Source organism: Sphaerodactylus townsendi, linkage group LG08 (assembly GCF_021028975.2).
Source record: "Sphaerodactylus townsendi isolate TG3544 linkage group LG08, MPM_Stown_v2.3, whole genome shotgun sequence".
Lineage (NCBI taxonomy): Eukaryota > Metazoa > Chordata > Lepidosauria > Squamata > Sphaerodactylidae > Sphaerodactylus > Sphaerodactylus townsendi.
In genome coordinates this window covers 90,936,872-91,928,684 of record NC_059432.1, presented here as the reverse complement: position 1 = coordinate 91,928,684, position 991,813 = coordinate 90,936,872, and the positions used below count along the sequence as shown (strand labels likewise).

At 42.5% G+C, this 991,813-nt stretch overlaps 7 protein-coding genes and 1 non-coding gene across 22 annotated transcripts; 5 read left to right on the top strand and 3 right to left on the bottom strand.

Moving 5' to 3' along the window:
* The first annotated feature begins 15,426 nt into the window (after window positions 1-15,426).
* Window positions 15,427-43,522, top strand: KPNA4 (karyopherin subunit alpha 4). Its single transcript, XM_048505386.1, has 17 exons — window positions 15,427-15,801; window positions 25,132-25,176; window positions 26,916-27,005; window positions 27,137-27,166; window positions 27,247-27,299; window positions 28,189-28,284; window positions 28,439-28,524; window positions 31,209-31,295; window positions 32,771-32,940; window positions 33,029-33,073; window positions 34,420-34,551; window positions 34,957-35,085; window positions 37,126-37,230; window positions 38,416-38,487; window positions 40,616-40,778; window positions 41,295-41,389; window positions 41,617-43,522. Exons 1-17 carry the CDS (start codon window positions 15,733-15,735, stop codon window positions 41,713-41,715), a joined length of 1,566 nt encoding a protein of 521 aa, XP_048361343.1. The 5' UTR covers window positions 15,427-15,732; the 3' UTR covers window positions 41,716-43,522.
* On the top strand, window positions 36,165-36,453 carry LOC125438676. The gene has a single exon (XR_007245380.1). It is a non-coding gene; the product is annotated as a small Cajal body-specific RNA 7 (non-coding RNA).
* A 7,319-nt stretch (window positions 43,523-50,841) lies between the features above and the next one.
* Window positions 50,842-59,116, top strand: TRIM59 (tripartite motif containing 59). 2 transcript variants are annotated; one of them, XM_048506119.1, is made up of 4 exons: window positions 50,842-51,666; window positions 53,036-53,526; window positions 54,799-54,869; window positions 56,097-59,116. In XM_048506119.1, exon 4 carries the CDS (start codon window positions 56,100-56,102, stop codon window positions 57,306-57,308), a length of 1,209 nt encoding a protein of 402 aa, XP_048362076.1. In that variant the 5' UTR covers window positions 50,842-51,666; window positions 53,036-53,526; window positions 54,799-54,869; window positions 56,097-56,099; the 3' UTR covers window positions 57,309-59,116. The 2 variants fall into 2 exon arrangements, with proteins under 2 accessions (XP_048362076.1, XP_048362077.1); XM_048506120.1 differs by lacking the exons at window positions 50,842-51,666; window positions 53,036-53,526 and adding an exon at window positions 53,636-53,774.
* A 1,175-nt stretch (window positions 59,117-60,291) lies between these two features.
* SMC4 (structural maintenance of chromosomes 4) lies at window positions 60,292-115,181 on the bottom strand. Of its 4 annotated transcripts, none has more exons than XM_048506017.1 (24): window positions 115,042-115,181; window positions 113,163-113,353; window positions 111,929-112,107; window positions 111,184-111,375; window positions 109,534-109,710; window positions 99,372-99,536; window positions 98,942-99,069; window positions 95,607-95,747; window positions 95,280-95,430; window positions 94,117-94,281; window positions 92,101-92,334; window positions 89,929-90,114; window positions 87,115-87,276; window positions 84,850-85,075; window positions 84,687-84,766; window positions 83,450-83,602; window positions 81,730-81,856; window positions 79,475-79,664; window positions 78,233-78,377; window positions 71,765-71,938; window positions 70,389-70,571; window positions 65,875-66,107; window positions 63,656-63,839; window positions 60,292-60,758 (listed from the first exon to the last, which is right to left on the bottom strand). In XM_048506017.1, the coding sequence occupies exons 2-24, from the start codon at window positions 113,290-113,292 to the stop codon at window positions 60,582-60,584; spliced, it is 3,882 nt and encodes a 1,293-aa protein (XP_048361974.1). In that variant the 5' UTR covers window positions 113,293-113,353; window positions 115,042-115,181; the 3' UTR covers window positions 60,292-60,581. The 4 variants fall into 4 exon arrangements, with proteins under 4 accessions (XP_048361974.1, XP_048361972.1, XP_048361975.1 ...); XM_048506015.1 differs by having other exon boundaries at window positions 113,163-113,350; XM_048506018.1 differs by having other exon boundaries at window positions 113,163-113,350; window positions 114,927-115,180.
* A 281-nt stretch (window positions 115,182-115,462) lies between these two features.
* On the top strand, window positions 115,463-199,288 carry IFT80 (intraflagellar transport 80). Of its 5 annotated transcripts, XR_007245269.1 has the most exons (21): window positions 115,472-115,915; window positions 122,642-122,769; window positions 125,349-125,570; window positions 133,276-133,386; window positions 134,494-134,562; window positions 140,206-140,315; window positions 142,249-142,338; window positions 143,994-144,131; window positions 153,946-154,125; window positions 164,042-164,160; window positions 167,531-167,605; window positions 168,441-168,604; window positions 174,532-174,596; window positions 178,502-178,637; window positions 181,497-181,644; window positions 182,448-182,619; window positions 192,925-193,014; window positions 193,113-193,285; window positions 195,779-195,902; window positions 197,973-198,145; window positions 198,653-199,288. XR_007245269.1 is itself a non-coding variant. In XM_048505863.1 (20 exons), exons 2-20 carry the CDS (start codon window positions 122,733-122,735, stop codon window positions 198,084-198,086), a joined length of 2,337 nt encoding a protein of 778 aa, XP_048361820.1. In that variant the 5' UTR covers window positions 115,472-115,915; window positions 122,642-122,732; the 3' UTR covers window positions 198,087-199,288. The 5 variants fall into 5 exon arrangements, 3 of the variants coding, with proteins under 3 accessions (XP_048361822.1, XP_048361820.1, XP_048361821.1); XM_048505863.1 differs by having other exon boundaries at window positions 197,973-199,288; XR_007245270.1 differs by lacking the exons at window positions 192,925-193,014; window positions 193,113-193,285; window positions 198,653-199,288 and having other exon boundaries at window positions 115,465-115,915; window positions 197,973-198,109.
* A 13,424-nt stretch (window positions 199,289-212,712) lies between these two features.
* On the bottom strand, window positions 212,713-213,891 carry LG08H3orf80 (linkage group 08 C3orf80 homolog). Its single transcript, XM_048506928.1, has one exon. The coding sequence runs from the start codon at window positions 213,889-213,891 to the stop codon at window positions 213,262-213,264; it is 630 nt and encodes a 209-aa protein (XP_048362885.1). The 3' UTR covers window positions 212,713-213,261.
* A 92,356-nt stretch (window positions 213,892-306,247) lies between these two features.
* Window positions 306,248-333,930, top strand: CARD8 (caspase recruitment domain family member 8). 2 transcript variants are annotated; one of them, XM_048506548.1, is made up of 16 exons: window positions 306,248-306,426; window positions 310,884-310,915; window positions 313,091-313,138; window positions 314,086-314,136; window positions 314,616-314,642; window positions 316,977-317,033; window positions 317,133-317,176; window positions 317,286-317,335; window positions 318,402-318,622; window positions 318,712-318,962; window positions 320,304-320,435; window positions 320,926-321,064; window positions 322,273-322,326; window positions 322,881-322,961; window positions 326,041-326,313; window positions 331,260-333,930. In XM_048506548.1, exons 1-16 carry the CDS (start codon window positions 306,386-306,388, stop codon window positions 331,298-331,300), a joined length of 1,542 nt encoding a protein of 513 aa, XP_048362505.1. In that variant the 5' UTR covers window positions 306,248-306,385; the 3' UTR covers window positions 331,301-333,930. The 2 variants fall into 2 exon arrangements, with proteins under 2 accessions (XP_048362505.1, XP_048362506.1); XM_048506549.1 differs by lacking the exons at window positions 306,248-306,426; window positions 317,133-317,176 and having other exon boundaries at window positions 310,900-310,915.
* A 54,723-nt stretch (window positions 333,931-388,653) lies between these two features.
* SCHIP1 (schwannomin interacting protein 1) lies at window positions 388,654-877,745 on the bottom strand. 6 transcript variants are annotated; one of them, XM_048505148.1, is made up of 12 exons: window positions 877,650-877,745; window positions 782,695-782,759; window positions 780,978-781,058; window positions 776,237-776,387; window positions 504,870-505,559; window positions 414,490-414,608; window positions 401,234-401,351; window positions 400,114-400,311; window positions 399,262-399,385; window positions 394,928-395,021; window positions 392,651-392,701; window positions 388,654-389,401 (listed from the first exon to the last, which is right to left on the bottom strand). In XM_048505148.1, the coding sequence occupies exons 1-12, from the start codon at window positions 877,656-877,658 to the stop codon at window positions 389,350-389,352; spliced, it is 1,752 nt and encodes a 583-aa protein (XP_048361105.1). In that variant the 5' UTR covers window positions 877,659-877,745; the 3' UTR covers window positions 388,654-389,349. The 6 variants fall into 6 exon arrangements, with proteins under 6 accessions (XP_048361105.1, XP_048361106.1, XP_048361107.1 ...); XM_048505149.1 differs by lacking the exon at window positions 392,651-392,701 and having other exon boundaries at window positions 877,650-877,741; XM_048505150.1 differs by lacking the exons at window positions 776,237-776,387; window positions 780,978-781,058; window positions 782,695-782,759; window positions 877,650-877,745 and adding an exon at window positions 562,377-562,749.
* Between the last annotated feature and the right edge of the window lie 114,068 nt (window positions 877,746-991,813).

Sequence of the window (991,813 nt, the reverse complement as noted above, 5' to 3'; positions counted from 1 at the left end):
GCAGATGAATTCATAAATCTCCTGTCATCTTTATCCTGAAAAGGGTATATCAAAGACTGACCAACTGTTCACACTCCTTTAAACAACAAGAGGGCATTCCCTTACACTTGGAAGAGGCACACCGAAGGGCAATATTCTTGGAGGCCAATTGATTCTTCCCATTTGATACTTAAAGGATCTTTGGGAGGGGCTGTCACCATGGGTTCAGAGCTGGCATGCTTTCATTCCATTACTCCCCACACAAGGCACCAAGCTTATGTGGTTCAAGCAACAGGCAGATTGTTACCTTTACAGCCTTTACTAGTCTGTGGCTAAGGTCCTATCAAGTAAACATGAGGTGGAAGTTCCCAGCTGAAGTTTAGATATTCAAGCATCTGGGGATTTGCTGAGATTGGAATATGGGTGGTAGCCAACATATGGGACCTAGGGATCCCCCAGATTAAAACTCATTGCCAGAATACAGAGATCAATTTCTCTGGAGAAGACATGTTTTGGAAGATGGACTCTGTGGCTTTATACCCAACTGAGAACTTTGTCCTTCCCAGGCTCCCAAAAATTTCCAGGAGTTTCCCAACCTGGACATGGCAACTCTACCACCCTCCCTACGCTGGTGACCAGGGAGGACCTGACAATCCTGAATTGTCCCCCTCCACCCCTCATCATTTTCCCAACATAAATGCCCCCAGGAACCACTAGAAGTTCAAGTTCCTCTACAGAGCAAACAACAGAGGCTATTTCAGCTCAAGAAAATGGCACAGAAAGGTGTTTAAGCCCGCTTTCCTTGTACACCATGGTCACCTAAGAATGCCTCAAGGACAGATTAGGGCTCCCAAAGAGTTTCTGGCAATTCCTAGAGATACTTCTGTGTATTGCCTGGAAGTGATGTCATTGCAGTGGTGATGCCATCCCCCATTATATCCCTGTCTTCCCCCCGTGCATTGGTTGCTAGGCTTGCCCTGGTAGCCCTAGGACAAATCCAAGAACAGTGTATTATGGGCCAGGCAGCCCATGAATACTGTCTCCCAGAGACCCAAGCTTGAATCCACACTGTACCACAGAAGTTTGCTAGGTGACGTTAGGCCAGTTATACATGCAGCAAAATCTACCTCACAGAGTTGTTCTAAAGATAAAATGGAGGAGAAAAGAACTACATAAATGGCTTCGGGTCCCCAATGGGGGGAAAGGTGGGGTATAAATTAAATAAATACATAAATGAAGTAAACGTTGGCTTCTAACATGCTCGTGCAGCTGCTGTGTCATCTTCTTCCATTCCAAGGTAATATGGAAGCATTCACAGCCCCTGCCCATTTTTAGGTGTTTGGGGGACTTTGGAGGCATTTTTAAACAAAAGACATTCACTTCTGCCCATTTTCTGGGTCTTTTCTGGCATACAAGGCATCCACAGAGAGGAAATATTTTTACAAACAGGAAGAAAGATGCTATTAAACACCTTTGTTTTTAAAAGAAGAAAGATGAATATGCAAGGACTGAAATCCCATGTGAATCCTTTCAGTGCCAACACAAAATCATATTCTGCTCCAATGGTGCAGAAGAATGAATATCTTTGTATGCAAAGGAAGCAGCAAAACATTTTCATTATTTGTGAATTCCTTAGCAGTGGCAATACAGATCAAATCAGACTCTTTAAGTAACTGGAGTGTTCTTTCAACATACATTATTCCAATCAGGCTGAAAGATACAGGAGTTCATTCAAAATTATTCATGCACAAGGCTTACAGCTTGTCTTGCCCTACAAAGGGCTGCTGGTGATCGTGTTACATGGTTAATTCTAACCAGGGTTTGATATTGATCAGGACTTGAAGCCACAGTTTAAGGGACATTGTGATAGAGAGGTTAGAATGTGGCTAGAACTAGGAGGCCAGGATATAAACCCTCATTCAATCACAAGGGTTAGTTGGTGACAGTTGGCTGATCACTGTCTCAACCTAGCCTACATCACAGGGTTGTTGTCAAGATAATGTGGAGGAGAACCATGTATGTTGCTCTAGCCTCCTTCAAGGAAAGGAAGGATAAATAATATCCTAGAGAGAAGCTAATTTCAAAATCCTGGTTAACACGGACTTGAGGTCTCCTTTCGTCCTAACAAGGGCCGACTGCCTAGCTTCTAAGCTCTGATGAGATCAGGCTAGCCTGGACCATCCACACGATCCTTTTATAACAACCGGTTTTGATGCACATTTGTTCCTGTTTGTAATGGTCCCTGCAGATTTGTTGCCCCCCCCCACTTCCTGCCAACACTTCACTGATTGACCATGACTGTGAGACAACCCCTCCCTGTGCTCTGTTTCTCCCACTTCAGTAATAAAGAAATTTTATCCACTATCTCAAATTTTCACCAATTTTTCAAGTATTACCAAACACTACAAAGCACTACCAAATTTTCAAGTATTAACGTTTTCACCACTGGTCTCATAGAGCTATCTTGCTATATAAAGGTACCAGAGTAATCATTGCTCTTTCTGTGTCTTGGTCTTTCTTTGCCTCTGTGCCTGGCTCTCTTCATATGCCCCGACTCCCTCATCCCCCCCAAAGAAAGAGGGATTTTTTTCTTGTATAGACAAGTCTTTCTATTCTGATGGGGACTGTAGCAAAATCAGTCACTGGCCCATTTCATTGCTCTTGGTCCGCTAGAGGCATTAAATATTAAATACTGGCCACTTGAAAGCAACGGACTAGATGGATGAGCAATTAACTCATCTCTCTTTCCTGCTATTTTGTTGACATGAAAAGCTTTAAAAACCAGTTTGCAGCTCCAAAGAAACATGGGAATATTGAGGTAAAACTTCGGGGGGGGGGGGGGGTCATTTCTCCACAGGGACATAATGGTGATTTTCCTTACATGAATAAGTGACAGGAGGACAAGGCCTAGCCCTTATTCTAGTAGTAAGTTGATATATTGATACAGCACATTCACTTTAAAAAAAATTAAAAACGAATGTTGTGCCATAACTGGGCATGGCAGCAACCTTGCTTAGAAAACCCAATAGAAAATAATAAGAATTGCAGCCTGTCTGAAAGAAAATAAACTGATATGTTTGCAGGAAAACTGTGGAGGGAGGGAAGATATGTGGAAGCTCCGTATTCGCTGTGGTTCTGCTATTATTGGATCAACAGCCAGGAAAACACAGAACAAGGGCCTTTGTAGAAAAAAGAACCATTGTTGACATATAAACAAATATAGTGGTCCCTAGAGGGACAACGCAAGCAAAACACAAGTGTGTGTATGAGGCAAGGAAATGAAGCAGGGAACTTATGATTCTGAAGCTCACATTGGCTTAGAACTCAGAAAATTACACACACTTGTCCTGACCGCACAAGGGGCATATCAATTAAGGTTATTAAAATGCCACAAAACAACAACATTGCTAGAATAGTGTAATAGTGTTCTGGTAGTACTGAAGCAGAAATGTCAGTGTGAAAACTTAGGCCCCTTCCGCACGGACCAATAAATGTGGGTTAATGACGGTAAAAAACCCATTTTCGGGGGCAACTTCGCACAGATCCCACCCCTGCAGCAAGTCTGCCCCATGTTACTTCCCCGAAACCGAGTTACCTGAGAATTGCACTATCCACAAGTCTTTTTAAAAATCCCAGGTTGAAGCCAGTTGTGAGCGAATAGCTAGGCAGGGAGGCACTTTATTCAGCTATGCTCCCCTTAAAAAAAAAATTTCCAGGCTTCCATCTGCATAGCCACACAGGTGCAAAGGTTCGGACCATGAGACAGCATGGCTGTGGGGGTTCACTTGTACATGCCTGCGTAGCTACGCATCGGTGGGGGTGGGGGTAAATTAAAAAAAATACGGATCTCTGCGCGAAGGCGCAACAGCAACCCCACATTGGTTCCATGGCCTCCGATCGCTGCCTGTACAGAAGCATGCTAACGTGAAAACAGGAGAGTGGGTTACTTTATCCTGACTGCAACCCGCTGAATATGTGTTGAGCAGAAAGGGCCTTATTCTTGGAGGGTATTCTTTGACTCGGACTCACGCCACCTAAAAGAATGACATAACTCTGTTTAGCTTTATGGAGGGCTTTCAAGCAGGCGGGGGGTGGGAGTTATTTGGGTTTTTTTCTGCCTCCCTGCACCACCTGAAAGCCCTCTAGAGGGGGCACGGCAGCACAACACCAGCTGCCCCTCATATATTCATAAAAACATTCTGTGCATGCAGGTCTGTTGATTTCGCCCTCTGCTGGGTTCTCTCCTGTGGGACCATATGTGCATAAATGTTTTTTTTTTCTTTTTCAAACTGAGGCCTAAATCCCCAAGTGAACAAAGCAATTTAACACAGCTTAATTTAGGTGGTTTTTCTTTCAAAGCTCAATTAGGAGCAATTGAACCCATTCCAAAAATTCAAAAGAGGTGACTTCTGGTGGAAGCAATTTAATGAGATTAAAATTTAGCTCCTGTTTAAAAAGCAACACATTTGTTTTCATTTATCAGTGACTGTTCTTTGAGCACATGTTCATTTAAAAAATGGATTATAACTATTTTGTGCTGCCTGATGATTGCAAATGGGCCTATCATTGCGTACTTTTAATGGCTATGAATGTTTCCTGCATGACCAATTCATCTGCAGAGGTAGAGTCTTAAAGTAGTACCCTGTAGCATGTGAGGTGGGGAGGGGTGTGCGTGTGTGGGAGGGAGGCTCAGAAACAAACAATATGGACCTGTGCATACTATTCAGACATAAGTTCTACTATGTTCAATGGGGTGGCTTAAGCCAAGGTATGGGAGCCTAGGATTGCAAGCAATGAGATGCAGTGAAATGGGTCTAAAAGTGTATCTGGGATGTTGTGCCGTTTCCGGGCTGTATGGCCATGTTCTAGTAGTGTTTTCTCCTGACGTTTCGCCTGCATCTGTGGCTGGCATCTTCAGAGGATCTGATGATAGTAAAGCAAGTGGAGTATATATACCTGTGGAATGTCCAGAGTGGGAGAAACAACCATTTGCCTGTTAACAAGTGTAAAGGGTGCAATTAGCAAGCTTGATTTGAATGTGTTGGGTGGGATCCACCTATTTAGATGGGAGTAACCATGAAGAGCCCTCTGGGGATGGGGCGGTATATCAAGTCGAAATAGATAGATAGATAGATAGATAGATAGATAGATAGATAGATAGATAGATAGATAGATAGATAGATAGATAGATAGATAGATAGATAGATAGATAGATAGATAGATAGATAGATAGATAGCATAATCAATTAGTGAGGGCATCTGCATTGAACTAGCCAGGCTAAATAGATGGATCACACCCAACACGTGCAAATCAAGCTTGCTAATTGCACCCTTTACACTTGTTAACAGGCAAATGGTTCTTTCTCCCACCCTGGACATTTTACAGGTTTAAATCGTAGGTGGTTTAGAATTTATGCTCTATTAAAGATAATCCACATTACGGTCCTATCTGGATTAAAGAAAAGGCTTTCACTTGTGAAGTTTCACATATCTAGTAGTGTTTGAAGTCTCTCACCCTTAGGGTGACAGCTACACAGTTGCTTCTCGAATCATGGAGGGATACCAGAAGACTTGTGGCTTAGTCAGAATATCCTGAGATGTCATTCCAATGAGTTTGCATCCATTATGAAGCCATCTCAATTACTGTGGTAGTTGCAGCTTGAACAAGTGATGCTGTCATCCTAGGACACTGCACTTATACTACCAGCGTACAAGCATTTATACTACCAGTGTACATGTAATCCCAGCCCGGCAATGATCCTGTTTGTCAACTCTGTCTTCTCCTGAGGCTATTGACTGAAGGCTACCACAGATACTATTCAGACACAGGACCCACCAATAGCCAGGAATGGGGCTGCCTGCCATCCCTACTTCCCACCTCATACAGCTGTCTTCTTGGCTTTGGCCGCACCAGCTTTATTGCCTCCCCAAATATCCTGCTAATTCTTACAGAATTCTGATTTGTTTCTGAGTATAATGCAGTGTTGGTTCTCATCTAAATGGTTTGGACAAAGGACTGCCTATTCCCATATGAATCTGTCTGAAATCACTGTTGTTGCATATGGCTGAATTTCTGAAGAGGCATGGCAACTTTACAGGCTGCCAGAGGCGAAGCTCCAAGGGAACGGGGCGGGGGGGGGGACCAGGCACGCACCCCTATGGGGGTGTGGCAAGGGCGTTCCAGGGGCATTCCAGGGGTGTTCCAGGGCAGGGGTGTTCCGGGGTTGGCCGGGGCGGGATAGGGATGAAGGACACACCAGTGCACCGGGCGCTTTCCTCCCTTACTACGCCTCTGCAGGCTGCCTTCTCTGCAGCTGGACTGTGTGATGCCTCGTCTGAACATTCAGGTATCAGATGATTGCTTTTGTATGCCTAGACATTTGGCTGATTGTTTTGTAAATTTTGTCCCCTCGTTTTAATGCATTAAAAGTTTTTATTGACTATGTTGTGTTGAGTTGTCACGTCTTATATGTTGTCCTTTTTGTTCTGCATTTGATTGTATCTACTCTGTTAATTTTTAGGAGGCTAATCAATATATAACAAAACTAATAATATATAACATTATTTCACAAAACTTAGAAGTATTGAAATCTAATCAACTTAGTGAATTGTGGCATATTTTCGTAAGATACAGCTGTTAAGATTCATTTACAATTTGTTTTTAAAACATTTGAAGTCAAATATAGCCAGATAGTCTCACCACTTTCTTAAGTAGGGGGTGGAAGAAAGGCAAACATTATTTTCTTAGTTATGGACATTAGAAAAGTTATGGACATTAGAAAAGTAGAGAAAGTGATCGTATGAATATTCCTACAAAGCACAGGTATGCAATTATTGGCTTTCAGAAGAGAGACAACTAGTGGCTTATTAAAAGTATTGCAATTAAGGGAAAGAGCCAAGTTTTAAATACTGAAAATTATGCAGAATATCTGTTTAGTGATTAGGGAAGTTTAAAGTTTGCAATACAGAAAGTGAAGAAAATTGGGGGTCTACTGATCCAAGCAGAATAGGCATGTGAACGGGGTAGAATTCTTTCAGGATCAACAGACACATTAGTAAAATGTTTTCCTTGAAAGAAAACAACTGTATGGTGTTAATCTGGTACCTTTTTGGTCCTGAAAAACAGAAGGCCCTTGCTTAAATTAATATATGGAATTAGCAGATGAATAACTGCCTCTCTGATGGCAGGGGGAAGAAGGTTCCCTGAGTTAGTGACTGATTTATAATAGAGGCTACGGGTTTGTTGATGTGGTCCCTACGTGATTTTATCAGCCAGAATAGGCAAGAATCCAACAAAAACCTAGGGTACAAGAAGTAGCCTTAACAGGTCACAAGATCATGTCCACATCCATTATGGATGGATTTCTATTTAAAGGTACTTGCCAAGTTGATCACTACCGTTATGTCAAGATATTTTCTCTGCAAAGCTATCTTGCGTACACTTTTTCCAAAGGGGGAAAAAATTACTGATGGAATTTACAGCAGGATTACTGGTACGTGACATATAGAATGTGGGCAGAAATGTACAAAGGAGAATGCCGACGGACTGGGTAGGAGCATGATGAAAAACAGTGCCCCATGCAGAACTGGAATTCACCAGTCATGGAGTTTGCTGTCCAAGGATGAAAAGAAAGAAGCAGTAAGGGTGGGAAGAATAAGCAGGCAAGCAATATCAGCTTATGATTACAGAGTTCTGGGGAAACAATTCACTTACATTCGTCATAAAGCGGAGTACTGTTGTAAGGCTGGAAGACTCCCAGAAAAACATTTTCAATTCATCCCTGAAAGATACAGGTTACTTCACTGAAAGATAAAAGAACACCCATGAATCCACAGTAAGGACTCGTAACTTTGAAAGAGACTTCCAAACTGAGGGCAAACTTGAAAGAAGCACAGCGTTTACAAAAATCATTATTTCACATAAGTTTTGTCTTTTGGTGGTTCTTGTTTCTACTGCAGAAATTACATGTGCTCAACAAACTGATTTGGTACCAATTTTTCTCTGTCTGAACATGCGTAGCCAGAAAAAAGAATAATCTTATCTGTGCTGTAGCAGCCCGTTACCAAAGGAATAACATACTCTGGTTTATGTCACATTCAGAACCACTGGCACAGTCCTCACAAAAGTGGAAACCTCTATTGGCTGCATTTAGAAAAAGCCTTCTACAAGGTACTTAGTTTATTTTACCTGGTGAGTGCTTCCAGTACTAATTAAAGTCAGCAACAAGCCAAATAAAATGAAAAGACTGCACAACAAGACTATAAATGGTAATTTTTATAAAGGCCAGGATATAAAAGTCCCTGAGAATACCAAGAATGAGCTCCAACACTGCTTTGTTTTCTTTCAAGGTGCTGTTACAGGTTCCCAATTCATACTGAGGCTGCAGCACATGAGGAAAAACATTTAAATCTTCACCCAACAGCATTTCTGACCTGAAACAACTCTATTGAGCTACCATTTGCCCCGTTAGGATGAACATACATGTCATCCTAATCAGGACACACATATTTATCTAACTGGGCAAATAGCCAATATGCAAATACATTTTAGGAAATAGCACTGTGTGTGTGTGTGGATTAATTCAGAGGTGTACTGAGGGTGGGACAGCCAGCACATGTGCCTTGAGTGCCACTTGAAGGGGGTGCCCTCAGCTGCGCCCCCAGAACTTTGCTCACCTAGACAGAGTCCACAAAGCTGGACCCAGCTAGATTGAGCTTAGTATCTAGTTATGGACTTAGACTGGTGGGGTCCAGTTTTGTTCTACTGGCTCTGCCCCAAAGCTCTACCTCCAAAGTCAAGTGTACTTCGGAGGCAGAGCTAGCAGTATAAATCTGGACCCAGTCAGGCCAAGCCCACAACTGGACACTGGGCTCAGCCTGACCTGGTGTAGTGTTGAACTGTGGGCTCCACATCTGAAGTAAATGGGGACTTTGGAGGCAGCACATACAGTAACACTGGACCCACCAGGCTGCAGGGGTGACGAGCAGTGACATAGCTATCCCAAACGGAGCCCAGGGCAGACTATGAATTTTCCAACCCCCCCTGCCACACTCCCTCCACACACACCCATGTGCCACGCCCCCCATGCACCCTATTGACCTTATCCGGCGACCAGACACTGGAGGCCAGCTGACGGGCGCAGTGTTTTCAAGAGACTTGGAGCATTCAGCGGGCGCTCTCGACTTCTAGTCCTGGCAATGTCCTAACAAGGTAGGCCAATCTTCTTGCCCTGGATTTGCAGGAGGGAGAGGGTTTTGAGAACATGGCCAAGTGGGTGCCAGACAACATGGTATTTTTTCGAACACAGTATATTTTGGTACTGATTTGAACATGGTATTTTTTAGTTTTCACTTAGATTGCCAGTCTTGGTAAAAAAAATCATTCTGCCGCCGTCTCTCCCCCCCCCCCCTTAAATTCTAATTTGTGAAGAATGAGGGTGATCTCCTATAGATTCTCCATTTTCATGCCCACTCTTTCAGCTTTGGGGCAACTCTATGGAAGATGTGTGTACCTTTTTCACCCTTCCAGAGCTGCTGACCGCCTTCTTTCAGACTCTTGCTTGGTTCTAGCCAATTTTGATCCTCTCCTTGGTTCATATTAAGTGTTGTATGGAGGGGGTGGTATGAGTGGTAGCGATTCTGGACGAGCAACCAGCAGTGGACTTTGGTCTGGTGGGTAAATTTGACAGACCAAGAGACTTTTGTTTGAGCAACCCCCCATGAGACTTTCCAAGTACTTGGAAATGAATGGCCAGAAGGGGTACGACAGGGTAGCCGGCAGGCAAGCGAAGAAGGCGAACAGCCACACCATAGGCATGTAAGCATCACATTTGCTGCCCCTCTGCCTGCCAGTTTGGCTGGTGTCACTCGGTGTTCAGAACTGCAGGTGGAGGCTCTTGATCCTTTTTTCAAGTTTTGTTTTGGTCTGCACTCAGGGCTCTCTCAAACTCTTGCCTGTCTGCAGTTGCCTCAGGTTAGGGACTTGCAAACTTTTTTCCCTGTCCTTTTTTGCCTCATCGGCATTGTTTTGTTAGAGTGGCAGCCTAAACACTAGCTGAAGGTGTGAAGCCTCCAAGCAAGCCACTCGGCGTGCTCAGTATTTCTGGGCACAGTGCGGACTCTGCACCTCATGCTGTTGCCCCATGGCATTCACCCACAGACATGTTCTGAGAGGAACCAAGGGGAAAGCAGAACTACCAATAATAAGGATGGCTGTCAGTTGCTTGGACAGGGGTGCAATTCCAGTACTTGCCCTAAACGTTATTTTCCACAGATACACCCCTGCTAGTTAGACTAGATTAGGAAATATTTACTCTATCCTCTCCAGAGTTCCTACAATAAATCGAGTATATTAATTTGAATAGATAAAAGGCTCCAAGTAATTTTACACCATGCTGGACTAAAATCACCCAGTTCAAATCCCCAACTGCCACAAAGCTCTCTGGGTGATCTTGAGCCAGTCAGTTCCTTTCAGCCTAACTTACATCACAGGTGGTTGTTGTGAGATAAAATGAAGGAGGAAAGAGGTCCACTCGACCTGCCCTGAGATACTTTGCAGAGTAGTGTGGAAAAATGTATTAAATAAGTACATTTAGAAACAAATAGGCTTCAAAATTAGTTAGCATAGAGAAGGATGGAAGGTCATTTTCCCTTTGCTGTGCTGAAGAGAAGGGAAGGAGTGAAAGTAGAATTCCAGGGATGCATGCTTTATATTCTCCGGGATGCTGGGAGCTGCTAGGGCAGTGATGGCGAATCTTTTCAAGACCAAGTGCCCAAACTGCAACCCAAAACCCACTTATTTATTGCAAAGTGCCAACACGGCAATTTAACCTGAATACTGAGGTTTTAGTTTAGAAAAAACTGTTGGCTCCGAGGCGTGTGTTACTCAGGAGTAAGCTTGGTGGTAGTCGATGGCTTTGCTTTGAAGCAACCATGCAACTCTTCCAACGGGTGAATCATTACCCTAGGAGGGTTTACTCAGAAGCAAGCCCCTTGCCAGCAACTGAACTTACTCCCAGGTAAAGGATCACACTTTAGTTCTTCGCATGAAAATCAGTGGGGTTTAACAGCGCTTAACAGGGTTACCTACACTGCTTCCCCAAAACTAGGTCTTAGGTTTAATGCTAATAATTGAGCCCAGCGGTGCAGGCCAGCCTAGATGTGGGGGAGGGGGCACTCTGTGCGTGCCCACAGAGAGGGTTCTGAGTGCTACCTCTGGCACCCGTGCCATAGGTTCGCCACCACTGTGCTAGGGGCTTGAGCAAGCCAATTTCCATTTCTCCTCCAAAATGTCTGCTCTCAGCATTTCATACCTTTAGGACAGTAGAGCATGTTCAGCCTTCACTAGTTCATTAAGGGTGGGCAGGGGGAATATTACAAAGATTTTTAAAACCCAAAGAGTTTCTACAAATCTGGAAAGTTTGTAGAGGTCTTTACCTTCTCCATTTGTGCTTTTGTTCCACATCCTTACTGATCAGGAGAAGGTCGAGTTTACTATCACAATCACACAATCACAATAACCTTTATTGGCATTAGGTATTAGAGAGTGGTTATACACTATAAGAATGAGTGATGTTACAACCGGAGTCTCCATACTTTCTGAGTCTGTGGACACCTTGAGAATTCTGACACTGGGTGGTGGGCACAACCATAAAATGGCAGCTGTTAGAGACAGAGATAGGCCTTTTCTGCACATTGCAGTTGCCCCGTTTGAAGGTGTTTTTGATCCCAGTATTTTCTGTGAATATTGTCTGCACCCCGTGCCTCAGAACACTGTTTCCTGGCTGTCAACATTTTGGGTTTTTGTCCCCCATGCATGCACTGTAGTGATAATTCATAGCATCACTGATTTGATTATTTAAAAAAAAAACAGAGAAAAAAAGGAGAATGCAAGAAATGATTTTTAAAAAATAAGAGGAGAGGGGCAAAGCAATGAGGTGAGGTACAGAGAAAATGGTAGGCCAAGTGCTGAAGAGGAGATTGGGTGACTGCATAGGGGACATGGATAATGGCCAAGCTTTTTGACGGGAAAAAATAATTGGTTCTGGTGGGTTTTCCAGGCTGTGTGGTAGTGGTCTGGTGGATCTTGTTCCTAACGTTTCGCCTGCATCTGTGGCTGGCATCTTCAGAGGTGTATCACAGAGGGAAGTCTGTTACACGCTGTGACAGGAAACCAAAATGCTTGGCCCAAGAGGAGTAATTTTTAAAAACGCACTGGGAGTGAAAGAATAAAACGAACATGATGGTAACAGCTTGTCCTGAAACAATTATTTTAATCTGCACAGCCCATCAGATATCCAGTAGCCAATCAGAAGCCCTGTTGGGTAGTAGCCTCACTTGGCCACACCTACTTTCTAAAAACACCTGGCAAGCACCAGAGAAGGTGTGAGCAGGTACCATAGCACCTGCAGGCATCACTTCGGGGATCCCTGTGTTATAGCATTAAAAATGTATTTACTTTTCAAATCCTGCATTCTATAATCAATGCATTAAATTTAAACAATGCATAAGTTTAAACTAGTAGCTTATGAATACTTCTTCCTAGAATATCAGATACATGGTAGAATTAGAGAATTGAAATCCACTAATCAGACTTCTGTGTTTTTTACAATGCAATGAACTTTCACCTTTTACTTCCCTAGACAAAATTAGATTGCAACTTGAGAGACACTAGTTCAATGATCCGTATCATTGTCCTTAATTTTTTTGTTATGTATTACATTATAAAAATAGTATTTTTTCCATTTAAATTATAAAAATAGTATTTTTCCATTTAATATGCTAAATCCTGCCCTGGGATCACAAACGTATATGAAATGTAATTAGCTTCCCTTTGCTATTTCCCCATATAATACTTCTGAGTCTGTCCTCGAAACCATCTAAGCTCTTCTTCATACTTTAAATTTTTTTGAAATGAAGAGTTCCGGATTATTTCTTAATATAGCTATGTGACTATGATTCTAATCTCCTTTACTGCTTGCAGAGGCACTTCTGTATGCAAAGGGGGGACAGTGATTTCCACTGCAGACTTCATATTTCCCTTCCCTTCTCCTGCTCTCAGATATCTGTCAAACTCTGGGAGCATAATTTTGGAGGATATGGCCTGAGGGGGAAAATTGTGGAGTTCTTTTCTGTGTGCCTGGCTTCACACACCTAACTTAGGATCCAAGTCTATATAGCGTCAATTATTTTATATGAATGAATGAATGAATGAATGAATGAATGAATGAATGAATGAATGAATGAATGAATGAATGAATGAATGAATGTCTATGTGACAAGGACATTTTAAATGAATGCAGGTGTGAAACTTTTGAAAAAGATGAACAAACCCCCTCCCCTGAAACATGACAGATGTGCAAGAACAATGGCTGACTCGGCATAAGTTTTATCAAGCTGAATGTCTATCATTCAAGGTCTGGAGAAAACAGAATTGTTACGAGTGAAGAACCTGTTGTGACCTCTATACATGCCTGTTTTCATTTTTAATGGTCATGTTGTAGTACCCGAACCTCTAATATTGGCAAAAAAATGAGGGGGAGGGGGGGTTTGAGAAGCAATAATGAAGCATGGGTTGTGAGAGATGAGTAAAAATGCTTATACTTGATTTCAGGTTGTTTTCCTTCATTTATGTGTGTCCGGTGATGCTCTCATGCTGTTCTGTATGTATTTGAGTGCTTTGTCACAAACGTGGAGGGTACTGATTGGGCCAGCACATAGGATACAGCACAGTTTGCCCCTGATAACCTGTGGCTTCATTCTGCAGAAATCACAAAATAGCAGAAATGAGTATATTGCAATTAAACCACAGTCTCTTAAATACATATTAACAAACCTTTTAAGAACATTAATATTACAAATATTAATGGGAGCTAGATTTGGCACCAGCCCTCAAATGGCACAACAGAAAGTCTATTTTTGACAGTTCCTTATCTGTGGAGAGGTATGCTGCTCAAACCTGATTAAGCCAACCAGTTCTGAGCTAGAAATGAGGCCATGTGCCCTGAAAAATGCTCTGAAACTGATACAGAATACAATACTGCACGTAACAATAGCCTTCCAGTGTCTCATTGTAGTCCTGATACTTCTGGGAAAATAGCACAGGCAACAACAGAAGGAGGGTGACGCTATCGCTGGTACTTCTGCATTCAGTTCTGCTAATATCAGGAACGAGAATGTTTTCATAATTTGCAGGGAAACATTGTACGAAAGCGCTTTCCTCTAATAAAGCAGAGAGGAAAAGAGTGTATTTACTACCAGATCTTGTCTCCTTTCCATCTCTGCAATAAGGGGTGAGACCCCTCCAAGTTCCAAAATCTGCAGCTCCATCAGAGTCAACAGTAGTTCCATCATACTAGGAGACCTACACTGTCATTTTGAATCTAGCTTGCCCCTGGCTGTACCTGCCAACCCAGCTTGCAGAAAGCAGGGTGATTTACCTGGAAACAGAGTCCTACAGATTTGTTGTTAAACAGTAGCCCTGTACACTTTACGCTACAGTAAACGTGCATGCAGTCCATGTACAGCCCACCCATTTGATTTGCACACTTATATCTTGTAGTCAACACACAACCCCAATTTAAACCCAGTGTTCATCAAGGTATAAGTCCAAAGTTTCATGTTAGGGGCTTTGGTTCCGTAGTAGAGCATCTGCTTTGCGTTTAATCCCTGGAGTTTTCAGCTAAAAGGACCAAGTGATGTGATGTGAACAACCTCATCCTGAAACCTTGGAGAGCAGGTGCTGGACAGAACAGATGACGCTGATCTTGATAGACCGACTCATTAAACACGTGTGGTCTCTTGTGTCCATGCAGAAGTCTGGGTATAGATGCAGGATGCATGTGAATATGAACTTTTTTTTTTTGCAGATGTCTCCACACAGGCCTTCTGCACATGCAGAATAATGCACTTTGCAGCTGGATTTTACTGTGCGGAAAGTGCATTATTCTGCATGTGCGGAAGGAGCCCTACAACCCGCCCCCCCCCCCCCCCCCGCAGTGCATGATTCATTTCTTTTCATATACAGCTTAGCAATTCTGCAAAACACGGCCACCCCACCATTAAAGAGCTAGACTAGATGACCACCTCCAAGAGTTTCAAACAGAACTCAGGAAAAGAACCCTCACGCGACGTTGCAAGCCGGCGCGGAGGACAGGGAAGAAAACTTATAGTCTTATGGTTTATTTATTGCAGTCACAGACAAGCCATCAAACTTAGAATAGGGGAGGAAAACTACGCAACGAATCGGCACAGCTCCCCCTATCGACCGGAACGGGAACACCCCTCTGGGCCGCCGTCGCTCCTTTTCCGCCTCATAATGCCTCCTCTCCCAGGCGTCTCCCGTCTTCTCCCCGCCCATCTCACCCATTCCAGCCAATCGGAAGAGGGCGGCGGCCGGGCGGGCGGGCGTGGCTGTCGCCGTCCGTCTGAGAAGCCCCCGCCCCGATCCCGCCCCTCCTTCCCTCCCCCCCTCCCTCGTCGCCTTCGCTACCGGCACATCCCGCCGCCCCGCCGAGGCCTCAGCCCACGCGAGCCGCTCGGGCAGGCCGCGCCAGCAACCGAGCCAGGCGCCGGGCCCAGGCGGGCGGGCGGAAAGGAAGGAGGGCGGGCGGACGGCGACCCAGGAAGCCTGAGGAGAAGCGGGCGGGCGAGGCCGAGCGGCGCCGGGAAGGGGCCCCGGCTGGGTCCGGCCTGGGTGAGGCAGGAGAAAGAGGAGGAGGAGGAGGAGGAGAGGCCGCGCTCCCGCCTCCCGCCATGGCCGACCACGAGAAGGCGGACAACCAGCGGCTCAAGAACTTCAAGAACAAAGGCCGCGACCTGGAGGTAACGCCGTCCCGGCCGGCCCGCCGCTGGTGCCCCGCTTGGGCACGGGGAGGGGCCCGGTGGGCAGGCTTAGGCGGCCGGAGGACAGGCCCGGGAGGGAGGGAGGGAAGGCAGGCAGGAAGGAAGGAGGCCTCAGCTGTGGCGTCTTCGCTCCTCTCCCGCGGTGGGGGCGGCGGGGCCTGCCCAGTAGAGGCACCGCCGGCTATGGAGGTCGCGGCGGGAACGGACTGTGGGGAGTCCTTTCTCCCTCGGCCCTGAGAGGTGGGAAGAGGAGGGCGCCGCCTCGTGTCCCCCCTTTCCCTCTCCGACGGGAAACGCTACAGAAAGGAGCGGGGTGGGCGAAGGACTCGCTGAAATACTGTTTTAGGGTGAGGATAAAGACGGGCCAACGAGGGGAAAATATATGGGAGGTTTCAGGTTTGTCGAGAGGACGCTCCGATGGAGACTGGAGTTTGTGTTCTCAAGCGTCCCGAGAACCAGAAGACAAATAGGGCGATTGGAGGAAGTCTGACATCCCGGAGGAGACCTGCGCGTTGGAGTTTGGGTTCTTCCTCCCCACTCGCATCATTTCTGCCCTGCGACTTTCTGAATCAGCCTCCTCGGTGGTGGCAATAAGTAGGTGAAGAGGAAGGAAAGAAGAAAACGGGCTGGTGGTGCTGCTGCTGCCGCCGCCTCTGGAGTGGGTGGAGGCGCCCCCTCCTCCCCACCTACTCTGTCCATGAGCTTGTCAGGTGTCACGTGCATTTGTTCCCCACCACCCGCATGCACGTTTATCAAGCGAGGGGGTAAGGCCTCGGCGCTGTGGAGGCTTAGGAAGGTGGCCCTTCTTTTAGCCCGCACGCTGGGAGAAATAAATCTTCAGGGATGCTGTTTAGTTGAAATTGCTTAATCATGCCACGTTAAAAAGAATAAGCCGGTTCTCTGACTTTGCTGCACGGTCGCTGGGAGAAATGTGGAACGCTCTTATGAGAAGCCTGCCTGTCTTTTTGGAGCCCGGGCATTTTTTTTTCAAAATGCTATTAATGGAGAGGCATTGTGTTTGGAAAGGTTAATGCTGCTCAGGCTGCTGTCAACATGGAAATGAAGTAGGGAAGGAACGTTAGTGACATTTCACCAGGTGGTTCACTGTGAGAAATATTTCCAAACCCTGCTTGTTAGGTTGCCTGTTTATGCTCTCCTTTCAAAAACAGTATGGCTTACGAATGTCTTACCACAGCCTCGTTCGGGATATAATCAAGTGTGGAAGGCCACCCTGATATAAGTAGATGCTGCTGTTACCTCTCATTTGAACATAGTTTTAGCAGTGTGTAGAATCACTAGGGAGACTGATAAGACTATTGACCTGATTCTGTCAGTTAGGTTCCCAGATCTCCCTGCTCCTGTCCAGATATACCTGAAAACTTCTGGTTCCGCTTGTGTCACTTCATGACTGGCTTTGTATAGCACATAGTATGTGTGTGAGCAGTATGTAGAAATATTGCTGTCAGCATACTGATGCTGTCTTGTTCCCTACATTATAGTTAATGTTCGCAAGCGATGAGAGAAGGCACGTTTGTATTTCAGATTGCCCCTGGCTTCTCTGTGACTCCCCTACAGATTTCTTTGGGGAGATATGGTTCCAGGTTCTGCTGCATAGTGGATCCATCGTAGCAGAGAGATCCACCCATTTGGAGGATGGTGGACTATAAATGTGAAATAATAAATAAATAATAAATAATAATTTTTATACTGCTTATCTTATTTACAATGTTTATGAAATATTTAAACCATTTTGTAAGATTTGTCATGGTCTTGACATGTATCTTTAGAACGCATTAAAACTGGAGATTTCCTGATACAATGAACACTTTTTTCAAAAAACTATTAAAAGGTCGAGTAAGATTGGTTACCAGCCCTTCTCTTGGTTACTTTCTGTGGTGTGCATTCTCATGCCAAAGTTCTGCATCTCCATTGCGCCTATATTTTAGTTCAGAGATATGCTCCTTATAGTGTTCAGAATTAAATCATGAGGTAGACTGCCTGTCATGCAGAAGAGACAAAGTTTGTAGCATCATAGCATCAAATTGTGGTGCTAGGAACTTGTTTTATCCTCTTTCCGGCCACACTCTACATATGAAATCCTCTATACATTTTTAAAATCTTTTTAGCTACCAAGTCACAGCTGACCTATGGTGACCCTGTAGGGTTATTAAGGTAAGAAGCATTCAAAGGTGGTTTGCCTTCATGTCACAACCCTGGTCTTCCATCCAATTACTAGCCAGGGTCTGTGCTGAGAGTGTATGATTGACCCAAGGTCACCCAGCAAGTTTTTATGGCACAGGTGGAGACTTGAATCTGGATTTCCCAGGTCCTGGTCTGTCACCTTAACCACTATACCAGGCTGGTTCTCCCTCTACCCATAAGTTGGATAATAGTGTAACAAATAGTGTATCAAGATGGATGCTTCATGGTTTCAAGTTCCACTTCCCTGGCGCTTCAGGAAGCAAGTCTGAACCCATTGCTCCTGGAACACAAATGAACTTCCCATTATTGAAAGTATCTGATCATGGAAGGTGAAATGAAAATGATGGGAGAATGGGAATAGATCTTCCAAGCATTTTAAAATTGGTAAATAATTGTTGGCCTTCCTAAATCAGAACAAGACTGTGGCTTTGGGGAGAGGGTAATATTTCTATTTTTCCTACTTCAGATGGCCTTGAGCTATTTGCTTTGTTTGGGGAAACATAAAGGCCTGTATATTACCCAGCAGTGGCGTAGTGGTAAAGAGCAGGTGCACTCTAATCTGTGGAACCGGGTTTGATTCCCCACTCTGGCACTTAAACTGTGGAGCCTTATCTAGGGAACTAGATTAGTCTGTGCACTCCCAACACACGCCAGCTGGGTGACCTTGGGCTAGTCACAAATTCTTCAGAGGTCTCTCAGCCCCACCCACCTCACAGGGTGTTTGTTGAGGGTGGGGGAAGGAAAGGAGATTGTAAACCCCTTTGAGTCTCCTTACAGGAGAGGAAGGAGGGGGTATAAGTCTAAACTATTCGTCGTCTTCTATATGCTCTTTCTTGGCAGTGCAGATAACTTGCAGATGGGGTGGGAGGAATTTGAGGTCAGCGTTAAACATCAAATCAGGAGACTTACAGCTGCTGTTTACTGATTTAAAAATGCTCAGGAGATCAGTTCATGGATTTCACAGTATTTTATTTGATTGACCTTGAGTCACCCAAAATCTAGCTGCCTTTGCAACCACCTCTGCACTTGTGCACTTTTTGAATAGATAGGTTTATTCCAGACATTCATATTAGTAATAGTTTTATTAGAATTTTCAGAGAAGACTTAGGTGGGAGAATATAACTCAAAAAAATTTCATCTGAGATGCTATCAAATTGGTAGACATCTCATGAGTTTTGCAGAGACAAACATTTATTATTTGCTTCATTATTTACCCTGCTTTTGTCCCCAGTGGAGACTGAACCAGCTTTCAATATCATTCGCCACTCTACCATTTTATTTTCTCAGCAGCTCCTCTGCAAGGGAGGTTAGGGTAAGAGACCGACTGGCGCAAGGTCACCCGACAAACTTCTATGGCTGAGTGTGGATTCAGCCCTGGGTCTTCCAGATCCTAGATACAACGCTGCCTCTCAAAGTATTATTTTTGCGGATACGATTCTTGGCAAGCATGTGGCCTCTGTGATGGGATGTAAGAAAAAGCTTGGTAGAAAGCATGATTTGTGCCAGTAAATAGCACCTGATACTTCCTGTTATTTTGAGAATAACTTCTCTGAGATTTTTGCTAGATCATATGAGTTGAATCCTGTGCCGCTTTTCTGCCAGTTCAAGAAGTCTTCCTCTTATAGAGACTTTGCTGATGCTAGACACAGGATTTCAACTTATTCCTTCTACAGTTACCAGTTTTGTGCAACTCAGTCTACATTGTCGTCGCCCCCCCCCCCCCCCCCCCAACCACCAGCAGTACCTATACAGTGCTTACAAGTGACTGCTAGGGGAAAGGAAGAGGCAGGAAAGATCTGTCTCTTGACAGCAGCTTCCTGGGGCACTGCATGGGCCCCAGACCAGCATCTTAATCTATTAACTGTTGCTTGGAAGATCTTATGTGTGTAGTAACCCTTTCTGTCAGTATTAGGGAAGAAAATAATTTGAATAAATCTTTAGAAGAGCATTGTACTTAAAATTGCAGTAAAATATGCTTATGAGAAACCATGTCATAATAGTTATAACATAAGGTCCGTTTGAAAGTGAATGAAAGAATCGGTGTCTTTGAAAAAATGGTTATTTGCCCATTGATCCTGGGACGTTGGTCTGAGGCACAAAGAGACTAGTCCAGTTAAGGTACCCACAAATCCAGCTTTAACTGTATGTTTTGTATATCCTTTGGCTGGTTCTAGAACTAGGACAACTACATTTGGGCGAAGCTGTCCTACACTGCAGGCCTTTCTTCAGTTTGCATGGGAAAGAGGGGCAGTGTTGAAAGCCTGCCCAAGATAAATTGACCAGCCCTTTGTTACTACACATTGTAAGATATACCACAAGATACTTTATAGTATCACTGAAGATACCAGGTCTTGATTATAACTGATTTCATGCAATTGTGTTGAGGAAATCCTGAGAATATATTTTAGATTCTATACTATTTTCATGGAAGTGCCTAAAATTACTTCGATTGGGGCAGCCTTTGGCTTGCTTATGTGCTCAGGTTGGCCTTGGAGAAGATTGAGGATTAAACTTCTGGAATATTGAGGGGTTCCTTCTCTAAACCAGGTTTGTGGTATCCACTGTGCAGTGTATTAATTTTAAAGGGCCTTGGTAGTGTGGGTACCTTTGTATTAGAATGTTAAATTTTAACTACCGGTACATTCTGTGGGGGAAAATAAATAAAAATTAGAGGAAATGTCGACCAATCAAGTAATTTGACAGCCCAGATAGTTGTGCTATAAGATTAGGGGAGTGGGGAGGTATATTTCAGAAGCCCAAGCAATATTATCTAAAACAGTAAACACTGGTGTACTTTAAAATAGTGAAACAATAATAGAGAAAAATACTGTGGAGTTAGGAGTTTGTTTGGCGATCCTGTTGCATGCTGAAAAGGCAACTCTTCAATTTAGATCTTCAGATTTAATTGGAAAGCTGCTTGTGTTTTCCAGAGTGCCAGTGGCTTCAGTGGAAATTTAAATAATTGGGGAAGGAATTTAGATCTGTAATGTTGATGTTGATCATGGCCACAGAGAACAAATGCAGCAATTGAATTCTAATTCAGAATAATTGTGAACACCGTCCCACATTCCAATCAGAAATTTTAAATGTCAGATAATGGTTGGTTCTTAATACATCATAATTTATGAACCACTTCTATGAGGATACACTTTGATTAGGTGTCTTCACTGGTGCACTAAACGTTTTGCTGCTGTGAGGTTTGTTTGGATTCCTTGTGGAGACGAAAGCCTTGTGGGCTGATTTTTATTTATTTGCTGAAACTCAAAGCAAATTATAAAATATAAAAAACAATTTGGAGTGCACAAGTAATTATGTAGTAGGGCTGAAGTTACAGAATTGGGGAAAAATGTGCACACATTTGCCTTGAGTCTCAGCAAATAAATAAAATTAATAAAAATACGGCCCCAAAACTAAAACATAAGATACCATAATCATGCAGAAAATGAATTACAGAAGGACACGGTGCCTATATGTATTTTCTCATGAGGATACTTTTCCTTGAATTGAGTAGGATAGTGCACACATGTCCTGCTCAAAGTAGTCCCATTTGATCTTGAGGCAGTTGAATCCCAGGGTGTTGAAATTCACATGCACTGATGTGGCTGGAGGGGGACTATAAAATTGTCCTTCTGTCTCTTGTCAGTGGGGCTGTGTTAATGGAAGAAGGAGAGGGTGATTTTTGTCCCCATTTTTTCCCTTCAGTGTAACTGCCTAACCTGTGTGGAGAAAGTCCATGTAGGCTGTAGACCTGCATTCTCAAGAAATCAAGTTTCCCAGGGTTCAGTGGGACTGGTGGAAGGTGGCAGGGAGATCCCCAGGAAAGATCCCTGGTCTTTGTACTTGCAGATAATGTTATCCCACCTACTATAAGGTTGTGTAAGAGATTATGCAAGAGATTCAGACAAACTTTCTTGTTTCAGTTCTTGTGTTGTTTTTTTCTGAACCAAGGTGTTTTTTGTGTAAAATTTGAGATTTCTAGGGGTCTGAGTACAGGGAGGCACTGAACAGTAAGTGCATGATATATCTCCGGGATTAAATGAGATGTTACGAAGTTTTTAAACTTTTCAGTGTGTCTCAAAGTCCTCTTGTCATTTTTACAAATTGTATTTTCATTGATGGCTAAGCTATTGTCCCTTTCTCTTTTTTTGCCAATGCCTTAGCCAAATGAGTGGATTGCAGAATCTTTACTTATGCAAAATTAACATTTTAAGAAAAACCTGAATGGATGTGCCTAAAATGCTCAGCTGATATACTGATGTTTTTAAAGCATGCTGGGGCCATATCGTCTTTCAAATGTTTTTAGCCAGAACTGCGAGATTTTTTTCATTTAACTCTGCTTTTGCTGGATTTGAATCCTCTGGTACTTTTCTCAGTTTTAAGGCCTTCTTTTTGAGTTGATATTCCAGTTGAAGAATGGTTGAGTCTTGTATTTTAACCTCCAATTGTGCAGAGTCCATCTCTTGCTTTAAGGATTTTACTTCCTCTTTGGTCTTTTTCACTTTCTCCTCCATCTGTTCTGCTTTCTGGAATTGACCTTTCATCTCTTGAATACCTTTACTAAGCTGTAACATCATTTTTGGTATGTTGTTATTGACAAGAGTCTTTCAGGGAGTCTCATTTTGCTCTAAGCATGCTGGCAGATATTCTCTTAAGACTTGCAGTTATTTCAAGGAATGCAGATCCCTTTCTGGTTTCTGCCATATTCATAAGTTCCACTAGATGTCCATTTCCACATTTTTAGTAGCTAGCTGGTGATGTAATAGTAAAGTGTTTCTTTTCCAGTTTAGTTTTGGCAACCAGCCAACTGAGAGGGAAAAGATCTGGGGGTTTTCTCTTAAAACAGCTTTCTCATTTAAATGCTTTCTCCTCTGAGACTGTCTTTTAATATAGTTTTCTTTAAACTCTTTTTCTACGTTCTACAGTCATTCATCATTTCTTTTAGGAAGGACTCCTTTCTCAGTTTCTTTATATCTTTATTCCATGTGAAAGGGATACATGGTTTGGATGTTTCCTCCCAAAGGGGGTCGATAGCTTAAGTTGGAAAAGATGGCAATTGCCACCACCTTCAGTTTCTTAACTCCAGCAAACTTCTGTAGTGAGTGCTTCCGTGCGATCCTGCTTGAAGAGATCGCTTTAGGAGTACATGTGGCTTCTCTGGCTCTCCCCTTCATCTGGGGAGGCTTTTGCAGCAATTTTCAGAACGACACACTTGAGCTTTGGTGCCTGGCTGAGCCAAGCCAGGCACAACCACTCAGTGTCATGTCTGTAACAGAAGCCCATTTCTTATGGCTTAAATTGATACTTGGAACATAGGATTTTCGAGTGTTCTGATGTTCATGTACCAGGTTCATAGTAACTTGGTACACTAAACCTGCAAGGGAAACTAGTTTTCTTACCCTTGTATTGTAGAGCTGTGGCTTGTCTGGCTGAAGGGCCACTCGAGGAAGGTAGGGGCAGGTGGCAAAGTGACTCCTGGAAGCAGTTTGGGCTGACACTGGGGGATTTGCCCTCTGGGAGCATGGTGGAGATGTTAGTTGCTTTCTACCCCAGATTTGTGGCCAGTTGCGCTGTGACCTGGGCCAGGAACCTATGCCACCCTTTGGGGTGGTGTAAATCCATTAAATCCTATGGAGGGTTTTCTGGCAGCAAGGTGTTTGGTTTTTTTTGGCGGGGGGATTCACCATCTCCCTGCTGCTAGAAAACCGTATAGCAGGTGGAGGGGTGGCACCATCTGCAGCCACCCAGGGCTATGGAGTGGGCTGCCTGACTGAATTGGAAACTTCCCAGTTTATGTTCTCAGTCACTGCACTGTGCCAGACTGACAGCCACTTAAAACCTATTTTATTGAAAGGTGGTCTTCTTTTCTTGTTCCTTTATTTTGCTTTCCTTGATTGGCTTTTAGGTGGTTAGCAGAGAAGAATATATCTGCTGGGATTTAATGTTGAATTGGGGAGGGAAGGATCCTTTCAGGCTTAATCCTCTGCGCTTAAGTTAACAAACTGCGTCAAAGTTGTAGTGACAGAGCTATGCAAGAGGTCTTCCTATATTTAGAATGCTGTGTTCTTATACTAGATAGCTTAATATTGATGTGTAGCAGTGCCTTTAATCTGATTCATTAATTTCCATTGAAGGGCCCTGGACAAACTACTTGGAAGGTAGATGCAGGACGGCTGCATGGTTTTTAACATCAGGGCTGAGAATGTATAAAACAACTCTTGACTGAATTTGTTATATCTATCTTAAAATATAGTTAACTATCTGAAAGCTGGCTTGTTTATAGAAACAAATGTTGCATACATTTAAGATCTTAGTCTGCAAAGTCACTTGTAACTCGTTGGAACACATCTTTTTACCTAATTCTATAACAAGAACCACATGCTTCTTGTTGGCTGGCTGTTCTTTTTAAGACCATTGTGAATGAATGGGTCTTCTTGCTGACAGGCAAAAAGTATTATGCATGAAGTGCATATTGACTTAAAGATGAATGCTTAAAATATTATCTGGTGTATTGTGCAATGTGGTATGGATGTTGTATCATAGGTTGTCTCCTGTACAGAGAGATTGGACTAAATCTTAATTACAGAGTTGGAGCAAGTGTTTAAATCTGTCAGTACTGTATGCCACATCCAGAAATTTTAATTTCGGTCTAATATTTTCAAGTATTAGAAAGATGCAAGTGAATAACATAAGCTGTTCTATTCCAAACTTGGGATCATACTGCAGTAATAATGGGGATTATAGTAAAGGGGGAAAGTTCCTTCCTTTTACTCCTGTACCTGGAGTATGAGGCAAGTGAATATAGATTAATAGTACATCCTTAGTTCATAGGGCAGTATTAAAGTTGGAAATATGTCTCTCATGGAAGTGTGCAGGCTAGTAAACAAAGTTAGTAACTGGAATGGAATAGAAAGAAATGATTTCAAACAAATGATATCTAGTCAGGCACAAGTGAGACATGGTTTCTTTTTTAAACTCCTTGGGAACTGTTTGAAAGAATACAAAGTGAAAATTACACTCTCTTGTAACAATTATTTCAGAAATATTTCTGGACTATGTCTTAATGAATGTTGCGAGCAGGATGTAATTGTCTTGTCTTGACTCTTTCAGACAATGAGAAGACAACGAAATGAAGTAGTTGTGGAATTAAGAAAGGTAAGATTTTGAAAATATTTTCACTACTAATTGTTTGAACTGCCGTGGCCTCCGTGTGCTCAGATCCTGTGTTCAGACATCATAGAGAAAGAGAGGGCTTTTTATGTCTCCTGTATTCTTGTCCCTGTATATGAAAATCCTGTGATGCAGAGTGGTAAGCTGTAATACTGCAGTCCAAGCTCTGCTCATGATCTGAGTTGGATTCCAATGGAAGTCAGTTTCAGAAAACTGACTCCAGGTTGACTTAGCCTTCCAAGGTCAGTAAAACGAGTATCCAACCTGCTTGGGGTAAAAGTGTACATGAGTGGGAAACGTGATGGCAGACCACCCTGTAAAACAAAGTCTGCCTCATAAACGTTGTGATGTGACATCACCGCATGAGTCAGTAATGACCTGGTTCTTGCACAAGGGACTACGTTTATCTTTATACTCCTATACAGGCTTTCTCCTCTTCCTTGTCATGGTGCACTCTGTGGAACGTATTTCATAATTTGACTAAAATTGCCAGCTTCTACTAAAAGGAACGCAATCATCAAGATTAGTTCCATTTTTCAAGCCACTTAATAATATATTTTGACTTTATTTTTTACTGCCTTCAGCTTTTTCTTTACCTTCAAGTTAAAATACAGGTTTGATGGGTTAAACCGCAGGATCAAAATGTTTGGGGATCTCTGATATAGATTTCCTCAAGCTCATGACCGGGACATGACATCTTTTTTCCCCATCAAAATATAGAAGTTTGCTGTTTGAGACCTTGGAGAGATTATATAACTGTCCTGGCTACAATTTGTTGATAGATAAATTAATATGCAATATGACTAATAGCATATCTTTCAGAGAATACAACTATATGTTAACTTGTAACATTAGGAGAAATTTCACTTTGTACAAAGCTAATCATTCTGTTACCCTTTTTCCCTCTAGTTGCCTTTTTCTTAAGCTAAAAATGCCAACTTTTCTCCTATGAAAGATGTTCCAATCCTTTGATCAATAGTTGACTTTCTCTGTACTTTTTGCAGTCATACAATATCCTTTCTGAATACAGTTAATGAGAACTGTACACTGTATTATCAACCTATGTTGCTTGGTGGCATTTTTATTACTAAGCTTTAGAATAAGCCCTGAAGCCTTTCTTTTCCCTTACTATTCAAGACTTTTTCTAGCCCTGGTTGTCATTCAGATAGGTAAACAGCTTTAGCAGGAACCTGCTTTCACTTGATCTGCTTCACCTTTATCCAGCTTCACATAAAGCATTTGAGCTCTACTAAGACTACTGCTTAAAACCGTACCATTGTTTTCCATGCATAATAATGGATTACTTTAAGCTCAGCACGTAAGAGGTGGGCATTTGCTCATATTATTTTCTGGCTCCATAATAAGTATTTTTTATTATGCTTTGGACTCTTAATTTTTGAAAAATCTCTAGGTACAATAGATGTATAAGTTCTTTTTGGATGACTTGTCTGTGGCATATATAACACAAGAAAATGTTTGAGAAATAAATAGGCTGCTGTGAATTCAGTGTATCCAAATAGTATTAGGTCTTCTGAAAAGAATAGCTGGCATGCGCTCTTAGAAACTGTGGGAGGTTTCAAGGGATGGGTAGTTGCTGTTCTGAATGGTGCTCTTCTTCTTCTGTAGCTGCTGTTCCATGATCTTTGTGCATATCCTTCTTTTTCTGTTTAAACTTTGGCAAATATTGTTTGCTGGAATGTAACAATATATTTTCTTATCAAAAGACTAAGAGAGACGAACATCTGCTAAAGAGAAGAAATGTACCGAACGAAGATATCTGTGAAGATTCTGATATAGATGGTGATTTCAGAGTGGTAAGAACTGAAGTAATATAATATGCATAAACAGTTCTTTGTATGCCTTTATTTATTTATTTATTCGATTTTTAAGCTGCCCTCCCCCAAAGGGCTCATTTCTAACATCTGCAATTTCTAATTTGTTGTAGCAAAACACCTCTCTGGAGGCGATAGTGCAGGTAAACATAACCCTTATTTTTCATTCTCCTCCACACTTGATAAATCGTAAAGGTCGTGATCCCTGAACTTTTTGTTGTAGAATGCTTCAAGTGACAACCAAGGTGTCCAGTTAAGTGCAGTCCAGGCTGCAAGGTAAGAGCAAAACGCCCTTGCTTTTCCAGTTTTACCATGGCAGTTTCTACAGTGTACTTTGTAGTAATGAAAATAATTTGAGGCTTTAAGATCTTTAACTCTTTGACCTAAGGGTATTTGCCTGTAGGAGAGATCTTGTCAAGTTTTAAAAAGGGGTTGTGTTGTGTCCTTTTAAAAGGTAGCACATGGATAGTTTTGCTTGCCTTTGTATTTCTGTCAGTTTAATCCAGATTTATTCTATTTAAGGCATGGTAGAGGAATCAGTTTTAGGAGCAGTAGGATAAAAAAACAGTATCTAAGACAGTCAAAATAGGTTAGAATAACTCTTAAAATTATTTAAATTGTAGCAGTTACGAGTGAGGGAGCATTAGGGTAATTCCTGCCGATTTTCTAATAGTTTGAGCAGTGGTCCCTAACCTTTTTGACCTTGTGGGTACATTTTAAATTCTGACACATCATTTGCAGTCGCAAAATACCTGCCGCAAAAGGCTTGCTGATGCTTACCTTTAGTCACATAGTGAAGATCCTTGTGCTGTGGGGGTGCAATTGCTGCCAGAGCAATGTTTTGAAAGGCTGCACAGCTGATCGAATCTCCAGTGGCAGTGAGAATCCTTGTAGGCAAAAGCCCAACCTGGCACTGCCCACTTTCTAAGAACACTTTGTAGGCATCAGGAAAGGGGGAAATGGGCCCCGGGACACTCATGGGCACCACAGTGAGAATTCCTGCATTATAGCATTTAAAGAGAAGAAAGGGGATGTGCTAGAATAAATAATATTTTTGGATACTAATGCTAGTTTTCTTTTTGAAAACTTATGCTAGTTTTGTTGGAACAGTGTGAATGTTGCCTGCAATGTTCTTTTTCTCTTTCTCCAATGTGCTCTGAAACAGAAAACTACTATCAAGTGATCGCAACCCACCAATCGATGACTTAATAAAATCTGGAATATTACCCATATTAGTTCATTGTCTTGAAAGAGACGACAAGTGAGTATTGTTCTGTTTTATTTGGCAAAATTTATATCCCATCTTTCTACCCTCTTAAGACTGTCTTAAAGATATTTATTGGTTGTGAAATGTTCTTTGCTAGATGAGGCACTTGAAAATATTGAAATAAAACTAAACTTTTTTTTCCCAACAGTCCCTCTTTACAGTTTGAAGCAGCATGGGCATTGACAAATATTGCGTCTGGAACCTCTGAACAAACACAGGCTGTAGTTCAATCCAGTAAGTTTATCACTATTTAATAGTAGGGAGTGCATTAATGTGTATAGTAAAACTTACAAACATTCCTTTGAAGATCAAGTAATGGAGTAAAACTGTACACACATTGCATTTCTTGCTCAGCATTGTTCACCAGTGCAAAGCAATAGGTTAAAAGTTATAATTTGAAAGGTGCTGAATATGCTTCCTTTCTGTGATATTTGGAAGTAATTGATTGACTTGGAACATCAGTATTGTAAAAATATTTTTGCTTCTTGATGCTGTTAAGAAACAACACTGCTTTGTTCAAGCTCTCTTAGTGCAAACAGTTTTAGGTTCTTTGCATAAATTGCAGTTGGAAAAATGTCAACTACCTTTTCAAACAGGCACGCATAGTTAAAAATAAAATTTCTCCTACCGCTGCAGAGATGAGTTTCAATATACTGGCTGTAGTTGTCTTTATATACCGTCAATGAAATTTAGAACAAGTAAACGCATTGCATGTTGTATGTGAGTTGTACATTGGTACAAATCCTATTATGTACAATGGGGTTCTTAATTTAACTGGGTTTGAGTAACAGTTGTGGGGGGATCTCCCACAGTTTCCATTTTCCCACCAGAATTGATAGTTACTGGCTCATGTAGGTCTTTGGTTAACATTTGAGTATGTTCATCCCCATTCAAGAGTCAGGCGCCCAGCTGCAGTATCACAGCCACCCCCTACCCCCCTCCAAAAAAGGTGCTTCCCAGTGGTGTGGGGGAAAATGAAAAATCCTCCCCAACGCCTCGAAGCCTCTGTGGGGCTCAATATACTGCCCAAAAGGGACCCATAAGTCTAAATTCCTGGCCACCAGCGTAATGCCGCAAATGGCTGGGAGGGAGCTGACTAAAGTCAGCTCTTCCCCGGCCTGCCTCTGCTCTGTCAGTGACTGGGATGCTGGCACCGTGTCCCAGCACTGGGGGGAGGCAGCTGCACACGGGTAGAATTGCCCCTCCACCAGGGTAAGTGCCCCAGGAAGTGTAATCTGCCGGCATGGCCGCATACTGTTTCCACCTGCAGATTTGCCCACCTTCCAGATGGGGCTCTTTGACAGGAACGTCTGTATTTTTTCAACTGAATTTGGTCAAAATTCATAGTAGTGTTTTTTAACTGCTTTTAGAACACTGCTATGCTGCAGTCTTCTATATCTATTATGTCCCAGAAACCTCAATATAATATGAACCCTCCAGACACCAAGATCTTTATGGCCCTCAGCATGAGGATCAGAACCTCCATACAATTAAAGTAGGTCCAGCTAGGGTAAATCTTAGTACAAATGGGGACACTCCAATTTGCAGGGGGGAAAAATGAAAACTTTAAAAAAGGAAGAGGACGTGGAAGGGACAGGCTTGGAAAAGGAAGAAGGCAGCAGTAGAACAAAGAAGGATATCATGAAGACTTATTATGTAGATGATCACTGAAATTGTCACTTGCGTTGTGGTTTGAGTTTAATCTCAGGCCCTTTCCGCATGATGGAAAGGGCGCCTCTCCACTGGCAGAAATTATGCCGGTGGAGGGGAGGGGGCCTTTCGCATGGGAGCGTGTGAGCGGCCCCCACAGAGGCCGGCGCAGAAGAGACGGCTCTGCATGGACCCGCCTCTTCTGCGTCTCCCCCCCCCCCCACTTCATCCTCCAGCATCGGTCTGAAGGGCTGCAGGGACCGACACTGGAGGACGAGGTGAGTGGGGGAGGGACGGGAAAGCGGCGTCTTCGGCGCGGTGCTGTTTGCACAGCGCCGATGGGGAGGCGGCGCTTTCTAAAAACCTCCCTCGGGAAGGCAGGTGGAAAACGGCGCCTTCACACCGCTCGGTGCCGCACAGGACGGCGTTGCAGCAGCGCTGCCTGTGCGAACAGCTCCCCAAGGGCCGGTGTTTTTGGCCCCGTGTGGAAAGGGCCCTATAATTCCTTCTAATGATCTTGTAAACATGCAATAGTTAAACTGGGTTGAGTTGAGTTTTTGAACCTACACAAAAGGCTGAATTTTTCTCCCGTTTCAGAAGTAATTGTGCATATACACTAGCTGCTTCAGTTCATGTAAGAGAAAAATATAGAAAAACTGTTGCCAATACAATTTTGCCTGGTCAGAATATGCTATAGAAGAAGTGCTCCTTCAGCACAGGAGCAATAATGATGAAAACCACCGGTCCATGTTCTTCTAAAGACTCACTCTTCAGGCATTAGGCCAGTGCAAAGAAAGCAGGAGCCTAAATTCTTCCTGAGCCTTTGCACTGATAAGCTTGAAACAGATTGCATTCATCTCTTTTAGACGGGTCAGTTCGTGCATCATTCCTTAGCTGTGAAAGGTATAGTGGACACTGTGGTGCTGTGAAAGAAGTTAGAAAAGGAAGAAACTCTTCACCCCTGAACAAATTCAGTTCCCTACATTGGATCCCTGAAATCTTGAAGGATAACATGAATGATAACGATACAAATTCTGCACCTCTTCTTGATATGATTTGTAATTCTGATATCTAAGAATGAAGAATGGATTTCCAAAACCACCAGTGTCTGAAGTTTTGGTTAAATATTACAAATCTTTTTCCTAAAAACTTAACAAAAGGAAAAAAATAACTGATGTTCTTATGGCTAAATCTTTGCTTTTCAGAATAAGGGTTTACAGTACCAAAGAAGCAGAGTTGTATTTTAATAATATTATCTTATTTTGCAGATGCTGTCCCTCTTTTTTTGAGGCTTCTGCATTCACCCCATCAAAATGTCTGTGAGCAGGCAGTGTGGGCCCTAGGCAATATCATAGGTTAGTATTACACTGTATGTAAAAACTCCAGTCTACTTTTGAGATGAAGAACTAACAAACCATGTGAAACCCTGCTTTGTCTAGAAAGGCTGTGTTCACAATATTTTATGTATCGTAAGCATCTTTTATGAGGTGCATGAAAGTTCATTCAGATTGGTCACACGGAGAAAAATAACTTCAGTTAGTAATGTATTTTTAATGCCAATAAAGGCTTGTGATTGATACCTTTAGTAATGTATTAGATTCTTCAATATAATCTTTCTAGTGCTTTGATACTTCATCTGTGTAATAATTCACATTTAAACTACTTTAAGGTTGGATCAGAAATAAGAGGCAAAGTACAAGATGCTTCCATTTTACCTTTAGAAGGTTATATCGATGCATATATATCCATATGTATTTATAACTATATGTTGTCCAGTTGCATAGACTTGCTGTTCCTTGTGATTGGTTTAATGGACAAATCAAAAATTGAGTAGGACTGTGTACAAAGTCTGTTACCTTAGGATAGCTAGTTACTGTTGTCAGCCTTACGTAACCCAGTACATAAGATGTTGCTCCTTGCAAAAGGTGCTTACGTTCAAACTGTGCAGATGTGACTGCACTGTGAAAAATCTTGTGAAAATTATGTTGTTGTTTTTAACAAAATGTATATCCTGCCTGTCCTCATAAAGACCACCCAGGTAGCTAACAAGTTAAAATATGCACAATAAAATTACATTATAAAATTCTCCCCCAAACTCCACATCATTAAAATAATTAAAAACAGTGGTAAAATATGTACAAAAGCATAACACAGCAATTAAAGGATACACTCAAGAGAGGTGAGCACCTGGAGAACAGATCTCTGTCTACAGAAATAGGAACTGCCATGGAGTCCGTACCCAGTTTTTTGATTCAGAGTGCATTGATTCTGGAAGTACAATTATCATATTCCACAGCTTACACTCTCAACATTGTCTTCCGTTGACTGATGTCCTACATGTCCATAACAAATAGCCCATGCAAATGTCATCAAGTTACAGGGCACTGATTAGTAACATAGCACAATAATCATACCTACTTCGTACTCTCCTCTATAGGACTGGGCTGTCAGTTTTGCTTTCAGTATGTGGCATAATAATCCATTTCAGTCATTTAATTATTTGACATGATTGCAAGTCCTTACAGTTACCTTCTGGTCGTCTTACGCCATACACGGATATTAAAGGTGACACTTTAATGCTACAGGAATGTTGAGGATTTTTGAATGTGGTTTTATTTATATAAGGATATTCATAGGTTCTGGATGGCTGTCAAGTACTAATCAAGGTGCCAGAATCGCACTGTCCTTTCCAACAAATACTTCTGCATTTAAATGGAAACAGTTCCAATTCACTGTCTCAAACGATGAGCTACTCTGAACATGGACAGTAGTTTGTTAAACTGGTATTTATGGATTTTGTGCCACTGACTGAATTTAATGTTTTGTGCAGGTGATGGACCCCAGTGTAGAGATTATGTAATTAGCCTTGGGGTGGTGAAGCCTCTGCTGTCCTTCATCAGCCCATCTATTCCCATAACTTTCTTAAGGAATGTCACTTGGGTAATGGTCAACTTATGCCGCCACAAAGATCCACCTCCACCAATGGAAACCATCCAGGAGGTAATAATCCCGCTTAACTTCTTGTTGGTATTTTATTATTTTAATGCTGCTTCAGAACTGTGAATGCCTTTTTTCGTTTCTTTCTTAGATCCTGCCAGCACTGTGTGTTTTAATTCACCATACAGATGTAAATGTGAGTATTGAGTATAATGAGTGCATACAAGCAAGTATTTCTTAAGAAAAAAGTGCAGCCACTGAGACAAATTTGAATATAAATTAAAATAAATAAAGGAAGTATGCATGCTCAGTTAACAATCCTGTGATTATTACTTCATCCGTGAAGCCGACTGAGAAATCAAAAGAGTAAAATGTGTCTTAAAAATCATTACCCCTACAACACTAGGAGTCAGTGCAAATGTAATATTCAGTCTCTTGTGGGAGCAAACCTCAAGTTTTCCGTGCTTCTGCTATCCCGATAGCCTTGGCCATGATGGCTGCTTCTGATGTTATTTATGCAACGCCATTGTTGGCCACGGGACTTTGTTCCAAACACAGAAAATAAGTCAATGCCTGAAACGGCCTTACGATACCAAAGAGGCAGTGGGAAAGGATTGCAGAGAGAGGGGTAGATGTGGCCAAATGCAGTTGGTCCCGGCCTAAAAGAAGACCTTGGCAGTAAAAAGATTATCCTGATAGAAGTGAAGGGCGTTTCTAGTTTTATTCTCTGTGGTCGCTGCCCAGTGCCACACGCAGGTTCTGCGTTGTTGCAGATGCAGCGTGGGGGAATTTGTATCACTCCAGCCCAGAAATTTTTTATAAATCAACTAGCTTATTTTGTGTCACAGTAGACATTAAAATAATAAGCAGTCATAGATTATTTAAGGGGGGAGGGTACCTTGTCTATGTAATATCATTTTATTCTTCATAACAACAGTGTAAAAACAGTTAAACAGACAAAAGGTTAGAAACAAAAAATGAAATTTATTACAATTCTGAATATAAAGACAGAGCCAATAGAAGTGTACAAATAGTGTTCTATAAGAGCATGAATTAAGCCACAAAATGCATTTGTAATAAGATTTTTTTAAAAAAAAACACCTGAATTCTTTAAAAAAGAAAGAGGATAATATAAATAACTCTAGTGTACAGTCAGTTTTATTATCTTCTAAATATTTTCTTACAAAACTATGAAACGTGTCAAGTTATAAATTCCTTCTTTGCCTCACTGCAGTTCTCACAATACCAGCACCTACACATTCAAATGATTCTCTCTCTGTTTATGACGTTTCTACTACATACATTTTTTCATTGCTTCTTTTACACTTGAAAATAATATGAGAAGTACATTTTTTTATTTATCTTGAAATTCCTGAGTGGATCGTTAATTGACCAAGCTGTTTACTTTTGCCATTGATCACTATATCTTCTAAACTTGAAATGTGACAATGATCAAAAAAGGTCTCATGCCTTATGAAACTTTTCTCTGCTTGTGTTCCTCTAATGCATTTTATCTTCTCCCCTTCCCTCCTTTTAAATTAGATATTGGTAGATACAGTCTGGGCCCTCTCTTACCTAACAGATTCAGGCAATGAACAAATTCAGATGGTGATAGACTCTGGGATAGTTCCTCATTTGGTTCCTCTTCTCAGCCACCAGGAGGTTAAAGTGCAAGTGAGTATGTGGTAAAGGTTTTCTTCACAGTCAGCAATAAAGTGGAAATTCACCGTTATAAGCATGTTGTGTATTTATTAGTTTTTATATCTTGCAAATCTCTGTTTATATTCCTCAAAACAAAACGGCTGCACCAGTCATTGAGGCTAAAGAAGACAAAGGCAAATATTGATAATACAGTAGGAAGCTAGAAATTTATTTCTGGAATAGTAGCAAGCCCCTTTGTGTTTCAACGTAGAGCCATCGGGGGATCTCTGAATGTGTTTATAACACTTTATACACAGCTGCTAAACTCACTGAAAATGTCCATATGCCTGAAAAATAAACTACCAGAGAGCTGTGGATAGAAACTAGAACTATCTCATCTTCTCTTCACCCTTGAACTTTTGAAATGTTTTGTTTCAGACTGCTGCACTCAGAGCTGTAGGCAATATTGTTACTGGTACTGATGAACAGACACAAGTAGTTCTGAATTGTGAGGCTCTTTCACACTTCCCCGCCCTATTGACACACCCCAAAGAAAAAATTAATAAGGTATGTAAATGTATGTGGTAACCAAGCTCACTCTCTCTAAGTCATAGCCTTCTCCTTGTCTGTGTCCAATAGAATCCCATGTTGATTGTCAGTCTCTGTACCTGGGTGAAGCAACTATTTTTTAAATTGTCTTTTTAACATTGAAGTTACTTTCTGAGGAGATCCTTGGAAACTTCAGAAAAACTCTTGTCAAATACTTTATTAATCTTACCTAATCGGTCATTCTTTTCATACCTTACCAACTGTCAATTCTTCCTATGTTTTCAGGTTTATCTACTGCTAATGGAGGGCTGGTCTGTGCCAGAAATCAAATTTTAGTTTTTGGCTATTTAAAATTTCAAAATATTTATTCCACATGTAAGCTGCCAAATAGGTTTTTGGAAGAACAATATATAAAACCCCAGTTTTCTGGGCCTATGTGTGTGTTTTTGCTATAGTTTCATAGATAAACAATATATTTTATTTAGATTTGAACCCAGTGGCATCTTAAGAGACCAAGAAGGTTTTGGTATTGTAAACTTTCCAGAATAAAAACTCCCTTTGTCAGAGCTTTGACTCCCTTAAGCATGTACCCAACTATCTTATTGGTCTCTACAGTGTCACTGGACTCAAAACGACCTGTTCTGTTGGAGACCAGCATGGCTACACTCTGAAACAATATATTTTAAAATCACAAAACTGGATGGAATTCTCCAGATCCTTTGACAGTTAAGATGTAAGTGATCCATAGAAACTGATAAGGATACATGCCTTGCTGCATTATCTCTAGATTCTTTGCAAGGATAGCAACAGTCAACAGGCTTTAGCCTACTGAAAGCCTACTAGCAACCTCCCAGTGGACCTGCAATTTATTTTGTCTGTTTAAAGCTGTCAAGTCACAGCTGACTTATGGAGATCTTGTAGGGTTTTAAAGGTAAGGGACTAGTGGAGGTAGCTTGCCGTTGCTTTCCTCTGCATAGCAACCCTGGAATTTCTTGGTGGCCTCCCATCCACATACTAGCCAAGTCTGACCCTGCTTAGCTTCCAAGATCTGATGAAATCAGGCTACCTTGGGCCATCCTCTGCATTAAGTTGTCTCTTGGAGATGATGAAATAGAGATAATTGATGTGGGTGTGGGGTGTGAGTGAGAGAGAGAGGATGGAGAATTGTATTCTGATTAAGTGTGTGCATGTGTGTGCATGTTTAGAGGATCATATTATGGTGCTGATTTCGGAGTTCTTCTGAGGCACATTTGCTAACTAATGGGGGTCTTTGCTGCGATGCTGCCAATGATTAGAACCCGAAATTACCTCATAATTTGCACCAAAACATCTTAAATCTCTACCAGGTTCATTTTGTCCTACAAAAGAACTTGTGTTCTGATCTAAAAGTTCAGTTTAATGTTTTTAAGTATGTTTGAAACAGGAAATTTCTTATCTAATGTGTGATGTTGAATAAGCAGAAACTATAGTGGGGAATGTTTTAAAGTGTTGGTTGTTCTGAGAACCAGCATGGTGTAGTGGTTAAGAGCATTGGACGGTAATCTGGGGAACCAGGTTTGATTCCCCACTCCTCCACATTAGCAGCAAACTCTTATCTGATGAGCTGGATTTGTTTCTCTACTCCCTAAGTATGAAGCCTGCTGGGTGACTTTGGGCTAGTCACAGTTCTCTCAGAACTCTCTCAGCCCCACCAACTTCACAAGGTGTCTGTGGTGAGGAGAGGAAGGAAAAGGAGTTTGTAAGCTGTCTCCTTACAGGAGAGAAAGGTGGTGTGAAGAAAGTGTAGAAAAGTACACATTCTTCACAGGTGGGGTATAAATCCAAACTCCTCCTCCTCCTCTTCTTCTTCTATGAACTATAAACTCTTCCTCCTCTTTGTCTTCTTCCTCCTCTTTGTCTTCATCTTGGTCTTCATCTGGTAAAGATGGAATTTAAATGTTAAGTTTGGCTGAGTTGTGCTGGTACTTCACTCCAAATGCATTTAGCCTACAGAGATCAGCTCATGCTTTCATTGTTCGTGGTATGGCCAGTATTTTAAAATGATAATTTTTGTTGCAGGAAGCTGTATGGTTCCTGTCTAACATCACTGCAGGAAATCAGCAGCAAGTCCAAGCGGTGATAGATGCAAACCTTGTTCCAATGATAATTCATCTCTTAGATAAGGTTAGAGCCCCTCCCTCATTACAAAGTATCTTTTACACTGTATAGATTATGTGTTGTCTAGGAAACTGTTGTAGGCTGCCCTATTTTATCTTTAAATACTTGGGCTGACTGTCTTGAACAGATTTATAGACTACTCTAAACATTGTGTTCAGAATGACTTAAAGTGTGGATTGGCATTTCCCCCCCAAATTTCTGCCTTTAAAGGACTCACAGTTGGGGCAGTTTTATAAAGACAAGAAGACAGTTGGGGCAGTTTTATAGAGACAAGAAGCCCAGGAATTTATAATTATATTGTACAGAGAAATATTATAAATGAAGCTGCTTAATCCTGTCTAGATAATGAAACCTTCTAGACTTCAACAGATGGTGATCCTTCGTTCAAAATGTACATTCTACAGTCAAATGCATCTGACTATATCACTTACAATGTCCTATCAGTTACGTTCACCTTTCCACCACATTAAAAACAAAATACCCCAAATTGTACCCCTGGTATGTGAATAGCTGTATAAATTGTGGTACTTTCTACAGGTAAGTAGAACCACCTTCCAGAAACTCTTTTATTAACAAATTTCTGCCTGATGGAGTGAGATAAAACTTATTTTCAGTATGTTGATAGAGTTTTTAGAGGTCTTTACAGCATCTAGAAAGATTAAGCTCCTGGAGTACTCATTTCCTCCCTCGGAATAAACCCAGAATAATTTCTAGGGACAGACAATAAAACACTGACTGTGCCATCTTTTTATTCTGACAGTTATTTATAATGTACAGAAATTATTTGAATTTTAGGTTTTTCTTTGTCCTGATCTAAGAAAATCACTTTCACATATTCCTGTCCTTCCTAGTCCTTTCCTGGCATCATCTCTACAAGTTGGAATAGTTTGTCTATTATTGCTGTAAGGATTAAAAAAGTGGTAGTCTATGTTCTGTTAGGAGACAGGAGTGCTTTGTCAGAGTAGAGTCCTCCTGCCTGATCTTAACAGCCATTTTTCTTCCCCAGTGTGGGCACTTACTGGGTATGTATCTATTGCTTTGAGTTGTGTCCTACTTTTAAAAATCATGCCCCATTATTATACTAACTCTGCATTTTTTGGCCCAGTGTACATAATTTGCATCATCCCTCTCTACATCATCTGCGTGAGAGGGCAAGTAGAGGGGATTTATTTATGTTTTGTTATTTTTTAGGGTGACTTTGGTACACAGAAAGAAGCTGCTTGGGCTATAAGCAACCTGACAATCAGTGGAAGAAAAGATCAGGTGAGTAAAGTTTGGTTGAATTAATCGGACTTGTGTGTATGAGAAGGAGGAAATGTGACTGGGTGGCAGAAGGTAGAGTGTTCTGCCTTCTTACTGAGAAAAAACAGTTGAATTAAAATCATTGCAAACATACTGGGTATACTGGATAAGGCAAATTAAAGCAAACATTATACCTTGTCTCACTGAAAAATGGAAGGTCAGTTGTGACCAAATACCCCTGTTCTTCCTATGGAATGCTCCATTGTGGGTGTGGCTCTTCAGGAACGAACCAACAAGCGGAGCATTCCATAGGAAGTAGAGGGTTATTTGGTCACAATTGATCTTTCTATCTTCTATCCTATATACCTTGAGACAAGGTATATAGGAACATACATGAAGGTACAATTTGCATTTAAAATGATGAAACATATTTGTTAACAGCTTGAAAATCATCCAACTTTTGTCTAAAAATTCATTAGCCTCATTTGTAACATCTGCTATTTAAAACAAGTGGAAGAACTTCAGGTGAGAGGATGTGACTTCCCACTCTTTGCCACCAGCTCTAGCTCCTCCCAGCTGGTTCTTGCTTTCTCTTGATTTACCCATGGATGGGGTAGATGTGGGACCAGTGTATGTGAATACGCGGAATTCTAAGATTCCTGTCTGCAAGTGATTGTAAGAGAGACTTATGGTGCAATCATACACAAAGGTACTCCAGTCTAATCCCAATTAAGCAAATGGATTTAGACTTGAGTAACTTTGCTTAGGATTGCTTTTTGAGTGTTTTGATGGGTTGTCCTTATAACCAAAATTTTGGTTGTCTTAGCAACTGCAACATTTGGAGATTTGTACAGTTTTGAGGTGCAATTTAGAATTTACAGCTGTTCACCTTGCCGTATTCACTATGCACATCAATAAATGTATTGATTGTCGCCTGAAGTTTCATCACTGGGAGCTAACAGTTAGGAAATGGACATCTGGCTTCTTGTACTTTGCAAAGCACCATATGTTTTGAGTGAAGAAAAATAGAGTGATGTGAAACAAGCTGAAAGGGAGGGAAGGACCTGCTGGGACTGGGATCAAAGAGGGGGGCTTTAAAGAGTGAGTGTGGGGCGCTTCCCCATATGTTGCTGTGTGGCCTTCCCAGAATGCACCTCATAGTTGTCCTTTCCATTCACTTGTATGTCATTACTGTGTACACTTAATAAGGACATTACTTATGTTGAGGACAATGTTTGGTGGCTTAATGGCTACCTATAATATCTGCATTCTTGAGCAAACCTTTCATATTCCTCCACTGTGAAATGGAAAGCCGTGGCGAATCTGCCAGAGGGACATGTGTGGTCACGTATATCTGCCAGAGGGACATATGTGGTCACATGTCCCTGGGCACCACTCATGTGATTCACATGGGGGGTGCAGAATTGCCCTCCCCACACCACTTCGCCCACCAGCCTCCTGCTCAGGCCCAGCAGAACTTTCCCTGCTCCTGGGACCAGACTGGTGGCCTCTGCGCCCGTCTCTTCCCACCTTTAGCACTGCTGGTCGCCCAATGCTGTACAGCGCTAGAGGTGGGAAGAGGCAAGCGCGGAGGCCACTGGTCCACTCCCAGGAGCAGGGAAAGTTCACAGGAGGCCAGTGGGGGGCTTAAGCAGCTTGGGGGAAGGGGTGTTACCATACTAGTGTGTTTGTCTGCTTTTTCTGCAATTTTGGGTTTCCTCTGGGTTTGCAGAATCCTAAATGATGATTGTGACTAATTTCTCATTACTATTAGATATGTCAGCATTTTTGCCCTGCTTTTCTTAAGGTCTTAGCTTATAGTTAGGGTCATCATATAGTGTTATAGCCTTGCATACCTCTCATGTTTATTGTGAGGAAAAAATGGAAGACAGGAGAAACTTGTAAGTTGCTCTGGGTCCGCAGAAAAGAGTGTACATAAAATAAACCCCACATATTCAGTCTGAGATGATAAAGAATTCAAATGATTCTTTGGAGAGAATAATTTAATATCTGTCAGTTCTTTAGCAAGATTTTGTTTTGTGCATTGAGAACCACTTTACTGTTCTGTAGGTTTCAAATGCTGTTCTTTCAGCTTTTTCATGCATGCCCTTGTCTTTAACAGTAATTTGATTCATGTTTTTTTTTCTAGGTGGCATACCTAATACAACAAAATGTAATTCCTCCGTTTTGCAACTTGTTAACAGTAAAAGATGCTCAGGTTGTACAAGTGGTGCTGGACGGACTAAGTAATATATTAAAAATGGCTGAAGATGAATCGGAAACCATAGCCAACCTTATTGAAGAATGTGGAGGTATGATTGAATGCTTGGCCAATGACACAAAAGTCTTTGAGATTTGAACTTGTTAATTACATTTCTTTATATCAGTCCAGCATGGTGTAGTGGTTAAGAGCAGGTGGACTTAAATCTGGAGAACTGGGTTTGATTCCGCACTCCTCCACATGAGCGGCAGACTTTTATCTGGTGAACTGGATTTGTTTCTCTGCTCCTACAAATGAAGCCTGCTGGGTGACCTTGGGCTAGTCACAATTCTTTGGAACTCTCTTAGCTCCATCTACCTCACAAGATCTCTGTTGTGGGGAGAGGAAGGGAACGGAGATTGAGTCTTGCAATTGAGAAAGGCAGGGTATAAATCCAGAAACTTCTTCTATTGTAACTGATATGGGGATATTTTCATACTGTTTTTAGGAACATCAACATATTTGTGATGCTTTGAAGAATGGTTCTAATAGAAATTCTGGAAAGGAATTATTTGTTTGCTTTTATAAAGCTAAGTTTAGGAATCTTCATTTTTCTAAACTTTTACAGGGCTGGAGAAAATTGAACAATTACAAAATCATGAAAATGAAGACATCTACAAACTGGCTTATGAGATCATTGATCAGTTCTTCTCTTCAGATGATGTAAGTAATGTGTAATCCAGTCTACTAAGTCATGTTGAATGTTCCTCTTTGTACAGCAGAATTATTTTACTTGGAATCCCCTGAGAATTTCCTACCTTGTCAAGCTTGGTTTTAATGCTTGCATGGGGACCGGTCACTTCATTGTTACTTATAGGGATACAGATATGACATAGGTCTTGGGCTGAAACTGAGAATTCTTATTTCTGGTTTTTGTGGTTTAATTACAGATAGATGAAGATCCAAGCCTTGTTCCAGAGGCAATACAAGGTGGAACATTTGGTTTCAATTCATCTGCCAATGTACCTGCAGAAGGGTTCCAGTTCTAGAGTGGTATTTTGGAAGTTAGGTACAATGCAGCGCTGAATTAAAAAGGTTTGATCCATCAAGCTTGGCTCATGGGATCCGCTGCTGCATTAAATCGGGAAAGAAAACGTGAAGATTTCATTTGGAATCACAGAAAAGCCCGAATGAAGTCAAGATGGCGAGTGGGTGCGAGTGAGAGTGAGTGGCAAAAATGTAATGAAAAACTTCACACTGAATGCTTATATAGGTTGTTCAAAGGAAAAGGGGCTACAGGTCAAAGATCTTCAGTGCTTGAGGAGGAACATTGACTTAATTAGCGCAAATGTGGGGGGAAAATGCAGTACTATACCATCATCAAGCCATGTAAGCATAAAGGAGAATAGGATGCCCATATAAGTCCAAGGAGAATGAGCCCAGGCCTTGCTATGAAGCACCGTGTGAATGGACAACATTGAGTGAATGTCTGGACTCAGTGCTTGTGGGGCCACGTGTGTGTTTCAACTCCGGGGCTCTTTGCTCAAGAAGCAGACTCCTAGTCTTGGAGTGGGGTGTGTACGAAAGTGTGGTTGTGATGCTGTATGTGAACGCATGCAAGCTTGATTTGCCTTCAGGGGGCTGATAATAACCCTAGTCAATCATCAAAAGGAGTGCATAAGTGTTAACACTGGACACGAAAACAGAGACCGGTTTAGCAGCAGAATATGTTTTTACTCCTGCAGCCTGTGTTTTTTTCCCCCTCTTTTTAATTTAGTTATTTTCTTTCCTGTATGGCTTATTACTAGTTGCTTGTAAAGTCAGAAAACTTTGAGGAAGGCTTCCCTGTGCATTTGCACCAGATCTATGTTACAAAAAGAAAATAAAAGCTTTCCATATCATCAGAACTAATTTGTGTAGACTTTTGCATGAAACCCATACACGCATTTCCCTCTTCCAACTATTGTGTTGCAGTACACAAATTGCCATAATTCTAGAAATCTGCACAATACAACCCTTTTCATTTTCAGAGATGACATAAAGCTATTTTTGCATGTGGTAATCTACAGCATAGCTCATTTTTAGATTTCGTTGAGTCTTGTAACCAGCTGTTTTTGTTGTGGTAGGATACTGTGCTGTGTTTCAATGTTATTTGTTTTCAAACTTTGTTTTCTATGAAAATGATATGGAAATCTCAAAATAAAATTTGGTGCATATGTACTGCTGAATAAAGATTGGAGAAGAGATGTGAATAGATGTACAAATCAAGTCATGGTTTGAACGCAGTTAATACCACCTAATCTGTCCAATCGTTCTAGACTTTTTATCTTTAGATGTAGGCAGCCATGAACAATCTATTTTGAGCCACTTTAGAGAGAACTTTGTATTCTTAACTTGCATGTAAAATGCAAGTGTTTTTTATAATTGGAATAATGCCTCAGTTTTGAGGTTCTGCACACTAAATTAAAAGTAACATTACAAATATGTAAAAAAAAAGAACTCTTTATAAGGTGGCTCATTGTAGGAAATGCTGTGCCTTCCCCTTTGAGCACAAGTGTTGCATGAACAACAGTTTGCTATAAGAGAACATACCAGGTTAGCCACCATTAGCATCTATATCTACCTTGTGTTTTTTTAAATCAGCTGGTAATTCTGAAATGCAGTAGAATGGATAAAGATTATTTTGTGATCATAACTCTTTGTTGGACTAGAGTATTTTTGCAGCATTCCTTGTCATCAGAAACATGGTTAAAAGTTTAAAACTAGATGCAGCAGAAAACTAGCTTGTGAAATTTATCCAAGTAGAATGCAGGCTAGGCTGTCTTGGGGAAAAATAAACATTAAAACTTACAATAATGTTATAGTGGTGTGAGTGTCTTTGACTAAACAAGTATTTGTAGATTCTGGGATCACAGCCTTCACTTGATGGGTAATCAAGTAGAACAAAACCACTGTACAATTTTTTTATTCTGTAATTCTTTTCCCCTTTTTTGACACTGCCTTTCAGCAACTATCTGCATATCACCATGTAATCAAGAAGCTTTTTTTCCTGGTTTATTCCATAATTCCTTTTCCCTCAAATTATTTCAACCTTTTATGATCCTAATTTCCAATGACTAATTTTAAACAAAGAAACACACTTGCAGTTAAAGGTCCTCTCTTGTTCAGTTGAACAAATATACAACTGCATGAACAGTGTAAATGTTCTCAAATCATGCATACTGTCATCTTAATCTTCCAACACACCTACCCCTCCCAAACTTTTCTAGCTGTCAAAGTAATAGCAGTATTACAGCATAGCTATTAGATCAGTGGTTCTAAACCTGGGGGTCGGGATCCCTTTGGGGGTCAAATGACCCTTTCACAGGGGTTGCCTAAGACTCTCTGCATTAGTAAAATGGATAAATGTTAGGGTTGGGGGTCACCACAACATGAGGAACTGTATTAAAGGGTCGCTACATTAGGAAGGTTGAGAACCACTGTATTAGATACTACCAAAACAATTAGGTATTTCAAAATACTATTTATGAACTATGAAATACTATTCATGCATGCTAAATGAAACTAAACTAGCAAATCTTTCCATGGATTTCAGTTAACTTTGTTTAAGGTATTTTTATGCAAACTTTCTTTTGCAAAATGCTACCAGACTGACACTGGTGATCTGGATACCCAACTCAAATATAACACACTCAAGATAACACCTTTGTTCTCACTACTACTGCTGCTGCTATTTTAAATATTTTTCTGTGACTTGTGTGGCTGAACATGTCCAGTACTAATATTCACATTATGATACCCATTTACAGACAAGCACAGTGCTGCTTTTGGGTATGAGCACTACTGTTTAGATTCTCATTTACTACTTAAGAGTTCAAGGTATTTGGAATCTCAAAGGGCCTGTATATATAGATGGAAAAATTATTTCTCTATAATGGAATTCTATTGAAGGAGTCACTTTCCTTGCAGTTCTTGGCCAACACAATTTGCACGAAAGCCCAAGAGTGATAAGGTTTCAGATACCTGGAGAAAAACTGAAAAGGTAGAATGTGGCTGAAAAGCTGAGAGTGCTTGTTCCTGCGTAGAATTCAACTGGATTGCAGAGTCCATAGTTTCTTGACATAATTTTATATGGAATCCAGAAGGCATATGATTTCTTCCCAGAACATTTGTAAACTCAGTAACACAGCTTAGTATTAAAACACATGCTTTGCTTGGAAACAGTCCCAGGTTTGATCGCCTGTTGAATGATCTTGATGGTTTCAAACATCCAGGCAAAAATGGAAAAGACAAAGGATCTGAAAGATTTGTAAACACTTGAGGGCAGGTGGGTACAGATGAACATTTTTTTTATTTGCAGGTCCTTGGAAATTTAGTATGGTTTATTAAGCTGAAACTGACTAGCAAATATTTCCCCAAACCCTAGTATCTAATAACTTAACTAGAGGTTTGGGAGCATTTAGGAGCACATACTTTGCCAGTAAGCTATTGCCTACTTAGGACAGATGGGAGCAAGTGAAGAAATATGAATGAGGCTATCCTAACTAGAATAGGAAAAGGGAAGCAGTATGTTAGTTTATGCAAAATTAAAATGGAAATTAGGCCAGGTACTCAAGTGTTGAGCAGTAAGGTTGGAAATCTTGAACCAACAAATGTGGCTGAAAGTACTAGATGAACCTTCTTGTAAGTTATACACACAAAAATTACAATTTGACATAACTTGTATGTGAGTGTGAGATGACCACATCATGGATGCCATTGCTGGGAAAAAAACCCTATTCTGACATGTACATACAGTAATAGCCATCTAAATTATGGTCATAGAACACTTGAAGGACCATCTCCACTCAGTGATGCCATGACAGGCTCAGAAGTCTAGAGTATAGGCATAAAGGTAAGTTAGTTATGATCGAATTACATACATGGCCAACTAAAAAGATTCCAATATGCTCTTTAAGCCAAGTCTAAAATAATTTCACTCCAGACTGCCCCCCTGCCCCCATCCATATAATCTGAACCGCAACATATGCTGTGTTCAGCCAGGACCCAGTTTAAAACGTTTACAAGTTTGGCTGACTGGGAACTGATGGAGGGCCTTTTGAGCTGTTGGTCCATCAGATGTGAGATTGAGAAGTGAGAGTACTTCCCTCTTTGAAGCTCTTTCAGATCAGTTTAGGAGTCTCACTGACTGGTGGTGATTGCTGCAAGGTAATTTTTTAATTTGATTTTAAATAGTGCTACAGATTACTTTTGGAACCATATTTGGTCAAGATGGTTTAAAACACTACACAAACAACACCACAGGTAGGCATGTAATTAACTGATGAGAGCTATCCGAAAGAAAAGATGCAGGGGATATTTCAATTGTCACTATCAAGGAAAATGCAGGCTTTGCACAAGTTGAAGGGACAAACTTCTAAATTTGGCTATGCCAAATGTGATGTAAGCTAATAGAGTAACCCAATTGCCAAAAAATGATAAGCCAACTAACTCTGGCAATGATCTGGATGTGGATGGAAAGGGAGGAGGCTCAAGAGGTATATCTGGGTCATGGGAAACATTTTCAACAAGGACAGAAGGCTGGAAGGATTATGTTCTTCAAGAAATTTTTGTTCCTTCTCAGATCCAAGTACCCTTTTTTTGGAGGGGATGCAAATGCTAGAGAAGCAATCATTTGCACAGAAATTTTGTTTCAGCATTGAAGCATCATTTAGTCACTTCATTTACTGTATAGAATATGTGTCATGGCCATAAATCAACCCCCCCCCCAGTGTATGTGAGTAAGGGTGACTTTTGTACAGCAAGAGATTAATTTGAAAATCTCTAAATACACATTTAGATTTTTATTAAGTGTAAGTAAACTGCAATAAAATTTAAAATACAAACATTTCAAAATATCAAACTTTTTCAACAGTCTATAAAAGTCTCTTAAGTTATCTTCAAAAAGTGCTGCATTTTGTTTTCCATTGTTTTCATATGACATATTTCTTTTAGATGTAATGCAAGCTTCCCTTGGATTTGAACGTGGATGTACTTATGTTCTCGTCTTCCAAGTAGATTCAGCTACTGAAGTGAGCACCAGGCTTGGCTCTATTTCTATTAGAAGTAACATATAATATATAGAATAAATAGCAAGGTGCAGGCAGGGACTTTTATATGGAAGTACTAGGTTTGCATAGGAAACAAGAATACCTTATTCCTGTACAGGATTATTCCTAGATGGAAACACAAGTTCCATTCAGTATTTTCCCAAGGAGGACTTACAAATATTAGTTTACTGAAGGGCATTCCAGTAAAGAGGCCATAACCCCCCACCCCTTAGCTGACCATCAACTTCTGCACTTTTCTTTGAAGCTTAAATGCACAAGCGCCCTACTGGATAGTTTCTGGCTTCCCCCTTCTCCGTGGTCAGGGTTCTTGACTTTTAAAACCTTTCCTTCCTCCTGGGATTAATCTCCTTTACAGCTATGTAGTATGTGTGTGTGTAGGGGGCGGGGGTCCGATTTTTCCCTGTCCTGGCTTTCTACTGAGCCGGCTTCAGCCGTCTGGCTTTCAGAAGTCTCGAATGGCTTCTCTTCACTTTTCATTCTCCGACTGAAGAGAGACCTGAAGTTCAGCGCCGCTTCTGCCTGGATCTTCTCGGCCCCTTTCCTTTTCCCCGAAGCGGGGCAGAAGAAGTCCTCCCAGGATCCCCCTCTGGGGCAAGGGCTGCGGGCCCCGGCTCTTCCCCGCGGCCCCCTCTTCCCCTGAACAGCAGGTCTCTCCCGCTGGGCTAGCCGGCTGCGGCTTCTTCCGTGACGACCATCTCCACAGCGTCTGAGGTAGCTCCCGGCGGACGTAGCCGACCCACTCCGCCGGCCCGGGACGCTCCCCGTCGTCCTGCGAGCTGCTGTCGTTGTCCAGAGAGTCGAGGAACCGGTCGTCCTGCCACGGGTAATACTTCGGAGAGGGGACGGGCGAGTCATCGCTGTCGGTGCGGCTGGAGTCCCGGCGCCTCCCAACCCGCCCCAAGTCCCGCGAGGAACGGGCGGGCGCCACCAGGGCCGGCGACGAGCAACTCAAGCCCGTGGCGGTGGCGGCCAAGGCGCAGGCCAAGAAGGACAAGAAGAGGCTTTGCCCCGGCGTGACCCGAAAGTTCAGAGGCTGCAGCTCCGGCTCGCGGCGGGTCCGGCCCCGCATCAGGCCCAAGAGGCTGGAGCCGAAGGCCGACGCGCAGGTGATCAGCACCGCCGTGAGGCCGTGGAGCAGCGGGGCCAACCGGCGGCCGTGGCGCCGGCCCAGGAAATCCAAGCCGATGGCCGTGGCGCCGGTCAGCACGCTGCAGAGGCAGCAGAAGGCGATGGCCATCATGAGGGGGCCCCCGCTCGGGCCGAGCACCGGGGAGCGCCGAGGAGGGTCGGCTTGAGAGATGGCCCAGGCCGCGCCCAGCACCACCTGCTGCCTCTTGCTGGTCACCAGCACCCAGCTGGGGTAGGCCCCCGCCGTGCTGATCACGGCCAGCGCCATGCTCTGGACCAGGGCCGCCGCCAAGCTGCCCTCTCGCCGGCTTTGGCGGTTCAGTAGAAGCCGCCGAAGTTTCCTGGGCTCCAGGCCGAGGCCGCTCAGCGCAGCCTGAGCCATCAGGAGAGCGGCGCCTTCGCCTCAGAGAAGCTTCGGGGCCCTGAGGGGACTTCGGCTCCGAAGGGGATTGTGGGTAACGGAGGGACGCGGGCGAAGGCGTGAAAAAGGCGGTAGATTCCGCGCAACATATTTATAACGAGGTGCAGTCGGTTGCAACTCGTTATAAATATGCTGTGCGGAACCCACTTAACTCGCTTTCCCCGCTCAGCACTCTTCGCCCCCCGAGAAACTGAAAGGGATTCAGGTTTCCTTGTTTCCACGAAGCACAATAAGAATTTATAGAAGTTTTTTGTTCTTTTTAAAAAATATATGTGGTAAAGAAATATTCCGCCTCCTTTCCTCTTGGCTCGAGTTGGCTTCACATAAATTTAACAGGAACTCGTTCTAAAAACAAAGAACTTTGTGATAAAAAAAAATTATATAGTGCACAAACACAGGCTCCCTTCTGCGCAGCAAATGTATAATGAAGTCGTGATAAAGGAACCTGTTTTCCTGTGTGGGTTTTTCTGATTTTTTGCAAATTAGCTTTCCTCCAATTTTTTGGGAATGATCACAGTAAAGCCTGGATGGCTGTAATATGGTAGGGGGAGATTCAGCCACCTTCTATTACTCCATCCCTGCTGCAGCGGTTCCCTGTCCCATTTCAGTAACAAGGTAATGATCAAGTACTTTCTTCTCCACTCACACCCAGCTTCTTCTCCACTCACACCCAGCTCACACCCAGTCTTATGTCCTGCAATATCCCTCGGGAGTTAAATCTTCAGAGGTGTATCACAGAGAGAAGTCTGTTATACACTGTGTCCAGTATATAACAGACTTCTGGACACAGTGTATAACAGACTTCTCTCTGTGATACACCTCTGAAGATGCCAGCCAGCAGCCACAGATGCAGGTGAAACGTTAGGAACAAGATCTACCAGACCACGGCCCCACAGCCTGGAAAACCCACAACAACCAGTTGAGTCTGGCCATGAAAGCCTTCGACAAAACTTATTGTTGTTCATCTTATCCAACAGTTCAAGACCACAGTTCAAGACCAATAACAATATTGCAGAATTCTATAGATACGTTTTCAGCAGAGACCAGCATTGTGGAACTAGTGTGGAATACTGGATGTTGGACTTAGAAAAGCTGGTTCAAATCCCCAATATATCCTGCTGCGTTCAATGTTCAGTTTAACCCAAGGTCATTGTGAGGATAAAATAGGAAAAGCCCCATGCATGAGTTTCTTGGAAGGATGGCAGAACACAAATAAGGTAAATATGTTTGTTTTAAAATCCTAACACCTCAATCCTAAACAAACTATTTTAAATTCATTGAGTAAGATGGGTGTAAGTCTGCTGTAGGATTGTACTGTACTGGAGGAAATGGCATATGGAACCACACCAAATTGTAAGTGAGCTACTCTGAAAATAAGAAAGTAAGGCTCAAAAATTTTACACTAAATTAAAATTACATTAATGATCAGCTTGTTCTGTAGAAAGCAAACAAAAAACCCCAAATTGAAAATGCAAACTTTTTCTGACATAGTCTATTCAAAGACAAAATTAAGATTACATAGTGTCAGATAACAACACCAGTTAGAGGAAGCATGAGTTTATATTGTTAACATTTTTATACTTAAAGAGACATGAGAGAGGATTTTATCTTTCCAGACATAATTCCAGACATTTCCCAGATGTTTACATGACAGGCTTTAAAATATAAATTTAATTTTATCAGGATAGACAGATGGTTATGTCTTCTGGAAAGATAAGCATATCATTATTTATAGCACAGTGGCAAATTTATATCATTATTTGCTTGTTCAGGATTACTTCAGCAGACAACTCTCAGTATGTTTGAATTTTTTCTTGTGCTTGATTCAATAAATTAAAAATAATCTCGTTGGTACAATATACATGAAAATATACATGAGATCTTTCATTTATGAAGTCTTGAGGATTACTTGGAACAGATGGTAGATCACATTGTCAGTGAATGAAAGCTATATAATTTATCCTTTCTCTGAAATATGCATTTCCCTACAATGTCCAGGAGAGGGAATACTCTGTATTCTTTACTTTCATCTTCTAGTTAGGCGCTGCAAGGCAGATTCTGACCAGGATTGCTGTTACAACTCATCAGATAATTGCTATAGTCATTTGAATAAAAGAGTGAAACCGTGCTAACCATGTGACTTTGTTATTCTGTACTTATCTCCTAAGATTGAGATCCAGCACATGCTTACTTGGAAGCAAATCACATTTTCTCAGGCTTAGCACCAAGTTATTTGTTACATTTTGTATTCCATCTTCTGTCCATTATGGAACTCAGGAGTAGATGGAGTTCCTAAATCTCTCTTCCAATCAGTGATCAGACCCCAGCTAGCATCAGCAAGTTAGCTGTACTGTGTGCTTTTATATCTTATCTTGGTACATAGATAATGTCAGGCTTGTAGATCATCATGTTTTTCTGATTCTATTCAAGCAAATAGGTTTGATTCTTCTCTCCTCCACATGAAGCCTTCTGGATGACCTTGGACAAGTCACAGTTCTCTCAGCTGACACAGAGGCAGGCAATGGCAAACACCTCTGAACATCTCTTGCCTCGAAAACCCTGAAGGTCACCATAAGTTAGCTGTGACTTGCCAGCACTTTCCATTACTGGCAGAAAATAGTGAACACCTGGAATGACTATTGCTTATGGTTACTGCAGAAAGTGTCAAAGCAGGATTACAGCTGTACATCAAAAAAACAACAGTCATGACTGCTGGAGAATTAGACAACTTTAAGGTTGACAGTGAAGAAACTGAAACTGATCAAGATTTTCTATTCCTTGGCTTCACCATAAATCAAAAGGGAATCAAGAAATCAGAAAGGCAACAATCAAAAGGCAATCAAGAAACCAGGAGGTGATTGAGACTGGAAAGGGCAGCCATGAAGGACCTATAGAAGATTCCTAAGTATAAAGATGTGTTGCTGGAGATCAAGATCAGGTTAATGGATATCATGGTATTGTCTGATACTACGTATGGGTGTAAAAGTTGGGCAATGAAGAAAGTAGATTCACTTGAAATTTAGTGGTGGATTAGAATTTTACAGATACCATGGAGTACCAAAAATACAAATAAGAGTAACTGGAAAAGACAATGCTAAGGAAATTTGAAGGCAGGAAAAGAGAAAGATCAACATGAGATGGACTAACTCTCTAAAGGAAGTTACAGCCCTCAGTCTGCAAGACCTCAGCAAGGCTGTTAACAATAGGACATTTGGGAGTACATTGATTCGTTAAGATTGCCATGAAATGACTTGACAGCCTTAACACACATACGCAAGGCAAATTACAAAGAAAAGGATCTGTATTTTTTGTGGTTCATTTTGTGGTCATGTGATTCAGTGGTGAGTTTGGGATGACTTTTGTGTCACAAAGTGGTGGATACTGCCTATAGGCTAAGCCATGTGATGCTGCCTATAGGCTAAGCCATGTTCTATAATATGATGGTGGTTTATTGTATTCATTGTAAAGGTCATATGAATTGATGAGGATTCATGGTTTGGATTCATGTTCTCGCTTTAGTGCCGCAAAGTACTGGATGCGTTTTGGGATTTTGCAAGTGTCTGTCACAACTCAGTTATAAAAGGGTTAACTGTTCGTATGTAAGCAAGTTGCTGAAGTCACTGTTTATAACCTGATCTACTGATTAGCTATTGGTCAGATAGCCATTGCTTACATGTTAGTAACCACTACATCTGAAGTTATAAAGTTAACTCTGTTTCTTTGTTTGAGCAGACATGACACCAGAGAGGATTACCCCGATAGTAACAGAGAGAGGAGGTAGATGACATTGTGTGAGACAACAGATAAGTACCAAGATGTAACCAAACATACAGTAATGTAGATGTGTAACAGGAAAGATAGGATTTCTTATTTTAACCCTCTCTATGGCTGTTTCCACACAGGCGGAATACAGCGTCCCAGGGATGCTAAAAACAGCATCCCTGGGGAGGGGTTCGCATGGGCAGCCTCACAACCCCCGAGCAGCACAAAGCCACTGTTTCCGAACCTCGCTCAGGAGGTTTTCAGAAACAGTGGCTTCCAACCGCTGCCATGCGAACGGCAGCATCTGGAAGGCGCCATTCCCCCCCTTTCCTGAACACCTTATTGTCCCTCCGACCTTCCGGCACGTTGCCCAGGCCAGGGGACACCCCCCCCCTGCGACTCCAGAGCTGTCGCGCAGGGCAGGGGGGCGTGTCTCCTGGCCTGGGCAATACGCCGGAAGGTCGGAGGTACGGTAAGGCGTTTGGGCGATGGTGCAGCCTCCGCGCAAGCTGCGCTGTCTTCCCTGCCCCTACCAGGACCGTTCGTGCAGAAACAGCCTAATAGTTAGTAAACTCATTTATAAAAAGCAGCTGAAAATCTGCCTCTTCTACTCTTATATACACACACACACACATATACATATATATACAGTTTTTTAAAAAAACCAAAAACCCTAGAGATCCAGCTTTTACTCCCCCCAACTTTTTTTGATGTTAACACCAATTAAAATGTGTACCAGTTCAACTGCATCATCCCATCCTCCCCGGATTTTGTTATTCAAAGGTGCAATGAGTCATTATTGCATGTACAGTATGGTATTTTAATTTATTGTATTAATTTAGTGCATTTAGTGCATTTAATTTATAGCATTATGAGCTCTGAGCTATTGTAAACGGTGGGAGGTCGGTCTGATAACCAAATAATTAAAACGCTTGTAATGTTCACCAGGTGCTGCAACTAGAAGGAACAAGCATCACTTCGGGCAAGGCTGTAGTCCGAAAACCTGGGAAGGAAAAATTAAACAGGGCTTCGCAACTCGCTTTGGGCTATAAAAACATTTTGGGAAATAACACTTTGCCTCGCACGAGGACAACTCCTTGGCAATACTCAGCGGGCTGCTCAGTATTCTAGTCCCGTGAAAAACGTTAACGCGAGAGTGAATCCATCCCTCGCCAACCGGGGTGGGGGCTGGGCGTTCGAAGCAGTTGGGCTGAGTCCCTCGCCGTTTACTTTTGAACTGACCGTTCCGTCGCTCCCGATTGGTTCGAGGCCTCGCGGACGACCTAATGCGCATGCGCAACCTGGAGCGCCGTAACCCCTTCCCTTTCTCTTTCACGGCGGCTCTGATTGGAAGAGGTCGGAAGCCGCCGCTACAGCCGCGTTTAGGAGCTGTCGGGATAGGCGGGGCAGGGGTTGCCTCGACGCGACTGTTGTCTGAGGTGAGTCTCTAATTTGGGGAGGGGGATAACTTGACGGGATCGGGTCGGGGGAACGGGGAGGGACTGGGTAGATGTCCGCTGCCTTGTTGCCTCGTATTCTTGTGGGCGGCGGCGGGGGGGGGGGGATAAATAAGGGAGGACTGAGCAGAGGATGGTTAGTAGGGTGTATCGATTTGTACAGCCTTGAATCCTTTGAGGACGGGAAGTGAGACTCCCACCCCCATCCCGAAGCACAACGATCTCGTTTCGTTAGTATCTCCTTCCTCCTGTTCCGTGACTGTTACAAGTCATTCTTTCCTTATGCACCCCCCACCCCCCAATATAGATATCCCTCCTATCATAGTTAGTATTCTGGATCGTGATCTTTCAGCTGTTCAACCTATCAGGGTGGAAGCAACTGACCAAAGTAGTTGAGATATGGTTATTGGACTGATTCTTGTCCTGAACAGGTTTAAACAATTCAGGATAAGGGGTTATTTGTTTAGCTACTTGGTTCATTTATAGATTGCCTTCCTCTGAGAGATTCAGATACAGTGTATTGATGAAAAATCTTAAATGATTAAAACTGGCCTAAAATGGTTACAGTCCTCCGTGTGCATCTTGTAATGTTTCTATAATATATAGCTAATTCTGCTACACTGGATATTTACTTTATGTAAAACATTTATTAGTTGTCGTTCTTCCAGACAGCACAGTTTATTAAAATGCAATTTAAGTAAGTCTGATAAATCTTTGTTGACAAGACTTATTATGCATTATTTCAGCTTTTGGTTGCAGCTCTTAGTGAAATGGAAGAAGTTCCTTGACAAGTGCTTGAGAAGAAAGCTGATTCTTTATGACAATTGGAAAGACAGCCTAGAAATGTAATAAAAGCTTCTAAACATTTTGGTTCTAGGACATTTTCTAATACAATGTCCATGAACTAAAATCTTGTGTGTTTCATTGAAACTGGAATTCATAATCATGTGGATAAAGAACTCTCATTTTAGCTGCAGAGGGAAATCAGTGGTTAACAGTAAAAGTGAAGGTGGAGTCCATTTTTCTTCCTATATAATTACTCTGAAGTTACAAAGTGGTGACAGTTTAGAGGCAAACCTTTCTTCTAGTACCAATTTGTTTCACCTAAGCAGGATCAGCCTGTTTGTGAATAAGTAAGATTCTTAAAAATCTACCATAGTTAAGAAAAAAGGCTTTGCTTCTCATGACTGCAGCTTCAAATACCCTATCGTAGCAAACTGAGATTCATAACTAATTCTTCATTTTTTCTTCCAGATAAACAGAGATCCTTTATTTGTGCAAGATACTTGATCCTTTGGTTGTACCAGTTCACTGTCTTTTCAGTGGTGAGTGTTGGAATTTATTTCATTATCTTTGTCTTATCAGTCATTTAAAGTAGACTTTTGTCCAAGGCTCAGCTGCCGCTTATGTTTAAAATTTTAAATATGCAGGTCTTTTCTTTGTGTCGCTGTATCATTGTAAAATGAAGATACTGTATTATGATAACAATTGTTGAGCATAGTTATCAAAGTATGGTGTTTTCTCAAATCTCAGAAAATAAGCAGACACATTGTTGTAAAACACATTATAAATAATATACATTGTAGACCTCCTTTCAGAATTTTGGCAAAAAAGTGGTATGTTGTTAAAGTCAATTTAAAAAGTTTTGCTTCATGACAATAACTAAAATATTTTGAACGTTTCACACTCTAAAACTAGAATGCGTAAGTTTGGATCTGAAGATCATTTTCTATTGGGTAAATGGGGGACAGATTTTATTTTCCTGTTTCATATTAGATGTAACTTTTAAGTGCAATTTTTTTTACCTTTCAGAGGCATAGCCCCAGTTGTGCATGCCAAAGGTGGAAGAATCATGACTTCTTCTTTAGTTATCTTGTCTGCCATGTCAACATTTAGGAATATTCTTCTGTGAACTGATTTTCAGATTTAAATTCATGCCCACACAGTTCACTGTTCCTTCTCTTGATTTTTCTGTATTTTGTTGAACTGTTTTTCTGTAGTGCCAAGGTTTCTGTGGCAGAGGACAGCCATAAAGTCATAAGTTGTTGGCAGCAGGACCCTATTTGCTTGGTATCAGTACACCCTCTGCCCCATTAACAATTTCAGTCCAGATTTTTGGGTACTAAGGCAACAACTGTTCCCAGTCACCTTCCCTTTGATTTTTCTCTAGAATGAGTTTTGGCTGGCCACTGTGACAGCTGGATAGGTATCAAATCAAGGATGTTTGATTAAGCTAAGGATCCCCACAGGTAACGTGACCACCCTCCCAAATAGAAAACAAACAAAAAATGTCCCCAAGGTGTCATGATACTCATAAGACCAAAGTATTATATTTTTCAGACTTTATACTTCAGTCTCAATAGCTAACATGAGTTTGAGCCCATTTTTAATATACCTCATCACAATTTCCAATGGCTTACTTTAGTTTTTGCTTTAAAAATGGTGCCAAGTGTGCATTGACATAGGCGTAACTAAAACTCTGATTTTCTTTAAGTGAGTTATGATAATGTCTGTCTGTAAATTAATCATTTCTTTCCCCCTCCCCTTTTAAGGAAATGTATCATTTTGAAGAGGAACTTACTTGTTCAATTTGTTACAGTATATATGAAGATCCCCGTGTACTGCCCTGTTCACATACATTTTGTAGAAACTGTTTGGAAAGTGTTCTTCAGTTATCAAGCAATTTTTCCATATGGAGGCCTTTAAGGCTTCCCCTGAAGTGTCCCAACTGTAGGAGCATTGTTGAAATCCCTCCATCTGGTACAGACTCGTTGCCTATAAACTTTGCATTAAAGGCTATCATTGAAAAATACCAGCAAGAAGACCATCCAGATGTGGCAACATGTTGTGAACATTACGGACAGCCACTAAATGTTTACTGCCTTTTAGACAAAAGACTGGTATGTGGCCACTGCCTTACAATAGGAAAACATCATGGCCATCCTATAGATGACCTTCAAAGTGCCTACATGAAAGAAAAGGAAACTCCTAGCAAACTTCTTGAGCAGTTGACTGATAAATACTGGAGTGAAGTTTGTTTGCTTATTGAAAACTTGGAGGAGCAGAAAGCTCATTGTGAAATCATTGTTCAAGAGGACAAGAAAACTGTGCTGCAGTATTTTAAGAGGCTGAATGATGTATTAGATCATAAAAAGCAAGCTTTGCTTGCAACTCTAGATGAAGTAAATACACAGATTGCTGCAGAATACGAGCCGCTCATAGAAAGAATGAAAGGAATACGAGAAGAGCAACTTGAATTAATGTCTTTGAATACATCCATTCAGGAGGAAGAGTCCCCTCTTCTTTTTCTAGAAAAAGTTGAGGATGTTCGTCAGCGAGTCAAGGTTTTGAAGGAAAAGCCGTTACCAAGTATTAAGCCTGTAGAAATCTACCCTCGAATTGGGCAGGTGTTAAAAGACGTGTGGACGAAAACTGAAATTCGTCAAATTGATAAAGTTGTTGCTCCTCAGATAAAGCTGATACCTAAAGGAAAAGTGTGTCATGGCCATGAAAAGAGAAGCAGTAAGCATAAACAACTCCGGACCTTAAAGTTTCTCATAATTTCATTGGTTGTGGCCATTTTTTTCTTTTTTAACACCCGCTTCTTTTCAGCCATACATGAAGTTGCCTTCCCTTATGTTCTGAATGTCTTTCAAAAATTGTATTATGACTCAAATAATAGGTTGCAGACTGCAGTGGAAGTTGTGTGCCACAGCTGTAATCTGTTTGAATACCTGTGTAAAGTAGCTTCTTCTTCCATATGAATATTTCTCATAGTGGGAGCAGCTCTATGAGAAGGCAGGACAAGAAACAGCATAAATTGGGTTAAAACGTTTTGCAGATTTTTTATGGTGTGTGGCTGAAGGTGATACCATAGGAAATAAAGGCCGAGTTTAGATTGCATTGACAGCTGGGTCACAAAGTAACCCAGCATTTCTAAACAGCAACGATCGTTTGTATTGATGTGGATGTTCTACTAAAAATCAAATTGATTCCTCAGACTTTCCGTGTTAGAATACAAATACAAGCTGCTACCTCTCCAGTGAAGCTTGCAAAGAGAAATTCAGGAGACAAGTCAGGGCAGGGTGGGAAGCAGGGAAACGCTATTGAAACTCCTGTTCTTTCCAAACTCTAGTTTTTATAAGCATCACATCTTGAAATGCATCATTCCACCCATAAGAAGCTTGATTGAAAATTCTAGCATTTTAGTGTATATTTCAGATCCTATAACTTTTGTTAAATTTTGTAGATGCTTAGTGTACAAAAGACCAAAGATCGCAAAATGAATTTAAAAAAAAAGAAAAGTCTAAACAACTTTAAAAAATGAATATTGAATCCTAAAACTTCATTTAGGGGTAAGGAAGTATTTTTTTTTGACTTGGTGACTTCTTTTGTTAAATTTAAACATTAGAAATATTGCCAAATGTATTTTAATGATTGCATTAAGCAGATTTGCAGAAGGCTTACCTATCTAGTATTTAAGAATGTCATCTTGATTGTATAGACTGTTGGATTGTTTTGTTTGAAAGTGTTCACATATTCCTGTATATTTTAGTGTAACATTGAAACGAGAGATATTGTTATAGGCAATACTTAAGATATTTACAAGCTGGGTAGCCATTCTCACATACTTTAGAATTCTAACCATCTTTACTATGAAATAAATCACTTAATTGGCATGGATCTTAACTGCATGGATCTTTGCAACAGATCTGTGGGCTCATTTCAGCAGGAATTTGAACCTGTCACTTCTAATATATTTGAAAATATTTTCCCAGTTCTTGTGTTAGAAGCGCCTGCTGTATCTGTTCATTGTGTTCACTAAGGTTTGCACCTTACATTTTTGAGATTAGGGAGTAATAAATAACAATGGAGATGATAGATACATCCCTAGCCAGTCACACTTTTGACTCTTGGCATGATAGCTTACACAAAGTTTATTGTGATAAGCTTCAGGAGGGAAGGTTGTCTTCTTTGAACCCCAGCGTACAAGGATTGTAGTTAGCACTACACTAGAAGTTGTCACTGCCAACTAGGTTCTTCTACTGTAGATGCATCTTAGTTTATCAAATGGCACTCCCTTACAATCTCACTCTGTTCAAGATTGAATGTGCTTTCATTTTACTGTACAAGGGACAGCTACTGCCTAGCTGTTAAATAAAATAGCAGAATGGGTTGTGCTTTTGCACCTTTTGAATAGGAATTGTCACATTTTTTTCAAACTCCTCAGTCTCATTACTATTAGTTTCCACCCAGCTATTGTGAAATCTGAAGTTGGGCAGACAGTTCATGTATGGTGAAACCTGCTAAGTTACAACAGCCTGCATAATAATTGGATCACAGTTGGCCACCATGCAGTTACTTGAGAAGTTAAGGTCCTTTTTCTAAGCTGTCAGGATCTGGGGCTCTTGCCCTTTTCTAGTAGTAAACTTGGCTTCATGGCATTAAATATGAAAAATTTGTAACAAGTTATTTTTGTAAGACTTGAGTTTAAAAAAAATCTTAACCCGTTTCAAGAATTCATGATTTGTAATTTTTATCAAATGTTTTAATAAAATATCATTTTAGGCAACTTTTGGAGGCTAGAGTGTTATTCACCTTTATGCTAGAATTCGTCCTGAAAAAAGTGACACCTTGTTATAGGGGTGGCTCATTTATATATTCTTGAAGGAAACGTTATTGTCTCAAGCTGGGGGCTGTTATTGTGTCACTGAGTTTGAAGAGAACTTAGATGAACTTCAAGAACTGGAAACATGGTAACTTGTATATTGCAGGTTTCTTCAGATTACAAGTTGACAAACGTGGCTAGTATAACTTGTGGAAGAATGAGGTGTAAATGATGTAACCAGTGATAGATACAAACAAGGATCTTCAAATGTATTGCTGTTTTGTTTTTCACAGGTACAGTGAGATTGGCAGAGGTCTTCTCTCTAATATCACATGGGTTGAGAATGGGCTGTTCTGCTTATGTGGATGACACTGAAGCTCAGTGCAAGATCAAAGTTGATACCCTGCTTAACTCTCCCTTAGCATGTATAATGGCTGGGGTAAGCTTGTCCCCAAATGCAAATTTTGTTTGAAGTTACACTGAGCTTTAAACGTTAAGTCTGCTCGCTTTGAAATGCCTCTGAAGCACAGGGTTGGCAGTTGGACACAACAGTGGTAACTCTCTGGACAAACTGCCTGCAGCCATGGTTTGAGGGGTGAGACCACTCACTATGGTGGTCTGTCTTGAACTGAGCTTCAGCAAAGGCATTTTTGCCTAGTTGGAGCAGGTGGCTGTTGCTCTAATAGTCTTCTTGCCTGGGAATAGTGTTATAAACTGGGGAGGGGTGGCAGAGCTATGAGCAGTTCCATATCCTGAACTAATTGGGGTGGGGGGTGGGGGAGAGGTTGAGAAATCCTACATATCCCTGCACAGCTCAGCCCAGACAGTTTCTTAACTACAAGAAAGGCCCTGTTCTGGGAAGAATCATTAGTTTTTAAGCTGGAAAGCCACCTATTCAGTCTGAATCTCAAATGGTTTAGTGTCAACTACAGCACTATCCATACTTTCCCCACCACCCACTAGAATAGATACCTGCATGAGGGAGGCAGTTATATCCCAGTACCTGTAGACAACAAACTGGAGCCATGAGAAGGTACCCTTACATCCCTTTGCTGTAGGAGAAAGGTGGCTGCAATTTGTATTTTTGGGGGGGTGGGGTGGAGAGAAAGAAGAGCTGGGCAAAAGAGCCAGGAAGCCCATGAGGGTAAGAAACTTATCATGAGTTTATTTTTTATTGCACATGTAAATAAAAACACAGTATAAAATGTACAATCCCCAAGTAAATCTATTGCTTATAAAGTGAACTGAAACTGTTAAGCTACAGACTATTTTCATCCAGTTACACATCAAGCAATACTTCAGAGGTGAAGGATGTCTCTACAGAAGAATTAAGATATTACATTTTAAAACGTTTTTTTTAAAAATGGTGTAGTAGTAGAAAATATTTATCAGAAAAATCTACTTGTTAAAATGGAAGTGGGTTCCACTGTCACGAGCAGCCAACAGAGCCGAGTTCAGCAAGTCCTTTCAGTGCAATTACTTTGGGATTTGTTGCAACACTTTTTGTTGTGTTGTAAGTCTTGTAGATGCCTATTAATCGATCAGCAATCTCAAACATATTGTTCCGCAGAGAAATGATGATGAATTGTGCATTTTTTGTTTGTTCCTGAAAATTGAAATATATTTTGTGTTAGTAGAGGTAATCATATACACTGAAAGACAAAAACCTCTTCTGCTGGCTTAGAAGTAAATGACAAAGTCCTCAAGTGGCTTCTCCTTACAGGGAAGGATGGGGAAAAGATAGCCTTTCTGAACTGTCCTCATCTGAGCCCTGCAGATAAAAGCAAAGTAGTGCCTAGGGCAGTGATGGCGAACCTATGGCACGGGTGCCAAAGGTGGCACTCAGAGCCCTCTCTGTGGGCACGCGCAAACAGAATGCCCCCTCCACACATTAGGCTGGCCTGGGCCGCTCGGCTTGATTATTAGCATTAAACCTAAGACCTAGTTTTGGGGAAGTAGTGTAGATAACCCTGTTAAGCGCTGTTAAACTAAAGCGCAATCCTTTATCTGGGAGTAAGCTCGGTTGCTGGCAATGGGGCTTGCTTCTGAGTAAACCCTCCAAGGCTCGTGATTCACCTGTTGGAAGAGTTGCATGGTTGCTTCAAAGCAAAGTCATCGACTACCACCAAGCTTACTCCTGAGTAACGCACGCCTCAGAGCCAACCGGTTTTTCTAAACAAAAACCTCAGTATTCAGGCTAAATTACTGTGTTGGCACTTTGCGATAAATAAGTGGGTTTTGGGTTGCAATTTGGGCACGGTCTCAAAAAGGTTCACCATCGCTGGCCTAGGGGATTTTTAATAGTTGGGGAACACATTGTCCAGTTTAAGTGGAATAATTTCTGACTTATTGAGTTGGTGAAAATGGAACGAAGAATCCTCTTTGACCATCAAAAAAAGAATATCCTGGAGATGATGGGACCTGCACAGACAAAAGCCGTGTTTGGTGGGGTTGTACTATGGAGTGGAATTGGGCAGACCTGAGGAAAAAACTGGCTGGATCTATTAAATGTTTGGGCAATATTACTAATAATAAAATGATTTCTAAAGTACTGTTTGTCCACATATGCCAATTCAGGAAAGGCAGGAAAATAAGGTGACCAGTATGGCAGTGCTTTTATAACTGTATATATAACAGCTTGGTGAATTATATCAGAAAAAGCAAAGAATTCTGCGAGGGGCCCTTTCCTGAGCAAAGAGGGCCCAATAAATGTGCAGAAAGAGAACAAGGTGGGGGGGGGGGCAGAAAGAGAGAGAAGGTACAGCACATCAAAAAGTTAAACAGAGAGCTGAGGTAGTGGGGCAAAAAGAGAAGATTGAGAGAAGGGGTGGAAGCATGGAGAGTGAGATGCAGAGAAAGAAAAATGGGGAGAACAGAAGAAAAAAGGTGGGGATGCCTATGGAAAACTTTTCCCATTTTCACAGGCCCCCTGCTGGCTCCCCTCTCTCCACTTTGTAAAGCTTGGATCCTCGCTTTGCAAATGTGGGAGTGCCTGTGGAGATGGGGAGGACTCTCCTTGTCCTCACAGGCACCCTCCTGCCTCCCACCTTGCAAAGTTGGATCCAACTTTGTACACAAGTTTTCTAAAGCTCATTGTATTTTCTCATAAATGGACTTTATTGCTAATTATCTGTAATGTAGTTGTACGTGGAACAATGTACACAATTTTCATTGTCCTGTTCAAAAGTGATACTGTAAGAGTGGGAAAATGTTTTAAGAGGTTGAAGAATCTTCCCCAAGATAATCTATTAAGGTCCTTTTATAGGGTGGTTGTTTAATAGTAATGGTAAGAGGTTTATCAGGGTACATCCATTTCGTGCAAATTTTTTTTCTCCTTCATATAACCCTAGAACTTGGCATTACCCACTGAAATGGACTGTCGAAAGGTTCAGATTGTCAAAAGAAAATAATTTTCACCTAATGAATTATTAATGTACAGGATAGTACTCATTTTGGACAGTAATAACATTGATTTGATTTGAATTTATATGATTGATTGCTGAAAGAGGAAGCAATGCCTATTCAATGAACTGTCGAACGCTTTCACGGCTGGAATGACTAGAATGCTGTGGGTTTTCTGGATTGTATGGCCATAGTATTTTCTCCTGACGTTTCACCTGCATCTGCATCAGGAGAACATACTAATGGAACACAGCCATACAACCCAGAAAACCCACAACATCCTAACACCTATTCGGTTTAGACAGTTTTAAAGCAGGATTAAAATTTAGTCATCAGAGCTAAATGGAGCCTTGAAGATTCAGAGGGGGTCTCCTTGCCCTACTTACACATGAAGCTGTCTGGTAACTGAATCAGGCCATCAAGGTCAGTACTGTCTACTCAGACTGGCAGCAGATCTTCAGGGTCTTTCACATCACTTACTGCCTGGTCCTTCCAGCTGCAGATGCCAGGGACTCAACTTCTGCATGCAAAGCAGAGGTTCTTCCACTAAGCTGCAGACTCCTCCCCTTACTCCTGGGATGCTGGTCTGTATGGGACCTTTCACCTGATCTAGCAAAGCTGTCTGCTATTTTTTTTCAAGACTGTCCACAATGTAGAGCAGTGGTTCTCAATCTCCTAATGCCATGGCCCTTTAATACAGTTCCTCATGTTGTGGTGACCCCCAACCCTAACATTTATCCATTTTACAGATGGGTTGCGACCCACAGGTTGAGAACCGCTGATCTAGAGGATAACTGACAGGTAAATTAAGAAGTTTTCAGATCTTCAATGGCAGAATGGATGCAACCTCTTCCACAGAACCTTCGTCCAGATTAATTAAAATGATAAAGTAACTCCTCTTCTAACAGAAGAGCCGCTTAACTTGGAGGAGGGCTTTAAAGAGCCAAAAGAAATGGTGGCGTGCAAGTATTTCAATCGTGCACCTTTACTCAGTGGAATGATAAGACTGGATAAGATCCACCCCTTATGCAAAACTAGAACTTGTTTAATATTAATCAACACACTAGTTCAGGTGATCCAGGGTTATTACGCAGTACTTACGTATATGTAAAAAGCTACAATGGACACATTTTTAAAATCGAGGGCTGCATCAATTTCATCCATAAAATACAAAGGAGTTGGCTTGTAATGATGAAGAGCAAAAACCAAAGCCAGTGAGCTAAGTGTCTTTTCTCCACCAGACAAGTTAAATATCTTTTTCCAGCTTTTCTTTGGTGGCCGAACGCTGAAAAATGAAAATAATATTTGTGAGTTTGATGGGTTCACTTTATTAATAGTGACATCAACTACATCTAACATTTACTACACTGTCTCTCTTTACTTCTTTTTATCTCATTCTGCCTGTCAGAAGCTCCAGGCAAGGTACATGGCCCTCACCTGCTGCAACCACCCACAAGAACCCTGCGTAGCAGATTAGCCAGGTTACTGGCCCAACGTCATCTGGTAAAGCTTCATACTGGAGGCAGGACTTGAACCTGGGTCTCCCAGGTTAAAATCTAACATTCTTCATCATCCCACAACACTCCTGTTTTGTGCCAGACTGCACCCCCAAATACCAGTGAGACAAAACAAGGCCTTGAATAGTAAGAAAAGCCACCTCCATTTTTTTGTACGTTTTGGAGGGGACCTTGATTTCTTTGTTTAGTTTGGGGTTTTTTTGGTTGTCTCTTTGAGCATGCCACTACCTCAGCACCACTGTTAAACTTTTGTTCTTCCGTGCAATGTAGGGCTGTGACATTTATGAGGCCAGAAAAGGAGAGGTGGAAAACTCTCGGTTCCCTACAAGGCAAACAATTAAAACATTATCAGTTCTTGCTGATGGGGTTGGAACCTTCCTTACAAGTGCCACTTTGTGCTTCAGAGAGGAGGTGGATCATGACCAGAGGCCTTACTTGAGGATTGCCCTGCTCTATGAAGCTCATCTGGCACGTCTCCTACTCACTTTTAGGCCAAACATTTAATTTTATACAGGATTTTAATTAAGGGGTTGATCTCAAATTGTTTTTACAGTCTTCTTCTAGCATGAGAACTGTTTAACAGGACTAATTTTAGGCTGCCAAATGTTTTCTGTGTGTGGTTTTTATGCTCTGAGTAGGTCTTTCATAAGATTTTTAGGCTATTTTAAGATTTTGTCATATTTGACATGGTAAGCCATTTCAAGAAGGCTCTCTGGAGAAGAAGCATATAAGATTTCTAAATAAATAAAAATTTAAAAAATTGCAGTGCTTTTAGCAGTCACTCACATACTGCAGCTTGAAGAGATGGTTTTTATATCCTGCTTTTCTTTACTGAAAGGGATCTCAAAGCAGCATACAATCGTCTTCTCCCTCACCACCACAGGCACCCAGTAAGATAAGTGGAGCTGAGAGAATTCTGAGAGAACTGTGAATGGCCCAAGATCACCCAGCAGAAATCAAACCCAGTTCTCCAGATTAGAGTCCACTGTTCTTTACCATGCTGTGCTATACTACACAGGGAGCCGAGGCTAACAGAATGACAGCTTGACAGACTTACCTAGCAGGAGCCCAGGAATTCTAGACTTGTTCTTATAGTTCACCACACTGGTTCTCACTTTAAATATAGGGGAGCTTAAGCTGTTGCCTTTGATCTGTCTAGCCCAGCTGTCACCTGTTCTCCATAGTCTCAAGCAGAGCTCTTTCTCAGCATTTCTACCCCCCATCTTAACTGAGAACCTTCTGCACCTTCAGTGCAGAAAGCTTATTGTGCTCTACCACTAAAGTGGTGGATCCCAGTTGATGTGCAATGATGAAAAGTAAATGATCAAAATTCAAGTGTAAGCATTTATAGGATTGCTTTGTAATACTGAATGATGTAAACCTGTCAGCCTGGTACTCTGGGAAGACAGAGCACCCAAATTTCAGACATCAAGAGATCTCTTTGCTAATCAAACCCTGTGAAGATAGACATTAGTATGAGCGTCTTATGGCTTGATTGCGACTGAGAGCGAGGGCTAATAGAAGAAGCCACCAGGCAGGATACCTCGGTACTAACATGAGAAGATGCTATTTTAAATGCCAACTCAGCAAGCACACTCCTAAAAAGGCAGTTCCTCAGTGTGGCACAGTTATGCTAAGACACGGCAAAAAAAATGCCCCTCTTTCATCTTCTGTCATTAATAAAAAATATAGCAGGATTTGTTCTTCTGTTAAACATTTGTTGAATGTACCCTACAGAGGTCATGAACAGCAGTCCTTTAACATGGCTTGTTTAGGCTGATAAAAGTTGCAGGCAACACCAACCTGAACATGATTCCTTCCGAGAAAGGATCCAGACTGTCGACAAGTTCAAGCTCTGCATCTCCTCCCAATGTAAGCATTTGGTAGTTTTCTTTCAGCTTATTTGTTATTACATTAAATCCCGCCATAAACTCATTAAGCCTTTGCTTTCGAAGATCTTCATAAGCTTGTCTAAAATTGTCTCTCTGGTTGGTAATCTCATCCAGCTCAGCAACACGTTTCAAATATAGCTCTTCCTGGAAATGAAAAAAACAAAACAAAACACAAAACCCATGAAACTAAACATTCATCGTTACTGTCTAGGTGTTTAGTTTAAACATTTGTATATCACCTTTTTCACCCAAGGTGAAATCTCCATATTACGATAAAGCCTCAAAATTTCAGTCTAAAGCTAGAACATTAAGAAACATCAATTAGCCCAGTGACAGTTGTCTGAAACCAGCCTATATCATTATCACTACTAATTTTAAAATTCATGCATTTTCTACTGGCCAATAATTTTATATTCATACAGTTTAGTAATCTGATGTCGTATCTAGTTATCAGTGAAATGTTACCATAAATTAAAAACAGACTTCCATTTACCTGTATCTGTTGTTCACCGAGAATCTTCTGTGCAGGCACTCATAGGGACTGCACTGTGCAGGCCAACCTCACAGCAGTTGTAAGCTAAAAGTCGTCTAGCAGGTGCTGAGCACCAGAACAGCAGGAAAACTTTCCTGCTTAACCCTCATGTGCTTCAGCACACACATGGTCCTCTCCCTCAGGCCCCTTCCGCACGGGCGCTGAGCGGGGTGCATTGGCATAAATTATGCCGATGCACACACCCCCTGGACCGTTCGCACAGATGGTCCCGGTAGGGGCGCAGGGGAAGGTGCAGCCTTCGCCTTCCCCAACCAGCTTACCTGCTCCTGCTGGCTTCTGTCGCGTTGTGGAGGCCAGGGGACACGCCAGGATGGCTCTGGAGACGGAGGCCGGGGGCGTGTCTCCTGGCCTCCACAACGTGATGGAAACCAGCAGGAGCAGGTAAGCTGGTTGGGGACGGCGGGAGGGAAACGCCGCCTTCCAGCAGCTGCTGTTTGCATGGCAGCGGGTTGAAGGCGCCACTTTTGAAAAACCTCACTTGTGGAGCGAGGTTCAAAAGTGGTGTTTCTGCACTGCTAGGGCAGCGCAAGCGCAAGCAGCGCAAGCTGTGCAAACGCCTCCCCAGGGCACTGTATTCCGCCTGTGCGGAAACATCCACAGTTTGAGTCACCATTTGGTTTCTAATTTACTTTATTACCTATTTTTTGAGAGCTCACGGCAGGAAGGAGAGAATGTGTGCCTGCACAGAAGATACTCAGTGAACAACAGTTACAGGTAAGTGCAACTGTTTTCATTTTCAGTCTTCTGTGCAGTCTCGTGTAGGGATTCTAGCAAAGTACTCACCAGAATGTGGTGTAATGCCCTCAATGACCCTACTTAAAAAGTAACTGGAGAACTGCCTCCCCCATTCCTTTTCTGGCTTGAAGGTCCACAGTATAGTATTCTATACATGTTTCAGCTGAAGCCCAGCTAGCCATTCTGTAGATGTCCAGCAGTGGCACTCCGTCAAAGAGTGTCCTAATGGAGTGAGCATGAATGCCTAGAAAGCAGGAGGGCTTGGTATTTTCATAATACAAAGTAATTTCATAATACACTATCCATATGGAAATGGAAGTTTTCTCACCCTTCCTAGGATAGAAAAAACAGAAAGGGTTGAAACTCTTCTGCATTCCTTTGTCCTGTATAAATAAAACCACAAAGCTCTCCGAAAATCTAATGTGTAGAGTGCTTTTTCATGTTGGGAGTGGAACACCAGAGAAAGGTGGAACTTGAATACCACTTTGGCCAGGACTGCACACTGGGTGACAGCACCACCCTTTTGTCAAACATATTTTTTAAAAGGGGGGGTCCATCCTTAAGGCAGCTAACTCACTAACCCTTCTAACAGAGGTAATTGCTACTGGTTAGGATAGTCAAGGAACAAGAACCCAGTGGTTCAAAGAGTGTTTGAATTAATTATGCTAACACTACAGACTGACCACTAAGGGACTAAGGTAGGTCTAGGTGGGAAAGTGTTCAGAAGGCCTTTCAAGAGTTGCTTTGATAATTTATGGGAGAACACTGAACATCCCTCTATCTCAGGGAGGTGATAGGAGATCACTGCAAGGTAGATTTGAGTCCTGACACTCTCGGGTGAAGGCTCGCGTGTCCATGCCTTCTTCATTTTCGATTTTGTTTTGCTCTGTGCTTTGACTTGAGCTTAGGCTTCTTAGCAGGAGACTTGTACGCCAACCTAGGAGCCCAGGGAGATTGTGATTGGGCCTGACGGTGAATCAATTCTGAATGCAAGTCTGACAGAATCAATCATTCAGTGACAGAGGATGACGGTTTAGAAGCCCATTCTGGGCCTCTTCATCAGTGCATCCATAGCCTGGAGAGCTTTCTCCCAAAGGACAACCTTCAACTTCAATGCCCCATCACTTTTAGATTTGAGAATGAGTTGCTGACAGGCCTTACACGAGGAGACATTACGTCGTTCCCCCAGACATAATAGACACAGTTTATATTTGTCAGTCCTGATCATTTTAGTTTTGCAGTTTTTACATTTATTAAGTACCTTCTGAACCATTTTCTGTTGGACTTCACAGCCTACTGTCTTATGGAGGGGTGGGAAAAGGAGATCAGGGTAAGGAAGGATTCCCTATCATCTCTCCTAAAAAAAAGAGAACATTGGAGACCATAGAAATTGACTCCTGGTCTCATACTGCAGATGTGATGAGGTGCTAGTAGGCACACTGACTCCTTAGGTGAGGAACCGTCTGTGCCTTGGAGTAGGTGACAGGCAAGAAATCTTGCCATTCTGGTGCGCAGCGCCCCCTAGAGCACTTTAAGCTTACAACTACTCTGAGGTAGGGCTGCACAGAAGATCAAAAATAAAGCACTGTTCCCTTCCAGTAAATTGGCATTTTATATAATTAGTAGGAGCAGCAGTGGTGTAGGAGGTTAAGAGCTCGTGTATCTAATCTGGAGGAACCAGGTTTGATTCCCAGCTCTGCCACCTGAGCTGTGGAGGCTTATCTGGGGAATTCAGATTAGCCTGTACACTCCCACACATGCCAGCTGGGTGACCTTGGGCTAGTCACAGCTCTTCTGAGCTCTCGCAGCCCCACCTACCTCACAGGGTGTTTGTTGTGAGGTGAAAAGGGCAAGGAGATTGTAAGCCCCTTTGAGTCTCCTGCAGGAGAGAAAGGGGGGATATAAATCCAAACTACTCCTCCTCCTCTTCTTCTTCTAGGACTTCCCCCTATCATACAATGAAGCTCATCTGCTTCCTTTCCTGCAGCAGCTCTCTGAATTTGTGTTCCGTGGTTGTCAGTTCTCCCTGAGAAGAGCAGAGAGGGCAAAATGGACTCTGCAAGAAGGGGTGGGGGGTTTGTTGAAAGTACTGTTGCTTCTTCTGAAGATAAAAGCACCTTTCTTGTTTTTAGAAGGGTATGTTGGATACAAGCCACTATATCCATATTCTGTAGGGCTTTCAAATGTTGCCTTTAAGGTTCAGATTGGCCTCTTTGATATTCAAACAAGATTTACTAAGAATGAATGTTCCAATTACAAGTTAACTCACACAAGCAACAGAAGTTCAAAAACAGTTTTGGTGCACGCAAAGATCTGATAGGTCAATGAAGGTTTATTGTATTTGCACTGTTTCCCCAAATACAAATGCAAACACATTTATAAGAAATCTCCATCTTTCATGGCATTCTGCAACTCTCTTAATCCTTTAATATATCTTTGTAAGGCTAGTCTATTACCCCATTTCTAAAGATAACTGTAAAAGGAATGAACTTTCACTGTAATGCAGTACAATGTGACCACGTTAGAAGCAAAAGCGCTAGCTTCGTAGTACAACATTTGCAAATTAAAACGATACTAGTATCACAGACCAATAGTTCACTTTCTTCACCAATGGCTCCAAATTCCAATTACCCCACAAGTTCTTTTTATATGGTCACTAACAAAATTGTCATCTAACGCTACAATGTCACATATCTCTGTGCTTTGCATCTTTTACTTCTTTCTTTTCGTTTGGCAGTGTTGAAACATGGCACCTGACCAAGGATAACCAATTACTCCTTTAACTCTGAACTCCAAGGATTATTTTCGAAGGCTCAAGGCTTCCACGTGTGCTCAAAAACATTTCTGTGTAGTGACATTCCACAGAGAAATTACTAGTCTAAAAGTCATTTGCTGTGTAGTTTGAATATACTTAATCTAATTCACCCCAATTCATATTAGGTTAACAAATAATATGACTTCCTTGAACATTTGCTTTCTCACAGAAACAGTCTGTGAGAAAGGGACTCCACATTAAGAACAAAATGTCAATCATATAAAGCCCTGATAAAGGGGGTGATCTTGGATCCAATCTTGTTACAGATCTGTATTTGATTTTAAATATGTTGTGACAATTGGAATATATAATACATGCTTACCTTTTTATTAAATTCAGCAATAGCACCTAAATTTGGCTTCATTTCATGACACTGAGCTTCCAAAAGAGCTATTTGTCTAGTTATGGTTTCTGGGTCTTTAATTGCCTCAAGTTCTTCTTGACTGAGCACTGGAAGTTCTTCTGCTTGCTCATTCTCCACAGAATGCAGTGAGATTTTTGATACCTAAAATACATTTAAGGAGTGAATACATTGATCTTGTCCCCTCATATGCATAACTATAAAGCTGGGTGGTGAACAGTTCTAGGCTACATGCATACAAAACTAACTGAGAATCTTATGATTGTATGAGGCTGGAAATCAATGGGTTTAGTGAAGAGTAACTCTGCTCATTACTCCCTTCTGTTCCTATTAATCAGCATATTTAAGTTTTTCCCAATTTGATCAAGCACTAGTATGTTATAACCCCTAGAAACAATAAAATCAGAAAATGAGGTCACAAAAAATGTGGAATTTGATTACACTGAATGGACACTGCAATAACCCAACAGACATAGCCCTCACAGGAGACTTTGTAGAGAGACAAGGGAGATCTCTTTGAATATCATCCGACACAGGAAATTGGCAGCAGAAGTATTCTATTCAATGAGCAGAGAACATACGGAACTGAGTAAATCAACTTCGAATCAAATTTCAAAATTCTAATAAACATTCTGCTGGGAGAATCAGAACTTCACAGTGTCAGGAATAACTACAGAAAAAGAACCAATGTGGAGGTTGGGGGGTGTTGGAAAATTTCCTCCCAAAATTGCTGCTGTCTCAGAACTCCACACACTTCTCCAGGTGGAGCTGAGAGGCAGCAGCAATGGTGGATCCAAAGCAGCAGGAATCATGCCAGATTTTTTCCACATTATTTGGGATCTGCTTTTTGGATCCCTTTAATCTGCCACTTTTTGGGGGTACCCCCTCCCCCCAATATCAATGAAGTATTTTGGGTCTTTAAAAATATTTAGCCAAATGCCCATCCCTACTGTGTTACTCTCCTTGAAATTCAGAAAAGAAAAACCACCAAACTCTCACCAGAATGAACTGATTCACTGAGAATTCATCATAAAATAGGAAACATGAGATAGAAAAAAGTATTTTGGAAAAGTAAGCCGGAAAAAAAACTACCCAGATGGCTGAAGAATACTATTTCAGGATTTGTGTAGAATGAACACTCTCAAATGAGATTTTGCTGATAGCTTTTTTAAAAGCAAGCCTTTTTAGAGGACATTGTAGTTTGGTGTATAATCACATGCACAATAACACCTGGTGTAACATTTGAACTGTGATAATACTGGAGAAAACATTTACATAATCAAGCCTTCCTAACACAAAGATTTACCTTATTTACATACAAAACAGGTGTTTATTACCTCTTTGTGCCAATATTTAATCTTTGATTGATGTTCAGCAACATGAGTATCCAGCTGTTCAATTTTAAGTTTAATACTGAGAGCTTCTTTTTGAAGTGAATGTTCTTCTTCTTGGATAGCTTTGATCTCCTGAAGGACAGATCTGTGATTCTGCTGAATCTCTGGTAAGGAGTCCTAAAGAAAGATTGTAAGCCAATGTTGGCCTGAATCCATATGTGACAGGAGCTTGAATTTCTAGTGTTTCCATTAAACATTTAATTCTGAATTAAAACAATTCATGCACAGAACCATAGCTATTGCTTGGAGTTAAATAACTGCAAAAGTTGCAAAAGTCAGTATGAAGCAGAACTATGCCAGTAAAAATATCAAAAGGTCTTTAATGCCAAGATCATGTTCTGTGCAGTAAAAAATGTCACTTATTAATATGTGACATTAAACAGAAGAATTATGCTTAGATTGTATACATCTGATTACTATATTCAAATAATCAATCTAGACTTTGAATAATGTTGGTCACAAATGGGCCATTATGTAATGTATCATAAAGGTTTCAAAAATAATTCATAACCTTTCCAAAACAGCCAGCTGACACCCAATTTTCTATTCCTTCTCCACCAGGACTTCTTGCATTTTCCCCATCTAGTATCCACTGTGGCTTCTTTCCTAGCAGAGAAAACTGTTTTCATCTAGAAGAAGGCAGGCCTAAAGCACTACTCCAACCATGTAAAAGATCAGAGAATCTGCTTACCTACTTGTTTGCCTGAGAGAAGGCTGAGACTGTACAGATAGTTGAAATCTTTCCTCTGTCCGCTAGGGGGCAGGTTCTTCATAAAATAAAGAAGTGGGCAGAACTGGACTAGGACCCCCCCGCCAAAATTCTTCCCCAGAGCAACTACTGTTACCTCAGCAATAAGTACAACTAAACTTCTAGAAAAAAAACCTAAGGATGACCATGGCCCAGTGAATGCTGATTACTGAGTGTTTACTGGATCACCTTTATATGAACAAGAAGAAAAAGAACTCACTGGACAAGCAAGCTCTCCATATCCCCTACTGTCTTTAGTGGTCCAGACAAATGGGCCATTCAGAACAGCTCTGGTTGGGGGGGGCACAAAAAACTAGATTCAATGTAGAACACCTGACTGAAGCACCTTTCTGACAACAGACCCTGTTAATAAACTTGTTTAGCAGCCACAGTGTACAAATCCTGCACAGAACATCCCAAGCTTCTAGTCCAGTCCTTAGTCTTCAGGCACAAAGATGTAAAAACTCCAGTTCAGGGCAGAATGATCCCTGACTGAGGAGACCAGGATGAGCGATAGCTCTGTTGCAGAAGTCTTTGCCCTTTGAAAAAGAACAGGAGGGCCTCTTCTCTTATTGCTGGAGACTGGAAATCGCACTGCTTTTTGTCTGTGGGAATCTCAGACTTGCAGAATTCTGAAAGGAATGTTTTCCTTTCAGGAGTTTCTCAATCTGCAGACAAGCCAGCTGTGTCATCCTTAGTAACAGAAGGGTGATATTGTAGGAATTTTCTTGAGGTAATCACTGTCCCCCAAACATTTAGTCTGGCATCCATAGCCACTTGTGGCTCACATAAGGCAATTCCAACATAAAATCTCACCCAACTAGGTAGAAATGAAGGCTCTTGCTAAGGATAATCAAACAACCCCTCACTCCCCATCCCACTTTGGCTGAGATGAGGTGATGAAGGACTCCTTGAGGAACCATGGCAGACACAAGAGAACCGAACAGAAGGGACAGTATGCTGAAACATATAGGAACTCGGACAACCTGAGATACCAACAGTGGGAGTCTGGATTCTCATACTGCAGTCTGAAAGACTGCCATCTGGGCAGCATCAATAAATATGCCCAGATACTGAATGTAGTGTTATTGGAAGTTATGTGATTTCTTCCTGCTCATTATGAATGTGTGCACAAGAAGAGATAGAGTTGTTGTATTTGCATGTCTTCCTGTACTATAGCCTAACCATCAATTATTTTTAGTGAAGGTCTGCATTCATGACTATCCTTGACTTAGACAAGGTTTTGGACAATGTGACAAACCCAAATGACAGCATGCAGTACTGACAGTGCTTCCTGCAATATGCACAGCTTGGGAAACTGTGGTAATAGAGCCAATGTGGTATAGTGGTTAAGAGCAGGTGCACTCTAATCTGGAGAACCGGGTTTGATTCCCAGCTCTGCCACTTGAGCTGTGGAGGCTTATCTGATGAACTAGATTAGCTTGTGCACTCTTAAGACATGCCAGCTGGGTGACCTTGGGTTAGTCACAGTTCTTTGGAGATCTCTCAGCCCCACCTACCTCACAGGGTGTTTGTTGTGAGGGGGAAGGGAAAGGAGTTTGTACGCTCCTTTGAGTCTCCTTACAGGAGAGAAAGAGGGGTATAAATCCAACTCTTATAACTAGGGGATGTAGATAGGCAGTTTTTGAGATCAATTGAGCTCCTGATCTTCTCAGTGGACAACCATTGTGAGGATGGGCACCATGGTTTCCATCTTAAAATAACTGACATGGAATCTGTTGATCCTCTACAAAGTAAAAATGGCTCTCACCTGGTCATCGTTTTGGAATACAGGTAGGAGTATTTATCCTGCTGCTATTAATCAGAAAGTACATGCTCTATACAGCACCAATTTGGAACACCCTCTGGGTTGTATCGGAAAATTATATGAACTTTGGTGTGATTCTGGCCATCAGAATGAGATCAGAACTCTGTCTATATACTTTCTAGAATTCCAGACATCTTCCCCATCCACTGATCTGGTGCTAACAGGCTCCAGACAGAAGGAAATTTCTGCAACCAGACCCCAGTTCTGATAGGTAACATCTGTTCTAAAGAAGTCAGAAAGATTATTTAGAACTTTCTTTCATCAGAATGAATTGCAATTGCAATGGCTGCCAGAAGTCTGCATCTTTAAATTAAAATGTCTAGAGGCCTTGAAAGGCCAGAAAGGTCTGGAAGCAAATCTATGCAACTGAGATCTTTTGGCTGCCCAGCAAATGAAGAAACAAAAATAATCAGATCCTCCTGCTCTGAAGGATGTGGCTAATTGTTTGTGAAAAGGACCACAGAAAAGGAAGAAATCTGCATTTCAACTTTCCATCAGCCACAACCACCTTATCTAATTATTTCCCAAACAAGGTGTTGCCTTCACATTTCAGAGGTAATGAGAGACTTGGATGGCATGGCTTCCTGCCATAGCCTGAGCCACACAACAGCTACCACTTAAGTAGCTGTGATCTCACGAGTAAGTGAAGAACATCCAGTTTGATTTCTGTCCCCAAAGCTAAGTGTTGAACAATATCACTGAGGATATTGCTACAGGTTCCAACATTTGTTTTTCTTAAAAGGATTGTGACACAGAAAAAAAAGCTCTGGCTAATGAGAGATCATATGGCTATTCTGACTAGAGCTCAGACTTCATTACTTTTTAAATGAAGATGTCCACCTATTGGTACATGTTCCCAGACTCAACAGATGGGTCAAAATCCTCAGCTCAAGGCAGGGATCCCAATCTGATTCTGTTTCCACACATGGCAGAGGTCTGGTAGGTTACTTGCTCAGGGGAATCTCCTTTTACAGCTTTTCTTCTGAAGAGGAAATGCTATATACAAACCAGAGGGGGAAAGATGGGCAAAAGGTAACGTCAAAGACCCCAGACAGAAACAGGAAAAAAGGCCCAGAAGCCTGTAGAAAAGGGGGTGGGATTTGTGTTTCAAAATGCTTGAGGCCCACAGAATGACCCCCTTCCTGCCATGTTAGCAATCATGGGATTTCTGCATTCTCAGGCTAACTTTTGAGAAGACTCATACTTCCCAAGCAGGTGAAATTCAATTATGGTGCAGGGTGACCCTGCGCTCGTGCCTGTCTCAAGTTTCCTGTTTTTTGTTTTAAAAGGAACTTTTCTTCATACTTACTGTGAGGAATGAAAAAAGCATTGAGCAATGAAGAGAATATCACCAGGGAGAAAGAGAGTAATGGGAAAGGCCACAATCTCCCAGTTCTGTGCTTCCAGAAAGGAATTAATTTGTGGAAGCAGAGCTTTCTCTTCTTTTGCTTACCTTCTGAAGTACCAAATTACTCTACAACCCCTTTCGCCCTTATTTAAATAAATAAAAATGGATATTTTTACTGTATTCATTTTATTCTGTAAGCTGCACTGAACTAGTATCTGGAGAGGCAGCATATATTATTATTATTATTATTATTATTATTATTATTATTATTATTATTATTATTATTATTATTTTTATTAATAATAATAATAATAATAATAATAATAATAATAATAATAATAATAATAATAATAATAATAATAATAATAATATGGGTCCATATGGGTCCCTTAACATCATTGGGACCTACTGTTCCCCCCTCCTCCTCCTTTTTGGAAGAGTTAAGTAAGGGTTTTTCGTGGGATGCCGATGTTACGAAATAATCGCTGTTTTAATGGGATTAATTTTTATAGTTCATGGGGCTTGAGTATTAATTATAGGTTTATTTATTGACTAATTATTTATTCGCTCCTCTTTTGATAATGGTGTTTTATGATGATTTTATGTATGATGTTGTACACAGCCCAGAGCCCTTTGGGGATAGGGCGGTATACCAAATCAAATAAATAAAAATAAATAAATAAATTTATTGAACTTGATAAACCGCCCACCCCCAAAGGGTGTCCAGCAACCCCCCCGTAAAACAGCAAAGACTAACTAAAGTAGAACTTTAAATTATTCTCTGCTGCCCTCTTGGGGTCAGTCACAAAGCTGCACAAAAGAGATAAAGAAATAAACGATATTAAATAAAAAAGAAGTCCAAATGCCATTTCTGAGTAGGGTAAAAGGAGAGATTATAAACCCATCTCCTGCCGTGAGAGCTGAGAGAAGGGTGAAGGCTGGAAGGGCCCAAAATAGCTATGCAGTAAGCCTCTTTCAAAACATACAAACAGGAAATTTATTGTCAAAGGCTTTTACAGTTGGAATCACTGGGGTGCTGCGTGATTTCTGGGCTGTATGGCCATGTTCTAGTAGCATTTTCTCCTGACGTTTCGCCTGCATCTGTGGCTGGCATCTTCGGAGGATCCTCTGAAGATGCCAACCATAGATGCAGGCAAAATGTTAGGAGAAAATGCTACTAGAACATGCCCCAACAGGAAATTTGTCCTCATAGCCAGAGAGGGAGCAGAGGGAATGCCTGCCTACAGCATTCACAAGCAGTAGCAACAAATGCCATGCTACTGAACTAACTGCTGACTAGACCCTCATAAATGGGAATGGGGATTGAAAATTAAACGAGAGATTAAGAAGAGATGTCCTGTCTCCCACTGGGATAAAGATGTGCCTGTGGCCCAAACTCCCCTGATGATAGATACCACTGCCATTTCTGTATTCAGAATTTGGGGGAGGGTGTCAGCTGCACAGAATCATGTGGCTGCTTGAAACCCCCTTCCTCATAGCTCCCAGATTAAGAGGAAAAAGGGGGAGTTGAAACACAGACATGAGGCTGGCTCAGTGCCCTTCCAGCCAACTCCAAATGACAAAGAACTTTCGATCTTCTTACCAAAATATTTTTTTCTCCTTTGAAATTCTACCTGGACACAAAGACAGCCCGTGCCAACTTGCTAAACCAGAACATGCCCAAAGGAATCTGAAGTGGTTCACTCTGGAGGGAAGAGAAAGGCTATCTCTGGGAAGAAGCATCCTGGCCAATTATTTCTTCTGTAAAGAACCCGCCAACTAGTGGATGGAGAGGAAAGCACAGTTTGGACCACTGGAACGTGACAAATGCAAAAAAAAAATTATTGTTTTCTGAAAGGGCTTAAGAAAATGCTGGCAAGCTTCCAGCACTCCCACACTCCGCAAAGCCTGGAGAATGAGGGATAAACTAACATATGACCCAGGGGTACTATCTGCTTAACAGTGCCAAGATGTACACAATATGGTTATGACATTTCCCACAGACAAGCTGCATCTGAACCCTTGTGCTTTGGCATGCAATTGCTTGCACAGAGACTGCTGCTACTCATTCTGAGCATGCAGGTAAATTATAAACCTGGGGCAACTGATGAGAAGGGAATGGCCACTGGAACTCCTGCACTAAACAAGAGCTCCTTTAACATGAAATGTGGCAGACTACAGCCGGGATCATGGGGAATGCTGCTTCTCTATATGCCTGAAAGTACTAACATTATGGGCTATGGAGAAATTAATCAGTTTCATTTTTACTGCACAGAAGCACAATTTCAACAGACTATGGTCTATGTGGGCTGCATGGTACCCCATATGCCTTTCACAGAGATTTTTTATACTACTGCTGGAAACTTGCCAGCAAACTCATAAGTGCTTGCAGAAAAGCACTAATTTTATACCTCACGGGCACACTTAGTGTTTATATACTCTTAAGCCACATTCCACTTGAAGAACAGAAACCAGTAGCGTACATACTTCAGCTTTTTTGCTGCTATTCATAACTTCAGCAGCTCTGTCCTCCAGTGTACTCAGCTGTTCCATTAAGTCTTGCATTTCTTTTTTATTCTCTTCAATTTCCTTCTCAATGCAAAGGACAGAATCCTGGGATTTTTTCAGGTTTCTAAACACAGTCAATATAAAGAAGTTGACATTACAGACTTCCACGTAATGGCATTAACACCTTAAGCAGTTGTTATTTTATACCTTGCCTATCTCCATGGGGCCCTGAAACCAGTTACATCCTTCTCCTGTCCTCCATTTTAGCCTCACAACAATCCTGGGAGATAGATTAGGCTGACAGTGTGAGACTGGCAGAAAGTCATCCAGCAAACTTCCAGGGAAGCATGGAGATTCATGCCTAGGTTTCCCATAACCTCGTCTGGCACTCTAGGTTATGGCACTCTAGGAGCAGCAGTGGCGTAGTGGTTAAGAGCAGGTGCACTCTAATCTGGAGGAATCGGGTTTGATTCCCCGCTCTGCCGCTTGAGCTGTGGAGGCTTATCTGGGGAATTCAGATTAGCCTGTGCACTCCAACACATGCCAGCTGGGTGACCTTGGGCTAGTCACAGTTCTTCTGAGCTCTCTCAGCCCCACCTACCTCAAAGGGTGTTTGTGGGGGGGGGGGAAGGGAAAGGAGTTTGTAAGCCCCTTTGAGTCCCCTGCAGGAGAGAAAGGGGGGATATAAATCCAACTCTTCTTCTAACTACTACATCATAGCAATTCTCGGTATAGATTAAAATTTCTGCAGAAAATAATTGGAAAAAAGGCCAGCACTGCATATGGTCACACTCATATTTGATATATCTGATTTATTAATATGGAGCAGTCTTGGGCTCACATTGACTGAGACATAAAGAATTGGAAATACGGGCACTTTCTGGAGGAGGCAGAAGCTACACATCTAGATTCTTTCTTTCTATTACAATATTCTCCATGATTTTCTTCCTCAATGGATTCCCTGTCACCGTATTTCCAGTCCAATGTGTATTTTTTAAAAAGCTCTCCATAATTTTATGCACAGAATTAATTCAACTTGAGTCTTCACTTTAAAAAAAGAAAAAAAAGGAACAACTTCCCTTATCAAGCTATAAGAAAAAATGGTTATAACCATGTTCCAAAGCCATAAATTCTGGTGTCTGTTTTACAGTATGACACAGAATGTCACTTTATGCTCTTATGATGTTGGCACAGTAAAGAATGTAAAACATGTTATCATACCTGTCTGCGGTCTTGATTGCCACCTGAGCTTTAGTAACTGCAGAAGCACACTGATCTAGTTCCTTAGTTATCTTATTGAGATTGTCTTCCTGAGGTTTCAGTTTATTGTTACTGATTTCAATTATGAGATTATGTAGTCTCTTAACTTCCATTTCCAATTTACCAGCCTTTGCAGCAACTTTGTCATAATCTGTCAAAAACAGAAGTGGTAAAATGTTGAAAGCTTTAGTTTTTAACGGTTTATAAAGATAAATTTAGTTATTCAGAAGGAATAATATCACTCAAATTGTTAAAGGTTTTAGGAGCAACTATCCAAGGACAGAACTAACCAAGGCCTTTGCTCCAGCAACTCACAGATACCCTCACATTTACTCTTGTGGCAACTGAGGAATGCCCCTAGTGGGTTGATAAGTGCATTCAGGACGGCCAGCAACCAGTTTTGAGGCTGCAAGGGTGAACACTCTGGAGACTATTGATTCCATGGAGATAGCCTTGATCATCATGACAATGGCTTCGTGCATTTTCCTAGATAGATGGCCCACCCTGTGGTCTAACCTATCCTTAATAGTGCCTTCCCCATCCTCAGACACTAGCCTTGTGGAGTGGAGCACCGCTATGGGAGCATCCATAAGTGACACCTGCATATAGTAGTTAATATAGGCAGGCATGAGTACATCTTTTTCAGAAACCCTGGGACCTGCCTATTAGTAGTAGAATTGGCCCATTTGGCTTTAACCTACATTTCAAAAAACGTTGGAAAGAGGAAGACCTTTTCTTGGGGGTAACCTGGGGAAAGACCTTGTCTCCAGCATGGGTGGACTTGATACCAGGGTTATTCAAGTTCTCTCCTTTCCCCGAGCAGACTAGGATTTACTCAATAGATACTGAAAATCCTCAGGCTTGAAAACCTGAGGAATTGCTCAGTCACTTATATCCTCCTTGGCTTCATCCTGGGACAGGAATTTACCCTCCTCCCTGGAATCCTCCTGGCTTTTGGGAAAGGGGGGTCCCTCAAAGGTGGCTTATCTTACCCCTATTTCTGGTGGCCTCAGTTGGCCTGGGGGCTGTTCCCCCCCCCCAGGTGATACCCAGGAAGGAGGTGGGAAAGTTATGTTTGAAGTCCCAGCCGCTGTAATGAGACGCCTTTCTTCTATCAGAGACAACATTTCCTCACTCATGGAGGCTCTAAAAGCTTAGAACATTCTCATTAGGTTAGAGTTGTTTATCAAGGCACAGGGGTTACCAGGAGCGCCAGAAGTGCCTAGGTTATCTTCCCTGGGAGGCTGGTTCTGATTTTGTGAGGCTCCCAGTTTGACTGTCACACCTGAAGAGGTCACCAGCACCACCTCTGGTAAAGGTGCCCGAAGCAGAGGCCACCATTTTGTCAAGCCACAATTTTTTTGGTGGGCTTTTCCTTGGTGCAAGATGGTGCCTATTTTTCCCAGGATGCGGAGGCTGAGAATGTGCAAGGGATATGGCCACCTGGCCCGATGTGCCCTGCTCCATGGACATGAGGGACACTCCAACCTCATCTTTGGAGAACAACTTAATGTCAGAGCCATGTGCCCCCATAGAAATTAGCCTCCATGCAAGGAAAACCCTGTAAAAAATGCTCCTTCGTTTGACAAACCAAGATAGAACTGCACACGTGCCACCAGGACTTGAATAAAGTGAGGTGAACAAAGTGAAAGGCTCAAGAAAGAAAGTACAAGAAAGTACAAACTGAAAGGCTCAAGAAAGAAAGTACAAGAAAGAAGAAATAATCAAGACGGAAGAAGATTAATAAAAAGGTAAAGTAAAAGGATAAGAACAGATCGGACAGGCAACTGGCTACTGCTTTTCTCTCTGAGGCAAGAAAGAAACCAAGAAAGAGGGGTGATTCCCATGCCCTCCTGCTCAGGGGGGGACAGAAGAACACTTCTTGTAAGTAGAGGATTACTTTGATTGCTTCCACAGGAAAGCTTCAAACAACAAATAGTGAGTTACTTTGTGTCTTCAGCAATACATTTCTCCACAATGGGGTACAATAAAAGTGCCAAAGGATAACATAAGATACTTCTTGAAATTAGAACCCTTTCTCCCAAACTAATAGGAAGCTATGTATGAATTAATTTTCTTACAAGTATTTATTGTTTTAACTATGCAAAGCCTTCTTGACAGTCTTTTAAACAGACCACCTCATCAGACGTTACATCAACATCACTGGTGCATGCATGTTATGAATTTATTGCATTTCATGGATGAAGTTGGCCTACCTTCTCTGTAGCTGTTACATTTTTTCTCCAGTTCTTTCTGCCTCACTTTATCTGGAGCAGCAGCAATTACGTTGGCTTCACATTCTTTAACCTGGACTTTCAAATGAACTTCTTGTTCTGATAAACTCTAAACAATACAAATAAACTTGTAAGGTACCTGAATGAAATATTTTTCAGCCCAACTACCACCCTGGAGCAAAAAAACTTGAGCCAATCTGAAGAGCTGTCACAGCATTCCACTAGCACACAGAAGTTGTCAGCCTCTGTCCCTCCAGCAGCAATCCTCTTAAAAGCTTTCCTCCCCAGGTCAAGGTACCTTCTGAAGTGGTGCCCCATGAAGTGTGAGGACTTCTCTTTTCATTGTACACAAGCTAGATACCAGCCTTAATTTCTGAATCACCTGTCTAATACCTATACAGAACAATGAGCAATATTTTGTTTTTGTATTATGAAGTTAGTTTCCTTGTAATTTACCTCTGAAGTTTATAGTCTTGTAAGAGAAGCGTCGCAGTTGCTTCAGCTGGTACAAAGATGCAGCAGAGCATCTCTACATTGGTACTGGGAGTCAAAAACTTATGCAAAACCTGTAGTAACTGCACTAGCTGTTGATTAGTGTCCAGGCCTCATTAAATGGCTCATGTGACTGATTACGTTACTGTACAAGATGGGCTGGTTGATGGGATTTTGAAGAGCCAACTAATTCCAGCTCTAAAAAAGTACATTTTAGGAAAGGAAACGAGGTGCATATCAAGTACAAACTCAAACATTAATCATGATGTTGTCCATTGCTGAAGCACAATGTAGAACACTTTGCAACACTTATTTTCTGTTTGAAATCACATGGAAGCCATTAAAAATTCTCCCTGAAACCTGCTTTAAAAATGCTATTCAGAAAGGCAGGTACTCAGTGACCACACTATATTAGTGCTCTCAGCCCTGCCTTGATACTGACAGGTTTGATTCTAATTCGGTTGATCATGCACTCAGTAAACCATCAGACTAAAATGGAAATGAGGGTTGATGAATGCTCCCTTCTTTTGGTAGGAGTGGCAACACACCATAGCACAATTTAAAACTTCAGTGGATTTTTAAGTCTTGTAGCATCTGCTGTTCCTTAACAGTCCAGTAGCAAATGCCTTTGCATAAAAGTTACTAGAGTATTATAGTCAAGTCTGGAAAATCTCTGAAATCCCCTCTGCCTGTATCTTTTCTCCAGCATTTCAAAACATACCAAGAATTCCAGTACTGGATGAAAATAAATTGACCAATTGTATCGATTCTACCAAGAAGGAAAAATGTCTCTTACTGTTTGTTCCCTGGATCCTAATATGAAGCTCAGCGGTCTACTTCTAGTCAAAGAAACCTGAGAGGAGTTTCATCCTAGAATACATTTAGGTTTGCCTCCCAAATCTATACGTGAGACGGCTTACTGAAATGACCATTGTTGTTGAAACCAGAACACCTCTCTTTTTACTTTGATTCTAAAAGCTATTGTGGGTGCTCCTAATCTCCACCTTGAGCTCATTCTCTTTTAAAATAACTATCTCAAGTTCTATACCATCATTAACAGGTGTCCCTTACATTTCAAAGCAAACCGAAAGCAGCTGTAGCAGGTTTTTCACCACACATTTTTGCAAACCATTTGGACAATCCAGAGCTCACTTTCTCATTCAACAAGTAGCAAAAAATCTTGAAACCCTTCAGCTTTATATAAAATTACCTGAATACTTGCACTATACTTTTCGAGTGTGTTTCTCATTTCTCTGACGCTCTGGCTTAGCTTTGCTACTGTTTCCTCAAGCTTCACTCTTTGTTCTTGACACTGCATTGCTTTTTGGGAATCCTTGTTCAGTTGAGATTCCATTTTGCAAACCTATGAAAATAAAGTTATAGATGTAAGAGTTATAGACAAATGTGTGTATGCATTATATGTGCACGAGAAAGAGACACACATACAGATATAAACAATCCATTCCAACAAAATATATACACACACTTAGATTTTCAAGATGAAAAACAATAGTTTAGTGGAATAGGGGATATGAAAGACAATTTCCGTTTGGAACGGAAAAAACTAAGTGATGGGAAGAAAGGTTAGGAGGAGAAGCTACCGTGTTAGACAGCTCTATGAATGCAAGAACAGTTTAGGAACAAATAAACTAGGAGGTGAGTTGATAGAGAATATTCTGCACTGCATATTCCCAGCCCCACCCTACAAAAGCATCAGAACTGGCAGCAGTAATTAAACACAATCCAACTGTTTGCAAGTGGATTTTGCTATTCCGCACAGCTTCAAAGAGCACTGAAAGCAGTTTGAAAGTGCGTTATTCTGCATGTGCGGAATGAGTCATAAACTCAATTCAATTTCAAAGCCTTTATCGGCATAATGAGTAATAAACTCCATTCTAGAGCATCTAGGAATCCCAAGACATGCAGATGGAGGCCAAAGTCTAACATGTTAAACCTCCCTGCATTTAATCCCATGTCATTGCGTGACTACCATTTTCTTACAAGTTGGTAATGACAGTATGACACCATGCCTGTACAAGAAGCTCAACTTAACACATTTCTACTTGGTGCAGGAAGACAGGACAGTCATATGTATGCATATTTAAGCCCAACTGAGCCAAACGAGAGATGTTAAGTAATATGTATGCTTAGGGTTGAAGCCCAAACATCATAATTATGCAGTACAATAACTACTTAATTCAATCTCTTCATACAAATCTATACTTTCAATAAATAACCTAGGAAGGAAAATAGTTTTTTCTAGAGTTCTAATTATATTATCATATACCAGGGGTAGGGAACCTGCGGCTCTCCAGATGTTCAGGAATTACAATTCCCATCAGCCTCTGTCAGCATGGCCAATTGGCCATGCTGGTAGGGGCTGATGGGAATTGTAGTTCCTGAACATCTGGAGAGCCGCAGGTTTCCTACCCCTGTCATATACTAACCTCATCTTCTGATGTTTCAACTACAACAGAGGATCCCATTCTACCTTTTAATACTTGTCTTCCTCCTCCAGTCATTGTCCCTGTGGAAAGAGGGAGAAATTAGAATTGCTAACTTCATGTTCAAATTGAGGGTTTTTTAGTACAATTGTACATTTTAAAATACCTGACGGTTCTATGATTTGCCCTTGCAATGTAACTACTCTCCATCTCCTGTCTTTTTGGAATGCAACTCTGGTAGCCTGGTCCAAGTTATTTGCTATTAAAGTATCACCCAAGGCAAAATAGAAGGCTTGACGAATCTTCTCATCTTTAACTTTTATCATGTCAAACAGACGTGGAACATTTTCAGGAGTCTGAATTGTATTCATGCTTTTCCCCGACACTGCCATCTGGATGATGAGCAACAGAAAAGCAATAATATTAATGAAGAAAGTCTGCATAAAAACAATACACCCATGTACCCATATAGTTTAAATTTTATAGTTAATGTTACATTTTAATCTTTGTAACAAATGTTTCAATACTTGGACATCTTTGCCTTCTGCAGGGCTTTCAGATACATTAAAAATTAACATTGTTCCTTCAACTGAAACAGCTCACATAACATAGGACACGATCCCACACCATGATTTACACTAGATGCAGTTTAGAACTTAAAACCACTGTCTGAGCTTTTGAACATGCAGGTAAACCACAGCTGAGAGTTGCTTGCCCATTTTCGTTTTCCACTTGGTCAGCACTCTAGTTTCTATGGTTTGGGACTCTTCAGAGGTGAAGCAACAGCCAACTATACTTCGTCAAATCCCACCAAACCAGTTAGCACAAGTCAGATTACCAATCACAGTTTCTAAATTTTGTGCCCGATAATAGCTGCGATATGAAAATTCAGGCATCAGTTTTATCCTGCCTTCTCTCCATATAGCTCAAGGGAGTGTACAGAGTCCTCTCCTGGCTCACTTCATCCAAGCTCTACGTAGCAGGATGGTTGGCTCAGTATGTGCCTGTCCCAAAGTTACCCAATGAGCTTCACAGCTGTGGAGATTTGATTCTGGGATCTCCCTGGTCTTTGTCAGACAACCCAAGGACTAACTACACTGGTTTAGACCAAATCTTGGCTAATAAATCTTAACTATAGTTTTGTGCAATATACAAAATGAACCTACATAACTAGTCTTTTTATATAAAAACTGAGAATTCTTAATATTTGTAATAAAGATTAAAAGGTTGCTAACACAACTATTTAGATATTTTAAAATAAGGTGCTATTATAAAAGGAAAGGAATTTGTTAAGCTGTAGCTGAGCTGAGAAGGTTTTAGAGCTGTGATCATATTCATAAAACTTCACATGTCTGTTAGTTATGAAAGGCACAATACAGTTAAACATCCAAAATCATAAAAATGAATCAATTAAAGTAATCTGAGTGAACTCAGCATTTAAGAGCTGCTAAAAAGACAATGCTATCTACCAAGTATCTGTAGAAATACTGTGTGGAAACTCTGAAGGCAGAGTCTTTCTACTTGGCAGTGGTACCCTGTAGTCAACTCTTGTCACTTTAAAAAAGTACCTAGAAACAACCATGACTTAGAAATCCAAAAAACAAGCTGTTAGCAGCCATATGGTTCTCAATGTAAAATTCAACAACCAGAATACAATCCACATAATAGCTTTTATTAGGACCAATCAAATAACACATAATAGCATGCGAGCTTTTGAGTTCGCTACAACTCTTTATCAGGCTAAATGTTACTGAAAAAAGAAAAAGAAAAAGTATAAATATCTTTTAAAACTTTTAAAATTGTAACATACAGCCTGGTAAGAGTGCTAATGAACTTGAAAGCTCATATAGTGATGTGTCATTTGGTTGAACCTAATAAAAGATATGTGGATTCTGTTCAATTTTTCAACAATCTAGGACAAAATGATCAAGAAATCAAACAAATGTAGCTCAGAAAAGGGTATAGCTTTTCCAGTATCTACAGTTCTCCCATTAAAGGCCGTGAACTGTTGATGCATGCTACTAGACAAGACAACAACGGAATAACTTTGAACTGCACCATAGCAAAAGTTTAGCAATTCAAAAGCTGTGTATATCATGTGCAATAGTTAACGATAGAAGAGACAAAAACAACCACTGAAGATTTATTTTCCTAGCATTAATACTCTAATTCACTGACTTCAGACCCTAACAGAAAAAAACATGAAATGATCAAGAGAAAAGGATGAGAGCAACTAGGTAGATATTACAACATTGTAATAGGAAGTAGTACTTCATCTATTCAGAAACTTCCTGTATCATGCTAATACTAGGACTCTTTGGAAGAGGGGAAACCCCCAGACATTGCAAGCATATTAATGTTAATATAGCTGTAAGTTTACAATTCTAAGACTTAAAAAAGAATCTACCAAGTCTTCAACTCAGACACAAACCTTGTCAAGTCCAATAAAAGTTGCAACACCAATATTTTGTTTTTTCAAGAAATTAACACATATTTGAGCTGTATCGATAGTATCAACAACAATGTGATCTAAGGCTCCACAGGATGATGAAATTGCAACATCATATTTTTCATCGATAGCTCCCAGGTCACCCTATTGGAAAAAGAGAACGGGGGAAAAAAGAAGGGCCCCTGTTAAAAACACAGAAGAAACTCAAGTAACTAATTAAGTCAATTATCACAATTAGCTTTTATGGGTATCTAAATGTATCAGGATGTATAAATGAGTAAGTGGAGCAATAGTGAACACAACACAAATCACATTTAACTTATTTATTTATTGAGAATGGTACCAAACAAACAGTGATAACATAATCCCCCCAGCAAAAAAAATAAAAACCAACCTTCCTAAATATGACAACAGTTTCTGCAACACAGGTTTCCAAATCCTTCTTAACATGTTCCCATTCTTTAAGTCAGTTCATTTATTGGTGGATAGATCTCTAAGCATTTTTGGGCCCATTCTTGAATTGATGGGGCTGTTTCTTACTTCCAATGTCTGGCAAACACAATTCTATACCCTTTTCTATCAAAAGATCTAAGTGCAGTTAGTTATGGTATGGAAGAAATAGCCATACCAGTTGAAAATAGTCCCAAATGTTGACTTCCAAGTAATCGCAACATGCAGGATCGGCCTTGAGCAAGGAGGACAGCAGTGGCTTTCCAAAGCCTCCCCGTGCTCTTTCTCCAGTGCTCTCCCTGGTGCAGGGGTCTGCAACCTGTGGCTCTCCAGATGTTCATGGACTACAATTCCCATCAGCCCCTGCCAATTGGCCATGCTGGCAGGGGCTGATAGGATTTGTAGTCCATGAACATCTGGAGAGCCGCAGGTTGCAGACCTTTGCCCTAGTGCTTCCCTCCTGCTAAAAATAAGCCCCTGGAGAAACCCTCCTTCACTGGGTGGCCTGGGCAGGGCAGCAGTCAGGGTGGGGCTGGCTTGGCAGAGGGCGGAAGCCTCTAGAGTTGTGTGGCTCAGCACTGCTGTTCCTGCTATTCCACCAGGCTGAGAAACAGCAGGAGAACCCTAGCACATGTGGGCACCAGTGAGTCCCCACGGGGTCTGGACGTTGCAAGAGAGCCCCCAGTGTGGAGCTTCCTCATCCACCCACTGCAGATGGAGCCCCAGGAGCCTAGACTCCTGGGGCAGTAGATCTCATCTGTCTGGGCTGCTGTTCCAGAGGAATGTTGCAAAATGCAGAGAGGAGATGCTACGTTTTATTTCATTTATTTTTGTAGTCAAAAGAAGCGGGGTGGGGGGACAGAACAACGTAGGCACTAGGACCCATGCAGAGCATTCAATCACAAAGAAGGTCCAGGAAAAAGTAGAAGATTAATATAAAATTGTAGTTAGAACTTTCTGTGGAAAAGAGTATAGCCACTATGATACAACACTGACAGAATAAAGCGTTCGGAACGTTCGGAACATGGTTCAGCAAAAAAGCATCAATTGACAAAAAGGAACTTAAACCAAAGCGAGCTATTATTATACCTTGAGCAAGCTTTCCAGTGATTTTTTACTCATGCAGGTCCACAGCATGTGGTGGAAAACTGCTTTTGGTTATTTACAACACTAACATGTCAAATGAATCACCACTGATTCTTGGTAATTTATGCAACGTGAAATACCACTGAGGTAACATTTTCAAGAAATTTTCCTTGAATTGAGAAGCTGCAGTAAAGTTAGAGCCAAATATCATTATGGACTTCTAGACTTAGATGGAACTAGTCTAGCCCAAGTCCCTTTTCCATTTCATCTGAAAATTTTTCTTATTTGCCACATGAAGGACATCAATAATATCTGTCAATAAATGAGAATGATCTCCCCGATAAAGTCATCTAATTTTGAATGCTTTCATAATTTAAAGACATCAAGTAGCTTCTAGCTTGAAGATACCCAATTTTTAAAAACTCTATTAAAGCTAATCATGAGATTCTTCCTAATTAGGTCTCTAGATTACAACTTGCCAGTTTTTTTTACTGACTGAAGATGATCATTATAAACTGTTGTTTGATTTCAGTGAGGCTTGTTTTAACTAGTTAGCTGTTTTGTATAAAGTACATCAGAAAAGCAGAATGATTATAATATTAATAAGATGAACTACACCTTATCCCTCTAGAACTTCAGAGGTTTGAGTGAGTCCCATATTTTTTCAATATCAAGTTAATGCCACTCTTTTTCCTCAGCTGTGAACTGATGTAAGAATAAGGAACCCTGAACCTGTGAGAATTAACTCAAAGGAAAACAGAATTTAAAAAAAACACACATGTAAAAACAGAGAGGGGGCAGAGGACAGGGACTAAGCTTTACATACCTTTCTGGTTAATATATCTACCTAAGTAAGATCTGGACAAAATTATGATATTAGGCTAGAATTTCCAAAGCCTTGTTCAGTTTCACACATGAAACTGCCATTCACTGAAACAGACCACTGTCTACTTAGGCAGAGATCTTTTTTTGTTCTTTTATCTGGGGAGGTCAGTGACAACCTGGAACCTTCCACATGCCAGGCAAAGGCTCGTCCACTAAGTCACAACCCACAATTATATTTCTTATATTTGCTCCCTTTGGTGTCTTTGAGGCTAATCCTGTAAAACCAGAGGAGAATACGTCACTGGTAGATTTTTTTACGCAGCTGGTACCAATGCTCAATTAAACCTTAAGATTTATTTTTATTATTTACTTTGGGGACTACATGTCTGCACAGATTAGTAAAATATAATTTTTATTCCGGCAAAAGTAACTTACTAGTCTTCCATAGATTCCCGAAATTTGTCCAGCTTTCTTCTGCTGAATTAAAGCTTCAAGAAGTTTTCCGCGGCTTTTATTTGTCGCCAGGGAACTTCTTGCTTCTTCCACTTTCTGACGCAACTCTCGAGTATAATTTTTGATTTCAGCTTCTTCTTTAACAAGTTTGTCAAGTTCATTCTCTCTCTTCAAAAAAAATCCATTTATAATTATTCAAAATTGTACAAGCTGTTTAAGGAATTTAAGATTGAGGCTTATTTACAATAGATCATTGAAACATTTTGCTTAGTTGTATGAAATAAAGTCATAATGATTAGTATCTTTAGTCTATCTAAAGGATGGAAAAATTATACTGTTTGAGATTTTTCAGAAGAAAATACGTTATTTCACAGACTTTGTGGGATTAGAATGCAATTTATTTAAATTTGTGGGATTAGAATGCAATTTATTTAAATTTCTACAATCTTAAATTTGCATTTATAATAATAAATGGAACTGTATGTTCCTAGTTTGCAGTGGTATTTTAGTCATCACGCAGTGGGAGCTCAGTCGAAGACAAAACCTGAGGGACCCAATGTGTAATTGGCTCTACCATCCAAACATTATAATTTCCAAAAATAGCAGTGCAGCAGAAAATCAATTGATCCAATTTTCTTCTGGCTTCATGCTAAACGTATTTAGGAACAAGATATTTGGCTGCATGGCAAGTTTCAGTTTAGTTTAATCAACAGGAGACACACATAATATGATATTATGTCAAATGTTCTCTGGTGATAACTACATTTGTTACAGAATTATGGTACACTCAGCAATAAAGTAGTCATCACTGGGAAGAGATGGGAAACGATGCACTATTGTCTTGAAAAAGCAGGAAATAGTATTTTCCTCTACATCTGCACAATAGCTCTGCTGTCAACTAGTTTGGGAAGAAAGCTTTTTGTGGATCTAGTGACCCACCTTCTTCATCATTGTGAATCAATTACTTTTTACTTAAGACAAAAAGTCACCACAATCAAAGAGTGAGTTAGACTTCATCCAAATGTAATACAGACATGTGAAATGAATACATGATTTAACAATGAAGTCTAAGTGGACCATCAAAATATGAAAGTCAGAGCATACAAATAACTTATACATTTTGATACACAATTTATATTTCTAAATTATGAGTGTACACGCATCACATATTGCAGAGCAAAATATCTATTTTCTCGGGGGCACAGGCATAGTCTGTGTGTAACTATTTTTATCTACTGAAGTATAACAAATTTCCTCAGAGTTACTCTGAGATGGTGTTTGATTGAGGATGCCTAAAAAATCTTTCTTAATACAGGTGACGCAGGGGAAAACTGCCTACAACGAACAAATCTGTGTTAATGTACCATTTCTAGCTGACTTATCAATGCTGCTTTGAAATCTGGTGATGACATTCCCTTCAGAGACTGACTTATATATTCTACCTGAAAGTGAATGACTTTCCTTCCTATCTTACCAGACTTCTCGAGTTTAGATTGTATGAAATTTAACCTTTATGTCTGTGTAAAAATAAATTCCACTTAGGGCTATGAGTCTTGGATGCCAAGTAAAGACCACTGCAAATTGAAACCTGGTTAAAGCATAAAAAACACACTTCCAAACTGGTAACACCACAAACAGAAACCAAGTCCTGATCCACTCTCCTCATGTGACTGATGGACATTCTACCTTGAGTGCTCTAATATCCTTAAACACTGAGCAAGCCACAAAGCCACTGAGCCCTTCGGGGGAGGGCAGTTTATAAATACAATAAATCAAATCAAATCAAAGAAGAGGCCTTATCCGGATTCAGCTGCACAGGTTACTATGTTGTGGGAGAGGAGCAGCGGTGAACTGGCCTGTAACTCCTTTTCAGTCAGGTGTCCCACCACCACCAGCACTGTCAGCAAGAACACTAAATTTGTGGGATCAGCATAACTTTCTTTTTTCTGCTGTTCTGAGTCTGTAATTCCTTTTTATGGAGTTGCTGATACAGGGTACTCCTATAGTATGACTAAGGTAGACAGGTGTTTTTAACTCCCCTTTATTGGTTATTTAATGAGGGCCTGCATTTTTCTGTAGAGTCCGTGATTTTGACAGCCTAAAACTAGAATGAAGAGTATGAAATACTCTTAAATAAAATACAGCAAATCTAACCTTCTTTAGATCTTGTTCAGCTTGAGGCAACTTTGATTCTAGCTCTTTGATTGCAACTAACCGTTCCTTGAGAGTTTCTGAAGCAGTCTGAAGAGCTTCTTTTGATTTGTTTAACTGTGACACTGCAGTATTATGACGACTAAGGTAGAGATCAAGTTCTGATTGGGCCACATCCAAGTTTGAACGTGCTTCATTAACAGGTTTGCTGAATTCCATCAGTTCTTTTTCTTTAGCCTATAAAAATATGGCAACAATTTTTTTAAGTAGTGCACAAAGATGTTGATCATAAATAGAAAAGAACACAGCATTGGCTATCAGCTACCTCATCAAAAGATGACATTCTTTTACTGTCTTTATTCTACTTGTCCATACCAACCCTCCTTACTGTTGAAACAACTCCTCCTTTGCTTAGCCAAATGCATCACCAGGCCAACAATGACAACAGTGGCAAATGGGGACAAGACCTCCTTAGAAAAAATATAAATAATGAATAAATGAACTATCAAGTCCTGTCTATTGGACCAAATTGACAGGTTGGACCTTCTGTGAGGCTGTCTTGTCTTAAGTGGGGCAAAGTCATTCAGGTTGCTTCGGTCACACCTCCTACTGTTCAGGCAGCACTGTGCAACACATCTGGATTGTAGGGGGTTGACCCTTCCAGAAATACGATAGCCACTTCCACTCAACAACCTTTCCTTCCTTTTTGCATTATTGTAAACCTAGTCCACCTCTTTATTTTATTACAAGTTTATACCTCGTCCCTTCCCGGCCAGGGTAGCTTACAACAGGTTTAAAATCATCAATATTATATAATATAAAACAAATTAAACATTTAAAACATAATCATCCACCCCCAAATCTGATATAAATCAGCTTCTTATTTATCAGTGGGGGGAAAGGAGAGGAATGCACCCACGAGAAAAACTTTAAGGTGGGGACAACATATTTACTGGCTCACTTTATTTGCCCTGGAGTGCCACTTTTTGCAGGACTCTCCTCCCAAAGGCAGCCTCAGCTGAAGCCTGCTGGTCTGGTCTATAATGGCAGGCGAAGACAGAAAAGGAGGACCACGTTGCCATCTGACAGATTTCTGCCACCAGGGCTCTGGAAGTGAAAGCTGCTGCCATCACTACAGCTCTGGTAAAATATGTTGTTACGTGTCCCGGTACCTGTAGAACTTGAATTTTGTAGGCAACCAGTACAGATTGCTTCACCCATCTCGCTGTTGTGATCTTAAGAAGCCTTTCTTCCTTCATTTTGGCCTCCATATAGTGTTCATTAGTCTGAACAATTGTGTTCTCAATGTAAAATTTGAGGGCCCTTCTTACATCAAGGCTATGCCACCCTTTCTCTTTAGGGTGAACTGGCATTGCACAAAAATATGTCAAAACCACTGGTTGGAAGTCTGAAGTCATCTTGGATACAAATCAGGGATCCATCCTCAGTGTCATGGACTCCTTATCAATTGGGCAGAGTTCCTTCCTTATAGAAAAGGCCCCCAGTTCAGACACCCTCCTAGTCAAAGTAACGACTATAAGGCCACCTTCCATGTCAGCAATGAAATATTTACCTTTCCCAAAGGCTCAATAGATCTTCTAGTAAGAGCCTCTGATACCTTTCTGCTCTAGGAAGTGAATTTATATATAATAGGGGGAAACAAGTGAGTAACTCCCCTCAAAACCCTTTTTATCATGTGGTTGTGGTGGGTTTTCCGGGCTGTGTGGCCATGGTCTGGTGGATCTTGTTCCTAATGTTTCACCTGCATCTGTGGCTGGCATCTTCAGAGGTGCATCGGAGAGAAAAGTCAGTTGCACACTGTGTCCAGTGAGAAGGGAATGTTTTAGTGGGGTATAAATGGTCATGTCCCCAGGTGGGGAACTAATCAGTAAGCGGTGCCTCTCTGAGCAGCCATTAGGAAACACACATTTCAAGATGCCCACCCCTCAGAGCAAGAAGATAGCAAGTGTTCATATGATCCAGAAGGGATACCTAATACATTGTGAGTTTGACACAAACCTCTTTTTCTTTCTGCAATCCTTGTGTTTCCTGCTTAAGACTGTCCATAACTTCTTTTAGCTTTGCCTCTGCCCTTTCCTTTTCTTTTTCTAGAACTTCTTTTTTAGTTGTTGCGTCTTTGATGGTAGCCTCACTATTGGCAGGAACACTTTTCAACTCTTCAACCTATGGAGAAAAGCTAGCATTATTGGACAAATAAAGGAAACACAAGGAACATTTTTGCCAATATGTAAACCTGCCGTTTTATATGAGCTTAAGAATTAGTGTTTAGAAAACCAAAGTGTCCAGTTTCAATAATTAGCTGAAAATGCTACAGCATAAATAGTGTGTTGGAATTATTGGCCTTAAGAAGTGATATTTTAACACTTGCCTTTGAAATATATTGATGAAATGCATTCTCACATGCAATTCATTTCAACGTACTATTCATAGTGCAGTTTTGCATTCTTGGCATCTCGGTTCATGACTGAACTTCCATTTCCTACTGCAATTCTCTGTCCTTAACAGATTTACCATGTAGATCTAATTCAGCTGTTTCAGCCCTACAACCCTGCCTCAAGGTCGAAGAGTAAGACAACTGTGAGTATGGCTCAAAACTAGGAAACTAAAATGCTGGGCCCATTCATGGTTTCTTGCAGGGAATATTTTTCACGGCAGGAGACCAAGCAAATACCTAATAACAAAGAAGGTAAAGATTTATTATTTATTTATTAGTATTTATACCCCGCCTCATACTAGTGTCCTTGGGAAGTTCACATAAGTATTCACTACTTACATTTGTAATCCACTATTTCATTTTTGCCAGCAAAAAAAGAAGAAGCTATGACCATTGAAATCTAATTATTTTTGGAAATCGGTTTTTCTAACTCTTTGTTCCAGAGACATCTTACCCAGATATAAGAAGCTGAAGCCATTGAGATGTAGTTCTAAGTAAATCTGCAGAGGATCAGAATTCATTCTTAGCATGAACTGAACTTTTGCAATCAATGAGGCTTACTACAAGTAAAAATGTTCAGACTCAGATTCCAGGTTTGATAAACCTATTTAAAGGTTCTTAATTTTTAATAGCATATCACATTTAGAATGTCCTTTCAGATATTTATCATGAGTTGTTTTTCCCCTTTAGAAAGACATAATGAATGGTTGGAAATTGACAGGGGTACCTTCTCTTTATCCTTCTGTAGCTGCTTCTCTAGTTTTTTAGACTTGCTTTTTGCATTTTTCAGTTTTTCCCTTACTTGAACATCCTCCAAGTCCAGCTGTGTAAATTTCTTTTTATTTTCTTCGATAAATGCTGAGATTTTACTGAGTTTTCTAAAATGAATGAAAATGCCAATTACCTTTGCAATCAATTAAAACAGCACAAAGTAAGTTAGTTTACTTTTACAGAGGAGGAAAATGTCATGGTCATAACTCAAATCACAAAAGGAGTGTGTATGGCACTTCTTCAAATCCTGTTAATGCCTGCAAAGTAATAGTGTTGTGCTTACTTTTCCACGTCTTTCAGAGCCTTATTTTTATCTTTCATTTCATCTGCTAGTTTGCTGCTTCTTTCGTTAACTTCTTTTGTATCTTCAAGTATTTTTTCTTTTTGAATTTCCAGTTCAGTTATCTGTTTCTGCAGCTCATAACTAAATGCATTTGAAAAGAAATTTTACATCACATAATTGCAGAAAAAACTGTTCTTGTCTTAAATATCAGTAAAAGGTATCCTTTCCACCAGAACAAGACTCACATCACAACACTAGAAACTCTGGAACAAACCCACTAATTCAAACCTATAATTGTAGAAAAATAATGGAGAATACGAATTTATTCTACTGAAACAAAGACTGATTACCCGCAGGCAGCAACAGGTTCATGGAACCCATTTCTGCTGTCTTTGTTTCCACTATGGTTGCAGGGCTAGCCAGGATCACTGGGATCCTGGAGGCAGCATATTTCTCATGGAAACACTGTTTCTGTGCAAACCGCACAGTTGAGAATCCCCCCCTCCCAACCTACCTGCATATCCACTCTAATGGCAGCTGCATGGGGAATCCAGGGAGTAGGGACTGAACACTTGCTGTTTGTCATAGTTCTCACAGGTAAGCAGAAAGCGTTTGCAACCCGGGTTAGAGGGAAAAAGTCACTAAATTAGTGATTTTTATTTAACCTGGGTTCTGGCCACTAAAGCAGGCTAGCAGCGTTTTGGGATTGAGTTCTGTGAGAACTCCCTTTCTCTATGCTTTTAAAAAGGACCTGAATCTGTTTTAGTTGGCCCATGCAGAATCAGCCAGAGCTGGTAAGGATTAATTTCAAAATGGGCCATCACTAATTTTGTGGATTGAGTATTTTTCAATAGTATCACCTAACTACATAGTTATAATTAGTATTAAGGGAAAGCCCAGTGCAACACCTCCCACTCCTTGAAGAGAGACAGAGGCTCAACAGGGGGAAAGATTGTTCTGGGAGTTGGATGCTTGATAGCTGCCTTTAGCCTAGACCAGGGGTAGGGAACCTGCGGCTCTCCAGATGTTCAGGAACTACAATTCCCATCAGCCTCTGTCAGCATGGCCAATTGGCCATGCTGGTAGGGGCTGATGGGAATTGTAGTTCCTGAACATCTGGAGAGCCGCAGGTTCCCTACCCCTGGCCTAGACACTCCCCATTCATGCACACACACGAGCTTTTCAGTCAAAAATCCTGTCAGGAAACTATTATATATGCTGCCACCAATTCTGAGGTAAAAAATATGGAACTTAGAGAGGCTTTTAAAAGATAAAACAAAACTAGATTTTATTTTACAAGCTTTATTCTCAGGTAGCTGTTACAGAGAGGTACTTAAGGGTTTCTCGTTACTTTAGGCACATATTTACATAGATGTTACAGAGCAAATGCAGTTTTTCTTAAATGGCTGTTTCAGTTGCAAGATATAGCTTCACAAATATGGCTGTTTCAGTTTCTAGATAACTTCACACATGCACAACTGTCTCTGTTTAGGGTAAACCTTTTCAGCACAGTCCTGAACACTCTCCCAAAACTCTCACCCTTAACTCCAAAGAGAACTCACACTGGCTTGGGACAGATTAAGCTCTGGGGTTTCATTAACCCACTTAACTCAGCCAGTTAAGCTAAACACACCCTCATGGGCAATCCGTTTCCAGTATCTAGGTGTGGCCTCCTCATGAGACAATAACCAAGACCTCTATATGGTCTTAGGAGTGTCACTGTGAGATAAGCTTCCGTCTTGTTTTCCACCACCACCAGACCTCCTAGTCTCAGGTGAAAACAAGCCTCTTTTTTCTGAGATCTCTTTGAGAACAGTGGTCCCCTAGCCGTTCTCCCTCTGTCTCTCTCTGCCTTTAGACACGATCTCCCTTGACTGAATCTGAGAACTGACATGATTTATGTCACACAAGCTGCTTTCAAAACTCTGCAAAACTCCCCAATTCCCAAAACTGTCAGGCTTTTTGACAGGTTTTTCCTGCTTTTATATCAGCCAGCACCTCCTCCTGACTCCTGCGTTTCAGCCAGCCAATTAGGTGTTGCTCGGATTAACACTTGATGCTCCTGCTCTGGCTGAACTGCACCTTTTCAAATTAACCATTTCAAAGTCAAATCGGTCACACCGAGAATGATTCAGGAGTACAATACTGTCAAGTATCTTCTGGGTAGATAGAAAGGGTTGAGGCAAGACCTGAACTGCTCAGCAGCCTCTGAGACAACATCCCAAGAACCATAGGTAAAGCCCATGTTCTTCTACTGCTGGCCCAAAGGCAATACAACATAGAAATTTAAGAAAAATATAACATTTTAAGACCTCTGTGAGCTTGTTTTGCAGAGCGATATTTTTATTGCTGAGACACAAGTTCAGCAAACTGTTAAAATCCTGCATAGGCTATCTTTTATCAAAATGTTGGAATTAAAAAGATGTTCCTTAAGTAATGCAAGTTCCACAGTAAAAGCTGTAAAACAGAGCAACACAACTTGCTGGACCTCCAAAATAATCTGTTAGTTATGCTGTGGAGAAGGAACAGTGTGGTAAACAGATCCTAGCAGCATCCAAGCACTATAATGTACCTCCTAATTTACTCAGAGAGGTAAGCAGATTTAGCTTAAAGTGGAGGAGATGCAGGGTGACGGCACCTCATTATCCTTTATCCCCCTCCTCCACTATTTATTCTTGTCCTTCCCTGGCAGCCCCTATAACCTCTCTTCGTTTCCTGCCTCCTCCTTTTTTTTGACCCACTGGCCAATCTATCGTTTTGTAGTCCCTTGTCTTTGCTTTCCTTCCTGCCCTCCACCTGAAAGCCACTTCCTGTGAAAAGTCTGCCCAAGTTGTATGGTAGATAATGGGTCAAGTGGTTTTTACCCGGTAAGTCACTGCTAGGTCAGGTCCTGGTGAGTTATCCTCAGCTCCTACCCTAGTGTTGCCTTACAGAAACTAACGCTTGCAAAGCTCAGCAATATAGTTGTGGCTGCCTAGAAGTATCCAAAAGGGCCACCGAAAGGTCAGTGAGCATTCTTTCTTAAAGGCACTGTCTATTAGTCTGAGGAGTTTCAATTCTGATTTTTCATTTTTATTAAGATTTCAGATTTTTCTGCAAGTTTGGAACTTCCTTTGGGTTTGTAGAGAAACCTGCATCTGTCCCTAGCTCCATTTTGCTAATCTATTAATTCAAATATGTGGCCCAATTAGAAATTAGATATACTATCTTCCTTGCATCTTTACCCTACTCAGAACCAGAAACTGAATCACAGGGTACATATGAATAACTATTGATGAGTTATTTGGTTCTATAATAGTTTCACTTACATCCTCTGCAAAGATAATCTTACTCACATGTAATACTGACATATCTTATTCTTTTCCTTGAACTTTTTATTTTCCAAAGAAAGAAATTCCAGTGCTTTGTTCCGCTCTCCTTCCAAGGCATCTTTTTCTTTTTCCACCATTTTAACTCTGTTCAACTGACAGAATATTTACAATTTACCTGGTGTAATATTGGAAAAGCCTTACTTACATACACATTAATAACACTAAGTACAACCAGACAGATACAAGTTACATAGCTGTCACTGTATCTACCATATGAACAAAACACTCCAGATAAGGTAGTGCCCCTAAAAGTACAACCTGCTTCAGTTCAGAAACACTTTAAGAGTCCCCCCAACCCAATATGCATAATAGAATCCAAAATCTAATTGTAAAAGGCAGCATTTAAAATTATAGCCCACATTTATATTCAGTCACGAATAATATGAAGTCTTACCTTTTCACCCCTCTGCTCATTTAACAGCTCAACTCTTCGACATAATATATGAATGGGTTCTTTGAATCGTTCTGATCCTATTATATCTTCTAAATATTCCAGCATGCCTTCATTGTGCTCATTTTGCCCTTTAGGCTTCATCATCGCTATTTGTTCAACTTCCCCCTAAAAAAAATAATTTGATAAAAATTCTGCAAGACAAATAACTTCTTTACGGTACAGGTGTAATTACACAAGGGAAAGTGTGAGATAGACGTCATTAGAAACCTTAAGTCAGCGATGCAGATTTGGTGACTCTTTGACCTGTAGTGGCTGTTTAGAGTATAGCTCAGCATTGCGGCACCTGACCTGTTTTTCAGCAAGGACTGTGAATAGCAAGTGGTTTTCACTTTGAAATAGCTCCTACATGAGGAGTGGCCACACTGATGTGCAGCCTCATGTAAGGGATGGAAGTATATGTGGCTCTTTTGGTTGATGGTGGTGGCTCTCCGCAGAGTAAGTACCACTGTCTCTGGAGGAAACAAACGCACGTGTGAACTTGAGAAATGAAATATTTATGATGGCTTTTGGCTGGTCCAGATCTCAACTAATATTTAAGTGTGTACTCCCACCCAAAGACCATCACGACAGTGTGCAGACAAAAAAACAAAACAAAAATGGACACTGTATAAGAACAATACCTCACTCAAGTCATAATAAAACATGAGAATGCTTTTAGGGTATAGGATGTGGTAAACCCATCATACAACTATTCTACTAAATAAAAAACAATACATTAAAAAAGCTTCAAATAAACATTTTGTCAAAAGGCTTCTAAGATAATTAGTAACTAACAAGAGGCAAGAAACAGAGGCTGGGAAAAAATGGACAATTTTCAAAATAGAGTCAAGTATGAACAAACAAAACAGGAAACAGGACAATTACTACCATATTACAGAGGAACAGACTTACAGCTTCTTTACACATTGGGTTGGATCCAGGGAAAAATTTCTGCTTGTGATACAAGTTCCCATGTAAGCAAAAAGGGGGGAAATGCAGAAATTGCTTGTCAAACTTCTTGTATCCCTACTTGTATTTCCACTTGTACAAGAACTTATGCAACCAATTTCGAGGCACTATAGTATATAGGGAAGAAAGTGCTGCACAAGATCTTACAGATAGAACTGTGCTAAGTTCATTTATGCTTCCAATTGTGTATTGCTGGATCTGCATCACTATATTACTCATGAAGTAATATTTTACACAGTAATATTCTCAATTACATACACAATATCTATATCAGTGTTCTATTCAATTCAAAAAATCCACAAGACAAGACCAAGTGCAGCTGCTATATGGAAGTTATCTCTCCGACACAAAAGTGAGGTTAGGCCCCCTCTACACATCTGCCATATGGAAACTCATAACAGAAGTTTACTGCAGGTTAAGTTGCCAAGGAATTATACAGACAGTCAAATACGGTCTAAACTGAAAAAATAAATGTAAACAAATTCATTCCAAGACTCTGAAGGACAGCGTTCTTGTAGGCTGCCTATAAATTCAGATAGGTGGCACAACATTTGGCTGAGAGGTCTAAAGCTCTTAGACTGGAAGGATGTGGTCAAATCCTATTCATTAAGAAATGCTAAAAATCCAAGCCTGTGAAACAGGCAAGTTATCTGCTTTAAGAACATATTTGAAGCCATGAACTTACAACTGACATACTCGTCAGATACCCACATACCATGGGCTGTGCTTCCCTCTTGTTTTACTGCCAGGCTGCTTTAGCCTTGCCACCAGTCATTGTGCCTTATAAGTAAATATTTAATTCTTTAAGGAAGGCATATGGTATCATTTCTCCCCCCCATTTTGTTCATTCTCTCCTACTTCTATGTCTCTTCTAGAGAGCCAGCATGGTGTAATGGTTAAGAGCAGGTGGACACTAATCTGGAGAACTGGGTTTGATTTCTCCACCTGAGCCGTGCACTCTAATCAGATAAACTAAATTTGTTTCTCTACTCCTATACATGAAGCCTGCTGGGTTACCTTGGGCTAGTCACAGTTCTCTCAGAACTCTCTCAGCCTCACCTACCTCACAAAGTGCCTATTGCGGGGAGAGGAATGGAAAGGAGTTTGTAAGCTGCCTTGAGTCACCTTACAGGAGAGAAAGGCAGGGCATAAATCCAAACTCCTCCTCTTATAAAGTTTTTGTATTGCTGGGTGAATCTTTAACTATCTCTCAGATTAAACTTTCAGCTGACAGCTAGCAGGCCAATCTACTACACCAATCAGGGCTTCAGAGTTGTTTTCCTTCCAGGGGCCACTAGAGGAGGCTTTCAGCAGTGCCCTTGGCTCCCAGACTTCCTTCACCATCTCGTGGTGCAGGCCTTTTTGCATTTATTTCTGGTTGAGCCAGCCGTGCTCCAGTGCAGATGCCCAGCAGTCTTTCAACCAGGAAATGATGAACACACAAGACTTGATGAGTACACGATGCTATACATCACTAGCAAAATGAACTGAAAGGCTTCCCTCCTCACATCCGTCTTCCACATCAGCCACCTGTGATGCCAACAGTTACCAGTCTCACATGGATGAAAAAGGACATTGGACAGATGGCTCAATGAAGTGTCAGTCAAGGGGGAAAATTTTGCCTTCTACCCTGATTTCACTGCAGCTGCCTTCATTGCATAAATTTTTATCACCATGATTCTTCACACCTGGGTATCACCACTCACAAAATAGTGTTAGTGAAAGAACAAGGCCAGAAAAATCTGCAGCCTTCAGCATCTTTCAGTGATACATTATAGAAATCAGCCCAGGCCTTAACTTTTCTCTGACTCTTGAAGCCAGCCCCAAAACTTAGCAGTCAGTCTTTTTCATTCTTCTGTGTTTCTCACTTATCTAACCTCTACTAATTTCTCCCTAATTTTTCATAATTCCACTTTTTAAACGCTCCTAGTATAGAAAATAACTGGTTAAGAAACCAATTAATTGACTATCACTGAATGGTGCAAAGTCAAGTCTATATACAAACAAGCCATGACAAAAAAGTTCATGCACACTCATTTTGACGCCAGACAATAAAACAGTGATGCAAAATGATAAAATAAATATAGAGGTGGGCTCAGCCAACTTTTTTTCTTTGCTCAATCTCAGCCCACTGCCTTCCTTCCTGTAGCTCTCATTCTGCATGACTTTGGTCCATGCAGATCCCAGGATCAGCCTTTTGGTGGTAAAATGAGACCTCTTCCCCAGTAGAAAAACTTGTTGGAACTGGGAGAACTTTGTTCTTCTACTGAGAATTGCTGAGAGATATTACAATCAAATAATTGCTGAAACTGCACCATGGTAACCCAACACTTAGACTGGCATGAGCCTGATCCAGCCCACAGTGGTGAATGCTGCTGACAGTCAATAAAATTTTACACTTAAGTGCATTCCATCTTTCTAAAAGCCATTATGTGATTGTCTATCTTCTTGTTAGACAATAATGAAAAAGTATCACAACTCCATGTAGTCTATCCTTCCAGCGCCTACAAGCAGACATCAAGGGTCATGGTTAATCAGATTTTAACAAGACTGGTCAAACTATGGCTGATTCCGCATGGGCCAAAAACAGCAGTGTGAAAAGGGTGTGAAAAGGGTTTAAAACGGTGTAAAAGGGTTTATACTATTTTCACACCGTTTTCACACTGCTGTTTTTGGCCCATGCGGAATCAGCCTATGTGTCTTGATAACAATGATAACAGGAGTAACTTATTAAATGCCTAAAGGCATAAAAACCTTAATCATGACTGGCTAGGCTACGGATTATGTGTGCACTTTTTACGTATAAGCAACAGCTCATCAATTTTTGAGTAACCATGTTAGTCTTCTGTAGCAAACACAGTAAGGACGCCTTAAAATAATTGTGACAAAGGCTTTCGAAGGATAGAATTCACTGCAACCCATGATGCATGTAGCTGATTTAGGAAAGTTTATGCCATGATAAACCTGTAAGATTAGCAAACTACTTCTAAGTAGCAAACTACTTCATAAAAAGCAAAACTAGAATTTTGATTGAATTTGTATTGCTGCATGTCAGCCTAATGGAAGATTAGAACTGGTTTGTTACATGATGTCTAATTATGTAATTTGAGATCTCAGTTCAACTACATATTGTTCAGATACAGCGTAGGAACTAAAGAGAGTCAATGAAGTGAAGGCTGAGTCAAGATGCAGAATTTTAGCTGGTCTAAAGACTAGTAAAATTTTAAGAGGGGTTTTTTTTTTGCATTTGAATACTGTAGATCAGTCCACCTCCTGTAAAGCTATATTTCAGTCTTTTCAGATAATAATTGCAAAACAACAACAGCAGGTCTCTACACATGAATGAAAACTGGAGACTGTCAATTTCACTCCATACTATATATTTGGATAGGAAAGAGCAATTTTAAAAAGTGAAATGAACTGAGATTTTTAGATTTAAAGAGTACAGCATACCATTATGTTCTTATTAAAAATAGCCTACTTAAAAATAGCTATCCTCAATATAAACATACTAAAAACTATACTTAAAATTTCTCTAAAGTTACCTTTTACCCACTCAATACACTGAGTAAACAAGTTCTTTTCTATGTAAAAAAATGAATCACAGCTAAAAAATTTGCCTTTTAAGAATCAAGCAGGGTACATTAGGTAAATTATTATGGTATTGATAAAATAGACATGATATTCGCATATCACCACAGGCATTGGGGTCCATGAGGTGGTATTCTGTACCTTACCTGGCTTACTGAATCATTATGTCTAAGACATTATTTAAAATTCCCACTGCGTGTGCACTAACTATCCAAGCTCTGCAAATATCTCAACTCTCAATTCAGTTGTTTACAAGCACCTATCAACCCAAATTTATATTCTGTTTTGGGAAGACTTTGACTCAGCTCCACCATTCTTTGCTATCAGAAAATTCCAAGTACTTAAGCTATAAACAGTGATCAGACAGAGGCTAGATCTGAAAATAAAATTTAATGTATGATTTTATTTACTATTCCAACACATCAATTGACTGAACCAAACAAAGTGTAGGCATTTCTGACTACAGATGGAGAATGTTCATTGCTGGTGAATATTCTGTAGGGGTAAAAAACATTGTTTTAGGGTGCAATTAATTTAGATCTGGCATGAGAGAGGATTAAACACCAGTTTCACCAGTGCCCCAATTGAATGTACAGCCTCCCAGCTGCTTTGATTTGTTTAAACTATTTTCTTCTGAGAGTCAAACTAGAATATCTATTACATAAAGCACTGCATTGTGTACCATTTTTTAATCATTGAGACAGTTGCTACAGTGCAGTGGAGGACTCAGTTTAGTTGCAAAACAACATTTGTCATGCCTGTATAAAACCATACAAAGTATAAATGAGGTAACGATTGTAAAATCAACCCCCTTTTGTAGGGAGGTGCAATACAGATTCATCTACTCTGCTTTAGATTCTCCAAATGGGGCATTTTCATTTCAGACTCATTTATAGTTTTTCATTAAGTGTGGCATATCCTTTCTCATTAGCCTTCTGACTGCTTTGTGCCAGTTTCAGCCACCAACCTTTTAAATATTACTATATGTAATAGTTGTACTGCAAAACATCTAAATTTAGTAAAATTAAGAGTTATATTTCTTACAGGTTTTTTATTTTAGCAGGATTTTAATAATTTTATTTGAAAATATTTGTAGATTGTGAATAATTAACCATATTTTTCTATAACTTTTGCATTTGGGTTTGGTATAAATTATGCATAAACAGAATAATTCCTATGGAATTAGACCAACAATTATATTATTTTGGGGAGTATAAGAATTATGCACACCTAGAAAGTCAGACTTATGAAATGCAAGTCATACACTTCCACTAGTCATTTTTATTATACTACTGAAGTTATAGAAACACTGGAGATAAGAAGAAGATCTTTTAAATGCAGGCATACCTTTTCATTGAATTCAAACAATTTACTGGGGCTGGATCCTGTTTAATTTACCAACCCAAAATATTCTGAACAAGTCACATTTCTTATAGTTCTTTAAAGTAATGTTGAAGAGGAGCCAACATCAGTAAAACTATTACAACACGTTAATAGAGTCAGTTAATAGACATAACAAATTATATCTCTAACGTTAAAAACTCATCAGATTAAAAAGAGCACTAACAGTCCACAATAATATATTTTTACTAAATAATATGTAAAATGTCATATTAACTATATCTAACAAATTACTTAAAAATATTTTACTACTGTTTCACTGTAGCAGATTATTACTTTAAAACTTGGGGCTCCTCAGAAAGAAATCTATATATGTGAAAATGTAGATTTATAATTTACAAACAGTACAGATAATCTGTTTGTTTAATTACACTTCAAACATGCAGTCTTTGAACATAAGATCAAGCCATACCCACATCCTTCAGACTTCATCTTTACCATAACAACTCGATTTTGTTCCTAAAAGCCACATCATGTTCTAAGTCATCTTTATTTGTCAATTTTATATTTTAGAAGAAGGTCTTTGAATTTAAAGTGCAATTAACATTATATTTAAACAGAACTATACATCTAGCTCCTATGTACCTTGTTACAATTCCTATAGGTATTGTAGCAAGGATACATATGAGATAAATGTATATGAGATGTATAATTATGTTCAGAAATATTAATATAATGTAAGTACTTCAAATTCTATTTATATGAACAGGAAAAAATTAAATGCATGCTTAGCTATCCTACCTGAAAAATATGGGGATGCAAAATGCTCTGTTTGGAAGGATCATACAACTTCAAAAAATTACATTAAAAGACACTCAAATTAAATGTGTTTTCAAATGATTAAATATAGTATTTTCCAAGAACACAAACTGATTTCAAATAATTTAGAATTATTTGTGACATCAGCTAGAAAGTTCCATTTAATAAGAATTTAAAATTGCTTGTTCGGGTTTTTTCCCCAAGCAGGCATCATAACATTAAATTTGAAAAACATTTAAAATTTCCATTACTGTAAACTGATTTTTTCAAAACTGGCCTAGTAAATGAATTCTAAATGCAAACATATTATAGCAAAACAGGCCATTATAATTTCTCGACGATTAATCCATTGCTAACACACCCAATACAATATATCGCATTAAATGCAGCTATTCTATATAATAAGGGAAGTATGGGAAAAACTAACTAAAAATGCTGTTAATATATTCTAAATATGTTATAAATAATAGCTCCTGTACTTCAACTGGCATTCAGTAACTTGATATAAAGGGAGGACTTTTTTTCTAGCTTATCCTCTCATAATCCCCACCCCACCCCTTAGGAGGCTGCCCCTGAAGTTGGAAGGGGATATTCCAGTATGAGATTCAGCCTGCAGAATGGAAAGTGAAGCTGGCAACCCTTCCATCCACAAGCAGAAGCTTTTTCCATTTGTTCCTCTTTGGATTTCAGTCAAAAGTTATTGGCCTTGCTGTTGGGTACCCAATGACTAACAAGTCATAACGGATTTAAGGAATCACTTGCAGGTTTCCAGAGATGCCATCTTGTATCTCAGCATGACATTCTACAGAACTACCATGTACTCTTTGTAGACCTGACATAATCTAAAATTTCGTGCATCTGGTAGGCCACATCTGAGAAAAAAAATTCTGACTACTTCCCCCAGATAACAGCCTCAAAGGTAAGGGAACCCTCTACAGCAACATTCTAATTAGAAAGAGCACTTGCCATAAAATACCAGAAATTTGGTAATTTAGTCTGAAAGTAAGTGGTCTTGCCCAGCTTTGTTGTATCCGTTTAAAAACAACACAAACAGAAGTCCAAGATTTTTTCAATAAAATATATTCAAAGTAAGTTTGGTTCTGATATTAAGTTCTAGCCATCACATTAACACAACTTGGGCACAGACTGTGAACAAAGAGTAAGCTCTTAAATAAATGTATCCTGTCTCTTTAAAAATACATTTAAAAGAAACTATAACTGTACCTTTCCAAGTAGTATAAAATCGCTACTTAATTATACATCAAGTTATTTTTAACCGTTATGTAAAGCAGTTTGTATGAAACACAGCTTAGAAAGCATCAGAAGAAGCCTGGTTTAAAATGGATTCTCTTTTTCTAGGTCATTTAAATTGCTTGGATTAAATAAATTCACCTGCCTTCCAGTATATTAACAACACTATAAAGCAAGTTTCATAGAGAGTTAATCTTTCATTTAGCTACACTTTTTAAAACTTTGAGCAGCAAAACCTAGCTACCTTAGAACAATAGAGAATAGCAAGTGATATTATCTGAGTTACCAAACCAAATATAAGCAATATTTCAGTTAACCCAAGAAAAATACAATTTCTTCTAAGGATGTGGCTTGCCATGCCCATTATTTGAGTTGCCACAGGTATATGCTAGTTTAGGGGTAGGGCTGGTGCCTTAAAGAGTATATTACAATTCTATATAAACGTTGGCACTATTCCCAAGAGACCTATACATTATTTAACTTGGGGCATTTTCAATAGACTCCTTTACAATGTACTTTATACCTTTTTCAAATTGTGAAAACTGATATTTATCTAATCAGATATGAAGTAGGTCATTACAGTTATTCATCTTTTTAAAATCTGAGTATTGCTATATCCTGTTCACTGTATTTTGAAGATTTTTAGAAATTATCCATGTTACTCTTTCACTTATTACTGGAAATTATATTGCCATCATTACCTTTACTTAAATGAATAAATGACCAATTAAATGAAATGCATTTATTTTTTAAAATGAGTTTTGGATAAGTGTCATGCATCATTTCAAATATTAGTGTCTTGTGTACTAAAGTACTACCCATATTCTTAATACTGTGACTTCCAGAAATCTAATGAAGTTAAAGAAACCTGATACCTTGCTTTCTTTTGGTAAAGAATAGGAAGCATCTCTAACCAAAGAAATCCCAAGTTACTTACAGCTTGTAAATATGTACAAGCCACTCCATTTCAACACATGGTTCTAGATAACAATGTTTATAGGCCAGCACTATATGCCATAATTCAAAGGGCACCCCATTTCTGCACAAGTACTGTGGCACATACAGCAGGATTTCTTGCCCTCTTTGTGCTTTGTCAGAGGGCATTCCCAAAGCCTTCCTGTTTCAGGAACAGCTTTTGGGGTTGATATGTGTTGTTCACAACCTAGCTCTTTGCTATTATCAAATCTTAAGAGTTCCCTTGCGAATGTATATCCTACACATTTTAACATAAATAATTTCCAGCATTACAAGAAAAGTGAATCATTTCAATTGTTTTAAAAGGATTTCAGAAGTACCATCCCTGAATAGTAACCATGCATGGTTTGAAGTAAGGGCTATTTTATAGTTTGACACTACAGATTTCACCGAATGTAATTCCTATTCAGTCTAAAAAAAACATTTCTACCACTTGATTCTTTTGTAGATGTCTTATGTGATGTTTCGGCCATTATCATGAAACAATTAATATAAGTATATATCAGATTACATTAAGTTTTGTTCCAGCAGAATAAATTGTTGCTGTCATCTATGAAACTTTCTTTAATCAGTATGAACTATGAAAATTTGTTGAAAATGTCTTATAATTTTAGATTCTAATCTCTGCAGTCATGAAAATACATTATACAAAGTGTACAGTTTTACCATACAACCCAACCATTTGTTGCTTTAATTGTTGTGGTTAATTCCAAATCTATTCATATTTCTGAAACAAGGTAACATGTCAAAAGAGCAATCATTTATTTAATTCTAAACTTTAGATGTAAACACATTACCACCATATATAACAGAAACAGAAAAGCAAGTGCTGCTTAATCCCTGCCACGCTTAAGCAGCACAATAACATTGGTGTTAAGATTATCTTTACTACACCAATATTTACGTGCTGCTAGGGCGGAACAAGTATAACTGTTCTCCTTACTTGCTTATTCACAATTGAACACTAGTCACCACACTCAAATCTTCAAGTGACTCTCTTCCTTAAAATTCTAAAGCAGCAAATAATGACTTGCATATTTACTATGACATACAATTCATGATGTGCTGCTAGGGCACCTTAAGGCTTCCAAGCACAAGGTTCACCATAATACCTGGGGAAATTTTATAAGAAAAACCAGATTTAGTAACAAAAACAATCAAAATACAAAGGCCTTACCTGTAAAATTAAGAACCTGTTATGGTCTAGATCAATCCCATGACTTCGGAGCACAATTCCAACATCTTTAAATGTTGCTTTCTTCCCACTTATATGGTATGCTGAAGAATTATCTTTGTAGGCTGTTCTGGAGACACAGAAATTGCTGTTGGGAATGACTTCATAATCATCCTCTTCCTGTTTTGAAGGAAAACAAAACCAGAAAAATATTAAGCCACAGAGTTTCCCAGTTTTCAAGTGAACTTGTTTTAGCCTCACAAATGCTATTATATCGTAGTTTGCACTTGCCCTGAAACTTATAGCAAGCTCTATAACATATGCACCTTTTTCGTCAGGCCAATATTTTTATTGTCATATATGGACAACACAGAACCACTCCCCACATTGCCTAGAATTGCCCAATTGCAGCCTCATCATATGTATGTTCACTTGGAAATAACCCATTGGAGTTCAATGGAGTCCCTAGCAAAATATGCACACAATTGTAATCTTAGTCTTTTTCTACGACTGTGTTGTGGGACAGAAAAACCATAACTTGAATGTTTATGTTAAGTATTTTGAAAAGTTGTATGCATAGGACTTATATAGTTACCTGAAAAACTCTTCAGTTTAAACTACTATTTTTGCCAAGCTATACATTTTCTTGTATCTCCTACAAACATAATACTATTTCAACAAAATCTAAACACAAATTAACAAAATTGATTTGATTCAAAGCCTAATTAAAGAGTTTAACTTATTCCAATTATTAATGTCCTACCAAAGTCAATTTTAAACAATTTAATATTTTATTTATTATTTGATTGGGTTCATTTAACAGAATTTTATTTATATTTTACATCTGACATTTAGTAAAATTTGAGTGATAAAAAAAAATAATACTAAACTTTTTTCCCACTTGGAAGACACCCTCTACATTGGTAACTGACTACACATCTAACTACCACCTCAGTTGTGTCCACAGAATTCCTCCTGTTTCTCAAATTATATTGCTGCAAGATTTTTATCCAAACTTTGAACTGTTCATTCCATAATGTACTTATATTATTTTATTTAGCCCAGCAGATATGAGTCTACCCTCAACTCCATTAACACTTCACCAAAGCACAATCTTACTAGAAAAAAAAAGGAAATAGTCCTCAATACAGTTTCAAATAGTATTAACGAGGTCTGTAAATAATTTATTTCTAAATATGCTATACTGGCTACAGGTTTGTTATTTATATTAAGACCATACCAAAATATTTTAAAAATTGATGTATATCATATTTAGAAAGATGATTATTTTAAAGGCCTTGACAGTAGTTTTGTACTTTTACATCCACACATATACCCCTCTAACTAGCCTGAACCATAGAAAACTTATTTATTTCAAAAGTAATCTTTTAATCCTTATTATATCCATATCTTGTTTAAATATGTTTTAACAGAAGCACCCTCCCCCACACGTTTCACAGGAATTCAAGTCAATATATATCTTTCTCCTTCAATATATATCATTCTCCTTTAAGTTGTCAATAATTTGAAATTTTTAAAAACCCTAAAAATGCTCAATAATATCATTTTATATTTAGCTGAAATCAATCAGGTACATAAAACTTAATTCATAGGGCATCAAGGGTGAAGAAGTAACATTTAAAAAAAACATACCTTGTCAATGATCTTTTGAAAATGAACTTCTACAGTGCAACTCTGAATATCTTTATGTTCATCAGAATTGTGAATCAGTACCGAAAGCTTTTTGGATCTTATTTTTTGTGCTCGATAACCAAACACAAAGAGCATGGAATCAATCACATTAGACTTTCCACTGCCATTTGGTCCAATAATGCATGAAAAACGCTACATGACAGGGAAAAAAACCCTCAAGTTTAACAGTTACAAGCAATTATGCTTCACTGCTCTGTACAGTTTAAAATACTGTTACACCTAGTGCAGGAAACTGTGAACTACTGGAAAGCTTAGTTTTTACAGCCAAGAGTAAAAAGTACAAGCTATTCAAAGACACATACAGTTAGCTCAAATTTCTGAAGAGCTATCCTGTGAACTATACAAAATAAAATATAACCAAAAATTTACATGGAAATGTTTATAGTTAGCATCACAAGCATCAAAATGTTTCAAATCATATGAACTTCTTAAATTATATACTGTAGTCATCAATTATTACTGAGCTGATCAAATACGGAACAGAAAAAGATTATTCAAGCTGCATGAACTCCTCAGAAAGCAAGATCTTGAAAAGGAAACTACACACAATAGTACTACTAACTCATTTCATTTTCCCTCCCCCCACCCCCGGTCAGTTAACAGTATGTTGCTTTCACTTACTTTAACCAGCAAAAGTCAGCAGAGCCTTACCTCAACTTAGAAACCACTTAAAATGCAAATATACCTTATGAAATGGTCCTAGAATTTGCTCCCCAGCATAAGATTTGAAGTTCTGGTTTACAATGTGAGTTATCATGAGACGAGGAGCTCCAGCTTCATTGGTCATTGCTGGAGGTGGGGGAGGAGAGATGCTACTCAAAATCTCTTCTAAACTTCGATTGTCAGCTACTTCGTCTGACACTGCTAGAGATATCCAAACACAAACAGAATCACTCACTTAATGACCGCAACAATCTTAAACGTCTGGTTTATGATCAAAAACAAGAGAATCTTTTCCTTAAACAAGCATTACTATACAAGAGCAAATAGATTTCTCCTCATAAGCTGAATTACCCTGAAACAGGTCTAAAATACACATTAGCAGTGGACAGTCTACTATTAATGAGCTGTACTGTAAAATCAGCCCAACGCTTTAAAAAATAATACGCTGCTCAAATAGACTCTACCAGCATAAATCCAAGAAAACAGGCAAACCTTCTTACGACCTTGCTTTCTCAGGCATGCTCAGAACTTACGTACACTGTTAGGAGGTGGTCTGGGGATTGCTGCACAATGGCCTGCAAGCTGTAATGACAGCAGCAGTACTATTCCTCAAAGACAGGAAGTTTGTCACCAAAAAAAGGCTAGCCACTTAAATTTCAACTGGAGTTGGAACAGTTTTTTTTTCTTTTTAACTCCTTGAGACAACATTCTTTGAATGTCTGATATCATTTTCCAGAAATTAATCCTCTCACCAATAAAAATCAACACTGCTTCTTGACAAGTGTATCATGCTTCCTTTTTGCTAACTGTATGCAGGCATTTTTCAGTACAAAATGTACAGCTCAAACATGCTTAAGATATAAGCAGTAATTGCCAAAAACACATAAACCACAAGTAGCTACTCTCACACCACCTCAAAATTATATCTGTTTAAATCATTGGTTGCTGTTCTGGCATAATATAAGACGTATGGACTGAACACCAGAAATAAGTAGCATTGGCCTGGTTTGAAATAAAGACACAGACGCCATTTTCACACAAAACATTTATAACCGACATGTCAATCTTTGCAGAGTAAACAGGTAAAATTGGGCTTATATTGGCCTGAAATGAAGACATTAACTTCAAAATAATTTCCACATAGAACATTTACAGCTAATAATAAAACTTCACAGAGTAAAACTCGGCTGTCTTAAGTTGAGTCCCTTTGCAGCCAAGTTTTTAAGCCTAGTATATCAGGATGATAACAGACTGACCTTGCTGGAGTACTTCTGCGATGTGTACTCTGGCTTCTTTTTCAGCTTCCCCACTATTAGAGGACTCCTCCAAGGACTCATTGCCTCCGTGATGGGCTGCCGTAGATATTTTAGTTCTTTTCCTTGGCATTATTTCTGATGGCTGTTCCAATTCCAAAAAACCAAACTACATAAGGACTGTTCCTTCACTGCTAACACAAACAAGAAAAAAAAAACACCATAACCTAAATACTGGGCTAACTGCTATGTGCCCAGAGTCTAATAGTAAGCCACAATTCACATCAACTTTGTAATCTGGCATACTATCATGACAGGTATGCACCATACTCTATCCCACACAGCTTTGTAGCACAATTTTGCAAGTTAAAACAGATACCTCCGTTTTTCTTGTCCTATCTTATTAAGAATTAACAAAAATAAGTACCTCGACAATTAACTGGTAGAGTCAGGTGCAAACTAAATATAGAACCATTAAAACACAGGTGTAATCTTTAGTGTTTCATTTGAATTTTCAAAAGTAACTTCATTTATGCTGAAGATCCTGAATCAGTCCAAATACTTATTTTTTAAAAAGTTTTTATCATTGTTCTGGTCCACTATTTTACTTTTGTAGGGCAACTGTAACCAACTAAAGGAACATCATTTTTAAATTACCAGAAAATAATTCAGAATGAATTCCTACAGCTTTGCACATGAGAACAGAACTAAACAAAAAATATGAAAAGCACACCATCGATAAAATCTAGAGATCTGAGCAGTTAATGAGCAGATCTCAAAGATGTTAACTAATTTCCAATCAATCGAGATTTTTTTTAAAAAAATCATGTTACGATCATCTTGCCAAATGACTGCCATCAGATTTTCTAAAAGTCTGACACTACACCCTTCAAGCTGAAAGTTTTTTATTAGCCTCTCATACTGAGCACAGAGAAGACTTATTAACAGCACTTCTTTAAAGCCGTTGGTAGTTACAAAGTTGTTGGAACAGCTCTGTTTCATCCATATTTATAGCCTTCAGAGTCCAAAGGAATCCAAAGGAGAGGACCATAATGAGTCCAAGAGAAAGTACCAAAATTTGCTTTAAAAATTGAAAGGAGGTAGGCTTAAATGTTTTGCTTTTGCGAAGGGGAAAAATTAAGTTATCTCATAAATGAAGCAGGTTTTTATTTAAGGACTAGAAATCTACCTTCTCCTCACCCTTCACAGTTGAAGTCCAGCGAAGGGGGTCAAAATAGCGAGGTTTTTGCTAAAACTGCTTGCAGATCTATTGCCAAACATCCCTTTCCAGGTCAGGGTCGCGAAAATCAAGCCTAAGCTGCGAACTAAATCGGCATTTGAATGTATCGGATACCCCTCCCTGCCCCGACTTTGACGTGAGTCTGGCTTTTCGCCTGACTTAACTGCCAGAGCAAAAAAAAAAAAAATCAGCTTTAAAAATAGCAGTTCCCCGCTAAAATGGCTAAAAATGAAGGTCATGGCGCTCATTTTTTATAGGGAAAAAATTAATTCCCCAGTCCTGACAGCCTGCCCCCGAACCAAACTAGTCAAAAATAGTGCAAAGATGAAATCTTGGTGTTTTATTGCTCGCAACGGAAGTTGCCAGCAAATACAGCCTCCCACCCTGCCCAACGCCCTCAACGGAAAGAAGGGAGGAAAAGGACAGGAGGCCGGTTGAAGCAGAAATTAAGGCAGAAATTAAATTAAAATAGAAATTAAATAGTGACGATTTCCCCCTCGACGTCCGAATAAATTTCTCAGCCTCACCACACAGAAGGACTTAATGGGCAAGAAGGAGTCTTGATCCAGCGATCAGGGAGGAAACCTTCTCAAATCTCTCCTCAGGCAAAAGCAGAAATGAGCAGTCCACGGGTCCGCTTACCAGGCGGCTACAAAGTCCACTTTCCCCCAGAGGCGACAGCGCGGGGCCGGGGCGAGTCTCGGAGCCGCGGCGACGAGAGCGCCAGAAAGAAGTTTCCCTGCCTGCAGCCGCGGCCGCTTCTACACTCGAAAATGGCGCCCAAACGCCCAACTCGAAATGAAATTCGTTAGAAACGCGCAGAGCATGCTGGGGGAAGAAAGGGGCCGGCTTCCCGCAGGTTTGAAAGGAGAAAAAAAAATCGCCTACTGTGCCGCCATCTTGTTTGCCGTTACTGAGCGGAAAGGGGGCCGAGATTATTTTCACGTTCAGCGCCCTCAGCGTTTTTGTTTTAAAGTGATATTAACGGTTGCGAGAATAAAATATCTTTTTTTTAAAGGGTCGGGGGGACGTCGGTTGAGAGGGCGGATTGGGAGGGGAGACGCACGCGCGGACTGCGTTGCTTAGCAACGGGCTAAAAACGAACGAGGGGACAAAAACACGAAATTGGTTTTTTTTTTAGAAAAAATGATTATTAAAAATAGAAGACAAATGTTAAAAGTGCATATTTCTGCATGACAACTTTGACAGGACGGCTCTATGACGTCAAAACTGGCGTCACGTGTTTGGGGGGAGTCCGTGAGTTGGAAAGGAGGAATGAAACCTCGCGGAGGAGGAGGAGGAGGAAAAAGAAGGTTGCTTGGGGTTTAGAAATAGGAAATCTCGCGAGAAGTCGCTATAGAGACCGAACGGCTTCCCTCTTACGGTTAACAACACAACCGAGGATGGAGCGCCCGCGAGCAAATTCCTATGAGACGAATTAGGGGGTCACCTGGAATATCTAGAAGTCCTGCCGGAGGATTACCTATTCTCTATCCGGCGCCTCACATTTCACAAGGTAAGACTTATGCTCCTCTGATGAGGTGCCCGCCTTAGAGGGCTAGAAGAAGGTACTTTCTCCACCCACCTGAGAGAAGAGCAGTGGTTGAATGGTGAGGATTGGAGGAAATGCATTTGTGAAATACAACAGAATTTTGTGGGCATTTTGGAAAAGTTGCAGCATCTCATTCCCAGTTCGTTTTTTTAAGGGGCCGCTGGGCTTGTGTTGTGATGCTGCAGGCGGACCCGGCTCCCACTTCTTAGCCAGAGTGACTTTTCTGCAATCGTGTGGATCTCTGCAGGGTTGAATCTCCAGAATCTGAGACTGGGATGGGACTTTAAGAGATCCTTGACTTTCGTGCCTCAGCGAGGAAAATGGGCTGTCAATAAAGTTAAAAAATGGGCACATAGAATCATAGAATTGGAGGAGACCACTAAGGCCATCCAGCCCAACCCCCTGTCATGCAGGAATGCATAATTCGAGCACTCTTAATAGATGGCCATCCAGCCTCTGTTTAAAAACCACCAAAGGAGGACACTCGACCACACTCAGAGGGATCATATTCCAATGTCGAACAGCACTTAGAGTCACGAGGTTCTTCCTAATGTTTAGGAGAAATTTCTTTTCCTGTATCTTAAATCCACTACTTCATGCCTTATGGAGCAGCTTGCTCCATCTTCAAGATGACATCCCTTCAAATATTTAAACATGGCTATCATGTCACCCGTTAACCTTTGCTTCTCCACAGTAAACACACTTAGCTCTCTAAGCAGCTCCTCATAGGTATGGAATCCAGACCTTTACCATTTTGGTCACCCTCCTCTGGGCTCATTCCAGCATGTCAATATCCTTCTTGAATTGTGGTGCCCAGAACTGGACACAATACTACAGGTGGGGTCTGACCAATGCAGAATAGAACCAATGCACATGGATTTCTTTTCACGCTGTGTTTGGAAACATAGCCAACTCTTGCCCTCAACCTCGTGCAATCTGTTTATCAGAGGCAGTAGACAGTGGAGGCTTTATTAAAAATAGAAGACAAATGTTAAAAGGGTGCCTCTGCGATGTAAACATCATTATAACCTTGCAGTTTTGTTTAATGCAATGTGATTTCATGCAGTTATTGTGGACTAATTCCAGTTATTACAATGGATTTAGACTGTAGCAACTGACCATAGGAGTATGTTGTTAGCTGGAAACTGAAACTTGTTCAACTAAGTGGGTTTTATTGCTTGAGTAAACATGTATGCTTTGGAAAAGGAATAGTGTCTTACTTCAGCCTGCAGTGTCACTTGGGTGTGTGTTTTGGAAAGGTTCTTACCATAAACAGCATTTTCAGAGCCTTGGATGACACTGATGGTTTGTGCTATGGTGTTTGTTGAGTTCAGTATTCTGTTAATTCCATGATAAATGTGTAACAGTTTGAGTCTGCAAACATTATACTAATAACAGAAAGTCTGATAAGGGTGTGTGGTAAATATCTATACTATTTGTGCATACCAATGAGACACGGGTATTCCTAACAGTTGTTAGATTGTTGTACATTATAGGTATCAGATTTGCAAGTAGCCACAAGCGAAACAGCAGTATCTTTCTGAACAAACCAAAACTACAATTGGGGAGCTGTGCAGTAGTGGTAAAATGTCTCTTGAAGATGCATTTGAATCAGAAAAGAAATTAGGGACTGTGAATTAGGAGCTGGGAATCATCTGCAACCTTCTGCCTTCATTCAGTTTATATGATTCTTATCCTATCCAAAACGCCCTAAACCAGCGATGGCGAACCTTTTCGAGACCAAGTGCCCAAACTGCAACTGAAAACCCATTTATTTATTGCAAAGTGCCAACACGGCAATTTAACCTGAATACTGAGGTTTTCGTTTAGAAAAAACGGTTGGCTCCAAGGCATGCGTTACTCAGGAGTAAGCTTGGTGGTAGTCAGTGGCTTTGCTTTGAAGCAACCATGCAACTCTTCCAATGGGTGAATCACGACCCTAGGAGGGTTTAACTCAGAAGCAAGCCCCATTGCCAGCAACCGAGCTTACTCCCAGGTAAAGGATCGTGCTTCAGTTCTTTGCATGAAAATCAGTGGGATTTAACAGCGCTTAACCGGGTTACCTACACTGCTTCCCCAAAACTAGGTCTTAGGTTTAATGCTAATAATTGAGCCCAGTGGCCCAGGCCAGCCTAGATGTGTGTGTTGGGGGGGTGACTCTGTTTGTGCATGCCCACAGAGAGAACTCTGAGTGCCACCTCTGGCACCCGTGCCATAGGTTCGCCACCACTGCCCTAAACCATTGTTTTGAGCAGAGAAAGCAGGGCATTTTGTTTCAAAAGGCAGATTCCTACCCTACAACAGATCTTAACATACAATTTAATACCATACTATAAAATGAGATACTGAACTTTATATCAGGGCAGATTCAACAGCCTATAATCACATGTTCCCACAAGCCTGTAATCAAGAATGTCAATAGTGGTTCAGTTAAATTTCATTACACACTAGTAGTCATGGTTTTGTGATCACAGTAGCAGTGACCTGGATCTTGATGAAGCAGACTCCCCTCACCCCTGTTTTTAAGTTTGTATCCATGTTAGTGTTTATTTCTGCTGCTAATATTATTATAATTATTGCTGCGTATTCTTGGTTAATTTGAAATGGCAGGAGGAATGACATAACGTGTGTATGTTCTCCAAGAATACACAAATTGTCTGGATGAACAATCATAGACAGTTGAATACTGGTCAGCTTCTGGTAGATACTTAATGTGAGCTGCCTCCTGGGATTTTTCTTGAAACTGGTACACTAGTTGGCTCTTGTTCTGATTTAACAATGCATAGTTTTTCTCAAGAATGTATATTTAGGATAATGATGCAGATTAATTATGCCTTAACAGTTAAGAGAACCTCAGTGTACACTCTTGTTTTATAAAATTAAAACAAACCAATGAACCTTAAATATTGGTGTGGGGGGGGGGGAGTAGACAGCATAAATCTGAAATTCCTCTGTAACAGATATATGCCACATAATCTAGATTAGTTGGCAGACTATTTAGTGCTTAACAAACTAAAGCCCATTTTTTGTACTTGCAGTAAAGATTTATTTCATATCAGGACGGTTAAATGATGCAGTGCTCTTTCCCTACTTCCAATGTATGTCTATAAAAGCACACTGGATTTCAGTTTACATTGGTGGTTATGATTATGAAACAAAAAGGGTGGTTGTATATGTCAGACAGGGGTGAGAAGCAGCCACTCTGGGCCTGGCAGTCCAGCGGGAATCAGAGGCAGAGATGAGCATGCTTTTTTTTAATTGGGGAGGAATTTAAAGTCCCTGTTTATTTTTATTTTTTAAGTTTTCAGAGTTTTCTGCAAACTTGGAGAGTACCCCAAGTTTGAAGAAACATCCATTTGGGGTAGGTATCCATAAATAGTAGGCACAGTTGGGAATTACCTCTATAGATATAATCTAAGAAGGAAGAAATGGGGTTAAAAACAATGCCTACTATGGCATATCTCTGACTAACCAATTCTTAAAACACTTTTATTTCTCAACAATGGCCTATGTGCAGTTTGTAGTTGTTCCTTAAGACTTCTGGCAAGATGCCACTGACACTAAGCTCTACAGGTGAGTGATATGAGCTTGATGTCAGCAGCTGCATTTCTTTTTAAAGAGGTTTAGAGAACATATTAAAATTAATGTCTGTTGGCAAGTATCACAGAATGATGGATGCTGGCTGCATCCTTTGCAAGAGGAGGAAAAAGGACTTTGTTGCCTGCCAAGGAGAGGAAAATCTCACGACTGTTATCCTAAATCCAACCCTGTGTGTATACACCTACTCAAATATACATATACTACATGAATACGCCTAGAAGGAGAAAGTTTAATCTAGCAATATTTGGAGCTCATTTTATATTCAAGAGAAAGTTATGACTTTTAGGAGGGTAGCCAAGTTGGCCTGCAGTAGAAGAGCTAGATTCTGACAAAGTCAGCTTTGACTCGAATGAGTATCCTGAAACTTGTTGGTGTTTAAGATGCTATTGAACTCTCAGACTCCAGCTCTTCTAAAGACTTTCATTTAGTTTATAGTAAGAAGTAAATGTATGTTTTTTTCTTCATAGGTCCTGACAGAATAAAACAACTATTTTTAGTTGATGTAAAGATTATTTTCCAAGCCAAGGAAATCTCTAAGCTACTTGCAGTCCCTGTTGGAAAGAAAGGCAGGACATAACTTTTAGGGTTAATAATATAATTTGTCTAAATTTAATTGATGTAATGTTTGCATAATTTAATCTGTCTTAATTATCGAATGCATAGATAATAAAGTGTCTAAATATATTAGCCTGCTGGTGAACAAACTGGTGTTTATCCTGTTTTTTGTTAATTTAAATCATTGTGAGGTCCTATATTAGATCTTGTGTTGTGTCATTCAAAAATCAAATGGTTCAGAACAACATCAGATCTTTTTAGAACTTTGGGAGGTGCTCGCATTAACACAGAATGGGATAGAGAATAATTATATGCTTCCCAAACTAAAGATCATTTGAATGTTTAAAGGGAAATCTAGTTTCATTGGCTGAGTCGTGATGGTTCTACATTGGGCTAAGTGGGAAATAGTTCACAGAATACATAATTAGTACCCTGGGGCAAAGTTCTGTGTGTGTAGAGGTTATAACGACTTGAGACCTTGGGTGAACCTCTGCCTAGTAACTCTGTAGTGGGTTTTAGTATCTATGTTGCAGGAATCTCAAAAGGTTAGAGGGCATATGCTGTGAATAACAGTATATTCTCTCATGAATGCACAAGTGTCCATTAATTAACATTAATGGGAGTTATCGCCATTGAAAAAGCTCTCTGATGTTTATTATTTCTGCAAAAATTTTATTTCTTGGAAGATAATTCAAGTCTTGCTTGCGATTTTGCATTTCTTAGCAAGGGGCCAGTCCCAGTGGTGGGATTCAAAAATTTTAACAACAGGTTCCGATGGTGGTGGGATTCAAACAGTCGCGTAGTGCCAAACGGAGCAGGGTGGGGCACAACATGGCGAGGGCATGGTCTGGGCGTTCTGGGTGAACGGATTTCCAGAGCAGGGTGGGCGGTACTGCAGCAGGGGCACTGGGCAAAATCTCCCCACTCCACCCCAATGCCACCTGGGTGGACAGTTTTGCAAAACGGAGCCAAGCACTGAGCAAAAACTCCTCTCCCCATCCCCATGCCACCAGGGTAGAAAGATTTGCCCACAGAAACCAAGCACTGGCCAAATTCTGCACTTTCCATTCCCATGCCACCAGGGTAGAAAGATTTGCCCACAGAAACCAAACTTACTGGCCAAATTCTGCACTCTCCATTCCCCGCATGCCACCAGGGTAGAAAGATTTGCCCACAGAAGAACCAAACACTGGCCAAACTCTGCCCTCCCCATCCCCATGCCACCCAGGGGTAGAAAGATTTGCCCTACAGAAAGCAAACACAGGCCAAATTCTGCCCTCCCCATCCCCATGCACCACCAGGATAGAAAGATTTTGCCCACAGAAACCAAACACTAGCGCCAAATTTCTGCTCCATCGCTTCACTGGCCCAATCTTCTGCTTGCCCCGGACCCATCTTAGCCCGCACGCCCTGCTTAAGGGAAGCAGCGGGCGGGCGACATCCGCCCGTGGCCGGGCCAGGAAGCCAGGTGCCGTGGGCTTTACCTCCTGCCCGGGCCCCACTTGGCCTTGTGTGGGCGGAGCGCATGACCCGGCGGCCGGCCAGGTAATCCCGCATCCACCGCCCAGCGCCCATCTTTGCCCGCCCTGCAGGGAAGCAGAGGCGGGCGCAGCATCTGCCCGCGGCCCGGCCCAGGCCGTGCCGTGGGCTTTACCTCCTGCACCCGCCCCACTGCTTCGCGGGGTGGAGTGCTGTCCCGGCTGGCCTGGCCGAGGCTCGAGCTGCCGGGCTCCCCATCTTCGGGCCCGCCGCTGCAGGAAGCAGGCTGGCGCATCTCTCGCCAGCTGGCCGAGCCGAGGCAGCCGTGCGTGAGCTTACCTCCTGCCCGCCCCGCTGCTTGTAGGGCGAGCGCTTCCCGGCGGCCGGCCAGACCGAGAGCCGAGCCGCCGGGCCCATCTTCGCCAGCCCTGCAGGCAGCAGGGCGGGCGCTATCCGCCAGCGGCCAGGCCGAATAAGGCATGCCGTGGAAGCTTTACCTCCTGCCCACCCGCAGCTGCTTGCGCATGGGCGAGGCGCTCTCCCGGCGGCCCGGCCGAGGTCGAGGCCGCAGCCACCGGGCCCATCTTCACCTGCCCTGCAGGAAGCAAGATTTGCCCACAGAAACCAAACACTGGCCAAATTCTGCACTCCCCATCCCCACGCCACAAGGGTAGAACGTTTAACAAAGCAGGGTGGGCGCATCTCTCGCCATGGAGGGGAGGGGGAGGGCAGGGGGATTAATCATTAACAGACTTGCTGGGTCAGTTGAAGTTGAAGTTAATCATTAACCGGCAGTTTGCAGAACTGAGGAAGATTTATCAAAGGAGTTGAAGTTGATCTTTAACAACCGGTTCCTATCGATCCAGTGCGAACCGGCTGCATCCCACCTCTGGCCAGTCCTAAATTGTCCATCTCTGTTCAGGAATTAATAAGGTCATTTTCTTATCATTTTTTCTCAAGAATTTGTGTCCATATTGTATCACAAATGTGGGTACCAATTAAAATGCAGGTATTGACATTTTCCTTCTAATACAGGTTATTCTTTTAATATTTCAGGTGTAACCTATTCAGCACAAGCAAGATCTCTCTCTGTCATTTTAAATCAGTACATCAAGCTGGATAATCAACACCAGAAAATTCAATCAAAATGAGGTTAAAGACATTTCTATTGAAAGAACCAAAACATATCCTTTGTTTATCTTGTAAGCTGCTTTAAGGTAGCTGTCAATATTCTGATGTTGCTCAGTGTTCACAGTAAAGTGTGAATTTCCCCCCATAAACATATCAAAATATCATCTATCTGTATAAGCAATCCAAATGAAATAGGTAATGTGTTCTTCATACGACCTATTCTTATCGAGATTTTTTGCTCTTTTCTGGGGTAATGTTCAGAATATATTAAGCTTATTATCTTCCTCCAAGCCATTTGATAGGTAGTAACATTGATGCCCTGTACCACTCTTTCATACCATCTCCGGCATTGCCTCTGCATTATATTTTTACCATCTTTGGCATTGCTGGCCCCCTCCCGGCCTTAGGATTGGATGCCAATTAGTTAATTAATTGATCAATCGATTGATTAATTAATTAATGTGGGTTAATGATGATGCTGGTTGTGATTTTAAGGGATTTTAATGTTTAAAGTTTATAATTTGTATTTAATACTTATTGTTGTATTGCTTATTGTTGTATTGCACTTGGATTTGTTATTGTATACCGCCCAGAGCCCCTCAGGGATTGGGCGGTCTATGAAATATAATAAATAATAACATTGGACCATTAGACACACGTATGGATGCTGCTGTGCCACACACCCTGAGATAACGCATTTCTCTGTCCAGGAGCTAACACTACCACAGTGCAGTTAAGGGTATGGTTGAGCCTGACACCTAATTTTTATGCAGCATCCCATCAGGCTAATTCTGTATCTTTGTGTGTTCTGTTGTAATGGAATGTTAAGGTTTTAATGGCAATTTTGGCACCTAGCTCGCAAAGCGAAGGTTATGGTTTGTGTGACTACAGCAAAACAAGTTGTTGGATTGGACTGGTCAATCTAATCGCTTGAGAATGATTTCCATACTTAAAGCATTACATACAAAAGTCCAGTATGAAAAGCACATGAGAGGCAGACCCCTATATGCAGTCTCCCGTGTCAAATGTTGGCTTCAAGCGATCTACTCTGGAGTAATCCCTGAACATTGATAGTGTAATTCTATGTAGAGTTACTCCAGTCTGATCCTAGTCAATTGGTTTAGACAGGACTAACTGTTATTAGGATTGCACCATGAGACCGTGAAGCAGGGACGTAGGTAAGGGGTGGTGGCTCTCGGGTTCAAACCCCTGCCATTACATGTCCGGCTTGCTTGAAACAATGTATGGAATGGAAAGCCCTCAGTCACTGAACCCACCCCATAAAAAAATCCATACCTACGTCGCTGCTGGGAAGGGCAGCCGTGAAGAAGCAAAGAAAGAATCTTCAGTGTAAGGATGTTCTGCATACCATTGTATTCTCCGCTACTGTGTATGGGTGTGAATATTGGATAATAAAGAAAGCTGCCAGGGAGAAAGTTGTTTAATTTGAAACGTGGGGTTGTTGGAGAGCTTTTTGGGTGTTATGGACCACCGAAAGGACAAAGCAGTGGCTTCTTAGTCAAATCAAGCCTGAACTTTCCATAGAAGCTACAGTAGCTAAACTAAGGGTGTCATACTTTGATCAGATTATGAGAAGACACGAGTCACTGGAAATGATAGTGATGCTAGCAAAAGGTGAAAAAAGGAAGACCCAACTTGAGATGGATTGACTCAATCCTAAACAGTGTTTCATCCTGTTAACTCTTAATTACTGCAAAGATAGGATATCTGTTGAATTTGATTTGGCAACTTTGTCCCAAATTATGAACACTATAAATGAACAGTTTGTTTCAAGAGAACCTGTGTGGGATATTAGTTAGAATGTTGAATCAGACTGAGGTATAAATTCCTGCACCGCAGTCAGACTCTTTGGGTGGCTTTGGGTTGGTCATTCTTGGTCTAACCCAACTCAGAGGATTTATTGTGAGGGTAAAATGGAAGGAGAATACAATAACTGTTGCCATGATATCCGTGAAGAAGAATCAGGATAAATATGTATAAACAGCTATTTCTCTGGGGTGGGGAATTGGTTAACAAAATGTCACGCTCAACCTGTGCCCAAAAACAAGCTTTTTGGTGAAGCAGGTAGAGCAGTGGTTCTCAACCTTCCTAATGCCACGACTCTTTAATACAGTTCCTCATGTTGTGGTGACCCCCAACAGATAGAGGAGCGGTGTCTCGGTTCCTAAGACTATCGGAAATATGTGTTTTCCGATGGTCTTAGGCGACCCCTGTGAAAGGGTTGTGACCCACAGGTTGAGAACCGCTGAGGTAGAAGGAGAGGACTGAAGTAGATAAGGCAACATCACTAAGAGTAGTTGAAGTAGAACTGGGAAGCACTAAAGAGGAAAGATCAGGCGGGGGGGGGGGGAAACTTGGGAGGGTGGATGACTGGTAGGGGAAAGGAAGAAAAGAGTGGGGGTGGGAACAAATGGAGCCTTAGGAAAGGGAGGGCCAGTGAGATCAGCAGGTTCAGTGGCTGTGAGTCTGGTTAAGAATGGGATTTCTTTTGTCTCATTAGTTCCCAACTTACTAGTTTATAAAAGCTAATTTTAAAAAAGATGTACATCTTTTTCTGTTTTGTGAGATTCAGATGCTTTGATGTGGTAGACTTCCTTAATTCTGTTAACACATAAGGAATTGGTTAGTTGTGTTGGCTGGACAACAGCAGATGAACTTTATTCATGCAGTGAAGATCACCAGATTATGAAATGGAATTTGTTAACTGGTGAGGCAGTACAAGTAGTGAAGCTCCCCGATGATATCTACCCCATCGATCTTCATTGGTTTCCCAAAAGCGTAGGGGGAAAGAGGCAAACCCAAGCTGAGAACTTTGTGCTCACAAGTTCTGATGGTAAGTCATCTTGGATTGTTAACTTTATAGTACAATATTTGTAATAATATTTCATTTACATTCAGATGATTTTGTGTGTGTGTGTGGTTTTGTATGGCACAATGATATGGTGCCCCAGACTGCTAACGCTGTGGCTGTTTTCCACTTTCTGATTATTGTGAAATTTTATTTTTGCTTACTCATAGTCTGTATATATCCCTTGTACTGCGTCCAAATCCTTGTAATAAAGATATCCTTGGTAAGCTTGTATTTTGGTTTCTCAGTCTAAGCTTCCCTACTTGCAATGTCTTGTCAAAGTGTAGTTGGGAATGGGATAAGGGATTTATTTGCCTGTAATTTCTTCTCCCACAGAACTTTTTTCTCTTTGTTTAATTACAAGAGTAGTTGGCAGAACACATCAAGCTGTTCCAGTACTACACCAAATATAAGAAAGAAAGTGACACTGTCAGTATTGGTGTCTGTCTTAACTCCACTTTGCTGTGGCCACCATATTTTTAGGGACAACATCTTATTCTGTCTGATACAGTGTTTCCCCAAAAATAAGCCCTACCCCGAAAATAAGCCCTATCATGATTTTTCAGGATTTTTGGAGGAGGCTTAAAATATAAGCCCTATTCCAAAAATAAGCCCTGCTGGTAGTTACAGATCAGGATGGTGTGATCCAGCAGGGTGCTCCCTGCCAATGAGGATGCAGCTTGCATCACACGTGACAGGGAAGCAATGGGGTTGCCGAGAAAGCGCCTTAATGAATTGTGAAGGTACCGTATTTCCCCTAAAATAAGCCCTACCCTGAAAATGAGCCCTAATGCATCTTTTGGTGCAAAAATTAATATAAGCCCCTGTTTTATTTTCAGGGAAGCACGGTAACAACAATTGACTTTAGATGAATGTGGTGAAAGAGTAAATCTGGGAGAAAGGGTAAACAGTAATTTGCTCTGTGCTCATTTAAAGTGGCAGTAGTAAGGTTCAGTTGAGTTGATGTGTGTAACTCCGCATGATTAGGATCTACATACAGAGTAGTACCCAGTACAATTCTCACTGCCCTGGTATAGTGTGTTCAGAGATGTCCATTCCTAACTGTCTTTGTTGATTAAAGTATGTATTCTCATAGTCTCTTCTGGGTCACTGGGTCGGTTACCCAATGCGGCCTGTTCCCCACCCTTGCCTTGCTCTGGCGTGAAAAGTCGAGTGTGGGGCGAGAGGAAGCTCGCTGGGACAAGATTTCTTGTCATTGGCCTGGGTATACTTTCCTAAGTTTTACTAAGCATGGAACGCTTTTAACTCTCCACTTTCACCTCAAACTTTGCCCAGCACCATCTAATTTTACTATTAAACCTGCTGAACAGAATGTAGACGATAAACTTTAAGACTGGGCCTTGAAAATCTACATATTCACGTGTGGTGGCAGAGATGAATGATACACACAATATATAGCCTATGGCTGAATCTGCCACTGAACCCTCCCCATCTGTTCCTCCCTCAAATGCTTTTTATGTCTGTTGTTCTTGCAGGGTAAATGGAAGTATGTCCTGCCCAGCACCAATTAGAGGGGAGCACCAGGAGGGCCATTTGGCCTGAGACTTGAAGGGGACCTCTAATTGAGACACTTGTTCATTTTTTTAAGCATTTGATAAATTTCACAGCTTATTTTATTTACATCATTTAAAAATTGTTATTATGGTTTGGGGCCTCGAAAGCTGAAAGTTCCCCAGGCTTCTCTGGACCTCTGAGAGGACTTCCCTTGCCTTCAGGGAAACCAGCTTTCTTAAAAAGCGTTTTCAGGTGGAAGAACACAAGAAGGTTCCATTCCCCCCGCCCCCCCCCCCCAATATTGTAATCCTAGCACTCTTTAAATCAGCCCATCCAATCACTCACTGCTTTATGAGGAGTTGGGTAATATCACGTCTATTTGCCTGTTCAGATTTAAATACACAGAATCACAGTGGTTTCAAAATATGGAAAGGATTATCAAATTTTGTCCTGGTGAAACAGTTGTATAAAAAGTGTTGTCATAATTTGTTTATAATTATTCTTTAAAATATTTTAGTGTTTCAAAATGAGGGCCTGAACTTTATATTCTTCTAATGACTTCAGAGATTGAAGATAAAATCACAATCTAGCAGTGTTTTTATCTTGAATCTCAGCTGCTTAAGGTGTAGAAACGGACATTGCTGGGCCTTGGTGGGTTGTTTTTTTTTAAAGATCCCTGTGTCTACAGCGTGAAGATTGATAACGTTACCTTTTTGCAAACCACTTTGCAGCTCTGAAAATAGAACAATGCAACAGTTATGCATGTACAGGCATTACAAGGCCACTGATACATTTTTCAGGACACTATTGTGCCATCAATCATAATTCTACAAATTGGTTCTTTATATACGTAACCAAGAGAATCCTTCTTGCATGATGGTACACCAATTTTAATCTTATTTATGGTTTTAATATTGCAACCAGAACTCCCCCGAGTACAAGCATATTTTGTGAATACATTTTAGATTTTTTTTAAAGAATGTAAAATGTGGAAAGTGTCCACTGAGACCTTTGCTTTACCAAAATATGCAATAGAGGAACCATTATGTCTTGAAGCATATCGAACTATACAGCTGCTATAATTCATAGATTAACAGCGGTAACACATCTCCTGAAACACAAAGCAGTAGTATAGAATTCTTGGATGTGTTGAGTTAATCATTTGTGATTGTCACATTTAAGACCGACTACGCTGGTAGTCTATACACAATATACGATTTCATAGAAAGGCTTTTATGGTGCTTAGCACCATAATAGCTCAAAATATGAACTAAATTATTCTTGAAATTGCACTGCTATGCAATGGGAAATATTATACTTATGATTTCTCGTATCTTAAAAAAATAGTACAAAACAAGGACTTAGCCTTTGTAGGCTGATGTATCCCCAGGGCACAGTATGATTTCTAAGTCACAACCCTACTATGCATTTTCTTGTCTAATGACAAAGCAACAATTGTGGCAGAAAAGAAACAGGACTCAATCCACAAACAGTATGCAAGTCCTTACATATTCAAGATTGTCCTGAGGAAGGGAAAGAATCCTTCCAAGAAGCCTCATGGAAACTGATAGTCTCTGTTCATAATACCAGACTCTAAAATTACTTGCAGTACACAGTGAAAACTGGCATGGTGTACTGATTAGCATGTTTCACTGGGAATGGGAGTCCTGGGTTTAAGCACTCACCATTCAACTCAGTGGTTGACTATGAGCAAGTCATTCACTCAGGCTAGCCTATCTCAAAGGTCTGTTGTGAGCATAAAATGAAGAGAACTATGTGTTCTTCCTGAGTTCCTAGAGAGAACAGCAGAATAAAAGAAGAATAAATGGGTAACTGCGAAAGCAGAGGTTATATGGGAAACCGGAGTTCTGATTGCTCCTTGATGACTACTGCTTCTTATAACCTTTTGAGATGGCCCAAAGTGGTACACTTCCCATTGAAGTCCAGTTCCCATTACAGTCTTCCCTGAGATCCAGGGAACATCAGGATACAACTACAATTAGGTGAGAAACGCGATGTTAACCATCCATTAAAGTAGGCCATCATAGGTATTTGGCTGAGCCTGCCTACATTCTCTGCTGTTTTCCAAATGAATATGGACAGGGCCCCATTTGGATCATGAGGGTAGTTCTCTGAAACACTCGCATAACATAATACTCTGCAATAGTTATCCAGTATTCTACCAATTCAACCAGTAGATTTATTTCCTGATCTAACCTGTTTCTGGTGGTATTTCAGTGCCCTAACCTTCTACCTTAAAACGGCAAGTGCTGTCTGTCCTGCTTAGTCTGTTGGCTCTCACAAAGCTTGATTCAAAAGTCTATGCTTGCTGCCATAAACGATGAGATCTGATTTTATAAAAGATGCTCAGTCAAATTCAAATCCAGATGCTGAAGTGACAGGATAACCAAGCCAGTGATAGTCCTTTTATTGCCTTGCTAACGCAGGCCCACTTGTAAGAGTCATTTCCATTGGCATCAAGGGAGGCAGAGCACACAGAGAAAAGTTAGAGGTACGTTGGAAAATAACATTCATTATCTATAGACCACCTTTTTGCTAATGTCTGTATAGCTTTCCAAAACTCCATTTAAAGCCAGTGACATGACAGTTTGTCTTTTATGTATAATTTGTTATCTGTCTATATTCTGAAGCCCAACATTTCAGTACATACAGTACTGCAATTTAAGTTGGGCTTCCATTTGCTCTGATATATTAAATATCCTTTCTCCTTTATGTCGGTTTTTTTCTAAGCAGTTTGATATGTACTTTTGGTGATTTGTGTACTGTGTGTAGTGGTCCTTTAAAAGTTACGTTCTTGTTCTACTAGTTTTTGTTACACATATAACTAGTCATTAAAATTACAGCAGAATATTTAAGAGCTCTGTGGTAGCAAATGAATATAACAGACATAGTTCTGTACACATTGTACTTGAATAGGCTGCTAATCTCTTATTTGAATGCTTTCCAGAACTGGAAAACTGCTTCAATTTTGAGAACAGTTTATGGTTTCATTAAATAATAGAAACAGGAAGAAGGGGAGCGGTATTTTATAACACTAAGAATTAATGTAAGGCTGAAACTGAGTCCCTTCACATGAGTCCCTTCACATTCTGTTCCAAACTATATTATGAATAAAGCATATGGTCAAACATTTTACTTTTTTATCTGGCCTAGAGAAGTGAAAGTAAAAAAAGTCTGGAAGATACTAAATTATTTTTTGAGCATTGACCTGTTTGTTTTGAGGGCATCTTCCTGAACGAACTTCAGCAGTCAGGTGGTATATAAGCTGCAAGGTAATGGTCTTTTCGGTCACTGTTTTATCACTGACACTGGGTTTGTGGGAAGTCCAGTTTGCTACCTATCACAGGTTTAACACTCTGGATCAGTGTCTGTTGCCCAGTGTCTTTTCCGTCTGGAACTTTAAGGCACTGTTCCCTAACAGAAATGTTTTCTGGTTTCAGCATTTCAGCATTTCTTGTTCACAGAAATTTCAGCATTTCTAGTTCAGAGAAGAATGACTTCATGGTTATTTATTTATTTAAAACATTTAACAGCCACCTTTCCACCTTGTGGCATTCACAGCAGCTTACAATAGAATGAAAACGATTGTAAAACATAAAAGATGACCGTTAAAAATCTCAATTAGTACTGCCAACAAATAAAAACTACATTAGTAAAATGTAGTCCTAAATAAAACTCTCTTTAGCTGCTTCCTGAAGATCAAAAGTGAGGGGTCCAGGTGCACCTCCCTGAGGAGAGTGTTCCAGAGTTGTGGGGGTGCAGCTGAAAAGGCCTTCGGTCTTGTGCCCACCAAACAAACTTATTTGGTGGGACAGTCAGCCCAGTAGAGGTAAGCCTTACATTCTGTATCTTCATCAGCACCAGTTAACCAATACTTGGGTGGTTATCTTACAATTGTTCTTACTTTGCTGTAATTCAAAACGGCTAGAAAATTTCAAAGTTTGCCTAATTAGTCTTTCTATGCATGTAGGAAATATGTTCAACAAGCATATTCCCCTGACCTCTGATGGGTGATAGGATTGCCAGTTCCAGACTGGGAAGTTCCTGGGGGTGGGGCCTGAGGAGGACAGGGACTTTAGTGAGGTACAATGTCATAGTGTCCAACCTCCAGAGAATCCATTTTCTTCAGGGGAAGAAATGTCTGTTGTCTGGAGATGAGGTTCCAGAAGATCCCCAGCTCCCATCCAGAGGCTGGCATCCCTACCTCCTGCTAATCTTATTGTCCCCTAATGCAGCTGCTCCGTCCTCCCAACCCCTTTAAAGCACCTCAGAACTGGCATGGGGCACTGGCTAAGTACAGTGATACCCAAGAGAAAGAGGAGAAGAGGATAGGAAGGAAACTGAGTGAAAGTTGAACAAGAGACGGTATAAAAGGGAGGGAGGCATACAGAGGCGTAGCTACAAGGGGGTAGGAGTGTGTGCCATGCAGCAGGCACACATCCATGGAAATAAAAAATGGCCCCTGCCCACTTCCCCCCTCACCCCGTATCCCCAGGCCTGCCCCTGCCCCACCAGCCTGGCCTGTTTTCAGCCTGCAGAAAAAGGTAAGTGGGGGGCAGGACTTCAGCGCCTTGGCACTATTCCCCCCCCCCCCCATGTCCCTGGAGGCATATGAATGGCATGAACGGGACAGAAGGGAACTTGAAAAGAGATGTTGAAGGGGTAGGTATGTGGAACAGTAAAGAAGCACCCGGAGACACATCAGTGGTTGCCCTTGTGCTCATCATTGCCACATTAGGGACTATTAGTTCATAGACTACGTCCAGTTTTGCTCACCTCTTGCTGGTAATTACAAGATGTTTCTCACATGTTCCTAGTGAGAACTGAGTGGTTGCAATAACTTGTGAAAAAGCTTCTTTTTTTCATGACAAGAGGGGGTATTTGTCCTCCTTCAGCCAAGTCATTGAAAAGAGGCATGATAATGGCATGGATGGGGGTGGGTGGGGAATGTCAGCAGCTTGACTGGAAGCGTCTGGCACTTCAGAAGGATTCACAACAAAGACCATGCCAAATGCAAGAAATGATGCAATTCTTAAAACAATTTGCGGTAAAAATCAGTTCTTACAGACCTAGATTAAGTTGCAGAATTATTTTGTTGAATAAAACTTGTTTGTTTTTTCAAGATGTTAAATAAGACTGGAAAGCATGCTACCTTTTTGTTTTGTGTTGAGGAATACTCACATTTTAATTGCAGAGTATGTATATTGTAAGCATTCTGTCTCCATCTTTTCCTGTTTTGATTTGTCTTGTCTCATTAGTGAGTCTCAATGCAAAATAAATATTACAATTCATAGTAAATTAATTTTTAAATAATGTAATATTTCATCTTATATTGATGCATTTAAATTTTTATGACATATGTTACTGTGGAAACCTATTGCTGCTTAATGTAATTTTAAATAGCAGTCGTATATCTGTATTTAGTTGCCAGCCCTTTTGTTCATATTTATAATAAATTTTAAATAGTGGATATCAATACTTAACAAATCATAATTATTTGCCATTACCTTTACCAAGCATAACACGTTCTATTTTAGGTTTGTATCTTTAAAAACATGGTGTGTTATGTTCAGAGAATTTCAGTATCAGAATGGTATAGGGAAGGTGGGAAAATATTGATTTCTGATTTCTGAATCATTTCTGAAAAATTGTTGGCTATATTGTTCCAGTATTGTTTACAATTACCATAATGGTGTGAACACAAAATAGTAGAGTAATATAGTGACCTCCCAGGGCATTAATAATATTACAAAAATAATGAAAGAAAAAAGGTAGATACCATCAGCCCAATTCAACTAAAATCCGCTAACTCCTATGGCTCTAAATTAGATAGGTAATATGTCCCATAGATTACAATAAGATTTAAGCATGAATAGCTTCATTTCATGTGATCCCTGTTGTTTTGTAAATCTCGAAAATGTTTCTATTCTGGTTTGCCTGAGATCAATGAGAGCAGCTATGAACTGAGAAACCTGCATAGTGAAAAAGTTACAATTTTGCTATGAATCAGCTTAACCAAGGAATTAGACAGGAAAAAAAATCACACATTCAGTTGTTTTTATTTTGGCTGCGTTTTTAAATTTCTAAGGATATCTATTAACAGCCTTCCAAATGTGGACTGGATTTCTAATATAATAACTTCAAAACTTGATAGGCAAGTTCCATTTGATTTCCAAGTCAGGAAGAGTGGAAAAAAGTGTGGAAGCCCATTGTGGAGCTGTACTAGCAGGAAGATGGAATTACGAAGGAGCGGCTCTTGTTACAGGTAAGAAAATATTTTTCTGTGGTAATGTTGTTTTGTTTTTTGTAAAAAAAATTGTTAACTGAAACAAAGTAACACCATTAACATGATTGAAAATCTGCAAGATGCCCACTGAACGGTGGGAAGGTGTATGGATATGTGGTCTAGGGATGGGTAAGAAGTGTTCAGTTATGGATTCGTCCAGAATTTTGAAGACTATGTTCCTACTTCCCAAAGTCCTCCATGTAGCTAGGTATTGGCTGTAGTGATCATTGCTTGCCTCTGTTTGATTCCCTCCTCATTGCAGCCCACATGGCCATTAGTTCATACAGGTCCTGCTTCCCCAGGAATCAGTTTTCTCAGGCTCACAAATTACTGCTGGGGGAGGGAAAGTGGGGAGGACCTTTGACTGTCAGCATCTTGTGCTGAATCCAGTCCTCCTGTAGCCATTAACGTACTTTCAGCACTGGTCCTCTGTATTGGCGTAAATGGCTGACATATTCACGTTGGCATATTTCTGAGATACACTGGTATAGGGGGTTGTCTGCTTCCTGTGCCCCTTGCTCGCTCCCCCCCCCCACTTAGGATCACACTGATGTAGTACAAAATTGTGATACTAACATTAAAAATGAAAACAAGTATACTTATCTCTATAATTTAGTGCACCCATAAGACAGCTCTGAACAGTTGTCTGATTACTCTTAAATCCTTTGCATATAGTACCACAAAAGACTTTTTATGTCTATAGAAACTTTTCACCTGATACTTTCTCCCCCATATGCAGTGTGTGAATCTAGGCTTCTGAGTCAACTATTATCTCAACTACTATTAACTACTATTATCAATTATTATTATCTATTATGATAATCAATTATTATCAATTATTATTATCTATTATGATAACTACTATTATCAACTACTGGCCAATTATGCACAATGTGTTTTATGCCTGATGGGGCAAATGTCCATTGCAGCAAGATTTCTTGTACAGACCTGTTTCCTCAAGCCTCACTTTCACTTGCCATTCTCTTTGTGGCAAACGAGACCACTTTTAGCACTTGTAGCTGTCAGGACTTCTCTGGCCATCTGCCCATAATTTATGACAGTACTGCTAATGTTCCTTTGTTACAGTTGGTGAAGATGGACAAATAAAAATATGGTCTAAGAGTGGAATGCTGAGATCTACTCTCCTACAGCAAGGTATTTATTTTGTTTCTTTATATGTGACTTCAATACCTTTTGAAATCTGCTTTAACATATTTATTGTGGTATGTTGTAATTTCATGTTTTGCACTAAAAAAATAACTATTCAGTAAAATATATAAAATTACAGCAAATCAGAATGGAAGTTTGTTTCTGGTATTATTTTTTTCAGAACACCAAGGTCTCAATATGATTGTTAACAAAAAGGTTAACAATTTGAGTATTCCATAAATAACAGGAGTTATTTGGCCACGTGTATCTTTGCATTAAAATCTGCATGTGTAATGTCTTTAAATAAAAGTTTTGTTTGTGTCACAAGATAAAAGCCAGACTAAAATAACCCAGTTAGTTGAAACCTAGGTAATGTTTTTGTGAAAGCATCCCAAATGTAAATGATTGTGATCACACAATGCTTTTGTAGTTGTTATATATATACAGAACTCTATTGTCTTTCTCGTGTTTTTCTTTCAGCTTAAGTTTCTATTTCAGTAAGCAAACTAGACAGTTTGCACGATGATATAGTTTTATATATAGTTTTATATTTGGAATGTTTACAGTTTAGTCCTAAGTAGAGTTATACATTTCTATACCTATTGATTTCAGTAGAGAATGTAACTCTGTTTAAGAATGCACAGTAAATATTCCTAATATTTAACCTTCTTCAGAGGGTGCTATCAAGCCTTACAGTTAAGGCAATTTTCTTAAGTAATACTTTTGCAAAATAACTATATTCTAAGTAGTGTATTCATGTTCCATTTTGGAGAATGTACCTAATTCTGCTTTATCTTAGTACACTGAGATCGTGCGACCTTTTGATATTAAGAAGCTGCTTGTAGATGTGTTGGATGAAATGTTAGGTTCTTATCTCTTTCTTTCTCAAACAGATTATCTTAATTCTGTTAGCCTATGGACAGCATTTCCAACCACAGGAGTAAGATATATATTTCAACTGTTTTAAGGAAGTTCCTGTCTTAAATACAATGTTTTTCTCATTCATAGTGTCGAAAGTAAAATACATCAACTAAGGTTTAGTTTTCTATAAACATGCTTTGTTAGTGGCATGTTCTTGCCTAGGTCCTTGTGGACTGGATTTAGATAAGTGTTGTGAAACAATACCAATTAAACTTTTTAGCAGAAGTTATTGAATCCAGAATCACTTTAGTTATCAAAATAGCATTTATTTTTGATGCCTGCGATTACTATTACCATCTTTGTTATGCAATGTTGTTATGTTAATGTGAGGAATTATAGTGCATAATACAATTAAGAAGGCCAAAAGAAGGCATAGGAAAACTATACTGACTGAAAAACAGACCTACCTTATAATCGATATATCTAATTCCCAAGCGTGCCCCTTCATTGTGGATATCTAAATCTGCGATAGGCTGTATACTGATCCCAATAGGTTTTTCTACAGCCTTCTGGAACCCCCCTACACTTGCAGAAAAATCCAAAAAGATTTTTAAAACCACATTGGTGAGGGTTAAATCCCCCAAAGCTAAATAAAGCATTCTTTGAACATGCACAGATAACAAACCTACTGTTGGTGGCTGCCAGTGTCCCTCACCATCTCAGCCAGGCCTAGTGTATCTGCTGGTATTTTCGCTGGTCTGTGGCTCCTGTTACCAATGGTGTTAGATGCCAAGAAAGGCCCAATGCCTGCAGCCACAATGGGAAGGAGGGTGATGGAGGTGGTGGCCTCAGCAGGTGAGCCTAAAGAAACTCTTGGCTTGCCCGCAGAGGTTGGGAGTGGGCAAGGTGGAAACATCAATGGAGAAGCCTGGAACAGTTCTAAGGCTCACTCCATATGAGCCAATAACAACGCCCCTGGAACAGTCAAAACACCATTCCAGGGGGGATATTCACATGGATCGAGGGAGTGCCGGGCTTTTCCCCTGAAACTGTGGGAGAAATGCTGTCAATGAGTGAAGCTTTTGGGAAACAGTTTTTCCCTGCCGGCGTGGTGCAAATCGCACCAGGTTGGAGGCACTGTTTCCATTTTTCCTCTCCCTGCGGAGCTCCACAGGGTCAAGGAGACATGCCCAAACTGCCTTTTGACCCCCCGGGGATCAGAGGGCAGCATGGGTGTGCCTCCCCGTCCCTACGGAGCTCTTCAGGGAGAGAAGGTAAATGTGGGGAAAGGAAACTGAGGTGCCTCCACAGGTCACAGCTGCTCTGGGGCCACTTGCACCTCAGCGTGCGAATGGCCACAGGGCTCCACCAGCATCATATATGCTGGTGGGAGGCTGCTTCCCTGGCCCATGCAGAGTGGGCCTAAGTTCGCCCACCAAGATACTGGCTGTGGGGTGCGGAAGCCTTGACTGGTGAGCCTGGAGCAACTCCCAGTTTGCCCACCAAGATTGAGACTGTAGGGTGGTACCCTTGGCCAGCTCAACAATGAGGGGGCGGAGCCCAGTTTCACAGCCCCCCACAAATTTTACTTTGATTGCAATATTAGTGTGCCTAAGAAAGTGCTCCCCAACATAACATCTGTGGGTGCTTTGGCCTGATGCTTGCCTTCATTATTCATTCCTTATTCCTTTTTAAGTTGTCTCCTTCTTTGGCTTCCTTTGTCATGTTCATAGTCCCTTTTTTCCTACTGTTTCCTGTGTCACTTTTCACAATACTTCCCTTTCTTCCCCTGTTTCCCTTGAGTCTCTCTGTCATTAACACCTACCCTGTGATGCCTTGGGACTTCCCCTCACAGGGATCTCCATTTTGAATTCTGTACAAATGCATTTCTTAGCATAGAACCAGTAGCATAGCAAGGGGGCAAGCAAGGGGTCTGGAGCCCCAGGCACCAGTGGCATAGCACCCAGGGGTGGAGCATCTTGCGCTGGGCGTGTGCTGGTGTAGGTGTGGCAGGGGCGCAGGGCACACACGTGCCCCAGGTGCAGTTTCCCCTCACTACAGCTCTGCCAGGAACTACTTTGGCAGGTCAATGGGGGTGAATTGCAGAGTCACCACCCCTCTTGCACCTTCACCCAACCCAAACTCAACGTGGAGTTCTTAGCAGGATGGACCTGTTTGACACTGGGCTCGGCTGAGTTGAGGATCGAATTGAGTTTTCAGGCTGACTGGCTCCAGCTTTATACTGTTGGCTCCCCCCCCCCTGCCCCCCAAGTTTTATATAATATGCATGCTGCAATCCAGCCAACTGTAGCTGTAGTTTATTCCTGTCACTAAATTAATGTTTAAGCCTTTTGAAGCTCTGACTACTTGTTGTGTATGATTTTGATCTTTTAAAATGGCTTTTTGGTTTGCCATCACTTCTCCCGAAAGTGTTGGTAAATTACAAGTATTGAAGTATGACATTCCATTCCATAGACTCAAGGTAGTCTTATGTCCTAGTTTTGAATTTCTTCCCAAGATAGCCTCTTTGTTCCACATTCCTGCCATTGTTTACTAGTATTTTTCTCCCAACTTGGCAGTGAAAGGGAAAGAATGTTGTTTTCCTGGGATTCTGCAGTCTTTATTGTTCTTTCTACAAAGAAATGCTTAATTGTGGAAAGATCCCCCCAACTTGATGATTTGTTTTGAGGGACAGGAAAAGGGGCAACAAACATCATAGATCATCTCTTGGTAGACGGTTTCCTTAATCAAGCTATTATGACTTGGCTAAAGGGAATTTTCCTTAGGAGCGCAGGCCTGCTCCACCGTGGCATAAGCTTCATCCCCTTCTCTTTTGAAGGAAGTTGCCCTCAACCATGTTTGCAAAGCTGTAACATCGTCATCTTCCTCCAAAGTCATTAAACATTACTGCTTAGAAAAGAAGCAGATGTTGGAAGACAAATATTACAAAACATACTCAGTTAAGAGATTCATACTGATTTTCCTTAACCACCCATGCAAGACTGCAGAGAATACATGAAGATCAAAACAAAGTTGCTCTTACTTGAGTGGTCATCTGTGCAATCATATGTAATTTCCTCGGATGCTGCTGCAAGCTTTTGTTCCTATATTACTGCTCTGGGGAGTTTAGATCAACTGAGGAATTAGTTGCACTTCTTTTTCTCACATGAAAAGGAATAAGGAATGAATAATGAAGGGGTCAAGAAGCAGGCCTGCAAGCAAGCATCAGGCCAAAGCACCCACAGATGTTATGTTGGGGAGCACTTTCTTAGGCACACTAATACTGCAATCAAAGTAAAATTTGTGGGGGGCTGCGAAACTTGCTGGGCTCCCCCCCATTGTTGAGCTGGCCAAGGGTACCACCCTACAGTCTCAATCTTGGTGGGCAAACTGGGAGTTGTTCCAGGCTCACCCGCCAAGGCTTCTGCACCCCACAGCCCCTATCTTGGTGGGCGAACGTAGACGCACTCTGCATGGGCCAGGGAAGCAGCCTCCCACCAGCATATATGATGCTGGTGGAGCCCCGTGGCCATTCGCACGCTGAGGTGCGAGTGGCCCCAGAGCAGCTGCGACCCGTGGAGGCGCCTCAGTTTCCCTCCCCATCCCTATGGAGCTCTTCAGGGAGAGAAGGTAAATGTGAGGATCCCCACATTTACCTTCTCTCCCTGAAGAGCTCCATAGGGATGGGGGAGGCACACCCATGCTGCCCTCCGACCCCCCCAGGGGGGGGTTGAAAGGGCAGTGTGGGCATATCTCCTTGAACCTGTGGAGCTCCGCAGGGAGAGAAGGTAAGTGTGGGGAGACATGGAAGCGGCGCCTCCAACCCGGGGCCATTTGTACCGTGCCAGCAGGGAGAAACTGTTTCTCAAAAGCCTCGCTCATTGACAGCGTTCCCCCCGCCACCAGTTTCAGGGGAAAAGCCCGGCACTCCCTCGATCTAGAGGTAGCAGCCATGTGAACAGCACCCTGGAATGGTGTTTTTACCATTCCAGGGGTGCTGTTATTGACCTGTGCGAAGTGGGCCTTAGAATTGTTCCAGGCTCCTCCATTGATGTTTCTGCCTTGCCCACTCCCAACTTGCCCACTCCCAGTTAGCATACTACTAACTGTCCTCCAAGAGCATGTTCCTTCAGCACAGTGTTTTGGGACCAACTTGTTTCACCATGATGTTGTGCTCCAAGATATTATATACTGCAAGACTAAGAGAGGGAGTTAGCTTCTGTCTTTTCAATCTGGAAACTGTGCCAGCCATGATATAATTAAGTATTTGTTTTAGAAATGAGAGTCTCCATGATTAATAAAGCAGACTACAAGTTAAGTCTTCGAATTATAAGATTGGTAGTGCCTTGGCTGACGTAACTTTCACTGACACTGTTGACAGAATGAAGCATTCTCCAAAGACTACAATTGTAGAAGAGGGGAGCAGATTTTTGTTCTTGTAACATAAAGGGAGTTTATAAACTTGATTTAGCTAAAGCTGTACAAGCAGTGGCTTGCATTACCAGAGCTTCATCAGCACTCCAGCCTCTAGCTGATTTTTAGCCACATGGATAGTCTGTAGACTAGTTTGTAGGCTATCCTTGGCATTGCTTTATATGCCCCTTTGCAGTTAAATATGCAATAATTTAACTTACCCTTGGCTTCTGTTCTCATCCAGTTTATTTAAAACATGGACCAAATGTGTTTGTTACTAAATAGCAGACCTGTCTCTACTTATTAATTGGGGTTTTCTGACGGCAGTGTCCCAGCTTTCCCCCCCTATCTCGATGTCTCTTGTTTTTTCTGCAGGAACCCCAATATATTCAGTAGCATGGGGTCCAGATTCAGCAAAGATTCTTTACACATCAGGAAAACAACTGATTATCAAACCTCTTCAACCAAATGCTAAGGTTTTGCAGGTAACGTTAATGTGAAGTGGTATATTTCATTGCATGCATTTGCTGTCTATCAGGCAATCCTAAATGTGTTAGCCCTGAATTGCAACTGTGCTGCTGGCTTTGATATAGACATAAAGGTTTACATTTTGCAGGAGTGTTTCCATTCATTTTTAACCATAATCTGCATATGAGGAGAAGTGCCAGTTTATGTGGACTTGTATCCTGAGCCTGGCTTCCACCTGCGCAGGACCTTTTTCTGTTGCAGAGGCAGTCCTCCACTGTGGAGAGCCAGCGTGGTGTAGTAGTTAAGAGCAGGTGGATTCTAATCTGGAGAAACGGGTTTGATTCCCCACTCCTCCACCTGAGTGGCAGAGGCTTATCTAGTGAACCAGATGTGTTGCCGCATTCCTACATTCCTGCTGGGTGACCTTGGGCTAGTCACAGTTCTTCAGAACTCTCTCAGCCCCACCTACCTCACAAGAAGTCTGTTGTGGGGAGAGGAAGGGAAAGGAGCTTGTAAGCTACCTTGAGTCTCCTTACAGGAGAGAAAGGTGGGATATAAACCCAAACTCTTCTTCTTCTGTGGCATTAGACATTTCTCGTGTAGGACCAGTGTCTTTCAGGTGGGCCAAGAAGTGCCAAACTCCAGAGGTGTGCCATGGAGGACTATGCTAAGACAACTGAAGAGGACTTAGGATGTGAGCCATAAAATTGCCTCTCCGCTTCTACCGCAGCACCAAATGATCTCTTAAATGTTGCTCATGGGTGACAGATGATCCTCAGTGAAAATTTGTCCAAGTGGACCCAGCACTAACTTAGAAACTATGATTAATGGTGGTACCAATGTAAAGTTTACTCTGGTTATGAAGTCAAAGAAACTGGGATGTTTATGCTCATGTAAGGGAATGTTGGAAGGAGAGTGCTCATTCTTTCAGGCCCCACCTTATTGCTTAACCATGGTTAGGCTGTTGTTAATTATATGAATGCACCTATGCTAAAAATAGAAAATAAACTGATAAAACACCATTGCACCTGTGCTTCAGGATTTAGCTGTTCATTTTACAGGGTAAGATCTATTTCATTTTAATTATCCAAAACTGACAATAGTGTTCAAAGGTTCTGTAATTTCTGACTTTTGATTAACTAACCAGATAGTTAACTCACTGTGATTGCTTCCACACATATGAGTTTTCTGTGCACATTCCTCTATATTTTTTCAGCTTTTCCTTTCCACACATGCTCTGCAGCAGCTTGAGGGGGTGGGGTGACTTCATTGGGGAGGGGAAAATGCTCCCTCCTGCCTCTTCCATAAGCAAACCTCTGGAGGAGAAAGAAGGGAATGACTTCCCCACAACACATGCCTATTACTCTCTACCGGTCCTATGACTTTAGGAATAAATTTTCTCAGGGTCACAACCAACAGGGAAAGCTGAGGAAGTTTGTGGTCCCTGTGCAATTGTTACACTGGATGATCCTGTCATTAGCTGATTTAGATCTCATCAGTACTTACATGGCTTGACTTTAAAAAAAAAATCTTTGTGAACCAACTTATCAGATTTTTAAAATTCTTGCTGTCAAGTTGCAGACAACTTACACAAGCAAGTTTTCAAGGCAAGAGCAGAGGTGTAGCTCCAAGGGGATGTGCGACGCACCGGGCATGCACCCCTGTGGGGTCGTGGTGGGGGCGTTCCGGGGTGGGATGGGGGTGGAGGATGCACTAGTGCACTGGGCGCTTTTCCCCCTTGCTACGCCTCTGGGCAAGAGACATTCAGAGGTGGTTTACCGTAGTCTGTCTCTGCATTGCCACCCTGACCTTCTTTGTACTCTAGTACTAATTAGTGTTTTAAAGCAAGTTTTATGCACAAAGTATACTGTCTTCCAATTGTAGTTCTTCACAATATGCATCTAATAAAAACATCTCCTGGATCGTTTGTTATATCTCCTTTTTTCCCAGTGGAAAGCCCACGATGGAATTATTCTAAAAGTTGACTGGAATTCTGTGAATGATCTTATCTTATCAGGTGGTGAAGACTGTAAATATAAGGTGTGTATTTTTTTATTTATTACCAAATCTTAAATAATGTCAGTACAGTGAAATACACAGTAGGTCACCAAGTATCACAGAAACATACGATTATGTAACAGGAGCAATTATGTAGTACCCATTGAATAAAATGCTATTTGTTTAAGGATATGACAACAGTCTTTATTTTTGGCTACGTTCTTATTCCTTTCCTCGATTTTGCTAAGACTAAAATAGATTGGAACAATCAGACAAGCCGTTCATAAAATTAATTAAATAAATGGAAACATTAAAATCATAAAAATTAAAGCTATAAAGTTGCCTACAACTGCTTGGGTCCAAAGTATTACAAATGGGGTAAATTATATCTTATCTCTTTCTCAAAGGCGGCAGACTATTACCTTTTTGGAGATACAGGGCAATTCTGGGTTGAGAAAAACATGCCTGGTGTCACTTTTTCTTCATTCTATGACACTCGCCTTAGTTATGAATGTGATGTTTTATTTAGTCGCCATGTTTTTTCCTAAAGAGCAAATTAGTTTACATATGCAACATCAAATTGCAGCAGAATAATAAAATTAAACGTAGTGCTCCCAGTATCTCACACGGCTTAGTATAAAGTACATGAGACTCCCCTACCAGCTGTCCACTAAAGATCAACTATCAGCCTCCAACAAAGGTACTATGGAACAGAATATTTGATATTCTGTGCAAAAACAGGGAGTGATAATACCCCCTGCACAACCTAGAATCATAGAGTTGGAAGAAACTGCAAGGGCCGTCCAGTCCAACTTCCTGCCATGCAGGAACACAATCAAAGTATTCATGGCAGATGGCCATCCAGCCTCTGTTTAAAACCTCCAAAGGAGCAGACTCCACCATCCTCTGAGGCAGCACATTCCACTGTGAAACAACTCTTGCTGTCAAAAAGTTCTTCCTAATGTTTAGGTGGAATCTCTTTTCTTATAATTTGAATCCATTACTCTGTGTCCTAGTCTCTGGAGCAGCAGAAAACAAGCTTGCTCCCTCTTCGACATGACATTCCTTCAGATGTTTAAACAAGACTTATGTCACTCCTTAACCTTCTCTTCTCTGGATTAAACATACCTAGCTCCCTCCTAGGGCATGGATTCCAGACCTTTTACCATTTTGGTTACCTTCTTCTGGACACACTCTAGATTGTTAATATCCTTCTTGAATTGTGGTGCCTAGAACTAGAGACAGTATTCCAGGTGAGGTCTGACCAATGCAAAATGTAGTGGCACAATTACCTGCCTTGGTCTGGACTCTATACTCTTGTTGATGCAGCCCAGGTTGCATTGGCTTTCTTAGTGCTACATCACACTTCCTGCAAAAGATTGTGCCAAAATGTTGACTCCTTGCTAAAGGTGATGACAAGTAGGTGATTTACAGGAGGGCACAGCAAGAGGCTGAGGATTGTAATTGGCACCCAAGCATTACCTATGACATAATGTGACTGAAGGATGGTTTTTCTAATTGGATATATTAGCTAAATCTGTGGATAGGACCATTGTTCCACCTTTGGCACAATACTGCAGCATGCTGCTGTGTGTTAAAACTATGATTCATACACATAAACTTGCCACATGACTTTGAAATTAGAGAATATTTCTCAATATATTTAGAAATGATTTTCATTTATGTTTAATTTTTAGGTGTGGGATAGTTATGGTCGGCTGTTGTATAGTTCTCAGTCACATGAGTACCCTATCACTTCTGTTGCTTGGGCTCTGGATGGCGAGTTATTTGCAGTGGGGTCCTTTCATACGTTACGTCTGTGTGATAAAACAGGGGTAAGTAAGAATTTTGACCAGGAGTAAATGTCAAAACAGTTTAATAACATAGTAAATAATTCTGAAAATATATGGGTGTCTGTCCAATTTTGGTGTCTGTCCAATTTATTTCTGTAGGAGTAACGCCTTATAACCAGAGCCATAGTGAGGGGGAACTGCGCCCGGGACAGGTGTGTGCCCTGCACCCCTGCCACGCCCCTGTCCATCCCATCCCACCCCCACCACATTCTCACAGGGGCACGCACCCTGTGCAAGACGCCCATTTGCAGCTGTGAAAAAGGCAAACTCTATACTGGGGATAATTAGGAAAGGAGTTGATAATAAAACTGCAAAGATTGTCATGCCCTTATATAAAGCCGTGTTGCGACCGCACTTGGAGTACTGTGTCCAGTTCTGGTTGCCACATCTCAAAAAGGATATTGAGGAGATAGAAAAAGTGCAGAGAAGGGCAACAAGGATGATTGAGGGACTGGAGCTCCTTCCCTATGAGGTGAGGCTGCAGCGTTTGGGACTCTTTAGTTTGGAGAGGAGACTGCTGAGGGGGGATATGATTGAAGTCTATAAAATTATGCATGGGGTAGAAAATGTTGACAGAGAGACATTTTTCTCTCTTTCTCACAATACTAGAACCAGGGGGCATTCATTGAAAATGCTGGGGGGAAGAATTAGGACTAATAAAAGGAAACACTTCTTCACTGAACTGATGGCCGATTGGTGTTTGGAATATGCTGCCACAGGAGGTGGTGATGGCCACTAACCTGGATAGCTTTAAAAGGGGCTTGGACAGATTTATGGAGGAGAAGTCGATTTATGGCTACCAATCTCTTGATCCTCGTTGATCTGAGATTGCAAATGCCTTAACAGACCAGGTGCTCGGGAGCGACAGCCGCAGAAGGCCATTGCTTTCACATCCTGCATGTGAGCTCCCAAAGGCACCTGGTGGGCCACTGCGAGTAGCAGAGTGCTGGACTAGATGGACTCTGGTCTGATCCAGCTGACTTGTTCTTATGTTCTTATCCCTCCCCCTGGACGCTACGCCACTGCTTACAACTCTCTTGTGCTATATGAACAACTGCTCATGACGGCCAGGGACATTCAGAAACTGCCTGTCTGTAGGGTAAGGCTAAACTCTACAGATATTACTGATATCCCACTTTGCATTCTTCCTGCTCAGATAAGGTCCCATCACATTTTCTCTTAAGATGGTATGTTTGCTGTTAGAATCAAGCATTTTGAAGTTCTGAGTGTTAATGGATCATTCCAGTACCAGTTTTAAATGTTCTGTCATATGGGAAGCTATGTCATTTGACTGATGTTGTAGGTTAAATTACTTGATTAACTCTCCTCCCCAAATCAAACAAGTCTGATCAGATTTTTAACTGTTGTGTTGGAAGTAGTGATGGCGTCAGTCCGTGTTGACCCGGGGTGGGGGTTGTGTTTATGCACACATGTGGTAGGTTGACCAAATTTAATAGGGCCTATTGCATAATCAAACCACATCTTAGAGGCTTTTAGGAAGTTGAAAAGGATTTGGGTTACTGGCATAGAGAATCGCTGCCTAGATTCTTCACCGAAACCACAGCCAACATCTTCTCCGCTCCAGAATTTGACCAGTAATATGAAGATGTTTCTTCCAGTCTGTGGATGGTGCAATGTGAGATGCAGTTTCATTCATGTGCCTCTTGTCTCAGCATGGAAGTCATGAATCAAGCTTTGAGATTTACAGTTCTTTTGTTCCACTCTTGTTTTTTAAGAGTAACTATCTGCATTTTGTACATATTGTCACTCCTGCCACCCCCTGTCCCAAGAACTCAAAATCGACAAATTTAAAATAAAAGTAAAATATATGCTATTCATAAACAAAACTATGTGCAATATGAAACGTTAAGTGCCAGTAATTTTTTTATGTCTGTACCCCGCATTGTTAATTGTCCAGCCTTTCCCCTCCCCATTAGAAAATCACTTATTGTCCATAACTTCGAGACTATTTATCTTTAATGTGTTTTACTGTTACAAATTATCTTTGATTTTAAAAGGTTGGCATGTGTAGTTTTACATGCTTTTATGCTTCAGCTGTGTAGTTTTACATGCTTGTGTAGTTTTACATGCTTAACCTTTTAACATTATTTGCAACCAGAGAAAGGCAAATGGCTGTTTCTAATTGAGAATGTCTGAAACATCTTGGGGAAAGCATCTTCTTTAAGAATATTTAAATCCTGAACTTTTCAGAAAAGAAAGTGTGCATGTAAAGTGCCTTCAAGTCACAGCTGATTTATGATAACCCCTTAGGGTCTTCAAGACAACAGACATTCTTAGGTGGTTTGCCGTTATCCGCATAGCAACCTTGGACTTCCTTAGTGGTCTCCCACCGAAGTACTAACCAAGGCAGACCCTACTTAGCTTTGGGAATCCCAACAAATTAAGCTAGCCTGGATCATCCAGGTCAGGGCTAAAGAAAGTGTCCTCTCTGGAAAACAAAATAGCACTTTCCTACCTGACCAGTGGGTGTTCTAAAAGTGGGGTTTGCAGTTGAAGCATAAAAGCAAATGGGAATATTCAGTATATTTGTAATAAAAGGCCCCATTTTTGTTCCACTGACACACCTGTCACTGTGCATCGTATTTGAACATCCTTTAACCATACTTTACTGTTAACGAGTGAAAAGCAGGGGCTCAAGGGTTATCGCAAAATGGCAATTTCATAAGAATGTCGCTGCTACCCTTTTCTACCGTTGAATGAAACAAATATTTCATTGTATACCCCGGCGTGACATCAGCATTCTGAATGTAGCTGAGGAATGTAAAATGCATAGTAACCTCATAATGTATAGCATAAATAAGATTTTTATGCCCATTAGCTTCTCTCACTCCCTTCTGACCCATTATTTATAGCTTTCTTTTCCATTCTTCTACTCCTTGCTGTGCTTGAATGCTCTCTTGCCTGTCTTCCATTCCCAACCGTCTCTCTCACCTACATCTTGCTGTCTCACACACCCAGCGGTGGGATTCAAATAATTTAACAACTGGTTGTTTCCAAGCACCATTTTAACAACCAGTTCTACTGAAGCAGTGCAAACCTGCTGAATCCCACCACTACTCACACCTCTTTTATGTGTAAAACTGTCCCCCCCCCCGCACATCCCCCGTCTCTCACACCTGCCCCTCTGTCATCCCACTTGTTCCTCGCACATACTATCTCCTTTCCGTACTTCCTTATTACATATTCTTAGCGATGAGACTTTGTCTCCACAAAGACAATGTAATACAGATGCTGGGAATTTCAGCTGTGTGTTTTATGAGCAGTGACCCATCACACGGAATGTAGTATTTGCTGGCCCAAAAGCTGATTTTTTTGGTCAAGGTATTCTGATCTTTCCTCCAGCAACTACTGTAATATTGGCATCTGCGGTGTAGCTGTGACATTTGGAGGGAGAACTTTCTTTCCTGTGATGAAATGCTGTGCCGCTTTCTGTTACCTGAGTCTGGTTCAGATTCTTATGATACTTTCTGATACCCATATCTGACTGATCAGCCATAAATGAAAAACAAGATCACTTGTGGAACACACTCTGGTAGATGTTGCTTTAAGTTTTGCAACTCTGTTCTAAACATAGGTTCTGAAAATAAGTCTGATTGATTTCAGTTAGATTTACTTCCTAGTGAGTATGTTTGGTATTGCTGTACAATTCCCCCCCCCTCCATCAGAATGTTGTTTAAATGTTTAAAAGCTCTCTTTTTTAAAAAAGACATTCCACTGGTTTATGAGAAGTCTCAGGTACAACGCTGTGTAAAGCAACAAAACAGAATTTGTGCCAAATATTAGGAAGAATCCTCTTTCACCAAGTTCTTGTAGGGGTTTTGGACCTGACAGTTACTTTATGTTCTTACACAATGTGGACATGGTTTCTGTACAGCTTCGCTATTATTTTACTGTCGCTTTCCTTCATAGCATTAGCAGTTCCCCCATGTTCGGCCAAGCTCCATAGCACTTGGCTTCTGTTAATTTCTAGCTGTCCTCCATGCCATGTGGCAAGCCATTTTGATAGTGAGGTTGAATTGCAGAAACATATAACAATGAAAGCTTCATTAAAAAAAAACAGTTGACAGTCCTATTGTGTCTGCATACAAATCTTGGATTTGCTTTCAGGGTTTAAAAAAATATTTTATTACTCATCAGCTGCAATAGTATAAGGTCCAAAAGAAATCCTTTTTTTTTTAACTTCTGGAGACTGATGTAAATAAAATCATCTTCAGCTGCAAGCCCAGGCAATATTAGTCTCACATAATCTTCAAGGCCCTGTGGTTTGTTTTGCTTTATTTGGTGGCCTGATTCCCTTTGTTGGCTCATTACAACGATTTGGTTAGTTGTGTGGTTGATCACAGCGGTGACGGCCTTTCAATTTTTATTCACTTTTTAAGTGTGTCCCATTAATTTCAGTGGGCAAATCATAACTGACTGTTACTTTTCAGAATCAGGTGGTGTTGGCAGGCTGGAAGCCCTCCATGGCGGTAGACAGCACCTGCTGAATTTCATCCGTATGGATCAGGCTTTTGTTGTAGGGATAGCTGAATTTGGGTAATTTTACAGTATTCTTCTGGTCCTACTGCATGCTTCTGTGGACAATCTGTATGAAACTCACATAAAGGCTAGTGAACATACACCACAATATAGTGTACTTGGGTCTATTTACAGAGGAATAATTTTAGAAAGTCTTGGAATAAAGAAATTTTAAGAGGCAAAAATGTTAACAGTAGCTAAAGCCAGATATTATCTTCTCTTTTGCAGCCACCAGGGATAATTTATGAGATCTGCTCCATACGTTTTTTGCTGCTTCATGCAATTCCCACCCCCCTCCCCTTCACTTAAATATAAATAGCTGCTCAAGAATTAGCTTTGCTGGTGCTGAGAGAGAAGAGAGAATGAGTCACATAACCAGTGTGATAGTGTTTGAAGAGAACCAGACCTGCCTTTCTGGTCAACACAGACATTTTTATTGTGTCTGATGTAATGGAGCTGAATCAGCGAATTGCTCCCTCGAGAGCCATCATATCATTAACCCTTCTGCAGCATATGCAACTAGTTACGAAGCATAATTTAATTAAATCCACCAACATATATAGTGTTTTGCTTCCAGCACTTTTTGGCTCTCTTTGTTCTGATATCATGTAGGTGTCTTTTAAAAAAAATCAAACAAATAGCTTGCTTATTGCTTCTTTCATAAGAGTAGGGTCTCTTTTTAATGTGCCGTTCATATTTGAAGGAAACAAAATCAATATTAAAATTAGCTTTGGTGGTTGCTTTTAAAATTTGTGCCAGGCTTAAGTAATGTTCCAAGCCAAACATATCAGTACTCTTGAAATTTTTTTTAAAAAATGGTCTCTGTTTAAAGATGCTAAGCTCTTTTTTAAAAGACCAGAGTGTTTGTAGCCTGTGACTATTCATACATACCTTGTGGGTGATTTCCTGTGGGTTTGCATGCTTGCTTTGACACTGTTGGTCATGTTGCAATACTCTTACACAGAAATAGAAATCAGGAAGGACTGAGGCCTTCTAATATTCCCCCACCCCCGCAGTTACACAAAACGAAGCAAGACGCCTTAACACGGTGTGAGAGGAATCCTTTCTCAGTGCCTCAAAGAATAAAAGAAGCTTATACATCAAGCATAAAAAGAAACATTATAAGCCACTTAATCAGTTTACTTACATTATTAATGTCCGCTCGTATAAGTGACATGTGATTTTTAAAAATTTTGATTGTATTAATTTTATCAAACAAATCCTCAGTATAAACGTTGTCTTGCCCATTCTGCTCGTTGCTTTTTTCTGCTGGGCAGTTGTTTGTGAGGTGTTTATTGGAGCTACGATATACTTTTGCTGGTTTTAAGAGTTTGTCTTTTTAACCTGCATAGCACTGCAGAGAAATCTAATGTTGTTTAGTCTAAGTCTTGATACTTTATTCTTTTGTTACTTGCAACTTAAACACATCTTCCTAGTGGTTATATTGTAGAAACCCTGTTCAATTCCACTGTGTATTAACTTTAATTATATTCTTGATCCCCCCCACTTTATGAAATAAGATGACTCCCATATGTTTTATTGTATTAGTCCACAGGAATATTTTGTTACTCTGTTTTGTAATAGCTTTGCGCTTCACCAGAAGAAGCAGCTGAAGACACTTCTTCATGATATTGTTGTGCATTCTTGATTGCTAGTTAAATCTGAAAAAAGGAAAGGCAACTGCTGTGATTATGACTGGCAGGACCTATATGGAAGGAAACATATGCATTTCAGGGCCCAGGTGGGAGGGCATTCAGTGAACTTCCACACCCCCACTGTGATTCCTGTCAGTGTGGCTAACCCATGATTGCTAAATGAAGTGCTGTAGTTTTCCCCATGGAAATGAATGTCAACCACTAACTTCCATGTGAGAAAATACTTCGGTGCAACCCTAGAACGAGGAATAAACATGCTCCCTGTCAGTTTAGCACCAAACTAGATGATGTGGCATTCCTCGGGGCTCCCACTACCAGCCTGGACTTTCCTCAGTTTACAAATGGTATGGGGGCCTGATCATGCTTGGGACCACATCACGAGGGGAGAAAGGGTTGCTGCCATCCCTGTGCATTATTTTCAACATCCCTAATGTTCTGGTAAGAATTTCAGAGGTACTGGCCCTGAAATCTGATGGAGCATGGTTAGTACCACTGTTGCCACATAATGTTTCTTATGCAGCTATTCTGGGGGAGGAGCCAAAAAGTTTCATTTGAGGGATCCAGATGTTGTTCTATTAATATGCACTCCAAAATCTTACACAAATATGCTTTCAGCCTAGCTATAATTGAAGGAGACCATTCACTGCTCAGAAGGGCTCCATTGGACAGTACGTTGTGGACACATGGTGGCAGTGACGTAAACTGTGCTTTGCTGTTGTCATCTCCAAGGAATACGTTCTGACACTGATTCTAGATCATGATTGATTGTAGTCATTTTGAGTTTGCATCGTCTTGTGCTCTCCAGCACTTTCGTTGCCTGGACTGGCCTTGTGGCACTGGAGTTGCTGTTGGGTGAAAGATACAGTGGTTTGGACTGCAGTGAGAGGCAGGAGACACAGCAGGCCTAGTAGCAGATGCTGTGCCAGGTTTGCTGGGAAAAACTGGGCCTGAACTGGGCTCATTGGCACTGGAAGCTGTGGGAAGATGTGCTGGCCTTGTTGGCAGAGACAGGGACCTCCATCAGGTTTCCTAGGGACAAAGCTGTGCCAGGCTTGCTGGCAGGGGGGGCAATGGAGGTAGGTGGTAGAAGCAGCAGTAATGTGGGTAGGAAGCTGTAGCTAAGAGGAAGAAGGGATTCCGCCCTGCACAAGCATCACAAGTTCCTACTTGCCTAAAACCAAGGCTTATTCTAGATTGTGATTTAAACAGGGACCCAAGCTGTGTAAGAATAGTTAACAATGCTGAAAATGTTATAGATGAACAGCTCAGGAGAAATTTGCCCGGAGCAGGTGTTGCCCTGGGCACCATTCCCCCCGCCCCCACACCTCTGACTGGAGATTTGTTGACCCAGATCAAACCTGTAGAATGTAGGTGCCTCGCTGGCTTCAGCTTTTGTGAAGTAGATTTCGTGAAGCAATAATTGAGGACAAAGGTGCTTGTTTGCTTGTTTGCCCTGTGGTCTGCAAGCACATCTGCTCAATATTTACACTAAATTCTTGGTAGGGCAATGTAGTAATTATTTGGCCCCCAATCTCATTTTCCTTCATTATACTGCATATCTTCACTGTTAAATCACAAGAGTTTGCCACGGTTTTTAGAACCCATATTACAAAATCTGATAATTAAACCATAAATAGTCACAGAACAGGAAAATGAAATGCAAGAAAGTATGTCAGGATCATTGTATTCTTCATTCTTCCTTTGAAGGTTATCCATCATTTACCAAAAAAGTCTGTAGCTTAGTAGAGCCACACAGATATTTCCATCTGAGGACATTCGTATGAGAAAAGTCTATTGTGAAAGTTGTATTGTGTTTGGACTGCTCCTGCGTGCTTCTGTGAACAAATGTAACTGGGCAACCACCGATATGGCCAATAACAACTCCTATAATAAAATGAGGATTCAAAAAGTGCAGTCACGCACATTTTTTTTAACTATAAGTCTGTATAGGAAAGGATAGTGTTCCTCCGTTACTTCCATTGTACCTTGTATTCATTCTAACAAGTGTTTCAGTATTTTGTTACAGTAGAATCCACCGGTAGCACTGGAAACAAGTCTCTTTCTCATTTTTTACTTGTCTTTCCTTGTTGCCATAATGCAGTCCATGTACAAAGCAGACTGTTTATCTGGTTTGAATTTGTAATTTTGGACAACAAATTAATGCACACTTCTTGGGAAACTGACAAAGCAAAGTAACCCATTGCATTACTTGGTAGAGCATGGTTCATTTTTTAGTTTTCCAGCAGGTTGTTCATTATTTATACTACTGTTGTGGCAAATGCTCCGATGGTTCATATTACCTCTCATGTATATTCATATTATTGATTTCTCTGGAAATCTGGATGAATTTTCTCCATATATTTTACTCCTTGCCTTAATCACTTGGTTCATCATCCAACTGGGTTAAACCTATGTTTTTGTATACATCCTTATCACCTTCTTTCTGGAAAGTTGTCTCCTGAAATGACAGCAACTACTCACCCATTATACACAGGATAATTAGCATCATGTATTACATGCTCTCCACTGCAAGTGTTGGGAAGTTCCAGAGGTGAAATGACTAGATTTAGATTCCTTTGAATGATAGGTCACTGGACGCTTGGTAATATTTGCTTTATTTTCCAAAGTGCAAGCAATGCATACTGGAAGTAACCAGCATAGACATGCAGGCAGCAAATGCCTAGACAGCTTATGTGTGCCATTCCCAGCCCACCCCAAAGTGCATTCCTAATTTCAGCTGACTCTAGTCAGAAGTCCAGCACCCTCTACTCTATGGTATTCCCCTCTTTGTTGTGGCTGAAATGGAACGTGCATATGTATTCCACAACAATCGTAATGTAGAAAGGCCACATCAAAGTTGATGCCATAATAAATGTCTCAGATTCAAAACATCACAATATGTTAAAATCTCTTGCTATGGTAGACTTAACATGGTTGGCTACCCCTCTGGAATAGTCTAATGCTGACGGATTACAGTTGCTCTCATAGTTGGAGAACCAAAAAATTAACTACAAAAGGGAAAGTACCCTTTCCCTTTGCATGTTTAAAATACGATTCATAAAGATTGCATCTTTTGTACCCACTCAGTGTGGAGGGGGAGAGTAAATGTGTATACGAGAGTGCATATGTATGTCAGTTGTTCGGTAGCTCTGAGAAGGAGACACCTGCAGAGAAACCACAAAGAGAACTCTTCTCTTCCTATGTTCTTCCCCACCTTCTCATGTCTTTCAAAAAGGTTTTGCAAGAATATTATGCTTCTCATAACAAGAGTTACATGTTTTTAAAAAACAGACAAAGGGAATGACATATTAGTTCCTTTTATGTATTTATCTGTACACAAATATGTTGTCAAGGCCTAACATTGAGGAATATGTACATGTATTGGGTTGCACATGTATGTTTATGTGTAGAAATGCTATTTAACATTTATTTACCACTCTTGATCTGGTTACTGAACAAAATGAAGAAATGGAACTGTCTCTTCCAGAGGGTTTTTAATCAAGGCCAAAATTATAATCTCAGACAGAAGAGCTAATTTTATAGTAGACTTCTTAATAGTTATAGTAGACTTATTAATTTTTAATCTAAAAATATTTTTGCAGTGGTCTTATGCTTTAGAGAAGCCAAACACTGGCAGTCTGTTTAACATTGCTTGGTCTATCGATGGCACACAACTAGCTGGAGCTTGTGGAAACGGACATGTAATTTTTGCCCATGTCGTGGAACAGCGCTGGGTGTGGAAAAACTTTGAAATAACTTTAACTAAAAGAAGAACTATGGAGGTATGTGTCGAATGTTTTAAACTTTGTGAGTGGCAGAATATTTCCTATATTTCTAAATATTTATCTGGATCTTATATAAGATCAAAATTACTGCAAAAAGAGCACAGTTCATGGAAAAGATCATTGCTAGTTCATTCTTTCCATTTGTCGTCCCCAGTTTTCTTCATAAAACTGCTTCTGAAGGTAAGAGGATAGTATGAGGTAGCCACAAAAGGTCCTAGTAGGAAGGGGAAACTGTTGGAAAGCTCCATTATCTTGCTCAAAACAAAGTTTGTGCAAGACGTGGGGCCAAGTTTCCACTCCAGCTCAGCCCCCACACCACATCCTAAAACGTTACCATGGTTCCCTTCATCTTCCAGAGCATCTTTTCAAGGGGAACAAGAAACTGCAAAAGGAAAAGAAGATCTATTTAGGTCAATGGTGGCGAACCTATGGCACTCCAAATGTTCATGGACTACAATTCCCATCAGCCCCTGCCAGCATGGCCAACTGATGGGAGTTGTAGTTCATGAACATCTGGAGTGCCATAGGTTTGCCACTGCAGATTTAGGTCATGGATCCAAGCTGTGGCTCACAATTGTGATCTTGTAGAAAACAATTGATAGTCTGAATAACTCTTTTCAATTATAAAAGGAGCTGAATGAATTAGTACTGTCATATCAGGTAAGACATCCAAGAGGAGACCTCTTCAACAATTAGGTAGGTTTAACGGTTTTCAGACTGTTCCTTCCTGTCAGATGAGTATGTGGTCGAATGTATTTATGGACGCCTGCCCCTGTTCCTGATCTGCTGTGATCTTGTTCACGTGAGGAATGTTTCCTTGATATCAGAACTCTGTGAACTGCACCCTAAATTATTGTACGGCTGGAAATTCAAAATCAGAAGTCTTGTTTATGCTAGAGATTATTTTAAAGCAGCTGGCAACGAAGGCACAGCTGCAGAAGCAATGCATAATAGTCTGTGCACAGGTAGCCTGGGTTTCTTGGCTTTTTTCCCCCCAACCTACCTTGTATTCAGCTGTGGTTTACCATCACAGCAGCTGCAGTATTGTTGGTTGTTACCGTAGAACACATTTTTCAGCCAAAAGTAGGGATAACAAGTGTTATCTGTTTTCTCTTTGATCTCAAAATTGGTATAATAGTTGGGCTCGCATGACAAAGTATAACCTAACTGAATTCCTGTGTAGTATATTTCAGTCCCAGGTTAGTTTGTTTCCAGCGAGGTAAATATATCTATTGTGAGTTGCTTTACCACTAGATGCTTCACTTCATCTCTTTTGACCATGAAAATTACAGACTTTTAACTCTTATATGGCTACGATCAGATTCTTTAGAGTTTTGAAATACCTGACATCAAGCCTTAGGCTTTTAAGACTTTCATTATTGAAAGTGAAAAAGATCCCAAAATATGCAGAAATTATAAACGTAGGCTTTTTTTAACATGTCATGGTCTAAATTTACAACCCTAGAGCCCTTTATGAACCCAAATGCATAAATGGGTATTTTTACCTGCTACATATTCTGACCGACCAGACACTGACTCATAACAAGCCACCCAGATGACAGAAAGATAATATACATTTTCTGTTGTTACAAGTTTTCTTAATTATACTGTCAGTTATTAGAGTTCAAATCAGGCTTTTCAGTTTGGGTGCCCAACATTAGGCTCTCAAATCTATAATTAGGCAGCTGAGTATCTTTTGGCCTGAAGTGAAGTCTTCTTCGATGCTGATGAGAAAACTTTCAACAACAGAAATTCTATGTCGGCCATCTGTCCACTGGGTGGGATGTTATGAGTCAGTGTCTGGGAATATAGAAGACAAATTGGCAGGTAAAAATTCATATTTTTTGCATTCATTCCCAGACATCGAATCGTAACTGATGATCCGGTCTGGTAATCCCTAAAGCTTCAGCTATTTTTAGTTTGTGAAGCGTCATGAGATAGGTGTACTGCAAAGTCTTCACCAGCACTGAAAGTGAATGACCCTATGAATCCTGCAAGTGCATACATTTAGATTCTTGGATTGGGGTTGTTTGAAGATATTAAAAGAATCCGCTTATGCTTTTAGTTTGAAAGCAAGAGAGAAGCAAGGTCAGTGTGGCATTTTTCCCCACTGTAAAGTAGCTGTGGCTGATTACGCTAAATACGTTTGCTGCTTGGTGGGGGAGAATGTCCATTGCAGCGAGGTTTCTTGTACAGGCATATTTCTTCACGCCCCACTTTCACTTTTCATGTTCCCTGCGGCAAGCGAGACCACTTCTTACACTATTTTAATTTTGCTCCGCCACCAGAGCACAAAGATCTGCCAGTGAGCACAGCTTTGCTGCAGAGATCTTCCCTCCACCCACTGGCAGCTGCTTTGCCCGTCTTCACCCCCGCCCTGCCTCCATGCTGATGTATTAACAGAGAGGACTTTTGCAGGGAACAGTGCAAGCTTCTCTCTGTCAACTGGCAAAACTTCTGTTCTCCATTGAGCAGGATGACATCTGGGTTATTGTCAGCTACCATTCAGGAAGGCAGGGGTTAAATAAAAACTTCCCAGGCTCCTCTCTGTGCTGCGGCTCCGCCCCGTCTCCTGTGCTCCAGTTTGTTCCCTGCCTTAGGAAGAGCAGGCATGGTGGCTTTTAGAGCCACCATTTTTTCCATTTTTTTGGGACGTTATATCAACTGTTTGATTCTAAATTTCACCGGGAGTTTATTAAGCCTTCCTCTCAAGCGGCTGAGCACTCCCATCGCCACCGTACTGACCGGCAGATTGCCTAACAGCTTGAATCGGTGAGCAATTGATACTTCGATCCCTCCTCCTCTCCTCTTCATGCCTCGGGGAGAAAAGCTTCTGTCCTCTGAGGAGGACAGCGAAGGCAGCCAAAGGTCCCAGGAGAATCTGGGCAGAGCAGCCAGTCACCAGAGGAGTGAGCCTTCGCGCCGAAATGAAAAGGCGCGCAAAATGGTGGACGGCGGTTCTGCCACTCCCTCCAACAGTCCAATGCGCTCTGGTGTACCGAGTCAGGACTGCTTAATGGCTCAAACAGAACAGGAGGAGGCTTCAAATCCTGAAGAGAGTGGTAAGATTTACTTAGGGGATTTAAAGACTGAAATTTTTGCCTTCATTAAGGGCGCCTTTCAGCAGGAAAAGGCAGTAATGAGAGAGGAGATGTTAACCCTCTATAGATCACAGATGAATTTCTGTCCCCCTCAACCTCTAAGGACTCCGTTAGAGAAAATAAAAGGGCTGGCTCTGCCTGGCAAATCAAGGCTGCTCCCAAAAAGCCAAAACTAATCCCTGTACCCACTGTGGACTCCTCAGATTCTGAGACCCAGGGTAAGGAAGAGGGGGAGTTACTCTCTGATCAGGAGGATTTAGAGGAGATGCAGGTCACTGAGCAATCCTCCCGCCTATTTAAGATTGAAGACTACCATTATTTGCTCTCCAAATCTGTTGCTGCCTTGCACCTTGGAGAAGCCAAAAGCAGTGAAGGGTCTTCTAAACGTAAATCCACTTCTCTGCACAAGGGTGACGGCGAATTCTTCCCACCTCACCCTGATTCCAAAAGGGTTTTCCCATTCCCAGAATACTTTGAAACTCAGGTCACTAATCAATGGGACAAGCCCGCAGCCAACAAAAGGTGCCCCAATTATTTGCGTAAACTGTACGATTTACCTGCTTATGCTAACAACATCTTACAAGTTCCCATTATAGATGGTCCAGTGGCAGCCTTACAGTCCTCAGGCATGGTGTCCAAGGATGGCAGAGGCCAGATCAAGGACATGCAGGATAGAAGATCTGATCAATTCTGCAAAAGAACACACGAAGCGACAGCCATGGCCATTAGAGCATCGGCTACAGCCTCCATTGTATCCAGAGCCTCCATAGTATGGGCAAGAAAGGTTCTGGAATTGATACCCCCTACTGAGACCAAAGCCATAGAAGGAGTGAACAGAATGCTCAAAGCAGCCAGCTTTGCGGCCGACGCCACCTTAGATGCAGTCACCTTCTCGGCCCGTTCTTTGGCCTCTTCAGTGGCCACACGTCAGCTACTCTGGTTACGAGCATGGCAGACCGACTGGCGTTCTAAAACCATGGTTTCCGAATGTTCCTTCCACGGACACAAGCTTTTTGGAGAAGAACTCAATGAGTTCCTGGTCGATCCTAAGGAGAAACCTAAACATCTCCCAAAACAGGCTCGTGGCCTTGACAAGAAGCCATCTTCTCAGTCCTTTTTTCGACCCCAGCAGAGCACCAGTCAATTTAAAAGAGACAATTTTCATTGCCCATACTGGAACCAGGGAAGACAACAATTCAAAAAAGGTTTTACTTCCAAGAAGGGGTCGTTCCCTGACCGATACCAGCAGGACAATCGACAACCCAAGGCATGACGCCAACAACAATGCAGTGGGGGGCAGGCTCCAAAAGTTTCACCAAACTTGTCAAGCCTCTCACGCAGACGCCTGGTCCCTGGAAATAGTCTCTTCAGGGTGCGTAATAGAATTCATGTCTCTACCCCCAAGCCGATTTATCATGTCTCCGCTGTCCAGAATTCCGGAAAAAAGAGCCAGAAAACTAGAAGCCATCGCACATCTACTAAATATAGAGGCGGTGGAGCCGGTGCCACAAGAACAGAGGGGACGAGGAGTATACTCCATACTGTTCACGGTTCCCAAGAAAACTGGGGAGTGGCGACCAATCCTAGACCTGAAGTATGTCAACAGCTTCGTAAGGCTGAAACATTTCAGAATGGAAACTCTGAGGTCCATCGCAGACTCGCTTCAACCAGGCGAATTCCTCACCTCCATAGATTTGTCAGAGGCATATCTCCACATTCCCATCTTCGAGAGCCATCGCAGATTCCTGAGGTTTGGAGTGGGGAAAGAACACTTCCAATTCAGAGCACTTCCATTTGGACTATGCACTGCCCCCCCCAAGTTTTTTCAAAGCTCCTCATCAACCTGATCGTACTTCTCAGGGAAAGAGGCATCAGGATTCACCCTTACCTCGACGATATCCTGATTCGTTCGGACTCCTCGACCCAAGCAGAACAACACACTCAGGAAACCATCCGGACTTTAGAAATCCATGGTTTTCTCGTCAATCGGGCCAAGAGTTCCTTAAATCCCTCACGGAGACTGGAACACCTGGGTTTCACCATAGACACCTCCACCTGCAAGATTCTGGTCCCTCCAAAGAAACAACTGATTATGAAAGCCAAAATCAACCAAGTTCTGCACAAACACAAATGCTCGCTGCTTTCTCTAGCAAGCTTGATGGGCCTCATGGTGGCATTATCAAAGGCAATTCAGTGGGGAAGGTTCAGATCCAGACCACTACAGGTTCCTTCGCCCCTTCCAGGATCTCATCGCTCACAAAAGCCACAGAGAAGTAGTGATTCCAAGACCAGTCAAGGTCAGTCTACTATGGTGGATGAAACCATCCAACCTAAATCTGGGACTTGTGTTTTGGATTGCAACCACCAAACAGGTATTCTCAGACGCAAGCCTTCTAGGCTGGAAAGCTACTCTAGAGGGAATTCCCATTCAAGGGACTTGGTCAGCCCAGGAATCAGCACTTCACATCAATGTGCTGGAACTAAGAGCGATCCGGTTGGCTTTGAGCCACTTTCAACACCTCCTGAGGGGGTCACACGTGCCGATCAGGACAGATAACACAACGGCGAAGTCTTACCTGAACAGGCAGGGGGGGTCCAGATCTGCAGAGCTGCAGAAGGAAGCCCTCCTGATCTTTCAGTGGGCAGAGACTCATGTGCTCTCCATCAAATCCGAACATATTCAGGGGAATCTAAATGTTCAAGCAGATTGGCTGAGCAGACAGAGCATTCATCCAGGGGAGCGGAGACTAAAGAAGGAAATTTTCCTGATGATAGCTCATGCCCTGGGAGCTCCAATCTTGGACCTCTTCGCCTCCAATCTGAACAAACAGCTCCCCAGATTCATGTCTCGATTCCATCACCCGGAAGCGGAGAATACGGATGCCTTATCCTCCAGTTGGCCTCAAGGAATCCTGTACGCCTTCCCTCCCTTCCCCATGATCCCCAGACTCCTCCGAAAGATCAGGGAAGAGAGGGCAGATGTCATATTGGTAGCACCGTGGTGGCTCAGACGACCTTGGTTCACCAACATATTACAGATGTCGGCACGCAAACCCTTGAGACTCCCTCTGCACAGGGACCTCCTGCAACAGGGACCCAATTTCCACCCGGAACCAGAACGTCTCAACTTGACCGCCTGGAGATTGAAAGGCGACAGCTAGAGGCTCAGGGATACTCCAAAGCCGTCCTCGACACCATAATGGCCTCCAGGAAATCTTCCACCAAAAGAATTTACAACACTACCTGGAAGGCTTTTGTTAGGTGGTGCTGGAGGAAGAGAGTGACTCCTACAGAACCTAGGATCAGGGACATTTTAAGTTTTCTACAGGACGGCATGGAATCAGGCCCTAGAGCTAATAACTTTCACGTAGGCAAATGGCAGCCCTCACGTCTGTATTACCCAGACTGGAGGGGCATACTCCACTTCACACCCACACATAGTTAAATTCCTTAGGGGTGCTACACTGAAAGATAAACCCGGTCAACCATCATTTTCCCAATACATGGAGACTGCATATGAGTATTTAGCAAGCCCTGACCAAGAAACCATTTGAGCCCATCATGGAGATTTCCCTTAAAGCACGCTTAGCATGAAGGCTGTTTTCTTGGTAGCCATCACTTCAGCTTAGAAGGGTTTCTAGAGCTGAAGCTGCCCTTTCCATGAAACTCCCCATTGTGTGTCTTTCATAAGGACAAGGTGGTGCTACGTATTGACCCTACCTTCATTCCAAAGGTCAACTCCACGCTTTTCAAGCAGGAAAACAGGAAATTTTCCTTCACCCACCTTTTGTCCCAACCCAAAACACCCTAAGGAGGTGTATTGGCACACATTAGATATGAGGCGAACCTTAAAAGCCTTCTCTTAATAATCAGGAACTCAGGGAATTCCAAGGAGATCAGATTCCATGTTCATATCCACTTCCAATCACGACAGAGGTCAGAAATTATCCAGCCCCTTCCAATCCAGTAAGTGGCTTGAGGGAATGCATCAATGCGGGGCTTACAAAAGGAACAAAAGCTGTCGGTTCCAGTAGGGATCCACCGGCACACTCCGTCAACCGGGCAATGCTTCCACCAATGTCTGGCTCTTTAACAATAGCGATACTAGTGGAGGAAATATGCAGAGCAGCAACCTGGTCCTCCTTATCCCACCTTCGTTAGGCACTATATAGGCTGAGCGTTTTCAAGCACACTGCCGATGCTGATTATGGACGATAGAGAGTCCTGCAGCATGTCATTAGGAGAGGATTTTGACCCCACCCTGTAAATCTATCTGATACTGCTAGGGGAGTTCCACTCCAGATGTCATCCTGCTCAATGGAGAAATAACATTGGTCTTACCTGTGAAGGAGACTTCTCCATTGAGCAATGGATGACATCTGCCCTCCCATTGGTCGTCATCCTGCTCCAAGATTAGTTAGTTGATTATACAGTTAATAATTGGTTTCTGTTTTGATTAATGACCCAGGAGGTTTCTTCCCGTCTTAGGCTTATTAGTTCAGAGCCCCTTGTTATTTAGACTCCATAAGGCCTTTGTTAATGACTTCCATGGTTTTTTCTTATTTGCACATTGGAAGCGAGTTGGAACATTATAAGGTCAAGTTTTTTGCAGAGAATCTTTTGAGAGGCGGAATGCTGCTTTGTGGAGAAGCCAGAACTGGAGCACAGGAGACGGGGCGGAGCCGCAGCACAGAGAGGAGCCTGGGAAGTTTTTATTTAACCCCTGCCTTCCTGAATGGTAGCTGACAATAACCCAGATGTCATCCATTGCTCAATGGAGAAGTCTCCTTCACAGGTAAGACCAATGTTATTTCTGGAGGGCATGTTGGTTTGTTTGTTGGTGGGTGTACCAAAAAGGCAATTCCTTAGTGTGCTGGAAGAGGGAGGACAACAAAGTACCATTGAAATAAACACTCCCTGGCTATGCTTTGCCCAGTGGCGACTGGCATTTGAGAAATGAGGCGCTTTCTCAGTCCCGCACCCACTCAACGTGCAAAAAGTTATTCCCAAGCCGAGTTTTGCCACCGCCAGTGCTGAGACCCCCTGCAGCCCCCTGTCCTTCTGTTGCTCAGAGTGCTCTTTTCCAGTTTTCATTCATTCCTTGCAAAGGGAAAGAGTTCCATGCCAGCCCCTCCTCCTAATTTGGGGGTTTCGTCTGCCCTTTTAACGCAAGGCTTCGAGTCCACCCCTCCCACTTCCCCCCTCCCCTTTGCTTCCCAGACACAGATCTGTTCATCCAATGGAGAGGCTGGAACCTGAAACTGGGCAAACTGTGCTGCAGGTTCTGGGCTGCTTCCTTGTGTGTAAACAGAAACGCAAGGAGAGCCCACTGCTCAGAGGAGAGGCCCAAGGAAAGTGTCCCATGCGTAATCAGCCTGTTATCTCATCACTTTTATATGGTTCTGTAAGTAGAACAGCAAAGCTTATTAGATCCCTAGTGGCCCTGTCCTGGTTTACTGCTAATGAATAGTTTAGCAAAGTTCCAACCCATGAATGATCAATTGTACTTCCTTATACAAGACAGAGAAAAACCTTTCCCCTTTGTATGGCTTTCGTTTCCCAGATGTCAACTTTCCATGAAGATTTCTCACAAACAGCTATCTAGTACATTCAGTATGATTCTGTCAGCTCTCCTGGCTGGTGATCCAGGTTCTCTGCTTTTAAATTATGCATCTTGTGCCTGAAAAATTCTCCTGCAAAGCTAGCGTGAACTGTTTCTGTGAAGCTGCGTCTCATTAAATGAATCTTCGTGTTTGTCATTGTGTGGACTGGCAAGGTCCACAGGCCATGTGCATATCACACTGGAGCCAGACAAGGATAGCTATGCACTTTTGCCAAGATCCAGCCATAAAGCTAAGTATAAGAAAAGCACACACATGCACAGAGCCTGGTGTGAACAAACCACACCCATGAACACAGATTGTGCCTTCTCACAGCAGACCATAGCCTGTTGCAGGAGGGGACATGTTAGGGTCTCCCAATTCCAGTTAGCAACAGGGCCAGCATTCATTTATTGCACTCTATGTATCAGTGGAAAGGTATGGGTAATCTGTGGCCTGTAATGTCTCCAGAGAGCGTCTTAGCCTGATTTAATCATCATGGGAACTGGAAAAATACATAGCAGCTAACTTAGCCTGCAGCTTTCATTGCTGATATTTTAATTGTTGATATCAACTGTTTGCATGAATTCTGTATACATTTGGATTTAAGGCCACATGGTAATGATGTGTATTGACGTTTTTATCTGTTCAATCATATTCTGCTTTACTGTTAATTTCATGTTATAGTTATTAACAAAGATAAACATAAAGTTAAAAGCCTTCTAGCTTTTTGGCTGGTGTAAGGAAAACGATCCTGGCCAGTTGTTCTCTCGCTGTAGTTGAATCCAGTTTTTTATTATCCATATGGTTTTCATGGTCCCTGGTGTAGGTTGTTGAAAGTTCAGAATGGGCTCTTCCTCCTTCTTGTGCCAACAGAAGAGCTGGTAGGATCCAACCCAATGCTTTAAACGTATTAAGTTCTGCTAGGTTTATTTTATGTATTTCATTTTATTTATACCCCTCCCCCTGACACAAGCAGGGCTCCTTTAAAATGAATTGATCCAAATGTCTTTAGTCAGTCAATTAGAAAGGCATTAATCACCAACATTATGTCATAGTAATGTGTAAGTTTGATGGATACAAACACCTGATCATTTTTATTTCTTTTTTAGTCATCTGTGTAGACTTTTGAGACCTGAGAACCTAATATTTTGTGCTGTTTCTGTTTTATCAATTATTTATATTTTAACCGTAGTCCTTTGTTTCCATTAGGTTCGTAATGTACTTAATGATGCCGTGGATTTACTGGAATTCCGTGACAGAGTCATTAAAGCCTCTTTGAACTATGGGCATTTAGTAGTTTCAACATCTCTACAGTGTTACATATTCTCGTAAGCAGCTTGAATTAATGAGACATTATTTGAGTCATCTAATCTGTTTGATAAATGGCAGAAATGTTAACTGTATTCCTAATAGCTTCTACATGAGTTGATTTGGGAAGCATCCATTCTTTAATGGGTGTATGTTCCATAAATTTAACGGAACGCCATAAACTTTTCATAATTGCACATGGAATTGGCTGGGTTCATTTGTTTTAGCATGACGGAGAAACCTTCAGAGTAAAGCCATATGCTAGTGCTTAACAAGATCTCTCTTGGTGCAACTGTGCATTATTTTGGTTTCCCTTTAAGCATCCCTGGTGCCAAACCCATGAACTACTTTTTTTAAACTTGAGGATTTTTAAACACTGTTTTTGTGGTGTGAGAGAGCTGCTTCAAGGGAACCTCAACAATTTTTTAGTAGGCATACACATCTTGTGCATATGTGTATACTTCTGAATCATCTCAGTTGTAACTAGCTTTTGTATGATGTTAAGAAATGTGAAATAATGGGTTGGATCCAACCAGTTTTTCAGCTGGTAATATCCCCTTCAACCACCAAAAAAGGCAATTCTAGAGATCATGGTCGGTTCCCCACTGTCAATTAATCATGTGATACTCACGCGAAATACCAAAGTTTGAGCAAGAACTCCCCACTGCTTAACTGCAAAACACAGATTCATCCCGGTTCTGGCATTCCCTCTCCCCCCCTTATCACGTTTTCTAAGAACCTGCATGGAAGCACACCTTTTTAAAAAACACACACCGAAGCCGGATCAGTGGGGAGGATCAGGGGTTGAATGTAGGTTTGTTTTCCCGCCATTGGGAGTGACGTGGTACCTTCCAGCCAATCAGAGCGCAGTGGGCTGTGCGTGAAGCCCTTTTTCTTTTGTTTCACGCCAGCAGAGGCTATGTTGAAACGTGGCTATGTGGAACATGATTTCTGTGCCAATTGTTAACTAAAATTAGACTTTTGTGCCAGCACGGGGTAAAGAATGCCAAAGCCGCGCATAAACATAGCACGAAAAACAGCTACCATTCTATCTATGCATGCGTGTGGTCAGTGACGTAGGTATAGATTTTTAATGGGTGGATTCGGGTGTGTGGCCACCACCCCCACCTACCCCCAGCCTCAGTGCTTATAAAATCAGTTCTCCAAGGCCAGGGATGGCAGACTCCCCTGCCCTGCCCACCCTGCCCTTCCCCACCAGCTGGGCTTGCAGCCGGCAGTCCCTTCTGCCCTCCCCTTCGGGCAGAGGCGTAGCTAGGAAAAATGGAGTCTGGTGCAAAATCTGAGTTTTGTGCGTGCCTCCCATGGGCAGCCACTGTGATGCCTGAATCCACCCCAAACAGCATCACTTTCAATGGTGTTTAAACTAGAAAGCCCAGATTCTCCTTTTAAATCCACCTTAAAGGAATAATCTGGGGTCCCCAGTTAAAATAACATTGAAAGTGATCCTGTTTTGGGGTTGATTCTCCCCCACCCTGAAATAGCATCACTTTCAATGTTCAAACTGAGGACCTCAGATTCTCTCTTTAAATCCATGCTGAAGGGGGGTGGATTTAAAAGGAGAATCTGGGGAAATTTGGGGGGTGCCTGCTGTCAGGGGTGAAATTGTTAAGCTAGCAGCACCAAACTTTCAGGGTATCTTTAGGAGACTCTTTTGATGAGACTACAGAGGTTTCGTGAAGTTTGGTTCAGAGGGTCCAATGTTATGGGCCCTCAAAGGTTTAGCCCCCATTTCCTATTAGCTATCATTGGAAACAATGAGGGCACCCTCTTTGGAAGTCCATAACTTTGGACCCCCTAAACCAAACCTCACCAAACCTGGGTGGCATCATCAGGTGAATCTCCCAACAAATCCCTGCAATTTTGGTGCTTCTAGCCTAAAAACTGCACCCTCTGCAGGCCAACAACACTTAAAAATACCCAAAAAAATCAACCCGAGAAACCCCCCCATACCCACGTCCTTGCTTGTGGTGACATAGCTGTGCAAAAAAAAGTTTTTTAAAAATTCCCGCACCAATACAGTGCAACAGCCAATCAGGACGAGGAATAATTATGGGGATTGCTGCACTTTTTGAAATCGTTGTAGACATCGATGTCCTCATTTCACACACGCTGCAGTGGGGAGGGTGAAACCGTGATGAAAAGGTGCAGTTTCTTTTGAAACCTGGTTGCATCCGGCTTTAACTTCTCAGTAGGGAAATGGCCCATGGGACTTATATGGAACAAAGATGAGGGGCTGGGGCTGTCGTAAGGGGAATTGGACAAGACTGTGTCAAAAAGTCAACTGCATTCAACCCGATGTACAAAGAAGCTTTCTGGAAGATATATGTTTATCTGCTTTCTGTATCTTTTGAAATCATGACATAGGTTTGCTTTAGCCATTTCAGTTACCATATATACTCATGTATAAGTCGAATTTTTCAGCACATTTTTAATGCTGAAAAAGCTCCCCTCGACTTATATGCCGGTCATTAATTTTTTTTGTGTTTTTACTTTGCCAGCCAGCAGGGGGCGCAGTTTTTATGCTAGAGGCACCAAAATTTCAGGGTACCCTCAGAAGACTCTCCTGATGATACCAGCCAAGTTTGGTAAAGTCTGGTTCAGGGGGTCCAATGTTATGGATCCCCAAAGGAGGTGCCCCCATTCCCCATTGTTTTCAATGGGAGCTATTAGTAGATGGGGCTACCCTTTTGAGGGTCCATAACTTTGGACCCTCTGAACCAAACTTCACCAAACCTGGCTGGTCTCATCAGGAGAATCTCTTTATGATACCAGCCAGGTTTGGTGAAGTTTGGGTCTGGGGATCCAAAGTTATTGACCCCCAAAGGGGATGCCCCATCCCCCATTGTTTACAATGGAAGCTAATAGTAGATTTTTCATTTCTGATAATATCCCTCTTAAAATCTAAGTTGGGTTACATTTGGACATACAGATGATGATGAGGAATCCAGTTTTGAAGGATTTTAACTCTTGTGTTTTAGCTTGGTTGCTGGTTGAGCTAAGGGTTTTGTACTTTTAAAGTTATTGTTGATACCATATTGTTCTTGTTGACCCTCTTTTCCATTTACAGAGCCAGTTTACTGTTTTTCTTTGAAATAAATATTCATAAACATTTAACCTACTGATGCCTCAATTGATGCTGCATTTCCCACCCTCGACTTATACGCGAGTCAATAAGTTTTCCCAGTTTTTTGTGGTAAAATTAGGTGCCTCGACTTATATGCGGGTCGACTTATACCTGAGTATATACGGTATTCCCTTCAGTGGGCTCCGAAAGATATAACTACCTAGGATCAAACTATAAAATGTGTATCTGAACTGCATCTTTTATTATTGGTATTTTAATGTGTATTGCTTCTACCCTTTTTTTAGAACTAAGAACTGGAATACTCCATTAATCTTTGACCTCAAAGAAGGAACTGTCAGTTTAATTTTGCAAGCAGAAAGGTAATTTGCTTATTACATTACTTGACATAGCTAGACTTTTATTAATGTTTGGACAAATATGTAATTGTCAGCCCTGACTTCCAATGATGCTTACTGGGAAGTAGTTTCCTAGCTAAGCCTGATTAAGGATGCTGCGGCATTGTCGCCTTTTGCTGTAGCATATTGTTTAAACAGTTAGGAACTAACCAAAATCAGTTGGAACTTCTCATCATCTCCCATTTTGAAACCAAATTTCATCTCATTGAGAGCCAGCATCATGTGGTGATTAAGAGGCAGACTCTAAGCTGGAGAACTGGGTCCGATTCCCCCCTCCTCCACATGAAGCCTGCAGGGTGACCTCGAGCTAGTCACAGTTCTCTCAGAATCGTCTCAGCTCCACCTCCTGCAGAAGATGTGTGCTGTGTGTGGGGAGAAGGTGATTGTAAGCCAATTTAAAACTCCTTATAGCAGGATATAAAAACTTTTTCATCACCGTGGCTTACACAACAGTATTGTGGTGAAAGTTAGACAGGATTTTTGCTTCATTCAAGACTAAATTAAATGGGAACTTTGGGTGAATATGATTAATGGTAATTCAGGTGTAAGGCCCCTTCCACACATGCAAAATAACACACTTTCAATCCACTTCCAATGTACTTTGCAGCTGTGCAGAATAGCCAAATCCACTTGCAGACAATTGAGAAAGTGGGTTGAAAGTGCATTTTTATGTTTTATCTAAATAACGCTTGAAAATAGCATGAGTATTTCATACAAAATGATAGATTAATTTCAACCATTACATAAATAGCATTCTCTGCAAATTGTTAATCAGTTAATTATGTTTGTTTGTTTGTAGGCATTTTCTTCTTGTAGATGGTGGAGGAATCTATCTATATTCCTATGAAGGACGTTTAATTTCCTCTCCTAAGTTTCCAGGAATGGGAACAGATATCCTGAATGCTCAAACGGTTTCTTTGAGCAATGATACCTTAGCAGTAAGAGATAAATCAGATGAGAAAGGTATGTCCGTAGTCATTAAGCATTAACATTTTAAATAAAATTTATTTTTTTCTAAGTAAATACTTGTTGAAAGTAACTTTTTTTCCTATAAAGCTAGGGTAAGATTTTAAAACCAAATTGGAACTAGTACCATTTCACAATAGTGGTTGCTGGGATAGATAGCTTATCCCCAGAGCGAGCGTGGTGTAGTGGTTAAGAGCAGGTGGATTCTAATCTGGAGAACTCGGTTAGATCCCCCCCCCCTCCATCTGAGTGGTGGAGGCTTATCTGGTGAACCAGATGTATTTCTGCCCTCCTACATTCCTGCTGGGTGACCTTGGGGTAGTCGCAGTTCTTCTCTCAGCTCCACCCTACCTTACAAGGTGTCTGTTGTGGGGAGAGGAAGAGAAGGAGCTTGTAAGCCACCTTGAGTCTCCTTACAGGAGAGAAGGGTGGGGTATAAATGCAAACTACTACTACTCTTCTTTCTTTCTTTCTTTCTTTCTTTCTTTCTTTCTTTCTTTCTTTCTTTCTTTCTTTCTTTCTTTCTTTCTTTCTTTCTTTCTTTCTTTCTTTCTTCCTTTCTTCCTTTTTATTTGTCTGTCTGTCTGTCTGTCTGTCTGTTTGTTCGTTTGTTTAATACATTTATCGGCAGCCTTTCTATTAAAAACACTCAAAGAGGCTTACAACAATTAAAATATAGAAAACAAGTGTCATGATTCAGCCCCTGGGAGACTAAAGAATCAGATGCAGAGCCAGACAGCACCATAGACCAGAAACTGGCTCCTTGAGTGGAGTTGCAAGTAACAGAGCTAAGCCCTTCCCTGCCAGCCAAGGCTGAGCCAGATGCAGTCCAGCTTGCAGACTCTTCAGCAGCCCCAGATAAAAGATGAGCCAACTGCACAAAGAAGACAAAGGCAGAGACAACCGCTCAGTAATAAAAGAAGTGCCCACATGGTGGCACGACAGAAAAAATATTCATGTAAAAAAACACACACACTTTAAAAATAAGCAAAACAATAGTGGGAAATTAAATAGAAGAGGCCTTCCTGAACTGTAACTAGTGTCAAAAAGGCAAGCAGCAAGAGAAGGGAAATAAAGTTCCAAAATTTCTGTGGTGGTTGCCAGGAAAGCCTTTATGTGGGATCCTGCTAGACAAACGTCAGCTGTAGTTGTTCCTGCAACAAAATGGAAGCCAGATTAGTTTGCACAGCACAGGGGTAATATGCTCGTCATAGCCAATAGTTATTAACTGCCCCTCTTTTCCCTCCCCTTTTTTCCTGTCCTTTTTTCTTTCACAAAATCTCATCTTTTTCTCTCTCCTTTCCCTCTTCTTCCCTGTTCCATCTGCAGGGGTCCCACCCCCACTAAATGATTTTCTGAGGTAGAAGGAGGGACTTGGGCATTAACTGATCGACAGCTTGTAGTAGTTGTATGGAGTTTATGTTTTAAATTCAAATGTATTTTATAGGATGAGCTTAAAAGTATCATGATTCTGTATTACTTTATCAGAATATGGAAATTGCCCTGAACCTCCCAGAGAAGGGTGGTGAAAAAAATCCAATAAATAAATATTCATTGCATGCTAAGTTAAAGTTGCCAAACTGTCTGGAAAGGCAGCCCTATGGAAAATACATAGTAGTTGAAAATGGATGCTACCAAGTTGTGTGTGATGGTGGTTGTGTGTTTGGTCAGGTTACGTTCTCTGAGGACTGATTTTTCCAGAAGCAGTTTTACTGATCAAACCAGCCAAAGGTAAAAAAAAAAAAAAAAAAAGGCCTTCTGGCCACCTGTGTCACCTGGACATTGCAGGCTGTGTGTTGGGTCAGGTTATGTTCTCTGAGGACTTTGTGCATATGGGGTAGTTGTATCCAGCACTTACAAGGCCTCCCAGTTCCAGAGACATGCTAAGATTACAACTATCAGGGAACCAACTATCAGGGAACCATTCAGCTCCATCTTTATCTAGAAGTGGATCATTGTAACTGGAGGGTAAATATAGAAATTTTCTTCATATTGAGGAAAGGCAATGTTGTATCTCGTCAATTACTGGTTGAACAGACTGTCAGTGGTTCTCCAAAACTCAAGCAGTGACCTACTCTAGCCCAGGGGTCTGCAACCTGCGGCCCTCCAGATGTTCATGAACTACAATTCCCATCAGCCCCTGCCAGCATGGCCAATTGATTAGAAACTTAAATAGAAATACCAGGAATTGAATCCTCAGTCTTCTACATGCATAGTGTATGCCTTAACAGTGAGATATAGCCGTATCAGGGTTATCACCAGCAGTATTTTCCCCAAAATTAGGGGAAAGCAGCTTCAACAGAGGCAGAAGGGCAGACAGGTCCCACATTCTCCAAGGGACCAGTTGAGGGGAAAATTGCTTCCATGACTAGTGCATAGCAGACAGTTCTCCGACAGATTGTCTAAATTTGATAACTTTTAGTCATTCATTCCCAATGATACTTGGGTTCTACATATAAAGTTTGGTTATCAGTTACAGTTCAAAGCCAGACCTCATTGTGTACTTCCACCTCTTCCACATAACACAACTGTACCTCTTTTGGCCACAAAGGTTGCTCTGAAGAGTGCCGTGAGGAAGCTACCCTCACCTATTCCTGTTAAGGGTTTTTACTTCTGGTATTATATTACTGATTAAAAAGGAGTTGGAAAGAGACCTACCATTTGAATTTCAAGCAATTAAATAAACACCTCAAGGTATTTAGATTCAGAATGTTATCTCTCACTGACATCTTTCCTTTGCCATCACAACACTGTTGGTGTGCAGTTCTAGATTTAAAGGAGACATATTTCCATCCATGAGTCAAACAGAAAGTTGTTGAGGTTTGAATGTGAAGGAAAATACCACGAGTATACTGTTATAACTTTTGGTTTAGCAACAGCTCCATGGGTTTTTACCAACTGTGTTTCAGTTGTGGTAGCGCTTTGTGGGTTCCTCCTTCCAAATATTGCAGTCCAACCTGGACTTAGCCATGGACATTTTCAACAGATTGGCATTTGTAATCAACTTTGAAAAGTTCCAGTTGCACCCTACACATCCTGTTGAATTCATTGGGGCAGTTCTAGATTCTACCAAAAACAGATTCTATCCAGAATGCGAGCCATTCAAAAATTGATTCCTCAATTCTCCAGAGATATCAAAAGCAGTCTGAATTTTTCCTTCGATACATCTCCTCTAAATCATGGTCTGCTGTGTGGTATCCATGAGTACCATGGTGCCCACCAACACTCTTCCTAGTCAAATGTTTTAGAAAGAGGACAGCTGAGTTTTTACCCGGCAGGGCTTCTAATTGACTGTGCCTATTTTGAAAAAAAAATTGAGCAGCTACTGCTTTGACAGCACAAGCATTTACACTGTGTGACTGAAGATAAGCTTGTGTGTATGCAAGAAAATATTTTAAAACAATATGTCCATTTTAAAAGGCATCCTGTTAAACACAACAGCTTCTTGAAATGTTGAAGAGTTACTGGTAGAGTTAGGCATACCTTATTCCTTGATGTTGAGTTTTGTGGTTGGCTTCACCTCCTTTGGCAGCCATTTTGCAGTTGAGGCTGCTTTCCGTGGCAACCAGTTTGTGGTTGCATCCAGCACTCTGGTTCAGAATTCCAAAGGTGCCTTCAGACTCAAAAAGGTGGCAGACCCCTTCTTTAATCAATTCCTACATGGGTGATTTATAAGTCTTTCTTTCAAGCCCAGTTCCCAAACAAATATCAAATGAAAAAAGTTTTTTTAGAACCAGAGGCATTCTCTTCTTTTATTAAACATGTTTGTCCAGGGAAACTGTATATCTTTGGACTTTTTTTGCTGGTCCTTCACAGTCCATTAAGGTATGGACTGTCTCTATCAGCTTCTGGCTATTCATTGTGCAGTATGATAAAATTTAGCCTGAACTGAAGAGACACTCAATTTAGTTGGTAAGGTCGTTTATTAAATATTTGCATCAAATGGAAATCTTTTGTGAGTGTTGCATGGGGATTAAAAAGGTTAAAATGTTTTTTTTTCCTTTTTAAAGTTCTTTGCTGCCTTTCTCCATTTTGATAACTACATGAACTGCAAAGGATGACAAGAGAAACCTCTTTTTACCCTGTGATCATATTTGCTCCACCTTGCTATGGTGGTTTATATATGTTCTTGATATTTTGTTTAAAAAATTGTGATAGTAACTGGTTGGTTTTAGTAAAGATATAAGCAACAACAATGACAAGGAAAACCTTACATCAAAAAGAGAGAGCACAGCATTATCTCAAGTCGCAAGTTATTTTCCTGTGTTTATACAGCTGGCTCAAACTAACGCTGGACGTAGCCCTTCTTTTTCCTTTTCATATGCAACCAACAACATCAGAACAGCACCTGTTCTCATAACATCGTTTTTCCTGCCAATATAACCAGTGACCGCAAACCAATATCCTGTATCCTTCTGAAAGAAGCTCATGACATTATACTGAAATGCAAATGGAAGAGTTTTAAATTTAAACGTGTACGCCAAATGGAAGATAAATGACATAAGCTGGATTTTGCATGTCGTGTCAAAAATGTGTTTGGAATTAATCATTATTTTACAATTCCTATAGGTGTTTGCTGAATTTATATAACATTTATGTTTTTCCATGTTGTTATAGCATTGCCTCCAACCCATATATTTGTCCAACTGTTAAAGGTTTAGTGTCAAGAAATCGGGCTGTCTTCCTGTACAGACAGCCGGTTCCACCTCTCTCGTTGTCACAGACTGTCAGCGGTGGTAGTCATGGAGTTCTGAACTGGGATTCCTAGGCATATAGTGGCCTGATTTGGTTTGGGAACTACAGTGTATAGGGAGAAGGGAGCTGCTTGTCCTGTCTATGTTGTTTTCCAGAGTCGAATTTGCCTGGGAATTTGCTGTTTGCTCCATTGAAGAACTTACATGTAGCCACAGTACATGGAAGTTCCTTCAGTGTGGTGAATATCAGTTCCACAAGGCATTTCAGGTTAGGAAAATGGGGGGGGGGCATTAGCCCCCATTCTCTGTGCACTCTAATACTAATCTGAATCAAGACTCTTGGGCCTGGGAACTGAATTTTCAGCGGAGAACCTCATGGATGCATAAATCAACCCCCACTGTGATCAAGGCTGGAAAATAAAGTTCATTTTCGTGAGTTCGCTGTGCAGTCCAGCCATGGTTGAATAGAAAGCTTTTGAGTGCTAACTAGCTGACTAGAAATGCTCTCACTCCCCTTCCCCCATGCTGAAGACAGGAAAGTCACTTGACAAGAGGGAGAAGAGTACAATTTCCCTCCGTCCTGCTTTGGCCACCACAGTGGTTAGAAGGATACTATGTCACTCATGCTGACTACAGAATTTGTTTTTGTTTTTCTTGTTATAATTGGCCTAGGTTTGCTGACTATCACTGTTATGTCCTTTCTGAGAACAGCTTCGAAGAAGGGTTTGGCACTTTTCAAGATATGCTCCTCCTGGTAAGCTGCAAGCAGCCGCAGCCTCCGATAGAAGTTGGGGAGCCGGCAGCAGCCGGGGCCAGGCCAGGAGCCTGCCGCAGGCAAGGCCTTGTTTTTGCGCACCCCCGCCTCTATCGGAGGCCAGGGGCATGGGGGCAAGGACCGCAAAAACAAGATCTTGCCCCCAGGCACTGTTTTATGCCAATACGCCTCTGCATGGCTGGCTGCGCTTATGCGTGGACTCAATGTGTGCCTGCACAGGAATCCACTCAATGAACTACAGTTACAGGTTAAATGCAACCCTGTATTTTCCAGGATAGATGTAACCTTAATGTCATGCACTTTATGAGGTACATGCCCAAGAGTACAGCATTGCTCCGAATTATATTGCTCCGAATTATATTTCCATTTGCTTTTTGCCTCTGTTCAGATTTTGGTGGAAGCTGTGTCAAAACATTCACAGATTTGTTTCTAATCCATTATCTTTTTTCATGTAGTTATTTACCTGTTTGAAACCTTGTCTGGCAAGCCACTAGGAGATGGAAAGGCCCTAAGTCATAAGGTAACATATACAGTGTAATTGTATCATATGCAATACATGTTGGAAGATTTGTTGATTTATGTTACGTTAAAGCTTGTTGAGTATAGATATGAGGTGTTAGGAGGAGTAATAATTTTCTAGATTGAGAGCATGTTGCCAGTTTCTAGTTCCCTAGAGCATTATCCATTAGAAATCACATGAATTTTGGATTGAATAACTTTTATCAATTTTCAGGCATCAATAGAAAGAAGGAAATGTTGTTCTTACATAAAGTTACAATTTGCAGAAGCTGATTAATCTGAAATAAACAGGACTGAAAAAAGCAAATAAATTTGAATCAAATTACGATGAAGGAATTATAATGGCCAAGATTGAGAACAGTTGTAATTTGACAACCACTACAGTTACTGTAGTTTTAACAGAAGTTAGCACATAGTAGTTTAGAAATTATTCTGAGATAAATCAGGTTACTTATATTGTTTTCCCTTCCTCCACTTTAACCTCACAACAACCTTGTGAGGTAAGTTAGGCTAAGAGAGAGAGAGAGACTGGTCCTAATTTACACAGTCATCTGGTTGTGGTTGGTTTTCTGGGCTGTGTGGCCGTGATCTGGTAGATCTTGTTCCTAATGTTTTGCTTGCATCTGAGGCTGGCATCTTCAGAGGTGTATCACAGAGAAAAGTCTGTTTCACAGTGTGTCTAGTGAGAAGGGAAAGTTTAGTGGGGTATATTGTCCATGTCCCAGGGTGGGGAATATACCCCACTAAACTTTCCCTTCTCACTAGACACTGTGTTAAACAGACTTTTCTTTGTGATACACTTCTGAAGATGCCAGCCACAGATGCAAGTGAAATGTTAGGAACAAAATCTACCAGACCACAGCCACACAGCCCGGAAAACCCACCACAACCAGTTGAATCCGGTTATGAAAGCCTTCGACAATACATTACACAGTCATCTTTATAGCAAAATGCAGAGATATGCAAAAGTTGTGTAAATGAAAAAAATGTGTTGATAAAAGTGGAGATTTCTACCTACAAGCCTGCAAAATCTGATCAAAATAACCTAAAAGACTTTAAAAATTACCGAAAGATAGAAGGTTTGAAAGGCTGAGCAGATAAAAAATTGGAAGTTATACATCCACCATTTTTTGATATTGAACGGCTGATGCATGCGAGTTTTGGGGCATAAGGATGTGGAAGCAATTAAAACTGGCACTGAGTTTGTGAACTACTAATTTTTACAGAGACGTGGCCAGAAGTGTATATTGAATAGAACATGGGAACACACCTAGTACTCATTTGTGGCTTGTATAATCCACACCTGTGTGTTATGGTAAAAAGAACCCTTTACAGGCAATATACCAGCTGTTCTTTTGCAGAATGAGGTGGGAGTACTGCCTGGCTTCTCACTGTTCCAGACTGAGCCTGGGGAATTTTGTATACTTAATCCCCCTCCTCCCCCATAGTGATCCTAAGTGTTACTTCCAGCCACACTTGCTAAAAGCAGTCAATGCAGGTGTGCTAGCTAGTTGGGGTGACATTGCATTTCCCTTTCGAATGGGAGCAGTGTTCCTAATAAAGAAGATGAATTGCAGCATTCTGCGTAAGAATCCTCTTATCTCTGACCTCGATCTTGCTTTTTTTGAGCAAAGCTAATCATAACTGTTCTAACGATTAATGCAATGTCAACCCAAGATGGAGCATGTCAACATCTTTTTGAAGCTCCTTGGTCTTCAGTAGTTGTATTTATTCCCATCTGTCAAAAGTACCACAAACTTATTAGGAACTGCTAAATTGCTGGAGAGATTTGTTTCTGGTCTGAAATGTGTTGGTCCCCTGCAACAGCCATCTGATTTAGAGCATTTTATGTTTGTTTTTATTCTCCACTGTCATAATAACAACATAATTTCAACAATAGACTCTAACCTGGAGCCCTATCTATCAGTTAAATTATTACTGTTCTCAGTCAAAATTATTACTGTGAATACCTTTAACTCAGGATGGAGCTGTATGTTGTAAGGCAAGCACACAGTACTTAATCCTGTATTTGTTTGAATAATGCTAGTGTGGAAGAGTAGTGTTTAAAACTTCCTCACTTGTTTCTCTTGCTGGTTTAACCTAGGCTTCCACCTAGAGTTGTCAGCTCAGTGAACTGATTGTTGTCGCTTGGAGTTAGTTGTAATCCCAGGACATTTCCAGCTATCACCTGGAGATTGGCAATCCTGTTCCCACACCACCTTACCAGGATGTAATACTGCAAATCTGTACCCATGGTGGGAAAGTTTATATAAAGGAACTAGATACAGGAAGACGTAAACATCAGCCTGCCTTCTAATATTCCACACACAAAAAGGATTCCACTCCCACATCTGCATTAAGCATAGATATATCTGCTGAGGTGCAGTGTTGTTTCAATTCCACAAAGTAGTGAAAAGTTACAGAAGAGCCAATAAAGTATTTTTTTTTTGGGGGGGGGGTGTTAGCAGAGACAGAGTGAGGGGAAACTACGCCTGGGACGTGCATGTAGCCTGCACCCCTGCTGCGGCATTGCCCGCCCCTGGAACACCCCCGCCCCACCTCCTCAACTGCCCGGCCATGCCTCCACTGCTGCCCCACCCAGGGCGTCATGCCCCCCTTCCCTGTGGGCGCAACACTACTGGGTGTTAGTTATTGATACTGTTTTTATTTGTTTTAGTTATTGATGTTGTTGGCACTGATGTTTACATAAAAGAGATGGCATTTTAATTATGCATAGAATGCACAATATTATTCATTTATGAATTCATCATGATGCATTAAGGCTAGAATTCTGTAGCACTTCATTATACAAGTTGTATTAAAGTGAATTGGACTGTTCTGAAATAAACAATGTGAGGGGGCTGTATTTGTCTCAATCAACACAACTTACATGCCTCTAGTCAGGCAGTCAATCCATATGGTGGCAAGATTTAAGCATTTGTTCTTGCTGTTGGGTTATGGAAACAGAACAAGTTTGCTGCTGGCATATTGTCCACCTTGTTGCCTGGTGGCTTCCGCTGTCTGAGTTGGTCGAGGTGATCTCGGATGTGGTGTTGGAAGCCCATGCTACAGTGGTGCTGAAGGATTTCAACATTCATGCTGAGAATAGCCTCACTGGGCTGGCTCAGTTTTTTTATGGTTTCTATGACAACTGTGAGTTTGGCTCAATTTGTGACTGGCCCAATTCATGTAGCAGGATATACTCTTGATTTAGTCTTTGCCATAGATCGTGGTAGCAAAGGTTCATGGGTATGTTGAAATGATCACCATAACTTGAAAACACAGTCCAAGGCACTGACCTTGGAGATCAGGAACTGTCCCCCTGCCTTTAGCAAGCCCACTCCCTTGGACTATCTTTTCAAGTGCTTTCAAATGCTCACCATAACCTGAAAAGATAGTTCAAGGCAGGATGGGCCTGCTAAAAGAAGGGAGCTGGGACCACGTCCCTGATCTCCAGGCAGACCAAGAGGCGGGGCTGAGGGAGGCCCAACTCTGCATGCTCTACAGGTAGGTGGGGCTGGGGCATCCAGGGCTCCCAGCAGCAGGGACGTGTGGAGGTGGGGCTCTTGGGGGGCGCCCAAAGGAGGCTTTGTCTCCGGGTGCCGTTTGGACCCCACACGCCTCTGATGAGAGTGCTAGTTAAAGACCTGGTTAAAGTAATTTTTAAAAGTTGTACTTAAAATGCAAAGTGTAAAGTGAATAAGATGATTCAGCTCCCTGCTGTTGGACCAAGTCTTCTAGTGTCACCTATATAACAGTGTTGTTATGAGGAATGAATAAATAAAGTAAGGTTATAATGTAACTGGCTCTTGATTCCAGGTGAAAAAAAAACTTATTTTCTTTAACAGAGGGTTGTGTTTTCAAAACACTTTGTTTCTTATGCAAAAATTATGATTTATGTTATAGACAGAAATCCTGGAAATCGCCTTAGACCAGAAAGGACTTACAAATGAAAGGAAAATTGCTTTTGTTGACAAGAACAGAGACCTCTATATCACTTCAGTTAAGAGGTTTGGGAAAGAACAAAAAGTAATCAAAATAGGTAAGAATTTCTTCAGCAACATTAACCAGCTTCCTGCAACAGATTTTTTTGTTTTCTGGTCCATTACTGACAAAAGAAAAAAACAATTGATCATTTCACAACTCCTATAATTGATGCCAGATTTCTCTAAATGGTAAATTTCATTAAAATTATGTTGAAATGATGTCAAGTAACACAGAATACTAAAGTCCGCTTCATTTTTCTTTTAGAGTTGTCTCTTACATTATCTTAGCTGTTACAGCATAAAATCTTTGCTTGTCACTCCACTAATGGACAACCCCTAAAGTCATATGGGAAGAACAGACAAAGTGGCGGCTTCCCACATTAGTCTTATCAAAATGTCTTGACGGAAAATCAAAATGTAATCAAGGATCAGACTGAAGATTCCTCGCTGAAGACTCTATGGTTTTAGCATAGAGTTTTGGTTACTTCTAGATTGGCGTGGTGTCACTTCACAGGTTTTCCTGGAAGTGACATCACACTGTTGTGGACTGTATTTTTTTTAAAAAAAATTACTTTTCTTCCTTACACAACTGTAGTACTAATGGGCAAAGCCTGCTGGGGACTGGGAGATTTCCCCATCCCTAGCAAGCATATGAAAAGTTTAATTCTGTTTCCAAGAGCAGCCACAAACAGACATGAAGGCAAGATCTTTCTCATTGTTTGCGTCCAGCAAGTTCATCTGAGATTTTTTTAAATCTGGCTTGGCTAATAGCTGATACTATTATCAGCTATTAGCCAAGCCAGATTTTTTAAAAAAATCTTTGCTCCATGAATTTATCTAATTCCCTTTTTAAAAGTCATCAACTCATTCTGTGGTTTTTCATGAACAAAGCTGCTGTATCAAGTAGACATGTTGGAGGCCTCTTCCACGTGATGATCTCAGTTCTGCATTAGTAAGATGGAAAAAACGCCATGCTGAAGAGGCTCCCATGTGCAGAGATAGCACTGACAGCAGCCTACAGTGGTTGGTTTATGCAGGTTAGCATCATGCAAAGATAAAATTCCAGTAGTTTGCTTGGCAAACATTTTTTGGAAGCACAGATGTAAGGAGTATGTCAGCACTTCAGCCAATGGCAGATGTAATTTCTAACATCTGTGAATCACTCCGTAGTTGAAAACAATCAGCAATAAAATAGTGTTGACATTTAAACTGATGTGACTATATTTTACAGAGAACAGCCCTAAAATCTGAATGTAGTAATGTCATAACTCTTTGTGTTTCAGTCTGTTTCTTTGTATGCTTGAGAGTGTTTTGTTAGAAAAACAATAACACATGAAGGTTTAATTTTCAAATTGCAAAGAGTTTTCACAAATGTATAACATGACTTTCTGGTTAATACTGCACAAGTAAAGAGCAGATACTCAGAAGTTGTGTATAGTTATAACGAGAACTGGCAGATTAAAAACAGGCAAATTATTTAGCACCATGGCTGGGTGTACATTGGACACATTTATTGCTTTCTAAAGGAAAGAGTTTACATGAGAATTATCTGGATAGTAATAAGGAAATCCCCCTTGTGAACAGATGCCATGTTAGGATACTCTGCAGTATATTTTAGGTCAGTCTTTAAAATACAGATTTGACCAAAAATTCACTGTGTTGTAACTTGTAACTGAAATTTGCACAGCATAGTCAAAAAGCAAGTTAAAGAAGCTGACAAAACTATGGTCAGAATACTGTTCATAGTGAAAAAAACAGTGATGAATATTATTTATTAGGTCATTTCTGTATTGCCTTTTAGCCATAAGGCCCTCAAACTGATGTATAACATAAAAGTACACGATAAACCCTAAGAAATATTTAAACAAATACAACAAAGCCAATCATACTGTAAGAAACAGAGGCCAATTATGCGCCCGTGTCTTATTCTGCCCTTTCTCACAGGTACATTTGCCTCCTTTTCATTCAGGACAAGTAGCATGTATTGCGCACTACCGTTGTTTCTGCCTCTTTTTTTCTGGCTTGGTGCAGGTGTAATGCATTTCCTTGCAAATCACAATCCCCAGATAGAGGTCTTATAGTTGCCATTCACAGATATTTGACATATTTTTTCACATTTTTAAAAGAAAAAATAATAATAAAAGAAAAAAATCCACCAGAATCCACTTGATCAGAGAGCAGAACAAATATGGAGGTTGGAGGAGATGAGGGGAGAGCTGGCCGAAAAATTGGGGGAGAGTGGGATGGTGCAAGTATAGGAGAACACTGTTATAGGAGGGGAAAAGGTGAAGAGGGGAGGGAGGAAAACCCCCGAAGGAGGCATCGCACATACATTTATTTTATCTTCCCTGCAAAGTAAAAAAAAAAGTTGTGTTTTCCTCGTACCTGGAAAACGTGGGGCTTCCCCTTAATAAAGCGCAGTCATTTCAGAACAGTTGCATAATGGAAAATCTAAATTGAATCATATATCAAAGCTGTTGCATGATTAATAATTTGAAAGCAAAAGGCCGCTTGAAGCATCGGTGCGTAATTGGACAGTCTTTCTAGCATCTGAACTCCAAAAGATTGATGTTTTCCTAATCTTTCTGCTGGAGAAACCAGGGTGAGAAGACCCTGATCTTTGTGTCAGCTAGAGTGCACTGCAAATACATAAAGCCCCAGTGGGAGGGCTCTGGGCAGCCCAAATAGAGTGTTAAAACAAAGACCTGCCCATGAAGTCTTTCAGGCATATGTTTGTCAGTTGTATTTCAGTCTTTCAGGGCACCAGTTATAGTTTATGAAAATTCAAACATAAATGTTTTGCGTAGAATACGTAACTGAGTTAATGTTTCCTTAGCAAGGGAGGCTGAAGATCCTAATTCCTGTACTGTATTGCAGTGCACTAAAGCCAGATATTCTGCTTACTTTCTGTTAAGGAACAATGGTGCATACTTTGGCGTGGAACGACACATGCAACATACTTTGTGGACTTCAGGATACACGGTTTACAGTCTGGTATTATCCCAATGTCGTGTATGTAGACAAAGATCTCTTGCCAAAAACCATCTATGAAAAAGATGCAAGGTATTGTTTATTTTTATGGATAGTGCTTATTAATTACTACACTCCATTACCAAAGAAGAAGAGTTTGGATTTATACCCTCACTTTCTCTCCTGAAAGGAGACTCAAAGGGGTTTATAGTCTCCTTTCCCTTCTCCACCCCACCCCACCCCCCACAGCAAACACCCTGTGAGGTGGGTAGGGCTGAGAGAGCTCCAGAAAGCTGTGACAAGTCCAAGGTCACCCAGCTGGCATGTGTTGGAGTGCACAGGCTAACCTAGTACTCCAGATAAGCCTCCACAGCTCACATGGCAGAGCGGGGAATCAAACCTGGTTGTCCAGATTAGAGTGCACCTGCTCTTAACTACTACACCACTGCTGCTCCTAACATTCTCCAGTTCAGCCAGTGGGATTCACATCATGGAATGCATAAGTGCAGTTACAGGACAGTATAACAGAGGGTGGCTTTTCTTTAATTTAAAGTAGGGGCTTCACTTTGTATCTCTTAGGTTCAAGTTATCAGCTACCAGATTTCCCCCCACCTAGCTGCAGATCACTGTTCAAGTAATGTGCGTTTAATGTTGGATTAAGCTGCAATCCTAAATACATTTTTCTGGGAGTAAGTCCTGTTGAATAAAATGGAAGTTTTGAGTACTTAGGATTGCTGTTTAAACTGGCTGCCTATAAGCTAGCTGTTAATATGAAGCTCCACCCTACAGTTATTGGCCAAGCCACTTTGATGTAGTCAAGGCTCAGAAATTCAAATTAGACTATTCCTTCTTCTAAAAACAATTTTATGATCTGTAATAACTATTTTTTTCAACAGTGAATTTAGTAAAAATCCCCAGATCGTGAGTTTTGTTGGAAGTCAAATAACTATCCGAAGAGCTGATGGCTCACTCATTCACATGAACATTTCACCTTATCCAGCCATACTTCATGAATATGTGAGCAGTCCAAAATGGGAAGATGCTATCAGACTGTGTCACTTTGTCAAGGTAAATATAAAACTCTTTAAACAAGCTAGTTTTTGTGATCTATATATCTTATATATATGTGATCTTTGAAACCTAGTGATTTCTCCAGTTTTGAAGCAAGAATTTGTTAGGCTTCTATGTCCTTCTTCCCACACCTCTGCAAACAGCAAAGGCAACCAAGTCACAACAACAGGCTTTTGAAAATCCCCTTTCAAAAACTGCCCTCCCTGGTGCTAAAACAATCCTACTGTTCAGAAACATGACACAGAAGGGTGTTGTAGGTTTTCTGGTTGTATGGCCGTGTTCCAGTAGCATCTTCTGTTCGCCAGCATCTGTGGCTGGCATTCTCCTGATGTTTCGCCTGCATCTTTTGGCTGGCATTCATGTTATCAGACATCATAAAGCAAACAGTAACTAATGCAACAGGTCTGTTACAGAATTTTTTTCGGCTTTAGTTACAAAACAATTAAATTGTAGAAAGCAGAATTACAAAGGTAGGACACTGTCATGCAGACAAGATGCTGATGATGATCCTTTTTTGGTCTCAAAAACTTTACTGTGTATTTTTAAGACATAGAGATTATTAAGAAATAATACAGAGGGAATTTTCATGGGAAAAAAACCCTCCATTTCTAAAGAATTTAACTCCCCTAGAAAACGTATTTTCTGAATCTATCATTTATCTATCTGCCTATCTCCCCCACTTACCTTACTCTTCCTGATGCATCATGCCATTTGTCTGATAACAACTCACCTCTTCTCCATATGAACTCTATCTGGCTGCCCACCTGTTACTCAAGCTGTATCTTAGGTGCTTCTCTTGGCTCTTTAAATCCTAGTTTGGCAGACATCACAATAGTGTACATCCTGGTTTTGTTCGGCCGGTAGCCTTTTAAGAACACAGGAGAGGGGGCTCATGCAATGCCTCGTTGGCTGCTTCTCTTGGCTCCTTTCTGATACAAACACAGCTTCATGAGATCATTAAATTGCTATAGAGTAGTAAAGCAGCCTTGCTGCAGACGGGAACCAGGAATGCAGGGCAAGCAGAGAAAAGGGGACGACGACTGCCATTGGACTGTTTACAAAGCAACCTTATTTAGTTTTTTTTTTCTTTTCAAAACCCTTCTCTTTCACTCCCCTCCCCAATTCATTTCTGATAACATAATCAACAACAGCAAGAGGAGGTGAGTCTCATGATCCCTTCGCATATTTGTTCTAACACAGTTTAAAGGATTCTGACATTACTACATTTTTCAGATCATTCAGAAGGAAAACTATCATTTCAGAATCTTTTGTTGTAAATATGCTGTGCTGCAAGACTGTTGCTTTGGTTTATAATGTGCCTTGGGCATGAAATCATTTGTCTTTTAAAGAAAAGATGGATGCAAAATGTATTATGTTGGGTGAAATGGATTATATAGTTATACCAAGATTACGTCAAGTAATTTTGCTACAGAAGTTCTGTCTAAATATGTCACTTTTAAAGTAAAGGTTATTAACATGTGTTGGAAATTTCAGTATTAATAGCACTGTGATAGTACTTGTTGTGTATCTTTCTCACAGTGCTAATACTAATTTTCTTTCCTTGGTTTGCAGCTGTATGTCTTTAATGAGGTGCTTTAACATTAATTATCTTTCCTGCTTACTTATTAAAGTAGTATGTAGCTGTGCCTAAGTTACTACAATGTTGTACATGTACTGGGAGGCCTGGGTTCAAATCCCTGCTCTGTAATGAAGTTCCATAGATGGCATTGGTCAAATCACTGTCTCTCAGCCCAACTCACCTTGCAGGGTTGTTGTGACGATATAATTTGATAACTTGAATTCCTTCCAGGAAGGGTGGCATACAAATGTGCTAAATAAATACATTGCTTATATTATAAATACCGTAGCTAAAAGGGAATATGTTTAAACAATTCCAAAGCTCCGTTTAATAAATATATGTATTATTATTTTTACCCCTTTTCTCTCTTTTGGTCTCAAGTTTTTCCTGCTTACATTTCAGGTAGAACATAACATTGTAGATGTATTCCCTCTCCCCTCCCTAAATGGTTAAAAGCAGAGCAAAGCACACATTTTGTTAATTTGTTAGATAATGAAACATCTCCAAATCACAACTTGCTACATACTGGAAAAAACTTCCAGAAATAGTTTGGATGAGAACATGGAAAATTATGGTCTGAAGAAGTGCTGAAATAATCCCAAGGTTCAGTGGTGAACTAGTGAAAATAAGCCCCTGTTGTTCTTAATGGTGCCAAAAATTAATTGAAAGTCCACACAATTAGCAGGCAAGGATTTTGGGAAGGGGCTGTCATGTCGTTCAGTTATTTTGACTTGTTATTGGATTTCTGGTCTCACAGATTCATCAGAGTGCTGTGGGGGGCCAAAAATAAGAAATTGAAAACAGGAGAGGCAGGACAGATCTCTTAAAATTGGATCACCTTCTCAAAATGATAGAACATTCCATTTTGTTTTAAAAGAAACGGAAATAAAGATAAATACAGAATCTGTCTTGGGGGGGGCAGGAATGTTATCATTTATATGTTTAAGTTTTGGTTTTCTTTTTCTAAGTTTTTTTTAATTTGCTAAAAGTACAGAAAACTTTAAAACCCAGTTACAAACATTTACTAAACTGGTAACTCTGTACATTAGTGAGAACTCTACTGGCCTTGCAGAGCATATAAATGCATGCTTACAACTAAATGATACTTGATCAGAACCACAGAATTCAGTGGAAGTATTTTAATATATTGAGTTTGTGCTTTTATGATACCCATTCTCAGCTCTTCTTCTATATTTAGAATAAATTATAGCTATTAGATTATTGTAAGGTTGGGGGTTAGTTTCTGCTCCGCTATCCTGGCCTTGGCGCATTCCACGTTCTGGGCTACGTGGATTGTCCGTATAAGCGACACCTTGAGCCCGGGAAAGTGAGAATCCACATTGCGTGTAATGTGATCGTTGAAGTTTATGAAATAAAAGAACTGAACTCAGTTGCTATATTTCGAGTCCTTTGAGGTTCCTTACATTATGCGGATTCTCACAATTCTATCTTCGGTTTGATCGTGGTCAAGTACCATCCTTCATCCTTTTTGTGGATCCCTGATGTCTACCAACATGCAGGGATTGACTGCTGAGAGCGCGTTGCCTTTGGAATGCGAAGAGACTGTGGTAGCCCCCAAAGAGGGTTCCCTCTCTTCCTTCCACACGACGGTCTCTGTGGAGGAACCAGCGGAATCGATCTTCCTGGTGACCCTCTCCAGGCCCCAGCTCAGCCGGAGCTTAGCCTTCCTCCAACTGCAGGAGCAAGTGGAAGAAGCCCCCCTGATGGCTTGGCGCACGGTCTCGGCCGGACGCCTGGAAGTGCGTCAGGAATGTTACGATCCTGGTGGCGGGGTGTCGATGGACCGTGCTCCCCAGGAGCGGCATTTCACCACCCGCCAACATGTGGATTACAAACTGGTGATGCAAACGGTGAGGGAGGAAATCGGGGTATCGACCATCCATGGGGATACCCAGGAATCCCTGGAAAGATTTCTGGACCAATGCCTCGAGGACCCTCCTCCCGAAGACCACTGGCAGAGCACCGGAGCGCGCCCGAAGGGCTCGCATCCTCCACCACCCCGGGACTCCGGGGAGGATGTTTTGGATTTACCTAAAGGTTCCAGAGTCAGACTTACCTTCGCGGAAGATGCCCGCGCCCGCGACCCTCCGGACTTAAGAGAACTCGAGGGGGCGACTGCCCTGCCTATTGACGGTGCCCGCACCCGGGATTCTCCAGACCTGCATGAACTTGAGGGGGCGACTGCCCTGCCTGCCATGGATGTGTGGCGCCCCCCCATTTCGGAGCCGGATCTTTGGGAACAGCTCGAATCCCTTGAGAGGGCCAAACGTGACTGGGAACAGGAACGGGAAGCCCTCGAAAGAGAACGCGAAGCCCTAGAACTGGAACGGGAGCAGGAGCGAGAAGCCCTCAAAAGTGAGCGACTAGCTTTCAAACTGGAACGTGAACAGCAGCGCCGAGCCGTGGAAGCGGAGTTGTCCCGTGAGAAGGGTGTTCTTAGAGACCAATTTCTCAAAGACCTCACTTTCTGTGATCATGTTTTGGAACACTCCAGACTCGAGCTCCAGCGTCAACGCGAGTGCCTAAAAGCACTGGAAAATCAAGGAGAAATCGAGGCCGCAATGCAACGCAGGGAACGTGATAGACTGCAGCGTGACCGGGAAGCTCTCACACGCCGGGAGAGAGAGTTGGCGTCAAGAGAAGCGTTGCTCCGGAGGGAGGTTGAAGAGCCTCGGGCGACCCTACCCAGCACCGGCGGCGCAGCTCGCCCGCGCTCGCCCATTGCCCCTGTTCGCACCGTTCCGCGAATGGAGGCCCCCTTGCAGCAACATAGAGTCCCACTCCTGGTGCAACCTCCGCCGCCTATCCCGCCGCCTATGGCACAACCACCACCGGGACAGGTTCCCGCCCCAGCTCCGCGAGTGGCTCCAATAGCCGGTAGGGGCTATACTCGCCCTCACATCCCCGCACGGTTTGATGGAACTGCTTCCAGGTTGCCATATTTTATCCTACAACTGGACGCACACATGCTCGAATTTGATGATCTCTATCGATCCGAAGCCAAGAAAGTGCGAGACATCGGATCCGTGTTGGATGGGGATGCTGCGGAATGGTTTGTGGAATTACATGAACTGGGATTTAGCCAAAGTCTTTGAAGAACAAGAGTGCGATCAACTCCCCCCCATAGGGACACAGACTGTAAAATCCTCTTGGTCCCAGGGGCGCAACTTCCTAAGGGTAGGATATACCGGATGAGCCCCACCGAGGAGAAGGAGCTTCGTGCCTTTCTCGATAAGAACCTGGCTCGCGGGTTTATTCGCCGGTCCACCAAGAGCACCCACGCAGCCCCCGTTCTGTTTGTGAAAAAGAAGGATGGGACCCTGCGACTTTGTACTGATTATCGTGGTTTAAACGCTGTCTCTCTTTCGAATAAGTACCCCTTGCCCCTGATCAAGGACCTACTCGATGCATTGGGGAAGGGGCGTATCTTCACCAAGCTGGATCTGAGAGAAGCATATTACCGAGAACGATTCGCTGAAGGATTTGAACACTTAACAGCGTTCAATACGAAATTTGGTCAATATGAATACTGTGTAATGCCCTTCTGGTTATCCGGAGCCCCAGGGGCTTTCATGTCGCTTATCAATGAAGTCTTACAGGATTTTCTGTTCAAAGGGGTGGTGGTGTATTTAGACGACGTCCTCATTTATTCCCAAACAGTGGAAGAGCACGAACGACTGGTCAGGGCAGTTTTGCAACGTCTGCTCGACAATTCCCTGTTTGTAAAACTGTCCAAATGTGCCTTCCATCAGACCTCCCTAGACTACTTGGGCTATCGGATCTCTCCAGAGGGCCTGGAAATGGATCCTGCAAAAGTGGCAGCGGTTGTAAATTGGCCTGTCCCCACAACCCGCAAGGAACTCCAATCCTTTTTGAGTTTTGCCAATTTCTATCGAGATTTCATCCCCCAGTTTGCCAAAATTGCCCTACCGCTTACAGATTTGCTGCGCACCAAGGGAAAAGGACCTCAGGCATCTAAGCCCGGGGCTTCCCTCTCCTGGTCCCCAGGTTGTCAAGAATCGTTTCAAGCTTTAAAAACTGCCTTCACTACAGAGCCCATATTGAAACACCCAGATCCCGCCTTGCCCTTCATCGTACATGTCGACGCTTCGGACAAAGCCTTAGGAGCAGCTCTCTTGCAGAAAAATAAAAATAATAAACTTGTGCCGTGTGCTTATTTATCGAAAAAACTATCGGGTCCTGAACTTAACTGGACTGTTGGTGACAAGGAAACAGCTGCCATCAAGGAGGCCCTTAGTACGTGGCGGCATTGGCTGGAAGGTGCTGCCCGTCCCTTCCAAGTTTGGTCGGACCATAAGAACCTAGCTGCCTTGTCTACTCCCCTCAAAATGTCGGCTAAACAGTTGAGATGGGCTGATTTCTTCTCCAGGTTCACCTTCACAGTCCATTTCTTCCCTGGCAATAGCAACAAGTTGGCTGATGCCTTGTCCCGCCTGCCTAAGGGGGCGGATACCTCCTTACGCACAATACCTCGCACCATCCTTTCGCCCGCCCAGTTGGGATTGGCGGTGACCCGATCCCAGACAGCCCCTTCCCCGGCACCCCCCCAACGAATGTTCCGGACGTTGTATCACTATTTCTACGTCACTTGGAGGAGGCAGGGTGACAGGAAGTTCCGAAGGAGGAATCCGACCCCCTCTTGCAATTGACTGTTGGTACGTTCCGCCGATCCTACGTAAGCAGGTTCTCCTGGCGGGCCATGACGCTCACCAAGCGGGACATTTTGGATTTTTAAAAACGCTCCACTTGCTCAGGTGACAGTTTTGGTGGCGCACCATGCGCAAGGACATTAAAGCGTACATTAAGGGGTGCCCGACATGCGCGGAGGCTAAGGGCATCCCCGGTAAGCCCCACGGATTATTACACCCCATTCCCTCGGCTGCCAGACCCTGGCAAGTGATATCCATGGACTTCATCACGGATCTTCCTGAGAGCCACGGGAATACAGTTTTATGGGTGGTGGTGGATCTTTTCTCCAAACAGGCGCACTTTGTTCCGTGCCCCACCATCCCCTCAGCACCCAAATTAGCCAAATTGTTTATCCAACATGTCTACCGTTTGCACTCGGCGCCGGAGAGAGTGATCTCCGACCGCGGCCCCCAGTTCATATCTAAGTTTTGGAAAGCATTCCTGGAGATTCTGGGAACCGCATCGGCTGTCGCTGCTCTGTACCACGTGCAAAGTGACGGCCAGACCGAACGGACCAACAGAACTCTTGAGCAGTACCTACGTTGTTACACCAACTATCATCAAGATAACTGGGTTGACCTTCTCCCCTTCGCTGAGTACGCCTATAACAACGCGGTTCATAGTAGCACCAACAAAACACCATTTGAGGTGGTGTCGGGCCGTTCGTTTCCACCGTTGCCCCAACTCCCCGACCATGCGCTTCAACCCCCCGACTTTGGCGACTGGATCCAGTCTCTGGCTGAAGGCTGGAAAACCGTTTCCTCCTCGCTTTCACAAGCGCAGGAAGCGCAGAAAAATCAGGCGGACAAACGTAGGATTGATTTCCCCCTGCAAGTAGGGGCATGGGTTTATTTGTCCACCAGAAACCTTAGGGATGTGCACAAGTACTCCAAGCTAGGCAAGAAATTCATAGGTCTGTTTCGGATCACCCAGGTGATCAATGGTGTAACTGCTCTTTTAGAATTACCAAATTCGCTCAGTAACATTCATCCTGTATTTCATTCTAGCTTACTCAAGCGGGCTCCAGATTCAGATGCCTGGCATGACCCAACGGAGGTTCCCCCGCCGGTGATCGTTGATGGCCACAAACATTACGAAATTGATGCTATTCTGGACTCTCGTTATGTTCGCAAACGTTTGCAATATTTGGTTTCCTGGGTGGGATATCCCTCTGGCCATAATCAATGGGTGTATGTGGAAAATACTGATGCCCCCCCTTTGATTTCTGCTTTCCATAAAGCTTTCCCTCATAAGCCAGGTGGGGAGGGAGCTTTCGTGGGAGAGGTGGAGTGTAAGGTTGGGGGTTAGTTTCTGCTCCGCTATCCTGGCCTTGGCGCCTTCCACGTTCTGGGCTACGTGCCCGGGATGGTTACTGTCTTTAACCTTGCTGCACTTATCTTATGTGTTTGAAGCTTGTTTTTCGCTCTGCCGTGGGAATTGTGCTTGGGAGTTCGGGGAGGGGCTGGATTGTCCGTATAAGCAACACTTTGAGCCCGGGAAAGTCAGAATCCGCATTGCGTGTAATGTGATCGTTGAAGTTTATGAAATAAAAGAACTGAACTCAGTTGCTATATTTCGAGTCCTTTGAGGTTCCTTACAATTATGACCTTGAGTGCTCTTGAAAGCAGAAAGATGGAACTAAAATGTATCACATAAAATATGTTACCTGTTCATTTAAGGAAACAAACTGTATAGAAAACTTGGAGAGGGTGACAAAAAGCAGGTTCTGTTTCGGTAATTGTGAACGTACAGGTATATAAATCTTTGCATAGCAGTACAGGGTGCTCTTGAACACTGGGCAATTATTTTTAATTAGTCACCCTGGCTCACAGTGCAACATTTTAAAAGAATATTTCTCAGTTACATTTTTGCTGAGTTTGTTTATGGAATGTTTTTGTACTTTGATGCCCACAAGACCGTCACGCTGGGGGCCCCCAGTTTTGTCATGTCTTGTTTCCCCTTTTCTGTACAAGAGAATGTGGGCCTAGAAATGATAGCTGGAACCTGAATTAAAGTTGCATCAGAGGACATTGAGTCATGCCACAGAATACAGAGCAGTTTCCTTTTTCAGTCATGTGTGACAGAGGGTTTCAGTCAAGAGCCATTTCCCCCAAGGACCTCCTCCCAAATAATTTGATCTCTAATAATGACTCAGATTTCCTAAACTATAAGTGATGGGCTGAATCCAACAACTTCTCCAGCTAGCAAAACAGCTGGACAAGAAGGTTCCAGCCATATCGAACTTCCAGATATCTCCATGGGAACACTCCGCGCAAAAGGAAGAACTGCACAGACCAGGGGTCTGCAACCCGCAGCTCCAAAAGCCGCATACGGCTCTTTCATCCTTGTACTGCGGCTCTGCGTGGCTTGAGTCCTCTCAGCTTCCTTTGGAGAGTTGTCCTAGGGGTTAATGGGAAAGAGTCCCCGTTCCTAGAGAGGCACAGCCCGAGACGACTATCCCAAGCCACTTCCGGCTTCCCTGTCTCAGCTTCCTGGTTGGCTGATGCTGGTGATGACGGGGTGGGGGCGGAGCACCGCTGGTGGATCCTCTTGAATAGGTGAGCGGCGAAGGGCGGGAAACGGGAGGGAGTTGCAGGAGCGCAGATTTTCAGCGCAATCTTAACCTCAGTCTTCCCCCCTTGAATGGGGGTCAGGGGTCTTTGGGTGGCCTCATTTCCCCCTCCCCTGGGTCCTTCTTGGGGGGCGGGACCACATGGGGGACCTCAGCAGTGCTGCCTTGGGTTGCAGACCCCCCAGCAGCCCCGCTGAGCTCCAGGGGCTTTCCTGGCAGATGGCAGCCTGGCTGAGTCCAGGTGAGAAAGACAGTGTCAGGTTTTAAAGGAGTTATTACCTGCAACCCTGCAAGGTTGCAGACCCCCCACCAGCCTTAAGGTGACCCTTCATCTGTCCGATCTGAACTCTGTGCTTCATGGACCTGCCACCAGACTACTCTCCCTCCCCTCCCTGAAGCAGCTTCATCACCACCATAGACAGCCCCCCCTCCTTCCCTGTTTATTTTCAGGGCAGGCTCATGTATCTCTTTTTCTTTTATAGGCTTGTTATTTCCCCTTTAAGCAGGCAGCTTTTTGTGTGTTGTTTACTCCATTACTTTTTCCATTCTGCTTTTTCTGTATTGCATAGCTTAATTTGGTCTCATTTGCTCATTTATACAATAGTTTATTTCCCCTCATTTTTTTTCCAGAATGTTAAAAATCCAGATACCTTTTTTGGCGTACATATTTTTTCCAAGTGCTGATTGGAATCTGGACCTTTGTGCACATAGACAAAAGATCCAAGCATAGAGGTGCCCAAAATACACATCTTTATTCCATGCAAGCAGGGGGATGTGTTTGCATGTTATGGCCCTAACCCAGGTATATAAGTTTGGGTAACAACGGTTTACAAAAGGAGTTTTTCATCCAGAATAACCATATGTTGAATATGTTGTTAACATAGTTTCAATCAAGGGACTCTACCCCTGCCAGTCTTAAACACAATGACCACCCTCCAAAAAAGCTAAACTATTTTAAGACCTATTTGCTGGGAGAATTAAGCACATTCTTCATGTTCACCTGTTTAAAACAATGAATTTGTATGTCTTACTTTTGAATCATGTCCATAATGTGGAAGGGAACGATCCCATGAGAAAACCACTTTTGAAACCATGAAATGATATTGGTGGTAGAAAGTACTGTCAAGTCACAGTTGGCTTATGGCAACCCTAAAGGGTTTTCAAGGGAAGAGACATTGGAAGGTGGTTTGCCATTTCTTGCCTCCATGTGGGCTGAGAAAGTTCTGAAAGAATTGTGACTGGCCCAGAGTCAACCAGCAGGCTTCATGTGGAGGAGCGGAGAATCAAACCTAGTTCTCCAGATTTGAGTCTGCTGCTCATTAGCGAAGGTCAACCCAACTTTATTTGACAGGAAATGAATACTTGTATTAATGTAAGAGACTACACTGCCATTATCTTTATATCTTGATTGCATTTTTAGGATCAGACTTTGTGGGCATGTTTAGCTGCTATGGCAGTTGCCAGCAAGGATATAAATACAGCAAAAATAGCCTATGCGTCCATTGGTGAGGTAAGAAAATGGAGATTAACTTTTTTTTTATACCAAAGCAGATTTGTTACTTCAAATACACTCATTTTCTTGCAATATCTGCATATTTTTAAAAACAGATAGACAAAGTTCAATACATCAGTTTCATCACAGATCTTCCATCAAAAGAATCAAAATTGGCTCATATTCTGCTTTTCAGTGGAAACGTACAAGATGCTGAAATGCTGCTTCTTCAAGCTGGCCTTGTTTACCAAGCTATTCAAGTCAATATTAACCTTTACAACTGGGAAAGGTAGAATATTTCTTATAGATTTTACTAAAATCAGAGGTTTATAGTTGTAACTTTATTTTCCATTGCTCTGTTAGGCCAGTAATGCCTACTCTTATTAACTAAAATTCTTAACACTAGCCCAAATATTTGAGAGAAATATTTATGTTGACTCTACTCCGTTCCCCAAAATCAAACATTTTCTTTCAGAATTAACATTAAAACGATGTTTAAGAGAATCTGGTCTTGTGATTTTTTTTTTAAAATTAGAATTAAATAACCAATGTAGGTCACTTTTCATTTTGCTTTTCAGAAGGATCATATTGAGTCTTTCTGATGCTGGTTATATTAATGTATAATGGCTGGGATTCAAACAGCTACTTTAGTTGGGTCCCGGGACTGGCTGGTACCAAATAAAATTATTTTATTGTATTTTGAAGACAAGCTATCTGTGCCCTTCAAAGTGTCTTTGAAGCTTTCCTCAGTTTCAAAAAGGGTTCAGATTTGTGACTCAGACAAATGCCCCAAACCCCACTGGGCACACGGAACTAACATCCTGGCCATTATGTTTGTTAAATAATTTTGTAGTTCTGTTGATCCTGGCCATTGTTTTGGTTGACCTCTCTCCAGTTTCCTGGCCTACACATCTTTCCAAGTTGTCATATTCTGAAGATTTTTGTTATTTGCTATTTATTGATATTTTAAGGACTGGTTAAGTGTCTTCTACGGTCTACTTTCCCTCAAATTGTCACCTCTGTAGGATTTCCAATCCTTTGGTAGCAACTTGCCAGAAGATTGGGGGCCACATTCAGGCAGGAACAGTATTGTGTGATACAGTGATATCATTTCTGGCTGAAAAACTGGAAGTGACATAACTATATTGCACATTGTAGTAATTTCCCTCCCCCCTCCCATTTTCCCACCACTGCCCCATTGAGCACTAGTGTGGGGATGGGGAGTGCCAGTAGGGCTTCCACCAGTGGGCAATTGGTACGCTTCCTCTCCTGGTAGAGAGACAAGGCCTGGAGAACAGAAATGTGACCTAGTTGTACAGTAATACACTAACTATGTAATCTTAAGAACGCTTTCCTGGGAAAAAGTCCAATTGAACAAACTGAATAGAATTTTGAGTAGACTTGCTTAGGATTGCTCTCTAAGAGAATAGTTTAGGAAGTCGTTGTTTAAAAGGTCATTTCCTCCACAAATTTATGTGAGCTGCTCTGCCACCTTTCTCTGTGCATTCCAACACACGCCAGCTGGGTGACCTTGGTCTAGTCACAGTTCTATGGAGCTCTCTCAGCCCCACCCACCTCACAGGGTATTTGTTGTGTGGGTGGGGAAGGGAAAGGAGATTGTAAGCCTCTTTGAGTCTCCTACAGGAGAAAAAGGGAGGTATAAATCCAAACTCTTCATCTTCTCTTCTTCTAAGCTTCAATCCCCTGGTTTTCATGTTGTAGTTGCTTTTTTTTAGAGAGGGCAGAAGCGATTCACTAAATATTTCCAATCCATAATTCATGGTTAGCGGCAGTGGCGAAGCCACCAGGGGATGGGGGGTGCGCAACGCACCGGGTACATCGATTCTGGTGACGTGGGGGTGGAAAATTCCCCCCGCGGAGCCTCTGCCCCCTTCCGCGGTGCCCCCTGCCCCCCGTGGTGTACCCTCCCACACAGCGCACCCCCACTTACTTTTAGGAATCGAACATCCCAGAGAAGAAGCCTGCCGGCGTTGCCTGGGCCTGGTGGGAACTACATTTCCCAGGAGCCCCTGGGAAATGTAGTTCCCACCAGGCCCAGGCAACGCAGGCAGGCTTCTTCAGCCTGCTCCTTTCCTAAAAGTAAGTGGGGGGGGGGTGGGCGAAAAAGCCAGAGTGAGCACCAGGCGCACTCTGGCCTAGCTACGCTTCTGGTTAGCAGGCTCTAGATGAGCAGGCACTCCCCATTCATATCATTGTTGGGAAAAGTCATATTTGTCCCTATTGCACGTACAGAGCCTTCACCAACACTGAAGCAAATGGTTCAGACTCTGCTAATTCAAAGCTCCTTATGTGTATTGAAACTATTGGGTAGACATACGCAGTGGCTCCCAGATGGCACAAGTTTAAATCTAGTCATACTTTCCCATTGAGACCACAGTAGTCCATTGCATGTTATAATAGACTCTGCCCACAGATGCATGAATCTATCTTTAAACTTGATGATAGTAATATTGCTTTAAAATGATGGCACGGTCTTTCTGAGAGTAGTGTAGTCAAAATAGAAACCATAAATGACAGGGGTTTTTTTTTCATAGCACTGTAAGGTCAGTAGAAACATAACTGCTTCTCACGATATACTTCATAAAAAGTGTCTAGCCCATCAGCTTTGCCAGTACTAATGCTAGGTTTCTGGTTGCTTTATGTCAGGAAAACTTTCCACCAGTGCAATCACTCGCACAGCATTTTTTTAAAAAACCCAAGCATTTGTAATAAGGCCAGTTTCAGAGTTCAGCCTGATGAGCTCATTATTATTTTCTTCTAGAGCACTAGAACTTGCTGTGAAACACAAGACACACGTTGACACAGTTCTGGCTTACAGACAGAAGTTCTTGGATGACTTTGGTAAAAAAGAAACGAATCAGCGATTTTTGCAGTATGCAGAAGGGGTAAGTATTCTGCAGCACTTGAATTTCACGATTTATTATCTTCTACTTTCCAGGGCGTTTGGAGGCATAATTCTAATGTTATACAGAGCTGAGCCAAAGTGTGTCAGGATATGTCCCCTGATGGTCTTGACAATCATGCTGTTTACCTATTATACAGTCGAGTAATATTGATGTAGAAAGGAGGGAAGAGAAAGACCTTACAGTGAGGGTTTTTTTAAATTACTGAAGTTTTTGATCTTGTGGCTTCACTCGCACAAGCTGAACCAGTAGAAGGTGCCATCTTAACTGGTCCCAGTGCTAACATCCTGTGAGACCAGCACACCAACAGCACTAGTATCTTTCAGAAAAGAGCAAGCTTTGGTAAGATATAATGAACATTATCTGAAAATCATATGCAGATTTAGGCAACCCACATTGTGAGTTCAATTCTTCCTCTGTATAACAGAGATAGAAACTTCGAAAAGCAGTCTGCGGGACTTGCTTAGCTAGTAGTATCTTGAAAGTTTTGGCAATACTATAACAGATCTCTGAAACAACAAATTGTGGCAAAGGAAGGTTATTGGCTCTGACATCACAGCTGTTATTTGCGCCTTCTTTGATGGAAATGTAGACTCAGCACACAAACAGGGGAAGTTGTAGGCTGGAATCCAAAGAATTCTTTAGGCTTGTGCAAAGGCTTAATATGTATCCTGCTGGCAAATACTTGACTTTTTTACTGGTTTCCATAACATGTCAGATTATGAAGTTTCACCACTATTTGAATCCTGGCTGTTGATTAATTCTAATAAAATAAAGGACCACACCTCAGATTGTGGTGAAGATTGGCCACACTGGTAAATATCTGATATTGTTCAACAGTTAATTGTGGTGGTGACTTGATGCATTAGTTTTTGTTATCTATTATAATAGTGCCTTCTGAAGTTAAACATAAAAATCAAGTCACCCAAAAAAATGGAGATCAAGATAGAAATATATCCTCAAATTAATAAAAATTAATTTAAAAAAACATGGACCATAGAGTTCAGTTGTTGGGGATAGGATTTGTTAATTGGCTGCATTCAGAACCTCACTGTAAAGTAGTTTGCTTAAACTGCAGTTTGTTGCACAAACCCTGGCTAATTTATCAGATAGGTATATAACTGACTTCATTTTTTCCCAAAGTCTTATTTAATCTGTTCTTCTCTTTCCTATCCTTTTTTAAGGAGAATCCCCAGATGTTATCCAAAGCTCCCTTACATTGCCAGGATTCTGACAGAGCCTCACTGCAAGTGCAGTTTGGTTGGTCACCTGCAAAAAAATGGAGGGAGGGGGAGAAGTGGGGATCTAGAGCAGGGCAAACCTTCTTGTCATGTCTATTGAAATGATTATTTTCCCTTCCCCCCCCTTTCTGTCTAACCTATTTACTGCATTCCTGAACTTTTAAACTCTGCATCAAAATAAATCTTTGAAGCCTCCTCCCTCCTTTGCCTTTTCACTGCTTTTAAAAATTTCTCCTCAGAGGAGGCCGATTAGCTGTGTGTGGTGAGGAGATAAAGGGAAGGTAGGGGGTATTTTTAGAAAGCACTACAGAGAGCTGCTTGCAACTGGAGCTGCACATTTCTCAGTTGGTCTTTGTTTTTCTGTGAGTTTACAGGGATTGGGAGAGGCACTGCTGCAGAACAAACTGGGATTTCTGCATTTGGATCCCACAGCTAAAGCCCAAACAACAGCTAAAGCCAGATATATTCCATGTTTCAGAATCCCAGTTTAGCAGAATGGTTTTGACAGTCATTTTCTTGCAATAGTCCTGATATGATTTACTGCCAAGCCCTTCCCTGCCCCAGGCTGGAATACCCTGAAGTAAGTCAGCCCTGGAGGTGTGAGGGGTGCCACCAGATATGAAATTGACTAACCTCTCTTGTTCATGCTAAAAGGTTTGCACATGCACATAAGTTTCTCCAGGTCTCCACCAGAGTGCCAGGATTTAGTTGTTTAACTTCACTATTGTGCTGGAAATTGGCATGAATATACCTTAATTAGGATTAATGGATGCTTTCCTTTCCCCTTCCCTCCCCCACCTCCGTTCTTCAGCTTGAAATCAACTGGGATAAAATCAAAGCCAAAATAGAACTGGAAATTGCAAAAGAGCGAGAACGGACCGCAGCCACTCCAGCAGTTAGAGCTAGCGTAACCGTACAGCGCTAAATGCCATGCTGATTATATTACGAAGTGGATTGAGCACTCTTTGCACCTTCAACATGCTGGTGAGCCTTGTGTAAGCATGCGGTAGAGAACAACAGCTGACTCCTGAAATTCTGTACAAGTCTTTAAAACATTCTTTTTGACAGGAATGAACTCTGAATATCTGGTCCTGATGCTCATGCGAGAAGTTTCAGAATAGTACATGTAGCAGACACCGGAGGATCAACTCTCTGTTACTGTAGGATTTTAATTCTGGACTTCTCAAGTCTTAAAGGAAAATTATCTTGAGTTGGTAGAACAGTTGAAGTATTTTCTTACATAAGTACATGATTGGCTGTTCAGATTTTTGTCCAGCCAAGTTCACAGTTCTTCTTAAAAGCATACCATTTGTTGCCCTAGAATTTGGATGTTTAATATAGAAAATCTTTATTCATATGCAGGCTGCTGTGCAGTCCCTACCTCAACACTACACCAAGTGTACAGACTGAAGTTCTGCAACTGCTTACTAAGAAATGTCATCATGACATTCAGTAGAACTTTTAATTTCTACTATAAATATTTTTTTTCAGATTTAAGTGTTAAATTTAGAATGAGTAGCTTGATGAAACATGTGTAATGATGAAGAATGACAACAAAAGTGAAGCAAGGGAAGGTCCATGATTGGATGAACTTCCATTGACACAACTATGCAAGCTCAAACTTTCCATCTCAAGTGCCTGCAGGCTATTATATACTAGCAGGACCTGACCAGAGATACTAACGTTTTAAACTTCTTTTCTCTGAATTCAGCAAAATCCGCTCAGCATTCAGGATCTGTTTTGCAGTGTAGTGTCGAATAACTGTTGGACTTCCTGAAAATATTTAATATAAGCCTTTTTTTTAAGTTCACAATTTTGTGATGAAAAGTTTGTTCGTTTCTGTTAAATATGTTTGATTTCTTCACTGCTACCAGGACTTTTCGAATGATTCTCAGACATGTTTTCTTGTGTAGCCCCATTTAGTAGACCGAAGTATTCTCACAACTAGTGATACCAGGAATATATTGTTTGTGTGTAGTTGCTGAAATTCAATATTTTCGACCATAGTGGTAAAATGTTTTTACAGTATGTATACTTTGACATACACTACTATTTTGACTATTAACTATTTTGTAAGTGTTGACAATATGCTCTTATAACCTTAATTAATAAATATTGCAGATTCTTTATTGTGTTGTATTTTATAATCATCTTAATAAAACACTTATCTTTAAGAATTTATAGTATTTTGAAAGATTGGAGGCCACTGCCCAGACAGAACAGTACTTTCACTATGACTGTTTGTGTAGGCTTATTTTCAGGGAAAATGCTGGAATATTTACTATAATATAAAAAGTAGAATTCATGAATATCATTATTGTTGAGCATTATGACTGCAGAATTTAAAAGCACAAACATGTCATTTGGAGTTTTCCTTCCTTGTTTGTTCTTATATAACCTAATTTTGATCTTAATTACATATATATAAAACTGCTATCGACTGTAACAATATCATAACTAAAATCAGTACAGCAGCATGATGGTATAAAAATGAACAAAATGGAGTCTGTGCTTAGTAGATAGCCTGTTCCTATGTGATGAATTAAAATACAGTTAAAGCAACTTCATCAAATAACTTGTAGCCTTAATGTCAACAGCACAGTCTAAACAGAAGTATAAATAATTAGAATTCTTTTGTAGCACAGTGAACTTGCACAAATGGGTTTACTGGCAACTCAAGCAAACACTGCAATTTCTCAAAGCACAGAGCTAAAGGAGACAGACAATCTTAGAATGTGTCACTGAATATTGTTGACATATAGAAAGCCCAAGAAATATGTTTTTAAACCAAATGTGCATTCTGGATGCAGCACAGTCTCAAATAGCCATGAAAGCTATTGCATGTATTCAAAGAGCAACTTTGTCTAACTTATTTAATTGCATATAAGTCATATTTAAATGCCAAGGTCTACAGATTAATGAAACATTAATAAACATAATGTATTGGGAGGGCAAATGGCAAAAATTGCCAAATTGCCACAGATCAACAGAATAACGATGCTATATAGTTTGCAGCATTCATTGAAAATATTTGCCAGATCATAGTCTTCAAAAGCTTGTGACTCCTACCCAAGTAAGCAATTCACACCTGTCAAAATGAATTTTTTGTTTTCTTTTCATTGTTAATTGTGTCTTCCCCATGCCTGTCAGAAAATAATTAGTCTCCAATTTTGTGTAAGAGCAACCCATACTGTGCGGCAATTGTTGAAGAGGATTGATTTATCATAATACAGTTAACTTTTAAAGCATTTAAGGGAGTTCAGTCTATTACAAAAAGCATGGGCAGAATTTATCCCAAGTATTTTCCTTCAGAAGGGTTTTTTATCTACATTTCTGAGAGGTCTGTTTTCTGTTCATTTACCGTTCTTTACTACTGTGACCTGTATTGACTTGTTCAGGTTGGAAACTGAAGGTTTTGATTGTTTCCATATTTTGTTATCTTTTGAGACACATCAGCTGTTACATTTATAACATCCAGAGCCATTCATCTTCTGCACTTCAGTGTTCATGGCACATTGTTGAGTGGAGAATTTGGATGCTTGTAAATTTCAGCTTTCGTTTGTTTAAACCCTTTGCAATAATGAAGTACATATTTGAGGATATATGATAAAGTGGCATAGAAAATCTTTGGCAATTGCCAGAATACAGCATATAGAGGGGAGAGAAAGGATCATGCTCCCAAGTTCACCTGTGTCCTGTCACTCACACTACATGGAAAACAGGAGATACAACTGCACCCCTTATCACTTCTCCCTGCATATGTCTAATCCATCCCCAATTTAAGGCCATTTAACTACATGAGACATTTTGTCACAAGTCAGGTCAGAAGAACCATCAGAATCTTCAATGCATGTGGAGGACTTTGGTCTCCTCCCCCTGATGCCATTTTCCCCATCCAAAATGGCAGCATGAGCATTATTTGCTCCCTAGTTAAACAGCATAGGGTATATACAGCCGCTCCCTGGGAAAATATTCCCCCCTTCAGCACTTTTGGGATGGAAAATAGGTTGTATCCCCTCTCCCAATGCTGCAATCCCAATCCAAATTAGGACCATCAGTGCTTCAGGAATAAAATCTCTGCAGCTGTTGTCTGGCTGCCTGGAATGTGAGTCGGATAAGGATAACTCTGATCTAACTTGTGGCAAAATATCTGATGTCATTCAGACTCAAGATACATTTCAGGCATAAACTATATTTTATTTTCAATGACTCAATTACTTCCTTTTGCAGGATGTACTTCCTTTTGTCTACTGCTCATCAATTTCATTAGGAGCCTGACTATTACTACTATGAATGGAGAAGTTCTCTCTACATTTCCACATTGTGCATGAGTTGAAAGCACTCTGTCATTTCTACCTCCCCTCCACCAGTCATCTTAAAAAAAAGAGAGAATACCTATTTTATTTCAGCTATTAGACGTCGCACAACCGAAAATTCCATATATTAGTCTGAAGACAAAATCCCCAGCATCACAGTTCCTTGGAAAAGGCCATTGGTTTCCACAATAACCCCAAGTTTTGTACATCAAAAACTTGTAGATATATTTAAGCTGTTTTGTTTCTGTACCAAGAACTGGCTCTTGCTATCACTTATTCCCCCCCAGCTAAAATGCACTATTGCACAGTAGAACTCCTCTCACATTGCTTCTGAGATTTTTCACCTGACATTCCTGGAGAAAACAGTTTGAGCTAAGGTATAATAAAACTGCAGCGTTTGCATTTTTTTAATTCAAAAGAAACAAAATCTGAACCTAACACTTGTGTCCCCCTGTCAGAGCTTTAGGCATATGCCATTACATACCCCTTCAAGTTTTGTAAAGTACTAAAACACTCCACAGGCCCTGTTTCAAATGGGACTAGTGCCAATTGAAAATGCTTTTTCAAAGCATAAGGCAAATCTGAAAAGTGACGGGATCCTGAGATATTTCCCTTGGCCTTTGTCGCAGTTAAATGATTCTCATAATACAATTTGCAGAATTGAAGTAATTTGGGTATTGTCTCATTTATATTTAATAAATGTACAATTTTTATCAAAATTTGAGATAAGCAGAAACAGTATACTTATTTCTTTCTCCCCCATACATGAATTTTGTGACAGCGAAAGTGCCTTTGGATCTTCATGTTAAAGTGCTCAAAAGGTAAAAACACAGGGATTGCCTTACAGGGTCAGGTCTGAAGTCCATTGTGTGCAACTCTTTGCCTCTGACGAAACCAGCCAGATGCTGTTGGGAAACGTGTAATGGAAATATAGTCCCAGTTGTTTATGCCCAGGGTCTCCTAATCAAGTATATCGAGTTTGAACAGAGGTTCCCTTCACTACTATGGCTCACATAACCCCTGGCAGATGAATCAATCCATTTTAAACCCATCTATGCTAGAGGCCATCGCTTCATCTTAGTTCTGGTAAATTTGATGAATGAATTATGTGAAGTAAAAGAAACCAGAAGGTCCCAGAAAAGATTACTGGATCCTATAGTGAATACTCTGGCTATTTTTAGATGTCTAATTGCCAACACAGTTAAATCTGTAGACTGTAGTGACATCACCTACATCAAATCCTCATTTAATTGGTAAGACAGTGGTGTAATGTGATGGCAAATCTGATCATAATATTTCCCTAGTGTAGCTTAAAAATGGAAGTGAAGCTGAAAGCCTTGTTGCATGAATGTCCCAAATGGTTACTGCAGAGGCCATCAAGTCCAACCATTGTCATTTCAATGTCAGTCTTCTCAAAGTTCAAACTGGGTATGTTTTCCTCCCACGTAGGAAGAATTGATAGGTTCAGAGACAGGCACGCAAGCCCCATAAGAAGGGGTCACTTGCTCCTCCTCGTTCTTCCAATAAATCTTGGCCAGTTATCAGATTCCTCTTCCTCCTTGAACTAGTAAATGTCTTCTTGGTGTCGTCTGCGTGCAAGCTATTAGCCATGAGTGACCGTGATACCAGAGGCTTGCGAAACTAGAATTTCACTGATTAGGGGTAAAATGGCAGGCTCCAACAAGAGTGGTAGAAAATAGGCAACCAAAATGAGTTTAGTGTAGGAAAGAAAATAAAGTAGGAAAGTGAGAAGAAACCAATGGGCTAAGAAAAGAGGGGCTTAAGGGTGAAATAGAAAACTTGGGACTGTGGGATCAGGTGGCTGCAAACTCATTTTTTTCCCAGTGTTCTTTGGTAAGATAGTGTGAGAAACTTGAAGTCTGAGGAATATCAAAGAGTAGCAGCAAGGAACCAGGCGTCAATATCTGCCCTGACCCTGATGAGGAGAAACTCCTCAGACGGAAAGGCCTTTTCAAATAAAGCAGAGCCCTTCAAGGTCCTCAGTATACCCAAGGCAGCACACTCCTATTCAAGATCCCATACAGCAGGCAGTAGCACACACCCATTCAAGATTCCAAACAACTGGCAGACCAGGAATATTGTAAGTGAACCCATGCGCCTCTAGCACTCCTGAGTTTCCCTGGGATGACAGGAACTAATATGACACAGGATCAGAGCTGAAGCTCCAATTAGGTAGAGAAGCACACATCTGGCAGTCAAAGGTCACACAAGGAAGCAAGCATAATTATCTAGTTCTTGTGGGATAAAAGACCAAACTCTGGCTACAGGAAAAGGTGGGGCTACCAGTTTCTTGCGTCATGTTTGAACAGAGCTACAATTTCTGCTGGTTAAACATCTCACCAGCTCATTCCAGCCCTGGATAGTTCTCTGTTGCAACATCTCCAGCTTATCGGGCCACTGCTGCCGTTGCTGGAAACCCCTGGTCTTCTTCTTTGAAGGACAGCTCCAAATTGGCTTCCTGCCTGAGAAACTCCATGCCTCCTCCCTGGGCTGTCCATGCACAGAATGGAACGGAATAAATGTCCATTTAAATATTGGACCTGAATGTTTCTGCAAAACGAGAGCCGAACAGCAAGAAAATCTAAGGGACAAACATATAGCAAGAGAAAGATGGTGTGGAAGGAGGGCTCACATTACCTAGATAGGTCAGGGAGATCAGAGTGCCGTTGGCTGGAAGAGTTTCAGAGACATCAGAGGCTGATAGTAACACAATTTCACTAACCACCAGTCGGATCTTTTATCAGTACTTTGAACCTGAAAACTATCATGTAGGAAAAGATTATAATTAAACAATATTCTGTTTCCCCACCATCCTCAAAGAGCAGTGGCATAGAGGAGGCTAGAATTGTTGTACATCTCATGAACATAAAATGTATTGGTGGGAACAACAGTTCAAAATTCTGAATCAAGATATGGTCAAGTTTTGAAATGCCAGCAGAAATGCAGATGGCTTCACTGTATTGTAGACGTTTAACTTAGTTAAACACTACTGAACAGCTACTACTGTCATTTTCAAAGGGAACAGAGATCATATCAGAGATCATAACAGATCATTTCCCGCCTTTGAACAAGGGTCTTCCCTGGGTGTACCTTCTCTTGGTGGTACGTTGCAGACAGGAAATGAGCTTCTTTTCAAATAGGTACACCTACACAGCAGCTGTTTTCGATGCAGATCAGAGATGATGAATTTGCTCAAGGGACAAAATACTATTTGCTTGTTCCCATCACTATATATTACCCAACCAAGTTATCTCCTGAAAGTTAAATGCTCCTATCCTAAAAGCCATTTTCCTGAGAGTAAGCCCAATTGCATAACATGGGATTTACTGTTGAGTAGACTAGTTCAAGCTTACTTTCCTGGGGACCATACTGGGTGTCATCTTGGCATGCTTAGTTGCCAAAATAACGGAAAATGTAAGGGGGTTACTTATGATAGAGGTGGGTGAAGGGTTTCAAGAAATGGAGGGCTGACTTTATCCCTCTTATGCCTCCTGATTCATCTTAGCTTTCCCAGCATCCTAAGCATAAGCATAAGCATAAGCATTTTATTGTCATTGTGCACGCACAACGAAATTTACAGCAGCATTCCTCGATGCACACAATTTCAGACTCATACATCATCATCCTCCACCCATCCCTACACAGCCCCAAATACATCAATATGAAGCAGCGGAGTTTAGCATAGCCACAGCTCTAGAGTAGAAGCTGTCTCTAAACCTCTTTGTCCTAGTTCTGAGGGCCCTGTATCGTCTGCCAGATGGTAGCAGTTTAAAAAGAGAGTGTGCTGGATGAGACAGGTCCCTCAGAATATTTTGGGCTTGGGGAAAACTGCATTCTGATGTAGGACAACAACAGTGAGATTTTGAGCTTCTAACACCAGAAAGTGTTGTTACGGCTGTAGTCTCATGCATGTTCCCTCTCAATAATCACCTGACCAATAACCCTCTCCCTCAGTTCCTTCTTCACTGTGATGGGGAGAGATTGTAAAGGCATATGCTCCACTCACATCTTAGTATCCCCTGGCAAATGATGGAGAGGGGAGAAATTCTCCCTTATGCTTGACCTGAAACTGTTCCTTCTCCACCCTCCTTTCCTTCTCTCCCCACAATTAAGTTGCACAGCTAGAGCCCATTAAAAGTGCACTGTAAGGTGGACTAAAATTACATTACAAAGAATTGTCAGGTGAGGGAAGCATTGAGGAACGCTCTCCCATGCTCTGATGTTCCCCTACAACCCCCGCCCCTCCAAATCTCTTGAATTGGTATTCTGAGTGAAAAATGGGATTTGGACCCCTGAGACTCCCACTTAACTGCTGGCAGAGTGCTAATTATGCACAGAAGTGGCAGATTAACTGATTAAAGATAAAGTTAAATGTTTATTAGGAAACTATATTTCAGACAGGAGAGCTATCAGACAGAGAGCATCTAGCTGTCTAACAGGCTAAAGATAGGGCATGAGGAGAGACTTCAAAGGAGGAAATTAGACCTGAGATTATTGGCCTAAGGACAAACAAGAGGTGGCACAAAAGAATGGAAGGGTCGCTAACCTTACAGCCCTATCTAATTGAATATTCACCTGGCTCTTTGTAGTTCCTTTGCATGTTAGACATTGTTACTTCCAACAATAACTGTTCATCTTCATGTCTTCAGTGCAGTGCAGTCCATGCGTGCCTCAGAGGTGTATCAGGGAAAATGGCACCCAAGGACAACACTTGCTCTGGGTGCCCCCACCCCACCCCTGTGCCCCAATGTGCTCAGGGGTGGGGCTTGGGGGCAGCTTGGACAGGCACCACAGTGGCAGGCCAGCTCCTGGGCCAGCCTGCTGCCGCGGCGCCCATTCAACCCCCCCTTCCGCTTCCCTGCAGGCTGCCTCCTGTCCTCCCCAAGCCCTGGGAAGGGTACAAGCCAGCCTGCAGGGATGGGGGGGCAGGGCACCATGGCAAATACCTGGCGGGGAGAGGCCTCTAAGCCAAACAGCTTGGAGACCTCTCCCCCGTCGGGGGATTGCGCTGGCATAAGAGGCCTCCCAGCTGCATGGCTGGGCCTAGCCTTGGGTGCCGGCAAGCGATGCCCCAGCATGGGGGTGCCACCGGACGCCAGCTGGGTTGCCACACCATGGGAGAGGCCAGGCGCAGAAACTTGGCCAGCACCTGGTGCCCCCCCACCACGTGACCAAAAGGTGTATGCCCGAGGACATGGGTTACCCCATGTCCATATAGGTAGTATGCCACTGCATGCCTGCACAAAAGACACTCGAAGAACAACAGTTACAGGTAAGTGCAACTCTGTTTTTTTGGACCAAGAAGAATGGACTCTCTTGGCCAGTTATTTTTGACCATTCTGATATTCAAATTTTGTTTAAGCTGTCGGTCTTCAAACTGTAGGAACTGAAACAAGAGTGGTGGGGGTGGTGTTTTTCTGTTTGGCTTCCTTTTGTTTCCAGATATGATTAGGAAAGCATCCTTTTTTCAACAATGAAGTAATTGACTCCACCACTGGTGTATTTTAATTGCATGAAGTAATAATGGGGGCCATTTCAGGTCTCCAGCATGGATTTTTCACCGTCTCAGTACATTATAATTTGTTTTAAATGCTCTACCTCATTGTTTTCAAAGAGCATGGTTCTTCTAAGATGCTTTCATCTAATAAGTGCAATAATTAGCACAAAGAAAGGAAGAGTAATGTTTGAGATACTGCAATGTATTGCTGTAGCTAACCACAAGCCAAAATAGGTGTCTAGAAAGGGTACATTTGGAAAAAAGCGAAGGAAGATGGAATGGCAAATGAAGGCCATTTATAATGTTCAAAACAAATCCTCTCATGAACTATTAAGTAGACTCACAGTCCCAGAAGGTTCTTCACTTGCAGCATGAATCCAACTTTACCATTTGTGTTACAGAAAGATATATATCAGCACACTAAATGCATTATGTACCCATCAGGATGTCCACTTTTAAAACAATAAGTGTCATTTTACTGCCTCCAAAATCGTTTCATTTTACTGACCCTGCACATTTTTCAAAAACATGTCACAAAAAAATTGCAAATATATTCTGGGGAGGCTTATACATAAGCGTTGCTGTGTTTTGGACAATGGCTAACAGGTGCCTGCCTCAGTCAGCTTTAAACCAAACCACGCTGGGAACGGGCAAATTTTCTTTTCACAGCTTCCATTCGTTTAGAAAGCAGTGACAGAACTTCTTAGTTCCTTTGCATGCTAGACATCGTTATTGCCAACAATAACTGTTTATCTTCTTGTCTTCAGTGCAGTGCATTTTTAAAATGTTAAAACCATCTTTGCTTTTTAGCTAGAACAAAAATATTTAAGACACAAAAGGAAGGCTTAATTCTGCGGCCCTCTACTCCTCAATGCTTCTGGGTTCAGAGTCAGGGTGGAGCCTCAAGGGAACTTGCTATAACTAAAAAACCTGATTTTCGACTTGGAGGTCAGCAACGCTAGTTGGTGTTTTCAATACAGTAGCTGCAGTCAAATGCTACACTTAACTGTGGCATGCACAGAACTGCTTTCTTGTGGGTTTGCATGAATGCCCCATTCCTTTTTCTGCTTCACTCCTTTGTGTACAGAGAACAGCTGCTAAAAGCAAAACCTAGCAGCTCGTCAACATCCAAATGGAGGTAAGAGGATTTACTTGAGTTGTCCCCTAAACTAGATATTAAACCAAAGAACCTAGCTGAAGAGGGTCTGTCTTTGGATACCTGGACCTGATTTCTGCTGAAAACATTGGGGAATTCGTTTAAGGTGGCTCTGGTAATTTTTCTTTCTATATCAAGCCTTGACCAATTCTCTTCGGTTTTATGAGCCTCCTCCAAAATTTAAGAGCCAGGCTTGTTTACCACACTTCAAGGTTTTGTATTTTTGTGATTATACTTACTCATTATTGTTACCGTAAAACCGACTCCTAAACTCTTCACCGTTTCTAGACTTTTTCTAACAAAAATGTTGCAGAATATGAATAAATATGAGGTAGTCCTGATTGTCCATGACCTGATTGGCCCAGGTTAGCCCAATCTCATCAGATCTCAGAAACAAAGAAGGATCAGCCCTGGTTAATCACTAGGCAGAAGCAGGCATTCACATTGGCAGACCTCCCAACCATTCATCCCAACTACAAATTTTGGTTGATAACATTCAACTGTGCACCCTCCCCTTCTTTTTCTCGCCTTCTTGTTCTTTCCAACTCTTGGATAATGTTATATATAAAAAACTGTCCAGACAGGGAGATATATTTTATAGGTTACTACAGGAAACTCCTGTTTATTATGCGTCACCATCAGACTGAAGCTCAGTTTTTAGTATTTATTGTAACATTTGATTGTATTATCTTGTTTTGTAAGCTGCTCAGCGCCCAACTATGGTTGGGATTGGGCGGGATATACATTTAATATTTTTTTTATTACTTCATCTGCTTTGAAAACCTCATGGGGCTGCCATAAGTTGACTGTGAATTAAAATCACTTTCCACCACTAACCCTGGTTCTCACGCTGACATCTATCCCTCACCTCAATAAGCTTTGCACTTCTACTGAGAATCACCAGGAAGCATTTACAATTTTAAAAATTCTGAGAACAATTGGCCACAATGAAATTTCTAGCCACTCTTGAACCTAGAGTTTGTCAAGCCTTGTCCTAGACAAATGTGTCACCTGCCATTTGTCTGAATGCCATGGCTGCTGACAATAACACACGTATGTCAAGTTTCAGTCAACACGACCTGCTGCCATGCCAATTTCTCTGTTATTTGCCAAGTGGCATTATAAGCAATTGCAGCACCAAAGCTAGAACATGGAGGAACATTGAAAGAACAGAAGGAGCTGACCTGGAAGCCAATTTTTGCTCTACATGGCCAATTTTTACTTCCAACCCACAGAACTGGTTCCCCCTAAGCTGAGGAAAGAAACAGACACCTCTTATATACTGAAGCAGATTCCTCATGGGCCAAAAACAGTGGTGTAAAAGGGTTTAGACCATTTTTACACCACTGTTTTTGGCCCATGCAGAATCTGCCAATGTGTACTTCTAGAATAAGCAGCCTTTTTAAAGTACCTCTGTGGGCAGAGAGAAAAATAAAGGTTAGACTCAATCTCTGCTGTACCCTGGATGGATCAGGTTAGCCCAACCTTGTTAGATCTCAGAAGCTAAGCCACTGTGATTTAGTAGGAAAGGTGCTGGACTAGGTCCTGGGAAACCCAGGTTCAGATCTCCACACACCCCATGAAAGCTTGCTGGGTGACCTTGGGCCAATCACACATTCTCAGCTTCAGCTCTGGCTAGCATTTGGATGGGAGATCCAAAGAATACCAGGGTTGTTACACCGAGGCAGGCAATGGCAAACCACCTCTGAACACCTCTTGCTATGAAAACCCTATGGGGTCACCATAAGTCAGCTATGACTTGACAGCAAAAGACAAACAAAAACAGTGTCAGTCTTCATTAGTATTTGGATAAGAGACCACTGAGGAATTCAAGAATCTCTGAGCAGAGGAAGGCAATGACTAAACACCTCTGCTCATCTCTTGCTTCTATGGGGTCACAAGTCAGCTGTGACTCGGTGGCACTTTCCACCACGAAGACTCAGTCTCAGGGCTGACTTCACAGAATCTGGATTGATCTTCAGTTGTTCCTTGCAAATTCAAACTTCCTTGCAAATTCAAACTTGCACTGGCACCCAGTGCAAACCAAATGTTCTCTATAATTCGGGTGCTCTAGACACACACTATGTGCAGCACTGACTAACCAGAAGCTCTCATTTTTTCAGTAGGCTAGCGTACACATGCCCGGAATGTGATCCAGAATCCCCTGTGCCTATCTGATCTAACAGCTTTTCATGGCCCAGAGTGGGTGGAGCTGGAGGCCAGACAGCACAATGGAAGCCACACTCCATTGTCAGTGCAATGTTTTTAGGTGCATGCGCCAACAGAAGCAATTCCAAACATCAACCTATAGATGCAAAAGGTTATGTTGGAATTTACAAGAAGAAGAAGAGTTCGCCCCACAACAGACACCTTGTTAGGTGGGGCTGAGAGAGTTCTGAGAGAATAGTGACGAGCCACCCAGTTGGAATGTAGGAGTGGGGAAACAAATCGGGTTCACCAAATAAGACTCTACTGTTCATGTAGAATGGGAATCAAACCTGGTTCTCAAGATTAGAGTCCACCTGCTCTTAACCTCTATGCCACACTGAAATTACAATTTTAAAAACTGAAGGTTCAACCTTCAGAATTGTTAAGAGTGTAATCCACAGTTCACTACTCTGCGTTATTCTATTCTTTTAAAATCTGGATTCTTTCTCTGTTTGAGCTGTCAAGTCCATCCGTGGCTACAGTTTCCAGAGTAGCACATTCGTACAGAACTGCGCAATTGAAAATCTGATTTTTCCATTTCTTGCGCTGCTGTCTTTTCAAACACTCTCCGTCTATGTCCTGCCTTCTCCATTTTACTATGGAACTCCTAATTGCCACTTTGTTCAAAGAGAGGGGGGGAAATCACTTAAAATCCAAGTCCAAACTCACACAACTTTAAACATTCATTCGTGGAACCAAACTGCACATTATATGCATCTGTGCACAACCAAAGCGAAGAAGCAGCGGGCAGAGAAAAAGAAGTACTCCGACCCCAATAGCTTTTCCACATGCTTGGGCTTGGGTTAAATGCATATGCATGTAATATAGTTAGACCCTTGGTAAAGACAATTTCATGCCATATTAGGCATGCTGTAAACCAGTCTAAACAAGCAAACTGATGGGGCTATAATCCTGAATAGTTATATTGCATTAACTTATGTGCAGCTCCAGTTACAGGACTTGAAGACTGTCAGGCTATGCTCCGGAGTCAATTTACTAGAAAGTAAGACCAATAAATTCTGTGGGACATATTCTGAGTAACTGTGCTGTCTATTATTCACTACTGGGAACTGTCTTAGTTGAATCCTCACTCCTGCCTGGAAGGAGAATTTTAGTAGTAGTAATTTTCAGGTATTTTAAACTTTTGATAAAAGGGACTAAAACAATCCATCACATATGTGCAGAGATTGGTTGCTGTGTAGTGGTTAGCACACTGGATTAGGATTTGGGAGATCCTGTTTGAATCCCCACTCTGATACAGCTTACTGGGTGACTTTGCAGCAATCATGCCCTCAACTTAAATTACTTTACAGGATTGTTGTGAGGAAAGAATAGATGAGAGATGGATGATGAGAGTGACTTTGGATACCCACAGGAAGAATATATTTAAATACATTTATTTAAATGTATTAAATAAATGTAATGGGAACTTTGTGTTAACTTCACTCATATGGACTAATTCCAGAACAATAGCTGTATGAAGTGCTCAACATCCTAAATAAATAGGGTTGTTGTAGGAACTTAAAGACTAAAGGCTTCTATTCCAGCAAGCTCAGGTGAGTGCCATGAACGGGCAATCTCATGGATGTTCTGTGGAAAATAAACCAGAGTTTCATGGTTTTTCTAAGTTTTGGGCTACAAAGGAGAACAGCTTCTGGAAGAATGTTCAAAGATTATGCGGGAATAAAACTTTGTTAGTCTTTAATGGGCAATAGAAATCCAAGCTTATTTTTAACTACAGGTAGACCTCGCCAATGGGTTTACACTCAACTGCCAAAAACCAAGGGGAGAAAAACACCCCAAGTTTTGTAGTTTAGCCGTCCACATTTCTTTTTAAAGGAAGTATTCTAAGGACACCCCTCATCAAAAGTGCAGTCTTTGGCCCCTTCCACACATGCAGAATAATGCACTTTCAATCCACTTTCACATTTGTTTACGGCCCCTTCCGCACACGCAAAATAATGCATTTTCAAACCACTTTCACAACTGTTTGCAAGTGGATTTTGCCATGCCGCACAGCTTCAAAGAGCACTGAAAGCAGTTTGAAAGTGCATTATTCTGCATGTGCGGAATGAGCCAATAAGTGGATTTTGCTTAGTAAAATCTAGCTGCAAAGTGCACCGAAAGAGGATTGAAGGTGCATTATTCTGCATGTGTGGAAGGGGCCTGTCTCCTGTCAAACCCGTTCCTTTTCCCGCCTTTGAAAGCAGTAAGTTCAACTTTCTCAAAAGGCTCGCAAGAGAGACAAAAGCTTAAATTCGTTTTATAAGAAAAAGAAGCACTGAGAAATGACTGAGAAAGTCTGAGCTACGCCGGGTCGCAAGTCAAGAATCACATCCGATCTCTTCCATGATTTTAATCTGCGGCAAGAAATGGTTTCACAACACAAACCAACCCAACCCAACCCAACCGGCATCCCCGCAAGACAGTCAAAAGCGGAGGGAAGAGGGTGGGGGTGGGGTGGGGGACACACACTCACAAATCCTCCTCCCGAGTATGACCCCCGGAACAGTCTTCTCACATTCAACTAGGCACTTATGATATAGATACAATCATCACCGTCTCGAAGACGGCCAGGCCGCCGGGGCTGCAGGGCTCCCCTTCTTCCCGCGACAACTTCAGTCTTGCAAGTGTGCAACTTCGTGCAAAGCGCCGCGGCAGAGAAGGTGCGCTGGGTCGCCCCCTTCTCCTCTCCTTCCCTAACTTAAGTCATGCAAGTGTGCAACTTTGCGCAAAATGCCAGGCCAGAGCAGGATCCCCCCCCCCGCCCCCCGTTTCCCCCAACCAGTTCCCTGCAAGAATTTGAGCGGAGAGGGCGCTTTCTCTCCAGCCTGGTGGCCACCAGCAGCTCCTTCTCCCTGGAGGCGAGCCTAGGCCTGGGGCTCCGGCCGGTTCAGCTGCCTCAGGTCCAGCTGCTGGGGGCCGCGGCCAGGCTGGTGACGGGCAGGACGCGGAGTTGCTGCTGCTGCCCCACGGATTCCTCGTAGGTGGGCAAATCCTTCACCTCCTCGTAGTCGGGCAGGTGCAAGAAGACGGGCGAGGCCACGGGGAGCAGCAGCAGAGGCGGCGGGTGGTCGCGGCTGCCCCGGCTGTCGAGCAGGGAGTCCTGCGAGGTGGCGGCCGTCACGTTGAGCGGGGTGCCGCCTCCCCGGACGCCCGGCGAGTCCTGGTCGCCGTCGTCCTCCCCCTCCTCGTCGTCGTCCTCCTCTTCGCCCCTCTGGCCGGGGCGGCGTCGGGGGTGCCTGCGCGGGCTGGGGCAGATGATGCGCTGCAGGAAGTAGCCGATGGCGAAGAGCACCAGCAGGATGAGCAGCCCGGAGAGTTTGCGCACGAACCAGCCCACGTTGTCCAGGAAGGTGTGGAAGGGCAGAGGGCAGCACCTGAAGTCGCCCGAGGTGGAGTTGCCCGACGGGCAGCAGCCCTCCTGCGCGCCGCACTTCAACTCGCCGCAGTGGCCCTGGCACGGCGGCCAAAGCCAGGCGGCCCCCAGCGCCAGCAGCCCCCCGGGCGGGCGGAGACTCGCCCCCGCCATCCCCACCCCCCCACCCCGTCGCCCGGGTCAGCGGAGGAGGTGGGAGCTAGCCCGCGGCTCCCTCCGCCATCCCCTTCGGCGCCCTTCACTTTGCAACCTCACTCCTCCTTGCAAACTCCCATCTTGCTGGCAACTCTCGGCGGGGTTTTGCACCGTTGTGCAAAAGCGGGGGTACTGGCTGGGGATCTTCCAGGCGCTTCCGAACCCCCCGATTTTAGCCAAGAGGTTCGGCTCCGGGTTGCTGCCTCGCCGGGCACCGAGACCTGCTTGCAAAGGCAGCCTGCCCGGCTGGGTCCTGCAAGCGAGAGGCGGGAAAAGCTGGCATGTTGTCTTGCAGGCGGAGGAGGCAGGCGTCTGGCAGGGAACGGGTTAACCGGGTCCGATCGGCTGGCTCTCCTTTTTTTCCTTTTTTTTTGCAGCGCTTTAATCTTTATTAATATAGCTGTCGGTCCTTCCCTTTGTCAAAGGCGAGGAGCATCTTCCCTCCCTTGGTTGAAGTTCCTCTGCTTAAGTGATTGGATTTCCCTATGACCGTTATTTAAATTTACTTGCTGCTGGGATTTGCTTACCATATTTCTGGGTTTATTTCTGATTAAAAATTGATGATCACCATTTGGCTGATGTTAATGGGCTTAATGCAGCTCCTCTTCCATTAGGGAGTTTGGGAGCCTGTAATTCCCCCCCACCTCTCTGGCCAGGTTCCTGCCTGCCTGATCAAGCCAAGGTTGGTTGGAGTCTTTTCTGTTTCTGGAGAAGAAAAGAGACCTGCAAGAAGGGCCTGCATCACTTGTAGCCTGAGCCTGCACCGTCATCTTTATTGTTATCATTATTAATTATGTAATTGGTGAGTGCCAATTTACACAGTAGTAGAAGAAAAATCAAGTTGCTGAGAATGTACTGGAGAAATTTTAGACAAAAGGTGTCCGACTAATGTGGAGAAAACAGGTAATCGCCCAGATAAATTTATGTCCTAAATTTAGACAATGGGGCTGGGGAAGATGAAGGGACCACTAAGGGCAGGGATGAAAATAAGCTGTTACAGGTACCGGTAACCAAGTGGGTGAAGTGATGCTTTGAACCACACACACACCATACAATACCAGTATTCAATTTAAGTGATTTCTGTCACAGCAGAAAAAGGAGGGAATTGCAGAGTTTAAGGACAGCCAAGGGTCAAGCATTGAATTATTCCCACTGAATGGAATTTGGGGTGAAGAGTAAAAGAGTTAGGCCAAAATCTTCCTGAGAGTAAAATACAGTTTGAGGAGAAAGTCCGAGGAAGAGAGAGAATCTTGAAGACATTCCAGGTGCCAGGGTTAAGGGGTCAGCAAAGGAAAGCATGCAGAAATGTTAAATAGAACAGGAGACGTTTGGTTGGCTGAGGGTGATCACTGGAGTACATGAGGTCTGGGCTATGATCACAAAGATGTGAAACTGGGCTGAAACCATGCAGTTAGGGCTTGTAGCCCCCTTTGAGTCTGCAATAGCCTGTCTCATCTTCTTGCTGACTTTCTGTCAACTTGCTGACCTAGGTGGTTTCACGTTCTGAGCACAGCAATGTACAGGATAAAACTTTGAGGTTTGTGCTCTCATTAAAGTTGCATATGCTACATCACTCTTTGGAAGATGTCTGTGGTGTATTAAAAGATGTTTCAGACAAAAATAATAACAGTAACCTTGAAGAAGAAGAATTTGGATTTATACCCCGCCTTTCTCTCCTGTAAGGAGTGTCAGGGCGGTTTACAAACGACTTTTCCCTTCCTCTCCCCAGAACAGACACCTTGTGAGGTAGGTGGGACTGAGAGAGTTATGAGAGAACTGTGACTAGCCCAAGATCACCCAACAGGCTTCATGTGTAGGAATGGGGAAACAAATCCACTTCACCAGAAAAGAGTCTGCCACTCATGTGGAGGAGTGGGGAATCAAACCCGGTTATCCGGATTAGAGTCCACCTGCTCTCAACCACTACACCACTCAAAGGAATATTTGTAAGGAAAATATGAATTTACTTTGCCACTCTGTTCTTGCATCACAAGCACAACAGCAAAATTAAAACAAGCACAAATTTATAGCAGCCCTAGAAAGATCAAATTGAAAGAAAGCCCAGTGTTTTAAAGGGGGAAAAATTCAATTTTAAGCCATACTGAAATTATCTTCCAGGTATTAGTATCTTAGGAAGAAATGGAGGAGAGGAGAAAGATGTAAGCTGATCCCCATTGGAGAGAATGCTGGAGAATAAACTGAAAAAACAAGTAAATGGGGCTAGCTTGATTAAAAATACAATCCTAAAAAGGCCCATTAAGAATCCTGCTTGAGTCTACTCAGACGCATCAGTGGACTGTGCCGCACCAAGTGATGAGACAACAGCAAGTTTCTAGATAACTCTGATCAGGCCAAAGTTCTTCATTTTCAAGGAAGGAAAATCCTTTGATGATGGAATGATTCTTTTGATATCTCTCGTTAACACCAGAAAAGTACTGAAATCTATCCTTTGAAGAAGTCCCGGGGAAGATAAAATTACAATCTTGTTAGCATAATCAGCCATATTGTCTTTCCAGATGTGTCTTGCTCTGGACAGAGTTGAAAGGAAGGCAAAAATTATAATTTCAGAATGTATTCAGGGACAAATAAAACCCTAAAGTGGCCTGTGAAGCAAACACAAGTCACAAGGTTGCAGTCTGAAACTCGTTTGTGATTAATTTTTCTTTCTTTCTCTTTTTACTCAGGATCTACTTGTGTAACCAATTTGGGCATTTGATAAAGTGAGCTGTGCACTATGAAAGCCTAGGCTGCAATAAATGTTTAATCTCTAATGTGTCACACGATCATTGTTGTTTTTGCTACATGACACGAACACCAGCTACCTGTCTGAAATGTTTTACAAAGCACTGAATCCTGTTAAACTAAGTGGGACTTGGCTGAGTGGTAGGGCAGCTGTTTTGCATTCAGTGTGGTGTAATGGTTAAAAGCAGAGGATTCTAATCTGAAGTACTGGGTTTGATTCCCCACTCCTACATTCCGGGGTGAGAAAAGCAGGGTATAAAACCAACTCTTCCTCTTTAGAAGGTCCCAAGTTCAACCCCACCCCCCTCTACATAAAGAAACCAGATATCAAATGATGTGAAAGATCACAGCCTAAAAACGTAGAGAGCTGCTACCAGCCAGTGTAGACAATACTGACTTTGAGAAACCAAGGTCTGAGTCAAAAGTTCTTGCTGCAACATGTAAAGGACCTGTCTGTGAAAACAGTGCTTCTTAGTGTAATGCATTTCAATGCCTTCTTGTGAAGACTTCTGTTTTAGACTCTGAAAACACAATGATAAACACTCAACATGATCTCAGGCCGTTCCTTTTTCTCAGGGCCTGACAGAACAAGGCCTCTTAATCTGGGCTTTTGTTGCCTGGCCCTCAAGTCACACAGAAAAGACGGGAAGGGCTGCTAAAGCTGGTTTCTTCCTGGTTGTTGAGGCCCTCTTGAAGAAGGTGATGGTCATGAGTTCCCTGGCCAAGGTTTCTCCTGTCTTAGTCATGACTAACATATCCTTTTGATCTTGCTGGGATTTAGTTGCAAGAAGCTTTGCCAGATTATGTCTGGATGCCCACAGAATTAATATACAATATGTTCATTTATTTACTTATTTTAGGGATCTAAATCCAACACATAATTAGGAAAGCTTATGCTCATTCATCAATACAGTATGGGGTTAAGAGTGTTGCTGGGGAGATCCAGGTTCAAATCTCCACTCAGCCATGAAGCCCAGTGGGTGATGATGGACTGTTCTTTCACTTTTACCCTAGTTACTAAGATATCTCATGGGGCAGTTTTGAGGATAAAATGTACTCAAAGCCCAATACAATGGTGGCATGAAACCAGAATGGATCAACAGTAAAGGTAGTCCCCTGGGCAAGCACCAGGGCATTATTGACCCATGGGATGATATCACATAATTACATTTACTAGCCAGGCTACATTTATGGGGTAGTTTGCCATTGCCTTATACGCTCCCCCACCAGCAAGCTGGGTATGCATTTTACTGAACTTGGATGGAAGGCTGAGTCAACCTTGAACCAGCTACCTGAAACTGACTTCCGGCAGGATCAAAAGCAGGTCATGAGCAGAGGTTGGATTGCAGTACTACAACTGCCCCATGGGGTTCAAAGACACCACAGGGGGCAATTTCAAGGATAAAGTTTTGAGGAGAAGACCTAACACTTTGGTGACTTGTCACTAGAATGGATAGTAAATAAAAAATATTAAGGTCATGTTATCAACAGAGTCAGACCATTAAAACATATAATTCAACTTCAAATAATAAAATTCTAAACATACCAGTTAAAAACCCCTCTAGGGCTGTCATGCTTTCATCACAGTAACCAACCAGGATCCCCCGTTTTCAAATGACACAGATAACAGCGCTTTCCTGACTTTAATAGAGTTGCCCTTTTTCAGGATCTTTGACTTCTTGCTGCACAACAACAAAAAAAACCCATATATATGCCCAAAACATGAAGAGCTTTCAAGATTATATCTAGGTCCTGTTACAGTGCCAATAATAAATTTCCCTGCGGAGCACATCAGTATAGCTGAAGGTAATGTATAAATGTTGTGCATACTGTAGCTCATCCGATTTTTTTTTAATGGCGATCATTTTACAAGTCCTCCTTCAATAGCCTTGAAGTCAAGCCAAAATTATTATCTAGTGCTGAAATTCATACCAAGCTTACAGGGCAAAATATGCTATAGAAATCCTTCCTAATGCCAGGGGTTGATTTTGGCACAATTCTGTGCAGTTTTGTATACTCCATTGATTTCATCTAATGTCCCACAGATTTTTTTGGAACTGTCTTTGCCCTTGTCTATATAACATTGGAATTGCTACTTTCAGATACAGCCCAGTGACGCTAAGCCTAATGCTATGTTCCTTTGTATATATTGAGATATCAGACACTGTTTTGTTTTGTTTTTTAAACTGGATAAAATGCCTGTGATCTTTATAAAGGAGGAGGAGGAAGAAGAAGAAGAAGAAGAAGAAGAAGAAGAAGAAGAAGAAGAAGAAGAAGAAGAAGAAGAAGAAGAAGAAGAAGAAGAAGAAGAAGAAGAAGAAGAAGAAGAAGAAGAGGAGGAGGAGGAGGAGGAGGAGGAGAGGAGGAGGAGGAGGAGGAGGAGGAGTTTGGATTTATATCCCCCTTTCTCTCCTGCAGGAGACTCAAAGGGGCTTACAATCTCCTTGCCCTTCCCCGCTCACAACAAACACCCTGTGAGGTGGGTGGGGCCGAGAGAGCTCTGAGAAGCTGTGACTAGCCCAAGGTCACCCAGCTGGCGTGTGTGGGAATGTACAGGCTAATCTGAATTCCCCAGATAAGCCTCCACAGCTCAGGCGGCAGAGCTGGGAATCAAACCCGGTCCCTCCAGATTAGATACACGAGCTCTTAACCTCCTACGCCACTGCTGCTCTCCAACTGTGGCTGGTACTTGAAGTTTTCTTTTTTTTCTTTAAAAAAAAGACCCTGGAAGCCAATTAAAATGTGAAAATGTAGCATCGGTTAGCACAGTGTTAAGAGACTGAGTAGTAACCCAGGAAGTCTCTGGTTCAAAAAGTCATGAACTTCCCACCTAGCACTGGTAAACTCTGTATCTCTCAGTCTCTTTTACAATATTGGTATAATAATACTTATCAAGTTTATAGATGGAATGAAAGTTGAAAGTAGGAATTTCATGGCGAACATTGATAGCCAGGCTTGATGCCTAATGACCTGCCTCTGGATTCTGACTCAGCATTCCCTGTGGAGTCTAAGGAGCAAGAGAGATGGCTTGGGGAGAGCAGGAAGCTCTGGAGGACTCTTGCAGGGCAGATGTCCCTGGCCCATCTGCTCTAGAACTTGTCCCCGGGGAGTCTGCAGAAGGAGCTTCTCTAAAGAACTTCCCTGTGTCCCCCCAGGTCTTCTGGGACTTATTCCACAAGCCAATCAGAATCCTCTTCCACCCAGTAGGAGCAGAGGAGACAGAAATCTCATGCTGAGATAGTCCAGTAAAGACACCAATGCTTCACCCCCCTGGCCAGTTTACATAATCAGTGTAATCCTTTGCAAGGTTCTGGTCCCAGGTGAGGTTGGCAAGATGCTGTTTCCAAAGCAGGTGAAGCTTCTGTCCTCTCACAGGATATTTAAGCCTTATGCTGGGAGGAAAAAACCTGCTGGATCAACTGGTCTTCTAGATGTAAATCTATGTTCTTGTTCTAGTCCAGGGGTAGGGAACCTGCGGCTCTCCAGATGTTCAGGAACTACAATTCCCATCAGCCCCTGCCAGCATGGCCAATTGGCCATACTGACAGGGGCTGATGGGAATTGTAGTTCCTGAACATCTGGAGAGCCGCAGGTTCCCTACCCCTGTTCTAGTCCTTTGTCTCCAGCTGCTTGTTTACACTCAAATCTTGCTATCCAAGCCTGAGGGCCTTGAGGAGACCTGACTGTCTCTATCAGCAGAATATATGACATAGCCCTGATAAATGGTGAGCTGGGCCTCAGATCTCTCCACAGCGCTGTGGTCCATCTGGAGCATTTGCTTCAGCCCAGAACATGAAATTGGTTCTCTGCCAAACTCGGGATGGTTGTGCCAAGTAATTAAATGACATGGAGGGGGAGTATCAGCTCCAGTAAGGCTATGCAAAAATGTCAACATGGGCTTGAACATCAAATGGTAAGACTTATTCAAAAACACAGTGTTTATATTGGCTGACTGATTCTCTCCCTGTTTATTTATCAGATTGGCTGCTGAGAAGTGTGTAGTGGCAACAGATCTGTTGGGTAGCAGGGAAGTTGGACTATTTAATAGGCTTTTCTACCAACTGTGCAGACCCACACTGCCTTTATGATTTCAGGGAACCAGGTTTGTTTTGAATAGTAACCCTTCCCCTCAGTTACAAGACATTCTCAGGGTAGCAAGCAGAAAGGCTTTGGGTTCGCTGCTGTGAATATGGAGATCACTGAGGCAGGTGTTATATGAATATAGTAAAACAGATTTATTCGTTTACAGGTTGCTTTTAAAGAACAGATCAACAACACGTGTCCCCAGCTTGTTAAAGGAGAAACCTGGCTGACCGCCCCATCCAAAAAGGCTGGTTGTCCAGATGTGGCACTGTGGCTCTGCAGGACCACCAGTCCTGAGAAGACTTCCCAGCAGTGTGGGGAGGTGACAAACACACAAAAAAGTCTCTTTGCTGCCAGAAGACCCCATTGGACTTAATGTCCAAAGCTCATCCCACCAGTGCCACAGGGGCAATGGCCAGGTGGAAGCCAACTAGCTCCTCCCCCAGCTACACCCTGGGCATCCCTGCAATGCCAGCGATGGCACAGGAACCCTGGCGCAGCATTCTGTGCTGTGTCTCACCACTATGGATGGCTGCCACAGCCGCACGCCGATAGATCTGTCCCTCTGCCGTGGGGCCCCGCACAACTCCTAGAAACAAATTCGCCATCCCCCTTTTGAATAGGGCCGTGGGACACATACGTTTCAGCTAGCATGGCTTCAAAGCGTGATTTGAATTCCCTTTAATGCTTACAAGGCTTTCACTAACTAACTCAGGGGTCTTCAAACTATGGCCCTCCAGATGTTCATGGACTACAATTCCCACCAGCCTCTGCCAGCATGGCTAAGTGGCAGGGCTGATGGGAATTGTAGTTCATGAACATCTGGGGGGCCATAGTTTGAAGACCCCTGAACTAACTGATAGGTTGGATGCTTTCACCCTCACCAGCCTGCCCTTTCCCAAGAGTCAGACTAAATGGTACCAGGTCTGCTTATCACCAGAGGCAGGCCTAACCATCAGGCACTCTATTATCTCCCAGAGGTAAAGTTAAACCACTATCAGTCTACCAGGCAGAGTTACCCTTCAAATGTCTGCTGTTTTGCTGAGGCAGACCTGAATTACAACTGCTATGTCCCTGAGCCAGATCTGAACTCCCTCCTGCCGTGCTTCCCTCCTGTCGGTGCAGCACTCCCATAGGCTCAACTGAGTGGCCGTTTTTCCTTTCAGGGGAAACATAGCCTCCTGTCCCTCACAGACTCCCATCCCGTGGAACGAGCATAAGCACGTGTGAAATACTGACAGTTGCATTTTGCTGTCTGAGTACACCAAAAGAAGCCTGATGCATGTGATACTTGTGAACAATTGCTTGATGAAAAATGAAAAAATAGCTTGTGAACAGTGAGCTGAACATGAGCCAAACCACCAGGTGTTCAAGAACCACTAGATAATACGATGATGTATGTGGACGTTGGCTTCTTCCTATCCCTAACAGTTCGAATCTGAATTGCATGGCTTTCATACATCTTTTTCATATGATGAATGCCTTCCAGAAGATCAAATTACAAAAGCTTGATTAATGCAGAGTCAAGGTGCTCCTTAGCTGAAATGATGCAAACCCAGAAAGACAAAACCACGCCATGTAGCACCTTATGAATTTACTGTAGCTTAAACTTTCAAAGACATCTTCCTTCATCAGATGCATAAAGCATTATGTTCAGTTGGCATAGGCCCGTGGTGGCGAATCTTTGGCACTCCAGATGTTCATGAACTAACACTCCCATCAGCCAATTGACCATGCTGGCAGGGGCTGATGGGAATTGTAGTGCCAAAGGTTTGCCACCACTGGCATAGGCAGAGCCCAGATGTGTAGAAGGTGAGAACATAGTGTTCTATTCACAAAATACCCTGTTTCCCCGAAAAGAAGACATCCCCTGAAAATAAGATATAGTAGAGGTTTTGCTGAAGTGCTAAATATAAAGCATCCCCCAAAGGAAAGAAATAGCAAAGTTTTTGTTTGGAAGCATGTCCGTCGAACAGAACACCAAAGCATGCATCTGTGGAGCAGAAAAATAAGACATATCCTGAAAATAAGACATAGCACATCTTTAGGAGCAAAAATTAGTATAAGACACTGTCTTGTTTTCGGGGAAACATGATAGGCAACATAAAAATGTTCTAAATAAGTGACACAGCAGTAACCAGGATGGGGTGAGTGGGTGCTCTGGCCCACTTGGATTACTGGTTTGCCCCACGTGGAAATGTGGCAGCCCCACCGAATAAGGAAGGCTGACTACAGGAGTAACCATTATTAATTGGGAGGAAGAGCTCTCAGCTGCAACTAAATCGAGGCACAATGGATGGGTGCTTGGTCGCTTTTTTCCGTCTCTTCAATGCATCCATAACCAGTGTGGGATCAGTGACTGTGCTGCCCCAGCGGCAGCACTCTTTTGCACCCCTGGCAACATGGCTGTGCTGAAATAAGAAATGCAATGCTCAGGGCTTGGAAGGAGCAAGGGTGTTTTTTTGGGGGGCGGGGGGGGGGGAGGCTGTCAAGCCACATTTGACTTACGGTAACCCCAGTGGGGTTTTCAAGGCAAAAGGTGTTCAGAGGTGGTTTGCCATTGCCTGCCTCCACATCATGATCCTGATATTCCTCAGAGAGCTCCCATCCAAATACTTGACCAGGTTGAGCCTTCTTAACAGGGGCGTAACAAGGCAGAACTGGGCAAACTGTAGCCCTGGGCAAAACCTGAGTTGGATGCCCCCTCCCCCCCCCCCATGGGCGGCCACTCCACCACGACCAAATTTTGTTTTTGCACCAGGACATTGGTGTTTACAGGGGGTGAAGATTTTAGACATATCAGCACCAAAATTTCAGCATATCATCAGGAGACTGTTCTTATGCTACTCCCCAAGTTTGGTGAGGTTTGGTTCAAGGAGTTCAAAGTTATGGACTCCCAAAGGGGGTGCCCCATCCCCCATTGTTTCCAATGGGAGCTAATAGGAGATGGGGGCTACAGTTTTGAGGGTCCATAACTTTGGCCCCCCTGAACCAAACTTCACCAAACCTGGGGGGTATCATCAGGGAAGTCTCCTGATGAGACCCTGAAAGTTTTGAGACTGTGCCTTCAGAAATGTCCCCCCCCCCAGCCTGCAACCCCCATTGACAGCAATACAGAAAACTCAATGCAGAACAAAGATTCTTGGGCAAATTTCTGGGATGTCCCTGCAGGGGGCACATGTTTTGATGTATCGGCACCAAACTTTCAAGGTATCATCTGGAAGCTGTCCTTATGGTACCCCCAAAGTTTGGTGCAGTTTGGTTTAGGGGGTCCAAAGCTATGGACCCTCAAAGGGGGTACCCCGTCCCACATTCTTTGCTAAGAGGATGGGGGATACCCTTTTGAGGGTCCAATAACTTTGGACCCCCTAAACCAAACTGCACCAAACCTTGGAGGTGCCATCATGACAGTCTCCAGATGATACCCTGAAATTTTGGTGCTGATACGTCCAAGAATGCCCTCCCTGCAAGAACATCCCGAAATTTGCCCAAGAATCTTTGTTCTGCATTGAGTTTTCTGCATTGCTGTCAATGGGGGTTACAGGCTGGGGGGGGCACATTTTTGAAGGCACAGTCTCAAAACTTTCAGGGTCTCATCAGAAGACTTCCCTAATGATTCCCCCCAAGTTTGGTGCAGTTTGGTTCAGGGGGGCCAAAGTTATGGACCCTCACAACTGTAGCCCCCATCTCCTATTAGCTCCCATTGGAAACAATGGGGGATGGGGCACCCCTTTTGGGAGTCCATAACTTTGGACTCCTTGAACCAAACCTCACCAAACATGGGGGGTAGCATAAGGACAGTCTCCTGATGATACGCTGAAATTTTGGTGCTGCTAGCCTACAAACTGCGCCCCCTGCAGGCCACAAATGGAAAACCACTAAAAATACCCAAAAACGAACCCAGCATTTTGATGCCCCCCACAAGGTGATGCCCTGGGCAGCTGCCCACCTTGCCCAATGGGCATTTTTCCAGTGCTTCTTAATGTCTGAGATCTGATGAGATCAGGCGAACCTGGGTAGAATCCCCACTACTGTCTTAGCCAGGTCGAATCCCCACTACCGTCTTAGCCAGGTTTCAGAACACAAACGACTGTTAGTTTGTGTTCTGAAACCAGGCTAAGATGGTAGTGGGGATTCGACCCTGGACTATCCAGGGCATGGCACCAGGAGCCATGCGTGCAGAGAGATGGGTTTTGTGTATATTTACCGGTAGCCCCATCCACAGGGCTGTCCGCAGGGCTGTGCTGCCCTGCCATGTCAAGGTTTTTTTCCAGTGGCATGGGGAGGGAAAAAACACAACAAAGTCTCCCTGCTGCCAGGAAGCCTCCCATTGGGCTTGATGGACTTATGCCTTCAGAATTTCCCCACTATGCCAATGGTGACGGTAGGTGGGAGGGATGCTGGTGTAATGCTATGCACTGCATTTGATCACCATGGATGGCAACAGTGACTGCCCATTAGCGGATCCACTCCTCCACTGGCACAAGTGCCCTGGGAACAGCGCAGCCCCACGCCACTTCCAGCAGCGGATTCTGCCCATCCTTTTGGATGGGGCTGTTAGCCAAATAAGAAAGGGGAAGGCAAAAAGTGAGCTAGCGATCAGTACTGTGCATGCATAGGCCTGTCAAGCTGCAATCAGCTATGTGGGTGTTTTGATCTTCCTTGTCAAGCATCTGACCTGTACAACTGCAGCTTCTTTGACGGAATTTGTGCAGGCAGCCCTGGCCAGTTGAACTCTCTTGCAGCTGGATCAAGGCCAAGAAACTCAGTTATAAGGGATTATGTAAATTTGGAACTATTGATGTTTCTATTGACATAGATAAGGAGATCTGTAGAGATTTAAATGAAGAACACTGCAATGTGGATATGAATGATGGCAAAAATATGGAATATTTTTCTGCATGGGTTCATTGTTCCAGGGTGCCAAATCTGATACCAAGCAACTAAACTGCTTGTGTTTTTTTGACATTTGCATTCTGTTTACTTGGGCTACATTGAAAGGTTTGATGCTGATTTTCTGGAACTGATATGCCTGTTGTTTGGAGGTCCAGGAAGGTAATGCCAAAGTGTGGTGTGCATGTATGCATGTTTATGTGTGCCCTTCTGACCTTGCTCATATTCAGCATCACCCAATAATTAATATACTTGTGGAGTTCTGCTCCACAAATCATAGCGATGGCTACAAACTTAAAGTAAAATCATAGTAACTGAACAAATTCAAAGTGAATAGGAAGAAAAAGACATTATATGACACTGAGGATCTGTGATCGGTTTTCCCATTTTTTTAAAAAAAAATTGCTTCATTTATAGATTGTGTATGACTGCAATAAAATCTTGATTTTGGGGGGTGGTGGGGTGGTGGTTGCTTCTCACTGTCTCACCTGCACTGATGTCCATCAGTTGCTCTTAGCTGGTCAGGTTAAGAACACTCCCAATTAGCCTACATATTCTTGGATAATTTGATTCTATACGTTCTATAGAATCAGAGTGATTTTCCAATGTACACAAGTGTAGAGAGTGATTTTCCAATGTACACAAGAACACTATATCCCTGATGGGGAAATGGACTGCTCACCTGACCTGCAGTAGAATTTTAAAGGCCATCGCTCCAAAGAGCAAACATCTAGAAAAGAAGGTGCCTTCCCACTCACAGGAGACTATGCTGTTATAAAGAGAAACGGAATATTCACCAGTAAAGGCAAAGCTTGACAATTTTTACATGTGGACTGACATACATTGTCATTTTCAGCCAACAACTAAAATGCGCAATGTGAGGTCTCAGACAGTATATAATGGAATAGTGGCAAAATCGCAGAACTCCTGTGTTAAATACCATCTCTGAACGAGGTCGGTATTTTCATGTTGACGGCTCTGAACCAAGTCAAGCTTTTAAGGTTGAGCAGGGAGAGAATTAATGGATCCATTTGAAATCAGAAGTCTCAAAGAGAGGTATGGAGTGCATACCATGAAATTGCTTGCTAATAAGAACCCAATTTATTCTCCATTACTGGCAATACACACACAAAAACATTTATATCAGAAGAGTTTATTGGCAATGGATACATACATACATACATACATACATACATACATACATACATACATACATACATACATACAGACAGACAGACAGACAGACAGACAGACAGACAGACAGACAGACAGACAGACAGACAGACAGACAGACAGACAGACAGACAGACATATTGATAGATGCTCCACATTAACCCTAAGTTTTAAGAACATAAGAACATAAGAACAAGCCAGCTGGATCAGACCAGAGTCCATCTAGTCCAGCTCTCTACTACTTGCAGTGGCCCACCAGGTGCCTTTGGGAGCTCACCTGCAGGATGTGAAAGCAATGGCCTTCTGCGGCTGTTGCTCCCGAGCACCTGGACTGTTAAGGCATTTGCAATCTCAGATCAAAGAGTTTTGATGTCGGTATCATTCATACATATAGACTCCTCACCAAACTAATTCCTAACTATTATCTCTCCTTGATGAAACACTAATTGACCATTCTGGACTATAAGCCTAATAGTCAGGAATAGTCAACGAGCAGTTGTAGCAATATCTAGCTTGCATACAGGGTTTTTTTTGTGTTTAATAGTTTGTCCCATTAAAACATTAGTGTGATTTCACTATTGGGGAGGGGTCAGATGAAAATGCTTTGCACTACTCCTAAAACTCAAATGTTCCTCTTTGGTTGTTTCCCCACTTTTAAAATGATGTCGATACTCACCGGTTTTGTTTGCTCCAGGACCTTTTTAGCACGGGGTCATGTTCCCCACCCCTTCGTCCAGGGGCGTACCTAGGCAAACTGGTGCCCGGGGACAAAACCTGAATTTGGTGCCCCCCCCCCCGCCCGGCGTATGGGCGGCCACCCTCCCCCACCATGACCAAACAATGATTTTTTGTACCAGCTCACAAAACACCTCCCACTCCCAGCAAAACATACATGGCTCTCTCCCCACCAACTCTTTTCCTAATTTCCTAATCACAACAACCCTATGAGGTAGGTTGTTAGCCTGAGAAACAACTCCAAGCCAGTGCAAGTGGGTATTAAGCATGTAAATCTCTCACAAATCACCCCCAGCAAAACATTTACCAAACAAATGTCAGCATCATCTCTCACAAAACACCTCCAGTGGAATCCACCTCCAAACAGCATCACTTTCAATGGTGTTTAAACTAGGGAGCTCATATTCTTCTTTTAAATCTACATTAAAGGGAGAATCTGGGGTCCCCTGTTAAAACAAAATTTAAAATTATGCTGTTTGGGGGCGGATTCTCCCCCACCCTGAAACAGCATCACTTTGAGGGTTGGAGATTCAGATGAAACAAATAGATTCGGCTGGAATCTGGGCAAATTTGGGCAGATTTGGACAAAAATTGTCTGATTATGTCCTGCCCAAATATGAACAAATGCCAATGCAAGGTATTTGGGCTTTTGGGGGGTATTTTTGGTGTTTTTTCGGCCTGCAGGGAGCACATTTTTAAAGCTAGCAGCACCATGATTTCAGGGCATCATCCAGAGACTGCCCTGATGATACCACCCGAGTTTGGCGATGTTTGGTTCAGGGGAAGCAAATTTATGGATGCCCAAATGGAATGCCCCCATCCCCATTGTTTTCAATGGGAGCTAACCTGAGATGGGGCTACCCATTTGAGGGACCATAACTTTGGTCCTCATGAACCTAACTTCATCAAACTTGGGTGGCATCATAAGAATAGTTAACAGATGACACCCTGAAATTTTGGTGTCACTAGCTTTAAAAATACACCCCTTCCAGGCACCCCAAGAAATTTGCCCAAGATTCTTTGTTTTGCAGTGACTTTGCTCCATTGTAGCTAATGAGGAATTTCTGAGGCAGGCTGTACATTTTTGAAGATAGAGGCACCAGACTTTCAAGGTGTAAGGGATTCAATGGTGTTGATGTTCAGGACAGCCGCCTGGCCTTGACTGAATTCCAAAACCCGGGCGATGGGCCAGCATCTGCGGCGGAGACTCTGGTGGAGGCCTTATCTCTTCGAGAGAGATGAGAACTCAGTTCCCATTAGAAACCGGGAGGGGGGATGGGATGGACAGAATTATAACCCGTGCTTCTGGCGGGAGACTTTATTCCTGCCACGTCGTGTACGTGAGCTTTCTAGGATGTCTGAATAAACGGTCTTTTACACCAAAAAGCCTTTTATTTCTGCTTCTATGGAATTCCTTACACAAGGTGGCTCCAGGAAGCCCTCCTGGTGATAGCATCCAGGCTTAGAGACCTTCGCTTCTGAGGGTCCATTTTTATGGGCCCCCAAAAGGCTTATTTTGTTTCCCTGCTCCTGCACATGAAGCCTGCTGGCTGAGTACTCTCAGAATTTCTCAGCGCCCCCACCCCCAAAAGCAAAGCTCACCAAGCTTGGATGCTATTACTCAAGGCCTCTTGGAGCCACCTTGAAAGTCTGGCACCTCTATCTTCAAAAATGTGTGGTCACTGCTTACACACTCAGAAATTCCCCAGAATCTGCCAGGCTTTTCAGCAAGTTCTGTGGTGGGAAAAAATATTTTTCCCACCATAGACTTCAATGGGGCTTTCTGTTATGCCCAGCTCTGTGGTAGAGGTTTCAACAGGAGGCACTGTGGTAGTGGTCTTTCTCTGGGCGGGGGCACTTATTTCCCGCAGGGCTGCTGGTGTGAGTCTCCTGAAAGGAACCAGCCAACTTTGCTGAAGTTTGCCTGTGATGGCCGAATGCTGTGGGCATCAGGTTTACCTTCAACTCGGTGCCCACAGCATTTTCCTCTTCCACACACATTTTAGCAAATTTGGCTGGTTTCTTTCAGGAGACTCACACCAGCAGCTATAGGAAATGCCCCCACCCACAGCAAGATCCCTACCACAGTGCCTCCTGTTGAAACCTCTACCACAGAGCCATCTGAGCATAACAGAAAGCCCCACTGAAGTCTATGGTGGGAAAAATAATTTTTCCCACCACAGAACTTGCTGAAGAGACTGGCAGATTCTGGGGAATGTCTGAGTGTGTGAGCGCTGGCTGCACATTTTTGAAGATAGAGACGCCAGACTTTCAAGGTGGCTCCAAAAGGCCTTGAGTAATAGCATCCAAGCTTGGTGAGATTTGCTTCTGGAGTGAGGGGGGGGGGGGAGTTGAGAGAGTTCTGAGAGAGCTCAGCCCACAGGCTTTCATGTGCAGGAGCGGGGAAACAAAATAAACCTTTTAGGGGCCCATAAAATTGAACCACCAGAACCAAAGGTCTCCAAACCTGGATGCTATTACCAGGAGGCCCTCCTGGAGCCACCTTGAAAGTCTGGTGCCTCTATCTTCAAAAATGTGCAGCCTACCTACACACTCAGAAATTCCTCATTGGCTACAATGGAGCAAAGTCACTGCAAAACAAAGAATCTTGGCAAATTTCTTGGGGTGCCTGGAAGGGGTGTATTTTTAAAGCTAGTGACACCAAAATTTCAGGGTGTCATCTGTTAACTATTCTTAGGATGCCGCCCAAGTTTGGTGAAGTTAGGTTCATGAGGACCAAAGTTATGGTCCCTCAAATGGGTAGCCCCCATCTCAGGTTAGCTCCCATTGAAAACAATGGGGATGGGGCACCCCCTTTGGGGGTCCATAACTTTGCTTCCCCTGCACCAAACATCACCAAATTTGGGAGGTATCATCAGGACAGTCTCTGGATGATACCCTGAAATTTTGGTGCTGCTAGCCTTAACAATGCACCCCCTGCAGGCCAGAACGTGAAAAAACACTTTAAAAACTTTAAAAACACACAAACGACCCTGAAATGTTGGCGCCCCCCATGTGACCAAACGGGGGGCGCCCGGGGACAGAGGGTACCACCTGTCCCTAGGCAGGAACGCCACTGCCTTCGTCCAATGAGCACGGCAGCCGCACAGCAGCCAGGCAGGACTCCCCACGATCCACTCATTGATTGGCTGCTGCATGGTGCTGCGGCGGGATTTTTTAAAATTTTCAACTGGACAAATCAACGTCCCGACGAATCCACGACTATTTGTGGATACATCTATGCTTACGTGCACTAAAAATGGCGTGCAGACGTGGATCCCTTGTGTTCAAAATTAAAAAAATCTAAACCAGCTGCGCGCGCATTGCGCACGCCCCGCCATGCCCTGATTGGACAGGAGGGTCCACGTCACCAAGCGGCGGGAGAATGGAAACCCAGGGTAACCACCTGGGATTCCCCACTGCCCCGCGCTCTGTGTGGGGTCATCCAAAAGGCAAGTCTGGGCCTTGTGGGGGGCTGTGCAGGTGTCCTGATCAGACAGCTGCATGGGGGTGGGCTGTGGCATTCCTGGGTAGAGCCGATGTTTAGGGCTGTGAGCGCGCGCTGTGACTTCAGATGTATGTCCACATTTTAGTGGTGTAAGCCCTGTAAATTCTATGGAAGGCATCCCGGAAACAGGGGTGGGGGGAGTTGCAATTTTTACTCCTCACACTGTTGTAAAGCCCTCTTGGAGGTGAACTGCAGCAGCAGCGTGTCCTGCTGCCAAGGACTTTGAACGGGGCTGCGGCTGCCCCACAGTGAATGTGGCTGTTAGCTTTAAATCACCATGGACAGTAACCAACAACAAACTTATCCTCAATTAATCTGTCTAATTCCCTTTTAAAGCCATCTGTGCTTGTGACCATCACAACTTAATTGATCATTTAGTGAAGAGGACCTTTTTTTGGTCTGCCCCCCTTCCCCAAGTTCTAGAATCACAGGACAGAAAATTTTGGTGAGGGAGGGAAGGTATGGATCTTCGTTTAAACTGTTGGCAATGTTCAGGAATAACCTGCAATAACATCAATATTTTTAAAACAGAGCTTGTGTGAATGTGTTTTAAATATTCCCCATAACTACAGTGAAGCTATCAGCCTCGGATAAGAATGCTATTCTTTTTTTATTTGGAAAAGGCAGTTTACACCAGTATAAAGCCATGCAATCCCAGAATAGCCCTGACTGCTCTGATCTCACCAGAGCTTAGAAATTAACCAGTTTTCGCCCTGGTTAATTCTTGAATGGGGAAGTACCAAGGAAGACAGGGCTTGTTATGCAGAGGAAAGCAATGGCAAATGACCTCTGCTCTCTGTCTTCCTTGTTTATTTTTGCAGCATTTATAGCCCTCCTTTCTCAAAAGATGGCCCCTTCCGCACATGCAGAATAATGCACTTTCAGTCCACTTTCACAATTGTTGGCAAGTGGATTTTGCTTGCCCAGTAAAATCCAGCTGCAAAGTACATTGAAAGTGGATTGAAAGTGCACTATTCTGTCAAATGCACTTTCAGGAGGGGGCTGATGTCAGAAAGATCACAAAGCACTGAAAGCCTGCAATATACAATAAACAAAAATACCTAAAACCAATAAATATGACCTGAATGTTTAAAATAAACAAATAACCACAAAATACCTACAGAACAATCTCAGAAATAACAAACCAATTTACAGAAAAAGGTCCTTCTCTGAGGATACATATGTGAAGTGTTTTCTTAAAATGTGATTGATACAGGTATGGGTTTTTTTTTAAAAAAAAAACTTGCTGCATCATTTAAAGGATGTTAGAATAGATCACATTCTAAATTCTCTCAGACAATATTGTGTAAGGTGCAGAAAGTATGGGGTATTATTGGTTTTCTGGGCTGTGTGGCCGTGGTCTGATAGTTTTTACTCCTAACATTTCACCCACATTAGTAGCTGGCATCTTCAGAGGCATTTCACCGTGACATACCTCTGAAAATGCCATCCATAAATGTGGGTGAAATGTTACGAGCAAAAACTACCAGACCACGTCCGCACAGCCCAGAAAACCCACAACAGTCAATTGATTCCAGCCAAGAAAGCCTTCAACAATACAGAAAGTATTCATTAAAGCTGTAAATTAATTACAGTTTTTTTACAGTACCATTCTAAGCAGTTACACTATTCTAAGTCTGTTGGCTTCATGTTTCCTTCAATATGTATCAAAGAGACAGCTGCTTGCAGGTGAGGATTTGAAAATCTACCCACAGCAGTTCTTGGAGTTTGGTACACACATATGTTGTTGTCTCTCCCCTAGTTCTGTGCTTTGGGGGTGTTGAGAGAAGACATGATTATAAGACAGACATCATTGACTGGCTGGCATCACTGTGTGTTGATTAACTCCTTCAATGTCTGCAATGTTTATCTTTGGTTTATCTTTATAAACGTTTATCTTTATCTTTGGTATGGCACTCCATGGCTGTCAGTGGAGTTGCTATGGATTTCACCCTTGGGGTTAGGTCTTTTGCCCTGTTGTTTCTCTGCTGGGGGAGCCTAGGAGGCTGACCAGCCTCATGCCAGAAATGATGGTATGCAATTATGACAAATGTTTATTGGGCTGCCTGTCTCTTAAAATAGCTGGATAGTTTATAGTGCCCCTTAAAATGAGGAGACTGGTACTTCTAAGTCCTTTGGGAACAATGTTCTGAACCATTTTCTTGGGAAACAAAATACACAATGTTGTGATTTTTTTTTTACTGAGTCGGTGTTCTATGTATCGTATTACTCCATTTGTGTTTATTGGAGGTGTCAGCGGCTCCCTCAGAGGGGCAGTGTTAAAGTGGAGGCTGAATGAAATTGAACATAAAACCAAACTGATACCACACAAAATGCCATTAAAGTATGTTGGAAATGAGGTTTGTAATTGCAAATGTCTGAAAGCAAAAATGTTTTTGAAGTGTAGTTGATTGTATTTTTGAAGCTAGTATGTACACTGTAACCTGTTGCCTAAATAGTATTCTATGACATCCAAGAAAATTTTATTTCCTATCCTTAAATGTTTGTTTTTCCCTGTGTCCAAAGGGGGATAACCTACCTACGCTATAGACAAGAGTCAATTTCATACCAGTTTATGCCAGTTGTGGCTTCCCACCTAGAATCCTGGTAACTGAATTTTGTAATAATGTTGACTGTAGTCTTGCCCACGAGGCCCCAAGGAAGAGACGAGACGCGGAGATTTCATCTGGTGGAGAGAGCCAGTAGCAGGAAGCGCGGGATCCCGTGATCCTGGCAACTCTGCCGTGTGCTCGCCCCTCGCACCTTTTATTAGGGTTTCACTGGGGGCGTGTAAAGGGGTCGGGCAGGCGGGAGAGCGGGAGGTCGGGAGAGCGGGAGAACGGGAGATCATCATGTGATGCATGATCTCATCGGGCTGCTACGTGCAGGAGGAAGCATCCGCGTCTGGGTCTAATCCTCACCTGAGGGCAAGAGCCCTTTTGTCCCTTTGTATGGGACACCTGGTGACCGCGAGTCAGGCAGTTCATGACCCGTGACTCACGGGGGAGCGGGGGTTGGGGGAGCGTGTGCGCCCAGAAGGCCGTAGCCGGCACCGGCATTCCAAGCGCTCCTTCTACGGTTCTGCTGGGTTCGCGGGCTCACCCCTACAGTTGACTAATTCTATCTCTCCTCACAGAAGCACTATAATTCATATGATTCCCTGAGATGAGGGAATAACTATCAAATCAGTTCATGTCTATAATATAGACATGATGAGCATGCCTTGTGTCCATGCAAGCGTGCTCATGTTACACCACTATCAGCAACTATAATGTTGCAAGGTTTTATATCCACAATGCTCGATACCCCTTCAAGGAATCATTGAACTGGGGCATTTGAATTTATGGACAATTGTCTATGGCCACCAAGCTAAGAAGTTGTATGGTCTGGATATATATGTACCTTGATACTATAAAGCCACACCCTGGGGTTCCTTGATGTGACACAGAGTTGTATTAGGACTTCATATTAGGGAGGAAGAATAACATTGTTGGTGATTTTTACTCAGGTCTACTGGCCATCTAATTATTTACTTCATGTTGCCCTGATCACCACATTCCCCTACACCTCTTTGCAGCATGGTTTCCAGAACACATCTTATTTGGTTGTTGTGGGTTTTCTGGGCTGCGTGGTTGTGGTCTGGTAGATCTTGTTCCTAACATTCGCCTGCATCTGTGGCTGACATCTTCAGAGATGTATCACAGAGGGAAGTAACAGATTGTGTAACAGGCTTCTCTCCTACTGATACCAGGTTTTGTGAAGTTTGGTCAAGGGGGTCCAAAGCTATGGACTCCCAAAACGGGTGCCCCCATCCCCCATTGTTTCCAATGGGAGCTAATAGGAGATGGGGCTACACATTTTAGGGTCCATAACTTTGGCCCCCGTGAACCAAACTTCACCAAACTTGGGTGGTATCATCAAGAGACCCTCCTAAAGATACCCTGAAAGTTTGGTGCTGCTAGCTTAACAATTGCACCCCTGACAGCAGGCATACCCCCCAAATTTCCCCAGATTCTCCTTTTAAATCCACCCCCTTTGGCATGGGGAGGCGTGGCCATGCCCCCAGGGGTGGGTGGGAGCATGGCCCCACCCCAGAACCCCCCATAAAAAATCTATACCTACGTCCCTGCAAGCATGTCTGCCACCATCTATCTGACCTCCAAGCGGAGATTCAAGACAGATTTTCCTGCCCAGACATTTCCTATTTCTGTTTTGCCCCTTCTTTGTCTTTCATTTCTCTAGGGCTCTTCTTGGAATCCTGCTTTTCTTTATAATTTGTGGCTAAGGAACTATTTATGTTTAATTTTTGTTGTCCCTGCTTAATTTTTTTAAATTGCTAAGTGCATTGTGGATAGTCAAATCCTTGCAATGGGCCCAAGTAGCACTATCACTTAGGGTTCTGCAAATCTAAAAGAATTCTCAGTTTCACCAAAAAAAGTCACATTTTCTTTATGGGGAGGGGTAACTGAACAGAAAGTGAATAGCAGCATTTGTACTCATTCTGACATTTCAATGATCAAACTGCTGGAGTTCAGATGTCATGCTAGAGTTCAGGTGTCAATTTGGGCTGACGTGACCCTAGCAAAATGAAAAGCAGCCTGGACAGGAGGCAATTTTGCTCTTGAACCCAGAAAGATGTCAAAGGGTCTTTCCCCACTTACCTTAAGCCCTGCGCTATTTGAGGAGAGTAGCGCGGGGACCCCCGGCACTCCCCACGAGAGGGGCGGCGACAGCGCAGCAGCCCCGACGCTGACGCTGTCGCACCCCCTCAGCGCGAGGCATTCCTGGCGCTCTTGCAAAGGGTGCCTTTTGATGACCCTGCACAGAGTGCGGGGTCGTGGGGGCACCCGGCGCGCGCCAGGGATGCCGCGCGCTGGGAATTGTGCGCAGAGACGGCGGCCGAGGGAAAAGTGGGGAAAGGCCCAAAGAGTTACCTCCTCCTTCGACTAATCCTCTAAAAAAAACCCCATCCCACCGCCCCTTCCAGCTACATCTTAGTTCTGTTTTGCTTTTAAATCCAGAGAGAAAATCATGGATCTCCTTGCCTGATTAACACCAGTTAATTACAGCTACATTAAAGTCCAAATTGAATCCAGCCATTTCTATTTTCATAAATGACCGTCAATAATTTTGAAAGCTTTCTGTACATCGACCACAGAGGCTAATTGAGTCTGGCAGGCAGGAATATCAATATTACACTCCATGAAAACGCTACCTGCATTTTGTTCTCCAGATAACCCCTGATGTCCTTTTCAACTTTTTGTTTTAAATAGGAAATCATAATTGTGTATGTACTGGACTAGTTTTGCTTGGACAACTCCACGTTTTTCAGTACAGGCAATGTATGGTTTTATTTTCCCCACTTTCCCCCCACCTACCCCTCAAACTCCAGATTTTAGCTTCTCCCTCATTTAGCTTCCACATTCTCCCCCACCCCCATTTCCAGGATGATCTGTCTTATTGCTAGCTGGTTTTCTCCACAATCATTTTGAATTGGGCATTAGCTGATGACAATTTTAGCAACAGTTAGTACTGTCTTGTACTGGGGTACTGTGTGGTTTCTGGGCTGTATGGCCGTGTTCTAGCAGCATCCTCTCCTGACGTTTTGCCTGCATCTGTGGCTGGCATCTTCAGATGATCTAATAGTAGGAAAGCAAGTGGAGTATATATACATGTTGGAGTATCCAGGGTGGGGGAAAGAATCATTGTCTGCTAACAAGTAACAATGCACTGTCTTGTACTGTTTTCCAGCTTCTTAGTTCTGTGTCTAGATTAAGGCAATTAAGTTACTTGTTGGTTGCGTGTTTGTACTTTGAGTCTCAGTGAGGAAGATGGATTATAAATAATGTGAATAAATAAATGTTTTAATTGCAGGGTATGATTTGGGGAAAAATATATTTTTGGCCGTCTTGTCACAGCTGACTTATGGAGACCCTGTATGGTTTCCAAGGCAAGATACATTTGGAAGTAGTTTGCTATTGTCTGCCTCTGTGTCATACTTCCGGTATTCATTGGAGGTTTCCATTCAGATGCTAGCGAGGGTCAGGGCTGAAAGTGTGTGACTTGCCTAAGGTCGCTAAGCAAGCTTTCACAGCATGAACTGGGATTTGAACTTGGGTTTCCCAGGTCCTAGTCTGACATTTTAACCACTGCACCACACTGGCTCTGTTTGGGGAAATACCTGTTTTTTATTAGAAACTGAAGGCATGTCTGAGATTTCTATGCAGAGGGGCAGGTCGTAGAGCCAACAGATGTGGCCAATGGGAGACATTTCTTCCATTGCATTCAAGGTTTAACTATAGAGTTTTGCGTGAATCCCAGAGTGTCATCCCAATGCAATGACATTGGTTCTGGTTTCATGCTGGAAGTTGATGTCTCGCTTCAATGTAACACCAAACAACATTGTACCTACCCCACAAATTCTCCCGCCAAGCTGGATATAGAACAAGGACTTCTGAAATTTCTAATAGCCCCATTCCCCAAACAGTCATTTCTGACCCTAGGAAATTGGATTCACAAGATCTGCATGAAGCAATAGGCATGTGTGTTGGAAGGCCTCAGTGTGTGCAGGGTGAAATTGTTCTCTTTTCTGATTTTTCCCTCTTCCCTGTCCCCACTGCAGCCCCCAGATCCTTATGGGGATTATTCCACATGGATCTCAAAACCTTGGAAATTGTTTCCCATAACTGGAAATGGCTGCTGAGGGGAAGGGGAAAGGAATGGGGAGAGCGAGGGTAAACTATGGCCATCAACACGTTCTGCTGATAGATCATAATGGGCTGACATGACAACTTGCAATTTGTTCAGAAAAGTACAGTAGCAAGGACATCTTTCACAGAAAGCAACTGTAAACTGATGTGCCAAAGATTTTTCAGACAGTAACTCAGCCTGAATAAATTACTCTTAGTCACTGCCCCTTTCATCTCCTACACTACAGAATCTACTATTTTTGGAATGTTTGGAAAGTCATCTTTGTGGCTGCTGAAAAGTTTCACTTATAAACTCTGAGGCCTTGGGGAATGCTTTACTGGAACATTCTTTAGAAGTTTCGGACTTCTATCAGCAATCCACAATAATCAATACTGAAAGCAAACACTTAAGAAATACATTGATTCTTTGGAACCAAGAAAATCATTAAATACTTGACTTTAAGACTCTTTAGCATGATTTCATTTAGCAGAAAATGGTCTGCATATTTTACATTGCTTTGAATGTTACTAGCCATCCTTAGAAGTTCTACAAAATTCAGAAGTTGTTCTTAAAAAACTGGCTGGAAGTTAGAGCCCCTCACTGGGGATGTGCATTTGGGTAAATCTGAGCTAAAAATATACCTGGAAAATGCCATATTGGTGTTTTGTTTTTGTTTTTTTAAAAATATATATAGCTGGCATTAGGGATGGGCCTTTGAATAATCGGATAAGAAAAATGCTCCCCAAATACCTTGTTATTTTGTTTTGGTTTTTTCCCTTCTGATAAAAAGGCAGCAATAAAAGGAAGGTGAATAAGCAGATCCTGGAAAATGCTGACACCCCCCCCCCCTCCCCAGCATTTTCTGGGCCACTTTGGCTATCTGTCTTTCAAAAAAACTGTCTCCACCCTATGTCCCACCATCAGTTGCATTCTGGAGTGGACCAGGGCTTAGTCTGATCAGGTTCAGCATTTAACTGCTGCCCTGAACTCCACCTAGAGTGTGGGAGGAGGCACCGTTCAATGCTGGGCTCGCCCTGGCCAGGTGTGGAGCTGTGGGCTTGACCTTGCTGGGTCCAACTTTATACTGCTGGCTCCACCTCCACCTCTGCAGCTCCACCTCTGAGGTCAGATAGAGCTTTGGGACAGAACCAGTAATATAAAGGTGGACCCAGCCAGGCCAAGCCTGAAGTTGAAAGTTAGGCTTGGCTCAGGCTGTGGGCCCAGCATTCAATTCTGCTTTCCTCTGAACACCAGGTGGGTCTAGGAGGCGGCAGCAGTGTGGCACCACCTGCTGCGTCCATGTGGAGCTCAGAGGCAGGTGTATTTTGGGAGTTCAGGTTTAATAATGGTTCTGCTGAGGCATCCATCAGAGCCTAGACAAGGTGACCCACTCCAGGTTAGAGGAAGGAAGGAGCAGCTGTGTGTGCTATGAAGAAGCATCATGTTTAAGTTTTGAGACAGAGAAAAAGCATACAGAGGTGGCTGTGGGTGAGCTGAACATAGAGTTACTAACCTCCAGGTGGGAACTAGAGACCTCCTGGAATTACAACTGATCTAATGACAGCAAAAATCAGTTCCTCAGATTGGTGGCTTTGGAGGATGGACTCCATGACATTATACCTTACTGAGGGCTGTACCTAGGCTTCACCCCTAAATCTCCAGGAATTTTCCAACCCAGAGTTGGATGAAGGTAGAGTGCTTTGAGATGCAAGATCCCTGTAGTAATCTGATGTGGAGCAACTGCACATCAAGCAAGTATTACAGGTGCCATTTAGAGAAAGAGGGAATGAATAACCATATTATCCATACTGTAAACCAGGGATGTCCAACTCTGCCCCTCCAGACGTTCATGGACTATGATTCCCACCAGCTCCTGCCAGCATTATGCTCATTATGCTGGCAGGGGCTGATGGGAATCGTGGTCCATGAACATCTGAAGGGGCAGAGTTGGACACCCCTGTCCTAAACAATAAGCCACCTTGTATATACATTATAACTAATATATCAGGACTGTACAACTTAGGACCTATTATAGTGAACACAGTCCAGCAACTATGATCTCACAAGGGACGCAACAGCCTCCACATTTGTTGCTTGTCTGTGAAACTGGGGAGGCCTTATCAAGAACCTGGTAGGTTGCCAAGCATGTCTGGTAGAATTTGCTTGGCTTTGGTACAGAAGTAATACAAGTCTGAATTATATTTTTTAAAGGCATGTCCCTTTGGTCAACACTTAATAAATGACTTCATTTGCAATGACTAGGCCAAGGTTTGTCCCACTGATTTTAGAGGGGATTTTATGCTGAATTCTGCCTGAACAAATCTGTTGGGCTTCTGTTTTCTAATTCTGAAATAAGAGATCTTCTTTAATATTTTTTTTAAATTAATTTAACTATATTCCAATAGATGTGTCCGTTTTCATGCCAATAGAGAAAACCATTTATCAACTGAAATCTGTTGCAGGACACCAGCACTTAACTTTTTAGTGCAATAATATGAATTACGAGCCATCTAAATTACATGGTGTTGTCAGATTTCATGAAAAAAAAAAATCAACCCTAATGGATATATGGTTTCTTAGTGGGAGTTTTGGAAAATACATCTGCATGATTTGACTTGTAAAACTTAATGTGCTTCCCATATGTTGAGCATACATTACAACTTTTAAATACTATTGAATCACGTTTACAGTCTTGTCAAAAACAGCTGGCCCAGATGAGCTGCCTCACCATTTTAACTTCAGCTGCAAATACACAAAAGTCTTCCATAATATCTAGACAGCTTACCTTGCTCTGACGTCACCGATCGTTGTTGCTGGGGACGAGGGAAAACAAATCTCCATTTGGATAGGAAAGCCAATCCACGTAAAGGCAGCTGCTGTCAGAATGAGGTGTGTCTCTGCTGAAGGGGGTTAGGTTTGCAGTGGCACATTATGGAAGATGTACCTCCAGGAAGGGATATATGGAATGGTATGTATAGGCCAACCTTGCCAGATCTCGGAAGCTAAGCAGGGTCAGTACTTGAGTGGAGCACCACCAAAGAAGATTCTGTAGAGGAAGGCAGTAGCTAACCACCTTTGCTTCTCACTTGTATTGGAAGCAGTGGTGGGATCCAAAAATTTTAGTAACAGGTTCCCTCGCCAGCCCCCTCTCAGCAAAGGGGGCAGAGGCGTACCTAGGCAAACCTGAGCCCTGGGCAAAACCTGAGTTGGATGCCCCCCCCCCCCCATGGGCAGCCACCCCACCACGACCCCCAAATTTTTTTCCCCTCAGGTCATTTCTAAATCATCATCACATTATAGAAAATGCCCCAACTCACAAATCTGAACACAGCAATGGTGAAACACACAGGTTCTTTGATAGAGACTGGTGAGATAAAAGATACGAAAAGCTGAGAATCAATGAATTGCAGTACCTGAAAGGGATTAACCCAGTTCAGGGAGTTAGATTATTAGTCGCAATTGCTATATGGCACCTTCACGTTCAAAGGCAGTATGCCTCTCGGGGAGGCAAGGGCGTGGAGATGGAAAAGCGGACCCAATTAGTAACCCCCTCTCGGCACACACAAATAATTAGTAACTCACTCTCTGGAACTGGTGAGAACCTGCTGGATCCCACCTCTGATTGGAAGCCCCTTGCTGGGATCACCACAAGTAGATTGTGACTTGATAGCACATATGTATGTACCTCTAGATTTGTTTGCTTGTGCTGGCTGTATAATTTTGCATTCTTACACTGATAACACACTTCTAGCTAGATTTTGTTTTTTAAAAAATGCAACAATGAGCAAATAGCAGCATGGCCATTGCTTACCAAAACTCCCCTATTTTCTATGCAATAAAATCATTCTTCCATTTAACGTTCAGACAGAATATTACATTACTGTATCCTAAAAAGGCCTTTAAAAAGTATAGGATGAACAGCAAAATACAATGGGGGGCATGATTTGTTTGTTCAGAAATATGCTTTACAAATAGCCAGTTTGAAAAGTGTGTGATGTGTTTTAGTGCAAGGTGTTATTCTGTGTTTGGAACTGCCATGAAACTATCTCTCACTTGGCCTTTGAGTAGGGGTGCTTTTGAAATGAAGGCATTCAATGGCCATTTCTTTATGCTCTTCAAGAGTCATCAGTCATTTTAAAAAAAAGAATGAGGTAGAAAAAGAATGAGGACACCCTTTGCATCATATTGTAAAAATCTTCATTTCCAGCAAATTACACTGATGAAGGCAACTGTAATATGGGAAATTTGAAATATTCATGCATGGCTGTGATTCCTTCCTAGAGTAGGTCATCCTTTTTGCTTAACATATTTGGGTGCTGTCCAGAAACGAAATGCTTCTTCTTCAAATAAAGTAAAAATGGACATAATTCTACAAATATTTGTTGGGGTCAGGCACATTGTCTTAGTTCTCCACATTCCACACAGCTGCCAGAATCGGCCCAAATCAGTCTGCTCTCTCATAATTAAATTTCCCCTTTGCTATAATTATATTTTGGATGAGCCAGACAGTCTGGGGGTACCATTTGCATTTCTCAGGTGGGGCAGAGATCAAATAGAAGTTTCCCCTCTTTCTGACTTCATCAGAAGGGGCACTTCTCTGATTTCCCTCAGTTCCTGAAATTAGATAGAAGAGTGCTCAAAGCACCATGTTATTTTGATCCCAGTTATGGAATTCCTTCCTTGGGGAAAATTTTTGCATAGACTTCAATAATGCTTTTAGGAAATGAGGCAAAGACAATGGGTCTAAATGTCCCCAAATACATTTCAAAGGGCATTTTGAACCTCAGCAGAAGGTGTGCTCTGCAGGTGGAAATCCTTCTGCCAACAGAAAAGCTCCTCTGGATCCAAGTCTATTAATATCAATATAAATATTACATCACATTGAGCGATGGAGCTGGATGAGGAATTGGACGCATCCACCTAGCAGTTTTTAAGTGTTCCAAGTCTAGTAAGCTATCTTCCATTCTTCCATCAGCAGGTACTTAATAAATAAATGCTAAATAAATAATGCTTTATGTATATACACATAAAGCTCTATATACATGTCGATCTGGACACCATGGCATGTTGTTAGTTTTGAAGTGGTCTGTAGGATCACAATAAAAATAACCAAGCAGTGATAGGGTCTTTTCCACAGCAAACAGTAATTACAACTGAATTAAAACTCAGGTACTTCTCCTTATTGGAATAGTTGTACTAGTGGAGCAAAGGAAATGGGGAAGCACTGTTAGGTTTTTACATACTCAATGTAACTAACATGTTTATCAGCCAAAGCTCTGATATGGAGACCATGTACATTATGTAGATAATCAAAAGGGTGATTCTTATCACTGTATTTAAGAAAAAGATTGATTTTCTTATCTATTTTTCTTACTGTTTTTCTTAATACCTTCCTAGCTGGCAGCACACTTCCTGTTATTAATGATTTTTTTAAAAAAATTATTTTAAAAATGGTGGTTTGTAAACATTATGTCAGAGATGAGGCACAGCCACTGTGTGGAAGTCTGGCAGAGCTGGAACAGACCCGGGTTGAACTCAGCAGATGTGGGGAGTTCCTAGGTCAATCCTAGGTCGATCCTAAGACAATTCCACAAGTGGGGAATCAACCAATGTGTGTAAAGTGTCATTCAAGTCACAGCTTTTTACAGATTTTCAAGGCAACAGATTAACTGGTGGTTTGCCATTGCTGTCCATTATATTCCTTGGTGGTCTTGGTGGTCTCCCATCTAAGTACTAGCTAGGGCTGACCCTGATTAGCTTCTGAGACAAGAACAGGCTAACCTGGGCCATTCAAGCCCTCTGGAGTGCGAAAACAGTTGTTAAAAATGCCCCCAGGAGAGTCTTCTATTAACCCTTGGAATTCATGAAGGTTCTTATGAATGATTTGAAAATAGTTTTCAAAGGTCGATTTGCCACTTGCGAAATCTACTCAGGTTCGACCAGGTCCATGAAAGTACTGACCTAGGTCAATTCCACAGTCACTCACCACTACAGGCAAGGTCGTCATGCTGGAGCCATGCTCAGAGGGTGGGATCACCTCGGTGCCTCTTCTCCTCTTCGTTCCTGATTGGCTGTTGTCTGTTCTACTCAGCTATCAGATCAAAATGGCATCTATCCTTCAGAATGACAAACATTTTTAACATGCCACCAGAAAGAAGGAGGGAGTGTAATTGATTGGCCATTACATCACTAGGCGGCAAAAATGTTGCAACTTCGTTGCTATCAGCAGTGTGTAAACGTATATGTATGACTGTATGTTTATATGTATGACTGTCGCTTTGTATACAAGGATGTTTTTTTAAAAAGACCTGCTTTTCCCCACTATGAGTCTCCTGTTCTGCGCATGGCCAAAACACTTATCTGTGATTGGCTGAATGGGAGAATCACAGCAAGGAAGATTCCCCACTTTACCAGCTTCAACCTGAGTTCGACCTAGGTTGGCAGAAAAAACTGTACCTCCCTGGTGGAGTCAGAAATTTAATGATAAGAAGGGGCAGAGCTGGAACAGATCCAGGTTGAACTCAGCGGATGTGGGGAGTTCCTAGGATCGACCTAGGAATTCCGCAAGTGGGGAATCGACCAAAGATGGAATCATGTACCTTATTGTAATGTTAATTGTGCAACAAGTTCAGGATCACTTAAGTCATGTTCGTTGTAAAAGGAAATGTTTTGTTTGTTATAATGAAAATATTATTTTTTAAAGACTGGCTTACCTAATGGCCCTGATACACACATTCCACTAAGGATGACCCTAAAAGAATGTGCTAAAGGGGTTGTATAAGCTCCCCCCCCCAGTGGTGTAACTAGGCAAACTGGAGCCCTGGGCAAAACCTGAGTTTGATGCCCCCCCAAGCGCGTGCCCAATGCAACACCCCCCCTTGTAGCTACGCCCAGTGGCGTATCTAGGCAAACTGGAGTTTGGCACCCCCCATGGGTCACCATCACATTATAGAACATATAGAAGTCACCATCACATTATAGGACATGTCCCAACTCACAAATCTGAACACAGCAATGGGCCATGCCACACAGCAGAAATAAATTTTTGAAAACATTTTCAAAATGCTTTCAAAATTTTTTATTACTGCTATGAAAACATTTTATGGTGTTGTATCCAGTCCCCCCAATTGGGGGAAACAGCATCACTTCCATTGTTTCAAAGGAGAATCTGGGCTCCCTAGTTTAAACAAGTGATGCTGGAATCCACCCCCAAACAGCATCATTTTCAATGGTGTTTAAACTAGGGAGCTCAGATTCTCCTTTTAAATCCACCTTAAAGGGAAAATCTGGGGTTCCCAGTTTAAACAACATTGAAAGTGATGCTATTTTGGGGTTGATTCTCCCCCACCCTGAAACAGCATCACTTTCAATGTTTAAACTGGAGTCCTCAGATTCTCCCTTTAAATCCATGTCAAAGGCAGGGGGATTTAAAAGGAAAATCTGGGGAAATTTGGGAGGTGCCTGCTGTTAGGGGTGCAATTGTTAAGCTAGCAGCACCAAACTTTCAGGGTATCTTTAGGAGACTCTCTTAATGATACCACCCAGGTTTGGTGAAGTTTGGTTCAGGGGGTCCAAAGTTATGGACCCTAAAAGGTGTAGCCCCATTTTCTGTTAGCTCCCATTGGAAACAATGGATGATGGAGCACCCACTTTGGGAGTTCATAGCTTTGGACCCCCTGGACCAAACTTCACAAAACCTGGGTGGTATCAGTAAAAGATTCTCCTGATGATACCTCCCAGGTTTGGTGAAGTTTGGTTCAGGGGGTCCAAAGTTATCGACCCTCAAAGGTGTAGCCTTATCTCCTATTAGCTCCCATTGGAAACAATGGGGGATGGGGCACCCCCTTTTGGGAGTCCATAACTTTGGACTCCCAGAACCAAACCTCACCAAACCTGGGTGATAGCATCAGGAGAGTCTCCCGAAACATCCCTGAAATTTTGGTGCTGCTAGCCTAAAAACTGCGCCCTCTGCAGGCCAAAGAAAAACACTGAAAATACAAAAAATCCCACAAACAACCTGCAGTTTTTGCGCCCCCCACAGGGCTGCGCCCAGGGCAACTACCCACTTTGCCCAATGGGAGGAACGCCTCTGCTCCCCCCCCTTCCATTTTACAAATGACTTGCTTTGAATTGTGCCTACACAAAGCTATCTGATTATATAGAAGCTTGGTTTGGATAATTTTGCCTGGGATTTTTTTTTTTTTGGTGGTGGTGGGGGGGGGGGGGCGGGAATGTGAACTGGAAGCCAAACTAGACATTTTTTTTAATTGTTGAAGAGACACTACGAGGTTCCTTCTGAATAATAGTTTTTTGCTCACATAAAAAAAACCAAACCCATACATAGGCACCAACAACGACAGTGACAAAAAAAGTTAAAACATAAAATACAACTCATTACACACCCTACAATGACTTCCAGCTATCGCATCTTTGATTGAAAATTAACCCTAGATTCATGTGTGTAATAAAAACAAATTCAGCTATTTTTCTTTTACTGATATGCTAATGCATTCTGTTGTTTTCTTTTAGATTTCAAATCCCGCTATTGTTTCTCTGAATCGGTTTTCCAAAGGTATTCCAAAAAAGGTTTCTAGTTTTCTGAAAAGTTGCCTATACTATTGTCCCTTATTAGAGACATCAGCTTTGCCATTTCTGAATATTTTGTGACTTTCAAAATCCAATCCTCTGTTTTACTGTCTCCCCAATTTTGTGCATATAGAGTCCTTGCTCCAGTCATTACATACATAAACATCACTAAGAGCCGCTATAACTATCCTTGAGTTGTAATTGGGCCAAGGAAGGAGGGGAAAAAAGTTCCTTGTCAAATGTTTTTCCAACCTTAAATAATCCCCTAGGCTGGCTATTTATCCTGCTAGACAAAGTGCAAGCTCACCAATATTTTCTCTTCACGTTTCCATAGCTGGGGGAAAGGCATACAAAAAACAAGCCATTGATCTATCCTACCTTTTCCCCTCATTTAGCTGGACATGATACAGGTTTATATCCATCAGGCTGTTAGTCTGTCCTGGTTGGTAGTGCTTGGATTGTGACTCAGTGGCATAGAGTTGCCAACTTATTTTGCATTTTTCAAGAAAACAGCACAGCTGCATCAGAAGACAGAAGTAAGTAAGTGCAGAACCCTTCCAAAGCAAGTTTGGAAAATGAGATTTGAGAAGCGAAGGCAAAGATCTGTAGTTAATATACTACAGAATGTGAGAATGCTGCTACTGAGAATAAAAAAAGGCTACATATACACCAAAAGGGAGAACCAATAATACAATCTGTAGTAATTTAGAAGCGATGCAGCTTTTTCGTTCCTTTTTTTTTTTTACTAGCGGGAGGAGGGGGGCTTGTCGGATTTTGTTTTTCCAAACCACAATCTTGGTTACTCATGGACTTTCTCAGCAAGCAGTAATGATAGAGTCACGGATTTCTAAAGGGTGATTTCATTTCGCTGTTATTTACAACTTAACTTAATAGTTGAACCTCTTCCTATTATTTGTGGTTAAATATAGCAACAGATTCTTCCCATTCCCTTTTTTTTCAGCCACCCACGCAAAGCACATGAGTCAGAAGCTGTAAGAATGAGTGGTTCCCATCTGTCCAAGCTTCTCCTCGGCTGCTTTGTTGACTTAACTGATTGTATTCACACTACTCAAGGTCACCTCAAACATACGGAGGTGAAATAATGTCTGTCTGCAAAAAATTGCTTTTGTGCCAGAATCTCAGTAACTAATATATACATTTTTTTTCTTACTGCCACATCCGTCTGTACAGTAAGGTGATCTCGGGCACATATTATATCCCTGCCCCTCCCCCAACCGACCGGCATACATAAGTTCTCTTCCAAACTGTACGTGCATTCACTTAGAACTGATACAGACATAACATTTTTAGTGTAAGCCTCCTGATTTGTATTTTAGTAATGTGTAGAGTATGAGTCACTGAAATACAGTCTCATCTGTGATCAAATCTATATGCTCCAAGGGTTTGTATCAGAAGCTGGATCTGATTCCGAGGGAATTCACCATGCCTGGGATTTATTTGAACAGTAGGTAAGAGGGAATGTTATATTTCAGCCCCGGTCCTTATGTTCTGTGGCCTCTATGGGATCATCTGTAGGAGGTAGGGTTTCAATACTCCAGATGCTGACTGGAGATCTCCTGCTGTTAGATCCAATCTTCAGGTGACAGCACTGGTGTAATGCCCATTGGGCAAGGTGGGCAGCTGCCCAGGGCATCACCTTGTGGGGGGCATCAAAATGCTAGGTTCGTTTTTGGGTATTTTTAGTGGTTTTCCATTTTTGGTCTGCAGGGGGCGCAGTTTTCAGGCTAGTGGCACCAAAATGTCAGCATATCATCAGGAGACTGACCTTATGCTACCCCCCAAGTTTAGTGAGGTTTGGTTCAGGGAGTCCAAAGTTATGGACTCCCAAAGGGGGTGCCCCATCCCCCATTGTTTCCAATGGGAGCTAATAGGAGATGAGGGCTACAGTTGTGAGGGTCCATAACTTTGGCCCCCCTGAACCAAACTGCACCAAACTTGGGAAGTATCATTAGGGAAGTCTCCTGATGAGACCCTGAAAGTTTTGAGACTGTGCATTCAGAAATGTGCCCCCCCAGCCTGCAACCCCCATTGACAGCAATACAGAAAACTCAATGCAGAACAAAGATTCTTGGGCAAATTTCGGTATGTTCTTGCAGGGAGGGCATTCTTGGATGTAATCACCAAAATTTCAGGGTATCATCTGGAGACTGTCATGATGGCACCCCCAAGGTTTGGTGCAGTTTGGTTCAGGGGGTCCAAAGTTATTGGACCCTCAAAAGGGTATCCCCCTTCTCCTTAGCAAAGAATGTGGGATGGGAATTTTAGCCTTTGAGGGTCTCATAACTTTGGACCCCCTAAACCAAACTGTACCCAAACATGGGGGGGTCCCCATCATGACAGTTTCAGATGATACCCTGAAATTTTGAAAAGTTATCATTATTCAAAAAAATGGGCCCCTTCAGGAACATCCCAGAAATTTGCCCAAGAATCTTTGTTCTGCATTGAGTTTTCTGTATTGCTGTCAATGGGGGTTGCAAGCTGAGGGGGGCACATTTCTGAAGGCACAGTCTCAAAGCTCTCAGGGTCTCATCAGGAGACTGCTCTGATGATATCCCCCAGGTTTGGTGAAGTTTGGTTCAGGGGGGCCAAAGTTATGGACCCTCAAAACTGTAGCCCCCATCTCATATTAGCTCCCATTGGAAACAATGGGGGATGGGGCACCCCCTTTGGGAGTCCATAACTTTGGACTCCTTGAACCAAACCTCACCAAACTATGGGAGTAGCATAATGGCAGTCACCTGATGATATGCTGAAATTTTGGTGATGATATGTCTAAAATCTTCACCTCCTGTAAACACCAATGTCCTGGTGCAAAAAATTTTTTGGTCGTGGTGGAGTGGCCGCCCATGGGAGGGGCATCCAACTCAGGTTTTGCCCAGGGCTACAGTTCCCCCAGGGCTGCCTCGTTAACGCCCTGGGTGACAGCCATTAGTCCACCAGTAGAAAATGGCCCCTTTGGAAGGTGGACAGTATGGCATTATACCCTATTGAAGTTTTTCTCCTCGTACAACCCTGTCCACCTCAGGATCCACCCCTAAAATCTCCAGGTATTTCCCAATCAGGAGCTGGTAACCCTAATGGGAGGGCATGTTCTCTAGCACAGATCGGATGAAGAGCCTGAGTTTGGGGTCTGAGTTAGGGGCCTATGTACATGGCCACTGCAATTTGTGGGCACATAGGGAGTCTTTAGAGCAACCACAATGGGACCAAGTGGCCATGATTTGCACAATAAATGCTTCCATTTGGTTCCTGCTTAGCGTTGCCAATCTCCAGGTGGTGTTTGAAGAGCCTCCAAAATTACAACTGATTCCCTGCGGAAAATGGATGTTTTTGGAGGGTGTCACAGTAAACCCTGCTGAGGTTCTGCCCTCCCCCAAACCCCACACTCCCGAGGTTTCACTACCAAATCTCCAGGAATTCCCCATCCCTCAGTTGCAATCCTATTGGTTAGTGAGCCTGTTGGCAGCCCTGTGATCCACCACAGGTAATCGCAGAAGTAAAAAGAAGAGGAAGAAGAGGAGGAGCAGTTTGGATTTATAGCCTGCTTTTCTCAACAATAAGGAGTCTCAAAGTGGCTTTAAAACTCCTTCCCTTCCTCTTTCCACAACAGTCACCTTGTGAGGTAGGTGGGGCTGAGAGAGTTCTGAGAGAACTGTGATTGGCCTAAGGTCACCCAGCAGGCATCATATGGAGGCGTGGGGAATCAAAACAGTCCTCGAGATTAGAGTCCACTGCTCTTAACCACTATACCCTGCTGGCTCTTTAAACATGCACAGGGTCCCAGTGATAATTGGTTGTGTTGTTACACAAGTAGTATTTATTGTCAGAAATAAATTGGCCTTCACACTTTAATCATAAACATAGACACTTGGAATGAAGTTTTGCTTACTACATTTATGTCATGAGCAGGACTCAAAATTCACCTTTTATGGCAGGAAGGACACATTTGTTCATGAAAGGGAAATCTCTAGCTTTTGTCTGTTCCTCTTACAGATCCTCATGTTACACATCACAACTGCGGTGTTCTTAGATACAGTAGTATAGAGTCAGAACACTGCCTGCTGGGAGATAAAGTATGATAGGACAGGAAACAAAGCTAATCTATACTGACACTGAATGATGCAACTGTTGTTGAGCATGTATACATAAGATCTATAATAAACACAGTTTGGGAGTTAAATTGTACTCCGTTGTGTAATGCAACACTGTGGCAATGAAGATGTCTCTTTTGCCTCTGAATCTAGCTAGACCCTTTTTCCCCAAAACCTAGATGAGCCTGCAATGACCGTCACTGCTTGGATTCTTGGACTGGCCAGTTGCATGTTATGGCAGTGGTTTTCATGATAAATGCTGTCATGTGGTTCTTACTGGTTTGGGGTCATACCAGCAGCTCTCCTGCCCCTTCAGGCTACCATTTGCCATGCATTGCCTTCCACTCTCACTTGACAGAGCCCTGGGAGGGAAATATGAGGGCAGATCTGTAGGATGACTACCATGACATCACTTCTGGGTGAACAGCCAGAAGTCACATCACCATGTCTACAACACTCTCTAGGAATTTCCCAAATCTCTATGGTATTTACTATGGAGATTTGGGAAATTCCTAGAGCATTGCAGACATGGCAACAATATGAGGGTTCTCCTTCACTCCCTGACTCCATTTGCAGAAAGTTCCCTGGGTTTGAGAGTGGAGGATTGGCAGATTTTGGATTTGAATGTTTGATAATTACTTGTAGTCAGTGATATGTTCTGAAGGTATCCCCAGTCCTCAGGAGCTGCTTTTCAAGCAGTCCTGTGAGTTGCAGTGAGGTGCAAAAGGGTTATTCCACAAATGAAACTTTACAAATAATCTCTTGGATCCCACCCTATTGTTCTCCAGTTATTGAGTTTATGAGTGATACTTCTGCTATAGGGGTGTGTGTGTGTGTGTGTGTGTGTGTGTGTGGGGGGGGGGGACGGGGACTACAGTTCTGTCCAAGCACCAGCATTAAGTGTTTTTCACTGAAATCAGTTAACTGAGATAAGCTTGATTTTGCCTGGTTTGTGTTGTTTGGGTTTTATAACTATGTTGTCCCAGTTTCCATCCATAGTCCATGCTTCCATTTTTGCTGACCCCTTGACTTAGCCAAGAAATACAGGCTTCAACTTTCAGCTACGGAAATATGATGAAATTCTGTGTGTGAACTCATGAGGCACGAGAAATTAAGGAAGAGGAAATTAGATATTTATTCAAAACCCACATCGGAAATGTAGTCTAGGTGAATGTGACAAAGGATGTTCAGCGAGCCAGCGCTGACTTATAGGACCATGAGCTATAATTTATTTGCATGTCAACTTTAACCCCTGTGTTTAATACCACATTTCAGGTGGAACCTGTGCAGCGACCCTATGAATCAGTGGAAGATTCATTTTCAAAATTTCAATACATTTACCAAAGCATGTGTTCAAATTAGTCACAGTGATTAAAAAAAACCTGAATACAAAACATGTTTAAAGCCATAAGCCATTGGTAATTCAAAGCAACACCATGTGCACATTCAAGAATGGGAATAATGAACAAGGCAATCTAAGCTTCCCAGTTGAATCCAAGTTGGGAAACTCCTGGATATTTGGAGATGGAGCCTGGGAAAGACAGGGACCTCAGGCTTCCTTCAAAGAATTTGGATCATCATCATCGTCATCGTTGTCGTCATCGTTGTTGTTGTTGTTGTTGTTATTATTATTATTATCTTGCCAAGTGAAAAGATAGTGAGTGACAAGGGCATGGTAGAGATTTGAACAAAGGCATCACTGGTGCCACCACCAGGACATCATAGGGTTGCCATGCTATTCTTGCAACTGCTCAGAGGCTTGGGGATGGGGACAGGAGATGACCATGACCACCTGTGTGCTGCTATATCCCTTCTTGGGAAAGACAGGAAGTGATGCAGGGGAGCTCTAGGAATAAATGGAAACTCTGTGATAACGCCATATTGTTTCTAGTGAGTCTTAGAGCTACCTTGTGTCACTTGTGGTTTTCCTTGAAAGTGACATAGAGGCTTTAATTTTTTTTCTCCTGCCACCTGCCTGAGTAACTGTGGACAAAGAGAGCTACCGATGGGAGGTTTTCCACCACAGCAGGAAGCTTGGCACCCATTCCTCCAACCACCCACACAGTGGTCTTTTATTTTAATGGGATTTAGGAGAGGGCAAAACTTGGTGACAGGATGTAGTCCTTCAGTGAATATTGACACCAGTTCCTAGTTCTGGCCTCTGGAGGTAATTACTGGGACACCAGTCAAGGAAGCCTGCTGGCACGCATTAGCACAAATGGGTCAAGCAATCCTCCCTAACTCTTTAAAAAGGGTTTTATGCAATGGTGGGATCCAAAAATTTTAATAACAGATTCCGATGGTGGTGGAATTCAAACAGTGGTGCCGCCGCACACAGGCACCTCCAGTCCCTATTGGGCAGAGAGGTTGCTTTAGTAACCCCTTCTCGGCACTCAGAAAAAATTAGTAACCACTTCTAGAGAAGTGGTGAGAACTGGTTGGATCCCACCTCTGTTTTTATGTTTTGGTTAGATCAGTGAAGGAGGCTGCCTTTGCTGGCTACAAACTGCCTTTGTATAGGAGATGAAAGGTAGCCTTAGATGGAAAATTAATGGGACATCTGAATATATTAAGTGGCTTTAAGCATTGTTTATATAATACTTAGTTCTGTCCGTACAGTTCTTTAAGGTTCTTAGAGTGACCTTATGTCACTTGTGGGTTTTCCCTGAAAGTGACGTAAAGGCACAGTCTGTACAATTCTTTAAGGTTGTACCATGGTTACACAATAACATGGTTCTATTTCCCAGTGATGTTTAGGCATCCTAATTTTAATGAGGGCTTTAAAGTATTTATGCCTTTTAAATGCAAGACACATTTCCCTGTTTGAAGCTGTGGTGTGGTTTGAAACGCCCAAACTTCTTTCTGTATTACTACATGGTTGATTCAGGTCTAAAATAAGGTTTGCTAATTGCATTTTCCAAGGTTCTGAAAAGTCGTGACTAGCAGCAATGAGATACAGACGACATGTAAGGGTGTTAATCTGGATTTGCTAATCCAACAAAGCCATTTTAAATAGTCACAGCCTTCCAAACTCATTGACTTCACTAGACTTAGTAGGGTTTAACTGTTTCGGGTTGCACTGTGAGATAGTTACAGCTTCCTAATTCAGTATTTACTCTGCTACATCCTTAAAACTTTGAAAGAGTCAGTATGGACCTGGGTCCCTCATGAAATCCCTCCCACTAGTGATCTTCAACCAATGGGTTGAGACCCTCAGAAGGGTTTGCAGAGCCCACTGACCATTTTTGCTGGGATTTTTTTTGAGAGATCTGCTGATAATGCACCTGTGCAGACAGCATATATGCCACATTTCCTGCCTGTCTTTGCAAACATACTGATAGAAGTAGAATAACAACAGAGAGATAGTTCAGTGGTGAAGAGCCCCCTTTTCTTTTCTTTTTAAGCAAAGGCAGGTTAAAAGAAACCTCTTGCTACGAAAGTTCTCCCTTGCTTTCCTCTAACCATCCACCACAGCACCTTTTAGTCCTCCAATCTTTCATGCCGGCTTTCACTGCATAGTCCTCCCTCTGTACCAGCCAAATCATAATTTTGGCTTTTCCTGTTGCATGACTTTGGTGAATCCTACACAGCAAATGTATAAAGGGTTGCAGTTATTATAAAGGAACCTGCTTCTCTTTTTCCCATTGACATGCACGCCATGCAGGTAGCAATTGGTGCCTATGGAAACAATCAGGGTTGCTTTCGCGCCTTCGCATGGAGAGCTTTTCTTTTTTTTTCATTTCCTGCATCACATGCATAGCTGTGCACAGAGGTGGGATCCAGCAGGTTCTCACAGGTTCCCGAGAGTAGATTACTAATTATTTGTGTGTGCCGAGAGGGGGTTACTAATTGGTGATTTTGCCACGTGATTTTTGCCTTAGTTACGCCCCTTCTCTCAGCAGCAGCGCGCAGAACTTGAAGCAGTCTAGCAGGAGGTGCACCGGCATGCGTGGCAGCCTCCGCCTGCGTGCATTCGTTTCCTGCCCAAGGACCGGCGCAGCGGCTGCGTCCTTGCCACAGCCCCGCCCAGGAATTCCCCGCCCCCGGAATGCCGGGCCACGCCCACGTCGTGCCCCGCCCAGCCCCATTGGCACTACGCCACAGCTTGAATCCCACCACCATGGGAACCTGTTGCTAAAATTTTTGGATCCCACCACTGGCCGTGCAGGCATACAGAAATGTATCCCCACAGCCATGACGATCATCTCACAATACGATCGGCTGTACTTGCATAGCTGTGCATGTGCAACATGCAAAAGAAAAAGGGACCTCCCTGCAACGGTAGGGCAATAATGAACATGTTGCTGTGGATCGGTCATACTCTTGCTGCCCCAGTGGGGAAAATATGCTTGGGGGACATTGCAGCCAGAGAGTCTGCCCACAACCTGCTGGACGACCTGCACAGAATGGCAGGCAGGTGGAATTCTCCCTCACAGGAGACAGAGGGAAGGGAGGGAGAGCGCCTACTGCCCTGCCATTCATGCGGCAGTGGCTCCAACCCGGGATTTTGCAAAAAGGTAGCTAGTTTAACATTTTTTAAAAAATCCTACATTGCGGGGGGAGGGGGGGAGGGGGCAAACCCATTTTGGAAATGGGACCTGTGCAAAGTGTTCCCCCAGCAAAGGCTTCTACGGCACCCTACGCCCATTATATTTGCCCTGTGTGGGATCAGCCATAGTTCCCTGTCAACTGGGTTGAAAGGTGGGTCTGGGAAGAGTGAAGACCTTAACTTCAGGCTATGGCTTCATATCACAGTGCAGTATACAACAACATCTGGAAAGCAACACAGTTACAGGCTACAAAATAGGGACAAGAGGTTTACAATGTGGGCTAGGGTTATGGGGTAAAATAAGCATGAACTGGCTGACTGATTGCTCTGCTACTGTATCCTTCCTCTGTGGTTCCCTCCATTTCCAGTTGTCTTTTTGCTAGATTAGAATGCTCTGAGCCTAACATTTAAATTGTTGTTCAGTTGACTATACTGACAGTGCAAGCCTAAATAAAGTTACATGCTTTGAAGTCAATCGATTTAGAAAGACGAAACTTTTCTTAGAATTGCACTGCAATTAATCTAAACATGTGTCATATTTAAACCTGCTTTTTCCATGCTTTATCCCTGAAATCAGGCTCCATCCCTGAAGACTGGAAGATGGCCAATGTCACACCAATCTTTAAGAAAGGATCTAGGGGGGCCCCGGGAAATTACAGACCAGTCAGTTTGACATCTGTTCCTGGTAAATTAGTAGAATCTATCATTAAAGATAAAATTATAAAGCATGTAGAAAAGCAAGACCTGCTGAGAAAGAGTCAGCATGGCTTTTGCAGAGGCAAATCCTGTCTTACAAACTTACTAGAGTTCTTTGAGGGTGTAAACAGGCATGTGGACAGGGGTGAACCGGTGGACATTGTCTACTTGGATTTCCAAAAGGCTTTTGACAAAGTTCCTCACCAGAGACTGTTGAGAAAACTCAGCAATGAAGGAATAAGAGGGGAAGTCCTCCTATGGATTAAAAAACTGGTTGGTAGAAACAGGAAACAAAGAGTGGGTGTAAATGGGAAGTTCTCACAATGGAGAGATGTCGGGAGTGGTGTCCCCCAAGGATCCGCTTTGGGACCTCAGTGCTCTTTAACCTATTCCATAAAATGACCTGGAAGTAGGGGTGGGTAAGCGTGGTGGCCAAGTTTGCAGATGATACCAAATTATGTAGGGTGGTGAGAACCACAAAGGATTGCGAAGAGCTCCAAAGCGGACCTTGATAAATTAGGTGAGTGGGCTAAGAAATGGCAAATGCAGTTCAATGTAGCAAAATGTAAAGTGATGCACATAGGGGCAAAAAAATCCAAACTTCACATACACGCTACAGGGGTAAGTGCTATCAGTCACAGACCAGGAAAGGGATTTAGGCGTCTTAGTTGATAGTTCCATGGGATGTCAACTCAATGCATGGCAGCTGTAAAAAAGGCAAACTCTATGCTGGGGATAATTAGGAAAGGAATTGAGAATAAAACTGCAAAGATTGTCATGCCCTTATATATAGCAGTGGTGCGGGACCAAGCACTTGGAGTACTGTGTCCAGTTCTGGTCACGCGCATCTCAAAAAAGATATTGAGGAGACAGAAAAAGTGCAGAGAAGGGCAACAAGGATGATTGAGGGACTGGAGCACTTTCCCTATGAGGAGAGGAGGCAGCTGAGGGGGGATATGATTGAAGTCTACAAAATTATGCATGGGGTAGAAAATGTTGACAGAGAGAAATTTTTCTCTCTTTCTCACAATACTAGAACCAGGGGGCATTCATTGAAAATGCTGGGGGGAAGAATTAGGACTAATAAAAGGAAACACTTCTTCACGCAACGTGTGATTGGTGTTTGGAATATGCTGCCACAGGAGGTGGTGATGGCCACTAACCTGGATAGCTTTAAAAGGGGCTTGGACAGATTTATGGAGGAGAAGTCGATTTATGGCTACCAATCTTGATCCTCCTTGATCTGAGATTGCAAATGCCTTAACAGACCAGGTGATCGGGAGCAACAGCCGCAGAAGGCCATTGCGTTCACCTCCTGCATGTGAGCTCCCAAAGGCACCTGGTGGGCCACTGCGAGTAGCAGAATGCTGGACTAGATGGACTTTGGTCTGATCCAGCTGGCTTGTTCTTATGTTCTTATGTTCATGTTGTTACATACAGCAAGTGGCCTTGCCACCTCCAGGTTGGGAAATTCCTGGAGATTTGGGGTTGTGGAGGGGGTTGTGGAGGGACCTCATTGGGCTATAATGCCATAGAGCCCGCCCTCCAAAGCAGCCACGTTCTCCAGAGAGGCTGATCTCTGTAGTTTGGAGATCAGCTATAATTCTAGGAGATCTCCAGGGCCCACCTGGAGGATGGCAACCCAAATAGACAGTTAAGGGCATCTGTGTTAACTGTGGAGATAGTGTGTTATTAAGATGCTGTGTTCTTTTCTTATAAAAACAATTTGCGTTGTAACCCCTTGTGAACTTTCTTGAGAGTAAATCTTATTGAACTCAGTGGGGTTTACATCTGAGTAAACATGTGTATCTCTCACTGTAAATTAAAACTGCCTGTGAGCACTGAGGCTAAGCCTCAAGTAAATCTATTTTCTCAGGCCCATGCAATTTCAAAAGCAGCTCCCAGCAGCTACATTTCTGTCATTTCTGGTGTAGGAGGGTAGAAGCCCTTTTAGAGGCGCCTGTGAAACGAAATATGGGGAAGAGAATTTTTTAGGGCAAAAAAGAAATCGAGAAGACAGGAAGAGAAAAGGAGTTTCAAAGGTTCTATTTTAATCCTGGAGTCTTATTTGCTCGAAATAGCCTCAGCCCCCGGCCTCAAGAGTTTATTCCGCAACCCCCCACGACACGGTTGTAACCTCGTAAACAGGAAGTGCTCTCCAGCTATTCTTGCAATAACAAGGTTCTCGCTTGTCTTATTGCTTAATCTGCTCGACCGGTCAAAACAAATTGTTCAACACTGTCTGGGTTCCATTAACTATTCCCAGGATGAGTCACACCTGTACAAATACGAGCACCTAGGCCAAACAAGAGTGATGTCACGCCAGCAGCCTCTTTCCTTTCCTCAGACCCGTGCCAGGACTTACTAGAAGAAAACATTGTTGTGGTTTGGCAGCGGCAGATACCTTTCCACAAAGACCCCCACAAAAAAAGCCATGCGAGGGGGCTTCCGTCTGGCGTATTTGAAGCACCTTCTGTAGCAGGGAGAGCACTTAATTTCTTTAACAAAAGAAGACGGGGGTGCCAAGGTTCAGTTATGTCTAGAAATACCAACCTGTCTGATTTCATTCTCTTTGTGCATGGAAATCTTTAAAACAAACCCTGCAGTTGTGTAGTCCCTTTATTAGGATGGATGTCACCAAGTCATGAACCAGCTTTTGAGTTTACAAGTTCTTTGTTTAGGCTGGAGGTTAAACAAAACAAAAAAAGGTGGGAGAACAGACGGGTCATTGTAGGATGTACTAGAATACCCCCTCAACTCTGCAGATTGCTATCCTCTTCAGAGGGAGCACTGGAAGTATCACACTGGTCTCTTGAAACTTGTTTGCTGTTTTGAATTTGGAGCGTCGCCTGAAGGTATAGCATGATGACCTCTCTCTGAAAACAATCATACATGTATCACTTGTAAAGGAAATTCATTTATAGTTATATGTGAGAGAGAAGGGTAGGGTCTGTTCAACGGAACAGAGCTGTATATGAAATAGACTCCTGCAGTAAGGCAAGACTTGGACAAAATAGTCGCTTAATTCAAACACTGTTAATAAAACTTTACCATGTTCATTGACAAGCTTCCATGGTACAGCGGGGATTCAAACCTTTTACCACTATGCCACACAGCCTGATATTTACAAATACTACTATTTGTTTTAACGACTGTATTAGAAAAGAGGTTAATCGGTGCATAATGAAGCTAAGTTAATGGTCACAGATTACATGATTTGTTCAACTCTTTTGACCCCTCAAAATGGACAGGATGCTTGGAATTTTGTCCTCTGTTCCTGTCCCCTGAACAGCCCTGAATATGAGAGGTTATGGGTTCCAAACAGTACATTTGACATTAGTTAGGACACAGGTGTAGAACTCAACTTGTAATTGCATGTAGGACTGGAGTAACTCCCATTCAAAACCACGCAGAACATTACAGTACTTTAAAGTTAAGTTAGTCTGATTCTGTAAGTCAGTTTAGGTACCCCTGTTTCAATGTTTTCTAAGGCTCATTCCGCACATGCAGAATAATGCACTTTCAAACTGCTTTCAGTGCTCTTTGAAGCTGTGTGGAATGGCAAAATCCACTTTCAAACAGTTGTGAAAGTGGTTTGAAAACGCATTATTTTGCATGTGCGGAAGGGGTCTAACCCAATCATTTCTTTTGGCCCCCAGGTATCATTGTATACTATAAAAAAAATCACCCAGCACCTGCACCAGCACCAGAATACCTGAAAAGAAGAAGAATGAAGAGTAGTAGTAGTAGTAGTAGTAGTAGTAGTAGTAGTAGTAGTAGTAGTAGTAGTAGTAGTAGTAGTAGTTTGGATTTATACCCCACCTTTCTCTCCTGTCAGAGACTCAAGGTGGCTCACAAGCTCCTTTCCCTTCCTCTCCCCACAACAGACACTTTGTGAGGTAGGTGGGGGCTGAGAGAGTTCTGAAGAACTGTGACTAGCCCAATGTCACCCAGGTGAAGTGAGGTATTGGCTAAAAATAAAACACCTTGGGGTCTGGGGTTCAGCATGGGTGTTTTATTGCCAAGCTGATTGCTTTTAGGAATCTGGTTGCATCTATCCCAAATATATCTTGCTTGTATATTTATTAATAAAATAAGTACTAAAGTGGGGTTGTCAGGTGCTCCCAACCCCTATTGCCATTGCTTGCCAGAACTCAGGAAGGAATTCCCTGGCAGGAAGAAATTCCCTACCTAGTGAAATGGGTAGTTAAGAGTGGTGTATTCTAATCTGGGCAACCAAGTTCAATTCCGCACTTCTCCACATGAAGCCTGTCAGGTAACATTGGGCTAGTCACAGTTCTCTCACAACTCTCTCAGTCCCGCCTACCTCACAAGGTGCCTGTTGCAGGGTATAAAAACCAATTGTTTTTCATCAGTGTCTCTGGTGTGATGACATTGCTTTCAGAGCAACCTAGAAGTGACATCATTACATTGGTGATATTGTACTATTCAACCAAAACTCCTTGATTAAACAGAATTAGGGGAAAATACTAGAGCATCACCTCTGGCATGAAGATAACACTTCCAGGTTGCTCTTTGCTAACTCGAAGACTTCGGACTCTCTGCCTGTGAGAGTTAGGCATGAGCTCTCCTTCCTTATTGGCAGAAATGCACAAATTACTTAGAGCTATCTTTTCCCCCCAAGAACTTTGGTGATGGGTGGGAAATAAATGTACAGTAAGTAAGTAAGTAAGTAAGTAAGTAAGTAAGTAAGTAAGTAAGTAAGTAAGTAAGTAAGTAAGTAAGTAAGAAAGTAAGTAAGTAAGTAAGTAAGTAAGTAAGTAGTCTTTTTTTGGCAAACATATTATTTGTTTAGAATGTTCTTCATATGATGCATCACATACACCGGTCTGGTTCATGTGTCATGGCTAAACCTGTTGCAAATGGGTTTGATACATGTTTTCTCTTTCTTGCACATGCTTTGGTTCCTTATTCCTTTCCTGGTTAGTCATAGCTATCATTTACTGTGATGTCCTAAAGGGTGATCTATAGTTGCTGCAAAAGAAAATTTGTCTCCCAATCAGAACTAGAAACTCATGTTAAGTAGTGATTTTTAGTTCTGGTTTGGAGACAAACTACTGTTCCTGGAAGAGGTGATTTATTTGATCACTCTTTCAGTTGCCTTAAATGCCAAAGGAAAGATGTGGGGGAAATTCTCACGAGTACTTTACAACAGGATAAAGCTTCATAATCTAGCTTCATAATCTGCCGTTTGTGACAGAGATTTGTTTAGAAAATTCCTGTAATTGTTTTACTGTTGTCCGATTAAGCATTTCACCATGATCTTAAGGTGTCACGTATACCTCGCTGAATATTTTTATTAGCTGTAAAGTTATAGTGCTGGACTAGAAAAGGAAGCAGCAGATTTGCATCGTCATGTTCTACAGTATGATAGCTATTAATAGATTTTGACCGTCATCAGTGCAATCAATCTTTTAAAATTCAGTCGCACCTAATGGCTTATGTATAGTGCTCATCCTACTATTCCATTCATTGCATAATTAACTCATTGCATTTTAAATCTGTTCTTTAGTTGCTGTACCATTCACAAGGCATTAACTGCTGTACCATTCACAGGCATGCTGCTTTGATGTTGGAACTCATGGATCCATTTTCTCATTTCTTTCTTTTATTATATGTATCTATCAAACCAACAGCCAAGTGAAGGGTCCATTTGCGGATAGCAAATCTGTGGACTGGGGCCACACCGACAGAAACTAGATTTGCCTGCAAACTTGAGGGACCACCCAGGTTTGCAGAAAAATCTGAAATAAATAAAAATTACATTTTGGGTGGGGGTTAAAAATCCCCCCATAAACTGAAAGCGTTGTCTGTGCGTGGGCAGACAATGCACCTACCTCCTATTCCAATGGGTGAACAGCCGTGGAAGCCTGTTAGCATCATCCCTGGGGAGGGATATGATCAGGAGTCATGGCTGGCATGTCAGTATTGCCTTTAGTGTGGGGCAATGACTGGGAGATGTGGCAGGCCAGGCTGCATTGCTGTTGGTTGAATAGTGGTGACTGGGAGCCATAGTGGATCTGGCTGCATTGCTGTTGATGGCAGTGATGCAGCGCCAAGGGGGCAGGGGTGCATGATGCATCAGGTGCGCGCTGGTGCAGGGCCGTGGCGGGGGCATTCCAGGGCACATGTGTGCCCCAGGCGCAGTTCCCCCTCACTACGGATCTGGTTGATGGTGGTGGCCAGAAGCCATGGTGGATCTGGCTGCATTGCTGTTGGGGGATGGGGGTGGCTGGGAGCCACATCAAACCCGTAGTGTACTTTGGGTTGGCCAGGAGCCACTGTGAACCTGCAGTGTGATCAATGGGAGAGGAAGTGGCAGTGGGCAGTGAAGGGGGGAGAAATTTTCCCACAAGAACCATGGGTCCCCACTTATACAAACATACAACATGCAGCGCCTAACTGCAAAATGCCATTATTTTCTAATCCAAGCAGTTGCATTAAAATTCCTGCAAGGTTTCAACTTTTTAAAAAAATGCTACTCTGAAAACAGACTCTCTGGAGCCAGTGGTTAAGATGCTATAATCCAGCGGTTTAAATCCCATAGCCCACACATGTAGGTTCCCATCTTCTGAATATCACTGGTGGCAACTTGGATTAATTTTGACACAGACTTGCACATCCTGAGAACCTAACATAACACTTTCCAGGTCAATTACATCCTCATATTCCCAGTAACCAGGTAGAATAAAACAGTGTACATGCATGTGTATGAGCATGCTTGAAAATTTAATGTGGGCATAATTTGCCACACTGTGGGTTCCCAGTTTGGGTCATCAAGGGTGGTCTGGAAAGTTGAAATGGCTCAGAAGTAAGTCTTAGTGGCTTCAGTCAGTGGCACCACCAACTAGATATTTCTGCAGTAGTAGAGCTTTTAAGGCTTAGCTGTGCTGGTCCAGTGATGATGCCCACCAGAAGCATTCCCTGTAAGTTAAATGGGCAATTCCCTGGTCATCACAGCAAAACAGACTCTTTCATGATGTTTATGCAAGACAATGTGTAACCCCCATGCTCAGAATGGGTTGACCCAGAAAGGGGTGGAGCAGGAGGCTGCAGAGCTCATGTAGTTTGGAGGAGACAAACCTACCAGACTTGGACCTTGGTTTGTATAAGCCCTTAACACCTTGTTAAGGGTTTTTTTATGTTTGTAATGGGTGAGAGTTCTCCTGGAAACCTTCATCATGTTGAATCCTGTTCACCAAGCCCTTGGAGTCTTCAGGAGCCAACCTACTTGCAAAGAAGAATTGGACTTAGCAATATCAGAAGACTGTAACTAGAAGGACTTGAAATGAAACCTGAACAGGACCTTGAAGTGTGATGTTAAATGTTGATGTTTGATGTTATATGTTAAGAAAGTAAACCATTTTGTTTTTAAAATTTGTTGTTGCAAACTCATTCCAAGTTCTGCCCCACAGAACCCACAGTTAGAGGTTACAAATGCACACTTTTCTATCTCTTCCCTACTTCCTCCCCTCTTTTCTCTAGCATCTTGTTCTTTTGGCATTCCAATGCGTTAGATTTTGTGATTTGTGGGCATTGGGTTTGGGTGCCCTGCCCCTGAACTCCAGGAAGAGTTCAGGAGCTGGACTAGCCAGGCTCACCCCATCCTTGAACTCCACATGAGGTCCATTTGATGCTGGCCTCAGCTTGCCTGGGTCCAACTTTAAACAGCAGACTTTGAGTTCGGAGTCTAAAGGTCAACCCAGGCCTCGGTCAGGCCAGGATCAAACTGAGCAGCCGGCTGATGGGCTCTAGCTTTATACTGTTGACTCCACAACCGCCCGCCCCCCCGAATCTCCACCTCTGATTAGAGGGAGATTTGGACAGTGGAGCTAACAGTATAAAGATGGATCTGGTCAGCCTAGCTGCCCAGTTTGATCCTGGCCTCAACAAGTCTTGGGTTGAGCTTTAAACTGCAGGCTTGAAGCCTGCCGGTTAGAGCTGGACCTGGGTGAGCTGAGGTCAGCATCAAATGGGCCTGTGCTGCTCCCGAACTCCACCTGGAGTTTGGGGGCGGGGCGAGCTGGCTGTCCCCGCTCCTGTGCTTCATGTGAAGTAAGGGTAAGGTGAGCTCTTACTCCTGTGCTCCGCAGGGAGATCAGGAGTGCGATGAGCCCTGCTGGTTGGCGTTCAACTGCACCCTTGCCCTGAACTCCACAGGACGTTTGGGGGGCGTGCAGTTGCAAAGGAGGCAGCCCTGCAATGCACCCCCATGTGACCTTGGGAAGTGGTGCTTGGGGGCAGGGTCTAGCTCCCCAATGCCCCCCTCACTATGCCACTGCAGGGAGTGGAAAAGCAGTTTGTATTACTAACTGGTCTGGAGAAAAATGGCCCTTCCAATTAAGAGAGACTTTCACTCCAAACCTAAGGGGGGGTTACTTCAGTCTGAGCACATTCATTTCAGTGAGCTTAGTTGGGAGTAGCTTTGCATAGGATTGCACTGTTAGTCTTATGTATCTTGCCCCAATTCTGCAAACTGAACCTCTATTAAAGGGAGAGTACATTTTTCTCCAGATCCCTTGGCAATCCTAGGCACCCAGCAAACTCCAAGGCAGGAGGGAAATTTGAATCCAAGTCTCCCTGATTGTAGTTCTAACCACCCTCTAGTTCAGTGGTGGCGAACCTATGGCACGGGTGCCAGAGGTGGCACTCAGAGCTCTCTCTGTGGGCACACGCGCACAGAGTTCATCATATGGGGGGGGGAAATCGCCCCCCACGCACACACATCTAGGCTGGCCTGGGCCGCTGGGGACGATCTGTAGGTAACCCTGTTAAGTGCTGTTAAACTCCACAGATTTTCATGGGCAGAACTAAAGCGCAATCCTTTTCTTGGGAGTAAGTTCAGTTGCTGGCAATGGGGCTTGCTTCTAAACCCTCCTAGGTTGTGATTCACCCATTCGAAGAGTTGCACGGTTGCTTCAAAGCAAAGCCACCGACTACCACCAAACTTACTCCCGAGTAATGCGCTCCTTGGAGTCAACCATTTTTTCTAAACTAAAACCTCAGTATTCAGGTTAAATTGCCGTGTTGGCACTTTGCGATAAATAAGTGGGTTTTGGGTTGCAGTTTGGGCACTAGGTCTCGAAAAGGTTCGCCATCACTGCTCTAGTTAGTACTTGGTTTGCATCAAGACTAGTTTATTTTGATTTGAATAAACAGTGATCCTTAGTTTCCTTCAGCATCCAATATGTTGAGCACTAGAAAAATAAATGAGCACAACATAAGTTGTAAGAAAACCGGGAGAAAAAGAATAGCAATTTTGTCAACAAATAATATTTTAAAATAACACAGATATCCCTGATATTCAGACAAGAGTGCAGTGAAGGGTATTCCTGCAAATATCCATGAAGCAGGGAGATGAGAAACTGGAGGAGCCTGACAGTAGAACTCCATGTAAAGTCTTGGCACAAAACCCAGGTGATACTTTGTGTAGGGAAAAAAAACATCTTTTTTGTGAGGGGGTCATTTGGATGGGCAGGGGAAAGGGAGTGCTCAAATATTCCCAAACTGCAGCACTTTCCTGCTGGAAATACATCCACAACCACTTTCCCACAGTAGGGGTCCAAACATATGTTTTACTTTTGCAAACATGCATGCAGAACCTCACAAGGGAAATGATAACAAATGTGTCATTTTCAGTAGAAAAGATGTGGGCAAGTGAAAGAGAGGGTAAGTACTTCTTGCCCCCTGCCCTTTCTCCAAATCACCCCTTGTCTAGCTGTTCCTCCAATCACCCTGGGTCCTCTCATTCATGAAATGTAGGGTTATTGTCAACCAAAAAGGGGAGGCTGCAACCAAGAAATCAGAAGGCAGCTGACAGTGCAATTCTATGCCAAATTACTCCAGTCTAAGTCTATTGATGTCAGTGGGTTTGGACTGGAGTAACTCTCCAAAGGATTGCACTTTGAGACTGGGAAGGGCAGCCATGAAAGATTGGCAAGGATCTTGCTTGGCGACCAAGATCAAGATTACTCATATCGTGATATTTCTCATTACTATGTATGGATGTGAAAGTTTGCCAATGAAGAAAGCTGCCAGGAAGAAATTTGATTCATTTGAAATATGATTTTGAAGGTGAGTTTTAGAGGTTCTGTGGAATGCTGTACAGATAAATAAGGCCCCTTCCGCACACGCAAAATAATGCGTTTTCAAACCACTTTCACAACTGTTTGCAAGTGGATTTTGCTATTCCGCACAGCTTCAAAGAGCACTGAAAGCATAAGAACATAAGAACATAAGAACTAGCCTGCTGGATCAGACCAGAGTCCATCTAGTCCAGCATTCTGCTACTCGCAGTGGCCCACCAGGTGCCTTTGGGAGCTCACATGCAGGATGTGAAAGCAATGGCCTTCTGCTGCTGCTGCTGCTGCTCCTGAGCACCTGGTCTGCTAAGGCATTTGCAATCTGAGATCAAGGAGGATCAAGATTGGTAGCCAAAGATCGACTTCTCCTCCATAAATCTGTCCAAGCCCTTTTTAAAGCTATCCAGGTGAGTGGCCATCACCACCTCCTGTGGCAGCATATTCCAAACACCAATCACACGTTGCGTGAAGAAGTGTTTCCTTTTATTAGTCCTAATTCTTCCCCCCAGCATTTTCAATGAATGCCCCCTGGTTCTAGTATTGTGAGAAAGAGAGAAAAATTTCTCTCTGTCAACATTTTCTACCCCATGCATAATTTTATAGACTTCAATCATATCCCCCCTCAGACGTCTCCTCTCCAAACTAAAGAGTCCCAAACGCTGCAGCCTCTCCTCATAAGGAAGGCTGTTTGAAAGTGCATTATTTCAAAGCAGTTTGAAAGTGCATTATTCTGCATGCGCGGAATGAGCCGGGGGCCCATTCCCCACTTACCTTAAGCCCCGCGCCACTCTCCTAAAGTAGCGCGGGGTCCAGCTGCACTCCCCACTTCAGGGGCGACGAGAATGCAGCCACCCCGACGCTGCCTCTCTCGCGCCCCCTCAGCGCGTGTAATTCCTGGCGCCTTTTCAAATGGCGCCTTTTGATGACCCGTCGTGGGGAAGCCAGGGCGCACGCCAGGAATTGCGCGCGCTGGGAATTGCGCACAGCAACCCTCTGACAAGGGTAAGTGAGGAAAGGGCCTAAGTTAGGTTCTAGATCAGATCAAGCTTGAGCTGTCCCTAGAAGCTAACATGACTAAACTGAGGCTTTTGTATTTTGGCCACGTTATGGCTCATTCCGCACAAGCAGAATAATGCACTTTCAAACTGCTTTCAGTGCTCTTTGAAGCTGTGCAGAATAGCAAAATCCACTTGCAAACAGTTGTGAAAGTGGTTTGAAAACGCATTATTTTGCGTGTGCAGAAGGGGCCTATGAGATGACAAGCATCACTGGAAATACTGGGCAAAACTGAACATAGCAGGAAAGAGGAAGACCCAACATGAGATGGACTGACCCAATGAAGGAAGCTACAGCCCTCAGTTTGCAAAACCTGAGGAACGATTTTAATGATAGGATGTTTTGGAGGTCATTAATTCAGAAAGTTGCCAAGTCAGCTCAGCCTCACCCACCTCACAAGGTGCCTGTTGGGGTGGGAAGACAATTATTAGCTGCTTTGAGACTCCTTTTGGTAGGCCCCATTCACAACTGTTTGCAAGTGGATTTTGCCATTCTGCACAGCTTCAAAGAGCACTTAAAGCAGTTTGAAAGTGCATTATTCTGCATGTGCGGAATGAGCCGTAGAGAAAAGCAAAATATAGAAACCAACTCTTCTTTTTCTTCTTCTAGAATTCTGAAGAGTTTAGATGTTTCAGTTTGTTTGCTTGCCTCTTAAAGTGTATGTAGGAAGGAATGAGGGTGCACACACCTGTTTGCATAATGTTGAATGGCTGAATTGGCATGAGGCATGGAATGTTCGTAAACATTCCAACTGCTCACAAAACAAAATTTTGGAATTTTTCCAGTCCAGAGGGGGAAAATGTTGTCAGTTTAACCAGGATTAAAAAGTGATGGCACAACAATGGTCATGAAATGGGGAACTGCTGGAAGTGTGGGCAGCAAAGCTGAATTTCACATGCTGATTCCTTTAGTGAAGAACAGTTCTGGTGAAGGAAATGCATACATATGGAAAACCAGCGCTCTTATATCAGACATATAATGCAGTCAAAGATGCTCAGAATCAGATGTTTTCATTTAAAAAGCAGATAAACTCATTTTGATTAGTTGTAATATTGAACACTGAAGTCTTTGGGGTTTCCTCCATGAAAAGAAAATAGAGGTGGGGGACGGCGACTATTTTTAGATATTCCAGTGCACAGCTGCTTAAAGATGGGATACATGCATACACAAGTAATATAAACCAATAGATTCTGTAGGAGGGATGAGTAATGCTAAACATATCTAGACCTCTTGGAAATCCTTGGCTGATATTTTTATATGTGGGAGTTTTCTGGAAGTAATTATGACAAAAATACTGAACTCACCACCTTCTAATAAGAGTTTTGTCTGTTAAAGACATCACGCATTTTTACATGTTTTTTCCATGGGAAATTGTAAAACAAAGTCACTTTTTCTGCCCCATGGATTATTGATGACTTTACTATCATAATTATATTCAAATGAGCTGAAACAATGGAGAAGTTATCACTGGAGAACCATCTGAGCCTAAACCAGCCACAATCATTTGTTGTAATATTCTAGCTAATATATCCAGGTCAACTTCAACCCCCTTGCCCTGTTGATAGGCAGCGAATACCAGACTGTAGGGACAAGCAGGAAGGGACAGCGTCTGCTTTCATACCCTTGGTTTTGTGACCTTCCCAGAAGCATCTGGCCAGCTACTGTGGGAAACCGGATGCTGGACTAGATGGACCTTTGGTCTGATCCAGCAGAGCTCTTATGTTCTTGTGGAGAGACAACAGAAAAGGAGCAGCCAAGTTGGCTAGGCACTGACCAGCTTGCCTGTTTTCTTTTCATGGATTCTGGGTGGGGAAAGAAAAAACAAATACCCTGGCCTTTCATTCATATCTCTTCTTACACAGCCAACAGTGCTGGTGGGTTCCTTGTCAACGATCTACCGTCATTCTGTAGCCAACAAAAAAAGGCTTGCTGAGCAGCAACTGTGTATGATTATTGCTTCCAACTCAAAGGGAAAAGAATAACGGTGCAGTCCTTTTATGACACCCTTCTAAACCCATTGACTTCAATGATTTTTAGGAGAGCGCAGCTTTATGACGGCATCCTACATGCCTTATTTACTGGTCCTTTGAACCAATGCCAGTTCTATCATTATAAACGGAAGTGCTTTATGCAAGATATATGTTCAGAGCAGTGAGTGCAGACATAAGTTTATATACACTCATTTGTTCTGCTGGTGAATTAGGAAATGTCTAATGCCATTCAATTAACACTTAAGATGGAGTCAGTGTACGAGTTGGAGCTAAATATACAGAGCCAGAGAAGGCTGCAGTGCATCTGATTGAGAGCTTGGCAGTAGGTGGCAGACAAGCCTGTAACTACTTACAACATTTTCAGGATGATAATAAAATGTTTCCTTTAAAGAGTTCCACACAAGTCTTTTCCAGTTTGGTTCTGAAAACATTTTCAAGCAGCTTTTTCTCAGTGGTTTCCAAAAACACTTTTACAACAGTGTATTCAGATAAAACCAGAGGTGGGATCCAGCAGGTTTTCACAGGTTCCCGAGAGTAGGTTACTAATTATTTGTGTGTGCCGAGAGGGGGTTACTAATTGGTGATTTTGCCACGTGATTTTTGCCTTAGTTACGCCCCTTCTCTCAGCAGTAGTGCGCAGAACTTGAAGCAGTCTAGCAGGAGGTGCACCGGCATGCATGGCAGCCTCCGCCTGCGTGCATTCGTTTCCTGCCCAAGGACCGGCGCAGCGGCTGCGTCCTTGCCACAGCCCCGCCCAGGAATTCCCCGCCCCTGGAGTGCCTGGCCACACCCTTGTTGTGCCCCGCCCAGCCCCATTGGCGCTACGCCACAGTTTGAATCCCACCATCATGGGAACCTGTTACTAAAATTTTTGGATCCCACCACTGGATAAAACGTTTCTGAGCTGGCTTCCCTCACAGTGCAGCCATATTTAAAACATGTTATCTTGTCTGCTGCCATTTTCTATGCCTCTGTGCAACTGCCCAGCTTCTCCCTGGATGCCATTTTTTCACATTCCTGATCTCACTCATCCCCCCCCCCCCCGCCTCTTTATTTTCATCATTTCGTGTTTTTGTTGTTTGGTTGATTCAGGTGATTAAACAGAGCTACTGATTAAACAGAGCTACAGGGTATTGAAGCAATGCATCAATAAAGCTTCATTTCAACAAATAAGTAAAAAATAAAAAACCTCATGGTGACCATGAAATGTTTGAAGGAGGGCAGTGTGGACAAACATTATGGTAAAGGGGAGGAGGTCAAAAACATTCTGGAAACTTTCCTGGTGACTTGCATGGGATATGCCTATGTTAAATCTCAAAAGCTAAGCAGGCTTGGCCCTGGTTAGTATTTTGATGGATAACCAAGGGTGTATCACTCAGGGGGACATATGAGGTCAAAGGTCTGCGGCCATTTAGTCACGGGGGGCAGAAAATCACCCCACACCCCTCCTCCTTACCCCCGGTCCATATACTGACTTCAAGATCTGGTGCAAAAAAAGTTGTTTCGTCGTGGTGGGGGAGGGTGGCCACCCATATGGGGGGCGGGCGCACGAAAACTCAGATTTTGCACTAGGCTACATTTTTCCTAGATACGCCTCTGTGGACAACCTCCAAATAATACCAGGATTGTATGGCTGAATCAAGCAATGGAAAACCATTTCTCAGCGTCCCTTGCCTTGAAAACCCTATGGGGTTGCCACAGGTTAGCTGTGACCTGACAGCATATTTCGACACATTTTAAATTGTGCAGATAGGGTTTCCAACACTGGGTTGGAAAATTCCTTGAGATTTGGGGGTGGAGCCTGGAAGAGCAAGGTTTGGGGAGAGGAGGGACTTCAGCAGGAGGATATAATGCTATAGAGTTCACTTTCCAAAACAGCCATTTTCTCCAGAGGAGAACATGTAGTCTGGAGGTCAGTTGTAATTCTGGGAGACCCTCCATCTGGAGATTTGCAACCCAGTGCAGAAACTTGTTTCCTAACACAGATTATTTTGTCTGGATTGGAACCATACAGGAATTCTGGGTTATAATTTAGTTTGGTAAGAGAAAGCACATGCATGATTTCTCTTTCCCCAGGAACGAGTGATCATTGACGTGCCACCACGACTGGTTTCCCCATTGATTCGATCCCTTCCCGACACACAACATGACTTATTTATTTATTTATTTATTTAAAGTTTGGGTGAGGCCAGATCTAGGGCATGTGAATATTCATCTATTTCAGGTTTTTTTCCATTTGAATGAGAAGCAATCTCAAACATTTATGGCTGGCAGTGGAAAATCTTGAAATCAGATAGCAAAAAGTAAAGAAAAAAGTTTCTAAATCATGGGTTTTTTTCCCCCAAATATATCTTGAGATACAATTATTTACAATAATACAGTCTTTGTTGAATTTAGCCCTCTATCCTCCCTGCCTTTTATTTTCTCTTGAGGTGACTTTAGCCTTGGCAAACATTGGTATTTCCTGGTGCCTGAAGGTATCACTTCCTGTTTGTGGTTGGTTGAAGTTGCTATTCCTGGAAGACATGTTGTGGGAAGGCGGTCTGTTTCTTTTCCTCTGTATCTTTGAAGCACCATTAGTTTTCTTTCCATCTCTTCCCCTATCTTTCACCTCTATTTTCACTTTATTCTCTATCCTTTTCTCAGGATTTTGTAGTGTTGTGATAACATAGTGTTCAGAGCAGGTATCTCTAGAATTTATCTGCTAATTAAAAAAAACACACACCTATGAACACAAAACTTTTAAGTAACCAAACTTAATTTTTATTGAACAGTGATATTTAAATGCTACTAAATTTGCCTGTATAATGTCATACACTGTGTTGTGAATCAGCACATTTTCTGAATTTCCTAACGGAGAATGAAACTATTTGTCTATGAGACCATTATAGCTGGCCTATTTAAACTACATACTCAAAGAAGTAAAGAACATCACAAATGCATAGAGAATCAACTTAAAAACTAACATCTACCAAAAGACTCAAGCAGTGGGAGCGATTTAACTAAAAAAACCCCTTCCGAAATACAAAAATTAAAAATAATCTGTTGTTGAACAGATAATCACCCATAATGCAAGAAAGAGCAAGTTTCTTACGGTAGAACTGGTTGTGGCCAAAGCCCTCAAACCAGTTCTCACCAATCAGATTACTCCAATCTGGAATTCCTGCAACAACCTTCCTTAGGTGATCTCAGAGCATGAACTGGTATGTATTGGGGGAGGTCTGTCAAATACCTTGGACTTGAGCAGTTTAGGGCTTAGTCCAGCCAATCAGAGTGTGGCGGCCAATGCGTGATGCACGCACAGTGTTTTTTTGTTTGGTTCATTCGGCTTCTTATGTTCTTCTGATTCGGTCTCACGCTTAACCACTCTGACGAGGAAACAAAAGAACGGCAATGGGAAAGCTCAGGAACAGGACTTTTGGTTTAGTTTTTAAAAATGTGTTGCTAAAGAAACCCCGCGGAAATCGTGCTCGCGAGAGGATGATAACCAATTAGAAGACTGGGGGTGCTGTATTCTCGTTATGACTTGATGACATGATGACATGATGAAAAGTTCCCGCCCCAACATGACATGACAGCCAGTCAGGAGAGTCCTAGCAAGCCGATTGCGCCGCAGTGGGGATTGTTGCATTGTTGGAATCTGAGGCAGGCCCAGGTGTCTTCAATTGAAACATGGTGCAGTGAGGACGATGAAACTGTGATTAAAAGGTGCGGTTTACTTTGAAACTTGGATTAATCTACATTTAATTTTCAGTGGGAAATCGGCCTTTGATTCAAAAGCAGTTGATTCACTTCTGTTCTGTAATTTCTGCTAGGAACCAGCATTTTGCTATTATCATCAAATGTATACTGTAGCTGCCGTTTACCCTTCAGACATGAAACTTCTTGTGCAGACAGCATCTTGCCCATGAAGCTCTCTCTCCCTCTCTCTCTCTCTCTCTCTCTCTCTCTCTCTCTCTCTCTCTCTCTCTCTCTTTAAAAAAGATTCAATATAAAGCAGATTTTTTTGCAGCAGGAACAGGCTGTTAACCATCTGTTCCCAAATAGAGGACCGCATCAGTGGAAACATTAAAAAACCGCACACCACTTGGGTAGCTGAAATGTAGAAAATGCTATGTGTGGAAGCAGTCCTGGATGTTTCCAGTATGTTGCGTGACTGTTGAGGCTGCAGCTGCTGAGCCAACATCATAAACTGGAAATGCACTCCTACTTATTTCAGTCACCTGGATGTCAGTGAGGTGCATGCCCAGTCTGTAAGCTTGGTCCTTTGGAAAGATCTCAACACTGTCCAGCTCTAGTTGAACATTTGTTCCAATCCTGGGTCAAGTTTATGCTTGACCCACACCTTTTGATTGGAATCGGATTTAACTGTAGTTTGTTTACCCTCATCCAGTCCCTCACAATTGTCATGGTTTGCCCCTGTTCTATTGGGACTCTTCTGATCACAAGGAGTCCCTCTCAGGGCCTGAGATCTCCAAGGCACAGTCCTATCTGAGCACTCCATAGGCAAACCTTGTGTTCTTGCCACAGCAACTAGTCATGGACTCCACCCCCAGTGAGCCAACAGAAAAGGAACCCAGTGGAAAGTCCTGCCCCCTTCCAGCATCTTCAGATGACCTGATGCCACTGAAAGAGACCTGCCAAGGATTGTACTTCCAGAGGTTCCTCCCTCTCTAGAACCTTGGAATCAGAGACTAAGGAGGACCAGGGCAGAACCAGGGACCTGATGAAGGAGAACACAACAAGCAGCCTGAGGGGCCTACCTCTTTCCAGTCTGTCCAGACAGTACAGAGTTGTGGTAGATAAAAGCCAGCTCCTGGCAGCACCCGATAAAATTATTGCAATAATCTCTTGTTTAATGTGGAGATAAGGCAGCCACACCTCTTTCGGCTTTTTCTCACCTGTTGTGCCAAGCAGGACTTCAGGTGTACCATTCGGAAAGCAAGGGAAGGACCAAATGGCAGGACTATGGAGGGATGGCGTGGAAGAATATTGTCTTCTAGGGATGCCAGCCTACAGGTGTGACCTGAGGATCCCCTGGAATAGCAGCTCATCTTCAGGTGACAGACATCAGTTCTTCTGGAGAGAATGGATGCTAAGAAGAGTTTGGATTAATACCCTGCTTTTTTCAATCATAAGGAGTCTCAAAGCGGCTTACAACTTCTTCCCTTCTTCCCTCTACAACAGACACCTTCTGAGGTAGGTGAGGCTGAGAGAGTTCTGAAAGAACTGTGACTGGCCCAAGATCACGCAGCAGGCTTCATGTGTAGGAGTGGGGAAGCAAATCCAGTGCACCAGGTTAGAATCTGCTGCTTGTGTGGAAGAGTGGAGAATCAAACTTGGCTCAGAGTCCACTGCTCTTCACCACTACACCACACTGGCTGTCTTCAGAGGGAAGACTGTATGGCATTGTACCTGACTGAGATCCCTGCCTTCCACAGGCTCTTCTTCTAAATCTCCAGGAGTTTCCCAACCTGGATCTGGCAACCCTATTCCTCCCCACATTCTCCTGAGGGGACCTTGTCATGCCCCCACAGAGCCTTTGTTTATTTCCCCTTTAAGATTTAGTTTCCCCACACTTAGTATGGGTTTAGCTATGTTTTGTATAGTATTCTGGAGAGAATGGATGCTAAGAAGAGCAGCAGTGGTGTAAGAGGTTAAGAGCTCATGTATCTAATCTGAAGGAACCGGGTTTGATTCCCAGCTCTGCCGCCTGAGCTGTGGAGGCTTATCTGGGGAATTCAGATTAGCCTGTACACTCCCACACACGCCAGCTGGGTGACCTTGGGCTAGTCACAGCTTCTCAGAGCTCTCCCAGCCCCACCTACCTCACAGGGTGTTTGTTGTGAGGGGGGAAGGACAAGGAGATTGTAAGCCCCTTTGAGTCTCCTGCAGGAGAGAAAGGGGGGATATAAATCCAAACTCCTCCTCCTCCTCCTCCTCCTCCTCTTCTTCTTCTTCTTCTTCTTCTTCTTCTTCTTCTTCTTCTTCTTCTTCTTCTTCTTCTATTCAATGGGAGGGAACCTAATTCTTAAAAGGGAAATAAACAACGGCTCTGTGGGGCAACCCTACAGTATCTTCTCTGTTAGTTTGATAGGAGATTTATGCACGGCCCAGCTTTCTAAATTCATGGAATTTAAGGCAACATAGGTTGACTTCCAAGGTCTCCTGTGCTGGCATTTACCCGATATTGCGTCATTATCCTTACAACCATATTTGGGCCTGGCTTACAGGGTGGCAACTCTGGATTTTGGTGGAGGACAGTAACAGAAAGGAGAACAGTCACTTGCGTTTAGGAGAAAACTTGCTGGAGTTAAAGGCTAGTGCAGGGCTCTATGGGGTTGGAATGAATCAGCTTTTTCAGGTCCTGCATGGTTTTGTCCATCATGGACTTTCTGGTGTTCCATGAGGACCTCATCCTCCCCTTTTCTCAAGCAGAAAAGATAGTGGGATAAAAGTCACTGACTATTAAGCAGGGGAAGGTTCTTCTGACAAGAGCTTCAATTCTAGATTATTTTAAACGCTAAGCAGTAGGCCCAGGGGGAAAAGCCAAAAGTCAAATGCTACTTGCACAAGAGGACACATTTTCTCTGGCAAAGTCCAGTGCATCTGTCGCTATTATAAGGTCTTGATTAAAACATTGCTCCTAGGATGTTAATTTGCAATAGAAAAGAAAACATTGATTTCGATATTAAAATGGGCTGAGGCAATACTCTTCTGTGGTTTTTTTTTTTTTGTTAAAAGGAAATTTTAAAAGCCACCCTCCTCAAAGTAAAGTCTCTGTTTCCTCACAGACGAACAGAACATATCCATAATTAATGATGCACCAACAAAATGAGGTACTTCTCTTCCAGTTTTTCTCTTTCTTAATGTTGCTCAGCACTGGCCAAGTGATACAAATATTAGAGGACAGCTCTGTAAATGTTTTTGAGAGTCACTTAAGTAGATGATGGCTTGTTCTACTGGAGTATAATGTCCTCATATCCTGATGGAGAGTTGTGCATATAATAGAAACAGTGACCCTATTGCCAGTTCTGTTTGGAGTGAAATTGTGAGCTGATTAATGAGAGCCACTGCTCACAAGACATCCTTTTCTTTTAGCAATGCGTGCTAACTTAAGAACTGAACATGGAAAAGCAAGCTTATGGTGAAGTTGTTGTTGAGAGACAGTGTGGTAGAGTGGGTAAACTTTGGGAACCAACTGAGGCTCAGATTTGCCACCAGAAGCTCGCTTGGGCCAGTCATTCTCAGCAGAATCTACCTCACGTGGTTGTTGTAAGGAGACCATGGAGGAAGGGAGAATGATCTTGAAAGATGCCTCAGGGAACCAATCAGGAGAAAATGGGGGTTAAATGTTTAAATTATCATTTCTGTACACTTTTTAAATAATTCAAACTGGTGTCCATAATGAGAGCTTGATAATATTATGTGTACCATTTTTATAGTGCATTTGGTGTTCAATGTATTTCACATACATTATCTTTTTGTAATCGCCTCATCAGAGTATAAAGCCGTAAAGGCCACCCTCAAAAGAAACCATTTTCTCCAGGGAAACTGATCTCTATTGTCTGGAGATCCATCGAATTCTGGGAAACCTCCAAGCCCTACATGAAGGGTGGCAACTTTAGGAATTATCCTAGTCATAAGTAAAATCTGGTCTGGAGCTGCTCCAGCTTCTGGTACCTTGGAACTATAGTAAAAAATGAAATGGTCTTCTGAATATTACTGTCTTAAGTGGACACCTTGAATGAATAGCCCTTAAATTGCAGCTTCACATGAGCAGATAGCACAATGCTTAATAAAGTGGTGGCGAACTTTTGGCACTCCAGATGTTATGGACTACAATTCCCACCAGCCCCTGCAAGCATGGCCAATTGGCTGATGCTGGCAGGGACTGATGGGAATTGTAGTCCATAACATCTGGAGTGCCAAAGGTTCGCCACCACGGGCTTACTACATAAAGAAGCTGGGTAAAATTACCTTCATAGTCCGACTGGGTTGGTTGTTTACCCTCAGTGTTTGGGGGGAGGTCTTTAGCCAAGGAGGATTCCCACCACCACCAATAGAGGGGGAGAGTACAGGAAGAGCCAGCTGCCACCGTCACATAAGCCAACGCCCTTTGGGGCTTGGTTGCAGTGCATGGCTACCTCCTCAACACCTGGCTAAAGGACCACCTCCAATGCTTGGTCCTAAGGTGGTGCTGGAGGGGCCCCTGGGGAGGGGACAGTGGATAGTGTTGCAATGTTGGGACCCCAATCTGAACTTTTATCCAGGGCTCCCAAGCCATTAAGACTGGTTCTCTCTGGGTCAGTCAAACCTGGGCCTCTACAAAGGCATCTATTGCATAATTTGTGCAAACAATGTCCACTGTATGGGGTCTAGACAACACTTGCATGGCATGGAAAATGTACTATCAAAACTCACCATGTGAGAAGGAGTTCTGCATGACCAGAATCAGTACAGGATCAGAGCCATATCGGGGGGGGGGGGGGGCCATTTGCCTTGGTCACATGGGGGGACACATCTGGCTGCTTGCCCATCTCTGCTGGCTACTCACCCACCAACACCACCCACCCACCTTTTAGAGTCCCTTTCATGCTGCCCAAACACTCACTGCCCCCACCATAGACCAGAACCCACAGAGCCTCCACTGCAGCCATGCCCACACCTCTGCCTGACTGATCAGTGCTGCTTGTTTCTGGCCAGGCTTGGAGCAACCACCAGACAGGCAGTGCCCTGGACTCAGAGCCGCCTCTCACTGGATGGCCAGAAGGAAAGGGGAGGCTGGGCTGTGTGCAGGGCCTGTGGCTGGGGGCCAGGTGTGGTCCTCTTTTCCTTGCAAGCTTTTCCTTGCAAGCGCCCTTCATACGCATTGAGGATGGCAATCTAGTAATATGCAAGGCCAGGCCTTGTAACTCTGAGGGTTGCATTTATATGGAATACATTGAACCAAATCTTGGTAGTATTTTTGGAGCACGCCTCCGTCCTCCAGAGTCCCTTTACTGCTGCTCTCTCACCCGCCATACTCACCAGTAATTGCTTTAGAGAGGTAGGGGTGCAATTTTTTAGGGAGGGTGCAATGGGGGGGGGTGCAATTCCAGTACATGTCCCAGCTGCCATTATCTGCTGGTATGCCACTGTACAGGATTAATCAAAATCAAGACTGGCCAGGATGACAACTTCTTCCCCTTATGGGCTTCAGAAAGACTTTCTGTTCAGGGAATGTACTGGTTAGAGCTCATCAGAGGAATCAACTATAGTATAAATCTGTTATCACTGAACATTATGGTTGTTGGGGATGCCCAGTATGTAAAATGGTGTGGGAATGCAAAACTATTGAAGCTGAGGAAAAAGCCTGGTCTAGACAACAAAAGAGCTTCTCTAATTTTACTTTTTCAAATCTCGTGTATATTATTAAACGACCATGTGGGCTTTTGTACATTGGTCAAACTTTACACAAGATCAGGATTTTAGAACTCACATCAATGATTCGTAACAAGGGGTTGGAGGCACCACTTGTGGAACACTTTATTAAGGAGAATCACATGCCTGAATCTTTAAGATTAGCAGTCCTTGCAACAGCGGATCGCTGTTATTCTACTGCAGACATTCAAAGACTGGAAACGAGGTTTGTCTTCGAGTTGAGAACCACATACCCTGGAGGACTTAATCAGGCTTTGGACCTTACATCATTCCTGTAATTATAACAGATGCTGACTATTAAGCTTGTGACTCTTTAAATTACATTACAAGGAAGTTTCCTTGATGCTGATTGAAGACCCATATAAAGCAGGATACCAGCTTGGAGTCTGGGTAGGATCATATCATTTCATATTGCTATGATTGTAACTTTTACTATTAACGATAATATTACTGACTTCTTAGGGGAGCGTGGTACCTTGTGAAAACTTGGAGAGGCGTACACACAGAGGTAGGATCCAGCAGGTTCTCACAGGTTCCCGAGAGCAAGTTACTAATTATTTGTGTGTGCCGAGAGGGGGTTACTAATTGGTGATTTTGCCATGTGATTTTTGCCTTAGTTATGCCCCTCCTCTCAGCAGTAGCGCACAGAACTTGAAGCAGTCTAGCAGGAGGTGCACCGGCGTGCGTGGCAGTCTGCGCCTGCGTGCATTCGTTTCCCGCCCAAGGACCGGCGCAGTGGCTGCATCCTTGCCACAGCCCCGCCCAGGAATGCCCTGCCCCTGGAATGCCTGGCCACGCCCCCATCATGCCCCGCCCAGCCCCATTAGCGCTATGCCACAGTTTGAATCCCACCACCATGGGAACCTGTTACTAAAAATTTTGGATCCCACACCTACCCTTCTTTATTGAGCTACACTGTAAATCTCCCCAAGTAATAATTTGTGGCACAATATAGCGCTCTAATGGCTTGCTTATAGATTAAATTTGTTTATTGTTATTTCAGAAAAATTGGGATCTCCAGGCAACAGAGTTCAGATCTACTGGATGATATGGCCACTTTGGAAGGTGGACTCTATGACATTATACCCCACTAACCCACCCCACCCTTTGATCTCTACCTTCCTCAGGCTTCTTCACCTATAAAGTCTCCAGGTATTTCCCAACCTGGAGCTGGCAGTCTTGTCTCAGATGAGTCTCAGTGATGCAATTGTGTATTGGTCTTGCCAGTTCAAATTGTTCATATCCTTTAATTCTTTGTCGCATGTTTCTGACCCAGGATGGTAGCTTTAGCCTCAGCAGGAGATTTTTCAAAAGAGAGCCATCTTTTAAATCAAATACACTTTCTGTATAGGTTATGACCCTATTGTTTGAGAAATGCATGTCTTCAAATTAGCATCACCAGTGAAAATGGCCTATGTGTTGGAATACCGGTATGTATGTACACACACACACACACACACACACACACACACACACACACACACACATATAGGTGCAGCTGGGTATTCATGTCTGTATTTGTGGGTGTTTGTGCTTCCTATGAACAGCAGGTGTTGGCTAAAGAAATGAGTAAGTAGGTTGTTTGGAGAAGGCCCAGAAATAATAAGAGGAGCAAAAATCCCACCATCCTTTCATCTGGTTAACTCTTTTGCTTTTCCGCACTAACTGCAAGAGTGAGCAATCTGTACTCTAAGATGCTATGAATGAGCGCCATCTGCTGGGCATTGTTCAAACTTAGATCCTAGTCACCGAGTTCAAGAAGCATTTCCATTGTTTGTCTTGTAGTAGCTCTGGTGAGTCATGGAAGCAGAGTTGGAAGGGACCTAGTTCATCATTCGTTTCAGCCTCTGCAATATGGTATATGCTGCCAAACACATTGTTCAGCACAGGGGCTTTCCAACCTCCCCACTGACTCTCTGGACAAATAGTATCTCTGTAGCATCCAACCAAATAGTTTAAGACTTATGTTGCTATAGGCTAGAACAGCCATTCTCAACCAGGGTTCCCTGGTACCCTGGGGTGCTGTGAGCATGTCCCAGGGGTACCGCAGCAACACTACCGCCCCCCCCTCATTTTTGTGGTGTCTCCCACCGGCGCCAGCAAGGACATGGAGCTGGCCCATGGGGCAGGGCCTGCCACAAGGTCAGCAGCCATCACCACCCCCAGTGCTACCCTTCACCCTGGGAGGGGAAGGTGGGGTGTGTGGCAAGCAGGGGCAATGGGAGGGGAAGGTGGAGGGTGGCGGCAGGGGTACCGTAAGATATGAAGAGTGAGGTCAAGGGTACCCTGACCTCGAAAAGGTTGGGAAACACTGGGCTAGAAGTTCTGAATTCCAAAGGGCACAACTTCAGGAATGCTCTCAAACAAAGAAAATCCATGACTGCATTGTGATTAAAGGCCCTGGACTTTTACTTGTTTTGGCCTACTGGTATGGTGATTAACCAGTCTGCTCTGATGAGGAGGAAGGAAAGCTAAAATTGCCATTTGGCCTGGAAATAAATATCCTGTCCAGTGTGGTGTAGTGGTTAGGCATGGAGTACTCTAATCTGGAGAATTAGGTTTGATTCCCTGCTCCTCCGCATGAGCGGCGCACTCTTATCTGGTGAACTGGGTTTGTTTCCACTTGTCCTCATGTAGCCTGCTGGGTGACCTTGGGCTAGTCACAGTTCTCTCAGAACTCGCACAGCCTCACCTCCCTCACAAGGTGTCTGATATGGGAAGAGGAAAGGAAGGAGTTTGCAAGCTGTTTTAAGACTCGGTTGAGAAAAATGGGGTATAAATCCAAACTTTTCTTCTAACAGTGGCTTAATAAGATGTTATTTACCCCCATGTCATGAAAAGCTTCAGCTACCCGTTCTCAAACAAAAAGTATTTTTTTCAAAAGATAAGGCATTGTCTCCAGGCTTTTTGGCAAACCAGTACTGCTCTCAGATCTATTGATTGATTGGTTGATCTTTATATGCTGTCCTTCCTTTGTGGGCTCAGGGTGGCTTCAAACATTAAAAAATACAATCAAAACATAATAACAATTGAAACTCAGATGGTGAATAAAATCAGTTTCCATTAAAATAACCACGCCAATATCAACAATAGAGGGGAGGAGAAGAGGGAGGTCATTGGGGTGGTAGAACAGTAGCTGCCTCAACCATAAGCCTGGTGAAAAAGCTCTGGCTTATAGCCCTGTGGAATTTCATCTCGTCCTGGAGGGCCCACGTCTTGCTAAACAGTGTTTCACCAAGTAGGGGCCAGGGGCAAGTATTCCCTCACCCTGTTTGAGGCCAGCTGGAATATTCTGGGCCAGGGACCATCATATTATTGTTGGCTGATGGCAGCATCCATCAGGGGACATAAGAACATAAGCACAAGCCAGCTGGATCAGACCAGAGTCCATCTAGTCCAGCTCTCTGCTACTCGCAGTGGCCCACCAGGTGCCTTTGGGAGCTCACATGCAGGATGTGAAAGCAATGGCCTTCTGCGGCTGTTGCTTCCGAGCACCTGGACTGTTAAGGCATTTGCAATCTCAGACCAAAGAGGATCAAGATTGGTAGCCATAAATCGACTTCTCCTCCATAAATCTGTCCAAGCCCCTTTGGACAGATTTATGGAGGAGAAGAGGGACATACTGGGAGAGGCAGTGCTGCAGATACAATGGCCCCAGACCATTTGGGCATTGAAGGTCAACACCAAACCAATGAGTTCTTGTTTCTTCTTTTCTCTAGGTGATTAGTGCACCCTCCTTCCTAGAGGTAATTGTGCTAGACCTCAGAAGCACTTTTTCCAGGTTGAACTTTAAACAGGTGTCTGCGCCCAGATGTATTTTTTTCTGTTAGGACCAATCCAATGCCATGTGATTGTGGGCAAGCTTTCAAGTTCCCCAGAACACTGCATCAGACCAGATGTTACAAAATAAAAAGAGGGATAATATAAGCACCATCTTAAGATCCTCTCATGCCAAGATATTCTGGCAGGCAAAGAAGATTCAGGTTTCAGCCTGCTACTGGCCAAGGGCTATAAAAAGAAGAGGCCGTAAAACATTTAAATTCCACAATTTCCCCCCCAATGTCCCCCATAACCAGTGAAACTTGGGGCCCTTTCACATCGACATTTTAAACAAATTGTTATCTGTTGCAGGACTAATTGCATGTAAAGTAACATGGGGTTTGAAGTTTCAGACAGCTTAAAGGTGGAGGGAGCCGAAACAAAACACTCTGCCAAAAGGGTGGGAAAATAGAGGCTTGTTCAGAAACACCACTGACTTTTCAAACTCCACACTATAGCAATTCATAAGCGCAAAAGCACCTGAAATGGAAGAAATGAGTTCAAAAAACAAAACAGCACAGTCCCACTTTGCAAACTGGACTCAAATAAAATCCATGTGCGGCTGGGAACTGAAACGGTTGTGTCTGAAATGACACAAAAATCCACTAGTAACCAGGGGCTAAAATAGATTACAAAAGCTATTTGAAAGGGCTTTGGAGTCACGTTTTGGAAGACAGTAGAATTACTCAAAAGCCACTGTATTCTCAGGAGCTAGATTTTGATGCTGAAAGATATATATGGTCAATTGAAACTGCAAAGGGCATTAGTCACTTCTATTTATGCTCTTCTGTTAATATCATGTCACAGATCATGCAAACTTTGGCCCCTTCTGCACACGCAAAATAATGCGTTTTCAAACCACTTTCACAACTGTTTGCAAGTGGATTTTGCTATTCCACACAGCTTCAAAACTGGAAGCAGTTTGAAAGTGCATTATTCTGCATGTGCGGAATGAGTCATTGTTATGGTAGCTCCAGATACCCTATATATATGAGAAGTGTTGGAGACAGGCAAGTTTGTCAACTGGCTACTTCCTTCTTTTCTGCGTAGCATCTCTGTTCACCATAAGGCCACTGGGGCTGAAGGCTCCACTTCTGCTCCATTTCATCCTTTCCTGAGGCATCTCACCCAGCCTGTTTTGAAGACTCCAGCAGGCCACAACAGTATGCCAGAAGATTTTGTGGTTGTTAATGGATGAGGACTAGGGAATGGGCCATAGGACTTGTGCTAACACAGCACTAACAATAAAAAAGCATTTCTATTCTGAGGGCAAAAGGGAGTATCTGGTGACATAGAAGGATGGCCAACTGAGTTCTGAACCTGCCAAACAAGTGGAGAGTGGGAGTATTTGCTAAGAAGAGACAGTAGGCCAGATATGTGGTTTACCCTTTCCTGTCTGTCCCGCTCTCGATATACCTTTAGGTTTGATGGCATTTTCTACCACCACCAAGGTCCCATCCCTCCCCAAACTCCTCCCTCCTAGAATCCACCCCCAAATCTTCAGGAATTTCCCAACTTGGAGTGGCAGCCTGGCACTCCACTTCTGAGGAAATATTTCCTGTCCAAAATGGAAGTGCAGGAAGAAGCCATCGAGAAAAGGAAGTTGTGCAAAGCTTTCTGTGTCAATCACGTACTTTTCTCCACAAGGTCTAGGCTAACCCCATAAATCTACCTTCTTGGATATACTGGTTGCACCTCAGTGTCTGTGGGACTTTTTCACACACCATGATGAGCCGTGCGGCTTGATTCTGATGCCCCAGTGTTTCAGCTTGTGCCCTGTTATACATATAAACAAATCCTGCCCTGGCAGCCCTGTGAGCTCAGCTCTCTTTTGACCTTCCTATTGTCTGCAGCACTTTAACATCTAACACACTCAGCAGTTTTGGCTGTTCGGTGATATTCTCAAAGGGAGAGGAGATTAGAGCTCTCCCAAAAATTTGCATCGCATGGCAAAAATAAAGAGATCGAGAAACTTTGAAGAGAGAGAAGGATGAAGGGATGAAAGCCAAGAAGTAATAAAAGAGGAGTTTAAAAGCCTGAAATAAGTAGTAGAAGAAGAGGACTGGAAAGTTATAAAGATTGGTTTTTTACTCTGAAGTTTCAAAACTCAGCAAAATGTTGAGTGTTTGTAATGGTAAAACAACAAGTAGATAAAAGTATATTTGAAACCAGATTTTATTTTACTACTGCAAAAAAAAGGGCAATTTCAAGGGGAGGGATCCCACTGAAAAGAGTCACCTTGTGTATGTTTGGTTTTCACATGTAGAATATGTGGTTTTACCTGGATAAGAGGAAAACAAGTTCAAATTGCCTCTACCAATAATCACAATAACCAATGACTGGATCATTTTGAGAACAATATTTAGAATTTACAAATGGGAACCCACAAGGACTTATGGGAGGAATCTCATTTTCCCCTCCCCCACTATTTTCTCTTTTCTTTCCTGAAAGTCCTGTAGCTTCTGTCCTTTTTCTGCTTCCGTCTCCCTTTCTTACCAAGCAGTCAACCTGTACTTATCTATCCTTTTGTCTTCAGTTTCCTTCTCTCCTCCAGAAGCCCCTACCTGGGAAAACTGTGGCCCAGTTATGTGGCTCTGGCCACTGGGCTAGGCTCACTTTCATATTAGGGAACCCTGAAGGACTTGTGGGGGAGACCTCACATTCTCTATTCATGTCTATCCCATAACTTCTGCCCTTTGCCTGCCCCATTTTCACCTTCTCAGCCATTTACCAACCTACCTTTTATCTGCTGACCATGTTCTGCTATATTTATTATTTACTTCATGTATAACCCACCTTTCTCCACAGAGGTGACCAAATCAGTGTATAATAGTCTTATTTTTCTCCTTTGAGGTAAGCTAGGTTAAAAGTATGTGACTGGCTCTAAATCACCAAGTGAGCTTCCACAGCAAGATGAAGATTCAAACCTGGATCTCCCAGGCTATACTCTGAAGCTCTAGCTGCTCCACCACACTGGCTTTCATGGGTTGGCTTCTACTGAAGAACAGCAAGCAGCCATGTCATGCAAGTCAGGTGGTATCAAGTAACCTAGGGGTTGCTGTCAAGTCTGATGAGTTTTCCTTGAAGGCCAAAATAGCATGATGCCCCTTCCCCCTGCCTTTTATTTATTGTTATTTATTGTTATTTTATTCAATTTGGTATACCGCCCCATCCCCGAAGGGCTCTGGGCGGTGTACAACATCAACATAAAATACAATAACAAGAGGGCGAGTAGATAGCAACTAATAAATAATACCTAACAGTAAGAACTCAGCCCCATAAACTATAAAATATTAATTTAATTTAAAACAGCGATTGCTACATAAAAATTGGCATCCCGCAAACCCTTACTTAAAAATCCTCCTAACGAGGGAAGAGGGGGGCATGGTGGGTCCCAAAGATGTAAAGGGACCCTCACAGGAGAACAGGGAGGCCCCCACAATTCAGTGACTGATCTCTCCAAAGGCCCGGTGGAACAACTCAGTCTTACAGGCCCTGCGGAAATCGCCGAGATCCCGCAGGGCCCAGACAGCTGGAGGCAGAGTGTTCCACCAGGCCGGGGCCAGAGCCGTAAAGGCCCTGACCCGAATGGAGGCCAGTCCACTCACAGAAGCCAAGCCTGTGGTTGCCAAGCAATGGCCACTGAAGGAACCTGCTGCTTAAAGCTACAGGCTCTCCTTTTATAATTCTGTTAATATATATATTTTTTAGATTTCAGATTTTTCTGCAAATTTGGAAAAGGTTTGTAGCAAGGTCTGTCCTGCCTATGCACAGCTCCAGTTACCAGTTTTAAGTATATTTTCAGATCTGGTTAACTTCACAATTAGACTGGCGTGCCAAGGTTCCCCTCCCTCCCACTTTCTTTCCCTGTCTCTCTCAGCGGCTTGCCTGGACTGCTCTGGCCAGGTGCATTGAGGCTTCTGCCTCTCCCTCCTTCTCTCTTTCCCTCTGTCTCTTGGCGGCTTTCCCAGACTGTTCAGGGCAGGCGTGCCAAAGCTCCTGCTCGGAGCGACTGAGGCTGCTGATGAACCTAGCACAGCTTGCAGGCTGTTCTGCCCACCAGCAACCTGAGGTAAGTGCATTCTCTGTACTTGCTCAGATATTTTTTTATTTGTGAAGATTTAAAACCCCAAAGTTTTTTAGTTTTCAGATTTTTTAGGTAAGTTTGCTCCCTATCTGCAGATTTAAATATCTGCAGAAAGAGGGTACATTTGGGATTAGATGTATAGTTTGGGAATTACAGATTTAGATAAATATAGGGGTACAGGAATTGAAAGTCAATTAGATATAAGAGCAATGAAGTGGCTGTGTTCAGAAGGATGTGCATATAGCATTTTTTATTTATTTATGTGTTTATTTATTTAAAAAATGTTTTGGTTCTGCCTTAGGAACCGCATAGGGTTCAGAAGGTGGGGAGCATCAAAATATTAACCTATCTCAACATTAAAACAGCATTTAAAATAAATTATATATAAAACAATTCAATAAAACCATACAAACCTGAAGAAAGAGCCAATAATAGTTATTGGAGGTATTCCAAACAAACAAAAAGGTATTCACCCCTGGGTGGAAGGTAAAAATAAAGGCAGATTTCTCTAGGGAGGGAATTCCAAAGTTTTGGTGCCATGATGGGGTAGCCACTTTCTCAGCTTGCCAGTTGTCTTGCCTCAGATGGCAAAGACATCTGAAGCAGGAGCTCTGAAGAAGACCGGAGTAGATGGGCTAGAGTTCATAAGGAAGAAAGTGGTCCTTAAAGCATGATGGCCTTAACAGTCAATACAAGACCCCAGAACTGGGCCAGGAAGCAAATCAAGAACCAGTGTAAAAGCAACAACACTAGATTGACATGGTCCACTGTGATTCTCTCCAGTAAACATTCGGGCCGCAACATTATGTGCCAACTGTAGCTTCCAATTTTAGACAGTGTTCAAAGGCAGCCCCACACAGAACACATTTCTGTAATCTAATTTATATATTATCAGTGCATTCACCTTAATAGCAAGATCTTTTCCACCCAGAAGGGCCCACATCTGTAATGAAAGACACCCCTGGCTGGCTACCGCTGACACCTGCATATCCTAAAGGAGGCCCAGGTTCAGGAGTACCCACAAGCTACAAACGTTCTCCGTTAGGGGATGTTCAACCCCATCCAGAACAGGAGATCACTGATTTTCCTGGGTCAAATCTTCCTCCTGTCAGTAGCAGCTCTGTTTTATCATGATTGCATTTCAGTTTATATGAAAGGAGAGAAAGCCAAGCATTCGGCTAAGCTAGACTGCTGCTCTGGGAAACGGCCACAAGGAGGAGGAAAACAGCATTGGTAAAGACCAGGGAAAGAGTATTGAGAGGGAGGAAAAAAGTCAAAGAACAACCAAAGAGAAGGAGTTTACCTGTCTGCTGGATTGGGTAGACTATGATATATATTTACCCAAAGAGCGATAGCCCAGAAATCTAGAAGATAGTGCATATGACCAGGGAAAACAGTACAATAGAAGGAAACTTAGGCAGAGTCCCATAAGAAAATCATAAAACACATGGAAGTGGAGAGATAATCATTTTTGGCAAGGAAATATCCTGAAATTCCAGAGAAAAAGAAAAATGGAGTCGGCAGCCATTTGTGGGGGGGAGATGAGACCACTACCACACTTTGACTGGCAAAACAACCATGGTGACAGAAGCCGGAAGAAAGGAATACCAAGAAATGATGATAAAGCCCAGTAATTCATAGTGAGTCCAGGATGAGCCTCTGTAGATTCCCTAGCCCTGACTGAATTCAGGGGAATCTTTCCAGGAAGGCAACAAAAGGTGATTGCATTCGGGCGCAGGAATATCATGGGTGGACATGACAAACTGGCTGGCTGGAGGCTTCACCCTTGCCTGCGGCAGACTGGTAGGAGACATTGCCAGTTAAAGGTAAACATTGTCAGTTAAAGGTAATCAAGGTAATCAAACCACCTGGCAGTTTGAAAGTTATTAGATTTTACAATTAGGAGGACTTGCATTTGCTGATGACATTACATTGATAAGTCTATGGGAGTGCTCTGGTTTGAGAGCCTGTGCGGTGATGGATAAGCATGAAGATGCCCCATCAGTGAATCAGCTTCCTGCTCAAGGTTCAAACCACTTGTCAGCATATCCTGACTAAAGAGAGCCATAATCTCACCTTCTCCAAAGCAAGGCCCAACTTCTAAAATGGATGTCAAAGTGAATTTAACCAAGATGGAGTCACGGCAGTCTAGGAAAGGGGCTCTTGATAACACCTTTGACCAACTTCAATGGCTCTTCCATTGGAAGAATAACCATGTAAGGCAGAGGAAGGGTCATTTGCATGGAGGAAGGCTTCTGGCTTTGCTCAGAGAAGTGGTATGATACAAGCCAATGGGTCTCACTTGCCTCAGCTACTCAGGATCCTATGGGAGCAGAAAGCCACTCTTGCTTCCTCCCTGTGTGCTCTGCAATAGAAGCAAATGGATGAAAAGGAACTTCGTTGTCCCTTCTGCACATGCAGAATAATGCACTTTCAATCCACTTTCAATGCACATTGCAGCTGGATTTTGCTGTGCAGAATGGCAAAATCCACTTGCAAACCATTGTGAAAGTGGATTGAAAGTGCATTATTCTGCATGTGAGGAAGGGACCACATATGCTTCTACTGGTACGACTTGCAGCATCTCCAAGGGTACACATGATGCTGGGGATTCCTGATCAAATAATGTATCCCTCAAAAGCAGATGGACAGAGGCACATGAATAGCATTTATGGCTCAGGCAAAGGTACATTTGCTGTTGCCCTATACCATTTCCATAACAGAAACTGATCTTCTGGACTGCTTTTAGCACTCATATCAGGGAAACTGTAGTTACAATGTGCGTGTCTGTTTTCCCCACTAAGGTTAAAAGAAGTCCTTGATGTGGAATTATTTTTGATTTGGGAAACAGCAGAGCAGGAGAGTTAATGGTTCTCCCCGGCACCACAGTTCCATTCTCTATCAGTCTCCTCCATGACTGCTTTTTCAGGCTGAATTTTCATGTTGCAGAATGCCTAATAAATGCCTAATATTTGTTTCTTTATTTTAAAGCATTTCTATTCTGCCTTACTTCTTTACACGCAAGGTAGTTAACAAAGAAAGAAGTTGCAAACGGATGAAAACAATATACCGGTAGTCATCCACAAAATAAAACCAACACCCAGCACTGCCAGAACTACTGAAAGAATGTATGCGCCACCAAATGCCCTTTGAAACAAACCCATTTTACAAGCTTTGCTGAGGAAAGAAAAAAGGCGCCCTCTGCACCCACTCTGGTCAGCCATTCCAAAGGGCTTGACCTTGAGGAGTCCAAGAGGCATGTGAGAGTATACTGGGGGATGAGGTTTGAAAAATATGAGGGCAAATAAGGGCTTTAAAAGTAATAAGCAAAACTTTTAACTTAGTCCAGAAGCACACAAATAACAAATATAATTGACACAGAACCGGAGCTATCTGTTCCACAGGCTTGTGGGCCACCCCCATCACCCGAAGCTCTCCCTCACCCCACTTTGCCACTTTTCTGAGAAGGAGAAAACTGGGGCGGGTGTGTGTCTCACAGACGCATAAGCATTAGCTTGGGTTGCTGTGTCTGCAATGCTATAGGAATTTCCCTTCTCTATGGTCCTTACCATAAAGATTGGGGGAATTCCTAGAGTGTCCCAGGACACAGCCTTTACCATAGAGATCTGGGGAATTTCTAGTGTTCCTCCCCAGGTAGGGTTGCCAGCTCCTGGTTGGACAATATCTGGAGATGTTGTGGGTAGAGCCTGAGTAGGGAATGGGTTTGGGAGGAGAGGGACTTCAATAGGATATAATGCCATTGACTCCACCTTCCAAAGCAGCCATTTTCTCCAGGTGAGCTGACTTCTGTCACCTGGGGATCAGTTGTAATCTTAGGAAATCTCCAACCACCATGTGGAGGTTTGCAGCTTTATCCTGAAGTCTTGCCCCCAATTGGTCCTGGGATTGGCAGACATATGGCTAACAACCCTAATGGTGTTCCAACAGACTGATCCCAGACAAGAGTTTTGCTACTGCATTTTTGTACCAGTTGAAGCCTCTAAGGCATTTTCAAAGGCAGCCCCACCCTAGCATGCTGCAGTTGTCCAGTCTGGGTAGCATGGATTGGCATGACTAGATCAGATGAACTTTAATAAGGGCCCAGCTTGTGAGTTAAATGTAACTGTATAGTTTTCTCCTAAGTCGGCTGTAGATGTTACTTCCTCCACATTCAGCTTACGAGGTCATGAGCTGAACACAGATGTTTATCTGTATCACAGCCCAAGCTTTTGCAGTAGTCCACGGAGAGGAAATACTTCATTGGCCCAGAACACTGTGCAAAGCCATTGTTCACTGAAGGTAAATATTGCCAGTGACTGTATAAACATAGCTAAGAAAACGGTTGTGGTTAGACAATTGCTGTTGTAAAACTAATCAGTCTTGTTCAGGTACTGAGCATGAATCATGCTGTGTGGATGCTTCAAAATGGTGACCAGTTTGAAAGCTGCGAGTTCTGAGAGAGCCTTTCTGCTCTTTAACAAAGCGACAATCACATGATTAGTGGATGCACCTCTTTCAGTGGAATTGATTTTAAAAGATACGGAGAAGCTTGCCATATGACACAAACAAAAAACTTTTCCCACACTCGCAGTTAAAACACGTCATGTCAAAGAGTCAGGCTTATCTCAGGTAATTCAATTATTTAAAATTTATGTATTTAATTGTTTAAATTTTATGTAATGGCTAATGTGCATCTCCTGGATTGTAATTTATTTTTTGCACCTATCTTTCACAATTATTTCTGGTTATTAGGTTTGTGAATGAATTTTGGGTTGCTTTCCACAGATCACCAGCTTAGACAATGAATTCAACCCAACCTGCTTTTCTGGTGGTGAAAAACGAAGCAGAGGTTCCCCCCGACCACCATGGAAGGATATACTGGGGGTCATGGAGTGGTGGGATCCAAAAATGTTAGTAACAGGTTCCCATTGTGGTGGGATTCAAACAGTGGCGTAGCGCCAATGGGTCTGGGCGGGGCATGGCGGGGGCGTGGCCGGGCATTCCAGGGGCGGGGCATTAATAATTTCTCTGTTACTGTAAAAAACAAGTTCCTAATTTCCTGCTGGTATCTTTCCGTCCATAATTTAAACTCATTATAGCAAGTCCTATCGTCTACTGCCAACAGAAACAACTACTTCTCCTCCAATTGACTGCCTGTCAAATACTTAATACTTTCAAATACTTAATTTTGTATCTAGAAATCAAAAGAAGGATACTTTCCATAAGCAAGGAATTTTACCATATTTCTAAAACATGTTTTTAAACCAGCCCAACAGGGAGAATTATCCCGTTTTCTACCTTCGCTAACCAGCCACATAGGAAACAACAGGACTTCATGATTTTTGGACCTAATGGAATTTCTAACAGAAAAGCAGACCTAATTAGTAACCCCCTCTCGGCACACACAAATAATTCGTAACCCACTCTCGGGAACTGGTGAGAACCTGCTGGATCCCACCTCTGGGTCATGGGCTCCATATAGACATAAAGCCACGGAGGGTGTAGTGAGCTGGAAAATGGGGCAAGATTGAACAATAAAAGCTGACTAGATCCAACCAAATGATATTTTGCCGACTGCTGAGTCAGTCCCAGTCAGTTGCAAGGTTGCCATTTTTTAAAAAGCCTTTGCTATTTTCATATCATTATTGTGAAGGTTCATTATTGTTATTTTTTTGTTTTTAGTTTTTAAAAATCCCAGCTGCCAATCCTCTGGAAATGCCTGCGAAGCAGAGGGAGACCAGAAGGACCAGAAAACCCCAAAGCCAGGGAAAACATTGGGGTTTGCCCACTCTCAGGAACCATGGGGCTTCTAGAATCTGCCGTGCCATAAATCTAAGCAAGTCTGCAATCAAAACTTTGGCCCCTTCCACACACGCAAAATAATGCGCTTTCAAACCACTTTCACAACTGTTTGCAAGTGGATTTTGCTATTCCGCACAGCTTCAAAGAGCATTGAAAGCAGTTTAAAAGTGCATTATTCTGCATGTGCGGAATGAGCCTTTGCCCCAAAGGAGATGTATTATCATTGTGGGGCAGAGCACCAGTGTTTAATCAGCCCCAGACCAGATCTCTCCCATTCAAGTTTCTAGCCACTTTACTATACTCGCTCACATACTGGCACTAGTGGTCACTAGGAGAGACTGTGCACAAAATAATTCCCCCTCTCCAGATTGCTCTTGAGAACCAGAAAGTCTCCTGAGAAACCAGCATTTGGCAACTCCTGATATATGTGTTTAAAATTTGCATCAGGTTTAAAAACGGATTGCGATTGGGTGTGACAGAAAGGATTACTGTTTATGGAATGTACCTTGAAAACCCTCCTTACCTCATCTGTTAAAAACAGAACCAGTTGCACAGTTTTTTTTTTAAATCCTGGCTTTATGTGTATGTGTGAGAGAGCGTTCGCACATTCCTCCAGCTGTATACAAAATAGCTTTTGGATGTTTACCAAGCTGTCTTCTATTTTAAAAACAATAATATATGGGAAATGGGCCAATTGCTGTTACGCAACACGGATTTCAAATACAACATCTAGGAGTATTAGGACAGCTTTGGTGGAATAACATTTTTGCAACAGTAGAAACAAAAAGGTGCAAAATCTTAAAAGCTTGTAAAGACACTAATCGTATTTGTTGTTATGAAATATTACAAGCCACCCTAAGCCCATGAGGGGAAGGGCAGGAAACAAAACCAACAAATAAGAGGGAGCAATGGTTGTCAGACTTTCAGCCTCCTGGGACACTTTCCAAGCAACCTTATCTGCTAAAAAAACCTTTTGCCTCCTGCAGAAAGATCTACCATAGAACTTGGCATGTTGCTGGATATTCTGCCTGAGTTCTGGGATGTAAATTAAGTTTGGGCCATACATTTCTCTTGAATGACTCTGCACCCTCGCACATGAGAACTGTTCTTTTCTGGCTGCACTGCAGAGGAAGATGGGTCACGGCAGCATGATCTGAAACCCCATGGCTTCAGAGAACACAGTCTGGTAAACATTATTTTGAAGCAACAAGAGCAGCTTTTCCATTTGTGCTAGATTAAGAACATAAGAACTAGCCTGCTGGATCAGACCAGAGTCCATCTAGTCCAGCACTCTGCTACTTGCAGTGGCCCACCAGATGCCTTTGGGAGCTCACATGCAGGATGTGAAAGCAATGGCCTTCTGCTGCTGCTGCTGCTCCCGAGCACCTGGTCTGCTAAGGCATTTGCAACCTCAGATCAAAGAGGATCAAGATTGGTAGCCATAGATCGACTTCTCCTCCATAAATCTGTACAAGCCTCTTTCAAAGCTAACCAGGTTAGTGGCCATCACCACCTCCTGTGGCAGCCTATTCCAAACACCAATCATGCATTGTGTGAAGAAATGTTTCCTTTTATTAGTCCTAATTCTTCCCCCCAGCATTTTCAATGTATGCCCCCTGGTTCTAGTATTGTGAGAAAGAGAAAAACATTTCTCTCTGTCAACATTTTCTACCCCAGGCATAATTGTACAGACTTCAATCATATCCCCCCTCAGATGTCTCCTCTCCAAACTAAAGAGTCCCAAATGCTGCAGCCTCTCTTTATAAGGAAGGTGCTCCAATCCTCAATCATCCTCGTTGCCCTTCTCTGCACTTTTTCTATCTTTTCGATATCCTTTTTGAGATGGGGCGACTAGAACTGAACACAGTACTCCAAGACCGTTTCCGCACGGGCGGAATATGGTGGCCTGGGGACGGCAAAAACGCCGTTCCCAGGCTACCATTCGCACAGGGAGCGCAGCTGCATCGCAGCCGCGCCGCCCTCGCGCCGCCCGACCGCTGCGAAGTTGGCGTTTCCCCAGAGCCCTCGAAGCGCTCTTGTTGGAGAAACGGCGCCTCGAAGCTGCTGCCGAGCGAACGGCAGCGGCTTCGAGACGCCCCCCCCCAACTTGCTCCCGGCACTTACCTTGTCCTCGGGCCTCTGGCGCGTCGCCGAGGCCTGGGGACACGCCCCCCTGCCCTGCACCGCTGGGGCAGGCGCGCAGGGCCAGGGGGCGTGTCCCAGGCACCGGCGATGTGCTGAAGAGCCCGGGGAGTTGCTTCACGAGGCCCAGGGACATGCCGGGTCGGCTGGGCGCCGGCGCTCCGCGGCGCCGGCTGCCCGGCTCTTTCTAGGACCGTCCGTGCAGATGGTCCTAGCGTCATCGGGTCGGCGTCAAGTACGCCGACCCGGCCGCTTTTGCATTCGTGCGGAAACGGCCCAAGTGTGGTTGCACCACTGCTTTATATAAGGGCATGACAATCTTTGCAGTTTTATTATCAATTCCTTTCCTAATTATCTCCAGTATAGAATTTGCCTTTTTCATAGCTGCCGTGCATTGAGTTGACATTCCCATGGAACTATCAACTAAAATGCCCAAATCCCTTTCCTGGTCTGTGACTGATAGCACTGACCCTTGTAGCATGTATGTGAAGTTTGGATTTTTTGCCTTTTTGCAGTGGCAGAGCTACAAGGGGACAGGTGTGTGTGCCGTGCACCGGGCACCATTTTAGCGATATTTGCAGCTAAACACTCTCTCTCTTCTGTTGCCTTTTCTATAATTAATAGCATCAGATCCAAGGAACATTTGTTTAAAATATTCACCCATTTGATCTTAAACTCATCTGAGTCAAGGAATAAAATGGGTGCTTTGTGCGTTCTTAGAACCTGGGGGGTGCAGTTGGCTTTGAGGCATTCTGTCAAAAATGTTGCATGGTAATGCATATTTAACTTTCTTTTTTTCAAATATAATAATTGTGTCCAATTTGGCTCTAAAGAATTAATAGTATCATAGACATTCATCGCTTCTCAACCTTTTGGCTAAGATCAAGTGTAGTATCATAGACATTCATGTTAACCTTAGACAGAATGGTTTTTAAAAATCATAACTTGAGAAGAAGAAGAAGAGGAGGAGGAGGAGGAGGAGGAGGAGGAGGAGGAGTTTGGATTTATATCCCCCTTTCTCTCCTGTAAGGAGACTCAAAGGGGCTTACAATCTCCTTGCCCTTCCCCCCTCACAACAAACACCCTGTGAGGTGAGTGGTGCTGAGAGAGCTCCGAGAAGCTGCGACTAGCCCAAAGTCACCTAGCTGGTGTGTGTGGGAGTGCACAGGCTAATCTGAATTCCCCAGTGTGATGGAATAGTACTGTAAAACTAGCAAAGTCACATATGACTGTGAAAAGCATCTTTGCCTTTTGATCTCCTGGAGGGAGGACAGGAAACTATGCAGAGGTGCCAGGATGAAACTTCTAAGGCCTAAGTTACCTCATGGCCTGAACAGAGTTTTCCTGAGAAGGGGAAAACAAAGGTTTTAGAATTCCATCTTGAGACATGGTCAGAGAAGCATCTCTGGGCCATGGGTTCCCGGAATGGGGACAAAGAACCAAAAGGAATGAAATCAGCTGAGCAATCTCTTAACTGCATTTATGTTTTATTTCTTTGATTTCTGTTTTTCAATAAAAATCGTTGAGACCTCAGCTGGTTGGAGTTATTGGAGAAAAGAACCCAGGTTTTACTGAAACAAGCGTGGCTCTCCCAGGCTTGCTTTCATGATACCCAGATAAGCCTCCACAACTCAAGTGGCAGAGCTGGGAATCAAACCTGGTTCCTCCAGATCAGAGTGCACCTGCTCTTAGCCACTACGCCACTGCTGCTCCCTATTGTGCCAAGTAGCCATAATCCTGACTAACCACCACAGCAATATCCAGTAGGTAGAGTGTCAAACGCTCAGCACAATAAAACCACTATGCCCTGGCTACTTAAGGCAACTACTCATTTCAAGCATAACTGTGAATAGTGAAATTTAATAATTAAGAGCAAAATAGTGCAGCATATAATACTATAGAACAGCTTAGAAAATATTCATATGTGTACACAAGGAACAGTTTCCATACAAGATGCTGATGTCAAAGTCTGGGAAAAACTCAGCATCCAAGGTCCCAGATAGGTAATCCAGGGCTGTAGTCCCAAAAATGTTGGGCTACATGAGACTGGTTCAAAGAAGGGAACTTGTTCCCTGGTAGATTCACGTTTTCATTGCTTATGTCATCAGCAAACCATCTCTATAAGCTTGTGACAGTCCTTATCAGGGTACTGTTTGTTCACTCAACTATAAAATTTACAGCCACTAAAAATCGTGTGCAGATCCCTTATTTGGATATTTTGGACACATGGTGATTGAAACTGTATTAAACCAACCACATGCAGATAGCAGGATCAAGGTGGGATGGGGGACAGAACCAGGAAGCTACTAGGACCACGGTGCAGCATTCTAGTACAAAGAAGGCCCAGGAAGAAGTGGCAGGTTGGTACACAAATCTCCTTGCAACTTTCGGTGAGACAGAGTATAGTATCATTGAACTGCTGGCTAAAACAAGGAAATGGGAGTCTTTTTTCTCGCAAGCAAGCCTTTATTAGCATAGACAACAGTACAACAAAGGAATTGGGAGTCACAAAGTCTTCAACCTTTATTATTCTAGATAGCCCCAGGCAAGTTATAGTCTCCTCTTCTTAGTTCCAACACAGCCCATGTGTAACACAGGGAATAATGCCGACCTGCTGTACAGAATTCATATAAAGATTAATGGGGAAATACATGTGGAACAGTTAGGTAAAAGGCTATGTAAAATACTGAGTATTGTTATTCCTTTACTATCTCACTAATCCTTCAGGGCCAGAATAAACTTGGGAATGATTTCTTTACAAGCTTACAATTTCATGTGTAAGATGAATGGTGGGGAGCATTTTTTTTAGAGCAACAACTAGAAAACACAGCACTACACCTCATGGTTCAAAGAATTCTCCCTCCTGGCCCCTTTCCAACATTGGCAGTGATGTAGGCTGTGAAGAGAAATGCCTAAAGAACTGGCATCCCTCCCCATGTTGCCGGGGGTGGGTGGGTGGTGGGGTTCCTTGAAATCCCTAGTACTAGCATTTAAAAAAACCCCTAAGAATAGACATTGCACAAAACAATGAAGTACTTAGCAAACTCAGCCCAATCTCATTCACAGTGTTGTAGCTCTTTTCCACACATGAGCTTTTTATCATAACAGATAGCTGTGGGCTAAAGAACACAGGGGAATCAGGATTCTATTATATTCATTATTCAAATATTAACTTGGAGTTATTTTATAGCGTGCCGACCAGGTACAAATACCATACCAGGAAAAGGAAGGGCAAAATTCCCTTTGCAATTAGAATATTAGAATATTGTTCAAGCACAGCCTGGCACAAAGTAAACATTAGTGGATGTGTATGTAGTCAAATGCTCAAAAAAACCCCACAGCCCTTTGCATAATGCAAAAATTGACTTTTTAAAAACAAAAACAACAAAAAACCCAAGCCATTTCTCCCTACCGTTCAAGCAAACACATATTCCCATAAGATCAAACTTTCTTGTTTCCTATTGGACAAAAAAACCTCCAGTGGGGTTTTACTGTGGCAGATGTTATTTTATTCCTGCAGTGTTCACAGATCAAGTAAGATGGGAAAGTCATCTACTCACATTTCCTCCCTTTCCTCTTCAGCAGTAGGTGCTTTAGCTAATGGGGACAAGTAGAGCTCCTTCCGCACATGCAGAATAATGCACTTTCAAACTGCTTTCAATGCTCTTTGAAGCTGTGCGGAATAGCAAAATTAACTTGCAAAAAGTTGTGAAAGTGGTTTGAAAATGCATTATTCTGCGTGTGCGGAAGGGGCCAGATACAGGCCCAGTTCATGCATTCCTTGGGCTTTCACTCTACTTTATATAGAAGAACAGCTAAACAGGCCTCTTTCAGTCATGCTTACAATGTGACAAGAGAAGTGGATACTCCACAAGGAGGTCTCTGTGCATGATGGCCTGACTCACACAATCTCACATTTTGTCATTTACTGAGAGAGAAATGTATTGAATGAAGCTATTGTGCATATCACTTGGAAGAAGGAAGAATTCTTCTCTTATCCCATAAATTTGGTCTGGAGTGCGTGCCTACCCCACTCCTCCAAGTGACTTGACATATTTGAGGACTAGTTATCCAACCAGAGATACTGTATGAATATTGTTGCTCTGCACACATCTTTCCCTCAGCACACTTGTTGAAACAGATCTGTAGGTTGCCAGGTCTTCTGCTGTGGCTTGTTGCACACTGCTGCTCAAAATGATGGCTGGGGAATTTTAAAACAAACTGGTATTGCATGCAGCATCATGTCATTTCTGGGGAAAACCCAGAAATGATGTCATGTTAATCTAGGAATCAATAGAAACTCAATGGTTTTACCTTAGAGTTTCTGGCAATTCCTACAGCCATGTGACATCATTTCCCGTTTTTCCTGGAAGTGTCATAACAGAGTATGCATGCTGGCACCCACCATTCCCCTACCCTTTCAGCTCCAACCAGTTACCCAGCACAGACTGGCACCTCTTGTAAGCGCTGATTGATGTTCCTGCTGCTACTACACATTTTCTTACACAAATAATGATTCACCTTTGCAGCCCAATGCTTGGCACGTTAACTCAGAAGTAAATTCTATTCACTCTATGGAAAAATCCCTCTGTTATTTTTGACTGGCCCAGTTTATTGCCCTCCTGATAGGCACCTAACTATCAATTTTATTATTAGAAGAAACATTTTGGGGACGTATGGTAAACTTCAGGGGAAGTAAACCAGTACAATAATGTGACACTGTTTGTAACATTGTATATATCTAATTCTGAATGTGGCATTTGAATGTAGAATCAAAAATCCACACAGTGGGACCAGTTATAGAAAATCTCCAAGTTTACAGGAAAATCCCAAAAGTCAAAAGCAGAAAGTTAATCTTCCCCCCAAAATATGTAGACTGAAATGTCATGAAACTACAGTCAGCATTAAGTGATGCTCACTTACTCTCAACTCCTGAAGCTTACTCAATGCTCAATGGACCATTTTTGCTTTACAGACTAATTTGTTTGGCATAACCAGGGAATCCCAACTATGCAGAAACCATTGCCTTTTCTCTAAACTGCCCTGATACTGATAGGTGCAAGACCATACAGTTTTCTCTTAGAATATGATGAATTAACTTTGTTCTGCTTCAGAAAGAATGCAAAGTTTGAAGCATTTTCTTCATTTTATTGTATACAAGTTGAAGTCCACACACTTCTAGATGATGGAGACAGCTAATGTTTAAAAGCTAAGGATCAATTCAAGCAAAAGATAAGCACTTCCAAGTCTTTGTAGTTTCTGAAATCTCTCCCACTAGCAGTTATCGTTCTTTAAAATACTCAGCTTCATCCTGTTTCCTGTAATTAACTTGGATGTTGCAGAAAATAAAGTGATATGGATATTAAACTCTTGGTTGGGGAGGGGGGGATGCTGTTTTTGTCATTGTTTCCCTACAAGAAGACTCTATTTTAAATAGAACAGGAATATGTTTATTCACCTCATTTATAGCTCCCCCCCAATCAGCTTAGGTTCAGCTGGCTCAGAGGCACCCCGGAAACTTCCATGGCAGAGTGGGGATTTGAATCTGGACCTTCTGGACCTACTCTGACTATCCTGCATTGATTCTGTTCTCTGTATGTCTTTTCTTGTCCTTTCTAGATCCAGGCTGACTACATAGTGGCCACTTTCCGCATCTTACCTTTGTCCTGCATAGTGAAGCCCAGAAATATCATTTTAGAAGTCCATCCAACATCTTATCTCACCAAAACATTACTTTTCAGTACACCAAACAAAGCAATTATATGTTGAGTTACTCTAGCCTCAGCTATTTGAAATCAATGATTACTCTGCCTATAATTAAACTGGAACTTGACCATACATTACTACAATTATAAGGTCTAGTTCCCAAGGAATATAAGAGAATAATGTGCTTAAAAAGTTGCACACTGCAGCAGCTAAAAAATTCCTATTTCCGGGTTCATGTGCTTTGGCACTATGGATGTGTGGGAAGCCATATCCCCTGAGACATATGAAATATTGTCGTGTTTTTTCCCCCACCAACCTAGCAGCTTTTCTCATGAGGCTGCACAGCCTACGCACGATTCCCTGTATCTCCTGTGTGAACAGGAAAGGGATGACAGTGGGCCGGGAGGTGGCTCTCTGAAGCTAATCAGATCCAGATGTGCATCCAAGTTCTGAATTACCCTCAGTACAGAGACATGCTTAGTAAGAAAGTCGGTAATATAATTTAATTACATTAGATACTACACATGCAACATGTAAGAGTATAATTGAGCTATAGACCATCAAGCAGGGTTACCAATTTCAAGGGCCCTGGAGTTCTTTCAGAATTACAACTGGTCTCCAGAATGCAGAGATCAGTTCTTCTAGAAGAATTATTATTACTATTACTACTATTATTTGGTTATCGTCAGCCTTTCTTGCTAAGACCCAAGATGGATTACATAGTGTAAATTGAGTACAATCAACAGAATGGGCTATACAATAGGGTTTGTGCAGAAATTTGAAAATGAATAGAAATCTCAAACTGAGGTGAAACAAAACATCAGCTTTTAAACACAATTTGTTAAGTGGCATAGAAATGACCTAGCCTGGAGCATGTTTGCAGAATTATGCAGCAATACAGTGGTGTAGGTGACAGCCCCTATTCCTTTACCAATGCAACTTTCTGATCATTTTATTATAGTACAGTTCTATTTACCTGTGCAAAAGCCCTCGTGAATAATTCTGATTTGCATAGCTTGTGGAAAGCTAGGAGAGAGGGAAGCTTCTTAATTTTGTCAGGGGCCACAGCAGAGGTTGTGAAAGGTGAGGGTCACAACAGAGAATGCATGAATTTGGGCAGTTATCAATTTTGCCCATTTGCAGGAAACTCTGCTAGGATGAGCAAAGTTGGCATGGCAGAGCATAGGGCAGTGATGGCGAACCTTTTAGAGACTGAGTGCCAGGGGCAGAGCGAGGCAAAACTGCCCCTGGGGCCCGTGTGCGCCCTGTGCCCCTTCCATGTCCCTGCTTTGCCCTGGAATGCCCCCGGAATGTCCTGAAACACCCCCGTCCCGCTCCAGAACACCCTTGCCACACCCCTGCAGGGGCGCGCGCCCAGTACATTGCACACCCCTCGTCCCCTTGGTGCTATGCCACTGCCAAGTGCCCAAACTGGGGCGACAGCTCGCGTGCCCACAAAGAGGGCTCTGAGTGCCACCTCTGGCACCCATGGCTGCCATAGGTTCGCTACCACTGGCATAGGGAGAGAGGTAGATAAGAGGGACCAAGGCCATGACTGTTATACTCAATACCGTAAATTGAGCTTGGTAATTGACTGGTAGCCAACAGAGTGACCGTGTGATGTGCATGTCTTGCCTAGCTTGAAGGAACATCTATTCTTGCTTACGCTTTTGTGTGTTCCATTAGCATAGTCCAATGCTGTTCATTAAATGAAAAGTACTGAGCTTATGTTGTGAATTCTGAATCTATATAAATCACTGAAGTAGAGCAGAGTGCTCTCTCACATCTTCTCCCTTTCTTTGTTGTATGTAACTGATATCTTTTGGGTTTCCAACTCCAGGGATGAGTGGTAATTATGGATGTAAGAAGGGAGGGAAGATCTCTGTATGGCTGACTGAATTGTAATCAAAGTTATTGGCTATTTACAAATCTTGATGATGTCACTGTAACTGACCTTGCTCTGGGCTGTTGCCAAGAGATTTCTGTAAAGAGTTTAAGGTACAGTCTATTAATCAATAAATAAATATTTTTCAAATAGTTTTTACTTTATGTACTATCACTGAGTTCACAACTCCCTCCTTTGAAGCCCAATTTTCCCCATCAGGCTCCCAATAATAGCCTAACGGCAATATTTTGAACTCACTAGAGTCTCTAAATTGACTTTGACGGAAAACCTATGTAGAATGCATTAGCCTAGTCTCAATATTATCAAGGCATGGATCCAAGTTGCCAGATTGGCTCCGTCGAGGTAAGTTGTCATCTTATGCAGACATATTAATTTGTTTCTCCAGCAGTAACTCTGGATCCAGCATACCCCCAAGGCTCCGAGTCAGTGAGTTTCAGTTGAACCCCATAAAAATGGGAAGCACTAGGTAGTTCAAGACATTGGCCTTCCCACTTAGCATCACTTCCATCTTATCTGGATTCAGTTTCAATTTATCTGCTTTCAGCCTAAATAGTCAGGAAGCTACTCAAGACCTCTACTGCATCACCAGGGGATTTTCGCAGAGGCATATGAAACTACAGCCATTTGCATATTAATGACACCCAGTTCCAAAACTACGAATGATTACTTCTAAAGGCTCTTAGTAGAGGTGGAAAAACCTGAGGAATAACTCCCCAACTCAAGATAGCTGGTCTCCACAAAAGTCTGAGTCACGAGGAATGATTTAAGAAATGGAAGAATCAAATTCAATGTCCACCCTGACCAACATTCTTTATTCTGAAATCAATAACTGGATGCCGCAGAAGGCCTACAAGCAGATGCACAGAGACCTCAGCCTTCTGCAGTTGTTACCTCCAGCAATAGCTGCCTCGGAACATGGAGGTTCTATCTATTTTATTTCATTTATAGTCTGCCTTTCTCACTGAGACTCAAGAGGTCACAAAATTATAAAACTACGTCATAAAGGCCAGTCTAATACATATAATAAATACATAAAATAAACACTCTTTTCATACAAATAAAGATGAAGAAGAAGAGTTGGATTTATATCCCCCCTTTCTTTCCTGTAAGGAGACTCAAAGGGACTTACAAACTCCTTCCTCTCCCCCCCTCCACAACAAACACTCTGTGAAGTAGGTGGGGTTGAGAGAGCTCTGAAGAACTGTGACTAGCCCAAGGTCACCCAGCTGACATTACAATATATCCAATGAACAATGAGTTATGGGGGAAGCTGTCTAAAAATTTCAAAGACAAATCTGTTCTGTTTATAAAAATTGAACCCTTACAAATTTGTTTCATTCATTTATTAACTTGTTTATGCCTTCTTTATGGTTCAAGGAGGCTATTCCCTTTATAAAAATTGATTGATCTATCCTTTATAATTTTGTTTAATTTTCTTTTCATGCTGTATAGTATCCTAATAGCAATCTCTACACATTGTGGCAGTGAGTTCCACAAATTAATCATGCATTGAGTGAAGAAGTACTTATTTTTTGTAACCTGAATCCATCACCCATCATCATGTTCACTGGTATCCCGCTTCTATAATTTGTATTTTGAGAAAAGGAGGAAAAAAAACCTCTGTATCTACCATGTTTCTCTAAAATGAAAATCTCCAGATGTGTTATTGCCTTCTTGTAGAGAAGTTCCCTTGATCATTTTGCCTTGGCACCTTTTCCACCTCTATAGTAACTTTTTTTAAAAATTACCCAACTAGAACTGTGAACCGTATTCCACATGAAGCTGAACCCTGGATCTATGCAAGGACATTACAACATTGGCAGTTTTATTTTCAGTCTTTTCCTAATAATGTCAAGCATACATTTTGGGGTTTTTTCCCTTACCACTGCTTGCATAATTTTGGGTTTTTGCACTGCTGCATGCAAATGAGATATACTTTTTATTTTATTTGAAAAAATCTTATTCTCCTTTCTCCTAGCAGGGGTCCAAATAACTCACCAAGGATATGGATTTCACAGAACTATGAGAAGGAAAGACGTGGTGGGTACTTGTTTTAATCTGTATAAAAGATAGGTGCTGAGGCTCAAGATCATAAGACCTGTAAAAGGCAGCTTCCAAATCCTTCAGGTGCCTGACAGGAGCAGCAGTGGCATAGGAGGTTAAGAGCTCATGTATCTAATCTGGAGGAACCGGGTTTGATTCCCAGTGCTGCCGCCTGAGCTGTGGAGGCTTATCTGGGGAATTCAGATTAGCCTGTACACTCCCACACACGCCAGCTGGGTGACCTTGGGCTAGTCACAGCTTCTTGGAGCTCTCTCAGCCCCACCTACCTCACAGGGGGTTTGTTGTGAGGGGAGAAGGGCAAGAGATTGTAAGCCCCTTTGAGTCTCCTACAGGAGAGAAAGGGGGGATATAAATCCAACCTCCTCCTCCTCCTCCTCCTCCTCCTCCTCCTCCTCTTCTTCTTCTTCTTCTTCTTCTTCTTCTTCTTCTTCTTCTTCTTCTTCTTCTTCTTCTTCTTCTTCTTCTTCTTTTTAAGAACGTACAAAGAATACTGCTGGATCAGGGTCCATCTAGGGGACTCCCTACATGCCTTCAGCAAGTTCACAGACAAGTCCAGAAGGCCACCCCAGCCACAGGAAGCACACTGTATCTGGATCTGGAGATTCCATGTAGCCATACTAATGGCTGTTGATAAACTATCTGAGCTTTTCTAATCGCCCTTTAAAGCCATTTAAAGCACTCTGGTGATAGGGATAACCACCTTAAAATATTCAACACTGTGCAAATATTTGTCCATTCTGAACTACTGACAACCTGTTTCGTTCCTTATTGGAATGGCTTTCTCCACCTTTTCTCTATCATCTCCCACCTTTTCCTAGGGAGGACTCCCTAAGTTTTCAACAGATGCAGAAATCTAACATATAAAAACTTTTATCACAGCATTTCCAAGTCAGCAGAATGGGCCTTGTTGGCCTCTACTGCTGTTGTGTTAATGGCTGCAGAACTTCTAAGCACAACCGGCTATGGGTTGGTTGTGCTCTTTGAGCCCTTCATGTGTTTGGTAGAACTCAGAGGTGGGATCCAGCAGGTTCTCACAGGTTCCCGAGAGTAGGTTACTAATTATTTGTGTGTGTCGAGAGGGGGTTACTAATTGATGATTTTGCCACGTGATTTTTACCTTAGTTATGCCCCTCTTCTCAGCAGTAGCGCGCAGAACTTGAAGCAGTCTTGCAGGAGGTGCACCAGCGTGTGTGGCAGCCTGCGCCTGCATGCATTCGTTTCCCACCCAAGGACCAGCGCAGTGGCTATGTCCTTGCCACAGCCCCGCCCAGGAATGCCCCACCCCCAGAATGCCCAGCCACGCTCCCATCGTGCCCCGCCCAGCCCCATTGGCGCTACACCACAGTTTGAATCCCACCACCATGGTAACCTGTTACTAAAATTTTTGGATCCCACCACTGGTAGAACTCCAACCTTTAGTGCTTCCCACTCTAATCTAAGGTGGAAGAAGGTGTGTTAAGTGCTGTGAAGTTGCTTCTGACTTATGGCAACCCTATGAATTAATAACCTCCAAAACATCCTATCCTTTAGAGTCTTACTCAGGTCTGGCAAACTGAGGGCCATGGCTTACTAGATTCAGTCAATCCACCTCGTGTTGGCTCTTCCTTTTTTGCTGCTGCCTCCAACTTTTCCTAGTTTAAAGTAGGATAGTTATAGTTGCCAGCTCCAGATTGGGAAATTCCTGGCGATTTGGAGGTGCAGTCTGAGGAGGACACAGACCTCAGTGGCCTACAGCCCACCCTCCAAATCATCCATTTTCTCTGGGGAGCTGATCTCTATAGCCTGGAGGGAGCTGTGGTTCTACAGGCCCCACTGCAGACCAGCAACCCTGACAGCAACCCAGGAGCTAAAATGTAATGTAATGTAAATGTAATGAGGTTTACTTTTTATTTTACTTGGGAAAAAAAATCTTATTCTCCTTTCCCCTAGCAGGGGTCCAAATAAACCACCAAGGAAATGGATTCCATAGAACTACAGGAAGGGAAGAAGTGCTGAGTCCGTGGTCTCTGTAAAAAAGATAGGTGATGGGGATTAAGATCATAAGACTTGTAAAGCCAGCTTCCAAATCCTTCAGGTGCCTGTCACTTTTTAAGAATACAAGCAGGAACAATGCTGGATCAGGGTCCATCTGAGGAGCTTCCTAGATGCCTTCAGCAAGTTCACAAAACAAGTCAGGAAGGAAGGTCACCCCAGCCATTGGAAGCACACTGTATCTGAATCTGGAGGTTCCGTGTAGCTATGGGCAGGACAGAAGGGCTGAACCCCACAGTCATTTTAACTTCTGGGGAGAGTCCAGTCCAGGCTGAAGACCAGCATTCAATAACGTAGGTCTCCGAGGGAGACCGCGCTAGCGCTGCAGGAGGCGGCGCGCATTAGCAGTCTGCAGCGCCTTCTGGAGACCTGTCTCGCGCGCTCTGGTTGCCAACCGACAGCTGAAGCTGCACGCGTTGGGCTGGGCTGGGGCTTGTTGTCTCCCCTCCCCTGCCGCGTTCCCGCTCGCAGCCACGCATCCGCTCAGACCCGGCTTGCAACTTGCACGGGGAGCAGCGGCAGGCGCGTGCCTGGCCTCGTGGCGCCCTTCCCGGGATGACCAGCAACAGCCAGGACTGCGGGAAAGGGGACAGCTGGTAAGCGCGGCTCGCGCCCACAAGCCCCGCGCTCCAGGGCCAAGTCCCAGTGAGGTGCGCGCGGTGGGGCTTGGCGAAGGTGCTGCACCGACTGCAGCGCGCCAGGGGGACTTCTCGCGGCGGTGCTCCGGATCAGCAGGTGGCAGGGGTTTAAAATGCTTAAAAGAAAATATGTGGCCTGCGGGGTGCACCCCCAGCGCGCAATCCTAGATGGGCAACCAACCACAACAAAAGGCGCCATTGCACGGGTGCAGGAAGCTGGCAGAGCGAGCGAGCGGGCGGGCGGGAAGAAACCTGCACGAGCAGCTCCCTCATCCGCACAAAGGATGGCTGCTGGGGATGGAGAGGAGCGGTTGCTGACACAATGGAGAGACAGACGGGCCCTTTCCTTAGTCCGCGTGGAGGGAGGCGGGGAGATGGCCGCTGCTACTAGCCTGGGAAATATTGTTAGTCTGGAAAGTGCTCCTGGGCTCGGTTTTTGATCTGCCGCCTCCCCACCTGGAGCTATCTGTACTCGAGAGGGAGATTTCAGGGGCTGTTTACTCTCCTTGGCACTAACTTAAGGCACCTTTCAGTTCTCTTTCCTGCCACCTCTTTCAGTTCTCTTTTCCTGACACCTCTGCTGGGCTTAATTTTTTTGGCAGCTTGCTGATAGGCAGAAAAGGCATCAGATGAAACGTTCCCCATCATTGGATGTTTGAGTGTGGGGGGAAGCATACGAAGAGGGGAAAGATGCACACACATGCTTTTGAAACTGGGAGGAAACTGTTGAAGTAGCGAAGGGAAAGTATTTGTTTATTTTTTGCTCTTTTTTTGGAGGCTTGAAATACTGGCATTCTCCAAAAGTAAGGATAGGCCACCCCAGAAAAAAAGCCCCCAAGCATGAACGCCCACAGGAAAAATGCCCCCTCGATTTTATGGCAATGATTAAATATTAACAGAGTCTGTTAAAGTCGTCTAGCTAGAATTAGCGTCTCCTTTTATTGCTTGCTGCGAAGTATCGCCTTTTATTGCTTGCTGCAAAGTAGCCCCAATGGCAGTGCAGAGTCAATGCTAGACAAAGATACAATTAATCTCTTAGACTGACATATCAAGTCCTTTTCAGTAACAACCACTGTTGAAATTTATCATTGCCATAAAAATGGCAAATGTATTTCATGTACAGTTATTATAAGCACTGGGGAAAAGTGACTTTTGTAATGAGTGAGTAGAATGACTGAGATCATCTTTCAAGAGAAGGTATATAAACATTTTAAATAAATAAACAGCTGCTGTGATGATTTGCCCAAATCATTTTGCATAAATAATCTGTAAAACAATCAAACATAATACAACATGTGCTCATTTTTTTTAAAAAAAGTAGCCTTTATCAGGGCTTTATTGTCAAAAACCAAATTAACAGTCCAGTCCTGTGGGAGGGGGTTTGGTGAATAGGCTCAGAGAGTCAACCAACCAGTAGCTGTCTCCTGCGTTCCTCAGTGTTGGCTGACTCAGAGTGTTCATATGTCTACACAGGGATTTGTGGCTCCAGTGGACAATATAACAATTTGCTTCTTCTTTCCCCCAAGTCCTTGCCCACGTTCTTGCAGTCAGTCTGTTTGGGTGGCAAGCTGAGGGGAAGCTGGAAGGGGGGTGGTTCCCCATAATCATCCCTGATGATGGTGACAGTTCTCAGTTGTTGTGGTGCAGTGTGGTACTTGGGAATGTATTGGGGGGCAGTGGAGCGTCAGGATGGTGGAGAATCCCAACAAACAGCGGTGCGACTATGAAGCCATGAGGGTTCTGTGTCTGGCAGTTCAGCTGTTGTGTTCCCATACTCTCTCGTGTTCAGTATGCCTCCTGGCGTCGTATCTTGCCACTGCCTCTGACAGAATATCATGCTGACCCCCAAACTGGGGACTCTCCAGCAAGCCCCCTATGAGGGGTGGAAATAATCATTGCTGATTGTTTTGTTGTTGTTGTTGTTGTTATTATCATGGAAGAGTGGGGAAAAGTCTGGAGGAGAAATTTAAAATTTACCAGCTGTATGAATTTAAAGGAAAATTATTATAAAATATTATTTAAATGTTAAATAAATGATATTTATTTCCATCAAAATTGGCTAAGATATATATGGGAATATCAGAAACCTGTTGGAAATGTAATAATGGAAAAGGGACTATCTGGCATATGTGGTGGACACGTGAAAGGGTTGAAATATTTGAAGTGATGAAAAGTATATTGAAAAATGAATTTGAATGTAAGCCAGAAATTTTTCTGTTGAATTTAATAGGTACAGTATTTTAAAAAGAAAATGAAACTTTAGTATTGTGTATGATCACTGCTGCAAGAATGTTATATGCTAAAGAATTGAAATCCCTGAAAATACCAGCAATAAAGGACTGGATATATACATTAACAGAATATATGGTGATGGACAAATTATCAACAGTGATTAAATAATAACAGCATAGAAATATTATTATTTTATAATAATAAAAGCATAGAAAGTTGTACTAAAGTATGGAAACCGCTAATTGTGTTTTTTTGGTAGAAACAAGCGAGGGGATTACAAACATTTTGACGCACTTCGAGGTTTATCATTAAGCCTTGCAATTCTGAAGTTAATGGTTATATTTCTTATAAAAAAGCCTCACTAGGAAATAGGCAAGAGAATAAAGATATAAGAAAACAATTTGAAATTAGTGTTTTAAATACTGAGTGAAGTGTTATGGATAAGATTAGTTTTAAGATTTATATTACATATAAGATTGGAAATACCTACACAAGTAAGTTTTGTAATGACATAAGGTATGATAAAGATTTTCATAGAAATGTTATGTTGTGTTGTTTGGATATAAGTTTTTTAGTTAAAGCAGAATTGGGAACTATACTTAATTTTTGTTTTGTTTTTCCCTAGTAGGAAGTTGTAGATTTTAATGTAATCCATAATGGAACAAATCACTGGTTAAATTATTATTTGAGTGAATAAGATGAGTCTATTATGTATTTCTGAGAGCTTTGTAATTTATGTTGTTGGTTTTTTTGTTTGTAAATTATACTGTTCTTGATTATTGATCTTTTTTTGTATTATATTGTTGATTGTTGAATAATTTAAAAAAGGAAATAACTGTTGCTGGATGGACATGTTGTGGAGCATAGCATAGATGGTAAAGATCTTGCTGCTAGGGGTTGCATTGTCCAGTTCACCCCCCTATGGTGGAAGCAACAGAACTGCATCTTCATCTGGTCAGATACCTTCTCTATGATCATGCACATCTGGCGGTGGGCTTGGTTGTAAGATATGCAGTTTGGCAGATGATTCATGAGATTTGGTGTCAGCAAATAAGGGAAGAGGGGGTATCCGCAGTCACCTAGCGTGTATGGAATGATACCCATCAGGACTGAGGAACCCTGCCTGCTGTTTTGCACCCCCTCCCCAACTACTGAACCAGCAGCTATCCTTTTGTCTCTGGCCATACGGCCAACAAGAGATTGAGGCCAGATGTCACAAAAAAATGTGTATTATGGACAATGCCAGGGCACTTTTGACTACCAGCGATCCTGGTGATCAAAGGATGCCTGAACATTCAGGTTGTAGCAGTGGAGCAGCAATGGCGTAGTCGTTAAGAGCAGGTGCACTCTAATCTGGAGAACTGGGTTTGATACCCGCTCTGCCACTTGAGCTGTAGAGGCTTATCTGGGGAACTAGATTAGTCTGTGCACTCCAACACACGCCAGCTGGGTGACCTTGGGCTAGTCACAACTCTACGGAGCTCTCTCAGCCCCACCCACCTCACAGGATGTTTGTTGTGGGGGACAGGGAAAGGAAATTGTAAACCCCTTTGAGTCTCCTTACAGGAGAGAAAGGGGAGTATAAATCCAAACTCCTCCTCCTCCTTCTAAGTGGTGTTATTTTTTATACACCTGCAGTTCCTCCGGGGGGGGGGGGGCTACGAGGGCAGTGTGGGTGCAATCTTGAATGGAACTGTGTCTTCAACTTCACGATACTTTCCACTTATAAGTGAATACTTGAAATTGCCTTATACTGAATCAGACCATTGGCCCATCATACTCAGTATTGTCCACTGTGACTGGTAGTAGCTGTCCAGAGTCTCAGGCAGGGTTCTTCGCATCACCTACACCCCAGTCCTTTAATTAGAGATGTTGGGGATGCTCTACCACTGAGTTCTGAGCCTGAGTGCTGATCCTTGCCCTGAGGACGCTAGTACTGAGTCTGGATTATGGAGGAGAACCCGAGAATCTACAGATGTTTAAAAGATTCATTCATACAGCTATTTAGTTAAACTGTTCATGGTTGCATGGCTATGTGTGAGAAAGGTAACATAAAAATCATTGAAATTTTGTATTTTGAGAATAATTTTTAATATTTATTTTTAATATCTCTAATGGCTCGACAAGGAAGCTCGTCTTACAGTTCTTCAGTAACAAAAATTGCTCAAAATTTTGTCTTGCAGTGATTCTGGCATTTCATCTTGGGTAGGAAAAGGTAATTTCATTTTCTCAAAGCATACAAAAAGTTGTGGATTTGTTTTTACAGATATAGAAAAGGGATATTCACTGTACTGATTCTATACTAAATTTCAGGGCTGTGATAATTTGATTTTGATTTTCTTAACTTTGCATTGATTTTCTTAACATTGCATTGATTTTCTTAACTTAAGAAATTGAAATTGGATATAAGAGTTGCTGGTTCAGACCTGTGTACAGGAAATGGAAGAGTCTTTATTAGACCCTGTACTTTCTGATTGCTAGAATTTCCATACAACAAATACCTCTGCTTTGACCAAATGGTGCTAGCACATTTTCATAGTCTTCTTAAAGCTGTAAGAAATTTGCTTCTTATGAATAAGGCAAAGAAGAAAGCTTGGAAAACCCCATGCTGGTTTCCACATTTCAACACCCGCACGGCAAACTCACAGATGTGTACAATAGATATATATCCCCAAGAATAAGATTTGCCTATGGCCCTTTCTGCACAGGTCACCAAAAATATTCGCGAAACATTTTTGACCCCTCCCCCTTTGTCTGCACTCACCCCTTTGAAATTCTTCCTGGCCACGGCCCTTTCCGCACGGGCCAAAAACGGCACCCTGGGGACGGCAAAAATGCCGTTCCCAGGGAGCCGTTCGCACAGGCGGCGCTGCTGAAACGCAGCAGCGCCAACCTGGCTCCCCTTCCCTTCCCCCAGGGTGGCGTCAGGCCGCCCTCAAAAACTCCCCTTCGAACTGCAGGTTTTTGAGTAAACAGCGTGTTCCCGGCGGCGCGGTGCGAACGGCACCGCCAGGAACACACTGTTTACCCCGTCCCTCTCCCACTTACCTCATCGCCGTCGTCGCCCTGCTGGCCTCCTAAGACCCTCCCTCGCTGTCCTCCGACCCCTGGAGGTCGGAGGGCAGCGTGGGCGGGGCTTAGGAGGCCAGCAGGGCGGCGACGGCGATGAGGTAAGTGGGAGAGGGACGGGGAAGAGGCGGCTCCGTGCGGAGCCGCCTCTCCTGTGCCGGCTTCTGCGGTGGCCGCTTGCACGCTCGTGTGCGAACAGCCCCCACCCTTCCACCGGCAGAATTCCTGCCGGTGTGAGGGCACCCGGAGGCCCGTGCGGAAAGGGCCCACCATTTTGTGATTCTTCTGAGTTTTTAAAAAATGCTTCATGGATTCGATGCTTCTGTTCTTCATCCTGTGATTCTGTATAGATTTTGTATTTGATGCATTGTAGATTTCATGCCCCCCCCCAATACACCCCCAACTGTAGAAAATAAAAGGTGAGACGGAACAGAGCAAGCTCAGAAAATGGTGCTGAGGAGGGAGTCAAAATGTTTTGAAAATTTTCAGAAAAAGAATTGCTATTCTTGGGGATGCATTGAAAACGTTTTCAGGCTGGAAATAAAACGTTTTGGGATAAAAACTATGCAGAACTCCTCGGAGGAAACGTCTATTTCCTGCCTCAGAATGTCTTAAAGTGTCTGTAGGGAAAGGGCTCTGTCATATTGAAAGTATTAGTTACGCTTTCATTTGTATGCCAACAAAGATTCTCTTTCAACACAAGCATGACACTAAAGCCACGCTTACTACTGTTTGAAAACATGAGCAAGTCAGGTGTCAATTTATGCTTTAGGCAATAGCACATTTGACTCCCTGGGTAAACATTTAAGACTAATGACTCAGGTACAGGTTCTTCCTCTTTTCATTTTGCCTTGAGCAGTACTTTTTTAACATTTTTCTTCAGTCATCATCCTAACCCTGTCAAATTCAACTGCACATGACCCTGGGTAAAATGACAAAGATGTCTAAGTTTATTGTTTAGTTTTATTCCCTCCCACCCCTGTACTTTTCTTTGTATTATATAAACTCCAAAACTGAACTGAATTCTATGCATCAAATGTTGACCCTCCATGAATCTAGGCTGCTCTGGTCTTATGCCACCTGACAGAAACAGGTAAAAATAATTAAATTACAAAACCAACAAAATCAATAAAGAACTCCAGCAACAATGAAATCTTTCTGCAGCACGTAAACATAAAATACAATTAATTAAAAGCAGCAAAAAATCACATTATGCAGTTGGACTGCAACTCTGAATTCTAAGGTTCATTTGTCCTCTTAGTAGAAAAAAATGTTGAATGTTAAAATTCCCAAATGACACACTTTTACCCTCCTCTGACAGAGGATTATGAAGATGAAGATCAAGATTCTTCAGTAGAGAACCCGTCAGGTAAATAAAGTTGTATTTCTTAGATGGATGTTGAAATCTGTTGCAAAGTAATCAGAAGAATTGAATTTTTTTAGCTTATATTAATATTATTATTATTAAAAACTTTATGTCGTGGGCTGCATCTGCACATTAGTGGATGTTGTATAGTAACTATCACTTACAACTGGATTTTGTTGTGTAGACAAGACAATCCATTTGCAAAGCTCAATGATTGTGCTATTTGTAGGTGTGAATGTAGTTCTGGTTATTTCTAAATTGTGCACTGCTAGATTTTTGTTATTTTTTAGTTGAGGGCTTTCTCCAAGGTAGAAAGTAGCATGTTTATAATTTTACTCTATAATACAAATATTATCTTATAACTTATGCTGTTTTAAAATTAGAATTTAGGTAAATTCAAAGGGAAATATGTTACTTGTTCATCCTGGAAGCTTCTGTGGCAATTTGAAATGTGATTTGCATTTATGTAATCTAAATCATGTCATCTAAATCATCTCCTCTTCATTTTAACAAATTTTCAAACTGTAGAGAGATTTTGGGTTTATCCAGTCATAATTTAATTGCATTAATTGTTATCATTTAAATGCAACCAGTGGAAAAATATTAGGCCCAATTTTATACTGTTGAACATATTGAATCAAAATGTTTGACATGAGCAACCTCACTATATTTGAGACTTTCTTTATTCATTTCCTGCTGTCACAGTAAAAAATGAAAAGTGGTATGTGGTGTGTGTGTGTGTAGTCCTCTGCCAGATGGGAAGTATATTATGTTACACCCTAAACATTTTTCTCTCTCCTCCTGCCCAATGCTTGTGTTTTCTCTACTAAACATCTGGTATGTGCACAGCTGATTTGTAATACTTTGATTGGTACTCCTGCAAAAGGTATTGAATTATTCTGGAGTTTTGGGATGTTATTTTAACTTGAATTTGCTTTAATTTTGTAAAGGCAATGACAGTTCCAGCAGTGCCTCTGAAAGCAGTTCTGAGAATGACTCAGGTGAGTTATTATATTTCAGAATATGTATATATATTTTAATAATTTAAGCTGCATCTGAAATTTAAAAAGCGGCTGAAAGAATATTTCTTTCTTGGTGAGTGTGTGTGCAAACTCAGGGTTTGCCTTTACCTGTACATGCCTGTGATCATTTTTATTTGTATAAATTGTTTTGATGATTCCTAAGTGAAAAGAAATAGGGAAAAGACAGTATTTTATTAGACACCAGATGGTATTTTATCTCAGACACAATACTTGTTAAAATTGCCTTTGTTGTGTCAACACGGTAGTCACAGCAACCAGAGACTGTGTAGAAATTGGCACCAGAAGCAGCAAAACAGGATGGACAGGGAAAGAATTGGAGGAAGTCGCTGGTGTCAATTAGGGGCATATAGATTTTGGTATATGCATGTATTTGTATTTTTACAAAATTTACAACATGATTTCTGATTCAGTAATTAGACTTCCTTTTTTATTTATAGACACAGAAGTAGAGGGAGATGAATCAAGTGAGTGGTCTTTGTTTTATCCTTAATTCTACTTTCTTCCACAAAATGTTCAGTTGGGTTACATGCATATGGGTTGTATCCAGCCAGCTTTTTCACTCCATCTCACCCATTTCTCCTACTTTGTATGTCCTCTGCCCTTCTAGGTGTTGTTCATGTAGGTCCTGTGATCCCCCGCATAGTCATTTTGGCGACCAAAAAGGGGGTTCCCTTCTCCCTGTTTCAGCGATGGAAAAGCTGCTTGGATCCCATCTAATGAATTATGTGTAAAATATAACACAGCCTAGTTTAAAATAATTCTTCTAGTCTAAATATCTGTATCTTTGCAGGAGTTATCCCTGCCGCTTGTTAATGTTATATAAACTTTTAAACACATTCTTTAATGAACTATTATATTTATGCAGGGCTTAAGACAGGGCAAAATTACAAATGCATGGTAGTTAGGCTGTTAACACCAAATAGTGATGATGGCTAAATGGAATATTTGTTTGTTTTGAATAATTATATGTCACTCTCCAAAAACTTTCAAAAAAATTCAGTCAAGGCAATCTTAAACACATTCTTTAATGAACTATTATATTTATGCAGGGCTTAAGACAGGGCAAAATTACAAATGCATGGTAGTTAGGCTGTTAACACCAAATAGTGATGATGGCTAAATGGAATATTTGTTTGTTTTGAATAATTATATGTCACTCTCCAAAAACTTTCAAAAAAATTCAGTCAAGGCAATCTTTTAGTGCCCTTGGAATCAACTCGGAAATTTCTGTGGACACAGAATGCCACAGCTTGGTTCCTATAAGGAGCTCAGCCAAATATGCATATTACAGATATTCTGTTGTCACTCTATTGGCTACCTGCCAGCTGCCCAGTCTAATTCAAGGTACAAGTACTCATGTACAAAGACCACAATGGCCTGCCTGAGGAGGTCAGGAATATGGGGCTGTAGTATGATGGAATGCTTAGGGAGGGAGCATTTATAAAGGGAACAGGATTCTAGTCTATTCCACTATTTATTGTATGCCTTATCCTGCATTGTTTTCTACTGTCCAGAAGCGACATCTACTTTTGTAAATCCTCCCATTTTTGTATTGTTTATTTCTGATAATTTTTTACAATACTTTTCTGATTTTGCAATCCTGTTCCAATTACATTGTTTATTGAATGTTTTATGATGTATGATTACATTGTTTTTATATTGTGTAATCAGCCTTGAGCCTCTGAGAAGGACGGGCTGTAAATAAAATAAATAATAAAAAGCAATTTTTTTGCCATCAAATCACAGCTGACATGACAACCCTATAGGGTTTTCAAGGCAAGAGATGTTGAGTGGTTTGCCATTGCCTGCCTCCATGTTATGGCCCTGATATTCCTTGGATATCTCCCATTCAAAAACTAACCAGGGTTGGGGCAGACAGTGTGTGACTGACCAGGATCACTCAGCAAGCTTCCATGGTGCCCGTGGTGATTTGAATCTGGATTTGCCAGGACATCCATTTAGACCTTAACCACTTCACCTCGCTGGCTCTCAATGAAAAAAATATGATGAAAAAAGGAAATCTATATTATTAAAATCCCAAGAAGAAAATCCTTAAAAGGTACTCAGTAAAGTATTTTAATAAAACAGAAAACTGAGCATAAACTATCGTGTATATGAAAAGATAATGGCAGCAAGAGGAAGATAAAGACAAAAGGCGGGATCAAAATCACAAAGTACCTTGAAAAATAAAAAGTTTTAGCTTGGCATTGAAAAGTTGACTCTTTGCATAGCACAACACCACTTAATCATGATTATCACATCTAACATTGAAAAATGATTTCCCTTCTTAGGTTCTGTTTGTACCTTAGGACTAAAACTGTAAATCAGGTATTCCTCAGCAGAAGAAAAAATGTTGTGATGTCCAAAGTGGCCAGTTAAACAAACTGTGGTTGGTTTCTTCCTTTACAAACCGGGTTACTAAACCAGGGATATCCTCCTGTGTGAACAACTGGGTGCCCTCACATTTTCAGGGAGCTTCCACATGACATCCTACTCTTTCTGCACATATCTGTGAACTTTCTCCTTTAGAACTGGATTAAGAAAAAACCTTTGATCCTGCTGAAAAGAGGCAGTGCAGGTGACTCTGGTTGGAACATCAATGTGGATGCTCATCCTTGCAGCCACTTTAGGGAAGAGGCAGAACCAAGCTCCTCACTTTCACAACTCTTCCTTTATTTGCGGTTATAGCTCTTATCATCTGCATATATATGCCAGTCAGTTTACTATAATGATAAAAAGCTATTTGATTCAAGGTGCTTTCTGCTTTTAACAATGCACTGAATTTTTTTTCTTCTCAGCCAAGGAACAAGAAGACAAAGAGGACAAAACACCCGAGTCCAATTGTGTTGAAGCAGGTATAATACCTTTCATTGGATAGATAATATTTTTCTGATAGTTTTTTTAATAACGTTCAGTTTAAAAATATATGATTTTCTCTTCTTGTTTTCGATTAGAGGTTAACACCCAACAACACTGTGAGCATTGCAGGATTCGGCAAGTAGGTTTTAAAAACCTGAACTGAAACTTGTGCTAAGTGGGTTTTTAAATAAAGGAAATGTAATACTAACTGTCTTACTAATTAGTTTTTCAATTTTTGTAACATAAAGGGGCAGCAAGAGCAAGTAACTCCCAGGAGGTTTTCCAGAGGACAATTCTTGTAAGTTTTGTTCAATATAAGTGGCAACTTGTCAACATTCATGGGACAGATTTACTTTGAAAAAGCTTCTAAAATGCTTTGAGAAGCAGTATATCCATACTGTATGTATTGTATATATATATACACACCATACTGTAAATATGTATATTCCCAATATAGTGTAAATAAGTAATTTGGGGAAAATGTTTCATACATATGCCTGCTCGAATATCGGTCCTTGTGCATGTAGACATGCATACACATCAAACTGTCACACACTAGGAGAAACTGAAGGATGAAATGGGAATCCCTTCTTCTCCAGTCCTCTATTCTCATATCTCTCAAATGGCTATGTAGAGAAGTGCTCCTCTTTCTTTGGCTTGCCCCTCAGTAATTATTGGTGGGGAGAAAACAGGAGATGAAAGACAAAGGCCATAAAACAAAGTCTTCTTTTTTTCTTGGCCTTTACAATAATTAAAAAAAAATAGATGGTTATAGCTTCCTTGATAGTGGTAGGATATTGGGAGTGGGATTGAATCACCTAGAAAATGGCAAAGTAGAACCTCATCACAGTGAGATGCGTATTTCAAAGTTGTGGAAGTTAAGTCTGATTTATAGACCACAGAAACAACAATACTACCTTTTGGTGTAGTACAGCAGTTTCTGTGCAGTATTTTAGCATAGCATAGTATTTAACAACCTAAACGAAGATAGTGGAGAGCTAGAACACATAAGTCAGTTTAGGCACTTTTAAAATTACTGTACTAGATCAATCATAAGGGGCAACGTATCTTTTCATTATTAAAATATTTGATGCAAAAGCCAAATTATGCATCATGATGATAATAATGATAATAATATTATTTTTTATTTAAAAACTTGTTCGTCAAAAAGTCCGAACTCATTTCAAATAAGAAAGTTTTCCAAAGGAGTTGGCTTCTTCAGATATGGTACAGCCATGATGATTAGATCAGCATTCTGTTCATATGTTTTTCCTTCATGTCTATGATTGTCAGAAAATGCACAGAAAAGAATGTTGCATATAATTGAAAGTGTGCTGTGTTTGGCACATATATGTTTAATGCAGGTTGAAGCTGGATGCTGAAGGAGTTTACCAGTGCGCTGTCACAGGCTTAATCTTTGAAGTTAGCAAAGCTGCTACCATTAAATACTCCCTTTTGTCCTGGAGCAAGTATTCCGATTACATTAAAGAGCCATGGATTGTTGGAGGCCCTATATTTGATGTCACATGTACACCAACTTCTGTCCTTGCCTCTATTCAGTTTCCACATACCCTTTGTCTGAATGGTAAGGACAGAGCTGTGAACTTAAACACATTATTACATCCACCCTGGTGTATGTTTTGAAAGGGTTAATATTTTGGTGTCTTCCTGCAGACCACCTATCAGACACGACCTTCAAAGTGTTCCATTTCAAAAAGGATGGCCCAGAATTTGAGGGTTCCGCTGATCATTCGGCCACACACGTCAAATGGCAAGTGAGCTCACTGTCTCCTGTGGGACCAGTTCTTCAGAACCGTGATCCAGTGTATTACCACGGGGTGGTTCTTTTATACAAAGTCATCAGTGATCACCCTTCCTTATCATTTCGTGTGTATGTGGCAAGCAATAATGACTCATTTATAAAGGTAAGGTCAGCATGCTTGCTGGCAGTGATCTTAAATATATAAACATGAATCCTTTGTGTTGTTTTTGTTTTGTTTTCAGTGTGGTGTTCTGCTTTATTCCTGATGTTGGTAGGTTGCGAACTCATGAAAAAATGGAGGCAGGGAGAATCCCTTCAGCAGCACACAAAATGTTGGGCGCAAGCTGAGGAGGACACTGACCAGAGAGCTTAACGGTCAGGCAGGAAACTTAAGCTGAGCTCCTAAACTCTTGAGTTCCTAAACTCTGCACAACCAGGCAGGAGATGTCTTGCAGACAACTTGAAGGAAAAAAAGTCCTTCTGGCGTCTTCAAAATAAGATGGCTTGGACTGAAATAAGGCATCCTGAGGACGTCTTGGCAAAAAACCTTTGTGGAGTTCCTCCCCAAGACGCCTGTTTTTGCATCCTCAGGACATCTTATTTGTGCTGTGCAGAATGGACCCTGTAAGGTTTTCAAGGCAACAGATGTTCAGAGGTGGTTTGTCATGGCCTTTACATACCAACCCTGGACTTCTTTGGTTTGTCTCCCAGTACTTATCAGAACCGACCCTGGTTAGCTTATGAGAGTTAATGAGATCAGACTAGCCTAAGCCATCCAGCTTGGAGGAAAAGTATTTTGTCCTTGTGAGGGAGATATAGCAGAGGCAAAATAAAGATTTCTGAGGAGAAAGAAGCTATCTGAGGAGGAATGTCCTATGCAGTTAATTGTGACCCTTTAAGTGTTTGTATAATTGTTTTATTTACATTGTAAGCTGCCTTCTACCACAAGGTAGAAAGGTGGCTAATGAAAGGTTTAATTTAAAAAATAAAATAAAGAACAGCATAGTTTTGTGAGGAGTCAAAGAAATTCTCAGCAGCAGCTCCAGCTGAAGAATAGGAAAGTCTGAAGGAGACTCTCTGAGTGCCAGAGAGAGACAAGTGAAAGACTCTTATCATCTCCTAAAACGGGATTGCTGGGTAAAGAAAGGAAACTGCCTATTGGGAAATGTCTTAAAGGGACAGGGGCTAACTAAAATATCCTCCCTTGCCTCCCTTAGAAGACTTAACAATGAACTAAAACCATGCTAACTATGGGAAAACTGAATCTTAATGGGGAAATAACAAAAGCCTCTGTGGGGGCATGACATCAATCATCCAGTAAACAATATCTAGGAGTCATTTGACTATTGAATATCAGGTTTGTGCATGCATTTGTGTGTGTCTGTAAACCATTTTCTTAATATATTTTCAGAAAGTTTGATATGGAAGTATACTCAAATGTAGCTGTACTTCTTCAGATTCTTTAATTAGAAACTCACAATTCAAACATCTGTTTTACTTTTAGGATGTCTCAAAAGCAGTAAAACTTTCCAGTAAGAAATTTATTAAAATTGATAAACCGCCTTGTCAGAAATTACTCCAGGACGGGAAGAAATACAGATTAATTAGTGAACCAGAAGCTGAAATAACCCCGGAGGTATGTTCTTCATTGTTATTTAATTGCCAAGTCAAAATGTATGTCATTTTGTGAAAGTGGAGATTTTATTCTGTTGTACTTTTAATTTTGTTGCAAATATTATTGTAATTGAGTCTTGGCACATCATTAAATATCTTTAGATAGTACAGTAAATACCCTTATGGAATCATAAATGTTTAGTTAAAAATATCAACTGTTTGCTTTGACATTTGAAACTTGCTTGCTGGTTGAGATTGTCGACACTTTATGCATCTAAGTGGAACAGGACCTTCTTAGTTGTGGTATCGAAGCTGGATTTCCCCCCCAACAGTGGCTTTCTGCCGCTGAAATTACAATATTTTAATTACTTTGCTGATTTTGATCTTGATTTCCTGCTACTGTTCTGGTCTTTTTTGGGGGAGGGGGTTCATTTTGTAAGTCACAGAGGTAGGGTGTAAATATTTAAAATAAATAAATATGAGGTTTTAATACTTTGATATCTGCTTTCTAGGAGATTGTATTTGCCGATGACTCTCTCCTTAAAGTGAAAAGTTATATTGAGGTATATTTAGAACAGCCAATGGATTTTACACTATCTTTGATAGAACTGGATTCTGAGGAAATTGTTTGGAAAGCAAAGCTAAGGGAATGTAAGTATTCATTAGGAAGGATAAGATGTGCAGTTTGTGCATTTATTGTGAATTGGGTTTTTACCATGGCCTTTTCCCAAGGAGCCCAGTTTACATAGCTCTTTCTCTTCTATCCTCACAACAACCCCATGAAGTGGGTTGGCCCGTGAGAGTACCAGTGGTCCCAAATCACCCAACAGTAGGGTTGCCCACTCATAGTTGGGAAATACCTGGACATTTTGAGAGTAGAGCCTGGGGAGTGTGAGGTTTGGGGAAGTCAGGGGTGTCTGCAGAGGCATATCAGGGGAAAATGGCAACATCTTCTCTGGGCGTCCCTCCCTGGTAAGCAAAAGCTGACCTGCACGGAGGCTGGGGGTGGGGCAGGGCTCAGCAGTAGGGGGGTGACCCAAGCCGGCCGGCTCCTGCGCCCCTCCACTTAACTGAAAGGCATGCACCCCGGGATATAGGTGACCTCATGTCCCTATAGGCCGTATGCTTCTGAGTGTCTGGTGTAATGCTGTAGAATCCATTCTCCAACATAGCCATTTTCTGCACAGAAACTGATCTCTGTAATCTCCTGAGATCAAAAAATGATTTGAGGATTTGATGTGGATTCCAGAGATTTGGTAGAAAAAGAGGCAAACGGCTACACTTTCAGTGGAGATAGTTTTTCTTTAATTGCTCCCTCACTACCCTCAGAGGAGTTCAGAGAACAATTCAGGATTTTTTAAGGGGCTGTTCTGGAAAAATTGAGAGGAGTAGTGTAATTGGCAAGCTCATAGCAATATTTGTGTGCCCTGTGGTTCTGAGTGAAGTATGGACAAGGGCTTTTCCATACCTGAAAAATATATTATCTTCCCAAAGTACTACATTATGAGATTAGCTTTTCGTGGCTGTAATGCACCCATTCTTCTATGGGTTGTAGATTCTTGTAGCTTTGGTTTCATACTGTTGTTTGCTTCTTTTTGGTTTAAAAGTTTTGTGATGTACTTTCAACAGTTGGATGGAAAGTCTAGGACCATGCTGTGTTCTTACAGTTAAATTACAATCAGTGAGGTGAAACATCTTTGACAAAAAGAGAAAAGTCCCTTCTATTTGTTTTGTTCATGCTTTGCTTCCAAGAGGAAATTGGCATATTTTTGAATGTGAAAATCCTGGTGTATGTGTTAGCAGTACAGAGCACTATATTGCAGACTTTTATTTTCTTTTGGAAACATTCTATTTTACAGGTGACTGGATCCAACATATGCAGAATGACAATGAAAAAAGAAGGCGCACTGGCTGTAAGTTTCCTAAAGCAATGTTTGGTACAATCCACTGGGTAGAATAACCTTTGATATGAGCGAGAATACTTTGTGTATCAATTCATTTTACTGTGATTTGTGTAAAAGTTCCCAAAGGGACTTTAAAGTATCATTGCTTTACATTCATTAAATTGAATCTGTCGCAAGAATGGAAAACATTTTGCTCCTGATCCTTTGCAATTTGTTTTCTGCAAGCAAAGAATTTGTCCTTTCTTCATACCAGCAGAAGGCATAGTGGGAGATTGGTGCAGGAGGTATGATTCAGTGGTAAAACACTTACCTTTCATGTAGAATATCCTAGGTTCGATCCCTGGCATCTCTTCTCAAAGGCAGCAGGTATAAGGAAAGACCACGAGTTGCTGCCATTCAGAGTAGATATTATTAAGTAAGATGTACTAATGGTGTGACTTGATATGAAGTAGCTTCATGTGTTTAAATCTTCATGTGTTAAGATCCAAGTTCTTGTGGTCATGTTCAAAAGGTGCAATGAATTGCTCATAATGGTACATTGTTTTTGGCCATGTACTCCTTAGGCATCAAAAGACGAAAAACTAGCAGCAGTCTGTCAGAAGATGAGCCTTACAACAAGCAGGTGAAATATAACTATATTACAGGTAAAGGATTTGTTCAGATAAAGAAAATAGCACGTGGAGATGATGTTTGGAATGTTGTATCTTTACCCTACCTTTCCTGAAAGAATTTCAGGGCAGTGTACACCATTCTAGCCTCCTCCATTTTATCCACAAAATGGATAGGTTAGGCAGAAGGAGAATGTCTGGCCCAAGCTCGCTCAGTGAGCTTCATGAACGGCAGGAGTTGGGGGGGGGGGGGGGGCCTACTTGTGCCGTCCAATGCAGAGTTACAGCCGTCTAACTCTTCTGACTTCAGTGAGTTTACACTGGAGTATGATTGAGCTTCAAAACCTGGATAACCCTGACCTCAGTCCAACATTCTGACCTCAACATCACATTAACTACTTTAAATGATGGCTTTACAGGGGATTAGACAGATTCAGGGAAGATAGATCTATCTATGACTACCAGCCTTGGTGAATAAAGAGAATGGCCATATACAAAGGCTAAGAGTCTGCACTAAGAGTCATATGTATCTAAGGCCCTTTCTGCACATGCATGGAAACGAGCCTCCACCGGCATAAATTGTGCCGGTGGAGGCTCGGGGACCATTTGCATGCTAACGTGCGAGCAGCCCCCACTCCCCCCCCAGCCGGAGAGGTGGCTCCGCACGGAGCCGCCTCTCGGTCAGCCTCGGTCCGACCTCCAGGGGTCTGAGGGCAGCGTGGGCGGGTCTCTGCAGCCCTCTAGAGCGACGCTGGACATGATGGTGAATGGAGGCGACGGGGAAAGTGGCGTCTTCCCAGCGGTGCGGTTCGCACCGCTCTGATGGAAAGACGTTGCTTTGCAAAAACCTTGCTCATTGAGCAAGGTTAACAGTAGTGGCTTCATGCCACTTCCGGGCGGCCAGGACACTGCTGCTGCGATGCAGCAGTGCCTTCTGTGCGAACAGCAGCCTAGGGACTGCGTTTTTGCCATCCCTGGGCCGCTGTGTATCGCCCATATGGAAAGGGCCTGAGTCAAATATATATATATATATCTGCGCTAAGGGTCAGCATCAGAATAGAATACTTTATTTACGGTCAATGACCAAATATAGGGTCAGCATCAGGGGAAGGCTTTGGCCTTTCTTCCCTGTTATTGGCTCTCCAGAGGAACCTGTTGGCCACTGTGTGAGTCAGACTAGGTGCCGGGAACTAGGTGGACTAGGTGCCGGGAAGTGTTTTTCTCTGTAGGCTGAACTCTTAACACTTTAGTCACCCACACCTTTTAGAAATCAATACCAATTAAAATAATTAGGTGACTGAACATCTTCCATTCTTGAACAAATTACTCACACCATACTGAACTGTACCTCAAAGATTAGCCTATGCCAGTGTAACATCAGATATGGTTTCAAAGAACGCTTTTAGTTGTGAAATACGTAGCATTGCAGGATTGGAAATTACCTTAACATCTGAGCATTGATAAGTCAGAGACCTGTTAGACCTGCCATCACATGAAATGAGACAACTGTCACACTTCCTGGTGTATCTGGCAAAATTTCTTAAATCTCTATATACAATAGCTACCACGTTGTTCCTTGCTTCTCGTCACAGAATCTTAGGCTCATTCCGCACATGCAGAATAATGCACTTTCAAACTGCTTTCAGTGCTCTTTGAAGCTGTGCGGAATAGCAAAATCCACTTGCAAACAGTTGTGAAAGTGGTTTGAAAATGCATTATTTTGCGTGTGTGGAAGGGGCCTTAGAGTAGAAAGGGGTATACAGGCTACCTAGGCCAGTGCGGGATCAGCTTAAATCATCCCTGACAAGTGTTCTTTCAACTGCAGTTTAAAGACTGCCCATGAGAAGGAGCTCACTATCTTCATAGGCCACCGATTCCTGAACAGCTCTTACTGAACATCTACTGTCCAACAGATGCTTTGCCTCCTATAATTTAAATCCATTATTGCGAGTCCTATTCTCTGCTGCAACAGGAACAGTTCCCTACCCTCCTCAGAGTGACAGCCACTGAAATAGTTAAAGAGATCAACCTCCTTTTTTGCAAACTGAACATTCCCAAGTCCCTCAGCCTTCCCTCATAGGGCGGGCAGCCCCATTGAAGAGGCCAGAACTGAGTCCTGTGGCAGCTGGTTGGTTTCCTTCCCCCAACCAGATGAAAAGCCGTTGACAACTCCTTTTCTCCAACCAGTTTCCTATCCACCTAACTATCATAGGCCCCTTCCGCACATGCAAAATAATGCATTTTGAAACCACTTTCACAACTGTTTGCAAGTGGATTTTGCTATTCCGCACAGCTTCAAAGAGCACTGAAAGCAGTTTGAAAGTGCATTATTCTGCATGTGCGGAATGAGCCCTAGAGTCCAGTCCACAGTCCTCCAGTTTACTCATCAGAGCATCATGGGCAACCCTGTCAAAAACTTTACTGAAATCCAGGGGAAAAAATGTCTCTAGTGTTCCCTTGATCCAGTAAGTTCACCACTCAGTCAAAGAAAGAAATGAGATTGCCTTGGCAAGACCTGTTGGGGACCATCTGTGCTGACTTCTCTGGTTGACCAAATTGTTTTGGCTTCCCTTTGTCATCCCAATACATAGTATCACGTATCCTAACACTGAATCCTTGAAATCTTTGCCATTGCTTCTCTTAAGTGTTTCCTCGACTAACAAGGATAGTTGGTAATTAGAACAGCTTGTGAATGTAAAGAGAGGATTTAAATTTTTGAAAAAGCAAACTTACTGTAAACAATACATGTTAAAAATACAAGCAGACTGGAGATTGAACTGAAATCCAGAATTATCTGTAACGAGGTAGAAGCATGGTAAAAAGACCGTGCTATAACCTCAAGGACGGTGCTATAACCTCAAAGTTGTTGCAGGGTATAGAACATATTGTAAGAAGGAACCTTCGTTGTGCCTTCCAGTATTCACCATTGTAGCACCGCTAATGAATGAAAGAAATGTACAATTTGGGATATTTTTTTCCACAAAAGATGCATAGTTATTAGTTTTGAGGTGTCCTTAGTAAAAAAAAAAAGTGGTTTAGATATTTCACTAACTTGAAGCTTGGTCTAAGCAAAATGCAATAGTCAAAGAACTGATTTGATTCTGCATTCTTCCAGATGAAAATCAAGCTAAAACGGTATTAACTGATAAGCAGCTGATGATCCTTGCGACAAAGATGGGTAAAGACTGGAAGGTCATTGGCATTCAATGTCTTAACTTAACCATTGAAGATATCGAGCAGATTGAAGCAAAAGAAGAAGACATTAATATGTATAAATGCAAGATGCTACGGAAATGGAGGGATTCAGAACAGAATAAAGGAACTGCACAACATTTATATGGTTGTCTTAATGGTTCTGCATCCCATGAAGTAATAGAAATTCTGAAAGGTAAATATATCAACTTTTCTTTCTTTGTTTCCTTTTGATGATTCAGACTCTTAGGAAGAAGATACATAATACAAGTGAGAACCTGCAGGTTTGCTCAAAGAGTACTGTCAACTCTGCACCACACACACACACACACACACACACACACACACCCGGCTGTTTCAATTTAATCTTGGAAAAAACTTGTGAGGCAGTAGGAGGTGAACATTCCAGTTAGAAAAGAACAAAAGCAGTTTTGCATTTATGTTTTAGCTCATGTCTGAACAGAGAATCGCTGACATTATTATACCTTGAGAAACTTTGACAGCTTTTGCATCACTGGAAATCCTTTTACCATTCTGAATCACACTCAGGGGTTTATTTTTAGATACCAACGTGAGTGTAATGTGGTCCCCACCCTATACAGATATACAGATGACATAGTTACCTTGTGGCCTGAAAGAATGAGGTAACACACAGTAGCAAATGTTATTAGCAAGTAGTAGTTTTTATCTGCAAAGAAAACTAGGCTTGGTTTCTGCCTGTTCAAAAAATAACTTAATAGTTGGAAAGGCAGAGCTAAGGATACGGAATTAAAGCTACCTTTAAATAGTCCATTGGTATTAGAAAGGCAGGGGGACCTTTATTTCCCACACTGCCAAGATCTGCTCTTGTTCCCACCCTGCCTTTGTTGCATTTTTACCACACCTTTCTTCTAGGTCAGTGGTGGGATTCTATTAATTTATCTACTGGTTCACCCCCCTGTCTCTCGCCCACCCACCCCATACCTGGCTGCTGTGGAGGAACGTGGCTGGCCCAGCCGGGGCCATTTCCTCCACCTTCCCACCTTTTCTATGTTGGGAAGCGAGGGAAGGCAGCAGCTTGGGGGGAGGCAGCTGGCCTCACCTGGGAGGGTGGGCTTTATCTGGGTTTCCTGCATAGAAGGGTGCAGAGGACTGTGTGCAGCGAGCAGCAGCCCCATCCGCCACTGCACCTCCAAGTCTGGTACTGGGGGTGCTTTGAAGGAGGCCTGCTCATGCCCAGCTGCTCTGGGGCTAGCTCTGGAGCAGCCTGGCGGCAGGATACCCGGCTTCTCCAGGGCTCTGAAAGCCCCCTCGCTCCCTCTCCCTTGGGGTGGTGGGATTCAGCTGGTTCAGCGAACTCAGCAAAAAATTAGCTACCGGTTCTAGAAAACTGGTGCGAAACGGCTGAATCCCACCACTGCTCTAGATCATTCATATTAGTAGAGAGGGGTTCCTCCTTCCTTCCCTTTGTCTCCACAACAGCTATGTGAGGGTGATTAGGCCTGAGAGAGAGCAGGTGGCCCAAGGTCACAGTGTACTTCAAGACAGAGTGAAGATTTGCACCCAAGTCTCCTGAGTCCTATTCTAACTCTCTAACCATTGCACCACTCTGATTATCTTGAATGACAGAAGAGGAACTTCCATTCTGCAGTTCCTCCCCATCTTTGGTACAGTCCTTATCATATTTAGGACTGGTCCTTTGAATTAAGGTCTCATTGATACTCTTCTCCCCTTGTTAGTGCCATCTGATTCCACAGAACTCTTGAATGTAGTTCCTTCCAGTGGACCAAATTGTGGCTTACTTAAAGTATCTTCTTTCAGCCAACGTCTCTTTCTTGTATGAAAGCTAATACATGGCTCCTATTAGTCGGTGTTTGTCCTCTGGTCATATCTGTAAGCCACATTACAACAGCAGGATATACATACTTAAAATACAATCATGTATTTTAAACAGTACTGTTAAGAAGAAAAGAAGCATATCATATTGGCAAGAACCATGCTACCAAAGGTCTGGCTGGTTATTTCAAAGCAGGGCCTCACTACACATTAGTAAGTCTTCATGTTTGTTGAGGAATGACAAGAGGACTTAGTGTACAGGGTGGGTTTTCTTTCTCCCAGATATACCTCGATCCTTTTTTGATTGTGGCTATGGCTCATAAGGAGAAATAGCTACTGTCTTCTTTGCTGTGCCACATGGAGGCGCTGTTCCACAATACAATTGTGACAGCCCCCCCCCCCACCTTTTCAACTTTTTCCAGTAGGGAAATCACTCACTGACCATCTTGTCAGATTTCAATCCCCTTCAGGGATTGAGGTGCTTAAGAAATGGTAACATAAAGTGAAACTCAACACTTTCCCTCAGCCCTCACACTGACTCAGAAGGGGAAGGATGCCCATTGTTTTAAACCTTTCTGGGCAAATCCCTTAATAAGGCACACAAAATAAGTAATGAGGCAGATTTTAAACTTAAACAGAATAGAAAAGTTTAGTAACTGAGAGGAGAGAAAGGGAGATAAATAACTTGGAGAGATGGAATGGATGAGGCAAATAAGGCATGATATATATGTGTGTGTATACTGTACATACATGTATATGTATATACATAAGAGCTTTGCACAGAGATTCAGTATTTTTTCAAGCAGAGACTTAATGCTTATTCAGTTTCAGTTCTCAGTTACAGTTCAGCTTAGATGTTATGTAGTTGTTTCTTAGATGATGCACTTCTTTACACAAGTTTTGGCTAATGGATTGTTCACACACACAGGGTTCTAACAGGCTTGGTACATTTACTCAGTACTCTCACGCAGCCCTCACAGTTAGTAAACCCTCAATTAAAAAATAAACACTACTGAAGAAACACAAAGCATAATCCAATACCTAACTGGTACCCAGGAATTCTTCTCTCATTTTAAGATATTCCTCACTGGTTTATATGTATGGCCCTTCAGCTTGGCCCCTCAATAAACCCCTCCCTCAGTTCTCTCAGTCTGTGTATGTGATTGCTTTCACACAGCTCGCAAGCTGATATTAATAGTCCCAGTCACACACTTTGACTGAACTACTCCCCTCAGAGATGTTTTGTTTTAGTACACAGTTAAGACTGAAAGCTCTTAAATCAGGAACTCTAAAGTCAAAAAGCCTCTCAAATTGTTCTGTCAGGGATTTTGCTTTCTCCTCCTCTGCATTATCTAGTCATTTGGACAATCAGAGTACAGGATGCCACAGCCAATCAGGTGGCTTCTCCTGTTCCTAAGCCTTATACCTCACTCTGAATGTAAACAATGCTTTGCTTCAGACAGATCTGCAGTTTTAACATTAATTTTTATTCTGCCGTTCGCACAATAACCAACAGCCAAATCACAGGAGTTTTAGGATATGGCAGTGATACTGGGGAAAAGACTGCAGTCAGTTTTCACTATGTTCCATGGATACAAACAGGGAAGGGTTGCTGTGTGCCTGGGAGGCACAGGACTGTCCTTACACTTTTGATCCCGCATTTTCAAGTCATCCACCAAGAAATAAAAAGACTGCTATATGCTGTGAAGCCCAGAAGGGTCTCAGCTTGAACTCTCCTCTATAGTTACATGTGCTTTCTGAAACTCTGCTTTCTTTGCTTCTTAAGACTTCGTCTTCTCTCTGTCTTTCTTCATCTGATTTTTCCAGTTCTCCTTAAACCCCCTGCTCACCTTGGACTGATGCTTCTTTTAGTCTCCTTCTCTTGACCCTAATCACTGCAGAAGGCTTCATCACCTTACCACCAAAGAGTATCTTATTCATTACAGTATAGGTAAGAGGAGGGAAATAAAAGATTTAGAAATGGGAAAGAAAAGCATTTGTATTCCACTCTTCTCCTGGCGACATATAAATGGGAATAGGATAATCTTGTTTTGTCCTCATAATAGCCCTAGGATCAGGATGAGCAAAAATATTATCTTATAGTTTTTAGAAATGTCATCCTGAATGTAGAATCCTCTAAGGACCAAACTAGACATTACAACATCCACAGGTCTGGCCCATAGATTCTGATGCCATTTTAAAGCTGAACTCTAATACAGAGCATATAAGCACAGAATCACAAAATTGAAAGAGACCATAAGGGCCATCCAGTCCTACCCCTGCCATGCAGGAACACACAATCAAAGCACTCCCAACAGATGGCCATCCAGTATCTGTTTAGAAACTTCCAATGAAGGAGACTCCACCACCCTTCGAGGCAGCGCTTTTCACTGTCAAACAGTCCTTACTGTCAGGAAGTTCTTCTTAATGTTTAGGTGGAATCTCTTTTCTTGTAGTTTGAATGACATCTCTTCAAATATTTAAACAAGGCTATCATGTCACCCTTGAATCTTCTCCTGACTAAACATACCCAACTCCCTAAGGCCCCTTCTGCACACGCAAAATAATGCGTTTTCAAACCACTTTCACAACTGTTTGCAAGTGGATTTAGCTATTCCACACAGCTTTAAAGAGCACTGAAAGCAGTTTGAAAGTGCATTATTCTGCATGTGCGGAATGAGCCAAAGTCTCTCCTCAAAGAGCATGGATTCCAGACCTTTTACCATTTTGGTCTTCCTTCTTTAGACACACTCCAACTTGTCAATATCCTTCTTGAATTTGGGGTGGCCAGCACTGGACACAGTTTTCCAGGTCAGGTCTGACCAATGCAGAATACTAGTACTTCCCTTGATCTAGACACTACTCCTATTGATGCAGCCGAGAATCACATTGGCTTTCTTAGCTACCAGTCACACTGTTGACTTGAAAAAAGACAAGGCTGCCTGATCCTTCCACACTGCCCTCCTGGCACTTTTAAATGGCTGAGCTAAGCTCTAAAATGGTGTCAGTGTCCACAGTGGACCTGGGCATGTAGTAACATCTAGTGTGGCCCTGAGACCTGTTCAGATCACCCTTCTCCTCTGCAGTTAGTGCAGTTTTAATTGGTAGCTCTAACAGGTCTCTTTATATTCTTCCTGGTGGGAAAGAGTCACTAACACTGGGTATCAAAACTAATACCAGGGCCAAAACCTAAGTGTGGTCCTTCCCATACAGGCTGTGAAGGGGAGACCGAAACTTCAAGGTATACATACATCACAGTGAGGGTCACACATCCAAACCCAACTTCTTTTCTTCTAGGTTCTAACCATAAATCATTTATTTTTTCAGGGTTTTTGGAACGGACACAAGATCATGAAGAAACAACTTGAAAAAGAAGAAACACCGGGGATATTCTTTCTGTGCAGACTTTCCAAATGGATGAAAAAGAATTCTGTTATGAACTGCCAACTGTTTGAAATTCCAGAGGGTTTCTGTGAAATTATAAGATGTCTGGAAAAATGGAACTGTGAACTGATGTAAATAGAAACATTTTCAGAACTATTACCGCCCTCTTGTGCTCAGCTAAGCAGCAGATTTTTATTCGTGGCAATTTTTTACTCACAGCCAAACAAGGCTTTCCCATTCCCCCCCCCCCCCTCCCAATTTTCTATGGAAAAATGTGCTTGGACCTTTTCATTCTATCCATTTGTCTTAAAGCAACTCACTCATTCCAAAAGAAAAAAATATTTTAATACACAACTGTGAATATACTTTTCCGCTTTCCACACACGAAGGCATGAACAGCCTTCTCTTTGCTGTCTCTATGGTAAGATACTTCTTCTTGCCAGGCTTCCCTAGAGACTCCCAACTCTTTGCAAAAGTGGAGGGGAGAGATCCTAAACTTCCACTTAGGAATACTCAGTTGTAACCAACGAATCCCCTCCTAATTCTTCCTTGGATGGAGAAAGACAAAGACCCAAACTGCATCATTCAGCATTTCCATTGTGAGAACAATTTAGAAGCACCTGTGGAACCTGATTTGAATTGGGACCATAGAGCCTGGGGAGGAGGAGCTCCTACCTCTCCTCATGTGTAGTTCCCCTGTCCAAAATGCCATTGGGAGTGTTATGTACCCCAGCGGGGAACTGCATGTATGCTGAATGTTTTGCACATGCAGACTCCTCAGTGCACAAATAATAACCCCAACTCTGTTTTGAGGAAGTTGTGTATTGGGGGGTGAGTTGTGTGTTGGGGGGTGAGTTGTTGGGGGGTGAGTTGGAGCTCTTCTCTGTCCCCTACACACCCTGTGGTCCTGATCCAAATCAAACTGCTGCAGTTCTTCTAAACTTTATTTCCTGGAAAGAACTTGCAGTTCTGTCCTTAGAGGGAGGGAGTTATTGGATCCAACTCAATATTTACAATGCAAAGTACATATTGAGGATACCAGCGATTCCTAGAGCAGACTAGCATCAGCCAACAACATTTTGGCTGATGGTGGTAGGAAATGGGAGCCAGGGGTGGAGGTCCCCAGCCCCTAGTGGGAAGCAAGCAGCCCTAATGCCTGGTGTTTCTTCAGAGCTTACTGTAGGCTCTATAACAATGATAGACTAGTTTCTTGGAAGTTGAGGTGATCTCCGTTGTACGCTTTCACTATTTGTGACTGCAGGGTACTTTTTCAGGGCATTCTTTCAGTTCAGTGATGTCCCAACATTCAGCTAGGCACTATACTGCCAATATGTTTTCAGTCACAGCTGCCGTGATCTCCATCACATTGTGGAGCATGACGAGCCATTGCCTTACCCTGCCTTTTACAGTCGCTGCCACAGCATCTTTGCTTTCTACCTCTCATCTCATCACAAAAGTTTTATTAGAAATATGAGCTAGAAACTGCTTTTAAAAAAATCCTGGGATTCCCAGCAAGCTGAGTTGGGTGCTTAATATGACATGATTGCTCAAGGGACATCACGGTATAGACATAGTCCTAACTGGTATCCATAGCTTTTCCTCCCTGAGTTTTTGCTGTAGCTTTATAACTTAACTGCAAAGTAAATAACCCCACCCTCTGAATGCAATATCATTTGTCCTGTGCATGCATTCCATTCATTACAAATCACTACAGTGCTATTTATGGCTAAACTAGACATGGCAGCGGCCCCGTGGTCGCCATAAGAAATCCTGCTGCTAGATTTAATGCCAAGATCCTGGCTGGGCCTACAGTACAGAGCTCTCATTGTCCCCCTCCCCAGTGCCTTTTCAAGTGCCTAAACCAGGGGTCTTCAAACTATGGCCCTCCAGATGTTCATAGACTACAATTCCCATGAGCCCTACCACTTGGCCATGCTGGCAGGGGTTGATGGGAATTGTAGTCCATGAACATCTGGAGGGCCATAGTTTGAAGACCCCTGGCCTAAACAGCAATGTGTGTGCACATTTCAAGAGCTGATAAAGGGGGGGGGCACTTCAGTCCGCCATTCTGTGCCCTCACAACATTTTTTGTTCACTGTAAACTGGCCGTAGTGTCCTTCTGGCAGCCATGGGGGGGGGGGGGGGCAACACTTCTAGTTCTGCCCTAAATAAAGCACAGACATGAGTGATGCTCTGCAGCACTGTGATCCAGCCACACCTCATGGGTGTGAACTGTCACAATTATCTTATTTATGTCAACAGTTGCCTGTTCAAAGATTACTACACCATTCACAGATTGCCAGTTTGAGCAGACGTTTTGTTTTGTTTAGCCAGGATTCGTTCCAAAATGCTGTGAATCCCTTTTTTAAAAAGTAGAGTTACTTGATCATGAAGACAGCTTCGATCATACTGTGGCTGCCACTCAAAAGCTGGAGCCAACAGATCACAGGCTTTTTGTGAAATTGGCCTTTCTTGTAAAACACATTCCAGTGTCCTACAGATTTCTTTGATGTCATGTTGGTTTAAATATGAATTGTTGTATTTTATATTAATTTTTTTACTTAATTTAAAATAAGCTTTGGGTGTAAATAAAGTTTCAATTTGAAGGGAAAAAGGTGCTATGTGTCAGATTTTTATCTTGCCGTTCCTTCAAAGAGACCAGGCTGCACACATAACTATCTCATTTTCCATAGATCCTCACATGGTGAGGGTGGTTAGACTGAGAGAGAATGATTGACCCAACCCTCCATGTTGGAGATCCGTGGATTGGCAAAAGTGCTCAGAAATCATACATACAATTTAATCTACTTCCTTCTCGCTAGTCTTCATCCATTGACCCTGCTGCCATTTTTTAATCTTAGTGGATGTGATAGATCTGTGGTGGCGAACCTTTGGCACTCCAGATGTTATGGACTACAATTCCCATCAGCCCCTGCCAGCATGGCCAACTGGCCATGCTGGCAGGGGCTGATGGGAATTGTAGTCCATAACATCTGGAGTGCCAAAGGTTCGCCACCACTGTGATAGATACTGTACCAGAATAACTGTTCTCAGTTTTAATCTCCAGTATGTGAGTAGCTTTAGTGGTGATCCAAGCAATGGGTGGGAGAAGGGGTGTGGGGAAAAGAGTTGATTTCTTCAGTTGATTCAGTGCAAAAGGGGCCTGTTGTTATATCCAGCTGCCAACAAGTGACCTATTTTGTATGGAAAATGTAAGGAATTTCATATCAGAATCTGCCTTGTTGCTTACACCAAGAAGATCAATATTTAAAGGTGAATGTCCAAATCCAAATACTATTTATTGGCATTGTAAAAAAACTTATTATGCAAGACAATGCATAATATAATAACAAAACTAATATACAAATTATTTTTAAAAATGAGGCAAAGCAAATATCAAATTTTCAAAATGATCAAATCTGTATAATTGGTAAAGAATTCACCCTCCAAAGCAAGGAACTGATGTCTGTCATCTGGAAAGCAATTTTAGGTGACCTCCAGCCCCCACCTGCAGGTTGGCAACTCTCATTCCCATGGATTCCCATGGCAACTCTCATTCCCCCCCCACACACACATTTTATTGTTGATTTCAGATTTTTAAAAAAAACATGGGTCCCCCGAGTTTGAAGAAAAATCTGTTTTGAATCCCTGTGGTCCCAATCCACAAGTTTAGGTATCCACAGATGAGGGTGCCAGGTAGCTATTAAATTGGAGATGGTAAATCCGAGAAAATGTGATGGCAAGCAGCTGAAAAGTTCATGGCAACATAAGCTATAGCATTTATATTTCCCCAAAATATTGAAAATGAATTTCAATATGTGAAATGGCTTTTTTGGCATTATATAAATAGGGAAAAGAGAAAAGCAATCTTATAAAAGTTCCCTTCTAACAACGGTCACAAATAGATAACCTCACTCAAAGCAAGTATTTTAAACTGCTATAAAATCAAGACACTTTTGGTATGAATTTCTCTGAAATGTGTTGAGCATGCCTCCCCCAACAAGATTCTCATTGCCAAACTTCATTGGACAAATCATCTTGAGTTCATGACGAATATGATGTTTTGCCTTGATAGTGGAAGAATATTTTTAGTTTAAAAAACACAGTTATGAAGTCCATAGTTCATTCCATTCATTTCTAATCACTACAGTTCTATTAATGACAAAAGCAAACTAGACATGACAGCATCCCCTTGGTTGCCATGGGAATCCTACTGCTGGATTTAATGCCATGATCCTGGCTGGGCCTGCAGCACGGAGCTCTCATTCTCCCCCTCCCCAATACCTTTTCAAGTGTCAAAACAGCAATGTGTGTCACATTTCAAGAGCTGTGTGTGTGTCTGTGGGGGGGGGGGGAGAACACCTCAGTCCACTATTCTGTGCCCTCACAACATTTTTTAGTCACTGTAAGCTGGCAGGAGCGTCCTTCTGGCAGCCGTGAGGAGACCATCACTGGTTTGGCCCTAAATAAAGCACAGACGTGAGCGATGCCCTGCAGCACTGTGATTCAGCCTCACCTCATGGGTGCGAACTGTTATAATTGCCTTATGTCAACAGTTACCTGTTTCAATGATTACTACACGCGTTTGGTATGTGCCTGCCAAACAGTCTCTGTAATAGGCACACATGATCAGTTCATAATGCTGCAATCTACTTCAAATTTACCTTAGAATCAACTGATTGCATTAAACAGGACTTAATGTCTGACTAAAACTTTCACAGGAACTAATGCTATGTAATTACATGTAAGAAGCACTGATGGATGTCAAACGCTAATTGTTTTCTCCCAGGCAGTTTAACCATCAAACCTGTTACCTTTCTGACTTCAGAGTGAACCTGGAGGTCAGCAAAAGGGAATGTGGGGTGGGGTTATTTCCCCCATGCTATTTCCTCAATATAAATTGACCCCACCCTTGAGCCAGCCTGGTGTAGTGGTTAACAGCAGGCGGACTGTAATCTGGAGAACCTGATGTGTTTGATTCCTCACTCCAACATATAAGTGGCAGACTCCTATCTGGTGAACTGGATTTGTTTCCCTGCTCCTCCACATGAAGCCTGCTAGATGGCCTTGGGCCAGTCACAGTTCTCTCAGAACTCTCTCAGCCCCACCTACCTCACAAGGTGTCAGTTGTGGGGAGAGGAAGGGAAGGAGTTTATAAGCTGCCTTGAGTCTCCTTACAGGAGAGAAAGGTGGGGTATAAATCCAAACTCTTCTCTGCTTTTTAGATCAGATCAGATTATTGGTCCATCTTGCTCCATTTTGTCTACTGACTTGCAAATACTTTCCAGGGAGTCAGAGAGAAAGAGAGAATGATCTTGCTGTGCATTTACCATAAAGTTTTTTTTTTAAGCTAAAGATGGGATTGAGCTGGCTACCTTACACATGCAAAGCATTTGTTGTGCCACTAGACACACAGGCCACATGCACTAATTACCCTATGGTTGATTCTCAAAAGTTTCCTTCTCAGTGGATTTTTTTCTGTTTGCACCATACTTTCCCAACCCTGTTTTTATTTATTTATTTATTTATTTATTTGTTTGTTTCATTTTTATACCGCCCTCCCCCAAAGGGCTCAGGTTCCCATTGTCATGGTTCCCATCCCCGAAAGTGTTCCTATCTAGGTAGATTCACCATTTTGCACTTTGGGAGATTGCCTGCTGGCTTCTTTTGGGGTGTGTGTGTGTGGAATCTGGTTTATTGATACTTTGCTGACTGTGGAAGTAAAAAACTCAAGGTTCCGATTTTATTGGTACTAGACCAATCTGTGATTTGGGGGGGAGGAGCTGGTGTGTGGGGCAACAGGCTGCACCCCCTCCAAAAGCTGGCACCTCTTCTGCCTCCTGCCATCAATGGAATGTAGAATCTAGTTGAAGCCTCCATCATTGTCTGGAGGCGGGCTTTGGCAGTTGCTTTCCCCGCCCACCTCTCACTGCTTTTTATAATCTTCAAGAATCAGTCAGTTTTATGGGGCATATCACGCCATTGAAAGGTAGCACCCTGTTTTTATGAGAATCCACCAGGCACCCTCCCAAAATAACTGATTGTCTCAAAAATGAAGGAGGCATGGGAGGAAGGTTGGCAGTGGAGAACGGAGAGTTGCTGTGGCATGAATGGGGGAATGGTGGGGAGGAGTGAGAAAACATGAGGAAATCTTTATCATAGAATCATAGAGTTGGAAGAGCCCCCAAGGGCTGTCAAGGCCAACCCCCTGCAATGCAGGAATACATAATCAAAGCACTCCTGACAGATGGCCATCCAGCCTCTCTTTAAAAACCTCCAAAGGAGACTCCACCACACTCTGAGGTAGTGCATTCCACTGTCCAACAGCTCTTACTGTCAGGAAAATTTTCCTGATGCTTATGTGGAATCTCTTTTCTTTCACCTTGAACCCATTATTCCTGTTCCTAGTCTCTATAGCAGCAGTAAAGAAGCTTGCTCCCTCACCAACATGGCATCCCTTCAGATATCTAAACATGGCTATCATGTCACCTCTTAACCTTCTCTTCACCAAGCTAACATACCCAGCTCCCTCCAGACCTTTTGCCATTTTTGTTGACACATTCCAGCTTGTTAATATCCTTCTTGAATTGCGGTGCCCAGAACTTTACACAATATTCCAGGTGAGGTCTAACCAATGCAGAATAGAGAGGTACAATTACATCCCTTGATCTAGACACTATACTCCAATTGATAGAGCCCAGAATCGCATTGGCTTTCTTGGCTGCCGCATCACACTGCTGACTCATGTTCTGTTTGTGGTCTACTAAGACCCCCAGATTCGTTTTGCATGTAGCGTTGTCAAGCCAGCATTTCATTTTTTCTGCCTAAGTGGAGAATCTTACATTTATCTCTATTGAAATTCATTTTGTTTGTTTTGGCCCAGCTCTCTAATCTGTTCAGGTCATTCTGAATTCTGACTCTGGGGTATTAGCTACCCGTCCTATTTTGGTGTCATTTGCAAATTTGATTAGCATACTCTCTATTCCACCATCCAAATTGTTGATAAAAAAATCAAATAGGACAGAACCAGGGGTGGGATCCAACCAGTTCTCACCACTTCTCTAGAAGTGGTTACTAATTTTTTTCTGAGTGCCGAGAAGGGGTTACTAAAGCAACCTCCCTGCCCAATAGGGACTGGAGGTGCGTGTGTGTGGTGGCGCCACTGTTTGAATCCCACCACCATCGGAACTTGTTATTAAAATTTTTAGATCCCACCACTGGACAGAACCCTGTGGCACCTCACACCTCTCTCCAGGATGAAGATGAGCCATTGATGAGTCCTTTGATTGCTCCCCTGTATTTGTTGACTTGGTTGCAGAAGCTAGATGCCAGCGGACAGAAATCAATGGAAGGAAACAGGCACATATTTCAAACTTATATATTTTTAAAAACATTTTTTTAATGTTTCTTTTCATTACCATTTCATATCAACAGTAAAGAGAGAATACAACAATGTAATTTAACTGGTAATTTTTACCTTAGAAATATAGACAACTATTATCAGTACACATGGATTATAAATTACTTATAAATAAATTTTGTACAAATTATTTGTTCCACACCTCAATGGATGTGACAGATTACAGGATTAGGAAATGTCTCTTTCTACAACCAGCACAGGCTATAACAGCTTTTTAAAAAAGACAGTTGAATATTTAGCCCTTGAGTTATTTGAGCTTTCTGCAGCTTATGCAAATAAATAATAGCTTAGTTTAAAAGATGCTTGATTCCTTTGCCTCAAACCATTCCATAAGAAGGTAAAGCAATGGTTCCTTAATTTATTACAATCATATACATGTGCTATATTTTACTGACACCCGACTAGAGCATCTGAAAGCAACATTTAATGGACTTCAAAGACAGTTCTGTCCTGTTCACATAATCAATTGGATTAGATTAGAATTTGGTTCCAAGACACTGGTTTACTGGAGCCCAAAAGAGTTCTCAATTACTCTGAACAGTGCGAAGACTGGATTTGGGGAATGGAGAAAGAAGGGTGGATTTAAGTAAGATGGCAAAGGAACTGTCGCTTCGTTTTGACTTTTAACTTTAGACTCCAACCCAGCAAAAGGATGATTTGTATTTGGAAACAGACTTCATATGCAGACCACCCACTCTCAGATAAAAGTCCTATGTGAGCAACAGTGTGCTCAATTGGTCCAAAATGCAGCAGCAGGATTATTGCAAGGGGCTTGATACAGAGATTGTGTCACCCGTGTGCTGATTGTATCACCACTTCCTAGATAAACCACCTGTTTCCGGGCATGCTTCAAAATTGTGGATTTCTTACTTTTAAGGTTCTAAACAGTTTGGGATTACCGAGTACTTGAAGGACCACATTCTATACTATCCAGCTGACCAGTTAATGGGGGCAAGCAAGCAAAAAATGTATTGTATTGTGAAGGTCTTCACAATCTTCCCATACAGAACAATACAATCCCATAAATATGACAAAACAGGGATAAAATAATAACAAATATATCCTAATAGCTAAATTTCTGTACAAATGTTAACACCCAAATGGGCTAAGGGTACCTAAGGTGAATTTTACGCAATAATAAAACAGACATCTGTAACAGTTAATTTATATAACATGCAGGTCATTTCAACCAGTTAATGGGTTTAAATGCCAGATAGAAAGGTAGCTTCTGGATATTAGGAATTTTTTTCCAGTGGGAATAGTAGTGCATTGAGGCAATCAACTGCCTAGGGAAGTGGGAAGTTCTCCTTTACTGGCAGTCTTTAAGCAGCAGCTGGACAAACTCTTGTCAAGGATGCTCTAGGCTGACCCTGAATTGTGCAAAGGGTTGGACTAGATGGCCTGTATAACCTCTTCCAACTCTATGGCCCCTTCCGCACACGCAAAATAATGCATTTTCAAACCACTTTCACAACTGTTTGCAAGTGGATTTTGCTATTCCGCACAGCTTCAAAGAGCACTGAAAGCAGTTTGAAAGTGCATTATTCTGCATGTGCGGAATGAGCCTATGATTCTATGATCCTTTTCCAAAGTCCTGCTCTCTGCTTCCCCACTTGTAAAAATGAAACAGGTGGCTTCTGGAGCTGGGACTACTTCACTGCTTATATGTACATTAGGACTGCCCCAGAGGCTCATCTGGCATCTGCCTTACTGTCCTTTAGGCACCAGACTTTCATAATTCACTTTTTATAGGTATTGTTTTGTTGAATGCTCCTTTGCAATTGATTTTCTAAAAAAGATTTTCTTGCACTTGCTTTTACTTTGTGGGCCACCTAGAGCACACCTCTGAAGAGGTAGGATGTAATAAATAAGCATTTAAATAAATAATGCACTAAATCAATAAATAAATGCTGGGTCAAGACTAAGAATGTTGACTACTTTGGCAAACTGCCTATCTGTCAGAGAACATGCGATTAAACTTCTGAGTCCAGATACCCATCCTGGACAGCAAGTGACTGACAAACATGTACAAGCAGAATCTTCTGTTTGTGTTATCCATGAGGACTGGTGAATTTGAAAGGATTTATCCTATAAATCAAGTTGTTCGTGATTCTGAAAGGTTCCTTTCCCATTCTCCTGGGGCATAAGCGGCCAAAGGCATTTGTTAGCAGATTTTCAATTTCTTGCAAGCCCTTTTGAATTTTGCTGTCCGGTTGTGGCACACCACACTGTAATCCAGATTATACGGAAGAAGCCATTATGGATGCTGCTAATCATTTTTCCAAGGAGTGGATGAGACGCATGAGGGTGATACTTTTTTCCTTCTCTTAAAAAACTTTTTTTAAAAAAACCTTGAAGAATAACTTTTTAATCTACCATTAAATAGCTTATGGTTCTGTGTATGATTTCCGCGAACTGTTGCAAAATTAGGAGAGATTTGCATCGTTTCAAAACCTTGCTGTAAAATCCAGGAGATTTGTCTGGTGCCTCTTCTACAGTGATGTTGTTGATTTTCAAAACCTGAAAATGATGCATAATAAAAAAATGAATATGCGTATGAATTTAAAACAAGGCTAAAACTTCATTGAGGTCACTCTCACTGTGCAATCCTAAACGGAGGGGTATGGGAGGGGAATTGTCATAGAGGCAGCACAACAGTGCGCCTATGCCAATGCCTAGATGTTGGTGCAAGGCACAAATATGCTGTCTGGAGGGCATTTGTGTCAGTGGCGGGGTGTCACGCAGCTCTGTGGCACCCAAATACAGAAGTTTTCCTTTTGCCAGTGCTCCTTTGCCACAGGAGTCCATGCTGGGATTTGTGCGAGGAGCAATCCAAGGGAGTTTCCAGGGACAGGGCCTCATTGCTACCATAGTCTGGGGGAAAATTCCACTCTGGTTGTACTTTTTTTTATCGAATACAAAGAAAAGTGGTTCTAGAACTTCTCCCTCGAGATATTGCATCCTGCACATTCATAAAAACTATACTCAAAATGCATCCACTTACTATGTAAAGTTTTCTTTTTGTAAACAAAAAAGCACCTGGGTATTAAAAAAATTCCAGAAAACTGATTTTGGCATTGGAGAGGTTTTTTAAAACCTCAGCTCATGTAATATAATATATAAATACAATAAATACAAACCACCTCTCCCCCCCAACCCCCCCTTCCCGATTCTGAGAAGCATTTTGAAAGTACTTTGGAGAGATACAGTTCTTCCTGGTAACTTGATGGCCCCCTGTGATAAATTACAGAATGCTTGCTTTACTGAAGAGAGTTATATTCTTGGGGTAGAAAAGTACCCCAGATACACACAGATTTGGGGGTTAGGATATTTTTTTACCGCAAGATATTTGGCTTGTATTGTAAGCCATTTTGGGTCCTTACTTATAAATAAAACCATTTTCTCTGATGAATTTCTGTTTAAATTATGACATTCCAGCTCTGAAAGAGTAACTGTAAATTGTGGTTTATAAATAATACAGATGTTTTAACAATTTACAATATCAAAAACACTGGCTAAGATATTTGTAATTGATATGAATTATTTGTATTTATTAACAAGACATTTCACCCCCCTAGATAACAGTGAGGTGGATCCTATCACTCATTCCTGCTAATGGAAAGAGGGTCATTTCCCCTGATTGTGCCCTGATGGGGCATACCTCTGATTCTCCACTCAAGCTATTTCTAGAAGTTTCCTGTTCTCCCCAAGAGCAGCATTTCAGAGATCAGTAGGCTGCAGTGGGAGTGGGAAAGCAGGAAGTTTCTATTCCACTAATGGAAATACCTTCCATTAGTAGAAAATGGCAGGTGGGATCCAACCTATTGGTTTTAAATACCTTCCATTATTAGGGATGCCAGCCTCCAGGGGGTAGCTGGAGATCTCCCATTATTACAATTGATCTCCAGGTGATAGAGATAAGTTCACCTGGAGAAAATGGAAGATGGGCTTTATGGCATTATACCCCATCAAAGTCCCTCCCCTCCCCAAACCCTGCCAACCCCCCCCCCCCACCCGCCAAATCTCCAGGTATTTTCCAACCTGAAGCTGGCAACCCTATTAGTGGTGGAAATGATGGGAGGGACCCAACCTGTTGGTTTCAAGTACTCTCCATTAGTAGAGAGCTGGGACCCAGTTTATTATTTTTATTAGCTCTATCATTTAACTTGGCCTGTAGTTAGAAGCCTGTGGGTTGAATTCAACGGATTGGCATTTTCTGCATTTCCTTGTCTGAAAACAATATGAATCTCCCTTGCATATTATTGTAATTAAACCTGAGGTGTGTACTTAAACATAAAACTATCATAAAATGGGCATGATTCAGTCACCTGCTTTTAAAGTGAAGCAGGAAAGATGTTAAATCTTTTTGTTGTTATAACTTATCAATTATTCAAGCTTGTCCTGTCACTAGCAATGGTGGGTTTAACTGGGTTTGTTTTATTTATTTAGATCAATATTTATCTGAAATATACTTGAAGCATTAAAAGTATTCTCCAAGTTGGTTATAAGTTTTGAGCAGATTTTTATACTGCACACCTAAGGCAGGTTTGAAAATTATAAAGTTAAAACTATGCAGTCTAGTTCAGTGCAGCGGTTAGCCTGTTAGAAGATTACTGGAGAAAACTGGGTACAGATACCATTCGTTGGGTTGTTTCAGGGATAATATAGTGGAATAGGCCAACCATGTTTGTCACTCTGAATTCTTTGAAGGAAGGATGATATAAAAATGTGATAGGATTGATAAACAACTCCACTTTCTATATGTGCTAGCAGCAGCTATTCATCATTTGCATTACCAAATAATATATATGAAAACATCTAGATTTTATGAAAATCGTGGCAGAAAGTAGTTTCCATCCAAGGCCTCCAAATTTGTAAAATCGCAAGATTCAAAACTTTAAAAAGCTTACCTGCATCATGTCATTGAGAGCAGCCAAAAGTTTTGGAACACTTTTGAATTTTTCTGCAAAAGGCATCAGAAGTGTGTGGATGGTCTCCCTGCACAATGTCTATATGAGAGAAAAGCAATTCACACACAAAGTTAGTTCTGGGAGATTCTTCAAAACAAGATCTACTAAAAGTACAATTTGCTGTAGACATAGATTAATGGTTCACCTCATTAACAGCATTCTTTTCTCCTGCCCAACAGGATTCAGGCTAAAACCAAACATTAGAGGAAGAAATATTAATTCAACTATGGCCTTCATTTCCATTATTATAAATTGATTTATAGAAACTAGCCGCAATACCTTTTTTTCTGCCATGCAAGCGCTGAATATCTTCTTTTCGTTTTCATTTTCACTAGGTAAAATGTAAGTATTTTCCAATTTACAAATGAAACCTCCCTATAATAATAAAGAAAACATTACTAAAATAAGAGAAAAGAAAGAAAGCATTAACTGAATCAGTGAACACAGTGCAAGCAGAATTGTGCTAAAGTTCCAAGGTTTCTGCTTGGTCACTAGCAAATATCCAAGGATCTGAAGGTATTCTAACAAGTGGAGATCAAGGGGAAGGCACTACAGATAAGATATTCCTCTGTTTCTCCTTCAACTGGTTTAAAAGCCAGCTGGTACAAATCATGCAACATTATACTGGCAGCATGCATCAACCGAGGGAGTGAATCTGCTGCAATAGAATGGGTATTTTTCAACTTTGCCAAAAGTCAACTTTGTCAAAAGTCATTGCCATTTACCAATCCAGCCCTTCAAAGCAAAGAGACAACACAATACAAAATTAAGTAAAGAAATAGCACTGTGGTGATGGGAATGTGTGTGAGAAATAAGAGGAAGCCTTTCGATCACCCCTTGGAGTGGGAATGGAATATCTATAGGATATTCTAAAAGACCACAGACGTGTTCTTCATTTCCTGCTTCACGAGTTTCATTAATCTGTGAGCTATTTCTTTTCTGGGCTGTATTTGCTAGGCAGCAGCAAAGGCTTTGTGTGTGCATGAAGGCAGGCAGGAAGGGAACATAGGAGACTGAGAGAGGCAGAGGGCACAGCTTCCTGTCTCCCTAAGCTCAGATGGGGAGAGATACTGAATCTGATACTACAGCTGGCAATGACAAGGGGTTGCTACGCTAGCCCATCCAGTAGGGGCAGTACTGGTACACCAGTGAGGTTTGGCATGCTGACATCACTTCCATTGCCGCGTAATGGAATATTCTTGGATTTTGCAAGGTTGTGGGTTTTTTTGCAAATTGTAGTGTGTCTCATGACATCACTTCCTGTTTTTGCCAGAAATGACATAATGTATAAATTTATCCCATTTTCTCCCATAGGCTTTTCAAGTACCAGCAGACAAATCTACCTGTAAGGGATGAAGCAAAGTAGCACAAAGAAATATTTTTCCATTGAAGCAACTATTTGATTATTTCATAATGTAGCTAGCTTTAGTTCTTATAGATACAGACCATTCCTAAACAGAGTTACTTCCCATTTAAGGCCACTGATTTCAGTGAACTTAGAAGGGTGTAATTCTGCTTCGGGTTACATGTAAAGAACTCAACATAAATATAGTTTTGAGAACCGTTGAATATCTTGCAACATCATTTCCAGAAAAAACTATTTCGTAAACGTTTTAGCATTGTGCTATTTGGAATAAATTAATTCATTTTGTAAGATTTAACTTACACCTGTCACGCTGAGTGCCAAACCCTTTTTGTGCGTGTGAGTGAACCAGAAAAGATGGGGGGAAAGTAGTAAATTCTCTGACCAAACAAACTTTGAGTACATGGAATCCTTTCAGCACTCTGGACGCAACCATCTCACTGGGTCAGCTAGCAATGACAGCTCAGTCACTACCAGCCTTCATCCAGCACGTCTTCTCCTGCAATATCTAGCATCTAGCCTTTATTCTCTTTCGGTGGTCTAGGTTTAGAAAGGTTTGCTTGTTACACCTTTAAGAAACTTCAGAGAATAAAAATTTCAGTCCATATGTCCACCACAAGGAACATTGCCTTGGAAAAGCAATTTACCACAATAATTTAGTGACCCTTTGCTGAGTCTTTGCTGTGATGCATAGCAATCCCATTACAGCCCATGGGGTATAGTCAGTGGTGGGATTCAAATAATTTAACAACTGGTTTTTACAAGCACCAGTTTAACAACCGGTTCTGCCAAAGTGGTGTGAACCTGCTGAATCCTACAACTGGGTATAGTGGCTTGAGCGTTGAGATCCTGCCTCAAATCTCCATTTAGCCATGTTGGCGGTCTTTCTCATTTAAGAAAGAAATCAGATCTGTAGCCAGGTTGCAGCGTTGTTTGGTGATATTGTAGCTCATCCTTGTAGTCAATATTCTCCTTTGCAGTTCATATCCACACAGCTTTAAAAAAACCACTCTGTTCATTCTCAGAGGCATTGTTTCCTTGGGCCCTGTGTGTACTTTTGAAGGCCAGTCAAAAGCCAGATCTTTGTGTTGCACCAAGGAAGGGAACAAAATCCTACCAGGTAATGAAAACTGAGCGGTAGAAGCTCCTGTTGCTACACTTCCCGTAACCACGGATTTTTTAAAAAGCCCAAACCAAACCAGAGGACGGAAGCCTATCGCTGGGGCTACTGCAAGGTTTCCAAACTGTTTGCTTTTAGTCACCGCTGATTGAAGCGGCGGTTCGCTCGGAGTCCCCAAGAAACCACTCGCTCGCCCTCCAGTCCACGTGGCTGCCCAAAAGTTAACCAAGCGGCAGCGGCGGGGAGTCCCCGGCTAATCCGTCCAGGTTTGCGTCCAGGCACCCTTTCTATTTCTTTCCTGTGACTCTGAGACGTTTGAAGGAGGAAGGGAGCCGAAGTGGAAAGCGGCAGGTGGCGAGGGTGAGACTCCCTCGCCGCCTTGTTGAGCCCGAGATAACCCGCTGCACGGCGGGCGCTTCGTCATCATTGTTTGTTATGATTACTGTTCCCGCGCTTTTCTTGCCTGCAGAGCTTAGCGGCGGAGAGGCGGCACGGGGAGTTCAGAAAGGCAGAGAGGTGTGGTGTGGGGGCGCACGTTCTTGGAAAACAAGCTGTGGAGTCCTCGTCCTCAACCTCCCCCCCCCCAAAAAAAAAAAAAATTCAGGGCGAAAAGGAGGAAAAGATTTAGAGCAGGGTGGGAAAGCCCAGTTCTTCACTTCAAACAGGGTTGCATGCGAAAACGTTTTGAACTACTCAGTTCTTCTGTAAAGGCGAGGCAGATTTTAAAAAGTCTTCCCAGATTGACACAGTCATGGATGCCTAATCAGTTTTGAAAGTGCATCATGGAAGTGCCAAGAAGCCAAAACTGAGCCAGGAAGGGCTCACAGTAGCATATATGAGGGGTCTCCAACCTACAGCCGTCCAGATGTTCATGGACTATGATTCCCATCAGCCCCTACCAGCATGGTCAACTGGCAGAGCTGATGGGAATTATTGTCCCTGAACATCTGGAGGGCCATAGGTTGGAGACCCTGGCATGCATAGTTTTCTTCCCTTCTCCATTTTTATTTTTATTTATTTAATTTATTTTTGCACTTATATCCTGCCAATCCCCCGGAGCTGCCAAGTTAGCTTACAATCAATGATGTCGGTCAGTGACCAAATATAATACAAAACTCCAATTTAGCAAAAATGTCTACCACGAAACAAACAGATCTCTTCCCAGTACTCCAACACTATCCATCTATATATCACTATACAATGTAAACACATCAAACAGCACAAAAATACTAGAAGAAGAAGAAGAAGAAGAAGAAGAAGAAGAAGAAGAAGAAGAAGAAGAAGAAGAAGAAGAGTTTGGATTTATATCCCCCCTTTCTCTCCTGCAGGAGACTCAAAGGGGCTTACAATCTCCTTGCCCTTCCCCCCTCACAACAAACACTCTGTGGGGTAGGTGGGACTAAGAGAGCTCCGAGAAGCTGTGACTAGCCCAAGGTCACCCAGCTGGCATGTGTGGGAGTGTACAGGCTAATCTAGATTCCCCAGAGAAGCCTCCACAGCTCAGGCGGCAGAGCTGGGAATCAAACCCGGTTTCTCCAGATTAGATACATGAGCTCTTGACCTCCTACGCCACTGCTGCTCTTGACAAACTGCTGCTCTACTAGACAAACAAACACTGCTGCTCTACTAGACAAACAAAAGTAACTAAGGGGGGTGCCATATTCAGATCATTTTTTCTTTTTTATTATGAATAGACAGAATTTTGCTACCTGTTTAGTAATATTCTCTTTCTTATCTTGTAATAGTTTTTCACAACAAACGTTATCAGAACACTATGTCATCTTATGTAACAGATGTGACAAACATTTTTCTCTTGCCTCCTCATATAGGGGACAATCAATAATGGAAAAGAAAGCTTCGCTTGATTCCCCACTTGAAATTAATCACATGGTACTTACCTGAAAAAACTCAGGTTTCGTGAATGCCTCCCCACTCCTTGAGCAACAAAGGGGGTTTCTTCCCGTTTCTGACACTCATTCCCCCCACCTTATTCTGCGTTTTGTCTGTACCTGCTTGGAAGTACAACTTTTTCTTTTACCACGGTTCTTTCCAGTCTTGAGGGGAGGAACAGGGGACTATTCTGTACTAATTCTGTACTATTCTGTACTAATTTACCGCTGTGGAGCATGCCGACAGCCAATGAGTGGTAGCCGGGCGCTGAGTGATGCGCACGCATGATTTCCTTGGTCAGAGAGCGCAAGCGCGAGGAGACAAGAACATGTAAGCCGGTAAACCATTTCCATAGGAGATCGAGCAGCTACTGAAACGATTTGCCATTCACCTGTTTATTCAGCTGTAGTTTTATCCTCAGTGTAACCCTGTGATTGGCCCAGGTTACCCACTCTGAGATTTCAGGTAGATTAAGGATGAACTTGGGCCTTCCAACATCTAGTCCAACCACACCAAACTGGATTCAAGTACACAATTCTTCCCCATTTTAGTTTTATGCTGTATATTCAGTTCTTCACTGCCTCATTTTATCTTCAAAACAAACCTGAGATGGAGGCTTGGGTGAGTCAGTGTGATAGAGAGCGATTCTGATGTTCACAGTTGGATGGGGCAGCAAAAAAGAACCTTACATTTTTTAGCTTTCCTTGTGATGGGGGGGGGGGGAAGAGACGAGAAAATGGGGAAGTATCCCCCCTATTGTGGTAAGTGCAAGAGCCTCTCTCTTGTTCCCCTACCTCTTCCTCCAAAGGGTTAGGATTAGGAAGTGTAATATGCCAGCAGAGAAAGAATGCCATACCTGCCAATTTTTTAATTCCTTATTGCACTCCATCATCAGGTGTTCAGAAACGTTCAGGCATTTACTTAAATTGACTGATGTTCCATTCTTGCAAGCCACCAAGGAAGTGGCCAAGCTCAAGCAGAGAAGACTTCCTAGAAGCAGGAATCCTGAAATACAACCATTCATAGCACATGGATTACAAAAAACAGAAGCCCAAGACTCTAAAATAAACAGAATGAATGAATGAATGGAATGAATGGAATTCTTTTTACACCCCAGGCAAGCGGGCTCAGGATGGCTTTCATCATCAAACCCAGAATAGATGAGACTGAAGCAGTCTTGTCAGACAGGTTTAAGCAGGGGCGTAACGAGGCAGCCCTGGGCAAACTGTAGCCCTGGTCAAAACTTGAGTTGGATGTCCCCCCCATGGGCGGCCACTCCACCACTACCAATTTTTTTTGCACCAGGACATTGGTGCCTGCAGGAGGTGCACTTTTAGACATATCAGCACCAGAATTTCAGCATAGCATCAGGAGACTGTCCTTATGCTACTTCCCAAGTTTGGTGAGGTTTGGTTCAAGGAGTCCAAAGTTATGGACTCCCAAAGGGGGTGCCCCATCCCCCATTGTTTTCAATGGGAGCTAATAGGAGATGGGGGCTACAGTTTTGAGGGTCCATAACTTTGCCCCCCCCCTGAACCAAACTGCACCAAACCTGGGGGGGTATCATCAGGGCAGTCTCCTGATGAGACTCTGAAAGTTTTGAGACTGTGCCTTCAGAAATGTGCCCCCCCCCCCCCAGCCTGCAACCCCCATTGACAGCAATACAGAAAACTCAATGCAGAACAAAGATTCTTGGGCAAATGTCTAGGGTGTTCCTGAAGGGGGCGCATTTTTGGATGTATCAGCACCAAAATGTCAGGGTATCATCTGGAAACTTTCCTGATGGGACCCCCCCCCCCCCAAGTTTGGTGCAGTTTGGTTTAGGGGGTCCAAAGTTATGGACCCTCAAATGGGGTACCCCATCCCACATTCTTTGCTAAGGAGATGGGGGCATTACGCCAGTGGGTTTAAGGATTCCCAACATAGGGCATAGGAATCAAGAACGAGAGTGCTCCTGAGCAGGTATTTATTTTGTTAGCCTTAAGATACGATAAGCCTTAAGTATTTCTTTTATTGGTCTTCTTTTATTAGCCTTAAGGACAAGGTGTCATCCGCATGAGGGTTGGAAATCTCAGAAACATCTGAACTTCTGGTGCTGGAGTTAAAAACAGATGACACCAGAGCAAACAGAACAACAAAGAGTCAGAATAGGAAAAGTTGAATTGATACCACAGGTCAACATCAGTGCTGGCAAATAATAATCCAGAGTCTATCAGATCCTCTGAAGATGCCAGCCACAGATGCAGGCAAAACTTCAGGAGAAAATGCTGCTAGAACACGGCCATACAGCCCGGAAACCACACAGCACCCCAATAATCTAGAGTGTTTGCAGGAGCTACCAGCGGCACCCAAGATGATGGCGCGCAGAAGATTTTTTAGAGTATATTTGCAGGCGATTGGCACTTGGACGAGCCATTTGCGCGCTGCTGTAAATTTCCCTTTCTTGAAAGCATGCCTAAGAAGCCCTTTAGTCCAAGAGAAGTCTTTTGCCCTTGACACCTGGCGTTCTAGAATCCCGCTGCTCCAATGGATTGCAAAAGTCTCCTTTCCTTTTTTAAAAAAACAACCTTATTTGATTTCCTCCGCCCCGCCCCCCGCCCCCCGCCCCACACACATTTGGTCCTGGAGGTGCACGTCGTATAGACTGCTGATCTGGCATCTCTAGGAATAAAGTCCCATTGAGCAAAAATATTGATCCTCTGGATTCCCCCCCCCCCCCCCATTAATCTGACCCTACCCTGTTTCCCCCCAGTCTCCCCCCACTCAGGAATGGCTAAGACCCTGGCTTGAACCCTTCAGGTTGTGGCTCCCTTGCGGAGATGCGCTGCACACTCGCCTGGAAAGTTGCTCATAGCGCACGAGAAATGTTGGCGATCCGGCCGGCCGGGTTTCGTACTGCTTCTTCGACGGTGCGTTCCTCCAACTAACTCTTTAGATGCGCAGGCGCATCTTTTATAGGCGAGCGTCGTTGGACCTGCCGGCTGGGCATATCCCGGCAGCTCCGAAGTGACAGTCTCCATCCACTCTCCGCAGTTCCCGTGGGAGTCTCGCTGCCACCTTCGCGACTTGGAGGGACTTTTTCAGTCCGCTGGTTTTCTTTGGATGAGCTGGAGTCCCACCGCCGGAGAGACCTTGCGGTGCACACGCGGCAGTTGCAAGGAAACCCCACCGCTTCAGTGCCGAGCGCGGAGGGGCGCAAGAAAAAGTCACCAGAAAAGTTTCTCCTCTCGCCCGGCAGCGATCGTTCGCTGGGCTTTTTCCATTGGGACTTCACAGAATGGGCTAATAGTAATATACAGAGGCTGAATGGAGCTTCCCGTTCAAAAAAAGTGAACGTTTGGACAGCGGTGCAAATAAGGCTTCCTGGAAATGTTTAAGTGAGGATGAGGGGGTCTTTTCCTTACCAGTTAAAAAGGTCTGGGGTCAGTTAGAAGAAGAAGAAGAGTTTGGATTTATATCCCCCCTTTCTGTCCTGCAAAGACTCAAAGGGGTTTACAATCTCCTTTCCTTCCCCTCCTCTCAACAAATACCCTGTGTGGTGGGTGGGGCTAAGAGAGCTCCAAAGAACTGTGATTTGCCCAAGATCACCCACCTGTATTGGAGTACACAAGCTAATCTGGTTCCCCAGATAAGCCTCCACAGCTCAAGTGACAGAGCGGAGAATCAAACCTGGTTCTCCAGATTAGAGTGCACTTGCTCTTAACCGCTACACCACACTGGCCACTTTGGATGCTATTGGAAAGCATATTTTTTGAAGGGAGGCACCTGTGTGGATGTGACAGTCCAGATCTTCCCATTCCCTCTCCCACTGATGCCATTTTCCCTGATGCCATTTCCAGGTCACCGGCTAGGGGACATAACATAAGGCAGAGGGCATAACATTAAACCTGGCGAGCATCATAGCTCTCCTTTGAGTGGGGTTTATTTAACAATTCAGCTAGTGAGTCATGTGGCCCTGTTTGAATATAATTGAAAAATACGGGGGGGGGGGAGCAAGTTTTCTTGGCTGCAGTGACTAAGGTGGAGAACTCTCTATCCAATAATCGGCTATTTAATTTTTTTTATCAGCATCTAAGTAGGACAAGGAACAGAGTGAATCCACTGACAGTCCTATAGAAGCCATTTTCTTTTTGATTATGGAGAACCAGGAGTTGGCCTGGGTATTGGACAGCAAGCGATGAACCAGGGAATTGCAATCCAAGAGAAAGTGAATCTGCAGCCAGAATCTAAAACCCCTCAGCCAAGTGACTGATTCCAAAGAGCTTTTACCTAGCTCTAGGCAAAGGGCTGCAAAAGGCATGCAATTTGGGAGTCCAGTTATCTTATGGAAGAATTTGGACTGAAGTGAGTTCATGGAGTAATTAACAGCTCGGATCCAAATTGGGACTCCATAAAGCAATTTCGAGGTGACTTTAGCATTAAAAAACTTAAGGGCTGGGGAAATAAAAGAATGTCGCAGCTGTCAAAGAAGCATACTAACACAGAAATGCTATTAGACGTGGCTAGGAGTGCTGCCTTCCTATGAGTTGACCATGAGAGATTATAAGAGAATAAGAGGCCAAGATACTTACAGCACTTAACCTGTTCAATTTGGGTGCTGTTCATTGCCCCACTGAACTTCTTAAAGCACCTAGAGAAGACGAGTGCCTTCTTTTTCCATAGTTAATTGTCAGTCTATTGGATTCGCAGTAGTCCACGCAGTGCTTCATTAAACGTCTACGGCCAACTTGAGATTGGGAGACAAGAACAGCATTGTGTAGAGCAGAACTGATACATGAGATGTACCCAGTTTTGGAGCATGACTATTTACTACTGAGAGAGCAGAGGGGAAATCACTCAAAACAAGACTGAAAAGAATGGGGGCCAGGACACAGCCCTGTTGACCCCTTTGGGGGTGGGGATACTGTCAGACAGAAGGCTCAATTCATCGGAAGCGAGCTTAATTCGCAACTGGTAATTCCTGTGTGCAGTTTGCCTTCTTAAGAGCAGATATGTCTGGGAATCCATGTCAAGGGGCGGCATTGCCTTTGCCTCCATAAGGAAGTTTTGCCCTCGCCATGTCTAATAGCATTTCTGCACTAGTATGCTTCTTTTACAGCTGCAACATTCTTTTATTTCCCCAGCCCTTTTTTAATGTTAAAGTCACCTCAAAATTGCTTTATGGGATCCCAATTTGGATCCAAGCTGTTAATTACTCCATGAACTCGCTTCAATCCAAATTCTTCCATAAGATAACTGGACTCCCAAATTACATACCTTTTGCAGCCCTTTTACCAAAAGCTCTCTGGAATCAGTTGCTTGGCTAGGGGCTTTTAGATTCTGGCTACGAGTTCACTTTCTCTTGGACTGCAATTCCCTGGTCCATCGCTTGCTCTCACAGGGTCAACAGCTGCCTTTAGATCAATAAAGGTGGCATAGAGTTTATCTATCTATCTATCTATCTATCTATCTATCTATCTATCTATCTATCTATCTATCTATCTATCTATCTATCTATCTATCTATCTATCTGTCTGTCTGTCTATCTATCTATCTATCTGTCTGTCTGTCTGTCTGTCTGTCTGTCTGTCTGTCTGTCTGTCTGTCTGTCTGTCTGTCTGTCTGTCTGTCTGTCTGTCTGTCTGTCTGTCTGTCTGTCTGTTTGTTTATTTATTATTAGTCTTGTATACCGCCCTTCCCCCGAAGGGCTCTGGGCAGTGAACAACATGATAAAAACAATAATTACAATAAACCCCCATTAAAACAGATTAATAACAATGCATTGCAGTGGCGTCCAACATAAACACAGACTTCATAAATCCACCCTGGAAAAACAAAACAGAGAAGTGAAGAACCCAGGAAGTAAAGGGGAAAGGGAGAAAGGAAGGGGCGGGGCGATTTGTTATTTGCATTAACTATGTATTTACTGACTAAGCACCAAGGCATGGTTCAGAGGTGATTTCCCTTTACAAAAGCCTATTTGTTCAGCCCCAGTGGTGTAGCTATCATGGGGCCAGGTGGGGCCAGGTGCCCTGGGTGGATGCCATTGGGGTCATGGGGTGTGTGTGGAAAATTGCCCCACACCCCTCCTCCTTCCCTCCTCACCCTGCCCTACCAGGGCTGGCAGAGGCTGCTGCTGGGCGCCCTTGCCCTGCCAGGGCCGGTGGAGGCCACTGCATGTGCCCCTGCCTGGCCCCGCCCCACCCCCCCCACCAGGGCTGGCAGAGGCTGCTGCATGCATCCCTGCCTAGCCCTGCCCTGCCCAGCCCCACTGCCAGCTAAAGTAAGTGGGGCGCAGGGGAAGGGAGGTGCGGGGGAGGGACACGGGTGGTTGTGGTGGGGGTTCATACGGGGGTGGAAAACTCAGAGTCTTCCCCGGGCTCCAAGTTTCTTCAGTAGTAATTTGGCATTGATCTTCCCTATCACTGAAAGAAGACTGATAGGACCGAAGTTGGCAGGCTCTGAGTGACTCCCTTTTTTTATAAATAGGAATCACAGTCACAGACAGCCAAGACTTGGGAAACATACCTGAACTATTTGCTTTGGTAAAAAGAGCAGCCGGGGGGGGGGGGGGGGGGGGGAACCAATCAGTATGAAATTTCAGGATCTTGGAATTATAATATCAGGGTCAGGGCTTTCCTTTGGTTTAAGGTCCTCTAGCAGCTCAACTAGGGGGCCAACTAGGTAAACCTGAGGGGGTAGATTGAGGAAGCCTGTTACGTAAAATATCTTTTAAAAGTTTGTTAACATAATCATGCCAAATATCAGGGGAAATACAGGTAGGTGATTTACTTTGATTAAAATTGTTCAGAACAGCCCGGAGCAGTTTGGAGTTATTAGTGGTTGCTGCTAAATGAAGGTGTTTCCATTGAGCAATGACATATTCCATTTGTTTCTCTCTAATTAACAGACTAAGGTTGTTCCCACATTGTATTAATTGGTTGAGGAGATTCAGGGCTCCAGAATCTCTAAAGCTCCGATATAAGGAGCAAATTTGACTGTTACGCTCCACGCACTCTCTGTCAAAACATGATTCTCTCTTTCTGGTTTTGCTCTGTTCCCCCACTGTGGATGTTGAAAGACCGTCCACAATTTGTTTAAGTAGGTCTTCAAACCTAGTAATTGTCTCTTGGGGGAAAGCTGCAGCGAGGAGCGGGAGTTTGAGACTGGCTAAACTGGGGGAGCTAAGTAAATTTTGAATAGCTGAGGTCAGCTTAGATGACCAAACTAGTCTGGGTAATGGTTCGTTGGGTGGTGATGGGATTTCCATCCTCTTGGTGTGACAAAACATGTCTATTCAGGCATTAAAATCCCCCATTAAAACAATCTCAGGGGAGGGATAACAGAGTTCAAGCTCCTCGATGTAAGAGGATAGATTATCCCATGTTTCACTCAAAGTTACTTTCTGAAGGCCTGGAGGAACATAAACATTAACAAGGACCAGTGAAAAATCCCCCCAGCAAATTTGTACAGCCTGAGCTGTCTGATAGAAGGAGGGAAGGACCTGTGCGTGGATTGTCTGTGAAACTAGAATACAAAGGCCACCAGAAAAGTGGTCAAACCTGGACAGTTTGGTTGCTGGAAGGCAGAAGGACTCTTAAAACAAATGTAGAAGTTGACCCATGTTTGCTGAAAAAGAATCACATTAGCCTCTCTAAGGTATTTACAAAAGAGTGGGTTTCTAAACTTATCTCCCCATCCTGAGATATTCCATGATAGAATGGAAAGGCCAGCTTTCCTGGTGTCATTTGAAAGGATCTAAGTCCACAATTCCAGGAATGTCAGGTAGGATGCAGCTAAAAGATGTGGCTGTACCTGTAATAGGTGGCAGTGGCGAGGGTCTTGACTTCTAAGCAAAGATCTCATCTGAGGTGATCTCTGGAGAACCCGAGTTGATTTGGAGATTGCAGGAATGGTGCTGTGAGTTGATTAGGACACCCAGGGCTAGCTGAGAGAGAGGAACTTATCGGCGCGACAGAGCGCTCAGGCTTAGAGCCGAGCACTGAAGCCTGATCCCCTATTGCTGAGGACGAAGACTGCATTAGCTGAATAAGCTTAGAAGTAGTGGAGTCTAATTGAACAATGATGGCTTTTTGTTCAGAGCTTGGAAGATCCTGAAAACCCTCTTCCAGGGATTAGGAGGTGAGTTGGAGAGAAACATCATGGTTCTCCTCACAAGATGAAGGACCCCCAAGGGGCCTAGAGGAAACTATATGCTGGCTGGGAGCTGTAGGTAAAAATTCTTCAAGTTCCTTGGCCCAGGACTTCCCCGGGGGGTTGGGGGAATTCTTCTCACTGATCACCTTTGTTGAGTGAAAGTCAATGTCCATGTCCAAAAGTGTCAACATCTTATGGGAAGGGGGCACTCGCAGAGTGAGGAATATTTGTGGAGCTAGTAGCACAGGATGAGAGAGTATAGTTAGAAGACAGCAGGGCTAGTAGATCTTTGGAGGGGGGGGGGGAAATCCCCAGCGTTCATTTTAAAACAAATCTCTTGACTTTTCCATTATAGAGATCAGTCTTTCCCTTTCTGTCTCTGCAATGAAAGAGGCTCATGCAAGGATGCTTTCTCAGTGGTTCTGGAGCCATCCGTGGTTCTCCCGAGTATTGTTCCCCAATGTGGCACCTGTCCCACATTCTGAGAAACTGAGCAGGGTCATTTTCCAAAGGGCTTGTGGTTGGCAGGTGGTTCCCACCTTGAAACAGCCACTGGTGCAGGGGCTGGAAGATGGCCTTGCGCCAGGATTGGAGAGCCAGTCTTCTCCTGCAAACCTTCTACAAACCTTCTGCACGACTCTCATTACTCACCAGAGCAGCTGCTGGAAGGAGGACACATTGGCCACAGAGAAAAGAAAGTGAATCCACCAAGAACAAGCTTGGTTCTGGTGGTATTATCATTCTTTCTCCCCAACCAGCTTCTTCTACTCCAGTCGTCTTGGCACTTTCTTGCTTCAGTGCCTGTGTCTCCAGCCTTGGAGAAATTGAGAAGGCAGAGAGAGAAACCCTTCCATTCACTGTAGATACACAAAAGCTGTCTAAGTTTCAGTGGTGATGTGGAAAGGCCATTCAATAACAGTATTCAGTAGCTTGAAATATATCACTTAAAACGTATAAATTAAAAACGTAAATATTTAAAAGTGTGTGTGTGTGTGTGTGTGTGTGTGTGTGTGTGTGTCTGGGGTGGTACACAGGCAGTGGTGGGATCCAAAAAATTTTATAACAGGTTCCGATGGTGGTGGGATTCAAACAGTGACGCCACCGCACACACACACCTCCAGTCCCTATTGGGCAGGGAGGTTGCTTTAGTAACTCCTTCTTGGCACTCAGAAAAAATTAGTAACCACTTCTAGAGAAGTGGTGAGAACTGGTTGGATCCCACCTCTGTACACAGGGTATATTCTAGTCATGCATCTTAACTGTTGCACTTTGTCCTTGATCTGAGATGTACAGTAGATATCACTGCGCTAGAGACAATTTAAAAAAAAAGAATGCTGAGGATTCAGAGGAACCTGAACATATATCTTCATTTATTTGTTTGTTTAATTTTTGGAATTAATACCACACACTATACAGAAGAAGAGACACTGCTCTTGGATTCATCCCAGGGATAAGCCCCCAATATGTAGAGAGACAGTCCAATCCAGATCTCTTGGTGGCAGGATACGGCACTGCTGCTGTTTGATGGTGGGGGAAAGGGCTTCTAAAGTGGGGGGCTCTGGGCTCTCCTCGATCAGTGGCCGGAGCATGAGCCCCGGCTTGTTTCCCCCTGGATGTGTCTTTGCTAAATTACCTCTGCTGAATTACCAATTCAGAGTCTTTGAGGCTGAGGGGCCAGATTCAGCATATATCCAACAAATATATTTAAATATATTTAAAAAATGACAGCTACTTAAAAAGTACAGATATTCTGTAAAGATCAGAAGAAATAATAGCTCCAGAACTTGTCTGATGAAAAAAAAAAGGTCATTGTTGAAACCTGTAACTTTAAATACGCAGGATGGGAGAGAAAGGAATGGAGAGATCAGATTATTTAAAATGTTTTCGTTTTGTTTCCTTTTTGTTTCATTTGCTGTGTTTATGGCTTGCATGGGGCTTTGTTGTCCTTTCAGACAGGGAAATTATGAATCCAAACAAATTCCCGTTGATTAAGTGTGTGGCAGTTATTTCCTTGCTTCACTGGAAAGAGGATCAGGTACTTGTTGGCTCATTTCCACATTGCGTGATTGATACTGGCACTTGTTTCCTATAAGGTTCCTGTGGTAAGTGTCGAGAGTTGTTTGCTTGGAATCAAACAGCCTGATTTTCCAGTTTCCCTGTGTATTTCCCACTCTGCCTGAAGTCACTGAGACTCAAGCTGTAGTGATAAACCGGGTGAGGAGAGTGTTTTCTCTGTAGAAGTGATACTAGTTGTCAAATGTTATGAGTATGCATTCTTGAAAAGACTTTCAATGTTTTTTTTCACTGGAAAATATGAAACCTGTTTTCTGTTATGCTTTGTAGTTTAAAAAAGACAAGAAACCAAAAGGAGTAATTTAAAAATACGTTGGGGATTAGCGAAAGAATGCAACCAATATCAGGTGACACTGATGCAATTTTTAAAAATTTGCGTAGCCAATCAGATTTCCAATGACTTGTCAGAAGCCCTGGCTCCACCCACTTTCTAAAACCACTTGGTAGATGCCAAGAAGGATATCAGCAGGGACCATGGTGTTCATGGGCACCAAGTTGGTGACCTCTGGGTTAGACGGACAGAAAGTGGGTAGCCCAAGGTCATCTGCTATGTTTCATGGCTGAGCAGAGATCTGCACCTGGGTGACCCAAATCCTGGGTCCTTTCCTCACAAACCTGTAAAGTTTTTGACAGAGCTCAGGAAATAAAATGTTTCCTGCATGGAGTTCTGCATTGTTTTTACCCCCAAAATGCTTTATTTCTAGCCTCAAAACGTTTTAAATGAATCCCCCTTTAAAACAATGTTTTTGACTGAAACATTTTGAAAATGTCTCCAGTCCCTGTGCGACTACATTTTCCTGCTTCTCTGCTTCCCTGCTTCCTTGAACTTCCTCTTGGTTGCAATGTTCTGAGCTCACTCAGTCCCCTCTCACTTGTTTATTTACAGCATTTCTCCATTTGTACTTTTATTTTTTTGAGAGGGAGGCAATCTTTGAAGCATTGAGTATATGAGGAGTTCAGATACAGCATGTGGCTATGAAGCATTGTCTCAGTCATCCATGTCTAGTGCTTGTCTGCCATACTGTTGAAGGTTTTCCCTAACATCTTCGTAATGAAAAGGGACAGAGGCTTACTTTCAAAAATGCTGGAAATTCAAAAAAGCTAGTAGGTTGTGGCAACATTTATTTATGTATTTAGAGGACTTCTGTGCTGCCTCATCAAAGTCCTGCTCAAGGTGACTAAAAATTAAAACAATGACTTCTGTCCTGCCTCATCAAAGTCCTGTTCAAGGAGACTTAAAATTAAAACAATATATTGACTATGTGGAAACAAAAAGCCATCAAAATAAGGCATGTGACACAAACAACACAATTATAGTTAAAACCAACCTCAGATCACAGCAGACCAGTAAAAATGCTGGAATGATAAAACCCTAAAAAGCATGGGTAAAAAGATACATTTTGGCTTGGTGTCTAAAAGCAAAAATTCAAAGCTGGCTTTCCTCCAATTCACTGGAGCAAAAAAAAAAAAAAAGCCCAGGAGACATTCTCTTTGAGCTTGCAGGGAACACCCATTTGGAAACAGCAGCTTCCATTTCAGGAGGATGCTCCTAGCATTTTGTGGAACCTCCTAAATGTTTGTGCCTGGCTGATTTGTTCCACCCTATGGCAACCATTTTGATGTAACATTAACAATCTGCTCTCAAAATTTCCAAACGGCTTCACAATCAGTGAGGCTGAGGACCCCTATTCTATAATACTTGTACCATCCTGGAGGCTTCTGTAGCTAGCACAAGACGAGAAAACAGAATGAGGCTGCCTTAGCTTAAAGGTACTTAAATGTCCATAGCCATTGGTTTATCTGCATTTGTATTTTCGACATCTGATTTAAGTCTATCACTCTTTTATACAGATGTTTGCCCTTTGTAAACTATAGAAGGAAAGTGTTATAGCAAGTGACATATGACAGGGACATCCAGTTGTTTGGGGCTAAGGCCACACTGAAATAGAGTAATAACTGTGTGGGGTCTGTCCCATATTACTAGAATCATCACAATATTAAAATCATCACAAGATTTAATTAAGTATGGTGATAGCAAAAATATAACACGAAAACAATAGAAAAGCTCTAGTGGCTCAGATTAATGAGATACTTCTGTTCCTGCATCTTAAATAGGAAACCATTCAAATAATAGGAAATCATACAAACAAAAGTAAAGAAGCATTTTCTTGTTTAACATTTGGTGTGTTGGTTGTTGGTTTATTCCTAACCTCCCTTTTTGGTTGTTTCTCCACTGTGACCTGATTACACATAAAACCCATCAAGTGTGGTTATTTATCGCAGTGGATCTGGAATATACAACTATTACACAATCCTTTCTCTAAAGAAATCTAAGTACATTTTAACTCAAGGTGTTCAAATTGTGTCCGAATATTTATCTATGTTAACATCTGACCACTTGACATGCAGAAGAGAGATAACTGGATTATAATGGATAAATCATTGGATTGGGATTGGGAGAGGAAAAGGAAGAGGTTCAAATCCTAGCTTGGAGAAAAAGTTAACTGAGTGCACCAGTTGCTATTTTTCCGCCTGTAATAGAAAATTAACTTTGTTTGGTTTGTAAATCTGGATCTGTAGCTAACAGTTCGTGTATTTATTGTGGATACATTCTGGTGCCCTTTTTACTGTTTTGGGTAACATGGGAAGTGTTTCTGCACCATAAAACTGCAAATATTAATGCTGACACTCCAGTATAGCCTATGTGGTAAAGAAATTGAAAACTGGGAAACTAAAACATAGGTGGCGTTCTAACCAACATAATGCAGAAAAATCCACTCCAGAAAGTATTTTCATGTCATCTGCATCAATTATTAAATATCTGCCAGTTCAGATATATACCTTCTCTCTGGTACTTTTAATTTACAGTGATGCTTGGGAGTACAGAAACAAGTCTTGCTATATTTCACAAATGGGTATGGTAGAAGAGTTAGAAGAAGATTTTGTGTTTGTACCCTGCCTTTCTCTTTTGTAAGGAGACTCAAGGAGGCTTACAAATTCCTTTTTCTTCTTCTCTGTACAACAGACACCTTGTGAGGTAGATAGAGCTAAGAGAGCTTTGAAGAACTGTGACTAACATTACCAGCAGTAATGTAGGAGTGGGAAAACAAATCTGATTCACCAGATAAGCCTCCACTACTCAGGTAGAGGAGTGGGATATCAAACCTGGTTCTCCAGATTAGAATCCACCTGCTCTTAACCACTACACTAGCTCTCTGGTGACAGTAACAACCTAAATTGGGGGTATTTATGTCTTGAGACAATTCCCCATAACAATTTGAGGTGGGGTAGCAAAGAGTTATTTACCTGTGCTTGTTGACCATTTTCATAAAATGATCAGTTTGCAGAATTTCTTGAGGTGAAAATAAGAATGACCTTGGGCTAGTCACAGCTTCTTGGAGCTCTCTCAGCTCCACCTACCTCACAGGGTGTTTGTTGTGAGGGGGGAAGGGCAAGGAGATTGTAAGCCCCTTTGAGTCTCCTGCAGGAGAGAAAGGGAGGATATAAATCCAAACTCCTCCTCCTCCTCTGAGGTTTATTTCAGGACAGCAAAATGACAAAAACCTGGCAATGATACAGAGATTTTTAGTCCAATTCTAAGCAGAGTTGCCCCTTATAAGCACTGAGTCCTAACCCTACACGTAGATGCACATCATAGACCAGTGGTGGCGAACCTATGGCATGGGTGCCAGAGGTGGCACTCAAAACCCTCTCTGTGGGCACATGCAAACAGAGTCCCCCCCCCCCCCGCCATCTAAGCTGGCCTGGGCTGCTGGGCTCGATTATTAGCATTAGACCTAGTTTTGAAGAAGCAGTGTAGGTAACCCTGTTAAGCGCTGTTAAACCCCACTGATTTTCATGCAAAGAACTAAAGTGCGATCCTTTACCTGGGAGTAAGCTCAGTTGCTGGCAATGGGGCTTGCTTCTGAGTAAACCCTCCTAGGGTCATGATTCACCCGTTGGAAGAGTTGCACGGTTGCTTCAAAGCAAAGCGACCAACTACCACCAAGCTTACTCCTGAGTAAAGCACGCCTCGGAGTCAACCGTTTTTTCTAAACTAAAACCTCAGTATTCAGGTTAAATTGCCATGTTGGCACTTTGCGATAAACAAGTGGGTTTTGGGTTGCAAGTTGGGCACTCGGTCTCGAAAAGGTTCGCCATCGCTGTCAAAGACTGACTGCAGGTTATTCCCCGCCCTCTCCCCACTCTGGCACAAAAGGTTGCACCATAGGTGCTCTTGCTTTCTCTGTGGAAAGCGAGAAGCATGTGCGGGGAAGGAGGAAGCACATCAGGACAAGAAATTATGCCCTGATGTGCCTCCTCTCTCAGCACGCCGCAAAGAGGAAGCGAGTCGGAACAAGATGTCTTGCCCCAAAGCACTTCCAGTCCCACTGTGCACCAGAGCGGTGGTGGGCAATCAGCCATAGTTGTAATCTGATCTGTATTGAGTGCTACAATGGCAGAGAGTTAAGGTACAGTACAGTTCTAAGCAGAATAACCCCCCTTTAAGTTCATGGACTTCAGTGGTCTAAGAAGAGTATAACTCTTGATTACTTTAAAAAGCCTGGCCATGTAAAAGCGTGGTAAAAAGCTGGAGACAGGAGGTCCGTTTATTAAAGTCACTTCTTTCTCCAGACAACTACTGTGGGGTGGCAATAATCTGAAACCCTCATGGACAATCTCTGTAATGAAATTAGCATCTTTCCACAGTAAGGAATGCATGTGTTTATTAAAACATATGTATTCTACTGTCTCCCTTGACTGGGTTAGTGTAAACTAGCCTGATCTCATCCGCACTTGGTAGCTAAAAAGGGTTAGTATTTGGATGGGAAACCAGCAAGGAAGGCCAGGGTTATTACACAGAGGGAAGCAGCAACAGGAAACTACCTCTGTGCATCTCTTGCCTTGGAAGCCCCATGGGCTCGCCATGAATTGGCTGCAACTTGATGTCACTTTCCATTACTATTCTACTCTTCATTCTGCACTGAATTCCCACCATGACACACAATAAACATTAAGTTTTATATAGCATCAAATTCCTTTGTATAAAAGCCGAGGGGGAAAACACACACAAACAAAGCAGATCTAAAACCCCAAATAAATTAAAAGCACCATAAAAATCCATCAAATCCCATCAGCATTACTAATTAGTCACTAATCGTTCATAAGACTTTATTACTTTCAAATTAGCAAAACTGGCCCACCCTAAGAAAAGACAGAGGGAATTCCTCAGATATGCAGAAAAATATAACCCTGTAAATTAACCAGAAAGTGTGTGTGTGTGTGTGTGTGCGCACATGATCTCTGTAATGAAATTAGCATCTTTTCACAGTAAGGAATGCAACTGACCTGGAAAAGAAGGAATATGCCCCAGAAAGAATTAGGCATTAGAGTGAGGAAAAAAGAGTAAAATTTGGATTTAGATCTAGACCTGAAATTTTTCAGGAATCCCAGATATTCTTGAACTCTCAAGTAAAGTAAGGAAGTTAAAGGAATAGTAGAGATATTATACTTCCAAAATATTCTTTTATGTAAGATAAAGGCAATGGAATAAAAAGCGTGGATTTTTTTTTTTACATAAGAAGAAAGCTGATATTGGAAAAGTTAGAATTTTCACACTCTGGACTGTTCCATAACAAATCCTGGTTTTCAGTTGATTTTTTTATTATGAAGCAGCTTCAGGAATAAGCATTTAGATTTCTATTGCCTGCCTGCCGGCCTGCCGGCCTGCCGGCCTTCCTTCCTTCCTTCCTTCCTTCCTTCCTTCCTTCCTTCCTTCCTTCCTTCCTTCCTTCCTCCCTCCCTCCCATGTTATGAAAGAAACAGGGAAGCAGGGAGACTGTTCAGGTAAAGTAGGGAAGCTACAAGAAGGATAGAGATGTTATACTTCCAAAATATTCTTATAGGTAGGATAAAGACAATGGAATAAGAAGCATGAATATTTTTTCCTTTAGGAGGAAACTGATATTGGAAACATTAGCATTTTCAACCATCACTTGGTGTATTTTCCTAGAAGATGAGAAAAATAAATGCCTCCAACAGCAAATGACTTAAGCTGACAGAGAAAGTCTTCCTTTGACGGCACAAAATTTCCTTTGTTGATGGAGGTCTTCTCCTTTGGAAGAAGACTCAAGCTGGCCAGAATCACAAATACTCTTAAAGAATATACATGTATTAATGGTCCAAAACATGGAAGCAGGGAAGATGGGGCAGCCCATCTTTGTCTTCCCAAAACAATGCTTCTGCTACAGTTAATTTGAAGACACAGTGAATTTTCAAATATTCTGTACCGGGGAGGGGCAGTCTCTATGTGTGTTGGGGAATAGCAGGATGGAGTGAAAGCTAGGATAAACTAGCATGTTAATTTGGAATTTGGAGGAAGCTTGTATATGAGCGATCATGTAACTATATCATATCTCTTCCCATCCCTGCAACCTGAAGTTCAAACAATGTTTCTTGATAAATTAGTATAAATTAGTCTTCAGAATCTTTAATGGGACAGAACCAAAGGGAATTTCTGTACTGTTGTGGAAAATAAATAAGGCATTTATTAGCATAATATTCCTCAATTAAAATTGCCCAATAATATAGTATTTGGATTCCCTGATCTTTGCATGTTTTTGTCTTAACACTGCATTTATATCAGTTGAGTTTCTGTACATGTAGAGACCAAGTATTGAGAAATGTTTGTCATCTCTTGCTTCCACTTTGAGGGAAGTGAGAGTTTTCAGCTGCACCACAAATGCATATATGCTCCTGACTCACAATTTCTCCGTCTCACCAGAAAATACTTAACATGCACTCCTTTCTCTTCAGTGAAGGAAAAGGTGAAGCATGGATCAGTTTCATCTTGCCACGAAGCAGAAATCGTTCTCTCAGCAACTGTGCAAGAAATGTGAGCTTTACAGGAGAAGACTAACAACTTTAAACCAATATCAGCAAAACTTTGTCTACCTGTAGCTAGACCACAATGTTTATCAGATGTCTGATACCTGAAACACATTCTTTTTTCTTTTGTTTTCTAAAGAAGGGTGGTGTTAGAATGCAGTTGGCGCACCATTGGATCAATTGTGCTTGTTGTTTGGTGGGAACTTGTCGATGCGACAAATGGAGTTAGAGCTTCAAAGTGCCCTTCATTGAAATGTCCTGTGAAACGAAGCTATATATATAAATGCGAAATACCACTGACTGACTGACTGACTGACTGGCTCATCAAAAGAATTCAAAAACCATAGAAAATACCATGTTGAACGACATGAAACTCGTGGTGTTTAACTGTCACCCTTACAATGTTTGTGCAGATGGCCAGAGTTGAACAGTAAATATCTAATAAGTCGAGTGGAAGTGAATATTTTGGAAAATCCTTTCTTAGCGAACACCTGAAGCACATAACGAACCGGTGTGCCAAATTTCAACTTTGTAGTTTTGGTGGGTTTTGAGTTCTTTTGATCAGTCAGTCAGTCAGTCAGTCAGTCAGTCAGTCAGTCAGTCAGTGGTATTTCGCGTTTATATATATAGATAAATAAGTGCCATCAAACAATTGACAAAAATCAACTTGCTGTTGCAGTTCACAAACAAGTACAGGAGTAGATATAGCTGTAAAAGCATACCTAATTATACTTCAATTACATCTATATTTTTGTCATAATTGCTCCTACAACCTTTACAGACATGTGTTCTGGGCTTTGCGATAACACTTCTATGTCATCTAAACATCCCAGGTAGTGTTCTATTACCATTTCTATGGAAATCTCTGCACCCACATTTGCCAAATGGCCTTTGCTGTCAAGCAAGCGGCCAGAATGATGTTCTGATTTCCCTGGAATTGCTTATTAGGGATTCAAGTTGGTAGCTAAAATTTATTTGTTCTGAAACTGCTGCTGCTTCCCACTTTTTCTTATAATTCTGTTTTTCACATTTATTTTTGAGGCTGCGCTTTCTCCCCTCATATTTTATGATTAAGCTTATAACCCAGGTAGATGAAATATGGAGCCTTGAATTTTGAGTGGCTGGAGGCCTGGAGTTATAGCTGTAGTTATGATTCCAAGAGAATATAACAATAAAATGTGGTTGGATAAAAGGACATTTTAGCTAACAGGTTTGCTAGTGAATGTATATAAATGAAGACAAAGGTCTGCCACCCTCCTCTGTACCCATCTCATACTTTAGCTTTCCTTTCTGTCTCTGTCCTTCTTTTATTGCTGTTTACATTCAGAAAATTGAGGACAATTTCTTTTTTCAAATATATATTTTTATTTTTAAAAATTACAATAACATAACCCCCCCCCCCAATTGGAACTACTCACCCTCAACAACAACATTATAATCATTACAATGTTATAAATACAGAATTTAGAGTTTGCTAGTTTTTTGCTAATAGCAATTTTGCAGTTGAAGTCATGTCAAAAATAATTTTGGTTAATTTTGGACAATAGCATGAACTAGTCCCGGCAATACCATCATGGGATCTACAGGGATTACAAATCTTGCAATATGATAAATATCTGTATGAATATTAGACCAGGGCAATTTCATGTGATCATTTTTTTAAAAGATCAAATTGACATTGTGGCATCATGGGGCCCTGAAGAAAAAAATACACTTGCTTTTTAGTGTTTTTAAACCTGTGAATTTTTGCAAATCCAAATCCAAATCCAAAAAACCTTTATTAGGCATAAAACCAGTGCCAAGAATTTCAAATACAATAAAAAGATCATTATTGCTCAACTTGCAGTACACAGAGCAAAAACTTAGCAACAGCTTCAGATATTTCAACACTAGAGCTATTTAGAAGCTTAGCCATTTTTATTTTATCAGAAAGGAGCATAAATCCTGTTGGTAACACAGTTCTCAAATCGGTTCTGATGTTGTTGTACTTTGAACAATGAAGCAGAATATGAGAAAGTGTATCAGTTGTATCCAGGACAAAATTGACAGCGATCAGCTTCATTTTGTCGGAATAATACCAGAGAAGCTTAACCTTGAAGATGTGCTGACGGAAAAGAGTTACACCTTGCTCTAGTCATGACCCATCTGCAATTGTAATTAATAAGTTGTTGCAGGTATATAGCAGGGCTAGATTTCTGAGGGATAATCCCAAAGAATATTGGAGAGCAAGAGCTTTGCGCTTTGCTCAGGAGAAATTGGTACTCTTGATCAAATAATCTAGTCTTTAAGCGATGGTAATTCTCCGGAGCGGTGAGCATTTGTAGGGCCTCCCAAGAGAAGCCCAAGGAAAAGATCTTTTTTTCAATATGTAGCCACCATTTCGAAAGCTGAAGCTCTCTCATTTCTAACTGGGACAATTTTTGCAATGTAACTGTTTTCCAAGTCTGTTTGACCTTATGAATTTTTAAGGAAGTATCACCATTGTTTCTGCAATCTCAAAGATGTGTGAATCAGCCATTGATGCCTGTTAAAACCAACTTTCTCATCTATTGCAAATGTCTGTCTTATCATTCTAGACTCTAGTTCTTTATTGCTCTCCAGTCCTGTGCTCCTGTCATTCACATGCATCTAGGTAGATTGGTTCACAGTTTTGAATTGTCATTCATTCATTCATTCATTCATTCATTCATTCATTCATTCATTCATTCATTCATTCATTCATTCATTCATTCATTCTTGAGGATTTATACCCTGCATGCTTCAAAATCTCTTTGGGGCAGATTTTACTGTGATCGCCCAATGGAACTTTCACAGATATTGTCTGAGTCTCAGCTGCTAGAGGCAAACAACAGGATCCTATCTCGTTTGTGAATTTACAGATTTCTATTATAAAACAACAATAAATAAACCAAACGTGGCTGGCCAAGAGTAGCTTTTCTAATGAGTGGCTGACAAATGTCAGGTGCCAGCTTTAGTACAAAACCATAAGAACATAAGAACAAGGCAGCTGGATCAGACCATAGTTCACCTAGTCCAGCACTCTGCTACTCGCAGTGGCCCACCAGGTGCCTTTGGGAGCTCACATGCTGGATGTGAAAGCAATGGCCTTCTGCTGCTGCTGCTCCCGAGCACCTGGTCTGCTAAGGCATTAGCAATCTGAGATCAAGGAGGATCAAGATTGGTAGCCATAGATTGATTTATCCTCCATAAATCTGTCCAAGCCCTTTTTAAAGCTATCCAGGTTAGTGGCCATCACCACCTCCTGTGGCAGCATATTCCAAACACCAATCATACGTTGCATGAAAAAATATTTCCTTTTATTAGTCCTAATCCCCCCCCCCGCATTTTCAATGCATGCCCCCTGGTTCTAGTATTGTGAGAAAGAGAAAAAAAGTTCTCTCTTTTCTACCTCATGCATAATTTTATAGACTTCAATCATATCCCCCCTCAGACGTCTCCTCTCCAAACTAAAGAGTCCCAAACGCTGCAGCCTCTCCTCATTTTTCTATCTCTTCGATATCCTTTTTGAGATGTGGCGACCAGAACTGGACACAGTACTCCAAGTGCGGTCGCACCACTGCTTTATATAAGGGCATGACAATCTTTGCAGTTTTATTCTCAATTCCTTTCCTAATTATCCCCAGCATAGAGTTGCCTTTTTCACAGCTGCCATACATTGAGTTGACATTCCCATGGAACTATCAACTAAGATGCCCAAATCCCTTTCCTGGTCTGTGACTGATAGCACTGACCCCTGTAGCGTGTATGTGAAGTTTGGATTTTTTGCCCCTATGTGCATCATTTTACATTTTGCTACATTGAACTGCATTTGCCATTTCTGAGCCCACTCACCTAATTTATCAAGGTCCGCTTGGAGCTCTTTGCAGTCCTTTGTGGTTCTCACCACCCTACCTAATTTGGTATCATCCGCAAATTTAGTATCATCCGCAAACCAGATAAGAGGTTCCTCCAGGAAATGGGACCTTAATCTGGCAGACCAAGGATGGTGTGTGTAACCAATTTATAGATTTTGCTGATTTGGATTATATCAGTTTGCATGGCCAGCACAAGATTTGGCAAAGTCCCCATATTGCTTATCTAGAAGTATTGTTTTGGAATCATAGGTATGGCTGTGGGTTGTTTTCTTTTCAAGTCTAAATTTCAGGGTTTTTTTTGTCATCAAGTCACAACTGATTTATGGCAACCCTGTGTGGTTTTCAAGGCAAGAGATGCTAGGAGGTGGTTTGCCATTGCCTGCCTCTGCATTATAGACAAATATGCCCTTTGCCATGTACTTTAGCTGCTGGGGCTCCCAGTTAGCTCATTACTTTTACATTGTATAATCTTATATGCCAGATCAGGTTTAATGTTGATATTTCTATAGAACGTCATTAGGAAGAGCCGGGGGGGGGGGGGGGCTCAGTTTCAACTAATTTCAGAAACTGGTTTTTTTAAAAAAATTAGAATTGCATTACTATGAAATTAGACTACTTTATTTTTATTAAATTTCTATACTGTCCCTACTTTTTCAGGTATTCTTGTTTCCTGTATGTCTTTCCATGTGGTCCTGGGAATTTCTATTACTTTCTGCCAAAATTGTTAACAGGACAGTATCAATTTACCAGTCTACTATATGTTTCTCTCGTCATGTTAGTAGAATAGAGAATTGGGGGTCTTCCTGTTTAGCACATGGCTCCTGCAATTTTTCTTTTGTGTAAATAGTGTATACTTTGTGTTTGCAATAGTGAAAGTATCCTGCATGCAGTTTTCAATTTGCCTTATAGTAAAGAGGAAGGGAAAATTCCCCAGGCTCAGACTTGGAGAATCAAGGAAGCTGAACTTCCTATCCTTTGTATCTTCCCATTGACATTTTCTTGGGGATGCCCTTTTGCTGATCAGGCTTTCAAAGAAAGTTCAGATTGAAGGCAGGCAATTACTCTTGGGGCTGAGAGTAATTTGTCAATGGAACTAGTCGCCTTAAAGTGATACTTTCGGTTCCCCAGGAAGCTTCAGAATAGGACAATGCCAGGTCAATCGTGCTGTTGCTGTGGTTGGATTAGATCACTCCTGGAGGAGTTTCCAGCACTGAAGGGACTTGGCCTCCTGCCCTATTGGGACTTCTCAGCAAGTGGGACTGTCTGTAAACCATGCTGGAGGACCTGATTCCAAAGGCCAATTTTTGACACGAATGACCAAATTGTGACACAGCTGTGAGTGGGGTGGTGATGAGCAGGGACAGTCCCCACACGGCCCTATCCTTGTGAAGCCCCAATATGTTGACAGTCATCTAGCCTCCCTCCCCAATGCGGCAGTTCACCTTCATAGCTGAACCACAGTTAAAGGGGTGGCGTGGCATAACTGTGGACCGCCCCCCCCCCCAATTAAAAGGCCAAACAAGACAAAATAGTGAAGCTTAGCCCCTCCCTTCCTTGCATTGGCTGAAGGCAGAGCTTCCAAATGGATCCTCTGTTGTGGCTGCTGTGCCATTCTCCCTGTAAATCAAAGCAGAGGATGGTTGTTGTGGGTTTTCCGGGCTGTGTGGCTGTGGTCAGGTAGATCTTGTTCCTAACGTTTCGCCTGCATCTGTGGCTGGCACCTTCAGAGAAGTGTGTTATACACTGTAAAAGCAGAGGATATTTTTCTTCTTGTCATATTGGGAGGGGGGTAGTCCCAGGACCCATACACACATCATGCTCAGAAAGAGAACATTATGTGGAAGATGCACCCAAAAGCTGGGGCATCCTACTGATCACACAGGGCAGAATCCCTGCCCTTTATGCATGCAGTGCTTACCCCACAGCCGTCAGCTTTGCAGTGAGGGTTTCCGTCAGTTTTTGGTTTAAACAGGATTCTCCTGCTGCAAAGTGTCCCTTCCCAAGCCAAGCCACCATTTTGCCCACCCACTGCATCTGTTTATCCAGCTGAAAAGGTGGCCCACCAATTTTTTTGTGCCATCCACAGTCTGGTGTTACTTTGCTAGACCCTTTAAATTTAAATTTTATGTCAATTTCAATGGTCTATTGCCCTAGCAACAGACTGGCAGCATCAAAAATAATAATAACAAAGAAAGATCTTCTGAATGCTCTGAATAAAAGATCTTCTGAATGCTCTGAATAAAAAAGAAAGATCTTCTGAATGCTCCCAAAGGCACCTGGTGCGAGTAGCAGAGAGCTGGACTAGATGGACTCTAGTCTGATCCAGCTGGCTTGTTCTTATGTTCTTATGTTCTTATAATTGCTGGCCCAAAGATTGGGATGAACTACTGTACTGTGGGTGGGGGAAGTTGGGGAGGAGCGAGACAACTCAAAGAAAGTGAAATGCATGTTGATTCCCTTTGCTTTATCTGCAAACGTTTTGGAAACCATGGAGATTCTCTGATCTGAGGCGTGGTGAGTTCAGGAGAGGGTAAAACATGTGCATTACAGGGAATCCAGCCCAAAGAGAATTTACGCTTACTGTGAAAAAGACTACAAGTGCATTAGTGGACCCAGTGTAGAACTCATTGGTGTTGCTCCACCCAGGGGATGTGTAATCCAGCACTTATATTTTATTCGAGACCAGTGTTTTAAGGCTGCTTTCCTACATGCTGGATAATTGTCCTGCAGGAAAATCTAGTTGTAAACAACTGCAGAAGTGTATTGAAAGTGCATTATCCAAGGTGTGTGAAAGGAGAATAAGAATGGGAATTGTAGGTTGCCAGAGACTGGAAAAAAAAATCAGATGGCCAAAAGGCCAGTTCTTTTGTTCATCAGGGTAATTTTTATCTACCACGCAGCTTTTCACTCATCCTCTGTGCAGCTGTCTATAGCCTTAAGGCACTTCTCTCTATATTTTGCCTTGCGCCCCCACTCTCCTATTTTTTAACCATCAGAAGTCATGCAGTTCCATGAGTTATTACAGTTGCCCACATTTTTGAGATGTGGCGACCAGAACTGAACACAGTACTCCAAGTGCGGTCGCACCACGGCTTTATATAAGGGCATGACAATCCTTGCAGTTTTATTATCAACTCCTTTCCTAATTATCCCCAGCATAGAGTTTGCCTTTTTTCATTGCTACCACACCCAAAAGTTCTAGACTTCCATTTGAAGTCAAGTAGTAAAATCGCTTTTTCCAACCCCAATTCTCTTTTCAGCTAGGTCAGAAAACCAGTTCAAAGATTAGGAGGACAATTCATAGCTGATGTGGAAGAGCAACTGGTAAGCGAAGTGCCAACTGTAAAACATTTCACAAGCTTTCAAAGAAACATCAATTCCTTCTCCAATTCATGTAATATGCTCTTTTTTATTTATTTCATACAACTGTATCTTATATTCCTTTACTCAAGATAACAGCACTATAAAAACATCCAGTTATTCATAAAGCTCTCAGTAAAAATGAAAATGAACAAAAATTGTTCCCCATCTTAACAAAATAATAAGCTTAAATTTTTCCTTCTTTCCTTCCTTGCCATATCTTGATCCTTCCCGCTCCTTCCCAAAATTGGTTGCCACAAAATGGTACTTACCCAGTTATCGGAACCTCAGCAAGGGAAACCCCAATCAACATCTCTTGAGGAAGTCATCCTACAAAAACAAGACAGCTAACAGAAACAGTCCATGCCAGAGCCTAACTCATCCCCTGCAGAAAGAATACCTGGAAAAGAGCCCCCACGACATACTGAACTCATTCCAGTGGGTGGAGGAATTTCCATACAGACAACTACTGTCTTTCTGTTTATGAGCCATTAGCCTCAATTATATATGAACTGAATAAGGACAATTATTAAGTTCAACAGCTTTGAATTTGCTAATGAATTCTCCCTTGTGTAAAGAGGCTAGGTGTGCAAATGTGTTCATGTGGGCTGTGTGAAAGTTTTTAAGGTAAAAATAATGTGCAATAGGAGGTTAATTATGATTACCTTGGCTGTCGTGGGTCTTCTGGGCTGTGTGTTTTGTCCACATCTATGGCTGGCCTCTTCAGAAGCACGGCATGGTAAGATGGTGTGCTATGGAGAGAAACACATTTTACTGTGACATGCCTCTGAAGATGCCAGCCATAGATGCAGGTGAAGCACTAGAAGCTAAAATTACCAGACCATGGTCACTCAGCCCAGAAAATCCACAACAGCTAGTTGATTCCAGTTGGGAAAGCCTTCGACAATACATATGAATAAATTTTTCCTATTTACTAGGAATGTGGATTGTGAGGGAGCTAAATGCTAGAGATTTTTTTGTTTCATTTGGCATTCCCTTAATGATCCCTTCTTCCTGACCAACGTTTTTAGGTTTTGTGTGTATTATTTCAACTATTTTGCATGTATTTTAAACTGGTTCTTTAAACCTTTTAAAATGTTTCCATTATAATGGTTTTATCATGAAGTTTTGTATCACAACGATTTTATAATTGATTCTATCTTCTGCTGCCCCTTTCACCTTTTGAGCGTTTTCCCCATTGTATGCACCCTGCCAAGTTCACAGTTGTAATAATTAAAGGCCAGTAAGAATGGTGGCTATAATTAGTCTATTGAATAACAGGCACGGCGTCATTTATTAAAGGCATCCATACATCCAGACGGTGGTGTTCATCTGAAAAAAAAGAAGAAGCAACAGGCACTATGAATGGAATTTGCAGCAACAGCTATGGTTTACAATGTGTGAGTACTAGCGGGGGGAAAAAACCACACACACTCTGTACAACTGGTCCCTGAATATAAAATGCAATGTGTGAAACTGCCTCCAGTGTTTTGGTAAAAGGAAGGGAAATTCTGTCCTTTCTGGGATACCATGCTTACACAGCTCTCTCCAGCTACTGTGACCTTTGGGATGAGATTTCTTGTAACCTGCATGCTTTTGCCATTAGCAAAAGAGGAACTGCTTATAGAGTATTTTTGTCTTACTATGTGGAATGAAAATTGTTAACCGAGAGCTCCTTCAATCAATTTTGGGAAATGTGAACACTGTCAGTATGCAGTCTTTTTGAAACTGTGCAAACACTTTACACCTCACTCCTAAACACACTGACTTGGAAAGCAGTCCCATTCATATTCAAGTGTCCTCCTTTCCAAGTAAATGTATTTAGACAGAGGTACTAGTCATTTAAAAATAAAAAGCCTAATTTTAGTCAATTTGGAAACAACAATATCTGTGGTTAACAGAGCCATTTTATTTTTAAAAAAATGTATGGCCTGCTTTTCCCCACAACAGATCCTCACCCAACACATGGTTCAATAATTCAAAACATTAGAAAGCTACCATGAGATTATGGTAAAATACAATAAACTCTAGCAGCAAACTTCTCAAAGGAGGGAATTCCATAATCATGACACTGCTACTGAGAAAGCACATTTTCCCTTATGGCTACCTGCTGCACTTCAAATGCTGGGTGGCCAGGGGCCCAGCTATCATTACCTGTGCAAACCTATATTATGTCATCTAAGGTTCCAACTAGCAGTTTGAATTGAGCCCAGAAAGTAACTGGCAACTGTAGAATGTTATACCCTGCTGAAGTCCCTCCCAGTGACGGAGGGAGGGGGAACTGCGCCTGAGGCATGAACTGCCTGCGCGCACCCTCCCCGCCCCTGACATATCCCAACATGTCCCGCCCCCAACATGCTCCCGGCCCTGCCTCCCCACGTGACTGCAATGGTGCCGCCTGGGACAAGCTGCCCTGGATGTCCCCATTGCAGCTACATGCCTGGTCCCTCCCCTCCACAAACCCTCCCCTCCTGAAGCTCCACACTCAAAATTTCCAGGTATTTCCCAACCTGAAGCTGGCAACCCTACCTCAAGTCCTCAGAGAGAGAAGTCGGTATGCTTTTTTTTAGGCCTCAAGCCTGAACCATTTTTTCCCCCTGAAAATTCTCTTGACAGTAACCTATGTTATCAAGCTTTCAAACACTGTTTTTAGACCAGCACTTTTCTCATGCTGCAAACATCCCCTGAAGAATTCATCTGCATGGGGATCTCCTGGTATTTTATCCACTAACTTTGCTGTTGACCAAGCTCTAATATGAAATCATTGAAGAATACAATACTCAAATGAACATAATAGCTGGTTACACTTGATTAGTCAATTAGAATCATGCCAACATGAGTTGTTTGGCATAAAGGAAGATTGTTCATTCTGGTTGTTGTGAGTTTTTCGGGCTGTGTGGCCGTGGTCTGGTAGATCTTGTTCCTAATGTTTTGTCTGCATCTGTGGCTGGCATCTTCAGAGGTATATCACAGAGAGAAGTCTGTTACACACAGAGGTGAGATCCAGCAGGTTCTCACAGGTTCCCGAGAGTAGGTTACTAATTATTTGTGTGTGCCGAGAGCGGGTTACTAATTGGTGATTTTGCCACGTGATTTTTGCCTTAGTTATGCCCCTCCTCTCAGCAGTAGCGTGCAGAACTTGAAGCAGTCTAGCAGGAGGTGCACCGGTGTGCGTGGCAGCCTGCGCCTGCGTGCATTCGTTTCCCGCCCAAGGACCAGCACAGTGGCTGTGTCCTTGCCACAGCCCCGCCCAGGAATGCCCTGCCCCCAGAATGCCCAGCCACGCCCCGTCGTGCCCGCCCAGCCCCATTGGCGCTATGCCACAGTTTGAATCCCACCACCATGGGAACCTGTTACTAAAATTTTTGGATCCCACCTCTGGTTACACACTGTGAAACGTTAGGAACAAGATCTACCAGACCACGGCCACACAGCCCAGAAAACACACAGCCAGTTGAATCCGGCCATGAAGTCATTCAACAATACATAATTCATTCTGGTTTGTCATCTTTGTCTGAATTACATCTGCCTTTGAGCTTTTAGACCAAGATGACCTTCCTGGCCACAGTACCAGCCTTGGACTTAAAAGAAGAGTGTGCTTTTTCAACAATCTCAAAGTGGCTTACAAGCTCCTTCCCTTCCCCTTCCCACAACAGTCATCATGTGAAGTAGGTGGGGTTGAGAAAGTGACTAGCCCAAGGGCTGTGATTAGCCCAAGATCACCTAGCAGGCGTCATGTGGAGGTGCGGGGAATCGAACCAGGCTCTTCAGATTAGAGTCCACAGCTCTTAATCATTACACCTCTTAGGACTTCAACACCATTTGGACTCAGTCTAGTCAGGTAACATCTGGACTTAAAAAAACATTGTGTGTAAAAGTGCTTAGACTAGATATTTAGTTTTTATTATTTATCCTTGCTGTTCTCTGCACTTATATTGCATAATTCATTTCATTTCTTATATTTTTAGGCCACCTTTCTCCTTACAGGCTTCCCCTTGCAGGCTTACAGCTTCTAACAATACAAACATATCTTTGCATATTCCTTTAATGAATTCTATTCAATCTATTTTATGGTGCTCTTGGAGTTTGCGGCTTCAGTCTGAAGCCAGAACTTCACCCCTATTGGCTATGGCTACCACAATACTTGCAAGTATGCTAACTTACAGGGTGGACTTCTTGACCTTAGACTCAAGAGGTCTTCTCCGTCCCTTGGTCTCTGGCTGGTGGGTTAGTTGAGGGGACTGGTAATAGCACATTACCTCTGGGATGATGAGCATTCACATGCCTTTGTGATTTTGCTTCGACCAACCTGTCACCCTTAAATAAAAGCATAACTTTTGACAGGTAACATCTAAACTAAGTATCTGATCTGTTAGATTTTTATCCCACCCTTTCTCCAAGGAGCTCATCTGGGTGTCATACGGGGTCTCTTCTCCATTTTATCCTTCAACAACCCTTTGAAATCGGCTAGACTGAAAGAGAAGGTTTCTGGAGAGATGGTCGATAAATGTGTTTTTTTTTTTACATCAATAAATGAAGTGGTGAGTATACTGCCTTTTTATTTTATTGCTCTTGTATTGTTAAATCCAGTGTATTGGATTGTTGTTCTCTAATTGTTCTTATACAATTGTACAATCCACTTCATGGCATGTATTATATCTCTATTATTTAGTTGTTCTTTAATTGGATCAGTATTATAGTGACCTTGCATTTTTATGACTGTCATCTGCCTTGATTGTTTATGAGAAAGGTAGTCGATAAATGTATTAAATAAATGAGACAGGCAAATAATAATCTATCTGGTATGAACACTGTTTGCAGGGCATTTTGGAATCTGCATCTCAAGGGATAGAGAACTGTGGAGGGTATCTGGAGAGCTAATACCTTAGGGCATATGGAGACTCTGGATTAAATGGCAGCTTCAGAGGGCACACATTACAGCAACAGATCCTTCCCCAAACTACATCTTCCCCAAGCAGTGCTCCCAATTTTCCAGGAGTTCTCCAAGGGACTTTCCGCACTGACAGAGTTGTACTGGTTTCTATCTAGGTTCACCTCAGTGTATCCGCACTGCAACTGAGTTCAACGTTGTTGTGTCTCAGTTCCCCTCCCTCAGAACTGCGACATCCCTGTCACAGTTATGAACTGCACCTTTCTGCTGGAACAAGGTCGATACAGCTTCGAAGCTTCGAAGTACAGACGCATCGAAACGACACCTCATCCATTCAACCAATCAGGAGCCGCTTTTGTGGCATGCGCAGAACGGGAGAGTCGTGGCGGGCATGTAACTGTAAACTGTAAAAAAAAAAAGAACGCTCCCGTTTCCCATGGTAACACAAGCTCCAATCACGATCGAGGAGCGAAACAGGCACCAAGATGATCCCGCCCACTTAGCTCGGTTCCAGGGGGCCAAGTAAGTGGATCTTCTGGAAAGAAAAGCACTTATGGAGTGAGGGGGGAACTCAGGTCATAAAAGCACACAAAAATGGAGCTGTCAGAAATGATACTGATAAAATTACCTCCAGCTACGGGAATACCATAAAAAGCTTTTTAAAAGAAAGGTTAAAAAAGCCTGGTTAAAGATAGACGTTTTGGCCTGATACCCAAGGAAGGTAAAATAGATGCAAACTGGTCCTGAAGGATGAGGGAATTTTGAAGGTTAGGCACCAGCAATGAAATAGACCATTTGATTTCCATCCACCTTACCTCAGCAGGTGGCAGAGACTGTGGGAAGAGAATCTTAACTGGTAGTCTGGATAATATGGAAAGAAGTGTTCCTCCAAATATTTCTCATTTAGGAAAAAAACCCTTGAAGACGTATTTCATAAAACAGGCTTTGTTTTGATTACATACATACATACATACATACATACATACATACATACATACATACATACATACATACATACATACACCTTTATTGGCATAGTCAGAAAGAGTCACACAAATCGGGAACAATTGCATGAATACATGATAGATAAAAGGCCCCGCGGGGAGCACAACACATACGTTCTACTGGGAACTCTCAACTATCTCCGCAATGAAATTGGCGATCTCTTCACAAAGACCGGGGTCTGAGTTGTTTAACAATAGAGATAACCTAGTCAGATCAGGCAGCCCAGATTGGAAGAAAAAAAAATATGTAAGTTGGTATATTTAGATCTGATGTTATCAAATCTGGTGCAGTGCAAGAGTTGGTGAGTCAGGGTTTCAACCACATTAAGTTTGAAGTAAGAGACTCTCCTGATGATACCTCCCAGGTTTTGTGAAGTTTGGCATGGGGGGTCCAACGTTATGGACTTTCAAAGGGGGTGCCCCATCCCCCATTGTTTCCAATGGGAGCTAATAGAAGATGGGGGCTACACCTTTGAGGGTCCATAACTTTGGACCTCCTGAACCAAAACTCACTAAACCTGGGTGCTATCTCCTAAAGACCTGATCTCCTAAAGATACCCTGAAAGTTTGGTGCTGCTAGCCTAAAAACTGCGCCCACTGCAGGCCAAAAACCGAAAAAATACTAAAAATACAACCCCACCCCAAACTTCAGACATGTAATAGGGGGGGTTGAACCCGAGAACCCCCCCTTACCTACATCCTTGCTTGCATAGAAAAGGAATAACAGGACATCATAGAGACCAGGCTTCAGGTTTCTGCTTCAAAAATACAGCTACCATGCTAAATATACACACCCCTTTCCAATTAACATTCCACATATGTACATTTCAGTTAGAAGATGATAGAAACACAGAATTTTATACAGCTCCTCAGCAAATGGATTCTCTTCGCTGCCAACCACCAGTCATTGATTTTGACTCAAATGGGCTCAGACAATTAGTTCCTGGGGATTACAATACCACCTCTTGGTTAACATCCCAAATGGTTACTCTACAGGTGAGGAATTGTAAGAACTATACATCCCCAAATAGTCAGGAAATTAATCACAAGGACAGGGGGTTGGAACCAGATGAATTTTTTTCTGCTCACACAAGCATGTTTAATAATGGAAAATAATACCCCCTCCGCACCCAAACTGCAGCCCATAGATTTTTCAAAAATGCTGCTCCAGTGGTCGGGGACTCCAAGGAACAGCATGAGGGACTCAGTGTTTGCAGCAGGAAGAAGGAATTGGTGGAAATTACAGCACTCTTTCAGTTAGTGGAAAATATCCTCTGTGACAACCCAGGATCGCCGAAGCAAGAGTTCCCCCAAAAAGTTGAATACAGCTACCAGCATCTGCTTTTCAAACCTACATGAATGGGAACTGTGGAAAAATATTTTTTTTAAAAAAATACCCTATTCTCTGTGGACACCAGTGTGCACTCAGCGTCACACAATTACAGGCAACTGATGATCTAATGCAATGTTCCAGCTCAACTTTCAGTTTAACTGGTTCATGCTTTGGGCTGACTGCTTTCTCAGTTCTATCCTATAAATTCTTTGAATTGGGAATCCAGGAAATGTATAAAGAACAAGGAAAGGGGGAGGGGAATGTAGCAGGGTAATCTCCATTCCCAGCTATGGTCCAGCTATGAATTTCCTCCCACCTTTACAGAATCACAAACAGAAAGGAAATCTAGCTCTATCTGCCCCTTTTGTCTAGTTCAGGGGTCTGCAACCTGCGGCTCTCCAGATGTTCATGGACTACAATTCCCATCAGCCCCTGCCACCAGGGCCAATTGGCCATACTGGCAGGGGCTGATGGGAATTGTAATCCATGAACATCTGGAGAGCCGCAAATTGCAAACCCCTGGTCTAGTTGAATTATAGCTAATGGGCTTTTAATCCAAGGAATGTCCCACTCTAGTTGGGAATTTTACAGGAATGCTCAAAGACACACGCACACAGCAAAGTGTCATCTGGTTTGTGTGCTGCTATTAAACCCAGCTATGCACAGAGCTTCTTCATCTTTATAATACTAATATGCTTCCTTGAATTGTGAGAAACTCCATTCTAAACAGAATAGGGTAGAGATAGATTTCTAATCTAGTCAGTTAGGATGGAGACGCAGGATCCATGGCCTGTCCTCTCGGTGCTAAGATGGAGAAGAGAGTGGTGTAGAGAGAAATGGAGTGAAAGCAGAAGGAAGAAAGGAAAGGTTTCCTAAAAGTAGCAACCTACACATCAGTGGATAGCATCAAAGAAGCAGAAAAAAGGATGTTCAGTGTTCTGATCTATCCATCTCTCTGACGCTTGTATAGCCCCCCTTCTGAAGTCTGGGGTTAAGACACTATGCAAAGTTCTTTACTTCCAACAGGTATCACTTTCTTGGGTGTCTTAAGAGAAGTTGTTGAGGGAAGGAAAATATGGGGAAGATCTGCTCTACGAACACTTTCATCTTGTCTCGCAACCCACAGAGAGGCATTTTTCTTTAAATATATCTGAAAGATACCTTTTTTTACTAAGAAGCGGGGTGAAATAATGGTCAAAGTGTTAACTGTAAATGATTACTGAATAAGAGATGTAAAAACAATTAATCCACCAAGAAGGCAATAGCTAGCGGTTGTTTTTTTAAAACTTTAAACTGGCAATTCTGTCAGTTGCCACAAGGTGGCACAATCATATAAGACCCAATTGCAAGAGGAGCTGGAGACTGCACTACTGGATCAGAAAAGTTTTTTTTTTTCCTAATGTAATTTGATCTCCTAATTCAGTGGTGGCGAACCTATGGCACTCCAGATGTTCAAGGACTACAATTCCCATCAGCCCCTGCCAGCATGGCCAATTGGAATTGTAGTCCATGAACATCTGGAGTGCCATAGGTTCGCCACCACTGTCCTAATTTAACACCACTGTCATCACACGTAGTCCAAGAGTCATGCAGCTAACCATTTTTTTAAAAAAATGTTGTTGCCAAGATATAGATCAAGAGACCACACTGGCATAACTAAATAGAAGTTAACTTCCTGAAAATTATTAATTTTCTTGATAAAGTTAATGGCACTTAGTAGGTATGATTAGCAAAAAAAAAAAAAAAACCCTACAGAGGCCAGTGGCCCATTAAAAGGTTTATAAGGTTGTCATAAGCATAGTCATAGCCTTGGAAGGGTGCACCTCTGCTGAGAATGAACCCAGTCTTCAGTGAATAGTTGGGCTGCATTTTCATTCATTTTCCTCCCCTGAAAAGCCACATCACATTTTCTTTGGCATTCTTTGGGCAGAATCTACTTCATCAGAGTTGTGAATGGTCCTGACTTACAAAATGTTATGCCACAATCAATTTCTCTCTTTTAAAGGTGTCATGAGTCTCCTAGCCGATTTTTCTGACACAAACACTTAGCTATTCTTCTAGCAACTCTGAGGCTGTTTCTGCACAGCAGCAGGAAATGGCTCTTGGTGGACACACGAGACCGTTTGCAAGGTCTTGTGCGGGCAGCGCCGAGGCTGCTGCGACCCGCAGAGGTGACTCCACATGGAACCGCCCATGGGTTGTCCCATTCACCTACCTCTCTTCCCTGTATAGCCCTGGACGGCTGGAGGGACACACCCACGTTGCCCTCCAACCGCCCTCATAATGCAAGCATATCCCCTGCTTCAAAGGGATGAGTCATCAAAACAGTATGAACCATTTCCAGTTAATGGACAACCCTTATGTAACATTTGGATCCAACCATCATGATCAAAGCAACGGAAATGCTGATCCACCCAGGAAGAGCCATCAAAAGAACAGTCTTATCATTTCACACCCAGTTATTTGTTAATATGCTAAACCCATGTACCAATCGTCCCACCCTGGAATGTCAGCTGTCACCTCCTAATCTTCCTGTCAGATTGGGGAAGCAGTTACCTTCAAACTGCTGAATCGAATTCAAACTTCTGTTCTTGGACTAATCCCATTTCTGGGAAAGTGGGGTCCTATGTCTAATTATGGGGTTTTTCCCCATATTAAGAGCTGCCCAAGTTGATGAAAAATGAGCTGGGTTTTCCCACTACCTGGATACTCCTACAACTGCTTGTTGATATTCTCCCTCTCTCCTTGATACTCTTCCATCTTACTGCAAAAACTCCCCGTGATGCTCAAACCGCCTCTGAATGTCTCTTCCCATAAACCAGCTATGTTCCCACAAACCAGCTATGGCTTGACAGCATGCCCACACACAAGCACAGTAGTTCTAAGGCTTGTTTTTTTTGGTGTATTAACCATTGTGTGACTATCATTACTGAATAAAGACTTCATTTAGTTTGAACCAGTTGATCTCTTTTACATTCTCCCTTGGAATATAGCTCTGGAAAAAACCTCCAATGTATACAGATAAATCTCTTGTTTATCAGTCTGGAAACCTTTTAATGTTAATCCCCCATTTCTTGGGTCCAGTTCAGGTAACATTGTCAGATCTTGGAAGCTAAGTAGGGTTGGCCCTGGTTAGTATTTGGGTGGGAGACCACCAAGGAAGTCCGGGGTTGCTGTACAGAGGAAGGCAATGGCAAACCACCTATGGGCCCCTCCGCACAGCAGAGGCAACTAGGGTTCGACTCGTGTCTTCGGAAATCGTTACCTGAGTTCAACTCCTCCATTTCTCCGCACAGCAGCTGACTCGTGTCTCTGGAGTCGAGTTCAAAGGGCGGGATTACCTCCTCGCGTCTTCTCCGCTCCTCATTCCTGATTGGCTGCCATTCTATGGCGGGAAACGTGAGTGCGCGTCCCTTTTTTCCGTTTAGCGACGTAGGAGCTACATAGGAGGATTTTTTAAAGTCGCACTTCTTGTTGCCATCACGAGTCTCCCGTTCTGCACATGGCCGAAATACTGCACTGTGATTGGCTGGCTGGCAGAGTCGAGGCGAGGGAGATTCCGCACTCCGCCGGCTTCAGCTTGAGTGCAACCCGAGTTCGCCAGGAAGTTGCACCTCCAAGTCGAGCTCAAAAATTTAACGGTGAGAGGGGGGTGAGCCGAGACAGACACGAGTCCAATGCTATGGCTGTGCGGAGTACCCGGGTCGGACCTACGTCGAACTAAGGTCGAATCCTATAGTTCGGAGGGACCCTATGTTTACCCCTGGCCTTGAAAACTCTGAGACTGGCTGTGACTTGATGGCATGTTCCACCACCAGGTGCATCTCACATCTGTATGTGGAGGATATCCCACAATAGCAGTATCAACAGTGAAAGGGTGCACTTTCACCAGACCAGTTACCTCACCTTGGAATATGTGGGAGTCCAAGCGAAGGATCTCTGACACAGAACAAATGGGACAGGTAGATTCATAGTCTAGAACAGGGGTGGGCAAGTATTTTTTCCATGGGGCCGCATAAGAAACAGAAAATATCGTGGAGGGCCAGGCCAAAAGGCAGGGGGCGCTTTTGAAAGCCCTGCAGAAGGCGGCAGCCAAAGCAACCGGCTTCTGCAGGGATTTCAAAGGCGCCTCGCTCCCCAGCAAGGCAGGGGGGCCAGTCAGGGTCATCTGGCGGGCCGGATGTGGCCCGCGGGCCGTATAATGCCCAGGTCTGGTCTAGAAGGAGGTGAAGTAGTCCCAAATAACTCAGGACTTCAATTGTTTAATCTCATCAAGTCTAAATTCAGTGAGCAAGTGGAGAGATTGTCACCGTGACTGGAGGATTGTGCACATGAAATTATTTTTCACCTCACTGTCAAAACACTTTGTAAAAAATGATTGTACAAATCCTTTACCTCTTGTAGCTTGCCCTTGACCTCAATCTCCCATTGATTTGCCGTACAACAATTGAGTCAGTCACAATAATAGCAATTCTGTGGAACGTAAGATACAACCGAGATCAACAAAGTGCTCTGTGTCTGGTAAAAATGCAGTCCCGGAAATCTTTCAAGTACAGAGTGCTTAACTTAGCCAATGCCACAAAACTTCCAAGGTATTTCAATGGAATAGTCACTGCTAATATTACCTCAGTTTTGTGCCACATGGACTGTTGTGGGCTTAACACTATCAATTTCATGGACGTTTTCGCAGATTTATGTCAGGGAAAGTGAAAAGGGAGCAGAGACCTCAAGTGTCTAGGCCACAGCTGTTCCGAAAACGACTACCGATACATCACACTGCCTCAGGCTGAGAACTTCTAGCTTTGCTGAGACAACTCATTACTTCTCATTTGTGGTGATAGGGCTGTCTCTCACCTCTCTTCCAATTATTCCAGTGGCAGCGAACCAAGGCAAATAAAGTGGAGCAAACGACTGCAGGCTTGGCTGTGCTACACTGTAAAGAGCGTAACTGCTGCTCACAAGGCCACAAGCTTAAGTAATCTCCCATAGATTTAAAATGGCTGCTCTGCAACATGGTTGGAGAGCTTGCCACCCTTTTTGGCACTCCAGACGCAGGGCTCAAATGGGAACTATTGCATGGAATGAGTGGCTCTGCTTTGCTTGGAGCCTGAGAACTGGTACCTCAGAAAGATTTCCTTATCAAGGTCTGAACAGAGCCTCAGTTCATGTAGTACTGGGGTCATAGTGGTGGAACAAAATGTCTCCTCCCCTATACCAAGCTGACGATGCAGGACCTCCATGCAAATTCTCAGTCACATGGAAGCTCTGTTTGAATGCTCTTCCACTTTTTCAAATGAGAGAAATTGTATGCCTACGAAGTGGGGCTGAGGACCAATGATAGGACATCTGCTTTGCAGGCCAAAAGGCCCAGGTGCAAACCCCAGTATCTCTATTTAAAAAGATCAGGTGAAAGGTGACATGACCTAATGGCAGACATTAACCTTAATAGATGAACTATGTAAGGCAACTTCATGTGCTCATTTATTTTTTTATTTTTTATTTATTGTTATATTTATAAACCGCCCTCCCCCGAAGGGCTCAGGGCGGTGTACTGGTAAATAGATAGAGCACAGTAAAATCGATAATACCAAATTTAGATAAACATTAAATGATGGCTCTATATTATTAAACCAACCCCATTAAAATGCAGCGTTCTAACAACAAGTATATCAATGGCGTCCATCTACTAGATCCCCTTGGAGGAAGAAGGAGGGGAAAAGGGTGGCATGGTCCATAGATGACGTAGAAAGAGGGGGGACCATCAGCGGCCGGCCTCCCCGAAGGCCCGGTGGAACAGCTCTGTCTTGCAGGCCCTGCGGAAATCATTAAGGGCATGCGTAGCTGGAGGTAGAGCGTTCCACCAGGCAGGGGCCAGAGCTGTAAAGGCTCTGGCCCGGGTGGAGGCCAGCCGCATCATTGAGGGGCCAGGGATCACCAGTAAATTGGCCTCTGCTGTTCAACATGCTCATCACTCCCATTCTGCAGTTACCCCATTGGCTACCCGCCAAATACTGGGCTCAACCATCATATCCAAATCCCTTCATAGCCTTGGTCCCTCTTATCGGTGGGACTGTCTCTGCTGCTATGCTCTGCAAAGCCAACTTCACTCATCCCAGCAGGGTCTTTCTGCCAGTACCATCCTGTAAATGGGCAAAAACAATAACTACACATACTTATGCAGTCCCACTCACACCTAGAGAGAAGAACAGGCTCTTGCTGCTGTTTGTTCCTGCCACACCTGGGTCTTGGTCAGCTGGCTTCCATCAATGGGGTGGCGGTTTCTTTCTACTTCCCATGAGTTCAGAGCTACCCCTTGCTTGGCTCCAGTAGGGGAAGGCTCCGGTAGGGGAAGGAGAGTTCAGAGCTACCCCTTGCTTGGCTCAAGTAGGGGAAGGTGGTTGTTGCAGCGATTCTGGGATTTTATCCTGCACTTTTGGCCACGGCCTCAGAATCAGCAAAACACTGAAGAAGAGACTTCCCCATTTGGAATGGGACTGTGAACTATCCTAATGCGTTTGCTCTTTATAACTCTGCACTCATTCTATTGTCTTATTCTTATGCAATACCATTTTCTGCACTGTGTAATGCATCATGTCTAATATTTATGCATTGTTTTCACAGTTCTGTAATCCCAACCCTATTGCTTTGCTTATTAGATGTCATATCATATTGATTACACAGACTTACTGTTGTATTGCAATGAATTAGCAGAGCAATTAACAGGGCAGAGATGTGAGTGAGTTGTTTTGTAGAACTTTACTAGATAAATGAATTTACACTAAATATAGGAACAGCAAACTCTTATCAATGCAAGTGCTCAGTCTGAGTATCTGTGCCGTCTATATCTTCCATGAGGTTGTGCCAGAACTCACATATACAAATTGGTCTGAATTCAGACATCTCAGCAGCCATTAACGGACAGCAAATTTCATAGGTCCCAAATTTCATATAGTCCCTTACTATACCCATAACAGTGAAGAGGCCAAGTAAATTCTTAAACCCTGCTTTCCATGCTCAGTACAGTAACTTTCCACTCACATTTAATTTTCCCATTTTTGGACAGAAAATTACAATACAAGACATTAAAAGACTAAACAGGAACATGTGAAAATTAAATATCAGAATGATAACCATCAAATCTCTTTTAGTTGAGGAGATAACACAAAGTCAAAATGTTTCTAAAGTATCTCACATTTGCCAGTCCCTCTTTTGTTGCCATCCAAATCATGTTTTTCCAGAGTATTAATCTGTGACCTTTTGCCGTTATCACTTCCAGCACAGTGAAAAATTCCAGAATGCTTTTCTTTTATTAGAGTCAGATGTATACCTGATACCTATTCTAGGTCTATTATTATTATTATTATACACATAACAACACAGCACAAGTGTCTGGAATTCATCTCTGAATATCGAGTCCTTCCCAAGGACCTAGGATATTAGAGGTATTTGTGTAGAATATGTGCAGTTCCTAGAAGTGCTGCTTTCTGCAGCATGTGGACTGATGTTCTGTCCAAGTTTAGGCTTTCCAGATGTTTTTCAAGATTTCTTGGGATTCCTCCTAGAGCACCGACTACTAGTGGGATTACTGTTGTTCTTTTTTGCCACAATCGTTCAACCTCTCAATTTGTGGTGGTCCTTGTATTTTGTGATCTTTTCCAGCTCTTTGTCCTCTACCCTGCTGTCAACTGGCACAGCAACATCTGTGATCCAAACATGTTTTTTCTCTATCACTATTATGTCTGGGGTGTTGTGTGCCAGGTGTCTGTCTGTATTCTAAAGTCCCAGAGTATTTTTGCTTCTTCATTTTCTGTGGTCTTCTCTGGCTTGTGCTCATACCAGGTCTTGCTACACGACAGGCCGTACTTTTTGCAAAGGTTCCAGTGCACCATTGCTTATTATTATTATTATTATTATTATTATTATTATTATTATTATTATTATTATTATTATTGTTGTTGTTGTTGTTGTTGTTGTTGTTGTTGTTGTTATTCACAGGGTGCCCAGTATTCATACCTCACCCCATTTTATTGTTGTTTTGAGGTAGATACATTCATTTTGCATCACTATAAACCAATGATAAAACTCAACACTGCTGCTGCTCTGCAAGGATCTTGAACACTTTACGCACAGTTTGCTCAAAGAATTTTTCAAAGTAAACAAAACTCACCTTGCTTGCTATACATTATAGCTGCTGCTACAGTTTGCAAATGGGATGATTTGTTAGTCTACCTTTTTAAATACTCTGTTGAGCTAATGCACCATAAAGCACCCTGCTCACATAAATAGGCTGCTCCATAGGCTGCTCCATTCATTGCACAAGGAGCACCCAAAATGTTGAACAGTTTCTCTACTAACGTCAAGGTCCTGAGAACTGAATTGCATATAATGGCTAGCTTTTTCCCAGAGGGTTTTTTTTGCTACTTCCAAATGTAAATCGCCTTTTCTTCAATGCTGTTTTTTCTTAATTACAATGTAAATAATTCAGGTACCTACATGACACATGTGGGAAACTACAAGGGGAGAGGAAGGGTTATTCTCCAACAAAATTTAAAGTGGTCTTCTTGGCCTGGTTTAAGGCAAAAATAAAATCACTGGGAGACACAGTTATGGATCTCTATATCATACTGGCCTTTAACTGCTCAGTTCTCAGTAAGGGCACAAAAGTCACAGTCCCAGATATTAAAATGCATGAGGATTGCAAGTGTGATCTCGGCCAAACATGAAAAGTGATCAATCCCTGTATCAAGTTCAGTTTAAATCAAGTTTAGTCACACAATTCTGAGGCAAAATGTTTGAAAGTTTCAGCCCGCACCTCTTAAAAAAGAATATTTAAATGTCTTTTTGGAGCTATCTTTGAACAACTCTCACATTAGCTTATTAATGTTCTTATGAAATGTTACATGTAAATAAAACTAAAAGATATTTTAGTGGTGACAAAAGAAGGAATTTCATCCGTATATATCTCATGTGAATTACCCCAACTGACCAACTAGTCAACAAAAAGACAGATCATATGAAAGAAATTTTTAATTTTTATTTTACATATTTATACATAAAACTTTCAAGGTAACTCTTTCAACCCAACTGCATGTTAATAGCACATCTAAAAATGAATGCCAGGTAGTCAACATTCACAAAATGTTGAAAACTGATTAAAATATACATATTACTGAAAGCTACAACTTCACTACGAGGCAGGCATGTATGTTTTTTCTTTAACTCGTATAGCACCGTCAAATTACAATTTCGTTTGTTTTAAAACTACGGTGAAACAATAAGTAGTAGTCAATGGTAAAATACCGTTTAACTTAAAAAATCTCTAAAATAAAAATAAAAAGTTAAACTACTCTCTCTTCTGCCATGGTTTGCAATGTTTATAAGTACTGTACATTTTGTTCTACAATAAGATTATTGAACTGTCCAATATTTAGTGGCACAAGTAAAAAAAAAAGCAAATAAATTAAAAAGCATGTAGGTCAATCACCGGACATAAAGCTTCAGACATTGGGAGCAATTCACCAATCACTGTCACTGTGCATCCACCATTAGTTTCAAGGGGGGCTCGTGCGGGGTTCCTGGTGCAGAGCAGATTGTGCCTGGAATCAATGACTAACACTGATTTCTTGTGCACCACCCGTGGAGCGTCAGCGTTTGTACAACCACAGAAGCAAAAAAAAGTTCCTGCTCTTTCACTAGTCTGATGGCTTGTTTTATTTGGCCGGCATTTTCTCTGCCATGTGCTTCTGCTGACTCTCAGCGTGTCTGAAGAGAAATGAGGAAAGCTAAGTTATTACAGAAGAAACAAGGAATGATTCTTTTTTTACATGCAATATTGATAGAAAGCAGGAACGAAAAATACCCAGTAAAAAAACGCGGTGTCTCTTTAGGTTAATTTAGTGTTGCAATCCTTTTGCTGCAATTACCTAGCCAACTGAAATGATCCTATTAATCAGACAACTCTGGGCTACAATTCCAGCAGGGCAAAAAAAATTAATCACAATCTTCAGTAGTTTAAATTAAGAGGAACGCTACTGGAATGTTGAAGGAATTGCTTAAGGACATGCAACTGTAGGATGCATTAATATTCAAAATAAATAGTGTTTTCTTGGGTGAGGGGAAACCATTGACAGCCTAACTTTATTTCCTTCCTATGGAAATAGGACTCATTTCTTTCGACTCCATTCAAACACATGGCAAGAACTGCATCCTTTTGTAGCTAAAAAATTTCAGACTGCTCAACCCCAAAACTGCTTTAAATGTTTTAATGCCTTGATGTTTGCCACCTTGGAGACCCTATTTAGGTGGAAAGGCAGACTTGAAATATTTCAGATGAATAAATAAAATAAGTCATTTTGGATCAATGAAATACTTTGTCACAGAAGGTAGTTAGGCTAATTAAATACTGGAACAATTTTATATCATTCGAACTGCAAAATGACCTTCAATGTGAGAACTCTCCCCTGCTTCTCACAAGAGCAAGGAATTGATAGGGCATCATCAGTGGATTAGAAACAGACAATTAAAGGTGCCAACCAGATCCCATGCTTCCTTATTAGTGCAGTTCTCTTCATTTATCAGGACCTCAATTACTACAGGAAGCACCTTTGCTCAGATCGCTCAGACCTGTCATATCTTGCTGGCAAAGGAGAGACGAAACCTAAATACAGTAACCATCAGGATTACCAGTTTAGACAGGCCACTTACCATGTTTATATTCGCTTCTCTGGAAGTTAGTCCCCAATGTGAAAGAACATCCAAGACAACAAATAAACATAGGTTGGTAAATTTAACAAAACCTGCCCAACCTCTGTAGCTACATAGCACATCCAAGACAAGAGAAGGTACATGCCATTTTTGTGCTCTCCAGTATGAACACATTTATGAAAGAGCCTTCCTTCTACTAGGATGACTTCAGCTCAAACAGACATCACAGAAGACTACCTCACTGGACAGAGAGGAAGGGGATGGGATGCCAGACAGAAAGACAGACATGTGATTTCATACACATACAAGAGAGCCATTCCCTAGATTCTCTGAGAAGTTTGTTTGACTTTTGGTCTCTACACTAGGAAGCAGAAGGAAGGCAGCAGGGGTAAAGCCAAGAACTGAGTTGGGTTTGAGTTTGACTGATGTTTGTGCTGGACCTGCAGACACCAACATTTCTTGATGTTGACGTAGATGATGGAATGTGTGCATGATGGAGCTAAATTGTGCCAATGCTGTAATGTGCTAGAATAGTTAGCTGAACTGGCTAAATCTAGCTTGTTTTCTGTTCACTGGCTCCAAAATCTCAATCCCCTTCTTGTGTTCATTTGCTAAGGTCTTCTAAAGCTAGCCATAGGGACCTTGCTTTGTGTTTGTTCCTTGAGGTTCTGGTTGCATGCAGGGGCAATCTGCAGGATTCAGCTTTGTTTGAAGTGGTGAACACAAAGGGAAATCCATAGTGCCTAAGAATATGTAACTGGATCACCAGCATGAATAAACTTCTCAACCCCAGGAAGAATCATCATATAGATGGTAAAACAAAAAAACACCCCTCTAAACAATTTTTAAAAACTAGATCTCCTATGTGTCTTTAGATCCAAACCATGATGATAGCTGCTGATCCACCTTACTGCTGTTGTTCGCTTTGTGTTTACATAGTGAATTCTCTACTGGAGGCAGCATCACGTTTATTTATTTTGCTGCCTATGGACTGTACGCTTGCAGCTTGAGGTATCAACCCTGGTTCTCTGCTGCATTATCAAGCTAAAGATCACATAACTCTACTCAGTGACCTACAGTGAAAATATCCTGTGAACATAAAGTACCTCAAAAGAAAGACTTCTAACTTTCACAACAGATTCAGACTATTGATCAAAAAAGCGCAGAGGGTGGGGGCAGGCCAATGCGTGAAACGCCTTCCAAATCTTTCGACGTGCTCTTTTTAAACCTGAGCATTATGAGGGTTTCACCATTTTGTCAACTCTGAAGTTATCATGGGCCTCAGAAACAAAGAGTGGGGGGAGAGAAGAGGAAAAATGTACATAGCTCATCAAACATTGGCTTAGCCAATGAAGCACTTCCACTCAAAGTGCTTGTCACATCTAAACCCCCTCCGTCCTTTGTGATGGGGCGAAAAATTAGTAATGTTAATTAAGTTGGGGTTTTTGCCATCAAATCACAGCAGATTTCCGGTGACCCCTGATGAGACTGTCAATGCAAGAGATGTTTGGAGATGGTTGCCACTGCTGGCTTCTGTGTCATAACCCTGGTATTCCCTGGAGGGCTCCTATTCAAATAATAGCCAGTGTCGGGGCTTAAGAGTGTGTGGCTGGCCCAAGGCAACTCAGCAAGCTTCAATGGGGCGCGTGAGGATTTGAACCTGGGTTTCCCAGTCCTAGTTTGGCACCTCAGCTGCTACACCACGCCAGTCCTCTATTAATTAAGTTTAATCATCTGCTTAAAAATGGCATTTATAACATGTGAGCAGACAAAACTGGAATTTGAACCTATACCAGCGTTTCCGAAGTTCCACACGCTTGCAATTGTGGAACGTAATCTTCCCTCCTCCCATGATGGTCTGAAAATGCTCCCCAAATTCTTTTCTGGGGGTCCCCCTCTCTCCTGGAAGATGCATTTTAGGAGACATGACAAACTGCTGCTGGAGGGGAAATTATGTTACACAAGCGCAATGATCCGCACCTGCAGAAACCCAAGCCACAGGCCATGTGTTTGGGCTGTTTGCTACTGTTTTCCAGAGAGAAAGGCTCTAGCATGAAAGTTGGAAGGGTGGCAGATGGCCCATGATGGGCTGCTGGAAGAAAGGAGATTTAGCTTTTCTTTTTTGGGGGGGAGGGGTTTGACTTATTACAGAACCTTCCCTAACCAGACAATCCAAGAAATGTGAAAGTTGTCTGGAACAGAGGGTGACAGAGGATTTATAGAAGGGGAGATACATAAGGGATGTACTGAATAAGGAAGGGTCTGGATTAAAGAGATTGGGAGAAGTCAGGTTTTACTGGATTTTACCTTGTCTGCAGCAATGGTGCTAAATTACCATGGTATTGATAGGGGGCCGCACTGAAAAAGAAATATTGCAGAAAAAAATAGTTGGGTATGCTTTTTTGATTCTCTGCCTGCAGCTGAAGAACGCATATCTTCCCCCCTAGGGTTATACATACTAGCACAAGATGAGAAGCATTCAAGTGAGAGGTACAGCAAGAGCAAGAGTAATTAATTTCACGTATCTCTAGACTGTTGGTTAGGCAAGTTTAAACGGAAACGGCCTGTAGCAATCGTTATCTCTCCAAAAGACCAAACCCCTGCTTTCATCATAGAAAATGTAAAAGTTACAAACCTTCTACCTCCCCAGTCCCATTTATTCCCCATCAGATCTTACCCTGCGGAATGAAATCTTACCGATAACAAAGCGCTAAAGGATGGAATGTCCGACGATGAACCCTTCACTAATGAGGGAGCAGGACTCACAAGGAGGGTTCATCGTCGGACATTCCATCCCTGCTCCGTAGCAGCGGCATTTTGCTGCCACTGCTCCGGGGCTTCAAAAGCCCCCTTGCCCTCCCCCGACCCCCAGCAAGCCCTTCCGGCCCCTACCTGCCCTCATCTCCGGCCCTGTCTAGGCCTGCTCTATTTCTTTCTCCACAGCGGGCTTTACTGCTAATACATTATAATCAAGAAACATATGTTGTCATTAGAGATCAGGCTTGTTATTGGCCATTATTGTTTAACCCTTTGATTAACAAAATGTTTTTAAAAGCTTTTCAAGTCCTATTTACATTTAAAACCTGGATTGATTTTGGCCCCTGTGAATCAAAGATCTAAAGGCCTTTTGTTCTACCTGTTGCCAGTCTAATTCAGAGGCCAGACTACATATTTAATGACAGCTTTTAGATGGCGGGGCATGCAGTTAGTAGGTTATGCTGCCAACTTAGAAAAGTAAGGAGCAGGAAAGAGTTGAAGGATCTTGAAGGAAAGATACTTTAGGAAAGGAACAGTTAAGGAAGGTAAGGAAAAAAGATAGCAGTGGTATTATCAAGGTGGCAAGCAAATGATTAGAGCGGAAATGAAAATAGGTAGGATTCTAATTAAGATGATGCCACCAGAGAGGTTCACAACCAAAGAAAGTTCTAATATCAATATTTAGCACAGCTGTCTTTTATTTCCCTTGGCAACGTTGCCAAGTAGTGCGTCCAGTTAACAACAACTTCTCAAAACAAAGGAAAACGCCAGGCTACTACCACAAGAATATCCAGGGGTTGAATTTTTAAACACGAGAGAATCAAATGATCCATAAAACACTGATTAAGCATCTGAAAGGATAATGTAACCTACAAAGGAATTTTCTACTGCCTGAATTTGCAAATGTTTGGAGGGAAAGTAATCAAACAAATGAGTGGGGAAGTACAGAAACTCCAGTAATCATAAATACAATACTGTCCCTTGACTTCAAAGTCAAAACATTGATGATTAAGAATTCAAAAAGCTGAATAGTTTAAGACTAACATCAATGAACTAAGAAAAACAAGACCACTTTCAACAACATACAAAACAGAGAAATCCACTCTACTGAGAAATTAATCATTACCACCCAGGGACAGCGTTACTTCACAAATCAACGGAATCTACCCGCTTGTGTCCTCGGATAGCCCATTGCGCTAACATTCTATATAATTTCTGTGGAAAAAATTGCTGCAGCTGTAGTCACTAATCCCATCAAAATTTACTTATAATTATAATTTCTAGATAGGGTTGGGTTCATATTTCATTGGAACTGTTTGATATTTTAGTTCCATTGGGAGAGCTTTACCCAAGCAGCTTAATTTAAATAAGTAGACATTACACCTAGAGATGCTTTACATAGGCCTTGATTTTGGCAAGCTTTTCTCAGTTCATTGATGTTAGTCTTACGAGTATCCAGCTTTTGATTTCTTAGTCGTCAGTCTTTTGACTGTGAAGTCGAGGTACGGTGCTGTATTTATGATTCCTGATTTTTGGAGGAGGGCAAATGGGGGGTCAAATACATAATCACCAATTAGCTGCAGCAAGAGACAGTCATGGGGATAGAAAATGGCAGCCAAATGCAGTGCCATGCAGGACCCAAGAGTCATTGCCACAACAGTAACTTTACCCAGGCAGGTGTACTTGTGTGATTCAAGTTGGTATTTGCAAGAAATAGAGTGATCCAGCTGCTGGCTGTGGATAGTTTAGCACCACGGATTTGGAGAGCCAGTTTTTCCCCATCAGCCAGTGGCCTTGAGAGAGCTCTAATCAGAAAGCATTACCAACCTGGTCAAGTCTTCAATATCTACCAGCATGGCATCTTGTTCTGTGTGCAATTCGTCTCGAATAAGCAGCAGTTGCACAAGTTCTTCATTCAAGCCTGACAGCGGAAAGGGATAGGGTGATAAAAAAGTTTAATTTTCATTTAATCACAGCTCCTGTACAGTGACTAATCCATACAGAGATCCAGCAACTTGTCCAAAGACAAAGACTGACTCTTAGGCCCCTTCTGCACAAGCAGAGTAATGAACTTTCAATCCACTTTCACAATTGTATGCGAGTGGATTTTGCTATTCTGCACAGTGAAATCCAGCTTCAAAGTGCATTGAAGGAGGATTGAAAGTGCATTATTCAACATGTGAGGAAGGGGCCCCACATTTGCCTTCCATATAACTAGGGAGGCCAAAAAAGTAATGGGTTGAGAACAGTGACTAGTATTGTCAACATGCCTCAGCTAAAATTATCAGTATGACTACTGTATGGCTCATCTTGAGATAATTAATGATATCTCTTCAGAGGCGTAGCTGGGCCAAATTGCGCCCGGTGCGCATTCTATATTTTCCGCCCCCATGGCCCCCCCCGCGATGCTCCCCTTCCCCCTTTTTACACTTACCTTAGTTCCTTTCCTTTTTCAGAACGTTTTCAGGCTGCAAAAGGCCCCAAGGTCTCCTGGGAACTGTAGTTCCTCAGGCCGTTTTTACTGCGAACAGGCCTTTTGCAGCCTGAAAAAGTTCTGGAAAAGGAAAGGAACTAAGGTAAGTGTGGGAAGGGGGGAAGGGGGGGCACTGCGGGGGGGGAAGGGGGAGGGGTCTGGGTGTGATTTTCCGCATCCCCAGGCATGCGCCAGGTGCATGGCGCACCCCCCACTCCCTTGTAGCTCCACCACTGTATCTCTTAAAAGCCACTCATTCTTCAATCCTGACCTGTAGAAGCAAGCCATGTCCCACCAGGCATATCCTAACTTGCTAGAGGCAACAGAAAAATCGACAGATCTGGGTGTGTGATCTACTATCTTTGTCCTTCATATGGGAGGGGAAGACTTCGCTGTCTGAGGTAACCCAGAAGAATGAATGCCACTTTTACTACTACCACAGCAGCTGCCGATTGTGTGATGGCATGCCATTACGTCAAGCCCAATTCATGCCAGGAAAAAACAACAAGATGAGTATCACTTCTCCTCTAGTCAGTAAAAGTCCTCATTGTAACACAGCGACACAATAAAAGACTATCTAAGCTGCTGCAATTGGTGGGCAGATATTTGCAGAAGATTTTTAATTCGCTTTAATCTCAGTGGGGTTAACACATGCATATTATAAACTGGACAGAAAAAGTTTTATCCTTATTCTTCCTGTTTAAGAAGCAATTTGAAAATACATTAAGGTGTTTTTTGGGTTTTAGAACCTCGCAGATAAGTGAAGACAGAACACCTGTGCCATACACATCATTGTTTTCCTATTTTAATTTTGTGCTTGTTCACTGTAGTTTGTTTAAAAAGTATTCCAAAACCATCTGGAAACAGCAGTTTCCATCTTCCTGCATTCAGATAAAATGATCCAATATGGGAGCTTCATATGTCAACAGAAAAGCTTTAACAGCGCATTTGAGTAGTATCAGGTCCGTTCCGCACGGGCCATTTAGACCAGCATGGGGCCGGTAAAAATGCAGTTGTGGGGGAGAAGATTGCACAGCTGCCGCTTCCCCCCCACAATGGCGTTTTCTCAACTTGCTCATTGAGCAAGTCTTTTTGAAAACTCTAGCTTCCATCCGGAGCCAAGTGAACAGCATTGTGAGGAAGTGAGTTTTTTCCCTGTGCCGCTCCCGGTGCCCTTTTATCTCCTGCCAGCTCTGGTCACTCTGTGGAGGCCAGGGAACACACCTCCTGGCTTCTGACCCCGGAGGCATCACAATGGCCATAGGGGCATGTTCCCTGGCATCCACAGAGCGACGGGAGCCGGCAGGAGGTAAAAGAGCACTGGGAGCGGCGCGGCCCATGCAGAGGGAATGCCGCCGGCTGCTGGACCATTCAAGTGAATGGCCCTGGGGGGGCGCACCGGCATAGGCTATGCCGGTGCACCCTGCTTGCGTGGCCCATGCGGAAAGGGCCTCCGTCTCTTTTTTGTGTTTTTGCCTCCCACACCACCTGAAAGTCCCCTTGGGAATGGCAGGGTGAAGTGGCTGTGTGCGGGGACCTGGCCTTTTGGACTTTAGTGTAAAGCTTAAAATGCCCAATTAGGAACTTGGGGAAGAGCTCAGGTTCAAATATTTGCTTAGCCATGAATCTCACCAAGCAAATTGGGGCCAGTCACTATCTCTCATCCACACGTATATTACGGGGTTATTGTGAGGACATGAGGAAGAAGGGGAGAACAATGAAGGAAGGGTGGAATAATTTTTTAAAAGACAAAAACGCTGGAATGTACACTGAAAGGCGCTCATAGGTGAAGAACAAATATACAGCTCCTGTCTTGTCTTGTTTAGCTCCAAAACTGGAGGGAGGGAGGGAGGGAGGGAGAAAGATGAGGATGACACATGATCATAGCCTCATTTGAACAGGAAGAAGTGCTTTGAAGTTTACAGTGTATGACAGCTGTTCCTTCTTATTTGAAAGTGTGTAGAAAGCATGAAATTGGGAGGAAGAAGGAAATTGGACCACACAAACCACCCTGCTGGATCAGATCAATCTAGTCTACTGTTTTGCTTCCCGCAGTGGCTGACAAAGTACCCAGGGTCCGAGAGGCCGAAGCCTCCCCTGTTGCTGCCCCCACAGTAGTTGGCATTCAGAAGCATATTGCCTCCAAACATGGCAGACTCATTCGGCCATCATGGCTAACAGCCATGACTGGAACAATCCTATACATATATTTCTAAATCTCCATTGAAGCCTCCAGGGGTTTTCTAGGCAAGAGGTGATTTGCCATTGCCTTCCTCTGCATAGCAACCCTGGATTTCCCAGGTAGTCTCTCATCCAAGTACAAATCAGGGTTGACTCTGCTTAGATTTTTTAGCTCAGATGAACTCGGGCTAGTCTTGGCTATTTAGGCTGCTATGAACAGATTGTGTGCCAGGGCTTTTACTCGTGCAGTGCTTTCTTCAAAATTAAAAGCTAAGCCGTTCACGGTAGAAGGGATTTCTAACTATTTTGCAGCGGCTTCACTGATTCTCTAACATCCCAGGAGGAACAGCAAAGCAGCAACCAGCACTAACAAACTTCAGGGAAGAATCATTCACATCTGGTCAAACACAGCTCAACCGCTTCAGCAGGCAGCCACAGGGAAGATGCTCCGATTAATTAATAAGTGTTCACTGATATGGACTACAGAGAGATCTGCCAGTATCAGGACCTTTCCCAGACTACAGCTAAATAATCTACAGTACTAATAACAAAGAGGTTTCATTGCGAAAATTCCAGTGGAGTAAACTTCCATGGACAATAATGCCTTGACCATTGCAAGGTTATCTATTCGTGGATTTAAAACAAGGATTTTGGTGACACCTTAAGCACTAAGAACATTTGTTTTAGCATAAGCTTTTCATGCACTCATGCACTTTACCAGATGCACTGAAGTGTACATCTGCAAAATATTTAATTCTTGTAAAACAAGAAGGAAGGGTACATCTTGTCGGGATGTTTGCATATAGGACATTCTATTGCTTCAGAGAACAATCTTGGTGTCCTCTCCCTGAAAGGATTTTTTTCTCCCATATTTGACACCATGAATTGATACCACTTTTCATAGCCACCTTTTCCGCCTTCATTTAAGATGAGGCAGAGAGGCGTAGCTAGGGAAAATAGAGCCCGGTGCAAAATCTGAGTTTTGCTCCCCCCATGTTCGTTTGTGTTTTTGTGTTTTTTCAGTTTTTGGCCTGCAGGTGGCACAGTTTTTAGGCTAGCGGCATCAAAATTTCAGGGTATTTTTAGGAGACTCTCCTAATGACACTAGTCAGGTTTGGTGAAGTTTGGTTCAGGGGGTCCAAAGTTATGGACTCTCAAAGATGTAGCATCCATTGGAAACAATGGGGGACAGCACCCCTTTGGGAGTCCATAACTTTGGACCCCCTAAGCCAAACCTCACCTAACTTGGGTGGTGTCATCAGGAGAGTCCCCTGAAAACTCCCAGAAATGTTGATGCTGCTAGCCTAAAAACTGTGTCCCCTGCAGGCCAAAAACTGAAAAACACTAAAAAAGACAAAAAACAAACCTGAAATTTTTGCTGCTCTCCAGGCGCGCCCCTGGTGCAACGCACCTCCCCCCCAGTTCCCTTGTAGCTCTGCCTCTGATGAGGCATCATAAATAATGAATGGCGACTACAACAGCAACACAAAACTGTTCTCAGACTTACTTTCTATCTGTGAATGTAGATCATTGACTATCACTTGCAGCTGCCCAATTGTCATATCTCTCAGGTCTGTGGGTTTTAGGCTTCGTTTCATCAAGCATTCACTTATATGAGGCATATGTGGCAGCTAAAGACAGAATGCAAAGTTTTTAGGCCAGTGACACACATTTTATAATTAATAACAATTTCCTCCGCACATTTTCTCAGCATTCCTTCTAACAGCAAACTGTGAGGTCATTTATCGAAATACTGAGTATTCTATATAATCTCTGGACTTCCAAACTATGTGAAAAAATTAGCAAGGAAGCCAGTAGTTTCAAACAGGTGCAAATTTGAAGAAGTTTGGAAAATACTGATATAACATAGGTTGGGTAAAGGTAGTTTCCTGTGGCAAGCGCTAGGCCATTCCTGACTCATGGGGGCTACCTTTACCTTTTTAATACAGGTTGGGAGAATCGCCAGATAAGTACCCTCTTGTCCTGGAGGCGGATAAGAGGCCTCTGGCTGTCTGGAGCTCCTTGTTTTGTGATAAGGAGGTTTCAGGAATCTGTTCAACACATTTACTGAAAACAGCACTTATCTGCTGCAACAGCAGTCCTTCGGCACACTATTGAAAAAATCTGGATTTTCAGAACAGCAATGCAAAGCATTTTAGCTCAAGAAACGTTTATTGTGCTCAAATACATTTAATATAAATTTAAGCCTCTTCTGCTTTTAAAACTTATTTCTATATCTCAAGTGGAACCTCAGTGCTTCCCAAAGTTACACAAAAAGAAGGCATTTACAGGAAGCTGGGTGACTGTAAGAATGGAAACTACATGCAGGCAATACATTTTTCTTAAACATCATACTTACAAGATCAGCTACTGGAGATTTTTTCCTATTTTGCTTTTCCACCTCTACTTGCATTTTGGCCATTGGTTTTGCCATTGCCAAGGCCATTTTGGCTTCAGCTTGAAGTTTCTTTTGCCTTGTAAGAAAATCCATGTCATCTAGGGACTCCGACTCCTCTTCAGTAGTGTCTCTGTCAGAATAGGAAGAGCTCTGCTTGCTCTAGGAAAGGACACAATATATATACACTCGTTAGCACTAATGTCTGATACATGGAACAGGCTTAGCTGACTCAGAAGCTACTCTCTCAATTAGCCAGTTAAGAGAAGAAGAGAAGTTGGATTTATATCCTGCTTTTCTCAACTGTATGGAGTCTCAAAGCAGCTTACAAACTCCTTCCCTTGCTCTCCCCACCGCAGAAACTTTGTGAAGTAGGTGAGGGATGAGAGAACTGTGATTAGCCCAGGGCAGTGATGGCAAACCTTTTCGAGACCGAGTGCCCAAATTGCAACTCAAAACCCACTTGTTTATCGCAAAGTGCCGACACAGCAATTTAACCTGAATACTGAGGTTTTAGTTTAGGAAAAAAAAGGGTTGGCTCTGAGGCATGCGTTACTTGGGAAAGTTTAATGAGAACTATGACATTTGGTTCTCACTAGAGACTGTAAGTGAGAATAAAAACCAGTCTTTAATTATCTGACTTGGTAAAGAACAAGTCTGAAACAATGGAACATCAGCTACAGGAGCAGCAGTGGCGTAGGAGGTTAAGAGCTCATGTGTCTAATCTGGAGGAATCGGGTTTGATTCCCAGCTCTGCTGCCTGAGCTGTGGAGGCTTATCTGGGGAATTCAGATTAGCCTGTGCACTCCCGCACATGCCAGCTGGGTGACCTTGGGCTAATCACAGCTTCTCGGAGCTCTCTCAGCTCCACCTACGTCACAGGGTGTTTGTTGTGAGGGGGGAAGGGCAAAGAAATTGTAAACCCCTTTGAGTCTCCTGCAGGAGAGAAAGGGGGGATATAAATCCAAACTCTTCTTCTTCTTCTACATTGTCCACAGTTTGGAAACTGGAAGACTCCCTTACCTCCCAGTTCTGACCCTCCACAGAGCTACAGTCCTTCTGCAAGATTACAACACAAACATACCATGGGGGACAAAGGAGTATCCAGGCTTGTTTCGGTCTTGCTGTCGTCGGCATCGCTGTCTTTATCGCTGCCGCTGTCATTTACAAAACAAATCTGCAAATTCATCCCACTTTGTAACCTTAAAAAGAGAGCGAAAAGGGGCAGATGTAATAAAGGATGACATTGCTAAGTACGGCTTGTTCCTGCACACTCACCCTTGCTTCTTTCTCTCACACTGTGTTCGACTGAGGATTCATGGATTGAATGTACATTTGCAGGTAACTAGATCAAACAGGCTGAGTGCATGCCCATCACAGCAAATGGTGGAATATAGACTTGTACATTATTTTCCCCCCACGTTTGTTCCATAATAGTACAAGATATACAAAATTGCTGTAAAAGCATTGTAGAGCTAACGTTCTCCAGCTAGGATTATTTATAGTTTTCTTAAGATGCATTAATAGCTTGAAGGCAGCCGACCACTTTAAGCTTCTAGTATTATTGCCAATGTAACCTAGAGAAATCACGTAGGAACTCTAAAAGTACAGTATTTTTTTCCCAACTAAAAACCGACAAAAACAATCAAGAATCTTTAAACATTTAGGGGCTGCTCTTACTGCAGAATGTAAGTTAAACAGGGAAAATTACATTTTAAATAATGTCGGAGGAAACTGTATATATTCAGCCACCAAAAGAAAGAAAAATACTATAAAGCACTTCAACAGTATGGCAACATTTTCTTCATTTTTTTTAAAGCTCTCTATGCACAAATGCAGAGGTGGGATCCAGCAGGTTCTCACAGGTTCCCGAGAGTAGGTTACTAATTATTTGTGTGTGCCGAGAGTGGGTTACTAATTGGTGATTTTGCCACATGATTTTTGCCTTAGTGATGCCTCTCCTCTCAGCAGTAGCGTGCAGAACTTGAAGCAGTCTAGCAGGAGGTGCACTGGCGTGCGTGGCAGCCTGCGCCTGCATGCATTCGTTTCCCGTCCAAGGACCGGTGCAGCGGCTGCATCCTTGCCACAGCCCTGCCCAGGAATTCCCCACTCCCGGAATGCCCGGCCACGCCCCCATCGTGCCCCGCCTAGCCCCATTGGTGCTACGCCACAGTTTGAATCCCACCCACCATGGGAACCTGTTACTAAAATTTTTGGATCCCACCACTGCACAAATGGTCTCATATTGAACTGTTTGTTAACCTGCAACTCTTTTTTTGCAAGTCCCACCTTCAGACACCAAATTTTCAGCAATGCTTTTGCTGAGTATCTCTAATGTCATGTTCCCTGAACCTCACCAGTTCTGTTAACCTCTCCCACCATTTTCACTATTGTATTGTCAAAGGCTTTCACAGCCGGAATCATTAGGATGTTGTGGGCTTTCTGGGTTGTATGTGCCGTGTTCCAGCAGTATTTTCTCCTGATGTTTCGGCTGCATCTGTGGCTGGTATCTTCAGAAGAACCCAGAAAGCCCACAACTTCGTATACTCACTATTGCTCTGTCAATTCAATAGTACTCCCATCTGTTTTTGAGCTGCCTATACAAGATGGTAACCCTAAAGACAGGCAAAACTTTGCTACTGTGAAGTACAATAATATTCGTGGTGCAAAACAAAATGGTTGCCAAAGAAGGATGGTAGTTGTACAGCCTGCCTGCCCTTTAATCCAGTCAGTGTGGTGTAGTGGTTAAGAACAGGTGGACTTTAATCTGGAGAACCGGGTTTGATTCCCCGCTCCTCCACATAAGTGGCAGCCTCTTATCCGGTGAACAATATTTGTTTCCCCACCCCTACCTTCCTGCTGGGTGACCTTAAGTTTGCAAGCCCCTTTGAGTCTCCTTAACAGGAGAAAGGAGGCGGGGATACATCCAAACTCTTCTTTTTCTAATCCAAAAGTGACCGTTTAAAATGGCAGAATTTTAAAACAGAATAAAGGGGGAAAAACAGACTACAAACTAAAACATCAATGTGAAACAAATTCACGCCGACTCATCAGCAGCATAAGGAGGCTCCATTTGGCCTCAACCTCTGCTTCACAAAGTTTTCACAAACTCTCTAATACAGCAATGCCTCCTTTAAAGTCATGATTATGTTCCTCAAAACAGCATACCAAGTGAAACAGTATTAAAACAAGGGTACTAACAGGAAATGTGTTCACAGGTTTGTCATTCCTTACATAAGAGTGAATTATGAAGTGGCAACTGGAAGAGGGGGCAATTACCAGTTGACTGCCTGTCAAACTCCTGCCATGATAGATCCTGGGAAGCTCCTATGGGCTGCCTTCCACATGAAGGTTTCTTCCTGGGGCAGCTGTCAGCCCTGCAGATCCTACTGAGGGTCTATTCCTCAGTCATGCAGGTCTCTGAGGTGGATGAGAGGCAGAGGCGTAGCTGGGCCAAACTGTGCCTGGTGCGCAGTGTGTTTTTTCCGCCCCCCATGGCCCCCTGCAGCACACCCCTTTCCCCCACTTACCTTAGTTCTTTTCTTTTTCTAGTTCTTTTTTAGGCTGAAAAAAGCGGCCTCTTCACAGTTCAGGCTAAAAACTGCCAGAGGAACTATACTTCCCAGGAGACCTTATGAGCCCCAAGGTCTCCTGGGAACTGTAGTTCCTCAGGCAGTTTTCAGCCTGAAAAAGTACTAGAAAAAGAAAAGTAACTAAGGTAAATGTGGGAAGGGGGGGTGGGGTGGGTGCAAGAAAAAGGGGGAGGGGCCGGGGGAGATTTCCCACCTCCAGGCGTGTGCCCGGTGCACAACGCACCCCCCGCCCCCTTGCCGTTCCGCCACTGATGAGAGGTGACTCTCTTGCATCCTTTTTGACTTGTTATGCCGATTATGCTGCAGAATGACTGCCTAGCCCTTTCCCACATTTTATGTACCAAAACAACTTTATATGACCAGGTGGAAGCCTACATTTATTTAGGATATTTCTAAACTGCCTTTCGATAAAATTAACCTGAAGCAGTTTTCACAGTTAGTAAAAGCCAGACAATTTATTTGGAAATTCTAGAAATAAGGCAGAACCACTGAGAAAGTCCTGGTTTTTTTTAAAAAAACCTGCTCATCTTACAACAGAGGACTGAAGAAAATAAGGGAGGTAGAAACTGGGATCCTTTCATGGTGGCTTCTTCATGACTCAAGAGGTTGTATTATCAGTAGTTACACTCAGGAGATTTCTGAGGACAGTGTTGGATTATTATAGCAACACAGTCTGAAGAGATACAGTTCTTTCTCCAACAATTGTACAAAGGAGCTGAGATATTCTCTGCATTATATAAAAACAAGCAGGGGACATGTAAGGACTTGAGGGGCATCTAATTTCCCCTTCCCTACTATTTCCTCTTTCATTCCTGGGCAGGCAGCTCCCACAGTTTCTCCCATTTTTCTTCTTCCTTTTCACCTCCTACCCACCACCTAACATAGCTTCATCCGCTTTTACTTCTTCAGTTTTCCCTGCTTCACTGCCTATACTCGCAGCCTCTACCCGGGAAAACTATGGCTTTAGTACTCAGTGAATTGAGAGGTGCACAATTCTAAAGTTCACAGGGCTTTTAAGACAATGAGAGAAGGGGGAAAAAGATGGCTGACCTGATTAGGACAAAATTAGAAGGCAAGCTTAAATACATGAGAAATTGCCTTAAAAGGGGGAAAGATAGGATTCCTGTGTGTCAGAAAACCTGCTGTATCTTTACAATCTATCCTTGTTACCAAGAAAGCTGGATACCATAAAAACATGACATTCCAGTTAATAGTTAGAAAGAGCTCTTGGGAAAACATTTTTTTAAAAGGTCTAGGTTCTAGAGTAAGTTTGCTGGAATTGTACATCAGTTGACAGAAAAGTTATCTTTAAGCATCTTTTAAATTCTTCTTTAAAAGGTGTTTGAAGATACCCCTTTAGAGCCTGCTACTGCAGAGACTGATAACACATGTCTCCCACTGCGCTGCATAAAATGGTCACCAATTTCAAAGGGGCTTTATTTACACCAAGGAGAAATATTTTGTTTTGTGTTCCTAAGTCTATAATAACTATTGATACCATTTCTAAAATATCTTACTTCACAGATGATTGTGGGCTAAGGGTCCCCTGATTTTGAAAAAATGTAGAAGAAAATATTTATCTCAACAGATATTTAATCTGTCCTCGAAAATCAAACCAATCAGGTCCTGACTGTGTCAGAAGAAATGCGGGGTATATAAATGTTCTAACTAAATAAAAATCTGCCACTTAATCTAACAGACATTCCTTTAAAAAAACAGCAACAGTGTTTGGCAATAAGGTAAACGTGTGCCTCATGGCTGGTAGAGAGCAACCTTCAGCTTTGCAGACAGAAACAGCTTGGCAGTCATTCAAGAGCTTGATTTCTTCTCTTATTCAGATTCCCCGGAGACCCCCACCCCCGTGTGTCAGTCAGGAGCCTTAGACAGAATACATGTAATAAATCTGTTCACACACCCTTTCTTCCACCCTTATCCCAGTAATTAGATGCAAATGTTCCTTACCACACAAGCCTTTCCAATTAATGTCACTGTTTTATTGACAACATTCTGCCCCTCCCCGACACTGGCATTTTTTAAAAACTCAAAGTTTTGGGAACAGGAGAACACGTTCTCTTTACCTACAGACACACAGTGTGTCTGTGTTCGGCATTACAGAAACTCCACAACAAAAAACATTGGAATGGTGTCATATCTCAGAAGAATGGGCTGTCAGATTTAGGAGTGCTTCAATTAATGGCAGCCTGCCCACAAAAATGAGCCAGGATCACTGTAATTTAATTCTTCTGAGGCAGGAAGTTGTGTATGTGAAATGTGGACAATGCTTAGTATCAATGTATTGTCGAAGGCTTTCACGGCCGGAATCACTTGGGTGCTGTGTGGTTTCTGGGCTGTATGGCTGTGTTCTAGCAGCATTCTCTCCTGACTTTTCACCTGCATCTGTGGCTGGCATCTTCTGAAGATCCTCTGAAGATGCCAGCCACAGATGCAGGTGAAACGTCAGGAGAGAATGCTGCTAGAACACGGCCATACAGCCCGGAAACCACACAGCACCCAAATGCTTAGTATCATTTTGGCATATCAGTTAAATACTTAAATTTTGCAGGCTCCAGCCATTTTGCCACACTGTTCAACTGGTGCAGGATGAAGCAGAGCAGGTCCTTACTGGAACACTGTGGCATGAACATGTACTGCCTGTGCTAAGCCAGCTGCACTGGCTTTGGGTGGAGTATTGGATGAAGTTCAAGGTTCTGGAACTAACCTTTAAAGTCCTAAATGGTCTGGGCCCACATACCTTCGGAACCGCCCAGGGCCGGAGCGAGGGAGAACTAACCCTAACCCTGTCATGCCCCCACCTGCCTGCCCCGCCCCACCCCACTTGCCTGCCCCTGCCCTGCCCCACGCCACCCCGTGCATCGCGCCTCCATGCCGTCTTGGTGCTACACCACTGGAACCGCCTCTCCTAGTACATTCCCCAAAGACTGCTGTGTTCGGCAAACAAAAATCTACCAGTGATCCCTGGCCCAATTATGTCCGGCTAGCCTCAATCATGGCCAAGATATTTTCTGCCCTGGCCCCAAACTAGTGGAGCGCTTTGTCTAGTGAGAGGGGGGTGGGAACAATAGCATTCAGCTAAGAGGATGCACATCCTCAAAGTCCAATAACTGAAAATTTGCTATGATGAGTGTTTTAAATTCTAACACTTCTGCATAACAAATTGAAACAAGAGCACAAGTGGATGAGTTGGATTGGTTCTGGAAAAGATCTATGTCAAAAGTTTAAAACAAGAGCAATAAAATATCTAGCACTTTGGTGCTCAAAACATTTACTATAAACCATGTTAATAATCATTCTCCCATGCTTTTATTCAACCTTTCTTCCATTCACCTCTTCCATTTTATCCTCACAATGGTCTGGAAAAGGAATGACTGATCCAAGGTCATCCAGTGAGTCTCATAGCTGAGTGGATATTTGAACCCAGGTCTCCAAACTGATACCCTAGCATTCTAACCTCTACACTACAGCTGGCTTTTAAAAACCCACTTAAACAATTTAGTAAGATACATCAGTGTTTCATGGTGCTGATTGAGAGCAGAAGCAGGGAGAAGCCTGGCCTCAGGCCGGGCAGAGTGAATTCATGGTAGAGATTATGCTGGTGGGATTCAAATAATTTAACAACAAGTTCCGAACTTCCAGTGATGGGACTCAGTGGTGGGATTACAACTGGTAGTGTGACTCAGTGGTGGGATTAGCTACCGGTTCTGCCGAAGTGGTGCGAATAGGCTGAATTCCCCCACTGGCTGAATCGTACATATATACATGGAGGGGCCTTACACTGGGACCACTGGTCCATCAAATCAGTGTTGCCTACTCAGACTGGCACCTGCTCTCCAGGATCGCACACAGAGGTATTTCACATCACCTACTGTTAGATTCTTTAACTAGAGATGATGGGACTGAACTAAGGTCCTTCTGCAAGCCAAGCAGATTCCCAACCATTGCACCTTAGCTTCTCCCTGGTCTTCCTAGTTGACAGCTCACCTTCACTGTTGTTAAGCTGAAGGCAAGGTCCCTGAACTTGGATAATTAACAAACACTGCAGTAGAAACATCTCTACTGTCTCATGTGTGTCACTCAATTTCTTTAAATTGCCCTGATCTCAACCACAAGGTTACAGAACTTTTCTCAACTTTAGATATCCATTGATTGTAAGTCAAATTGTATATTATAATGGAAACTGGATAAACACGGCAGAGTTAAAATCTACCTATTGCAGTGGTGGCGAACCCCCCTCACACATCTAGGCTGGCCTGGGCTGCTGGGCTTGATTATTAGCATTAAACCTAAGACCTAGTTTTGGGGAAGCAATGTAGGTAACCCTGTTAAGCACTGTTAAACCGCACTGATTTTCATGCGAAGAACTAAAGCGCGATCCTTTACTTGGGAGTAAGCTCGGTTGCTGACAATGGGGCTTGCTTCTGAGTAAACCCTCCTAGGGTCGTGATTCACCTGTTGGAAGAGTTGCACAGTTGCTTCAAAGCAAAGCCACCGACTACCACCAAGCTTACTCCCAAGTAACGCATGCCTCAGAGCCAACCGTTTTTTTTTAATAAACTAAAACCTCAGTATTCAGGTTAAATTGCCATGTTGGCACTTTGCGATAAATAAGTGGGTTTTGGGTTGCAAGTTGGTCACTCGGTCTCAAAAAGGTTCGCCATCACTGACCTATTGTGTTGCTGTTTGCTCATATGGACAGAACCTGCTAAGATGCCATCAGGTTGCATGCAAGCCAGAATATATTTTTTTTCGTGTTAACTTCTATGACCATTTTCTATTGGTCTCCCTCGTACAAGAACAATTCTTCCATGAAGGTGTTTATTATTATTGCGGTGATGTTATACTTCTAGCCATCTGGACCTGCGCTCAGCCATCTCCCTTGACAAAAGTCCTAAACTGTGTAACGTCAAACCATAAAAATGCTAACTGTGATTTATAGCCAGTGAGACTTGGTAGACATACAGAAGCGTCTGTTTTCCCTCATGCAGATATGGAAAAATCCACATGGTAACAACAATTTACGGGAAAATTGCCCCTAATTTGTTATTTCATTAAGAATTTGAAATATGAAGGCAAACAAAACCTATCATCAGACAGACGAGACATGTGTAACTAATAAACACAGACTTTGATTCATGCAATTCCTTGCTGGATTACCCTTGCCCGCCCCCGCCCCCCCCGCCCCTAAGAGGTTTAATCTTATATGGCTCCTCAGTGGAAATGGACAGTAAAATATTATTTTACATTTACTTTAATGGTTCTTTGGCTGCATTATTAATATGCGATATATAATGAATAATTGCATACTTACATTTTTTTTAATGCCATGTCTTTTTCTGCTGCACAAGGTTTTCAGGGGGTTTTAGGTTTAAAGCATAAATAAAACAGCTGCTCAGAGAAGTGCATGATAGCATTTCATTGTTCTCCTTTGCTGTTTACAAAGGGAAATAACTTTGCTCCTTTCTGTGACTCAAAAGCTCCATTCCTCACTCAGACGCCACAGCTAAAATCAACCAGATTTCAAAGACAGAACAAGAACTTCTAAGTAAACCTAAGTGGCGTAGTGGCTAAGAGCAGGTGCATTCTAATCTGGAGGAACTGGGTTTGATTCCCCGCTCTGCCGCTTGAGCTGTGGAGGCTTATCTGGGGGATTCAGATTAGCCTGTGCACTCCCACACATGCCAGCTGGGTAACCTTGGGCTAGTTAATGAAAATATATGTATGAGATGGAATTGTATCGGGCTGTGAGTATATTGCACATTACCTTGTTGAATTCAGGTTGTAATGTTTAATCATTATTGGCCATTCTGTGATACAATGTGGATCACTGTTGGTGATGTTGTGATCTTGGTATATAATGTGGATCTGTTGGTGAATGTGTGACTGTGCGTTAATATTCTATTGTAATAGAACAAACTGTGCCCAGAGTGATTTGAGTGGCTGAAGAAGACTATCGAGTCGAAAGTATTGGATTCATCACGGGTCAATACTCCCACTTCCATCGCAGATTGACCATCAGACAATGATTTCTTCTCAGAACTGTGAACACTCTAAAGAATATGATGATCCCCTCACAGGATATGATGATCTCACATCACCCCCACCCAGGCACAGCACCCAGGCACAGCACGAAGCAGAGACAGGCTCTGCCCGGACAGGCCTCGTCCGGCTCAGCTGCTCCCGAGGGGCGGGCCAAGGCAAGCCAGAGAGGGCCTCCACTTTTTTCTCCCCACCGCTGGTCAAATAAGTGGGGCATGGGGGGGGGGGGGTCGGCGGTGCAGGGCCCCGGGGGGGAAACTGGGAGTCCACCCCAGGCTCCATTTTCCCTAGCTACACCACTGCCAGGGCTGACCCAGTTTAGCTGGAGATCTGACCAGATCACGCTAGCCTGGGCCATCCAGGTCAGAACATATGTACATATTCAGTTTAGTTTTACAATACAGGCAAGACATAGGATTTCCCAGAAAGACTTTCATGCTACAATACCCTACCATTAGTTACAAATCTTTAAAATGATTTTGAACTCAATTTTCCCTCCACCCTCCCAGTTTCAATTTAAGAAGGAAACATTTGGCCAGCATGGTTGGCTATGTTATATGTTAATATGAAGAGTGTGCTTGAATTTGTATACCCTTGAACGAAGAACGGTTCAGTCCTATCTGGGATGGTTTTCTTCTTCCACTGAGTGCGCAGCTTCGGGAGGGACGCACATGGAGCAGTGAGGGAGGTAGGGGACACCCGCCTAGCCAGCCAGATCAGTCAAATCAACCCAGGCGATCAACGGGGTGATAGACATCGCAGCCAAATCGCCCTCACATCCTGCTTGAATTCAATTTTTTCCTAGAATTGATTTATGATAAGGACATCCCTGACTACCATGTGCAAATCTTTCCAGGGTGTCTGGGTAACAGGTACTCCATTCTGTTCATGTTGCCAAGGCAGGCTGAGGATACAGATGGTCAGACATGAATCGAGGCTGGGAGGGTATGTTTTTTCACCCCCCCCCCCCAAGTTTCCAAGAACAATGACTGGATCTAGCGGCTTGAACTGGAGGGGCAAGATGTGAAATCACATTCCCAAATACAAGGCCAATTGAAACGCTGCAAAGTCATTGAGTTTTCTGGGCTCCGAACCAGACATTCAGTGGGAATTTTGCACCTTCCAGCCTCACCTGTGCTCTTTCCTCCTCACGACTGGGATGTGTGGGTAGGAGGGCTGCAGCCTTCCCTTATGTGCTGTTTCAGCCTCCTTAAACTGCCTTGTGGAACAGCTCTTGGCTCCATTTGCACAACCACGTTACTTATGTTACTACCTCTATGTTTGGCAACAGAAACCTTTGAAGCCTGAGAACAGAGAGTTTCTGCTCACTCATGCATTGGCACAAGCTAGATATGAGTGGCAGACTTACTGTGTCAGAATCAGATTGTTGCCAAGTCTGTTTCAAAAAAATGAGGAACGGGAAATTAAATCAAAGCACAGCATGGATGAGTGGCAAGGGAATGACTTCCTCCTCCCCATATACTCTCACCACCCATTTTCAATCAAGACTAGAAGCAACCTCCCACAGGAGAAGGGGTTAGCATCTCCTCCTGGTGTGGAACTTTAATACTTCTCCCCACAGACCCCTTCTTTTACCAAAATTCTGTGTGAGCTGTGGGCAGTTGTCACATCTATCTTGGCTTTCAGTCACAGGCCACATTGTTCAAGCCTCAAAGTCCCTGACACTATTCAGTGGCTGAAGTATAGAAAAGATTCTGGGAAATATAAAATGCACCAGATTGCTGCAATTTTGACAGAGCCAAATTTATCTTTCATTTTTTCCAACTGAAGAATCCTTTCGCCTTTTATGCCGGAAAACGCCTCCCATACCCGTAAATAGTAGAAGCACCGACTCGTTTGGCTTGTATGTACCTTGCCAGAAAACCAGTAAAAGAAAAGATCCCTGCTAAATAAAAATATGCCCCCTCCTCCACAGTAACAAATCAATGACTGGCACTTTCTTGTTTCAGAGGCACTCCTAAGAAAAGATGAAAAACAAATTCAAACTCTGAGAATATGCTGGATTTATTGGAAGAGCACTGTATCTAATCCAATGCTGGCAGTGAAAGCTACTGCCGTTGTCACTGTACGGCTGTAATTCTTTGCAGGGATTAAGCTCCGCTGATCTCATTGAGGCTTGCTGCCAAGTAAGCATGCCTAGACCAGGTTGTTTAACATCACCGCATGGGACAGGTTCCCTTTAAAAATGGGTGGAGCTACCATGAGTAACATCAATTTCACCAGTAGCAATCTCCAATAGCATGCCATAACAGAATCACAGAATACTGAAAATAGTTCCACCGTGGTGCTGTTTTCTCAGAGGAATTTCACTAAACTTCCTGATTCACAACTCAATCCCATTTATTAGCAGCTGAGGGTTCTATTACCAGAGTTGGGATATGATACCAAAAGTAGCTATCAAAAAGGTTTCCATATGCTGTTAATTCAATTGCTATCCAGACTTTATACCCTGAAACATTTTTTGAATGCTAAAGTAATTATTATCATTTACTGAGTTCAATTTAAGGTTCTAGTTATCACAGATAGAGTGGTTTTGGATCCACACACCTGTAGGACTGCCTCTCCTACACTGTTACGCTATGCCATCCTGCAAATGGGTAAGATCAGTTGCTGCCCCATTCAAGTGCATTCCCAGAGGTGGCTTCCACTTTGTGGAATGGCCCACCCAAATGTGTAAATTGTTCAAGAGGGATTAGAGTTGTAGTAGAATGAACAGCCCAGGAGAGCATCTTAATAGTGGAAAAGTCCATTGGAAAAATTACTGAAAGTATCACCTGTTTTTACTGGATTCACTTTACCTTTGTCATTTCCTTTATGAGTTATTTATAGTTTGCCTACCTTAGATAGTTTAGTTTTTGCATTGTCCCCTAATCTATAATCCTAGTCCTATTGCAAATAAATGGGTTCTGATCAAATGAAGCCTGAATTTTCCCTAAAAGCTAAAATGACCAAGCCAAGGCCGTCATACTTTGGTCCCATCATGAGAAGACAAGAGTCACCAGAAAAGTCAACAATGTTAGGCAAAGTTGAAGGCAGTACGGAAAGGGAAAGATCCAACATGAGATGGATTGATTCAGTAAAGGAAGACATGGCTTTCAGTTCGCAAGGCTGTCAATGAAACGAAGAGCTGGAGGCAATCATAGGATTGCCATCAGTCACAAGAGATTTGACAGCACATCACACACACAGTCTTATTGCGTGCGTCATTGGTTGTCTTATGCTGCCTGACTGCATTGTTTATATCCTGTAATCACCTTGACTTTCCGCACGAAAGGTGGCCTATCATTAAAGTGAATATATACATTTTATTGATTTATTTTTACAATTCATATATCTCCTCTCCTAAATTCAAGCTGGTTTATGGAAAAGGGTAACAATTTTTCCCCCTCCCCAGTACTTACTAAAGAAGTATACAGTTCTGGAAAACATGCAGTAATAAAAGCAAGCATGAAATGCACACAGAACTTTGGAAATGTGCAAAACTGATTCAACAATCTAGGGGAGGAAAAGAGAGAGCAGGTGCATTGCACGCAGAAGGCCCCAAGCTCAACCCCAGTTTATTTATATACAAACAAAACCCAATACCCCACCTCATCCTCGTGTCTCTAGGTGGCTTACCCAGATTAAAACAATAAAAAAACAATAAAACATCATAAAGAAAATATAAAAATTAAAACAATAAAAATAACATTGAAATAACCCCCCACTTCCACTCCCCCCTCCAAGACCAGATTCTGTAGAGGGGGTTTCCAGCCTAATCAAATGCCTGGGTGAAGAATAAGGTCTTCGCCATGTGCCGGAGCCCATAAAGGGTAGGTGCATGGCAGCTCTCCGAAAGAACAGCATTCTGAAACCTGGGGGCATTCACAACCCTAACCCTAACCCCTGCACCTTGTGCCTTGGGAACTCAGGTGGCAGTCACATGAAAAGGCCCTGGAAGCTAGATAGATCTATGAAAAGGCCCAGGAAGCAAGATAATATGGTGATTTCATACTTTTATAGAATGAATAACCATAACAAACAGATATTCGAAGGAGTTTTTTCACTCGCTCGCTTCAATGTTTTCCCTTCTGCCATACTACGAGGTAGATATAACAACCTAGAAATGTGCAAAAGGGTGTGTTCATGTGGTGCAAATCAATTAGAAACATTAACTCACCAATTATTCTGTTGTCCTAAATTGGCAAGTATTAGAGTCAAATACTCTAGGTTGCTTTCTATGATACCTAGCGAGCTGGATGAACTAAGCAGACTATTGTTCTTATTAAATAATTCTGATGCTACATTCTATGAAATGGCTGCGAACTTTCTGCTGGAAATATCCCACAAGCAACAGTATGTATGAATCAACTTAATTTGTTATATGTTGCAAGTTTGTATTTTGATGTGATTTAGATGTGATTTTATACTGTTTATGCCAAATAAAGGCTAAATAATGATGATATTCGAAATTAACAAAAGTGAATGGCTTGTGAAAATCACTATTGGCACAGTGGAACGATCCCCCCCCCCCTTTGTAGTTACTTTATGTATGGTCAGGATGTTCAAGATAAAAGCCACACGCTTGCTAAAGCCTGGATCTCAGATTTATACATGTACTTCAAAATTCTCTGATATTATGCCACGTGTAAGCCATAAAAATGAGAAATGTTCACAGTGGAATTTTACTCACCGAGAAGAAAGGCTTGGCTTGCCACTTTTACTACAGCTGGTATAAATTCCTGGGCCATCATCAAAGAAACTTCCAAGTGCCAGCTTTTGTCTGATAGACTCCCTCTCATTTTTTTGAGCCTAAAAAAAAGCAGGAGAAAACAATCATCATCAGTTCACTGCCAACAAACCACATTCTTGAAAATTCGGTACATCTAAATATTAAAGAGGAGCCGACTCAGGATTATGGCACTTAGCTTGCAATAAAATAACTTATTCCTCTAATCCTGTTCAAATTTCATTAGTACAAGACTCTGAGAATTTTCTTCATTTTTAGAAGCCACCCCAAATATTTAACAGTCAGATTTGTTTTTCACCCTTCAGGGTTTTATATATTAGTGATTATACGTCTTAACTATTGTTTCCACAAAATCTAATCCTAAAATCTTCACTGCTGCTTGCAATTTTTTTTCAAAGCTGTAACTAAACACTGTAGTGTGTACATTAATATGGGGCAGCCTTGTTTGCCTCACAACAAAAAAGTTAACTTTTATCACCCACCTAAAAGAATGTTGTACTTCTACTGAAAATCACCAACGGGCACTTACAATAAATAACTGAGGAAAACTACTAGGTACCACAATGAAATTTCTAGTTGCCATGGCACCCTGGCACCTGGGGTTGAATTCTGCATTAATTAACATTAAATATTTGCCACAGAGAATTCAGCACTTACATTCATCATTGCTGCAATCTGCTTAAGCCATCTTGCTGAACCACAAACTAGCTCATCAAAGGGTCCAATAAATAACTGTCCTTCTCTCCACATCTTTCATCACTCATTTCCTTGCTCCTTCCAGACTCCTTCAATTCCTGCTTATTTCCTTTTCTATGCCATCCCATGAAGATAAAAGCCGATCGCTTGCTAAAGCTTGGACCTCAGATTTATACATGTACTTCAAAATTCTCTGATATTATGCCACATGCAAGCCATAAAAATGAGAAATGTTCACTTTTTCCCTGATGCCTGCATTCCAAGATCATATCTACAAGTACAACCATAATACTCTCTTCCACCAGAGTAACTGTCATGGCTTCCCTCAAAATATCTTGAGAATTGTGACAATTCTCCATTTAAGAAGGCTCCATTAAAAGAAAGTATTACTGCAAAGTCTGTAAATATGGCCTTAAATATGTCCCTCTTTATCACCAAGCTTGTTTTTAAATCTTTGCGTCTATACTATTCATTCACATTGCTATAGAGAAAGTGCCAAAGGTCATACGTTTTGGAAAACGAAGTGCATTTACCATTTTTTAATTGTTTAAAAATGCATATTGCATAAAGACAAAAAGGTATCAGCCTCGGAAGCTGAACAGATAGAGCAAAGTGTTGACATCATATGCTTGGCATACATGAAGGCCTGCTTTAAGCCCAAGAATATTTAACTGTAGGATTGGATACTTGATACTTGGAGAGAGCTTGGCTACAGAAACGTTTCTCTAAATTGTACAAAGGCAGTTCCTTAACTCAATAAGCTTTAATGCTTATACAGTTTTATGACAGTCAGAAATGGAGTCTGATTTGAAGCAATCATAATAAACCCCATCTTAACCTAAATCCCCTTGTCTAACACTGAGCCCCATTTATATTGGCAGGACTCATCAGTGATTGTATCAGCTTACTGCTGCTAACCAACCGCTTTGTCTTCCCCCTCCTAAGAAACATCTTCAGCACTTTATGGAGCATCATAACATCTGGCAGATAGCTTTTCCGCCTCAAAAAGGGCACGGGCAACCAAACTGCGATGCGAGGGAAAAATCAATAACTTTAAAAGCACATTTGCAGAGCTTAATAAGCCGGTGTCTCTGTTTTTGCTTTGTCAGGAGTGCTGCTGTAATGTAAAAAGAAACCTCAAAGGACTCCCCCCCCCCATTAGATTTTTCATCCAATCTATTATGGTGCAATGGAGATGCTTCTCTTTGTAACAGCACATGTTGGAAAATGACAGGTTGAAGAGTTGATAAAGACACTACAGTTGCACCGAAAACAACTATGACAGTGCAATCCTAAACAGAATTAAATAAGTATTCTTAAAATATTATACTGAATACACGACACAATAAAATTTAGTTTAATAAATGATCATTGTTAGCCATGTCTGACCAAATATTTTATTTATTAATTAATCAAAATATTTACATCCCGCCTTTCCTTGTTGCTCCAAGTCAAATACAAATACAAATCACAATCACAACCAAACAGAATAAAATAAAACCCCAAATAACCCCCCACCCCCACACAGATGCCTGCAATCTATGTCCCATTAAAAGTCTTGGCAAGCAAAATTTGCAATGAATAACAAGTCACATTCTCTTTCCTGCTCTCACTCATTTGTTTATTGTAAATATTTCCATCTTTGCCATGCATAACATTCTCATTGCATTTTTACCATATAATCAATTTGAAGTCTCTCCCTAGCATTTTTGAGTAGTTATCTCATAAATGGTGTTAATCATCTGCTACCTCTGGACATTCCAACCACATATTCAGAAAACCTGAATCATTTTTAGCACATTTCCAACAACCAACAGATTTCTTTTGTAAATTCTGCTTCAGAGAAAAGTACCATCTATAAACAGTCTTTAAACAACCTTCTCTTAAATGTATACCAAGCACAAAGTGGTCCAAGATCTGAAATACCACATTACATCCCAGGCCACGTCTCTTTGCTCATGGTCTTTTTAAACTGACCAGTTCTTCTATGTATTAATTCCAATAAGTTTTATTTATAAATCAATCAATCGATCGATCAATCAATCAAACATAGCTGATAATCTTCTCAACAAAGACAAGTTTAGATTCTTCCACTGATCCAGATCTCTCTTTACCTTTCCCACTACTGATATATGATTATACTGGTATAACTCCTTCCAGCATACTTCTAAATATACTACTCTTAAAAAATCAGTTTCAACTAATCTGTTAATTCTTGTATAACATCGTCAGTCATGTTATAGTCAGGCTCCAACCAAAGCTAGCCCAATCTCAGAAGCTAATCAGTGTTAGTCCTGGTTAGTACATAAAGGGAAGACCACCAAGGAAGTCCAGGACTATTATGGAGAGGCAGGCAATGGCAAAACACCTCCATATGTCTCTTGTCCTGAAAATCCTATGTCAGCTGTGACATGACTGCTAGAAAAAAAATTATGGTCTACTAAAAGGAAATAATCCCTATCTAAATATAAAACCTTTGAAGTATAAAAGGCATTAAAGTCCCTGTTCCTTTTTCTTGCTTCCCTTCTTTGAATTATGAACCGCAGCAAACTAAAGTTTCTCAGCCTCACCAATTTTGAATCTCACAAAGTGAGACTCTTCCATTTCTCTAATTATATCTGAAGTGCTGACATAGCCAAGAGTGGCATTTGTTCCTGAAGATGAAAGGAAAATATTAGAAGCATTTGGGGTGAAACACGATTAAAGTAGCCCATGGTAGAAACAAGAAGTTCTTAAAAAATACATAGGTGTGCACTGGACAAACACCGAATGAAGCTTGCCTTTTGCTTGGAGAGTACACATATATACATGTAGGAGGGGCAGCAATTCAACACTGGAATTCCAGGACATTCCAGCAACTTCAGTGTGCATCCAAGTGTGAGTTAAGGGCATTAACACTGGTACCTATGGCCTCAGATAATCTAAAGCAGGGGTGTCCAACTCTGGTGCCCCAGATGTTAATGGATTACAATTCCCACCAGCTGGCAGTGGCTGATGGGAATTGTAGTCCAAAAACATCTGGGGCACCAGAGTTGGACACCCCTGCTCCCAACCATCATTAATTTATCACACTGAGCCCACAATGGGATATTACACAGTCCTGTATCACAAAGAAGAGTTTGGATTTATACCCCACCTTTCTCTCCTGTAAGGAGACTCAAGGTGGCTTACAAACTCCTTTCTCTTCCTCTCTTCACAACAGACACCTTGTGATGTAGGTGGGACTGAGAGAGTGCTGAAGAACTGTGACTAGCCCAAGGTCACCCAGCAGGAATGTGGGAGTGCGGAAACACATCTGGTTCACCAGATAAGCCTCTGCCACTCAGGTGGAGGAGTGGGGAGAAAAACCTGGTTCTCCAGATTAGAATTCACCTGCTCTTAACCACTATGCCACGCTGGGATCTTTACAATTAGTATGTTCATCCGTACAGGGCTGAGATGTTAAGTATGAGGGTCATACTACTGTGTTATGAAACACATGAACACCAAAGAATATTTTAACCCTATTATTTGGAAAAAAAAAGCCTTAATCTGGATGCCCAGGCTAGACATTCTCATCACATCTCAGAAACTAAGCAGGGTTGAGATTAGCATCTGGATGGGAGAAATCCAAAGTCATGACACAAAGGCAGGTAATGGCAAATCACCTTGCTTTGTTTCTTCCCTTGAAAACCTTACAGGGGCACTATAAGTCACCAGTGATTTGATGGCACTTTCCACCAGCACCGTAATCAAAAAGTAGGATACAAATTTCATGTTTCAAAATCTTGTAGAAGGCTGTCATGGGTTTTTCCAGGCCTTTTATGGTTCTGTCTCACTTGACCTTCCACTAACCCGGAACCTGGCTTGAAGGTCCCCTGACAAACCCTCGCCAAAGCAGCTCCAAAACAACTAAGCCGCTCACAAGCAATCAGTCATTTTGCAACTGTAGACCTCCTTCCTTATCAATTAGGCCTTCACACAAACAACAGAGTTTCCGTTTCTGAAGTTATAAATACTACTCAGCACAGCCTTCTACACCATTCTTTTCGTAAGAGTGTCCTCAGTCTTTTCCTTTCATTGTGCACTGTATGAGGAAATACTCTGTGACTAAAAATGTAGTTTCTCTTCTTTTTCTGGGTGACATTCAGGCAAAACAAAACACCCTAGCGCAGGGGTAGGGAACCTGCGGCTCTCCAGATGTTCAGGAACTACAATTCCCATCAGCCCCTACCAGCATGGCCAATTGCCCATGCTGACAGAGGCTGATGGGAATTGTAGTTCCTGAACATCTGGAGAGCCGCAGGTTCCCTACCCCTGCCCTAGCTGGTTCACCTGTAAGCTACCTTGCAGAGCCTGCTATTTCTGGAAGCATTTATATAGGTCAGTTCCTAATATATGCTCCAGTGACAAACACCCAAATTTCATGTATGTCCTTACTGTGGATGAATGTTTTATAGTAAACATTGGCTAAGATGGAGTTACTGGGTTTGAAGCTATCACATTCATTGTGTTAGAATGCACAATTCTGAGCCCTAATTCCATGCTGAGTGTTTGTGTCTCACTGCATTCAGATCTATGCGGTTTGTAGGACAGCCACATTTCCCTAACAATATGAACAAAAGGACGTCACAGCATAAAGGGAGATAACTAACCAAGTGTTTAACAGTGTAAGTGCTATAGCATTGATACATTGATTCACAGAAAGTAATAAGACAGCAGAAATGGTATTGTTAGTGAGATTCTTAAGCAACAAATGTAGCCTTTTGGCTGCGGCAAAAATCACAATAGGGAACCTGGGAATGATCAGAAAATCAATTTTTTGCTTTTTTGGAAGAAAGAACACTACACATACTTGTGGTTTCATTTTTCAGCATGTGGTTGCAGAAGTCACAGGACCTTTCCAGCATATCAGAAACACAAATATTATACCTGTATACTGAATTGGGGTTTATGCTTCTGATTTTGCCATTTAAACAGTAATTAAGGAAGACAGCCAACTTGTCTAAGGGTCCACTAGAGCTAGCCGTTATAACAAGCGTGAAAAGGCACTGGCCAAACATATAAATGTAAGGCTATTGCCTGGACCATTCCTCTACTTTCTAATTACTAATGTTCCCCTGCCCCCTTCTCAGTGTTTGAATAGTCATGAACGTTTGAAAATGCAGTTCTTTGACCAGTAAAAATGGTATGATGCTTTGCTACTTGAACATGAAGACAGCGTGGAAAATAATTAGACTACAGCAGTATTTAGATAAACCATATCCAAATGATTGAGGGCTGGGTTCAAGGTCAACTTCTGCTGGGGGAGGGGGGATTTCTACCTCACATCACAGTTTTCCCATCATGCTGTTCCTGAGGTGCTTCTGTTCCTCAGGAGCAAAGTTCTGGGGAAGCCAGTGGAACACAGCAGGAGGGAGGCAGACAAATTCTGATCTGAAGTCTGAAATGCCTTCCATGAGTAGAAACTGACCTTTGGATCTAGCATTCAGTGTTTGGATATCTATGAAGAGGACCATTATTTAGAATACAGAAGGCAGACAGCTTCAGCGTATACAAGAAACAAATTAAATGTATGAGCCCTCTCTTTCAAACATGAATCCCAGCAATATTATTCCGAGTACATAGACATGTCTGTCTCTTAATTATAGGTCCCAGTATTCTACCGGGTTCCTCAAAAAAAAAGTTGCTGCTAGTCTAACAAATGGTCTAGGATATAAGAAATATATCCTAGAAATAAGGGTTGGATCCCACTGGAAAGATCTGAACATGCAATGGAGGAAGGAGCAATTCCCCCTCCTGCATCAGCCCTCTTATATTGTTGGGGTGGTGGTAGCGGCGTTTCCATTTTCCCCAGGACATATCTCTGAGAATTACCCAGTTCTCTCAAAAAGTTTTGAGAAGCTGTTTCCCCATCCACACAGTTCACTGAACGACTCTGATATATATATATTTTAAAATTAATAGATTTATATACCAGTCTTACTTCAGAGCTCAAAACATTTTTATTGGACATCAATCTTGGATGCAGGTGTACAATGAACTGACAGAATAGGGATTTAAACCTCTGCTTCCCATATCCAAACCCAAACTCTCTAATCAAAACACCACGAGAACTTTAATGATCCTCTCAAACTAATTTTCCTATAAATCCACTGTGACTCCTACAAGCCAATTCAGCCTTCAGTATCAAAAACAAACGTATCAGATGAGTGTATTGTCGAAGGCTTTCACGGCCAGATTCAACTGGTATGAAACAGACTTTTCTCTGTGATACACCTCTGAAGATGCCACAGATGCAGGCGAAACGTTAGGAACAATATCCACCAGACCACGGCCACACAGCCCGGAAAACCCACCAGAACCAGTATCAGATGAGATTTACCCACAGCAATTAAACACCTAGTACTGCAGCCTGCTGGAACTGAGGCAATTACAAGGCCTGGTATTTTATTTCCAAGACTGTTCTTGATCTGGTCCCTCTCAGTGGTGCTTCAGACAAACTTTATTGGATTAGCTTTGCCGCCTCCTCTGTTTTATTGCTACTTTTTATGGCAATTTCAGAAATGCTTCCTGACTTATTCCCACCGTTTTGCTCAAATGGGTAAGGAGCGTCCGAGTCCCACAAAAGCTAGGAGCATCATTAGCTTATTGCTCATCCAGCAGCAATAACACATCAGAAAATAATTTTATTGACCCTTTTAAAGTTCGCTTTATTCTGTATATTACCAATAAATGAGCTTTATGTGTTAACAGAATACATTCACTGTGAGCCATACACTGTATACATGCACATAGAGGCCACTATATCAACATTTATATTGACCTGGCAGATTTCTTATTGGGCAATATGGTCCATTTTTTCCCTTCCTACTTCTTATCTCGGTTAGAAGTATTAAATGGATATTTTCATGGGCACACCCCATAAAACACTTCACTAGTTTGGAATTTACAGCAGTAGAAATACAACCACAAGTGGACCAATGTGATTCAAATACAAACCTCAAAATTTAGAACAAATAAAATTGAACCTCATTTTATGTGATGTAAATTGCAAGTCAATATTTCTGTACACTAATTGACTTGGGGGGGGGGAAGCCCCAATCGCAACATTTATAGTGATATGGATTTAATATGTATTAATATGGATTTCACTGTATGAGATTCCATCATATAGCAGCACTTAAAGTATGGGACGAGGATTACGAGTTTCTAGGCTTCTGAATCAGATTTTAAAGCATCAGCAGCCATTTTTTCGGGACCAGCTCCACAAAGAAACAGAAGGAAATGTTTACATGGGTTTAAAATGGATATGGATTTCTAAGCTCTGCAGAGACATTTCTGTTCAGCAAAATGACATAGAGGAAAGGCTATCTCCTCTGTTTTGTCCATTCCATATTTGGGGTGGGGCACGGTGCTGGAAGCTTCATTCACACCACATCCAGTTTGGTCCATGGATGCCAGCATCAGAATTTGTGCCAACTGAATATTTATTTTACTTTGCCCCCACTATGTAAACTCACAAACATTGGCAGTTATCAGATTATGGAAATATCAATATATGAAGCTGCCTTACAGCAAGTCACAACTATTGTTCAGTCCAGGTGAGATTGGCAATGGCTTTCTAAGGACTCAGGCTGGGCTTTAGCAGCCCTATAACCTGAGATCCTTTAACAGGGTCTACCAGAGGCTAAATCTGCTACCCCCTGACAGCAAAATCACTAGGTTTGCCAACCTTGGGTCAGAAAATTCCTGGAGATTTGGGGTTTGAGGAAGGAAGGAAACTCAGCAGGGTATTATGCCATAGAATCCACTCTCTAAAGCAGCGGTTCTCAACCTGTGGGTCACGAATGACCCATTCACAGGGGTCGCCTAAGACTCTCTGCACCAGTGTTCTGTAAAATGGATAAATGTTAGAGTTGGGGGTCACCACAACATGAAGAACTGTATTAAAGGGTGGTGGCATTAGGAAGGTTGAGAACCACTGTTCAAAGCTGCCATTTTTTCCCCAGAGAAACTGATTTGAGTAGTCTGGAGATCAGCTGTAATTCCAGAAGGACTCCAGGCCCAATCTGGAAATTGGCAACCACTAAAACCACTGAGTTCTGGGCCCAGGATCAGTGACCTACCATTCGTTTCTTGGGGGAACCAAAGCAAACAGAATACGTGTCAAAAAACATGGAAAACTTGTGCAGTCAATAAAACTACGCAAGAAGCTTTTAGCAGATTTTCAGAAAAACAAGCACTGTTCAAAAGAACCATACAAACCTTCTGGGACTGAATGGAAACATACACACTTGTAATTTGATGTTAAGACCTCAGACATGCAACTGAAGTTATTTTTGAGCAGCTCTGTTATTACCAGACATAGACAATTACTATATTTAAAGTTCTGTATCGCAGTTGGCATGCTTTTAAAAGACGTGCCCATACAGCAGTTTATATAAACCCGACACACCCTGGCAAGCGCAGTGTACCATTCCAACTTTCAGTGTTCCCAGAAAGAAAGCAGCCCCTCACCAAAAACTCCAATCTTTATAAAAAACCCGTTAATCATAACTTGCCCACCTGACTGCAAACTGTACATAGATACATCTAACAGAGAATTTTAATCCAGCAGCAGGTGATGCTGGCAGCTAAAATGTTATTTTCCTAACACAGCAAAAGAGACAATACAGAATTCCGAAGTGGGACATAACAAAATGTTAGCAAACAAGACAACAAGTTGCATTAGAAACCTGCTTTCATGAATAGACATTTCTCTCGTTCTTTTTCATTCTTCAAGCAACAGAAGAACATGAATGCTAAGGGGGGTGGGTGGGGCAAATGCAAGCTTTGCATTTGTTTCTCCTCTACAAAGACAGGGTGATAGGGTGATTGTTCCAACACAAAAGAGACACCTCCCCTTTCGTCCCTTACCTTTTTATAATTCCCCTCCATATCCAACGTGGATATTTCAGTGATGATGCCGTCCATCCCATCACTGCTCAAATGCATTCTTCAACTCTCCAAAGGCAAAGGAATCAAACAGGTCGCTGTTCCCTTTTGTCTGCAATTCACTCTCCTGCACGCCAGTCCTCTTGCCTCATGGCTCATTCTTGAAACCACAGCTATCGGGTGGCAAATTAAAAACCGAGCCAGCGCTTACAGTTGTCTTTTTCATTCAGAGAAATGGCCTGGGGCGCTCTCCCCGCGCTCCTTTCCCCACGAAGTGAGAAGACCCTCTTCCCTTCTCTGCATGCAGAAGTTGCCCGTCTGCTGACACGTGGCCCTGTGGGGAGCCTGTGCTTCTTGCTGGCTGCTATCACCTGCCTCCAAAGTATGCTGCTACAATCTGCTCCAAAGCACCCTGCTTTTTTTCCCTAATAAAGTCAAGGCTGCCTTTGAGTCTTAGCCAACTGATTACACTTCTGAGTTCACTGCTTCGCAGGGTGTGTGCGTGCGTGTTGCCCGTTACACATGAAAAGCAGCAATCTTCCTCTGGCCACTGGCAGGGCGAGATAAAAATAGACGGAAGCGGGCCGGGCAGACGACACCACAGTGGCAAAGCACAGCCCTGCTGCCGTGATTTTTTTTAAAAAAGGAAAGAGGCTGTAACCACAGGTGATGGACTGAAAGGTCATGCACCGAACTCTGGCCCTGAAGCCACACATTTTTAAAGAAGCCACCTAGGTAGCCCCAAATCAGGAGAAATTGTGAGGGACCTGCCACACAATGTGAGAAGATACAAAACAGAGGAGGACAACACAAAAATCATCCTCCCAGGCATGTATTTTTGTCCCGTTCATACATTGATAAACATCTTACAAGTGAGATTTTCAGAACTCCGGTTTCTGGCCTCTTTCTAATTGCACAGCAACGCTTCAGCTAATTAAGTTCAGGAAAAGACCAAATCGAGTCAGCAGTTATGAAACTTTGCCTAATGTCGTTCCCATTTAGAGACATTTCTTGTATAGATTACTTACACATGCATTCCCCTTCATCCACTCCCAGGCATTTTCTGCTTCAGTTACTTTGCTCAGAAGCACAGGAATGCTTAAAATCATTACTTCTCCTATGCGATAAAATCAGTTTTAAGGGTAGAAGGGAGAAGCATTCAAATTGCAGCTCAGAATCGTTGCTAGATGTGACAAAAGTTTCCGCAGCAAAGAGAGATCAACCCTTTGCAAGGAAAACACAATTGTTTACGGGGGTCTTGTAGATTGCACATTGACGTTAACAGGTGCGAACCAAAGGCATGCTTGCAATGTCACGACTCCGTGTGACCAGAAGCTTCGCAGACCTGCCCCCTGCAACTCCCTGTAGTCTCTGCTTCAGCTAGAGTTCATATGTTTCTATAAAAACACCCCTCTGAGGTTACATTCAGTTGGGTAGCTGTGTTGGTTTGAAGCAGCAGAAAAAAGTTTGAGCTTACACTATTAATAAAACTTTGTTGGTCTTAATGGTGTCACTAGATTCAAATGTTTTATTCTAGAGTTGTATAATTGATTAATTTTATAGTTGTTGACAACATCTCTCCTTCCTTCACACTCTCAAGGACAATTTTTAACCTGCACTACTTCTGTACTTAGAGCCCAAGATAGAAGACATAGTATGTTTCCCCCAGAGATTCAACTGCACGTTAAATGCCAGAGGGATTTTTTTGAAAAAGAGAGGTGGTGATAGAAGAAATACATCTACGCTATCTGAAGATATATTTTGTTTTGTTAAATTTATATCCTGCCCTTCCCAGCCAAAGTCAGGCTCAGGATGGTAAACATACAAGTTAAAGACATTAAATAGTACAGTTGATACAGTAAAGCTCACCTTCCTCCTGACCCATCCCGAAACACCCATCCCGAAACACGACCCCCAATCCGAAACACAATCATAGAGGGTCTGGGAAAATGTTCCCTTCTCTGACACTGGTGTTGTGTAATGCCAGGTCCACTAACAATAAGATGATGATGCTACAAAATGATTTTGTAGCTCAGAATGTGGACTTGGCATGTGTGACTGAGACCGGGACTAGGGAGGGTGAAACTGTTGCCTTGAAAGAATTCACCCCAGCAGGTTTTACAGTCTTTCACCAGTCCTTTCACCGGGGAGGGTGGTGGTGATGGTAATGTTCATCCAACCCCTGACACAGCTGGTCTGGGCTTTGGGCTAGGTTGCCATCAATATGCTGATGACACCCAGCTATTTCTGTCTGAGGGTCTGCCAGCTGCTGCTCTGGATACTTTGATCCAGTGTTTGGACGCCATGGTGGGATGGCTTTGCCAGAGCAGACTGAAACTAAATCCATCAGAGGTCCTGTGGCTGGGACGAGGGGGGCCAGAACGGGGTTTCCAACTGTCGAATGTTGAGGGTTTAACCCCTGCCTCCACTGTAGAGCCTGGGTGTGATCCTGGAGTTCACTTTGGCTATAGAACCCCAGGTCACGCATATCGCCCAGATGGCTTTTTCCATCCTCGTCAGGTCAGGCAGTTGACTCCCCACCTGTACAGATCTGGCCACAGTGATCCATGCAATGGTCACCTCCAGGCTAGTTTACTGTAACTTGCTCTACTCTGGCCTACACTTGAGACTGCTCTGAAAATTGCTGCTGGTCTACAATGCGGCCGCAAGAGTGCTCACAGGGACGCCAGTGAGAGTGAACATTAGACCTGTTCTCTGACATCTGTATTGGTTACCAGTTGAATTCTGGATCAATGCAAAGTCACTCCTTCTAGACATGGCAGTTGAAAACCCTTCACTAGCACCCCACGACCCAGCCACGAGACCTCAAGGGTTGGTGGATCCAACTTATCCTCCTCTTCCTCAACCATCCAGCCACAGCCTCCAGACATTGTGCCAGAACATCTGGGTTTGTGGCCGGCTGGTCCTCTATCCACAGAAAAAATTGGGTATCATCTGCATACTGATGACAACCCAGCCCCAAACTCCGAACCAGCTGTGACAGGTGTTGCATGGAGATATTAAACAACACTGGGGAGAGGATAGTCCCCTGCGGCATTCCACAGACAAGTGGGTGCCACTGGGACATCTCTCCCCCAAGTGTTACCTACAGTCCCTGGTCCTGGAGAAACAAGGTCAGCGATTTCAGGGCCGTTCCCCGAATCCCAGGAGCAGCGAGGCAATGGGTTAAGAGATTAGAGCACACCAAATGCTGCAGTGAGGTTTAGCTGGGGTGATCTGCCTTGGTCCAGTTGTTGATGGAGGCCATCTGTGATGGCGACCAACACAGTCTAAGGTTGGCTCCTTCCCCAGCCATTCCCCTGGATTGCCCCTGCTGTGCTAGGGACACTGCTGCAGCATCTAGCACCAAGTTCTACTGCTGGGGAGGGCATCAGCAGCTGCATGCCAGTGGTTTCACCCCTCTACCCGGGTAAGTGCCCTGGGGCTTGTTATTATGGGAACCAACCCTTTGTGTGTCTGTGAACAATGTAGGTTCGTACTTTGCTGATGTATGATGGGATGACTGTCGCGCTGACTCAATTATTGCATTCACTATTTGATTTGTATAAAACATCATGGCAACCATAACCTTTTTTAAAAAAATGAGCTCCTAGAGGACATTACTAATGAATTCTGAAAGGAGGATAAGAGAACTAAAGTACCTTAAAGGGGAACCCACCCAACATAACATAAAAGGATGCAGTGTCCTGATGAGTGCACTGGATGGTGCGAGAGCTAACAGACCTTCCCCTTGCCCCGTGAAGAAATGTTAACATTTATCTATGGGGAACATTTTCCTTGTGAACAGTGACTGAGATTTAGCGTGGAACGAGGATTCTCAAGTGACAATATAAGAAGATACACCTGAATCCATTCGAGATCAATGGGTTGTTGTAGGATGCTACAGGAAGGGGGCGGCTTTGATGAAACAAGAGCGACTGGCCACACCTTGGATCAGATTCCAGAGAATACAATGACGCAATGGCATAGGAGGTAAAGGGCTTGTGTATCTAATCTGGAGGAACCGGGTTTGATTCCCAGCTCTGCCGCCTGAGCTGTGGAGGCTTATCTGGGGAATTCAGATTAGCCTGTACACTCCCACACATGCCAGCTGGGTGACCTTGGGCTAGTCACAGCTTCTTGGAGCTCTCTCAGCCCCACCTACCTCACAGGGTGTTTGTTGTGAGGGGGGAAGGGCAAGGAGATTGTAAGCCCCTTTGAGTCTCCAGCAGGAGAGAAAGAGGGGATATAAATCCAAACTCCTCTTCTTCTTCTTGTGGAAGCAGATGTGCTAAAACAGCTCCTCACTGTTTACACTTTGTGGAAAGTAATTGTAACCCCACTATCTTTTCTACTGCACAAGACACAGAGCAAGGTGTTTCTCCTGATACGATTTCAAGCCTACATTAAATGAAATCACTTGATGGGAGCTGTCATTTATATCACTGTTTCATATGCACATGGTTATTTAAAGAGCTGGGTGTTGTCACAGCTGAAGTGTTGCTGCTTTCGCAAGCAGAACTGTGTCAAGAACATTTTCCTTTCTTCCTGTTCACTGCTGGATCCAGACCCTTGTATATCTAGACTGACATTCCACAAAAGTCATTCCATAATTTGACATTGCTGATGTTAATGATTTCATCAGGAATATTTCCAGGTCACTAACAAGGTGAAGCAGCTAAGCAGCCTGGAAATGTTTGGTCAACCTTTGCTATTGCTGGGACCTCATAATAACATCAAGTACTCCTAAGCACTTTGGTAAATGCCTGCTATTAAATTACACTTTCTTTTTGTGAAAGTACTTAAGATGATGAGACTACTGAAACCTATGTGCACTATAATATTGGATTAGTGCCTACATTTCTAAAGGAAGAAGCATTAAGGGAAGATAATTTGAATGACCAACTCCAGTGAAAGGAGGATCGGTATGAAGCTTATAACATATATCCGATTACGGACAGAATTGCTTTAAAAATTGCCCCTTTAAAACTCAGAGTAGATTTGATCCTGCAATACATCTACCAGCAATACCAAGGAAACAAGTGTATTTAAAACATGCTCTAATATGCACTATTCAAAAGTTTAAAAGAAGGCAAGCATTAATATATGGGCCATCTAAATTCAATTATTTTTCTAGTAGGCTTCTATGTAATTACTTTTCTGCACACAGGAATTATGTTAATATGCTTTACTTTTTATGGTTCCCATCCTCCCAGCTGACTCAGTGTGTCATTTCCTAGTGTTACTAAAATTAATTCTTCTTTTTTTTCCTTCAACATAGTTCCTGTTCTCTCCCCGATAATACCGACTTCTACCTATGAGCCAATTATCAGCTGAACAAAAGGAAAATCCATTCATTTACTGTGACACAGATTCACAAGGTACGTTTTAACTTTTAGTAGCAGGGAATTTTAAAGCACCACGCTGTGTCATTTACCCCTTTTCAAAATGTTCATGAACTCCTTTCCCTGCACATAATAAGGGCAATGTTAGTAGGAAGGGAGCATTTTTTATTTTTTGCATCGCTCAGTGGGAGTGAAGAATGAGTCACAACTAAACATAACCGCATTTCAACTGAATTAATCTCTCATGTATGTACAGCTGACAACCCAGTTAGAAACAACACTAAAACAATCATATGCGGCAAGAGAAAAACATACTACTCAGTAAAATTCTCGTGTGCAATTCTGAGACCACAGGAAAAGTAGCAATGGACTTAAAAAGCACATATAAAACAGTGTGGATTATGATCGGGATATAACCTTTAAGGCCCTTCACGGACTGGGGCCCTCGTATCTTCGAGACCGTCTTACCCCATATGTCCCAAGTAGGCCTCTGCGATCAGCAGAGGCTAACTTTCTAACCGTCCCCTGCCCATCAAAGATACTGCTGGCCTCTACCCGTGCCAGGGCTTTTTTGGCCCTGGCCCCTGCCTGGTGGAACACTCTTGCAGCTGCAGTTAGGACCCTGCAGGACCTTGGTGAGTTCCGCAGGGCCTGTAAAACTGTGTTATTCCACCGGGCTTTTGGGGAGGCCAGCCGTGGATTGCCTGCCCCCGTCTGATGCTTGTACCATGCTACGCCATTTCCCCCTCCCAGTTTTAGCTTTAGGTTTGGATGCCATTGATAATAATTAGTATGGGTTTTATGATGCTGCTGCTGTGATGTGTTTTTAAGGGTTTTAATGTTGTTTTAGGATTGGAATTTATTATGTATTGTCTTTTGTTGTTGTTGTACACTGCCAAAGCCCTTCAGGGGTAGGTGGTCTAATAAATTTAATATTATTGTTGTTGTTGTTGTTGTTATTATTAATCTATATATATATATAAAACAGTGACTTTGTTACTCATGGCCTAATGCCGAAACAGTTGGACAGCTTTTGAGATCAGAGAGGGAACAAAGGATAAACATAATTAAAACACACCCTGGCTCTCTCATGCAAGGCATGTTCCAGTCAAGCCTTGGTTAGATCGAAGCCTCAGGTTTCTCATTCCTCCTTTTCTTACTTGCTGCGTTGTTCCTCCACATCTTGTTTGGAAACAAGGTTTCTGCTACATCCAGACCAGCCCATGAGGGCCCTCCAAGTCAAAACTGCAACCACAATCTAATTGTTGTTTGATGGGCAAGCGGAGGCACAGTTGGGGGTTTGGGATGAAATGGCGAACTACGGTTTGCTTGCAAATTGCAAAGGGAAACATTTGCAGCAGGATGGGAAAGGATAGATGCAGCATACAAGTTCTCCATACCACAGCATGGTTTATTAATATACATGACCTGAGAGTTCAAGTGGTGTAATGGTTACAGCGTTGGACTAGGAACGGAGACATCCAGGTTCAAACCCACACTCTGTTGTAAAGCTTACCGAGTGATTTTTGGCCAATCACTCTTTTTTAGCATAACCTCAGACTCAACTATCTCACAAGACTGTTGTGAGGGTAAAACTGATGTATACCTGTTCTCTCCGAAGGAAGGGAAGGCAGGACAAAAATGTACAAACCAACCTCATTGTCTGAGTTACTAGCAGTTGAAATTCTTCATACTTCGCCTCTTTACATGTCATTTTGCACTGTCCAGTTTCTACAGCTGATTGTGTTTATGCACCCCGAATGTGGGTTAATTGGAATTAAATGTACACAGGAGGGGACAAGCAGGAGAGGATGAACAGTCATTTCCATGATCTCAGCTTCACCTCTTGTCAAAAAGGTGGCTGATAGTTTCCTGACACTGCAGCCTCTGCAGATATGCCTTTTCCTTGCACTGACTGTGGCTGACTGAGGGAACCAGCTCCATTTAGCAAAATACTAGCGGGGCCCGGCCACACGTTGCTGTGACAATTGTCCTTCTCATCACAGTCTGCAACCCACACAGATGCCCATGCAGGTCCAATGATCCGCAGAATAGCCTTTTGGGGTGGTCAAATGGAATCCCTCTTTCCCTTTTCAATTCACATCGTTATATGGTGGTGTCTTGTTTTTTTAGTATAAGGTAACCCTTTCCATTCCACAACGGAACTGTCCAGAGTGCGAATCCCACTGTCCATGAGGTTGATTGACATGCACAGTCCTGGCTTGGGTAAGGCAGAACTGGGGCAAGGAGGCTATCCCAGTCAGGTAGCAGAGGCAGGGTGGTGAGGCGCTCAGATTGAGGCCAGCTCCCTGGGTTCTTAAAGGGCCATGTGCAAAAGAAGTGGAGCCAGTAGTGTTGGTTCGCCCCCACCCTGCGGATTTTCTTAGAAGAAAAAGGCAAACTCCAATTTGCTTTTAGTAAAAGAGAGCTGTGGTGAATATGGGTGAGGAAGTGGGTAAGTGGTGGTTGGATGTGAGGGAGGGCAGAGTGAGGTGTGTGAGGATGAGCTGGATGTGTATATGTGTGTTATGTGGTAGCAGTGGGTGAGGCCCAGAGAGTGAAAGTTACCTGCGTCTGAAGGGGGGGGGACCCCACCTGACATCTCACATGGCAGTTAGTTAGTTTTATTATGGCCATTAGGCCAGCACATGGCAAAGGTCTCGCATGGCAAAGGTCTCACATGGCAAAGTGTGTATGTGTTTCACTTCCACTCGTATAACCTAACAGTATTACCTATTTACTGTTTTCACTGCTCATCTCTGCCCATCTGAGCGAACATTCTAAGCCCTCATAGCAAGCCCTCAGGCCACAGACAGACATGCTGCATGAACATTCTAAGGGTGACAGTTAAGCACAACCAGCTTCATGGGCTGGTGTGCCAGGGAGAAGATGTTTTAATCTGGCCTAAAGCATGGATCCTCGGCGCATTTGAAGGTCCGGATTACCCGCCCACACAACAGGGAGGAACGCTACATGAAAAATTTTAGTGATCGGCCCAGCCAAGCTGTAAGTTAGGCCATGAGTAACAAAGTCACTGTTAGCTTTTTATATATATAGATGGCTGACTGAGGGAATATGGCTGACTGTGGGAATCAGCTCCATTTAGCAAATGATGATGTTCCAGGGAATATGAAAGCTCTACCCAGTGTTTGTGAAATCTCTTTCTGAGATGCATGTACACTCCACAGTTTTGAAATTTGTGTAGTGGATAAGAGTGCTGGACTAGCATCTGAGAGACATGGTTTTGAGTCTCCATTTGTGCTATGGATTCTTGCTTGGTAAGCCTAATCTATCTCACAGGGTTACTGTGCAAATAAAATGAAGGAGAGGAGAATCATGTAAGTCGCTTTTGGTCACAACTGTGGAGAAAGGCAGGTTATAAATGAAATAAATCAAATAAATCAAATAAAGTGGCAAATGTCAATATGCTAAGAATGGCAATTACTTTTTTAAAAAAATAGGATCTATGAAACAGAATTGGTGGTAGGGACACCATTCACTTTCACTAGAAGCATTAACAGTAGTTCTATTCTACCTTTTTACTAAATGGCTGCTCTTGCTTGTCCATTCAGGTGTCCCCTTGCCTACAGTAATTACCCTAGACAAAAACAGCTTGTTAAAACTTCTGCTGACTTTCAGTCCATCTCCTAAAAAGGAATTTTCCTTCAGATTAAGCTGCCTGCTCTCCAAAACACCTAAAATCTTGTCCTTTTAAAAACAATCTTCTTCCAGCTCATGCATGCCACGGCATTATGATAACTCAAGTGAACACAAAAGCACTCCTGAAACAGAAATCTGGACTTCCTAATAGCAACTTCAGACTTTTAAAAGAATTAGTCGGAAAGTAAGTCGTCCTTCCTCTGGATTGTGAAATACAGTTTGGAAAACACACACACTCATTGGGAGGAGGGTGGCAGGAAGAGATTCCAGACACAAGAGCACTTGTATAAACTGAAGAATAAGAGTTTGGATTAATACCCCATCTTTCCTTCCCATAAGGCATTTGAATGAGGCTTCCAATGAGGTTTCTCGACCCACAACAGGGTGAGTGAAAACAAAACAATGAGAGTATCTCTCCCTGAAATAATGTTATGTTAATCTGATTAATCATCTTTTCAGTGGCCAATCAGAAGCCTGGGCAAGTAAGAGCCCCACTTGGCACCGCCCACTTTTAAAAACACTTGGTGGGCACCAAGAAAAGTGTTGGCAAGCACCATGGGTACGACGCTGAAACCCAGTCCTAACCCCTCATAATTCATTCTGGATTAAAAACAAGCTTTATAAAACCCAACGTGTGCAAAAATTCAACCTATAACAGTTCAGATTCTTTTTAAAGCAAGAGGAAGGCTCCATGATACCTTCAGAAGTGATACATTAAACCAACAGTCCATTATTAGGAGCCTCAGAACCATGCCCACAGAACCATGACTCACAGAATGAAGCATTTTGTGCAGAAGAACAGATGGCTCCAAAAGCTGTACCAGCTGAGAAGTGGGGGGAAGTTAAAGAGTCAGGGCACAATCTGAAATCTTCTGCCACTGATTAATGTGTGACGATTGCAATTTGTGATTTTAAGCAGAGAGCGATGGAGTCATTCTGTATGAATACAAGATCTAATCCTGTGCATGAGACATTAGAAAGGGAGCTAGATTTGTTTAGAAGAAAATCTTTCCTCAGTTCACACAGTTCTACAATAGTCCGTATAATACTTTTAGATCTCTAAATCAGAGTCGAGTGCAATGCTTTAGAAATTTTACCAATGTACTGCATTTAGAAATCTGCACGTTATTTCTTTTATTTGAAACGTTTACTAGTCCCTTTTCTACCTTGCAAGCACTCAAGGCGGCTCACACTATAAACAAAAGAACTATTAACACATAAAAGGTGACGGTTTATAATCTCAGTTAGGTCAGTCGATAAATAAAAACTAAATTAGTCCAATGTAGTCCTGCCTCCTGAAGCTCAAAAGAAAAGGGCCAGACACACCTCCCTGGGGAGGTTGTTCCATAATTGCAGGCTTGTCACTGAAAGGCGACTCTCCCCTCCTCCCCCCGCCAATCTAGGAATCATTAGCCTCTCTACAATAATTTCTTCCCTTAAAAAGACCAACTGCATAAAAAAGGCTGGCTTTACCTTTCTATGCTACAATTTACTCTCAAGTCTTAATTTTATCACTATTATTATTGCTACATTATTTTACTTTTCTTGTTATCTATCTATATCTGGAGCTTTATATTTTATATATTCGTATTAGAACAAATACTGACAGGCTGAAGAGGATACTGGATGTCCCTAAATAACCAGAAGTACAGATGTGAGGACATGGGAAAAAAACATCTTTGGGAGTGAAAAGTCTTCCCCATCAACTTTTCAATTTTGGGACACTTAAAAAACCCACAATTAAATACTTTTATCTTTCGGTTTGAGTGATAACCTTCTAAAGACCAGGTTTTACTCATTCAATATGAAGGTTGTTATGTAAGGATTTAAGGTATTATATAATGGTAAGTCTTGCGCATACTGAGGACACAACATATTTTTAAGGACATAGTTACTGTTTAAATGTGGCTGATTTTCCCTCCACAGTTAAATGTGTTGTGTATCTAGTCACAGCTGACATATAGAGACTTTCATGTAAGACTTTCAAGGAAAGAGATGTCTGGATGTGATTTGCCATTGCCTGTCTCTGCATGGGTTGAGAGAGTTCTGAGAGAACTGGCAACTGGCCCAAGATCACCCAGCAGACTGTATGGAGGAGTGGGGAATCAAACCTCATTCTCCCTATTAGAGTCAACTGCTCTTAACTACTGTGCCACATTGGCACTCTAAAATGTGTTATACTGTGTATTATAATGCTAGACCACCGAAGAAGTAAATATTACAAAGTTTAACACAACATTCAAACGTACTGCTGGGAACTTCCCACTCCTACACATAAAATCTGCTGGGTGACCTTTGGCTAGTCACAGTTCTCTCAGAACTCTCTCAGCCCCACCTACCTTATAAGGCAGTGGTGGCGAACCTTTGGCACTCCTGGTGTTATGGACTACAATTCCCATCAGCCCCTGCCAGCATGGTCAATTGGCAGAGGCTGATGGGAATTGTAGTCCATAACATCTGGAGTGCCAAAGGTTCGGCACCATGGCTATAAGGTGTCTGCTGCGGGGAGAGGAAGGGAAGTAGTTCGTAAGCTGCTCTGAGACACCTTATGGTTGGGAAAAGCGGGCTATGAATCCAGACTCTTCTTATTCTCTTAACAATGTCATAAATGTGTGCGTTAAAATTAAAACAAATTCAAATTTAATAAGAAAGCATTGCATGTACTTTAATTTCCCCCAACTTTTCTACTATAAAAGCAGGTCCCACCTTAGCCCTGTGGATCCCAAACTTTTCATCTATATCTAGAAGGGCATCTGTTTAGTGTGCTAGAAACTCTTCACACAAATTAACATTAAAGCCCACTCAGCATAAAGCTATGAGAAGTAATCTCCCACTTGGATGTCAATATTTATGGCCAGATGGTCATGTATATTTCAGTGTGGTATAAGAAGGTCAGTTTGACAGCAAAGGGATCATTTCTAGATACAGACAGGTGTCAAACAATGCATGGTTCCCTTCATGTCCTTCTTGGGGTTCATGAAAGCATGAGGTCAGACACCTCTGGCAACGGGATTAGATGAACTACATTAGGGGCCCTCAATATTTCTGAGCTTGTGGGCACCTTTCAAATTTTGACACTGCATGATGAGCGCAACCACAAAATGGCTGTTGCAGGAAGTGGAGTCAAATGGAAAATGGCTGTTGCAGGAGAAGGAGCCAAGCACACAGAGAAAGTCTTAGTGCAGAAAAGAAGAGTAGTAATTTTAAAAACTACACCGGGAAAGTATTGGAAATGGATCTCCAATGTTCAGTCAGAAGCTTCTGCCCTACCTGGGTCCACCCACTTTTGGTGGGCAACAGGAAAGGAGTTGGTAGGGACTGTAACATCCATGGTAACCATTGGGGAACTCCTGAACTTGATGGAACTTTGATCTAATTCACCAGCATTCTTAAGTTTTACTTTTTTTATAGGAGTAAATGGAACCCATTAGTGGTTAGGAGAGGGATTCCCCAAACATTTTGAGCCTGTGGGTATCTTTGGAATTCTGATACAGGGAGGGGGATGCAACCATGAAATGGCTTCCATAGGAGGTAAAGTCCATCACAAAATGTCAGGGAATGAATTTTTCCATAACTCTAACAGTAACTCTTCAACTCAGGAAGAAACTCTGCTTAACAGGAGTTGTTAAAAATTAACACACTTTTTATTTCCTTTCCTGAGTATTGATTAAGTCTTTCTATTTTTGCTTATTCCTTCCTTCCTGACTCCCTCCTATTAGTTAGGGTGCAGAAATATGGTAATGCAATCTATTGTGAAAATAATGATTGATTATATTGTTTTATGTTGAGATTGTTGCGAGTCACCCAGAGTCCACTGATAGGGAAGGGCAGGCTACAAATCAAATAAGCAAATAAATATTGCCTTGCACATCTATCTTCAGTAAGCAGTGAGAATCCTTGTGCTGTGGAAAGTGGTTGATGCCAAAGCAATGTTTCTTTCCTTTAAAAAAGAATCTGCACAGCCAATCGCATTTTTATTTATTAATCAAAAGCCATGCCAGGCCACAGCCTCACTTGGGCCTGAACACTTTCTAAAAACACTTGGCAGGTGCCATGGCATCTCACCATGCTCTGGTTAGAGGATTGGACTTGGATCTGAGGGACCGGGGTTTGCATCTTCTTGGACAACCTTGGGCCAGTCACAGAATCTCAGGCTAGCCTACTTCAAAGGACAGTTATGGGAGTAAAATGGAGAAGTGAAGGATGTAAGCCATATTGTGTCACCATTGGGGAGTAAAGTGGGGTATAAATAAAATATAATTAAAAATAAGTCAATTAAAGGAATTCATTATCGGGCACTATTGGATACATTCTATATTTTGTATTTTGTTTTCCTACAAGTTTGGTCTCAAATTATTACTCATTTATATTACACAGAACCCAAGTGAAGCCAATGAAAATTTATCCAGGTTCTATTTGCATCTCTAGTTCGATTTCTTGGTCAAACTACAATGGCCATTAGAGTGGGGGGATGGGCAGAGTTATAGGACCCAACTTGTATTAATGCAGAAAGATGGGTCATTCTCAATATTTATAGAGTTGTGATACTGCCAGTAATATAGAAATGCTGGATTTGTTTTGTCAATATATCAAGTGGTCATAGCATCAATATTTGCCACCCGAAACAAGAACAACCATTTCTGAAACAGGAAGTGAATCTCTGTGCGTCTCGTGACTGTGCATAAAGAGCCCTCATTCAAAACCAAATTTACATACTGGCTTCTTCTCCAGTTAAATTCTTACCAACACATCACAATTCAAACAGAATCTGTATACCAAATCTTCCCAGTGTTGCTCCATGGCACAAAATTGATTTCGAGTCTCTTTGCAGCCATTGCACATACAAAACAAGGCATGTACAAATCTGTGTCTAATGTAAGGGAAAAAGAGCTACTTTGCTTGGTGAGACAAAGGTCCATTTGGTCCATTACCATTCAAAGACCCAGGGATGCTGCCCAGAGTTCTCTGAATCCTCACAACACATGAACACATAAAGCTGCCTTATATGGAATCATGCCCTTGATCCAACAAGGCCTGTATTGTCTACTCAGATGGACAGCAGCTTTCAAGGCTCACAGAAAGAGGTTTTTCACATCACCCTCTGCCTGCCCCCTTTTTAATTGGAGATGGTGGGGTAAGAACCTAGGATCTTCCGAATGCCAAGCACATGCTCTATTGCATGAGCCGTAGCCCCTCTCCTAAGGGCACAAAGGTGATGGCATTCTCCACTTATTTGATCCCAACAATGATCATGGAGCTTCAATTCAGCTATCACAGTTTAATCTAAGTATGCACAATCATTCTTAACCCCATTAAACCAGCATATTTAACCACACCTTGTGACGGCGAGTTCCCTAAAAGAGTGTGTTCCATAAAATCTTGTGCGTGAACTAGAACTTTCTCTTATGCTGGTCCTGAACCCACTGTCCACAGGTTCTAGTGGGGAACCTCTATATCTGCTGTAAAGACAGAGGAGAAAATATTTGTTCCGTTGACACCTTTTTATCCCTGTATCTCAAAGTCAACTGCTTGTCTCTTTATGCATAGGGAAAGCTACACAGTAGAGGCAGCTATAAATGCAATATAGTATTCTGGAGGAAACCCTCAGTTGCCATAATAATCATTCTAAAAAGGAATTAATTTGGGGGAGGAAGCAAGTGCGTTCAAGCGGAGGAGAGATGTGGAGAAGAAGGCACATCAGAACTTGCACAGTAAGGGGACAAGTGGGGAGCAGTCCAGCCAGATGTTGTGCTAGCATCACAGGGGGAAGGAACCTGGTGTTTGCAGGTGAGCAGAGGAGGAAAATGGGTTTCTCCGTGTAACTTGATAGACCATCACCATGCCCTTTGGGGCCAGTTCCCTCATGGTTTTTAGAAATACACATAAGATTTGAGTGTGCACCTAAACTAAAATGTGTGTGTGAAAGAAAGCACATATCTAGAACACACAAGCATCACATAGGCATACCTGGAGAACAGGACTGGCTGTAGGTTCTCCTTAAGTATGCAAACCTAGGTTGGCACTGACTTACTGTGTGAGAAATCTGGCTGTTGTGGGTTTTCCACGCTATGTGGCATGATCTGGTGGTTTAGTTCCTCATGTTTCACCCACATCTGTGGCTGACATCTTCAGAGGCATGTGAGAAGTCCCTTTTTTGCTGTCTTGCCTCGACTGAAAAGCCAGCTAGGCAGACATTTCTAATAAGTGTAGAGTATTAACCACCCACAATGTAGAGGTGCTCCTCTTCTAAGCTAAATGAAAAAAAGGCTTCAATTGAGCCTGCAGTATGATGCAAAACAAGAGCATGTATTATTTAACCACAGATGGCACCAGCAGCCGCTGAGCTTGACATTTGCCCATCCCCCACTGAGAGAAACCACCCGGCTGCCTGGCCCGCTGCAATCCAATCATTTCTGGCTTCCCAGTTTGATCCTAAAACCCTAGATTCCAAATCATAGAAGGATTACAAATGACCTTAGGGGTTAATGGGCGGGGGGGGGGGGGGGGTGTGTTTTTTTTCTTTGAACGCACTTTAGCTCAGTCAAAAGAGGTTTAAGAACAAGATCTCCCCCAGAAAATAAAAGCAACCAATAACCAATGTTTTACATATTCATATGGAGTGTTCAGGAGCTGTATTTCAGAATGTGCACTGAAAAGAAACCATATACTAGTGCAGCTTTAAAAGGCACTGCATGAAAAATAAAAACACATTCATCTAGACAAGGAAGCTATCTGCTCCAGTATCAGCAAGTGTTTCTGATGGCGTTTGATGCATCTTCACTTAATCACAGTTGCCAAGTAACTGACTTCTATTTCAAAGGCAACAATGGGCGACCTTTAACCTTTCCCAGATTACAAAATGTAGCTGTGGAAGCATTCCATCTGACCCAGTAACTGTGCTATTTATTGAAACGCCAAGAGATGTCAAACCAAACTTGCGATATTTGCTAAGTAGCTCTCAGGCTAAAGTATTCAGAAATCCTAACACTAGAGAAAGCACATTTTCAAAGATACCGAGATCAGGAAAGGGGAGTATCTTAAAACTGCTGCTTGGATGAATGGGAAATTTGCATCGGAGAATTTCCAAAGCAGATCTGTATGTACTCAGCTGTGCCCCATTTCTAAATCTCGTTGCCTTCCTGCATTTTCACTATCTCGATGGATAAAAACACAGACTAAACATACTGGTATGGCAGCCTCTATTGTAAAAAAAACCAAAACATCTTTCCCTCTTGGTTCATGATTTCTCCTCTCCCTAGGGACATTTGTGCTCTTCTTTCCACCACTAGAAACCTGAATATTATTTCTCCTCTAATCAAATCCTGTTCCTGAAATATGCACAAAACCTTCAAATGGAGTCCTAGAAAATAACATCTTGCTTCATGCTGAAACGTACTTTACTGCCAGCAAAGAAAAAACTGTTTTATTTGACACTGTGTATCATTTTCACTGTACAAAATGCTACATCCTCCCCCATCCCAGATTAAAAAGAAAAACCACCAATCCAAGAAGAATTGAGACAGAGAACTGGATCGAGAGACAGTACTGTCAAGGCAGCATTAACATAAAATGGAAGAATGCCAGTTCGCAAAACAGCTTGAAACTCAATTTTGTTTCGTTTCTCAGGGAGTTCATGAGACATCACAAAAAGGGGCAGCCTTTGAAAAAACAGGTCTAAAAGGACAAAGCACCTTTTAGAACAGAAGCTAGGGATCTTTTCAAAAGCTGCAGGGAAAAAAATCTGCTAAAGGACCTGCTATCTTACCACAGTATGTAGATTCTCAGAGGCTGTAAACAAAAATTGGGATACATGCATCACACGTTTCAATCCCTTCATCTTTTCTGCCTATACTTAAAGGGTGCAGGGAATGATAACACCAAGTGTAAAAGCAGCTAGACTTTAATATCCACCTTAAATACACAGCTTCCAATCACAGTTAAAACTTCCCTGTTTTTGGTTGCTTAACACCCCCATCAACTGTTAAATGGTATTACCCAAAATGTACCAGCTTGTTATTTAGTAATAATTTCTTTTTTCTTTCCTTCAAAAATTCTGTTTTGCAGTGGAACTTACTGCATATAATGCAGAATTGCTTTGCCTTGCCACCCCAAACAGAAATACACACAGGGACTCAGCAATCAGGGTGGGATGAGGGGTTTAAAACACCCCCCCCCTGTTTTAAAGCAAAGTCAGGATTGTTTTTCTGTCCCACTGGGGTTGACCAGAGAACAACGACAACAACAAAACATAGCCCAGTATCTTTCATTTAGAAAAGCAGACCCCGATATAACCGGAGTGAAACGGAAGCAACCTGCTGCGTTTGAAAAACGGCAGGCCTCTCCTTTTCCCTTCCCGAAAGGATGATGATGCCGACGATGGGGATTCTTACTCACCTGATATGAGCAGTTTTCTTGGTGTACCATCTCAGAGCATCATATAGAAAGCAGCCACCAGAAGCCAGGAACGTTCACCGAAGCCACGCTGTTAGAAAGCACAGCATCCGAAGGAGGAGAGAACGCCCTTGCGAGGAGAGAGGCTTCCCCCAGATTAAAATGGATGCTGCTTCTGCTGTTTCAACCTGCGCAATGGCACTGCCTTGGCTGGGGAGAACCGTAGCAGAGCTCCTCTCCTCAGGCAACCAGCAGTGAGATTTAATAACGTGAAGCCACGACCGCTCTGGGAAAAGGGGATGGGGAGAGGCTCACTCTTTACCAGCACAACCGGCCAATTATATTATAGACACAAAGAGAAAAAAAAAGCCAGTGAGAGGCTGGTGTGACCTTCTGGTGCTTTATGAAGGCAGTTAACTGATGTGGAAACATTCTAGTCCTCATTAAAAAGAAAGGGGGGAAAGGGAGAAGAAAAATCGATACATTCCCTCGAAATACCAGCGGTCATTTTTCCTGGCCGTGCAGACAATATCATCCGCAAACCTCAGTTTCTAACAACTTCCAAAAAAAAAAAGCAACGAGGTTTGCATGGAAACAGAATTTCACAACTCTGCAGTATTTTGTTTAGGGGAAAAAATCATTTTAATTAGCAGGTAGTTAATGAAAACTTGTTTGATTTGTTCCGAGAAATAATAAATTAGTGGTGTGCATAGGTTGCCAACTCTGGGTTGGGAAATTCCTGGAGACCTGGGAAATGAAGCCTGGAGGAATGGGGTTTGGGGAGGGGAGGGTCCTCGCAGGGGTCTGCAATTGGCCATGCTAGCAGGTGCTGATGGGATTTGTAGTCCATGAACATCTGGAGAGCCACAGGTTGCAGACCTCTGAAACCAGCCTCCAATGCAACCATTTTCTCCAGTGGAATGGAATTCTGTAGGCTGGGGATAAGTTGTAATTTTGGGACATCTTCAGCCCCCACCTGGAGGTTGTCAGTCATAAGTATGCAACCAGATGTTATCAAATTGATTCAAGGTCTGATATTTCCTGTACTCAACAGACTGAAAGACTTCCTTGATATTTTTCAATTCTGATACTTTTCTTCTAATAAATATTGGGAATATCTGAATCAGATATTGGGAATATCTGAATCAGCCTATTCTTCCCACCATCCTAAGCATTTGCGGGATAATCTTCCATATAGCCAATTGGTTAGGGCTAAAAGAAATTCCACAGACCCCTACCATTTTAAAAAAGAGGCTGAGAGAATAGTCAAGCAGTTCTCTGAAAAAGGATACCCCAAAAATGTGATAAATAGATCTTTGGACAGAATAAGACAGGTACCCAGAGAGAGCTTATTACAATATAAGCCCAGGATGGATAATAAAGGAATCACATGGGCATTAGATTACACAACACAGGCTAGCCAGATCAGATCCATCATAAATAAATATTGGTTTATTGTGGCAGACATACCTGGATGCAGACTGCCACCAATAATTGGATATAGACACACGGGCAATCTACGCCAGACATTGATAAGATCGGACATAAGAAAACCTTATCAAATAACACCTATCTTACGTGGCCACTTTAAATGTGGCCATTGTTCCATGTGTGACAGATCACTTAATACTAAAAATATTACAGATCCTAACACTGGAAGAACATGGCCCATCAGACATTTTTCCAACTGTAACACTAACCAATGTGTTTATTTGATAACATGCAGTTGTAATCTCATGTACGTGGGAATGACATTGAGAAATCTCCGGACCAGACTCTTAGAACACGCCAGTAACATCAGATTAAATAAAGAGGGGCTCCTATGGTTAGCCACTTTAAGGAGAAACAACACACATAGAAGGATTTTTCCTTCTTGGTACTTTATCATATTCCTTCAACAAACAAGGACATCAGACGGATTCTTTTGCAGAAAGAGGCAAAGTGGATATACACATTACAATCAGACCACATAGGTCTTAATAGGGAAATAGACTGGACCTGTTTTGTATGAATGAAAGAGGGATCCCTTTAACTTTAGCTCTAGACCTATATGGGGACAGGTGCAGATGATTAATGGGTGATGTATATATCTGAGCTTTTTTCCTGCTTGTATAAGATGATCTCTAGGGGAAAGATGACACTGTAGAAGAATGCTGTAAGTATGTTTAACATTTTGGGTTAAATTTGATTATTAATACGAACATAGGTATGAATAACAACAACCTTGCATTGTAGTACCCCAGGATGAAATCAAGCTATTGAGAATCGGTATACTGAGGAAGATACCTTCGAAAAAGCATTCAGACGCGTGGTGCGATTCTATACAAGATTCTCATTTTTCCACCATGTACCATCTTAAGTGAATGGACTACAAGCGCGGGACAGGAGATATCAGCTCTGTTGTGAAGTTCAATTCTTGGAAACATACAAAAAAAATGGAGATACTAAAATTTCTATGTTGGAATTGGAACAGTGTGTGTGGTCTCATATGGACTTGTGAATGACTGTTTGTCCAATACAGCTGAGTGAATATTTGTGTAGTTCCATTTTGGAAACCCATACAAAATATGGAACATACTAAGAAAATTTTTGGAACTCGTTAGGTTTAGAGTCACATATATGGACCTTGTCATTTATATCTTACTGCGAAAAAAAAATCTGATGAAATTGTATTTTGATATGTGATTTATTTGACACTGGCACTTTATATATAATCATGCACTTTAATTTTTTCTTATTATAGTATATTAGAATGGGTTAACATTGAATTAATAAGAAGTGGATTTACATGTGTGCAATAACAATGAAAAAGAACTTTGAGCAAATGTTGCTTTGAATTTTTTGTAAATGATGTCTACATACAAATCCAGGTCAGTGTGCCAATTTTGAATTTTTGAGTTGTTCGGTTCTATTGCATTGTGCTTGGCACACTGTTTTCTATTTTGTGTAATATCTGAATCAGGTCAGGAGGTCTTGTACTATCCATAGCTGGTTGGTGGCATAACCACCCTTTAAACTTTAAAAGGACATTATTTGCAATGTTCAGATCTGATCTCCAAAGATCCAGATGGAATCAGAAACTGAAACAGAAGAATTACTGGATCTAGCAGTGAAGTTCTGCTAACAAAAGGGGATATTTTGATGTCCCTTCAACTGCAAACCTTTGATTTGGTTCTCATTTTGTTGTAGAGAGAGGTAATCTCCCTTCTCCCAGGAACAGCAGTTCATGCAGCAGGAGGATGAGGGAAGTTAGAAAATCCCATTTCTGTGATGGGATTCCTTCCATTGTCAGAAATCATCATGGAGCACAACCCAGTAATAATTCATCATGTTATTTTCTGTCTTAGTTGGGTTAGGAAATTACTGGAGATTTCGGGTGGAGCCTGGGTGGAGCCTAGAGTTTGGAGAGGGAGCTGAGCCGGGGTCTGGTGTCACTCTAAGACCTCTTTTTCTCCTAGACTTAATGATATATCATAGAATCTACCCTCCAAAGTGGCTATTTCCTCCAGGGGAACTGATCTCTGTAGTGTGGTTACTTGTAATTCTGGGAAATGTCCAAGCCCTGCCTGGAGCTTCGCAATCCAACAAGTTTTTTAAAACAATGAGATATGAACCTAATAATTCAGATCTTCCATCCATCTTGATGTGTGTTTTGGTCATTCAAAGCAGCCCCCCCATAGAGTACTCTATAGTAATGCAAGCTGGACATAATCAGTACAAGCATAACTACCCAAATAGTGCCTTGTGAGGGAGGTCCATGGCTTCTGTACCTACAAAAGCAATCACTGCTAACAGAAGAGGTTTTACATCTCCATCTGTAAACTCTGTCTTAAAAATGCAACGGTGATTCCCTACAGCCTTTTCACTGCGATTAAAGGAAGCTCCATACCTTTATACAGAAATCACATTTGCTCAGGTACATCAGTGTTTCCATTAGCAAACACATCAAGATAGCTTTAAAACACCTCTGGGCATGTATCTGGGAGTCCCAGGCATCAAGAATGGTGATGATGGCCCCGAGAAACTGGCACGATTATTCTCATTTGGGGAGAAGCTGGTGTCTAAAAAACCCCCAGAAACATTACACTGGCTGCTAAAAATTGGACATCTTTCCCTAGACCTGAATGTCTCTTTTGTTTCTTAAGCAGAGAACAACAACTGCATTGTGTGCTGTTTTTTTCCTCCCTGAACAGAAGTCCCTTGATTTCAGAAATCAGCACGCACTCAAATGTCTCTCGCTCACTCCATTACTCCAACACAGGGAACTGGCTGCATCAGCAGCGGAATGCACATGGAATTCTCCTTCCTACGCTGAGATGGACTGAGGTGGCTATCCTGTTTCAGAATGAGCATCTTCATGCAGTCTTACACTTTAGAATCAGGGCTTGTCTGAGACACGTTTGGTACCTGAAAAGGAAAACCCAAGTTAGGGGTCATCCCCTGTGATGTTTACAGAAGACCACTGGAGGCGCATTACTCATCTCTTGTAATATCCCAGGCTTTAACATCCCAGCTGCATTCATGAATAAAGGGATGCATTATAAAACATGGGTCAGATAAGTCCGTTTCACGCTGTATTTCAGGTTCCTGAGAAAGCGTCAAACCACAGCTGCAAGCACAATGCAGACACAAGAGCCAATTCTGTTTTTAAAGGATAGCTTAAGGTGGATAGCCACATTGGTCTGAAGCAGAAGAACAAGATAGAGTCCAGAAGCACCTTCCCTACAAACTCCTTCCCTTTTCCTCCCAACATCAGACACTTTGTGAGGTGTATTCCACACAGCATATGTATAACAGGTTGAAATCATTATAAAGGATCATCTACAACTCTAAATATTCAGTGTTTTCCAAGAAAGCTTCAAGTACCTTACCAACAATATTTACAGTAGCCACTGAAGCCTTCCAGGTCCAGGGTGGCTTTTTAAGGGGACAAAACAACTCTCTTTTTCAGTGAAATATTTACCATAGCCGAGCCCTGCCAAGCAATCTCCTCTGGCTAGATACAATAAACTATGACGGAGTACACTCATGTACTGAAATGATAGGAATGTGCTCCCCCAAGAAGCCTCCCTGCATCCTCAGGCCAAAATAATACAAACTTCATTCTTTCAAGTGATTGGGATAAGACTGCATTCCGGTGTGGTTGGATTGATAAGCTGTAACTTGCTGCCAAGAGGAGCAATTGCATTTCTGAAATGCTCTGCAGAGATGTCACATTAAGCTATTGTCTGATCCTGGGTTAAAAGATCAGAAGCTCAGTGTAACAGAACCTTACAACCCAGAGCGGTACCAACACGTTGGCACACTCTGTTGAACAAAAAGAACTAAGTGCAGTCGTGCGTGCTCCGCAGAAGTCAGAGAAGAATGCGCCTGCATGGTTAAGTAGCCTGATTCTCTGGGAACATTTTAAAATCTTATGTGACGCTTCTGCCAAAACTATTATTATCTGTACCGGGAAACATAGCACTTTGATCAAATAGCATTTATATTGTTCCGAATGCCTGTTATTGAGACTTCACTTTTTGTAAAATTGACCTGCTAATTTCTTTCCTCAATGGGAGGGAAGGAGGGAAAGGCAGGCATTAGGACCTGGTGGAGCATTCCACATAAAGAAGACCCAGGAAGATGTGGCAAATTAATTCACACATCTCCTGAGTTCTTTACGTTGAAAAGGGTACAGCAAAGAAAAAGGCATGTTTCACAGCCAACCTCACCACTAAAAAGGCTCAACAGTATGGCCGTTTCTGCACGGCCCATATACGACGGCCTGGGGAGTAGCATGGCCCCAGGCGCTTCCGTTACAAGCGCCGCTGCTGCAGCAGCGGCGACTAACTTCCCTCCCCAGAATGACCTCGAGGCAGCCCTAAACAACTTCCAAAGGTTGTTGTTGGGAGCGTCTTCCTGCTGGCCAGCGGTCGCGAACAGCGCCCGCGAAGCATATTCCCTCCCACTCCACTTACCGTGTCCTGCACCATTAGGTCTGCGTGCAGCCCATACACTGTCCCCGACCTCCAGGGGGTGGGAGGGGCAGCGATGAAGCGGGGCACTGCGGCACTGGAGGGAGGAGGGGGAACAGGCGGCTCCGTGCGGAGCCGCCTGCCTTCTGCCGGCCTCCCCCTCGCCTGCTCGCACGCTTCCGTGCGAGCAGGCTCCCGCCCCCACGCCGGCGAAACTCTCGCCGGCGTGGGGGCGACCGGAGGCCGTGCAGAAACGGCCTATGTTTTAAAACATACAATTATATTTGCTATTAACCTTCTTCCAAGTACAGAGCAGGTTGAATTAGCTGGATAACTAGTCCTGACTTCTGATTCATGCAAGTGCTCACTTCCATGACATGCTTCTGGGTCTAATTTTTGGATAATGTAAAGGAAAAAGAAGGGGGGCTATAGAACAAGTTGCAGAGTTCACCATCCTTTCACAGTTAGCATCCACAGGCTGTCATGGCATTTATAACACTCAGAGTAGATGAAGAAGAAGAGTCGGATTGATATCCCGCTTTTCTCTACCACTAGGAGTCTCAAAGCAGATCATAATCACCTTCCCTCTCCCTCCCCACAACAGACACCTTGTGAGGTGGGTGAGGGTGAGAGAGTTCTGAAAGAACTGTGACTAGTCCACGGTCACCTAGCAGGTTTCCCTGTGTAGGAGCAGGGAAACAAATCCAGTCCACAAGATTAGATTCTGCTACTCATGCTGAGTAGGGAAACATAGTCCACTGCTCTTAACCACTACAACACACTAACAGCGCCACTCTGAGCAAAATTACACCGTTTTAATAGCCCAATTCAACTCAGTTGGGACACTTACCCTGGCAGAGGAGTAAATCTACTTCTGGGCAGCTGCCTTCCGGGATGGCTGGATGCTGTCCTGCCACTGCCTCCCTCCCCAGCATAGTGGGGACATTCTGGAGGTGTGGCCGGGGGTGGACCTTATATTAGTCGGCTCCACCTCAGTTTTGCCTCCAGATGAGAAGCACTGGGCTCCAACCTACATCACTATTTTGGGTTGTGTAGGCCCATAGAGCACTATAGAGGGCCTTCAGGTGGTGGGGTTGGCTGTGAAATACGCCTATTTCTTTGCTATACCCTTTTCAACATAAAGAACTTTTAAACTTTTATTATTTACTACTGAGGGCTGAAGGGGAAGAGAGAGACTACGGTCAAAACTATGTGTTTATTTTAAAAATTGGCTGGGCTTAAAAAAAATAGAGAGAATCTTGTTCTATATAATGTCCTTATGACAAATAGATATGTCATAAAAATCCTAATGAAATTATTCCTGGCTTCGCATATTATTGCTCTATCAACAGCTGAAGTGACTCATAGCTGTTTCACAACCCACAAATTTCTGATAAGTATAGCTTGAAGCTTTAGCGCAGCAGGTGCAAACAGTGAAATAACAGGCCACGTAACCACTCCCTGCTTTTACCGCTCTGTGTGAGTGAAGGAGAATGTTGCCAAGAAGAAGGTGCTTCTGTTAGGAAATCGGCTGCCTGGAAAATAAGGTTGTACATTTTTAAAAAGTGCATGCAAAACACTGGCTCCATCATTGAGGTCTTTCTCTGACAGATATTTAAGGAGAGTTGGATTTATATCCCCCCTTTCTCTCCTGCAAGGAGACGCAAAGGGGCTTACAAATTCCTTTCCCATCTCCCCTCACATCAAATACCCTTTGAGGTAGGTGGGGCTGAGAGCTCCGAAGAACTGTGACTAGCCCAAGGTCACCCAGCTGGTGTGTGTTGGAGTGCATAGGCTAATCTGAATTCCCCAGATAAGCCTCCGCAGTTCAAGTGGCAGAGTGGGGAATCAAACCCAGTTCCACCAGATTAGAGTACACCTGCTCTTAACCACTACACTACTGCTGCTCCTTAGTTTCAGAGGGTAGTTTTGCTAGTCTGCAGTAGAAGGCTAGATTCGAGTCCAGTAGCACCTTATAGACAAGGTATAAACTTTTGAGAGTCCATGCGCTTGCAGGTCAACCACTGGTAACTGACAAAAGGTAAGACTCTGAAAATTTTGTAGGTCTTTTGAGGGACTTCCATGAGACTCAAGGTTGATTACAAAATTTAGAACAATGGAATAGGACCAGTACAATAAACAGTGTAATAAAATTGGACTGCAAAGTTAGAATGCAATGCAGTGAGAATTAGTCACTGAAATAATGTACTGCTCTATGGGATATTTAGTTATATTCATGAAAACATTTCTATCCATCTTTCCATCCTGAAATGGGGAGATGCAAGGCAGGGTTAGAAAAAGGTTTACTTGATCCTTTATTGTAATAACTGACATGTCTGTGGAGACAAATGCACCAAGCTCACATTGAAGACTGAGCGGTCTATCAATGATCATCTCATGAAGAAGAGAAGAAGAGTTTGGATTTATATCCCCCTTTCTCTCCTGTAGGAGACTCAAAGGGGCTTACAATCTCTTTGCCCTTCCCTGTGAGGTGGGTGGGGCTGAGAGAGCTCCGGAAAGCTGTGACTAGCCCAAGGTCACCCAGCTGGCGTGTGTGGGAGGTCACAGGCTAATCTGAATTCCCCAGATAAGCCTCCACAGCTCAGGCAGCACAGCGGGGAATCAAATCCGGTTCCTCCAGATTAGAATACGCCTGCTCTTAACCACTACGCCACTGCTGCTCCTGAGTTCGCAGCTCAGGTGAAAAATGAACCTCCATCTTGTGTCCTGACTTGAACTTTATGGGAACTGATACCACAGGAGAGATTGTCGTGATGTACTCCTTCCATCTTCTGATTAATTAATATTGCCCCAAACATGTGGGATGATCTGGGGAAGAATGGGGCTGGAACCGTTTTCTGCATTATCTGCACCATCACATGTTTGGATTCTCCCTTATTAGGCACTGTGTGTGTGTGTGAAAGCGCACACAAACCATCAAGTCACAGATGCCTTATGGCAACCCCGGCGGGTTTTCAAGGCAAGAGATGCTGGGAGCTGGCTTACCATTACCTGCCTCTGTGGCATGAACCCCATAATTGCCTATCCAAATTCTAACCAGGGCTGACCCTGCTTAGTTCCTGAGATCTGATAAGAGCAGACTAGCCTGGGACTATCAAGACCAGAATTTACTGGGGGCTAGGGCAGGGAATTTTCCTGCATGGGAAACCCCTTGGGAAAAGTCATCGCAGGTCTGTGTTGAAAGCACCTTTTTCTTTTTCTATGCAAAGTTTTTTTTTCAAGGCACAGCATTAACTTTAGTGATGGGCAAATTCCCTTCCACCTTGATTCAAAATTAAGATTAGCAGACAGGACCAATTTTCAAAAATAATGATCATGATGATGATACTACTACTACTATTACCGCCACCACTAAATAAATGCACTTGTATGGTCCAGGCCACCCCGAACCTGTCAGATCTCAGTACTTAAGCAGGTTTGGCCCTTGTTAGTAGTTGGACTGGAAGGACTCCAAGGAAATTCAAGGCTGCTTGCTATGCAGAAGCATGCAGTGACCAGTGGTGTATTTGCCTAGAGACATGGGGTACCCTATGTCCCCAGGTGCCCCCCAGTGGAGGGCGCAAAAACTTCAGGGGTGCCCCATCCCCCATTGTTTCCAATGAGAGCTAATAGGAGATGGGGGCTACACCTTTGAGGGTCCATAACTTTGGACCCCCTGAACCAAACTTCACCAAACCTGGGTGGTATCATCAGGAGAGTCTCCTAAATACACTCTGAAATTTTGGTGCTGCTAGCTTAACCATTGCACCTCTGACAGCAGGCACCCCCCAAGTTTCCCCAGATTCTCCTTTTAAATCCACCCCCTTCGGCATGGATTTAAAGGGAAAATCTGAGGTCCCCAGTTTAAACAATGAAAGTGATGCTGTTTCAGGGTGGGGGGAGAATTCACCCCAAAACAGCATCACTTTCAATGTTGCTTTAACTGGGGACCCCAGATTCTCCCTTTAAGATGGATTTAAAAGAACAATTTGGGCTCCCTAGTTTAAACACAATTGAAAGTGATGCTATTTGGGGGTGGAGGTGTTTTGTGAGAGATGATGCTGACATTTGTGTGGCAAATGTTTTGCTGGGTGTGATTTGTGAGAGATTTACATGCTTAATACACACTTGCATTGGCTTGGAGCTGTTTCTCAGGCTAACAACCTACCTCACAGGGTTGGCGTGAGGACAACATTAGGAAAAAGAGTTGGTGGGGAGAGAGCTATGTATGTTTTGTTGGGGTTGGGAGGTGTTTTGTGAGCTGGTGAAAAAAATCATTGTTTGGTTGTGGTAGGGGAGGGTGGCCACCCATACGAGGTCGGGGGGCACCAAATTTAGGTTTTGTCCCTGGGCTCCAGTTTGCCTAGATATGCCTCTGGTAGTGACAAACCACCTTTGACATCTCTTGCCTAGAAAAACCTACAGAGTCACTACCATAAACTGTCTATGACATGGTGGCATTCTGTAAACACACCCAGAATAATCACGATTAATAGAAGGTGAGGGAAGGATGCACATTCAAAATATATAAATTACAAAATGATTTGACGGTTCATGTAAGCAGTTTTGGTTGGCAATTATGTATTTTTATATATATACACATGCCCCTACCTCAGAGGGTTTTCAAGGCCACAAACCTTAGGAGGTGATCTGCCATTGCCTGCCTCCACGTCAGGATTCTGGTATTCCTTGGAGGTCTTCCACCCAATTATTAGCCAGGGTCAGGGCTGAGAATATGTGACTAGGCCAAGGTCATCTAGCAAACTTCCACAGCACAAGTGGGGATTTGATTTTCACAGGTCCTAGTCCGATACCACAGCCACCAAACCACACTGGCTCTCTGCAATCCCAATTAGCAGCAAGATGAATAAAAACAACTCATGTTTTTAACAAATGAAAATTTAGATTTTTTAATTTAAATTGGATTTTTAAAATTTAGATTGGATTTTTTTGAGAAAAAATCTACCTAAATATAGTTTTCTGGTTTTCCAAAGGTTATTCATCATTAAACAATTAGTTTTTAATTATGTAGAATGAAGCTGTATATTCATGCAATGGTTATTTTTTTTTGGTTAATGAATTCCTTTAATCCATTCACAGTGTCATGTTCTTCCAGAGGTTTCTCTAATATTATTTTGGGCAATATTTCTATCTAGAAAATATTATCACAAGGTGATAGGTTCTACAGATCTCAAATATGCAAAGTTTTGTCTGCAGAGATTACATGTCTCTTCTTCACAGAAAAAAATTATAAAATAAAATACAAAGTTGAGAAAAAGACCTTAATTTCATTGTTTCTTTGCAAGTCTATTTACACGGAATCAACTCCTTACCTCTTAAGTGCCAAGTTTCAAGAAGTTCAATACATAGACGTGTTTTTGGGTGGTATGCATAAAGAGTTAAATGTGAAGGAGGGGCAAGAAGTAAATGAAAGTGAAATCTTTTGTGCTGAATAAGTATTGGAATCTTTGTGCACACCATATTATTCTCTCCCGGGAGAGGTTTATGAAATTATTCTCTCCCTGGAGGGTGGCATGCAAGGGAGGGGAGGGAGGTGGAGGGAGAGGCATTGTACAATTTACAATGGTAGCAGCCTGAAAAAGAGAGCCAATTTGGAAATATTTTAATGAAGTTCCTCTACCTATGGGTAAGGCAAGCATGCGTGCAAAATGCAAACAATGCGACAAAGAAATGCAAGGCCTGGTGGCCTGAATGAAACTAATTTCATAATTGTCTACCGATTTTAAATAGTATAACCAAATCAGTAATTTTTATGTAACTATAAATTTTTATTAACTATAAAAATTAATATGAAAAGTTATTTTAAAAATGCAGCCTTCATTTGGTTGTCAATATTAAGATTATACCAGTAAGAATGAGTCAATATACAGAAAACTGACTTAAATCTAGTTTTACGGACTAGTAATTTAAATCGTGATTTAAACTGGATTGATTTAAATCAAATCCACCTCATCAGCAGAACTTGGTCTTCCCTGAAGTTCTCAACCAATGCAACAAATGGTAAGAATAGGGGAAAAAAACAGTTCTCTGCTCTTTCAGTGCATGAATTCACACATACTCTGAATTCCTCAGGCCTGCTGAAATGTCTCAAAGTTCCCTTCAGGCTCAACAGTTACACCCTATCATGGTATTTCAGGTATTTCTCTGACTGGGAACTCTTAATCCTTTAAGCAGCTGGGGAAAGGAAGAATACTGCTAAGGTGCAGCATTAACTGCCTTAGGAATAGCTCCACACAAAGAAAAGTGACTGCCTTTCAAAAATTATCCATGTACTAAGGGCATAACATTTGCAAGATAGCGGGACACCTGTTCCATTACTGTGGAATTCAACCCTGGGAGAAACTCACAAAGAAGATATAATCCAGTTACCTCCACATATGCAATTTTCTCCTGTAATTTAATTTCAGTTATTAATACAGACTTCAAAATAACTGGCTCACAAGTCAAAAAGCATGGTGCTTACCAGTGCATTATTATGAATATTTTTGTTTTGTTATTGTTCATATGTTTAGGGTGAAAAGTATTGATAACAATGTTATTAGTGGCATACACACTCCAGATAAAGTGGAGTTCTTCTGCAGGCACAAGGATTCTGCCCATGATTCCTTGCCTCATCTCTCCTTCAATAGCCCCAAATACCCCCCCTCCTATTCCTAGGATACCTGTCCCCAGAAATAAGATATTGTGGGCATTCCAGGGAGCTGAGGGAGGGGAGAAGTGAAGAAATTGCATTTTGTATGTGGGGATGGGGGGTGGGGAATCCTTGTGCTTGCAGAAAAACTTAGGAGGATTTAAGCAGTAGGCAGCTGAATTCAATGGCAGGCGGGGGGGGGAGTGGGGAAGTAAAGCCATGGCAGGGGGTGGCAGCATACCACCTCCTCCAAAGAGGCAGTTGGTGATGTGGGCACTGGGGAAGAAAGAGAAAATCCTCTTCTCTCTCAGGGAAGCCCATTGCTGCAAATGGCTTTTTATTACCCCTTTGGGTGGCATAAGACTGCGCCACAAAAATAAGATGTTAGGCTGGAACTCCTCTGGAAGCTAACTAAAGTTGGCTCTGCCCCCAGAATGCCCTCCTCTACACTGGTGCAGGCCCCAGGGGTGCAGAAGTGACAGCGTGGGTACAGTAGCATAGTGCCCACGGGGTAGGGGGATGATGCCCTGGGGGTGGATTAACAGTGGTGGCATAGCTGGGTTGTCGAGGGTATTTTGTGGCAGGGGCATTTTGGGGCACTCTAGGGCAAGGCGGGGGCGGGTGATGTTGCGGCAGGGGCGCAGGGCGCACGCTCCGGCGGAGTTTCCCCTTGTTCTACCTCTGCGAGGGTGCAAACTTCTGGATTCAGGCACTGTGGAGCTGCACAGCACTCAACCCCGAATGTAAGTGCCTCTGCACAGCTGTGTGGGCCACTTTGCACAATGCTAATGGCACTGGCACAGGGATCACACCACTTTCAATATGGTTTCATCCCCCCCACCCCCCCCCCACCCCGGACTGCTCAGTAAATCTCACATATTCAGTAACAATGGCACTGTTGGACAATTTGACAGAGGTAGCAACAGCTTGTCCTTCTGTAGTGCTATAAATGAGGCTTCTAAACAATGCAGAGAATGTAGATTTGACTGGCTTCAAACATCCAGGTACTAGCAACTGGACAGAATGTGGCTTTAGTGGTCAGGCCAGCAAAATACGGGCTGGTTGGCAACTCCATTCAGTGCCCGGAAAGATCTGGAATTCCTGCCATCTTCCATCAAAAGATGATGATTGAATGAGTTGAAAACCCCCCAAACAGACTGATGTCCTTGTAGAATGATTTCAGGAGCTGTTTTAGTTAGCTGTTTTAGTACAGAATAAAATACAACATCCATTGTTATTATTTTTCTCAAGTCATAACATGTTCGCTGTAGTTATTATGTTAGAATCCTCACAGTGTAGTATTTTAACGTACCTTCCAATCATCTCTGCATGAGCTATACACGTCTAATCTGAAGCATCTTTTTCCTCTGCTCCACGATGGAAAGATATTGAGGTATTAAATAGTGTAGCCTTTGACGCAACAATGAATTCAGTTCTTAGCGTTCAATACAAATGAAAAAAGCTTGGCTTTGGTGTTCTGCTTGAGTAATTATTAAAGCTGACTCAAAGCTAAGTTAAAGAGTGAGGTAACCACACGCATGTGTTGAAGAGGGGCACATCATGGTTTGTTGCAAGCCCCGAAACAGCTTATTGGATTGTAGTGCATGAGAATAAAAGCCAGTGTGGTGCAGTGGTTGGTCTCAGACCAGGATCTAGGAAACCCAGGCTCAGATCCCCACTCTGCCATGGAAACGTGCTGGGTGACCTTGGGCCAGTCAAGCACTCTCTGGCCCTTTCCGCACGGGCCAAATATGACGCCCTGGGGACGGCAAAAACGCCGTCACCAGGGAGCCGTTCGCACAGGGGGCGCAGCTGCTTCGCAGCCGCGCCGCCCTCGCTCCGCCCTCGCGGTGTAAAGCCACCGTTTTCCTACCACGCTTCCCAAGCGAGGTTTATAGAAAACAGCGGCTTGGAGCCGCTGCCGTGCGAATGGCAGCGGCTCCAATGCACCTTCCCTCCCCCCGTGTCTGGTCCACCTACCTGCTCTGCGGCCCTCCGGCACGTCGCCGAGGCCTGGGGACACGCCCCCTCTGCCCTGCAACTCTGGAGCGGTCGCGCAGGGCAGGGGGGTGTGTCCCCTGGCCTCGCCGACGGCGATGCTGGAAGGCACCCGCAGAGCGTAAATCAACTCTAACGACAAGCGGCAACGCTTATACGTTGTCCCGGGAGGTTCTGGGACCATTCATGCGAACGGTCCCAGAGGGGTTGGGTCGGCGTCATGTATGCCGAACCAACCCTTACCGTGGCCGTGTGGAAACGGCCTCAGCCTCGACCCTGGCAAGTATTTGGCTGGGAGTCCTCCAAGAAATACCAGGGGTGTGATGTGAAGGCAGGCAGTGGCAAACCATTTCTGAAGACCTCTGGTTTTGAAAACCCTACAGGGCCACCATAAGTCAGCTGTGACCACCTCGGAAGGTCTCTGGTCTTGAAAACTTTACTGGGTCACCGTAAGTCAGCTGTAACTTGGCAGCAAAAAAGGGGAGGTAGTGGTGATGGTGGAAGTGTGTGAGCTAGAAACATTTAAAAAGTCTATATGTCTATATATTTCTGTGTAATTGTGCATTCCTAGTTGTGCTTTTTTCTTTTGAGACCTTGTGCTTTGTGACATTCCCAATTCGAATGGCTGCTGTTTAGTTTGGACAGGGAAGTTGACTTTACATTTTACAACAGGTATTTTCAAGATGTTGGAGGAGAATTTTATGGATACCATGGACAGCTAAAAAGACAGACCAAATCAAATCTGGACTCTTTCTAAATCAAATTAAGCCTGGACTCTTCTTAGAAGCTCAAATGACTAAATTGAGGTTATCGTAGCATTTATTGATCTATTTATTGAATGTTTATACTGCCTCTTCCCTGACGGGCTCAAGGCAGATCCAAATACAATTACAATTAAATCCAGACTCAAATCCTCTATGCTTTAGAAACATCTACCTCTGTTGTTGTAATGGTCACATTATAAGACAAGAGTTGCTGGGGGAGACAATAATGTTAGGAAAAGTTGAAGGCAGCAGGAAAAGAGGAAGAGGCAACATGATGGATTGACTCAATCAAGAAAGCCATGGCCCTCACTTTGCAAGACCTGTGGGGACTCTTTAACAGTGGGACATTTTGAAGATCATGAATTCATAAGATTGCAGTAAGTTGGAAGCAGCTTGATGGCACTTCACAGACACACATGCTTTCAAGGCCTACTTCACATGGAAGGAACAGCAAATCACTGTATGGGATCTTGTTCTTTGCACAAAGTAATGTTGAGTGTCAGTCCATGTGAGAACCAATCAAACTCAATTACAGTATTGGCATTATACACTTGCAAAAGATAGCTTCTGTTCTGATGTGGACAAACTAGGTTTTTTTAGTGGTGGATTCTGCAGAACACAAATATTTCATCTTTAGGACGTTATATATCAGCGGTTCTCAACCTGTGGGTCGCGACCCCTTTCACAGGGGTCGCCTAAGACTCTCTGCATCAGTGTTCTCCATCTGTAAAATGGATAAATGTTAGGGTTGGGGGTCACCACAACATGAGGAACTGTATTAAAGGGTCGCGGCATTAGGAAGGTTGAGAACCACTGTTACATACAGTGTTTTCGGGAAGAACTTTGTACAGCTCTCTCCGCACAAAATGAGTCATATTTCTCTCAAATGAGTCATATTTCTCTCGGCCGTCATATTTCTCTCAACCTGGGTTTTTCAAAAATCACAATACCAGTGATCTCCCCCCACCTCCAACCCAGGTTGAGGACAATTCCTGCTTGTAGCAAATAGCAGGCAGGAAACACTTTATTTCTCCTGCCCAAACTTCTTACTTGTGCTTCCCGCTGCTCACTCGCACCAGTATGTGGGATATTCTCTGTGGAGAGTCCCTACAGAGGTTTCCTTTGCTTGCAGCTCATCTGTTTGCTATTTTGCTGTCAAAAGTGGATGAATAAAGTTTGCTTAGGCTAGGGATTCCATGCACATCTCATTTTTCCTTTTTTTTTGTGCTTATTGAAGTTTCTCTAGTTGTGTTGTCGTAGCTTCACAGACAGCCCTCTCAAAAAAAGAAGGAAAAATGACATCTGCACAGGATCCCTGAGCTAAACAAACTTTATTCATCTACTTTCGACAGCGAAATAGCAAAAGGATGAGCTTGAAGCAGAGGAAACCTCTGTGGGGACTCTCCATGGAGAATCTCCTGAAGCCCACAGAATGGCCAGAGCCTCTGTGAAATTGACAAGAGCTCCATGCAGCAGACCAGGAAAAAAAATCTGTTTTGGCTGGCAACGCTTGTGTATTCCCATGCTTTGGGAACACAAAACCCCCCAAACGGATTTTTTTATAACGTCCTGATGTTATATTTGTGCTGTGTGAAATGCATAAGAACATAAGAACATAAGAACAAGCCAGCTGGATCAGACCAAAGTCCATCTAGTCCAGCTCTCTGCTACTCGCAGTGGCCCACCAGGTGCCTTTGGGAGCTCACATGTAGGATGTGAACGCAATGGCCTTCTGCTGCTGCTGCTCCCGAGCACCTGGTCTGCTAAGGCATTTGCAATCTCAGATCAAAGAGGAGCAAGATTGGTAGCCATAAATCGACTTCTCCTCCATAAATCTGTCCAAGCCCCTTTTAAAGCTATCCAGGTTAGTGGCCATCACCACCTCCTGTGGCAGCATATTCCAAACACCAATCACCGTTCGTGTGAAGAAGTGTTTCCTTTTATTAGCCCTAATTCTTCCCCCCAGCATTTTCAATGAATGCCCCCTGGTTCTAGTATTGTGAGAAAGAGAGAAAAATTTCTCTCTGTCAACATTTTCTACCCCCCATGCATAATTTTGTAGACTTCAATCGCATATCCCCCCTCAGCCGCCTCCTCTCCAAACTAAAAAAAGAGTCCCAAGCAGCTGCAGCCTCTCCTCACTTAGGGAAGGTGCTCCAGTCCCTCAATCATCCTTGTTGCCCTTCTCTGCACTTTTTTCTATCTCCCTCAATATCCTTTTTTTGAGATCACGGCTGACCAGAGACTGGACCACCCAGTACTCCAAGGATGCGGTTACGCACCACTGCTTTATAATAGGGCATGACAATCTTTGCAGTTTTATTCTCAATTCCTTTTCTAATGATCCCCAGCATAGAGTTTGCACTTGCTTTTTTCACAGCTGCCATGCATTGAGTTGACATTCCCATGGAACTATCAGCTAAAGACACCTAAATCCTTTCCTGGTCTGTGACTGATAGCACTGACACCTGTAGGCGATGTATGTTGAGTTTGGATTTTTTTGCCCTATGTGCATCACTTTACATTTTGCTACGATGAACTGCATTTGCCATTTTCTGGAGCCCACTCACCCTAATTTATCAAAAGGTCCGATTGGAGCTCTTCGCAATCCTTTGTGGACCTCTCACCACCCTACATAATTTGGTGGCATCATCTGCAAGCGATGGCCCACCCAGCTACCCACCCTACTTCCAGGTCATTTATGAATAGGTTTAAGAGCACTGGTCCCCAAAAGCGGATCCTTGGGGGACACCACTCCGACATCTCTCCATTGTGAGAACTTCCCATTTACACCCACTCTTTTGTTTCCTGTTTCTCAACCAGTTTTTTTTTAATCGTCTACATAGGAGGGACTTCCCCCCTCTTATTCCTTCATTGCTGAGTTTTCTCAACAGTCTCTGGTAAGGAACTTTGTCAAAGCCTTTTGGAAATCCAAGTAAGACAATGTCCACGGTTCACCCTGTCCACATGCCTGTTTACACCCTCAAAAGAACTCTAGTAAGTTTGTAAGACAGGATTTGCCTCTACCAAAAGCCATGCTGACTCTTTCTCCGAAAGCAGGTCTTGCTTTTCTACATGTTTTATAATTTTTATCTTTAATGATAGATTCTACTAATTTACCAAGGAACAGATATCCAAATGACTGGCCTGTATAACCAATTTCCCGGGTCCCCCTAAGATCCTTTCTTTAAAGATTGGTGTGACATTGGCCATCTTACAGTCTTCAGGGATGGAGCCTGATTTCAGGGATAAGTTGCATATTAAAGGGTAGAGAAGATCAGCAATTTCATGCTTGAGCTCTTTAAGAACTCTTGGGTGAATGCAATCTGGGCCAGAGGATTTGGTAACATTTGGTTTACATCAATGGCTGCCAGAACACTTCTTCCCTTGTCTACCACTATCTTAGCTAGTTCCTCGGATTAGCCTCCTAAGAAGCTTGGTTCAGGTGCAGGAATGTTCCTCCACCTCCTCTTGGAGTAAAGACAGATGCAAAGAATTTCATTCAGCTTCTCTGCAAATCTCCCTGCCATCCTTTTAGCACACCCTTTGTTTCCTTTGTCATCTAGCGGGACTTCGCTTCCCTTGCTGGCTTCCTGCTTTTTTGATGTACTTGAAGAACTGTTGTTTGTTGCTTCGGTCTTGATGTTTCATAGCCATCGCGATTTCCTCCATAATCCTTTTTGCCTCCCTTACAGCTAACTTGCTTCTCTTTTTGCCACCATTTGTGTTTCCCTCTCGCATATTCTTCATCCAGCCAAACTGGACTTCCATTTTTCTAAAAGACATTTTCTTTTTTTTCTGATAATTTCCTCAACCTCTCTTGTTAACCATGGTGGCTTTCTTTTTTGGACTGGGTTGCTGCCTTTTTTCTAACCTGTGGAACACATTTCCAGCTGAGCACTTTTATTACTGTGTTTTTTAAATAACCTCCAAGCATCCTGGACAGTTTTGACTCTCTTGATTTTCCCTTTCAGCTTCCTGTAGCATACTATCCCCCTCATCTTTGAGAAATTTCCCTTTCTGAAGAAGCGAATGTAACTACATTAGTAGTTGCCACTTGTTAAGCATGGCACAAGAGATACTGAATCTGACAGCATTGTGGTGCAGCTGTTCCCTATGCGGCTCCAACAACACTGACTTCCTGCACCAGGTCCTGGGTCCCACATAGAAATTAGATCTAGGATCACCTCTCCCTGGTTGGTTCCACAACCATCTTTGCTCTAAGCCACAGTCATTTAGCATATCCAGGAATGCTCTCTCCCTTACTATGACCCTGAACATGCATTTTTCAAGTTTTATATGGCGATAGATTAAAATCACCCCATGTACCACTTTACATTTTGTTTTGTTGGACTCTCTAATTTTCTTTTTCCATCTCAAGAATCCTCTTGTGCACTTTGGTCAGGGGGGGGCGATAATATATTCCTAATATTAAACTGTCCTTCACACCTGGTATTGATATCCTGTGGCGACAGTGATTCTGTAGGGGAACCAGCTCCCCTTGCCCATTGTCTATTTTTACATGTGATACTATGCTCTCTTTGATGTAAAGGGCAACGCTCCACCCCCAATGCGCCCTGTCCTATCCTTCCCTATAGAGCCTGTAGCCTGGTATAACTTAGCATCCACTGGTTCTCCTCCCATTTCCACCATGTCTCTGTAATGCCCACTGCATATCAAAGTCCTCCTTCAAAACTCTGTACTCTAGCTCCCCATTTTTTAGGTCGAATGCTTCTACTATTAGCATAGAGACACCTGTATACCCTGTCTCTGTCCTTAACCTGGGATTGATGTGCTTTTACCCTCCAAGTCTTTTTTTGTAGACACTATCCCTTGTCCACATGCACATTGCTATGTTCACCAGCTTGTATGTGGTTGATTTAAGAAAAAACCTCCCTCTCTGTCTGCATCCCCATAGATACTTTGTAGCCTTATTCCGGAGCGAAGTGCACCTCAGCTTTCCTGTCGGCTTTCCCCCAGTGATCCCAGTTTAAAGCTGTTCTGCCTTACACTTTTTTTAATGTTGGTAGCCAGCGTAGCCTGGTTCCTCTTTGGTTAAGATGAAGCCACGTCCCGTTTGTACAGGCCTACCTTGATCCCAAAAGGTTCCCCAGTTCCTGACAAAATCTGAAACCCTCTGCCTTACACCACCTTCTCATCCACGCATTGAGACCCTGTATCTCCGGCTTGCCTTTCTGGCTTCAAAGCCTCTGCTTGGCGATGGAGCGGGTAGCATTTCTGAGAATGCCACCTTGGAGGGTCCTGGACTTCCAACCTGTTTCCTAGCAGCCTAGAATTTAGCTTCCAGAACCTCCGGCTACATTTCCCAATGTCGTTGGTGCCAATGCCCTGGACCACAACTGCTGACTCCACCCCAGCGCGCACTGTCTAAAAGCCTATCTAGGCGGCGTGACATCCGCCAACCTTAGCACCAGGTGAACAGGCAAGTCACCATGCTTGGTCATCAGCCTCTCCACAAACCCAACTCTCTACATTTCTAATGATCCCGAGATCACCCACTACGAAGGAGCCCCACCTCCCTGAGGGGGTATCCCTCAGTCTTGAGAGGATAGCTGATCACCAGTTAAGGAAGGGATCCCATCTAAGGGAGCATCTTCCCCCACCTCAGACTGGCACCCTCCATCCCCAAGGCCTTCATTCTCCATGACATCTGAAGAGATGTCACCTTGGGAGTGGGACCCGGCTGTTAGGTCCCTGAAAGCCTCGTCTGTCAATTATAATTATTGTATTGATTGATTGATTGATTGATTGATTGATTGATTTAGATTTGTAGACCACCCTCCCCCGGAAGTGAACAACATAAAATACAATAAATTAATCATAATATATCACATCAAAACCTATTCACAATTGAAACAATAAAACCAAAATTAATTCTATAAAATGGGAACTATACACCAGCAGATTGCGATAAAACCCCACCCCCCCTACCGAGCCCACAGTAGGCCTACATGTAATGGGGTCACAGTCAACCCGGTTGGCCAAACACCTGGTGGAACAGGTCCATTTTGTAGGCCCTTTGGAAACTTCATAAGTTCTGCAGGGCCCTGGTCTCCCTAGGGAGCCTGTTGCACCAAAAGGGGGCAAGGGTCATAGAGGCCAGCCAGATGTGAACTTCCAATAGGTTCTCTTCCGAGGATCAGAGGAACCTAGCAGGGCAATACGGGGAGACACGGTCCCTCAAATATTTACTTCATTCATACCCAGTTCCCCCCTCCCCCAAAGCAATTTACATCATTCTTATCTCCTATATTTTATCCTCACAACAATCCTGTGTGGTGGATTTGGCTGAGAGTGTGTGATTGGCCCAAGGTCACCTAGCATGCATCCACAGCAGTTTGGGTATTTGAACTGTTTTCTCTTGAATCACTATACCATGCTGGCTCTGATGGTTTTATGTGTTAAACCACTGAAAGTTCTTAGACTCCTGCATCCTTTCTTTCACCTCCTCCTCCTATGTAGCTCAGAACTGTTCCTAATTGCTGATGAACCACAATTTGCTGCAATGAATAAATTAGATGAGGCAACAAACTGTAGTTTGTCTTCTTGCCTAAAAACCCAGGATTCCAAACACAGATTAAATCCAGACTTACAAGCCAAAAAACAAGCAACAGTGACATACTAACAAAAAAATCAAGTACAAATAGCAGTCTTCAACCAGGAAGTCTTCAATGTAAATGGCAGGAGAAAAGACAATACATCAGCTGCAGTGCCAAAGAGAAGTATGCCATTATGGCTTCCTCCGTACCTCAGTGGATATTGTGTCATCATTGTGGCACTGCAGTTACTTGCAAGAGAACTGGTCTATGCACACAGGACAATCCAGCTGTGAATGATTGCTATAACACAATAATGACATTATCCAAAAATATCTGAACACAGCAAGAGGATGCTGGCTAATGGGTAAGTTTTTTTGTAATTCACACCCATCCTTTCAGCTTTGTTTTGAAGAAGGATTTTAAACCTAAATCTTTTAATCTGCACAAATCTTCAAAGCACAGAATAATATTTTTGTTTCCGCTTTTCAGATTTGATTGCATGGTTCCAACCCCAATCATAACCAGGTTTACTCAACAGACCCACTGACAACAGTAGAATTCATGTCCAAATAAGTATGTTTATTGCAGCCTTACACTTGATAAATCATCTTGAAGAACCTTTGAAGAAGCTTACTGTAGAAGTCCAGAGTACTTTTCAAGCTCCTAAGGGATTCTTTTATTACTAATAAAAGTAGATTTTCAGTCAAAACACAAATACTTCAATATCACTTTTTTAAAAAAGAAAAAAGGAAATTAATCTCAAGTCTCATGGATCTATATAAAAGATATAAAGATATTCTCTCACTTTCAGTGTTACTTGTAAGGGAATTTACAACTAAATCATAAGCAGCAGAATAATACATTTCAAATGATTGTTTGTAGGTATAGAATTCCTAGAAAAGGCGGCACCGCCTCTCGTTTAAATAAATAGCTCTCTTCTGCTGTTTGTGGAAACTCTAGCTTCTGGCAAAGACAAAAAAGCGTGACTAAGTATGGGCAAGTATGCATAACAAGATGTAATATGTCATTTGTGGAAGAGTGCTGTAATTATTATGGTCTCAGAAGTGACCAGCCAGTGACTAATGTTTCCTGCATCTAGGAAAGGATAACGTAGGTCTGTGCACTGAGAGTGAGGGAGATAATTCATATTTAATGTTAATTGTCCACATAAAAGGCCCCTGGCCTAATCTGAAGTGACTCCAAGCACAGTGCTGCAGTGTACATTACAAACCAACCCACAAACCAGTCATAACAGAGCCCAACAATTTCGTGGTTATATAATTTCAAAATGACTGTGAGCTGCAAATCGGGGATGCAATTTAGTGGCAGACCAGGTGTCTTGTGTGCAGAATGACTCAAATCCAATCTCAGGAATGCTGGTTTGAAAGATCTCAGGTAGTGGGTGTCAGGAAACACCTTTCTCTGCCCAAGAAGCCCAGGAGGTAACTGCCAGCCAGAGAGGAGAATCTTGAGTTACACTGACCAACACCCTATGTAAGGCAGTTTTGGATGAACAGAGGAACTCAGTGCCATATTAAAGGGTCTGTAGAACCTATGACTCATCTCTGTAGGTTACGTCTCCTGTTATATGGGTCTCACTCAAATGGAACCTACAGTATCCCTATCTTGTAAAGGGGTCACTGTATTTTTATTATTAATGACCCCGTGATGTATGACCAAATGTACCTGATGCAGGTAACAATATTTAAAGCAATAATGCATCAACATTGATTAGTATCAATGGACCACACAGCCAGCAGGACATATAGTAAAACTTCAGTTATTGTTGCAGTTGGTTTTCGTCTGTTTCGGTTTTTGTCGGTTTTTTTCAATGAAAAGTTGCCTCGGTTTTCGTTCATCACCTCAGTTTTCATTGTTTGCCAATGGGAGCCTTGGTTTTCATCGGTTTAGGTTGTCAAGGTTTCCTGGACAAATTGCCAATGAAAATCGAGGTTCCACTGTACTAAAAACCAGGCCTATGAACTTTAAAAGGCTTCCTTTATTGGCTCTTATAAACGACCCACTGTATAGATCTGGTCAGCAAGGAATACCACAAAACACATCCCACTACCAAGAAGGTGCACTCTATAAACACAAAGAATTAATTCTTTCAAGGCAGATGTTGAAGGTTTTAAGGAAATTAGTGTTCTAGATTTCCCCTCCTTAATTCTTCATGCCAAGAAAGCTCAGAGTTATTAAGGGCAGCTGAGCTGTGACCACAATCATTGACTACAAAATTAGTCCTAATTTAAAGCAGAAATGGTACTTCATCCTCTTAGAAATGGGTAAGGTAACATTAATATTTTAGGGTCATGGAAATCATGAGCTGCATTAATAAGGGAATAAGAGAGAAACCACAAACATTATCCAGAAATAACATACAGTTTGTATGTACCTGTGCGTACAGGAAACCAGTTCGGAAAGAAGAACCTATCCAGAGATAACATAGCCTAGGGACATATTGTTAACAGTTTCACGCAAGGAATGCACAATTCAAATCTCTGACAAACACGTGAGATACAGCTTTATTTTTTGGGTTTTCTTTTTGAATCCTGCTCTGTTTGCACCATGGTACACTATTGCATACACTTTCTTCTTTCCATTTACCACTGCAGGCTCTTCATTCCATAGTATTCTCCTCCTTGCTTTCTGACTAGCCCAGAACACAACCCTCCTCTCTGCATACAACATCTCACATCTATTCCTTGCTAAGTTTCTTTTACTGTACATAAAACATTTGTTCTATTTATAGTCTTTTTTTTCACTGAGATGCAGGCATTCAAGAATTTAGGCAGACCTCCCCCCTGCCCCAGCAATGGCTTCTGACAAGACAACAAAGGAGATCAAAAGAGCCCACGTGGAAGATAAAGCCCCAGATTTTTCTCACAGGCCATTTTTTAAGAGCTATGCGCAGCTAACAGGAATGAAACCGAATATTGAAAAGTATCTTATGCATATACCAGAAATATACCTACTATAAATATACCAGAAATATAGCTACTATAACCCCTTTGTTTAGAGTGCTTTCTGGTCCTAACTTTTTACTTGTTATGATCTTGTTTGCCTTCACCCAAGGCTGCCTCCAGGCACAGGCCTTTGCTTTGCTTTGTCTGTTCTGCCCTGGCCTGTTCTTTTCTGTTACAGCTCCAGCGTTGCAAAATGTCCTCCCTGAGGCGGTGAAGAGCTAAGGGCCTTTCACAAGAAACACAAAACAGTTCATTTCAGGTGGACATTTTATAATTAATTCTTTAAGGGTTTTTTTATTATTTTGAGGGGAAAATATACCATGGCCCTTTAAAAGTGTGTACTCGAGCACACACAGGAAGCTGTTTGATCAAACCCTCAGTCCGTGTTGTCTACTCAGAGTGGGAGTAGCTCTCTAGAGTCATAGACAGAGGTTTTTTTAACTGTAGATGGCAGGCATTGAGCGGGCCCCTTTTAAATGTTAAGCAGATGCACTAATACTGAGCCATGTTCCATCTCTTTGGCTCATTCCGCACATGCAGAATAATGCACTTTCAAACTGCTTTCAGTGCTCTTTGAAGCTATGCGGAATAGCAAAATCCACTTGCAAACAGTTGTGAAAGTGGTTTGAAAATGCATTATTTTGCGTGTGCGGAAGGGGCCTTTATTTCTATTATGATTGTCTGTTACCTGCGGACCAGGGTGGTATTTTTGTTTTGTCTTTGACAATGCCACAATCAGTGGAAAAGACATGACATAAACATTGTTAAAATATATATAAATACATAATGGGCTGATTCAATGTACTGGAAAGGAGATAAACAGCGAATTAAAGGTTAAGAACCACTGGATTAGAGATCTGTCATTTTTTAAAAAAACCACTAAACAAAGTTTCTGCAGTTGTATCAGCAGGCTATGTGTTATCAGCCACACTCAGAGACAGGCAACATGCACGGAAATATTTTAATCATAAAGGACCACAAGCACATATCTTGAAGGGATCATCCTGATTCTCCTTACCAGAATTATGTGAGTCACTGAAGTATTAGATACTTATCCAGAGGTTTAGCTTAATCCCCCTAAAGCTGTTTTGAATGTCTTGTCTGCAAAAGGAGAGGGAGGAAAGAGGTTGCTACATCTGTCTGGCAGTAAATATTTCACCTCTGAGTACAACCAGGTTTGTTTGTTTTTTTACTCTCCTTTTCCCAACACATTATGCTTCTAAATATACATAATTGCCTTGAGGGGAAGACTATCTTTGGGACAAAATGCACAGGGTTTTTTTTTAAGTGCATTTTAATATGCATCCTTGTATGGGCTTTTTTTTTATAGCCCCTCTTTTGCTGGAGTAAACATTTATTAAGGATTTTAGGATACCAGAGAGAAGGAACAGTCACTCCCAGGACTTAACAAAGCTGTGAAATAAGATAAAATAAAATAAGATTAAACGAAATAAAATTGCTTCATCTATTTTCCACCTACGTCAAGCCCGGCGGCTGGCCCCCTTCCTCTCCCAAGCAGACCTGGCCACGGTGATCCATGCAATGGTCATCTCCAGACTAGACTATTGTAACTCGCTCTACGCGGGCCTTCCCTTGCGTTTGATCCGGAGATTAAAACTGGTTCAGCATGCAGCGGCGCGCTTGCTGACAGGTAGCGCCACCTGGGAACACGTCCAGCCTGTATTGCGTCAGCTGCACTGGCTCCCAGTAGAGTTCCGGATCATCTTCAAGGTGTTGGTGTTGACCTTTAAGACCTTACGTGGCCTGGGACCATCGTATCTTCGAGACCGCATCACCCCATATGTCCCTGCACGGCCTCTCCGATCAACTGAGGCCAATTTACTAGTGGTCCCTGGCCCTTCGGCGATGTGGCTGGCCTCCACGCAGGCCAGGGCCTTTACAGCTCTGGCCCCGGCCTGGTGGAACGCTCTCCCTCCAACTGTCTGGGCCCTGTGGGACCTTAGTGAGTTACACAGGGCCTGTAAGACGGAGCTGTTCCGTCGGGCCTTTGGAAAAGCCAGCCGCTGACTGTGCCCCCTCCCCTCTGGCCCCGACACCTGGGCTGTTTGTCACCCGAGGAGACCTACCATTCCCTCCCCCTCCTTTCTTGGGGAAGAGGGAACTTAAAGTTGGAATGTCGGACGCCACTTATATTTTATTCTACTGTGATTTGCTGTATAATTGTTAGAATTCATTTTATGGTTTTACCGCTGCCTTAACGTTTTTAAGGTTTAATTGTCTTACAGTGTTTTTACATGTTGTACATCGCCCAGAGCCCTTCGGGGATGGGGCGATACAAAAATCCAATAAATAAATAAATAAATAAATAATAAAATATTTCAGCTGGGAAGTGAAGGATCCTTCTATGTCCCCTCCTGAACACTGGGCAAGAGAGGAGCAAACAGTCCCCACACACCAGTGGTAGAAACAGTCTAATTTCTGACCCAATCATGGGACAACAGCTGCTTGCAAGATTACTGTACCAGCATGATGGAGGGTTAAAATCAGCTGCATCCAAAGAGAGAGGGCAGTAGAATGGTGGCTGGGGATGACACTGTGGCAGTACACCTGCGCTGCCTCCATAGGGGTTTCAGGCATCACAGGAAGGGGGAAAACAGAGAAACCCTCATCGCCTTAAAAATACCATAGGGAAGACTGACTTATGCCATACTTTTTGATGGCATAAGTTGGCTGCCAGCATAGGGACACAGTGGACACAGATGTCTGCATAGGACCCCAGTTGCTTACGATGGGGCTTCAGTCCCCCTGGATTGCACTCTCAATAGCACTGAAGTGGTGAGCAAAGAATTCTGTGAGGTTGAGGAAGGGGCATAACTTGAACTCTTTTTGTGTGCCTCTTAGCATCAGTGTAATGCTGCACTGGTGAACATCAGCAGCATGGATTGTTTCATACATACTCAGAAGGCATCTGAGCCAGCTTGTCCCAGATGAAATGCCTCTCCTGGCACAAGTATCTGCTGGAGTCTGCATAAACTAAGCACATGCGCATGCGCACATACACAGTGATAGTGGCCTTGGGGTGGTATGCTTCCACTTTGGTCTTTTCATCATGCACAGAAGTGATGTAGGCACTCCATTCTTCTTGAATACTTACTGGGGGGAGGGGGTGTAAGAAAAATATCTGCGCAATGAGTACACTGCAATAGGCCTTCTTGTGCTGGTCCAGGAAGGTTCAAGACACAGAGCCTATGCCACATGGCACACGCTGTCACCTGTAAGGCAGATGATCATGCAAAAATAAATAAATAAAATAAACCAAATTCTATAAATACTTATACTAAGAAAGAGGCAGAAACGACTTGAGTTTTCTCATGCAGGTTAGTCAAAGTACAATAATTCTCAGTTGGAAATAAAATTTAAGACCCACAGGAGAATTCTCCTTCAATAGCTAAAAGCAGCTCCTCACCTCTAAGAAAAATGCTGATTGTGTCAAATCCAGATTATTTTCTTTCATTAAAAGGAAGAAAGTAAACAAAATTAATTCAGTAGATGATGGAATCAGCTTGCTAGCATGCAGAAGTGACAAGAACAAGAAAAACAGAAGGAAATTGAGTTTTCTTCATATTATTTAGAGCACCATATTTAGTCTTAAATACTATGCAATAATTTGTTCCCTATTTTCATACCGCTGCAGCAAATAGGCTTTTGATGCCAGATTGTCGGAATGAAGCCAGACACATAAGCATCATCTCCAAGATCAAAGGATGTAATGCAATTTTAATCACTAGAGGTCCCTATGACACAGCGTTAAAAATACAGAGTTTAGAACAGTTGGAAAGACACAAATAGCTGGTAGGTTGCCAGTTTCTTAAGGAAAAACAATTAATCCTTTCACTAATTTATCCTAGCTTGATAATCATGTGAGTTTTAATGAGTGAACAGGTCTTAGGTGCATGTGTTCAGTGGGAACCTTGGCTCTCTTCTCCCATATAATGCTACAAATAACGGCAAAAAAAGCCAGCTCAGCAGACCATTTTGCCAGCATTTAGAACATTGGTAGTCAACAATCCAAGTAAAATTTCTGGTCATGTTTAAAGTTCATCATGTCAACAGTTTTCTACTTCCTATGGAATTCAGATATAAATAAATTGATTGCTGACTAACAGAGAATTGGACTGACCAACAATATTTTTAGAGCATTAACACATAAATACATTGTTAGGATTAGCACACAAATCTGAAATAAGACTCTACTGTGGATAACTGAAAGCCAAGCTCAGTAGCATGGCATACGACTGGCAGGTGCCACAGCCTCAAAAAACAAACAGAATGGGAAACAGACCTGAAGAATAGGTCTGGGATGGGATGAAGAACCTGTTAGGACTTTAAAACCCACACAGCTGGGCAGGGTGACATACTTCATATGGGACCTTCAAGATCTGGGGAATGGACCAGAAGGATCATATGTTCAGCAGGGAAGAAGGAAAAATATTTCAGGCTGACAATAACAATAAATATTTCAGAAAATGTGTGTCATGCTTTTCTGGTATTCAATGCACAAAGCAGTCCACAATAAAAACACATAAATTCCAATAATAATTTCATAAAGTTGTAAAATGGAGTCCCTCAAAACTCCTAAGCAGAACAATTAATAGTATCAACTACTGATAAAGGTATTTTAGGAATAAAGAGCTCTTTAAACTCTTCTAGAAGATTTGCAAGAAAGGAGACAGATGTACTTCTGGGACATCAATCTATTAATTTATTTATATTATCCACATGGTATACTGGTCTATGACCACAATAAACAGACAGATTATCCACAAGGGATACAAAGCACTATATAAAGGAAAATGGCAACAACAGTCATCCAGAAAGCCATGTACAAAGACATCAGAGCAGGCAAGAGCATATCCGCTTGCAAATCTGGAAAACCTGTCAAATGGGCAATGCTTTTTCCTGACACAATCAATTTCTAATACAATCTTGTAATCTTAACTAAGCAAAGTTTTAAATTCTATTGCTCCTGCTAGCTAGTTGATAAACTCCAGAGGCGCAATCATGTTTGCAGCAACAACAACAGAGTCTTAAGTCATATAGGAGACCTGCAGAGGTGGGATCCAGCAGGTTCTCACAGGTTCCCGAGAGTAGGTTACTAATTATTTGTGTGTGCCGAGAGGGGGTTACTAATTGGTGATTTTGCCACATGATTTTTGCCTTAGTTACACTCCTTCTCTCAGCAGTAGCGCATAGAACTTGAAGCAGTCTAGCAGGAGGTGCACCGGCGTGCGTGGCAGTCTGTGCCTGCGTGCATTCGTTTCCCGCCCAAGGACCGGCGCAGCGGCTGCGGCCTTGCCACAGGCCCTCCCAGGAATGCCCCGCCCCCGGAATGCCCGACCACATCCCCATCATGCCCCGCCCAGCCCCATTGGCGCTACGCCACAGTTTGAATCCCACCACCATGGGAGCCTGTTACTAAAATTTTTTGATCCCATCACTGGAGACCTGGCTATCAAATTTATTTCTTTAACACACAGGTCTTGCCTTGATCAGGAGAAAAGAGGTGGGTATGTACTCTTTTGAAAAATAAATAAATAAATTCCAGAATTTAGTGCAACACAGTTTATACAAAACACAGTACTACTAAAATAAAAACAACCACTACAAAATGACATAACAAAATTTGTTTTTCTTTAAAGTAGATGAAGGCTAAAACTGATCAGATCCTATTAAAAAGTTGCCAGACAGAATCAGTATATTTTAACCACCTTCCTAAAAGCCTCCTAGAAGGGTGAAAAATACATTGTGGAATAAATGTCTGTAAACTAAAACACATATCAGGATAATTCCATACATTTATGAAATAAGGAGACACCTATAAATAGATATAACTTCTTAAAAGGCTACCAGTGGAACCAAAAGGCCAGGCAATACAAGGGACAGCAGTGGCTCTGTGATATTTCTGTGTAGCCACAAATATACACAAGATAAGAATAGACTGACCCATTTAAAACCACAGTCACTGTTATCTTTCTAGCTATAGTGCTGATAAGTGGGAGTAAATATTTCTGTGTGCACCTTTATCTCTCTTAAAATAGATAAAACAGTCTCCTCCAAATACCAGGATTTGTTTAACTATTCAGTCTTAAAAAGGACAGCAGATAGTGGCTCTCTTTTAACCAGCTATTTGAACACGCAGTATCTACAGAGGAAAAAAAACTCCCTGCACAGGCTCCTGACTGAGGGTAACGATGTCTGTATACTCTGGTCACCATATTCAAGGCTCAGAAAAGTTAGGTTTCCCAGAGTGTGCTGAAAACCAAATTCTGTTATGTGGGTCTGTTCCGACCCAGCATGGTAAGGGCATTCTACTATATCCTACAGTGTTTAAGGGACTGAACCATCAGTACCTAAGGAAACAAAACCGATATACTAGAACCAGGGGGCATACATTGAAAATGCTGGGGGGAAGAATTAGGACTAATAAAAGGAAACACTTCTTCATGCAACGTGTGATTGGTGTTTGGAATATGCTGCCACAAGAGGTGGTGATGGCCACTAACCTGGATAGCTTTAAAAGGGGCTTGGACAGATTTATGGAGGAGAAGTTGATTTATGGCTACCAATCTTGATCCTCTTTGATCTCAGATTGCAAATGCCTTAACAGACCAGGTGCTCGGGAGCAACAGCCGCAGAAGGCCATTGGTTTCACATCCTGCATGTGAGCTCCCAAAGGCACCTGGTGGGCCACTGCGAGTAGCAGAGAGCCGGACTAGATGGACTCTGGTCTGATCCAGCTGGCTTGTTCTTATGTTCTTATGTTCTTATGATATATTATCGGCTGTAAAAAACATAACTGAATACTACCATTTCAAGAAGCCATGAATATGACAGTCGTGCAGAAAGACAAAAAGAGAGAAAAGTGCATGCACTACTGAACTTCTCTAGAAGAACTCATAAACTTACATTGAACTGAAAGAAGATTTCTGGCATTTTTGAAAGTCAGACTCATTAAGCATTAGTTGAACAACTCTAAAGAGAGCAGAAAGAAGCAATGGTGGGGCTCAGCCCAAATAGGGTACCACACTTGCTTAAGGAACCAACATTAATAATAGTTTTTGTAGGCCTCTTCTGCAAGGGCCAATAGATATGGGTGTAGGATGCTAAATAACTGGGGGGGGGGGGGCCTGCACAGATCCTGGCCCCAAAAATGAGTCTGCCCCATGTTAAATTTTCCCCCAACCCATTTTTTAAAACATCACTAAATAAACGATCCTTAAAAAAAAAATCTCAGGTTGCAGCTGCTCGCAAGTGAACGGCCAGGCAGGAGGCGCTTTACTTGCCTCCCTTTTCCTTTTCTAAACATTTCGTGGCTTGCATCTGCATAGCAGGTGCAGGTCCAACTGGTCATATTGTGGGACATCAGCATGGCTGCGTTATGCATGCCTGCGTAGCTATGCATGTGTGGGAAGTAATTAAAAACAATAAAGGCGTCTCCGTGCGAAGGCACAGCAGCAACCAAGATTGTTTCTGTGGGTCCAATTGCTGCCTGCATGTGAATGTGAAAACAGGAAAACGGGTTCCTTTATCACGACTACAACCCATTATACATTTGCTGTGCAGAAGGGGCCTAAATGATCTCCAGAACAGCCTTCAGCACAGAGCCTAAAACAATTACAACAGTTAAATAGTCAAATTTTGCCCCACAAACAACAACCAGAACATTCGTACATGCAACAGTGACCCACACTGGTAGGGATAGTTATATAACAATATTTAATGATGTAAGAACATAGGAAGAGCTCCACTGGATCATATCCGTGGTCCATTTAGTTCCACACCATGACCAGCCAGTTACTCTAAAAGGCCAACGACTGTGTGAAGTTTCCTGTGTGAAATTTCCACTTTTGCTGAAACTCTTGCACAAGCAGAAACTCAAGGAAAAGATCATGGCAGCCACATGGACTAAGTCAGACATATTGAACTTCCACATGCATTTCAACAAGGCCTTGGATAACCCATATCATTTTCACTTTTATATTTTATTTCTATTTTAAAATTTAAGAATTGTGGGCTAGGGAGCAAAAGGTCACAGAGGAAGGGCAGTTAGTAAAGTTGCTCACATATTTCCAACTGCAAGAACCCCACTCCCTCTTTCAGTCTGGACTGCAGCAAGAGAGAGAATGCCCAAAGATGAACTTCGTGAAAGTGCTGAATTTTTTGCAGGTCCAAGCCAGAGAAATAAAACATGGAGACCAGGAGCATATGGGGAAGAAGCAACCCGGCGCTTCTTTAAAGTAGAAGCATAGAAACTTAGCACTGGAAGGGACTTCAAGGATCATCTAGTCCAGGGGTCTGCCACATGCGGCTCTCTAGGTGTTCAAGGACTACAAATCCCATCAGCCCCTGCCAATTTGCCATGCTGGCAGGGGCTGATGGGAATTGTAGTCCATGAACATCTGAAGAGCCACAGGTTGCAGACCCCTGATCTAGTCTAGGGATTCCCATTGCAGGCACTGCCACCCTCCTGGGGTGGTGGAAGCATCAAAGGGGGAGGTGAGGAACTTTGGGGCTGAAGGACAGTCTCCACCAATTGAAAGGATTTCCATCAGCAGAATAGGGTTCCCTTGCCTCCCTCTTTTCACTGTAGCCCAAAATGAGCCCTAAATGCTGCTTCTGGCAGACAGGGGATCCCCCCCCCCACAAATGGTATAAAGGGGAAGTCACAGGTCTGCTGTGGAAGGAGGAATCAACAAAAATCCCTCCCACCTAGAAGAATTTTACTGAAGAATCCTTGTCAACGTATTTGAAAGAGAAAATAATCTCTCTGTAAGAATCTAAGGAAAAGAAAGTATCAATGCAAGCGTACTGCTGAACATCAGAATACATATACAGACTGCCTTTTCTTCAGTATACAACACAAGGCAGACACCGAGAGCCTACAACCCAAGCAATTTCCCCCTTTTCTTCAGGAATCTCCCCCTCCTTTTTAAAAACTCCAGAAAGAAATCAGAAACACAATGAGCAGCCTTCTCTTATTCTTTCTGAAAGCAAAAATTATCCAGAGAGAGAATTTGAATCTTCAGGCAGGAACAATACTTGGCACCAGATAGCTGAAGGTTTTTAAGTACTAAGGACCAAGCACAGCAAGTACTTTGTCGTGTGCCAGTATTATGCTGGTTTCCTCACTTGCCCACACAAATTCTTCCAAGCCAAATAAAAAAATCTCACAAAATTCAGGCAATATCAGTTTATCTTGGGATGTAAACATTTTGCTGGCATGGTGTGGCTGCAACCAGCATGGTGTAGTAGTTAAGGACAGTGTGCTCTAATCTGGAGAACCAGGTTTTGACGACCCCCCCTCCCCCGCTGCTAAGAGCAGCGGATTCCTATCTGGTGAACCAAGTTTGTTTCCCCACTCTTACACATATAGCCTGTCACAGTTGTCTCAGAACTCTCTTAGCCACACCTACCTCACCAGGTGTCTGTTGTGGGGAGAGAAAGGGAAGAAGTTGTTTTGAAACTCCTTATAGGAAAGAAAGGTGGGGTATAAATCCAAATTTGTCTTCTTCATTTCCAAGTTACTTTCAGGAGAAAGTCAAGCTTCCCAATTTTTAAATGGGGGAAATTAACAAACCCGCAGTGCAAGCAACACAGAGTTATGTTTTTTATAATTGCTGAGGCTTTAAAAAAACATGGCAAACAAACAAAATCTAAAAATAAAACAGGATGGGCTTGCATTAAATCTCAAGCAGGCAGTGCAGGAATTCCCTCAGTCCCCATTTAATAAATTCAATACAGGAGTTACATTAAATAAAAATATGTTTAAACTTAAATTTTTAATAACACACTAAAAGCATTTTTATTCTCGGCAGAGAAGACGGACCGGCAGAAACCCCCCCAAGCCATTTTGTGTGCACAAGCAGCGGGGGAACTTTGACACAGTCTGCCTTAGCCAGTGCTGCTAGCTAACAGACTATTTAAAGCTTTTTCCTCACTTCAGCCTGGCACAAGGCTGCGCCACAGACATCCCCCTCCCTTTAGAAAAACACTAAAGTGTGTGAGCTTTGCATCAATGAAAGCTACTGCTGCTGTCCAGATTATTTGCCAAGATAGGCAAGGCTAAGATGCCCGCGACCCGCTCCAACAAGGTAACGTTCAGGTGTGTGTCACTGCAATCTTCTTCAATCGTGCTCCTTTGTCATTTACTTTCAGGTAATGTGTTAGTGTGAAATTCCAAAGACTGGCCTAGGGAATACTTTGAAGGCACATGAAGCAGTTCTACGACTGAAGCTCAGTAAATCTGCCCTTGTAAGCTGTCTGAATGAAGAGTAGGGTATATGAGGGATATGGAACGTGTGACATATGAAGCTGCCTTATATTGGATCAGGCTGCTGGTCCGCCTGTTTCTGCATCACCTTCTCTGACTGGCAGCTTTTATCTCAAGCCCTATCCAGGAGGCTACGTGAAACCCTCTAACTGGAATACACCTTGTAAATGGAGAATCCTTGAGATAATATGGAGCTAGGCTTGTCTTAACATCCATGTGGACAGACTCAGACTGTTGTTTACTGTGCCAGTTCAGTCTTTTGGTTATCAGCACTGAGCACATCTACTCAGTCTTGCTTAATAATGTGTTCTCTTGACTAGAAGGTTCTAAGCTTGATCCTTCAGGTCATAGACACTGGTGAACTGCTTCCAGTCAGAGTAAACAATACACACATAGGAAACTTCCCTATAATGAGCCACCACACTGACCCATCTAATTAAGCACCATGTATTCTGGGAGTGGCTCTCCATTGTCTCTAGTAAAGAAAGGTATTTTACAATACCTGCTAACTGGAGATGCCACACGCCTTCTGCATGCAAAGCATACACTGTGTTATTGAACCACAACAATGGCCAAACAGGCCTTCTAGTACTAAGCCAAAGATATGGGCTAGAAGCTGACTCAATGCAAACATAACACAATTCAAAAGTCATTATTTGCATGGCAACCCAATTAGTCTGCATCATGATTATATCTCTGCACAGAGGAAAGTAAACAGCAGTGGGTGACTTTGCTGGGGTGTGGAGAGAGAGGCAAGTGGTGTGGGCGACTTAGGGTGGGGGGGTGGAGAGGGAGGCAAACGGCCTGGGCAGGCGACAGGGCGTGTCCTCGGCAGGGGGCTGGGCATGGGGGAGAGGGAGGGGAGTCAAAATATGTCCTCCATGTGACCCAGGCAATGGTGCCTGTGTCGTCTGCCCACTCTCATCGCTCCTAGATATGCCACTGCTGCAGCAGTGGCGTAGGAGGTTAAGAGCTCGTGTATCTAATCTGGAGGAACCGGGTTTGATTCTCAGCTCTGCTGCCTGAGCTGTGGAGGCTTATCTGGGGAATTCAGATTAGCCTGTGCACTCCCACACACGCCAGCTGGGTGACCTTGGGCTAGTCACAGCTTCTCGGAGCTCTTTCAGCCCCATCCACCTCACAGGGTGTTTGTTGTAAGGGGGGAAGGGCAAGGAGATTGTAAGCCCCTTTGAGTCTCCTGCAGGATAAAAATACAAACTCTTCTTCTTTTTCTTCTTGTATCGGCAGGACCTCCTTTCCAAATACACTCCTAGGAGAGCACTTCATGATTACAACTTGCGGGGGATCCCTGGCCCAAAGGATACTTGGCTGTCCTCAACCTTGGCCAGAGTGATTTTGCCTCTGGGCCCTGGCCTTGTGGAATGGTCTGTCAAATGAGACCTGCGCCCTGTGGGATTTTTCTCAGTTCTGCAGGGTCTGTAAGATGGAGCTATTCCATCAGGGCTATGGACAGAAGGGACATTTTCCCGTCAAAACTGGGCTCCCCTGTCTCTGACTCTATCTTTTGTTCATTCTGCCTTTATTAGATCTCATTTTATCTTCTTTCATTCCCCTTTGTTAGTTAGAACATTTTAAGGTGCTATCGAAAATTGAAACTGAAGCTGCGATTTTAAACTTAAGCTGCCCTCAATCCACCATGGGTTCAACTAATAAAATAAAAATAAATAAATTGGCAAAGTAATCAGACTAATTCCAATTTGTCTTTCAGCACTTACTAAAGTAATATACGTATCACCTGAGCCATATGCAATTACTACATGCAGAATGCCTTTACCCTTTGAGATCACGATAAATTTGCAATGGGACATCATCCTAGGTCTGCTTACTGAGGAGAGAAGAGTGGAGGGTACAGTGTTAGTCTACTGATCTAAATGAGACATACATTCCTGCAAAGACTCTTAGGAGGAAAGTAATCTAGGAAGACAGCATGCTATCTCTATCACAAAAAAACATTCATATCAAAAACAGAAACACTCACACATCTGACTGCCGACTGGCAGTTAGCTGTGTCAACCAAGAATACTGAGACAGATATTTTTATTTTTGTAAAACATTGCCCAGAAGGTTATGTTTGATAAAGAATTCATTAAAGCTGACAAAAGACGCTACCAATTTTGAAGAAAATACTCCAAGAGACTGCTACCAGGCCAGACATCTTTATAGCCTGGTACTGACCTATTTTTTTCTTGAAGCTATGGAAGCGACTGAGAGAAAGTCACAGGTTTGACCACCAACTCTCCTTTTCAGAGCAGACACAACCACAAAATGGCGGCTGGAGGAGATGTTCTGTCCTGGTTGGCCCTAACCATGATCCAGTATTTTGGAATCAAAGCTGTCCAAGGTTCAAGCTAAGCAAGGCTCCCATCACAACACAGGTTGGAAGCAATTTTGCAAACCTCGGTTACCCATGGTCAGTGCTGACACAGATATAAGTGCCTGATAGAGGTAGGGAGCTGGTTATACTGGAGAAAGGATAAGGGAAAGCGAGTTCATTCCTTTTTCCTTATTTGTAATCAGAGACTGGCAGCATTCAGATGCAAAAAGCCTACGTTTTTTTCCTCTTCTAGTAATCTGTGCATCTTAAATAACACTGTGTTTACTCAAAAGGAAGAAACTCTGAATGTAAGATGACCACTTTAATACACTCATGAACACACACATTGGACACAACTCTAACTTGTGTGCAAATGTAAGATGATCCCTTCTAGTTTTTTGGTTATACATCTGTGAAAAAAACTAGTGTTGCATTTGAGTAAATAATGTAGATGTGAAATCCAGTAGGATCAGTGTGCCACTGTAGCATCACATCCTGGAGTTATACCTCTGTGCATGGCATGGGTCCCCAACGTGGTGTCTGCATAACTTGAGTGCCTGTCAAATATTTTTAGAAAGGGGGCAGGGCCAGGTAAGGCATTTGTTCAGCAAGGCTTTTGACTGGTTGTACATTTTTTAAAAAATGATGTTTTGGCAGCAGCTGTGTAAGTGAAGGTAAGCTGCAGTAACCACTTTGAGAAAGGGTCTATCTCCTGCATCAGCCATTTTCTGGTTCTGTTTATCATATCGTGTCAGAATTCCTAAAGTGCCCACAGGCTCAAAAATGTTGGGGACCCTGGTCTGGGGTGAAGTCATAGGCTTAGGCAAACTGTCCTTTAATATCTGTACACAATTATCAAAATTTGGTTAACAAAAGTATTTGTAATCAGTTCAAGCAACATATTCAACTTCAGTCCATCATTCGTTACAGCAGAATGTTATACATTATATCTGAGTAAACACACCACAGCGCCTCATTACCTGACGAAATAAGTCAAAGCAAAATATAACGGCGTTCCCAGGGCCTGTCAAGCACTACTTTTGCCATCAAACATTCTGGAATTGCTGATATATCCATAAGTGGAAGGCTACATTGATCTTGGTAGTAAAGAACAGAATTCAGTAACAGGTCTGTAAAATATATTTGAAGTGGGTGCTCTTTTTTTTTAAAGCAGTTATATTGCAAAATGCCATCACATAGATAATAAAAAACAAATTAAATGGACATCAACATTTTAAACAGAATTATTGGAATACTCCAGATTCATACTCAATAAGGTATGATATTGTTAAGTCCTTTACCTTACTCTAGAAAGAATAGCATGTATCCATAGAAACCCAGTGCGGACAGCAACAAATGTCACCAAAAACAAACATATACTTGCAACAGGACAGACTTAAATAACTCAGTTTATTTAAAATCAGACAAATGCATTAAACCTTGTCAGATCATGAAAGCTCACCTAATTCCCTCCCATATGTTTTCATAGCACCAACCTAAGTCCTGTCTCTCAATGGCTCATGACATTGGTGGCGAACCTATGGCACGAATGCCAGAGGTGGCACTCAGAGTCCTCTTTGTGGGCATGCATGCTGTCGCCCCAGATTGGGCACTTGACAGTGGCATAGCCCAAAGGGGGCGAGGGGGGTGCGATGCACTGGGCATGTGCCCCTGCAGGAGTGTGGCAAGGGCCTTCTGGGGGTGTGGCAGCGGTGTTTCGAGGTGTTCCGGTGGCATTCCAGGGAAGGGTGGGGGCATGGGGTGCACACGTCCCCCGGGTGCAGTTTCCCCTTGCTCCACCCCTGGCACTCGGTCTCCCAAAGGTTTGCCATCACTGGCTTGTAGACCAAGCCTTGCCTTGGTATATTGTGAAGATATGCCATCGCAAATGGGAGAAACACAAGTGTATTTGGAGATACAACACTGCAAAGCTCCACTGTTTGTTGGACTATCCCTATTGTACTTCTCATAGGTATGCAGAGATAAATAGCTTGTCCTAGGATTCTGCACTGTCAGCTTCCAAAGGAATGGGAGCCTGGCTGGAACATGAATGGCTGACAGCCTTATTATCAGACTTGCTGTCTTAATGCTCGATACTGTTAATACAAGCATGGATTGTCTTAGCTGCATTTGATTAGGGTTTGCCTGGGAAGGGAACAGCTCCCACCCCCATCTCCTATCTGACCTTAGTCGGGACTCATACTGGGAAGGAGTGGGAGAGGCATCCAATGTTTCTGCAAGTATTTGTTTCCAAGGGGAATAGTCCTTGGGTGACACTCATCTCTCACATCACTGGTGGTATCTTATCAGCCCTGACTGAGGCAAGGATGGGGGAACAGAATGCAACAGTTCCTGCAATAGATGGGTAATGATATCCAAGGACTCAGCAGCGGACTGGTGACTGGGAGGCTGCTGGCAAAAACAACTGCCTACTAGCATGGGATGCTCATCTCTAGTGGCTGCGATTCCCTCTCATACCAGGTATGAATATTTTAAAATTTATTTCATGAGGATGAAACAGATCACCTTGAGCTATCTCTAGTAGGTGGCCCTAAATGGACTCCAATGATGCCCAAAGAAATAAAATTATTAACAGATCAATTAAAAATTGGGAAATATGGTCCCTTCTGACTGGCGGCCGGGGGGCTTTTCTAGCAGCCTTCTTTACTGTGATTGACAAATAAGGTTCTATCCCTGAGGTCTGGAGGAACACAGTTAATAGTACCAATATTTTAAAAATGTTGTCAGTAAATTGTATACTCATAGCATTCTCTCTGTTATTGGGAAATTTTACATCAGTGGCTGTGCCTGATCCTGCAAAACTTCAGCTAAGCATGGAACTCACAGCAGGTCTGACTGGTAGCTAGCTCCGTGTAATGTTTGAAATGCAATACTTGTGCTCGGACTGGATAGACCAAGAAAATATATTAACGGAGGAGCAGGTTGTACACCCAGGGATCAACACCTTTCAATCTTTGAAGAAGAGGAGTTTGAATTTATACCCCCACCCCCTCCTGTAAGGGGTTTACAAACTCCTTTCCCTTCCTCTCCTCATAACAGACATGATGTGGGGTGGGTGGAACTGAGAGAGTTCTGTACAGACTGTGACTAGCCCAAGGTCACCCAGCTGGAATGTAGGAGTGAAGAAACAAATCTGGTTCACCAGATAAGATTCGGCCGCTCAAGTGGAAGAGTACAGAATCAAACCTCATTCTCCAGATTAGAGTCCAGTTGCTCTTCAGCACTTCACCATGCTGGCCCTCTTTGAGATAACCAGTGCTCAAATTGGATAAAACTAATGAAGGGAAATTACAAGAATACAGTTTCTCCCCTTCAGACCTGCTACATCTAAACCAAAAAATACTTAAGTAACAGATTTGGGACGGCCCTTCAGTCTGATGGGGCCCAGATGCAGTGGCATCCTACAGAAATATACCTTTCCAAGTTCCTGCCAGCAGATTACCTCATAGCAGTAGAAGTCTTTCAATACTGAAGAATATTTACTCTAGCACATTTCAACACCCTGCCCTCAGCCTTTCTGGAAGACAGATACCTCTATATTCCCTACTCACAAGTGGTATGCTCCTGCCAAATGGGAAATGTTGAAATTGTACTATTGTACTGCTCCTACTACCATAACATTTGCTCACAATATAGCAAACTCCCCAGGTAGATCAGAGTAGTTTCATACTTCCTTGCTTCCCTCTGATCTTCCTTCAGAAATAATATGTAACATTGCAAAATTTTGTGTGAGGGCACGCAGCATACATAAACAGATGGTTAATTCCATAAACAAGGCTGGATTACCATGACACCTTCAAACCAATTTGCTGTTTCTAGTATTGTATCTGGCAGGGTTTTGTAAGCTGAACTTATCTCAAAATAAACTGAACGAATGAATGTCCCCAGCATTATATTTTCATAATCAAGGTTATAATCAGACAATCTCCACATTTCTAGAAACTATGGCAAACATCTGGTAAATGTATTATTTTATTTACTTCATTTGTACCCTGCATTTCTCCCCAATGTGGACTCGAGGCAGCTTACATCATTCTCCTCTCTCCATTTTATCCTCACAACAACCCTGCAAAGTATGTTAGATTGAGACTGTAACTGGCCCAAGGTCACCCAGTGAACTTCCATGGCGCAAGTTCAGATTTGGAACCCAAGGCTGAATCCCCATGGGTAAAAAAATCCCGGGGTTGTCACCTGAAAAATCTGGGTTTGGGCAAGGTCTCCCCACGGCTTCCGCCCCTAAATCGTCTCTGTTCCAGCTCTGTCCCGGGCTATGCCCCTCATCCTGGGATTTTCAAAAGCTTGCAGGGAGGTGGTTGCTTTTTTATAAACTCTGGTCGAGGCTGGTTTCGTGGGGAGACCAACTGGGTTTATTTTCCCATCCTGCTTGCCTGACTGCTCATTCAAGCTGCCACTCACAACACAACAGCCAATCACAGCGCAATGGACTGGGCATGCCTGGAGTCATGCTTGACTCCGGGAAAGCTGGGACGCTGCTTTTTTTTTCTCCCTGCATGGCTTCGTAGCAATGACCATGCAAAGGGAGAAAAGAGCACTCCTCAAGCAGAGAGGGGGACATTCAAGTCTATGTGGCTGCGAAGCTGTGCAGCTGTAACAGTTTTTAAAAAGATTGCTTCGTCAAGCAGAGGGGAGGGGATGCTCGTTCACACCCCTCCCCAAACAACAGTCAATCCGGAACGAGGAAGAGAAGAGCTGCAGAGCAGTTGATCCCAGCATAACTTGACCCCTCCACAAATGCGGGCTGCGGTGGGGAGGGAGAGAAGAGATAAAAAGGAGCGGGATTTTATGGAACCAGGGCAAAACAGGTATATTTTCAATGTGGGGATTCGCCCCAAGTCTCCCAGATGCTAGTTCAACACTCTTAACTACTATACCACACTGGCTCTCTGCCTCCAATGCCAAAAAAATTCAAGACATTTCATAAACATCATTCACACTTAGTATACTTAAATGTAACGACAATTGACCTTAAGTTTACTGTATATACTCGCGTATAAGTTGACCCGCATATAAGTCAAGGCACCCAATTTTACCTTAAAAAACTGGGAAATTTTATTGACTCGCGTATAAGTCGAGGGTGGGAAAGGTCCATCAGGAGGCAGGGTGCTGAGCCGGCAAAGGAGCCATAGCTGGAGGAAAGGAGCGCCCCATAAGCCTTTGGGAGGCTTTTTAAGGAGGGGTGAGGCGGGCGGGCGAGCACAGATCTGGGGAGAGGGAAACCGGCTGAAGGCAGGAGAAAGCGAAGCAGAGAACGCCTCATCCCCCTCACTAACGCACACTTTCTTTCTTGCAGGCTCTAAGTCTAAGGCTTGGTTTTAGGAAAGCTGCCGCTCGGGGAAGCCTGTCTATGGTTTTCTTAAAAGGGCAATGCTCTTTTAAGAAAACTATAGAGACAGGCTGCCCCGAGTGGCAGCTTCCCTGAAGCCAAGCTTTAGACTTAGAGCCTGCAAGAAAGAAAGTGTGCGTTAGTGAGGGGGACAAGGCTTCACGACTCGCGAGTAAGTGCTGCGGCTCCATGGGGGGGGACCCGCGTATAAGTCAAGGGGGGCATTTTTCAGCCTAAAAAAGGGCTGAAAAACTTGACTTATACGCGAGTATATACGGTAAGTCTGTATTGGGCTGTCTCTCAGTAAATTGAAATTTTCAATATTTCTCTATCACAGATATAATAAAACCCTCACTGAACTTTTTTATTTGTGAGGTTAATCTTCACTGTTGACATAATATTCATAATAACCTATTATCCCTTGACCAAAACGGGTAGTATAACTTCACAATGAGTCACCACATAATGTCATATTGTTTTTTTCTAGCCATGATCCTTTATAAATGTATGACAGCACATAGTGCTGCCACAAAAGATTAAACCATACACGTTGCACTTTGATCCAATTCAATATGTAATACTGAACTGAGAACTGGCTTAGCGTATTCATTTAGCATCTATAACATCACAAGACATTAATTATGAAAGTCACTTTCAATCATGGATACCCCAGAGGTAGCAGCAGTGAAAATGTACTGGAAAGGCTAATGTTTGAATTGTTTCTTAAAATGATCCCATTCAGTGCAAATATCTATGTCCTCAAAGTCATGTATGTTTAAAGTAAACACTCAATAGCACAGAAAAAGGAACAAAAATGTATTTGCACATTTCATGATCAGAATGGTTCTGAGAACCTGTGATATTACAATGCTAACGGAGAACCTAGAGCGCTTGGGGAATTGCAACCAATTTTGGTCTGATGCAAGACCGACAAGCGTTTTTATCAGACATTCCTAAGTTATTTAACTGACTTCCCCGAGAATGAGATTAGCACTCTCTCAACAGGCCTTTTGGAGAATGTGGATGATATTCCTATTCCAAAAAGCCTTTAATGTCAGAATGAACCATGTCTTCTTTTACTGAGTCCTTGGATGGATTTTCAATAATGTTTTCAATAATGTTTTAAAATGTTTTTATGATTGCTGAGAAATGCCTTAGCTCTCTTAAGGAAGCCCAAAATGTGGCCTCAACATTAGCCAAACCACTATTTCCACAAGAAAAATTGCTTTTTCATAATGGAGAACTGGACGTTTGCCAAAAAAATTGGCCCTGTCAAAAGAAGGATGTTGGCACAGAAAAATCAAATAGGGATAATTTTCCTCAATAGCAGTTAACACTGAAGAATAGTTTCATTTTCTATGTCTCAGTAAATGGTTCCCAAATTTCAAAAGAAAAATCTAGTTAACCAGTTCTTCTTTTTTCGTAGATGCAGTAATTTTTTAAAAATCACCTAAATGAAGTCTGAGGAAGCATCTGCTAATACAGAGGCCCTACAGATGTGAGATACCAATGGGATCAATATTCTACTTTATAAGGTTCATATTTACTTGTCACCAAGTAGAAAGGTTCAAATATCCCGCATCACCATGATCTGCTTCCAAGTCTTGGTGTACAAGTTTTAAAATGCACTGATTTTCTTTCTTTTCTCTCCCCCTTCCCCCACTTTTTTTTGGGGGGGGGATGCTTCTCAATTTAATGAGGCAAGATACATGCTATACTTTATTAAAAGTATTTTTTTCATTCTAAGATTTAAAAGGAGAAAAAAAAACACCAAACCAAGAGCACGAGTCTAATGGGGGTGGTTGGGTGAAGAAGAGAGAACAATCCTGACACGACCAATGGCTTTTCAGGTAATAAATATTAAAGGACTCCTCTGTAACAAACTGCTTCTCTAATGAAAAGGTCCAATGAGGGCAGGTAAACTTTTACCTCACTAAGGGGCTTTCCCCACTACAGAAGGGAGCTAAGGTCAACTCGGTTCCCTTCAGTGGAGGGTGATTCCAGGCTGTCCCCACAGCAACTGAGTTGGCCCCCTGGAACCGAGCTAAGTGGGCGGGATCATCTTGGTGCCTATTTCACTCCTCAATCGTGATTGGCGCTTGTGTTACGGCGGGAAACAGGGGTGTGTTTTTTTTACAGTTTACAGTTACATGCACTTTCTGCCCGCCACGACTCTCCCGTTCTGCACATGCCACAAAAGCGGCTCGTGATTGGTTGAACGGATGAGGTGTCGTTTCGATGCTTCCCCACTTCGAAGCTTTGAAGTGGTATCAACCTTGTTCTGGCAGAAAAGTGTAGTTCATTACAGCGACAAGGATGTCGCAGTTCTGAGGGGAGGGGGGGACTGAGACAAAACAATGTTGAGCTTGGTGGCAGTGGGGATTCACTGAGGTGAACCTAGGTAGAACCAGTTCAACTCTGTCAGTGGGGAAAACCCCTAAGGAGATGCGTGAGCTCCATATTTAAGAGCAGGGAATGACTTAATGCATATTTTTGTGACAGGATAGATAGATACAGATATGCAATGAAACATTGGCTGGCAGTCTGATAGAGTCTAATAGTGAAGGAAAGTTAAATAAGGAAAAGTTCTTCCTTGGCTACTCTGAGGTTGTTGATATTAGTTTGTGATTAGTTGAACTGCTTCTGAGCCAGCATGCTGTATATAGCAGACTGCATTGAATCTGGACAGAGGAGATGCAAATTCAGCCTAACATTGCCAAGATTATTATGAGTGTAAAACCTGTGCCAGACTCCATTTATACTACTTGCATCTCTTCAGAGAAAATGTTAATCTAAAGAGACATCAACAAAACCCAACACCATATTTTTATCAAAAACGAGTAACACACTCATTAGAGAAGATACTGTTGACATATATAAATGCAGCCCCTCTCTAACCAAGAAACTGGTGCACTTCACTTTTCCTAACTACACGAGATACTTGTTTTGGGGAATCAAACACTTTAATAACAAAACTACAGATGAAGTAGCACTGTATTTATGTAGGATTGCACAGGTGTGATTTTATGTGGAAGGGATACAAAGAATTCAGGATTACAAACTTCTGAACACTCTAGACTCAAGTAGCAAAAATTCTGTTTTTATAAAAAAAAAAGTCTTGCGCAAAAATAACACACTTAGCAGTTCTCAGAAAAGCTTGAATCAAACACAAATATGTCTGAATATTGCCAGACATAGATAAATGAAATGGGTACATATGATGTACCTGTTTCTATGGAAAGGTACAGGCAAGAGGTCAAGCTACATGTGGTTTTGTGTGTAAATTCTGACTTGCTGGCTGAAAACATACCCCCTGTTAAAGGTGTTGCTCTCAAGTGTTCCCCCACATCTGTTCGGTTATTAACCACCTTGATCAATAAAACAGTTTAAAAAAAATCTGGGTCCTTACGCTTTACAGACAGTTTATCTACAATGGCCACCACAATCACCACAATGGGGTAGAAAATGTTGACAGAGAGAAATTTTTCTCTCTTTCTCACAATACTAGAACCAGGGGGCACTCATTGAAAATGCTGGGGGGAAGAATTAGGACTAATAAAAGGAAACACTTCTTCACGCAACGTGTGATTGGTATTTGGAATATGCTGCCACAGGAGGTGGTGATGGCCACTAACCTGGATAGCTTTAAAAAGGGCTTGGACAGATTTATGGAGGAGAAGTCGATTTATGGCTACCAATCTTGATCCTCTTTGATTTGAGATTGCAAATGCCTTAACAGTCCAGGTGCTCGGGAGCAACAGCCGCAGGAGGCCATTACTTTCACCTCCTGCATGTGAGCTCCCAAAGGCACCTGGTGGGCCACTGCGAGTAGCAGAGAGCTGGACTAGATGGACTCTGGTCTGATCCAGCTGGCTTGCTCTTATGTTCTTATGTTCTTATCTTCATGTACTTCTTGTTCAGAGGAAGAGTCATCTTTCCTCCTTTTCAGCTTGAACCATTCCAAAACCCGCATAACCTATTCCCCCGCCCCGTGGCAAAGTCAGCAGGATGAACACATTCTCTCTCTCTCTCTTTGTGGGTCGCAACAGCAAAATGTCCCCATCTTTCTTAAAATGTCAGGTCTGCCCTCACTCAAAATTTCAAGAAAGGTTTAGCTAGTGTAGCTGCTTTGAAAAACCTTCCCTATCTGTATATGGGCCATGCAGCTTTCCTGTTTGTAATATTTATTTTATCATGTTATGCTAGGTACCCTAAGGATTTTCGCCATGGTGAATCATATTTATTATTTACAGGCTTTGTCAGTAGCAGTTAACCTGTTTGCTCCGGACATGCAATTATTCCCAATACAAGACTGGCCTGGCATTTTCACTGCTGATTGCTACATATGGAAGAGGCTTCATGCTTCACTGAAACTACATTTTCATTAGACTACTCCCAGTTTACAAATGATTGTTAAGAAGGCTGTACTGGATCATTTTATATTATGGCAGGTGCTGTGTATGCTATTATATTGTTGCAACACTAAAAGTAGATTCCATACCAGATGTCTGTTTGTGTTCAACAATAAAAATAATCACTCCGTACTACATATATGCCAGCTGAAAGTATTATAAATCCTGATCATTTTAGCTATGGAAATCACCAATTAAAAAACAACAAAACAAAACACAGAATGCAATGTGCTTAGAACTGCTTCTTAGGACACTTACAGGGTGCAACCGCTGTTCAAATCTCTCAAAATCAATCTGAGAAATGTTTCCTTAATGTCGCCTCCCTCCTGTGTCTCCATCCACAACCATAACAAAGCTTAAGTGCATACAAATTTATTGGCCTCCCACCCCTTCTTTCTATTGCCCCACCATTCTTCCGCTTTCCTTTATTCTTCCCTGCTGTCAAACTCTGAACTGTAAGCTCATTTAGGCCCAGAACATATATTTCGACAATAGTTTTCATACTTCGATACTACATTGCCTCTCTAGCACCATTCAAAGCAGCATGTAAAAATGTTGAAATTTAGGCTGAAAAGGCCCAGGTTCTGGTTGAGGACAGCCGGATATGTTTTGGGTCAGAGTTGGAATTTGTTGAGTGCACTAACAAGTTGGAATTTGATGAGTGCAAAGCTCTCTGAAGGGTATACCGGAAGATGAGGTCCTGAAGTTATAATGATCCCAGGCTGTTTAGGGCTTTAATGCTCAAAATGAACACCTTGAACCTGATCCAGAATTCAATCTGGAACTCCATATGGGGCCTCTATTAGGACCCACGCTGCTGAATTTGGACCAACTGTAGTTTCTGGAGCAGTCTTGGGGTAGCCATGCATAGAGTGAATTACAGTAGTCTTGAGGCAACTGTTGTTTGGATCATTGTGGCTAGGTCAGTATGGGTCAGGTAAAGGATCAACTGTTGTGCCTGTCAGAGACAGAAAAATGCTGACCTGACTGTCTTCATAACCTGGGCCTCTAAAGAGAAAGAAGCCTCCAGAATCACTCCTAAACTCCTGACAGAGAGAGATTAATTCACCTGAACTCCATCCAGAGTGGAAAGCTGAACTCCCCAGTCTGAATCCCCCACCACAGTTCTCTATCTTTGCTGGATTTAGTCTCAGCCAACTCTGATTTAACCACCTCACCTCAGCCTCCAGACATCTAGCCAGATTTTCCAGGATGGTACTTGGCTGGCCCTCTAACAGATATAGCTAAGTGTCCAGAGCAACCAATGCTGCCTGTCTCAAGGCTACCCTGAACCCTAACTAGTATAGGTCCAGAAAAACCATCCCATCCAAGGATTACTGGAACCAACTCACCACTGTCTTGTCAATCATCTTGCCCAAAAAAGGCAAGTTCAAGCCACCCTTTAATGACACACATCAACTATATTCAGTAGTAGCTTTGATGATTCTTTCACTTCTAAACATTACTCCCACTTTCAATGCCTTTCAGAAACAGTCCCTCAGGTAATCTATTTACATGGCTCTCAATCACACATTTAACCTGAGCAAAGATGATTTCACTAATCCAGGTAAATAAGGGAACAATTATATGGGCTTTGACCTCCAAGAATCTCATCAACTTATACAGCAGTTGAAACTCAACTTAGCCATCATGGTGTTTCAAAAAGCTTACACTCCAAACTGAAATGTATTTTTATGGTATAAACACATCACAGCAACACTGTATGCTTTTTTTTGTTTTTGATTCCACAATGTTGTTTTAACAAGAGTTATCTGATCCTTCTCCACTCAAGGCACGCAAGTGTAAAAATCATCTCAGATTACACATAAAATAAAGCTGTTGTCTGCCAGAGACTAGAGAGAACACAGTGAGAAACCATTAAAGCAAGTGGGAGTTTTTACAGTTACTGGCATGGGGTATAAAGGACACCTACAGTCTACTTGCAGAAAACAGACTGCAGATTAATCATATTTTGCTTGCAAAATAGATTCCAGTTTTAATGTAATGCATAGCTACTTTCTCTTCAGTTATTTCAGCGATAAGTGTAGCAGCTTTCTCCATCACAAACTACATTTAGATGACATTATAGATGCAACTCAAATTGTTTTATCAAGCCATCCTTCAAAGCACAATCTTTTTGCTACGAACTATATGAAATTGTCACTTACCCACCGAAGATGAAGTGTAGTCAACTGATTTGCTGCCATACTGCATCATCAATAGACGATTGTCTAAATATGTTTAGGCGGCCATGCTCAGCCATTTATAACAAAAATTTAGTTAATGTACCACAGGATGAACTTGTGATGGTGAAAGCCTGTGTGTGCAAAATTAAATGAGCCAATCACAACCTGCAACACTTCGGCATACAAGCTTCCATGGGTTTCGCAGCAGAAAGTGGCGTTGCTGAACAACAAACTTCTTAAGACAGCCAGCCTCATCCAACCTTTGAACAGGTGAAAAGTGGCCAAAGTACACCTTCGTGCTACAGCTTACCGCAAGAGAAGTAAGCTGTGTATCCTCCATTACGTCACATCAGTCATTACAATCCAATACAAGGCTAATGACTGCATTCCTTTATGGTTGGCAAGCAAGAGTGAAATGAAATCTTAGCTGTAGCTTATGCTGGGAATGGAGTATGAGCTTGTAATTTTAATTTGAAGGGTACTTATAGTAAATTTTTTAAAAAACCAGATAGACCTGCTAATTATTTATTTAGAAAATATGTATGCTGCCTCAATACAAACCTAGTTGAGAGAGTTCAGGAAGTAAAAACAATATAATCATAAAAAGAAAGAAGCCATGAATCCTAAAACTGACCATAAAAACAAGCCAGCCCATAAAAACAACATCAAAATATAAAGCAGCCTAAACTGATATTGAAAAGACAGCCTTCAGGCTAGAGGCAGACCACAAAAGCAGGTTAAAAGAATATGTTATGAGCATCATCTGGTCTGATTCAGTGGGACTCTTCTTGTGTTCTTAACATCAGACATAAAGAGGACCCCCTTCAATACCTATCCTTCTGTACTGCCATGCTGTATGCTTGTCAGTGGGATGTTTTGTCTTGAAGACAAAGTCCTTGTCCTTATGGTGGTTAAATAATACTGGCAGGCACTCCTCCTTTGTACTCCATTCCCTTTGATAATTAAAAAGGGGGAAGAGATCTTATAAATTAATATGAATAGAACAAGAAACCAAGAGAATCGTGATTTGGCTCTGAAGATACCCATTCAATGTGCCGACAAGAAATGTCCCGGTTCGTTATTTTAAACCAGGTCATCATGTTCAGAAGCAGAAGTTGGGTAATATTTTGCTTTTTCAAGATCAAATTTAACAACATATATTTTTATTTTCTCATGTTTTCAGTTGCTGCAATGTCAGCGCCACATTCTTCTAAAGAAAAGTCAGTGGTGTCTTTCAACTGGATTCTTATGCAACCCGTGAAAATTCTGATGGGCCTTGAAGAATAGCTTGGATTTTAACATGCAAGAGGTTTGTTTGTAAATAATGCTTATAAACTTAGGCTCATTCCGCACATGCAGAATAATGCACTTTCAAACTGCTTTCAGTGCTCTTTGAAGCTGTGCGGAATGGCAAAATCCACTTGCAAGCAGTTGTGAAAGTGGTTCGAAAACGCATTATTTTGAGTGTGCGGAAGGGGCCTCAGTTATGTACATACCAAGCAAGCAGATCCCAAGTATAACAGGGGGGACTGGTTGGCTTCAGAAACATTGGGAAACCTCGTCTCAGCACTATGTGGGGGAACTTTAGGGTTGCTCATGAAAACTCTGTTCCTCATGCTTCCTCCCCTGGTTGTGTTATAAATCAGTCAGCATCTGCTTAACTGTGGATAACTTGTAACATCTGAATAAGGAAACCATGGTTTCTTTTTACCATACCAAGCAGGGCTGAACCCACACCTCACTAGATACTGCACTCCCGTCACACTGTAGCAATCATTTTGGATTGTCTTGTCCACAACACAGTTGCAAATGTGTAACAATAAGAAATATATCCAGGGATATGCGGATGTAGCCAAGGATTGTTAACTGAAAACAAGTCACACACTGTAATCCTGGTCTGCTGATAAAGCACAAACCAGAGTTTGCAGCCTGGTCAACAATGGTTTGTGTTAATGTGAAAGCAACTCAACTATCACTTAGCTCTGAAGAAATTAACCAAATCTAACTGCACCAAAGGAAAGAGAAGGGGCAGAGATTCCTCAGACTTCTCAGGATCTATTTGAAGAATCAACCTCACATTGCCAAATCAGGACTTGCTACCACATTTGCACGAAGAGTTAGCAGTTCCCAAATTTTCTTAGGGAAAAAGACTAGCTCCTGATGAGCCAGCAAGAACATCTTTAGCTTAGAGCAGCAGTGGCGTAGTGGTTAAGAGCAGGTGCATTCTAATCTGGAGGAACCGGGTTTGATTCCCAGCTCTGCTGCCTGAGATGTGGAGACTTATCTGGGGAATTCAGATTAGTCTGTGCGCTCCAACACATGCCAGCTGGGTGACCTTGGGCTAATCACAGCTTTCCGGAGCTCTCTCAGCCCCACCTACCTCACAGGGTGTTTATTGTGAGGGGGGAAGGGCAAGGAGATTGTAAGCCCCTTTGAGTCTCCTACAGGAGAGAAAGGGGGATATAAATCCAAACTCTTCTTCTTCTTCTGAATCTCAAGTTTATTATCTATTTAGAGTCTTTTGATGCCACCTCTTCAGAGCTGTGTAAACCTACTCTATACACTATATCATTGCAACGATCATTGTAGCAAAACTTAGATTGAGAAAAAAGCCCTTTTTGCCATGCTAACTCCTTCTTTTTAAATGTCCCTGTACTCAGTAATTCACGCATGTATCAATTTCAAAAAATAACAAGTCTATTGATTATAATTATCAGCCATGGAGAAATGATGAAAAGAATGAGACTAAGCCCATTAAAGGCTAATGTTGATTTTGCAGGAAACATTATTGATACTAAGAGATAAGAGGGTAATTTCCTATTCACATAAGATGATCTTATTACACCCACTCCTAAGTATAATAAATCATGCAATGACACGTTTGCTATTCCTCCTAATGCAAGTTAAAAACTTGAAAGCTGGCTGTAAGAAAGAAATAATGGCAGCAGTTTCCCATCACCTGAATGATATTGCCTCAAATTTGTTTTCATTAAATGTTAGGAATAAAGTTTCTTCTGAACCACCAGAGTTAACAAAAGTTGCAAAAGATCTGCTCTAGAACCAGGGTTACCTCAATATGAAAGTTTCATATTTCAATACCAAATGGACCAGTGATGATGGCAATTTCATGTACAGCACTGAGGCTGCTATGTCGAGGAAGGTAATGATAAACCAACCTCTGCTCATCTCTAGCCTTGAAAATCCCATGAGGTGGAACTTCACAGTATGTTTCACGTTTTATAGGCACCACCAAGGTCTGATGATGACTTTCTCATCTTTAATTTTGTCATGCTGCACAGATACACAAAGAAATATTCAATATGTACTTCCACATAAATATATCAGTATGTTTTTACTGGGTAGGAAGGATCAAATATGGTTTTTGCATGGGCGATACCCACTTCAACAACTTGCGCAGCCTGTCAAATTCTCCAAACAGACTGACCATCTCCCCCCTTTATCTCTGCAGAACTAAAGCCCTCAGGCTATCTTAGCCTTGAAGTTCCTGATTTCCTCCCACATTTTCCATGCCTGGAAGCCTTTTTACAGCCATCTCTGGAACATTTCCAAAGTTCCTTCTCACCTTGTCTCCACTTAAGTCTATGCATATGCTCAGAAACACTGTGGTGATTTAAGCTGCCCTCTCTGCGCCTGTGCAAAATCCCTATTCTCTCAACTCCTGAATATCCAAGATGGTCCAGAAATGAACGCCAGTTTTTATAAAAATGTATCCTGTGATTACAATCCCCACAGCACAGGAGAGCTCAGCAGCATGGGGCAGCCTAGTCTCTCTGCTGTCAATTTAAATCCATCCCTGTTCAGGTAAGTACAGGTATACATTTTGTTTTAATTTATAGGCTCCTCTTACTAAAATTTTGCAATGATGTATTTTTAACGCACTGGTAGCTTTATCAGAGTCTTTAAGAGTCTAAGTAGCAATTACAAGCCTTATAATTTTAAAACAGGGTTTAAGAGCAAAGACAATTTTGATTTGTGGAGGTGAGGTGTTATAGCAGCATTACCTCATGCTGAGTGTGCAATGGTATACATGTCTGCAAGGGAGCTGACGTCTTAATCTGTGCTGGACTTGGAGGCTTAGTGGAAGGCTGGGAGAGCCTTTTCGTACTCCATTACTTCTTGGGGGATTTTCCAGTTATACCAAAGTTGTTGCTGCAATAACATTATCCTGGACTGGGTATGGGAACAAACTAAGGATGCTTAGGATATCACCTAAACCTTGTTCTTCAACCACCACAACCTGGGACCAAATTCTGCATCCATGCAGGGATTACAACCATTCAGGATCTAGGCTAGGTGCTAGTGGTGGTGAACCTTTGGCACTCCAGATGTTATGGACTACAATTCCCATCAGCCCCTGCCAGCATGGCCAATTGGCCATGCTGGCAGGAACTGATGGGGATTGTAGTCCATAACATCTGGAGTGCCAAAGGTTCACCACCACGGTGCTGGTGTCCTAAGCTATTTGGAGGCAGGGTTTAAGAGAACACTGTTTATCGGCCCTTGAAAGAAACATGCTTAACTTTGAGTCTAATGTGATTCTAATTTTGTTAGAATTATAGAATCATAGAGTTGGAAGGGGCCATATGGACCATCTAGTCCAGCCTCCTGCTCAGTCTAGGGCAGGGGTGGCCAACCTATGGCACTCCAGATGTTCATGGACTGCAATTCCCATCAGCCCCTGCCAGCATGGCCAATTGGCTCCTCTACGTGACAGCCTTTCAAATACTTGAGAGGAATCACCCCCCCTCCTTCTCCAGACTAAACATTCCCAAGTCTCCCAGCCTTTCATCCTAGGGTTTGGTCTCCAGATATTTACGCCTTCCGGCATTCCAGCTCACTCTTCCTCTGGTCCTACAATGACCTTAGAATGAGCGGAGATTACACATGTACATCAAGCAAACCTTTTTTTACCTGCTAAGCTGCCACATAATTTAGCATTACTCAAACATCACAATTATAATAACAAAAAACTATGACTAGTGATTTTGATGGTTCAATGTAACACATCTCCAGCTCAATTGAAAAACCGAGCTAGCTGTACTGCTACAAACCACTGCATGCCAATTAGGGATAAAATACAACTCAAGCAGACCAATAATTACCGTTTTTATTTCCTTTATGCAAAGCTGTTTACAAGGCCAGTTTCCCCAAAACATATTTAATGTTAATTTGCAGTTATTTTTCTTTGGGTACAACTTGTGACTGATTGCTTTCAAAAGGGGATGCCTTTTAATTAAACGTACAATTAACTACGTCAGATTTTTTTGCTTCAGGGTTCAAAGAATCTTTGAACTAATTTAACATATTATAATATTTATTAATTGAAGCTTCTAAAAAACCCCAAACTGGGCATCTTCCAGTTCAGTTACAAAATTAGATAATTCCAAAGTATGGCAATGCTACCCGCTTACACCAAATATTTTGGGCATGTACAAGCAGAGGGAAATACAGAAGCCGAAACCGTACTAACAAATCTACCATTCAAAAATTCCTCCTCCAGGTGATTTATATGTTGTAGCTCAACAAAAAGGAATTGCTTGTCTGGAGGCAGCATGCTGCAATTGTAGGAGAAACAGATTAAAGGGCCAAAGGAATCTTGCCAAAGGGACAAGAAGAGCTACAATCTTCTTCTAGCACAGGTGGCAAAGAAGGGTATCCAATTCACTTGTACCATATAAAAGGAAATAACAGGTATAACTGAGGACTGCCCAATTTGCTGCTTTGTGTGCCACCAACCAACATTTGCTTCTTTAGTTCAAGGACTACCATTACAGTACTTCACATTGCTAAGAAATCAAACTTTACATAAAATACCTTACAGGAAGCAGTGCAGTTTCAATACTTCCATTTTTATTGAAGAAGCACATTAGCATTTATACTGCATACTTTTCAACTGGATGGCATCCGTTCTTTCAGCAATTCTTACAATTTCCCTTTACGGATGGCTGCTAGAGTGACCCTCGTGTTCACGCCTGGGGAGCTAATGTGAGATTTCAACCTGACATTTCTCAGATCACAATTCTGGGATGCTGGAAATTCTGTGAATGAGATTCCAAATGAATGAGATTCTGCCTTTGAAAAAGAAGGACATGGGGCACCAATACATAAGGGACTACCATGTGAAAGAAGGTTGGGGGGAGCTTATGTTTTCTATCTTCCAGGCTGTTATTTTAAAAAAAATCTGGAATGGCCCCACGGAAAAGCCGCTTGCAATGGTGGGGCAAGCATAAAGGACAAGAGTGGGACTCATTTACAGCCGTTGTGCTGTACCGGCATAGCAGATGGCTGGAAAAACTGTTAATACTTTCCCTGACTTGAGTTTACAAGTTTCTAGCGTGAAGACAGCCTGAGCCAGCATTACTCAGAGAAGATTCAGGTTATTCATAAATGTATGAGGAACAGTGGGAAGATGCCCACAGACAACATCAACCAACACCTTCTCTTTCATCTCCTCCATAGCATGCACATCAGCAGGAAAAGGAAAACATGACAATGAATTAATGCTTCTACGAAGTTCACAAGTGGAGCAAAAGGCCAAGATAGGAAATACTCTTGTGATGATGACGTCATCTCTCCTCCAGCTATCCATATAGTTACACAGGAGAGATATGCAGGTTGGCAGCAGTAACTTTTCCAGAGCTGGTAAAAACAGCCAAGCAAACGTGTGAGCAGAAGATCCCAGGGAAGCTGTAGAAATTATGAACTGCAGCTAGGGGGCATTTTTGGTTTGCATGAGGGCTAACAAATTGAAACGTAATCCTAATAATACTGGAGGTGATACTGGTGATGGTGGTGCAGACTAACTCAGGAACTCAGCTGTTATAGATGGGGGTCACACTCCCATTCAAGAAGCAGGTTTATAGGGGTACGCCAAGACCTGGGCCTCTTGTTTAGGGGTACGCCAGGACCTGGGCCTCTTGTTGGATAAATAGATGGCACCAGTGCCTTTCAAAAACTTCAGCCCTTCCTGGGTGGGAAAGATCTTGTCACTGTGGTGCATATCCTGGTAAAATCTAGATTAGATTACTTTCATGTGTTTTATGTGAGGCTGCCCTTGAAGACTGACCAGAAGCTACAGTTGGTACAGGATGCTGCCACCAGAATGTTGACAAGATTCAGTCATTGGGATCACATCTCCCCTTGCTCTACTTACAATGGTTTCTAATTTGCTTCTGAGTCCAATTCAAAGTGCTGGTATTGACTTTAAAACCGTTTAGGACCAGCATACCTTATGAACTACCTACTCCTGTAAGTATTTTCTTTTCCATTCTGGATCATTACATGCCCTGCTTTGGGTACCACTGCCATCTGAAGCTAGACGGGTGGCAACCTGAGAGAGAAACTTCTTGGTTGTGGTGCTGAAATTTAGGCACTCCCTCCCCAGAGCGATTCTATCTCCCTCTATTGTTGCCTTCTGCCATTGAGTGAAGACTTCTTGTTTTGTTGTGTGGTTTCCGGACTGTATGGCTGTGTTCTAACAGCATTTTCTCCTGACGTTTTGCCTGCATCTGTGGATGGCATCTTCAGAGGATCTGATAGTTGGAAAGGAAAGGAAGTGGAGTATATATACCTGTGAGTGAAGGTCAGTGGGTGAGGGCATCTGAATAGGAGTGGCCTGGCAACTGAGTAACAATGATGTGTAGCATGTGAGTAACAACTTCATTGTTACTCAGTTGCCAGGCCACTCCTATTCAGATGCCCTCACCCACAGACCTTCACTCACAGGTATATATACTCCACTTCCTTTCCTTTCCAACCATCAGATCCTCTGAAGATGCCAGCCACAGATGCAGGCAAAACGTCAGGAGAAAATGCTACGAGAACACGGCCATATAGCCCAGAAACCACACAACATCCCAGTGATGCTGGCCATGGAAGCGTTCGACAATACTTCTTGTTTTGTTTGCCATCCCCCACTAACTGTTATTAGCCCTCCTGTGTGTGCTGTTAAGTGTGTTTATATGCTTTATTGAATTGTTAAAATATTTTGTGTAGACTTCTAATTTAAAATGTTGTTTTAATATACTGATATTTCCATGTGCATCACGGCCTTGGGCGGAAAGGCAGGATAGAAAGGTTTAAAATAGAATAAGTAAAATAAACTTCCAGAAGCATCCAACTGATTACTGCTGGAAACAAAACAAATGAACTAGGCAAACCTTTGGCATGATCCAGCAAAACAATAGCAGTATTCTCTAAAGAGCTGTTTACACCACTTCTCTAAAAGACCAAAGCGGGAATTCTGAAAAATGAAACACAGAACAAAAAGCAATGTCCTTCACTGGACTCAAAACCTTGTGACACTCTGAAGATCTGCATGTTTTGAAGCATCTTTCCCTTTTGCACTCCACACAGTTTCAATACCCATCAGCTGAAGTGATAAATTTAAATTTACTTCCCAGGTTGCAGTGTAGGAGAAAGGAAACCTGGAATCTCACCAAGGAAGCTGGCATAAAAAGATATGCCAAGGTTGCCTAATTTAATTTTATAATCACAAGAGATTTTACACAGTCATTTGTAGTGTTTAAAGACTGACTAATTAAAATACATCACTAAAGACCTTGTGGGCAGTTAAAATAATAAAACAAGATCTAAATCTTTCAGCTGAAGCCAGAGAGAGTTCGTTCCAAAAATAATATGCACCAGAATATGGTGATGTCTGAATCACACGTGTATGCCACGTACTATCAAAGACTTCAGCATTTAGGGAAATTATATAAAACATTCTCCCCCACATCACAGATTGTGAATGCACAATGAGGCGGAGACTACTTGCAAGGGTAGTCTGAGAATCCAAGGTATCCAAATACTCACACTGAACAAATAACTAAAGTGAGTAAGTCAAGCCAACAGTTCTGGCATCATACGTATGTTAAATATCATTTTAAAAAACCTGAGGAAATGAAACACATACAAGCACACAAACACACCTAAGATAATTTTTCATTTATTCATACAAGACAAGCCCCAGACATGCTTTAACTTTTACTCATACTTTCTTCCACATTCACACCCCAACCAGAAGGAAGCCTCGTTTCTGTTCAAAGTGATGACTAGAAGAGACAAGTTCTTTCCCTTGCAGTTTGAACCCACCTGTCTTGCACCTAACATCAAGTGGTATGGAGCAGCCATGCAGGGATTCAAGAGGACAGGTGAACAGACAGGCTGGGCTAAGTAGAAGCACAGTCTATGTAGATGCGATGGTGAAGTGTCCCTGCATGGGCTGGTCACTTACAGCTTGGCAGCTTTCTGTCAGATATGGAGTCATGTTTAAAAAAGAGAAACCAGTCCTCCCTTCAACTACTCATACATTAATTTATTTTTTTCAGAATTTGGGACCAAAGCCTGCAGCATTTCAGTCTACTATCTCATTCAACACAATGCATCCAATAACTCTTTGAATCATGACTATAGATGAAGAGTTTGGATTTATATTTCCCTTTTCTCTCCTGTAAGGAGACTCAAGGGGACTTAAAATCTCCTTTTCCTCCCCTACTCACAACAAACACCCTGTGAGGTGGGTGGGGCTGAGAGAGCTCTGAAGAACTGTGACTAGCCCACGGTCACCCAGCTGGCATGTGTTGGAGTACACAAACTACTCTGGTGTGTATGTGTATGTGTGGGGGAGGGGAGGGGACAGGAAGAGAATATCAGCTCTAGGACATAGCCCCCTTTTTCAACAGCATATGGTGCAGGGAATTGCTTTGCCCCTTTCATTTCAGGAAGATTATTTTTTGGGAAGGGGCTACAATATTGATATAACTTCTATATCAGCTATATTGATATAACAATAATTTAAAGCCTTTTACAAACCAGCAATCTTCAGACTACCAGGGGTGATGAGATCTGTACCTTTCAGAGTGCACCACAGGGCTACCTTGAGGAAGGAGAGCTAACATTAAAACGGTGACTAAGGACAAACTCTGGCATATACTCCACTGTGACCACAGATTATAAATCAAATAAACATGACACCAATTTCAAAAGAGATGCAAAGTAGATCAGTAGAGAAGATGAGCCAAATGAAGGAATGGAAATTTGACAAAGCCTCTGCCCAGCCCCCTCCCTCACCCACCCTAAATGCATCACAGGAAAACTCATATAATGACATTCTTACTAACACATGAAGAAGCACCCCAGATGTGCCACACCACATCAAATGTGCTCACGTGCACACAGAAAGCAGCAGTATCTCTTGGTACTCATACATGCTGAAGAGATGCACTCTGAAAACATGCAGAAATGCCACAGCACTATCTGTGACCAGCTGTGTGTGCACAAGCAGCAGCACAAAACGTGCAAATGTGACAAAGAGAATGATCAAGCTTTATAATGAAAGAAGGCTGAAAACAGCCACTGCCCATACACAACAGTATAGAAAGACATTGTTGCAGAATATTTCCTATATTCCATTCTGCTCTCCCCATCATACTAAAACACTGCCCTTGAGGACAAGGTCAAACTCAGATGTCCACTTCTGACACCATATCACTTGATTTCTCATTGGCAGTAATTCTACTTTTGTGCTCAATAGTCCCTGCAACACTCATGCTCTCCTTCCACAATGGTCATATAGCTGGTCAAAGACATGCTCAGGTTGGATCTCCAACGTAAGGGGGGGAAAAGGATCATTTTTGCCTCATCGCAAAATCCCAAGAGTTTCTTCATGATTTCACATCACATCAAACCTGCACTCTCAAAACTGCCCCTTCCCCAGGAATTTGTTCTTACCAGGGGCTTCCAGTCACGTAGTAAAAGTGAATTCATATATGAAAGCTTCACCACTCAATAACTGTAAAATCAAGTCAGAACTTGCCTTTCTGAAGCAGCCACTGCTAGCACAGATCAACCACCAGAAGAAACACTATGCAATATCACCTCATCTCACCTCAAGACACAGTATTTTTTTCATGAAGACAAGTTTTCACTGAATGACATCCATGAATACAGGGCATGTGCAAATAACTCTCAGGATATTCACGTGTGGGCTGGATTTCAAGACAATCTCTATGGTTCAGGAACAGAATGCAGTTCAGTTTCCTTGTATGACTTTACTACTTTAGATTTTGGAACTGATGGTTTTGAAAGTGTTTTTTACATTTAAAAAGTTAAATGCACAGCTTAAAACAAACTATGTAATGTCGAAGGCTTTCACGGCCAGAATCACTTGGGTGCTGTGTGGTTTCCGGGCTGTATGGCCGTGTTCTAGCAGCATTCTCTCCTGACGTTTCACCTGCATCTGTGGCTGGCATCTTCTTAAAACAAACCGTTTTGTCTGGTTTGACTTAGTGGTAGCTCAATTTTCACAAGCGTCCCAATCACCATGTGGCTGCACGTGTTTTCAAGCAAGGTATCCTCATGTGCAGTCTGGGGTGGTATAGCCACCTGTGGTGGTGCAGCCATGTGAATGTCTTGCATCATGGTTAGTTTTTGAACAGATTAACTCTCTGGGTGATTTCACACAGGCCAAAGATAACAAGTTCAGGCCCTTTTTAAAAGTGTTATGGGGGAGAAGTTCCCACAGAACTAACCTGTTACATTTGCCCAAACCTGGGTTAAATAAAAGTTGCTAAATTAGCAACTTTTTTTCTTCAGCCCGGGTTTCAGAAGATTCTTGTTGCTTGTGCAAACTACGGCAAGCAGGAAGCATCCTATTCCCACTCCTTAGGCACCCACCATTAGAGTGGATTTTCTAGGTGGCCATGTTGTGCCAGTAAGTGGGTGGAAGGGATTCTTGGGTGTGCAGTTTGCAGGGAGACACACCGTTTCCCACGTGAACCATGCCACCTCCTGTCACTGGGATCCCTGCGTTCCCAAGTGGCCCCTGCACCCACCATGCAAATGACGACACAAGCAACATGGGCTAAGTGAACCCGTTAGTGTTGCCTATGAAGAATCATCCTCAGCAAGGACAGTTAACCTTGGGGTTTGGATTAGGAAAAGAAAGTTTTCTCTAAGTTATATCAGTGAGAAATTAAGGGAGTAGCAGTATAGGGTGTACGCGGAACTTTCATTGTAAATTGTTGAGAACGCCAATAAGCCTCCAAAGTCTATCTTTCAAACACAGACCGGTGATCAGCTATTCACAGAACCACAAGACATTTATGGTTGCTAGAAAGTATCACAGTGCCATTTTACTACCATGGTGAGTTCAATTTCTGAATCAGTATACCAGTGAAAAATTGATGTTTTCATCCCAGTCCATTATCCAACACCTCCTTATCTTATGAACTGGCAGACAATGAATCTATCATCATAGCTGGGCCAAGGCTGCAATGTTTAGCCATTTCATGGGAGCAAGACCCATTATTAAAAATGGGACTTGCTTCTGAGAAGACCTGATTAGAACTTCTCCCTAAGAGACTTCTAAACTGTGAATGGCGACAGTAACAGTTTGGTTGGAAACAGTTGATCCACAAAACTGTACAAGGTATTCTTATTCCAGCAGGAAATAAGGATCAGACATCTCAGTGCATCATTTTGAACTCTACAAATTCTTCTGGGTTCGGTTATTTTGCCTGCAGATAAAATTGACACAAACTCCCAAAGTACAAAATCACCAAAAAATGCAGAGTCATTAGCACCTCCCCATTGCTAAATATAACTTCCATGGCATTTATGAATAACAGGGGCAATATTTAGATGTACAGCTGTACTAATCTGGCTTTACACATGATCTACTAAGGACTAGATTTTGAAACATAAACAGACTTCTGAAATATAGTCTACCTAGTGGGAGATGATTGGGGGGGGGGAATACTGTGGAAGCTGAGGGAAAAGAAAAGCTTCTGTTAAAAGCAGACATAACAATGACACTGAAGAGATGTTTCCCCCCAGCTTTGATCTATTGGAAGGGAAATGAAAACAAATTCCCTCTTCTTGCCCTTCCCTTGCTAGAAGCAACTATGCTAATTGCACAGCAAAATGAAGTTACTTATCCACCTGCCCTAAAGCCAAAGTGCAATGCACCCAATCTCTGGAAGCCAGAGGCTCCGGGATTCGCAAGTCACAGCCCAAGGCAAAGGACCAAATGACAAAGCACATTGTGATGTTAGCACTCACACCAGCTAGACTGAAACTGTGCCTCTCTAATAAGCCAAGGTGGATATTTGGAAAAACAAACACTGCCCTGTCTTTAAAAAAATAACCCAGCGGAAAACAGGCATCCTAGTGGTAAAAACTCTTTTTCCGGAGAGCAGATTCCCCACTGGGGCATGCATGGGCTTGACTTGCATTCCAGCTGACTTTATCTCCTCCCCCTCCTTTGATGCCACCCACTCTGTCTGGCTTCTCTGAATGCATCCAGGTGTTCCCCTGATAAGAAACAGGAAGCGGCTCCACACTTCCTCCCCCCCACCAAGCATTTGCCCCCCCACCCATTCCTCCTTGTTCCCTGACCCTCAAGGCCAAGTCAGGTCCCTTGGCTGAACAAAGAAAGAGACTGCAATTCTCTCAGAAAGCTGGGGGAAAGAGAGAAAGGGAAGCTATATTCTCTGGCAAACATGCAGACAATGCCCTTCTCTGGCAGCATCAACACTGACATCTTTCGGGGAGGGCGAAAGAGATGCCCAACCATCCCAGCCTAAGGCTAACAGCAGCTGCCCATCAGCACATTACCTTCTATGGAAAGGGGAAAAAAATACTCCTCCAAGGAAGGAAGTGACTCACGCTGTGCCCTGCCTAATAATTCCACTGAAAAGAGACACTTCCCTTAGCACATGTGCCCCCCCCCCCCCCGCTTTCAAAAAAAAAAAGGCAGCCCCTGAAAGATTCCCGACGGGGCGAAGGGAATAAAAGAACCAACTTACTGAGGTGTAGTTGCTTTTCTGGCTCTGGTTCCGGATCTCCTGCTCTTGGAACTGCAGCCCTGCCAGGTGTTTCTCCAGCGCCTCCCAGTCCATGGTGGGCACCTGAGGCTCCTGCTCTTTCAAAACAGTCCCTCCAGTGGGATGCTCCCAAGGCTGAAAGGCCACCAGCGGCCCCCCATTGCTTAGCTTGCCCACACCGCTCCCAGGCTGGGCTTTCTGGCGGTGGGGGGCTCTGCTAGAGTCCCTGCCCCCTCTGTGTCCAGTCCTGCGGCCGACGGGCACCACGTTGGCATTGTGCCGGAGATCCAGGGGGTGGTGGTGGTGGTGAGCCGGGGGGTTGCCATTGGGAGCTGGGGGCGGCATGGTGGGGGCGGCGAGGCCGGGGCTCCTCACCTCCTCCAGCTCCTGCGCTAAACTCCTCTTGGCAGGGGGGAGTTGGGCATAGCAGCGGGCATAGTCCCCTTCTGCCTCCCACACATCAATCACCTTCCTCTTGTACACCTGGAAATCCTCCTCTTCTTCTTCCTCCTCCTCCTCCTCCTCCTCTTCTTCCGAGTCCTCCAAGGCAGCCAAGTCTAGGCTGGTCGGCGACGGGGAGGATTTGCATTCCGAGCAAGGGGTGGCTTTGCTGGAACTGGACTCCGAGCTGGAGCGGCTGCTGCAGGGGTCGCTGCCTAAATCCATGCCATCCTAGAGGGGGGAGAAAAGGAAACGAGAGAAAAGAGTCAGTGCAACTGGAGAGACCAACCCCAAGACTAGGGTTCCTCCTCCTCCTCCACGCTGGAATAACATCGCCGCCAGGCACAGAAAGAGCCAGACACGGACTTGCCTCTCCAGATGCTGCCAGACCCTTCAAGGGAGGGGGGAGAGGGAGGGGGAGGGCATGGAGATGGGAGGGGCGCTCTCTTTGGAGGGACTCCCTCTCCGCCACTTGCACAAAGTTTCCTCCCAAGCCTACCCTCCCTTCCCCCCGGCACGGCACTTTTGCAAAGGAGGAGGCGCCCACCTCCGGCGGATCAGGCGCGGCTTCCTGAAGTCTGCCGGGGGTGACAGCGGGGGCTTCAGGCCGGCAGCTGGGGGAAGGGGAGTCCCCCCCCCCCCCACAGCAATAAGTCCTGCCTTGCAATGGCTCCGGAAACTTCCCGGCTCCCTCGCCCAATTGCAAAGACCGAAGGATCAGCCGGCAACGCAGGAGAAGGGGCGGGAATGGGAAAGCCAGCCGAGGAGGACACGCCGGCCTCACACCGCCCCCTGCGGTACAGACGGGGAGATCCCGGCGAAAAGGGGGGTGGGCGGCTGGAGGAAGAAGCTCGGCTGCATCGTGGAGGGTCGCTGTGCCATGAGCGCCACTCGCCTTTCACACGAGGCGACGCCTCAGCCTCTCCCTTCTGGATGCAGGCACGGATGTAGGGGCGCGCGTGCGGAGGCCAGGCTCAGTCCTGGACCTTTTTACAAGGGATGGGGTGGGGAGAGGATAAAATGTGCTTTGGCCCCACGTGCACGGTGTTTCTGCTCTCCCCTCTAAACAGCCGCCATTCGGAGAGGCGAGCTTCTGTTTATTACTTTTTAATGGCTTTTTGCTGCGGACAAAGTGCCCTCTTGGCTCGCAAAAGCCTGTGCTGCAATAAGTGGGTGGGCCTCTTAAGGGGCCGCAGAAGTCTTGTGTTGTTTTTTCTAACGTGCCTTTAACAGGGCAGGAGTTGGCTGAGTTCAAACAGGCTGTATTGTTGAAGACTTTTAGGGATTGAATCCACAGTTCCCAGCTGTGTGGCTGAGCAGGTCTGGTAGTTTTTGCCAGTGGTGGGATCCAAACATTTTGGTAACAGGTTCCCATGGTGGTGGGATTCAAACTGTGGTGTAGCGCCAGTGGGGCTGGTTGGGGCACAACAGGGGCATGGCCGGGCATTCCGGGGCAGGGCATTCCTGGACAGGGCTGTGGTAAGGACGCAGGCGCTGTGCCGGTCCAGGCGGGATACAAATGCACACAGGCGCAGGCTGCCACGCACACCGGTGCACCTCCTGCTAGACTGCTTCAAGTTCTGCGCGGTAGTGCTGAGAGGAGGGGCGTAACTAAGGCAAAAATCACATGGCAAAATCACCAATTAGTAACCCCCTCTTGGCACAGACAAATAATTAGTAACCTACTCTCGGGAACCTGTGAGAACCTGCTGGATCCCACCTCTGGTTTTTGCCCCTAGTGTTTCGCCCACGTCAGCTGCTGGCACAGGCATTTCACTGAAAGATGGGTTTCCCTTCATCAGAGAAATCTCCGATTCCGCACAGGCAAAATGGGTTCATGGAACCTGTGTCTGTTGCCTCTGCTACTGTTTGCAGGGCAAGTGCAGGGGCCTGCTGGGATCCTGGAGGCAAAAGGCAGCATGGAGAATCAGCCCAGTGGGAAAACCACTCCTGGGCTCCTGTGAATGGAATTGGAGTATTTCCTCTCCTTCTTAACTTGACTCCTTCACAGAAAAGGCACCCATACAAAGGGAGAAACCGGGATAAAATAGACCCGGATTTTTAAATACAGAATGTAACCAGGTATAATTATACTGTGCGGAATCGACCTAAATTGGTCATTTTCATTGAACTTGGGTTCTGGCCACTAAAATGGGTTAGCATTTTGGAGGCAAGGTCTGTGGGAACTCCCCCTCCCTGAACACTTTTCAAAAGGGCCTCAATTGGGCGTAGGGGGGAAATGGTGCCCGGCCTTCCCCCCCCCCCACGGAGCTGACCCCCCGCCCACTTACTTTAGTTCAGTCGGCTGAACAAACAGCCTGCTCCAAGCGGAGCCTTGCGGGTGGGGAGGGGTGGGGGAGCAATTTCCACCCCCACGTGACCCAAATGGTGTGCGCCCAAGGCAGGATGCCCCCTGTCCCTTTATTGCTACGCCACTGGCCTCAACCCATTTTACTTGACCTGTGCAGAATCACCCATTGTGTCATGGAAACACATCTTATCATGATATACATCTACAGATGCCAGCCGTCGATGTGGATGAAAAGTTAGGAGCAAAAACTACCAGACCATGACCACATAGCTAGGAAAACCCACAACAAACTGGTTCCAGGCAAATTTCTTTTTTGGTATCCTGGCTGGTGTATTTGCACCAACCTTGTAACACCAGTGGACTATTGAGCAGTCACCTCTAGCTGTTCTGCAGAAGATACTTTTTGCTTTTACTACTTGCTTTACTACTATTTACTACAAAAGAAGTTGCTTTTACTACTGTTCCCTGTGTTCTCTCGTCCCCGTGTTGTGCTGGGACCAACTATCTTTTCTGTAGGGTGATCTTTATTTTGGAGCAAGTATGTAGCTTCCCCTTGGCTACTTATTTGACTTGCTCACTACAATGGTGATTTAACTGTCTAAAGTTACCCAATGCAGGAAAAGAGGGTCACTGTATAGAGAAACCCTTTTAAAAATGACGCTTACACAAACTTAAGCCTCAGTGGCCGTACAGTGCAGTCCTAAACAGTCAGCTCTTTCCCAGTACCTTGCTTGTGTTTAGAAGGGTGTAACTCTGTTCAGGTTTGTACTGATAGAATACTGCAATGGACTACTAGGGATTCATATGTCCTTATGCATGCTTCAGTACTGTACCCCCCCCCCCCCCCCGCAAAACTGGAGCAATCATACTGGCCTTCCAGAGTGGTTGTTAAGGATTACTACAACAGCGCATGTGCTGAAGACTCCAAAAAGTTGCATTAATGCTATGATTAGTCATACAAACATATTCCACAATTGGCTGTTAACCCCATGGATAAAGTCAGAAAATCTGGCTTTTATTTAAATCAAGTAATACATTCCATAAACAGGAATGATGTCATTGTCCTCTTGACTACTTTTATAATTGGTGGTTAAGTTTTCCTGTGTATAAATTACATGTTGATGAGCCTGATTTCTTGGGTGTCTCCAAATTCTCATAGGTGGGCAGATCTGGTGTAGGAATATGCTTGAATTTTGCAGCTGAAGCTCAAAGGGGCTGATGTGGCTGGCAAGAAGCCCTCCTTGGCTTCTATGAGGAAAGAAGGTTTATTAGCTAGAAAACAAAGTGGTCAGAAGAAACTCTGCTTTGTCTGCACCACTATGGAGTTGGGACAGGGGAAACTGGGCTGTAGTTTCCCCTTAAGTGGAAGAACTTTAGTACTTGAGAGCTACTGACTTAGCACAATGGCTTAAAACCATTTATGTCAGCGAGTGGGTTGAGATAGTTAATTTGTGAGTTTTCCTAGATTTATTTACAACATAAAATTATTTCTGCATTTCCTAAAACAAAAATGTTAGCAAAACTGAGAAAGCCCTCTGCACTTTACAAGTACCTCCTCGGTGCAAAGATAAAATGGAGGAGGGGGGAAAGTGGCCTCTGAAGGTTATTTTGATTTATACAAATCAATTTTTAACACACCTATCCAGTGCTCTAGGCATTTTGCCAGAGCTTTTTAAAGTCAATCCTTAGCATGCGAAAAATGCCAGCAAATAACTCGGCACTCATAATAATAAAGTGCTTCTTAAAACTGGTCAATAGTGAGAAACTGTGTCTACGTTTTCCAAAATAACAGTGAAACAGTAAAATAATATAAAATCATATTACAATAAGACCCCCCCTGCAAGTTCTGTTCCCAGAAGCCAACAGTTTCTTCCCCCCTTCCAAACAGCCCAAGGAAATAAACTAGCTTAGTAGCATGCCCAGAAGGTCAACAGATACAAATGTCTTATAAATCAAGAGAAGATGCGCCAACAACATCTTTGTTGATCGCAACAACAGCTGTATAACTCAGAGGCAAATCCCAGCAGGTGAGCAGGCTTTTAAGAGCCAGGATCATACAGCTAAATCTCAGCACTTTGAACTCTGCCAGACACTAGCTGGTAGGGAAAAAAATATCTATGAATATACAAGGTAGTCATGAAAAGATACCATGCATGTAAACACCACAACTTTCATAGGCTGTAATGGCAAGCACTATATCAAACCACTAACTTCAAACTATATTGCATTTGTGTATGTGTGTGTGTGTGTGTGAGAGAGAGAGAGAGAGAGAGAGAGAGAATATGTGGGCATTTACTGCCTACATTTCAATCTCTGTGACGTACAAATCTTGCTTCTTCAATATTACGCTGCTTAGAATACATGCTTTAAAAGAGTCGATATATTTTGTACCAAGCATACAAAACAAAATAAAACCCAAACCGACCAAGTGTGTGCATTTGGAAAAATACATTTCAAAAATAGGTTCAAATTATGTACTCCTTAGCAACTTCTTCATCAGATGAAGGGAAAAGTTGAAAGGTATGGATTAGTATCTCCCAACAGAAACGTATCCACCAGTTTAATCAGAAATGGTTGTCAGATTCTCTCTTCTTGATTATGTATCCCATCAAAATATTGACTATAAATATTTATGGCTAGATGGTGCATCGTATCCTATAAATACAGGTGATACTTCCTGACAGCCCATTAGAGAAGACTTCTGCTTTGTACAGTATTAGGTTTGATTTATAGCGACAGCTTTAACTTTAGCTATATGTTTCAAAATACCTGTGGAGTCTCATGCCTGCCCTGTAATTTGGGGTGAGGGTGTAATTAAATATATACCATGAAGTGGATTGAGACATTAAAAGAGCAGATTGAATTGAGCCCAAGAGCAAGTTGAATTGAGAAGCTTGTCTTAGACTAGCAGTCATCACCGCTAGTTAGATATGAGTCTGTCCCTGTCGGGCTGCCATGCCACTGGGACTGATGGTTTAACTTACCAGGAATGACCCATAGCCTTGGAGGGCTACCAGGAACCAGGAGCAAGCCAAGTTCCAGAGGTCCTGGCAGCTCTGCAGGAGCAAGTCAGTTCTTGCGCAGCAAATAGTGACTGTGGTCATGCTTGTTGCTGGCACTGCTTGCCCAATAGGAGCTAAGCCACCCCTGTGGCTGTTGGCGCCGCTTGGGATCAGCTCGCACCTGCCTCCTGACAACCCTCCAGGACAGTCGTCCAAATTGAACTTGCCCAGTAAGTTAAAGGGCCAGTCTGACTCTGGAAGGTTGCTTGATATTTCTGGCAGATGGACCCTCAGCTCCAGAGTTGTGGGTATCCCCAAACGTTACAGCAGGACTGATTATCACATTAAATCATTCAACTTTTAGAAAACAGGCTTTTTAAAAATAAGCACTGCTGCAGCCACAACGGCAGAATCTCTTTGACGTCGCTGTGGAAAACTGAACTAAAAAAATATTTGGAGATTCCAGTCTCATATTGGAGTTCCCCTGTGAAGTTAATCACAAAGTTTCCATTAACTTTAATGAAGGTCAGTGTTTGAAAAGACAATGGTCGTCTTTACAGCTTGTACACTTTCTGTCATGCATACATGTATAAACTTAATTAGTACATGCACACACAACAAAACAAGAACAAATTAATTTACACAAATTTGTTTTTGTGCAGGTCTTTATACCGTGCTTTTCTACCCAAATCGGCTTTTCAACTTTGTTTCCCCTTCCTCCATCTTTCCGTCACAACAACCATCCTGTGACTGTAGGTTAGGCTGTCAGAGAATAAACAGCCCAGGGTCACCCAGCAAACTTCCATGGCAAAGAAATAGCTGGGTATAAATATCTAAATAAGTAAATAATGGCAGTATACAATGAGTATTAACTCTGCTAAACTCGCTAGTTGTTTGGGCGCAGGAAATGCAAGTTCTTTGACAAAGGCAACTCCCACTCAGCGGGTTAAATATAGGTATGTCTACATAATTATGAGTTTCCCCTAACTTGGTGATTTATCCCATTCCTTTTTAAATTGCAACTAATTACCAATAGCCTATAAATATCTCAGTGAAAAAGCTAATCTGTTTTATTGGATCTTGGTTCATTGAAGCCTGCTTTACAACTCAAATGTGCGGCCTTCATAGAGCTTTTGCAGAACGGAAGCCTTTCTGTAATGTATGCTTAATTCATTCACTTGTAGCCACAGCAACAACACAAAGGTAACATTTACAAAAATAAAAGGATGTATGTTAACTATCCGAACTTGCTAAGTTTACGATGCTGATGTGCACACTTGGCGACATGAGAGTTTATTGCGAGCCAAAGTAAAGAAAGACTTTTACAAGACTACCTTGGACTGCGTATAGATTTATTCTGAATTTGAATCCACATTTTCTCCTTAGTACTTGTAAGTAAATTAATCAGATTTAATTAATTCAGTTCACTGATACCAAATGTTATGATTCCTGGTTCCTTAAATGACACCCCCCCCCCCCCCCATTGCAAAGAATTAGGACATTCCTGAAAGATAGGTTCATCAATTTTTGTCCCTTATTGTTAAATGGCACCTCCATGCCCAGAGACAAAATATCTCTGAATGCTAGTTGCTTTCTTGCTGATACAGTGTTTGGAAATGGGTTACTAGATGTGGACTGATTCATCAGGGATTTTCTTATGTTCCTGTTCCTTAGATGGCCTTTTTATTAAAAAAAAACAGGAACAAAGGATCATCTTTTCTATTGAATATCATGGGGATAGAAAATAGATAACCTAGATCATGGTTCTTTCTGTGAAGTTAAGTCCATTTAAAAACCAACAGTCACATAATTTTGGATTCTAGACCAAGAATGGATAACTAGAACTGGATAATTTTGCTTTTTAATGGTGTCTAAGAGGCTTGTACAAAGCAGGGAGATATGAGGGCAGAAGTGCGTTGTCTAACTTTTCTAATGAACTTTAGAAGAAGAGTTTGGATTTATATCCCCCTTTTCCTCCTGCAAGGAGACTCAAAGGGGTTTGCAATCTCCTTTCCCTTCCCCCCTCACAACAAACACCGTGTGAGGTAGGTGGGACTGAGAGAGCTCGGAAGAGCTGTGACTAGCCCAAGGTCACCCAGTTGGCATGTGTTGGAGTGCACAAGCTAATCTGGTTCCCCAGATAAGCCTCCACAGCTCAAGTGGCAGGGCGAGGAATCAAACCTGGTTCTCCAAATTAGAGTGCACCTGCTCTTAACCACTACACCATGCTGGCTTCTTTAAAGAAGACAGAATTGCCAATACATCCTCTCCTGCCTTCTAGGGCACATGATCCAGCTACTTTGCAGAAGCTGAGAAGGACTGAGTCTGGTCAGTGCCTGAATGGGACACCACTGGAGAGCTTTTTGAAATTATAAGATGACTTGACTTTGGTGATGGAAGAAAGAAGGAATTTATATACCGGTAAGTAAATAAAACATTCCAGTGATGAAGTCTTAACTGAGAAGTAAATCTCATTGAGTTCAGTGGGACTTTTTGTGCATTTCTGAGTTTCTAAACTTTTTTGTATCATCTTCAGTTTCCACAAAACTCTCAAATAATTCCCCTTTAATTTTTTATGTCGACCCACAATATATCAAAACTACGATGGGAAAAGTCATGATGTGGAAGGGATAACTGTACTCCTACCTGGAATGGTTGTCCTCTTCCACTGAGCGCACAGCTTTGGGAGAGATGAACACGGAGTATGTGAGAGGAAGGGATCCCTGCCTAGCCAGCCAGATCAGTCATATCAACCCTGGTGATTTATGAGGTGACAGATATTGCAGCCAGATTGCCCTCCCATCCAATAAGAAAATACCCTGTTGGATCTTCCTTTGGCTTCCTTCCTTTGGTATTCACACACTAACTGGGGAGGGTCAGACCGTGCCAGCACTTAGAGTTCGATACCTGAATGGCATGTTCAGTGGTCTCTAACTGGAACAGCCTAAAGGCCTGTTTGAAAAATTGGCTGACTGAGTTCCTGGCAGTTCTACTGCTATTTCTATTTGTCTTGGTTTTGGCATACAAGGACATCCAATTTAGCCGGGGCGAAGGCCCTCTGAGCTTGTAATGGATGTTCTTTTATGGGCCAATAAAGTCAATTGGTTTAATGAAAATGCAGATTAAAATCATTTTGGGGATATTACACTAATTACATGATCCTCCGTAACTGTTTATAATATACGCAGTAATTAATGGCCATTAGTGTGTTCTGCTGGGCTCCTGAAACCCACTTGGGTGCCATGGTGCCATGTAGTTCAAAAGATGTTGGTTTGCTTCTGAACAGCCATCTCACATGCTTTTAAATAAAAAAGCTGGTTCCTGTGCCTAGTACACAGAGCTAAATTATAATACTGTTAGTATCAAAACAGGCAATAAAGTAAAAAAAAATTAAATAAGATACTAATACCATTGTCTCACCTACTTTCTGGCAGAAATAACAGCAAATATTCACCAATGTCAGTGCATACCTGGGAGGGACGGCGGCGGCGAAACCACTCAGATGCAGTGTGACCCTGTCACTTGTATAAATCCAGTGGTGGGATCCAAAAATTTTAGTAACAAGTTCCCATGGTGGTGGGATTCAAGCAGTGGCGTAGCGCCAATGGGGCTGGGCGGGGCACAACGGGGGCATGGCCAGGCATTCCGGGGGCGGGGCATTGCTGGGCGGGGCTGTGGCAAGGACGCAGCCGCTGCGCCGGTCCTTGGGCGGGAAACGAATGCACGCAGGCGCGGGCTGCCACGCACCCCGGTGCACCTCCTGCTAGACTGCTTCAAGTTCTGCGCGCTACTGCTGAGGAGTGGAGGAGGGGCGTAACTAAGGCAAAAATCATGTGGCAAAATCACCAATTAGTAATCCCCTCTTGGCACACGCAAATAATTAGTAACCTACTCTCGGGAACCTGTGAGAACCCACTTCTGTGTAAATCCATATAAACCATTGCAGAGGCACTTATGTTGGTGTCAGGGAGCCAAATGGCAGCACAATGCCTGGGCACCAGTTCTGGGACACACGCAAATAATTAGTAACCTACTCTCGGGAACCTGTGAGAACCCACTTCTGTGTAAATCCATATAAACCATTGCAGAGGCACTTATGTTGGTGTCAGGGAGCCACATGGCAGCACAATGCCTGGGCACCAGTTCTGGGCACCAGTTCCGTGTCAGTGCCAAGAGGGTGTTTCTGGGGGTGAGGCCAGTTTTAGCCAGCTACCTGACCCCTTCCAGCCTGGGAACACCCCCATTTGCCAGCACAGACGTACACCAGCAAAATCAGTAGTTCAGCCCATTGAGCTGCATGGAACATTTTCACAGGATGGAAGTCAACATCACTTTCGGCTTGACATCCACAGTGGAGCAAGCCTCTTTGGAGGTGGTGCAGTTTTGCCATGGTTATGCTAACCTGGCAGCACGCAACTACCCTCATTGTACCTCTCTATTCTGGGTCCAGAGGAGGGCAACCAAAATGATAAAAGATCTGGAATCCATGCCCTACTAGGACAGACTTAGGGAGCTGGGTATGTTTACCTTGGTGAACAGAGGGTTAAGAGGTGACATGATAGCCATGTTTAGATATCTGAAGGGATGTCATGTTGGTAAGGGAGTGAGCTTGTTTTCTGCCGCTCCAGAGACTAGGACCAGGAGTAATGGGTTCAAGGTGAAGGAAAAGAGATGCCACCTAAACATCAGGAAAAACTTCCTGACAGTAAGGGCTGTTCGACAGTGGAATTCACTACCTTGGTGTTAGGTGGTGTCTCCTTTTTGGAGGTTTTTAAAGAGAGGCTAGATAGCCATCTGTCAGGAGTGCTTTGATTGTGTGTTCCTGCATTGCAGGGGGTTGGACTTGATGGCCTCGGGGTCTCTTCCAACTCTATGATTCTAAGATTGCACTATTCATCTGTAAGATTCTCTCATTGCAATCCCGAGCAGAGTTACGCTAAGGAACATGGGACAGGGAAGTCTATGGACTTAGAAGGGTGTAACCCTATTTAGAATTGCACTGTTTTGTGATTTTAGTGAATCATTCTGTCCTGTGTGTTATCTGCACACACACATGCCCAATAGCAAACTTTCTGACATTTGAAAATTTGGTGATTTATAAATAAGATGTTGTAGAAGATATGAGTCTTTGCACAGTGGGCAATGAGGGGAAATTGAGCAGAGCTTTCATTTCATTACAGTCATGGAATTGCTCATTATTTTGAGATGTTCCTTAATTTTCCAGCCAAGTATTACAAAGGCGTAGTTCGGAAACACAATGCAATTAACCAAACATTCAAACTGCATTTTTCCCAGTAATGCCTGATTGATGAGGCAGTAGAATGTCGAGGTGGCAAAGTAAGTTTTATCATTTCAGACAGAGTTGCAAAAAAAAAATTTCTTTCAGTTCCTCTTTACCCAATTTCTGCCAGAAATTCAACAATCATTTTCTTTTTGTCTTGTTAAGAATTTGTTTCTAATCGATTCCATTTTGATCAAAGAGAACTGTGAAGATAGGTGGGGCTAAAAGGGAGATTCTGTCGATTTTTCAGAACTTCATTCTCCAGATTCTCGGAGGCACGCAGGGTCTTTCAAACCTTCCTATCCTCCAGCTACAGCACCACCATTTGGTGTGTAAAATAAAACGGCTTCTGGGGCTGATGTTACAAAAGGATACATTGATTTCTCCACCAAGAGAAACCCCTCTTGCAAAGAGAAAATAAAAGAAAATAAAGGAATCAATGGGCGTATCTAAAAACTGAACTTTGGAAAATGCCACTGCAGGCTTAAGGTAGAGGTAAACATTTTGGAATCCGCCCCTAGGTTAAAAACACCCTGACAACAGACGTCTCTCCCTGCTGACTCACTTTTATACGCATGGAATTTTCTATGCACAACAACTACCAAAGCTGAAATCCAACCCCTGCTGTCTGAAGGTTTTTTTGTTTTAATTCTCCTTTTTCAAGGCTGTGTCACCTCATTCTTCGGCATATGAGAACTCCACCCTCTCCCATGGCAGGTCCCAATCAAATGCGACATTTGTTTCCAATTACAGAAGGTAGGTATCGACTGCATACTAGGAAAAACATGTACAGTAAAGATTGTTTAGTGGTAGAACTGGCTGTATAGGGAGGTGGTGAGCTCTTATAGGGAGGTGGTGAGCTGTATAGGGAGGTGGTGATGTATTTAAACAACAGCTGGACAAACACTTGCCAGGGATGCTCTAGGGCCGTGGTGGTGAACCTTTGGCACTCCAGATGTTATGGACTACAATTCCCATCAGCCCCTGGAATTGGCCGTGCTGGAAGGGGCTGATGGGAATTGTAGTCCATAACATCTGGAGTGCCAAAGGTTCGCAACCACTGCTCTAGGGCTACGGTGGTGAACCTATGGCACTCCAGATGTTCATGGACATCTGGAGTGCCACAGGTTTCCACCACTGCGTCTAGGCTGATCCTTCATTGAGCAGGGGGTTGTATATTCTCATCCAACTCTATATCAGTGACTTACCATGGGCTGGGGTCTGCTCATGCAATCATTCCTTCATGGATGGGTGAATGGACCCAAAGTTGAACTATTGCTGCTGGTTGTTTTCAAGTCAAATTCAAACAGTAAGTTATAAAAGTGTTTAAAAATGATCTAATAAATGGCCCTTTCTGTTGTTGGCTATGCGGGACACAAGCGATCATGTTTCAGTACAAGCATGAAGTACAATAGCTGGGTGGGTGACTGAGACAGAGTCTTTTTTTAAAAAAGGCTTCAATGATGAAAATAGTTTTGTAACTTAATGTGCTATTCAAAGTGGCACCAGATTGAGAAAAATAATAATAATGGAATACCGTGAATGGATGAATCAATTTCTAGGTAAAAATGTCTTGCCGTTACAGAGATAGTGCTTGATGCCTTTAAATAATTGCAGGTCTGTATCTGTAGAGTTTCCAGCACATCAGCATAATAAAACCAAAGTACCAATACTCAGACACAGATTGCATTTTACAAAATGTTCAGAATCAGTGACTATATTTGAAGTGCAATACTACATAAATGGTGCTCTCCAGAACTTTGGATAATGAGACTGTCTTGAAAAGAGGACTCAAATAATCCCCTCCTCCCAACTCCCCTTAATTTTTTCCAATAGCATTTTTGTTCTGCAAGAGCTGTGAGCAAAATAGTCTTTCTGTTCTCTGGCTGTGTTTAGGATTACTGTTACCACTTGATGGTGACATCATATAGCTTCCACTCCACCATTAAAAGCCTCATGAAAGAATCTCTGTTAACAAAGGCAGGTCCCTCTGTATGTCAGGAGGACTTTTCAGTTCCACAGTTTAGCAGCCAGACAATATATTTTAGAATTACGGTGGCTATCCTTTCCTTTCCACAATCTTAAATAAGTAATTGGTCAATGCGGTAGAATATCTTTGAATTTATGGATAAAAAGTGATATAAACTAAATAGGATAAGAAAGTCATTTCACAGATTTAGGAGAAGAAATGTCTACCTTATAGCTGTTTCTGTTGTTGATTCGGTGCACTCATGGAACTGCCTTTTATTGGTCTGCTCAAGTCAGTACTGTCCACTGTGACTCTCAGTGGCTCTCTGGGGCCTCTGGTACAGGTCTTTTAGATCACCTACTACTTTTAACTGGAGATGTAAGACCTTCTGCATGAAAAGCTGGTGTTCCACCACTGAGCCACAGCCTAGTGGTGGTAATCAAATACAGCAGAAAGCTGGCTAGTACTTAGCTGCTCTGGCAAGCTGCTGTGGTAACGCAGAGAATAAAAAGTTGCCGGTGCCAGAGTTCCCAGTTGGGGACTGGATCCCCCTGCCAGAGTTCCCAGTTGAGGACTAAACCCAGCTATCGCTGACCAGGTCTGAGAAAAACCTGAAGTTGATGCCATCATTCCCTCACCATGGCTGGGAGAAAGTTGAGCTAGGAATGCCAGCCTCCACATGGGACTTAGGAATCCTCCAGAATTACAGGTTCAAACTACAGAAATCAGTTCCCCTGAAAAAAATGGCTGCTTGGCAGGATGGACTCTGGCACTGTACCCACTGAGCTCCCTGTCCTCCTCAGGCTCCACCCGCAAATCTCCAGGAGTTTCCCAACCTGAATCTGGTAACCCTTTCCACCTCTCAGCTGCTGCCAGTGGCTAGGAGTCATGCTCACACATGCAGACTGTACACAGCATCAAAGAGTGATTTGCAGTGCGCCAAGAGAGAAGGTTCATTGGGGCAAGATTTCTTGTCCTGAAGCACTTCCTCTTGCCCTGAGCATGCTTCTCGCTTGTCGTGGGGAAAGCAAGAGCACTTCTGGTACAACTTTTTGCACCAGAGCAGGGTGAGGGCGGGGAACAGCTTGCAGTGGGTAATTCGATTCACCAGATAAGCCTCTGTCACTCAGGTGGAGGAGTGGGGAATCAAACACGGTGCTCCAGATTAGAATCTGCCTGCTCTTAACCACTACACCATGTTGGCTTCTGAGCAGGTCCTTGGTTGTGGCTCAGGGGCTGTACTGATTTCTAATTCCGGCCCTGGGTTTGACCCCATAAGGGTCTGCCTCCTCCTGTGGCTCCATTGCTGCCTGCAGATGGCAGAGCTCCATGCCACCATCTGACTCTTCATCTAAAGAGTCCTCTGAATCCCTAGGGTCAGCTGAGCCTCACTGGGCCATGACACCAAGAAAGACCTAGCATTCTTAAGCTTGAGACCATATTGGGCATTGTCATGTGACTGAGATCAGTGCTCCACAGGGAGAGGAGAGGAAGTTTAAACCCAGTGGTGGGATCCAAAAATTTTAGTAACAGGTTCCCATGGTGGTGGGATTCAAACTGTGGCATAGCGCCAATGGGGCTGGGCAGGGCACGACGGGGGTGTGGCCAGGCATTCCAGGGGCAGGGCATTCCTGGGTGGGGCTGTGGCAAGGATGCAGCCGCTGCACTGGTCCTTGGGCGGGAAACGAATGCACGCAGGCGCAGGCTGCCACGCATGCTGGTGCACCTCCTGCTAGACTGCATCAAGTTCCGCGTGCTACTGCTGAGAGGAGGGGTGTAACTAAGGCAAAAATCACGTGGCAAAATCACCAATTAGTAACCCCCTCTCGGCACACACAAATAATTAGTAACCTACTCTCGGGAACCTGTGAGAACCTGCTGGATCCCACCTCTGTTTAAACCTCTCCACCCCAGTATACATTCAGTAACACCGCCCAGAGCCCCTAGAGGATGGGGCGGTATAAAAGTTTAATAAATAAAAAAATAAATAAATAAAATAATTGAAATTGTAACCTTCCCCACTGTTGTTAGCCCTTTAAAGAAAAAAGCCCTTAAAAGCCCTTTAATGGGCTAAAAGTGCAGGGCAGTGATCCTGTCTATTAGTAATATACAGTGGTAGAAGGACTCCCTCCCATTTTCCCCAAGTGATGATCAGGGCCCTGTGAAGCGTTTTGCTACAAAATGTGCTGTGACAAATTGTGGTCGAAGTAGGGTCATTCACATAAAGTTCTGGGAAATCTGAGGTTGCGCTAGGTAGGAAACAAATGACAAAAAAACACCCCAGAGGCATGTCTAAAAGAACCCCAGCAGTTGAACTAACAATCCAAACTCGATTTGCCAATAAATCTTGGAGTGCCAGAAGCTGTGAAGGTAACATGGCTGTTTAATGTCCTCATTATGAAAAGCAATGTAGATCTGGAATTTCTATTTATGCAATAACAGGACACGAAGATCAGAGACTGTTCCTTCTCAGACTTTTCAAGCTTTGGTGAACAGAGGTTTGGGTTTTTTCCTCCTTTGAGTGGCAGGCTTTATTTAGCACACTTTTCTCAGATCAGTTTGTTATAGGCTGATACTCTGGAGTTTTCTTTACCCTTAAACGAAGGAGAGAGATGTGAACATTTTCTTTAGGGCTTCAGTTTTTACTGGCTTTATGAAGTCCAATTTAAGCCCAAGGAGGCTTACATGGCTACAAACTCATTTTCGGTTTTGTCAGTAACAAATCCTCCCTGTCCCCAAATAAATAAGTAAAAAGGGAGAGGATAAAATGTCATTGGTTTACAGAGCAGAAGTAGCATTTGGAGAGAACTTGTGAGGAGACGCCTCATGTGATTAATATGTTTGGAAGTATCACCACTTTTGTCTTCCACTCGTGTTTTCAAATAAATATCCCTGGGTATCTTTAGACAGATAAATATTTTCTAAAGGAATTGGAGTATGTGAGGAATTCTAATATAGCCTAACTGCTCCCTCCCCAGCGCAACAGATGCCAGGAAACTGTTCATTTTTTGAGTGATTTATGACACCAAAACCACACAACCCCTTCCAAGTAAGAAAAGGATGACCTAGAAAAAAAAATGTAAATGCCTTTCTGCCTTCAATCCATCTGCTTGGCATTTTCCCTTGACTTTCTAAAGATAAATGAAGTCATACATAGGCTGCCAACCTCCAGATGGGGCCTGGAGTTTCCCCAGAATTACGATGAGTCTCCAGATTTTAGAGATCAGCTTCCTTGGAGGACATGGCAAGTTCAGAGGACACGTTCTACAGTATATCACAGGCTGTAAGTTAAATCCCTCCTCAGGTTCTTTCCTCCACAGGCACTACACCTAAATTGCGAGGAATTTCCCAAGCCAGAAATGGCAACCCTATACTATGGTATGTCCATTCTGCCACAGCTGCTACCGATGGCCTGTTTTATTAAAGAATAACAAATTTTAGAAGCATCAGGCCTCCTAGACTGAATTACTGGCCAAGGGAGACTTTTAACTGGCAGGCAACTTGTATAAGGATGCTGATCTTCATTTTGGCATTGCCAAGTGGGAAGAAGCAAATGGTTGGAATGATCATCAGTTCATGAAAACCGACTGAAGGCAGGCTTGACTTAGATGTTCTGTGATGTGGTTTTGGAGCCAGGGAAAGCAAAAGGGCTGGTCTCAGAGAGTTGTTGGAAGCCTGTAAGAAAAGCTGCGAAATAATGATCCAACCACTTCTTAAAATACTACTTTAAGTATAGTGCTGAGGCTCCTTCACGCTACAGGCCAAATTAAAGAAGGGGGCTCATGCTTGTTAAACAGTAACTGTTGCCCATCCTATATTTTCAGAGTTATATACAGTGCACATGTTTATAACGGGCTTGAGTGTGGTGTAGTAGATACAATATCAAACTAGGACCTGGGAAAGCCAGGTTCGAAACCCCACTCTGCCATGGAAGCTAGGTGACCTTGGACTAGTCACAGATCCTCAGCCTAGCCCAAGGGTGGCCAACCTATGGTGCTCCAGATGTTCACAGAAACAATTCCCATCAGCCCTGCCAACATGGCCAATTGGGGCTGATGGGAATTGTAGTCCATGAACATCTGGAGTGCCATAGGTTGGCCACCCCTGGCCTAACCTATTTCACAGGGCTGCTAAGAGTAGAAAGTGACAGAGAGGAGAACACAGTAAGCTAATTTTGGTCCCCACTGAGGAGAAAGACCAAGTATGAATGAAGTAAATATTTATTTTAAATATTTATACATCCACTTTTCTATGGAACATCTCAGTAGGTAAGAAGATATGAATGTAGCCATGAACCTCCAGGTAGTATCAATTCTAGTCATAGTTCACTGAATTCACATAATGTGTTTGTTTTGAAAGGAGTCAGTTGTGGCCTCTCTTGCTATAAAGAAGTTTGTAACGTTATTAGAGTTTCAAGCAGGTAACCATATTAGTCTGTAGTAGCAGAACAAAATTTGAGTCCAGTAGTACTTGAGAGGACATTTCCCACAGGATAAGCTTTTGTGAGTCAAAGCCCATTTTGTATCGGACACAGTGAGCTTTGACTTGCAAAGAGATTATACCCTGGAAGATTTTGTTGATCTCTATGATGCTCCTGGACTCAGCTCTTATTTTGCACTATTATAATTTCTATAGACTTTTTAATGCGAAGTCTCAACCTAACTTATCTGAACATTATGCACTGAAAAGAGTGGACTGGCTCTCCCGCAAAGTGTTTTCATAGCTCTTGAGAATGGCTGGGGATGCTTGAGGGGAAATTCTGTCTGTGGACCAGTTTATACACTCAGCAGAATTAAGCAAGAAAGTGTCTCTTGGATTGTCCCACTTTAGGCTGTAGCAGGGGAGTTGCACTTTTGAATGCTCCTCTATGGGAACCCCTCTGCCCCTAGATATGTGTGTATAAAGTACTATCAAGTTGCAGCCAAGTTATGGCTACCCAGCAAGGGGTATTCAAAGCAAGTGATTAAGCAGAGATGGTTTGTCTGCCGTCTTCTTTGGTGATCTTGCATCCAAGTATCAACTCTGCTTAGCTTCTGAGATCTGACAAGATTGGGCTATGCCATGCTGCCTTTTCCCCCCTAACAAACCAATACTTCACATTAAACAACAACATATTAAGAGAAAACACAGGCTAATTGTGCCTCCCTAGCATTCTAATTTTCTCTGTGTGGAGATTTCTTGTTTGTTTGTTCATGCATTCATTTTGTACTGCGCATATTCAAACAGGCAACCACTACCAAGTGCATATTGAAGTGGTATAATCCATAAATAATTTTACCATTTTATTCCTTTGATTGTATAAATTGTGTGTCTAGAGAAAGCACCCGGGCGCATATAGTGGCTCTGACTCCCAAATTGTTAAACTTCTTCGCTAAGAAAACAATTTAAACTTTAGGCCTGCTAACTTTTGAAGATAATGCAGGATTATTTCTTTTAGACTTCCCTTTAGCAGCACGATGATAAGGGGAACATTGATTTCTGTTGCCTGTGTTTTTAAAATTAATTAATAGGTTGTGGTATTTTGCATGTATTTTGTAAAACTGATGGGGAAGGTGAATTGTATATCACCTTGAGCCATTAGATTGCTGGCATTTAAAAAACTGGGAAAAATTAAGGTTGATTATCAAAATTAGACTTCAAGAAATAAATAGGCTTTAATTAAACAAATAGCAATCAATTACAGCATCCCCTGGGAAGCTCCTCTGCCTCTGGTAACTTAAATATCAGGAGGTCTATTTCTGCTTAGCTGTCTTTTCTTCACTGGTGTCTTTTCCCTTTTCACCAAGGTCAATATTCTCTAGAGCCCAACCGCATGAGGTATGGTGCACCCACATAATTTTCATTTCAGCTCAAGAGTTAAGATCTTGGCCTGAATGAGGTAATACATAACATTGACAGCAGTGCTCCTTCAAGCCATGATACATGTTTGTGCTATAATAACATAAAAGGAGACTTTGCAACAAGACAAAAAATCATGCACACTTGCCTATCAGTACAGTGGGGGAAGAAAGGCGAAGATGGCTGAGAAGAACATGGAGCTGGCTGAAACAGTTCCAGGTTCTTCTGCATACAAAATGGGAGTAGCACTCTTAAGTGGTTATATACCCAATTAGAGAGTCTGTTTGCATACCAGGTAGTATGTCAACCAGGGCTGTCAAATCTGGCTAGGTAATTCTTGGATATTTGATAACAGAGCCATAGGAGGATGGAGTTTGAAGAAAGGAAGGCAGAAGGGATGCTATGCCATAAGACCAGCCTCTGAAGCTGACATTTCCCCCAAATGAGTATCTGCAGTCTGAAGATGTGTTTCATAGTTCTGAGAACTCCAGGCCCACCTAAAGGTTGGCATTCCTAACATTAGCACATACCTTGAAGTATTAATACATGAAGAAGAAGAAGAGGAGGAGGAGTAGTAGTTTGGATTTATATCCTCCTTTTCTCTCCTGCAGGAGACTCAAAGGGGCTTACAATCTCCTTGCCCTTTCCCCCTCACAACAAACACCTTGTAAGGTAGGTGGGGCTGAGAGAGCTCCGGAAAGTTGTGACTAGCCCAAGGTCACCCAGCTGGCGTGTGTGGGAGTGCATAGGCTAATCTGAATTCCCCAGATAAGCCTCCACAACTCAAGCGGCAGAGCTGGGAATCAAACCCTGCTATGAAAACTGGAAGATAACAACCATTTCATTTTCTAGAGGACACTAAAGTCTTTGTATAATTGTCCAGGAGGGCATTTTTAAACAGTGAATGATAATAATGATAATGGTACTACTATTACTACTACTACTACTACTACTAATAATAATAATAAATGGACAAAGTGTTAGTACATAATACACCAGACATCATAGTGATTGAGGACAAGATAGTGACCATCGTTAACACTGCAATTGCTGGTGACAGCAGAGTGATTGAAAAAGAACACGAGAAGGTCACTAAATACCATGATTTGAAAATTGAGATTCAGCAACTATGGCACAAATCAGCTGAGGCTGTCCCAGTGGAAACCGACACTTTGGGTGCCATTCTAGAAAACACTAAAAATACTACCAATACATTATGGTGATGATGATAGTAGTAGTAATTTAGACTTATATCCCACTTTTCTTAACCATGAAGAGTCTCAAAGCAGCTTACAAACTCCTTCCCTTCCTCTCCCCACAACAAATGCCTTGTGAGATAGGTAGGGCTGAGCAGCTGCAACATGACTCTCCTATAGTGGCTGTTATGTAAAAACTGAATACTTGTTCTATCCTCTCCTTTTTCTTAAATCTGCTCAAGAGACCATTATAGATGTCCTAGATATGTTTTGTTATTTCCATCCTGGCAGGGGCTGATGGGAATTGTAGTCCATAACATCTGGAGTGCCAAAGGTTTGCCACCATGGCAGTATCATAACCTTGGAAGCCTTATCAAAATCTTTGTGAAAAATGAAACTGAAAACTGAGGCATCAAAAAGAGTTTTGTCTAAATCAGGATGCCCCTGGAGAAGATCCGCAGATACCACATTGATGATTAGGCTGCCCCCCTCCCTTATCTAGAAGTATTCAGATTTCTTCTTCGGACCCAGAAAGCTTATCTGGTATCAGCTTCAAAGGAATCAGCCTTTTTGATATTCTAAATGTCACAGGATTTCACTCCTAATGAAAGAGCCTTAAGGTTGGCAGGGGAAAATTAGTTCTGGCTCTTGCTGGTCTCCAATATTAGACAGAGATCACTGTACATTGAGCACTCGAGGTTTTCTCAAGAGTAGTGTGGAAATAAAATGAGCCCATGTACTTCCATATAATCTGGAGTCTGGCATACTTTGCCAATGAATTACTGAAAATCTCAACATTCATATTTTCCTACAAGAATAACAATTGATACCCCATTTGATATCCTTCTTTTCTCAGTTGTAAGGAGTCTCAAAGCAGCTTACAAACTCCTTCCCTTTCCCTCCCCACAACAGACACCTTGTGAGGTAGGTGGGGCTGAGAGAATTCTGAGAAAACTGTGACTAGCCCAAGGTCACCAAGAAGGCTTCATGTGTAGGAGTGGGAAACAAACATGGTTCACCAGATTAGACTCTACTGTTCATGTGGAGGAGTGGGGACTCAAATCCCGGTTCTCCAGATTAGAGTCCACTGCTTTTATGCACTGCTTTTACTATACCATGATAGCTCTCAGAAAACATAACTCAGAAAGCACATGTTCACAGTCCAGTTTCAGAAATGTGCTTTAGGAAAGCTAGTGAGGTGCACTGGTCAGAATGTCAGACCAAGAATCCAACCACGTACAAAAATGGAAACTCTATATCTGGAGATACCAAGTATTTATTTTTCCCTTATAATCAGCCTTTGGCAACAACTACTTTTTTGTACTCCCACAGTGTGTCCCTAAACAACAAACTGTTCAAGCTCTCAAAATACATCACACGCTTGTTGTGAGATCAATTTACCAAACAGATCAGACTATTCTTTGCCAAGCAAATTAAGAATAGCTGGGCAATAGAATCCCATCTTGCATACAAATGAGGTGTATGCCTGTAAACTGTGCACAAATTGAGATCGGAGACAGTTTAGAGAGTTGAAGTGGAATGATACTTTTTCCTGTGATATATCCTCTCATTATCTCTGGACGAGCGGGTTCTGAAGGTTTTTGAAGTGCTATATAAACTCGCAAAAACTACGAACGGGGGGCGGGGGGGACTGTTCATACCTCAGGCCATTTCCTCCACTTTGCCACCATCAAATCTGCAGCCCAGCTGATAGGCATCATCCATACTAAACAGATGCAATTGTTCCCAAGGAGCAATTGTTTTAGAAAGGCAATGACATTTAATATTAATTAACTTCTCATCCCGCCTTCTGCCAAGGAACTTAGAGCACAGGTTTCCCTTACATTCACAGCAACTTTGTGAGGTTAGGTTGGATTGAGAGAGGTGGAACCAAAATTACTCACTGATCTTCAAGGCAACATTCCCCAGCTCTTGCCCCACCATGACATGCCCCTGAGACTTTCTGCCATAAATGTAAACATGGGGAAGTTACTAATTCCCCATGTTCAAGTTACTTCTAATCTGGAGGAACAGGGTTTGATTCCCCGCTCTGCCACTTGAGCTGTGGAGGCTTATCTGGGGAATTCAGATTAGCCTGTGCACTCCCACACACGTCAGCTGGGTGACCTTGGGCTAGTCACAGCTCTTCGGAGCTCTGTCAACCCCACCCACCTCACAGGGTGTTTGTTGTGAGGGGGAAAGGGAAAGGAGATTGTCAGCCCCTTTGAGTCTCCTACATGACAGAAAGGGGGATATAAATCCAAACTCTTATTATTATTATTTCTCTGTCATGGGTGTGACTCTTCACCTCAGTCACAAATGACTGCCCAACTCCACTGCACCTTCCGTATGGAATTCTAGCCATTGTTCACATGTAAACCTTCTCCTTGTCATCAAGTCACAACCAACTTATGGCAATTTACAGGTTTTCTAAGTAAGAGACATTCAGAGGTGGTTTGCCACTGCTTGCCTTTGTGTAGTGACCTTGGTATTCCTTGGCCATCTCCCATATAAATATTAATCAGGGTCAATGCTGCTTAGCTTCCAAATTCTGATGAAATTGGGCTGGCCTGGGTTATACAGCTCAGGACTTGCTCTTTTACTTGTATATTAAGGTCCCTAATTGACCACATCTCTAGTGGTGCTGGATTCTGGCATCAAGTGTTCTTGGACTGGTGAAACAGCTGTTGAGAGCTCCTCTTTGTTTATGCTCCTCTCTGCAGTATGAATAATCACTTCTGCCCTATAACTGCAATGGATATGGTTGAAATGCATGCTGGTGTGTGGACTGCTTGCTCAGCTTACTGTACAAGTAGCCACTCCTGGTTTCTTTCAAGAGAACATCTGTTTTGGAAATCATTTATTTTGCTTCTCACTTCTGAATATCCTGATTGCTCACTGCATTCCTTTCCCCTCAGACATGGCCTGTTCATATTCTCTAAGCAGTATTCTCAAAACAAAACAAAAAACAGACAAGCTGCAAGTTGGCATGGTTGCATCCATATCATGCAAATGCCCAAGACTACTTGTTGAATGTAGCATCTTCAGAAAGCAGCTCAGCTATTTATTTACTTTATTTCATTTTATATGCCACCCTTTCCCTCAGAGGCTCAGGACAGTTCCCAACATCACCAGTACATTTAGATAACATTTAAAAACCTCATTTCAAACTCCTCATAAACAGTGGCAACAATTTGATTAACACAGCTAACCAACTGGAGGGGAAAGGGTGGACCAGATTGAAGATGGCAATAAGGCGAGGCCAAAATGAAAAACCATAGCTGCCTCAATCATATGCCTGGTGAAACTGCTCTGTCTTACAGGACCTGAGGAACTACATCATACCCACAGGGCCCAGGTCTCACTCAATAGAACATTGCACCAAGTTGAGGTCAGGGCCAAGAATGCCTTTGAAAGTCCTTCGGGCCAGGGACCACCACTGATCTTTGAGGGGCATACCAGGAGAGGTGGTCCCACAGATGCGCTTCCTAATATAAGATTCTATGCTCTCAAAGAAGGTAAATAGCTTTTATAAAAATGTGTTGGGCATGTACATTACATCTGACAACTGAATGGGTGCGTCAGCATGGTTAAGAGCAGGTGGACAGTAATCTGGAGAATTGGGTTTGATTTTCCTCTCCTCTACATGAGGGGCAGTCTCTTATCTGGTGAACTGGATGTTTTCCCACTTCTACTCATGAAGCCTCCTGGGTGATCTTGGGCTAGCCACAGACCATTCAGAACTCTCTCAGCCCCACCTACCTCACAAGGTGTCTGTTGTGGGGAGAGGAGGGGCAAAGGAGTTTGTAACCAGCCTTGATACTCCTTACAAGAGAGAAAGGGAGGGATATGAATCCAAATTCCTCCTCCTCTTCTTCAGTTTGAGACTCCTCCTCGTTTCTTCAATCCCTGATCCTGGCCCTCCTCTTTGTTCACAACATGAGAAAAAAGGTGGAGTTTTTTTTAATGCACTGCAGCATCCCACAGGAGCAGGACACAGCTGTCTCTTTTGGCAAGGATTCCAACATGTCAGATGAGAGACATTAGCAAAATGTCTTACTTTGAGCTAGTTAGGTATGTGCACTGGATGAGTATTTATTTATTTTAAAAAGTACATGCCACTTCCTGACAAAGCAAATACTGTCTGCACCAACATGTACTATAGCACCTGCAAACTTGTTCACATTTGCAGCCTCAGTTTCAAGCCACAATCACTGAAATCCAACAACTTGTTCCACTGCAATCTAAATCCTTTATCTGCAATTGTTGCTGATTCCTGGGAGTTTTACTCAAGGGCATCTGCGCAGATAGAAATTCATGAGGCTTTGCCTCTGCATCTTTAGGCCCCATTATATTCCTACTTGTATATACTGCTTAGATATTACTTGAGCATGTATTAACGTGGTGCTTTTCTCTAGAGACTTTGAGACTGCTTTATGCAGTTTTCTTTGTGAGGTTACCAATTCTGTCATTTCACTGACTTAAATTGACTATGAATATGTTTTCATTGTTGGTTTTTAAATGACAGAAATGTAAACTCGAACGAGGCTATATGTGCTGAAGCTGTTAGGTATTTGTGTTTTAATTTTAATGTACTGTATATAATCGCCTATAAGTCGACCCGAATATAAGTCGAGGCACCTAATTTTACCACAAAAAACTGGGAAAACTTATTGACTCGAGTATAAGTCTAGGGTGGGAAATGCAGCAGCTACTGGTAAATTTCAAAAATAAAAATAGATACCAATAAAACATGTTTTTGAATATTTATTTCAAAGAAAAACAGTATGGTAACAATAATAACTTCAAAAGTTCTGAAGTGGAATATGTAACTCTCACAGACAGTATCTCTTCAGAGTTTCATAGGGAAGATGCTCAACAAGACCCCCCCTTTTAAAAAGCCCCAACAGGTTCTCCTTCAACACGGATAGCTTATCATTACACAGTGAAGATGCTTGCGTGGTGATGGCAGCCGCTGCCCCAAAGCAAGTCTTTTTTGCAGGTCTGCAAGTTCAGCTGGACAGAAGTCCCACCTGCTTTCCAAAAACACTGGGTGGGGGCCGAGAAAGGTGCTGGCAATGGCTGCACCCCAGGGCACCCTGTGTGTGTAGGGGATTCCTGCCACGATGGGCTCCAATGGTGCGGATTTCCCAATGAGAATGGCTCCTTAGCATTCATTGAGCTTCCTGGCCTGAACAAAAATTCTGTAACATATAAATTTAATATTTAATATTCATACCTATTCACTGAATATTCACTGTGAATAAAGCTACTGGCCACCTGTAGTGCAGTGAAGCAACAGCGCAAGGCTTACCTGGGAGCTGCCTTTGTGTCCACATAGCAGGGAGCAGGTGCAGAAAAACACCCTCAGCTCCCAGCCTTTTTTCGCTCGCCACCCGTTCGCTCGTGTATAAGTCGAGGGAAGCTTTTTTCAGCGCAAAAAATCTGCTGAAAAAGTAGACCTATACACGAGTATATAAGGTAGTTTCTTTAGACAATATCAGGTAATGTCAGCTGCACCATTTTTATATATAGAATCTGAATGAAACAATGCTGACCTGCTCTCCCTGCATCCCTGAAGAACAGGCTGAACTTGGGAAGATCACTGATAAATACAGATGACTGACTTGCTGAGGGGATGTTTGAGGACTTCTTAAATGTGTGCTGTCAGGCAGGAGCTGTAGCTCAGCAGTAAAGTATATCGTTTGCATGCAGAAGTTTGCAGGGTCAGTTCTCAGCCTCTTCAGTTTAGAAAGTACGAAGTAGAAGTTGATATGAAACACCCGTGCCCGGGCTTCTGATGAACAACTGCTAGTCAGAGTAGATAAAGATAATCTTGATAGACTTTTTAGCCCTCAATTTTAAATGGTGTGAAAGTGATTGTCAGAGGTGTAGCAAGGGGGGGAAGCGCCTGGTGCACTTTTCTGCCCCCGCCCCGCTCCCACAGGGGCATGTGCCCGGAGCATCGCCCCCCCCCTTGGAGCTACACCTCTGGTGATTGTCTTATTGATTTTATCACATTATCAGATCCCTCCATGAAATTAATTGCTGAAGTACATTGTCACAGCAGGGGAATTATGTTCGAATGCTCTTTGCGGACTTTAGTTCCGCATTTAATACAATCTCGCCACAAAGACTGGTGACAAAACTTGTGGATCTTGGACTCTCACATTCAATCTGTTTGTGGATTAGGGACTTCTTGTCTGGACGTTCCCAGAGGGTTAGACTGGGAAATCGGGTTTCCTCAGTTCTTACTCTAAATATGGGAACGCCACAGGGCTGTGTGCTGAGACCTTTACTGTTCACCCTTTATACATATGACTGTACTCCTGTCTATCATAGTAACACCATTATCAAATTTGCTGATGACACAACGGTGGTGGGGCTCATCTCTGGAGGGGATGAGTCTGCCTATCGGAATGAAGTGGACCGACTGCTCTCATGGTGCAGGGAAAATAACCTGGTTCTTAACACTAACAAGACAAAGGAGCTCATAGTGGACTATAGAAGGAATAGCTCAGAAATTCAGCCCTTGACTATAAATGGAGATCAAGTGGAGCGGGTGGCTAGTTTTAAATTTCTGGGCGTTATGATTAGAGGACTTGACCTGGGGCGTACAGACTGCCGCGGTGGTTAAGAAAGCCCAGCAAAGACTGTACTTTCTGAGACTTTTAAGGAAGCAACAACTGGATGGAAAACTTCTGGTGTCCTTTTACCGCTGTGCTATAGAGAGTGTCCTAACCTACTGCATCTGTGTATGGTTCTCCAGTTGCACAGTGGCGAATAGGAAGGCGCTCCAAAGGGTGATCACTACTGCACAAAGGATTACCGGCTGCCCTCTTCCCTCCTTGGAAGAAATCTATAATTCCCGAAGCCTAAATAAAGCCCAAAATATTCTGAGGGACCCGTCTAGGGTTGGCGATTCGGCTCGTCCGAATCAGCAATTCGGAACGAGCCTGGCCCAATTCGGACTGTTTTGGACCTAGCAAGGTCCGAAACAGCGGCGTCTGCATCAGGGAGGCCCCGAAACACCGTCATCCGAAACGGCGCCATTTCCGAGCCAGGCCTGAGCCGCCTGACTCGCTGTAAAAAATAACAACAAAGAGACCTTCCTCCCCCCAACAAAAAATAAAAACCTTCCCTCCCGACCCGAGTCCCCCCAACACATGGGAAAACATAGCAGTACCCTTCCTTTTGTTGCTCCAGACGCGGAAAACAGCCTCTTCCGCCCGGTATTGGTGCGGGCAGGCTTCCCTCCATTCAAAACAACTCACTCACTCATTCACACACACAGTCTAAAAGCCGACTGGAGAGAGCTCTTAAAGCTTCCCTCCCCAAACGGCACCGTGCTTGCTTCCTCCTCCTTCAAATAAATCCGGCACCCACCCACCCTCCATCCCACTCGTGCTTCCCAGCTTCCCTCCCCAAACGGCACCCTGCAAACCCTTGTTGCTTCCTCCTCCTTCAAATAAATCCGGCACCCACCCTCCATCCCACTCGTGCTTCCCAGCTTCCCTCCCCAAACGGCACCCTGCAAACCCTTGTTGCTTCCTGCTCCTTCAAATAAATCCAGCACCCACCCTCCATCCCACTCGTGCTTCCCAGCTTCCCTCCCCAAACGGCACCCTGCAAACCCTTGTTGCTTCCTCCTCCTTCAAATAAATCCAGCACCCACCCTCCATCCCACTCGTGCTTCCCAGCTTCCCTCCCCAAACGGCACCCTGCAAACCCTTGTTGCTTCCTCCTCCTTCAAATAAATCCAGCACCCACCCTCCATCCCACTCGTGCTTCCCAGCTTCCCTCCCCAAACGGCACCCTGCAAACCCTTGTTGCTTCCTCCTCCTTCAAATAAATCCAGCACCCACCCTCCATCCCACTCGTGCTTCCCAGCTTCCCTCCCCAAACGGCACCCTGCAAACCCTTGTTGCTTCCTCCTCCTTCAAATAAATCCGGCACCCACCCTCCATCCCACTCGTGCTTCCCAGCTTCCCTCCCCAAACGGCACCCTTGTTGCTTCCTCCTCCTTCAAATAAATCCAGCACCCACCCTCCATCCCACTTCTCACAGAGCTTCCCAGCTTCCCTCCCCAAACGGCACCCTGCAAACCCTTGTTGCTTCCTCCTCCTTCAAATAAATCCGGCACCCACCCTCCATCCCACTCGTGCTTCCCAGCTTCCCTCCCCAAACGGCACCCTGCTTGCTTCCTCCTCCTTCAAATAAATCCAGCACCCACCCTCCATCCCACTTGTGCTTCCTCCCTTCCCTTCTGGCTTGGAAAATGTTCCTTGGCCGCTTAAACCAAGGGTTTCCTATCAAAACTGTAAGCAGGGTAACTGATTCTCAAGGGCCTTTGATTGCAGCAAGATGGTCCCCTGTCATCATGACTGGTCTAGCTTCTCTTTCCAAAATTCAGCATAGGCCGGTTTGGAAAAGCTTGTCAAAAGGAGCTGGCTGCAAGTTGAGTTAGACAGTGCTGTCAGCGGGCCCAATAACCATGGCATTCATTTTGAGAGGAGGGAAGCTTGTGCTGAAAAGGAAGCAAGTGAAAAAGATCAGCCAGGCATGAAAAGCGGTGGGATCAGGAAGACTGCGCTTCTACCCCCACCCACTTTGAGTATACCCAAGTCTTCTCCCCCATCTTCTTCCAAGTACCAAACAGTTTTTCAGTGCCATCTGCACTTGCTGTCATGATGAAGAAATAAAAACCTTTTGTGAGAAGTAGGGCTGGCTCCCAAATCCAAACCACCCTTTTTTCTCCTACACTACCTCCCTAGACAGCCAGGAACTCCTTTGCCAAGTAGCCAACTGAAGTGAGCTAAATACATGTCCTATACTCCACAGGGCAGTGAGACTACCAGGCTACCATTGCAAGGAGCAGAGAGGAGGGAGGATTCCTATCCGATGAGGAGGAAGATATTAAGCTACCTGAGCCTGCCACCAGGTTTTTTTAAGGCTGAGGACTACTACTTATTGTCTAAACCCTAGCTGCCCTAGAACTGTAGGAGATCATGGGAGTGAGGGAAAGATCAGCTGCCACCATCCACTGGTAAAAAAAAAAACAGTCACAAGGGGAATCAGAAAATGTTCCTTATAACAGCCAACATTGACAAAGTCTTTCCCATGCCAGAACACCTTGAGAATCCTCTTAAAGCTGAATGGCTGAAGCCTACGGCTAATAAACAATTTCTGGCATTTGTAAAAAAAATATTCCACCTTACCACCATTCACTAATTGAATTGAATTGACTTACAGTCAACTGGACTTTTATCAGAGGATGCCAGCACAGGAATAAGGAATTAGAGAGCCTGCGTGGTATAGTGGTTAAGAGCAGGTGGATTCTAATCTGGAGAACTGGATTTGATTCCCCACTCCTCCATCTAGTGAACCAGATGTGTTCCTGTACTCCTACATTCCTGCTGGTTGACCTTGGGTTAGTCACAGTTCTTTGGAACTCTCTCAGCCCCACCTACTTCACAAAGTGTCTGCTGTGGGGACAGGAAGGGAAAGGAGCTTGTAAGCCCCTTTGAGTCTCCTTACAGGTGGCCAGGTTTGTGGGTCTCCCACCTGTAGTTTACAGGAGCTGTGTGTGGAGGCAGGGGAGGTCTTGCTCCTATTGTTTCAGATGCATCTGTGGCTGACATCCTCAGAGGTGCTTGAAGGTGGCCTAAGGAGCCACCAGGAGCAAGAGGGCTGTGTGCCCACTTGCAACCAGTTCTTGGAAGTGTTTTGGGAGTTCTGTGCTGTGTGGCCGGGGTCTGGTAGCTGTTGCTCCCCTCGCTTGGCCTGCATGTGTAGGTGGCTGGCATCTTCAGAGGTGCTTGAAGGTGTCTTGGGAAGGGGAAGGTCTGTGTGTGGGTGCTTAGAGACTTTGTTCTATATTCCATTATCCATTGCTGTCAATTGGAATTTTGGGGTGCCTGCAGGGGCGCATTCTAGGTTAAGTAGCACCAACTTTCAGGGGTATCATCTGGAGACTGTCCTGATGATGCCCCCCTCCAGGTTTGCAAGTTTGACCTGTAAAAAAAGTTATGGACTCCCAAAGAGGGTGCCCCTAAACCCTATTGTTTCCAATGGGAGCTAATAGAAAATAATGGCTACCCTTTTGAGAGTCCATAACTTTGGCCCCCATGATCCAAACTTCACCAAACCTGGAGGGCATCATCAGGACAGTCTCCAGATGATAGCCTGAAAGTTTGGTGTTACAGCTTGTAATTTCTTCTGGTTTGTGTTTTTCATCCCTCCTCCCTCCACATGAAGCTCGCTGGGAGAGTGAGCGTGAAAACACAAACCAGAGCTTCTTAGCAGCACCAAACTTTTCAGGGTATCATCTGGGAGACTGTCTCTGATGATGTACCTCTCAAGTTTGGCAGAAGTTTGGATCTGCCAGAACCCCAAAGCGTAGCCACTATTTTCATTAGCTCCCATTGGTGCTCAATAGGGGATAGGGGCACCCACTTTGAGGGTCCATAACTTTGGCCCCCATGATCCAAACTTCACCAAACTTGGGAGGGTGTCATCAGGAAAGTTTCCAGATGATAGCCTGAAAGTTTGGTGCTGCTAGCCTTAAGAATGTGCCCCCTGCAGGCAATTCCCAGAAAATTCCCTCCACTTACAGCAATGGATTGTGTAAATGCAGAACAAAGAATCTTGGACAATTTTTTGAGGGTGGGCTAGCAGGGCGTGACATATTGGCATTCGATATCATCAGAGACTGTCCCCCATGCTACCCCCCCAAGTTTGGTGGAAGTTTGGTTCAGGGGGCTAAAAGCATGGACCCTCAGATGGGTAGCCCCATCTCCTTAGCTCCCATTGGAAACCCTTTGAGGGTCCATAACTTTGACCCCCGAACCAAACGTCACCAAACTTGGTGGGTATCATCAGGACAGTCACCTGATGATATCCTGAACGTTGGGTGCCAATATGTAAAAAATGCACCCCCTGCAGGCCGAAACGTGAAAAACACCCAAAAAAATAAAAATGCACCCAAAATTCCCAGATTTTCCCACAGGTTCGGCCCAGTCCGAACCTGCAAGGTTCGGAATTCGGCCAATCCGAACCCATTGATCCGAATCTGGGCCGAATCCGAATTGGAACGAATCTGGCTGGTATTGACCAACCCTAGACCCGTCTCATCCAGCACACTCTCTTTTTAAACTGTTACCATCTGGCAGACGATACAGGGCCCTCAGAACTAGGACAAAGAGGCTTAGAGACAGCTTCTACTCTAGAGCTGTGGCTATGCTAAACTCCGCTGCTTCATATTGATGTATTTGGGGCTGTGTAGGGATGGGTGGAGGAAGGGGAAAGTGAGGATGATGTATGAGTCTGAATTTGTGTGCATCGAGGAATGCTGCTGTAAATTTCGTTGTGCGTGCACAATGACAATAAAATGCTTATGCTTATGCTTATGCTTATACTATTTCCTAGATCTTTCTTTACAAATGTAGGGGATTGGATGGAAGGTTAAAGCAAGTCATTGGTGGCAAAAAGTGCTGTTAAGTCACAGCTGACCTACAGTGACCCTGGTCAAGAGACTTTCAGAAGAAGAAGAGTTTGGATTTATATCCCCCTTTCTCTCATGTAGGAGACTCAAAGGGGCTTACAATCTCCTTGCCCTTCCCCCCTCACAACAAACACCCTGTGAGGTGGGTGGGCTGGGAGAGCTCCAAGAAGCTGTGACTAGCCCAAGGTCACCCAGCTGGCATGAGTGGGAGTGTACAGGCTAATCTGAATTCCCCAGATAAGCCTCCACAGCTCAGGCGGCAGAGCTGGGAATCAAACCCGGTTCCTCCAGATTAGATACACAAGCCCTTAACCTCCTACGCCTACCTTTGTGTAGCAGTGTGGAGTTCCTTGATGGTCTCCCATTGAAATACTAACAAGAATTGACCCTGGCCCATTAAAAATTTAAGTGACCCTCAACATTCTCCAACTGTGTTCTGAATTCAAGTAGGCTTTGTCTTTCTAAAATGGCGCCTCCATAGGATTGCTGAGAGCTAGTGCAGTGTGGTTGTTAAGAGTGGCAAACTCTGATCTGGAGAGCCAGATTTGATTCCCCATTCCCCCACATAAAGCCAGCTGGGTGATCTTGGGATGGTCACAGTTCTTTCAAAACTCCCTCAGCCATATGGAGGCAGGCAAGAGCAAACCACCGCTGAACATCTCTTGATTGAAAACCCCACAGTGTCACCATAAGTAACTTGACAGCACCTTCTACCACCATTATCGTAGGGTTGCTAACTCTGATTTGGTAAATTCCTGGAGATTTTGGGGACAGAGCTTGAGGATGATAAGACTCGGGGAGACGAGGGAGCTCAGTGAACTATAATGCCACAAAGATCACCCTCCAATGTTGCCATTTTTTTAGGGGAATGGATCTCTACTGCCTGAAGATCAGTTCTAATTCCAGAAGATCTCCAGCCCTCAGCCCACACCCTTAGAGGATGGCAACCTTATAATCCTCCATTATGTGCAAATGCCTCTGTGTGCACTGGGATTCCATTTCCCTTGCTTCTACAGCACTTATTTGGAAAAGGCATTATGGCTTTACAGATGAGGAAGTGTGGCCTTGAACTCAGAGTTTCCCTCTGCCAGCATAAATCATGACATACTGTTCTTTCTCACTTAACAACAACTTTGGGAAAGATGCAGGTGCCTAAACACTAAGAGCTGCCTGGGGATAAATCTTCGCATAAATAGTCTCCCTCATTTCACTTCACCTGTTTGTGTTGCCGAGCACTAAAAAGAAGACAGAGAGATAAAAAGCCCCGAAATGCTCCACTGGAATCGCAAAAGGAAAGCTTTGTTTGGAAAGTTTATGAGATTATTATGGGCAAAGCCCCGTACGATGTTGATTTGCAGCTACCCTTCAGTTTAGGGAACACACCAAGTGAATGCAGAAAATGTGATAACATTTAGAAATAATTACAATGCCTTGGAGAAAAAAAAACATAATTATAACATGCGTACTTGTAGTCGAGTACTGAAGGCCCCATTCCTGATGAAAAATTGTACTTTTATTTGGGAACAGATGCAGTCAGCCATTTTTATTTCACACTTATGCATAAATTACCATATTTGTCTGAAAGCTACCATAGGTGTCACTCTGTTTCTCCGTTTCCTTTTTCTTTTGAACATACATTTAAACAATAAGACAGGAAGTAGAGTCCTTATTTATATATGCCGTCCTTGATCCATGTGTGATCCTACTTTGGCCGTGCTGCTCTTGGGGGATCTGGGAATTTTATGTTCTGCAAAGCCCAAATATACCTCTTGCCCAGTGAATCTCTGTGGTAATCCTCAGGCAAGCCTTGATCCTACACTGCTTCAGACTTGTTTGAAGAAAAGAACTTTGAAACTTGAAGAAAAGATCATGTGGGTACCACTAGCATCAATCAATGGCATAGAGGTTTGCTTTGGGTTGCCATATTCCAATTTCCCCAAATTCAGAGGGTCTAGTTCAGTGGTTCTCAACCTTCCTAATGCCGTGACTCTTTAATACAGTTCCTCATGTTGTGGTGACCCCCAACCCTAACATTTATCGATTTTACAGATGGAGAACACTGATGCAGAGAGTCTTAGGCGACCCCTATGAAAGGGTCATTCGACCCCCAAAGGGGTTGCGACCCATAGGTTGAGAACCGCTGATCTAGTTTATTTATCATAAAAACCGTTTGCTAATTATCTAATCAGGCATATTAATAGTTGCACAGTCTGCCTGCTATATTGTGTCTGATCTTGGCAATTACCTCCAGAATTGGGGAATGATCAGAGAAGGCATATTCTTTTTTGTCAAACAGGGTGTTTTCAGGACAAGAATTATCCCTGCATTATTTTCAGACAACAGCAAACTTATTTATTTAATATTTATACCCCACTTTTCCTCATGGGTCAAGATGTGATTACTGGGAAGTGATAATAGCAAGCATATCGATCATATCTGTGATGTCTTGTCATTGGTTGTAGCAATAGAATGTGGGAGCAGGTTTGCGTCTCACTTAACAGCCTGACAGAATATTGACTGTACATTTTGCCCCCTATTTCTTCATCTACCAAGACGAATCTGAACCAGATGGGTCCTAATGGCTATAATGGACACTAGCTGTTGTGCCTGAAATACGGACAAACCCCAGACAACTACACTATATGGTAACCTAGTCTGGCCTCTCTTTAGACATGAGGAGACACCTCAACTCAGTCAGGCACCGAACATAGGTGTATTAAAGGAAAACAGATTGATTACTTTGTTTTTCATTAGACTTTCTACCAGGGGACTGGGCAGATAACTTCGCTTTTCTGCCTCAAACAGCACATTTCTCAGACTGTCTCTGCCCACATGACTTTATCCTTGAAATATTTTTTCAAATGCCATGAGATCCAGTCACAGGAAAGCCTCACACGTGCCTGGCTTGGCTCCCACCAGTTCCTATGTTTACATTCACACAAAGCTGTTCAGGAAGGCAAACATGTAGACAAATGTGTGAATTTAGACATACTTCTTCTGTCATGCTAAAACGATAGCTTGTATTGTACAGCATTTCTGGTGGCAGAAGAAAATGTTTGCTGCAGACCGTCAACTGGATGGTTGGTCCCCTGAATCCCAGGACAATTATTCAGGACCACAGTGGCCTAAAACAGGAAGAAGAAGTAGTAAAGTTCCATCATGCAAACTCTTCTTTATTCAAGGGCCCTTTCCGTACGGGGCCAAAAACAGCGGCCTAGGGACGGAAAAACACCAGTCCCTGGGGAGCTGTTTGCACAGGCAGCGCTGCTGTGTGGCCCCGAGCGGTGTGAAGGTGCTGCTTTCCACGTTTTTAGAAAGCGCCACCTTCCCATCGGCGTGGTGCAAACATCACCGCGCCAAAGACGCCGCTTTCCCATCCCCCCCACTCATCTCGTCCTCCAGCGTCGGTCTGGAGGGCTGCTGAGACCCGCCCACGCTGCCCTCCAACCCCTGGAGGTGAGTGGGGGGGGGGGGAACACAGAAGAGACAGCTCTCTGGGGGCCGCTCGCACACTCCCGTGTGAACGGCCCCCTCCCCTCCACCGGCATAATTTCTGCAGGTGGAGAGGCGCCCTTTCCGTCATGTGGAAAGGTCCATAGTTTTCATTAGACTCTGTACTTTATGGCCTCCCCTCATGGGGAGGGGCTGTGGCTCAGTGGTGGAACAGCTATTTGGCATGCAGAAGGTTCCAAGTTCAATCCCTGGAATATCCAGTTAAAGAATCTAGCCACAGGTGATGTGAAAGACCTCTGCCTGGAGGCCCTGAAGTGCTGCTGCCAGTTGAAATAGCCAATAATGGCTTTCATGGACCAGTAGTCTGATTCAGTGTAAAGCAACTTCACATGTTCTTGCCTAGAAAACAATTGGTGTGTATAAATTACTCCATTACTATTGCTGCTAATATGTCTCTGGTGGTAGCCATAGTGCACTGCACAGAGCACAGAAATGACCGAGTCTCTACCCGGAAAACTGACAGCTTCAAAAGGAATTCACTCCTGCATGTATGAAAAGCCCCAAAGATCATGCACTACAGTCAGACCCCGAACATCAGTTTGAGCACATTACTTTACAGTGGATGAAATTAACACATTCAGTGACCAGTAAACAAATTATGTAAAGCATGTAAGAACAGACCACATGAAGGGAGTCTCCATATAAAAAGTCTGCAAGCCTCTGAATGCTAGTGCTGGGAAGCTAGTGTGATGAAAAGCTGGCTGGATTCAGCCCCTTTGTTCTTCAGCTTCCATCCATTACCACTCACCAAAATCACTGAGCATCCCCTGACTCCTTAATGTTAGTTTGGATTCCTCTGTGTGCTACTTTTGTAAAGGCACGGGGAAGAAATAGAGGATTTGGGATTTTAGCCTCATGATGGCAAGTACAGTGTAACAGATTTTTCCTCAGCTGGCTGCCAGAAGCCATTCCAAGTGAGGAGAATGGGCAGTCTAAATATCCTGGATGTCCCCAATTTACCCTAAAAATTGTGAATGCCTAGCAAGATCACTAGAAGCTCTCTCTAGGTGGCCATTAAGCATCGCTGGATTCTTAATGGACCTTAGCAGTGGAAAGGAATTACATTCTAGATAGTTTTCATTACACATGCAGGAAAAGCACAAACAACTGTCATGTGTGGAAATGGTCTAAGACAGGGGTGTCCAACTCTGGCATGTGTCCATGGACTATAATTCCCATCAGCCCCCCTGGGTGACATTTTAACCCCCCCTACATCTTTGACTGGACCAAACTACCAGCCAAAGTGACTGCTGACCCTTTAGACATTGTTAAGAGTGTCAGATCAGGGCTTGGGAGATCCAGGTTCAAATCCTCACTCTTCCAAGAAAGCTTTCTGAATGACCCTGCCTCACAGTGTAGTAAGCTGAATGCAGGCCCCCTTCGCACATGCAGACTAATGCACTTTCAATCCACTTTCAATGCACTTTGCAGCTGGATTTGACTGTGCGGAAGAGCAAAATCCACTTGCAAACAATTGTGAAAGTGGATTGAAAGTGCATTATTCTGCATGTGCGGAAGGGGTCGCAGTTCTCGATTTAAGACTGTATCTTACATCACTTGAACCTGATTTTTTAAAAAAACTGAAGTGCCTGAAAACAAACTCAAGTTTGCACGGAACATCTGTTGTGTGTTAGATAAATATCAAAGCATATTAAAGTTTTAATTATTATTATTAATAAACTAAATGTAAAAAAATATGATGGATTCATTTGTAATGTAGTTTAATGCAGTTCCAGATTTAATATTGCATCTTGCATCAGTTGAACCTGATTTTAAAAAAAATACCTTCAGTGTGGTATTGAACATTTCCAAAATAAATACCAAAACATATTAAAGATTTCAAGTGTTAATAAATTAAATGTAAAAAATGTATATGCAATGTTGCTTTTATGTGAACTAAATATTAACTTGGGCTCATTTATTTATTTATTTATTCATTCATTCATTCATTCATTCATTCATTCATTCATTCATTCATTCATTCATTCCACTTTTATACCGCCCTCCCCCAAAGGGCTCAGGGTGGTTTACAACATAATTACAGGCAAGTGGATAAACAGGATAAAATGCTAAAAATTAATACCAGTTAAAATGCAGCGCTCCAAATCCATAAATATTTAAAACAGATGGCATTCAACCATTAACTCCTCTAACTCTGAGAGGGGAACAGCAGATCTCAGTTGTTAATGGGCACCTATCAGCAGCCGGCCTCCCCAAAAGCCCGGTGGAATAACTTGGTCCTACAGGCCCTGCGGAACTCATTTAGGTCCCGCAGGGCCCAGACAGCTGGAGGAAGAGCATTCCACCAGGCAGGGGCCAGGGCCGTTTTTATCTTTTGAGTGTATCTATATATGTGCTGTTTGTTCATCTTATTCCATTGTTTTTAATACCATTATTGGGCCATTGATTTGTAGTTACAACAAATACATTTGAAATATCAGCAACTTTATTAATTACAAATATTTTGCTAATATGGGGGTACAATTTTAGGGAAATGGGTTGCAAAGAGGTACACAAGAGAACAAAGATTGGGAACCACTGTTCTACACAAAAGCCCACCCCAGAGTCAATACCCTGCCCATGATAAAATCCAGCTATCAAGCACCAGACTCTAAACCTCTAATATATCAAGGGGAACATACAATAAAATGATCAAATGATAAAAAAACCCATGTGCTCTTTTGTTTAGGTGGTGGGAAGGGAAATGTTTTGCAACTTTGTGTAAAAGAAAAGAACAGCATAGGTACTGGGTGTAATTATGCTATTAAACTGTGAGAGTTCCTTCAGTTTTTCATAATCTCATTTAGTTCTACTGATGTCAAGCTAAATTATTTTTAATTGCTTTTATGAAAAATATCAGATGCATTAATGGTTTTCTGAACTAGCTCTCCGAGTGCAATTTTGTGTGAGAATTTCTTTATCTTCTCTAAAGAGTTTTAGTTAATGTGCATGTATCGGTAATTGCTGTGACTAAGCTAGTAAGTAATCACAGTGTTATTATCATTAAGGAAAGTGCAGAATGTCACACGATGGCAATATGCATCCCCCACACAGTTTCTTGTTAGGGGCAAGTGGCAGTGTTTAACATTAACGCCCGTTTCCTCCTATTATTCAGCGCTAAAACCTTGAAACTCATTTCTACTTAAAGGAAGTGTGGGCTTGTATATTGTGAAAGCTCCTATATTCCCACAACAAGCGTAAGCAAGGTCATGGGTAACCATGGCTTATCCCATGGGTGGTGGTTGGAAGATTCACACAACAGTTCTAAGACCATCAACTCCAAATTACCCTCTAAACGTCGCTACGTCGCTACAGAGCACTGCACACCAAGACAACTAGACATAAGAACAGTTTTTTCCCGAATGCCATCACTCTGTTAAACAAATAATTCCCTCGATAATGTCAAACTATTTATTATATATTTATTATATAATTACTGCACTACTTTTTTCATCATTCCTATTACCCATCTCCTCCCAATTATGACTGTATGACTATAGCCTGTGCTGACATTTCATTTTATTTTATGATTTTACATTTTATGTTTTTATTACTATTGATTGTTTCCTGATTGCTTACTAGACCTATATGACAATCATTAAGTGCTGTACCTTATGATTCTTGACAAATGTATTTTCTTTTATGTACACTGAGAGCATATGCACCGGAGACAAATTCCTTGTGTGTCCAATCACACTTGGCCAATAAAGATTCTATTCTATTCTATTCTATTCTATTCTATTCTATTCTATTCTATTCTATTCTATTCTATTCTATTCTATTCCAAATCCTACTTGGATTTCCTCAATGGGGCTTACCTTCAGGATTGCAGCCAAGCAGTGCAGTACTTAGCAGATAACTGTAAAAGTAAAGTTAAAGGTATGTCAGCACCAGGTCATTACTGACCCACAGGCTGATGTCACACCACAACAGTTACTAGACAGGCTTTGTTTATGAGGTCTGGAGAAGGACCCATTTTGATCATGTGCTTTCCCAGGGAGTTGTACTAAGCTTCCAGGTAATGAAAACTCTGTAGAAATCTATAACATAGGCCCCTTCCGCACACGCAAAATAATGCGTTTTCAAACCACTTTCACAACTGTTTGCAAGTGGATTTTGCCATTCCGTACAGCTTCAAAGAGCATTGAAAGCAGTTTGAAAGTGAATTATTCTGCATGTGCGGAATGAGCCATACTCAGTCCAAGAGCCTGTTATGTTCCCCTTCCACCCCACATCTCAGAACATGCATTCAATCCAGGATTTTTATGGATCTAATATATATGTGAGATATATATCTGATTTATATTAATGCTAACAGCTATATATGGTGTGGAGCAGGATAAAATAGGCTAAAAGCAAGCCTAGAAACAGCAAACAGTCAGTAGAGAGTTAATCTCATTTGCTCCTTGATGTCCACACCCAAGTCAGAGCTACAGTTAATAGAGTTGTGAATGTGCACTACGCCTTGAATTGAGATGCTGCAACCTTTCTCCCCTTCAGCTGTTCCTAAAGCCTCCTAAGTGCTCCCATCCCTGATTTAATCTTGCTGCCTCTGCAAAATCACAATAGCCAGAGACTCACTCTGCTGGCAACCTATTCAAGGTGCTTCTAATGTAATCAAGAAACAATTGGCTACCAAACCCCGGGGATTAGAACAATAGATGGAGCTGCTAATTAGCTCAGCCCTGCAACCCAGCAGAGAGGCAAGAAACAAAACCTAATGCAAAGGGTCTCTTTTCCCACCAAACCAGCGATCCACCTTATAAAAGTCCTGCTCACCTTAAGCTCAGTGCTCATTTCTAACCTGAACCTCCCTTGGTCAAGTTTGTGTGAGACACGATATCGTCCTGCTACGAGATCTCTGTGCTGGCATAGAGTCCCTGCCTTCTCCTTCGTCTGCTGCATTGGAACCATTAGGTACCGTATCACCCTGCTGCGTCCCACTTCCCATTCTATCATCCAAACCTATTTTCCCACCTTTTTATATCTCTAGGAACTTGTATATATGTGCCTCCATATCTTACTGTATGTTTACTTGAAACCAAATTTATATAAAATTTTTAACTTGATTTGGACTCCTTGTGTTACTCTGTGGAATGCTCCATGCCATTTCCCCCTGTATACATAGTCTCAAAGATCCCAACCTAGCCTCCTCTTGCATTGCCAAGTGAGTTATCTCCCCAAAGCTCTGCCAAGCTAAGTTGCTCTCCCCATTGCTCTGCCAAGTTAAGCTCTTTCCCCAATGTATTTGCCAAACCGAGCTATTCTTCCCCATTGCTAACCCCACAAGAGATCCTTCCCCCTGTTAAGCTAGGTAACAAGCCTATATTCTAACGACTGATGGGACATATATAGAAAGAGGGACTGAGGAATTGTGTTTCCCCCCATTTCTTTCAAATTCCTTGCTCAATCTGGTACAGTGCTAAAAGTATTTTATTTTTAATTTTATTTTAAAAATTTATTTTTAATAAATACTTTTAAACTTTGGATGCTGATAGCAGTTCTCTGGACCACATAGAACTCTACCCTCTTAGACACACTGTTTTTTAAAAGGGGAAGCCATGGGATAAGTCACTTATTTGTAAATGCAATGCACCAGACACATAGCCTGAATAGGACTATACCAGCCCCACCTCTCCCAGGTGCACTTCATTTCCCTGACATTAACAAAGCATAAAAATGTAATTTCCCTGATATTTACAAAGTATAAAAATACAGGAAAGTATTCTATGAAAATTAGGTCATACAAGTGGTATCATTAAAAGTAGGAGTAAATATTGCATGGATTGAGGCCCCTTCCGCACATGCAGAATAATGCGCTTTCAATCCACTTTCAATGCACTTTGCAGCTGGATTTTACTGTGCAGAATAGCAAAATCCACTTGCAAAGAATGAAAGTGGATTGAAAGTGCATTATTCTGCATGTGCGGAAGGGGCCTTAGTGTCTGACATTGGACTGCAGCACGCACATTACATTTACCCAGCATACCAAAGTGCAGAGGGGAACAAGAAAGGCACAACCACAAGTGACGTCAAGAGTCAGTGCAGATGTACATAATCCTGAAGTGCCATCACTATTCATATTCACAAAATTAACATGCGTACATACGCCCAATCTATTGCATGGGAATTCCAATATAATTTGGGTTCATGTTTCGCACTAAATACGTGTCTTCTGTTATTGTTTTCACCCCATATTGTATAGTTAGTTGCATAGTCAGCCATCCCAAACAGTACCAAAGCAGTTCCCTGAAGGAACATAAGCAGAACCTGTCTGCCAGTGCTTCCGCACGGATTTTTTGGGGGGCCACTTTTGCTTCCAAACTGGAATGTGTTTTTTTTTTTTTGAGGGAAGCAGCCACACAATGGCCTCCTCCATATTCTTATTTCCCTCACTGGTAAGTTCTTGTTTCTTCAGAGGTTCCACACAAGTTTTGCCCCCTCTTGTGGTCAATTCAATATCACACAGGTTTATGTCTGCCGTATCTTCCCGCAGATCTGAACTGCAGGTTTTATGCCAGACACTACAGGGTGAAAAACAGGTGTAGGACAAGACGCCAAAGAAACAACAACTTACAAGCAAGGAAAACGGGAATGCAGAAAAGCCCAGGGGCATCCTTTCTCATGCTCTTTCCAATGTTTCCCCATCCTCAGTATGCTCTTTCCTCAGCCTGCTTTACTGTAATTATGTGTGTGCATAGAAAGAATAGTGTGTCCAAGCACATTATCAGGTTGTCTGGATGGGAAGTGCGCATTTACAGTCTTCCTGCCGACATCAGCACCATTTTACTGCACCTCGCAGTCACTGCTTTCCCCACTGCATTACCAGAGGACTTTTAAAAATCTGTAACTGCTATAGCACTACCGTGCTAAGACAATTGTCATTTAAAAACACTCTTAAAGGTCCTCTATAATAGATTACCCCACTGTGCACTGCCTCACAGAGGCACGCATGCACGCACGAGCCTTTCTTCTGCCCACTAGTGCCCTGAGAATTGTCCCTCCAAGTTCTAATGGTCACTGTTGTGGTGACCGAACAGTCCTTATGGAATGCAGTAGCGTGAGAGTGGTTATTTGAAATTTGTGCTTACTCTTGGAGATTTCCCACTTTCATAAATTAAATACACAGAAAGAATGGTATTTAAATGTTCCACTAGGGCAGGGGTAGGGAACCTGCGGCTCTCCAGATGTTCAGGAACTACAATTCCCATCAGCCTCTATCAGCATGGCCAATTGGCCCTGCTGGTAGGGGCTGATGGGAATTGTAGTTCCTGAACATCTGGAGAGCCGCAGGTTCCCTACCCCTGCACTAGGGGACTTTACAGTCAGAAAGATGTCTGAACAATCACCAATCTATTCCGATCTGTCAGAGAAATAACAAATTGGCACCCAAGGCAGGTAGAGTTCCAACAAAGATTTAAATGTTTTTTTTTAATTCACAAGGGAAATAATAGAAATCAGGAAGTGCTTTAGGCAAAGGACATTATTAAATACATACAAGAAGCTGTTTCAGAGAAGTTACTGGTTTAAAAAATGTTTCAGTATCTTTAGATGGTTGTTACAAGATTCTGATAGGTTACTAACTTTAGTGCCTTCAAACTTGTTACAGTCGCTAGAAAATGCCCAAAACCTCAAGAAGTGTCCAGTTGTCTGTTTGGATCTCCTTAATTTAAGTGCTGACAAGACTTAATTTTTAACTTCAGTTAAGTGTAACCAACACAGTTCCTAAACCACTAACTCCTAGACTATCTCCCCCTTTTAAGATGTCTATTTCACATGGTGCTTACCAGAGATGGATTTGTGGCTTTCCTCCAGAAAACCCAATCCTTTCTCTATAAAATTTCCCCACCCTTAGGAGCTTCACTGCCCCATATCTAGGTGGGCTTTCCTCAGAGAAACTAAACAAAGTCACCAGTGTGATTAAGTAGGGTTTCTGTGTAATGAATAACTACAGGACTGTGGCACAGATTTCCTCACATAAATCTGCCTTTACTGGTCCTTACTCAGAGTAGCTTAGCTCTCACAGAACTTGTCCTCAGCCTCCAAAACATGGATCTATAACAGAACAGCCATTCACTTTGGTGTTCCAAACAGTTCTGTCCCTCAACACTAACTGCCCTCAGGTTAAGTAGTTATCTCTGTTGATTCAGGCTGCATTCTCAGTTAACCCTTTATGTTCTTCACACTCTATGGACAGTAAATGTTACATCCTCCAGAGATATGAGAGGGAAAAAGGTGTCTGCAAGGGGCTGATGGCAGGAAAGCACACAGAAAATTCCAACATGGAAGCTCTGTTGCCAGAGCACATTCCTCTGTATTTGCACTGATAATAAGATCAACACTGAGAATCCTCGCCAATGGAAGCGCCCTGCCTAACTCAGATCTTTTAAGTGGCCCTTATGAAAACTGTTCAATTGCACACATGCAAAATAGCAACAATCTATAAATCATCAAGTACTTAATGGTGAAACATGAGAAAGAAAAAAAAACAACCTTGTTTATTTCAGGAGGAAAGGAGATATATGTAGCAAGGGAGATAATAAGTTCCTGGGTCTGGTTTATATTTAAATGTTAAAAACTAACTATGAAATAGCACTTTGCGGTTATACAATATCTTCCTCCTCCTCTTCATTGCAATGGACTGCTTCTCACCAGGGCTTTTTAAAAACACCTTTTATTTTTGCAGTGTGTCTTCTGTATCACAAACACGACTCACAGGGTATTGGCTTTCTAAGTGACTGCAGGCAAATGACTCACGTAAATCTGTATCTAAAAGTGTGACATTTCTAAATCACAGTGAATTTCTAAGCAGAGGGAGAGGGAAGCAGCTGGCCCAAATAAAACTTTTCTGGGCCATGCATCTTGCTGTGACCTCAAAACTGGGGGCATAAGAGGGGGGCAGATCAGAAGTTGTTTATACCCCTGAGCCATTGAAACCAAGTACTGCTGTGTACTCTTATCTTGACTATCTCCTGAAAGGCAGTCCAAGAATCTGTAAGCTTGAAGCAGTGGCATGGAGGGAGGGAGGGAGGGAGGGAGCTGCCTGTCCACTTCAGAGAAAAGAATGAAGAGGCACTTCTGTTTCTTACAAATGAGTGTTAGGTGCGCTAGGCAGCAAATACATAAGCATCATTGTATTTGCCAGAGTTTTAAATGTAATATAATTTCAGATACCTCTTGCAAGGAGTAAGGATTATAAAGGGGTTTTACTTTTTTTACTTGTAAATGCCAGTGTTTTAAATTATGATTTTAAGCTGCTTTGAGCAAGCAGGGAAGGCAGGATATAAATATTTCAACAAACAAGTAATAAATAAATCTAAAAACACAAGATAAGGTCCCCTAGATCAGGCCTAGAGTCCATCTAGCCAGCATGATGTTTTTAAGAGTGACCCACAAGAACATGGGTCCCCTACCTATTTGGGCCTATGGGCCCTTTTGAAATTCTAATATGGCATGATGGGCACAGCAACAAAATGGCTAATATAAAATAACTGCCACAGGAGATGCAGCCAGCCACAAAATGTTTGCCTTAGCTTAACTCTACTAACACAGTGTGGAGCCTTATGTTGTGGTGCACAGCCAATCAAATCTCCAATAGTCAACCAGAAGCCTTGTTGCATAAAAGCCCTACCTGGCCCTGCTCACTTCCTAAAAATACCAGGCAGGTACCTGAAAAGGTGCCAGTGGATCCCATAGAACCCCTGGGCAGCATGTCGAGCAAGGTCAGAACCACAGAATAATGGCATTGTTTCCCCACAGCATCTGTTAGTCAGACTCCCTGTAAACTTGGAGGTAGCCTGCAGGGGCAGTGTTAGATAAGGGGCATTTCTGGCAGCTGCCCTGGGCCCAGGGCTAGATGGGTCCTCACCTTCCCATGGCTCCACACTCAAAGGAAGGGAAAAGAAGAAGAGCTGGTAGCCATGCACCTTGCCCACCCCCTTTCAGGGTTCAAGCAGCAGCTGGATGGCTCAGATGGCTCAAATCTTCTTTGCTACTCCATGGGAGGGGGTTGCAGGGCCATGGGTGGCTACCCATGGCCCTGCAATCCCCTCCCATGGAGTAGCAAAGAAGATTTGGCATCTGCTCAGTCCACCTAGCCTCAGGGGCTCCTCAGGGGCTCTGGCTTCCACCAGCCAGCCTGGCAGCTGCTGTAAATATCTACTTCCCAGGGGCTCAGGTAGCAGCTGGTCATCTTGGCACCTGCTCACCCCTGAGAGGCTTGGGCAGCAGCCAATTCAGGTGCTGCCACATGCACCTACCTTCCTTGAGCAAGGTGAAGGCCATTAGAAGAGGGCTGAGTCCAGGTGTGGGTGTAGGAGTAACTTTGGGGCCTTATCCTGGACTTTTGCCCAGGCCCCCAGAATTACTAATACCACTCTGTTGACATGTAATTATCCTGGCTAAAATCCATTAATAGATCTCTCCACCAAATATTTACTGCCAATATACAGTAACGTGAAAATTTCTTTTCAAAACCTCTCTATCATGTCACATGGTTATTTTTCTTTAAAAAAGAACAGTCACTGCTTTAAAAGAGCACTTTGGATCTTGGCTACTACAACATCGGCCTTTTTCTTTCATACGTGGTGATGGTGTTTATACTTCTGGAATTTATACCTCTTGCAAGGAGAAGAAGACCCACACACCATATCATAAAGCTTAGGGAAGGGGAGAAGTTGCTGCTTTTCAAGAAATATTAACCCAGAAACCCAGTTCTTTCAATCCTGGCCTGAATATGTAATAGCTGCACAATCTTTAGCATGATTATATCCTTCTAGGCCCATTGAGTTGAATTGGCTTAGAAAGGTAGAACAGTGGTTAGGACTGTAAATAAACATATGATTTGCTGCGAAAGCAGGGAGGATTTGTCCAGATGAAATATCAAGATTATTAGTGAAGTCCTGGATGCAAGGTATGCAAGGCATCCTGCTCTAACAGGCGTTCATGGGATAGCATGAATAAACCAGGTCTACCCACTGAAATGCCTTCATAATTCAAAGCGTGGCACTTCAATTATATAAGGATCAGTACAAATTTAATACAGCACTTGATAGCTTTATCTGTTTACTTTACACAGCTGTTGTGAGGCTGAAGCCTCATCTTTCAACAGCTCCTGAACTGCAATGTAGGCGGATTGAATATTTTGGTATGCGTGGCCAGATTGTGTGATTTCAACATTTGCAGTCCTTTGTAGGAAAATTGTTTCCTATAGATGAGCAGAAGTATATGTTTTAATAAATACCGTGAAATATACGGATCCAAGTTTATATTAATGGGTGGGCCAAAGCCATCATTCATACCATGTCAGAGTGGCAGCCTAAGATGTAAACATGAATGTTAAACATGGCTGGAACAGCATGAAGAGGGGAATTCTATGGAAGGGCTATTTCTCCCATTGCTTTTTAAAGCCGGAGAGGCACCCTTTGTGAATCACACCCACAAGATATGCAAAAACACAGGGTGAGAATTGCTATTTGTGCAGTTGTATTTGAAACAAGGCCCATGCATGGCAAAACTCTGGGTTTCATAGCTCTATGCCCAAGGATATAGAAGTATATATTGGTTTTCACATCACCCTTTTTATTATTTTTTTCTGATACAGGTGTCATTCAGGTTCTTGTAAAGTTATCATAAGCAATGTGGGTAACATGATCTTGTAGTGTATTGGGGGCAAATAATATACATAGCTGTAACAATTATCTCCATATATTTATTGTGCGAAAGACTAGTTCCCTTTTCCATCTTTCTCTTTGCTCAAAAGATGTATTCATATGACTTCTCTCTGCATATTCACTAGAATGAAATGCAAAAGGCCTTAAAGGTCAAGCACTGGGTCATTATTGACATATGGGACATCATGATGTTTACTGGGTTATTTGCCATTGCATTCCTCAGTCATCTACAGTTTACCCTCAGAAAGTGAGGTGCTCATTTTACTGATCCAAGAAGGATGGAAGGCTGAGTCAACCTTGAGCTGGTTACCTGAAATTGACTTCCAGATGTTCTACTATATACATTTTTCAACATAAAGATGACACCAGACTTGAGAATTCATCCACTATTTCCTGGACTGTCTTTGTTCTAGAATGCTCCGCATGGGTCCGAGTGCTTTGGGGACAGAATTAGGTAGACACCAGCCCCCAGACACTAGAACCAACACAAAAGTCTGATTTCGGTAGCAGCATAGAACTGTTTATCAGAACAAAAGACAGATTTCAACCACCATCTGAACGGGAGCATGCCATAGAGCCTCTTCTTGTAAACTCATTTATTATCCGGTGTTTACATTTTGCTCAGAGCTGCCTGCGTCTAAAAGGCTGGACTCAATGAACCAATCATCAGTTAAACACAGCACTTTCAGTTACATTACAAGAGCTGTAGAAATCCATGATTAACCACACAACCTGGATAGTTTATACATAAAGCCTGAGCACCTTGACTAATCAAATGCCTACTCAAGGATTTGTTGGGGAATACGAGCATTTAAAACGTGCAGAACAGCAAATATTTTTAGTATGTTTTCTACTCCTTCCTAATAAATAAAACAAACATCCATATATACCTTCTATAGTACAAGCAACATTATAAAAGTCCACTGTCTCTAGTAAGATCCATGGCACAGGCGTTCTGTTTTGCTGAACAATTATAGCCACTTTGCACTGTCAGGTCGGACGTATTTATATCTCCAAAGCAGGATGAAGCTTTAGCAAGACAGCCACTCTTAAATTAACATGGACAGCTGGACCCGAAGAGCTACCACTGTGTTCAGAAGGCTATTGAACTGACATGGGGTATCAGATCTACTCAGATTTACACAGTGTTGCTTTGAAACAGGTTGTAAAACTAGGAATGGACTAGAAATGTAATAGTAGCAAGAGTGCAGTAATTGGTTAATAGGCTTTCTCCCCTTGCTAATCAGAAGCAATTTTTGCAAGATACATTCCTGTGGGAACCAGTCTTTGTTCAGATTAGGTTATGTAACTGGGAAGTGTGAGAGGTCCCCCCCCCTTTTTAGCTGTGGACCCCAGGAATTGTTTCAAATTTTAATCTTCTTGCTAGTTGCCTTGAGGATATGAGTGGAAAGCCACCCTACAAAATCTGAAACAAATAAAGGAAACAAAGTATCAGTACCTCCTGGGATCCTAGATATGAAAAGTTATGAATATAATAAATACAAAATTGCTTGGGCAAATAACACATGGAAACATGGCCTCTGATGTCTGTCATACCAGTTGTGCTGCTGTGGCTGCTCAGAGCCCCAGAAGCTGTTTCTATTGTCACGGCTTACAATATAAAGGGCATAGCTTCCAAGTGTGCTTTAGTCTGACCACCAAGTTCAGGAAAGGCAGAGAGGTGTGGGAAATGTCTTAAAGAGGCAAATGAGGCCATTTTGAAAACATTTCAACTAAAGAACTGTTTTAAAATGGCATTCATTTAAAACGTTTTGAGGCTGCAAGTAAAATGTTTTGGGAATCCAGGGGGTAAAAACAATGCAAAACTCCAGGGAGGAAACATTCTCTTTGCTACCTCAAAATGTTTTAAAAGGTTTGTGTGGAAAAGGCCAATGGCACACAGAAGCACAGACAAGCTCTGATAGGAACTGCAGTTTAATACTCAGTCATTACATTGTCTGAATAATATATCAACACCGCTTACTAGATGCCTGATCAGCAAGATTTGTAGGCATTGAGTATGAATGAAAAAATGGCAACTGTCTCAGGGGTATATTTTATTTCAAAGCAGGGGTATTTATGCACGTAACTGCAGCACATCCCAATGAGGTTACATCTCACAAGCTTTTCTGACAGTACATCAAGGATACAGCAGAAAGTTATAATTCTTGGAGATAATTGCTATCCCAATACCTTATAAATGACCTGGCTGCCTCTCACCAAGCCTCCTCAACTTTCTCCAAATGTTTGAAGCCAGTATACATATTATAAAGCAGTGGTGGTGAACCTATGGCACGGGTGCCAGAGGTGGCACTCAGAGCCCTCTCTGTGGGCACACGCAAACAGAAGCCCCCCCCCCTACACATCTAGGCTGGCCTGGGCCACTGGGCTTGATTATTAGCATTAAACCTAAGACCTAGTTTTGGGGAAGCAGTATAGGTAACCCTGTTAAGCGCTGTTAAACCTCACTGATTTTCATGCAAAGAACTAAAGCGCGACCCTTTACCTGGGAGTAAGCTCGGTTGCTGGCAATGGGGCTTGCTTCTGAGAAACCCTCCTAGGGTCGTGATTCACTCGGAAGAGTTACAAGGTTGCTTCAAAGCCAAGCCACCGACTACCACCAAGCTTACTCCTGAGTAATGAGCACCTCAGAGCCAACTGTTTTTTCTTAACTAAAACCTCAGAATTTAGGTTCAGTTGCTGTGTTGGCACTTTGCAATAAATAAGTGGATTTTGGGTTGCAGTTGGGCAATCGGCCTCGAAAAGGTTTGCCATCACTGTTATAAAGTAAATCAAAATGTGTAATTCTTAATGTGATCTTCAGGAGGCACTGCCAGGCCTTCCTGTTTGACAGGCCATTTGAGGGGGTTTAAACAGCAGGCACCTTTAAAGGGGCGGGGGGGGGGAGGGATTTGGGATTTCTTATTTTATCTTTGGTTTAGGTGGGGATGTTTTGATTATTATTGCAAGCTGTCATGAAATGGAAGAAAGGTGGGATATAAACATACTAAATAAATAATAATTAAGGAACATCTTTTTTTACAGACCTGAAAAATGCTCCAGGTTTGCAGACAAACCGACAATAAAAGGAATGCCTGTGATTTTTAAGAAACAGAAGCCATCAGGGGCTCTTGCTAGGCAACCACAACAGTATTATCAACATTTAAGCCTTTGTTTCTTTCAGTAAAAGACAGGAGGAGATGGCAGAGACCTTTCAAGGACTTTTTTTGGCTTTTGAGCAAGGACTCATTGGGACCAGGTCTGGCAGCCACCACAAGGCAACTTGCTATCATCCGGCTTGCATGGTTCACCTGGGCAACAGCAGCTACCCCATAAAAGCAGTATTGCATAGTGATTAAAGCTTCAAGCTAGAATCTGACAGACCCAGGTTCGAATCACCTCTCTGCTGTGGAAGCTCACTGGATGACCTTGGGTTAGTAGTCAAACAATCTCAACCTTACATACTTCACAGGGTTGTTGTGTGGATCAAATGGAGAAGAGGAGAATGATTATATAATCAACATAGCATTGATGGGGGTAGATAAAAGGTAGGTTGATAAATGGATGAGGAAGAGGCTAGGAAAAGGAAGACAATATGGGGATCCAGAGGATGGGGCAGGAGGAGAAAAAGAGAAGGATACAGAGGAAAGCAAGGCAGTGGCGGAGCAGCAAGGGGATGGGGGGTGAGTTGTGCACTGGGCAAACGCCTGGGGGTGGAAAATTGCCCCCGGCCCCTCCCCCTTTTCCTTGCATCCCCACCCCCTTCCCACATTTACCTTAGTTCCTTTTCTTTTTCTAGTACTTTTTCAGGCTGAAAAAAGTGGCCTTTTTACAGTTCAGGCTAAAAACTGCCTGAGGAACTACAGTTCCCAGGAGACCTTGGGGCTCACAACGTCTCCTGGGAAGTATAGTTTCTCAGGCAGTTTTTCTTCCCTGAACAACTGTAGGCTACATTCAGCCTAATACTAGAAAAAAGAAAAGGAAAGGAACAAGAGCTGAAGTATCAGAAGAAAAGAGGAAGAGGGGAACACCATGGAGGGAGAGTGAGGGAGGCTGTGGGGGGGGGCCATGAAGGGGGAGACAGAAAAAAATACTAGCACTGGAACTTGCAGTTTGGCCCACGGCGCCAGTGAGTTTGGCCACACCTCTGAAGCAAGGTGCACTCCCACCGAAGTCCATGAAGGTTCCCTATGGAACAACTGGGCAGGATGAAAGGACATTAAGGTGTTTGCATACTGGAATAGTTCTCTGGAGCAGCACATGTAATAGAAGCCAATCAAACGGTCTTTCTATCACACCTAAACAATCATTGCCAGTCCTTAAGCTATAAGAGTTCAAGTGAGAGAAATCTGGCAGAAAGCTAGCTTAGTTACTCCTGCGTATAACTTGGCCTAGGAGGGGTACCTGCTGACTCCCCAACCTAGAGAAAACCCCAGCCCACTGAATGAAATAATCAGAAGTGGAGAACATGAAGTTCAAGCGTTGTTTCAAGTGAAAACATTGAATGATGAGGTTGAGAAGGGTAGACAGGCAGTGGGAAACTGGGAGAGAGGCCAAGAACAACAATAGTTGGTTTCAAAATTTGTAGGGACTGGGAATGGCAAAAATAATTTTTGTTGTAGTCCCATAAAATCTGACAGAAACCCCCAGAGGAAACTAGTGTAACAACTAGTTTCTTGAAAAACAAGTGCATTGCTGAGAAAAATCCCACTGCACCAACTTAATAGCCGAGGTAAGGTGCCAAGAGACTAAAGGTCAGGCCTTGGCTAAACAAAACAAACAACTGCAAATAAATAAGTAGCATACTTGCTACCTACAGCAAAATGAACAGCAATAACAGCAATACCCAGTCCACTTCCAATATTTGAGGAAGCAGACAGTTGCTTACAAAATCCATGTTTTTAAAACTCCTGCATGCAAGTAGATGCATGTGCACAGCGGCCCATTAGGGCTGCCAACTCTAGGTTGGAAAATTCCTGGACATTTGGGGTGAAGACAAGGAGGGTGGTGTTTGAGATAGGGAGGGACCTCAGCTTGGTATAAAGCCATTAAGTCCACCCTCCAAAGCAGCCATTTTCTCCAGGCAGAGACAGAGATCTTTGCTTAGCCTGGAAATCACTTGTTATTCAGGAGGAAGGAGCATTTAGTAGAATAATAGAATCATAGAGTTGAAAGAGGCCACACGGGCCATCAAGTCCAACCTCTTGCCATGCAGGAATACACAATCAAGGCATTCCTGACGGATGGCCATCCAGCCTCTGTTTAAAAACTTCTAAAGAAGGAGACTCTGTATCCACTTGGAGGTTGGCAGCCTATATCAAATGTACAAGCAGCTTACTCTTTAGTCGAGCACTAGCACTCTGGGCTTGGAGAGAATTTTTTTTCATGGACCAAGGGGAAACAAATCAATGGAAACCAGCCTGCAGGGTGGGAGGTGAAGCAATAGACATTTAAAAGGATGTAACAGTAATTCCTTATCCTTTTTACCCCCTATCAACAGCTATCAGCCATGATAGTTAAATAGACCCTCCATGTTCAGAAGCAGTGTATCTCTGAATATCAGTTAATTTTCCTACAAGCTCCTGGCTGGCCACTGCTGGAAACAGGATGCTGGGCTACATGATCTAGACACAGGTGTCAAACTCGCGGCCTTCCAGATGTTATGGACTACACTTCCCATCATCCCCTGTCAGCATGACACTTGTGGGGATGATGGGAACTGTAGTCCATAACATCTGGAGGGCCGCGAGTTTGACACCTATGAAGCAAGACTGCTAGTACCTGAATGCTATTGTTTTATGCCTTCCAGAAAGCTACTTGCAATTATTTTCCTTTCACTCCCCTTCCAAAGAATCATGAACAATAGGACATAAGTTATACGCCATATTACAACTATCTTATTTTCTTTTTTAAAAAAAATTACTTTTATTAAAAATGTCTTGTGAGGTTTCACATTATTTTGAACTGTAGTCTGCTGTCGAGTTTTGAATTAACAAAAGAGCACGGAATTGACAAGGAAACACGTTTTTTAAAACTGGCCTTTTCTTACTGACTCTGTAGGCGGCTATCACTGTCACTCTGTGTCTCTGTCCTTGATAATTTGATCTAGGGAAATGAAAAGGAATGTCATGTGTGGAATATGTGATGCACCTGAGTGCTTTTCTGTCTATGAAGTGTAAAAAAAAAGGCGCATGTTTTGCTAGCTGTAAATTTTGCGTCTGGGCTGTCCGAGATTTTCACATAGTCCTCCCTCTGAACATAACTTCCGATCAAAATTCAGCAATCTGGTTATGATCAAGGGCTGAAAATCTATGCAGAAAATCTGTTTATTCTGAAAGGGACCATGTGTGGATTTTTCCATCTCAGACCGTAGATTAATCTGGTACATGTGTTCCAAAGCTTGGCTATGTGCAAATTGCCTAGATTGGGAATTTTTTTGGAGATTCCAGGTTAGGAAATTCCTGGGGATTTTGGGGAAGAGTCTGGAAAGGGAGCTTAGCAGGGGTGTGATGCCACAGAGTCCATGTTCCAATTTTCTCCAGGGGAGCTGATTTGCAGAAGATCTGTTGTTAATTCCATGAGTTCTCTAGGCCTTGGCTGGAAGTTGGCAACCCAAACACTGCCATTTAAAGACAAACTGGTGCTTTGTATTGTCAGATTCAACTGGTTCTAGTGGGTTTTCTGGGCTGCGTGGCCATAGTCTGGTGGATCTTGGTCCTAACGTTTCGCCTGCATCTGTGGCTGGCAACCTTCAGAGGTGTATCACAGAGAGAAGTCTGTTATACGCTGTGTCCAGACTTCCCTCTGTGATACACCTCTGAAGATGCCAGCCACACATGCAGGCGAAACGTTAGGAACATGATCCACCAGACCACGGCCACACAGCCCGGAAAACCCACCAGAACCAAACTGGTGCTTATTGACAGGATCACATGTAGCACATTTATCTTGTGCACATGGCACAGCTTAACAACTGTACAATGTATCAAATAAATCATTGCAATTATTCCAACAGTGTTGTAAAGTAGGCCAGTTATGTTGTTTTGTCTGTTTTATAAGATGGTTTCTTTTTTATTGGTTAATGATAAATTGTTTATGGTTTTAATTATTGTCTTTGATCTGCCCTGGGCCCTTTTAGCAGAACATTTGAGATTTAAATATGTAGCCTGTCTACAGTAGAAAGGTGTATTAATATATCTGTGGAGCCATTATTCTTTTGTCTTTTTGAAGGTAGAAACCAGCTATTAGAAGAATGAAATATAAATAGTCCTTTGTGGGTTTGCTGAACTAACAGCTTAACAGTCTTATGGGGAAAGGGGGTGGGGTGGGGGACCTGCTTATTGAAGACAATAGCAGGAAATAATTTCTGCAAAAATAGTGCTTTTTGAAACTTCCGCTAGAGATGGTGGTGGTGGTGGTGGTGGTGGGGACCTTGTAGGGAGTTCCTGACAGACATAACATTTGGGCAGATATGTATCTAGGGAAAATGTAGCCCAGTACAAAATCTGATTTTCTGCCCCACCCCCCATATGAGCAGCTGCTCTCTCACACCATGACTAAACAATGGGGTTTTTTGCACTGGGTCTTGAAGTCAGTGTATGGACCCAGGGAGAAGGAGGAGGGGTGTGGGGGTGATTTCCCGCCCCCACGTGACTAAATGGCCACAGCCTGGGGACATTTGACCCCATATGTTCCCCTGGGCGCTATGCCCCTGCACTTGAGCCAGGAACACCCCAGATCACAATTTATCCTCCTTAATACTATGCAAAATTCCCAGAGGACTGGAAAATTTATTCAGCCCCACAGCCTTTTCTATCTAGCTTTTGAGGTATGAGTAGGTATCACATAGTCATCACATAATCATAAAAGAATACGGTACAGAGGTGAATGTCAGGTCTTTAAACCATCACTGAGTACCAAATTTGATAACAAAATGTAATTTTGTAGTCTCGTGTTCAAATATTAATTCGACAAACTTATATTTAAGGGAAGTGACCAGTATTTTTTAATACGTTGCCTTGTTTAGTATCAAATCTATAGATTTCTTCTCCTATACGGTGACAGTTGGCATGAAATGCTCTTTGACACTTTGCATTCTCCAAGGGACTGTCAGCAGGCAAGAGAACATATGGGTGCACACATATCCCCTTCATTCTTCCTTCAATGATCAGATTGCCTTCTGATGTTCACAGCTACCTTAGGATCTATAGTAGCAGCCCTTTCACACTAGCTGTGTTTCAAAGAACTCTCTATAGCTGAATCTATGAGAAATTAACCAGTGGATCCTCCAGAATTACAAGCACTGCATTCCAGCTCTCTGAGGAGTGGGAGCCATGCAGGAAACTATAGCGCAAGTCTAGAATAATGTCTGAACAAAACTGCCAGAGCTCAGTCTAGTCCAAGTTAAGCAAAGTCCTTTACATTCCACTGACTCTAATGAAACGTTAAGCACACGCATAAAACTATCCCATTGGAATCAGAAAGAGCTTGGTTTTGCCTAGATTGAGGTTTTGCTTTTTCAACTCAATGTGTGAATTCTACTCTATTGTCCTGTCAGGTTAATGCCAATCCCACTTGCTTCCGATGCAAATGCCCACATACTCAGTACCAAATACAAACCTGTGTACATTTACATCAAACATGCTCATTAGAAGTGTGCTTGATGTAAAGATATGTGGATATGTGGAATAAACTTGCATATATAAGCAAGAGCAAGTCAGGATGCCAGTTTTAGTAGATGGATTTTAAAAGAAGTTTGAAGAGGTTAGTTTTAGGGTTAGAGTTACGATGACTGGTTTGCGGTGAATGATTTCTACCGGAAAATGGTAGGGAAAGGCTTGTATGTGAATCAGAGCTGCCATTTATAGATTTGGGTTCTGAATATAAAATGCCACACTGTTGCAAGAACAGTTTGCAGCAGCTTCTCAGGCTTGAGAACTGCACAACATCAGTCAGGACAAGACAGATGTTGTTTGCACAGGAGTTTTCATGAACAAATGCTGACTGCAGTTGATAACCTGGGAATCAGCACACGGTATGGGCTAAGAGTCTGGCATATCAAATAAATCCTGTGTTCAGATCTCATCTCTGTCCCAAGTTGGCTCAGCAAGATTCAAGTCAAGTGCCATGATTTCCAGAGCATAAGCTTTTGAGAATAAAGCCCTCTTTGTCAGATACAAATATTACTGGAGATCAAAAGGAGGTTTGGGCTCTGGAAAGCTTATACCCTGGAAATTGTGTTGGTCTATCAGGTGCTACTGGACTTGACTTTTACGACTCCATCCAAAGGGGGAAGGGACGAATCCACCCATGGGAGCCGTGTGTTGCCACCCTGGTGGATTTGCCCTCCTCAGGGCATTAGCTCAGTCACTGCCACAATGAACTTGTTCCCTGTAAAATTCAGATAATAAGCTGATCAGCTGTACACAGAAACAACAACATAGTTCAAGTAGGGGGTATTTTCCAGGGCTATCATAAAAACCTGCCTCTAATATTGTATAAGGAAGGAAGGATGAGGGTCAAACACTTCCCCTTGCCTGTCAGAGTCTAAGGAAACTGCAACCCTGGGTATAGAATCCAACATCAACTCAGTAAATATACTTGAAATGACACAGGCTTAGGTAAGGTTATTACATGTAAATAAACCCACAAGTTTCCTCCCAGAAAACTGTGATTATGATGTTGAGCATAAAACAAGGAGAAGTCATTTATACCTGACTTTACATGCACAGTTACAGCCAAGTTGTGTTTATGCAAGCATGCCACTCACTCACACATAAACACAGGCATACAGACCTTTAGGTCCTATAGAGTATGCCAGAAGGAAGCAAGTGCTTACGAGTATTGTTTCCATTGCAAAATAAATCAAGTTCAAAGTGCGTTCTCCAGAATTGTTTCAACCACTGTTTATAGCATCGTGAAAAGTCCCACAGTATGGTTTGAAAACCAAGGCTGTAAAAGTTTGCCTGCGCTCTCAGTAATTCGAAACGGCACAAGTAACAGATCCCATCAATCTTGCAGTGAAAACCACATTTATGAGTGAGGATTGACCCCTCCTTCCATTCTGCATATATTCTGTTTGTTCTAACTGTGCCTAATTTTCAAATCTTCCCAGTCTAACACTATTTTGCTCTACTTAATTAGAAATTGGCCTTCTAAATAAGCATAGCTGCAGGCTTCAAGCTCTGCTGCCTGTCGAAGCCGCCGCGCCTGCATAATTGATTATGAGTAGCACTAAATCATAATTTTGCTATTTACTTCCCAGTTTGGGGGGGAAAAAGCTAATCAGAGTATATTTTTGTACTGGGCCACTTAGACGCTGGAAATGCTAAAAATAAAATCTGCTCTGCTGCAGATCAAGCACCATTGAGAAGCAGTTAAACACTGCTAAATCTGCAATGCATACACGAGAGCCCGTGGTGGGATTCAGCAAGGTTCGCACCACTTTGGCAGAACCGGTTGTTAAAATGGTCAAACCAGTTGTTAAATTATTTGAATCCCACCCCTGCATGAAGCCACAGCTTTTGTTTCTTCCCGGCTTTCGGTTCACTGCAGACCCTCAGCTAGGGCAGCTATGGACATACTTAAAAAACAAAGACAAGAAAAAGTTGCATTCCCAGAGTCGGCAGCAGCCCGTACACTCTTCAAATCGTCTGTCTCTTACAATAGCTGTTGTCAGTTTAAGGGGAAATCAAAGGATTGTTACCAAAGGCAGAAATGATTTGAAAGCGCTTTTTTCACTTTCCCCCTTTGGCAATACTTACATTCATCTTCTACAAACAGACCGTCTCTTTCAAGCCATTTTGTCAGAAATCCCAGTCATTTGAATGGCATAAATAAAGCAGGGTCCTGTTCTCTGCACTGGCTGCCTGGGGTATTGTTCATCGTCTTCCCTTGTCTTTGATAACCATTCCTTCAAGGATGTGGAAGTGGAGTTCAAAAATAGACTCCGATTCACTTGGCATCAAACATTCAGACTTCAACTCTTCCCAGCAGCTGTCAGACTCCCACTGAACTCAACCTGGTGCCATTAGATTTCGATTTAATCTTTTATTGGGAGTGACGAGCGGGTGCTCAGCGTTGCCTGAACTTGCCTTAACCCTCCAGATGGATGGTGATCTCTCAGCCCTGATGAAAGACTATGAGCTGATCTGTCTTAAAGCCCTGCCTTTCACGGACCTTGCAAGGAAAATTCCCGGTCTTCACTGCATTATTCATGATCCCGCCACTCCCAGTATACAGTTTGAATTAATACAGCATGACTCCCCCCCCCATTTCGTCTGTCTTTTCTTTTTTTAAAAAAATACAGCAAACTGTGACTTGTATCTTCAAAGGTAGCCTTCAGTGCTTGTTTTAAATCAGTGATGTTAACTAGAAGCTTCTCTAAGGTCCATTTCTCAGTACAGCAAATTTCAACAGAGCTAATTATTAGGGGGAAAAAAAGAGAGCGCTTGGAAATGTTGATGCTGAGTCTATTTAAGGGAGAGCAGAATGTGTCTGGGAAACCTGAGATCTCACTTTTTTTCCTTTTGCAAAGCTCTCAGATCTCATATATGCACAAAAATAAAAATGGGACAGTTATACGGAAAGTGTACTGCAGACGCTAGGACATCTGGCTAGATTATTCACATGCATCCAATATAAACATATATTATGAAGTCACTTTCATAACATCTGTGCTTCATTGTCATAGGTGTTTAGAGCTGAAAAGCAGATAGTTATATAGGATTAGTGGGGGCAGGCTAGCATATTAAAACAACCCAGGAATGAGCTAAGCCAAGTGGCCTCATATAGCCCTGACGGGGCATCTGGGGCCACTCAATGCTCTGTCCCAGGGGGTGATTTTAGTGACTCTGGGCAAAAGTCCAGCATGGGTCCTAAAATCACTGCCGCCACCACCAGGACCATGGCCACATGCACTCTCTACCATGGGGGTCCAAGACAGTGGTAGTTCTCGCTCCATGTGAGGCGGGCAGGAGCCAAGGCTGCCAGTCGAAGCCAGCTGTCTGAGCTTCAGGTGGAGTGGATGTGATTAGCCGCTGCTGCTGAGCAGAAGCGTACCAGGGGCAAATGGTGCCTGGAGACAAATTGTCTCCAGGATGCCCCCCAGGCTCTGCCCCCCTCCACCCTAGCTCCACCCTGATGCCCCAGGCTCCATCCCCACTGCCCTCAACCCTGCCCATGTCACCATGGACATGGGCAAGGTCTAGGGTGCCCACCTCCCCCCCAGACTCCCCCTGCTGGCTGGGTTCCCAGCCGGCAGCCTGCAGTCTCTTCTGAAGAGAGGGGGGAGTCCAGGGTGGGGTTGAGGGTGCTCGTTGCTTTTTGCGTGCCTCGGATGGGGTTGAGGCATGCAAAAGCAATGAGACAGAAGAACTTCCGGATCACGTGGGGGCCTGATTTTGCGCCCCCCATGTGACCAGAAGAGTGGCGCCCGGGGACAAGGGGTACCCCTTGTCCCTAGGCAGATACGCCACTGCTGCTGAGCTGGCTGCCTCCCTCTGCTAGGTTGGAACGGGATCTGTGAACACTCACCATCCCCAGAGCAGTGCCTGGGGCAGCTACCCCTGTTGCCCACTTTTAAGACTGCCTCTGCCTGTTCCCAGATTGTTTTAACAACCCATTTTACCCCTGCAGCAGGTGACATGGCCACACTGGTGGCAAAATATTTTAGACTGTCTCCCACATTGTGAGATTGTCCCAGGAAGGTAGAGAAGTACTGTATTGTTCCAAAATGCAGTTAAATGGTTTTGTAATGGCTCCAGTTGGAGGCAACTGATGGTTTTTATCAGAATATTGAATGTGCTGGAATCAAAAAAAGCATTGTTTCCCGTGGGGTGTTACACGTGTTCAACCAGCATCTCGGGATGGAATTTTGTAGTGTTTCGTAACCTCATAGAATCCACTTCATAGAAAAGCCAGTGAGGTAGTGGCTCAGCGGTAGAACAGCTCCACAGCATGCAGAAGTTCCCAGGGTCAATTCCTACCATCTACAGTTAAAAGGATCAGGTTGTAGGTAACATGAATGACCCCTGTCTTGGACCCTGGAGAGCCACTGCCAGTTGGGGCAAACAGTGCTGACCTTGATAGACCAACGTTCTGATTCAGGATAAAGCTGCATCAGTGGGTACAAGTGTGTGCAGTCGATGATGACGACGATGACGATTATGATGATTTATTAAATTTATATCCTGCCTTTCCTGACCAAAGCCAGGGTGGCATCCATTCATATTTAAAACATGACACAAATAGTAAATTCACAAACCAGCATTAATATATACTCCAAAAACCCCAGAAAATGGCAAAACAAGAACATAATACTATGGGGAAAAACATCCTCCCTACCTTGACACAGCATGGGGGGGAAATTAAAATATTATATGCATGTTTGATGGATGGCTGGAAGACCGGCAAATGGAATCAGACAGACAGGGGACCTCAACCAAAAGCATGGTGGAACATCTCTGGCCCATTCTGCCTGAACCAATTAAAACGGGTTGAGGCCCCTTCTAAAAGCATTTGGGGGGGAGTTCCCACAGAATGTGGCCCCCCAAATGTTGCTAACCTGTTTTACAGGCCAGAACCCAGGTTTAATGAAACTCGCTAATTTTGAGAGTTTTTTCCCTTAAAACCAGGCTGCAAACGCTTCCTGCTTGCCTGTGTAAACTATGGCAAGCAGGAGCGTTCAATCCCCACCCCCTTCCCTCCACCATTATGATGGATTCCCCAGGCATTATGGTGGATTCTCCATCTCCATCGCTGGATTATGCACCGGGGGTGGGGGGGTGGGGTGGGGTGGGGTAGATGTATGCATACATCTCAAATGTTTTAGACTGAATTCCTTTGACAAAGTTTCTTTTCGGAATGCAGCATAGTATTTGTTCTTTGAAAACCGAAAGAGGCAGACTCACTTTCCTCAGCTGTTTTTGGGGAAAGTCATACAGGTTCAGCATGATGTCGTCAAAAAGGAGTATTGGAATGTTGCCTTGAATCCTTTCCAGTGGCACGCCTCTAACATTTGCAAGTCAAAGTCTCTCCAAAGGCCACTCCATAACCATTCTCACAGCAGCACTGCTGGGTGGGTTAGGCTGAAGAGTGATGGGTCCAAGGTCATCCAGGAAGTCTAGGGATACCTTGGGACTTTGAGCCTCTGTCTCAAGAATCCCAGTATGACATTCTAACCACTATACCACAGTGGAACATACTGAATTTGTCATTTCCCTGCCCTCTTTTTTCATTCTCTTGTCATCGCAGCGAGCAAACGTTATTGATGCTGGATGAAAAAAAATCCCATTGGGAACCCAAGTGGTTGCCCAGCAACAATGTACATGATTCCAAAGGTTTCCATACCCTTTCTTCTCCAAGGCTGACCCTTCATCAGAGAAGCTGGCACTAAGCTCCCATCACCCCGGCCATATCTCCTTGATTGAAGCTGCTAGTGAGAGCAAATGCAGCAGTGCCTATTACATCTCCTGAAAATAGTCCAGGGATGCTTTTAACCAAGGAAGATGGAAGTGAGGGAGGAATGGCTGGTAGCTCATTGCTCAGAGGAGAGGCACACTGGAACACATGAAGTAGCCTTCTACTGAGAAAGATGATTGGTCTATCAAGATAGTCTACTACACTATCAAATAGTCCACACTGATTTGCAATCAATGACTTTCCATGGTGTCAGGGAGATATCTTTGATATTACCTGATCCTTTTCGATTGAGATTTTGAGAACGAAAGTTGGGACTTTTTGCATGCAAAGCATGCTTTATCATGAAGCCGTGGACTTTCCCCTCCTCACTTGCTAAACTAGATGCTCGCTAAAGTTGATTGATGGATTATGGGGAATTAGGTTGCAGACCAAATGGCAGAATTCTAGGCTGTAGATGGATGGTTTCTACCTTTCAGTGCTATCTCATTTTTAAAAATTATTTACATGAAGTAAAATAGCATAGAGAAGGAAAGATTCAGTGTAGCCCTCTTTCTGATATGCCACACACTTATTTTACACAGAAGGTACTGGGACATATGAAACCCCCTCATTTTCACCTGCAGTCCAAAATGATATGGTCCAGAATTCTACCTACCCAGTGTTCTACATCATACTGAGAAATTTATAGATTGAGTCTTAGAGGCTTGCAACATTCTGGGGTTGTGGAACTGGTAATCTGCTTGCATGAAATCAACTTGTGTCAGGCAGACATGATGCAGAATTGAATTTAAAGTTACCTTGGATTTATGCAGAAATCACACATATGCTATAAGGTTGGATTGCTAATTTGGAGATCTGGAACAAAGATGTCTAAAGTGTCTTTTTAAGAGAGCCAGCATGGTGTAGTGCAGTGGTGGTGAACCTATGGCACTCCAGATGTTCATAAACTACAATTCCCATCAACTCCCAATTGGCCATGCTGGCAGGGGCTGATGGGAATTGTAGTCAATGAACATCTGGAGTGCCATAGGTTTGCCACCAAGGGTGTAGTGGTTAAGAGCAGGTGTGTACTCTAATCTGGAGAACTGGGTTTGATTTCCCGCTCTGCCACTTGAGCTGTGGAGGCTCAACCAGATTAGCTTGTGCACTCCAACACATGCCAGCTGGGTGTCCTTGGGCTAGTCACAGTTCTTCAGAGCTCTCTCAGCCCCACCAACCTCTCAGGGTGTTTGTTGGGGGGGGAGGGGAAGGGAAGGGAGATTGTAAGTCCCTTTGAGTCTCCTTATAGGAGAGAAAGGGGGGATATAAATCCAAACTCTTCGCTGCTGCTGCTGCTGCTGCTGCTGCTGCTGCTGCTGCTTCTTCTTCTTCTTCTTCTTCTTCTTCTTCTTCTTCTTCTTCTTCTTCTTCTTCTTCTTCTTCTTCTTCTTCTTCTTCTTCTTCTTCTTCTTCTTCTTCTTCTTCTTCTTCTTCTTCTTCTTCATGTTTCACACCTCACAGACACCTGCTACTTTTACATTTGGAAGTGCCTTTCTGTTTTTCATACATGCCCAATAACAACAACATTTGGAGTTCTTTAAGTACTTTGACTGCCCCGTGTAGATTCAGCTCTAAGATTCACTGATATGTACTGGTGAGGATTCTTTTTTTTTCTTATGACAGATAAAAACAACTCAGAATTGATCAAATTTCATGATGAAAGATAGAGCTGCATCCACATTCAGTGGAACCTGAGTCTTACCTTTTTTTGCTTCAGGTGCAGTTGTCAAGCTTAAACAGAATTACCTTTCCTCATATACATGAGGTATACCCCCAAAACTACCCACGCTGGAATCTTAACCTATATCTCCTGGAGAACAGGAGGAAAAAAAATCACCATAGCAACTGCCTCCTCATTCTAAAGTTTCATTTGTCTCTGAAGGCCTGTAAGTTTCTCCTCATATATGCCTGCCATTTATTAATTTAAAATAGGATCTAACAATTAGTTCATCTACAGGAGGTTAATGCCTCCTTCAGTCCCTGCTGTTTGGCTTATGACTAGACAGTCTGAAATCTTGGCCTTGGTTTCTGAAGAGCTAAACGACATGTTGCCTGCAGGGAATCCCTTTGAATAAAACGACAGCCCAAACTCACACCTTTTTATTACCAATTATATTCCATTTCTATATTTGATGTGGATTTATTGAACTTTTTTTGTTGTTTGGATGGCCGCTTAAGCGACAATTCTGATGTAGTCCTGTCTGCCGTCACTTCCTTATGAAGAGACCGCAAGATGAGCTTGCCTGTCATGTTCCATTTAAGAAGCATTTAAACTACCAAACACATTCATTTAAGACATAAAATAAATGAAGCAGAGACTGTAAATGGAAGATGCTCTCAGGGAGGTGTGCAGGGACAGACTGTGACCCACAGGGGCTAATGCAAAAGCCAAACTTTCACAGGAGTCTTTGCCAGCACAAAGTCTTTGAGCTTAGCCTGCACTGATCAGAGACTATTAATTAGAAATAAAATGAATAACTGGCAGGAATCTAATAGCCCAATGAAAACAAGCAAGACGCACTGAAGAACATTAGAAGTGGTTCTGAACTGCACTGTATATTTAAATGTAAACTAGAGCAAAGAAAAGTTGATTTCCAAACAGATGAAGTTGCAGCTCATACCTACCGTGTTTCCCCGAAAATAAGACAGTGTCTTATATTAATTTTTGCTCCCAAAGATGCGCTATGTCTTATTTTCAGGGGATGTCTTATTTTTCTGTGTTCTGTTCGTCAGACATGCTTCCAAACAAAAACTTTGCTACGTCTTACTTTTGGGGGATGCCTCATATTTCACACTTTAGCAAAACCTCTACTACGTCTTATTTTGCGGGGATGTCTTATATTCGGGGAAACAGGGTAATACTACCACCACCACTAGTAGTAGTATTTATGATTATGATAATTTAATTATTCCATTTATAATCCATTTTTTCTAAAAAGGGCCCAAGGCAGGTAGCAAATCCAGTAAAGCAATTAAAACATTTTTAGTGCAATCCTAAACAGAGTTCCACCCTTATTTGCCTGACTAAGGGTTTAGGAAGATGCAACTCTGTTTGGGACTGCACTGTTAAGCAACTAATACACACACATATATAATCCCAAGCCAGATATGAATTTAATTTAAAACCAAAGTCCACTTGTGACATCATCTTATGAGTATTTCTCTGTTGATAGAAATGAGAGTAAACAAGTGGAGCAGAAGGCAGGGGAAAGGGCAATGTTGATGTGATGACTTCATGTCAACTAGGGTTTTTTTTTTTAGCTAGGTGCCCAGATAGGCGATGCCCACACGTCTCTATGTGATGTTGGAAGAAAAGTTATAGGCTGCATAGGAATACAATGCAAGGAGGTCTTACAACTAAACTTCTCCTTTGTCTCTAATGAAGGCAGAACAAGGATTGTATGGTCCTTTTTGTTCATGTTCTACAGAGAATTAGAAGATTTTTTAGAAAATGTCTATGCTGCCACTTGAGAGTAGCTGTTCTAAACAGCTAATGTGCACCTGGTGAGTTACCTTGCTGGACCCTAATTCAAGAAGAACCTCCTGCTCCTCTTAGCTGGTACAGGGATGTTCAAGATTTACAAAATACAAGACCTTGGGTTGAGACCCAATTGTTCAACCATTTCTACACTGAAAAACAAAAACGATATTTTAAGAGGTTTTATGTGGAGCTCTTGTGTAAGAACTTTCCTTGCAATTGGGTAGCAAAATATGCAACGAGGGCCCATTACTCATTGAATGCTTATCTCGGGGCTATAATTTTCACACTGGGCTTGCAAAGGGCTCTCTTCGCATTTCTTGTTTACGCATGAGGAGGCAGCCCAGTGCCTGCCGTGCATCTGTCTGCTGAAACTGCAAAGGGGCTCTGGTTCTTCCGGTTCTCCTAACTCCACCTATCAACAGCTTTAAAGGCACAGACCTCACCACCATTGGGAGTCTCAAAATTAGAGCTGATAACCCCCCTCCCCCCGTTCCTTCCCCTCTTCTCTCTCTCCCTCTTTTGCTTCAAGAGAGAGGTTTGTTTTTTTCATCAGGTAAGGCAGAAGCAGATTGGGGGAGGTGAGGTGGAGTCAGAAACAGTACCTGCTTATTGCCTTTCTCTCCCTGTTTGTGCTGTTCCTTCACAAAACCCAACTATATCAATGTATTGATTCAAGCTTTTGGCCACCACTTCCCAGGCTCCAGCCCCACCCTGATCTGGTGTGAAAAGTCCCACCAGAATTGTTCTCACTTTCCCCTGCAGAAAGTGAGAAGCACACATGGGGCAAGAGAAAGCACATTGGGACAAGAAGTCTTGTTCCCAATGCACCTCCTCTCATGGCATGCCACAAAGGGGAAACGCATCAGGACAACATTTCGTGCTCCAACACACTCTGGTCCCACTGTGTGCCAGAGCGCTGGTGGGTAATCGGCCCAAATGTATTTCTTCCTGATCCCAGGCAGTCCCAGCAGCCAGGATTTCCTCTCCCATGTAGTCGCTACCCTTTCTCAACTGCCTGCCCATGTAGTTGGTACCTTTTCTCAATTGCTACACATGACAGGCACACTGGGCCAGCTCTGTGTGTGTGATGTACGCATCAAAATACTTCCATTTGTACACCACAGACTTGTTACTTTCGTCTGCTCCTGCATGTTCCTGTTATGCTGCCAGCTTTGCCTGTTTTCTTCTGGGTCTTCCAATCCCACTATCTACTACCCTTTCCACTGATGTCTCAGCTAGTCTCTTCCAGGCATTGATCTGCGCTTGTCTTTCTATTCGGTCTTTCCTCCTCATTTCACCGACTCTGCAAACTAGCCCTCTGTGGAGGGCACTAGATTCTGTCCAGTGCATGGCTGCAGGTCTCATCCCTGTTTGCTTCCTGCAGCATTCTGCCTCTAAACAATAAAAGGGAATCTCAGAACTATTTCCCACACTCACAACGGCTCCTTTTTCAAGCCACACAGCAACATTCTGGACCAACATTCAGGTCGATCGTATGTTTTCCCAAGGAATATACTGAAGTGCTAACCTTAGCAGTTAGGGGGGGAAAACTAGAAGCCCAGTCAGTCTTCATATTAGGAAACTTTATTAACAACTCCCAAAGGATCTGAAGAAACCAAGATTTTTTTTCCTTTCCTCTAATGCTATTCCCAAGTCCTGCCCCACCAGCTTCTTTAAAGCTCCCTCAAGCCCAGCCATAAGCACACAAATCAGATTTTTATCTTCTACAGGAATCCATGATATCAGCTTTTTTCGCAAAGCTATTTCTCCTCTGAGCTACCTTGTCTCCGTCTGTCTCCCACTTTAGAAACAGGCATTTCTCCTGTGCTGTATTAACTCCCTGCTTTCCAACAGTGCACAGCGGAAAGATGCTTAACGAATTCTCAGAAATTGAAAACAGTCCTCACTAGCCTGAATAGTTTTATCTCCTGCAAATTCACAGCCAGGGTTGCATTTATACTAGGAGTTTGCTTTGGGAACCAGTGCAGCACGAGGTTTACAATGCTGACTAGAACTAGAGCAACCAGGTCTGTATTCTCACTGTGCCATGAAGTTCACTGGCACACATGAAACTTCCTTAAGTTTTATGTGTGCAGTGGCATAGTGGTTAAGAGCAGGTGCGTTCTGATCTGGAGGAACCGGGTTTGGTTCCCCGTTCTGCTGCCTGAGCTGTGGATCCACCATAATAATCAAGGCAGGTATACAACAGGTACTGTCACAAATATTACACCAATGCATACTCCAACTCACTAGGTGAGTATCATTTCAACATTAACTTTCTATCACAAATATACAAAAAATTTTTACTGGTAAGTACACCATCAGGTATGGCTATAAAACCTCTAGATTAGGTTTTTATTTCGGCAGTCCTTTGTCAAGCCAATCTGAAATGTACAAATACAGGTGTCAATATATAAAAGTCTATCTAATCCTTCCATATAATTAACAAAAACCCAAAGAATCCTCCCATATGGTACCACAGCTGGGAACAATTAACCAGTATATACTGTGGAAACTTCCTTGTATTGTGCTCTCACATGAGATCCTGATATCCAGAGAGAAGGACTATTTAGTAAGTGTGCTTGTATATTTTGAAAGGCATTTAACTTTTGAAAAAGCTTAGAACAAATATATTTTAAATTTATTCATCTTTCTCTCTCTCTCCCCCCTCCCCTTTTGTTTGCTCTTATAGAAGAAGACCCATTCAAGTGAAATTTGAAATTCAGTTTGGAAACTATGTAGATGAATTTTTACAATGAAAAGTGTTGTATTATTATTTATATGAAAATTTAGGTCCAATATTGAATAATATAAATGTTTTATTTTTTATATTTTTATATAGCGTAAGAAAAAAACAGTTGTGCTCCTAGAGGAGTAAGGAAAAAGAATACTTTGTACAACAATTGTAAGTGCATATGGGAGGGTTCTTTGGGTTTTTGTTAATTATATGAAAATGAAAGGATTAGATAGACTTTTATATATTGACACCTGTATTTGTACATTTCAGATTGGCTTGACAAAGGACTGCCGAAATAGACTGCCGAAATAACAACCTAATCTAGAGGTTTTATAGCCATATCTGACAGTGTACTTACCAGTAAAAAAATTTTGTATATTTGTGATACAAAGATAATGTTGAAATGATACTCACCTAGTGAGTTGGAGTACGCATTGGTGTAATATTTGTGACAGTACCTGAGCTGTGGAGGCTTATCTGGGGAATTCAGATTAGCCTGTGCACTCCCACACACGCCAGCTGGGTGACCTTGGGCTAGTCACAGCTTTTTGGAGCTCTCTCAGCCCCACCCACCTCACAGGGTGTTTGTTGTAAGGAGGGAAGGGCAAGAAGATTGTAAACCCCTTTGAGCCTCCTACAGGAGAGAAAGGGGGATATAAATCCAAAGTACTACTCCTCTCCTCCTCCTCCTCTTCTTCAAAATGAATCAGACCATCAAGATCGGTGTTGTCTACTCAGTCTGGCAGCTGCTCTCCAAGGTCTCTTTCTCATCCCCCTATCACCTGACCCTTTTAAATGAGGGACCAGGAATTGAATCCAGGACTTTTTGCATGGCAAGCGGACGCTCTACCACTGACCTTCATTTGGCTGACCTTGGGCCAGTTGCTCTTCTCCTACTCTATGGAGTTGTTGTGAGAATAAAACAAGTTAAGGGGTTCCCTGTTTCCCTGGAGAGGTGGTATAAAATTTTTCAAAATAAATATATAAGAGGAAAACTGTGCATGTTGCCCCGAACTCTTTATGGGTTGTTCAGGTACCATCCTATGTTGTAGAAACTTCTAACCACATTCATCTGCCTAAAGATTTCTCCTCTGCCTTTCTTCCAGTGTGGGCTCCAAGTAACTTACAACATACAAAAACACAATGGGTGATTCTGCACAGGTCAAGCAAAATGGGTTGAAGCCCTTTTAAAAAGTGTTTTGGGGGAGGGAGTTTGTTTTATTGTTTAGTTTAACCCAGAACCTGGGTTAAATGAAAACTGCTAAATGAACAACTTTCCCCCTTTAACCTGGGTTGCAAACACTTCCTGCTTGCCTGTGCAAACTACGGCAAGCAGGAAGCATTCAATCCCCACCACCTTCCATCCACCATTACGGTGGATTCCCTAAGTGGCCTCCATTTGAGTGGATACTCTAATAGGTGGCTTCCCTGCAGTGCAGGTAGATGGGGAGATTCTCAGGTGGTGGTGCATTCTTGGGGGAATTCTCAGTTGGAGGGGATTCTTGGCTGTGTGGTTAGCATGGAAACACAGTATTTCTGTGTAAACCATGCTGCCTCCTGCCTCCAGGACCCCATGAACCTATGTTGCCTGTGCAGAATCAGCCAATGTGAACAATTCCCAGGCTTAAATAGCAGGGAAAGTATTATATATACCTGGCTGGCACAAGGAGCTCTGAGTAGTAGATGGAGAATGAATGGTTGGAGATTAGCTGCTGCCCTGTCCTACATATTGGTGGAAGAGGAAAGACTGAGGGACTTGGGGATGTTTAGTCTGGAGAAGAAGAAATTGAAGGGGGACATGATTGCCCTCTTTAAGTACTTGAAGGGCTGACACTTAGGCAGGGAGCTGCTCCTGTTGGCAACGGATTAGGATTCACAATAATGGGTTTTAATTAGTTATTATTGAACTTATTATTGGAAGGACCATCTTTTAGAGCTTCTTCCTCATCTTATTTTTTCCAGTTTATTTCCCTTACTTAGAGATCTAAGATCTTTCACTCTAGCCTTAGACTCAACCTGATGGCGAACTTCCTTTATAGATATTCCATTGATCATTAAGCAAAAACCTGGTTGGACTTCGAGTTCCTGGTATTCTATAAATGGGGGAAACTTCCCTAATTTCCCACAAACCTATTCCCTTTCTCATACAATTTATTTAAAAACTCCATAGGTTAGTGGAAATATGCACCCACCCCCCTTCCTTGCATACAACAAAATTTAGCTGATCTCTTAGGCAGCCTGCAGAAAACAGTGCTGTATATTAGAGCAAGCTATCCTGCTGGGTAAAAGTACTTGGAAATGTCATAACATTAGACATAATAGCTTCCTAGGCAAAATTCTAATGACTTTGGAGACACGCGATTAACATTATTATTTTGTGTAAGATGGTTACATCTGGCCAGCAAATGATAGGAACCCAGTACAACCATATTACGATATTTTGATTTTCTTCAGATAGCTATTAACAGTATCCTAATTTAAAATTTCAAAAAATCCCAAGTGGCTTGGTTTATCAGAGCATCTAATGAATATGCTATATCCAAATGCACTCTGAACATAAACCACTAGTGTACCCGCAGTCTGTGGTGGGCTATCGGTGGCATCCAGAAACCATGAATTGATCTGCAGTGCTATCCTAATGTGTAGGGGGGCTCCTGAGGATTCTGGGGGGACGTCGGCCTTCTATCTGCCACTGGCTTTGTGGCTTTGGTGTCACAGAGTGGTTGAGAAGTCGTGGACTGGGCTGTTAAATGAGAAGAGAAGGGCTGGGGAGAACTTAGAATTTCATTAAGCATGTTTAATTAAATTGCCTGCAAATATTGGCCACATGGGCTTTTCAGTAATATCATAGGGAAATATTGGCTGTGCATATTCACAGCCTTTTGATGAAAACACCCAGACAGGAAGAGAAGACTGTGTGTGTGTGTGTGTGTGTGTGTATGTATGTGCGTGTATGTGTCATAGAGAAAAAGAGGGCGGGATGTAACCAGTGGTGGGATTCAAATAATTTAACAACTGGTTCTGGTGGTGGGAATTCAAATAATTTAACAACTGATTGTTTACAAGCACCAAGCAGTGGCAAGTTCCACAACCAGTGGCATAGGAGGTTAAGAGCTCGTGTATCTAATCTGGAGGAACCGGGTTTGATTCCCAGCTCTGCTGCCTGAGCTGTGGAGGCTTATCTGGGGAATTCAGATTAGCCTGTACACTCCCACACACGTCAGCTGGGTGACCTTGGGCTAGTCACAGCTTCTTGGAGCTCTCTCAGCCCCACCTACCTCACAGGGTGTTTGTTGTGAGGGGGGAAGGGCAAGGAGATTGTAAGCCCCTTTGAGTCTCCTGCAGGAGAGAAAGGGGGGATATAAATCCAAACTCTTCTCTCCTCTTCTTTTCTGAATCCCACCACTGGATGTAACTGCTGCAGGACAGAGACGAATTTTACAGAGCAGTAAATTATAATCCTACTAATATCCATTTTGCTTAAGCAGCAGGAGACTTCTGACATGCTGTTCTGTCAGGAAACACATAAGTTTCATTATTGTAAGCTTTGAACACCCACGGCTCTTTTGCACGCTCCAGCACCCATGGCTTAAGAAAATAAAGGCACATGGGTTCATGATTCAAAATGTCAAAAGTGTCTCCCTTCTCCTTGTTTCTCTCACTCAGTTTAGAGAACTGTCCTTTTTGTATCCATTTTAAGTTTGAACCACCTCAACCAGGTCTCTGGAGAGGCAGAATATACAGTTTCTAGACAACTCAGTGAGAACCTTGAACAGATAAGCTGTAAAGGCAGGATATCAGTGAGCTAGATAAATGTTTTAATGAAGATCTGCCCATCACTAGCCATCTCCTGCTGTTTTTGTCATCAACAAGACACAGAGGCTTTAACAGAAAGGGTTGGCACAGGCCTCACATAGCCTTCAGAATGTTACACATGAAGTCTGGATGCTGGTACTTCCTTGATCCCTTTCCACAGCTTAAGAACATAAGAACATAAGAACAAGCCAGCTGGATCAGACCAAAGTCCATCTAGTCCAGCTCTCTGCTACTCGCAGTGGCCCACCAGGTGCCTTTGGGAGCTCACATGTAGGATGTGAACGCAATGGCCTTCTGCGGCTGTTGCTCCCGATCACCTGGTCTGTTAAGGCATTTGCAATCTCAGATCAAAGAGGATCAAGATTGGTAGCCATAAATCGACTTCTCCTCCATAAATCTGTCCAAGCCCCTTTTAAAGCTATCCAGGTTAGTGGCCATCACCACCTCCTGTGGCAGCATATTCCAAACACCAATCACACGCTGCGTGAAGAAGTGTTTCCTTTTATTAGTCCTAATTCTTCCCCCCAGCATTTTCAATGAATGCCCCCTGGTTCTAGTATTGTGAGAAAGAGAGAAAAATTTCTCTCTGTCAACATTTTCTACCCCATGCATAATTTTGTAGACTTCAATCATATCCCCCTCAGCCCTCTCCAAACTAAAGAGTCCCAAACGCTGCAGCCTCTCCTCATAGGGAAGGTGCTCCAGTCCCTCAATCATCCTTGTTGCCCTTCTCTGCACTTTTTTCTATCTCCTCAATATCCTTTTTGAGATGCGGCGACCAGAACTGGACACAGTACTCCAAGTGCGGTCGCACCACTGCTTTATATAAGGGCATGACAATCTTTGCAGTTTTATTATCAATTCCTTTTCTAATTATCCCCAGCATAGAGTTTGCCTTTTTCACAGCTGCCATGCATTGAGTTGACATTCCCATGGAACTATCAACTAAGACGCCTAAATCCCTTTCCTGGTCTGTGACTGATAGCACTGACCCCTGTAGCGTGTATGTGAAGTTTGGATTTTTTGCCCCTATGTGCATCACTTTACATTTTGCTACATTGAACTGCATTTGCCATTTCTGAGCCCACTCACCTAATTTATCAAGGTCCGATTGGAGCTCTTCGCAATCCTTTGTGGTTCTCACCACCCTACATAATTTGGTATCATCTGCAAACTTGGCCACCACGCTACCCACCCCTACTTCCAGGTCATTTATGAATAGGTTAAAGAGCACTGGTCCCAAAACGGATCCTTGGGGGACACCACTCCCTACATCTCTCCATTGTGAGAACTTCCCATTTATACCCACCCTTTGCTTCCTGTTTCTCAACCAGTTTTTAATCCATAGGAGGACTTCCCCTCTTATTCCTTCATTGCTGAGTTTTCTCAACAGTCTCTGGTGAGGAACTTTGTCAAAAGCCTTTTGGAAATCCAAGTAGACAATGTCCACCGGTTCACCCTTGTCCACATGCCTGTTTACACCCTCAAAGAACTCTAGTAAGTTTGTAAGACAGGATTTGCCTCTGCAAAAGCCATGCTGACTCTTTCTCAGCAGGTCTTGCTTTTCTACATGTTTTATAATTTTATCTTTAATGATAGATTCTACTAATTTACCAGGAACAGATGTCAAACTGACTGGCCTGTAATTTCCCTGGTCCCCCCTAGATCCTTTCTTAAAGATTGGTGTGACATTGGCCATCTTCCAGTCTTCAGGGATGGAGCCTGATTTCAGGGATAAGTTGCATATTAAAGTGAGAAGATCAGCCATTTCATGCTTGAGCTCTTTAAGAACTCTTGGGTGAATGCAATCTGGGCCAGGGGATTTGGTAACATTTAGTTTATCAATGGCTGCCAGAACTTCTTCCTTGTCTACCACTATCTTCGCTAGTTCCTCGGATTCGCCTCCTAAGAAGCTTGGTTCAGGTGCAGGAATTTTCCTCACCTCCTCTTGGGTGAAGACAGATGCAAAGAATTCATTCAGCTTCTCTGCAATCTCCCTGCCATCTTTTAGCACACCCTTTGTTCCTTTGTCATCTAACGGGCCTACCGCTTCCCTTGCTGGCTTCCTGCTTTTGATGTACTTGAAGAACTGTTTGTTGCTGGTCTTGATGTTCATAGCCATGCGTTCCTCATAATCCTTTTTTGCCTCCCTTACAGCTAACTTGCTTCTCTTTTGCCACCATTTGTGTTCCCTCTCATATTCTTCATCAGCCAAACTGGACTTCCATTTTCTAAAAGACATTTTTCTTTTTTCTGATAATTTCCTCAACCTCTCTTGTTAACCATGGTGGCTTTCTTTTGGACTGGGTGCTGCCTTTTCTAACCTGTGGAACACATTCCAGCTGAGCTTTTATTACTGTGTTTTTAAATAACCTCCAAGCATCCTGGACAGTTTTGACTCTCTTGATTTTCCCTTTCAGCTTCCTGCGCACTATCCCCCTCATCTTTGAGAAATTTCCCTTTCTGAAGGCGAATGTAACTACATTAGTAGTTGCCACTTGTTCGCATGCTGAGATACTGAATCTGACAGCATTGTGGTCGCTGTTCCCTATCGGCTCAACAACACTGACTTCCTGCACCAGGTCCTGGGTCCCACATAGAATTAGATCTAGGATCACCTCTCCCCTGGTTGGTTCCACAACCATCTGCTCTAAGCCACAGTCATTTAGCATATCCAGGAATGCTCTAAGCCACAGTCATTTAGCATATCCAGGAATTTAGCATATCCAGCTTGCTGTCAGCATTATGAAAGGGATCCATGTTGTTCCTAAACCAGCATGCCTGGCTTTTTCAGTTCAAACCAGGACATCAGAAACTGCTCTTCATCTCTTCTTTGGTGTTTTGAAATATAAGAAGAAGAAGAAACAAGACCATCTCTACTGTCACTGACTGAATCCAGCTTCCCATAAAGTCCCAAGCAAAGAAGGAAAAAGCTGTCAGAGGCTTTCAGCAAAGGATAAGAGGGATCCTCTAGCTACTGCAGGAGTCTACCGCATACCATGCAGCTGTGGACAAGTCTACATAGGAACCACCAAACGCAGCGCGCAGACATGTATCAAAGAACACGAAAGGCACTGCAGACTATTTCAGCCAGAAAAATCAGCAATAGCAGAACACATGATAAACCAACCTGGACATAGAATATTATTTGAAAAAACAGAAATTCTGGACCACTCTGAAAGCCACTACGACAGACTACACAGAGAAGCCATTGAAATCCATAAGCACATGGACAATTTTAACAGAAAGGAAGAAACTATGAAAATGAACAGAACTTGGCTGCCAGTGTTGAAAAATACTAGAGTCAAGACAGTGTCTAACCATCTCCACACAAACACAGGATGACTATAGACAAAGGAAACAAAGGCCAGGATACTTCTATTCAGATGCTCCAACCAGTGACCTTGCTATCTCCATTGTTACTCCCATGCTATAGACTTCATTGTTACTCATACTTCTATTCAGATGCCCGCAACTATTGACCTGGTTGTCTTCTTTGTTACTCACAGACAATGTTTCTTCACCCACTCTGGACACTCCAACAGATATATATACTCCACTTGCTTTCCCAACATCAGATCCTCTGAAGATGCCAGCCACAGATGCAGGCGAAACGTCAGGAGAGAATGCTGCTAGAACACGGCCGTACAGCCCGGAAACCACACAGCACCCAAGGAAAAAGCTGCTTATCAACTCTGTGGTATCCCCTTGCACCTGTCCTTTTCCCTAGGTTTGCCAGGTACTTCTTGAAAACTGACAAGGAGTGGAGAGAATGGAATGGCAGTAAATTTAGCTCAAGGGCTCTGTTGTCTGTGAGGCAACAATGTCATTCCCAGTGTGCTCCAGAAGTTATGTCATCACATAATGTATGACTGCAGGGATGCTCTGGTGTTTAATAGAAATGATGACCATGCATTGCCTCAGAGGTCTCAGCCTAAGTTTACTGTGGTATGGTCCTCTGTTGGCTCCTGAATGGCGCCAGGGCAGGGCACCAAAGTTGGGTATCTGGCAACTCTATTTTTTCCTCAATCACCACCAGACTTTTTACAATGTATGTATGTATGTATGTATGTATGTATGTATGTATGTATGTATGTATGTATGTATGCATGCATGCATGCATGCATGCATGCATGCATGCACACACGCACGCATGCAGTGGTGGGATTCAGCAGGTTCACACCACTTTGACAGAACCGGTTGTTAAAATGGTGCTTGTAAACAATTAGTTGTTAAATTATTTTAATCCCACCACCGGAACCGGTTGTTAAATTATTTAAATACCACCACTCTGTGTGTGTGTGTGTGTGTGTGTGTGTGTGTGTGTGCGTGCGTGCGTGCGTGCGTGCGTGAGTGTGTGTGTGTGTGTGTATTATTAGCCTTCTAGGCTGGCCTTCTTCCGGGGAACTTAGGGTGTCTTACAGTGAAGAATGTATAATATAATAAAACCCATTAAATGGATAAAATTCCAGTGTAAACCCTTTCCTTAGCACCATTTTTGCCAACTTAAAACCAAATCACTAATATATAATAAAACTAATATATAATAAAAATCACTAATATGTATCACTCTCGTACTGTGATGCTGCAGATGATTACAAATTAGGCCAGCCCAAAGCCTGCTGGTGGGGAGGCTGGAATAGTGGGCATGAGATGATTGGAGAAAAATGGGTGGCAGAAACGCACCCTGATTGCAATCTTTCAGGAAACATTGTACCAAATCAGGTTTTAGAGAAAATGCATCAAAGTAGGAGAAGACCCAGAAGACAGCTGCATAAAAATGTTGGGTGCAATTGAATCCCCTCCCCAAATGCTGCACTTTGGAGAGGAGTGCAGAACAAAATCTGTGTGGTAGGAACTGAAACCTGAATGGTTTTTCTGTGGATTTCGGTTTGTGGCGGCTTCTTTGCACATGAAACTCACTGCTTCATGCTTCATTTATTGAGTGATGAACACACTGGTGTGATCCCCTCCTAAGAATGTGTTCCTGCCCTTCCTTAAAGGAGCGACTTACCACAGCTGCCATTGCTGGGGGTGGGGAAGGGACAGCCTCTTGGCATGGCTGCCACCTTCCCATCCTCGCAAGCTCTGTTGGCTCGTGAGGCTTTACCCCGCCTGCTGCGCAGAAGGGCAGGGGACCGCCGATGCCAGGATTCCCCTGACGTCATCAGGAGAGGCCAGGCCGGGCAGCCTTTATAAGGCCAGGCCCGGCCTTTTGCTTGTAGACAGCAGGGAGACACCCGCCATGATGGAACCTCCTTAAGAGGTTTGGGGTAGAACAAGCCAAAGGGGGGACATGCCCAGAAGTGGGCTTCTATGGCTTGTGCCCCTGGAAGCAAGGAGTCTTCAGGAAGTGGCAACCGCCCATCTGGAATCTCAGAAGCTGCTCCAACGTGTGGTAATCTTCCTCAGCAGGCGAGCTAGAGGAAATTTTAGGTGACTGGGGGACAGCACTTGGGCTTGGGCTGCCCAGCACGCAGATCAGACCCCATGCTGCACCTTACACTTCGTTTACCTTGAATCAATAATTGTAATAAAAGGCTATGGCCAGCCTTTTTTACCACCCAAAAAGGATGTTGTTGTGTTGTTTAATTTAGTCATAATAGTCAGGAGGGTTATTAGCTACTTCACTCAAGTAGCCATGACCAGGCAGAAGAGTTTGTTTAACAGATAGGAACAAAGAAACCATGTCGCTAACTTGCAAAATGTAATGAAAATCAGGTCTCAGTTCTATGGTATTTGACTGAATCTTGCTGGATCGTGCTTACCTAAATTGCTGCATTTGCTTGTTTATTGATCTGTTGCAAAAGGAGAGATGCAGGATGGGGTGGGGAGGGAGGAGAAGCTTGTTCTGTTATCTCAAAATGAGTGTAGTGAATAATTTGGGATGAATAATTTATTGCCTGAGTTTAGCATTTTCTGTTGTGGCCAGCTGGAATATCTGGGAGCACCCTGTGATTTCCTTTTATTCATTCATTAGGAAGAATGATTTCCCTGACAGCTTCAGCAATTACATTACTTGGGTTGCATGACCATCAATACTTAAATGATCAGAGGAGCATGGCTTATTTGTGACGGTTTTCAACTTCTGGTATTTTTTTCTTTTGTTGATTGGTTTGATCATGCAAGCATGTCTCATATAGGCGTGAGCACCAATAAAAATTATCAGTAAATGTGGGGTTCAGTTTTTTTCTTAGCCTGGAAATTTTCAGCAAAGTCGAATTTATTCTGCTGTTACTGAAAATATTCAGATTTAAAAACCTGAACAAGAAAATTTTCTGTTCTTCCCCCCGCTGTATCCCAAGCCATGGCAGAGGGTTTCAAAAGCCAAAAAACCTGAATGTTATTTAGCTCATTTGACCCAGGTGTATTTGGCTTTTCAAATATGCCTGTTTTTTAAATGGGTAAAAGAAAAACCTGAAAACAGCTGTTATGGCTTTTTTCAGCCTTTTCTGTGATTCACCAAGCCTAGGCTCATATGACTAGATCAGGCTGACCAGACATCCCACTTTTGGTGGGACAGTCCCACCTTCAAACAATTTGTCCTGCATTCTGTGGGCGCAAGGCAGTGCGGCAGCCTCCCGCGTGTGCGGCCGCAGGAGCACAGTCTTCTGGGGCTTGCCGTTTCCTTCCCGTTTCCATACCCCTCATCCCGGTTCACAAAGGTGACCATCTGGTCACCTTAGACTAGATTCAAAGACATCACTAGACTTTGTGAGACTGTTGTGCTATAGCAATAATTGTCAAGTGTATTTTCCTGTGCAGACAAGGCAATGCAATAGTGAATACGTGCTACAGATGGGTAAAATTTGAAAGATCCTCCACAGCTCGCTAGCATCATTAGAGATTCAACGACCCACCCCCTGCAGATATTTAGCTTGGGTGGGGCCATAGGCATTGCTGGTGAAGAATCTGGCAGCAGGTAAAGTCCATCTAGGCTGACATTTTTACTTCTCTTATTGCAGGTGTTTAGCATGGGTGAGGCACAAGTCCTTGGGTATAAGACAAAGTGATACAGCCAAAGGGAATTTGGCCCTTGATTTTTAGTCCTCAGTTTGCACCCTGGGGCCAACAATAGACAGATTGGTGGACCCGGCCCAACTCAGATTTGTGTTTTCTTTTTTGTTTAATGTAGAACTTTTGGCAAATATGTAAACATAGTCTGTTTAATAAACATTGTGATGTGATGTCATTTCCTGTGTCTGTGATTTGACATCACCCCATGACCTGGTGCTTGCTCAAGGAACTAACTTTACCTTTACTGTAGAACTTTGCCATTATTTGTAAACTCCTTCTGGGAAGGAAAGTGGCCTAAAATACTTAAACAAACAAACAAACAGTGCAACACTAGCACAGTGTTAATGCAATATCCAACAATGGGTTGATGCAGCCTCAGAAACATTTCCTTGGCCTGAATCTGCATCAAAACCAGGAAATGCTTCCTTGACCCCTTTCACATCTTGAAGAATACCTATTGTACTTTATTTCTGTAGCACTATTTCCTGTTTTCATTTAACTTAAAACTCACCACATGAGGTACTCTAGGCTGAGAGAAAGGGCTGACTGCCACTGGCTTAGAACATTTATTACACAAAAATCACGGAGGATAGATCGGTTTAAGGTGTTAAATCAACCCAGGCTCAGAGGCAGTATACCCCTGAATATCAGTTGTTGGGGACAGCAACAGGATCAGGGTTTGGCATGGCCAGTCATCTGCTGAGGCCCAGGGGCCGAGTGAGGAGAACTGTGCTCATGGCATGCGCACACCCTGCGCCCCAGCTGTAGCACCCCTTTTGTGAATGAGCCACCCACTTCAATAGTACGCATACGCAATGTCAAGGCACTTGACAAATATAATACCATGGGCATCATTTTTGTATCAGCCCAAATGCAAAGTTTGCAGACTGATTCCGGTCACACATTTCAGCACATCAAGCTAAAGAAATCAGGTATAGAGCAATGAGGCAACAAATGTGCAAGTGACAGAGCACCAATTTTTCAGTAAGCTACAAAAGAGCAAATGATATCTAAATATGTGAGAAACAGTCCTCGGTTAATTGTTTTCCAGCAACTAGTGACCTTTGTATTATTCTTTGTCCTCCCCGAGGTTAAATAACTGTGTGGTTATGCATCACTGGCTGTATTCACTTGGGAGTCTTGTCAAAAGATGGTGACAAGATCACCTGTACACATTAATCCCTGGCCCTTTTGGTACAGATGCTGTAAAACATTTTGAGACAGGAAATAAAACATTTCCTCTGAGGAGTTCTGCAATGTTTTTTTTTACTTCAAAGCATTTTATTTCCAGCCTGAAAACGTTTTAAATGCATCCCCTTTTCTAGCAATTCTTTTGGTGAAACATTTTCAAAACATTTTTATTTGCTGGGTGATCTCTGTAAGACATTTCCATGCCTCTCTACAGTGCCCTGACTTCCTCCTTGGTGCCACTGTCTGAGCTCACTCCAGTTGTTTCACCTGTTTATTGTCATCAGTTCTGCTTTTTTAAATTTTGGGAGTGAAATCTATGTAGCATTGATTACACGGGCTGTGTAGAACCACCCAGCACGAAGTATTGAAGAATTGAATCCATGAAGCAGTAGTCCCCCTCCTCCCAGAACAATCACCAAATGGTGGCCAGGAATCGTTTTGAGGGGCAGAGTGTAGACAAATTTGGGGGGGAGGGATTGAAAATGTTTCACAAACGTTTTGCAAATGTTTTCAGGGACTTGTGTGGAAATTATTAACCGGGACTGACCCTGCTTAGCTTCCAAGATCTGATGAAATCAGGCTATCCTGAATAATGGGTATGCCAGAGGACTGTTTCACAAAGACCATTTTAGGCTGTTAAATGTTTTGTGCTGCTTTAAATAACTGGAGTTGTTAATTTTAGCAACATTCATGTTCCTTTATGATTGTATCCTGTTTTACTTTGTAAGCTGCCACGACCAGGTTCTCTGGAGAAGTAATGTATACATATTCTAAATCCATAAATCTGAATACAACTTTCTGTCTTATGACTGTCATTGATAACAGTATAAATTTTACTAGGAAAAACAGTAGCAGCAACAGCCACACCAAGTTATATTTGACTTGCATCCCAAACTTTTCATTGTTTAAGAGGATAAATCATACTCCTCTTTTACTGGGAAGCTGTGCTGATTTGGTTAATTAAATATTTCTAAAGCATCTTCAAATCTAGATGAAAATGCTATAAAAGTGCAAAGTATTGGAATTTTTCTTGCACTATCTGCATTATTTCTGCTTGAGGCTGTAAATTACAAAGGTTTGCTGAGCTTCAACTGTAACACATAAATACAAACAACAAGGCAAGTTCTACCAATGTTTTAAACATGACTTGTGAATTGAAATTCAAAGGGAATACCTAATAATTGTGCTGGCATTTGTATCCCCCCACCCCACCTCCAAAGATTATCACTTAGTTCTTTCTGCCTAGCAGTTATCTCTTACAGATGGTTCATGCAATAGCTTTTTTCTTCCATACAAGGAGCCCTGACCTTCCGCAGATATGTATACTCCGAGATAAACATTATGTGCAAATTAGAGGATTGCAGATATGGGTGGTGGCATTTCCCAAGAAAATGGGCCCTGGGAAAAGCACTGGCACATACAGCTATATCTGCAATTGTGTGGTGTGCCTGTGAAATTTATCTTATATACAAGAAAGATTAGTAGGGATCTATCTATCTATCTATCTATCTATCTATCTATCTATCTATCTATCTATCTATCTATCTATCTATCTATCTATCTATCTATCTATCTATCTATCTATCTATCTATCTATCTATCTGTCTGTCTGTCTGTCTGTCTGTCTGTCTGTCTACATTTGTATACTGCCCTCCCCCAAAGGGCTCAGGGCGGTGTCCAACATTAGCCATAAAAACAATTAAAAACAATTAAAACAGTACAGCAACCAAAAACCAATTAAAAGAACCATATATAACTCACAGGTGGCTTCAACTCCCCCCTTCCCCCCTTTCTCGTACCCACAGGAGGTCAGATGTTTATTATATGGCAAGAGATCAATATTACCCTGGCTGGCCAAATGCTTGGTGGAACAGGTCAGTTTTGCAGGCCCTGCGGAAACTCTGTAAGTCCCGCAGGGCCCTGATCTCACCCGGGAGCCTGTTCCACCAAGTAGGGGCCAATTTTATCTTCTTGTAATCCTTAATCCTTAAAACAACCCTGTAAGAAAGGACAGTTTTAGTATCCTATTATGCTATTACTTATTCATTTCTAAATTAGTCACATGGGAAAGCTATCCTATCAGGAACCACACAGCAACTGGGGTGACATCATATTCAGTAGATGTGACTGTGAGTTCACTTTATTGAGACCAAGCAAGGGCAATTTAACTAAATAAGTTTTGCAGAACACTAACTTTGTCAAAAAGAGAGGCATTTTTTTAGTACTGCTGAAAACATCCAAGGGAAAAAAATGAACAATTTCCATTCAGACTAATCCCGAGTTCATTTGTATAAAAGAAAGTGAATGCTTTTAGTGATTTCCTCAGAGGCTGTCTGAAAGAATTCTCAGTGGAGAGCGGGAGTGAAGACCAGGAAATGATGGTTCCTTTGAATGCTAAAGATCCTTAACATAATCCTATAATATATTAAGACGGAGCTGCGGTAAAGCACAAATTATTTTCATGGTCTCACTAATGAAAAACCCATCAAGTAATACCATAGGCTGTGTCATATAGCAGATGAACGAGATTAATTCACTTATATGTGGCTATGCAGGATAAACCAGCCAGAAGTTTATGAAGACGTACAGTGACAGCAGTGACCAGATATTAGTCAATTATAAATCTCTCTCCATCCATACTTTGCTTAGGGGGCTGTGGTGCAATTACCTTTCCTCCCTTTGCATTTGATTAGCTGCAAAGCCAACACGGAAATGCTGGAAAGAACGACATGCTTTGCTTTGGCCCAAGCCCCTGCTTTTAAATCAATTTATTATGATAGGTTTTCACTGCCTTACATTAGCGTTCATAGTCAAAGGGAAATTATTGGTCTAATATACCAGAGAGAAGCCCCCCTCTTTGTGCCGAGAAAGACCAAGGCAGTGTACTTTTAAAAGAAAGGCTTTGGTGCCTGGCTTCCATGTCTGTCTCAGTGTTTGGAAACATTACTCAACTGACAGACAATTCTTGTTTTTATTTGTCACTTATTGTTAAAGTCACAAGCGGATCTCAGAGATCATTACAGCAGGAGGGAGAGACCACCCAAGCACCTTGTGTTTCCACCATAGGCTACGGACTGTCCCATTTCAGAAGACCTTTAATGGTTATGTTGTTATTATCTGGTTGAGGCTCATTTCAAGGTTGGCAGTGTATTCTTAATAACCCTGTTTCTACTGACTGTGGAAAAAGGAGAAAGTGCAGGCTGCTTTATAGACTAGAGGTTGATTTTTTTATTGTATACAAGCAGGGACCCATGAGAGTCAGGAAGCCCATCCTTTCCACTTCTTGACTTCCCCTGCCCCCAAACTTCCTGCCATATTAATGACATCTGTCAAAGCCCCCCTGAGTTTTGAAAGCAAGGTAGGAGGCAATGTAAGGGGATGCAACAGGATCTTTTGATTGGAAAAATCAGAGGACATGGACAAGCCATATGTCTGCCCAGCAATCTTTGCATATCTGCACACAGATCCTACGGAAAGTTCACTGGTTCTTAATCCTTCATAAGTACAGAGACATAGCTCCGGGGGGGGGGGGTGTGTGCGTGACACACCAGGTGTGCACCCCTGTGGGGTGTGTGGCAAGGGCGTTCTGGGGACATGGTAGGGGCATTCCGGGGTGGGGCAGGGGTAGAGGATGCACTGGTGCACTGGGCACTTTCCCCCCTTACTAAGCCTCCACATAAGTGTGTTTAGAACTGCAGTCTGGAAAGGGTCAGGTCAGCTGGGCAGGCTACACATGTTGCAATAGTCCTCGACAGCCCCACCTATCACAACAGGGCGAATTTGGAAGAGGCTGTGGCTCAGTGGTAGAGAATCTGCTTTGCATGCAGACGGTCCATGTTCAATCCCCAGCATGTTTCAATAAAAAGGATTAGGGGTAGGTGATGTGAAAGACTTTTACCTAAGACTCTGAAAAGTCACTGTTGGTTTGAGCAGACAATATTGACTAATGGTTTGATTCAACATAAGGCAGCATCATGTGTCCAAATGCAGACTAAACCATGGGGCTAGATCCACTACTCCTTCAGCATAAAGTGCCAGTGGATGAGGATTTTTGCCTTCTGCCCAGCGGTTCGTTTCAGTCCCAGGAAAGTTGATTCCAAAGGTTGCAGAACCCATCAGCACTAATTCCCCTGTGCCTCAAGGCTGTAGTGAGACAGATGAGAGGGCAAAACCACCCCGCCCTCCCTCTTCTGCCAGCAGAGTTGTGCATGTGGAAGACGAAGGGGGAGATTTCCCCTCTCCTCCTCCTCCTGCTCACTGGAGTCCCTTGATGTAGATGGCTAAATTTCCCCAGAGTCAGAAGGGGCTGCTGGAAGGTGGGGGGAGTCTGTGGCAAGCACACACTTCTGCTGAGTCCTCTGTTGGATCCAATCCATGGTGTGCTCATGCACAGATGAAACAGACCAGCTGTTGTGGGTTTTCTGGGCTATTCTGTCATGGCCTGCTTGTTTTTGCTCCTAATGTTTTGCCTGCATCTGTGGCTGGTAAGATAACAGCCATCGATATGAGCAAACGTCAGGAGCAAAAATGACCAGACCTCATCACACAGCCCAGGAAACCCACAACAACCTGTTGATTCTGGCCATGAAGACCTTTGACAATACAATGAAACAGACCATTTCAGACTCCTAGATAGGACTATGTGTCCATGCCTACAAAGTAGCTAATCTCTAATTTGGAGGACTGTGGTTACAAAGATATCTCTATATACCTTGATGGCACTGACACATCAGTGAAAAGCAATCAGAAAACATTCTTGGCATGATCCAGCCAAAAATCAAGGACTTAAAAGCTGTGATACTACATACACAAATCTGGCAACGGCTATTCCTGATAGTGCTGCCTAAAACCTTCTTGTTAAATCTCATTGATTCCAGTGAGAGACACGACGCACATTCTTTATCATTGCAACCGAAATCAATAGGATTTAAAAGCATTTACTTTTGGCTGGATCGTGTTTCAAATTATTACAAATTCCTTCACAAGAGATGTCTGTTATCAAGACATATCAGGACAGCACCTGCTTCCTCTCTACTTGACTCCTGGGATGTTAAATGATCTCTAGCGCTGAGAAGGAAAGGCCAAGAGAGCACATCAACCAAAGCTCCAGCTCCACCAGAAGAATGAGTAGCTCCCGGCTCTTTGGTGCTCTTGGGAATTTCTTTAATATGTGCATTTGTGTGTAATTATTAGTTCTTGCCCAGGGAGGACAAAAAGTCGGGTGATCACCTCCAGGTGGTGACTGGAGATCTCCTGGGATTACAAAAAATCCCCAAAACAGCTGTGTAAGGACCTCTACTGAGCAGTTGACTCAGGAACAGGACAGCCCTGTGAGGACCCCAAAGTTTTAAGAAGTGTTAACCAGCTTAGTGAGAAAGAGTCTGGGAGTGGTAGTCCCATTAGCCTCTCTGTACATGGGAAATGGTATCCTCTGGACTACATCTCACAGAGTGCATTACTTTTTCTGCTTTGTCATTGGGAATATGCTGCTCAATTATCTAGATAGATTCAGAGGCAGAGCAAGGGGAAACTGAGGCCAGGGCACGCGCGTGCCCTGTGCCCCTGCCACAGAAGCACCTGCCCCAGCCCCGCCTCCTCCCCGCCTCCTCCATGGCCCAGTCATGCCTCCACCATGGCTCCGCCCAGGGTGTCATGCCTCCCATGTCCCATGGGTGTTACGCCACTGGATAGATTACAATATCACATTACCATGTCTTATATTGAACTTTAGGATTGCCAACTTTGGGATGAAAAATTTCTGGAGATTTGGGAGTTGTCCCATAGAGTCTACCCTCCAAAGCTGCCATTTCTTCCGGAGAAACAGATCTTTGTAGTTTATAGATGAGTTGCAATTCCAGGAGCCATCCGTTTGGAGGTTGGCAACCCTAGTGAAAAATAGTTATAGCGGAGGGAGAAATTAAGATTGTATTTTAAAATGCTGTAAAGAGGGGTATAAATTGAATCAATCAATAACACAGATATATAAAGAAAACTGGGCTGTGTGTGGGGGGGGGTACCAATTCACAATCAAAGTGGCATCAAAGTGAGGTGAGGGAAAGCACGACCCTACACATTACAAGCAGTGGAGTACTTTTACAATATCAAAGTTATTAATAGTTCTAAAATGTCAGAAAGTGGAAACTTTCTGCAAGCATGGAGATTTTCCTGCCCCTGGACTTTCTTGATGCATGCCTTGTCCTGTTTTCAGACTCAGTTTGTCGCTATCTGTACAAAACATTGCCACCTGACCCTAATTCAACAACCTCCCAGGCAAGCATGGATAGGCTCAGCAGCTCTCCGCTGGAGTGTTGACTTGCAGTTATCAGATAAGCCCAAAGTAAATGTGACAGGCAATCATATGTATCTTTCCCTTGGCATAAAACAACAAAACCCAAACCCAAAAGCAGCTTTGGGAGGTGGTACATCTGAGCAGAGGAATAATGGGATGGCTGCATAATCCCTTTCCCTCGACCATTTCCCACTCAAAATCATTTTACTGCTTTCCCCACCATATACAAATACCAGGGTTGCCAAATCCCTGCTGGGATAATCTAATTAATATTGTAAAAAGCCATCAGGAATCAGAGTAATATCAATTTTCAGAAAAACCAGGAAGTGACATCGATTTTCTCTAGGAATCTATGGAAAGTCTATGGTTTTACTAGAGAATTTCCAGCACTTCAGTGGCATGAGATCATGTCGAGGTTTTCTCAGAAATGACATCACACTGTTGCCAAGAGTGTTCTCCATGCCCCTGCCCGCAGTCTCCTGTTGGTTGCTGTGTTTAGCAACCATAACAAATACCTGTATTTTCTCTCTCTCACATGAAATACAGCAGTTTGGTTGATGTGTGAACATGTGGAGATTGTGTGCTCAGACTCACTGTGCTGAAACCCCAGTCAACTGAGCCTCAAGCACAGCCAGACACCTCACAGGATGCAGACAGAGCTGGCCCAAGTGAAGAGTTGAAAGCCAGCGTGTTTTCAGAAGCAACTCCAACCAGCCTAGCAGTCCACTCAGCTCACCTGAGTCTGAGGGCCAGCCTAGCAGTCTACTCAGTTCCCCTAAGTCTTCAAGGCAGCTGAGGATTTGTACCCAGAAGGAACTGCACTCTAAAAGGCACAGTGCACACTAGGAAGCCCTAAGGCAGTGCAGAGAATGCCGTGAGTCAGCTCAGGATCAAGACTGAACCACAGCACAGACTTATAAGAGACTGCTTCAGGAAGGGGACGTTGCAGGAGCAACCTTGTTGAAAGTGTGACAGCTTTGTGTTGTACTTGCTTGCAGACTGATTCTCTGGAACTCTGATTCAGACTGGATTGCCTGACCTGACATCTCTTGGACCTTGACTGCCTCTTACCAGACCTGCTTAGACTCTGTTTCTCTGGACTCAGAGTAGGACTGCTCTCTCCCTCTCTTATATCTGTGCTTGCTATTAGTTGGAACCTGACTCTCTGGGAGCCTGGCAGGCCAGGACAATAGGAGTATATCAGCCAAAGGGGAAAAGATTAATGATTCCAAAGTGTTAATACAGGATAGAATGATAAATATATAAGGGAGCCCTTTCATCTAGGGCAGGGGTCTGCAACCTGCGGCTCTCCAGATGTTCATGGACTACAATTCCCATCAGCCCCTGCCAGCATGGCCAATTGGCAATTCAGTGACAATTGGTCATGCTGGCAGGGCTGATGGGATTTGTAGTCCATGAACATCTGGAGAGCTGCAGGTTGCAGACCCCTGATCTAGGGTTGCCAGGTCCCCTCTAAGTAGGGATGCATAGGTGGAACTTACTGTTAGGTGGAGGGCCCTGATGTTTCCAGTGAAACACTGACATAACTTCCTGTGAGCACCAGAAGTGACATCAGCATATCGCTGGTGTTGTCAGGGACACTGATATTTAGGAAAACAAATTATGGTCTGCCCAGTGTCCCTCAGTGACATGCTGACATCACTTCTGGTTGCATGGGGAATGACGTCAACACAGCAAGATACTGCTGATATCACCCCAGATTTCATGCCATTTCCCCTCCCCTCTTTTGGCCAGCTGAGCAGTGGTAGAGAGTGCTTCCTGGGTGTGGGAAACCATCTGAAGGGCCTGGCATTCCTACCTCCACTCTACTGTTTCTCTGCACAGACCTATAGGCTTCTAATAGGCTTCTGTTTAAAAACATCAGGGAAAAGGCACATCTGCCAGAAGAACTCCCTAGTAAGCGATTGGGAGAGTTTTAAAAGCAAGTGGATGATTTGAATTGAAGAGTTGTAGTATGTATAAATGGAGGCTATTCAGCGACCCTTTCAGCCTCTTTCCTCAGTGCTCTCAGACATATTTGTTTCTGCTGCAGCCCCACCCTCTCCACCATTGACTGCAATGAAATATACAGAACCCTGCTCAAAGTGTGACAGATGGGATGCCGTCCCATCCCTCTCATTTGGAACTGGAACTTTAGACTCTGGGTTGGGTATCCTGAAGTGGACTTTGGCATTTGAGGAAGAGAAACGGAAGGAACCACCTTTTGTAGTGAAGTTAACAGCTGTATCCAAACAAGCACAATCAAAAATTTATATTGTTTGTCTTTTGGTAGGAGGAAAGTAACTCCTCCTCTTTCCCTTGTGCCTCTGTTTCATTATTTAAAGCCTCTCGTATGGAGGATTATCAAGGCTGTCTTAGTTTCAGAGGCATAAAAAGCACACAACAAGGACAATGTTTGGGCTTCACACTGAATTTGGCATAACCAACATGACATTTTAAAAAAAACAACCAAATCCTAACCACACCTGTTTAAAAGGAGGATGAGGACACCAGAAAATGGAAGCAGGGTGTGCTTTGTGGGCAGAGATGTGGCCCCTGCTACTCAGGTTAGCTAAATAAAACACCAGACAACATTTTGTGTGGGTAAGAAAACTGGCCATAGCCGAAGAATTTATTGACTGAAGGCACAGGAAAGCAAAAAGACGCAGCATGGGGAGTGATCCTAGCCTCTGGGCAGCCCAAGTGCTGTCCCCCAGAATAAACCAGTTCCTCCAGCCTGCCTGCTGGAGGAATATGTACCTTAGTGAGAAGCTCAAGTGAGGCATTCCAGACTGGTGAAGTGCCCATGACTGGAGCACCCCTGTAACCCTTGCTAGGGGTGCAAGCACCTTAGCCCTCTGTGGGGCATCCCAACTGTCGGCTTGCTCCACCCCGACCTCTTAAGGAGGTGTACTAAGAGGGGAGCTCACCCAGCTCCCGTTTTCAGTGGATCACCCCCCATGCGCAACCTGCAATCGGCTATGACAATGACATTATGCAAAACAACAACCAAAGTAAAGGGAACGGGTGGATAGGTGGGAAACGCTCGCCAGTCAAAGCCAGAGTGGGCTCTGACCACGAGACCCTGCCTGAGCCCATTCTGATGATGTGCTTTTTAGATTAATGGCTAATCTAAAGTGCATGTGGAGTGGTGCGGGTGCTATTTTGAAATGCATGATGGGAAGTCTCAGTATGGGCATAGGCCCAGACCACATGATCCACAAGAAAGGAGGAAGTGAAACATCGTTTAAAACAGGTGTAACATTAAAACGACCATTCTTTGGAGGTTATTTCCTGTTGATAAACCCTGCTCCTCCCCCTCATGTTGGTCTTCTCCCTGTTTACTGTTGTCTGTCTGGGAACTGTCAACAAAGCACCGTAAAGCTTTCTGTCTGAAGCTTGATTCAAATTCTTTGGTGTATAAGCTTTCAAAAGTTAAAACTCCCTTTGTTAGATACCTCCATCCCCCACCCCCAATCCTTTTGGTCTCTCAGATGCTACTGGACATAATCTACCCTCTGAAACTACCATGCAGGTCTGAAGATGTCAGTCATAGATGCAGGTGAAACATTAGGAGCAAAAACTACCAGGCCACATCCACACAGCCCAGAAAACCCACAATAGTTGATTCCAGCTGTGAAAGTCTTCAACAATACATTGAACTACCATGCAGTGTGTCTCTTTCATACACACACCACTGTCATTTGGGGGAATTGTATCTCCCATGATTAGCATTCCTCTAAACAGATTTTTGTCTCCTAAGATCTTGCCATGGTATTAATCAGACTCAAGTTAGGAGTTTAGCAAGCTATTTGCGCCATATCCATGTTCCTTGTCACCGAGGCATCAACTATAAAGTCTGCCAAGCAACAACAAAGCACCCCAGTGTTCTGTAACAGACAGTATTAACAATGAGAAGTTGCTGTCCTCTCACCTTTCAGAGATTAACCTCTATGGAATTACAATGCCGCTTCACAGTTAGCAGCACCCACGCAGCCTCAGGGTTGGCCAGACTGAATTCCCACTACTGTGCTTGAAGCAAAACATGTATGCCTGATCTGTATTAATTTCCAAGTATTCCAGGCTGACCTTTGTTCTCTGAAGGGGCAACCTAGCCAGCCCCAAGCCTATAACACTCTCATTTCTCTGAAGTTTCAATTGCTGTAATGGATATTGTGGGAAATTCATGGCCCTTGAACAGGCACAGTAGGAGGCCCTCAAGGGATTAAGGGTACCCCCTTACTTGCCCTCATTTTTTTTGAAAAAAGTTATTTTCTTTCATCTCCTTTCCCCTCTGCATTACTTTTTCATTCACATTTTCAGATCGGAGGCTGCTTAAGTTACCTGATTATTATGGCTATGCTTCCGTTAGCGACAGATGACAAACGAGGGCTTGCCGTTTGAATCTCAACAAAAAGCCCAGAAACAAAATGGAGATTTGGAAAACAGGTTCCTGTAGCATTTGGTTACAGCCTCAATGAAAAACACTGTCTCAGGTTTCCTTTCGGGCTGTGTCAGCACTAAACTTTAAGGCTATAACTTAGGGCAGAAGCACAATTTCTGTGTAGCTCTGTGATTATTTATTGTCAACATATTTTTCTTTGCTTAATTGAATGCTGCTGCAGATAGCAAGGGCTACATCTATCTGGAGCGGGGGAAGGGAGATGGGCTGATGTTTTTTTGTGCTGAAAACCATCACCCTAAAGCTGTTTTAACCAAAAAATTTGCATCCTTGCTATAATACTTGAAAGATGGACAGGTATTCTCTGTGCTTTGGGCCTTGGAAGCCCCCCAGTTACCACTGTGGACATTCATTGAACTGAGGAGAAAATTCCCTAAAGAAGTATGTATTGCGTGAGGAAGGGGCTGTATTATTTTGTGTTTCAGGAGACTAATCAAAGCCTTTTAAAGGTCACTAGTCCGAGGATCTGTGCAGATACAAAGCAAGCAGAAGACAAATAACAGTTTATATTTAAAAAGAGAGCAGAAACTGGTTAGACAGTGGAACTATCAGCATGTGGTATGCACGTTTCTTCTATCCTACTGTCATCCCTGATCAAAAAGGTTTTGGGAGTTTTAAAAAAACACAGATAAAAAACTGTACATCCATTTTCCAAACTACCTCAAACTTCCAGAAAAAAACCCTGTCTGTAATCTCTCTCAGTATAATCCTTGTTTTGCTACTTTATCTTCTGACAATGGGTTTTACTTATCTACGAAATGGAAAAGGAAAATATGTAATGCCAAAGCCATGAATGAAGAAAAGGTGGGAATTCAATGATGTGTACAATGTTGGAAATGGTAAACTAGACTTAAGCTACAGTCCTGAACTGTAAATCCCAGTGAATTTAGTAGGGCTTATCTCTGAATAGCTGAACATAGGATGCTGTGGGAACATATTTCAGGGAGGATTAACTCTGTTAAGAACCTAATGGTACCAACAATGTTTATGATCAAGCAGAACATTCAGCATCCTTCCACTGAGTTCCAGGTTGGGGAAGAATGCCATCCAATGAGAATCAAGATGGCCACGGCTGATTCTGGGGGGCTCTCAGAAGAGCCTGTTGGGGGCTCTCTTCTGGGTTCAGTGCTGTTGGGAAGTGTTTTTTTCCCTGTTTTCCAACAGCATTGTGGGAATGTGTTCCCCTGGCTTTTCTCTGATCTCTCTCAAACCTTTGTTGCTATGTTATGAGAAAGACTGAAGTAAAGTTGGGATGGCTGTCATGGAGGGGGGAGTAGGGTGGATTAGGATTGCCCTGCTAGGGCTGCCAAGAGATCCCTTTTGCCACTGCTGCAGAAAGCAGGAGAAAAATCATTTTTTAAAAAAGTCATTAGGTGCAAAACCCGGAAGTGACATCAGTTCTCTATGGTTTTACCTAGAAAGATCTTTGGTCACTTCCAGGTTTTTCCAGTGGTGCTCCTGGGTCCCCAATCCTCTGGTCTCCCACTGGTTGTCAGGGCCTGCTTCCTGCTGATATGTCAGCCAGCCATTTTCCCTGACCCTGTGGCCATATCCTCCCCCACTACCAGGGAGCTTTAAAAAAATAAGGGGGAAAGGCATGTTATCTTCTCCAGGAGGGCTAGAGACTTACTTAAAAAAACCAAAAAAGTAGATATTCTCAGAAAATCTCTTTCTGTCTGTCTCTGTCTCTGTCTGTCTGTCTGTCTGTCTGTCTGTCTGTCTCTCTCTCTCTCTCTCTCCCTATCTATCTATCTATCTATCTATCTATCTATCTATCTATCTATCTATCTATCTATCTATCTATCTATCTATCTATCTATCTATCTATCTATCTATCTATCTATCTATCTATCTATCTATCTATCTATCTATCTATCTATCTATCTATCTATCTATCATTAGATTTAGGAACCGCCCACCCCTGAAGGGCTCTGTTATACTTATTAATATAATGGTATAGTCATAAAACAATATGAAACTGATGATTTAAAAAATGGAAAAAGCTACTGGCCCGGGGCCGCTGCATCATGAACGAGGGCAGGCAAACTGTGGACAAATCTGCCATGTGGAAGCCCTGATGCAGGTGTAGTATATCAACAGCTGCACCATCAATGGGAAAAGAACACAAATTTATTCCCATGTGGAAACCATCATAGAGATTTTCTTGTGCAAACCCTTTCCTTATCTTTATGCTTTCTTTCTCTGGATAACATATACAGCTAAAATCCACTTTATGGAGTGAGTGTTTTCTCGAGTGTTTCCTGTTTTCTAGTACAGGAACTTCTGTAACAAACAAAAACCATCAAGAGTGATCTGTAGTCTTTGTTCACCCGAGGTCAAACATTACCCAAACACAAAATTCACTCCAAAAAGAGATGGGTTTCTAGAGGTTAGCGTGAAGGACATTTGGCTGAATGTAAGGAAGCAAGTTGTACAAACTGTCAGCTAAGCAGAGCATTTTGGTCTCTCTAGTGCTGTCAATCCCTCACTTTTCATAAGCAGCGAGAAAAAAAAATGGCAGAGTTCCAATATGCAGCAGAAAGGTTAAGACTGCCAAGCAAGCGTGTGCCACTGCAGTTAAAAAAAAAAAAAGAAACCAGCCAGGAGAAATTGCTGTTGGTTATAAACCTGACAGACAGAAATAGTACTTGATATGTAAACTTCTCACTGTAGCACATACTTTCAACTTACATATAGAAACCGCATCAAGTCACAATCAAAAAGTATTCTGTCACAAGTGTTCCGACACAGATATGTCAGGTTTTTTAATTGAAGGTCTTTGCCAACTTGACCTGTCATAAACCGATAACGCAGACGACTCTCCCTGAAGTAATCTGCATACGTATGTTATCAAGTCACCTTTAAAATTGCTGAAATGGCGATGTTTACAGATATACAGTGTTGTAAACGTTCAGCGTGAAAGGCCTGCCCTGGGAGAGCATTAAACGATGTAAAATTTCATTCAGTTCCATCAACTCCTTGCTGACATTTGCCCAAAAGAAGGGGGGAGGGGAAAGCCCAGGCTGATCCTACAAAGAGCTTTGGGGAGTCCCTGGATAAATTTATTCTTGCGGGATTCTTGTTAATGTCTCTCTATGACTAATGCAGCAGGGTTTCTCCCTGTGTTGAAGGCTTCTAAGCCAGAATCAACTAGCTCCGTGGTGGCGAACCTTTGGCACTCCAGATGTTATGGACTACAATTCCCACCAGTCCCTGCCAGCATGGCCAATTGGGAATTGATGGGAATTGTAGTCTTTAACATTTGGAGTGCCAAAGGTTTGCCACCACGGAGCTGTTGTGGGTTTTCTGGGCTGTGTGGCCATGGTCTGGTAGTTTTTGCTCCTAACATTTATGGCTTGCATGTCAGCAAAAGCTGAGTTTCTCTCCCTGTAACTTTTATTTAGCCACTGCAAATGTGACAGCCAGTATGGTGTAGTGGTCATAGTGTCAATCATGCACTGGAAAAACCTGGGCTCAAACTAAAAACCATACTGAGTGACTTTTGTCCAGTCAATGCCCCTCAGCCTAATGTACCTCAAAGAGTTCCTGTGAGAATAAAATAGGGGAGGGGAGAATAGTGAATACCACCCTGGAGGGATTTTGGGGTATGGACATAATAAACTGATCAATGTGCAGCCCAGACCATTGGTTTTTCAGATCACGTGCAGCCAAAAACATTGGTCTGTACAATTTGCTACTAATAAAGCACTTTCAAAACAAAGTAAAGAGCTGTCCTGCTCACAGCCTTACAGTCCACAGCAGGGGTGTCTAATGTGGTGGGTACCATGACACCTGCCTATATCTTTCCTGGCACCTGCCAAGTGTTTCTTGAAAGTGGGAGGCACCTGATGGGACTTCTGATTGGCCAGTGGATATCTGATTGGCTGTGCAGAATAAAAAAAAATCCAACACCATTGCTTTGGCAGCAGCTACCACTACAGCACAAAGATTTTGATTGTGCAACTGAAGGTAAGCTGGTTGTATGCCATAAAATGTTATTAAACAACATGCTCATTTTGAAAAGCTAAGTAGAGATTCTGCCTGAAGTGTGGAAGAGTTATTATCAGAGTTATGCATGACCTCACGCCCTGGCATTTTGTGGTTGGCCCTATTGCTTTTGGCAGCCATTTTGTAGTGGATTCCATCTCCAGTGACAGCCAAAGGTGGACAATATGCCCTTTAGGAAAAGGTTAGCCCACAGGTATGCTAGTCTTTTTTTAATTTATTCCAATGTTATATTCTGTCTTTCCATCCAACCACAGTGGCTCAAGTTGGCAAAAACCCCTCTAATCAGCGGGCCAAAAACATTTAAAACCACAGCTGATAGAAAACAAGAAACTACAAAATTTTCTTTCAGCACTATACCATTAAGCACCAAAAGCCTACTTGAAAAGGTCAGCCTTGCATTTTATGAATGAAGAACAGTTTGGATTCCTTTGCACATTCTCAAGCAGGGTGTTAGGTAACACTGGGGCTACCACTGATAAACAGCAGGCCCACGTTGTAGCCAAACAGACAGCTCAAAGTGAGGGCTCAGCCTGAAAGAGGCTATGGGACAGTTTGAGGTGCGTGACAGGCTCAAATGAGAGAGATAATCCTTCAAGTCTAGACTGCACAGGGTTCTAGACTGCACAGATGGGTTCTAGACTGCACAGGGGTTTAAAATTTAAAGCAAGAAACTTGATCTGGACCAAAAACAAATTGGTAGCTATACTGCATTGTTACATATTTGCAGTTGTCTCAGCACATGGCTATCTTTATGGTCATCGGGTTAATTTGATAACTTCTGTCATATGTGCACATAGACATGTGACCAATGGCTATTCAAACTAGCCAATAGCTAATCAATAGGTCAGCTCATTAGAATGTGACCTCAATATCCTATTTACACACAGATAATTAACACTTTAATGACTGGTTGTGACAGACACTTGCAAATACCAACATAATGAGAGTTAGCTGAAGGTAAGACCAATTAAGTTTTTGAGTTGCTGCTACCAGACAACTTTATAAGTGGAGTAGGTGGCGAAAAAACAAACTGGCGAAAAAACAAACCAGGATGAAGCTAGCATGTCACATTCCTACATAATGCAAAACACTGTATATAAAACTAACTCTGGTTAACAAATTTTATTTATTTATATTTTTGGAGATTATACCCAGCCCTATATGGAGGTCTCAGGGTGGCTTATGAAATTAAAAACAACAATAAAAACATCATATAAAACAATAATTAAAATACCATAAAGAAAAGTTCTAAAATATTACCCACCCACATACCCGTCCTCACCCCAGATTGGCAGCTTCCATAAGGGGCATCAAGGGGATCAGAAGCCAAAGGCCTGGGTGAAGAGGAAAGTCTTTATATTCTGGCTTGAATCAAAATGAATCATAGTGCAGTTGCAATAGGTTCAGACCAATTTTTAACTGTGGTTAATTTAATTAAACCATAGTTTGATGTTGCATCCGAATCAAGCCCTGTTACATTTCACTAGTATTTTTTTTCTTTTTTAAAAAAAACTTTATTGGTTAAAAATAAAATTTAGAACAGAATGCAAAGATACATCATTCATGAATAACAATAAAAGAATATTAGAGGGGTATAATCAACACCTACAACTTCGTCATGATTAATACGTTGTTGTCATTACATTGTTGTCTTTACATTGTGGCTCTTTACATCTGGGCCCCTCTTTATCTAATGGGACTCAACGTCCCTCCCTCTTGGGGAGGATTTTAAATATGGGGTTTTGTTGGATGCCTCTTACTGTTCTTATCGCTGTTTTTTAAAGGTTTTAGCAATTATATTTAAAACTGTACTGAGATTTTATGCTGTACACCGCCCAGAGCCCCTTGGGAATGGGGCAGTATAAAAATCTAAACAATAAATGAATAAATAAATAATAACAATAAATAAATAAATAAATAACTTTTTATATCAGCTGTTATCTATTACATCTTAATCACCTATTCTCTTTCACAACTTGGGTCCCCTTAACCAAAGAAACTCTTATAACAAGAGGGTTTCTAGTAAATTTACATTAATCCTAGGCCCCCCACTGTTGCTTATGACACAGCACTATACACTGTATAATCCAGCACGCAGAACTTTGAAGAAAGATATCTTAAAAATATGAAAATAAAACCTATTCTGTTAAACGACATTTTCAGGAATATGCCTACCTTAAACAAAGAGAACAGGATCATGCCCGGAAAAAACAGAATGATATAACACCAAAGAATCCTTCAATACATTTAAAATTAATCATTTAAATTCTGTGACCCTGAGGTAATGAAATATTTATGAAATGATGATGATGCTTTTCACCTCTACCTCAAATCACACATAATGCCTCTTACGAGTGCATGCTGCTAAAATTAGATGGAGTTTTTCCCCTAGTAAGAACTGGTGTAGAAGTGGATGCCACATCTCCACCAGTGTACGAAATGCAATGGTATGAGGGTTGGAAGGATGTTTTGCTCCACAATCTTTTCCCTTGTAAAAGAGGGATCATTACAGAGTAGCTTCCAGTTTGGGATGCCAGACTCCAGGTGAGACCTGGGGATCCCCTGGAATTATAGCTCATCTCCAGATTACAGATATCAGTTCCTCTGGAGGAAATGGATGCTTTGGAGGCTGGACTCTATGACGCTGTACCTCACTGAGGTCTCTGTTGCTCCAGTCTGCATCTACAAATCTCCAGGTTTTTAATCTACATCTACAAATATCCAGGAGTTTCCCAAACCTTTGGCAACCGTACCCCCTATCCCTCACCAGTGGCCTAGGGGGACCTGGCAACCCTAATTTTAATTGGGGCATTACCTGTGTATTTTTTTTTTTAAAAAAACAACTACATCTTCCAGCATAATGTAGTGGTTAAGAGCAGGTGCACTCTAATCTGGAGAACCGGGTTTGATTCCCTGTTTTGCCACTTGAGCTGTGGAGGCTTATCTGGTAAACTAAATTAGCTTGCGCACTCCAACTCATGCCAGCTGGGTGACCTTGGGCTAGTCACAGTTCTTTGGAGCTCTCTCAGCCCCACCCACCTCACAGGGTGTTTGTTGTGAGGGGGGAAGGGAAAGGAGTTTGTAAGCCCCTTTGAGTCTCCTTGCAGGAGAGAAAGAGGGGATATACATCCAACTCTTCTTCTTCTTCTTCTTCTTCTTCTTCTTCTTCTTCTTCTTCTTCTTCTTCTTCTTCTTCTTCTTCTTCTTCTTCTTCTTCTTCTTCTTCTTCTTCTTCTTCATTGGGTAGGCTGGGTGAGTGAGATGAAACTTTTTTTTTTGCACCCAGTCTGCTCTGCAGGTTACCCTGTGTAGTTAATGAAATGCCAAAACAGTAGTTATATCAATGGCTTCCTGTAAATTTTTTAAAAAATAATTAGCCACTTGATCTCTGAAGTACTCTCTTCCACTTGCCAGAATGGTAAAAAAGAGGAAAGTTTCAACCTTTCTTCCTAGGGGAAGAAAATTGAGATGCAACAGAATATAAAGTTGGTCAAATTCAAGAGCAATTGGGAAAAGACTCTTTAATCCTATTAAAATTTACCATCCCCAGACACTGCTCCATATCTGACTTACAAGAAAGTATAGGTTAGTGCACCATTTCTTCAATCGAAGCACAAGATCAGCATTAATTTTCATGCACTAATATTGAAGTCATTTATTCTAATAAGAGGGTAGCAGGTTGATGGGCAGTTGTCACCTCTGAAATGGAGTTTTCCTTAACTTTCCAGTAAAGCTTTCATTTCCTAATGGGCAAAGACAGGATCCATCTGCTAGCTCAAGGGTGTCGTATTTTAGGGATTAAGCACAGTAACCTGACATGGCATGGATCAGATTAATCAGCAGCTTGGTTTGAAATGTCTTTTCTAAAAGAGACTGTATCATAACCCAAGGTTATCTGCTTAAAATGGAAGAATGGTGGCCAGGGTAGAGTTTTTAACTACCATCTCTATATACTGTACTCACATTTCACATTTTCTGAAAACCTGGGGCTGTTCTCAGACTTGTACAAAAGTGCTCCTTATCTATACATGACCCTATTGTGCGGATTTTCGATCCATACTTGGAACCAATTCAGAATTCAATATAATGATGATATTTGATAACATGTTGCTTTTAGGCAGGCTTGCACAACTTCTGTCCCACAAAGACAAATGTAGTTTATCTCCTACATCTTGTGGTTAGAGTTGCTAGCTCTAGTTTGGGAAATACCTGGAGATTTTGGGGGTGGAACCTGGAGAGCATGAGCGTTGAAGAGGAGGTTCTCTGCAGGGTATAACACCATCGAGTCCACTTGGTCCTGATGACCAAGATCTGTTCTCTTAGAGAAAATGACTTCTTTGGAATTTTCTCTAAGGTAACACATCTTGGTCATCAGGAGATCAATTGAAATAGTGGGACATCTTCAGGTTCCACCTGGAGGTTGCCCACCTTACTTGTGGTTCAGCAGGGATTGCCTTTTTTTAAGCTTATCTAGGACAAGTCCCAATCATGGCTGGTGGCTGCAATTGGCTTGGATATCAAATCAATTAGGCTGGATGTTGGATGAAATAAAACTGGACTATGAGACAAATTGTAGCAGTGAGACTTTGTGGGCCTGTAGACTGTCACACAAATCCTGATATTTGTTGAGGAAATGGCATACATTGTAATGGATGGTTTTTCTCTAGGATTTTGCACCTGGGAGCTAAGCTGACATAAGGAAAGCCTGTTTCAGAAACAAATAGCATGTGGAGAAGCCTTGAAACATCATGGTGCCAACATGGGAAACAATAATATACTATGAGAATGTACAAATGCCCAGACTATCTAGAGAGAGTTCACTGTTGTCCTGAAATAGGTTGAATTGCATAAATCATGTCAACCAGGAAGGAGAACTCAAATGTGTGGCAAAGTGTGTGAGAATATGAGGTAAAGTGGGTTATTTCTTTGCATGCTTGTGGAAATTAGAAATTCTATTGAGTCCTACAGTTTCTAATTTCCACAAGCATAGTGAAACTTGAGAAAAATGTAGAGCTACCTCACACCAATCTACCCCTGATTTGTGTTTTTGGTTTTTTTCCTGACACACCTTAGGATCTTGCTCTGTATATTCTTTATTGGAAGAGAATCTGTGGTGTGCTTTCTTGCTAACGCTCTGTGCCCTTTGAAGGATAAAGCTAAGGAGCACTAAAAGCCTTTCTATGGGGTATGTAATTGGGTAGACTTATTACTTTAAAAAAACCAAGCAGAATCTATTCATGTCTCTAGAGGGAGAGATTAAAAACCTGGAGAGCCATAAAATATCCTCATCAAAGAGGGTGTATTAAAGGAAGAAATGGAAGAAAAACATTCTTAAGACTTCAGCATAACGTAGACAAATCTTTTGGAGGGGGGAAGGAATGAAACTGTGGCAGTATTTTCTTTTCAGAAGAAAGCATGTATTTATTTTATAGACAAGAGTTTGGAAGTGACAACAATGGAAAGGACCACGTAATTTTATATAATCAATAATGGCTCATAGAAATCAGTTTGAATTATATCTTTGATTTTACAGCACTATGGTTTGAGCCTTTGTGTTTGCATACTATTTGGCAGTACATGCTGACATTTTTCGGCTTCACTGAAGCCAAAAGCAGATGCAAGTAAAAGAGCAAACTTCAAAGGCAAAAAGTCAAGTAAAAAGTCGAATGCGGAATTTTTTTTAGTGAAGTTGGATATATCAATTGGTATAGGGAAGAACAACAAAAGGAATGCAAATGTGACTCATCTCTCTCTCTGTAGATAGATATTCAGTGAGTTAAAGCCCAGATTGCCTATGAGTCTTACAGTGCAATTCTAAACAGAATTACACCCTTCTAAGCTCTTCTCTTAGTTCTACTTAGGACTGCACTGATGCTTTGGTAGGGAGCAGGATGTTCCAGCATATTTGTGTAAGGATATGCTGATTTTTACCAATTCCTCCCTCCCAGGGCATAGGAGAGCACCCCAAAAAGGTGCTGGTAATCACTAATGGTGAGTATAATTACACACACGCACAAAGGGCCCTGTGCACCGATAATGGTATCTCCTGCTAATTGGGTTGAAAACCACCAAGTAGTAGGTGGAGATCTCCCATTATTATAATTGATCACCAGGTGACTGAATTCACCTTGAGAAACTATCCACTTTGGAAGGTGAACTCTATGGCATCATGCCCCATTAAAGTTCCTCTCCTCTCCTCCCCAAACCCTGCCCTCTTCAGGCTGCAGCCCAAATCCTCCAGGTATTTCTCAATCTGGAGCTGGCAACTCTATCTGCTAAAGAGCACACTGGTATTTGCGTGTGCCTCTTACAGTTGCACTGGATTACTGGAGAGGTTATCCATTCAGTATAAAAACTGGACATCAAAGTAGTTATCACAACCAAAGCATAGGCATGGGTTTTCATGCAAGTGATTCATTCAGTCAATTTATATTCTGCCTCTCAGTTGGAGATTTCTCAGAACACTTTACAATCTAGTTAAAAACTGATACAAATATATTAAATTCCACCCCAATTCACATCAAAACTATATAGAATAATGAAACTTATTCAAATTAACTTTAAAAGAGCCTCCCCCAAACTAAAGTGTATCTAGAGTTTAGCTGCATTAAAACATGAGTTGGGCAAATGAAGCTATAGAACCAGCACAGCGGAGATGCTGCAAAATAATTATGAAATCACAGCAAAGCACTACAAATAAAGTGCACGATAAAACATTTTTGTTTTAATTATTGGTACAACCCAGCTTGACTTGCCCAGAATCTGGGATACGTTGGAACAGAATTTTGCTTGTATCCATGCGGCACTAAAAAGGACTTTTTAGACTTCTTCACACTGTTTAGGCCATGTGTGAATGTTGTCAGTAGGGGACAGACTGTGGAAAAGAAATCAAATATCTATTCTTGCCATTCTTGCAGCCTCCTACCATGCCATTCCTTACAGATCCTTCTCCTCAGGAGAAGCATTTCATAGAGATAAGTGGATGCATTGGAAGGGCGGAGACAGAAAAGTTCATTCTGCCATTGGAAAACTTAGTATGTAGGCTTAATCAGGAGTAAGTCCCGTATTATGCAGTGGAGTTTACTCCAAGTTATGTGTTCTTGGAATTGCAGCCATTGTATAATCCACTGGCCATAGTTCCTTGATGTCTTGCTACTGCTGCTCATGTGAAGGACTGGGGAATCAAACCCAGTTCTTCAGATTAGTGTCTACCACTCTTAACCAGTACACCTCGCTTATTTTCAATCTCCTTAGATGAAAAAATAAGGCCAGTTTCCAAGTTGTGTAGGTCATCTTGAAGACAAAGCTCTTTCTTAGAGATCAAATTAATTTGCAACCAATTTATTAAAATGGAAAGGGACTGTGACTCAGTGGCCAAGGTTGTAGTAGTTGGAGTAGTTCTAAAGATCTTAAAGATACAAGTGAAACCAGAGGCTTTCCTCTTGAGTCTTATGGGATAGATCTTTGGGAAGGAAACATGGAACTTTTTATTTATGACAGCAGCAGTTGAAATTCTATCTGCGCTAAAATGGAATACTCCAGCTATACCTACAATTGCAGATTGTGTAATGAAGTTATTGTGAAGTTATTAGAGTTGGCTGAGATGGCCACACTCATTTCTTAAAGAAAAGAATTTCGTTAAATTCTTGGACGATTGGAAACCCTTGATAGATAAAACAAAAAAAATATGATTAGCAGTTTGGAAGGTTAGTGGATTGTTAAAATATCTAATAGAGAAAAGTGTAATGTTTATCACTGGTAACAATTTTATTTATGCTGTTAAAGAGAAGAATAATTTTTTTGTGTTAATACTCAATGTAGTCGAAATTGGGCGTCATTGTGGTGAATGTACCCTCTTTTTCGGTGATTTTGGTCTCTTTTGCATTGTTAAGCTTTTAAAGTGCTAATAAATTTTTTTGAATACATAGGAGGCAGACCCAGTCAAAAACAGTTGCCATAGTTTATCTTCAATCACATTGTAAAAATCCTTGTGCTGTGGAAGCTGCTACCAAGGCAAGTTTTTAAAAATCTTGAATCAAATCTCCAATGGCCAGTAAGAAGCCCTGCCGGACAAAAGCCACACCTAACCCTGCCCACTTTCTAAAAACATTTGGGGGCACCAGGAAAGGGATCCATGGGCATCATGACGCTCAAGGGTACTATGTCAGGAACCCTTGGAGTAGGCAGTACTGACGTGAATAGAGAATGGTCTCATTCAGTGTAAGGCTACTTCATGTGTTCATGAGGATTTACATTACTTTTCCAGAGAGATGCTGTGGTGAGTTCTTCTTGTTTCTACCGTAACATTTATGGGATTGTATATCTGTGTGACCTCATGAAGAGCCGCATCCGGGGGCAGGGAGTGAGGGACCTTGTGCCAGCATGTTTGCTTTCCCCGTTACTTACCCCAGCCCAGCGAAGGAGGCAGATGCACCTGCCCCTCAGCCCTGCTGCCACAAAATCTGAAAGTCTAGGCCTGGGGTCTGCAACCTGTGGTTCTCCAGATGTTCATGGACTACAATTCCCATCAGCCCCTGTCACCATGGCCAATTGGCCATGCTGGCAGGGGCTGATTGGATTTGTAGTCCATGAACATCTGGAGAGCCGCAGGTTGCAGACCCCTGGTCTAGGCCATGGCAGGGCTGCCCTAGTGTCCCAACTGGACATAAGTCAGCTCCCACTTGGGGTTTAGGGCCAGGACTATGGCATCGCAGCCCTTGGACTTAGGCCAACCGAAAGGTGGTGAAGGTCCTGTAAGTTCTATGGAGGGCTTTTTGGCAGTGTATTTTTTTTTGCATGTTTGCTCCCAGTGTCACCAGAAAGCCCTCTTGGAGGGCTTTGGATGGGGCTGCCCCTCTCCCCTCCATCAATTGCAACCTGTGGTTTTGATGGACTAACTGTGTGTAGGAGCCAAGTCAAGGAATAACTTTGTGTGCTGTATACTGCCTTGGGTCTCTTCTGAGAAAGATGGTTTATAAATATCAGAATTGATGGACGAATAAATAAGAAGGCCCTGTAAATGTTACAGTGAGGAGAAAAGGGAGATATGGTATAGAGATGCCATTTACAGCTTACAAGGAGGTCTGAATCTCCCATTGTACAAATTAAATCTTGCAGTTGTGTGTTTATGACAGCATACTCAACATTCAAATATAAGCAAAGAAATACAGTCTTTATAGAGTGCATTTCTGTAGAAATAATGACATTAAAATAGATATAATCCTTTAGCTGAAAAACAACACTATAGCAATCTGATACAAAAAAATGTTGATTGTTGAGTGCATATGTGTGTGGGGAACGCTAGCAGCATGCATACATTGAGAATGCAAATGCTGTTGGGGTTTAACATTTCCAGCCCTTGAGAGACACTTGAATCATAAAGCTGTGTTTTATTTCTCTTAGCTCTTCCCAGGCCTGTTTCAAAATGTACATTTCTTTTTTTGTTTCTGGGCTCTGAGATATCTCCTTCTCCAGCTGAAGTGGAGGCTTACGGTAAGTGATCCATTTAACAGCATTCACTCCAAGAATTAATGCCAAAGATTCGTGGTTAATTTTGTCTTCATCAAAAGGGAACACTGTACAATGACCTTAATAATTTTTATTCCTTTATAGCGGCATTAGCCGGATAAAAATGTATTAAGAAGTAATTACATGTATTTAGTATGTATATTGTTGCAATTTGAATATATGAATAAAAGGAGCTTTATTAAAGCTGAAAGTATAGTCCTTCTTAATTAAGTCAGGCTGCAATCCTATGGCATATTTACCTGGGTGGAAGTCCTGTTGAATAAAGTGAGATTTACTTTTTAGTAGACTTGCTTGGGCTTGCATTCTAGCTGTCTTAAAAGACCTGGAGTCACATTTTTTTAAACAATCTTATCCTAGAGAATTCAAACATTTGAAACATTTAGTTTTCAAAGCACTTCAGACCATTTTAGAATTACAAATCCTAGCTGTTACAGGCTATCATCCAATGAGGTGTTCATTTTCTTGTCAACCACATTTTAACAGATTTTTTTTCTTTAGTAGTATTCTGCACAAAAGTCATAAAATACATGGAGTTTGGAAATTATGCAAGGGGCAACAGCTAAGTGCAAAAACTCTGGTTTCTCTGCAGTTCAGACTTGTGAATTGACGAGTTATAACTTTCTAATGTTCACTCTGTTGTTGGTGGCATTTTGTTGGTGCCATTTCTGTCTAATCAACTGTAGAAGAGAATGAGAGAATCAGTGGAGACAAACTGAAATAATCCAGATGGAGAGTCCTGGGGAAAGCAAGAAGAGTCAGGACATTTAACAAAGTTGGCTGGAAACAGAGATGAGATTGTAGAGCGGGGAAGACAGAGATGGTTGTAAACAATTTGAATTGATTAAAAAAGCCCTTACACCCTGCTGTTCTGTTCTTAAGAGTACAATTAGGTTGTCTTTTTCATACTTTGCATGTTCTATGAACTGAACTGCCATTGCATTTCCAAATCCTTCTTTTGTTGCAGTTCCATGTCGAGAGAAATGTCTGCCAGCTTCCTTTGAAAAACTGTAAGCATCTGTTTGAAATGATGCTACATATGAATTGACAACAACAGCAAAAGAACATCCCGGTTTGTTCTGCTGTATGATTAGCAGGGAGGGAAAAAAACTATTGTGTCTTGGTGCTTTTAATCACAGGGAAACCTTCAGGTGAAAGTTGCCAAAACAAAGGATTGCAGGCCAGTCTGTACAAGAGACAGTGACAGAAGTGGTTTTTTAGAATTGGTTGTGGGAGCATGCTGAGCTTGTGTTCATTTGCAAACATGATCCAAAGAGCAGTTTCTCTCTTTGCAGATAGGGTTGCCAGATCTGGGTTGGGAAATGCCTGGAGATTTTGGGGGGTGGGGGGGTTGAGTCAGAGTGGAATTGGATTTGGAGAGGAAAGGGACTTCAATGGAGTATAAAGTCATCCAGCCCATCTTCCAAATGGGCCATTTTCTCTAGGTGAACTGACTAATCTCTGTTGCCTAGAGATCAGTTGTAATCCCAAGACATCTCCAGATGTTACCTGAAGGTTAGTAATCTTATATGCATCAGCTGCATTTTTTCATTGCTGTAGCAGTATTCTCTGCAATCAATACTTAAAGTATGGAGGGATGTGTACCTGCCCTTCACATGTATGGAAAATGCCAGTGAGGCTACAGCTGTGTAAAGGGTGAAAACAACATTCTGAAGGCAGAGTCCAGGCTTTCAGCTTTCATTTCATGTTTTTAAAAGGTGAGTTTCAAGCCCTTATAGGTCTTGGGATAAGCTTAAACATATGCAGAGGATGCATGGCAAAATCATAGTAGTTCAAAGACAAGTGGAGGATGGCTGCCAGTTGTCAAACAAGGGGGCCTCATTGTTTCGTAAACAATGTCCCTTTCCACTGGCAATGGAAAGTAGGAAAGACATATCTATAAAAATATATTTATTCACATGGTGCAACCCAGCTTGGCTTTGCCCAGAATCTGGGACACCTTGGCACAGAATTCTGCTTGTATTCATGTGGCACTAAAAAGGACCTTTTAGACTTCTTCACACTGTTCAGGCCATGTGTGAATGTTGTCAGTAGGGGACAGACTGTGGAAAAGAAATCAAATATCTATTCTTGCCATTCTTGCAGCCTCCCACCATGGCATTCCTTACAGATCCTACTCCTCAGGAGAAGCATTTCATGGAGATAAGTGGATGCATTGGAAGGGCGGAGACAGAAAAGTTCATTCTGCCATTGGAAAACTTAGTATAGATCCAATTGTAGGTTTAATCAGGAGTAAGTCCCGTATTATGCAGTGTAGCTTACTCCAAGTTATGTGTTCTTAGAATTGCAGCCATTGTATAATCCACTGGCCATGGTTCCTTGATGTCTTGCTCATGTGAAGGAGTGGGGAAATCAAACCCAGTTCTTCAGATTAGTGTCCGCCACTCTTAACCAGTACACCTCACTTATTTTCAGTCTCCTTACATGGAAAAATAAGGCCAATTTCCAAGTTGTGTAGGTCAACCTGAAGACAAAACTCTTTCTCAGAGATCAAATTAATTTGCAACCAATTTATTAAAATGGAAAGGGGTTAAATTAAAATTAAGGGAAGGGGTTAAATTAAAATGACTCAGTGGCCAAGGTTGTCCTGACCTGGATGGCCCAGGCTAGCCTGATTTTGTCTCATCTTAGAAGCTACACAGGGTCAGTCCTGGTTAGTACTTGTATGGGAGACCACTAAAGAATTATAGGGTTACTCCATAGAGGCATGCAGTGTAAAACTATCTTTGGTCATCCCTTGCCTTGAAAACCCTATGAGATCACTGTAAGTTAGCCATGAATTGACAGCATTTTCCACCACTACTGTGGTTCAGTGTGTTAGAATGTCTGCTTGACAAGCAGAATGTTCAGTCCCCGGCATGACCAGTTAACAGGCAGTGGGTGGTGTGAAATATCTCTTCTTGGAAAAGTCATTGCAATAATGAGCTTGATAGACCAATGGTCTGGCTCATTCTGCATGGCACAAAAACAGCAGTGTGAAAATGGTGTGAAAATGGTGTAAAAGGGTTTAAAGCGGTATAAAAGGGTTTATACCGTTTTCACATCATTTTCACACCACTGTTTTTGGCCCATGCGGAATCAGCCTCTGACTCCATATAAGGCGGATGTAGATATTCATGTGAAAAGTAGGAGAAATCAGTAGAGGAATAACTACTCTGTTTCTACTTTGGTTGACATCTACATCTCTCCTTGCTATTTATTCCTGACTGAAAAGAAGTGTTAGAAAATCCTTGTGAGATTTTCGGCACATATTTCCAAGTTACAAATACCATATAACATGTCTCATTTGAGGTATATTAAGTCTTGCCTGAACTGCAAATCAAAAGCAATCTACAAATCACTTAAGCTGAATGGGACTCTGAAACTCAAGACAGTCACAGACTGCAAAAATCTAGCCCCACCAAAGTGGTGCTGTATTTGAAGTTGGTTGAATGGGTCTCTCCTAATGTGCTGTGATTGGATGGCTGAAATTACTTTTGAAGTGAACTGTGCTGAAGCAGTCTCTGGGCTTACCCATCACATCCTTGTTACGAGCCTATTCTCCCTTTCTGTACATTTTTGGATACTGGTTGATGTTATGATGGCAATCATATCTGTTCCTGGTCAAATGGTACTAGCACATTGACCCTAGGTGTGCATGACATCTCAGCAGGGTTTGCATTAATGGCACAATGAATCAGATTGTGATGTTATGTAAGCTCAATGGCCATAGCAAACAGGCATAAACATTTATTACACGCTGGTGCTATGAATCATAGTCTGATCAAAATGCACAGACTTACTATCACCTCATAGGTCTCATCTGCCTCTTAACGCAATTTTTAGACACCTCACTATCCCAGATTGGAAGTCATTAGTCATTTTCAGCAACCATCCCAGACAGGAAGCCACTGGTAATTCTCAGCAACTTTATTTCAGGAGCAGTCTTCCCTAGGCCAAACTTCTCACCAGTCAGGTTCTTCTTCCATAACTACATCAGAGGGATGTTATAGCGCAAGTTTTCTGTGTTGCACAAACATCTGATATAACCTTTCGTGGTACACTGAGAAGCACCTGCCACATTTTTTTCAGCTTGGGGGCAGGCCTACCTAACTATTATGCTAATGACATATCATGGCCAGTGAAGAGTCTAATCTTTGAGCATTGTAGCCAGGATAACAAAGATGGACATTCCTTCGTTGATTATCCAGGAACCAGTTAAATTAAATTTCTTTCCTGCTCCCATTTATCTCCTATCTAACACACACAGCATTCATTTGGGGAGATTCAATTATTATTATTGCTTCTCCCATGTCAGAAACAAATGCTGTGAATTGTATTTCAGATTGGTTTAGGTTTTAAAGACATCATGCTGGTGTAGAGAGAGAAGGATGGGATGTTCTAGGAATATCCCAAGCATGAATAGTAGGCATTTAACTTCCCTTCCCTCTGAAAGTAAGAGCTGAATGAGCAAGTGGAGAAGATGAGCTACAAAGGACAATGATCCTCTTTATACTCATTCATCTCCAGTAATTAGCCATTTAGTAATGTTACATTTACTTGATTCTGAGCCAAATGTTTCTTAAACTTGATGGACTACAAAGGTTCAACATTAAAATAATTACCTGTATAATTCTGTGGTAAGGATTAAATAGTAACTATTCAGAAACAGAATAGCTGTATATAAAATATGGAGGCTAGATGGCAGAGGAGTAAACCCTTTCCTAACATGAATCATTACAAACTGAATCCAAACTCTCACCATAGTTTGGGCCCCTTTTCATAAAAGGTTCAATGCCAACCCGTGGTCCCTCTCTTTCTCAGCCTCTGCCTCCTTAGGAAGGGGAACAGCAGCAGAATGGTTCTCAGTTTTAAAGCCTAGATATCTGCTGACATATTTTTCAGGTTCAAGTTTAATAATTGGAAAACATTCAGAAATTTTCATTCCCCCCCAAAAAAAATTTCGAGTCTTAATAAACTGGAAACCCCCCCCCCTGATTTTTTTTAGTTCACCCCTCACTGCAACTTGACAGCACTTTCCATCACCAAGTATAACAGGAGCATAGAGTTGCCAAGCATCTGCTGATGGCAGGTAATTTCCTGCCAGCATAACCTGTTGGCCATCACCACCAGACATCTGGAAAACCGGAAGTGACATAGTGACATTCTATGAACCCTGAAGATTTCTATGGTTTTGCTGACTCTCACTGCCATCCTAAGCAGTTGTGACCATTCTAAGTCCACTGGCTTCAGGAGGCTTGAAAAGTTTCACATAAGTACAGTGACCACTTATGCTACTGTAACCTCTAACTGTGGGTTCTGTGGGGCAGAACTTGGAAGGAGTTGCAAAGAACTAAATTTTAAAACAAAATGGTTTACTTAACAAATAAAACTTTTAACATTTACATTTAACATTAACAATTTACAGTCCTTCTAAGTTGCATTTCAAGTCCTTATCTTGACAAACTACTGATAAATGCAAAGTCCAATTCTTCCTGCTGGTGGTTGGCTTATGAAGACTTCAGAGGCTTGGTGAATGGGATCCAAGATGATGAAGGTCCCCAAACGAACTCCCATCAATTACATACATAGCAAGCCCTGAAACAATAAATTCTAACATTTACAATTATAGCAAAAATAACCAACTCCCTTCCCACTAGTTCCCAACAACTTTGCAATTACCTTAAACAAGGTGTTAAGAGCTTATAACGGATTAAATCAAGGTCCCAGCCTGGTAGCCTTGCTTCCTCCAACCTCACCAGTTTTTGCAGCCTTCTCCGGCTTAGAGTCTCCACCCCTTTCTGGGTCAACCCATTCTGATCATAGGGGTTACACTACCATTCAGTTTTTGTACTTAATACTGCACTTAAACCTAATGTAAATATGCAGGTCTCCGCAACTTTGTTTGTGGACAATTTTAAGCACACAAGCTGATTTTGATGGGCCAGCCCTTCGTGTGTGTGTTTTTAACTGTTTAACTGATATCTGTAATAAATCAAACATTTCAGCACCACATAATCGAATTTCTGCCAGTTCATTTTCAGTCCAATAGCAAACAAAGCATAACTCCCTCACTTCATGGCACAGAAAACTGCCCCATCAAAAAACACAAAGCTGAACAGGGGCAATCACAATGATCACACTGTGTGTAATTCTGGCTTTGAAACCATCTAATTTTACTTTCATTAACTACCTTCAGTGAACAGGCCCAAAGATGATATTAACACCTAAACCAGCAGAGACCATTAAAACAGCTTTAATAGGTTAGAAAATTTAATTCCATGGACTAAAGGCTGGATGTTAAGAAAATAACAATTCTCTGCCTTTTTGGGGGGGAAGGCAGGATTTTCAAGTTAGCTAACTAGCTTTTAAACACCACAGACCATCAAGCATGAACAGTGGAAAGAACATATGCACATACAGATGTAATGCAATTGTACTGTGATGACAGTTTCTGGAAAAGAACACCTGTCTGTCTGTCTGTCTGTCTGTCTGTCTGTCTGTCTCATCCACCCACCCATACACAAACAGAGGCTCATTCCGCACATGCAGAATAATGCACTTTCAAACTGCTTTCAATACTCTTTGAAGCTGTGCAGAATGGCAAAATCCACTTGCAAACAGTTGTGAAAGTGGTTTGAAAACGCATTATTTTGCGTGTGTGCGGAAGGGACCAGAGAGTTCTATTAACACATATGACTCATATAACCTGCCTTTCCCCCTCACTGGGAGCCCAAAACACCTCATATCATTCTCTTCTCCATTTTGATCTCGCAACAATGCTGTGTCGTAGGTTAGGCTCAGAGTGTGACTGGCTAAGCTTCCACAGCAGAATAGGGATTTGAATCTGGATCCCCCACGTCTATCTGTTAACTACTATACTGCACTGGGTTGCCACAAAATTGATTCTGTTTTAATTAATTATATTCTTCTGTGCGGCCTCTTCAAAGAACCTTCTGGAGATGGCTTACATAATAAAGCACCATAAAACATAATCCTTTGACTGCATTCAGATTCACTTTTCAGCTTCCCTGAAGTGGTTATATGTAGATTAAAAGAAAGAAGAGGGGAAAAACATGAAACTTGATTAGAAAGGACTGTGGAAGTTCGGGCAGCAGGGGACCTCTTCAGGAAAGAGGGGACTCCAGTGGGTGATTGAGAACTCATATCTAGGATACAACATCATTTTAGGGCATAAAAATCAGGAGAAGGGGCACTCCATTCCTCTGCACCTTCAAGGATTATAGATTAAAAACAGCTAAATTTGAGTCCAGTAGCACATTAGAGACCAACAAGATTTTGGGGATATACCTGGAAAATCTTGTTTGCCTCTCATGTACTACTGGATTCTAATCCACCTTTTCTATTGCAGACCAACATCACTATCATCTGAAATTAGATTAGAAAGAACAACGCTGAACCCAGGAGAGAAGGCAATACGTTGCAGGGAAAACTGAAGCAGAACCAAAGACTCTCTAGTAAAGAATGTGCAGCCTACATTGATTTTATTAGATTCCCACATTTTTGACCCTAACATCCTGAAAGCTGCTGGCATTCTAAAAATACAGCATTGTCTTCCTCCCTTCCTGCCATTCCCAATATATATTAACACCCTGCTGCTCTGCTTTATATATTTTTAAGGCTTACTACCGGCAACTGTTATGATTTTATTATTTTTATTGTATTTTTTTTATTTTTCTGAGTCCTTCCAAGCAGATCACTGATGGTGAAGCAGCATATAGCTTTTCAAAATAAATAAATAAAACCAATTAGCAGCTTCGAATGACAGTTGCTGCATGGTGCATAGTCTAGTTCCTTTCTCCCAGGGTTTTAATGTCCTTTGGGACAGGAAGATCAAAAGTAGCCTCTGAAGAAGAGTCTGCCCACAAAGCTGGCCTTTGTGAAGTCAGGGACAGTAACAGCTAGGTATCTGAGCTATAAGTATCAAAAGTCAAGCAAGGGCTTCATCTGTTGAGGCAGTTCAAGAACTAATGTTAGCCAGGGTTTGTCTTTACCATGGCAGCAGAGCCACTGTGGTGTAATGGTTAAGGGTAGGTGGACTCTAATCTGGAGAACCAGGTTTGATTCCCCACTCCTCCACATGAGCGGCGGACTCTAATCTGGTGAACTGGGTTTGTTTCACTGCTGCCCCTAATGAAGTCTGCTGGGCGAGGTGACCTTGGGCCAGTCACAGTTTTCTCAGTTCTCTCAGAACTCTGTCAGCCCTACCTATCTTACAAGGTGTCTGTTGTGGGGAGAGGAAGGAAAGGGGTTTGTAAGCTACTTTGAGACTCCTTATGGTTGAGAAAAGCAGGGTTAAATCCAAACCCCTCCTCTTCTTCCTCTTCTTTTTGTCGCTGTGCCCAAAGAGGTGGGCAAAAGTCACTTAATCCCAAAAGTCACTACCCCCAAAGGTTGTTCCAGTCTCTTTGACTACATCCAGAGCAACCTGGGCTGAGCTGACATGGCACAGTGAACAGTGCCAGGCTGGGATCCCAGGAGACTCAGGTTTGAATCAGCATTTCTACCATGGAAGCTTGCCGGCTGACCTGGGCCCATTGTGAAATCTCAGCCTGACCTACCAGGGTTAGTGTTGTGAGAGAATGGAGAAGGGAAGAACAATATTCTATGGTGCTGTGAGTCCCACCGGGCGAGAAAAGTGAGATATAAATAAATAAATGCACTAATTTTCAGTGGTGATGGATGATAAGACAGTTGCCCCCCAAATTGCCTCAGTCTCTTTGATTTGGAATAATGCTGGTCACTGCTGCAGAAACCCTGCCCATATTTGTAAGGGCCAGGACAGTGTTGTAAGGAGTGGGGTATGAAATTGATTATTGCCTTCATTATTGATTGCATTTTATCAATATTATATGAGCTTCCTGGAATAGTTTTCAAGCAGTATAAACGAATGACAGTTTTGCCATTGACTTTCATAGAAAGGAAAAGCCAAACCATTAAATCACTGTTGCCATTAATATTCATTATACTCCGTCCCACCAAAAGATAAAAATGTGGTATTGTATTGTTCGGGGGAAGTGAAAACAGTGTGCTTCAGCTGTAGGGAAAAAAAGCCCCAATATTAAAATGGCCGCCGTGGATAGAACCACCTGTGTATCTTTGGAATCCCTTGGGCTATCACAGCCGTTTTAACTGCATTCTGCTCAGAAGCCCCTGAGGATTCTTCCCCACAAATTGGTTTTTTATTTGGACCTTCAGTTTTTCCAAAATGTTTGCTGCAGGTAAAAACACCCATATCTCTGGAATCCCTTGGGCTATCACAGCAATGTTAACTGCATTCTGCTTGGGGTCCACTTGGGATTCTTCTCCACCCACCAGTTTTTCAAAACACAAACCTTCCAATTTCAGCATTTTTTCCTGGTCTCGTAAGATGGCTACCACCTCCTTTCAATACAAAGAAGGTCCAGGAAATTGCTGTGGATTAATTCAACATTGAGGTTCTATCTCTCTGTGGCTCATTCCGCACATGCAGAATAATGCACTTTCAAACTGCTTTCAGTGCGCTTTGAAGCTGTGCGGAATAGCAAAATCCACTTGCAAACAGTTGTGAAAGTGGTTTGAAAATGCATTATTTTGTGTGTATGGAAGGGGCCTGTGAGACAAGGTATAGGATTATTTTTTTTAGGGTTCATAGTTCTAGCTTTAGCTAGTACACTGCTATTCAGACTTACCACATTTTTTGTCCTGTCTCTAAAATTACCTGTGTTTTTGAAAATAATTAACCAAAATTGGCACTAGTTCTAAAACTTATTTTTATACCTGACACCTACAGGGGTATCAGTTGGACTTTTAACAATTGCCTGAGTGATATATAGACATAAAGATGTAGCCAGATGGTTATAGCAAAGATTTATCGTACCACATTTAAGAGATATTTTACTCTTCAACAGCAATAAAGGTATGGCTGAAAGCACTGCAAAATAAAAATAAATACAGAGCATGAGAGAGGTTGTCAGGCAATAAAGCATGTAAGGTTTAGGGAAAACATTTCAGTGTGTTAGAATTGTTACAGAAATCATATTGCTTATTTATTTCCACGATCATAGCCTCGAAGACAAAGATACACCAGCAATATTCCCAAAGGGTAAAATCTGGTTTTTTCAAGTTGTACTTCTGTTTTAAAGTGTAACCAACTGTGAATAAGTGCCTGATGGCCAAACTACACATTACACATAGTTGAATGTTTGTTTGTCATGGTGATGTGGTTAGAGTTCTGGAGAGGCACTGGGAAGCCCTGATTCAAATTCCACCATTTGTGAAGATCACTGGGTGATCTTGGGACAATTGTTCCCTCTCAGCCTGACCTACCTCATGGCGTTAGTGTGAGAACAAAAGGGAATGAGGAACAACCCCATCCACTGACCTTAGCTCCCGGGATGAAGGGTAGGATAAAAATGATTTAACAGAAGTTCAGACTGAAAAGAAGTTCAGAGACTGCAGCTGATAGCAGAACAGAGGAGGAAAGGTTGCTGAATCTTTCACCCTTCCTGCTGTTTGTGTGCTGGAAAGCATATATCACAAAGCTAGAAAGGGGACAGAGTTCCTTATTGTGTGAAATGGAATGTGTATGAAATTATTGTTGGTAAGGATATAAGCCAGCCCCCAATTTCCTTCCCATTTTCTATTGTACCATCTGGAGAGGGGCTCGGACTCCATGCCCAAGCATCTGCTTTGCATGCATAAGACCTCAGGTTCAATCCCTGTAATCTCCAGGTAATTTATTTCATGTATCAAGAATTGGGAAAGACTCGACCATGCCTGAGATCCGTTGTCTGTCATAGTGAGCAGTGCCAAGACTGATGGACAATTGATTTGACATGGCTCTAAGGCAGCTTCATATGTTCATCAATGTCTGTTGTTACTATTCCTGGATTTTCTTTGAATTGCTTTTCTGGCCCTTTCCCCACTTACCTTAAGGCCCGCGCTACTCTCCGCAAGTAGCGCGGGGTCCCACTGCACTCCCCACGTCAGGGGCGGCAACAGCGCAGCCGCCCCGACGCTGCCGCTCTTGCATCCGCTCAGCGCGCGGCTTCCCTGGCGCTGGCGAAAACGGCGCCTTTGGAGGACCCCGCACAGAGTGCGGGGTCGTGGGGACGCCCAGACACGCGCTAGGGATGCCGCGCACTCAGAGCAGCGCGCAGCGACGGCAGCAGCAGGAGAAGTGGGGAAAGGCCTTCTGTCCTTCAAAAGGTTCACTTCTAAAGCCTGGAGAGAGGAAAAATGGAGCTAGAAAACTTAAGGTGACCTCAGTGCTGTTGTCTGAACTGTTTGCGTGATGGCACCCTAAGATAACATGGACTTAAAGTGCTTTTTACCAGGACAAAACACACTGTAGGCAGCCTAATTTTATACTTTTGTCTTTTCCCTGTATGCAGACATTTTCTGAATATGCTGTACAAAACATGTACTAATTCCCTACAGACGTGCTGCAAAAATATCTCACTTTTACAATGATGGATTCAATCTTTTGTAATAGAGTTTTTCATGCCAAGGATAATGGAAGCCCATCAGCTCAGCAGCAGCTTCCAGCCAATTTTAATGGCAGCTGGCAAGTTCTCTATAGCCTGATCTACGCCGGGGACCTGTTTGAAAACTTTCCCACTACCGCTGTTGACATGAGTTCTCCCAAATTTGGGTTTGCATTATAAAAAGCTATAAAAAGTAGATCGGGTGCCAGCTGCCACTGGCATTATTTTTAGCATGGTGTCATCCAGCATTGCAGGGAAAAAGTCTAAGTGGCATCATACTTTGTCGAATGTTGGCAGGCAACTCTCTGTTTCTTCTGATAGCATCAGGCAAAAGGATGAGGGATCAACAGCGGGAATGCATTTGCAAGAGGAACCATCACTCACAATTAGGAAATTTGCCATCTATAACTTCTCTGAGTTCTTTGAAAATTAGAATGCTGGGATACAAACAGAACAACTTTAAAAAAACCACATAAGGAACAAATTTGCCAACATGCACAGTGAATCTCGGTAGCATTATCATATTTTCCAGTGACTCTTGTTTTCTCACAATGTCATCAAAGTATAATAACCTCAGTTTGGCCATGTTAGCCTCTTGGGACAGTTAAGGCTTGATTTAATTTAGAACCCACTGATTTGTCTTGGTGGTGGTCCACAGTATCCATAAGGCTCTCTTCCAACACCACATTTCTGATGAGTCGACTTGCTTCCTGTCAGTTTTTTTCATTCTCCAATGATATTTTCATTCTCCAATGATTTTCGTTCTCCAATGATATTTTCTGGCTGTTAGATTGGTTGGAGCAGGTCTTAATGTTTTGCTGAAATGTGGGCTAAAACAGCTTCCACTGTTTCTGCTGGCTAGGAGCAGCAGTGGCGTAAGAGGTTAAGAGCTCGTGTATCTAATCTGGAGGAACCGGGTTTGATTCCCAGCTCTGCTGCCTGAGCTGTGGAGGCTTATCTGGGGAATCCAGATTAGCCTGCACACTCCCACACATGCCAGCTGGGTGACCTTGGGCTAGTCACAGCTTCTCGGAGCTCTCTCAACTCCACCTACCTCACAGGGTGTTTGTTGTGAGGGGGGAAGGGAAAGGAGATTGTAAGCCCCTTTGAGTCTCCTGCAGGAGAGAAAGGGGGGGATAAAAAATCCAAAACTCTTCTTCTCTTCTATAGTGTCTGCTGATGGTTGCTGTTTTCATTTTGATTGCTATATTTATTGATGTGTCATTTAATGGCTGCAGGATTAGGTTTTTTATCCGTTACTTTTATGGACTTTTTAAAAGAACTGCATTTGAAGCTGTATTTGTAGTAAACCACCTTGGAATCCTTTTAATTGAGAAGTGTGGGATATTTTAGTAAAACTGAATGCAGTATAGCTTCTTAATCAGGCAGCACATTGCTCCAATGTGGCTTGGCAAACATATCACAGTTTCATATTTTTGAAATATCTTGTAGCGGAATTGCCCATTTATGGTAACTGTTCCCCTTCCCCTTTTCCAGAACTGTATCAACTGACTACTAATGGCTAATTCATGGGGTGAGCAACAAAGCAAGTTGGAAATTAAGGGGCACAGTACGTTAAAATTACAAAAAAAGAGACCATCCCTCATTCATCATTGCACGAGTACACAAACTAGTTAGTCTCCTGAGAGGCTGTGACATCAGGGTCATTTTTCTTTCCTGTTAAATTTTGTTTCTCCAAGATCTCTTTGCCAGCCTAGATAAATGGGTTTGATCCTCCCTTCCAGCAAGTGAAGATTAGAATCAAACAGAGTTGTGACGCTGTCACTCCCATTGCATAAGAATGCAGGCTGTCTAACAAGCCTCAATTACAGGCATAGCTGGAAACAAATTACAGAAAGGGAGCAAAGCAATCTGGAAATTATGATTCTTTGGAGTAAAGGTTCATGTGAGTGTTGTGGGATAAAATTGCCAGATGCTGGAGATCCTGAAAGGTATGCCTTGAGGATGGAATTCCTCCCTCTTTAAGGGCTGAGCAGGTCTGGGAGAGTGTCAGAGGTAGAGCAAAGGGAAACAGCACCCAGGGCACGCACCCTGCGCCCCTGCCACAGCACCATTCGCCCCTGCCCTGGAATGCCCCACCATACCCTCTCTGCTACCTGGCCACACCCCCTTCACTGCTCCACCCGGGGCATCGCGCCTCACCCGGCCCCGTTGGTGCTACGCTACTGGATAGTGTAGCTCCACTTGAGCATCAGCATAACATCAGCCTTGAATGAGTTCACTTTGCATATCCTTACAACTGTAATTGTTCCGGTAGGTTAGCCAGAACAATAGTAAGTACTCTTGCAAGGACAACATATTAGAAATCAATCACCATCATATGTTGCACAGTGTAAGGACTGTGTGTATTCATTAGCCATATGGTAAACCAATGTTAAACTTTCTGACCAGATGGTGAATGAACACAATTCAAATACTGAGATTCAACATTCTTACCTTTTCATCCTCCATGTGACCTAAATAGTTGGTTCTAGCCAAGTAGAGGGAGCAACAATTGCTGGCTTCCCTCCCCTCACCTATGTACTGTTATTTTCTTACCCATTTCTATTATGGGTTTCTTAGTTGGATTAGGGTTATTTTTTATTGTTGTTCTAGGTTTCTACCTCCTGGGTCAATCAACCAAGAAGTTTGAAGCAGATTGTAAAATAAGATGCCGGCGTTGTTGTTGTTGCTATTTTAATTGACAGGGTTTTAAAAATTGAGATATAAGAAATGACTGTATTTTTGCATGTTTTTAGTATTTTTTATAATGTTAGCCACCCTGAGCCCACCCTCAGACAGGAAATGGTGGGACAGAAATCCAATAAAACAAACAAAACAGAAGTGCCCTAGAGACCGCATCACCCCATATGTCCCTATGCGGCCTCTCCGTTTGGCAGAGGCCAATCTGTTGGTGGTCCCCGGCCCCTCAATGATGCAGCTGGCCTCCACGCGGGGCAGGGCCTTTACGGCTCTGGCCCCGGCCTGGTGGAACACTCTTCCTCCAACTGTCCGGGCCCTGTGGGATCTTGGTGAGTTCCGCAGGGCCTGTAAGACGGAGTTGTTCCGCCGGGCTTTTGGAGGGACCAGCCGCTGATGGCGCCCCCCCCCCCGCTCCAACTAATGGGACTCGCCGTCCCTCCCTCCTAGGGAGGATTTTCAAAAGTGGGGTTGCTGGACGCCTCTTATTATTATCACTGCTTTAAATTGTTTTAACTAGTGTTTTAGCTGTATTTTATGTTGTACACCGCCCAGAGCCCCTTGGGGATGGGGCGGTATAAAAATTCTAAATAAATAAATAAATAAATAAATAAATAAATAAATAAATAAATAAAAATAACACCATAAATGTCTGTTAAGGGCGTGTTGTACATTTCATTCTTTGGAAATAACCAGGTTAATGCAAAGCCTCAGAACCAAAAAGAACCATCTGTTTATAAAGGGATGTTCTGACATACACTATCCAGTGTTGCAGATGACACCAGATTATTCAGGATGGTTAAACCCTAAGTAGACAGTGGAGATGTGTTTTTAAAAAAAGACTCTCTCCAAATTGGATGACTGGGAGACAGAATGACAGATATGATTCAGTGTAAGTGCAAAGTGATGAATACTGGAACAAAATGTCCCTGCTTTCAAGTATATGCTGACAGGGTCTCAACTGGCTATGAATTCCCATCAAAAGGGATCTTGGTACCATGTAGCAAAAAGCTCACTGAAAACTCATCTCAGAAATAAAAATAGAAAAAAGGAAAGTCCAGTGTTTAGGAAACAGGAATTAGTAGGAAACATACGCTACTATATGAAAGGCAAGCCGTGTTCCTAATGACTCACTCCTTAGAGTGAAAGATTTTGGGAAATGTAGTCCAGAGGGCACAGTTTCCCAGCAAAGAGGGGCCAACTGGACTATAGCTCCCACAATCCTTTGCTTTAAAAGCACAATTGTCACTGATATGCCTTCCCTCCTCACCCACCGAGAAATTGCCATTATAAAAATTTGCCAAATATCACTTGTGTAACATTACATTATGTTTTTGCCATTCCAATTCAAAAAATGCTTCCTTATTTATGTGTCAAAGAAAGGGAGGAGGACTAGATATGTGGGTGAACAAGGAGACAGTCATGTTGGATCACATTCCATAGGAAGAGACTTATGTGGTCAGATTTCTTTTAACCTTAGACAAAATGACTAAGAGAAGGTATATAACATTTCTGTGTTCAGATGAAATGGACTCCTAGCTTTCTGCATATAAATCCATGTGGATTCCCTGTCATGACCAGCTTGGCTCCAACTGGCCAATGTTGGAGACAGGGTGCTGGACAAGAGAGGCTGTTGGTCCGGCTTAGAAAGACATTTGTCATGCTGCCAGTGGCGTAGCGCCAAGGGGGTAGGCTGCGCGCCAGTGCTGGGGCATGCAGGCATGTGGCAGGGGCACAGGGCGCATACAAGCCCTGGGCTCAGTTCCCCCCCTCCGCTCCAGCCCTGCATGCTGCTTATGAAGTTCAGCAGCTGAGAATCTGCAGTGAACTACACACAGAATCTGCAGAACTCTAGCCTGCTGCCTGCCATATCCAACATGGATTGCTTCTGCCTCTGAATTTAATCTCCAAGAAAAGAAAAGCAGACTAATTCTACTGCTTTCCATGGATAATAGCATTCATATGTTCCAAAGTAAATGACAGTAGGCCAGTGTAGCAAGTTTATTAAAGATTAACATAAGATAAGAGGGGTTGCAGACAGTCTCTTAAAAAGCAATCCATGAAGTAAGGCAGGCCAGTCTTTGACACTGGCTCACATAGCAAACCTACAGCATCCAGTGTCCGCCAGGCAACAACACACTGTAATAGATGTTTTGGAATGTGGTCACCCTTCGGTGAAGTGTTCCCTTCAGGTTACTTGTTGCTTTTCCCATGTTTCACAAGCGACTGCAAAAACTGGACAATTAGCAATATAAATATGCAGTACAGACTCTTTTTAGCTGAATAACAGAACCCTGAACCAGAGAGACAGTGGAACACTTTGACTTTATCATCTGGTATCCTGGATACAATTCCTTATTTTACACACAGAGAATTCCATGCATGCCCGGTGATAGACAGACAAAACAGATAACAGATGGGACTGTCTAAATTTAATGGAGCGATGAAAAAGGAGGGGTATTGGATCTGTTTCCCAACATGGTTTTGTTTGTTTCATTGGGCTAATAATTTTAAATATAAAATCTTAGATGGGGGTGGGGGGAAGGGAGAGATGCTCCTGAATTCCATATTTTTATCACACTCTAATGTGAACAAGAAATAGGACCCAGGGCAAAGGCTATTTTATTTCATTTCCCATTGCTTTTTTTTCCAGTGGGCACTTGGTGTGGCTTACATCATTCTCCTTTCTCCTATTAAGAGGGGAGCAGTAGGTCCCTCAGATGTTGTGGGGACCCTAAGAAGGAGGGTCACCAAAGAAGATGAAGATAAAAGCAGGAGGGTCACCTCAGGACACATTTGAATCCAAAGACTCTCTTCTCATTTTGAACAGCCATCCCTTAAACTCTGCATTTTTAATGCATGTGTTTCAGCACTCCAGAATGCAATGTCACCAGATTCGTTAAAATATTTTGTTCCTGAAAGCGTTCATCAAAAGGCAGAGTAATTATTTGTGAGTTGGGATTTAGAGACATATATCAACGTAGCCTTTGAAGGCTCTCCACCAGATCCATTTGCAGAATGAGCCTTCTATTGCAAACCCTTCCTGCGACGTTTCCAATGTTTGGAGCCAAGGTCTGGATATTCTGCTTCTTGTACAACTGTTGAACGCTAATGAGTTCCAAGGCAGTATTTTATCAAAGCAATGTGTCAAAAGACTTTCTGTTAATGCCTCTTATTTTCATGCATTAGTGTTAGTTATTGAAGAGGAACATACATTTCTTTCCCTCTTGACAGGGTATGTGGAGGGCAATCAGGAACAGAAAACTAAAATATGAACAGCTGGTGTGCATTTAATGATGCATTGTTGCATTGTTAACATAAAGCTGTTACACGCTTTGGTAAACACATAATGGGCCTCAAGAAATTAAGAGAAAATTAAAATGTAAATGTTTATACAAGCTGGATCACTGTCACACCTGCAACCCAAGTGTAAATAAATAAGTTTTCATGATGCTAGTTCAGTCTACATAACAACTTCAAGACCACCAATTATAACAGCTTATATGGACAGATCTCAAAAAACCATGAATGTGTATTTCATGGCAAACATAAACATAGGAGGCCAATCTCCAGCTGGGGATAGAGTTTTCCCAGAATTATAACTGATTTCCAGACTCCAGAGATAGTTTTATCTTGAGGAAATCAAGGATAGACACTATGGCATCATTTGTTGACCTCCCTCCCCTACCCAGATACCCACCAACCCACAATTCCTGAATCTCCAGGAACTTTCCAAGCCAGAGTTGGAAATGCTATGCAGATATGACCCAAAATCAGGTAAAAAAAAACTATGGATGTGCACAAAGGAAAAAAAACAGTGTTAGGATTTAGATTTCAAGATGGGCACAAATACTGTTACTCCAGATCATTTGGGTCCCCCAATACTCTTTTGGTTATTTGAATTCTTGGTCTTTTGGGTTTTTTTTGTATTGAATGTTGAAATTTTTCAGGTCCATCTTTGCTGTGGGGTGGAGCGGCTGTTTTTCAAGCAAATGACAGCAAAATTGCAGCTAGCCTTGTCATTTCTATTCACTACCCCCCCCCCCACACACACACAGTTTCAAAGAGATTGGATCAGTTCTACAGGCCCTTGAACAAGATGCCCCCAGCCATCGTATTTGTCTCCGTTGTTTCCTATAGAGAAAATTCCATGCTTTCTCCAAGGCAAAGAAGCCAGTAGTCACACCTACAACAGCAACCACTCACCACAAGTCTCCAGACAGAACTAGCAAGCACAATAGAACCAACATTGTACCAGAGGACGCTACTAGAGCTACAAGCCAATATGATAAGCCCAATACAACCAATGTCATACCAGAAAATCTGAGTCAAACCAAATTCAGCAAAAGACACTGTTGAAAACCCAAGAGACCCAACATCATACCAGAAAATCCCAGCAGTCACAGGCCCATTTAGCAAGTCCAAAATAACCATTGTCAACCCATATAATCCAAGACAAACCAACTTAAGCAAAGGAACAAGAAGAGAGTAAAAATGGTGTATACCCCTAATGTGCACAGTTGATGAAAAAGCATTATCTTCCATTTCTATTCAAAGCAGCTTGTTCATTAAACGATTAAATCAGAGACGTTATGGCTGTGTGAGAGAAGAGTCTGTTGCTAAAGGAGCCATTTCTGTCTGATTTTATACTTAAATGCATACGGATTTTAAAATAGAGTGTCCAGGATGGCTGCTACCTTTCCCCCTTCGGTTACATTTTTATAAAAAGGAGGTATAAATAAGTGACTCCCTGGGGCTGACAGCATGACAGTAGACACACGTTTCCTTAATATGGTTACATCATTCATGCACATTCACACAGACAACCAAAGCAGGCACCATTAGCTTAGCAACTGTTTCAGATTTTTTGCTACCCTTTGTTAGACATAACAATTTTTCAAGCTAGCATATGTCTATAGGCAGGATTTGCTACTAAGTGAATTAATTAGCAGTGGAGATTGGTTATTTATTTTCTCTGAACTATTCTAAGCCTTAGGGTAAAATAAGGTATTAGGAACAAAAGTATTTAAGAAAACTCTGATAGGCTCTCCCGCCTCCCTCCCCCTCAAAAGGGCGTAATTGAAAGGGGTGATTGTAAGAGAAAGTGAAGAAAACAAAGAAGAAATGGAAGAAGAAAAAGAAATGGAAGAAGAGTTGGCCGGTATACCCTGCTTAAGAAGTCTTAAAGTGGCTTACAAATTCCTTCCCTTCCTCTCCCCCAAAAAGGTGAGGTAGTGGGACTGAGAGAGTTCCAAGAGAACTGTGACTAGCTCAAGGTCTTCATGTAGAGGACCAGGGAATCAAATCGAGTTTTCCAGATCAGAGTCCACCACTCTTAACCACTACACTTCACTAGCAGGTAAGGCTGAAATCCCTGTTTCCACATTGCAATTTCCCCTTCTTTCAGCTCTTTTTTTTGCACTGCTTTGCAAACACATATTTGGAACCCTGCAGTTGGGAGCTGCAACAGGGAACCAGCAAATGGGAAATGATTAAACATACCCACAGCCAACCCCATTTCACCTGTACAAATTACCATTATGATATCTCACTTTTCAGCAAAGACACAGAGGCCTCCTCTGCACATGCAGAATAATGCACTTCCAATCCACTTTCAATGCACTTTGCAGCTGGATTTTACTGTGCCGAATAGCAAAATCCACTTGCAAACAATTGAGGAAAGTGGATTGAAAGTGCACTATACTGCATGTGTGGAAGGGCCCTGAAAATTCAGGTTTTTCCACATAGTTTTTAAAGATGCAAATTGTTTGTGGCTCTAAGTTTTTACATGATGCTTATGGACCACAACAGAGATACATTAAAGTAGTAAGTTAGTTCTTAATTTCATTTACCTCTCCCTCCCGCTCTTGCTATCAAGTCCCAGCTGACTCACAGTGACCCTGTAGAGTTTTCAAGGCAAGAGAGGTTTACAGTTGGTTCGCCATTGTCTGCCTCTACAGTACAACCCTGGACTTCCTTGGTGGTCTTCCAACTAAGTACTAACCAGGGTTAACCCTGCTTAGCTTTTGAGATTTGATGAGATTGGGCTAGCCTGGGTTATCCAGACCAGGGTTTATATTTCTCTACATTACGCCAATGAAACAGCTCACATTACCTTCCACTTACATCCAGGTCTACTACCACCTGAATGTCTTCTGCAACATCCAAACACATCCCACCCATCCCCATCTTGTCCTCCTCATGTAAATGGTAAGTTTGGGGGAGCTGGACTAAGGTTCCATTTATGTGTTGCATGAGCCATCTTCCAAGCCCTATGGTGGCAATTTGGCGGCATAACGTATGCCTGCAGAAACCTTTCATCTGCTTCTAGCAAGCTGCATAGAGTCTTTACGTGACAGCATTTCACATTCTTGGCAGGGACATGGAGGCTCTTCGAGCAGTTTACAGGAGCCATATGTTACATGACATTATGTTTTCTGACACTTTCTCATTCAAGGTACTTGTACATTCAATTGTGTTCTTTGAGGAAGTTCCATGTGGCTAGTATGACATGTAAAACTACCTCAGGGACCCTTCTGTGTCTAGTACAGCAGCTAGGGATATGCCGACTAGCACATGCTAAATAGCATTAGTAAGCCACAGCAGCCACTGCTTCAGTCTGCCTTTTCCCTCATTAAGCATGAGCACCTCTTAACTATTTGTTGTGAAAAGCTGCCACTTCTGAAATGACATGCTTCTCCTCACCACACACACCACTTGAAATTGAAAAGGGCTTTCACTTGTAATACCGGTAATTACATGTAAATTATGTGCTGTGCTTTCATACAATTTCTCCTTAACAAGAATGCCTAATTCATTTCCAGAGCAACATGGATAATCGCTCTTGATCCACAAAAGCATGTGGATTAGGTCACAAAAATGATAATATTTAATAATTTGTGTCAAGAGGTAAATTAGTTTGCGCCTGTTGGCTTTTCTTCTCTGTCTCTCTTTAATTTAAGGCACTGTGAGTGGCTTTAACATGGTACGCTGATTCGTTTCCATCATTGTGAACTCATTTAAGCTTTGATACTTGAAAACGATAGTCCCTAATTCTTTCATAATCCCTTCAAATGGTTCTGTAACTCCAACAAGAAATTTCATCTTTTAGACTTAAAACTCAGAATACTCTCACAAGAGACATTTAGAATTTCATGTTATAGACTAGACTTGTGACTTTTGGTACAACGGTATGAGATCAGATGACCATTAAAAGTAGAATAAAAATTGTCAGAGGTTTTCACAGCTGGAATCAACTGGCTGTTGTGGGTTTTCCAGGCTGTGTGGTCATGGTTATGATAGTTTTTGCTCCTAACATTATACTTTACCCCCTGTGAGATGGACAAAACATATACCCCACCTTATAATCGCTCCACATTGTGCCATGGAAAGAAACTCATTTTGCTGTGACGTATCTCTGAAGATGCCAGCCATAGATGTGAGGGAAGCATTAGGAGCATAAACTACCAGCCTATGACTACACAGCCCAGAAAATCCACAATAGCCAGAATGAAGATTCCTAGAAAACAGGGCTAATTCTATAGAATGTCTGTGAATAAACATGTTCCTGTGGATAAACATGGGGCACAATTTTTCAAAAAGTTACTGGCAACGAAAGCCCTCTGCAAGCAATATGCAGTGTTCCCTTCAATCAGAGGACACCCACCAGCTGCACATTTCAGTAGCACAATTCATGCTATCAAATAATGTGAACTGTGCAGTATATGGATTTTTCTGCGCTGGTACATTTTCCATTGGCTGTATCCTCAAGGGAAATCCATGCATTGCCTAAGTCACAAGTTATGTGATCATAAGAATTTGTTGCGATGCTAAGACCAGCATCCAGTCCCGCTCCTAATATGTGCAGCTGATGGGTTCCCATTTCATATGAATGGACCACCTGTGTATCATCTGTAGAGAATTGAATTGTCATTGAAAATAATAGAATAGATGTGCATTCCAGTCCCATGCATGCTTACTGTGAAATATCCCATTAATTTCAAAGGACTTACATCTCAGCTAGTATAGAACTGCCAATTTAGTTGGAACTATCACTTGCTAAACTGTAATCATGGTCTTACAGGTGTCTATTTTTATTTTTGAGCAAAATATGTCCCAATTCCAGCTGGCTTAGGCAAGGGACTCTTCTCATATTCAGAGATATCAACTTGCAGCCCAGTTATGGTTGGGACTAAATTAACTCCCATGCATTTTGATGGGATTTAAATGTAATATGCTATACCCTGAATCGGAGCCATAATGTCTGAACCATCGTTGTGTTGTCCAAATACAAAAAAGAAAGCATTTTGTACAGGCAGTTTTTAATATTCTTCTGAATACCAGACACTGGTTCCAAATATCAGACATTGGTCATCTGTATCTTGCTCTGCTTATGACTTTCCAAAATCATATGGTTGGCCACTGGAGATTAAGTGCTGGACTAGATGGACTGTTAGTCTGATCCCACAAGACAATCATCACAGTCTTTTATGTTAGATTCCAAGTATCTGAGAAGTGTAACCAATAGGTGGATCATTATGTTCATTTCCATTGAAAATAAACTAGATCCTTAATATTAGCCTTTGATTAAAACAACCTACTTGGGTTTGCATACCAAAAGCACCAACTTTGGTTTGTATCTTAAAAGCACCAACTTGATAAGACAAAAGGAAATACTTAGTGACTGGCTGTTGTGAGTTTTCTGGGCTGTGTGGCCATGATCTGAATAGCTTTTGCTGCTAATGCTTTGCCTGCATCTATGGCTGGTTATCTTGTGATGCAGGCAAAACATTAGGAGCACAAACCAGACCATGCCTTCAACAATTCATAAATTGTGTAATTGAACTGGAATTCAGTTCGAGTGGGATAAAGATGGCCATGAGCACAGATAGTTTTAAAAGAGGGATTAGAAAGATTTATGGAGAAGAGCTCCACTAATGGCTATTAGCCATGGTGACTGAATGGAGCCTCCATCTACAGAGGCAGCAAATATCTGAATATCAGTGCAAGGAAGCATCTTTGGAAAGAGTCTTGGCCTTTATGCATTGTTTGTCTGTTCTTCCGGAGCAACTGCTTGACTGCCATGCCACACCATATGCTGGACTAGATGGACCACTGGTCTGACGTAGCAAGCAATTCCAATGTTTGTCTATTCCGGCAATCATATTTACTTGGAAGAAAGTCACACTAAGCTCAGTAGGACTCCCTTCCTCATAAGTGTACTTAGATTGCAGCCTCAAGCACAATTTGTCATAATGCTTACTGTACCACAATTCAAATAATGATAATATACCGTATCTATTATTTATAGCAGCAATAGATTATCTTGCATTACTTCAATGCAATCAATATGCTGTTCAGATTTATATTTACTATAAAAAAATCTATTCCAAGTACAAAAAAGTGATAAGGAAGCATTTTGTACAGTAGCATTCAATAACAAGACCTTAGTGCCTTTGATCCCCAAAGTTCCCAGCCACAGTCTCAAATATATCACTATGCCATCAAGTAATGGGATAAAAGATAGCAACTGTTTAACATAGCACAGCAATAAGATAAAAAGTTGCAATGGTGATACATCAGAACGCGGAGCACAAGAGGTAGGAGTTCCTGGAACTCAGAGGGTGATGCTGGGAAGGGAACATTGGCAGGGTTGGAAGGTGAAGAGGTAGGCTTTTAAGGAGCAAAGAGTAAGGAGTAAGCAATAATAATGGCAAAGACAATTATTAGGATTTAATAATACACAAGGTTGGATCGAAAGCAAAATTTCCACTTACGGTCTTATGTGAATAAAAATGTAACAAAAAGACCACAATAGCTACTTGCTATTTTATTTTAATTTTATTAAGATGTTTTTATTGAATCCCCACTAGCAGTTCTGGTTGCCCAGATCTTGTGCAACCCATCTCAAGGTTTCAGGAAGTGAACCTAATGGCCTTTTCACTTTTAAAATGGCTTCCTGAGGCACAATATGGGGGAGGAATGAGACTGTAGCACAAGACGTTGCATGTATATGCTATTGTGTGCAGGGCCAGATTTAGTGTAGGTCCTGTAGAAATGTTGTAAGGGGTCCTATTTCTTTAATGCACATACTTTTTAAAAGATAAACTATTTGCTTGCATAGTAAAGTAATTCAATTTTCTCATTTGCTTAATCCAGTTCTGTATCTGACTGTGTCCAACCCAACCCTTGAGTCACACTTCTCTTGCCTGAGGTGGGACAGGCACACCCTTCAGCAGCATATCAGTGCATGCTGCAGCAGCTTGGGCTCATGGGAGATGGCATAAGGGACACCATGTCTGTGTATAAGGCACAGCAAGAAGCCTGCATATACACAGATCCAACAACATGTATCATGCAGCATGCAGCTCTTTCGGCATGTAAACAACAGTGTTTCCAGATCACGAGAATACACCAAGATGCCGATTTCACCAGTCAGCTTACAAACATTCAGTGTGGGGCCCTAGAAAATGCAAGACCCAGAGCATATGCCCCTTTTTTTACTTGGTTAATCCAGCATTGACTGTGGTTACAAGCAAACCAGGGAGGGGGTGGGAGATACGCAAATTCTTGTGCAATCCTTTCCCCAAGTGGAATTAGAGTGAGTAGGTTGCATTTTCTGTTTGCTCATCACTGGATCCAACCTATGCTTTATACAACAGAGGTAATGAAATGTTAATTCATTCTACAAAACCATACAATACTGTGATGGATGGCTGTCAGAGGAAATAAGGTAGTGGGAAATATTTGTAGGGAATGCCCATGTCTTGGACTCACTGTTGAATGTCCAAACAAAAATGTAGGCCCGATAGGAGCACTATAGCCCAGCCTGGTGGAACCAACAAGATATGCTTGTGAATAGAGTTATGATGAAATCTGGAAAGACAACACTTTTTTTATTTTTCAGACTACTTTCGGCTTCTGTGAGTGGCTGACTGCAATGAAGGATAGTTCAAACCAAGAGAACTCCCAGTTCCAATCCTAGTAACTTGTGCAAACATGGGAGGATACGGCAATGAGATGCAAATCTAAAAGCAATTTATAGAGGCTGAATGTACAATAATTATCCATATTTGAATGCAGGACTAACCCTCAAATTGTACACGGTTGCTAAAATGACAAAAAGATTAATGCAGGCTAAAATAAAGCGGTTGTCATTTTAATTAGCCCAACTCTTCTTCTGCCATTAAGTGCAAATTATATACATTTGAACTTTGTTCCTCGGGATGTTAACCCCCCACCTTTTCTATTGTCAACCAAAAATACATATTTAATTCAGTTGAATAACAATGAACACAGCAAGGAGATAACATCTTAAGGAGCCTCAGAAGATTAATCTTTCTCAAGTTTATATGAACTAACAAACATTTTTCTTGGCCTCTTTTCTGTAATGGATTAAATAAATCAGCCCCTGATTGCCTTTTACACACCTGAGATTACATTAGAAGTAATGCTTTCCTTCTCTTGACATACTTGCTCAAGACACATTCAGACAACAGTACCCTACAGACAATGGGATTTTGGAAGATCCACATTGTGTTCAATGATCAATGCCTAAATGAGAAAAATGGGCATAAAGGGGCATGTTTTCCTCTGAAGGAATGCAATTTTGAAAGGAAAGAAATCAGAATAAGAACGAACCTTCCTATTTATTTACTTCATATATACTCTACCCTTTTTGCCAGTGGGGGCGCAAAGTGGCTTCCATTGTTCTGCCTTTATTTTATCCTCACACTACCTCTGAGAGGTACATCAGACAGAAGGAGAATGACTGACCAAGAATCACCCAAGGAGCATCCATGGGACAGTGAGAATCTGAAACTAGGTTTTCCAGATCCTAGTCTGATATATTGCAGCCCTTCAAGAAATATTTCTTCTCACTTACTGACATACAAAATTAACATAAACTTCAATGTACAGGTCTCATAATACACTGTGGGCTAGTCACAGCTTCTCGGAGCTCTCTCAGCCCCACCCACCTCAGAGGGTGTTTGTTGTGAGGGGGGAAGGGCAAGGAGATTGTAAGCCCCTTTGAGTCTCCTGCAGGAAAGGGGGGGAAATAAATCCAAACTCCTCCTCCTCCTCCTCCTCCTCCTCCTCCTCTTCTTCTTCTTCTTCTTCTTCTTCTTCTTCTTCTTCTTCTTCTTCTTCTTCTTCTTCTTCTTCTTCTTCTTCTTCTTCTTCTTCTTCTTCTTCTTCTTCTTCTTCTTCTTCTTCTTCAATGCACTGTGTCTGGGTGAGGCTACAGAACAACAGGAACATAAGACCAGCCTTGATAAATCAGACCAGTGATGCTTCTAGCTCCGCATCCTGGTTCACAGAGTGGACAACCAGCTGCCCTGCGGGGCCAACCAATGTGGTGCAGAGGCCAAGGCTATCCCCTGAAGTCACCTCCTTATAGAGGGATTAAGAAGTTTACTGCTAGATGTGGAAGTAGGAAGCTAGAGGAATAGCATCCTGGAAGTGTTTACCCCTCCAACAGATGAAAACTGGGAAATGTTTTTGACACTCCTATTCTCCTGTCTGCCACATTCATTTGACACACCATACCTCTGCTACAGCTTTTGGTGTTGTAAAAAACAAGAAGGTGATTTGTCTTTAGGTATAAGACACCTCAGAAAACAGAAAAGTCTTACAATTATCTCAGCAGCTCAAAATGTTCCATTTGGGAATGGAGTAAAGTAGGGAAGAGGAAATGGCTGAAGGGGAGGTTGGGCAACTTTATGGGTCATGGATAAGGGCCAGGTGTTTGCACAAAATGAAAGCAAAAAAGAATTACTAGAGCATAAACACATAGCTCACCCACTGATCCAAAGAACCACATTTTTCCAGCCAAATTATAGCTGCAGTAACAGACAATCATTATTTTGGCAATCTTTTGTCAATTTCCTCCTGCAAAATCAACTTCCCTTGTCAATTTCACTGGCTGCCAACGTTAGACCCAGTGTATCTTCATCTTAATCTAACATCACTAATTCTAGATAAAACTGACAAAACTTGTACAACTGACCTGGTTTGTTCTGTGCCCTAATGTTACATCAGCAATGAAATATGACAAAGATTTTTTTAAATCCTTTTGTAAAAGGAGAATGAGAGGGAGAAAAAAATGCCTGAAGAGGAGGTTGGCTGACTACACAGAGTGAGACGGAGAAATAAACACCATTTCATCATGACTGCATGCTCAAGGGAAGCCAGCTCAGAAATAGATTTCTAAAAAACCCTCACAGGAAAAGAGCCCAGGAAAACAATGGAGGAAAAATGAAGGGAAAATGTTTCCAGAACCAAACAGAAGAATGTGCTGAATGAAAATTTAAAAAAGCATTTGGTGGCAAGATATATTGTAAACAAGTCATGTGGAAAAGGCCAAACTTTAGACTGAATGTTCCATTGCGAAATGCATTAGATAGGAGAGAACTGAATGAGCCAACAGGCTACGTCTGCAACACTCACCATGTTGCTAACTGAAACAGGGATCGGTTTTCAAGCTGTCAGCCAGAAGGGCAGTCCTTAGAACATTTCCTATGACCCAAGACAATTCTATTTTTCTTGTTGACAGCAGGAGCTATAGCAAATGCCACAGACAAAAGTTCAGACCACCTTCAACAAGAACTAACTTAAAAAATGATCTGTGCTACTGTTTTTTGAAAAAAAAAGTCATTAACTATGCTGTTAAAATTCTTTTAAAAGTCCCTATATAATAGAAGTGGAAACTTGGAGCAGATACTTTTCTGGTGATAGAGAATAAGATTTATGCAAGGGTATTGGATCCAGTATAGTATTTTATGGCAACTGAAAAGTAAAAGGCTGACATTGCTACCACAGAGATACCACACTCATTACTTCGTGTGCCAGCTTGAGCTGCCAGACAGAGGTATCAGGTTACAGCAGGAAGCTGAATCCAGTCCGAGAGTCAGAGTTCAGCCTCAGATGTTCAGTCTGAGGGTCAGAATGCATAGAATCCACGAGTCAGAGTAAGCATTGCAGGAGTCACGTGCTTTGTTGCATCCAGGCCAGTATATTCTGTGAACCTGCTTGATATAGGCTGTTTCTGCATGGGCCAAAAACAGTGCCCTAGGGACAGTAAAAAAATTGTCTCTGGTGTGCTGTTCACACAGCTGCCGCTAATGCAGCACAGCAGCGCCGTGCTCACCCCCTCCCAACGGCTGGAAAATGCTGCTCTCAAAACTCACTTAATGAGTGAGTTTTTGGGAAAACAGCATCTTCCCGCCAGTGCCGTGTGAAGTGCACCGGCGTGAGGGCGCTGCTTTTAGGAGTTTCTGGTTTGTTTTGTTTACCTACCTTTGCTCCCTGTGAAGCTCTGGAGGGCAGGAGGGACATGACCCCGCTGCCCTCCAACCCCCAGGGATTGGAGGGCAGTGTGGGCGTGTCCCTTCCTCCATCCAGAACTTCTCAGGGAGAAATGGTAGGTTAAAGAAACAAACTGGAGGCGGCTCCATGCGGAGCTGCCTCTGTGGCCCATAGTGGGTTTGGGACTGCCCGCACGGGACTGTGTGATCGGTCCCAAGGCTCCACCAGCATAAATTATGCCGGTGGCCAGCCGCTTCTGCCACCACGCAGAAATAGCCATAGGGTCTTCCAGCATGTTGGGCTTTATCCTGTGAAGACTCTGCTTTCCTGGCTGCAGAAGGGGCTGTCTCTGAGCTTGCAGGCATACACATCTCCATTCAACATGCAACAACTCCATCTGTCTCTGCCTTCGCTGACATGTGGGCTCAGGTGAACTAGGTGCTTGAACAGTGATGAGGGGAGGGGAAACTGCACTGTCCATTTGTTCCCTCCCTCCCCACCCCCAACATGTGACTGCAATGGTGACACCTGGGGCAAGCCACCCCAGATGTCCCCATTGCAGCTATGCCTCTGTGCTTGAGTCTCTGCAGCTGGAGCAGGGCTGGATGCACGGTCTGCTTCTCCAGGCACTTCTGGCTCTGAGTCTTGACTTGCCTGTTGCTCACCCTGTAAAGCCTGCAGGAGCTCTGGCTGCTCCAAGCTCAGCCCTTGTTGGTTCCCAACCTGGTTTGGGCTTGCTGGGCTCTGCTCATCCCCTGAAGACTCATCACTCTCCAGGGGATGACCTATGACACTTTCTTTTTATTCATGCTTTCTCATGCTAAAAAAATTTACCAGGTCAAGATCTGACAGGTATCTTTGGAAAAGTAATACCTCACATTGACTGTTTACCAAGAAATACAGGATTCTAAGATGCACATTTGAGGGAATTTCAATTTGTTTCTTTCCGGCAGAATAAATGACATTTACTAAAATTCCCCCTTCTAAAAACCACTTGAGAGGCCTTGCCCTGGTCAACCTATACATCCCTGGGACATTTTACATAGGTTTTCTAGGTCTATATAGGTCAAAACTAGCACTATGTGTGTGTAAGGTAACAGGTACAAGTAATTTTGAAATGTTTTCAAGAAGATCATATCTCTGCCTGATGCAGTAGGTGGTGTTTTGCTAAAATCTTCATTGCCCACAATGGTGGCATTCATGAGCACCTGCCTTCTTTCTTTTAAGGATAATTGGGTACTGTCTAGGTTGCCTGGTCCTGCTGGAATGCTCTAGCACTCCCCCCCCCCCTCCCCATAACTTAATGGTTTTCATAGAGTTTTGGGGAAGAGTGCTAGAGTGCCCCCAGCATGTGCCTTCCACATTAACCTGGAAGAGACATCATCACTCCTGGCATTTAGATCACTCCCTCCTTTCACTGACCAGCTGAGGCATGGCAGGAAGCCCAGTGATCACCTGCCAATACTGGGCAATTCGAAACTCTACGTTTGTCCCCAAGTTTAGTTGGAGTTACTGATGATAGATCTTTGGGAGACTGTAGGTCATTTTTCTCTCAATTGGCTTTACACTACTACTACTCCCCCCCACACACACACACATACACTCTGATTTGAAGATAAGGCTAGCATAGATAGCTCTTTATTCTCTCATAGCATTCACAAGTTGTAGAGAAGTTATAAGGTTATTTTCTGGAAAGGCAAGGAAGCAGGGGACAGACTCCGCAAATGGAAGTACTACTTCAGAGAAGGCTGGAGCATTTGCAAAGTTTTAAATCTGTGTTTTTTTTACTTTGTTAAAGGATGTTCTATTTAGGGTACTGTCACAGAATGCAGCAAACAGTCCTCTTTCAACTTGAAAAAAAATTATTCTGCAACAAAATTCACCTCCAGACATCCTAACAGCTTCTCTTCCCCAGCTTGGCAGCCTTCTTCATCTGTATCTTTCCTCAGGAAAAAGAAAAATCTCAAATCACAAGGTACCCCGCTGAGTACCTTCTGCTTGATGCATATGACCGGTTCCCTTCCCATTCACTATAAGAAAATGAAGTTTGTAAGAGTTCCCCTGATGGGGGACCTAGAAAAAGAAGCCTTGCATACTTAATGCAAAAATACAACCAACTCCTTGGTTACTCGTAATGAGGAATTATATGCAGAAGGAAAATGGTCTCCTGGAGAAAATGGAAACAGAATTACCCGGAACTGCCGACTGCTTGCAAATTCTACCCTGAAACTTCTTTCCTCCCCAATTTCAGGTGTTTGCAAGTTGGGTGCATTATCTCACTACTGAAGGAAAGGTAAATCCACAGTCATTTAAACATATATTATTACAATTACACAAGACTCCAGCTTCCTACAGAAAACAGGGTTTGGGCTCAAGCCCATTGTGTCAACATTCAAATTAAATTCAAGTTCAGCATAGTTAAAAGAACAACAGCCAGTAGCCAGGGATCCTTTTCTATTGTGACTGGATCCGGCTTCAGCTTTCAGCTACTAACTGTCATGGATTTAACTAAGGACAAAAGAAGAAGAGGGGCCTTTCCCCACTTACCTTAAGCCCCACACAAGTAGAGTGGGGTCCCCCAGCACTCCCCACGAGAGGGGCGGCAACAGCTCTTGCAAAGGGCGCCTTTTGATGACCCCGCGCAGAGCGCGGGGTCGTGGGGACACCCGGGTGCGCGCCAGGGATGCTGCGTGCTGAGAGCAGCGCGTGGCATAGGGGGGATCATGCTGAGTGGGGAAATGCCCGAGGAGGAGGAGTTTGTAGTTATATCCCACCTTTCTCTTCTGTAAGGAGACTCCAGGTGGCTTACAGACTCCTTTCCCTTCCTCTCCCTACAAAAGACACCTTGTGAGGTATGCGAGGCTGAAAGATCTCTGAATGAACTGTGATTACCCCAAGGTCACCCAGCAGGCTTCATGCGTAGGAGCAGGGAAGCAAATCCAGTTCACCAGGTAAGAGTCCGCCACTCATGTGGAGGAGTGGGGAATCAAACTCAGTTCTCCAGATTAGAGCCCACCTGCTCTTAAGCACTGTACCATGTTTGCTCTCAGCAGTCAGGCATGGAGTTGGACTTTGTTGAGATCCGAATGCCAGAACACCTTTAATTATATTTGTATTGTACTGTAAGTTTCTTCAGAAATACTTTTGTGTTTGCTATATAATAAACAAACTGAAAAATACAGTGAATATACAAAATACTTAAGCACTTCATGCAGTTCATGCCTTTCTTGTATACATGTTGTGCAGGGTGTATCGGTGTTTGAAATTGTTTACATTTACTGTGAGCAGTCTCAGATCTGATGATAATATCGTGCCTGACTGCATGAATGGCTCTTGTATCCAATAAAACTCCCCCTCTGTTTCAGCAATCAGAATCTCAGGGCTTTCATCAAAATTACTTAGGAGCATCCGTTCTTTGCTCAAAAGATCCTTTAAGGATTTCTGTATATGTCATTGACATCTCCTAACCAGGTGTTACAACCTCAGCCTGTGCCACCTTTAGAACAAGAGGGAGAGGTAAGCAGAAGAAAGATCTCTTCCTTGTGCTTGATTTCTACAAAGTGAGTTTGAACCCAGTTGGAAGATGGACCTCATGTACACAGACACACGTCTACTACATGTCTCTCTCTCCAAGCACTCTTGGTTCTTCCTCCTTATGGTGGACTACCAGAGTTGCAAGTCAGAAGGTACCCTTGGGTGTGAAGTGTCCTAATGTTCTAAAATGATCCCAGCCCAGTAGCCAATCAGAGTGTGCAGAGAAGAAGAGCCAGAGGGGGCAGGAAGTAGGCAATTGGCAAGACTAGTTAAGGAACTTCTTCCAGATCTCTCCCTGTTCAGACTTGCAACCTACTTTGTTGCAAAAGAGCACAGAGGAAACAATCACATCCCTTGTAACTTCTAGTTTGATGCTGGGAAGAAGAGAAAGTGGATTCTGAAACAATAGCTGTCTTGGTGTTCAAGCCTGCCTGATGTTGCAGTAAGCATAATGATGGGATGCCTCCCAATACTCCAAAATGCTTCAGGCCATCTCCTCCTAACTGCTAATGAGTTTGCAATACACAGCCTTTACACAGTCCATGGATTATATGCAGATCACCTCTGTGACAGCAGTTAAGCAGTGTCAGCGGGAGAGGGGAAATTCTGATATCTGATAATCAACGCTCCGTCGCACAGCTCGTTGTCACCAAGACACCAGCTGGGGTGATAATCATTTTATATCTTAGCTACTTGCCTAGTTGCTCATGGTAGCAATTAATATGAGTGTCTAATATTTACAGGATTCTTACTGCCACATTGTGTGTTACGGCACTCGCCGCTGTTCGTTTCTGACATAAATTATTTGATAACAGTCTTAGCTTTGCTAACCAGTAAAAAAAGATCTTAATTACACAATACATTGAGCACAAAGCTTGCTTTCCTCGGTAGGCACCAAACAATGGAGATTGGTGATAAAATGCATTAAGCCCTCATTGGTATTGTTTATACATATATAATGGTGGTTGTGGTCTTCTGTGATAGCACAGGCAATAAATAAAAGCCGTTAGGACTGTTCTTTTCATTATTCCTATGATTTTTATAGGCCTTTGTTTTTTAACTGGCCATGCATAAAATTGACTAATATCGTTCTCAATTATGGGAAATAACTATCTTCAGTTCTTTCTGTTGATATTTATGGCATTATAAACTGATTTGCCAGATGAGTATACAATATTTTTGAATGCGTTTGTTAACTAATAGTGGAATGTGCATTTATGCTGTAACTGGATTGGGGGAAAAAAAATAACATCTCCAAAGTTGTGTGGGAAGCATCTAGAAAGTCCCCCAAATGAATGAAGCAGAGTAACAATGCCCAGTGCCTTCTGCTGCAAGAGATATGGCAACAGTATGGTGAATCTGGATCCTTCAGCTTAGACACCAAAATGTCTTGCTCCAACCTTGTTGATTGTTCAGTCCATCTGTGGAAATGGCCCACCAGATATATTAGTAGATAGTCATCAGAAGAGCTCATAACTGTCCCTTATGCAGTAGCGCACTTGGAGAAGTATATGAATGAGACCATAAGAGCTGCTTGCAAATCTCATTAGCATAGACTTCTTGGTGTCATGGGCCATCCCCTGGAGAGTGATGAGTCTTCAGGGGATAAGCCAAGCCCAGTAAGCCCAGACCAGGTTGGGAACCAACAAGGGCCCCTGCAGGCTTTACAGGGTGAACAACAGCCAGGTCAAAACTCAGAGCCAGAAATGCCCGCAGAAGTAGGCTGTGAATCCAGCCCTGCTCCAGCTGCAGAGACTCAAGCACCTAGCTCACCTGAGCTCACATGTCAGCAAAGGCAGAGCCAGAGGGAGTTGTTGTGTGTTAAACAAAGAAGCGTGCTCCTGCTAGCTCAGGTCGTTTCCCCACTTACCTGCTGCTGCGCACTACTCTCCCCAAGTAGTGCGGGGTCCCCCGGCACTCCCCACTACAGGGGCGGTGACAACACAGCCAACCCAATACTGCTGCTGTCACGCCCCCTCAGCGCGCGTCATTCCTGGCGCTCCTCAAAACGGTGCCTCTGCGCGGGGTCGTGGGGAAGCCCAAGAGCGCGCCAGAAATGACGCGCGCTGGGAGTAGCGCGCAGCAAAGGGTGTTCGAGGTAAGTGGGGAAACGACCTCAGAGAAGGCACCTTCTGCAGCAGGGGGAGGCAGAGCCTTCACAGGGTGAAGTCTAATCTGCTGGAAGACCGTATATCAAGCAGGTTCACAGAATATCCTGGACACAACAAAGCACATGACTGCTGCAACGCTTCCTCTGACTTGTGGATTCTGTGCATTCTGATGCTGAAATTTGACTCTTGGACTGGACTGAGCTCCCTGTTTTAACCTGATATCTCTGCCTAGCAGCTCAAGCTGGGCTACTCCGATGAAATATTTCCAGAGGGAGCTGCTGTCAAGTAACTCCAGTTTGAACCCATCCACTTCAATGGGATTAGGCTGAAGTAACTCTGCATCCGATGGCACTAACAGATCTTTTATTTGGATTTTCTTTTCCCAGACCTTGCAGGAACTAAAACCTTCTGTACCTAAGAAGAAGAGAAATGCGCAGCTCCTCACTAATCCATGTAATTAAGATCCCTCTCAGTCAATTAATTCATCCATTTTTATTCTTACCTTCCATTAGTTCAATTTCCTAGCTGCCAAAAGAGTTCTCAAAATGGTTTATGGCAAAACAATAAAATATTGACAATTTAAAATAATGCTATGACAAATCTGAACAATAAAGTATTCTTAAACTAGTTTCATTATCATTTTAAAAGCTTGTCTAACAATGAAATTATTCATCTTCAAGAAAAAAAAGAAAGGAAGAGGTAATATTTTGTGTTTCAAAGCTTTGTGGTGACTATTTTGAAACTTCATTCTCCTGTTCCAGAGCTATACAGAGCTTTTGGATTAGACAAACAAATAACCTTTTTGGAGAGCAATGCTTGCTATGAGGAATTACCTGTGTATCATGTAATCCTATGCAGCATTACACCCAATCTAACCTCATAAATTTGAATAGACTCAGACTTGGGTAACTCTGCATAGGATTTTTTGATAGATTACCTATTTTATGGGGCAGCTCTCAGATTAACTGGATATTCCTCATCATATAGCATTAGCCAAAAAAAATCCTTATCATAGCATTAGCCAAAAAAATCCTCATCATAGAGCATTAGCCATTTTTTTTAAAAGTGCTGCATCAGCCGATTTTGTGATATCATTGACCCCACATTTGCTTGGAGCCTTCAGTTATGTTGAGCCTTTTCAGTTTGCCATTCTGATATTTAATTAATATGAAAAAAATGGTGTTTACCTCATATCACACCCCACGGGCTCAATTTTAGCTAAGTCCCATTGAAAACAGCAAAAAGAGATTTCGCTTTGACTACGTCAAGGTTAATTTTGCTGCATGGTGCATAACTTCACAGAGAGATTCATGACAAGCTATTTTTCCTCATGTTTCAAAAATCCACTATTTCCCTTTTTCTGTGGAACACTGGAGCTGGCTTGCTTCTGGGAATAAAATGAAGGTTAAAACTATAAAAATCACCAGTAAACTTGGTCCCTTTTACTCATGTGCAATTTTTTTTAAAAAAAGTTGAGGAAGAACAGAGAGCACCAGAAAGTCAGATTGTGGCATAATGATGATGGATTAATTTTTAAGTCTGGCCTCACTGAAGTCATGATGGATCTTTAGGAATGTGAAATAGGGTGATGAAGCCTGTAATATTAATAACAGCCCTAACAGTTCAATAATTCTCTCGGCGAGAGCTTTTCAAGAACTGTTTGAAGGCTACTAAATAAAATGTCAGGGGTTCTCAATACAGCGCTTTCATGCTTACAGTTGTGGTTGATCTCTAAACTGACGGCTGAGTCAATAGGTAACCAAGCACTGGTATCATGAGTTGCCACAATCCCTTTATCACTATGCCCTGACATCAGTATCTGAGCACTAACCTCAACCCAGTTGGTATCTTGTGCTCACAAGTTCTTGGTATACACAGGGTCAGTTTTGCTATTCCTCCCCATGGGGTTAATTCCTCACAACTACGAGTGTACCAGCCAGAATGGTGTAGTGGCTGCAGTTACAGGCTGGGCAGAGATGCGTTCAATTCTCCTTATCTGGGAAAGTTCATTGGGTGACCTTGGGTCTGTCAGACAGACTTAGTTTAACTGATCACTCAGGATTGTCATGAGAATGAAGGAGAGAATCTTGCAGACCAACCATTCTGTGGAAGGCAGGTGGGATAAAAATGTGATAGATAACAGATAGCTTCTTCCCAATTCCTTGCCCCAAACAGATGTCTTGTGGGCTGTGCCCCTTGTGGAAGCCATTTTTAAAAAAAATTAAACTGCAAAAATGGTCCAAAGGATCAAAGTAAGGAATCTCTGCTGGTGTAATGCAGGAGGAGAAGTATTGAGAACATTTTGTAAAACAAAGTAACAGAATTCTGGATTGCAGTATTTCAAACGGTAAGTAGAGGGTTTTCTTTTTAAAAAACATTTCCTCACATAAAAAATTCTCTGCAGGTAATAAGCTGGCATACCTAGGAGATGTCTAACTTACCTTATGAAGAGCTTGTTTATTACATTGAAGGAGGTTTTCTTTTTAACATGGATGAGCATTATCAAAAATTCTAACACCACTGCATATTAAAAGATGTGAACATCTTTTTGGGTAAGGATTGAAACTAAACTTGTAGTGGTGATGATATAGCAATCCCAATATTAACACACACACCCCAATTCTTCCAAGCAGCTCAGAGCAACCAGCAGGCAAGGTTCTTCTTCCTTTATTCTTCACATCAACCTGCAGAAGTAGGTTAGGCAGAGAGTGTGATTGGGCCGAAGTCACCCAACCAGCATTGTGGCAAAGTGGGGATTTGAACCTAAGGCCAAATCCCCACTGGGAAATTCAATCTAGATCAAACCAAGTTTGAAAATAAACTGCACCTTTTCATTGAGGTTTCAACCTTCCCACCGCAACATGTTTCCAGTGAAGACATCTAGGCCTATCCTGGATTCAAGAAATGTAACAATCCCCACTCCCACGCGATCGGCTTGGCGGGTCTCTCCTGATTGGCTGTGTTGGGGCAGGACCTTTTTTCCTCTCCCGCAAAAACATGCTCACATGATGTCATCACGTCAGCATGTCTCCCCTGCCCAAGTTTCTGGTTGGTTCTCATTCTCTTGTGCTCTTGTGAGAACAGCACCACGCGCACTGATTGGTTGTAAGGCATTTGCGTCACGCTCCATAGCGGGAAATTTGAACCAGGATTAGACCCCCGATCCTCCCCTCCAAACTGGATCGAAGATGTGTTTTTGAAAAAGTAGTATGTATGTTGTTCGTCGATCAGGCAATGGGGAGTTCTTCCTGAATCCTTGATATTTCGTGTGAGTATGACACAATTAATTGACCTTGGGGAATTGGTCATGGTCTTTCAGGCCAGGTCTGACCTTCTAACCATTATAAAATATTGTGTTTCAATTATACAGAGATATAAAAGAATGCTGAGAAGTTGGGAGGCAGGGAAATGTTAAAGGGCTGCTGGATCCTTGACGATATTGGGATGTACTTGGTGGCATCTATAAATAATAAATTTGCTGCTGGTATGTCCTTTTATGCTTCCCAATGTCAAAGAAAGCAGCCTTTTATTTTTTTATTTTTTTAAAGGGTGACATTTGCCATTTATATTCAGGCTTCAGATGGAGGTGTCTGTCTTTTCTTTTTCTCTCAGTTTGTTCTATATCACAGCCACATAAGGAACCGTTGTCACTTTGCCTGTTTTCCATCACTAATGTTTTGAGACATTCCCGTCTGATATGTTTCCAATTTATGTCATTGCCTCTCATCTCAGCAACTGGCAATCTTTTGACTCCCAGAACACTGTAATCGTAAGTCTGTATCAGAAAAGTTGTTTTATGGGCCAGGAAAAGTGATGAGAGCATGGAGAAGGTAGTGAGTTCTGTTTCAAACCATTGCTACTTTACCCTGGAGGGGCAGCGAAAGAATCAATGTAAGCCTGTATGTATAGAAATGCATGATGAATGTTCTATTCTTACACAGAGCACAATACTGCTGAAGTCACAACTGATATCATACCATAAATAAGGCAGATTTGCTGTGCCATCCTAAGCAGAGTTACACCCTTCAAAGCCAAAGAGATTCTGTCTGTTTCCTCCTCCCTTTTCAAGGACTAATAACTGTGTGAGGTGGCATGAAGTTGGATGTTGCTTCTGTTAAACAAAACCATTCAGAGGAACTATGCCACAGCCCCAGCCTGAATTGTGACAGCTATACATTAAAAAAAATACTAGGAAGATGTGGTTAGGGATCTGTCAGTATCATCTGCTTTGGCCCTCAGCCAATCAAGTTGGCAGGTTCACAATCTAGTTCAGCCTAATGGTTAATGGGGCTACCACTGTACAACAGAAACAAAGAGGTGGTATAAACACATTTATTCATGCACTGTTTTGTTACGCTAGTGCTAGCATATAGAAGTATTTATTCCCTACTTTTTTCCCCAATTGAAACCTGGAGTGGATTACAACATTATTGTCCCTTCTTCCATTTCATGCCCACAACAACAATCCTTATAGAAAATGTCCTAAGTTTAAAAATAGAGAAGATAGCACATTTTATCATGCAACAATAAGTTCAGCAACCAGCTTCAAAGACGGTTTTTCATTTACTTCATTTTTAAAACATGAAAAGCATCAGAATAATATATACAAACTGTCGCAGTATTTTTTTTCCTGCCTCCGTGTGTAAAATGAGGTATAGAGGTAGGTAATTTTTTGGCATCAAAGTGTTGAGGGCATATTTTGGAAAGGACTTCTTGTACATGATCCATCGTTTTCTGGGATGCAGCCACTTTTGTGCCACAAACAGAGCCAGCATCTTCAGCATATGGTACAACGTTTTTACCGTTTTATTGGTTTACTGTTATTGTTTAAATTGTATATGATTGCTGCTGGATTTTAAATGTGTTGATTCATGTTGTTGGAGTTGCTGTCGTAGAACAGCCATGTTGGAAGCCGCCTCGAGCCCCTTGGGGAAGAGGCGGCCTATAAGTTTGAAATATAAATAAATAAAATAAACTCTTTAAAAAACCTGAGGATTCTGGGTGACACAAATAAATAGCTTTCCGATCCAAAGCCCTTTCTCTTTCATAAATAGTCTTCACTTTTCACTTAATAAAGGAGCGCTCTGGCTTGGAACATGATGATTAGGTTGAGTGAGTTTCCTTCCTTTGATCCATTTTTTTCCAACAGGGCCTGATCTGAGAGCACATCACATAGAATAATTGGTTTGCTAGCACACCAGCTATGTCTGCCACTGAACATGCTCAATTCTTTACACTTTCATCCCATGCAATCATTATTACTCTCTCCAAAATATAATGTATGGACAATTTTCAGAAAGGAAAAAAGAGGTGCAGAGTAATAGACCTGAAACCCACACAAATTAAAAAAGCAAAAACACGATTGAGTTAAAATCAGTACAACCGAAGGTTTAAAATGTATCCATTTAAGGGAATGACCTGTCATAGTGCTGTTGATCAGTTCTCATTCATTTAAATGGGACTTATGATGGGGATTCATTTAAATGGATAACATTCAGAGACTTGAATTTGAATTTTCAGAGGAAGAACATATCACAAATATCATCTGATTTTTCAGCAATCATCTGATAATTTGCCAATCTGTTCATGGGTGTTCAGCACGCTGTTTCATTGTATTCCTCTCTAATCCTAACAGTGGCGGAGCTATAAGGGGATGGGGATGCGCTGTGCATTGGGCGCACACCAGTGGGGGCAGGAAAACGTCTTATCCCCCTTCCCCGCCCCCTGTGCCCCCTTTACCTTAGTTCCTCTCTCCTGTCCCTTAGTTCCTTTCTCTTCCCCCCTCAGTTCCTCTCTCCTGCAGCCTGGTGGGAACTGTCATGACAGTTAGATCATGGTGATCATATCCTATCCAGCAGAGGTATGAGTCAGCAAGAAAGGAATGATCTGACAGCTAGAGAACAGCAAGCAGACCGGTTCAATCCAGTTGCTAGTGACTTTTACATTGATTGGTGGAACCATGTATATAAGCAACAGCAATGTACTGTGTGTTTGTTCCTTAGGGAAACAAGTGCCTGGCGGAGCACCTTCGTCCAAATCCCTACCCTGCCGTGGAAGTTTGTTGGATTATCTCATGCCAGTCACTTTTTCTAAACCTAACCTACTACACATGCTTCTTGTGAGGATAAAATGAAGAAGGTGAGAATGATGCTGTAAGCTACTTTGGGTCTTTAATTGGGGAGAAAAGCAGTATATAAATATCTAAATAAACACACTCATGCTCATATATTCTTGGTTATCCCACCGGACAGAAATCACAAATGCATGAGAATGAAATGAGAATTGAAGCTTAAATCTATAAAACAATATGAAATGAGGTTCTCTTCTGCTTCTCATAAAATCACCTCACTGATATCATTATAGACCGAGATGCAATCATTCAGATTTCCCCCCTTCTTTCTTCTTAAAATGGTTTCCCCCCCGCCCCCAGCTAGCAGGTATTTTATGAATAAGTGATGTCTTGCTAGTCAACATGATAAATGTTACGATATGAAGGGAATAGTTAAAGAATTTGTTTTAACTGTTATGCATTTAAATTGTTCTATTAGAGCGGATTCTCTCGCCTTTGCTACCAATAAAAATTATTTTTTGAAGCACAGGATGTCCTCTTAAAGGAGCAACTTTTGTTATCTTGCAATGTCCTGGACTAAATAAGTTTTTAAGAGCATGAAGTAACACCCAGCTTTTCCACACATTTATTCTTTAAACCAGACTCTTATTCCAGGGTTTCTGTACAAAAATCTTGCTATTACAGTGCACACATTAAAGGTCATCTGAAAGACATCAGGATTAACATATTAAAATCACTGACTTGCTCATGCTAAATAAATATTATGGCAGGATTATGAGCTATATATATATAGCTCATTATATATATATTATATATATATATATATATATATATATATATATATATATATATATGTATATATATATATAATATTGTAGTGTGTGTGTGTGTGTGTGTGTGTGTGTGTGTGTGTGTATATATATATATATATATATATATGTATGTATGTATGTATGTATGTATATGTATATATGTATGTATGTATGTATGTATGTATATGTATATGTATATGTATTGTATTGTATACATATATTGTATTGTTGAAGGCTTTCATAGCCATAATCAACTGGCTTCTTATGGGTTTTCCAGGCTGTGTGGCCATGGTATGGTTAAGAAGAAGAAGAAGAAGAAGAAGAAGAAGAAGAAGAAGAAGAAGAAGAAGAAGAAGAAGAAGAAGAAGAAGAAGAAGAAGAAGATGATGATGATGATGATTTGGATTTATATACCCCCTTTCTCTCCTGTAAAGGAGACCCCCTCACAACAAACATCCTGTGAGGTAGGTGAGGCTGAGAGAGCTCCGAAGAAATGTGACTAGCTCAAGGTTACCCAGCTGGCATGTGTTGGAGTGCACAAGCTAATCTAGTTCACCAGATAAGCCTCCACAGCTCAAGTGGCAGAGCGGAGAATCAAACTCGGTTCTCCAGATTAGAGTAAACCTGCTCTTAACCGCTACACCACATTTAGCTCCTAATGTTTCAGCCACATCTGTGGCTGGTATCTTCAGAGGCCTGTCACAGTAAGATCTGTTTCAACTGTGCCATGGAGAGATGTCTATTACATTTTACCTGGCTGGTAGAATGGACACACGTTTCTTGTCTCTTCCATTGTATCATCATAACAATCATGTAAGGTAGGTTAGCCCATGGCAAAGTAAATGGTCTGCAGTAGGTCAGTGAATTTGATGTAGGGTTGCCAGAAGCCTTATTGCACTAGTAAGAGCAAAAATGTGAGGGAACAATATCATGACACCACTTCTGGTTATACCAGGAAGTGATGTCACAATGCCGTAGTAATCTTACAATCACTATGATAAAAACCATAGAGATTTGGGGAATTCCAAGAGCACCGTGACATCATTTCCAGGTACCACCAGTTTCCAGAACTTCCTTTCCTCCACAGTCATGAGCAAACTGAACAATCTAAAATTTATATGAACCACAATGCGTGTGGCCACTCAAGGAACAGCAGTTTGTCCCAGCCCATCAGAGGCATGAAATGATAGGAATCAGAGCAGATATCTATATAAATTCTGCCTTGGATTTGACTTTTCAGTCCCAGTAGCTTGTTCATAGTAAAAGGGCCTGACTCCTGTGTCTCTGAACTTGTCACTGTGGCTGCTTTGGACTCAACCTCTTGCTGAGATACAATCATACTTCCAGTCCCCTGGATCCGTTGTTTTCTGATCATTAATAAGGTCCATTCTTGGCTCAGTTTGCAAGAGCAAAATCCTTTCCTCAAAAACATGTATTCCTCTGCCACCAAGAGTACATATATCTAATAGTGAAATACCACACATGTAATTTTCTGTATGTTGATCACTATGTATGGTGTTTCTTAGGCAACTTAATACTTGAATCTCCTGCTTTACTGAACAAAGGGCTGAGCTAATGGAAGGTAACCATGATTCCTCCCCAGCTTTCTCCTCCAATCTAGAGAAGGAAACTCTTATTTTTGCAGTGGAAGTTAGAGCAAATTGGTAGCAGGGACCAAAGCTTGTTAAGCAATACAAAAAGGGGCTGCCAATACTGTGTTTACTATTGTGTGTATATGTATATATATATTTGCCATAACATTCTGCCTGCAATGATAAAGAGCTGCTGAGATTTACCTTGGCTGCCATTGCTGCCCAGGGGTAGAGCAGGGAGAGGAGGAGGCTCAGTGCCGGCATCCAGCCCAGGGCTGGAGAGAGAAAATGTCCTGTCTCTTTAATAGAGGCTGACTGTGGAAACTACAGGTGAAGTTTTTAATGGCACAGAGCTAAATAACAACATCTAGTAAATAACATCCCACTAAACATCTTGGACACTAATCTCTATTTTGTTCTAAAACAAAGGTCACACTCTTAGGCAAATCTACAAATTAGCAATTCTGTCCCACTGTAAAATGGAATGAAATGCCTCTAAACTGTACACTTTATCTCTTGATTGAAGGTCTGAGAACCCTTCCTCCTGAGACTCGCATAATAATTTTTTATAGCAACGTAGTCAGCAAGAGACACCTTGGCTCAATGGTAGAACACCTGCTTTGCATACAAAAGGTCCTCAATTCATTTCTAGTTAAAAAAGGATCAAGGAACAGGTGAAATGAAAGACCTCTGCTGGAGACACTGGAGACCTGCTGTTGATCAGAGTAGATGATGGTTCCTGGAATGCTAATATTTTAGGTAACGGAGAAGAGGAGGAGTAGTTTTTGCCTGTTCCATTTCCTCTGCCAAGTCAGTAAGTGAACACCTGTGAACAACTTGTCCTACTCAGACTGCCTTGTCCTACTCAGACCATCAGTCATCAAGGTCAGTATTGTCTGCTCAGGCTGACAGCTGCTCTCCAATTAAAGTTACAAACTGCTCTCCAGAGTTTTAGGTAGATGTATCACCTCCATCCTGGTCCTTTTAACTGGAGACACCAGGGACTGGACCCAAGAGCTTCTGCAGGAAAAGCAGAGGCTCTTCTGATGAGTCACAGACCCTCCCCCAAATGAAGGGGGAAGGGTGCAGGGGGCAGTGTTTGGGTGCTTATTTGGCAGTGGCGGCATTCAGAAGCATTGGGATGCTTCTGTATCAGGCTTTTGCAACTTCCAAATTAGCCTTAGTAACCTATCTTCTAGTTGCTGTCAGTGTCAAATCGAGTCCAGAGCAGGTTGTCCTGACTAAATAAAATACAGAAGGCAATCTTTTGCAAAGCCTTTCATGTGCTGTACTTTTGTGATTTCACTCTGGCAATTGAACTGTTTTTTCAGTGCACTAACTGCATTGCTGAAGAATCTAGGGGGCAAGAAAACATCTTAATGGGAAGAAAGCGCTGTGTGATACACATATAAAGCACAATTAAAGTTATAAACTGCAGCTTGAATAATAGCTAGTTTTTGATCAGATGTTTCCTATTGAAGAGGAGAATTGCCAAATCTTAGAACAAAGCTGACAGAAGTACAGGTATTAATGGACTCAGTAAACTGTGTCATGTAACCAAAGGGATCTTTTTTCTAATCCTGCCTGTCTGCTCTGTGATATTAAAGACTGCAAACATGGGGATGAAAAAAAGCAAATGGCTACTGTGCTGTGTCCTTGATTCTTTCCTCATTAAACGCTCTGAGAGAAGCACAGCAAAGACGGCTCTCTCCCCCTCACAAACAGAAGCGGCAGGAGCTCATTATTTAATAATTCTAAGCAACTGCATATTCATTCTGCTTCCTCAGCAGTTTTAATTGATGTGGTTGCTTAAATGTTTAATTTGTTTGCCGTCTGTGGCAGAACATATAATATGCTTTTCAGCATGGAGTTGTATGTTTAATTGTTTTTTTAAAAAATGGACAAATCTCTTTGCAATAAACTGCAACTTCACAACCGCACAATACCAGGAGAGATCCAAGAGATTTTCGTCCAGACTGGCTGATTAAAACATTATGAATGCACTTGCTGAGTCAGGGGCCCCTAGCCCATGTCAGACCTCACAATCACACGTGAGTTGCCAGTTCTCCTCAGTTCCTGCGCATGCTCCTGTGATGCAAACAATATAGAATTGATTTCACACATTCTACTGCACTATTAATTTTAGGGCAATGTCAGGAAACAGCTAATATTGCCTCTAATGTTCCAGCGCTTTGGTCATCTTTGTAATTTCAGTTACCCTAATGACTCAGACAATTTTCTACTTGAGGATAAAGTCCCTAATATTTCATACTCAGTGGCAAAATTCATTTACATTGCAAATAGAATACGATGTTCTACAGTCTCTGATGGAACTGTTCATTAATTATGATTGTTGATTGTTAGTTCCTTTTTATTTGCTCACGTTGGTCAAATGACCAAATAAAGAATCTGTCTGTCTGTCTGTCTGTCTGACTGTCTGTCTGTCTGTCTGTCTGTGCAGTGCCTGATTAGGATCAGGACCATGGTGCATTTGAAGAAAAGGCTTCCACTGCCATTTTGTCAACCTTGAAACCGTGCTGGAGGACATTATTTGGCCTGCTGGGGAAACAAGGAAGCATTCCACGGAACATGTGGGTTACCCCCTTCCCCCTTGTGGATCTGTATGTGAAGTTGTTCCAGATAGCAAACTGTCAACACTTGTTACAATTCCTTTCAGATTCTTCCAGCAGCAAGGCCTGAACAGGGGATCTCTATATTCACATCAGTTTTCAGCTTTGGATGAAATCTGGTGGCAACACATCTGCACTATATCACACAGGACATTTAGACATTTATGACTAATTGTCCTTTGGCTTGTTTCCTCTGTCTCTGGTTGCTGTGAGCGACGAGGGCCTTTCACATATATAATGCTGCTCACTCCCAGATTTGATGAATGAGAAGTATGTCTTTAGGTTTAATTCCCATTGTACAATGCTTCATCTCTTTGACACTGAAGTTCTGTAGCTACATTCTTATCCTCCACAAAATATGGAAGATATTTCTATACATCATAAGTGTTTTTTGTTTGGACTAAAATCAAGAATTGGGGGAATTCTAGAATCAATCAAGAATTGGGATAATTGAAAAAAAAAATAGAGGCAAGTGGGTATGTTAACGCCCCTCCCATGCAGAATTACAAAAACAGACTTATCATAAATTTCCACTGTGATTATATGAAGATGGAACTTCTGGAAGCCTAACAAGAAAGTGTATTATGGTTAAACTATTTTTAGATTCTACCCCTCAGACTAAATTAATCTTGTCAGGTCTCAGAAGCTAAGCAAGGTCAACACTGGTTAGTACTTGGATGGGAGACTACTAAGGAAATCCAACTCAATGGTCACTATAAGTCAGTTGTGACTTGGTAGCTCTTTCTACCACCATCAGGCAGAAAATCTGAGTGGCTATAAAAGCAATTGTGTTGTTCTGGACTACAAACGAAGGTAACAGCTGTAACACACTGTTCCTAATGGCTGGTCTTTACGCTGCCCTCGCCTGTAGGGATCTGATTCTTGGGTTTAGATTTTACCACTTCCCCTCCTAGCCTAGTTGCAACTGACACATTTATGATGTTTATGTTTGCACCCAGACTTTTACAGCACTAACAGATGCCAAGTCTAGGAAAACAGAAATGCAGCATCTCAGAGAATCTGCAGATGCACACCACTCAGAAGTATACACAGACTGAAGAAAACGGAGAATCATCTTGTTTTCTAACTCTTTGCACCCATAACTCCATGTGTACTTAACAAAGTCCCACATAATCTATACTCAGCCTTACTGAACTGACTTTGGTATATGAAGTTTTGGAGGTATATGAAGTTCTGAAGGACTGGAAAACAAGCTTTATCCATTTTTTCCACTTCTAGTAAATTTGACCCCATTACTATCAATGGCCCCTTCCGCACATGCAAAATAATGCGTTTTCAAACCACTTTCACAACTGTTTGCAAGTGGATTTTGCCATTCGGCACAGCTTCAAAGAGCACTGAAAGTTTGAAAGTGCATTATTCTGCATGTGCGGAATGAGCCAATGTTTCCTTATGAAAGTTATTTGAAGAGCTTAAGCACTCTAATCAAATTGCAGGTTACAAAATAAATAAAACCAATGGTTTCCCTGGTTTCCCCATAACACATGAAGAAGATGAACACTAAACAGGAATGCTAAACAGGGAGGAAATGAATTCAGCATTTAGGAATACCTTTCCTCCCAATCATTACCTTTCCTGATCTTTCTCTCATATGCTAGTGTTGCCTCTCTGAATCTACAGACTTGTCTGTACACACTTTAAATCCGAGTTCTTTGAATTTTTTGCCACATTCTGTAGCTTGAATGATAATTTGAGATAACAGGCATAAAATATGACCAGAGCCAGGTACAGTAAATGAGATGAGACAGTGTTCCATTACTCATCACTCCAGACTGCAATATTTATGGAGCTCTGGACAAGCCAAAAGTTATCTGCATGTTCTTCAAAATGCTACTTTGCAGTAAAAAAAAAACAGTGAGTCTTTCAGGCTAAAGCTGTTCCAACATGTACTGTTTGGTAAAGTGAACTTTCATTATTCTTTTAATGATACATTCTTCCTGATACTTTTATCCAAGCCTGATGAACTTTAATTTCTCATGATATCCCTACTGTCTGTTATGCTCTTAGTAATACATCAAGAAGAGGAAGCTTCCATCCTCCCAAATCCAATTCAAGAAAGACGTGCGATATTTATGTTAGGTTGCTGCTTCTACAGTTTTGCAAATGAAGGGGTGAACTTGCAGAAAAATTTAGAGCATTGCCCAGTATGCCTTTATCATCCAAAGGCCTATGAATTCCTGTCTAGTGTTACCTTTATCTATAAGAAGAAAGATCTCTTTGGGAGGAATTTCAGAGATTTTGACAGGTGTCACTGGAAGATGGAGGGAAAGGGTAAAATATTAATTCCAAACCTAATTTAGAGGGTCCTAAACCTTTTCACACCATCTTCTTTCAAAGAAGCCTATCAAGAGTGACTTCTAAACTAATCGACCCACACTGACACTTTCTATCCTTATGAAGAAGTTACCACACTAAATGTGTACTACTGCAGATAGAGCCAGAACTCTGCTCTTGTTGTTCTACATTAAACTTTCTTTGATCTGTAAGGGATCAGGTGTCTCTGCTCCATGTTATTTGAATATCTATCACTGTAGTGTCTTTATTTTCTCTTGCTGTCCCCATCTGCAATATTTATGGAGCTCTGGACAAGCCAAAAGTTATCTGCATGTTCTTCAAAAGGTAAGGAGGATCTAAAGCAAATCTTAGAATCAGTTCATACATCACATGGCTGTTTCTCTCTAACGTTCCCTATCACCACTCTGTTAATTTCAACCAAATGGAAATAACTGATAATTGGTTATTCCTCTTGGAGGAAAGGCATTGTTACCCTTAGCTGAACCACATTGTTCCTTTCTCCCATGTATTCTTCACTTGGGTTTGATGTCACAGGAGCAGAATAGAATGGAACCTTGGGAAAGCAGAGATTACTTTGTAAGAACTGGCCATTAAATTAACAGATGTAGTTTGTACATTGAGACAATGTAAGGGTGAATTGACATGTTACAAAGTTGTTAGGTTTGGTGGGGGGACATTATTTATTTATTTAGATACCTATCACTTGTCTCTTCAGTGGGGACCTAAAGTACTATACAATATCATTTTCCCTTCATCTCTTTTATTCAAACAATCACAACTCCGTGAGGTAGGTTAGGCTGAGCGAGAATGACTGGCCCAAAGTCTCCCAGCAGAGTGGGGAGCAATAGTGCGGAGCAACCATGGTAGGGAACTGTACAGAAGATCTCTGTGAGGAATTGAGCCACCTGCAAGAGCTCCCCCTGCTAGCAGCCACCCAAACTGCATGGCACCAATACGCTTACAGGGAACATGGGTGGGGAATCTAACCAGGATCTTCCAGATCCTAGTCCAACACTTTAAACATCACACCATATTGGATGACTTGAGGACTTTGTATCTGGCAGTCAGTCGGAGTTTTCAACCACTTTCTGCTCATGACCAGAGGGAAAAAAACAGCTTCAGCCTTCCCTCAGATTGTTTTCACATCCTTGGATTGCCCTAATAAACTGATTCTGGCTCCATGGGAAAAATTACATGCACATATATAATAAATGTGATTTCTACACATCAGCAGCTCTATGAAGCAGTTGGAAGATGCAAAAGCAGCTTGGGGAAGGAGGAGGCTGTGACTATGAGCAGAAAAGAGCCTGCATGCATCTGGGAGGCACAAAACACTCATTGCACATTTGATACAAAGACCAGGTATCATCGTCCAACAAACATAAGAATTTTGTACTGTAACTGCCTTACGAAATCAGACCAAAGGCTATGTGGTTCTTAAGTCTATATCCAGTCACAGCTTGCCTGAGGACATCCTAAAAAGCCCATAAAAGACTATATGTCTTTGCTGAATGTTTGGGTGGGTGGGGAAAGCAGATTTCAAACAACAGTTGTTATAACTGTGTTGCCAATTCCTAGATTAGGGTTTTGTTTCAGATAACAAACTCAAGAGCCTTCCATTTTTCTTTGCAGTCTAGAATTCATTAATGGGGTTTCTTTGCTATTGAATAAAATGTAATCATGGCCATATAGTTTGGGAGTGGTGACACCAGAGAAGGGCCGGTCATTAAGGAAAGGGAAACGTGCTAGAGCCAAAGTCTAATTCTACACTCACACATGCTACCCCCATCATTGTGAAAAGGGTCTTTTGTCTGAAATACCACCAGCCTGATTTTCCATTCTTAGCAAGTATCTTTTAGACTTTCATGAGCTTGCCTGTGCTTTTTCCTTAAGACAGGCTTGCTCTTTAAAGGAAACATGGTTGAACCCACCTGCCACTGTTTTACAAGGCTCTGATATTTCCCTGGAGTTTTTATTTCAGGAGTGTGAAGCTTCATCTAAAAAGAACTTGTGCTTAAAGAGCCTGAAAGAAATATATATATATACACACTGAGCAGAAAAAAGGGAAATATACAAGTTCACTCAACCATTCTGCAGGCGAAACACTTGCTTTGTACAGAAGAACTGATGTGTTTCAACCTCCTCAGACAATGTCAACTTTACAGTATTTGTGGATTAACTTATCCAGGGGCATTTTGGATCAATAATACTTTCTTCATAGAAGCCCCACTCCCCAAATCCACGTTGATTCAAAGCCATTCTCTCAGAAGGATATCCACATTGCTTTGTGCCTCTTTTCCTCAATTTTTTTGGGGGAAAATTCTCAGTCCTATATAATACACATATGTGCCTAAGAAGAGAAAGTAAGAAATGACCTGGGATATACTGCATTTATTTGAATACAATAGCAACGTTCTGATGTCATGGTGATTATTTTAAAAAAGGTATATGCCATCTCTCTGAAACATGCCCACATAAAAATAATGCAATCAACACAACACAAACCATTAAATCAAAACCATTAAAATAAGCCAAGGATATAAAAGACAGCAAAGAACAGCACTGAACAACCTAATAGGATATCCATAAATCAGTTCTCAGGCTGAAATTACAACAAAAGTTTAAAAATTATGAGGTCAGCCATGGTTAAAAGTGAGTAAAAATAAATATTCTGGTCTGGTACCTAAAGTACAGTAGAGTGTATCTGGTTAGCCTTAAGGACAGAGGCATTCCAAAAGTGAAAAGCTACCACTGAAAAAGCCCTGCAGAACTAGATTGGGAGGGGGGGAAATCTTCAAATTTATATAGTCGTCCTTCAGACTCAGGTAGTCTCTTTTCCAATTGCACAGTTAATTAGACATTCCTGACTTCTCAGCAAACCATACTGTGCAATCCTAAGAACCCGCTTTGGGGAGTAAAACAGCCCTGAGTGAGATTCTAAGAGCCCCATCCAAAGGTGGGGGGGGGGGGGCAAATTCGTTCGTGGGAGTGGAACACTTGCCCTAGTGGAGGGGTGATTCCACTAGTGTGCAGCTGAAATATGGCATGGGATGCCACACCAGTATGCCTGTGCCCCTGCCTCCACAGCTGGCATGGGGGGTGGTGAAGGAGTGGCTGGGGAGGAGCTGAATTTGTCTGCTTTCTTCTGGATTTTGCTGGCATTATGCCAGTGGCTCATACTGCAGACTTAAGCAACCCTTTTAGGTGGAATAAGTCCATTGTGACACATTGTGACTTCTTGAGCCTCCCCATGTCCCCCAGAAGTCTCTTTGGAGTTGGTAACCAGGTGCAATGTTTGTTTTCACTCACTCCCTTGAAACGATTCATGGCTGCCATGAGGAGTTCCCCCCCCTTTTTTAGAGTAATTCATAAAATCGATGCTTAAATGCTTCCTAGCTGCGATTCTCTATAGCGATGTATAATCAAAGATTTTACTCCCCATTGAACTAAAAAACCCCTAGAAAATGAACAGGCGAGGGGGAACAGAGTGAACTCAGGCTTGTGATAAAATGGCACTGAGGAGTTCATTTAGGAATGGCACAGAGGCATGGAAAATGGCAGCGGGAAAAATAAAATGTAGTAAATGTGATTATAAAGCAAGGGAAGAATCATGAAAATGTTTCAGACTCATTTCATTTTAAAAGAGGATTTATTTAAAATGTTTTGAGGCTGGAAATAAAACATTTTTGGAACCAAGGGGGGAAAAAGCCATGCAGAACTCCATGGCAGAAATGTTTTATTTCCTGCCACAAAATATTTTAAAAGGTTTGTGTAGAGGTGTATCTAGGGAAAATGTAGTCCGGTTTCACCCCCTCACCCCCGTATGGGTGGCTGCCCACCCCCACCATGACCAAACAACTTTTTTTCACCAGGTCTTGAAGTCAGTGTATGGACCCGGGGGGAGGGAGGAGGGGTGGGGGGTGACTAAATGGCCGCAGCCCAGGGACACCTGACCCCTTATGTTCCCCTGGATGGTATACTCCTGGTCTGAAGGAACTGAATCCTCTCATGGAATTTTGAGTAATCAGCTGATATAGTAGTAGCAGTTGTAGGAGGAGGAGTTACTTCTTTTATAGACTGCCTTTCTCAGTGAGACTCAAGGTGGCTCATACAATTATAAACAATGCAATACAATGACATACAAGTGGATGACAGAATCAGACAACAGTGCATTAAGGATGGTATGATGTGTACAATAACTAGTGTAGCATGCAAAAACATTGCAACAAAAGTGGATTGCAAAATTAGAGAAACTGTTTGACAGTGAGGGGACAGGGTTTCTAGTCCACCACTGGCACGCAATGGCTTAGGAATTCCACAAATCTCTATGGTAAAGACCACATAGAGATTGCTGGAATTTCTAGACTAGCATGGTGTCTGTCGTGATTTCTATTGTGTTTTCACTCAGAAACTGATGCTTTAGTGATGCTGTCTCCCCACCTTCCCTCCCATGGGCACTTGGGTGTGGCAGAGGGGCATTTGTCACTTGGCAACCCTAGTGAACAAAGCAATGGACCCAACATTTTATAGATCTTAACTGTGACCCTGTTCTCTTTATAAAATAGTTAAGATTTTCTTGGCAAACTTTGCAAGCAGAAGGACTAGCAACTTGCCAAATTCTGTGTTTCTATAGTATCATGGATAGAGTTCACAAAGTCCTGGTCAAGTGCTGAGCTATTGCTGCAAGACACTCCTTGCTCTTTTCCAGTTTCCATGTTTCCTAAACAAAGCGCTTCTTTAAACGCTCATTTAATTGTAGTCCCTAAAAGGTAGCATTTATGTACTCACAAACTTTACAAAGAAAGCTGATATAATTTTCTCTCTGGGGATGAAAAGTTTACCAGTTAAAGAGAAAATAACTCTGAAAATGAGGCATGCACTTTGCTGCTTTTAAGGTGCTTAATTTGAATTCATGGTGATGTTGGACAGGCAGAAAATAATTTTCAATAATTGAGCTCCATTTTTATAAGAGCTCAGCTTCTTGAAGCATGTTATTCTTGCAGGAAGTGCACAACAAGCTGAGCTAAACAGACATAAAGGAGATTAGGTCTGTTTGCATGATAAGGACCAAGTATGTTCTTTAAGTGATACAATCTGACAGCCAAGGATGAAAGTTTTAGCTGAGGAATAATAGAAAGATGCTGAAAAAAGCAAAGTGGGATACAGTCATTTTTAAAAGTTATCATCCAATGCTTGAGAAAGTGCATCATAGTCCTAACAGTCTGGTATTGCACACTTGGAAAGGGCTATGTATGGAATATTTTTGTTTTTTCACCTCTGCAGGCGAGGATTCTAAGACTGCATTCTGTCCTTTCTGAACAGCCTGCCCCTCAGAACACATATGGAAAACAATCATAGGACCAAGCCAATGCCTTCCTGCCTTCATATCCTTGTTCTCAGCGCCCTACTGCTGCCTACTTCGCAAGCAAAGTTTGCCAGTTTTGAGTCTTAATGACTCAAAATAATAATTCTAATAAAGATAATTAAATAGGCAGTGATTCAGGGTAGTTAATGAACAGTAATTCAAGTTCAAGACAGATGAGAGATACATGATTCAATCTCCCACAGTCATGTGGAATACAGATTTGGATTGGGTCCATATGGGAAGGGGAGGGAAGGTGTACCACTTTCACCTCCACACAGTCTCATATATTGGACCAGAATCCTGAATAGAAAGCTGGTTAAAAAAATATAAGGTAGCCATTTTTTTTGCTGTTGAAAATATAATGTTGCTGTAATTCAGGCCATAATATAAGGATGGAAAGGTTAACCTTCTCCCATCCCATCCAGGCAGAGCTGTGATCAACAGACTTAGATCCATGCAAAGACAGAAAGTCAGAGAGAGACAAAAGGAAAGAGCATCAACCCAGTGGTGGGATCCAAAATTTTTAATAACAGGTTCTGATGGTGGTGGGATTCAAACAGTGGTGCCGCCACACACACACACCTCCAGTCCCTATTGGGCAGGGAGGTTGCTTTAGTAACCCCTTCTCGGCACTCAGAAAAAATTAGTAACCACTTCTAGAGAAGTGGTGAGAACTGGTTGGATCCCATCTCTGTATCAACCAATATAGAAGGGAGGGAGAGAGAAGAACAGAGAGAAAAGGGTGGGAGGAGGGGACACTTGTATTTAAAAAGGCATCTTCTTTTGCAAGTTGTTCAGATCTCAGGACCCAAAATTTAAAATCACTTTTGAGGACTGTGCACATGCCAAATTATGCCTGTGTAACCTCAGCTTGTGGGTTCTGTGGGGCAGTACTTGGAATGAGTTGCAACAACAATTTTTAAACAACAAAATGGTTTACTTTTCTTTACAATTAACACTTGTAAAACATCAACATTTAACGTTACAATTCAAGGTCCTGTTCAGGTTGCATTTCAAGTCCTTCTATTTACAGTCTACTGATATTGCCAAGTCCAAATCTTCTTTGCAAGTTGGCTGGCTCCTGAAGACTCCAAGGGCTTGATGAACAGGTTGCAACATGATGAAGGTCTCCAGGAGAACTCTCACCCATTACAACCACAAAAGAAAACCCTGAAACAATAAACTCCAACATTTACAACATAGCAAAACAACAACTACCTTCCCAGTAGTTCCCAACAATATTGAAATTACCTTAACAAGGTGTTAAGGGCTTATAGAAATCAAGGTCCAAGTCTGGTAGCCTTGCTTCTTCTGCAAAAGAGCTCTGAGTTCTGCAGCATTCTGCTTCCCTTCAGACTCCACCCCTTTCTGGGTCAACCCATTCTGGGCCAACCCATTCTGGGCATGGGGGTTACACCTGCATGCTCTAGAAATGTACCCACAGTACACATTAAACGTTTTAGCATGTTGGATGCAAATGTATTTCAACAAACATAACATATGGATGGTCTGGAGACCATTTTTTATTCTTCCCCTGATTTCTAGGGAGCTGGTATTCCTTATAGGCCCCTGCATATTTAAGGTCTGTGTGTCACTGGTATGAACCTCAAGAAGTAGCCTGTTTTTCATTTGAGTTTATTTATACAAACAGGCAGGAAGAAGCTGTTAATACGGGTCCCCTGCTTTGAAACAGCCTTTCCCCAGCCATGCAGATAATTTCTAATCTCCTCAGAAGTGAAGGTTTTAGTATAGATGTGTTTTACTATTGTGACTATGCTTATGTTCGAGCTAGCCGTTGCAGACGGACGTTAGCGAATTTATTGGCGTTCCATGTTGCAGTGCTTTATCTCAGAGACTGAACACAGCTCTTCCGCACGCTGGGGCACATTTGTATTCACTCTTTACAGAACTCACATAGGCAAGCCTTATGAAATAAGCACACTTAGGAATCATAACTTCAGTCAGAGCTGGAAATCCACAAGGATCAGAGGTGGGATCCAGCAGGTTCTCACAGGTTCCCGAGAGTAGGTTACTAATTATTTGTGTGTGCTGAGAGGGGGTTACTAATTGGTGATTTTGCCATGTGATTTTTGCCTTAGTTACGCTCCTCCTCCTCCTCAGCAGTAGTACGCAGAGCTTGAAGCAGTCTAGCAGGAGGTGCACCGGCGTGCGTGGCAGCCTGCACCTGCGTGCAATTGTTTCCTGCCCAAGGACTGGCGCAGTGGCTGCGTCCTTGCCACAGCCCTGCCCAGGAATGCCCTGCCCCCGGAATGCCCGCCCCCGCCACCGTCGGGCCCAGCCCAGCCCCACTGGCACTACGCTATGCTATCATCCTTCTAGATAAAACATTGCAATATAGCACATTAATAAATAATGATGCGTCCATGAGCAATGGCTGGAGCTGACATCATCACATGCAGAGGTGTAGTCCCAATCAAAGCACACATTTACTACTAGTACTACATGGCTTGGTGAAAAAAAATTGCACACTATAGGGGAGGACAGGATTCAACACATGGATGCCATTTGCTGCGGCTGCCCCATGTTGAAAATAATTTATAACTGGCTGTTTTGGGTTTACTGGGCTGTGTTGCCATGGTCTAGTAGTTTTTGCTCCTAACATTTCACCTGCATATATATCTGTCATCTATGGTTGGCATTTTCAGACATCATGGCTGATTCCAGCCATCAAAACCTTCAACAATACATAATTTATAACTCTGACACTCTTCAAGGACAGGCATATGAAGACTGTATTATAGTAGTCAAACTGACTAAATCAAGATATGGGTCTAGTAGAACTGTAGAGATGAACAAGATTTTCAGGGTATGAGTTTCTGAGAGTCAGAGCTCCCCTTTTCAAGTATCTGATGAAGGACCGTTGACTGTTGAAAGCTCAAATCCTGAAAATCTCACTGATCTCTAAAGTGCTACTAGACCAGTATCTAGCTGCTTTACTGCAAACCAACACGGCTACTAACCAAGATTCTCAAACTGAGATCAAATCAAGAGGTTTACCTTTTATATCAATGTGTATCCATCTGGGAGATGCAGGATTATTAAAAATGAGAGATTAATGCACACATCTTGCTCATATACCTGATGGCCTGTAGTTGATCAGTGGGAATCATTAGCCCTAGTACATTGCTCATTAGATATCTCTTCATATTGATTGACCTTGACTGACCTACAGTGTGCTTAGTTGATATCTATTCCTGTTATTGATTTACACTGTCTAATCCACTTTGAGTCTTAGTAAGAAAGGCGGACTATAGGTATAATAAGGAAAAAATAAATAAACATATGGAAAGCAGTGCTTAGAAAAACTGGGGTCAGAGTCCATCATTCTCCCTACAAGAAAAGACTCAGAGTCTAGTAGATTAGGTTTATCCAAGATTCTGAGAGAGTTTTGCTACTGCTGGAAATACAGCCTCAATTAATTTTTGTGGGTCCAGTCAATGAGCTCTCATGGTATCAGTCTGCCAAGCGGTAAGCTTACCTGCAGCTTATCCCTTACTATCTCCTGTTGGTCAATGCCTGAATGGACAAATATACCGTTTAAATGCACAACTCTTGATTTGTTGCATTGATCCCCAATAGGCTGTTTTATAGTCTGCATCATTTCTCAGCTGGTGGGCTAGAAATCTCCAGCAGCTTTTGGATTTCAGGTTATCCACAAAGAATAGCAATTGCTTTTCAGAAAATATAGGGACCAAGGAGATAATGTATACTCTCTGGTAGCCGTACAAACGCTGTTGACAATTTTTAAATGACCTGTAATTGCAAGTAAAAAAAAAACTTGGCATCCACTTTAAAATAAGGTTCTAACACCCAAGACAAAAAAAAAACAAAACAGAAAATGCATTGATAGTGTTCTTTTAATTGCTCATAAAATTGAGATTTTTAACCTTTAATCTAGTTTTGTGATATTTCTGATAATATCAGTCTGTGAGCAAATTAATGTTCATGAGACGTAACCCTTAAGCGTCCTCTGGCTTGGGATCCAAGAAATACCAAATAATTTACTGATTGAATAATAAGACACTGTGAAATGAATTCCTGTTCTCTCTCTCCCTCTCTCCCCCACTTACCTCCTGTGAATCTGGAGGCTAAATTGAGGAACTATTTAAGTTGACTTTTTCTGCCATTGACGAAATATAAAATAGTAAAACTATTAACTGGACACTAAGCCATATCAAAGTAATGTGACAAAGCTCTCAGACACTTGTAACGTCACCATAGTTGTCCATGTGTGGGGATGTATGGTAAATATGCATTAAACATGAATATGATTGCGTGAATAGATCTTTATAGGGCAGTGTTATGTTATAGGGCAGTGTTATGTTATAGGGCAGTGTTATAGGGCAGTGTTATAGATCTTTATAGGGCAGTGTTTTGTTACTGTAATAATACATGTTGGGCACGATCAAGACAGCCACTTAAAAGCATGTTCAATCACTTCAGTATTTGCCATGAAGTTTTCTTATTATTTTATTTTGATCTTATGCTATGCTTGAGAGTTTTCTGGACTTCCCTCATAGATATTATTGTCCATAAAAAGACTTCTGACAAAGCCTTGGCCATGTCATTTTTGGGAAATATTACCTTTTTTGTTTACCTCTGAACATCTGTTTGCCTGAACAAACAGCCTTCAATTATCGTTTCCAGGCTTGTATTAAATCACCCCAAGGCATTGCTTGGATATGAATGCAGAAGTTACCCCTTCAGGGCTACTGTGTGTAGAAAAAATATTGGACTGTGGAATTAGGTGGACCACTGGTCTGATCCAGCAGGGCTTTTCTTATATTTGTAACCTTTTCTGCCTCAGTTAAGACTTTTCTACAAGAATAATTCTCAGCGTCTGGTTTTGGCAGGTTAGAACTTGGCAGCTGGCCAGCCATGTGCAGAACCTAAAAGAATCTGGATTTGACTGGCTTATTAATACTCTGGTTCTGGCTAGTTCACTAAAGAACAGTTTTACTGGTTACGCCAGAAAAATACCAGCTGGTTCATCCTTACTTTAACTAACCAGACCTATCTCCTAAGGGATGGAAAATCTAATTAAATTTTTATAGGACATATTTTTATGTCCCCCGGTGACAGTAGTTATACAATTTAGCCTAATAGCACAGCCTATTGCATAAAGTCCTTCTTAAATAAGTTGGAAGGTTGTTTTAATGTCGCTGTGCAGAAAACTTCACTGCGCTGCGCATTTAATTGCCATGGCCTATGACCATGTTTTCAATCAACTCATTTAATGGCTTAGCATTATAATGGCAGTAAAGAATTTTTTTCACTGTGAATTTCTAATTAAATCAATTCATGATAATGTGAGATCAACAAACTCTGTACAGGGAACATCAATACCTCGCTGATTGATTTAGAACGATGTCCCCTATTAAAACAATACCTGGAACTGTTTTAGATGCACCATTTTCAACCTGCCTCAAGAATTAAGGTGGAAGTTATAATAGCTTGATGTGTATAGTTGATCTAATTCTAAGCAATTCTAAGCTGTTTCTACTGAGAAGCAGGTCCCATTTTATTCAATAAGTTTACTTCCAAGGAAACGGTCTTAGGACTGCAGCCTCCATCTATGAATGTGTACTGACTAAAACATTGACACAAAGCTTTTTACATTTTGGACCCAGATGTGAACAGCATTTGTAGTTTTTGCTTGTTCTGATGAATGTTGGAGAAAATCCTGCCTTTGTCTTCTTGGCAAAGTCACTGACGGAGCATCAATCACCGAGGTCAACATTGGCAGAGAATTCTGTTTTCACCCCCTAAAGCCTGAAACAGCGATCCATAGCAGCAGGAAAAGGTGCCTCATACATTACGCTTCCATCAAAGTTAGATATGAGAAATCATTTAATGCCTTCTCAATAATGTGAATTGCCAATTGGAAATGTGATAAAGTGTCACAAATGGCCATGAAGATTTGAACGGCATTCATAATAACATCTCAGTCATAGAGCAGTGGAGGAGAGCCCTCTCAAGTGGGCTGTCAGTAGGGCAGAAATTTTCAAATCTATTTTGTGGCTTCGAGTTGAGAAAAATAAGAGGTCTTTTTTTATTAAGACAGAGGACTTGTCCGATAACACCTGGCTTTTTATTTCTTGGCCTGTGGTTATTAAATGCACAGGGTTGTGGCTGGTGTTTTCCACTAAGTAGGTTTGTAACAGTTATGGGTTGGGTCAGTTCAGATGCACAGAAGAGCAGTGACATTATGACTGGGAAAAATCCACTTCCCCCACCCCCGCAAAATAAGGCTGTCTTTATTTTAAGATTTCCATTACCCATTTAAAGTCCCTTATTGATTTGTTTTGGAAATTTATATGCTGCCTTTCTGGTGATCTGCCCACAAAAAGGAAAAACAGTGCAATAAAATCATTAAAAACAACAGTATAAGATCTGTAAATATCTGAACAACCCATTAAAAACAAGACTGGGCCATTAAGATGACATAAAATAACAGTAAACATCCTAAAACAATATTTGTAAATTATCAGCCTTCAAGTGATAAGCAGCCAACAAAACAGACTGAAAACCTTTTAGTTTAAAAACCCAAGACAAAAAAATATATTACCATGCAGTTAAAAGCCAGAGTAAAATAAAATATTTTGGTCTAGCACATAAAGAAAAGTAAGGTTTGGTACCAGGCAGGTCTCAAAGGGAAGGGTGTTCCAAAGAGAAGGTGTTACCACTAAAAAAGCCCTGTCCCACTCACATCTGTGGACAGAAGCAAAGAAAGAGGACACTGCCTACAAGATCTGGACTGTCAGGCCAGGCAATATAGGAAGGGGAGGTTGTCCTCAAATACTTTCGTCTATGACAGAACAAGTTCCCCAAATGTCTAGAATTGTTTCCATTATCGATTGTGGAGGTGGCCTTGACAAAACCACAGGAGAAGTTAATACTAGTCTCCCCTCCCCAGAAATTATTCTTTAAGTGGGAATTGTCATATCATACATTTAAAATCTGTGAGGCTTTTAAAAAGGCTTAAAAGTCTTTGGCTTCACTGGCCCTATCCAAGCATAAGAATTGCAGGAGAGTGTTCCAGTCAGAGCTGAGTAAAATCAACTATTCATCCTTACTGTCTGTGCTTGAGGTACTAAAAGGATTTTTGTTCGATGGACAAAAAGCAAGATACGGGCATTGTAAAATACCTTAAACAAATTCCTTGTAGTAAAATCTCACATGACCCCATAAGGGTTTTGAGTTAACACCAACTAGGAGTATGGTGCCAGTTATGAGGTTCTTTCCATCATACTTTTTACCATTTACCTGGCTGCATGATGAATAGGAAGTTCTCATAAAGTTCCTGAATGCTTACCAGAGTGCTATAGGTTACCGCTGTAATTAAGGAATGAGATCTCTCAAAATAGGAACTTTGGCATCAACACCAGCATGCCTTACTAATTTTACCGGAGAAGAGAACAGCTGAGCTACCAGTAGCTACCAGCTCAGCAGATGTCAGCTCAATGAGCTGAGCTCATTCAAGAGCCAGTCTGGTGTAAGGCAAAGGGCATCGCCTGTTTGGGCAGCTACCCTGGCATCTGGTCTTTTTTAAGAGCTGCTGCCAGAGCAGCTTCTTAGTGGCAGCTTGTGGGGAAGCAGGTCTTGCCTTTGGCAACTGACTGACCAGGTCTTTGCCTTCTTAAGAGGATGGGTGCCAGAGGAAACGCATGGCCTGTCAAGTCACCTTTTAAAGCAGCTGGGAGGGAGCCAATGAGAAGGCACCCAGCTACCCTGCCCAGACTGCAGCTGAGGGAGCCAACGGGAAAGAGAGAAACACCATGCTGGCCTATCAGGGGTCCCCTGCAGATGACATCAGGAGGTGGACCACACACGCACGTATGGACGCACGCATGCACACATTCTATTCAATTCTATTAGGCCCTATAAAGCTTCTAAAATCTGGCCTTCTGACTCCTCAGTCTGAGCAATTCATTGTTAAAGCATAAACTGAGCTGGTTTTAGTAGCAATTAGAGTGTAGAAGAGTGATTGGGGAGCTCTAAGTTCACAGCTCCATTCTGCCATGAAAGTGAAATGAATGACCTTGGGCCAGTTAGGCCTGTATGCAGGAGCCAAAGCAAATCGAAAGCATGTACTGAAATGCATTTTTATGCTCCGTTTCTTAAAGGTCTTTATGAATGTATTACGATAGCAGTCAACATGTTGTTGCTGTTAGAATTTCTTAAGCTTTGTTTGCCTGATTTTATTTATATCATATAATATACATATTTATTTATTTCGACTTACAGTCAGAGACCAGCATATACAAATAAGCACACTGTTTGATATGTTGCACATAGCATATATATAAGAAGAAGAAGAAGAAGAAGAAGAGGAGGAGGAGTTTGGATTTATATCCCCCTTTCTCTCCTGCAGGAGACTCAAAAGGGCTTACAATCTCCTTGCCCTTCTCCCCTCACAACAAACACCCTGTGAGGTAGGTGGGGCTGAGAGAGCTCTGAGAACCTGTGACTAGTCCAAGGTCACCCAGCTGGTGTGTGTGGGAGTGCACAGGCTAATCTGAATTCCCCAGATAAGCCTCCACAGCTCAGGTGGCAGAGCTGGGAATCAAACCCGGTTCCTCCAGATTAGATACACAAGCTCTTAACCTCCTACGCCACTGCTGCATACATTATATACTATATACTATACACCAGTAATGGTGAACCTGTGACACATGTCAAAAGTGATACTTCATGACATTTTGGGTGGCAAGTCAGCATTCACCAACACCCGACAACTATTTGCTCTGTTTGAGTCATTTTTGTAATTATTTGATATTTTGTTATATAATACACAGTACCAAATATGATGTATTTTTAATTAATATGTAATTTTTTTCTCTTCTGTCTGGGCAGGGGTGGGGGCACAGTGGTGACACATCAGCCGAGTCAAGTTGTGCATTTTCTACTAGTAGCTGGGCTTAAACGCTTCCCCATACTGCTCTACACTTTACCATATTATACGATGTGGAGGAAGGCAGTGGCAAACCACTTCTGCTCGTCTCTTGCCCAAATACCTGTTAGAGCTTTGAAATACATAATAGACCTTCCAGGCAAGAAATGGATGAAAGAGTTTTGGTTTCAGCTCATACACCCGTGTACTGCAGTTTCTAATCAGGAAAATTTGAACACAGTGTCACAGGTCACAGGCTGTGGCAAAGGATGAATGAGATTAATGAGGGCAGTTGGGTCTGGTTTTTTCCACCATCACTCTTTTTACAACACAAACATCTGTTCATAGTATGTATGAGGTACAGAGAAGGGAAGCGGATGTCGCATATTTATTCCTAGTGTTGACTGTACGCTCAAAGGAGCTGCAATTTCAAAGACAACAGAGTTACAAGACCAGGGAAAGCAGCGTCGTTGAAAATGACTAATTTGCATCATATACTTATAAATATTTGTCTGCTGTTTACAAGGGTTGTGCTTTCATTAACCGTTTTTCAATATTTAATTTGCTGGTTAAGGCTAAAGTATGTAGTCAGGACAATTAGAAAATGTAACTTTGCATGTTAATTGAACGTTGGTTTATTCTGCTCTGATTATAACAACCTCGAGAAGATTAAATCAATACTGGTTTCTCCCTGGATCATTGGTGTATCGACTTCCTTGGCTCTTTAAACATAATGCAATGCTGTGCTGCTGTATTGTCTGCCATGCTTTCTCCGAGAACAGTTCAGTCCTTCTCAACCCAATCATGACCTGTTTAGCCATGGCTCCTATCTGCTGGAATGGCTATAAGAAGAGGGCAGGAGGGCATCTTTCTTGCTGATGTTCAGAAGATGTTGCAAAGCATCCCTATTTCAGAGGTTGTTCGGTTAATTAGAAATATTTCATCAAAGATTTCTCTTGGGGGCATTTTTTGATGCCTGGTTATCGAGTTTTCATTGCTGTTAAAAGGACTGTTTTGCATGTTTAGGTATACTCTTTGCATATTTTACTACACTGTCTTGGGCCTCTTTTTTATAAGGAGAAAAGGCAGAATAGACATTGTTTATGTAAACGCATAATGGAGGCCTATCAACAGAGTGGCAGAAACTGCTTTGTTATATAGGTATGGTGACCAGATGTCCTGCTTTTGGTGGGACAGTCCCGCCTTCAAACAATTTGTCCCGTGTCCCGCGGGTTTTTTGAACCGTCCCGATTTTTGGAAGGCTGCCGCACTGCCTTCTGGGGCACACCCCAGAAGGCAGTGTGGCAGCCTCCCGTGCACGCAGCTGCAGGAGCACACTGCCTTCTGGGGCGCTCCGTGGTTTCCCGCCCTGTCACAGGGCGGCCCGGGTCCCGGTTTACAAAGGTGACAATCTGGTCACCTTATATATAGGTGATCTTTTCTATGGAGTAACTGAGGAGACCGGGGCCTTTTCTCTTGGCACCAAGGGGACAATAACCCTATTCTGCAATAGTAGAGAGAGAACAGTACAAATATAAGTGGAGACAAAAACTTAGTACTATTGGGCAGACTGCATCTTCCCCCTTAAGAAAAATTCTGTGTGCACAAAAAAGAAAAAGAAACGAAGGATAGTCTCCTGAAGAGGTGCAGGGGACAGAGAATCCTGGCCTTGTGTTTTAAATGTTTACAGAAGTACTTTTATTCCTAGTCAGAGTATTCATGTGCCTAGGTCAGGACTGACTACTCTAGCTGGTAGCAGGTTCCCAAGATATCAGGTAAAGGTCTTTCATATCATCTGCTGCAGTGGTGGGATCCAAAAATTTTAGTAACAGGTTCCCATGGTGGTGGGATTCAAACTGTGGCGTAGCGCCAGTGGGGCTGGGCGGGGCACGGCGGGGGCGTGACCGGGTATTCTGGGGGCGGGGCATTCCTGGGCGGGGCTGTGGCAAGGATGCAACCACTGCGTCGGTCCTTGGGTGGGAAACGAATGCACTCAGGCGCAGGCTGCCACGCACACCGGTGCACCTCCTGCTAGACTGCTTCAAGTCCTGTGCACTACTGCTGAGAAGGAGGGGTGTAACTAAGGCAAAAATCACGTGGCAAAATCACCAATTAGTAACCCCCTCTTGGCACACACAAATAATTAGTAACCTACTCTCGGGAACCTGTGAGAACCTGCTGGATCCCACCTCTGATCTGCTGCCTGATGTTTAACTGGAGATGCTGGGGGCTGGATCTTCTGCATGCAAGCCAGATATTTTACCACTGAGCTATGACTTCCTTGTTGCTGTGCCGCCTCCAAAAGGGTTTCAGGTGGCACAGGAAGGTGTGAAAACTACACCCCTGCCAGCCACCTGAAAAGGGGGCATAGGGAAAAATGGACTTAAGCTACATGGATTGGACTACCAGGTTCTGGGCTGATACCACCCAGTCAGAGCAGAAGAAGTAGCCATGTAGATTCTACAACTCTGAACACAGTTAATATCCTGTACCACACTTCTGTCTCTTACCGTCTGTGATGATCAGACCAAATCTTCAAGAAGCAGATATGTCAATCCAAGTAATGGGACACATCTGCTACTTTGTGATTGCTCCAATTTTTGATATAGAAGAGTTTGGACAGGCCCAACTGAACCATTATTAGATCTGGGAGCATCTTCCTATGTATTCTTATTTCACCAACACCTGAGAAGTTAGAGAAAATGTTCAGGGCTACTGGTTTAAAATATAAGGGCAAAAATGGATTTAGAGTCCATATATCCACTAACAGCAGTTGGGGATTTTACATTTTATTTTACATTTTATATTCCATATTATCTTTTTTCTGTTCTGACGGGAGTTGTGACCTGTTTGACTTTTCACAGCAGAGATACAAACAAATAATAAATTATTTATAATTTAAATATGATTATTGAAGACCTGCTTTTTCCTGGCACTGAGTTGCTGCTTATTTCAACAGAAAACATCTGTCCAACCTCCAAATGCCTGCAAAACCTCCAACAGACGGGGGAAATACTATCATATTATCACAGTTGGGTAGTCCAATGATTTTGCTGTAAATTTTCATATTCATTTATAATTTCCAGTTTCAAATTAAATGAAACAGCTGCAGAACTTACCTTGCAAGAACATCAAAGGGGTTTGGAAATCTTGGCAGAGGAATTTTAACAGCTAAACATATTTTCTTCACTTTTCATTTAATAAGTTAATAATAATAGAAGTTAATAATTATAAGGTCTTGTTAAATAGATCTCTACCTGAAGAAAAACACTGACCCCCCCCCAAAAAAGATGTTTGTGATATAATGTTTGTGATATAATTATTTTATTATGTTTTAAAAACCTCTCATAGTAACAATTGTGATGTTATCAACATGGGTTGATCACTTTTTTTAAACAAGTGAATTTTTTCCTATGCATTTCACAACTAGTATAGTATTGATTTTACTGATTAAAGCAGTAGTCATTTTGTGCAATTAACCAGGGATTTGACCAGAAACCCTCCAGACTGAATGTAGCCAACTTTGCAGCAGGTAAAAAGGGTTGACCACCACCACAAAAAAAGAGACTATATTGGGGATGGTGGGATTCCCCCCCCCCCAAAAAAAAAAACCAGACAAAAAACCATGTGAGATGGAGGCTGTTTGTAAGGATATGAACTGGGCGTGAATGAGTAAAAAATCCTGGCTAGATCCAACCCCATGAACATTCTTTATAAATAATGCATGTGACCTGAAAGATGATTGGGGAGGGGATGAGAAGTAGTAGCAAACTTCTCTACCTAAATGGCATCTCTACTGCCCACAGCCCTGTATTGTCCCACTCAACTGAAAGGCGTTGACTGAGGATCTGCAAATGGAACTCCATCCCAGTGGATTCTCCATTTTATTGCACCAACACAGCAAGACCCTCTTTAATGAGGCATTAATTTGGTTGAATGACCTGAACATGAATTATATTCCAAGGGGGAGCTAGAGAGAGCCGGTATTTAATTCTGAAACATTTCAGAGAGGTTTGCTCCTCTGTTTCCTACCGTCACTCATTTCATATAAATTATGAAACCATAATACAAGGGAGTGTAGCGGTTCTGCTGCATTAGTGGGGAGGGAGAAATGAGTTCGATGAGATGATCCTATTGGTTGCCTTTGCTCAGCAATTTTTAAGGATGATGTCCTAGCAAATTATTGCATTGTGGATTGGGAGGGGAAAACATTTGGAATTTTTGCATAAGTGGAAGCATGCCAGGTCCAGAAAAGGTAATTTTATTTCATATCTGGGGGAAGGAGAAGAGAAGGACATAAATGTTTCCCATCTTAATATAATTGGCAAGCCATCTTAGTACTGAAAGGGGAGTGGTGGCATAGAAATCTAATTAATAATAATAAACATAACAATAATTTAATAATTTATTTCAAATATTTATAGCCCACCTTTCCACAGTGCCCATGGTGGTTTACAAAATGCAAGATTGCACAAATGAAGCATAATTAAACCTATGGATTAAAATACACTGTTAAAAATCACAACATTGACCCTACCAGCTACCCGACACATTCCTGAGTTATTTTAGCTAAAGGCATCTCAAAATAATTCTGCTTTACACCTTTTACATAAAGAGTGAAGAATGGGAGCTTCCCGTATCATACATGACAGCCTGTTCCAAAATGTGGGCACAGCCACTGAGAACGAGCATGCACAGGTTTTGGCAAAATGGATTTCCAAAATTTCCAAAACCGAAAGGTTTTGGCAAAATGGATTTCCAAAATGGAATGGCCTGGTCCCTGACCCATCATTAGTGAGGTACCTGATGACCTCTGTTAGGGCCCAGGATCATATGCGGAAAGGTGGTTCATTAGATACACAGGTCCTAGTCTGTGAAGGGCTTTAAAAGTAACAGCCAGCACTTTCAGTAATGCCTGGAAGCAAATAAGTAATAATGTAGTCCACCAGTTTGTAAGTGACTATGATTAGAGTTACCATAAGCTTGGGATGGGGGAGGGGGGAAATCTCTGGGACTGGGAAATCCCAGTGTGTCTTACAATCTGGCATGATGTCACTTCTGGTTTTTTTCAGGAAGCAACATTATCTCTCTCTAGGAATCACTAGAAACTCTGTGATTCAGGTATATAGCCCTGCTAGAGTATGGCAGCATTGCAGAATATGAACCTTCATTTGTCAGGAAAAAAACAGTTCTATAGCTCTCATTCTTAAAGGATGTACCTGCAATTGTTTTGCCTGTCTATATTTTGCACAGGTATGATTTAAAAGAAACAAATCATCAAGGGTACAATTAGAGTTTCTGTTTTAAAAGCAGTGGTGAAAACAGGCAGAAATTGAAACATATGCTGGCAATCCTAAACAGAGTTGTGCCCTTCTAAACTCATTGACTAAAATGGAAGGGTGGAAGCTTCTTTAGGATTCCACTGCAAATATTGGCAGAAACCTTTTATCCACCTTAATCATTGAGTTTCAGGTGGTATTCAGATGGTCAATAACCACAATTCAATATAAATATACACCCAGCATGTGTCTGGTTCCTTTCTATTAATCCTGCATTTTTAAGTGGAACATGGGGGAGGAAGTAAAACTGATTCTAATTACCTGTAATGTACGAGTGTAGGCATGCCACTTAGCTAAAATTAGTTGTTCTTCCCCAAACCAGGATTTTTAACCAGGGTTTAATCCTTGTTTAGAATTCCAAGTAGTTGAAGACAAACTAACTCAAGTTAAGCCATATTTGTACATCACGAATAACTGGAGTTAACAGTAAATTCCATTCTTTCATCATAAGACTTTATTCCTTCATCACAATAAGAAAGAATAGAGAAAAACCAGGTTCAAGAACCCAGAATACGATGTGTTCACACATGTTTTTTAATTACACAGCGAAACTGGATGTCTAAATGCACCCAGAGAACACTGCGACATAAGTCTAACAATTCTACAAAAATATGGAGATGGCTTTAGTCACTGATTATCATGCAGGGATGGATTGGCCATTTTCAGCACTGAGATGTCTCCCAGTGGGCCAATGGCCTCCACCCTCACCTAAGCTGGGCCAAGCCTCCAGAAGCGTACCTCAGCAAACTGGAGCCCTGGGCAAAACCTGAGTTTGATGCCCTCCCCCCATGGGCGGCCACCCTCCTCCACTGTGACCAAACAATGATTTTTTTTCCATCAGGTTGTTTCAAAGTCACCATCACATTATAGAACATCCCCCAACTCACAAATCTGAACACAGCAATGGGCCATGCCACACAGCAGAAATAATTTTTGGAAAACATTGTCAAAATGCTTTCAAAATGTTTTATTACTGCTATGAAAACATTTTATGGTGTTGTATCCAGTCCCCCCAATTGGGGGAAACAGCATCACTTTCAATGTTATTTAAACTGGGGACCCCAGATTCTCCCTTTAAGGTGGATTTAAAAGGATAATCTGGGCTCCCTAGTTTAAACACGTGATGCTGGAATCCACCTCCGAACAGCATCATTTTCAATGGCGTTTAAACTAGGGAGCCCAGATTCTCATTTTAAATCCACCTTAAAGGGAGAATCTGGGGTCCCCAGTTTAAACAACATTGAAAGTGATGCTATTTTGGTGTGGATTCTCCCCCACCCTGAAACAGCATCCCTTTCAATGTTAAATTGGGGACCTCAGATTCTCCCTTTAAATCCATGCCAAAGTGGGTGGATTTAACAACAACAACAACAACAACAACAACAACCTTTATTAGGCACTGAAAGAATAAAAGAAAGAAAGAAAGAAAACAAGCATTGGCAGGAAGGGAGTGGATTTAAAAAGAGAATCTGGGGAAATTTAGGGGGTGCCTGTTGTCAGGGGTGAAATTATTAAGATAGCAGCACCAAAATTTCAGAGTATCTTCGTGAGACCCTACTGATGATACCACCTAGGCTTGGTGAAGTTTGGTTCAGGGGGTCCAAAGTTATGGACCCTCAAAGGTGTAGCCCCCATCTCCTATTAGTTCCCATTGGAAACAATGGGAAACAATGGGGGATGGGGACATGTCTCCCACAAAATCCCTGAAATTTTGGTGCTGCTAGCCTAAAATCTGCACCCCCTGCAGTCCAAAAATGGAAAAAACACTGAAAATACAAAATCCCCCACAAACGAACCTGCAATTTTGTCGCCCAACACAAGGTGGCGCCTGGGCAGCTGCCCACTTTGCCCAATCAGAGGAACACCTCTGCAAGCCTCACATGAGGCAAGTGAGGTGGTGGCAGCAGAAAGCTCCATGGTGGGTAATGGAGTTAATTAACTAGGCCCAGTCAATTAACTAGGCAGCCTGCCTCTGCCTTTTTTGGCGGGACCTCTTTTGAGGGACAGGGGTGTGTGGGGGGGGGGGGGGGGGGGGCAAGTGGCCACTTTTCCTTCTCTCCCTCCTTCTTTTGTAGGGAGAAATGACCTTTTCCAGGGACATTTCCCCCTCTCAGTCCATCCACTATCAGGTCTAGTTGAGTGAATCCCCCTCTGCAGTCTATCATAGAGATGGTTGAAGATTAGTCTATGAGAAAATCTCCAAATAGGAATAGTATCATTATGTCTTTATTAGAACCAACTGAACACTTCTTGAGTGTAACAACACTCTTCCTTGGGTTTGCTGTCAGCTGATTTTAACAGTGCTCCTGCTCAAATCTTCACCGCCTGAGCTGTGGCGGCTTATCTGGGGAATTCAGATTAGCCTGTGAACTCCCACACACGCCCACTGGGTGACCTTGGGCTAGTCACAGCTTTTCGGAGCTCTCTCAGCCCCACCCACCTCACAGGGAGTTTGTTGTGAGGGGGGAAGGACAAGGAGATTGTAAACCCTTCTTCTTCTTCTTCTTCTTCTTCTTCTTCTTCTTCTTCTTCTTCTTCACCTGCACTATGTTTAGGATTGCAATTTGGGATGTACTTTGCAGTCAAGTTTTGCTAAACTCTGAAGTCAGTTATCATTAATGCTGGAAATCAGACTTCCCCCCATCAAGTTTGAAGCTACTTATTTATTTTTTACATTTGGTAGCTAGTCTCTTTGATAGTCATAATGCAACCAATTAAGGCGGCTTTTTGGTTTTTTGTTGTTCACAGTAGAGCGAGAACATTTGCACAGTTTCCTACAAACAAGCCCCTCAATCATGTTTATTATTTTGTGACATGCTTTACAACATCTTAAAAATTCCAGCTGCATAGGAATGTGGCTGTCCTAGGTGTTTAGTCCCCTGCATGCATCACTGGTTTTATAATGCCCGTATTAGTGCTCAATGATTTAATTATCTTCAACCGAGGCTATGGCTCAGGAACTGCTAATAAAAAATGTTAATGAAATGCATGTTCATTTTTTAAAACCTTTTTATTGTTTGGGACTCTTTGTAATAGACTGTATGTATGACAGGTATTTTTTATTAAATTTACACCCTCAGAAATTAAAAAAAAAGCACTGACTGTGTTTTATGTTGGGTCTCCATCAAAATCACTAATGGATGAGCTGCAGTTAACATCAGAAAATTAAATCTGTGTAATGACTTCATCTTTTCAGACTCTTATCAGAAGGGAGAGATAAGAAGAGCTATTATTTGGCTATAGAAATGACTGCATTCAGAAATGATCTCAGAATATATATTTTCTACTGTTTTTTCCTAGGGACATGCAGGCAATGAATTTATTTTATGTGGATAAATTTATTTTGTGTAAACATATCCACGTAGTTCAGTTTTTTGTCTTTGTATGTAATTAATTTGTTGTTTCCTTTTCAATACTTTGCTTCCCCCTTTTATCTGTTGCGTGTATGGCTACTGCTGACTCATCCAGTCATCTCCCTACATTTAAGGTTCTTCACAACCATGCTCCGTCCTATGAATACTCATCTTGTTGGTCACTGGAACAGGAAATGATATAGTCTAATCCATAGCCTAATGAAATGAGATAGCTGAAATTAGGTATGCTCAAGGGTGACATGGGCGGGGGGGGGGGGGGGAAAAAAGTCCCTTCAGGAAGTCACCCTTCTCTTGGTTGCACCCTATTTATGTTGCACAATGTGCTCATGCCAAAAGTGAACTGTCACCATTATGCCTTGCCTTGTATATAGATAGATAATTTATAAAGTTTAATTAATCAAGTCCAGTGAACTTTTCCCTCATAATTGTACAAACAGAACAGGAAGATTTGTAAGGAATGAGTTTGCAGGGCAAACTCAGATCCACACAGGAACCCCTAAAGAGTGGAGGCACTCTTTGGGACCTTGGATGACTCCAAGGTGGCTGACCGTCAGAGATGTGTGTCTTTGCAACCCAATGTTCTAGCTCTTTCTTGTTGCAACAACTCTCTCTGTAACAGTCTCTCTGTAGTAGTCTGTACAGAACCTGTACAGAACCTCTGTAAGGTTCTCTGTAACAGTCCTGTGGCAGCCTAACTCTAACAAATGAATGGTAGAGGATAGGCACACACATGAAATCCTGCTGAAATAGATGCCAATGCACCCATCACTGAAAGAGGGCTCCACATAGCATATGAATGAGTGCCATCTTAAGCAACGTATTTGATTATCTACCAGAGGTGGATCATTAAATAAAACATTTTTAAAATGGAATCAAGTCTTTTCTGAAAGATTTTTTTCCACACAGTGTCAGTAAGAGGGATGTTGCCATTCTGCACCAGCAAACAATTATGGTCTAGAAACTTATGCACAGCAACAGAGTGAGTCAGCCATGTTGCACATCTATTAAGAGAAAAATTGCTCCAAGGCTACAAGCTGGCATGCAATGGATTTGGATTCAGTGTGTCAAAAACCTGTAGAAACAGCAGCAGCAGTAACTCTTTTCTACCACTGCTTTCAGGCTGACTTCAAAATCACAGGAAATTGTTCACAAGACCATCTAAAAGGAAAACACAGGCGTGCGGAACAATGTTGTAACAGGGACAAAGGCAGGTCTGCTTTACACGGCTTTGTATAGCTGAGGACTGAAAGGGATGGTCTGGATGGAAAGGGAAAGGAATGCCATCTGGACATCTAAAAAAGGACTGCAAAGAAAGTTTGATCATGATTGTTTTCAGGCGAAACAGACGTCTAGTATATATTTCACCATGTACATTTCAAAGCTTGTGGCTAATTCTAGAAAGCGTGCCTAAATGCGGTGTTCAATTTCCTACTCAGAAACTAGCTTTTAAGTTCAGCCAACTGTTCAGAGGCAAAGTGTTTATAATTGCCTGCCCAATTAGGATGGCAATTACCACTTTCAAATCCAAATGTGTGAGATTTTACACTCAAACTCTCTCTTTGAATGCGATAGCAAAGGTTGCCAGCCGATGAAATACAGCAGAGCTGTAGAATTACATAGCTAGAGATTATTCCTAGTTCATTGGTTTCACTTTTAGCCTGAAACAGACACCACTTCACTTTGTTGTCTGGAGGAAATCAGCAGAACCCTTTTCACTGCTGAATAATATTTATGTTACTTATCTGCTTGACAAAATATGCCGCTTATATTCGTGCTTCCCCTTCCCTGCCTTTTTAATTGTTTAATTTCCTGGTTAATTGTGGTGCTGTGATATTATGTGATCCTCATCACATGACAGTATCAGCCATTCAAAAAAAGCGTGTTTTGATTGGCTGTTTTGTTCTGTTTGAGCTTCCTGGTGACTCGCAAAATTGGAAAGCACTTGGAATTTGCCATTCACACTGAAAAAACAGTAATAGCTGTAAATTTTGATATGAACATCTAGTTCAGATGTTAGTTTTTTTCCCCCCAATGAATCATGTGCAACTTAGAGTACCACATTGGTGTGTGCTTACACAGCTTCTGCTTGTGTGCATTCTATGGAACTAATTCAGGCAAAGGAATTGCAAGACAATTTAATTTTTTTTAAAAAAATCTCTTTAACCCATCCAGAGCACTCCAACATACAGCACAATAAATCAACATTCATACTGCTAAACACATAGGTTTTACAGTGAAGAGAAACTTGCCACTGATGGTCTCTTTGCAGTGAGTGGAGTCCAACTTTCCCAGTCTACCAAAGTGCTACATTCTGTTCCATATAAAGATGAGAGTAGATTGTATATTCCTCTGCCATAGAACAAAGCATGCCAGACCTTCTTTGTTGTAGAATGTTATAGAATGCCTGGGTCTAGTGCCTACTTAACCCTGCTCCCATAGGGCTTGAGAATGATAATTCTCCAATTTGTTTTGGGACTATATTCTAATGCTGAAGCATACAACTTTCTCAGCCACTGCCCTCAACTGACCGAACTATCATCTTTATGTGGAACAGAGTATAGCTTCTTCCAATACAAAAAGGAACAAAGTAGACATCACAGAAACCATGGCACAATCTTTAACTTGAAAAATATACCCCTTGTGTAAGGTTGTAAGAGCCCAAAAAGTCTTGCCCAACTTCCAAGCAACAGACTCTTCCTCTCCTGCTATACCTCTATGCACTGAGGCATTGGACTAGCATCTTGGAACTCTAGAGTAGAATTCCCCTCCACTACCATGAAACTCATTGGGTGACTGCTCTCAATCTAATTAGCTTACAGGGTTGCTGTGAGCATAAAATGCAGTAGGGACTGCTCAGCCACACTGCCCTGAGCTGTCTGATAGAAGTGTGGGGCACAAGAATGTACAAAATAAATTTAAATTGTATTTTAGCAATAATATGGCTCCACCAAGTATAGGAATATGAAATTCCTTATAAGAAGATTCTAAGAATACACAGGCTTTAGTGTATTGTATTGATCTAGTTTTAAAGCACGGCTTTGTATAGCTGAGGTATTATATCATACAATGTCAAGTACTAAATGGATAAAATAAGCTATATTAAAATTGGTGATATCAATAGACTGTGGTAGTGATCCTTAAATTATCATTGTGTCCCTTAAATTATCACATTACTTCATTTAGTCCTTAACAATCAATGTCATTCTGAATTGCTCTTGGGTGACTATTAGTTTTTGTAACTGTATTTCCTGTAAATAGAATTTACACTTATGCCATGTTAACACCAGTTCCCCATTTTGTTGCTTCTGTTACCACAGGGCTTCGATCAATTGAATAAGAGATGCTTTTGCTTGGGTATTGATTTTCATTTAGCTAGGCTCATATGTTTGCTTTGTTGCCTGCTCATATTTTCTTCTACTCACATATACAAACACAGACATACATATATATCTGGAAAGTGAAAGGAAGAGATATACTCATCCAAAACATGCCCCAATATTTTTAAACTCTTTCCAGATCACTCAAAGGAGTTGAACCTTGGTAAAGTCATTATCCAAGATCCCAATTACTTAAAAACTTGCCCTAGAAACAAGATGAAGTGGTTCCTCAAACCGATGAAGGTAATTTAGGACCACCGGAGGCTGATTACTAGAATGGTCTGAAAAGCCCGCTTTTTTACTAGAGATTGGTGAATCCTTATTAGATCAGGGCTCCCCCTCCCTGGAACTGCTTGTTACATTGTATCCCATGACCAGTTGGACCAAATGTGGCTTTCCAATTTCACAATTCAGAATTGTGCTCTAAATTAAAATCCTGACAATGCCAGATGACTGTTAAGAGTGTGAGAATCTCCTGTTACAGTACAGTTTTAGACAACAGTTGATTCTGGCACTTCCTGAATCATCCTTGTTTGATAAGAAGATGAATTGGTTTTCATACCCTGCTTTTCTCAACCATGAGCAGTCTCAAAGCAGCTTACAAACTCCTTCTGTTCCTCTCCCCACAACAGGCAACTTTTGAGATAGGTGGGGCTGAGAGAGTTCTGAGAGAATCTTGACTGGCCCAAGTTTCATGGAGGAGTTGGGAATCAAATCTGGTTCTCCAGATTAGAATCCAGTCCACCATTCTTAACCACTACAACACACCTGTACCTGTGTGATCTTATCATTTGGACCTCTTGCCAATTGCATTTTTGTGACTTACCTAAATTCTAGGAAACCTTAGCATAGGCACGAGTGCTCATTTGCCCAAGTAAATTGCATGACAATCCTATGAAGAGTATCTCTGGATAGCCTTGTATGGTGAACTGTGAAATCCTATGGTAGTTTGGAAAAAAATATTCTCCACTATCTATGTTATCTCTGGAGGGGGGTGATTAAAAGGGAGGGAAGGCAAGACTGTCTCCTCTTTTCTCCTGGGTTTCTGCTCCACTGAAGTTCACAAACTTTGACATTTTCAGAGTACCTTCTGAGTGCTGCATGTTCTAAACATTGTGTTCATTAAAATGACTGGCACTGAAGGGTCTATTTTTCATTTTTTTTAAACCAGTGGGTTCTAACAGACTGCATAAAACTGCCTGCACATGCAAGACTCATGGTCAGAGTAATTATTGACATAGTACTAACTTGTCCCTTGAAATGGATAATTGTTAAATGAATGCAAGGTTGGGTTCGGTTTAAACATTTGCCAAGAGATGGCAAATACCCTTTGTTTGCATTGCTGAACAGGGAAAATGTAGCTGACAAACATTCAGTGGTGGTTATCATGTAAATCTTGCTATTCTTGGCTTCTACCGGGTGCTTTTATTGTACCTTGTAATATCAATAGCACTAACTAAGCTGAAAAGGGTGAGTGGCTGAGGTACAATTAGGGGCAGATAAACTTTTCACAGACTTCTTCATTTAGCATGCAGGGCACCTTTCTATCTTCTAATCCCCCAGTCACAGGACATTTGAGGCCTGTAGGTCTGTTGCCAGATTCAGGCCTTTCACTGTGGGCCTGTTCTAAGAATTAACAATTCCCGGGCTGGTTGTTGAACTTGACTTGTGCACACACATGGAGGGTCTAACTCAGAAGTCCCAAATATTTTGAGCCTGTAGGCACATTTAGAATTGCAGCAACAAAATGTCTGCCCCAAAATGGTTGCTGCAGGAGGCGGAGCCAGCCATAAAATAATCAATCAGAAGAATTGCTGGGCAAAAGCCTTCCTGGCCCTGTGCACTTCCTCAAAATATTTGGCAAGCACCAGAAAAGGTGTCAGCAGGTGCACCAAATAGGGGACCCTTGGTCTAACTACTCAATATGCTTTCCCCAAGTTCCCACATCTGGTCAGTAGATGAGATGCTCAGAACTCAACTCCCAGGTTGAATTCAAAGTCTGAATTCAAATCACAGCCACAGTGCCTTTCTTCTGGTCCCATTTTAGCATTTATTGTTTCAGGGCTGTGTTTATCCAGTAGGGAGTTCTTTTGGGACCCTCATCTTCAAAGAGCCCTTTGGGGGAGTGCGACTTATAAATCTGAACTATAAGTAAATAAATGAATGAATGAATGAATGAATGAATGAATGAATGAATGAATGAATGAATGGATGGATGGATGGATGGATGGATGGATGGATGGATGGATGGATGGATGGATGGATGGATGGATGGATGGATGGATGGATGGATGGATGGATGGATGGATGGATATAAAGCCACTGGACAGGGTTCAGCTGGAGACTTCCTGGGCCAACAAGAGAAATGGTCTATAGGGTTGGCAAGCTGTGACAAGGGGGAAAGTTAATTATTAACATTTTAAAGATCATGGTTCTGTTACTAAATTCTGTGATGCTGCATTATATGTTGTTAAATTAAAAGTACAAAGAACAACATTTTATTCCCTTTGAATGACTGCAAGATTCCTTCCAAGCACTGCCCCACAGAAGCAACAAGATGAGGTTGCACGGCACTTAGGAGACTACACTAAGGAATCTGTTTTACTTTTCATGCAATAATGTTAGAAGTCATATGCAGTACTTAAAATTCATGGGACAAAACACTAGCCATGTGGTTATCTTCTAGTACTTTAAATATAGGACTTGTCAGTGATTTATTGAGAAGCCTGTGACTCATAGTATGTGTTACGCTGCAGGAAGCAGAGAATGAAAATGGAGTAAAATAGTAATCCTACAATCACTGTAAGGTATGGGTGTTGATCATAGTGATTTTGTATGACAGGAAAATGTATCCTTTGGGAGGTCTTATTAATACTTCAGAGCAGATTATACAATACTCTTTTGTACACTGACTATATAGCAACTGTTGCCTTTTGACAGCTATACTATGCAGGCTCCCTGCTGAATATTATGAATTTAATGTTAAACCTTGGGAATGATAACTATAGATTACATGGCGAGTAACAGTGCATTATTCAGAAGTAGTGTTCAGCTCTCATGGATCATCTCTTAGATACAGAATTTGTCAGCAGACTTCCTGTTACACATTTTCCATAGTAAATACTAGTTTCAGGCTGTAATAATCTCCCATTGGGCTACAAGCTTTTTTATCCAAAACAGGAAGCAAAAATTACACATTTTGGTTATATATTCGATTTTGAAAATCTGGATGATGAGCCATATCCTGATTGAGCATGATCTATAATTACAAATATTGGTCTCTGAGATAGATTGAACACCCTCAAAGATTCAATTTTATAGATCATGTGTGTTTTTTGCTTTTTAAAAAAAAAACAGTTTTACAATACCCATTTATCAAAGAGTCACAGAGACTCAGGGTCAGATCTGATGACTCCCTTGTACTAAATGAGAGGACTAGCAGAAGGGAGTCAAGGAATCCAACTCATAGTGGTTGTCTACTTGTACATTTTACAACAATGTTAAGCAACCCCACAACACTGACCAAAACCTCCTGAGATCTCACTCAGCCACCACCCCGTTTTTTGGAAGTTGTGATATGTATATCTGTTTATATGCCATTAAAGGTTAAAATGAAATGAAAATGTATATCTGTTTTACACCTGTCCTTTTGGGGGGGGGGGGATTCAAAGAACTTGCCGGGCAGGAGGAGCTTCTGATTTGGCCACACTTGCATTTTTTTTAAATTTCCAGTTCACTTCTGTGTAGCCATGCAGGTGAACAGGGTTGTATTGGGGTCTTGCAGGATTTCAGTGTGGCAGTGGGGGTTCATGTGAGCATTCCTGCGTACCTACAAAAAAACCCCACCACACCTCCGTGCGAAGGCCGCGTGAAGGCTGTGCGAAGGCATGCTGTCCACAGGACGCCTGGCCATGCGAATGCCCTGGGGCAGCTGCATTTCCATTTCACCGACTGCACTCCGCTGTTTTTGTCCCATGCAGAATCTGCCAGAATGACAATGCATTGATATTTGGGAGACCAGCTGATGACATTGAGACATACAAGTGGCCTCAACCAAAGGCCTGGGGGAACATCCAGGAACAACCAGGAGGTTTTTATCAGAGGATCAGATCATCCTCCATGAGCAACATGAGGTAATGTGGTTTTGCAGAGACGATGGTCCCAGACCACTTAGGGCCTTAAAGGTTATTACCAAAACCTTGAACCTGATTCGGAAGTCCACTGGTAACCAGTGCAGCTGCCAAACTCAGAGGTTATATATGCTGTCACACCAATGTCCCGCTGCATTCTGGACGACTGTTAGTTTCCAAGTCAGTCTGAATACAGTGAGTGAAGTATTATATAAAGCCCGAGTTTTATTAATTCCCACTATCTAGAGACACGGCCACCACTGTTAGGAGGGCATGCAAGGGATACATCCACCTCCAGCTTTTCCAGAACTCTTCAATATTCCTTAAACTTGAACAAGACAGTTTGGACCTGGGAAATTAATTAGGTCAGCTACTACCCCATAAGTCTGAAGTCTCTTTATTGTGAACTTTTCCATGTCTTGGCTTCCCTTCAATGTATGACATGAACTTACTCTGGATTTAGGACTGCTAGATATAGCTGAAATCCCAGACAATATGCTGTGACCAAATAAAATTCAAAGGCCCATTCAGCTGATAATTCACTGAACAACAGTAAAACCCTGAAAAACTGGAAATATGGATTTTTTGCCCTTCTTAATACGGCTGCAGTTTTCCATTTTTGGTTGAACCAATGCAGAAAAATGTAATAAATGAACAATTCCTTATAAAGCAGCTTGAGGTGAGAAAATCCTGTATAAAGGATAAATACTTTCCCAGAGCGAAATTTCCACACCCATTTTTAAATTTTAATCTTAAATAAGGCAAGCCTTGTTATGGTAATTAGCCTGACTGTGATAGCTTTGCTGCTGTTCATACAAGTCCCAAGGTAATAAAGCTCATCTAGAATAAAAGGGCAATTTTGGACCTGGCTATGTTTCTCAAGGGTCCTTTTTTTGGTACATGCTTATTGCCCAAATTCATAATTGTTGAGCTAATGCAATGTTTTAATTGCATTCACCGCTCAGTGCGCAGAGCAAGCCATAACACTGATGAGCTTTACACTTTGATTAAGCCATATGAAAATGCACTCTTGTTATTTATGGTCACATAGTTCTTGAGTCCAAAGTACAATGGCTTGGATCCAGACTAGCATTTTCACAGGAGCAAGGATTTCCACCCATGGAGTGCAATTTCATCATTTCCACCTTTCTGAGGCAGCCCAAAATACCCGCCCTTAATTTTTCCTGAAAGTCTTCTTTTCCTGGAAATTTCAGGGTACATTTTGGGTTTCTGCAGAAAGAAGAAAAAAGGAAAGTGGCACTTCACAGATAGAAATCCTGGTGACTGAGAAGAACTAGCCTTCATCCAAGAAAGCATTAGGATATTCAATTAGACATTTATTTACCAATGTGTACATTGGTGGGGATGCACATACTTGTATTTTGTGCCTGTATGCGTTAAAAATATAGGCATTCACCTAAAATTACCTTGTTGAGTTCAGTAAAATAACACTTCAGTTCAGGTTTAATCCTTCACATGGTTCCTTGTGCTGATGTATTAATTAAAATAGTTTAACCTCCCCCTTATGTCCATTTCATGTTTAGCATGTTTAGCACATGTATCAATTTCATGTTTAGCATGTTTAGCACATGTATCAATACAATCCTAAACAGAGTAAGACCCCCTCCTAAACCAGTTGAGGGGAAAAAATGGCCCTGGAAAAGGCCCCAACTCCCTAGCTTTATCCAGCTCCAACCCCTGAAAGAAAAAAGGGAGGGAGAAAGAGCTAACTGCCCCACCTAGCCAGTCCCATTCACCTTTTGTGTGTCACTTAGTCTGGTTGGGCATCACTCTTCTAACCACTGGGTTGCCAAGCTCAATTGTGTGTGGGGACGGGAGAGGTCATCGGTCCACTGGGACAAGTACCAATGGCCATACTAGCCAATCCATCCCTTGTTACAGCATCCATGTTTCCAGCCACATCACATCACCTCAGCAAAGCCTAGCACTGCTCCTAATAGGGGCACTTTCAGAGACCAGCCCACCCAGCAAGCTAAAGTCCACAAAATCTGAAACCAAAGAGATTTTATGCAGTATTTAACTATCCTTACATAATCTGGATCCAAAAAATCCTGAGTGGATTCATAGGACGTATTGTTGCCATCATCACACCCCTTCTCCCCAAATGCTGAGTCATTGGGGTTTTTATGGACAATATAGAAAGAGGTATAGGGGATGATAGTGGAAGAAGAAGAAAAGCTGAAAGTAGGCATGCATAGAACAGCAGACCAAGAGTCAGAATATGCAGAGCATGATCCTGCAACACCTAACCCTAAGAAGGAGCAGAAAAGCACCCACAGAAGGGAACTGGCAATCTGATGTTATATTGATCATTAAAATTAATATGCTTTACTAATAAATAATCCTCAAAGGAAATAAGAAGAGATTGCTGAGGTTCAATTGATGTTCTAAATTAGATCTACATAAACAGATCAAGTAATTAACTTGGCCCACAGCTTCAATTGTGTTGCTGTTTTCTTGCTGGCATCTTAAGATTTTGTTTAATTTTGCCTAATTATGTTAGAACCATGGGGAAAGTAAACCAATTTCTGGCTTTTAGTGAATAATTGTCTTGTTCAAATGATGCTACCCTTGAATCTGAACACATAAAACTGAAGACAGTTTTGTGGAACTCTGTAAGCATGATGGTCCAATATATGTTGTTCTGGTTGTTGTTGTTGTTGTTATTTTATTATTATTTATTAAACTTCATAGACTGCTCAACTTCCAAGGTGTTAGAGAGTGTTAGAGAGCAGAGAAGGGTGTTAGAGAGTAGAGAAGAGGAGGAGGAAGAGGAGAGAGTAGTAGTAGTAGTAGTTTAGATTTATATCCATCTTTTCTCAGCCATAAGCAGCCTCAAAGTGCCCTGCAAACTCCTTCCCTTCCTCTTCCCACAACAGGTACCCTGTGAGATAGGTGGGGCTAAGTAAGTTCTGAGAGAACTGCGACTAGCCCAAGGTCATTCAGCAGGCTTCATGTGTAGGAGTGGGAAAACAAATCCAGTTCACCAGGTCATGTGGAGGAGTGGGGAATTAAACCCGGCTCTCCAAATTAGAGTCCACTGCTCTTAACCACTGCATCACACTGGCTCTCTTCCTCATGTTTGATCAAACATTCTTTTGAAACGGAACCATTGGATGCTCTACCCTTCTGTGGCAATAGAAAACAACTAGCCAGCTTATTGTTTTCTCTGTTGGATGCAGCTCATTATGTCACATGAAAAGGCACCACACTGTGTCATCCATCATCCAGGAGTGAATATTTGAGATATACGAGGGGTTGCAATAGGAAGGGAGGCCTGGAATTCAGCTCTTGGCCCCTTTATTCATCTCCCAAGAAACAACATCCCATGCCCATACGCATATTGCCAGTGTGCAACACTGCAGCATACATTTATTTAAAATAGACATACCTGGACATCATAGTTTGTTACTGCCTGTTTTGCAAAACCTTATCTGAAGTTAGCATGACTGGAGAAACACAAACTGTGACACTAGCATTTCAGACTAAATCCACTGATAGTCTGACATTAAACTTCTGAGACAATTAGAAGTACAATTCAGTATGCAAGGAGCAGTTTATCGTTCAAGCCCAGGGGTAGAAGTTTCAAATGTGTTTCCTTCCTTTTTCTCATAAAACTGTGGTGTTTGGCTTGTATTGTTCATGGAAGGCCGTTCTAGCCATTAAGATCACATCAGCTAAAAGCAAATAGTTCTCCTTAACTTTACCATAAATGAGCTATGGGCGGTAATTCCATTTGAATTCCAAATTGTCTTGGGTCACTGACTTGCAGCATTGGGTTCCACACAAAAAATTCAGCAGGCTGTATGTGACTGTGTTTCTGGAAACTGTGGAAGTGTTTTAACATAAGGGAGAGGAACACTTTTAACACACAACATTTCTCGTGCTGTTCAGTGAAAGGTGAATTATATTTTCAAAAAGAGATGAAAGGATTTAGTCATATAAGGCTAGTCTACATCAATGAAGTCACACAGTCGGGTGCCTCTTAGAAATCAACCTCTTGTCTTTTTCCAACTGTTCTTTAAACCCACCTGTAAAAGTCTATAAAGTACCTTTCTCCTGCAGAGTTGTGTGTTTGTTTGTGTGGCGGTTGCCAGACCGCACACAGTAGGGAAACTCACCAATTCCTCATCTAAATAGCCTGTTGCTGTGCTGAAATGTTTTTTGATGCACTCATTACAGATGCAAGCTTTATATAACCCAACTCTGAGATTTGTTTCTTGTAATATTTTTTCCCCCGAGCCCTACCTATGGTCTTATTAATTCAGTTCATGCTGGAAAAAATTCTAAATGCACCGCAACAAGTACCAGTAGGTCAGCAGGTTTCAATCAAATGTCACCCCAATTAAGTGGATAATGTTTGTAAGAAAAGTTAGCCAAATGCAATGCTGGAAATGTTTCTTGTGTTGGCATGCTGTTAACAAACAAGGGACACAATAATGAAAAAGCCATGTGGAGTAGATTGGGCAACCACCATTCATTATGAGTTGGATTCCCTTTACCATGAAAGGAGAAGCATTCACAGAGAGTTCCTTTGGGCAGAAGAATTTCTGTCTTTAGTGCTTACCCATGCCAGTACAGCCACAAAGTCCTCCCCCAGTTCTGCCCCCTGCCAGTCTCTGCTAGCCTTTAAAGCTGACCCTCTTCTGAGCCTTCCATCTTGTCTCCATCAATGCCCAACAGATGCCTGTAAAGGATTCAACGGTGTTGATGAGAAGGGCAGCCGCCTGGCCTTGAGTACATTCCACAGCCCGGGCGAAGGGCCAGCTTCTCCGGCGGAGACCTTATCTCTGCGAGGGAGATGAGACCTCCGTTCCCATGGGAATCCGGGAGGGGGATGGGGATGGACAGAGTTATAACCTGTGTTTCTGGCGGGAGATCTTATTCCTGCCACTGCGTGTACTTGAGCTTTCTAAGATGTCTGAATAAACGGTCTTTTACACCAAAGAGCCTTTTATTTCTGCTTCTATGGAATTCCTTACATTGTGGCAGGAATCCTAAATCATCTATATTCCTAGTACAGTGGACCTCTGGTGCCTCGGCATGGAGAGGTTGGATGTTTCTGGGGAAGGTGCGGTAGCCCCCAAAGAGGGCTCCGACCAGTCCCTTCTGGATCTGGAGGAACCGGCGGGAGAACGGGTCTCGCTGGTGACTCTTTCCCGTCCTCGTATCAGCACGAGTCTTCCTTTACTTCGGCTGGAACGAGGGGCGTGAAGACGACCATGGGGACTTACATGAGTCGTTTGGGGCGCTGTCTATGGATGGGGCGCCTGTGGATCGGATATCTACCCGTTTTCGTATGGATTACAAACCTCAGATGCAACCTGTCACGGAGGAGGCGGGCCTGACCACCTTTCATGCTGCAACCCAGGAGTCCATTGAGCGATTCCTGGACTCGTATTTTGGTGATGCTCCCAAAGAACCACCGTGGCACAGCACTGGGGCCCGTCCGAAGACCACCGGTGACACTGGGACTATACCAGGGATTGGGAGGGGTATCCGTACCGTCTTCCGATCGGACCCCCCTGATCCCGGACCAGCGGCTGCACCTGAGATGCCCGATGGAGCTACCGGTGGACACGATGCCTCGCGTCCAGGCGGCGAGGAGTCCGGAGAAAGCCTGCCCTCCCAGCGGATCTGTTCCCTCTCCCATCGAAAGAGAGCTGGGATGAGGAAGTGGGCCGACTGCGAGATGCCCAAGAAGCATGGGCCGGTGGGCGCGAGCTATGGTCAGGGGAGCGGGCGCAGCTGCAGCAAGCGCGGGAAAACCTGCAGAGAGACCGGGAGCAGCAGCGCAAAGAAGTCCAACCCGAATTGGACCGTGCCAAGGATGCGCTCCAACGGCAATATGCGCAGAATCTATCAGTCCATGATAAAGTCCTGGAACACTCCAAACTGAACTTACAGCGTCAACGTGAGAGTGTTCCAGGACTTGCGCACTCAAAGTGAACTTACTGCAGCTGTTCAACCGGACGAACTGGCTAAATTGGAACGAGAAGCAGCTTTGCATGCGCACCAGGATGCATTGAGTCGCAAGGAGAGGGAGCTGGCTGCCTTGGAGAGGGAACTGAGGAAGCAGCAGACCAGGGCAACCCAAGTTGGAGTTTCACGCTGTCACGGGTACAGGCGGCCGAGGGGCGGCGCTGCTGGGTCCAACCACCTTCCAAGGACCGGCTCCCACCGGAACACCAGCGGCACTGGCTGATACCTCCACCGATTCCGGCCCCCCCTGCGCAGCCGCTGCCTCCAGCCCGCTCAACCTGCGCAACGCGCCGCCCCTGCGGTAGCCAAGGGCCGTGGAAAGGGGTTACTACAGACCTCAATACCTGCCCGTTTCGATGGGACCGCTTCCAAACTTCCCTACTTCATTTTGCAGCTTCGATGCCCACATGGAGGACTATGATGATTTATATATACGGTCTGGCGCGAAAAAATACGGGACATCGGCCCAGTCCTGGATGGGGCAGCAGCCGCCTGGTTTGTGACTCTTTTGAACCTGCAAAGATGAAGATTCTCGCAGCGGTGCCCGCATTCCTCCAAGCCTTGAGGGCTCGCTTCCAAGATCCAGGTCGCGGAAAATGAAGCTATCCGCACCATCAAAACTATCCAGCAAGGCAACCGCTCGTTTGCAGAATTTGCCTGTGAATTTAGCGGCGGCTGCTCGACTCCCTCCAGAGTGGCCTGAGCGCATGAAATGCGAATACTTCTCAGATGCTGTGGGCAGCAAGCTGCGCGGAAACAGTGTTTTAATTGGTCCCCCGCGACTATTGCTGATTGGATTACATTGGGATCCCAAATTGGCATCTCGCTTGGAGTACGCTTCGTGCGGGAGGCCGCCCACGCCCGAAGCCGCCACTGCGTCCACCAAGCCAAGCCCAGCCGCCCCTACCGAGACCACCTCCGGGCGCCGTCGCCGGCTGGGATTGTGTCTTTACTGCGGAGGTCGGTCACCTAGCCGCCAACTGCCCGAAAAAACAGAAGCCAACCACTCCGGCCGCTACAAGCACCCCATCTGCCAAGCCACCGCGCAAATCTGGGCCGCCCCAGCGGGCTCGTCGCTTAAAGCAAGCAGTCATCGAAGCTGACCCGGAGGAGGGGGACGCAGCAGTTTGCCTTTCTTCAGCCCCAATGGACATGGGTTCGACTCCAGACGCGGTGAGTGAAGGCAGCGCTCCCATTACAATCCAAGCGTTTCTGGCCAACCCCGCTAAGCATACTCGTATTATAGCCTCAGCCCTTGTGGATTCTGGCTGCTCCCATTGTTTAATGCGGCCCCAGGTGGCGGAGGAGCTAGGTCTAGACCAAATCCCTGGCTAAGCTTCCATACCCTTCACCCAAATGGGCGGCAGTCCTCTCGGGAGCGAAGGACCGCCCAGTTCAAAACGCATACCGGTTCTCCTCATGCGCCGACCATTGGGAGAAAAATTAGTTTTATTCTGGCGCCAGTGGCCAAACACTCCATAGTTCTGGGCATGCCATGGTTGTTGTTACATGAACCAAAATTCCTTGGGAAAGAACGGATCTTGGAATTCACTGACCCTCCCTCGCGGGAACACATGAATTGGGGGGAAAACTCGACTTCTCCTGACACACACACACCCCTGGCTTCATCAGCGATTGCTCCCGATTCCACCGGCATCCCACCGGCATACCGAGATCTAGCCAGGGTATTTCAGGAGCAAGAATGCGATCAGTTGCCACCCCATAGAGACACTGACTGCAAAATCGTAATACAGCCAGAGCAACTGCCCAAGGGTAGAATCTACCGTATGAGTCCCAATGAGGAGAAGGAACTTCGTGCCTTCTTAGACAAGAACCTCGCTCGCGGGTTCATACGGCGGGCTACCAAACACACACATGCTGCTCCTGTTTTGTTTGTAAAAAAGAAAGATGGGTCCTTACGGCTCTGCACAGATTACCGAGGTCTCAATGCAGTCTCCCTGTCCAATAAATACCCTTTGCCTTTGATCAAGGACCTTTTAGACGCATTGGGCAAAGGACGCATCTTTACTAAGTTGGACTTGAGAGAAGCTTACTACAGGGTCAGAATTGCTGAAGGCTATGAACACTTGACTGCATTTAACACAAAGTTTGGACAGTTTGAATACTTAATAATGCCATTCGGGGTAAATGGGGCCCCCCGGGCTTTTATGGCCCTTATCAACGAAGTTCTCCATGATTTATTGTACAAGGGGGGTAGTGGTATACTTAGATGACGTTTTAATTTATTCACAAACCATGGAAGAGCATGAAGCATTGGTTCGGGAAGTATTGAAACGCTTGCTCAACAACTCCCTCTTTGCCAAACTTTCCAAGTGCTGTTTCCACCAAACCTCTATTGACTATCTGGGTTATGAATCTCGCAGCCGAGGGCCTACAAATGGATCCTGCTAAGATTGATGCGGTCCTCCAATGGCCGGCCCCACCAACCGAAAAGAACTCCAATCTTTTCTAGGTTTTGCTAATTTCTATCGTGACTTTATACCCCTACCCCGCTGAACTGACTCTCCCTCTCACAGACCTCTTACGCACTAAGGGTAAAGATCCACTGTCCGCCAAGCCCGGGGCCCCCCCTTTCCTGGTCTGAAGAGTGTCAAACAGCCTTTCAACTCTTAAAGTCTGCTTTTACCACCGAACCTATCCTAAAGCACCCTGACCCAGATCTCCCGTTTGTGGTTCACGTGGATGCCTCGGACAAAGCAGCAGGGCAGCCCTGTTGCAGAGAAATAAAGATGATAGGCTGGTTCCGTGTGCTTATTTATCAAAGAAATTCTCGATTGCTGAACTCAACTGGACTGTGGGGATAAAGAGACTGCGGCCATTAAAGTAGCCCTCTCCACTTGGCGCCACTGGCTGGAGGGGGCTAACCACCCCTTTCAAGTTTGGTGGGATCCACAAGAACTTGGCGTCCCTCTCCACTCCCTCAAGATGTCCGCGAAAACAACTTCGTTGGGGCAATTTTTTTTCTCGTTTCTCTTTCACGGTCCATTTTTTCCCCGGAAAAACCAATAAACTGGCTGATGCGCTCTCGCGCCTACCCGGGGAGGGGGGTGGAGCCGGCTTACGGGACATTCCACGCACTGTTCTCTCCCCCTCCCAATTGGGGCTGGCTGTCACCCGATCTCAGACATCCACTCCTCCTTCTCCGCCCATTCCCAGCCTGGTCTCTCCTTTCCTACGGGAACTTGAGGAGGCGGGGCGACGCGAGCCTCCGGCGGAGGAAGGCGACTCCCAGTTGCGTTTGGAGAATGGCGTTTGGCGGCGGGGGGATTGTTGTTTACTCAAGGAGGCTCCCGTTTCCGATGCCTGGCACGACCCGCCGGAGAGACCCCCACCAACTATTATTGATGGCCACAAGCATTACGAAATTGACGCCATCCTGGACTCTCGCTTTAATCGCAAACGCTTGCAATATTTAGTCTCTTGGGTGGGATATTCCTCTGGGTATAATCAATGGGTTTATTCCGAAAATATTGACGCCCCCGCCCTTATTTCTGCTTTCCACCGCCTTTCCGCACAAACCTGGGGGGAGGGGTCTTCTTTAAGGGAGGCAGAGTGTAAAGGATTCAACGGTGTTGATGAGAAGGGCAGCCGCCTGGCCTTGAGTACATTCCACAGCCCGGGCGAAGGGCCAGCTTCTCCGGCGGAGACCTTATCTCTGCGAGGGAGATGAGACCTCCGTTCCCATGGGAATCCGGGAGGGGGATGGGGATGGACAGAGTTATAACCTGTGTTTCTGGCGGGAGATCTTATTCCTGCCACTGCGTGTACTTGAGCTTTCTAAGATGTCTGAATAAACGGTCTTTTACACCAAAGAGCCTTTTATTTCTGCTTCTATGGAATTCCTTACAATGCCTCCAGGAAGCTGTGAGAGTCCAAAGGCTCCCTTACAGTTACAGAATCTTAAGAGTTGGAAAGATTTTATAGGCCATCTGTCCAATTTCCTGTTCAGTATTTCACAACAACTGGTATTCAGAAGTACCTGCAAATTCCATTTGCCTATCATGGCCAATAGCTGTAGATGGACCTATTCCCTATGATGGACCTTTAGACCTTACAGGAATCCAATAAAACTTGTTGCTTTATATCTTCAAAACCCTTCATTTTCTCTATCTTACAGCCGTTGATACCATCTCATTTTACATCATCCTCAGTTATTTTAATCCAGACTTTAATCAAGTTTCAACCAAATTACTGATGCAAAGCTGCTTAACGCCATGTAGGCCATATTAAGCACTCTACAGATCAGCACCTTATTTATCTCCTAAGATTATTTTTGTAAATTACAAATGACAGTCAGACAGCAGCAGCAGCATTTGCATACCACTTTTTTTTGTAAGCTCCACCAACAACTTGTTCTGTGGTTTCATGCATCATAAAATGTTTGGCCCGTGTTCAAGCAGACATAAGAACAAAAATCAGGTAGTGGCATACAAAATGACTGGGAGATCCTGACAAGCTGTCCTTTGCGGTTGACAGGACATTTCCCTTCTTTAACAGCCCCTTCTAAGCAACCAGGATAATTAAGCTTTTGCACTGTCTTGTCATGAAATTTTACAAGAAACCTGAGGCAGAGTTAAACTTACAATGACTATATTGGAGAATGGAAATTTTCACTCCTATTTTTACAACTTGAATTTGATTTAGGGGGCGGGGCCTGACCTTTATATTATTCTAAGTATAGAGGCTGAGAGAAAGATAAATTGGCTGGATATGCCATTTTACCTCATAGCTTCTGCTTTCCCTCAGAAGTAATATGAACCAGAAAATTATACCTACCCAAAAAGGGATGTTAGAACTCAGTTTGAATCCTTACTCGGCCATGGAAGCTTGCTAGGTGACCTTCAGTTAGTCTCAAACTCTTGGACTAACTTACCTCACGTTGTTTTTTGGAAGGATAAAATGGAGAACAGCACAAGCTACTTTGAGTCCCCATTAAGGAAAAGGCAGGATGTACATGAATAAATAAGGATTACCAAGTCATTGTGAGCTTTGAGCACTTTTGAAAAACCTTTATGGCTATTACCAGAAAACATTATTCTTTGGTATTGTGGCATATATTGGCAAAATACAGGATTTGAAGGATTTGAGAGGGTGAGATTCTTTCCTATCTCAAACTCTTCTCCTCAGCAAGAAGGTCAGCAGCTGGAACTAATTACCTGCTTCCAAGACAGATGAGCATAGCTGGCTCCTGTGACAGAAAAGTGGAAAAATGGCTTTTAGTTGGGCAAGCTGGAGCTATGGTAGCCACGAGGGAGCAATCAGGGTTTCCACTTGAGTTCTAATTTAAGTTTCTAAAGCAGTCAAGCAAGGGACAGAAGCAGCAGCAGCATTCTACTCCTGGTGTCTCCCTGTATATTGCTTCAGTGGTTAGTGCAATATGGAGGATGGATCTCTTGTCATGATAATCTGGCCTTGCTTCCCCCTCCCTCCCTTTGCAATAGCAGGAAGATGCAGGATCTGGGACAGGGGAAACAGACTTCACTTCTCTGGCCACCCTATATAGGCCATCTTTTCAGGTAAAGCTATTGCCTTGTTCACATGTTTCTGTGAACATACCGTATATACTTGCGTATAAGTCGACCCGCACCCGATAAAGTAAAAACCCTAAAATATTTTTTTAAATGCACCTGACTCGCATATAAATCGAGAGGGGCTTTTTCAGCACAAAAAATGTGCTGAAAAATTCGACTTATATGCGGTATATACAGTATATAAATAGTGCTCATACGTGCATACATCTGTAAGAAAGAGCCAACATGTGTTCATTTTACAAATGAAACTAGTACCTGGATAAATGTGAGGCTTCAATCACAGGTTTAGCTATACATGAGTTGACTGTAACATGAGAATTACTGAATGCACAAAAATCAAGTGGGAACTGTACATGAATTGCCTATGCATTCACTGTAACGTGCAAACAGGGCTTTAGGCAGTCCTCCTTTTCTGCTACTGGCTTCAGAATATGCAGCCCTATTTCTTTGATACAGAATCTGAGATAGGAAAACTTGGAAAAACAAACTAACAAGAGCCATGGGGATAGCTGCATCAAAGTCTGGACTTTCATGGTATGTTCTCCTGCTTCAGTCCCCTGAAGTTAGCAGATTGAACTGGAAGCAGAAATGAGACAAGCAGGAAATGCTATGCTGTTGACCAAGTGAAGGCAGAAGATCAAGAGTGGTCCCAGTGATTCTGGGGCCATAGGTAGAACTCAAGGAGTGGTCCGAGAACCACTGTGGAAGGCACTGCACCCCAGAGGAACAAGGGAGACAGAAAAAGGCATTCCCTGCAACTAGCCATGCAGGCTTGGTTTGGTGAGGCATTCCCTCCTTGCCCATGTAGCAAGAGACACCCAGTAGTGGGACTCAAACAATTTAACAACTGGTTCCGGTGGTGGGATTCAAATAATGTAATGACTGGTTGTTTACAAGCACTTCTGCTGAAGTGGTGCGAACCTGCTGAATCCCACCACTGGGGACACCTCTTTATTTCCTACACAGTGAAGGGCGTTGCTAGATAATTCTTTCTTTGCTTGGTGATCCCTCAAGTTACTTGCTCCCCTCCCCCCCTCCACACTCACTGTGCAGCTGATAATCCGCCCCGCACACACACACACACTATGCTCCCTGAGTCTCAAGGAAACCAGCTTCCATCTCCCTGAAGCCATCTCCACTGAGATACCAATACCATGGCTGTGGGGGATTCAAGACAAGTCAGTTTGGGCTCTGAATTGTAGCAAATGGGCAGCAAAGGGGAGATCTGGGGCCTTTTTACCCTCTTCCCAGCCCCATTTCAAACACAAAAGTGTTCACAATTGCAAAATTTGATTCGCCCAAGGAAGCACACACTGCAAGGACAAAGGACTTCTACTTTTAATACTGTGTTTCTCCGAAAATAAGACAGTGTAGGGCAGTGTAGGGAATCTGCCCTGTAGGGCAGGGGAAGCTAGGTGCAGGGACCGGGGGGGGGGGGCGGCACCCAGTACAAGGCCTGGGGCAGCAGCCCAGGGTGCTGTGTGCCTAAGAAGACCGCTCCTGCAGACATTAGAGTTGTAATGTTTATACCAGGCCTGGCCAGTCCAGAGTCTTTCCACTGTCTCCCAATAGCAGAGGCTGTTATTGCCCCTGTTCCTTTCTGCGCCTGAAGAAAGTTCTGTGATCTGAGTGCACAAATCTGCAGTGCATCACTTGGCTGGGTTGCAGGCTTGGAGATGGAAGTTCTATTTATCTATATTTTATTTATACGTTATACTCTGCTTTTCTTCCCAGTGAGGAGACTCAAAGCATTCCAACAGTCTCCACTTTTCCTTTTTGCTCTTCACAACAAGCCTGTGAAGTCGATTCGGCTGAGAGTGTGTGACTGGCCCACAGTTATCCAATGAGTGTCCAGGGCAGAGTAAGGATTTGATCCTGGGTTTCCCAGGTCCTAGTCTAACACTCTTAACTACCAAATCATGCTGGGCTGTCAGTTCCTACAGGGAAATTTCTCACCAGGATGACTCAAAAGAGGAGCAGCATCCAAAACTATTTCCCAGTCTTCCTTCAGCTACCCTGCACATCTGATTTTAAAAACAGCATAGCCTCACGCATCACAGCAAATTCATTTTCCAAAGCCACCAGTATCTGAGGTTCAGTGACAAATGGGAAAAGGTGCTGATGGGCGTTAGTGAACACATGCCTGTCTTGCATCTTTCTCTGATCAACCCAGCAAACAGAAATGAACGAAGCTAAGTTAACTAGGAAGAATAAGGATTTTCTGCCAGCAGATCTCCAGCTGAGCTGCCATAGCTACTTGGCTGGAAACGATAACTCTTGTTATTACCCCTTTGCACCCCACAATGAATGATTTTGCAGCCTTCCTCTCCAGCTCATAGATCAGGACCTCCGAATGGGTCATGACCCAACCTAAAGTGGTTAGCAGCAGCCATAGCAGCAGCATTTCTTTAAAAAAGAAAGACCAGCTGTGAAGAAGCTATAAAAAAGGATCTCTCAGCCAGTTCAGATTTTTTTTCACCTCTGCATGGCAAACACACTAGTTAAAATTCCCTGTTCTGGAGTGCACCTATTAAAAAGCAGAAGTCCTTTGTCCTTGCAGTGTGTGCTTCCTTGGGCTAATCAAAATTTGCAATTGTGAACACTTTTGTGTTTGAAAGAGAGCTGGGAAGAGGATAAAAAGGTCCCAGGTCTCCCCTTTGGTGCCTGTTTGCTACAATTCAGAGCCCCAACTGACTGCAGCTTTGGTAATATTCTTTAATGCAAAGGGTTTTCTTGATCTCTAGAAAACAAAACTTGTTTCTTCCTTTGCATGGCTGCCCGTTTTTTTGAAGGAATCCAGTGAAGACCGGGAGGAAATACTCCAATTTCTTTCGCATGAGTCTGGGAATCGTGTATTTACTTTGCAAGCGTATCTGAGCATGCTCAGTGTCCCACGTTCTGATTGGCTGTTGTTGTTGAATGAATGTCAGGAGGGCGGCTGGAGGGGAGGGGAGATCAGGTGACTGGGCGGGGAAAATAAACTGGTTACCCCAGGATTTCTGAAAAGAATCACCAATTTGACGATTTTTGAATACCCTGTATGAGGGAAAGATCGTGGAGCAAACTCACTTGAGGACCGGGAATCGTGAAAACTTCTTGGCTGCACAGGAATATTTGTCTTGCTCAATCCAGGATATTTGGACCATGCAGAAATGACCTCACAAGAAGAGATGGCTCTTTGGCATTTATAATATTTAACTACATCTTAATTGTGAACTATTATTTATTATAGATGCATATGCAAACTTCCTGGCCTGAATTTCTAGCTTATGAATTCATGTAAAAAAGTTGTTTGTGTGTATATTGTTCTGAAGAAGGCCCTTTTTGGGTTAAAATGCTTCAGGTCTTTTTGGGTATTGGATATGTGTAACCATTCCTGAGGTGGATTTATAAGATGGATTGACTCTATAAAGGAAGCCTATAAAGAACCTTTCTCCTGAAGTGCTGCATGTTTGCAGATTGGGGCAAGGCTGTTAACAATAGGACATTGATTCACAAGGTTGCAATGAGACAGAAGCAACTTGATGGAACTTAACACACACAATCTCCTGATTGTTCAATTGATTATTACTTGAAGTACTTATTTAGGCGTATACACTTAACTTGGTTTTTAATGTGATCTGTTTTTAATTTTAGTTCTTTGATACTGTATAATAAAATATGAACTACCCTTCTTTTAAAAAATTCCCTCCCTTTCTCATACTTTTGATTCCTAGTAACTGATACTATTTAATACAGTTGGGTCAACACATATGATGTTTCCTCCATATGGCTATGTTCACAGGGCAGCTTCTCATTAAAGAGTTTGAGAGTATGTGGAACTGTTCTCTGCCATAGTTTATGATCTGTAAAATGGAAATAATGTTATGTACCGTAGGGTTGCTTGGAAAAGGAACAAGAATCATAATTAATTTCTGCATTGAAGTGTGGTATGAAAAGCTTTCAGATTTTCTTTGTCGTTGTGTCTTTTCATTCATTTTGAACTGTGATTTCCCGAACATTAAGTTTGGGGAAATTCCATTCCATTTTCTCCATCTACAACAATCACCAGCTAACATCATGCATGATCTTCATTTATTTATAGAAATGACAGTTTTAATTTCTGGATGCTTTTGTTACATCAGTGAACATACTTTGCTTTCTAATTTAAAGTGAATGTAGCATAATGCATCCCAATTTAACTTGTTTAGAATGCAAATGGAACTTAGAGCACTAAAGAGATCAGGTAATGTCAAAGGTTAATTTAATGCTCACTAATTGCTTTTACACAACTGCAAATTTGTTTCTGGAATATCTACATTTGTTAATTATTGCTTGCTCTTGGAGTCTTGTAGAAAATGTGTTTTTCCTTGTGGTAAGGTATAAAGTTTTTTAAGGATCATAGTGGAATTTGGAAGAAGTTTCAACTCTTACATTTCCTAATTTAAACTTAAATTGGCCATAAAATTCAACTGAAACTTTGCTCCATATATAACCACAATCCAAAACATCTGAATGAGATAACTATCTTCTGTTAGGAGAAACTTGATTATGGCTAGAGGAGACATCAGTAACAGCCTGTAGGTTTGTGTCTTGATAGAATTGCCAACAATTTTGAAGGAAAAAATGTTCTCCTCTTAACAGAGACTTAATGGGCTGTTATTTATCAGGTGTTGGTGTTGTTAGTGGCATATAGCCCTAGGGACAGGACCTGGGTCCCTGGGCACCACTAATCTGGTCACGTGGGGGTGCAAAATCATCGTCTTTGGGTGCCCTTGGCCCCACCCATGTCATTATCGATGTGGGTGGGGCCAAGGAAACCTGAGGACACTCCCCCCCCCAAGCCTCACCCCCACTCCAGGCTCCCTGCCAGCAGTCAGCAGTCCCTCCTCCCCTCCCCTCTGGGGAGAGCAGAAACAACTGAGACTCCATCCTTGTCTCCTTTGCTTTTATAAGCATGGGGCTGGGGCTGGGGCTGGGGCTGGGGCTGGGGCTGGGGCTGGGGCTCCACCTCTGTGCTTATAAAAGCAAAGAAATGAGGATGGAGCCTCAGTTGCTTCTGCTCTCCCCAGAGGGAAGGGCAGAAAGGACTGTCGGCTGGGAGCCGGCAGGGGGGTGGGGCTCAGGGGCCCACTTCCCCTGAGTCCCATTCCCTGTGCATAGCGGGGGAGAGAGGTGCCCAGATAACAGCTGTCTCTGGGCACCATTTTTCCACCATACACCTCTGGGTGATGTTATTTACCTCTGTGCCATGAAAAGTTTCAGCTGCCCATTTCTACACATTAAAAGAGCAAGGAATTTTTCCTTCCCAGGTTGCTGGCAGCCTCTTACCTACAAGTGTCTTTATGTTTAAGATCTTCCCTTAACCTTGAGGATATTTATACAGTTTATTTTCAGTCATTTTCCTCTTCTTCGTAGCAAACAGAGAACCATAAAATGCAATGAATTTCTGAGGGATATGTGCTCAATGCAGGGATCATGGATTCTTTCGCTTCTGCTATTTATTGGATTTACTGAATAGACTAGATACCACCTTTTCCTTTTTGTTTAGGTATTGTTGTCTTCTCAACTGAGTTTTGATTCTATTGTGGTGATATCCTACAAAGTGTACTTATACAGATCTCTTTCTCTCTCTGTCTCTCCATTTCCAATTTTTCCTTTTCATAAAAAAGTCCTTTCTCAGATTTTAATTTCCTCTCTCCAATACAGTTGGAATTAAATAATGTCAAAGAGTCTGCAGTAAGGAGTTTGCAGTCTGACCAAAACTATAATACTGGTCAAAAGCAATGGAGAACATTTTGTTTTGTCCCTTTAAAAAAAATAAAAACCCACCACAACTTCTAGTTATCTTTTTTAAAAAAACAGATAAAATTATAGTCAAGTAAATTGGTCAGGAAACGCTGCTGACTTGGGTGTCTTAACCGCTTTCCGCACACACGCAGAAGCGCACCTCCCCGACTTTCCCCTCAGCCAGAGAGGCGGCTCCATATGGAACTGCCTCTGGTCACCCCCTCCACTCACCGTCCCATCCAGCATCACTCTGGAGGGCTGCAGGGACCTGCCCACACTGCCCTTCGACCTCCAGGGGTCGGAAGGCAGCGTGGGCGGTCTATGTAGCCCTTTAGAGTGACGCTGGATGGGAAGGTGAGTGGAGGGGAGAGGGAAAGCAGCATCTTCCCAGTGGTGCGGTTCGAACTGCAACGATGGGAAGATGCTGCTTTGCAAAAACCTCGCTTGTTTAGTGAGGTTAAAAGCAGCGGCTTCACGCCGCTCTCAAGCGGCCAGGACGGTGTTGCTGTGATGCAGCAGCGCCTCCTGTGCGAACAGCAGCCCAGGGACAGCGTTTTTGCTGTCCCTGGGCCGCTGTATATCGCCCGTGCGGAAAAGGGCCTTAGATTCTAACTGTAGTTTTCTCATTGGAGTGTCAGTTAGAAACGTGGCATGCTAGGGTAGCCACAGGCACAGCCTGGCAACCAAAAGGGGTATGAGGGTGGGGAGTGGAGACATAGGGGTGCTATCAGTAACAGCATGATATTACTTGGAGAGTATACTCTCTCTCTAAGAATAGACAGAAACTTTGTGGTAAAACCATAGTAACTGATGTCACTTCCAAGTTTTCCCCAGAAGTGATGCCATGTCATCAGCTCAAGGGCCCTTCCCCCCCGCCCCCCGCCCCAAGCAGTGGACGCCAACTACTTGAAACCAACTTCCATCAGGAGTGAACTGAAGTCATGAGCAGAGCTTTTGACTGCAGCTTACCATTCTGCACCACAGGGCTCTTACTGGAATTATTCCAGTCCTCACCCATGGAAATCAGTGGTATAAATCTGCCTAGGACAGCATTTAAATATTGTGGAAAGTGATCATAAGCAACAAAGTATGTCCAGACACACACCACAAAAACATAAAAGTGTGTCGTAGCAGCATGTGCTGTGTTTGTGAATCAAAAGCACAATTCTTGATAACTACCTTCACCTTGGCATTTGCCCATCAGATGGGAATCCTAGAGAGAATGCTATTAACCTTTCCCAAAGAAGCTGGCTTCAACCCAAACCTACAAAGAAAAAAAACCCTCCTCTTTCTTGTAAGTCACAAGGATGTTGCTTTACAGAAAACATCACAGACTTCCTATGTCTTTTGGACATCATGGCCTTTGGGACTTAGAAATTAGTCTTTCTTTCTTTCTTTCTTTCTTTCTTTCTTTCTTTCTTTCTTTCTTTCTTTCTTTCTTTCTTTCTTTCTTTCTTGCTGGCTGGCTGGCTGGCTGGCTGGCTGGCTGGCTGGCTGGCTGGCTGGCTGGCTGGCTGGCTGACTGACTGACTGGCTGACTGACTGACTTCCTCTTTCCCTATGTGCAATACATATAGAGCCTGCCATTTGTGGAAAACACTTCATGCATTTAACCAAGTGGGTTTTAATCCATAAAAGAAATTAATAAAAGAAAATAAAAGAAAAAATAAATGTTTAAGGTGCTGCAAGATTCTTTGGTGTCCACTGTGCGAAGAAATGCAGCTCCCTCCTCAGGTTTTGTGGGGGCAGGCGATAAACTGAAGGAGTAACCCTGAACCCACATACTTATGAAGAAATGCCCTTCCCCATTCCCTTCCCTTTGCATCCCTGTACCCTTTTAGGTGCCAGGCTAAAACTTTCCTCATTATCCAAATTAAGTAGGCTTGATTTCTTACATTGTTTTAGCAGTCTCTCCTATGAGACTTTCTCTTTCACCTCTCATATTTTGAGGCTTCCCTTTCCTTGCCACAGTCCAGGCAAGAAGAGACAAGAGTCTACTTTTAGATGCACTGTTTATTTTATTCTTATATTTATATTTTTCTTTCACATACAAGCTACAAGGGTCAGTGCTATCAGTCACAGACCAGGAAAGGGATTTGGGCGTCTTAGTTGATAGTTCCATGGGAATGTCAACTCAATGCATGGCAGCTGTGAAAAAGACAAACTCTATGCTGGGGATCATTAGGAAAGGAATTGAGAATAAAACTGCAAAGATTGTCATGCCCTTATATAAAGCAGTGGTGTGACCGCACTTGGAGTACTGTGTCCAGTTCTGGTCGCCGCATCTCAAAAAGGATATTGAGGAGATAGAAAAAGTGCAGAGAAGGGCAACAAGGATGATTGAGGGACTGGAGCACCTTCCCTATGAGGAGAGGCTGCAGCGTTTGGGACTCTTTAGTTTGGAGAGGGGGGATATGATTGAAGTCTATAAAATTATGCATGGGGTAGAAAATGTTGACAGAGAGAACTTTTTCTCTCTTTCTCACAATACTAGAACCAGGGGGCGTTCATTGAAAATGCTGAGGGGAAGAATTAGGACTAATAAAAGGAAACACTTCTTCACGCAACGTGTGATTGGTGTTTGGAATATGCTGCCACAGGAGGTGGTGATGGCCACTAGCCTGGATAGCTTTAAAAGGGGCTTGGACAGATTTATGGAGGAGAAGTCGATTTATGGCTACCAATCTTGATCCTCTTTGATCTGAGATTGCAAATGCCTTAACAGACCAGGTGCTCGGGAGCAACAGCCTCAGAAGGCCATTGCTTTCACATCCTGCATGTGAGCTCCCAAAGGCACCTGGTGGGCCACTGCGAGTAGCAGAGAGCTGGACTAGATGGACTCTGGTCTGATCCAGCTGGCTTGTTCTTATGTTCTTATGTTCTTATTATCGAAATGCCTTACTTTTAGGCACCCCTGAAAGATTCTGATCCTTTCAGGCTTTACTCTATGTGATTCTATTTATGATACTATAGAAATAACACTGAAGTATTTTGTGTGGCTTTAGCTTCACTACAAACTCTAGACCACCCAGAGAGGATTTTTATACTCAAAGCACGACTACCTCGTTACCCTAAATGGCTTTCTCATCCTAACAAACTGCATACTAGTCTATCCAAGAGAAGGCTGCAAGTGATAGATTTGGGGTTTAATTGTCTATTATTTTCTAAGTATGTACATTGCTTTGCTTGGGTAAATTTTTTTAATTTAATTGAAAACTCACAAATTCTTTTAAGTGGGCTGCAGCGTACAAGATAAGCAGACATATTACAGAAGATTTTAATTCCATTAATAGCCCTGAGCTACACCATAAAGCAAGAGACTGAGGGTTAAATGGGTAGTTATCAGAACTTGGAGATGGAATTCCCCTCAGTTGCTTATATATTACTGTTTGGTGAACTCTCCTTTCTAGTGCACAAAGTTCATTAGCATTCAAAATACTGTAACAACAGAATTGGTTTTGCTTCTGCTTAAAGGAAAGCATGCACAGAGAAAGCATGAGTTAGTAAACGCCGAAGGGCAGATAATAGTTTAAATCCAAATTTGATCCCAGACAACCAATTGAAAGATTGAGGAATGGGAGAGGACAGTCACATACAAATGCCAGGTTTGGAGTGACATCTGCCTTGATTTGCACATATCCAATTATAAACTGACTTCTACACTATATAGATTCCTTTGGTTTTCAGGGATGTGAGGCAAAAAAATCTGTTAGATACACTCTTACGGTATAATGCTGGGACAGTTAAAATGCCCTAGAGGCTAACCGGGCGCAGTGTTTATTTTTCCCCAAACATTTATTTAGTAGATTTTTATCCTTTTTCTTCTCTAAGGAGCTCAGGTGGTGAATATAATTCTCTTATCCACCAATGAATCGCCTGTGGGCTTTTCCCCACTTCAAAAGTGAAAGTGGAGGGGACCCCTGCTCCATGTTTGGTGCGCGGTTTCAAAAAGGTGTACTTCTGACCAAGATCCGAAATGACGCGTGCTGAGGGGTGGGAGGAGCGGCAGAATCGGGGTGACTGCGTTGTCGCTGCGTTGTCACTGCTGGTGTAGTGGGGAGTGCTGCAGGGGTATTTGCTGTGAGGAGTGCGCATCTAATGGTGGGTGGGGAATCGACCTGTGAAGTAGGCTGGAGCTCACTGTGTGTTAAGCTTTCTTTGGGTTTCCCCCCTCCCTTCATGCCTGTCTTCCCCAACCCACACAGCAGCAGTTTCTCCAACTTTTCAGGCCATCATTTCAAAATGACCAGAAGTGCTTTCTTTTTCTTTTTAATTTAAAAACTGAATGTCTATCACTGGAGCCATAGACCCTTGAAATTAACATGAAATTTACATAATCTAGCAAAGCAAAGCTAGAACAAAGATGGTGCACACACACACAAGGTGGCAGGGAACCACCTCAAATGGAGGTTGGATGGAAAGAACAAGGAAGTGGTGGGCAGGCAAAATGGTGGATTGACTCAGCTAGAGATATTTTGCAAGGGAGGATGCCTCCGTAAACAGAAAAGCATGGGGAAAACCCACTGTGAAGCAAATAGCCATGGGGATAAGCAGTTCACACATAAATGGCCACAGATGAAAGAGTCAGACAATCACCTTCAGGTGTATATTTTGTAAGATCACATCTTATCACATCTACAGCTTCCATCAAGGTGTGCCCCCCCCCCGCCCAACTACAGTTTATCACATTGAGATATTAACAGATGAAAAGTTTCCACACCACCTTGGGAGGTTTGTCTCAATACATCTCCACCATCCTTTTGAACCGATGGAATGAAAGAGCACTCTCTGGTCCCTGTCACGACTTTATCGCTATGGCACACAAAGTTAACCTTTCTGAGAGAGAAAATGAGCTGAGCTGAAGAAGGTCAAGTACAGGGAGAAAGGTTTAGATTTCTTCAGCCTAAGACTGAAGAAAATTTACTGAAGCTTCCTTCGTGCTTCTCACCTTTAGGAAATAGCCAGGACAACATTAACTCAGGCACTAAATAATCCCTGTTTCTCAAGGCTACGAGAGTCTCTACTTTTCCATTTGTACACCATGTCCTTTTTGTCCACCTACATTTTGTGGATCTCCCATTGACAGTAGCTGTAATGTGTGAATAAAGAAGAGCCTCTGTTCTGAATTGTGTCTCTGCAACAATCTCACTGGATACCCTTAGGCATGACTCTCACTTTCATTCCGCTTGAGCAATGTGGGGATAACAACACGAATCTACTTTTCAAGACTGTCATCAGGGTGATAGTAAATGAATGCATGTCAAATGCTTTTGAACACTGCAAAAGCAGCCGACGTTACAACATTCTTCAAAACATTTATATGCTGCCTCCTCAGAGATCTTGCTTGAAGTGGCTCACAAAAGAAAACAAACAAAAACACATACACATACAATTTTATTAAAATCCTCAAAATCAACAACCATTAAATGCCAACAAAAGTATATAAAAACATAGCAGGGTCAGATGTAAGAGAGCAGGGGGGAAGGAGCCCTGGGTGGCAAGCAGGGAGGGCACGGGAGCAGTACGTGGTAGAGGATCAATTGCACGGAAGAGATGTCTCATTCTGCAGATCACACACCCATTCTCCTGATTAGGCTGCTATTAGGAGGTAGGGAAAGTTAATCACTAAGCAGAAATGTTTTGTTCTGCAGTGTGTGGGCCCACTTTTCTCAGGGCTCGCTACTGGGGCTGCTGTGCAACTAGATTGGGGGTTTCCAGTTCTCTCCTTTTTCCTGCCATCTCATAGTGTTTGTTCTGAATGTAATGCATGCATTTCATGAGCTCCACATAAATGGCAGATACAAGTTGGTCATGAAACCATGGCCATTTCCACATGGCCAAATAACAGCGCCCTAGGGACGGAAAAAACGCCGTCCCTAGGGTGCTGTTTGCACAGGAGGTGCTGCTGTGATGCAGCAGTGCCGTCCTGGCCATGCTGGAGCGGTTCAAAGGTGCCGCTTTAAACCTTGCTCAACAAGCGAGGTTTTTGCAAAGCAGCGCCTTCGGGCTGGCGTGGTGCGAACCGCACCGGCGTGAGAGCACCGCTTTCAGCCCCTCTGGTGTGTGCAAGGGACTTACCTTGCCATCCTGTTCAGCTCCGGGCGCTTGCAAAGAGACGTCCACGCTGCCCTCTGACCCCCGGGGGTCGGAGGACAGCATGGGCGTGTCTGTGCAGCTGCCTGGAGCTGAACAGGTCGGCAAGGTAAATCCCTTGCACACCTGCGGGCAGCGTCAGCGTTGGGGCTGCTCGCATGAAAATAGCACCCACATCCACAAGTCTCTGGATCCAATCCCCTCAACTTATCCTTATGTTAACATTACTGATATCAATAGTACAAAAAAGTGTTTAGCTTTGGCTGGGATATGCCCATCATATTCTCCTACTCCACCCTGCAATTATTAGATATAGTAGCAGAAAAGCAAGCTATCTGTTGGGCTAAGTGATTTAGCCAAGGCAGCACTTTTGCATTTTCTCATTAGGTTTTTGCCTAAAAGCCCTATACAACACTTTCAGCCACTCACAGTTACCAGTGGAGAGACAAGAGACTCACAGTGCAGACCTAAGCCAAATTGTGCCCTTCTGAGTCCAGTGACATCAATAGACTTCGAAGAGTATAACTCTGCTTAGGATTGTAATGCCAAAGGCATACAGCTTCAGACAGCTACTGCTTCTGCCAGACATGTTCTCAAAAGAGAACACATTGACACAGAAGCTAAACATCAAAATGCAATTCCGCTATTTCATCAGTCCAGGAACAAGCTCTTTAGAAACACCATAAAGGTACTTTCCTATTTCAGCATGCTAGGGTGTGCATACATTAAGGTTGTTACCATAAAGTCAAAGAGTTGTATTACCATATCTTTCACTTGATCCAAGTAACATGTACAACTCTCCTGTGAACACATTCATACTTTTGACGCTGCTTCATGTTATTAAAAAATAAATTGCTTTTTAGGCTAATAAATCTTCAGAGCAGAAGGAAAGATTCTGCAGCCCATTTTTATTCACTGGTATGGCTTTTATAGCGAAAGAAAATGCAGAATCCTTCATGGTGATAGAAGTACACTGTACACCTTCCCTTTCCCCAGGTGCTAGCTGAAGACCCGTCACTTCAGGATGACCTTGTGTTCCCCCGCCACAAGAAGAGTTCTTGCAACAGTGTTGGATAGTAAGCCCCCTGCTCGGCTTAGGATCAACCCCCCAAATAGATGCCAAGCAGAAATGTTGTTGGCAAACATATTGTGGGCTTCCAGAAGCACAGTCTATTTGAATAAATAAATATTGAGAAAGCTCTCTGTACTGAATCAATTTCTGCCCTCTCTGTGATGCATGAGCATCAGCATTTGTGCTAGTCTCTCCTGAAATATGCCTAATATACCGGGAGTGATATATAAATCAGTTACGGGCTTTTGTATCTTGATAAGAAAATTGGTGCCACATATGCAGATGCTTTGAGCCACCCTTTTATACTCTGCTGGCATAAACGCCTTACTTTGCTCATTCGAGAACCATAACAGGAGATTTTGCCTCTTTCTCTCTCTGCTATATGAGTGAAGAATACCAAGGAGATGAGCGTTTTCCATTTCTTCTGCCCTTACTAAAACTCATTCCAGCACATCTCCATAACCGGATGCCCAAAGTACAGTCAAAGCATTGCCATTTCCTTAGTACTTGTTCTGCACATTTTAAATCCTCTCATTTCATTTGTGACTCAATGTTCTTAATTTAAGCTTCTCACATCCTTGGCTAAATTAGCTGTCTCGTTCTAATTAACAGTTTGTACACTTGAGAAATATACCCCCTTGTTTTAAAACTAATGGCTCTTTCCTATTCCAGGTTTCTACTTAATTTGTTCTGTGTCAGAGTGTGCAGAGACGGAAACTTTTAATTACTGGCATAGGTAAGCTGTCAACCTCCACGGCCCACATTTATTAGAAGTTTCCTTGAGCAAAGATACCTTGCCCTAATGAGGTAGTCAAAGATCTTCCCTGCCATTTGCATTAAGGTGTAACAAGTGCTATTGGAAGGTTCAGCACATCTCTGAAATATGTGGGTGAAAATTAACTTAAATGCTAATCATCCCTTAATAAATGGGCCAGGACAATATAGGATGTCCAATGGAAATATCATTAGTTCTCCTACACATCACTGATTTTATATGTCCAGTATGGACTGCTGAGATCAAGACAGTAGTAATTTTCACTTGCTTTGCTTGGGCTACTCTGTACAATGAGAGCTGCAATTAATGGCATGACTTGCGAACGAGGAAACTGCTGGCTAAAATCACAACCAAAGTGACGCTGTGGTCAGAGTGTCATACTGGAATCTGGAGACCCACGTTCAGATCCCCATTCTGCTATGGAAGCTTATTGGACGAAGCAGACACACATTCTCAGGCTCCTCTAACCCAGTGGTGGCGAACCTATGGCACGGGTTCCAGAGGTGGCACTCAGAGCCCTCTCTGTGGGCACATGCAAACAGAGTGCCCCCCATATCTAGGCTGGCCTGGGCCACTGGGCTTGATTATTAGCATTAAACCTAAGACCTAGCTTTGGGGAAGCAGTGTAGGTAACCCTGTTAAGCACTGTTAAACCCCACTGACTTTCATGCAAAGAACTAAAGTGCGATCCTTTACCTGGGAGTAAGCTCGGTTGCTGGCAATGGGCTTGCTTCTGAGTAAATCCTCCTGGGGTCGTGATTCACCCATTGGAAGAGTTGCACAGTTGCTTCAAAGCAAAGCCACTGACTACCACCAAGCTTACTCCCGAGTAACACATGCCTCAGAGCCAACCGTTTTTTCTAAACTAAAACCTCAGTATTCAGGTTAAATTGCCGTGTTGGCACTTTGCAATAAATAAGTGGGTTTTGGGTTGCAATTTGGGCACTCAGTCTCGAAAAGGTTCGCCATTAGTGCCCTAACCCATGGAGTTATTGTGTGGATAAAATGGAGCCGACAAGAATAGTGTAAGTCACTCTGGATCCTCTTTGGAAAGAAAAGCAGGATATAAATGTAAATAAACAAAACAATGTGCATAAAATGATTCAGATAATGTCTCTCAGGCTGCCTTCCCAATCTCATCTGGCTTCTCTTTTTCAATGTTTCTTTATGCCAACATTTTGGGATTCCTCATCCAGCTATGGAGTCAAGGCTTGTTGATGTGCACACGTGGCTTATAAATGTGCTCATTTTAATCACGATGCAAAACCAAGCACAGGTGACCCCCTGGGTTTTGTTCACATCATGTGGGAACCTGCCAATCGGAGGTGTGGGAAGCATAATCAATGTGCTATGGATATCAGGCAATGCATGTGTAACCCCCATGCTCAGAATGGGTTGACCCAGAAAGGGGTGGAGACTCAAAGCAGCAGGAGGCTGCAGAGCTCATGTAGTTTGGAGGTGACAAGGCTACCAGACTCAGACCTTGATTTGTACAAGCCCTTAACACCTTGTTTAGGGTTTTTGTGGTTGTAATGGGTGAGTGTTCTCCTGGAAACCTTCATCATGTTGAATCCTGTTCATCAAGCCCTTGGAGTCTTCAGGAGCCAACCCACTTGCAAAGAAGAATTGGACTTGGCAATATCCGTAGACTGTAAGTATAAGGACTTGAAAATGCAACTTAACAGGACTGTAAAAAATGATAAATGTTAAAAGTGTTATTTGTTAAGAAAGTAAACCATTTTGTTTTAAATTTAGTTTCTTTGCAACTCCTTCCAAGTACTGCCTCACAGAACTCACAAGCTGAGGTTACACATTCATTTTTTTGTGGGTACAGTTTCCATTAATGTAGACTGGAAGCTGAGTCCACATGAAACACCAGCGCATGGCCCAGTTCACAAGATATAGTGATTGCACGTATCAGATATATCGCAGGGGCCCATGCACTCCTGATATGCATGGCTGGTAGACTCCTGTATTGTGCGAATGGAACACTAACATATCATCTGCAGAGAACTTCTCTCTCAAACTAAAAAGGTCATTCTAGTAGCGTGGAAGAGCATTCGTGTAGCTCTAGGAACAACCCAGGATCAGTTAGGCACCCTGTATATGCAGTAACTACATACCTGCAGAGGAACTGAGTGACAAATGTGGTAGACAAGCCAACTGTTATGACTGCAGCAATATTCCACATGTGCTGCATAGAGATAAGCATGAATAACTGTGAGGAGGACTTGCACATGCTTTGTCAAGGTCAAAGGGAACCGCTCAATTTATGCTTGAGGTTGGCACTCTTCAGTGTGGGTATCCCCATACAGGACATGTGTCATAGCAGACCAGCCTAAACAGATGATGCAGCAAGTATTTCTGGAGTGTGGCTGGTGATTTCTCATCTGAGCTGTGAATCAGACTATTTTTGGAGAACGAGGATGATAGCACTGCCCTACCTTGCCATGATTGCATAGTAGGTGCACAGTGTTCTGAAAACGGAGAATGTACTTTATAATAAGCATTTTCTAGTTTATCATATTATATTTTAATGTTTAAAAGACAGCTAGAGTATCCTGCTGGAAGGATGGGTTTACACATTCAGAAAATAACCATTAAAGGGAATTAAGAAGTTAAAACCTTAATTTGACAAATGTTGATTCAATTCTAACTGCCTTTTACCAGCAGCTTCGATTTTGATATCCCATCATGCAACAGAGACCATTTATTATATCTGCGATAAGGTCACATGTTTTACATTAAGAATCTTGCTTAAGAGATATCAAACTGTACAATGTAATTTGTCACAAGTCAAAACTAAACGAGTTCAGTCACAGGGCACAAGCAATCCTGGGCTTGTTTGAAAAAGCCAATGAATTTGACCTGAAGGTTAGGAGGCCGCAGCAGTGTATGCTAGAGGGGATGTCTACTTGGTGTCTGTTCTGGGCTGCCTGCCAAAATTTGGAAAGTGTAGTAACTTTATCAAAAATTGGTGTTCTCTCTTTTGACAGAAAGGAAATCCCCAATTGGCCTGCAGATAACTGCAGCCGGTCTTGTCTCTTCAACACACACATACTCCCACAAATGAAGATGAAGGAATGATGGCTAAGGACAAGGACAAATGTCATAGCAGTTACAAAATCAGAAACATGGGTTCCAATCTTCACTCTGCCATGCAACTGACTGACATAACAAAAGAAAAATCCTGCTGGATCAGACTAGAGGTCCATCTAGCCCAGCAACTGCTTCAAACAACCATTGGCCCATAAGGGCCAGCAAAAGAGTTTAGGTCTCCCGTTTAATGTTGCCTCCAAGCACTTGTATTAATTCATTTGCTGCCTTCAGATATGAAGATCTCCTTTATTTTCCATGGCTGGTAGCCACTGAAGGATTTTCAGCCATAAATATGTCTAGTTCCTGTTTAAAGCCATTCATACTCATAGCCATCATTACATGAATTCCAGTGTACTTAATGATGGTTACTAGCCTAGCTGACTGTGGGCCATTTACTATCTCTCAGTCTGAAGCACCTCACGAAGGGAGAGATGATGGGTTGAGTAGGGTCATGTAGGAATAGGTGGTCCTTAAGGTATACTGGGTCCCAAGCTGCAAAGGGCAATAAAGGCCAATCCCAGCACTTTGAACAAGATTGTAGTGATATGGACCCCAACAACCCACTCCACTCACCATTCTGTCCACAACATTCAATACCAACAGTAACTTCTGGGCATTCTTTGTGGGCAGCCCCACTCAGAGTGCATTGAGATAATCGATCCTAGATGACACCAGTGTATGCCCAACAATAGCAAGGTGTTTTCATGTGCAGGAAAAGTTATAACTGACTCATAAGAGGTCTCTGAGGTGATCTCCCATTTGCTCCTTGGAGCTGTACCTGGAAAAGGGAGAAAAGGCACCCTTTTTTAATGCTCCATTTTGACTTGCCAGAACCAACCATTCTTAAATCAGTGAGAAAAAGATGTGTTGTTCTCCCTCTGTGACACTTCTGTGAAGTGATAAGGGCCTCTGCTGCAGTCTCCCAACTTTTGTGGGAGGGCTGACTGGGGAGGAAGTAGAGTTTCAAGCTTCCTCTAAGCAGAATGGGTTTAAAACAGAGCATAACAGCCATGCTCCACTGCTGCCTCCTGCTTTCCTGAAGGAAATGCAACGGAGGGGAAGAAAGTCCCATCAAACTGCAGCCAACTTAAGGCAATCTCTGTAGAGTTTTCAAGACAAGAGACTAACAGAGTTGGTTTGCTATTGCCTGCCTCTGCATAGCAAGCCTGGTATTCCTTGGAGGTCTCCTATCCAAATACTAACCAGGGCTGACCCTACTTAGCTTTCAATATATGATGGGATTGGGCTATCCTGGGACATCTAGAGATCAGGGCTAGAGGTACTTTGTAAAAAATTTCCAGGTTTTCTTTATGTTTGCATCTAGAATTCAGATAGGTCCATTAAGGGCATGATTCTTTCACATTCTCTTGAACTGTGCTGACCCTGGGCCTTTCCCCACTTACCTTAAGCCCCGCGCTACTCTCCTCAAGTAGCGCGGGGTCCCCCTGCACTCCCCATGACAGGGGCGGTGACAGCACAGCTGCCCCTACGCTGCCGCTGTCACGCCCCCTCAGCGCGCGGCATCCCTGGCACTGGAGAAAACAGTGCCTTTTGATGACCCCGCAGAGTGCGGGGTCGGGGGAACGCCCAGGCGCGTGCCAGGGATGCCATGCGCTGAGAGCAGCGCGTGGCATGGGGGGGGATCCTTGTGAGTGGGGAAATGTCCACTGTTGAGTTTAGAGCACCAAAAAACATCTCTGCATCTTCTTCCAGGAGAGTGTGGAACCTGCATGCATACCAGGGCATAATGAACTCAGGGGGTTAGGCATACTGGGAACATCTTGCTCAGTGCCTCTCCCCCAACTTTGAATCATATACGCACCTTTTACATATGGTGGGGGCACATTTTCTGGAGCTGCATCCATGAATAGGACCAGACTGGAATCTTGGATTCAGTTCTTGGATCCATTCCACAGATGCTATGGTGTCTATAAAATGTTTTTGTGTGTAGATGCTCAAGGGCTGGTGGGTTCCTGTGCCAGTTTAGGAATGAGAAGGAAAATGGTTTCAGAAAAGTCTGAAAATTTTTAATGGCATATATGAATGTCCTCATGGTTGAGAGACATCTGGGCTCATTTCCAAATTCCACAATGACACCAGGAAATATATTTTCCAATTCCATCTCACTTCAGTTTCGCCCATGTTTCTATTATTGCCTTTTCCCAGACAGTCCTTGGATTCTGGAAAGGGCTTTTTGTCCTATTTGATCTTGATCAGAGCAGTTCATTATTCTGTTACATGCATTCATTTGTACACACCCCAAAGGACTGTTACCCACGAGGACTGAATGGTGTAATTTTAAACTACAATCAGTCATGTCCATTAGACCAGTTAGCCCCAATGTACCACAGAGCTCATTTCTGGGTTATTATTTAAGTATTATTTATTCATAGCTAAAATGATCATTTTCAGAACTGAACCAATTCTACCAGAATATATCTGTCAGTTAACTTAGTGTAATCAAAATATGCTATTCTATTACTCACACATTTGGCAGGCAGGAAGTCATAGGTGGCTACCCATTTTTGTCCATTACAGTGTAAAAAGATGGCTATGATTGGTTTTCATCGTGATCATGGCTCGAGGCAAATTAACTTGCAAGTTTGAAATTTGATGAATTATACTGGACCAGTTATAATTCCACTTAAGAAAGCTTTGCTCTATTTTTCATTCTAAATGCTGTTTGAACATCAAATGTGACAGGTTATTAAGATTTCACTATCACTTTGGAAACATTTTCCAAGCTTTTGTTATGCTTGCATTGGGAATTCAGGTAGGTTAATTAAGTTTCTTTCTTCTTCTCTCCATTAGATTAATATATCCAGGTTCTTGCTCTGCTAAAAACATTGACTTTCAAGCTTAAATTTGTATATTTTTCTAGATGAACAATATTAAATTCAACAGGAAGGGATTCTTACTTATATTTTCCTAATATCCATATATTAACAGCTGCAGAAATTATCCTTTAAGATTTTTAGATGTGATCTTAATGGTCATGGTAGATGATGCTGTTAAATCATAAAAACTAAGTTGATATGAGCCACGTTTAGAAACCCCATGCAAGGCTGCCTGGTGGAAACCCCCATAAGATGCTTCCTAATTTCTCAGAGGAAAAGCAGGAAGAACAATCCTTCCTTACTGTTCTTGGCTTTCTGAAGAAAGGTTGATGTGAAATTCTACTTTTTATCTGGGACTGATGAAACTTTGTCTAAAATTTAGGACAGGTTTACCGAAATCTGCATTGTTTTTATTGGACCATTTTGCATTTCCCCAGGAATTGCTCTGATTTAAGATGATGAAATACATGATGTTGTGTAACTGTGAGCTCCTATCAAAAAAGTAGTTATGTACAAAAATGACTAGCTTGTTAAAGGGAGTGAGCAAGCAACCTATACTGAAAAATTTAAAAGCCAGAAGATTATTTTCTATGGAAATTCAGCATTCCAGACAATAAAAATAACCATGACAATTTAGTTTCACATATACCCCCATAAGCCCTCCAGATGGGAATGGTAGCATCCTTTCTATGCAATATTCTGTAGCTCATGACAGTGTGTAACTACACTGTATACTGTTAGTTACACTCTGTCATGTGCTTACAGAATTTGATATAGAAGGGATGTTGCCATGTCTATCTCTATTGTCCAGAATGTTGAATTTCCACAGAAAGATTCATTGGGATTCTGACTATATAGAGCAATGTACTATGCAGGATAATCATAATCACATCTAATGATATTTTTGATTATCACATCTGATTATATTTTCTTTAGCATTGAAAACAGCCAGGACAGGGAGGGGGATCAATTTGGATTGGGATAATAATTCATTCCTCAGATCTGTTATTAACTGGGATAAGGGTAAAAATACAAGCACGGGTCTTAAGAGACAGGTAACATTCTGAAAATGTTCTCAGTAAATGTTAAGCAGCAGAAATGAGCGTGGATGTACATTTGCTCTCCATTTTGATCTTAGTGTTTAATCACAAAGGTCATTTGAACAGAAACTCAGAAAGATGGCTTAGATGTTAGCTACAGCTCTTAACTTTTTGGCAAGACTGTAGTCCAAAAGCATTTTCAGAATATCTTTCTTGCCTCAGCCCTCATTTAGTCACCAGAAGGCATTTTTCAGACTTTATCAACAATGATGATGAAGAAGATGAAGAAGAGTTTGGATTTATATTTCGCTTTTCTCAACCATAAGGAGACACAAAGCAGCTTAGAAACATCTTCCCTTCCTCTCCCCATAACATACACTTTGTTAGGTGGGTGGATCTTAGAGAGTTCTGAGAGAACTGTGACTAGTCCAAGGTCACCCAGTATGCTTCATGTGGAGGAGTGGGATAACAAATCCAGTTGACCAGATTAGAGTCCACTGCTCATGTGAAGGAGTGGGGAAATCAAACCAGTTCTCCAGATCAGAGTCCACCACTCTTAACCACTATACCACGCTGGTGTTTGATCACTATAGCATTCCCAGGTAAGTCTCTAGCTCTTTTCTTTTTGGAGATGCATCTTCTCCCTTATATCTACACAACAAAAAAGCCTAGAAACTTGTTTTTAAGGTCTGGAATACAAATGAACTAGTAGATTGAGGCAATAGATTTTCATTATGCTATAACACAATGGCAATTACTAGAAAGCCTTTTGAACACATAAGAATCTACTTTATACTGAATCAGACCATTGATCTACCAAGGTCAATATTGTCTACTCAGAGTGGAAGGCTCTCCATGGTTTCAGGTGGAGGTCTTTCACATACCCTATTGCCTAGTCCAGATGCACACCTGCCAGAGGGACATGTGTGGTCTCATGTCCCCGGGCACCGGCATTCCTGTCATGTGGGCGGAGGGGGGTGCAGAATTGCCCCCACATGGTAGCAGCAACCATGACCTGTGACACAGTGCCTGGTGATTCCCTTCATGCTGAAGCCATGCTCGCTGGTTTTGGACTTGCCGCGGGCCTGCCGGTGGCTGCAGCTGCTGCTGCCTTCATGGAGCGAGCTACTGGGTGCCAGCCAGGTCTATGTGCCCAGCAGCTCCCTCCATGCAAGGACCTGGCTGGTGCCTGGCAGCTCTCTCCATGAAGGCAGAGGGAGCCGTGGCTAAAATGCCCTCTGCCTGGCCTGGCCCTCTCCTCTCCCTGGGCTGCTCCTGCCTGGAGGAAAACCTCTCCGGGCAGATTGGGGTGAAAAAATCAGGTCTTGCCCATGGGTGCCATTTTCTGCTGATACACCTCTGGTCTAGTCCTTTTAATTGAATGTGCCAGGGATGGAATCTGTATCCAAAGCAGAGGCTCTTCCACTGTGACACAGCCCCTCCCCTTTTGATTTTCTGTGATTATTAAATATTTATTATTTATTTATTAAATATAGAATAGAATCATGGAATCATAGAGTTGGAAGAGACCCCGTGGGCCATCAAGTCCAACCGCCTGCAATGCAGGAACACATAATCAGAGCACAAACGTGTGCCATAAAATCCAGAGAGTTTTGTGATAGGTGTGACACCAGGACACGAGTTGGTTTCAACCTCTGAAAAATAAGGGGGAAACCTTGTCAACCAAACAAACAGCTCAAAAGGGACCACCCTGGTTTTTGGACTCTGTTTTCTGGAGAGTGGGAAACTAGGAAAGTCCAAAGGACAGGAAAGCAAATCTTGAACAGATAGAAGGAGCCACTGCTGAGCTCAGCACCAGAAAGAGTTCCTAAAACTTCTTGTTCTCAGGGCCCAGAAGGCCTCCTTCCCTACTTAGTGGCACAGCAAGGCGGGGTGCAGGGAAAATGGTGGCTGGTGGAGGAAAGTGCACACAAAACCTTCAGGAAGGCACTCAGTTGCCACGCGGTTACAGGAAAACAAAGAATTCATTAGAAGTGATGCAGCCGTTCAACACTCTGAGTTGTTACGCCTGGACACAAACACATTTTTCATCAGCAGCAAAGAATTCACCAGTTCCCATTACTTAGTAAGAAAGCGAGTAAGCACTTCCCTTCTTTCTTTCTGGCACGTAAAGATAAGTGCTTCTCCATGCCCCTTTTCTGTCTGCACAAATTGGTCCTTCAATGCCAGGTTAATGAACTACAATCAATGGCCTAGCGAGAAAGGAAAGGCAGATACACATAGGAGTTGTAGTTGGAATGTCGATCAGGTGCCCTTCTGTTCTCATCTACAAAACTCCATGAAGTTTCCACAACCTGTGTCAGTGGAAATTGAGTTCCAGATTTCGGTGTGGGGAAGGGGAGAAGCGTTATCTAATCGTGTAAAAACTTGCCTGAGTATTAATGACAAGATAGATGGCACAAGGTATTCTGATCTAGCCATTTCCTAGCTTTTGCACAACCAGAGTAATCAGGTTGGCCTGCTCAGCAATAGATATATTGTTCCCTTTGATGTATGATCTCATTGATCCTGTGCCAGGCTTCCAACTTTTATCAAGTAGACTGCTGTCTCTTTTAAAGTACTTTTGCTACCTGGAAGTTTGAGAACCTTTCAAACCTGTGTCCTGATTGGAGGGTGGCGGCAGGTGGATGTTCCTGTGACCTTTTTATGAATTATGCAAACATGAATGTCTTTGAACTGAAATTATCACCTAAATTCAAGAAATGATTAAAAAATTACTTAACATGCACAAGTTGCACAACAGAAAAAAGAACTGTTTTCTTGCCCAATAATAGAGAGAAGGGAAGTGGTAATTAATCTATGTGAATGCAGACTGTGATTTCTTGAGAATAGTTCACAATCCAAACAGGAGCCTTCAGGCATGTTCTCTTTTTCATTAGGAAGCAAGGAGAGGAAAGGAAACCCTGCTTGAATGGGAACACAACCCCCAAAGCATCAGATACATGAACATAAAACCTTGTTTCCTAGCACCAGCATTAGGTACAGTGGTGGGATTCAAATAATTTAACGACCGGTTCCGGTGATGGGATTCAAATAATTTAACAACTGGTTGTTTACAAGCACCATTTTAACAACCGGTTCTGCCAAAGTGGTGTGAACCTGCTGAACCCCACCACTGATATCGGCTTAATCTTCTTTGGTTCTTAATTCAATCTTCTATGGCATCTTCGTATTGTCGAAGGCTTTCACGGCCGGATCCACCAGACCACGGCCACACAGCCCAGAAAACCCACCACAGCCAGTATGGCATTTTCATTTAAAAAGCATCAGGTAATACGCAATGTGAAAGACCTCTTCTTGAGACTCTAGATAGCTGCTATCAGTCTAAATAGCCAGACGAATGCTCTGATTCAGTATAAGACAGTTAGGTAGCAACATCAGAGGAGGCCTTAGTCTCTATGCCTTGGTGTTGGCCATCCATAGCAAACAGACGGCTATTGTGTGAGACAGAAAAGTGGACTAGATGGATTGCTGGTTGATCCAGCAAGGCTCTTCTTATTTTCTCAGATTCTTCATATCTATACTTTACAACTGATGCAAGAGGAGGGTCACCACTATTTAGAGAAGAGCTAGCAACACTAACTAGCTAATTCAAGGCAAAAGACTTTCAGAGGTTGTTTTTTGCTTGTCTCTGTGTCTTGATACTAGTATTCCTAGATGGCCTTTCATCCAAACAGTAACCGGGGCTGACCCTGCTCACCTTCCAAGATCTGGCAAGAACAGGCTAACCTGGACCATCCAGGTTAGGGCAGAAGATGTGTACAGTTGTATATTTGTTCATGAAAAAATTATGTTACCATTCTGTTGTTAAAGCTGTTCCTGATAATAAAAAAGGCATATAAATGTCATAATATCTGGGAGAAATTCGCTGGAGTGGGAACTAACCTGGTTTTCTGCCTCTGGGATCCGAGCCCTGAAAGTGAATTTTGCATATCTATCCCCCAACCACTGGCCTTGTTTGGAACTTGCCCTCCACCTGCACTGGGGGCGGGGGGGGGTGTTGGGAGGGAATGGCTAATTGCTTTAGGAATTTTAGGTATGTTTTTAGGAATTTTCATCTGGTTATGATGCTGTTTTATTGCAATGCTTTATTGTAACGTTGAATGCATTTTTGGACTGTCGTAACTCATTTGCCAAGCTCCAACCTCCACCCGTTTGTTTTCCCATTACAGTAGACTGTGGTAGAATGTTAAAACATACCGTGAATAAGTGCAAGTTCCAACCAATCTTAATGAATTCTTTTAAAGGTAGAAATTAACACGAACTACAGTTCAGGAAATGGCTCCTCAAGGCAGTTGGAAAGCAGAGAAGCTGTTTGTTTTGCAATTGCACAGTTCCTTGGCTTATTAAATTTTGAAGAAGTAATCAATTTGGAATACAATGTAAAGAGTTTATGTTTCATAATTTCTCTTTATTGCTGAAATATTTATGCTAATTCTCAGGCTTGGAAGAAGCTGCCAGATGGAAAGGCAATAGTTGTGGATTTCTTCCTGGCACTTTTGACAGATCATATAATATGGAATAGTTTTATGTTAATGCTTTGCACCGGAATACATATTTTATAGCTACTTTGAAATGCAAATTTAAATAGCTGGAAAATCCTTATCAGTGGGACATTATCTAGTATGCAAAGTTGGAGTTAACAATGTTAGTTACAAGAGTGTTGCTAGTTAGGATAATAACATCTGTTCTCCCTGATGTCCTAACATGCCCCCTGAATATGCTGCTGTACGCTGTATCAGGAACTGTATTAGAATTCATTCATTTTTAAATGAAAAGATGAAAAGCTGCTAGATTTCCCCCACAAATACTGTTGATCGAGCCCATAGCAACTCTACATGGGCCTACCCTTGAAGAGCATTCAGAAATTTTAGCATGTGAGACATTGCAATTATGTTCAGGACCAAGGCAAAATGATCACATTATACAAATTCTGTGATGGTTTCATTCGTTGCTGATTAGTTTCTGAATTCAGTTCAAGGAGGTGGTTATTGCCTGTAAAGTTTGTCATGATCTGAGGTTGCCTCTTCCATTACTGGATTAATGACCCAGCATTGCCAAAAATGCTCGGCAAATGCTGGTACCTTCTGAGAGTGGTGCTTTGGGAAGGTGGAGTGTGGACAGGAATTACCCCTAATCTCTATAGTAAAGACCATAGAGACATGAGAAATTCCTATGGTTTCACAGTGGAGGCCATTTTGGGGCTATTTTTCTCCTGATTCTCAAATTCTGAAGGGTGGGGGATTGGACTAAATGTGGGGTTTTACTCACCACAGGGGAGTAAATGGCAGATCTACACGTGCTGTTGTGTTATCTCTGCTCATCTGAGTAGGGTTTTTGAAGATCCATTCTCACATCATTCCAAACCGTACAAGTCACATGAGAAGTCCAGGTAGGGTTGCCAATCTCCAAGGAGGGCCTGGAGTTCTTCCAGAATTTTCTTTTACTTCTAGTGGAATGGTATTTTACTCTGGTTGAGCCTCTAAGTGCTCTCAGACTACACACTGCTGATAGGGGCTATTTTTGCAGGTTGCAAAATAAGATTTTCTTAGCTTTCACCTCTCCAGATATTGGGGACCTTAAATTGGACAGGTGGACTAAAAGGATCTGGTTTTTAGACCCACTAGCTCTGAGGGAAAAAAATAGAACCAGCAGTGTGAATGAGCTCTTGGAAACAGCCTCCCCCATACCTTTGATTTTCTTCTCATTAATCTTTCTGTCATTTTTTTATATTTTCCCTTTTTATCTCTTATTTTTTAATAATAATAAGAATTCTATCTGATTTTCAGATTACTGAGATCAGTTTCCATGGAGGAAATGTATGCGCCAGAGGGTAAACTCTGCGGCCTCATATTCCTGTGGAGCTCCATGCCCTTCCCAAACTCCTCCCTCTCCAAGCTATACTCCCCAAACTATAATCTCCAGGAATTTCTCAATCTGGGGGGGAAAAGGTGTCAACTTCACTCCTTTACTTCTGGTTTCATTTTTTCCTTCCAGGCCTGGCAGCAAAGAGATGGCACAGTAAAGTTCAGCTGCCTTTAGTTTCACGCGGATATTCAGTGATGACTGCATTCTAGTGACTGGAATGTTGGACTTGGAGACACAATGAAATGCCGTACAGAGTGATCAAATATTCTATCTAATCATGGACAACCTAATAGTTATCTCCTAGTGAGCGCAATCTCTTTAACTGCTTTTTTAAAAGAAAAAAACAGGATTTTTTTTCATCTGTCTTCTTCAGGTGCTTTCATACGTGCTGAATAATCCACTTTCAATCCACTTAGCAATTCTTTGCAAGTGGATTTTGCCGTTTCACTCAGCAAATCCAGATGCAAAGTGCATTGAAACTGGATTGGAAGGGTTTTATTTGGCATCTATGAAAACACCTTCCTCTCGACTCCTTAGAAGAAGTATGAGATATAAAATGTGAGGAAAAGGATTGCCAGGTACCACATGGCAACTGGTGAGAAATTGGAGATGATGGAGGAACTTATGGCCATCATTGTTGCCAGAGACACATCAGCATCACTTCCGGCATGCACCAGACGTGATGTTGTCACTTTCAGCATGCATTAGAAGTGATGTTGTCACATCACCAGCAATGTGGGGGTGCTCTGGTACTTGGCAAAACTCTATGGTAGGACCCAATTGTCCCACAGAGTTTTTGCCCAAGTACCTAAGCATCCATACATCACCAGCGATTTAATGGTGTCATTTCTCTAGAGCATCAGAAGTGATGTCAATGTCAACCATTGGGAATTCCAAGCCATTTCCATAGGTTCTCAGCTATTATTCATTTAAAACATTATTGACGCACTTTTTTCTATAGAAATATTAGTAGACCTATGCAGGCAATTTCCCTTGTAAAAAATATTAAAAGACTGATTCTCCAGAGTGGGTTGGATCCAGTACCAAATTTCCACTTGTGCTAAAGCTCTGGCACAAGCAGCGTTGTAAGAAAAAGACCTCAGTGGCCTCTTGTATTTGATCAAACTTATATCCCCACTTGTATTTCTTATTGTGCAAGATCCAATGCACAATTGTGCACTTTCCAGCCCTGTACTATAGAGGGTACAAAGCACTGTGTGTTGCACAAGATCATGGATAAGAGGAAGTGCACTAAACTCACCCGTGTTCTGCTTGCTCATCACTGGATCCAAGTCAATAAATACAAATACCCATGGGATGAAAAACAAGTATTTTGACATGTTTCAAATTTTAAACAGCAAAATTGTACCTTGTTAATGTTTAATTCAATCTCCAACCTCCCCCACAATCCTTACCAAACCTTATATGCTCCCTTACCACAAAATATTTAGCTATATGCATGCTGTGATGAAAATACAGAAGCCAGAAATGAACAGTCTTGGACTTCCAATGTTCTTAGATCTGACTGTCAAATGTCTTGCATTTCTTGCACCATCTGTGGCTAGCATAAGCAGGATTAATTATGGAAAATAAGAGAATATATGCAAACACCTTTCATCTGCATTATTTAGATAAGAGATTTTCGCTTTCCTCGGTGCCAGCCAATTTTGGAATATTTAATGGCTCATAAGCACATAGTAGATATGTTAGCATGCTTTTAATTTTGCTGCAGTGTTCAGCAAGCAAGAAATTCTAAATGCGTTTGCCTTTTAAGATAAACTGTGAGAGCTGTCATAGCAAAAAAACCCCACAGTTTTTATTGTGATACTTTTTTAAAAAAACTATTTTTAAGCAAGCAATTCTACAAGGAAATGTTGTGTCAGGTGGGTAGCTGTCTTGATCTTCAGTAGATATGTTTGCCAGGCCAAACCTGTTGCTTGTCTGGTGGGAGAGTGCCAAAGCCGAAGATGGCAACTGGAAGGAGAGTGAAAGGACAGGGCCATAGTATGGGGAGTGCATCACCAGCTAGATGATGTCACTTCCAGGAAATACCCAGAAGTGATGGGGATAGTTCTAGGAATCACCAGGACCTCTATGGTTTTACCATAGAGCTTCCAGAAATTCCTAGAGCTACTATCATCGCTTCTGGGTATTCCCTGAAAATAGCATCATCATGCTGGCAGCACTAGTAATAAGTTTTTTATTATTTTTTTATTCATGCCAATTTTGAATTTCCTCTCCCCTCACTTCTGCTCCAATCAGGAGCTTGTCAGCCTTAGCAGTAGAAGGCCAGATTTAACTCCCATAACACCTGAAAGACCAACAAGATTTCCAGCCTTCTGAGAGTCAAACTTCATTATGTATCCTCATCTCAGAATAATGGGCTGTCTCCTACCAGCATCTAGCAAAAGAGGAATTAAAGGCCTTTTTTGTCCTCCAAAAGATTCTAAAATCATGGAACTTGTATAAACAAGGAAAGGGGTTACTTGGGACAGGGCATACAATGAGGAGGGGAATCAGGCAGGATTGAGTAGAAAAGCTGGTACTGTCCAATGTCCTTTGGGCTACTTTTGAAATCATATCTCAAAAAGAGATGCTAGGTCTAGAGATGGTCACAAAAATCAATTGAATTGAATTGGTGCATTTTTCTGACAAAGAATGGCTGAACGATATTGAGCGTTTTTATTAGGAATGTGTTTACCTCTAAAAACAAGACTCCCATACTGAGATACTGCTGCTCTGATTAGCAGACAATCAACACATGACCTCCATGTGCATTTTCTACTGGTAAATGTTTTGGAGACCTCTGGCGAGTTTTTGTTGGAGACACATTTATTTGGCTGATGTGGGTTTTCCGTGCTGTGTGGCCATGGTCTGGTAGCTTTAGCTCCTAAAGTTTTGCCCAGGGTCAAAGACTGGCATCTTCAGAGGCATATCACGGTAAGATGTGGGTGAAACATTAGGAGCTAAAATTACCAGACCACGGTCACACAGCTCAGCAAACCAACAACCGCCAGTTGATTCTGAATGTGAAAGCCTTCAACAATACATTTATTTATTTATATCCCACTTTTCAAAGGCTTCCAAAGCTGTCCTGTAGGTTGTATGGATCTTTGATCCAGGAGGGAAATTCTATGGTCTTATGATTAAACGTTCTTAGAACACTTATTCCACAAAATAACCAAAACCTTTAAGAGCAAAGTAACGAAAAGAAAACAATTTGAACCTTTGGAATATGCTTTGGAGTGACTGTTGCCAAGTGCTGCTTGCAAATACAGTCAAAGTAATAATATGCAAATAGCTTTTATGGTGCATATTAAGCATTTTGATTCTCAAGTGAGCATTTAAAGTGAGGAATGTACTATATTTTATGTGTTTGGAATCTAAGCATATGCAAAATTTCAGACTGCAGCATGAAAGTTAACAGGCAGCAGGTGGAACTAAGTAGGATAGTCATCTGAATTAATTGTTGGCTCCATTTGGTAAAGCCCCTGGTACTGCATTCAAAATCTTCCACGCAGGGTAGGCACATTGTTACAGCCATATAGGAGATCCAGGGTGTCTCTACCAACATCCAACCCTCTGGATGCCCCACTCATACAATGTCTGTCCCATAAAAGTAGTGGGGGAGGATACACATGAGCAAAGCTCCTTAGAGATCACTGGAGTGAATGCTCCAGTTTATTTGATACTTCACAGAGCCGCTCGGCATGGGAGATTTTTAAAAAGTGTGCACTGGAACAATGACAGCATAACTGTGCTTGAAGATTGCTCCATTATATTGGGAAGGGTGATTAATGATAATGCTTTAGGGGCTCTTCACATCATGCACACTCAGTTTAAAACAACACTGGGTAGAAAACAAATGAACACATAATACAAGGACTGATTTGCAATGAGAAGAAAGACAATCCACATCTAAACTGCTAGATTTCAGTCCAGTGGAATGCCTACTTGTAACTGACACTGAGAGCTTTGATTATCAAAAGCTCAATATCCCAAAAATCTTGTTGGTCTGTTAGGTGCTACTAGACTCAAACCTACCTATTCTATCACCCTCTGGAACTACTTCTAAACTGGGCTGCCATCTACACCTACTGGACTAATAAATTTTGCCTGTTATTAGTATTATTTTTTTTAAAAAAAATCTTGGAGTGTGTTTCTGAAGAGCCAGTATGATGTAGCTAATATAAAAGACGAGGGGGTTACGGGATGGGATGTAAATTCAAATCTGTCCTCTGTCATGAGGTTCACTAGGTGAACCTGAGCCAGTCTCTCTCAACATAACTCATATCATGAGGTCAAAATGGGAAGGGATGAATGCTGCTGTGAGCTCTTGAAAGAAAGGGTGAAGAAAAAAATATGATACACAGTAAAAGCCTTACTAACTGGCATTTGATTATCCAGAATGATAACCGAACAAGCGTCACCCATGACATAAGCTCTTTCCCCTCAGCCACCACATTCCTTCATCGTTGTTGGAACATATGCCTTGCTCCTGCTTCTGCAGCTGTCTCTGGCTGTTGCTGGACTTCTAACAACCGATGCTGCAGCTGACATAATCCTCAGGTGTATCCTTCCCTTTTAGTCTGTATCAAGCTGTTGGGAGCCAGCTGTGCTGAAGGTTCCCTGGCAGCTTGTCGGTTTGCATAAGATAGCTCTGTGGTAAGAGTCCACCTAGCTTGGGGCAGCTCCATGATTATCCCAATGAGATAGGGCCATGATGGTCACTGCAGATTCTTTGAGTAGGGGGTAGGGCAAAGAAATACCCTAGAATATCTAGGACATCCAATTAATCAGCAATCTTTCTAATTCTCACAAGTGTGAGATAGAAGAATAAAAAAGAAAGTTTGGATTTATACCCCACCTTTCTCTCCTGTAAGGAGACTCAAGGTGGCTTGCAAACTCTTTCTTTTCTTCTCCCCACAACAGACACTTTGTGAGGTAGGTGGGGTTGAGAGAGTTCTGAGAGAACTGCGACGAGCCCAAGGTCATCCCGCAGGCTTTATGTGGAGGAGTGGAGAATCAAACCTGGTTCACCAGATTAGAGTCCTTCGCTCATGTAGAGGAGTGGGGAATCAAACCCAGTTTTTTCAGAATAGAGTCCACCTGCTCTTAATCACTTTGCCACATTTTCACATAGCAAATAAAAAGCTCAGCTTTTATGGACTTGATAGTGACAGACAGTGGCGTAGCACTAAGGGGACGGGGGAGGGGGAGTGACGTACCAGCCATGCACTGGTGCAGGGGACTGGCGTTCCGGGGCATGGGCATAGGACACACGCATGCCCTGGGTGCAGTTCCTCCTCACTATGGCTCTGGTGACAGAGCAAGATATTTGATTTGGGGAAATGAGGTGGCTCTACTCACTCTGTGTTTTAAGGATCAGGCAGTCAAGGTGGGAGGCAGAAGTATCATCCTGGCAACCTCAGGGGCTATGACATGAAGCTTCACTTACCATGTTCCCAATTAGCTTGTATTTGGTAAAAGAAAACTAAACAGACAGAAATACAGGGAAAGCTTCCTCCATACCCTTGTTTCAAGCAGATATTTTCCAGTTATATGTCACCATTTTAGAGCCTTTCTGTTGTTTCTTGAAATGACAGCCCCTGCTAGACCAGAAGAAGAAATTGTACAAATTGCTTTGAAATTGTAGCAGGGGTATAACATGAGCCTGTTTTAAAATAAGTTAATTTGCGTTTCTCCTCAGAATGTTGACAGCGGTATATGGTTGGAGAATCTGTTACCTGTGATTATTGTCAGAAAAATACCAGTACAGTGACATTCCTTTTTTATTTTTCTTAAAATTAAGAACATACAATGTCACAAACATTTCAAAAATATTAAACACTTTATAACTATATGAGCAACGTTAATTTTGATAGGCACCATTTATGCTGCAATCCTAAAATCACTTTCCTGGGACTGATCCAGGATGGGGCTGTGTACATATGGTATTCTACTATATGGGGAAAAGGAACTTGCTAAGTACATTGGAGCTATCAAGCTCTTGGACAGATGTTGTCTTTCAATCCACTGTATTTCGAATACTGGTTTTGCACTTTTTTCTTCCATTTCTTTTGCTCAAACTAGTTCAAAACAAAATTTTAACTAGATCATCATTAAAATAAAAACTTCAGACCAAATAACAATCAATAAAATGAGGAATAGCCTAAAAATCAACAATCCAACCATAAGGTGCCAAAAGAAACAGATGTAAAACCCAAAAGAAGCAGGAACCTAGGGAGGATACCTAAGGATCCTGGCAACTGATGGGAGATAATGGGAGGGAGACTTCTTGAATGTGGATGAAGGATAGTAGGTGTCTCTGGCACAGTGATGTCAATTCCAGTGCAACCCAGAAGTGATATCATCAACCAGGGCTGTAACACTCTAGTATTTGTCCAAAACTCTACAGGGGGAAATGACAGCGCCAGTTATAGGTTATTAACTGCAACATCAACGCACCTCGCCATCACAGATACTGGAGCTTTACTACCTGTGCAAATTGTGAAGAGAACTGCCCACTGTGACCACTCGTCCATGGTATTTATCTTTACTTTAAACTTCTTGAAGGTGTTTTGAGAAAAGAGGAGAACAATTGTAACATCTGCTTTTAAGATTATGAAACAACTGCCTTTTCTTCATGCAGACAATAAAAGCAAAGTCAGAAATATGCCCTTATATTGTTTGAGGACCAATAAGGGGGGGGGGGCGAATCCTCTAGAGGAGACAGAGTGGGGCTGAACGTTTTCCCCCTCCTCCAGCACAAGGATCACCCACAACGGTGGAGGGGGCAAAGGTGTTGGGGGTCAGCCGCCTCTCACCTCCACAGTGGAAGTCTGGACCTCCACAGAGCTGCACTGGCATCCCAATTGGCTGCTGGCGTGGGGGGCGGGGGTGAGCCAGGGCATTCCTGGGGGTAGAACCTACGTTAGTTGGCTTCCACCCCTGATTTATGGCCAGTTGCTCTGCAGCCAAAGTCCTGGACTTACACGACCCTTTTGGAGGGCTTTCTGGCAGCAGGTCATTTTTCCTTTTCCTTTCTCCCCATGCTGACGGAAAGCCCTCTGGAGGTGGTAGAGCATTGCAGCAGCACTGCCCCTGGCCTCCGGGGACTCTGGATTGGTTGCCCATTTTATATACATATAAAGCTATAAAAATTAAACATTATTAAAAAGTAGCATGCTCCAAGCCTATAAAATAAATTGCACAATACTTACCTCTTTTGATGTCTTCAGAAAAGCAATCTCCATTTCCTCACCCCATGTTCTTTTCATTAAGGTACAAATTGCCAAATTATTTTTGCAGAACAAAAAAAATGTACCCTGTATATCTAATCAATCTCATCTAATCAGAATAGAATCATGTTGCATCCAACACACCAGAGGTAAATTAGAAATCGCCATCTGGCAGAAAGATTTCCTCAAAATTGTTCTCCTGTTTTAATTAAAATATGCTTTAATTAAAAACAGGCATGTGAAGAAGCTCTGGGTATTTTGTTTTTTAACCAACGCCCCCTTCCCCTGATGTTGCTGAAATTTATACATCAATTGGAGAGGAGAGAAGTAGAAGCAAGCCACCCTTGTACCAGGCCTAAATTCCAGAGCCAGCAGAGAACTTCCTTCTCTCCTGCTTCCAACCATCATGAAGAGGTAGAAGAACCAGGCATCCTTCCACCAAACTTAAATCCAACACAGAATTTAAATGTATTTTTTTAAATGTTGATTCTAACAAGCCGCTTTGGGAGTGCATATTTATCTTTAAACAAACAAACAACCTCATTTTCTTTTCAGCAATACTATATCAAATCAAGGCAATTGCAATCATTTAAAAGCCAGCACACTCGTGCCTATCCTGAAAGTAAAACAGAACGCAGAATCAAAAGCTACACTGGAAGATGTATTGTTATGGCTAGTGAAATACTACAGTTTATTTCATCTACGAAACATCTTAGCTGCTTTTTAAGCATTTCAAAAAGTACTACAGGAGGAAAATTGGTTAGATCTCATGGATCGTTTCGGTTGACAGAAATGATTTCTATCAAGATCTAATTTTCCTTGTCTTCCCCTCCTGCTTATGCCTTGCCTACAGGCAGGGCTGTAGCTGGGCAGGAGTGCACCCAGGGCGCATTCCGTGTTTTCCATCCCTGCGGTCCATCCCCTCCCCCATGCCCCCCCACTTACCTTTTCCAGCCGGCAGAAAACAGCTTTCTGCCAGCTGAAAACAGGCCAGGCTGGTGGGGTGGGGCCAGGCCTGATGATTGGGGAAGGGAAGTGGGGGGGGGGCAATTTTCGCACACCCAGTGCAATGCACACACCCAATCCCCTTGTAGCTCCGCCACTGCCTACAGATATTTACCAACCGAGAGTGGGAAACCCTACATCTGAGGGCGAGGAATCTGAGAAAGGCCCTCTAAATTGTGACACCAAGATTATGGAGTTCCTCCCAAAGAACATTCATCTGTCCCCTTCTATCATTGTCTTCCACTAGTGGCTAAAGACTTTACTGTTTTGTCTGGCATTCTTTCTGCAATCCTTATTGACCCTGCTTACTATTAATGTCTCTATGCTTAATTGATTTGTTTATATCCATATCTATATATCTATTAAAATTATTGTCAATTTGCAACATTCTCACAAAAAAGTGCATCATAACTATTCAGGAGATATGGAATTTTATAACATTCTTGCCATTGGGAACACTGCAAAAATGGAGTTCATATATTTCATCCGTATCTTATCATATTTGGGGCATGCAAACAGAGAATGGTCAAAGTGTTTTGACAGTAACCAAATCACAAGAACAAACTTTTTTAGAACGTTCCACATGTTTGTATCTCTTATCCAAAAGGGCTGATGGTAACACATTACATCGTGCGGTAGCCAAGGCTCTCCTCTGGGTGGGGTTAATCCAGATGCGAAGGTATGCTGCCATAACTCCACGCTCACATGGAATGAACAATGTAGTAGGGGAACAAGTTGTCTTAGCTGCAAGGATCGCATTATGCAAGATCCAAGAGTCTGTTCTTGACTAATCTGCAGGCTTCCACGTTCATAAGCATGAGAAGTGATTCCAAAGGCAAGCCAATTGCTTTAATCTTGCTGAGATTCAGAGTATACCACTCTGAAATAAAGTGATCTGATAACAGAGAGGAAATATAGCTATCAGAACCTGCTTGAAAGTGTATACACAGCCAAAATTTTATGGCCCTTGGCTGTGACTCAATGGCTCACTTTACTTTACTCAGAAGGGCTACAGAGGAAGTCCCCAAGCAGGCAGCAATGGAATGCATGCTCATAGGGTTCGGTGGTGCTGCTATGCAAAACAAAATTGTCATGGGGGCTACTATCACGGCAGATGACTCTTGGTATGTTGGCCTCAGGTCACAAAAGATTTAAATGGAAGCACTAGTACATCGAATTTCTGGCAATGTTTTTCTCCAGAAAATAAAAGGAATAAACAGATCCACAGAAATGTTATGAATGGAAACCCCAGCTCCCAAAACTAATACAGCACTGAGGACAAATTATTGTCCTCTGATTAAATTATGAGGGTGATCTTGGCATGGATTTTTTTAAAAAACCTGGAAGACAGCCAAAGAAAACAAGTCACAGATACAACATACATTCAGGTCAGAACAGAGAGTCAACATTTCTTCATATAATTAATGACTGTGTTTTGGAAGACCTGTTCATAAAGCCCGAAGGAAAGTCCTCTTTAACCTTATGGGACAGCTATATATTTCAGATTTTGCATAATAGGAATCAAAAAGTTACCCAGATAATCCAATAAGGTCACATCTGATTTCAAAAGATGAAACTTGACAAAGCTTATGAGATTAATTAAATGAGTTGAAAGGAAGAACTTTGTGACGTTTACACATTGGCAAAAATACGATGAAATTATACAACAGATTAGGGAAAGCGCAAACTGAAGACAATGGCTGAAGGATCATCAAGCAAAGTCCGAGAAACTTTAAATGACAAGAGCAAAAGTCTTGTTTGTATCAGAACAAGTAGGACAAATAAGAAATGACGACTGGCTTTTATGAATCTATATTTTTTATATACCTTAATTCAATCCAGAAGATGTTGAATGCAACTGTGGTGTTCAACACCCTTCTCTATCTGTGGATACAGGTTTCCCTGACTTTATTTAGACTGAGCACTCTTTCAGGTAATATGTGAGGGGTTTGGGGCTTATCTGCACAATCCAAGGAATTCCAGAAAAGTGAAGAGAGCCTTATTACCGGCATCTAAAAACCAACCCCTCCTTTTAAGGCACTAGTGAACTGAAGCAAGCTCAACATACAAAAATCAAATGTATTTACTGAAGGTGGAATTAGGAGTTATTTCAACAGATAAAAACCAGGAAAGAGTTAACTACATACAACCTTTCATTTCTGTCACAGGCATAGGATTTAATCAAGCTTTCTAGGGGCCACTCCCCACTTACCTCATCTGAGTGCAACCCCGCAGCGACCCCTCGTAGAAAAGCCTCCGTGGCTTTTGACAACGGAGACATTTGTTCCCCACTAATTTTCCATTCAGGAAATAGCACGGGGTTCCACATCAAGAGTCAAAGAGGCAATCGAGCGTTCTGATTGGCTGGCTTGCGTGTGCATCATTTACACGTGGGAGTTGCAGCCAGCCGAAGGCGGGGCTCCATTTTGATTGGCTGACCCGAAAAGTTCGTTTGAATAAGCTGAACGCATTGTTTTAAGACGTCTGCACATGCTGACATCACTACCTGTTGCAAATTGCTTGGGCAGAAAAATGAAAGTAAACATCGGTTTCTCGGCTTTACACTGCCGACAACCCTGTGCTTCAGCTGCACTTTGCCAAGCTGCAAAACAGCGGGAGAGCTCTCGAAAGCAAAAAAGAGCAAAAAAGAGCAATGTTGGCACGCCTTACAGTACATCACTTCTCAACTTCCGAACACTTTCTGACGGGGATACTCCTCCCAAAAACAAAATGGCGGTTCCTGTTTCCTGATTAGTGAAGCTGCTGGCCAGAGCTTAATCAGCCGCTGGCCAGAACAGCCGAGGTTCCCCACCCCCCCCCGCACCTGGGCGGGTTTTTTTTTAGAAAATGTTGCTCTTTTCAGAGGACTCCAATTTGCCGCGCCAATAAGCGAGGTGGGAGAGCGGCAAATTAAGGGCAGCTGCGCAGTGGGCGCTGGTGACGTGGGGAACGTCCATCCTCCTCGTGTCTTTTAAAGAGGTGACCCCGCGGCTTATGGTGAGTGGGGAGTGGCCCTAGGTTTCTCAGTTTCTTAGATGCTCTAGTTTGTAAAAAGTTGCAGTTTTGTCTTGTGTTACTCTTAGATGTTACTGGCTTATGGATTCAAAAAGGATTCTGGGTTCAAACAGGCTGGTACCCTTTCTCGCAGCACACGCACAGCCTTTCCACTGTTAAAACATCCAATTTACAGAAATCTCCCTTATGAGGCACCTTAAGCATAGCACTATCATGCCAGACAGGGAATCCTCCTCTGAGCATAAGTCCCTTTCTAACTGGCATAGGGATTCTTCTCCTATCTCCCAGGAGATATCTTCCCTCCACCATTTATTCATGGTCACTGTGGAAAGTCTCTCTTTACTATACTATTTTAGCCAGTGGTGGGATCCAAAAATTTTAGTAACAGGTTCCCTCGCCAGCCCCCCCTCAGCAAAGGAGGCAGAGGCATACCTAGGCAAACCTGAGCCCTGGGCAAAACCTGAGTTTGATGCCCCCCCATGGGCAGCCACCCCACCATGACCCCAACAATTTTTTTTGCACCAGGTCATTTCTAAATCATCATCACATTGTAGAAAATGCCCCAACTCACAAATCTGAACACAGCAATGGTGAAACACACAGGTTCTTTGATAGAGACTGGTGAGATAAAAGGTATGAAAGGCTGAGAATCAATGAATTGCAGTACCTGAAAGGGATTAACCCAGTTCAGGGAGTTACATTATTAGTCACAATTGCTATATGGAACCTTCACGTTCAAAGGCAGTATGCCTCTTGGGGAGGCGAGGGCGTGGAGATGGAAAAGTGGACCCAATTAGTAACCCCCTCTCGGCACACACAAATAATTAGTAACCCACTCTCGGGAACTGGTAAGAACCTGCTGGATCCCACCTCTGATTTTAGCTCTGACCACTAAATAAACTTCCATTTCTCTTTTTGTATATTGTCTGTTCTCAGCATACACTGACACACAATATATTTCAGGTCACAGACACTCCCTGAAATCCCTTTGGAGTAGGTTATCCACACACACAGTTAAGGAATTTGACATCCCCATGCAGGAATCCAAATCCAAAACCCCCCAATCTTTGGTAGCATTGGTAGAATGCTACAATGGCAGCACTATTTCACATTACCGATGGGAAGAGATGTGGCTCAGTGGAAGAGATTTTGGTTTGCACAAGAAGGCCCCAGGTTCAATTCCCAACATCTCCAGTTAAAAAGACCAAGCAACAGGTGATGTGAAAGGCCCGGACAAGGCTGCCATTTTGAATAGTCATTATTGACCTTGATGGACCAGTGGTCTGTTTCAGGATAAGATAGCTGCATGTGGGAAACTGGATTTCAGGTCTGAATGTTTCTTCACAATAAAAATTCTATACACATAGAAAATTGACACAGCAGAAAGAAAACATCTGTTCCTTCCCTTTGCTGCTTGTGCTAACTTTCTACTGGAAGAAATCTTTCCAAATATTAGCCTCCTTAGTTCTTTTTCTATGGTGATGCATTCTATTCTACTTAGCATTCCACCACTTTATCTCCCTCTCCTTCTCCTGCATTTGTAAATTAGTTCTCAGATTGTGCTGAGAAAGAAAGGCTGTCCTAATGAGATGCATGATTGAAGTGGGAATTCAAGCCCAAAAGTCCATCACCCAAGTCTAAATACGGTCCCAAACTGGTTCTGAAAGGATGTCTTCCAACTGGTTGGTTTGGCAACAAAATAGCAAACATTCATTGCAAGAAAGAAGAAGAAGAGTTTGGATTTATACCCCACATTTCTCAACCGCAAGGAGTCTCAAAGCAGCTTACAAACTTCTTCCCTTCCTCTCTCCACAACAGAGGTAGGTGGGGCTGAGAGAGTTCTGAGAGAACAGTCGCTGGCCCAAGGTCACCCAGCAGGCTTTGTGTGGAGGAGTTCTCTTGATTAGAGCCCACTGCTCTTTACCACTACTGGTAGGGCATAAACTCCTAACCTCATACATACACCAATTAGATCCAAATTAGCAATTAGATCCAAATCAAGCATCTGGGACCATTACACATGATGGAAGGGCAGGGCTTTTGGCCATACCTGTGTAATCCACATTACCTACACCTCCAAAGTGCAACAATGACCCAGAAGCACCAAATGCTATAGGCTTCAGTCCATAAGAGAGAGTATGACAGGACTACTCCTAGTCAGGAGGGCCAGGGAAACAGGACTGCCTCACAGGATCAGAAGGTGAAAGGTGGAACTTAAAAGTATGAAGAGGAGATGTTTAAGCTGTCACTTTATAGCATGATGTTGGGACTAGTCCTCTTCCAAGGGTTGAAGCCAGTGAAAAAGAACAGGAAGAAGGAGCAATCTGATCAGAAGAGAAGGACTGGATAAGCCAGTGTCTCAACCGGACATCAGGGATTGATAGAAGAACCCTTCTCCAGCCAAGGAAGGAGAGAAGGAGGACCCAGGTGCTCAACAAAAAAAGAAAGAGGGTATGATGGAGCTTAGACAAGGTGCCCAAAAGAGCAGTGAGAATTATTAAGAAGCTGGAATGCTTTTCCTGCAAGGAAGGGCTACAGAGTCTGGGATTTGTTGGTTTGGAAAACAGTGACATGATTTGGAAAACAGTGACGCCATTTGGCGTGATTACTGTAAGTCATGTCACAACTCACCAGTTTAAGGCCAATTCACCCAATCCAAAGAGACAGAGCTTGCCAGTGGCATTTTAGTTTCTCAGATAGGATCTGGCTGTCCTGTTTCTCACATATATATCTCCCCTACAACCATTTTTCTCTTCACAAATCTATACCATTTCCTTCTTTTCCAGAAATATATCGCTGCTGCCAGCAGTAAATCCTTCTATCTACATTGCCATGGTACCAGGGATAAATATTCCTTTGGTTTTTACCCTGACCGATCTCATTGACAGAGACAAAGGTGCCTCACAGGCAAATATGTTTTAACCTGGTGTTAGTAGACCATTTTAATGCAGGTTAATTTGACGTCAGCCTGTGTGGGTATAAGTGATGTCTGGATGATTACTTGTTAACGATCCATAAAATATTAGTATAGAATATAAGGCTATGAACTGTGAAGTAATGAAAAATCAATAGCACTCTTAAAACATAGCAGTACATCTTGAAAAGTCTTAAAAACATCTTTATTTCCAGGAAGAATTCATTTAACCATGCTGATACCACAGCTGTAAAATTTAATGAAGATATATATTTGTTTGAAAAATCAGCATAAGTGATCTTAAACAGCTCTAATTTTGCACGTAAATGGTCATTTTTGTGTTAAAAAAAGCAGATTTAGTTTGTAAACATCTAGGGAAAATCTGCATATCTGTACAGGCTTGAATATGATTTTTTTTTTAACTTAAGAGGCTGAAATATTTCTTTCTGTAAATGGCGGAAGCAATTATGCTAGCTGAAGAACTGTGACTAGCCCAAGGTCACCCAGCTGGTATGTGTTGGAGTGCACAAGCTAATCTGGTTCACCAGATAAGCTTCCACAGTTCAAGTGGCAGAGCGGGGAATCAAACCTGGTTCTCCAGATTAGAGTGCACCTGCTCTTACCCACTATACCACGCTGGCACCATGCTGGAATAATGTACTTTCAATCCATTTTCACAATTGTTTGCAAGTGGATTTTGCTATTCTGCACAGCTGCAAAATGAACTGAAAGTGGATTGAAAGTGCATTATTCTGCATGTGTGGAAGGAGCTGTAGTATTGCAGTTAGGTAGTGTTAGGCTCTGAACATAAATTTATCAGAGGGCTTTCAGAAGGTAATGAACATCCTTGTAAAGAAAGAAGATAGATAACCCACCGCAGCAGAGAAGAGCTGCAGGTTCTTTCAGCTCCAAGAGACTGGGTTAATTCAGCTAAGAAGAGACTGTGAGACCCCTGGTTTGCTTGGGCACAATAGGCTTGAATTATTGTTCTTTATACCTTGTAGGTACTGTTCTGTATACCTGATAGGGTAGAGATTTGGAGGGGGGGTTAGGTACATCAGTTGCACCTGGAAGTGACAAGGGTAGATCTAGGAATCACCAGAAACTCCAAGTTAAAACTCTATGGCAAGCCTAACACGTCATTTCAGTCTTATGTATAAAAAGAGGGGAAAGATACTTGAAGTACTTGCATTTTGCCTATTGTTATTCTCTTTAATATAAGTATTAAAGGTGACATCAGAGTGTCCAAAGATTTGCCATTAATTTATTAATTGAAAAAAGACTTTTTGTTTGATATTGCTCTTTGAGCTTCAATTTAAGTAGAAGCTACATGACCAGGAGGTAAGACAACTTTGCATTGGTACAAAGAGGACACTACCAGGAGAATACTTTCAGTTTTCAATTCCACCCTATGAAACAAATCCGTCACCCAAACTCAAACGAGCTCACACAAGAGCAGCAAAGGGGGGAAAAAGGCAAATCAATAGGTGGGCAGCGTTAAAAAGCAAAGCTTTATACTGTTATGTGCGTAAGCCCAACACAATCACAGCAATCCTCTTTAGGAGATTACCCATGATCGGCTTATGCCGATCACTCTGGGAGGTTGTCATTTTAAGACTATCTCCCCCAAAGTCTCCTTTTAGAAAGAATGGCTGCAATGTACTGGAAATACCAGTTACAAAAAGAAATATCTGCATTTTTCTTTAAATCTGAATGATGCACCAGCAATACTGTAGGACTAAATCTTCTTGAATTGGCCATTGCCACTGGAGAACAGTTAACCTTTATGAAATATACTCCAGAACTTCATCCCACAGTGAGATACTGCAACAGAGCTTATGTGTTAATTACTTAATTGGTTAAACCAAAGGCCGTTTATTAATGAAATCACCTTTAACAAAATCTCTCATCAATGCAAGGTTTACTAAAATTAAAAAGTGACGATGATATTTCAAGTATCTCTTAATCACGGTCAGGGATTTTAAAAATGCAGGAGCAGCCATTTAAGTGGTCCATGGCGCTTAGCTAAAAATACTGGGAGGGACTGCGTTAAAATGAAAGGGTTGCTATAAAGTCAACTAAGGGGCTTTATAAATTAACATTCTACCAGTCTCGGAAGGAATAAAACTTTCAGTGTTACAGGTCACTGTGCCATTCTTTCCAGTAAGTAAAGAGTTAGCTATTTCTACATCAATTTAGGGACTTTATAACAACTCCGTAACAACCTTTGGGGAAAGCAAAAGTAGTACCTTCCTGCATAACCGCTTTGTTTTACCATTGTTAACATGAAATCTGTATTCTTGCTTGGGCCCACTAATTTTATCCTTTAAATTTAGATTTTTCCATGGACAAAAACAACTGGGCCCATTCCAGCTAAAGTGACAGTGTCCCACTGTAAACAATACGATTTCAGATAATTGTGACTATGTTGTTCTGAAAGGAGTTTATTATGGGAATTAATAATCACAGCTAACTTGAACAGAGTTGAAGAGCTGTGTTAGTTGACTACAGAGCATGTGACCAAGTAGAAGGCTCCAATAATATCCTAAATGGAGCTCAACATTTGCTCAGGATGGCACTGTAAATGTGCTTGATATAAGATGCTACATTATTTCATTTAGATAAAAGGTCACTCTTTCAGAGTCCAGCCAAGCATGTTTTGAATTTCAAAGATTTCAGTCACAGATTTTCAGATGCTTTGTTCTCTCCAATTTAGGGAATTTAAACTTGGCTCTATTACAGCTAGTCACTTTTTCAGCTGCAGAATCGTGAACAAATATTGAACTTCTTAATGAGTGTGATAAATAATGGAAAAGCCACTGGAAAGACATGAGGCCTGCTTTGGCAGCAATACTTTACCTCTGTATTAACACATCACATTCAATGAGGAAAGCAAAAAAAAAAAGGTATTTCGTATACAAATATTTTCATGATAGCATTCTCCTGTAGAAGTAGAGTACTATTTCAGCATATCTCTTGCTTTGAAAACCCCACCAGGGGTTGGAGAGCAAAAAAAATTATAATCATTGGAGTTGTGTATTCTTTCAGCATGAGTATACTTTCAGGAAACCAAAATGATAATGCCGAATGTCTATATTATACCAACAGATATTCAAACAATGTAGAATTAGCCTACAGTGAGCTCAACACTATTTTATATACATTCTCACACAGTCCAGAGAGTAAGCCTAATTTCTCTCCAAATGTATTGCTGAGTGCCACTCTGAAGCCAATTGCTGTGAACAGTGAACAAATTAATCAGCTAGTGATTGTAAATAACACTTTTAAAAGGCTTTACTGTTTGAAGAAGAGTTGGATGTATATGCCTCCTTTCTCTCGTGTAAGAGACTCAAAGGGGCTTACATACTCCTTTCCCTTCCCTCCTCACAACAAACACCCTGTGAGGTAAGCGGGGCTGAGAGAGCTCTGAAGAACTTGACTAGCCCAAGACTAGCCCAAGACAAGACTAGCCCAGCTGGCATGTGTTGGAGTGCACAAGCTAATCTAGTTCACCAGATAAGCTTCCACAGCTCAAGTGGCAGAGCAGGGAATCAAACCCAGTTCTCCAGATTAGAGTGCACCTGCTCTTAACCACTACACCACACTGGCTCTTAGACACCAAATTTGTCTAAGTCTATGTAACTGATGTTATTTTGAGTGTACATATTTTGGAACAGTCTTCTGGGAATCATAGCCACACATCCCCCACAGTCTGCATCATTTAATTACCTGACACAGCCAGAGAAAAATGGCAGCCAGGCAGAAGGAGATGAAACTCTACCATCACAGCAACTTTGCAGTCAAAAAAGTTATTCAGCAGTATTTCCAGCTGGACAGTGGAGAGGAAAGGCAATCCAAGAGTCACAAGTGATTGCCACTGTCAAAAATGGGATGTTTGCCTACTGAGCATATTTGCAGTGAAGTTCACAGCATCTCTCCTAATTACTGATTTTTGTTCCACTAGACATCCATGTCCATGCAGATCCTTACAACCTCCCTAGTTCTCGATGATCGCGCTGACAGGATTTAATTATAGCGTTATCGCCTAAATTAGTCCATTTTTGCTTCTGCCTTCCGTTAATTAAGAACAAATGAGCTTTAACTACCTAATTGGACATCATATGTATGGATTCCTAGTCTGAAGGGAATCGAAGGATTTTATTTCATACTGAGTCAGCAACCAAATGCAAGAATTATTGAGCAAGAGCCAAGCCAAATCACAGTAAGATTCAGGTTTTTTTAAGGGGGGTGCCATTTGTGTCTGACAGGCTAGTTCAGGAACTGTGTAAATTCTCTGAAGCCTTTAAGGTACTCTGAATTAGAAACAGAGGTGTTTTCAAATTAGTTATTAAAATGTTTTTAAATGACAATAAAACTACATATATAAGGCCTATGGTGAACTGAAATGATGTATAAAACAGGGATACTATATGACAGTAACACAACAAACCAAATGCAGTTATTTCTAGCTGGTATGAACAGAGTCTGTCCACATAAGCAGACATCAGTCCAATTATCGACCATTGTTGTTTTCAGCACGTTATTTCCATCGATTATGTACCTTTACCATGTAAAGTGGGCCAGAGGAACTATGTTTCATTTATTTTGAATTCCTTGCTCAATCTGATGCTGTGCTAAAAATAGGCTTGTAAACATTTTCTTTTTAATAAATACTTTTTAATGCTGGATGCTGCTAGCAGTTCTCTGTACCAGTAGACCCCCCCCCCCCCAAATTGTCTTGAACATGCTATTTTAAAGAGGTGATGCCAGGAAAGGGGGAAGGCTAGCCGTTGGCAAGCAGCTATTCCTCCAGAGGCACACCGAGCTACCCCAGGGTGCCCAGGAGTGGGGAAGCAGAAGACACAGAGGCAAGACCTCAGAACTGGAAAGAAAGTTGGGCTGTCCTGTTCCGCCACAGCCTACTTCTAGCCTGAAGCTTGAAATCTGTTTTATAACTCTCACTTTAAGCTGCTCGGTGTTGGATTCCAGCCCCCCTGCCCCGACTACCCGGTTTTAACATCCGTGGCTTGTTTTTAGTACGCATAATGCGTAATTTATTTTATCTGTGTCATTTATACCCCACTTTTCTCCCTAACGGGAATCCAAAGTGGCTTGCAACATTTTCTTCTTCTCCATTTTATCTTCACAAGAACTCTGTGAGGTGGTTTAGGCCGAGATGGCATGACTGGTCCAGGGCACGATGAGAATTCGAACCTGGGTCTCACAGAACCTAGTCTGAAGCTCTATCTACAACACCAGACTGCCCCTTGAGCAGAGGTGGGATCCAACCAGTTCTCACCAGTTCTCTAGAAGTGGTTACTAATTTTTTCTGAGTGTCGAGAAGGGCTTACTAAAGCAACCTCCCTGCCCAACAGGGACTGGGTGTGTGTGTGTGTGGCGGCGCTACTGTTTGAATCCCACCACCATTGGAACCTGTTATTAAAATTTTTGGATCCCACCACTGCCCTTGAGGGTTCTTATAGACGATACTTCAGATTGCTTATTGTTCTTTTTATGCCCTGATAGGCTCTTGGTGTCTTTAAATATTAATAATTTTATGGTTGATTAATCATTTGTTGCATTGATTTGGGAACCACCTTGAGCAAATCTCTGGATAGGCAGCATTAAATATTTAAATTAAATAAGTAAATAAATATTATTTGTGATGTTCGTATTCTGTCTTTCTTCAACAAAGCTCATGGAAGTATCTCCCCCCCCTGCTCCACCCCATAACCCTGAAAGTTGGTTATGGTTGAAATACAGCGTCTCCACAGAGCTATCCTGTTTATTTCATGGATAAGTGGAAATTTGAATCCAGATTTCCACTTCATCTTCAGTCTATCAGTACAAACATATTTAAAAATCTGCTCACTGAAAAGAAACTGAAACAATTCTTGGAAGTTCTTCTCAGATCTCATACCTGGGAACCACCTTGAGCAAATCTCTGGATAGGCAGAATTAAATATTTAAATTAAATAAGTAAATAAATATTATTTGTGATGTTCATATTCTGTCTTTCTTCAACAAAGCTCATGGAAGTATCTCCCCCCCTGCTCCACCCCATAACCCTGAAAGTTGGTTATGGCTGAAATACAGCGTCTCCACAGAGCTATCCTGTTTATTTCATGGATAAGTGGAAATTTGAATCCAGATTTCCACTTCATCTTCAGTCTATCAGTACAAACATATTTAAAAATCTGCTCACTGAAAAGAAACTGAAACAATTCTTGGAAGTTCTTCTCAGATCTCATACCTGCAAGACTATTTGAAACATACACTGTGGTATCGAATTTCTGTCTGAAACAGCTGATTTAAGTAACTGATGGGATATGGCAGGTGCCCCATTCACCATATCATCATTTCATACAGCCTGTCCATAAAACCCCCAGAGAAGAGTATACTATCTCTCCCTGAAAAATATCCTACTGTCTATGGCTTACAGAAACCATGACTGAATTTTAAATATCTTGGAAAATCCACAGCATCTTCATTTATAGTAGTTTAAAATTTCTGGGTTTTTTGAGCTAAGGAATCATACTGGAACAGAAAAAGAAGAAACAGAACTTAAAAATAGGCCCTATAAGGATCAGAAAACAAAGGAGTGTTTTATTAGGTTGAAAGCCTCCTTCAGTAAATTTGAAACAATGGAGAAAGATGGTGGCGACACATGATGAGAAGAATATGTGCTGTTTTTTTAAGGATGAAACAGTAAATGTCAAATATAATATATGGGAGCAATATCTTTTACTTCCGCTATATCTCTTTTATTTCTTTCTCCAGTGTATCACCTGCTGTTAACTGTTCATCTCCCATCAATTTCACCCTCATTGCCAACTATCCTAGGTAGGTATCAAGATAGTTTCAGCCTAATTAAAGCCTTCTTCTAACAGGGCACAGGTCTGTCCCACGCAACCACTATCCTAGATATACAGGTCGTAAAAACTTTGTTCTTGAGGTGGGTAAGAAAGCTCTGTTGCCTTAAAGTGTAACTGATATCAATATTTCTCCTTTTGAGTTGCATTGCACTCTGAATAATAGTGCTTTGATTGCGAGCTCTTTCAAGCCTACACACAAATCCACCCTTTCGTTGTGACAGAGGAAGTGTAAAGCAATCGGTTGACTATCAAGATGAACCAATCCAGAAAAAAATGACATATTCTACGGTATTACCATATTCCTCTGTCAATATTACCTGCTTGTATGAAGCCTGAATTCATTTTTGTACAACAGGTATTTCCTATTAATTTGCAAAAGAGCAGACTACAGAGAAATCCCCCCCCATGAGGAAACCTTTGAAATTGCTTGACTAATTGAGGAAGGAAGCAGGACACAGAGTTGAAACATTTACTTGTGATATGTCACACTGAGCAGTTAAAGTAGCCCATGACATTTGAAAACTACGCAGACATCCTCTTCTGAAGAAAAGAAAAGATTACCAGCCTCCAGGTGGTGGCTGGTGATCTCCTGGGATTACAGCTGATCTCAAAGCAACAGAGATCAATTCACCTAGAGAAAATGGCTGTGTTGGAAGGTGGGCTGTATGGCATTTTATCCCCTTGAAACCCATCCCCTTCCCAAACTCCACCCACAAAATGTCCAGGAATGTCTCAACCAATAGGGAACTGCATGGAAGTTCCCTACCACTGAGTGGCACAGAGCCACCTGCAAGAACTCTGTGAGAGCTTCCCCTGTCGGCAGCCGCCCAATCTGCATGGCACCAATACGGTGTCTATGCTGCCGTGCAGCTTACTGGAAATGTTGGTCTCAACCCAGAGCTGGAAACCCTAGAGCCATGGTGGCAAACCTTTGGCACTCCAGATGTTAAGGACTACAATTCCCATCAGCCCCTGCCAATTGGCCATGCTGGCAGGGGCTGATGGGAATTGTAGTCCTTAACATCTGGAGTGCCAAAGGTTCGCCACCACTGCCCTAGACGGAAAGTCTTCTAACAAGGGCCGTTTCCTCATGGCAGCGGAAACGGTTGGATCGGCGCTTCTCGCGCCGACCCGAAGACAGCTGGGACCGTCCGCACTGCTGGGACGGTCGAGGGCGTGGCAGCCGGCGCCGCTGAGCCTTGCGCTCGCCGCGACCAGGCTTGTTAACCTATGGGCCTCCAGCGTCCTGTCAGCTGGAGGCCTGGGGACATGCCCCCCTGGCCTCTTGGCAGCCGCCTGCTTGAGCTGAGCGCCAGGGCATGTCCCCAGGTTCCTCCGCGACATGGCGCCGGAGGCCCAGGGATGCATGGAAGTGAGTGCCCGGAGTGGGGAGTCGGGGAGAGTGAAGCCGCTGCGTTAAGCTGCGGCAGCGGCTTCACTGCAGCGTTTCCCCAAAAAGAGCGCTAGGAAGCGCTCTGGGGAAATGCCGGCTCCAGGCCGGGCGGGCGGCGCAAGGGCGGCGCGGCTGCGCTGCAGCTGCGCCCCTCGTGCGAATGGCGGCCTGGAGACGGTGTTTTTACCGTCTCCAGGCCGTCATTTTCTGCCCGTGCGGAAACGGCCAAGAATTAACAGCCCAAAATAGACTTCATGGAAAGCATTACCTGTGCTTGCCCCACAGTCAAATCCAGGCTGAGGGCAGTAGTACTCTAGGTGGGAAGAGAATGCCCTCCAGGCCTAGGTCTGTAAATGTCACTATGGTGCTAGGGCCATCTAGAAATTTGTCAAACTAGAAATGGAAGAATTGCATTTAGTCAGTTTAGTGCTATTCACAAGGTGAAGCCAGAAGCCAGATTCTGGGGTTGATAGCAGCCCAGTACGGAAACTTCCTATGTGCCAATAGCCAGGGGCAATGTGGATGAGTTTTCTTTTCACCAGCTGAAATAATTTCCCTTGTTCTGTGCATTCCTTGAGCCAAAGGTTCATTAGGAGCTGCTTTCCTAGTGCCAAAAGTTCATTAGGGGCTGCTTCTCATTCCTCCTCAATTTTGGTTTAACTGGGATAATTTCTAAAACGAATGTCAGAATTAGTGCACGTGCAATTGGCCTGGAATGTCAGTTCATTTGTATGTTTTCTTTTTCTGTAGCAGAAAGGTCCTATACCCTTCTAAGTCTATTGACATCAATGACCTTAGAAGGGCTCACTATAAATTACTGTTGAGGATTGCATTGTATGTTAATGATGCACAGATGCATGCTGCAAACAGTTGTGATCTGACAATAACTGGGACTCCTTTTGTGCATTTTTGTTGATCTTCCTGTCTACCATAAAAAGACAGGTTTTGATACAAATGTGTACGTCGCACATACTAATTAACTGATGGAAGCTGTACGGAAATAAACAGTAATAATTATGGAGCATTGCTGATTCAGTTGTTCCATTTCAAAAACAAGACCGTGTTGGTTGAATCTTCAAATGTTTTAGGGAAGAAACACATGGGAAGGGGAAGTGGGGACCAACTCAGTGACATCCCTTCCATGGGTGATGACTTGGAAAGGATGTCACTGCAGGATTTTCCCCACTCTCTACATTCAAGACCATACAGACTAAGAAATCCATAGAGAATCACTCATTGTATTGCCCTCTCCTCCTGCTCTTTCTTATTTACCAAGGCTCAGCCTCAAACCACTAATGGCCCCATCCAAAGGAGAAGCCAAAAGGACTTAAGAGAACAGCACAGCCTTGCACTGGTGCATTTGCTCTCCTCGGGGCACTTACCCCAGCAGAGGAGGCAGACAATCTGGCAGTTCTACACTAGTGTCCTGCTCAGACAATGGTGTAGGTGGGGGTGGGCTGAGGCATTCCCATGGGTGGAACCAACATCAGTTATCTCCCACCCAAAGTTGTAGCACCCTAGCCCTCAGACTTATGCCATCCTTTTGGTGGCATAAGTCCTGTATGTCCTATGGGACTTTCCGGCAGCAGCAGAGTTTCAATGCTTTTCCCTGCTCCCTGTGCCACCAGAAAGTCTTCTAGAAGGTGGCAGAGTGGTTCCTCGTTGGTGCGTTGACTTGCTACCTCTGGGGATGCCTGTTAGCAAGGCTCCAGAACTCATCCATCTCTGTGACTCCTGATAAACAAATGGAACTCAGCTAAATTTCAGCCCAAATGTGTGACCACTTAAGTTGGACTTCTGCCAGCCACAACTTAATTTTGTTTTCATGAAGACACATGTCTGCATATGGTCTTCGAATAAATCAAAATCCAAACTCCACTCTACATCTTCCAAGCATACCTCCTACTACAATTGGGTTAAACTGGATTTGTCTTCATTGAATATCTGCGAACTGGAAAACTCTTCCCTAGCTGGATTCTTTGTAATGCCTCATTCCAATGGCATCTAGTTAAGAAAAGAATAACAAGATACATCAGCATATTGTGCAGAAAACCTTATGTGAATATATCCTCCCAGTGCGATGCTTATTCCTTGTTTCCTCTATTAAAAATAGAAAAGAAAATGCAAAGTAAATTCTCCCAGGGATAGAGAAAGATAAGATGTACTTGCATGCTTTCTTGAAGAACAGGGTTATATAAATATGCATTCTGTCCTAGAGATCAGGGACATAAATTTAAAACCGGGACAGAAACTTTGTGCTGTATAGAATACAGTACACTGGAATAATAATATTCCTCTATATATTACTAAGCAATTGCACATGGCAAATTTAGGCAACATTATCATATATGAGAATCATTTTTCTATGTATTCTATTTAGGAATCAGAATTGCTGTCGATCCCCCACCATGCATTATGGCGTATGTTAAAATTGCAAGAAGGATCGTAACAGAATGCAATTGTTTATAGGTGTGCATTAAATACCTAGGGAATAATGCAAACAGATATTAGTATTCAAAGATTTTAAAGATATATTGCTACACCTCTGGCCAAAGAGGAGTGTGAATCATAGAATAAAACATGGGTTCATTCTTCCTTCCAGATGCCACTGCTGAGAACATCAGAGGGAGGGGAGGCAGCAGTCATCAAGCATCAGGAATGAGTTAAAATAGAATGGGGAATTTGGATTATTGTTTCCATATTATCCCCATTTGTTCTCCTTTATTGAGTGTTATTAAGCCTACTCTTTCTTCCTTTTTTTTGTTATATTCAACAGTAGAGAATTTTGGTTTCAATGAAGGTTCCTAGTGGCACAGCGTGCTAAGCGGCAGTGAAAATTCTGCTCATGACCTGAGCTCTATTCCAACAGAAGTTGGTTTTAGGTGGCCAGCGCAAGGTTGACTTAACCTACCATCCTTCTGAGGTCAGTAAAATGAATGCCCAGTTTTTCCCCTTATCACTCCTACAGCTGCCTAATATGCACACACAAATGCACACACCCCGTCCCCCAGAAGCAGCATTTGGAGAACCCTCAAGGCTGAAGTGGGTTGGGAAGGAGGTGAGAAATGCTAGAGTCAAAAGCGTACCCAAGTCAAAAGCGTACAGTTGAACCTGGAGCTGGAGAAAGTCCTTATCAGTGACATTACTACCATCACTCTGAAACACAATGGTGGTGAGAGCTATGCAATGCTAGGCCTGGTGTGAAATGCCAAAATACACTTGCAGATGACCACTAAAGTGCAAAATCCAGCTGCAAAGTGCATTGAAAATGGATGGCAAGTACATTATTCAGCATGTGTGAAAGTGCCCTGTGTGTTGGCCATATCTTGCCAATGAACACAGAACCCTTCAGAGAAACCAGTCAACAACCCCTGGCCAACCTGTGATGCAGGGGAGTTACTTTTCAGAAAAAAATGAATATATTCTTTAAGAGAAAAAAAATTGTTTTCTTAATCTCAAACCTGGTCTGTCTTTGATTTATTACATTCTATATGCACAGGAAAACATTCAAACAATAGAAGAAAAGCTATTTATTCTGATATATTTAGAATTGCGCAGGTACCAGAATAGCAAACGCAACTGGTATCTTAAATTCATAACAGCAGGAAGACAAGCTAGGAAATTGCAAGTGGTTATTCTTTGATTTTTCAGAAGTGTTAGTTCTTTCTTAACGTGTTTATAAGGACCAAAATAAGCCAGTCTCCTTTGGGAACAAGTGGGAACAGCAGACTGCATTTGGGGAGATGCACTCCTGTGCTTTTTATAAAAAGATGCTTCTAAAGTGAACCAACCAACTTTCAATGTTGATATGGCAACTGGTATAGTTAGACTGGAGCTTTCCCCCACTAAATATAAATAGCACTGTACTAATAAGCCTTAGCTTTCCAGTATTCAGACTTCAGCGCTATAAATGCTCCCTTCTCTAACAAAAAGAAATACATTCAGTGATCAATAAAATTACATTTCGGTTTCATCAACCTGTTTTTTTTTTCTTTGTTTCAAGTGCCAGAGGATCATCTGTATTGTTGTGGGGGATTAATTAATGCAGGCAAGTTAAAACTTGCAGGTCTCAAATCACCTGGAGTTGAAAAGGATCTATTATGTTCCTTGTGTTCTCCACACCCATTTGGTCTATATTTATTAACAACAAAAGCTTCTAAATGGAGAATTTCTTTCCAAACACATTTCTGTCTGTTATACCCAGATTTTACCAGACCTGATGTCATTCCCTTCCTTCCACGTGGGCAAAAATCATGGCAAAACAATCCTCCAAAATACCAGACTAGTAAACAAAGAAGCTGATGCATCGTAGGGCAATGTTTTAATGAGGACTGTGCTGAACGATCCCCTGGTCCCATTTTCTGACCCCTCCCCCCTTTAAAAGTTCCTAGGAACCCCTAATGTTGAGAATATTCACCTTCGAGGGTCCATCTGGTCATTTTTCTCCTGACATTCTGCAGCTGTGACACCATTTCCCCCTTCAGTTCTTCCTCATTTGTGAACCCAACCAATCTGGGATCATGCACTACATGTATTTTGTATCACAACACAATGCTACAAATGCCCTGGATACTAATTCCTGATATTCAGGTGGTGTAAATGACTTTTTCAAATGGCATGAGGCATTTCTAGCTATTTTGATGCTGATTGGCTTGTCGCTGGTCATAAGCCAGTGATGACGAACCTTTTCGAGACGGAGTGCCCAAATTGCCACGCAAAACCCACTTATTTATCGCAAAGTGCCAACATGGCAATTTAACCTGAATACTGAGGTTTTAGTTTGCTCCGAGGCGCGTGTTACTCGGGAATGAGCTTGGTGAAGCAACTGTGCAACACTTCGAATGGGTGAATCACAACCCTAGGAGGGTTTACTCAGAAGCAAGGCCAGCCTAGATATGTGTGTGTGGGGTGTGTGTGTGTGATTTTCCACTACCCCTACATGACGAACTCTATGCGCGCGTGCCCACAGAGAAGTCTCTGAGTGCCACCTCTGGCACGCGTGCCATAGGTTCGCCACCACTGTCATAAGCTATTCTGTACCTTCTTGCTTGAAACCCATCTTGGTTTGAAGCAAACCAATGGCCCCTGGTTTTCCTATGGGTGCCTTGCCTCAGTGGGCTACTGTGGAGTTGACTGGGTGCCTCCTGTGTTCAAGCACTGATGCTGCCTCTATTTGCCTTGCCCGGCACCAAGACCCCTTGGCCTCCTCCCTCGCCATATATGATCCCCTGAGATGGGAGGTCTTTAGCACTGCCTCTTCCATGTAAATAACAAAAGGAAATGTAGCTTAGGATAGAAGCATACAGTCACATTAGGATTAGAGAAATATTTGGAAAATGAACTTTAAAACACCATCTACTGTCATCATGCACATTGGAGATATATTGTGGACAAAATTACTCATATTTAAACAATGACTGCATCGTTGAAAACATGGATATGCCTACAGAATGCACAAGAATGATTGTCCACTGCAGCAGAATTTCTTTTACATAAAATTTTCATGCTGAATATTTTGATTGCGTAAAATTGATTGTCTTAAAAAGAATTTATTAATTCCAGCAAAGAAATTACAGTTCTAGTCAGAACTTAGAAAAATGCATTTTCCTTATAAAGGAGTCCAAGGGTAAAATTTTGAAACACCGTCTTTTATAATATTAAATATACTTAAAGGCAATAACTTTTCATCATAGAAAGTAAGTCCAGGGCTGCTTCTACACAGCCAATAACACCACTGTGGCATTGGTGTTATTGGCAGCAGTGCTGGAATGGAGTGTTCGCATGGTCAGACACTCCTTTGACAGGCAGCGCATTGGCTGAATCCCGGCGCTTCATATAGCTGCACTTTGCAAACGACATTCTTTTTTCCCCAGAGTAGACGTCACAGGCATTTGGCACCAGGATTGGCCAGTGTGGGCCGCCATTGTGGGGGGCAGGCACTGCAGCACCAATTCCTGCCAGCCACTTTGCACGGCTACGGCTGAGGAGCACTGTTGTTGAAAAACCTCGCCTGTTGAGCAACATTCAATTAAGCCATTTTGGCCCCGCTTGAGTGTTGCCACGACGGCCGTGCAAACTCTCCGCCTATAACGCTGCTTTTAGTGGATTTTTTGGGCCACGCAGAAACAGCCCATGTCACAAATGTCAGCTCAGTCATTACGTATCGCTCCTCTCCCTTACTTTTTTGACAAACATAAGTTGGTACACTGATGTTCAGGGACAGTTTAAGTTGTGTGGGGGTGGCAGGCCCAAGGTCACAGTATGTGCCAGTGTGAAAATCACAACTTGGGTCTCCCAGATCCTAGTCCAACTACTAAATCTTATTGTCTCCACATCCGTCACATATCCTCTGTTTAAAATATATGCCTGAATGACAGGAGCTGAATTTGTATTTGCAAAGCAGATATTTGCATCTCATTCCTGTTTTAAGTTGGATAAACATCTAATTCATTTCCCAGCACTAGCATACATATTTGTAATGAAACCCAGCAATATGGAGGGATTTGTAGTTCACTGAAGTGAGAAGGGAAGCTCTAGTGATCCAGAGTCCTGTTCTGCATGTATGCACACTTGGAGATGTCTTTGCACATACTGAATCTGCATACTGTAATATTGAGACAGCTGGGCAGGGCTAAATCCTACCTAAAGCCACAATCATGAAAAAAACTTTATAAAACAAGCTGTGCACAATGTAACTGGCATTATTTCTGACTAAATATGCCTAGGATTACACTAATTTCCCATTTTGTTTCAGTTACAGGTAAACACATTTCCCCCAGACTCATCTTTTTTTATATTATTCTTCAGTTTCATTAAACCTGTGGGCATTTTTGGAATTTTGAGAAAGGGTGATTGGTATGGTGACAAAATGGCCACCATGGGGATACTTCAATATTTTTGTTTCTGTTGCAGCACCGGGATGTATAATTTGGCTAACATTTGGGGAATAGTGCGTACTGGTTTTACCAGTTCCTTCGTCCATGAATTTTTCAAATAAACTTTTAAGTAGATGTTCATATTGGTAGTCAAGAAAACTTACAGGAGACACTGTATATTCCTCAGTGTACAATTTATAATGTAAACTGTCATGGGTAGCCTATTCAGGATATGTCCCAGTTTGCTTTGTGACATCATGGACTCTACGAGGATAATTCAGTCAAAGCCAAAATTTGCCTATAAGCCTGTGTACAATTTTTCTTGAGGGGTATGTCCGTGTAAGTTTGTAAAGATATTCTAGATGCAGTGGGTGCTGTGCATGAGAGACAAAGGCCCCTTCCACACACGCAAAATAATGCATTTTCAAACTACTTTCACAACTGTTTGCAAGTAGATTTTGCTATTCTGCACAGCTTCAAAGAGCACTGAAAGCAGTTTGAAAGTGCATTATTCTGCATGTGCAGAATGAGCCAAAGTGAAAGCATTTTGCCTTGGGCAGATGCTAAGATGGTAGGGTGGGTTTCCCAAGATGAGGTGGGAGCGGGGAGCATATCCTCACACTACTGAATGTGTTTTTGGTAGTTTCTATTGGATTTGATGGATGCACTTTCACTTCTCATACTGAGGATCACTCTCCCAACTCCACCCCTTTCTTTTTGTTGGTCATGAAGCTATTGTGGTGAAATAGTTTGAAGCAAACCCATGAAGGCAAAAGGAATCAAGGGGAGGACTCAAATGCCCCATTAACTTGATATGAATGCCTGGACTTCTTGAGGAAATAGATCTGGGTTCTTGCTGTGCTCCACCAAACCTGTAATCGCTGCTACGATCTTTCTCTCCTTCCGTCACCTTTAGCACAACTTCAAACTTGCTGGAGAAGTGGTGTGAATGTCAGAGAGAGCAAAAGCAATGCATGCGTGTGCCTCAATAAAAAAGCACACGAAAAGAATCTTGATGCAATCATACATAGGATCACATTCAGATCGCTTTTTCTGCAATATTTTATCCATGCAAACATGTGTATCAGGGATGCAGAGAAACATAAAGGGCAAAAACAACTGAAGAAACGAAAAGCAGTGGCAAATTGCCTCTCACTCTGGGAGCTATTTGGTAATTTCGTGAAGTTGATAACAAGACAAGGTAATTCGACATGCCAGAGCCTTGGGGGAACTTTGGATGAGGCAAATTTCAGAAGCGTCCTTTATTTCAGCCAAAATACAGTGTGATTATACTTCCTGAACTCACATTATACAGCTGAAAACAGCTCATGGGAATATAATGGTGAAGGAAACTGGGAGCAATTTTGCTTGAGCCCCTTTCTGTCTGTGAAGTGCAAGGGAGTTAATTATTCCAATTTTTCACACAAATTTCTAAATACCCCCTCAATAGCCAACAGCTGTCATGTCCGGATCCTCTCTTAGTGAAATGAAACATTCATCTCAAAATCACAGGTGACACAAAACCACGATGAGAGCCCCAGATTATCCAGAGGTTCCATAGCTCTTCTTTTGCAAATGAGGCTCACAAAAAATTGGTTCATCGTGCCTGTCCTGTGTTTTCAGCAAGTTATGCAAGTTGCAGAAGAAGTAATTACACTCTTCTCCACACAAAAAAAGGATAGTAAATCTTGTCTATTAATCTGCCATTTCCTGGACCTTCTTTGTAGCAGAATGCTCTGCGGGGGTCCTAGTGTGTACAGTGCTGATTAGAAGAATTTTTACAAGGCGAATTCCAAACCTACCCCCCTCCAAAACCTCACTCACAATCTTGACCTGTATTTGCTCATTTTAAATTTAACAAGACCTTTAAAATGTGCCTCAGGAGGCAGATGGTTCTATCGATATCCATCAGTTTTATTATGTGTGAAATTGAACACAGTTTCTCTTTATATTTCGATACACACTATGAAGTCAAAAGGGTCTGGGCTGTGAGGGAGTAATTAAGAAGGATTCAGATGACCCTCTCATCCTGCCCAATTTCTCTGGTATTGCCCACCCTTCCTCAGTCCTCTTGTGCCTCTCAAGAGGCATCAAAAATAATGGAGATTCCAAATGTCTGGGTTACCTCTTGGAAGTGTGGCTGCAGGTTGTGACTGGTCCCTTTCACCCTCCTAACTTTTCTGGGGCAGGCTGAACACACTCAGACTGACTGAGTTATAAATCACATCACGCTACCATCCCAAGCAGCTCATTCACTAAGAAAAGGCAGGAAATCTGACCAGCTCAGTCAGAGTGCGTTCAGCCTGCCTCAGAAAGTTAGGACGGTGAAGGGGCCTGTCTGATAAATGCCAGAGAAATTTAGAGCATAGAGTAATAGTCAAAATTAAGAAAACAGTCATCAATATCAGATTGGGCCTCTACCTTGCCTCCCAGTTGCTTTTTCTATTTTCCGCCATGTTCTCTAACTTGAAATTTTCTCAACTCCGTATTATCAATCTGGGCTGGATCCAGACTAAATTTTCCATCAGCAGAATGAAAATGTCCTGCTTCTCCCTGCTCAAAAATCTCCATAAAAAGGTGCTCTGGGGGATAGGGAATGCTGAGATGAAAGGGGGGGGGGCTATTGAAGGGAAGATCAGTAGAAATTGCCAATTGAGTCTGGATGCAATCTTCTTTTTGAATGACTTATGCAGATTCTCACTCACAAGCATGCAAGAGTTCATGACCAAAGGCACTGAACAGTAAAAATTATTTGGGCAAGAGAGCTACTCCCCTTTCCCTTGTCCTTATCACCCTTCTTCACTGCAGTTTCTTGCAGCAGTGCCTGCTGTGTGAACAGCACTCCAAGGATGGTGTTTTTACCATCCCTGGGGTGCTGTTATTGGGCTGTGTGGAAACAGCCTAAGCCTCTCCTCATAGGGCTTGGATTCCAGACCTTTTACCAGCTTCTCAATATCCTTCTTAAATTGTAGTGCCCAGAACTGAACACAGTACTCTAGGTGAGGTCTGACCAATTGTACAGTGGTACAATTACTTCCCTTGAGTGGCAAATTGAACCAGGTTCTCCAGATAAGAGTCCACCAGTCTAAACCACGACAACACGCTGGCTCCCAATGTATCTCTGGGTGTTCTCACTGCAAACCCACAGCACTTAATCACATATCATTTGAAAACAAAGGGGGGAAAACCATTTGGAAACATGCAGTGTTTGATAACATATTGACCTTTCAGTACATTTGGTTAGATGCAAATATTTTCTCCCTTGCAACAGTTGCTATTTTGGTAGTTGTAAGATTTGCATCTCTAAAAATTTACCACAACATGACTAGATTAAAGTTGAGCTGATGTTTTCTCAAGAATCTGCCACCTTGGTGCAGTTGAAGTGAACAGTTTTTAATGGAGTCAAGTTAAAGTGCTATATGGAGATACAGACTCATCACGTTATTAGAAAGGTCTTATTAAGTCCAACGAGGTTATAACAAATGTCAGCATATTGTGCTGAGGCAGAGGAAACTTGCGCAAAAGTGTCTCACCAAGGGGCAGGCAAGATTGGAGAGAAACGATAAGACTCATGCTTAGAGCTGTTCCTTTCCAATTAAATATAAATGCAAATGCAAGGAAAAGTAAATTGGCAGTAAATGTATGCTCATCTACAGATACAAGACGAAGCTGTTTGCAGAGTACAAGGTTACATGGAATTTCTATGATTTGATCAGCTCAGCAGGCTATTTCGAATTTATGCAGCAACTTGTTCACAGTGCAGAGAACTACCCTACTTCCATAAAGGGATCCTAACCATGCAACTTGTAGTGTAGCAAATTAAATTATATCAAGTTCAGAATCAATGAGATATTCAAAAAGGGGTAGATAGAGAGCTACCATTATGGGTTCATGGTTCCAGAAACGCAACTCATTGTGATTTGATCAAATATTGTATATTTGGGGACATGTCTCGGTAGCAGCGCACACGGTCTGTGTGCTCTGGGTTTGATTCCTGGCAGTTCAAGTGAAAGGCTCTTAAGCAACAGGACTGGGAAACATCTCTGAGTGAGCCTCAAGGAGATGCTGGCAGGCTGGCAGTGGGTCAGGGGTCTTCAATATGTTGCCATGAATGCCATGGCACCCTAGTGCCCAACACATGTTTTTTTTAAGGGCCAGATGGTGATTTTGCCCAGCAAGGTTTCTGATGGACCATTGGAGATTTGATTGGCAATGCAGTTTTTTAAACATGTTGTTTTGGCAGCAGCTACCACCACAAGCACAAGGTTCTTTAATGTGTGATTAATGGTAAGCTGGGACAGCCATTGGATGGCTGGCTCTATCTCCTGTTGCAGTCGACTGCATTGTGTCAGATTTCCAAAGGTGCCTCCAGGCTCGAAAAGGTTAGGGCATCTGCAGGAGACAATATTTGGTTGGATGTGGCAATTGTCTGACTCTGTAGAAAGTAACTGCTGGTTAGATCCATCAAGGGATTCCAGCTGCCAAATCTCCCCTCTTGCCACATATTTCAGACTCCCCTCTAATCCATTTGGGAAACATTTTGGGCTGTGTGGGGAGATGTACTCTTTCCACATGATTGATGCTTCTAAGTTTACATTTGGAACATTTCACCATGGGAAACCAAACCGTTGCTCACCATAGGCTTTGCGTGCGTAAAGCCTATGGTTCAGTCCCTGGAATTTCCGGCCAAAGGATCATCAGATATTGTTGAGGATGCAAAATTCTTTTTAAAAACTCAGCAGGGACTTCTAACGTGCTCTTCTAAAGAAGAAGCTTAAACAGAATAAACCTTACACACACACACCCAAAGTATTTGCAAAAGTCACACGCTCAGAGAACACTGCACTGTCCATGGTACTGAAGAGAACATCCATTTGAAAGTAAAAGTTGTTTAATTTGCTTGAATTTGAAAGAAATTCATAAACCTCTGCAAGAAGCCAGACTCCCTCCTCCCACTAAAGGGTACCATTCTGGCATATAAGCAAGACTCTGCTCTGCACAAAATGGATGCCTCTCAGAGAATTTGGGGATCCATCTAGTGTGTCAAGCCTGAGCAGGACAGTGGTTGGCTGCAAAACTTCTGCCATGACCCTAAAATGTGCCTGGCCAGAAAATGGGGCTAGCTAATCTCCATTGTGCCATACTAAGGTGATTTAATAAGCATTCCAAGAAGACCATTAATTATTCTACCTGTACCCAACCCAGCAATCAATCAGTATTCATTAGAATAGTCCAGGCATTTTCTTGGGTCCTGATGACTCATCAGACCTCTCATATCTTATTGTTGGATTGTTGAAAGCAATCAGTTTTTTGCCTATGGCTTTCCTGTAAGCTTACCTTTCCTGTAAGCTTACCTGTAAACTTACCTGCCTCAGGACCCATTTTGGGTTATAAATATTGGCCCTTTGGCCATTCATAGTATGTGCCTTCTGGATCTGCGCACACCCCCCCCCCACCTGTGTGAGGGCTCTTCCTTTAGCAACTGGAAATACCAGTCATTTTCTTCTTCAGCGCTGCTTTCACTGGATGTCCCTTCAGGACTTGTAATTGTCACCCATCCCCAAACCCTATCCAACTTCCACTCTTGTTTTCTTTATCAGACACAGGCTACTGATCCCAGTTATCCCCTCTCACTCTCTGTTTCCACAGTTAATTCCCCCAGTTAATGTGGAGACTGCCTACATAGGCTAAATCCTCCTACTATTAAATATCTGAAATCTTCCTTCTCTCATTCCCCTCTCAGATACATGAGGTGTGTGTGTGTGAAAGAGAGAGAGAGAGAGAGAGAGAGAGAGAGAGAGAGAGAGAGAGAGAGAGAGAGAGAGAGAGAGAGAGAGAGAGAGAGAGAGATATCTTTGTACAAAAACTGGCCACAGAAATCATATTTATGTCTGCCCAGACAAGAGTCACATAAACTCAAGTATGTGATGTGAAAACACTAGCAATATAAAATCATTCACCAAAAAACTTCTCCTGCCTGAAGAGGTAAGTGGATTTTATCCTTCTGATACAAATTTAAAATTAAGTGGAACACAAACAAATCCTAAATTTTACAGTAATGCTGTAAAAACTCCAGAGTCAGCTGTCTCTTCTGCCAGTTTTCCTTCATCTTCTGAAAATTACCACTGTAGAAAGCAAGCTCTCTGTGGCTTTTGGAGATTACACCTGAACCATAAAAAGCCACGTTACTTTGTCTAAATCACATCACCTTAAAATAAATCACAATCACAGCCATATGTAAATACAAGGTCTCTGTGATGTCTTGCATCCTGGCCACCACATAACTGGGAGTGGCTACCTAAAAGCCTTGGTGATGTAACATAGCTCATGATGTCAAATGGTAATTCTATTTACATGCCACCTTGAACAGTACCCCTGTAAGCCATGCTGTTACCCAGAGTGGTGGGAGTCTCTCCCTTTTAAAATGCCTTTCCAGGGAATGTCCTGCCTTTCCAGGGAAGGACAAGAGAATGTCCTGCCTTTCCAGGGAAGGGCAAGAGACAGGCATCAAACTTAATGGCTGGGTTGTTGATCTAATATGTTGAGGCATCAGCTTGATGTTCCATGCTCGGGAGTGCCTCCAAGGGGGAAGGTAGTTGATGAAATTACAGCTATAGAACAATGACAATGGAAATGAGGTAGTCATTAAAGATATTAGTTAGAAGAAGAAGAACTGGTTAGAATAACACTGGGCAGGCAAGCACATTAATACATCCATTGTCTTCACAGGGGTGTATGGTTCAGGGCTGGAGATAGGAACGCTTTCCGGGGCAAGAGCATTGTGTTCACTTAATCCTGTCATAAAGGGTGTGAGAGAAGAATTATCAGGGCTGATTTGGAAGAAGACAAATCCAGCTATAGTTCTTTTTTCTTGTGGGTACACTGAGTCAATGAAAAAAAATAGGCTCCCCATTTTGGCACTACATTGCTAGGCACTCCAAGGGTTGGCTGAGATGGAACCTACTGTCCTCCAAACAGGGTTCCTTTAGCCCACCATAGGCCAAGCAAACACAATATTGGTGCCATGCAGACAAGGGGCTGCTCGACAGCAGGAACTCTCCTAGGTAGCCCAGTTCTACACAGCACTGGTAGGTTACGCACAGCACTGGGGAATTATTAGAGGGACTATTGAGCAGGACTAAAGATCATGCCCAAAGAAACTGAACTTGGCACCCCAGTCCAGAAAGGGGACATGCAGGCACAAAAAGAGGTTTTTGTGTGCATTAATTCTAGGTGGATTAAGAACTGTGCAATGCAAACAGATCCTGTGGATTCAACTCCACCCATATCCTTACCACAGCTGCCAGGACTGTTTGAGCTGAGCTGCTAGAAAATCAATGACAACACCAATCAGGGAGAGTGCTAAAACATCAACAACTTATACCAATGAACTTCACAATTATTTACTAGTCCTTATTGATAGTTTCAGGGGTAGTGTTGGTCTGCAGCAGAAGGGCATGATTCAAGACCAACAGCAGCTCAGAGATGTGCAAGGAATTTGGGGTATGCATTTTCAAAAAGGTCTGAAGGGAATCTGACAAAGGGATCTTTGACTATCAAAAGCACATAGCTAAAATATCATGTCAGACTCTAAGGTGCTAATGGACTCAAAGTTAGCTATTCTTATTGTAAAACCTGCTTGAATAAACTATGGTATATAATTTTAGGATGAAGATCGCACTGAGGCCTTTAATTTTTATATTAAAACAAAAGCTGCTCTTATATGCTTGCCTTTGTTCACTTTACTTCAGTCCTTGGCAAAGCAGACTATAGTTTACCAAAATTAATGTGCTTTAATAAAAATATATAACGCAGCACAGGAGGCAGAAGTTTTCTTTTGACTCCACTGCCACAGACCAGTTTAGCACTGAACTTTTCTACAGAACTTTTATCACTATTCCACTTCTATTCTCTGTTCACCTCACCAGTTTCCCGTATTTTGTATTAGAAACCTTGTGCTTAAAACGACCTCTCTGTGTCCTGTGTCTTGGAAGCCAGATTCACTACAATGGATTGGATACACTGAAAAATTCTGCCAATAGAAGAGACTTTCGTCAACAGAACAGGAATTTCCCATATCTTTCAGCACAATCCAAAATGGCCGCCAACACTGCTATTGGGAGATAGGGAAGCTAAGGCATGAGTCAGATATCTGCAGAAGAAGCGGGAAAATCAGGAAAATTACCTTCCCCTTTGTTATGACAAAACTTCTTTATGAAAACATGATTCCTGCCCAAGCTAGGCCTGGGAGAGAATTTGCCTACTTCACCCCACTGAGAGATTTAAATGCAAATAGAAGTGCACTTGTTTGGGAGGCTTGCAGTCATTAACTGCCTGGCATGAGGCAGCAGTACAGTCTGTCTATATATAGTATTTCCACCGATCTCTGCCTCAAATTTCCCACTCACCCCTTTCCAGGCAGCAGCGTGGAATTCACTGGTTGCTGTGTGACCAAAGCCTTTTTTAAAGGTTTTGCTCAGATTGGCCCTGGTGGTTATCTGTTTTTTTGCCTTCTTCACATGGCTATTTCTGGGAGGGTAGTCTAAATAAGCCCAGTCTGTTAGGGATTGTTAATGCCTCAGTTGGAATTGTCAGGATTAATGCAAGATGACCTCTGTTGTTGTTCAGACTGGCAAGCACTCTGAGACATCGAAGAATGGAGCAGGCATCCAAACCATCCCTATTGGGCTATATGGTACTGTTGGGCTTGGAAAAGTACGTTGGAACTGCACATTATCTCTTGACCCTATACACTGCATGGTGTGGAGTGGTGAATGGACAGAGTCTTTCTGCATGATTTGATGTAAGGAAGGAAAAGCAAGGCATGGCTGTTGGACACACTGAGCTTTTGAGCCAGGGTGATTTGCCCGCTTGTTGGCAAACTCAATTGGGCAGCCTCCCAGGAATCCTATATGAACTGGTTGAGTTTTCAAGAACCGTTCAGAAGTTTTAATAAGCCCTTGTTAAGCCATACATTGGTATTCACTGTCTTTATTTTGAGGTATGCAGATAATAATTTCATCTTTGAAGCCAATTTTTAAATTATTGTCACTGCAACCTTCATTACCATTAGCCCACTTATCACATTATAACTAATAGACTGTCAGTTTAGCAAAAGAATATTAATGTTCCTGAAACACTAGAAATTATATCCCCTGCCTTTGGAAAATGGCAAGCTAGAGGGAGAAACTACAGTGTGAGATACTGAATTTGCATTTAATATTTTGATGTGAAAGAAGAAATATTGAAAATCTTTACAGACTAACAAGGCTCAGCTGGGGTGCTGGGGTTTTTACCTGAGGAAGTAACCTTTCTGGGCATGAAATAGGAAAATAACTGGAACCCCATAGTATATTTGATATGAAGCCTTAATGCAATGTGCATATGGTGGAGATATATTATTTGCTCCGTTATGGACATTAGTTGTATGATTGCTATGCAGGCAAACAAAGGATGTAAAATGATACAAATTACATATATTTGATGCGCAAGTGCATTAGCTATAAAAAGAATTGTGGACGTTGTGTGTAACTGGATTGATGTAAGACATTTATTTCCATAAGAAACTGTAATTAACATACACAGGTTTGGTGCATAATTTTATTAAATACATGGAATATAATAGTTGTCTTGAGAAGTAACTGAGAACATATTTGTAGCATAAAAATCAATTTAGCACTATAATACAGATTTTTGCTGATCTTTGTGGATTTGGCTATAGTTGTTATGATTATACCTTGTACTATTGGGAAAGCTAGAGAGAGAAACATAACTGTGGCTGTTTGAATTGGACAGACAGTAAGTCAGATGGACAGCTTACTGGTTTTGAACTGGATGGGGTACAACCAAGGGCAGAATGCTAGAGTTCCCACTGTTGCTCTGCCTGATGCAAGGTTAGAGGTTTTGCTGACTACTGAAGCAATCTGGTTGCATCGATTGTGCTCTTTCCATACACCTATAACTAAGACAAGTATTACAAAGAGGGCATGTGGCCTACAGCTTTTTCTCATCAAAAGGAAAATCAAGCTTGAACTTATTTCTAGTAATCAAAAGAAGGAAGCTCTTAACAGTGCTTGGCCAGGGGTGGCCAGATTTCCTTTGAGAAATCTCATCCCAATGAGACTATTCTGCATTTCTGGTGTTTACAACATTGTATATAGTGTGACTTGTCTATCCAAGATAACAAATAACATTTAATCCAAGGCCAAAGGCAACTCTAATTCAGTGGATTCTGCACGAGTTCAATAACCCTGCCAATGTTCAGCCTGATCTTAAATATTCCTGTGCCACAATCTGGTACTTGTCCAACTCCAACAGAGAAAAGGTCTGCTTTGCAGCCTTCACCCGGCACAGTGTGTCAGCATGTCACTTGAAGTCAACCTGGTTACACAGAATTACTGTTCTGCATAAGCAGAATCCATGTCTACTAAGCATCATTAGGTTTAAATCAAGGCTGTCTGCCATCTGACCATCCACATACCTCAGTGGATGCCTTCTGCCACTGCCAACAGACTTGAGAAGCTGAAGCATGTTTTTTAAATGCATGTTGATATCAGAGTAGATGCAGGGGAAATCGTACCATTTCCCCCCTATTCTCAGAATTTCAACTTTATGCTTCCATTCATATGTTATACAAATATCCAAAAGCTACTTTTTGTTATAATGATTTGATGGCTGAAAAGGGAAAAATTGAATTTTTAAAATTCTCATAGAGTAGGAGCCATAGTAGACAAGGCCAAGGTTCTGGTTGATGCCAGATGGACCACTCTAAAGGGTGGAATGACCAACAAAGGGCGGCCTGAAGACTATAGTTGGGGCAAAGGGACAGATGGAAAGAGACAATCCTTCAAAAATGCTGCTCTTTTTCCAGCTGCTTTGCTAATTTTTAGGACTATCTTGTCTTATTGGTATTTTGTGAATTTATTACCTGGCTTGAGCTATGGGAAAGGCAGAATGCTTATTTTTTTTAAAAAAAATACATATTCTGGGTGTCACATTAATGGATGCTTGTGGATCTCACCAAAACAAGATCATTCATGATGGCACTCCATGCATGCACAGCTTCTAGAAGGCCAATGCCCACGCACTGAGTTATATGTTTGCACCATCTGTTTGCCTTCCATTGGTACAGAGCTCTGGCCATGGACATATCTGCATGGTGCTATCACATGTATGTGAGCTTGTCCCAGATAAGGGGCTTTTAAATGGTATGCCCTTACGTGGTTAATGACTTAGTGGTGACCTCCATTTGGGGGCAGTAACATTTAAATCAGCTGTTAGTGCTTTGCTTAGGAAATTATAAAAAAAAGCATTCAGTTGGATCTCCTATTGAATATAATTCTCAATTAAACCTTCCCCTGTCTGTAGACCACTAAACACCAGAGCCAAGCCTCCTTTATACAAATTAGCTGGGGAACAGTCCAACTATTCAAATTTGCAGATGTTCAGGAAGAGAGGAATCCCTTTGCATGGAATAATACTGGCGCAGAGAACTGCATTCAGAGAGAGGGAAACAAATTCATTTAGACAAAAAGGGTTTTGTACAAGCGGAAGTTCAGCTATGGGTTAGATAGCTTTACCAGAACTGCTTATTTAAAGGTAAGAAAATGGAATGTTGATATGACCTAGTTAATCTTTGCAGATAAAAGCCACGGGAGCTAAAATCTGGAGTTTATGGCATGACTGCAGTACATGGGTTGCTAGGCAAGACCAACCCATAAATCTTCTGGATCTACGTTGGCTATCAGAACCAAGATGAAGAAGGCTGTAGGGATGAGCCCCACGAACCCGGCAGAGCCTGAGAAAGAGCGCAGGAATGCCTGTGCCATCTGTGTCCTTCTGGGCGCACACGCTCAACTGTCCCCTGGGCCCCCGTGAGTCACAGGTCATGAACTACCTGACTCACGGTCACCAGATGTCCCAGTTTTTTGTGCAACCCGAGAACCTGGTTTCTACGCAGGGGAAAGTCAAAGGGCTTCTTACACACAGAAGGCAGCCTGGATCAAGTAGATCAGAAAAGGCTTTTCCATTTGAAGCTGCAATAACTGGATTATTTTGTTTCTGAAAGACCAAAGTATTTACTTGTCTCTTATGCCTGATATGAGACATGTTCACTCACATGCTCCATGGATGCAGTTCTCAGAGACTGCAGCAGTCTTGCCCATGTTAGTTGGCTTGAGGATTGCTACTATCATAATAATCATCAGTCACTAATAGGAAAAGACAGGAAAGATGGGGAAAGGCAGGAAAGATAGATTAACTTCAAAATCTGAAAGCACACCGGCACAAAACATTGCCATTTAAACCTTGAATAAAGGCTGAGAAAAATGGTCATTTATTTAATTCTGCTCCAGTGGTACCCCCCTAGACTTACATTCCTGGTGATTACTGTTTCTTTAAAAGCCTAGAGCTACCTTTCAGTTTCATTCTAGTGTACCCTGGTGCCAGGAAGGACAAAGATGTCAGGTCTCCAGGAAATAAATGCCTGTCTTTTCTACCATCTGCTACTCTTCAGTCAGCCAAGGAAGGGACAATGGATACCTGCAGGCTAAGAAGCTGAAAAACTGCTGAGAGAAAAAGCTTAAGCCAAGAAAGTACAGAAATAAATAGAACGGAAGAATTAAGAGTGTTGTCTCTCTTTGGGCCCTTCCGTACATGCAGAATAATGCACTTTCAATCCACTTTCCATGCACTTTGCAGCTGTGCGGAGTAGCAAAATCCACTTGCAAACAATTGTGAAAGTGGATTGAAAGTGCATTATTCTGCATGTGCGGAAGGGGCCATCTGCCTTGCCTAACTTTAGAATGCAGATTCCCCAGATTTTAGACCTGTCTTTAACATTTCACCCAGGACTGAGGAACAGGAGCAAGGAGGCTTTACCACTAGATCCTGGATCTTCCATTCAGAAAGAATTGAGAAGTTTCAGGGGCCATGATTTTATTCCCATAAGATGTCAGTGTCTGTTTAATCCTACCTTTCACATCTTCCTCACATCCCAAAGCCACACTTATGCGTACCAGGCAAATGTGACCAAAAATGTGACTTCTAAAAGGTTAAACTAGAACTTGGGGGCCCTGTAAGGATTTGGCTCAGTATGGTGGATCCTACCTGTATCCTATTACTCCACTAAACAAAGTTTATTTATTTATTAAAATATTCACATCCCATCTTTCTTTTTGGCTTGTTCGAAGGCTCCCTCCAATCTAAAGGGACTTCCACCAAATTCTCTGGGAGGAAGAACCACTGGAGGAGGCTAATTAGGCTGGAGGAAGGCTACTTGGAGAAAGGTTGGAGCCACCCCAGCCTTTCCTGACTATATCAGCACAGCACATCATCATTTGCATTGTGTTAACCGAAAAACAGGTTATTTCTGCTGCATGCTTTGTAGTTGAGGATCCAGCATTTTGTTGGAGTTATGAACTAACCAAACACATTAACTCTGCTCGACTCATTAGGAAAGCCACAAGTTTCACAGTAGGCATGTTCAGCAAGCAAGCAAATGGCACTCTATTGCTACAACGATCTGCAGACTTGGGCCGTTTCTGCAAGGCCAAAAAAACAGTGCCCAGGGACAGAAAAAAACTGGTCCCTGGGGTGCTGTTTGCACAGGAGGTGCTGCTGCATTGCAGCAGCACCTTCCTGGATCCCCACCCCCCCCAGTGGCGCGAAGGAGCCACTTTTAAATCTTGCTCGATAAGCAAGGTTTTTTAAAAGTGCCGTCTTCAAGCCGGCGAGGTGTGAACTGCACCGGCGGGAAGATGCCGCTTTCCCCCTCCCCTCTACTCCCCTCTCCTTCCAGCATCGCAATGGAGGGCTGGAGGGACACGCCCACGCTGCCCTCTGACCCCTGGAGGTCAGAGGGTAGCATGGGCATGTCCCTCCAGCTCTCCAGAGCAACACTGAAAGGAGAGGTAAGTGGAGGGAACTGAAGGAGAGGCGGCTCCATGCGGAGCTGCATCTCTGGCTGGGGTGAAAGTTGGGGCTGCTCGTCCCCAAGCCTCCACTGGTGGAGGTTCATTTCCACTGCTGTGCAGAAATAGCCCAAGTTTTGGATCTCCCTGCTTAGTTGTGGCCAGCCTTATGAAGCTACTGTATAGTGAGTTATGGTGGTGGGATCTGCATAGGAGAGGAAGCACACAAGCACAAATGGGATTGGGCTCCATAGGCAACTGAACAGCTCATTGAGGTGTGAGCTTCCTGTTTGCACCCAGCAAGCAGAGTCCAAACCAAGCTGGTGAATGTGGATGTTGAAGCATCCCTACTGTTTGTATAACTTCTGTGGCCTCCCTGTCACATGACAGCAATACTTGTCTTTGCTAACTGCATAAACCCACTACTGGGACGTAGGGAGAAACAAGGCCACCTGCAAACTATAGAAAAGGAAGCTTCCATATGCTCTAGAGCAGTGGTTCTCAACCTGGGGGTCACGACCCCTTTGGAGGTCGAACGACCCTTTCATAGGGGTCGCTTAAGACCATCAGAAAATGGTCTTTTTATATTTTATATATACCAATGTTATGGTTGGGGGTCACCACAACATGAGAAACTGTATTAAAGGGTCGATGCATTAGGAAGGTTGAGAACCACTGCTCTAGAGAACTTCAATCAGCATACACAGTACGCTGATCTATTCCTATTTCTATAACATATACTATCTTTTTTTGTAAAAAAAAAATCTGAGGCATACCTAAGTCACAACAATTCCCTGTTTGTTGTTGTGGGTTTTCCAGGCTGTGTGGCCATGGCCTAGTGGTTTTCACTCCTAACGTTTCACTTGCATCTGTGACTAGCATCTTCAGAGGCATGAACTCCATCTGGACACTTGCAAATGCGCCTCACCCCTTCCCACCAGAGGGGAGGACAAAACAGATACTAAACCACACAAGTCACTCCACGTTGTGCTATGGAGAGAAATACATCTTACCGTGATGTGCCTCTGAAGATGCCAGTCATAGATGCATGTGAAACATTCGAAGCTAAAGCCACCAGACCACGGCTGCACAGCCTGGAAAACCCACATCATCCAGTTGATTCTGGCCATAAAAACCTTTAAGAATACAGTTCCATATTTGATCCTATTGGTCCTTCTTTTGAACCTTATCTCTTCTTTTGTCTTGATAGAACGGGAAACAGCTTTGCTCATCAAAGCAGGGTTTTCTGCAGGTGCCAACCTGCAAATGAGCAAAATCAACAACTGCCCATACATGTGCCTTCTTTGTTGTGGTCCTCACCTTCTGGAATGGCCTGTTGGAGGAAGTCAGAAGGGCTCCCACTCTCCTGGCTTTCCACAAACTATGCAAAACTGAATTGTTCAAGGGAGATTTTCTATGCAGCAATAGAATTTTGCTGCGCTAAATGATTCACAAAGTTACTTAGATAAGTTACTATATGCTATTGTGTTTAGTTTACTGAAACTAGGATCCTACTACGTAGTTTTTGACCATTTAATGGTCATGTCAAGACTCGTGCTTATGCTTTGCTTCAGTTCTGTTTTTAGATTTCTGATTGGTTCAACAATTCATATTCCTATTGCATTGTTCACTGAACTGTATTGATTTGCTCTGTGTAATCTACCTTGAGTCCAAGTGAGATTGGCAGATTATAAGTAACATAAATAAAAAATACAATTCAAGAGTGTAATCCCTCAAAGTTGACATGTATTCTCAAGGCCAAGGTGTATTATAAAGATGGTGTCCATTCTGTCTGAATTTGGATAGTGCTTCCAAAAACATGTTTCTAATTCTGCATATTGGGGCACTTTCAATGGTTTATCAAACAGAAGATCTTAGAAGAAAATCCACACAAGGTTGTTTGCAGCCTTTGTGCCGGAGCAGGGTTATCTTTTTATAAAATACTATAAGATACTAACACCCCCCCTCTCTCTCTCTCTCTCTCTGTGTGTGTGTGTGTGTGTGTGTGTGTGTGTGTGTGTGTGTGTGTGTTGGGAAGATGTATGTGCAGCACATCACCAAAAGGAACATCCCTATCACTCCAGCTAATGCATGAGTGATCAAATGACGGATTACATGTCAGCCACATCGTATTGGCTTTGGGGAAATTCAATTTTAGTAGCTCTCCCCAGCTCATGAAACCCTAATAGCCTTTAAAAACCCTTATAAAACCACTCAAATGAAAGTTGTGATTTGGCTGACTAGCACAGAAGTCAACCCACTGAATTATGACTGGGGCCACTGACTTCGAAGGATTAAGAACACACTGATTGTCATCTACGTGTTCAGCTTCTCCTAATATCCTGGAGATCCTGTCCTGTGTGGCAGTTATGTAACTGGGGCTAGAAGAAAGCATACTGTTAGATCAGACTAGGGATTTAAAATAGACCCTTTAGGACACCGTCTCATATTTTGTACCCAGCTCGGGTTACTCAAGTATTGGAAAGCCACAGCAAAGGTAGGAGAGACTCAGTATGCAAGTGTGTGGCTGCTGACTAGCTAAAAGCCTAGCCAATCAACAACCTTACATTTGTACAATACTGACTGAGCTGACTCTTGCTTCTATTGGCTCCTGACAGCTGCCAGCATGGGATGTGCTTTCTAATATTCTCTGACTCCACAGTGGCAGAGGGCTACTCACCATTTGCTGCTGCTTGGGGCATCCTGAGGAAAAAAGATGGATGACACAGTGGATTTTAGTGAGCTGCAGACCACTTCAACCCCACACCCTCACTTTATCCTAGCTGCAATATGCTATTGATACACAGGGGGCCCTTCCGGACACACGAGTCGACTCAGGTTTGACTCGTGTCGGCGGAGTCTTACCTTGACTCGAGTCCTCCCGTTCCTCCGCACAGCAGCCGACTCGTGTCTCCGGAGTCGAGCTCAGAGGGCGGGACCACCTCCCTGCATTGCTTTCCGATTGGTTGTTGAGCTCGACTCAGCTTACGAGCTGAGCCGAGCTCAGAGGGCGGGACCACCTCCGCACGTTTTCCACTCCTCATTCCGATTGGCTGCCGTTCTATGGCGGGAAACGTGAGTACGCGGGGTTTTTTTTTCGTTTGCCAAGTAGGAGCTACGTTGCTACGGGCGACGGCACAGGCACGGCGTAGGAGCTTCTGCGCATGCGCGAACATACTAATAAGTTGATTGGCTGGATGGCTGCGTCGAGTCGGCGGAGATTCCGCATTCCGCCGGCCTCGGCTCGAGCGCAACCCGAGTCCGCCGGTCGACTCGACCTCCCAGCAGGGTCGAGAAAATCAACGATGAGAGGGAGGTGAGTCGAGTCAGACACGAGTCCGACGCTACGTCTGTGCGGAGGACTCGGGTCGGACTCTAGTCGATCTCAGGTCGACCATGACAATGCGGAAGCACCCAGGGTTACCAGCTCAGGATTGGAAAATTCCTGGCAGGGCATAATGCCATGGAGTCCATCCTCTCAAGCTGCCATTTTCTCCACAGGAAGATCAGTTGCAATTCTGGAAGAACTCCAGGTCCCACAGGAGGTTCACAATTCTATTGGCACTACTAAGCCAGGGGTCTGTAACCTGCGGCTCTCCAGATGTTCATGGACTACGATTCCCATCAGCCCCTGCCATCATGGCCAATTGGCTGATGGGAATCGTAGTCCATGAACATCTGGAGAGCCGCAGGTTGTAGACCCCTGTACCAAACAAATATACGGTGAGATCCAGTAAAGGCAGGATCAGGTGATCTAGTTTCTCAAACTACACAGCATGAATTCTCCTCTTTTGCAAGAACATAGCTCCATGTCCCATCACACACTAGCCCATAAGTTTTTGCAGGCCCATAACAGGATGGGGTGTGGGGAGGCATTTTTCTAAATGCCGTACCAGTCATACCTTGGTATTATAGACACTCCAGACTTGGATGGAGGCCTGTCCTAATTCAGGGGCTTTGCTTCTAAGATGGGCTTTGCCTGACACATTTTCCCCCAAATCAAGTATGCATAGCTGTAGACAATGCCTTCCCTGAAGGCTGAGCAATTCAGGTCTAGATAACAACAGTGAAACCTTGACTAGGCACACCTGTCCTCAACCTCCCAAAGAGCATGTAAATATGTCACACCCTGATTTTAGCTAGCACATCCTGGACCTTCCCTCCCAAGCATCAATTTCATCTTAAACCTCCTGTCCAACTATCAAAGAACCTCAACCTTCTGAAGTTTTTCTAGGATGTTTGCCTATCCAGGGAAGCTCAGAGTTGTCTCTGATTGCTTCTTTCACAAAGAAGTGTGGATTACACTGTACAAGCAAGAACACTGGCATGAAATTATTGTTTAAATCTTCTTTCTGAATATCACAGGATAAATAATTCCATAGAGATAGACAAGTATCTATTGTGAACATGTGTTTTTTAAAAAAAAAAATCCAGACTAGTATATTAGAAACAAAGAGGAGACATATAAATCATGTTTTTGAACTACAAATACAATCTACAACCAACTGAACTGGTAAAATTCCAGCTGAATGTTAATGGTTTTGGACTGAGCACTAGGTTATCACTAATGTAAACAGATTCAGTGGATGGGTAAACTGTTCCAGCATGGTAGAAGAGAGACCTCTTGTGGTGCTTTTAAAAATGACAGTATGGTTTGGTTCAGACATAGTATGAACATGGTTTGCCATAACCAGCATAGTGAATTGATTATCCAAATGTGGACCATTCACTAACTGCAGTTAGGTTCCATAAAAGCAGGATATGAGGTCATGAGCTGAAGCTGATTTATTAACTATTATGACACTAAGCCATGGTTCTGCGTTACATACAAACATGGCATCTGGGGTCACATCTGTCCTGCTTCCTGCCAATGTTCTTTGCCCATCCTGCCTACTGAGACTCCCGACAAGAATAGTTCAGAATTAAAGCCACTTGGTTTTTATTACCTGTTGCAAGCTGTCCTCAAGTTCATATTTGTTTCTTCCTACCCTTGAAGGTTCAGGTAATCTGCCATGATCTACCCTTCAGGCCAAAGAACAGCACATGATACAACGAAGCACGTGACTACCGCAATGCTTCCTCTGATCTGTTGACTCTGTGTATTCTGACCCCCGGACCAGACCTCTGATGCTGAAATTGCTTGACAGATTCTCTGACTAGACTCAACTCCCTGCTGAAACTTAATATCTCTGCCTGGCAGCCTAATTCAGGACATGCTCCTTTTCCCCCTTCCTGTGGCATCTGCACATTCCTAGGGTATGGGGCTCTGGTGAACAGCACCAGAAACTACAAGACAGATTCTTCCTATTTCAAGGTTCCATGAGTACTGAAGACCTCTTTGCCTCTGTTTCTAAAGACCTCATGTCCTGAAAGTGAACATAAGCTTGGTGGCTGAGTCCTTCATTCTACACCAGGGGACCTCTAACTCTTTAGTCAAGCCACATTACATACACAGGTCCAGTTAGAATGAGGGCAATGATTTCCATCTCTCTGTAAGGAAGAACATTTCCCCCCCATTGAGGAAGCCCCCAGCTGCCTTAGAGCCTCCATTTTATGGAATAACTTACCCTGTAAACACATTCACATCCCACTCCTTCAGTTCATGGGATCAGACCCCTTTAAAAACCTCAACTGCAAGGTAGACAGGGTTTACACATACTGCAGAATGAGGTGGAAAAGAAGTTGCAAAACACTGAGAAAGGAATAGACCACTTCAGCTGAAGGTATACATTTTTCCCAAGTTCCTTAGTATTATGGATACAACCGCCCCTGTACAATTCCACTCAGTAGCTTGGTGGCACATGGTGGCACATGAAAATGTTGGCACGTGGATTTTCCTTTGTCCTTCCCTATGCTTTTTTGATCATAAGCCATTGTTTTAAAATGCAAACTGCCTTGAATATATTGGTGCAGAAGCAGCTCCTAGATGCCATAAATAAACAGATTTCTATTAGTTGCAAATCGAACATTCAGCCAACTGCACAGCCTTCCCAGGTTTGGAACACTGAAACATTATCGTGTGTGTGGTTGTCTTAACAGGAAGGGATTTATTGGAAACTCTCCAGTCAAAAGGACTTTTGCCACCAAACCTGGCAAATAGAAATAAGATGTTGAATGAAAACTGAACACATTGAACTCTGTGCCCATTGCTGTAAGAAACCATTTCAGTAGACCAGTGGTGCCCAACCTTTTCCCACTTGCATACCATACCCTGGCAGCCTATTTCCCTAAAATGGTACCCCCATATTAGCAAACCCATTATGTAACTTTTTTCACATACCCCCAAATGGTCTGTGTGTACCCTGTGGGAACAGGAACTATTGCGGTACAGTTTGAAGCCTAACCCTCTGAAAGTATTTAAGCACATGTGCGATTCCTGCTTATACTTGCACAGACTTCATCTAAAGAGTACGCCACCATTACCAGCTTTCATTTCTGCTTTAATGTTTAATCTTTAATATAATAAAGGTGAAGCTCTAATAATAATCCTAGGCACACACACAGGCCAAAAAAATTCATCCCAGAAGCGCTGCTGACAAAGTTATGGTGGCACATAAGGCTTTGAAAACCCTATTTAGTTACTTTATTCTGGTCACCAATTTGTTTCTTCTGGATGTTCAACTCCTCCTTCAACCAACTAGAAACCCGCTGATGTTGCATCTAATCTGTACTTAGAAAGAAAAGCTTGGTGGCTGAGTCCTCTTCTTCATTCTACACCAGGGGACCTCTAACTCTTCAGTCAAGCCACATTGCATACACAAGTCCAGTTGGAATGAGGGCAATGATTACCCTCTCTCTGTAAGGAAGAACATTTCCCCTAATTGAGGAAGCCCCCGGCTGCCTTAGAGCCTCCATTTTATGGAATAACTTACCCAGTAAACACATTCACATCCCACTCCTTCAGTTCATGGGATCAGACCCCTTTAAAAACCTCAGCTGCAAGGTAGACAGGGGATCCTTCTTAACAACAAAACAGCAAACTTGTTTACTCTTATTAGGGGCTTTCCCCACTGACAGAGTTGAACTGGTTTCTACCTAGGTTTGCCTCAGTGAATCCCCACTGCCACCGAGCTCAACATTGTTTTGTCTCAGCCCCACCCACCCCGCCCCGAACTGCGACATCCTTGTCGCAGTTATGAACTACACTTTTCTGCCAGAACAAGGTCGATGCCACTTCAAAGCTTCGAAGTGGGGAAGAATCGAAACGACACCTCATCCGGTCAACCAATCATGAGCCGCTTTTGTGGCATGCGCAGAACGGGAGAGTCGTGGCGGGCAGTAAACTGTAAAAACTGGGGGGGGAAAAGAACATTCCCATTTCCTGCCATAGCACAAGCTCCAATCACGATCGAGGAGCGAAACAGGCACCAAGATGATCCAGGGGACAGCCTGGAATTGCCCTCCACTGAAGGGAACAGAGTCAACCTTAGCTCCCTTCTGTAGTGGGGAAAGCCCCTTAGTCACAGCTAACTTTCACTTGCATGTGCTTAACTAAGCATCTCACCATTTTGTTACTTATGCCTCAATATCTGAATTGTTCTATTGACAATGATTGTTTGAAGAGTCAAAGCACGCTCTGGGCTACAGATCTGCAACAATAGCTTCATACACACAGATCATTTCCTGGTTTTATAGTCCCTATGTCTGTAAACTCAGACTTGCAAACAATAGTTTAAGACACACATGCCAAAAGTTTACGTTTACACATTGTTGTTAATGTAAACATATGCACAATAGTTTCACATAACATGATATAGTCAGTGGCACCACCTGCTTCCACATTTGACCTTCCATTCCCACAAAAAGGCCTTCAATTATTTATTTTAACCAACGTAAGGAGAGATCTGGCTGGTATGGATTAAGACGCTGAAACAAATCATGCTGCTTATGGACATTCTGTGACATAGCTACTTGTAGCTTGGCATTCAATATGGTGGGATCATTTGAGAGTCACAACAACAGACAGGGAGGAAGCTCATCCAAACTGAAACACTGGTAACACAACAAGCAGGCAAGAGCAAGGTGCCCGGTACTCAGGAATAAATGTTCCTAACCTCACGTTATTGCTCACACACCCAAACATATCCCCTCAATGTAGCAAAGAGTTACACAGTTGACTGAGTGAAGAACACATTGTAAGGACTGACCTTGAAACATAGCAAGATTTCTGGGATTGATGTTTGCAACACCAGGTTGTTTTGAAAGGGAAGTCTGACTTACGGGAGTGCTGCCATCCGATATGGTGTTCATGCTGATAGAGCTGCTCATTTTGTCAGACGACAAGGAAGGAGGAGACGGGCTGCGCTTCTCCAGCTGGTCCTGGTTCTGCACATCTTGACGCTGTAGATAATCCCTCCAGGCTCTCTGAATGCTGGGCACAATTGGAAATAGGAGTGAATGGAGGCCCGTCTTACAGGTTTGCACAAAATTAGCAGGCAGATCATCAGAGGGCAGGAAAGGATGAATGGTCTTTTCACCTCCAATGCCCTTTTCTTATACACCCATGATAATGCTAATCACCACTTTGAGCTGAGAAAGACATTTTTCTCCAGGCCAGATTGGCCAGGGATCGGGAGGTGTTTTGCCTTCCTCTGGGCCTACAGCAGAAGTCACTGAGGGAGCAGTGGGGGAGGTAACTGAATTTCCTCCCTTGTGCAGGGGGTTGAAATAAATGGCCCTCAAGGTCTCTTCCAGCTCTACGTTTCTAATATGTCTCTCCAACATGAACTTACCAGGGATGCAGCCTAGAACAGAAATCAGATTGTGCCCATATTTAATGTTGTGCAAAATGGCATCTTTCAAGTTTCAGATAATTTCACATGTCCCTTTTGAACTTTACCTGTAAAACCTATTTAAAAGATACCTGCGTACACAAAATCCAACCACCAGGTTCAGAAATTATATCCTTGGCCTCATCTGTATGCCGCTGTTTTGACACCAGATGGCAGTATAAAACAGTGTAATGTTTTAAGTTGGGCTGAACTTCTGGAAATCACTGTAGTGAATACAAGGAAGTGAATACAAAACATATTGTTGAAATGAATGCATTGTGTTGACAGCCAGCATGGTGTGGTGGTTAAGAAGTGCCCCAGAGCCCTCTGGGGAGAGGGCGGTATATAAAACCAATAAATGATGATGATGATGATGATGATGATGAAGTAGAAGAGGAAGAGGAAGAGGAAGAAGAAGAAGAGGAAGAAGAAGAAGAAGAAGAAGAAGAAGGAGGAGGAGGAGGAGGAGGAGGAGGAGGAGGAGGAGGAGGAGGAGGAGGAGGAGGAGGAGAAGAAGAAGAAGAAGAAGAAGAAGAAGAAGAAGAAGAAGAAGAAGAAGAAGAAGAAGAAGAAGAAGAAGAAGTGTGATGGCCTCTAATCTGGAGAACTAGGTTTTATTCCCCACTCCTCCACATGACTGGTGGACCCTTATCTGGTGAACTGGATCTGTTTTCCCACACATGAAGCCTGCTGGGTGACCTTGGGCCAGTCACAGTTCTTCAGAACTCTCTCAGCTTCACCTTAAAACATAGAGTGAGCCCCGGGGGCACTCCTACCCAGCTTCGGCACTGATCCATGGCAATTACTTTGTCTTTTCCAACATATTGTGAAAGGAGTGGGGAGTAAGGCATGACTTCAGAAGGTAAAAAAAGAAACATTCAGTGACAGCCCACAACATCCTGGCAAGTCATGTGCCCACTACTAGGATGCTGATTGGATTTCCCCCCAGACACTGTATGGGCTGCTTCTCACATGCTGCATATAACACAAGGCTTCTTCCAAAACAACATTGAAAAATAAATCCACAAATTTTGAATATTTTTTTCTAATTAGAATCTACTCATTGATAGAGCATCAACTATATTATACTTTGGAGTCAGAAGTTCTACTGTGTTATTCCATATGTTCTACTGATTTCTCTAGCAATTCTAGACTTTGTTTTCAAACCTGTTCTTGGATTTGTAGTAATGATAAACCTATTACTGATAATTTATCAACATTCACAGAGGAAACAAGAAGGTCTTCCACAGCCCAAACTCATCCCCAAAGGACATCTTAGGCTGTACTTTAACAACTTTCTGTTTCTCACACCAATTTAATAGCACAAAGTAGGCTTGTGAACCTGAAACAAACCACATTCCTCCAAGTCATTTAGTAAATCTTGACACTCTGGGCTGGTAGCAGCAAACAGTCAGTTTTATAAGGCTAGTTAAAGCTTACAAGTGGCATCTTGGATGTTAACTAGGTGCTTTCAGGCTGGGACTGGATACCCAACTGCTACAATCTGTACAATTGCACATGCAGTTCCTACTTGGAGTTTTGCAAACCCACTGAAAGACCCACACTCTCCTGATATGGCCAGTCTTTTACTCTATCCAATAGAGATAACTAGGTGAACTAAGGCTGCCAGCTGGTCTCTTCATTCCAATGGGAGCAAAAACAGTGGGTGGAGCAATGTCATTTCTGGCTGTAGCAGCAAGTAACGTCACAATGCTGTAGGGCAGTGGTGGCGAACCTTTGGCACTCCAGATGTTATGGACTACAATTCCCATCAGCCCCTGCCAGCATGGCCAATTGGCCAAATTGGCCAAATGCCAATTGGCCATGCTGGCAGGGGCTAATGGGAATTGTAGTCCATAACATCTGAAGTGCCAAAGGTTCGCCACCACGGCTGTAGGGATTCCCTGGTCTCTATGGTAAAAAACACATTGATTTCAGGTATTCCTAGAACACTGTGATGTTGTTTCCCAGCCCCTTCACCCCCCTTTGCTCCCACAGGAGTAAAGAGTGGTGGTGGATGCTGGGAGGTGGAGATAAAGGATTCCCTGCCAGAGCAAGTAATCTGGTAAGCCTAAAGTGCATTCTTACTACACAAAATCATCACACCAACCACTAAACCCTCAATATCTGCATATTATTTTTAAAAGCATAGTTAAAAGATGTTCTGATTTATTTGGTGTAGAACCGATTTCCACTCTTACTAGTTAGCAGTAGTAGAAGCAATAAAAAGGATTTGGAATCCCAAACGAATACCACCACCTCCTAGCAAACCCTCAAGAAAAATAGTTCGTCTGCTAATATTTTCCACACTAACAGACACACGCTCAGTCTTAATTAAAACTTACAATGCTTTAAATATTCTATTAATATTTTAATATTCTCTAAAATGCTTTCGCTGCATCTTTCTTTAGCTGGAAGTTGAACTCACTTCAGTAATGAAAAAGTTGGCTAGGCAAATCAAGTCCTCGAAAAGCCACACTGACATTCCAGCTTCACAGTACAACGACCTGCAACTTTTACATTTAGAGATGGTGGAAATGGTAAACTTTCCCTCATCCACAACTCAACCGTATGCCTGCCCCATTTCTCCTTCACTCCCATTGGGCTGTTGGATAGCATCCGATACTGGAACTTGATATGGATAGCAGTTCTCAGCAGGGTAGGAAGAAGCTACAGAAGGAGAAGTGATGGACACAAGAAAGGTTTGACTCCTTTCACCTATGAAGCCCATTTGCTTTAAAAATTGGACTCTCAACTTTATCAGGAACTATGCAATACAAACAAGTTGGCAGACACCATTGATAGGTTTCAAGAAATATGACGACTCTAATTATTCATTTTGTTTTGTGTGTGTGTGTTAAGCGCTGTCAAATCACATCTGATTTATGACAGCCTAGTAGAGGTTTCAAGGCAAGAAACTGACAGAGGTGGTTTGCCATTACCTTCCTCAGCATGACCACCTGGTCTCCCACCCAAGTACTAACCAGACTCGATCCTACTTAGCTTCTGAAATCTGATGAGCTCAGGTTAGAATGGGCCATCCAGGTCAGAACTCATTTTGCTTTAAGTGGTTACAGATAAATGATCCAAAGTCCCCGAATTGTCATTTCTACAGTAATCTCTATGAAGGCAAAGAAGCTTCCAAATATCAAATTATCCTCTTGACAACGAGTAAAGCTATAACAATGACTTGAAGCCAACGCGCAAAAGGAAATTAAGTATAATATTCATTCTGTTCTCGTTCTCCCTCTGGAATTTCATAAGCGGCTTCAAGGCTGGAATATGTGAAATGTGCTCCTCAGATTTTGTATTGCAGTTACCATTCATGGTGATCTTAGTTTATGAAATGTGGATGAGTCAAATATACTGTCATTACAGTGAGTTGGAGAGCAGTTGAATTTTCCTGCCTCTTTCCCATTACAGCCCACTGATCCCCGTAAAATGCTGCTCCTGGGGATAAGAGACCCTGAGGAATTATATGGATGGGTGGTGAGTGGGGGGGGGGGGGAGAGTTGCAATGGGAAGAATGAAATTGGTTGAAACTACCAATTTAGTCTGGATCCAACCCAATGTTCCATTGGATGGTTCTGAACCCTTAAAAAAAAATTATTCTTCAAACTTATAGGCCGCCCTCCCCCGGAGGGCTCAGGGCAGCAAACAACATAGGGTATAAAAATTACATACAATAAAAACATTATTAAAAACCATAACAATCCATATTTAAGTTAGATTTTAAAACCAGATAATTCAGATGGCAACAAACCCTTCCCCCAAACTCAGCCCACCAGAGACCTGGATGATGGAATCACTCTCAACCCGGCTGAACAAATGCCTGGCGGAACAGGTCCATTTTGCAGGCCCTGCGGAAACTCAACAAGTCCCGCAGAGTCCTGGTCTCTTTGGGGAGCCTGTTCTACCAGAGGGGGGCCAGGACCATAAAGGCCCTGGCCCTAGTAGAGCCAACCAGATGTGTTTTGGGCCAGGGACCTCTAATAGGTATTCCTCCAAAGATTGGAGGGTCCTAATGGGGCAATATGGGGAGACGCAGACCCTCAAGTATGCAAGCCCAAGGAAGAAGCATACATGGAAGAAGCATACAGATAACTTAAAAATTCAAGGCCACATCTCTTCAGAACAACATTGCTATATTTCTAAAGCAAACATAAACAAATCTACTTTAGATAACTTACACTTTCACTTTTGATTCCAGGGGCTGTAAATTAATTTGATATTTCTCAATATTATTTTCCACATCCATAGCAAGCTGGTGGCTGTAAAAGAGAGGTTATCCATTAGAATCTATTCTGCAATGACATTTCTATAGTAATCATGAACTATCTTGCCACTTAAAATGGAACAAGTTCCAGCTTCTTGCTCTCAAACGTGCCTCACTCAGACTAGGAATTGCCAGTCCTCTTGTGGACTTCCTCAACGGACCTTCTGATGAAGAAAAATAGGAAGAAGGATTTGGATTTATACCTCGCATTTCTCTCCTGCAAAGAGATTCAAGGTCTAAAAACTCCTTTCCCTTCCTCTCCCCACAACATACACCTTGTGAGGCAGTTGGGGCTGAGAGAATTCCAAAGGGCAGTAACTAGCCCTAACTAGCCCAAGGTTACCCAGCAGTGGGGAACCAAACCCAGTTCTCCAGGTTAGAGCCCATCATTCTTATCCACTACACCATGCTGGCTTTAACTACAAAGTACACCACTGGACCATATTCCTGAAGAATATATCAAATGGATGTGGTCCTTATGCAACTCCCCCCCCCCCTCGTCCTTACATGGACTTGGAGAGGTTTACAACATTAGATTAGATTTATTTGGTTTCTAAACCACTGTCCCTGTCAAACAGGTTCAGCGTGGTGAAGAACAAAATAAATTAAACAGTTAAAACCAACAATAAAAGATTCAGTAACATTAGATTTAAAACCTGATTCTCACAAAAATGCTTCCCGTCGCATACATAGCAATGAGGGTGGGTGTAAAATCACACAAAGTAACATTAAAAAAGTCAGACATGGTACCTTAAAAAAGTTAATCCAGAAGGATGGACTAGTCCAATTTAATTTAAGATATAGCTATGATCTTAAATGTTAGGCTGTTTCCACCCACGTGCGGAAACGCAGCCCCACCTGCATGAATTGTGCTGGTGGAGGCTCGGGGACCGTTCGCATGTTATCGTGCGAGAGGCCTCAACTTTCCCCCCAGCTGGAGGGGCGGCTCTGCATGGAGCCACTCTCATTCGGCCCCCTCCACTGACCTTCCTGTCCAGCATCACTCTGGAGGGCTGCAGGGACCCGCCCACGCTGCCCTCCGACCTCCAGGGGTCAGAGGACAGTGTGGGCGAATCTCTGCAGCCCTCCAGAGCGACGCTGGACAGGAAGGTCAGTGGAGGCAACGGGAACAGCGGACTGTGTTTTTGCCATCCCTAGGGCACTGTATTCCGCCCGTGTGGAAAGGGCCTTAGAGAAAAGGAAAGGAAAGTGAAAAGCAGGTCAGCTACTGATAGATATAACTGTTGCTGTCCTCAGCCATAGGCCTAGCTGAATAGCTCCATCTTACATGCCCTGTTGAACTGTGAAAGATGCCGCAGGGTCCTGGTCCCATTCGACAGAACATTCCACCTAGTCTGGAGCTAGAGCTTTGTCCAAGGGCAGCCAGATAGCTTTCAGGCCAGGGACCACAGCAAGTTGTTATTCACTGAGCTGAGTGCTATTAGGGGGTTATATTGGGAGAGGCAATCTTGCAGTTAGAGCTAGCTGTTTTGCTCCAGGCCAACCTAAGGATTAACCAGCTAAAGTCCTATTAGTTGGTTAATCTACTGGTTAAATGGCCCAAAGCTTACAGCACCTATTAAAATCTCTGCAAGCCATTAGCTTGGCAATCCACAAACTTTAATACTCACTTTTCCAGTAAATATTTCCCATCACTGATCTGCTCCAAGGTACGCTGCAGTCTTTTGAGTTCTTCCTGAAGTGAGACAAAAAGAGAAAAAGTCAACATTTGAGCTCTACTTGCTAATTATTTTTCATTAAACTGTGATATAAGGCATTCAGAAGGATGGGCAAGCCCAGTAGCTATAGAGAGTTGGGGATACTGTTTCCACTATATATACTGAAAAGATTTCATTGTTTGACTGTGGGGAATGAGGTTCTTTGATCTAGTTGCTCTGCCAGCCACAACTAGAAGCCATGGTCTCTGTTTTGTCATGACAGTTGCTATGAAAAAGAGCTGCCAGCCTGCTCTTTCGCTTTGGTTAGGCACAACTGATATGGATATTCAGAGATTGGTTCTGTTGTTTCTGCTGTTCAGATGTTGTTGGGTGACGCAAGTAGGGAAGGGAACTTTTATTTTAGAAAATGCCCCCCTCCATCTTGCTATGGGTCTGCATGCCAATAGGGAACCCTACAGGCAACATAATGATATCATAGGTGACTCATTGACTCACTCCCCATGCACTCAGAAGTGTCACCACATTTTGTCTAAACGAGACATCAACATGGCCTTAAAAATATTTATTTACTAACAGAGGTGGAGCGAGGGGAAACTGCACCCAGAGTGCGCGAGTGCCCCGCGCTCCAGCTGTGGTGCCACCTGTCCCACCCTGGAACGCCCATGCCACACCCCCTCAGTGGCCTGGCCATGCCCCCTCCCCATGGGCACTATGCCGCTGTTTACTAACAGTGAAGCCCATTGTACAAACAAATACAACAGGATCTAGAAAATTGGTGGTGGCTTAACAGAGCTCACTTAGGGGGCCAACCCTTCCTGCCTTTCCTACCCCCTTGGCCATGCATCTACTAGCTCCCTCTTTGTCCTCCTCTTCTTCCCAGATACTTGAATCTGAATGCAAGCATTAATGGAGGCCACCCCTCTTGCCTTTCCTCCCCCCTCAACCCCATGTCACCAGTTTCCTTCTCCTCCTCCTTTTGTTCCTGGACACCTGCTTATCTTCCCAGATACCTTTATTGCCATGCAACAGTTAACAGAGTTGTTGAAGCCACCTGCAGTCATGACCCTCCCAAGGGGAGCGACCAGTGCCTGCACCTCCTCAGACAGCTGCAAGGTGGTACAGTGACTGTAATTATTCAGAAGTTGGGGAGAAAGGTGAGCACAGGAGTAACTAACCACCACATTCAGCTGATTTGTTTGTGTTTTTAAACTATTTTAAACTATCTTTGTTTAAACTTAAATTTGTTTCATTCACTGTTTTAACTGGGTTTTAATGTGATTGTTTGGTTTTATGATGTTCACCGCCCAGAGCCCTTTGGGGGAGGAGCAGTATATAAAATTGATTATAAATAAAATAAATTAATTAAAATCCTTTAACTATTTTAGTCCCGTCCCCAAGCCATGGTGCATGGTGATTGGCTGGTAGTGAGTTGTCGCCACCCTGGAAAACCTTTTATATAATAGGATAAACCTGCTATTGCTTGGAGGAACTCAGGACAGCCTACCATCATCTTCCCCATTATCTTAACAAGATACCTGTGAGATTAAGTAGTAAGAAATATTATGGGTCCAAAGTCACACAGTGAAAGTGCAATCCTGTGCATTTGAGAAGTGAGAACAGGTATAGAGCAGCTAACCATACGCAAAAGCAGTAAAAGTAACGAGCAGGTAACACCTTGCTAATCTGAGTAAAATAAGATGAAAAATAAAAAATGTCCAGTGTTCTTATGATTTCAGCACTCAAGCACGCAAGGGCTGTGAGATTCTAGCCCCAAAGTGCTATCATTTCTACTTTTTAATTTATTTTTACAAAAATGTATACTGCACCTTTCCCCTCGCTAAGGCCACCAAAGCAGCTAACCTTTTTAGGCAAAAACCCCCCCCCCCCCCCCCCAAACTCATACATAATGAAAACAAATATGTACAGAGACATAAACATTACAATTAAAACATTGGTCAAGTAAAAGGCATAACTGAGGGAACAACTCTACAGAATAAAACTCGAATCGTGCAGCCAATTAGTAAGAGTTAGTGGCAGAAAGTTTGCGAAAAAGATTTTCAGTAAGGCAGATCTTTGGGCTCTCCTTTCCCAGCATCCTGCCAATGAATCATACTCAAAGGAGTGGTTGAACATGACAGTCCTACTACCCTCATTAACCAAAAGGAAGGCAAGCCTACGTGGCAAATGATACGAGGGATTGGGATGGTGGTGGTTTTATTTTAAATCCACCTTTAAGAGGATTAAAATGCTCTTGGTAACAGGGGACAAAATTAGTTCTAAAAGATAGCATACAAAAGATAAGCCCTTAAGCCTGGTTTCCATCACTGAATTTTTAGCATCAGCTTAACTCCCTGCATTCTAAATTAGAAGTGGGTGACGATACGAAATTCATTATAAGGTCTAAAAACTGACACTGGGGAGCGAGGAGCAACGGCCCAGGCTGAGTATCTGAGCAGAGTGCAAAACCTTTGGGACTGAGTTGGTGTAAGTGGGTTTGTTTCCCTCAGGTTGGCATGTAGAGTTGCCCACCTCCAGGTTTTCCAATATAACCCAGCCGTGTACCAAATAACACAAATCACCAGTTTGCTAACAGTTTTAAGTGATGGTATTTTATATAATGAAACACTTTCTCATGAGTAACTCTGAATTCTCATATACATTTTGAATCCTAAAGATACCATATGACAAATATTGCCCTAAATGAAAAATTATATATCTTTAATATCTTTTAACGTACATTTCTATCTGTTTAATTTCCAAGATTGAGTCCAAAGAGAGAATCTCTAATCAAGTTAATAATGACAAATTCCAATTTTGTGCAGTATTTTATAGTTAACTTTAACCACTTCCTTTCTGTGGTGTTTTTATAAGGTTTCTGTTGGCAGTTTTAATAGATTCAATCATTTTGGTTTTTTAGAACTTTTTGTCATGCATATAGTTTTCAATCTATGACCCACCTAGGGTCCCAGTTGCTTGGTAAAAAGGCAGACTTCTAAATGTTTAAAATAATTGAATAATAGGACCAGGCTGGCACAGTGAAAGAAAACCAAGGCCCCTTCCACACACGCAAAATAATGTGTTTTCAAACCACTTTCACAACTGTTTGAAAGTGGATTTTGCTATTCCGCACAGCTTCAAAGAGCACTGAAAGCAATTTGAAAATGCATTATTCTGCATGTGGGGAATGAGCCCAAGAGACAAACTGTGAGCAAAGTTGAGGCAGTTCTATGGTAAGGATCTGAAAGAGAAGACCTTCAGAAGTGATTACCTATCCTTGGGGAAACCATATTTCAGAGTCAAGGGACCTTTGTTGGCATACTTATCATTACGCATGTTCTAGTCTCAGATTTAACATAACATAATGTAATTCAAGCCAAAAAAAAATCAAAACAGCAAAAGAGACTAGAAAGCAAACACATCATCTTCAGCTTAATATATCTTCTGGTCCATTTTTGTGCATCAATCATATCTTAATTTAACATGTGGTGGACTTGAAGGCAATTTAAGAAGCTAAGGCATTGCTTTATGTCTTCCTTTAGCTCATTAACTTTAGAGTGTAATGTAAAAACAAAAGCCAATCAGAGCTAAGCAAGACTTCAAGCAAATTAGTTTGCCGGTTTGCACAGTAAAAAAAAAATCATCAAGGTCAGCAAGGTTAAGATAATTAAAAAAGACAAAATGAGGAAATTTGCATTGTACATGGCACCACTGCTGACCTGGAAATCAATCAGAGTTCTTGGTTTGTCGACAGGAATACCACCGCCCTGCCTCCTAAAATAAAGGGTTCATGTAGGATTTATTCACTGGATGCCTTGATCTGTGTTTGAGCCTCTCCAGTAATGGACATAGAGTGCAGCAATGTAAGTGGAATTACTCTAGCATATTCTTTAAATTCCACCTTTATTCTATGAAGTAATCGAGATGCGCTGGAAGTTTTCCCTTTTTCATTTTCACTGTAACAGCTTCTTTAGTGGTTAATTCCCCACTCCTCCACATGAGCATCAGACTCCGGTCTACTGGACTGGTTTCCCCACTCTGCAGGTCACCTTGGGCTAGTCAGAGTTTTCTCAGAATTCTCACAGCCCCACCTACATCACAAGGTGTCTTTTGTGGGAAGGGCAAGGGAAGGAGTTGTAAGCTGCTTTGAGACTCCTCGCGGTAGAGAAAAGCAGAGTATAAATCCAACTCTTCATTTGGATGGCTGTTTGGTTTTTGCATGGTATCACAGTCTTATGAAAATGTCCCCTAATGATAAGAGTTCAAATTACAATATTGTATTCAGTTATAAATTACTCAGGGCAACCAGATGTAATGGCTTCTTTAGTCAACTCTTATCATCTTGTTTGGTGAGAAGGTCTCTAAATTCATGCCACACAATAGCTGAGGGAAGAGTATGGAGGAAAGAGGAGGAGGAGCCATGACTTCCATGTCTTCTGGACATGCTAAAGGCAGCTTCCTTTTGGGAACTTGGGAACTGTGTTTTCTTTTCCTTCTGGTCAAGGAATCTGGATGAATAAAAATTATGCACTTCCAAAAGTTCACATGTGCGATATGGGCCCTGAGCATACTTAATGTCTTCATTGCAGAGAGCAAAGGAGAGCTTAGAAGGAGTCCTTAACCCAACCTGGTAAATGATCTGAAATTTACCAGTTCTAAAAATTCCCCCATTCTATGAAGGTGCAAAGTTAGTCTAAAATATGTGCTGTGAACAAGCAGGATGTTTAGATCCACATCTTAATCCTAAGGATGAATGCATAGCTTTGCATTACTTAATTTTCGGTTTCCATGAACAGTGGAAACATTGATCTGTTATTCAGTGATGTATTACATATAAAGCCAAGATGTGTGAAAAGGATTCCCAGCTTTTTCGCCTTCTGTGGGCAACATCTGAAGTCCACTTTCAGCAAAATGGCTGAAACACTGCAGGATTATTTTAAGCACCGCTATTGAACAATTTAAGAAACGGAGACATCCAGTCATGAAAACTATCTTTTATTGCCAGCTTTCTTCCCAAAAAAGTCTCTCTCTCTGTCTCTTTCTCATACTCAGCCATGTATGAAACTCAGAAAACTCCCTGAAAATTACTTGTTTACAGTGTGCTTGAATCTACAAGACAATTCTTTTCATTCCATTTTTTTTTCATTCCAAAGCATTCTGGCATTCAATTTTGTGTTTGGAATATCCCAAAGCAACATAAGGTAATTTAGAATGTGGAAACAATTTACAATTGACTTTTTATATAGCCAAAGGTAACAAAACCTACATGACTTACATAAATCACTGTGTGTGCATTTGACATCATTTCATATTAACCTAAGGGTAAAGACTTAACCAAAAAATGTCTGTGACTTTTTTTTTCCTCGGCCATTCAATCATTCAATTAAATATTATTGGATGTTCTTTATGGAAGCTATAGCCGGACCACTACAAAAGGGGCTAGTAAAGTTTGCATAATTTGGAAGAGCAGAAGACATAAAATCTATACTAATTTCAGTTTTGCGTCATTAAACATGAAGTATTGATTATTGCTCCTTGCAACAAAATTTATGAAGCTAGCTATGTTTCTGTGTCCACATAAAGTGATTTTGATGTTCTGCCCTCAGACCTCAAGCGCCATAAATGATGTCTCCTTGTGACAGGCGACAGCTCAGATGCGGCTGTTCCAATTCACAGCCTTAGCAGATACATCTCGCAGATTATGCCAGGAGTGACCCAGCTGCAAACTCCAACTTCTGAAAATTGAATTGGAAGTAATCCAAACTTCTGTTAAAACACACAGTGAATTATGATGCCCCTGTAAACTTGTTATAATGTAAATGCACTGTATAATCCAGTGCGGCAGTCCTTCTTTTCATCCCCACGGGCGAGAACGGACATTAATGCTTAAAGAAACGGGGGGGCTCAAAATGCAAGCTTGCTTTTTTGACCCACAGAAGTATTACTTATCTCGTGACAAGTTGTACACAATGTCTCTAGATAAGGAATGTCATTGTGCCGTTGAATTCGAGAGGGGCTTACAAAGCCTGTTAAAGAGATACCGTGCAGAAGACCAGTTCACTCTACCCATGTATTATAGCTATCTACATACACTTTGCCCTCACCTGGATGGCCCAGGCTAGGCTGAGCTCATCAAAATCACTAAACTTAAGGCTATTACCGGTACTTGTACTCTGGATCCTTGCCCATCCTGGCTGATAAAGGACATCAGCAAACCTTTAGTATTTGTTACAAATCAGTCGCTAACTCGGGGTACTGTACTATCCATATGACATATGAACCTGTCCTCATTGTGATGTCCCCCCCCCCCCCCACCAATCCCAGGCTTTAAGTGAAACAGTAAGGGCACTGACAACCTATTTGCCAGCCTGGATCCCTAATGAGACTCCTATGAATTTAATATCTAGCAATGTGATCTTAAGCAGAATTGTTGAAGCCCACTAGCTTCAATGGACTGAGAAGGGTATCATTCTGCTAAGGATTGTAAGATTGTAGCAGCTCCCCAGTTGAGGCTGAAACAGAACTCCTTCTTTTACCAAGGAATAAGATAGCCACCTGAGTAATTGTTCAGCAAAGCAGTCCCTGTAGAAATGATGTAGTTGATAAGCAAGTTCCTTTGACACAGGTAAGAGATGGCAACTCTGGTGGACTTTTAAGTGCTGTTTCAGGAACTATGGTGCAGACAGTGTGAGCATGTAGAAGAAACATTTTAAACAATTACATAAATCCAGGAATTTAAAAAAATCATCTTTACAGCCTAAACAAGTATGCAAAAATCAAGACAAAAAGAAATAAATTTTAAATTGATGCAATTCTGGGCTGCATCAATAGGAATACAGTGTCTAGATCAAGGGATGTAATAGTGTCGTTCTATTCTGCATTGGTCAGATCTCACCTGTGTCCACTTCTGGGTACCATAATTCAATATTGACAAGCTAGAACTGGTCCAGAGGAAGGTGACCAAAATGGTTAAAGGTCTAGATTCTATGTCCTACGAGGAGCAGCTTAGGGAGCTAGATGTGTTTACTCTGGAGAAGAGAAGATTAAGGAGTGACATGATAGCCATGTTTAAATATTTCAAGGGATGTCACTTTGAAGATAGAACAAGTTTGTTTTCTGCTGCTCCAGAAACTAGGACAAGGAGTAATGGATTCAAGATGCAGGAAAAGAGATTCCACACAAACATTAGTAAGAACTTCCTGATGGTAAGGGCTGTTCAATAGTGGAATATGCTGCCTCAAAGTGTGGTGGAGTCTCCTTCTTTGGAGGTTTTCAAACAAAGGCTGGATAGCCATATGACAGGAGTGCTTTGATTGTGTGTTCCTGCATGGCAGGAGGTTGGACTTGATGGCCCTTGGGGGCTCTTCCAACATTATGATTTTATAAAATGTAAATGTCTTTCAAACCCCAATTACAGTTGTTTTTCCCCATGTCTCTATACCTCTGTCCAGGTTGTAGCATGTTGGAAGTTAATTTTCCTTCATATATAAGGAACAGTTGCCATGGTGATGGCCAAGCATCAAAATTGATGAACTCATGAGAACACACAACAGAGTTGCAGTTCCACTCAGTTTGCAAATGACTGCCCCTACTTGGGAAGAAGCATTTTCTCCCCATCCCCCCTTTTCTTTGTGAATATCTATCTCTTTGGTGGACAGTCTCCATCTATAAGCAATCAAGGAGTACATCTTTAGCACAAATTTAAATAACCTAACTCACCAGAGAATCCGCACATGAAGTTGTCCTATACTGATGGACAAACTAGACATGAAGGGATCCCTGGGTTCAAGCTGGAAGGATAAGATGCGCTTGTTTTCCCCACACTTTTACAAGGGACAAAAGAGTCTCCCCCTGCTCATGTTTTGGCACACTGAAAAGTGGGGAGAGCAACAAAGATCGAGGGAACACCTTATCCCACTGTGCAGTAGGCCCAATCCAACCCTTGCAGCATTTCAAAATTGCCTGCATTAGGCTTTGAAACAGTGGTGGTGGTCCACAGATCAGGCCTAAGGTGGGCCATTGGTCCATCTGAGTCACTGCTGTCTACTCTGCTGCCAGCAGCTCTCCCAGATCTCAGAAGGAGATCTTTCACATCACCTCCCATCTGATCTCTTCAGCTGAAGACCCCGGGGACAGAACTTGTGAACCTGTGCTCAAATCAGATATTCTACCCCTGACCCACAGCCCCTCCCCTGTACCGTAGGGAAGAGATTAACAGAGGATGCTCAGTTTTCTAATGGATCTGAACCCTCAGGGTGGTGGAAAGGAGATATGACAGTTTAACTGCTTTAAAAAGAATATGTCTGTATTGTAGATACTCTCAATTTTTCCTCATTGAAAAGTGACTGATGGGGGAAAACACTGCCTATCATTCATCTGCCTGTCACACAACTATCAAAAGCACGGGAATACCTGTAGGCTGAGAACTAGCATCTCTGACTTCTAGTGAGATAATGGACTGTGAATGCACTACTCACATTCCATCTCTTCAGAAGACTGTCTAAAAAAACTCTTTAGAACTGGGTGTGTGTGCGTGCATAGCATTATAACCACAGACATCTACAGAAGAATTACCATAGCAAAAAGTTTTGAATGATAATTATATGGAATCCCAAATTTGGGATATGGACCTAAAGCCTTTTTTCATTTAAGGGGGGGGGGGGGACCACCATGTACCTCAAACAATTCAGAAATGAATGCAATCATTGCACAATACTCATCCATCATCCCAAATAATAAGTAGGCTTTATTGTTTTAGTGCTCCAAGCATGATATTTTGATGTTTTATTTTGAAAGCCACCTCAGGCAAGTTCCCTAGCTAAGCAGCATAAAAGGAGTCCACTTTATCCATTCACAGCTTCAGTTTCAACTATCATCCAGCATTTTTCAGGGTTGGCATATATAATTTATAATAAATTTATTTTCATCATATAGTGTATAATTTCAATTTATTTGACACAGTTCAAATTTAAAATTCAGTCTGAGAGATTTTTCGGGTAATAAAATATGTAAGACATTTTTTGTATTAATTTATTACATTCAATTTGTTAAAAACTCTTTTGCTCTAAAGCCGCTAAAATCAAAGGCATTGATATCCAAACCTGTTGCAAAACATTTGAATTAGCAGAGTACGGGAACAATCCTAAACCAGTCTAGTCAGAGGAAACTCCTATTTAATCAATGGGGTTTACTCCCAGAACACTGTTTTTAGGATTATCGTTCAATGTTATTTATTGATGTTTTATTTATTTCCTAAATTTGTGTCCTGCCATTTTGCTCTATGAGCGCCACCAAAGCATCTAACAATTTAAAGTATACAAGACAAAATCACATTTCAAAACCATCAAAATCCACACATCATTAAAACAATTAAAAATCCAAGTTAAATGTAAACAAAACATAATAATAGTAATTAAAACATTGGTTAGGAAGGAGGGGATCACTGAGAGAAAGAACAGCACAGATTTACCCATTGCTTTCTGGGAGGGTGAGAGGAGGAAGACAGCAACTTGTGTCGGCCACATGTTGCCCCCCAGGCCAAAGCTGGCTGGCATAAAAAACAGCTTCCGCATCAGGCTGGCAGGAGGCTTAAATGTACAGCCAGCACAGTTTTTGCCTTCTTTAGCTCCACTCTCCCCTGGCCCATGCCAAATTAAACACACAAAAAAGGTCTCCACTCACTGGCAAAAGACAGCAACAGAAGGGGACAGACAAATCTCTTGCAGGGTGGGAGAGTTTCAGAGATTTGGTCCATGACCAAGAACGCCCTCTCCAGGGTCAACACCTGCCTAAACTTGGAATATGCTGGCACCTGAAACAAGGTCACTGAGGATGACTGAAGTAATTAGGCAGGTTCATAAGGAAGTAGGTGTTCCTTCAGGTGTGTTGGTCCCAAACCAGATAGAATTATAAAGATCAAGACCAAGAGCTTCTGTGCCTGAAAACAAACTGGGAGCCAGTATAGATGGGCTAAGATTGGAGTGGTATGATGACCTAATCTATGATGACCTATGACCCAATCAACATCATGGTTCCAGCATTCTTTACCGATTGAAGTTTCTGAACACTTCTCAAGGGCAGCCTCACGTAGAACATATTGCAGTAACCTAATCTAGATGTAACCAGGGCTTGTTATGTCTACGAGTAGATCTGAAATAAATTAGGGAAATTTCTTCTTCCCAAATAATTTTCCTTGTTCACAACTGCTTTCTTCCAGGACCAAGACTTCAGAATATTTAGGCAGCGAAACAAGCATAGAAACTGTGCCAAATTACACTCAGCAGCAAGTCTCACCTACTTCGCTGAGCCTTGTTTACAGCAAACGTGCTTAGAATTTCACTGCCACTCACCGCGAATACACATGCAAACTTGCCTTCACTGTGCTTTTCAATTCATGGTGTCAGCCAATACTGTGCAGTAGAATACAACAGAGGAAATAATAGTTTTTTTATTGTGTATATTTACTGGATTTTAATTGTGTGATGCAGTTTAAAAAAAACCTTTAAAAACCCTGGCTTGGATCCAGCAATGCACAAGTGGAAGCATAAATGGACCCAGTGGAGTTTCGCTAGCACAAGATTTTGCGTGACATCTGGCATGCTTCCTTGCTATGTCCAGATAATGAGCCGAAATTGGTTCTATAACACCTTGCAGTAGCAGAAAAATGGCTTGGGATCACCTGAGTGCAAGAGGCGAGTGTAAAGTTTTTCCAAGTTCCATTTGTGCCTGAAGAACTCTTCCAGTGAATTGAAGCCCATGACCTTTAAAATCACTACAGGCAAGCCATTTTTGAAAAGCAAAATTGGGTGGAACTTGAAGGATCAAAACCTCACTCATTTCCCTGTAAGTCCCAAGATAACTCACTACAGCTGCACTGGCTGCCTGTTTATTTCTGAGCACAATTCAAGGTACAGGTTAATATCTTTAGAATTCCTTATGGGCTAGGATCCACTTATCTAAAGTGCGCACACACACACACACACGCGTGCGCGCACACACACGCGCACACACGCACACACGCACACAGGCACAGGCACAAGTCAATGTCCCTGTGAGCTAACTACAGTCCTAGACTGCCACCCACTGGTTGTTTCCCTACTGAAGGTACCTTACCTGGCATTGACCAGAAATCATGCTTTTCTGATCTATACTCTGTCTCACAAAAAGATGTTAATAGACTGTATATTCCTCCACCACAGAGTTCAGCATGCTGGATTTTCTTTGTTGTAGAATGCTCTACTTGGGTTCCAACCCTTCTCCCCCACATCAGTTTGAAAGTTTAGTGATAGTTGTTCAAAGAACTATAAATGCTCTTGTATCAAAGTACCATGTTGAATAATGCACAAAATAATGGTTTTGACTAAAGCAGCAAGTAAAAAAACGAATGATAATTCTCATATTCATTTGGGACTATATTCTAATGTCGAAGTATATGATTTTCTCAACTACTACACCTCAAGTGACTGTACTAACATCTTCATCTGAGACAAAGTATAGTGCTCAGTTTTTGGAATGCATGCCTGAAAGAGATGAGGGGGACATCATTTGTAGAAACTTCTAGGAGTATCTGAAAGTCCATTCTATTTGCCAGGATATGAACTGCAGATTCACTTAGGAGAGAAGGGGGGTTATTTGAGCTTTCATTCAGATGGTTTTAAATTCATTCTGGTAGTTTTAAATCTCCCCTTAGGAACAAAAAGTGTGCCGGACTTATCTCAAAGCACACTACTCCAAGAGGTGACCAACCATTCTTCTCCCATTCCTTTTACCCATCATCTTTGGCAATAACAAGTGCTTTCTCTACTACAGGTGGAATAGGTAAAAGGGAAATGTGCCGATGCAACTGTGATCCCCTTGTCTCTAATTCAGTTGATGCTTTTGAAGCAACTTGGCAACGCCATTTGTTGCGTAATAATAATAATAATTATTATTATTAGTGGTAGGAACCTACAGACAGGTGCTTTGGGGTGCATCTGTCTTTCTGAACAATATACATCAATCAGATGCCAATGAAAGTCAGAACAGAGGAAGGTGTCATGTTGAACAGAAATCAAGCCAGGAGCACGAGCTAGAGGTCAGGAATAATTGGAGTCCTTCATACTGGAAAGATACAACTGCTAATTAGAACACCACTGGGATAAACATTAAAGCTTCGTGGCTGCTTAGTGGAAATGGTTAAGTGATGGCACTGCAAGCAAGATTTCTAAATACCTAACCGGTAAATGGAATGCAGTTACGGCAGCCACTGAGCAATTAGCTCACATTGTTTATTGCTCTTTGTTCCATTGTTCTAGATTCTAGCACATGCTGAAATTCAATATATGCGTCACAATTTTTTTTAAAAAATAGAGCAATAATCAAGAGTCATGCTACCATGTAAAAGCATATATTTAGCACCAATATAAGCTGTGTGAAGAGCCCCGTGGCACAGAGTGGTGAGTGGCAGTACTGCAGTCAAAGCTCTGCTCGTGATCTGAGTTTGATCTCAACAGAAATCAGGTTCAGGCAGGTGGCTCAAGGTTGTAACCTGCAGTCCAAGAGTTCCTAGCTTGTATTAGTGGCATCAATATTTATGATATTGTTTTGTAGCCTGCTTTTCTCACTGTGACTAAAGGTGATTGCATAGGGTAAATCAGTGCAGTCAATAGGATGGAAAAATTCAATAAGCAATCTAATAGGAATAGGTTACTGGATTTAAAAATTAGTAAAAGACCTAAAGCAAAGCTTAAACAAAGCATAAGTATTAACATGGCATATTAAACAATGCAGAAATTATATAATAGGGCAATACATGCAGCAATAGATGCTATGTATTATCCACAGTATACTTCATAGTTTCTTTTCCCTTTATTAAACCATTCTTCCTGAATCAATTATTTTATAATAAAATCCCATTACCTTTGTAAAAATGCTCTCCTCAGCAATTAAGTGTTGCATAGTTTCGAAATGCCAGGAAATGCCAGGGAACCCATTCTATAAGAAGGGCGGGGGGGGGGAGCATAACAGAGACTGCAGGTGTGTAAACAGTTGTTGATCTTGCACACTTGCAGGTGGCCACCTGCAGAGGGTCTTGCTCAGATAAGCCAAACTGTTGTGGTGGAGGACAGAAAAAGGGGCAGTCCCACAGATATGAGGGTCCAAGGGCGTGAAGGAATAGCCAGTACCTTGACTTGAACCTGGAAACTGATGGACAGCCAATCAAGGGACTGCAGAACGGGAGTAATATGCATGCTCCCCCTACTTCCTGGAAGTCTGCAGTTTAAAGCTCAACCCAGCCAGGGTCTGTTCTGCACAGCACAAAAAAAGACGTCTGTGGGACATCTTAGAAAAAGGCAATGGGTCTTCTGAATCTTCTTAAGATTCTCGTATTTGTGTATGCATAGCTATGGAAATAGCTCATTGAAAATTAACAAAAGATAGGAACACTATATATTGCTAGAATCAGCAGGACCACCTGAATACAACTATGTACATTTGGGGCTAAAAAGGTGTCCCGGATTGGAGCCTGCAGGCCAAATGTCCTGGGGCAACCTTCAGCAAATGGCAGCAGGGATAATCCCTTCAGTCCTTCTGCTGAACATGGCAGCAGGGATAATCCCTTCAGTCCTTCTGCTGAAAATGTTGGGTGCAAGCGGCGGTGAAACTGACCAGAGAGCAAAACAGTCTGGTGGGAAACATAAGATGCCTCCTGAGCTCTGCATTCTGCACAACCAGGCAGGAGCCATCTTGCAGGTGGCTTAGGGGAGAAAAGTATACTTTGAAGCACATCCTCTAAAAAAAATGCCTTGCGCTAAAATAAGGCTTCTTGCAGACATCTTGGGAAGAAAGCTGTGTGGAGTGCCTCCCCAGGATGCCTTTTTTTAGTGTACCCAAAATGTCCTATTTAGGCTGCGCAGAAGAGACCCGGCTGAGCTCAGTGTTGAACAGATCTGCCCTGGTCTTGAACTCCCTGTGGAGTTTGGGGGCAGGGGAAGCCACTTAAATGCTGAGCTGAGCTTGGTTTGGTTGAGTTCAACTGTATACCCCACCTCTGAACTCCACATGGAGTTTGAAGCACGGCACAATTCAATGGTGGCTGTTCAGAAGCTGCGAGGCATGGGCTAGTGCCCCCTTCAAGGGGTGGTACCCAGGGCATGTGTTCTGCCTTGTCCCACCATAGATACATGATACATCTCTGAATATTAAAGAAAGTGTTACAAAGGTAGAAGACTCTGAATTGCAGTAAAAAGGGATGAGGGGTATAATAAACATTGCAATATTCTACAATACTTGCCCTTAAATAAACTGTCTCCTGGGCTAATCTGTTCTGTTCCCTTTATAAAAAGATTTATTCTGAACATTTCTGTTTTGCACATTTTGCAGGACAAGAGGCATGGGGCCTTCCTAATAGTGTCAGGCAGGCTGTTCCAAAATGTGGGTGCCACCATAGGCTGTGCTTGAACAATTTTATTTGTTTGTAGGGTGACCTCATCAGAAGAATTTGATGAGCACAGATGAGCACAGATGCTGCCATGACAGAATATAGCGGGGGGGGGGGGGGGGGTTACAGGTACTTGGGTCCAAGGCCATTAATGGAAGAAACGGCATTACAGTGATGGCCATCCTTCATTGAATGTCAGATACTCAGTACTCAAATATATATTTCCTCTGAATATGTGGTTCTGTTAAGCTGCCCTGGTTCATCATAGGCAATGCCATGGTAAAAAACCTTCCTCCATATCATCTGAGATCCAAAGAACTTCCTAAACTTGGCTTTCTCCTTTGAAAACTTGACCTCTTCTTTGTTGTATTGTAACTTACTTTTGAAACTCTTCTCATTTTCAAAAGCAATTTGCTCCATGACATTTGGAACCACTATTTGAGGAACAACAGTAGAAAAGCTCATTTTAGATATCATGGAACCAATTTGGTGAACCTCTGAATCTTGGCTATGATGTTTATGACCTCTGATGAAGAGTCTTTGTTGCTTTCAAGTGCCCCCGCAGTTGATGACAACAATCACATTAACTTAACCCAAATGAAGACATTTCTTACTACAGAAGATCAATAATGACCTTTTATGGTCAGACTACATACTCCTTCACTCTGTGGGATCTCATCTACATCTTTGAATGCTACACCAACCAATAATTAATGGAGGAAGCTATGATGAATAAGGAAAGAGGAGAAGGAAAGAGAGGAAAAATAGTTCACTTAACAAAGGCATGGCAATGGAGAGTTAACAGTTAATGAACGAGCAGAATGGAAAACCAGAGAACATTTCTCTATATAGATCAACCTCCCACTTGTGTCCCGGTGTTATGACACACTGTGCTCTGTCCCATTTCTTTGGTTACTAATCAGTTGTTTTCTTCCATGCCTTTCGCTCCTTCAACAGCATGAATATTCTGTTGTTCTACAGAGCCTATTGTTCGACAGTTGTAATGAGTCATCCCACATCTGTCACAGTTCTAAACATTTACTCCAAAGCCACTCCAGTACAGGAGAAATTCTTTTTCTTTACAAAAGGTCTTCTTTTGAGGTTAGCCTTCATAGACAAGCTTTCCTAAGTAGCCCATCATCTTGTAATATAACAACTTTTACAGTCCAAGTTAAATCTGAGTAAATCTTCCAATTAGTTAGAAAGGCACTAGAGATACCGTTGTGCTATAGATGTTCAACATTTAATTAATTAATTATGTGCATTTCTCTTTAAAATGTTTCCCATACCTCTCTGCAGTCCCTGGACTTCCTCCTTGGTGCCATCTTCTAAACTCATTCCGTCAGCTTGTTTTTTTTTGGGGGGGGGGGGATCGAATCTTTGAACCTTTGGGAACACAACCTATAGGAATTGCAGCATGAGGCTTTGAAGCATCATAGCACTGAATTAATGGGGAATCCAAACCCCCTGGAACAATCACAAAATGGCGGCCAGGAATTGTTTCAAGGGGCAAGTGTAGACTAATGGGGGAGATCAAAAACATTTTGCAAACATTTGGGGGGTTTGTATGAAAAGGGCACTTCTTACATATCCTCATGGTGTGTTTTTAACAGGCAAAAGTCACTTTTTTTGTTATCAATAAAGGACGCTGAGCCATCAAACAAATAGTTTCCCAGCCAGTGATACAGAATATGCTTTTATTATGTGCTGTCATTTTGCATTAATTCAAGATTTTTGCTGATAAACAGAAAAGGATCCTTTAGCCACAGCACATTATTTGAGCACTGAGCATATAGAATAAAAGCTAGCAGTATCATAGGGGTGCACAGGGGATTGCATAGGGGTGCAGATGGTAGGAATACATGATTGAACTACCCAGCTATATGAAGATAAGTCTACCTGATAAGCATCCATTCCAAAATGTATTCACTTGAAAGAAAGTTCTAAAGATGTAAAATAGGGTTGCAGAGTTTAATCCATTTTACAGTGCAATGCTAGTTACACGGTTCTAAATCTAATGACTTCAAAGTATGGGTGTAACTCTGCTAAGAATGGCACTGCCATTTTGCAAATTAAGTTTCATCTGATTAATTTGGAGGGGAGGCTAGAGGAGGCAAAAAATACAACTGTGGTGTTATCCTCTAACAAAAACATTAATGTGATCTTTTAAATAATGAGTGGCAAGGTTTATTTATTGATTTAGTTAATTAACTTGCAAGTTCTACCCCACTTCAATGGCTTCCAGAAGGGCACCAATAAAACAAAAAATTTATAGCTTATTTTAAAAGGAGACATCTGTATTAAAGGTTTTGAAATATGCAAATATATTAAAGTTAATTGATGAATGGATCAATTAAAAGCCAGGAGATTAATCAACTGTGAAATCATTAGGCCACTGACAGCCCTAAATTAAAGAGGATTTACTTCCAAGGAATTGCATTTAGGATCACAGATGAAGTTTTCTTTTGATCATGTGCAACTGTAACAGTGATTAATTTGAGACATGATTTGCTATGGTTTTGTGTTAGAATCCATGGATAGAGTATTGAAGGTAGAGTGGTTTGTTCCACTGCAGGAAAATGCTTTCTAGAACTCTGGCTTGTATCTTTTTCAGAAACTACTATCAACTTTCTACAGCTTGGTTATTTCACAGAGGTGAAATTTTCATCTGGCTCAATGTTTTTCAGTTTTCACAGCCAGAGCCATCAAGAAACAAAAATTTAAGAATAGTTCTGCTGGATCTGACAGCCAATCTGTTCCATGATCCTGTTTCATACATGACCAGCCATTCGCTTCCAGGAAGTCCAGAAGCAGAACAATAGGTTTAACATCTATCCCCTTCCTCCCCAAACTTGTATTCAGACGTCTGAAACTGAAACAGATGACTGAAAGGGATGGGCTTCAACAGTTCTTGGTAGCTTTGAGAACTATTATTTGGATTCAGATAATTTTGAGTATAAACATCAAATAGTGCATTCTGTCTTACTTGGTCTGAACTTGCAAGTTAGGTGGAAGAGAAAATACTTTTCAGTAGTATTAGCATAGTATATCACTGCACACTGGTGAGTAATCTCCAGGTATCTAGGAGTCCTAGCAAGTGAGCACTTGGAATAAGAATATCACAGAATTAATATTACATAGTGACAAACCATTTTTCTTTTGTATTGTCGAAGGCTTTCACAGCTGGAATCACTTGGGTGCTGTGTGGTTTCCGGGCTGTATGGCCCGTCATTCTATGGCATTCTCTCCTGTCGTTTCCCAAAGCTCACGCTAAGGCCCCTGTGGCTGGCATCCAGCCACAGATGCAGGCGAAACGTCAGGAGAGAATGCTGCTAGAACACGGCCATACAGCCCGGAAACCACACAGCACCCATTTTTCTTTTCACACAACATGTCGTTAAGTAGGATATCTATTTAAGATATCTTGGATGCTTGACATGCTCCTTGGTTATTTACCTGGGCTCTAGAGAACACGGCAGAGCAACACTTCCATCCCCTTCACCCATCCCATCACCCACTTCTGGTTGAATATAAAATTCTCAGAGTAGATACCTGAATTTTTGCTCATGTTACTCAAAGTAAAACCTACAGAACAGCTGGATCAATACCAGTGTAGGATTTTTTTTAAAAAAATTGCATTGCATCTTGAATAGTTTTTTAAACTTAATTGCTTATACACCCTTCCATTTTTTTTTCTTGGAACATTACTTTTCCTTAATTCGATATAGTTGTTTTAAATGAACTGCAAAGTATCCTGTAATGAGATAGAAGTAGCTGCTTAACAGTAAAATCACATACACAAACCTAAGATTCAGTGCTTAATCCTCTGCACAGTTTTGCAATGCAGGGAAAATACAATTTCTGACAAACCCTGCAACAATCAAGAACCTCCCTTGAAACATTAAACAATGTAACCATATCTCTGAAAACTCTAACAGAGGAGCCCAGAGGTAACTAAAAATCTTAGGCTCATTCCGCACATGCAGAATAATGCACTTTCAAACTGCTTTCAGTGCTCTTTGAAGCTGTGCAGAATAGCAAAATCCACTTGCAAACAGTTGTGAAAGTGGTTTGAAAATGCATTATTTTGCATGTGCGGAAGGGGCCTTAGAGTGCAATATGGCCACTGAGGGTAACTGAACACACAAAAGTCTCAATGAAATTACTGGCATATTGCGGCACACAAGAATGTATGTTTGGAATTAATAGTGAACTGTATAATTCTGTTGTTATTATCTAAACTAGAATCCAACCTGTTTTATGAAGGCCTTATAATCTTTACATATAGGGTAATTTTCACTAAATGACAACGCCATGAAAGACCATTTCTCCCCATCTGGAAAGTAATGAAGCCATTCAGTCATTTGGATTACTTAAACTAAGAAATGCCTAAAAGAACTGTCCGTCCATTCATTATTGTCAACCAAAACAGTTTGGGATAAAATCAGTACTTCACTTCTCGTTTTTACTCTTCATCCCTTACTGTTTCTATACTTCTCTTGTTCAAATGAATTATACTCTCTATGAATCTACAGAAAACACCCTGAATTTAATGTCTCGCAGCTGCTTAGCTACAGATGCAAAGAGAAGCCAGTCTAAAAATGCTGAAATAAGGAACGCAGTCATAATGAATGGAAAAAGCTTGGAGCAGTATTCTTGTACTGTATCTTTGCTGAGCAATGCCATTCTGAATCCACCTCACAAACAACAGCTGGCAACACTGAGCACACACACCCTAAGTCAAAATTTATTTTTGCCTATGCATCACAAAGAATTTAAAGAATCCTTTAAGAAATAAAGTTTCAAGAGTACAGTGAGATAAAAGTTATTCAACAGCCAGCAGGAGGTAGTTCAGACCACTTCATCTGAGTTGAAAGGAAGGGCTGTGGCTCAGCAGTAGAACATCTCTTTTGTATACGAAAAGCCCCCGGTTCAGTCTTCGGTATCTCCACTTGAAAACCCTCCATCTGAGAGGCTGGAGAGCCACTGCATGTCAGAGAAGACAGTACTGACTCTGGTCTGACTCAATTTAAGCTGCGTCATGCATGTTCAAAAGATAAAATGTAAACAAACTGTCCTGTGTAAGTAAGGATACTACTACTGTGTTGTGTAGTAGTTTGTAGAGTAGTGTAGTATACTGGCTTAGAATTTGGGAAGCACAGGTTTGAATTTCCACTCTGCCATGAAAGTTAGCAGGGTGACCTTGACCCAGTTGAATGATCTCGGCTTAGCCTGCCTTACAGGGCTATAGTGAGGAGAAAATGGAGGAGAAGAAAACGCTTGAAGACACAACTGGGTAAGCAGTAGGACTCAAGTGGAACATTCTAGAACAAAGACGGTCCAGGAAACGGTGGATGAATCCACAAATCTCCTGTCGTCTTTAACCTGAACAGCGTATACCTGAGGGTTTTTCCAGGCAGCTAATTTTTCTTACACCCAAGCTAGCTGAGCGCTACCCTGTTTTCCTGAATATAAGACATCCCCAGAAAATAAGACATAATAGAGGTTTTGCTGAAGTGCGAAATATAAGGCATCCCCCGAAAGTAAGACGTAGCAAAGTTTTTGTTTGGAAGCATGCCCAACAAACAGAACACAGAAAAATAAGACATCCCCTGAAAATAAGACATAGCGCATCTTTGGGAGCAAAAATTAATATAAGACACTGTCTTATTTTCGGGGAAACACAGTAGGATGGTGATATTTTTGGAGGCTTACTTAAAAGAAGGATGCTGCTTGTATTACTGTTGAGTTTTTACAGTATGCTTTTCATAATAGTTTTTAGCCTTTTAAGCCACTCTGAATGCCTTTTGGAAAGAAGGGGGGGGGGGTAGAAGTGTTTGAAATAAACTGCAATCATTAATTAGTAGGTATCAGTGGGAAGAAGTTACAATCAGCCTGGGAATTTCATGCACCAGCCCTTCGTTTGGATGGATCCTGCTACTCCCCAGCTCGCCCTTGGTACCAGCAGGAGCTCAGTCCCCTTGTGGCTTGCAGGCATTAGACCCGCTGAATCCGCATGCCTGATTGACCCTCAACCCTCTTCCTTGCTGCTTCCATCTGGAAAGAAGAATCACAAAGTTATTCCTCCACTTCCCTTGCTACTTTTATTTATCACCACTCATCAAAGCAAAATAGAACATTATAAAAACAGGCTTTGGGAAAATTTAAGGATCCTCAAAAAAGAAGAAGAAGAAGAGAAGAAGGCAATGAAGAAGAAGCTGGCAGCAGAGCAAGAGGCAGAAGATAAAGTAACACGCGAAAGTGGAAGCGGTTTGATAATGACCGTGTCTGTGTTCCAGACTCTTATTTAATTATTGTTTCCATAGTACTTGAGATTGTGAAGTGGGAGCATTTCCAAAGCAAACATTTCATCAGCTGCAGAAGCAGCTTAGTCCAAGCATATATCAGCTCCACCACAAGCCATTATCAAAGAGCACTGTAAAAAAATGAGTTTTGCCAACTCAAGTACCCCCATCAAAGAAGAAATGTTGCTCTAAATATGTATGATACAGATACAGTTTATTGAACTGACTCCTATGAAACAGTATGCAGGCATCCGAGTTACTTCCAAGGCAGAACTGTATCCCCTCCCAGTGAACAATGTCAGCAACACCCCTTGCTTTATTACAGGTATTGGTCGCAGCCATGGGTGTGTATGAAGTGCCATGAAATTGCAACCAAGTAATGGAGACTACCACCCCATAGGGTTTTCAAGGCAAGTGATGAGACAGGTGGTTTGCCATTGACTTCTTCTGCAGTCAGTCCTCCTTGGAAGCCTCTCATCCATGAATGGGTTAGAGTGTATCATTCCACATCCCTATTTGCATTAATATCATTTTACCTAACAGAAGTGTTGTTCATAACTATTCACACAGCAATTCAAGGAAGTATTCTGCAAGGTTGTAGGTAGAAGTCATGAAACCATGATTTCTGTATGGCAATCTAGTAAGCTTATGGTCAAGGTGGCATTTGAACCAGGTCATCCCCGTTTTTACTGTTCACATTCTTGACTGCTTGAATGGGGAAACAGAAGCTGACTTAAGCAGTAGATTACACAACTTTGTTAATGTGAATTGACTTTGGAATCCAAAATACTGTGGCATTTGCAGAAGTGAAATGTTGGATAACACTAATTGATGACATCTAGATATATGTTCCAGGTTATAGGGCAATTTCGATAGCTAGGATTTCCAGATGTCTGGAGTGTCTCTAAGGCCCTTTTTGCACAGCAAAAGTATAGCAGGTTGCAGTCGGAATAAAGTAACCCGGTTTCCTGTTTTCACATTCGCATGCATCCGTGCAGGCAGTGATTGGAGCCCATGGAAACAATCCGGGTTGCTGTCGTGCTTTCGCATATTTTTTTATTTACTTCCTACTGATGTGTAGCTATGCAGGCATGCACAAATGAACCCCCTCAGCCATACTTATGTCTCATGCAGGGGCAGAGCGAGGGGGAGCTGCGCTTGGGGCATGCCTGCGTCCTTCGTCCCCCCCCCACCCCTGATGGTATTGGTACTCTGAAATAGTCCAAATTAAATAAGGTGGAACACAACAGAGTGACAGTTAAATTACTATTAATTATGTTCAACTCCTGCTCATTGGTTGAGTTATGTTGCTTGGCATGGGATAAAATGGGGAGGAAGGAATTTGAATTTGCTTCTTGGCAGCTGGAAGGATAGTAGTAGTAGTAGTAGTAGTAGTAGTAGTAGTAGTAGTAGTAGTAGTAGTAGTAGTAGTAGTAGTAGTAGTAGTAGTTGTAGTTGTAGTTGTAGTTGTAGTTGTAGTTGTAGTTGTAGTTGTTGTAGCCATGGACTAGACTTCCTGACACAAACTCCATTGAAATAAATGAGGCTACTATCCTATTGCTAAGTTCCCATTCATTGGATAAGCTTGCACAGGAGAGGGTCAGTTCCCATAGAATCTCATCCCACCCAGCAATCAGGAATAGCAAAGGTGATTATCTAAAGGGCATGAGAATGCACTGGCACATTCATAACTCCAGCAACACTACTGGGACCTGCTATAATGCACAACTATACTAATTAGCCATACCATAAAGAGACAGTGCATAGCAATCTCACAGGTGAAATAAGCTAATCTTCACTACATTCCAACTTCATAGTTAATCACTTGATAACAGTCATTAGCATCATTGTTCGATTTACTGTGGTCTCTTTACAACCTGTGCTTAATTTACTAAACCATTTTAAAAGATAGCCAGAGATTACACTCAGAGGCAAATTACTGCACAATTCAGTTGCATCTTTGAACATCTCAGCTGCAGCGACATGGATCCAGGAAACCCATTTGAAGTAACTGGCTGACAAGGAAACATACTCATTTCAGTGAGCCAGCCTAATTTTCAGTACAAAAATTGGATTTAATTGTAATTTGGAAGGGCGCACTGTTCTGTGAACGAGAGGCTATTTGCGCGGTTTCCTTTCTCTGAATAGCAACAAATTACTAGCACTAAAATGGTACAAAAGGTATGCAAAGTTATTTGATTTTTTTTAAAGTGCTGGGATGTAGTGACTTAACTGCTTGGGCTAAATTTCTATTGTTGTTAAATAGATCAGTAATTTCCATTATACAAATTGTACCACTCTCTCCAAAAAGCAGAAAGGATAAAAGAAGTGAGTGCTGTAAGTGTGATATGAAGTGGACTCTCTCTCTCACACACACACACGCACACGCACACACACAGGCACACACAGAAAGAAGAGAGAGAAATTGCCAGCACACTTTACTTTTAGCATCATCCACCTTACAGAAACTGATACTAATTCAAATGCCTTCTTGTCTTCTTAATGTTGAAAATTCATGGGGGTTTTGCTCAGAATGTCAGAGTTTAAATCCTCATATAGGGGAATATGCTTTCATTTGTGTGTGTGTGTGTGACCTGTATATGGTTACATCCGACTGTACAAATTATTTAACTATCCCTTGAGTATGGCACCCAACAAATTTAGGATGAACCTATTCCTTGAAGTGTTTAACCAATACTGCAAAGTTCCAAATATTACCAAAGTTATATGCACCCCATAAAGTACCGGAGTTATACAGCTCCTATTGAAATCAATGTGTCTTAAAATAGTTATATATCACATGAGATATAACTAGCTTAAGACCCAATTTCAGACCTGAAGAAATGTCCCTGTACTCACACAAAAGGCCCAGGTTTATACAAATTGTTTCTTAATCAAAAGAACCAGCATGGTGTAGTAGTTAGTATGTTGCACTAGGATCTGGGAGACAGAGATTCAAATCCCCAGACTGCCATGGAAGCTTGTTGGGTAACCCTGGGCCAGTTACTCTGCTCAGCCTAACACATGGCCAATTGGCCATGCTAGCAGGGGATGTTGGGAATTGTAGCCCATAACATCTGGAGTGCCAAAGGTTCGCCACCACTAACACAATTCACAGGATTATTGTTCTGATTATAAAATGGAAGATGAGAAAATAATGATGTGAGCTGTTTTGGATCTCTGGGGGGGGGGGGGGATTGTGTATGAGTATCTAAATAAATAAATAAAGCCTTTCTTAATTTATACTTATGCCCAGAGGGATCTTGAAGGACCAGGATGCCCTTAAAATATCTGAACATCTCTTCCATTTCATGTTACAAACCGCTTTCTTATTCTTCCTACAGCTACTGCTTTTGGTATTTATTTTAACAATAAACAGCAAAAACAGATTACTATCAAAAGTGCTCATTCCCAGTTCTTTTCTTCCTTCTGAATTGAACAATTCCACACTCAGGGCTACTTCACAAGCCGTTCCGATTGTTCATTCAAAATACTGCAATAGTAGCCATTTCAAGAAGTTCAGGGGAAACATTTCATGGCTTTAAAAAAGCCTACATAAAACTTTCATGCTGACTGGGCAAAGCTGCTGCTACACAAGCTTCTTACTGAAGAGTAATCCCATTGGTACATATAAAGCCTGTCCAGAGCCCTTATAGTACGAGAACTGAGTTAGTAGGGAAGTGAGGAAACAGCAAGAGGGATTTGTGTGGCAATTCTTACCTGCCAAATAATCTGTTTTAATTTGATGGTGAAGTTTATGAGACGCCAAGAACAGATCTTTAAGCCTCAAGTAAGAGCCGTTAGGCTTAAGTGACCCGTGTTTGAGTCAAAGACTGTAGCCTGAAGTGCAATTCAATTGAAGTTGAGCTAACAAAGAAGTGACAAGAAATGAGCAGGAGTCGAATAGCCCTGAAAGAAAGATTCTCGGACAGACAAGCGTTTTGATACTTACAGGACAGGAGGGAGCATTTTAATAGCCTCTCAGATTGCTGATGCTATTGGGACAAAAGAGCGAAAATCCTGTCTGATCAAAAAGCTCTGATTCCAGCCTTTCTTGGCCTCAGTGGGAAGCTTCACTTTTATGAAGTATCTGAGCACATTCTTAATTTTTTTAAAAAAAAAATGAAGGTTATATGAAGAACTGTTCTCCCAGGGAAGAACAGATAGAATCTGTGCCAGTGTAGGAAGAACAATGACAAAAGGGATCAAGAATATAACCGGGTTTATAGATTAATCCTAAACTGAATCACACCCTTCTAAATTCATTGAGGTCAACAGGATTGGAGAAGGATGTAACTCCACTTTGGATTGCAGAGTAAAGCTGTGAGCTAGCTCTTCCTAACTTATGTTAGTGTTCTTGCCAAATAATACTATTGTTACCACAGAGAAAAATTAGCTAGAGGTCTGTTACAATACTACCAATATAGTCTGTAGCATCGTCTTATATAAATACATTCATATCTCAGAATTCACCATGAGAGGTGCAGCACAAGTCATGAAATCGTGTTTGAAACCACAAAAATAATTCCCAAAAGCAAACTATTATGCAGGCACTTGTTAAAGCAAACTATTATGCAGGCACTTGTCCAAAAGCTAAACTTCATTTGAAAGTCACAAACTCAACTGACATCTCTCCAATAGAGTTGGTCGATACCAGCCAGATTCGTTCCAATTCGGATTCGGACCAGATTCGGATCAATGGGCTGGAATTGGCCGAATTCCGAACCTTCAGTACAATTGTAACCAAGGCTCTTCAATAAAGACAAGATTTGTAATGTCTTCAATAAAGACAAGATCCAAGTCCTTCAAGGAACATACAGGTTTGACCAATTGCTGCACGCCCTTCGTTGTGAAAGGGTCCAATGAGTGTCACTGTGTTTTCCAATCAACTAGATCATCAAATATCCGTAACCAATCCATATCAAACATGGTCTGGGCATTGCAGGCATGGATGGATCCATACCATATCAAGAAACACACACATTGTTCCAGTTGCTAGAGGCAAGCTTCCCAGTTCAGGGAATCAGGATCCACACGAACTGTTGTGGGTACAAATCTCAGTCTAACAAGAAATCAATTACAGCAGAATCTCAGTACAATGTGGTTCCTTTTTACAAGGAGATACCTTTGACATTTCCTTAAGAATGAAACAGTACTAAAGCAATCAATCATTAACAAAACAAAAAATATACTAACAAAAATGGCAGGAGGTTCAAAATGGCAGGAGGTTCATCCATTCAAAATGGCAGGAGGTTCATCCATATTTCAAGCAGAACTAAAACAGTGCACTTTAGGTCTGTTGGATTGCAAAGAAGACCCAACCGGGGGGAAAAACCAATATATCATGATAGCTGTGGCCCTTTAAATGCCTGATAATTTCAGAGTAGTTCTGGCAACCCTGTCTGTCATGGCCCCGCAGCCTCCCAACAACACCTCCAAGGCACACGCTGGGCATGCTGATATAATTGAGGCCCCTGATAGCCAAAAGAAAATACTTTTCCTGCTGACTGCCCCATATTGAAACTCTACAGGGAGCAGACTAGCAACACTATATATATGCCAGGGTCTCCCATGCTGGCGCATACGTACCTCAGGATTCACCCATGGACTTCTGTACCAGACATGCATCTGAAGATCCCAACCCCTGCACAACATAAAATAGTGGGTGCCGACGACTCCTCTATGTTAATAAGCCTGTTTCAGAAGGTCCCAAAGTCAATCCGCCTCACATGCTGAACAGCCAAAAAAAGTGAGGGAAAGGCTTCTAAGTGCAAGGAAGATCTTCATTCCAGGCTATAGCTCTTGGGCCAAAATAGTTTGACCCTTGCCACAGAGTCATGCCACAGGCTCAGTTCAGACTTTAAAAGGTCACCGCAAGAAAGGGGCACTGGCACTGGTTTAATTACAAAATTTATAGCAGCTGCTTGAATCTAACCATGAATACATTCAAGCATAAGGATTAAGACTTTGTTGAATCCTGCACTCTGATGCTGGAAACAAGGAACCACACCGTTTCCCACTTCCTGTAAATTGAAACTTGCTTCTTGAAGTACTGTTCCTCTACCCACTCTGATAATCCCTTGTTCCTATCAATCTTCTATAATGTTATGTGTCAAAACGCCAAAGACTTGTGTACTTCATCTAATAGTACTCATCTGAAGCTATAAGCTGCGTTTTCCTCAGTGCCAGTAACTCTGAGTCAAAGCAAATAATACATAAACTGTCAAGGTTTATTAGCTCTTCAGCGCCTACAATCTCAGGTTTCAAGGGTTTGCCCTCCCAGAGGCAGTTTGCACACTATGTGAAATTCCCATATTAGCTATAATGCATGCTCTTAATGTTCAGTGTTTGATAGATAGAATCCTCCAGTATCCAGCCATGCAACTGAAGGAGAGGTGTCCTACTAGAAACCTTTACATACCCCCCCACACAAAAAAAAGAGCCGCAAAAGAAGCCATCTGATAGATGCTAGTTGGATGCTTCTTGATGCTAAGAGCATTGGTTTCCATGAATAATTCAAAAAACAACCTTGAACAAATTATACTGAATCTATGTGGAAACAAAGCCAAGTCTCTAGAGTCTGCCAGTCTTATTACAGCCCAGTTCATGCTGAACACTTTTTCCTCTGGGCTTTTATTTTTTTTTTAAAAAAATGTTTTTTTATAATAAATGAGCATTCAGGCTGAATATGCAGATGATAACATTTAAAACTAGACCCTACAAAGGAAAGAGTTTGATCTGAAATTCATTTCTAAGTTGTTAATTATTCACCACACTGTCCGTGCAACTGGGTAAAAATTAAAAATTAGCAAATTAGTTTTCATTTGTCTATGTAAATTATTTAGCACTCTCCCATTTTATTATAAAAACACACAGCGATCGTGCGAGGCATTCCTTGGGTCTGGAGAATTTTCCCTGGTTAGCACTTTGCAGTGCACATTATTGCCTCCAAAAGGCGAGAAAGTTTTTACAAGAAGCAGTAGGAGGCTACAGAGAAAAATGTTTGGCTCACAAATCACCATGAAAGATGAGCACTTGGTCATCTCCTGGCTGAATTGTGAAAAAGAGGTGGCTTTACAAAGGAAGACAGGGAGAGCAACATACTTTTCCTTCACCTGTAAAATACTGCTGTGTTTCTCCAAATGGTATTCTTCCAGGATTTTATAAAAACAGTGGCCTATTTCATACAAGATATCTGCTGTACAATGGGGGGGGGAATGTGTGTTGCCACAAGATTTCTTGTTATGGATGTATTTCCTCAAGCCCTGCTTTCACTTTTTATTCTCACCTCGGCAAGTGAGACCACTTCTAGCGCAAATTTCATTTTGCGTTGCCGTCAGAGTAGGCAGCGTTGCCAGCAAGCACAGCTTTGTCCTGGACCTCTTCCCTCCGCCCAAAGCCAGTCTGCCTAGTCTCAACCCGCCTCCCCCCTCCCTTGTGCTGATTTGTATGCTTCCCCTGCCCTTCTACCCATTGCTGACTCCTTCCTGCCTCTCTAAATGCTTGTATTCATGCATTCAGCAGGTATGCTTGCCAAAATGCAAACATGTTGATAATTCTGGAAACTTGACTGGATATCTCTAGATGAGCAATCATCTGCTAAAATGGTTAATTTCTAAAGGGAATGGTTGATTAACATGTCTTCCATACCACATTATTTTCATACATGGGACATAATCCACTGATAAGGTCTTCTGCACAAATCCTCAAGTGTACACAAGCCTGCAACAGTGTTCCTTCATATTTTTCACTCATTAAAAATAAGTCTTGCACAGTAATACTTCCCAATGATTGAACTCATTAATCTGATGACCATAAGAATGTCCTATAATGGTTACCTAGTCTTGCCTAGTGGATGTGTTTCAATACCTGCTTGGTATTGTGGCATTGATTTGCACAGAAAAACATGAACCAATCTGATAATGTCTGATTCTTAACAAGCTCATGTGAATAGAGTAGCTGATTACCTAGAACCCTCTCCTATTAACCCTAATCATAGGGTTAGAGCAGCAGTGGCATAGTGGCTAAGAGCAGGTGCACTCTGATCTGGAGGAACCGGGTTTGATTCCCTGCTCTGCCACTTGAGTTGTGGAGGCTTATCTGGGGAATTCAGATTAGCCTGTACATTCCCACACATGCCAGCTGGGTGACCTTGGGCTAGTCACCGCTTTTTGGAGCTCTCTCAGCCCCACCCACTTCACAGGGTGTTTGTTGTGAGGGGGGAAGGGCAAGGAGATTGTAAGCCCCTTTGAGTCTTCTACAGGAGAGAAAGGGGGGATATAAATCCAAACTCCTCCTCCTCCTCCTAATATTGCTTCATAGATTATATGAACAAAGTGACAATTTCCATTGAGATGTTGCCTACAGGAAACTCACCGACTCGCTACTTAAGAAACACCACTTCGAGTGGTTACCAATACTGCCATAAAGATTACATTAAAATGTTTGCAAAATAGCTAAATACAACAAAATGCTGTTATCGTGGCTTGATTTTCATCTTTTCCTGTCCAAAATCCTTATTCCTCAAACTTCAATTAAGATTCCTCATTTCAATTAGGATTTCCCATTACTTTTTAAGATTTAACACTTTCCAAAAATATATCACTGTAGGCCTTTGTTCTTGTTTCAACTAGCCATGAATATACAATATACAATATATACAAACAACACAATATATACAAATAACCCAATTAACAAAGGTCTTTAATGGTTGGCTATAGCTGCCTACAAAGCAAAAATTGTTGAAGTCCAGCCAGGAAAAGGTAGAAATAACTTTTTCTTACATTTGTTCTGAAATGCTATTGGAGTGAAAAACATATTTCTCACTTAAAGCATTTGACATTCTCACTACACAGATATATATTTAATCCAATCACTCCATGGTGGGAAAGAACACTTTAAATCATTTTAATGATTTGAACTTCTCATCTTCGGAGTAAATGAGTTAGCCCTAGGACTACAGATTTACAGGTAACCCAAAAAGTTAGTGTTGTATGTTAATTTCATGTTTGCACATATGTTTCATTACAGGATTTTAAGAACAGAGACTAGTGTGCCACAAAATATTGAAGTAAGGTGCTGATTGGGATTTATGGCTATGCAGGGCTCAGGCAAACCCAGTTGTTAGAAGACCTGGGGTCAGAACTCCAAGCTATACTAGTAAAGTTAATGGAAACAGATAGTCAGTTCCATAGTGGAAGACAAAGATGAGACAGGGAGTAGATGATGGACAGTCCACCCAGAGCTAAGCAATGAATGAGAGGTTATTATTTCAGGGTGGTGTGGAAGTACAAAGGATGGTTCAGCAGTCAGCTCCATGTTTTAGCAAAGCTATAACAAATCAATCCCTCACAACAAGCAGTTCAAACAGAACAGGTGAATACACCTGGGAATTTGCACTGAGACAAGAAAACATGCCGTTTGATGCTGTGGATCATGTGAATTCCTGACAGATCCTGGTTATATGTTATTATTCTTTTTTAAAAACTAGCATATGTAAGCCGTATTCTGAGAGTAAAGAATTCTAGAAGTTTCTCCCAGGATTTAGGCAGACAGCTAAACAGGGCTGGAGTGAGGGGAAACTGCGCCCGAGGCACGCATGCACCCTGCGCTCCTGCCACGCCCCTGCCCCACCCTGGAATGCCCCTGCCATGCTCCTGCACTGGTGCGTGCCTGGTGTGTAATGCATCACCCCTCACCCCTTTGGCAAAAGGTGATATGATGCCACAGTGGCTATAATGCCATGGGCTGCTTTTCTTATCCACTGTGTATCTATTTGTGGAAGGAAGACAGCACCGTATAGTCCAACCTTGCATCTTGCCAGATTTCAGAACCTAAGCAGGGTTGGTACTTGGAAGGCAGGCCACCAAGGACAACTTTGCAGAAGAAGTCAATGGCAAACTACCTCTGCTTAATCAGTTGCCTTGAATACCTCTTGCTGCCATAGGTCGGCTGCAGCATGGTGGCAGTTATGTGTGTATCCATTCATATTTTCTTTATGCTTTAGCAGTTAATTGTGCCTCTTAATTGAGATGAATTAGAACAATTAGGCACCAGAGATATGTGAGATAAATATTAGCAATAGTTGAAGAAAGGTGGGCAATAACTTTGCAATCTAGCTGCTTCTGACCAACTCCAATGAGCTGTCAAAAAATTTTAAGTCAGTTTACAGGTGGCCAGTTTATGGGTGGCCACATTTCACATAATGTTTATGGGTGGCCCCATATGTCCCACGCCGGTCCCTGTGTTCAGCAGAGGCCAACTTGCTGGTGATCCCCGCCCCCTCTATGATGCGGCTGGCCTCCACTAGGGCCAGGGCTTTTACGGCCCTGGCCCCTGCCTGGTGGAATGCTCTCCCTCCAGCTGTCCGAGCCCTGCGGGATCTTAACGAGTTCCGCAGGGCCTGTAAGACTGAGCTATTCCACCGGGGCTTTGGGGAGACCAGCTGCTGATGTGGGTGCCCGAAACATTCTAAGAAATATTCTAAGACCCGCTGTCCCCCTCTTAAGAGGAGTTTTAATAGCCGGATGCCATCTATTTTAAATTTACTTGGGTTTGATAATTGTATGCTGCATTTTAATTCTTAATTTTGTTTCTCTTTTGTTTTTATTTGGTTGTCAATGTTGTACACCACCCTGAGCCCTCCGGGGGAGGGCGGTATAAAAATGAAAAAAAATATATATGGTAGTCACCAGAACCATAGTAAGTTTCAGATGGAGTTTCCAGCTAAATTGTATCACTGCAATTTCTTCCTTTGACCAACAATAATGTTGTCAAAGGGCAGGGGTGGAACGAGGGAGAACTGCGCCCGGGACGCGTGCGCACCCTGCGCCCCTGATGTAGTGCTGCCCACCCTGCCCTGGAACACCCCCACCATGCCCCGGCCACATCCCTGCTGTGGCACGCACCCAGGGTGTCACACACCCCTATCCCATTGATGCTACCCCACTGTCAAATGGAGAATGGAACCTCCTTCCTGTAGATTTGAGAACCAAGGTGACTAAAAATCTTGGCAGACATCCACTGTACATGCTTGTATTATAGCAAGAAACCTAGTTTTATTTACTGAGGCATTAAACTAAGCTTCCTTACTTGACCTGTGTCCTATATACAAATACAATGGAATAAAATTACCAACAGAAAAATACACCCAAGTGTAAAGTTAAACTGTTGATTTATGCCTTCCTGCATGCAGGCAAGCACCCTGGTTAAAGTATGCATGCTTAACGCTCATTCAGAGGGTTCCCCCCCCCCCCATCCTGAATAAAAGAATTTAATATTACTTATACATGCTTTCCCTTGAGTGTAGAAATATACCACCGTGAAGCAAATCGGGTGCAAGCTGAACTCAAAGAAACAGGGCAAATCACAGTTCTCTTGCTGAACCTTCAGTGAAGGGGAGCGAGAAGAGCATAATGCAACCTATTATTTCCAAACAAAACTTTTAACATATAGTAGCCACTTAGCATTCATTTGCTTCAGTGGAAATGCTAGTCTTTTCTATAACAGGCCCTATAATTCGTACATCACAAAGATGCCAATGTCACCAAAGAATGGTGATTTAAATGGAAACTAGGCTGGTATAAACAAATTATTTATTTCTCAGATAGCAGATTGGTTTACCGCCTGGTGTTGCAGCATAGATGAGAACTTGGTGCCTTAAAAGGGATATTTATAACCCTTCAGCAGTGAATAATTCATCATTCAATTCCTAGAGGGGGAAAAACAGGCCCATGAGAATGATCACAAACTTGTCACATAAAAGTGGTTGTTTTTCTTACCCTGGAGCCTCTCTCAAATTATTTAAATGCTTAGGTACGCAAACACTTTAAAAGATGAGAAGGTTGCTTAAGTGCCTTTGCACTGGAGTAAATGTTCCTTGTGCACTGTAGGTGGCATTTACACCAGTGCTGGAGTCACACCACATTCTCCATGGTTTTGCATACCCCACCCCACCCTCGATTGCATTGAAAGCCATTCCTGTCATTCATCCCTATCCTAGGGTCTTAAACTGTCCCATCCATAATATAAGATATACAGTTGTTTACATATTTACAAAATATAAGCGCATAGATGCTTTCGTTTTCAATAGCAAACACTTCAAATACATGTTGTAAAAAGAGCTGCAAACTGATGCACCTTATGTTATCAAGTGGTGTAGTGCCAAGGGGGCGGGGGGCGATGCATTGGGTGCACGCCAGTGCAGGGGTGTTCTGGGGCGTGGCGTGGCGGGCAGGGTGCACACATGCCCTGGACGCAGTTCCCCCTCGCTCCGGCCCTAATGTTATCTCAACACATCTTGCTCATTCAAAAAGAAATTAGATGTATTTTGTACATACAGGATGGTTTTTTGGGTGCTTCCCAACATTTCTTAATCTTTTCACCAGAAGACGATCAGAAAAAAAAAGAAAAGTCCTCAAATATTTTTATGGATTATGTTTTGGGTAAAACTTTGACTTAAAAGGCATTCCATTGATTCCTAAGGAAACAATATTTTGTAAGAGTTTTTTCCCGGGCTGTCCAGAACTTGTTAAAAGTTCTGGGGTGGGGTGGGGTAACTTTTTTTTTTAATCTGTTTTCTGGGCCTTCCCATTTCTACATGGGCCTATGCATTAGATATGTACACCAAATATATAAATCATTGTATGACTAAAAAAGTGAGCTAGGCCACAGGTGAATAGGATTTCTAAAGCTTATACAAGGTTAAAAAGTCACCACCAATTTCATCCTCAGTTACAATACTTTTTGCAATTTAATTGGGCTGTAAATTGGACCTAGGAATCTTGCTGCGCATCTCAACACCTCATTCTTTCTCCTCTCTTTTTCTTACACACACTGCAACCTCGTTGCTTCCTCTCTCCTTCTAGACAAAAATGTGAAATGGATGGAGCAGGAAGGTTACAAAAGCAATGGGAGCCTTGTATACAGGTTTCAGAGGGTTGTCATAGAAATCCTACATTTCTGTGGCCTGGAATAAAGCTGGGTCTTTGTTTCAGATGGACACTAACGTTTTTTACAAGGGAGTAGGGACCAGTTTAATTGCTATGTTGAACAGTTTAATTGATATGATCTGTCTCGAAGTCAGAGTGGCCTCCTCATCATTTGTTGACCTTTAGATATGATTCTAAAAACTATTTTCTTCATTGTTACTTAATGCGCACCATACAATATAGTTTCTTCCATGTGCTTTCATAACCTAGTGTCCTATTTTTCTTCCCTAACCCTTTCATTGTATTTTGTACATTCATTGTAGTTGTATCAGTATGGTGTCTCCATAACAACTATCAAAAATAATCAATCCAGCTACTATTTTCTGGATGCTGTTGCTATTTCAGAATTCAAAAGCAAGCTAAACTGAATACCTCCTCTTTGTTCACAGTGCTTCTATTTATTGTACTCTTAACCCAACTGCTCAAAGTGGAAAAAAAATAAGAGAGAGGCAGGGTTTGCATTCTATTATTTAACAGTGGCAGTCTTGTAACATCAATTATCCAGTTTCATGTCTTTTGAGAATTAAAAAACAAGTTTAATTTTGTGGAAAAGTGAAATATACTATTACTTTCCTTGGAATTATGGTTCTGGAAATATTGTTGTTAATAACTGAATGATGGCTCAGATCAGTGAGGGGATGAAATGGATAAGTTTAAACCTGTCTTTCAACCCACACAGCACTGAATCCACAAGTTTTTCTCAGCCGATTTCACTAATAGCACTTTTTTATGTCATGTAGGCTGTGGAATTTACATAGCTGGCCCAAATATCAAGTCATAAGGCCTCAGGGACAAGTTCACCTATCCAGCCTTGTTCAACTTCCCTTCTACAAAAATGAGATAAATCTTGCCCCCTCACACCAGAAATATGCCTGTTCCGACTTTGGAAACAAACTCTTCCATTTTTCTCTCTTTAAAATTCTTTCCCAAATTAAGACCCTGGGCTTTTCCTGGATGTAAATTAAACCTTGGGAATCTCACTTATTACAGTAGTTTAAATGTACTACCTACCTTCTGATTGTGCCTTAGCATGCAAAAACCAAATAGGCTGTTATGGGGATTTAGAATAACTACTACTACTACTACTACTAACAACAACAACAACAACAACAACAACAACAACAACGCCGAGGACAAGAAAGTGCCCATTATCGACATAGCAGTCCCTGGTGACAGAAGGGTCATTGAAAAAGAACACGAGAAGGTCACTAGATTCCACGATTTGAAAATCAAGATTCAGCAACTATGGCACAAACCAGCTGAGCTTGTCCTAGTGGTAATCCACATGCTGGTTGCCATCCCGAAAGCACTAAGGCAGCACTTGAAACATCTTCAAATTGACAAAATTAACATCTGTCAAATTCAGAAGGAAGCCCTGCTGGGATCCGCATGAATACTACGTGCGAATACAACTTCCTAGGCTTCTGGGTGAGGCTCGAATTGTAATGAAGGCCAACAACCAGCTAAAGATCTGGCACCTGTGAAATCTACAATAATAATAATGAAACTGATGAAACTAGATCATGTCCTCAGCTGCTGCAAAAAGATTTTCTTGATGACATTAGAGCAGGTGTCCCCAACTCTATTGATCCTGGGAGCAAGTATGGAATTTTAAGAACAGTATGATGGATACCACCATAAAATGGCTGTAAAATAGATAGGGGCCAACTACAACCAGTTGAGAGGTTCAAACTTAGTATCCTTCTGTGATGGAGGGCCCTATTTCCAAGAGGGTGAACCCTGAAGACATAAAAGGGATGTTTCTTGAATATGCTGAAGCACATCCTTTTTCAGTGAAATGAAGGAAAACCAGTATTGACTCCTTGCTTTGGGAAAGAACAAAGTGGAACCAGGAAGCATATTAATGGGAACCATGACATGCACAAATACCACACGAGGGGTAACTGCACTACAGCGTGATGTTAAGAATGCCATAAAAGAGAAGGAATGTCATAATCAGGGCAATTTTGTACTTTCAAGATAGTTTGGGGATGCAACATTGACTTTAATATCTTCAAGTTCATATATGTGGACATAAAATGTTTTGGTATTCTCCCCTAAAATGTAGAAGAGTAATCAGCTAATTTTTTATAGCCAAGACAGAGGCATCAATCCAAACAGAAAACCAAGGTTTTAATAGAAAATTTAATATTTTATGATCTGGATTACCAGAGGAGCCTTATCTATGCTCCTTTGTTAATATGTGCTAATGCTAAGCAAACCCACACCTTACAAATAATTTAAACTATTTCAGTCCTCAAATTTACAGTTTGGATTGCAGGGTAGTAAAGCTCATTCCAATTATTCTTTCAATGTTCCCAAGACTAATTTTCTTATTTAAATAAATAGTATTATAGAAGCTTGTAAATTTCCACACAGTAAATGAAGGAGAATTATCTCCAGTACAGAAGTTACATGCAGTGATTTTAGAAATTGGTTATTACAGTTTGTTACATTCTAATGAGCTTTCCTGCAGCATTAAAGATGCCTTTAATCAAGGCATGCAGAAATATGTACATAAACTTTATTAAATGTCTTCATGGTGAACATAGGTCAGCTCTGGCATTTTGTTTACTTTAGACATGACTCTGAAACTATGGAATGAACTTTGGTTTGCTATACGACTAAACAGAAGGTTCTCTGTTGTGCAAAGTTTGTTATGTGGTTCTCTGGACAGCCTCAGCAGAGTGATATGGTATCATTCAATCATGCCTGGGCAAAGCAGGCATGCCCAGTTCAGAAAAGGATATGTCATTGTCAAATTTCAAGAAAAAACAGAATGGAACTTTCAAATCAGAATAGCCCAAAAGCCAACTGGAGCCCCCATTAATGAATTAACTGAGGAAAGGCATCAGCAATCTCCTAAAGTAGCCATCTATTTCCCTGGTTGCAGAGTGATTGACAAGAGATCAAGGAGTCAAAGGAAGGGCACTATCAGTCCCTCCCCACCCCACCCTAACCCTGCAACTCAAAGGGAAAGCCAGTCAAGGGAATGACGGTAACACTGGATCCATAGTGATAACAGCATCCAAGGTCCAGCCAGCTGAGCAGTATTTACATTACTGAACTGGGCATTGATGAAGTTATTGAGACCCCTTTAAGACCCAAGATTCATTCAGACTTTGATGAGGAAAAAGAGGTCTAGAGTGCCCAAAATGCTCATCCTCAGGAATGGGGGCTATATCAGGCTCTAAGAACTAATCTCAGAAGAAACCAATCCTAACTATTTTAAGTTATTTTCTGTCTTGCCCTATGTATTATAGGTCTATTTCCCCTCCATATTCTAATGAATTCTACCAATTTACTAATTCAGTCGTTTTCAAACTGTGTTCATGAGAACACAAAGAGACCTATTGGATGAGACCAAAACTCCATCTAATTCAGCATCATCTTGTTCAGATTAATTAACCAGATAAATCCAGAAGTCTACAAGAAAGCTCTTCCCTGGAGGAACAAAATTTCAAGAGTAAATCAGCCCTTAACTACAGAGTTTCCATGTCATCACAGCCGTTAATGGGGGCTTGGATATCTGGACATTTACCAGGGGGTCTTCAATGAGAGGACAAACAATTGACCTTCCATGAACGAAAATTTGATCACTACTACTGTTTTTCCCTTGAAATGTGCAGTTGCGGTGGTAGACTGCTTGATCTTTACAATGTACTGTTACATGTGACAACATGGACTCCCATAAGGTCTATTGAGTATATGGCCCTTTCCACACCGGCCATAAACAGCGCCCTGGGGATGGCAAAAACGCCGTCCCCAGGAGTTGGTTCGCCAAGACAGGGGCAATACAGCTGCTGCACAGCCGCTATCTTCACTCTCTCGCCACATCTTCCTCGAAGCGGCGCCGGCTTTCACCGCTTTCCGACCTTTGTTTCCCCAGCTGCAGGTTTACGGAAACGCAGCTTCCTCGGCGCCATCCCTTCCCCTGCGTAATCCGGTCAATCTTACTTCATCTCTTCGCCCGTTCCGCGTCATCGCCGAGGCCTGGGGACATGCCTTCGTGCTCCTGGCGCATCGCCGGATGTGGCTATTGCGGGCAGGGGGAGTGTATCCCCAGGCCTCGGCGACGCACCGGACGGCCGCAGAGACGGTAGGTTGACCAGGTGACGCTCAACAGCGTCATCTTCCCGGTGGTTTCTGGGACCGCTCGTGCGAATGGTCCCAGGGGGGTTGGGTCGGCGTCGTGTACGCTGACCCAACCCCCATCATGGCCGTGCAGAAACGGCCAGAGAATGCCCTAAACCATGTGGCACTGAAGTCAGTATTAAAAAGGGCTCCTTGAACATATCAAGCCGGAAAGTCACTTTAATGAGCTGTATTTATTAATCTTTTTAATACTAACAGAAATACATATAAAGGCATTCTTCTGTCTTACAAAAGACAAAGGGAAGAAGATTTTAATACAGATATGGGCCTTCAACTCCATTAAAATGGAATTATGTTGGTTTTACTACCACCATTACCATCCCAGAAAATCCATAGAGTATTCCTATAAACCTTGGGAACATTGAGAAACATAAGATAGAAATGCATTATTTACTTGCACATAATACAGACGTCAAGGGTTACAAACTACAAACATCATTTCTTGTTTTGTAGAAAAGCCTCAAAACTCCTTAGGGCTCTGCTTTTCCAGTCAGTGAAAAATAGGCATACCTAATTTATGTATATATAATTTTTTAAAAAAAAAACCTGCATAATTGTACACAGAAGACAGTAAGCATTTCATTGTTCAGAATGAGAGATCTCAAAATGAAAATTATTTTTACACCACAGTAAGACATATTATAATAGACTTTTCATCCATTCCCAGTATAGCATATTATACAGAAGATACAAAAATGAGCTCCCAACCATATAGCATCAGTCAGCACATAAGACAGGCAAACATGCCAGCAGCGGCAGAACTAATTTCAACGCACATTGGAAAATTCCTTTCCTTCTGATGATGGATCTACCTCGAAAGAAATCATTGCTGAGTCTAAAAGAAGCAAGCCGCAAAATGGCAAAGTTTCTCAAGCTGGTACAAAAAGCTGCTGTTAATTTATCTAATACGTGGCTCTTGGTTGGTTTAGTTCTTCAGGATTCCCCCTATCTGTACATTTGAAATCATCTTTTGAAATAGCTGCTCAGGGTTGGCCCATGCCTCATATTTCATAGGAATGGTCTTTCAATATAGAATGATTCCCATGATACATCGAATTACTTCCAAGGTATATCACAAGCTAAGGCCCCTTCCACACATGCAAAATAATGCGTTTTCAAACCACTTTCACAACTGTTTGCAAGTGGATTTTGCTATTCCACACAGCTTTAAAGAGCACTGAAAGCAGTTTGAAAGTGCATGTACGGAATGAGCCTATGTTTCTCTGTTCCACTGCCCATGGCCACGGTGTGGTAATTTTGGAAATCCTTCCCCAGGAGGGTTTATCTATCTCCCTCCACTATCTATCTCCCTCCATTGTTATGTTCCAGCAGTGGGGTAAAGACTTTTGTTCTGCTTGGCATACCCTCAATAACTGTTCGTGGTTTCCTCCCTGGCTATGTTTTATTGAATTATTATATATCTGTATATCTAACAGAGAAGTGGCCCCCATCTGTGGATATCTAAATATGTGGACTGGTGCCACACTGACACTAAATGGATTTTAGTGTCACTGAACATTTATTTATTAATTTATTTACTTAGGGAGTCATACAACATTTGAGTGAAATTAAAATATGATAAAATCCAATAAAATCTAATCAGTGATACAATAGCGCCAATAAATCCTACTAAGGGAGAATAATTAAAATGTGCACCATCCCCACTCAGCCACTTTTATACTGGAAGAAGGAAAAGGGACCAAAAAGGGGAGGAAGAAAAGGGAGGAAGAAGGAGAGGTCAAACAGATAAAATTATGTCGCTGTCCTCAACCATATGCCTCCATCTTACAGGCCCCATCTTATAAACTCTGCAGAACACAAACAAGTTTCCAAAATAATTTTGCATTTTGTTCCATTAAAAAAATAAGTTTCTATTCAGTCCGGTTTTTAAGACAAAATTCAGTCCTGTGTTTAAGATAAAATTATTGTGAAATAGTACAAAATATGAACCTGATTAAAGGAACAATGTACAGGCTAGCCTTAGGATATGTAGGATACATATATAGTCACAGATTGCTTCCCAAGTAATGGCTTGGATCCAGAATTGCCAAGCAGGAACATAAATGGGTCTAGTGCAGTTCTGCTTGAGCAAGATCTTGCGCAACACCAAGCACTCTCCTTCCTGTATCTTATAGTCGCCAAACATTGCTTGCACAGTATCTCAAGCAAGCAGAACAACAGCTTGGGATACTCTATGTTTCAGTTAGCGCAAGGGGTCAGCATGAAGGTTCTTTTCATGTTTCTGGTTAAGCATGGACCCTTGAGCATGTGGAAAGTCAAGACAATGACCCCTAATGAGAATGGCATAGAAACCCTTGGATTTTAGATATTCACATGCATCAAATGTCTTCTAACATCAGAAAGGTAACCATGTTAATCCCCAGTAGAAGAGCAAGATCTGAGTCCAGTAGCACCTTAGAGAGCAGCAAGATTGCCAGGGTATAAGCGTTCAAGAGTCAAACTCTTTTCCCCAAATATGTTGTATCTGACAAAAGGAGTGTTGACTTATAAAAGCTTACACCCTGGAAATCTTGCTGGTTTCTGAGATGTTACTGAACTTGAACCTTGCTCTGAAATCACTAATTGCACCAATATGTGTAGGCCCATGAGAAGTTTCCCAAGTTACAGGTATTTCCTGATCATTAGCTAAAAATATTATTGATGTAAGTTCCTAACAATAATCTACTGCATTAGTGCCAAATGAAACATAATGCCGAATGACTTCAGAAGCTTGCAAATCTTTCGCAAAGTACCATAAAATGGCCTGTTATTACAGCCTCTTTAAATCCTTTGCTATTTATAATGTCATTATATTCAAGATCCTTTCATATTGTGAAGCTCTTGTGCCTCGGTCATGTGCATTACGATCAAGCATTTATATTAATATCCGACGTCTCATCAAGTCATAAAAGTATACAGACTCTTATTGGCATAAAAAACCACATTCAGCTCTAACATTGCAGCAGGCTAGGGACTTATCAAGAGGGATATATGTAGAGACAGACTAAACTTAATGAGGGCAGAAAAGCAAGAGGATTTTCAACGTGGCATGGCAAAGAGAAAGGAATTTTTCCTGGTTGACTTTTGCAGCAGAATTTGGAGTCATTGGAGGGGTATAGAGGAACAGAAAGATGGAAACAGAGGTGTATCTTGGGAAAATGTAGCCCAGTGCAAAATCTGAGTTCTCCAGGGGGGGCACCCCCGTATGGGCAGCCGCCCTTCCCCATCACTCCCAAACAACTTTTTGTACAGGTCTTAAAGTCAGTGTATGGGCCTGGAGGGAAAGAGGAGGGGCATGAGGGGCAATCCCCCCCCCCACACACAGAGACATGACTAAATGGCCACAGCCCAGGGACATTTGACCCCACATGTCCCCCTGGGTGGTACACCCTTGGATGGAGAATGCTTTGGCTGAATCCAGCCAACTTTTTCATTCGATCTTGCCCAACTTATCTTGTGAACAGGATTTGTTTCCCTGCTCCTACACATGAAGACTGCTGGGTGACCTTGAGCTAGTCACTCTCTCAGAACTCTCTCAGCCCACCTACCTTACAAGGTGTCTGTTGTGGGGAGAGGAAGGGGGGGGAAGTTTGTAAGCCACCTTAAGACTCCCTACAGGAGAAAAAGGTAGGGTATAAATCCAAAATTCTCATGTTCATTCCCACTTATACTAACCAGTGAAGATGGATTAAGGGTACTGGGAGCAGAGCTGTCTGCCCTGGCCGTTCCCTGGTCAGCAAGGCTCTGGATATGCTCTGCTGCATCTGTAGCTAGAGTATAGTAGGCAAGTTCTCCTAAAATTGTCCTAAAAAGTAAAATGAGGTAGGGGCCAGAAGAAGAAAAGGAAGAGAAATGCAAGTCTCTGCCTTTAAAAAGATCAAAGGCAAGGTAAGCTGTTGACCTCTATCTCAGTTCTGTCCCTTAGCAAAAGGATGACCTGGGTCCCTCTGGGAGGAGCTGGTTTCAATGTGTCTCTCTCTGCTCCTACTGTATTGGATGGTTCAGTCATGAAAAATCTGAAATAATCCACTGCTGCTACTGGTTATCTGGCTTGGAAACAAACCTCAAATCTGCCATATTTTTTCCCCTATTCCATTTCAGAATTGTTTATTCCTAACCCTTCTCTGACACTTGATCATATTAACAGTGTAAACTGATGGCATGATTTAGATTTATCAAGACAGCAGTTCTAGCCTCCATTCAATCCAGATTACTCCTGAATTGATCACACTTAAGATTCCTTAGAAGTAAACAATTGAAGAATTCCCTTCCATTTCTTTTAGAACATATTGTTTGGTCAGTTCTGACAGCTATATACTTTGTATCAAATATCAGACTGTCAAAATGGGCAAATCTGTGGACGCTTAAATCCAGAAACTGGAGTCATGAACACACAAGACAGATCTTTCTACAAACCTGAAAAATGTCAATGGTATGATACCTGTATCAGAAATTTTACAAATGTTACACTGGAGATGCTGCCTGTGTAGTATTGGGCATCCTGATGGTAATGATATGCCTGTCAAAACATAAAGGCTCAGACTAAAAAGGTTAGAGATGGGTTCACTCATTCTGTGTATTAAGGAATGTCTGCAGGAGGAGGTAAAGGTCATGTCTCTAAGTTGCTTGTGGGGAAAACCCCACCTTACAGATGAGGAAACTTACCAGACAGAAAGGTCAGGACAATAATAGCTATATCCTACAAAAACATGTAAAATTTAAATTTGTAAGGACTGTAGAAGATGCTTTGTGGCTGATGGTGATAGCAGAGAACCCTGAAAGAAAGGCAGTGTGATCTGTAGGCAATTCATTTGGTCAGCACATAGCTCCCAAATGAAACAATCTTGACAGATTCCCCCAACAAGGTGGCTTTTACTATTCCAAGCTAATTTTCATTGTTTTCAAACAAGAGGCACAACCAAACCATAGCTGATCTTTTTAAGCGCCACCTTTTCTGCAGAAAGGTTTTGAGTGAATACTTTCAGGTCCTCTGCAATCTTTGGCCTGTTTTTTACAGGCCCATGCCTGCATCCAAAGAGGTTTGTTGTGCCCTGGTAGGCCACATATATTGCTGGTGAGTTGCATTCGTCATAAAAGGTTACAAGTTGTACACGTTTCTGTTAAAGGGTATTCCCCTTTCCCGTTTTCTCACCTGCTACTTTCTGAGGGAAAAACTGACCTCTGCCACTGTAATGAAGGCTGTCAAACATACACCTTCCTTTTGCTAAGCACAACTTATAACTGCTGTAGCTAGTTCAGCTGGCATTCTGTTTGTGAAATGGTAACATTCTCCTGCATGCCGCTGAGTGAGAATAAAAGTTGGTACACAAGCTCAGGATACAATTCTGTTTATTTGCTCCAATGCGGTTGGGGAAGGAAAATGGAAAGTCTACATTAGCTGCAGTTGGTGTTCCTGTTCAGGATGCCATTCTACATTTACATTTTAAATTCTACATTTTAAGTTTAAATTCCAGCTTGACCTCACACTTCTTTTCAAGAGGGGGGTGGAGAAGCAAGCTATGGCGCCCCCTCCAGAGGTAATCAGTACATGCCAGGGGAAAGGGAGAAAATCCTTTTCTCTCCCAGGAAAGTTCACTGTTGGGAATGATTTGATGCCACAAGTCTGAACCACAAAAAGGGGGCATTTCTGGGCCAAAACTCCACCCATGGGAATGCCCCTAGCAGAGGAGCACTGTCCATTGGTCAACTTCCAGATTTGGCACAGTGGCATTGCGTGGTGCCCTGCTGCCATGGTAAATGCCTCTGCATCCGTTTCTGTTCCTGTTTGTCTGGCGCTGGTGGCAATTGAGCCATGCAGGGATCACATTGCTTTCGTTAAGGCTTCGCCTTCCCCCCTTTGGGGAAGTGACAAAGGAACAAAACACTAATAAAGGCACAAAACACGATGCTGTTTCACCTGAAAACTGAAATATTGCAATGAAGATCAGTGGCTTTCATCCTTTGCTTCAAGTTCAAACCCCTTTTTGTCCCTTTTCCTAAGGTAGGAAAGGTACGAACAGACTGTAAGAGTATAACTGAAAAATAGGGTTCTTTAAAAATATATTTTTAAAAAGGAATACTGCTTTTTGTGTGTTAAGAATTAAGCACCATCAAGTTGCCTCTGACTCATGGTGACCTCCAAAACATCAATGTCCTCCAAAATATTAACAGTCTTGCAAACTGAGGGCTGTTGATTCCTTTATAGAGCCAGTCCATCTCATGTTGGGTCTTCCTCTTCCCCCCTGCTGCCTTCAACCTTTCCTAGCATTATTGTCTTTTCTAGTGACTGTTATCTTCTCATTGTGCGACGAAAGTGTGACAGCATCAGTTTAGTCATTTTAGTTTTAGGAACAGTTCAGTCTTGATCTGATCAAGAACTTCGGGGGGGGGGGGGGGTTGGCAGTCCATGTCCATTACACTTTCTTCCAACACCACATTTCAAAGGAATCTACTTGCCTCCTGCCAGATTCCTTCATTGCCTAGCTTTCACACCCACACACAGTAATAAAGAATTCTGTGGCATGAACTAGCTGCTTTTTACCAGGAAGCAATCCTCACCTAAATTGGAGATAGGGTTAAAATACAGAAAGATATTAAAAGACTGAAGAATAAATGTTATGGTTTTCAGTGTGTAGGGTCTGGGTTCCCCAAAACTGAATTAGATTCAGTTAAACAGAACCAGGGAGCTCTATTTTACCCACTATGGGGGCAAGGGGAGGTTGTTGCCCCTGTACTGATACCATCAAAGTTGTTTTGGGTCAGGAAAATTGGGAGAGGGTAGGTTGAAGCTCCTTCTAACCCCCATGCCTTGGTCCCAATCTGAACTGGTGATCTGAGAGCTTGGCAAATAGGTTCCTAACACCAGACATGTGAGACTATAAATCAGGTCAAGAAGCCCAAGACACTGGGTATTAAAACCATATCAGGCAGTTTGGTCCTCCAGCTTTATTGTTTATTATGTATTGAAGGAAACAGATTGGATTGATCTTGTAATGCCTTCATGACTGTGAGGTTGGACTAAAATAAACACTCTTTGGAGCTATATTAAGGGGTTTCAGCTCCTATCCCCGTTTACCCCCCCCCCCCCAAAAAAAAGGATTGTTACTCAGACCTCACCATTTCACTCACACACTAATCCATCTTCTTCTAGAAGACTGTATGTCGAGTAGGAGATCATAACCCTTTTGTTACAAAACAAAATGCTGCCGGGAAACAGTCAAGCTTTGCAAAATATTGATCATTCAAAATGTTCCAAAAGGAGAAGCAAGTGAATTGTTACCAGCAATGAGAACATAATGACTTCTAAATTTAGAACAAATACAGTAAAAACAACTGGAAAGCAAATGGTTTTCTATTTAAAGCTTATGTTTTCCATTTTATTACTACCAAGTAAATAAAAGGAAAGCAGTGCATCCCAATCAATGCTACCTGTTCATACATTGGCCTCCTTATTAATGGTTATTATTTAGTAATTATTCATTATAAACCAGTACATTAAGATAGTACACATTTTACTTCCTTAACAAAGCAATCCTAAGTAGGTCTACCTAGTATCCTACTTAGGTCTACTCAGTTGGGCTTACTCCCAGAAAATTGTTCTTAAGATTGAACTGTAAATTTTAGTAACCTATTATTGTTGTTGAAGTATAAATACAGTAGGACAGCAAAAAAAGGGAACTGTCATTTGTTCTTTTCAATAAATGCTAGTTTACGTGGATGCAAATTGCTAACTATACCCTTTTCCACAAAAAGATCTCCTGAGATGTGTGAATTAAACTGTCACATCTTCCTGGACCTTTTTTTGGGTGGAGGAATGCTCTGTCTGGGTCCTCTTGCCTGCTTCCCCCCTACCCCGATTCTCTTTTACCATTAAAGAATTTTACTTAACCACCACCCTAATCAAAGCCATTATCCTCTGCACTGTTAAACATAGTACTTTAATAAAAGAGCATTTATTTTGTTCTGGACAGCTATCAGTAACATTTTCCTTTTTCTACAATAGTGCCCACCATTTTGTTTCCTGTTCAGTAGGCTCCATGCCGCCATGAGAAACAAAATGGCGGATGCAACTGTAGAAAAATGAAAGAGCTGCTGATAGCCATCTGGGGCAATTAACAGTGCAAAGGACAATGTTTTTGACCATGGTGGAACTTAAATAATGTTCTTTAATTGGGAAAGAGAATCTGAACTCTTTTCAAATGTGAAAACACACCACTGTGACTTTCACCAAAAAACACATGACCGCACTTAGATCTTTTACTGGAAAAGGGTATATCTAGTGCCTTGTACTAAAGACTACAGATTGGATCCACATGTTTTCTGCTAGCAGTAGATTATTTCTACCAGTGGAGGAGAGGGCCAATTTTAGTCAGTTCACTGCAGACCTCCACAGTGCATATAGTGATCAACTCAAGGTATTTGAATCCTGCCAATTGACACAAAAGCGGTTGAATCCCATGTAGCTACTATGAGTCCTATTCCAGGTGGTTTGAAACTTCATGGCTAATATTGGCCCTTCCTGGTGAACTGGTTGTAGGCAGCTTCCAACATATTGCCAAAATGGCTGAACTGGTTAAATGGGAAATAATGTATGAACTACAAGTGTCTGTGGACACTTGGATACTGGTATGTCCAGCATGAGTAGATTAGAAGTGGGACAATTACCTCAATTGACTATGGGGCAGACTCCCTTAGCACATGTGCTGACAGTGGCACACCAGACCATTTTGCTTGGCACCTAGGGGCAAATCTCCATCCAACCAACTGGCAAAACCTCTGAGGCCAGTGGTGCAGGAGAAGGCAGCAGTTTGCACCACCATCACTTTCCAGGCACAGACGCCAGCTGAGTCCAAGGCAGATCCATAAGATGATGATGGAACAGGATATAGCTTGTTCTAGCCAAGTAAAACCCTCATCTGTCCCCTTTCCATCATTTTGTTTGCCATGATGGCACTAACATCTTCACAGGTAAAAACGGCACTTTGTCAGGGCTAGGACTGAAAAAGTTGCCTACTCCTCCTTTCTCTCCTTGCAGAAAAAGACAATCCCAGAATCATTTTACGTATACTAAGAGATGATTGCACGATCATGGCTTCACATTTCAGGTTGGGGAAGAGACATTTCCTCACCATAGGCAAACCAGGTCAGAGCCATCACGTCTACCTCCCCAGGTGTCATCACCCATGCCATAAATCTATTTATTAATAGGGAAAGATATAGCAGTTAAAGCCAGTTCGTGAGCTGCAGATGCAAGTTAATTGTCTCTTTGACTATCAAGTGATACTATAGTTTTAAAAATAGACTTTAGCGGCTTCTGGTGGGAATACAGTTCATCAACAATGGTTTACTGCAGGAAGTTTTAGTCTGATGAAGCGACGAGGCTAATTGAGATGCATGTGTTTCAATCCTGCATTGCAGCAAAAGCTGATGCATGTTTTTATGGCAGTGTTGGTGCTCAGATGCAATCCCCCATTGCTTTTTTAATTAAAACACCATGCCTACTGAGATAATAAGGAGGTCCAAGGCCTGTAGTCAGACAGTCTATCAGGCCTCAGGGTATAGAGGGAAATCATTAATCAATATGAAACAGCAAAGCCTAAATATGAGTTCTCTGACATGTTTAAAGGTCCCTGGTCTTTTGTTGTTGCTGAGCAAAGAATATTTTAATACATTTCTTTACATTCTTTTCCAAAGGCTTGCCACCTGACCCAGCACCTTTACTGACATTGTCCCCAAATCTGGTAATATGGAACAGTTTTAATTGCACTGAGCAATTAATTAAAAGGCTTATTGCATGATTTTTCTCATAATAAAAGGGATACTGCATTACTTTTTTTAAAAAAAATAAAAGGCTCCCCAAATTCTGAAAATTCAGGAGATAGGGCTGGAATTTCCCTCAGGCAGACAGCCTCTATCTCAGAAATATCAGTGAAGATGATACAAAACTGCAGTGAAATGGTCTCTATGACCCCCCTTTTAACCAGTACTCCCAGCAGGAAGTATATCACCCTGGTGCTGCGCCAGCTACATTGGCTTCTGATTGAGTTTTGGGTTGCATTCAAGGTGTTGGTGTTGACCATTAAGGCCCATCATAATCTGGGACCTGCATACCTTCAGGACCTCATCTTCCCACATTGCCCCAACCGTACTTTACATTCTTCTGATTCTAACTTGCTGGTGGTCCCCACCCTTCTCCTCTTTAGCTAGCCTCAACCAGAGCCAGGGCTTTTCAGTCCCTGACTCCGGCCTGGTGGAACGTTCTGTCTCCATTCACCAGGGCTTTGTGGGACTCGGGACAGTTCTGCAGGGCCTGCAAGGTAGAGCTGTTCCACTGGGCCTTTGGTTGAGACTGGCCAAGATTATAGAATGATCTATCAGCTGGCCCCCTAGATTGCCAGCTGCCCAGTCCCTTTCAAGACGGGGACAGGGAGATTAGGGTTTTTATTCTAATCGCCATCTTGAAGAAGTTTGAATGCTTAATTTTATTTTAATTTTGTGAGCTGCTCTGAGCCTTCAAGAAGAGCGGCAAATAAATTTAAATATAAATAAAATAATACTTTGGCCACCACATTCTGTACCAGTAGCTTCTGGACAGTCTTCAAGCCTTACATAGAAAGCACTGCAATAATCTAATCTGGATGTTCCCAGGGCATGTACTGCAATGATAAGATCTTCTCCACCCAGGAAGAACTACAAGTGGCTCACCATTAAAAGCTGGTGAAAGCCATATCTGGCCATGTCTGTCACCTGTTTATCCAACAGAAGGCTTAGATCCAGAACCATCCCCAAGCTATGCACCCACTCCTTTAGGGGAATGCAACCCCATCCAGAACAGTAGATAACTCATTTCCTGGGTCAGACCTTCCACCCACCACCTCCTTTTTGCCAAGATTGAGTTTCAGCTTGTTAGCCCTCATCCATTTCAAAGCTGCCTCCAGACACCTGTTCACAGTTTCCACAGCTTTCCTGGAATCTGCTGGTAGTGCAAAGTTGAGCTGAGCACCTTCAGCATATTAGTGGCAACTTAGCCTAAATCTCCAGGTGAACTAATCTCTACTGCCTGGAGATCAGTGGTAATAGTGGGAGATCTCTAGTCATCACCTGGAGGTTGGCAGCTCTATTTGAAACCTACCATGGAGGTAGGGCCAGAATCACCACAAAACAGTCCCAGTCCTAGGCCCTCAAGGCAATCCAAAATGATACCTTGATCAGTGGTATCAAAAGCCGCTGAGAGGTCCAGGAGAATTAACTGGGTCCTCCCCCATCCATCTCCTGGTGCACATCATCTACCAAGGCGACCAAGACTGTTTCAATCCCATGACTAGGTCTGAACAAGACAATCTGTTTCGTTTATAAATCCATCATTCAATTACTTTGCACGAGAATGGAACCTTGATACTGGACAGTAGTTATCAATTTTCCTTGATCCAAAGTAGGCTTCTTTAAGAATGGACACACCACACTTCAAGGCAGGAGCAACCGCCCCCTCTGTCAGGGAGATATTTAGTGTCTCCCATACCCAGTTCTCCAGTCCCCGACAGATTTAAGCAGCCAGGAGGGGCAACGGTTGTTCAAGCAGGTGATAGGTTTTAAACCATCAACAATCCTGCTCGTGTTCTCAAATGTCACAAGCTGGAAAGTATCCCACACAACTGGACAAATTGGCACTTGGGGGGCATCTGATTTTGTTGCTGCTAATGGAGAGTCCACATTGATGTACTTGGGATTGCTCCCCTAGGTGTCTGGGTTTAATTACATAATGTAAATTATTCTTAGTTTCTTTTTAAAACAGTGTCACTTAAATCAATGGAGAGACACTCTATTAATCTAAGCAAACAAATTAAACAAATTGCTGGGGAAATTCTGAATGCATACTTAGTAAACAATAACCCAGCAGGGTGTTCATTAAATAATCTTGATCTACATACAGGACAGCTGTTTTACCTTCAGTATACCTGAATGCATGCCCAGATGACAAAGTACTTATCAAATGTGCCATTTTCCTTTATGAAATGTATTTGCATAAAGTTCACCAAGTGTATTCTTGCTGAAGTTTAGTGACATTTCTGAAAATGGTTTCTTTTTTCCCCTTTCTGCTTCAAGAACAAAATTTGTATGCAAATTAATGACTGACACACAGAAGAGGCAGAAAGATGTTCTGAGAATTGTCCATTTAAGTTGTATTAGGAGAGTAACATGGGAGTGTTATTTATTTATTATATTATATTTACTTTACCTATAGCCACTTTTCTTGTTAAGGACCCTTTCAGATTACCGTTCTTAACCACATGTCACCCATTGCTGGTCCGAAACTAAGTAAAACAATACAAGGACAGGCATTTCATACAGCTTGTTTCAATCCATCTATGAGCTACAGTGGAACCTCAGTTATCAACGACATTGGTTTTCATCAATGTTGTTTTTTGTTGATTGGTGCCAGCCGTTTTTTTGCCTCAGTTTTTGTTGGTCGCCTCCAATTTTGTCAGTGTGCCGATGAAATTAGCTGCAACTTTTGCATACATTTGCTGCGTTGTTTGCGTTGTGCCTGCACCGATTGCGTAGCCTCGGTTTTCATCGGTTTCTGTTTTCGTCGGGTGTTTCCAAACGGATTACCAACAAAAAACGAGGTTCCACTGTATCTCAAAGTGCTCTGGCTGTTTTAAGCAGTTCCACTATTTCCCGCCCCCCTTTTTTCATGCTGTGTTCTTTTTCAGCTTTTTCTTTCAACATTCTGAGATTTGCACTGTAGTGCTATAGTAGCACCATTGACATTCCTGTAGCTGTTGAAAAAGAGCCCAGCGCAGGAGACAAACAGCGGTCCTTCCGGAATGACTAGAGAAATTGCGAACAGCACAATGAAGCAATTCAGAAATGTATGGAAGAAATGAAAATGGGAGAGTGCAGTTTTCATTTTAAAAAATAGTTGAGCCCCATTTTGTCTTGTCTTGTGAAAAAAAAAATCTGCTAGAAACCAGGAGCCAAAACAGTTGTGTTTAAAGTGACACAAAAAGGCCATTAGCAACTAGCTGCTCAAACAGATTATACAGGCAGTCTGAAAGAGGCCTAAAACTCAAGGTGGATTACATGGTATAAAGAAAGGTAATTGAATAGAATGGAATATCCTATAAGCAACTCAAAAGACTAGTACTACAAAATTAGAAACAATGATAAAACCAAAGATTGTGCCCACCAGTAAAGACAAGGTGTATATTATTAACCCATCTATATATTTGTACCACGGTGTACATTTGTAATACTTCTGTGTTTCACAAATCATCATTTTATTTGCAAATGCTTCTGTATGTTGTATAGGAGCATAGGTATCCCATGAAGTAGACTGACAGTTCATCAATATACTGTGGTTCTTTCTGAACTTTAAAAACACTGGAGTGATTTATGAAGGTATATATTTTCACTTAATTATTCTAAAATCTGGGTCTTGGAGAAAAGCAGCTCTGAACATGGAGAATTATTTGGAAAGAATAAATGTTCCTAATTTATCTCAGAACTGCTTTCAGACATAACATGCCCTGGTTACACCTAGATTATACCTAGATTAGATAACGGCAATGCACTCTATGTAGGTGTAGAGAAGTGTTTCAAAACAACAATTAGTAGAGAATGCTGCAGCCAAGCTGCTGACTGGTTGTAGGGACCATATCACTCCAGACTTGGTTCATCTACACTGCAATTCAAGGTAGTACTGACCTTTAAAGTCTTATATGGCTTGAGACCAACATAGCTGGAGGACCATTATGAACTTCCCCAAACACTATTATTATCTTCACAGACTCTGTTTGGATGCTCCCACCTTCTAAGATTAAACTGTTCACAACCCAGGAAAGGGCCTTCTTGGCCATGGCACCAAAACTCTGGAACTTTCTCCCTTGGCAACTTGTTTGTTCTCTTCTGTTTCAATTGTTCACCAGTGGGTAAACACCTTTTTATTTTATTTGGAACGCCCTCAGTCATCTCTTCTTCCTGTCCAATGTTTTAATTGTTGTTTTTATGTTTCTGTATGTATTTTATGTCCAGTTCTAATAATGTGTGTCCTGTTGGTTTTAATGGTTTTTAAGATGTGATTTCATTATGCATGTTTTAAGTTGTTAGCCACCTTGTTGGCCCTTATGACAGCAGAAAGGCTGGGTATAATTTTGTAAAGTAAATAAATAAAGTGTCTGGTTGGGCACACTATGCCACCATAAGGGAGGTTGATGTGTGCCTTGAAAATTTAAGCCACAATGCATCTACAATTCTTGAACTGAGGAGCCCCTCTTTCCGCTCATTGCTTTCCAGCAGCAGTTCAGTATCAATTATTGGAAAGGGGGTGGTAGTGGAGGAGGAGGAATCTAGCAAGTAAAAATCTACAATAGTTTATAGTTGTTTGCTATAGGAAATGAGGGTCAAAAGCACATATCCCTGATTTTTCTCCTCCACTTATCCAGGATGTTATAGAAGGATCTGACCAATTTGAAGGGTTTTTTTTTCAAAAGAGTCTTGCTGAGTGTATTAATTAGGATCATATGAAATGCCCCTCTTTTGTTCCTAATTGCCCACTTTACCCACTTTAAAAACTCATGAAATTGCAACCCTGTTGCATCTTGAAATAAAGGGGGAAATTCTTTGTGGACTGCAATTTCCTATGATCTCAAATTCAACATCTCAGGAGTTCACTGTCTCTCCATTTCACCTACTTTGGGAGCAATCTTAAGCAGACTCAAAGAAAGTCTTGAGCAATTCAATTGAGTGCAAGGTAGAGCTAAGTTCCTAGTGCCATTAGGATGTTAAGCATGGCCCACATTCTAAATATGAGACATGCCATGAGTGGATGAAAGCAGACCTCACTCTTTTTAATGGGGCCATTCATCTTCCTATTTTTCAATACCACCTACAAATAATCTGTAACCAATTTTAACAAGACTTGCAGCACAACTAATTTGTAATAGATTTGAAGGCAAAGAAATACCGTAATTCATTTTATTCATGCAATACCGTAATTCATTTTATATAGGAAAATTTTCACTTCCCAGCATTAATGTCTATTTTTATTTCAATTACGGACATCTCTTGCTTTCCCAGAATGCTCTGCTATGCATAACTTTATTCCAGATGGGAGTCTTGGTACAGGCCCTCATTTAAATAATTTAAATCAATTTAGTTGCATAAATTATACAAAACACTCATGGGTTCTAATTCTCGTTCTGTATGCATACATGGAAGTTTACAGGAATTATGAGTGCAACCAAGGACTCAACATGGCCTGGAAAATATATTAGAGAGACCTGAGTTGAACTGCATACTTATTTATTTGGAAGCTATCAGAGATATTAGGTAGCTTACTTCTGTAACAAGGCAATCAGCTAGATTTCCTCCAGAATCATTTTGTATTTGAGCATGTTCCTGAAAGCAAGAACAAATAGCCGAAATAGTGAGCTATTATTTATTACAAACATTTTCATTTGACAGTATTTTGAAAATAGTAAGTTAGGGAGGATGATGATTACCCAGCTATTGATTCATCTGGCATTAAAAAAGAAAGAAAATGGCAAGAGCCCTGACAAGCACGCAGAATGGGTCTCTCTATGGCTAATATTCTCCACCTCCACTCAAACATGACATATATTTCCTTAACACTGAATAGCTTGAATGTTCTTACCTCTGTTTATAGACTCATAAAGAAACTTAGCAGACCACTAAGCAAAAGTTTTGTCATCAAAATCCAGCAAATAGTGTTCTTTATGGATTTATCCTGCTTTGAAATACACATCAGTCAGTCCTTATGAGTATGAAGTTTAAAAAAAACTCCTCAGGTTATATAATTTCAGAATATAAGATAAGGTTGCACTTACCTGTAACTTCTGTTCTTTCAAGGCCTTCTACGCAGGCTTTGGGACTGCATTTGCACAGTCCAGCAATGGACTAATCTCAAACCTTACGCGGCCTGGGACCTTCGTACCTTCGTGACCGTCTTACCCCATATGTCCCTACACGGCCTCTACGTTCGTCAGAGGCCAATTTACTGGTGGTCCCTAGCCCCACGATGATGCGGCTGGCCTCTACCAGGGCCAGGGCCTTTACAGCCCTGGCCCCTGCCCTGGCCCCTGCCTGGTGGAACACCTTACCACCAGCTATCCGGGCCCTGCGGGATCTTGGAGAGTTCCGCAGGGCCTATAAGACCGAATTGTTCCACTGGGCGTTTGGAGGGGCCGGCCGCTGATGCCCTCCCTTCCCCCCTTTTTTCCCCTTTACATTCTGAGTTCTCCGCTCCTCTGTTTTATTTTCCAGGGTGGATCTATGAAGTTTATGTTTACATTGGACGCCAATGTAACATTATTAATTGCTGTTTTAACAGGGTTTTATTGTAATTATTGTTTTATCATGTTGTTCACCGCCCAGAGCCCTTCAGGGGAGGGGCGGTAGATAAAACCAATTATAAATAAATAAATAAATAAATATAAATAAATAAATAAAATTTCCTAAACAGAGGGGAGTCTTGCTGTTAAACACACCTCATGATCTTTTCCCCTCCAACAGTCACACGCCCAACAGCAGTATGGCCTTTCCTCAGTTCCTCCTGAGTCTCTGGAAGCCCTGAAACAAGAACATCTAGCAGGGTAGGTGGGTGGAAATGTCTGCCTGCACAGAAGACCTTGAAGAACAGAAGTTGCAGATACGTGCAACCCTGTCTTCTCCTTTGCTTTTCTGTGCAGTCTATACTCCATACATTAGGATTCTAGTAAGCTATAAACACGCATAGTGGTGGGAAGAGTTCTCAACAAGTTTTTAAAAATAAATAATTCAATACAGTCTTTCTAATTGTAGACTCATTTCATTTTTTGTAAATCCAGTGCATAATGCCAATAACAAGTTGCAGCCCTGCATACTTCATGAATTGACACTCCCTCCCTCCCATAATTCCATAATTATGTTCCATAATTCCCAGAGGACACAATCTTCCTGCTCTGTCATAACAAACCTTAATTGTTGACACAATCAATCTTGAAAAAGTCTGTGCTGAAGCTCTCTTCCCTTTATCTGGACCTGCATATTTCCCTCTTGCTCTACCAAAATAAAACAATTGTGCTTTCTTTACATCTACCATGTGCAATTTTTTCTCACCTAGGGATTTAGGATATGGAAAAAAACACAGGTAAAACCAACTCCAGCAGCAAGTGGAATTTTGATACTATCTTAGGTAAAACAGACAAATTTGTCTTAAACACTATCTTTTTCTCAAAAAAAAAAGCCCTGTAGGAAAGGTGGTCTAATGCATAACGCTGAGAGCTTGCTTATCAATTTATAATTGTAAGACCTCTAGTAGAATCCTTTCTGGACTGTATTAATATCTGAGTCACCTCTCTGGAGAACAGACCTTCTAATGTGAAATCCTCCATGCAATTAAATGGAGATGTTCCACCTTGTGATGATCACCCTGATCCTCCAAAAGATAATGGCTCATTCTGCACATGCAGAATAATGCACTTTCAAACTGCTGTCAGTGCTCTTTGAAGCTGTGCGGAATAGCAAAATCTACTTGCAAACAGTTGTGAAAGTGGTTTGAAAATGCATTATTTTGCATGTGCGGAAGGGGCCAATGAGAAGGACCTCACACAGTTGGAAACCATATTTGATGAGCCCAAATGGTGTTACCAACATTAAATCAGATCTGTCTCCCATGGCTTTTGCTAGCACTCATCTTGTTAATGGCAGAGGAAGGAAAGTCTAACAACATCCCTTCCCAAGATATCTGGAATGCATTGCCTAACGATCCCTATTGTCTCCCCATTAATGAACAGAACTGTGCTGCCTTCACATTTGCTCCTCTGAACACAAGAGCCGAGAGCCAGTGCCTCTTTGCTTGTTGAGCTGGTACATTGCAGCCATATTGTCCATCTGTATCGGCACTGTTTTATCCTTTAAGATGTCTGAGAAACAGATTAGGGTATATTTAACTGCTTGAAGTTCCAGAACATTTATATGCATTTTTCTCCTCCTCTGTCCACATTCCTAGCACAGCATGTTGTAGTCAAAGATCCCCCCAACCTTGTAATGAAGCATCAGATGTAACTACTAAATCATGTGCCCTGACTCCAAACTGGACTCCCTCAAGAAGGAAAGATTCATCAGACTATTTCTGAAGTGACCTAGCCACGTCCCTTGGTATCATAAATTTAATGGAAGGAGAATGTATCATAGGTCTAAATGTATCTATAAACCACAATTGTCAGTGCCTCATAAAGAGTGTTGCCTAAGGAGACATGGCTATTGTTGATGCCGGTAGACCTAACAGCTTCTGAACTTGTTTTGCCTCTTGATACCTATATTGCAAGAAATGTCAGGTCAATGAGGATATTCTCTCTAGCCTATATTTTTGCAAAAATGCCTTTCCCACCAAAGCATCCTATAAACTGTACAGACTGATCTGGTTCCAATTTTGATTTCTTCCAATTAACATACAGACCCAACTCCTTCCAAGTTGGTAACACCATATTGATATTTTCACAAAGTTGTTCTCTGGAAGGGGCAACAATTAACCAGTCATCCAAATAGGATAAATGATACAGCCTGGCAACCTTAAAAAAGCCACCGCAGGGGCCGTACATTTTGTGAACATGCTTGATACTGTTGCTAAACCAAATGGCAAAACAGTATAATGGAATACCTTCCCTGCAAACCTATGTAGTATTAGAGAATCTCGCAAACCTGTCTGCACAGGATGAATGGAATGCCGTTTTCGATTAATCTTCATCAGATAGGATTCTCATAATAGCAGCCATATTCGGGGTAAATTATTTTTGGTGAATCAATCACATCCATGCATATCCCCACAAGAGCTTTCATGAATACCACATGGGAGCAAGCATCCTTTAAGTTCAGGACCGCAAACCGGGAAAGACATGATAAAAGCTGTAAAACCATTTGCAGTGATACCATATGAAATTTTGATACATACAAAAATGTATTCAAATCCCTTAAGTCTAAAATGGGGTGGTTGCCTCCATCCTTTTTTTTACTAAGAAGAAATATGGATGAAGCCCTTGAGGTTGATTCAGATCTAAAACTTCCTGTCGGGCACCTTTGAACAATAATTCATCAACTTATTTTTTCAACTCTGGTAAAACACTGTTAACAGCCAATGAGCAGCATAACCAGACAACCTGAAATGAAACCATAACTTTTGGACCAAAACCCTATCATTTCATCATAAAGTAAACTTATTTGGATCCCTCACTTGTCCTCCTTTTGGACGACCCTTTCCATATTATTGATGCTGTAGCCCTCTGTGCTGTTTGAAATCACAGAGAGGATACTGATAAGGCTTCTGATCTCTCCTGTAAGGCTGCCATCTTTGATAGGAAGACTGCTGCTTGTAACTCGCAGAAGTGGATAGTAACACACCCAAAGATTTCAGTTTGTTTATTCTTTGGATCTTGTTTCTAATGGTAGCACCATGGACAGCAACCAGGCATGCCATTGCAGCACTATTGATATAGCCATTGCTTTTCCTGGCATTTCAGCAACGTGCTTGATGGCATTAATTTACTGTTTCGATAACTGTACTGCATCACACATCTGTGTTGCCCTACTGCATTGTGAGCTCCACATAATTAAACCGTTGTTAATTTGCTATTCTAATTCAATTGCAGGTGACCCTGACTTAGCTCTTACAAGAATTGTATTGGAAGACAGGGTTCCACTGTATATCTTTGCAGGTAGCTAAATTTTATGTGTTAGCATATAATAAGATGGATCAATGTTAAGACAGGAAGCAGTATTAGTTGACAGAGACTGCAATAATGTTGTAAGTTGAGGTTTCTTTTGCCATGGATTGCTGTATATATGTACAATTTGAATTCTTGTTTCTTTTCTTCTTGCTGGCATTGTGGCCATAATAAACTAAACAAGCATACCTGTCTTGTCGCTGCACCACTGCCATCAGGTAATAAGTCCACCCAGACAAACATTTGCTTCCATAAAGACAATTGGGAAGAGGACATGATTGCCAAATAATTAGTGGTCTGTAGAATTAAAGTGTTCTATGTGTACCCTTTACATGTCCTGACATTATAGCCCTCAGCCAGGCAGAGCAAGCATAAGGACTTACAGATTTATCCTGCTTTGAAATACATATCAGCCAGTCCTTATGAATATGAACTGTAAAAAAATGCAGGCTATATAATTTCAGAATATATGCAATGAAATTTCAACGATGGGCACTAGAATTGGCTCAAATGTCATTTAAATGTCCTGCCCTCTGTTACATTAACATCTTCCCAACCATATACACACAAAAATTAGCAACATTATCAAGCCAACCATGATTAAAATAAGATTTGCTCAGGATTTCTTAGGAAGGTCACTATCTTCTTGCAATCACCTCTTGAGGTAGCTCACCACATATCAGATGAGATTCTGTCAGAGATCTCTAATTTCATTTAAAAGCACTGTATGTAACCTCTCCATTCAAATTGAGTGTTCCCATTAGAACAAAAAGCATTAGAACAAAATCATTCAGACATATAAGCAATTAAAGCAACAATTAACAAAACACATACCGGTAGTCAGAGTCAGTCTGTATTTTGTTTATCATGTCCACAGCCTGACCTCTTCAGGATTAGAGTCTATAAGTCACATATCACTAGCTACAATATTAGATGAATCCATGTACCTGATTTTTAATTTGCCCCAATGGTTTCTCACAGTCCTCCAACTTACTTGTAATTCTAAACATTTAAAAATACACTGCCCCTTTAATTCAAATAATATGGCATAAAAGTCAACAGTATTACCCAATGCCTCTTTAGGGGATAGATATATTCAGTGGAAGACTAGAAAACTTGGGACAATAGTGTCTAGATTGATTTACAAAGTACCTCATTAAGGAGGTCCTTCATTCTGATTGGCATTTTATTCATTTCTTCTCTCAATTAGCAAACATGAAATCATTCAGCTTCAGAAGAGCTCTTTATGCCAGCTAAAGCTGGCAAAAATGGTCATTAATTACAGTCTGTGAATTTACAGCCTGATCCAGACAGTGGAGAGATTTCCAGAGAGATCTCCTATCTCCACTATCTCCAAAGGGATTTATCCCACTATCTCCAGAGGGATTTCCAGAGGCACAGGGAGGGAGAAAACATCAAAAACCCTCCCCATCTCTGGAAAGCCCTCAGCTGGGGGCAATGAACTTATGCCACTCAGAAGGGAAGAATGCTAAGAAGGAAATCTAGAGACCTTGAAGATCACTAAGAGAGATACAAAGTAACAAAATAATGATATGGCCTTCTATAGAGTGGAAGCTATCTAACCTATTAGCAGCAGATGTGATTTGTTTAGGGCCAGGTGCAGAAGTAACTGAGAATTGTAAGAATGTCCAACTACACAAAAGTGAAGATAAGGCTCCAGGACGGGAGCATTGGTTCAGGGCTAGAAGATATTCATGTGTATAAGAAACTAAATAGAATAGAAATTTTATTTATACTTTGCACACCCCCAGCAAGCAAGTTCAGGTGGCTTCCAACAATACACTACACAATTTAAAACTACAGTATACAATTAAAATCTTCTATAAATAATTACTTCCATGCAATTGGCCCTGATATGATTTTAAAAAATCTAGGGGAAAGGATGCTTTCATTCGGCAGCTGTCCCATTATCTAACAGGAAAGGCCAACTTCCAGAGGAGGAGAAGGGAGGCAGGTTAGAGCTTTTTCTGTACCTACCCTCAACCATACATATGATGGAACATCTTCATTTTGTGCATAAAAAGAAAGTATAACCAAGAACCTTTGACCCCTGAAGTTTCAAACTGCCATCGTTAACCCCTAAGGACATTATCAGTTCATCCTCACCATGTCATTTGGATTAAATGGGGTCATTAAAACTTTCCAAAGACTTATGGATAAAGTCTTGGATGGACTTCCTTTTGCTTCTGCTTACCAGGATATATCTATCATGTCAGCTACCTAGGAAGAGCAGTTACAGCATCGGCATATTTTGTTGCAAAACTTCTTATTTCAGAGCACAAAAGTGCCAATTTCAGTGCAATGATGTAACCTACTTGGGTCATAAGAGTGGGTAGTAGCAAAATTAAGACCAATGGAGGCCAAAGCAGCGAACATCCAGGAATGTCCTGTGCCTACCAGCAAGAAGCAGGTTCAAAGCTTCCCCAGATTTGTTCCAATTTTGAGTAAAACAGTAACTCCACTCACTGATTTAAGCAAAAGCAAGACACCTGTTAAAGTGGAATAGACTTCAGAGTGTCAAACTTTGATTTGATCAGGAGAAAGCCTCTACAGGTGCCTGTCCTTATTGCTCTGGATTTTTACCAATCATTTTTTCTGAAGACAGATTCAAATGAGTGCAATCTTGGTGCTGTTTTGGCTCAGAGAACCAATGATCAAGCATTGCATTCTATTACTTTCCTTAGCATAAAGTTGTTGCCAAGGGAGACAGTCTATTCTGTTATTGAGAAAGAGTGTCTTGCTATAGTCTGGTCCATCAACAAATTGCATCCTTATCTCATTGGGATCAAGTTTTTTTTCTACTGGCAGATCATAAACCCTCAGCCTTCTTGAATAAGTTGAAGTATAACAACACCCGAGTTCTGAAATGGGCTGTAAGCTTGCAAGATTTTTAGTTTGAGGTTCCCCATTATAAAGAAGGGAGCATGTGGTTGTCGATGCTCGCAACAGCAAATGAATTTTCTGGTAGTTTGCTTCTGTGGTATTTCTGGGTTTTTTTTTCAGGTGCTGCTAATTGTATAACTGCTATCTCATTTGTGTGTACTTGAGTAGTTGTTTAGTTGCTTGGTTAAGATACAATGTTCAACTGCGTACTTATTTTATAGAAAGCTGCAATTTTGACACTGGCCATACATTCTAGCTTTTGGAAGGAGTATTAAGAGAGCGACCATCTTGGAAGAATTTTTCAGGTTCAATGTATTGTCGAAGGCTTTCACAGCCGGAATCACTTGGGTGCTGTGTGGTTTCCGGGCTGTATGGCCGTGTTCTAGCAGCATTCTCTCCTGACGTTTCGCCTGCATCTGTGGCTGGCATCTTCAGAGGATCATAATCATGATCATGATCCTCTGAAGATGCCAGCCACAGATGCAGGTGAAACGTCAGGAGAGAATGCTGCTAGAACACGGCCATACAGCCCGGAAACCACACAGCACCCAAATTTTCAGGTTCAGTTAGTCTGAGTCTCTGCCAGGTGCAGAGTGTGTTTCACCCCACAAATACCACTTATTGAAAGAATGAGTTCCTAGGCTTCTTTAATTAAATTGTTCATTGCAGATGAGAACTTGTAATTGGGAGGGGTAATCTGCTCATTCAGTTGGGAGGGGGCAAATTGCTCAAAACCTGGAAGATTCTATGTGGTCAACCCCAGGCGTTGTAAATGGGAGAAAGAAAATTTCTTGGAAGTAGAAAAAATAGAAATAATTATTGATAGCATGATGAAGATAAAGATTGAAAAATATGTGGAATTAGAAAGAAAGGTGATACTCAAATGGTATAGAACCCCAATACAGCTAGCCCATATGATTAAGGGATTAAGCCCAAAATGTTGACACTGTGGAGAACAGGGAGCATATTATATTCATATGTGGATAGAATGTTAAGTGGTAAAAAAGTTTTGGGAAAACATTTTGAAGTATGTAGAACAGTTAGTAAAAGTAAAAATTGATGTAAACAATGATTTATTAATAGTGGGAATAACAGATGATATAAGAGTAAATAGAACTTTGGAACCAATGTATAAAATAATGATTAGAGCAGCACATGCAGTGTTAGCGCTATTGGAAAGATAACAAGAAAATGGATAGTCTCAAAATGGCTAGAATATATGTGGGAACAGATACAGCTAGAAATTTTTGAGAGACTGGCAAAAAATATACTATGGCAAGAGAAATTAGAAGATATTATGAAATTATGGACATTGTATGAGAAATGGATGGAAGAAGCCGGATTTAACGAAGAGCTATGGAACAAGAGAATAAGAAGAATGAACCTTCTGCTGCTTGCTTGAATAACCAAGGAAAAGAAGGGGGAGGGGGGAGAAAAAGGAAAAATGTATAGTTTGAATAAATACATTGAATGTAACAAATATAACAATATTCTATACAATAAAAATTATATAAAAAAAACCCCAGGCGTTGTGATGGGACATCAGACCGTGGCCAGCATTTTCCATAAGAGGATCCAAAAAACCCAGTTGGTCACTCCCTTTCCCCCTCCTTCCCCCACCTTGCTGACACACAGAAACTTGCCTCAGCTCTAAAACCTTAAGCCTTAAGAAACAACTGTGCTGTGTAGGATTTCAGTAAATATTTAGGGAATTAGCATTGTTATTTTCTGTGTATCCTGTCACTGACAAACTGTATTACTTTCATTGATTTTTAAACATCTTTCTGATTTTTATAAAATAAATCTTTACTTTGCTTTTAAAAAACAGCGTGACCAAACCTAGAAGTGCTTGGTTGAATTACTGACAATGGCAGGCCTGATGCTACAGCCCGCCCCACCCCCCACCATTTTTTCAACTACTGAAACAGCCATGGGCAATAGTCCCACTAACCGTAGTAGAGAACTGCACAGAGCTGCCCAATCTGCATGGCCCCAATACAGTATCTGAGCAGCTGAGTGGCTTACAAGGAACATTAGCCATGGAATAGGGCACCACCTGAGGTTCCCCAAGAGTTACAGCTCAACTCCAGACTACAGAGATCAGTTCCCCTGGAGAAAATGGATGTTTTGGAGGTTGGACTCTATGATATTGTACCCCACTGAGATCCCTGTCCTCCCCAGGTTCCACCCCCAAATTTCCAGGAGTTTCCCTACCTGGTTGCAACCCTTCCCATTCATCTGCTGCTGTGGACCCGGGGACACCTGATAACTTTGCATGGGGGCTTGCTGAGACACCACAGGAGGATCATGATTGCCTAGTTTTGCTGCGCTGAAGACCCAGCTCTTCGGGCCTTCACAGCACCTTTTCAATGGCTAAATTCTTCTCTCAAATGATGTCAACAGTCACAGATTTGACACATGACTGCTGTAATGCCTGGCTTGGTCATATAATGATGTTGAAACCTGCTTTAATAACCTGGTGCAGATGTATCTTCCCTTGCCAAGGGTTTGCATTCTCACCGTTTGATTCACCTTTTGAAACTCCTCCTCTCAAAGCTCCTGGCATGAAGGTGGCAAGAGCATAAGCGTTTACAGTTCAGTTGTAGCAAAGAGATGGACTGGAACTTATGTTTCCAAAAAGAAAAGATGAGACAAAAAAACTCTACAAAAACAAGCTGCTCTGTAGCAGTGTAGAAATATCCATTCAGAAAACACTTTCTCTCATACACAAGGAGAACACACAACTTGTCTTGATTTGCGCAATCTGGAAGCGCAATAAAGTCATTTACACAATTAACATATGTACCGTGTAATGGCTAGCCAGAATGTTAACATTCTTTTGTTAGCCTGGCAGAGAGGATAAACACAATAGACAATTGTGCTACAGTTTTGCAGCCATCTGGGGTAGTGAGTACAGTAATAAACTTGAAAAGTGTGGTTATTATGCACATTAGCGTTCCTAATGAGCCAGTGTTTTCAAATATTTATGCCATTTATGCCTAGGTTAATGCTTCTAAATTTTTGTGGAAGAAAAACAAATGTTTTCCGCTCCTTCCGACTGTTAGCTGGTCATTAATCCTGTCCCCCAGTTCAAACTCCAGAACAGTACAGTTTAGGCAGTCAGAGATGACCAGGTTAGCCACAGTCCCTGATAAAATGGAGAACGTGAGATTACCAGTTAGTGCTTTCATCATATTTCTGCTGAAGCAACCATTCAGACCACTTTATCTTCATACCAAGAATACCTTCATATACTGAATTCAGGGGAACCTATCTATCGTTGATTTCACTGCTCTGCTTATAAAAATGAACATGAAGTTGCTCAAAAGGACAATGAAGACAAGATTTTAATTTAAAATTCATGTAAGGATATTCATATGCTTCTCTGTGACAAGCACTGTCAACCAAGGTCTGTATTTAATTGCTTTCTCCACCCACATCCCATGTGAATATGTTCGCTGTCCCGATGATAAATCTACAGGCTACCCCTTGCCAAAGAAAAATTGCACAGGCTTTTCAGTATGCTGGTGCTGCAGGTCACATCTATCATCCCCAGGCCTCTGTTTTACTTTTAATTACAAAACTTCACTCAACATTGTTACTTCCAGTCCTAAAGTGAAAAAAAAAAGAATGTAGGCTTTAATTTGCAGAGTGGCACTTAAATTCTCAACTCCAATGACATTAATTTGCTGGTACTAAGCAACCACAACAAAAACATGCAATTTAGCTTTCCGCAAAAAAGCCGCATTTAGCTGTATTACAAATCTATATTTCCCAAGCACGGGGCATATTTCCTACAAAAGAATGGCAAATGACATGCAACGCTGGGATTTCATCACTGGAAGAGCTAGTGTGGCATGCTGGTTCTAATGTCACACAAGGATCTGGGAGACCTAGGTTAGAATACCTGCTGACTGGGTGATCTTGGGTTGCAAGCTCTGAATTATTATTGTTGTTGTTGTTGTTGTTGTTGTTGTTGTTGTTGTTGTTGTTGTTGTTGATTGGGTTTATAGACCGCCCTCCCCCGGAGGGCTCAGGGCAGTGAACAACATATAGATAGAGCACAATATCAGATTAAAACACAATAAATATAGGTTAATACGGCTCTAGTAAAAATAAACCCTACCCCATTTAAAATGCAGCATTAATTAATTAACTCAAGATGGCGCCTGCTATCGATTCCCTCGAAGAAACCCCAAAGGGGGAAGGGGTGGTAGGATCCACATGATGTTACAAGAGAAAGGAGAAGAAGGGAGGGAGGGGGCCCCTATCAACAGCTAGTTTCCCCAAAAGCCCGGTGGAACAGCTCAGTCTTGCAGGCCCTGTGGAACTCGGCAAGATCCTGCAGGGCCTGGACAGCTGGTGGGAGAGCGTTCCACCAGGCAGGGGCCAGGGCTGTAAAGGCCCTGGCCCGGGTGGAGGCCAGCCGAGTTGGAAAATTCCTGTAGATATGGGGGTTGAAAGCTGGGATTTGGGGAGGAGAGGGCCATCAGCAGAGCATAATGCAAAGAGTTCAACCCCATCCGCCTGTAAGGAATTCCAAAGAGCAGAAATAAAAGGCTTTTGGATATAAGACCGTTTATTCAGACATCTTAGAAAGCACACACACACGACATGACAGGAATGAGACCTCCCGCCCAAACTACAGGTTATAACGTATCAATCCCTTCCTCTCCTGGGCCATCCAGGCCCATCTCATGGGAACGGAATGCTCATCTTGGACAGCAAGATAAGCCGTCCACCAAGGTTGTTGTCACGATTCTGGCCCGGTTGGCATCTGCCACGTCAGCTGGCTGGGAGAGAACCAGGCAGAACTGCCATCCTTACCCTCTGCTTCCCCAAGAAAACCTCCCCCGGTTTGTCAGGAAAGGCTTTGTGAAAAGCAGAAATGAGGGAGGGGGCATCAATATTTTCTGTATATACCCATTGATTATGGCCAGAGGGATAGCCAACCCATGAAACTAGATACTGTAGACGATTAAGGAGAAGTGGAGTCCAGAATAGCATCTATTTCAAAGTGCTTGGCCATCAATTATAACTGGCGGGGTGGCCCGAGGGTCGCGGCCAGGCATCTGAAACGGGAGCCTCCTTGAGCAAGCTGGAATGAAAGACAGGGTGAATGTTACTTAATGAGTTAGGCAGTTCCAAACGAAAGGTAACATCATTGATCACCTTGTAATCCTAAAAGGGCCCACAAATTTCTTGCCAAGTTTTGAATATTTGTGCACGTCTCTAAGGTTTTTAGTGGACAAATAGACCCACGCCCCAACACGCAGAAAAGGAAGTCTGAGCGACGCTTGTCCGCCTGAACCTTTTGTGATTCTTTGGCCCGCTGTAAGGTAGACTGCACTGTTTTCCAACCCTCGGCTAGCTTAAGAAATCCATTGTTTGAATTCTGGAGGTTGCAGTACCTCTGCAGGCAGCCATAACGGAAAAGACCGACCAGAAACAATCTCGAACGGGTCTTTTGCTGCTACTATGAATGGCATTGTTATATCGATACTCTGCAAAAGGAAGTAAATCGCACTCAATTGTCCTGATGATAGTTAGTATAACAACGCGTAAATACTGTTCTAACGTTCTGTTCGCCCGTCTGGATTGGCCGTCACTTTGAACGTGGTAGGGCGCACGCTGGGTGGTTCCCAACAGCTCCAGGAAAGCCTTCCAAAACTTAGATATGAATTGGGACCGCGGGTCGGATACCACCTTGTCGGAGAGGAGTGTAGGCGATAGATATGTTGGATAAACAACCGGCCAGTTTAGGTGCCGACGGGATGGTGGTGCAAGGAATAAATCGCCTGTTTAGAAAAAAAGATCCACCACCACCCATAAAACAGTGTTCCCGGCTTTTCCGCAAATCGGTTATAAAATCCATGGAAATGACCTGCCAGGGTCGAGATGCAACTGGGAGGGTTTTAATAACCCATGCTTTCCGGTATCGACTTGGCTTCCGCGACAGACGACACCCTTTGATATATGTTTCAATGTCTTTGGCGCATGGAGCTTCACCAGAACTGTCGCGCGGCCAGATGCAACGTTTTCAAAACCCGGCGCTCCAGCCTGGCCGGGCATCATGACATATTTCGAGAACCTGCCTCCGAGAGAGAGTGGACGTACCAACACCTCCTCCCCGCTTCCAAACACCATCCTCTAAACGCGAGTTGTGAATCTCCTTCCTCCGCCGACAGTTCATGAGCCTCCGCCTCTTGAATCCCCTGGAGGAAGGGGAGGCGATATTAGGGATGGTCGGAGGAGGAGCCGAAGTTTGTGATCGGGTGACAGCTAATCCCAGCTGGGGAGAGAGAACTGTGCGCGGGATATCTCAGAAGCGATACCCCGGAGTGAGACAGCGCATCAACCAGTTTGTTGCTTTGCCAGGGAAGAAATGGACTGTGAAAGAGAACCTGGAGAAAATCGCCCAACGCAATTGTTTTGCAGACATTTTGAGTGGTGTGGACAGGGCAGCCAGATTTTGTGACCCGACCAAACCTGGAAGGGTGTTTATTCCTTCTAGCCAATGGCGCCAAACACTCAATGCAGCTTTGATAGCCCGCTGGGTCTCCTTATCCCCACAGTCCAATTTAGTTCAGCCCCAGAAAACTTTTGGACAAGTAAGCTACCGCGGTACCAATTTGTTATCTTTATTTTTCTGCAAGAGGGCAGCCTAGCGCCTTTATCCGGACGATCCACATGCACGATGAAAGGAAGATCTGGGTCTGGGTGCCTTAAAATTGGTTCCGTAGTAAAAGCTGTTTTAGCTGCTGGAATGCTGACTGGCATTCTTGAGACCAGAGTAATGTATTCGGGTTTAGAAGCCTGCGAAGTCTTTGCCTTTGGTAATGAGGGAGATCGGGTGAGCGGGTAAAGGCAATTTCAGCAAATCGGGGAATAAAGTCCACGATAGAAATTGGCAAAGCCTAGGAAGGATTGCAGTTCCTTCCTGTTGGTGGGGGGCAGGCCATTCAATTACTGGCGCTATTTTTTGCCGGGTCCATTTCCAAACCTTCATGAGAGATTCGATAACCCAGATAGTCTATGGAGGAGCCGGGATGGAAACAGCATTTTGACAACTTGACAAAGAGGGAGTTATCTAGTAGGCGTTGTAAGACTTCGTACTAGTTTCTCATGCTCCTCAATGTTTTGTGAGTAAATTAATACATTATCTAAATATACGACCACCCCTTTGTATAACAGATCTTGTAAAACTTAGTTGATAAGGGCCATGAAGGCTCCTAAATTCCAGAAGCAACCCGAATGGCATTATTAAATATTCATATTGTCCAAACTTTGTATTGAAAGCTGTCAAGTGTTCATAGCCTTCCGCAATATGGGCTCTGTAATGAAGCCTCTCTTAAGTCCAATTCTGTAAAGATCCTTTGCCCAATGCATCCAAGAGGTCTTTAATTAAGGGCAAAGGATACTTGTTGGATACGGACACCGCATTCAATCCAAGCGTAATCAGTACAAAGTCTTAACGAACCGCCCTTTTTTTTTCTAACAACAAATAGAACAGGCGCATGGGTATGTTTTGTGGCTCGTCAGATGAATCCACGAGCCAAGTTTTTTTTATCTAAGAAGGCGCTGGAGTTCCTTCTCCTCGGTGGGACTCATGCGATAGATTCTACCTTTAGGTAACTGAGCTCCGGTTGCAGTAAAATTTTGCAGTCAGTATCCCTATGGGGGGTACCACCGTGACTCCTGTTCTTGAAACACTCTGGACAAGTCTTGATAATGCTTCGCGGATTTCCGTGAGGACCAGCAGACAATACATTTAAAGCTTTAGGACCCATGAGCTCGTTCTCAGTGAGAGGTGGGCTTTCCTCCCTGCCTGTGTGATCTCCACAGGGGATCCAGAATTGGAGGATCCGCTCTTTCCATATGATGGTTGGTTAGGTGTAAGAGCAACCAAGGCATGCCTAACACAATAGAGTGTTTATAACGGAGCAAGGATGAAACTTATTTTCTCCCAATGGTCGGGCACACAACGGAGAAATACTGGCTGGGTTTTAAACGCGTGCGGACCTTCACCGCCCAGAGGGGCTAAATACCATCCATTTGGGTGAAGGGAAATGGGTTTCACCAAGGACTTCGGTCTAAACCAAGTTTGTCGACTCTTGTGGTCTCATGAGACAGTGGGAACAGCCCGAGTCCACAAGTCGCGGAGGCCAGAATGCGCCAGAGGTTTACTTGGGTTGGCTAAGCGGTTAAAATGGTAATGGGAGCACTGCCTTCACTCACCGCATCTGGAGTAGGGTTAATGTCCTCGGGTGCTGCTGACAGGCAGAGTGCTACATCTCCGTCCTCGAAATCTTCCTCGATAGCAGCTTTAGATCGATCCCTGAGGCAGCGGACCTGATTTACGTGGAGGCTTGGCCACGGTATGCGCGGTAGTCGGAATTTGGGGTTTTGCTTCTTGAGGCAGTTGGCAGCCAGGCGGCCAGGCCCCGAGTAAAGGCACAATCCCAAAGCGGCGGCAACGTCTCAGCAGTCGGTTTCAGCTAGCGGCGGCAGGAGTTGATTTGCGAGCACTTGGTGCTGGTGTTGTGGCAGGTTTTAAGCGCTGATCGCCATCTGTGGGCGCCAGACGGGTGTTTATTTCAGATCCCAGTTCGATCCATTCGGCTACTTCGTCCGATCCGGATGAGGATAACCGTTTAGCGCAGTTTGATGTCCATGCCCAACCCGAAAAAGTACTCACATTTCATGCGTTCCGCCAATCTGGAGGAAGTTTACTGGCAGCTGCAACGAAATTCCCGGGCATATTCAGCGAAAGAACGGTTACCTTGCTGGATGGTTTTACTGTATGTATAGCAATGTTTTCTGCATCAGGGTCTTGGAAACGTATGCACTTCTGGAGGAACCCCACCAGCGGTAGGTCGTCATTCGTAATTCGTAGAGAGTAACGAACCATTCAGCCGCTATGCCATCCAGTACTGATCCAATGTCTCCGGACTTTCTCACGCTCAGAACGATATAAATCATCATCATACTTCTGCATATGGGCATCGAAAGATGTAGTAGGGAAGTTTCGATGCAGTCCCGTCAAAACGCAGCCATGGGCGGTCTGTAACTCTCAACAGCTCGAGGTGCGTGTTGAGGTTGTTGCTGTAGGTGGTGGCCTGGTTGCTGCAAGGGGTAAAGTGGCGGGGCTGGAGGAACCGGGAGGGCTGAGGCTTCTGCTGGGGCCGCTGGAATCGGGCCTCGGCACCGCAAGCCCGGGCGGGAGGTATGACTGTAGGCGCTCGAGAAGGTGTGGGCTATCTGGAGCCCTTGCCAGTGTAGCCCGCTGTCTTCCGCAAATCCTGTTCTAGGTCGGCCAACTCTCTTTCCTTACGGTTAAAAGGCATCCCTGGTGCGATGCAAGGTCACTTCTTTCACGCATCCAATTTAGCTCGCTCATCTCGTTGTATGGCTGTAGTCGTTCATTCTGTGTTTGGATGGCCCTGATGCCTTGGCAGCTGGCGTTGTAAATCCATTTTTGATTGATCCAGTACTTTGTCATGAACTGTCAGATTCTGCTGGAACTGTCGACGCAACGCTTCTCTTTCGCGCGATCCAACTCATTTGATTTCTGCGTTGCTTCTCACGTCCCGTTGCAGATTTTCGCTCCTCTTCCCAGAGTTCGCGTTTCAAGGCCCCAGGCAAAGTTTGGCTTCACAGCAGGTCACTTCATCGCCCCAACTTTCCTTCGAGGGCATTGGGAACGGGTCAGTCGATTAAGTTCCACCTCAGACGACTTCTTTTCGATTCCTCCGACCGCTCCATCGGAGCTCTTCCATCCGCTCACTTGCTTCCCGGCTCTGGAGCCGCCAGTTTAGTATGGAACCCTCTACCGATCATCGATCCGACTTCCGTCATTGTTCCAGCCTTCAGCCAGTCTTGGACGCTCTCGCACTATGCCACTGCTGCTCCTTGGGGATATCATCAGCATTTGTCTAGGAATCTTTCAATGGATTCCTGGTGTCAGTATGGATGGTTGTCAGTCCCAGTTCCTCAGGGACTGGTTGCATTTCAGTTTGTAATCCACTTTCGTTGTGGAGGGAAATCTAACTGACGATAGCGCCCGATCCATGGATAATGCACCAAACGCTTCATGCATCTCCCCACGCGATCGGACCCACCTTGTTCATCCCAATGAAACAAGGGCAAACTTGTACTGTCTCTCTAGGTCTGGAGAGTCACCAGAGAAATCAGGCCATCTCCATCTCCTAGATCCTCGGGATTTGAAGGGAAGGCTCGAAGCCCCTCTATGGGGCTATCGTGCCTCTCCACATGGTCAGCTGCATCAATCTCTGCATGTCAAACACCAGAGATCCACTTCATGTAACAGGCAGTTAAAAGTGATTCCTGTCATAATGTAAGGAATTCAAAAGAGCAGAAATAAAAGGCTTTTGGATATAAGACCGTTTATTCAGACATCTTGTTACCACAATACCCATATGACAGGAATGAGACCTCCCGCCCAAACTACAGGTTATAACGTACTCAATCCCTTCCCCCTCCCTGGGCCATCCAGGCCCATCTCATGGGAACGGAATGCTCATCTTGGACAGCAAGATAAGCCATCCACCAAGGTTGTTGCCACCGATTCTGGCCCGCCGCCCGGTTGGCATTCCGTCAAGGCCAGCTGGCTGGGAGAGAACCAGGCAGAACTGCCCCCCAAACAGCCATTCTCTTCAGGGAAACTGTCCTCTGTTACGTGGAAATGGAGTTACCAGTTCCAGGTTGGGAAATTCCTGGAGATTTTGGGAATGGAGTCTGAGAAGGGGAAGATTTGGGGAGGGGTGGAATTTCAGTGGGGTATAGTGCCATTGACAGCACCTTCCAAAGCGACCATTTTCTCCCAGGGAACTGATCCCCATGGCATCACCTGAAGATTAGTGGTAATCCCAGGAACACTCCAGCCATCACCTGGAGACAGGCAACCCATAATCTTGGGGCATTCACATAATCACCTACCTCACAAGGATGTTGTTGACAGGATAAAATGGACAGCAATGCCAGCAACTTTGGTCCCCCAAAAAAGGAGAAAAAGAAGGCCTAACTAAATACAAATAAACTCCAGACATGCTATTTGGCCCCCAAAACTTCAATGGGAGGGTCAGATAGACTGGGGTCATGGCAATGGGAAAAGTGAACTTCTTTCTTACAGTTCCCTCTTGCCCTAATCAAAAAAATTCGTCCTCCAAGTTGTTTTAAGATCTGGTAGAGAAAAAGACAGCCACAGTACAGGTTTCCCTACCTAGAGCGTAAAGTAGCCTAAAGGAAAGTCCACATTGGGGAACTATTATTAATCTATGAAACATATAAAGTTGCCTTATATCAAACAAACTACTATCCCATCTAGTTCAGCTCTGCTGTCCGGGATCACTTCAACTAGAAATATTGGGGATTGAACTGGTAATTATATTCATCCAAGTCTATTCTACTTCTGAACTGTGGTTCCCTACCTCAAAGCTCCATATCTCATCCCTACAGTTTTGAAGGGGATGTTATAATATCACAAGGGTTGAAATAGCTCTTATGGTTGCCTCTTGTTACCCAACCCTAACACTTTATAGATTCACCATGCCTTCCTAAGCAGCATTACACCCTTCTAATCCCATTGACTTCAATGGACTTATAAAGGTGTAAGTATGTTTAGGATTGCACTGTCAATCACACTTCAACTCACCCAGCTCCCAAGTTATGAAGATGCATAGCCTAACAGTCCATCTGAATGAGTTTCCACCTGCTATAGTGTTCCAACTTTTCCAATAACCCTCAAAGAGGCCATAAAAACTTAAATGCCAGAAACACTGAGAAAATTTACAAGTAACAAAAGCAGGGCTTGCCAAACCCCTGATGGGGACAAGGGATTGCTACCTCAGTTTTGAGCAGCAGCAGGAGTGGACAGTACATCAGGGCTGAAGAGGATTTCCAGGAGCCCAAAATCAAAATATGGAAGGCTTAAACTGGAGTCTCGAGTGATACGTTGACTACAGGTTAAAGTAATAAAGCTAGGTTGTTCTTCTACTTACACATTACTGTGCCTGCACATTCATACTAGGTTTTAAAAAAAAGTGTAGGAGGAAAACTTAAACACAAGAAGAAGTTACAGACTTGTTCACTCCACATACTCTGTTGAGATAATCCGATTCATATAATTATAAAACAGAGACATTCAACTACTCTGGAAAATGGATTTAATGCTTTTCACTTGTCTGGAGTAATTTTCCAGAGAGCTGTATCAAAAGTTCATGTGTCCCTAGGAAATTGTAGTGTCAACGCAAAAAAAGCTAGACTTTAATGCTCATATTTCTGTCTTCTGTTATATCTATTTCAGGTACAAAACTGCTTCTTTAAGTAAACAATCTTTCTACTGGATTATAAATATTTTGGAACAAACTGTCTATCAGTGGCACAACCAGAAATAGTGTTTGTTTAGGGTCATGGGAAGGCTTGATGAATATTACTCTGGAACAGTTACATCAGTGCACTTCAAAATGTTCAGGCTGTGTACTTTGCAATTAATTCTACTCTTTCCACAAAATTTTGAATCTGTACTTCCATATGCCGAAGTCGCTGCTCCTGCACATGTACCCAATCCTGTTTCTTAATCAAAACTGCATGTTCATGAAGTTCAGTAACAATTCTTTATTTCGGTGGTTCACTGAAGACACCTGGCTACATGTGAAATCATTACTGTAAATCTGTCCAGCAACTGCCCCATTAAGTCAAATGCAACTGAGGAGCAGGGTTGCCAACTCTGAACATAAGAACATAAGAACTAGCCTGCTGGATCAGACCAGAGTCCATCTAGTCCAGCATTCTGCTACTCGCAGTGGCCCACCAGGTGCCTTTGGGAGCTCACATGCAGGATGTGAAAGCAATGGCCTTCTGCTGCTGCTGCTCCTGAGCACCTGGTCTGCTAAGGCATTAGCAATCTGAGATCAAGGAGGATCAAGATTGGTAGCCATAGATTGACTTCTCCTCCATAAATCTGTCCAAGCCCTTTTTAAAGCTATCCAGGTTAGTGGCCATCACCACCTCCTGTGGCAGCATATTCCAAACACCAATCACACGTTGCGTGAAGAAGTGTTTCCTATTAGTCCTAATTCTTCCCCCCAGCATTTTCAATGAATGCCCCCTGGTTCTAGTATTGTGAGAAAGAGAAAAAATTTCTCTCTGTCAACATTTTCTACCCCATGCATAATTTTATAGACTTCAATCATATCCCCCCTCAGACGTCTCCTCTCCAAACTAAAGAGTCCCAAACGCTGCAGCCTCTCCTCATAAGGAAGGTGCTCCAATCCTTCAATCATCCTCGTTGCCCTTCTCTGCACTTTTTCTATCTCTTCGATATCCTTTTTGAGATGTGGCGACCAGAACTGAACACAGTACTCCAAGTGCGGTCGCACCACGGCTTTATATAAGGGCATGACAATCTTTGCAGTTTTATTCTCAATTCCTTTCCTAATTATCCCCAGCATAGAGTTTGCCTTTTTCACCGCTGCCATGCATTGAGTTGACATTCCCATGGAACTATCAACTAAGACGCCCAAATCCCTTTCCTGGTCTGTGACTGATAGCACTGACCCCTGTAGCGTGTATGTGAAGTTTGGATTTTTTGCCAACTCTGGGTTGCACAACTCTGGGTTGTGCAATTTCTGGATTTTGGGTGTGTGTGTGTGTAGAAGTGTGGAGAGACCTCAGCAGGGTTTAATGCCGTAAAGCCCACGCTCCAAAGCACCATTTTCTCTTGGGAAACTAATTTCTGTAAATCAGCTGGTCTAAGACTAAATAAATAAGTCGGCAAGCAACAGTGGCTGCAATTCCAGGTGATCACTAACCTCCAGCGACTGGCAACCTTGCCCAGCAACCAGGAATGAAGGCACACAAAGGGCTCTTCTCTGTTTTTAAGCTTGCTTGAACAGCATTGTGGATAATCAGCTGAATTCATGGGGAGCTGTGTGGTTTCCGGGCTGTATGGCTGTGTTCTAGCAGCATTCTCTCCTGACGTTTCGCCTGCATCTGTGGCTGGCATCTTCAGAGGCGAAACGTCAGGAGAGAATGCTGCTAGAACACGGCCGTACAGCCCAGAAACTTCACAGCACCCCAGTGATTCGGGCCGTGAAAGCCTTCGACAATACAGCTGAATTCATGTTTGTGAGCTACCACGTGTGCTGGCCTCGCTTACTAACTCAGTCACAGTCACCCCAAAACATGAGATAGGCATGACAAAGATGCAGAGATAATTTCTGAAGGGTGGAGGTGATTCAAATTCTTATTGGACCCCCATATCAATTGTCTTCCCTTTCACCCACAAAGCAGAGACATTTCAATTTATTTTCATGTAAATTTGTGAGCGTGTACCAGTAGAGATCCTTTGTATTGTTTGCCTACTTAGAGAAAGGATATTACAAAAAAGAATGCATTTCTTTTCATTAAAAAAGCACACTATATCCAATGACCCTTTCGCAAGTTGAGACATATTTCGCACAGCAATAGACAGTTGCCACTTTGCTCCTTAAAAAAAAGGTTTTATGTGCTATTACTTACATAGATCATAGAGGTAGAGAGCACCTTATAGACCATCTAGTAGTCCAATCTGCTGTTCAGTGCAAGAAACCCAAAGCTAAAGCTTCCCCATCAGGTGGTTGTCTGATCTCTGTTTCAAAAACCTCCAATGAATAAGAGGCCAACATTTTTCTAACAGCTCTCACTGTTAGGAAGCTTCTGCTAATGCTCAGTTGAAATCTACCCTCCTGTAACTTAAGAGTGTAAAGAGTGTGATTGTGTCCCCCTCGGCTTTCCCTTCTCCAGGCTAAATATACTCAGTTGGTTCAACCCTCAAAGGACTTCTTTTCATACCACTGAACTTCTTTGTTGGCTTCCTCTGAACTCATTCCAATTTGTCTACATCCTTCTTAAAGTGCAGTGCCCAGAACTTCAATCAGAGGGAAAGACACTTACACTGAAGGAAAGCCCTTCAGGGGGATGCTTGGATCCACTCGTTTGTACAGATGATCTCTTAGTCTTGGATCCTATTACTTTATTTCAGATATTTGTATCCCATAAACTCCTTTTAGTGCAAGGGTCTATTGAAAACTATTGACCTTGAACAAATGGAAGTTTTAATGGAAAAGGAAGAATGTGTTCCACAGCCCAGACTATATAACATGCAGGAAAGTCATTCATAGAACCCGAGCTTTCATCTAGAGTGAACTAGAGCCAAATAGAGTGAAAATGTTAGTTTTTGTTACTTGGAAACTTTGCTTCTATTAATGTAACCCAAAATCATTTTCGCTATCATGTCAGAACTGATGATTCATGTTCAGCTTCAGATCAACTGCAATTCAGACGTCCTTTTCTTCTATACCTGTGCATTTCATTCTTTGCCAAAATGTAGAGTTTTGCATTTAGCTGCTCGACTACTTTCAGCTACCACAAACACGCTCTGTTGCTCAATTAATATGGAGCAACATATATTCAAGACAAGCTCAATTAATTGCTCTCAGAAGATCTATGCCAGGAACACCTGCATAATATATTCTAGAAGGCTGCTGTAAAACTTTGAGAAAGAAATATGCCCCCAGGCATCACATCATTCACCTCTGATCTTATTTTATTCTTAAAACACAGTATTAACATGAGGGAACAAAAGAACAGCTGGTTGAAAATGTGAGGGCCCACGACATCAATGGGATTATTCATTCTTTTAAAAGATGCTGTGGTTCACTGTTTGAGATAAGGCTGCTTGATCCCCCCATGTATTACCATAATAAATTCAAAACACCATAGAATACCCAACAATACTTAAACCCAAATAATGGATTAATGCATCCTAAACCTTAAATAATTTCAGAGAAACATCAGGAAGGTACAACATACACTTCCAGGGGGTTCTGCAGTTTCATCGGGTATAATACACACATCCCTCAGGGTCATTTCAGACAGCCTGCCAGCTAGGGAACACTACCTGAAACTTTCCAGGTACTCATGCACAACTTCTGCATGTATATGAAATCTATTACAGATTTCATGGGAAACAATGAGAAACTGATGAGCCTTTCCATGTAAGACTGGGATGTAATGGATTTGAGAATATTTACAATGGAGACCATAACTTAGCAAAGAGTTACCGTAGATTTGAGGTGATGGAAAGGACCATCAATTCACAGCCAGCATGGCAATCCCAGAGAGGTTTTCAAAGCAAGAAACATTCAGAGGTGGTTTGTCATCACCTGTCTCAATGTAACAACCCTAGTCTTCATTGGCGGTCTCCCATCCAATCACAAACCAGGGATGATCCTGTTAAGTTCACAGTTCAATCCAGCCAGATTTTCATGAGTTAATAACAGGAAAAAAGAAACAGTCTCTATATCTATTCACCTTTGTTACATATACTGTGAAGAAATTCACAAGCAGCCCAACTGGGAAGTTCTTAATCTTATAGTACTTGTCAAGTGAAGAAAGAAAAGACCCTATCAGTGCCTATGTGGGAGACCACTGGGAGTCTGCTCTGAGCTCTTTGCGGAGAAAGTGATCTATGCCAAGCAAAACAATAAAAGCACTAGTAAAATAGCTTAAGGAAATCAATTTCCTCTCATGGTATATCATACTACATTATTTATCATCATTCCCTTTCATAGCGAACTTCATGACTAAGTGTTTATCTTTAGGGCAGCAAAACACAGCCACCCACGGAGAAGAGAAGAAGTTCTGTATACTCTGGGGAATTCTCACAGCAAAAGACATACAGGGTTGTAAAACTGCTTTAAAAGGAGCAATCCCTTGCTCTAATAGCCCAGTGATATCTAAGCATGATCATCAATTTTCAAAAGTCATGGACGGGAGAGAACCAGGACAGAGGAAACTGGACTGCTATAGCTTCTGGGAGATTATGCCAGGTGCTGCGAGGTGGCTTCCCACCCAATTCTGCCAAGTGTCATAGTGATATGAGGTGAAAGCTCCCTTTCTCTGTGGACTGTACAACTCAGGCTGAAGTTGAGGCAAGCTATCTCTTTTCACGTCACCCCACCCCTCAGCAGGTAATGCTAAGGACAACTGCATGGTAGCCCTGAGCTGCTCAACTTACTACCCATGTAGTAGTGAGCTACAGGTGAGCTACCCATGTACCCCAGGACTCAGCTGTTTACCTCTATTGGTGGTGGGACAATTTCCATTTGCTTATATCACCCCTACCTTGGCCTGATTCCTTGTAGGCCTCTAATTAGTTGTGTTCTTGGTTTCACTGTTAAGTTACTTCATGGATCTGCCCAACAAAAATGCAGGATGTAAATTTAGTTTTAAAAAACAAACACAGTGTGTAACAGACTTCTCTGAAGATGCCAGCCACAGATGCAGGCGAAACTTTAGGAACAAGATCCACCAGACCACGGCCGCACAGCCCGGAAAACCCACCAGAAAAGAACCAAACAAACACTTGCTTCAATTTCTTAACCATTCCAAAAGAAATAAGATATACTAGCATCTTTTTCCTCCTCTGCCATCTTTACTATATGGGTTTTATTCATCTGAATGTGTTTTTCCCCCTTAATGTGTAAGGCTTCCAACAATGCATTCTCCTTCAGGCCAAATCCCCACCCCCCCCCCACACACACACACTATAAAATGACTTCATTCAGTTTTCTCTTCCTAGGTGGAACACTGTGGAATGAGAGTGTGCGCTCAGAGAATAATATCTTTTACTTTATATGCAAAATCTGTTATACTGCATTGCTGCCAGAAACCCAAGCCAACAGGTGCTGTATCTATGAACCGAGTCATGTGTCTGGAATCAAGGGCATCTGGCACATGGTGCAACAAAGCATAAAGTGGGTGACCATAATGTACCAATCACTATTCCATGCACATCTTCTTCCCTTGCAGACATCTCTCTCATCACCTTCCCTTCTTTTAAGGGAGAGGAAACCTGCCCAAGAGGGAATCTTTTGCAATGAAAATGTATATTTATACTTTGTTGCCTCCCTTTCCATATGTCAAAGAATTGTTTGGCTGAAACTTGCTCCAGTGTGCTCATTCCTTGTTTCCCTGTTGAAAACAGAGCTAAGCAGGGCGGGCAAGGAGTCCCAGAGACAGCCGTACTGCAGCAAGCCATAGCGAGGTGATTGTTCCTCTGGACGAGTAAGCACTGGTCACTGCTTTATTACCCCAAATGGGTGGTCCTTAGGTGGAGCCAACTATTCATTTTTAAGTAGCACAAACTTTCAAAACACACAAGTGTAGCTATCATGCAAAGCAAAGATGAAACCACATTTGTTTCACATCTCCATCTACTGACTTCATGATTAGGGATGCTGTGCTAAGTTGCAAAGGGGTAATAACGGGCAACTTGAATTGGGGCACTTTGGGCAGTGGTATAGTTCGAACGGGGCAGGGAGGGTGGGTTGCCCCAGGTGGCACCGTGGCGGGGGCATGACTGGGCTATGGAGGGGACGTCCCAGGATGGGGCATGGGTGACCTGAAGACCTATTAGCCATTGCTGGGTCAATGGAGCACCTGTAAAGCCTTCCTGCCTCCACCTCACCCCAAACAAAGCCCTTCCCCATCACCCCCCAAAGTGGAGCCAGGGCCACAGAGAGCCCAGCAAAGCCCCCCCCTCACACTCCCCAAAGTGGACATGCACCCTCAGGCAGCCCCCATTAGAGGGGGTACTTTAATAGGTGGCCATAATGCCCTGCAGGTAGGTGAGGGATTCTCAGGTGGAAACAACTTCTTGTGCAGGGTAAATTCTTGGGGGGGGGGGTGGATTCTCGAGTGGGGGGACTCTTGGCTGCACAGTTTGTATGGAAACACGCTGTTTCCATGCAAACCATGCTGCCTCTTGCCTCTGGGTTCCCAGCGATCCTGGCTGGCTCCTGCAGCCACCGTGCAAATGGCAGCAGAGGCAGCAGAACCTGTTGCTGCCTGTGCGGAATCAGCCTCTGAGTTAAGGAGGTGAGAGGTCCGTTACAGCCACACTGAGGTCAAAGCTGTAAAACCATCTCAGAATAGTTTTGTCTTTTGTTTTCATACAATTTGGTTACCTTGTGTTGGTTACAGTTACCAACTGACAGGTGGGGCCTGGAAATTTCCTAGAACTATTAATGATTTCCAAACCACAGAGATCATTCCCTCTGGAGAAAATGGCAGCTTTGACAGGTAGAGTCAACAGTATCGTATCCCTGTGCAGTAGTGGGATTTAAATAATTTAACAACTGTTTGTTTACAAACACCATTTTAACAACTGGTTCTGCTGAAGTGGCGCGAACCGGCTGAATCCCACCACTGCTCCTGTGGGGACTCCATCCTTCCCCAAACCCCATCCTTCCCAAGCTCCTCCCCCAAACCTGCAACCAGGGAGCAGCAGTGGCGTAGTGGCTAAGAGCAGTGGCTAAGGGCAGGTGCACTCTGATCTGGAGAAACCAGGTTTGATTCCCAGCTCTGCCGTTAAGTTGTGGAAGCTTATCTGGGGAATTCAGATTAGCCTGTGCACTCCCACACATGCCAGCTGGGTGACCTTGGGCTAGTCACAGCTTTTCAGAGTTCTCTCAGCCCCACCCACCTCACAGGGTGTTTGTTGTGAGGGGGGAAGGGCAAGGAGATTGTAAACCCCTTTGAGTCTCCTACAGGAGAGAAAGGGGGGATATAAATCCAAACTCTTCTTCTTCTTCTATGTTTCTTTGTCTTGTTTTGCTGCAGTTTTGCTATGGAGAATAAGAGCAAGAGACTGGCTCACTTCTGCACCTGTGTTTCAGGGCCCATTTCTGAATGGAAATTCACTGATGTAAATGGTGTGCAGAGTAGTTACAAAATGAAAGAAAAATATCTGTGCATGTCTATGTACACACACATGCATATGCAAATTTCGAAGTCATAACTTCAGATCATAAATGTTCTAATTTATGGAAAAAGAAAAAAATTTGTTCACAGCTAGGGTAATAATATTGCTGAAAATGTCCTTGTCCTAATGCTTTTGACATTACACCCAGAATGGCAAGAGTTAAGACAAGCTTGAAGCTTTTGTTAGCATTCAATATGGCAAAAAAAAAAATCTTTCAAAAGGCATTTCTAAATTTTGACATTCCTGAAATGTTTACTCATTCTACCAACAAAAGGTGATATTGTTTGCATTGTAATTCACAGAGATATACACTGCAGTGAACCTTGAATGTACAAACACTTGAATATTTCATGAAAAACTATATCTTAATCACAACAAAAAAATTCATTGAAATTTTATTTTTAGATCAGTTTTATTTTGCAACCCAGATTTCATGTATGAGAAATAAAGACTTGACCTAAAAGATTTCCACCTTTCTGTGGCATGCAGTTATATTTACTTATGTCTGACTATTGTTCCTCAAACAAAAAATCAAATGGGTAATGAACAGAATACATAGTGATCAATGCAGACCAGTGGAAGATAGCTTAAAGAGTACTTTCTGTGTTCAAAGAACAATTAAGAAAGTGCGCATGATGTCACTATTACAGCTCTAATTAGCTATAACAATATTGCTAACACATAATTGATCAACAAAAAGCAGCTCGCAGGTTTATATTAAAAGGTGATGGAACACGTTTCTTTGAAACTTCATTCAAAGGAAAGGTTTTGCCACTATTGGTAATGTTAATATAACAGAATCCACGGCACTGAATGGAATTCATTGTGCTGAACAAAAGGAATATTAAAAATAAGGTAAATATAGAGCATTCTCACAATTCAGCAAGTGACTAGCAGAAGACTCACAATAAGCCCATCAGATAAATGGTGCTGCTGTTTATAGAAACTCACACATAGAAGAAGGTACACAGAAAAAATCCAATAAGCATCATTTTTAAATAATTAAAGTTGAAATGATAAGGGCTCTTCGGGGTAAGCAGGGCTACATGTTGAAAAAGAAAGTCTAACTATACCAGAAATTGGTCTAATAGTAGCAGATAAGCTTTACTTCAAACACCAATAACCTCCAAACTATAAAAAAGTAGTAGCAAAACAAAGATACCCTATTTAAGAACTGACACATTAACTGGCAATCTGAAGGCGGGGGGCTGAAGCTGCGTTGGAAGTGGTGGAAGCAGTGGTGGGATCCAAAAATTTTAGTAACAGGTTCCCATGGTGGTGGGATTCAAACTGTGGCGTAGCGCCAATGGGGCCGGGCGGGGCATGACGGGGGCATGGCCTGGCATTCCGGGGGTGGGGCATTCCTGGGCGGGGCTGTGGCAAGGACTCAGCCGCTGCGCTGGTCCTTGGGTGGGAAATGAATGCACGCAGGCACAGGCTGCCACGCATGCCGGTGCACCTCCTGCTAGACTGCTTCAAGATAACGTGGCAAAATCACCAATTAGTAACCCCCTCTCAGCACACACAAATAATTAGTAATCTACTCTCGGGAACCTGTGAGAACCTGCTAGATCCCACCTCTGGGTGGAAGGGTTGCAGTGGCTGAAGGACAGACCTCAGCAGCTAGCCACTGCAGTTCCCAAACATAGAAGCTGGCCCCTTGGCAGCTGTCTGCTGCCACAAGTGCCCATGCTGGCTTGGAGGGGGCATTCTGGGGGCATTCCCAGGGGCAAAGCTAACTTAAGTTGACTCCCAAAGGACTTTAGGCCTGGGAATGACCCCAACTTCAGTGGAACAGACTTATGCCACCAAAAAAGGTGTCCTAAGTAATTTTCCACTACAGGCTTTCCTGGTGGGGTGCAAAAACATTATTTCCTATTATTGCTCTATGTAAGTGTTGGTCTAAGTTGAAAATAAATTATACATTAAAATGGCTAATTATCCTAAGGTGGCTAATCTACATGGTTTAGATCCAACATAATAGTTTTTTTAATGGAGATTATATTAAGGTTAATTATGTTATTTAATTTTACAGATAGATATAGATCAGGCAAAAGTGGGATTACATTCATCTCTAGGGCAATAAGCCAGTAAAGACAAAATAGTAGCCGAGAGAAAATATTAGAATAAGATGCAGCTTTGGGAAATTTTTGATGTGGATATTCTTGGAAATGAAGCCATGATGACTGCCTTTCATTTGCTCATTCTTGTGGTATTCAGTTGCAAGTCAAACCATGCACTTGTGAAATGCCTAGGAAATTTCATGAGTTTAGGCTCAGAGGGATATACAGGTTGTTCATCTTTTAAATATTTGGAAGTCTGAATGGAAATCTTGACAGCCAGACATTCAAATCTCAGCAGCCAGATACATGTAAAGCATTTGAGACCACTGTCCCTGAATAAGGTAAAGCTCCCGCAGTTTTAAAAATGTTTATGACTCTCTTAAGGCCATATGCAATAATGTGTCCATTACAAGCACACAAAAGTTTCAAAATATTAGCTAAATGATGCTGCAACTGTCATCTGGAGGTGGCTTCGTATGACCAATTATCCCACTGCTAGATGCACTATATTGGGCATCTACACGCTGAATATTTAACTACCATGGATTTCCCTAAACTATCTTGGGAATTTTAATTTGGTGAAATACTGAACATTGTTGAGCATTCCTGTCCCTTTCCCCTCAGAAAACTGGATTTTCAACACTCCACAATTAATTCAGTCTTATGAATAGATTCAGGATGAAAAATCAGATGAGTTGTTGGTAAGTCAAGCAGTTTGGCTCATATGAACAATGTCTGTTAATGGAAGGGCAAGGGTATATTATTGCTGATTCCTCCTCTCACTGCAAATCAAAATACCCCCATGGGGGGCAGGAGGTAGAGAGTTTGAGGTTTGGACGCCATCCTAAATATGCTTCATCTGAGTTATGATGCTGATACTGTTTTATTGGATTTTAATGCACTTTTTGATTTATATTGTTGTATTATGTTTTATCACTATTGTTGTTGGTTCTATTGTACACCACCCTGAGCCCTTCATGGGTAGGGCGGTCTATTAAATTTAATAAATAATAATTTAATAAATAATCATGTTGGGAGTTTCCCAGAAGAACATTTCAGGTGAATTCTGAGTTACAATGAAAAGAAGTCCCACTTGACTTGTGAAAATCCCTTCTGTTAGTAGAGATTTATCACAGTATCTAAGCCAATGACATGAGAAATATTCCCATAACCAAATCATATAGATCTCTACTTAAAGTGGTTGGGAATTGTTATAGAGAAAAAAAGGAAAATATGAAAGAAACTTGGAAAACAAATTCTGTATTTGCCATGCCTGCAGAAAGAAGATACCAAAACATCTATGCTATTTTAATAAGACTATGAATGTAAAATGGACTTCAACTTAAGATCAGCTTTCTGACAATTTACAACTGACTGACTTGAAAGACGAAAAGAAGAATTACATATTATGTGGTTATTTCTTTTTGGAAAAGAATATAGATTCTGAAGCTGCAATATAAATGGGGAGGGGAATTAACCCTTTCATGTTATTTTCCCACAAAAAAACATGCCGTTCCCTACCTACTTTTACTTTCAAAGAAGAAAGTTCACAGGATCGCATAAGTTTTCCTACTGTGTGGGAAAGCAGTTTGGGAGCCTGCAATTTTCAGTGAGAAAATAGCACGAGAGGCATTGTAACACTCCTTTGCATGTATCAGCCCCACTCCCTTGAACATATGGCCCCAGCTGCTGCATCTAATATTTTCAGCATTGTTGGGGGGAGGGGAAATCATGGAATATGTCAGATATTGTCCTACTCAAAAAGATTTCTAGAACTTCGCTTGGGCAGCAGTGTAAGGACAGTGTAACGACCACAATAACCAGATCAAGTTAAGCTTAAGACAGTGCCATTATCCACTCTATCTAATTGGACTCCATGAGAACTATGATCTGCTTCAGATGATTAGTCGAATACTAGCTTTTGGCAGTTTTTTAGCTGTGTGGCTGTGGTCTGGTGGTTTTAGCTCCTAACATTTTGCCCAACACCAGAGGCGAAGCGGGGGGAAATGGTGCCTGGGGCAAAATGGCACCCATGCACCCCCCCCATGCCCAACTTACCTGAGCCAGTGGTGGTCCCGGGCAGCCTGGCAGCGTTCAAGGGATGCTGGGCTGCAGCCTCCACCGGGCCTGGTGGGGTCGGGCCCAGGGGCACCCTATGGCAGCCCAACTTGGCTGCTCCTTCAGCTGGTTGAAGGAGCAGCTTGGCAGCGCCAGGCCCAGCCAAAGGGGGAAGGGTGTGGGGGAAATTTCCACCCCCCCACATGATCAAATGGGGGCCCACCCGGGGCATTTGTCTCCACCTTTCCCCATGGAAGCTACACCACTGCCCAACACTTTCTCCATTTGGGTTCTAAAGTCCCACAAGATCTTGACCTTCTCATTTTCCATGACTTTCTCTGGACAATATTCCAAACAGTTTTTAGCTATCCTACTGTTGTAATTCTTGCATAAATTTCAGTGGATCATCTTGGCCCCTGAGTTGTGCCTCTGTTTGAACTCAGTCTGAGTGATCTTTTTGTAGCAGCTGAGTGCATGATCTAAAGTTTCGTAGGCTTTCTTGCACAATCTGCACTTTGCATTATCTGAGCATTTTTTAATTCTGACCTTGATTGTGTTTGTCCTAATTGCTTGCTTGTGAGTGGCTGTTGTTGCTGTTGTCGTCATCTTTATCATAATTATCATAATTATCATAACTATCATCATCATCATCATCATCATCATCATCATCATCATCATCATCATCATCATCATCATCATCTCCTGGTATACTCCCATGTACCAGCTGCGCTTCCCAAACAGGCTTCACTAGCCTCACCTAAGATGGTGCATATGGCAGCAGTTAAGACATGGAACTTCTTTATGGTAGCGTTACTCATCTAGAATGACATACTAGAGAGGATGTAGCTGGTACAGAGATACAAACCTCTAGGTGGGACCTGGGGTTCTCCCACAATTATCACTCATCTACAGTCTACAGAGATCAGTTCTCCTGGAGAAAATGGATGCTTTGGAGGGTGGACACTATGGTATTATACCCCACTGATATCCCTGTCCCCCCAACCCCCCCACTCCCAGGCTCTGTCTCCAAATCTCCAGGAGTTTCTCAGCCTGGATCTGGAAACCCTGCCCCCCATCCCCCCTGGTGGAGGGATGCAACCCTAAGCAGATACTTTCATTTACTATACTCAGGAAGGCATGCAAGACTGTTCTGAAGGGTATTTGATAAAAAGTCAATTCTTTTAAATTGTTATTGACTTTTTAACTATGTGTATATACTGGCTATTAACTTGTTGGATGCGTATGGTTGTGTCCCTGCAACTTTGCTGTTTTGCTGGATCCCCTGAGTTTGTGTAAATAATGTAAGATGCAGGGGTGGGATCCAGAAGGTTCTCACCAGTTCCCGAGAGTGGATTACTAATTATTTGTGTGTGCCGAGAGGGGGTTACTAATTGGGTCCGCTTTTCCATCTCCATCTCCACGCCCTCGCCTCCCCCTCTCTTCTTCTTTCTCATAGCCTGGAGCTTGCCAGCTAGTAAGAGGAGGGACCCTTTAACTACTGTTGGGTCCAGGGGACTCTTTACTTGCTTGGTAGGCTATTTATTTTGGCACTCTTTTCATTTTATGATAAATTGTGATTTACCAGGATGCTTGGCCACTTAAAAGCTCTATATTCCTGTATGTGATAATGTTATGCTAATCTGTGTCTCTAATCCTGGATTAATTAATGTGAAATATTTGCAGAATATACAGTATGGATTGCGAATTCTAGTTCACAATGGATGATGTTCTGGTTTATTTTTTACTTTAAACAGAAGAAGAAGAAGAAGAAGAAGAAGAAGAAGAAGAAGAAGAAGAAGAAGAAGAAGAAGAAGAAGAAGAAGAAGAAGAAGAAGAAGAAGAAGAAGAAGAAGAAGAAGAAGAAGAAGAAGAAGAAGAAGAAGAAGAGGAGGAGTTTGGATTTATATCCCCGCTTTCTCTCCTGCAGGAGACTCAAAGGGGCTTACAATCTCCTTGCCCTTCCCCCCTCACAACAAACACCCTGTGAGGTGGGTGGGGCTGAAAACTGTGACTAGGCCAAGGTCACCCAAGGAAAAAAAAGGGAGTGTTAATGACTGATTTGAGGTATTTATGGGGCTAAAGGATTACAAAGCATTTTGTATAAGTGAAAGGTTAAAGGTACTAACTACTAATGCTTACTCAATTTTTTAAAAAGTCGTGACCTGTGTATCCTGGCAGCAGCTTCGATATCTAGCTCTTGAATATGCCTATGCAGTAGGAATGGTCCATCAGATCCATGTTTTCATCAATTTGTGTCTTAATCTAAAGTGCAAATTATTTTGAGTATTGAATGTATTAGCCCTTCAGAATATAGTTAACAAACAGTGGTGATGGTGAATCTTCACTAAACTGTAGTGACCACTCATGATTTCACAGTTGGCATAAAGTCCTGTTGTTTCCTATGTGGCTGGTTAGCGAAGGTAGAAAACGGGATAATTCTCCCTGTTGGGCTGTTTTAAAAACATGTTTTAGAAATATGGTAAAGTTCCTTGTTTAAGGAAAGTATCCTTATTTTGATTTCTAGAAACAAAATTAAGTATTTGAAAGTATTAAGTATTTGACAGGCAGTCAATTAGAGGAGAAGTAGTTGTTTCTGTTGGCAGTAGACGATAGGACTTGCTATAATAAGTTTCAATTATGGACAGAAAGATACTAGCTGGAAATTAGGAACTTTTTTTACAGTAAGAGTTTTTTACAGTAACAGAGAAATTATTAAGGCCCCGCCCTGGAATGCCCGGCCACGCCCCTATCGTGCCCTGCCCAGCCCCACTGGCACTACGCCACTGTTTGAATCCCACCACCATGGGAACCTGTTACTAAAAATTTTGGATCCCACCACTGGTAACATGTGTGTGAATAAAGTTTCATCAAGTCACAGCCAACTCATGGTAACTTCATAGGGTTCCACTACAATATACCAAGATAATCGTGTCACATTTAAGGCTGCATAAATCACACACCTAACTCCATAGGGTTTCCAAGGCAAGAAATTAACACAAGGGGTTTGCCAGTGCTTCCCTCTGCAAAGTCTTCTTGGTAGTCTCCCATCCCACCCTGCTTAGCTTCTGAGATCTGAAGAGATCAAGTAATGCTATACTATTCCACATCCCTAATGTGAGATGTTGTATAAATGTTTTAAATGAATTAAGAAAAAATAAATACAATGATGGGTTTCTATTTCTGGAAATAAGGGTTCTAAGGGCAGGGAGCACTGGATGCTTGGTAATCAAGCATATGCTAGGTACAGATACCACTACAATACATTGTTTTGAGACTTTGTTAGCACACCTGTTTGGCTGATCTTGCATACTAGTTTTACGGATCACATTATCTTTATCCCTTCCTCCTTGCATGTTTTATCTAGTTTTTTCCCCGCTATCGACTAGCAAGTTCTTTCACCAACCCTGCTTGAAAGAGTTATCCTAAGAACAAGAAATAATAAAAAAATAGTGGATTGCTACAACACTGGCCTTGTTCTGTAAACACAACCAGATAGTTAAAAACCCAAACTGGAGAAATTTGTATGAGAGAATTTCATAAACTTCCCTAGTAATGTATTGTCGAAGGCTTTCACGGCCGAATTCCAATGGTTGTGGTGGGTTGTGGTGGGTTTTTTGGGCTGTGTGGCTACGGTCTGAAAGATCGTGGTTGTGGTCTGGTAGATCTGTGGTCTGGTAGATTTTGTTCCTAATGTTTCGCTTGCATCTGTGGCTGGCATCTTCAGAGGTGTATCACAGAGAGAAGTCTGTTAAACACATTGTAATAGACTTCTTTCTGTGATACACCTCAGAAGATGCCAGCCACAGATGCAGGCAAAACATTAGGAACAAGATCTACTAGGCCACGGCCACACAGCCCGGAAAACCCACAACAACCATCCCTAGTAATATTTAATATTCTTTCAAATTTATTCCATGTCTACTTTATTGCCTTTTTACCTAAATAATTTGACTAGTGTATAGGTACTACAAATTGGTCTCGAGAACTCCCATTCCATCTGAGCTCAATAAACCTCATATCTCTGTAGACTAGCCTTTATAAATACTCCAGGAAGCAATCAATACTCTCCTTGTATTGTAAGCCTGCTGAGCAATGTTAAGTATTAAGATTTATCAGAATTTTTTTTTGGAATAGGTATAAGACTGGCTGGTAAAAGTCATAAGGTAGCTTTACAAATACTAAATCTATTTAATATACCACATTTACTGGGCCAGAAATATTGGAAATGAGATATTTAAAACAGAATATTTTAATGTAACATTACCAGCTGTTCATATTTTAATTATTTCCCCGGTAACTTTTGAGTTGCTATGTCATGAATACATGCAAATACTGAGACGAATTTTGTATTTAGTGAGAACAAATTGTTCTTATATTAAAGGACAGATGTTTTATACATGATCTTATTGGGAAAAAGTCTAATTAATTTCAGTGGGATTTAGGTAAAGTGGGTAGTTTCAAAACTACCCCTTTTCACAAACCCACTGCAGTAGTTTTGCACATCATATAAGAAATAATAAAGAGTATTCAAAGAAAGTAAGGGACTGTGCATACTTTAAAAACAATAACTGTGTTCCATTATTATGAACAAACCCCAATTTATTCATGATGTTCAAAAACCCAGTGTCTGATTCTGGATGCCTTAACTGAGATTATAAACCGTAGTCTAATCCAGGTTTAGTATCCTAGTTAGCAGAAATAACGGCACTAGAATCAACTGGGCCATAATTGCGACAGGGGGCAGGGTACATGGTGAGCTCCGGAACGGTGAGCATGTGTGCCCTGGGCCAGCTGGGCGGCCGAGCTGTACCCGGCCTGATCTCGTGTGATGCACGAGGGAAGGGGTGGAGCATGCTCCCTATATATTAGGCAGCATGCGGTTGCTCCGGCCTTTTATTTATTTATTATTAATTTTATATACCACCCTCCCCCTGAGGGCTCAAAGCGGTTCACAACAAGGTTAAAACATACATTAAAAAATAATTTAAATACCAATTACATAAAAACAAAACCCATTTAAAAATGTGGATGGCGTCTGGCTACCCCCTCCCCCCTTGTGCCCACGAGAGGCCAGATGACATGGTAGATGTATTTTTAACCAGGCTGGCCAAACACCTGGCGGAACAGGTCCGACTTGCAGTCCCTGCAGAAACTCTGTAAGTCTCACAGGGCCCTGATCTCCCTAGGGAGCCTGTACCACCAGGTAGGGGCCAGGGCTGAAAAGGCCCTGCCCCTCGTCGAGGCCACCCTGATCATTTTTGGGCCAGGGATCACGAGTAGGTCCTCCTCCGAGGAGCGGAGGGGCCTATTGGGGCAATATGGAGCAAACTGACCCACCCTCCCTCCCTATTTGACAGGGGCTTTTGCTGCTCATACCGTCGCAGCCTTGGTGGTTTGGGCAGAGGAGTGCATCCTTATGGGGAGGCCAAGCTTGCATGTCGGACCTCTGCACATCTGGGCGCAATACAATTTTGGATCCCCTTAGGGGATGGGGCGGTTTACAAATATAATAATAAATAAATAAATAAATAAATAAATAAATAAATAAATAAATAAATAAATAAAAGCAAAACACAGTTTGCTCTAATTCAGATATTGCAATAAAATGTGGTTAATCAAAAACTTCTAAATGCAAGGGAGAAAAAGTTAAAAGCTTCACAAATCAGAAAAGGCCATTTTTATTCCAACAGTGCCTGGTTTTATCTAGATGTGGATTTTCCAACTGTTCAGAACCGCTAAATATACTTCTTCTTTTTTTAATTTCTTGTCACCTGTTTAGTTGTTTGCAGAAAGATCAACAAACTACAAGAAATCTTTCTCCACCTCCAAGTTTACTTCCTTTTAGAGCCCTCAGGCACTTTCAAATGTGATCCTGTGATAGCACATAATCCAATTCCATGGCGCTCATTCACAACTTTTTCCCACCCATTTTTATCTGTATAATTATACAAACTGCAGACATTCAAGAGAAGAACTTTTGCGGCATCTTGAAAAAGAGGGAGAGGCATATCATTATAGATAGAAAGTCTTCAACTTCCTTTGCCAAACTGCTCAGGTTTAAAGACTTCTGTATACATATGGTACAACCAAGATAACAGTATCAACCAGGATAACAGCATCCCTTTATTATATTCATCCTCCTAGTTGCCAGTGGAGGAGTCATAATTATTTCCCTAGCATTTTTACAAGAAGCTTGCAACCCAAGATTTAGCTGGTTTATTCTAATCAATATGAGCAACGGTGTCACTTCTCATTGCTAAGGTTTTTTTTGTTACTGCTGCCCTTTTCCCCAAGTCTAATCCTTTTTCATCTGTTCTTCTAATGAATTTTTGTTTCTCTCTCCCCTTTCTTCCATTATCTTGCTTCTTGCAGGGATCTATTTCCATTCTGTGGGAGGGTCCATAGCGCAACGTGCTTTTCTTACAAAAGGTGCCCAGTTAAAAGGACCTCATACAAAAGGTGCCCAGTTGAAAGGCCTGCCCCTGCCTGATGCTGGTACTATGCTATGCCCGTCCTGGTTTTAGCTTTAGGTTCTGACACCATTGATAACAATTAGTATGGGTTTTATGATGTTGCTGCTGTGCTGTGTTTTTAAGGCTTTTTAATGTTATTTTAGGTTTGATATTTATTATGTATTGACTTTTGTTATTATTGTACACCGCCCAGAGCCCTTTGGGGGTGGGTGGTCTAATTAATAAATTAATAAATTAATAACGATAACGATAACAATTATAATGATAACAACGATAACGATAACGATAACGATAACAACGATGACGACGACAACGACGATGATGATGATGATAATAAAGGCCAACAACCAGCTAAAGATCTGGCAGCTGTGAAATCTACAATAATAATAATATAGTGTGCTTTGAGTCACAGTAAAAAAAACAGCCACCCTGACCTAGGTAGACCATTAATCCACAAGGAACTTAGAACACTGTTCTCCCCTCTGAAATTGTAATCACTGTCCACGGCCAGCTATTGCACTTACGATATTTATGTTCCTTAGAGTGCCCCACAAAGCTACTCTTGTTTATTTGGACCTGTGTGAGTGCTAACCCCAGACAAAATGAAAACATTCTCTTCCCTAATGTTCAGCCACTGAACTGAACGTGTTTTGAGAGCTTTGTTTTATGAGCACTTAGAATGATTAGGAACATTCCACAACACCACACCCACTCAGATGCTTCAAGGCTACGAACACACATTTTAGATAATGATCACATATGTAGCCCCAACATACATATGAGTTTTAATCCTCACGACAATCCTATGAGATAGGCTGCGCAGATACAGCCAATGGTCTGAAGTCACGCAAAAATCTGAACCATTAGGCATTTTCTTCATTATTCTACAATGATTTTCTTTACATTTAAGCATTAGCAGGAGACTTCTTAAGGCCACCTAAATACTAAAAGCGAATCCCTTGCCTTCAGAAAGGCTGCTTGCCTGCACAAACTATCTTTGATACAAGGCTTGAAGTGGTTTCTCAGCCAAAACATAAATTTGAATGGCCATTTTACAAGGCACTATACGTACTTTTCAACAGAAATATAAATGGTCATGCATTATGTATAACCATTCCTATACTAAACTAAATCCTTACACTAAAACTAAATCAAACCTACCAAAGTAAAACCCAGGGCAGGATTATGGCAGAAACGTCTGGTCTTTAAAACAGCTTAATTTGTGAACAAGTGGAACACAATTACTGTGTTTTATGTCATGAAGCAGTTATTCAAATAAATTATGTATTCAATATGTAATTAAAGTTCCAAGGTTGGCACTTGGTGCAATCTGACATTTTTAATATATTGGCAGCCATTAGCAAATGGATACTGAAGCTTTTGGCTGAACAACGAAGTGAATCAAAGCCTTTCCACCTTTGGGTAAATCAATCATCACTAATGTACGATTTTATTTGTGTGAATTAACAAAATAGTCTATAATTGTCTAATAAATTTGCCAGGGAATACAAAGGCTCAGATTAGTTCTGCATAACCTCTTTTATTCCAAGCCAAGATATAGTGCAACATCATCCCATTGAACAGGCTTTACAATATATTGGAATGAAAACATAGCTCTGCTCACAAAAGATTTCAATCCAGAGCTACTTGGTCAAAATGAACAAGAGATAAACAAACTCTACAAACTGTCTTAGATCACAGTGCCATCTTAAGAATCCATTCCTAAGAGTAAGCCACACAGAGTAGACCTCAGTAGGATGAGGACTAAATCGCCAGACAAGTAATTCTTTACCCATTATAGGGTGACTTCTGCATTCCAAGTGGAGCAGGCTGCCCTGCAACTAAACATCAGATTCTTAAAAAAATGTGTTTGTGAACAAACAAAACAAAAATCCAGCCATGCAAGAAAATGGTGCCTGAGAAATCCAACATAGTATGACGGGATTCAGATAATTTTGTGCCACAGAGATCACAGAGATCACAGTTATAGAGAACTGAAAAAGTTATCACAAGGTAAGGTTAAAGTAGTCAGAATATACTCTAAGACTAAACAAACTTCACACAAGATGCAACTACAGGTCATAGCATTTATCCAGATAAGGGATGTTACATTTTGGGAATACTCTCAAGCAAATGCACACAGTCAACCCAATGCACCAATTCACAGTTTACAGATAGGGGATACATAGGCTGTGCAAAGATGATAGAGAGACCATAAAAAAGGGAACACTGATGGTATGAAAAATGGCCACAGCTTACTATATTTTTTTCTCATATGCACTAATTTCACAAATTCTAATTTTGTGCTAAAGCATAGTCTTGGGACATTTCTATGTGACATGCCTTGAGATTTTTCCAGTCACAGGAGTTGGTAAAATTGCTGACACCTATTCCTACTCCTTTCTCTGCTCCTCACTCAGCCTTCTGCCTGGATCATCTTGCACTACATCCTGACAAGCTAGCACCACTTCACAAGCATGCACAGAGGTCAGCTTGAACTAGCATGTCTTACACAAGGCTATGGATTGTACTGATGCAATATTGTGCCGGCACTTCATTTATGTTACAACTCAGTTCATCAACACCATAGAGCATTGTGGATCAGATCAAGATTGATCCCTTTGAAGGACTAGGAAGTCTCGATGCAATGACATACTAACCCATCAAGTATTTAAAAATATCCTACTAAAGAAACTGACCACCCAATCCTAATCTCTTGGTGAGCAAATATTCAAAGTGGGACTTGGCCAATCTGCCAACTCTAACTTCATTTTCAACTTAATTTTTGTTACGTTAACAAAATGAGGTAGCCATTATCTTATCTTGATTACGTTGAGCTATGGTAAAGATGGGTCTTTATTAAAAGTTTAATCCATGATCAGATAGCTAGTACAGTAGAAATGAATGTAGCAAAGTAGCTGACCTGTGGGGAAAGACAGCGTGGATATATATACAGAGGGATACACACTCTAAGTGAACCTCATACTATTAGTAAACTGAAGTAAAACGTGTAGGCTTTTGGTTCCCCAAAATCAAGATAATATTTCTTGAGATTTAATATTCTTCAAATCTAATCTACCAAGAAATTTCACAACTGAACTTTTAGAGATGGTATTGATGACTGATGCTTCTCTTGAGAATTCTCCCCTTGATGATTTTAAGTTTCCTTACTATACTTTTATAACTAATCTCATTCACATTGCCAGCACCACTAGGCAGAGCTCATCTGGACGAAACTGAGCTACCTCTTTACACAAAAATGAAGATTTCCCTCCACTCAACCACCCAACACATGGGAAACTAGTCTTGGCTTCAGAGTAACTAATTGATATACTTACTATGCAAGGTCTAGTATTTAGAATAGCTATAATGCCTCCTAAATACTGAAGCTCAGAAACCCCATTAGGTTACTGTGAATGACGGCCACATTCCCCCCCTCCCCGCCACAGCTGTTGCAGGCAGAGAGAGAAAGAGAGATTTTTAAATCTACAGAAATTCTGCCACACCAGCAGGATCTTTGCTATTTCAGAGTTCACTGAGTCCCCGGCTATTTATTCAACCCTCGCTTTAAATCTACTGCTGTCAGGCTAGTATCTTATTTCAGTGCTCAGACACACTGGTGTGAACACTAAGTCTTCTATTGCAGTTTGCTTTGAAAAACTTACTCATTATAAATTGCATGTGCTATAATCAGTATTTGCACAAGACAGAAGACGTTGCCTGAATGAGAATCTCCAGTACAGACATTTTTTAAAAAATATGTTCTTCATTTTAAATACCTATGCATAATTACACACAGACACACAGCATATATATGCAGGCATGTAAACTAAAATAAATAGCATTGGTCTCTCAGTAAGCACCATCTTTAGACTCAAATAGCTAAGAAAATTCTCCAAAAGCTTCATACACAGAAATCAGAGAGCAAAGCACACACATACACAAACACACAAACACACACCTGTGGGGGTTATTTAGTAAAAGGTATACATTACCAGATGCATTGCGAAGTTGCTGGATCACCTGCAGGCAAATAAGGCAGGAAATTGGATGATGGCACAGTATTCCTTAGTATTACACAGAGCCTGAGCTGACTGTTACAGAATACCAGGCAAGTATGAGGCTGAAAACCTTTGAGTTGAGCTCACTCTATAGGCATCAGAAAGCCTCAAAGGGGAGAGAGAGAGAGAGGAGGGGGAAAAGAAAGAAGAAAAAGAGGCAGCCCACAAATAGCTAGATGAAACTTCTGGCACTTTTCCAGCTCAGGAATGAATTCACTGTAATTTGGAGATACACAGAGAAGGAAATGAAAGGAGAAAACTTAGGCATGCCGACAAATGTGTCCCTGCTTAACAGGCTCTGAAAAATATGTGCGGGTTTCAGCACAGCTCGTTTTTAAAATGCTCTCCCAGAAACAATACTGAACAAAACTGATTCTCCAGCTTCCCCCCACCTACCCACCCTTCCCCTGGATAAGGAGACACACCCCCTAGCACACTTGTCACAGCCATTCTGACCAGCTTCCCAAGGTATCCATCCCAGTCCTCCAAAGCATCATTCCATCAGCTATCTACTGTGCATTTTATGAATCCCAGCACAGAGCTATAGCAGCAAATCTAATTCCTTTTATGCCTCAAAGTGGATTCATAGCTTCTTTTTATAATGCTCTTCAGACATATAAACAGATTTATGTTGATAGCAGATTTGGGATAGCTTTTAGAAGCTAACATATAGCTTTCTTCTTCCCTGCCCCTCCCCACCACAAAAATCCCACACACATGTATGAAGGGATCATCACTTCTAAAACTGAAAGATTTGAGATTAATCAATTAGTGTATCCAAAGAACAAACATTCAAGCCTTAAGTAAATATGGCTGTCAATAAAATGTGTTATATACAGGAGGAAAGAGTTGGGGGCAGGTCATATAATTGCACCTGCTATGAAAACTGCTTCTGCCAATTTTTGTACCAGATAGGTATAACCTATACATTCAATCTACAGTAGCAAATAAAAAGAGTTACTATTTTGCTCTGTACATTTGCTTTGTGTTTTAAAAAGCCATTCAGGTGAGTTTAGCTCTTTTGTACCCATGCATTTTTTTAACAAAAGCATCAGAATAGGAAACATATTTCCCAGTAGGTTGCAAATTGGATCAAGACAAAACACTATATGTTAAAGAAAAATAATAGTAATAATGGCACCTGAGTAAAGTTCAGAAAAGCAATCAACCAGATTAAAATGCATTTTCCAAGGTTGTTGTTTTCCCTTACACTTTTCTAAAGCCCTGAGGCTGCATTTACACAATGGCTTTTTCTTTTACCAAGGGATTTTTTTTAATCACCCCATGGCGAGAACCATGTTGAACGAAATATTGTAAATGGTCCAACAGGCACTCAGTTCCCCAGCTGCTTCACAAAGAGCAAACGTGCTCTCTTCTGGCTTGCTGCTTGCCAGGAGCTAAATGAGTGGTACTTTAAACTCTTGAACAAGAACCAAGTTGACTTGACTTTTTTAAAAATAATGTTTTTTTCTTTCCCAGAAAGAACAGTCATTAAACATACCATTGGTCTTCTAACTTTTACTTCAAAATGTGGAATTGGTATCAGTGTGGCCAGGACCTGAGCAAATCAAGGTGGTTTGTGGATGAGGCCATCAGAAACTAGTGGATCATGGGTAAAACCTTTTTTTCAAGACCTGCTGGGAACTGTTTGGACTAGTACAATGCTGACTGGTTGGAAACCTCAGTTATGTAAAAGCATAAGCTAAATATTATATGGCTATTCCTTCCTCTTCTTGAATCGTTCTGGATAACTTGACATACAAATGATAAATCTTTGATTGTACTTCTCCACAAATTTTGTTCCCGGGATGATAAATCATTCACTGGAGTTATCCCCAGTGATTCACTGGATTTATCTGATGCACTGGATAAATGATTCACTAGTTTCATTCCAGTTGGGTCTTATCATGGAGTGAAATGGGGGAGAGGGAGTAACAGTGTGGCAGAAGAAAAGATGGTTAATGAATCCACCCACATTCAAGAGAGGTAACATTGAATTCTGAGTAAGAAAATGCCATGTAGAAATGGTAAATTCTACATGATTTTGACTTTCAAAATTAGGAAAGTAGGCCCCAAAGATTTGGAATGCATTTATTTATTTGCAGATAAGGTATTAGTAATGAGTCTGTTTTAGTAATCAGCTTTTTTAAAAAATTATTTATTTATTTATTTATTTATTTATTTATTTATTTAGATTTCTATACCTCCCTATCCCCAAGGGGCTCCAGGCAGTGTACAACATAAAATCAATACAATATTAAATAGGGGAGCAAACCATACAAATACACAACAAATTACATAGGCTCCATCCATTTAAATAATAAAAAGACCCCTCTTTTTAATGTAGTAGTTATGGTGGGGATTAGCAGTATCCCACCATTGGGTATATCACTATCCAGAAGGAACATGTAAAAATACCTTAAGTAAAGGAGTTGATGCTAAATCCAGACAATTGCATTCACTGTCTTTAACAGGATACATCAGAATTCTTACCATAAAACCACTGTTTCCTTTTGCAGCTTATAGCATTAGTTACCTTCTGTCCAGGTCACTGCTATCACGAGGTAAATTGCCATTTCTTTGATCCACAATACTCAATGTTCTAAATGTTACTGGTGGTTGCAGGAACCAATCATGTACTTACTTTATTTTTATCCTGCCTTTCTCCCTAATGAGAACCCAAAGTAGCTTACAGCATTCTACTCCCCTCCATTTTATCTTCAAAACTCTATTCGGCTGAAAGTGTGTGACTGGCCAGAGTCATCCAGAAAGCGTTCATGGCAGAGTGGGGTTTTGAAGCTGAGTCTCTCCCACTGCTCTGACCAGTTTAATCCAGTTTGGTTTCAACAAACATAAGCAAGACCTTTGGTATTCTAATGAATTTTGGTTCATTTACCACAATAATGGAATCAGTAAATCCATTCTGATTTCCCATGTGCCTGATCAACATGTGATTTGTTGAGATCCTTTCTCGTGTACCACCACCACCACCACCCCCCATCTAAAACAGGCTACAAAAGAAAGGAAAATTTATGTAGTGGCACCTTATTTGCGGAATGCCTTCTCCCTTAGCTATCTGATCTTCATAGTTTCAGGTTCTCAGTTAAATAACACGTATTAACCCAAGCACTGACTTATTCCTGTTGGATTTTTTTTTAGTTTGGTTTCCTTCCTTTCAATGATTGTATGGTTTTAATTTGGCTTTAATGTTATTTTAAAAAATACCTTTTAATGAATATTATTTTGGCTGGGTTTTATTAGCTGTTAGATTGTGACTAGGAGCCCCTTGGTGCAGAGTGAACTGCAATTCTCCAGTCAAAGCTTGGCTCGTAGCCTGAGTTTGATCCCAACAGAAGTCTGTTTCAGATAGCCAGTTCAAGGTTGACTCAGACCTCCATCCTGCTGAGGTTGGAAAAATGAGTACCCAGCTTGCTGGGGATAAAATAGGGATGACTGGATCGCAAACCATTCCATAAACAAAGCCGGCCTAGTAAATGTTGTGATGTGATGTCGTGCCATGGGTCAGTAATGACCCAGGACTTGCACAAGGGACTACCTTTACCTTTAGATTGTAATTTCCTTGCAGCGCTAGAAATCCAGTAGAAGACTGCATTTTGAGTGGCCATCACACATGGTTGGGCAGTAACAAACAGTAGCTAAACAGTGGTTACTGTTCTCTCCAGCAATAGGACACTGCTGAAAAATGAGTGCCATGCATCAGCAGGCTTCTGTCACAATACGTCCAGAGACACAAGGTGGTGGAAAATGTCATCATGTTACAGTCAACTTTTGGTCACACGTGGGGTTTTCTAGGCTAGAGATGGTTTGCCATTGCCTGCCTCTGAACAGTGACCCTGGACTTCCTTGTTAGTCTCCCATACAAGCACTAACCAAGGCTGAGCCTATTTAGCTTTCAAGATATGACCAGATTGGGCTTAGCCTAGGTCAGTGGCATAGCCCCCAGGGGACAGAGGTGTGTCTTGCACTGGGCACGTGCTGGTGCGGGGGCATTGCAGGGGCGTTCTGGGGCATTCTGGGGCGTTCTGGGGTGGGGGCAGGCATGTGGGGGCGTGGCAGGGCACAGGGCACACACATGCCCCGGGCGCAGTTCCCCCTCGCTATGGCTCTGGCCTAGGCCATTCAGAAATATTTACCTCTTCAAAATGAAACCAAAATTTCCTATTCTTAATCCTAATTCTTTTAAAGGTAGGGGGAAAATACACAGTATTCTTACAAAAAAAGAGCTTGCCAAAAATAATTAATACAGAGAAGCAAGCTACAGATAAGGTAGTTTTTTTGTCACAGGTATTTGAAAGCAATAGTGCTCCATAACTGGCACTGTGTCAAACCAAGTAACTGAAAGGTATAAATAGCTTAAAAGGTTTCCACATGAAATAGTCCACTTCTTCAGCAAGGCATCTAACAGGATCCAACCTCATTTGTATGTGTGCATTGATAGCTCTTCTACAGCCTCACCCACTTTGAATTTTACAGCACACTCTGAAATTGAGGCTTAATGATAAAACTGTTAGAGTTGGCAAGCTTTTCTGTTTCAAGGTGTAAAGAAATTTCTCACCCCAATCCCAGTCACAGAAGTACTAATCCTGTCACAATGCCAAAACCACAGCTGTCTTGCAGGGGGAGTTCCTTACTAAACATTGGTTAAAATGGGAGCACCGCAAAACTAAACAATATCAAAAGAGTGGTTCTCAGTACAATTGAAAGTTTGGACAATTTTAAAGAAAATGTAAGCTGCAATTCACCTCATAAAATATCTTCCTAATTTGTCATTGCTAAAGGTACTGTCATGAACAGCACTCGTTATCATTTCCCATATTTAACACCACCAAACACTGCTGGAACTGGATCTCCTAGACTGCTGGAACTGGATCTCCAAGTGCGGAACTGGGTACCTTAAGGACGGATCCAATTTGGATCAGGGATGTGATGCTGAGAAGAAGTGAAGGAGGAGTTTGGATTTATACCCTCTTTCTCTCCTGTAAGGAGACACAAAGGGGCTTACAAACTCCTTTCCCTTCAACTCGTCACAACAGACACCTCGTGAGGTAGGTGGGAGTTCTGACAAAACTGTGATTAGGCCAAGGTCACCCTAAAGGAATGTAGGAATGAACTGTTCCAAGTGTTATTTCTTGGTCATAAAACTCCCTCCTCCAGCTGTTCTAAAGTTCATGAGGGATAAGATATCTATATTGTATTTGACTTCCTCCCCCTCCCCACAAGGGAGGTAAATTCCAAATGGGAAAATGGCAGAGGGGGAAACATGAAAACCTTTCTTTTCAAGTGTCACAATCTTATTCCATATCAATTCCTCCTCAGCTCTTTAAAAAAGGTTTTAAAAAACCCGTTTTCAGTACCAACAGCAGAATGCCAATTTCATGAGGCAGAACTGTATTTAAAAAATTAAACGGTATCCTGCCTAGGTAAAAAAAAAACACCTCAAAGCAGCTCAAGAACAGATGTTTTAAAAGTATGAGGAATAAATAGCTTAAAAGGTTTCCATGTATCAAGGAATAAGACGGCAGCTAATAGCCCAACAACAAACTAGCCAATGAAACCAGACAGCTAAAAATAACATCAATCAGAACAGGTAATATATATCCCCCCCGCCTTTCAAAAAAAAGACAATAGTGCAATCAGTTAAGTCTTCCTCTTCAGCATAAAGTCTTGGGGGGGGGGGTGTTTTGCCTGCCTTTTTGAAAGATAAGAGGGAGCTTGTTTATTTGTTTGAAACAGTGATATCCTGTCTTTTCACAATGTCCAAGGTATCTTACAAAATGTAAATATTAACAAATATAAAGCATAGTTAAAACACAAAAATTAAAATACCTCAGGTTAAGGGGTTTGGTACAGAGTTTCAGAAAAGCCATTCATCCAAGATGGTTCAAGAATGGATACAAGTTGATTCCTCAGACAGGACAAACAAAAAAGCTTAAAGCAGGACTTTGGCAGACGGATGTCTCCAAGACAGATGACACAGAGAGATGTAAGAGAAGGGATCACTTTAATCAGGAAAATGGCAGGCTGGGATGTGTATGGATATACACAAAATCCTTCCCAAATAGTTTTTCCTCAGCAGCTCCTGGACTAGAAGTAAGTCTTTTTAGAAAGGGAGAGGGGAGACACTGGGAGGGGTAGCCTTAGTGATTCTGGGGTACAGGATGGGGCTTTAGAATTACTGCCACCATGTCAACAGGGCCTTGTAAAGGATTCAATGGTGTTGATGGTGAAGTAACCTTGAGTGCATTCCACAGCCCGGGCGATGGGCCAGCTTCTTCGGCGGAGACCTTATCTCTGCGCGGGAGATGAGGACTCCGTTCCCATGGGAAGCAGGAAGGGGGGATGGGGTGAATGGTGTTATAACCTGTGCTTCTGGCGGGAAGTGTCATTCCTGCCACTGCGTGTATTTGAGCTTTCTAAGATGTCTTAATAAATGGACTTTTACTCCCAAAAAGCCTTTTATTTCTGCTTCTATGGAATTCCTTACATTGTGGCAGGAATCCTAATACATCTATATTCCTAGTGCAGTGGACCTCTGGTGTCTTGACATGGAGAGGTTGAATGTTTCTGCGGAAGGTGCGGTAGCCCCCAAAGAGGGCTCCGACCTTTCCCTTCTGGATCTGGAGGCACCGGGTGGCAGGAGAACTGGCCTCGGCTGGTGGCTCTTTCTCGGCCCCTCGTATCAGCACGAAGTCTTCCTTTACTCCGTTGGAACGAGGGACGTGACGCATCTAATTCTCATGGGGACTTCCAACAGCCGTTTGGGCCAGCTGTCTATGGATCGAGCTACTGTGGACTTGGATCTCTACCCGCTTTCATGTGGGATTAAGCAAAACCTCAGATGCAAACTTGTCATGGAAGAGATCGGTCTGACCACCTTTCATGTTGCAACCCAGGAATCCATTGAACGGTTCCTGACCTCAGATTTTGCGGATGCTTCTAAGGAACCACCGTAAGTACAGCACTGGGCCCTCGGCCCAAAGGACACCGGGACTAAACCTGGAATTAGAGGGGTATCCAGACCGCCTCCTAATCGGACCCCCCTGGATCCCTGGCCAGCGACCGGGCACCTGAGGTGCCTCGGGGAGCCACCGGTGGCTACGGGCGCTACGGTGTCTCCGGCGTCTCGCCTTCCAGATGAAGAAGATTCCGAAGAAAGCCTGCACTCCCAGCCGGATCTGTACCCTCTCCCTTCCGAGACCTGGGATGAGGGAAGTAGGGCGACTTCGCGATGCCCAAGAAGCATGGACCCGTGAACGCCAGCTATGGGAGGAGTGAACGGGTACAGTTGCAGCAAGAGCGCTAAAACCTGCAGAGGGACCGGGAACGGCAACGCTAAAGAAGTTCAACTCGAGTTGGACCGTACAAAGATGCGCTCCAACGCATAATATGCCCAGAATTCATCAGTCCATGATAGCAAAGTCCTGGAACACTCCAGACTGACACTACAACGGCAACGCTAAAAGCTGCCAGGCTCCTTCAAGCATTTCCAGTGAGCCTACTGGAAGCCTCTTAAACGGGACGTAACTGGCTAAATTAAACGAGAGAAAGCTGCTTTGCATGCGCAATTGCATGCATTGACCCGCAAGGAGAGGGTCCGGCTGCGCTTTGGAGAGGGGAGCTAAGGAGGCAGTAGACCAGGAACCCCCGGGTTGGAGTTCATGCTGCTACTGATCACGCCGGTGCCAGGGGGGCCACGTATCTGGGTCCCTGCCACCCAAACGCCAGCTGCACCGCCAGCACCCCCCGCATTCCGCCCCCCCCCCAGTACAACAGCTGCCTGCCCAACCCGGGCGAACCACCACCCCAGCAGGCAATTCAAGAGTTGGCTGAACGGGGCTACTTATCGGCCCCCGATACCAGCCCGCTTTTGATGGGGACCGGGCTTCCAAACTTCCCTACTTCATTTTGCAACTCAATGCCCACTTTGGAAGACTATGATGATTTATACCGGTCTGAGCGCCAAAATACGGGACATCGGCCTGGCCCTGGATGGGGCAGTAGCCGACTGGTTCGGTGGACTCTTTCTAGATTTCGTGCATTAGACTCACGCACGGTGCCCGTGATTCCTCTGCCTCAAGAGCGCTGCTTCTAAGATCCAGGCGCCGAGAATGAAGCTATCCGCACTATCAAAACTAATATCCAGCAAGGCAACCGCCTGCTTGCAGAATTTGCTCCGCGGAATTTCAGGCGGCGGCGCTGCTCGACTTCCTCCTGAGCGGCCTGAACGCATGAAATGCTAATACTTCTCGGATGCTGTGGACGGGTAAGCCGCGTGAAACGGTAAGCCTTAATTCGGGTCCCTCGTGACCATTGCAGATTGGATCCAGTTGGGATCCCAGGTGGCGCCTCGCTTGGAATACGCCGCGTACGGGTGGCTTCACGCCCTAAACCCACTACTGTGTCCACCAAGTCAAGCCCAGCTGCCCCCCCCAACAAAACTCACCTCGGAACGCCGGGTCGGCTGACTGGGATTGTAATTTTACCGCGGAGGGCCAGGTCATCTAGCCGCCAACTGTCCTAAGAAACAAAAACCACCGGCCCCAGCTCCACAAGCAATCTCCCATTCGCCAAGCCACCACGCAGGTCAGGGCCGCCGCCGACGGTTCCGGGCTCTAAAGCGGGTCATCGAAGGCGACGCAGAGGAGGGGGAAGCAGCTGTTTGCCGTCTTCTTCCGCCCTCATGGACATGGGCTCCCACTCCTGACGCTGCGAGTGAACTGGCAGCGCTCCTAATACTGTCCAAGCATTTCTGGCCAACCCCGCTAAACACACTCGTGATCATAGCCTCGGCCCTTGTGGGATTCTGGCTGCTCCCACTGCTTAATGCGGCCCCAGGTGGCAGAGAGGAGCTAGGTCTGGACCAAATTCCCCTGGCTAAGCCTATACTATTCACCTAAATGGACGGCAGCCCCCTTGGGAACGAAGGACCTGCCCAGTACAAAACACACAGCCGGTTCCTCCTCCGTTTTGCCGACCATTGGGAGAAAATTAGTTTCTTTATCTTGGCACCAGTGGCCAAACACTCCATAGTTTTGGGTATGCCTTTGGTTACTGTTGTTACATGAACCAAAGTTCACAAGAACGGATCTTAGAATTTACTGACCCTCCCTGCGGTGAACACATGAACTGGGGGGAAAACCCAACTTCTCCTGACACACCCCCCTCCCTGGCTTCTTTTCCAGCGATTGCTCCCGATCTTATTGGCATCCCACCTTGCATATCATGATCTAGCCAGAGTTTTCAGGAACAAGAATGCACCAGTACTGCCACACCACAGAGACACTGACTGCAAATTGTTATACAACCAGGGGCTTAAACTACCCAAAGGTAGAATCTATCGCGATGAGTCCCAATGAGGAGAAGGAACTCCGTGCCTTCTTGGACAAGAACCCTTGCTCAAGCGGGTTCATACGGCAATGTATGGCTACTAAAACACAACACACGCTTGCTCCCGCTTTTGTTTGTAAAAAAGAAAAGATGGTCCCATTTACGGCTTTGCACAGATTATCGAGGTCTCAACGCTGTCTCCCCTGTCCAATAAATATCCTTTTGCCTTTGATCAAGGACCTTTTTAGATGCACTCGCAAAGGGCGAGATTTTTTACTAAATTGGACTTGAGAGAAGCTGCTTACTACAGAGTCAGAATTGCTGAAGGCTATGAACACTTGACTGCATTTAACACAAAGTTTGGACAGTTTGAATACTTAATAATGCCATTCGGTTAAGTGGGGCCCCCCCCCCCCGGGCTTTTATGGCCCTTATCAACGAAGTTCTTCATGATTTATTGGTACAAGGGAGTTGTGGTATACTTTAGATGACGCTTTAATTTACTCACAAACCATGGAAGAGCATTGAGACATTGGTTCGGGAGGTATTGAAACGCTTGCTCGACAACTCTCTCTTTGCCAAACTCTCCAAATGCAGCGCTTTTCTACCAGACCTCCATTGACTATTTGTTACCGGATCTCGCCCGAGGGCTTGAAAATGGATCCCAAGCTAAAATTGACGCAGTCCTCCAATGGCCTGCCCCCCCCACCAACCGCAGAAGAACTCCAATCTTTTCTTGGTTTTGCTAATTTCTATCGTGGACTTTATACCCCTACCCGCTGAACTGACTCTCTCCTCTCGGGCTGCAAGACCTCTCACGCGACTAAGGGTAAAGATCCACTGTCCGCTAAGCCCGGGCCCCTTTCCTGGTCTGAGGAGGCTACAAACAGCCTTCAGCTCTTTTAAAGTCTGCTTTTACCACCGTAACCTATCCTAAAGCATCCTGACCCAGATCTCCCGCTTTTGTAGGTTCACGTGGATGCTCTCAGGATGCTAAGCACTTGGGGCAGCCCTGTTGCAGAAAAAATAAAGATGGTAGGCTGGTTCCGTGTGCTTATTTGTCTAAGAAATTCTCTGGTGCTGAACTCAACTGGACTGTGGGAGATAAAGAGACTGCGGCCATCAAAGTGGCACTTCCACTCTGGCCATGCCACTGGCTGGAGGGAGCCAAACACCCCTTTCAGGTTTAGATCGGATCATAAAAACCTGGCAGCTCTTTCCACCCCCCTCAAGATGTGTGCAAAGCAACTTCGTTGGGCCGATTTCTTTTCTCGTTTCTCTCTTTACCAGTCCATTTTTTCCCTGGAAAAACCAATAGAACTGGCTGACGCGCTCTCGCCTCTACCCGAGGGGGGTGAAGCTGCCTTGACTTGAGGACATTCCACGCACTGCTTCTTTCCTCCCAGTTGGGGCTGGCTGTCACCCGATCTCAAACGTTCGCCTCCTCCTCCACCCCCCCCCATTCCTAGCCCTTCGTCTCTCCTTTCCTGCGGAACTTCGAAGAGGCGGGCTGCTATGAGCCTTCAGCGGAAGAAAGTGACTCCACAATTGGCGTTTGGAGAATGGAGTTTTGGGCGGAGGGGAATCTGTTGGTCATGCGGCTCTCCCTCCGCAAGCAGGTTGCCTTGAAGCTTGCCACGCATGCCTTCGCTAAAACGGCTGGACATTTTGGCTCTTTAAAACTCTGCATTTAGCCGCCCGCCGGCAGTTCTGGTGGGCGCCGCATAATCGCATAGCTAAAGAACATTGAGGGGCATACATTTAAGCGGCTGCTCAGTTTGTGCAGAAGCCAAAACCATCCCGGGAAAGCCCCATGGGCTGTTGCAAATCCTCTCCCGTGGCACCTCCCGCCTTGGGAAGTCATCTCCATGGATTTTATTACAGATTTGCCCGGAAAGTCATGGCAACCACGGTTTTATGGGTGGTGGTAGACTTATTTTCTAAACAAGCCATTATTTTATTCCATGTGCGCCCATCCCCTCCGCCATTCCTAAGTTGGCACGGGCTGTTCATTCCAACATATTTTACCGTCTCCATTCCGCCCCCCATTACAGGTGGTGCCGCACCGCGGCCCCCCAATTCATCTACAGCAAAGGATTCTGGAAAGCGTTTTTGGGGTTGTTGGGGGCCGCCCGACCGTCGCCGCCCCCTACCACGCTCAAAGTGACGTGCGAAGACGAGGAGAGAAACGAACAGAACCTCTGGAGCAGTATTTACGTTACGAAACACACCAACTACCTACCAAGACACATTGCGTACGAAGCTTATTCCGCTTGGCAGAGTACTCTTACAACAATGCAGGTGTCTATAGTAGTACAAAGAAAACCCCCTTTGAAATTTGTGTCTGGTCGCCTCCTTTCCCACCGTTAAGCCACTAAATCTCAACCCGCAGCAGCTTTGGACCCCCCCAGAGTTTCAACAGTGGGATTTCTATCCCTAGCTGAAAGGGATGGAAACGGTCCAGATCCGCTTTACAACAAGCAAAGGACTCTAAAAACTGCAAGCGGATAAACACCGCCGATTTCCCTCTGCGTGTGGGCTCCTGGGTGTATTTATCTGCACAAAAAATCTCCCAGAGGCACGTGCATAAATACTCCAAACTTGGCAAAGATTTGTGGGACCTTTTTTTCAGCAGATTACTAAAGAGTGGGGATTTCAATGATGTCACTGCTCGCTTAGATTTTGCCCTTAACTCTCTTAGTAACATATCTATCCTGTCTTCCATTCCAGCTTGCCTCCAAGGAGGCTCCCGCTTCCGATGCCTGGTATGACCACCGGAGAGGGCCCCCCACCGACTATTATTGATGGTCAGCAAGCATCTGACGTTTTAAATTGACGCTTATTCTGGACTCTCGCTTTAATCGCAAAACGCCTTTGCAATATTTAGTCTCTTGGGTGGGATATTCCTCCTGGGTATAATCAATGGGTTTATTCCGAAAATATTGAAGCCCCCACCCTTATTTCTGCTTTCCACCGCGCCTTTCCGCATAAACCTGGGGGGGAGGGGTCTTCTTTAAGGGAGGCAGAGTGTAAAGGATTCAATGGTGTTGATGGTGAAGTAACCTTGAGTGCATTCCACAGCCCGGGCGATGGGCCAGCTTCTTCGGCGGAGACCTTATCTCTCATGTGCTGGAGATGAGGGACTCCGTTCCCATGGGAAGCAGGAAGGGGGGGATGGGGGTGAAATGGTGTTATAACCTGTGCTTCTGGCGGGAAGTGTCATTCCTGCCACTGCGTGTATTTGAGCTTTCTAAGATGTCTTAATAAATGGACTTTTACTCCCAAAAAGCCTTTTATTTCTGCTTCTATGGAATTCCTTACAGGCCTCTACCTCCAAGCAAGGGGTGCTGTTGAATCATCTACCTGAACCCTTGAGAAAAAAATTGAGTCATTTTATTTCCCTCCCTCAGTTGGTGGAATGGGCCATAGACAGTCAGGCTCCTCACCTAGCATGGGGCCCCAGGCCACTGCTCCAGTTGCCCATTGGCTAAGAAGACCACCCATATGCTGCAGGAATAACAAGGGAAGTTTGAGGGGAAAAATCTTAGCAACTGCCTTCTCCATTTGGACACCCCACCCCCCCACCCCCACTGACTGAAATGGGTCATAGGGACCATATCACTCCAATTGTGTTCCATCAACATTGGTTCCCATCTTATTTCTTAATCCAATTCAAGTGTGAGTGTACATATTTTTACAGTTTTTGAATGGCTTTGATTGTTCACTGCTTTGGGCAACAGATGGTGTACAAATGTTTTAAATAAAGTAATTAATTAAATATATAGCAAGTAGAGGAGTAGAAGAAGACGAGTTTGGATTTATATCCCACCTTTCTCTCCTGTAAGGAGACTCAAGGTAGCCTACAAGCTCCTTTCCCTTCCACTCCCCACAACAGACACCTTGTGAGGTAGGTGGGGCTGAGAGAGTTCACAGAGAACTGTGACTGGCCCAAGGTCACCCAGCAGGAATGTAGGAGTGTGGAAACACATCTGGTTCACCAGATAAGCCTCGGCCACTCAGGTGGAGGAGTGGGGAATCAGTCCCGATTCTCCAGATTAGACTCCACCTGCACTTAACCACTACAACATGCTGACTCTCACGACACTTTATTATATGGCCTGAAGGAGGCAAGTCACACACATCTTCACATACACATTTGTTATGTCCTAAGTCAACCCTAAGGGTGATCTTAGAGTGCTGTGTAGCCTATGAAAAACATCAGAAATCAATACGATCAATATTAACATGCCAAATTTTAAAACAAGTATGCCTTTTGCCACTAATGACAGGTGTCTGTGTTTTGTGCTAGAGCAGCCACATCCCCAAAGACTAAAGGTGAAGTGGGAATCAACCCTCAGTCTCCCAAAACTAAAGTGGAAAAGCAGAATGCAAGGCTCAGCATCTGGTGCTTTGCATTAATCTCCAGCCACCAGTCCGGCAGGTGATACTGCTGATGTGAAATCAGAAGCCACAGATGTTTTTCAGGGGACCTCTTGGAGAAAAATAGACATGTAATGACTAAACTGAGCAAGAAAAAGTACCAAATATGTGAATGAACCCATTCTTCTCACTCATCCTTTGCCATTTCAGTGATTGAATTCACCTCATGAACCCACTGTTGGTAACAGTGTTCCGTTTTATGGTTTGGGGTACTGACAGCTAAAAAAACAGTACAGTAGCCAATTCCCTGATCTGTCCTTTCTGGCTGCAAGCACCCCATGAAGTTTAGCGTTGGTAATACTCTTCCTTCTATTTTCTAATTAGCTGCCCTATCTCTTCATCTGTCCTGGCTGCAGCCAGAAAGCAGGGGTACCTAGCCAAATGAGGATTTCTGTCACTGCACTGTCCCATGACACATCATTCCTCCTTAAACAAGATGGATTTTTCACGCTCCGGCTGCTCTTCAATTTTACACAGCAGAAGTGTGAGAAGTTGTGAACGACATCCAGTGCCAACAAGCAAAAATATAGCTTCTCAAAACCATCTTCACGTGTAAGTGTACAACGAGCCAAGCCTGCAAAATGTAACAAGAAAGCAAAAGTGGAGAAGGCAACTGTTGGGAGGACGATCACACACGCTCATGAATAAAACCTCAGTTTGGTTTTGTAATCTTTTTATACAAAACACTGGTTTATAGAGTCCTTGTAATTTAGAATGCTTCAAATATTTTCATTGGCAATAAAGATCCTTATCTACCCAAAGAAAAAAAGAAAAAAAATCTCTCTCAGTTTACAATTCTCCCGGACGATTTTAATATATTTTCTTTCAATTTACTACCATTGTAAAATGGGAAAGCATTTCGAACTCTGATTTGCTGTCTTATTTCTCCAGGCACGGTCAGGTGTAACACAGAAGGGCACTGTTCGTTTTACATCCATTCCTTGGTATCTTTTAAGATATATCCACTTAGTTTACTAGCAAAACCAGGTTTTTACTACTCTCACTAGAGAGCTAATTCACACTTCAGGAGAGCAAGCGGTATTCTATCTAGGCTCATAAATCTACAAAATTACCTACTAACCAGTCTGGCCCTGGAATCTCTTGGCAATGATGTACAGAGAATTCATTTTAACAGAAGAGTCATGTTCAGATTTTTTTTTTAAAGTGTCAATTACTACACTATGTATTCTTTCTAGACTGGGGTCCACATGCTACTCTTCATGTCATTTCACCAAGCTGGGTGAAATGTCTACCTAACCCTCTCTGTATTCCTGGTTATCACAGATGGAGAAATGATGGAGTCAGAACACAAGGTAAGTTGTTATGGTTACAGAAAGAAAAAAGGTTGGACACAAGGCTTCCATTTTGGGTGGCAGATCCATGTTTCTTATGACATGAAGCTATGACCAAAACACAGATCACTTATTACTGTTGTATTTTCCCTCAAAGTAAAACAAACATGTGAGCATAAGTTGTGAAAATAAAGTATAATACAAACATCAATGAAACTATCATTTAAGCAGCAGCTTACTCCCTTACAATGCTTCCCAACAGCTATGGGGTTCTTCTGAGATCTTGTGTAGTGGCTCTACCTTTTGAGATTAGATGAATAGCAACCTGAGAGATGGCTTTCTTGATCATGGCACCAATACTCTGAAGACTCACCAATCTGCTTCTGTTGCTATCTTCTGCCGAGAGGTAAAAATTTGCTTGGTTTTATTTGGCATTCCCTCAGTGATCTCTCATCCCTCCCTGATGTTTTAATTGTGTTTTTTTAAAAAAAATGTTCTAGTGTGGGTATGTTACCTTGGTTTTCATAGTATTTATGATTTCTTTAAGCCATTGAAACCAACCAGGTTTTTATTATGTATGATTTGGGCAGCGCAATCCAAGGGGGCAAATTTCCCTCTGGATGTGGCACCAGCTTCTGCCAGTGGAAATGCCCACTCCAGGGCTCTTATGCCAACTGAGGGCAAATCCAGGGTGCCTGGCTGCTGTGGCACCCTGTGGCATTCAGCCATGACACCTGCCTTCATGCCGGTGCTTGCACACTGCCTCCAGCTACACCAGCGTTCCAGGGGTGTTTGGGGGGTGAGGCTAATCTTAGTCAGCCTCCAGACCCCTCTCACCCCCCGTGCATCAGTAGAGGTATGCCACAATTTTCATTGCCTATCTCTATTCTCTATGGGGAAGTTGGATATTATTTCCCAAAATTTACTCTGTGTGTCTCTTGGATAAATTCAGAAGACCTAGGAGCTAGAGACGCAAGGACGTGAACTTCAAGGTGTTAACAAGTACATCCAATTCAGCACCCTCACAGGAGACTACAGCATGACAGAACTATGAGAATAGTTTAAATATGTGATTGTGCTGAAACATGTCATAGTGAGGGCTTTGTAAAGAGGTGGTGGTGGTGCCCTGGGGGAGAGGTTCAAAGATATCTTGAAATAGGCTTTTGATGGCATATTCTGAGGAACTGTTAACTGTCACTGTTGATTTTTGAATTTTAATATTTGCATTTAATTTGACAGTTATGAACAGTCTCAAATTTTGGAAGGATAGGAGAAAAGGAAACTTGTGCCTACTAATAAGTCAAATTTAAACCCACCCACCTCCATTTTTTGCTGTCAAGTCACAACTAACCTATGGCAACCCCTTAGGGTTTTCAAAGCAAAAGACTTTCAGAGGTGGTTTGCCACTGCCTGCCTTCACATCACACTGCTGGTATTTCTTGGAGGACTCCCATCCAAATACTTGCCAGGGTCAAGGCTGAAAGTGTGTGACTGGCCCAAAGTCACCCAGAGAGTCTCCATGGCAGAGTGGGGGTTGCAGTCTGGGTTTCCCTAGTCTGACACCTTGACCACTACACCACACTTTTAATCTTAGAAAGGAGAAAGACCAAAACTCTTTAAGAATGTTTTTAAAATATCCTGTGATGGTTTTTAAAAACATTTTTTACCGCTATGGGAGATTCTTCGATGGGCAGGTATTTTTTTCCTTTCACCACCTTCCTGTGCCACCTGAATGCCTTTTGGGAGCAGCCCAGTGGAACGGCAATGGCACTGTCCTCGGCAGCCTGGAACTCCGGATTGGGCTGTGAGACATCAGAAGGAAATCATCAAATAGCAATCCCAAATATATCTAACTCCAGCAACAATCGTGTTTTTTTAATTTCCAACCTCGCTGTTTAAATGAATATATTGCAGTTGTCTGACTAACCTGCAGGAAAGAATCAAGTTCAACTCTCCACTCTGCCAGGAAACTCACTGGGTAGCCTTGGGCAATTCACACATTCTCACCGTAATCTATCTTAATCCATTTATTTATTAAAAGTTCAATAGAGCTGATGGCTCACCAGAAGCCACACCTCTCAGAAGCCTGAGGCAAGCACATGCCCTAAAACAAAGAAACCCCTCCACACAGACACACACGCAAACAAAAGCCCTCCCAGGACCACGAAGAACAAATACACAGACCCTCAAAATGCACATGGTTAAATGTATGATTTTAAGGCTAATCTCCCAAAAAACAGCTCACTATTTGCTCTCTGCTCAGCTGCTCTCTGCCACCTCTCAGAGATTATGGTGCATGCAGCTGCCTCTCGGAGTATAGTGGTCAAGTTTGCAAATGACACAAAATTTCCAGGGTTGTGGAAACAGAGACTGAAGGGCTGGAGGAATATCTCCACAGCCTGGATGATTGGGCAACATCGTGGTGAATTAATTTCAATGTATGTAAGTATGAGGTGATGCACAATGGAACAAAAAGCAGCAGTTTAAGTGCATGCTAATGGAGTCTGAACTTACTGAGACTGAGAGGGGAAAAGGGGTCATAGTAGATAGCTCCGTGAAAATGTCAGCATAGTGAAAAAGGAAAACTCTGAGCTGGGAATTGAAAATTAGACAGCCATTATTATAATATCCTTCTAGAGACCTATGGTGTGGCCTCATCTGGAATACTGTGTGCGGTTCTGGTCACCTTTTGTCAAAAAGGACGCTTCAGAGTTGGAAAAATGCCAAAGAGGGCAAGTGAGATGAATAAGAGGTTTGAATGCCTATGAGGAAAGACTGTAGAGGCTGGGACACTTCTGTTTAGAAAGGGAGGACATCACAGAAATTTACAAAACTATTCCTGGGGCAAGAAGAGTAGACAAAAAGAATGGTTTGCCCTCTCAGAATAGTAGAACTAGGCAGGAATCCAATTAAGTTGGATGGGCAGTAGATTTGAGATGGACAAAAGGAAAAATCCTTTACTCAACAATTGTCTAAAATGTGGAAGTCACTCCCAGCGGATGCTGTGATGGTCAGCAGCATAAACAGTTCTGAAAGGGGATTAGACAGATACATGGAAGATAAATCTATCAGTGGCTACTAATAACAGAAACTAAATGGAGCACCCATCTTCAGAAGCAGCAATCCTTTGAATCTCAGTGCCAAGGGAGGCAATGTCAGGGGAAGGCCTCAGCTTCAATACTCTTTCGTTGGCTCTCCGTAGTTGTTGGTTGGCCACAGTGTAAGGCAGGATGCTGAAATAGATGGACCACTGGCCTGATCCAGAAGGTCCTACCTTATGTTCTTAATCTGTGTGGGTTAAAATGTATCTGTATCGCTGCTTGTGTTGCAGTACACCATCCAACCCCTAGATTATCTGCTTCAGCACAGTGGCTCACTGAAAAAAATGTAATTAAGCCACAAGTGCATTTATAAAAACTAGCTTCTTATGAGCATCAAGTTACTCCAATACAACATTTATATCATATGATACATGACATTCTTACACACATGTAGACAGCATTCTGTATCAGCATCAAATATACATATATGAATATATTATAGGATTGACAATGTATCCAAAAGGGCTAACAGCTGGGAGCTGGGAAAGTCCTTATATTTTTAATACTTCTGAGTGTGTGTACTTACAACACCTATTTATGTTAAACATATTGGCACGCTTTGCCCAGAATATGCTGAAACTGTCATAACTCATTATATTTATGTGCCATATAGTGTTCTGCAGTAGAATAAAATGTATTAGGAAATCCCAGTGCGTAAACGTTAGCTTGGCAATAGATTTTTAAGAAGAAACATCTATGTTCTGTATAAATTATGTACCAGCCTGTAAGTGTAACACATGCAGTAGGGACCTTTTTTTCTTCTTAATTTATCCTTTGTCTTTCTATGATTGAGGAGAGTTTGTTACTAATAGGTACAGGGGGGAAGTTGTTCAGCTGATGCAAGTGTTTTTTGCTTACAACTAATATAATTCAAGCATATTCTGCACGTTTTCTATTTGCTGTGTGACAAGCCTATCATATACATTGGTTTAGTTGATGGTACCCAACCACCATACAGCAGAACGGTAATAATTCATGGCTCATACACATCTCCATTTACAATGACAAACAATTATTTCCATAGCTGCTAGCCAGACATAATGCAGAGTATCTGCAGAGCTGCTAATGAAGAAACCCTTACCCACACAAAATATGTTCATTTTAAGGTTGTTTGAAGTAATGCAAGACTGCATTGGTAGGGAGAAGCTCTACTAATGCAGAAGTGTTTGTTCGCTTCCTTCATGCATGTTTTTTTATTACACTAAAATGGCATATTGGCTTGGATCTGATACCTTTGATCCAATCACACTTTTCCCTGGGAGTTGTGGAGACAGTCCTCCTCTGAGAAACTCACTTCTTTGTGCTAGATGTTTGTGTTTGCAATATAATGATGTGTAATACAGAATTTTTCATTTTAATTTTGGGCTTTCTAAAAGACTTGCTCATCAGCATGCTGGAATTTTGAAGGGGGGTTCATTTTAGGAATTATTTTGGGGTACAATTTTTGGATTCCAGAATATTGGCACCTGAAAAACATGCTCTGTAGGAAAAGAAGCATCATGAAATTAAAAAGAATCTCCTCCATGGCCCTTTATTTTAAAAAAGAGAGAAGGAAGATTTGACATTTGAATCCAGAACACAGATCAGACCTTGCTCCTATGATTTTTTTAAATTAAGACATGAATCTCACATCTAATTCCATGACCACAAACTACCTGATCATATACAAATTACTGTGGATTTGTACATAAATGTACACCTTCCTATACTCTCTCACACAAACAGATGTTAAAAGATTGTATATTCCTCCACCACAGAGCTCAACATGCTGGACATTCTTTGTTGTAGAATGCTCTATCCTAGTGCCTATCTAGCCCTGCTTCCCCTCAGCCCCCCATCCATTTGAAAGTTTGATGATAGTCATTCAATGAACCATAAATGCTCTTGTATCAAAGTACCATGTTCAATAATGCACAAAATAATGGTTTTGACAAAGGCAGCACATAAAAGTGAATGATAATTCTCATATTTGTTCAGGACTATATTCTAATGTGGAAGCATACAATTTTCTCAACCCCTGCACCTCAACTGACTAGACTAGCATCTTTATCTGAGACAGAATATCCATTTCAATCAATAGACTTAGATTGTAACCTGTTTAGGACTGCACTGTTAGTGTCTCATTCCTGTCAATACCAGAGTTGTGGCATTCAAATCCCCTGTTAACTGGCAAAACAGAGGAGCTGTCCAGCACAGGCCAAAATAAAATCCTAGAGCAGGATGGTAAAAAAGCAGGGGCGCTGTCCAGCCTGGCAGCTACATCCCGAGACAAGAAACAAGGAGCAAGTCTAGAACATGTGTTGACCCAGAAGCTTTCAAGCACATGATGGTTTTTTTATATTCAGCTTGTAGCTTCAGCCTACTGGAGGCAGCTGGGAATCCTGACTCTGAAAATAATTAAATTAGGGGTTCATCCTTCATAATATAGGTAAATACATCATAATAAGTTTTATTTATTTACTATAAGTATAGTGTGCCTTTCTCACTGAAGCTGAAAGTGGATTACACAGTGTAAGCTGATACGATCAATAAGAAGCAACATCTAATAGTCATAGCATATTAGACTTGATACAGAGGGCAGTTATAACACAGAAAAATGGTGCTATGGTGCATCTCATACTGCCAAGTGAGCACAAAACTTGTTATGCAAATTTTGGGTCAGGCTGTCCATCTCTGTTCTTAGATAATAGTGTTCTTTTAGGAGATTCTGAGGTTCCATAAATACCAGAAGTTCCAACAGCTGGACACTTTCAATTATTTTGTGGTACCAGGAATCTCTGCTGTTGATTCAAATGTTATGTCTCATAACCCACTCACATTAAAACCACTTACTATCTGACTGAACTTTCTTTACCATACTTGTAATCTGCCTTGGGTTCTAATGAGAAAGGTAGATTATAAATGGAAATCATTATCATCCTGGTCCTCACAAGGGCAGGAATCTACAGTGGTGTCCTTATTTGAAGATAACCCATTTGATTCTAGCTGTGGGAATTGGCAGGTCCTGGCAGAAGATCAGATTCTTGTAATTTGTGTCACAGTGACACATTCTGCAAAGAAATTCAGGGCAATGTGAAGAAAAAAAGTACATGCCTAAGAATCAACAGAGTATATTATTAAGATAAGACATTGTCTGAGCAATGTGTGAAACTATTAGTAGATCATAATAATAGTAACCATAGCTCATTAACTGTGCAGTCCTAGGGGAGGGGGGCTGAAACTGTTATGGAGGCTGTGCAAGTATGTGCTGATATGAATGCCCCACATCCTGATGCAAGGGGCAAATACACTAGTGAGGGGAATGCTTTTGCTGCCAGGCATTGCACCTGAGCTTGAAAGTTGCCCCTGCACCAGGACTCCACCACTACAGAAGAAGAAGAAGAAGAAGAAGAAGAAGAAGAAGAAGAAGAAGAAGAAGAAGAAGAAGAAGAAGAAGAAGAAGAAGAAGAAGAACAAGAAGAAGAAGAAGAAGAAGAAGAACAAGAACAAGAACAAGAACAAGAACAAGAACAAGAACAAGAACAAGAGTTTAGATTTATATCCCCCCTTTCTCTCCTGTAGGAGACTCAAAAGGGCTTACAATCTCCTTGCCCTTCCCCCCTCACAACAAACATCCTGTGAAGTGGGTGGGGCTGAGAGAGCTCAGAAGAATTGTGACTAGCCCAAGGTCACCCAGCTGGCATGTGTGGGGGTGCACAGGCTAATCTGAATTCCCCAGATAAGCCTCCACAGCTCAGGCGGCAGAGCAGGGAATCAAACCCAGTTCTTCCAGATTAGATGCACGAGCTCTTAACCTCCTACCCCACTGCTGCTCCTTCAGGTGCCTACACCAGTGCTTGTGGGAGGAGGAGACTTGGATGTTCCTGGGGTGGACTGACTTTAGTCAGCTTCCAAAGCTCAGGAACACCCCCTGATGCCAGCAGCCAATTTACCTCATGAAAAAGTGTGTTGTAGCTCATTCAGCTGCATGGTGCTTTTTGAATAGCCAGGGATTTCTCTTGTTTCCTCTGCTTGCTGTGCTGCTCAAAACCCCATACCTGGCTGCCACAAAATTGCTCCTCTCCATGAGTTGCACTTTAAAAAGCACAGCAAGTAAAATCAGGAGGCACTCTTCTTTTAAAAGTTCTATGCATATCCCTATGGGTTTGCTGCTATCCTGTCTCATAAGCAACCATCACTACAATTTCAGTGACTTACCTTTTTCCACTTTACATTTTTTAAAATAAATTAAACCCATGTTCAAAAAAGTCAGCCAAGAAGGAATTAAGTTCTTGCTTTCTTATTGGTGGAATATTAAAATGAACAGTGAAGAATGTTCTCTAAGACGCATGCTCTTTAAACTCAATGTATTTGATCCTAAGAAATGTCTCTGTAGCTGTCATCCAAAATGGCTGAAAACATTTGAAGGAACTTCCGGTATAGTGCAAAAGCTGGCCCAGGAAGTGAGAACGTCACACTGGAGGCAAGGGGATTTTTTATGCTTTAACAACTGTCTGAACAGGAAATTCTGTCAGAAGCCACAAATCTGAATCACTGGTCTGGTGAAGCTCCATCTTGCAACTTGTGTATGGAACAAGCTATGTTCAGACCTAATGTAAAATATAAACAAAAAGTATTTCAAGTCTTGTTTCATTCCATTGCTTTGTCCCGGAGTATACCTTTCACATTTTGGTAAAAAAAAAAACCCAGAGCTTTCTGAAGTACATGCCCTTTCCTGCTATGGTCATTAGTGCATTTGTGAGAGCTGACTGAAGAAACCCTAGCTGAATCCCTTCCATTTTTTTCAGGATCCCTCAACCAATTTGCATTGTTCACTACTTGTTCTTTACCCTGCCACCAGGCCTCGTAATATTCCAGATTGCTCCTGCCCTCACTGCCCTGTCTGCACCCCACTGTAATGTCTGTCTTGAGCAGGCTCCCCACTTCTCTGGACACCTCTGATGAATTACATAAGCTATTAATACTACAGTCCTTAGTTCTTCAGGATGCCTGGACAGAGGCCAAGTTCTAACCCCTCAAAACATTGGAAATAGGAATTCAACCTAGAATAGTTAGGAGGCTGAATGATTCTACTTATTAAGATAGCCCCATTAAATTTTATTACTCTGTTTTTAATCAGTAACTAAACATTAACTGATATAAAAGTAATTTAAAAGCAGGCTGGTTAAAGATGAGATTATTTATGAGATTCCGTTCCTGAAGCAGTGCTGGAGGAGGCTAAATCCTTTTTTAATAAACTAAAATTAAAAAATATTCTGTTCCAAGGCACTGCATTTCTTTTATTTATAAACGTAATCCTGAATCTCATGGGTGGGAATAGCAGTGCTTCTTCATCTGAAGTCATTGTTCTATCTGCAGCCAATGAAAAGGGGCAGCAGAAGTTAAGCTGCTGCCACCACAGAGCAGTAAACAATGGAACCATTGTTGGTTCATAGCAGAGGCAGAGTGATTCAGGAAGCTTCATGTGGGCGCACTTCTGGTGAATAGTCAAAAGTCAGAAGCCACCACCTATACCAAACACTACTGGCTGTTCACCAGTTACATATATTCATAGTGCTTCCTGAGCCACTCTTGCATCCATTACCAAGACTGTTTCTGCACTGGCAAATAACAGCGCCCTAGGGATGGTGAAAACACCATCCCTGGGGTGCTGTTTGCACAGGAAGCACTGATGTATCACAGCAGCGCCATCCTGCCCACCCCCGAGCGGTGCAAAGGCGCCACTTTCAAACCGTGTTCATTGAGCAAGGTTTTTGAAAAGCGGTGTCTTCCCGCTGGTGCAGTGCGAACAGCACCAGCAGGAAGACGCCGCTTTTCCTGTCCCCTCCACTAACCTTCCCATCCAGCGCTGCTCTGGAGGGCTGGAGGGACACGCCCATGCTGCCCTCCAACCCCTGGAGGTCAGAGGGGAGCGTGGGTGTGTCCCTCCAGCCCTCCAGAGCAGCGCTGGATGGGAAGGTCAGTAGAGGAGCCAAACCGGATCTTTGGGGCTGCTGCGACGCTACTGTGCGAGCAGTCCCCAAGCCTCCACCAGCATAATTTATGCAGGTGGAGGTGCGTTTCCACCGCCGTGCGGAAACAACCCAACTGACAGATAGCAATAACAGTTTGAGGGCCCCTTCTCCTTTCACCACCACTCAATGGTGGTATTCACCTACTGTCCTCCATGCCATCTCACCAACCTCTGATGAAACAGATGGTTTTACATAGTCATTGCTATTCTCATCCACCATATCCATTTGTATGCTTGTCCATTTTTCATATTACACAGCAGAAATTAAACAAATTGTGAGGTGATTACTATTCAGCTTGAGGAGAGTGGCATTTTCTCATCTCCTACTGCAGTCTGATGTGTCTCACAAAATCATGCCCCCCTAGAGATTATGCCCCCCTCCAGGAGCAACTCAACAATCAGCAGTGGCAATGGAAAATTGCCAAATGCCCCCCCACTTCTGCTGGCAACAGTTTTCCACCCGAGGAATACAGGATCTTCCCATATGAAAATGGAGTGCAAAATTGCCATGACACCTGATAAGGAAGCATGGAGAATTGGAGTTCAAGCTAAAATGGATGGGGCTGAACATTTGCATCAAAATTCTTTTTATACTTCAAATTCACACATTAGGATTCAAAATACTTGTTTCCTTTAGGCTGTCAATTATTAAATAGTGGCGAGTGATTCATTCCCAATTACAACACACTACAATATTACTGAAGCACAAGAGAATTAAATGCTGCACCAAAAAGTATTTTATTGATCTTAAAATTTTTACTAAGTTCCATAATTAGTATGGCACCTTCCACCAAGGAGCTCAGCATATTAGAACAACTGTGTGAGGCAAGTTAAGCTGAGAAATAGCGACAGTCCTGCTTTTACTGCCTAGTTGTAATCTGAATCTGGGTCTCCCTCGTGATGGCTTTATACATTCTGTAAATTATATAAACTAGGAAGGCTTTGCTCATTCCACAAAAACAAAGGCTGACATTCAGATTCAACATATCACATGAAGCAGAGGGAGTCAAAGCAGTGTTTTTAGGAGGTTGAGGGTCCTTGCCATCTCAAAACAGAAGGGCAATGTTGGACAACAGGCCGTGCAGGACCACCACCACCACCACCCCCCCAGCCTCCCAAAACAACTCCAGCACAGTGCAATTAAAGAAGAACAGAAAGCCCCATGTAAATCCATGGTGGGAAAAAAGTAATCATTTTTCCTGCACACATGGAAGCCTATGGTGGGCAATTTTCCCACCACAGATAGTTGCTGAAGCCTGCCGGATCTGTTGATCTTGACTTGGCTCCATTGTAGCTAATGTGGAATTTATGGGGGCGTCTGCAGGGGGTGTATTTTTAAGACAGAAGTATTAAACTTGCAGGATGGCTTTGGAAAATTCTCGTGATGAGAGCACCCAATTTTGGTGAAGTTTGGTTCAGGGGCAATGGGGCAATGGGGGCTACCATTCTGAGGACCCATACCACTGCCCCCTCCCAAACAAAGCTTCACCAAATCTGGGTGCTTTCACCCAATGGGTCTCCCGAAGCCACCCTGAAAGTTTGGTGCCTCTATCTTGAAAAATATGCACCCTGCATACATTCCCAGAAAATCCCCATTGGCTATCATGGAGTCAAAGCCAAGTCAGTTCAATAGTAGAATCTGAGGAGTTTCCAGGGGTGTCTGTGGGGGGGGGGGTTGCATTTCAGGATGGCTTTGGAAGACCCCCCTGATAGCAGCAACAATGATTGGTAAAGTTTGGTTCAGGGGGGTCACTACTATGGGTCGTCAAAGGGGTAGCCCCCACCTTCCTTTAGAAACCATTGGAAACAATAGGAGATGGGGACACCCCCACTGGGGACCCATAAAATTGAACATCCTGAACCAAACTTTACCAAACTTGGGTGGTCTCATCAGGAGAGTCTCCCAAAGCCATCCGAAAGTTTTGTTCCACTACCTTAAAAATGTGCCACTACCAAAAAACATCAAAAAATCTCCATATTTTTAATGGTCCCAATTTGGGGGGGGGGGGGGGGCGTGTTCCAAATCAGATATTCAGGTTTTTCAGGTTTCCTGATAATTTGGAAGCCTGAAAAACCTGGATCTGAATTTTACCTTTTTTCCTCCTCATACCTATTTGGCATTTGCCAGCCAAGGAAGACAGGGAATTTCTTAGCCTAGCAATACAGCCAGCAATGAAACACTGTGAAAACAAAGACCTATCAGCACAAGTCTCACCTGTTTGATTTTGATTACTGGAATAATTCCAGATCAGTTTATTCTTCTCTCTCTTGACTCTTTCCTTTTCTCTAAACATATTGCCGGTCATGAGAGAAATGCATGAAACAAATGATTGACTGATGTTTCCGTTCATTTTTGTTCCCCTCGGCAAATGTAACAATGGGGCTTTTTCATTTTTTAAAAAAAAATGTGCACATCTCTCTCACCAACTCTAGAAAACATTCATTGAATCCCAATAATCTGTTGAGACAAATTAAGTGTCACCTCCCCTTCCCATAAGGCCTCTACTCTCAGCATAATTGATTGGACAAAGACGGAAGGTTTCATAAATAATAAGGTTGAAAAGGACAGCGATACAAAGGAATGTTCAAAGGCACTCCAACATAATTTTTTTGACAGAAGAACCAAACAGTTTCACCTATTTACCAACAATAGGTCTACAAGTCTTTGGCAACCAATTATATGGAACCCAAATGGATGATGTGGAATGGATAGAAGGATCACAGTTTTCAAATTAATGTCAGCTAGCATATCTAAGGGTAGGAATCAATGCCAACCTGAACTGGCACACAGATATTCATAGATATTAAAATGTCAGTCTTTGACTAACTTGTCCCCTTGCTTCCATGTTTGAGTATTTTAGAAGTCAACTACACATTCCTAAACCAGTCAGAGATTGCAGGCAAGGACTCTGAAATGGGCGAATGTTACAGAATCGGTTTCACAAGCAATGGCTGACAAGGGAACAGGTATGGCTACATTTCCACCATGAAAACATCCGGTCTGCTAATCCATGTCACTTACCCTCCCGCATTTTGCAATGCATATGTAGCATGCTTGCCACACAGTACTTTGATAGAAGGGTACTGTCGCACTGGAGAGCCAACCTGAACTTTTCAGTTCCTCCTACAAGGAGTAGCTTGACATCTGGAGCTGAGGGTTTTAATTAATTAAGCACAGCAAACAGAGCTTCACAGTCCATCATTCTGAAGCTAGATCATTCTGACGCTTTTAACCATCAGGTCATCAGACCTAACAAACAAACTTCTAGATAATTCAGCGTCAAGTTCCTGGGGAAAAAAACGTGCCTATTGTAAACTGCATTGGAAAAAGAAATGTATCCTATAAATAGCATATTAATCATTTATGGCTATCAGCTATGGCTTCTGATTTTAAACAATACACATTGTGAATGCCAATGGGGGAAAGGGTGGGAGGGGAAACTGGCTCCTTCTGTTCAAAGCTGAAGCCAGAACAAAAATCTCTCACCTCTTGGGAGCTAATTAGTGGGGAAAAGACTTGCTGAAAAATTTCAGCCATCTCTTAGCATTGGGTCTGTTTGCTATTTCAAATCTTAGATAATAAATCAAAACAAGAGCTATTAGACAGCTCTGAAGCCCCCTTTGTTTCCCTACTGTCAAGAAGCTGATTTTGGGAAATTGAAAAGACTGCTAAACTATTTGCATATTAGGGACATTTTGCCTTCTGAACCAATTGCAAGCACATTTTTAAAAATACAAATATGCTAGCAGAATCTGGTATATGTTTTACAGATGTTTAGCTAATATAACTACCCTCCCAAAATTGCATGGGCATCCTCACAATGACTTTAGCTAGATTCATTACAGTTTAGAATAGATTGAATATTGGACTCCACATTTTATTGAGACTCTTTAGTAATGGAGCTTTCTAAAGAGACACATTTCAAAGGATGCTGGCACAGGGCACAACATTCCAAAGCACTTCCACAATGCAGCTTTCGGTCCCATTTCAGTGGGAATTCCATGGGGCACCTTCAAAAGCATTTCAGCCCATTACTCCCAATATTATTCTGGAATGTGGATACAACAGTCACACTTTGGGAGACTCCCTCTATTCCGCCCATTTTCTATCTAGCCAGGTTTGTTCTGATGTAACTCAGCACTCAGGAAAAGGGGCGTCCAGGTTTCACACTTTCTACCCCTCTTTCTTCCAGAACATTCCTTCATGAATATTCCTTGTCCATCATTGGTCCTTACAGTGAACACACAGTAGAACATCACAGATATTAACCATGTCTGGAGTTAATGAAGTTTCCTATTAACCAGGGTTCACTAACTAAACCTAAACTCTGGTTTAAAATCTTACATAAGAGAGAATGCTGTTCAGTTTGACTTTATAACGCTGGCCTGGCATGCATTCATTTACAAAATGTATGTACTGCCAAGTCCAGAGATTTGTTAGGGTGCCTCATCAAGGAAAACATGATAAAATTGTAGACAACATTAAAATCATCGAAGGCTTTCACGGCCAGAATCACTGGGGTGCTGTGTGGTTTCCGGGCTGTATGGCCGTGTTCTAGCAGCATTCTCTCCTGACGTTTCGCCTGCATCTGTGGCTGGCATCTTCAGAGGATCCTCTAAAGATGCCAGCCACAGATGCAGGTGAAACGTCAGGAGAGAATGCTGCTAGAACACGGCCATACAGCCCAGAAACCACACAGCACCCCAACATTAAAATCATTTAAAGTGAACAAAATTTTTAAAAAACCCTAGAAGGAACATAAAGACGACGTAAAACATTGAACACAAACTCTGGAAATGCTCACCCATGGGGTGGGGTGGGGAGTGGACTTATGTTGCAGACAGAAGTATACATGAGCCCACAAGCCATTCTGGATTGCTTAACTATGGTACCCTGCTGGTGCATTGTAGAGGTCAAAAAGTATAAGTAGCATTGGTTGTATGCTGTCATGGGGTTCTACACCATTCAAAACAATTCATTTGAATGGACCCAGCTACAATTAACAGCAAAAAGTACTAGTAAAAAAATCATTGGAATCACACAAACTAAAGGCTGATTTCTTCCAGAAATATTCCTCCATCTTTCTACATAAATGATGTCCCAAATATTTATTCCACATGTGGTATGCCACAGACAGCTGCAAAATATTGTCATACCTTGCTATATTAGCTCTGTGGCACCTGTGCTAGCTTGTATTTCCCTCCCTGGGGTCCACAACAGAGTTAGAATTGATTGATATGCATATAAAGATCTACTATGCAACGTAAAGACCAAGCATTTTATTAGAGTGAAACTCCACTGTATTGCTAGGCTTGCTGCATGCTTAATGAGTTGCTAGAGAAAACTCATTTCCATGCTTAATAAATGCAAGGGTTACGAGGAAATGTTAGGATTTAATTAATCACAGCATAAAAGTTATTGAACTTAATTGTAGGCAAATAGTGGTAAATTATTCTTGCACGACCACAAGTAATGTAGCACCAGTTTTCCCCATAGTCATATATCTGGTTTAGTTTGATACATATTTATTGGTATAACTAGATTCTGCACATTTGTTTAATATACTGGTGCATTTCTAACAGATCAATCCCAAACACAACAAACTTGTCGCAGGAAGAGAAAAACCCCAAATCCCACTGCAAGGTACTGCATAGTTAATTATACTAGGAGCACAATATTTAAAATAAAAATACAAACAAAACAAAGTTGAAGTCCTCCATAAGGACAGCAATTTCAATCCTCATTTGCTAGAGGAGGAGGTAGAAATCATCAAGACTTTCATTTTTCATATAACTGTTCTGTCGCTCATGTCTCTTTATTACATCCCCTTTATTACATGCCATTTATAATTAATAAGCACTCAAGATCCACTGCAATGACACCCTATTTCCAATTTTATTATAGACCTGGCTTTATATAAAAGCCTTAGGTTCTTATTTTTATTACTTTTATTTTTTTTTTAAAAAAAAGAGACTTCTCAGAGTAATATTTATTAGTGCTCCAAAACCAGAAAATTTGCCTTGCAGTATCAGTTCATCCCCAACTGTTCTGTTCTTTCCTGCTGCAAAAATAGTTCAGTTGAACATCGGAAAGATGCATTAAAAAAGGAACGTCTTGTCCCTGAGTCGCAGATACAGGGTTTGCCATCTTTCATTTATGGAACAATCCACTCAGTAGTTTCTGTGGAAGTTTGGATAGTTTGAAGAAGTCCAATTGTTTGCTCAGCTGCTGGGAACCAATCGGGTGGGCTGAACTTGGTTCTATTCGATGAAGTATCTGGTTCATACATACACAATGCAGTCACACATACACAACTGCATCTGTCTATTTTGGCAGAACATGTAACCCTGAAGTGTGGTGGGTTGGATCCAAGGCATCGAAGAAAGAAATGAGTTTTCAAAAGGTGATTTTTATCCCTTCTCCTTCTTTCAGAGCCCCCTCCCCCCAAAAAGGGTCCTACACACAAGAGACACGTGGATGTAATTCTATTAAGCCACAAGAACAACATAAATAGGCTAGAATTGTACTGTTGGTTTAAACCCAAGTTCATGTACTTCAGTATTCAGCCAGGTATCATTAGACCTTGCAAACAGAACAAAGTGGTGGTATCATTTCCTGCCTCTAGCCTCTACTATTCTGAGATAGGCTGTCTGTGGGCATATTACATCTACCACATGATTATGTGGGCATATTACATCTACCACATGGACTCTCAGCATGAGGGACTCTCAGCATGAGGTTAACTGCCCAGTTCCCTGCAGACACTCCATTCAGAAGTGCTATGGGGCCCAATTTAGATCCTAATAACAGTGTGGAGGGTGAATGGACTACCCTTGTGCTCTTTTCCTGACCTCAAACAACTCCAGATTTGCCTCACTGAGCACCACATCTGCAAGCATTTAGTGGACCAGCAGTTCCCCCATAGGGCAAATAAAGATCCTTGGGATAAAAATTTCAGAGAGAAAAAATGCCCAGGAATAGGGCAAGAGCCACTCCACCTCAATACAACAGCAGTATTCTGAATCAGGACCCTCTCCTGTTTTCCACATGTAGTGGGTACCTGTGAGTGTAGAAGTTCCCTTTAGCTAAACATCTACTAAGCAGTGGCACATCGTAAAACAATGTACATGATAAAGTCTCATTTTTTAGAAATATAAATTCTAATAATCTGGCTTCTAAGAAAAGACATATAAAGCAGAATTTGCATGATTGGAACAGACATTGAAAGCAAATACCAACTTCTCTGAGATGCACCAGGGAATCAAGAATATACTTCCACGCACGGTGAGTTATTGTCAATAAAATGGAAGGAGAAATTTAGGAAAAGGAAGTTTATTGATCTCACTTGTCTTCATATTTGACAATCCAGCCAGCACCAATGAAAGTCAAAATAGCTAAATTACATAGTCCTTTCATTAACAAGTCACATTCCTAGATATGAGTATCAAATGCATCAATGCGACAATATAAAATGTCTTAAGGCTAAACAATACAATTTTGAACTTTCATCATTTCTCCATGGTCAATGTCACTCAGAATGGTTTGATCTGAAAGCCTGCCAGTGCAGTCCTAAATCAGAATTACACCTATTGAAATCCACTGTAAGTCAGTGCACTTAGAATGGCATAACTCTGCTTTGGATAGGATTATAATTGTCCTAATACGAGAAACAACACTGAAGAAAAACTGGTTGTATTGTACTTCAGAAGATAACCAAAGTCAAAGCAAACTAGGAATTAATAGGCAGGATGCAAAACTAAGATTGAAAAACAGTTTATCACCAGGATGTTATAATACAATAAGAATGTGTCTGAATCAACTGATTTTCATTGCATAGAATCACATTCCCTGTCTAAGTTTTAGATGGTAGTCATATGTGTCTTCAGCAGAAGAACTATATTCAAGTCCAGTAGCCCTTTAGAGACCAACTTTTGGGGATATAAGCTTTCAAAAGCTCCCTTAGTCAGATTCTCTACCTAATTCATCTTTGTTGGTGCTCTAAAGCTATGTAATACTTGTACTGAGCCACTAGGTGCCGCAATAATGCAAGTGAATCAGACTCACTAACAAAACTTCATTTGAATCTGAGGTAAGACTCAGACTTCTTTCCCAACAAGAAATACCCAAGCCTATCAATAAAGGGAATAGCTCATACATCTCCCTTTTGCCCAAGGATGGGCTTTGATGCTACTAAATCTGTGTGAATACAGAAAAGGAAGTTCTACCTTCTTAATACTCAGGCATATAGGACTGCAACAGTGGTCGATTCCGCACAGCAAATATATAATGGGTTCCAGTCGTTATAAAGGAACCCATTTTCCTTTTTCTTGTTCACACATGTGCCGTGCAGGCAGCGATTGGAGCCCATAGAATCAATCTGGGTTGCTTTTGCACCTTCACACGGGGACGCTTCTCTTTTTTAAAAAAAATCCCTGCAACGTATGTGTAGCTGTGCAGGCATACAGAAATGAACCCCCACAGCAATTCCAATCATTCCACAATCCGATCAGCTGTACCTGCATAGCTGCGCATGTGCAAGACGCAAAATTAAAAAGAAAAAGGGGCTTCCCTGCAATGGCAAGAGGATTCTCTCTGACTCTGGACAGTGCTGTGGAAGGGAGGGAAATAAAGAAGCTCCTGCCTGGCCATTCACTTGGTAGCAACTCCAACTTGGGATTTTGCAAAAGCATCACTGGTTTAGTGATTTTCGAAAATCCCAGGTGGAGGGAAATAAAATGGGGCAGACTCATTTCGGGACCTGTGCAAAGTCCCCCTCCCAATGCTTTTATTGCATCCTTCACCCCTTATATTTGCCCTGTGTTGAATCCACCATAGATTCCCTTTGCCCCTTGAAAATGACAGATAAATAAGAGATGCAAGAGGTGTAGTTTCTCCTGTTCATTACTTTTTTTCTTGTTCATACCTCTACAATGCATCTCTCTCACACACACACTCATCTGCCATGCAGCACATCTGGAATCTTCCTCATTACAGCAGGCAGGAGAGGGAACCGAACAAAGGAACAATGAAGAGTGTGCCGCAGAAGCCACAGCTGTTGCTTGATCGGTAGTTTTAAAGAGAGCGTGCCAATCCCTTGGCAACCCTGTATCCACAAAGAAAGGAAGATATCTATTAGCTATCATGGATAATACATTCCTGAATTCTGTGTAAAGGCTACTGTGAAAAGTTTCAAAGCTTACTCTGAGCTTTGAATGAATGCGAATGGTAGGGTGCTGTTCTTGATGTCCATATTGCATGTGCAATCAATTAACATCTAAGCACTATCCTACCAGTGTGTGGTCTTTATATGACCCCACCTCAAATTAAACTCATTTAGACAGAATTCACAAGTCCCTTACCGGTTCCCAGTTCCATTCTAAGGCACACAGTCACTGGAAGTTGAGTGGTTCCTCTTTTATTCCCCCCAATTGTGTGCAAGTCACATTCAGAAAAGTGGTAGCTCTCCCATGTAATGGATAAGGGAGTAACAGCAAAATATGCTTGGAAAGACCAGTGTATTTAGGGTTTTTTCCTCCCTGGGAAGGAAGAATTATTTTGACTTTGGGAACTGCTTGCTGCACTTAACGTTTCAGAGATGATGTCTCCTGAGGTGCTTGGAAGTGCTAGTCGAGCTTCTTACAGTGATTACATCCAGTAGGACACCAAAAAATGGTGAGTGAAGGACACTTCTAGTGGTAGTGAATCAACAGCAAAGATCAGCCTTTCTCTCTTGGCACGGTGACATTTGTGAACAGACAAGTTTGTTAGGCAGGCAGAAGAACAACTTGATATAATTTATTAATTTCCTAGTAGGACAACTTTTTTAGCAAGCTTGCACACACTGAGGGCTAACAATTCAAATCGTTTTTAACAACACACGCAGAAGGATGAGTACTTAAGGGAAGGTCACAGTAAATGAGGATATCCACAATTCCGCCTTCAAATGCAGTATTGATTTTAAGGCCTCTCAGAATACCTCTTGATTGCTGGCACGCATTTCAGAAGCTGCAGGAAGCCCCTTAAAGCCACGTCTCCATTATACCTTTATTCAGCTGGAGCAAATGTCAAGAGATCTTTGAGCTTGAAGCTAGTAAACAAGTCTCTACCGCAGTATGCAGGAATCAATAGCTAGGTTATAGCACAATACAGATCTATGTCATCAGCAAAGTGGTAAGAGCCAACGCTATTTGTTTTCCCAGACAAATTATCCCAGTGGCAAGGCAGAGTTAACTAGGGCAAGGCCTTGTACAGATCCTTATAATGACTCTCTGGCAAGAGTAGTAGAAATCATACAGAAATATCCTACTTAAATTCAGCATCAGGAGTCAGAAATAAGCATAAGCAAAGGGAGGGGAGGCCGGCTTATTATTAGCCACAGCAACAACCAAAGTACAATCAAGCAAACCGCAACCAATAATCCACAAAAATAAATCCAGAAAAATATTGTGAAAAATCCAGAAAAATATTTTGTGGTCTTTTTAAGTTGTGATTCTGATGTTGCAAGTCAGGCTAGGGAATATCTGGATCCTGAAGGAAAAATATATAAATTAAAAGCCAATCCAGAGGCCCTTAAGATGTGTATATTTTTCCACAATGGCAGTAATTTTTGAAAAAAATATTAACAGACACACATATGCGATAATGTAAAACGCAGCCTATTCTGGAACCGTCCAGAGATCACAATTTTAAAAAAATCACATTCAGTTCATCCAATTCTACACATAATTAATCATGTACTCAAGCATGTATGTATATATTCAAGCAAAAAAAAACCCCCACACACATACAGTGATTTAGATACAACTTATATTCAAGTCAGTTGGGCAAAGAAAAAAAAGTATGCTTATGCATACACTACTTAACTTAGTGATATGTAGCAATGTTAATAACACATTACTTGAACTGGCTCCAGTCTACCTTATATATGCATCATGTAGGGGGCATGGAAATGGGCACAAGTCACTGAAGTTGCAGGATAAAAAGGATGGTTTTATCATAGAGTTTCTGGTGTTTCCCAAAACTACTATTTGACACTTCCAGGTACCACTGGTGCCATTGGTGATATCATTTTTTTCCACTCACCACCTCTTTCAGTAAGAGACCTGATGAGCCTAGCTATACTACTGAGACAGAAGATGTGGGTTTACAGCTTTTTGTTGTTGTTGTTACTCAGCCATCTTGAAGGAGGAGGAGGAGGAGGAGTTTGGATTCATATCCCCCCTTTCTCTCCTGTAGGAGACTCAAAGGGGCTTACAATCTCCTTGCCCTTCCCCCTCACAACAAACACACTGTGAAGTAGGTGGGGCTGAGAGAGCTCCGAAAAGCTGTGACTAGTGCAAGGTCACCCAGCTGGCATGTGTGGGAATGCACAGGCTAATCTGAATTTCCCAGATAAGCCTCCACAGCTCAAGCTGCAGAGCAGGGAATCAAACCCGGTTCCTCCAGATTAGAATGCACCTGCTCTTAACCACTATGCCACTGCTGCTGTTTAAAAAAACATACTCGCATGTACAATTGAGGGAAAAATAAATCATACCTTTTTTGTCATGTGCTCTATTTTTTTCTTGTACAAAGTCTTTGCCCTTATTCTAGAGATCAGTTGCCAACTCTAGGTTGTGGATTTGGGGCTGAAGCTTGGAGATAGGGGTTTTGTAGATGGAATAGACCTCAATAAGGTATGACAGGAGTAGGACTATATGGGTATAATGCCACCCTGCAACACTGCCATTTTCTTCAAGGGAATGGATCCCTATATTCTGGAGATCAGTTGTAATTGAGGGACTTCAGGCCCCACTTGGAGGACAGGGGTAAAAACCCACCATTTCTTTCTCACTGGGGCTAACAGCAGCTTAGGGGACAGATCAATCTCTAACTTGCATGAGAAATTAGCCATTTCTACCATAAAAGCAGCTGAGAGGAAAATTACAAGTGTTCCCTGTCCCCAGCCTTCCAAGGTCCTGATCAAATTGCTCCTGAGAACCTGCTTTTTTTCCTCATTAAACAACCTATTAGAACATTCAATCACCTGACAAGTAGCTGAGGCCCAAGTGCCACTGCTTTAAACATGCATACACCTCTGATTGAAATCAATGGGCTAAGAATTAGTTAACTGTATAAATTCCACCACAATGCCTAAACCTACTTGGCACTACACATTAAGCTGCATCTTTTAGTATCTGTAAAGCAGGGCCCTGCAAAAGGACTTCTTGAAAAGTAAAGGAGATGTCTTAGATCTTTTGCAAATTCTACAGAATGCTGGGGGGGGGGGGGGGGGGGGAACGTATGAGGGTTTAATTCAATTTCTCCTGCTTACGTTATTTACTTTCATCATTACCCACAGATGCCTGGGGAATGACAATGAACCAACCAGCATCAATTCTGTTTAATGCTACTTGCTATTAGTTCTCACTCTGTGCTTCATAAATTAGCAGACTGTTGCCATATTTAAGGTGTTTAGCTTCCAGAAAGCTTCCCAAACTAAATTGGTTCATTGAATTTAAGAAGCCATGAAAATATTTCCATGTGGCTGTTTTGGTGGTAGTTGTCGGGTGCATTTTTTTTAACACGGCTTTTTCTCTAAATCAAGAGCAAAAGTGACAGTAACCTTTAATTGGAACTCTCTAATCACTGGAGTTCTTTAATAATGACCTTCTGGGGAAGAAAAATCAGGTGCTTAATTATCTCTGTGGCTGTTTACGGCAGGATACTTTCATTATATCAGAAACAGCACAACTCTCTCTTTGGTTTATCACCCACCATTTTCCTCCTGCCTATGGTTAATATATCAGTGTGAACTCTGTGCTGATTCTAGAAAATAAGTCCGGTTACACTAAACAGGCTCTACCAGGTCTGTGAAGAAGAACACATAATACAAAATTGTACCTCTTCCATCAGGGACAGTAGGCAGCACTACCATTAGTCAACATGGTCCACCAATATCATTGTTGTAGCCACAAGAATGCCCATCTGCTGATCAGATTCCAGAAGTGAGTAAAACAATGTTAACCATTTGTGTGTTGTGAATCCAAACTTCACAGGATCCAGTCTGGCAAGCTTAGTACCAGCAAAAAATTAGAAAAAATGACAACTTCCTTTTGTGGATCTCAGCTTCCCAGAGCATTAATGGGAAGTCAGATGTAACTCGACAGAAGAAAATGCTCCCATAAATTCTGCTAGGTTCAATGGAACTTGCTTTTTAATGGATTGCACACTGAGTGCCCAGGTCTTCTGATATGGTGGGGGACCTCTCTGCCCTTACCGCAACAGGGCAGCAGGGAAAAAAATGGAGGGGGAGGGAATCAGCATCATAGAAGTAATATTGTGGTATCAGCCTGACACCGACCAGGTATATCCTTGCCTTTTGCAATCTCCTGGCAGGTTCCAGCACTAGATTGGCAATCCTAACTGCAGTCTCTAGACAGTTTATGCAAAAACTGCAGAATCAAGTAGTAAAACTTTTTGTGGGTTAGAATTTTTTGTATTATTTTTAAACTTTGAAGAAGGAGATGACATGTCTGAATGCTCCCTCATTCTATTTAAAAAAATCCTCCTTGTGTAACCTACTTATCCTTGGCCACATCAATCTCCATTGGAGACTTAGGAAATAATATATGACAGCACCCTGTGGCTTAACAAACCAATATGAAATTGCTTGAACAAATTAACAAACTTTTAATCTTAACACAACTTTCTATCATTTAAGAATAAATAATAGTGAATATATAGTGAGTATATATATACAGCACAATTCAATTGTACAAAGTCTTCAGTGCTGTTTTAAGAAAAAGCACTCCGAACAGTTGCCACCGCTAACAGTTTCCAGTAATGAAAGAATAGCAATAAAGTCCAAACTATTAATCAAGCAGGTCTTCTTTCTCTCATCTGGCCTTCTGCATCTGATGTAGCTGCTGCAGGTCTTCCCTCAATTTGGGCCTGTAAAAAAATAAGTCATTCCCTCAATTAAGCTTCCTTCTCCTACTGCAGGCCAGATCAATAGAGGAGGGTGGGGCTCTTGCAGTTGGTAATAAGTAAGCAAGCTTGCCAACTGCACATGCTCAGTGAGCTTTTATCCCCTGGGCCCTAAGATCCAACAAAACCAAAAAATACTAAAATGGCATGGGTTACACTTGCATGCAGGAAACTATACTGAACCTCTCTGTTTGACATGCTAATTTTCAATATGCAAGGGTTTTTCTCCTCATAGGGTAGCATTCAGATATGCTACCCAGCATCACTAGAATTTGAAGTCCAATGAAATATTTACTGATAGGTTCTGCTAATCAGGGGCATACCACCCAGAGGGACATATGGTGGCAAGTGTCTCTGGGCGGTGCCCATTTAACCACATGGGGGGCAGAAAATCACCCCCAAACCCCTCCAGTGGAGAAGCGCACTTGCAGCTGCCTCTCCTCCCCTCCCCTGGACAACCCCTCAAGCCACACATCTCAGCCAGCTTCATTGGGGCAAGCTGCAGCCATCCTGCTATCTCCAAGGCCGTGGGCTGGCCAGAGGTCCCACTGCCACCCCGGGCACCAGGGTTGTGCAGCCCCACCCAGATGAGTCCGGGATTGAGGCTCCGTCCCCTGTGGCTGTTCCCTCCAACCCTCATAAGCCAATGGAGCCCATTGGGCCTGCCCCCTCCCAGGTCTGGCAGCCCTGGGTGGGTCTGGTGCCTATGGCACCTGCACCTGGTTCCTGCACAGGGCCCCCAGCCTAAGCCGGAAAGGGATGGAGTCCAGGGAAGCCCTGCCAGTGTGGCAATGAGCAATGGAATCTACCCCCCATGGAGCCTGGGGCAAGAATAAGTTTTCCACCAGGTAGAGGGGCGTGGGGGGATGGAAAACTCATTTCTTGCCCTGGGCTCCATTTTGTGTTGATACACCACTGCTGCTAATTGTGAAAGCTTTCCCTCACTCACCTGAGGAAAATAATGGTTCTTGCAAATCTCTGGGGTCTTCAAAGGCCCTTTACATACTGATGGGGAACACTAAATTAACTGGGTTGGAGATCTAAAGGAACTTGGACAGTTAAGGTCCCTTCTGGATCAGACAAGTGGCCCATCTAGTCCAGCATCCAGTCTCACAAAGTGGCCAACCAGTTGGTTACTCAGGAGCACCAACAACAGGGCACAGAGGCTGAGGCCTTGCCCCAATGTTCCCCCATAGCACTGGTAGTCAAAGGGTTATTGTCTCCGAATATGGAGGTTCCCTTTTGTCACCATGACTAGTAGCCATTGATGGACTTCTCCTTCATGAACCTATCTAATGGTTGCTGCCTTTCAAAGCCATCCATGTTCATGGCCATCACTAAACCCATTGGCAGTGAACAACAGAATTCAGTGACTCCTAGAGTAAAGTAATATTTACTTTTGACAGTTCTGAATTTACCCTGAAGGCCCTTCTCTTACAGGATTCTAGAGAGGCAAAGGAAGGAGTGGTGTTCTTGAATGGCGGCCTTCAATAATCACCCCTACCAGCCTTTGACCTTAAAAGAGCATGAAAACTTTTCACTTTCCTGTCTTCAGATAGTAAAGTACCCTATGAGATCCAAATGCTATCTTGCTTTTCAAGATGCATCTCTACACATCCAGGCATGCGAACCACCTGACCTTAATTGCCACAATTCCATTATCCTTCCCATTTGCAGGAATATAATGATACAAGACCTGCAATCTGTGGGCAACCATTTCCCTGTCTCGAGTGAGAACATGAGTAATGGAATGAGCCTCATCTCAATCTCAGCTTTCAGTGACTATTCCTTACCTGGGTGCTCATTTCCCAGAATTGCGTCCCCACCAATGGCAGAAACTATTTGCCATGTGCGTTACAAACATGGCACTGAAGGCAGCAAGCAGCCCGCCGTTTCAGCCTTACACGATACAAGCACTCATTTCAAATCAAAACAGGGCTATGAACACAGCGATTTGCAGCCACAAGATGCTACACCAGAGACGTTTTATGAGCTCTTTCGCTAGCAGGAGAAATGAATCCTCCCTCCAGTGTTAAAGGGTGGTGTATTTTTTTTTAGTTGCCAAATTCAAAGCATGCAATTTTAAGACAGCAAATAAAATTCTGCCGCTTTTAAATCACCTCACTGTTATATACTAGCAGTCATTTGAAATAATATGAGCCTGTCAAAATTCAAAACCACTGCCTAAGCTTTAATATATAGTCCTTTCCATTGAAAGGGTTTTTCCCCCACAACTTTCTTCTTTCCTTGACTTAAAATATCTGTATTGCAATGCCAGAGTTAGGCAGGGCTCAAGCCCCAGGCCATGTGCAGTGGCGCATCAATACATTTTCCTTTCTCAATCTTGCTAAAACATAACCTCTGCTATCATCTGAAGGTCTCTTTCCAGGGTTTCAAGCAGCCAAACGTCACCTCCAGGCTTCCTATTCTGACCTAGGTAGCTGGTCATAAAAAAGAGGGAGCCACAGGCACACCAGATGCTCTTGGGTACCACAAAAGCAGTTGGTTGGAATGGAAATCCATAAACCAGCTCATTTTTCCCCACTATAACTGAATTATTCTCATTCATCTCTACAGGGAGATGTAAACACACTCAGGAACCCTGCTAGAGGGAAGGTAAAAATTACCTCAGGGATCCACCCTCCACTAACAGGGATACTGAGGGGGGCAGAAATCTGTGCCTCTTCACAGATTACCTTAAGATAAACGTTAATTTATCCAGTTCCTGTTATATATACACACACTTCATAGGTCATAATGACAGGTCTTCTGAAAGAGCAGTATAGTTTACAGTCAAATGCTGAGCTTTGCGGTTGAGGATCAGCCGACCCACAGGACTCATCCAGGGTCGATAGACTGCTCTATCTTCTAGTGCTGAGGTTCAAAAGTGTAGTTGCTTTAAATTTTTAGTTTTTTTAAAAAAATCACATTCTTTTTAACCACAAAGACTGCAGAAGACTGTTGAGGTTAATAGATGAGCCCTTGTTGAGGTTAATAGATGAGCAGCAGTGGTGTAGGAGGTTAAGAACTCGTGTATCTAATCTGGAGGAACCGGGTTTGATTCCCAGCCCTGCCGCCTGAGCTGTGGAGGCTTATCTGGGGGAATTCAGATTAGCCTGTACTCTCCCACACATGCCAGCTGGGTGACCTTGGGCTAGTCACAGCTTCTCCGAGCTCTCTCAGCCCCACCTACCTCACAGGGTGTTTGTTTTGAGGGGGGAAGGGCAAGGAGATTGTAAGCCCCTTTGAGTCTCCTGCAGGAGAGAAAGGGGGGATATAAATCCAAACTCTTCTTCTTCTTCTTCTTCTTCTTCTTCTTCTTCTTCTTCTTCTTCTTCTTCTTCTTCTTCTTCTTCTTCTTCCTTCAGAGATTTGGAAGAGAGAAGCCACTTGTACTGGTGGTCATAGCTGCCTGCTACTGACTTGTTGGGGGTGGCATTTCAGAGGGAAAACAGGAACATGAAAGGGTAGGAAGAGCAATGTCATATATATATATGTGCATGTATATGCCTAGTGTTCTTGTCTTGCATTGTCACAGTGCTTACAGTGCTCAGGCTGGTGCCAGGTAAAGAGAGTGCAGCCTCTGTAGCTGGTCAATGGGGCTCTCTGTTGCTTTAGCACAGGGATCTCAGCATTTCCAATTTGTTTTACAAGATATATTTATTTTATTAAATATATTTACATCATGCCTTTCCTCATGGCTCGATACAGCTTACAAATCATAATTAAAACCATTACAATTTAAAACTGACACTATGGCACCCCAAAAAACCTCCCTCTCTCCCAGAAAGAGATCCAGAGGGCATCCAGGTCGCTCAGAGAGGCAGCAAAAAGATGAAAAAACCCAGCCGCCTGGAAGACCTCCGCAGGGCACAAGAGAGTTACACCATCCAAAAGGGTAGTATAAGTCCATTGACCACCACCCCCCAGCATTCACAGTGCCAACACCCAGTGGAAGCCAACTAGCATTGGCTCTACCTCCAAGAACATTCCCAGAAAGCTCCCATCTCCATCAATCTCCACTTTCGACCAATGCAGATGTGGAAGTGGTGGCCACAAGCAGGTGAAATGCCATGGAGCTCTGCAGTGCTCACCCACCTCCCTGTTTTCCCTCCCAGCTGATGTGTCACTTATGTCAGTTGGGAGGGCAAACACATCAGAGTAAGCCAGTGCCACATCCTGTGACCATGCCACCTCTCCCCCTAGATTGGGCTGTTAAATGGTTCTACTGACAGCACCTCCTTACTTGATAGGGTTGCCAGACATAAACTTGACAATCCTAGAAGGTTGAGTGAACAGGGCACGTGGGTGGGGCTGGGGGTAATCAGAATTGAATTCAGTGATGTCTCTTCCAGCTGAAGATCCAGAAGTGATATCACATCATGCCAAACAACACTAGGAATTTCCCATATCTCTATGGTAAAATTCATAGAGATTGAGGGAATACCTAGAGTGTCTCAAAGTGGTTTTCTGTGTTCCCTGGAGGAATAGTGAAGGAGAAACTATACTCTATTTCTCATGAAGATGATAGTAGGGTTGTATATTCCTCCACCATGGAACAAACATGCCAGACCTTCTTTGTTGTAAAATGCTCCGCCTAGGTTCTAGTGCCTACCTAGCCCTTCTCCCCTCATCTGTTTGAAAGTTTGAAAGTAAAAATACATTCTGGCATAGATGCTCTTGTATAAAAGCACCATGTTCAATCATGCACAAAATAATGTTTTGACAAAGGCAGTGCATAAAAATGAAACATTCTCATATTCGTTTGGGACTATATTCTAATGAGGAAGGGTACCATTTTCTCGACCGCTGCATCTCAACTGACCAAACTAACATTTTAATGTGAAACAGAGTATAATTAGCTAATTAGCACGATGCAGACCTTGCTATAGTGTAACAAGCCTCTTTTAGCATAACTAGAAAGAGAGCCATTATTGTCTGTCTAATTGCACTCTGCCATATGAATATTTACTGAAGCAAAGATCACCTGCTTTACAGACGAGGAACTTGCTTAGAGTTACTGATTCAACAAGACATGGATAAACAAGATGATTTGTAGAAAAGTACATTGGACTTGCTCTTGATCTTATAGAAATGTCAGGGCAGAATTAGGAGGCCATAATAACATATTATTGAAGCAAATAACATTTTAGTAAAGTATTAATCTTTATTCATCTTCAATTTATAGAGCCTGGGTTTGATTTATATATTACTGATTTAATCTATTTATCTCATATCTCTTAAGTTTCTGCATTTGCTCTGAGAGAATGTCTGAAGCATTCTCTCCTTTTGAGTTTGGAATTACAGTGGATACAAGATACTTTCTCTGTGTCTGTATTGCTTTATTTTAGGGTTCCAGCTGAAGTGATGTCACTGTGGAACTGCTTCCCCATTTTTGCTCTTGCTGCCACATCAAGCAGCAGTGGAAGACAGGAGCATGGAGGGTTAGGATAACCATAGCGGGAAACCTGGGCACCCAACACAGAGTGGGAGCAACACAGAGAAGGCCTAGGCTCCAACTGACACCATAAAGGCAACTTCAAGGAGGGGATCAGGAAACAGGCAGTAACCTAAGGAATGCAATTGGTACAATACACTAACTGGCTTTTCAAATGGGAAAGTTGGGTCCATGAGCACTCCTCAACTCTGTAAAAGCCAGCTCTATTCATTACACGTTGTTGCCCTGCCCTTCATACCCTGCTCTATTGAAATATGGATGTTGTGGTCGGAATGTCAGACTAGGATTTGGTTGACCCAGGTTTAAATCCTCATTGAAGCTTGCAGTCTCAGGCTCTTCTACCTCATGAGGATAAAACTGAGGATGGAGAGACATGTACAGCATTCTGAGTTACTTGGAAGAAGAGCAGGATAAAAATAATATGTTAGATAATATATACCAGGTCAAGTTCAAGATTTTGCTTTTAACCTTCAAAGCCCTAAACAGACTGGGACCTGCTTATCAGGACTGCCTCTTCCATTATACCCCTCGGAGACCACTACATTCAGCAAATGAAAATTTGTTGGTGATCCCCAGCCCAAGGGAAATCCGGTTTGCCTCAACCAGGGCCAGGGCCTTGTCAGGCCCAGCCCCTGCTGTGTCTGCAGAGGCCTGCAGAATTTAATGCGATTCCACAGGGCCTGCAAGTCAGAGTTGTTTCATCAGGCATACGGTTGAGGCAACTATGGTGCTACATCTATGGCCCCCCCTCCCCTCTTCTTCCCTCTCTTTTTTGTTCCCTCCTTCCTTCCCTTCCTTTCTTCTTTGCTTAATGACAACAGTCTTTTTCTCCTCCCCCCGCCCCACTCTGCTGATCCTTTTGCAAGGGTGACACCCCAAAAATGAATGATCTGATGGTAGAGGGTGGGATTAGACCAGGGATCTGCAACCTGCAGCTCTCCAGATGTTCATGAACTACAATTCCCTTCAGCCCCTGCCAGCATGGTCAACTGGCCATGCTGACAGGGGCTGATGGTAATTGTAGTTCATGAACATCTGGAGAGCCGTAGGTTGCAGACCCCTGGATTAGACAGACATTTAAGGTCTGATGGCTGTGATAGTTGCAAGTTATGGTTTTAGAGTTAAGATACATTTCAGTGAATGATGTTACTGTACTTACTGTTGACTTATATTGGATGTGCTATTGAATTCAGAAGTGAACTTCCTGAATATCATAGCTGTGCTTTCATTTTTCTCAGAAATGCAGGTTCTGAGCCCTTTTGACATATGGGCAACTCCTACTGAAATATCAGAGCTAGAGGAGTAGCTGATAAAGGCTTTCTGTGTTTGGGAGTCAAGTACACTGCCTAACTCCTTGCTCTTCACAAGCAGAATAATATTATGTAGAAAAGGGATATGCATATTTAAACTAATTGAGTAAATATTCATACTCTTATTCTACATGCAGCTACAGAATCCAGCTTTTCTTCAAACAGAATTTGGACTTTGGGGTCAAGACTCAGTATGCCATATGAGATGCTGATGTGGAAATGTTTCTCAACTCGGGAACCTTGAACTGGCCATTAAAAAAAAAAAGGTACTGCTCAACATTAGAATAGAAATTAACACAAACTAACATTCAAGACTCTACCCTAAATATAGAGTAACATGCAGTCCTATGTGGAGTTACTCCAGTCTAAGCGAAGTGATTTCCATGGGCTTAGGTTGGAGTAACTCTCCATAGCATTGCACTCATATTCTCATTTGTATTACGTTCATTTCTTTTTCCTAAATTAACTTTGCCAAAAAGTAGCCTTTGCAAGGTGCCTGTGAAAAAATGAACAACACAAATACAAATTAGCCAGTTGAGAAATCCCAACTCTCTCCTGGAAGAACTAGTGTGACTGCTACTAATAATTCCCCAAGGTGAATCCAGGAATATAACGCACTGACTGATGTATAATAGCTGTCTCGCCTGTGAAGAGTAAAGTGCCATTTGTGGAATTTAAGCATGCAGGGAGACTAACATGTCTATTAAAGGAAAAATGTCAACTCTGGGTCTCTCATCAGGGACTAATTTAAATGCAATTTTGCTAAATTAGATACAGAAAGAGCCAGAGGAGGAAGGAAGGCCAACTGTACACTTGGATAATATAGCAATTCTTGGGCATCGGCAATTCATATTGCAAAGCTCGAGTGACTCGAGAGGTCAGTAAATAGGTAATCACCTTCCTTCACCTCATGTCCTCTAAAAGCAAGTTCAGAACTAAATACATGGTAATGATATCTTGCCTACCAGATGACTTCAGCACCTCACTGTATAATCAGATTAACTGTTTGCAGAACATGGAAAGGCAGATAGTTATGTCTGAGCAAACCCTCTGCAGCAGTATTTTGCAATACCAGAAATGAAATGTGGACGCGCACACAAGGAAGACCCACAAGATAAATCTCAAGGTATTAATAGTCCCCCTTCCCTTACTTACACTCCCCCATCCCAAAGCCCTTTGGATGCCCTAGCTTTGCCACTATGCCCAAGACTGCTACTGCCCATCATATCAGTTTTATTATCCTTTCAGATAAAATCAGTGGTGGGATTCAAAAATTTTCGTAACAGGTTCTGATGGTGGTGGGATTCAAACAGTGGCATAGCGCCAATGGAGCTGGGCGGGGCACAATGGGGGCGTGGCCAGGCATTCCGGGAATGGGGCATTCCTGGGTGGGGCTGTGGCAAGGACGCAGGGCGCGCACATCCCAGGAGCAGTTTCCCTTTGCCCCGCCTCTAGATTCACATAATGACTATTTAAAGTATTAAAAAAGCAATGTACCGCATGGTAGTGTATTATTTCTTTTTTATATAATTATATTGATTGATTTTAAATAATAACATAAGCAAGGAGAGAAACCAAAAACTGTTTACAATTGTTAACATATTACAAACATATCTAATGGTCTATCTCCCTCAAAAAAAACCCAACTAAAACATCCTATATTGCCTCCCTCCTTCCCATATTTCCCTCCCTCTTTACTTTCTACATCCCCTTCAGATTCCTATAACTACTTTATCTATTCCACTTGAAAGAAAACTAACAGAGGGAGAGATCCAAAATCCTTAATCTAAAAGAGTAGTTTAAACTCTTCTCTTTCTAATATAAATTTCAAGGAGAAAAAAGGAAATGAAAAATCTTTACCCATAATACTTTCCCAACCTTTATACCAATGAACAAAAAAAATAGAATTACTATATATTGTATTATTTCACACAGTTCATATACACATGGGGGGGTGCCATGGGGGCAGAGGGGCCACAGGGGGCCCTTGGGGGCGATTTTGCATCCCCCACTTGACGAGATTTGTTGTATCCAGGGACAGAGATTACCCCCTTGTCCCTAGTGGAGTTAATCATTAATAACGGGTTCTCCGAACTGAGGAAATTTTAGTAACCAGTTCTAGCGAATAGGTGCTAATAGGCTGCATCGCACCTCTGGATAAAATTAAATGTAAAGCATGACTTGCACACAGAAATCAGTTGCTGAGGACACAGACCCTATTTCCAAAGGTTATTCAAATGTGAAATAACCATGTCTGCTCAGTTAATTTATATGGAGTCAAAAACTTTGGAATCTTTTGCCAACAAGCACCCATCTTGGGTAAGGTAAGCTTTTTTGTGAATGGAGAAGGGCACTCAACTTCCCCAAATCCAGTGGTGCATGTGAAAGAGCCAGTGTAGCGTAATGGTTAGAGTGTCAGACTAAGATCCAGGAGGCCCAAATCTCTAGTCTACTCTGCAATGCAAGCTTGCTGGGTGACCTTGGACCAATCTGCTCTGAGCCTAGCTGAGTTGTTGTGGAAATAAAATGGAGAACAATGTCAGCTGTTTTGAGTCCCCAGGGGGAAGAAAGGGGGGGCATAAATTAATTAATCAATAAAACAAATAAAAATAGATGTTCAAAAAGAGCCTTCAGTTATGCAGAAGCAACCTCATATGTAGCTCTCACCAATACCATTTTTCCTCCAATCACACAAGCAAACTGCAGTGGTGTGTAGCGGGGTGGGGGTGGGGTTGCCATCAAGTCACAGCTTACTTATGGTGACCCCTTAGGGTTTTCAAGGCAAAAGATATTCAGAGGTGGTTTGCCATTGCCTGCCTCCACATCATAGTCCTGGTATTCCTTAGAGGTCTCCCATCCAAATATTTGCAAGAGTTGAGGCTGAGAGAGTGGAACTGGCCCAGGGGTCTGCAACCTGTGGCTCTCCAGATGTTCCCGGATGACAATTCCCATCAGCCCCTGCCAGCATGGCCAATTGGCCATGCTGGCAGGGACTGATGGGAATTGTAGTCTATGAACATCTGGAGAGCCGCAGCTTGCAGACCCCTGAACTGGCCCAACATCATCCAACAGGTTTCCATTGCTCAAGTGTGGATTTGAATCTGGGTTTCCCAGATCCTCTTCTGACACTTAACCACTATACCAGTGATGGCGAACCTATGGCACGGGTGCCAGAGGTGGCACTCGGAGCCCTCTCTGTGGGCACATGCACACAGAGTTCATCATTTGGGGGGGTGAAAATCACCCCCCACACACACACACACACTAGACTGACCTGGGCCACTGAGCACAACGTGCGCGCACAGCAGTGAGCAGGGAGGACTCAGCTGGCGGGCCTGGTGCCTGTGCTCCGGGTGACTGCTGCCTGAGGGGGGGGGGCGCAGAGGAGGCAGAGATGCTAGATAGGAACAGAGCGGTGCGCGTGGGACTTGCTGGAGGCTAGAGCAGGCTGGCCCCTGCTCAAGCGAGTGGGGTGGAGGAAGAGGGAGCCAACCATTTTTCTAAACCAAAACCTCAGCATTCAGGTTAAATTGCCGAGTTGGCACTTTGCGATAGATAAGTGGGGTCTGGGTTGCAATTTGGGCACTCGGTCTCAAAAAGGTTCGCCATCACTGCACTATACCATACTTACTCATGATTTAATAGCAGTTATTAGCCTGCTGGTAAAAACTTCAGCTCAAAGCATCCAGCAGCAAATGCCATTTGAACTAATGTAAAAGAAAATTTTTATGAAGTTCTATACACGTGGCAACCAACAAGTAAACTTGACAGTGGCCAATTCTGCACAGCACAGATAAAATGTTTTCAGAGTGGGAAAAATGCTTTGGGGTGGAATTGTGCACAGTTTGTTTCCCAAAAATATTTGGGAAAAGGTTTTATTTTTTCTCAGAACAGATTATTCCAAAAACGCTAAGCCTGTGACACCCCCCTCCCCTGACATTTTTGCCCCATTTTCCCTTGCCTGGGCAGAGAGAGGAAACATTTTATTTTTCCCACCTGAGCACTCTTACTGTTTTTTCCTCCTGCCTACCATTTCCTGCTGATTCAGTGTGATTTTCCCTGCTGCCCACCATTTGCTGAAGTTCTCCAGGGACGTTCCCTCAGCTGGCATCATGACTGCTCACCTTTTTCAGTAATTAAAGTAGATCAATTAACTCAGTTTTTCCAGCCGATTATGGTAACGTATCATTTGTCCAGAGTTTTTAAAAATTTCCAGTGAAGTATCTTTGAAGCTATAAAGATTCGATATGAGAATCCATGCCGATCCTCATATTGAGTCTTTGTAGTTTTGAAGATATCTAACTGAATTTTTTTTTTAAAAAAATGGACAAACGACAGTTGCTGTAATTGGCAGGAAAAAACTGAGCTAATTCATGTACTTTACTTACTGAAAAGTTGAACAGATGCAATGCCAGCTGAGGAAACATCCCTGGGGAACCTCAGGAAATGACGGGTGGCAGAAAATAGAGAAAAAACCCACTGTCTCCTAAATGCTTTATTTGTCCATCCTACCTGGCCAAAAAAAAGCAAAATACATTTTTTAAATGCCCTGAAGATGTTTTATTATGGTTGTGCGGAAAGGACCAGTGTTTATGCATTTCTTATAAATGTGGAGAACACTCTGTGAAATGTATTGTCAAAGGCTTTCACGGCTGGATTCATCTGGTTCTGGTGGGTTTTCCGGGCTGTGTGGCTGTGGTCTGGTGGATCTTGTTCCTAACGCTTCGCCTGCATCTGTGGCAGGCATCTTCAGAGGTGTACCACAGAGGGAAGTCTGTTACTCACTGTGTCCAGAGAGAAGGAAATGTTTGGGGTATATATTGTCCATGTCCCAGGGTGGGGAACCAATCAGTATATGTTTGGGTGGAACTTGTTATGCAAAGATGTGGTGGGGAAAAGGGGGAGGGGCCTGTGGGCAATTTTCTACGCCTTCCCCAGGCGTGCACCCAGCGCCTGGCACACACCCCATCCCCTTGTAGCTCCGCCACTGTAGCAGCCACAGATGCACATTAGGAACAAGATCCACCAGACCACGGCTACACAGCCCAGAAAACCCACCAGAACCACTCTGTGAAATATTTACACATGTATTGGTTATTTCCTTTAGTTTCTATCTCTTGGATAAAAATCTTTCAAAAGAGATAAAGCACATGACAACTATTCAGTTCTCTAACGATACCAAAATAACAAAACCAACTTGCTATAAATCATTATCTAATTATTGCTGGTCTATTAAAAACCACAAACATTATAATTGCTTTTTAAAAGACGAAAGTCTAGAAAACTTTCAGTTAAAGACGGAATTAAGAAGGTATGACAAATTGCTAAAATGTCTAAATGAGCGAGGTGGCAGACAAATATAGATTATTGGAGATCATCGGTTGCAGCTTAATTTACAGATTGATCCTTGTAACTGACTTGCTTTGATTTGATTCCAAAATGGTTGAAGTATCAAAATTATATCGATATTATATATAAAATTAGGTATAATATCGTAATAATATATTGTGCATTTATAGTACAAAATCTGCCAGCTGTTATGTGAATTATGAACTACTCCTTTTCTACTCCTGCAAAGTGCTTTTGGCAAAGAATATAATTTTGAAAAGTTTAGAGCAAAGAATCTGCCACATGTGAACTAAGGGAGAACAATGAGTGATCTTGTTCCAATCAGATTATTTACCTACAAAAGGGAACCTAAGAGGATTTGTGGAAGGCATATGATTACCCCCTTCCCCACTATTTCCTCTTTCCCTTTCCTGAAAGCCCTTATAGCTTCTCCCCTTTTCCTGCTTCTTTCCTTCTGCTGTTGCCAATCTCCTGGTGGAGCCTGGAGATCTCCTAGAACAGGGGTCTGTAACCTGCGGCTCTCCAGATGTTCATGGTCTATAATTCCCATCAGCCCCTGCCAGCATGGCCAATTGGGGCTGATGGGATTTGTAGTGTGTGAACATCTGGAGAGCTGCAGGTTGCAGACCCCTGTCCTAGAATCACAACAGTAGAAGATTTCAGTTTTTTCTACAAAAATGGGACATTTTTCAGTTCTAAAAGTAACATACTTTCAGACTTCACACCATAGACAATTCTGGGTTGCATGGCACATTAGCATGGGGGCACCATGTTTTTTTATTCACACATGTGGGTGGAAGGATTTCTATTCCTCAGGCTGATTTTCCAAACTTCCCCTCCTGCTGCAGATCAAAGTGTCTCAAAAATGTTGTTCCTGGGGGGAAGTGTTTTAGGGGGCATTTAGGGTAAAGCAGGAGGAAGCAAGAAACGCCGTGTTCCACCCCTGGAAATGCTCCATTGAATCCAAGGCATAAATATTTTATTTATAGCCTGCTTTTGTCACTGAGACCCAAGATGGATTACATGGTGTAAAACAATGCAATCAAATAGCAAAAAGGCATCTAATAAGCAATGGTGCCCAGACTTGAAAAGGTTGGGATCACTGCTCTTGGGCTTATGCTGTGATAACCTATTCTTATCTATAAGCATAAAAGGATGTGCAGGTCTGCCTGTCTGTGTGATTGTGGAAGACATAACTCATCCATAATTACAAGCTAGCCCCCCTCACCCCTCCTTGGTTTTATTAGTGCTTCAAATAAAATTAAAGGCATCTGGAAATCTGATCATGGATTGTCTAGCTACACCTGCCATCACAAAACTTCCTTTAAAATCCCATGCTGAAAGGTTGTTGTAAACAGAAACACTCAACATTATCTATTCTGAAAGGAGTCGGTAGAATTACTAAAGAGATATCTATTACACTCCCTTCCAGCTTTTTATGGTTATCTCTAAACAAATATTTCTCTTCTTTTGTACAAAGGGTCTCCTGGTTTTCAGAAAGATCATAATAGTATACTTATCAACAGCTCTGCCACGAAAATGGTTATAAGTAGAGCAATGGAAAAAGGCAAGGCGAGAACTAGTTATATAAAAACATTTTTTTACAAAAGGCCGCAAGAGAAAGTGCAGCAACTCCAGCCTGCGGTTGAAAAAAAGAGAAATGTACTAACACAGCCCTCTAACACAAAACACATGCTTCTTGGTTAAGTTTTGGCATATTATTAAGGAAAAGAACTGCACAGTAAGATATGCTTTGTGGCCTGCCATAGGGCATGGAGCAATATTCTGGAGGGAAATGATATGTCACGTTGCCAATCTGCAGGCAGTTTGTTTTAATTGGTTTGTTATAAGCATGGTGCCAGAGCTCTAGGATGCAAACACAAGGAAGAGAAAGGATCTTTTAATGCGGTACACATGGTAGAATAAATGAAGAACAAGGAAAACTGATAAGAGTAAGATACCAAATATTAAGATCATTGGATGTAATTTGAAGCAGAGGCGTAGCTCCAAGGGAACGGGGGGCATGATGAACTAAGCGAGCACCCCTACGGAGGTGTGGCGAGGGCATTTCGGGGGTGGGGCGGGGGCAGAGGATGCACTAGTGCACCGGGCTCTTTCCCCCCTTGCTACGCCTCTGATTTGAACTCAGAAATTCTTTTGAAGTTTTTCATCAGGCTTATCGCTGCAGAATGGATACAGCAAGTTGGATTCAGCAGAAAGTTTCTACTGAAGGGAAGAGGGGATTTTCACCAATTCCCTTGTCATTCTGTTCCTGGGGTCCCCAGAAACAGTATATTGGGGCATTTGGGACAGTGGCAGAAAGGAGAATTCCTACTTTACTGAACAAAATCCTTTTTGTCAGTTTAGATTTGGGTGTAGATAACAGCTGCTGCCACCAGGCTCTGCCATTGTGTACTCCAAGGCAAATTAGGTCTGAACTGTCAGTGCCAGCCTGTGTTGGACCATCCTTGAATTCTACTAAACAAACTACAAACCATAATACAACATTGTGAATCCAATTTGCTGTTGAAAAGGGAAAGAGGGGTTCTATTTGGCCAGCCCAAAAGGCTATGCTGGGGATCATTGGACCTTCATGGACATCTGTGTGGGTTGCGGACTGTGATGAGGAGGAAATTTGCCACAGCAACGTGTGGCCGGGTACCGCTAGTTTTTTATAAGTTTTCTCACTTCTTCCTGCCTTCCCTCGCTCACACAACAGCAGTTTCTCCTGCTCTTCTGGCTATCACTTCGGAAGGATTGAAAAGGCTGGATTTTTTAAACTATTATTTTTTTAATTATTATTTTTGGAGTGCAGACCAAAGATGTATCCCCCAAAAGGTGGCAGGCAAACTATCCAGATGGAGGTTGCACAGAAAGGACAAGGAAGTAGGGGTGGGCAAAATGGTGGCTCAGCTAGGGACACTTCACAGCAGAAGAATCCCTGTATAAACAAAGAAAAAATGGCAAAAACTCTACTGCAAAGCAAACAGCCACAGGGGAAGTAGTGCATCCATAAATGTCCTAACAGTTGATTGTATAAAACATGATAGAGTTCAGAATTCCAGAAGTCACAGCTATGAAGAAAGATTTTCTGTTTCTTGGTTTGATCAGTGAAGAGAAGAAAAAGGGATTTCTGACCCTTGACTGAAATACAAAGCATGCTACCCATTTATTTCACAGACCAAAGACCAGTTAATGACGTCCCTTCAAATGCTGCTCCAAGCTGCTCTGCCAATTTGCCATGGCTTATATAGGACCCAAACACACAACTTGGCAGGTTGGAGGGAGGGTCTGGCCCTGATGGTGGCTTTGTTCATTGGCTGCTTGCCTCTTGGCTTGAAACCCTACGTAACACAGATGGTTGGCTTCTTCTCTCTCCACTTCTCCTGAAATTAAAACCAACAGTTCCAAATGTTAATCTAATTTTCAATATTTGTAGTTGTTCCACCTGAAAAATAATTAAAATCTTTTTTTTAAGTATCTGGTACCATAATCATCACAAATGGCAAAGGATCCAGAACAGGAGAAGGCATCGGAGAAGCAAACACATGCACAGTTGTGATCCTTTTTAAAAACAGGCATGTGCAAAATTCAGACATACGTGAAGTAAAAAATCCACTGTAAAGTCATTCTATTTGGAACACTGCTCATTTTCTGGAATGGTCTTGTGCCATCCATACAGAACATTTAGTACTTTCAGTATTCTGAGAACTTCACATAAATTATCTCAGTAATCCACACAACAGTCCTATAAGGGAAACCTGTTTTGTCATCCCCATAAGGGTCTTAGAGAGAACTAGCATGCCCGGCCATGCATTGCTGTGGCTTCAGTCTGGTGAAGTGGAAAAGAAAGAAAAGGGAAAGTGAACGGTTCGAACATGTGTCATTGCACAATGATTGCAAGGGAGGGGAGAGGCAAGGGGCCCCTCGCTCCCCTCCCTCTCTCCTGTTCCCTTGCATGGCAACCCTGCAGGTCCCTCCCTAACGTTCCCCTTTCTCTGCTAGGGTGGGTGGGCCATGTCCAGGTGGGCTGATCCTGTCCCTTTCACTCCCTTCTCTTGCAGGCGAATTATCTAGTGCAGGGGTAGGGAACCTGCGGCTCTCCAGATGTTCAGGAACTACAATTCCCATCAGCCTCTGTCAGCATGGCCAATTGGCCATGCTGGTAGGGGCTGATGGGAATTGTAGTTCCTGAACATCTGGAGAGCCGCAGGTTCCCTACCCCTGATCTAGTGTAAAACACACTGGGAGGCATGAGCTACGTTGTGTTCAAATTTCAGAGCGTTTGGTCTAGCAAACCCCTGGACCCTCCCTCACCTTCCCCTTCCTCCGCTAGGGTGGGTGGGCCATGTGCAGATAGCCCGCCCCATCCTTTTCACTCCATAAGGCAGTGGTTTTCAAGGAAGGCATGGTTGGTTCCTTTGTATTAGAGGGTGTTGCTTTGACGGCCAGCAGATGGCGCTGTTGTGGAACAGAACTGTGGTTCCAACTGTCACAGGTGTGGCATGTACACAATAACTGGCTCAGTTTTGACATGTACACAACAGTAGGTGTGGGAACAGCATGAAAACCTGGCCGCATGTGAATGCGACGTTGTGTGAAATTTTCAAAGCGATCGGTCCAGTAGTTTGGGAGATTATCTGTCAGCAGAAAAACGAACTGATAGATTTTTATATATATAGATGGTATGCATAAAGCCACCTTAAGTTATAAATAAAAAAAAACATAATATGGGAGGTACAAATGACCCTTCCATTGGAAGTAATGCTTGTGGTGGCCCTTTGCCCCACTTTGGCCCAGCCTAGTGAGGAAGAACAACATTGAACTGTACTATCCTTTATGGCAATCTACTCTCCATGATCTTCAATTAAAAGAATTGGTCAAAATGAATAGGTTATTCTCCCCAATATTCAACATCACTCAAAATTGCTTTACAATTCAATTCAATTTCAACCTTTAATGGCATACAAAACTGCAAATACACTTATAATTCAGATCATTTAAATATTGGTATTTAAAATATTTTCCAAGAACTTATCCACTGCCAAGGTAATCAATGGACTACAATCACTTAACAAAAAGCGAGTGGTCTGGAATTTGGAGTGATTAAGCCTTAGAAGCAACAAAGGGTGGATTAAAATCATACGCAGGTTACTATGAAGATGACATTCCAGAAGGATATGAGATATGGTTTCAGGAGATCCACATCCGCAACGGCATAGTCTCTGTTGCTTGGGCATTTGGAGGTATCTCCCAGAAGTATCCGCTGATGGGAAGCTGTTGAGGCGTTGCTTAATAGATGATAGAGATGTGAAATATTTAGCTCTTGCTCTGTAACTTGGCTGTATTTCAAGGGAGCAGGGGGAGCATACAGCTGCCTTTGTGGGATAAAAAAGGTGATGCTCAGAATCCCTCAGTCGTTCCTGAATTTAGTTAAGGATATACAGTTCGCTGTCAGTCCCAACATTATCCAAATCTATCCCTATGGTTCTGATTTTGTCCTCGATGACTTTAAACCAGCAAAATTGAAACTTATCTTTAAAAAGGTCTATGTCACCTGCAGAAGATCTAAAATGTAATTTTAGCCAATACTTTATGGTGGTAATCCAGGCTTCTTTCTCGACAAGTGAGAGACCAACTTCAAGACATAAGGTTGGATAGGTGACACTATTTGGTACTCCCAAATTGCTTTACAATATAATTGTTATAATTTGTCGTTGATCTATTTAATGCAACTGATTGATTTTTGAAAATCAAATTAATTATCAGAGGTACTAAATTAACATATTATAATTACAATTAGGTTAAACTAAAAAAAATACATTTAAACTAAAGGTCATGTTCTACCAGACTGTTCTGCTGACACAGTTCATCCAGTACAAGGATGAATTACACTACTGTTACAGGCTATTCTGTCAGCAGTACAACACTCCTTATCTTGGAGGAGGAGGAGGAAGAGGAAAAAGAAGAGTTGGTTTTATACCCCATTTTTCTCTCCATTTAAAGAAACTCAAAGTAGGTTACAATCGTTTTCGCCTCCCAACAACAGATACCTTGTGAGTGGGTGTGGCTGACAGAGTTCAGAGAGAACTGTGACTAGCCCAGGGGTAGGGAACCTGAGGCTCTCCAGATGTTCAGGAACTACAATTCCCATCAGCCCCTACCAGCATGGCCAATTGGCCATGCTGACCGAGGCTGATGGGAATTGTAGTTCCTGAACATCTGGAGAGCCGCAGGTTCCCTACCCCTGGACTAGCCCAAAGTCACTCAACAGACTTCACATGGAGGAGCAGGGAAACAAATCCAGTTCTTCACATTAGAGTCTGCTGCTCCTGGAGTTGGGACTCAAACCCGGTTCTCCAGGTTAGAATCCATTGGTCTTAACCACTAAACCATGCTAATAGCAGCAGAACAAACTACTAGGATCCAACTAGAGAACTTTCAGCTTGTAACTATTGCAGGGTAATTACAAATAAGTGATTTCTACATCAAATCAAACCTGAACTGTATGTAGAAGGAAAAATGACAAAATTGAATCATTGGGAAATATAATAATGCTAGGAAAAGAGGAAGGCAACAGGAAAAGAGAAAGACCCAACATGAGATGGATTGACTCTATAAAGCAGGGGTAGGGAACCTGCGGCTCTCCAGATGTTCAGGAACTACAATTCCCATCAGCCTCTGTCAGCATGGCCAATTGGCCATGCTGGTAGGGGCTGATGGGAATTGTAGTTCCTGAACATCTGGAGAGCCGCAGGTTCCCTACCCCTGCTATAAAGGAAGCCATGCCCCTCAGTCTGGAAGATCTGTTGAGGATAGGACTTTTTGGGAGGACTTTATTCATGGGGTTGCCATGAATTGAAAGTGACTTGATAGCACTTAACATACACACACAATTATAACCTACTTCTGGTGCATTATGAAGACAACTATCAAAGTTAATGTTGCCACATACAAGCAATACAAAATTTTCTTATTCAGTAACAAATGAAGAGGCAGCTGTACTATTGGAAGGTGTTTATCTAGCCCAGTGGTGGCGAACCTATGGCACGGGTGCCAGAAGTGGCACTCAGAGCCCTCTCTGTGGGCACGCACAGAGTCCCCCCCACACACACATCTAGGCTGGCCTGGGCCGCTGGACTCGATTATTAGCATTAAACCTAAGACCTAGTTTTGGGGAAGCAGTGTAGGTAACCCTGTTAAGCGCTGTTAAACCCCACTGATTTTCATGCAAAGAACAAAAGTGTGATCCTTTACCTAGGAGTAAGCTCGGTTACTGGCAATGGGGCTTGCTTCTGAGCAAACCCTCCGAGGGTTGTGATTCACCCGTTGGAAGAGTTGCACAGTTGCTTCAAAGCAAAGCCACCGACTACCACCAAGCTTACTCCCAAGTAATGCACACCTCAGCACCAACTGTTTTTTTCTAAACTAAAACCTCAGTATTCAGGTTAAATTACCGTGTTGGCACTTTTGTGATAAATAAGTGGGTTTTGGGTTGCAATTTGGGCACTCAGTCTCAAAAAGGTTCGCCATCACTGATCTAGCCTTTCCTTCAAAGAATACATGCCAGCATACAGGAGAAGCAGGTTAAAGCTATTAAAAAAGCCTTCAGTTATTATGATTTTCACACTCCTACCTCGCATACCTTCCCCTGAATCCAGTGGTGTGTCCCAGCAAAGGGGAAGGCCACCGTGGGTGCATGCCAGTGAAATTGCCTCTACACTGGGGTAAGTGCCCCAGGGAGAGCAAATCTGCCAAGATGGTCGTGCACCACTCTCGTGGGCGAATTTGTCCCCCCTCCCTTTTCGATGGGGCCATTAGTTGTTATTTCATTTGAGTAGGTCAATACACACAATGAGAAGCAGAGGTGTTCATAGCGTACACACTTGCACATAACACAGCTATTAAAAATGCACATACAGATAAAATGGCAATTGTTCTTACTGAGAGGGTAAACATAGCAAATGGTAGGCTGGAATGCACAAACCCATAACTACTGAAGAGGTCTAGAGCAGGGGTAGGGAACCTGCGGCTCTCCAGATGTTCAGGAACTGCAATTCCCATCAGCCTCTGTCAGCATGGTCAATTGGCCATGCTGGTAGGGGCTGATGGGAATTGTAGTTCCTGAACATCTGGAGAGCCGCAGGTTCCCTACCCCTGGTCTAGAGTGATAAATGCAAGGTCACAGTGGGCTTCATGACAGACTGAGAAACTGAACTCAGAGCTCCTTGATATTTCCTCAACGTTACCTCAGAAACCCCACAAAACACAAGATCACAGTATGGATTTAATTAATTGATTAAAATTAACCAATTTGCATCATCAATTAATTATACTAATATTTAATTGTGGGTGGGCTGCACTGCTGGGCATGGGATGGGATACTGCAGGGAGCTTCTCCAAGCTGAATGGTGACTTCCTATGTGTGGCATGCTGTTTAGCTGAAGAGGAAAAATGAATGCTAATTCCTTTCACTTTGTCACGTCAGCAATAATGCCCAGCGCTGGGCCTGTTGTGAAAGAATTCCCTTAGATGATTTGTCTTTTAAGACTAAAATGCAGGCCTCTCACAGCTCTTCAACATTTCTAAAGAGAGCAGAAGGCTGTTGCACATGAATGGAATCAGAGCATAGCTTCCCACTGGCAAGCCCTTCTTGCCTGTTCTAGAAAACTAGCATACAGATCTGAAGTCAGCGTGGGCTAGATGCCGGGTCCCGCTTGCCTGGCCTGTTGGGCTTGGTTGCAGCATATATCTTATACTTCAGTCGGTGTCTAGATTTGAAATGCCCCTGGACTGAAATGCTCTTGGTCTGCTCAATAATGAGACTCTGCGCTCAGATGATTTATGTATTATGAAACAGCATCAGGGAATGGCGTTTAGACTTATGTGGTCAGAATTAATGGTTAAATGCCAAAACATTTTCCATTATACCCCATGTCACACACCCCTACCACTGAACATTGGAAACCAAGAGAGTTTTCCACAGCCCAGAGGCAGTACGCCCTTCATTTAGGCCAAAAAATCTACATTCCCAAGTACTGTGGAGAGCAACAGCTAGCAGGTGTCTAACAAGTAGATTAGGCTGGAAGGAAGGAAGGAAGGAAGGAAGGAAGGAAGGAAGGAAGGAAGGAAGGAAGGAAGGAAGGAAGGAAGGAAGGAAGGAAGGAAGGAAGGAAGGAAGGAAGGAAGGAAGGAAGGAAGGAAGGAAGGAAGGAAGGAAGGAAGGAAGGAAGGAAGGAAGGAAGGAAGGAAGGAAGGAAGGAGAGTCAGAAGGTCGCATGTCCCGTTTTGGAAAAATGGCAGGATTAAACCAGAACTGGGCTGATCATGAAATACTAGTTGTGTTCTCTCCATGCCATATAATCTGTTAAATTTCTAATGCAGACATAAAAGACAAAGTACTTCCATAGGCCATAAAAACATGAATTTTGTCTTTATCATTTTTAATGGTTTTCTTTATTAATATTTGTTCAGATTCTTTATTCGGTTGCTGTTTTTCTTCCAGAGGTATCAATGACAAACATTTCCACCTATATTGTTTTTTTGTTTTCCACCCAGTAGGGATGAAATAGTCAGGGACTATCAATGCCAATCTGCAGAGAATTGAAACCAAGCTCAGTTCATAAGTAGTTTTAATAACTTCAGTTATCACTTGGATATGGTACAGACAGATGTTTAATGAAAGAAACCAGTAGAAGTGATGGCAACAAAGGAGATGGACAGGGAACAAAAAGGAGACAGCAATAGGAGAGGGGAAAGAGAGAGCTAGAAAAGGTGGTGGCAGCGGTGGTCAAGGAAGGTGTGGAGGAAGAGTTGGTTCTTTATATCTCACTTTTCTCTACTTTTAAGAAGTCTCAAAGGGCTTAAAATCACCTTTTCTTCCTTCTCCCACAACAGACATTAGATAGATGGGGCTGAAAGAGGTCTGAGAGAACTGTGATTAGCCCAAGATCATGTGGAAGGCTTCATGTGGAAGAGTGGGGGGAAAACCCAGTTCACCAGATTAGAGTCTTCTGCTCATGTGGAGGGGTGGGGAATGAAACCCTGTTCTCCAGATTAGAGTATGCTCTTAACCACTATGTCTTGCCAGAAAGAAAGAACAGCAGGAATGCAAAGAAGATGAGGAAACGTCAGTGGTGATGGCAGGGGAGAAAAAGGAGGATAAAGACACAACAGAGAGGAGGTAGGAAGAACCATGACAGTGTCGCAATGGAGCTCAGACAGGATGATAAACTGAAGATGCCAGTGTTTGAATGCAGTGACACGGGTTTCATGTCAAGCCATGCATGGTGACTGTAAGTTGTCAAGAAAATGGAAGGACTCTACCATAAAGCTATGAATGGTGACAGGAGGTGGTCAAGAAGGTAGAAGAATGATCATACAGTGTGCTGCGAATTATCCCCCAGAATCAGCACAGCAGAGAACAATGCTTAAACCTGTGTCATGGCAACAATCAGTGATTCAGGTGGTACTTTTATCCACAGCACAATGCACTATAACCATGGTGGCGAACCTTTGGCACTCCAGATGTTATGGACTACAATTCCCATCAGCCCCTGCCAGCATGGCCAATTGGCCATGGTGGCAGGGGCTGATGGGAATTGTAGTCCATAACATCTGGAGTGCCAAAGGTTCGCTACCACTGCACTATAAGGATCAGGAAGATTCAATCACAGGCAAGTGCTGCAGTTTTCTTGATAACCAGACTTTAGAAATATTTCTTAATCAAAACTGTTCAGCCCCCAAACCCCCTTTTAATATTAATTTTTAATCTTGATTGAAGAGGTAATACAGATGAGATATGGATTCAATATACCAGTGGACAGTCTGTCATTAGTGTTATAACAAGTGAGGGCATTTCAAGTCATGGTAATGAACACGTATCTGAAAGGTTGGCTTTAAAACTGCAAGAAGCTGAGATGGTTACAATGAATAAAAACTAGGACTGCTTTCTGTTTAGATTTTTTTAAAAATCTCAAGTAAAAAAAACACATATATAGACACTGTGGCGTTTCCCCTAGTTGCCCCGGCCCCACAAGTGGCTGTACCGACCCACCTTCCCTGACCTGGGGGTTGGACTCCCCAGACGATGTTATCTTAGCCTGGCCCTGAGGGCCAAGGAACAGTCTTGCCCACAGGGCGCCTTGCGTTAGGCCACGCCTAGTACCCTCCTCCCGTACCCTGGCCTGGGGTCCCGGAGCTGTTTGCCAGAGCCACCGGCTTGCCTGACCCCTCTCCCTCTCACTCTCTCTGTTGCCTCACAGAAGAGAGCCCTCTGATTGCTTCTCCCCTTCCCCGGCTTCCTTGCCCCACCCTGTTATGCTTCACAGGGGTGGGGTGGGTGTGCAGCCGGTGTGAAGCCCGGGGCTCACCAGCCTGTTTCCCCACAGCGCTGGGCAGCCACCCCTTCTAAGCTCTTTGCCTCCCTACCACTCCCTTCCCCTGCCAATGCCCTCCCCAGTCCCTGCTGCAGCGGCAGCTCCAGAGGCCCATTTCCCTTCTCCTTGTATCTACTCCTCCTCTTGGCCCAGCTGCAGCTCATCACCCTCTCTCACAGCCGGTTCAGCTGTGAGAGGCCCCTCCCTGCCAACACTCACTCTGCTGGTTTTTACTCTGTCTGCTGTTATCCTGCTGTCTCTCCCTTTGCCAGCCCTTGCCCTGCCTGCTGTGCTGAGTCCGGGCGCTGGGGACAGGGCCGCGCCCGGACAGACACCACTCACAACAACAATAAACAAAATGAGGGGGGAAAGCATGTTGTAACATAACCAAATAAAACCCATTGAACAGTTACATTGACTTCCAGCTATTTCATAACTGATTGAAAATTAACTCTAAATTCATGTATATCATTAAAAATGTGTTCATTAAGATTTTGTTTTATGCATATTCTAACACATTCTGCTGTTTCTTTTAGATTTCAAATTCTGCCATTGTTTCTTTATTTGAACAGGTTTCTAAAAGGTATTAGTAATATCTGCTCCCATGAGTCCCAATAGAAAGGCCTCTGGTTTCTTCACAACAGATGTCTTCAGGACCTTTTGTATTTCTTTTAATATCATGTCCCAACATAATTTAACTTCTTTGCACATTCACCACATATGAAAGACCCCTCTTGTTGGCATTTCCAACACTCATTAAACACACCTTTATACAGTTTTGCCAAAAAAAAATTGCATCAAATACCAGGCTCCCAGTACTTAAAAAATGGACTAATAACCCCACCCGCAATACATGCACTCAACCACACCTTTGTATAGCAAGTTCCACCCAAACAGTTAATGATTGGTTCCCCACCCTGGGACATGGACAATATACCACACTAAACTTTCCCTTCCCACTTAGATACAGTGAGAAACAGATTTGTGATACACCTCTGAAGATGCCAGCCACAGATGCAGGCGAAACGTTAGGAATAAAATCCACCAAACCACGGCCACACAGCCCGGAAAACCCTCCAGAACCAGTTGAATCCGGCCGTGAAAGCCTTCGACAATACATCTACATATCATTTTACAATAATTTTTGATCCATATTTTTGGTTAGTATTTTGGTTTTAGTTTTGTTCAGTTTAAACCCCACCAAATCTCCAAACTCTTTTATTTTGCTTAACAGTCTTTCCACATTTTGAATCTGACTCTTCCACAATAATCACCACATCATCTGCAAATGCCCTCTGTTTGTATGACAGTTCGCTTTTTTAAGTCCCCTTATGTGCTCAACACTTCTTACATTTCAATTGAGTATCTCTAAAATCAGTACAAAAAGCAATAGTGAGAGAGGGCATTCCTGTCTAGCTCCGTTTGGCATCTCACATTTTTCAGACATTTCACCATTTACCATTATTTTAGCATATTGTTTAGTGTAGATTGCCTCTATACTTTTCAAAAAGCTATTTCCAATGCCCATTTTTTTCTAGTGCACTTAGCAAAAATGGCCATTTCCTTCCCCGCATCTAGAATGACCAAGACGACTTGTTTATCTCTGTGTTTCCCATAGTACTCCACATCTAAAATTGTTCTGATGTTGTCTCTCAGCTGCTTCTTTCACAAGAAACAACTCTGGTCCTCATATATAAGAGATCTTAAGACATCTTTTAACCTTCTTGCCAAAATTGCTGCAAACAACTTATAATCATTATTCAAAAGTGAGATTGGTCTATAATTCTTAGCCTCTCTTCAGTCCTGCTCTTCTTTTAGAATCAAAGTTATATTTGCCTCTCTCCATGTATCTGGTAACTTTCCTTTTTGCAAAATCCCATTCATCACTGCTAGGAGTGGTTCCATTAATATATCTGCAAACACTTTATAATAAGATGCTGCCTCTTATTATAAATGACTGTTTTCTAAATGGGATTCCTCAGGACTGTAAAGCACTCAGAAAGTGAACTGATGACTCAGAAAATGAGCTCAAATTAAGACATATCTGGCAGGAACTCTAAAGGGAAGAAAGAAGTAACTGGGAAACGAGACTTAACAGGTGACAAAGGCTTCATTCAATTTGGTGCGTTACACACAGTGACTGCCATGAAAAACAAAAGCCTGGTATTTTGTTCTCCTTGAAATAGCTAGGGACATTCATCATGTGATATGACATCATCACGTTAGCAATTTCCCACTCCTCACGAGTGGCAGCCAGTGAAGTTCAGCACAAGGGTGACCAAACTGACAAATCGCATGCTGTGTGAAGACTATCTCTAGACACTGCAAGGGTAGGAGAAAGGGGATACACAGAGCTTCCAGTTACAGCAGCAACCCCCTCTGCCCACAGCAGAGCAATTCCTCCTACCTTGAGGCCACCCACATCCATCATGTTTGGTCCAGATATTCTACTCCTGTGTTTGAATCATTCTGTCTAAATGCAGTACTACTAACATGATTTGCAGCAGTCATCTCGCTTAACCAATAACCAAATAAAGCAGGGGAGATAAATGTTGCCCTTAGGATACAGGTAATAGTCTGTACAGCAACAGAAAAATGTAATTGCTGATGTTAAGGAGAGACCCTATAAGTCACAAGTAAACATCCGCAGCTACTGCCAACTGCCAGAATATTACCAGGGATGCCCATCAGTTCCTGGGATGCCTTGTGTCCATGGAGATATTCTTGCAAAAATGGGGTACCAAAATATCTAATTTGGAGAAATATGTGGTATCAGAATACAGAAGCAGCAAGCAAAGTGAAGGGACATTGAAGATCACATGGGTTATATTTACATGCTATCTACTAGCTTGATCCTAAGGGAACTTGTGGCTCATCAGGTAGAGCACATGATTTACAGCACAGACTTGACGTTGTCTCATGTGCCAATAGAGACCAATCTCCAGTCCCAAACACAAGCACAGTACAGGTATCCACTTCCAATACCATTTTAATGGTTTAATGTTTTATGCTGTGTTGATACTGTTATTGTTACTTGTCTTGGGTCCCAGTGTTTTGGAGAAAAGGCAGGCCTCTTGAAGAAGAAGAAGAAGAAGAAGAAGAAGAAGAAGAAGAAGAAGAAGAAGAAGAAGAAGAAGAAGAAGAAGAAGAAGAAGAAGAAGAAGAAGAAGAAGAAGAAGAAGAAGAAGAAGAAGAAGAAGAAGAAGAGGAGGAGGAGGAGGAGGAGGAGGAGGAGGAGGAGGAGGAGGAGGAGGAGGAGGAGGAGGAGGAGGAGGAGGAGGAGGAGTTTGGATTTATATCCCCCCTTTCTCTCCTGTAGGAGACTCAAAGGGGCTTACAATCTTCTTGCCCTTCCCCCCTCACAACTAGCACCCTGTGAGGTAGGTTAGGCTGAGAGAGCTCCAAAGAACTGTGACTAGCCCAAGGTCACCCAGCTGGCGTGTGTGGGAGTGTACAGGCTAATCTGAATTCCCCAGATAAGCCTCCACAGCTCAAGCGGCAGAGCTGGGAATCAAACCCGGTTCCTCCAGATTAGATACACGAGCTCTTAACCTCCTACGCCACTGCTGCTCAAAAACTGAGTGAAAATACATACAAAAAAAAACATTGGTTAGGAAGAAAGGAGACCAGGATCATCGAGGGAATGTCAAACAAAACAAACGAAATCTTCTGCTGCTGGTGGAAGATGGCAACAAAAGGAGACACATGAGTCTCTCTAGGGAAAGAGTTTTAGAGCTTTGGTGCCAGGAAGGAGAAGAACCCTGCTGGGTTGCCACCCACCTACTTTCTGAAGGCATGTGTGAACGGTGGTGTCGTACTTATGAGCTGTGGACTGTCATCTGGAGAACCAGCTTTGATTCCCCACTCCTCCAACTGAAGTCTGCTGGGTGATCCTGGGCAAGTCACAGTTCTCTCCAAACTCTCTCAGCCTCACATACTTCTCAAGGTATCGGTTGTGAGTAGGGGAAGTGAAGGCAGTTGTAAGCTGGTGAGGTATAAATGATGCAAATAATAAATCTAGAACAGTCCTCCTGCTTACACTGCAATCCTAAAAAAAGTTATACCCATCTAAGTCCATTGTCATCAATAGACTTGGGCAAGTGAAACTCTGCTTCAGATTGCACCATTAATTGTTCTCTGTCCTTCGTTTTTTCACCTAACACTGCAAAACCACACAACATACCAGGAGGTCTGCAATAGTGAAGCGAACTGAGGCTTTCAACAGAACCCAGTGCTCTCACGCAATTGGTCCTCTAATTTTAATTTCAACACCAAGTAAATAGTTCGACAGTCCTGATCTTGTGCCTTGAAGGCTTCATGAACAACCACATCACTGAAATATTATTTTCCACCAGCTGAAAAGAGAATTCATCCTGCCTCCTCTCACCCACCCACCCCACCCCACAAAAAGGAGCACTAAGACTTCCATCCGAGAGTCCCCTGAAGGGCTTAGAAATTCATTTCAAGCCAACTGTGTGACAGTCAACAAAAGCATTTATGCCGTTGTAGAAGCCAAATAGTGGCTGATACAGAAAGAACAGAGAATATATAGATTAGCATTTTCTAAACTTTTTTTTACTAAGTTCAATTTTATTTATTTATTTATTTATTTATTTATTTATTTATTTATTTATTTATTTATTTATTTATTTATTTATTTTGATTTTTATACCGCCCTATCCCCAAGGAGCTCCGGGCGGTATACAACAAAATTAATACAAACAAGTGAGAGGGTAAACCATACAATTAAAACAACAACAACCCATAAAAGATCCAACATTAAAACATACTAAATTTCATTAAAACAGCGGTAATATCATAATAGAAGGCACCCGGTGAATCCTTTCCTTTAAAACCCTCCCCTAGGGAGCTACCGGACTCCTCCATAGGAGGATAATCTAGTTGTAATCGAGCAGGGGCGCCATATAGCAGGGGAAATAGCGATTAACTGCACTGCACCATAAGGGAACATTATTCAAACTGTTACCATACAGGCATGCTGAAAGGAATGGAGGAGCTACCAGCATATATATGTATATTATTTATGTATATATATATAAGAGCTATAAAACTTTTCTAGGTTGTACATATAGGAGGTGCAGCCAGGCAGACCTCTCTAACTGGCTAGCTGCATTTGAGTCATGGTTTGGGGCTTGCATACTTTCTTATTTAGAAAACTCAATTTCTGTCTTTTTGCTTTATATTTTTATGTATTTATTGAAACATTTATATCCTGCCTTTCCTTGTGGTTCAAAGTGGCTTTTTATACAAGTTTTTAAAAAGTTTTCAGGTAAAACCAAAAATAAAATAGTAACTTCAAATCTCTCCACTTCCCCTCAAAGATCCTCCATTCTTCGTATGCTTACAAGAAACAACAACAAAATGTAATGTGTAAAATGATTCAAAAAGATTATGTCTGGGAACTATTGTAGAGACTTCAATCTAATTTGAACACTTCCCTGGATAATTTCTCTGTCCTCTTTTATGCCTGCACCTGATTTATAAAGGATAAATGTAGCTTTCTCTATTTGGAGAGGTGTAGAATATGAATTGTAAAAGGGACCTCCTTCAAGAACTATCAGACAAACATGCAACGTGTCTATTTTCGAAGCCAAGGTGTAACACAGGGAGAAGAGAATCAATGGCCCTTTGATTGCCTTCTACTGGGCAAGATGTTTAAGATTACAGTAATATCTAGTCTAAGTGGAACACATTATAAATGAAGGAGCTAAGCTCTTATTCTCCTTTATTGGGGTTTCATTATAGATGATAGATATTTAGCTAAAAGGTCACCGTTCTTTTTCAGAACCAGTTCACTGGCTGCTAATCTGCTGGCACTTAATGGCACTACTTTTCTCCATTCATGTGCTTAAGATGAGAGTATGAAAAAGGGGCGGAAAGGACCAGAAAACATGAATCTTTGTAACGCCAACGCTCCCCAGGTCCATCAGCTCACTGCATGTGTCTGAGCCTCATCTGACAATTCTGACAATATTATGAGCTCCCTGTTTCCCCAAGCAGTGAACATTTTCCCAGGTTTGGATGAGAGAGCAATGGTGAGTTACGATCAATCTGTGCTACAGGTTTTATTCATAATACATACATGAAAGAGGCATGTCTTCTAGGCAACACTTTAACTGTATTGTCGAAGGCTTTCACAGTTGGAATCACTGGAGTGCTGTGTGGTTTCCGGGCTGTATGGCCGTGTTCTAGCAGCATACTCACTTCCCAAAAGCTTAGAACCCAGGCAGATAACCTGCGTTAAAATGGTCTCTGTCCCTTCCAAATTGCAAACCAACATTTTATCATCACACATCCACAGACCTGACCCCTCAAATGTATGTGCCTCTGTGTGTAAGAGGCATCCCTACATAGATTCAAACCCACAGAAACCCTATACATACATTCATATATGTATGTATGTAAGGAAAAGAGAAGAAGAGAGGAGGACTTTGGATTTATACCCCACCTTTCTGTCCTTTCCTCTCCCCACAACAGACACCTTGTGAGGTAGGTGGGGCTGAAAGAGTTCCGAAGAACCATGACTAGCCCAAGGTAGCCCAGCAGGAATGTAGGAGTGCAGAAACACAACTGGTTCACCAGATAAGCCTCTGCCACTCAGGTGGAGGAGTGGGGAATCAAACCCAGTTCTTCAGAACAAAATCCACCTGCTCTTAACCACTACACAACGCTGGCTCTCATAAGAGAAAATATGCATTCACTTTAAATAAAACTGGAAACAGGTACCTGGGTAAATATGAAGTTTAAAATTGCATGTTCAACAGGACTAGAGGTTTTTATACCTCACTTTTCTTTACCTTTAAGGAGACTCAAAGCAGCTTACAAACCATTTCCCCTTCCTCTTCCCCTCAACATACACCTTGTAAAATAAATGGGGACTTAGAGTTCTGAGAGAACTGAGACTAGCCCATGGTCACCATGCAGGCTTCATGTGTAGGAGTGGGGAATCAAACCTCGTTCGCCAGATTACAGTCCACCAATCTCAACTACTATACCACATTGATTAAAAGGGCTAGAGTCATTTTCAGATGTGACATTTGGGGTATTCAAGTACACATGATACATATCAATATTCAACACAATATTGAAACAGAAAATATACACATCAGAAGGATCATGAGTAGTACATGCTCCCAGTACTCATGGTTGGATATCCCCAACTGTAATGTCTAGAAAAGACTTCAGTTCCACACCTATCAAGAATCAATCAATTAATCTCCTAAGAATTAACATTCAATGATAAAACATCAGCCAACCAATCAGGGCTGCTAGCTTAATAATAGACTTGACACCCAGCAGCTTTAACATCTTGATAACTGATTTCTCTCACCTTCCATCCTTTTCAGTTCCCAAATTAAACATTAATATATAAACAGGGAATATGAATATGAAAAGCACTAAAGTTACGATCAGTGGAAATAGCAGTGTGCACACAGTGATGACACATCACTGTTGCCGCTGAGGGGCAATTGAGGTAATGGATAGGTCTACTAACAAAGCAGGTGGTAGAAGAACCAGGCAAGGAGGAGCCGCATAGTGAAGTGCCATCAGCTCATCACAAGGACTGGTGGCCATAATCTAGATCTCTCTAGATTGCTATATTAATACCTTGTTAGATGACTTCACCTCTTGTAGCTACGCAGCAGTAATGCAGCAGAGATCCCTCCCAGATGCACTGGCAACAGCTGTAATCTACCAGCCTACCCTAACCCTAACCTGCACTCATCTAAACCTTTTAAGAACTAAAAGAGTGGTCATACTACTGTATGGTGGCAATAAAGTCCAAAAGTTGATGATGCCTTGGCTGAAGAAGTCCTCTATCGTGAATTAGGTGGGACAGGCCCCATAAGAAGGGCACATGGCAATGACGGGACTTTATTTAGTATTCTTAAACCCATTTCCTGTCAGTTTTATTTAAAAAAAACTTCCCAGTTTTCATGATTCTGAATAATCATTTTTCCTATTCTCTTTCTGCTCCATCAGTGATGGTTCCTGGAAGGGAAGGTAGCATGGTATAGCCCAGTCTCATCAGATCTTAGAAACGGTTTGGCCAGCACTTGGGTGGGAGACCACCAAGGAAGGCTCTGCAAGAGAAGGCACTGGCAAACCACCTCTGCTTCTCAATTGTTTTGAAAGCTTTCGCTGCAGTCACCATAAACCAACGGCCCCTTGAGTTCACGTACATACATACTAAAGTCCCCCTTGTTTTAGCCCACTCCCCCGGCCTCAGCTGAAAGTTCCCAAATATTTAAGTTTTTTCTCATAACCCTGATTATAATTTCCCTTACTCATTTAGCTACTTCAGCTCCTGTTAATGTTCTTTCTGCTGTGACACAGATGAACGCAGTGCTGTAAACATTCTAAAGACCTAACTACTAAAGAGCCTGTCTGCAGAACTGAAATGAGCTCAGCATAACACAACAACCGGCAAACCGAATTTCTTAAACTTCATTAAGAGTCTGCTCATTTTACCTGGGATGACAGCAATGCCCTTTAAGAATGTTTCAGGAAGGTACTTTCTAAGCCTCATAAAATTTATCCTCTTTAAACTCCAGCACCACACAAAAGGAACGAGTCCTTTAGATGGCCATTCAATTTGCTTCATTTCAACAGGTTCAGCAGTATGAAAACAAATTAAAGTCATTATTTCCCAGGCTTCTAAACCTTGACAAGTTTCTCCCTCTTTTTCTAAGCCTCTGCTTGCAATAAGGTTGGAGGAGGCCAGCAGCACAATTAACAAACTTATCACAAGAAAGAAGAATTTTGCACTAAGGAGATAGGAGACTTGCAGTAATGTTTATACCAAGATCATTTAGCATGGCCAGCAATTTTCTGTTCTTCCATCGTTCTTTCCAGTCAGACATCTGAAACGATTTCAATCTACCACATTACTGAACAGGATGAAATAGCATCTTAGAAAGCTTTCAGGGCCTGAGAACAACGCTCTCAAATTTATGACCCAATCCTGAAATTCTCTGTAAAAGCAAATAAGCCCTTTGGGTGGGATGTATCAACTACTACTTAACGTTGTTGTTTTTAAAAAAGCAGGATATTAAGTTGGTGCTGTAGGGATGCAAGAGCATAAGAAGAGCCTATTGTATCCATCTAGACCGGTATCCTGTTCCACCCAGCAGGCAATCAGTGTAAAACCAGCATTGTACAAATGGCATCAGAACATTAGCTATGAATGGTTTCATCTTAGGACAATGATGGGAAGAGTACACTCCCCTGGAAGGTCTGCAGCATGGGGCGCTGGTCAGTGATGGGATCCAAAACTTTTAGTAACAGGTTCCCATGGTGGTGGGATTCAAACTGTGGCATAGCGCCAATGGGACTGGGTGGGGCACGACGGGGCGTGGCCAGGCATTCCTGGGGCGGGGCATTCCTGGGCGGGGCTGTGGCAAGGACGCAGCCACTGCGCCGGTCCTTGGGCAGAAAACGAATGCACACAGGCGCAGGCTGCCACGCACGCCGGTGCACCTCCTGCTAGACTGCTTCAAGTTCTGTGCGCTACTGTTGAGAAGAGGGGCGTAACTAAGGCAAAAATCACATGGCAAAATCACCAATTAGTAACCCCCTCTCGGCACACACAAATAATTAGTAACCTACTCTCGGGAACCTGTGAGAACCTGCTGGATCCCACCTCTGGCGCTGGTGAAGCTAAGCAGACAAGAAATTCTTCAGTGCTGGTAGGATGGGGAAAAGAGGGAGAGACCAGCTTCTCAAGCAACCCAAAAGAAGAGAATATGCCCCTTTCCTCCAGCAGAAGTTTTCTGAGTTCTTCTGTATGTCTCTTGCATTGTCCCAGTTTTGTTATTCTACCCCCATATTTCTTGCTTTGCTGCCATGCTATCATCTTGACCTCAGGGGCCTTGGATGCTGGAGAAAAACACTGTAGGTCTGAGAAGGCCAAGCAACTGGTTCTTGTCAGGGTCTAGTGCTTACTGGAGTGAAATAGATTCTGGCTTCCATTGCTTAGTTGCTACCCAGTTGTTTCTTTTAAATTAACATTGGGCTCAAAAAAATAAAATCAGGGGCTTTGAAACATGGAAAACAGGCACCAGTGACCACAGATATTTCCAGACATTTTTGCCCTTCACAGTGATATACAGCCTGTCATTATCACATTTATAATAATTCAGCAGAACCCTTTCCTGGTGCACCCATCAGATTCTGCAATTTATGAATGCATTACCTCAATAAATACTGGAGCCGATCAGCCCTGCAGTACCAAACAAGAGACTGTGAAGATTACATTTTTTTAAATGGGAGGGGGATGAATCAGGTGGAGCTGGAAGTGGTAAAATACAGATTTGTGCACAGTTTATCCTTAACTAAACACTTTGGCTGCCATATCAGGCTCAAAAGAACATGCAAACAAAAGAACTGATTCTGTATTGGTGGGGGGTTTGCATCAGAGGTGGGATCCAGCAGGTTCTCACAGGTTCCCGAGAGTAGGTTACTAATTATTTGTGTGTGCCAAGAGGGGGTTACTAATTGGTGATTTTGCCACGCCCCCATTGTGCCCCGCCCAGCCCCATTGGCACTATGCCACCGTTTGAATCCCACCACCATGGGAACCTGTTACTAAAATTTTTGGATCCCACCACTGGTTTGCATGGTTGTGTTGCTGGTGAGATTGTTCCTCACCTCAATTCACGCTTGGAACATAGCATGAGGTAATCCTGTTTTTCACTTTTATTAACTGTGGTTCTCCTTTCACGCCAGAAACAGATTGTTTAATCCCACCCCCTCCACACACACTGTTGACGTGCCACCATCATCATTCTTTGTCCATCTTTTTTTTTGGAGTGCATACACAGCACTGCTCAAGAACAGTGCAATACCACACTTCGGGGGGGGCATGCATTTGCATAATGCTGCTTCAGAATAATGAAATACTTAATCAGGCTGATGTGGGATTTTCGGACGGTGTGGCTGTCGTCTGGATTTGCTTCTAATGTTTTGCCTACATCTATGGCTAGCACCTTCAGAGGCCTGTCACAGTGTGCAGACACACATCTTACTGTGACAGGCCTCTGAAGATGCCAGCCATAAATGCAGGTGAAACCTTAGGAGGAAAAAGTACCAGACCACGGCCACACAGCCTGGAAAACCCACGTCAGCCAGTTGATTCCAGCTGTGAAAGCCTTTAACAATACAACAATACTGAACCGTTTGATGATGCTAATTGCTGGTGGGTGCTGGGTGTCCCATGGTGGTGACATATGTTGAGAAGACTAATTGGCCTACAACTGCTTGGAGTAACGGAAGAGAGCACCTCAGGAGTTTTCCAATACTAATCAGCAGAGCAAAGAAAAAGATTGCCGCTTATACTGTCATAATGTAGTAACCACACTGCAATATTGCTCTGGCCCAGTTTTAAAAAAAAATCTAAACTTGGTTGGTGTCAGCAATGACACCAAGGCAGTTCACTGTGAAAATGCAGAAGAAGGGGCCAAAGGGAGCATTTCCTTTCATTCAAGAATAAGCTGTACTTTCCCTTCTGGACACATGAAAAAAAAAGATCATCCTGACAATGCCATGCCAGGAAATACTAGGTTCTTAAGGTTTTGAAAAAAAGGAAGATTTTTAGTGGGAAAAAATGCTCATGATTTGGGCAAGAACGGGGAAGAACGTTGTATCAAACATTACATGCACAAGTAAAGTTGCTGAAACAGAGAGAAACCTTGGTATGGAATCAACCCACATTTGTGCATACCATCAAAGTATTCTCTCCTGCCACTTTCTGTGGGGAAGAAGTTATTTTCAACCCCTCCATATTCTAAGCACATCTCAGAATCACATTCAGGTCTATTCAATGAGTCTTATGCTAGAATTGCAGTGAATGCTGGAATGTCTCTTGAAGACAAGAGGTGGAAATCCTGTTTTTCTGCGCTTTAAGCAATGTTCAGAAGATGAGTCGATTTATCAATCTCCATTTCTAAAACTTTCCAGCCTGATGAATCCCGTCTAAAGAATGAGTTTTCCTCTCATTCAATTTGATGAAGTTGCTTTGCCTTATATTAGTACAGTGGTTCTCAACCTTCCTAATGCCCCGACCCTTTAATACAGTTCCTCATGTTGTGGTGACCCCCAACCCTAACATTTATCCATTTTACAGATGGAGAACACTGATGCAGAGAGTCTTGGGCGACCCCTGTGAAAGGGTCGTTTGACCCCCCCAAAGGGGTCCTGACCCCCAGGCTGAGAACCACTGTATTAGTACATGATGGGATACACACAGGATAATTCTGTTTCCAGTCCTTTTTCCTGTGCTAAAGCCGTGGATTTCTGCGGGGAGAAAATGCATTCAGTTATTAATGAATCTGCATTTTCTTCCATGTTTTCTAATATCTGCACAAGAGCATGGAATGAGATTATACAAAGCTTTGGAGTTGTGTGTCATCAGTAAGTGTCTAAAAGTGTTTTTTCCAACGTTGTGGTTAACTAAGTTATCTCCCCTCATGGACTAATCTTAGTGGCCCACGCTACTGACTTCTCAACCCACTATTACAAGCCACTTTGGAAAGAAGAATGGGGTAGGGGAGGTTTTTTTTTAAAAAAAAAATAGCCTTTTGTGATGAGATTTTTAATGGGACATGAAGATATCACCATGGGTAGTAGCTTTTGGGTGGCACCAACACTTCAAGAGCAATCCTTAGAAGATCTGCTCAGACATCAGTCCCTTGTTATGCAGTGGGATTCACTCCCAGAGAAGTATTTTTAGGATTGCCACCTACCCAAGGAATGTACAACTTTGCCATGCAAAATCATGCTGTTTTAGCACATGGCACGCTCATGATAACAGAGGACACAACCTCAACATCTTTGTAACCATAGCTCACAGTTTTGCTCTTCAAATCCACCTGAATGGTCCTTGATCAACGAGTGAATGTTATTCAGATTTAAATAGAAATTGTTCGCTCTGTAGTCTGGCTTTGCGCAAATACCAAGGCTGGAAATTAATGTTTGTTTTTCATCTTACCATACAGCACGCTTTCATGCCTTCCAATTCCATCTCTTAGAGAGTAATACTGTCAGGGGACATGTCATTGGGACAGGAAAAAACCCTGATATAATTCGTTGACTAAATATTATTTAAAGCATCTACACCCTGAAAACATTCTATTATAAAAACTCTGAAATTAGATGACAATTTGGAGGTCTGCCTAGCTTTGCTAAGCAGTACAGTAGATTCAACTTTTACATAGTTTCAGCCGCTGAAGTGAACACTGATGGTCAAAATACATGGTATATGCATGGGACAACCAGTTTTGTAAACAACACTGGGATCAGGAGGAAGGCCTTTGGTATGGCAAACAGATGAAGGGAAGGTTATTCCTTTTCCTATCAGCCATTTTTCCTCCCCACTCACACACTCACACACACGCAGCTTCGACCCCACTCGCCCACACACAAACCCTTTTAGGGTAACAACAAAATATTTGTGAAGCACACTCTTCTCCCTGCCCTCGTATTTATAGGGAATAAGTCAAAACTACAGGAGAAGTTGCAAGACTTTGATCATTTCACAGGGTTTTCAATGATATTACTTAACAGTGGTTTTAGTCTCTATTTCATTAGCTATGTTGCATGTTTGTGTTTCATGTGCAGGATAGATTAAAAAAACTGAGAGTGAGATTTTGATTGAAAATAAATATTTTAAAATAAATACCTTTGCTAAAGGTTATGTTTACGTTCAAAAATCAAATTAGTGACTGTACAAATAGCAAATCCTAGCGGGTTTTTTTTTCAGATTTACTTTTAAGGTTTTATCCAACCCATTTTGGAAAAGAGAGAATATTTCCCACCCAGATTGTTCACTTTCCACAGGAATTACGTTTGTACAGATCAGTGGACATAGGGAATGGGTAGACATGCGCACAGAGTTGCTAACTCCAGAATGGAAAATTATTGGAGATTTGGAAGGGGTACCTGGGGGTGAGAGCAGAGTCTGGGAAAGAGTCAGCAGAAGTGATGCCAAACAGTTCACCTTCCAAAGTTTCCATTTCCTCCAGAGGTACTCTGTAGTCTGTACTCTGTAATTCCAAGATGTGAAATAGGAAAAAAATGTATTTTCTACTCGAATAAGAGGAGTGGGAACCAAAAGGATTAAAGATTTTTAACAGATTAATGTTTGTTCAAGAGTTTCCAGCTGCCAGATGAGAACAGATGATAAACAGATGTTTGTTCAGAAATATGGGGTGGAAAGTCCTGACCACGAGATGAGATAGAGAGGAAGTGTATAGGCAAAACAGGTAAGTGAATTATAACGCAACTCACACAGCTGCTTAAACAAAAAACGCAAGCAGTGTGCAGGGGGGTTAAGTAGAAGAAGCATGCGTAGTTAGCTAATACATATTAACTTTTACACTCCAGTTTGAATAAGTGATGTCAATAATGGTCATACCCACGGAATTTGGGAGGGAGAAACATATCAAGGAGCAACATGTACATAGGCAGATCAGAAAGCACCCTTAGCCAATGGAGAAATGGAGAGGGTGTGGAGAAACCAGGAGAAGGTAATAAATGTGCTGTTGGATGTGTTGTTTCGGCGGAGTCTGCCCATGTAAGGACAGCAACCCTTTCTTTGCAAATTAAGCTACTTAAACTCTCTTCTGTTGGCTTGATTTTGGTAAAGGAATATTGGGTACCACAAAGAAAGCTACATGTGTAACCTCCTCAAATTTGGCAACCTCATATAAGCACTGGCCACACCGTACCCCTTATATGAGATCACCAGCTCATGAGTATGGAGTCTATTCATGTAGTAAGTGTAGACTTGCCTTCTTGATGCATTGACTTCAATGTGGATAGTTTTGTCTGTCCACTATCTTTACTCATTAGGAGTACCTAAAGATATATACATTTCTGTTAGAGAGAGAAGGTAAATCATCTTCATAAGTAGGCTGCTAAGGAGCTTTGTTGTTTTATGTCCTTTTGACTTTTATTTGAAAAGTTGCAAGCATAATTCATCACTCTGAGAATACAATACAGCGACTGCAAAAATAACTGAGCATAAACAGAATATATCTTGCTGGCATTCTTGGTTACTAAATTATTGACAATAAAAATGTGATTTGCTCGACTCTAGTTTAAATGGACAAATTGCAGATTTTGTTTAATGGGGATATTGGTTGAACAGCCTCAAAATGTTGTACAGTTCAATAAAGATTTTATTTTATATCCCACAAATGAACTTCTATTGAGTCAATGCCAAAATTTCAATTGTGTTCTCCCTCTGGATCTATTTAACAAGCCAAAGGTGAAGGTTTACTATACAACTGAAAGCAAACAAGATGCTGTGTTCACATTTTTTATATCTCAATTACAGGTTTTTGACCTTTATCTGTACTTTGTTAAATGCTTTTTAAACATAGCCATTAGCCCATTTTGCCAGGACAGAAAATCAACATGGGGAACAATATAGCAAATAACTTGCAGAGCACATGAAGCAAAAGAGCATTGTGGGGGAGGCAAGCATGGACCTTATGTTCCTTGCAGTGTCTCTTGCATAGCCTGCATGTGTACACATCAGGTCAAGCTGGGCAGTAGGAAGTATGTGGGGAGGGAACAGAACTTCACTGAGCCTTCAGGCCTCTATGTCTGTGAGCCCAGACTGTACCCACCTTCCCAATTGGCTGGGCCTGGTCAGGAATCCCACCACTACCAAGCCCCAACCTCTTTTTGAGGTTTGAAGCAGAGGAGAAAAAATGGCCGCCATAGCGACATTCTAGAAATTTTCCAGTGCCTCTATGGCCTTTGCCATAGATCTTAAGAGAGATTTCTAGAGTATTATCTGAAGAGATATCACATCTTCCCCAAACTCTTCTTTCCCCAGGCTCTACCCTCCATGTCTCCTGGCATTTCACCTAAGAAGTGATGTCTGAATTGAACCATATAAAAGTGAAGACACTGAGAACAATACAATAACTGACATGCAATTTTAAAGGTATAGTAACCTCAGAGTTGAATCATTGCCTCCTGATAAAAAGGCAACAGCACATCACTCATGGTTAAAAACCCAAGTTCGTAATAACTCAGCCAGTGGTGGGATCCAAAAATTTTAGTAACTGGTTCCCATGGTGGTGGGATTCAAACTGTAGCGTAGTGCCAATGGGGCTGGGCGGGGCACAACGGGGGCATGGCCGGGCATTCCAGGGGCGGGGCATTCCTGGGCGGGGCTGTGGCAAGGACGCAGCCGCTGTGCCGGTCCTTGGGCGGGAAACAAATGCACACAGGCGCAGGCTGCCACACACACCGGTGCACCTCCTGCTAGACTGCTTCAAGTTCTGTGCGCTACTGTTGAGAGGAGGGGCGTAACTAAGGCAAAAATCATGTGGCAAAATCACCAATTAGTAACCCCCTCTCAGCACACACAAATAATTGGTATTTACTCTCGGGAACCTGTGAGAACCTGCTGGATCCCACCTCTGAACTCAGCCCAATGTACTCTTGGCCTAAATGAGGTCCCAAATCCAACCATTGGCCTTGCCAGTCAGCAGAACTGGGAAAGAGTTGTCTTGAGCCCTTCAGCTAGAAAAACATTTTGCCTTTGACCCACACATACACACACACACACACCAAACTGCAGAACTTGACCTGGTTGTGAAATTCTATAATGCATTCAACCCCCTAATACAGGGATGGTGAACTTTTTCGAGACCGAGTGACCAAATTGCAACCCAAAACTTACTTATTTATCGCAAAGTACCAACACGGCATGTTAACCTGAATACTGAGGTTTTAGTTTAGAAAAAACGGTTGGCTCCGAGGCGCACGTCACTCGGGAGTAAGCTTGGTGAACAACTGTGCAACACTACGAATGGGTGAATCACAACCCTAGGAGAGTTTACTCAGAAGCAAGCCCCATTGCCAGCAACCGAGCTTACTCCCAGGTAAAGGATCGTGCCCAGGCTAGCCTAGATGTGTATGTGGGGGGTGATTTTCCACCACCCCCCACATTATGAACTCTGTGCACGTGTGCCCACAGAAAGGGCTCTGAGTGCCACCTCTGGCACCCATGCCATAGGTTCGCCACCGCTGCCCTAATAGTTCAACCCACACTTACCTCTTGATGGCCCATTCTGCCCAAATCCCCAAAAATCCCCAAAATCTAAAACATTTTCAATCTCCCTTACCACAATGTATGTCTGTACTACTCACCTGCCTGAAATAACTCCTGGCCACCATTTCTTGGGGCTCTGACCATAGGAAAAGAAGCTTATTCTCCAAAGCAGTAAGAGAGCAGAATATAAGATGAGGCTTCCACCTGACAGTTTCCCCAGTAATGGCAGCCTCGAAGGACCTGGAATAGTGATGTACCATTGTTCATTTTGTGTAATAGTTTGTGTTATCCCTGCACTGATTACTGTTGGATCTAACAGCAAGCAACAAAAGGACTGGCACAGATGACATCTGGCATACAGGAGATGGCAGGCATGCCTCTTATCCCCAAACACATTACAATCAGTAGACAAAGCCAATGTTTAAAAATAACTTGTAATCCAGTAAGGAACAACCACTGAGATATTTGTTCATTCCCTGCAGAGCCTGAAACTGAAAAGTTGATGAGGCACTGAGATCTGCAGGACAGGGGTGGGCCAAAGAATCGTGATCTTTGGCTGAGCCATGGTAGACCTCCTAAACCTCCCAATTAAAAACTACAAGTAGTCCTTTTTGCCAAAATACTCCTTGGCTTAAGCATAGCTCTCGCGATGTGAGCCCACCTACCCTTGCCATTCAGATGTCCAGAAGATCCCAACCATATCAGGGTTAGATCTAGGGTTGCCAACCTCCCAGGAGTGGCTGGAGTTCTGCTGGAATTACAATTGAATTCCAGGCAACAGAGATCTGTTCACATGGAGAAAATGGCCTCTATGTAAGGTGGACTCTATGGCAAAATGCCCCTTTAAAGTCCCTCTCCTCCTGAAACACTTCCCCCTTTGAGCTCCCTGCCCCAAATCCCCAGGTGTTTCCCACCCCAGAACTGGCAGCTCTACTTAGGGCCTATTGCTATGGTCCCAGACTGCTTGGCTACATTATTGGCATCTGTAGGTAGCAAAATTGTATACAAGAATACTGTTTCAAAACAGTAAATAGGAATGCACAATCACTTCTTTCTTGCCCCCAATGTTCCTCGTTTGCAAAAGGATAGTATCAATTGGCTCTCTCTGGCTGATTTTTCACAGTAAAACTGCCCCGTTGTTAGCACGAAGAATAGTCCGGGACAGCTGGGAGTTCTTCACAGCTCCCAGTGCTGCAGAGTGTCTGCCATGTTGTTGCTCCGGTGCCGCCCCGCAACATTGGCTTTGCTCCGCGAATTTCAGAAACCACCAAAGTCGAGGTTCTTTTGAAATGTCCCTTTGTTGCTCCAGTGGCTTCTGCAGAACCAAACCCATTTGTTGCTCCAGTGGCTTGGCAGCAGAACCAAGCCCATTTTTCCTGCCTCGCCACTCTGGCTGGCCCCTCCAATGAACAGGCACTGAGAATCAAACCGCCCACCCCCCCGCAGTGAGAAAAAACGTGGAGGGAGAAACCTTGGTTTTTAGACAGAAAAACAACATGTGCAGGCGCTTGGAACAGGAGGGCGACAATTCTCTTGCACACACAAGGATTTTAGACGGGGGCCGAGGGTGCTGTTTTGTGTTCAGTGTCATTTAAAACTGTGAAAGTGAGTGGGGCGGACAGGGGGAGATTCAGCCAATCAGAATGTGGGAAACAGAGGTTGTCCATGCATGCGTGGAAGACATTGCGGAAGAGTTCGCAGTGCAAATGGTGAAGCAGCGGGCTCATGCAGAAACAGTTGGGGCATAACGCCCCGGCTCTGCCTTGAATCCCAGGAAGAACCAGGGAGCAGTGAAGAGTCAAAAGTGGGACAAATAGCGCTGTGGCAGGTACGCTTCTGGTCTGGATCTACCACGGGGCATTTTGACCATGAAAAATCATTCTTTGACAGACTTTTGTGTACTACTGGGGACCGATGAAAAATTCCCTAATATGAATTTCTTCTTGTACAGGCAGATAGAACAATGCATTGTGTAGTATAGTGAGCAATTGTAACTCGGCTCTCTAGGAGAAGCTATAACAAGGCATCCCCTGGTCTCCTCAGAGAGAGCACGGGGCGGTGGGGGGGGGGGTCCTCTCTCACACACAAGCATCTGCCAACTGCCTGTGCCCTGAGGGAAATTTTTCCCTTCAAAATCTCTGACAGAACAGCTCTGACTGAGTGACTTTTTATTGTCAGAATAAAAATGTTAGTTACTTGGAGAGGATGTTTAAGAGTTCGTATTTCTCTTTCAGTTTGTCCCACACATAGTTTTTCCTAAGAAATGTTTCCTAATAATTTTTTTTCCTAAGAAAAGTCTGTAGCTGCTCTTTGGAATCACAATTACTCACTATACTACACAACGCATTGTTCTATCTGCCTGTACAAGTAGAAATGGGATCTGGCTTTGCTGATCACTTTCTCTGAGTCTTAACATAGTTTAGGCCTTTCATTATAAAAAGTTGCAGTCCTCTGCTGTAAACTGATGCTCTGATCAGAACTCTGCCATTTCTGCTAATTAATATTTTGCATTTCAGAAAATATTGCACTGTAGCAATCAAATCTTCATGCTTGCGAAGGAAAAAATATTTAAATGAACGCTGAGATCCATAATTGCCTTTTCTCCTTTTAGAAGCTAAGCACCTACCTCACATCCATGCTAGTCTGCCTAATTTGGGTCTGATATAGTCATGAATCACAGTTTCTTTAATCATCCTGGAATAAAATAAACCTACTGAGACTAATGTGTTTCTTAATATATAGATCTGATCAGTGTGCTAGGTACTTCCACTGTAATGAAAACACTGACAGCATTTAAAATCATCAGTACACACTCTTTTGGGCAAACGAGCCTTTAAAAAGGGTACCAACAATTCCAAAATACAGTGAATTACCTCTGAGTATAACAGGAAGCAGACTTAGATAGCCCTGGCTGTCCAGATCTTGTCAGAGTCAGGCCTGGTTAGTATTTGGACAGAAGAACACTAAGGAATACCATTGTTGTTTGCAGACCTGGGCAATGACAAATCAGCTCAGATGCCCCTTCCGCACATGCAGAATAATGCACTTTCAATCCACTTTCAATCCACTTTGCAGCTGGATTTTACTGTGTGGAACAACAAAATCCACTTATACACAATTGTGAAAATGGTTTGAAAGTGCATTATTCTGCATGTGCAGAAGGGGCTTAAACCAATCTTGCCTTGAAAACCCTACAGTGTTGCCATAAATCAGCTGCAATTTGATGGGGGGAAAAACCCCAAACAAACCAGAAACACCAAAACGAGAGATAGGAAGCTTAGTGAATCCTTACTAAATGTACATTTTGTTAACAGTTTAAGTCTGTCCTATGGTTGGGTACCTTGTGTAGCGATATATAATGTATTTAGCATCCTTTACTCACGTTAGTTCTGAACTATGACTGGAGCTCCAAATGATCAGTGGTGGTCAAATATACTCTAGGAATGTGTGTCTCTACTTTGTTGAGCTTATTTTTAATTAAAGATAGCTCTGTCCTACCAAATTTGGGATTAATGACCTCAGGACATCTTAGCAAGAGAGCATCTACTTTGCATACAGAAGACCCCCAGAGTCTCCAACTAAAAAGATCAGGTAATAGGTGATGTGAAAGATCACTGTCTCAGACCTTGGAGAGACACTTGTAGACAAAGAAATAATCCTGACCAGGATTATATAGTAATAGACCAGGGGGAGAGGTCTATAAAGCAGCTCAGTATAAAGCAACTTTGGGCGACCCAATTAGCAGAAGTTTCCCATGCTGAACTGATTCCACAATGTACCCACTGGTTCTACTAAGCAGCTTCACCAAAGTGAGTGAATTTTTTAAATTATTAATGCTAGAACATTTTTTTCTTTAAAAAAAACAACTGAAACAAAGACGTTGTTTAAGGCTGTATTTTTATACCTAGTTATAAAAGTTTTTCATTACAGCAAAATTAACACTCGCGTTCCACAGTGTCAGAATGCCTGGTTGCCAGGCCGGGGCTAATTAGGCCACGGTAGTAATTTGCAGTGAAACATTTCAGCGCCTTTTATAGCTAACAAAGAAGAGGAAAAGCCCCTCGAGTTCCCAGCCCAGCTTCTTTACCAATCTCCTTGTGTGAGGAAAGCGATGCAGTAAAAATCACTGTATTTTTTAATTGATAAGTTGGTTTTTGTGTCCAGAAAGAATTGCTGTTTAAAAAATGACTGTGTGAGACTGAAAGACAACAGGATTTCCCACTGTGCAAAGAACTTATTTCCATCAGTACTCCATTGCAATTTCTGAATACAGTCATATTTGGCTCGAGCAACTGCTTTGTACCCAGAAAGCTCCAGATTCTAATCCTGACATCTCCAGTAAAAAGAGCCCTTCAGGGATAGGGCGGTATATAAAACTAATCAATCAATCAATCAATCAATCAATCAATTTTAAGTGCCAAGACTGGGAAAGATCTTTGCTTTTTCTTTGACCTTGGACTTTAGATAGTACTGGCTGAGTCAGATAAAGTCAGCTGTGACTTGATGGCCAACCCTCCCCCCCCCCTTCTTTCTAGGTGCACAGTGTGTGTATCATCGTCTTCTCTTTTCTGTTCCCCTTTTTAATTAGTTACATGTAATTTATATAGCCCATTCTCTAGTCGTTCTTCCTTCAAGTTTCCATTTAATTATATTTTGGATGTTTGTCATCTGTTAGAATATGCTTCATTGCCTCTTCTTCACTTTCTGAATTAGTTCTCATAACCCTCCAGCCCTGTACAATTCCTGCATTCTACAGTCATTTCCTGCCTGCAGTCACACACTGGCAAGGAGCTGTGTTGGTGGAGATTTTCCATTTTAGGCTGGATTCCAGGACTGGTCAGCAGAAGGCTCTGATAGTCTCCAACTTTCCTAGCTTTTCCCTCTCTCCAGAAGTCATTTGCAACCCTGGAAATTTTTATTCCTGGGGTCATACATAGGATCCACAGGGATTAATATCCATACAAGTCAAGAGGCTGCAGAGAGGAAGGGGAAGGGGCAACACTGATCCTGCCCAGCTCTTGACAAGTTCCTCGGACAGAAGAGGAAGAAGGCAACGATTTGTCCCCTTCCTCACTGCAATTTCTTAACCCAGGTGCCTATTACTACCAGTGGGTCCCATGACCCCAGGAATAAGTTTTCCATTATCCCAAATGACATCTGTGGGAGGAAGGAAAAGCCATAAAAATCCAAGTTCCTTGCACAGTCCTTGTGTTAGATATAAACCATTGTGCCTAGCACTGTTCCTGGGGTTCCTTGAAATAGGCCCAGTGTAAAATGGTAGCTCCCTCAAAGACCCTTGTCGATACCCCAAGATCCTCTGGCCTTCTGATGCCAGGGTGCAGGGAAAGGCATCTAGCTTGATATCAAAGTTGGGTTTCTTAGTTAAAGCAGAAAGTCCCCTAGGAGTGTTCAAGGGGAAGGTTCTAACTGCCTGAATATCCCAAGAGTGCAGGCTGTTTCGTTTGAATCTCCAGAGTATTTCACATATTTTGCCATAAACAACCCAGGTTTGCAGGAAAATAATCAAAACTCTCAAATCTCCTTCAACATGTGACTCCCAGATGGTTACATTTATAAATGCAGGAAGGGCCATCAGGCTATGTCCCAGCTGTTGTTGGGAGATCTCGATTAATGTAGCCACCCATTCTATTCAATCTCCTACAATCAGAACCACTGTATGTATACTCTAGCACATTTTCTGTGCATTTTCAAGTGCTCCCTTATAACATAGCAGGTCTAAACTATCCCATAAGAGCCCAGATCCTGCGTTTCCATAAATGGGGCTTCAGATCACAAAGCTACATCAAGCAGAGTGCAAACAAAAGCCCATCAGAAGGTTCCAAACCATTGGTCCAATGTTGTGATGGCTCCTAGTTCTGCTCCAAACCAGGCCCATCTTAGAGATCCTCCACTGACATCCATGAAAATATGACATGCTTCTCAAACCCTCCAACTTTGTACATGATTCCCATTCAGAACCTTCTTCCACCACAAGGACAAAGTCAGTGTACTCTCCCCTCTTCAAGATAGGTGTACGAATTTTTGTCTCCTTCTGCCATGCCCCCAGAGACACTCTCACTATTTTCCTTATTTAAGCCTCAGTTGTACCCTTAGTTTAGTTGCCTTTTGTACAGTTTTATGTGGAAGGGAACCTTAGTTAGACCCTGTCCCTTTAAGAAGCCCTCTAGAAACAAAGCACTATAGCATTCTTATTGGTTAGCAGTTTCTGTTTTACAGTTTTGTTCAGTAGTTCATGGGGAAGGCTGGAGTAGTTCAGTAGTTCATGGGGAAGTTCATGGGGAAGTTCATGTTTAGTAGTTCATGGGGAAGGCTGGAGACAGCAATATCTCCGACATATAAGGTGTTACATTTAAGGTGTAAAAGATCCATGATATTTTAAGTAACCCAGTTCCAACATAATTGCAAGGAAACAGAGTCCAGTTATAGGACCCTGGGAGAACTCAAAATAAGAAGCAAGCAGCACAGACTTCCTTAGAAGCAGTTAAGGAAAGAGTTGGTGTTGCAAATCTTCAAACCATCTCCAAACATTTCCAGCATTGCAAGTATTCTTTATTTAGATAGATTTCATGGGAAGAGTCCTAAACTTTCGATATTATTAAACCATTTTTGAACTGTTACTTATTTGTCTGTGGGTCTTACACTCTGTTCTGGCCCAGTGCAAGGCACCTGGTTTTAGTTTGATTGGGGAACAGAACACCTTCCCATACTTAACTATGATATAAATTGCCATGCAATTATCACAGTTGCTCTCCATCATGTACTTGTCCTGAGTTAAGCTGCCTGTCAGAGATGTGTCTGGAGAGAAGTAGGGAACTGATAGCCGACAACAGCAGACGTAGTCTGAGAAAGTCATATCAAGGATCCATCATGCAGGTTCAGAGTCAAAGAGGTCCAGTCTGAGGGTCAGAGTCAGCACAGTTAAGAGGATGAGATGCAGCAGTCAACTTGCTTCGTTGTGTCCAGGTCGGTGTGATCTGCAATCTCCCTGTCTTATTTGTGCTGTGCAGAATGGACCAATATTTTTTTCCCTAGATTACCTGGGAATCTAATTCACTTAACAATCCTCCTCCAGCACATTTCCATCAAATACTCACATTTTCTTTTCTTCTCCTTTATCTGCCATTCATGTGTCTCATCCATACAAAGCAGTACTCCACATGTGTTTATACAAAGTTATTTTTCAGTGGTAAGTTTATTCTTCCTGACAGCAGGTGTCTGTTAATACACAAAGTCCATTTCATCACCATTTTAAGCACTTGCAAGTTCCATTGATTTCAGCAGGAAAGTTAAACATCTCCTTACTTCTTTCCCATGTTAAGTATTTTCCAACAGCTTTTGATGTCAGTGGGAAAGATGTAAACGTATGTTTAACTCTTCTATTGAAATCAATAGCATTCATGTGTGCTTAATTTTGCTGAATGATGCCCATAACCATAATATATTCTGCAGCTTACATTCCATTAACAATTTGATCTTATGCATCTTATGCAAGCTACTATACTATATGTCCCAGCAAAAGATAAAAATGCGGTTCTGCATTGTACGGGGGAAGGGAAAGCAGTGTGCTTCTGATGTAGAAAAAAAGGTCCTGATATTACCATGGCCACCATGGATAAAACCACCTGAACCTCTGGAATCTCTTGAGTTATCACAGCATTCTGCTCAGTGGTCCCAGAGAATTCTCCTCCACAAATCATTTTTTTTAATTCAGACCCCTCAATTTTCCCAAAATGGCTGCCACAGGTAAAAACACCTGTATCTCTGGAATTCCTTGGGCTATCAAAGCAGTTCTAGCTGCATTCTGTTTGGGATCACATAGGGATCCTTCTCCACCCATCCATTTTTTCAAAACTCAACCCTTCCCATTTCATCGTTTTTTGCTGGTCCCCTAAGATTGCTACCACCTCCTTTCAATACATAGAAGCTCCAGAAGTATCTGAGGGTTAATTTAACACTGAGGAAATCTTTCTGTGAGACAAGGTATAGCTTTGTTACTAAGGAAATTTCTTTTCCCAGAAATCAGTTATTTAAATCGATTCCTTCTGTTCTCTTTTTAAAAGAGGGATTTCTCTTTGTAGAGAAATGTACCTTTTGTAATGTTAGACAACACAAAGTGACGCTCTAGCAGGAAGATTGAAATGTTTGGGAAGACCTTGCCTGCCTCTGAGCATCTACAAAGTAAAATTCTGAAATTTTGCTGAACCTTCTTGCCTGCTCCCCTCTTCAAATTTCTTTTCAATCAAAACAGAGGTGGTTAGAAACAGATTCTGCACTTCTAAAAAAAGAAATAAATATTGGTTTACATGGGGAAAAAAACTGGCTAAAGAAGAATTTTTGTTTAAAGCCAGTCTTGGCCCATTTGAATAAATAGCCTTAGATTTGAATAACTTTGTGTAGGACTGAATTGAACGAGCGCAATCCTAAGCAGGTCTAGTCAGAATTCTATTCGGATTGTTCAATGGGGCTTATCCCCAGGAAAGTATTCCTAGGATTGCATGTACCAGTTTACTTTCATGTCCAGTTCTGCTGTTTTGCTACTCTTCTTTATAAACACATCAGACAGTAGAGAGGACAAGTGAACACCCTTGACACACTTTGGTTCTTTGTCTGTGCTGTTTACTCCAGCTAGAGCTTCCAGTTTTCTGCATGAATTATGTATTATTCCTATAGTCTGTTCCTATCTCTATCACCATAGTAAATATTTTATTCTAGCCAAGGCCACCAAAGCCTTGATCACTGTCCTTTCCATTTTCTAATCTTGTATCAATATAATCAGCGTCTCACATTAGGGTTTCTAATGGTATAAGATGATCAGAATAGTTTACCATTGCCTTCTTTAATGCAGTACTCACCAGGTTAGCTGAAGTGTCACTGCCGTTGTCTATGATAGGTCACCTTCCACTACTGCCACTACATAGTAGCTACATTTCAAGGATTCTTCCATTCCCATCACCACTGGGTTCTCTTTTGCCAATGTGGTCAGTGATCCCTGAAAAGATTTAACTAAGTTCCACAGGGCCTGTAAGACAGAGCTGTTCCCCCAAGCTTTTGGCTGAGGACAGCAACAGCATTAAACCAGTTGGCTTCCCTTTCCCCCATTTCCTCCCTTTGTTCCCTTCCCTCATCCTATCTTGTATTGTGCTTTCCTGCTCCTTTCCTTGTTATTAGTATATTGCCCACCCTCTGAGAGTTTGCTTGGCACCATGAAGTTACAGAGAGGATTTTACAGTTCATATGTATTATTTACTTGTTGATTTACTGTGGAAAGCCGTTTTGAGCCTGTCAGACAAAGGGCAGCCTAGAAATCAAATAATAAATAAGTTAAATAAGGGTGGATGCATCTTAATGTGTGACCATTCCACCTTGAGTGAGTCTGCTAGGAGTTGAGAGTCTTCACAGAGTCTAAACTCCAGATAGTATTATTGTGAGCTTCCTAAGAGCAGCAGTGGCGCAGAAGGTTAAGAGCTCGTGTATCTAATCTGGAGGAACTGGGTTTGATTCCCAGCTCTGCCGCCTGAGCTGTGGAGGCTTATCTGGGGAATTCAGATTAGCCTGTGCACTCCCACACACGCCAGCTGGGTGACCTTGGGCTAGCCACAGCTTCTCGGAGCTCTCTCAGCCCCACCTACCTCACAGGGTGTTTGTTGTGAGGGGGGAAGGGCAAGGAGATTGTCAGCCCCTTTGAGTCTCCTGCAGGAGAGAAAGGGGGGATATAAATCCAAACTCTTCTAAGCAGAGTCTCACAAGCCTCCAAGTTCATGGAAGTCAACGGGCTTAGAAGGGTATAAGCCTATTTAAGACAGCACTATGGGTTTCCTTAGGCTATCAGAGCACTGGACAATTGCATCTGTTTTATTAATCACAACCAGAGATGGCCAGCATGATCTGATGCTCCTAGAGCAGGCTGCTAATACTCTGCATTACGGTCCTGGACAGCTTCTGTACATAATTATGCTTCAAGCTTCAATCAGCTCACAACTCTATCCCTCCTTTCCCAAAATTAAGAACAGAACACTGGCACCAGGTGCATGGTTTCACTTGCCTCCTGACAACCCAATCTCAAAAGCCCAAGCAGTTCATATTCTACAAGCTTTTCTGCCTTGTGCCAGAGAGGGGACCTTTTTTCAACCCTTATTGTGAAAACATGAAGGGCACATGGGGTGTTGTGTAGTTTCTGGGCTGTATGGCTGTGTTCTTGTAGCATTTTCTGCTGACATTTCTCCTGCATCTGTGGAAACCACACAACACCCCAGTGATTCCGGCTGTGAAAGCCTTCAACAGTACAATGAAGGGCACATGTTTATTTATGTTAAAGACTTTTTAAAAATGGAATGTGAATGAAAATATTAAAGATGGCCTTTCTAACAATGTGGTGTATCTTTCAAGGCTTCCCCTGTGCAAAGACAGCATGCTTAGGCCCATTCATTTCAATGGGGTTAGGTACAATTCTGTATTGGACTGAGCTCTTTACGAAGGCACACAGTATGTTTTACTTCCCTGTAATGTCCCAGAGGGATGTCAAAACCATATTATTAAGTTTTGGTTATAGTCATATTTATATTGCCCCAACTCATTAACCAACTAAAAGCAGGTAATTAATTAATTGCTTCATTGGTGGACAGTCCTTCCTGGAAGCAGATCTGCCTGAATTTGCAATTGCACTTGAAGAGACACAACCATCAGAACCAGCAGAAAGAAATTCCCTTTGTTGTTCCACTCCTAATTAGTCACGAAGCCACAAAGAAACCCCGGTATCAAATGTAAATCAATCAACAAAGAACAAACGAAAAGCAAAACATATTTTATATTGATAACGAAAAGCTAGCAATGATAGAGGAAATTAATGGGTAATGACAAAATGAGTTGATGGGGTTGCTTTTGTATCCTGGGAGCAAACATGAAATTAAGCTGTTTATAAAAACTTGTAGGGTGTGCGTGTACCATAGCATCTATATGCAGCCCCCCTCCAATTGACTTTTCTTGACGCATACTTCTCCCAGAAGGTTCTTCTGAAAATATTTGCAAGCCAAAAGGCTGTTATTCAGAGAGGGGGATTCAAAGATAATTGTATAGTTCTGTGATCCCAATATATAAAAGAGCTGAGAGAATACTTTGAAAGCAGTAGGCAACAATTCCAGTGGCGTTTGCAGCTAACTCTACAGTGACACAAAGGAGCCCAGCGGTGTGGAGTGGAAAGTTGCAGCACTGCAGTCAAAGCTCTGCTCGTGACCTGAGTTTCAGGCATCCGCCTCAGGGTTTCTGTCCTTCAGCATTCCATCCTTCTGAGGTTGCTTAAATGGTTACCCAGATTGCTGCAGGTAAAATGTACATGACTGGGGAAGGCAATGGCAAACTGCCCTGTAAACATAGTCTGCCTGGTCAATGTCATGATGTATCAGTCAATCAACCGATGCAACGTTCAAGCTAAGTCAATAACAAACATCATCCCATGGGCCAGTGATGACCCGGTACTGGCTCAAGAACCTTTACCTACTTTTTTATCTACAGTAAAACAGATATATACTGTAGGTTTGTAGAGAGTTTTGGCGACAAAACTGTTTTGTTTTGGTTTTTTGCAGGGGGAAGGAGGAAATGTCCTCCCAAATCACATTCACTTGTTAGCATTGTATCTTTGGTTTAATTGTTTAATTTTATTTATTGTATTTATTGCCTGACTTTCTCACTGAAATTGAAGGTGGATTATATGGTGTAAAATGATGCTACCACATACATGTCATTTATCTTCCAACCACATCTAATGAATATGCTCAGGAATGACCAAGAGGTACCCTAAACAAGTAATGAAAAATGAACAGAAATGAAAACCTTCTGCTCTTCAAGGGCCACATTCTAGCTCAAGGGTATAGGGTAGACTTAGATTATATCAGTAGGGTACACTATGAGAATAACCCCCTTCCTCTACCTACAGCTGTCCTATAAAACCTGGCTTGCAACCTCTCTCTAGTTTTATCCATTCCCAAGTGAGCTGACCTTGCTGATTCATATGCTAACTACAACAGTTGCATCCTGTATTTCCTGGGAATCACTGGCTGTTTTCTCTTCTCCCAGACAGCAGCACGTTTACGCCTTGTAGACACTCTGCACGGTCTCTGTTGTATGACTTTAAACTGAACAGGTTGTTCTGTATTCACTTCTTGAGAAGTTTCATCTGTTTCCCATAAATCTTTAAAACTTTGATCCAGCTTCTGCTCCCTCAGAAACTTTCGGTGTTTGTATGCATAGTGATCAGATTGAGATCAGTTCCTACACTCTCCCCTAGATGTCTCTGCTCTTACAGCAGCTCCTGGAGCATCGAAGCTAGTATTTCTCCTGGTAATCACATCAACAGATTTAACTTGTGGAGATAGATCATTTCCCAATAAAATGGGGACATCAGTGTTTTCCCATACTCCCATTGTCCACTTGCCATGGAAGTCCTTATATTCTATTGGGACTTCTGCCAATTTTACCTCAAAGGTTGGGCCACTGATCTCTCTGATCAGCAGGTTTGGCCTGGCAGATATGGTACCTTCTGCACCAATTTTTATGGCAAATATTGTTCTTTCTGCACTGTGTTTAAAAATATTTTCTTGCATACACTCAGTTAGCCTTCAGTCACAAGATGAATATCCTTGTGCTGTGGTGGCAGCTGCTGCCAAAGCAATGGATGTTTAAATCTGCACAGCCAATCAGATCTCTACTTATCAATCAAAAGCCCTGCTAGTTTGTTTGTTTTTAATTTTTATGGTGTTTTTATGATTGTGTCCTGCCCAGGGACTTTGGTGATGGGCAGGTAATAAATACACAGAAAATAAATAATAAATAAAATTTAGGTCCCATCTGGCACTTTCCGGTTCCTAAAATCACTTAGCGGGCATTAGGAAAGGTGTTAATGGGTGCAGTAGTGCCCATGAGCACCATGTTGGGTATTCCAGTATGGAGGAAATCTGGTATGCATTCTAAGGGGGCACACATGTCTCAGGCCGTATGGAACATCAACCAGGCTTTCCCCCTCCCCCCCTTTCATGGCCCTCTACCTCATGGCCCTCTACATCTGGGACCTGCCAGGATTTTGAATATGGAGCTGCTGGACGCCATTTATATTCATTATTGTATTTTTATTGTATTTTATTGTATTGTATTTATAAGATTTAGCTTTTACTGTTTTATCACTGCTTTTAAAGATTTAGCCATTTTATGTTATATTATGTTTATTGTTGTACACCGCCCGGAGCCCCTCGGGAATAGGGCGGTATAAAAATCTAATTAATAAATAAATAAAATAAATAAAATATCCCTATCATTGAGTTTCAAAAGGTGCTCAGGTGCCAGAGAACACCCATTAAAGGTACCAGCAGGTATATATTATGAGAGAAGGTCAGTGACAAATTGTCTTTGAAGGAGGCTTGTCTGCCATTTCTGACCCTAATGAAAAGGAACTTCTAACAAATTTCTGAGGAATATAGTTTTAAAAACCGTTGACCTAATCTATTTGTCTCTCTCCACCATAATTTCACTACAGTGTTTCTGCTAAGCAGTGACATATCCGAGTGATTCACAATCAGGAAGCCAATCAGCAAGTCACAGAAGTATTCATTTCGGCATCCAGAAAGCAGCTCCAGGAAAACAAACTCTGGGTTTCTGATTTCAGGGGCTTTTTTTTACAAAGTAAGAAAGCCAGTATAATTGATCTACTGCTGTGTCAAATGGATGCTAAAGATTGCCGAGTATGTTGAAGAGTTGTGGGATATTGCACCCGATAGAGCCAATTTGTGTTTAATTTATCAGGGGGAGGATGCAAATGTTAGATTGCTCCTTTGATCTGCAGTTTAAGAAAGCAAGAAGGAATAGTTTTGGAAAAAGCACAAAACAAAAATACTTTTTATTCTTGATGAAAGAGACTAAATAGCCTTTAACTAGGTGGTTCTTCATGACCAGAATGGTTTTGCTCGGCACTCAACCTACAATTTCCTGTGACTCCACATATAAAGAAATGCATGTTTTCATGTCCTGAAGAAAAAATGTAACATGAAAGTGTCCCATTTAACAAAATTCCACCACTGGAACTGGTTGTTAAATTATTTGAATCGCACCACTGGTTGTAGCTCTTCACAAATGTCTCTCTTGTGGCTCCCAAGGCAATCAAAATCTAACCAACACTATTCAATGCTGACTAAATACCTAACAATACATTCCTGAGAGTAAACCCCACTTAACAGAATTCTGAGTAGATCTGCCCATTTCTCTTAATATCCAAGTGTAAAAAATCCATATAAACTTACTGTGGTCGGTTTTCCGGCCTCTGTAGCCGTGGTCTGGTAGATCTTGTTCCTAACGTTTTGCCTGCATCTGTGGCTGGCATGCAGGCAAAACATTAGGAACAAGATCTACCAGTCCACAGCCACACAGCCCAGAAAACCCACCACAACCAGTTGAATCCAGCCGTGAAAGCTTTCGACAATACATATAAACTTAGTTTTAGCTATTCATAAACAAAATTTGTTTCATTTAGACCCTTCCTTTCTCCTCATTGAAGACCTACAGTGGCTTACATCAGTCTTCTCTCCTCCATTTTATCCTCACAATAACCTGTGAGATAGTTTAGGACAGAGTGTTTGGCAGGCCCAAGAACACCCAGCAAGTTTTCAAGACAGAGTGAAGATCTGAACCTGTTTCTGAGACCCTAGTCTGACACAAACTGCTACTCTCTGCTGAGGCACCATAGACAACAGTTTGGTGAACTAATACAATCAGCTTAACATACTGTAGAATCTGCTTTGTCTGTGTCACTAAAAACCTGAGGTATTTTTTTCCTTCTAAAAACAGTAAGAGGGAATTTATCTAGCTTTTTTTCCCATGGTGTTTGTATGAGACAGATGCTTTCCCCCACAAGAGTAGAATTGCTATATTTTAACCCAAAACTTTTTTCTGTTTCCCTTATTACTCCCTTAATACTCAGATGCCAAGACTTTTTGTCCTATTCCCCCCCCCCCCCAGTTCCAGCGTGGAGGGGTTTCTGGCCTTTTCCAAGCTCCCCATTCTGCGGAAAGCCCTCTTGGAGGCAGCGAGGTGGTGCTGCACAGGCACTGCATCCTGCTACCTCCAAATTTGGATGGAGCTGTCCAGAGGTGGGATCCAGCAGGTTCTCACAGGTTCCCGAGAGTAGGTTACTAATTATTTGTGTGTGCCGAGAGGGGGTTACTAATTGGTGATTTTGCCACGTGATTTTTGCCTTAGTTACGCCCCTCCTCTCGGCAGTAGCGCGCAGAACTTGAAGCAGTCTAGCAGGAGGTGCACCGGAGTGCGTGGCAGCCTGCGACTGCGTGCATTCGTTTCCCACCCAAGGACGGGCGCAGTGGCTGCGTCCTTGCCACAGCCCCACCCAGGAATGCCTCGCCCCCAGAATGCCCGGCCACGCCCCCGTCGTGCCCCGCCCAGCCCCATTGGCGCTACGCCATGGTTTGAATCCCACCATCATGGGAACCTGTTACTAAAATTTTTGGATCCCACCACTGGAGCTGTCACTGAGAACCATTATCATTTGAAGTGTTGGACTTGGAACAGAAAGCTCTGGATTCAAATCCCCAGCCTGGGCCATTTATCATCTCTCTTACACTATTCACAAGCTGAATGTAGCCCTAAACTCTTGGAGAGCAGGTTAGGAATAAAAAAATTCTGTCACAACTATGTTTTTTTAACTGAGAAACCCATGCCTTGACAGAATTCACTTTACTGCAACAAAACGAGTCAATAACTCAGTGCGGCAGAAGCAACCATCTTGTATTGTATATTTAATGTAAATACCACCCTTCCCCGAGAGGCTCAGGGCGGTGCACGACAATATAATAACAACATCAGTAATCATAACATTGTACAACAACCGTCAATAAACATGGCATCAATAAACATAGGATCAATAAACATAGCATCATAAACATCATAAGCATGACATCATAAATATAACATCATAAACATAGCATAACAATAAACATAGCACTACAAAACATAACATTATGAGCAACAATAAACATAGCATTGTAAGCAACAAACATCAGTAGTTATAACATCATCAACTACAAAGCAACAATGTTCATATTCAGTGGGGTCCCTGGGCTGCACGACCGTGCTCCAGCAACACCCTCCCCCGACGCCCTGCTGCACCTGCAGCCAGCATCCCCAGAGGATCCAAAGGCAGCAAAGCAAGGTCCACAGATCCCCTGAAGACGCCAGCCACAGACGCAGGCGAAACACCAGGAGAAAAAGCAACCAGAACACAGCCACCCAGCCCAGAAACCACACAACACCCCAGTGATTCCGGCCATGAAAGTGATTCCGGCCGTTATCCAGGAAACAGGAGTTATATATTCAGGTGTCATTCTCAAGTGGTCTCCCAGTTCTAGTTGGCGATCTTAAGTTTACGTATCCACAAGCGGGTACTGGAGCTATTTCTATAGCTCTTCCCATGTGCAAAGTCAGGGGCTTCCTCTCCAAGACATGTAGCTGAACAGGCAGCCCTAAAACTGTGGCCCTCTGGCATTTACTGTCTTTATTTTGGGGACAATGCTGGAAGGGGGATGCAGGCAAAGGAACCAAAAGGGGAGAATAGGACAAATGGTCTTGTTGCCTGGGTATTATGGGAAACAGAAAAGGGTTGGGGGTTAAAATATAGCAATTCTACTCTTGTGGGGGAAAACAGCATATCTCCCCCCTTAAGTTTAAAAAATTGCTATTTAAAAAAATGTTTATATTGTCTCACTTTTTTCCAAACAACTACCAGAGGCAAAATTGGAGCTTGATTCACAACAGTGTCTGCCTACTGTCCCTGCATCTAAAAGCAGCGATGCATTTGTCTCTTGGAACAAAATGTATTACATGCATCTCTTTGGCATGAAGGATGGTGGCTGCCAGCAACTTATCTTCTGTGTGACAATTCCATCCAAACAGCTCCTTGGCTTTGCAATAAAATGAATGCAGAGTGGGCAGCCAACAACCGGTGCTGTTTTAAAAGAGAATATTAAGAGCCACTTTTCTAGACATCTTTGGATTGAAACATGCGATTGCTAGTGGGGCAGGACAGATACTCTGAAAATTAAAATGCATGTCACCTACCTTCTTAATTTAAAAGTTGCTTGCTTACTTCTCAGAGTGTCTCTCCCCCCACCTTTAACTTTATGTTCCTTTAAACCAATGCCCTAAAAATTACAGCTGTCTGGTGGTCACATAGATCTAGTAAATTTCTCAATTTTAAGACCATTTTATCTCAAGGCTGATAAACAGTGCTTGTTGTCAGTGCAAGTAATTAAGAAAGCTATGTTTGCTGTCACAGCATCATGCCAAATTTAACTTTTCTATCACTCACTGGCAGCTGCAAGATTGGGTGGTGGATCATACAGTACAATCACAAGGAAATGCAAAAATGAAGGGCTTACAGTATACAAGGTCTTGTCCACTTCCAGAAATACTTATCTCCATTCCACTGATTTTGGATAACAACCAAAAACTTCCCTCCACATTCTATGGTGTTCATGCTTTGAGTATTCTAGTACAATATGCTGCCACAGGAGGTGGTGATGGCCACTAACCTGGATAGCTTTAAAAGGGGCTTGGACAGATTTATGGAGGAGAAGTCGATTTATGGCTACCAATCTTGATCCTCCTTGATCTGAGATTGCAAATGCCTTAACAGACCAGGTGATCGGGAGCAACAGCCGCAGAAGGCCATTGCGTTCACATCCTACATGTGAGCTCCCAAAGGCACCTGGTGGGCCACTGCGAGTAGCAGAGAGCTGGACTAGATGGACTTTGGTCTGATCCAGCTGGCTTGTTCTTATGTTCTTATGTTCTTAAGAGGAGCACTTTTGAAGCCTTACATGGGAGGGAATATTCCTCTCTATTAAATATAGTGACAATAAATAAAATATTTTCTATTGCTCTTAAAGATCAAGTGAACCAAACTCAAGTGAAAAAGCAAGTCTCTAAGGGATATATTTCTATGTTCAAAAAGTCCCTGTGTTTTTTTATGGTATACCATTCAATGTTATTGCTATCATATTGCATGAACTTGTTGACATCAAAGCTTTTGGTTATTTTTCTCCAACTATCTTAATTTGGTTATTTTTCTCCAACTATCTTAATTTCAGTTTCTATATTCACTTTAACACTTACCTTCAGAATTATGAAAACTGAAAGAAGGTCATTAAGTTCAAGGTCCCATTCAATTAGAACAGGTATAGGCCCTCTCTCACAAACATTACCTTATACCATGGAGGATTTGTGTGTGGATGTTAAATGCTGTCAAGTCACTTCCAACTTAGGGTGACCCTGTGAATTAAGGACTTCCAACATGTCCTATCATTAACAGCTTTGCAAATTGAGGGCCATGGCTTCCTTGATTGAGTCAGTCCATCTCATGTTGGGTCTTTCTCTTTTCTGCTGCCTTCAACTTCTCCTAGCCTTCTGCTGCCTTCAACTTCTCCTAGCCTTTTCCGATGACTTGTGTCTTCTCATAATGTGACCAAAGTACAACTTGACATTTTAGCTTCTAGGAACAGTTCAGGCTTGATTTGATCTAAGAACATAAGAACAAGCCAGCTGGATCAGACCAGAGTCCATCTAGTCCAGCGCTCTGCTACTCGCAGTGGCCCACCAAGTGCCTTTGGGAGCTCACATGCAGGATGTGAGAGCAATGGCCTTCCGCTTCTGTTGCTCCCGAGAACCCATTTATTTGTTTTGGGATGGGTTTTTTTTTGGCAACCTAAGTATTCATAAAACTCTCCTCCAATACCATATGCCAAATGAATCAACTTTCATCCTGTCAGCTTTCTTCATAGTCTAACTTTTGCACCCATAGATAGTAATGGGGAATACTATGGTATAAATCATCTTGAGGACCTAGGTATTAGGAATCCTCAAAATACAATCGCATGTGAAGCATGAAGCTGATTGGCTGTTGATGGCCATAATACCAGGGGTCTTTGCCACTCCAGATGGTTGGACAATTCATCCTGGGAAACAGGTCTTGCTTGCCTACAGTGCTCTAATTTCCAACCAGCTCATCCAATTTATGTTAATTATCTTCAATAAGATATGTAAATTAGCTTCAATTCCCTGGCTTATATGACACATTTCTGAAGTGGCCGTCAAGACCAAACATCTTGGTTGTTGTGAATTAGGTGCCCAGAAACCAAGCCATGTGCTCTTCAAGAGCTTCCTAATGAGTAATCACCAGCATTGCCAACCAGACTGTTAGGAAATACATTTCCCCCACAAAAATGATATGCATTGGCCTATGCTTATGCACAGTCTGGACCAAGAACCATCTTGCCAGGTAATCAGTCTGGCATAGGCTGTAACATGGAGCCGGGGTGATTCTTGCCCAATCAGGAAACAAGCTACAACATGCCAGCTGCAGATGCTTCTGTCAGAGTTTGGACTTGAATTTATTAGGGTGGAAAGAGACACAAAAGAACGAGAAAGAGAGAGAGAAATGAGGTGGTACCAAAGAAGAATAATGTAATGCAGTCCCAATAGATAACTTCATTCTCTTTTCAATTCCGCTGGTGACACTTGATAACAAACACCATTTGGAGATGCATTTAAAAATGATTCTAAAATGTACCCTTGCTTCTCTTAAAAAAAATTATACTCCAATAGTTCTGTTATTTTTGCTAAAGAAACCCTTGCAACAAGGGAAATGCAGGGTGAGTTTGATATTTATGTGCACCAGGGCTCTTTGAAGAGGACAAAGAAAGGTAAAAACCAGTTAGCACAAAAATGATATAAATCCAATATAGGAGCAATATTAATGCTCCTAAAAAAGGCTATTTGGTCTTGAAAGGGAAGTACGTGGTTATTCTTCCCCTGTTTCACTGTTTAAAAATGCATCACAGTACTGATGATGAAGAAGAGTGAGCACATCTGCATTCATTTTGCATAAAGGGGGTGGGAGCTGTGAATATTCCAAAATATCCAAGAAATCTTAATATCAAAGTGGTACCAGCATGGACTAAATGGGGCATAGTGCTGGTCGCTAGAGATAGTCATAGGAGGGAAGGGGGCATGGTCTCTAGGCCAATCTCATCAGATCTTGGAAGCTAAACAGGATTGGTACTTGGATGAGAGACCACCAAGGAACACTCTGCAGAGGTAGACAGTGGCAAACCACCTCTGTTTCTCAATTGCCTTCTAGGGGTTGCCATGAGTCAGTTTTGACTTACATATGTATGTAAATGCAGTCATGGGCACTGAACTCCTATGATCTTCACAGCCACAATACTCACAACTATTATAGCAGCAATGGTCATGTTTGTTAGAGATACTAGCATGCTTTATCAGCAACAACAATCTACATCTTTAATATGAGGGACTGCACGGGTGCACTGCCTGCAAGTTGCAAGAATGCTATCCCAGTCCCTTCTATGTACTGCATGATCACTCTGGAGAAAACTGGTGGCCCTACCTTGGAGGGGAATTATTCCACATGCTGTAAGCCTCAACTGTGATGTCTCCATGGCTCCACTACCCCATAAAGTTGACCTGTTGTTTGATGATTTATGGCATGGATAGCATCCTATTGACTTTGAAAGAGTACTTCCAGGATGATTCCAGAACACCTAAAACATAATAAAACATAAAAAACAAAACATGATTTGACCTTGGGGTTAATGCAGTCTTTCCGTGCCTCAGCAGGAATATGTAACAAACAACATTTTTATTTACTATTTTCATTCCCCAGATTTAGAAGTTCCAACTGGTTAAAAAATATTTTAGGATTGGCACAATTTCTTCAGCTTTAAATATCTCACTTTATATATTGCCTAAGTATTTGTGAAAGCCAAAATCCATAGGGGAACAGAAATGGCATTTCAGATACCATTTGCTTACATGTAGCCATACTGAATATACTTTTCCCCTTCCACCTTGGTTTTTAAGCTCTGTTTTGGCAATAAGTTTATCGGTTTGTTTTGAAGACCCAGCCTTACTGGTGTAGTCATGTGGTGTAGTGGTTAAGAGCAGGTGGACTCTGATCTGGAGAACCAGGTTTGATTCCCCAGTCCTCCAAATAAGTGGCGGACTCTTAACTGGTGAACTGGATTTGTTTCCCCTCTCCTACACATGAAGCCTGCTTGTGACCTTGGGCTAGTTACAGTTCTTACCTTGGGCTAGTCACAGTTGGGCTAGTCACAGTTCTCTCCTACACATGAAGCCTGCTGGTGATCTTGGGCTAGTCATCTACCTCACAAGGTGTCTGTCTTGGGGAGAGGAAAAGAAGTAGTTTGTAAGTCACTTTGAGACTCCTTACTGGAGAGACAGGTAGGATACAAACTCTTCTTCTGGATAGCACTAATGAAGGAGGAGGAGGAGGAGGAGGAGTTTGAATTTATACCCTACCATTCTCTCCTGCAAGGAGACTCAAAGTGGCTTATAAACTCCTTTCCCTTCCTCTCCCCACAACAGTCGTTTTGTGAGGTAGGTGGGGCTGAGAGAGTTCCAAAGAACCGTGACTAGCCCAAGGTCACCCAGCAGTAAGGTAGGAGTGCAGAAACACAACTGGTTCACCAGATAAGCCTCTGCTACTCAGGTGGAGGAGTGGGGAATCAAACCTGGTTCTTCAGTTTAGAATCCACCTGCTCTTAACCACTACACCACGCTGGCCCACACATTCATGAAAGGAGGAGAAAAAAGCATCCATTAAGAAACTGCCATTATGAATGATGATTAACTCTTCTTGAACAATCTCCTTTTAAAGGAGGAAGCATTACAGAAGGTGCGAGTTCTGAGCAACGTACTTAAGCAGGATTTTCTCTGCGATAGGTCTTAATGTGTGGAGGCATAAACAAAATCCATTTCGTTTTAGTTGCATCATGAAAAGGCACTGACATTTAAATTTTAAAATCAATCCATGATGATGGCTGTTGGATTGTTCTAATTAATGGTTTTCCTTAAAAATTGAACACTAGAAGACAAGGGCTGGTCAATATTGAATTAAAGACAGCAGTAGTGCCAGCTGACTTTGACCTAGGCAGCATCAGTATTCTGAGGAGAAGATAGCTGTACTGCTACAGGATAATACTTTGCTGACTAAGGCAGTGGCAGCTGAAATTTAAGCTGTCTGCCCTCCCCACAAGAATCCTGACTAAACTAATCAACTTGTAGTGCGATTGGCTTGGACACCTTTATAAGCTTTGTGGGCAAACATGTACTGAGTACACAGATGAGATTCTCCCGTTTGTATGTATCTTTATCCTGACTTGGCAACTGTATGTACAATTTATTGTCGAAGGCTTTCACAGCCGGAATCACTAGGGTATGGTGGGTTTTCCAGGTTGTATGGCCGTGTTCCAGTAGCATTTTCTCCTGACGTTTCGCCTTCATCTGTGACTGGCCAGCCACAGATGCAGGCGAAATGTCAGGAGAAAATGCTACTGGAACACAGCCATACAGCCTGGAAAACCCACAACACCCTAGTACACGTACAATTGTTCTAAAAGTTAAAATACTATATGAGAGTTAACTTAGTCATTTAATTGGATATTTCCCCTTTCACAGGTCATCCACATTTATCAAGAGATAACAAAATCCAATGAATACCAAAAAACTTGGCTGTATTAAATATTTCAGTTTGGTAGATAGGTATCCTTAGTGATGATGACTCTTCGAAGTAGCCTTTAAAACACATCATGTTCTTCTAGATGCTGGACTAAGGACCCAAAACAAGTTACACTGTTTCACATGATTTACTGTTATTCATTTATACTTAACAGGACCATAGAACACTGTGTAACATTTTATCACTTATTGCAAGACATGATACATGCTGATATCAGCTGAAGATTATGATTTAATGGTCGAAGGGCTTATCAGAAAGAGAGTGGGACCTAGAAATCTTGATTAGCGGTCCCTGCTAGCTTGTAATGAGTTTCCAGATCAGCAAGGGTGAAATTACATGCCAAAATAACATATAAATTATTCCCGGTTTAAGCAGAGGGCTCTTCTGTGTTGATACCTATTTGCAGGATCATGAAGTTTAAACTTCCTAAATCTATTACTGAACAAAATCTTGCATTTACTTTGTATAAATGAGGTTTGCTGTGAAGGCCTAGCGGAGAATGACTGTTCACCCACATGGAAGAATGGTCAGATTTCATTGTTATTACATACTGTTGTTTCATACATCTACGGAGAATTCACACAATTTGCAGTGCTTCGGTTTTGGGTGGGTCAGCCCTCCTGAGACAGCTGATAAAGGAAATCATGTCTAGAATAGATCAAAACATATAATAATATCCTGGGCCCCACCAAATTGGCTGTATGAAGTATCTGTATGAACAGTATTGACTATGTGTGTACAGAAACGACCATGGTTGAAATTGCTCTGAATACACCAAAAGCATTTGGGTTGGCTTTTGATGACCAGGTATAAAGTTTTCTGGGGTATTATTTCTCTTGTCGTTGTTTCATATTGCAGACTCCTAGATCTGAAACCCAGGTGCCCCTTCTACTCTATTCCTCCGGTTTTCGGAGTCCCCCTGTCATCTAGGGGACCCACTTTTGTTACTGTCCTGTTCCCCCTTTTGGGGAGGGTTTAATCTGGGGTATTGCTGATGCCACTTTACTGAATTACTGCTGCGTTTTAAATATTTAAACTTTTAAACTTACATTTTAATTTAATGGGGTTTTGTTTATATACTGTATGTGGAATCCATGTTGTACACCGCCCAGAGTCCTTTGGGGATTGGGCGGTATAGAAATCCCATAAATAAATAAAATAAATAAATAGATGTGAAAAAGGCCAGTAGGATACATGAACAAAATACATATACCGTATATACTCGCGTATAAGTCGACCCGCATATAAGTCGAGGCACCTAATTTTACCACAAAAAACTGGGAAAACTTATTGACTCACGTATAAGTCGAGGGTGGGAAATGCAGCAGCTGCTGGTAAATTTCAAAAATAAAAATAGATGCCAATAAAATTACATCAATTGAAGCATCAGTAGGTTAAATGTTTTTGAATATTTATTTCAAAGAAAAACAGTAAACTGGCTCTGTAAGTAGAAAAGAGGGTAAACAAGAACAATATGGTATCAACAATAACTTTAAAAGTACAAAAACCTTAGCTCAACCAGCAACCAAGCTAAAACACAAGAGTTAAAATCCTCCAAAACTGGATTCCTCATCATCATCTGTATGTCCAAATGTAACCCAACTTAGATTTTAAGAGGGATATTATCAGAAATGGAAAATCTACTATTAGCTTCCATTGTAAACAATGGGGGATGGGGCATCCCGTTTGGGGGTCAATAACTTTGGATCCCCTGACCCAAACTTCACCAAACCTGGCTGGTATCATAAAGAGACTCTCCTGATGAGACCAGCCAGGTTTGGTGACGTTTGGTTCAGAGGGTCCAAAGTTTGGTTCAGAGGGTCCAAAGGGTAGACCCATCTACTAATAGCTCCCATTGAAAACAATGGGGAATGGGGGCACCTCCTTTGGGGGTCCATAACTTTGGACCCCCTGAACCAAACTTTACCAAACTTGGCTGGTATCATCAGGAGTGTCTTCTGAGGGTACCCTGAAAATTTGGTGCCGCTAGCATAAAAACTGCGCCCCCTGCTGGCCGGCAAAGTAAAAACACAAAAGTTTTTTTAATGACCCGCATATAAGTCGAGGGGAGCTTTTTCAGCATTAAAAATGTGCTGAAAAATTCGACTTATACATGAGTATATATGGTACTTTCCCCAGTTCAGGCAAGCAGAGTGAGGAGAAAAAAATACAGTTTTAAAATTTATAATTCAAGAACAAAGGAAGGAACAGGCTTTCAGAAGAACTAACTACATATGACACTGTTTGTGCATCCACCTGGTGACTACTCTGCATCCAAAAAAGCAAACATGCTCCAAGAGTTCATTATTGAAACTAGTTATCAGGCTTTTGGGAGAATGACTTGGATCTGGACCATGGCACGTGAGAAGAGCAGACTTGATTCTCCCTGGCATGTCACTTGAAATGGCCCTGAGGGAGACCATTTACTTTTTCAGCGAACTATGGCTTGAATCTTTCCCAGAATTTTCATGGGCATGGGGGTGGCTTTCATCAATTCTCTGCCCACATGGAAGACCTGTGATTTCTCTGACACAAAAGCAGCATTTAAGAGGGTATTTGGGGCTACCATGGGAGGGGAAGGATTGGCAAAAAATAATCTTCTTGTTGGTTGTGGTGGGTTTTCCAGGCTGTGTGGCCGTAGTCTGGTAGATCTTGTTCTGGACATTTCACCTGCATCTGTGGCTGGCATCTTCAGAGGTGTATCACAGAGAAAAGTCTGTTTCGCTGTGTCTAATGAGAAGGGAAAGTTTGGTGGGGTATATTGTCCATGTCCCAGGGTGGGGAACTAATCAGTAAGTGTTTTGGTGGGACTTGCTATGCAAAGGTGTAGTTGAGTGCATTGTATTGCGGGTGGGGTTATCAGTCCATTTTTTAAGTACTGGTAGCCAAGATTTGTTAGTTCTCAGAGTCTCTTCTTTCTTGTTGAAGTTGTCTTGGTGTTTGTGAATTTCAGTGGCCTCCCTGTGCAGTCTGATATAGTAACCTTCCAAATTGTCCAGAATTTCAGTGTTCTCAAATAAAATGTTATGTCCAGTTTTGTTTAACACATGTTCTGCAACTGCAGAAAGCCTTTGACAATACAATCTCCTTCTTGTTGTTGTTTTTTTTGCGGGGGGGGGGAGGTGCTATCAAGTCACTCCAGACTTTTGATGACTCCTGATGGGGTTTTCAAGGCAAGAGACATTCAGAGGTGATTTGCCATTGCCTGCCACTTCATCACAACCCTGGTATTCCCCAGAGATTTCCCATCCAAACAGTAGACGGGGCCAAATACTAGTGTGCTTAGCTTTTGCGATCTGTCAAGATTGGGCCATCTGGAACTTCTACCCATGGAAATTCTAGGTAGTATCAAATCCCATGTGTACTGCTGGGCTATACATAAGGTATCCCAGAGGAGCAAACAGTACCGCCCCCCAAAAAAGCTAGCATGGGGTGTGGCTTAAGCCCCCTCCGCCCATACAGGAAGTACATGAAGCAGCATTTTTTAAAAAAATCCAATCCAAATCATCCCCACCCCCACACATATATATGAGAATTTAAATTTCAACAGGGAACACCTAGGTAAACATCTGTTTGACAAGAACAAAAGCAGGCCCATAGCCAGAGTACCATATAGTGAGGCCCTTGTACTGAAAACAAGGTGAACAAAAACAGCGTGAAACAGAGCTGGAATGGTGGGTAAATTTTTTGTGTTTCATTTTTTAAAAAAATTATATTCATTTTCTTTTTGTGCAGTATTTATTAATTGTTTTTGTTGCCAACTTGGATCAGTGGCAAACATATTGTTGTCTCCATGCAATTTGGATAAAATTCTCAGGAACCTCTCAACCAATGGTCCCACTCTTCCAGGTTTCAGACAGATGGTAGGCCTTCTCACACAGCCTTATCTCTCTTGCAGAGTAAAAGCAAACATTTGGTGAGCAGCATTCCAAAGTGAGCCCAGGCAGGCATTCGAGACCTCCCAAAAGGCAGTGTTACAAAGCAGGAACAAAGGCATACATTTGGCAACCTAAGGAGGAAAAGTAGCATCGCATGGTGGGCCAAAACTTGCATTTAGAATCTTAAGCAGGCAGCAGGGCAGAAAGGTTTGCATTTGACACCCCAACAACAGCAGGCAGCAGCAGCAGCACGCAGAGAGGTTGCCCCAAGAAAGACATATAGGTCCATTCTGCATAACCCAGTAATGGCGAACCTATGGCATGGGTGCCAGAGGTGGCACTCAGAGCCCATTCTGTGGGCAAACGCAAACAGAGTTCATCATGTGGGGGAGCGGAAAATCACCCACCCACACACATACATCTAGGCTGGCCTGTGCGTGATCCTTTACCTGGGAGTAAGCTCGGTTGCTGGCAATGGGGCTTGCTTCTGAGTAAACCCTCCTAGGGTCATGATTCACCCACTCGAAGCGTTGCATGGTTGCTTCACCAAGCTTACTCCCGAGTAACGTGCGCCTCGGAGCCAACCTTAGGGACCGTCTGGCCCCATATGTCCCACGTCGGTCTCTGCGCTCGGCAGAGGCCAATTTACTGGAGATCCCCACCCCCTCTATGATGCGGCTGGCCTCCACGAGGGCCAGGGCTTTTACGGCCCTGGCCCCTGCCTGGTGGAATGCTCTTCCTCCAGCTGTCCGGGCCCTGCGGGACCTACATGAGTTCCGCAGGGCCTGTAAGACTGAGTTATTCCACCGGGCTTTTGGGGAGGCCGGCTGCTGATAGGTGCCCATTTAACAACTGAGATCCGCTGTTCCCCTCCTAGAGAAACTAGAGGAGTTATGGGTGGAACGCCATCTGTTTTAAATGATTATGGTCTGTAGCGCTGCATTTTAACTGATATTAACTTTTAGTATTTTTATCTTATTTATCCACTTGTTTGTATTTATGTTGTAAACCGCCCTGAGCCCTCCGGGGGAGGGCGGTATAAAAGTGGAACAAATAAATAAATAAATAAACAAACAAACCATTTTTTCTAAACTAAAACCTCAGTATTCAGGTTAAATTGCCGTGTTGGCACTTTGCGATAAATAAGTGGGTTTTGGGTTGCAATTTGGGCACTCGGTCTCGAAAAGGTCTCGCCATCACTGGCATAGCCTAAATAAGACATCCTGGGGACTCTAAAAAAAGCTACCTGGGAAGGCAGTCTGCACAGCTTTCTTCCCAAGACATCCTCAGGATGCCTTATTTTAGCTCAAGGTTCCTTTTTTGGAGAACACTCCAAAGTGCACCTTTTTCTCCTAAGTTGCCTGCAAGACATCTCCTGCCTGGCTGTGTGACCTCAGAGCTTGTTTTTCCCACCCAACCATTTTGCTCTCTGGTCAGTTTCATCCTCAGCTTGTGCCTGACATTTTGTGTGCAGCTGAAGGGATTCTCCCTACTGCCATCATCTGCTGAAGGTTGTCCCAGGATGCTTGCTCTCCAGGCTCCAATCCTGGGCAGTGCTTCTCAATGGGAGGTAGACCTGTCCTCCGTGTTCCCAATGCTTTTCAATGGGAGTCCACTGAGCAGCTAAGATTCTCTTATGCATGTCTGCGTTATCTTTGAAGATAGCTCCTCCAAGTTTAGAAAGAGAAAATTATATATTGTCATAATTGACAGGACCAGCTGAGTACAACTATGCACTTTTTGAGCTGAAAAGATAGCCAGGATCGGAGCCTGCACAGCAAATGTCCCGGGGCAACCTTCAGCAAATGGAGGCAGAGTACGCAAAAATGTCAGGCACAAGCTGAGAGTGAAACTGTCCAGAGAGTAAAGCAGTTAAGTGGGAAACAGCCTCTTTTTCACTCTGACACCTTTGCTCCCTGGAAAACACCCAGAAGCTGCCTCTTTTTTAAGACAACCCCTGGACATCTTATGTTGGCTTTGTGGAGTGAAAAGAGGCAGTTGCCTCTTTTTAAGACATCCTACAGAGGTCTTTTTTTTGTGATGTGTGGAACAGACCATTGCATCACAATTAGAGGCAACAACATGGTAGAGAGAACATGGAGACTTGCACTGTTCCAACTGCTTGGTGGGAAACACTGGAATAATACCCTTATTCAACCTTTATTGAAGAAATCTCAGGTCACCTTGGTCAACTAGGACTAATATATGCCTTATGGTGGTGGTCCAGGAAGAAGCTGGTGACCAGGGAGAAGCTGGTGTCCAGGCCCAAGAAAAAAGAGGAGCTTCACCATTCTCTCCCTTCCACTCTTTGTGTTTCCACTAAAAGAAAAGGACCATGGGGAGAGCTGTTTGTCATATTGCTGGTTCCATGTGTCTGCCTGCAGGACACCAGCAGTATGACAAACAGCCAACTCCTGCAGCCCTTTCTGAACTATGATCTCACCAGCCAATGTCCCTCAGAGTCTTAACTACTATGACACACCAGCTGCAAGTCAATTCCTCAAATAAGCTCTTCAACCTTAGTTTGCTACTGTCACCTTCAAATCATTACCAACAGGCATCAATTTTTTATACCACTGCAAAACCCCTAAACCTTTCCATCTAAGATAGTTTATAGAAGAATTGCAGGGAAACTTTATTTCCACCCACCATCTGTTCACAGAATTTAAAAAATTTATGGCGATGTAAATAACTAAATCATGTATTATTTCAAGCGATTATGGAGAACAGTAGATTCATTGCTCTCTCAAGTATGTGTTTTTACTGCTTAGCTGTTGCCTTACGTGACATCTAGCCAAAGAGGAAAATCAACTTTTCACTGCTATTTATGTAGCTTCATCCATCGTATGAAGTGTGCTCAACAACAGGGAGGAAAACAGCCTCATTGTACAGGTAGGCACCTGAGGCAAAAGGCAATGATCATAGTCCAAACACAGTCCAGGGTCAAAGCACATGAATTCAGAAGTCCAAAAATCGAACTAGAAGAACAAATCCAAAAAGCACAAGCTAGGTCACTATCCAGAAGGTCAAAACCCACTGAGGCCAAGAACAAGGCACAGAACTTTTATCAGGATAAAAACCCTGCTGAGTTACTCAGAGACAGATGCAATTCCTCAATCTGCTGAGTTGTCCAAGGACAGGTGCAGTTCATCAATGACTGAGCAGCTTAACAGACAGACAGCCCTGACCTTGTGGTAATTCAGGCTCACAAGCAAAGGTTGACCAGTTTAGCTGCCAGGTGCATGCTCTGGTGCCAGTCCTGCACTTCTCTCTGGGACAACTTTCTCAGGCATTCCAAAGGCTCAGATGACTCCAACGGTGAGCCTGGTGGCTGCCAAGCTGCTGCTTCTACATCAAGTCCTGGGCTGGAAAACTAGAGGTGGGACATGTGGCCTCAGTCCAGACTCTCCCTCTGCACCTGTTGAGGTCTCTATCTGGTGGGTCTTTCTGAAGCATCCTTAGGCTGGGGCCAGCTTCCATGGTCTCCTCCTCATATGAGGAGGCATCAGCAGGCAGACACAACACTCATTCTTGAAGTGATCCCCACCCTTCTCAGCCTCTATCCCCAAATTACCAGGAATTTCACAATGGAGGTTTGACAACTGTAGAGGCTGACCCCCAAAGAAAGCTATTTTACCTAAGGCTATCCAATAAGTTCATGGTGGAACTGAACTAAGGATCTCCCTGATGGTTCACACAGAGTGCAGTCCTAGTTACATTCTGAAATATAGGTCCTTGTTAGTTACCACTTAGTGGCCAAAGTTTAAGTGGTAAGGTTAAACATTTTCCTGGAGAAGGAAGGGATCTATACAGTTTTTCCCAATATGGATGCTCAACAGAAGCCTGGTATGCTGTGATGCAAATAAACCAGAGTGGACCCTTGCCTTGATTATGTGGCATTCACACATTATACATTATTCTAAGCCCATTACATCAGTGGACTTAGAAATATATAACCCTGTTAGGAATGGCACTGTCTGCCTTTCAGGTGCTACTTGCCATTTGGCCACCGGCGATAGGCAAATCCTATGCCCCAATTCCTTGCCCTGAATTATATGAGAAGTGGCAGAAAAATGGGGGAAGAGAATAGAATTACTGGTGACATTCTAGAATTTTCCCCAATTCCCAATCTATGGTCTTTACCCTAGAGATAGTAAAGATTCCTAGAGTGGCAACTGGAAGTTACTTTGCCTCCCTCTGGACTCTATGACATCACATACCCATTGAACTGCCTCCCCATCCCATGCACAATCCTCAAATTTCCAGGAATTTCTGACGCTGGAGTCGGCAACTCAGTGTAGGGCTCACCATCCTAGAGCCTCTGTAAGGTTGCTAACAGTTTTGAGGAAAAGTGGCCTTTCTTTTTAATAGAAGCTTAATTGGAAATTATTTACTTTTAAGAGGTGATGTTATTTACCTCTGTGCCATGAAAAACTTCAGCTACCCATTTCCACTCATTAAGCCTCTTTTAAAGGCATGTTGACAGCCCAAGTACTATGCTACACCCATTCTAAGTCTGCAGCAAATGAATCCATTAAGTAATCAAACTGCAGAGGTTGGAATCAATAATTTAAAACATTTTCACGTCAAACATTGGCTATCAGAATGCACATTACTGAAGTGAAAAATTGAATCCATCACATTAACTAAGCCTTGGCTTCAGTAGCCCATTAGACAAAGTTTTCATTGCCTCTGGTTACAACTAATAGGATTGTCAGTGCTTCTCCATTTACTTATACAAACATTTTAAAAAATGAATCATAAATACCATGTTTAATCATACACAACTTGTCCACATGCTAAACATTTCAAATCCGTGGAGAAAGCATAAAGGAATGCTTTGTGCTATAGATGAAGCTTTAACCCACTTTTATTTTAAACATGATGGGTTTAGCTTTTTTAAAAAAATGTTTACCAAAATACAATTTTTAAATATAAGCATTTCAACTCTTTCACCTTTTATAAGAAATCATCTCTACAAGCGGAGTTCTTCTATTAGGGCCAGCATGCTCATATCAGGATTACAGAGATTTCCAGTTTGAATTAAACGCTTCCTGGTTTTATACAGGAAGTGACATCACACACTAAATACCCTCCATTCAACCCTGTCAAGCAGCTACAGGGAAGTAGTCCACCAGTAATCACACGGCTTCCAATTGCATTGTATCTCTGTTGACTGATTTTTTTAGTGCACAGGTAATTGTGTAAACCTTCTTTCAAATTTGCTGTTTCTAATTTTAATACTCTTTCATCTGGGTTTTAATCCAATCCACAGTCCAAACAAGCCCAGCTGCTTGATAATATTATTCAGTATTTGGTACTGTCAGTCTGCCTTTCTTTTTCTCATCCTGCATTATTTGAAATCTGATTCTTAGCTTTTTGCCATTCCCTACGAACTTATTTATATGTTTCTGCCATTCTTTCAATATTTGTTTCTTGTATGTAGATTGGTAACATCTGAATTAGACAATTTAATTTGGACAATACATTCATCTGTATTGTAGAAATTCTTTGTCACCCCCTAATGAGAGTATTTATTCATTCCTGACCTGCCAGAGCCTGGAAATTTGATATAAACGTAATCCAAGACTTGGTATCTTCTAGAAAATCTGAAATGTATATTTTTTGCTACTCCCAAAAAAGATATGACTGGACTTCAGAGCCACCAAAATAGTGACCCCAGGACACACTAATTATTGGAAAATTCTGGCCATTTAACATGTTTGGATCGATGAGTCCAAAGTCTGAAACTGAGTTTTACCCTGCTAAATATGAGATGGAACAATGGATTACATGAGTAGAGTTGCTAGCCAATGGCTAGCAATTGACAGGAGATATGGGGCAGGGACATGGGGGCACTGATGTTGTGCATTGAGTGACATGAGTTGTAAGGAAAACCAGAATCGATGTTTTATTGTAGGAACTGCTGGAAACTCTATGATAAAATCATAGAGTGCTGTTAGGAACTCTCCGGGAACAATCAATCCCAGCTTCTGACATTGTTATTCATCATTCACCAGAGATGGCATGTACATTTCTGGTATTTGGATGGCCTCTTGTAGATGTTAGGTTCAAATGATACAGACTGTATTTCATTGCTTTTACCTGGAGAGAGATAACTGAGTGATTCAGCGTGCTGAATCCCACTGAGAACAACTCAATCACAGCCATTTGATCCAAGTACTCACACGGCAGTTTCACAGGCAGTAAATCCTCAGATCCCAGCACACCCAAGAAAGTGGTAAGACTGCAGTTATGCTGAGCTGGAAGAGAAAATGCCAAAGAATGATTTCTGGCCCTGTGGCCTTATGTTTCTGTGTGGCATTATTATAATAGCTTTCATCTCAGTATGTGGCCAGTGGCGGGCTTCTGCTGTGTGGGGGAGGTTGTTTTTGTTTCAAGACTGTGTAGTTAATATTAACCCTCAAAAGAAGCCCATTCAGATAATAACAAAGGCAAATAAATTAGTGATTACCAATCACATGACTATCTGGGAATGTAACAGCTTCCTGAAACCCATGTACACATTTACTCCTTGTCTGCAGCTGACGGATCACGTGCAACTGCCACAAAACAAATCATTCCATTTTTTGAGCACTCAGGCAAAGCAAGTTTCTGAGCAACTCCCAATATGTTCTACAAGCAAAGCCTTGTTCGGAGCAGCTTCACATGACTATCTCACTACAGATGTGAGATGTGTGCATGCTTTTCCAATTATTTTCAAGAAACTCCACGGACTTATGCATCATCTCTGGGTTAAACTTCTCCAGCTGCATCTAGCTCTATAAGCATTTTATTGTAAGATGGACTTCAAACTTCAGGAGCTTGTTTACACAAACCAAAAACGCAGGATACTCGTACCAAATCAGATCACTATCAACATAGCTGGGGCCTGTGCAGAGAAGGGTCTTTCTCAGAACTTCCTACCTGAAACTATGTAACCAAAGGTATTAGGATCTTCTGAATACAAGAAACGTGCTCTACCACTGAGCAACATGTCCTAAGGACAACTTTCTTTTTGCAGTTCTGTTATCTAGAATCATTAGAATTGCATTATACCTATATAAACTGGGAGAATTTAAATGTCTGGTTTTTGTTCAGCTTCATTTAAATGTTCATTGGGGTGGGCATCCCTGTTTCCGTGCACTTTGCCTTGTGCCAGAAATTTTTTGCACCATGATCCAGGGTCTTTTAAAGCCCCTACACACCACTACTGGGAATGATTGAAGACCCCCAGGAATGTACACCAGGGTTGCTACTTGTCAGAGGCTTTGTACCTTTTACAGATTCCTGGCAGGTTGTATTTCAGGGGTTGTAGTGCATGAGTTAGCAAGAATGGTGGCAGCCCCATGTCATCAAACACATACTCACATGTGCCATCTATATTACAGTTGCTATCAAAGAATTCACCACACCAGACTTATAGCAACTACACAGAGTATACAGACATCCCTTCCTGACACTAACAACAGATAAGAGATGGCTCGCATTTCCAGAAAAAGCACAGCACACTCATTTATTTATTTAGAATATTTCTCTGCAACCTCTTAAGAGTTCTGCTCAAGGCAGCTTGTAATTAAAAATCACAGCATTAACGTAACAAGCCATTAGTAACAAGCAGCATTAAAAGTATCTACAACACAGAATCAGGCCATTAGAAAACCGATGAGATAAAACCCCTAATTAAAAATCTGAACAAAAAAAAGATGTTTTAGCCTGGCATCTAAAAGAAAGTAAAGTGACACCTAGTGAACCTCAAGGAGGAAGGTGTTCCAAAGGTGAGGTGCTACTACAGAAAATGTCCAATGTGTAGTCACCATCTGCCTTACCTGAAGGCACAGGGAGCAGGGCTTGAAGCACAGACCTTAATTGTCAGACTGGATAGTATGGGAGGAGACAGTCCTTCAGGTATCCTGGCCCCAAAGTGTTTGGGCCCTAGAGGTCAGAACGAGCACTTTGAATTGTGCCCAGAGACAGATGCGTTGCCTGCAGATACAACATCACTCCACACTGTGTCTGTTCTACTTGATCCATTTATAAAAGATCCATACATTCTTCTCAAGGTCTCCCACCTGGAAGACACTGGACAAAATGGAGGCTGTAAAAATTGAATATAATCCATGACCTGTCCCCTCAGGAAGCCTGTGTATCATGGTTTGACTGTTCGTGAATTGTGACTGCTGGCAGACCCCACACCCATTTCATTTTCCATTATTGTTTAAAGAGGCATTCAAATATATAGGCACCATAAAAAGGAAATTGTATTAGGCCTGGTATCTCCAGCTTTCAGGTAGCAGACATTGATGGATATAAAGTAGTAACACAAATTTCCAGTCAGAAATTATAGGAGGGAGAAAGCAAAATTGTCTCATCTCTGCTTAGGTGCAGTTCTTGTTGGGAAGAGAAGAACTGTTCAAAAGAACAGGCAGTGTCAAGGAGACCTGTCATGCCCCCACATGGAGACCTGTCATGCCCCCACAGAGGCTTTTGTTATTTCCCCATTAAGCTTTAGTTTCCCCATAGTTAGCATGGTTTTAGTTCATAGCTAAGTCTTCTAAGGGAGGGTATTTTAGTTAGCCCCTGTCCCTTTGAGACATTTCCCAATAGGCAGTTTCCTTTCTTTACCCAGCAATCCCCTGTTTTAGTTCTAGCCAGTCAGTCAGAGTGAGGTGCCAAGGGTAGTTGGAGACGGGAATATTCGTGACGTGCATATGAGTATATATGGTGGTCCATAGAACACACGTCAAGTTTAACAGCAGTTAGAACCAGACAAAGACTGGAAAAACTGAAAGGAAGCAAGACACAGTGGACTTTCTTGAAAGCAGCCAAGAGAAGACAGT

What these genes read in the sequence shown, in the direction of transcription:
- SMC4 (XM_048506017.1), bottom strand. Translation starts at nt 113,292, where the DNA reads ATGCCAAGGAAAAGAACTAAAATATCTACGGCAGCCCATCACGGAGGC. An exon ending in TTCAAAAGATCATTGACAAG is followed by an intron (nt 109,711 to 111,183) that starts GTATGTTTTTTT and finishes CCTTCAAAACAG; the next exon opens with GAAGAGGATGATTATGAAGT. An exon ending in GATTGCAGAAAGAAAAAGAG is followed by an intron (nt 92,335 to 94,116) that starts GTTTGTGTCAAA and finishes ATATTTTTATAG; the next exon opens with GCTAAAGAAAAAGAACTGAT.
- CARD8 (XM_048506548.1), top strand. Translation starts at nt 306,386, where the DNA reads ATGACCAGCAACAGCCAGGACTGCGGGAAAGGGGACAGCTG. An exon ending in TTCATCTTGGGTAGGAAAAG is followed by an intron (nt 310,916 to 313,090) that starts GTAATTTCATTT and finishes CTCCTCTGACAG; the next exon opens with AGGATTATGAAGATGAAGAT. An exon ending in CAGTTCTGAGAATGACTCAG is followed by an intron (nt 314,137 to 314,615) that starts GTGAGTTATTAT and finishes TTTTATTTATAG; the next exon opens with ACACAGAAGTAGAGGGAGAT.
- SCHIP1 (XM_048505148.1), bottom strand. An exon ending in AGAAAAGCAACTACACCTCA is followed by an intron (nt 414,609 to 504,869) that starts GTAAGTTGGTTC and finishes GCTTTTTTTTAG; the next exon opens with GCTCAAAAAAATGAGAGGGA. An exon ending in TCTACATTCACAGATAGAAA is followed by an intron (nt 395,022 to 399,261) that starts GTAAGTCTGAGA and finishes TTCCGCTGTCAG; the next exon opens with GCTTGAATGAAGAACTTGTG.
- IFT80 (XM_048505863.1), top strand. Translation starts at nt 122,733, where the DNA reads ATGAGGTTAAAGACATTTCTATTGAAAGAACCAAAAC. An exon ending in TTAATTTTGCAAGCAGAAAG is followed by an intron (nt 167,606 to 168,440) that starts GTAATTTGCTTA and finishes GTTTGTTTGTAG; the next exon opens with GCATTTTCTTCTTGTAGATG. An exon ending in AACCTTTACAACTGGGAAAG is followed by an intron (nt 193,286 to 195,778) that starts GTAGAATATTTC and finishes ATTTTCTTCTAG; the next exon opens with AGCACTAGAACTTGCTGTGA.
- KPNA4 (XM_048505386.1), top strand. Translation starts at nt 15,733, where the DNA reads ATGGCCGACCACGAGAAGGCGGACAACCAGCGGCTCAAGAACTTCAAG. An exon ending in TGTCTTGAAAGAGACGACAA is followed by an intron (nt 28,285 to 28,438) that starts GTGAGTATTGTT and finishes TTTTCCCAACAG; the next exon opens with TCCCTCTTTACAGTTTGAAG. An exon ending in AGTTCTTCTCTTCAGATGAT is followed by an intron (nt 41,390 to 41,616) that starts GTAAGTAATGTG and finishes GTTTAATTACAG; the next exon opens with ATAGATGAAGATCCAAGCCT.
- LG08H3orf80 (XM_048506928.1), bottom strand. Translation starts at nt 213,891, where the DNA reads ATGGCGGGGGCGAGTCTCCGCCCGCCCGGGGGGCTGCTGGCGCTGGGG.
- TRIM59 (XM_048506119.1), top strand. Translation starts at nt 56,100, where the DNA reads ATGTATCATTTTGAAGAGGAACTTACTTGTTCAATTTGTTACAGTATA.